Below are 1,115,323 nucleotides of genomic sequence, written 5' to 3' on the forward strand. Positions count from 1 at the left end.
AGTGGAGAGACTCCAGGAAGGTTTGTTAATTTCAAATGGAATTATAGCACTTCATGGAGGTGGAAATCTTATTCACGAAGCAGATGGTAATACAGACATCAGTGTAGGCCCACTGAGGAAAACAATACCTTCCATTCAATATTTCAAGAACCATATATTCCAGCTTCACAAGAAATATGTCACGGAAGTCTGAGTGAGAAAAGTCTCTTCTTCTCCCTGGGCAAGCAGTCCTTCATCCAGTATGCAGCATTTGAAAAACCTATGATTATCAAGGTACCATGAAAAATACCAATAAACTCTTGTCATCTACAAAGTAATGGTCTCTGAGATCTCTCCTGGTGTTCTAAGATTACTACATCACGCAGCCCTACCACTACCAAATGATGTTGATATTGTTCACAAAAGGGAGCTTCAGAGATCTTGTCAAATTGGTAGAGTATGACAGACAAGCCACAATATCTGCAGCAAGGAAGTTGGCAACTGAATGACAAAAGCAAGAAAGAAAAGGAGTCCCACAGAGACCTGAATAATGTTTTGCCTTATCCAGTCATCAGAAAAAGACACCTTAGTAGCCAAACTACTGGCATTTACATAGGTAAAGTAGGTATTAAATCACCATTACTAGTTGAAAACTATGGATGATGAGCTTCTTCCTTCATTCAAGGGCTTTTGGCTTCATTTCTCACAACACTAATGCCTAGTGTTACATCTTTCCCATTTTGGTGACTCTCTTTTTGATGATAAAAACATAAAGGGCACTGTTCTGACAACAGACAACTTATCGCAACATCCTCTCTGCACAGAATAGTGTATGTGCCAAGGCAATGGAGACTGCCATTATTATCACTGTTTATCATTATCTGTATGTTGAACAGAAATGTCACTAGTACTATTGTATTTAAAAAAACACCTGTACAAATCTGTTATTGGATTTTGTTTTATCTCTTTGATTGTTGTTATATTGCTTGACAGTCACAAATAAATTCAGTTTTATGTGTTGACGTAAATCATTATATTAACAGAAACTAATGCAAATACTTCACAATAGTCATTGTAACTTGTTGATTGGCAATGCCATCTCAGTTTCTATGGTAAAAGCACAACTTGAAAGCTCCACCTCAGATCTCATCTTGAAGTAGTCATAAGCTTTCAAATTATGTGTATTTGTTTAGTGGGGGTGTCACCTTAAGTTGACTAAATTGGTAGTGTCCATCACGTGTCTAAATACAGTAGAGTCCTGTCAGCGTAAGTGCTCATGTAAAGCATCTTTTTGAGACTCAAGACCACTGCCAGCCTAAAATTCACACAAAACTTATCCTCAAAGGCAGGTCTAGCCCAAACAGTAAGCTGAACCACTCAATTAACAGCAGTATTAATAGATGAACTAGCTGAGTATACATAAAATGATAAAGGATTGATGTAAACTTTTATAAAAACAATAGGCCTGATTCTCCCTTCCTAGTTCATGAGGTGTGCACCATGGTATGTTCTGGGTGTGCTCACTGAAGTGCAACATATACTGTCACAACTCTGTTTTATATTTTCATTTTGTATAACTGACATACTTTTGCACTCTAAATAATTGCTTAGCTTTGATAAAGAGTTAGTAACTAAAAGAGGAAAACAGATCACAAAGTCTGTGAAACAGAAGGTCAAAGATCAGAAGAGCTGTTGCCTAGAAATGCCTTCCCTATCAGTTTCTCAATTACCCTCAAGCACAATTAAAAGCTTTAATTAGGAACACAAATCAGAGACAGTTAAAGAAAGAGTACGAAGTAAAAGATGCCACAAACATCATTTTGGATTACCAGAGCTGTAGCTATTTTGTTTAAAGAAGAAACATAACTTACTGCATAACATAAAGAAAATAACATTTATATTTTTACACGTGTGGCTTTCATTATGAATGAAATAATTAGATGTTAGGCCACCTGTATGGCTTTTTCCCAACTTAATGACATCAGGGTTCAATTATTCAGAGATCTAAATCCAACAAATTAGAAGAGAGTAAAACCAGCTTAAGCAGGTGGCTTAGAGGGTTTTTTTGTTTTGTTTTGTTTTGTTTTTTGGTAGTTATCAGTTTTCTGTATATCCTTACTTCCAGGAAGCAGTTCACCTGCTCACTCAGTGCTGTGCTTTCATGTTTTTTTTAAATACCCGCATGCTGTATTTTCCTTAGAAATCTTTTATTGATCTTATACATTTTTTTAAAAAATATCAATACTGTATTCTGAAATCTCTGTTGGTGGCTCTGTGTCAGAAGCAAAAGTACAAAACACTTATTACTGTTCCTTGCACCAAGAAATATAGTGGAAGTTTTATTTATCATTTTAGCCAGTATTTTTTAAATTTTGCACAACACTGCTTGTAATACTAATAGACATTATTCCTGATACATTGTGCTCTAGAAATTCATCTGTTGAAGGAGACAGTTTTGTCTAGTGGCTAGACTTGCAGATTGGGAGGCTGAATTTGAAGAGGTGTGGACTGACTAAGTGCTTCATATTCAATGAATTCCCAATTCAGCAGACACTGTAAGTCTCACTAAAGTCAATGGGAATTAAGCATATACTTAAATGTTTTCCTGAGCAAAGATTCATAGCTATATTGGGCCTAAAATAAATGAGAAATAATGTTTAGAAGTATAAAAATTGAGGTGAATCTAAAGACTAAGCTGCTTACCCTAAGGATGGCTAGCATCCATCCAGGGGTGGCCAACCTGCAGCTCTCGAACCTCATGAGTCTCATTTCTTATAGAAATGCGGCTCGTTTAGGGTTACCATATGTCCAATTTTTTCCTGGACATGCTCTTCTTTTCCCATGTTAAATTGCCAGCAGGCCGGCTTTTTTAAAACACAAAAAATGTCCGGTATTTAGGGAAGGGGCAGTGTTACCTGCCTTCAAGGGCATGTTTGCCTGTCTTTTGGAGCTGCACGCCTGGACAGTTCATGGATGCTCTGCACATGTGCCTCAGCACTTGAAGAAAAAAGTGCATAGCGGCAGCGGCTCTGGTGAGACCCAGGATGTTAATAAAAGAGAAAAAAATCTGGAGGCTGCCTAGGTCTGAGGGAGGGGAGGGAATTCGGTTAGAGCAGGGAGCCTGCGGGTGCCTTAGAGTTATAGATATATAAAAATAAATATTGAATACGTGCCTTATAGATATATACAAATAAATATATAATACATGCCTTATAAATATATACATATATAAAAATAAATATATAATACGTGGCTCTTTGCACTACTATCCACACTATTTTGGCTCTTAGTCTCTAACTGGTTGGCCACCCCTGAACTACTCAGTAATCAGGAACAGGGAAAACTGCACTAGGTACAGTCATCTTCTTTTTACCACATGCCAGTAAGTTTAGCATGACTTTGTATAAATAATGATATCATCAGCCCAGTTGTAAGAACATGTTACTGAACAAAGAATGTCTCTTTTATGAAGGGATTTTTTTTATTACTAACCTATTTAGAAATATTTGTTTATGTAAGCAGAGATTTGTCAGGAAAATGAACGATTATAACACCTCAAAATAAATTCTAGCAGGAAATGAAAGGGGGGGTAAAGACCCCAAAAAGCTGTAGTGTATAGTACTTAGTATAATATAGAGGAAAACAGTCTGTGTAGGGGTTAAATCATAGAAGTGGGACTCAGGAATCATGAGGTTTCAGTGATGGCTCTGCAAATGATTCATTAACAGTGAAATTCATTTCTGTGCTAAGAACTGAAACCTGAAGGAAGCCTTAACTAGCTGTTGGAGCTTCTGATGGCCTTCTGCACAGGGGAGAATTAAGCCTTATGTGACTTCAGGACAACTATGTTAGTCTCCCTATGTCGCTTTTTAAATAAGGCATTAATGACTGTAAAGTGACTTTCATTAATATAGCATATTTTTCAGATCACAAATTGACAAAAGAATGAAGAAAAAAGAAACCTATAATAATAAGAGTATTATCTGAAATATAACAGGTAAAGAAAAGTAACCTGGGGAAGAGTCATGCTCCCTTCCCTCAAGGCACTGTTTTTAAGACACTCTTCTGCTCAAATAGGACAAGCTAAATACCAGGAGTTAGTATCCTGAGAAATGGAACAACAAATAAAAAACAAACCCCTGAATGGAAAAAAAGCCTCCACCCCCAGTTCATCGTAGCAGTCAAATGCCTAGCTACAAGAAGGCATCACTTCTAAGTAGCTTTTTGTCAGGGATCTACTACCTTGCACATATGGACATACTGGGCACAGAGCAAGCAGGAAAGCACATTAACATAAGAATGACTCTAGTGGTAAGAGCTTTGTCATATGAGCTTGGAGATGCTGGCATCTAATTTCTCTGGTCCACTCACTAACGTGGAACAGCTTCAATAGGAGAGACTGAAGGCGCCCTACATCAGACTATTCCATAACCCAGAGATTAGGGTTTTCACATGAGAGTTCCCTTCCCTTCTTATGGAGAGGTAATATAATATGGAGGAAGTCCCCTCCATCCTGGCTGAATAACCTAACCACTGGGATAAAAGTTATATGGGAGGGCCTCCTCCTCTCTCCCAGAGCTGTTCTGTGTGACCCTCTGAGTATGCCAATGTGGTAGTATCCAACATACAATATAAAGCCAAAGCCTAGATTCCTCAGAATTTCTCTGGGACTCAGGCAGGAGCCAGGCACCAGGATACCCAGAGTGAGGCAGAACTGTGCATACCAGAAACACAGGCAGCCAGAGACCTTTTTAACTGAAAAAACCATAAGAGGTGAGGGAGTTCAGGTACCTTTGAGGTTCAGCATGAGTTCCCTGAATTGGAGCCTAAAACCTGGACTTAGGCACAATTTTATTTAGGCACGTAAGTACCTTTGTGAATCTAGATCTCTGATATTATAATGACGGGTGGCCTTAACAATAGCATCAAAAGATGCCAAAAATAGAGGATAACTTGGAAGGAAAACTAGTGAAGACAGTTGCAAAAATATTCAAGGTAAGCCATGCAGACCAATTTGCCTTTTCCTTAACATTGCCCATTTTTAACACCAATCAAAGGCCAAAAACATTGAGTTACTTTACTACTTATGTGCATTGTCTCACCTTACTGTCTGTACTTGTAATTTACTCTGCCATTAACATCACTGCTCAATTAAGCCCTTTTGAGCTCTCACAAAATTATCTTCAGAGCTCAAAATGTTGCTTAATATTGCTGTGTATTAAAAAAAAACCCTAGAAACATAGTTCAGTTATGTTAAGCACTAGCCCAAAAATGCTGAATTGCCTAATGAAAAGTTTCAAAAATAAAAGCTTTTTACACTTTTAACCGTGCTTTTGGTACCAATAAAAATAAGATATAAAATGAAATGTTTCTAGTAGGTTGCTGAAATGTTGCTGCTGCAGGAATGTCTTTCCCTGGGTTATGATTTAATTAAACTACAGATTTAGTAACCTAGATCACAATTGCATCATTTCTGATTGTTCCCAATCCTGCATTATTTGTCTTGTGCTAAGCCCTTCCCCTTTCAGGAATTGGCTGCTACTTCTTCTCAGTCAGAACACCCTCTCTCATCACTCTGTTGCAAGTAGTTTTCTATTTCCTTCCCTCTATTGTGTCTTCCTAAGAACCAGTTGTTAGATCAGCAGGAACTGTATCTTCTTGATTCTTAAAGCACTGCAAGGGGAAAGTGCATTTCAATCAGAGATAAAATTTACCACTAAAAGGCAGCGTCAGCATCCCATCATGCAATTTCCTGTGCTTTGATATGGCTCTAGTGCACAGTAAATAGCAATCCCTAATGCTATAGGCATTATTGGCTGAAGCCCCTTGAGATGAAATTGAACTCACTTCAGTAATCTTAAAACAACATGCATTTCTGCATGTTTATGTGAGTGCACTTCACAGGACATTAAAGCTGCCGTCACATTTAATAAAGTGCTTCGTACATCCCAGGAGAGGAAGTTACAGCGAGTTAGTCTCAGAGGATAAATAAAGCAAAACAGTGATTTGGAAAAGAAAGATTGTGAACGTCAACTAAGCCAACCTTTACATGGTGCCCAAGAGTCTGGGCTGCCAATGTTACAAAAGGGAACATATTGGAAAGTGACTTGTCACAGAAGTTGTGTATGTTTGGTTGGATTAAAGAGGAGTCAATAGAACTCACACACGCTAAGTGTCTCCTTGGCTGTAGGGGGTCTAGGAAGTGCATTCATTTTCTTTGATTTAATGAGTATGATGCAGTGTGCGGGGGGGGGGAGGACACAGGAACTAAAGCTAGCCAGTAGGTACCTTACTGTATAAATGTACAATGATGCAACTCTCTCCCCTCAGAGAGTGGGTTTTAGTTTACTCAGGCCTTCTGTCACATTATTTGAAGGTTGTATTCAAGATTATCTCCACGTTGATGGAAAGTATATTGAAGGCATTTTGTTTGTGGCCACACTAATTTATGGTTCTTTGTTTTATGTATAAATACAGGCAGGGCAAAGCAAATTGGGGAAAAAGTTGAGCCTCTCCTCCCTATTAAGAGCACCCACACATTAGAATTTATCCTTTCCAGAACTGTTGAACTAGTCTGAGAGAAAAGGAACAGTCCTCAAGTTAAGGAACCTCCCCATTCATATTTAATCAACTCCGGGATCTGCATGGGAAGAGGTCTAAAGTAAAGAGGGATCATCGCAGTTCACATGCATGTCAGAAACAATGATAAGTGTATATCCATGGATAACATCAAGGTGTAGAGCTAGCAAGCTATTAGTATAATTTAAGCTTGAATTCAGATTGGCCTTCATTTAGATTACTGGTAGGGAGAAGTTTCAGTAAATATCAGCTTTAGAAAAAAAATCCTATTTATTTCACTTTCACATGGACAATTCATAGATTCAGGCAGATATAAAATCAGTGTGTACAAGATGTGTCACAATAACAGACTAGAGATCATGCAGCACCTTCAGAAAAATTAAAATTCTAGAATATGTACAAGCAAGCGCCGCATTTGAATATTTACAACACAGTAATTTACTGCAATTAGTCACAAAGTAGTTTCCTAAAGAAACAAGCCTCATACTCCAGCTCTAGGAAGAGGAAATAGCAGAATACTTAGTGTAACCTCTGAATCTGTACATCCTTAGAGTGGAGCTGCCAAAACAAACAATGCACTGAGCCCAGAGAACCTCTCCCAAGTCCATCACAGTGAGGAGTGGTGTTTAATGTCTTTGGCAGGTATGCAGTCTGGAAGAGTTGGTGGTTGCATAATCTCTTTGTAGCCGGCAGGACAGACCTTCTCCACAGTAGCAACGCTGGAAAAGCTCCAGGCCATGAGCGCCTTTCCTTCTGTGTCTGGTGCATACTTGGCCTTCCTTAAGGACAGGTTTACAGATTTTGGACCAGAAGTGACGAGCACAGCACAATCCAGCAGCACAGTCAGAAGAGCGGAGGCAGGTGGTACTTTCCTGACCTTGGAAAGCGAAAAAAGTGATTAAAAGTCTGTGGTCAGTTGTCTGGAGTGCAGGAGACCTAAACAGAAGCAACTTTAACAACTGCAGGACAGTGACAGACTGTCTAGAGGGCTTGTCAGAAAGCTGAGCAAGGGAGAGCTGCAGACTAACTAGCAGCTGGATCCCTGCCTTTAGCCTCACTGCTTCCTCAGGATGGTATTTAAGGGGTTGGGCTGTGCCTCAGTTAAAACCCCTTTAAGATGAGGTTAGTACTTTGCGGGAGAAGGGGAAGAACTACTCCCACCCGCCCCCCTTAGTTACACGTGCATTGTAGGAGCCACCTTACCTTTCAGGTGGGGTAGCCGGGAAGACGATGTGGTCCTTTTGGGATGCAGGTCTGGAATGCTATGGTCGCTCTCGATGATGGTCTCCTCCATCTCCCCGGGGTTGAAGTGGCCTTGCTCCGTGGGCACGCACATCCCTGCGAGGGCAAACAGGGCAGGAGTCAGCACAGCCTGGGTCAGGGACCGCACAGACACCCGCGCCCGGGATCCCCTCCGAGTCCAACCATTGCACCTGCGGCCGGGCCCGCTCCTCACCGTTGTTGCAGTAGTTGCCCGGGCAGCACATGGCGTGGCGCAGGCAGCGCTTCCGGCGTTTCCTGCAGGCCAGGCAGAGAGCGGTTGCGGGACTGGCCCCGCGCGGAGCGCTGGAGCAGAACTCGTCCGGGGCGCAGTCCTCGTCTTCCGAGCACGTGTAAGGCTGCAGGGGAGACACAGCTCAGTGAGCCGGGGGCCAGGCGAGCCCCTGGCGCCCCGCTCACGGGGAGGGCACGTACCTGATGGGGCTCGACGGGCTGGTGCTTGTTACCCTCCTCGAGCAGGACCGGGTCTGCGGGCGCGGCACTGCCGGAGGAGCCCGCTGGTCCGGTGGCGCCGCCTGGCGGCAGGCTCTTGATAGCGTTGGAGTTGAGGCTGGGGCCGAACGCGGCACCGGCCCAGGCGGAGCAGCACAGAGCGGCCGCCAGCGCCACGCACAGGCGGGCAGCGCCCTCCGCGCACAGAAGCAGCAGCATCCCAACGCGGGCGCGGATCCGTCTCGCACGAGGTAAGGGTCCCCCCCCCGCGGTAGCTCCACTCCTGATGGGCAGGGCGCCGCTGGAGCCAACAAGCCCTGCGTGGTGCGGAGAGAAGTCCCGCACAGCTACCCGCCACTGGGAGCTACCTACCTGGCTAGTGCTGCCTTTATACACTTGGGGCTGGGGCTCGGTCCCGCCCCCACGGGGTGGAGGCAGGGCGCCACAGGCCAGCCTGGGACTTCAAAGCGAGCCCCGCGGGGGGTTGCGCTGCTGCCCCCCACAAAGGCTCTTTCATTGGCCGAGTCCCAAGATAGGGATTTCGCAATCGCCGGCGTGGCAATTATCAATGAATTCCCAGTCGGCTGCTGCGAGCTCAGAGCGGCGTCTCCCGCTGAGCTGGGCTGCGGGCACCAGGGCGGCCCGCTCTGTGGGAATCGCATACACAATTGTGAGCCAAAGCCCTCCTTTCAGCCCGTGTTGTGTCACAGCGCCGTACCCCGCCTTTCCTGGGGCCGCTAGCCGTATCTGGGCCGCTATCAGCTGCCCAATCCACGTTTCCAGTCGTCCCCCCCCCCCTCGGCACAGCGTGGGCGTTTGTGTATTGGGGAAAGGGGGAGCTGGGAAGCCGAACATTGCGCGGCTCTGTTAGGTAGCAATTTAACGGGGCTCAGTCGTGTTCCCCGAGGGTACTGTTTGAGCCGGCGTTTTTCGCTGTAAATAATCTTGGAACAAAACAATACACGCCTCATTTCCACATCAAACGATGCGTAAGAATGAAGGCGACGCTTTCTAATTACCCTTTGATGGGATATTTAGAGGGGGCCTGGCATCTGTCAGTTGCAAATTAGCGCAAGGATGGGTTAGCCTGTACAAATGTAGACAAGCGAAATAGAATCTGAAGAGGTCTGGTCCCCATATAAAGAAGTTTGTTGTAACTTTATTCAAATGTTTTTCTCGACTGGCAGCATTTGCCCCCTCCTTATAATGAGAGACACTGTTTTCGGCATCCTGGCGCTGCACTAGCCTTTGATCTCCGTTGTATGTTTAACTAGTTTGACAAATTAATATTATCGGGTCAAATAGACTTTTAAATAGCCCTTTAAAACAAATCTAAAAGCAAGAGTAGTCCCGTGGCACCTTTAGAGACTAACAAATATATATATTATCATGCGCTTTCGTGGGCAAAACCTACTTTTTCAGATGAACTTGAGCCTCAGAAGTGGGTTTTGCCCATGAAAGCTCATGATTATATTTAGATATAGATAGTTTGTAACTTTAAAAACAATCAGTAACCCTGTGGCACTATATAATATCATCTAACACGGCTACCCCTCTAAGACTTGTAAACAAATCTAGTTTGATTAACACCTTGTGATAAGGCCCAGCTGCCGGTCCTCTTGACTGTAGGTAAAGAAGGCACTGCTGGGTAGCACTTTCATAACTTTAGGACATAATTTACAGGGTGACTCTGAGTCCACAATGCAAAGGGATGCAGTTACAAAATAATCTTTTGCTGTGAGGAGGTGCCTTAGCATCCCTCATGGATGGGGAAGGGCACTTGACTCGTGCTACTCTCCCGCTCTAGCCGGATGTTAAATAACCGCAGCAGCAAGTGCTCGTATGAGGTTACTACGATTTATTTAAAATTTCATAACAATATTTCTTGGGCGAGCCTGCCGCCTCTGGGGCAGGGGAGGGAACAGTGCGGGGGAGGAGTGCGGGGGGACTGCACATTTAAGATGCCCAAACTGTAAGCTTTCCACCTGCCAGGCAGGCTTTGAGGTACCAAAGGACGCTATTTCCCTTCTTAATAGAGCTAGTAATGCTGTTTGGGGCTTTCAAAACACATTGTACCATCCCACGGCGGCATATACAATCAATGGTCTTGAGTTGTAGCCTCTTCTCGCACATTGACTTCAAAGGAACAGTTCACTCCTCTAGAGTTACTGCTCTGATTAGAGGCAGGATCGGGCCTTGTCCTCTTAAACTTTCCAAGCAATTTTATCTCGGATGACAGGAAATAAACAGAAGCTTGGAATAGCTTATTAAGGCTTTTCCCTTCGGAAGAAACTCTGTTTGAACAGGGGGAGTCACGTCTGACGAGTTACGGCGCTCAAGCGCTATAGCTGTGGGTGCCAGGCTCTCAGAGAGATAAGGCGGGTGAGGTCGGTGGTACCATTTATTGGGCCAACAAGACGAAAGGGACACGTGTTGCATACACAACGCTTCTCTTCACATCTCTGGAGTGTGGTGGCTCTATGGGCAGAGTAAGGATTCTTTTATAACGGAGCGCCTAGGGAAGCCAGGGTGCTGAGGTGTGAAAAGATGAGGCTGACGGCTGTGTGGGTGAAGTGGACTCCCACTACAGGACTCAGCTACTGTACTACGCAGCACTGTTCGCTCAGCGGGAACCTTTAAGGTCTGACACAATCAATTCCCAAGACCACACAGGTATCGCTTTAATCCTCGAGTCCTTTATTCCCGCCCTTGGCTGCGCGCGCTCACACACTGAAGGCAGGTGTCGCCGCCGCTGCTCTCAAAGCAGGATTTCCCTGCGGTACGGGCCAGTGCCGGCCTTGGGCTTGGACTTCAGTGACATGCCCGGCTAATCACCTCACTCGCGCGTCGTTACTACGGCGGCGCCGTGCCAGCCTGCACGTTACACACATCCTATTGCAGCCCCCACCCCTATGGCGCGGCGTCCGGGCGATGGGCAAGGCGAAGTGACACCCCTCCCCTCAGTGTCCGCGCTGTGAGCTGGACGCCAGCTAGTCGAGCCCACTGGTGGGGCTGGTTCGCAGCTCTCGCTGGACTTGGCTTGCCGGGCTCCCCGCACAACGGGGCTCAGCGCCGTCTCTGGGGCCGGGGCTGTGTTTACTCTGCGCGTCAAGCGAAGCTAGCCGACTGGCTCGCTTTGATGAGCGCACATCAAAGGCGCCGGGGACCTTAGGTTTTAATCAGCTGTGAGCCTCAATGGCGAGGCCCTGAGCAGTCCTTTCGCTCGGGCTTTGCGCAGACACTGTGCTCAGCACAGCCTCGGGGCAGCGTCTGCCCGGCCGCAAAGCCGGTCACACGCCAGTGCACGGCTCGCTGCTGGGTTGCAGGGTCAGTCCCTCTGCCTGCCTGGGCTGGGAGGGCGGCTCGGTGTGAAGCGTTTCTTGGGGACTGCAGCCTGCTGGCGCGGGGACTAAACAGTAACGCTCTCGGCGCCCTCGTGTGGGCGTTTAGCGTCAGCTTGCGGAACCCCCCGGGGTTTCTGGGGAAGACCCGCAGGTGAAAGCGGCACAAACTATACATGCTCATACGTCACTTTTAAAGTGCAAATGAAAAGCTCATTCAACGCGTGGGACCCGCCTTTCGCTGCAGCCCTGAAACGTTTTAATAATAAAAACGTATATGCATAAATAGTGAACTCGCCCTGCTCTGGACACCAACAGCATGCTAGTGGAAGGTCAGGACTCTGGGATGCGGGCACGGCATAGTTGCGAGCAGGACGGTATGTTGAAGCATGGCTCGTGATTGACTTTGGTCTTGTTAGTGTGGGAAGATTATTTTTTAGACGTGTTAAGTGGTGTCACAATTAAGGCTGATAAGGTGTCTGCAAAGCCTTCTGTGAATGGATTTGTAACAACAGACTAAAGACTAGAAACCGATCACTATGTGAGGGATAACCAACAGATTATTTTTGAAGTGGGGAAGTAAGGCTTTTTTTTTTTCAGACCATAATTACACTTCAGTATTAGGGCAGGTGATAAGTCTGCCAATCTGCCTTTACTGGTTTCCATTTTCTTTATGAGGGGAGAGGGCTGGGATCAAGTTGGCACGGTCTCTAAACATAGCCAAGCCATTGTCTAGGCCCCATGTGCTCTACATGTGGATGAATGCTTTGGTGAAAGAGACTGTTGGGTCACGGGGAGGGTTGCTTCTGCTGACTTCTTAGATATCCCTGAGTGTTCAAGCACTTTTTTCTGTTGTTTGTGCATGGTAGAGAGTCCCTGCCTCTCTCTCCCCCCACCCCTGACTAAGAAGCTTCAGGGGATAGCCAAGTTAGTCTGTACTGGATAAACTTAAAAAAACAACAAATGGTCTGGTAGCACTTTAACAAAACATGTAGATGGTATCATGAGCTTTCTTCAGATGACCTGTGCCCATGAAAGCTCATGATACCATCTCCATGTGTTATTAATCTATAAAGTGCTACCAGACCATTTGTTGTTTTTTAAGTTTATCACGAAGAGTTTGGATTACTTCTAAAACACATGTAAAGGAGAATGTCAGCCTTCCTCTTAGTTTTTCTTGTGGCAATAACACAAGTTTCAAATAGAGGCCAGCATGTTGTACTTTTCAGTCCTAAAGATTAGTTAGTTTTTGAGGCTATTTCAGTAGCAAGGGGAGAGGGGACTGAAGTAGAGATTTGAAGAGACCTACCCAAAACAGCGCATGGGATTTTCAAAAATACTTTTAAAAACCCTACCCTATATGTGGAAAAGTAATTAAGTTTGAGGTAGAGTTCCAACAGTCTCCTCAAGTAATCTTAGCTCAACATTTAAGGCTGGTCCAGCATTAGGGACTGGTTAATTTGAGTGAAAGCAAAAAATCGTTTCACAGGCTCAATGCAAAATATGAGTATTAGCTCTCTATTTAACAGTACACCTTCAAAGCATTTGAAATAGAGAGGCAGGATCTTAAAATATTAACCAGAAATATTAATCTATTTCTACCCAATAGAAAGAAGGGGGACTAAAGGAAAAATAAGATAGCTAAATCTGATAATTTTGCAGGGGAAGCCTGGCAAACAGCTATAATAAACTGGACTGCTGAAACTATCATCAGCATGAAAATAGTTTTGAAAATAAAAATGAGGCAAAAATATTTTAACTGGTTACATAGAACCCTTTTTGTGTTGTCCTTGTCTAGTTGCTAGATGATAGGCATTGGGATTGAGAGATCCTGAGTAACAGGAAGACTTTATTACCATAATTTATGTCACTGGCAAAGAAAGAGAAAGAATCTAGCATAGAACTTGAGAACCACAAGGGCTAGAGTGGAGCAACTGGAGATTTATGTACTTACTATTTTATGCTATAATCCTTAAACTCTGTCTTGATGATAGCCACAATAATGTTATGGATCTTGTAATTGTGGCTCCATTCCTCAGAATAGTACTGCACATGGTTTCTCCTGACTCTATTCATGGTGACTTGAGGATAGTAAGTAACTTTGCAGAATATCTCTAGTGATATGAAAGCTCAGGACCCTTGGTACATAGGTTTTTTTTTCATAAAGCTTCATGTAATGATTATTTTCCTTAGGGAAAAAGGCTCTAGGTAGTGAAAAAACACTTTCTATAAATATTCCTCATGGGATAGTTGTGTCTGCCATCCAGAGTGAATTTTTCTCGCTGATCCTTTTTTTCCTTCTATCAGCAGATTGTAGACGAGAGTAGAAAAGCACTTGCATTTGGGGGATTGATAATTAATGTGTGTGAAAATAAGAGAATAGATTTTCTTACTGATAATTTATTTTACTTCTGAAACTTAGAAAACCATGTAGTATAGTACCATGAGCTTTTGTGGGAAAAACCCACTTTTTTAGATGAGGCTATTGAACACATTTTACTTTTAGCACATGAACTCAAGCCCTAAGTTTGCTACTTTGCAAGATCCACATTTGCTACCAGAGATGAGGAGATCAGGCAGTAATTTCTCATATCCTGAGCATAGTGGCATTAGAATAGTTTTTAAAGTGTGGTTGATGGAAGCCATTGGATAAAATTGTAAATCCTCTATATGATGGTAACCATTTCTCACCAGCGGATGCTGCTGTATCCCTAAAACCTGTAGTCCCAGCCCTTCTGCCAAAGTGTTGAAGAATTAATGGGATATTTTATTTACAAAGCTGAAATCTACATTACAGGGTTGGCTTTAGGTTTGAAGTAATCCACACTTTCTATGGCATATTGTCCATAGTCACTAACCCTAGACATGCTCCTTAAGGGACAGGCATAACAGACTACTTTCTGTTTTATCCTCATCAATTTATTTTCATTTACCTAATATGCATACTATTTATGGCCAAACAGTATCCTTTGGGATTCAGTTTACTTCTCTTGGAAGTGTATTTGTTTTCAGTATGCATGTAACATTTATTTTTATATGTGTGTTTCACTGTCTACAAAATATGTCAATTCTTTTACAGTTGCTCATAATTGTACACACACAAATAGATGATACCATAAATATATTCAAATATGCCATCTAACATATCTGTCACCATGGCAATCTCACCTCTTCAGACTGGTCACCTTGTACATACTTTAAATAAGGACATGACTGCATTAATGCTAGAAGAGTACTCACTCTAGAAGTCCTCTCTAACAATTATTAGATTGTGTCAGTGCGTATCATCATAAAATAAAATATGACTACATTTTGATTTGAAGTACAACTTGTATAAAATTAGAAATTTGACATTGAATATATCAAAACAGTGTTCAAAAGTAATTATTTTTATTTCAACTCTATAAAGTATACAACAGGCACTCGGCAATTACAGCTGCAGGGAAAATACAGAGCAAAACAAAAGCAGTTAAGTTTATGAAAAAAAGTTCTTAAATCTACATCAAAAGAGTGCATCTGGTCAATGACCATTTGATGACAGACATTGTATTTTGACAAACAAAAAACTCTTTCATGTAGAAGCCATTGTAAGAAGAAAACCAAAGAATTATAGCCATAAAGATAAAAAAAAGTGTAAAAATAGCATACATTGGGGTAAGTATGGTAGGCAACTCTGAATGAAATTTCCCTTTGCTAGTAAAGCCTGAAACATTTGAGAAATTGTCAAAGTCTCAGTGCTTCGTCTGTTTGTGTAGTAGACAGATACGGAAGAAGAGAACTAATAACACACTTTCAATATTTAGCTTTCTAGGTGTTGAGAGCTTGCCTCAGAAATGATTTGCATATACAAGAGCTCATATAAAGCACTGATCCTGTTTTGTTGAGTGGTGCAACAAGGTATTTCTTTTGTAGTCGTTGGTTTCACATTGACATGTGATTTTGTTTGGTGTAAATCATAGTTAATTGCTAATCATTTATCTGCATGGAACATTTCTAATGGAGTTTATAAAATATGATATGTTAGAACTTTACTGCACTATAGTTTTTTAAATCTGCACAGCTTAGCAAAACAGGAATACCTGTATACAGACTGATAGTATGTCATATATTAATTTGACCTGCACATACATTTATACATTTCACAGAAATGACGCTGTATCTCATTAACAGATTCACAGCTCTGATACATTTAACAGAAATAAGAGAACAACTTCATCATTTCTGTAATTCATCAATATTATATAATAAAGGCTTATAAATTGTTAGCAGAAAGAACTGTAAAACGTAGCAAGCTAAGAAAGGACAACATTTTGAGGTGTGTTTGTCTTTGTCATGCAGCATAACACCAAATTTGTATTTTTATAGGATGCCATGAATTTAAGGCACTTGCAACAATGCCAAATAGCTAGATCATGTTCTAAACTATGGGACAGATGAATGAGAGTACAGTTGACAAAGTTCAATAATACTGACAATTATGACATTAATTCAAGTCTACTTTGATCTAAAACATTACATTACAAATAAGAAAAATGAAGTAATAATGCCATGGAACACTAAATAAAAAGTTATGTGAGTACCACAAAATATCAACACGAAAATATCTATTTACATAAATATTTGCGTATGGTCCTATTGTTAAATAAGAGGTTTTTTTTAATGAATAACATAGCAGTGTAATGAGCTACAGATAATCTTTATCTTATGAACCCAATGCTAACACACTTGTTTTAAATATGGTAGCTGATTTCTCCTTATGTAAATACATCATCTTTTCATAGATTATAAAGGAGGCATAAAAAAGTGGAAATTAATTATTGTGAATGTATAGCTGTAAATCAAATATATTAATTATAAACAAAGGGGTTTATTCATATACATATAATTTAAGTTATTTAAAATATACTTGGTAAAGAAGATTAAAATTGAATAAAGATTTAGCAAAATAAATTTGTATTAATACACTATCACAATGATATCTAAATCATGTATGTGGTACAAGAACAAAACTGGTAGGAACAAATAAAAGTAATTGATAACAAGCTTATCGTGAAACTTTGTTCTAGTAATGTTTTCAGTTCACCCAAAAATTACTATGATGCTCATTTTTCTTGGTGATTTTCAGTTTGTTACTGATAGTTATTATGGTATGAATACTTTTGGATTCAACTATTTAGAATGGAGATTGATGACAGACTTCGCTTCTTCATGTTCTTATGTATAACAAGAAAGTAAGTTAACAAATTAAACAAGTTTCACAGTCCAGTGAAGCCACATGACTCCATGTCAGACAATGGGGCAGGGAGAAATCCAGCTTTAATGCAGAAATAAGGTGAGTACAGGCAGTCCCCGAGTTACGCGGATCCGACTTATGTTGGATCCGCAGTTACGAACGGGGATTTTCTCGCCCCGGAGGACTGGAGCGGCGGGACGCCTAGTCCCGCCGCCCGCCTCCTCCGGGGCGAGAAAAGCTGCTCCCCATCTCCCTGGTCTGCTGGAGGAGCCAGCAGACCAGGGAGACGTGGAGCAAAGCGGCGGCGGACCCGGGCCGGACCGCGGCGCTTCCAGATCAGCGCCGCGGTCCGGCCCGGGTCCTCCGCCGCTTTGCTCCGCGTCTCCCTGGTCTGCTGGGGGGGGACGCAGCTAGTGCCCCCCCCCCCCCAGCAGACCAGGGAGATGTGGAGCAAAGCCCAGGGCCTGTGGTAGAGCAGGTGGGGCGCTGCCGGTTGGTCCCGCAGCACCGCTCCTTGGCGCTACTGGACCAACCCGGCAGCACCCCAGCTGCTCTGCCCCAGGCGTCCTGATTCAGCCGCTGAATCAGGACGCCTGGGGCAGAGCAGCTGGGGTGCTGCTGGGTTGGTCCAATAGCGCCGAGGAGCGGCCGCGCTACTGGACCAACCCAGCAGCACCCGAGCTGCTCTGCCCCAGGCTGCTGAAACTGACCAGCGGCTGACTACAGGAAGCCCGTGGCAGAGTTGCTCTGTCCCAGGCTTCCTGGAATCAGCTGCTGATCAGTTTCAGCAGCAGCTGACTTGGGGACGCCTGGGGTTCTTAAGTTGAATCTGTATGTAAATCGGAACTGGTGTCTAGATTCAGCCGCTGTTGAAACTGATCAGATTCAGCAGCGGCTGAATCTGGACGCCAGTTCCGACTTACATACAGATTCAACTTAGGGACTGTAGGTTTGTTCTTATCTTGTACGTAACCTGGGGACTGCCTGTACATTTTTTTTTTTAACTAAGATGACTATGTGATTGTTTTAGCCCTAATATCTACTGTCTGCGTTCAGACAATTTTAAACATTTAACGTATGGATTTAAAATACTAAGTAGGTGTTATACTTGTTGTATACAAGTAGTTCCCAGTAGATGTTGTTTTTAAATGATTGCTTCAGCATATTTAAATATTAATACAATGCCACACATGATTAATGAGTAACATAAATGACCTGCAATTATGTGGTGCTGCTGATGTCCTACTGTACATAACTGTAAAAATAAATGATATCGACTAGTTACACAGTCTTACAGTAAATGAGGCTTTCCAGTCTGCTGGCAAATTGTAGACATGATGTTGGTGCAAAATCTATGGATGTCCTTTATGACTATGAAAACCTACTAAAATGTATTCATGGGCGACATTCTGTTACTGATAAATCCCCTACTATTTGCTTCCCCTATATTTACAGGTAAAGATTAAAAACCCACAAAATCTTCACTAGGGACCTGTTCCTCTTAAAGTTAATAGAGAAATGCCCATCCATTTCAATGGGATAAGATCAGAGCCTAGATTCCCATGCTTTGAAAAAATCATGAATGCCATTTAATATGCTAATGTATTAGGATAGATACAGTGGTCATCACAGAAAACTATTTGCTAACTGGTACCATACACTGTTACTTGGGATTACCGTAATCTTTCCCTAAATGTAGAACAGGAGACAGCCATAATAACTGTGTGGTACCAAGTGAGGAAAATGTTGATCTTTTAACAGCTTCAATATATGATGTGTTGGAGCACAACAAATTAAGTCACATATTTTTGACTCTATAACATTATATAATCAAATGTGGCATCATATGCTGTTCCAATGAATATAATAAGGTCCTGGTAAAATCTATTGAAAGTTCGGAAAACTAATGCCTCTTATAAGTGTGAGGAGGTAAACTTACATTCTCTCAAATAAACCTATGATTAGTTTACAGAGTTTTTTTCCCTCACATCAGTGTAAATCAGGAGTGACTCAGGATAGCGGGCTAGAAGCATTATTTGTCTAGCCCAGTACGGCCATTCTTCTGTCTGCTGACAATAACCAATGCCAGTACCCCAAAGGGAATGAACAAAACCCTCTGTTTCCCATTCAACGCTTCTGGCAAACGGAAGCTATGGACACCAACTCTGCCCACCCTAACTAATAGCCATTGATGGACATACATAGTTCTTTTTCTGAACCCTCCATTGATGTCCTGGAGTCAGTGATGTAAAAGCAGTGGAAGTGAGAGAAGAATTCAGGCCTATAGTATCCTTTCTCTTTTTTATAGCAGTGGCTATATGCTGTAGCCATTGCATCACTAAAGTGTCTGTGTACTGCAAATTATATATGCTAGCACATCTCACACAAACACAGTAGACCTGTGTTGCTCTCTCAATCTTCCACTTATGTGATGTGCCATCAGAATCTCATCCATTGCAAATAGACTATTAGGATTCATTGTTATCATACTGTGTTCTAACTGAAAACATTGGTTTAGTTACATTTTTAAATATAGTGATTAAAAATATAGCCAAAGTCATCCGTAAACTGCCCTAGTTATGGATATATTTTAAAAGAAGCAGAACAAGTAAGAATACTATGTTGGCTCCTAAATACTGCAGAGTAAAAGCGGAGATGATGCAATATGAAGTCTTAAAGGATTTTCTGATTTTAGAGCATCATTAAAAATGATGTCTCTTGCTACATATCTCTGAAATGCTTGTTGACCGCTGAACATTTATAGTCATAGATGAAAGACATACATAGCACCTATACAGAATGTTACGGGTCTTAGATTTTCTTCCTTGGGTTCTAAAAGGTAAGTGTTATTTTAAGATCAGTCTTTATTTCTAATAGATAATTAAGAAGATCAGTTGTTGTCATTCTATTTTTAGGACCTTTATGTAAGCACATTTTTTATATGTAAAATGAATAATTTTATGATTTTTTTCATGCAAATATGTACTGTACCAAAGGAAAAAAGAAAGATACTAATTACATGTTCTCTGTCATATGTGAGAACTGACCCATACCTGCCTTAACAGTTCTCAACAGAATCTGTAGCAGTTGTGCTTTTGTTATATCAGCTTAAAAAAATCTGTCAGAAAGAAAAAGGAAAGGTAACATTCAGTCTTGTCATGAACACTACTTTGACGTGAACTCATTGACCAATAGTTGTGTGGTCCTCCTTTGTTTTCACACTGGCCTGCAGTAAAAGACCCTACAAACTCACTCTGAAGTGTGGGAGTACCCCAGATTCTGCACTATAGAGAGCTATAGTACATAAATAGTTACCATTTGATCCTACTGATAATTCTAGCTGTAAAATACTAGCTTTAAGTGTATCTTACACTATTATCTTTCAAATTATAATTAGAGCATAGCAAAATAATTGCAGTGATAGAAAACACATTTCTTTACTGGTGAAAAGGCTTTGCTTCAGGACCACCATGTCAACTGCTATTATAAGTTCAAACAGAAAACATGTGAAGAGCACTATTGTCATCTAAGCAATAAGTCCTAATGCCACTGTAGTTACTGTAGCAGCATCAATCAAGGCATCATGGTGACCCCGAGCACTAATCCTCCCCAATTCCTTCAGTTTTGCTGGCAGCCATGTCTTGGGAAGCTGTCTTCAGCAAGGCAGAAGCAGGTAAGAGAAATACATTAAAAGTCTATATCCCATCCTGAGTTGTCATCAGGTGGCGGTTCATCATTGTCCTCAGGGAAACTGTCGAAATTGCTTGTGTCCGTCGGAGAAGCAACCTGCCAAATGAACAGTTCATGTGTTTGCATCACTTGTTTGATTTGGGATCTTTAGAAAGACCATTCTTTCAATATCAACATCATTCACTAACCTGAAATATTTTATCTGTAGAAAAACTCACTAGTTTGAAAGCTTTTACTATTGTAGTGATATTTAAAGAAAAGTAAGAGCAAATACATTTGTCCCTTGGCAATACTGTCATCTAAAAGCTATCACTGCTAGGGTATTATTTAAGGTTTTTAACATTATAACAAAAATTAAAAAGTGCCTATGCTGAGGTTTATGTGCATTTAGTGTAATTAAAAATCTGGTAGTGCAAAACCCCAAAACAAAACAAAACAAAAAAAACCTAGTGGTTTTTTCAAATCAAGAAAATAAACAAAGATGTAACATCAAATAAGAGCTCCATACTACTCCACCACACCCATATAATCAAAGTATACCTCAACGGTATCCAAAAATGCACACAAATACTCTAGGTTGCATTTCTCTAGTCTGGCACCCATGGGACCTGACCAGTGCTAAACTGATGAACTAAGTAGCAGAGTCCATTTAAATAAGGTGGTTCATCTTCAGCAACATCAAGAGAGTGAATTTAACAATGGGGAAAGGATTAAGTTGAATATTCAATTTTCCTGTAGGTTCTGTGGGCAAAGAGCACTCAACTGCAAAAGGAAACTAACAAGTATTATAGCTTGTTTCTTCTGGAGTCTATTCCCAGTTAATTATAACTGACTAGTCTATAAGTTCTTCACAGAGGATGTGATGGCTAAAAAAAAGTAGAGGCACAAAGAGGAGTGGAAGAGGAATTAATATGTACAGGAAAGTGCACAAAAACAGAAGAGCAAAAAGAAAGAAAACAAAAAGACAGAACAAAGAAGAGGAAATGTGGAGAGATAAAAAAATCAAGTGAACCTAAAGTAGAAGAGAAATAACTCAGTAGTGATAGGCTCACCCCACTTCAACTGCTGGGAAGAATATCACAGTGCAAGTATCTTCAGACAAGTTTCTCTGCATGCTGTTACTTTTACTAGGCATATTAAAACCTTATACAAGCTACACAAAGCAAACCATTCCTGATTGACTGGCAAAGACAGAAGTAAAAAGCGTACTTACACTTGGTATAATGGGAGGTGTCAATGTACCTTTTCTTAACCCTTCCCAGTTAAAGCCCTCAAACCATCTAGAAGGGGGATAATGTTAGGACAAATCAAGATGTTAGATAGACAGTATAAATGTCACTATAACACAAAACATTAGTGTTATAATATAGCGGAGAATAGATTTTTAATTCCTTTAGGAACTTTCTTCAGATCCTTTGATTTACATTCATTTTTTTGTTGATTTTATGAAATACACCTTTGTAGTTTTTTCTTTATTCAAACCAAAATATGTGCAGAAATCTTGTGATATGAAGGGGTTTGTCAGATACATGATTGGAAAATGGCAGTGGGAGACATCCTCCTGACTGCTCAGGGTAAGACCTAGCTAGTCTTTTCTATAGTTGTCCCGACAGCTTCTTATCTCTTGCAGGGTTTTTGTGGGTTCCAGACTGCAGGCCTGAACAAATTATAAGTGACTAGCACAGAACTGCCCCATAGCTTTTGTGTGGCCTCCACTGTCTGATTAGATAGGAGTAAGGGGTTGCTCAAATAGTTAAGCAGACAGTGTGTATTCTTGGCTCGCCCACCCACATACTGGCCAGCACAGCTGAGATGATAGAGGAATGATGTGGGGGACAACTTGCTACTGATCTACTGGACTACCCTCCTAGAGCAAGGAGGAAGCAGTGAAGTACTTGAACGACTTCCACATTGCAGAATAGAAAGGCAAAATCTTTTGCTCCAACAGATGCTGGGCACTCCATGGTTTGTTTTACTGGCTATTTATATGTCAAGCAGAGTGGAAACAGCACCTATCACTAACCTACTGATACCAAGAAGATCAAAATCAGTTGATGAAATATCAGAGCAGTGGTCCCCAACGCGGTGCCCGCGGGTTCCATGGTGCCCGCTGGGGCATTTATGTGTGCCCGCCGAAACATCTGGGCTGGCCCCGCCCCCAGCGCGTTGCACATGCGTGGTGCCGGCCCTGGGCGCAGGGCGTGTGGGCGGCCCCTACCCCTGGCGCGCGGCACATGTGCAGTGCCAGCGCAGGGCGCGTGGGCAGCCCCTGCCACGGGCATGTGGCACATACGTGGCCCCACCCCTGGAAGCACAGCGTGTGAGCGGCCCTGCCCCCGGACGCCCAGCACGTGAGCGATCCCACCCCATGGCGCCCGGCAGCCACGAATGCTTGGGGACCACTGAGTTAGAGGCTCTGTATTATCCGTATCTTAACTCTAGGGGCAGAGGCACAGTTTAAAAAAAAGCAAAAAATGATTTTGGAAACTGGTGGCACATACAGGGAGGTTAAAAATAAACAGATAGTGTGGTATTCTGAATGAAAGAATTTTTTAACTTGAACTTGCATACAAATAACATTTTGCAATATGGAAAATAAGAGTCATTGTGTGCCACATGAAGGATAGAATAATCCCCATATTATGAAAGAACTACTGCCATAGTGTAAAAACAACCCAACATCCAAAATACAAATTAGAAAAGAATTGTTATGTAAACTATTTTGTGTCTGAATGAACAATTTTTCTATTTGAAAGTAATTGATAATTGTGATACACACTTACTTGTGCTTTTGGATATCTTTTACTCCATTTTTCAAGTTCCCTAATCTTTCTGATGGATTATCCCTATAAAAAGAATGATAAAGTTGTTTATTTTTAATACAACAATCTTTATCTTATGAATAAAGAAACAAATCGGTCTGAAAAAAGTTACTTACCTGCATAGTTTTTTAATTAAATTAGCAGCATTTTTGGCAATCTTCTTTGGAAATTCAATCATGTCAATCCCTCTTAATATGATGTTATAGGTCTTCATGGGATCTGGGCCTGAGAAAGGTGGACTTTAGGAAATGGGAGGGGGGAAATGAAAGTTAAATGTCTGTCTTTAAAACATATATCTCATACCATCCTATTATAAAACAAATCAGAAGAGCTAAATTTCAGAAGTAATAATATTTCTCCTCTTGGGGTCTGAGGAAAGTTGAAAGGCTGGACCATTAACATTTTATTTTCTATCCTTTAGGATGTTCTCCAGAATGTCTCCTTCTGTCTCAAAAGTTCATGCCATGGTAATCCTTTCTACAGCCAAGGAGTTCTGTGGTTCAGTCTGGACTTCATCAGTGATGCTCCAAGTGTTGGCCAGGAGAGAGCATTAAAGAACAAATTAAAGCAGTCCTTCCTTTGTATGGACCAACCATCCTTTTCCAGCAGTGATTCCATGTCTTGCCAGCCTAAGAAGCAAGGGGCTGAACGCAGTCCTGATCTCAGGCCTTCTGTTTCCTAACTTACTTTTGTATTTGACTTATTATATAATAGCTTTTAAAACAGCACAGGATAGAGGATGGAATAAATGTGCTCTTCCTGTGTTCCTACTGGTGTTGCATATGCTCACATGCCTCAGTGCATATAACAAAATGTATTCCACACATGAATGGAAAAAATTAGAGGGAACTCTGGTGATAGGTAAACAAAATGTCCGTAAGTATGGATGGTTCAGGTTGCTTATTTTGGGTTAGAAAGGACTTGGGGACTGGGGGAAGGAAGGGCAAGGGATGAGGCCCAGCAGCCCCAGGAACAGGGTATCGGTGCTATGCGTGTGGGGAAGTGGGACAAATAGCGGCACAATGCCCAAATATCGAGGAACCTATGCAGTGTGATCTTGGGGATTTGACGAGATCATGCAGCTTAATAAAACTGGTAGGGGTAGCGATGGCCCTGCATCAGTATACCCGGCAGGTAAAGATGAATGGCATAGAGACCACGGTACTGGTGGACTCTGGGAGTGCTGGGACCTTGGTTTTGGGACAGCTGATAGGGCAGGACCAGCTGTGCCGGGCCAAGAGCACAAGGATATCCTGTGTTCATAGGGGCATTGGTTATTGCCCTGTTATCCCCGTGATGTTAGAAATTAAGGGGAACAGCACCTAGGTGGCAGCCAGGGTTGTCCCAAAGCTCCCCATCCAGTCGTGATCAGGCGGGACTTCCCTGAGTTTAGCAATCTATTCCCTACAGAGGAGGGAGAGGTAGAAAGTTCACTCCCAACCTGTTTTCCGAGCCTGGGAAGCCATGGAAATAAGGCAGGAAAGGAGGGCTTCCAAGAGCCTGGGCACGCGAATCTTGGCCCAGAAACTAAGACCAGCTCTAGTTGGACTGGAGGCTGAGTAAAACATAACGGGGGGTGACACAAGAGGCCGGTGAGCCTGAAGCTGGGCCCAGTTCGGCAGGGCCCCCAGGGATGGAAGAGGCTGAGGACTCCTCAGAGTTTGGGCAGATAAGGGCCTCACTCAAGAATTTTGGGCAGGACCAGGCCAATGATCCCACGTTCCAGAACATACGCAAAGAAGTAGTGGAAGTAAATGGGGTCCCAGTAGAAGGAAGAAGCAAGGACCCAAGACCATATTATATACTTCGAAGAGATCTGCTATACCGAATTGTACCATGCCAGGAACTGGTAGTGAAACAGCTATTGGTGCCTCAGAAACACTGGAGAAGTGTGCTGGACCTGGTGCACAGCCATTTGTTTGGTGGACACCTAGGAGTTGATAAAACATTGGATCAGATCCTAAGAAGGTTCTATTGGCCTGGTGTGTACATGGAGGTCTGGAAATATTGTACCTCCTGTTCCGAGTGCCAACTGCATGGATCCCAGCCACACCCGAGAGCACCTCTGGTGCCCCTATCTATTATCGAGGTCCCCTTTGAGCATATTGTGATAGACCTAGTCGGCCCACTAGAGAAGTCAGCTCGGGGGCACCGGAGCATCTTAGTGGTCATAGATTACACTACCTGTTACCTAGAGGCAGTGTTTCTTCAAAATACCCATTCTAAGACCATTGCAAAGGAATTGGTTCAGATCTTTTTGAGAGTAGGGATACCCAAGGAGATCTTAACTGATCAGGATACTTGTTTGTCTCCAAGTTAATGAAGGAACTGTGTGTGTTACTCCATCTCAAAGCCCTGAGGATGTCAGTATATCACCTACAGACAGATGGCCTCATTGAGCACTTCAACTGTACCTGCAGGGACATGATCCAGAAGGTGGTGAGCTGGGACTGGAAGGACTGGGATGCCCTACTCCCGTACTTCATGTTTGTCATCCGCGAGGTTCCACAGGCAACCACAGGATTTTCTCCATTTGAACTATTGTACGGGTGCAACCCCCGAGGCATCCTCGACCTTGCCAAAGAGGCTTGGGAGGAACAGCTGAACCATGGGTGCAACATTATTCAGCACGTCCTCCCCAAGGACAGGATCACCCAGACTACCCCTGTAGTAAGGGAGAACTTGGAAGAGGCCCAACACAGCTACTATAACGGCTGTGCGACAGTCTGGAAGTTCCAGGTGGGAGATTGGGTAATGGTACTAGTCCCGACAGCAGAGAGCAAACTCCTTGCCAGGTGGCAGGGACCCTATGAAGTAATTGAGGTTCTAGGAGAAGTAGACTATAAGGTATAACAACCTGGTCGCCGGAAGATCAAACAAATCTACCACTTGTTGAAACCCTGACTGGACCAGGAAGTACAACTGGCTGCCCTGGGGAACATGACACCAGAGGAAACCCCACAGAAGCAGGTGGGGATCTCCCCAGAGCTAGCCCCAGGCCAGCAGAAGGAAGTTCTAAATCTGGACCGACATTCGGATGTATTCTTGGCTCAACCTGGCTGAACCACTGAGGTCACAGACCCAGGTTTACAGGTAAATGTGAGGCCCTACCAGATCCCAGAGGCAAAACGGGAGGAGATTAAAAAGGAAGTAAAGAAGATGCTGGAACTGGGCGTCATAGAAGAATCTCACAGCCAATGGTCCAGCCCCAATGTCCTGGTACCTAAGCCAGATGGCAACCTCTGATTTTGTAATGATTTTAGGAAGCTGAACAAAGTGTCCAAGTTCGATGCCTGTCCCATACCCCGTATAGATGAATTGATTGATAGGTTGGGAAAGGCCCGATTTCTGTCTACCCCTGACCTGACCAAAGGGTACTGGTAGATTCCCTTGGCCAGGGAAGCTAGGGATAAGACAGCCTTTGCAACACCCAAGGGACTCTATCCTCCCAGGTTACACAGGGCCCCTGCGAGATTCCAAAGGCTGATGGATAAGCTACTACAGCCACATCGCATATACACAGCAGCGTATCTGGATGATGTCATCATACACAGGCCAGACTGGGACATGCACCTAGAGAAGATGGGAGCTGTATTAGACACTCTTACCGCAAACCCTGCTAAGTGTGGTGTGCGATGGGTCTAGCAGAAGCCAAATATCTGGGGTATATTGTAGGAAGGGATGTAGTGAGGCCTCAGCTAAATAAAGTAGCGGCAATACAGAATTGGCCCCAGCCAGTCCAGAAAAAGCAGGTCCAGGCATTCTTTGGGCTAGTGGGGTACTATCAGAAATTTAACCCCCACTTTGCCTCCAGAGCATGTCCCCTGACAGACCTAGCAAAAGCCTGTGGCCCAGAAGTCGCGAATTGGATCCCGGCAGCAGACCTGAAGACAGCCTTGTGTAGGGACCCGGTACTTATAGCCCCTGACTTCAAGAAGGAGATTTTTCTTCATGCCTCTGAAGTTGGGTTGGGCACCGGGCTGTCCAAAATGGTCAGAGAGTAAGATCCCTCCATCCTATACCTGAGCCAAAAGCTCCTACCAAAGGAAAGAAATTATGCTATTGTGGAAAAAGAGTGCCTTGCCATGAAGTGGGTGATGGAGAGTCTGTGGTGGTATTTACTTGAACAAAAATTCATCCTGGTTATAGACCACGCTCCCCAACAGTGGATGCACTGGAACAAAGACAAAAATGTCTAGTAACACAATGGTTCCTGTTCCTTCCACTTTCAAGTGAAACTTAGGGCTGGAACCAAGCATGACAAGATCAACAGCCTGTTGAGGGTGCACTGCCTGCCGTCCCAAGAAGCCCAACCCCATAGTGTTCAGTAGGGGAGGAGGATACGTGACAGGAAAGGTTAAAAGGGCAGCTGAGACAGGGTGGCTGAAAATTAATTAAGGGCCAGGTGAGCTGAATCAGGCTGCCACAAGGCCTCTTTAAAAGCCTTCCCTAGGGGAGAGGGCAAGAGGGGAGAGAGAGCTGAGGAGGAGTGTGGAGAGGAGCAAACAACCAGGTGATGAGATTCAGAGGAGCGGAACAGGAGGAATCACCAGTCCTCCTAAAGGCTACAGGGGGAGGTGAGGAGCTTGAGCAGGGAGGGTTGAAAGGCTTCCTATTCCCATGGGGCTAGAGGAGGACTTACTACTCAACCATGACTGGCCCAGGGCTTCAGCCCAACACTCCATTCTTTATGCTGAGGGCCAGGAAGGTCAAGTGCTAAAAACTCTGCAAGTGAGTGTCATGCTGCAGCCCTAAAGCTGTGGGATAGTGGACAGAACAGGGGTCAGGGACCCAGGAGTGGGACTGACCTTGCCACACAATGTATACAACATTTAAGAGAGAAGTTGGTTAAGTTATAAATAGATGCGGAAGGATTTTATTTTTATTGGTAAATGTCAGTAAACTCTGTACCAACAGCTCTTCAGAATGAACACAGGGCATAATGAAACTCTTTGTTATGTACTTAATGCAATGAAAAATATTTTCATTGATAAATTTTCAAGCAGTATTTTTCTTGCTTTGCCTCTCTACAGATTTAGATTGATTTAATGAATTTACTTTTGTCTATTTCGACATGTGATGTTGACCATTTGCATTTTCACTGTTAAAGCTTTAATTTTTGAATCTCAAAATCAGTTGTCATTAAATAATTACTAGATTCCCTTATTATTGATGCTCATTACCTCCTGCAACCATGAAAATGTAAATAGATAAAAACAGAATAACATTCTTAAATATAAATATTAATATTATAAATTGAAATGATTAAAATTGAATTATAGCTAATTGAACATGTTTAAGTAAAAACAAATTACTCAATATGATATGTGCTCTCGAGTTTGTCCTGATGATATAGGAAGTAAATTATACAAAGTCACAAATATTTGAAAAGATGCAGTTTGTGGTCTATTTTTAGCACAAGTGCTGATGGGGGAGGGTGGGTGTATTGTTAATTCTGAACACCCATAGGGATTAGAAATGGAACCATTTAAAGTGGAATCTGGATATGCCTTTCAGTGATCTGATTTATGTTTTTTTTTTTTAATGGTAACTTAATTTTGACCTTTTGTCATCATTAAGGGAGTATACAATCCAGAATCTGTGATGGTTTTTAATGTTAGCTGCGTTTATACCACCTAACTTGTTGAGTCTGTTTTGTATATTCTATCCCAAACGTGATTTGTTGGTGGTGTTTTTAACACTTTTTCAGATTCATACAGAAATTTGATGCAAATGGAAACATTTGAATCAATTTCTGAATAACTGAAATATTAAGTTTGTATGTATAAAAATTGTTCAAATGATTCTGCAGAATAAAACTGCATAATTGAAATAATGAAGTTTTTTCAAATGAAATTCTCAAGCATATAAGTATCCCAATGTTAAGGACTCAGCTCTCTACTTTGTCAGTTGGAGTTACACACACAGAATAAAGAGTTACTCCTATAAGCAATGAAGGAGACGTTGATGGCTCCACATACTATATGAAATAATTGCAGCTTGTGTATTATAAATTTTCTGGAGCTTGCAGTCTTTCATGCCCCTCATGCTGTTTTCAGCCAAGAGTGGAAGAAATACTAGCTGTTGACTCAGAATAGCTAAGAAACACAAATTGCTGGGCATGCCTGTATCTTGGCCCAAAGGAGAGAGCTAGTTAGATTTAAAGGATAAGGAGGAAACAGGACTATGTCCCTGTTCCAACTCCTGCAGAGCTGGCAAGATGTAAGTGGGAGAGCCTGCTGGGTCCTCTTTTGCCCTCCACTAGCATATATCTCAAACCTCATCCTGAATTCTGACCATAGGTTCTGCTTGATGATTTGATGCCTCATTGAAGACACACTTAACTCTCTTGGCATTGTTGCTTTATATACTTGAGAGCTGAGGCAACAGTTCCAGGAAAGCCCTTTATGTGCTGATGTCTTGAGAAATACTTAGTGAGTTTGGAGAAGAGCAGAGTCTAAGAGGCATGATATAAGAACATTCATGTGTCATTTTGATGTAAATTCTTATCTGTAACATATTAAAAAACAATCTAGAGATGCTGCACCATATCAGAATTGCCTAATCTCTTTCATATGCTGCTAGTTTCCACTGCCCATGGGTGAATTGCAATTTTTTCTCCTCATCTCCCCCTCCTGCTAGTAAATGCAGCTCCACCTTTCTCATTAGGAAATCTGGGCGGGAAATGAGGGTAGGTTATAGTCATGAGTTTGGTGTCACTTTACATGTTTTCATGATAAAACTGTAAATTGCCTTGTGACTAAATGCCTTGTAATTTGATAACTGTATGAAAGTGATCTATGATTAAACAGCAAAAGTAATAACAATTAGATTTATCAGTAAAGTTTTCAGACTCTTGTATGCCATCATCACAGATACCGGCTTTGAGTCTTCCAGTATTCTAATCAAAGTGACAAAGGCAGAAATACTCTGTAATTTGCTGATCTATTTTTATCAGCAGTTCCAATTCCAATGCCCATACCTGCCAGTCAAGAGTTCATACATTAAGATTCCCAGTGACCAGTAGTCTGCTGAAATGTCATGACCTTTGTTCAAGATGATCTCTGGGGCTACGTACTCTGGAGTTCCACAAAAAGTCCATGTTTTTTTTCCAAATCCTATTTTTTTTGCAAAGCCAAAATCGACCTGTGAAAGGAAAGGAATTCCATCAATGCAGAAAAAATAAAGGACATTTCAGCAATGTGTTCTGTTCTTCTTAGAGAAGCAAAGCAGACATAAAGGTTTCCTCGTGGGAATATTATCATAAACCAGAGCATGCTAGGTTGTTAAAAATAAAACAGACAACCACAGCATGACTTTTTTTCCAGATTTAGCTTTCATAGTACAAACTCCAGTGCTTCTTTTGAGATAAGAATAGAGAATGACAATGAACCAAACATCTCTTCATAGGTTGTTAATGGTTATGATAACTAGATCTGTTCCAATAAATCTTTTAATCAATCTCTGCCCTATTCAGGTGATGTTGGACATTTGCACATGGCTCACATTTCTTTCTTCTAATACCAAACTTCTGTTTGAGTAATGAACTATTCATGTCAGTTCACTGTGGTCAGATCAAAGAATAGGCCCAGGATAGGATGAATGGATCCCTGCCACGTGGGGTATGCTTGTTCTCCTTTGCCTAATTGTAGTTCTTGGGAATTGTTCAAGTGGCATCAGTTACCATAGGAAAAGCAAACAATGAGAAAAAAATCTTTGTTGCCCATGTTTTTACTTCTTGATTAGTTGATGGAACCATATCACCAGGGATATGATCAAGGGCTGCCAGTGGAACATACAGGTTGCACCTCTGAAATCTGGCACTCTGGTCCTACAACAGCTGGACCATGGATGCTCCTGGACCAGAGAGTCCAGAAGCCTAATGGCAGGAGGGCCAGCAGTTCAGACCAGGGATGGAGTAGCCCCACAATAGTTATGGGGTTGTAGAACCCCAGCAGCCTGTGGCAGTGCAACCTTGGCCATGAGCAGCAGTATGGGGCTGGATGCCAGAGAAGTGCAGCAGCACAGAGCCAGGGAAACCTGGCCACCTGTGGTAGCACAGGGCTGAGGGCCAGAGAAGCCCAGCAGCACGCAGCAGTGCGGGGCCGGGGAACGTTATCCGCTCATGCACTGCGGGGCTGAAGAAGCCAGTCCACCCGTGGCAGTGCGTAGGCTGGAGAGCCTTAGCTGCCCGCAGCAACACTGAGCCAGGGAAACTTGGCTGTTCTCAGCAGTGTGAGGCCAATACCTGGGCCAGAGAACCCCGGCCGCCCATGGCAGCCTGGAGTTGTGGGGTAACGGCAGCACGACAGACAGCCCAGCTGAGGAGGGAGTAGGGGGGCCAGAGGCAGGAGGTTCAGCTGGCTTCAGGCAGGTGGCAGGGGACACCTCTCCTAGTCCCACAAATTCTCTCATTTGGGACCAGTCAAGTCCTGGTGGTGCCAGACCAGGGAAGTCCAACCTGTAGTTCTAAGCTTTGAAAATGAAAGTATCAAGGGAGACCCTGAGGTTTCACTTTCACACAACAGAGTGATACAGTAAAATAATTTGTCACGCAACTAGGTGACAGCACTATGCTTCAGTTATTCTGGCTTTTTCTAACAGCCTGATCATAGGTGACACGCACCCGCCCATCGCACCCCAAATTGTGTCAAGCTAAATTCCAAATCAGGACTTTGTGTGCATCTAAAGATATCAAAATAAATCAATTATTATAATCAGACTCAAATCCATACTTTTATATTCCGTAGTTGATTGAGGGGGACTGAAGCACAGCTGCCAACAGAGAGCTCCTGAATTCCATTTACATGTGGTTTTGTCTATAAATCTCTCTCGTGAGCATGTTTTTGTACACATCTACGCCACCCCCGACACACTCCATTTAATTCTGAGCTATACTCCTTGCATGCTCCTTATGCCATCTGTGATGCAGACACACATTGGATGAAGAAATCAATTTCTAATTTAAAAACCTCTGTCTATTCTGCCATTTGTCCTTACACTAGGAAGCTCAGGCAACTCCAGTGATTGTTACTCCCACTATCCCAAATTGGGAGTCAGATGCTCTCTTTGGTAGCAAGGACAAAATTATGGTTCTAGCTCAAAACTAACATCTTAGAGTTCACTACCAGGAATATCATTCTCTAGCCAGTGTAGATGGCAGAGTGCAAGTACAATGTACTTTCCCTGAGTAGGCTGGTGCTTTCTGTTCTGTCTGTAATGTCTGAATATTTTGAAACCATAAACCCATTGTGAGCACTCTTTTCCCATTTATGCCTTTGTCACCGGAAGACTGGATTATACAAAGGAAGCCACCTTCTTTCTGAGCAAATAGAGAAATATAGAAAATATTATATTTTCTAGAGATTTCTAATGGAAAATGTTTGCTTCACAATTTGAAAATGTGTCTGACTGTGTGATACAATGCTTGAAGTACAAGCCGAGGACATGACTGCAAGCTAGAGAACACTTTCTATAAACATGTTCCATTTAGACTACATTTTGAATGACTGTCTGAAGATGTGGAACTTTAGTTATCAACTATTGAAGCTTTTCTTTTTAAACTCAGATCTCAGCCAACAAGAGAGTTCTAGTAATAATACAGCAGCAACTATCTTGGATAAACAAGTGGAAATGTTGTCTTGCAAATTACCTTTTCTTATAATCACTTTAAAATTTAGGCTTCACAAAAGGTTTCTGGACAAGAGTGTGAGGATGGGAAACCCAGAGGTAACTGTGTCCAAATCTGCAAACATTTTGTGTTCCTGCATAATGTTTGCTTGGCCAGCCATACATCTGGACCCATCCTTATTTTAGTAGATTCAGGATAAATATTTTAGCATGTTACCATGCAAGCATTTGCATATTGTACTCTTGGTTCAAATCAATAATTTGTGACTAAAAGATTTTTCAAGTACATATGAGTAGGGTTCTGTTTTGAGACCAGTTCTGTTCAATATCTTCATCAATGATTTAGATATTGGCATAGAGAGTACACTTATTTAGTTTGTAGATGATACCAAGCTGGAAGAGGTTGCAAGTGCTTTGGAGGATAGGGTCAAAATTCAAAATGATCTGGACAAAAGAGAGAAATGGTCTTCAGTAAACAGGATGAAGCTTAAACAAGGTCAGATGAAAAGTGCTTCACTTAGGAAGGAACCATCCATTTCACACATACAGAATAAGAAGTGATTGTGTAGGAAGGAGTACTGCTGAAAGGGAGTTAGGAGTCATAGTGGATGACAAGTTAAACATGAGTCAACAGTGTGACACTTGCAAAAAAACCCAAACATGATTCTGGGATGCATTAATAGGAGTGTTGTGAGCAAGTCATTCTTGTGCTCTACTCTGTGCTGATTAGGTCTCAGTTGGAGTATTGTGTCCTGTTCTGGGCACCACATTTCAAGAAAGATGTGGAGAAATTGTAGAAGGTCCAGAGAAGAGCAACAAAAATGATTAAAGGTTTAGAAAACATGAGCTATGAGGGAAGGCTGAAAGAACTGGGCTTGTTTAGTTTAGAAAAGAGAAGACTGAGGGGGGACGTAATAGTGGTTTTCAAGTATTGAAAAAGGTGTTATAAGGAGGAGAGAGAAAAATTGTTCTCCTTGACCTCCGAGGATAGGAGAAGAAGCAATGGGCTTAAATTGCAGCAAGGGAGGTTTAGGTTGGAAATCAGGAAAAACTTCCTGCCTGTTGGGGTGGTTAAACACTGGAATAAATTCCTTAGGGGGGTTGTGGAATCTCTATCTCTAGAGATATTTAAGAGTAGGTTAGACAAACACATGTCAGGGATGAACTAGACAGTTCTTGGTCCTGCTGTGAGGGCAGGGGACTGGACTCAATGGCTATGTCTACACTGGGCCACTTATTCTGGAAAAGCAGCCGCTTTTTTGGAATAACTTGCCAGCTGTCTACACTGGTCGCTTGCTTTTCCGGAAAAGCAATGACGATCTACTGTAAAATTGTCAGTGTTTTTTCGGAAAAACTATGCTGCTCCCGTTCAGGCAAAAGTCCTTTTCTGGAAAAACTGTTCCGGAAAAGGGCCAGTGTAGACAGCACAGTAGTCTTTTCCGCAAAAAAGCCCCGATTGCGAAAATGACGATCGGGGCTTTTTTCCGGAAAAGCGCGTCTACATTGGCCACGGAAGCTTTTCCAGAAAAAGTGCTTTTCCGGAAAAGCATCCTGCCAATGTAGACGTGCTTTTTCCGGAAATACTTATAACGGAAAACTGTTCCGTTTTAAGCATTTCCGGAAAAGGGTGCCAGTGTAGACGTAGCCAATGACTTCTCAAGGTATCTCCCAGTTCTGGTGTTCTATGATTCTATGAAATTTCAGTTCTAACAACCAAAAAACTAAGCTGTGTATCCAATATTTAACTAAAGTGTAATATTTTAGCTATTAGGTAATCTCCTTCTGCATCATTTTATGGTTACACTTTGTCTGGATAGGAATTCAGGCGTGATTGTGGGGGGCATAAACGAGGAAGGAAAGACATTCTGGACTCTTTTCTAGCAAGATGTCCTTGAAGGGACTTAATTCAGTCCCTAATTTTTAATATTCACATGTATGGCTACGTGTAGACTGGCATGATTTTCCAGAAATGATTTTCCGTTAAAAGCATTTTCAGAACAGAGCGTCTAGATTGGCACGGACGCTTTTGCGCAAAAGCACATTTTGCAGAAAAGCGTCCGTGCCAATCTAGACGCGCTTTTCCGCAAAAAAGCCCCAATCGCCATTTTCACGATCGGGGCTTTTTTTCGGAAAACAAATCTGAGCTGTCTACACTGGCCCTTTTGCGCAAAAGTTTTATGCAAAAGGACTTTTGCCCGAACAGGAGCAGCATAGTATTTCCGCAAAAACACTGACAATCTTACATGAGATCGTCAGTGCTTTTGCGGAAATTCAAGCAGCCAGTGTAGACAGCTGGCAAGTTTTTCCGGAAAAGCGGCTGATTTTCCAGAAAAACTGGCCAGTCTAGACACAGCCTATGTGTTTGATGGGTGATATTTTTCAGCAAGCCAGTCACATCTTTACCACCCATCTTCTGCTTTTTCAGGAACAAATAATGATATCTGATTTTTTAATTTCCTGGTTTGTAGGTAAAATTAGGTAATTCAAATGTCTAAATGGTTATTATTTATGCCCATTTTCTAAATTTTGAAAACAAAAATTGAAGGTCAATTTTACAAATCTGGTTTATCTCTCTCCTGCCTATTAGTTTTCCAACAGTGTTAAGCAAATCTATATGAAAGCTAACCCTGTGCTACTCTGTAAGGGTATGTCTACACTGCCACCCTAGTTCGAACTAGGGTGGCTAATGTAGGCATTCGAAGTTGCAAATGAAGCCCGGGATTTAAATATCCCGGGCTTCATTGCATCTTGCCGGGCGCCACCATTTTTAAATCCCGGTTAGTGCGGACTCCGTGCCCGTGGCTACACGCGGCACCGAGTAGGTAGTTTGAATTAGGCTCTCTAATTCAAACTACCATTACTCCTCATGGAATGAGGTGTACTGGTAGTTCGAATTAGAGAGCCTAATTCGAACTACCTACTCCGTGCTGCGTGTAGCCGCGTGCACGGAGTCCACACTAACGGGGATTTAAAAATGGCGGCACCCGGCAAGATGCAAATGAAGCCTGGGATATTTAAATCCCGGGCTTCATTTGCAACTTCGAATGCCTACATTAGCCACCTTAGTTCGAACTAGGGTGGCAGTGTAGACATACCCTAACTGTGTAGAATTTCTCTAATCACCAATGTAAAGACTTAAAAAAGGGATTAACAAGATCAGGTAACAGAGATATGTAAGAACTTTTCCAGCAGTGTTTGTTGTTTTACCTGTGTCCTGATCCTGCAGTTATTTACAAATGTTCATAACATTAGGCATGCATGAAATTTAATGTGGATAAGTGTAAAGTAATGCACATCGGGAAAAATAACCCCAAGTATACGTACAGTATGATGGGGGCTAATTTGGCTACGACAAATCAGGAAAGAGATCTTGGAGTTATCGTGGACAGTTCTCTGAAAACTTCCACACAGTGTGCAGCGGCGGTCAAAAAGGCAAATAGGATGCTAGGAATTATTAGGAAAGGGATAGAAAATAAGACACAGAATATCTTACTGCCCCTGTATAAAACTATGGTACGCCCACATCTTGAATACTGTGTCCAGATGTGGTCTCCTCACCTCAAAAAAGATATTTTGGCCTTGGAAAGGGTTCAGAAAAGGGCAACTAAAACGATTAGGGGTTTGGAACGGGTCTCATATGAGGAGAGGTTAAAGCGACTGGGACTTTTCAGTTTAGAAAAGAGGAGACTGAGGGGGGATATGATAGAGGTATATAAAATCGTGAGTGGTGTGGAGAGGGCCAATAAAGAAAAGTTATTTATTAGTTCCCTAAATAGAAGAACTAGAGGACACCAAATGAAATTAATGGGTAGCAGGTTTAAAACTAATAAAAGAAAGTTCTTCTTCACACAGCATGTAGTCAACCTGTGGAACTCCTTGCCAGAGGAGGCTGTGAAGGCTAGGACTATAACAGAGTTTAAAGAGAAGCTAGATAATTTCATGGAGGTTAGGTCCATAAAAGGCTATTAGCCAGGGAATAAAATGGTGTCCTTAGCCTCTGACAGACAGAGGCCGGAGAGGGATGGCAGGAGACAAATCGCTTGATCGTTGTCTTTGGTCCACCCTCTCTGGGGCACCTGGTGTTGGCCACTGTCGATAGACAGGATACTGGGCTAGATGGACCTTTGGTCTGACCCAGTACGGCCGTTCTTATGTTATACTGAACTCACAGCTACAGTCTAAGAATATTACTTGAAATCAAGTAAATACTCCTGTGTCTAAAGCTAAGTGCACAAATGCTTGTAGGATTGGAGCCTTCATGTAAAAGAAGTTTAGGCTTAAAGTATAACTAACTAGGAAAAAGATTCTTTTTACAGCACCTTTCTGTATTAGCTACATGTTAGCAGGACAAGCCTGAGGATTCAAAATAATAAGAGTACATCTACACATCAGTGTTATTTCAGGATAATTAATGTTATTCCGAAATAACATAGTCTACATCTATACTACAAGCAGCTATTTTGACATAATGTCGAAGTAATGTCGAGCTGGAGAACCTTTTTTACTCCAACTCCTGTAACCCTCATTTTACAAGGAGTAAGGGAAGTCAGAGGAAGCAGGGGCGGATATAGGGCAGAGCGAAGGGGGCGGCTGCCCCGGGCCCCGTGCTTCAAAAAGCCCCGCGCATGTGCCATGGCGCCACCGCACATGCGCATGGCGTCACTGCGCATGTGCCATGGCAAAGGAGGGGCCCCGCGAAATTATGCTGCCCGGGGCCCCGCAAAACGGTCATCTGCCCCTGAGAGGAAGAGTGCTCTTTCTGTGACTTCCTGCTGTGTAGATTGTGCCAAAAGCCGAAATTAGCTATTTTGATGGAAGCTATGCAATTGATGTAGTTCATGTTGTGTAGCTTATTTCAACTTTTGCCCTGTTGTGTAGATGTGACCTTAGTGTAATCTTTTGTTGAAATAACCAAATGAGTTCAATATCTCCATACACAAATCATGGTTTTTTTAAACAAAGAAAACAATTTGTTCACATCAGCCTGCAAAAATTTGGCACCAGTAGTCTGTAAAAATAAAAGTGATTTATGAGTGTAAGCCACCACCACCAACAACAACTTTGAAACATCTATTGTAAACTTCTATTTTTGTCCCCACATAGAACAAAATGGTCAGTTAGCTTTTCCTAATTCATTTCTCTAAACAATTTGTTCTGGATTGCAAGTCTGAATGCTAAAGTTTCAGCGAGAAGTACTATTTTATGGGTGAGTTATAAACCTTTATGTAGAAGTTCCTGATGGAAAAGAGATTTAACTCTCATGTAATAAACATGGCACTGAAGTTTTTTGAATGTTTGCTGCACAGAAAAAAAAAAGACATTGTAAGCACTCACCAGTTTGGCATAACCTCGGTGATCTAGAATGAGGTTTTCTGGCTTGAGGTCCCTATAAATTATTCCTTTGGAATGCAAATAAGCAAAAGCTTCCACTACACATGCTGTATAAAATCTGGTTGTAGAATCTTCAAATGAACCTCTATATAAAAGAAAATTGAAAAAAAAACAAAGATATGGAAGCCATTCAAATAATTAGCATTTAATGTTGCATATTTGGTTGTGCATGTCACTATGATTACAACAGTGAAATAAAGCTTACCAAGAATTAAACTCCGCTATGCAGGTTGGGAAGCAAGAGCGCATAGATTCAATACCCTAGATTTTTAAGGTCTTGATTTTGCAAGATGCTAAGCTCTCTGTCCCACTTCATCAAAGTTCTTAAACATGTGCTTAACTTAGATATATATGTAGTCCTATTTATTTCACTTTGAAAGATCAAGGCCTAAACTTATAGTTCAAAATAATATTACTATGAAACCGTATTTTTCCAATAAGTTTTGTCTCTAATGGTAAGGGTATCAAGAGAGTATGTTTCATGTATTTAATGATATTACTCTAGTCCAGTGGTGGGCAACCTGTGGCCCAAGGGTCACATGCTCCCCATCAGGGTTTTATGTGTAACCTGTGAGATATTTTGTTTAATGTTGCTCTTGCACGGGGTTGCCAGATCTGTTGGTTTCCATTCATGTTGTTTTTTCTCCTATGGGTATTGCTAAAGTGACACACACATCAGGTAAGGATATTTGAAGTGAGGTGCATGCTGATTGCACACAACATTCACTGTGAGAGCTGTGTGCTCCCTCTTCAGCCAATCAAAGTGCTGTTACAGTTCAGTTGACACACCCCACAAATAATATATATGGAAGTGCAGTTTGCAAAACTAGCCTATCTTGGGAGACCATCTTCGTTATGACAATCTTGAGGCACAATGAGATGAAGGGAGGCCACTCATACGGCCTACTTATTATCCTAGGTTGCCCATCGCTGCTCTAGCCTCTCTTTAGCTGCCAGAAGGAAACATTCTTAGAAATAGCTGTGTAGATATGATATAATCATGTTTATTTAATTTGTTGAAAAGAAAGGTTATAATTTAGTAATAAATAAGGAAAGCTTCTTTTTTCCCCACCTGAATGAATAAAACATAAGCACAAAATGAACAGAGAAGATATCAGTATCTCAAACTAATTAGAGGAATACAAACTATCCAGTTGTAGGTTAGTTATTTATTCTTTAGCTGAAAAACTAGTCTTCTTTATTAACAGTTAGGGAGACCAAACCACTTACTTCCTCCTACTAAAATATTGTTCTTCTATAGCCAATCTGATCTACTCTACTTCATCTAACCATACAATAAATACACAGTTTGAAAGTCCTCTGCTCATTAGAAAACAGCCTTTAGCAAACATGTTTTTATGAATAAAAGTAAACTAATTTCTGCTTGGCTTCCTCTCATGAGGTTAGCATTTTACCCATTAGTTTTATTCACATGAAACATTTTAAAACTAGGTTCCCAACTTAAAAACATTGTTACATTAGACACAGTTATGAAATAAATATGGTCATTATAAAATGAATGCTATTTAATCCAAAGATAAAGTTTTGTCATACATCTTTCTTATGTATGTAAAATACAAGTTTCAAACTAAATCTGCTAAAATGGATCAAAGACTAATGCTAGATGCTGTTCATGACTCAGACAAAAGTAGAATGCATAAAATAAATAATAAATAAATAAAATAAAATAAAATGCATTAGAATTCTTAGTTTATCACCAGTTTAGAACTATTTAAAGAAGTGAATCATATCCAACTCTTTTTGAATAAATATATCGTTACTAAAATCACAATTAGATTTTAACAGAATTGTTTGAGCTCTGCTCACTGAAACTAAAATAATGTATTTCTAAGCTAGATGGCAGTATAAACCACAATTCAAATAACAAAAGGGTGAATTCATCAGACTTTGGAAGGAAAAAAAAATGAATCCAGACCCCTCATAACTTTGGAATTGCAATGTTTTTTAAATACAGGCAGTCCCCGGGTTATGTACAAGATAGGGACTGTAGATTTGTTCTTAAGTTGAATCTGTATGTAAGTCGGAACTGGCGTCCAGATTCAGCCGCTGCTGAAACTGATCAGTTTCAACAGCGGCTGAATCTGGACGCCAGTTCTGACTTACATACAGATTCAACTTAAGAACCCCAGGCATCCCCAAGTCAGCTGCTGCTGAAACTGATCAGCGGCTGATTCCAGGAAGCCCAGGGCTGGGGCTTCCTGTAGTCAGCCACTGGTCAGTTTCAGCAGCGGCTGACTTGGGGACGCCTGGGGCAGAGCAGCTGGGGTGCTGCCGGGTTGGTCCAATAGCGCCCAGAGCGGCGCTACGGGACCAACCGGCAGCACCCCAGCTGCTGTACCACAGGTGTCCGGAGCAAAGCCGCAGAGCACGGGGGCAGCGGAACAGTCCAGATGCGCCGTGGCTGTCCTGCTGCGCTCGGGCTCCGCGGCTTTGCTCTGCTTTGCTCCCCGTCTCCCTGGTCTGCAGACCAGGGGGACGGGGAGCAAAGCCGCGGAACACGCGGACAGCGGACAGCCCAGACGCGTCAGCTCAGACTCCATCCCGAGCCCAAACCACCTACCCACCAGTTAAATAGACCATTAATCTGAACTCCTCAAGACCAAGCCAGATGGCATAGGCCAGCCACATGATTTTTATTGCGATGTACATATACCCCTAGACTAGGAGACTGCAAAACACATTATCAAGGGCACAAATACAGGAGGCACATAGGTAACTTTTACACTGAAAACTTAGGTGCTAAGTGAATGTAGCTGTCTCAGGGGTTTGGCAGCAGTTTTGTGAATCACAGTGGAGCCAGAACTCAACTAAGTCTTTAGGTTCCTAAGTAGCTTTGTAGATTTGGTACAGAGACATTAAAGTCAAATGTGTCTAGTAACTTAGCTTGGGGCATTTATCTGTATTGTGAGCAACCCAAGTTCAAATCCCAGCTTCACATCAGGGAAAAAGGAAATGGAATCCAAGTCTTCCATTTCCTAGCATTAGTCTAAAGGTTTTAAGAAAGGCTACTCCCCTCCTCTTTTTTGCTTCCCCTCTCTGGTTCCCTTCCCCACTCCCTCACCCAGTATTTTGGCTGAAATTTCAGTTCTGAATCCAGTTTTTGCAATTTAGGACACTATGAATTAGATCCTGTTGCCTAGCTCTGTTCTTTTTCATGGATCCTAAGCAGCTCAGGATAAGTGGAAGAATCTGGAAACAGGCATAGTAAAGTGACAGAGAACTGTCCTCAGCTGGTGGAGTGATCACTATCCTAATTAGTGTAAATTAAAGTAGTGCTTAGGCTACTCTAACTTATGACAGAGATCACTTTGGTCCTTGGTCATCACCAGGATTGGGTTTACAGGGAAGGAATGGAGCAGAAACATGACTTTTTTTTCAACTTTTCTGAGTCCTGTGCCAAGCACAGCTTGATGATATCCAGGGATCTGGATTTTAATGCATGTCACAGATCATCTACTAGAAATAAATATATACACAAGATCAGAGTTAACACAGACATATACTTCTCCTTTTCAGATAGAAGGTTTTTAAAATTTCTTACCTGTCCCTGAGAATTGTCCAAAGCTCTCCACCTAGACAGGCTTCCATCAACATGTATAAATATTTGCTGTCTTTGAATGTCCTGTACAGCCTATTATTTGCAAAGAAGTAAGTGCAATAAAAGATAAAGAATTCTGTTTGGTAAAAGGTATTCTAGTGATTTTTCACACTTCTTATTGTTACATATATTTTGAATATCACAATATTGAATATCACTTGAGTATCTTCATTCTGTTGAATCATATATGAAATATTTTGGCAGAAGGGATGTGGTATTTTAGTGTTGAAATGCATTATAAGAGGATGATGTTGGTACTCTGGGAACTAAGAAACCATGACATTTCTAACTACTTAGATGACATTGCTGCTTTCAAAGATTATTTGAAAGAGAAGGAAGACAATATGTACACCAGTTCTTGTAATGAGCAAAAAATCCTTTATCCTTCAAAGTATGGAGTCAATCTGTAGATCTGAAGTCTTTCTTTCATTTAATTTCAAAAGAATTCCCCTTAATTTTTGGTTCATGTAAGAATTCAACACAATTTGAGAATTAATTTCATAGACCTTTTTTAAAAAAAGAAGAAGAAATCCTAATCATTTGACTAGCAATAGGTTCTTATTTCCCCTTTCAGGATGACTGAGTATGTGGGAAAAATAAGTTTAATGAGATAGCTGGGGCAAGGAGCATGTATTCAGCATATACTCTATGTCAGGCTTCACCTAAACGCTATGGGGAAAACTTTCCTTTCTACACATTTCCGCAACATTCTTGTGAAGCAGTCTGGAAATTGTCTTCCATCTTCAGATAAATTAAACAAATGGAGTATATTAATTTAATTAAATATGAAAATAATGCAAGGAATTGTACATTGTATTATTTCATTTGATGTTAAACTAAATGAAATTTACTCTGTATTTTCCATTTTAAAGGTGCTGAAGAGCTTTGTTCTGAGAACATGCAGCATGCAGAATCTATCTGGAGGAAGCTGTACATTTTGGCAGATGGGTAAAGGATCATTGGGCTCCTGAAAAGTTAAGGTCTGGGAGATAGATTGGCTTTGTCGGATAAGTAAATTTGCTCCCAATTTTGACCATAAACCCATCACTAGATTTCAGAATTATTATAGTGCAAAGGCAAACTGTTCTGAGACCTATTGTTATGCCTGTGACAGTTGTCATTTCAGGCTTTTTGCAGAAAGCCGCACACTTTGCTATATCTGTTTACACTCAGTTCACACATTTGAATGGTTTTCTTTGCAACCACATCATAAAGAACAAAAAAGCTTAGATTCTGGAAAATAATTCTTCAGCAATGAACGGATTCTATGATTGTGTAACTGCATCCATGCACAGGACTCGGTATGTGTTAAGCATTATGGACTTGATAGTCTCCAGTGGCTATAATGAAAACAGAAGATGTTGCAGAATCAAGTAGTTCAAAGTAAATAATATACTTCGTTATACCTCTCAAGGAGCTGTTACATGATATATACCATGAAAGAGGGATATACTAGCTGGTCATGATACAGTTGTTTAATGCATTCGTCTTTTATTTTTAGAGGCATTTGGTGAAATAATAGCTTAGGTAACATGAAACTGTTGGTCTCAAAATAGTCTCTACTTGACATGATATCACAAAACAGAGCAGAGTTTGTCTTTGATCTATATTTGTACAGCGCACAGCACAATGCCACTTAGGGTTGTAATAAGGATAACAATAAGAATAAAATGACTGTCATACATTTTGGAATAGCAATTCATCTGTTCACCTCTACTAGAAAATTCTGAGACCTATAATCCATCTCAGGACTGAGGAGTATTTGCTGACCTGCAAGAGGGTATTGTCTACACTATAGCTTTTTTTCAGAAAAACGGCCATTTTTTCAAAAAACGTCAATTATGTCCACATTGCAATCATGTCATTCCAAAAGAAAATCGAAAGAACAGTGGGTTTTTTCTGACATTGGTAATCCTCATTCTACAAAAAAGAAGCCTTTTTTCCAGGCATGAATGGATGGGGAAGAGGGAGTTCTTTCAAAAGTCGACTAAAGAGGAAAAAGCATAGGTGCGCTGGTGGCCACTCCGTCCATAGTAATCACAGCTGAAATGCAAGATTACATCCATTCAGTGTGGATGCTATCTTTCAAAAATGCAGATCACTTTTTCAATGTGCTTTTGCAGTGTGGAGGCTCTCTTTCGGAAGAAGTTTTTCTGGAAGATCTCTTCTAGAAAAGCTTCTTCCGAAAGAAGCCTGCAGTCTAGAAATAGCCTGAGAAAACTTACAAAAATTTGCTAGAATCAATGCCTTTTGTCTTTTGCTTTGTCAATAGCCACAGGGGGAAAATCAGTTAAAAACAATATATGTTCCTCTATTTATGAAATATTAGTCTTGATTCATCATAGTATATGATGGTCACAAAAGATTAAAAGAAAGAAAAATGAACCCATCTTTTAAATCCTCCTTTTGCAATTTATTTTGTCACTTATTAGACTTCAGTACAAACTTGATTAGTCAATCAAAATTAAAATAATTTAATTAACTACTTATTTTAGTTAAGAGTTGTGCAAAAGCTCCAGCAGTGGGACATTATATTGCTAAAAATAGCAAAGTCGATGGAGGGCATGACTTGGACATGTAGAAAGCCAAATAGGGCATGTACCTGGGCATGACTTTACATGCTTAAACCATGGCTTACCAGCTGCTCTGATATTTATATCTGTATTAAAGGGTATATGCCCTATATAATTCCTGAATATATACCCTACAAGGCACCATAAGAAGTATGCAGCATAACTGTATCTAAACAGTTTCTGATCAATTTTAACATTTTTAGGTTTACTCATCCTCATAGCAGTCCTGAATATGGTTCATTACATAAGCAGCCTTATTTTTGTGCTTTCCTTCTCAGATCCTGCAGTAGATCTGAAGATAAATAGAAATACTTTCCAGTATCTTATCTTACGTGAGGATTACGTAAGCAAAAAGAAGGAAAGAATGTGATTAGTATATATTTAATTAGCTAATGAAGTCAATGCTTCTAGACATGTAAAAGTTTGCAGGATCAGGCTCTTAATCTTGAGAATATGTTCTCCTTCAATTATGTTAAAATGTCCTTTATGTTTTCAGTGTACATGTCCTGCTAGCCCTGTTTATAATAGCACCATCCATTACATTAGTATATTGATTCAGACAGTGGGTAGCGCATTCAAAACTTTAGAAAATTATTTGTATGCTGTAATTGTCTACAAGGAGTCCTTTCAATTTCAGTACCATCTCAAATCTAGATAACTAAGGCTTTTTTTTATGGATCAAATATGAAAGAAAAGCTAAGTGTAAAGATAATTGAAGCATTATGTAGTGCCACTCTGTTTATAAGCATACAGTAATTGTTGTGGCAAATGAATCAAGTATGAGCTTAAAATAAACATATTCAGTACAAAGGAAATAACAGATAGTGCTTCAATCGGCAATAAAATATATACATAAACAATTTTCCTTTCAAGACTGTGTAATTTAATGCTAATGCAAGATAGACAAGATACTAGAAAACATTTCTTTTAATCTGATATCTAATGTAGAGTACAGGAAACAAAATCACTGCTCGTTGGAAATATATGGATAATTCTTTGGCAAAGTTATTGTTCCATTTCATCTCATTCCTAGGAATGAGTATTTGTTATTCTTATAGGTCTAGATCCAAGCACAGAGGAATCTTTGAGCACAACAATCCTTCTTCCAGCATGGAAGTAGGGCCTCCTGTTCCCACTTCTTTTAAACCTCAGAGGCTCCTCTGCCATTCAAAGTCTGCATGGAGGTAGGAAATAAGACTAGACAGCCAGTGGGGAGAAGTGAGTATGTTAGGGACACATCTCTGTTTCAGCCCTGCGGAGTTTATGTGGCTAGGTAATAAAGCCCTATGCTATATTATCTCTTCTGCTTAGCTCACACCTCTAGTGGAAGTGAGCTGCAAGAGAGTGGAAGCTCTGTCAAAGACTAGAGCCGGTACAAATGCACGGAGCCTTCTCAGGAATCTGAGAGTATCTGCCAACTTTCTGATAGGTGTTTCAGCATAATTAACTTGGGAGGAAACATCCCTAGCTGAGAGATGTGGGGAGGGAGAGATGTGAGGGTGTCTTTCTGGAGAGTTCACTCCTCACAGACTTATGTATGGATTTTACCACAGATAAAATTATTTGGTCACAGGTTTATTAATTTCATCAATATGCTGAAGAATATTGCTAATATCTTTTTTATATTTATTAAATGCCAGATTTAGCAACTCTCCAAGGCTTACAATTATCTTGACTACATAAGGGAGCATCTCACCTTCCTGTTTTCTTCCTCAAATATTCACAATTTTAAGGGATGCTTAGTGTCAGATAATAGAAGTATGATTATGGCCAGAAAAGTGACCACACACTCTTCTTACATATTCAGAGGCACACCTGCTTATCTTGCTGATCAACATATGATTTTACTATTTTTGACTCCTAGGATTCGTCTAGACTGCAAGCCTCTTTTGAAAGAGGCTTTTTTTGAAAGAATCTTTTGAAAAAGCCTCTTTTGAAAGAGAGCATCTAGACCGCAACCACTTCTTTTGAAAAAACGAGCCGCTTTTTTCAAAAGAGAGCCCCCAGGCAATCTGGATGCTTTCTTTCAAAAAAGCCCTGTTTGCATTCAATAATGCCTTTTTTTCGAAAGAGCACTTTTGAAAAAGGCATTATTCCTCGTAAAATGAGGTTTACCATGTTCTTTTGATTTAATTTTGAAAGAACGTGGCCGCAGTCTAGATGCAGGGGAAGTTTTTATCAAAAAAAGGCCACTTTTTTAAAAAAAACCTGTAGTCTAGACACAGCCATAGAGAGCCAATAAGAGTAAGGGATTTTGAGCTAGATTCTGTTTTAGCATGTGCACTAAAAGACTTGCTGAATATTGTTGACTCTATACTGGTGCATGATCCAGAAACGGTACAGCTTGACTGCAGAAACTAGGTTGAGTTTTCAGGGCTGAGAGTTAAAAATACTGAGCAGATCTGTTGACTCATTGACAGACAATAAACATGGAACACTATAGCGCCATACTTGCAAACTCCTTGACAAAGATGAGCTACAATTAAAAGGTGATTTACCTTTTGGGCTTGTGGGACAATTCATAATGACCTCCATAACACATTGCAATTTTATAACAAACAATACCAAGTCTGAGATGTTCTCAACTTGAAATGAGTTTATAAAGTGTAGTGACAGTACCTCACAATGAAGTCTGAATGAGCCCCCTGCATTATCTGCTTCTCTGAACGTATGTGTTCCTGCTGTCTAGTGTCCACTATGTGACGTTTCTTCAGTATCTTCATTGCAAATGTTTTGGATTCTTCACTTTTCAACTGGACCTTAAATAAAAGTGACAAATATATTAGTTAGAAGCCCATAACATCTGAAGAACTAACAATCTGGAATTTTGGACAGGCATATTGTAGCACTTTCAAAAATATTAGATCTTCTAGAGAATAGGAAGTTTATTTCATAGGAGGATATAATCATAATTAAACGAAAATAAAAAGGAACCTAATTATCAGATCACTGAAGATGACTGCTCTTATCTTCAGTATTCTGCAGTCTCAGAGGGTATGTCTACACTAGCCCCCTAGTTCGAACAAGGGTGGCTAATTTAGGCATTCAAACTTGCAAAAGAAGCCCGGGATTTAAATATCCCAGGCTTCATTTGCATGTTCCCAGGCGGGCGCCATTTTTAAATCCCCTTAGTTCGAACTGACTGCCTGCGGCTACATGCGGCTACACGCGGCTACACGCGACAGTCAGAAGTTAATCCGAACTAAATCCTTAGTTCAGATTAACTGTTATACCTCATTGCAGGAGGAGTAACAGTTAATCCGAACTAAGGACTTAGTTCTGATTAACTGCTGACTGACGCGTGTAGCCACGGGCAGTCAGTTCAAACTAAGGGGATTTAAAAATGGCGCCCGCCCGGGAACATGCAAATGAAGCCCGGGAAATTTAAATCCCAGGCTTCATTTTCAAGTTCGAATGTCTACATTAGCCACCCTAGTTTGAACTAGGGGCTAGTGTAGACATACCCAGAGGGACTTACAAATTGTGTTTTCTTCAGTTGTTCCACCCACCACAAATATGCTCTGCCTTCTTTCACCTTCTTAACCAACTCCAACTGCACACCAGAACATCCTTTCCTCAATGGAACAGCAGCCTCATACTCCTTGAATGCTTACTTTCATCAACTGACCCATCCTCCTTGCACAGAGCCACTCTGAATTTCACGATCAGTTTTTTTCTGTTCCTAGCTTGACACCACAGTACAAACTCTTTTCCATTCCTGATTTCTAGGCCAAAGGAAGGGTTTGGCAGAATGGATAGATGGTCACAGTAAGAGGCCAGGCCAAGTCAGAGGAAGGCATATCCATTTCAGCGCCTAAAAGCTAGGAATCCTCCTTTCTTTCCAACACAGTATCCTTTTCTTTTAGCAAATTAACCAGCCCTAAGGAATAACCATTTTGAAATTAGTCACTTTGCTGTGCCTTAATAAAATGCTCACTGGATCTGTTCACTGCAAACTAGATTTCCAAACATGTAGCATATTGCTACAACATGTCCATGCATACATTTGACAGTACAATATGCCATTGAATTGAAAAGCCTCTTATAACAACTTTCTGTGTTGATGGGAAAACCAACAATTCCACCATTATATATTTCTCTCAGTTATACTCCCAGCATAAAGATGCTGATGCTAGTAAGTGTATAACTTTATTACCTTGTTATAGTCAATGGATACGTTAGAGTTATAGAAAATATTTTATTTTAGTCCTTGAAAGGATTAAAAGCATGAGAAAAGCTAGGTTTTCAATGGTGCTGTTCTTGCATATCTTTATTTTAAATTTTGATCTTCAATTAGCCTATTTTTAAGAAAATAGATATCTAAAGTTTAGGCTTTTGGAGGGAGAAAGGCTTAGTTTAAGCACATGAGACACTTAAGATCCCTCAGAACTTCTACTTATGTGCAGGGGGCCAGATTCTGCATTGACTTACTTCCTCTAGGTTGACATCAGATAATGAAGTTGAATAGTGTTTAAGTCCACAGAGAATTCAGCCTGATAGCTTAGATAAGGACTAACTTATATGGTACTTGAGGTGCTTTGAAGAACACAGAATTAACAGAATGGATTTGCCCTGTCTCCTCACTTCTCCACAAATTAGTAAGATTTCTCAGAGCTGGCTAAGTGATAGCTCATTGTCTAGCAGCCCAAGACATCAAACAAACAAAAACTCCTCATGCTGAACAAAGGAAATATAATTACAAACTGCTAGACAAGCTGGCATACATTTAATAATCATAATCTTTTATTCAGTTGAAAAGGAAAATTGAACTCCAACCAGTTTCCTTGTAGCTAACACCAAATGACAGAAGAAACTGATAATTTGCCCACCTAGACTACAACTTTGCTAAATTCCATCTCTGGTTATAGTAAGCCAACCATATTACCCCATGTCACATGGCGAAGAGTGCACATAGGTAAATCAAACTTTTTTCTACAATGTAGTGTATGGTACAAGTGCTATTTGGCAACGTTTATGAAAACAGAAAGGAAGCCAGCTTTCATTTTTAGATTTCATTTTATAACCTGTCAGTGTACCCAGGATTTTGAAATGTAGGCCAGATCAGAACTCCAGTTTGTCTCTGGAGGAGGGACATAATGTGGATTCAACACAGAACACAGCCTAATTTTAAAAAATATTTTAAAAGGGCAACCATATGTTCTTAAGAGAAAATAAAATAAAAAGATCTAGGTTGGTCTAAGAAAAGCCACCTATCCACCCACTTTCTCGTGACCCCTTTCTGAGTGGCTATGAAGTCATTTTAAATGTCTCAGTCCAGGGTGAACATGGTCACAGAGCTGGCCGCATCCGGGTCCTTCTCTGCCTCTTCCTCCTCCTCATCCCCAGCTGTGACACCCCAGGCCGGCAACAATGGGCGTTTCCAGCCCCAAGTCCACCACCAGGGGGTGGGAAAGGGGCTGTACTGCAAGTCTTCAAAATAGGGGCAGGAGTGGGGTTCTGCCCCGGAGCGGGAGCTGCATTCCTTCGCCCTGGGGTAGACCTGGCAGAACTCCTTCATCTTACTCTGGACCTGCTCCTGGCTCCTGATATGGCCTCGGTGGCCAGGCTATTGGCCATGTGGCTGTAGATGTTGGCATTGCGCCATCTGGAGTAGAGATCCTGGAGGTTTTCCTCCTTGCCCCACACCTCGATGAGGGCCAGGATCTCCGCACCAGACCAGAACAGTGCATGCCTTTCCTGGGAGCCATCAGAATGCTTCCTGGGATGGGCAGGGGTCCTTAGGAGGCTTGGGGGTCTGCCATGCTGGCCAGATGACATGCTGTGGCAGCTGCACTGTGGCTAGAGGCTGTTAGGGCCAGTTCCCTGCCACAAGCCCTTTCCCCTATGTCTGCAGCTTTAAGAGCTGTTGGGGAGGAGGAATTGCAGAGGCCTGAGGAGTGTGGATGGAGTTGCCAGCAGGGCACCTGTAGGATTTCCTAGAGGCCTCTTATTTAGAAAAAACTCCCCGTGTGTCCACACACGCCCTCTTTCGAAATAGCTATTTCAGAAGAGGTGTTATTCCTCATGCAATGAGTTTTACAAACATTGGAAAAAGCCATCTGTTATTTGTATTTTCTTTTGAAATAACAGAATTTCTGCGTTGATGCTCATATTGTTATTCTGGACTATGGTGCAGTGCAGAGGCACCCTAAGGCTGTGTCCAGACTCAGGGTTTTTTTCGAAAAAAGTAGCCTTTTTTCGAAAAAACTTCACCTGCGTCCAGACTCAAGCCGCGTTCTTTCGAAATTAAATCGAAAGAACACGGCTTTTCTTTCGATGGCGGTAAACCTCAATTTACGAGGAAGAACGCCTTCTTTCGAAAGTTCCTCTTTCGAAAGAAGGCGTTCTTGAATGTAAATAGGGCTTCTTCGAAAGAGAGCATCCAGACTCACTGGATGCTTTCTTTCGAAAAAGCAAGCCGCTTTTTCGAAAGTTCAACGTGCAGTCTAGACGCTCTCTTTCGAAAGAGGCTTGCAGTCTGGACATAGCCTAAGTGAGGTGTGATTGCAGGTTCCACTCAGAGATGAAGGAAGGTAGTAAAACCTGCCCTTACAGGGTGCACTGAAGAGAGAGACTAAACAGAAAATAAAGCAGTTTTCTCTGCAACAGTGAGATTGCAAAAAATCTAGTCTGCTGTCAAGTACCCAAATTGCTCAGTATCCTATTAGAATTATGTATTCAATAAAGAGAAAACAGATGGCAACATTAATAATTTCAAACAAAGGCAGAACACTATCCATGGCAATACTGCAAGTATTATGTTCTTTAGTCATTCATTTTTATAGACAAAACACTAATATATGAACTATGAAGTCAACAGAAAATCACTAGAAGGTTCAATACAAAAGCATCTTGTGTCTTTCTAATCTGAATCACAGAATTTTAATTATATTTAGTGTTCCATTTCTCATATGTGAATTTTATTTGTAGGGCATTACTACTACCTACCTTTATTTATAACTTTGGCATATAATAAGCCTTTGTAAGGATCTGAGTGATTTTCAGATCAATAACTTTTAAAATGTTATGATTGGTAATAACAATAAATCATACTAATTCTTCCCATTCAAATTTAAATGGCACAACCCTTCGCAAAATCCATGCTATCAATGACTATTTTTTTAAATTACTGGTTTCAGTAAAACAAGTAACTCACAGTGTTTTAAGGAAGCTTCAAAATGAATGAATAGTGTAAGCACAGTTACTTTTGGACAGAAAAAAACCCTCAGCAATTTTCTTATTATCTGATAACAGTTCTACTTCCATCTACATACAGAACATACAAAAAGTAACAACTAATGCAAGGCATTGACCTAAAGCCACAAGACAATTCAGTCAAATTTTCCACTCACATTCCTAACTTACTTTAAATCCCATAAGCATTGGAAGGGTTTCAGATGAGTGTGGAAGTAATTTGTTTTGTATCTTCTTGAGATACCAAACAAACAAAACAAAACAAACAATTAAAAACCCAGCAAGCTACAGGCTCAGAGGCTTAAATTTGGATCACCTTCCTTTCGATGGTTTTGCCAGACCTTTTGGAACTTAATCCTGATTTTATAACTCTGGAAAAAGAAATCCTGAATTTGTTTAGAGGTAACGTATAAGATATTGGCACTATAAACTTCCCTACCCTATTCAGGGAGCCTCAAACCTAACAAATTTCCATGCCCGTTCCATCTCTGGGTTCTAGCAGGGATTGCCATATAATGGTTATTGTGCTGGATGAAATTATGATGGAAACTCCTGGAAATCACCAACTCATTTCTATTAATCAACAGCCATAATCTTGTGATTTTCAGTCACTATTGACCTTCCTTAAGATTGGAAAAGATTCATCTTTCATTAACAGCCCTCTGAAAGATGTGCTCTCCAAATTAAGTCATACACTTACTAGGGCTTTCATGCATTTTTCAGATTTTTTTCCTTTTTATTACATTTTTAAAGTAAATAAAAATCTAAAAGTCTCCCCATAAAGATCATTCATTGTTAACTAAATGAAATGAGGGCAGCCAAGAACGTTTATCCCTCAGTTTTGACAAGAAAATACTGTACAAAGACACAAACACCAAAATGTTTGTGTATACCAACTCATCAGAAGGCTGACATGTTCAGGAGAAGGTTCAGCCTTTTGGGAAACCCACCGTATAGTAGAATGTACAAAGCAAAATTGTTGATTAATTTTTCAAATGAGCCATCCTTTTGATTCAATGGAATTTAAAAAATCCTATCTTTAAAAACACAGCCAATTTCAAAAGCCCTTGAGTAATTGCAGGTTTAGAGGAAAACCTGTTGAGCACTCTTCTCTATACTTTTCCCTTACACAGTATCTGCCCCTTCATGGATTAAAAAAACCTCATAATATTTAAAAAGCTCTATACATGGGTAGTGAGTGTTGGCATTCACTTTTCAAGATTCTGTTCTGAAATCTGAGAAGTTGGAACCAGCTAAGTAATGACAATATTAGGAATTTATAATCACTGAAGGGCCCAGAACTCCTCATGAACAGCAAGACAGTGGGGGTATGTCTACACTACAAAGTTAGTTCGAACTAACGTCCGTTAGTTCGAACTAACTTTCATAGGCGCTACACTAGCGCTCCGTTAGTTCGAACTTAATTCGAACTAACGGAGCGCTTAGTTTGAACTAGGTAATCCTCATTCCATGAGGATTAAGCCTAGTTCGAATTTACTAGTTCGAATTAAGGGGTGTGTAGCCCCTTAATTCGAACTAGTGGGAGGCTAGCCCTCCCCAGGTTTCCCTAGTGGCCACTCTGGCCAACACCAGGGAAACTCATATGCCCCCCTCCCGGCCCCGGACCCCTTAAAGGGGCACGGGCTGGCTACAGTGCCCGTGCCAGGTGCAAGCCTGCCAGCACCCAGCTAGCAGACCCTGCACCTGGCACGGATCGAGGCACCCACCCGATGCCCCCAGCCCTCCCCTCTTCCCGGGACCAGGCTGGCGGCTCCCGGGAGCTTGCCCGGGACTGCAAGAGGTGGGCACCCACCTGGGCTAGTGCGGACATCGTGGACCTCGTCCACGATCTCCGCACTAGGCACAGGAAAGTAGCCGGCTTGGGCAGGAGAGCTGCCAGCCTGGCCACCCAGGAGCAGGTGTGCATGAAAATCAAGGGGGTCCACTGAGACCCCCGACCCTGAGCCCACAATGGCCGTCCTGGGTCAGACCAAAGGTCCATCTAGCCCAGTAGCCTGTCTGCCGACAGCGGCCAACCCTAGGGACCCTGGAGGGGATGGACCAAAGACAGTGACCAAGCCATTTGTCTCGTGCCATCCCTCTCCAGCCTTCCACAAACCTTGGGCAGGGACACCACTCTTACTACCACTCATGGCTAATAGCACTCCATGGACCCAACCTCCATGACTTGATCTCACTTCTCTTTAAACTCTGTTCTAGTTCTAGCCTTCACAGCCTCCTGCAGCAAGGAGTTCCACAGGTTGACTCTTTGCTTTGTGAAGAAGAACTTTCTGTTACTAGTTTGAAGCCTGCTACCCATTCCTTTCCTTTGGTGTCCTCTAGTCCTTCTATTATGGGAACTAATGAAGAACTTTTCTTGATGCACCCTCTCCACCCCACTCATGCTTTTATAGACCTCTATCCTATCCCCCCTCAGTCTCCTCTTTTCTAAACTGAAAAGTCCCAGTCTCTTTAGCCTCTCTTCATATGGGACCTGTTCCTAATCCCTGATCATTGTGGTTGCCCTCCCCTCTCCCAGCCTCTCTCTTCCCCTCTCCCACCTCCTTTTCCCAGTCTCCCCCAGTTTTGTTCAATAAAGACAGATTCCATTTTTGAACACAATTGTCCTTTATTTTGTACATCAAGAAAAGGGGCTAGGGAAGGGTAAGTGGAAGGAGGTGAGGGAGGAATGGGGTACGAGCCCCCGATGGGGAGGACTGGGCTGGCTCTGCGGGCTTCTGGGGGTGGAAGCTCTCCTGCAGCCCCCCAATTGCCCCCTCTCCCCAGATGGCAGCCTGCGGCAAGTGCAGCAGGGCTGATGGCCGAGTGCTGTGATGTGCGCAGTGTGGGTACTCCGGGCACTCCAAGCCAGGACTGGTTTGCAAGCAGGGCACCCCTGAGAACTGTCTGTCCGGGGTGGGGGTCAGGTCACTTTAAGCGCAGCCCTCGGCTAGCCTGAGACAGCATCTCCACGCTCTAAGTCCTCCTCTGATGCCCTGCCGGCACTGCTTCCGGCCATCCTTAAGCCCGGTTCAGGGTCCACTTAATGTGGACATGCTAGTTCGAATTAGCAAAACGCTATTCGAACTAGTTTTTAGTTCTAGACGGGTTAGTTCAAATTAGCTTAGTTCAAATTAACTAATTCAAACTAAGTTAATTCGAATTAGTGCTGTAGTGTAGACGTACCCTTTGTGTGTGTGTATACAATCTAAAAAGCACTTCACACCTACCACTGTGATCAAAGATCTCCATGTTATTCTGATATCTGGTCTAATACTACAGTGCTCCCTCTAATCTGCACAGAGTAGTGAAATGCAAAACAGATTTTGGACCTGGTATTAGAGCTATGTAGAGACTACCCAATATACTGAAGAGTCTATATCTTGGGCAATAACTTGCATTAAGCTTGTTAAAAACACAAAGAACACAACTCCTCTTTCTCTGTGCTCTCTGTTGCCAATGAAACTATGAAGCAGAATTCCTGTTTCTCTTCCATCACATTTTCAGTAAGCACATTTGCAAGCTGAAGTAGCACTGGTGCATTCTTCCTGAAGTGCAAAAGGAAAGGAATAAGGCAGAGAGTGGAGATGCTCAGATTTCATGTTGAAGCATCACTGCATAAACATATAGGTTCATAGATAAAATTGGATTAGATGGATTAGATTAGACAACTCTGAAGGACTCTTTGTTTGCAAATGAACTGCATCATCCCAATGACACAAAACGAGGTGAAACCTTGTTTAAACATAAACCAGTCTCCAATGGTAGAAACAGAAATGCTTCAGGAAAAAATGTTTCTGTTTATTTTTCAAAGCGTATTAGTTTCTCAGATATTGCAGTGTGTATTAGAGATTTGGTTAAAGCAGTGTCTGCCTTATGGCTGCTCAATTAATTTGCACTCAGCACCTGCTACAGCTGTAAGAAATAACTATCAATACTACAGTCCTCCTGTGAACTTTTGGGAAGGTAATTCCAAACTGGTGCAAAGGTTGTGTATGTTTGGGAGTAACAATATAAACTTCTCCACCTTTGTGGAGGTACCACTGTATCAGTGAAGTGTCCTCAATATTTATGAATGTGCCAGTGGTATAGAAACTAAAAGCCCTTGACCAACTCACATTAGCATAGGTTTTTTTTTTTACCATATTTTGTATCATTAATATCAAAGTTCAACAGGTTTCTTTTAAGCAAATCTGAACAGATTGGTTACAATCTGAAAGTCCATTAATGTGACAAGCTCCTTTGAAGAAAACAAGTGGACATTTCACCGAAACAGGCTTCACTTTGCTGCCAACAGTTATGAATTCAGATGACAGCTTCTAACCTCTTAGTTTTGAGAAAATATTACTATTCAAAATGTCTTTAACGGCTCAAGGGTTTTCTACTCTTTGGCTGTTGGAATGTTTGAAATGACAGTTCAGAGCCTTAGGTATTAGAGCCAGAGCCTTACAAAGATTTTTTCTTTTAAAAATTGTTTCAGAAAGAAGTCAAGAGCTTTCATAATTAGAACAATATCAATACAAAATTAGTTAGGTTGAGGTGCTAACATTTGGGAGAACTGAAAAAACAAGTCTAGCATCTATCACTTTTCAGAATTCTTATTTCATTAGACCTCAGTTGGGTTTTGCCTGGCTCACTCACCTTACGTTAAAATGTTTCTCTGCTGTAATCACTGCAAAGTTGCAGCTCTGCTTATAATGTGTAAGCAGCTATAGCTTCAGACACACACAGTGCCTGCAAGGACTGAGTTTTTAAAGGCAGCTGTAATTCACAAATTAACATTTTGAGCCTTAAAACATTTTTCAGACTTCTAGCCAAATGAATGATTAGCAGTTAAAAAAGTTAAAGCAACCACATGCTAGCAATTTTCAGATAATTTCAATTATATTTGTATTGCTACAATATTAATCATCCTCTTTAATACTTAAATTTGAATGTGGGGTAATTTTGCAAAGGGAGAATTTTTTAGTGAAGATCACTGACGAGAATGTGATGCGTCAAAGCAAGTCCTGGAGTCCTCATGATATTCCTAACCTCTGTCAAGCTGATGTTACCATAGGGCACAAAGAGTGCACTAGTTTCTTTAGTCAATGGTCTTGTACTGGATGAAAGTCTAAGAACCATGTAATTTTTTTGGACTATTATCTATCTTTGACATTGTTGAAATGCCTGTGGATTGTGGCAGGGATATACAAAGTTGTTCCTGAATAACTCTGCTCCTTCTGAGGGTTATTATAGATTATATTCTGTTTCACATGCAGATTATTAGTTCAGATGGTATGGGCTATGGTGCCTTCAGTACTCAGATGAGGCTCAGTTCTATTTCTATTTTATTACCCTGATGGTGAAGTTGTCTATTGCTTCTAGAATCAAGATGAAATTCAGGCATGGCTGAGAGTTGACAGTCCAAGGCCGAAAAGAGAAGGCAAAGATAATGTTGCTTAGAGGGATGAAACAATGAGAAATAATAGCAGTGGTTAATCACTTTCCTTGAAAGAGGTAATTTACTTTCCTTTTTCATTTCTGGTTCACAGATTGAGGGACTTGCTACATAAAAAAATCTAGAGAGCAACAGTGCTTTTTTCCCATCTGCATTGGTCAGATGGCTATGACATTTCCTGTTGGGTGTAGAGTTGAATCTCACTAAGATTATCTTTGTTTCTGACATCTCCAGATTGGTCCAGGAACATATGTTTCATGTCTAAATTGGCACTCGTAGTTTGACAACTTTATTAATAGGATACATTTAGTATTCATAGACTTATATTCTCATGTGGGATTTGCAACTTGAGCAGTTTTAAAAATTAAAAATTAAAAGCCCAAAGCTGTTTTTTATGTACTTAAAATATTTGCAAATTAAACTTCTAATTGTTTTTGCTCATCTGTAACTTTTTAGAAGCTACTTTCACTAAGAAACCATTTTAATTTACTAGAAATCCTGGAAGTAAGAAATTATGTATAATAAATGTCTTGGCTTCTAGCTATGTGAAGATACACAGTACATTGAATTTGTTTAAGAAAAAAGTACTGATTAGTCTAGGCCTTTTTGTAAACATTAGATCAGAGTGAACTTTTATGGATGTATAAAAACCTTGGTTATATTGTTGCATACATTAACTTTAAATGGGCTAGTTGATATACTTTAACGTATTCTTTTAGCACAGGTGATACCCCTCAACAAAACAGGATCATCTGGATCTGTCTGCAGATACCCTGTAATACAGCTAACAGAGGTAAATGACAGAACAAAACTCAGAAAACTATAGACAGGAACTAAAATGGAACTAAAACTATTAAAACTACAGTTTTATCCAACTATCTATTTTCAATGAATTAACACATTAAAAAATACTGTCCACCTATTAAAATACATGAGCTTTTTCTCTCCCACCATCTATACGATTTCCTGCTTTCTGTGCTCTCTAAAATATATATGTTTGATCAACAAAAATAGCAGCAGCTGTCACTGAACATAGCATTTAAAGTACAGACAAGCTAAAGAATGCAAGCTGAGTTATCTTAATCATAACAGCTGAACTGCTGCATGAACAGGAGTAGCAAGCATTTTTCCAAGTAAAAGAGTACATATTTAATTCCAAATGTATTCATGTTGTTCCAATATGAAATAGTTTTCTCTATAAATATTGTTCTTTTGCTTTACAAATTGTGCTTGCCAAAGGTGTATGAGAAGACACATACCTCAAAGTATTTTTCTGCATTCATTATTTCAGATTTGTTGGTACAATTAAAGTTTGAAGGCATTCTACCCATTTATTTAAGGCCTGATTCTACACCCATGCTCAAGTTGTCCCTGATCCAATATACATTAAGTATGTAACAACGCAATAGTCCCACTGGCATCAATGGGACTACGTATGTGATTGAAGTTAAGCATGTGCTTAAATGCTGTGCTGCTCAGAGATACTGAGTAGTGCACTACTTCATGCGTGGTCCAGTTAAAGAGGGCTATTCACAGAACAAGATATTAGTGTGAGAAAGGAGTGGCAGAATCTGACCCTTGGAAATTCTGACTCTGTTTTACCTGTATGATGGCTGAATTAAAAAAAAAAAAAGTCAGAATTGAGCAGTGTAATTCCAGGACTTGCAAATGGCTTTGTTTCTTTGTAATATTTTTAAAAAAGAGATTCAATTAGGGTACGTCTAGACTACAGGCTTTTGTCAACAGAAGTTTTGTCGACAGATACTGTCGACAAAGCTACTGTCGACAAAGAGCGTCTAGACTACATTCAGTTCTGTCGACAAAGCAAGCTGCTTTGTCGACATGACAGTGTAGACACAAAGGACAGTGTAGATGGAATAACACCTTCTGTCGACAGAAGTCTGTCGACAAAAGACGTTATTCCTCGTAAAATGAGGTTTACAGCCGTCGACAAAACTGCTGAGTTCTGTCGACGTTATGTCGACAGAACTCAGCGGTAGTGTAGACACAGGTATAGTTTTGTCGACAAAAGTCCACTTTTGTAGACAAAACCCTGTAGTCTAGACACACCCTGAAATAACAAATCTCCATTGTGAAGAGCACTAAATATCACATTGTTATGCAAGACAATTTCATTTTGAATGGTATGGAACATGGGAAGAAATCTCTTGTAAAATCAGACATTGTACAGACACATGTTCATAAACATATGCTAATGATTCTATTACAATTTGCCTATTTAATTATTCACACCATAATCAAATATTGCACTTTGCTATTGTATTTTGGATGTATTTTGGTTTCATTATTAGGAATTTATATTCAGGATTTTGACAATATGTACAAATATGTTTTTATCAGAAGATACTTATTTAACTTTTTGTCCCAGTATATATCGACAGGGCACACCTTATAGTCAAAGATGTTGGAGAAACCATGAGGAATACTTAACATTCCAAACATAAAAATCATCTTTGTAAAAATTAAGTACCCAAATAGGAATAATTTAAGTAATACAGAAAGCAAAATAAAAATAACAATTACTGTATTTCTTGAAAATAATATTCATTTCACAAACTCTAATATGCTCATTTTAGTTTCCCATTGTAATTAAGAAATCAAGATTTAAAACAAATTCTCATGCTACACACTATTGTCAGGACAAGTTTTAGTACTTGGTGGCTTCTTTGAGGTCACTTGGAGTTGGGCCATTGATGTTCATGGGATCACAATTCCACTCATTTATATTTTTTAGGCTTATTACTCCCAAATAGATTGTAAATTGCAAAGTTTTCAGTTACTCTTGTCAACTACACACATTCCCCTAACCTTGCTGCCTCAGTATCAGAGGGGGAACTGGAGCTGGTGCCCATGAGAAGTTAGCTTAAAAGCTGGCTCTCCATGAGCATCAGATCCACCTTCCCCCCTGCACTACTGCCTCTGATAGAGGCAGCAGCATGGAAAGTGAGGGGGTTAGGCTGGAGCAAATACCTGTGGGGAGCCAGCTTTCAAGCCAACTCCCCGTGTATATCAGCTCTGCAGACCCACCTGCCCCCTGCCCCGCTGCCTTCGACAGAGGCAGCAGGGGGTGGAGGGGAGACAAGCTAGAGCAAGTGCTGGGGGGATCTGGCTTAAAAGCCATTTTCCCCCAGAACCAGCTCCATGGTGCCCCCCTAACCCAACCACACTGCTGCAGAGGCAGCAGTTGTGGGGGGAAGGAGCAGGTGGATGCTGCCACGAAGCAGCCTGTCTCCATGATGGGTCTGAGCTCCCTATGGACAGAGGCTGCTCTACATCCCATGGACAGAGGTTGCTTTAGGGCACAGCTCCTGTCCACAGGGAGTCTGAACCCCCTGAGAACAGAAGCTGCTCTGTTTGTGCGGAGATTGGCCCCCCCATGGACAGTGGATGTTGCCACCCTGTGCTGCTGACTCTGTATCAGAGGCAACAGTACAGGGTGGCAGGTAACCAATCTGCATGGAGAGCTGGTTTTTAAACTGGCTCTCCTCGTGGACTGGCTCTGTCTGCTACCCTGCGCAGTCGCCTCTGATATGGAGTCAGCAGCACAGAGTGGCTGGGAGCTCCCTAGGAGTGGGGCTGGGAGTGTCACTCTAAGTCTTCAAAAATAATCATCCAGTCTGTGTATGGTGTGTATGTGTGTGTGAGAGAGACAGACAGACAGAATGAATGAATATAAGGGCTTTGTAAACATTTTTTTCAGCTTCAGCTTGGATTGACTTTCCTTGCCAATTTTATGGGGAGGTCTCACTCAGGTTTCCAGTCTCCAAGTTCCTTCACAGAGCATCATCTTCCTTGCCATTACAGCATTCAGAATTCCCATTCTTTTGAAGGAGGAGGTTCAGCACCTTCCAGGTTAACACTCTTAGTAGTTTCCTTGTCTGCACACACACAGCTACACGTAAAATTTGCTTTATTAAAACCTTGCATTATTCTTTGCAGATTCAAAAAGAAGAAGGAAGTCTGCTTAAAAACAGAGAGAGGTTCAGTGAAGTTGGAAATATACCCAAATAAGTGTCACAATCTCTCCTGCCATTCTGCTGGAGTAAAATTAGATTTTCCCAAGCCAGCTAATTAATGGAGTAGGTCTTCTGGAAATCTATAAAAAGAATTATTTACAAGAATGCCTGGGGCTACAGCAAATTTAATAGCACACTAACAATAATTCTATGGTCATCTATCAATTAAAATGAATATTAGCATGAAAAATGACTATGCTGTCTAAATGCTAAAACACAAGCATAATTTTAACCAAATGTCTAAGTTCATACCATCTCAGCAAAAAAGTTAAGCATGCTCTTAATGTATGTACTGTTGCAGGGCTCTAGCCTTGCTTGGGGGGCAGAGGGGAGTGTCCTTCACTTCTAGGCAGATAGCATTTGCCTCAGAGGCTTGCTGTGGCCCTCTATGTAGCCTCTTGCCCTTTACTAGAGTCAAGGGTCACATCTTCATCTTAGGCCAGTCAAACAAGTTTGGGGTGAACCCCTCTTTGGTCCCAAACTTTCCTTTAAAGGATAATCTGTGTAATGGTGCAGGGAGGGTTGGGGGGAGCCTGGGCCCACCCTCTGTTCTGGGTTCTAGCACAGGGACCCAAATGGTAGGTGAAGCACAAGTATGACAGTTTTGAGCAACAAATTTCACCACTGCTACACAATGACAAGGTTGTATAACACTTTTACAATACTTATGTAATAAAATATGGAAATTAATTTCCTTGGTACATATAGCATCAGCATTTTATAGCTTCATATTGTAAAATGTCATATCATCCTTTTTAAAAGACAAGATAGATTTCTCTGAAAAAAGGTGGCTATGCTAGATAATGTGATATGCTTGGAAGGAGAATTAGTCATCCTTTTATAGCCAGTCCTTCTATATAGGACAGCAATGACAACTTTTGAAAAGTATTTAAAAAGTCAAAAAACTAAATTAAGTAAAAACAATTGTATCACATATGTTCTACCATGATGAAGAATGATATTAAATCATAAGCTATCTTTTCAAAAGTACTAATCATAACATCTTTGATCATTATACAGTGATTCAATATGCAAAAGGATAATCAGCTATCAACACTTATGGTCACTTGGGTGGTAATATATTATGACTATGTAATTATTAGCAACACTTTTTTTATGAGGCCAGCTTTTTCGGAATTGGATACCTAAAATTAGGCATCTCGACCTCTTTTTACAAGCTTATATAAAGGTGCCCTGACCATAGTGTGTGTGTGTGTGTGTGTGTGTGTGTGTGTGTATTTTTGTCAAAATCAGATCTGCGGCTGTGGCTAAAGAAGTCCCTTAGCATACGAAGGCCAAAAGCTTTTACATTTTGACATATGTCTTCTGTATTTCCTATTGAATTATTGTGGATTACCAAGGCACTTTAGAAAAGAGATGTTTTCTCTTAATAAACCAGCCAGGACAAGAAGGCCTTTTTGTGAAGTCCTGACTAAGGTGCCACAAGAAAACTCATTGTTTTTAAAGTTATTGACACGGCTACCCTTCTGAAAGAAAAATGAATGTAACTGTAAGAATATAGTGTCAATCATTTTGATGCTGCAAACACAGAAATGTGTAATCAGTGAATGAATGAAGAAAGGAGGGTAGGTTGACTAGAAAATAGAGATGTTCTTGTATACTTCAGCAATGCACTTGGAATTTAATCAGTAACAACTTTATCTTATGTTGAAGTTAAATTCCCCTCTGAAGAGGGTCCCCACAAGGGCTTGTGAACACTGAGCTTTCATGCAAGCCTTTAGCAAGCTGCTTAGTGGTGAACAGCATTTTTGCCCTTTGTACTGGATAATATTTCATCATCACTCTATAAAGTTCTAATATCAAAATTTCATATCTTTTTTGTGGTGCTTTATGTAATAGGTTTCCTATATTCCATAGGTACTGAGGTTATAGCACCAATGTTGCTGCATCTGCCTTTGTTTTTCAATCTAGTCCTGCTTTTCATACTATAATAGGTATTGACTTAGGTCCTGCCCACATGGTATGACTTCTGACTAATGTTATAACCATTTGGTGGCGCAGACATCATAACTGGATATGAATAACACAGTTCAAGTTATGTCCTAGTCCAGAAATCTTTACAGGATCTGAAAAAGATACACCTATTTCAAACATCCACGAAGGCTATTATTTGGTTAAATTTAAATATATAAACAAAAGTCCAAAAACAAAATAAAAACAAACCAAGTAAAACTCCCTCAAAGTATTAAACCAAACAAATGAAACATATGCCATTCAATATTACAAAATTTTGAGACAATGGCTAAACTAACAGAAGTCAGGAGAGTCAAAGTTCTCATTGACATTCTGTACTCTGACTTTATAATATATGAGCTATAAACAGAAGCACAACTAAATGATGTAAATCAGAGAGTCACATTTTTTTAACATAGAACCTACTGGCTTGTAGCAACTTTCACAAACATTCCAGACTTATTATTACAATATTTCATAAGTAGTACAGTAATAAAAAGGCTGATTGATAGGTATATGTTTAACTGCTTTTTACTGATTTTCAAGATCTCAGCAGTAAGATGAAAATGTAAAAATAGTATTTTTCCTTGTACTTTTATGGAATGAGGATTCTCTTTAATTTTGGGGCTAGTATTAATAACATTTTTTACGTCACCATACATAACTTATCAGAGTTCCTAACATATCAAAGACTCCCTGGTCAGCATAGTGATATAAACTAATGCCCAGTTACTAATTTAAGTCTCTTTATTTACTTGATTTTACAACTGAATCACTCAACAGATAACATTTAATTTCCCCCCTAATTATTCTTTCCTAGTAATAAAAAGAAAACAATCCATCCATACAAAAATAAATGTATAGATTTGGATCATTTATATTTCTTCCTTACAAATTTTGGAAACAAAAAAAATTTCATCTGTGAATTTCTATTACAATTAAAACACATATTACTAAATAACTACAGAATCCAGTTTCTTGTTCATCAATGGCATTATGGGTCTCTGCGTCTGAATTGCAAAAGTCTTACAACAGGAATAAAACAAATTTTCAAATTTTCAGTAATTAAGATTTTAGATTTACATTTTATTGTTAACATTCGTATGTTCATCATTTTTAAAAATAAAATGTAAGCATTATTTATAGGTAGGTATAAATGTAAGCACTATTAATAGGTATTGCTGTATAAACACAAGATGACACCGGAAGATAAAGAAATAATGAATGTAGCCCTTAGTAATGGAATTGCAGTTCAGTCATACATATTCCCTCTCAAATTTAATGCAGCTTTCCTTAGTTACTGGAAATTATAGAATCCTGTAATGTAGTTAATTTACAGTTAATCAACTCCCATAATTAGAAACAACTAAAAGATGGAGAAAGCCGCTTTTGGCTCAGAACAATACCATTATATAGACATCAAAGTTGTTTAAAAACAAAGAAGGGTTACCTACCAGTTCAACTCGTCCGAAACCTCCGACTCCAAGTGTGTCAATGATGTTGAAATCAGACAGTTTCAGGTTGGCGAAGAAGGCAGCTTCGGCTTCATATCTGGATTTTTTTATGCGAAAAAATGGAAATTTCTTAGAGGTGCAAACATGGGTATTGCATAAGATTGTACCTGAATGGCGAGAGTGTGGGACAGGATTTACCTGTTTCACTTCCATCTCATCTCAAAGTCTGTGTTTGTTCACACTCATGGTTTCGTTGGTCCCATTTGTAAAGTATACCATATATTTGTACTTTTCCCCAGAAAGTTGGAATACCAAAATTTCTACTGCATGTCTATAAAACAGGTATTTCTGTACTGTAATTCAATTCCAGTTATCAAATTAATACTACATTTTGACACTTCCTATTAATCTTCTTGTGAGGACTGTTTTGCCTTTTTAGTATTTTTGGAAGATAAAGTCTCTCATCTGAGTTTCCCTTGTCCACAGGCTGGCAGTAGTTTCTATAAATGTTTATTGAAAGTAGCAAGATCATTAAGGTCCCGGGAGAGAAATCACAGCCACGTTACATGAAATCAGATCCAATAAGCTAAGGGCTGGTGTGCAAATGTCTGAAATGAATGACTTCAGACACATATTAACATTCCTGAAAATGCATCTTCACTTCTGGTACATTCATAAGCTTACTTAGAGTAGAATTCTCACTTAAGGATCCCATAGTTCAAAAGCTCTCTCTTTACCCTGTGTACAAGTGTCTTGCAATAAAAGTTCACAAAGCATGCAAATCCAACACATGCAAGCCTGCCAAAATAAGCTTCCCACGAATATACTTGTGAATATGAATCCCTTAAAATATCTCCTTGTTGAGGATTATGGTATTTTTAGAAAGGCTCAGAAGGCAGATGGATGAACAGGATCCTCCCGCTTAATAAATTTTAGACAGGGAGGCTTTCAGCTGCCAAAAAAGTCCTTAGTGCATGTGCATAGTCAAATGTAATCTTTGACCTTCAGGAACACAGAATTGTATATGAAAATAATGGTGACAGGATTTATTAACACAATCATGCAGGGTAGGAATTGGTTAGTAAGTTAAATGATCTACAATATTTAATTTTATGCCCATATTTTGCATTTAAAGGATCCAAATAGTGTGTTTCATCATAAGATTACAAGTAAGCATGACTCACTACAGACAAGATTTTAATATTTTCTCATAGTACAGTCATGGTAAAATGTCATAATGTTATTGATGATCATATATACCTATCCATCCACCTATCTTTTAATGTAACTAATCTATCTATTTAAACTGTCAAGGCTGTCACTGTACAATCTAATCTAATTCAATAATAGACTATAACTGATTTACTCCCACCTTATTGTCTCAAACCAGTATTCTTGATTCTTTTTAAAATGAAAGGACATTGTGAGGGCAGGGAAAGCAGTAACCAAACTGTTCCAAGGTAACAGAAGAGCAGAAAAAAGAGATGGGGAGAAGCAAGGGAAGGAGTTTGGAGCAACCATATACAGTAGCAGCCCGTCAGTACAGGCATCCTAGGCGGTTGCTTAGGGCGCCAAGAAAAATGGCCGTTGAGGGCTTTGGAGGCGGGGGTGCTGATTGTGTATTTTGCCTAGGGCGCCAGTTGGCGGCAGCTTGTCTAGGGCCACTCCTGACTATATATAACAAAGACCAAATTAAAACCTAATACTGTACAAGGCAATCCTATCTTGTGATTTCTGATGACAAATTAGTTGAATTCTGCTTTATTATTTATAATGTTGTCAGATTCTCTCAATAAGCTTGCGCCTATGGCTATAGGAGTCTGACTACATCTGATATTGAACACTAATTAGTGCTGAGTTGGCTTAGTACTTGGAGTAACCTTGTATGGCATTGTAGCTTATTGATTATTTCCCATGATGTGCATATTAAACTGGTAACATAAAAAAACCCTAAGTGCTGCTGGTAAATAACAGATCTACTTATAAATCTCTTTATTTCTAAATAACAAAGAACAAAGTATATTAGAATTTATAAACCAATCAATGAAGATGCTACTTTAGTGTGTCTGCCTAGGCCAATTTAAACTATAAATATAGTACAGTTTGACTTCTAATGTTTTAGCCCTTTTGACTGATTTGCTACATTTAATAGTTTCTAGTTTTTAGATGTAATGGTAGGTCTTAAATCCTGTGAAGGATTTTCATCCCCCTGGTGAACCAACTGATGGAAGGCTTACCATTTCCAAGTTACAAAGCACCACATTAGCCATCCTGACTCTGTGTCAGACATGTGGAAATCCATCTTGGGTTGGTGAGGCAGAAAGGAGCAAGATAATGTGGTGACCAAGTTTACCAAATGAGGAGCTCTAGATACACTAAGCCAACTCATTTGTTCCCCAAAGTAGGACACAGGATATGCACTTAGGAAGTGCCATGCTGACGTCAGGGAGGCATAGCATGATGTCAGGGAGGCATAGCATCAGGTAGTCCAGACTTCTTCCCTAATTCTAGGAAACTTGATTGGATTTCCCAAATGCGGAAGAAGCAGGGATCTGACATTCCAAGTACATTTTTTCCAGTGTTGTTAAGGCCTCCATGATCTGGTTTTACATAGCAAGGACGTGGAAATAAATAGTTTCATTTCTATAATGCCTTTTAGCTGAAAGAATGCAAAATGCTGCATAAACTATGAATAATTCATACAATTTCACTTGACAAGAAAAAGGCAGCCCCAGGATCCCAACATAGCATACAAAGTAACAGGTGCTCTTTCTGATTCTTGGGTTTTCCACAAAACCTCTTTAAAACACCAAGTTCAAAAGAGCATTATGCAGCAAGCACAGATTAGTCTTCTTTCTGTGGTGATAGTCACAAAAAATGAAACTTTATTGATAGCTTTTAAAATGAGTTATGATCTCTCATATGAAGAGAGATTAAAAAGACTTGGACTTTCCAGTTTAGAAAAGAGGAGACTAAGGAGTACATATGATAGATGTCTATAAAATCATGACTGGTATGGAAAAAGTGAATTAGGAAAAGTTATTTACTTATTCCCACAATAAAAGAACTAGGGGTCACCAAATGAAATTAATAGGCAGCAGGTTTAAAACAAACAAAAGAAAGATTTTCTTCACTCAGCGCACAGTCATTCTGTGGAACTCCTTGCCAGAGGATGTGTTGAAGGCTAGAAATTTAATAGGGTTCAAAGAGAGCTAGATTGATTCATGGAGGTTAGGTCTAATAGCCAGGATGAGTAGGAATGGTTAATAGAGAAAAGTTAATTTAAAAAATTATTTTAAGCTTCTACTCTGTACTATTCAAAAAAAATGTTGGGGGGTACATTGCTGTTCTTTTACAGTCATTAGGTTAGTTGAATTAAGACTGCAAAACAAATTTTGTACAATATCCCAGATACTTTGTCATGGCCATTATAGAAAGGAAAAAAATGAATTCTATATATTCTGAAACAAATATATATGCAAAAGAAAGCATACAGAATTGTCCAACATTGAAAATTATGGTATAGCTACATAGCAGTGTTAGTTCGGAATAACTGATGTTATTCCAAAATAACATAGTAGTATAGGTGCAGACAAGCAATTATTTTGACATTATGTCAAAATAATGTTGAGCTGGAGGACTTCTTACTCCAACTCCTATAACCCTCATTTTATGAGGAGTAAGCAAGGTCAGAGGAAGAATGCTTTTTCACAGACTTCCTGCTGTGTAGACAGCACCAAAAGCTGAAATAAGCTTTTTTGACTTAAGCTATGCAATTGACATAGCTCAAGTTGTGTAGCTTATTTTGGCTTTAGCCCTGCTGTGTAGAAGTATCCTTACAGCCTAATTCTGTTTCATTCCTAAAAGTAAAGGTCAAACTCATTCAAACTTCAGTAAAAAATTAGGAGACTGCCATCCTATCCAGTTTCTTAAGGAAAATAGAGCCAAATTCTGCCCTTATATATGTACATGTATCTCCTTGAAAAAAACGAAGTCAGTCTGAAGTCAGTTAAAAACAGATTGGCCCACAGGTCATGGAAAGTTTTCTGTGCATACCTAATGGCTGCGTCTAGACTGGCATGATTTTGCGGAAATACTTTTAATGGAAAAGTTTTTCCGTGAAAAGTATTTCCGCAAAAGCGTGTCTAGATAGGCAAGTGCCTTTCCACAAAAGATTTACTTTTGCGCAAAAGCATCCGTGGCCAGTCTAGATGCAATTTTGCATAAGAAAGCCCCGATTGCCATTTTAGCCATCAGGGCTTTTTTGTGCAAAACAGTTCTTCCCTCTCTACACTAACTCTCTTGCACAAGTATTCTTGCACAAGAGGGCTTTTTCCCGAGCAGTAGCATGAAAGTATTTGCACAATAAGCACTGATTTTGTACATTACAAAGTCAGTGCTCTTGCGCAAATTCAAGCAGCCAGTATAGACAGCTGGCAAGTTTTTGCGCAAAAGCAAAATCTTGCCAGTCTAGACGCAGCAAATTTAGCTACTACTTCAATAAAGATTTGCATTGGGTTTTCAGTGTTCCCTCTAAGTTGGGAAGCAGCACAGCTTCACAGATGATCTATCAGCCCTGCCTCCTCAAAGTCTCTGGGCTCCCAACTTGTTACAATTTACATCTGGTTGGCAATATACATGGAATTAAGCTGACTGACTGGAAGGGGCTGATTAATCACCTGTGAAGCTATGCTGCCGCTCAGCTTAGAGGGAACACTGGTTAGCTGAACAGCTAACTTTAACAGAAGTCACATAGCTCAACATTGGGAAAACTTAGCAGTAAATGTATAATATCATTTAAACAAAAATAACAGAATGAGAACATTCCTGTTCATGCCATAAATTAGAAATCAATCCTTTTTTTCCTTATTTCCCTTAATACAAAGGATATGACTTCAATCTACTTTTTCTTATACATTTTTGTTAATTTGTGTGCTGCTTTCTAACCAAAAATAATGATATATTGGAGAGTGTACCCTCTCAGAAACAGATTCAGTCATACTATTAATGGCAGACAACAGGCAAACATAGTATGCTCAAACCATTCATTCTAGTTGAAATAGATTTTTCAATTTCATGTGAAAAAGGAGCAGTAACTTATAATTTTACCAAATATATATTACATTAATTATTCTACAGTGAATTTGCTTAATTCCAAAAATATTCTCCAAAGTGCATTTAGTTATTAGGATTAGGAAGAGATCAGCTCAATGAAATGCAGATATATAAGAAAGTTAAATATTGGATGTACACAGGGTATCTTGTTTTGGGGGTAGTTCAAAGTACCAGCTGCTGCTGGGGACACCCAGGTTCTTGGGAACTCACCCCACAGAGAGAAGATGAAATGCCAGTGGGATGTTTGTAGGAGCATAATAACTGATTGATTGTCTAAAATAACTCAAATCCTTTTGAGAAAAATATACACACAGGTGCTGGTCATATTTCTTAAGGATTTCTATGACATTCTAAATCCTTTCTCCAGCTGGCATGGCAAAAGTGTTTAATATAGGTTGTGGGGAGAAGGTTGTACACTAGATACCTGGCCTTTTAAATGGGCTTTCCATGATCCTTTTGGACCTCTGGAAGAGCTAATGACATTCATAATAATTATTTAGTTATGTAATTTAATAAAGTAAATAATGTACAGAGCTAGAATGAACAAACCTCAGAGAGGGCCTGAAGTTTGTTTCACTATCCAAAGGTCTGAATACTTATCCAAACCAAATTCAAATGCTCAGAAATTCTTGGATCTGGATAAGAGTTCAGTTAATTTTGAAAGAAACTGGCTATACTGAGATTTCTGATACTTCTTTCCTTAGTTGAGCTAAGAAATATTTCAGGAACAATATTTCTTGTATTATTTATGCATTTTCACTTCTGGTGCTAAAATCACCAGACAGAGGGTGGGGGAAATGACAAATGAGAATACAAAGGGGAAAAAGTAAAGTGGATACAACTTTTTTAAACACAAAAAAATTATATATCAAATGTGTAAAGGGGTGTTAGCCTAATCTTAGCAAACATGGATTCTCAGAAAAATATTCAGCTTGTAAGAGGGGGGAACCCCCCCCCATAATTTTGTAACCTAAGTTATCCATGCAATGCCACTACATTTCTTCTTATAAAGTGTTTTCAGGAATTTAGCTAGGGATTTTCAAAGGAGATAAAGGGAAGTAGGCACCAACACTTGCTGAATTTCAATGGGGTCTGTCAACATAATTCCCTCAAGTGATCATTTTGTCATCTGATAAAGATAAATACCTCACATTTTTAATCGGAGAGATTCCCCTTGTCTTTTCAAATATTTAGGTGTCATTTATGTTAGACATGGACAGTCTAGGAGGTCTCTAGATCCAAATCAAATAAACTATAGTTCTCCTTCAAGAGATATCACCTGAACCTGTAGTGGAGCATCCACTGGGACACTAATCTCAAAGATTGTCAGTTACTACACAGGTGAGTAACCTCCTCTTCAGATCTGATGGTGACAAAATCTCATAAGCAGTTCTATTAAGATTTTTTGAAAATCTCCATGGTAGCAATTTTGTCATCTTATTGTCCTAGAATCTCATGAAAATGGTTATCTTTTTGCTGTCTCAGCAAGCAAAACAAATACTGCAAATCAGACTTCTTGTGGCCAGTTTTGGTCTGGGGGCTTGTATTCAAACCACTTATTTCCTAAAATTCAAAAAGTTCCAGTTCAGTGTCCTGATTTTATATCACATTTAGTATTAACTAAAGTCAGATATTAAAAAAAATGGTTGTCAAGGGGCCCTCACCTATAGCTGGTCACCATACAGTAATCCCATTGCGCAGAATTTGCCATTAGTTCCAAACAGCAGGCACTGAATCAAGCTCTAAGTATTCATATAATGCATGTTATGCAGGGAGGTTGTGGTGGGGAAAGCTTTTGGCTATTTGCATGCTATGTTTGAATGTCCACCTACCAACTATTTAACTAACAGATTGCTGCATAAAACCACAAAGAATTACTTTGAAATACATTTCAAATCCAATTTAAAATGAATCTAAAATCACCAAAATATTAATCAATATTAGGCACTCAAAAAAGATGGGAAAATGGCACAAGGACAAAAATTGGTTATACCCTAATATTTGGTTTTACTAAACTAGTTGATAAGTGAACTGAATGTGTTGGGAAACATTAGACATCTGTTACCAAGCAGTCATCTCCAGTACAAATCTTGGATTGATTCCATGTACATTGCCAAGTAGATGTAAATTGTAACAAACTGGGAGCCAACAATAAACTCACTAAAATTAATAAGATGACTCTAAAGAAAAAAATTCTGTGCCTTTTTCAGTGATATACATTTTTTTATTCAATCATTTCTTAGGTTTTACATTCCATTTTATTGTCTAACTGAATTGCTTCTATACTGTAGCTAGTGACAGTGCAAAAGAGATTTTGGATTATTTGCAGAATGTTAGCTAAATGAGCTTTCTAGCATTTTCTATCAGTCTACACTACTGTAAATTACATATGTAACATAATATGTAATAAGATTCATGATCTCAACCTATTTAATTGGCATAATTCCACAAGAGCAAAATGTGTTTCAAAACAAAATTGCTTACTCAGTAATAATCTAGAATTTAAATAAATTAGATTTGGAATTAGGCACATTTGTAGAACTAGTGTAGGCTGTGCTGTGCTAACTAGTGTTTGTATTGGCTCCGGGAATCAATCTATATTTATTCAGAAAAAAATTAATAGCAGCATGTTGTCCAGCCCCCTCTTAACAGTCAAAAAAAGACTATTATGCTTCTTCATGAGTTCTCTGCTTAAAGAATGTTAATTAAATGATCTATGATAAAGTGAAACAAAAGTTTCTTTATTCTATGAATTGTGACCTTAACTATCTCAACTTCAATAAAATTGAACTGATCTTTATTTTGTTGTGGTTTCTCACTCCCTACTGATTTCCATGTGCATTAAGCAAAAGCTTTGTACATTTGCCATCTTTGATATTCGTTTTCTGCCACAGGAATTAGATGTATACTCATGAGTTTTGTGTAAAAAGGGACTGATACAAAATTACAATGATTTGTTTCAGAAAGCACATATCTCCTTCCTGGGTGAAATCCCGGCCTCAGTGAAATTAATAGCTAAACATTTATTGACTTCATTGAGGTCAGGATTTCATCCCTAAAGAATCTTGTGTTACACACAGGAAGCATAGGCAAAACCACTGTAACCAGGTCATCTCTAAGGCCTCATGATATGTACATGTGTAGCTGACTATTAAGACTTAGGTGCTTAAACTTACACATGGATTTATCCAGTTGGCCATATTCTGTAATATGTGAAGAACTTCTAAAATTGTTGGCTTTTGATCATATTAAACAACACAGTTATTATATATTATATAACTTCTGCACAAGACCAGTTTTAGGAGGAACTGTTATCCTGAACTGTGTACTAAAAATTTGTTAGCAAGCAACGTATTCTGTAGTGATGGTAATGAACCTGCTTTTTAGAGTAAGTAAATTAAAGGAGATAAAATGGTTTAAATTAGTGAAAGAATGAATTTCACCTAATGAAACTGTAACTTTGAACATTTAAGAACAATGTTTATGAAAAAGAATTTATCATTTAGATAATTTTTTTTCATTTTTTCCTCAATGGTCTGAATTACCATACTGTACCTGGTAAATCCATACAAACTGCTGCCCTCCCATGGCTTCTGATGGCTATATAGATAACTTGCTACTCCAGTCCTACGTACAATTTCTGGATTGGATTGGTGTACACCAGTTGGTCAATAGAAGTGCAATTGTAGGCACTGGTAGATTAAATTCAAGCAGTATGGTAAATGGTATTTTTGTTTCCATTCCCACTGTATTCTCATTGTTTTGTCGATTAAGATATTTATTTAAAGGTCAAATTTTATACTATTTGTGATTTACCCTTGGAGAATATGGAATTTATGAATGAATACATGGGCAAAAGCAAACAAACTTCTCATGTCAGTTTTGCATGAGATCCTTACCTTCAACTATGCCCTGTTTGCACACCTTAGGCACATTCAGGCAACAGAGAGAAGTACGGAAGATCGACAGAATATATTACAACCAGCATGATCCAGAGCCTGGAAATGCCTGTAAGTAGATTCTTGAGAGGCATTTACAGCAAATCTTGTGTTATTTTATAAGACTGAACAGCTGCAGAGGCATAGTCAGTCATACTCTCAGAGCTCCCACCTTATGTATGGACACCAGTGAGCTTCTAACATATACTCAGTGTGCTGGCCATTTTCAGTATTAGATAGAACTGGTGGAGATCTCCCTTAATGGACCATTTAGTACAAAGAAATATGAAAGTGATATTGCTCTTGTAGGACTCAATCCAGGACGGTACTGAGCATCCTCAGCTCCCACTGGCTTCAATGGGGGCTGAAGGAGCTCAGCACATCCCAGGATTGATTCCCCCCCCCCCCCCCCCGGTTATCATGAGGGCTGAGATACAAAACATAGACATTTCCTATACAAGTTTTTTTTCCCCACTCAGGAAAATTCTACCGTTGTTGCCTCTTGTACTCAGATTTATATCTCCGATCTCCAGGTATCCATTAAATGATTTGAGATGCTCTTTCATGACACAAAAATGCCCTTTCATACAGAGCCCTTCTGAATAAAGACTGATATTGATAACATAACCATGTCAAGAAAGAGGCCTTTTCTTTTTATTTTGCTGACAGATAATAGTACAGAAAGGCTATATTCATTTTTGCCGACCCATCAAATCATACTAGTAACGTGCCATTACTTCAGATTAGTTTATTAGTTCATTTATTAACAGTATCACAAAATCATATTGGGACTTCTCCATTTATAGGAAAAGACAAAATGATTCTATCAAGACACTGCACGGTTAGATAAAAAATAATGACACAACAAGTCTTCGACATCCCCTTAGTGCAGGATTTTTGTCCACTACAGCTCCCCGTGCTGCTGACCAGAAGGCAATGGCCTGATACTGCTGTGATTCTGAACAGGACCTTTTGCCCTTTCCACATGCATACGGAACAGGAGGCATTCTAGTATGTCCATACAGTCCATTTTGTGCACTTATTTGCTGTCCTCATTGTAGACCATATCTACAGGGGACAGATATGATCAACACTTGGAATAGAAACAGATCTTCACTTATTAAAACAGTAGCAGACAGGTATTTACTGCACTCCCAATAAAGCACCAAAGATGAAATCATAACATTAATCTCTCACCCTAATTTCACTTTTTCATAAATATGAAAGGAAAAGAGAAAAGAAATATGTATTAATAGAAAAATGTTCTAAAAGAAGAGGATTATAAAACCTTTCCTTAGTTCAGGTCTCCTTCTTCCAGACCAAGATCCTTCTGAGGTCAGCAGTGCAGTGGCTTTAATTCCTGGTTTAGCTGCTACCACTTCGTTTTACCCTTTTTACTTTCTACTGAAAATCCAAATCAGAGAGATTATATTTGGATTTTTAAAAGCAATGACTAATGAGCTTTTTGTGTTTGTGGCAACCATGCAATTGAAAGTTACAGATTCACAGACAATTGCATTAAAAAGAAAGGCTTTCCTTCTTTTCAAGTTAATGTTGCTAAGGCTATATGCAGTTTGGCTTAACCTATCACCACTTTAACTTACAGCGTACTTGCCTTTAATGAATTCCAAATCAGGAAAAAGAGCATACCTCCTAGTTTAGATTTTCTAACAGAAAGTGAACATTTGAGTTGCAGCTAAAAGAGACATTAAAGCTATGGCATCACTAACTTCCTCTGGAAGGGGAAGGAGATCTGAAATTAAAAAAATAAAGTTAAAAACTAACAGAATTTTCACTAGCAAAATACTTTTAATTTATTTTAAAACTACATTTTTAGTCATTAACATTATTAAGTAATATGAATGTAATATCTGGTTTTACAATTGGTTTGTAATAATTTTAACATTTTTTAACTATTTTATTACTCAGACAAGTAAATAAGTCTAAATTCAAGGACACTGCATAGTAGGTATTGTAAGGGGGCCAGTTTTACATTGAACTGCCACTGAATGTACTCAGCTTTATCTTAGATACACTGAGAATGCTTCTCTCCTATTATTTATGAGCAAAGTCTTATCTCATTTCCAAGCTGACACAGAATTTCTAAATGAAAAAAAAGCAGCTCTTTAGTAAAAGGATTATGCCTAGCAATACTTTACACACATTATGACACACATTAAGAAGTTAGTAGGATTACATCGAGAAGACCTTCTCTGGATAAATAATGTGGGGAGACTACTTGATCAACCTTAATTGAAAAATAAACCCAACAAGCCTGTGAATGAAGTGAGAAAGATTGTAAAAAATGGCTCATCTCATCCTATTGTTTGCTAAACCCATAACCTGGCCTTCTCTGAAGTGAAAAAACACATTATTCTTTTAAAAAAGAATCACTATTTTTGCTTTTGCCTGAATGCAAATTCTATATGTGGTCAGGAAAAATAGCGTATTACAAGTCTGAAATTCCTCATCGCAACAAGACATGCGTCGACAACAAGGAGTCTTTTGGTAACTTTAAGAGTAATAGATATATTTGAGCATAAACTTTCATGGGCAAAACCCTACTTTTGCCTACAAAAGCTTATGCCAAATAAATCTGTTAGTTTTTATGGCGCCCCAAGACTTCCTCATTGTTTTTGCAGTTGCACATTAACATGGCAACAACTCTGAAGATGTGTTTAGGTAGTACATACATTGTTTATTGAAGTCTTACAAAATTCTACCTGCCCATTTGTTAAGAATAAATAATTTTTGATGGGAGAGTAAAATTATTTTTCATTATCATCCTAACTAGAAGTTTGAGGAATAGATTTGTTGTCAGACCAATTTTCATAACAATTTTGCAATTAGGTTAAAAAAATAGAGCAATTCACTGGGTCAGTCTTACTTTAAGGAGAGATAAAGCAAATCCAAAGTAAGCGTTTAGTCACAGAACCAATGAGTTTATGTGCAATCCTCAAATAAAATTGGTAACTTCCTGAAAATGTTAAGTTGTACAGTTGATATATCTGAGACCAATGGAAATTTTAATGTGACCATTTCACTTCAGACACCTAATATACATGAAGAAAATTCCTACAGTACACATGTTTAATATGAAACAGAATTAAACCTCATCCCACGAGGAATAATGGGGCTGCCGACAGAGGGCTTTGATGTCGGCAGGGGAGCGTCCAGACTAGCGCGCTGAGCGGACAAACAGCTGATCAGCTGTTTGTCGGCTCAGCACGGCAGCCATGTAAATTTAAATGAAGCCGCGATCATTTAAATCGCGGCTTCATTTGCCTTTGCCTATGTGTCTAATCTACATGCCTCTGACGACAGAGGCATGTAGTCTAGACACACCCCGAAAGAATATACTGAATAATGTTCCATATACACGTGACTGCTTAAATAGACAATACCTTTAGTCTTATTTGATACTTTTATTTTCTTTGGCCCAATTAAATAGACCACTGCTGTTGACATTGCAAACAATTTATTTATCCAACAGTTGCTTTATTACTTTCAGCATAATCCCAATTTCCAGCAAGTCAAATTTGAGCCATAAATATGGGATACCAGCAGGAGTTTTCAGGCAGTTTCGGCTCTGGAGCTAATTGAATTTTTGAGGTGCAAAACTATTTTTAAAACATCTTGTTGATTTTGAAGAGTACTAAGTCCTGGTCTGAGACTTTTGCCACTGACTTCCTTAGAAACTGGACTAGTCCCAGACAAAACAGTAAGCTTATAACAGTTTCTAACATTTTCCAACATGTTGCATTACAAAGCCAGCTTTCCATGCTTTTAACACATTTACATCAAAAGGCTAAGTATGGGACACTTCCAATCTACTCAGACTCATTAACATTCGTACTACCATTGAAGGTATTTTTTTTCCTTTCTTTACTGTTATAAATCCTAAATTTCTGTTATTTCCCGTCCAGTTTCCAGCTCATCTGAAGTAGTAGGTTTTTCCCATAAAAGCTCATGATACTATGTATACTTTTGTTAGTCTCTAAGGTGCCATAGGACTACTCATTTCAACATATTTTTGAAATTCTCGTATAGCACATTTTTAATCCTTACTATGACCTACAGATTTTATTTTAAATTACAATGGATGAGTCTCAAAGTCTGAGCTGGATGAGACATACATGTTTCCCTCAGGGCTTTGAAAAATGTGTGTTCAGAAATGGACCAAAACCATTTTTGGGAAATTTCCTGTGAAACACAACTCTGAAAACATGTTTGGGATCAATTGAAAACTTTGTTTCAATAAAATCAATGTTTCTGACCTTTTTTTTAGTTTTACAATATAAAATGAGACAAAATATCATTTTGTAATGGAAAACTGTAACACTTGTTTTCAGATTTGACAAAATTGACATATTTCCCTGAAACATTTTGTTTTCAAGGAACAGGCAAAATGTCTCACTCCTTTTACAGGAAATAAGTTGAAAGGAGAGGAGCCTACAAACTGGTCCAGACCCTGCACCCAGCATACATCAACAGCAACTGGCTGGGAGAGCTACTATTTTATTAGAAACCTCAGACACATTCTGTGCGAATGGCTGGTCCTCAGAGTTACCCCTGCTATCACTTTCTTCTCAATTCTGGTGTTAAGTGTCCACAAGTAAGCCATTCACCCAGTTTGGCAGAAGTTAAAAAAATGGCCACTGTGCACATAATTTACTTTCCCTGGGTTACATTTAAGCTTCCATGCCCTAGCCATACCTCTTCCTCAGCCATCCTTGTTTCAACAGGGCAGAGAGTTGGCCTCAGAGAAATGTGTGCCGAGCTCAGTGATATGCTAAGTCTGTCTGCATGAAAGAGGAGCACAAACGAAGAGTGCAATGCTACCCCTTTGGCTTTATGATTTTTTTTAGCCATACACAGTCACCTTCTATGTCCTTATTGATTGGTGAAGAGCTGACACAGCTTGAGTCAGTTGCAGTACCGCTGCAAGTGAGAGTTCTGCTAGTACTGGCTGCTGAATATTGTTTGAGTTGCTAAATCAATTTTCACTCCTCTAACTATAGTTAATGGAACACAGAAATATTAAATGCTGACTTATACCCACAGGTTAAATTCTTTTTAAAAAAAATCTCTTCACTTTTCAATGCTGCAAATTGGTAAAAATTTCCTTTGGGAGGAGAGGAATCCAGGCCCTCTAGGGAGTCAGATATGAAGAAAGGGCAAGATATCAAGGCTACATCTATACTGCAGGCTTCTTGCACAAGAATGGCCGTTCCTGTGCAAAAACTTGCAGAACGGCTACACTGCACGCGTGTTCTTGCGCAAATAAATTTACAGTACAACATCAGAAGAGAGGGCTTCTTGCGCAAGAGTTATTCCTCTCCCCATAAAGAATAAGCCCTCTTGTGCAAGAGCTCTTGTGCAAGAAGGCAGCGTGGACGGGAATGGGTTTCTTGCGCAAGAAACCCCTATGACTAAAATGGCCATCAGAGCTTTCTTGCGTAAGAGAGCATCCACACTGCCATGAACGCTCTTGTACAAAAGCACGTCAGTATGGATGCGCTCTTGCACAAGAACTCTTGCGCAAAAAGTTGTTGCTCAAGAAATCTGCAGTGTAGATGTAGCCCAAGAGATTGACAAACTGCATTAGCTAGAGTTTGGCCATTCGGCATCATCATTTAGTATTCAGTGAGAGGTATAATTTTAGGGTATGTCTAGTCAGCAGAGCTTAACTCAAAACAAGCTACGCAAATTGAGCTATGTCAATTGTGTAGCTTATTTCAAAATAGCTTATTTTGAAATAGGGAGCATTTACATATAACTTATTTTGATATAGAGCACTCTTCTTCCGACTTTCCTTACTCCTCATACAATAAGGGTTACAAGAGTCAAAGTAAGAAGTCCTCCAGCTTGACATACCTTGTGTAGACGTGGATTAAGTTATTTTGAAATAACACTAGTTATTTTGAAATAATGTTGTTGTGAAGATGTACCCTTAGAGTCCAAGTATTACTGCAGAGTCTAGTGCTCAAAATCTAAATTCTAAATTATTGGAATGAAGTAGTAAACAATCTCAAATTCTAAATACTAGCTTCACTAGTTTTACTACATCCCACATGTCCTTGAAAAATAATACTGAAGGAAATGGAGGTCATTCACTAAACTCCCTTTTCTAATCACCACCCATTCATCAATTTTGTCTTTTCTGTGTTTGACCATGCATATAAAAATCATGTTTTAGAAGATAAGACTTCAAATCCTTTACCACCACCCTACCATTTGATGTCTATAGAAAAAATCTTTCGGGAACAGAACTGATGGAAATTAACATAGTTTAAGACGAATAAAGATATATTTGAGAGACCACTATTTTTTGCCATTGGAATGTACCAAATGGCATCTCCATTTAAAAGAAATTTCCAGAGAGGAGAACTAGAATACCCTACACAGAAAAATGCAAATTAAATATATTTAACATTGTCAGAAACATTAAGATACTCCACTCATTCTGAATTTTTTGAGAAAACTAATCTGTTTCTATCTCATCAATGCTTCTCTTGTGGTTAAATAATGACTACATCTAGATTGCATCCCTTTTCGTAAAAGGGATGCAAATTAGACGTATCGCAATTGCTAATGAAGCGGGGATTTAAATCTCCCCCGCTTCATTAGCATAAAAATGGCTGCCGCTTTTTTTCGGCATGGAGCTTTGCCGGAAAAAAGCGCCAGTCTAGACGTGGATCTTTTGGAAAATAAAGCCTTTTCCGAAAGATCCCTTATCCCTCTTAAAATAAGGGATAAGGGATCTTTTGGAAAAGGCTTTATTTTTAGAAAGATCCGCGTTTAGACTGGCGCTTTTTTCCGGCAAAGCTCTGTGCCGAAAAAAAGCAGCAGCTATTTTTATGCTAATGAAGCGGGGGAGATTTAATTCCCCACTTCATTAGCAATTGCGATACGTCTAATTTGCATCCCTTTTACGAAAAAGGGATGCAATCTAGACGTAGCCAATATGTTTTAGCCACCAGACGGGATTAGGGAAGGATGAAGAAGACCCACCTAAAAAGTGATTTATGAAGATATTGCTGTGTAGACACCTGACTCCTTTGGATGGCCATGCCTTTTAAGCCAATAGGAAGAGGTGACCTGAATGAACTCTATCCCTCCCCTCTGTAAGTTCTAGGCCCACTGCAACAGAATTTCTGCCACTCTTCTACTCATCTTGCTGCACAATAGAATGAATGATATAGCTTTTGGTCTATAAAGAATGAGTATCTGCTATTTTCCCTCATAACAAGGAAAAGGTGCATTGGTATTAAAACAGTAGTTAACCCCTCCTTAGTAAGTATCATGTCTCAAGGAAGAAGCAGTATAATTACAGCTTCCAATTGGTCAAATCATAGTCATTTTGTTCAGTTAATTCTGTTCTTTTTCATACTGGTTTACAAAATCTCAGGAGTTTATAAATGTATTGCATACTGCTAATTAGAGCCTGTGAACTTCAAATCTGCTCATCTAAGCATGTAAACACTTGATGACCCCCTTGTTACTAGTCTGAAAGTAAAAAGACTGCACTGCTTGCATAAGTAAATGTTCACCATGGCAACAGAAATGCTCTGATGAACTTGATTGCTTTTTAAAGAAAAAAAAATAAAAAATGAAAGAGAAGAAAAGCTCAGATGCCCCCAGCCTCCTTTCCATGACCTCCTGACATTGTACACATTTATATTTCCAACTTGCCATGTTCTTCATTAATTGCTTATCGATTGAATTCACACAGGTATCAAGTAATACTGCATGATTGGATTTCTACTCTGGGAGTGCAATGTGAAACAGCCATATTAACCTGTGCATCATTTAAGGGTTTTCCTTTACAGGCAAAGATTTACTTGCTAAAGATTGAATCAACATTTAGGAGTCAACCACCCTTTAAGGGTAATGGCTATGGGTTGCATAATTATAGATTACAGATTATAATCTACTGTGCACAATTCCTAAGTCACTGCATAATTCTTAAGGAGATCTTGGTTTATGGTAAGAGTGTTATAAGTTTGGTTTAGCAGGTACAGAAATGTGGTGAGAGTCTGCTATTCCTCACAAGCTTCAGCAACCCATAAGAATTACCAAAAGTGCACCAATGAGAATTATTTGTTATATGAAGGTTTCAGAAGTTTCCAGAACTTTATTTAATACATTTAAGTCCTTCATTATTCTACAGATTTAGCAGTATTTCAGACATTCTGGCCTCGCTCCAACATTTGAAATATCAGCAAATAACTGGAATAAATGACAAATGTTTTACAATTTGAAAACATTTTCAAGCCCTCAGGGATGAAGCAAGTCTCTCTAGTGAGCTTTGCTGACATCTCTTAGATGATTAGGAAAGCACTGGTGCTGATACTGGTAGTGTTCTTCTACTGCATTCTATCAAATAGTGAAACAGTTTTATGTGATCACATACTGACATTAAACAGTTTGCAAACAAAGCACAAGAAATCCAAAATGTGTTTTGATCCTCATCAGTATCATTTCAATAGTTTTCAATGTTTGTGTTGCTATTGACAGCAACAAAATAACTGAGAAGTAAAAGGTAGATTGTGACTGTGGGTACAGCTCTGAATCTGCAGTCATGTGCACTGCAGTCCAGGGATGCTCACTGAGGGATTGTGTTTCAAAAAGAAAAATCATCTCTGAACATCTTCGGAAGGTGAATATGTTCATGGTCCCCTCCAGCTTTCTAACCACAATGTGCCCAGTTTGCTAGTAGGCAAATCCACAGAGGATGGCATCTGGGCATGGCAATTATTCCTCTATATGCTTTTCTCTTGGGAAAAAGAAGGGGGAAGATTATTCTGAAGTTATGAGGACACACTTGAACTCTCTTCTAGAGACCAAAGCCAGAAAAATTGCTTTACAAAGTGTGGGGACTCAGTGTGGGAGTTCTCCTAAATGAAAATAACTTTTTATTTTAATTTAATTTAATTTTTCAGATCTTTCAGAAGTACATTTTTAGGGGGCGTGAGCTGGAAGGAAGCAGATGTGGACATACTCAAATATTAAATGGGGGGGTTTGTTTTACTTATTTTGACAGGCAAATAAAGTTGTTGGATGCATTAAACATTATTAGATTCCATACATTTAACCGTAGTATGATGCTCTTGTGCTAAACCTTCTCAAGTTTATATGATGCTGCAAAGATGGGATACTTGCTGTGTCACTATGTTTGTGAACTAACAACATTTACTTAAGAAAACTAAAATGATTTATTGTGTCTATGGAGTAGGGCATCAGCATCTCTGCTTTAGTTTTTTCTAGATTTTACTCACCACTAAATGAGATAATCAAAAGAGGTTTTATTCACCATATCAAAGGCCTAGCCTGGCTGTCTCATGTTTTACTCTTATCTGAGGATTAGAATGGATGACAAATTCAGGCCTTCAATCTAGGCCTTTCCTTCACTGGGAAAAAATAGTTTTTTTTGTTTGCTTAATAGCATGTTATCCAACAGATGGTAACTAATATGTAATAAAATGTTAGTGTGGAGAAGATGGTTGTAGTTTTCACAAAAGTTAGTTGGTTGAGGTGAGCTTAGGGATCTCTCCCACCCCCATCTATTTCTCCCCTATGAACTGACCTAGATTTGCTAATGTGAAAACTGCATACCTGTAACTATGATGTGATTACATTCTAGTGTAAATAAGATAGTCTGTAGCTTTCACATTAGTAGGTCTAGGTAAGTACTAGGGAGGAGCCAAGGGTTTACTTCAACCAGGTAACACGTGAAGATTACAATTGCCTGGTCAACCCTACAATGTAACAAATGTTAATTAACATGTAAAACTTACTTTTTACCTAGCATTAACACACCATTAGGCTGAGAAGGAATGTGTGTTAGACAGAAGTGTGTTCACCCTGGAAAGCAACAAGAGTGGATAGAGATAGACTGCCTTGCCTTATTTTAGTACCACCTTGATAATTTCCACAATTCAACCCTCCTCAGATGATGGTTAAGTAAAGCAAGGCTGTGAGGGTATGTTTTTGAGAATGAATGGATAGAAGTAAAAAATGAAGGTAAGTGGATTTCTAAAAAGCAGTAAGATGTACAGTAAGCAATTTAAAAACTCATTATTGTTTGGTGATATGTCTTTGGTGGTTCCCATTCATCAGTTTTCCAGCAATCAATAAAAGCTTCTGTCAGGTACTTTCTCATAGCTCCACTGGAGGGCACAAGTGTACTAGGTTTTCACAAGCAAAATACAAGCTCATGCCTACATATTTATTTGTTTAAAACTTCAGTTTACTTCTTGCCTCTGGGAGATGTTCTTATATATGATGCAAGATTTATTTTTGTGTTCTACATTTGCTAACAATTTTTGTAAACTATAGTCACATTTGGACTTTTAAAGGCATTTTTGTTCCCAGCTCACTACTTCGACGTGTCCAAGAATAGAACAATATACTAAAACAATATTCTATAACTGTCAGCCGACAGTCAGGGCAGTGTGTGTGTGTGTGTTTCCGAGAAAAGGTTTAACGTCCGTGTCTTTACTGCTAGGACTGGGGTCCCTTCGCAGAGGGTAGCCAGCAGGCCAACAGACGCCCCTGTTTATAGGAAGAGCTTTACACCTCAGATTTTAGCTGCTAGAACACTGGGTTCCTTCGCAGCAGGAAGCCTAAGGAAGGCTGAAAGATGCCCCAATGGACCTGTCACCTGGGAGTGACACAGATCCGAACGCCCAAGCTCTTCCTATAGCTGTCCCTTATGACCGGCTGAAGTTCTTTTAAATTGTGCTTGGTTCTGTTACAGCAACTGGAGGAATCAGGTTAAAGCTTAAACAGTTACAGGTTTATTAAAGAAGCTTATAAATCATATGGTTACAATGGCTATTGCTCTATTTCTTAAATGCTAGCAAATATATATAGGTCTTAAAAATGGTTACAGGAAAAAAAGGTAAAGATAGAAAATAGAAATAATGGTACCAAGTGACAGCTTAATCTTTAAAGAGCTCTAATACTATGTATATATACTTAAACAAAGGACCACATCCAGGTACAATTTTTACCCCCTTCTGTGCCTCTCGACTCCAGCATGTCAGGCCAGGGTCGGTTCCTCAATTCCTCGGAAAGACGAATATGAGGTGGGCGTCCCCTCTGGAACCTTGGGAGGTCAAACACCAAACCCGACCAGCAGATAGGTGGTAGATTGACACACAGAGTAAGAGTGCTGCTGGACTCATCTTTATACCCCTGGGGGCCCATATTCTCTTTCTTATCTTAAGAGGCCAAATTGTACTGGTCCGTTTTGTGGCGCCAGTTCTTACAAGCAAGTTTCAAGTTAATTTACACTTGTAAGAGAGGAAGATAACTAAATTAGGAGTGCCGGATGTTCTTGTTGGGCGGCAGATTCCTCCCCCCGCGGACGGCTGTGTGTTCGTATCAATATGGGTTAAGTCAAGGGCACTTTTGTGCAGCCTCTTAGTTTGACCACCCTCTAATCTCTGCTTACAGTTGTCCATGGTCACTGAGCCAGCATATCTGAACCTCCTGCTCCAAGGTTTTCAAAGATCATGCTGTTTTTCTGCTCTGTGTGCCCTGCATGCTTTCAAGCAGACAAAGATGGATGTTAAAATGGGGGTTCATGTCTGGCTACAATAACAAAAGAGCTTATTCTTTTGAAAATATCTGTATTTATTGACATTTAGGAAAATACTGAATTTCTTCTTCTTTAGTGAAATATTTTCCAAATTTAAGTACTTATGAAAATAGATGATGATACAGATTGTATGTACATTTTGAAAATACACTATAGAAAAATAAATTCTACTACTTTTGTAGTTACATGGTTTTAAGCCTTGAGCTTTTGACCATTTCTTTCACAGTTAAGCAGATTCGCGGAATTTTTTTTTGCACCAAATTTTCAAAAATACTGTTTGCCAGAATGCATCAGTTTATCAATGTAGAAAGTACTTTTTGGAGGTAAAATATTTGTCACACCTTAGCTAAAAAAGATCTCCTTCATCTTCAACTAACAGCAACAAGGAGATCTGTGGTGTTAAATTGCTTAAAGTTCTAGATTGAAAGACAGCAGATATGGTTATATTACTAATAATGACACAGACTTCCTGTGTGACCTTGGACACAACCTCTCTGTATTTCATTTTTTTTTGCTTGTAAAATAAAGAAAACACTTACCATATAGGCTATGACTACACTACAGGATTTTTGCACAAAAACCCACAGAGTGTCCACACCTCAAGCGCATTTTTACACAAGAAAATTTACAGTAAAATGACAGAACAGAGGGCTTTTTGTGGTTTAGGTGCCTCTTTCTACAAGGAATAACTCCTAAGAACTCTTGTGCAAAAAGGTGTGTGTGGACGCTCAACAGGTGCTTCTTCCACAAAAAGAGCCTATCACAAAAAGCACAGGTGCTCATCAGAACTTTCTTGTGCAAGAGTGTCCGTGTAGTGTGGACGCTCTCTTCTGCAAAAGCACATCTCTTTTGCAATGCGCTTTGAGGTGTGGGCGCGCTTTTGCGCATTTGCGGAAAATCTCTTCCGCAAAAAGCTTCTTGCACAAAAACCCTGCAGTGTAGACAAAGCCATCGAGACATTAATGGCTGCAAACCACTTTGAGACCGTACTATAAAAGGGAAAATTATTATAAAATTATAGATTGTATCTAGAGGAATCTTACATCCTGCTGATGATCTGCCACCTTTCTGCTCCTGCTTGACTTCCCTGAATATCTCTGAGGCCTAGTGATGGTGAATGTGAAGCAGTTTGCTAGAATGAATCTCAAATTTTAAGAAGTCAAACTGTTCCACAGACCATGAAGGTCCTGGGATGTGTAATACAGGAGAGGATGCCTGTGGCAACTGACTAGGATTACACAAAAGGCATGACAAGGCTTGGTAAGATTAGATTTTTTTTACTGTACATTGGTAAATGTTGATTTCACTGCGTACGCCCCCCACAGTGAAGAATATTTCTATTAATACTAATCAAATTTACAGATAGGCAAACTAGGAAAAATGCTGTTTGAGAACTATAGTTTGATGTAAGGAGAACTATAGTTTGATTTAAGGAGTATATTTTATATATTTTGACATGTGATGTTGACAGTTTGTGTTGTAATGGTTGGAAACTAAGTTTTTGAATCTCAGCATTGAGTGCATTAAATAATTATTTTCTGAGTCTCTCCCCCACCGTAATTTACCATGACTGAAAATTTAAAATCAATAAAAATCAAAAGGAACATTTAAAATAAACATCAATATTATCTGTCAAATTTATACAAAATTAAAAATTGAATTCTGCTAACCCTAATCATAACAGACAAGCGCAGCCAGTTACTGAGCTAGAACATGAGAAATTAAAAGGGCCAGCCAAGAGAGACAAAACTGTATTGAATTCTTTTTAATACTTTTTCAAACCTTCAATGTAAAACCTTAAATTCAAGTCTAGAAGAAGCAGAAATCAGTATTGCTTGTGATACTCTTCCCCCCACCCCATCCCAGTTGGGCAATATTATCAATTGGCCTAACTATATAGAATAGAGGAGCTGGACTGTCAGCTGCCAGCTACTATCCTCTAATTCATTGCCTGACCCTATCACAGGGGTACAAGTTTGCACAAGTTATGCTAGCTGACTCTGATCCCTTGCCATATGGGAGTTGCCAAAATGCTTCTGGCTACTGGGCCGGCCCATTCAATTCACACTTCTTCTCCATAAACCCTTTGCCCTGGTGGTTGTGGATAGGAGTTGTAGGAGCTTGATCTGCTCTTATTAGTGGCTTCTCCATACCAGAGGCATCCCTAGCAAGGGGTTTCTGGTACATTTCCCCTCTGTTTGTAGCATTTCAGTACTGAAAAGAGACCAGGGTCAAGAATCCATCCACCACATTTTATATGTAATGGTGGTTATTTCTTTGATAGTTTTCTCTGAATTCCTTCTAATTTGTTTATATTTTTCTGGAAATGAAGTGCCCAGGACTGGGTTTTGCAAGAGTAGCCTAACCTTTATCAGATAAAGAGAGTTTTACCTCCTTATTCCATTATGTGATGTTTCAAATATATTAAAGCCCATATCACACAACTATTTTTGTTCAACTATTTCATTGTAAGCTCACATCGTATATATAGTAGCCCAGTGTCTGTGAGTCTGTAACACTGATATACACAGCCATGCCCCCAGCCGTGTACATCAGCGCCCCGCCCCCTTCCCCTCCCGCTGGGGCCCTGCTGAGTGGTACAGTGCAAGCACCACGGCGGAAGGAGAAGGGGGGGGCGGTGATGTACATGGCCAGGGGGCAGGGCCATGTACATCACCGCCCCCCCTTCCCCTTCCGCTGTGGCGCTCAGCTGAGTGCTGTGCCCCTCAGCCAGGCTGCCGGGAGAGCCAGCAGCGCAAGGGGCCATTTGGGCTCCCCCATGGTGGGAAGGGAAGGGGGGGTGGGGCGGTGATGTACACGGCTTTGCCCCCTGGCCATGTACGTCATTGCTCCACCCCCCTCCCTCGCGGCAGCCTGGCTGAGCAAGCAGCACTCAGCCAAGCACCACGGCAGGAGGGGAAGGGGAAGGGGAAGGGGGGCAGCGAGAGATGGAGGGGAGAGAGAGGCAGGAGGAAAAGAGACAGGGAGAGTGAGAGGCAGGAGGAGGAGAAGAGAAAGAAAGAGACGGAGAGAGAGGCAGGAAGCGGAGGAGAGCTGAGAAAGAGAGGGGGAGGCAGTAGGAGAGAGACACACACACGGAGCGAGAGAGCTCAGGAGAGAAGACCTGAAAATCCAGTCTTATGACGGGCTAATTGGCTAGTCTAAAATACTGTCCAATATTATCTTTGAGTCATTCTCAGAATAATTTAAAAATATATTAAAATATTGTAACATTGTCTCAACTGCTGCTTAAAAAGGTGAATACAGTCTTCAGGCATGCATGTGCACATGTACCCCATCACACAGGATATAGTGGGCATCCACTGACAAATAAGGAAATTTTTTCTGAATATCATCTTCAGTAAAACTACAAAAAATGTACTAGGGTCATTTTTCTACAATTTCTTCCAAGGGCAGGAAGAGACCTGATATAGAACAACATTTATTCTTTAGTGGAACAAAAACTCTTATCAGCCAAAAGTTAAAAAATGACTTTGGGGAAAGTACTATTTAGCCTTACACCTGCCTTTCTTCTGAAGATCGTCTTTCTACATTTCCTCTCCATTAATGGGCACATTGTCACTTGAAACTCCCAGAAGAACTTTAATGGCTGCTACATTTCCTGGTATTAGCTATAGTGGTTTCAAATTAGCTCCTATTGCTACAAGGCAGAATTGAAAATGAATACGAAAAGGGCTGAACTCAGCTACATGTTGAACAAGTATAACTGTAGAATTTTACTGTAAAACATTTTACTGTAAAACAAAGCTGACTCCTAATTAATAAGGAATGCAATCATGTTGTAAAAGGAGCTACAGGCAAGTTCAGATACAATTTTTAAGTAACACAAGGGAATTATAATGATATTGAATGTCTGCACTTAGCAAGTCTAAAAAGCACTTACTTTCCAAATAGATATTAATGTATTAGCCAATGTTAGTATAAAATATATATTTTCCCTTAGGAATATATACCTTTGAAGAGGACCTACATAAAATTCTCTGGTCCCAGAGTTCCTGTAACAGGAAGGGTTTGATGGCACAGTGACCAGAAAAGGAACCTCAACAATCTGCCTCCAGATCCAGTGGCCAAGAATTTCTGCATAGGACACACAGGGGGACAGAGAATGCTACTGCAGTCCAATCCAAAGACTGGGATGCAGCTTCCAGCCTGCTCAAGGCCTCCCCCCCCCCATCTATTTGGTTTCCATCACAGATCAGATTGGCTTACGTTTTGGGTAGGTGGGAGCAGAGGTGAATTTCACCCATACTGAATAACTAGAGTTAAGTGCTATTAAGTAGGTAGGGGGTTCTCATTAATTTCTGTTGCACCACTCCCACTAAAGACACATTCTCCTTCCTTTTATTGTTTCTCTTCTCTTGTATACTGTTTGTTTCTGCTCAGCTGATATATTGTTCTGCATTATGTCTATTGCTTTCTCATTGTGTTTGGCTAGTATACAATTATTATTTGGGTTTTTTTGGAATTGGAGTGTAGTGCTGTCACAAAGCATTTTTCTTTGTGTTTTTCTTTATTCTGGCTTTCTAGAAAATGAAGTTCTTAGACAATGTAAATATCTGTTCCTCCAAATAACAGGCTATTAACTATTGTCACTACACGTCCCCACTGATATACACAGTCAGCACTGAATTTGGAACAAGCTAGAAAGCAGTGAACATTGGGGCCACAGATGCGCCTTTACGGTACTGAACATTTGGACCCAAGGTGAAATTCTGTAGTTGAAGCCCCAAGTCCAACACAGGTTCCTTCCAATTGCTGAAGCAAAGCAATTGAAGTCTCTAATTGTAACCGTCTACTTTTTTGCTTTACTGTTTTGTGAATACTCTCAAATTCATTTAGGTTCTTTAACACATTAGCTAGGATTTTCTTGTTTCCTTTTCTTGAGATGTCACAATTTTCGACCATTTGTTCCAGTCCCTTTTTTTTCATTTAATGCTTGTGATTCTCATTATTTTACAGCCATTTTGTTTTTGGTTGAATATGAGAGACAGGTTTCTAGTGGTTCCCATCATTGCAGGGATAAGATATCAATCAACTACCACCATATGCTTTGAGAGTGCATTTTCTGAGGTTGGATTACTAGCTTGTTCTATTTTTATATGTGTACTTGAAGGGCTCATGAGTCCTGACTCTGGTCTGTTTTGGTGGTGGCAGCTTTGAGAGCCTCTCTAAACAATTTTAGTTTTGGTACTTCATTGATATCCGTCCCAGGAATATTTGGACTCCAGATGTTAGTTGTGCCAGGAGAGACAAAGGAAACTAAACAGACTAAGAATCTTATAGGCATGGCTCTGCCTGCCTTCCCAGCTGTGAGGGGGAATGGTAATGACAAGAGGAGAAACCACTACCATACCCCCACGCTTGGTATCTTCATTCAAATTCCACAAAAATAGCTGGAGGGCTAAGATTTGACGGGGGATTGAGTACATGCTAGGGTTTTGAAACCAAGCAAATGGAGTACTTCAGCAAGTATTTCAGTGCCACTAGTTTGGAGGGAAGAAACATCTACTAGTACTTAGCAGATGGCTAATCTGAATCCAGACTTTCTGGCTGCCTTCCTCCAACTCTTTGTCTGAATGTTTGAACAGAGATCCCACACTTATTATTTTACATGAGGTTACTGGTAGAAGTCTGCATTTGGCATTTGAATCCAAGGTTCACTTCAGGAATGCTCAGATCCAGGTAACTACCACAGCATCGGTTGGTTCTCATACTTGGCTATTCCAGATTTACAGAAAGCCCCATGTCAGCCAAGAGGAAGAATTTAATCAGAAAAATGTGAATGATGATAATAGGGAATTGTGTGAGAATACTTTACTAAATGCCCCCAAAGCCACAATTCCAGAATCTAGAAAAAGGTCATCTTAGTTGTTAAAATGACCTGATTTAGAGGGAAATGAAAGCAGCTATAAAATGATTTAACAAATGGAAGAAGAGAGATGTTAATTGTAATTAATATAAATGAGATTCTAGGAATTAGTTATAATTAATAAGGGAAGCAAAGATACTTAAAGGAAAATCTAAGGCCAGCAGAATTAAGGACAATAAGGAGTATCTTGTATATATTAGGAACAATGGCCCATTAATAGATGAGAATGGTAAACTGTTAAAAATAATGCAGAAATGGCACAAATATTCCATACATTTTTCTGGTTTGTCTTTGGGGAAAAACAAACAGATGATGTAGTAATGTTATATGACAGCATTCCACTAGTCTCTCAGGAAAATTTTAAACAGAATCTACTAAAGTCAGACATTTGAAAATCAGCAAGTTGCAGCATGCTGAACCACTGATATTTTCAATAAGTCTTGGAGCACTGAGGACATTCCTGAAGCCTGGAAGAAAGCTAAGTTTGTTCCAATATTTAAAAGGGTAAACAGAAACACCCAGCTATTATTAAGCCTCTCCGTCTGATATTGATCCTATACAAAATAATGGAGTAGCTGATATGGTATTTGATTAATAAAGGATTTTTAAAAGATAATAAAATTACTGACAATCTACATGGACTTCTGGAAAACAGATCCTGTCTAACTAGTATTTGTTTGTGTTTGTTTGATAAAGGTAGTAGGGCTTTGTAATATACTTAGACTTTTGTATATATTTTGTTGATTAAAAACAAATATAAAATTAACATAGTATACATTAAATTGAGAAAAATAGCTAACAAATCTCAAAATATAACTATAAACAAGGAATCATCATCAAGTATTTCTAGTAGGGCCCTAGAGGAATCAGTTCTTGGCCCTATACTATTTAGTATCTTTCCTAATGACCTAGAATAAAACCTAAAATCACTCTCAGTTTTCAGGTGACACAAAAACTCGGGGAGTGATAAATAATTAAGAACCTTGGTAACTAATAGTAAGCCATCTAGATTGCTTGGTAAACTAGGTACAAGCAAACAACATAAGTTTTAATATGGCTAAACATAAATGTATACATCTAGGAATAAAGAACAGAGGCCATACATATAGGCTGGGGACTGTATCATAGGAAGCAAGGGTATGTCTTCACTACTACCCTAGTTCGAACTAGGGTGGTTAATGTAGGCAACCGGAGTTGCAAATGAAGCCCGGGATTTGAATTTCCCGGGCTTCATTTGCATATTGCCGGGCGCCGCCATTTTTAAATGTCCGCTAGTTCGGACTCCGTGCCTGCGGCTACACACAGCTCGAACTAGGTAGTTCGGATTAGGCTTCCTTTTCCGAACTACCGGTATACCTCGTTCCATGAGGAGTAATGGTAGTTCGGAATAGGAAGCCTAATCCGAACTACCTAGTTCGAGCCGCGTGTAGCCGCGGGCACGGAGTCCGAACTAGCGGACATTTAAAAATGGCGGCGCCCGGCAATATGCAAATGAAGCCCGGGAAATTCAAATCCCGTGCTTCATTTGCAACTCCGGTTGCCTACATTAACCACCCTAGTTCGAACTAGGGTGGTAGTGTAGACATACCCCAAGTGACTCTGAAAAAGATTTTGGGATGGGAGTGTAAAATCAGCTGAACACAAGTACCCAGAACAATGCTGTGGCCACAAGGGCCAACTAATGTGACTTTTGAATGTATAAATTAGGGAATCTCCAATAGGAGCTGATTCCCAGCTTGCACAGGGTCCCGCCCCCACTGAGCACCAGCCTTTTAAATGTATTAAGAGTTGGTAGGCTCTTAATACATGACTTATGTGATAGATTCAAAGAACTCAATCAATGTTATGTAACAGCTTCTTCCCATTCCGAAGACAATCAAACTGGCCTTGACTTCTTTCTTAAATATTGCTAACCAACTGCCCTAGTAGTGTATACAGCTACATAGAGAAGACTAGTCCAGACTAAGGATGTAAGCAACTGGTCAACTATCTGATCAGCAAAAGCTGATCAGATTAGTCAACTATTCCTTGGACTAGTTGCTTCCCTACCTTACTGCCTCTATTAGAGGCAGTAAGGGGGCAGGGGGAGAGCAGGAGCTGGTTCTGGGGGGAGCTGGCTTAAAAAAAAAGCTGGCTCTGGGGGGAGCTGCGGGGGTCAGAGGAGGTGGGGAGTTAGCGGGGACTGGGTGTGAGCCAGGAATCAGCTGATTCCCAGATCACACCTAGTCCCAGATGATGCAACTACCAGCTCTTAATCCATTTAAAAATCAAAAGCGCATCTGGTGCAAGCGGGGACAGATGATTCCTGGCTCATGCTAGGTCACCTCTGCTGCATTTTAGCCTTTTAAACCTTTAGCCTGCTGGATCTTAATACATTTAAAAAGCTGGAGTGCAGTGGGAGAGATCCTGCGCGAGCTGGGAATCAGCTGTTCCTGCTTACCCTGGGTCTTCCCAGCTGCGCTTCTGATTTTTAAATGGATTAAGAGTCAACAGGCTCTTAATCCATTTAAAAGGCAGAGCCACAGTGGATTAGCTCCTGGGCCGGAGCTAACTCCGCTGCAGCTCCCCATCTTATTGACTAATTGACTAGTCAATGGAAAATCCATCGACTGGTTGATTAAAATAAATTTAATATTCCTAGTCCAGACAGAACCCACAAATCAAGAAAATGAAGACAGAAGTTTAGACCAGTGGTTTTTGGCCCACAACCCACTCCATCCAAGACAGAGCTTTCTGCAGCCCACCAGCCAATCACCCATGACGACAAAATGGGTACAGGAGGGGGTGGGAGTGTGGGGTTTAGCTGGGAGGTAGGATGTAGGAGTGTGCTGAGAGTGGGAGGGATGGCTGGGTGCAAGACTAGGCAAGGATTAGAGGGGATCTGGGTAGGAGGGAAAGTGCAGGAATGTGTTGTTTTTAAAGTTGCAGACTAACACAGTTACCCCTCTGAGACTTATAGACAATCAGGATTCACAGATATAAGGAAGAACAATAAAGGTTACACAGTCAAACGTAAATTTAACATTTCCTGATTTTTATTTTATTTGTAAAACGTTAGTTGTTTTTGCTTTTAATTTCAAGGAGAATTTTTAAAGGGGACTAAAACCATTCTTTGTTTAAACGGAAAAAGAAAAGGCAATAGCCAGAGTGAAAGATGGCTGTCAATCCATGCTACCATTTGTAAACCACACTCTCATAGCTATACAATCAAACCTTGCTAACCTGACCACTTGCTCTTCTTAACTTGCTGAAGTTAATGGAAATTTTACATAAGTAGGGTTTGATACATTTTACATAAGAAGGGTTTGATCTTTAATATGTACCATTCAGCCAAAGGCTAACTAGCTTGATTTACACACAACAGAGGCTGGGAAGCACTTGTATTGCTTTAAGGTTTTCTTATATTTTAAAGTTATTTGAACATATATGAGCCCAAGTACAAAAGAGCATATTCAGGGCCTGTCTACCTGGTGCGGCAATGTGAACTATGTGGATCTGAATTGTAAGTAAACCCATGTGTTGTACACTAACTTGTCTGTTATGCAGACCCTGGTGCTGTGCATTAAAAAGTCCCCACAGTGTGCATTAATGTAGCGCTGTTTGAAACAGAAGACCCATCCTTCTTAGCCTTTGTCAAGGGGGCACGGGCAACTGTTTCCTTTATCATGAGGATGTGAAGAATGGTAGAAGCAGAATGACCAAGGAGGAGATGAGAGCTGGGAATGGTGTTGCCCACAATCACAATGATGATAATAAACCTATAAGAAATAGCAGTCAGAAACAATTTGTTATTTTCTTATTGTCTTAAAGACAGAGCCATGGAGCTGTTAAAAGGAGCAGCTGCTAATAGAGCTGTCAGTACAAGACCTCTACTTTAACATCTTAGCAAAAAGCAACTCCACTATATGCTCTATTAGTGGGACCATAACTAGAATGGTCTCCCATGGCCAAATAGCATCTCAGAAGTGGAAGAGACTGGTGATGTCTCTAGTCAGGATGAACAGGAACAAACGGTGCCAAGAACTGTAGCAGACAGCATAAGTTGAGAGGGAGTGAACTGGAGCAGGCCAACTATGGGAATCCAAGACAAAGGAAGACTCAAACTCAAAGGTTTTACATCGGCAGGGATCAGCATGATCATCTAATGTGACCTCCTGCACATTGCAAATGGGAGTACAGAGGAAAACCGTATCATCTGTGAAGATGAAGGGCGTGTCTACCTTGATGGGAAAGACACCAGATCACCCTCCAAGCTGAGTGTCCCAACTATGTTCAGCTAGGAGGATAGAGTGGGAGAGACTGCTGCTGGGGGAAGGAAGTTCACACAGTGAGGAAGGGATGCCAGTGTGAAGTAGAATGATTGCATGAGAGAGAAAGTACACATCTAATTGCACAGGCAACAGGAATAATACATGAATATGAAAAGGTACCTGAAAGGGGGTTACATTTAACCATGATGACTGGATGTGGTTTCTAGCTCCTTTGTTGAATGATAGAGTACTCTTCTCTCATTCATACACGAGCATTGTTCAGAATATGTTAAAAACCACTTTGCTACAAACATTAGAACTAACCCTTGAAGAATATAGAAAGAAATGTTCATGAGCTCAGAAAAAGAATTTTGAGAATTATTCTGATTTTGCAACTAATTTGGGAGAGCATATAAGGGAATAGATGTACAAGAAAGGAGTTTCCATGCCAGAAGAGGCCATTGAACTGATGGGAACAAAGCAGTTCTATAAATTATAGTCTCATGAGTTGAGAGCGGGCATTATTGAACATAACCCTAAAACACTATACACAGCAGGTAAACAAGCAGATGTATGTATGGAGACCTGGCATGAGGTAGATAAAGTGTTAAAGAAGGATTGGCACAAAACAGGTTCAAAAGATGGGGTAATGGAGGGTCCTTCACCCAGTGGGGAATCTGCTCTAAGACAACTAGGACATGACCACCCTTCAGGATGTTATGTCTGTCAAAATCATGGTTATTGCACTTATAGTTGCCCCATGAATGCACGGAAGTTAGGAGAAGTCTGAACAGGAAATAACCTCTTGAGGGTTAGCTAGGAGAAGAAGCAAAGAAATCAGATGCCCAGACAAAGAGAACAGCCACCCCTGTAACTCTGGCATATTTATTTTGTGATGCACATTGACCAGCACAGAGTCATAACATCCCCAACAGAAGCAAGAGGTACACATTAATAGGAACCTGCATGAGGAATTTTGCTGTGAATCTCAAAAATATATTTTAAACAGGTATTAACAGAAATTCATACAGAAAAGAGAGATCTTGTATGTCACATTGTAATCTAGAAGAACTTTGTATTATTTGAGTGATTACACCCTGCAAAATAGGCTTTCAGAATGGAAGTGCTGAAACAGACTTGAATTTATTAATAAAATGATGAGAAGACCACCTAACATTCTGTAGACTGTTTATATTTTCAAAGTGCTGTACACCCCACAATCAATTCTCAGAGGAATACCTACAGTTGTGATGGGAGCCATTTCTAACTATTTAGGGACACTGATGAGAAATAATGACTTTAATGCATGTGGACATTTAAAACAAAATTAACTAGTACACAGAAATGTTTAGGTGCAGCTTTATGAATCTTGCAAGTAACAGCATCATCAGAGAATAGTCATCAACATCATTACATCCTCCTGAGAAGCACTCCAGAAGACAGACGGTTGTAAATCTAGACCAGCTGAGTGGTGTCATATTCCTCTTTGTGCATAGTAAGCTCCTAAGAGGACCACTTTATTTGAAATGTGGTATAGCTGGTATACTCAAAATGTTAAATTCACACTTACCCAAACTCACTTAAGTGACCCAGGGATTTATTTATATAGTACAGTATGTAAGAAGTGCTTTTAGGAGGTTTTTCTAGTTATTTGATATTAATTAGTTCATCTGGCAAAAGTATTTGCTTTACTCACCTTGATTCTGCAGACACTGTATCAGCAGACACTAAATAATATAACTGGATTTTTTCCCTTATACATTTAATGTATCCTTACCTGGATACAATATATTTTCAAATAATAAGATATTAATAGCTATATAAAACAGAAGAAGAAATGATCACTTAAGCCTTTTTGGTGTTCTGGAGTTCCTTCTAATGAAATAGGAATAAAATCTGAAATTGGTGGTTATTTTATGTGTTCCCCATAAATTTCCTCGTCACACAACTATTCTAACATTTAGGTAAATATGTTCAAAATTATAAACAAAACTAAACAATCACAAATTGAGCTTTACTTTCATAGCACTTACTCTTAGTTAATTTGAAAGCATTATTTCACAATGTATACACTTCACATGCTCATATTTAGATTATTTCTGGCTGCTATATAATCCTGGGAATTCTACACTGAGATCGTTTATATCTTTGAAGAACCGTCTTCATTTCTTATTCTCTATTGTCATACCAATTCAGGTTTCCATAGAAACCAAGACCAAAGAGTGAAATCATAAAATACAAATGAACAGGTCTAAACTGACAATGTTGTGTTTCGTTACACATATAAATGCAAACGGTAGGTACTAGGTATGCACTGCATTCTAATAAGAAAGCCAAATAACACTATAGCTTATGAAATAAAGTAGATACACATTCTGAAACCTGAAATCATTAGCAAAGTGACACTGTTTTTACATAATAAAAACTGGACATTTTATTTCTAAAATTTGCTTTCACAAATTGAGGGACTGATCCTATATTCTTTGTGTACCCCAAATTCCCACTGATTACAGTTTATTACAACTGGAGTTGTGGCTGTGCAGGACTGTAGCAATATATTATAATTAAAGGTTTAATCTAGAGAGTTAGAGCTGATTTTAGGTCACCAGTATAAAGAGTAATACCATGAATGCCAAAGGAGCTGAGTTCAACAGTTACTCTAGTTTACAACAGTTTAAATGAAATCAAAATCCTGCCCCTTAGAGATAAATTTACTCTGAAAAATGTGTGTGACTATATCATTTTTTGTTCTATTTTAATTGTCTCTCAAGGTCTTTTATGTCAAATATATTACATTTACAATCAACCACAGTACTGCATAATTATTTTCCAATCTGAAAGACAAGCTGTGGTCTTTCTGGCTTGTGTATAATCATCATTGGTGGCTATGTAGTGAGGTGGCATGTCATCCTGAGCCAGAGGGGGGAGGAGCCACCCTCCCTGTCCAAGTGGGCAGACCTAGGACTGCCTCTTCTCTTCCACAGGAAGTATGACACTAGAGCAGGAAATATAAAGGGCAGTGCTTCCTGTTCAACTGGGGCAGACACACCAAGGGAAGCAGGAGGATCCTGCTCATTCCCAGATGGTGACCCTGCTGTTGAGCCCAGGGACCTCCTGCCTCCTAAGGAACTCAGGCCAGGTCTACACTAAACCTGGAAGGTTTGCTTATTGAATGCAACTCCAGCTACTTAGAATACCTAACTGGAGTCAGCTTACCTTAAGCTGAGCTTGGCGTTGTCCCTACTATGGTAGGCCAATGGGAGCCTGTGATCCTGTTAGCTTCCCTTACTCCTTGAACCTGTAAGGAGTGCAGACACCAGCCAGAGCTGCCTTCATTTGATTTACAGGTATATACTACACCCACTAAATCGAACACCTGAATGTTGATATCCAGTGAGATGAGTGAAGATATACCCTTACTGTTATTGCCAGGACTGCCATGGGCCACCTACCTGGAGGAGGCAGATGCCACCCTGCTGAGCCATGTAGACCCCCAGGAAAGTTTGCTCGGAGGGTTGCAACAGATGAAATCAACCTATTATATCTGATGCCTCATTCTCAGACATGAAACAATACATATTGTTAACTTAAAGGTCTGCATGTATTCAGAGGAGGAATCCCACCACTCCGGTGGACCAGGGTGTGAGACCATGGCTGAACTCTCAAAACACCTTTCTGTAGCATCTCATGCACCCTTTGACTAGAGTGCTACCTGCCTTTTACCTGGTATGGATCACCAGTGCTGTCAGGGAGCTGAAAACCACATCCTTACAGATAGAAATAATTGTGGGAAAGAGAATCTATCATACTAAATAAATTCAGAAGTCTATTGCTTCATCTTTTCCACTTGATCTCAGACCCTAGACCAGGCTTAACAGGCTATTCTCTGACTAATCCTGGAGTTACTGCAACTATGCACCAGCATACTGTGACCGTGGGGCAGGGTAGCAGACAATAAGTCATTCACTTGCCTTGATATCTGGGACATGATTTACAATGTCAAGCCACCATGGCTATGGAGGTCATTATCTAGCTATGGACATAGAGCTTAGGAGGGAAGAAGCACAGATGCAGTCATGTAACTAGTGGCTAGCCCTTCAAGGATGGCTGAGACAAGCCACACCTATGCTAGATTAGCTACCCCAGGCATGTCCAAAGTCCGGCCCGGGGGCCAATTGCGGCCCGTGTTCCGGTTTAATACGGCCCCACAGGTAATTTGGCAATTTCTATCTTTTATGGCCCCCAACGAATCCATATGTATTGAGATGAATACATTGTAAAATCTCAGTTAATGTCAGTTGGTCTAAATCAGTTATAAATATATTTGGACACAACATGTATACTTGGTGTTATGTTCCTGTTCATATTTTTTGAACTTAAAAGTTGACTGACAACCTTTATTACCAATAATATGTAATGTACTTTACAATGTTCCTGACATATATTTCAGCTTCCTGGATTTTTTTTTCATCTGGCCTTCAGATATGAAAGGCAAAGTGATTTAACACCTGTTTAGATTTGTCACCCATGTGATGAAATGAAAAGTATGCCGTTTGCAATAAACTTTGCATAAAATAGTTAATTTGCATTTAATTTTAATGGTTCAAAGAATGTCAGGTAAAATGGTCGGCCCTCACGCATGTTCACTTCATCAAATCTGGCCCTCTTTGAAAAAAGTTTGGACACCCCTGAGCTACCCCCACACACAGCTGGCCTTGTCATTTGGGTGATTTCTTTAAAAAGGAGTGAACATTCAGTTTGAGAGTGGAACCCCAGAGAGTGGGCTGGTTTCTGTGGAAAGCCCTAAGTGACCCAGGAGATTGTGGTGGGGCTCCAGAGAAGGAGCTAGAGAAGCAAAGACAAATCTTATCAGGAAAGTCTCCAGACCCCAATTGGATAAATAACCACCTAAAAAGATTATTAAGAGTAGCAAAGATCCTAAAGGTTTTCAAAGAGGGATTGGTTAGTGAAGCTAAATATTAAAGGTTAGAAATGTAGCAATGGAGTGAGAAATGCTAGAACTCAAGCTGAATTACCTCTTGCCAAGAGGAATAAAATAAGATTTTTTTTCTCTATATAAACACACACACACACACACAAACACAAAAGGAAGGATAAGGTTGGATCACAATGCAGTGTGGAAGGTAATATAGGTACAGCCCCAAAATGAATATTTTGCCACAGTTTCAGTAAGAATGAAAATATGGAATTTGGGCATGAAGACAGGATGGCTGCTGAAGCAAATATGTAGAAATGGGAATTACTATATCTGAAGTGGAAAGAAAACTCAAAGAGCTTAATGCTTTCAACTCCAGGGCTATGTCTAGACTACATGTCTCCGGCGATGGAGCCATGTAAAATAGTTTATTCAGCATAGTCAAAGAAGCGGGGATTTAAATAATGCCCGCTTCGTTAAAATAAATATGGCTGCTGTGCTGTGCCAATGATCAGCTGATCCGGCACAGCGGGGCAGTCTAGACGCACTGCGGTCGACAAGGGAAGCCTTTGTCGACCACTCCGGTACGCCTCGTGAAACCTTGAAAGAGTTTACCAGTAGAGTTTTTGAAGGACCATTCTTATTCAATTTCTTTATTAATGGAATTGGAACAAAATGCAGGAGTGTTGTAATTAATTTTGTTGATGAGAGGCATTGTCAATACAGAGGAAGATCAGAATAGTGTACTGGAAGATCTGGATAGCAATGAAAGGACAAAAATGAGATGAAAAATAATTTTTGGGAGCCAGCAACTTAATTAGTCTTAAGAGAGCACTGGATGAATTTACGACAGGATTTTTATAATAGGGATGCTTGTGACGGTAGGAGACATAGTTCAGCAGCCCTGGGAAGGGCCCTTCCAATTTATGTCTTATGTTCCTAAAGCTCCTCTTTTGTTACCCTGAATAGTGACTGAAATAAGAGTGACCCAGTCAGAGAGCTGAGGTACCTAAATCCTCGAAGAGACAGAAAACATTTAGCAGGAGGATACTGAGGCAAGAAGCGCACACAGAGTCACACTCTGCCAACAGGGGAGCGCTAGATGGCAGGCACATCCCTTGTTAGAAGCAATAAAGTAGTAGAAAGGGAAATTAGTATCCTTACCTATGATATTTACTTCTCAAAATGGAGGGAATTCACTGCACAGGAGACTACTAATAGATTAGAGCAATTCCACTGATACCTAGGATGAAATTCCTACTTCCTTCCCTATTCATCTTTGAACTAACGTGTCTCTTAGCTGAACTGCATCTTTGCTACCCTCTGACTTCATACAAGGACTTACAAACCTGAAAACAAAGTAGTAGAATTACAACTATAGGCCATAGTGATCTGGTGCATTAGACAACCTTTGTGCTTTCCCCCTGGCACAAAGCAGAACTAATTCAAGTGGTTCCTATTAGAGATTCTCCTCTGCATATGGAGAGCCTAGATGGTGCAAGGCCACCAAAGGCACTGCCTTCTTTATGGCCAGTACAGGATCATGGCAAGGGGCATGGATGAGCATCACTATCTTCTAGCTATTCCCAGAAGCCAGAAACTGGGGCCACTGGAAGTTAGTGCAGATTGTATCAGAACTGAAGGAGACCAAGTATGGTATAAAGCCATTTTCTTTACTACCCCTCCTTGTGAGCCATGCAAATCTCTCTCTCTCTTTTTTTTTCTATAGCACAGGACACAGTAATTCTGTGTGGTAAACAAAGCATAATCCTATATAGAGACTGTCCATGAGAAACTGGAGGCTACCTTGAAGAAATTTGGAGCAGATTTAGGCTGATGTCTAATGAACCTGGGGAAAAGTCAAACTCTGACATGTGCTGGTAAAGGAACGTTTCTTTGATTTTCATAAAAAGTTGTTCAGCTCCCAGGAGCATCTTTACTGGAATAAAGGACATTCCTGTGTTTAAAGTGCTGGAGTAGAACTCAGGAGAATTGTGTGCCTCTGTTCAACTTTATTACTGTTTTCACATTGGTGTACTTCATCAGCATGAAACTTACTAAGTTATTGGGGTCAAAACTGACAATCACTAATATGTTCTGGAGCACATTTGCTGCAAAATTTCTTTTTATAGTCACTATTTCAGCTAGAATAACATTGCCTATCCATCCATACCTGGTTGCATGGAGTATTAAGGCTATTGGATATATGTAATTTCAGATTCCACACATAATTAGCCTCCTACCAACACACTGGTAATACAATCTTCTTGCCAGGCTATATGGCCATAGCACACAGAGTATAAAGAAATTCAATGCACGGTCACTTAGCCTCCCCATACGGCCTTAGAACAGAGGTTATGTGGAATAGAAGAGTCTAGTGTGAGGCTTTCGCCCTTCATTATTAGCACTCTCTTTTTGATGTTGTTGTTCGGTTAAAAATAGTATGGAATAAAACAGATATTTATTAGGGCTGTCAAGTGATTAGAAAATTGTGATTAATCACATGATTAAAAAATTTAATTGTGCGACTGATCGTGTATGCTACCCCTTTGAAACACGGTGGTGGCATTTCAAAGGTGCAGTGCTATGGAAGCTCAGGAGTTCTCAGCTGACCCCAGGCTCAGTACAGCTGCCTCTTTGAAAAGCAGCAGTGGCATTTCAAAGGGGCAGCACTGTGGGAGCCCAGGGTCAGCTGGAGTCCATGCAGCACTGCCCCTTTGAAGCGCCAGAGTGGCACTTCAAAGGGGCAGCGTAACGCAGAGCTGGGCATCAGATGCAGTGCCCAGCTGATCCTGGCTCCGTGTTGCTGCCCCTTTGAAGTGCCACTCTGGCGCCTCAAAGGGGCAGCGGCTGCTTGGAGCCCGGGGACAGCTGGGTACTCCAGCTGATTCCAGGCTCCTAATGTGCTGCCCCTTTGAAGTGTCGGAGTGGCACTTCAAAGTGACAGTGCAGCATTAACGCCTGCGATTAACATGTTAACGCAGATAAACTGTCATCCCTAATATTTATGCAAGTCAAGTGAGTCTTTTTGTTAAAGTAAAAATGTGACATCATTCAGCATTAATTAATTATTGGTAGCTTCTATTGAGTTCTTGACTATTACAGCCCCTGGCATGCCCAAAACTATGTTTTTTGATGTTAGGCTTCTCCATTATTGGCACAGCAGTTGTTCCAGGTCAAACAAACATTTGAATACTCTTTTTCAGGTTCAAAACAATATTGCAAAATGCTGAGAGATATTTCAAAGAAGATAGTAAATTCTCCAGCTAGCAGGTCAAACACATATTTTATGTTTTCTTAGCAAGAATGTTCCCTTAATATTGCTTCTGAATTTAATAAATTTGCATACATAACATGAAGTTGTTGGATTTCTTTAAACTACCTGAGAGATCATTGTCCAGTGACTGTTAATTTTGGATGAGACAGAGTAAGATGCTGAGCATGGTCAACTACTACGGAGTGTGAAGCAAGTTCAGGGTATTCAGCATCTCACAAACACTGCTCACTTTGCAGAATTTGTTCCCTCATGATCTAATCAGACTCAAAATAAAAATTGCACCAAAAAAACAAAACAATTAAAACTATTTTTAAGGGTCAACCTTAGTTTGTAGCAAGGGAAGATTTGAAACGCTTGAATTTACATTCAAGGCTTTCTTTTTCCTGAGATGAACTTCAGAGCTTTATTTTCTTGCTGATAACATAGTGTGGAAAATAATAAAGCATGAACCTACTAAACATTGTTTCAGTGATTAAATAATAATCTAAAACTAAAAATGTTTACATGCCTATTTAAATAATGTGCAGGCATCATAGGCTATTAGAGCATCATAAAACATCTTTCAGTTTCCAAATCCTGAAACAATGAACTTGAACCATTCATCTCCCACGTGTATGCAATTAGAATACAAGTTACAAAGATACTGAATTTTAAGCAGCTTACAGATTCCCAAAAGTCAAGGTAAAGTTGTTCTCTCCTTCCCTTCTGTCCCCTAGCAATAACATATTACGGGGGCTGAATCAAGACATTAAATCAGGAACTGCCCCAAACTTTCTGAAATATAAAAATAGTCATCACCACCTTTCTGACGTATTGCCAACATATTTCTAATGATTGGTTCCCAAATGAATTCAAAATACTTAATGAAGCACATAAGCAACCATCAAAGCTGAATGATATTCCTCACACACACACAAATATTCTAAATGAAATAAAGAAGAGCTATCTATTACGATAACAGTGTGCAAGAAATGCACCTTTATTAGAAATCATCTTCTTAAAAGAGAAAGGACTGGGAAATCTATCAAATCTTGTTTTTTAATTTAAATTGAAATATTTAAACATTTAAAAATTCATCTGTGGTTTTGATGGATTTGGTTGATGGTATAGTAATTCACAACATGGCAATCAGTAGTAGGAAATCAAAATTCAGTGAATTGATTTCTTTCCTTAGGTACACAAGTGAAATTGGTGAAGTGCTTAGACATACAGAATATGATTTAACATTATTTAGCCTCTTAAAATATATAGTTTTTTGGTTGCAATAAAATACATTATCTTTATATATTTATGAAAAGAAAGGGGATTTTTTTTGGCATTGTATTTTGACCCCAGGAAATGTGATTTGAAAAAGGATTCATGGAGAGGAAACCTACAAGTTTATTTGGTTATAATAAAATACATAATATTTATGTATATTTATGAAAGCAAAGGTTTTTTGGCCTTTGTTTTGTTAATGTGTGTTGACCCCAGGAAATGTAATATGAAAAAGGATTCATAGAGTGGAAATATACAAGTTAAAAACCAAAACATTTTTGCATGCGTATGCATGTGGCATGAGAGAGAGGTGGAGAGAGAGGAAGAACGGTTTAACTACCACTAGTAAAGCAAAAGTTTATTTGAAATACAACTGAGGACAAATTCTCTTGTTTTTTAATTTATCTATGATGAATAAATCTATTAAACTTCCAAAACATTTTATGTTAGCACCAGCACATTAGAATTTGACAGATTTATTACAAATTCTACAAGAGCTTGGTTTTCCGACAAGCTTCACATTTAATTTTATCTACATTTTTTAAAAGTTCTAATCTTAGTCTATATACAAAATTAAAAGTGTGATTAATTAACTTGTGTTATGAATTTATTGCCCTTTCAATAGGAGATGATGAGAAATTGCCAGAAGGAAAGTGAGAAACAGATAAATATAGTACTCAGTGCTTCATGAATAATAATGAATATATTTTCACTACCCCCCTGTGAGATTAACAGGTTTTATCCCCACTTGACAGAAAGGAACTGAGACAGAGAGAGATTAAGATAAAAAGTATCCACCAAGACAACTCAATCTTAATTTAGGACCTTAATTTTCAGAGTATTTAGCATTATATAATACTTCATATTGTCATCAGAGGCAGCTCACAGAGTACAGCACTTGATCAGGACCCACGGGGGAGGGGAGGAAGGAGAGAGTAGAAATAGAGCACTCAGAAAATGATGAACACACAATTAGTGACCACCTGTGACAAATGTGCATTCTTAACAATAGACTTCGAGTCGTTTTTTGTTGTAATTTCTTAGGTTTTTTAAAATGCGAATTGAAAAAAAAAGGCATTATATTGGCATGTGGCAGAGCTGGAAAATTCAGATCCACTGCACAACCCTTTGCCATTTGAGCTAACTGATGAGGTCCAAAACTGGAGGGACATGGGACATTTGCCCATGGGTTTCACAGATAATTTGCTGACTGAAGAAAACTGGTGTGGACTCAGTAAGTCTGCTGACTCTCCCTAAGCATCACATCTTCTGCTCTGTCCCCTCCAACTTGTTTATGGCCCAGTCCTGCTTTTTTCCTCACATTTGGCTTATTCTCCTAGTCCCATGCTTACCTGGCCACTCCAAGACTTTGTTCCTCAGGCTTCTCATCCCAGTCCCAATCTTGTCACCCAGCAAGTGCTAGTTTCAACTCCTGGACTTCCTGTCCCAGGTGCATTCTCCCTTTCTCCGCAATCCCTGTCTCTTTGCCCACCCAATTCCCAGTCTTTTTCCCCCCCTCTTTTCCTTACTCTTAGCTTACAACCCCAGTTTCTGTTCCCCAACTCCTTGTGCGAAACTACTCTCCCCTCACCCCATACATCCTCACTCTGCATCATATCAAGCTCCTTCCCTTTTTGGGCCCATTAGGGATTTATTAAAAGCACAGGAGAAACAGGCTACCTGCAGTCAGATCAGATCCCTGGCCCTGGCATGGCTTTCAGCTGAAAGGGAGTGTACCAAGGCCTGACCACGGAAAGGAGCATCTCTCAATCCAGGTCCCCATAAATACTTTATTGTATACCGCTCGTATTCCCCCCTTCAATGGACCCTTAATTCATCAACTTAATATATTGGTTCAATATCAATTACATAGTCAAAGTCCCCCTGACAATTGCATAGTCAATATCACCGTGTGCTAATAGTTCCCAAACCGCCAAGCCCCAGTGGTAGGGTAGGGGTACCCGGGCCCGCCCTCTTTCCCGGGTCCTGACCCAGGGCCCTAAGGCAGGGACACCAGTCCCTGACCAGCGGATGGGGTTGTGGTTCCCAAACATGCCTGCTCACAAGTTCCACAGCCCTGCCCTGGGCCGCTTTCTCCCCTGCCACCTATAGCTTTTCCCCACTCACCACTGGTGCACTCTTACTTCCCCTCTCCCCCAGGTACAAGCTCCATTTTAAGTTCCCTGCTGGCTTGGCGGGTGACGTCATCCATCGGCGCTGCTGTTGCCATTTTCCCCCTATCTAGTGTGCTTGCTCCGGTGGCTCCCTCGGCTCCGGCCGCGGCTTCCGCTGGGTGCAGGTTTCTCCGCCCGCGATTCTCCTGCTGCCATGTGGCCCTTGCAATTCCCCCCTGGCGGACACTCCCGGAGCCCCCCTAGAGTGCTGGGTTCCTTCACCCTGCCACAGGGAGGTCTGTTTAGTCAGTGGTTAAAATACATTCAGTTCAGAAGGAATATTCAGGGAATTTGTCAGCTAAAATTTAAAAGCTTCATTTCATATGTACAGTCTTCACCTAATTTGGATACATTTCACAGAAGTGGAAAAAGTCACATAACTGGCACAAAGGTCACCTCCTTGCCAAAAGTTAAATTCAAAGCATGGGGTACTAGTGCTTTTCAAAGAAAATATTGCAAGAAAATTTTAACAGGGGGAAAACAACATACTTTTCCTTCTCCTCATCTTGGATATGACTGAACCATTTTGGCTGAAATTTTAAAAAAACAATTAACTATCCACCTGCAGGAGAGATACCTGTCATGGAAAATTCTGTTGAAATGATCAAAATGTGGCAGACTTTTAAGCAACTAAAACCAAGCTGTTATAGCTTAAGATACCTGGAAAATTTACTAGGCAGAGATATCAGTCCTACCTATATTTGGTCAAATGCTGAGATATCATTTTGTAATATTTTAAATAGACAGAAACTGGAACAACAGAAACAAAACTTTAATATGATACAATATGTTGAAAGTATATTTAAGCTTCTGCAAGGAAAGAAAGTAAAGAATAAACTAATTTGATATGGGGCCCTGGCTGCCAATATAATGGAGGTGTCAGCAGGACTCTATAGTTAAGGTTGTGTTGAGCTTTTCACTTACAGAAGGATTAAAATCCTTCTATTTCACACTTCAGTAACTGATGTTAGTTTCCAAATTCAATTACTTTTGAGGGGTCAATTGAATTTGTTACGTACTGTTCGGATAACAGACTTACTAACTTTTTCAGGGAAAACAATTAATATTCATTCACCTTTGAAATTTGGTCTTAACACACTCTCTTCTTTCCCCCTTCCAGCATAGGTATCATACACACAGATGTAATTATTGAACCAGAGATACAGACCTCTCTGAACATTTTCCAGTTTGACAAAGTTATTTCTTTATGGGATGTAACCTTTTTTCATGTGTGCTAGGAAAAGCCAATGGATATGCCAATATCTACCATGTACTGCTCCAGCTCTGCTCCTCACTCACAGACACAGCACCCCTGAATGTAGGGAGGATACTTGTCCTATGCCTATCTACATTTTAGCTTCCTAGCCCTGCTCACTAATTCTCCACAGCTAAAAGCTCCATTTCTTTGGCTGACTAACCTGATTTCAGACTACTAACATTTAAAGACTGACAGGTAGCCCTGATTACAATTTTCCTCCTGTCCTCCCTCAGTGTTCTCTTCTTACCAAGTTTATGGGTACAAATTTGGGGCCTGATGTATTTCCCATTAGCTTCAGTGATATCTGGATTCTTTATAAAGGAAAAAGCAAATAATCTTGCAAATATTTCTAGAACGCTAGCATTTCTGAAATCAGAAACACCTAAAATATAGCTTGGAAACATCAGTGAAGAGTTGTAATGGTCATGTATCAACAGCTGGTAGTATTTGTCATTTGCAGCCCTGTAGGGATGACCATCCTACTGGAATATTGTCCTGGAATGTCTAGAAATTAAAGATTAATCTTTAATTAAAGATTATGTCATGTGAACAAACCTCCAGGAAAATGTCCAACCAAAACTGGCAACTGTAGGTGTGCATGGCATTCAATAGAGAAAATTAATAAAGAGGTCAAATTCTTTGGCCTTTAGGGAGACTGCTTTGTGTCCCCTGTACTGCAGATTAAGTCCTAGGGAGGAAAGTTAAAAGTACCCAGTGATTCCCTGATTGTGTAAGACAACCTTAGGGTTGTTTACAAACTAGTGCAATTTAGAGGACCTTTGAGACCGCTCTAAATTGTTCTAGGAGCCAAATATACTAGAGCTGAGTGAATGAAAAGGTGGCTTAAAGCCTTTCCCAGAGATCTGTGCTTAAGGTCCCTTGCCTTGAGCTACCTTTTGCTCCCAAGATTGTTATGCAAAATTGTAAGGGCCTTAACTGGATCAGTATAATATTCTAGGCATTAACCTAGGGAAAACTTGTTCTAGAAAAAAAGAAGGTAATTTAGAAATGTGTTCAAAGTAACGGTCATATGTTTCTTATTACTTTATATAAACAAATACATATAACTGTGGTGGGATACATATAAACTAATGGCAATCTTCAGGTCTCAATTTTATAACAATATTTTTTATTTTCTCCAGAATGCTATTCGTGGTCTGCACAAATGTGTGGGCTGACGATTCATTTCTTCCTCTCTAAGTTAGTATCGGCCTTGTGATGGAAACACCTCAATATTGATGCAAAGTGATATTTTACAAACTTATCTGGACCTTTACTAAACATTAACTACAAGAAACAAAATACCTCCAGGCACCTTCGTTAATTCTGTTATAAAATAGTCAGAAGAAACTGCAAAAAGCTTTTGCTTTCTGGAACCCCAAAGTCAACAGCTCTTTGGTCATAATACTGTTTATGACCACTAGAGTGTGTTTGTAACCAAGTTAAAAGACAGTTGTCCTAACTTTACTTTGTATGAACATCTATACCAGTGTTTCCCAATTTTATTTGGCTGAGGAACCCTTTTCAGCTTTTCAAAATTTCAAGGAACCCCTAGGTTTGTCAAGCAAAAAAAAAAAGAGGGGGGCGGGGGAGGAGAGAGGGACCCACCAATTCATGACCCAAGACCCCCCCCATCTCCTTTCTGTGAGGCCTCATCCGCTCTGTTCCCCTCCTCTCCATCACTTGCTATACCCAGCCCTTATACTTGTCTCAACCTAGTGAGTGAGATGTGGGGTGGGAATGAGGGATTTGGGTGTGGGAAGGGGTGAGAAGTACAAGCTCTGGGAGGGAATTTGGATGCAGGAGAAAGGGCTGTTGACTCAGGGAGGGGGCTCGAGGCTTGGGAGTGTTGGGTTCAGGTGGAAGGTTGGGGTGCTGAGCAAGCCAGGGATTGTGGATATGAGGGTGCAGGAGTTTGGGCTGGATATGTGAGGTACTCAGGGCAAGAAGGTTGTGAGTATGATGGGCTCAAGACACAGATTTGTGATGTGTGGATGGTGGAGGAACGTTGTGGCAGAAGACTGAGGATGTGGGGATGCAGGTGTGTGGGGATGTAAGAGGCTCAGGATGGGGGTTCCAGTGTATGATAGGCTCAGATTTGGGGTCAGGTGGTGCAGGAGTGTTATGATGTCGCAGTGAAATGGGGGTTTGGTCCCAATTGGGGGCTTGTTGGCCTGGCTTCATCTTTAAATAAAATATTATGTCAAACTCAAAAGGTTTAGCATTGTCTTTATATGTGAGAGGGGTGAGGAACCTGTTTTGAGTCAAAGGTCACTGACCCACAGAAAAGTCAGTTGGGGCCACACAAGTGAGATACAAAAAAACAAAAAAAAGCGCCTCCAAAAACCCCCAAGCCTCACTAATGTGGTCCCAAATGTGCTGGTTGGAGTAGGGGACAGAGTGCTAATGGGTGCTGGGGAGAGGGTGCTGCTGGGTGGAAGGATGCTGGCTCAGGTGGCAGGGTGCTGGGGCAAGGTGCTGGGACAGGCAGGTGGCAGGGTGCTGGGGTCAGGGACATGGTCCTGCTGGGCACTAGGTTGACTGGCAGGGTGCTAGGACAAGGAACAGGGTGTTGCTGGGTGCTAGCGTGGATGGCAGGGTGCTGGGGTTGGGGCCAGGGCGATGCTGAGTTCTGGAGTGTGAGGCAAGGTGCTGGGGCCAGGGCAGTGCTAGGGTGGATGGCAGGGCTGCCAAGGAGCGGGATAGGGATGGGGTGCAGGATCTGGGAGGGAGCTGGGGGGCGGAAGGGGACAAGGTCTGGGTAGGGTGCAGACCAGATAGGTAGGGTGCAGAAGCAGGCTGGATGTAGGGTGTCTGGCTACGAGGGAGGGTGCGAGGAGAGGACTTGGGTAGGAGTTGGACCTCCCTGATCTGGCACCCTCTAGACCTGACTGGTCCCAGATGAGGAATTTTTGGACCAGGGGAGGTCATTTTCAGCCCCTCACAGCCCAGCTGAGCTGCCCGTCTGTTCTGTATGCCCTCCCCCATCCACCTCAGCCCAGCTGAGCCCTGCACTGGTTCATTGCATGCCTCCCCCACAGCACAGCTGATCCCCGTTTCCCTGCACCTCCTCCAAGTCCCACAAAACTGCTGAGCCAAGAGCCGATTCCCTGTCTCTCCCTCCCCTTGAGTCTAGCCCTGGTTCCCGGCACCTCCCTCCTCCTGCAGTCAAACTGAGCTCTGAGCTCCACACACACACATCCCCCACCCCACCCCACCGCCCAGCCCAGCTCTCCAGACTTCCCCACTCTGCAACCCAGCTGAGCTCAATTTCCCTGCACCTTCCCCCAAACCATGCAGACATGCTGAGCCAGTGCTGATTCCCTGCCCCTGCCTTCCTCCCTCCCCTTGGCTGTGTCTACACTGGCACGATCTTGCGCTAAAGCGGCCGCTCTTGCGCAAAAATTTGCTGCCTGTCTACACTGGCCGTGTGTTCTTGTGCAAGTACACTAACGTTCTCATGTATGAAATCAGGACTTCTTCCACAAGAACTACGATGCTCCCACTCAAGAATAAGCCCTTTTGAGCAACTATTCTTGCACAAGCGGCCAGTGTAGACAGGCAACATGAATTTCTTGAGCAAGAAAGCCCTATGGCTAAAATGGCCATCGGCACTTTCTTGGACAAGAGAGTGTCCACACTGCCATAGATGCTCTTGTGCAAAAGCACAGCTCACACATGGAAGAGTGGATGTGTTCTTGCATAAGAACACTTGCGCAAGATGTTCTTGCACAAGAAACAACCAGTATAGACATAGCCTAAGAGTTTCCTCACATGAGCAAAATGAATTTTGTGTTGTGCACCAGTATTAAGTTCATGTGGATTGTTTGGATGTGCCACCCAAGTTATTAATAAATATTTTTAAACATCTACCTTTTCCCTCTGCTGCCATGTCAGCTCCCCTGGTGCCTGCTGCCCCCCGACTCCTCACCCTCCGCTGCGGTCCTGACTCCTGCTCCTTTCACTGTCCTCAGCCCTCCTGCAACCTGCCCCCCTCCACCAGCCATTCTCTGCTCCCTGTGCCCACTTCTCCAGTAGCCCCACTCTGATCATGTGAGCTACCCCTGCTCATCCCCTTTTCTAACACCTCCCTCTACAAACCTGCCCTGTGTCTCTCCTCTGGTGGTGGTCCCTCCACTGGGCAGGTGTCTGCCCAGAATCCCCTGGCACCTGCACCTTCTCTTATCCCTGAACCCTCCTGGTGCCTCCCCCTTCCCTCACTTCCCCTGCCCCCTTTGCTCCATTTTTCCCTGATGCCCACCCCTGATGCCAGTTCCGACTTACATACAAATTCAACTTAAAAACAAACCTACAGTCCCTATCTTGTACATAACCCGGGGACTGCCTGTATACAAAGTATATAGTATTTACTTTATATTGTTTTTAATACAAATATTTGCACTGAAAAATTATAAAGATATTTCTCCATTTATATCATGCAAATACTTGTCTAGTGCAATCTCTTCTTTAGTGTGAAAGTGCAATTTACAAATGAAGATATTTTTGTTCCATAACTGCACTCAAAGACAAAGCAATTTAAATCTTCAGAGTCTATTAGTCCACTCAGTCTAACTTCTCATTCAGCCAATCTTTAAGACAAATAAGTTTGTTAATATTTATGGGAGGTAATGTTGCTCTTATGTCACCCGAAAGCAAGGGGTTTAAGTGGTAGATATGCTAAACATTCATATGCCCCTCGTACACTAGCCACCATTCCAGAGGACATGCTTCCTTGTTGATGATGCTTGTTAAACACGAAACATTAGTTACATTTCTGAATGAATGCCTGGGGGGAGAATTGTATGTCTCCTGTTGTTTTACCTGCATTTTGTCATATATTTCATATTAGAGCAGTCTTGGATGACAACCCAGCATATGTTTTTCATTTTAAGAACATTTTACCTGCAGAGCTGACAAAACACAAAGATACCAATATGAGATGTGAAGAGATACTACAGTACCCAACACAAGATTTAAGAATATAAAGTACTCTCCAAAATCTGACAGAGGCAGTATGAAATATGTTAAAACTACAAAATCCAAACCACCAAAAAAATTAACCTTCTGCTGGAGGCCTCCAACTCAGATAATGAGAATGAGCATGTTGGTTTCATTGCTTTGGATAGCTAACATGAAGAACACACATGCAAAAACGTTCTCTGGAATGGTGCTTGAAGCATGAATGGACATACTTCCAGTGTCATTGTAAACAAAAAACAGGCACAATTATCTCCTGCAAACAAGCAAACTCCGGTTATCTGAAGAAGTGGGCTGTGCCCATGAAAGCTCATGTTATGTTAGTCTACGAAGTGCTACCAGACCATTTGTTGTTTTTTAAGTTTATCCTGTACAGACTAACTCGGCTACTCCCTGACGCTTATAAGCAAACTAGTTTGTCTGAGTGTTTGGCTGAATGAGAAGTAGGACTGAGTAAACTTGAAAGCTCTACAGTTTTACATTTTTTTATTCTTAAATATAGTTTTTTTTGTAAATAATTCTATATTTGTAAGTTCAACTTTCATGATAAAGAAATTTTACTACTGTACTTGTATAAGATATATTGAAAAATAAAATGTTTTCTTCTTTACAATGCAAATATTAGTAATAAAAAATAAAGTGAGCACTGTACACTTTGCATTACATGTTATAATTACAATCAATATATTTGAAAATGCAAAAAACATTCAAAATATTTAAATAAGCGGTATTCTTTTCTTTTTAATGACGTGATTAATCGTGTGATTATTTTTTTAATCGCTTAATGGCCCTGTAAGAAATAGCTCAGAAAATTGACAAAATAAAAAGAGCTAAAACTCTAATTTTAGAGATTTAGCTGAGACTCTCCTACCACAAGATATAACATGCCTTCTTCCCTCCTATCTATGTCAGTAGCCCTGTCAAAGAAGAAATGAAACTGGTTTGCCTTGTCTTCTTGGCAAATCCAAGTTGGCTATTACCGATTAGCCTATTCAATTAATATTTTTTTTCCAGTATCTTTCCAGTTAACTAATGTACAACTGGACTACAATTCCCAGGCTCTTCTTTGTTTCCCATTTTAAAGGGGTCTCACCTGTTCTCAGTGAGTTCAAAAAAATAATTGCCAACTGTTCCAAGATTGCTTAAAGCTTGTTCCTTCAGTATCCTAGGATGAAATTAATCAGGACCTGATGACTTGAATACATTTAACCTATCTTTAACTTATTCTTTTCCTATATTGGTTTGCATTTTTTCCTCATTTGTTGTTAACCTTAATTGCCTTAAGTATATGGCCAGAAATTATTTTTTTAATGAAGACTGAAGTAAAATAGCATTCAAATATATCAGCCTTCATTATGTCATCTGTTACTATCTGTCCTTTTCCATTAATAGAGAACTTACACCTAACTTCATCTTTATCTTTCTCCCAATGTATTTATAGAACTGATCACCTTTCTGTCCCTTTCATTTTGTGCTTTAGTTGTTCTGATTTTGTCCCTACATGCTTATACTATTCTTTTGTACTCATCCTTCACAAATCTCCATGTTTCCACTTTTTGTTAGGGTCCTTTTGATTTTCAGGTCATTAAAGCGCTCCTGATGGAGCCATTCTGGCCTCTTACTATTCTTGCTAACTTTTCTTTGCATTGGAATGGTTAGTGGTTACACCTTTATATGACAGTGAGAATTTCAAGCACAATATAAATGATGTAAGTCTTTTCATGAATATCAGCCTTAAAATAAGCAGTGTCTTCCAGTTTAAAAAGGCAACACTTTATTTTGCAACCCTTGATGCATACAGTCAAGCAAGAACATTCTGCAATAAATTGTGACGTGGTCTTATCTTATAAACTAATTTGACAATTCCATTCCTTTTTTCTCTCTCTCCACATATATGCCTATTGATTACAGCAATTTTAACAGGAAATCCTACAGATATACTAGGATAAAAACTAGAGTTAACAGTGGGCTGCAACATAAAAGCCACAAATAATAGAGGTACAGATAGTCCTGTTATAGCTCTCTAATGAACAGAAAAAAAATCCCTCGGTTTGCCTTTAAAATCTATCACTTACCACACTGGATTCGATGGGCATTTCAGAGTGTTAATATATTTAAACTGTCATACAATTTTAGTTAATAAAATATCTGTAGTGCACTTTTTCTTAACTGCTGAGGCAAGACAAGATTTCTTCTCCACTACACTAATTGATTAGGAGAGTCACTTTCATTATTTGCATGACTTGAAAGAGGAAACTGAAAATCCTGCTTTGATAGCACTAACACTCCTTTTGCACTTTTAGACAATCCATGTTTGTGTGTACATCCTGCCACTGCCTGTCGCCAAGTTGAAAAAATGGTTTCCACATGTTCAAACTGCCTTTACATTTTGCACTGCCATGAGCCAGAAACAAAATGCAGGACAATGTAGCACTTTAAAGACTAACAAGATGGTTTATTAGATGATGAGCTTTCGTGGGCCAGACCCACTTCCTCAGATCAAATAGTGGAAGATCTGAGGAAGTGGGTCTGGCCCACGAAAGCTCATCATCTAATAAACCATCTTGTTAGTCTTTAAAGTGCTACATTGTCCTGCATTTTGCTTCAGCTACCCCAGACTAACGGCTACATTTCTATCACTATGAGCCAGAAAGTAATTTTTATAATACAGAAACCTTGATCCCATGAGTAAGTCTGTTATTTCAGAAAATACTAGAGGCTCAGCAAAACGTCTTTAATTGGTATATAGTTTCTATTTTTTGAACTTGATTCTAAAAAGTTGATTTTCAGCCATGGCTAAAAATGTTCCCAGACTTATGTTTCTAAGAAACACATGAAAACAAAGTCCTTTCTAATAATATGCTTACCGATAACATTGATAGCATTCTGTCAACCTGCCATAATTAATAACATTCTGCTAAGATTCACTGCAAAAATCTATGGACTGCTATCACTTGATCTTAAAGGGTCATAGTTTCACAGTGATAGAAATGCAGCCGTGTTAGTCTGGTGTAACTGAAACAAAATACAGGACTATGTAGCACTTTAAAGACTAACAAGATGGTTTATTAGGTGATGAGCTTTTGGGAGGCAGACCCACTTCCTCAGATCAAATAGTAGAAGAAAATAGTCACAACCATATATACCAAAGGATACAATTAAAAAAATGAACACATATGAAAAGGACAAATCACATTTCAGAACAGAAGGGTGATGGGGGGGGGGGGAAGGAAGGTGAATGTCTGTGAGTTAATGATATTAGAGGTGGGGAAAGATAGATGTCTGTGAGCTAATGGTATTAGAGGTGATAATTGGGGAAGCTATCTTTGTAATGGGTAAGGTAGTTGGGGTCTTTGTTCAACCCCCCCCCCCCCCCCCCCGCGGAGAGTGTTGAATTTTAGCATGAATGCCAGTTCAGAGGATTCCCTTTCAAGTGCAGATTTGAAAGTCTTCTTGAGTAGGATGCATGTGGTTAAGTCATTGAGACAGTGTCCTTTCTGGTTGAAATGGCAAGAAACTGTTTTTTCTTTGTGATCCTGTCTAATGTCTGTTTTGTGGGCATTGATTCTTTGGCGAAGTGTCTGAGATGTTTGTTCAATGTACATAGCAGACGGACACTTTCGGCACATGATAGCTTCCTATAGACAACCACCTAACCTCAAGATGATTCTTACCAACAACCACAGGACATACCACACTAATACCAACCCTGGTACTTTCCCTTGTAACAAACCCCGTTGCCAGCTTTGTCCACATACTCACTCTGCTGACACCATTATTGGGCCTAACCAAGTGAGTTATAAGATCAAGAATACATATTCCTGCGCATCCAGAAATATAATTTATGCTATCATGTGCCAAAAGTGTCCGTCTGCTATGTACATTGGACAAACATCTCAGACACTTCGCCAAAGAATCAATGCCCACAAAACAGACATTAGACAGGATCACAAAGAAAAAACAGTTTCTTGCCATTTCAACCAGAAAGGACACTGTCTCAATGACTTAACCACATGCATCTTACTCAAGAAGACTTTCAAATCTACACTTGAAAGGGAATCCTCTGAACTAGCATTCATGCTAAAATTCGACACTCTCCGCGGGGAGGGGGGGTTGAACAAAGACCCCAACTACCTTACCCATTACAAAGATAGCTTCCCCAATTATCACCTCTAATATCATTAACTCACAGACATTCACCTTCCTCCCCCCCCCCACACATTCCCCTTCTGTTCTGAAATGTGATTTGTCCTTTTCATATGTGTTCATTTTTTTAATTGTATCCTTTGGTATATATGGTTGTGACTATTTTCTTCCACTATTTGATCTGAGGAAGTGGGTCTGGCCCACGAAAGCTCATCATCTAATAAACCATCTTGTTAGTCTTTAAAGTGCTACATAGTCCTGTATTTTGTTATAGTTTCACAGGTTTGCAAAAATGCAGTTGGAAATACATTTATGTATGCAAACCCTTCCCATTTGCACAAACAAACCAAGCACTTGTATGGACAAAATTGCCCGTTTGGGGCTAGATTTTGTCCTACATGCCCTCAGATGAATTGTGCACGAGAAGATGGGCCACCGCAGCTGGAGTTTCCAGAAAGAATTTTGGCTGACTTAACTGGAGTTGTTCACAGGGGCTACCAGACACTCACTCTGGAAAGCCCATTGCACAATCACCACCACCTTCATCTGAGAAAGATTTCACCCTTCACCCCTGTGACTCCAGAAAGACAGTACAGTACAACCATAATAAAATATCTTTTATCCTTCAAACAAACAAATAAATGGGGGACAGGGGAGGTCTAGTGAAAACTAAAGGAGAGAAAAGATTACAAAGGAAGATAACAAATATAGACAAATAAATACAGCAGTGGTTCTAAAAGCAACACCAATGAAAAAAGAAAAGACAACTTCTATTTTTTATAAACAAGAGAAAAGCAAAGTATTTCGGGACACAGCGAGTTTCGTATTAGAAAACTCACATGAGTGATTTCAGACAATTTGTGTGGAGGCGGGGAATCCTTAAAAAACAAATGGCCCACAAACACAAGACACCTGTCATTATCAGGAATAAGTTTAAAATTCAGCTAAGGACTGTCTTAACCTGAAGCTCACAACGGATTAATTACGTGCTTTGCTGAAGTGGGGCCTTCAAAACCCGCAGTGCTAAATTAATAATAGCCTTTTATAGACAGCCAATGAAAAGAATGCAGCTCAGGCATAGTAAAATATTTTTTGTGCAAGTCATAGAACTATATTTTAAGTAGCAATGCCAGAGTAAATGTTAGTATTAAAGCCTAAGGGAAAAAGAAAATATATAACACCACAGAGATAATTTAATTTTGAATAGTAAAATAGAACTGTAGTGAGGCAAAATGGCCTCCTTCTGGCCTGGAGAGCGAGGAAGCTCTACATTCCCCTTTGTGTGCAGAGCCAAACTCTCTTCGCCTCTCTCCCTCACTGGAAGTGCCAAGGGCAGGACAGGAATTACAAAACGAAAGCCCTATAGCTCAGATGGGCTGGATTCTGTGGAGTAAAAAGACGCCTCTGCCTTACTACAGCACCACTGTTAAATGGAACAATGATCAAAGGTAGAACTGGTAAATTGTATTTTTTTTTGGTAGTAGTAAATCAGAATACTGTGAATGGTCCGGTGAACCAGAGGCTGGACACACCAAGGAGATACTCAGAGGGTTTGCAGGTTGGAAAGTGCTTATGTTAAATAAAATGTGTTGCCATGTGACCAATCCATCTCTATTACATTAGAAACAATATTTATAGTTTTCCATTTTCTATAGGCTCAATGGATATTTGTTAATTACATGAGGGCATAGTAGACACTGAAATAATTAAACATTGTAGTAAAATATTAAAAACTGTTGGCTTTCTCAGCTGCTAAAATCCATCATAATTTTATCGCAAGTGATGGCAGACATCAGTATGCTATCATTTTCAGTTAAACTGAAGGTGAGGGTAGTCAACACCTCTCAGAATAAGGTCCTTATTATTTATAGTTTACAATAATGCTTGCTGAATTTCTGATCTTTTTAGAGAATTTTCTTTGATAGACCTAATAGCTGATAATGTAAGGCTATGTAATAAAACTTATTCACTCAAAAACTGTGTATTATATACCACAAACAGTGGAAAATGTGATGCTTGAACTAATAAGCAACAAAAACTATTATGGGATTTTCAGTTATTGGAAAACACAGCACTTTGATAAAGCACAGTTGTGTTTCATGTTTTCTATGCCAGATTCTTTTTGTACTTCAGAATCTTAAATTCTGAAAAGATAAACCCTTGAAGGGCAATTAGCTGAAGTTAATTAAGTGCTGTTTGAAAAGTAATCTGGGTTAAAGTTTGTGGCAAGTAGATATTCTCCAAGAGGCATTTTATCTTGTCAGAAATGGCTACAACAACCATTGAGTGACAAAGCACGTTCCAATATCTCTCCTTTTACTCGTAGCTTTTCAGTCACTTCTACTGTTCTATTCATACCTTTTCCAAGCAGTTGCTTTCAAGAAGTCAAGCAAATCCAAATGTGGTATTTAACTAATAAAGGCCGTATCTTTTGAAATGAAATTTCCTTTATAACCTTTGCAAAGGCAGACAGCACTGATGACTTCTGCTTTTTTAATGGCAAAATGTCACTATGTCGGGGGTAATGGCATGATTGCTGACTCTGGCACCTTGGGATTGTATGCAAGAGCTAACCCCTGACTTGCAAAGCTGTGGGGAAAGACCTAGAATGTGCCATAACAGCTTGTCAGCTCTTCCTACTGGGAAACTGTCCACTTAATTAAGATCCCTTTAATATTTGGAATCATCTGCTTCATCTTTTTCATTGTGTGAAATATTGGGCACTAGAAAACAAACATGGAAAAGAACAAGATAAAAGTGTAGCAGAATTTAACATTGTCTAGTGATATTTTAGCTTCTTAAAAAATGGATTGCTTCACAAAAGGTGCAAATCTGCAGTGCTTTGTCAAGCAAAAATATCAATGGGAGATTTAGTAGGATAAGGGCTAAATGAGCTAAGTGATAAGGCCTTAAGAGTGGGCAAATAGACATTGAAAATACTTTCTTGCATGGCATTTATGGTGATGTATGTATGAATGCAATTTAATCTGTTTAGATTTTTAGATAATACCCACCCATCTATGCCACCTCACCTTGGTAATTGAGGAACACATACTACATACCAATAACATTGCTTAAAATGACAAACATGAGAAGATTTTCTACATATAGTGAAAAGGGTTTGTTATTTTTTCAGCTTATATTAGCTGTTAATAAATTAGAAAGCAAAGGACTTACACAGTCTGTAGTAATGGGGTTATGTTACTCAGCAAATCCCCATTCCTCCTACCAAGTTTTCCCCAACTTATCCCCCCTAGAAATTTAAATAATTGCACTGATGTGGCATATTTGTAACTCACTCCTCCCAAAGCAATGTTTAGTTGCCTGTGGTTAGTCTACTGGACTACATGTAAATTCCTAAAATTGGGTCTTTGCATAAGATGCTACTGACAATTAAATTAAAATTTGGAGGTCTGCCAAGTTATGTGCTGAAAGAATATCACTTCCAGTCTGATTCAGCATTTTCTTCTGCACCCTAAATTCCCATTGATGACAATGACTGTTTTATTTATTTATAGAATCCAAGATGAAATCCTATTATGGTTTGTTAAGGGGCCATATTTTTACACAATGAGGAGAAAAGTAACTTGTTAGAGGGATGCAATAGGTTAAAAAAGTGTTCTGACTGATAAACAGAAAATGTCTCTGTAGTCTATTGGTACACTTTGGTATTATCAAAATTAATGCGAGACACTGAAAATGGGACACAGACTTATATGACAGAAGAATTCTGAATTTTAAATCTTAAAAAATGAATATGTACTTAGTTCCATTCCATTTCTCTTCACAATAAAAAAGTATATTCTTCATACAGACTCCTGTAAGCCCTTAAGGGCTAATGTGAAAACAATATGTGCATTTTAATTGTAACCTTTTATTAAGGACTACAGAACTGAAAGGCTACACTAGTCATACATTTCAATTGTTTTGATTCTGTAAAGAACCCTAATGTCTAATCATTTCCTTTCTCTAATGTGGCAATGGTAAAGAGATCTGCAAAAGACAAAACATCAGATTCTCCAATGGCTTCAGTTTTTCTTTAAAAGATTCTTGACTTAGAGCTTCTTGTGTTTAAAATCAATATTAACTTTTATCGGAGCAGATCTTGATTTTATCCATTTATTCTGAAGTATTACAAGGGATATTCCAAGCTTCCCAGCTAAAGGTTTATGGTGAAATCCAGAAAGATAACTAGGTGCTTAGGTCCCATATTTGTAAGCCACATGACTACTGAACCCTGTAAGTGCTTAATGCATTCAGTGACTATGTTTTTTCCCCTGGGCATATGCACTGCTGCTTCATTTTAGGCATCTGGACACCTATATCCTGATGAGCTCCAGAATGATTTGTGAACCAGGGAAGGCAGTCCTGCATGCACTCAAGTTGCCCCAGGGGATGGATCTGGTTAATGCCCAATGGGCACACCTGCTGGATTTGGCCCCATTCAAGAGATGTCCGGAAGAGGAGTGGGAGGTGATGGTGGTGCTGCCCCTGACCTTCTAACTTTTAGACTAGTGAGCACTAGTGGTTAGAGTGTTCATTTGGATGTGTGAAACTCAGGTTCTCCTGGCATCTAGGTGGCTGCCCAAATCACTGGACTTTAGAGTAATTTTCACACTCCCTCCCACTCAGTGATTCTTTAATGATTTAACCAGAGTGCAGGAGCCCAGCTCAGAACATTCACTGGTTAAAGAGTTCTCCTGAGAGGCTGGATTTCCCTGTTCAAATCTGGCCATGGATCTGTAGCAGAGCTAGGTGCCTCCATGCAGCCTGGAGTCATAAGCCTCTCTCTGAGAAAGGGCTACCCTTTACTTCCCTAGCATCTCCCACTGGCTTGTGCAGGCAGGAAGCCATCTAGCATACTCGCTTCTGTAGCTCAAATTCATTTAATAGGGAGCCTGGCTACCTAACAAACAGGTCTTTATGGATGAGACTTGTTCCTATGAATTTTCTAGGCACCCAAGGTGCTCAGCATTGCAACACTTAAATCTCTTCACGTATTTCACCTATGTGGCCTCTAGGCACATGAAAGTCTATTAAGTACAATACGTTGATCACATGGGAAATGTTGCAGTGCTTGTTTCTGTTTGTTAGCACTTTTATTATTAAAGCAGTATAAAGTGACAACACACTAGTCTTAACTTCGAAAAAGAATACTTTTAGCCAGTGTTTTGATTGGAAATATTATTCCATAGCACAGTAACTGTATCATTCAAAAACTACTCTACTTTCTCCACTTCAACCTTCTTTTACAAAACATTCTTTATTTGCTAAGGTTTGTTTGAAAAACTCCAGGCTGATTGAAAATAACCCAAAATATGTTAATAATATCCATGACAGTAATGTCTTTGTGAACTTGATTTTTTTATCAGTTTAAAATGTGCATATAGTAGTTTTTACCTTAAAATATTTCATGACAACTATTTAAAAGCCACTTTTAAAATCAAACTCTTTAGATTAAGAAAAAAAAGCATATTATATTTCTTTTATTTTCTATCAGACATTTTGCTTCCTATGTTTTAGCAGCATGTGATAAAAAGTGAATGTTTTTTCCTTGATATGATATCAATTAGACACAGAGATTAATTGCTTAAAGCCAAAATCATTAGTTGTCACTTACTTTGCTTTTGCTTCAGCATCTTCATAGGCCTTATTGGAAACATCATCCAGACCTCCGATCAAATGTTTGAAAGAGCTGCAAGAATAAAGTGACATTTCTAAGAGCTATGATTTTTCTAATATGGAATTAAAAGAACAAAAACAAGTTTCTTCAATAGCATGTCATCATCTTGATCTTCTTAGATCAATAAGGACAGACATGATCAACAGAATCTGGCAAATGACACTATCAAATGAGAAATGAGTACAGAATTAATATTCTCACCTCATATTTTCAAAGCTGAAAAATGTATAAACAAAGAAAGGTCCAATCTTATTCCTCAAGCTATTTTAGGGACTGATCAAATTGAATTCAATGGCAGACCTCCCATTGACTGCAATGGTGCAGGCACAGGCCAGAACAGCAAAGCTCCCCAGGAAGAATGAAATGGTCACTCTTGATAGGGAATCCCATAAAGGCATAGAGCATGGCTTTCTCAGCCATTGTTCCTAGGTTATGAAATCTCCACTGAGGATGACCAATTTCACTGCCTTCTAAGTGACGTAGAAGACTTATTTCTTTGTCTTGTCTTTCTCACAACTGCAAGGAAAACAGCAATGAAGAATGTAGGTAATGGAATAAGAGGAAAAAGAGAAGGCAGGAATAAAAGCATGAAAAAGAGAATAAAAGATCTTCCACCTCACAACCATAATAGTCCCAATGGTGTTAGGGAAGAAGGGAGGAAAAATATACCTATTCTTGGTAACATCTCTTTGCAAAACATGGGGGATACAACTAGACGACGGCACTATTTTGGGATAAGTTTGGTATCCTGAAATAGCATTTTTCATGTCTTAACAGAACACTCATTGTTTTTAAAAGCAATCAAAATAATGGGCCTGCTATTCTGATGTCTCGGTAAACCTCGTCCCATGAGGATTAAGGGATTTGTTGGAACAGTGCTCTATTTCGAAATTTTGAAATAAACTGGAAATAAGCAACACAAGTTGCACAGCTCAAATTGTGTAGCTTATTTCAAGCTAGCACCACTGTGTAGATGCAACCTGAGGGTGAAATCCTGGAAAATTTTTCTATTGATTTTAATGGATTCATTTCTTGAATTCTGAGCTGATGGAGCAGATCTGAACACCTATACATGATAACACAAGACAGATTCATCAAAGTGGCTGGTAGTTTGAGTTCTGCTGTCTTCTTTAAATATTCAGAGCAGCTTCAGCTTCCCTACATCACTGTATTGTATTTCAGGAAAAACAGAAAGGTCAGGAACATGTTTCAGAAATGGTCCGGAAACATCTACTCATATAGTGCAAGTTCATATTGATAGTGTCTCAAATAAGTTGAACTGGTGAATTTTATCCTCAATTCTTTACTGAACTAATAACAAAAGTTAAGGACCGTTACTGCTATGTCATTTCTTTAGTTGCATCAGATGGATTTCAGTGATCTATATGCAAAATATAATACAACTGTATGATATATATAATTGAAGACACTTAACATGAGAACCTCAATAATAAACTTCCTTATTCTACATGTTCATAGCTCCCTTTCCTTAGTATGTCTATCATTCAAAGAATTTAAAAGAAAAAATACATTTGAAAATTAAGAAAATTTATATAATTATTTTTAAATGATTAATTATTGCATATCAGATTTTTTCACTAATTAATATTGCTCTGTGTTTTAGGATGGTGGTTCCACAAATGAAATGGGTGTAGTTATGCCATCTTAATGGACATCATGATACTCTTGGTAAAAAGTACATATTAGGAGGAGCAGAGGTGTTTATGAATTCTTAAATAAGAATAGAGGGGCAGATTTACCAAGGTATTTATTTAGGAGCCTAAAGATGCAAATAGGCATGAAGTCGGATTTACAAAAGTGCCTAATCAGTTTAAGCGACAAGGAGTCCTGTAGCACCTTATGGTATGTCTACACTACCCTCCTAGTTCGAACTAGGAGGGTAATGTAGGCATACCGCACTTGCAAATGAAGCCCGGGATTTGAATTTCCCGGGCTTCATTTGCATAAGCGGGGAGCCGCCGTTTTTAAATCCCCGCTCGTTCGAACCCTGTGCCGCGCGGCTACACGCGGCAAGAAATAGGTAGTTCGAACTAGGCTTCCTAGTTCAAACTACCGTTACTCCTCGTGGAATGAGGAGTAACGGTAGTTCGAACTAGGAAGCCTAGTTCGAACTACCTAGTTCGTGCCGCGTGTAGCCGCGCGGCACAGGGTTCGAACGAGCAGGGATTTAAAAATGGCGGAGCCCCGCTTATGCAAATGAAGCCCGGGAAATTCAAATCCCGGGCTTCATTTGCAAGTCCGGTATGCCTACATTACCCCGCTAGTTCGAACTAGCGTGGTAGTGTAGACATACCCTTATAGACTAACAGATTTATTGGAGCATAAGCTTTCATGGGTGGTGGGGCCGGAACCTGCTGCCACGCCTGTGTAGCAGGGAGGCCACAGTCCCCACCCCAGGCGTGGCACTGGGAGGGGCAGGGGCAGTGAGTGGCAGGTGGGACACGGCCGGGGAAGCCGCCACGTCATGGGAGGGGTGGGGCCCATGGGTCGTGTCAGAACCAGCAAGCCATTTCAAAAGGGTCCGCCAGCATAGAGGGAGTGGGCAACCTCCTCCGCAGCAGGCAGAGGAGGACTGGGCAAAGGATGGACCGGAGCCACCACCGAGACCGGCAGACGACCCGGCCCCATCACCAGGCGTCCCGGGACAGCCCCCGCAGGTGGCAGATGGCCAGCCCAGAGCCCGGACCTGAGCAGGAGAACCCTCGCCACCTGAGGAGGGTGAGACCCGGCCGGGACAAGGCATGGGGGAGTGGATCCCCAGGAGGGGCAATGAAGGAGCACCCCACACCAGAACCCCAGTAGGCATGTGGGAGGGGAGGAAGCAGCCCAGGGTAGGGCCCTTGTGGCACCCATGGACAGATGCGTTTCGGAGTAAACCCCCATCTGTCGTGCAGGGGGAATGGTGGGCTCCTGTACTTAGGGCCCCGGGCTGGGACCCGGTGGAGAGAGTGGGCCCGGGTCACCCTCCCCCAGCCCTCTTCCTCACAATCCCCGCAGTCCAGGAGACTACGCAAACACGCAACTGCACCGGCGGGTTGACCAGGCAAAAGCCGGCGGAGCTAGCCCCACGGAGGGGCCAAACCCCGGGCCTAGGGCCAAGACACCGAGCCAGGGTATAGACGGCGGGTCCGCTGTATCCCCTCTGCTCGGAAGAGAGAGGGTGATCGCACCCAACCTACTGGCTCCAGAACTGGGAATCCCACCCAGGGGCCAGACCAATGGATGAAGGGGTTCACTGAACCCTCTGGCCTGGCCGGCAGGGGGTAATTGCACCCTGCAACTCGTCCACACTAATCCATAGAAGGAAATAACTGTCTACAGTTTGCTACTTACAGATATTGTATTTTGAAAAACGTATATGAAGTGATTTCAGACATATTTTGCTCATAATTTCTATTAAATATTTAGACGAAAAGTTCATAATAATGAAGGCTATTTATACCTGTGTATACAGTGTTCATTATCACCAGCATCCCTTTAGGAGGGAGTGGCCTTTTGCACAGTAATAGTGGTTGTCACTGAAATATCACACAAACATACATACAACACAACTCTTTAGTTATGCCACTTTATTGAAGCCGTAATTTTTGAAATTACATGACATATATCACCACTTACCCACAGCTTGGTTAAAACAACATAAAACTTGTTAACTAAAAATTGAACTGAAAATCTTTGAGCTACATGAAAATAATGTCCTTTTAAGAATTTTACAATGATAGAGCATCAATATGCTATAATTTTAGCTATTAAGATGTGCTTGTGACTAAGCTAAAACCTCTTTCCACAAAGGAGCTGATTATTCAGTAGTGTTTCTAAAATATGTGTTAAGTATGGTTTAGACACATTCAGGTCTGCCTTTGGCAAAGAATCCTGTCCATGTGCATAGCTAACAGTGAAACAGAAATCTACATACACAAAATATGTTCATTGACAAATAACTTAGTAAATCTTTGGGTTCTGAATCTAGATTTCATATGTGACTTGTATAGCACATTCAATTATGTAAAGATTTGGATGTAATCATAGTCAGAGGATGAAAAGCTAAAGCTACGGTGGACAAAACTCGGACATTATCTAACCCTGTGGCATACATAAAGGCAACTCCTAACCCATTAGAAACACTACTGGGGAAGCCTGTCAAACAGCCAAATGTCTCTGGATCACAGCTTGGTATCTGTGTTTTGTGAGTGCCAGCTATATGACATTTGGGGTTAACACCACTGGCCAAACACTGAAAGAAGATGACAATGAGAAAGAAGAGATGAGTTTATATATATTGCTGTTTGCTTGCACGACCCACACATATTTAAGCTATAAGGAACAGGAAGAAAGTGCTGTTGTAATTCCCCTAGTATGTTGTAATGCCAACCACCAGAGGCTTAAAATGATAGCCTACATGTGCTTGATTATACACATGACAATTATTTTTGGAAGTGTGTCAGGATACGTCCTGTACCCTTTTCTTCCTCTAGGACAAAGGTTTTACTTCTTTTTTTTCCAACAATATTCTGTACTTCCACTACTGATGATTTTTGCGTTTGAATATGAACTTTCAATCCAAGACACAGCAGGAGAAACAGCAGAGACATATAAACATATATCAAATTTTCAACAGAAATGACTTAGATCATGCAAATTACTTCACAGCAGAAGCTACTAATAAAAAAAGATGGTCAATGGATGAGAAAGCTCTTGCTTAAATACAAATATTTAACATACTCTAAGTGTGTTAGGAAATCAAGTAAAATGGATTTATGTTTAAATTTGATACCATATATTTTCTTATTGTCACAATTTTCATAACTCAGAACTTCAGTTGCTCTCTATGCCTAAAAGTTCTGCTTTGTTCTTAATATAATTTGTTCTTTGATGTTCACAGATGTATGTATGGAGTTGATTGTGGAGTTCCAACATTTGAGCTGCTGAGTTATTAAAATAAAAAAAATAGCTCAAAGCAGGGGCACTAGATGAATCTTTGTCAGACCCTCACTTTCCTATTCAGGGTATGTCTTCAAGCAACTAGTTGTTTCAGTCAGTCTCCCTGGTTCTGGTCATCCTATCCATGAGGAGGCTCATCTGGGTGAGAACTCTGCTCTCCTTCCTGGCCAGCCCTAGATTGAGTGGGGGTTCCTCCCTTTTTCTTCCCTCTCCACACCTGACATCAGCTACAGGTGCAGCAAGGTGAATCCGAGTGGGTCCATCAGCCTTCATTAACCCTTTCCTTGCCAGAGTGGTGGCTGGTATGCCCCATCACCATCAGGATGTCACGGGCAACACCTTTCAACTATTTATGGTCCCTTTTGTTAACTATTCTCTTTGCTTCTTCTTAAGACTCAGAGGAGTAAAATCAGTAGTTTAAAATAGGTGGTCCTATAACGGATATTACCTCACACCTTGTCTCTCTAATATCCAGAGACTGGCAGGGCAACAACTACACTGTATACATGCCAGGTTGTCAGTACCCTCTCTATTATACTAGTTACTTGGTACCAGATTTGAAAAGGTAAATAAAGATCAGGTAGGTGATGAGGATTTTCAAAAGTGCCTTCAATTGTAACCACCATTGCTTTTGAAAATCCCACTTGGCACTTATTTGCATCTTTAGGCACCCAAATACCTTTAAAAATCTGGCCCTCAGTCAGTCAAATATTAAAGCCTGCCTGTCATTTGGTTAAAGGGCTGACAATGAAGATGAAGCATTTGACTAAATACTTATCATTGCTCACTGAATTAACCAACAGAAGGAATAGTGATATTATACTTTATTTCATGCTATCAAATTTAAGGGAACATATATCATTCAGTAACTGCAAAGGCCACGTAGTATTGTATCATAAACAGGTTACTTTAGGAGTAGCTGTGGCTCAGGTTTTATTGGCTGTCATATTGACAGCATTAAAGCATTTAGACATGTTGACTTTGCATTTCTTTTACCACACACATTTACATTTAATCAAACTTGGGACTAGAGAAAAATTATAAATGCAAATGCCATAAAAATAGCAAATATAAATAAAAGATGCACCTCAGCAGAACTTTGAATTCAAAGAGTACCCCTACATGCAGAAGAACCTGTGACTCATGACTATCTCTGTAAATATTGCTTCTGGAAGCAGTGTTGAAATGCTCTCTCAGTGTATGTGTCAGATTCATGCTCAACAATATTTAAAACAACACCTAGATTAATTTTTGGATTTCTCACATTTTCCTTTCTGAGCATGTGCATGGAAAGTTAAACTCAGGCTGTGCGAAGATTTCCAGAGCCAAATTTCCAGCTAAAAGCCTCTTTCCATTTAAATTAGATGAACTACAGAAATAACACAAGAGGAAATATTTTACCAGTAATATTGATTTAACATGGGACTTCACAAAACACAGGAAAATATTCCCTTAGATACACACATGGTACAGGTTGTACTTCTCTGGTCCGATATCTTCCTGACTGGTCCCGAAACACAGAATTTGCCAGACTGGGGGAGGCCAATGCAGCTAGAGCTCTGCTTTCCCCTGGCTGCCTGGGGGCTCTGCTTTTCCCCAGGCAGCTCCTCTGACACCCAGGGCTGTGCTCTTCCCGCAGTTCAGGGGAAGGGGAGAGCTCTACTTCCCCCGCTCCCCTGTGGCTTTGCTGCACTCTGGAGCTTCACTGCTGCCCAGGGCTCTGTGCGCCTGATGGTGGCTCCACTTTCTCCCCAATGGCTCTGCTGCTTCCTGAGTCTTGGCTACTGCCTGGTGTCTCCATGCTCCTCCTCCCCACCCAGAATCCTGCTGCTGCCTGGGGCTTTGCACTGCAACCAGCAGCTTTGCTGCTGCCCAGTGAGCTCTACACTCCACCAAGCAACCCCGCTCCTGCCCCCGCTCCACCAAGTGTCTCTCCTGCCACTTAGGGGGGCTCTGTGCTCCTCCTGATGGCTCTGTGCTCCCCTCCCCAGCACTCCGCTAGGGCCCAGGGGCTCCGTGTTCCCCTCAGTCAGCCATGCTGCCCTCCCCCTGGTGACAGACTTCTGCTTCCCCTTTCCCCCAGAGACCATGGCTTCGGTGACCCTGCTGTCTCCAGGTCTCCATCTCAGCCCCCTGGCTTCAGCCCAACGGCTTATCCCCATGAGTGCTTGTAGAGATGATGCTAGATCGGGGTGCTACTGGACAAGGGAAGTCTGGATTAGGGAGTTTCAATCTGTATAATTTGCAATTGTGGGTAGTAGTGTTTAGTCATGAACAAAAAGAAGCAAAGCCTCTGAACAACTGATGTACTATACCATATTTATGGAGTACAATAAATATTTATGTTTATCTCAGCCATAGCTTTAATCACAAGAAAATTGAGTTCTTGCATATGTCTTTGGGTTCTGAAAATCCCATGTTTAGTCCTTTTCAGCAATTATGAAGTGTTTTGTAAATTTAGTCTAATGGGGAGAAACTTTGCTGTGTGGTTCACAATTTTCATGATCCCATGGATATCTCTCACATCTTGCAGATTATTAATATGGGCTGTATATCATTTGGATAAATTTCTTTCCCACAGGAACTAATGAGATGACCAAGTCATTTGATTTATTTGGAGACTGTTGGGAACTGTCATTTATCATTCAATGTCAAACCCGGTTGTTGAAGGTTTCCAAGCTCAGCTGTAACTATGCCAGCTGGAGCTATATTTCATTGATGGCAGAACATCTCTCTTCCAGCTCACATTTTTGTTAGTTTTGTTAGCACTGAATGGATCTTTGTGTTACCAATTAGTTGGAAGCACCAGAAACACTTCTGCACCCCGAGCAGTGGTTTCTTTTATGCAGGCTGTTATCCTCATTCTCTGTCACCTCAAGTTCTTATTTACTTTCCCCATCCAGATAATGGAAAGGTTTCCATGGCCTGGTGGGTGTGTCTGAGGATGAACACTGCATCCAAATGACCAGTCTAACACACAGCCTCTGACAACTTGAATCCTACCACTTCTTTTCTCATGGAGGAGGTGTTACAAAGTAAGACAGGATGTTCAAGGTAAAACCAGGCTGCTCAGGGCAGTTGGGGCCCTTAAGGTTTTTTTGTAGGCAACTCACCCAGGAGAAGGAAAACCCAGAATTAAACCTCTTCAGGACAAAGGAAATATTTTTTAGGTACTGGGCAGCAGCAGCACTCTTATGAAGAGACAAAGAGAAACCATGTATAAACTCCTGAGAGCCAAGCAGATGTGTAATATCCTTAAAGAAAGAAACTGCAGCTGAGCTGTGAGTACTGACAGGCTTCACCAGCCAGCAACTTAGATTGTGGCAGTAGGTTACACGCTGGATCTTTGTTAATTTTTACCTTCCACTAAAAGGATGCGAATAGTCACTGGTTTTAAGGGATGGCTCATCCAGCCTACACATACCTGGAATTCCCCCTAACCTGTTTGCCAGCCTCAAACTTGGCAGCTCTGGGTCATTAAGATTACAACCCAAATAACTAGAAATCTTTGTAAGTCACAGTGTGTCTTCCTTAGCGGATAAAAGCACGTAGCTGGCAGAGAAGGTGGTCTGAAGAAACAGCAATGTACTCCATGTACAGGAAACCAGATGGTCAGGAAATGCAACCAACCCAAGAACTGGGTCTGTGTACAAGTTGCACTACACAGGTAGTAGTGACTTGAAAAATGGTGTAAGAGTGGCGTTTCATAATTACTTTAGTAACCCCCTCCAGCTTTCCTATTTGTCTTTGACAAATAAAAAGGAGAGATCTCCCTTAATAGCAGGGTTATATTTTCAGAATTGCACATGTTTTCAACTGCACAAACTCAAATGACTTTAATGGGATCTGAACAGATAAGACTTTGCACTCTGATCTCCTTATCTGTGTACCAGAATGGTTGTTAGTCTTCTATTTTCCTTGGTTTATAGATCAATAGCAGTTGCTGAAAATATTTTGTTCAAAGACAAACTTTTCATAAATGGGCAACCTAATAATCACAGCAAGCTGACCAGGTTAGTTGCTTTGTTGCAGAGAACATGTTGTCAGAAACCTTGTAACACTGTCAGTACTTTATAGCTTTACAAAGCAATGAAAACAAAAGCTTCTTGAGACATGAAATAAAACTGAAGTAGTGAAATTACGGTATTTAAAGCAGAGCTACATGATACCATTTGACCTAGTTCACGGTCCGTTCAATCACTAATTGCATAGCACATAGAGTTGTGTTTCACTTGGTGGTTTCAGTTCACAGTGGTTTCATGCAAACCGTCTTTCACGCTTCTTTAGGTTTGAAATAACACTGAAATGAACTCATCCACAACTTGCTTGCCTTGGCCTGGGTTTGGACTTAACCCTTGCAAAACAAGATTTCGGAGTGATTTCCACCTAAATCCCAAACTCTCTCACCAACAACGGAAACTTAGCCCAAGTTAACTCTAAATTTGGCCCACATTTACAAACCTCCCCAAAGTTTTAACAGAGGCATAGCTAGAGTGTAAGATTTGTGATGAAAATGGAGACACTGATAGTTTCCTCAGTTTTAGAGTCCAAGAATCCACCAGGGTTAGAAACTTTGAATTAACGGCAGACTTCCACTGCTTTAGCTAATCGCCTAACTGGTCGCTTGCTATTCTCAGTCTGAAGAAAAGAGGTGGCTAAGATACATATTCTGTCAAATGGTGTTTGCTAGATGGGTGGGGTCCAACCTGTTCTGAAGCAGTAGCCACTTTATGGCTACTGCTAGAGTGAACTAGCTACACCCAACCGCCAACTAGCCACATTGTTCAAGCCAACTAGCCACACTCAATTGGCCAAATAGCCACATGTGGGTAGTGGCTGGCGGCTAGCTTGTTGAACACCATGGTACTAGATAATAGAGAACTAATATGATACTCGGGAATTTTGGGTTCTATTCCAGGATCTGGAAGAGAATGCACTCTAAAAGTTGTCAATCCTTCTACTACTACCACCACCATCACCCCAGAGCTTTGTCCCCCTGAGCATGCTTCACCATCCTCTATTGGACTCCAGGTGCTTCCTCCTCCTCCTACTCCATGCTGCCTATGTATCAGGAAGAGAGCATTTAGAGCACAGGTGAAACAATAACCTTGATCTTAATTCTGGTACCTAGAACCATAATGGATCCTGGCAGTTGGGAGAAGCAGCTGCAGAGAAAGTCCTATTCAGCTCCTGCAACACAGGCAAAGCCAGATTAAGAAAGAGGCTTTAGGGGTTGCAACCCAAGGGCCCCTCTAACCACTCCTTAGCCCGGGGCCCTGGGCTGCTGTGTTCCAGGCCTGCCCTTCCTAGCAGGGAGAGGTGGATCCATGTGCTGCTGTTCCTCCCTGGGCTGGAACTTGTGTTGCTATGAGTGCCAGGAAACTATCCCGACACAGCCCTTGCCTGGAGGTTCTGCCCCTGCAGCTCCCATTGACCTGGAATTGTGGCCAATGGGAGCTGCTTGGGGTGGGGGAGGGGGAGAACCTTGAGGAGGGGGAGTGTGGGGCTGTGTGGATCCATCCATTCCCGCCTTCCACCAAATGGTACCTGTCCACACTCAAAACCCCTACCCCAAGCCTGAGCCTTTTCTCACACTCTAACTCCTCCTGGACCCCACACTCCGACCCCAAACTCCCTGCTGCACCTTAAATCCCTAACTCACTCCCAGATCCTGCATCTCAACCTTGAGCCTGCTCCAGCACCCTAACTCTTGCCCAGGCTCTGAAACTGCCACCCCAATCTCCTAACCTCAGCCCCACCCCAGAGCTTGCACCCTCAATCAGAGCCTCTTCCCGCCCCATACAGCACTCACCCTCCTGCCTCAACCCACAGTCTCCTCCCACACACTGAACCCCTAATTTTTGGCCCCAACCTGGAACCTAGGAGGCCCTACAAAATCTAATAGGTCTGGACCCTGAGAAGAACATGGGGTTGGAACATGCTCAGTGAAAACAGAAACTTGAGAAGCTTATAAATTGGCCAAATTTTACTTTTACAACAACAATAGACATTTTTTCTGACCACAGAGTAATCTGCCTGCCAAATCCCTCATCTCTTCTCCAAAGCAAGGAAGTGCTAGAATTTCTCAATGAATCTAATGAATCTCAATGAATCTAATTCAACATTTTTCCATCACTGGTTTTTGGAGATGACCACATCACTGTTGCTGAAACTTTCCATAACTATTCAGTTTGAGGCAGACACATACATGAAAAATTTTAGCCCAAATGGCATGGGTGGCCGATACCTCAGCCATTGGGAGCTTAGCTCCTGGCCTCTTCCTTTGTGCTGGAGGTCCTGTCCCACCCATTACCTTATAGCCCCTCCCTTACAGGAGCCCAGAGTACCCCCCCATGGTCCCTGACCCCAGTTTTAGGAGGTGGGGGGCAGGGCAAGGCCCCAACCCTAGTACACCAGGCAGTGTGGCTACAACAGCCCCAGTCCCAGTTTTCCAAGCAGCTTGGCAGTACAGCCTCATCGCCCCTAGTTCCTGTGCAATGGGCAGCCAGCCACAAAGCACTGGGTGGCACAGCAGAATGGTCCAATGCTGGGCAGGCAGTGTAGACCCAGCACTAGTTGCTCTGAGTCACTGTGGGATAAAGTCAGCCAACACCCACCAACCTGGGATACAGGTCAGCCAGCACCTGCCAACCAGCAATAGCAGAGCATTGGGATCTCCAGGAGGGGGCCTGGCCTGGGAGAAGAGCATGAGCGAGGCTACACTATGCTGTTTAGAGAGGCACAGTCTCCCCCATCTTAAAAACCTGCCACCTAAGCCAAATGGCTAAAGTTTAGCAAAGTAATAAGCAACTGAAAACAGGATTTTATAATGGATAATTGTAGACAATGTAATTCTAGGCATCACTTCCAGCTCTGTCCATAATAGGGCGCAGTATCTGCTACTAAGGGTGGAGTCCTAATTTCCATTAATATTTCCCATCCTGCTGCTCATAACCTTTAAAAAAAATTCCTGCCAGACTCAATGTTCTAAAAACCAAGTATTCTTGGAAAGGCTGAATAAAACTGGTGCCTGAGTTTGGAGTTACTGGAACGTGAACTCAGTAATTGTGCAGTATTTATCAACAATTATCAGACCGTATCATCTGAAATATCCAAATAATTTCCTGTTCTATAGGTATAGATAAATAGATAGCTCAAAAGATGGCTGTAATTACAAAATACAATCTTAGAACAACACTGGAGACTTTGGAAGAAGAGGCCTTTGTAAAGGAAAACAAATATAATCCAGAGAAAAATGAAATATATGCTTCTAAAATTAAAGTATAGCTAGAATGATATATAAGATGAGCCAAAATTGTCTAGGTATTAATGTTAACAGTTAAACAAGGCTTTAAATAAGTACTTTAAACACTTCAAAATAGATTTTCATGGTACTAAAATAAGCTTCTCCGCTTACCATTGCCTTTATAAAATAATCAATTAAATGTTGATAATAGCTCTACTGACAGCAAAATCAGACTCTCTACGGCCACAGAACAGTTATGTTTGCCTTGAGCTATAAATAGTATTGTGCAACTACTCTTCTCTTAATTGCAGAACATTGCTAGGAATTTCTGGCATACACTGTGGATTAACTTCGGTCTTAAAAATTTAAATTTAAATATATAATTTCATACTTGTTCTGGGGCATTTTTAATGGTGAAATGAAAACATATTTGACTGGAAAAAAGACCAGCTGCTAATATGACCAATTAGGATTCTTTTTAATAACTGTATTTATTAATTGCTCTTTTGATTAAGCCACATGATAAGTAAAATGCCTGTACAGAATTGTTCAAAAGAATTGTTTGTGATAGCCCAGACACTTTAGCAAATAGTCATTAAGAAAACTATAGAAAACTTAAGTAATTTCCCTTTATCCCCAGGGAATATTGAAACTTGCTTGTGAATGTGTTAAGAAAGCTACTTAGTTGATAGTCTTAATTTTCACCATTTGTGGCTAGAATCTACGCTTTCTTAATTGGTCATAAATTAAATTGTATACAAGAAGGATTTTTAAAAGCATTATTCAATTACAGTTTAATAATATATTATCTTATAAATGTATCACTCAAAGTCATTAATTAATTTTTAAAATGTAAGTTAAACTATCTCCCTGCAAAATGATCAAAGTCATTAGTTAAGAACTTTAATGGATCTCAATTGGAGCTATTCAGTATTGTATTATAAGAAAACAATATACTTACTCTCGGTCTATGACAAGACAAGTTACTGCTTCAGCGGCAATGACATTGGCTGTCCTGACATCTTCCCTGAAAGACAGAACACAGCCCTTAATATATAACTTTCTGTTAACAATCTTTATACTTTAGAGCCATTATTTAAATGTCTCATGAAAGAGAAATGAATGTTACAAAGTTTTGTGTTTTAATAAACACTGAAAAGTGTTCATGATTCAATCAAATTTTAAGCATGTTACAATTTAAGAAATAATTCATACAGATGAAATAAGAGAAATATAATTTCCTTTTGTTGATAACATCAGATATTCAGTTAGGCATATGCCATATTTTTCACTTTCTGAGTGAGTGGTTTGTTCTTTATCACATACTATTTACATAAGCCAAAAACAATAATTGTTGTCAGAAAATAAGATATTCACATAAATATGTTTAAAATACATATATTCTGGGTTATGACTCATGTGTTCCCCAAATAAATTACATTTAATATATTCCTTACCTCACCTTTCATTATCTCATTACAGATATACAACTGAATCATTCTAAATATGTAATGGATGTTGATGTGGAAGGCAGGGAAAGAAGGGTTCCCAAAAGTCTTTAGGGTGGCCTGTACAATCACAGGATAGGTACTTGAGTGTGTAGATGTATTATAAAAAAACAACAGCAGGCAACATCGCATCCAAGGTACTGTTCAGTATACACTCTCCTGTCTGCTGATGAGGGAGTTTGGAAAAGGATTGCGGCCTTGAGGAAGGCTCAGTTAGGATGGGATTATCAAAAGCCCTCAGCACAATAGGAAAGCAAACCAATATTAACATTAATTTTGAACACCTAATTAGGAAGCTGATTTTATATTAAATTTTAAGGCTGAACAATTAAATTATGCAATAGGAGACTCTTGTATCATTTGCCATATTATGAAGCTACAACCTTAGATAACACTGGGGAAATCAAAAGTCTCCAGGCCATGTAACAATACCATACTATTTTTATTATATGAGACTTCATGATGGAATAGCCATTAGTCTGAATCTTTAGAGACACTGTTCAGCTAAAGAGGATGCTATAGAAGAAAAGCAGGTACTCCCTTCCTGCAGAAACTGAGAAAAATGCTTCCATAATGCTCAGCCTCTGCTGATGAATTATTAGCTAAAAATGAAACAATATCTAGCCAGTTGTTTGCACACTACTATGGCATGAGTGGTTTTAAAAAAAAGTTGATCAAGTCATAACTATTATGTTAAAAATTGTAAGGTTTTTTTTTCCACAACAGGAAGTAAATTCTGATTTATTGAGCTCCACTAATGTCATAATGTTATGCTTTCTTTCCATAGCACATATGCCCTTTTATTGCTGACTCAGTTAGTTTATATGCCATACTATATGTGCACCCTTGAGAGAATAGATTTACTGGAACTAAACTGAGACACGACAGCTCAGAATTTCCTTGCTTTTTCAACATTTTGTAAGAACGTTTGCCTTAAGTTTTGTGCTTAATCATTTTTAAAAAGGTAGCATATACTTGGCCAAATGCCACATTAAAGAGTTTATTTAACTGGTGTTCAGCAATCCCATTCTATGTAAGATTAAATGCCCATTCAAACTTTCAAATGCTGAAGAAAAAAACTGAATTTGTATTCTTAACAGTACAGAAATATCAGTACAAGTAGAGTGTAACTGCATTTAAAATACAGTACATATGTTGTTCTACAACATACATACACATTAATACCCATTCTCTTAGTTAAGATCATAATAATTGCATTCACATCTATAGACATGCAACTGATTACTGATAAAACTTTAGACATAAAACAAATTTTAACAAGTGCCATTTAATGGTAGCCAGTAACTCAGTGCAGAACAAACAACCAATCCAACATGAAATGATTTTTAAGTATTGTTTTGTAAACACTGACTCTGATATTTTCTCAACTTCATCACTGGACTCTTCACTAGTTCCGGAGAAACAACACTCTTCATCGGAAGAGTCACTTTCACTGTCTGAATAATCCATAGTCAGAGTTTGCATCCACCATTTGCTTTTATGAAAACTGTTTCCTTCTGCCCAGCTTCTGCATCTTGTCCTCAGGACTAGCTCTGGAACTTAAAACTTCTAGGCTTGGAAAAGGTCACAGCTGCTATGGGGACAGCTACTGTGTATCATTGGGAACTGTAAGCTGAGTATATTGCTGAGCCACAAAGAAGCATATAGTTAATACAAGAAGGGAATATTCTCACTACTGGTACTCCGGTGCAGCGTGCCTGCTGTCAACAGACACAATAGCAAATCCTTTCTGCCAGCACTTACTGAAGTGGGCAGACACCTGTTAACCTGCATATGGGGACAAACTAATTTGCATGCCAAACCAGTTTATTATTTTTAATGTCAAGCTCAGCAGTTTCCTACAATGCCATGGATATATGTCTCTAGCCACAAGATCAGCAGGATTCTTCTCCAAATTAAGATACTTGATAAAATGAACAGAACATTCAAAAAGGAAAAAAATATGATCTAAGTTTCCTAGAACTTTTAAAAGTGTGTTGTATCACTATAAATCAGGGTACTACTACTGAAATATATATTAAGAGTAATTTTAGAGGAGAATAGATGTGCATACAGATAGAATTCACCTTTGAAAGCTGGGCGATTAATCCATTATGTATTTCCATCATTTTTCTGCTGACAAACTGCCTACAATTTTTAAACATAGTTATGAATAGTTTTTATGTCTAATTCTTGGTCTTCTAAAGAACAGTTAATCATAGTGAAATATTTCATATGTGAAATTTACAGTTTTGACTGGAGATATATTACATGGTACATTTCTGTTCCCTATTTATATTTAGGATTTGCATATACTGCACTGCAGTTAGGATTAAAGGTGTGTGAATAGCAACATGTGCCAAACTACAGTACCGTAATTCACTAGTGTAGATGCTGCAGGTATGAACTAAAAGGTTCTTTGTTCTCATTCATGTAATCCTGTTTGAATAGGATTACATTAGTGTGAAGTAGGAACTGCTTGTACCAGCAGTATCTATCCCAGGGTATGTCTACACTAGCCACCCTAGTTCGAACTAGGGTAGCTAATGTAGTCATTCAAACTTGCAAATGAAGCCCGGGATTTAAATATTCCGGGCTTTATTTGCATGTTCCCGGGTGGGCGCCATTTTTAAATGCCCCATCCCCATAGTTCGAACTACCTTCCTGCGGCTACACACAGCACGGGTTAGGTAGTTCAAATTAAAGCTCCTAATTCAAACTACCATTACTCCTCATTGCAGCTTTAATTCGAACTACCTAGCCCGTAGTGCGTGTAGCCGCGGGCAGGTAGTTCGAACTACGGGGCATTTAAAAATGGCGGCGCCCGGAAACATGCAAATAAAGCCCGGGATATTTAAATTTTGGGCTTCATTTGCAAGTTTGAATGACTACATTAGCTACCCTAGTTCGAACTAGGGTGGCAGTGTAGACATACCCCCAGAGAGTTACAGTGTAGTACTACTATTCTGACCCCTTTAGTCCAATCTGCAGGGCAGTATATATATGCCATACACAGTTGTGCCATGGTGAGGTTTCCTGTATAGCCACTCTGCCAACAGTAAAGAGAGCTCTCCTGTTAACATAAAATCTTGGCTGGAAATCTTGCCAATATAACTCCGTCCACACCAGCACTTTCATCGGTGAAACTTATGTCAGTCAGGGGTGTGCTTTCACACTCCTGTTCAACAAAAGTTTTATCCATAAAAGCGCTAATTCAGACAAAGCCTTAGGCTACAAATTTTGGGGGGCAGAGATGGTCTCTTTTTTCTCTATTTGTGTAGTGCCTTGCACAAGGGTTCTTGATCCACAAAGAGGCTCCTAGGTGCTACCATAACACAACATCATGTAATTCTTGCTTAAAATGTGCTGCTGTGTTACCAGGAAACTCAGTTTCAGAATGGATACAGAACACAAAAAATGGTGCAAACACAGTTAAGCAATTCATTTAAAACTGTGAATAGTTGTCCTTAAAATGTTTTGCAGTATTTGCGAACACTAATAACAATCAGAGGATTCAAAAAGTTCTCTCTCATTACAGAGAAAGTGAAAAGACAAAAGATAAAAGAGTGAGTTCTCAATAGATTGTCACATTAAGGGTATATCTTCACTGCAGAGTCAAAATGAGTTATCCATATTCCTCTTCAGTTAGCCTAGCTTTTGTGAGAGCAGCCACACACTCTGAAACAACACCAGAGTGACAAAGTGATTAGCAGCACAAAGCAACTGGATTAGCAGCTAATGAATTGAGTTAACTCAAGCTGTAGCCTACAGCTATATACAGACTACTTGGAATTTTAGAAGCACTCAGGCCTTCAAACCATCTTTGATATCAGGGTCTCTTGAGTTTAAAGCACTACATAACTGGAGATAGAGATTTCCGTACGTGGAAGAGAAGTGGGTTAAGAATAGTACTTGAGTTATGCTGTCAGCTAAGGGTGCATCTACACAGTACCATAACGCGAAATAAGATATACTATTTGAGCTGCACAAATTGTGTCTTATTTCAATGCTATTTCAAAATAGTCTACACAGTGCCAAATTTCAAAATAAAAAGCTATTCCAAAATGTCTCTTACTTCTCGTAAAATGAGGTTTACAGGGACGTTGGAATAGCGAACCTGAAATAATGGCTTGCTGCAAAGATGCAGGTTAGCTATTTTGGGATACTTTAGTATCCCGAAATTGTATTGCAGTATAATCAGAATTGAGCAGGAAATATTCCCTCCTCCCACTGTCATGCAAGAGACTGAGAACTTTTTTTCTTGTTTCAAATTGGGACAGAAAGTAGAAATCTTGTCAATTTTTGGGTGTCAATAATTTAATTTTTTCCTAATGCCCATTCTATAATCTTCAAATTGGATGTATTAAGAAGATCTTGTATTGACAAGAACTAGCATATAGGACCAATGAAAAAAGGTATACATAGGTAGCTATACATTAGCAGCTTAGGAGCACCAAAATATTGTTCTTCCTGCAAAAGACTAAGAAGTTTCCCTATCATTGGAGAATATGAAGCTTTCTTTCCTTCTTTTTTTATTTAAAAATGCTCTAAGACTAAATTTTTCAAAATCACCTAAGTGACTTGGAGCCTAAACTCCATTTTCAAAAGTGAAGTAGGTGCTTGAAAATGTTACACTGGACCTTTGTTGCATAGCAAGAACTTTCAAAATGCAAACCACACAAGTCAGGTAGTACCTTTCTCCAGCAACAGTCCTGCTAAGGAAAGGGTATCAGATTCTGAACCTAAGGGTGTGTTTACATAGCAAAGTTATTTCAGAATAACGGCCGTTATTCTGAAATAACTATGCAAGCGTCTACACAGCAATTCTGTTATTTTGAAATAATTTTGAAATAACGGACGGTTTATTGTGACTTCTGTAAACCTCATTCTATGAAGAATAATGCCTATTCCAAAATAGCTATTTTGAAATAAGGTGTGTGTAGATGCTCCACTGCGGTTATTTTGAAATAGCCTCTCACTAGGACCATTCCAAGTTATTCCTTCCCAGTGCCTCCTGGGGCTCTAAATCAAGATAGTATGTCTACATTAGGGAAGCCTGCCTCAGATTAATGTTGAGGCTTCTCTGCAGTGTAGATGCGTTATTTCAAAATAAGCTATTCTGGAATAGTTTATTCCGAAATAACCATGCACTGTAGATGTAGCCTAAGATGGGCTGTCATTATAACTTTTTCTGAAAATAAAAGCAGAGAAATCACAGATCACAAACTGGGCTCCTTCCATTGGCTACTACAATTTCAGAAATCAAGTAACTGCTCCTGACCCCTCCTCCTCATTACCAGCTACAAAAAAGGGGACAAAGATCAGTGGAATCTTCATTTTCCATATACTACCTAGTTTCCTTAGATATTTGCTCTTTGTTTTGGTGTCTGTGCTGCAATGCCATCTGAAGAAAGTGCCATTGTCCCTCCTTCAGTACAAAACCCAATGTAGATTATTACCACATTTCTTTGGGGAATGAAGCCCAACTATGAAGGTCACCTTCTGAAGGCAATTGCTTCTTGAAGGTGGTTGAAAATCCTAAACAGTGAGCCTCTACTCTGAGGTTCATCCATCATGTCACAATTGGGAAGTAGGGACAAGCAAGAGAGGAAATAGATCTAATTTATATTAAACCCTGTGATTATAATTTATGCCATATTTCCTGAAAGCTTTTCTATTATTTGTTACTGAATTATGGCTAAGCATACATCTCCAACTGAACTGTAATAAAGGTAATGTAAGTATTATTTTGGACGCCATCTGTGCATAACAAGTTACCATGTAATATTAGCAAAATTCAATTTGTACCCAACAATGCAGAGCCACATGAATTCTCATAAAGCGGGCAATTACTGGTCACTGGTGTGTAATTCATAGTCCCCTAGAGAGACTTGTAGTTTAGGTGCTTCTGAAACGCCTCTATAACTATATAGTAACACATCTCTTTTCATTCCTAAGAAGTGTTTGTTCCCCCTTTAAGCTGCTTCAGGCTGCAAGACCACTTCCCAGATTGTCCTTTAAATCAGAAATACTTCAGTAGCTCCAAGTCAAATTCTTCCCTTGTTTTATATGAGTTGTGAGGACTACACTTCTTGTGATTGTTTACATTTTAAAAAAATATTCCCCCTATAAAGTAGGGAAATATAGTTTCCCATAAACAAAATCTTTACTTCTTCCTGATTTTATAAAATTAAACCATGGAAAACCATGTTCTTTTACAATATTGAAAAGAAAAATATGTAACAATGTCTGCTGTAAAATTACAATATCTGTCATGTACTCTCATAAAGTAGCATATGGCAGATGCTAGTAAGAAAACCTTGGGAATACATTCTCACCTTCATGGCAAATTCTGAGAACAACTCTCAGTAAGCCCAATGCCGCCCAAGTAATAGATATACACCTAAACATGTGTAATTAAACATGGAAATAAATGCTCATCGAAAAGCAGGGAAATGTGCCCCCTCCCACCCCCAAAAGCGTTAAAACTTTAAAAAAGCAATTGCTGTAGAAGAAATTACAACTTTTGGAAAAAAATAAAGTAATACAATCCCAGAAACACTTGGTTGAAAGCACAGATTGAAATAACATTTGAGGCAGCCCTATGTATACTGCTATATAATTAGCTCACACAACAATTCACACCTGCTTTGGAAAAGGAAAACATTTCCTATACAGGCAGTCCCCGGGTTACATGGATCCGACTTACATCGGATCCCTACTTACAAACGAGGTGAGGCAACCCCGCACTAGCTGCTTCCCCCCAGCAGACCAGGGAGACGCGAAGCTAGCGCTCCCCTCCCCAGCAGACGAGGGAGACACAGAGCGGCTTTTCTCAGCAGACACCTCAGCTTGAGAATAAAGGACTGAGGGAAGTGAGGTGTGGGAGAATAAAACTGAGCTCTGGAGAAATGTTTGGCTAGAGTTTCCCCTACAATATGTACCAGTTCCGACTTACATACAAATTCAACTTAAGAACAAACTTACAGTCCCTATCTTGTACGTAACCCGGGGACTGCCTGTAGTCCACCATTTCAGTTCAGTCCAACAACAAGGTTTTAAAGCCATTATTTATAGCTTCCTTTTGTCTACTCATTAAAAATAAGTTTTTATGATTCACTGTATAGACTAGAAAAATGTACCAACCACTTACAGTAATTCATAGCTCTATCCCATCTGGTGCATATAAATAGTACTTACTCTGGACTCCTGTATCAAATATTTAGCTGCGTTCACAATGAATTCCAACTGAAAAGATTTAGCTTCAGGGAGGATCTCACAGGAAAGAGAGATAACTGTGTGCTCTCCTTCTGACTGTTGTAATTTTAATGCTAAAGTTAAATATTTGGGGGTCATATTGAAACAGTTTTTCCAGGAATCCTGTTGTGCCCAGCTAGATAACAGGTATTTCTATACAAAATCTCTGCTCTTTTCCTTACTCTGCAAGAAGCTTCTAAAATCATGCTGAGACTCCAGACAGTAATTGCTAATATGACAGTGAATGTTAATTCAAAAATCCTACTACAAAGAATGCTCTGAAATCCAGCCAAGATTTTATGTAAGGCCTGTGAATTACCATTTGTTTCATGACAGTTATGGACATTCTTTCATAAGAATGGATCACAGGAAAATGCCAGGGTGCTTTTGTTTCTTTTGTGTTTGGTGAAAGATGTAAGTTAATTCCAGTCTATTAGAAATGTCTTATTTTAAATATTTTATACAGAAGTTCCAAAAGAAAAAAAATATTATGACTTTGCAATGATTATATTTATTTTTAATTATACATATTTATTTGGAAGGCAGTGTAGCCTTCTTGATAGACCCTGGATTGGGACTTAGGATACCTGGGTCTATTTCCAGCTCTGACACTAGCTTTATGAGCAAACTTGAGCACGTCATTTAATTTCTTTTGCCTCAATTTCCCCATATATATAACAGGGATAATGTTGATTACTTACTTGGTAAAACCCTTGGACATCTATGGCTGAAAAATATTGTTATGATTTAGTGGTTTTGAAATGATAGAGAACTGAATTATATATTTAAAAATATGATGGTGTTTTTTTGCAGTAGAAGTGATTTATTTTTACTGTGCCCTTCCATGCGTTGAAAGGGAATAATTACAGAGCCCTGTGCAGATACAAATTTCTACCTGAAGATGCAGATATCATTGGATAAAAATCAGCATCCATTGCTCTGGAGGGCTCCATGCCCAAGAGATGCTGCAGCAAAAGGAGAGGAACATAGTGCCACCACTCCTGGGAGCCAGCGTCACACACCAGCAGCTCTTTCTGGCTGTACAGCTGTCTTACCCTCAGCCATGTCTCTTGTCTAGGGCCATTCAGTCACACTAGAGGTGGGGAAGAGGGTGCAACCGTCGCACTGCCAGGAGGAGCTGCTGGAAGGGGGCACTGGTTCCTACGAGCAGCAGCACCATGTTCCTTTCCTTTGGCTGCTGTGTCTGCTGGAACTAGAGCCCTGGAGATCAGTGGATACTGATCTCTATCCATAGATATCCACATTTGTGGATAGAAATTTGTATACACAGGGTTCTAGGAATAAATACAAATATGTTTTGGCAATACTGGGTACTAATTAAACTGTCCCTAACTTCTATTATCTGCATTCAGTAATGGGATATATATGCTTCCAAAACTTAGGTTTAAATTTAAAAAAAGGTGTATGTGAATATACATGTTACACTGATTCCCTAAAATTGTTAATCTGAGGCAGCAGTAAAGAGTAAGAGGGAGCAAACTTCAGAGCCAAGATCTTTCCACTGACAATGCCTACAAGCCAGGTTCCAGTTCATCCCTAGGGGTATGTCTACACTGCCACCCTAGTTCGAACTAGGGCGGCTAACGTAGGCATTCGAACTTGCAAATGAAGGCCAGGATTTAAATTCCTCCTTGCTGGAAAAATAACAGTAGTTTGAACTAGGAGTTTTAATTCGAACTACCTAGTTCGTGCTGCGTGTAGCCGTGGGCAGGTAGTTCAAACTACGGGCATTTAAAAATGGCACCCACACGGGAACATGCAAATGAAGCCCGGGATATTTAAATATCCCGGGCTTCATTTGCAAGTTCGAATGCCTACATTAGTCACCATAATTCGAACTAGAGTGGCAGTGTAGACATACCCTAGGAGACAGACAGCAAGACACAAACAGCCACAGCAGAGTGGAGTGGAAAAGGCAGTCTTGTAGATACTTAGGATTCAGGCTATTCAAGACTGTACAGCTTAGTTTGTATCTAGTTGTAGACCAAGTACTAATGCACTGACTGAGAAATTAGATGTTATGTATTCAGAACCACCCAATAGGCAGGAACATAGAAAATGGATTGGGGGCCCCTTCTCTGTCACAAGAACTTCATCCTTCCTGTGCTCTCCATGGTTGGACGTGGTGAACCAGATCCAAGGGGATCCAGAAGGCTCTGTGGCTACGTACCTGTTAGGAAAACAGCAGTTTGGACCCACTAGCAGCTTTTCCAAAGCGGGCCTGGGGTCCGCTTTGAGAAACACTACTTTAAAGACACTCCATGTGGGTCTGTACTCATGTATCTACAACTGCAAGATCAGAGCCACATGTAAAAATATTTATATAGCTGGTCTGTTATAATGTGGCTTTTTTTACATGTTAAATGTTTTGGATCACATATTCTTTACCACCTCAAATGACAAGCAGTGGCTTAGTCTATTAAGATAAACAACTTCATTTACCAAAGCCAGCTGTGAACTTTGGAAATAATAACAAATTTCTAATAAGGAGCATTTTTGGAACACTTATTTTCTGCAATTGATAGTTTTATACTGATATTATATATTTAAACAATATTTCTGCTCAAATGTTAGTTAAGATGAAACAGTTGCAAAAATATATTGAAGTGTTATTTGCAGTGTCTCTTCTATGAATGTCAGTTACAGGAGAAGTTATGCACCTAATTTTTTCTGCTGTGATATCTGTCTCCTTGGCTCACACCAATAACATTTCTAGTGGAAGGTTTTTCTTGGTGTTGGGAAGGCTTTGAGACTCTTTTTGAGACAGGCTGCCAATTACATTCTGTACTTCAAGATTTTTCTTCTGATAACTTTAAAATCATTTATTTTACTATACTTGTAGGTTTTTAAATCAATCAATAAATGAAACCTCCTGATCCATTAGTGATGATAACTAGGCTGGGCTTCCTGCACATACTCATTACTCCTTGCATTCTTCCCTCCCTCCTCTCTACATCTACCTGCCCTCCCACATACACACAGACACACCTAATAGGGTCTGTTACATCAGCTAGAGTGACTATGGATGATGGCATCACATCAGGCATCATGTAGCACAATTCCATTCCCTCTTCCTCTGCCCCAGAAGCTCCCTGTGTGCCTCCCTCCAACCCCTTCATTTCAGGGATTGCCTGCGACTCTTCTCCTTTATGCTAGGAGTTCTGTGTGTTCCTCAAGTCTCTCCCTTCATTCATTGTCACCATTCTTTCTCCAGATATTCCCATTCTCTCTTATCCTCTTCCCCTGTCAGGAAAGAGTAGATGATCTTGGTATTTGGAAGAGAGGTATGGGGTGGTGCCTGGTACAGATGGGAGGGCATCAGAAGAATGGGGGTATGTCTACACTACAGCACTATTTCGAATTAAATTTAAATGAACGGAGATTGCCTATCTCCTAGAACTGGAAGGGACCTTGAAAGGTCATCAAGTCCGGTCCCCTGCCTTCACAGCAGGACCAAGTACTATCCCTGACAATTTTTTTCCCCAAATCCCTAAATGGCCTCCACAAGGATTGAACTCACAACCCTGGGTTTGAGCCAATGCTCAAATCACCGAGTATCCCTCCCCCCTTAATAGTTAATTAAGCTAATTCAAATTAACGCATCTACACACAAAAACTATTTCGAAATAGCGTTTTGCTATTTCAAAATAGCACGTGGCCAGAGTCTACCCCTTTAATGGCTCTGGGGCTGGGGGAGAGGAGAGTAAGTTTTCTTGGTTGTGCTCATAGTGGCCACCAGGGCTCCCTGGGAAGGGCTGGAGGCCCCCTATTTCGAATTAAGTGTCTACACAGCACTTAATTCGAAATAGATATTTTGAATTTGGCGTTACTCCTTGTAGAATGAGGTTTACCAAATTCGAATTAAGCGCTCCGCTATTTTGAATTAATTTCAAAATAGCAGTTTGCATGTCTAGATGCTATTAAAGTTAATTCGAAATAACTACTATTATTTCAAATTAACTTTGCAGTGTAGGCATACCCTGGGGGAATAGACAGAGCCCTGCCATGGGGGAGAATAAGCTCGGACCCTGGTAAGGGGGACGCAATGAGGGCCACACAACACTCCTGTGAATGAGGGAGACTAGGAAGAGTTGCAGACAGTCCCTGAAATAAAAGCGGATGGAAGAGTAGCACACAGGAAACTTGGAGTTCAACTGAGGGGTGCAAGGAATCTTGGCATGTACAAGAAGCTCAGCTGATGGAAGTTACAAAGTATGTGTCCATTTAGTCATTAGAGGTCCAATATTTGGAGTCTACTTTTGCAGTTGCACAGCAATCAGAAGTACAGGACTAGATAAGAAAGAACTTGCTGATGCCTTGCCTTTAGCAGTACTTTCCTTTCTCAGACTGCATTTTTTACTCAGACACATCTCAAATGAACTATGTTAGAGCTATGACTTCTCTCCTCCCCACATCCAATGAAGCCCAAAATTTCCTGGAGACTCAAAACCCTCCCACTGACAGGTCTAGAACTAACACAGTTTGTACTTAAACCTCCTGTGCAATCAGGTTTTAACTTGGCAGCTTTTAAACCTCATGAATATTGTCTCCTCGGCTGTGTCTAGACTGTATCCCTTTTCCGTAAAAGGGATGCAAATTAGACATATCGCAATTGCAAATGAAGCGGGGATTTAAATCCCCCCGCCTCATTAGCATAAAAATGGCTGCCGCTTTTTTCCGGCTCTGAGCTTTGCCGGAAAAAAGCACCAGTCTAGATGCAGATCTATTGGAAAATAAAGCCTTTTAAAATTTTAAAAAGAGGGATAAGGGATCTTTTGGAAAAGGCTTTATTTTCTGAAAGATCCGTGTCTAGACTGGCGCTTTTTTCCGGCAAAACTCAGAGCCGGAAAAAAGCGGCAGCCATTTTTATGTTAATGAGGCGGGGGGGATTTAAATCCCCGCTTCATTTGCAATTGTGATATGTCTAATTTGCATTCCTTTTCGGAAAAGGGATGCAGTCTAGATACAGCCCTCTAGTTTTACTCAGATACAATTGCATTTCAGAAAACACTGGCTGTGAACACAACAGTATTCTATGATTGGCCCAATTTCTGCCTAATCATTAACAGCACAACTTTCATTTTAATTTAACAAACAGACAGTGGATTCTCCTATAAAGCCTTGGTAACATCTTAACAACATTTGTGAAATGCAAGCAATATATTTGAAGAGATTCAGAATCAGTTAATGAGTTCTGCTGAGTATTTAGTTTTCAGATCTTCATCAACTGATAGCAGGATTTCTCTAAACATTACTAGATGCCTAGTTCATATCTTTTCTTCTAGTGCAATGAAGAAAATGATGGGGAAGATTTTATGGTCTGGTTAAACAGCCTATGTTGGTTTAGTTGATGCTCAGCAATGGCAAAGCCATTCACTAGACAAGCTCACTACTACAGAGGTCTTAGAAAGGGTTCATCCACTGTATTTAAGATGGTTTGAAGGCTTCTTTGCAATTCTTCATTGTTTTCATAGAATCATAGAATCAGAATACTAGGACTGGAAGGGACCTCGAGGGGTCATCAAGTCCAGTCCCCTGCCCTCATGGCAGGTCCAAATACTGTCTAGACCATCCCTGATAGACATTTATCTAACCTACTCTTAAATATCTCCACAGATGGAGATTCCACAACCTCCCTGGGCAATTTATTCCAGTGTTTGTCTACCCTGACAGTTAGGAACTTTTTCCTAATGTCCAACCTAAACCTAACAATGCACACACACATTTCTATTGTGAAGTCTGACTCTTACTTGAAGAGGTAAAGGTGCTGAATCTTTAACAGAGGCTTCCTTTATCCAAAAGTCTCCTATGATAAACAGACATTAATTATAACAAAGCATTTGTGACTAAAAACCTATTCAATTGCTCAACTTTTACTCTCCTGACTCTTAAGGTTTCACCATGTAACTTGTTCTCTAGTCATCCCAGAGTTTTCAAAACCATGATGGGATCTGCATTTCTAATTTGAAATGCAAGCAGAAAGAGACTTTAACAATGATGCAAAACCAGCCTTCTCAGCTATTATACATCATAAAGAAGCAAAAAGGTGTAAAAATTGTTTTTTTCTTTTGCAGGTCACCTTGGAAAAACATGTTTTTGACTGACATTTTTAAGAAATATATTTGTATCCTTAAGTGCACAATTTTATTGGTTAGATAAGCAACTATATGGGTCCATTTTACACAGGCTGCTTCTATAAAACATTAATAATTTATTACTATAGATGTGCTCTGACATTTACTAGGAAGAATGGCAATGTGCTATTTGGAGTGCAGCTGATTACGGTCTTAGAAAGTACAGAAAATAGGAAAAAAATAACCATTTTCTGAAAATTGAAAAAGATACAAAATAATTTTTGAAAAAAATTGAAAGAACCAAAAGAGGTTTCTTATGTTATTTATCTAAAAGCTAGAAAAGTATAAGGAAATGGTTTGCAGTACTTCCAACCTTTAGCAGCCATCAGCAAAAAAAAATCTGTTTATCTATATCCATATCTATATCAGTATCAGAAGATAGATATTGATATCGGTATAGATATTGATATTGGTATAGATAAGCACCCAGAAACTGCTGACTTCTAAGTCACTCTTTAATGGATCATCACCATGATATCAAACCAGACCAAAAATTCCAGAGCCAAATTTATAGAGAAATGTGGAACCAATATGTACAGTAATTATTACATTCCTTCCCGTTCTCTTAATGAAAACACACACACATATATATAGGAGATTGTAAAATCTCATGCAAATGAAACATATATGTAGATAATGAGGGGAGATATGATTGGTCTCTTTAAATATATTAGAGGAATAAATGCCAGGGAGGGAGAGGAATTATTTAAGCTTATTACCAATGTGGACACAAGAACAAATGGATATAAGCTGGCTATTAGAAAGTTTACACTCGAAATTAGGCGAAGGTTTCTAACCATCAGAGGAGTGAAGTTCTGGAACAGCCTTCCAAGGGAAGTAGTGGGGGCAAAAGACCTATCTGGCTTCAAGATAAAGCTAGATGGGTTTATGAAGGGGATGGTTTGATGAGGTAACATGATCTTGGCAATTAACTGACCTTTCACTATCAGTGGTAAATAGGCCAATGGTGGGAAGATAGGAGTTGCTATAGAGAACTTTTCTCTGGGTGTCTGGTTGGTGAGTCTTGCCCACATGCTCAGGGTTCAGCTGATCACCATATCTGGTGTTGGGAAGGAATTTTCCTCCAGGGTAGATTGGCGGAGGCCATGGAGGTTTTTCACCTACCTCTGTAGCATGGGGCACGGGTCACTTGCGGGAGGATTCTCTGCATCTTGGGGTCTTTGAACCATAGTTTCAAGGACTTCAATATCTGAGACACAGGTGAGAGGATTATTCTAGCAGTGGGTGGGTGAGATTCTGTGGCCTGCATTGTGCAGGGGGTCAGACTAGATGATCATAATAGTCCCTTCTGACCTTAAAGTCTATGAGTCTATAATTGCATTAACCACAAATCTATATTTTATAAAAATCCATCTATTAACTTTTGTACAGTATATAGCTTTATAAATATACATGACATTTTATATAACTAGTGAATGAATTTACAGTCTCTTAACTAATCACCACAGGACATGAGGGGGATCATAACATGGAAGAGAAATAGAGGAAAAATAAGATTATGGGGCTGCTGTCATGGTGCAGCACACATGTTAATTCCAAGTTTAATTTTATAATTATTATTTTCATTTTAGATTAGTGTTTAAAGAGAATTAAAAAGGATTCTTGTTTGAGTGACAGTGGTGGGGGGGTGGGGAGAGAGTGGGTTTTGAGGAAGGTTTTGGAAGAGCTAAAAGCTGCAAAGGATTGGGGGATATTAATCCAGGCATAAAAAAGAAGGTAGAGAGGCACTTGTACAAGGGGATGAAAGGGACGTGAAGTGAAGCAAAACTGTCAGCGTGCAGGGTCATAAACAGAGTAGCGCATCTCAAGTGATGCGATATAGGAAGGACAATAGCTGGACAGAGGAAGCAAGGACAAGAAGTTTGAAAGCAATGAGAAATCAGCCAATTGGAGCTGAGAGATTTTGCTGGGGGTGGGAATAGCTCACAAAGCCTCCCTCCTCCCAGTAGCTCAGACGGAGAAATGGAACAGGTGGCTGAGGGCTGCTGGCAGGCAGGAAAGCCTGCTTGAATGTGCTGCTGGCCCAGAACTGCTTAGGTAAGCACCTCTGAGCCAGAGCCTGCCTCTGGCATCTCACCCTCCTTCTCCCAATCTATTCCTCCTCCCAGAACCTGCCTCAGGTCATAACCCCCTCCTTTACCTAAACTCCTTCTCATACCCCACACTCTCAGCTGCACTCCAGTCCCCTACCCTAAGCTCCTAACCTCAGTCCCAGACCCTACAATCCCACCATAGAAAAGTGTGGTCCTTACCTACTTACCAAAATCTTGTAGTGTCCCCTCATCAAAAATATTGCCCTCTCCTGGATAAGGGTACCAGAAAACTACGTTAGCTCTTGAGGCTCGACTTGCTATATCCTCAGGCATAAATTTTCCTAATTTACCTATGACCAAGAATGTGGAGATGACATTACTGACAAAAAAGGTGTGTTTCTACCAAACATAGGCTACTATATGTTAGTGGATGCAAGGTACTATAGTGAGATCAACTATGGGCATGAGTACTGATCTTGTCTGCCTAGGCTGCAGTAAAAATCTGAAGGTACCTTTCTCCATTTCACAGCGAGATAATTACTCTGCACTAGTTGTCTAGCTATTGTGTTGTAAAAACAGTTTTGAATAGGCATGGTAGTAATAAAATCATGGAACACTGGAAAGGAACTTGAGAGGTCATCGAGTCCAGTCCCTGCCCTCATGGCAGGACCCATTACCATCTAGACCATCCCTGATAGATGTCTATCTAACCTGCTCTTAAATATCTCCAGAGATGTAGATTCCACAACCTCCCTAGGCAACTTATTCCAGTGTTTAACCACCCTGACACTTAGGAAGTTTTTCCTAATGTACAACCTAACCTCCCTTGCTGCAGTTGATACTATAAGATAAATTAGGCTAGGTGAAAAAAGGGCATTAGATATATTGCTAACTTCATCTAGCTACCAGAAAATAAAAACATTTAGGCTACCGCTATACTGTAGCCTTCTTGCGGAAAAGCTTCTTCCTCGTCTTTTCAGGAAGAACGGCTCTTGCGCAAAAGGGTGTTTTTGTGCAAAAAGGAGCCATCTAAACAGCTCCTTTTTGCGCAAAAGCCTTATGCGCAAAAGTGGCTGCTAATTAATTATGCAAATGAAGTGTGGCAATATTCAATGCCACGCTTCATTTGCACAAGTTTTTCTGCAAGAAGGCTACAGTGTAGCCATAGCCTTAAGAGTTTACAGAAAAGTAATTGTTGCGCTGGGTTTTTTTTTTAAAGCCCCTTTCCTCCCTTTTAGGTGCAGCTGAAGTGCACACCCTTTCATCTCATCTTCCTTCATTACTTTAGAGTGAAGATTATGAACTGCATGAGTTCCATTTGCATGCTATCTTACTGGCTATTACCAAAGAGCCAATTTGTAATGAAAACTACCGTAATAGGGAAGGAAGTTACAAGAGCCCACAACAGTCAGACCATGGATAATAGGTGAAGGCCCAGGGCCCTGCCACTTCCCACCCCTTCTGCAAGCCTGGTCTCCATGCTAAGTTACTGGCCCCAGCTCCAGAGAGTGGCATGGCCCCACATTTCCCAGTGGCCAGAGCCCCTGGGGCAGCAGCATTGTGACCCTAGGCCTCCCAGGCGTCCGGGCAACCATGCAACCACACCATGGCCTCAATCCTCCCATGTGGCCAGGGAGCCAGGCTACCGCACCACGGCCCCAGCCTTCCCAAGCAGATGGCGGAGAGTGTAGAAAGTTGTGGCAAGGCAATGCTTTCCTTTCCCTACATTACCCACCACCCATGAGTCAGAGGTTTGCTTCCAAACTGACCTTCCTTTGAAACAAAGGAATAGCTGCAGAACGAGCAGTACCAAACTAGGAATGGTGCCTGTCTGAAGCAGAGACTGAGGTGAAGAAGGGATAATGAAAGATTTGGAATGATGATGAAATATCCAAATAGAGAAAACATATTGGTGAGTTAACTGAAGATATCTGGTATAAAGGTAGTTTGCAGAAATTTAAAGCTCCCTTTTACAGGTAAATCCTAAACCAGGTTCATATTGCTTTGTTCATAGTTATAACAGTCTTTATTATCAAATGACTAGAAAATAAACCACTCCACTACTCAGGGCGTGTCTCAAGGCTTGGCTTCACGAACAAAGATCTAGGAAGGAAATCCACGTCTTCTGCAGGCACGCTGGTGGCTGACGAGGCCTATGCGGGACAGGCAGGTCCTGCCACAACGGCTGCAAATATAGGTCTGATCCGGGCTAGGTGCTGAGGGGTCGCGGTTCTTCTTCCTTCTCCTTTTGTCCTCCATACAGGCCCTGCGGGTATCTTCGAAGAAGGAGGTGGCCTGGTGCCGCCAGGAGTTGCGGACTGTGTGCCACCAGGAGTTGCGATCAGCTGCTTGTGTTGCCCATTGATGGTGATCGATACAACAAGCAGTGAGGGACTTCTTCAGGGAGTCTTTGTACTGCTTTCGTGGTGCCCCTATGCCGCGGTAGCCAGAGGACAATTCCCCATACAACATGATCTTGGGTAGGCGATGGTTCTCCATCCTGGTGATGTGCCCTGCCCAGCGAAGCTGTATCTTGAGGGCCATGGCCTCGATGCTGGTGACCTCCGCTAACTCAAGGACTTCAGTGTTGGCGACGAAGTCACTCCAATGAATATTGAAGATTGTGCGGAGGCAGCGCTGATGGAAACGCTCGAGGAGACTCAGGTGACGACGGTACGTGACCCAGGACTCAGCACCATACAAGAGAGTGGTCAGCACAACAGCTTTGTAGACGCTGACCTTCGTGTCTCTTTTGAGGTTGCTGTTGTTCCAGACATGTTTGTATAGTCTGCCAAATGCACTGTTTGCCTTAGCCAGCCTGTTATCGACTTCTTTGTCGATCTTCGCATCAGATGAGATCACGCACCCCAAGTAGCTGAACTGGTGGACAACTTTCAGTTCTGTTTGTTCAATGAAGATGCTTGGTGGATGGTGCTCCTCGTGGGGTACAGGCTGATGAAGAACTTCAGTCTTCTTCAGGCTGACTTCAAGACCGAAGATCTGAACAGTTTTTGCGAAACAACACGTAATTCGCTGCATAGCTGCCTCTGTGTGAACAAGGAGGGCGGCATCGTCAGCAAACAGCAGCTTCCTGACCAGTTTCTCCATGGTCTTTGTGTGGGCCTGCAAACACCTCAGGTTGAACACACTCCCGTCGAGACGAAAACGGATATATATGCCATCAGCGTCGTCGAGGTCCTCTGTGACCTGCTGGAGCATCATGCTGAACAAAATGGTGAACAGTGTGGGAGCAAGAACACAGCCCTGTTTCACGCCGTTTGCAATAGGGAAAGGCTGCGAGAGGTCGCTGCTATGTCTGACTTGTCCAAGCTGGTCTTCATGAAGCTGGATGATCATGGTGAGGAACTTCGGTGGGCAGCCTAGTTTTTCCAAGATTTTCCAAAGTCCCTGCCTGCTCATGGTGTCAAACGCTTTTGTCAGGTCCACAAAGGTGACGTACAACGCTTTGTTTTGCTCCCGGCACTTCTCCTGAATCTGCCTCAGGACAAACACCATGTCTGTGGTTCCCCAGTTGGCTCTGAAGCCACACTGTGTCTTTGGGAGGTGATCTTCTGCTATCGCGGGTACCAGTCTATTCAGCAGTACTCTTGCGAGGATTTTGCCGGCGATGGACAGAAGTGTTATGCCGCGATAATTGGAACAGTCTGACTTCTCCCCTTTGTTCTTGTACAGAGTGATGATGACTGCATCCTTGAGGTCATGAGGGAGTTTATCCTGCTCCCAGCAGCAGACGAAGAATTCATGAAGTTTGGTATACAGTGCTGGGCCTCCGTTCTTCCATACCTCAGGAGGGATGCCATCAACTCCTGCAGCTTTACCACTCTTCAGCTGTTCAATGGCTTCCTCAGTCTCTTGTAATGTTGGTGCCACATTCAGATCAGTTTTCACTGGTTGTTGTGGGATGCGGTCAATTGCTGGTTCTTGGACTGAGCGGCTAGCATTGAAGAGGGTGTAGAAGTGCTCAGACCAGCGGTTCAGGATAGAGTCCTTTTCGGTGAGCAGTTCTTTCCCGTCTGCACTCCGCAAGGGGCTCAGGATTTGGTACGAGGGGCCATATACCACTTTTAGAGCTTCGTAGAATCCCCTGTAGTCGCCAGTATCAGCGCAAAGCTGAGTTCTTACTGTGAGGTTGGTCCACCACGCATTCTGAATCTCTCAAAGCTTACACTGGAAAGTGCTGCATTCCTGGCGGAAGGCTGCTTTTTTGTGTGGGCAGGATGGTTGGGCCAGGTGGGCCTGGTGTGCTGACCTCTTCTTTGACAGCAGCTCTTGGACTTCCAAGTTGTTCTCCTTGAACCAATCCCTGTTCTTCCTCATGGAGAATCCGAGGATATCTTCAGATGTTTGCAGAACAACGGTTTTGATACGATCCCACAGCACTTCTGAAGCCGGAGGCGAGTCTGCTAGGCAGCTCGGTTCCTCTAGCCTGGATAGTAGGCTCTCCTGGAAAACCGCTAATTCGAACTAGTTTTTTAGTCTGGATCCATTAGTTTGAATTAGCTTAGTTCAAATTAACTAATTCGAACTAAGTTAGTTTGAATTAGCACTGTAGTGTAGACATACCCTTAGACTGCCTTCCTGTGAAAAGCATATTTTGCTGAGTGCGGCGATGTCAACATCCAGCCTAGTGAGTTTGTGTGCAATTAAAGCGGATCGTCGCTCAGGTCAAGTGTTGTCAGCTGAGTCTAACATGGTTCTGATGTTCCAGCATGCGAGTTTAAGTCCTTTCCCACCTTTTAAGGCGAGTGGGGTGCACCGTTGATTCTTTGATATAGTTTGACCGCATATGGAGATGCCCGTTGACCACGGTAAGCCAACTGGGGGAGAAGGAGACGAGCTTTGTTTAGGCCACCTTTTCTAGGCCCCTCTCTGTGTGGAGCAAGCAGTGCTGTCCCTAAAAAAGGCTGCTTGGTCGCTCAGGGTGCTGCCGAGTGATGATGTTGTCTCCAGGTCATCATCAGACGACCACTAGCTCCTGAGCTGCCTGCATGCAGGATTGAGACTGCGACTGCCAGTGTCATCTTACACCTGCCGAGTTCCCCCCTTTCCCATCGCTACAGGACTTAGTGAGACCGGGGGGAGTAGACGTGAGTATTTCCTTCTTGCCTGCACAAAGGAGCTTTCAAGTGGAGTGCAGTGTGCGCAGAACTGGCTCCACTCTTTAAACCTGGGGTTCAGCTGCATGGCCTAGCAAGCTGGGACGGTGACAGTGAGGTTCTCGGGCCGTAGGTTTTACATCAGAGTTTCCTTCTCCTAGGCAGACGGCCTTCCAGGACTGAAGAGATCCACCTTCCCTGCTATTTCAAACCATAGCTGGTAGGCCACAGCCGCAATCCACAATAACGAAGTGGCGCGCCTTGGTCCCGAACACTTGGCCATTGGGTCCTAATGAGACCCTTCCGCCCTGGCCGGTGACTCCGTCGTGGGAGTTCATTCGCCCAGTGATGCAGTGTAAACATCACCCCCTCACGTCGTTTAGCCCGCCAGCTGAAGCAGTTTACCAGGGTGTGGCACTAGGAGCCAGACGTGAGAGATTTAGGAGATGGATGAGGACCAGTGCTTCCGTCCACTCAAAAATTGAGTGCAGCTACCAGAAAACAAAGGTACTACCTTTACCCAGAGCTCCCTACATCATAGTTATAACAGTCTTTATTATCAAATGACTATAAAATAAACCACTCCACTACTCAGGGCATGTCTAGACTACAGTGTTTTGTCAACAAAAGTGGACTTTTGTCAACAAAACTATCCCTGCATTTACACTCCTGCCACGTTCTGTTGACTGTAAGTCGACAGAATGCAGCAGTTTTGTCGATGGCGGTAAATCTCATTTTACAAGGAATAATGCCTTTTTTTCAACAGAGTTCTGTCTACACTCTTTCGAAAAAGTAGCTTGCTTTATTGACAGAACTGGGTGAAGTCTAGACGCTCTTTTTCGACAGAGGCTTTGTCGACAGTATCTGATTTCATGAATACATACTTGGGATTTCAGAGTGAAGCTGGGTCAATGCTTTTCTAGCATGGCTGCTTAGGTCAATACTTTTTGTGGCTGATCTGTTTCTGTAATAGCTTTTTTTCCCACATGTTTTGGATTAGATATTACTATTCTCTACACACTGTAGTCTTATAATGGAAAACTGCTTTGCTGACCAATGAAAGATCCTTCCAAAAATACACTCTTTTCATTTAATTTTGGAATCGCTGTGTCTCTATTTATTAAAAATAATGGATAGTGATGAGAAAAGTCTCTTTTCATTATAGTCAAGGCCAGCACATGTCCATTTTCCAATTGGCTCAATTAGTGAGCAGCAAAGCCAAGCCTAAACCAGAACCCAAGCCCCTTTACATTGCAGGCTATGTAGCTATAACTCTCTGATTACAAAGTTTCCCTCCAAGATTTTTGTTTTTACATCCTATTTGAAGCTGGCTGTGGACAATTTTCTGGTTCTGATCTGGATATATTGGAAATCACACAAGAACTAATTATGATATTTTCTTCATTACTGGGTGCAACCTCTACTGGTGATCTGGTTTAAATTTGAACCCTGACCTCTAACTTTAATCTAATCCAGATCTAAATACCTGTACCATATTTAGTGAGCCTGATCCAAACCCTAGAGAATTAAATAAAAATAATCCCAGTAATTAAACTGAGACTTGGAGAAGGCCTATAATGATTAAAACCCTCTCTTTCAAAAAGCACTGCCAATTCTAGATTAATGTAGAATGCTTACATTGGACTCCACAAGTTTTCAGTCAAACATAAAATACATTATTATTTATTGTTTTAATTACTACAGTACCTAGGAGTTCTAAGCATGGACAAGGACCCCATTGTGCTAGGCACAGCACAGAGAACAAAATATCTTGTCTTTACTATTCTTATTTGGGTAGAGTTATCTATCTATTAAAATACTAGAAAGAAAGGACTATACAGGCAGTCCCCGAGTTACGCGGATCTGACTTACGTCGGATCCGCAGTTACGAATGGGGCTTTTCTCACCTCGGAGGACGGGAGCGGCGGGACGCCCAGATGAACCGCGGTCCCGCCGCCCGCGTCCTCCGGGGCGAGAAAAGCTGCTCCCTGTCTCCCTGGGCTGTCCCGCTGCGGGCGTCCTCCACGGCTTTGCTCCGCGTCTACCTGGTCTGCTGGGGAGGAGGGGCAGCTAGTGCCCCCTCCCCCCCAGCAGACCAGGCTTTTCTGCCCACGACGCCTGGGGTAAAGCAGCTGGGGCGCTGCTGGGTTGGTCCCGCAGCGCCGCTCCTCGGCGCTACTGGACCAACCCGGCAGCACCCCAGCTGCTCTGCCCCAGGCGTCCCCAAGTCAGCCACTGCTGAAACTGACCAGCAGCTGACTACAGGAAGCCCGAGGCAGAGTTGCTCTGCCCCCGGCTTCCTGGAATCAGCCGCTGATCAGTTTCAGCAGCAGCTGACTTGGGGACGCCTGGGGTTCTTAAGTTGAATCTGTATGTAAGTCAGAATTGGCATCCAGATTCAGCCGCTGTTGAAACTGATCAGTTTCAGCAGCGGCTGAATCTGTTCGCCAGTTCCGACTTACATACAGATTCAACTTAAGAACAAACCTACAGTCCCTATCTTGAACGTAACCCGGGGACTGCCTGTACAGATAACTAAAAAAGATGGAGACTATTCAACTTTGTCTCCAAATACTATTGATATTGCGGAAACCCACTTCTTGTGCCCATGAAAGCTCATGATTCCTTCTACATGTTTTGTTAGTCTTTAAAGTGCTACTAGATGATTTGTTGTTTGTTAAGTTTTTCCTGTTACAGACTAACTTGGCTACCCTTCTGAAGCTTTTGAACATGCAAGTAGCAGAACAGATAGTTTCTAAATAATTATGGTGCTGAATACCAGTTCTGTGCTTTTAAAAATGTAAATGAAAGGAATGAGACCAACAGGTAAAGAACCAATTCCATCAATATTATTAATATGTGCAGAATGCATCCAATAGTCAAGCAAATAAAGACATTTCAAATACTACCAATAATGTACTTTACATTTCTTTTTTCAGTTACTGAGAAATCTAGCCAGCGTTGAAAGGTTTCTGCTCGAAGGGAATGCCTCAGCTCACACTATTCTGTCATGCAACAATCTCTGAGGAATTAATGATGGACTACATTAATGTACATTATATTTTTTAAAAAATTGTATTTTTAATTGTACTCATAGCAAAATTAAATATAATGAAGGATCCTGGAATTAATATGCAATATGCAAAGTATTTGACTCCCTATCTGCCTCTTGCAGTCTTCAATTATACTCTGCAATAGCTGCAGAAGAAAAAATTACAATGTAGTATATTAAATTCACACTGTTGAATGGAATTGCCCCGCATGAATCTAAAAAATCTCAGGTGCAAGAATTATTTTATGCTGATATAATGATGAGTTTTTTAAAATAACCTTAATATTTAATTAAATTTTACAACCAGTCCTTCTAAAAGTATCATAAATACTGTATGTGAACAGCTTTAGGCTGTCATCTTAGAAATCCTCTCTCCAGAGAACAGAACTGACTTGAAAAGAAATGAACTAGTTTCTGGCTCCAATGGGGATGTCATTCATTTGACCTACAGGAAATTATATTGCTGGGAGTATGATATAAATGTTAAGGGAGCAATTAAGGTTGTCACCTACCATATTACTAGGAGGAATTTGATGGATTTTCATTCTTGGCCCATGTCTTATAGATGTCTTGTTGATTATTATTATATTACTTTAACACTAACTTAAAGCAGAAAGGTAAAGGAGCTCTTCCTCATTTTTTTCCATTCTTTTAATACCCCAGTCTACTCAGATTTCCAATCACTGTTGACTTTTCTTCACCCTTTCACCTAATTTGTCCCATTTCCCAACTTCTTGTGTGTGGAAACCTTTCCCAAACAATTGTTTTGTAAAATTTATTAAACTAGTAATAAATAAATAAATAAAAAGGCTGGCATTTTGTGGAAATAAACATTCCTTGATTTCATGTATCTGTTACATACCAGTGTACCATTATACTGTGTCTTTTTAACATATTGATTTTTTATTGCTGAAACAGTTACTTCTTTCTGAATTCATATGAACTATACTCAATTCTATCCCTGATAAGTGAGATTTTGTTGCTTCTCACTTGTTTTACAAGGCATGCACGGCTGAGCACTCACATTCAGTGACTAGCATCAGAGAACACAACGTAAAAAACCCAATTTAAGTGGTTATTGAATGTGCTACAGCTGTGTTTTAAACCACAATATCACTTCAGAACCTTAGCCTTTTCTTTTTCATGTCTGTATTTTAAATGAGCCAAATAGGTCTTTCTCAATATGCATTTGAAAACACTGTCTGATAGATTTCAGCACGATGTGAATGTAAAGTGTTGAGTACTGAATCTTTGGAAATAGGGAATCTAATACTGGAAATGTTCATATATCAATTACAATATGAATGCTAAATATTGGTGCAGCAATACGAAGGTCACCCTTCTTGTGGTCATTTCAGATGAGAAGATCTTGCTCACTCATCTCCCTGACTGTTCATCCATGGTTTCTTTTTTTGCCCTTTACAGCCAGCTTCCTATATGTTTCAGTGATATTTATAAACTAAATATGAACTCTGTTGGAACCACAAATCAACCTGAACTGAAACCCTGTATCCAAATACCTGTGTAGTTTGCAGAGCGAGTGAGTCACACTCAGATCCAAATGCTGTGATTATGATGGATCTCTTTGATGGGCTGAATCACAACTTCAAATAGGAATTAAACCAGCTTTGAGGGGCCTTGAAAATCCAGACCTTAGTTTGATCCTATATCTGAAATGTGTGTGGCTTAAGCCTATCTTTAGTTTAAAAGAGATTCTATCTGACAGGTTTCAAAAATAACTAGTTATTGAGTATATATACAGAAATCAAGAGGTCTAGGCTTGAACAATATTTCTGAAGAGGATTTTAAAACAGCCTGGCCTCAGCTACACAGACCAGACTAAGCATATTTGAAAATGTTTTAGTTGAAGTTATTTTTCACCTAGGTATGTGCTGAGGCTGTGAAGTCCAAAGTTGAAGCAGCATTATGTTTTGACTATAGTTTAAAGTTTGGGTGTAAACTCCATTACAATGTTATTTGCCTAAAATGCAAAATGGATGCAGGGTTAGTGTGAGGATGTCTCTTTAAAAGAGCCATCTTTGGGAGCTGGCTCCATTCCAGTTTGACTGAGCACAAGGAGGCAGAGCAATATAGGGACCTTTGGAGAGTGGCAGGTCAGACTGTGCAGATGATGTAGGTTTTACTGAAGAAAGATCATCCTCAACTCTGTCTCAGTCTTCTCAGAAGAACCCCATGAGTATTTCATGGTACTAAGAAAGGGATGACAGCAAATGGAGAAGCTCAGAAGTTTCAAGCAGCAATTCAGACTCTACTTATTGGAAAGCAGAGCCATTGAGAAAGCAGATAAAAAGGTAGCTGTTTTCCTTAATATAGATGAGTGAGAGGCTGGATGTATTTAACAATCTATAGTTAAGTCAAGAAGAGCAGGCTTGTAATGAGACAGTGCTGAAAAAATCGGAGGAGTAATTCAGACCCAGAAAGAAAGATACAAGTTTCATATAAAAACTCAAAAACGGGGAGAAACATTTGAAGAATTTGTGACTCAGGCTGCTTAGTCAATTATGTAATTATGGAGAGAGCACAGATTTTCTAATTAGAGACCAGATTGTTATGGGGATCAGAGACATAAAGCTCAGAAAAAGACTGATGGAAGATCCAGACTTGAATTTAGAAAAGGCAATCAGAATTTGCCAGGCATCTAAGGTTACTAAGGCCAGACAGAAGTAGTTGGAGGAAAACTGATACACTGAAACAGAGGACAGAGGTTACAACTCCTGTAAGTTGCAGAAAAATGCAGACACAAAATAGATTTGAGAGAGCTAAAGAGAAATCTGGGGAGAGGAGGAGCCCCAAAGCAGCCAGAATGAATTCACAAAAGGAAAAACAAATACAGGCAGTCCCCGGGTTACGTACAAGATAGGGACTATAGGTTTGTTCTTAAGGTGAATTTGTATGTAAGTCGGAACTCGCTCCAGATTCAGCCGCTGCTGAAACTGATCAGCGGCTGACTACAGGAAGCCATAGGCAGAGTTACTCTGCCCCCGGCTTCCTGGAATCAGCCGCTGATCAGTTTCAACAGAGGCTGAATCTGGACTCCTGGGACAGAACAGCTGGGGCACTGCCGGGTAGGTCCCCGCAGGACCAACCCGGCAGCACCCCAGCTGCTCTACCCCAGGCGTCCCGCAACAAAAGCCTGGTCTGCTGGGGGGGGGGGAGGCGCACTAGCTGGGAGGGGGGTGCACAGCAGGGAGACCCGAGCAAAGCCGCACAGGCGGCGGGACCCCGCTGCCCATGCGGCTTTGCTCCTTTGCCCTGGAGCAAAGCCGCAGAGGCGGGGGATCCCGCCGCCTGTGCGGCTTTGCTCCGGGGCAAAGGAGCAAAGCCGCACGGGCAGCGGGGTCCCGCCGCCTGTGCGGCTTTGCTCGGGTCTCCCTGCTGTGCTGGGGAGTCCCCCCCAACACATCAGGGAGACCCGGAGCAGCTTTTCTTGCCCCGGAGGATGCGGTGGCGGGACCGCTGCGCTCTGGGCGGTCCCGCCGCCCGCGAGCTCCAGGGTGAGAAAAGCCCCGTTCATAAGTGCGGATCCGACGTAAGTCGGGGACTGCCTGTACCTGTTGTAGTGTCAGACATGTGCCTCAGTAATGTGGAAAATGCTCTAACTGCAAAAGACTAAACCACTTTGCAAGCCAGAACAAAATGGGCTCAAACAGAAATAAAGTGTACACCCTATATTAGAGTGGGGCAGTGGGCAATAATTTTTGCAAGGGGGCCACTTCATGAATTTTGGTAAATGGTTGCGGGTTAGTTTGGGGGCCCTCGGGAGGGGAGGCCTCAGGCAGACGGGGTGGGGGTAGAGACTACAGAAAGTATGTGAGTGTGAAAGAGACACACTTTGGCTAAGTCTAGACTACAGGGAAGATTCAAAAAAGGATATGCAAATTCAAAAAATGAGGTTTATGCAGCTTTTCGATAAGGGGAGGGGGAGGGATTGCTGAAAAAGCCGCGTCTAACCTACTCTCACTTTCAAAAGCTCTGCTTTCGAAAGTGAGATTGGAAGAAGATATGCAAATTCCCTGCGGATATCAGAAATGCAGATCCTCTTTTGAATCTTCCCCTTAGTCTAGACGAGTCCTTTGTGTGTGAGAGAGACAGACTTTGTGGCCAGATTGAATGTGTATGGCAGACAGCGTGTATGTAACAGTGACTATGTGCATGACAGTGACACAGAGAGAGTGTTTGCTGGCTGCAGCTGGTACATTTCTGCATTTCTGAGAGAAACCATATGTTGTCTCTTTAAGGGAAATCTGACCAGTTCTGTTGTATCAACCCCTCCCCCACCCTTTTCTGCTCTGAACTCCTCCAAATCACTAACATCCACACTTCCGATTGGAGCAGCTCCGATGTGTATCTCCCTCTCCCCAACCTCTGCTCTGCAAAGACAGAATACAGGGCAGGGGAACACCCTGACTTCAGCACACTCCTTTCCTCTCTACACACATACCTCTCTCTGGACAGCTAGCAGGAGAATCCTGGGAGCAGCTCAGCTGCAGGATGGAGCAATGTGGAGAGAGGGGCAGCTGAACATAGGCTGCCCTCTGTAACTATGCACCTTTGCTAATTAGCAGAGAGGGCCAGAGAGAAATGTTTGGCAGGCCCGATTTGGCCCCAGGGCCTGATTTTGCCCACTCTTGCCCTATATATACACACCATGAACGGGATAGCACAAGCACCAGTGAAGAAAAATTCTTCAGAGGAACTATACATGAAACAGCAGTATCAAGTGATTGAACTGTTATTTTAGAAACCTTGTGCCTTTTTAAGTTGGACATTGGTAAACAAGTAAATGTGGTGCCAGACTCCATACATCCGATGAAAAGGGAGGATGGAATGGGAGTGTGTGTGTGTGTCGGGGGGGGGGGGGGGAGAGGAACAGAAAGTAGAAACAAAGCATATTAGAAAAAAAAACTCAAGTAAATCTCATGACTTACAGTTGGGAGCTGATTTCAATTGTTGGCATATATGAGGTTGAAAGAGGTAAAAGACAATGTGAAAAGGATAATATTTGTAATTGCGCAGGGCAAAAGAATACCAATACAAGAGCTGAAAACAAAATGTGTCAGACCCTGGATCCTATCCCAAATATATTCTTTAGGGCACCCGGGGATCACTCACACTGAGGGCCAGCTCCAACGGGATTGGAAAACTGCAAACAGAATGTGACTTAGGGAGAGTCTACCCAGCCCCCTAAACTCAAAATAAGATACACTATTTCAAAATTGAATCGAAATAAGATACACAATTTGCATACTGCAAATTGTGTATCTTATTTCGATTGAATTTTGAAATAGTGTATTTCAAAATTTGGTATGTCTACACAGCACCAAATTTTTGAAAGAACACACTATTTCGAGATATCCCTTAATCCTCATGGAACAAGAGTTACAGGGATGCTGAAATATTGTATCTGCTATTTCGAGACCTATCTTGAAATAGCGGGTGCATTCAAAAGTCGCTGGGTAGCTATTTTGGGATACTCCCAGTATTACAAAAACCACACTGTGTAGACATACCCTTAGGGCTCGTCTACACTGGCCCCTTTTCCGGAAGGGGCATGTAAATTTCATGAGTTGTAGTAGGGAAATGCGCGGGGGATTTAAATATCCCCCGCGGCATTTAAATAAAAATGTCCGCCGCTTTTTTCCGGCTTTTAAAAAAGCCGGAAAAGAGCGTCTACACTGGCCCCGATCCTCCGGAAAAAGCGCCCTTTTCCGGAGGCTCTTATTCCTACTTCAAAGTACTTCCCTACTACGACTCATGAAATTTACATGCCCCTTCCGGAAAAGGGGCCAGTGTAGACGTAGCCTTAGAGTTTAGTGGTCTCAAGAGTTCCTCATCTCTCTCTCCATCTTTACAAGTCTTAGAAAACTTGATTAAGGTGTTGATTTTAAAAAGTCATACTTCCCACAAGAACATTTTTAGCAGGTTAGTATGACATCTTATTAAAAATACTTAATTTGAACCAATCAGTACAATTCCATCAAATGTATTAGGAACATATCCCCTTCATTAAAGTAATCAAAAGCTAATTACTAACAGTGCCTAGATAACAATACAGACAAATAAATTGAGCTATTTTATGAAAAAAACATACTGTGAATATTCATTTGATCAAATTTCATCTCAGTCTTGATAATCTGCCATATCCTCATCAATGATTTATATTTAAGTGAATCCAGATATAAAATTAAAAACTTCAGTTTTCAAAAGTAGATTCAAAACTTTTCAAACACAAGTACATGTGTGCACATTCGGAGCTCTTACACTTGTGCATGCAGGTGATGAACTTCGCATGTACATGTGTAAATTTTATCACCTGTGCACACCAGTGACAGAATCTACCAGTCAGAAGTGTTAATGCACAAATGAAATGGTAAATGTACAGATCCTAGTGCAAAGCTACATTTAAAAAGAACAAATATACACAATTCAGCCTGAAGTCTCTCTGAGAACATTATTCCTTTTCTTAATACTTATAGCCTCCTCTTTGCATTAACTTAACTGTTTTCTAAGGTGTATATGGAATCATATATGTTGAGAATTGAGTGCTGGGCTTTAGGGAATTCTCTCAAGATGAAACTGCTCAAGGATCTTATATAAATTGAATCTGCTCTGTCTGCTTTGAGCAATATCCTTCAACCCAACAAGTGCTCCTCGCATGAACTCTGTCTACTTTCTTTAATTCTTAGATGATTTATCAGGTCAGGTAGGAATAGCCCATAGAGGTCGAGCAGCAAAGAACACATATCTACAAATCAGAGAATGAGCACTCTGGTCCTCAGTGCAAGCAAGTCCTACACACAATCTTTCAAGGATGAAAAAGCATGAAGATAAATATCTTTATTTTGTATTACTAACTCTTATATAGCAAATTATCTAGGGTAAAATGTTGTAATTGCAAAGATCTTGTCATGATTCTAAACACTTGCATCCCACTAAAGATTGTTCAGTAGAAGCCTATGACAATCATTTTATTAATTTAGTATCAGATCCTAATCAAATACAATTCAAATTAGGTGAGGGTCTATTGCCTGTGTTATGCAGGGGGTCATTATGGACCTCTGAAAGTCTTGGAAGAGGTGGATATCAAAACAGTTTTGTTTCTTTATAGTGAATTTAGTTCTGCTCAAAAGCAGTTTTAGAATCCAATTAATTTACTCCTTTTTTTAACAAAGATTTCCCACCAAAAAAAGAGAAAAAGAGAGACACACAGAGTATTTTAAAACTTTATAATGTTAAACATTATAACCTCAAACCTATTTACTATCCTAACATTCAAATGTTCAAAAGTATAATAGTATATATTAATGAGGAAAAAATATTTTGTTTTAGGGGCATTTGCTAAAAAATTTGAGTGAGAAAAAAAAAAACATAACCCAGATGATTGATAATATGACAAAGATTTATTGGCTAAATCTTAGATGTCTTACATCTTTTTGTCATTTGTTTTCTGTTTGCCTGAAAGTCCGAATTCAAGTTTGTGTATCAAACCATATTCCATGTTAATAACGGGCATGTAGTTTTCTTCTCCTTCCACTTTCTCAGGACAATGAAAATCAAAATGCTGAGTCTCAAGAAGATTTCATGGTTGGCATCATCATTCTACAACAAATTTGTCCATGTAGGGTAATTGCTTAATAACATGGAATAAAACTGTGCCAAGGACCATAAATTAGAGTAATGGTAAAAGTACTTGAGCTCTGGAAAGACACTTTATGTGAAGGTCACATGGGTTGGGCTAGATATAACACTGTTTAACATATTTATTAATGAGAATTACTATTAATTTTTAATATTAATCAAAGATCTAGAAAACATGCCCCCTATGAGGAAAGACAAAGAATTGAGCTTGTTTAGTTTAGAAAAGAGAAGACTGAGAGGGGACATTATAGCAGATTTCAAGTTTCTAAAGGAGTGTTACAAAGAGGAAGGAGAAAAATTGTTCTCCTTGGCCTCTGAGGATAGGACAAGAAGCAATGGGCTTAAATTGCAGCAAGGGAGGTTCAGGTTGTACATTAGGAAACACTTCTTACCTGTCAGGGTGGTTAAACAGTGGAATAAATTGCCTAGAGAGGTTGTAGAATCTCCATCATTGGAGATATTTAAGAGCAGGTTAGATAAACACTTGTCAGGGATGATCTAGATGGTGCTGGTCCTGCCTTGAGGGCAGGGGACTAGACTCAATGACCTCTCAAGGTCCTTTCCAGTTCTAGTGTTCTATGAGAAGTACAAAGAAGACTAAGAAAAAATAAAGGTCCTAATGGAAGGAGAGGATGAAACTGCCAGTTGATATACTTTGGGGTCTTGGAAAAGTGTATATGTGCATGTATGCGGGAGGGAGGAATGCAAACTCAATGAAATTGTTTTCCTTTCTCCAGGACCCCTGGAGAGTTGTTTGGTATATTTTCACAGGGATAAGGCACTTCACGAAGCTGGACATGAGAAAAAATGCAGCAGAGGACCATTTGCACTTAGCAACATCATCTCTTGTTGACCCCATTGGCTCTGCAGGGTGGTCTAGCTCTGTAATGTCCCCTTTGTGCAAGTCTTTGCACAAATTAGACTTTTATGTAGTTTCAGCACATTTTCACATGCATCATCAACTACAAGAGAGTTCACAGAGAGCAAACTTATCAACACCAAGTTCCATCTTTGAGACAGTAGTTTTGGCTGAACCTCAGTATAGCACAGATTAGCAACCTTCATCAGGTTAACCTGCTGGTGAGCCACAAGACATTTTATTTATGTTGACCATCTACAGGAACAATGGGCAATCTAGACTAGTGGGCAATGGGCAATCTAGACTTTATCTTCTAAACCTACCCCCTTCTCACTAGCATTCACTACGTTAGGCATTCCTTCATCAGACTTCTCGGTAAAGACCAAAACAAAATAGGAGCCTCAACAGCTTGAACTATAAAGCCATCTGGCTCTTATCTTAAGTGGTAGAGCTCCCTTGTTCTTATCCCTTGCTGTAAGTGGTCTAAATGCCAGTACATGGGAAAGTGAACCACACCTGGTAGATGTGTGGGTTACACATTGCACCCAACATTGACTGAGAGAGCTATCAGCAGGCACCTCACCTCACCTGCTCTTGTTTTATGTGAATGTCATGTTAGTGATACAAATAGGAAAGATAAACGACGTGGATGGAAACGAGTGGATTTTGGCAACCTGACGTGGGCAAGAACAAACAAATGGAACCCAATCAGCTGCATGTGGTCCACAGCACAGGGATGGCTCTCTACAGCTCCCAGTAGCGGCACTTTAACATTCCTGACCAGTGGGCATTGAGGGAGGCCATAGGGATGTGCTGGTATAGTAAAACATGATTTTTTAAATTAGTAAACTTTACAACTTCATACTACATTTATGTTAGTTAAAATGGAACAATATTTCCCATTCAGCATTATTTGGGTAATTAGCATATTTAATATGAGCAGACTTGTATAAAACCATGCTTATATTGTGGTTTAATCATATTTTACACTAGCAGAAATACCTGGCATCGCCCAGGGAAAATATAGAAAAAGGTGTGATGAATGAACTACGTCAATTACATTAACATAGCATATTTTAGTGGAAATACTTTTCTCTGATATATTACTTTAAGAAATTAACATAGCTAGTGATGTGCTTACAAAACGACAAATCCCATAGGGTCTCTTTTCTCAATCCCCACAAATCAGGAAGGCCCATCTTCCCATAAAGACTCTATGCAAACCAATGCCTGCAGCCTCCTTGCCAGAAGCCCTGAGAAATGGAGGGGATGTCTCCTGGGCTCTTCAGCAGCAGCAAATCACTGCTTCCCAAGTAGCCACTCCCAGAGTGCCTTCAGGGCACGCTCCATGGGGCAATCTGAATGGACTTCCTAGTGTCAGCTGGACTGGTTGCATTGATCAGACGAAGAACCTGAACGTACCTGTTCTAATGAGAATAGGCTGTTCTGAGTGTACCGTGTCCTCCTCAGGCTCCAGGGTGCTCAAAACCTTGTCCTCCTACCTACCTCCTCTTTGTACTGTGAGCTGACTCCTGCAAAGTGCATAATGCCCATGGCACTTGCTGATAACACACACAGCCCTGCCAGGGGAACGCACACAGCCCAAAGGAGGGTGAGTGGTGGGAAGGCTTGTTTAGTTGTGGGGGGAGGGAAGCAATTTTAATTTCCAGAAGAGGTTCAGTTGGAGCCCAGCTGCGTGAAGATGTTGAAGATGTGATAGCGGGAAGCTTCTCCCAGCCACAATTAGCAAGGCTAGACCCCAGCCAGCATCAGCCACATTTGGGTCTCTCCCCTGATGGTGCTGCAGGTGCCCTCATGCTTTATCCTCTAGGTTCTCGTAGTTGCAGTTTATGTGGCATACTTAACAGAAGAGTCCAGCAAATGCCTATGATCAGGCACTACCAAAAGCTAATTATAAATTGGGGCTCTGGGGGAACTGATTTTGAGATATAACCAATCCAGTTATTGAAGTTAGGAAATCAGTAGTATCCATGAAAAATTTAGTGTTTCTAGCTCTTACCGTTTCAGAGATCTTTCGGGACAAACAAACAAACTTTCAGAAATATTTATAAGATTTAATACCAATTTTCTTCCTAATGTAAATGGTCATACTTAACTATGTCCCTGAACTTGCAAGATATGTGGGAAATCAAAGGGGTTCCTTGTGAGAGCAAGGGTCCAAGTGCTTTGATCAGCTTGCAAAACATGGGCTTAAATCTTATTAAAAACTCACACTGGTGTCTTTTCCCATGTGTATTGGTACTTTGAAGAACAGCTGGATAAGGAATGGGTCATACAGTTTGAAGATAAATTCATTTTATAATTTAATTTCTGCACAAATTGTCAATCTCTTGGATATATTCAAAGGTTTCACAACTACTACAATTTGGTTGTGTCTAGACTGGCATGATTTTGTGGAAATATTTTTAATGGAAAAGCTTTTCCGTTAAAAGTATTTCCGCAAAAGTGCGTCTAGATTGGCCCGGATGCTTTTGCGCAAAAGCATCCGTGGCCAGTCTAGACGTGATTTTGTGCAAGAAAGCCCCGATTGCCATTGTACCCAACCGGGCTTTTTTGCGCAAAACAGTTCTTCCCTGTCTACACTGACCCTCTTGCGCAAGTCTTCTTGCACAAGAGGGCTTTTTCCTGAGCAGGAGCGTGAAAGTATTTGCAAAATAAGCACTGATTTTGTACATTACAAAGTCAGTGTTCTTGTGCAAATTCAAGCGGCCAGTGCAAATAGCTGGCAAGTTTTTGCGCAAAGCAGCTGCTTTTGTGCAAAATCTTGCCAGTCTAGACGCACCCTTTATGTTTTGCCACCTTGAGAAGATATGGAACACAACCGGACATTTGCAATTTTCTCTTATTTGCTTTTTTAGAAACACCGTTTTGTACAATTTGAAAGAGATTTTAAACCGAATGCAGATTTTTAAATTTTTTATAAGCTGTATCATTTAGTGTTTTTCTTCACTTTATTGGAACAATTGTTTCTTCTTTCTGCTGCATAATTTAATTGCTATCACAGCCAAATAGCCTGTGTCTTTTTTGTTGAAACTGATAGATAAAATCCTACATTTAAAATAAATTCCTTCTGGAGCTCATGGCTTTTTGATCATTTATGGATCAAATTTGGAAAACAGTGTCAGAAAACTCTTATTTCATTAGCCTCCTTTTTCACTAAGATAGCGTTCTCTACAGGGAGTGACATCCCACTCTGATAGTGCAGATGGGAGAACTGATTGTAATTCCCACTGCTGCACTTTTGAGTGAGACAGCTTCTATAATTATGTGCAACAGACTTTAGAGCTAACACAGCAGCCAAATTCTAAGTAGCTCTACAAGTAACATTTCTATGGATGTGTGCACGTATATGCGCAGATTTTAGTTGAATTAAACCTTGCACCCCTTTTCTAATAAATAATAATAATAATACCCTTGAACCTCTTTATTCCAGCACCCCTGGGAAACCAGAATAAAGAATTTTCCAGGCCAGTGAGATCTGTGGGATCTGAGCATGAGGGGGCACTTACCTGATACCCCACTCCTGGCAGCACACATGGCTCCACCCTCCTGCCACTCCTAGGCACCTCTCCACTGCTCTGGGAGTGGCAAGGAAAAGCCTCGGGAGAAGCGTGTTGCTGCACTGCCATTTCCCCATGTAGGGAGGGTGGGGAGAAGTGGGAGCGGCAGTAAGCAGAGCCACTACCCCCTCCCTCTACTAGGGTCCATGCCATGAGTGTTCCTGGATCAGGGACGCCTGGAGTATGGAGGTTCAAGAAGAATATAAATCAATGATAATGACCATCCTTACCTTATTTGTACTTTCAATGTTTATTTCCTTTCTTTCTCTCTTTCCATCCAAATCTCTCTTCCACCTTACTTTCTCTTCACAATAGTCTCTTTGTCTTTCCTACTTTTGATTTATAGCACAGTACTTCTCAGTGGTTTGTAGCTTGATATCAGGATCACAGAGTGAAAGACAATCTGGATTGGTGGGACAAAGGGCTCAGTGGTTCCACAGTCCAAATTGCAGCCTGGAAACCGTGTTACACATACACACTGACCAATTCAATCTCTCAGTCTTTTACTGCAAATTGACTATGTAGCTGCACAGTAGAAGATAGGAACCACATTATACAGTTTAGAGCTCCTCAACAGATGTCCGTGTGGATATTTTAGTAGAGGAATGAAGTGTTGTGAAATATTAAAGAAGTTGATTATGTGCATATACAGCATTTACATTCATTGGTAAGATATAAATTAGGATTTTGAATGGATATACAGGTCAAACCTCTCCAGTCACCCATAGGCGTCGAACCAGAGAATTTGTTGAACCATGGGATATCAATATTGTTTAGGAGCATTACTAACACTTCTACGGCTTACTTGGCTCCTAGTAGGCATTTAGGGGTAAATCAGAAATAAATAATAGCATGGAACACTGAGAGCCAGGAATGATGGCTGTAAACACACTTTATAGGACCACAGGAAACTTGGCAACACCCAGGATAAGTGAACATCTGACTAACTAAAATCATGCCAGACCATGGATGTAGAAGGATAAATGGAATCAAAATGGAATAAAGCCAATACTGCACTGTATTGAGTGTTTAAACTAATTACTCCGGGTATGTCTACACTACCCTGCTAGTTCGAACTAGCGGGGTAATGTATGCATACCGAACTTGCTAATGAAGCCCTGGATTTGAATTTCCCGGGCTTCATTAGCATAAAGCCGGGCGCCGCCATTTTTAAAAGCCGGCTAGTGCGAACCCCGTGCCGCGCGGCTACACGCGGCACGGGCTAGATAGTTCGAACTACGTAGCCATTCCGAACTATCTGTACTCCGCATGGAACGAGGAGTACAGATAGTTCGGAATGGCTACGTAGTTCGAACTATCTAGCCCGTGCCGCGTGTAGCCGCGCGGCACGGGGTTCGCACTAGCCGGCTTTTAAAAATGGCGGCGCCGGCTTTATGCTAATGAAGCCTGGGAAATTCAAATCCCGGGCTTCATTAGCAAGTTCGGTATGCATACATTACCCCGCTAGTTCGAACTAGCGGGGTAGTGTAGACATACCCTCCTTTATGTTGCTCTCAGTATTGCTGCATTAAATTAGTGTCTCAGTGGATAGAAATTAATAATGTTTTCTATTTGAAACAATCCTTAAGTATAAAACAACACATTTTCCCGTAATGGAGCCATGTGGAAATGTAGAAGCACCATAACGTATGCATCACACTAAAGGTTTTCCAGCAGAAAGCAAGTTGATGACAGAATGTTTTTGCTACCTGTTAGTAATCAGTTATTATTCAAGGACAAATGCACTGCAATTTGTGCCATTCAGCAAAGTTCTACAAATTACAGCCTAAGGGCTGCCGTCACAAACTACATATCTGTAACTGAAATTAAAAAGTTGCATAGCTACATTATTTTCCTGATCAGATCACACAAAATTAGCAAAAGTCCACAGGATATAGGGTCTCCTACAGAGAGGAATATGCTAAAAATATGAATATATTTCCTCAAAACTATTACTGTACTTGTTTCACTCACAGTTAGTGGTTGCATTTTAACAGGGTAGCTGTCCAACACTAACGTGTCTCTTGAACAATATAGACATATTTAATGGCAGTCCTATTACACACAGAAGAGATATATATAAAACATGTAAGGAACAAAGTTTATTTTGATACAAATTGATACTTCATTTTTTACTCAAGTAAAATTCTCATTGAAGAAAAAAGGAACAGGCTTCAAATTGTCAAAAACTACTTAAAGATATTGCATGTACCTATAAGAACTAAATGCATGCAAGGACAAATAATTTGTAAGAGGAACTTAAACATGTATGTTATACATTTATAAGGCATATACCAGATAACATATGAATGCTGTATAGGCAAAGAATTTAAAATATAATTTATGGAGTAAAATCCTGGGGGATATTTAATCTGGACAGAGCTCAGGTCAGAGTTATTTGTGTAAAGGTGTCTTAAGAGTTACTTTTGCACTCCCTTTATGGACCTCAAATATCTTTGGAGCAGAAGGAACAAAAAAAAAAAAGTGGGGGGGACTGGTTCCTATAAGGGTTTCACTCTCCTTAAGAGTTTGGGAGAGGTTGTACCTGGAAGGGAAAAGGGCAACACCTGAGCTGGTGGACTGGCTGGGGAGGCAGCCTGGGGACAGTATGCAAACCCTGTCTGTCCAGACTGAGTTCCTTTTCATTCTAGGATTAGCAGGGATCCAGTGCAGACTTTGATTCCAGAAGGTGTCCTGTTCTCTGACAAAGTAGGAAGTTAATTTAGACGAAAGCCTCATGTGACACAGTCCAGACTGCAAGAGGACAGGAAAGGGTCTGAATGCCAAAGAACAAGCAATTGAATCAACCATTGTTATACAATGTTACTGTGTAGAAAACTATGCCAGATGAGATATTTTAAGAAAGCTTATAATGGTCTTAACTTGATTGTCATTATGAGAAACGTACACAGACTGTAGTTATGAATCTATATAATTAAGTTTATCTAATATTATGCTAATGATTAGCACTGTAATTTCAAGTACCCATTAGAGGAGAGAATGGCTCCTCCCAAGTCTGCTGGTTACATGAAACTGACTTTAAATACCCATTCACTGTCCAGCCAGGAAGAGACAATTTTGGACCATTAGAATTAACGAGAATACACTGAATCAACTTGAAACGCAAAAGAAAAATCCAAATTTTGGAAAACAGGAGAGGGGAGAGAATTTCGTCTTCAATGAATCACCATTTGTTTGAGAACCATTCAAAAAACCCTGCAAACCTTTAAAAAAGAATGGGTTGATACGAAGGACATTCAGAAACTGAGGGCCAGCATGTAGGCGAGCCAGATGCTGTCAGTGGTGAATTAGCCACCGGGCCAGCAGTGCCTGTGCCAGAAGCCCTAGCCAATTGGGGTCCTGGAAAAATGGGAGCTCCCATTCCCAAACCTACTTCCATGCCCATCTGTGTTTCTGCTGCGTGGGGTTGGGGCACAGAGGCTTTTGTAGCCCACCTGCCCAAAGCTCCAGTTGGGGGCTTGGGTAGGGATGTGGTGGATTGTCCCACTCTAACCACACAGTGCTCCAGCTGCTCCCCATGCCCTGACCTCATTCCCCAGCAGGAGTGCCAGGGATGGGGGTAAGGGAGACTATAGGCCAAAGGCATGGGGAAGGGGCCTTTGACCTGATTCCCAGGGGCCTGACAAAACTCTAATCTGCTCCTGGGTGCTCTCCATGAAACACGGAAGTACTTTGGGAAACTGTTCAGGGGCAATAAGACATATTAGATCCTTTATGCCTCGTGGTTCTGGGGTCAGCAGATCCCCATCTAGACTGCCGCGCTGTGCCAACAAACAGCTGATTGGCACAGCGCGGTGGCCATTTTGATTTAAATGAAGCGGCGATTATTTAAATCGCCACTTCATTTCCCTTTTTCGAGTAAACTAATCTACATGGCTCCATCGATGGAGCCATGTATTTTAGACGTACCCTTGAATTCCTACTATAGGTTCCAGAGGAGTTAATAAAAATATATCTTTATCAAACTTCATCCTTTGCATCTTGTCAGTCTCTCTTCCTGTATATCCAGGACAATGACTTTAGGGTAATATTCTAATGACCAAACTCTGAAGGAATTTGGAATGTAAGTCAGAAAATTACATTTAAAAGTATGGACAGTAGTTGGTAGTTTTAGAGGTTTCTGATTCCTGACAGAACAGAATGGTAGTGAAGCTCTGTCAAGGCTAGTAAACTTAACATTAAACCTACCAAATTTGTTGTAAATTAAATGCATATTTTGACAAGTTTTACACTAATTAGTCTATTTTTGTTTTTGTTTTTTGTAAATAAGGAGAATAGTTGAATTTATGAGACAAGCCTCCTGCTCACTTCTAAGAACACAGGCAAAGACAAAAGCAGTAGAGTAGCACATTTGGTAATCTGTACATTCGAAAAAACTAATGCATAAAACATTTGAACGTGGCATGCAGAGTGAGAAATCACATGTCAGTGGACTGAGTTTGTTGTAAGATCATTTAGAAGTGCATCAAAGAAAGAGATTTTAAGCCCTCTGCTATGGCAAAGAGATATATTAAGGCAGAGGTTCTCAAACTTCATTGCACTGTAACCTCCCTTCAGACAAGAAAAATTACTACACGATCCCAGCAGGGGAAACTGAAGCCTGAGTCTTCCTGAGCCCAGTGGGGCTGACCACCGTCGCAGGCTCTGGGGTAAGGTGTGTGTGGGGATGGTTCTGGCCCTGGAGAGGCCGGGACTTAAGGCGGAAGGGACAGAGCTAAGGATACTCAGCCTTTAGCACCATTCAAGCCACGGCACACCCTGCCCAGCCTTCAGAGCCATGTGGGGTGGCACTCTGGTGGCAATTCAAAGGGGCCCAGAGCTCTGGTTGCTGCCACAGTAGCAGCAGTGGCATCCGGGAGCTCAGTGCCCCTTTGCATTTTCAGGACCTCAGGCAATTGCCTCCTTTGTCCCTTCTCCCCCTTCCAATTGGTGGGCTGCTTGAGCCCCACCAACCTGGACTTGGGGGCCAAAGCTGAAGCCCAAGAGCTTTAGTCCTCAGCAACGTGTCTGTAACATAAGTCCAGTCACCCAGGGCTAAAGCTGTCAGCCTTCAGCTTTGGCCGCAGGCAGTAGAGCTTGGACTTTGTCTTCAGCCCCATCAGGTATAATGCCAGCCTTGGTAACACCATTACAAAAGGATTGTGCAACCCACTTAGAGTCTTATTCCCCAGTGTGAAAACCATACTATTAAAGTATAGCATATTCTACTGTTTTGTCTTAAGCACATGAGACTATAACAAGGAGTCCTATGGCACCTTAAAGACTAACAGATTTATTTGGCCACAAGCTTTTGTGGTTAAAAACTACTTCATCAGCTGCATCTTCATGCACCTGATGAAGTGGTTTTTATCCATGAAACCTTATGCCCAAATAAATCTGTTAGCGTTCTAAGGTGCCACAAGACTTGCATTGGTTTTGCATATACAACTAAGACAAGTGTCCTTTGGATACTTGTCAGCATCCAAATATGACAGACTACATAGTACAGAAGTTGGTCCAATAAAATATACTGTTCTATCATCTTATTAAACTAAAACAGACACAGTGCTCAAATTATCTGGTATAAACCATGTACTTTTTTATTATACCAATAAAAGCCGTTGTCACTTTCTTTAAAGTCTTAAAGTCCCTTGGTTCTAATAGCTTAGCTCCGATGTTTACAAATATCAGAAAGTTCTAAGAAATGTGTTTTTTTCCCCCTACCTGGGCCTGAAATTTGGAGTTATAAAGTATGCTGTTGTAGATATGCATCAAAATTCTAACTGTATCAATGTGAACTTCATGCATACAGTCCTTTCAACTATAAAATAAAGTAAATTTGGAGATTATCAGAAAACAAAGCTCCTGAATTTTGACGGTTGGAGAGGGCTAAACCAAATTTTGTATCTCAGACTCATCTCTGTTTCATATATATGTGCTAATAGGGCCAGCTAGAGAAAATTTCACACAATATAAACACTGACATGGCCTGATCTACCACTGAGACCTAGAACCAGAGAAATAGTGTTCCTTACTAAGATTCAAGGTTTCAAATAATTGGGATATTTCAGATAATTCCCCTTTCACTTTGATCTCCTTAATCCAGGATCTCCAGAAGGGGAAATTTTATTCCTCTTCCATGAAAGGGAAAATGAAAGAATAATAATATTGTCAAAGGTTAAACATGATGTTTTATAAAACCTCCACAACATGTACAGTGTTACAGCTACAAAACTCTTTTCTAAATTAATCTGTATTCCACTGTGAATTTTTGCCTAGAAATAATGTGCCTTTATCTGTAAAATGTCAAATCTCTCACAAAGACCCACATTGGGATTAGTATAAAACCCAAACATTTTGTAATTGCTTTGTAACAGCAGGGCAATAAACCAACAGTACAAAAGAATCAGACTGTCTCTGTTTTTGAGTCTCTTAGGTAAAATGTTCTCTTGTAAAATGCCAGACAATATCTTTCGCAGAGACTCTTGGAACCTCAAGCTGTCCAAAAGAGAGCACTTGGTGTATCTTTTAATTCACAATTCTATATTGTGATTTGGGCAGATTAACCCCTTTGCCACCAGTGAAGTCAAGAGTACTTCATGCCTGTGCAGGGGTATAATTCTGCAAATCCCTGTTCCCTAAATACTGTAGCAATTTATGTGTAAACATCCTTCTCGCCTCTCAAATCTCATACAATTCATTTAAAAAAAAACCCAGTAGTCGTATTTCCAGTATCCATGCCATTTTGTGTACAATACAAAAACAAAACAAAACAAATTGTGTAGGATGCACATTTTATATTTCAAAATTACTAAATTACTTGATAGATCAAGTACTTTTAACATTTCCTTTATAGTTGCCTGTTTGTGAAGGACCCAGTATACTAGTGAAGTACAGAATTGGGCAAGAGCATTAGTTTATCCAAAGAGTAATACAGTAGACTTCCAATAATCTGGAACCTATGGGACCTAGGTGGTGCCGGATTATCAGATATGCCGGACTATCAGGAGGTACTATAAACTGGTTATATATATATACTATATACACATTATATACTGCATATAAAGTGTTCTTAACCCTTTTTATTGTACATACTGTATACAGTATACTGTAATATTTTAGGGTAAAAAAAGGCTTAAAAAACCTTTTTGCTCAGTTCAGCTGCTGCCGCAGTTACTTTGTGACTCATTTTTTGCTGAAGCTCACTCTCTAGGCTCTTGCCATTTTGATGCCGGACTATCAGGAGTGCCGGACTATTGGAGTTTTACTGTACATTCTATAGATTGTTTTTTTTTAGTTTGTCATCAATCCTCTGCTTATACCCTAGATCCTTCAAATCAACTGGGCAGAGTTAACTTCAGTGGGACTCCTCACATATATAAATATGCATTTAAGGGTATGAAGTGACTTAATTTTGAAAAAAAACAAGCCGCCCCTTTTGCTTTTATTTTTGTATTATTGCAAGTGGTAAACTGCAGAAGGAAATGCCATAAAAAAGCACTCACTAAAGACAGAGAAGCCAGTGAACTGCCTGTCATTGGTCCTGCTTAGTGAATGGTTCCACTTCCCCCCATATTACAGTTGATCATCTCTCTGCCTTCATCTGAGAAAACTTAACATACCTTGACATGTGCAATAATGGTAAAACCTTCAAATATACTGAACCTAAAAGTACACTAATGACCAGGAAAATATCACATAAGGTCAGTGATGATGCATAGTTGCAATCAGCATCCCTCTTAAAAGATAATGGGGACCTTTTACAAAATCCAATCTTCTTTAGGATCCCATAATTTAAAACATATATTTCCCCTTAATTATAAAAGGAAGGAGAAATAATATAATTTAGCATATGCTTTAATAACTTTACATTGTTAGCCTCAGATTCAAGAGATGAAGAACTTCCATTTAACATTCCACAATGCCCAGAGACTGAAGATAAAAATCACATTCATATTAACTGAAATCTCTGCTAGTCTCCTATAGTGATTTTAGTGAAACTGCTTCATTAGGGAATTTTTCCTGTGTACAACTATAAATGTGTTTGAGCCTGGATAAACTCAAAAGAAAAATTTATTTAAAAGTCTTCCAGATTCATAGGCCCAATCCACTACGAAGAGAGGGTATTCTAGGCTCTGGAGAAAGCCTGGCAAAGAGAGGAACTGGAGCTAGATGATCTATTTGTGAGTAAGTGTGGCCAGATGCACTTAGCAAAATGACCAACACATGAAATCCCTCTGCATTAAGATAGCTGGAAGAGATACACAGTCTATGTTACCTACTAAACTACACTGTACCTTACTGGTTTCTTCATTTCCCACTATTGTGTCATGACCTTCCTCTTTGCCTCCAGTTACCAGTTTATTTTTATACTGGTAATTTTTTAACTACCTATAGGTTTGCTAAGATTATGCTGTGTTCTTCTAGCCCTTCTTAGTGCATGTGAGGACAATGACCAAATTTCCCTTTGCATACCTCCCATTCCCACATGAATCCAACTCAGACAAGAAAAGTGTATTTGTTTTTCATCTTTCAAATCTGGTCAACATAAACTATTTTATTTTGAAAGAAATCATTGTAAATATCTGTAAACATCTGCATCTTCAGTTTAGACAACTCAGTAAACAGAAGGAATTATCTGATTTTATTGCAAAAACATTTGTAACCTGTAAGTTCTTTTGACAGAATTTAAGATATCAGTGGAACAAATAGTTCCTGTTATAACAGTTCTTGTATTTGTTCTATTGATATTTGTTTGCACTAATTATCTTTTTGACTCATTAAAGTCCTGAAATGGTTTAGCCTTCAAAAAGCAGTCTTCTGCAGACATTACAGCATATGGCAACAGGGACTTTAAAAGCAAGTGAAAACCAGGTGCAGTTTACCGACTGCGATAAAACTGTTTTTAGAGGCTATTGTTTCATTTAAGAAAGTCTGTCACTTGTTGATTAGTTTCTAATTATTGAAGTGATAGTTTTTTATGTTTGTTAGCATTTCTCAGAGAACTCTACTCAGCAGTCTGCCTCATGTATCTGGTGGCCCGGCAAAACAATTTTTGCCAGCTTCTAAATAGAAAGACAGCATTGTGTTCGCAGCTTGACTGAGAATAGTATTGTTATTATAAAACCCATTGTGCTAGGCATTGTACAAAGACACAGTTCTCCCACGTGTGAGGGGTCCCATAGCAGAAAGCACAAATATGCTTTACTGAAAATTTCACAAGTGAGCTATAGAGATTGGCATCAATGGCCAATCCAAGGTAGGACTCAACCTTTTTGATAGGACAGACAGAAAAGATAAAGACTGTAGCTTACAGCTACTCTCCTCTGCCACAACTGAACTCTCAATAGTCAGAGCAAAGCTTGTCTTGTGGGAGACAGAGCTTTCTCAGGGAGTGGAATGAACTTCTTCAGGAACTCAGGAGCATCACAGATCTCAGCACATTCCTCTCAAAGTGACAGGTGCTTTTCTCTGACCTTGTGTTGGGTAACGTAAACACATAGCAATAGTTACACTTACATTAAAACCCAGATAAATATAAAATCAAAATCACAACCCACCCATACTAGCAATACAAGACAATCCACTGCACAGCCTGCTGTTCCTGTAGAGAGGATGAGATAACAAACACACGATGGCTATCACTCATGTTGTTTAACGCTCTGCTGGAAGGTGCTCAGACACAGCCGTGATAAGCCTGTTATAAGAGCCTGTGTGGAACAGAATAGTAATTGAAATGTGACCTGGTGAAAAGTTGGTGTGGTTGGCTAGAAAAAGCTTTATCTTAGAGAGATTATGCAGAAAGAATAGGCAAGATTTTAATGTATTTGTGTGAGAGAATCTAAAGAGTATTCTGAGTTAGGGATGAGGCAGGGGCGTGTTGTCCACGGTGATTGAGAACAGGAGTAGGGGAGAGTTTGGTAGGAATCGTTACATGCTGTTTTTACCATGTTGAGCTTGTGCTAAGAGTTAGAAACCCACAATGAGATGTCAAAAAGGCAGGGTGAGATTTTAGTCTGGACAGAATGCAACAGATCTGGAGTAGGGAGAGGTAAACCTGTGAGTTGTCATTGTACAGATGATGGTTGAATTAGTGTTTACAGTTGTGAAGCAGAGATAAGGTTGAAAGGAAGATGAGAAAGGGACCAAGACAGAGCCTTGTGGAACCTCTGCAAAAAATTGGAAGGGGGGAGGGGATGAAAAGGGTCCTCCAAAAGACATGCTAAAGGATCATGGAAAGAGCAGAAGGAGAACCTAGAGAGGATAGAGTCATTGAAGAGAAGGTTTCAAAAAGATCATGATCAATTGTGTCAAAGGTGGCTGACAGGTCAAAAAGGATGAGGATGGAGTGCTGATTCTGAGTTTTAGCTATGAAGAGATTAGGGGCATTACAAAAGCAGTTTCCAGTTTACTGTAAGGAGTAGAATTCAGGTTGGAAAGCCATCTAGGATGGAATTTGATGAGCAAGTTCTAGATAAGAATTGTAGACAGTGCATTCAGTGGACTTAGAGATGAAAAGGAGATGGGGTTGTAGTTAGAGAGACATGTGGGACCAAGGATGGGGCTTTTAATAGTTGGGAGAGACTAGAGAATGTTTGCATTGTAAGGGAAAAGAGCTAGGGGAGAGTGATAGGTTAAGAAGAAAAGTAAGGGAGAGAATAAAAGCGAGCACAAGGGAACCAGGAAATGGGACGGGCTGAGAATCATTAGAGAGGTCACAGGAGGAAAGAAGATGAGAAACTTCTGTGCCTGTGACAGGAGACAAGGAAGGAGGTGTGGGGGAAGGAGACATAAGAGAAGATCTGTTGTAATAAGCAGGCCTTTACAATTTACCCTAATTGTAAGCTCAATTTTGAAAAGGGAATAAAAATTATTAAAAATGCCACTCTAACAAGATCAGAAATCAATGGACCAAAATGGGTTTGTTGGAATTCAAGCTTAATTGGTGACTAAAGCCTCAAAAAAGAGATGCAGGGAGGGAAGCTGTTTAGCACAAAGCTTGAAAATGAGAAGGGGAAGAAGCTGGTCTCACCATCATAGTTGCCACCCCAACCATCTCCTGGAACCTTATTTGTCCTAACCCTGAGAGATGTTCTTAACAGCTAGAGCCAGAGAGGAATCCAAATGACACTGCTCCCTGCACCAGGGCTGGCTAATTCCTGAATGCTATCTGGGATGTGAAACTTTGTCTTTCCCACCTCCCCGGTGTTCTTTTCCTCCCAATCTTATTTATTCTTTCCTACTCCCTTTCTTATTCCTTCTGTTTAACAAGAGTCAGGGCTTAGCCAGTAAAGACTTTTTTACAACATTGCTGTAAACTTATGATAAGAGGACAACTAAAAGCTGTAACAGTCCAATGTTATTACAATTGGCTATAAGATCACGTGCTATCCTTATGTATGTTTGTCTAGCAGTAAGGTTACAAGTAAGAGTCAACACTTGAGAGATACTGCTCTTTTCGCCCACAGAAATAGTTATATACCATCTTTAATACTGGACAAGAGGGATTTTTCCTTCTAAAAACTCTTTCCAGCTAAAAGGATAGGAACAAGGGATGCTGTTAAAATAAGTTTTCCTTAATATGTTACATTTTAAATCCTTTAACAGTTTTCCATGATTTCTGTATCTTTAAAAATAATGAAAAGAGACTTGCAGGGGAGAGTAGGGGAGAAACTGGCTTACACAAAGCTGACTGGAAAACAAGAAGAGGAAGATGCAGGTGTCACATCATAATTGCCGCCCACATCATCTCTTGGAACCTTCTTTGTCCTAGTCCTGAGAGATGTTCTTAGCAGATACAGCTCAGATTAGGTAGATGTTGGGACTGAACCAGGGCTGGGGATTGGCAAAGTAGATTTTGAAATGGGAGAGAGGGAAAAAAGAGTTCAGGAGTACAGTGAAGAATGAGAAAATGAACCCCCATGCAATGCTAAAATGAGAAGAAAGGAAAGGGAGGCTCCTCTCTTTTTTTTCTTATTTTAGCATTTCATGGGGGGTTCATTTTCTCCATTCTTCACTGTACAGAGAGCAGATGTGGAGTCATCAACACTGATGGACTGGAAATCATAGAAAGCTGAGTGAAAGATTGGAAAGAAGGCGGTCTGATGGGTGACATTGAAAGAGACCAGGAGATAGTTGGAAGTGGGGGAATTCAGCAACAGAGATCAGAGAGAGAAAAGAGAGAGAGAAAGAGAGAGCGAGAGAGAGAGAACTACTTCGTCAAGTCTTTTGAAGAGTGGGAACCAGGGCTCCAGGGTGAATGAAGATGTGAGAACAAGGAAAATGCAGCCAACAAATTGGATCATCACTGAAGATGAGAGTGGGAGAGATTGGGAGATTGTAAGAAGAGGAGTTGAAATCAGACACACATATTGAAGGGGAGGATTTGGATGGATGTAGATTACGGCAACATCGTGAGAGAGAGAGAGAGAGAGAGAGAGAGAGAAGAGAGTCAGAGGCAGTGATGTTCAAATGAAAGGGAGGGGAGAAGAGGGAAGGTTTGGAACCACACAACGGAAGAGAAGAAACCCAAATGCATGGCTTCCACCTTCAGGATCCACTGCATCACTGCGAACACGCCTATCATCGTTTGATCATTGGTGAAGCATATGAGAGGCCTCAGTAAGAGAGGCAGTGTCAGACAAAGGGATCCAAGTCTTCATGAGAGCCAGGAACTGGGGGGAAGTCATAGATGGTTATGATCTCTTGCTATCATAAAGAATAAGGAAAATGTGATGCAATGGTGTTGAGTTTATATAATGCAAAAATGTCAGAGATGAGGAGGATGTGGAATGTTGGCACATGAAGGGAAGATTGGGGTAGACAAGGGAAGAGATGTAGGTAGATATGGTTGCAACAGTAGAGGAGTAAATAGATCCAGGAAAGGGAGATGGAGCCAATGATGCAGCAGGAAAAGGAAGACAGATGATATGGAGCATATGAGGGATATGGTGACAGCCATGGGTGAATAACCCTTTTTTAGATACTAAAATATGGATTTAAAGGTCTTTTTATACACTTATTTGAAAATATATTTCAGCATCCACATTTGCAAATGTAGGTGGATTGTGACAATTGAACAGTTCATGTTTATAAAATGTGATGTAAGTTCTAAAAGTCACCACAAAACGCACAACCCTCCCACCCAAGGCAGTCATTTGGCTTTTTAAAAAATGAATTATTCCTAAAACTTCAACAAAAGCAACAGAAATAGCACGGACATTGGGCTCTTGTTGCTTTTAAATACCTTCTCCTTTTGTTCTGTGGGAATCCTAAGACTGAACAACCCTGAATAAATAACAAAATTCTACATTCCTATTTTTCTTATTAATTAAAATACTTATTAGACAAGTTACAGCTGAGCAAGTATTTTCCCAACAAGTGGCAAATTTCTCATAATAAAGAATTGCAAAGGAAAGCCTGAAAGAGCCTGGTCTGCAGAGGCGCTCGTGAGCACCACTATAATAAACATCTCTTTAGTTCATGTTACCAGGTTCTCCCACAATTTAAGCTATGAAGGTTACAGCTGAACTTGGCAGTACAACTTCCATTCCACAGACTGACTGATTTACAAAGTGTTCCAGACAATCTACGTAAATCCCATTCTGGTAAACAATAGCTTTTAAAGAGCAAAGGTAAATTAGAGTTTGAAATGGAAACTGAAAGCAAGATTTGTGTGAGTATTTCTAGTTATCATTGTCTTGTCATCAAATGTTAGTTAATTTTAAGCATATACGGACATGGAATATTCCTAAATATTTGCAGTGTTTACCTATTTAGCTCTTTTGTGATGTTAAACTTTTATGGGAGGATTTAAATGATTACACACATTATATTTTTGATTGAAAATAAAATAAAAATCAGTAGTAACACATTATTAAATAACTTCATCAGAATAAAGGTCTGTGCACAGTTTTGAGACTGCAATAAAACCACTATAGCACATTTAGAAGGGCATGCTCAGAGTTTTGACTGATTAAAATAAAATCTGGGTTTGTATATTGATAATGGAATTTTTGTAGGTTTAAATAGTGAAACAAAAAAAGAAATTTCCAACCCATCTCATACTGATTTCTAAGGTTTGCAGTATTTTTCCCTCCCCTATTTTGTACTGTTCCACTGAGGTCAATAGGGTTTAAAGAGCTCATAGATAGGACATCTGAGCGCTGATACCACATGTATATAAATATTTGATGTGATTTTTTCATGTTTAGAGCTTGTATCTGAAAATGTAGCCCTTTACTTTTTTATAGATAAATGCTTCACTGACACAAGCAAGCAGGGTTAAGGGAGACGAATAGACCTCTTTTAGAATCTTAAAAAGGTTATTGTAATGACAGGACTTGTCAGCAAAACAATTTAATAAGCTGTTAATTATGAAGACATTGGGTGATCCACATTTGAAACAGGAAAATCGTTAGGCGTATGGGGGTAGATTTACAAAACCACCTTAAAAAAGGTCAAGTATCCATGAAGGTTGCTGGTATGACATTCCTGCACCTCTTGCTGAACAGTCCCCCACTAATATGCATCAATTCTGATGAGGAAAGGCCCCTTTCAGAGATGAGATCTAACCTGTTCAATCCTTGGCTTTTCTATAGAGGCTGCAAAAAAAGGTACCACAACAGGTGATGATGTTTGTGACACAATGAGCACACTTGCCCATGAGTTATCAGTCTGAGATCACTAGCTTAGTTCAGACAGGCTGTCAAGCACTCTTTAAATAACTTGTGCCAGTCATTTGCAATCTGGGCTGGATCAAACCACTGAATTAGCGGTGAAAGACTCCCTATCCTATTACCAACCATTACTAAGCACCTGAAAAATGGATATGCACCTGCCAAAATCTGGAAGTTATCATTTATACTAAAAAAAATATTAAATATAGGTGTGAGGAAATATTTCATGTTAATTTCCATAATTATATTTATTGTTTCAAAATACTTGAGATGCTATTTCCAAAGCATTTGTTGTACTTGCTCAGCCACAGACATACTCTAGCCTCACAAGGTCATTCTAAGACTAAAGAAAAATGACTTTCTTCAGTTTATAGGCCTCCTTCCTGTCATATGGCTTCTGGTGGCATAAACTATGAATTACATGTTGGATGAACAGTATGGCCACTCTATCATGTAATCATCAAGGGGAGACACAAAGAGCATCTGTTCATTGCCATGATGGTAAAGAAAGCAGTTTATAACCACACAGCCCATTGTTTGTTCTTGAGCTCCACAGTGATAGGACTCCAACGATAAAGATGTACATTAAACTGCCCATCATCACAACATATCCTGTTGTAACACAGAAGGATATTTTAAGTCACATATTCTGAAGAGGGTGAGAGTGCTAATCCAGAGAGATTAGGGGACAGAAATCCACGTAATCCATCATCAGTCCAAACTGTACTCCTGCATCACCTTTCGTGCTGTGTTCCTTACAGAGTGTGTGCCTGATGTACAGTTGAACAGGTCCAGCTGTTTCAGAAAAAGTGTATGTTGATTTTTTTATATGGATTTGAGATTAAATTGTGATGTAAGTGGTCTTGGCAGTTGGCTACACACAGTAATATGGCCAGCGCCTTTCTTTCACACCTAATTGCCGGAGAGCAATACCAGTCAGGACTGGAAGGTTGGAGGCGTGAGTTGTCTGGTTGCATCAGTGATGATACGAAGGGCAGAGTTGATCAATGAGTTTCAACTTGACACAATGATGACAGGAGCCCCATTCTGCCACACACCATTTGACAGGTACAATAATTAAGGAATTGTTTATAGGTAAAATCAGTTCATATAGACCAAATCCTTCTTTCACTGTATCCATAAGCAACATAATCACACACTGTGTTTTCCATAGGGTTACTTTAACTGCTTACAAACTATTACCCTGCATAATTAATTATAGCAAGTATGCCCAAACCTAGAAAAAATGTCATTAGAACATCCGAAGCACAAACTGCTGTTGTCAAATATATTCTAGGTAAAACACCCCTCCTTAATTAAGGGTACATCTACACAGCAGCATTATTTTGGAATAACTGACACATTTCTTAAAGAACATAGTATGTTTCTACATTACAAGCCTTTTTTTCAAAATAATGTTGAGCTGGAGGACTTCTTACTCTGACTAATGGTAATCCTCATTTCACAAGGAGTAAAGGAAGTCCAGGGAAGAGTGTTCTTCCTTCCACTTGCTGCTGTGTAGACAGCGTTAAAAGCCAAATTAAACTATTTCGACTTTAGCTATGCAACTGATGTAGCTGAAGTTGCATAGTTTAATTTGACTTTAGCCCTGCTGTGTAGACGCACCTGAAATGAAAAATTAGAATTTGCTGTCCTTTTAGGAAAACATTTTTTCCTTTAGTACAATGTAATGTGAACCCTGTGCATCCTATTTCAACAGATTTGCTTCCCCAATTTCCTTAGAGAGTAATCTCATGTTTGTGTTCTCAGAGCTATCAAGCTTCCCTTCTTGTCTATAGTGGCCCAATACACCCCAGACAGGTTTTTCATACTGCCGATTGCAAAATATATTGGGGTGCTGAAAAGTATGAAAAATAAACAGGTTTAGGAATTCTGTGGATACTAGTGATGCCATTGGCAGGAATGGAGCAGAATATTAACACATCTGAACAGTGAGAAACAAATATTTTATTTTACTTCATTATGTTTTGCTTCAAAAATGCAGGGGCAAATTCAAGTCAGGAGAGTGATTAATAACCCTGTGCTGAGTGAAACCATGAAGACATTTCTGATGAAGGTTATATTGCCCAAAACGTGGGTGGCTATGTTTTCCTAACATGTTAAGGAACAGAGCTGGCCAAGCAGACTCTAGGGCTATGTCTAGACTGCAAGCCTCTTTCGAAAGAGCCTCTTTTGAAAGAGAGCGTCTAGACTGCATGTTGAACTTTCGAAAAAGTGGCTTGCTTTTTCGAAAGAAAGCATCCAGTGAGTCTGGATGCTCTCTTTCGAAGAAGCCCTATTTACATTGAAGAACGCCTTCTTTCGAAAGAGGAACTTTCGAAAGAAGGCGTTCTTTCTCGTGAAATGAGGTTTACCGCCATCGAAAGAAAAGCCGCGTTCTTTCGATTTAATTTCGAAAGAACGCGGCTTGAGTCTGGACACAGGGGAAGTTTTTTCGGAAAAAGGCTACTTTTCCCGAAAAAAACCCTGAGTCTGGACACAGCCTAGGGAACAGATTCAGGTTACTGACATTAAGTGGTAAGTCACTCTACAAGTAGTTTCACTGACTTTGGTGACATTACTTGTTGTATAAACTAAGGTACAATTCACTGAAAAGAGATCAGAATCTGATGCAAAATATTTTGAGTACAGAATATACTGTATATACAGCATAAAGGACAAATCCTGACCACATTATATTCTGTGACCCATATGGAGTAACACTCACTTCAAGAATAAGGAAAAACAATTTACAGGACCAGAAGCTAAAGAAAGAGCTGGTATTTATGTACCTAAATTTTACATGCTTGCATTATAAGTTCATTTTGACATTCATATTTCTATTTCACTGGATGTAATCCTGCAAGAGATTGCTATGAGAATCTTAAACTCAACATCAAGAATGTCTTGAAAACTTTACCGACTCTGTCCCAACCTAATCCTTTAAAAAGGATTCTTTGGAGGAAGTTCTATGGCTTGTATCATATATGAGATCAGAACAGATACGGTAACTACAATCCTTCTTTGAATCGATTAATCAATTTGTTACGTATTTCAGGCAGAAGCAATCTCTTAAGTGTTGGCTAAGGGGATTGTCATTTACAGGAGGTTTTATTATCCATTTAAATATTTCTTGAAAGGGGTGATCTTATATTATCTTGGACTAAGCATCCACATACTGAGCAGTTCTGCTCCTATGTTTGTATTAATGTTCCAGGCCTACAAACACTTTTTAACATTTGACTTTAGGCATTTCTTTAGTCAACCACAGATTCTACTATTTATACTGTAACCATTGTTTCAGAGAGAGTGAGAGAGAAATATGAATGAGCATGTCTGTGTCTGGACCTAATTACAATTCTCGAAAAATATAATTGTCATTAAGCACCATGACTTAATTTTGATATCCAATAGAAAATAAAGCCAATACCCCAACACAATGTTATCTGTTGACCTCCTTTTTCATTAAAACCCACATGTAATATTTCTTAGTATTGCACAATTATAAAATGAATACCAATTTTCTTTAGCATTCATTTATTTATCTATGCTTTCTGAAATTATTTCTTTTTATACTAATAATCTGGTACTCAAAATAAAGACTTTGAATTGCAGAATATTGTATTTTGAATGTAATCTGAGACTAATGTCTGATGCCGCAAATTCTGGGATTGTGATCTTGACCTAGATGATAGTAGTTTAAAAATGGAATTAGGTTGTTCAGGGACAGCATGTACTCAGACAAGTGTTACAGAAACTTATCCTTAAAAATATCAAGTCTATAATAGTATTAACTTCTTTTCTCCACGGAGTTACCTTAGCAAAATCTAAACTATATTACATTTACAAATATTTCTTTAAAAGTCTATTTTCAGTATATTTTTAGTAATAGTCATGAGCTTCACAGAAAAATGGAGAAAGAAAAAAAATAGAGATTACTACATTCAGTATTCCAAGTTTTGTTTTTGTCTTTAACCTGCTTCCATAGGAAAGGTCCAATTATGTTTCTTCTTTTATGTTAACATTCAAAATTCCACATTAAATTAGCTTTTGTTTATCCCAAATGGCCTGTATTATTTTTGAATATAAATGAAAATATATTTATTTTAATGTTTAATACATTAAAAGATTTAAAAGAAATGTTTAATACATTAAAAGATTTAAAAGAAATGGCAAAATAGTAGCAATTTGAAGCATGTGCAAAATTTAGCCCTGGTGTAAATAGAGCAAGTTTCCATTGATTTTGACAGCAGCCTGTATCAACTTTAACTGAGGCTGAGTTTGGGCAAAAAATTCAGAAAACCAACCCTATTTTTGAAATCACTTGAGCATGTGCTTAAATAAATTGAATTCAATAGGACTTGAGCATGTACTAAGATTTAAGCATTTGCACAAATGTTTACCTGAATCAATTCCTGAATGAAGTACAGAGACATGCAAACATTCAGCTTAATTCTCTTTCTGTTGTGATCACATATATTGATACACAAGCACTTGCTCAAACTGAAATCATTTAAATATGTTTCCTTGCTTTCATCAGCTTGTTCTTATTTTCCTTCATCTTTCAGAAGTGCACATACACAAACACATACTTTAAAATTATCCTGAAGATAATTTGTTTCATTATTATATACTCTCCCCTTGTTTCTCAATGATGAAGATAAATTACATCCAGCCACTAACTTTTTTGTTCTTTGAAAAATTAGCTTCAACATACAAAACTCTTTTCCATTGAAAGAAATCTTAAAGTTCCTCACAAAAAAAGGCACAATAATTTAAGAAAAAAGTCTATGGGAAATTTCAAATGATGTGGGTTTTCTTCTATATTTTTGTATCATAGTGGAAATATATTTTTGGTAATGTTGATCACTTCCTTGCAGAATGAAAACAAAACAAAATATATGTTAAGGAATGAAATAGTCTACTATCTATATCCAGGCAGCTCCTATTGTTCTGCTAAAACAGTAAGTAAACCGGTTAGGCCTCCTGGGTCAGTGGGTGGCCAGTCTGCCTCACTACTCAGACCCTTAAAATAGTTCCCCAAGACAAGAGTCCCACAATCCGGCCTCGCTCAGGACAGGCAAGAGACAAACTGTTCAGCTCCCAGCCTTGCTTCAGGTCAGGGTGAGAGGCAAGCTGTTCAGGAGCCCTAGCCCTGGGGCAGGGTGGGCAGCAAACCAACCCAGTCCATATAAGACACCGTTAGTCCATATACTCGGCTCTGGTTCAGGGCAGAGCAACAACCATGTACAGTTAATAGTGGGGCCCAGCCCTGGCTCAGGGCGGGCTGCACATACAGTCATATACAGTTCCGAACACCTTGGCCCTGGTTCAGGGCGGGCAACAGCCAGTAGTTCATAAGCTCAAGCTTGGTTCAGGCAAATAAACCAATCCAGACAGTTTATCAGTTTAGGAACCCAGGCCTTGTTTCAGGCGGGGCCAGTAAGCACTATGTAAGGTGGCCTGGGCCCTGGCAAACCACAGCAGTTTAAAGGCCCTAGCCCTGGGTCAGGCAGGGCAGCCAACCAGTAGTCGGTTAATAGTTCGAAGTCCCCAGCCCTGGTTCAGGGTGTGGCAGTAAGCAAACACAGTCAGTTTAAAGGGGAAGCCAGGCTCTGGTTCAGGGCGGGGCAACATCAAACAGTTAACAAGTTCAGTTAGCGCTGGCCCTAGGTCAGGACATGGCAGCAAACACACACAGGTTTGGGGTCTCCTTGTTCAGGAGGGTGGCAGACAGCTTGCCTGCAGTAGCAGTGAGGGGGAGACTGCCACTTGGTAGGTGGGACGCAGGCCCGCAGGCCCGCCCACTCGTCTGCACCCCAGCCCAGGGCCCTAACTGTAGCCGAGCAGTAGCGGATGACTCAGCGGGGGCTCCAGCCTGCAATGTGCCACCCTAGGGCCTTTGCCAGCCCTTGCTAACCCCTGGGCCACTTCTTTTCTCCCCTTCAGTGGGTACCTGAGTCTCTGGCAGATCACATGGAGAGGCAAGGATGGTCTCCTCCAGCTGGGGTCCCAGCAGTCCGATCCAGTCCTCAGCCACTGTCAGGTCCCGTGGCTCTAGCTGGTAGGCTGACCATAGCAGGTGGGGTTGTCCTGGCTGGTCTTTGGGGTCCAGTTGGTCTGTGGAATTCAGCGGGTCCTCAGGGTCAGGCCTGGCTGGTGGCTCTTGCAGGTCCAGCAGGCACCCACAATCCCAGGGTACAGGCTGGTGTTGGGGTTCGGGCAGGTCCTCCAGGTTAGCCACACTCGGAGGCCCAGGACATGCCCCAGTCTCCCCAACAGGGAGCACTAGGCAGGCCTCTGGCTCCTCTGGGTCAGAGGCAGGTGTAGGCCAGAACCAGGTCTCGGCCTCCCAGGCAGGGAGCTCTCTTCAGGCTTCTGGCTCCTCCAGAGGCTGGGTCCAGACTAATCCCTCAGCTTGGCTACTTATAGTCCTAGCCCTGCCCAATGACTTCCGGTCAGGTGATGAGGAGGGGCTAGGCTGTGTCCAAAATGGCTTCCAGAGGGGTTCCTCTACCTCCGGGTCAGTGGGTGGCCAGGATATCATCAGCTTCATTATCCACACGATCCATCGTTTATAGCCAAGCCCTTCGATACAACCGCATCTGCTCTAATCCCACTGACAGAGACCAGAAGCTTCATGATCTCTACCAAGCATTTATAAACCTCAACTACCCACCCGGAGAAATAAAAAAGCAAATTGAAAGAGCCAGACGAATACCTAGAAACCATCTACTTCAAGACATACCCAAGAAAACCAACAATAGAACTCCACTTGTCATCACCTACAACCCCCAACTTAAACCTGTCCAACACATTATCAATAAACTACAGCCTATACTGGAACAGGATACTATACTCCAAGAGGCTCTGGGAGATAGACCCATAGTCTCCTATAGACAACCACCTAACCTCAAGATGATTCTTACCAACAACCACAGGACATACCACACTAATACCAACCCTGGTACCTTCCCTTGCAACAAACCCCGTTGCTAGCTTTGTCCACATATTCATTCTGCTGATACGATTATTGGACCTAACCAAGTGAGTTATAAGATCAAGAACACATATTCCTGCTCATTCAGACATATAATCTATGCTATCATATGCCAAAAGTGTCCGTCTGCTATGTACATTGGACAAACATCTCAGACACTTCGCCAAAGGATTAATGCCCACAAAACAGATTTCAGACAAAGAAAAAACAGTTTCTTGCCATTTTAACCAGAAAGGACACTCTCTCAATGACTTAACCACCTGCATTCTGCTACAAAGACCTTTTACATCTGCACTTGAAAGGGAATCCTCTGAACTGTCATTCATGTTAAAATTCGACACTCTCCAACAAGGAATGAACAAACACTCAAACTATCTTACCCATTACCAAGATAGCTTCCCCAATTATCACCTCTAATACCATTAACTCACAAACATCCCACTCTCCCCACCTCTAATATCATCAATTCACAGACACTTACCTTCCTTCCTTCCCCCCCCTGCATCCCCCTCCTCTTCTGAAATGTGATTTGTCCTTTTCATATGTGATCATTTTTTTTAATTGTATCCTTTGGTATATATGGTTGTGACTATTTTCTTCCACTATTTGATCTGAGGAAGTGGGTCTGGCCCACGAAAGCTCATCATCTAATAAACCATCTTGTTAGTCTTTAAAGTGCTACATTGTCCTGCATTTTGCTTCAGCTACCCCAGACTAACACGGCTACATTTCTACCCCCATCAGCTTCATTGATACCAAAGGCAAAAATGCTGCAAGACTGAATTGCCTTGCATTCCTCCCACAGGAAACTAACTACACACAAACCCAGAAGTCCATAATGGCAGTAGTACAACATGTAGAGCTCCTGTCACACAAAAGAACTTTCTGAAGATTTTCTATTTATTTACTTTTGTAAATAACAAAATTCTAGAAAGAAAGCCTAGCAGTGCTGATTATTTCAGTTACATTAATAGGAATGGAGGGTGAAATTCTGACCTCTCTAAAGTCAGTGGGAGTTCGGTGAATTCAAGGGGACCAAGATTTCACTTGTAGGATTTGCAGAATATTAAGAATATGTCTGGGCTGCCATCTCTCTGTCGGGCTTCCACTTTGGTCTTGTTATGGGATTGTATAATAGAACAGAACATAATATCAGGGATAATTTTTATTTTTGTAGTCATCCATCAGTATTTCTTCTACTTCTTCCTCATACTATACTTGTACTAGTGTCATCATCTAAACTTAATGGAGATGGTCAAGTGCTATAAAGATGTAGCTTCACTGAACCAAGAATTATAGCATATTTACACCAGCTAAGGATCTTTCCCTGAACCGTCAAGTCATCTTACACAATTACTATATATTCAGCAGCAAAAGTCAGTTCATAATAACGTAAGAATTTTTCATCCACTTATCATCCAAGTCCAGCCATTCAAGACCAATGGCTTGATTATAATATAAATTTTTTTAAAAAGATGCTGTTGAACAATAAGTATATCACACATTGCATTGAAGTGTTACATGCTCTGCAGAGTTGTATAACAAAATTCAATATATCATTCAGAAAGACAGGTATCAACATTTTTAAACCCCAATATTTTCCCAAGGAAAATGAAGTTTTGACAACATCAACATTTTTCATGGGAAATTTTTTATTTCAACTAAAATTTCTGAAATTCATCAGTTTGAAAATTATAAATGAAACATTGGATTTCAAATGGGCATTTCAGCATTTTGAAATGCCTAACATGTAAAAACTGCACATTTGAAATCCATTGTTTCATTTTGATTGTTGAAATGAAAAAATCCCATGTAAATTCCCAAACCATAGAATTGTTTCAAGAAATAAAATGCATTTTCTAAAGAGTTCTATTTCAGAATGCAAGACATTTATAATAGACAGCCCCAGAAACCTAGGAGAAAGGTGTGAGGTAGGCCCCTTCTGATGCCATTTGAAAGGTAGAAGGGAGCAGTTAGGAAGACATACCCAGGATTGGCCACAAGCCAGCATGTCTGGTGACCTTTCTGACCTCCTTAGCTATGCACTTCCAAGTTGTTAATGTCATGCTCTGTATATCTTGAAAGGTAAACTGATTATGTGCTCTAATAATTGTGCATTTAAATAACCACACTATTTAAACACACAAAAGCAGCCAGATAAGGTCCCTCTACTATCAGACAGTCTTCACTTTATAGAGTTTCACATCCCAGGAATCAGCCTCTGACTGACACCTAGCTGCCAAACATTACATATTTCCCTGACTAAAAACTGTAGAATTGTGTCTTCCATATAACAATATATAGTATCTTCTTAAATATAATAAACCTTTAGTTGATGGAGTTTGATTCTGTTCAGGCAAACATTCAATTAATACCCTACCTTCTTATATTCTTGTAAGATTCAAAATAATATCATTATTTGTTAATTTCACTTGATTTATATTGTTTTTAAACATTATTTTATTGTAGAAATTAAATATAGTTTTGTGTCAAATTTACTCCTCTTCTTTTAACTACAAACACACACATACACACAGGCTATGCAGGCATTTTATATAGTTTATATAGGCTGGTAATTTCCTTCCATGGACTCTGTCAAAAGGAAGCTTTCTATTTGACGGAGTAAATTAAAAATCTGTGATTTTTGTTATAGCACGCAGAAAATATTTTATTCACAGATTTTTATTAATATGATTCTCTATTTTCCTTCAGTATCAAATTATTTTCATCATTATGTATTTTATGTAAACATGTTTTTGAAATGCAAAATGGCTATTTGAAATTCAGCACAGAAGAGAAATGACTGATAAGACACAAAAGACTTCAGTTTCAGTGTTCACTGATCTTCTAGCTCCAGTATATATTTATTTGTTCCTAACTCTTAGTGTGGTATTTACTAATGTTGTTGGTCTGGAACACTTTGTTTTTATTCAGCTTTATTATAAAAGAAATCTGCATCTAATTTCCTAGGCAATTTCACATCAGTCCAACAGTCTTGAGGCAAGACATTTGGGGATGGTGTATGTGGCAGCTGAAAAGCAATCTTCTGCTTTACACTCACATCGCATAAATTTAATAGCTGCTTGAGTCAATTTAGGTGCCCATCAAAACAGAGTCACTGAATGAGGCTCACTCAAATGATCATTTTCAACTTCTAATTTCAGTTTTTCCAACTTGAAAGTATGGAGGTGAAAAAAAACCAAGGAAATATCCATTGGAGCACCATTCACTTGAGAAGTCATCCACAAAGAAAGTTTCAATAGCAAAATGTGCCAAAATATGATGAGGCTGAAATCTAAGTGACAATAAGCTATCACCCTAAATAATTTCCTAAACATACTAAAAGCAACACGAGAAGGCAAGAGTACTTGTGTGGATAAATTGAAAAAAGGACAGGTGACATTTGACATGAGTTTAATCAGGTCACAACCTTACTAGTAGATTTCTGGGTCTACCCAGCAGATGACAGTGTACAGTGCAGGTACTGCCTTGTATTCTATAAGTACTTGAGGGGCTTTTACCAGCTCCCCCTTGTTTACATCCCTGTCCCTACAGAAAATCCATTGCTGGGATCAACCACCCCTTCATTCATTCCTTTAATGAACACCTCTTTTTAAGTCCTTTTGCAAGTCACTTATCCAATCACTGTACACCTTTCCCTTGGAGTGCCTGTTCTGGACATCTGCCAAAAGGAGGCATCAGCAATTAGCTTGGTTGTCTTCTCCCCTCACCTAGCCAGCTTCCTAGACATCTTCTAATGTCCTCTTTTATAATGGTTAAAAACATGACAGCACCTAGGTGACCCCCATCCTCCCAAAATAACTTATCCAACACACTAAAAGAAACATGAGAAGGCAAGAGCATTTTGTAACTGCTTTAAAGCTATTTCTGCTTGGGAAAACTGATCGGCTTAATTCACACGTGGTGAGGCATTTTTACAAATTACGCTATATTGAAAGTGGTTACTAAAGCCAAAAGGAAGACACTAAGCAGATTATAAAGGAAGATGTGAACTGGGATAACAGATTGTGTGTGTTATTCTGATACTTGTAATCAACTACATCTCATTGCTTTTCAAGTGCTTGACTTACCATACAATCCCCTACCACACTTTTGTCCTGAGGAAACCTTTAGCATGTTTAGGCATGGAAGAGAAACTATTCTATTCTGTTCCTTGCCAGCTGGCTCAAATAAAAAAAACCTCTTACTGCTTTCAAACACATATATGAAAGTCAACATCATCTTCAAGCAGCAGTTGGGTATTAGCTTTTTATATCACCAACATATAGTCAGCAAAACACAATTGTTTGACCAATGATCTATTTGTCAACAACAGAGTGACACTGAAATTTATTTTTGATATTTACTGAACACCTTTATAGAAAGGATACTCTGACACATTCAGAAGTTCATGGAAAAGTGAGATTCCAGTGTGGCAAATTTTACTAAAACATTTACTATTTATGTCTTGCAGAAATAAATATTAAATAAGTTTGAACTTAAATTGGTATTCTCACACTAGCAGATGTACCTGCCATTGCTTGGGTCCTTAACCTTTTTTTGGGGGGGAGGGGAGTAAATTAGAGCTTTTTGCAGGAGTCAGGGCACAGTGTGGAGGGTGCAGGAGTAAATGTAGGAGATTGGGAGGTGTGTGAGTGGGGGGGCCCAGAACAGGGGACGGGAGTGCAGGAATCAGGGAAGGGGGTGGAGGCCTTAGGGAAGGGCTTTGGGTTTGCAGAGGGGTTCAGGGCAGGGGTGTAGAGTGCAGGATTCAGAGCACGAGGTGGGGGTTCAGGGAAGAGGGCTCAGAGGTCTTTAGGAGCTCACCTGGACTACATGTGATGATGAGGACAGTGATTGTGTGGTGGTGACAGCAGCAGCCCAAAGCACCTGGGGCCACACTGCTGTGATGGTGGGGACTCTCTGTGGCAGCAGCTCCTTGGGTCATGCTGGGATGAAGGCAGCAGGTCTGCAGAATTCTTGGGGCCAGATGTAGTGCTGGGTGGGCAGCAATGGTGGACCAGCAGCAGTGGCTGACAAGAGTACCCACAGAGATGGGGGCTTTGCTGTCTGCCCCCTTATCTGATGCTGGGGCTGAGGACAGTGGCTTGGGCTCCCCCCAGTGGCAGATTGGGGGTGAGAGGACAGTAGTGTGGCTCCCCTGTGGTCACTTTGCAGTATAATTGTCCCGTCTAGCAGCCCCTTCCCTTTTGTACTATGGAAATCAAACCACGACCTTGCTTTAAGTTAGGATAAGAAGAAGCTGCATATCAAATTTGGTGGTCCTACCTCTTAGTGTTTAGGAGGAGTTCTGGAACAAACGGAATCACAAACAAATGGACAGACAGATGCATATTTCTAAAATATATGTAAATATTTGAAGCATTACATGAGCTTTACATTAAAGCAAGGGTTGGGAACCTCAGACCCAGGGGCCGTCTGTGGCCTCCGGTTTGCCTGGATCCACCCCCAAGGTTATGGGGCCCTCCAGCATTAGGGAGCCTGCACTGGCACTCCAGCCCCCCACACTGCTGCACCATAGGTCTTGATCATACACAATCTACAAGGCTGGCCCTCCCAAGCTCTAATGTGGGAGGGAAATGTGAGCAGTGTCTTTCTCCTCACACAGGGGACACATCAGTGGGAATTTTTTTTGTTTGGTTTTGTTTTTTACTTCTCACTTGTGTGTGTTCCCTGACTGATTTTGTGTGGGTCAGTGGCCCCTAACCCAAAAAAAGCTCCACCTCTGCTTTAAAATATTAATTTAGCTGCCTGTCTACTGCAGACATGCTGCCACACTAAATAATCTATTTGGGGGTATGTCTACACTACCCTGCTAGTTCGAACTAGCGGAGGTAATGTAGTGATCCGTAGTTGCAAATGAAGCCCGGGATTTGAATTTCCCGGGCTTCATTTGCATGAATGGCCAGTGCCATTTTAAAATGCTGGCTAGTTCGAACCCTGTGCTGCGTGGCTACACGCGGCACGGAGTAGCTAGTTCGGATTAGGCTTCTAATCCGAACTAGCTGTACTCCTCGTGTGTTCCACGAACTAGCTGTACTCCTCGTGTGTTCCACGAACTAGCTGTACTCCTCGTGTGTTCCACGAGGAATATAGCTAGTTCGGATTAGAAGCCTAATCCGAACTAGCTACTCCATGCCGCGTGTAGCCGTGTGGCACGGGGTTCGAACTAGCCGGCATTTAAAAATGGCACCGGCCGGCTTCATGCAAATGAAACCCGGGAAATTCAAATCCCGGGCTTCATTTGCAACTGTGGATGACTACATTACCCCCGCTAGTTCGAACTAGAGGGGTAGTGTAGACATACCCTCGGAGAGAATGTGTTCACCACATTCTTGAATTTCTCTCATCCTCTTCATTGATTACTAGAAAGATATTCTGAAAAATCAAGCAATAAATCTTGCTCTGTTCCTGTGACCCCTTTCTTTTCATACTGTGTTCAATGTTTGGTACTGCAATAGCAGCTTAAATAAAGGAACTACAAATTGAGTTATCCTCTTATTAACAAAACCCAAAGTTCCTGTTCATAAATAACAGTGGGCTTGATCCAAAGTCCACTGAAGTCAGTGTGAGTTTTTTCATTAGACTTTAATAGGCTCTGGCTGAGACCCTTAATTAAGAAACCTATCGTCTGCCCAAGAATTTCACACAGCATAGAGAACATAAGGCAATGAATGGAAGAAGTTAAGAGCAAAATCAAATATGAGCCAAATGTAACATCAGATTACATTCTGATAGAATACAAATAGGGAGGGATTATTATTGGGAGTGGAGTAATGCTATTTAAATTACAAATATTAATTTGCAATAATGGGAGAATACAAAATTCAAAGGTTACAAGAGATTTCATAATTTACTTGGGAACAAGAATAAACCATTGGACAATACAAGCAGAACTTTCCAATACATAGTAAAATTACCATATTCTCAATACTGGTAGACTAGCTAGCTAAAAAATTGATACTTATAGAAAAAGTTTATCATCTACTACATAAATTCTGAAAGTGTGATCTTACTAATTGTATACTGTACATTCATTAAAAACAATAAGTAGTCCTGTGGAACCTTAGGGTGTGTCTAGACTACATGACTCCATCGACGGAGCCATGTAAAGTAGTTTACCCGACATAGTCAATGAAGTGGGGATTTAAATAATCCTGGCTTCATTAAAATAAAAATGGCCACTGCGCTGTGCCGACAATCAGCTGATCCGGCAGAGTGCAGCAGTCTAGATGCGGCTCGGTCGACAAGAGAAGCCTTTGTCGACCACTCCTTTATGCCTCGTGAAACGAGGTTTACAGGAGCTGTCAACAAAGGCTCCCCTTGTTGACCGATCCGCTTCTAGACTGCCATACTGTGCCGGATCAGTTGATTGTCGGCAGAGCGCAGTGGCCATTTTTATTTTAAGGAAGCGGGGTTTATTTAAATCCCAGCTTCATTGACTATGTCGGGAAAACTACTTTGATGTAGTTGGGTAAACTCCGTTGATGGAGCCATGTAGTCTAGACACAACCTTAGAGACTAACAAAAAAATATATAGAATCATGAACTTTTATGAGTAAAACCCACTTCATTCATGATTCTATATATTTTTGTGAGTCTCTAAGGGTACATCTTAAGTGGAGAACGTAATAGGAAAAAGATTGACGACAGCTAAAAACTATTTTAGATGGCTTAAGAGTAAGAAGTAGTTGGCATGATAGACCAAATGGATTTTATACATATTTAAGGGTGGTGTGCCAGAGAAATGTATCTATTGCATTATCCTCAACACTGTCCATTTATTGTAGCAACATTGTTCTCCAATATTTTCAAAATTTTGATGAATTCTTTACAAATTAATTGCGCTCTGGACAGCTGCTCTCCCATTCAGGATTACCTTTCTTCCCACTTTTAATCATGAGGACTCCTTACAGTTGCACTGTGTCCCCCATTCTCCTTCTCATTCATGATTGTATGACACTCTTGTGGCAATTGTAGTAATTGCTCATATAGAAAAGCAAAATTATGCAAAGTTTAATTAATTTTTGGCTGCCTTTTCATTTAATTTAACAACTGGGAAGAAAGAGAATTAGTATAAAGTGGCCAGCCAGCTCCTCACAGCCCAGAGTTTGAGAACTACTACCTTTGAGAATAGGATTATTGCAATTGCCAAATGTGGCTCAGAAAGACAGGGAGACAGCTCCAGAAATGAATTCAACAGTATGATAGCAGCCCAATACAACACGTTTTTAGTGTCACAGCTACAGAATACAAGTTAATCTTGCCAGTGATACTGTCAATAGTGTAAGAAACAAATGGATTCAGGAAAATAATTTATACAGCTCAATGGCCAGGATTCACAGTCTTCCTTCACCCCCACCTCATATCTCCATAATATAATAGGCAATTATAACTCTTCACTGTGATCAAATTTCTCATTCTTGGTCAGCTAAGAGTGCTTCCTGCACTTTCCCAGTCACCTAAATTCATAACAGACATTGACAGAAGAAAACATTTTTACTGAAAATAACAGAAAGTAAGGACAATATTTAGTCCAGGGAAAGTGTAGCATAGAATGACCCAGTGGAGAAAGCCAGTATGCCATACAGCATACACTGTAGAAAAAACAAGGGGAGGGGAGCTAGTTCTTTCCTTTCCTTTCTAGAACCAGAAACCAAACTATATAATCAAATAAAATACAGGATTATGCAGCACTTTAAAGACTAACAAGATGGTTTATTAGATGATGAACTTTCGTGGGCCAGACCCACTTCCTCAGATCAAATAGTGAACTATTTGATCTGAGGAAGTGGGTCTAGCCCTTGAAAGCTCATCATCTAATAAACCATCTTGTTAGTCTTTAAAGTGCTACATAGTCCTGTATTTTGTTTCAGCTACACCAGACTAACACGGCTACATTTCTATCACTATATAATCAAATAACCTGGTCTAAACTCAGACTAGTGCTGGCCACACCCACACTTGCATGATTATTACTTCCTGGCTACTAGTATACACCCAATTATAATAAAATATCCCAGAAACAATATAAAAAATACACAAAATTTAAAATAATCATGTTAACAAGTTAACTGTTGATAGGGTTTTAATGGATGGCACAGTGCGATGCAATCAAAATATCCATCTCACATGATACACCATACTTATATTCAATGCTAAGTTTAGTCAAGGACATTCAAATGGCTTTACAACACACATCTGTTCACGAACAACAGGGATCAAGAGAAATGACATTTAAGTTAGTAAATTAAAACATGTATTATCTCTCCCTACAGGTGATTTGTAATAAGCTCTCAATTTCTTGTATTATCTCCCCCAAATTCTGTGTGTGTTAAATGAAGGGGAAATTAATTTACTTACCAAACATTAAAGAGAGAACAGTTGCTTTCTATTGCTAAATGGGAGATTGATCTCAATAGACTATTGAATTTTATTTTCATTTTTTCATTCCTCTTCTACATTTTGTCTTTCTGGGATATGTTCAGGTCACATGGGAGGTATTAAATTAATTATTCAGGGAGGTATGCAAATTAGAAGAGGGACTTGAATACTATAGTATGCAACTCAATTCCAATGTACAAATTAGGTCTTTTCTAAGCACTAAGAAGTTAAAAAATGTCAATGCCAGACTAGATAGTTAACCATACCTAACACTTGAAGGGTTATATAGGATATCAGTGTAGGCAGATAGGTGTGTAAGGGCTTTCGGAAAGGAAAGTCCCTTAAGAGTAAGGGATTCCAGGAAGAAAGGATTTCAGCTGAAGAGTGGGACAGGAAGGATGCCCCACAAGAATCGGTTAGCAAGAGTAGAAAAGGTAAACTTGGGAGAAGGATCTGGTTAGTTTTGGAGAGGGACAGTTTCACAAGATACGAATACATTTAAGTTTTGGATAGACATCCAAATATTTTGAGTCTTATCTCAACCAAACTGCCTTGCTTTTTGGGGCTTTTCCAGCTATGTAAGGAACATGGAAATGACAGAATATAAACAATATTAGAATTATAATATGGTGACGCTCAGTTCAAGAAATAGTCCCAGCAACATTCATAATGTGTGAGCAGATAAAATGAAAATAACCACTATTCCGGCAGCTGACTCATAATACTGGCGACAGCAGAAGCAAACAGGAACATTACATTAAAAAAAGGATACAAAAAAATCAATAGTGCTGTCAATGTCAATAGTTCTAATGTCTTATTGATGTTTCACATATTGATTTTAGTCATAGGCCTTTCAGTTGTTAGATGTTCAGAAAACCTTTTAGGGAATATATTGGTTCTTACATTAATCCTGAAAAACACCTTAAAGTTTTGATACTCTACGGTGTCTTTGAGATCTAAGGAAGCATTAATATTTCAACAAGCCTTATTTCCAAATTCCCAAAGCAATTTCCCATGCCAATGCATCTATTTCATCCTCCTTTTAAACACAGGTTCCTACATCTATATAGATTAATAGGACTAGATTTTGATCATAGTGATCTGAGTAAATTAAACTGGGGTTGGAAATTTGGACTAAAAAGTTTTTGGGCAATCACAGAGGAGATTTATCACTGATGCCTATGTAACCCATATACCTAAACCTGGTTGCAGTTAACTCATAAATATAAATACTCTTAACATTAATGTGAATTGCCTATGTATACTGATGAATAATAAGCTATAGAGATGCTTGAGGTTACAGAAGTCGTAAGTTACATTACAAATAATCTTAAGAATAGTAGTCAAATAACTAAGCAGGACATTGGGAGATATTTACTAGTAAAGGGTTAAATAGATCTAGCATCCATCCTTCAAAGGATAAACTGTGTCTTCAGTTCCATTGTTGGAAATTGCGGCCATTTTGGAAAAGGGCAAAACTTTGACTTTCACTAGGACCTTTCCCCGACTAAATCTTGCCAATTCTTTCTGATGAAATCTGTTAAGATATGGCTTTTCCTATCCATCTTGCACAGCTAAAACTCATATTCAAGCACTCATTAGCCTGCATCCCAATTACTGCAACATGCTGCTTTCTGGTCTTGACGAATGAAATTTCCCCCACCCCTCAAATCCACTCAGAATGTTGCTTCAAAGATCACTGTCCTACCCTCTTGCTTTGACCATATCATACTCCTATTTAAATCCTTCCACTGGTTCCCCCTTCTCTATTGCATCAAACTTTCAGTGCATGTTTCACTTTCAAGGCCTTTTCAAGTCAATCCTCACTCTTCCAATCACTGAAATAATGCAAATAAACAGATAGGGTACGTATAGACTACAGGGTTTTGTCGACAGAAGTTTTGTCGACAGATACTGTCGACAAAGCTTCTGTTGACAAAGAGCATGTAGACTATATTTAGTTCTGTCGACAAAGCAAGGTGCTTTGTCGACATAACAGTGTGGATGCAAAGGACAGTTTAGATGCAATAATGCCTTCTGTCGACAGAACTCTGTCAACAAAAAGCGTTATTCCTCGTAAAATGAGGTTTACCAGCGTCAACAAAACTGCTGAGTTCTGTCGATGTTATGTCGACAGAATTCAGCGGTAGTGTAGACACAGGTTTAGTTTTGTCGACAAAAGTCCACTTTTGTCGACAAAACCCTATAGTCTAGACACACCCATACATATATAATAAAAGCATTCAAATATTGTGAGATTCATATGAAAAAATACAAGTTGGCAATACTGAAAGTTTAACTAAAACTCACAACATAGGAAATTTCAGAAATGGGGAAAGTCTGTCAGTCTTAAAATGCCTGGCTAAGTAAATTGAGTGGCAAGTCTTTCCTGATCTACTTAGGAGAAGTTCAGCTCCTCACAATTCTCCCTTCATCTTACATCAAAGATTTAAATGGAAAAATATTTCCTTTTACACAATTTCACTGGAATGTTAAAAATAAAGATGGTCTTTCTTTCTTCATTGTTCCTCTATTTATCATCAAGCCTTTTAAAAAAACGTGGAAGTTAAAGGATGAAGTTATATATTTTAAGGGCATTATTTAGTAAGCACCAAAAAAGAACATCATAAAAATGTGCTAATGATGTCAAAAGTGGTTAAACAAGCCCTAATTTAGGGATCACAGTTAATAATAAAAAATGACAGATCAGCAAAATGAACGAATACAATTGGATATTTTCATCCAAAGGTGTTAATTGTAATAGGCTGTTATACTGTACTCACATAGTTTATGGAATAATGATATTTGTTCAATTGGCTGAGAATTACAAAAATGGACTGTCTAGGTTCTGTGCCAGCTGTCAGTGGTTATTAATTACCTGGCAGACTATTATATTGCCACATGGCAGATGAGAGACTGGAAGTGACTTTTTCAATCCTGAGTCAATAAGAGCCAACAGCTTCAGTGAAATAACATTTTGAAGCTTTCAGGAGGCAGGGAAATAGGGGGAACAAGGAAGAGGGGTTTAATGAGCATTGTATTCTAGAAGCACTGATGCTGAATGTCTGAAAGGAGAACACTAGTGAAGGTTTCTCAACCAGAAGGCGAGAACCAAAATGTTTCAAAGGGTCACATAGCAGCACCTATAGGCCTAACCTGCTCCATATACTGCAACCTCTGGGGTTCCAGTGGCATTCAAGTTTGGCCCAGCCATCACGACAACAGGAGTCTGGATAGGCCAAAGTTGAGTGAATGGTACTGCCACCCCTAAGTCATGTCACAGCCTCACTTTTGGTCCAATAAGTGAGGCAGAGCTAACCCTGGGTATGTCTATACTACCACACTAGTTCGAACTAGGGAACGAGGTGTACTGGTAGTTCAGAATAGGAAGCCTAGTCCGAACTACCTAGTCCGTGCCGCGTGTAGCCGTGGGCACGGAGTCCGAACTAGAGGGGCTTTAAAAATGGCGGTGCCCGGCAATATGCAAATGAACCCCGGGAAATTCAAATCCCGGGCTTCATTTGCAACTTTGGTTGCCTACATTAACCACTCTAGTTCGAACTAGGGTGGTAGTGTAGACATACCCCCTGAGTGGACTGTAGACTGAGTGGTGCTGCAACCCAAGAGGTTGCAATGCCTGGAGTGGAGACACAAGCCTACACAGCTTCATAGCACAAGAGTTGCAATTGTGGGATGAGTGCAGGGCAGGACCCAACACCCCAGGGTTGAGGGATGCAAGATCTGACCAAAATTGCCCTAGGAAATAGTTGAAAGTAGGGCAACCACAAAGCAGCTTGTGTGCCTCAAACAGGTGAACCTAGGAGACTGGAATTGATGGGGGAGCATCACCTGCACACTCTGACACACCTCAGTGGGCCAACCAGCGTCTCTGGTTGGGGAAGATCAACCAAAAGACTAGGGGTAGGGACATGACCCATGTGCTCCTATCCCCTCCAGTGATGGGTGCAAAATATGCTTGCTCGCTCCAGCAGCTAAAGGGCCTAGTTATGGTTCTGCTCAGGGCATTCACCCCAGAGCTATTTATTGAGTTGTGATAGGGTATAAACTACAAATCAGAATCCCTTGTATCTCATAGTTTTGGAAAATGCTAGAATTCAGCTGCTGTTATTTCCCATTGGCATGGGACAAAAAGAGCACAACAGAATGTATAAGCTACTATAGAACTGTTTCAGTGCAATAGACATTGGCCATGAAACTGCATGCAATTATTTTTGTTTCCTGCTAGACTATGAAGATGAGCTCTGCCACCTGCCTGTTGCTAGAAATTATCAATATAAATTAATTTTTGACCATGTTTGAAAGTGTGAAATACAGCAAAAATTAATTTACAGTGACTATTTCTAGTTCAAAAGAATATATTGTCATCTCAGACAAGAAACTAAAAGGCAAAAGTGTTGGGAAATGTAACTATTATTCCGATAAATTTTGCTACGGTAATTTTCTGACTAGTTTTGTTTCTGTTATTGTGAATGGGATAAATCATATTGTGTACTGATTAGAAAAATATGATCGTGCATGTCATCACAGAACTTGCACATCAACATGGGTGTGTCTAGACTACAAGGTTTTGTTGACAAAAGTGGATTTTTGTCAACAAAACTATACCTGCATCTACACTACTGCCAAGTTCTATCGACATAACCTCGACAGAACTCAGCAGTTTTGTCGATGGTGGTTAACCTCATTCTTCGAGGAATAACACCTTTTATTGACAGTTTTTTCGACGGAAGGCGTTATTGCATCTACACTGTCCTTTGTGTTTACTCTCTCATGTCAACAAAGCAACTTGCTTTGTTGACAGAACTGGATGTAGTCTGGATGCTCAGTGTCGACAAAAACCTGTAGTCTAGACGTACTCCATAAGTATTTCTATGGTATCCTATCAAATACTTGTTATCCAAATTCCTTTTATGCAGCAGTAAGCATAATGAATATTGCAACTCTGCAGCACTGCTGAAACAGTAAAATAATCCCTATTGCCATTAGTTGTAACTGGATAAAATGCACAGGAAATTACATGTGAGCCTCGCCTTTATTTAAAAAAAAAAAAATTTTAACACATTATGACTGTGGGATAATTTTTCACAGCATTGAATGTTGAACAATTTCCAATGAAGTCAATGGGTGTCACTAGAAATGACAAGGAAAGCTTTAATATATTATCTTTAATGGCTAGAGAGGTGAAAAATATCAAATGACACTATGTACTGTATTTTCTTATCTACTGAATATTATATGTAATGCCTGTCTATATCTATTTATATTAAACTCATCTTCACAGAGATGTTTCACAGAGACATAGAAACATATCCTTCATTGTAAACAACACCAGTATCTAAATATTTATTATACATATTAACATTTGTCAGCTATTTTTTGATCCACGGATATGCTTTCCAAGTATCAAAGTTAATCCAGATACAGAATTAGGGTGTGTCTAGACTACTGAGTTTTGTCGACAAAAGTGGACTTTTGTCGACAAAACTATACCTGCGTCTACACTACCGCTGAGTTCTGTCGACATAACGTCGACAGAACTCAGCAGTTTTGTCGATGCTGGTAAACCTCATTTTACGAGGCATAACACCTTCTGTCGACAGAGTTCTGTCGACAGAAGGTGTTATTGCATGTACGGTTGTGTCTAGACTACAGGGTTTTGTCGACAAAGCAGCTTGTTTAGTCGACAGAACTGAATGTGTCTAGACGCTCTTTGTCGACAGAAGTTTTGTCGACAGATACTGTCGACAAAACTTCTGTCGACAAAACCCTGTAGTCTAGACGTACCCTTATTGAGTTTACTAGTAAACTGGACCTGTGGTATCTCAGGTAGGTGTATACTTTAATTCAAAAAGCATCTATGTATGGTGAATTATTATTATTCACTTTTTTAAGTTCGTCCCAAGCATAGTTATAAACCCCAAACAAAACACTTTAAAAATGTTTTGTTTGCTCATGTGTGTACACCACCACATAAGAGTAAAAGAACAGGCAATCAGCTGTTATGTATGTGCTCACTCAACACATGAAATATACAGGATGGACCTCCCTGGTCCAGTACCCTTGGAACTTAGTGGTCCTGAATCAAGGAGTTTGCTGGACCAGGCGAGGTAAATGCTCCTGTGCTAGTTGCCCTCCCCAACCCTATCCCTCCTCTGAGGCTCCCTTACAGACCATCAGACTCACTCCTGGCCATCTGCTCCAGCCATTGGGTTTGCTTCAGTCCAGAAGCATTCCCTGCCACTGGTCAACCCTGCTGCTGGCCTGGCTCTTCTCCCAGCTGCTGGCCCCCTCCTGTTGCCAGCCCAGCTGCACTTCCTGGAGGTCCTGGCCACTGGCCCCCTTCCAGCCAGCTCAGCTGTTGCTTCTGATGCTGGCCAGGGCTCTCAGGCACTGGCCCTCCTGCCAGCTCACCCAGGTGCAGATTCTAGACCGGCTGCACTCTTGGCTCTGACTGGGCTCCTGGCCACCCCCTGTGGTTGTGCCCCCTCCCTCCCTGCCAGCCAGCCCCTGCTTCCAGCCATTGAGGTTCTCTGATTGAGCAACATCCATGTTCCTGCTGGACCACACATGTTGTCAGTCTACAGAGTGCCAGATTTCAGAGGTTTAACATGTACCACAAGTTGGGAAATGTTTAAAAAATAAGAAAAGCGTATCCGACTCAAATTGCCTGGTCAAAGAGGCCACATTTCAGGAATAAATGACTATTCATTTATGTTAGCAAACTGAGGTTTAGTTTCAGGTACTTAAATACAAAACAGGGATTTTTTTAAATCAATTTAAGGCCAAATTCCAATGCAATGTTAACTACAGACTGGCTACCAGTGCCTCTACGATAACGACTGAAAATATTCGTTAACATTGAGTTCTAGCTGCAAGAGTCTAGCTATTTCAGAATCCTTATGTGCCATGAATAACAGTCAAATAACTATATAATTTGTAGTACTTACCCTTGAAGTGCTTTTTCTCCAAACCAATCTCCTTTCCCTAAAGTGCGGAGAAAAATTGGCTCTTCACTGGGAGAATCTTCACGAGTAACATTTACCTGTGGAAAAGAAACACACAAAACAAAACCTCAAGATTTTACTAATAAAGCCTACTATTTTCAGGATGTATGAGTCATCTCATGGTGATTTCAGTTAATGCTCTGGGGGGTCTGCTTCTCCTATTCAGACCATCCATTATGCCGAATACCAGGGTCTTAACTTTTTGCTCGTCATTCATTCTGCAGATATGCCTGAATAGCTGTAACTTCCATTGTATAACCTTCTGCAGTAGGTTCTCTTTTGGCTGAATCTTCCTATATAATTTCTTGTTGGTGACTTTCTTCGTCCATCCTATTCTTGGGATCTTTCTTCTAGATTTAACTAGAGTTAACTCTGAATAATACTTTAAAATGAGCAGAGTAAGAAAGAATGTTGGTCAAAGTGCAAGATCCAGTGCAAGAAATTTAGTGGGAAGAGACAATGGCAACATTTCACCCTTAGATCAAATTTGCAAATCATTCTTGCATTTTGTGGAAATCTCAGGTTTTGCACATGCAAATTCACATAGCAATTTGGGATTTCACATAATTTAATTTAGTTCGGTGTTGGGGGATTTGGAAAACTTTCTAGTTTGAGATCATGGTGAAAACCCCCTAAAACTCCCAAAACATTCCCTCTGCTTTCTCCTTTCTCTTACAGAAGCTCAACATAGTAGTGTTGAATCATTACTGAGCACTCTGCCTACAATACACTTTTTCAGTGACTCATCAAAGATCAGATGAGGGTAGCAGGGAAAGTGTAACAGATCAAATAGAACTGTTTGTAGCAGATGACAAAAAACTGAGCAAGTAAAGGAAGCCTTTTTATGTTTTAATCTATTTCTTTGTGAGCCTCTGTGCCTCCTAGGAAAGAAATGCCAAGGGATTATAGGGCTACCACCCAGTTTAAAGTGATGATACCCATTAATCACCAGATAATATGACATCAATGATGCACCTGTTAAATTTGTGACATTGATTTTTACAGGAAAATGGCATGCAGCAGCACAGCATGGCACATGATCTCACTGTATTGACCGAGCACTGAACAGTGCCAGACGATCAGCATGTGGTGAGTAGTAGAGTGCAAACTATTGATAGTAAACAATTTATTCACCTTGCAGCGTCCTGGCAGCAGGGCTCCAGCCTCTGCCTGAATATCTAGACTGCAATTAAACAGTTCCTTAGCTCAAGCCCTGCAAACTGGTCCCAGCTGGTATAGGACAGCCTCAGGCTTCTAATTGCAGTGTAGATATACCCTGGGAGACCAAAGGAGTAATTTTTGAAAGAAGGTAGGTTGCCAGGATTAAGGGATTTTAGGACCCTTCTTGATCAGCTAAACCAGGTTTTGCTGCTCAAAATTTCACTGCTGGACACACTGAACTATATGAAAATCAGAAATTGGAAAGCACTTTACAACTAATGATCTCTGATAATATATAAGCCCAATAATTGCATGGAGCATGTACATGCCCCGGTATGTGGGGCTGGAGTCAGATCCTTGTTTGGTTTTTTAACTATCTGGTGCAGAGTTCAGTTTGAGATGGTATGTGGCCACATTTGTAAAAGGTCCAGGCATACTCTAATCTATTTTATTTAACTGTTTTAGTGCCCGGGCTCTGGCACGGAGTTCTCGGAACTCAGGCCTGTGCTGTGTTGTTGTCATGGCATTGTTCCCATACACAGCAGAGATTTTGTATACTTGCCAAAAGCATTTATTAAATTTACTGATCTTCAGTTTCTGCTATCCATCATCTTCCACCAGAGTCCTTTCAGGAAATATAGAGTAGTGGGGTGGACACGTGTAACTCACACACCTGATGTGGTTCACTGTCCCATGCAGTGGCACCTAGACCACAGCAACAGAAAAGAACAAAAGACCTCTACAGCATGGACTGAGAGCCAGCTGGCAGATGCTCAGAGGCAGATGCTCCTGTACTAAGTTCCAGAAATCCCAGATTCAAATCCACCTTGTGGTGGTTACACATGCACACAGTATCCATGTCATTCTGAGTACAGAGGATGGAGTGCAGCCTGCTTTGAGTAAAGGATGACACAGATTAGGTCAGCGTGTCAGACTGTGTCTGGAGAGGAATGCTCATGTGGGGATCTTGTGTGTCATGGTTTTCTTCTTCAGAGAATCCTTCACCAGGGATGTCAGGTCTCTAATTTTCAACTTGAATGCCTGGAGGCACTTCTCAGAACTGCTGAACAGGTTGTTAAAAGTCAAAACAGCAATGCAGTGGGACTAAAGCAGGGTCCCTCTCTGGCCCCTATATGTAGGGGCTACCATGGGGTGCCGCATACTGTTCTTGCCCCAAGTGCCTGCTCTGCAGCTCCCATTGGCTGGAAACCATTGAATAGGAGCTGGAAGGAGGATGTGCTGCTGCTTCTGGGAGCTGTTTGAGGTAAGTGCCACCCAAAACCTACATCACTGAGGCCCTCCTTACACTCCAACCCTGATCCCCTCTAACCCTTTAAGTCCCTAATCCATAGCTTTACCTCAGACCCTACACGCCTCTCACATCCTAACCCAGTACCTCAACCCAGAGCCCCTTCCCACATCCTGTACTCCTTACTTGTGGCCTTACCCCAGATCCTGTATCCTCAGCCAGAGTTCTCATCCCTTCTTATGCCCCAGCCCCCTGCCCCAGCCTGGTAAAAATGAGTGAGTGAAGGAGGGTGAGGAGAGTGAGCAACAGAGGAAGGGGAGTGAATGGGGGACCCAGAGAGTGGGAATCTCCTGAGAGAAGAGATGGGATGGGGCGGTACAGATCAGACGAAGGGTACTTGGTTTTATGTGAGAAAGTTGGCAACCCCATAGGGATACCAGTTACCCCAGGCATGAGAGTATCATGAGGGATATGGTGGGAGAAAACCAGGAAAAGGAGTGGGAGGATAAGATGAAGGAACTTTCTGAGCACTCATAATGCATACATGCATATCACATAATTTTCTCCACCAGTGACAGACTTATTCACAAAGAAAATACACACTGTTTTTTCCTCCTTTTAATGAACATTTGACTTAAATTGTTTGATACATATTGGTTTCAGACACAGTCGGGATGAGCAAGATAGCTTTAGAATGGAACTGTCACATGCTCTCTCAGAAGACATACCAGAATGTGTGTCAGTCACATCAGCACTAACTAAACAACACTCTTCCCATATCAAATGTCCAGGGTTTGGGGTTTGTTTTTTGTTGTTTTATTATAAAAGGTAACAACACTTGCATTAACCTGTGACTTTATGCAAATAGGAGAACTTTAAATCAAAGTTTGGGATTAATCCATCCAATTAATTTGTCCCTCTGTTTAGTTTTATCTGTTTTTTCTGTATGTACGTATTTTTTGCAGTGGGAAATCAGTGTATTCTCTTGAACATCTGCAACCTACTATGGCAAGGAGCAGCATATTTGTCTAGCTTAACACTAAATAATATGGAATTTTCAAAGGATAAAAAAAAACAGTGGATCTGGCTTGTGACCACCTGGCCTCTCCATCATCCCCAGGCCAATTTAGTCCTGGGAGAAGAGGGAGCACGCAAAGTCTCCTCCCGCTGCGTTGCCTACATGGAACTGACAGCTGTTTTAAAATGGCTGGCAATTCTCTCTAGGTGGTGGGGGGCAAAGACTTCATGCACTTCCCCACCCCCAAGCCAATCAAGGCCTATGGGCAAGGGAGCACAAGACTTATCTTGGCCCCGCCCATTGCACCCAAGACCCCTCCCCTCACAGGGCAGACCAGGGCCACTTTAGAAATTTTTGAAGTAACCCCCTTTTAAAAATTATTTCCCATCCTTTGTCTAAAGCTACCAAGATTTTGAAGATAAACAAAGAGATTAAAAGCATGCCTCCCCTCCCTTGTAGCTTGCTAACTAGAGGTTTAGCATCAAACCAAGCACCAAATTTAGTAAATTTTCAATGGAAAGATGGTATATTTTATTTTAGTTCAGAAAGACAGTATAGCAGTTCTGGGGTCCCCATAATTTAAATCTTAACACAGATAAGTTTTTGGTCAGGGTTTATTTGTTCCATCCATCTATAGTGTAAATATACAGGGGCTATGGCAATACTAAAACATAATAATAATATTTAGAGCAAGAGATTAAAACATATATTTCCCATCAAAATCTAGTCCAACTTCATACTGACTAAATGTAACTCAATAGCAGTTATGTTTCATTCTTAGAAGGCATATATCCCCACAAGTCCTACCAACATAAAGGGCACCCATGTTGGCAGTCTTAGGTTATGTCTCTTCTTGAAATGCTTGCAAAGAAAGTCTTGAGCTAGCTGATCATGCAACCAAGATGACTTAACAATTGATTTCATGAACCAAAAAGTGTTCATTGTTAGTAGGTGTAAAACAGTGTGTGAGATCTGTCTTTGGTGTGTGTGTGTGTGAATTCTTTTTCTTTAGGTCATTCTCCCCTCCTGACACTATCAAGAAGTTTAATTAAATGTGAAATGTTGTAATGTTTGTTGCCCTGCAAGAAAAGAATTGATTGGCACTGCATTCCCAGAGTTACACCATCATTGAATATGACATTTGCTTTGAAAGGAGTAACAACAACTTACCTTTCCTTTGCTGATTATAAAGAAAGTGTCCCCTCGGGCACCTTGCCTGATAATGTACTCTCCATTTTCATAGTGTGTCTGCAGGAAAATTAACAAGAACAAAAGGAATCAGATTGTCATTCAGTTTGCAGTCCAGCAGTTTCACAAGATAAGGCAGGAGGAGGCAGGAAGGTTGAATATGTTTTATCCAAGCCTGACATCTGTCATGAGTTAAAAATTATCCTACGCCAAGAAATATAACAGTGGAAAATAAATCATTTATCCTACCCATTTTTCTTATTATTTTGTTAGTGCTAGTTTTTGTCTGGATGCCTTATCCTTAGGCCCTCAATCCAAGTATCATAACTGAACAAAACACAAGAATTTTTCAGCAGAGCATCAAGTATAATCTTAAGCTATGGTACTAAACTGCTTGTAACAGTTGTCCTTTCCAAATATTTTTATTTGTGTTTTGTGGTGTTCATTTTATTTTATCAGTGGCTTTATTTAGAAGTTGTTACTTTAAATCAGTTTAATTATTAGTCTGGATTTGTTGACCCTAGTTTATAGAAAAAAATCACTGCTAATATTCCATCCTATCCAATTGGAGTGAAATCTAAATGTGGGCTAAAGGAAATTCCTTGTGTTACACCAATCAATGTAATAATATTGGGGTGAATTTAGACCAATAAAAGCCAGTATGTTCCAAACTAAGTTCCTAAATCCATATTTGATTGGATAACTGACACAATTTTCAGAGGTGTTGGGCATCAGCAGCACAAATTAACTACAGGTATCAATAACAGGCAAATGCGGTCATGTCAAGTGACAGCATCCTACCTAAAATTCTGACCTAATTTCCCTCAGGTTAAATAAATGATGGTGGCCTTATTAAGCTTTTGTGGTGAATGTAATACTGATTGCTATATTCAGATCTCTTGTGCTTCCCCAAATTGTGGTATGACCCTTTGAAACAAGTAAGTTGTAATGAATGTGTTGTTTGAACACTGCAATTCCCAGTCAAGACTGTCAGATCTTCTATGTTCTCAAAGTAGTATATCAGCAGAAGCTTGGGTGGGAATGACTTAACTCAAGATGAAGGAATTGATCTGAACCTTCTAAATGGGCTGAGGCTTGGAAAGATCCTTATTTTCCCCCAAAGCAGTTTGTTGATCTGTCATTTTCACCTTCAGTCTTTTTGGTCTCTTTTGTACTCAGATGACAACACTCTACCATGAAAAAGGCTTCAGGTAAAATACTGAAGATAGCTGAGAAAAAGCGCTTAATTTAAAAGCTAATAAATGTAAAATAAAATATCTCTAGTGGGACAGGCAAATATGCATGCTTAATTAAACAGTAACTCAATTAACAAAGATATTTATTCCTAAAAAGCAATTAGTTTGAGTCTGCAGAGGTTTGTGCAATGTGCATTGATGGATCCTGATACAAAAGCTAGAGGAAACTGAAAATTTGAGCATCAGTAGGTAATGCAGTGTCTGAATATTCTTTACAATCTAAAGGAAAAATACAATAAAAATGGCATTAGTTTACAGTCAGTCACCATTGTTAAATAATTCTCATGACTCTTCAGGAAGGGAAAATCCATGAAAGTATTATTTTGGAATCTGTGTATAAGGCTATGGCTTCTGGCAAGTCTACCGTGAGCCTCTGAATTTGGGAGCGGAACACTTTTTGTGCCCCATGTAGAAAAGTTGGAAGAACAACAATGTTTAAGAGGAATCCATGAGACTCTGCAAGAACAAGCTCAGGATCTACCAGATCCTGACACAAGAATGACTTGAGAATGCATGAAGATTTGCATGAACAACTTGAGACCTTTGTAGGGGCCCAACTGTAGAAAGCTTGGAGCACTATTCTCTGAAAATCTAACGCCTTGCTGATTCCTCAAATCAGGAATATCATTAGTCACTGAAATGTTGGCCAAAGAGTTTCCAGAACTTCTTTCTGGAAAACTATTCTTCACAATATAACTGGTGCACTGGATCCCTATTAAATCTATGAACAGAAAGACTGAAAACAAAAATGACAAGAGAGATATGACCTTTCCTTGGCCTTTGAAAGGTGTTGGTAAAAGTGACTGGGATGAACAATCACAAAACATCTACACATGACTGATTTTTTCTAAAAGAGTTTTTTACCTGCTTCAAATAAATCTCTCTATGCTGAGCAATGCTCAGGTGAAATTCTAGTAATACTGAGGGCACTGAACAATTGCATTTAATTCTAATGCTTCCTATTTTTTATGATCCTTCTACCTGCCGCTAATCCTTCAACTATTGATCATATACCTTTAACTGCATGTCTCTCCCTGCTTCCTCTTTTATCCCCTCATTGTCAACAAATCTCAGTTTTTATGCTCTCTGTCATCTGTTCAACCTCTTCTTGATATTCAGAGTGTATCACAGCTCATCGTAGAAGTCTGACAAACACTTAACTGACTGAGACTTCTTCTAGGATTGTTATTTTTCTGGACTTGCTCTAAAGGACCTTATTCACTAATTTTTAAGAGATGCTCTCTAGTAAAATGTTTAGAGCCAGTCTATTTGGAAAGGGGTCCTTTAAAATAAACAAACATTTAGCATTTATACAATTATTTTTATCTTCCAAGACTACTACACACATTAAATAAACAATCCACAAAACAGCAGAACAAGACATGTAAATAAGCATTAATATCCACATTTTATGGTTGGAAAATTGAAGCATTATGATTATCTGCCTTGTCCAAGACCACAAAGAGAGTCAGCACCAGTCAGTCTTAGAACTAAGTTTTTCATTTTTCAGACACTGCCTTACTCCTTATTTACACTGCAGTTAGATAGAGAAATTGGACAGGAGCAGTATATCAACAACTGCACTTTTCAGAGGGCATATCCAAGGTGGTAAAGAGAGCTAATTCACCCTCTTATATAATATGAAAACGGAGTGTTGTTTAGGAGATTAAGGCAGCGATTCCCAAACTTTCATACATGGGGACCAGTAAATCCATTCACGAACTTTTGGAGAACCGTAACGTTTATTTGCATGTTCATTAATCAAATGATGAATATTCAAATAAGTTGTTTCTGGTCCTCCCAAAGCCCCCAGTGCCAGCTTTAGCAAAGTTTTTGATATGGTCACCCAGAATATTCTTGCCATCAAGTTAAAGAATATGGATTGGATAAATGGACTGTAAGACAGACAGAAAGCTGGTTAGAACAGGGTTTCCCAAACTTTTTACTTTAGTTGGAACCCTTTTTTTTCAGTACTGTTTTTTGCAGCCTAAAAATATAAACACATAAAAAACAAACTGAGAAAATACCAGACATATAACATGGTCTGGTATTTTCTTATTAGGTACGTTTTATTATTATTAGCTGTATCAGTTTGTAGTTTGGAACTGCCTGGCTGGTAAATGTGCTCAGGCTGCATGAGTGTGTCTACCAGCCAGACAGTTCGCAACTACTCAAGGGGATGGGGGCACAATAGAATCCCCAGGCCAGACTCATTCAGGCTTTGCAGGGGGTGGGGGAGCGCCCCGAGAGCTACATATGGCCGGGTCAGTCCCGCTCCCCCTCTGGCCAGCCCCACTTCCCCCAACCCCCTCCCGGACAGCCAGTTCTCCCCCGCTTCTTCTCCCAATCTCCCTTGGCCAGCCCCACTGCCCGCGTCCAACAGCCCTGCTTCCAGCTGCCGCTTCTCTTTCCCCCCACCCCCACATCTTCCCTGGCCAGCTCCCTAACCCCAACCTTGCGCTCCCCGGCAGCCCTGCTTCTGCCCGCCCCCCCAATCTCTCCTGGCCAGCTCCGATGCCCCAGGCAAGCCCTGCTTCCGGGAGCTGCTTCTCCCCTACTCCTCCTCCCAATTTCCCGGCCAGCCCCCTGACACCCGGCTAGCTCTGCTTCCGCTGGCTGCCCCCCACCCCAAATCTCCAAAGTCCACCCCAATTCCCCTGTCAGTGCTGCTTCCAGTGGCCGGTTCTCTCCCCTCTCCTGACCTCCCCTAGCTACACCTCTGCCGGGAGCCGGAACATCGGGCTGCAGGTTATGCCCAGGCTGGTCAAGGGCCTGGAGGACCCGGAACCACACGGGCACTCCGGGAGCCCAGAACACCCCAGCAACCATGCCGAGGCCCGGTATTTTTTTTCCTGCGTCCCGGTACTGGGCCGTGGACCATAGTTTGGGAAATGCTGAATTAAGGTATATCTTCTAGGCGGGAGAATAATTCAAGACACAGATTAATCAGAACATTAATTTTAAAATGTTATTAAAACAGAACATAGTATATAAATATTTAACAACAGCTCTTTAACAACATGGGCCAATTTCTGCAAACCCTTAGTCATGCAAACAACATTTATTCCTGAGCTAGTCCCACTGACAAATGGAACTGCTTGTGAGATCAAGAATTACTTGTATGACTAAAAGTTTGGAGGATCAACTCCAGGATTTATTTATTTCCCATATAATCTCCATGAGGTCCAAAAAGAGATAGATATGCATTCACTTAACACTTCTCCCACCCAGTGTGTGAATACTCACTCTCCACCTCTGTTTACTATGTGCCTGCCCAGTCCTAACTCTAGGAAATCCAGTGACTCAAAGTGCTCTACAGAATCTAGGAGAAAGAGCCCAAACTACTCAAGATACTTAAGACTAAAGCAGACTATGAAGAGCTTCAAAAAGATCTCACGAAACTAAGCGATTGGGCAACAAAATGGCAAATTAAATTTAATGTTCATAAAGGTAATGTATGCCATTACATACTGTCATACTCTACCTTCAGACAAGGGATATAAAATAGGTTTAAGTCCAGACAAGGAGTATAAAGTGGGTTTAAGTGTCACTAAGTTCCTTCAATACTCAGAATCCTTTGAAATAAGTGAAGTTTGAAGAAGGAACAGGAGCTTCTTCCCTTAGGAGAATTTCAGAGTCAGATGCTCCTCATGAACTTTTCCAATTTTAAATGCACCTTTGCTGGCTTTCTATGTGTGCTTTGAAAAATATTTACAGACTGCATAAATGGGATGGTGGGAACTTGACGTGTTCAACATTTAAGGGGAGTGTCCATCATTCATAGGGATTGTCAAGACACATGATGAACAACTGGATGTTTTGATTCAGTAGGAATGATTGCCCCAGTACTGGGACAGCTAGCTAACAGAACTTAACACTATCAGCCTTTATGTGTGGTCTGCACACACACACACGCAAAACAAAAAATAAGAAATAAAAGAAAGTATAGTAACTACACTAACAGCTATACAATGAGGCTGTGTCTACATTGGCACTCCTTTCCGGAAAAGGGATGCTAATGAGACCAGTCAGAATTGCAAATGCCGTGGGAGATTTAAATATCCCCCGCAGCATTTGCATGAACATGGCTGCCGCTTTTTTCCGGCTTGGGGTTTTGCCGGAGAAAAGCGCCAGTCTAGACGGAATCTTGCAGAAAATAAGCTCTTTTCCGGAAGATCCCTTTCAAGTAGGAATAAAGGATCTTCCAGAAAAGGGCTCATTTTCTGCAAGATCCCGTCTAGACTGGTGCTTTTCTCCGGCAAAACCCCGAGCTGGAAAAAAGCAGCAGCCATGTTCATGCAAATGCCGCGGGGGATATTTAAATCCCCCGCAGAATTTGAAATTCCGAAGTGTCCCATTAGCATCCCTTTTACGGAAAAGGATGCCAGTGTAGACACAGCCTGAGAGTCTACAGAGACTAAGAGGACGCTGGCACTGAGCAGCTTCATTGTTCTGGGTGATAAAAAGGAACTGAATGATGATGGTTAGGGTCACTCTGCCCTTTATGCCACTGGAATAGGTAGCATGATGCACATCGGATGCAAGCTTCATCTTAATGGACACTGCTGGTTAAAAGGTTCGGCTCCTGAGCAAGAGCTGCATGCACACTATGGATGTGAATATTTAACTGGTTAACCAGTTAACTGGTAAGCCCCAACCTCAATGGGTGAGGCTTATCTGTTAAGGTTAACTGGGGGATGGAGCAGTTCCCCACCTGCCAGGGAGCTGCTATAGCCCTGTGAGGATCCGCCACAGGCAGTGGCTGCTCTGACCAGTCTGGAGTCTGTGACAGTGGGGGATTCGCCAGCTCAGAGATGGGAAGGGGAGGGGAGTGACCTCTCCCACCTCCCCTCCTGTAGGGGTAAATTGCAGAAGAACTCTGTGGCTATGTCTAGACTGGCATGATTTTCCGCAACTGCTTTTAACGGAAAAGTTTTTCTGTTAAAACCATTTGCAGAAAAGAGCATCTAGATTGGCACGGATGCTTTTCCGCAAAAGCACTTTTTGCGGATAAGAGTCCATGCCAATCTAGACGCGGTTTTGCGCAAGAAAGCCCCGATTACCATTTTCGCCATCGGGGCTTTTTTGCGCAAAACAGTTTTTAGATGTCTACACTGGACCTCTTGCGCAAAAACATTTCCAGAAAAGGGCTTTTGCCCAAACAGGAACGTCAAAGCATTTGCGCAAGAAGCACTGATTTCGGACAGTAGAACGTCAGTGCTTTTGCATGAAATCAAGCGGCCAGTGTAGACAGCTGACAAGTTTTTATGCAAAAGCAGCTGCTTTTGTGGAAAAACTTGCCAGTCTAGATGCAACCTGTACATGTGAAGTATAGGGGTGGTAAGGCCTGCATTCCTCCCCCCTTAACATTCCCCCCCCCCCCACCCTTCCCCTACTACCGATGAGCCAGAAGTAAGCCTCTAGGAACATACACCATTGTAGCAAGAACAAATTGTAGATAATGGCAGGAACATAACAATTTTGTTTACTTAAATGTACTGATCATGTAAACAAAGTCAAAGGACAAGCGGTACAGGTGAGCCATACTGTAACAGGCAATGAGTAACCCCTGGAAATTTCCAAACTGCCACAAACAAGGTAGAGAGACAATATTTAAAGCTGCACCAGAGCAGAGCAATTTGGACCTCACCTATGGGCTTTGGGTACCGGCACCTCGGAAACTAAGACAGTCTCCCACTTTATCCACAGCCAAAACGGGGTTCCCCAGCTAGCAGAAGGGATGTAAGAAATGCTGCTTTTCCTATCATGTTGTTCTTTTAGTTAAAGGGCACAACTGATAGCTGTCAGGAAATAAACTGCTTGTGTTTGACAGATACCTGTGTAGATTTTTTTGTACTTTGAGAACCCAGTGACCTGAGACTCACTCTTGCAGGCAACACCTTCCCATTAATTGATTAACTGGTTAAACAATATGTTTAACTAATGAACCAATTGAACAGGGTTTTACATCCCCAATACACACCAGGAACAAAAGCCATGTGTTCAAATATATACAGATGAAGAAACAGAAACTGTAGACAATACATTTCTTCCTAATAAAGTGACCATTTAGTTTGCTCATTATTTTGATTTTTTTTAAAGTTTCCCTTTATGTACAATGAAAATAGCCATTAAAGTCTCCAGAGAATGAGGTTTTCAGCTGCTTTGAATTATTCCTATAATGTTAGGGGGGGTTATTTTAAGTACTGTAGTATCCATTCCTTGAACCCTATTGTTAGAGATATAGTCCTGGAAAGTGTAAGGCATTCAAGACACTATATTAAGATGTGCCAGACAAACAGACATCTGGGGCAATCAATATTGAGTGGAAGAATCACTGGGTTAAATGTGGATTCCACAACTATAGTTATGTGAAAAAAACAACAACAACCCAGGCTTTTGAAACTATGCCCTGAAGAACGGGCCTTTAACCCTTGGGATTGGAGTTTAAGGGCACATCTACACAGTAGCATTATTTCTAAATAACTCGCATTATTTTTAAATAACTAAGTGAGTGTTTACACAGCAAGCACATTATTTCAAAATAACAAGCGTTTTATTCCGGATTCTGTAACCTTCATTTTAGGAGGAATAATGCCTATTTTGAAATACTTCAGATGGGTAGCCAAGTTAGTCTATAACTAGAAAAACTTAAAAAACACCTTACAGTCTAACAGCACCTTAAAGACTAACAAAACATGTAGATGGTATCACGAGCTTTCGTGAGCAGAACCCACTCTTCAGATGACTGGAGTATTAAAAGTCCAGATCCAAGAATAAATAAGGAAAGGCTAGGGGAGAGCAAGAGGGAGAGAGGAGGGGAGAAAAGAAAAAAAAAGAGGGAAAAAAAGTGAATTAGATTGTTCAAGTTACAATAAGCTGGTAAGAACAATTTGTACCTCTTTAAGTACCCACTGTTTGGTTGGTTAAGTCATTAGGATGTGGAAGGTAGTGTGTTTTTATTCATTCATTTCTGATAGGAATCAAACTTGTAAATGAAGTTAAGTTCCAACCCTTCCCTGTGTATCTGGCTTGTGGAATTGGCCTGAAACAACACGGTGACTTTGAGATCCATTAATGAGTTCAAGGTTAAAGTGTTCTCCAACAGGTTTCTGTGTGTTGCCTTTTTGGATATCTAATTTGAGTCCATTAATTCTTTTCCGTAGAGACTGTCCAGTTTGGCCAATATACATGGCAGAGGGGCATTGTTGGCATTTGATGGCATAGATCACATTAGTGGATGTGCAGTTAAACAAGCCCCTGATATAGTGGCTGATTATTTCGAAATAGTGGGGCAGCTGAGGTTATTTTGAAATAAGAGGTCTCCAGGGATTCTCACAGCTGCCCTGGTGGTCACTCTGTCCACACTCATGAGAACTCTATAGTTCTGTTTCCCCTGCAGACCTTAAAGCTGCAACCTCAGGGGAAACAGTTTGTGGCACAATGAGAGCCATGCAAGCACCTTGCCACATAGAAGCGCCCAGCTCTGCCTTTGCTGCTGCCATGGCAGATCCCTTCATGCTACCTGAGTCCCTCCTGGCTGCCAGCACAGCTACAGGCCGCTCCCAAGCCCCTGCCCCCGGGGGCAGAGAAGGCGGGCCCCATCCTGGACTGGTGCAGAGATCCTGGATCTCATTGAGATCTGGGGAGACAAGGAAAACTTCCAGGATCTCTGCACCAGGCACAGAATGGCTGACAGCCTGGACCAGAGGGGCCACATGCGCACCCAAGAGCAGGTGCGCATGGAAGTAAAGGAAGTCAGGCAGGTCTATACCAAGGCCAGGGAGCACAGCTCCTGCTCAGGGATGGCACCCCAGACCTCCCCCTACTTTTACCAGCTCCACTTCATCCTGGGAGAGAGGTCAGTCCCTTCCACCCCCACTTGTTGTGGACTCTGGGCAAGAGATGCTTATTAAGGAGGAAGAGGACCAGGCCATTGATACCATGATGCCTGCAAGCTAGGAGCTCAGACAGTCTCTGGAGCCGGTATCACCCTCCCAGGATGTCACCCAGGATCAGACAAAGCTGGGGAAGGCCCATCAGGTAAGCTCTATTTCTTTCCCTAGACACACACAGGAGGAGGCAGTGGGCAGCGAGGGGTTGTGCACTCCTCACTTGACCTTCTTGGCTTGGGCATTGCACAGGAACCTGTGCATATGGGTTCATGTGGAGCACCAGTCTGGAACAGACAGCTGCAATGACGCTGCCTCAGAAAACCCTTGTGCTTCTGCTCCCAGGGTTTCTGGAGAGGCCTACTTTATTCAAGACTCTGAGGTGAGAAACCCTCCCACCACAAATCACCACTAAAGAGGCTGGAGTCCTGGACACACACACATAGCAGTGCCGTGCATGCCACATCGGCATGCCTGCTATCTTAGGACAGCACGCACTCCCAGGCAAGTGCAGAGAGGCAGAGGACACTGAGCCCCTGCAAGGGGAGCTTACAGGAAGGGGAGGAAGTGGACCCTCCCCGGCAAGCAGGCTCTGCCACTCACACATATCTCCCCCACCACCCTCCAGTGGGCAGGGTCAGAAGTCTTCTCCCTGAGGGGAGCTGCCACCGCCCTACCCAGCATGTGCCCAGCATGCAGGGAAGCCAAGCAGCCCTGTCTCCCCTCTCCTGCCTGCAGGATCCTGGCCTGTCCAGGATCTTCACATGCCCTGCTTGTCCCCAGGATGTGGGGGTAGTGAGACTCCCTCCGAGGACATATGTGCTCCTGCAGGAAGGGGCCTAGCTCCAAGCACATCACTTTCTGACATGAGATCTTTCGGTGTCGGCTCAGATATTAGAGCAAGGCTTCATGCATCCTGTCTCCTGGGATTACTGCCCTTCTCTTTGTTCTTCACAGGTGGACCAGCTGTGAGTGAGGCACCTGTAATACCTCCAGTGCCAGCCTCCTCACTACCGCAGACAAGATCATGAGGACCTGGAGTGGAAACACATCTCCTGCCTGCATAACCCCCAGCAGTCTCTGAAGTGGCAGGACTAGTTGTGGGAAGTGGACCAGGAGCTTCGCCTTACCACCTGGTGGGAGCTGGCACAAAAGACCTGCAGCAGGTGTGCAGCATACTCAGCCACCGTCAAATGCATAGTCACTTCCTTCTAGTGGTCAAGCAGCAGCCCCCCCTGCTCCCACTACTCTGGCTTCTCCCCTAATCCTCCCTTGTGGCCACCCAGGGCCCCACAAAAGAGGCAGTGGGACTGCCCAAGGCAGGCGCCACTCTCAGCCCCATCCCTGAGCCTCTCCTTTCCCTTCCTCACAGGTTCTTTCCCCAGTTTTCATTACCTCAAATTAAAGAAAAAAACAAGTTCATTGTTCCAAACCAAAAAGTCTGCTTTATTGTATCTGCAGGCGATAGGTGGGGGAAGGAGGAGGAATGGAAGGCAGGGGAAGGGAGGGGTGAAGGAGGAAAGGGACACTGGAACACTGCAGAAGTCCCTTGTGGGGAGGCTCAAGGGAGAGTGTCACAGGTGTCCTTATCTGAAACTCTCCCTCAGGACCCTCCTGGATGCTCACAGCCTCCAATGGGCCTGCTGGAAGGCAGCCACATGTGGCTGCTCAAAAGCCCCGGCAAGCTGCTCGGCCTCTGCCCCTCGCTCTGGCAGAAACATCTCCCCCTTATTCTTACAAATATTGTGGAGGACAGAGCAGGCAGCCACCACTTGGGGGATGTTCCTCTTGCAGAGGTCCAGGTGGGTGTGGAGGCAGTGGAACCTCCCTTTTAGACACTTGCAGGAGCACTCTACCATGATGTGGCACCTACTGAGCCTGATGTTAAAACTTTCCTTTGTGGGGTCCAGGTGTCCCGTGTAGGGTTTCGTTAGCCAGGGGAGAAAACGGTGGGCAGAATTCCCCATGATGTGCACATCCTTGATCCTGATGGTTCAGTCAGGGAAAAAAGTGCCAGCATGCATTTTCTGGTAGAAGCTGGAGTTACTAAAGATGCAGACATTGTATGCCTTTCCCGACTACCCGACACTAATGGCCGTGAAATGGCCGTGGTTGTCCACGACGGTCTGCAGGACCATGGAAAATGTAGTTGATGTAGTCGGATGTAGTTGACGTAGTTGATGTCAGATGCCCTGTGATCGGGGGCCTGGAGGATGATGTGGGTGCCATCAATGCCCCTACCCTGCAGTTGGGGAAGCCTATGGTGGTAAAGCCATTGATGAAGGTGTCCACGTTGCCCAGGAAGGTGAGCCTGCGCAGCAGGATGATACTGATGTCCCTCATCACCCATAGAAGGAGAAACAGAATCACAGGATTGCCAGAGCCCTCAGGAGGTCCATGAGCCCAACCTCCCTTGCCTCCCACACCAGGCCCAACCCCAACTAACTCCATCCCCAGCAGGGCTTTGTGAAGCCAGGACTGGAAAACCTCCCAAGGGGAGCTTCCACCCCCACTTCCATAGGAAACCCTTTTCCAGCAGTTCACCACCCTCCCCAAACATAGTAAGAGAGTCATACCTTCATGACCCCGATGACAATCGATCTCCCCACGCCAAACTGGTTCTCGATGGAGCAGTAGCTGTGCGGCATGGCAAGCTTTCAGAGGCTGATGGTAACCCACTTCTGGAGGGGAGGTGGTTGCTGTGATATGGGTGTCCCATCACAAGAGGGCAGGAGAGAACCACTTGCAGAGCTCCAGGCAGATGTCCTTTCATATGCAGAAATTCTAGAGCCACTGCTGGTCGCCCCACTGCTCTATGATACTAGTCGGAACTGGGGTCCAGTTGCCAGAAGAGGCGGTGCATGCTTATCGGATAGTCAATATGATAGTTAACTAGATGTTTCCCCCCACTTGCTGCCTCTGTCAGAGAGAGGCAGCAAAGAGGGGAGAACAGAGGGGTACTTCAAAGTGGCAGAGTCTCTTGGAGCCCAGGGTCAGAGTCTCTTGGAGCCCAGAGAGGGTTAAGTTCAGCAGCAGGAATGAGAAAAGAAATCTGTAAGCCCCGGCTCTGGCACGGGCAAATACGAGATCTTAAGAAGTAAAGGAAAGAGGCCTTTAACAAGTATGAACAAATGCAGAAGGATGGCAGTGGCAGTCTCACTTCTGTACGCTGCAGCAGATTAATTTGGGAGCATATAAACAAGAGTTTGATATAAAAAAGAGTCATCTAAGTGTAGCTGCAGGACAACTGGAGAAAGTAAGGGGAAAACTAAAAAGAAGGAGAATCAAGTTTTACAGGGTATGATAACAAGATTAACCCTGGAGTAAGGTAGAACCCCTCTGGATCATAGCCATTGTGATTTAATTATTGAGAACCCATGGCAAAAGTTAGCGTTCACCAATAAGCAAGTAGTTGCAGTTGTTTCTGGGGAGTGGAACAACATCCCTGAGTGGGAAGGAGATCCAGAGGAGATTTAAAAAGGAATCAAAGTAAAGAAACTAGAATTTGCAATTAATATAACATGGCTTAAACAGCATTCCACAATACCAACTTCCTAAATAAAGAGAAACAGAAAAATAGAGGAAACAACATAGACTGTCAAGCACTGGAAAGCTGCTCTGCAGGCAGAGTAACAGGCTGTCCAGACATATAATTTGCTTGAACAAGTGAAGCAGGAAAATGATAAATTAAACAAGTAAATTGTTAAAAACCTGGAAAAGGAATGAAGCACCATCCCCTGTTGTAAACAACAGACTGCAAACACTTTCACAGGGACTGAAGAATGGGGACAGAAATAGAAAAGGTGGCCCTGGCAAATTTAAAAGATTAAATGGGGTCCACTCCATTGTAACCACAATCAGATGAGGGGCAAGCCCAAAAGAATTAAGGTTAGTGTTTCTGTTCTTCTCTCATATAGAATTTTAAGGGTACATGACAAATAAGATTAAAATGGCTAGTGAAACAAACTAGGCACATTGGTGCAAAAATTCAGGGAAAAAACCCTCATGAAAAGGAGAAAAGGTATACTATTTCTTTGAACAAATATTGCAAAAGTTTAAGCACAGCCCATGGTCCGACAATACCATGCAGATCTTTTAAGCAAATTGGTAAAATATTGATTGGTTTACAAACCCTTAATCTATCTACCTACCTATATATTGCTGTTGTTTGGCTGTTATGAAAAACCTGTACTAAGAATTTTAAAATATTAGCTGATTGTAGAAATAAACATTTGGATTTACCCAATGAAAGGAACCAGAAGGTGTGGGGGCTAATTGAAAAGTCCACCCTTCTTCTAAATAAGTAATGGACAAATCTGTGCTCCTGGGAAGGAGCCATTTAGCAGAAAAGCAGCACGTGAAAGGGGATAAGAAGTTTTGGCACCCAGTGTGGGCATAGTAAAAGGAATAAGGGAAAGCAGTAATACAGGCATTGGAAAGTTAAATTACTAGGAATGAGAAAAGTTTTCATTTGAGGAACAAAGCAAGTGATTAAAGGTATGAGGAGGTGAGAAGTTGACTCCTTCTGTGGGTGTCTGGAAGGAATTAAGTAATTGTAATGTGTAAGAAGAAAACGTGCTTTTAAAAAAAAGAATCCTTGTCTCTTTGCTGCCTCTTTCCTAAGCAATGTGTAAAGAAACAATCTGCATTGTAAATCTGTTTTGTAGGTTTCAAATAAATTAATTTGGTTTTGTTTTAAATAATGCCCTTTCATGTAAAGTTGCAAACTGATAAGACACTCTTTGCCAGACAGATGACTAGTGCTGCTTGTCTTCTCGCATTTAAACCTTCAGGTACCTCAGCGCTTTATAAGCTTCAAAATCTTGTTACAGGCCAAATTGTAACTAATATTTGGGACAGCCAAAACCCCCAAAATAAACATGGGTTCTGGATTTCTTATTTTTTGGGTAACAAATCAGACCCAATGTGTTTTTGCTGTGTACTTTAAAAGCAGAACTTAAAAGTGAAAAGAATCAAATTTCACTGTGTCCCTTTTCAAGGCTGAGTTTATATCTTTGGATCTGAAAGCAAGCCAGAAAGTTGTGTGTGAATGTAGGCCTGGCTGTTATAGAAGGAGTCTGTTGTTCACAGATGTTAAGAGGGGGTAACACACACACCATCCTCTAAGTAAAAGAAAATCACTATAAGGGTGTGTCTAGACTACAGGGTTTTGTCGACAAAAGTGGACTTTTGTTGACAAAACTATACCTGCGTCCACACTGCCTTTGAGTTATGTCGACATAACATCGACAAAACTCAGGAGTTTTGTCGATGTATGTAAACCTCATTCTACGAGGAATAACGCCTTTTGTTGACAGAGTTCTGTCAATAGAAGGCATTATTGCATCTACACTGTCCTTTGCGTCCACACTGTTATGTCGACAAAGCGGCTTGCTTTGTCGACAGAACTGGATGTAGTCTAGACGCTCTTTGTCGACAGAAGCTTTGTCGACTGTTATCTGTCGACAAAACTTCTGTCGACAAAACCCTGTAGTCTAGACATACCCTAAGAGTAAAGCTTCTCAGTTACTACCTGTAAATAAATTTGGAGCTCCACAGACAAACTATTAAAGACCTAGTCTGCTGTATAAGAGGGAAACTGAGGCATGGTACCCCATTAATTTAATAAATGAGCAGTGGAATGATTTACCTGGAACCCACAAAGAGTGGACGTTATTGAGGCTTGGATGGTTTACAAAACAAAAGCATAAGTAATTATTGGGTAACAGCAGGCTGATACAAGTATTCTTGCTGATTTTTTTAACAGAAATACGCTATATACAGATGTGATCTCCTCACCCCAGAAAAGATATTTTGGCCTTGGAAAGGGTTCAGAAAAGGGCAACTAAAATGATCAGGAGTTTGGAACAGGTCCCATATGAAGAGAGGCTAAAGAGACTGGGACTTTTCAGCTTAGAAAAGAGGAGACTGAGGGGGGATATGATAGAGGTCTATAAAATCATGAGTGGTGTGGAGAGGGTGAATAAAGAAAACTTCTTCATTAGTTCCCATAATATAAGGACTAGAGGACACCAAATTAAATTGATGGGCAGCAGGTTTAAAACTAATAAGCGAAAGATCTTCTTCACACAGCACATAGTCAACCTGTGGAACTCCTTGCCACAGGCGAGTGTGAAGGCTAGAACTATAACAGAGTTTAAAGAGAAGTTAGATAAATTCATGGAGGTTGGATCCATGGAGTGCTATTAGTCAGGGTATAGGAATGGTGTCCCTGGCCTCTGTTTGTGGAAGGCTGGAGATGAATGGCACGAGACAAATCACTTAGTCATTGTCTTCAGTTCATCCCCTCCGGGGTACCTGGTGGTGGCCGCTGTCAGCAGACAGGCTACTGGGTTAGATGGACCTTTGGTCTGTCCCAGTACAGCCATTCTTATGTTCTTATGTTCTAAGCTCAGGGCTCAGGGTTGGGGGTCTCACTGGATCAGCTTGATTTTCATGCAAACCTGCTCCTGGGTTCGCATGTGGCCTTTGGTGGCCAGGCTGGCAGCTATCCTGCCCTAGATGACAGCATTCCTGTGCCTAGGTTGGAGATCGTGGATGTTGGAGGCCTCCCCCCAAACCTCGATGAGGTCCACCATCTCCCCACTAGACCAAGCAGGTAGCCGCGGGTAGGCTCCTGGGAGCTGCCAGACTGGTCCTGGGAAGAGGGGGAGGTGCTGGGTGGCAGCAGATGGCAGGCTCATGTTGTGCCAGGTGCAGGGTCTGCTGGCTGGGTGCTGGCAGGCTTGCAACTGGCACAAGCACTGTAGCCAGACCGTGCCCCTTTAAGGGCTCCAGGGCTGGGAGGGGGGCAGAAGAGTTTCCCTGGTTTGGCCCAAAGTGGCCACCAGGGCAACCTGGGAAGGGCTAGCCTCCAACTAGTTTGAATTAAGTGGCTACACAGCCCTTAATTCGAACTACTTAATTCAAACTAGGCATTAGTCCTCGTAGAATGAGGTTTACCTAGTTTGAATTAAGTGCTCCGCTAGTTTGATTTAAATTCGAACTAGTGGTTTGTATGTGTAGCCTCTATTAAAGTTAATTCGAAGTAACAGCTGTTAGTTCAAATTAACTTTGTAGTGTAGACATACCCTAAGAGTCACACTTATTACCTTCCTAAGCTAGAGAAAACCCAGAGTACCGTGACTGCCCCCTTGGTTAACTTCTCAGTTTCCCTCGGTTTGGACTGGGGGAAATTAGTTGATCATTTGCTTTTAGAAGCAAAAGTCATGCAGTTCTTACAAGGAACTCAGAAGAATGAGGGAAGGCGAGGTCTCCAAATAACTCATGCAAATGGAGATATGATTAAAATTGCTGGTGCTGAAAAAGAACTTACTGCTTACCACTGGTATGATGTTTTTACAGGCTGGTCTCCCATGTCTAAGGTATATTGTCATTTGTGCTTCACCCACTGATGATTGTATTGATATTGTCTTGCATTTGCCTAATTGGAATGATATTTATGTGTAGCTGGACAAAAAGAATGTTTATGAAATTGCAACCACAAGCTCAAATTGCCTCCCAATATATAGCCATGAGACAATTATATAAGATATGACCCACTCAAGAATTGTTCTTGAGGGATCAAAAGGGGGATATGTTGGAATTGAAAATTTTATTCTTTTTATATTTGTATTTTAGGATTAATAATGTAGCAATGTAAGGTAACATATTATCACATTTAATATTTTACTAAATTAAGCCCTTTAGTAAGATATATATTTTAAAGTTTAGTAAGTAAAGAGACAGGATTTCATATTGTTTCTGTGTTAATGAGACTAGAGGAATGCTGAAGGCTAAGGCCTTAATTGTTTGATTTACACTGCCTTTTTGCTTTGCCCAATGCTGATATTGATGTTATGTATTCCTTGAGAAGTCCTTGTAAAAGATTATTTATGTGTGAAAGTAGTATGTATGTGTCGAGATAAAGGTGCAAAAGTTATTGCTCAGAACCAGATGGCCGAAGGAGGAGGGGTGAGTGTGGGCGAAAACTAGACAACTCAGCGTCAAAGAAAAACCATCTATAACCATCGATGTGTACCCCTACTCACAAAATGATTGGATATTGGCAGACTGACAGCCTTAAAGTGGAGCAAACACCCCTGAAAGATGATTGATTCCAGGATGAGCTTTGGAAAATGTTTTGGGGACACTGACACCAGAGAAATAACACTCCAGTCATGGGCTGACACAGAGAAATCCATAGACTTCAACAGAGAAAAGGATTATAAAAGCACGGTGCTTTGCTATGGAACTTTGGGTTCATCTTGCCACCAACTCCAGAGGAGCATCGGATCGATCAACTGACAAAGGCCCTGTTCCCCCTCTGTGTTCAATCTAGCTGGGCACTAGATTGATACAGAATCTGGACTGGTAACTATAACATGGTCTGGCGGGACTGTGTGTATGGTGTTTGTGTGATTGAAAAGCATATGCAACTGTTGTATTCTCAATAAATGTGGCATACTGCCTTTTCCCCTATAAAAGATCTTGTGTGCTTTGTTTAAGCATAACAGCGGTGCTGCTGCTTTGAAACACTGCCGCAGCAAAAGGGGCACTGCTGCCCTATTGACTATGCATTGACTATTCAATTAGTCAATTACTCAATATTTAACATCTTTAGTGTGCAGGGGAAGGCAGGAGCAGCACGTGAAGAGAGGTGAAGAGTTGCCCCGCAGGGAGTGGCAGGTCCAGATTCTGCCACAAGGACAGCCTGCAAAAACTGCACCAGAAGGTGCAGCATGAGGTCAAGGAGCTGGAGCTGGAGATTGCTTGGCAGCAGGTTTGGCTCCATGGCAGAAGTGCTGTGGTGTCCTCAAGGGCAACCAGAGCTGGCTGTGAAAAGGCTTTGGTGTCCCTCAAAGAGGTAGGCAAAGCAAAGGAGTCTAAGACACAACTGTACAGGGAGGTTTCCTTTAAGCACAAGCCTCAGGAAGCAGCTCCAGGAAGTGAGTGCTGTCCTGATGCCCTGCCTCAAGTGCGTCTGTGCTTCTGGGAGTGGGTGACTTAAATGCAACTGAGGCTTCAATCAGTGTGGACACTCTATTTTGAAATAGCTCTGCACTATTTTGACTGGTATTTGCAGTGTAGATGTGATATTTTGAAAATTCAGAGTTTTTATTCCAAAATAACGTTGTTGTGTAGACATACCCTAAGGGTTCAAGCTGTATAAAGAAACAACTGAACAGTTGTTCCTGTTCTAAAAACTGGCACATGACCAAGTGAGGAAGCTCACTTGTGGGGTTAGAAAGACTCACATCTACCAAAGCCTTAGGTTGAACTTGAGGTGGACTCTGACAAGTTTTTAGCATTTATATAATTTATTTCATTTTTTTAATAAATGTCTTCTCTATAATGTTTTTACCTCAGGAATGAATGCACATTACTGTCCGAGGGCTGGAAGGTTACTAGTGTATGCTATTATAGTCCACAAGGAGAAGTTAATCATAGGTGCTGAGGAAGCTGAAGTGATGTGTAGAGAATGGGAGCCTAAACTCTTGATCTGTGGTGAAAGACACATGGAACTCTATTCAAGAGAATTGGCAGGTGTCAATTCAATCTTAAAAGAGTGTCCCAGAGGAAAATTGGCCAGGGGAGAGGGATAAAGGAGAGGGTCAAAGGTGCAGTTAATCTTGAAGCTGTGATACTTATAAGTACATAACTAATATTGTTCATATTCACAAGAGAGGAAGAAGGAGAGAGAAAGAAATGTCATGAACACTCAGCTTTGAAATTCAAGGTCCCTTAACATTTTTCAATGAGTCTCAAATCTAAAAGTGAGTGTGTAAATTAAACAATTACATTTACAAAAAGAAACTGGTCAGAAAGACAAACATACATTAATTTCTCAATGACTGAACATTCTTTAAAAAATTACATATTCAAAGCATATTTTCATGGACAAAATGAACAAAAATATTCATCTGAATATAAAAATTATGATTATAAAAGTCTCTGATTCCCATTCATTAGGGATCCTTTCCAAAGCTCATTGAAGTCAATTGAAAGATTTCAGTTGACTTTAGTAGGCTTTGAATTGGGTCTCATAGAAGGAAAAAGAAAGTGTGAATATTAATCCAATCCAGTTATTAACTGTTTTAAACTCTCTTGACCAATTTCTCAACTGTACTAAGTCAGCATAACTCCATCAATTGTACACTATCTGAGAATCAAAAACTCTATATTCATCACTCTCTTCCTTTCAAATTCCTTATCAGAATATCTACTTAATACATTAATTCTTACTACTTGTCTCAGTCAACTATTATCCACATAAAACTCATGGCTCTTGACCCTGATCCTGAAAACACTTTTAGATAAGTGTAGCTACTGCTTAATATAAGTGTTTTCAAGGTCACTGTCCAAGAGTTCACTTTATCATTTTTTCAATACATGGGAAATTCTTGGAAACGTTTTACTTTGGAATAAACACTAGGCATTTCTGCTTCAATCTTAATGGGTGAGGACACAATAGCTTCTTTTAAGTAAATGCACACTTTTGAAGATTTAATTCTCTTGTTAGAAATAACTACACAGCATGCTAGAAAACGTTCCTGAAGACCAGTGAGCTCTATCTAATCCAGATGTATTTCATTTATTTAGCCTTAATACTGTACTATAAAATGAATGTAATGTGTGTGTCCTTCTAGTAAAAGAGATTATTGAGATCAAAGGATATTTTAATAACTTAAGAGAACTTGAAAGAAAGAACAGAATCCATATATGGGAACTATAACCAATCTGAGCAACTTTTTGCCTTCAGCACCTTTGCCACAAGATGTCATCCTCTGCTATACTCTTCGAACACAAATTTCATCTATCTTTTAGACAGATCCAGAAGGCAGCTTCATGTATCACCCTAAATTTAGTGGTGTTCACTCGGTATTGCTAGTATAGTTAAGATTGTGTCTGAATTTCTGTTATGAAACTTATGGTTTAATTATAAAACATGGATATAAATAACACTGCAATCCAGACTGCAGTTTGTTGTGCAAGATCTTGGACTGGAAGCAAATATTTCAGTTTTTTTTAAAAAAGGCTCAAGATTTGTAGAGTAATAAAATGTTAAGTGGGTGTTGTATGTTTATAGAAAAATATGTTTATCTAATGATATTTAGCAATAACACTGTACTTGCAATATTTTAAAGGAGTCTTTTACTTTTTAAGAAAAGGACAATGGATACAATGGAAATTACTTAAAGAAAATTATAGTTATAGATCTCAGAAAGTTGGTTTGTGCATCAGCACTGCATTTCTTAATGCTGAGGAAGAGATGTACCATGCAGCCATATGTTGGGGGTTGTAATGAGCCACACTTTACCAAAGGGAACGCTGGGAGGCCATCTGCAAAATGTCTCCCAAAGCCCCTGGCTGAAAAAAGCTTGACCCAGATTGTCTGTGTAGCCTACCAGCCCTCCTAGCTGAAACATGAAGTGCATGAATTAGCAGAGGGACATCTTGAATCTTTATTGACCATTCCACTGGTCCATAATGCCCAGAGTTATGCTGCTGTCCAGCTATGCTGGCTTCCATCTCCACCATGTTTCCTATATTGGTATGAGAGGCAGAAACAAGTGTCATAGAGCTAGAGGAACCCCAAGACAGCTGATCAATTCAATTTTCTAACATCTTTTTCACTGCTGGAGGAGCACAAACAGGATGAAGTAGTGTTCAGGATCAGGCCCTACAACTGGAAGACACTACTATAATGAATTCATCATTGCTAATAGGAGTAACAAGACTAATAGGACTAACTACATCGCTGCTTTAAAATTAATCATCTCAGAAATTGAAACTACTTTTCTTTTTGCTATATAAAATAACTCATATATATAAATTGATTTTTAACCAGTCTCCAACCTGGATATCAGTCTCATAGGCACAATTTGGCATCAATAATAAAATGCAGACACAGTTCTTTGAACCTGCAACTGTACCCACTGAGAAGGTTAACTATGTGATTGTGCCTGAATAAATGGGTAAAGTCAGATAGTTATGCATCAAAATGGTCTACTTCAGCAGCTGGCACAATTAATTGAATCTGTAATTCGTACCTACAATTGATTCTGGGGATAAAATTGTCCACAACCATGAAGGCTTATCACTAAATGTAGGCCATTAGTCAGGTGTACGTAACTCAGAAGATGTAACAAAACCACTTATTTGAACACCCTGAATTTAGTAAAGAATGATGGTTTCAAAATTTGAACTAGAATCTAGATCTGAATTTTCTCATATTGATTCATTCTTTAGTTCTAATTTTTTTCATTACAATAGACTTCCGATAATCCGGAACCTATGGGACCTAGGTGGTGCCGGATTATCAGATATGTCGGACTATCAGGAGGTACTATAAGCTGGTTATATATATACTGTATACATTATATACTGTATATAAAGTGTTCTTAACCCTTTTTATTGTACATACTGTATACAGTATACTGTAATATTTTAGTTTTTTTAAGCCTTTTTTACCCTTTTTGCTCAGTTCAGCTGCTGCCACTGTTACCTTGTGACTCATTTTTTGCTGAAACTCACTCACTAGGCTCTTGCCATTTTGATGCCGGACTATCAGGAGTGCCGGACTATTGGATGCCGGACTATTGGAGTTTTACTATAATATGTTCTCCCTAGGTGTTCAGCATTTAGAGTAAAATGCTAGGCATACTGAAGGCAGTGGAAAATGTGCCATTGATTTCAACAGAGCCAGGGTTCCCACCTTAGTTTTGTGCAGCTCATGTGCACATATCTGTCTCTCTAAATTCTACCCTCAAGTTCTGAGAAGTAACTTAGGTCTAAGTCTGTGCCAGACTTGCTAGAGTAACACAGCTAGATCAATGTAGCTGTGCTGCTATGGCACTAGTAGTACAGAAGCTCTATGCTGATGGGAAAGAACTCTTCTGTTGGCATAATTACTCCATCTCCCAAGTGGCCATGTCGGTGGGAGAAGCTTCCATGCTGAAATACCACTGTCTGCAATGGTTCTTAAGTTGGTGTAATGTGGGAGTGGTTTTCCTTATCTATAAGGACACGTCTTCACTGGCCACACTGGAGATTGACATTCTGGCATTCAATTTAGAAAGTCTAGCATAGATCTGTAAATCGAACACTGAGGCAGCTCTACATATCACCTGCACTCCTTGCAGTCATGAGGAGTAAGGGAAGCCAATGGGAATGTTTGCTCCCATTGGCCTCCTCTGTGTGGATGCTGCCAAGTTTTGCATAAGATATGCTGACTCCATATCTGGAGTTGCGTACCTTAAGCCGACCTTCCAGGTCTAGTGTAGACCTGGACTAAGTGACTTAAATTATATGGAAGTAAGCACTAGTGTAGATCTGCCTCTGGTCTTTTCTCTTATGCCTGTTTCCACATATCATTATAAACTGTTCTATTTACAATACATAGTTGTGAAAGTTATTGTATTTGAAATATCAGTTTCTGTATAGTACAGGTAGTCCCCGAGTTACGCGGATCCGACTTATGTCGGATCCGTACTTATGAACGGGGCTTTTCTCGCCCTAGGAGCGGCGCTACTGGACCAACCCAGCAGCACCCCAGCTGCTCTGCCCCAGGCGTTCCCAAGTCAGCCGCTGCTGAAACTGACCAGTGTCTGACCACAGGAAGCCTGAGGCAGAGTTGCTCTGCCCCAGGCTTCCTGGAATCAGCCGCTGATCAGTTTCAGCAGCGGCTGATTTGGGGACACCTGGGGTAGAGCAGCTGGGGTGCTGCCGGGATGGTCCCCGCAGAGCTGAGGTGCGGCGCTGCGGGGACCTACCCAGCAGCGCCCCAGCTGCTCTGTCCCAGGCGTCCAGATTCAGCTGCTGTTGAAACTGATCAGCGGCTGATTCCAGGAAGCCCGGGGCAGAGAAACTCTGCTTCGGGCTTCCTGTAGTCAGACGCTGGTCAGTTTCAGCAGCGGCTGAATCTGGACTCCAGTTCCGACTTAAGTACAAATTCAGCTTAAATACAAATCTACAGTCCCTATCTTGTACGTAACCCGGGGACTACCTGTAGTATAAAATATAATATATGGACTTGCACATCGAAATGTTTCTTTATTTAATTGAGTCCTGATCTTGCAAATATCAGAGGAAAAGAGTACAGTATAATGCCATGTACTTCTGAGCATTGCCAAAGAAAACTCTTTAGGGGATCCTGAATACTCATCCCAATGCTCACATTTGTGTTCTGGGGAAGTTTGGTTTGGTTAGCCATTCAAAATGTGCCTGGCTTATCCTTAGAAAACCGTAATAATTGGTACCCCAGATTTATATGAACCATATCTAAGATCATTTTAATTTTTCCAAAGAACAACATAAGGACATGAGAGGTCTGAACACTTGTAAACTCAAAACAACACTAGTGAAACCAGTCCAACATTAATGCCGTGTTCTCATTGTAGACTTAAAATAACAATGTTAGAAAATGTAAAAGGGAAGGTTCAAAAGAGTAACTCTACAGCAATATCATTGCATATCCTGTCCTATGATATACACCACTCATTTTCTTACGTAAAATTAAGCTAAATATTATTAAGCTAAATATTCAACAGGAATAATCATGAAAAGAAAATACTTTGCATAACAAATATAACCAAGGGCCTGCCTATCAAGTGGGATAACGCGCTTTACTGGGGTAAGACTAGCAAAATGCATTAGTATCTTGTCCATTAATTGCTCTGTGTAGGTCCTGCTGGATTGTTTTCAAACAGCACTAGGAGTGCACCAGCAAGATCTACAGGAATGAATTTAATGAGTAACATTAATACTGCTGGGTTAGTGCCTGACAAATCTCATATAGACAAATCCCATGTTAATTTTCCTATTGGAAACAATTTTTTCTGGTCTTTTTGTGATTTTTAAACATACAACATTAATATTGCATAAAACCAGTTTTTGTGTATTTGTTCTGTATTTTATTTTACAGGTAAAAAGAAAGAAAAATGCTTATATTTAATATCATTTAAATGGATGCTTTTAATTTCAAACATATTTACAATTGCTGCCTGACTAGAGATATCCTTCTGCAGTCATTTTGCTAACAGGGCCATTGCAGATTAGTCACACTGTGCTGGCTGTGTCTTCACAACAGAAAAATATAACAAGTTAAGTTAGTTTTAAATGAAAAGGTTAGAGTTTGCAAAATAATGTGGAATACAGCAGAAGTCTAGAGAGATCTTAAAAGTACAAGATGAATATTTTTCTCATCATCCACCATTAGCTATCTCCTGCTTACGTGGATTTTTTTGGATTATGCTGAGTTTATTTTAATGGCACAATTACAATCATTCTCATGCAAATTTTCCTAGCAGAAGCCCCTGTAACTGCTAGTTTAGACAGAGAAAATGTTCAGTGACTTCACAAAGGAGAAGGTGGGAAGAGATCAGGCTTTATTCAAACTCTGCTAACATCCTGAAATTCTCTAGGAGCATGCTCAAAAGTAATGTTTTAATTGCTTTTGTTTCCCCCATATCTCAAATACACAACTTTCTCATTTAAAATGATGTGTACTCAGTTTCAAACTTCAGCCATTTTTAATGCTAAAAAAAGTTCCACATTTATATTTTACTCTTCTAACACTCCAAAATCTGAAAGGATAAAATAAAATAGTAAATAAATTCATCTTTATTCAAATACAAAGCACAGCACTATCCATTCAAAAGGTTTATGACTTTGTAGGCATAAGTATATGAAAAAGGATTTATAATTAAAAACTGTTCTGAATTGTAAGTGTCCACTCCAACTGTAAGTGGCATGCCCCCAAAAAACTCTATTATATGAATAGATGTACTCATATATTTACAATATAAGACCCACAAAATATATTACTCTGATCTCAAACAATGAGAAGGAGAACACTATAAAAGTAATGTTGATCATTGTGCTCATCTCAATCCTGATATCTCCACATCCAAAAGGTAAAAGTAAAAGCTCATAAGTCAATCTTATTCTATTTGTCAAGTATGGGTTCTCTTGGCCAGGTCTCCCACATAGCCCAGATCTACCTCAGCAACCTTACCAGGTCACATGGATAGCAACAAGGCTTATCTACCAATAAAATGGAGCTTGTCAGAGTCCAGCCCTCAACACCATATATGGGCATTACCCTGCACCCAGACCACACCCATGCCACTCCCAGAGCACCAACAATACCAAATATGGTAATAGGCAATAACATAAAAACCCCTGAGCCCTAAGCTGGGGAAGGACTCCCAAATATTGGAAGACAGAATCTGAGTCTGGCTTAGGACTGATCACCCAAAGGCCACCTCCCACCCACTGAATCTAAAAAGGGGTGTAGGAATCTCAAGCATGCTCCATTCCTTGTAGATTCCTTGTATGTCTTTGTGCTGCTGTTGTTGTTGCTGAGTTGGTAAGTATTTAATGTACCCTCACTGTTGTTAAGTAAAATGTTGTTAAGTGATTTAAAAGAAGACAGGTTAGAAAATATATTGCTCAGTGGTAACTTTTACCTTTGCTATTGTCAGTGTTAAAGAAACAGTTTTTGAAATGTATATATATTTGACTTAGCTGTAACTTAGGTAGAGTTTTAAAAATTGCTGTGGTTCAATTGTTTTGTGGCAAATATTGGGTAATTGCTCATTTTAAGTTGTTCAGTTTAATAAATCATTCCTTCTTTGAGAAAACTTGTTGTCTTTCCATCATTCACTGGGTATTTGGCCTTAAGCCTCTGTGTTACAGAATTGTTTGCTATTTGTATAAAATGGTCTGTTTGTGCACAATTATGAATAATGTATAATGAATGAGTAGGTTACACCTATGTATTAGCCTTAGCCTTTGTAATGATATCATTAACATTTGTATTATTTAAATGCCATCAACTGTAATGGTAAAACTTGTTGTTGTTCTGTTTCAAATGTACATGAATATTCATGTGTGGTGAGCCGTTACCTATATGACTATTCACAAGTTGAGCAGTTGCTTATGTATATTAATGTGTTTATCCGAAGGACCAATCGGTTTAAACCTATGTAAATTAGTATCCTCTCTCAGCCAACCAATTTGAAAGAACCCCTATGCATAATGCATGAACTATACCTATAAAAGCCTGTACCGAGCCAAAAGTAACTGTTACATCGGGGCGTCAGGCTTCGGCATAGATATAGGTCTAGGCATAGGAGAGAGAGAGAACGAGATGCGTATTGTCCCACGAAGATTGAGTGTATAGGTTAAGATAAGTTAAGAGTATAGAGAAAGCGAAAGGCTTTAGTCTATCTATTTAGGCTTATGTAGTTAGTTTTAGATAGATTAGTTTTTTGTCGTGTCTGTTCATTAGGTTCGCGTCAGTCCATGCACGTCGGCCATCGTCGAGACTGTTCGTCGGGTGCATCGAGCTCTAGATAGGGTTTTAATTTAGGATAAGTGTAGGTTATATTAGGTACAGTCTAGTTCGACCATCGCCGGTTTTAGCTGCCCGAAGCGTGAACTGCGGAAGACGATCATCGCACTCAATTCCAGCTACTTCGTGGGACTCCTGGCCATTCCTCTCCAAGGGCCCGTAAGGACCTAACGATCGAGGTTGCCAGCTTCGGCGCCATCAACCGCCGTGGGACTCATGGCTGGTAATTTCCCGAGGCTTTCAATTAGCCGACGGATTGCAGGTCGCCAGCGACACTTCCATCGTCTCCGCGTCATAGACTCTGTGGTAACTTTTATGTGTTTGTGACTAATTGTTTTGCTTTTTTGATCTTTTAAAATATAGTCTTGTGGTTGAAACTTACCAAATTGTCAGTGGTAATTTCGAGCGCCATGTACCAATTAAAACTTAGAGAAACCCAGTTATAGATGTGGGAAGAGGGTCCGCACTTGTAATTTTCTTATAGGTTAATCAGGCTAATTGGCAATCAATTAGTGAACACTTACCTTCGCACGCCGGGTAACATCTGGGACTCCCGCCATTTTACCGAACCGAGAACCAACACTATTAAGTCAGAAATAGATAGGTCTCAGAAGAGTCAGATATTTCCACTCCAATGAGTGTGTTAGACTATACATCTCTTAAAGCCCTGGACATGTGCTTAGGCTAAAGTGGCAGATGTGCATACGATTGCTTACCTCTTTTGTCAAATGGTTTTCAGATCAATATTAACCCTTTGCAACCTAGAAGAACTATCAGTATAATTTACACATAGGTCATTACAAAATGACCCTTGGACCAAGTCCGTCAGTCCAAAGGTTTTCTCTAGTGCCCATCACTGTAATATTTAAATGTCTCTCTCCATAAAAGACCCAGTTTTCTTTGGACATGGATGGTGCACACATTTACATAGGAGATATTTACACATACTACATTTGTCTTAACCTTGTGAGGTACAGGCTAGCACCTCTGAAATACTCTACCCACTCCACAGGAGTGCATGGCACTGAACTCTTAATGGGAACAGCTTACACTATGGGCCAGAATCAATTCTTTTGTGCTAAAAATTACTATAGTATATTTTGGGAAAATAATGACATTTTAGTATGAGATGCCACTAGAGCACTCTGACTGAAATTCAATCCAGTGCCAAGTACCAGCATATAGCCTATGAAGCAAGGGTGAATTCCAGCCTTGGTGATTAAATCTTTTCAAAGTAATAGTTAGATTTTTGTGATAATTATCTAATTTGCAGACTGCCACTGTCAGAAATAGTAAGGTTCTACTGTGTTATCTACAGTATAAGTAACAAGCTGCACCAAAGTTTGACAATACTTATTTTATTGAGCTATACATTAGCTTTTTTGTTATCTCTGGGACTAACCTGCAAGTCCTTAGTCAGGGAAAACTCAAAATGAAACCTAATGAGATGAAATAAAATGGCTTATAAAAGTTGTATACAACACTTTGGCTTATTATGTCTAAGCACATCCAAAGTTCTCAGTGAGTATGCATAATAGTGCTCATGAGGGAAAGTAAAAGTTGACACAATTTATTCCCTACATTAAAAGAGAAATAAAATGTGACCACATACTGAACTTCCTTTAACCTTGCTTTTTCTTCTTAAAGGGAGTGCATGAAGGGAATGTGGTGGCTGGACTGGGCACAGTGATCAACACACTTTTATTAAGATCAGCACAAGAGGTCCAGATTTCTACTCCTGATATATTACATCAGCTACTCATTGTGACTCTAAGCTTCAAAAAGAGTTTCCATTATAGTTCCCCTTCACGCATATATACACCTTACAGTTAATGGAAGTTTTTCCTGAGCATGTATGAGGCCAGGTAAAGGATAATCCCATTTTCCTCTCATTAGGAAGATTTTACACCTGCATTTTTTCTAACTTTGAATATCCACTCTCGTGTGTATGGGAAGTGAAGGGGAGCAGCCTTTTGACCATTATGATTATCTGATCCTATTTTGTCATTCAGTTGCCTCAATCAAAGTTTTGTTGTGGCACACTGCATCAAAAACTGAGAAGCTTTTAGTACTATGTCAATGCTCGGTCAAGCCTAAAGCAGAAGCCTTCACTCCTTAGACTGTCTGGATGGTTAAACTTAAAAAATACCTTGTTTTCTCTAGCTGGATTCTTTTTACTTTTGTTTATATATTCAGAACATTTAAAAAAAGAAAAAACAGTTTTATGTTTGGAATTCTATGTAACACACATCAGCTTCATAGAGGTGAGCAAAAAATGTTGAAAGGTCATATAAGGAGAACAAAAATACAAGGCTAGTTTTGAAGCTATGCACTTATCACTGCAGTCAAATGCTCTGATAATAAGCCCACAGGTGTGCATAAACAGGTAATAATAATGTGGTTGTGCTGACAGTCCTGGATGCATAATCAATTTATTCCAAGATATAATTTTAATATATATGTTATGTTACTGATAGCTTAAGAAATATGTAAAAACACACTGATGAGGCTCCAAACGTAAGCAAATTTTAAACACTGGTTTCTGTTATATGCATCTAATTTGAAACAATCTATGAACTCTTCAGAATGACAACTGCAGTACTGAGAAGGAATCAACCTTTCTTTTCCTGAAGACTCCTCAAAAATAAGCTCAAAATATAGTGTCTTCACAATTATGTTCTTGAGAAATCACATGCACACTAGCTATTAACATTAACTCTGTTTCATTCTTATGAGACAATAGTGTGGTGAAATATAAAGGAATCTTGCACTCTGAAGAGTGAAATTGTTATAATATTTCATTGCTCTGCTATCTCACCTATTTTTTGGCTTTATAGATTTGACTGTCCCTTCAACCATCAACTAAGTTTACTCCTCCTTACCACCCCATCAAAAAAGAACATAATAGAAAAGTGAAATAAAGGCAGGGAATGGATGGTGTTTGGACAAATGTGGGCTTCATCATAGCCTTTAAAATACCACACCAGGGGCAGTACAAAGCCTATAGCTGCAGAAAGAATGGTGAATGAGAAATCTCTCTCCTTAGCACACATGAGAGCACCTTAGCTAGCCATTCTGTAGGGATTATGTCTCCTCAGCCTGCTCCCTCTGTTGTGCCCCAAGAGATGTATTAAATGAATCCTTGCATTTTTGGGAATACTGTGACTACCTTAAAATTGCCCAGGAGAAAAAGTAGGTGATTTATTGAATGCCCTGGCCCATGGACCAAGTAGAAAACTGGCCCATAGTGAGACTGGTCACTCTGCCCTGATCTACACTGGGGAGTTAGGTCAAAATAACTCCCCTTGTTTTAAAATAACAAATGGAACATCTACACTATCAAACCCTTTATTTTAAAATAAGGGGCGGGTTATTTTGAAATAACAACTGCCTTCCACAAGGAACAATGCTAATTTTGTAATAGTTATTTTGAAACAGTGGTAGTGTGGATGATCCACTGCTGCTATTTTGAAATAACTACTCCCCGGAATCATTCAAAGTAATTACTCTCTGATACTTCCTAGGGCTCTTAGTCATTGTAGTGTGTACAGATTAAGGGAGCCTACCTTGGACTATTTTCTAGGCTTCCCTGTAGTACGGGCACCCTATTTCAAAACAGTTATTTCAGGAGTTATTTCAAAACAAGTTATTTTGAAATAATTTACTAGTGTAGACGTGCCTCAGATTTGCATGATGTATAAATATTAAGACACAATCCTGCCACTTCATGTTTTCATTAACTTCAGTGGAAATTGTAGCATTTGGAATAGCCACACGAGGCTACAGTCTCTCTCCCTCTCACATTTGGTATTTATCATGCCATATTATTTTCCAAAACGTTTCATTGTTGTTTTCTCCAAAGATTACAAATACACTGATCAGCCTTAACAATCAGATTGGTAGCCCTCCTTTGGAGAGCTTATGTGCACATTAAAATGAAAAACTTTTATATTAAATTTTAGAGTATCATTTTTGTGAAGCTTCCAAAGTAAATATTTTATTTTCATAGTGTTTAGGTACTGTGGCTTTCTCATGTCTTCCACTAAAAGTGGAGCTAAAAATAATGTGCATATTCATCATTCCCATCAAGTGACATTAAAATGTCAGCATTCACCACCTCAAGTGGTATCTCATTCGATTCAGACCCCAGTTCTGCACACATTTACATTAATAAGCTACCTCTCAAATATCAGTAGTTCCACTGTACTTAACAGGACTGTTCGTAGGTGCAGCAAAATACCTTTAGAATATATTGCAGTGATGCAAATAACTGCAGAGTGGAGAATGTTGAGTTTTTACTCATCTCCACTGTTGTTGTTTTAGCATCGTTTCAAAGAAAAAATCTATAGTTTTGGTAAATTGTAATTGATTCCCAGGGGGAAAAAAACAGTGAATGAGCACTGTAAATATCACTACGTGTAGTTCAGAAGCCCAGTGGTAACTTTTAATCTAACAAATATCTTTTCATAGCAACAAAAGGAGAAGAATGGCCACTTCCTTTAGTTTGAGGAATGGAATGCTTCTCAAAATTTGAATATATCAGTTTCCCCAATTAGACTAACAAATAGAATGACATAACTTCTTTGTCTTTTTATTTTCTGTAGACCAGAAAAGGTATATCCAAATATTCATTTATAATTAGAATAATAGAATCACAGAGCTGGAAGAGACTGCAGGAGGTTATCAAGTTCAGTTCCCTGCCCAAGGCAGGACCAATCCCAACTAAATCAACCAGACCACGGCTTAGTCAAGCCAAGACTTAAAAGCCTCTAGGGATGGAGACTCCACCACCTCCCTAGGTAACCCATTCCAGTATTTCACCACCCTCCTAGTGAAATAGTTTTTCCTCATATCTAACCTAGACCTCCCTCACTGCAACTTGAGACCATTGCTCCTTGTTCTGCTATCCGTCACTACTGTGAACAGCCTTTCTTCATTCTCTCTGGAACCTCCCTTCAGGAAGCTGAAGGCTGCTATCAAATCCCCCCTCACTCTTCGCTTCTGCAAACTAAGTAAACCCAAATCCCTCAGTCTCTCCTCATAGGTCATATGCTCCACCCCCCTAATCATTTTGGTCACCCTCCGCTTGGACCCTCAGTAATTTAATTTACTGAACAGTGCAAAATAAGTACATAAGATCCCAAACAAATAAACCTGTACCAATTCCATCACCTGTCACATTTAAGATATTTTTACATACCCAGTTTTACATATTCAGATTAAGCACTGCTTTAACTGCATATGTACATCTTTTGGGGGATTGGCATAATAGCCCTATAATTTTCAAGTCTAATATTTCAAGAAGATCTGCCTGGGTTCCCAACAGGGAGGGGAGTACGCTACACAATGCTTGTTGGTGTCTGTGATGGGGCGCCATCACCCTGCCCCCTCTGTGAATGAGCTGTGGTGCTGGGCGGCGCCATGTGCCAAGGAGCTGTGGCGCATGCGTGAGCAGCCCAGCGGGCCATTCAAAAGGAATGCTGTCACACCTGAATGGGGTGAGCGAGCTGGCTGACGCCAGGGATGCCGGCCAGGTGTCCAGAGAAGGGGCAGGAGTGGAGGCAGCAGCTGCTTCCAAAGGGAAGAGAGAGAGACAGCGGAGGAATGGCAGCGAGTGGTGGAAAGCACCCAGGAGGTAGGGAGAACACTGGCCGCTGAGGAGGCCAGCAGGAGTGCAGCAGTTACAGGGGCTGCCAAGGCAAGAAGGAAGGGAGACCGGCCCCAGGGGCCCGAGATTGCAGCTGGCGTACCAGCAGGTGGACCATCAGCAGCCATTCCCATGCCAAGGAACCCTCTGGGAGGGGAGGGGACGGCAGGGTGACATGCAGCTGTTTGACGGCCAGGACACCAGCCGCTGTCCCCCCAGTTAGGCAGCATCCCAAGGGGGTACGGCAGAGGAGTGAGCACCATGGGGACTGAGACCCTACAGTGACCAGAGAACTGTGAAATCACGGCGGTAAGATGCAGGAGCATCAGTCGGGGTTGTATGTGGAGACACAGCGTGTGATCGAGTAGGAAGTGGCCCAGGGGAAGAGCGACTAAACAGAGTCCAGGAGTTAGTTACCATTGGCTTCTGAAAGGGACCCCCAAAGGACAACTCACCATTCTCAGGGCCCTGGACCAGGGCCTGGAGGAGAGGGTGGGCCCAGACCCCCCTACCCCACCAACCCGTCTTTATAAATCAAGGGACCCATGACCAGGCCGAGCCGACCCAGTTGGACTCTGGATCAGGATCTGAAAGGCTGTTTGCTGGCAGGAACCTCCCCAGTGGAAAGGGGGGAGGGGACATGCAGCCAGGGAGAGCAGAATCTCCCTAGCGACCTAATAGACCCTGTAGATCGGGACCCCCTTTGGGCAATGGCACTAAACCTCATTTCCAGGATACGGGAGACCCGACCCTTGAAGACAGGGCTAAACTGTCCTTATGCCAGGGGAGCCCCTGCCCTACATGGGTTTAGCAGCCACTAGCACCACTGACAGTGTTCTTTATGAGTGGTGAAGATGAGGTTGGCATGGCCCTAGGAGTATTTGAATGTAAAATAGTTCATGGTGGTCATGATATTACCCAAATGTGGCAAGAGAGGTTTAGGTTGGACATTAGGAAAAACTTTCAACTGTCAATGTGGTTAAACAATGGAATAAGTTGCCTAGGGAGGCTGTGGAATCTCCATCTCTGGAGATATTTAAGAGCAGGTTAGGTAGACATTTGTCAGGGATGGTCTAGATGGTACTGGGTCCTGCTGTAAGGGCATGGGACCAGACTTGATGAACTCTTGAGGTCCCTTTCAGGTCCAGTGTTTTGTGATTCTATCACTGGAATATTAAAATCTCATATTCTTCTGTGGCATACATATGGATAAGTCATCAAGAAATTTACAGACATGCTGAAAATACGAGACTAAAATCTGTTTAAACCAGGCATGGAAGTTAGTGGTGTAGTGAGAGTGTTATGCACTTGGGGGCAAAGGCAAAATTCCCCGCCTCCCTGCTGCGCAGCAGGGCCCCAAATTTGGCATATGGCTGAGCCTGACCCTGAGAGGGGGGGGAGAGGGAGCTTGTACCATGTCTTCCCCCACCTTCTCCAGTTTGGAGCCGGGCCCCCACATGCACTAACCTGCTGGTGGAGATGGAAGAGGGTCAGGTTGGGGGTGGAGGAGGCTACAGCCAGCAGTGGTGGGTAGAGGAGGAATAGGCAAGCTGAGGGATGACATGGGGAACTGAGGGAGAATAAATTGGCATCCCCCTAGCATGGCGGCTAGGGACAACTGCCCCCCTCCCTCCCCTCTATGCCACTGATGTCTATCAGAAAGAATTAATAAACAGGTTCTCACCAGACAAAGAAAACAAGCAACACCTCAAATCAGGTGTGACGAAATTCAGTGGGCTATATATTTGTATCAGAGATTGCAAAATAGATCATTTACACTGTAAAAATCACCAGCCTGAGAAGAATCATCCTCTTCTGATCTATTCCAATTAATCTGAGCTGAACTCAAAATACAGCATGAATAACAATTTAGAAAAGGCTGTAGATGTCAAGGAGGGTAAAAGCCTCTCCCCCTGAAACTAAAAAGGTATGTCTATACAGCAGCATTATTTCAGAATAAGTGATGTTATTTTAAAATAATAAAATACATGGCTACACAAGCAAACCATTGTTTCAAAATAATGTCAAGATGGAGGACTTTTTACTGACTCCTGTAACTCTCATTTCATGAGAAGTAAGGGAAATTGAAGGAAGAGTGTTCTTTCTTCGACTTCCTTCTGTGTATATAGCACCCAAAGCTGAATTAAACTATTTTGACTTCAGCTATACTATTACCATATTTGAAGTTACATATCTTAATTCAACTTTTGCTCTGCTGTGTAGACATGTCCAAAGAGCTGTTGGACAGTAATGGAGAGACTCAATGTTCCTGTGTCCTTCTTCACAGATATACTTCACATTTTCACCAAGGCTGATTTCAAGTCTAAGCTTTTCATAGTTCTAGTGTAATTATCACAATTATTTGTGGCCATCAAGGTGCTTCTTAATTGTAACTGTTATGGCCATTTGGAAAGTCATGGTGCTAGTGGAAATAGAACTCAAGTCTTCCCTTTCAAACACAGATGCCCCATCACTGGAGCAGAAAGAGAACATGTGCAAGTCTAGCGGTATCAGGGCCTGTGAACCACACCTGAGCAGTTCTGAGGCCATCTATGAGAAGTCATTGATATACAAACAGAGCAGCCAAAACATTGCAATATCGTTGTGTCTATATACAGTGCACAAATAAGAGTATTCCTCACCATATGTTGTACAATACCTAATAGCCGTACGTTTTGGGGAGAACAAAGCACACTAATTCAAATAATATTGATCAAAAAAAAAGACTGCATTAAGTATATATACATTTCAATAACACAATCTTCTCCCTATTCTTAAAATACCGAAGCTATTCTTTTTTGATTTTTCCTAAGATTTCTTTCTAGAGGCAATTGGGATCTATTTATCATTTATGAAATGCAGTTTTATGGGGTGTATAAGCTCCAGGAGACCATGTAAGATGCCATATTTGGTGAAGTGTCCATGGGTAAAGACTTCCTACTCCTGATTCCGAGTTCACCTTTTCATTCCCATCCTATCCCATCCCCTCCATTCCCATCCCATGGGCACTCAGAAAGAGGAAGTTCCAAACCCTGGTGCAGGAACAGAGAAGGTCTTTTACCCCTCTAGCCTTTTTTAAATAAATTACATGTAGCTGGGATTTTTTCCCCATCCTCTGATCTGCATGAGATCATGGGTGGATCTCCTTCAATTAAGAGAGATTCCATTTTATCCTCTCTCTAATTTGTCTCCTTTTTTTTCTTATCTCTTTGGTTGACATTTCTGGCCACACAATCAATTGATCAGGCAGGATACAAGCCTTCAAATCATGTGACCTCTAGGATTCTTTCCCAGATGACTTTCAGGGAGGGAGGGAAAAAGTCTGGCCCCTATCAGGGTGCTGATATTCAGAGCAACAATGACCATGTTTAGGGACTTCCCAAAGCTATGGGGGTGTCTGAACTGTCCTGGGAAAATGAAAATGTGTGTGGCTGCATAAATGCTACTTTCGAGAGGAGAAATGGCCTGGATGGGCCCATTATCTTTATTGATGTAGTTGAATTTGCAAATACGTTCATATATTAAAAGCAGCTTATATCCTTGCAGGAGAAGGAGGAAAGACAATATATATTTAAAAATGATTGTACTTCCACAAAACAGGTTTCCTACCAAAATCAACACACAGCATTGAAAACAATGTTTTTCATATTAGTTACATCTGCTATAAATAGAATGAAAGACTATTTTATAATGCACTTTCTTCAAACTGTGAGTAGCTTAAGTGACAGCTTCTGATACTTACTGGTGCTGAGGTATATATATTTTCTGTTTCCAACTGGAATTTTGATCAAGTCTTCAACATTTATTATAAATACCGCTGGGCCTGGCCCTTACCATTTTCTGCATCTGCTATCCAGATTGCTACCAAGGTTTACTGATTAGTGCTGAGAGTTGTAACAGATTACAAAGAAATGGCAAAGGAGCTTGATTATCTTTTGTACAGGAAATGTATTAACATCTGCAGAAGGGTAATAATTGAGGCTAAGAATGTATACTTACCAGACATAGACATAGGAAGCATCTGTCTAATTCAGTAGATGAGCAGTGAGCACAATAAGAACATAAGAAGGGCCGTGCTGGGTCAGAAAAAAAGTCCATATAGCCCAGAATCCTGTCTTCCGACAGTGGCCAATGTCAGATGCCTCAGAAGGAGTTAACAGAACAGGGAATCTTCAAGCAATGCCTCTCTAATCACCCATTCCAAGCCTCTGACAGAGCTAGGGACACCATTCCTATCCATCCTGAGTAATAGCCATTGATGGACAGAACCTCCATGAACTTATCTAGTTCTTACTTGAATCCTGTTAAAGTCCTGGTTTTCACACCCTTCTCTGGCAAGGATTTCTACACACCGACCATGCATTTGTGAAGAAAAACTTACTTTTGTTTGTTTTAAACCTGTATTAATTTAATTTGGTGACCCTTAGTTCTTATGTTATGGTTTTTTGAGAAGGGGAGGAGGAATCAGAAGACAGAATAGTAGGTGATGGAGGGTTAGAGGATGGGTATGTCAGCAACATGGGTATGGAGAGAAAAAAGAATTTTATGGAAACATGCTCACATCAGTATGAATATGAAGTGGAAGCAAGGAAAATGTGAAGCTGCAGGAACAGAAGAGAAGTGTAACACTTCCACCACACATTCCTTTGAGAATGGCTAAAGACAGACAACAATAAGGGTGTGTCTAGACTACAGGGTTTTGTCGACAAAAGTGGACTTTTGTCGACAAAACTAAACCTGTGTCTACACTACCGCTGAGTTCTGTCGACATAATGTCAACAGAACTCAGCAGTTTTGTCGACGCTGGTAAACCTCATTTTACGAGGAATAATGCCTTTTGTCGACAGAGTTATCAACAGAAGGCGTTATTGCATCTAAACAGTCCTTTGCATCTACACTGCCATGTCGACAAAGCAACTTGCTTTGTCGACAGAACTGAATGTAGTCTAGATGCTCTTTATCGACAGAAGCTTTGTCGACAGTATCTGTTGACAAAACTTCTGTTGACAAAAGCCTGTAGTCTAGACGTACCCTAAGAGATCAATTGCAGAACTAAGAATATAAGAATGGCCATACTGGGTCATACCAAAGGTCCATCTAGCTCAGTATCCTGATGTCAACAGTAGGCAATGCCAAATGCCCCAGAGGTAGTGAATGCAACAGGTAATCCTCACGTGATCCCTCTCCTGTCACCCATTTCTAGAGAAACAGATGCTAGGGACACTAATAGCCATTGATGAACCTAACCTCCATGAATCTATCTAGCTCTTTCTTGAACCCTGTTAAAGTCCTAAACTTCCCAACTACAGTCACAGGGAGTGATCCTAGTTTTGTGAATGCAAGACAACAGAGGAAAATAGATAAAGACAAGGCATGGATGGAGTGATCTTCTCTGAGATGCAACAGACATTCCAGAGGGAGCAGAGAGGAGTAGAGTGAATGGGGATGATCTAAGGTTTGAAGGGAAGTAGCTAAAGGGTGATGAAGATGGAGACACCTGTAGGAAGAAAAATACTGGAGATGAAGGGAGGGCATGAGTGAGAACAGATATTAACAAAGACAAAAGATAATCCACTGAAGGAGAGTTTAGACCAGGGCTACTCAACACGTGGCCCATGATCCATTTGGTTGCGGCCCGCAGGTCGGAGCCAAAACAAAAAAGTAGTCAAGATAATGGTCTTCTGTTGATATGTGTTTTAGTAGTTAAATTCCTGGACTGTCATTGCTTATTAAACGTCCTGTTATATGGGTGGAAATCAGTTAAATATTGCATTTTATTAATATCAGCAGAACTGGCTTAAACTGCTTAGAACTGGGGCCTGCATGTTGTGTAATTTTGCCTTAAACTTTGTATTCATGCCCATCAATGTGAAAGAAGCTACTGGTATATAAGTTACCACACTTAAGTTGTGGCCTTTGTCATGTGCTGTTAATGTCATTGTGGCCCCCGGGACTTCCAAAGTTGATTAGCCCTGGTTTAAACTATGTGAAACTTATGGGAACTGTAGATAGAATGGACAAAAGGAAAACGGAGGTGGAGATAGTGATAGGAGAAAGTGGATGGTTCTGAAGGAAAAGGGGAGAGGAGATCATAACATGCCAGAAAGGTGTGATATAAATTGTGAGGTGATAACTAGTGACAGCAAGTTAGTTGGGAGTAAGGTGTAGTTTGGGACAGAATAAATAAATGATTGGAGTTAGCAGGCGATAACTGTGTGGGGGTATAATCAATTAGATATCTGAAGTGTCATCTGTGTGATTAAACTAATTAGGTGTAGAATATACAGGCAACGTACTGTAATTAATTAATCAGTTAACTTGATTTAAAATAGCTGAAGATTAAATCAATAAGCAGACAATCAATTAAGCAGGTGAAAAATTATGAAATGAGACAGTTGGCACTGAGAGAATAAATTATTTTGGTTGCTGTTTGTGATCAGTGTTAGAACAATGAGAAGTCAAGAAAGGCAATCAAGTCTCTATTTGGGATTCAGAACAGTGATCAGGAGAACAAAGTGCTTAATTTTATGCATGTGAATAGTCACAATGACTTGTGTTCTTGTATTTATGCGTGTGCATAAGCCCTTGTAGGACTGAAACCTATGCTGTACCTCTAATGTCTCATATCTTCATGTTAACCAAACAGATTACCCATTTTTAGTCTATTTCCAAGCATTCATACACGACTCATGACAACAATTAATTAAATTACTTCTTTTGTATACTTAAGAACACAAGAACATTTTTATACTTATTTTTCTTGTGTGATCTACTGGCTTTGTTAAACTTAACTGTTATACTTATCTGATGAAAACGAAACTTTGTTTTACACTGTATATACTGTCCAAAAATATTCCTAGTGTATATTACAATATATGGAGTCTGTTTGCCAATTTAGATAGGGGCATACCAAATTCACGGTCCATCTGGGTCAATTTCACTGTCATAGGATTTTAAAAATTATAAATTTCATGATTTCAGCTTTTGAAATCTAAAATTTCATGGTGTAGTAGATAAAGGGGTCCTGACCCAAAAAGGAATTGTGGGGCAATAGCAAGATTACGTGTGGGGGGAGGTGGAGTGTTGAGGTACTGCTACCCTTACTTCTGTGATGCCGCTGGCAGCAGCACTGTAATATGACCTGGGCATCTTGAGAGCCACAGCTGTTGGCTGGGAGCTCAGCTCTCCAGGCAGTTACTGCCCAGTTGCAAGACAGAAGTAAGGATGGTGTGGTATGGTATTTCCCCCCTTACTTCTGCACTGCTGATATGGTACCACCTTCAGAATTAGGTGCCTGGCAAACAGTCACTACTCTCATGCCACTCAGCTCTGAAGGCAGTGCAGAAGAAAAAGGGTAGCAATACTGCAACCCCCTACAATAACCTTGTGATCCCTTGCAATTCCCATTTGGGTCTGGACCCCCAACTTGAGAAACACTGGTCTTCCCTGTGAAATCAGTATAATATAGGGTAAAAGCACACCAAAGACCAGATTTCACAGGGAGAGACCAAATGTCACACTTGTGAAGTATTTTTCATGGCTGCGAATCTGGTAGGGCCTTAATGATAGAATATCTTTGTTCCGAAGGCCTACAATCCAAACCCAGACTGCTCATATTTTGCTAGTACACAGCACTGTAAAAGATCCACAATAGATTTTACATACATTTGAACAAATTTACAGATTGCTTTAGATTTAACTGAAGTATAGTAAAAATGCAAGAATGACAGCAGAACTTCAAGTGGTTTGTTCCTTCCCTGTTTTCTGATTTTTTTCATTTTTTTCCCTTTTATAAAGGAAGAATGAGAATGATGGAACATTAATTTTCCCTCTGGAAATTCATAGATCAGTTCCACAAGAATTGACCTGGAAAATAGTTTCTTGCAAAAATGATATTAGTAGTAAACCATGTAAATCAACATATTTTATTGCATATATTTTCCTCAATTTGTAATAAATTTCTTATGCTTATTCAGACAAATTAGCTGCATTGCCATGAGGAACAAAACTAATTTACTAGTTTATTACGGTGAATAAAAAGTATCTTAACTGAAGATATTAAAAAGCTCTTTCAATGACCTGCAAAGAAACATTTTATTCCAAAGGTCAGAATCAAGGAATATATTCTTCTCTCCATATGCAAATACATAATATCAGTGGGAGATAACCCTACAAATTGGCAGCTGCTGAGATACTGGAAGGTTTATCCACTCTGAATCAGGTTTTACCTCAAGCAATTAATCTTCCCAACCTAAACAATAATCACATCAGTTTCTTTTAGTTTTGAAATCTCTTTAGATTTTATATATCTTTAGATTATATGAACTGAAATAGCATTTAATTACAAATATATTCTCTTAGAAAGTATACGGTGAATAAATAAAAGTGTTTACCATCTTTCACAGACTATATAACAGGGATGGGCAAAGGGCCCTCGGTGGGCCAGATCCGGCTGGCTAAGCTGGTGGGTCCATCCGGTGGCCACTCTCTGCTTCCCTACCCACAGGCCAATCAGGATCAAATTTTCTTTAAATATAGAGTAGCCATTAATATCAGTGGAGCTACCTTGGTGTCTCCAAGGACAGATTTTGGCCCACAGCATGTCAGACTAAGGGTACGTCTAGACTACATGCCTCTGGCGACAGAGGCATGTAGATTAGGCTACCTGACAGAGTAAAATGAAGCGGCGATTTAAATAATCGCCGCTTCATTTAAATTTACATGGCTGCCGCGTTGAGCCGACAAACAGCTGATCAGCTGTTTGTCGGCTCAGCGCGATAGTCTGGACGCTCCCCTGCCGACATCAAAGGGAGCTGTCAACAACCCAGGTATGCCTCATCCCAGGAGATTGTCGACAGCTCGCCGCTTCATTTTACTCTATCGGGTAGCCTAATCTACATGCCTCTGTCGCCAGAGGCATGTAGTCTAGACGTACCCTAAGTTGTTTTTCTTTTGGTACCTGATCTGGAAAAACATAATTATTTTCATTATATTTCTGATGCAAATTAAAGAAAATCAGGTACTTATGAAACATTAACTTTTCTAAATGAATAAAGTACCTGAAGCTGTGTTACAATATTCTTACCAATGACATAATTTGAAAAAAGAATCTAAAATTACATTACCACTGATCTGTGAAAATGCATGACATTTTTAATTCTCCTCTCAAATTACAAAAGAACAGATAATTTTCACTATTGTCAAACTGTGATTTTACCACAAGAATAATTGGTTTTGAAAAGTTGCCTGGGATAAATGTATGATTGTACCTCCTACAGAAAATTTCATTTTTACCATACAAAAACACCACCACATCCAAAACCAGCCCAACCTATATTCACTGAAAAAAAATTAATGTCACTCTTGGACTAAGTTAAGAAATACTGACAAATTTCCAGTTTTCAATTACAAAACAAACAAACAAACAAAAAGCCCACATGAATGAACAAATGGAGGTTTTATACATTTTCAGCTGTGTTGTTCAGGAGGTGACTATAATATTCCTACAGTGAAAATTAAACTAAAGCCCTCCTTGAAAAAAATGTTTCAGCTTTCTAGCCAACTGACAATGAAATATGAAACTAAAATAAAACTGCACTATCAATTATGAATCCTATTCATATGATATTTCTAAAATAAATGTATAAGTGGAAAACTCTGTCTATGCTGTCATCAATTGCCCGTAGTAGTCTCTGCTCTGATCTGTTGAACCACTTACATAGTTATTAGCATAACTATATTGTTTACAATTATTTTTTAAGCATGAATCCTTATCAAACTTAAGCAGAAAACAGATTAATGGCATGAAATACATTATGGACCCAAACCTGGGCCAAAGTACAACTTCTGCAACACAAAGGCTGCATAAAGTTACTCCTAGCAGGCTACTCTAGATTTTTGTGGCATGAAGAACATCAAGAGCGATACAGAATTCACATAACTGCCTCCTGGCCTCCTAGCTATAGAAAGTAATATTCTTTTCCTTGTGAGGCCATAGTTAAATGTCTTTGAGATTTATATGTCAACACCTGGGTCTACAAATATATATACACACAGAATAAAAACCTGGCCTCATGAAATCAGTGGCAAATTTCCCTTTGACTGCAATGGAGCAAGGAATTCACCCACATCACATCATCTCGTAAGCATTACCATAGGCAAGAAAGATCATAAACATCCTTAATATCAGTAAAATGAGTTTATCAATCAGACACATTAAGCACCATTGTTTTATTTAGAATCTGCCACATCACTAACAGAAACTGGCTCTGTGAAATAGGTAGAGGAACCTTCCTGGAGAAGTTGGCTACGGAACTCTGAAACAAGACATTGCGGCATTGTCATGCATTTTCCTATCATTGAACAGCTCTCCTCCTACACTAACCCCACTGCCTAACGAGTTGGTTACTCTCAATTTGTATTAATTTTGAGTTACTTAGTGTCCCTGTATTTGTCAATGTAAATCTAATGTAGATGGTAGAAGAATGCAGCCAACTTTTCCTCCATAATTTCTAAGTTTTAGGGAGGTAATTTACAGTGGCATTTCACAATGTTAGTTTCTGAACTCTGGAAGGAATGGTATGATCTCAACCTGTGTCCAGAAACTAAATAAAGATTACTTCTGGATTTGTTGCAGTGGTGTCTCTCCCACAAATCCTACCTGTGCTATTGGTAGACCTGTCAGTGGATTGATTCAATCATGTATTGAAAAATAATATCAAGTATTATTATGGGATCTTAAAACATAAACGGGCAAATATGTACATCCTAAGATATCCTTCTGTAAGGGAACAGAATATTAGATAAAATGAACCTTGAGTTCTCCTCCTCAAACTCAGTTCAAATCTCTATTGTTTTCAAGCTTCAATATTGGGCTGTGTCAAGGTTACATCAGGAAATACTGCAATCCCTATTTTATAGAAGGAGAAGTGATGCACAGAGAGGCCCAAATGTTATAAAGTTATTTAGGCATCAGTGAGCTCAGTATTGCAGAATCTAATTACATTTGGAGACTAAATCTAATTTTTAAAATGATTTAAGCACTATTTAGGAGCCAAAGTGGCAGAACAACGACTAGAACCTCCCAGTCTCCTAAGTCTGAGGTTAATTCAGGGGTAAGCAATAATTTTTGCAGGGAGGCCACTTAACACATTTTGGTACATGGTCCAGGGCTGGCTCCATCCCTGGAAGGGGCAGGACCTTGGACAGAAAGGGTAAGGTTGGAGACTAGCTTCCTCTCAGAGTTGTCTGGAGCCAGAGGCTTTGAATTAAAAACACAGGAAAGGACTCGTGGCTCCAAGCCCCGCTACTACACATTACCTGGCAGCCGCCTGCAGTTTCTGTGGCTAACATTAAAGGGCTCATGGCTCAGGGCTACCCTGACTAAGAGGGAGCACCGCAACTAAGAGCTGTGAACCATTTAAATAAGATCCTGCTGCCTGAGCCACCACCTGGAAATTCAGTGGCATGGGCATCAGGATATAAATACAAAGCAGCCAGATGTAGTCCGCAGTCTGGATCAAAGTGCTGGGCAGATTAGATCCAGCCCCCAGGCCACATCTTGCCCAGCCCTGGGTTAGTCCTTAACCACTGGACTATTCTGCCTTGCAAATTATTACAACAATCTTGAAGTAATTGTCTGGTAACAATATTTTAATTTGGTCTGATTTTATTGGCTAAACTATTTTCAAAATTAAGAGTCATACAAAAGTGACAGATTTTATTTAACTTTACCTTCTTTCTAAAATAGTGGTCAGTACATCCACAGACTACATTTACAAACTTTCCAAGAAGATAATTTCACAAGTGGCCAAAATAATGCCATCCAGCTGTGCCTATTTAAGATACAGAAATTTTCTAGGTTTCCTCTTCCTAGAGATACAGGCGCAATATCAGCAGCATCAAGATCAAAAGCCTTCCTGACACTACAGCTGTGAATTCTGACCTAGCTGTGGGAAATATGAATATGAAAAATGAGGCAGACAGTAGATGTTATATCCCCTAAGCATATGGAGTTATCATGGCAGCTCATATTTAATTTCTAACACTAGACATCTGCTATTAAAGCTGTTCTCTGACGATAAAGAAACTAATGGCTCAAGTCAGGGGATCAAAGTTCAATTCAGTCTATTCTGACCCCTGACCTTGAATCTGGTGTATAACATTGCAAGAATGACTAATGTTTGTACACTGCTCAGCTAAATTTTCTTGTGAAATACTAACCTTTTAAATTTGATTAAAATAAGGAACTGTTCTAAGAGAATTATCTGTGGAAAAAAGCTCTTATTTTCTCTTTTGCTTACAAAATGCTTTCCATTTTCATGAGAACACTTTAGTATTACCTTCTCTCATCAAGTTAGTGCCTAGAATTTTCATCTCAGTTTCCTTTTGGTAGGGTTTATTACAAGGGTGACCTCAAATCAGGTCAGAGATATGAATGTCAGGGATCATCTTGGTGATAATTTCAGACTGTGATTGGGTAGCAGCATTTATGATTTGAGATCTGACCCTTTCTTTCTTTCTCTCTCTCTCTCTCTCTCTCTCTCTCTCTGGGAAAAGGAACAGATAAAAATTATCTGGCTCTTAAATACTTAAAAGCCATGACATTTTAAAGTGAGTATAAAACATCACCACTCAATGATTGCATATATTTATATAACAGTGTAACATTTCTACAGGTAAGGTAAATCCCACTTCTGCACTGTGTGTATGTCTAGACTACAAGCCTCTGCCGACAGAGGCATGTAAAATAAGCTACCCAACATAGTCAATGAAGTGGGAATTTAAATATCCCCGGCTTCATTAAAATAAAAATGGCCACAACGCTGTGTCGGCTCAGCTGATTGTCGGCAAAGTGTGGCAGTCAAGACGCGGATCGGTCAACAGGGGAAGCCTTTGTTGACCGCTCCCTTATGCCTTGTGAAATGAGGTTTACAGGACCTTAATGCCCTTACCTTATCATAGAAACAAATAAACAAAATAATAGAGCAAAGCTATAAATCTCTATTAAATGAATAGGTTGGTTTAAAAGTTTCCAAGAAAAGATTTAATTTTCTATTAAATTGTGTACGTTTAAAGAGTAATTTCTATACAATTATGTTCTTAATTTATATGTTTTCCTGTGAGACAAATCATGTGAAATCAAATCAGATTCACCTGACACCAAAAATGGAGGCGAGCAATTGTTGACATGCCAAGTGGTAAAAGATGATATCTGACTTAAACAAGCCCATTAGGATTCATATTTCTTTTCATATGTCTGAACATTATTACTGCAAAGCACACACATAATGACTGGCATTAAAATAATAAAAAGTACAATTTGCTAAAGTTGCTAACACCAAGTACAATGAAACAAATGAAACACCAGCAGGCAAAGACATTGAGCTTTTTTCTGACACATATATTGCCTGTATTTATGACAGAGTGTAAGGGAAAAATACCTTTCACTCTATTAATAAAAACTTAAATCAACCACTAGACATCCACAAACTGGGCAAAATATTTCCACCTTAAAAAAACATGGGTAAATGAAGTCAGATTACTGTAGAATGAAGATTGGCATGTATAACAGTCATGGTGACTGTGTCTAGACTACACCTCTCTGTCGACAGAGAGATATAGATTAAGCATGTCAAAATTGCTAATGAAGCAGGGATTTAAATATCCCACACTTTTTTTTGAAACTGAGCTTTTTTTGAAAAAAAAAAACCAGCAGTCTAGACGCGGATCTGTCAAAAAATAAACTCTTTTTTTGAAAGATCCTGTATTCCTCAAAAAATGAGGTTTAGAGGATCTTTCGAAAAAGGGTTTATTTTTCGACAGATCCTCATCCAGACTGCTGTTTGTTTTTTCCAAAAAAGCTCCGTTTTGAAAAAAAGCAGTGGCCATGTTTATGCTGATGAAGGAAGGGATATTTAAATCTCTGCTTAAGTAGCAATTTCGACGTGCCTAATCTACATCTTTCTGTTGACTGAGAGGTATAGTTTAGACGTACCTGATATTAGAAGTAAGAGAAATTATAAAAAGCCAGTGAAGAATTCCCACAAACATCCTATTGGATTTTATTAGCATGTTGAGGCAACTATTTGCAGAGCTCAGGAGATTTCTCATGTTTTTAATGAGACAATTTATATCAGTAGACAGTTTGATTTTATGCCCAATAACGTAATATCAAGGTGTCATTAAAGCAATGAAACAAGATAGATTCTCATTATTACTTTATATTTATTTACCTTGAATGCATACAATAAAGCATTACTGGAAACTTAGTTGAGGAATGAAAACAAGGCTGCAGTATGTGGCATTTCTACATAATACCACTCCCTTTTTAACAATGTTTACTATTCAACAATGTATGAATAATCCAGTGCATAGGAACTGAAAATAAATGTCCTCTAAGACAGCAACAAGCTTTATTCTAACACATCTTGAATAGCTGATCTTATCACTAAAAGAAGCTACAATAATAGTGTACTGTGTAACATGTCTTTCTTATTCAGTTTTAATACAATAGGTAGAACTAAAATAAAGTTATCTGCAACACAAAGTACATGAACAAGAAACTGATCTGACAACCAGACATACAAAGAGACCACATTGTGTGGAAACTGCATATGGGGTTTTTTTTTTTACTTGTTTTTTTTTTTTTATTTTCCATTAGTCTGGCTTTTTCCATTAAAAGAATTTTTATTTTGAAAGTGTAATTAAATATCATATCATATCATAAATATGAATGTTCTGTAAAATTCTGTCAATTCTAACACATAGAAAATGAACTTTCAAACTTTTAGTTTTAGTAACTCAAGGGTGGGCAAGAATCGGCCCATGGGCCACATCCGGCCCACCAAGCCGTTTGTTCCAGCACACATCCTGCCCTGCCATGCCCCAATCCCCAGGCCAATCAGGACCTGGGGGCAGGAGAGAACACAAAGTCTCCTCCCCCCACCAGGGGCACACAGCACCAGAGGGAACCATCAGCTATTCAAAAAATCTGGTGGATCCCTCTAGGTGTCATGCACCCCAGGAGGGGCAGAAAGGGGTGGGAGAGACCTCCCATGTTTCCTCACCCTACAGGGGAGCATGCAAAGTCTCCTCCCCCCCACATGCAGTGCCTACAGGGAACCACCCCTTGTGCCCAAGGCCCCATCTCTTCTGCATAAGTCCATGTCCCTTCCGAGGCCAGCCCATGACCACTACCAACATTGGTAAATTGGCCCCCTACAAAAATTACTGCCCACCCTGCCATAACTGATGCTGTGATATGTGGTCAAATTTTGATTTTTCATTAGCATATATTATGCTTTGTTCATGTTTTTGGAATATGAGTATTTTATAAAAATGCATGCGTAATCTAACCAGTGTGGATCTTTGGGTTTTTTCCCCCTTGTCTTCCTTTTGATGGGAAGGAGGGATGTGAAACGAATAAATATTTTAAGAAAGTTACACACAAAACAAGATGAATCTTCTATTTTGTTGCAGAGGTGATAAATTTCATGGTTATTCTGATTTATTACAGATTAACACAATGCACCAAAATACTCTGTCTACTACATTCACAAGACTAATCTCATGTAGTTAAAACTTCCATTATCCAGGAGAATCATGACTTCCCTTATCTCGGAGGTCATAGAAATTCCTCATGCTACCTTGGCTCACCCCACTGAGAGCTCTGAAGATTAATATCAGATTTTTTCCCTTTTTTGAATTTTTAAGGCCAGAAGAAACCATCCTCATCATCTAGGCTGATCTTCCTGGTAAGACCGGCCGCAGATTTCACACATTGATTTCTGTATTAATGTATTTAGAAGGATATCCATGAATAGCTTTGCTGTTAAATGTTTGTGTGCCTTATTTACAGCATGAACTTTTCTCAATTTAGCTTCTAGCCATGGTATCTTATTATGCATTTCTCTGCTTGATTAAAGAGCTAGTTTGTATTAGATAACTTCTCTCTAGGACTCTAGACCTTTTCTCTTTTAAACTAAACACATGGTGCTCCTTCCTTCTCTGCCACAAAGGAATGTTTTCCAGCTCATTCTTGAGGGTCTCTCTGAACATTCCTTGACTTGACATATCTTAGGGCTGATATAAGTTGCACCTGGATGCAAAAGAACCCCAGGGGCCATTCTGGTAAGAAAGGGACTCACTAGAGAACTTTTGTGCTTCCTGGGGAGACAAAAACCATGCTGAAACCCTGGGCGGGTTGGGCGGGGACTCAGGTGGTACAAGGGCAGCCAGCCCTGAGCCAGCAGGTCACTGAACTGTCTCCCTTCTCCTGTCCTTAGAACTGCCCAGGGCACACTGAATGGTACTCCTGCAGACATTTAAAGGGCCTGGGGCATTGGGTGCTGCTGCAGCTGCCAGGAGTGCTGGGTTGTTTTGAATTGCTAGACTTTGGGGCAGTTTCTCCTTTACTTCCCCCATCAGTGGGCCTATGTGCTCCAGGTGCACTTCTCTTCTCCCCTTACTTATGGCTCCATGCACTTCTTTCTTATGTTGAAGGTTGCAAGAATGGATGGTATTTGATGACAATTTGATGACAAAAAGACAAGTAAATGGGCTTGCACATAGGAAATGCATGTAGATTAGGGGGAAAAAAATCTTCCCCTACACTGGGAACATGACATGAAGCACTAATACAGTCAGGTGCTCTGTGGCAGCCACTGCTACATATGCATTTTGACCAGTCAACTCTCGCCATTGCGCACCCACCTAAACACCTTTCCATAAAGCCAGAGAATGTCAAGTCCTCCTTTATGGCTTCTTACCACCCTGGATAATGAAACTATGGTGAATCCGATGTTTTTCATGTTTGTGTCCCTCTCACTAACTGAGACTACCAGTCAGAATTTGGCCCAATAAAGTAGAAAGTCATTTCAGGTGGAGTTTCATTTAAATCTGTAGCCTATCAAGTTACTTACCTATCATGCTAATGATATGGTTGTGTTAATTTAGATTAATTAGGTAATAGTTAAGAGCTGTAATGCAAGAAATCTGCTAAAGGCTAGTCTGCAGTACAATGTGCCCTGCCTGCCCCCTACCTCAGGGCAGTGGGAGGTAGGCATTGCAAAGCTGCTTTCAGTATTCACACAGGCCCTTTGAGTTAGCTATGTCTACACTGGCAGGTTCTTGTGCAAGAATTCTTTTGCAGAAGAGTTCTTCTGCAAAAACTCTTCCAGAAGAGAGCGTCTACACTGGCATGTGCTGTTGCGCAAGAGATGTGCTTTTGCGCAAGGGTATCCATGCCAGTGTAGATGCTCTCTTGTGCAAGAAAGCTCTGATGGCCATTTTAACCATAGGGTTTTCTTGCGCAAGAAATTCATGTTGCCTGTCTACACTGGCCTCTTGTGCAAGAACAGTTGCGCAAAAGGGCTTATTCCTGAGTGGGAGTGTCAGAGTTCTGGCTCAAGAAGCCCTGATTTCATACAGTAGAACGTTAGTTTACTTGCACAAGAGCATGTGGCCAGTGTAGACAGGCAGCAAGTTTTTGCGCAAGAGCAGCCACTTTTGCACAAGATCGCGCCAGTGTAGACACAGCCTAGGCCTTATGTCTGCCCATTGCAGTTTGTGAAGGCCCACTGAATACTGGCACAGCAGCACTCAACTCTTTGGGGACGCTTTGCCATTGACCTGCCTGGGTGTAGGGCTGTGCCCTTTCTTAGCTGGGGTCTGGGCATATTTGTGAAAAGAGTCTAGCAAGAGCCCCAAATTAGTGGTCCTGCTGCTTGTACCTGTCTGTGTGCATATGCTGCTTGCCTCTCCCTCCCCCACACACAATTCCTTATTTTATGAAATTGAGGTGTTTGTGACTGTGCTAACTGTATTAATAAACTATATTTGTAAATATACAAGAGTTTCTATAGTGCGAGTGTTGCAACTGTGTACATCAGGATTCCCAGTCATAGAATAATTGTATACTGGGCCTGATCCTGGGAAAAAGAACCTGTCAACCCTAAAGGTGGGTAATTAGAAATGTAAACGTAATCTTAGATCAGGCAACAAATCCTATACAAGCAAAAAATGAACAAACAACTCTGCACCTTGACAAATTCAGAATTTTTACAAAATGAAATCTCTCTCAAATACTCTTATGTTGCATGCTGTGAAATATGGAAATAGGAAGATTACAATTTTTGCCACATCACTAACTCCATTTCTAATGCCTTTTCTCTTTCAGCTGTTGAGTCATGTGGCTATCTATTAAGATGTCCAATGCTAGTATTTCAAGGGTTAAGGGTGAAAGTTATTTCTGATATCACAAAAGCACTTCTAAGTCACCACTGTTATTAGAGCTGTGACATATCAAAAGCATTGGATCAGTGCTAGAAAATAAGATTCTATCACTCACAAATGCTTAAGAATTTAACAGAATGTTTAATATATATGCAGGCATTGGTGGTGAACAAATGGAAAGTTACTCAAATGAGAGCAAGTATGTGTACTCATTTCCCAAGGCAAAAATAATCTCTAGGCAGCAGCACCCACCTGCCAGCTGTTAAATTTTACCTGAGCCCTAATTTTCTACAGCTGACTATCTAACCAGTTTAGAAACCAGTGCTTTTACTTGGCACAGAGCTAAAGCTTAACTCACTGGACACATTGCTCTTAATATCTTGTTTTGTTAAAGATGGGCACCCTAGCATGGACTATATAACATCTGTCTGATTTCTGGTGTGGCAGTTGACAGCTGTTTCTTGGATGTCTGCTTTTGTCTCCACGAAGAAAGAAAAATCATGGGGACAGTAACTAATTGTGTCAGTTCACAAATTATATATTCTGTTAAAGTCGGCAAGAGTGGCTTTGTTAAAGTACCAGTAGGTGTCACTGTGGGCAATGGTTTTTGATGAGCTTGGTAAGATAAAGTGAAGACTAAAATAGAACACAAAATATAGATTACAAATTATTACTCCTTGTTTCTAATATAGTCATAATTTTAGTTTTCATATGAATGTTGCATTTTAAAGAATATAATAATTCACATTTTCTTCAACTCATACAGTAGCAGGATAGTAACTAACTTGCAGTAAGACAAATTTTCCACATGAACATAACATTTTGTTTCTAACAGCTTTGCAAAAGAAAGCATCAGGCAAACCAATTACAAAAAATTGCCTCATTTTATATTTCAAGACATGTGAACAACAGATATTTACAAATTGCTATTCAAGCAACCCAGGTAGACAAATATTCTCTAAACAGAACAGGACATTTCACACTTGTTTTCATCCCTGGCATTCACAAATTGAAAATATGAATCACAGCTCAAAATAACAATGTATTCTCACAGGAACAAGATGAAAAGACTTACGGGATGGAAACTTTGTAAGAAACTTTACGCCCAAAGTAAGTCAGAGAAAGTCTCTATTAAAAAATGAGAGTCAGATAATAAATTGGAATAAGTCCAAATACCAAAGCCTAGTATTGTATAAACCTTTCTAACATAAGATACAAACCAGAGATGGAGTGTTGTCCAGAGCTTACTGTAGAGAACTAGATATCAAGATTCTTCAATTTTATTCTCTCTGCTACACTGTGGTGCAAAACACATATGGATGGAACCTGAACACCAAATATGCTCAAACTCTCATTGACAGCAGCAGGAATTGAGGGCAATTAGTACCTTGCAGGGTCAGATGCTTAATCTCATTGTACCTCTTTTCATCTAGTGTAAAATGAGAATAAATATTTACACGTATGTGTTAAGCATGCTGAGCTCATTAGATATCTATGTATATCATATGGTGTCTATTACTAAAAAGTAGCTTGTATATCATATGGTGTCTATTACTAAAAAAATCTGAAATCTGAAAAAATTGTATTGGCATAATTTAGCCAGAGAGACTTACTTGCATTATTTTGCTAAAGTTAACTTCCTCTAGAGTTTTCAGAGACTTCATTGAATCAAATATGAACTTTTCAAATTTACCTTATAAGCTTCACACCCTAGCTCACCTCAGGTAACACCACAGATCTAATTTCTTACTGTGTCCCATAGACCCCTTCGCTCAGCCCACAGAAACAAAGAAATTCATGTAAAAAGAGTAATACATTTGCTAGGTTTGAGGTACACAGAATGATTTTTGGCCTGCTAGTCACACAGGAGAAAGACTGCAACATACTTCTTGAATTTACTGCTCATCTTACCAGGAAAAAAAAAAGCCCTTTTAGGAGAATTTTTTCTGTATTACTTTGGAAATCAGAAATGGACATGTATAACTAAAAGCATCCTTGGCTCCAGTACAAAAGCAGCTAGAATTCCGCCCTAACAAGGCAGCTGGGGACACCCCTTGTAGGCAACTTACCATGTCAAGCATTTATGTCAGCTGCTTCTGCTTCAGCACAGTGGGAATTCTGGGACCATGCCAGCACTGGAAAAGGGCCGGGAAGGTGAATGTCTTGCCCGTCCTGTCCTCTTATGATCCTGAGTGAACAGAATGGCTCATCATGGGTTATTTCAGCCAGTTCAATTCAACTGCTCCTAGACTCAGAATTGGGGAGAGAGATGGCAGAATGCCAGCTGGCCAGGATGATCTTTCCCCTTTAAGTTGTGTTTACCTGGTAGTGACTTCACGCTTTCCCAGGCAGAGGCAGATAGTCTCCCACCAGTAAATATTTCTTCCCTTCTCTAGTGATACCTCTGAAGAGTCAATGAAAGGGAAATAAGAAGTTGGGATAGGATGAGAAAGTGAGTGTATCCATAAAACACTGATGAAAGACTATATGCTAGCAATTTGGGCTCTACAAAACTTGCAGGACAAAATCTGAAAGCAAGTTAAATTCTTGAACTAAGATTGATTTCCCTTTAATGTGGAGCACTCTGGTATGTCTTGGCTTGAGAGTAGAGTAAAATGCCAGAGAAGAGGTGGCCTTTCATAGTGTTGCTCCCTGATGCAGAAAGGGGGAAGCAGGAAGCCCATGTGCCCTCCATTTGAGGAGATAGTAGTATAATTGTGATGTAGAGGTCAGTGGGCCAGTTGGCTATCCACTGAAGACACTTAAAGACAGAGTGGGATGGAGGATAATGTGAAGGGAGGGTAAACTTGATTTGTTCAGTAAAACTTGAGAGTTATGAAACCTGCACTCCCGATTTTTCTGGACATGATCCTGCACCTTACATTTTTGCAAAGATTGAGAAGAATAGCCCCAGATGACAGCTTACTGGAAGCAGTAAGACTCCCAGACTCCTTTGGCAAGCAATGAAGAAACCATTCAGTCTGCATGGTAGGTGTTTGGTATTTTCATAGTACTTTAGGAAGCATTCAAAACCACCATTTTTATTAACCTTAATCTGCTCCTGTTGCTATGTTTACCTGAAGCATCTAAAGTCTTTGCACCTTCATGTGTGACATCCTACAGTTAGCTAACTAGGCCAGCCTGTGTATTGCCTATCCCTCTGCTCCCAGGGTGAGGGTAGGGAACTTGAACCTGCCAGCCTACCCTTCCTAACTGAATGCTCTAGCCCCTAGGCAACAACAGAACCTACCCCACAGCTTCACCTTCAGGGTACCCTTTATGATAGCACAATAGAGGATTATTATTTTAGCTTTGGCATAAGCTTTCAGAGAAAAACTAAAACAACACAACACAACACAACCCCCCAAAAAAAGAAAACCCACACACCCCTCCCAAAGATCCTGGGCCCGATTCTTGAGCTCTTAAATCTTCTCTGTGCATGTAAGGAGTGCTGCAGTATGGAGGAACACTACAGTCTTACATATGCCATAATATCCTAGGGAGGAAAATAGAAATGACCATAAACTTTGTCAAATTAAGTGTAAAAATATAATAAGAAAAGCCAAAAAGGAGTTTGAACAACAGCTAGCCAAAGAGTAATAATAAACTGTTTTTTAAATACCTCAGAAGCAGAAAGCCGGTTAAACAACTAGGGGGACCCCCTTGAATGATCGAGATGCTAGAGGAGCACTCAAAGATGATAAAATCAAAAAGGAAACGCTAAATGAATTCTTTGCTTCAGTCTTCATGGCTAAGGATATTGGGGAGATTCCCAAACCTGAGACATTCTTTTTAGGTGACAAATCTGTGGAATTGTCCCAGACTGAGGTGTCATTAGAGGAGATTTTTGAACAAATTGATAAACTTAATAGTAACAAGTCACCAGGACTTGTAATAAGAAAAGCAAAAAAAGATTGTGAGGAACAGCTAGCCAAAAACTCAAAAAGAAATAACAAAATGTTTTTAAGTACATTAGAAGCAGGAAGCCTGCTAAAAAACCTGTGGGTCCCCTAGATGATCGAGCTATAAAAGGAGCAATCAAGGACGATAAAGCCATTGCGGAGAAACTAAATGATTTCTTTGCTTCAGTCTTCACGGCTGAGGACGTTGGGGAGATTCCTGAATCTGCACCGTCCTTTGTGGGAGATGAATCTGAGGAACTGTCCCGGATTGAAGTGTCATTAGAGGAGGTTTTGGAACAAATAGAAAAACTTAATGTTAACAAATCTCCGGGATCGGATGGCATTCATCCAAAGGTTCTAAAAGAACTAAAATGGGAAATTGCTGAGCTATTATCTGTGGTGTGTAACCTATCCTTTAAATCGGCTTCCGTACCTAATGACTGGAAGGTAGCCAACGTGACACCTATATTTAAAAAGGGCTCTAGAGGCGATCCTGGCAATTACAGACCGGTAAGTCTAACTTCAGTACTGGGCAAATTAGTCGAAACAATAGTAAAGAATAAAATTGTGAAGCATGTAGAAGAACATAATTTGTTGGACAAAAGTCAACATGGTTTCTGTAAAGGGAAATCCTGTCTTACTAATCTGTTAGAGTTCTTTGAAGGGGTTAACAAACATGCGGACAAGGGGAATCCAGTAGATATAGTATACTTGGATTTTCAGAAAGCCTTTGACAAGGTCCCTCACCAAAGGCTCTTGTGTAAATTACATGGCCATGGGATAAGAGGGAAGGTCCTTTCTTGGATTGAGAACTGGTTAAAAGACAGGAAACAAAGGGTAGGAATAAATGGTAAATTTTCAGATTGGAGAGGGGTAACTAGTGGTGTACCCCAAGGGTCAGTCCTGGGACCAATCCTTTTCAACTTATTCATAAATGATCTGGAGAAAGGGGTAAGCAGTGAGGTAGTAAAGTTTGCAGATGATACCAAACTGTTTAGGATCGTCAAAACAGAAGCAGACTGTGTGGGACTCCAAGAAGATCTCACCAAACTGAGTGATTGGGCAACAAAATGGCAAATGAAATTTAATGTGGATAAGTGTAAAGTAATGCACATTGGGAAAAATAACCCCAACTATACGTACAGTATGATAGGGGCTAATTTGGCTACGACAAGTCAGGAAAGAGATCTTGGAGTTATCGTGGACAGTTCTCTGAAAACTTCCACACAGAGTGCAGCGGCAGTCAAAAAGGCAAATAGGATGCTAGGAATTATTAGGAAAGGGATAGAAAATAAGACCCAGAATATCTTACTGCCCCTGTATAAAACTATGGTATGCCCACATCTTGAATACTGTGTACAGATGTGGTCTCCTCACCTCAAAAAAGATATTTTGGCCTTGGAAAGGGTTCAGAAAAGGGCAACTAAAATGATTAGGGGTTTGGAACGGGTCCCATATGAGGAGAGGTTAAAGCAACTGGGACTTTTCAGTTTAGAAAAGAGGAGACTGAGGAGGGATATGATAGAGGTCTATAAAATCATGAGTGGTGTGGAGAGGGCAGATAAAGAAAAGTTATTTATTAGTTCCCATAATAGAAGAACTAGAGGACACCAAATGAAATTAATGGGTAGCAGGTTTAAAACTAATAAAAGAAAGTTCTTCACACAGCGTGTAGTCAACCTGTGGAACTCCTTGCCAGAGGAGGCTGTGAAGGCTAGGACTATAATAGAGTTTAAAGAGAAGCTAGATAATTTCATGGAGGTTAGGTCCATAAAAGGCTATTAGCCAGGGGATAAAATGGTGTCCTTGGCCTCTGTTTGTCAGAGGCTGGAGAGGGATGGCAGGAGACAAATCGCTTGATCATCGTCTTCGGTCCACCCTCTCTGGGGCACCTGGTGTTGGCCACTGTCAGTAGACAGGATACTGGGCTAGATGGACCTTTGGTCTGACCTAGTATGGCTGTTCTTATGTTTTTATGTTCTTAGGACTAGATGGCATTCACCCAAGAGTTCTGAAAGAACTCAAATGGGAAATTGAAAGACTATTAACTGTGGTTTATAACTTATCCTTTAAATTGGCTTCTGTACCTGTTGATCGGAAGATAGCTAATGTGACACCAATATTTAAAAAGAGCTCTAGAGGTGATCCTGGCAATTACAGACTAGTAAGACTAATGTCAGTACCAGGCAAATTTATTGAAACTATAGTAAAGAATAAAATTGTTAGATATGTGGAAAAATATAGTTTGTAGGGGGCAAGTCAACGTGGTTTCTGTAAAGGGAAATCATGCCTTACTAATCTGCTAGAATTCTTTGGGGGGGGGGGGTCAACAAACATGTGGATAAAGGGGATCCAGTGGATATAATATACTTAGATTTCCAGAAAGCCTTTGACAAGGTCCCTCATCAAAGGCTCTTAAGTAAAGTAAGATATCATGGGATAAGAGGGAAGGCCTGTTTAAAAGACAGGAAACAAAGGGTAGGAATAAATGGTAAGTTTTCTGAATGGAGAGAGATCACTAGTGGGGTCCCCCAAGGGTCTGTTCTAGGACCAATCCTATTCAACTTATTTATAAATGATCTGAAGAAGGGGGTAAACAATGCGGTGGCAAAATTTGTAGATGATACGAAACTGCTCAAGATAGTTTAGACTAAAGCAGACTGTGATGAACTTCAAAAAGATCTCACCAAGGTAAGTAATTGGGCAACAAAATGGCAAGTGAAATTTAATGTTGATAAATGTAAAGTAATGCACATGGGAAAAATAATCCCAACAATATATACATTATGATGGGGACTTGTTTGGCTACAACTACACAAGAGAAAATCTTGGAGACATTGTGGATAGTTCTCTGAAAACATCTACTCAGTGTGCAGTGGCAGTCAAAAAAGCAAATAGAATATTAGGAGTAATTTAAAAAGGATAGAGAATAAGACTGAGAATTTCCTATTGCCTCTATAAAACCATGGTATGCCTACATCTTGAATATAGCATACAGATGTGATCGCTTCATTTAAAAAAAGATATATTGGCATTGGAAAAGATTCAGAAAAGGGCAACAAAAATGATTAGGGGTTTGGAACAGGTCCCATCTGAAGACAGATTAAAAAGACTTGAACTTTTCATCTTAGAAAAGAGGAGACTAAGGGGGGATATGATAGAGATCTATAAAATCATGACTGGTATGGAAAAAGTGATTAAGGAAAAGCTATTTGTGTATTCTCACAATAAAAGAACTAGGGGTCACCAAATGAACTTTATAGGCAGCAGGTTTAAAACAAACAAAAGGACGTTTTTCTTCACTCAGCGCTTAGTGAACCCGTGGAACTCCTTACCAGAGGATGCAATGAAAGGCTAGAAGTTTAACAGGGTTCAGAAAAGAGCTAGATAAATTCATGGAAGTTAGGTCCATCGATGACTATTAGCCAGGATTGGTAGGAATGATATTCCTAGCCTCTGTTTCTCTGAAGGTGAGTGATAGGGGAGGGATCACATGAGGATTACCTGTTGTGATCCCTCCCTCTTGGGCATCAGGTATTGGCCACTTTCAGCAGACAGGACACTGGGCTAGATGGACCTTTGGTCTGACCCAGTATGGTCATTCTTATGTAGCTTCTGTGCCTGCCCCGTTCTTCTCAGTAGGTGCCAGGGTAGCCCAAGAGAATGTATGTGATGGTGCAACCCTACATCCAGCTGATACCTGGAAGGTTGAATTGTCAGGGGCTCAAGTGAAACAGGGTAGCTCAAGTGAAACAGGGTAGCTTTCTGTGCATATTACATCAGGGATCAAAGGATTCCTGTTATCTCTTAATTTCACTTAGACCCAACCCCATTTGGTTCTGAAACAAACCCAGTCAAGCCATAAAAATCTGCACCATAAAATCTGCCATCCCCGCCCCTCTTTTTATACCAACAGAAGTCTGCAAACAGCAACAAAACTATAGGAATTTAGAAAGTGCTATTAACAGAATTGATTCTAGGAAGAATGCGTTTCCCATTTCCCTGTGAACCATTCTTGAGGGCCATCTTCCAGGATCTAGTTTTGCTCTGTTCGGAAATCACCAGCTGCAGGTTACAGTCTGATGGTTTAAGATTGGAACGGTGTTTCTGCTCTATAATCTTGTAATTACATGGCTGTCAGATGGGTTCTGCCACTATCAGCTCTCCACCCCAGGGAGTTGTAATTGCTCAGGACTTCTCAGGATTAGGCCATGCATGGGTTGAAGGTTTTTTGTTTTCAGAATCAGGCCCTCATGCAGATAAACCTGAAAACAAATTCCGACTAATTATGACTGTACTCCTTTTGAAGTTATTTTTATATCCACCTGTTTTTTTCCCTTCCTCATACCATCTGCTTTTTTGTTGCTTTTCTTTATTCAAAAAGCAGATTTGCTCGATGCTTCATACCAGCTAACGGGATGTCTGCTTGGTCATTAATGTTCATTAGCTGTTGGATTTTGTTTCAGCCTGCATAGAGTTGACACTATCAAAAGCAGCACTTCTTTTCAGTGCCTGGGAGGAAAATTTGCCTATGATGGGGCTGTCAGAAAACAGGAACAGACAAGCAGGTCAACAGCAGAAATAAAGGACAGTTCTGGACAGACAAATTTTGAACTGTCTGCAGAAAATGAGGCAAATGTATAGATAGCAAGGTATAATTCTGTATATGGGTATGTCTAAACTACCTGGCTCCGTCAACGGAGCCATGTAGATTTGTTGTTTTGGCAAAGGCAAACGAAGCCGCGATTTAAATGATCGTGGCTTCATTTACATTTACATGGCTGCCGCGCTGAGCCGACAAACAGCTGATCAGCTGTTTGTCCGCTCAGCGCGCTAGTCTGGACGCTCCCCAGCCGACATCAAAGCCCTTTGTCGGCAGCCCCGGTAAACCTCGTCCCACGAGGAATAACGGGGCTGCCGACAAAGGGCTTTGATGTCGGCAGGGGAGCGTCCAGACTAGCGCGCTGAGCGGACAAACAGCTGATCAGCTGTTTGTCGGCTCAGCGCGGCAGCCATGTAAATGTAAATGAAGCCGCGATCATTTAAATCGCGGCTTCATTTGCCTTTGCCTATGTGTCTAATCTACATGCCTCTGACGACAGAGGCATGTAGTCTAGACACAGCCTATGTTCTGCCTGAATAGAACAAAGAGCTGCAAAATTAACCACATTAAAGCAATTTTAAATAAAAATTACATTTCCATTTCCACCCACACCATAATTTCCAGAATAGCATGCCCCAGTTCAGTTGACATAAATAAAGCTGCCAACTTTTGTATTAGTAGGAAGGTCTCAACCTACATAAAAAAATTATTACAAGTAGTCAATAAAAATCCTTTAATGTTTACTTCAAGGAGATAACTTGCTGATACGCATTGTACAATGCATCCCCTACCCCACTCAGCCCCACACACCAGAGAGTCTTGAATACCAGATCTTGTGGGGATTAAAGACATTTCAGATGATAAAACTGGAAATAATTAGCTATCTCAAATATGGGAAATAAAGTGCAAAGCCTACTCCTTGAGAATGTATTTACTTAGATATAAGATTTATCATGTGATTGTTTGTGACCTTCCTGTTCTATATTCACTGAAAAGTTCACATTCAGTTTTCAAATTTGTGAAGAGATATCAGTCTGCAAGTGTAAACACTAAGTTATAGATTTACATAAATCTTTCCTTCATATTTGTGAATCCCTAGGAAGACCTCTTCTGAGAATGTCAATAAAAAATATCAACTTTGAAGATTTTTAATAGCTGGGATAGATGGTCTGGGAAAGATATTTAAGTGAAACAACCAGACCACATCATTTAGTAATATATTCCACAGAAAGCTTACTGAAATCCATCCCATCAAATGACAAACAGGCACGCTTGTAAAGTTGCTTAAACTGGATCCTCTGACCTTAATGTGGGGATTTTAAAAATTAGTAGATTGTCACTGAAGAATAACAGAAGGGATTTAAAATCTGGTGATTTACTTTTTAATTAGTGTGTGTTTACAATCCTATTATAAATATATTAATGAAATTGAAATACTGCAGCTCCAACCACCACTCTGTTTTTGTGCTTATGGAAACTACAGCTGTGTTACTCCTGTAGCATACACCATGATGGTTAGCACAAAAAAGTCTATGAGTGCCTCTTTGTACCAGCTGAGTTGGATGAAAGAAGGTTATTAATGGAAGAAGAGTTATCTGTGTATATCTAATGCAGCTTGGCTCTCAAACAAATTGGAAAGGGCAATGCATATAGAATGGAAAGTTTGAGAAATAGGCTATACTAAAACACTTGCAGATGGTTCACGAATAAATAATACAATTAAATACTGGTTATGCAAAACATCTCATTTGGTGTGGAAGGCTCCCATTTTACAGCATCTGTATTATGCACCTGATGTTTGTTGCTAAGGGAGTCCAAGGTTAGTACAAGGCCTGCAGTAATTCATTGTGGATTCAGAAAGGAATCTGGTATATTGATAGACTTTAAGGCAGGGGTGGGCAATAATTTTTGCCCGGGGGCCACTTCACAAATTTTTGAAGTGGCCCTGGGCCACTCTGGAGGGGGTGGGGCCTAAACAGGAAGGGGAGGGACTCCCCCATCCCCAGACCATGATTGGTCTGGGGATAGGGGAGCCCATATGCCCCCCCTTCCCACTAGGCACTCATGCCCTGGAAGAGGCTTGGCATGCTTCCTGGCCCCAGGGCAATCAGGAAACTTCATGCAGCTACCCCGCTCCCAGGACCTGATTGGCCTGGGGGTGGGGGAGTGTGCAAAGCCTCTTCCGCTCTCCCCCCAGTCCTGCAAGCAGCGTACGGCGCTTCAAAGTGTCACTGCGCTTCAAAGTGGGAGGAGGTATCGTGTGCTCTCCTGCCCCCTGCCCTAATTTGCCTGGGGGTGGGGGAGAAGCAGAGCCTCCGTGGGCCAGATCAGCGGGCTGGATCTGGCCTGCGGAGGCCTTTTTGCCCACCCCTGCCCACCAAGGTCATGGTGTCCAATATGCTAGTCCCATGTGGCTATTTGGCTGTTCGAGTGTGGCTAGTTCGCTTCAGAACTGGTTGGACACCACGGCTTTAAAGGATTATCAAGGCTGCCTTTGAGCGTCCCTAACAATGGGGAGAAGTAGCAATAGGATCCTGATGATATGTCATGTATCTGGAAGCCAGATGCAGGCATAATGTTGCTGAATGCATTTAAATATGAATTTGTTGTTACATGTGCTCTCCAGCCTCCTATCTTGAGTTACCTCACACTTTGCAATGAAACCAGACATCTCTCTTGCAAGGTATGATGTGGAAAAGGTACTCCTTCAGCCCTCATCTCCTCTACTACAGTCAAACAAGAGCAGCTAATGTTTGACACTAACTGGTTCATATGTTTGGTAAATATTAGCGGGCTGTATCCTGTGCTTGCTATGCTCGCCAACCCCCCTCTCTCTGGCCACTTTTGCAGCCACAGAACGTGAGAGCATGATGATGTCATTCTGTCATCCAGCAGGAAAAATGTTTTATTTAATTTATATATATATATATATATATATATATATATATATATATATATATATATATATATATATGTGTGGCGGGTGCTGCAGAACCTCCATGTGTAGGGCATTCCAGCTCTAGGCCTGTGTTGCCCAGGGTCCTCACCACTGGCCCCGTGCCCTTGCAGGCTGGGGCTCTATTACTGGCCCCCCAGCTTGGCCTCCCTCAGCCCTGCTGACAGTCCTCCTGCTCAGCCCACCACCGCCAGCTCCCTCACTCGCCCCCCCCCCGCCTACCTTCCCATGTCCCACTAGGTTGCCAGCCCCCCAAGTTCCACTCTGTTCTGGGGTCCCAGCTGGTTGTTGGTCACATGCAGGGTCCTGGCTGACAGTGCAGAATTCTCCCAGAAATATATTGGATACATAGAATACGTGTTTCATCAACTGAAATAATAATACATTCATTTGTTATTTAGCAGAATCAATCTGTCCCTATGAAGCCTCCTGAAGAGACCTATATGGAATTTCAATCTAAGGCAGTCGGATTCCTGCGAGATTTTAAAATTCACTTCATAAAAGTGAAGGATGCTATCTTTTCATAGTAGCATTTTAAAAAAATCAGTAGAGCCCTCTGATTTTAATGTATATTTGGAAGAAGTCCTTCATGATCATAGGTGTGCAGTTTGCTTAACATTCACACCCAGTGCAGACACTTAGCTGGAGTCAAATTTCATACAAGAAAGCATTTAATATTACAAGGAATAACTGAGTTGTTGAAAAACATGTAAGGGAGATAAAAGTCAAGTTTATATGTTTTCAAAGTTGTATAGCCTGGATACTTTTAATTGAGGAGGAGTGGTCACATTATGACCATTATAATAATTGTAACATTGAAAAAGAAGACGCATTAATATTTATCTACCTAAAAACAAGGAAGAGAAGAAAATATAAAGGAAACTTTGCAGAGAAGGAGCAAATGAAAAGCTCAGCTAAAACTAACAGATGAAGATGCACAAGCATTAACTAAAGAAGAGAAAGCCAGTAATTAAAATGGTAAAGGACAAAAGTCAAGGTGATAAAGAACTGTCAATGTACAGCATATATTTTGATGTAAAATATATTAAAACTGGAACTGCTAAAAATAGAAAACTCATTAGGACAGAAACAGATACAGCCACACTTGTGATACAAGTCTAAGCATATCTCTAATGGAAGAGGTGTCCTGAGTTGCAGTACAGTTCAAATATATACCTAGTATCAAGTATGGGTTCTCTTGGCCAGGCCTCCCCCAAAGTGGAGATCTACCTCAGCAACCTCACCAGGTCATATGGATAGCAACAAGGCTTATCTACCAATAAAATGGAGCTTGTCAGAGTCTAGCACTCAACATCATATATGGGCATCACACCGCAATCAGACCACACCCATGCCACTCCCAGAGCACAAACAATACCAAATATTGTAATAGGCAATAACATAAAACCCCCTGAGCCCTAAGCTTGGAGAAGGCTTCTGAATATTGGAAGATAGAATCTGCCTCTGGCTTAGGACTGATCACCCAAAGGCCACCTCCCACCCACCTAATCTAAAAAGGGGTATATACAAATCTCTAAAAAGGGGTATACACAAATTTTGAGCATGCTCTCTCCGATTCCTTGTATGTCTTTGTGCTGTTGTTGTTGCTGGGTTTGTAAGTATTTAATTTACCCTCACTGTTTTTAAGTGGTTGAAAAGAGACAGGTTAGAAAATATATTGCTCAGTTGTAACTTTTACCTTTGTGTTTAAAGAAACATTTTTTGAAATGTGTATATATTTGACTTATCTGTAACTTAGAGTTTTAAAAATTGTCCTGGTTCAATTGTTTGTGGCAAATATTGGGTAATTGCTCATTTTAAGTTGTTCAGTTTAATAAATCATTCTTTCTTGGTTAAAACTTGTTGTCTTGCCATCATTTGGTGTTTTCACTGGGTATTTGGCCTTAAGCCTCTGGGACTCCCGCCATTTTACCGAACCAAAAACCAACACTCAGGAAATTCAAAATTTGGTCACACTGTGACTCAGATCCAGTTGGGGGACGGGGACTTATAAACTGACTTGTCTCTTTTGATTGCTGCAAAATGGGAGCTTCTAGTATTAATCCCAAGAGATATGAACAGATTGTAAATAACATAAAATTAACTCTAAATTGCACACACAAAATTGGCAATAGTAAGAGTCTTACAGAGAAGGCACCGGCGTTATAAATTAATTTAGAGTTAAATTATGACCTTGACATACTGTTCCAAAGATTTATAAAGCATATACCGATGCACATGATCTGCATGAAAAATGCACTGATGAAATATTTGGAACAATCAGAGATAATTAAAAAGCAAACAATCAAATGGTTAGCAGTAGCAGGACCGATAAGGAGAAAGAAAAATGGTAGGATTAGAAAAATCACAAATAACCCATTCTTAGATATGCATACATTTCTCACTCTGATCACGACTGAAGACTTCCCAACAGCTTTAAATATGGGAGCATATGTGTAAAATATCTACCACAAGCACTTTTGCAAATATTTTTAATATGGACTCAAGGAAATATATGAGAGTTAATGTCCATGGAGGATTATGGATCAAATTCAGTCAGCTCACTTGATAAACAGTCATAATGAATTTTTTAAAAAATATGACAATTAACAAAAATAGCAACAAAACAAACTTCTAGCTCAGTGCCCTAATACCAGGCAAAGTAAATCCATAAAGTATTTGACACAGCATAGTCTAGATATGAAAATTTAGGGCAACATAATATTGCTAGTTATACGTTACATTCAGTGGCACTGGAATCAGAGGGCTCATGTTTCCTGGACGGATATCAGTGGAAGAGGGAATACAAGGAGTGAGGCTAGAAGTTAACTCAGACACACACACAGAGAGCTGTGCAAAGGGTTTGAAGAGTTCCACTTGAACTTAACCCGCTTTCAAGCTGCACTCTTTGCTAATGAAACTTGCTGGCAGCAGAGCTGTGCGTTCTCTGATGTGCAGCAGCTGGCAGTGAGAGTCATGGAACTCTGTGTAAAGCTCTGCAGAGCCCTAGATTTTGCAGACACAAACCTAGCCCAGTCATGGACCCGGCAGAAGGAGGAGTTTAGGCTGTACAGTATTCAGGTGGACAACGGCTGGGAAGCAATACTGTTATTTTACCTTATTGGGGGCAAATATTGGGAGGTTTGCACTGCTTTGAAGCTCACCACTGCTGGAAGCAGTGCTACCATCCCCAAAGCAGAACAAATCTGTGGAGCAACATGTTTTTCATTAGAGACCAATCTGAATGGGTGAGGATAGATCTCTACATTACTGTTTTTGACACACTGGCTGCTATAAACAATTTTTGACAGACTTACTGAGCATAGGCAACGGGTGCCTGTGGGGGAGGGGATACAAATAGGGAAGCATTCTGGGTGATTGCAGCTTGATAACAAGGCCTCTTGCAATGTGAGTCTAACATTGTCCAATAAAAGCATAATGCAGCCTGTAGAAAAATGTAACTTCATAGTAACTAACCTGAAAAATAGCAGATGGAACCAACTGTGTGGATGGTAAGACCATAGGCCCCTTTTTGGGAGCAAGCTGTGACTGGAAGTAGACCCCACAATGGAACCTTCAGGATTATCATAAATGAAAGTTGCAGTGGCACTATGTCTGAGGGCTTGGGTATCATAGTACCTGTACACCAGTACAGTCCAGACAGGCAGCATGGTGATGGTAAAGAACAGGAGTGGCCAACCTAAACCTGAGAAGGAGACAGAATTGACCAATGCACATTGCCAAAGAGCAACAGTTCTATGTCACCGGCCTGATCATCTCCCCACTATAACTCTCAGCACATCCTGCCCACTGGGAGCCCCACCGTTCAGTGCCTCCTTCTCCTTTTCCTCCTGTCCACTGGGATCAGCTCTTTCTCAGTGGGAGATACTGGAGGCGAGGAAGCATGGCTGTGACAGGCTCAGTGGAGAGGGTAGGAAGTGGCAGGATCCTAGGGGGAAAGGGTGAAGCGGGACAGTGCCTAGGGCAGAGCTAGGGGTTGAACAGTGAGCACCTCCAGCTCAGTGGAAAGTTGGTACCTGTAGCTCCAGCCCTGGATTTGGTACCTATGTAAGGAGCCCCATATTAATTTCTGAAGAGCCACGTGTGGCTCTGGAGCCACAGGTTGGCCACCCCTGGTAAAAGAAGCCATAAGGCAAATTATACATTTGTATAGACCCAGAGCCACTGAATTAGACATTAAAAAGATGCCACAAACTGCTGCCCACAATTGTTTACATTCTGCCTGAATTCTCCAAAGCCAGAATCTCAACTGTCTCTGATGTGAGCAATGGGTTTTGGCATATAAGCCTGGATAAATATCCCAGCTTGCTAACTACTTTGTCACAATAGTTGGTCACTGCAGATGTTGCCCATGATGATGGATGCAAGCCCAACACGTGAGATGTTCCAGAAAAGGCTTCAAGGTGCTGAAAGGACTTTCTGGAATGAAAATAACTGCAGACGCTATCCTCATTGTGTGGAAGTGAACAATGATACACAGGAAGCTGAATAAGACCACGACATACAAATACAAGCTTGTTTCCAGTGATGCAGAAACAAAAACATAAAGCTCCTTCCAGAAAAAAAATGTGACAAACAGGATAAGGTGACATTGGACATACACTCACAACAAAATGACTGAAAGCAGATGCCAACAAGATCAGGGCAGTCAGAGACATGCCAGCTCCAGTGGCTACGACACTTAATGGGAAAGATAACAACAATAGTTAGCATTTGACCCACTGATGCAAAGGATAATGGATGACCCTGTCCTGAAGAACTATCAACCAGGACATTCACTGACACTCCAGTAAAATGCACTGGAGAAAGGATTGGGATTGTTTCTTTTTGCAGGAGCAGCTGGCTACTTACCCAATGGAGACCTGTCAGACTGAATAGGGCTATGCCTGAACAGAAAAAGTGATTTTGACTCTGGTATTTGGAGTGGGACAACTCCATCAATACCTTATGGCTACACAGCAATAGTGCAATCGGAACACAAACACCTAGATACAATTATGTCAAAATGCCTTAGTGATCCAGCGAAATGGCTATGCATATTGATATGTGTCTAGTGCTACCAGGTTGAGATCAGGTGTTGTGTAGGATAATTACTGGGGTTTGCTGACATCCTGAGAAAGTCATGTTTATGCACATCAGAAAATTGGGGAAAAGGATAATCAGGACACTGAATCCACTTACATGCTGCACTATCTCCCAGTTTCATAAGTGAAGCTGTTGGAAATCAAAAAGGCTACAGAAAAGCACATACTTGGCAGATAATCAAGAAAGTGATACTAGCAGCATATACTAGCCAGGAAACAAAAAGCCAAATATCAGTAAGAGCAGAATCATATTTTCAAATTAAAGATGAGCTGATCCAGTAGGATGGAATGATATTTCCAGGACAAAGAGCTATTGTCCCTGCATCATTAAATAAGGTGGTAATGCAAAAATTAAATAAGGTGGTCAAACAAACGAACAAACAAAAATCAGTGTCTCACACCTGGGAGTTGACAAATGCCATAGGAGGCTTAAGAGCATGTTTACTGGTGGGGAATGCATACACAGCTCTGTTTTTGACACAAGGGTGTAGCACCTGTCAGTTGTATGATAACCACCAGGAAAAAGAGACACAGTTACTGCATGAGCTGCCCACCCAACAATGGGAAAAGTTGGGAGCACCATAGGCGTGCATATGGGGTATGCCAGGTGTGCCCAGGCACACCCTAATGTCTCAAAATAATTCTCAGTTTTTAAGTTTGTATTTTTTAAGTAAAGTTTAGTTCTTAATTTAAAAAAAACCGTTTAGTTAAGTTTTAGTTTATTTAGTTTGTTTGATTAATAAAAATAATGTCCTTTATGATTGAGTATTCAATAAATGTTCGCCTTTAAAATTTTTTTTTTTTTAATTCCCTGGGTACACATCCTAATGAAATGTGCTGTGCACACCTATGGGGAACACATTTATTTTCCTTCAAGGGAAAGCAATAATTAATTTACAGTGGTCTAATATTCAAATTTTTGGGGAGGTAGACTTGCCTGATGGAATAAGCAACAGCTAGAATCTTTCTTGTGGTTCAGAACTCTTGTGAGCATTTTTGGAAAAAAAGGAAGATGGCATTTTCAAGGGTGCCAAAAAAGTACGGTGCAGACACTGATGGGACAAAGGATGAAAATCCTGCTATTAGTGGGATGAGACCTGTTGCTGCCCAAAAAATGGAGATGCATACCAAGAGGATACTTCCAACTAGCAGAAAAAGCAGACACTAGAATATGACAGGTCAGCCAAGGACCTACTGGCCTATAGACACACAAGGAGTGAACTAAAAAGAGTCAGAAGAGGTGCAGTAGTATCCAGATAATATGAGATGACTATGCAAGAGGAATAAGTGATCTGGAGAACAGGAAGCACTTATGAGCTAGCAGACACAATATAGAGAGAGATCCTACAGAAATACTCATGCCATGGGGAAACAGAATCATCCAGAGACTGACTCTGCATGGAGAGAGGAGACTCCACAGACAGATAATTTGCTAGATTAAGAATCAGGTGATAAGAAAACAGAAATAGCCACTCCTTAGTTTGATCTTGTCAACAGGTGACCATATATCTCAAAGACTATGTAACCAGCTGAGTCTATGGTAAAGATGAGATGCCAACTCAGCTATTTGCTAACAACCTCCAGGAAAGTGACACTAGCATAACTGGGGATATGGGTAGCTAGGTGGAAGTAACTCAACCATTTTGACAGAGTGGTGCACAGATTGTAATTAAGTTGCATGTGTTCATCTTAGCCTGCATTCAGCTTCAGGTTTATAAACAAAACATATGAGTGACACCACAATAAATGACATCCAGGATATTGTGCTCTCAAACAGTTTCACAATATGTTCCTTAGATTTACCACATGACAACAAACAGTACATTTAAATGAGGTGACAAGATATGAAGGTGGAAAGAATTGTGGCAGGGTTGTTATTCCATATGTACAGTATTTGTGTCCAAATCTCAAAAGTTTTACCAGTTTAATCTTACAAAATCTCAGCTGCAATCCTGCAGTGCTCCAAAGAACATAAGTATACTATTTGTTCTCACCAAAGCCCTGATAATGTATTATGACATGGCCCCATACACCACTGGATCATCAACAATCTGTTGACTGGACCAACTGGAGGGTCCAATGTTCTTCCAAGCCAGCTGGCTCTGGATTTTTATCTCTGTGACTGTAGTACTCCCAGACTTCTTGTCTGACATCCTTTCTTAACACATGTAGTGCCACTGATCAGATGCCCAAAGTTAGCAACAGGCCTCACGAGACCCCAGTCACTTACTCCCCCACAGCAGCACGAGAACTATGGGCACTTCAGGTGTATAACCCATCAGGAATAATATGGTAAGCTATCAAGGAATAATGGGTGAACCAAGCCACTTTCTAATCACAGCCACCTTACTTGAGAACATTTGAGAGTTGCAGATCTTTAAAAATAACAGATAAACAGCCTCCCCTTCTTGTAAGTTGGAGGTTTGTCAGCATTTCAAGCTAGAATGACTCCTGCTTCAACTTCCTTGGAAGTCCTCCTTACCTGCAATGACAGGGGGCCCCCTGCTTTCAAGCAGTCTCTTTAATGTCATCCACTGAAATTCTCTACCCCCTCTACTCCAGTCATGCATGAACAACCCAAGGGACCTTATATAGAAAACAACCTGTCCATTGAAAGTCATTCAAAGTTCACATAACATGACCAGGAGTCCTGAATTGAGTACAGATTTATCCCACTCTATCACATCAGGAAGCCAGAGCTTCTTTTTTAGTTTGCTTGCTGGAGTTTAAATCTGTGGGACAAGGACCATATCATTTTCTCTCTTGGGATCTTATGCTCCTCTGAAAATCCTAACCTTATTGAACAGATCAAAGATTCTGGAGATAGTTCCCTCACTGCTGTTTCCCTACAGAAATCTACATGCTCTGTTGAGACAGATCAGTTCACCCCCAGTTTCTAGTGATATTCAATTAAAAAAACAGCAAAAAGGTTGTCTCCGTTTTTTCTCTCAGTAGTCAAGGAATAAGATATAGCTTGACTTTCTTAACCTATATTGTAAATAGTCTACTCTCCCTTATTGTTTTCTGCATGCTATTGAATACGTTGAAATAAATGTTCACCCTTCTGAACCTGGGGTTTTCAGATCAGTTTCTATTTGTGAGACATGCTGCTTCACTGTCTTAAGCTCTTCATCCATATTATTCACCTAAGACGTTATCTGGTTGAATTCTGTTTCTAGGGCAGTTAGTGATGTGGCAGACATATCATACTTTTCACTCAGTTCTCAGAACAAAGCAAATATATTTGGGTACAGTTTACATGATCAATTCCTGAATGACCAGAACAGTGTTCTTAAATTCAAATCCAATTGTTCATCAGATTCTGTTTTTCATTTCCTTTGTGCTATGTTAGGCGCAATAATCCTGAGAACAATAAATTACTACAGGCAGTCCCCGAGTTACGCGGATCCGACTTATGTCGGATCCACAGTTACGAACGGGGCTTTTCTCGCCCCGGAGGACGGAAGCGGCGGGACGCCCAGATGCGCCGCGGTCCGCCGCCTCCGTCCTCCAGGGTGAGAAAAGCTGTTCCCCGTCTCCCTGGTCTGCAGGGAGACGGGGAGCAAAGCCTTGGAGCACGCCTGCAGCGGGACAGCCCAGGCGCGCTTGAGCTGTCCCCCTGCGGGCGTGCTCCAAGGCTTTGCTCCCCGTCTCCCTGGTCTGCTGGGGGGGGGGGGTGCAGCTAGTGCCTCCCTCCCCCAGCAGACCAGGCTTTTCTTGCCTACCCCTGCGGTAGAGCAGCTGGGGGCTGCCGGGTTGGTCCCGCAACACTACTCCGGACCAACCCGGCAGCACCCCAGCTGCTCTGCCCCAGGCGTCCTGATTCAGCCGTTGCTGGTCAGTTTCAGCAGCGGCTGAATCAGGACGCCTGGGGCAGAGAAGCTGGGGTGCTGCTGGGTTGCTCCAGTAGAGCCAAGGAGCCGCGCTACTGGAGCAACCCAGCAGCGCCCCAGCTGCTCTGCCCCAGGCGTCCCCAAGTCAGCCGCTGCTGAAACTGACCAGCGGCTGACTACAGGAAGCCCCAGGAAGAGTTGCTCTGCCCCAGGCTTCCTGGAATCAGCCGCTGATCAGTTTCAGCAGCAGCTGACTTGGGGATGCCTGGGTTTCTTAAGTTGAATCTGTATGTAAATCAGAACTGGCGTCCAGATTCAGCCGCGGTTGAAACTGATCAGTTTCAGCAGCGGCTGACGCCAGTTCCGACTTACATACAGTTTCAACTTAAGAACAAACCTACAGTCCCTATCTTGTACGTAACCCGGGCACTGCCTGTATGTGAAAAGGAGCTAAAGGGTTAAACAGGTTAAATTCCACATTCATCTTGTTCATGATTTTTTATTGTAGCAGATAAACTATAGTATGTCTCTTCGATGTTGGTTTCAATTAAGATGATTTGGTAAATTAAAATAAAAGGGAATTATGCTATAATTATGAGTTGGTTCAGCTACTCAGTTTGAACTATTTATCTGATGAAATTCTGTTTTAATCTGCAAATTGTTTGTGAACAAACTAGGATTTTTTTACCTTTCAATTACATTATTGGACTATTGATCTCTACATTTATGTTATCTATTCACCACATTAACCAAATACAACAAACATTAATTGTGGTGTATACATGAAGTTTCAGATTCCCACAAGTGTCTGCATAACAATGCTTAGCACTGGACCAGAGAATATTTAAAGAAATCTGTCCCTTGGCTGTGCAAAGCAAGAATAATTCTGTTTCCTCAATAGCTATCAGTATTCATAGTCGGAGAAGAGAAGAAATGAGGTGAGGAAAGTGTGTGTCAAATTATCCTTTTTAGTCCAATGCTGGCACCAAGGTAACTTCTAAAATGGGCATCACCAGCACAATAAAACCAAAATGAACTGCTTCAGAGAAAATATCTTTTTTTCCCTCTTTCCTCAAAATGTGTTTTCTGTATGCAGTGTAGTTGTAGCTGTGTCAATCTCTCTCTGTTTTTGTGACAAATGAATACATAAGAGTTGAATTCACATACACGTTTGTATATATGTAAGAACAGAAAATGACTGCGCAAAATGGCCCTATTAAGCTATTCCCTTTTTTATACATTTTGCATTAGCAAACTGCAGTGAATTTCCTTAATATTTGTATTCTACTGTGAAAGAGGAAGCTTATATGCCTAACTTCAAATTGGGTCAGATCAGAACACATTGAAACTGATGCTAACAAGGAGTAAGCTTCCTAAGAAACAGGACATTCTGAGATCTTCCATACAGACCAACCGGGACCAATATGATCTAGTCCAATGTTTCTCAACCAATGGTATAAGTACCCTTACAGGTACCTGAGAGAAGTCGGGGGGGCGGGGGGGTACATCAACACAACTGAAATGTGGAGAAAGCTGAATTTTTGTTTAACTTTTACAGTGTTTTATTATTTTTGTACTTTTTACACCCCAAAATTTCATCACCTGCCCAGCTATGATTAAGTTGTTTAAACCAGTGTTTCCCAAACTGTGCTCCGCAGAGCCCCAGGGGCTCAGCAAGGTTGACAAACTGGAAACATCAATAGGTAAAACACATACAGTCAGTGGAGCGCTGGGGCGCCACATACATTTTTATGCATGTAAAGGGCTCTGGAGCCCAAAAAGTTTGAGAACTGCTGGTTTAAACAAATGTGTTGCAATGATAGAAAAAATATGGGTCTGAAAACTGTAGGTACTGGAGGTACTTTTTTTAAAAAAAAGGAGTACTGTAACAGGTTCAGTCCTGTCAGCAAGCGCCCTTAGCGGCTACAAGGGGGCTCACAACAATGACCTCGCCCACTTGGATAAGATACAGTCCAATTGGCTGTCAAGGTCCACGGTTCCCCCCTTGCCCGGGGTTCTTCCACGCTGCCACAGCCTAGCCTCCTGTTACAGGAACTAGCCTTGGTTCATTGAAAAGGTCCAGCTCCCACTCAGGTGCTGATGCTCCCAGCCAGACCAGAGTTCTGGCCAGGTTGAGCTCCAGGAAGGAACTAACTGACATTCATTCATCAGCTCCTTATATAACAGGCTGCTGAACACTGATTGGCTGAAGGGCCGGCAGCCCTTCTGTCCTGCTTGGAGGCCCTCTCCATTGTCCCCGCTGCCAGGGTGCTGAATGGCCTCCAGTGGAAGATGGGGCTCTGTCTGCCCCATCACAGATACTTTATAAAAAAAGGTTGAGAAATGCTGATCTAGTCTGACCTCCTACATAATATAGGCTGTAGATATTCATTCAGTGCCAAGATCTCATTCATCTTAGTGCCAATATCTGCTGTATGGTACTTCTATCTTTCCTGAATCCTGCTTGCTCATCTGCTAGATGTTCTTCTATCTGCAATCTTAGTCTCTCTGTCAGTATCATCAGCAGCATCTTGCCTAGACTGTGTGGGGATGATTAATCACCTGTGAAGCTGTGCTGCCTAGCACTTTAGAGGGAACACTGGTGCCTGGTCAGGCCCATTGCACCACGAACAGGGGGCTGTTGAAGCGGGCGATTAACTAGTTAAATGTATAGTTTAACCAGTTAACATATTAGTTTCCTAATTTGTACTACCACTACTACTGTATTTGTGATTAGTCATAAAAAATTGGCTTGGATCCAAAATGTGCTTTTCCTTGACCACTTGTACAAACAAAACTTAATTTGCATGCATGTTCATGAAAAGCTATTAATAAAGGCATGCAAATGGAAAGTTACCTTTTTTTCAAAATTTGACAAAATATTTAGGAATAACTATAATTCACACACTCCTTTGGCACTATGTATGCCCATAGACTGCAGTCACTTATTTTGAATAAATGCCAAATTTTATCTTTTAGAATTATAATGGAAAACACATTTTTGCTGCTGCTTCTTCTACAAAGACCCTCAACCCTCATTTATTTGGAATTTATCTCACATCCTTTTACCCCTAAGGTTATTATTTAAATATTCTTAAGGTACCAACTTCTGTGCCATGCACTTATATCAGAGGTTCCTAAAATTTAGAAGGTAATTGTGGCATGATGCATTGAAGAGCAAAGAATTACAGATGGCTGGCTGTCTAATACCTGAGGTTTGACCCCTATCATTCACCAAGAAAGAGATTAGAAGCAGAATAAGCTCTTTTAAAACTAGACGTGCCAAACACAAGCATGAATCTTTCTTGCCCTAATCTGTGTTCATGCATAATTTTGCCTAAAGAGGGGGAGGGACTATATTTAGAATTTCATGTTTCAGTTAAACATTGGAATAATAAGAATTTATGCCATGTATTAATGTTACATAGAACAATGGCAAGAAAAGAAGGGCTTGATTCAAAGCCTGTTGAGGTCAATAGACAGGACTCCTAATTAGCTAGGTGAGAATTTTGAGCATTTGACAGGAATCATTAAACTAAGTGATGCAGCTTTTTTTTCTTAACAGCTTTTTTTCTTATCATAGAAAACTATGTCAGTAATTCAGAAGCAAGGTCCACCTTTAATAACACAATGAACTCACCATGTAGTTTGATCGTTTTACGTTTTCAGTTCTATCGGCTTGTTTAAAAAGTAAAAATAAAAAAATCACCAAAAATTAATGAAACAACCGAAGAGAGTTATTGTGAGCCATGCCTTCACCACTTATGATTAGATTGCTGAGATATTCTGTACATGGTAAGAATGTAAGAACGGCTATTTCAGGTCAGACCAAGGATTTATCTAGCCAAGTATCCTTCCTTCCACTAGAGGCCAGATGAGATTATTCAGACAGAATTAAAAGAATAGTGCAATTTATCAAGTGATCTATTCCCTGTCATCCATGCCCCACTTATAGCAATCAGAAGTTTAGAGACACCCAAAGTATTGGGATGTGTTACTGATTATCTTGGTTAATAGCCATTGATGGTGCTTGACTGGCATAGCCCTTGCGTACAGGGGAGTTTAAGGACTTCAGTTAGGCTTAGATGTTCATGAACATGCAAAGTGGTAAAAACCCTTAAGATCCTTCCCTGCTCTCCACTACATACTCACATGGCAGAAGGGCACTTTGTAGACCATTAACCTTTCAACACTAGCCACGCTTGCCTGTGGACAAACACTCTATATAGTCTATGCCATAATAATTTATCAACAAAGCACCCAGAGATTGATAACAAAAATGTAATGGGACTTACTTTAAAATTCCACTCTCTCATTTATGTCAATCACAAGAATCATTCTATTTCCTTTAGTATGCTTCTTCTTCCCCAGGTGGCTACTACTAAGCATGTTTTCTTCTCCGGAACTCTACGTGTCACCATATAGGTAGGGGTCATTAGAAACTTTGCATTTTTTGACAGAAGACCTTAGCCTTACATTCCTTCTTTTTTCAAACTGAAGTGGAGAGAACTACCACTACTGCTCCTTACTATTTCAGTAGTGTATTTGTGGTTTTGTTTTCTCTATCAGGTAAAAAATGTGTTTTTTTCTAGATCGGTCACTAATGTACGTGTAACAGGGTCAGCACACCTCATGTAAGTGTTCCAGTTTGGTCGAGTGTGGGTTCCTATACTGTCTCAGTTTTTAAAAAGCCTTGTGGCTACTTAGCCCTCCAGCCTAGTCCACAGCCTTTCTGCGGTATACCTCTAAAGGAGGCCCATCCTGGCACCCTCTGTACGGTGTCTCTCTGAATCCAGTCTCTCAGTCTGTTTTCTCACTCAGTAAGGGTATGTCTACACTACCCCGCTAGTTCGAACTAGCGGGGTAATGTAGGCATACCGCACTTGCAAATGAAGCCCGGGATTTGAATTTCCCGGGCTTCATTTGCATAAGCGGGGAGCCGCCATTTTTAAAACCCCGCTGGTTCGAACCCCGTGCAGCGCGGCTACACGGGGCTCGAATTAGGTAGTTCGGACTAGGATTCCTATTCCGAAGTACCGGTACACCTCGAGGTGTACCGGTAGTTCGGAATAGGAATCCTAGTCCGAACTACCTAGTTCGAGCCCCGTGTAGCCGCGCTGCACAGGGTTCGAACCAGCGGGGTTTTAAAAATGGCGGCTCCCCGCTTATGCAAATGAAGCCTGGGAAATTCAAATCCCGGGCTTCATTTGCAAGTGCGGTATGCCTACATTACCCTCCTAGTTCAAACTAGTGGGGTAGTGTAGACATACCCTAAGAGAGTGGTACCTTCAGGGCTTCTCCTCTTGGAGACAGTGTTCTAACAGCTCCCTCTTCTGAGCTGTGTTAGACCACTCCTAAGACCTTCTTTTTTTCAGGTCGGGCCTACAACTGAGTTGCCTATAGTCCTGCAGCTCCTTTTGTAGTCCCTCCTAGCTCCTGATTTGCTGGTTCCTCCACAGCCACTCTAGCATCCTGGAGGACTTCTCTATAGCCTTTTTGGCCTTAGGGCCTAGCTCCTTTGCAGTATGATAGTTTACTGAAAAATGCTGGATGAGACAAGGTGTCTGTAGTTTTTACTGCAAGGTAGCTAGGTGATATGCTGATACTATGTCCCATGCCAATAGCTGATCTTGTCTGCACTTACCTCTTCATAAAACTGTAGTGTCTTTTCTTGACTGGGTTTTTACAGCAGGATAAACCTGGTAAAAAAACCAACCTTTTTTTTTTTTTGGTGGGAAAGGCATAAACTACTATTCTCCCAGTTATTAGTCCTTCTTATAGCTTCCCGGTAGCACTAAGTGTTCCTCAGAGTCAGTTTCTTCCTGCATGTCTCAGGTAGGCAGAGATAATAAATAAAGACAATGCTAAAACCTTTTGAGTTTGACATAATATTTTATTTCAAAATGAAGCCTGGCCAACAAGCCCCCAATTGGGGCCAAATCCCCATCTTACTGCAGCATCATAACACTCCTGTACCATCTGACCCCAAATCTGAGCCTATCATACACTGAAACCCCCTGTCCTGAGCCTCTTACATCTCCAAACTCCTGCATTCCCACATCCTCAGTCTTCTGCCACAACATTCCTGCACCATCCACACATCACAAATCTGTGTCCTGTGCCCATCATACTCACAACCTTCTTGCCCTGAGTCCCTCACATATCCAGCACAAACTCCTGCACCCTCACATCCACGAGCCCATGGCTTGCTCAGCACCCCAACCTTCCACCTGAGCCAATACTCCCCAGCCTGTAGTCCCCTCCCCAAGCCAACATCCCCTTCTCCTGCATCCAAATTCCCTCCCAGAGCTTGTACTTCTCACCCCTTCCCACACCCAAATCCCTCATTCCCATCCCAGAGCCTGCACCTCCTGTCTCAACCTAGTGAGAGTGTATAAGGGCTGGGGATAGCAAGTGATGGAGAAGAGGGGAACAGAGAAGATGAGGCCTCAAGGAAGGGATGGGGGATCCTGGGGAAGGAATGTGATTTTCATGCATTGGCGGGTCCCTCTCCCTCCCCTCCCTCTTTTTTTTTTTTTTTTTTTTTTTGCTTGACAAACCTAGGGGTTCCTTGGCCAAATGAAATTGGGAAACAATAAATTGGGAAACAACCCCTACTAGAAGGGAGGGAGGGAGGGAGGGAGGGAGGGAGGGGAGAGAGAGAGAGAGAGAGAGAGAGAAAGAAAGAAAGAAAGAAAGAAAGAAAGAAAGAAAGAAAGAAAGAAAGAAAGAAAGAAAGAAAGAAAGAAAGAAAGAAAGAAAGAAAGAAAGAAAGAACATGTAAGCCACACAAACATATTATTCATTGACAGACTTAGCATGTTTGGCAAGCCCAAGAACCAATCACTCAAAGCCAGAGACTAGAAAGATCTGCTCCAACACAGATAACTGTGACTTAGATTAAAACAACAAATCAAACCATGAAAATATAAAGGTACTCACATTTTGAAATAAATGAAAAAAATTAGCTGTGACCAAACCCTTTGAAAAATGGTAATAAAAACTTCAGTCTCATATATTTTCAAAATACGTATGAATATAATGATTAAAAAACACAAAGAAAAAACAAACCCATTCTTTCACTCTGTTCTAGCCTCTTTTCATCACTCTGGCACCAGATTAGGGCAGAAAGTTGGTGGGACCCAGTAACTAATTTCTGGCTCTGTGCCAGTTTAGGGAGATGCCAAGGTGGGGGAAGAGGTCTAAAGATACAGTGTTCTCTGATGATCATCAGTTCTTATAATGGCCCTTGCGGTCCATTACAGTTGCTGCAGTTTGAAGATTAGAGGTAGGGCCAGCCCACAATATTTTGGCACCTGAGGCAGGGAGCCCTATGCCCCCTCGCTTGGGCCAAAACTTTGAAAGGTCTCAAATCTACCTTCTTCCTATTCCTCTCATGGTACTGCAGAGAGAATACATATGCACCAGCAGCAGACACAATTTTCTACACTCTGTGTCCTAGTGGTGCCCCTCCTCCCCACAGTCTTGCACCTGAGGTGGCCATCTCAGCTCGCCTCATGGTAAGGCCAGCCCTGATTAGAGGCTGCTCTAAACTATATTGAGTAAGCAACAGAGCAAAATTGACTCCAGGGAAAGTGGTTTAGCCTGACATTTGTAGCCAAATTCAATCTGTTTAGGAAAATGATAAAATTTAACTACTTATTATGACTATATTAGATGACAAAACTACAACAAAATTATTAATTTATGCTCAAATCTGTTCACATTCATGTCAATGGGCCTAGTTCTGCTCTCACTCTGGTATGAGTGAGCACAGTGATGTTACATTAGTGAGAAAGCTCTGAAAGGGAAAGGAAAATTATACTCATTGTGGCTTGTTAGCTCACATTTATCTCAGCTAAATAAGTAATTTTAATTTTTCTATCAGTTTTAAAGGTGTAATCATATTATCATACATGGATAGTTTCTCAATATCCTCCCAACAGTTCCAAAAATGCTTTGGATAATGTATAAGAAATGCAGCTCTTTTGTTTCTGGGTTTTAGCTAACAGTTCTTTTACAAACTGTTAGAAAATGTAGTGAACCTTTGCTCCACTATTCACAGAGTATCTTAAGAAAAAACAGCATTTTAAATTGAACCATTAATAGTGAAATTATTCCTTGTCTCACATTGTGCCAAGTCAGTCTGTTTCATTCAATTCTTGTCAGAGTAATAGCGAAGATAAAATACAAATACAGGCAGTCCCCGGGTTACATGGATCTGACTTACATCGGATCCCTACTTACAAACGGGGTGAGGCAACCCCGCACTAGTTGCTTCCCCCCAGCAGACCAGGGAGATGCAAAGCTAGGCCCCCCCCTCCCCCCAGCAGACCAGGGAGACGCGGAGCGGCTTTTCTCAGCAGACACCTCAGCTTGAGAATAAAAGACTGAGGGAAGTGAGGTGTGGGAGAATAAAACTGAGCTCTGGAGAAATGTTTGGCTAGAGTTTCCCCTACAATATGTACCAGTTCCGACTTACATACAAATTCAACTTAAGAACAAACCTACAGTCCCTATCTTGTACGTAACCCGGAGACTGCCTGTACTTTGTTAGCTTATTTATATATATTTAATTTAAATCAAACATTAAACACATAATTTTGCACTAAGTATTACCAGTGATTCAGTAGTTTATGAAGAATTTGTTGGATGAAAACAAAGACTAACACAGTAAAAAGCAAAACTATTTTTCACCACTTAGCAAATATATATATTTCTGTTGTAAAGTACTTTAATGTATCATGTAATATAGACTAGATGTGATTAATAGTTATCTAGATACCTTAATAGAGGATTTTACAGTTTAGCCTTAAATAATAGGCTGCATGCAGGTATTGATTACATAGGACAAACCAGTTTAAAAAAGAAGATACATTTTCTTACAAAAGCACTAATGTAATTCCTATTAATGTTATGAAGCTTGTATTTCTTTTATTTTTTACAAATAGGATTCACTTTGAGCACTTCACTGTTTTTCTTGATGGCTATTTTCTTATAGAGTGAGAGATCAATATAAAATTAAAGAGACAAATCTTGCTAGTTTTATGCCTATATGTAAGAAGTAATCCTAGATAACTAGATAAGCATTCCCATGGATACTTACTTTTATATTTTTATGCCTCATTTGTTCCTCTTGAGGGGTTTTTTCCCCTGACAGCTAATGTGTAGCTAGAAAAATATTTTATTGATGTAACACATTTTCATTTAAAATTGATGTATAGAGTTTAATATTGTTCACATGATCCAAATAAATCAAACTAGTTCCAATTAAGCATGTATTTTTGACATACGCCGATTTAATTTGGCACACGTTTATGTATAGAATTCTGAGTTATTATGGATATTTTTCAAAATATAACAAACATTTCTCTGGCAGTAGCAAAGGAAATAAAAAAGGTCCCATGAGTACTTTATCGTGCTGCTTGACAAATGTATGTTTTGCTTAGATTTATAGTAAAAACAGAGGTTGCAGAATTTTCTCATGTATTAAATAAAAAAGCAAAGGAAATGTAACAGCATATTAACAGAAGAGACAGAATTAAAAGAAGTTGTTAAATTCAACCATTTTTATGAATCTTTAAGTAGTGTACCTTCATTCTTTTGCTACATGACTGTAAGATTAACTTTTACTGGTCAGGTGCTTGAGAGAAAAATCAAACGTATTAAAGCATACAGACTAAATTTGAATGGATCTCATTAACTGTGCCTATAATACCCAGAAGTGTGTAATCCTGACATGCAAAAAGGGCAGGTAAATAAGCAAATACAAATTATGTACAATGCAATTATTTTAAATTAATTTTGTGAGAGCAAACAGAACTAGCAAAAATGTTGCAAGTCTTGTTGAGGAAACTTATTAAAAACATGACACTAAAAACATCATATATCTTATTACTAGACTTTATACAAAGACTACATCAAAATATATTTTGTGTGGCACATGTACAAAGCAGAAGAAAAATGAAAAAAAATCATAAGCCAAGAAAGTTTTGAAATGGTCTGATTTCTAGAATGTACTAACTGCTTTGGGAGTTGAAGACACTCAACAAATTGGAAAGCCCTAAATTAGCAGAGAAGTTTCCAAACTAAAGCTAACTGTTCTCCCTCTCAGACTGAGTCCAGTCTGCATGCTGGTCAACGCATGGAAGGTCTGCCACAGGATGGGTGCAGTGGAGCAGGTTGGCCACAATCCTCACTCCATTGGGGAGGGCCAGAATCAGACAGCACAGATTACAAAGATGTGAAGGGGGCAGCAGTAAAATTCAGATTCCACTGAAGATAGTAGCGAAAGTCCTAAAGACTTCAGCAGAATCAGGATCTCATCTAGGAAATGCATTAATCAGGATAGTTCCTGGGCAGCCCTTACCCGTAGGGCATCTGTTATCTCTGAACTCACCTGCCCTCCCCTGCTGAGAGGGTAACAAACATAATGTTTCCAATCTCCTCCAAGGCTGATATTTTCCTTTAGTATGACTGCCCCAGTGAATGCAGAAAAATGCAAATTTCACTCTCTGGGTTTAATGAAGTCCATTATGCCTAAATATTGGAACAGGTAACCATGATCTAGAACAAACTGTGAAACTGAATTTGGGAGAGAGCCTGGAAGATTTTTTTACAAAAGGACCCATGGGTCATTGACCTCATACTGTCCTCAAGAACTAAAACCACTTACCTCTTCTAGGACATCAGCAAGCTTACTGAGTATCTCTTCAGGAAGGCTCTGGAATGTTGGAACACTGTAATATGAAATGGAAAAGAACCATATTAAGTAACAAAGTTAACTATGTCATAAAGTAAGTTAATCATGAGAGCCACGCAAAAACTTTATTATTTATAATCAATATAGACTCAATCTTATACTGTAGTTCAAGACCAGAATACCAATATTATCTTAACAGACAATTCTTCAGGACTGATCATCATAAAAACAGCACACAGAGTGAATCCTTATTTCTCTGTATCTCCTTGGATACAATTTACATAGTCATTGGTTACAGGACAGTGAGCTACATGGAATAAACATTTTGCAGGTAACCTTGTGTGTATAAGATGAAATGTGTGAATATCTTCTAGAAAGCTCATATTGGGAAGCAGATAAACTAAATCAAGCTACAAAGTCTTCTAAGTAGCTTATTTTGTTTATGGCCCCCATCTCACTTTCATTTAAGTGCAGCTCTTACATGCATTTGAGCTACAACACCTGGGACAAGATTTTCAAACACTGGAACTTGATATCAATAACATAATTAGGTTGATTTTCAAAACTGCCAATTTCTCAGCAGCTCTCAATTCACTTCAGTGAGAGCTACTAAATGCTCCAAACTTGAAAATTCACCCATTTATTTAGGAACCAAAATGATTTAGGAGTCTAAAGTTAGTATCTTATTTATGATGCCAGCTACATGTTTTGTTAGTTTCTAAGATGCTGCCAGTAAAAACATTAAAAAGATGGCACATACTCACTACCATTTGTAATTCTAGGTCATGACCTGCTCTGTATCCATCACATTACTTTTCCTTCTTGTGAAGCATGTTCATTTCAGTGAACACAGAGATGGGATTGGGTTTCTAATGATCTTTTAAACCATATGAAATAGTTTTCAGATGATTTTTAAAAATTACTACAATTTAAAAAGCCCAGCACTTTGTTAACTTTGATTATAGGATTTTCCCATGCTATATGATATTTAAAAATTAACACAGTTGTAAAGTTTCTTTGATAAATATATTATCCTTTAAATTACAGGCCAATTTAAAACATTTTTATAATCATACTAAAAGACATTTTAGAAAACTATGTTCTGTTTATTTTAACAATACAGTATTTGTATTAGTGTGGTCTAGTAGAATTTATTATAGGACTGGAATGGACTTCTAGAGGCCATCAAGTTCACTCCCCTGCACTCATGGCCGAACAAAGCACTATCTAGACCAGAGGTGACTGATGAGAAGGGTTCTATAATTGGGGGTTTAGACTTTAAGTTACAGAAACAGAATCCATCCACAGTGTGGATGACACCAGAAGGCCCTTTGCACCGCATAAATTGTCCACAAGATCTGTGCTGGGGGGTAGCTGGCAAGTCATTCTCACGTGGGTATCACACACCTACACGAGGCACAGATCCTTTTCAGGAAGCATCATGGAGTCGAGTGTGGAAAGCTAGAGATGGTCCATGGAGGGACCAAAGATCCAAAGTCCTAGTCCCCAGTGAAACTTGCTTTGAGGACCATGGCCAGAGATTGCAGCCCACAACTGAATAGGGTTAAAAAGGCATGGCTGAAGTCCTGGACTCTGGACCTAAATTGGATTTTACCTCCCTAGCTGTTGAATATTCCATCCATATAAAGTCTGCTTCTAGGCAGGTGGCATGAATCTGTCCTGAGAGGTGCTGACTGTTCTCATCATACATGAAAGTAGTTAAAGGTACCAGACAGAACATAAGAACGGGGTCAGACCAAAGGTCCATTTAGCCCAGTATCCTGTCTGCCAACAGTGGCCAATACCAAATGCCCCAGAGGGAATGATCACAACAGGTAATCCTCACATGATCTCTCCCGTCACCCACTTCCAAAGAAACAGAGGCTAGGGATACTATTCCAACGCATCCTGGCTAATAGCCACTGATGGTCTATTGAATTGGCTTCTATGAATCCTTAGTTCTGCAAAGAAGAGAAGCACCTGTAATTCCCATTCCTGTTTATGGACACTGTAGCTGCTAAATACGCCTTGGATAAATCTACAAATTAACACTATTTATAGTAGTTTATAATATGCGCTATTGCAAATAGTAACAGTATCTCATTTTGGCCAAATCTCTCTTTCATGTGAAACTCTCAATGAACATTTGTTTAGCAGGATTTCTTAGATTTGCCAACCTTTGGGACGAATTCCTGGAGGTTTCATCACATGGCATTATCTTTAACTCAGGATTAATGTGTAATTTCTGGAGACTCCAGGAAAACTCTGGAGACTCCAGGAGAATCCTTGAGAGTTGGCAAGCCTAGGATTTATCCCTTTATGAGCTTAAAATGTATTTGTTTTACAATAGTAAGTTCTTAAAGTTGACAGATACAGTCATTATTAAATATTAGTGAAGAATGTATAAAGTAATTGCTTATGTATTAATAATTACTAAATGAGGCATAACTGGCCTCTTATTAAATGAGGTAAATGATGTATAAAATTAGGACTTGCTCCCAAATCTACTGAAATCAGTGAAAATTGTTTTGGATCACTTAGACACAGAGTAATTTCCAAAGGCATTAGCAGAAATCTAAAAATATGAATCCAAACCAAACTACAAAAATAAAGGTGAAAAAGTCTTCAGAGTAATTTGGATAAGCACTTGCTATTCCATTAATAAAAAAAATGTTAAAACCCTTACATTTGCCAAAATGTAAGTCCAAGCTTCTGTCACTCCTAAGCTACATCTACACTGGCATGAATTTCCGGAAAGGCTTAAAACGGAATACTATTCCGTTTTCAGCTTTTCCGGAAAAGTAGCATCTACATTGGCCACGGAGTTTCCATGATAACGATGCGCTTTTCCAGAAAAGCGCGTCTACATTGGCGGCGCACTTTTCCAGAAAAGCAAAAGCCCGGAACCATTTTGAAAAGGGCAAAGGCCACCAGACCTTTCCGGGGGCGGGGCCGGAGCTCCATCCAGATGCGTGGTTAAAGGGGTCTCTCCGGGCAGCCGTTGGTCTCGTGCTCCCGTGCCTTGTGACCTCTGCCAGGGACTGGCACCCTTCACAGGGTCGGTGGTTGCCCTGTGAATTTTGGGGACACCACCCTTTGGCCCCCAACTGCTTTTCCCAGCATCTTCTTTTGTCTGCCCTACTCTATCTGCCATGGAGCCGTGGGTGGCCATGTATCTGCTCGGGCCCCTGTTGGACCTGTACAGGTGCCTGGAGCTCGTGCTGCAGACTGGTGCCCTGGCGTTCATATACCAGGAGGCAGAGATTGCCTTGGACTCCCTCAACAGGGAGGTCCTGGCAACCGCGTGGCATCAGCACCCTACCATAGACCGGCCCATCTGGACTTTGGAGACGAGCACCGACGGGTGGGACCGTGTGGTCCTCGGACTATGGGATGACCACCAGTGGATCCGGAATTTTTGGATGAGGAAGCGGACCTTCATGATGCTGTGCACCTGTCTCACCCCCGTGCTGCAGAGAACCGCCACCTGGCTGCAGGCACCCATCCCCATCAACAAGAGGGTTGCCATCGTGCTGTGGAAGCTGGCCACACCGGACAGCTACCGCTCGGTGGCACACCAGTTTGGGGTGGGAAGATCCACCGTTGGAGTGATCGTCATCCAGGTAAGTCCCAGGGGGAGTGGGATGGGGGGAGGGTACTCCAGTCCAGGCCCAGGAACACCCAAGACTCCAGGCTGGGTCGCCCAGGGGTTTCGGCCGTCCCTCCCTTGCACAGGCCCGCTGGCGGGGGGGGGGCCGTGGGGCGGGGGGGGCCCTGGGGTGTGTGTGTGTGTGTGTGTGTGAGGAAAGAGGGAATCAAGGGGGGGGACCCAAGGGAGCGCACACTCACCCCTGGCTGTATGTAATGTGTTCCCTTGTGTTTCTCTGCACCCTTCTGCAGGTTGTCCACGCCATCAATGATGTCCTGCTCCCGAGAATCATCCGCCTGCGCGACATCGATGAGACCATGGCCGGCTTCACTGCCCTCGGGTTCCCCAACTGCGGGGAAGCCCTGGACACCACCCACATCGCCATCTGGGCCCCGGAGCATCGAGCAGCCCACTTTATGAACAGAACTGCTCCATCATCCTGCAGGCCCTCGTGGATCACCGGGGCCACTTCCTGGACATCTACGGCGGCTGGTCCGGCAGGGCACACGATGCCCGCATCCTCTGGAACTCAGGACTGTTTCAGAGGTTGGAGGCGGGCACCTACTTCCCCCGGCGGGACTTGACTGTCGGGAATGTGCCGATGCCCATCTGCATCGTCGGGGACGCGGCCTACCCCCTGATGCCCTGGCTCATGCGGCCCTACATGGGGCAGCCGGACCAAAACCGGGCCCGGTTCAACGACCGCCTCAACAGGGCCCGAAACCCAGTGGAGCTGGCGTTTGGACGCTTAAAAGCCCGCTTCCGTTGTTTGCTCACCCGTCTCGACATGGGTGAGCAGAATGCAACGGAGGTGCTGGCCGCGTGCTGCGTGCTCCACAATATTGTGGAGCACAGTGCGGAGGCCTTCCTCCCTGCATGGGTGGCAGCTGAGGCACAGACCTTGGACCAGCCCACCACAGCTGCCATCCGCCAGGCGCGCCAGGAGGCGGTGCGCATTAGAGAGGCCCTGGTGGACATGTTTGCCCAAGCCCTGTAGCAGGGTCGCTTGGGTCACCCCAGAGTACTCTGTCCCAGCTCCTACCCTTCCCCACCTCCTCCCCTTACCTCCCTCCCCTCCCAATAGTATAGTAAAGCGTCGGGTCACAGCACATCGGCCGTCATCGAGTCTGTTCGTCGGGTGCGTCGGGCATAGTTAGGGTTTTTCTTTTAAGTTAGGCTAGGGTTTAGGCCACCATTGCCGTCCTGAAGAACAGCCAACAGGATTTGGGACTTGTGCAGAAGGCTCACATCAGTGCCATCTTCAATGGATCTCCTGGCTCTTCCTCTCCTGAGGCCCGGAAGGCCCAAAGGATTGACATGGCCAGCTTCTCTGTCATCGTCCGTCGAGGGATCTCCTGGCTCTTCCTCTCCTGAGGCCCGGAAGGCCCAAAGGATTTAGGTGGCCAGCAACACCACAATCGTCCTCCCTGCGCCTAGACTATGTTTTAGAATCTGTACTGTACTGCATCTTTGAACCATTTCTGCTTGTTTGTTGCTATGTAAATATAGTTTGTGGTTTACATCTTTACTGAAAAGTCTCAGTATTTCTTTATGCGCTGCAAACCAATGACCACTGAAAAAGCCCCCCCCCCCCGGTGATAGAGTCATGAATTTGTTTGTAACCCTGTTACATTGAAGTGGCTAATTGGCATCTCACATAATTTCTGTACAGTTACTAGAGGAACACAATAACCACACAAGATTCAAATGAAAACAGAACTTTTTATTTACAAAGGGGGGGGGGACCTTTAACTGGGAGAAGGAGGGAGGGGTCCTTTAACTGGGAGAAGGAGGGAGGGGACCTTTAACTGGGAGAAGGAGGGGGGCAGTTACTGGGATGGGTGGCCCCTGCGAGCGCCCCTCTGGGGGCGGACCTGCCCACGCTGGGCAGACCGCGTCGGGGCAGCCTGCACACTGAGGTGCCCACGAGTAGGAGCACGAGTAGGAGCACAAGAAGGAGCACAAGAAGGAGCACGGTCAGGGTCAGGGTCAGGAGCAGGAGCAGGAGCACAGTCAAGGTCAGGGTCAGGAGCAGGAGCAGAGTCAGGGGCAGGGACAGGAGCAGGAGCTGGGAGAGGAGCAGGAGCTGGGAGAGGAGCAGGGATAGGAGGGGCCATGGGCTGTGCTCCGGGACGGATGGCGGGGACATGCGGTCCGGCCATGCCGTAGTGGATGGCATGTATTAAATGTGCCGTCAGGGTGCCCATTGTGGCACGCATCTCACGGCATTCCTCCAGGAACGCAGCCCATCCCTCCTGCCGCCACTCCTGGTCCCCCTGCACACGCTCCACAATGGAGGTCTGGATCCCCTCCACCGCGGTGACATGACGCCGAAGCAGCTGGTCCCGGTGTCGGAGCCTGGGCCTCCGGGCTTGGGCAGCTGGGGGTGCCGCTGCTGCTGGAGTCGCGGGTCTGGTGCTGGGTCCCGCTGCAGGGAAGAGAAGAAAGGACGGGTCAGTCAGGCAGGCCGTCCACTGCCCCCACACCTCCATGCCCTCCACCCCGGAGCCCAGATGACCGCACAGTTGTGGCTTGGGCCCACTCAGTTCCCCTCCTGCTCCCGTGTTGTATGTTGGCAAGGAGGACCGCCCCTGGGAGTAGGGTCCTCCCTCCAGTATTGTAAGCACTGGTCTGAATCCTGGCCCCGTGCAGGGTGGGAGGGTGCTTGTGCTGCATTCACCTGTGGAACTCCCTGCTGGTGAACACTGTGAAAAGCTTAGGGCTAATCAGTGGTGTTTGACAGGGAGCGAGATGCATCTCCACGGCAGTGCCTGGGAGCACACCTGTCAGTGGTGATCTGGGCTCTCAGATCCCCTCGCGTGGGATATCTCCTGGACAGAACCAGAAGTGTGACTGGGTGGGGGGATGTCCCATCCTTGCAGCAAAACTCAGGGGCCCTTCTCCATCCCATTATCCCTCACGCAAGCCTGGTAGCCCAGGGACAGGTGTGGCCACAGTGGGGACTTCCCTCGGGGAACCTGCCAAGGCACTGGGAGCAGGTGAGGGGCTCAGTGGGGGTCCACGGTCACAGGACTGTGACGCTGCGCTTATCCCAGGAGCAGCTGGCTGTGCCTCACAGCCAGGCATGGGACAGTGTGCCGTTCCCTGGGCTGCACCCTTGGTGGAGCTGCGGGCTCTGGGCTGAGTCCCTGGGGCCCTGGCCGGTTCCAGCCAGCATCCACCCTTCCCCCTGGTCCCACCGAATGTGTGCGAGGAGCATGGTCCCAGGCGTGCCCTGCAGCTGCCTGCCACGGCCACCTGCCGCTCGGTCCCCAGGCTGCACATGGTTGAACGTGCTGCTAACTGCCTCATGCTACGCAGCGTGCAGCTCACATGGCCTGAGTGACATGCTCTCTCCCTCCCCCCTCCGGGCACCTGGCTCTCCCTCCCCCCCGCCCTCCGCCCCCTGCCCTTTGGGAGTGTAACCTGCAAAGACTCACCAGTGGGTTCCTCCCCGGCCACAGAGGAGCTGCTGGAGGGGGCCTGCTGGGTGGCAACCCTGGCCTCCTCTCCCGACGCGCCGCCACTGTCGTCTCCTCTGGCTCAGTGGGACGGTTGATGGGGGGGTGCTGGCAGGTGTCCACAGGGACAGCTGGGGCTTGCGGGGCTGGCTCGCCCAGAAAAGACTGCATCCTCTCAAAATAGGTGCAGGCATCGGGTCCTGCTCCCCACCCCTCCGTGGCCCGCACGTACGCCAGCTGCAGCTCCTTCACCTTGGAGTGCACCTGCTTGCAGTTGTGGCTGGGGTGGCCTTGCTGGGCCAGGTTCCGTGCCAGCCGGGTGTATAGCTCTGCGTTCCGGCGGCGGGACTGCAGGTCATGGAGACCCTCCTCCTCCTCCTCCTCCCACAAGTCCAGGAGGGTCTCCAGCTTCCTGGGGGTCCAGGATGGGGCCCTGCGTTTCCGGCCCCTGGGGCTTCCTCCCCTGCCCTGGGTGACGGTGGCTGACGACCACCTGGAGCTGCCATGCCTGCGCTGAGGTGGCTGGGCAGCACAGTTGCCACGTGGCAGAGCTGGGAAGGGTGGTCTCCGGGGGGCTCCTGCCACGTGCAGCCGGTAGCATGCGGGCTCTTTAAGCGCTCGGGTAACGCGGAAGTCCGCGGCTTCTACAGGGTCTCCCGCCATCCAAACCGCTTTTTTACGTTTCTTCTGCTTTTCTGGAAAAGCTGTCTACACTGGCCCTTTTCCGGAAAAGCTTTTCCGGAAAAAGGACTTATGCCCGAGTGGGAGCAGCGTACGCTTTCCGGAATAGCGGCTGATTTTGTACAGTACAGCGTCGATGCTTTTCCGGAAATTTAAGCGGCCAGTGTAGACAGCTTGCAGCTTATTCTGGAAAAGCGGCTGCTTTTCCGGAATAAGTGGCCCAGTGTAGACACACCTATAGTATTTTTTCTGCAAAGCTCTATCTCTAATGGATATACACTGCTGCTACTAAACTGTGGACTTTTTACAAGTAAAGACATGGGACATAAATTATGTATTGCCTTCATCCCAATGTACCAGCTTGGCTTAACAAGGAGATCTTGCATGATCTCAAAATAAAAAAGGAGTCATATAAAAAATGGAAACTAGGACAACAAACAAAGGATGAATATAGGCAAGCAACACAGGAATGCAGGGGCAAGATTAGAAAGGCAAAGGCACAAAATGAGATCAAACTAGCTACAGGCATAAAGGGAAACAAGAAGACCTTTTATAAATACATTAAAAGCAAGAGGAAGACCAAGGACAGGGTAGGCCCACTGTTTAGCGAGGAGGGAGAAGCAGTAACAGGGAACTTGGAAATGGCGGAGATGCTCAATGACTTCTTTGTTTCGGTCTTCACCGAGAAGTCTGGAGGTGTGCCTAACGTAGTGAATACAAGCAGAGAGAGGGTAAGTTTAGAAGATAGGATACACAAAGAACAAGTTAAAAATCACTTAGGAAAGTTAGATGTCAGCAAGTCACCAGGTCCTGATGAAATGCATCCCAGGATACTCAAGGAGCTGATAGAGGAGGTATCTGAGCCTTTAGCTATGATCTTTGAAAAATCATGGCAGACAGGGGAGATTCCAGAAGACTGGAAAAGGGCAAATATTGTGCCCATCTATAAAAAGGGGAATAAGAACAACCCAGGAAATTATAGACCGGTCAGTTTAACGTCTGTCCCAGGGAAGATAATGGAGCAGGTAATTAAGGAAATCGTATGCAAACACTTGGAAAGTAATAAAGTGATAGGGAATAGCCAGCATGGGTTTGTGAAGAACAAGTCATGCCAAACTAATCTGATAGCTTTCTTTGATAAGATAACGAGCCTTGTGGATAAGGGAGAAGCGGTGGATGTCATATACCTAGACTTTAGTAAGGCATTTGATACGGTCTCGCATGATATTCTTATTGATAAACTAGGCAAATATAACTTAGATAGGGCCACGATAAGGTGGGTGCATAATTGGCTGGATAACCGTAGTCAGAGAGTTGTTGTTAACGGTTCTAAATCCTGCTGGAAAGGGATAACAAGTGGAGTTCCTCAAGGGTCTGTTTTGGGACCCGTACTATTCAATATCTTCATCAATGATGTAGATATTGGGATAGAGAGTACTCTTATTAAGTTTGCAGATGATACCAAACTGGGTGGGGTTGCGACTTCTTTGGAGGATAGGGACATAATTCAAAATGACCTTAGCAAGTTAGAGAAATGGTCAGAGGTAAACAGGATGAGGTTTAATAAAGAGAAATGCAAAGTGCTCCACTTAGGAAGGAACAATCAGTTCCATACATACAAGATGGGAAGCGACTGTCTAGGAAGGAGCATGGCGGAAAGGGATCTAGGGGTCATAGTGGACCACAAGTTGAATATGAGTCAACAGTGTGATGCTGTTGCAAAAAAAGCAAATATGATTCTAGGTTGTATCAACAGGTGTGTTGTAAGCAAAACTCGTGAAGTCATTCTGCCGCTCTACTCTGCACTAGTTAGGCCTCAGCTGGAGTACTGTGTCCAGTTCTGGGCGCCACATTTCAAGAAAGATGTGGAGAAATTGGAAAGGGTACAGAGAAGAGCGACAAGAATGATTAAAGGTCTAGAGAACATGACCTATGAAGCCAGGCTTCATGAACTGGGCTTGTTTAGTTTGGAAAAAAGAAGATTAAGGGGGGACATGATAGCGGTTTTCAAATATCTAAAAGGGTGTCACAAGGAGGAAGGCGAAAATTTGTTCCTCTTGGTTTCTGAGGACAGGACAAGGAGTAATGGGCTTAAAGTGCAGCAGGGGAGGTTTAGATTGGACATTAGGAAAAAATTCCTAACTGTCAGGGTGGTCAAATATTGGAATAAATTGCCAAGGGAGGTGGTGGAATCTCCCTCTCTGGAGATATTTAAGAACAGGTTAGATAGACATCTGTCAGGGATGGTGTAGACGGAGCTTGATCCTGCCTTGAGGGCGGGGGGCTGGACTCGATGACCTCTCGAGGTCCCTTCCAGTCCTATTATTCTATGATTCTATGATTCTATGATTCCTGTCATTTATTAGTCCGGATCTACCATTTTCACAATAAGAATCAGAAATAATGTACAGAGTAATATTTCCTACAAAAGATAGCTGTCCAAAATTTTGCACAGTATAACTCCACCTAAATCAGAATTAGGGAAGAATTTAGCACATCACATTTTTACAGAAAGTAATTTCCCTTTTGGAAAACAGAATCTTCTGCAAAAACTAGGCTACAGTGGAGGGTAACAGATCCATTAGAGTCTAAATTATAGAGAAAAAACCCTATTGTTGAAAGCTTAAGATATTTAAACAAATTAAGTTAACAACATGCAAGGGTGAAAGGAGAAAGAAACATTGAAAGCATTATCATTGCAATGGAGCAGATAATTAGACAATTAGAAATGTTGACAAAGCACAGGTCCTAAATAAATTATATCCCAGAATTACAAAATTAATATCTTAGTAAACAGAAAGGCTTTAGAAAGGATTTATGATAGCTCAGAAAGGACTTGGGTACTTCTACATGACTGGAGAGTAGTAATATAGCTAACTTCTTTTTATTGGGTTGAAGATGCTTAGATACCACAGTGACTGACAAACTTATAAAAACAGAACAATATATTTATGAAACAAGATAGAAAAAAATATTGATCTGTTAGCTTCAACTTAGAAGGAGGAAAGTGTGAGATGATAATACACTGATAAGCATAAGATCATGAAGATGAATAAGATATGAAGTGCGCAACATTATAAATGTATTATTCAGCATTTAACAATTGACATTAAAAATCATAAACAACTCTTTCACTGATATCCTTATAAAACTGACAGATAAGGAAAAATATACTTATTGGATTCAGGGGAAATTCTAATACTTTATTATACTACAGATTTACTTTAAAAGACCAATATTTTCAAGTATGAGTACTCTTGATTAGGTACCTGAACCAAAATTAAGTCAATCAGTTTTGAAAATTGCGACTAACCTCAAAAAGGAAAATATAGGTGAGGACTGCAGCATGGGCAAAGAAATAAGAAAAAAAATTGGAGAGCAAGATATTTAGTGGAAAGTTGACAACTGGGGTGATTCAGGGCTTAAAATTAGGTTATTTTTAAAATTTTTACAAGCAATGTTTTCAGAAGGCTACAAGCATGAAAGCATCTTATTTTTTGCTGGTGCTTAAAATTGGAGAAGGTGAAGTCTGGAATTTCGTAAAACAGAATAAATATTATTCAGGATATAATACCAATTTATTAAGACAGAACTGTTCTCTTCAGGAAAAAAGAGATTAGAATGCAAGCTCATAAAGTATGATCATCAATGGAAATACATCAGTTGATGCTAATTAGGAGAGTGACATTGCTGGGGTCACAAAATTCAAAATATTTACAGGAGAACCTAATCCCAGCCTCTTTCACGTGCCCGTTTTCTCCCAAGAAAGCAGGAGAAATTTAAAATCCTGCTCCTATCCCCTCTTTCTTCCAGAGATCTTCTGGACCAGCTACCTAGAAACAAATGATACTGATGGTCCTTGGACTCCAGAGATGAACCCCAAGATTCTTCTTGAGCAGCCACATAGAAGCAAATGGACTCTCACCTCCCACCTCACAGGCACCTCTAGTAGGCTGTCACATTGTTTTAGCAAACTGGCAGTGTTCATTTAGGCATATTCATATTTTCCCTGAACTATTTATAGTGAACACTATTTTTTCCCTTTGTCTTAGATAATTAGATCACATTTGGTCAATATCTATGGTATTGCCTAATTATTTCTTGTCCTACAAATAGGAAACGCTGCAGGTATTGAGATAGTGCTATGTCAAACAAAATGAGATACTCTTTCTATCTGTCCCTGATAAATACTAATAGTTTATTAGGCTGATCTTTCATTCTTTGTATACCCCCAAAATCCAGCTGAAATCAGTGTTTGCTGAATGGAGATGGGACCGTCCCGGAAAAAAATTTTTTTTACACCAATTCCAAATGAACCGATGCCTTGCAGCTAAACATAAGAAGGATGTGGCAGTCTATGAGGAAGAGTTTCAATTACAAAATAACTGAATCTGGAAGCTTAAGCAGGAGGAGCTGCAGTTTTTTACTAAAAAATGTCAGCATATAAACCGTAACATCTTGTCATTGCCAACACCTCTTCTGCAAGGATTTTTACCTGGTTAGTAGTTTCATCATTCAAAACAGAGTAAGGAAATTGAATTTTAACAAAAAATTCCAGAAAACTTCGGACTTCTACCAATCTGCAGACTATGCTAAGGTTTGTCAAATAGATAGCTGAATTCATAGAACAGAAAAAAAAATGCTGCCATTATTGAAGCCAGCATGAACATCAATATTTAATCCCTTCAGTCTCCTTGATCAAATGATTTTAAATTTCAAGTTTGGGAATGGCACAGAGAACTGAATTGTTTTTTGTTGCCTGATGATTTCCTCATACTGGCCAATGAAGTTCAAATATGCATGACTTTTTGGACCATCTGCTGTCTTTAGTACCATTAACTGCAGAGTGCTGTTTACTCGCCAATAGATAAGCTTTTCCGATAGCTGATCCTTTTTTGAAAGAAGTACACTGTATTATTACACTTCGGCTCTGAGAGTTCGTTTATATGGTATCCAAAGGGTTTCTATTCTTTGGCCCCACCTGTTCAACACATCTATACAAAGAAGTCTTAGATTAGTACTGAGACTAAGGAAATGCTTGCAGGTTGTGGAACAAACAAGAAGTAATATTTCAGGTTCCCTCGTTTGTGACCTGGGTTCATGTGGCTATCAAACTCTTTCTGGATGGTCTGATATCAGTGATAGTTAAGATAACTTGTTTTCCCTTTGTTTACTGTTACATACTTTGCATAGAAGTGGACATAAGCTACTGGGGCCTGCAGGGATAGGGGTTCAGGAAGGGCCAGCCAAAGGGATAAGGTGGCAGCATATGGGGCACCCCATTTAGCAATACAAATTTTAGCAGGGGCACATGAAGGTGGTACATGTCCTGTGTGCTGTGTCGAGTCACCTATGGAAATGAAGACTATAGAAAACTGCTTACTTTATAGTGCCTATTGCACAAATCATACTACCTCATACTCAAAACCTGGCAGTGACTCCCACTGTATTCTGGTTGTAATTCAAAATGCTGGTTTTGACCTATAAACATGTAAATAGTTTAGACTACAAGAGGCCACCTATCTCCATGTGTGGAGTCAAAGACTTTGAGATCAGCTAAAGCAGTCACAGCATATTTTAAACAGGAGAAGGCTGGAAACAAGTTGTTCTTAGTAAGATGCCTTTGACGAACTTTCCTTCTGAATTCAAAAGATCGAAGTATTTTAAGGTGCTTACCCTTTCTTCACAGCACTGCAAGTGCCTTCCCCACTATTGCCAAAAGGGCATTGCCTTTCTGAGCTGAAAGACTTCAAGATAAACATTGCTGAGTAGAATCTGACACTTGATTTAGGTTACCAGAAAAAAAACTACATTCTAAAGAACTCTAGCTAGAAATGCCATCCAACTGGCAGCTGTCCAGTTGTCTGCAAGTACTGTCAAGGAATAAATTGCTGGCACAGACATCCTCATGATAAATCATGGCCTTAAAATGAGAAGCAAATAACTTCAGCTGAAGTCTGAAAACATACATTTACTGTGATATCTTCAGTGTTGTGTTCCCTCTGCCTCTGGAACCAGTATATCAAAGCACCACATCTTAGGTAGTGCAGCTGGTGCTTGAACAGAACTAATATTACCTTCTTCATTTTTATCTCTGTTCTTTTTGTATTTACTTTTTACTTGCTTACCAGAATTGCTTATTTTTCAAAAATATTTTATACAGTCAAGGAATTTATCTATAGAACTTTCCACATAGCCTTGTAAAGACTTACATAAGAACATAAGAACGGCCATATTGGGTCAGACCAAAGGTCTAGTATCCTGTCTGCTGACAGTGGCCAATACCAGATGCCTCAGTCTTAGCTTCTACGTTTATCTCAAGAGCCAGATTCTGTCATATATATTGATTGCTATATATAACACAATCCAACTGAGGTAAGTGGGACTACTCGTAGAGAGTAAAGTGCAAAGCAATGTAACAGAGGCTGATAGAAAGAAGCCCTTATTTTCAAAGCTGCCTGTATTAAAAAGAGGGCTTGAAACATATGCCCATGTATCAGTGGTCTGGTATAAGGCCTGGATACAAGTAGTCAAGACTTTGCTAATATAAAGCAAAATTGAGCTCTAAGCAAGAGGTAGGCCCCACATTCACAATTATGAATCGATAGCGGAATCGAATAGTTATGTAACTGCATGAAAACTAAGCAGTCACACCACTATTCGATAGTCGTGGGGAGTTGGGCTCGGAGTAGTAGAGAGCCGGTTCATGAGGGGAGCCATTTTAAAAAGAGAGGCAGCAGTGCAGGGTGGCAGCAGCCCCTGTCCATAGAGGGTCCCAGCTCTCCACAGACAGAGGCTGCTGCGGTGGGATGTAGAGCAGCCTCTGTCCATGGGGATCTTGGGCCGATTACAGACAGAGGCCGCTTCATGGCAGCAACCCTGCTTCACCCACCTCCCACACTGCTGCCTCTGATAGAGGCAGCAACCCAGGCAGGGGGACAGGAAGCACCAAATAGCCAGTCCTTTTAAGCTGGCTCCTCCCAGCATTGGCTCCTGCCTATCCCCACCCTCTATAGGAGGAGCTGGCACATGTGGGTATCTAGCTTGCAAGCCGATTCCCCACATGTATTGACTCCAGCTTGCCCCCCCTCATCCTCAGCACTGATGCCTCTCTATCAGAGGCAGCTGTGCAAGGGTGAAGGGGTAGGCAAATCAGGTGCTTGTGGAGAGGTGACTTTTAAGCCAACTCCTCATGGACAGTGGCTCCTGCTTCCCCCCTTGCTGCTTCTGTATCAGAGGCAGCAAGGGGGGAAATACATGTAATCAACAAGATTAACCAATAAGCCTAGGTTTATTGGTTAATTGTGTAGTCGTCTACACTATGACATCCCTATGAATAATCAGAGAAGGACAGTCTTCCAGCATCCGTTCACAATAGATTTACTTTGCTGGTAGATAAGCACAGAAGAAAGGCAAGTAAATGTGGGGCTCCTAAGCTCACACATCAATTTACAGTTGCATCTGGTTTCGGCAGAGCTGTTCCATTCATAAGATGGACCCGGGCAATCATCCTGGGCCCTGTGATTTGTGAGTGCACTGCACTTCAGGGGCATGAAGGAGGGGCTAATGGGGTCGCTGGTGCCAGCACACCCTTTTGTCCCCTCATCCAGGTCAGGTGTTTACTTCTTTTTCTTGCCTTTAGCCCATCCTGCTCAGTATGCTTAGTTTCTGCTCTGCTGGCTCCCAGAGTCAGTCATGTGCTGGCTGATGCAGGGTCCTCGTGCTCCCCATAATCCCTCCCACTAGTGCCACTCCAGCAGCTTCCTCAGAGCAGGTTCATACTGACCCTGTTCTTCCAGGCTTCCATCTCAGAAGAGATCTTTCCTTTTCTTGTGGTAGGACATTCTACCAGCAAAGCCCTGCTGCATAGGGGCCTCCTCCTAGCAGAGGGAAGTGCCAACTAGTCTCCGGCACCTAGAAAAGGAGTCCCCCCACCAATACTCCACACCACTGCCTTTTCTTCCTTCTTCCAGTACTCTGTGTGTATGTGTGTGTGTGGGGGGGGGGTCCTTAACACAAGGGGGACCAGCCCTTATCACCCCCACCTCAGGGTCCTCCTTGCCCCTTTCAGCTCTCCAGAAACAGACTCCAGCCTTGGAGATTGCCTCCCAGCAGTATCAGGACCTAGGGTCCCACAGCTTACCATCCCCACCAGGGCTGGCAAATTACTGAAAATCCACTGACTCCCACCATTTTATGAGCTTTAAAACTCAACTTTTCTAAGTATTCTAAAATCTGAAGGGTTACTCTGATTGATTGGCAATCTGCCTCCTGGGGATGAAAAGTCACTAGTGATCCAAATTTGGGGTCATTTGACTAAGGGACCCCTGAGTTATGGGCTGTGACACCTCCCCTCAACCTCCTGTTCCCTTCTGTACTACAGTGATACTAAGTGCCTGGATGAATCACAGACATTCCTCATTGTCTTCATTGGGATTGATGGTATGAACTCACCCCACAGCCAGTTAACATAACTAAGGATAAGTCAATCACATAACAACCCCATTATTCAAAAGAATTTTTTGGAATAGATGCCTGCCAGAGGGTGCTACAATTGAGAGTCCTGAGTGGTGGCAATTTTACTTTGATGAGAATGCCATTAGTCTTTTTGGGAGAAGGGGCATATTAGGCATGTGAATGCTTTCTGGGCAGGGAGCAGTATGCAGAGGAAGAGGGGGATAAACTATGTAGGGGATGTGCTGTGTACTGCAGTCTACAGGCCCCTGCTCTAGGGGACTGGAGGCAAAGGCCTGGGGAGGTTCCCTGTATTAGTAGGGGGCAGGAATTCATTGCACAGAGAATAAGGATCACTGATGAGTTTGGGAGACAAGTTCAACACTTTTTGGAAAACAGAATATATTTGCTATGGGATTGTTGCAGATGACCTACCTGCTGTGCTAAAACTAAAAAAGGCACTAAAATCATTCACACTCATTCATCTTGAAGAGAATGAAAATGAAAAAGCTACAAAGCCTTTTAAGCTCTGCCAACCATAACATAGACATTACTCTAGTAAATAAACTACTTCCATTACTGGAAGTGGTTCATACTAACTTTCCTCTCCAAAAACAATTACCTAGGTATCTACTAAATACTGTAATATGTTGAAAAATGTGAAGGATGGGATAATTAGATGAGCTGTTGCACTGATTTTTATTTTAGTAAAAGACTGATGAAAAGAAATGAGAGTGAAGACTACATTCATTAACTCTTAAAGCTTCTACATGAGGGGTAGGAAATAATTTTTGATGGGGAGGCCACTTCAAGATATTAGAAAGTGGTAAAGGCCTGCACTTTTCCATGATATTAATGGTGGAGGATTGAGGTTGAGTGCAGAAGGGAACTTAGTACAAGGAATTGGGGTGAAGGAAGTGGTATGGGGCCTGGGAAGGAGTTTGGGGAAAGAAGGAAGTTGTGACCTGGGGCACTGAACTGTGGTGCAGGGTCTGGGAGGGTTATGGTTTCCGGAGGGGGACAGAGGGTTTGGCTTAAGTGGAGTAAGTGGCAGGAGTGGAGGGGGCAGATGTATGGGGGAAGAGAGGTGCTATGGTGCCAGAGGCAGTCTCTGGCCAGGAGACTTACCTCAGTGACTCTCAGACAGCAGCCCAGCAGGGTTCTTGGGCAGTTTCCCTGCCTGCCCCATCCCCACACAGGCTGCAGGGCCACGTACATTGGTGTCTGAGGGGAGGTGGTGTGGGGAGAGGGGTGTTTAAACAGGCAGCTCCCATTGGTGAGAATCAGCCAGTGGGATTGTGCTGGGGGAGGGAGAAGTGTGTGAAACACAACTCCTCCCTACTCCAGGCTCACAGCTGAGAAAGAGAAATGGCTGCAGCAGCCACTTTTCTGAGCAGTGTGGGAGGGAAGTGTGGCAAGCAAGGAGTCTGCCTAATGTTCCCTGCTGTGTCTGTGGGCCGGATCCAGTGGCTTGGTGGGTCGGATCTGGCATCCAGGCAGTATTTTGCTCAGCCCTGCTCTATATCCTGTGGTGAAAAAAATACCAATATTTACAGATTGGATTACAATTGCCAATAGACAATGCATTGAACAAATATTGATTATTTACTGCACACATATTTTATAAAAGCAGTTTGCATTGACTATGGAAAAAACATCGTTCACTTTCCTAAAGAGGACCCTGACAGAAGAAGTAATGTGGTTCAATCATATGCTTGTCTATATGTACCACAGATGAGGAGTGTATACAGAGTCATTAGAGCATTTAATTGTATGGAAATTTCCTTCTGAGCTTCAAACACACAGTACTGCAGGGCTACTCAATACGTGGCCTGTGTCCTATTTGTTTGTGGCCTGTGGTATAGTTTGAGTTTACGCGGGGCTCAACACGTGGCCTGCGGGTGGGAGCCAAAACATAAAAGTAGCCAATATAACGGTCTTCTGTTGATATGCATTTTAATAGTTAAATTCCTGTACTGTCATTGCTCATTAAAAGTGCTATCATATGGGTGAAAATTGGGTAAATAGTGCATTTTATTATTATCAGCAGAACTGACTTAAATGGGGCCTGTGGGTTGTGTAGTCTTGCCTTAATCTTCATATTTATGCCTGTCAGTGTGAAAGAAGCTATTTGCATATATATTTGCATGTATATACAACCACACTTAAGTTGCGACCCTCAGCATGTGCTGTGAGTATCATTGTGACCCCTGGGGCTTCCAAAGTTGAGTAGCCCTGCAATACTGTTTTGACTACATTTGGGGTAAGGCACTAAAAGGAAAGGTAAGTGAATTCAAAGCTATGTCAAACCTATGGTCATTTCACCAAATGGAAGGGACATAAAAGTAATAATGGGGGCAAATATAATACTAGACTCTACTTTTCAAAGCACAAATTAGTGTGATTAAACACCCTCTTTTGGTCAATAGAGTTCTAATTTTAATAGGTTGCTTAGGTTTTCTCTTTTGTCAGAAGTTAATAATGTTTTTCTTTCTGAATCTGTCTGTCTCTCACTCTGTCTCTGCTGCACAGCAGCTCATTATGAAAGACTATCATTTTTCTACATCTAATTTTGAAATCCTTGGGGAGGTAATGAAATTACAAAAAAAAAAAAAAAAAAAAAAAAAGAAACCCTGCTTTCATGTCCAAAGAATAAGCAGGTGTATAAATCCATTAATTCATTTTGATGCATTTCCTCTCAGATAATCAAGAAAGACTACTTCTGAGTAATAGTTAGAAACTCCCAGGAGTGGTCTCATTAGTGAAAGAACAGCATTTTTCAAAAGTATCCACAATTTTTGAGTGCATCAGTTTTTGGGTGCTCAATTTAAGACACCCAGGTGTCTCATTATATTGTATTCCTTTCATTTCCATGATTCCCACATTTCAGAGGTCAGTCATAAACCACATTTTTCTATTGCCCAGTATAATTAGCTGCTACTGTATCAAGCTGAGTTTATCTTTTACGTGTTCCATAAATAATCAAAGCTAAGTAAAATATAGTTCATAAGTAAAATGGTTTTACAAGATCATAAAGAAATTAGGTGCTGAAATCTCACTGAGATCTAATGCGACTTAGGCATCTGACTTCAGCACCCTTGAAAATCCTGACATACATTGTTAAAATGGGGATACAAAGTAGGATTCGATTAGACAGAATTCCTTCTTACGACATTACAGTGAACCAAAACAGCAAACAAACAAACAAAAAAGGAAAGCCACTACTTTGTAGCAATAGATTGTAAAATCATGATGTGCTTTGATTTATCTCTCTTGTGTCACTGAATGTTAAAATTATAAAGGAAAGAGATTTGCCTAAGATTATTTCTGAATTTCTATATCCAAAAATTCATTAAAGAGTAGTTAGTGTTTTGGAGGCACAGTGTATGTGACCTTAAAGAAATGATGTTAGATATGTATATACTGACCATTTGTTATATTTCTCAAAATTAGACGCTCGGTTTAAGATATCATCAACATCTAATCTCAGTCTAACAGATATATCTGCTATTCTTGACAGTAGATTGCCATAATAACATCTGTTTTGTAAAAAGAGTGACAATATTATTTCCACAGTGTACCAAGAAGCTATTAGTCATGCTATTTTCACTGCTCTAATATTATCCCATGTTGTTGTTGACACTTATATTTTGCTTTTCCAATGTCACTGAAGGGATATTTTCCACCAGTTCACCATGAAATTTTTTCCAGAATTATATATAGCAGAAATGTGTTGAAAAATGTGAAAAAAATATTACAAATCACAATTATAGACTCAGACTCAAATACTGCAAATCCGTTCAAACCAATCAAGTCCCAAAGTAAGTTGTAGTTTGGTTCAACAATTCACAGGATTAGACTCTTCATTTGGAGGAAAAAAGCCTCACTATTTCCCCAGAAAGTTCTGATAAATCAACTACTATTGGCAAAGCAATTATATTTGTCAAATTGTCAAATCAAGTGTAAAAATGTAAAAATGTAATAAGAGAAGCAAAAAAAGATTTTGAGGAACAGCTAGCCAAAAACTCAAAAAGAAATAACAAAATGTTTTTTAAGTACATTAGAAGCAGGAAGTCTGCTAAAAAACCTGTGGGTCCCCTAGATGATGGAGCTATAAAAGGAGCAATCAAGGACGATAAAGCCATTGTGGAGAAACTAAATGATTTCTTTGCTTCAGTCTTCACTGCTGAGGACGTTGGGGAGATTCCTGAATCTGCACCGTCCTTTGTGGGTGATGAATCTGAGGAACTGTCCCGGATTGAAGTGTCATTAGAGGAGGTTTTGGAACAAATAGAAAAACTTAATGTTAACAAATCTCCGGGACTGGATGGCATTCATCCAAGGGTTCTAAAAGAACTTAAATGGGAAATTGCTGAGCTATTATCTGTGATGTGTAACCTATCCTTTAAATCGGATTCCGTACCTGATGACTGGAAGGTAGCCAACGTGACACCAATATTTAAAAAGGGCTCTAGAGGCGATCATGGCAATTACAGACCGGTAAGTCTAACTTCAGTACCGGGCAAATTAGTCGAAACAATAGTAAAGAATAAAATCATGAAGCATGTAGAAGAACATAATTTGTTGGACAAAAGTCAACATGGTTTCTGTAAAGGGAAATCCTGTCTTCCTAATCTGTTAGAGTTCTTTGAAGGGATTAACAAACATGCGGACAAGGGGGATCCAGTAGATATAGTATACTTGGATTTTCAGAAAGCCTTTGACAAGGTCCCTCGCCAAAGGCTCTTGTGTAAATTACATGGCCATGGGATAAAAGGGAAGGTCCTTTCTTGGATTGAGAACTGGTTAAAAGACAGGAAACAAAGGGTAGGAATAAATGGTAAATTTTCAGATTGGAGAGGGGTAACTAGTGGTGTACCCCAAGGGTCAGTCCTGGGACCAATCCTTTTCAACTTATTCATAAATGATCTAGAGAAAGGGGTGAGGAGTGAAGTAGTAAAGTTTGCAGCTGATACCAAACTGTTTAGGATAGTCAAGACAGAAGCAGACTGTGAGGGACTCCAAGAAGATCTCATCAAACTGAGTGATTGGGCAACAAAATGGTAAATGAAATTTAATGTGGATAAGTGTAAAGTAATGCACATTGGGAAAAATAACCCCAACTATATGTACAGTATGATGGGGGCTAATTTGGCTACGACAAATCAGGAAAGAGATCTTGGAGTTATCGTGGACAGTTCTCTGAAAACTTCCACACAGTGTGCAGCGGCGGTCAAAAAGGCAAATAGGATGCTAGGAATTATTAAGAAAGGGATAGAAAATAAGACCCAGAATATCTTACTGCCCTTGTATAAAACTATGGTACACCCATATCTTGAATACTGTGTACAGATGTGGTCTCCTCACCTCAAAAAAGATATTTTGGCCTTAGAAAGGGTTCAGAAAAGGGCAACTAATATGATTAGGGGTTTGGAATGGGTCCCATATGAGGAGAGGTTAAAGCGACTGGGACATTTCAGTTTAGAAAAGAGGAGACTGAGGGGGGATATGATAGAGGTATATAAAATCATGAGTGGTGTGGAGAGGGCCGATAAAGAAAAGTTATTTATTAGTTCCCTAAATAGAAGAACTAGAGGACACCAAATGAAATTAATGGGTAGCAGGTTTAAAACTAATAAAAGAAAGTTCTTCTTCACACAGCGTGTAGCCAACCTGTGGAGCTCCTTGCCAGAGGAGGCTGTGAAGGCTAGGACTATAATAGAGTTTAAAGAGAAGCTAGATAATTTCATGGAGGTTAGGTCCATAAAAGGTTATTAGCCAGGGGATAAAATGGTGTCCTTGGCCTCTGTTTGTCAGAGGCTGGAGAGGGATGGCAGGAGATGAATCGCTTGATCATTGTCTTTGGTCCACCCTCTCTGGGGCACCTGGTGCTGGCCACTGTCGGTAGACAGGATACTGGGCTAGATGGACCTTTGGTCTGACCCAGTACGGCCGTTCTTATGTTCTTATGAGAAATACGTGTTCATATTTTCAGAATGACTCCAAGAATGGTCAGAACAGCATTCATATTGTAACAATTAATGTGATGCTTGTATAATGATTTGCACACTTGGTATTCTCATTAAAGAACAACACAGAGTTTGTATGGATCACCCTCAGTTTACCAATTGCACACATGCTGAATTGTCAGAGAACAAGTCTCACAAATGAAATTGAGTTTCTCAGGCACTGAACCAGACCATCTTACATTAATTAAATTCTGCGGATAGGGTGACTAACAATTCTCACACAACATAAGTGCTTTTGATCTATGTAATATCACTGGTAATGGCCTTAGAGCATGGGAGGGCAAATAGTGGCCCATGGACTGGATATTGTTCCTCAAGGTTAGTCACTGTGGGCTGCCACTATATTTACCTATGCCTCTGTAGGTATGGGTGACTGCAACTCCTAGTGGCTATGGATTGCTGCTCCTGGCCAATGGGAGCTGCGGGAAGCCATGTGGACTAAACTGGGAATAGCAATCTGCAGCCAAAGAGAGCTGCAATTGCCCATACCTGTGAAGGTGCAGGTAAATATAGTGGTGATGACTCACTAGGGGCTAATCTTGAGGAACTGTTGCTGTTTTATTGCCCACTTCTGCCTTGGAGGAAGTTACTTAGTGCACTCCTCTTTATATAGTTACGAAGAAAAGAGGTATAAAAAACCAAGTTCCTTGTTCCCTTCCATTGCACAACAATAAAGCAACCAGACTTCAATAGACTCATATAGAGAGTGGATGTTAATATACAAGTTTGTTCTGTATCTCTAGAAAGCCTAACAGATGTGTTGAGACACCCTTCTGCCTGCACACTGTCTTTGTCAAAGTAATGAATATTTCAACAGGTATTGCAAGATATCCAAAAAGTCATTGCTAGAAATAATTACAATGCCACTAACCTATCAGCAGAAAGCAAATGCATCCTCTTAAATTTCTAACCTGCACCCCACAAGGACATCTTAAATGGTGTGTTTTAATAATTGATCCTTGCTTAGAGACACAGAAAGAGTGCTGACTTCAAGATTTGCCTGAGGCAATAATATACTGGCAGCAAGTCCCTGATGATTTGAAGAATAATGTCAGTGTCTTTGCTGTGTGTTCATTTGCTGACTTTAGAGTTAGAATTGAAAAGACATTACTGACTTTTCAATTGTAATTTTTAAAATTAATAAATGGTTCGTCTTCCTAATTCACCGCTTTTATTAGAATGACTATTGTACAGATCCTATGACCCTAGTCTCTACACAGAAAACTCCACCTGAAGTTAAGCAGATTTTTGTCTAGATGGAGACTGAGTAAAGACTGCTGGAGGTGGTCCATTTTTAAAATTAATTTATGGTATATAGAACTTTTTATAATATCCATACCACTTTACAGAAGTATTAGCTGTCACACAAATCATTTTCTCCTAAAGAAGGAGAAAAAATTGGGAAAACCAATTTGTTTTGCCTACAGAAAGAGATTTGAAAGATGGGCTGTTGGTGTGTGTCCCTCCAATTATATCCTTTCTACCTTCTACCTCAAGAACTACTGCAAAACAGATAATTAAAGAGCAGTGCTGCCACTGGCACACTACCCCATGTCTGAACAGCCCCACATGTTGGGGCTAACTCCTAATAGCTCAGGAGTTAATTTTGAAACTGTAGATATGAAATCACACTAAGCTATCCAATAGACAATCTGTAGGTGATGATACTTAGGAGGATTGACCATCTGCTTCAAGCCCGTCTGGCTGGACACCACTTTCCAAATGCCCTGGAGTCCGAGTAATGCACTGTGTGTGGGCACTTTAGGGACTGGAAGGAATTAGAGCTAGATGGGAAATAGTTTTCCCAGGGAGCAAAACTATTTGTGGTTTTGAAAATTTTCCAATTCTGTATTAGACCAAAATGGAGATCATTTGAAGTTTTTCATCAAAAATGAGAAAGATAAAGACCACCCCCCCACACACTCCAGAATAGCCATTCTATGGCACTTAGGACACTAAGCGCTGATCTACACTATGGTGTTATTTCAAAATAACCCCTCTAAAATAGAATTTATAAGCAGAGTGTCTACACTACCAAGCCCATTATTTTGAAATAATGGGCCACTTATTTCAAAAAGCTATACTCCAGCTTTTTTGGAGAATAACAATAATTTCAAAATAGTTATTTTGGAATAGCGGTAGTATGAACGCTCCAATGCCTCTATTTCAAAATAACTACTACCCAGAATAATTCAAACTAATTACTGCCTAGTGCTTCCTGGGGCTCTAAGTTGAGGTTCCGTGTTCACATTAATGGAGCCTGCCTTGGACTATTTTTGAGAGTTCACCATAGTGGGGACACGCTATTTTAATTTCATAAAACCAGAAATTATGAAAATTGGCTTATGAATGTGAATATGCACAACTCCAAGATGTTTTATGCAAAATACTTCAATTTTAAAGTTACAGTCTGCTGAGTCTGTATATCTCATTTCTGTGCATATATTCTTTGGTGAAGTTAGAAATATGAACTGTGAATCTAGTTTAAATTCTAAATGTGCAAATGAAGGCCATTAGGTATACTTTAGGATCTTATCTCAGTACTCAAACTAAGGACCTATGAATAGTCTCATTTGTCCTGTAAGCCTAAACTGTGGTTGGCCCTACAAAGACACGTGGACAGGCCCCATGGTGCTAAAATCCATTTTAGATCTTTTATTATTCTACTTGAGGTGAGAAAAGTTTTAACTGAACACAGAGAATTCCTGCCTGGGGCAAATACGGTATTAGGGGGAACCTCATTTTACTGTGAATGTAAAATGAAATAAAATCAAATAATAGGGGAGTTGCCACATGCCAGGAGACACCCCTCCGCCCACTGACCACCCAAGATGCTGGCTGAAAACATCTAAAATTGAACAGAGAGAAGGACGGGCCTAAATTAGGAGGCTGCTCACCTTGTAAAAGAGATGTTTAGAACAATTGTTTAGGGTAAGAATTATCATGAAACAAGATTCGTAGTGAATTAGGATTAACTGGCATTTTTTGTTTATTTTAATTCAGTAATTTACTTTGATGTGACTTTTTTCACTTGCAACCATTGAAACACTATGTTTTGCACTTAATAAAAACATTTTTGTTTATTATCAAGCCCAGTGTCAATAACTGTTATCTTCAGGGAGTGGACAACCTTTCACTGGTAAAGAGGGCAAATTTATGAGCTTTTTCTGTGTAAAACTTTAACACAGAATCAAGTGGATTTACTTGAGGTTTTGATTCCTTTTGAGTATTGATTTCCTGGATGCTATGCCCTTATAGCTGAGCCTTCTCAGAGCAGAGCTGGTTCATTGTCCATGTTGCTCTGCAGGGGAGCAGCAACCTCTTGTTGCTCTGCAGTGAAGTGGTAAGACCAGAGCTTTTGACCCTGCAGGACAGAAGGATGCGGAGCCTGGGTGGACATCAGTGACACAATCAGTTCACTGGAGGACAACCCCTAGGGATTTTTGTGATCTAACCCATCATACTCCCTTCTCTCTTTCTTCCCCTGTACAATTAGCATGAACCAATATGGTTTATATTCCTGTTGAGTACACTTTATTTTTTCTACTTAAAGAAATAAAGACATTAAATTAAAGAAAGTAGACACAGAATTTGTTTCTTCATCCAGCATTTTTAGGTTAGGTCACATTTTCTATTAAAGAATGATTGGAGATGCCTAGGATTTTCAAATAAAGTTTGTAAATTCAATTGCTTGGAAAACACAACATAAACAAAGCTACAAAATATACAAATAAATTAAAAACAGAAATTGGAAAAAATACATAAGAATACCTGAAATTCAATTTAAGTTATTAAATGAAATTCTCTATTCATCTAGTATCAATCACTTTTCCAAATGCTTATTTATTTATCTATCTCTTTTTAAATGGATAATTTATTTAAAGGACACGAAGAACCTCAGGTCTCAATTGAGTGCATTGCACGTATTTTGCTTGACCAAGTCTGTCATTCCCCCCTTGAAAAGAAAAGATTATAATTTTAAATTCTACATGATGCATGTTATTTTCCCTATTACTTCATTGACGTCAGCATCATAGATCTTACATTGTTGTTATTACACAATTCTGCTATTAACACATCAAAACCAAGCAATTGAGCACTAGATATAACTGACTACGGCAATTATTAGAGAAGCTTTTCAATCAAGCAATTCTGTTTAGAGTTAATGGATTGTTAGCCTACAGATTACAAAACCTGTGTATTTCATAAATGCTTCCCAGCATATGCAGCTACTATTTCAATCAATTTCTTTCTAGCTGAGCAGATGAAGAGAAGACACTTTGATGTCCAATTATATTGTTTTTCCTTGGTTGAACACAAAGTTTTTGCCCTTTTGTTTGTTTGTTTTTGTTTGCTTGTTTGTTTTTGTTTCTAATGAATGATACAACCTGGAATTTTTAATAAGTATTTCTTCAGTATGAATGAAAAAGGCTGATAATTACATAGGGAGACAACAAACATAGTAAGTAGCAGTTTATTACAAAAAAAACCATTCCTGTTGCAAATAGGATGCAAGCAGAATGCAAATATGATTCTGAAATTAGCCTCCAAGTGCTTCAATGAAGCATACGTTACAGGGACATTGATTTACAAGGTATGAAGTAATTACATTCACTTTTCAGCACTGAATTTCTGGCTGTGCATGGATGCTTAGTAGTCTAATTTCTAAATTTCCCTCCAGAGCTATTCACTAGGCTTTTGCATGCAGTGGTATATTGTCATATTATATTTCAGCATATATGTTTTAGAGATTTGTGCATCTGTTTCTGAGCCTCCTAAACTGTAAGAGTTAGGATGACCAAATTTGATATGCAGAGTCCTCTTCTCCTAACTTAAAGCAAGCTCAGGATTTGATTGTGCAAGGGCAACTAGAAGTACCAGGAAACGGACTATTTTCCATAACAGTAGAAAGGGAGGTGCTCTTCAGAGGGACGTGATAATGAGAATGGTCACTTGGGGCAGCAAGCCTGCAGGGGAGAGCTATACTGCAGAGTGTCCATTTGGGACAGCTGTACCATCAACGGAATAGCCAGCAGGGCTGGGGCTCCACCATCTTGCCTGCCAGCATACCGGATAAGTAGCGCCCCTGGCTCAAACCCTCCGCCTCTCTTTACTCCCAACCCTCACTTTTGCAAACCGCTCACCCACAATCTCTTGTACAGTTCCCCAACACAAATATCCCCAAGGCCGTGCTCTGACTCCTTCACCCTCCACACCACCACCGCTTCCCTGCCCTGAAAGACCCAGGCAATGCCAGGTAAATCTTAGGCTGTGTCTACATTGGTGCAATCTTGCGCAAAAGCGGCCACTTTTGCGCCAAAACTTGCTGCCTGTCTACACTGGCCGCGAGTCCTTGCACTGATGTTCTAATGTATGAAATTAGTGCTTCTTGTGCAAGAACTATGATGCTCCCGCTCAGGAATAAGCCCTTTTGCGCAACTGTTCTTGAGCAAGAGGACAGTGTAGACAGGCAACATGAATTTCTTGCACAAGAAAGTCCTATGGTTAAAATGGCCATCAGAGCTTTCTTGCGCAAGAGAGTGTCTACACTGGCATGGATGCTCTTGTGCAAAAGCACATGCTAGTGTAGACGCTCTGTTCTGGAAGAGTTTTTGCACAAGAACTCTCCCACAAAAGAGTTCTTGCACAAAGTCATGCCAGTGTAGACGTAGCCTAATTATAATATTATATACATGTAACATAGCAAGAAAAATGCTAGGGTGCCTTCAACCCTGGCAATTGTTCTGTCAGACATGACTGTTACTACTATTGGTTTATATGGCATGGGAAAATGTGTGTTAAGACAGTTTCAGAATTACCCTTTCCTTCAGAATTAACTCCCCCGCCCTCTGCAAAAAAAGATATAAGTTCACAGTCCCTGCTCCAAAAAGCACATTACCTAATTTGGAAGATACAAGGTTTTTTCTTATTCAGATTTACCCAATAAAGTAGTGGATTTTTTTTTCATCTCACTCTTTGCCTTCCTGGACCCTCAGCAGAAATCCCTCTTTGGACAGCACTTTAACATATAACAATTATGAGCCACTCCCAGTTTCTATCATAGAATATTGTTAACTAATACACTTGTTTTCTACCTCTTTATATCATAAATTTTGGGGGCAGGGATTCTATTAGTTGTTTTAGGTATCAGAGGGATGGTCATGTTAGTCTGAATCTGCAAAAGCGGCGAGGTGGGTCTTTGCCCACAAAAGCTTATGCTCCAACACTTCAGTTAGTCTATAAGGGTGTGTCTAGACTACATGCCTCCTTCGACGGAGGCATGTAGATTAGCCAGATCGGAAGAGGGAAATGAAGCCGCGATTAAAATAATCGCGGCTTCATTTAAATTTAAATGGCTGCCCCGATCTGCCGATCAGCTGTTTGTCGGCAGATCGGGGCAGTCTGGACGCGACGCGCCGACAAAGAAGCCTTTCTTCATCGGCACAGGTAAGCCTCGTGAAACCAGGCTTACCTGTGCCGATGAAGAAAGGCTTCTTTGTCGGCGCGTCGCGTCCAGACTGCCCCGATCTGCCGACAAACAGCTGATCGGCAGATCGGGGCAGCCATTTAAATTTAAATGAAGCCGCGATTATTTTAATCGCGGCTTCATTTCCCTCTTCCGATCTGGCTAATCTACATGCCTCCGTCGAAGGAGGCATGTAGTCTAGACACACCCTGAGGTGCCACAGGACTCCTCGCCGCTTTTATTAGTTGTTTTACACATTCTACTTACTGTAAAGGCATACATAATTTATATTACTACATAAGTATTAAATAGCAATATACAGAAGTGACTAATGTTAATTATAATAAATGGCACGTAATTGTTTCATAACAAGTTCTCATTATTGGGGTAAAAATATTTTAAAAAATATTTGAAAACAGCTGCAGAGCTGGGGTTATAGTTCCTAATTATAGTTCTCAATAAATTGGGCTCAATAGTGCCTTCAAGCCACTTTGGAGCATGGAGATTGCCTTAGGGAATCAAAATATCTCCAGAAATTGCCAAACATGAAGGGAAACCCCAGATGAGGTTAAATGCCTCAGAACCTTCTCTCTTCCCAATTCCTTTTGAGATGCTAGAATTACTAAACAATATCAGTTCTTACACACAGGGGAGCAAAATACTGCAGAAAAGTTCTCTGATTTTACAGTGGGGTAAATTTACCCTACTGACCTGCAAATGTTATTTTCCTAAAAATTATGTTGGTAAATGCTCAGATCTTTCAAATAATCTGCTAAATTATTTCTCTCAATAACGTATTCTGTCACTCTGCTCCTGTGCCAGTGTTACAAAAGGTATATTTCCATTTGTTAATTTTAAATTTTCTATATGAGTTTTGAGTATCTCAGACTTTTTTGTGTTATAAAAGGAGTATCTTACTGATTTGTTCTATAGCTCAGCCAATAAATTCTTTGCCGTCTCTTTACTAGGCAAAATAATTTCATTCTTTGCAGTCACTTGTAATATGCAAAAGCACTTAACCTTGAGCCATTTTCATTTCCTTTCTCTGGGTATTTTAATCTTACCTAGATCTTTCTTGATACAACCATAATTCAACAGCTCTCCAGATCAATCTGTGCTGTAGCATTGTTTTTAATATGTTATCTTTCTTGTATAATGTTCTATACCTTCTTAAATGCACCCAACCACTCTAATTGCTTTTTGAACTGCTGATGCGCATTGGATAGGCACATCCATGAACTCTTTGATCTTTTTTCTTGAGAGAATTATGCTGGTTAGCCGCTCATCAGTGTATATAAGAAGTTTAAATTATTTTCCCAATTTGCACTAAGTTATATATCACATGCTATCTGATCTCCCAGTTTCATTAAGTCTTTCTGCATTTTCTTAGTTTTCAATAATTCAAGTGATTTATTGTTATTAGTAGTATCAAGAAACTGACTTTCCAAATACAGCATTATGCTCAGTGTGTAAACCATAACCAAAAGGGATGCACATTGATGCAAAAAGGAGTCCACAGTGGTTGAACTTTTTGGACATTCCTCCATACCTTCCATTCTAGTGGTCCCCAGAAGAGGTAATTTTTATACATCCTACCCTTGCTGACTGAAGTTAAGATCATAAGTACGGTCAGACCAATGGTCCATCTAGCCTTATTTTCCAGCAGTATACTGACCAAATGCCTTAGAAGGAGTGAACAAAGCAGGGCAATTTTTTTGAGTGATCCATTCCATGCTCTACAGTCCCAGCTTCTGTCACTTACAGGTTTAGGTGTTCATAAATCACCTAGAGCATGGGGTTGTGTTCCTAATTATCTTGTCTAGTAGCCATTGATGACCTATCCTCTATGTAAATACTTCTGGGCTTTGCGGCATAATCTGGCAGTGAGTTCCGCAGACTAACTATGTATTACATTATAAAATACATCCCTATGTTTGTATCACATCTGCTCCCTATTAATTTCATTGTGTGGCCACTGGTTCTTTTGTTATTTGAAGAGTTAAATTATCTTGCTAATTCACTTTCTCCACACCATGATTTTGTAGAGCTGTATCATGCCATCTCTGCTCCTATGGAATCTGTTCCATTCCTCTAATTTGTTTTGTTTTCCTTCTCTGTACCTTTTTCAATGCTAATATATTTTTTTTGTGAGATGGGGAAAATAGAACTGCAGGTAGTATTCAAGGTCTGTGGGTTTATCATGGATTTATAGTATGGCATTATGCTTATTATCTATCCCTTTCTAATGGTTCATAATATTTTGCAGTTATTTTTGACTGCTCTGCACACTAAGCAGTTGTTTCCAGAGAATTACCCACAATGACACCACAATCTAATGATCTCTCCATGGTTCATGGTGCAAATACAAGGCAAGGGACTGCTAGATAACCAGTCTGTCAAGTCTGAGAGACATGGAGCTATGTATTTTTCATCTCTCAAGCTGATCTATGTCCTGACCATCCTTTGCTAAAACATATGTAGCATGCTCCAGATGTCCTTCTGCTGATTCTTAAGCTGTTCAAGGTGAACCAATGGTATCCAGCCTAAGGCCTTAAAAAGATGTGAATTCCCAGCTAGCTGACGGTCTAAGGCTATTTTTTAGACTACGTCCCTCTGTCAAAAGAGGGATGTAAATGAGCCCGATTGAAAGTGCAAATGAAGTGCGGGTTTAAATATTCCATGCTTCATTTGCATATTCGCATCTGATCGCTGTTTCAAAAAAGGGTATTTCAAAAGTGAAACAGCAGTCTGGACATGGTCCTGTCGAAACTCCTTCCCCTTTTTCGAAAGAACCCGTACTCCTCATTTTTTCAGGAATACGGATTCTTTCGAAAAAAGGAGGGTTTTCCCCAAAAGAACGGCATCTAGACTGAAGTTTCACTTTCCAAATACCCTTTTTCGAAACAGCGATCGGATGTGAATATGCAAATGAAGCGTGGGATATTTAAATCCACACTTCATTTGCATTTTCAATCGGGCTCATTTATATCCCTCTTTTGACAGAGGGATGTAGTCTAGATGTGCCCTTAGTGTTATCATAACTAGGAACAGTGTTACATCCAAATCTCTACACATTGATTGGTCCTGGTTCAGAGCCAGGGTGATACTGGTAGTGGATTTACTGAGTGGATCATTTGAAGGCGTCCCAGCACTATATACTAGTGAAGTATAATATGCTGTGCTGAATTACTGATGAGAACACTGACAGTAGAATTCTCTAAGTTCCAACCCTTCTGGTCATTGAACCTGAATCCCTGACTCAAAAATGGCTGGTATGTCATTGAAAATCAATGTATTAGTTAGACATTTCAAATGTACAATGTGACCTCACATTTCCCTAATCAGGGCATACTGAGGTCCCCAGACTTTGCGGCCTTAAGAAAGTATATCAGAGGCACTGATTTGGTGATTTGCTGGGGAGTTCTAAACCCCTATTCTTCCCCATTCCCACTCCTGCCCTACTAGCAAACTCCATGCCTACTCCAGGGCTGGTGCCTACTAGCCAATGCATTCATTTCCCCCTCCTGAACATAGACAAAAGCCATTTATTTATACTGACTGATATTATAAAGCATCCTGTGTTTTTGAAGGCCAGAATCCATGTTTTGATGATAATTGCAAAAGGTCATAATAGGAATACAGCTATCACTTGCTGGCTGAACATTTAAATCATCTCTTAAAAGCAAAGGACAAACACAAAGTTATAATCTAGATTTAAAAATCTACTGGATACTAGAGTCTAAGCAGATATTCACCTGTGTGGGAAAAAAAAAACACAAAAAAACCATTTAGTGGGTTTTTCCTTCTCTCTTTGGTTCCTTTATTGAAGCTTTTCTGAGTGCCCAAAGCTCACTCTTGATAGTTATTATATGTGAAGCCCAATTTCCCTCTCATTTTCATGGATGTAATTGCCACTGACTTCAATGGGAATTGTGCAGTGTATAAGAGTGTAATTATGACATAAGGACTGACGGAATGTGAAATCCCACATATTTCTGTGTACCCAGTCAAACACCATTTGACTATTTTCCTGATGCACATACAAAGCCAAATAGGTTTCCTAATTCAGGAAACCATATAAGCATTTCCGTAAATCCATCATTATTAGGACAGAACTTGAGCATGTGATTTAGTTCAGGCATTCATTGAAATCCTCTTTGGCAAAGACTAGAATTTTGCTCTTAATAATATAACTGATAGAGTTCACCATTATTCTTATATCACCCAGAAGACCAGTCAGAGTCAGGAACAGAACACAAAGATCTCCTAAGTGCCAGATCTAGTGCATTATCCACTAGGATACACTGCATTAAGTTTGAACACTTTATTTCATTTTACACTCACAGTAAGATATGAACTTCAAAATGTACAAAAGCAATGTTTAATGGTCAGAACACTAGACTAGCTATGTATTACTGGCTCCTTCACTGAACTGTTGTGACACTTCAGGAAAACCATTTCACCTCTTTGCCAAGCCCCAGTAAGAACTGATCAGCAAATATTGGGAAAAATACCAGATGGTAAGATTTAATTCTCAATGTCCTCTAACTCGAACACCTTCAGGAACTTTGAGATTGTTTAGGTCTGGAGTTCATACACTCCATTATTCCCCGGTGCTGATGGTCCATTCTTATTAAGATGCATAATAGAAATTTATTTTTAAGCACACAGTTAAAATATTTATTATATATTAAAATAGCTAAATGCATTCTGGTACCAGGCAGGTTCTATGGTGAAATAATTTATCATACACAGCATGACACTACTTTGAAGCTTCACAGTTTAAATCTTAGCCAACTATATTCTTATATTTGATATAAAGTTTTAACATAAAAATATAATAGCACGAAACTAATATGTTTAAAAAAAACTGTCTAGAGCAGGAGGCTTCTTTATCAATCCTGAAATATGTGCATTAAACAAAAGCCATAATGGTGAAAAACAAGAAGAAAATCAAGTCAATCTGATCGGCTATTTCACAGAACATGGGGACTATTTTCATATATAGTGCCACACAATGAAAGACATTGTAAATAAAGGACATTGAAAGCAAAACCCCCTTTTTATCAAGCCTGCTGTCAGAAGCTACCAATTTAATAAGTTAAGTCAGCTCATCAAGACTGTATGTAATACATAGCTCAATAAAATGAGTCATTATAAAATGCTCTCTGCAATAGTTTATTTTCTGCTAATTATATTTTTCTATATTTAAATCAATACTTTCTACAACTTTGAGGTATGTTAAACCCTTTTAGAGCAAGCTCATTAGGTGTACCCTGTTAGGCAAATTGTCGGGTCCCAAGGCAATTGTAAATCATAAGTGAAAATGCATCTAAATATCTCTGTCTAATCACATAAAAGGCTCTATACTTAATCTTGTACTTGGAATATATAGCTCAGACAAAGATGTTCACCTTCCTCAAAGACTTTCATGAAAAATGCTTTGGGAAACAACATAAAGAGCAGCTTTCTTAATTACACAGTCTACAGTAATAAAAGCATGAACTTGTACTATTCAATATATTTTAATTCTGGAAAACAGTGTTGTCCATTTGACGGTGATGTCATATTACTAGTGCCATGACACAAGAGTATAATGCCATCTCCCAGTGTTTCTCTAAAATGTACCTTAGTTCTCTGCATGAATGCAGCACCTTTTTCATAGTTGTGAATGACTATCATTTTTTTCCTGACTGCAATTCCTTAAAACCACTACTAGATCACAATATATGGTGTGGGCTGCATTTCCTCACCTTGGTTATATTAATATTAGCTGTCCCCTGTCCTGCTGAAACAGAGTCCCAAGGGAAAGTCCCAGGGTCATCTATACTGAAGCACATTTATTACTGTTTTATCTTTGTGACTTTTCAACTCTTTGGTGGTACTCCTTCAATGGTCTTTGTATGAGTACATTAATGGATACTAAGAACATAAGGACAGCCATACGGGATCAGACCAAAGGTCCATCTAGCCCAGTATCCTGTCTGCCGACAGTGGCCAGCACCAGGTGCCCCAGAAAGGGTGGACCAAAGACAATGATCAAGCGATTTGTCTCCTGCCATCCCTCTCCAGCCTCTGACAGAGGCCAAGGACACCATTTTATCCTCCTACTGTCTACATCCAAGGAGGTTTTATACTTTGCACAAAAAAGAGAAGATCAGCATGTTACTATTGTCCTACAAATCAAACACATAGAACATTTATAGACTCAGAAAGAAACAATGCCAGAGGCTAGGGCATTAACTCAAGTTCACTTTGGGGTCAGCATCTACCTCAAATACTACAGATTTATGGGGCAAACCATGCACTGCTTCTATAACACTGAAAAAAGTCTGCACTTTCCATATATGCATTTGAGATGAGAAAATGGAATTGATGCAATTCCTGATTTGAAGGAGGATAAAAGGGCACAGATAATGACCAGACATATGTTATCAGTTCACAGCTACCAATTAGAAAATATTTCAGAAAGCTATATATAAGTTATAAGAACCAGATCTACTTTACATTAGAGGCAATTATCATAACAATGTATTAACTACTATTAGTTTACCTTAGCATTTTGGGTAAAGCCCAGAAAATCCAGTTTCAGGAAAACACAGGTCTACAATCTGCAATTCACAACCATATTGGTATCTCCAAACAGAGCATTATCTAGCAGAACTTTAACAGCAATGCACACATCAGATCAGAGGACTCAAACAAAATATTTTGATTTTTGAGATAGAACAAAAGCTTTAAGCCAAAATGTTTAGATGCTAAATGGTCTCAAGTAGTAGTGGGGGAGGTCTAGGTTGGATATACTGGTGGTGAAGCACTGGAATGGGTTACCTAGGTAAGTGGTGGAATCTCCATCCCTAGAGTTTTTAAAGTCCTGACTTAGAAAAACCCTGGCTGGGATAATTTAGTTATGGTTGGTCTTGCTTTGAGCAGGGGGTTGGACTCAAGGACCTCCTGAGGTGTCTCCCAACCTTATGATTCTATGATAAATCAATCATATCTATGGTTGGCCACATTATGTATTGAATGTTAGCTGGCAACCGCCTCTGAAATGTCACTAATAATTACCATATCTGAGTAACTTTTCCTTTATGGTGCATTTGAACCTTATTTACAAGAGTGTACCAAGGAAAAATGCATGTGCAAAAAAATCTGGACTATACTTTTCTCTCTGGTTATACATCCTTATTTTTTAGTAATTCAGATTTTTTTGTAGAAAAAGCCCAGAACAAGGCTTCTGCTTGCCATCTTAAGTCTGTAGCTTGCAATCTTTATGGCTCAACTCCTCTGCAGATAGGCAAAAATGCACTTTCAATTATATTAGCACATTTACCCGGTATTGCATAAAGCCCATCTATGTTGTTGCTCAGTTGCTCATGTTAACTTCCTGGTTTAAATACTAGTATCAGCCAATTAGTAGGCTCTGAGAGAGTGCGCCACCCAGGCCCTACTGAGCAGTGCTTCCTACTGTGCCCAGCTCCACAGGTTTTCCAGTAGTATCCCAGTCTAAGCCTCCAGTGGCTATACAGAAGCATCAGTGGCCCAGAACATCCATGATTGCAAATTCTTATATCAGCCCCTACAGAGCAGTTGGAGGAAAGGTTTTCTCCAAGTTCCAGTCAACCTCCTTCATGCACAGTTGTTGAAGCTAATGACACTCCATTGACTTTAGTCTTGACGATGAGCATGTTAGGGATTTGTCAGCAAGGGTGGCTAAAAAGAGGGATTGCATGCCACAGCAATTTTCATAAGAACAGCTTTGCAATATGAAGCAGAATTTTATAAGCTCCTCAGACAGATTCCCCAAATTGTCACAGTTAGCACATCACCCATATCAGACAGGTTGCTGTAGGCAGAACCATTTTCCATCCACAGCAAGAACAAACAATACAAGTACTGAAACAACACCTAGAGAACTTAATACTGGAACTTTATTGCACAACTACAATACACTTAAAGTAGTCTTTATCCTCAGCCTATACACCTAGAAATGTGAAAGTTCTTTATTATTATGCTACATAGTATTCAGGGCCAGATTAAGGGGAGGGGGCTAGCCGTGCAGCTGCCTGGGGTGCCAACCCATGGCGGGGCGCCTGATGGCAGCTGTAAGGGGCACTGCGCACCCAGCCGCACGACATCCCTTAGAGCTGCAATCTAGCACACCGCGCCCAGGGTCAGGGGCTGCGCGGTGCCCCTTAGTGCTGCCATCAGGCGGCTCAGCATGCCGGGGGACAGGACCGCACATGCGCCATGTGCCTGGGGGTGGAGCCACGCATACGTCATGCACCCACTGCCCGGGGTGCAGGAATGGCTCGAGCCAGCCCTGATAGTGTTTATACATTAATGGCAACAAAACATTGCCACAGTATTTCACTAAAGACAGGTAAATACTCCAAACACTAGCTGTTCTTTCTCCAAGTACTGAATTTCTGATGCAGAGTACATTATATCTCTGAATGTAGCTAGAGCATCTTTATGTGATGTGGAAGCCACAATTACACACAATATTCCTTGCTGAAATGTTTCAGAAATTATCTAATTGCTTACCATCAGATAACCAAATTTGGAGGTTAACTGTAATGAGAGCAATAGTTCTGCATTTGGCCCATAAACTTTTATAACAGTACATGTAAAAAAAAAAAATTGGTGGCATTTGCCTTATTCCCCATTTGCCTTGAAAGAAAGTGTGCTTATCTTCAGTCTCACTGTGTTTTTATTTTTAACATTATAATTTCTTTAAAATCAACATCTCCTTCAGATCTTGTATCAAGATTTTAAAAATTATGTTAGAACAAAATTATCTTAATTGGTTATGTTTGATTTCAATTTCCAGATGAAGTGACAATTAATTATACTGTAGTCACAGGTTCTTAGAGGGCTTACTATTTTACCTTTGTTTGAAAGAAAGTAGATTGAGACAGGAACTCATCCTTATAGACTCCCAATTATAGAAGCCATGATTACATTCTTCTGAGCTGTAACAAACTCCTCTGCTTATTAACAATTGTTAACAGTTGCAGTAATCAGACTCTTTAATACCTTTCTCATTCTTTCATGTTTAATTGCATTTTAGCAGTAGTTTATTACATGGTGTGGGAAAAAAACAATTGCCTGTGTGGGACAAAACACTAATCAATTATCATTTTTCCATTAGTAAGTTTGCTCTTCAGGTGGCCTATTAGGAATGAATTTCTTCAACTCTATTAATGTGCATATGGTGATTGTGAATAATCTATGGTGAGTGATGAAAAACAGGATAAACATTTTTGTATGCATGCTCATAAAGAATAGCAATAGTTCACTCCTCATTACTACAGCTTCTCTTTAAAAAAAAGTTAAACAATCTCTCCCAACAGCAAAAAGAAAAAGTGATCAAGTGACTTCCTTACAATCAGTTTGAACACACTTAAATTATAGTTGTTAGTGTGCTTTCATTTGTGAATCCAGATATCCATTCACACACTGTAATTCATCATGCTCACACAACTATGTATCAAGAACATGTGGATGCCACTTGGGAAGTTATTCATTAATCCTGAGAAATGTAATTTAGATCACTATTTCCTATGGTTTTCTTTTCTTCTCTAAGTAAACAGACTTTGATCTTGATTCCATTAACAAGCTTTCATATTCACAGCTGGTGGCTAGTAGAGATTACAGATATCATTAGTATCTCAATTATTTAGATCTCAACTCACAAATTGAATCAAAAACTGCAAATTGTACATCGTTAGTCAAAGGGACCTCTAAAAAGTCTATTTTGACCAGGTACTTAACACTATTAATATTAAAGGCGGTGGGGGAGGAATGAAAGCCAAAATAGGGAAAGAACATGCTACAGAATATTTAGATAAAGTAAATGTATTCAGATTAGCAAAACCTGATGACATTCACCTATAGTACCCAAGGAACTAGCTGAAGAACTCTCTGAACTATTAGCAATTATCTCTGAGAAATCCTGGAGTACAGGTGAAGCCCAGTTAATTGGGAAAATGGCAAACATAGCATCTGTCTTTTAAAGGGAGAACAAACAAGATGCAGGGAATTAGAGACTAATCACTGTAACTTTCATACCCAAAAGTGGTAGCCAAGTTAGTCTGTTACTAGAAAAACTTTAAAAACTATGAATAGTCTAGCAGCATCTTAAAGACTAACAAAACATGTAGATGGGATCATGAGCTTTTGTGTGCAAAACCCACTTTTTCAGATGAATGGAGTTATTAAGGGTCCAGTTTTGGAAATGGTTTGATATCCAGTTTGTAAGCACCTGGGAGATAATAGGATTACCAGAAAAAGCCAGCATGGATTTGTCAATAGCATTTATGAACCTAATTTCATTCTTTGTTATGGTTACTAGCCTAATGGGTAAAAGGGATACTTCATTGCAACACGACCCCTCTCTGACAACAAAAATAATCCCAGGACAAGGGACCAAAGCTGGACACACATACAGGCCGGGGGAACAAAGCTGAAGCCTGGGAAGAACCATGACTAAAGCCCCACCTTCCTGGAGGAAGATGCCGAAACCCAAGGGGCTTCCACGAGGACTGGCCTGTAGAATGAGTCCCACGGCTTAAGGCCTTGAGCTCTGGCCCCCGGTGGTGAGGTTCAGACTTGGCTTTGACCCGAGGGGCATGTGTTTTGGCTTCAGCCCCAAACACCAGCAAGTCTAACCCCCGCCCTGGTGATTCCGATAAAATGGGGTCATGGACCACTTTAGGATCCTAAACCATAATTTGAGAATCACTATGGCTTTTATAATGAAAATGGTAATCAGTTGTTCTCCGTGACCAGCAAAAGCAAGGCAAGAAGTAATCAGATTACTCTGAAGACAGGGAGATTTAGGACAGAAAAAAAAAAAAAAACGTTTCTAACCATAAGGAGAGTTGAACACTGGAGTATTCTTTCAAAGAAGACAGTGGCACTTTTGTTCGGAGAGGTTGTTAAGAACTGGTAAGACAAATATGAGTCAGGGATTGCCTGGGAATACTTTTCCCTGCCTCAGCACAGGGGGGAGACTAGATCTTTCAAGGTTGCTTCCATCCCTACGTGACTATGATTCTGTGTTTCTAACACTGACACCCCATTCTCCCGCTGCTATTCATTGACTTTATCACACCCACTATCCAGCATGGTTTGAATTTTAAACTCTTAATTGTAGGGAATGTTACTTATGATGTGTTTGTGTAGTTTCCAACACATCAGAACCAAAATCCTGGTTGTTTTCTATGTTGCTTTATACCACTATTACTAAAAATACACTGCTAAAACAAACAGGTTGGTGGACATTAAGAGCAACAAACTTGGACTTCCACATTGCAAAAGCATTCACTCAAAATTCCATAGCCTTTGTAGCAAGTTGAAACAAACACTTGTACAAATGTAATTCTCAGAGGGTATGTCTACACTACCACCCTAGTTCGAACTAGGGTGGTTAATGTAGGCAACCGCAGTTGCAAATGAAGCCTGGGATTTGAATTTCCCGGGCTTCATTTGCATCTTGCCGGGCACCGCCATTTTTAAATGTCCGCTAGTTCGGACTCCGTGCCTGCGGCTACATGCGGCACGGAGTAGGTAGTTCGGATTAGGCTTCCTATTCCGAACTACCGTTCCACGAGGAGTAACGGTAGTTCGGAATAGGAAGCCTAATCTGAACTACCTACTCCGTGCCGCGTGTAGCCGAGGGCACGGAGTCCGAACTAGCGGACATTTAAAAATGGTGGCGCCCGGCAAGATGCAAATGAAGCCCGGGAAATTCAAATCCCAGGCTTCATTTGCAACTTCGGTTGCCTACATTAACCACCCTAGTTCGAACTAGGGTGGTAGTGTAGACATACCCAGAGAGATGCAGGTTGGACTTCCCCGTCCAACACCCTCAGCCTGAGCCATCCTGGACCAGGGAAGGCCAATGCTCCCCTGCTGGCTGCCTCACTGATGGCTCCTTTCCCTGGGGCTCCCAAGGCTCCCTGCCCTGATGCCACTGATTGCATCAGGGGTTCCCCAGCGTTTTCCAGGCAGGGCCTCCTGGCCACCGCCAGCCCTGGTACCTCTAGTGCTTCCCCAGGGTTTCCTGGCTTAGGCAATCTGGCCCCACTGCTGCGGCCCAGACTCTGCTGCTGCTGAGGATTTCCTGGGGTTCCTTGGCCACAACCAATTCTCCAGCTGCCTGATCCCACTGACACTGGGGTTCCCCGGCTGGGGTGGAAGCTCCCTGATGCTGGGGTTCTCCTGCTGGGACTAGGACTCTCTGGCTGTTGTCTTGCCCCACTGCTGGGCCATCTCCAGCAGAAGCTCCCAAGCTGTTGCCTGGCCCCGCAGCCACTGAGGGTTTCCCAGTCAGGGCTGCCTGGCCATCCTAGACTCGCTGCTGCCGGGAGGTTTCCAGGGTTCTGCGGCTGTCACTGGCCCTGCTGCCAGGGGCTCTCCAGCCACCTGACCCCACTGATTCAGAATGTTTCCAGACCAGAAAGTACTGGATTTGGGAGGTTCAACCTGTTTTTGGGAGGTTCAACTGGATTTGGGAGGTTCAACCTATTTTATCACCATTATGAGGCCTGTATTGCCTATTGCAAAAGGCTGACATCTCAGTCAATCAGTTAGAGTCTAAGGGTGTGTCTAGACTACATGCCTCCTTCGACGGAGGCATGTAGATTAGCGAGATCGGAAGAGGGAAATGAAGCCGCGATTAAAATAATCGCGGCTTCATTTAAATTTAAATGGCTGCCCCGATCTGCCGATCAGCTGTTTGTCGGCAGATCGGGGGAGTCTGGACGCAATGCCCCGACAAAGAAGCCTTTCTTCATCGACACAGGTAAGCACAGACACTGCATGTGATAAGCACATTCAAATATAAAACATAGAAATGTGCCTCGTCTAAGTTAAATTAATTTAAAATTTTTATTACATGGGGTCATGTAAGATACCTCAACTAACTTTAACTCTTTTATACCCAAACTATTTTTTTAGGAATGAAGAAGTGGATTAGTTGCTGCTCGTGGTGGTGGTTCCTTTCCTAGTGGATGATTTTTTTAACCATATACTTTTTATTAAGATCTTTAGTTTCTACAGCTTCAGAGGCAGAGTATTTGGTTTGTAAATACTGGGACAAGGAAATCCAACTACATGGGAAACTTTTCTAGATGTTCTCTAATGATAGACATTTGCATTTTCAAGGAGGTGGCTTATTAGCATGTTCTCCCTCCACTTCCAGTCATTATATCTATGAGAATCATATACTAGCAGAAACGATCAAAGCCCAGTAAAGAGTCTGGGCGCTCCCTCTGCCATCCAAATTTATCCACTGGACTCCAAATTTTATACTCTCTGTTCCTGAGCTGGCGATGAATAAAAGCCTTTGTACATTTTATTTTGATGGGTTATTTTAAGAATTTATAAATAAATTTGTTATTTTGTTCAGAAACAAAACAGCAATTCTATACAACTGAGAAGAGATATTACAACATAACCATAGGAAAACAACATTCACACAGGTATGTGGCAAAAAGAAGACCATGAGAACACAAGAACGGCCATACTGGGTCAGACCAAAGGTCCATATAGCCCAGTATCCTGTCTGCCAACAATAGGTAATACTAGATGCCCCAGAAGGAGGGAACACAACAGGTAATCGTCATGTGATCCCTCCCTGTCATCCATTTCCAGACAAACAGAGGCTAGGGACACTATTCGTACCTATCCTGAATACAGCCAGTGATGTCAAACCAATCGGATAGCTTTCTTTGATAGGATAACGAGTCTTGTGGATAAGGGAGAAGCCGTGGACATGGGTATACCTAGACTTTATTAAGGCATTTGATATAGTCTCGCATGATATTCTTATCAATAAACTAGGCAAATGCAACTTAGATGGGTCTACTATAAGGTGGGTGCATAACTGGCTGGATAACCATTCTCAGAGAGTAGTTATTAATGGTTCACAATCATGCTGGAAAGGCATAACAAGTGGGATTCCACAGGGGTCTGTTTTGGGATCTCTTCTGTTCAATATCTTCATCAACGATTTAGATATTGGCATAGAGAGTTTGCTTATTAAGTTTGCATATGATACAAAGCTGGGACGGATTGCAACTGCTTTGGAGGATAGGGTCATAATTCAAAGTGATCTGGACAAACTGGAGAAATGGTCTGAGGTAAATAGGATGAAGTTTAATAAGGAAAAATGCAAAATACTCCACTTAGGAAGGAACAATCAGCAGTCTCACACATACAAAATGGGAAACAACTGTCTTGGAAGGAGAACTGCAGAAAGGGATCTAGGAGTCATAGTGGACCACAAGCTAAATATGAGTCATCAGTGAGACACTGTTGCAAAAAAAGCAAACATGACTGTGGGATGCATTTACAGGAGTGTTGTGAGTAAGGCAGAAGAAGTCATTCTTCCGTTCTACTCTGTGCTAATCAGGCCTTAATTGGAGCACTGTGTCCAGTTCTTGGCACCACGTTTCAAGAAAGATGTGGATAAATTGAAGAAGGTCCAGAGAAGAGCAACAAGAATGATTAAAGGTCTAGAGAACATGACCTATGAAGGAAGATTAAAAGAATTGGACTTGTTTAGTTTGGAATGGAGAAGACTGAGAGGGGACATGATAGCAGTTTTCAGGTATCTAAAAGTGTGTCACAAGAAAGAGGGAGAAAAATTGTTCTCCTTAGCCTCTGAGGATAGGACAAGAAGCAATGGCCTTAAACTGCAGCAAAGGAGGTTTAGGTTGGACATTAGGAAAAACTTCCTAACTGTCAGGATGCTTAAACACTTGAATAAGTTGCCTAAGGAGGTTGTGGAATCTCCATCTCTGGAGATATTTAAGAGCAGGTTAGATAGACATCTATCAGGGTTGGTCTAGAAGGTGCTGGGTCCTGCCATGAAGGCAGGAGACTGGACTTGATGACCTCTCACGGTCCCTTCCAGTTCTAGTGATCTATGATTCTATTAACCTAACCTCCATGAATCTATCTAGCTCTTTTTTGAACCCCATTACAGTCCTAGTCTTCATAACATCCTCTGGCAAGGAGTTCCACAGGTTGAATGTGCATGGAGTGAAGAAAAAGTCGTTTTGTTTGTTTTAAACCTGCTACCTATTAATTTCATTTGGTGACCCCTAGATTTTATATTGTGGGAACAAGTAAATAACTTTTCCTTATTCACTTTCTCCTCACCACTCATGATTTTACAGACCTTTATCATATCCCCACCCCTTAGTCTCCTCTTTTCTAAGGTGAAAAGTCCAAGTCTTTTTAATTTTCTCTTCATATGGGACCCATTCCAAACCTCTAATCATTTTATTGTCCTTTTCTGAATCTTTTCCAATGACAATATATCTTTTTTAAGATGAAGGGAAGACATTGCAGACAAAACAAGGGCCACACACGATAGGAGAAGACTAAACGTATGTCACCATAATCCAGATGCTCCAGTGCCTATTTTGCTATCACTGCAACACCAAAACAGAAGCAAATTATGCACTTACTGATACAGGGTGCCTTGATTCAAAATTCATGAAAAATAATCTAGAGTGATAGAAATCTGTACTTTAATCTATTGGTTTACTATACTATTTGGTACTGTTTAAGCATCTATTTAATTTTGTGATAGATTTAGTTTTTTGACATAAAGCAAATATGAACAAAACCTATAATCTCCCACACTGAAATATTATTTTTGTGAGGTGTTTATCAGAATTGATCAGACCATGTTAAATAGAGTGTGTATAGAACAAAAACCAATAAAACTATAAATCTGTAGAAAAGGCTCTTGATATGTGAAAAATATTTCTTCTCATAAGCTAAGGGCCTGAGTGTCATCAGAGCAGTTTGTAACCATTTTGGCAAAGTTTACTTATTTAGTTCTTAAAATGGAGGAGGAAAAGTAAAAGAGAGGAAAAGAAAGTTAAATTAATCAGGATACTATACTCTGAAGCAGCCCCCCAGGCTCCTATTTTACTTGGGGAGGAAATCTGTGATATAAAATCTCTATCAATAGTTGTTAATTAACCTAGAACACAATGCTGTGAAAAGTAACTTTTGAAAATCTGTGACATGAGTACATCGCTAACAATAGCTTGTGGAACGGATATCATTTAGCAAGCCAAGAACTGTTTGGCCAGAAAATTAAGCTTTTAAAAGCAGACAATCCAGCAACTCTAAAAGACCATTCCCAGCTCGCTCCTCTTGATGATCTCCTTGATAAGGAAATGCAAATATTTTCTGACATTTATTGTGAATATCTACCTTTAAAGCAGGAGTGGGGAACCTCAGACCCAGGGGTTGAATGTGGCCCCCAGCTTGCCTAGATCTGTCCCCTGAGGCTCATGCCCTCTCCCTCCTACCCCCTCCCCCCCAGCCACTACTTATTAGTCATGGGCCATGTCGGCGAGGGTTTTGTTTTGTTTTTTTGCTTCTCCCTTGAGTGCGGACCCTCGAGTGATTTTTTCTGTGGGTGGGCAGCCCCCAACCCAACAAAAAGGTTCCTCACTAGATAAATAGTTGTTGCAAGAGACTGTCAGTGTTGTTGTCACCATACTGGTCCCAGAACATGAGAGAGAAAAGATAGGTGGGGTAGTATATTTTATTGGACCACCTTCTGAAGGTAGAAGGTTCACGAGATGTCAGATATAACAATAAGCTCTGAAACCCCTTTGATTATCAACAAACTACAGAATAGCCAAGGGCTTGGAAAACAGGACTTAGGACTGAAAGAGGAGAGACTTGTGAGCTCAGTAGAAGGAAATGGATCACAGACAGCCTGTATATGACCAAAGAGGGGTCAGAAAATGGATGTTGCATTCAGGAAGCATTAGATATTGCCATTGCTTCACTGTAATTGCACCAAGGTCAGACTATCCCACTGAAATTTGAAGAATATTCTGTTGTGAAACTACTTCTTTATTTTAATATGATTCTCTCACCCCCTTTTTCATTTGGTTTTAACAAGATTATATGATTCATAGATTGAAGCATGGCTCATTTTATGTAGGCTGCACCAGAAGAGATCAAAGTCTTTGAATTCTACAGACCTGTAGTGAAGGGAGCATCTGCCTAAAAGGCCTGGTCCAAAAAGATGCATCATAGATGGATCTGCAGTGAGTTTGACACAGGAAACTACGCATGAACCAAGTAAGGGATACAAGTAGGAGGTGGTGTCAGTGACAGAATCCTTTCCAAAATTTGGTTCCCACTGCTTCCTTCATGGTTCTCCCTTTTCCACATATACCTATTTCCTATGGCTCTGACTTTTGCCCTCACTTTCAGTCCAGGCTCTTTCTGCCGTTTCTCTTCTGCCTGTTTGTATATAGCACAGGTTCCTCATCCAGTTTCAACACTCTGTCAAAGGTGAGAGGTGGCTGCAGCTATAAGTGTGAAAGCCGTTTAACAGAATGTGAGGAAGAGAGCCACTTGTGTACCAGCATAGATACTGCCATGCTCAGAGCTCAGCACTCAGCTGCATGACAACCACTTCCTTGCTACTGGTGTACTGGGCCATTATTTTGGACTCACCCCAGCATAACTGAGCACAAAATTTGGCCTTGGGTGATTTCAAACAAAGATCAAAATGAACTTGATAGAAAAAAAAATCCTTATAGAATTCTTCTGAGGAATGTTAGCAAATCGTACCAGCCATACTTCACACACAGGGACGATGGCATTGCCAACAAGACAATGCCAGAATGAAGACTCCTCTATGCCAGTTTCTCTAACATTCATATTTAATGTGACAAGAGGATTAAGACAGTGAAATTACATTAGTTCAGCTGAAATCAGTGAGACTTTTCTCACTAAAGGGCCCAGCAAGCAGAATTAACTTAGCCAAGGCCGCACAGCAAATTACAGGCAAAACCACAACTAGAGCTATGGAATTCCTAGCTACCTGTCCCAAAGCCTGTTCACCAGCTCATGCTACCTCTTTAGCCTCTCAAGTTTGAGGTCATAATATACTCTTGTTAGATAAGACTTCCTGACCGCAGCAAATTTACAGCATCCTAAAATTCTCTTCAAATGCAATCAATCAATTCATAAGTGAATTCATCTTTCTAGTGAAATAAACAAACCTTCAAACCTCTACCAAATTTTACTTAACAATTGAAAAGACAATCTCCCTGTTATATACAACAGATGTCCACATGCCATAATCAGAATGTAGTCACTGGGACAGCTTGTTTAGTACATGTATTAAAAATAAAAATAACCCATTATCACATTTGCATGTATGTACATTGTTTTGAGGCAAGCTCTGATTAGGGTTTTTTTTTAAACTTACTAGCATTGTCAGTAGTATATGTCTGTAAGGACTGGCTTGTTTTGCAGCACAGACAATGGAATGTTCACCAAATCATGAATGTAGCTAGTATTGAGATAACCAAGACACTATTGTTTGACACAAATTCTTGAAAACAATTTTCCTTCTCTAGACAACTGAGGCGTCAGACTCATAACAATTAGTAATGGACTTGAAAAGCCATTGACAAAGCCATGGGATTTGACTCTATTCTCATTTATATGAGGTGCCAGTGAAATGATTCAATGCTTATGCTATGGGAAATAGGATCAGAATTTATACTCTGAAAAGTGAAAATGTTGATATTCTGAAAGATAAGGTGCCATAACTAATGAAAAACACAAAGATGGCATTGGGCTGAAGAGACACTGAACATGAATTAGGGAATAAAATAAAAAATAATTTCTTAGAAAGGCTCATGGCCACACATCTAAAAGAACCCAAAAGCTTTCGCTAATCCCCAGATCTACTGCAGTCAGAGCCGTAGGCTCATCTTTCTTGGATACAGACAGAGTCAGGTCATCTGACTGCTCGCAGCAGTTTTTAGTTTTTACAGACATTCCAAAAGTACCAATTTTCAAAGTTTTAGCCTTAGTCTACAGTAGGGGTGGGGAACCATTTTGAGGTCAGGGGCCATTGACCCACAGAAAAATTATTTGGGGGCTGCACACAAGTGAGAAGCAAAGTGAGAAGCCCCTGACTGAGAAGGAGAAAGACTCCCCATATTCCTCTTGCAGATCAGAGCCTAAGGGGACTCGGACTAATAGATTTGGTGTGCTCCAGCCCTGTGGGTGGGTGGCTGAAGTGCCAGCACGGGCTCCCCAATGATGAACTTTGGTGACAGGATGAACCCCTGGGCCTGAGGTTCCACACCCCTTGTCTACAGTCTTAAAAATCCTCTGTATAAAGCCACCATCATCCATGATAACACCACGAAAAAGAATATACAGTAGACTTCCAATAATCCGGAACCTATGCGACCTAGGTGGTGCCGGATTATCAAATATGCCAGACTATCAGGAGGTACTATAAACTGGTTATATATATACTGTATACATTATATACTGTATACAGGCAGTCCCCGGGTTACGTTCAAGATAGGGACTGTAGGTTTGTTCTTAAGTTGAATCTGTATGTAAGTCGGAACTGGTGTCCAGATTCAGCCGCTGCTGAAACTCATCAGTTTCAACAGCGGCTGAATCTGGATGCCAGTTCTGACTTACATACAGATTCAACTTAAGAACCCCAGGCATCCCTAAGTCAGCTGCTGCTGAAACTGATCAGCGGCTGATTCCAGGAAGCCTGGGGCAGGGGCTTCCTGTAGTCAGCCACTGGTCAGTTTCAGCAGCGGCTGACTTGGGGACGCCTGTGGTACAGCAGCTGGGGTTCTGCTGGGTTGGTCCAGTAGTGCGGCCGCTCCTCAGCGCTACTGGACCAACCCAGCAGCACCCAAGCTACTCTGCCCCAGGCGTCCTGATTCAGCCGCTGCTGAAACTGACCAGCAGTGGCTGAATCAGGACGCCTGGGGCAGAGCAGCTGGGGTGCTGCCGGGTTGGTCCAGTAGCACCCAGAGCGGCGCTACAGGACCAACCGGCAGCACCCCAGCTGCTGTACCACAGGCGTCCGGAGCAAAGCCACGGAGCACGGGGGCAGCGGGACAGCCCAGATGCGCCGTGGCTGTCCTGCTGCCCTCGGGCTCCGTGGCTTTGCTCTGCTTTGCTCCCCGTCCCCCTGGTCTACAGACCAGGGGGACGGGGAGCAAAGCAGAGCAAAGCCACGGAGCACGCGGGCAGCGGACAGCCCAGACGCGTCTGGGCTGTCCGCTGCCCGTGTGTTCCGCGGCTTTGCTTCCTCTCCCTGGTCTGCTGGAGACCAGGGAGAGGGAGGGCCCCGTTCGTAACTGCAGATCCGACATAAGTCGGAACCGCGTAACTCGGGGACTGCCTGTATAAAGTGTTCTTAAACCTTTTTATTGTACATACTGTATACAGTATACTGTAATGTTATAGGTTTTTTTAAGCCTTTTTTACCCTTTTTGCTCAGTTCAGCTGCTGCCGCTGTTACCTTGTGACTCATTATTTGCTGAAGCTCATTCACTAGGCTCTTGCCATTTTGATGCCGGCCTATGAGGAGTGCCGGACTATTGGATGCCAGACTATTGGAGTTTTACTGTACTGATATTTTTCCATATGCAGGCACTTTGAATGAGTGAAAATTCTGATTTGATTCTGACCCTGCATTAGCTGGCTGATAAACAGACATTTTCCTTTTTGCACTTCCACTTGAACAATCTGTCATATTCCTTTCCTTATTTCCTCAAAGGCTGCTCAATTCCATTTATTTTCATTAAACAGAAAGTATAAGTTTTCCTTCCACTTATTTCTATAAACACTTTATGGTACATGATCAAATTTATCGTGCAATAGTGTCTTGCCTTTAGACATTGGTAACTGATAAATAGCATCAATACTGTTCCTCACAATATCTGTCTTATTTATGGAATGCGCTCATTTGAGAATTTGTTGATGCTTCCAGTGCATCCTGATTACACTGACTAGTGAATTAATTCCAACAACATTCTTTTTAGAATCTTATCACACAAGATCAATATTCAAAAACACATATTCTATTTCCATCAGTGTCTTATGACATATGTTTCAGAGCTGTATTCTGACCATATTAAAACATTTTATGCAGTATTGTTAATCTGACTAAAGCTCAAACCTAGTATTTTCACATTCCCTACAAACTAATATGTAAAATCTTGTCATACATGCATAAACCATTTTTAAATCCATTTTCTAACAGATCCATCTATATTGACTTTTTACCTGTAAAATAAGAATCTAAAATAGGATACAAATTAGTTCATTCAAAACCAGAATATTGTGTCTGGCTGGACAATGTTCTTTGAGCCTTTTCATATCAATTTATACAATAACTTTGGTGTGGAAAAGGAACTTGCATGGTAAAAAAAAAAACGGTTCTTGGTTTGTTTTCCTTTGAAATGTGAAGATGTTGTGTCTTATAATGCAACAACGCTCCTAGCAAATTAGTTCTTGACTCTGTAAGAAAAGTTTGTGGTTGAATAGAAAAAGAACAATAAAAAAAAAGTCAAATACTTCAAAATCCTTAAGATCCACAGATGCCTTATTACCAACTACCACCTGTGGCCTTTGTTGCACAGGCAGTAGCATCCATTTATATACTCTGCAGTTCTGTATATCAAACTGTTTCCTACTAGACATATCTATTCATCATTTTAGCAAAGCCCATATTGCCCCACAGATGGACATTAGGGAAAAAAATAACTATTTAACCACTTGCTTTTTGTAAACTATTTACTGTTTAATTATTTGCTCTTATTTGCAGATCAGAATTTTAAATGACACTGTCAGGTGTGTGTGTGTGTGTGTGTGTGTGTGTGTGTGTGTGTGTGTGTGTGTGTGTGTGTGTGTGTGTGTGTGTGTGTGTGTAACGGAACAGGGTCCCTATCCTTTACTGTACACTTTTTAAGAGGCAATAAGTACATATAAAAATATTTAAAAATCCCTTAGTGTCAAATCCTTTAACTGATAGCAGAATAAATATATGCAGAGCAACATGGAAATGAAGAAGTCAATCTGTGTTAATAATATTCTTAGCAACAGGTTTAGAATCTATAATTAGGCAATAGAAGTAAACATTCAGGTACATTGGTGTACAAACAATTTGATTCTGTCAACCAACAGCAGTGATAAAAGTGGAATAATGGGACACCTCATCTAAATTCTGAGATCTCAATATTCAGAGATTCATGCATATATATAGCTGCCAGTAACAGTAAGGTTAATTATGCACAGGAATGTCTCCATATTAGGATGAAAATACAATTCCACCCAAGTCTGTATTAATCAGTCTATCAAATATAATGCATACCTAATTCAAAGTTAGATTGCCATCTCTAGCGAGGTCTGTGATATGTTATATACATCCCTGCAGAGTTAACAGATGTACAGATGTTTAAACATAAACATACATAAACACATGCGCAAGATGGAAATACCATACCAAAACAAAATTCAGTGTTCATTATTTGTAAAACCTGGGAAAAAAAACCTAAACAAACAAAATGAACAAAATAGGCCTGAACTCATAGAGATCATGCAGGGGATCAATTAAGGTGACTATATAAATAAGTGAGAAAAAAAAACCTATGAGTACTGGAGACCAATATATTCTGCATTGAAAAAGTACACACTAGCTTTCCATATGACCAGATATTCTCATATTTTTCCAAGCATTTCTATTAGAGTTTCTTTTTTCAATGAATGCAGTAGTAGAGAGTTCACTAAGCCAGCCTACTTAAGAGGAAGGAATTATAGATTTCCATTTGCTCAAAGTAACTGTTTTGGCCACTTAAATAGTTACTGCAATCCAATTCTTAATGCTATCTAGTATTACCAACGCATCCCAGCAGTCCTAGAATATATAAGCTTGGACAAGGAGAGATAGCAATGCTTAATATTTTTCAAAGAGCACTGAATATGATGTTTCAGCTCACATTGATTTTTGATAGGTATAGAGATTTGTTTAAAAGGTTGGAATGGGGCTGTTTGCATCTTCAGCATCCAATGTATTTTGCCAATCTAGCAGTAAGCTAATGTTCTGGAGCCCAGTAATAATACCTGTTTAATATCTTGTTCTGGAAGAAACACAAGGTTAGAGAACGTGAAGTATTTTTCACTTTAAACCAGCTACCCTCCCAGGTTTCTGTTGTGATAGTAAGACTAAGTTCTTTTTCCCATTTTTCTTTGAGACTGAGATTGAGAGGATAATGCAAAGTATTAAGACACTTATAAGTAATTCCTACAAAGTGACTTTTGTGTATATATTTCTTAACATGTTCTTCTAGAGGTAAAAGAGATGAAACAGACCAATAATCCCCTGCACTTCCATAAATCCTGGAGCATAGCCACTGAAGAAAGAACTGTGAAACAGGGGTTGCTGATATTTGTTACGAGTGTAATAAAAGGAGTTCCTATTACTTGCCTCAATCTCTGGATATTGTGATCTCAGAATCCAGATGAGGTTTCCTGTGTTTCCACTTTTAGCAATGCTGTTGGTTAACAGAATCAAATTTTTGGTACTCTAGCATAACAGAGTGTTTACTGCTGGTGCCTGATTACAGATTCTGTACCTATTGCTATCATCCAATATAGTATGACTAATTTTTGTTAATCACTTTTCTATTCAAATTGTCTTAAACACAGAGCTGGCCTTGATCCTGAGGAGCAGGTTACCCTATGGTGGTGTGAGAAGTAGAATGATCAGATGCTGTAATCATCTTAACACAATGATGGGATACCTGCAGTCTGCAGGACCTATGTGGCCCACCAGGGCTCCACCTATGGCCCTGAAAACTCTCTACCCCATGCACATCTTGCTCACCAGAACCCCGCCCTTCCTGTTCCTCCTCTCTCCTTCCCAGCGTTTTCAGAGACGCCGTGAATCACCTGATTCGTGCTCTTTTCCTGCTCCTCCTCCTCCCTCCCAGAGTTCAACGCCATGGATAGCTTATTCATGGCATTCCAGCTCTGGGAGGGAGAGCAAGGAATGAGGACAGTGCATGAATCATGCAATTTGTGGGCTCCAAATGTGCTGCGAGCAAGAGGAGGAGTAGGTAAGTGCCCCAGTGTGTGAGAAGTACATAGGGAAAAGTGGCTGACAGGGGGACCAAGAGGCCAGAGGTACAACGCCAGCGGGCTACAAGCTGCTGCAGCCCACTGAGGTGAAGGAGAGACACTCATGCGGCCCACCCATCATTCCTGGTTGGCCATCCCTGATCTTAATGTCTTGCAGGATGCCCCAAGTAGATGTAAATATTGGATTTTTCCTTTAAGGGTATGAGTAGCCTTTTCATATATAAAAAGAAAGGGAACCAAAGCCATAACTAATTATCTCAACCCAGGTTGGCGTAAATTCTGACCTACTAGAGGGGAATCACTTTACGAAAAGTTGCATTTGGAATGCTGATTGATAGAGATACAAATCTGTCAGGTCATTTCCAAATGCTCAGGGCTTTTTAAGGGTCTCGTGAGACAAGCAAGGTTGTTTTTCATCCCATATAAACTGCACGATCAGCCTATTTATTCAAACAAAGAACAGGGGAGCAACCTTGAAAGGCAACAGGCTAATGAGAGAAGTCATTCTTCGGAAGATACTCATTTTGGCTATTTCCTCTTCTCCTTCCATAGAGAATGGAGGACAGATTTAACACTTATTAGAAAAATGTGTTAGCTCCATTTATTAAAATTTCTGTGTCTGAGAAATCAGTGATACAATTTTTTATGCAACAGGTGCATACAATCCTTTCCTTTCTCCTCACCTCCTCCCCTTTTCTATTGAGATACAGCACCACTAGAAACTCTCATTAGATCAACCACTGGAAACATGCTCAGTCACAATTAACATTCCAGACTTAAAAAAAAAAAAGACACCAGCTACTTTACAGCGTCTTTATACTGACTTACAATTAAGATAACTGTGTTATGGCAAAAAAATGTGCTCACTGTAAGCACACTTAAATTCTTTACCTGACCACCCCTCCCCGCACAAGAGAAAAAGAAAACAAACACAAAAATCTTTAAAAAGGCAGTAAGAAATTGACAGTTTGATACCTTGGCACATCATTTCAGTTCCACTTCAGTTGCTGGCTGTGCTCTGTGGCTTAGTGAAAACCACCTTATTACATTCAGCTGCTTGCAAACATAAACTTCCTTCAAAATATCCTCATGTGTCCTGACTGCAAACCCAATTTAAAGTAACAGTAAAAGTGGCACAGAACAGTTAGGCAGGATTTTGAGTGCTCTCCATTTTAGAAATAATTCCCTTCCCAAATTTAGCCCCCTGCTTACATTTCTCAAAACTCACATCACAATCTTTTCAAGCTATCCTGAAAACACCTGACTTAGCAAGGTACTGAGCACCTCCTGAGAGGTTTCTGAGCTCAGGGGGAGTGGAGGACATTCAGAACCTCATAGAATAAGACCTTTAAACTAAACATAGGTATAGTCACAAACATCCCCTACAAAAGTTTCCCTCACATAAATCCTACTCCCAACCTCCCATTTTCCAGCAAAGCCTTCTTCCCCTCTTCCCACCCACCACTAGCCTACCACTTGTACTCCTTTCTAACAGACACCCAATTAATTCTAAGTCTCCACTCCTCTCTCACCCACATTATGATAGCTCATTAACGCTGTCCTCTTCAAACATATACCTCCCTCAGTTTCCTGCCTCACTTTCAACTGCTGTTCCCTTCTCTTGCCTTTAAAGACTGAGTCTCAGAAGGTCTGTCATGCCCTTGGCTGAACCCCTTCATCACACTCATTGCCTATTTACTGTTTGAATTTCAGGCCCAGCCTGGCATGTATACTACCTTGTACAGAGTAGGTTGTAGGTCTACTGTTAGAAGACTGAGTGTCTATCACATAGCATATGGCTACATAGCTTCCTTCCCAGCCAGATACGCAGGATATATTTTCTATAAAATCCATTAAGGTACTGCCAGAAATGGCTGTTGTGTGCTTATGCTATGTTCCACTTGGCACCAGCTAGGAACTGACCACTATAACACAATTTAGCATTCTATTACCTCTCCCTCTTTAATTTTTACATTCCCACCATTTGCAAAATTTACTTTATTATGTTATCTTTAAAATCAGTACGTTAAGGAGCTGTCAGTAATACTGGGTTTCTAATTGCACACACTGAACATGTAATAACTTATCTTACTGTCCATTAAATGCAACAAATATCTGTGGTTAATTTGGAAATTTTGAGTCTTTTTCCTGTCTGCACTTGCTCTCTACAGAGTTTCCTCTCTTGACAGAGAGTTCTATTGAACTCTCTACTGTCAATCTCAGTCATGAATTAATTGCCCAGATCATACTTTTCATACCTTTATGAAACCTGGAGTTCTTCATCTAGTCTGACACAAACATTGTCACCAGGTTATAGACCTGGCAGTTTTCTGAATGACATCTGTTATAAAAGTGTTCATAAGGTTTTTTTTGTTGTTTTATCTGATTTTGCCACTCTTCATGTTCATCCACTATGGAGACTGGAAAAAACCTAAGACAAAACAATGGTTCTGAGTTGTCTTCCACTTATGAATTGTGATGTAGTATGGAGAATATCTAGTAGCTGTTACTGGTATTGATCTGTAACTCAGAAGAGCAAGGGATGGATCTTCTTGCTCTAAGATTTTTTTGACCAAAATCATATTCCATTTGGAATAAGAAATTCTGATGTATAACTTGTGTTTCATTGTCCATCACAATTTTCAAGTTGTTCCTGCCTTTTGCTCTGCTGTTGCACAAGTTCAGATGGTTTGCTATTTTGATTGCTTTGGCTAGGATTAGATCTGTCTTTAATTGAAGTTCTTGTGAATGGTTCTTGTTTGTTAACCCAACAACCAACCCGTCTCTGACATTTTCAGGTTTTGCTGTCCCCCAAACCACAGTGTTCTGCATCTAAAAGTTTAGCATTTTCTGTTGCTTCCTGAATTTTCTGGTGAAAACATGCTCCTTCATAATCTACATTTCTCTGAGGTACAAAGTGTGCATCAAACCTAGGAAGAACCCTTTCATTATCATCGTTGTAACTGTCTTCTTTAAAGTCAAAGGATTTAAAGATATACTCTGCCTACTTCCCCATAGCACACGAGAAAGATACCTGAATATTTCCAATTTCCTGCTGAATTTTGTGGCAATATAAACTCTTGCAAAATCTGCTTTCATGCTGTCCATGTTAAAGGTCTATGGTGCACTGAAAACTAAAATATTGATGAGCTCCTGCAACCTTTGTTGCTAGCACCACCCCCACTTTTCTTTCTTGTGTTTGCTATTTTTCTTGTGTTTCTGTTTTCCTGACAGTTAGTGTCCTTGGCCTCTGTTTGTCAGAGGGTGGAGAGGGATGGCAGGAGACAAATCGCTTGATCATTGTCTTCGGTCCACCCTCTCTGGGGCACCTGGTGCTGGCCACTGTCGGCAGACAGGATACTGGACTAGAAGGACCTTTGGTCTGACCCAGTACGGCCATTCTTATGTTCTTATGTTATATCTTTTGATAAGCATGTGTAGGCTCCGGGTATCAGTATCTTTCATTGATTATCTTAGATGACTCCCTGCTGAGCATACTGGCTGTTGTGGATCACATTCTTAGGCACCCATCTTTCCCCACTCATTGTAGGGAGAATGTACGCCCTAACTCAGATTTTGTGGATTGTGTTATTGTTGCCCTGTGATTTTTCTAAAAGTTAAGTATTGCATGACTCAATGTTTCAACACCTGAGTTTGTTCCTTTGTAGAAGATCTGGGTCTAAATGAATATTTTCTTGTTTTTACATAAAATCAGCTCAATCCTACAGCCATTTCTCAGATCAAGATTTAAACAGAGAAAGGACTTTAGGATAGGGAAATATCAAAAAAGATTTCTATAACAGAATATTAAATAACAAAAATACATAGCGTTGGCAATACATTACAGTGGTGACACAAATTTTGCACAGCCAGAACATTAAAACTTCTGGATGACATGAGAGTACAGAGTTTCATTTTTTTTTCTATCCCTTGCATTATACTTTGAGGTTTATTTTAAGAAATTAAGGTTTTTGAGTATAACTTCCTTTACCTTCTTATCCTAAAGCCAGATTCCTTCCTTTAAAAGGTTACAGAGAACATGTATAGTTTATTCTTAGGATCAGTTCCAGACTCATGGATGACTCAGTGTTTATACAGTGGACTGGAACATGAACATCTCTTGTGGAACATTATAAAAGTACAATATTTACACTTTTGAGACATTCTAGTCTATTGGGAAATGGATATTTCTGCTACTTCTTAAAATATTTTACCATTTGACTTCTAACCACTATATACTTTTTATAAAAGAAACTGTATTTCTGCTATAACTTAATTCCATTGTAATCTTCTGTCTCCCCCCCCCAAAAAACAATCTAACAAACAACAAGAACAAAAAGCAGACTTATTTTTTAACAGATGTGGCTTTTGTGTGGTTCATGCCTAAAAATGATTTTTTTCTTACAAGCTTGAAAAAAATCCCTGCAGCTGTTTGTAAGGATTGAGCTAGTAGAGAAATGCATTTTTAACTGTTAAATATATTCACAAAAAAATGAAGTTTTAAACTTGATTTTGGTATAGTGCAGTCCTGACTGAGGATTATTACATTAACTTAGATAATGGGGAATGATATAAGTACAAATAAAATGTAATTTACAGCTAATATTTTACTAAACTATGCAAATTAAGCATGAAATCAGTAGAGCTACAGCAGAAATAATTGCTGCATATGCAGAACTGCTAAAGTGAAAATGAAATGTTTTTGCTATTTACATTTTAAATGTGTTAGATTTGTTATGAACTTTGGTCCTGACTCTATTCTGAGATGTCAGTGGGTTGAACTCAGAGTTTTCAAAGATCTCTGACATCACACACAACAAGATGCAAAATTGGGGCCAAAAGGGTACATCTGCACTTGCTCCGTAGTTCGAACTAGGGATACAGATGTAGGCGACAGAAATTGCTAATAAAGCAGGAATTTAAATATCCCGTGCTTCATTAGCGTGATCTTGCCGGTGTGTTATCTGCTTAACAGCTGTTTCGAAAGTGAAAGTGCGTGCCGGGACGCGTTAGTTCGAACCAAACCCCTTGGTTCGAACTAACGTTCGTTCTCTATTGCTCTATTGAAGTCAAGTGGAGAACTTGCTCCTCAATTTTGAAAATCCATTCCTTGAGCATATTTATATAAACATATCATGAACTGCTGGACACTTAAGTTTATAAATGAATTAATGATGTAATTTTTGCTCTTGCATACATGCAAATATAGGCCTGAAGAGCCTCAAAGAGCAAGTTCTACAAGATCAAACCATTGTACTCCCACTGAAATGAACAAAAACCGCCTCCCATCAACTTCAAAGGGATAAAAAAACCCAGATTCACTGTCTAATTACCCCACACACTAATTTTTCATAAATAGCCATCAGTTATGAAAGAGATAAAATTTCTTGATCCTAACCCTATGTATTCTGTAGCTGATTTTAACAAATCATTCTTCCGACTAACACCACCACAAACAAGATTATAAGTAACATTTATTTCCATGCTGGCTTGCTTTTCTCTTTTCCATCGGGCAAGAATTTGGTATCAACTTCCTTTCTGGTGATATAGAAAACAGCATGGATTCATATTATCTCCTTCTTCAATGCACACAATTTAGGGAAACAGCATGTATTAATTACTATGGATTAGAAGGATAAGACTTACAAATGGGCAGAAAAATCATTCTATATGTGCTATTTTTAAAAGTTATCTAAATAGCATATTACTGTTATACTGGGAGATGTTAATGGTTGCTATCCGTCACAGACCCCAATAAAGCTGATGGGTGTTACTAAACACTCTTCATTCAGACTAACTGGCAGAAAAAAATAAAATGCCCTTTGCGTGCTGACAGCCGAAACTATAAAAGCCACCATCCAAAGCCTCAGCATCATGATAAGGTTAAGTAGATGCTAAACGACTTGGGCTGAGGGTTATGGCTATGTGCAGGAAGGCAGACAACAACTAGAAAGCCAAGGGAAAGTAAGAAGAAAGCAAGAAAAACAGTGGTAAGCATTGTCCTGGAAAGAGAAAGGATTCCTTTTGGCATATTGTGTTTAGGAAAGGGCAGACTTGGATTTCTGAACAGGGAAACTATCTCCTTTTGTTTGTTCCTATGGTATTCAGGGAAACTGGACTTTGTGTTCATTCTTCGTAAATAAATACTAATGCACCAAAGAAATACTTGGCTTGAATAATAAACTTCTCTACCTAATGGAAACAACCCGTCCAGCCTCCAAACATTGACCAACCACTAGACAAAATAGTGTTTAAAAGGGAAAATATTACCTAAAGAAAAAGTTTGGAATATGGTAGAGTGAGATGCCTTTCATATCTTCATCGTGGAGATTTAAAGTAAATTTTCCTTCATTAAAAAGATAAAGATTGCTACAGCTTAAAACACAATGTTCTGCATGTTTCACTAAAAATAAAAAATCCTGAAAAACTAGAGTTTTACTTGTGTTGAGCTTGAGATAAAAATGGGAAATGAATTTGATATTTGGTCAAATATATTATCTCATGTTAGAAATTAGAAACATATAAAAATATCTGCAAGAATGCTAAATATCAACTTTTAAAGAAAAGTATATTTTAAATGTTTTTATCACCATTAATAAGAATGAATATTCAGTGAACACAATAATAGGCTGAAAAAAGTAGCTCAGGAATAGTATGAGAAAACTATTCTCAATTTCTGTCTCAGACAATTTGCCTTCAAATTAAAGCTGGGTAGAATGTGCATCCAAATTAATCTTGACAATCTTCCTGAAAAACTGTTAAATCTCAAAGCTTAAGAGCTTAACATGTATATCGCCTCTGTTTTGAAAAAAGAACAAAAACACCCTAACTTCAAAACTGATTTTACATTCATCTACTTTTGTAATCCCCTGTAATACTAAAAAGGCAACATTTAACATCTGGATTAATGATTTTAGAAACATTTTCAGTATGGGACAACAAAGTTAAATATTTTGTTTTCTATATCTTGTGAAAAGATGGTAACATACCATACATGGGATTTACTTGAGATAAATTCTCATGAGGCATATTGAAATAAAGAGATGAATGATACAGTGTTTGTAGAAAGAAAAGACAGAAATATGAGAAATGAAAAGGTTGAGACACATTGTAGATGTCTATACTATAGAAAGACTTGAAATTCAGAAAATTAATTTCCAAAAGAAGTGTGTTATTGAGTAATTTGAGAGTTGGTAGTTAGAGCTACCCACATACCAAATCACAAAGAGAACAAATGAAGTGTGTGTTAAGGGTGGGGTGTGTGTAAAATGACCTGCTGGCTAGTCTTGCAGGTTGTTCTAGGGAAACTGTCAACTCCCAGTATATTCACAGTTCCCTCTTACTGCTACATATTTTTTTCCTCTACTCGGAAGTTATTCAGCCCATTTCATTGCTTTCTTAGTAACAATCAAAGATGACTAAGGGAGAGATTTTCAAAAACACAAATGGCAGGTAAATGCCTTACTACCAGTGACTTTCAGAAGTTAGATGCCTAGCACCCTTCTGTGTCTCTGAAAATCTCTCCTCTTCCACCATGAGTTTAATTACATTATCAACTGTATCAGTCCCTGTCCTTTGGAACAATCCCACCTCAAGTTACTGTGAAAATGAGATACTCTGAACAAACTGCCAAATTCCTTCAACCTTTGCACTGTGACAGCTATCCCTATTTGTCTTAAGACATACTGAACTCTTTCTGCTCCAAGTATGGGTCTTTGTCATTCTGTGTGCCACCTTAATTCCTCCCCCTCCCCCCCACACATTATAACACTGTCTTTAACTACATAAATATATATTATTGTCTCCCACAGGACCCCCTCTTCTTCTGGAATCCTGTCGTCAGAGGCATGTAGATAAGACACATAGGAAAAGTCAAATGAAGCCGCGATTTAAATGACCGCGGTTTCATTTAAATTTACATGGCTGCTGCGCTGAGCCGACACACAGCTGATCAGCTGTGTGTCTGCTCAGCGCGCTAGTCTGGACGCTCCCCTGTCGACATCAAAGCCCTTTGTCGGCAGCCCCATTATTCCTCGTGGGATGAGGTTTACCGGGGCTGCCGACAAAGGGCTTTGATGTCGACAGGGGAGCGTCCAGAGTAGCGTGTTGAGCGGACACACAACTAATCAGCTGTGTGTCGGCTCAGCGCAGCAGCCATGTAAATTTAAATGAAGCCGCGATCATTTAATTCACGGCTTCATTTGACTTTGCCAAAACAACAGATCTACATACATCTGACGACAGAGGCATGTAGTTTAGACGTACCCCTAATTAGAATTTTCCAGAATCAATTCAGCTCGCCCCTATGCACATTGTATTTTGGAAACAAATGGTAAATTCATTTTGTTTGATTTTATACTCATATACTTTTTAAAAAATAAGTAAAATGTAGGTCAGAAACAAAGTAAACTAACCACATAAAACTGTATAACACTAAATATTAGTGATCTCAATGTTAAAAAGCCCTATTCAGTCACAGTATCAAGTAGTATAGATATTGGTAGATATATGTAAAAATGGCTATTCAGCTGAGATATTATTTAGTATTTATTGCACTAATGTTTATTGTTTGCAATACGTATCAAAATATGCTTTAAAATAAAAGGGTCTTTAGAGCTATTACTATCATTTGGCAATACCTTGTAAATAAATTTAATAATAAATTCACTGAAATAATCATGATTACTTCTGAAAGCACTATAAAATTTATTTATTTTTGGAAAAGGCCAAATCCAAGAGTCCCTATTCACTCAAAAATACGGGGAGAAAAGAAATGGTGATTCCACCATGTATTTATTCAGCACCTCAGTCATAGCATCCACTCTCTCGCCAGATCCTTTTATGTGACTCACAGTGACAGGAACCAGGACTGGAAGGAAATGCTTCAGTAGCACTAAAGTCTAATGGGTAAGGTTAGTATTTGGGAATAACATGTGATGAAATATTTAGTGATTTAGTTGTGGCCTGTCATCTCATGCCAATCTTCAATGGTATTTTCTGGAAAAAAGAACTTCAGGGTTTGGTCTTTCAAAACTTATTTTATTAACATAAGGCTAGCTTTATTTTTCATTGTCATAATATACTTATTTATTGGTGCATGATGCATTACTAAAGTAAAGCAGATTTATGATGCTTTGAGAGATGGCTACCAGAACGGAGTCAAATTTATTAAGATTTAATTCAGGTTTGAAAGATAGGACATCACTTTATAACTCCATTTTCTTAGTCAATTGACCCATATCCCATAGAAACCTATATAATAAACCTTAGTTTCACTTGCCTTTGTCTCTGTTTGACAAAGGAATAAAAATGCACTTTAAATTGGACAATTTCCTAAATAGCATGTAAACTAGATTTTTTTCTACTGAGAAGTTATAATTCATATCTTTGATTCATATTTTTTATAATGAGGTAGCTTTGAAGGATTCATAACTGTGCAGTCTTTTAAAATGCAAACTGTGGTTTGATGCAATTATGCTGTGGTCCTTTTTGCAAATGATTCTGCAAACTAATAACTTACAATTGGAAGAAATGAATGGTAATGAGACTACATTTAGCAGTGTTCCTCCTTTCTTCTGTAGGATATGGCTTACAGGTGGTTTAACAACAAATTAGAAGAGATGAGAAGAGGAGACAATCAACACACTGCACTCACCAAAAGCTGTAAGTGAGGACAGGAGTTTTAATGTATTTTTCAAAAAGTAAACAAGTGCCATACCTTTTTAAAAATTCCATATACTCAGTATGCTTGATGAGGCCTGTCCTCATCATTATTGTTTGAAAACATTGCCGATCAATAGCCCAAAGTTTCACATTTACGAGAGCTGGAAAAAACAAGACAAGGGGAAAAATTTAATTAGCAAATCTCAAATGTGAAAAACCTTTTGTGAACTGCAGAGGAAATTAATTATTCATGAGAATACGGAAATCACTCGTTTTTAGAAACATAAACTATTAACATAAAATAATCTACTGGGCAATGGACTGAACATGCACAATCCAAAAATAGATCTAATTTTACTCAAAGATCTCATCAGGGTGTAAGGGATTTTTGGAAAATGCCTTAGAAACAACTGTGCCATCAGAAAGTGTTGGAGCAAATGCAAATAGTAAGTTTTTACAGTGTATGGTGAAAGAAAGGAACAAAAAATATCCGTTCTATTAATCAGTACAATAAGTGATTCAAATACACTATTACTGACATCATGTTGTTTGAGAAATGTTTTAGACTTATCCATGGTTTAGAGGAAGCAAAGCGAAGTAGGATTTGATCCTACTGCAATCATATAAATGGTAAAATTTCCATTGGCCCCAAAAGTTTTTCAAGAACTCTGTCCTACTGTATCTTGATTTTGGAACACTTTTAAAAGGGGAACTGGTTTAAAGAGGAATTTCCCTCAACTACTGTTTCACTGTCTATTACAAATTCCTGTATTTCTCAGTCACGGTTTATTAAAACATATCATATACTTTATTGCCAATCTACAAAAAGGGAAATAAGGAAAATCTGGGGAAATACAGGACAATCAGCTTCATTTCAGTACCCGGAAAGATAACAGAGTAAATAATTAAGTAATCAATGTGTAAACACCTAGAAGGTAATAAGGGTGATAAGTAAGAATCAGCAGGGATTTGTCTAGAACAAATCATGTTAAATCAGTCTAATAGCTTTTCGTGACAAGGTAAGAAGCCTTGTGGGTGCAGGAGGGTAGAGTGGAGGGTATGGTATATTTAGACCATAAGAAGTTTTTTGATACTATCTCACAAAACTTTCTCATAAATGAACTAGAAAAAAGCAACATAGATGAAGCTACTATAAAGTGGGTGTAAAACCATTAGTAAGCAGTATTTATCACAGGTTTTCCTGTTCAAGACAGAAGGGTATATTGAGGGGGTCCCAGAGGGATCATTTCTGGGTCTGGATTTGTTCAATATTTTCATAAATAATGTATATAATAGCATAGAGAGTACACTTCTAAAGTTTGTGGGCAACACCAACGTGGGAGGGTTTGCAAGTGCTTTGGAAGATAGCATTAAAACTTAAAAAGATCTGGAGAAACTGGAAAAATTGTCTGAAATAAATAGGGTAGCATTCAATAAGGACAAATCCTAAGTACTTCATTTGGGAAAGAACAATCTGTTGCACACACACAAAATGGGAAAGGACTGTATAGAAATTATAACACATAGTGGAAGCCAGATGTCACAGTGGATCAGCAAGCTAAATGTCAGTAAATACTCTTCACACAAAAATCAAACATAATTCTGGGCTATATTAATAGGAGTGCTTTAAGCAAGACATGAGATGTAATTCTTCCTCTCTATTCTGCGCTGATTAGGCCTCAAGTGAAGTATTCTGTCTAGTTCTGGGTGCTACATTTCAAGGACCATGAACAAATTAAGGAAAGTCCAGAGACGAGGAATAACTATGATGAAAGGTTTAGAAAGCATGAACAATGAGAGAATTTTTTTTAAAAAAAAAATGGGTTCGTTTTGTCTGCAGAAGTGAAGTACATAAAAGGTTGTTAGGAGGATCGGTGGTTGGACTCAATGACCTCCTGCAGTCTCTTCTAATCCTATGATTCTATGATTCCAAAGAGGACAGAAGTAAATAGTTGTCGTTAGCCTTTAAGAATAGAACAAGAACAATTGGCTAAGGGCTGCTTTGGCTGTACATGAATAAAAAACTTCCTGCCAGAGTGATCAAGCACAGGAATAAATTGCCTTTGGAGATTGTGGAATCTCCATCATTTACTAACCTGGTCTTAAACATTTCCAAACACCTGTTAAAGGTGATCTACATAATGCTTAGTCCTGCCATTAGTGCAGGGGGCTGAACTAGATCAATTCCCTTCTAGTTCTATGATTCTATATTAATTTAAAAGGAAGCAGGTAATCTGTGATCAGAAACAGAACTAAAGTCTCCATATAAAGGATAGGGTCATCATGAGGGAGAAAAGATATATTATGAATATAAACTGTCATTTAAAAAGTTAACCAGTTAAATACTATGTTTAACCACTGAGCAGCCCCCTTCCTGAGGAGCAACACGATGGGCCTGGCTGGGCCAGAGCAGATGGGCCCTGACTACCTGGAGCAGCTTCCTACCCAGAGCGTGACAAAAAGGGGGTGCTGCTCTGGTTTGAACAGGCCCACCCTGCCAGCTGCTCTGGCCAGGCCAGCCGAGCCCACCACATTGTGCCCTCTGCTCCAGGCCTGCTCACTGCAGGTTGATGATTACTGGGTAAGAAGTTATCCTATTACCCCTTTACATCTTTAGATTGAATGAGTCTTCAAAATCAAAATCTGCCACCACGCAGAATGTGCCTTCACCGTAATTATATGGTTACTTCAGGATGTCACTTCCATATCTTAACATTTTGGATTTCTTTAAAAAATAAGCTTCTCTCTGAATTTCCTTGGTTAATAATGCTTGGATTAGGAGATAATTATAATAACTTTGTAATATATTTTATGTATTCAATCATAATTTCACATTTATGTACTTTTTGTCTTGGAGTTTCAAAATAAGTTCCCATATACTCTAAATTTCCTATGTCATGTCATCAGTAGTGGCTGATCCATCACATTATGTCTGCAAAGGGAACAATAAATTGAAACTACTGGTAACAAATGAAATGGTGGGACTTTGCTTTGATTCAAACTACAACTATCCTCAATTTACATGATCTTACTTACAGACAAGCCCACTCTAATGAATAGTTAGTGTGCAACAGCAAGCTCCCCAGAGGCAGTTAACAGGCAGCAGGCCAATGCCTCATGGAATGACATCCCAGCTTCATGCATTCATTCAATCTAAATGTTCGTGAGGGTAAGCCCTTCATTCTTGGCAGATCAGAGTTGGTATCACAATTTCCAGTAGATTGCTGTTTTTCAACAATGTACAACTATTACAAAAATCACTCTTTTTGAACAAGTAGTACATTTGTGCATCATCTGATTATTTAGATCCTGAAATTCCTTCATACGTTAATAAGCAATGAATATTTAAATGTTCATTGAATCTGTAGTGATGAACACTCTTCCATTAGGAAGTAAAACCAATACTTTAAAAATACACTTGAATATCCTGTTTTTAGAGGACTTCCATGTTTATTTTATTAAAATATCTGCTATGTTCATAGTGTGATCATTTTGTTAGTCATTTGTGATGATGTCCTAATCAATATGAATCACATTAACTTCTTACAAAGGTTAAATACAAATTCTGTTATCTCTATGATGAAGCCACTGTTTAGATGTAAGTGTTTGACATGTAACTAATGGAGTGGGTCCCCCTTTTAACCAGATGTGGCACTGCTGGTGAGTTCTACCTTTCCTTCCCTCAGCTGGGTGCCAGCCAACCTACCTGCACAGATCAGGAACGTGAGAAGCCAAAAGAAACTAGGAATAAAAAGATATAGGTCTCCTTTAATGAAGTCCCATGCAAGGAGCACATGTAATAACAAATCTAAGGCCCTTACCTTGGGAACCAGGTGGTCTCCAAAAGTAAAAGTCTAAAACACAGTATGCCTGGCCAGGTTAACCTTCCAACGCTGGAAAGAAACCACCTCCCACCCTCGAGCTATTTAAGTCTAGTTCTGGCTGAATTATTACACTAAGAATAGAATGTAGCCATAGGCTGTGGGATAGATTGGCCACTCCAATGTATGCCTGACAAAGACCCGAGGCACATACTCAGGAGTGGCTATCCCATCCTGCTACTTGAACCATTTTTAGCATGCAAGTTTGATCAGAAGGAGTTATCTCCTTGTGCTAGCAATAACACCTTCAGCTCAAACTATAGATATACTTAAGAGTCACGAAGGAAAGAGCAAGGAAAAAATATACAATGGTGGTGTTAACTAAAAATATGAACTGATAATTGGCTATGCAAGTGTCTGTCTAAATTAATGTCCTGATAAACTTCTTTATTCAAACAATGACATGCATATGAAGAGAAATGTGATATTTATAACTGTTTTCTGACAACATTTTCTTAAAATTTTTGCCAATCTCAGCACTCTCAGTAGATAAAGAATCACAGGATTTAGGATTTGCCTACACAGGGAAACAGCCCAGAATGACTCTTGGGATGTCCTAAATCACAAAAAAGGGACAGTTAGAGGATGTTTATGCTGTAAGTGGAAGTGTGCTTCTAAGCTTTGACAGACACTTCTGCTCCAAAAATATCACTAAAAATAGCAGTATTGCGAGCAGTATAACAGGCTAGTACATGGTGGAGGCAGGGGGTGGCAAGGTGGGAGGGAAAATCAGGTTTGTACTCAGATGACTAGTCCAATCCAACACAGCTGTGCCGTCCTCAGCTAGACTTATTTTTAGCATCCTAGATTGAGCAGAGCTAGTGCATATCTGTCTATCTGAGCTGGGATGCACACTCCCAGCTGCAGTGTAGGCAAAGCCTTTATGCAAAATTAAAGCATCCACATGGGGAACAAGTGTAGAATACCTATTGCACTTTAAATTCACACCCTTGTTTATTTTATAATAGCTTCCCAATGCAAACAACCCCCTACTGATATTAAACAGCTGTAATATTTTAGAATAAGCTAAATTCCTAGGCTGCTCATACAGTACTTACAATCTCCTATCTATTCAAGTTTTCATTTGCTTAGTGAAGCCTTTCAGTTTTTTCAAGGATCACTGAGTAACTCAATCACAAATAAATCACTACACTAGCTGAATACTTTATTGGAACTGAAATTTTCTCATTGCCTGGGAAAGTATATTGGGTTCATGCTTTTAGACTACTGACACCCACAAGTCCCTTTGTGGATCATCTGTCAGCAACTCTGGCCATGCCTGACATATTCACTGCACCTAACACAAAGTTGTCATAATGTGCATCTGAAAGGTGGCAGGTCATTGGAACACTATTAATTCACTCATCACTAATATTCTTGGGTATGTCTACACTACCCCGCTAGTTCGGACTAGTTCGAACCGCTAGTTCAGTTACGGAGCCGGTGATCATACTACCCCTCACTGGATGGACTATGCCCTTGAAAGTGATACCTTCTATATCCAAAGAGTTGTTTAAATGATCTGTGAATAGCATGATGAAACTTATATAAGTAAACCACAGACACAATAACTATTGACATCTTCAGATCTTCAGGGTCATTTTGGAACCAACAAGTAAAATTTTCCCAAAGAAAATTAAGCAATTTCCCTTATTCTTTATCAGCTTCCATGAAATTATCGCGAAATTACTGTCATCTAGGAGAACTAGATTTTCAGCGACTCATATTCTATGATTTATATCTTAAAAAATAATGAGGAAAATCATATGTACGTCTAACTAAATAGAAGCACCATATTAAATTACCTTATTACCTAATTTCCAGATCTCTCATAAATGAGCTACCAGCGGACTCCACGTGTGGCTATTTCAGAAGAGTGCTATAGAATTTCAGAAGAGTACTGTGGAGGGAATGTACTTAGAGGAGAAAGAAGCAATTACATTCTGAAATACTTATATTCCAATTTTTAATAAGGATGAAAGTGGGATATGAGTTTATTCTAATACTATTGGCTTCTCACTTGCTCTAACTGAAATCTAAGTAGTACGTTGTCGTCTAATATTTTCTGCAAAAGGTGTAATAATTTTACATCTGGATGATTAAAGATAAAATGGTCCTGGAGAGACCAGAAAAACATTAATGCCTTTTTTTCACTCAGATCCTACAGTTGAGCTTCAACTAAATAAACCAAGAATCTGCCTTTTTTCATTTTCTCTGCTATTATTAAGAAGCATACATTGTAACCAAAACTGATACTGGAGTATCCCAAAATAGCTATCCTGTGTCTTCACAGCATATTTTTCTAAGTTTGATGGGCTTGCTAATCTAACATCCCTGTAAACATCATTCCACGAGGAGTAAGGAAAGTTCTGGAATAGCGGATTATTTCAAATTTGGTGCTATGTAGACAGTGCCAAATTATGAAATAAACTATTTTGAAATAAGATCAAAATAAGATACGCAATTTGCATAACTCAAATTGTGTGTCTTTTATCAAGCTACGGGTACAGTATATCCTTACAGTCTAATTAGATCATCTTAAAAAGAGGAAAATATAACATTTGTTTCTGAAAAGCAATTGTGTTTGTCTAATATCTTACTCATACAAGAAGATTCCACTTGCAAAACACAGAGAATAAAAAGGGGAACAAATATGATGGGCAAAAGATCCTAAGGCCTCAGCTGTGGCTTGGAAAACCCTACAGATAGGGAGAAAAAAAAAGGAATCTCAACATTTCACTCTAATCCAGATCTCACTTTTGGCAGAATATTAGGCTACGTCTAAGCACATATTTTTACACATCTATGTTGCAAATTGTGTTCAGGTTTTTTAAAGTAATGACAGGAACATTAGTTTACATCAGGGCTACTCAACTTTGCAAGCTCTGGGTACCACAGTGATACTCACAGCACATGAAGAGGGCTGCAACTTAAGTGTGGTTGCATATACATGCAAATATAAATGCAAATATATGCAAACAGATTTTTCACACTGATGGGAATGAATACAAAGATTAAGGCAAGACTACACAACATGCAGGCCCCATTTAAGTCAGTTCTGCTGATTTTAATAAGATGCAATATTTATGCAATTTCCATCCATATGACAGCACTTTTAATGAGCAATGATAGTCCAGGAATTTAACTATTAAAACACATCTCAACAGAAGATCATTATACTGGCTACTTTTTTATTTTGGCTCCCACCCACAGGCCACGTGTTGAGCCCTGTGTAAACCCAAACTGCACCACAGGACACACACAAATGGGCCATGGGCTGCATGTTTATAGTATATGTTAAGGCATCATTCTTAGAGCTCAGTTTATATTGTATGTTAAGGAATTAATTATAAATCCTGGTTTATATTATATGATTTAATGCATCATTCTTAGAGCTCAGTTTTGCCCTTTAAAAAATATGTAGTAAAACCAGATGCTATTGTTACTGTCTTGGCAAATGTGTTTATGTGGCTGTGGGCAGGGTTTCCATATGCTTATTTTGTGAAACTGAGATCAGTATTTAACTCATCTACACACCCATCTAGGCGTAGTTATTTTCAGCTAGTTTAGTTGTATTTAATAAGTATGTAGAGGCAGAGCCTCAGCTAGTGTAAATTGTCAGAGCTTCATTGAAGTGTGAATTTTGACATATTAAGAGTCTACCCTTTGTCTGCTAGCAATGCTAAGGAGGAGCAGGAAGCTGCCCTCCTAGGATATAAAAGGGTAAGCAATGGGGTGCTGTTGAGAGTTGGGAGGATATGAGAGAAAGTTGTGTAGAAGGAAGTAGGGAGGGGCAGGAGACAGGAGAGGGGTAGGGACAGAAATTGAGGGGGAGAGGAAGATAGTGGTTGGAGATGTTGGACAGAAGCTGTTGGAGGACAGAAGCCAGTGGAAAGGGGGAGTAGAAATTGGGAGGACAGAAGCTGAGGTTAGACAGGAGTGGTGAGAGGTCCAGGACACAGTGGATGGGAGCAGAGGGGGAGGCTTCAGGAGTCAGATCAGGGTGAATCAGTATGAGCAGTGGAGACGGGGGTGGGGGGGAATAGGAATTAGCAGACAGTGTGTAATTATATGAGCACAAACTACTTTTTCCACACAGTAGAAAATATTATGACAGTCTGATTTTTCCTCTCTCAATAAAATCTCCAATTACGTCAATAGGCATTTCTTCTGCATAAGAAAAGCAGAAGCAGGACCTATAATAACTCAGTTAATATTATCTTAGAAACAATGGGTGGAACACTAACTGTATTGATGTCAATGGCAAAACTCCCATTGACGTCAGTGAAGCCAGAACATCACTCAACAAATTTGGAATGTACTGCCTTTTGTATGCTTGATTTCACAAACTTAACATTGTGATGATAAAATGTTTTTCATAAAAGTTTCCAGGTTTTAAAATAAATAACAGCTACAATAAAAGAAAACACCACTGAAGAAAATAAAGTACTGTTTTAACTAAGAATGTCTCAACTTAAGGAGTCTTTTATAAATGTTTACTTCATTGAGACATTATGGAATTTAAGTCTCCTTAACAGGTATTTTGTGTACACTATTTTAATCAGATCTGTCTAACACAAGTGACCTTATATGACTGTGTAGTCTGCCACCTTAAGGAGAATAGTGGCAAGTGGACAGTTGTATACATTTTCTTTATAACTACTTAGGCAGGAGTCATTAATAGTGCCGACATCATATTTAATTTAGATGATATAGGAACAGATCATACAGAATATGTAACAAATACTATTTTAGATATTGTGTTATCCCTGAGATAAATTTGAGGTCAAAAGAGGTCCCAAAGTCTTGGATGCACAGTTATATGAGGAAATAGAGAACTGATTAATATAATATGACTGCTAAAATGATAAATTTATAAAAAATAAACATTATTAAAAAACAAAAATGCCATTTTCTATAAGCAGGTTTAACACAAAACAGATTTCTACTGGAACTTCTTGGTCAAAGGGAGAGGATCTGTCCGAAAGAAATGTGCTAATAAAAGATTAGTTACATAAAAATCCTCTTGACTTTTAGGTTTTAGCAAATGCAGCTAAAGTATTTTTCTTTGGTACAGTATCAAATGTACAATTCAGTATAAACTTTTTTTTTATTATAACATTAACTCTAGCCCACATCCTATATCCTTTTTCACTATCCTTTTTCTAGGATAAAATTATTTTTAAAAAAATCCATTTCTATAAAGCTTGAGAGAGAAGCCTGTAATGAAGACTTTGTAGAAATTACTCAGAGTCTAAACTAAGATCAGAATTTCAGTTTATAATTAATAATGCATCAGTAAATAAATATCATAATAATTAAGCACCAATTGCATTAATAGAATTCATTGTTAGACTTATATTATTCCATTTACTCGGTCACTTTGAAAAATTTGGGCCAGCTCCTTCTCCCATTGACATCCATAGGTCTGAGTGTACCATTGAAACAATAAAATATACAATCCACCTACATATACAAGCCACCCTTCACATTATTCTACTTATTCTTTAAAGGAAAAAATTCTGACCTCATTTATACTGATGACTTCAATTGCACTGGTACAACTGAAGGAAGAATTTGGTCCTGATTCCACAACATATTCTCTGGTGATATAAGGATATTTGTGACACCAAAGCCCACTTGTGCCAGCTGGCTAAGGCTTCAATACTTAGAAGTTTCAGCAACTTCTAACAGGCCTGAAAAAATCATTGTACCCAGCACCCTGATTTCATGTCTATCCATAAAGATATCTAATATGACTCTCAAGCAATGAAAACAATTAATTACAATTAATTGTGTGATTAATGCAATTAATTATTACATTTTATTAAACTATAATATAATTTATTTAAATATTTTGGATGTTTTCTACATTTCCAATGTATTGACTTAACACAGAATTCAAAGTGAACAGAGCTCACTTTATATATTTATTCTTATAAATATTTGCAGTATAAAAAACTAAAGAAACAGTATTTTTTCAATTCACCAAAGATGAAGACAGAGGAACAATCTCTTTATCATGAAAGTTGAGCTTACAAATATTGAATTACGTACACCTTCCCCCCCAAATTTATAAATAAAACAATGCAAAATATAAGAGCCTACAAGTCCACTCAGTCCCACTTCTTGTTTAGCCAATCATTGAGACAAACAAGCTAGCAGGAGACAATGCTGCCAGCTTCTTGTTTAGAATTTCACCTGAAAGTGAGACTAGGCATTCATGTGGCACTGATGTAACTGCATGTGCTAAAGATTTATGTGTCCCTTCTTATTTCAGTCACCATTCTTGAAGATATGTCCTTACTACTGATGAGTTTTGTTTGGTAATGATCCAAAGCAGTGCAGACAAATGCATGTTCATGTTCATCATCTGAGTCTGATGCTACCAATGGAAGGTTTATTGCTTTTTTGTTTGTTTGTTGGTTTGTTTTCGGTGGCTCAGTTCCATTGTTTCTCGAGTGGTGGTCTTTTTAAGACATCTGAAAGCATGCTCTCAATCTCTTCCATTTCTGATTTTTGGATGGCACTTTAGATTCTTGAACCTTAGAGGTCAAGTGCTTTTGCTATTTTCAGAAATTTCACATTGGTATTTTCTCTTCATTTTTTTAAATCCGCAGTGAAAGTGTTCTTGAAACAAACATGTCCTGGGTCATCATCTGAGACTGCTATCACATGAAACGTATGGCAGACCAGGTAAAACAGAACAAGACGCATACAATTTTTCTCCCAAGGAGTTCAGTGATATATTTAATTAGCACATTGTTTTCCAACAACCATCTTCAGAATGGAAACATATCCTCTGGAATGTTGGCTGAAATGTGAAGGGGCATACGAACATTTAACATACTTGATATGTAAATAACTTGCAACCTTGGCTACAAAACTGCTGCGTGAACACCTGTTCTTACTTTCAGGATACATTACAAGTAAGAGGCAAGCAGCATTATCTTCTACAGATATTTGTCTGAGCAATTTGCTGAACAAGAAGTAAGACCTAGTGGACAAAGTTTTACATTGTTCTGTTTTTCAATGCAGTCATCTAACAAAGAAAAATTATATGTTTGTATAATGTGAACTAAAAGATGCTTTATCCTTTTATCATTTTAATAGTGAAAAAATAATAAAAGTGAGCACTGTCACTTTGTATTCTACATTGTAATAGAAATCAATATATTTGAAAATGTAGAAAAATATCCAAAATACTTAATACATTTCAATTGATATTCTATTGTTTAACAATGTGCTTAACCACAATTAATTTGTAATTAATCCTGTGAATTAACTGTGATTAACTGATAGAATTAGTATCTAATTAAAGCGTATATCATGGAATTCTCAGACATTGGATGGATATTTAAGGAGTTGTTTATATGTAGTGAAAATATTTCTTAGACTCTCCATCACAGCAGGGTAACCAGACAACGGGTTTGCCTAGGTTCATATGGAGATTAAACATTGCAAGAGAACACAGCAGAACCCTGAGTCAGCACTAGTAGCTGAGGACAGCTTGGAGCCAGGGAAGGAACCACAGGCTTCATCCTGACTCTGGAGACTAAATAATGAATTCTGCGAAATAAACAGAGAAGCACCAGGACAATTTGTTACCCAAGAGTGAGGAAAAAAGACATAGCTTTCATGAATACAAAAAGCAAAGTCCTAGACACATTGGTTGGTGATGCTGGAGGATTGGTTTAGGAGAGAAACCATTTTAGACAGGGATTTTAGCCTGTTGAAGTTAACTTTAGACTCTGAAAGCATGTCATATTTTTTTGTTTTGTATGTAATCATTTCTATTTCCATTATCCTCAGTATCTCTAGAATCTTTGACTTTGATAATAAGCTTATAGTTGCTATGATGTATTAAAAACACCTGAGTTGTACCACTTAAGCTGTATGTATATTGGTCTTGTAGGTACACAAAATCAGGTGATTTCTCTGAGCATCCAATGATGGGGGCTAGATGCTACAAGGAGATGGTTTCAGAGGGAATCAGGGACAAAGGTACACTTTCTATTGACCTGCAAGTACTGTAGTCAAAGTACAGCAGAGCCCTGAGGAGACTGATGGTATCATGGAAATGATACCCAGTTAAGCACAAGCAAATATTCCTCTTGCTGGAGGGAAGGTGATAAATGATTTCTCGGTCCCAGAATCCTGAGAAGCTGTCACAATGTGGTATTGTGCATTCTTATTTTTTAAGCAGAGGGGAGATATCCAGTAAGTGAATCATAACTTTCTGCAGCACCTGTAACGTTCAGTGAAGGTCATCCAACCATGAGCTGAGCAAACTTGATCTCCTTATGTTCTGAGAATTCTTGATATCACAACAAAGAGTAGAATACCTGAACAGAGGGTATGACTCAAGTGCAATTCACTGATGGCAACACTGTAGCTCCAGTGAAGTCAAGGCAAAACTCCCATTGACTTCAGGGAGGCTGGATTTCATCCATAATCCTGCAATGTGCAACTCTGTGTTTGAAAGATAATTTGTGAGGAAAACTGTGGGTCCGATAACTTCTACACTGTGGCTGTGTCTAGACTGGCCAGTTTTTCCGGAAAATCAGCCGCTTTTCCGGAAAAACTTGCCAGCTGTCTACACTGGCCGCTTGAATTTCCACAAAAGCACTGACTTCCTACTGTAAGAAATCAGTGCTTTTGGCGGAAATACTATGCTGCTCCCGTTCGGGCAAAAGTCCTTTTTGCGCAAAACTTTTGCGCAAAAGGGCCAGTGTAGACAGCTGAGATTTGTTTTGCGCAAAAAATCCCTGATTGCGAAAATGGCGATCGGGGCTTTTTTTGCGGAAAAGAACGTCTAGATTGACCACGGACACTTTTCCACAAAAAGTGCTTTTGCGGAAAAGCGTCTGTGCCAATCTAGATGCTCTGTTCCGAAAATGCTTTTAACAGAAAACTTTTCCGTTAAAAGCATTTCCGGAAAATCGTGCCAGTCTAGACGTAGCCCCCTCAGTATTATGTTCAGTTTCTTGCTACATATTATGTAGTATCATAGAAATTTGCCTTGCCTGATCAAATTAATTTTCCATGAAAACTAACATTCTATCACCAATTGCAAGTATCAAATTCTTCAAAAATGGTTCAGGAAATTTCATAATGGATGGTTATAGAATAATCTGATCATGAGAAATTTTTTTATCATTTCCAGACAATTTGTGGTTGACTCAAATTCTCAGCCTGAGGAACTGTACCCGTTAGAAAATGTATGTCTTGCATGGAATCGTGGATGTTCTTACTACCCATATAAATGTCTATCATTTTTTCAACCCTGTTAACCTTTTGGTCTTATTGATAGTTTGTGACCGCGATGTAGGTTCATTATGTAAATATATCTTTTTATCAGTTTATATTTTGTTGCCTTTTAATTTCAGTATGTGCCCCTGAAATTTTATGTTGGTAATACAGTATAATTCTAATACAGGCAGTCCCCGGGTTACATACAAGATAGGGACTGTAGGTTTGTTCTTAAGTTGAATCTGTATGTAAGTCGGAACTGGCATCCAGATTCAGCCGCTGCTGAAACTGAACAGTTTCAACAGCGGCTGAATCTGGACGCCAGTTCTGACTTACATACAGATTCAACTTAAGAACCCCAGGCATCCGCAAGTCAGCTGCTGCTGAAACTGATCAGCAGCTGATTCCAGGAAGCCCCGGGGCAGGGGCTTCCTGTAGTCAACCACTGGTCAGTTTCAGCAGCGGCTGACTTGGGGACGCCTGGGGCAGAGCAGCTGGGGTGCTGCTGGGTGGCTCCAGTAGCGCGGCTCCTTGGTGCTACTGGAGCAACCCAGCAGCACCCCAACTGCTCTGCCCCAGGCGTCCTGATTCAGCCGATGCTGAAACTGACCAGCAGTGGCTGAATCAGGACACCTGGGGCAGAGCAGCTGAGGTGCTGCCGGGTTGGTCCAGTAGCGCCCAGAGTGGCGCTACAGGACCAACCAGCAGTGCCCCAGCTGCTGTACCACAGGCGTCCGGAGCAAAGCCATGGAGCACGGGGGCAGCGGGACAACCCAGACGCGACTGGGCTGTCCGCTGCCCGCTGCCCGCATGTTCCACGGCTTTGCTCCCCGTCCCCTGGTCTGCAGACCAGGGAGACGGGGAGCAAAGCAGAGAAAAGCTGTGGAGCACACGGGCAGCGGACAGCCCAGACGCTTCTGGGCTGTCCGCTGCCCGTGTGCTCCGCCGCTTTGCTTCCTCTCCCTGGTCTGCTGGAGACCAGGGAGACGGGCCCCGTTCATAACTGCGGATCCGACGTAAGTCGGATCTGCGTAACTCGGGGACTGCCTGTATTCCAATGTACCATCTTTAAACTGATTCTTAGTTTACATATCAGGAGCATGTGACCTCATGCATCCCCTCTGTAAAATATATAGTGTTCATCTTTTTTATTTACCTCATATGGAAGTCTTTTCCTGTCTAACTTTTCTTAAACTGAAAAATATTTAAGAAATTGTTTCAGTATAGCTCTGTATGTGTTTGTAAAAGATAAATTGAAATAATCATAGTATATATAACTAATTAGTAAAGGAACTGCAAAACAACAATTATGACTATTCCGAGTGATTTAAAACCACAAAGGGAACCATAAAAATGCAATTTTAAGCTCGCAGGAAACTGGAATGTTTGGTACAAGAGATACATTAGTAAATGAAAATTCTCCCTCCAGCTTTGTCTACAACAAACATTATGTAATGCTACAGTGAATATATGCTGTGTGCATAGTTGGTTTTTTTTTTCGAATTTCAGGCTGTACAAATCATCTGTGCTAGCACTACTGAAAGAGGAGATTTTTTCATACTTCATATTTGAAAATTATGCAAATCTTGTTCTTTAGGAAATGATCTCTGGAGACAGTAGAGTTGTTTAGCTAGTAAAACAGTAAAAAGAACAAGCCAGCTACAATAGATGAACATAATCTTCAGTCTCTTTGTTTTCTAACCTATAAGTCACTGCTGCCAAGGACTGAGAAGAATACAAGTGGACTGAATATATGTTTGGTATCTTTAAAATTGTGACATACTTTAGTTACATTTTTCACAATATTTGGGGTATTACTTATTCAGTGTATAAAGAATGCTGAAAAATACAGTAAGTAAATTAAACACAATATTGGGGAATGGTACACAACAAGGAGAAATTCCCAACCTCATTGAAGTCAACCATTGACTTCAATGAGCCAAGATTTCACCCAAAGTTATTAAAACCAACCAGTTTAACAGAATCATTTTGAAAATTCTTTAAGTGGTGATACTTTTGAGTGGGGAAGGACCTAATATAAAACTGTTGGCTGTTTCTTTGCTTTCCAAAACATTGAAACTACCTGGGGTGCTGATGCATCCCTCACCTGAAGTGATTTCCCTCAGATTAAGGGATTACAGTTTGAGTCAATGTCTCTCAGAACCCCTGCTATACAAATTGTTCCCACACTTCACTCAAAGTCTGAATCAATCAAGACAGTAGAAGTCATTACACACAAAAAAATGCTTTCAAAAAGCAAGCAATCAAAAGATGACTTAGTATCAGATGTGGCTTTTTTTATCAAGTAGTAAGACAGCAAATGATGGAACAGAAATTAAGATGAATATTCAATATGCCATTGTATAGAATAAAAACTAGTTTGTTTCATATAATAATGAAATTAAATATTTCAAACTACAGAAAAGCACAGCTCTTGTTCTTAAAGCAACTCTTACTGTTACTATTGAAAAATGGAACAGTGTTGAATAATAAAAAGAATTATTACAAAATATGCGAGGAGCACATTTTTATAAGAAAGACCATTTCAGTCTATAAAAATTAATTATGTCTCACAAGGTAAGTATTATACCCATTTCTCAAAAAGGGAAATAATCATGGAAATTTCAAAAGTATCTTATCTATTATTAAATAGAAATAGAGAGGTAGCCGTGTTAGTCTGATCTTGCTAAAACAAAAGGAAAAACTATGTAGCACTTTAAAGACTAACAAGATGGTTTAATAGGTGATCAGCTTTTGTGGGCCAGACCCACTTCCTCTGAGCCAAGTGGGTCTGGCCCATGAAAGCTCATCACCTATTAAACCATCTTGTTAGTCTTTAAAGTGCTACATAGTTTTTCCTTTTGTTTTATCTATCATCATTTAGGGCATTATGAATGGAACTTAAGTTTCCTTCCACTTAATTGCTTGCTCCATCTATGAAACATTGTTTCCCTCTTATGTCAACAAGATGTTCCACCTCATTTACTCTATGATGTTTTGTAACTCCCATATCATACGACATGGCACCACTACATTGAAATGTGTTTGGTGGAAATTAACCCTCCCTTTTTTCCTCAGAATAATTACCAGAACTGTATATAGTCTCTGCAAAAGAGGCATGAAATAGCTGTTATAGTTAGTAATTAGGGATCTAGCTGACCATCTTTATGCTATGCCAACCCCAATTCAGCATACTAAACATACGTGTGGACTCTCTGACTTCAGTTTATCTTCTTGTGTGCTTAAAGTTAAGCATACACTGATGAATTAGGATCTTTACGAAATTCTGAATATCTTCAATACTGAGCCAAGTATGCTAGGCAGCTCAGAAGATCCCTCCCTCAATCCTTAGTCAGATAAATCTCTCATTGGCTCCAATTTCAGCTTTATGTCTTAGTCAGGAGTGAATAGCCAAGATGACTTAGCTTTGGGATTTGGTTAGTAAAAGAGAAATAAGAACATACATGACTAGGAAATCAAATGTCCATTTATATTTATCAGAAAAAAATAGGTATAAAAGATCTGGAACATAAGAATAATGATTCATAGTTTAAGAAAATAGGGAAAAAATATATTAACTTTCATCAAAGCATCATTTCACTGCACTTTTCTATTCCCAAAGCACTATTTCTGGGATATTTCATCACTGGCTGGGCACATATTGCAATGAATGGCTAATAGAGCCCACTTCCTAAAAAGCTTATTGAAGCAGCTAGACCAGCATGAAGCCATGCGGAAATCCATTTACACAGTCAGACTCTTTCTCTTACAGTTCTGCACAGCTGGACACATTAATTTATGAATAACAGCAAGAAGAACAAAGCCCAAAACAAAGGTTTGGTGTGACTTCATATATTTCAGAAACTGACAACTGACACATTCCAACAGACACTCTCTATTGTTACATCTCCTAAAAAACTCCATGCTAAATAGAGCTGCAATGGTTTATGAAACTAGGAAAAGAAAGAAAAGCTCATTTATTATTCATGCTAACAAGCACCAAAGCATCATTTCACTACCTCTCACAGTTAAGGTATTCATGAAAATGCTTGACATTAGTAGCAGAGTTTGCTATAGGAACTAAAGGGCTCCCCAGAGTCCCCTTCATATTTCTAGCACTTTTCCCTTTAAAGTTGTTGATCTTGATGTTACAACATAATTCGGATCTGATAGTAATGTAATGTGTTCAGCTTCATAGCCCTGCTAGAAATCTGATGTTATCACCAATCTGAGAAATCACCCTACCTGCAAGATTTAAGAAAGGCTTCTGTCCTATTGACTAATTAATTTGTTTGTGGAATACTTCAGGTTTTTTTTAAAGAAGACTGAGTGTACATTAGGACATACTACCATATAATTAAAATATTTACATACACATGAGGGTGGTTAATTGCAGTTAACTCACATGATTAACTAAAAAAAGGAATCATAATTTAAAATTTTAATTGTGATTAATCACAATTTTAATTACACTGTGAAACAATAGAATCCCAATTAAAATTTAGTATATAGTTTGATATTTTTCTATAGTTTCAAATATACTGACTTCAAATACAGCACAGATTACAAAGTGTTTGGTCATTTTATATAATTATATATGATTGCAAATAATTTCACTATAGAAAACAAAAAATAATACTATTTTGTAACTCACTGCATACAAGTACTACAGTGCAATTTCTTTATCATGAAAATGCAACTTACTGATGGAGATATTTTTACATAACAGCACTCAAAAACAGCATAAAATTTTAGAACCTACAAATCCACTCAGTCCTACTTCTTTTTCAACCAATTGCTATGACAAACAAGTTTATTTACATTTAAGGGAGACAATGCTCCCTGCTTCTTACATACAGTGTCATCTAAAAGTGAGAATAGGTGTTTGCATGGCACTTTTCTAGCTGACATTGCAAGGTATTTATGTGCCAGATATGCTAAACATTCATATACACCTTCATGTTTTAGCCAACAATCCAGGAGACATGGTTTCATGCTGAAGACACTCATTAAAAATAATGCATTAATTAAATTTGTGACTGAACTTGGTCAGGAAGCATGTCTCTTGTTCTGTTTTACCTCATTCTGCCATATATTTCATGTTACAGCAGTCTCAGATTATGACCCAACACACATTGTTCACTTTAAGAACATTTTTACAGCAGATTTGACAAAATGCAAAGACAATACCAATGTGAGATTTCTAAAGAGAGAGCACTCAATCCAAATATCTGATGTGCCTTCCAAAATTTGAGAGGGTTAGGTGTGTAGCATGCTTTCAGAAGTTTTAAAAAAGCAACACGCCAATGTGGGAACTAAAGACCACAGAACACACATACACACACACACACACACACACACAAATCAACCTTCTTCTGGTGGCATATGACTCAGATGATAAACATGAATGTGCATTAATCTATACTGTTCGGGATCGTTATCAAGCAGATCTCATCATCACCATGGACTTACGTCCTCTGGAATGGTGGTTGACGCTTGAAGGGGAATATGAATCTTTAGTGCATCTGGCATGTAAATATCTTGTGAAGTGGGATATAACAATGCTTTGTAAATGCCTGTTCTCACTTTCAGATGACATATAAACAAGAAGTGGGCAGCATTATATCTACATATGTTAATACATTTGTTTGACCAATTGGCTGAACAAGAAGTAGGACTGAGTGAACTTGTAGGCCAGGCATGGGGAACGTCAGTCCCGGAGGTTAAGGGGGCCGAGGGTATCAGGTTTGCCTGGTTCTGGCCCCCATGGCTCAGGGCTCCCCTTCCACCTGCCACCCTTCCAGGGGGCTGGAGTACACAAAATCTACTAGGATGGGTCCCACTAGGCTCTGCGGGGAGGAGAGTGTTGGAGCATCTTTCTCCTTCTCAGTTAGAGACCACATCAATGAGGGTCTGTGGGGTTGCTTCTGACTTGTGTGCAGCCCCCAACTGATTTTTCTGTGGGTCAGTGGCCCCTGACCCAAAAAAAGTTCCTCAGCTCTGTTGTAGGCCCTAAAGTTTTACATTGTTTTATTTTTAATGCAGATTTTTTGTACATAATTCTGCATTTGTAAGTTTAACTTTCATAATAAAGAGATTGCACTATAGTACTCATAATGGGAGAATTTAAAATTTATATTTCTAGGATTTCTGTAGTGCAAGAATTTGTAATAAAAATGTAAATTGAGCACTGTGCACTTTGTATTCTGTGTTCTAACTGAAAACAATACATTTGAAAATGTAGAAAACATTCAAAAATACTTAAATAAATGGCATTATATTATTCTTTAACATTACCTTTAATTGTATGACTAATTGTGATTTTTAATCACCTGATACCCCTAATACAAACAAAAATATCAGAGAAAACATTAACTTGATCATCCAGTTCATGGAGGAAGTTTATATAACACTTTACCAACATTATCTGATGTTGAAGCTAAATCTTTTTTGGCAAAACAACAACAACAAGCACATATATTAAGGGTGACCTCTTGGTCTGGATGTTAAACATAGAAGGATACTAATATATTGCGTAATTTGATGGGATAACCCTCTTGAGAGTAATCATAACTTATGTGTAGTTTAAATCCATGATATTAAAAATACAAGCAATGTTTGACATTCTTTTTTTGATCATGCTACATCCTTATTGTGTTCCCCAAGTCACCAAACAGCTGGAGCAGGACTTTGAGGTGGACAACGAAGGTTATTACAGACCTATATTAGGACAAACAGCTAGAATACAAGATATCCTTGCTACACTTGGGATCTGTTTTTACTCGAGAAGAAAAAGCATGTTCTTGAGTTGGCTTATCCATGTTAGCTACATCAGAGAAGTTGGCTTTTCATTTGGGTTAGCAACTTGAGTTAAAGTTTACAGGAGAATCTGAGGCTGAACTCAGCTGCTAACCTGAATTAAAATTGTTTTGTCATGTCTTCACTGCTGTTATAGCTATCATTAGCTAACCCAAGGGGAAAACTGCATTTATGTACTGATGTGAAGACCTATCATTACAGACATGGGGTTTTTTTTCCCACAAATACAACATGACATTTAAAATAATGTATAAACTGAAAGCAATTTTTAAAAATAATGGTATATAACAAACACAGGAAGATAAAAATATATAAAAATGATTTGGTTTCATGAAAAAATATTCTAAGAGTAAATAAATTCTTGCAATGATTGTTGCCTACTCTCCATTGTCACCATAGACACAGTATGTAAGGAAATGGAAGCACATCTAGGTGAATCAGCTCCTGAACACATGTACTATATAGTTTGAATTGTTCAATGCCTTCTGAAAAGACTCAAGATTTTTGCCTTCAGATAAATATGATTTAAAATGCCTGAAACATGTATTAAATATGGTAGTGAGGAATTTGAGTTTGAAGGGATGTGTGGTGCTGGCAATTACATCCTTTAATCCAAGAGTACTTAAATTGTCATGTTCAGGGGAGTAAATGTTACTTTATTTTTTCCTGAAATCATTTAATTAAATTAATATGACAGAACTGGAAATCCCATCTTATTCAATATCATTAATTTGAGTTTGATATATCTTGTGGTTAGCACAGACAGCGAACGTTATCTTTTAAGTACACTTAGTAAGCAACAGAGGACAAACAATGAAAAAAGTAAATGTACAGTACAGTTTTAAGCTGGCTTTTAATTTGTAAATCTTTTCAATACCATGGAATAATGTTTAATAAAATGATGTATCGATAAACTGGAATTTATGGGTTTTATTTATATTGATCATTTGAAGTATTTTATTAATGTAAATGTAATAGTAAGTTCCTGAAAAATAGAACATTTTTTTAAAATAAAAAGAATAAAAAGAAACGTCTGTTTGGAAGCTATGCCATTCACACCAAAATTACTCAAATCCTGGTCCTAGCTACTAGTTAATTACCAGTTGAGGCCATTTTCCTGAATAACACTAGAAATTGAATCTCTTCAATTAAGAAAACAGAAATAAAATGTTAGAATGTCACACAGAAATAACCAACTCATGTTAATACTTATTTCAAAACAAACATATACAAGATTTTGTTTAAATACTATAGGCCAAGAAAGCATATTTCCCTCCAACTTCCCCTAAGACTATTATCTGAAAGGATGTTATTTTCCTAAAAAATGGATGCATGTACAGGACTGAATCTCTAATTGAGGATTATGGGATATGAGGCTTCCAGTTACATTTTTCTGTTTCTGGTTAGGGTATTGGTTTTCTGCTGTGATATGAAAAGTTTTTTCTTATTTCCAATAATTTTTGTCCGAATCTGTTTCATATGACCCATTTTGAACCTATATACTTATAGCTTTATTAAGTTCATCTCCAACTACCCCTTTACATGCTCTCTGTTTCCTTTGCAGTGCTGAAATAATCTTGCCTTAAAGATGGTCCCAAAGTTTTGCTACAAGACTAATTGATCCTAGCTGGGAATGAGATGAAACAGGTAATGTGGACATAAGTTTTAAAGTTATAAGGGTGCTAGGATTTCTCATGCGATAAGTTCTGGGCAAAATGTTTCTCTTCCCACTGCAGTCCCAGCTGATAAATAGGCAAATAAATCTGCTCAAAGGGATATGATATTTACCCAGCAATAGTACCATCATTGTCAGATAACTATTTTAACAAAATACTCCATATTTTTCTTAAATTTAGATTTTCTATAGTAGAGCATTTTTAACTTCTTAACCATCATAATGCAGAAACGATTTTCCATTTCCTAAACATTAAATATCTATTTAAAGGACAGCATTTCTAAAATTGCATCTCAAATTTTGTGGCATGTTAGTATTTTCAAATAATGAAAAAGCATACTAGCTAGAAGCTGCAGAAATGGTATTTTAGTGTATGTAATGTATAATATTTCCTTTTCTACTGGTCACTTTGTATTTTCTAATGTTTCCTTATAATTTAAAAATATATTTTGAATCAAATAGTTCAATAATTTTGTTAAGCCTACTTCCTGCAATCTCAGATAATATAGGTTTAAAACATTTGCTTGGTGTATACTAATACATCATTCTTAAAATCTCATGCAAACAACACCGTCTTAAACTTTTTTTTCTCTTGAGAATTATTTACCGGTTGTGGTAAATACAGGATTTATTAGAAATACTCCTAAAGTACTCAAAACTTAAAAAAAAATCTTTTACAAATATTGTAATTTGCCATTGGGAGATTAATCATGGTCCATGAAATCTCCTATCTTGGGATTTGAAAAATTCATTCCCTATGGACATCAGTTTTGGCGGTCTCAGACAATGTAAACCATCAGACTATTCTTGAATATTTAAAAGCTTCCAATTCCACTTCCCTCTTCATTTTCACAAAGAAAAATAATATATGCATGAATTGGGGTTGAAGAGTGTCAGAAATGGGGTAAATTCACTCTGTAAGCCCCTTGCCCTTGCATTACTGAAAACTCAGAAGTCTTTCAGCTAGTAATCTGGTAAAAGTCAGGTTCATGGGTGTCAAAAAAGAAATGCGTTTTGAGGCAGAGTTCTTCTGCCCAAACCCCCACACAACATTTCGACAAAGTATGCAAATCAATATTTGTATGGTACTATACACTTTTCCAGAAGAGCTCCATTGTAAATATGCATCTAGGAGGGTCCCACAGCACTGAAAAGCACTGTGCTGTAATACACCAGTTCTTCTGCATATGACACACTAATTCCACACACTATAATGGGATTGCTGGGGAAGAGGCAATCTTAAATATCTAAACAGGGTCTGAACCAATGTTTCCATTGCAGCCAGCTGGAATGGAAAAGGAATCCTGGGTATGATTATGTTCACTCAGTTGCTTAGCCCTACAAGCCCTGGCTGAGTGTACACTGGGCCACTTATTCCGGAAAATCAGCCGCTTTTCCGGAATAAGCTGCAAGCTGTCTACACTGGCCCTTGAATTTCCGGAAAAGCAACGATGCTCTACTGTACAAAATCAGCCGCTATTCCGGAAAAACTATTCTGCTCGGGCATAAGTCCTTATTCCAGAACACTGTTCCGGAAAAGGGCCAGTGTAGACAGTCCAGTAGTCTTTTCCGGAAAAAAGCCCCGATTGTGATCGGGGCTCTTTTCCGGAAAAGCGCGTCTACATTGGCCACAGACGCTTTTCCGGAAAAAGGGCTTTTCCGGAAAAGCAGCCTGCCAATGTAGATGCTCCTTTTCCGGAAAAACTGAAAACGGAATAGTATTCCGTTTTAAGCATTTCCGGAAATTCATGCCAGTGTAGACACAGCCCCTACGTAACTGTTATGTAAATACAGCTCATGGTAGAATGGTAAAGTCCTGGGTGTGGTTACGTAAATACAGTTCATACAGTTGCTTATGCCTTATAGATATCCAGTTGTTAGAATGGTATTTTGCCTGCTGCAACCAATTTGGCTATTGTGGAGTCACAAACCATATTAGCCTTAAATGTAGGAATTGTAAGATATGACCACCAATGCTTGCAGTTATTGGGAATGCAGAAAAGCAGACTGTGTTTAACTCAGTTCAAAGGAGAGAAACTGTCAGTATAAAGAATCTCAGATGGACAAGGCCTCCTCTTCCAAACTCTGTAAAGTCAATTGGGGGGCAGAGGAGAGTTCTGAACAAGCAGACTACATGACCTCCTGGCATGAACTGTAAGACTGGCTCAACCTATTTCTCTTCCCCTCTTTTGTTCTAATGATAGACCTACAACAGACTCCATAAGGAGTGTCTTTATTATTTTTAAATGGTATTGTAATGGGTGCTGGAAACTTTTGGCTGCACTGTGCTGTGGGCCAAGAGCTGAAATCACTGAGAAGCTGAAATCACAGGGAGCTGAAATCACTAGGTGTGACCCCGAGCCAAATCCATCACAAGGCCAGCTGCAGCGGTCAGTGGACAGGCAGCAGGCCTGAGGCTGGCAGGAGTGGCTAGCAGAAGTGGCTGGAGCAGCCGGCAGGTGGCTGGCAGCAGTGGCTAGCAGGAGTGGCTGGAGCAGCTGGCAGGAGCAACTGGTGGGAGGGCTGGGGGGAGTGGCTGGCAGAAGTGATAGTAATGCACAGTGGCAGGTGGCCGGCAGGAATGGCTAGTGGGCCAGCAGCAGGAGTGACCAGCAAGAGTGTCTGGTGGGCATGGTTGGTGGGAGTGGCCATCAGGCAGCCAGTGGGAATAGCATGAAGATGGCATTGCCATATGCTCAATGAAGGGAGATGAAAACCATGCTTCCTTCTCACTCATCTATTCTCCTGCTCTTTATTGTTACATTCCTACTACCTCAGTGTTTCTCTCTTTTCACTGATCCTGATAATCTGAAGATTCAAGAACGTCAAGTACTATACAACGTTATAAAAACCGACATGAATTAAGTGTTTGACTGGATAAAAGTCACAAAACCATGAAGGACGAGACAGCAAATCTACCAATACTGATAATATCCACAGACCACTGAATACCTGGTAAGACTACAGAGTGGTCCTTCTTGCAGGGAGCTCTGTAGAAAGCGTGCACGCTGATGCCTCTCACGGTTAGTTTTCAAAGAGCCAGCCTAGCGCAAGAAAAGTTGAATTGTGCATCTCTGCCATTAGGGAACATACTGCTTTCTCCCTTCCTATTTCTGGTTCTTGTGTGTAGAATCCTGAATTAACAAGACTTGTTACCTTGTCAAAGAAGTAGTCTGCAGAATCCCCTTAAATAAGCCCTGTAATCTTACAAATTTTATCATTACACAATACTGAAATACTTTTTCTTAATACAGAGGGATATTATTGTGAACCCTAAGGCTACATCTACACTACATGGTATTCGCACAAAAATGGCTGTTTTGTGCAAAAACCGACAGAGCGTCCACACCTCAAGAGTGTTTTTGTGCAAGAAAATTGATAGAACAGAGGGCTTTTGCAGGTAGAGTTATTCCTCTCCCCACAGGGAATAACTCCTTTTTTGTGCTACAGCTCTTGCGCAAAAAGGCAAGTGTGGACTCTCCTGTGGGAAAAAGCACAGGTGCGCTGATGGCCATTCCGTGAAATTCCATGAATGGCCATCAGAGCTTTCTTCTGTAACAGTGCCCATGCAGTGTGGATGCTCTCTTGCGCAAAAGCACATTGCTTTTTCAATGCGCTTTAAGGTGTGGACGCGCTTTTGCGCAAGAAGTTTTTCCGGAAGATCTCTTCCACAAAAGGCTTCTTGTGCAAAAACCCTTCAGTGTAGACCAAACCTAAAGATTCAAAGTGTGAAGGAAGGAAGGGGAAGTGAAGTGCCACATAAAGAACAGATTTCAATAGGCATGGAATGATTGTACACTTATGAGTTGTGAGGAGAGCTTTTTTAACATACTTGTTAAGAGCACAGTTCTGTGGGAGTAGTGAGACTAAAGTCTAGTCTTTTGCAAAACCCCTGGGCTAGATTGTACCCAGCCCTACCTAGGGTTGCCAAGTGCTTGGTATTGTACCGGACAGTCCGGTATTTGCGCGCTGTGTTCGGTAAGAAAAATCAGAAAATATTGGACATGTGCAATGTCCGGTATTTTCTGGTTTTTCTGGCTGCGAACCAGATGGAAGCCTGGCGTGGGTGGGGGAGCGGCTGGGAGTCTCAGCTCGGAGGCGGGGCCACAATTGCTGATAGGAGGGATAGCTCAGTGGTTTGAGCATTGGCCTGCTAAACCCTTCCCTGTTGGCCAGTTCTCCCCTATTTCCCCTCCTGATCTTCCTTGGCCTGCCCCCCAGCTCTGCCTCCCGCCCTCCCTTACTCACAGCCAGCCGGTCCCCCTCCCCTGATATCCCACGGCCAGCCCCGTTCCACCCGACCCCCACCCCACAACCAGCCCTGCTTCCCATTGCCCCCCCCATCCCATCCAGCCAGCCCCATTGCCTCCTCCTCCCCATTTCCAGCCCCCCTCCCCTTCCTGGCCAGCACCGCTCCCTTCCTGGCCAGGCTCTCCCCCCCAAATGAAGAATGTTCGGGTTGTTGGGGTTTTTTTTTTTAACGATTACCTGGTAACCGCTAGCAATGATCCAGGTTCTTGACTGCGTTTTTTTTTCTCTCAACAACTTTGGTCCCCCCTCCCCCTTTTTTTTCCTTCAACAAATTTTTTTCCCAGTTTTTTTTTTGGGGGGGGGGGCATCTTCGGTATTTTTCTTTCAGCCATCTGGCAACCCTACCCTACACAGGTGCAATGAGTTTTTCCTTACTTCCAAGCATATTGCCAGGCATAATCACAGTCACTATGCTCCAGAAACCAGTTACCTCTGCAGTCTAATGCCAATGCAAAGTGTGTGGGTGAGATGACTCCCCTCTGTGTCAGTCAGTACAGTCTGAATCCACAATGGAAAATGTGGTGGAAAGATAGACTCTCTCATGGTGGAAAACTGGTGCACAGCCCCCATTCTTCTAGTGCTCCTGGAGGCAAGAGATCTGGTTGCAACACATCATCTTCTGGTACTCCAGTGAGGCCCTGCACCAACCCTTGATACAAGCTGTGCATTGACTTACAGGCTCTCTGTATTTCTGTTTCTGTGATTGTTGGTGAGACATCTACTATCTGCCTTTGTGAAGTGTTCTAAATTACTTGGATAAAAGATTACATGTAAGTGAAAATTTAAATTGATCATGCTTATTTTGAACAATGAATTATTGCTACTAATACGCCATCAAATCTAGATGTAAGAACATTTCATTTAAATAGAAGGCACTGTTTCTTTTCTTTTGCATGTCAACATATGAAATATGATTTATGAAGATTTTATTTTCTAAGCTGCTAAGTACATATCATATAAATCATAATACTGTATATTTCAGAAAACCAGCTTTTCATGACATGCTACAAGAAATCAGAAAAATGAAGCTCCTTCTGCTTTCTTTGGGACTATAAGCATTGGATAAACATCTCTAGCTGCTGATAAATGCATACATGATTAATAGAAATCTTATTCTGCATTAAAAAAGCATTTTCTCATCATTACAAATTTTACTTCAATGAAAAATGTTGCCTACTTAAAACTGGTGGTTGGAGATTGGTGTCCTGCTGTACAAAAGCTAATGAAGCAATTTAATAACCAGTAAGCTTTTTGGAAAAAAATTAAACAGCATTTTTTAGAAATCTTTATTCTTTCTATCATAATATTTCATGTTATTCTCAAATCTCTCCAACCCCACTCCGTTTTCTGACAAACCTACAGAGAGTTTAAATAATTCACATATCACTTGAAGCTGCAACCCAAAACAGCACCCAGTAAATAAGGTTAATTGTGCATTGGAGACTGGTTACCCTAGATAAAGTTTGGCCATTTATGCACATTTTAGTATCTTAATTATTCTCATCTTTATTATTTATAATATGTTGACAACCAATTGTGTGATTGTTGCTGCATGAAATAGATCAAGAGACAGCTAGTCACAGTGATCTAACAACTACAGAAGAAAATAAGTGGAATCAGGCTTGGTCTGATGAGTCTCATTTGATGTAGCACCAGTGGTAGGGAAAGGGGAATTGGTCAGAGATGATGGAGGAGTGAAAACAGAGATGGGTTCATCATTATGGGACTCTCTCAAGACTGGTTCATTCCCAAGAATAAGTTACAGCATACTCAGGGATTGTGTCATTCTGGTAACCAGGAATACCCAGGGCATGGATATCCCATATGTTAGATGAGGAACATGTTGAACTACTGTGTCACCTAGACATCACCCCTACATAAGAAATTGGCACCTGTCCAGATGCATAAAGTTTCTGTCCCTTTTGCACCAATGGAATAATGCAAAGGGTCCTCAACAGAGTAAAGATTCAGGCCAAAGGTGAAGATGAAGAGAAGTCATTCTTTTTTATCAACTGCCCTTTCAGAAGCCAATCAAACTAAGTCAGCTCAGGCTTCTGGAGACACCTGTCTCATGATCAAGCTCAGAGATTTATTAATACATTAAATGATATCTATCCGTATACTAATGAACGTCCAGAATACCACTTAACTGGCCTTGTCTCAGACTCTTTCACAGTGGGTAACTTTTTGATAGAAGAAGGGATTTGCAATGTATTTATTCCCTAAAGAATTAATTCTGTAAAATACTGACCCTGCAGAGCACTCTAGACCTGATCCAAGAATGCATTTCAGCATGTGCTAGTAGTGCAAGCAGTTTCATTCCCTTCAATAGTGCTCTGTACATGCTTAAAGTAAACATGCACTCACATGCTTTACTGGATTGGGAACTACATTAGGGTTGATCCTGCACTACTAAAATCAATGGAAGTTTTGCCAAAAAGATCAGGTCTTGCACAGGGAAGAAAAGGATTTTCTTAAGTTCTGTGTTTTAAAATGCAGCCAGAGAGTACAGCGAAGAGACATGAATAATTAGCACCATTTACTATACACCAAACTTATTCCTGAGCATCTCATTAACTTATTACAATATCAGTGCTAAATCCTAGCTGGTATCTCACTACTGAGTCTTCATTATGTTGGCTAGATAGAATCTAATATTTATTTTTTATTGTTTTGTGATAATGTGTGTAATTTTTTTCTGCTTCTTTACGCCAGCACGGGATGACATGGCTGGAAAGAGTGGAACCAGGGGCTATTATCTCCCAAAGGGGACACCACCTGGCAGCTCCATTCACAGCCTGCAGCCCGCCCGCCCGCTCAGGTGATTTAAGAGCTTGACGGGTTACTCGGATGCCAGTGAAGTCCCCAGACCTCTTTTAAGTCACTTAGGAGCATGAGTAATTGTCCCCTTTGCCCCTTTCCCCATCAGCAGGCCTATTTACAATATATGAAAAGGGGGAAATGGAATAGAGGGTACCTCTGAATTTATCTTGATAACACAGTATGTTTAAATTATAGAAGGATCTACCATTTATCCAATTGCTAAAGGTATTGAACAGCTGTATTAAATTTATATCATAGGGTTTTTTCAATTTCTCTTTTATTTTCCATTTAAAAAAATCCCTTAAAGGCATTCTCTGATTGACAGTACACAATATAGATTACTGAAATCTAATGCAAATATTTTGTGAATAAGCAAGATTCCCCAATATTTATAGTTCCTTGAAAAAACAAACATAATTGAAATATGTTTTCTCAAAAAGATTTCCTAATATCTTTTACTAGATTTCATATCTATATCACATATAATTAAGAGATAATGCTATTTTTATTTTTGCCTGCAAACAATACATTCTGATAGTCATCTCATTGTCCAAAGCAACAGTAATTTTACAATAGATCATGTTTAGCCTTCAGTGTACTAGACAGTGGGCCAAATCTTGCAGTCATTCCACACACAAAACTTGTGCCAGAATTGGGCCATATCTCAATGATTAATGTCAAACTAGATAATTCAAACTAGATAATTCATACTATTAATGTCAAACTAGATAATTCAAACTAGATAATTCATACTATTGATGCATGTATATGTTTTCACAGGAAACATATAATAAATACATAAATAAATACATACATACATACAAACAAATAAATAATAAGGTGACATGGAGAGAAAGAAGCTTGCTTTTTTTCCAAAAAGGTTAATGAATTTGATAGACGAGAGAAGAATCTCTAAGACACTGAATGTAACAAAATGTTTTCACTGAGCTTCTCTCAAGAATAAAACATATGCAAATGAATAGAATGATTGCAGTTTTGTATTTTAAAGTTCAGACATTATTTGAACTGTAAAAAGATAGAGGCTAACTGAAAGCATAACATTTCCTATTACATAAGTACTGTATAGATAGTGCCCATACCAATATTTCAATGGGGAGGATACAGCGGGTTTTCAAAATCACTCTAACGTATACAGGTAACATATTTTCTTTGCTCCAAGAAAAGTCTGCCTATTACTGTAAAATGTCAAATGTACACCTGCCTGGAGGTTTTGACTTTACTGGCAACTTGAATCATTTTCCCACCCACCCCAATCAGCTTTTTCTAAGGTTTCTTCCCTATTTCTATTCCTAGTTCCTGTGACCAAGGGATCCCACACCACGATTTTTATGTCCTGGAAAGTGTAACACCTGCAACAATGTGTCAACCAGAAGTATATAACAGCTTTACATAGGGGTCTCACTAATACTAACAGGGTACAACAATAGAAGAGCCTGGCAATCCCTTTCTGGGAAATCTTAAATCCTGTCACACCATTACAAAATGTTTAAAAATAAAACAATGCAGGAACAATTCGCCATGCATCAGGTGATGATGCACCATATGACCTTCTCATTCTAATATATACATACTCATAAATCATTTAAAACCAGCATAGAAAACCCATTTTCAGCCATTTATTCTCAGTTATGCTTCCTTCTCACCACCTGTGCTGTTGGCATCACAACACACTTTTTAGATAATACGGTAAAAGGGATATATTCTGAATCTTTGCCTGGCAAGAAGAGAAAATCTGTTTCCTGCCAACCAAGACAGAATTAATAGTGTAAAAATATCAACAATTTCCATTTATAAAGAAGGCTAAAAAAGACTTTCCAAAACCAGGACACATTTATTGCGGTGTTCTCACAATCTTGTAGGTTTCCTGGAAGACTCAGAGGAATACAAATTCAATGGTCTCCTTTAATATTTAATATTTATATTACCATAGAGGGTCTGAGCAGTGTAGGGGCCTCATAGAATGAGGCAAAACTGAATGAAGTCAGTGAAGCTCTCAGTAGACCTAGGGGTCTTCCTTTGTGGAGTCTGTTAGAGATTTAGTGTCATCCAAGCAAGCACTCTGCTTGCCTTTGCAGAGCTTACAGTCTAAAATACATGCAATAAATGATTGATTATGAGTAAAACTAGTAGCAAATAAATATCCAAGACCAAATTCGGCTCTTACTGTAAACCAGTGGAAATTCAGACTCTTCAGAGGAGTTACTTCATACTACTGTAACTAAAAAAAGAATCTGGCCCATTGTATGAATTGAAATTGATATACACATTCTGGGTATTCCTTGTTTATTAGCTATTTCTTAAAAGCTTGTTAGTGAGATCAGGTCTTATTGAAGTAAATGGCAAAACTCCCACTGGCTTCAGTGTGACAAGTTTACAGCCTGCAGGTATAATTAAGACATTTATTTATTTACTTCTCAATGATTGTCCCTTAATTTATTTGCATAAAAGGGAATCTAGAACTTCAAGCTAACCATTATAGTTCCACAACAGAATATGACAAAAGAGCCATATCTAATGGCAGCACAATTATTTTCACTGGTATAATAGATGATGTAGGATGTACAACTGTGAGATTTGTTGTTTTGCTTGGTTTATGCTGTACAAAATGTGCATTTTGATAATTTTTCTGCAAATTAAAGGTATTAGTGAAAGCCAGTTTAGTTTAAATGTCCCCATAAAGTCCAACTTCTTATTGCTTATAAAATGTGTATGGGGTTCATGAAGATTATTCTTTCTTTAAATGAAGTTAATAAGATACTCCTCCTGGGCAGAGTGTAAAAATGGTGTTAAATTGTGCATGCCAGATTTTTTTTTATAATAGAGTATTTCCACACTTCTTTTCTTATTTCATGTCATGTTAGACTTGACCCACACAACTACTTTCCTTCTCTTCAGAATTGTTCATTCTTTCTTTGCCCAATAACCTTCTGTCTGGAAAGCATGGGGCACTGTGCAGCAAGGGAACCATCAGCCTCATTACTTCCAATGTCAGACACTCACATTAGAAACCTGTATTTAAACTTGAATTGTGACTATCAAATTACTATAAATTCAACTATATTTTAAAGTCAATTACAATTCATAGATTCTTAGCATTGAAGGCCAGTAGAGACCATTAGATCATCTAGTTTGACCTCGAACTAGTATATCACAGGCCATGAAATTTCACTCAGTAACCCCTGCATTGAGCCTATAATTTGTGTTTGAACAATAACTTATGTTTTGCTAAAGGATATTTCCCCGAAGGGCATCCAGTTGTGATCTGAAGACATCAAGAGCAGGAGACTACTATTTCCCTTGATCGTTTGTTCCAATTGTTAATCATCCTCACAGTTAAAACGTGGTGCTCATAATTTTTTTAAATTGAATTTGTCTGGTTTCTGGCCATTGGTTCTTGTTATGCCTTTCTCTGTTAGACTAAAGAACTCTTTAATGCACAGTCTTTTCTCCCCATGAAGCTATTTACTCATTGTAATCAAGTAATATCTTACTGGCATTCTTGTTTTAAATAAACAAAGTAGATAGAACTCCTTAAATCTCTCATTGTAAGGCACTTTCTTTAGCTCCGGAGACATTTTTGTGACTCTCTTCGTCCTCTTCTATTTTTCACAATGTGGATTTCACAACTGGAAACTAGAAACAGAAGTCTCACCACTGCTATACACAAAGGTAAAATCACTGTTTCCTACTGGTAGTCACTACATCCCAGTATTAGGTTAACTCTTTCTGCCATTCAGTTGCATTGTGAGCCTATTTTCAGTTGTTTGTCTACTATGATGACTCTCATTAGAAGTCAATAGGCATGTTCCCACCATTTCCCAGGTTAGGGCTGGGATTTCATGAAGCTGTAGAGTCCTCTTTCTATTTTCAGTCACTAAACTGTTTGGCTGTGTCTACACTGGCATGAATTTCCGGAAATGCTTAAAACGGAATACTATTCTGTTTTCAGTTTTTCCGGAAAAGGAGCGTCTACATTGTTAGGCAGCTTTTCCGGGAAAGCCCTTTTTCCGGAAAAGCATCTGTGGCCAATGTAGACGCGCTTTTCCAGAAAAGAGCCCCGATCGTCATTCTCGCAATTGGGGCTTTTTTCCGGAAAAGACTACTGGGCTGTCTACACTGGCCCTTTTCCGGAACAGTGTTCCGGAATAAGGACTTATGCCCGAGTGGGAGCAGCTTTTCCGGAATAACGGCTGATTTTGTACAGTAGAGTGTCGTTGCTTTTCCGGAAATTCAAGGGCCAGTGTAGACAACTCGCAGCTTATTCCGGAAAAGCGGCTGATTTTCCGGAATAAGTGGCCCAGTGTAGACACAGCCTTTGTGTGCCTTACACTGCTTCATGTATACTCTCAAATGGACACTCAAGACCAGCCAGTAGGTACTCTCTCTGGCTTGTCTTAGGCAAGCCCCTATACTCAGGAATAAGGCACACACCCCTCTTTCTATTATCTCTTAAATCTGGGGGAGATGAATCCTTAATGCAATTTAAGCAAAATCCCATTCGGCATATACAGCTCATCCCTCAACTGTTAGTTAAAGGGCATTTGCTCCTTGCAGTCAGGCTAATCCTGGAGTGTAAATAATTTCACTTCCCGTCCTGTTCAGTGTTTTGTGTGGTTGCCAGAAGCCTCACATCAGATGGCCTTATAGCATGTTAACAGGATCTCTCACTAGTTTCACTGAACCATCTACAGTAAAACTCCAGTGGTCCAGCATCCAATGGTCCGGCACTCCTGATGTTCTTGCACCATCTGGAACCCGGAAGTGCTCCGAGCAGCCAGACAATTGGAGCTGCTCTGCCCCCGGCTTGCCCGATTCAGCCGCTGCTGAAACTGACCAGCAGCTGACTCGGGGAAGCCAGGGGCAGAACAGCTCTTCCCTGGGCTTCCCAGAATCAGCTGCTGGTCAGTTTCAGCAGCAGCTGACTTGGGGACACCTGGGGCAGAGCAGCTAGTGTGCTGCTGGGTTGGTCCACAGCACTGAGGGGCGCATCCCCCCACTCCACCCCAGACCCCTCAAAGCCCCCCGATAGTCCAGCATATTTGATAATCCGGCACCCCCTGGGTCCTAAAGGTGCCGGATTATCGGAAGTTTACTGTATATTGTACTCTGGAAAGTAAGCCCTGCTCAGTGTGTCTGCCACCAGAGCTGATTTTCCTATATCTTCAAATTATAGAACGGGGATCACAATGTTGTGTTGTAGTTGCTTGGATGCACGCCACAGTGTTTTCTAACACCCATTAAACCACTGTTGCATTTTGGTACCATGTTCTTAAATTGCCTCTTCCTTGACATTTCTTTCTGCTACCATAAGAATCTCATTAGCTACAGTTTAGATGCCTTGGAGTCTCTGGCTCAATTTAAATTGCAACACCTCTGGCTCTGGCGTTCATAGGTATTTGGTGTTCATAGGTTGGTGTTCATAGGTATTTCTACCCAGCGGTAGCTGCCAAAAAGTGTCACAAAAGTTGTTAGGTGGATGGATGGCTCATTTTACACAATATGCCAGACCTCATTCTTGAAGTCATAAACGGTGAACATTTTTTACTTGAATAGATGAGATAGTATGTCCACAGTCACTGGTAATGGTACTTCTCTTCAATTCTCTGTACAATGATTTTGAATCAATACTGGTCTTCAGTTTACTTTGCAGTTTTCTCCATTCTAATATTGCTACTTTTCAGTGTTGCAAGTATTGTGGAGCCAGGTACAATGCAATCCTAGTAACACTGATAAGTAGCAACACTGGAATGAAAAAATGTGACCAAGTGCTGGTCATGGTCAATAAAACTATGCTGTGAGCAGGTGCTGACTGAGGACATGGGGACTTTGAATGAAGAACAAGATTTCTGCAGAGTGACTTTAATAGAGCCAAAGACAAAAAGCGTCCAGCCAATTGATCATTGAACTAATAGTAAAGATACACACATGTCACTTGAATGGCTGGCAGCTTTCTTCTGCAGCTCATTTGAGAGTCTTTGACTCTACGGGTATGTCTACACTGCCACACTAGTTCGAACTAGGGTGGCTAACTTAGGCATTCAAACCTGCAAATGAAGCCCGGGATTTAAATATCCCGGGCTTTATTTGCATGTTCCTGGGCACTGCCATTTTTAAATGCCCCGTAGTTCGTACCTGCCTGCAGCTACACACGGCATGGACTAGGTAGTTCAAATTAAAGCTCCTAATTCGAACTACCATTACTCCTCATTGCAAAACCATTATTTTGAGCTTTTTCCGTACATTTTGCTTGACCATGCTATTTGGAGGTATTTTTCTAGAGATAGTTCTGTTTCTCTCAACAATCTGTCCAGGAAACTGGAACCAAATGCCCCACAAATGATTCTGTCTCTAATTAGTGAGTCTTTTGTGTCTACAAGGTTACATGTCAACACCAGGGTTCACAAGTCTGCAACATATCCATCCCATCTGTTTCTTGATTTCAGGTAAAAAAAATGCTCTCTCAATTCCCTGCTTGTGCAAAATTCTTAGACTACTGGGAAAGATACACTTCCAGACAGAGTGCCTCAATGCTGCCTATTTACTCTGTTTATAGGTGCTTCTTTGTTTGCCAGTTAATCACACTTCCTTGCTGTGGATCTCACTAGATTGATAGCTGACTCCATGTTTTATAAAATCAAAGGACTATGCTTGTAAAGCTAAATTGTCTTTTTATTAAGAGAGCTATTTACAGAAATATTGCTACTGCAGCTAAAATTCAAGCCATGTGCATACAGACTAATTTCCTTGTGACTTCTCCAACCACTTCCTCCCTTCAACCTTTCTCCCTACAAGTCTCATGCAGGGTACTACACAGATAACTGTGTATTACTGCCCTGTTTTCATCATTATTTACTGCTGTGTAAATCTTTGTGTCATCCACAAATTTTATCAACAGTTAATATATGTTTCCTTTCATATCATTGATGAAAACATTCAACAATGCAAAACGTCAATAGAAACTCTTCCATTTGAGGATGATTCCCATTTACAACTGCAATTTAAAGTATCAGTCTGTTTTAACACATTGTATAGTGCTAATATTTTAATCAGAATGTAATGTGATACTCAGTCCAATACCTTGTAACGATTGCACAAATAGCTTTACCATACAAACTTGTAATGTTACCAAAGAATAAATCACATTAGTTTGAGAATGTCTATTTGCAATCCAAACATAAAGTCTTGCATAAATTATAGTTCTAACCTTGAATTCTCTATCAATTGAACTCTGAATAACTTTTTTGCCTGTGAATGGCCAGCTAGCTAGCCTACAATTATTCAAGTCATCCTTTTTTTTTTTTTTTAAGTATTGGCAAAACATCATTCTTCTAGTTTACTGGAATTTCACTGGTATTTCAAGATTTATTAAAAATTAAAATCAGTTTGCGAGAGATTGCCTCTGTCAGCATATACCCAAGAGTTTTAAGAGAGTTGTCTGAGTTCACTGATTTAAAAATGTTTACTCCTAGTATATGATGGCTAACATTGTCCTTAATTCCCAATAATTATTTGGCTCCAAGTAGAGTAAAGAGATGTTTAAAATGTATCAGTTGCTTGCTTCTACCACAAATAGAAAATACCGAGCTACTTGGCTGTGAAAATCAGCCTGGCAATTATCTTCCACTACCATTACACCATTTCTCATTATAGTTTCAATGTTTGTTGATGGTCACAACTGCAATATGCAGCACTGATCAAACAATTGAGATGAACATTTCTGCAGAAATTTCAAACCAAAACTGAAATTCTGGAATTTGAAGTCCTTTTCTAGAATTGAAAAGAGCAATATTACTTAATTAGTAGGTATACCAAGTTTCACACAATCACATTTGCAGTGACTATAGATTTAAAAAAAATAACACTGATCGTTGCAGCTCCATCATTTCTCTAGCAATTATATCCACTTTTGGTGAGTTTAGTACCGATTTGTTTGTAGCTACTCACTCCAGTAAGTTAAATACCTTTATTTAGCAAGGCTTTTATTGCAAATTCTTTATAAATCACTGCAGATGTTATCTTTTGGATTCTCAGACTCTTTTCAGGCCAATTACTTTGTTCTTCTTCACTGCAACTTACTCTATAATTATAATTATCATTATAATTATTGACTAGAGAAGTTCTATTTGTTCCCTAACTGCAGTGGAATCAAAATATTTTATGTCAATATTGTATATAAACTCATGCAAAATCTAAAAAAGGAAGAAAGATTGATTGCCATCTAAACTTCCATTTTTTTTCTAAAAGCCATGTTTCGAAAAAAAACATGGCTGCCATTATGCAAATGAAGTATAGGAAATTTAAATCCTGCCTTCATTTGCAATTTTGAAGTGTCTAATTTATATCCCTTATTCTAGAAAAGGGATGTAGTTTAAAGACAGCCTGATTCCTAAATGTACAGTGGGAAAAGCCTCAATTGTTTTATTGGCTTCTATTCGGTGTGATAGAAATTATAATTTCTACATCAATAACCATGTCAAGTTCTACCATTTTCCTCTTTATTCATTTAATACTGATTGCTATCCAGGTTCTCTCAACACATTATACCCATTAGAAATACATGTATTAAACAACACAAGCATAACAAGATAGATCTTAGTCCTAAAGTAGACCTTTGACTCCCACAAGAAAAGCTTTAGAAAACAGGTGAGTCTCACAGATTGCCAAATCTGGGATCCGATAAACCAAAGCAAAGCAAATAGAGATGAATTTTAAAGAAAATAGCCTGCCACACACCTTTCTATTTAAATCAGAGGGTTGTTAACTTTAGCACTTTTGCTGCCATGTCAAGTAATTAAAGTTCAAACCATTAAAAGCTTTATAGGTCAAAACCAACATCACTGAATTTCATCCTAGATTCAGTTGGTACCCAATTTAGTACAAGGAGCTAATGGAGGATAGAGGTTTGACCATTGGAAGCATGCAAAGCTTATTGTCTGAGACATGTGGGAAGAAAGACAGGATGCAAGTAGTGTAGTTTAATGAGCCTACCAATTTATTAATGTAGTCATTCCTTAACCTTTCATTCATTTCCACCTGGTGAAAGGTTGCCATCAATCCCTCAGTTCCTCACAAACCATTGCCCGGGCCCCACCATTCCCTCTCCTCATAGAATGGTATTTCCACCTGATCTCTGAATGAATGAAGTCATTAATGGTTCTGCTTATTAGGATTTTGCAGATGATATAAGAGTCAGAGAAGGTTTTTTCAAATCCTGCAGAGGTACAAGTTTCAAAACCTTTTGCTGCCAAAAAAAAATATTAGGGAGAGGGCTTGTCTCTTCAATATACCAAACATTAGGAACTCCAGCCTTATTCCATCGCTTTCTAGAGGATACTTTCCCCTTAAGTCTTTGATAAACTGGTACTGAAAATGGAATAGCTCCCTCACTGTAATTAATATCTGCATTGGATACGTGCCACCTAATGCACTACTCTACCAAGTCCCTGAGCATAAGATATGGGAGAGGATTCAGGCTGGAGGTACAAGGTGTATATTTCCACTCACAGGTGTGCTGGGACCAATGGCTTTCCTGAACCCCACTGGCTCACTCACCCACTCAGGGGATTCCTTCCCCAACTCCTGCCTTCCAAAATGCCAAAGGAACCTAAAAGGAGTGTAGTGAGCAGGGGTGGCCGCTCACTGACCCCGAGGAGGAGGAACCCTGCTCTGAGCCTGGGTGGGCTGAGATGGAGCCTGTCCCTTTAAGTTCACAGAGGCCTAGGAGTGGGGCAGGAAGTATAAAAGCCCAGCTCAGGAGCTCAGTAGGGGCTAAGCCCGCTGCAGGGAGCAGCTGAGCTCTCAATCTTAGGCCCTGAGGATCTGGCAGAGGTGGACGACTGGCCTGGACTGCCAGGCCCAGGCACTGAAAAGGAGGCTTTCTATATCCTGTCTCCACAAGCAAAGTACCTGGACCCCATGAACTTGCCGCTGACCAGGGGTCAGGTACAGACGGAGGGGTAGTTTGGAAGTGGCCCAGGGGAAGCAGATGATGATCTGGTGGGCCTGGTAGCCCTTTGATGTGTGTTGGCATGTTTTGGATTGGATTCCCTGCTGAACCCAGTGGCCACCAAGGCAGTCACTGCTAGGGCCCTGGGCCGGGATCCGGTGGAATAGGGAGGGCCGACGCCCCCCCCGCCAACCCACATATTGCGTATTGAGTGGCAGTCTCCCCCTCCCCACTTCTGCTGTGACACTCTTTGTTTGCCTGCCCCACCCTGAATCAGGGTCTGGGCTAGAACTTACTCTGGGAACTGAATGTTTGTCTGCCCTGCCCTGAACCATCGGACTAGTAGGTATAGGTCTGAGCATCAGTCAGTAGCCCAGGACTAAGCGAGAATGGTGGAGAACGGGGGCATGATCCAGCCCCTGAAATAAGGGGTTTAAGGACTGTGTGTTTACACAAGGAAAACCAAAGACAGAGAGAGGACGAAAACAAATTACTATAATGCCCAACCAAAAATTGGCCAGTCCATTTTGATGATTGTATTTCCATTATAAGCGACCACTTTTATAGGAAGATAATTTCTGTCAAATTCACTAGTTTCAACAGACCAGCCGTGGTTTTGAGAGGTGTATTTTAGTTAAGATGTCCACTGGGAATAATAAGCTGTTAAAGCTCTTCTGAGATAATGCTCTGCAGCAAATCTTGCTACTGGTTGAGCTGCATTTTTTCCAGATTTCTCCTCCTATACTATTTTCTGTAACAAAACATGATGCAGCCTGGTGTGTGCATTATTATTTTGGCTGTGAAAGAACTACAGAATGTAATTTTCAGAAATGTGGGCAGAGCTTTTAGTTTTGGTCAGTGATTAATTTACATGAATGCATTTTTAAAAGTGTTTTAATGTATTGTATTTAACTTTCTTTTTCTTACTCTTGTCAGGTTTAAATGATCTTTGTTTGAAAATTTTTTAGTGTTTTAATGTGTACTGCAGTAAATTGTCTATGCAGATGTTAGGAAGTGTTATTACCAGAGAACAAAATTTTACCATAAAGATTCATAACATAGAAATTCATTCTGTGAATAGTGTCTTAACATTATTTACATTAAAATTGTGCCATTGTAATATATAATGCAACCTTAGGGAAAAACCAATATGCAGAAAGCACCACACATACATGTTGTTGGTATATTTTTAAAAAAGGATACGTACCCTAGAGAAATTTCCCCTTGTCAAAATAGATACATCTACAAAGTTAAATGATACAAGGGTGATTATTTGAAGCTTTTTATGTGAATGCATTAAAATGGGAAGGATATCAAGTTGTTAATTTTACATTTACAATCTCCAACACAAACTTTGGTCTAAACACCTGGTTCTTTCAAAAAGGAAAAAAAAGATCGGATACAGAAACAGATAACAAATTGCATGCATATACAATTAAATAAAACTTCTCATTAACCTCTAGTGATATGACTACATTGCATACACCTGTGCCTGGCCCGTGCCAGCTGCCTTGAGGTCACAGGTCTCAGGTTGCAGGGCTAAAAAACTGGAGTGTAGACATTCAGGCTTGGGCTGGAGCTTGGGGCTCTGGGACCCCACAGACCAGCCTTAGGTATTTCATTGTAGTGTAGGCATACCCTTCACAGTGTCCTGTATAGTAACAGATTATCCTAGAGAGATGTCTCATTGTCCGTAAGTGAAATCCAAGAATGTTGATAAAAGGCCTAATATTGAAGATGAGAACCTAAACTCCTGCAAGGAAGGAGTATGATATTGTTGCTCTTCTTGTTTTAAACACTTTCTATCCTTGGTAGAAATGTGCGCATGTGTGTAAGTCAGTGGTCCCCAACCTGTGGAGGTGGTCGGGCGCCAGGGGGCGTGGCCGTTCGCCCGCCGGGCGCCAGGGGGCGGGGGCGTGGCCCCCCATAGCCGCGCGCCCCCCCCATAGCTGCGCCCGGGGCCGGCACTCCCCCCTCCTCCAAGCGCCCGGGGCCGGCGCCCCCTCCCCCCCCAAGCTCCGTGCGCCCGGGGCCGGGCCCCCCCCTCCTCCAAGCGCCCGGGGCCGGGGCCGGCGCCCCCCCGCCCCAAGCGCCGCGCGCCCGGCGCCCCCTCCCCCCCAAGCTCCGTGCCTTGGGGCCGGCGCCCCCCCTCCTCCAAGCGCCGGGGGCCGGCGCCCCCCGCCCCGGCACCCCCTCCCCCCAAGCTCCGTGAGCCCGGGGCCGGCGCCCCCCCCTCCTCCAAGCGGCGGGGGCCGGGGTCGGCGCCCCCCCCCTCCAAGCGGCCGGGACCGGGGCTGGTGCCCCCCGCCCCAAGCGCCGCGCGCCCGGGGGCAGGCCAGCCCCGAGCACGTGGCGGGCACACACGAATGCCCCTACGTGCGCCATGGCGCCCACGGGCACCGTGTTGGGGACCACGGGTGTAAGTACTAAAAAGATGTGAATTTTTCTATACTTTTAAATGAAGGAGACTTGATATATTCATGTGCTCAGGGAGGGTACATATAGATTGCATGCCTCTCTGTCAACAGAGGCATGTAAAATAGGCTACCCGACATAGTCAATGAGCAGGGATTTAAATATCCCCGGCTTCATTAAAATAAAAATGGCCGCCGCGCTGTGCTGGCTCAGCTGATCGTCGGCACAGCGTGGGAGTCAAGACGCGGATTGGTCGATAAGGGAAGACTTTGTCGACTGCTCCTTTATGCCTTGTGAAACAAGGCTTACAGGAGCTGTCAACAAAGGCTTCCCTTGTCGACCAATCCATGTCTTGACTCGCGCACTGTGCCAACGATCAGCTGAGCCGGTATAGTGCGGCAGCCATTTTTATTTTATTGAAGCCGGGGATATTTAAATCTCCGCTTCATTTACTATGTCGGGTAGCCTATTTTACATGCCTCTGTCGGAGGAGGCATATAATCTAGGTACCCTTAGTGTCCAATATGAGGTGCACTATTTAATAGCAGGAACTCAGTAAATTCATGGTCATTACTCCGTAAGTCCTGGCTATTTCATGTTACTGCCACCTCACTATCTCCACCCCGTAATATAATTAAGTCATGTTGTTCATACATTTATGGATCAATACATTTGGGAGGGAAGAAACTATCAGCAAAAAGTAGTCATCCACAAGCCAAAAGGACAGAGTAATTTTAATACAACTTAAAATTTTATATCTACTCCAAGGCTGAATAAGGGAAATAAAGTAAACATATATTCAATATCTTTATTCTAAAGCTATAGTTTTATTTACTAATGAATTTTCTACTGGAATATGCAACTTACCCATGAACATTTTACTTTTGCTACATTAATATGCCTACTATCCTCCACAGAATGAAGTTTTTATTGCAATCTCTTAAGTGAAATCCTGACTCCATTGATGGTAATGGCAAAACCCTTATTGATTTCAGTGGGTCCAGAACTGTCACACATGAAAAGCAACTTTTATTTTGTTTACTTCCTTTCTTCCCTCTCTGTAAACAGTTATGTGCAATCTATTTTCATATTTCACCAGCTTAGAAATATTTAACATAAGCATGTGCCACAAAAGGGCTTCCTACACTTTTTAATCACATGAGATTACTTCATACATTACTGCCTTTGTGATTTTAAAATTTACCTATCTCTTGTATTTTTGGCATAAATTCTCCAAATTGTTGGCAGCATTTTTAGCATTTCTATTAGGTAACAAATTAAGCTTTTGTAGGAATATATCATCAGTATTCATGTGGCCACAGATGCTGGAGTTTAATGCTGTCAGCTATGTGCTGCTTCTCTTCAGTGAATTGTCAATGAGTCAGGCAGAAATAGGAAGGAAAGGCAGAAAAATACACTCGCCAGTTAAGTAAATCACAGTTCTTGAAATAAAACATTTTCATTGATGTAGCTAGAAGAGACATGATTCAGTGGTGTTTTCTAATGTTTTCAAAGTCTAACTAATAATGAGAGCCCCTCTGGGTACAATTCAGTATTGCTAGATGAAAAAAGAAGCTAAGCAGCTGCATATTGTTTCAGATATTAATTTAAGCAAAAGTTAAACGAAGGAAACCCCAGTCTGAAACATTACCAGACACAATTATAAAATGCTAATATCAGCATTAGGCACACGAGAGGAAGAGGCAGACTCATTCTGCATGTGATACAGGGATAACTTATCAACAGTAGTCTAGGCACTAAATCTAGAGTATTTCAGGGTGCAACATAATATAGCATAAAGTGGAGCACTGTGCTTAGAAAACACTAGATGCATTGAAGTTTTAATAATGTTTATTTTTAATGAATTTATCCAGCTTGTTCCATGCTTAACCCAAAGGAGGTAGTAAATTTTCTTTTCAATTGTCCTATAAAAGTGAGGTAACCAAGGAACACCTGTGGCTTTCCTCTGGGTTGTTACTTTAGCGGTTGTGTGTGTGTGATATAGTGGTCACACAGAAAAGTAACCATCATGTCTGAGATCCCAGTATTGTTTGCTTTCCTAAGCACAAAAAGTAACTGCAGGGTACTAGATTCTGTGAAAGTTAACTGTTTGTGGATACTGGTATTTCAGTAGGCTGTTCTATAAGCTATTCATAACCACAAATCATTTCTCTGTATGGGCTTGACTACACTAGGAAATTATTTTGAAATTTTTTTGGACTCCTGAAATAACTATTTCGAAATAGCATGTCCACACTCCAGGAAAGCTTTAAAATTAGTCCGAGGCAAGCTCCCTTAATGTGTATGTGCTACCTCAACTTAGAGCTCCAGGAAGCATTGGGGAGTAATTACTCTGACTGTGGGGAGTAGTTATTTTGAAATATCAGCAGTGGAGCATCCACACTACCGCTATTTCAAAATAACTATTTCAAAATAAGTGTTATTCCTCGTGGAGAGCAGGAGTTGTTATTTCAAAATAACCATCCCCTTATTTCAAAATAATGGGCTTGGTAGTGCGGACACTCGGCTTGTTGTTTCGAAATAAGGGGAGTTATTTCAAAACAACTCCCTAGTGTAGACCAGGGCTACCTTACTTTCATTATTGCACTTCAGGGGACAGTACATTAGAGATTGCATAAAATTGTCCTTGAAACCATCTGGACCCTGCAACAAGCAGGACTGATAAGATGTCCTATGCATCTTTCTTCAGTACTTTAATAAAAAGAGCCACTATTGACAACCTTGCACATATTGCCAAGTCTATACCACACTTTGACAAGAATGTATGGGGATGAATGGAGAGAGAGCCAGACTTGCTCTGCCCAGACTCTCTGCTGTGTAGCTCAAATGACTTCTTCCAGCCTGTGTAGCATGTAAGGTTGAGTAGCAAGGAAAGGACCATGAAATGGCAAACAACATGATTGAACCTCCAATAGTTTGTGTTTATATTTTTACATTAAAGCTGTAAAGCACTTTAAAAAATCCATCTTCAGTTCAGGTGCCTTCATGGCCTGAAGGCAACCCTGTGTTTGCTGAATATAGTAAGGAGAGTGCACCTACTTCAGTCAGTTGCCTGTCAAGCGGCTAAACAAAGTAATGGATAAAGGTGCTAAACTCTCCCTTAGGGTTATGCCTCAGAGCATATTTTCCATCTTCAGTCCAAAGAAAGAACATTGTCTCAACCTAAACTTTTCTGAACTCTCTTTTCTTACACCTTATTCCCTTTCCTGTTAAAGCCACTGGGAAATGCATGAAAAATGTACTGAGGAAATTATTCTCTTTAATGGGCAGCAAGGTGACCCTGTCTTTTAACCATTTTAAGACTCAGCCCACAAAACCCATGATTATTATATGGAAACCTTAACTTTTTGTTACAGATGCAATGTGCCTTCGGATTATAGTTTCCTTGAAACACATAATATGACAGCTGGAAAACCTGAAATGTTTGTGTTTCTCTGTAGTATGGCTCAGTTCATGCTTAGAAAAGGATTAAATAGCATCTTGTAATCTTGCATGCAATATAACAGTAGTGTTAGGTCTGGGAAGGCTTATTTATTTTTCAAATTGATATAGTTCACCAAACATCTTACCCTACTTAACAATTATAAAGAATCAAAGTCCTGAAGTGAAATTATGCAAATGCTACATCAAGTCCTCTCCCATAGTATTATTCTGCGCAGCAGGGAGTGGCGCAGATCAGGACTCTACCTCCTGCAGTTCCCATTGGCTGAGAACAGTGATCCACAAACAACAGGAGCTGCAAGTGGTTGTACCTGCAGATGCACAGGTAAATAAAGCATCTGGAAGCATGCAGGAGCTAACCTTGGTGAACCAAGTTCAGCCTATGGGCCACTTGCTACTCTCCCCTGCCATAGCTTTTAATTTTATGTTTGAGAAACAGTCAGTAACTCATTACTTAAAGTAAGAGAAAATAATTCCAAATACTTAAGACAATTTTTTTAAATATATAAAAGATATGGCATGAAATTATGTAAAAACAAATTCCAAGAAAAGTTTTTGGAAGCTATTTCTCACCTTTGAAGCCCACTAATTTTAAACTAAATATCAGTGCTTGTGAAAGGTCCCAGGTGATGGGGCTGGACACAAAGTTCTGTTTCTCCAGTTTCTGCACATGAAGCAGGATGGCCCTGCTTCTCTTCGATTGTGACTCCAAGAACTTCTACAGTGCAATAAAACACCCATGACCTGCTCACGCCAGCTGACTCAGGCTCACGGGGTTCCATCTGGGATCCTAAATGGGGCACACACAGTGTTTTCTACTTTTAAAAACTTTCTTCAGTTAAGAGAAAAGAAACAAGAGATTTTGTTAAAATGAAAGCCTTTAATTTTAATAGGGAGGGGCCAGCTATACACCTGAAAATGTAGTTATTTTTCAAAACACATTCACTATTTTATTTCTCTGCTGAAACCACTAACAAGGTACAAATTAATTCCAACTGTGGTGGTACAGTGTGTGAAACAAAGATTTATCCAAAAGGAAGGCTGATATACTAACAACTATAATGTAGTTGGATCCTTACAAGTACAAACATAATGGGATCCATGGAGCTGCTTCTTTATAAGTGGGGGTAAGCATTTGTTGTTCTTATCTTACTTATATAGTTATTCTTCAAACACTAATGCTTCCTGCTAGAAGTCTTTTAAGGATTTCAAAGATATTTTTTGACTGACTAAGATAAAAGGGTTAGCACAGCTTAGTTAGATGGTGGTAGGGTTTCCAGATGGTTTAACCAAAAATACCTAACACCACCCTCCTCTTTCCCCCTCCCCCCCAAATAAACCAAACACTGGGGAAAAAATTCTGTTGAGGGGGAAAAAATGGGGGGAGACCAAAGTTGTTGAGGAAAAAAAAAGGACCCTGAGAGTCACTAAGCAAAAAATAAAGCAAACTGTCCATATATAATATATGAATTCTGAGATTGTTAATTTTCTTTCAATATATGCATCTGCCTTCTCTGGGTTTTTTTGCTTCTACTTTGAACTGAAATTTGAGGGACTAGTGAGACAGATCCAGAAATAGAGCACTGCAGTTAACCCTTGAGCATCCTTTATTTTCATGGTAGCATTCTTGGAGAAAGAACTGACTACCATCCAAAAGAACTTGTGTGACCAGGTGAGTTGGTATTTAAGTTATTTATCTTGTATTGGAGGATTTAATCACCTATGGAGGATAACCAAAGAGGACTGTATATTATAAAAGGGATCTTCTCTTATCAACCATCCTGGAGAAAGGGAAATAAAAGAAAGTAGACAAGAAAAACACAAGTTCCAGAGAAGAAGCCACATGCAGGGAGAATGAGTCAGTAAAAGGATTCAGGACATCTCAGAAGACACCAGGCTAAGTTCCAAAGAATGGTCAAGAATGGTGAAGAAACTAAGGCAGGGAACAGTATATAAATATTGTGGTGTTGTGTTAGATCTATATAGCTCAAGAGCTATGTAAAGTAGAATGTAAATGTTTTAGAAACCTTTTTTAAAATCTTTGGTGTTGTGTGCTTCAGTTGTCACACATCCCCCGAGAGACAAACTGATTGTTACCAGGAGTAGGGAGAAAAAATATTTCCCTTAACCCCTCATGATAGGACAAGAAGCAATGGGCTTAAACAGCAGCAAGGGAGGTCTAGGTTTGTCATTAGGAAAAATTGCCTAAATGCCAGGCAGTTAACTACTGGAATAATTTACCTTGGAAGGTTATGGAATTTCCATCAGAAGGGATTTTCAAGAGCCCATTAGATAAAATACATCTCAGAGGTAGATGGTGCTTATTCCTGCCTTGAGTACAGGAGAGCAGACTTGATAACCTCCTGAGGCTCCTTCCAAGACTATGATTCTATGATACATACAACCTTGGCTATTTTGGCAAGTATTAGGTTGCAATACTTGGACATTATGAACTGTTTTATTTGAACAGATGAGTATCTTATCTATCTTATCCTAACATGAAGCAAGGTCAGGGTTTGGTTGTGCCAGGAAACTGAGAGCCCTGGGAAAAGGATTGTTTTCCATAATATGCAAAGGGAGGGGCTTCTTTCGGAGGGATATGATATGAGAGTGGCCACTGGGGGCAGTGAGCCTGCAGGGGAGAGCTATATTCAGAGTGCCCACTGGGGGCAGCCATACTACCAAGGGAATGGTCAACAAGGCTGGGGCTCTGCCATTTTCCCTGTCAGCACACCGGATAAGTGCTTTCCAGTGCTTGCCCACTGTGCTCATGGGTGCGGGAAGGGGAGAAGAGAACAGGCCCTGGGTGGACTGGGAAGTGGGAGAACATGGCTGTGGCCTCCAGCCTCCTACAACATGCTGCCCAGCACACACACACACACACACACACACACACACACACACACACACACACACACACACACACACACACACACACACACACACACACGCTGTGTAAGTCTGCTAATAACATATAAGCAATGGGAATGCCTAAGAACTAAATCAGTCATAGGAAAAAAAAATCACTGGATAATGAATAGAGCATTTAAAATGAATTTCATCATGAAGGATAACTAACTGCTATATGTTGAAATGTGATTATAATTAGCATGAATTCCATCCCTCATTACTAATAATTTTGCAAAGTTTGGCTCGTGCACACTGAAACTACTTAATTCTTTGTCTCTTCCATGCTCAACTGATAGTTTCCATATTCACTTATTGTATACCTACAGTAATTCCTGTTCAATTATGTTGTCATATTACCATCATGCCCTGATTGAGATTAATGGGAGCAAGAGACACCTAATGGTTAAACTCCCTGAGGCTTCTCTGAGAGGGCCTTGATTAGTTAAATGTATTTTAGTCAAATTAAGCCACAGTACAGAATCCAAAGGCTGAAAATAAACTCTAAGGAAACTACTACCTATCTCATTTGAATTTTTATTTCTGTTTTTCAATAACCTGGTTTAACTAGATAACATTAACAAAACATTAAGTATTCAATATACTAATTAATAATATCATTCTCACCATTTGAATGGTAATCATTTTTGCCTGTCAGGATATATCAGCACAATCCCTACATCAAAATCCAACCTCCCAGCTAGTGGTACTGCTTATGGAAAAGACACATAGAATTTGATTGAGTAACAAATTTTACATAACTATAAGTTAGCCTGTAGAATGCTATTGCAAGGATGGAATTCTCTATGCAAATGCAAAAGTAGTTTCTATTTGTTTTCTATAATTTCTGGTTTCTCATCCATTAGTATCCATCAACCATTGAATACAGAGCTGGATAGTGGAGCTGCAGACTGGGAGGGAAAGCAATTGAGGAGGATGGTGAGAGGGTACATCGATAGGAAGGAGCTGGTAGCATACCATCACTAGGGTGAGGTTAGGCAAACATGCTGGGTTTGACATAGTGTAAATTGGCAATGGCAAGCTATCCAGTACTATTGTGACTGCTCACTCTGCTTTCGGTGTGCAGCATCACTATTTCATTGTTTAGTTACCTCTTGTTTGCACTCCATGTGCCTTCATTGCACTGCTAATAGTTTGATTCAAGGCCCAAAGAAATCAAGACAAAAAGCATTAGAACACATGTTTAAACTTAAAACATGAGTAAATGCCATTGAAGTCAATAAGACTATTTATGCTCATTTGCTTTGGTGGATTAGGGCCAGAGAGCTCAGAACCTATCAGTAGTGAACCCTGAATGCCAAAATAAGATTTGCATAAAGACAAACTTGGTATAACTGCTTGATTCATGGACTACTCAAATACAATTATTTGAATTAGCAAGACAACTCCAAGCACTTGAGGAAAACTTCCATGATATATATGCATCATATATATCCAGGTAAATCCACTGTTCCTAACCCTGATACAGAAGGCAGAGAAATGCTTCCTGCTAACAAATATTTTTTAAATGTCAGGCATTCTCTTGCACTAAATACAGCGATGAAAAGAGATCTTTTAGATCTGAGGAAGGATGATTAACCACAAGTTGAACTTCTCTAGTCTGGCATACTCGGGGTCTGATGGCTACAGATCCAGAGAATTTGCTGAAAAACAGGAGGTCAGTATTGTCTAGCATCATGGTTTACACTTCCCCTAGGCTCTTAGGAAACATTTAGGGCTCAATTAGAGCTCAATAACAGCACAGAACACTGAAAGCCAAGATTGGTGGCCATAAATAAACTTTATGGGACCACAGGAAACTTAGCCAGATGTCCACTTATCATGAAGATGGCTAACTAAAATCATGCCAAATCACGGATTTTTCCAGACAAGAGAGTGGACTAGAGCGGTTCAACCTGTAGCTAGCTAACACAGTTTATACATGCTGGATTTGGTTTTGTCAACAGTGGAGTCACAATCCTGAAAATTGTATTTACTTACATGGATGCCTTAAGCTGCTCATGTAAAGACAACTCACATGAGCAAGGGATTGCAGAATTGGGGCCTGAATATGATTCATGGGAACATCAATCATAGAATAATCCAACTTGTACTAGCAAATCAAGACCTTCAATATTTTTCTGTTTCTTTATAAAGTTTGAATAAAAACTGTGCAGTTTCTTGTTCATTATGATTCAGACGCCAACAGTCTGAGCCAAAGACAAACAAAATGAACAGAAGACTTCACTGATTTAATGAGCTACAGATCAGAAATCCAACACTATTTGAATTGTCAAACAAGAATTTAGCCAGGACACATGGCACTGCACAACACTCTTGTGTGAAGTGTTATAAAAACATATTAGGCTTTACAAACAAAGTGTAAACAATCTTTTGTTATGTTCTTGATTTTAAATACAAATATGAATCATTTAAGAATGGAAAAGGAAAAAAAATTCTACAAACAAAATGAATAGGTGATTATTATTTCCACTTCATATTTTGTATAGTCTTCTGTGGTATTTAAGTACTATCTTATCAGCAAAGTTAACTTTAGTACTGATCTTGCTTATTTAAACAGCACAAAAAGTCTAGCTTTCTTCATGTAGCCAAACCCTATTACTGTTGACAGATTACTAGAGTCTAAAAACAAAACCTGTTCAACACATGGAATTTTCTTTGACTGCTTCTATGTACAACAATTTAAAGATTTTGATTCAATGCAATCTCTTTAACTAGGAATGACTATTTAGATTAGTCCTAATAAAGGAGACAAGCACACAGAAATTGGCTTTCTAGAATTATAATTTCATACAGGCAGATCACAGAAATCTTCCTTGATTGCCTGCCATGTATAAAAACAGTGGAGAATTGTGCATTCCACATCCTCCAGATGCTGTATTTCTCACTGCCTGGCAACAATTTTTTTCACTTAACAATAAAATGAAGAACAATGCTTAAGAAACAGCAAGATGAGACTAGAAAAAGATAAGCAAATGGATAAGAAAGATAGGGAAGAGATTTATTCCAAAACTCAAATCTCCGGAACCAGAAAAAGTCCCAATACTACTTATGGACTACTGAAACAACTTGCAAAACAGATTTTAATTGAAAAGATTGAATAGCAGTGCTCTGATATTTCCCCCCATACTTCACAGATTATCAAAGGCCCTTAAGGATCTCTTAGTAGTTACTCTGTTTAAACACAAAATAAACAAAAATGTTAAGATCTCAAACATAGTAAACTAAACTGTGTAGAAAAAGACTTGCTCTGTCCTAGTTCTTAAGTCCCCCTTTCAGTAGATTTATTGAAAATATCGAGATGTAACAGCTATTTGTAGTTTTGGACATAATCATTAACCTGCATATACAAATATTGTAAATGAGTCACATCATCATCTGTAAATTAAGCAATTTACTTTCTTGATTAGTGAAATATTAAAATTTTTCTTTAAAAGTAATTTGATAGAACAATCAGAGTTTCAATTGGTTTTGTCACGCCATTCCTGTATTTACAAAAGTAAACAATGTATTGGAATATTCAAACTTGCCATTTGATCATGTGATCTCTGAATCAGTCTTCTATTATCCTAATTTCAGCTTTGGTAATTGGTTAGAAGAGGTCTGTTTGATTAGAAGAGAAAGTAAATTTGTATTATCACAATCTTTTATGATTGGCTGTGGGATAATTTGAGATCCTTTGAATTTTAAATGTAAACAAAAATGTGCATATTTTTTCTCCTTCTCTATGGTTTTAGATCAAAATAAGCTCAGTCCCATTTACCAAAATCTCACATTTTCAAGAGTCTAATACTACTGAAGTAAACAGGGAATTCTACCATTGGCTTCAAAATGATACACCCATACTACTACATTATTTGGACAACTTCAGATCCACAGGAGCAATTTCTTCCATTTCTGCCAGAAGCTCAATGGTTCCTTTCAATGGAGGGAGAAGCTTGTTAAGAGAATATGTGGGTGTTGCCCAGATTGAGACAAATCACCACTCCCTGTATTACTGAACATTTTCTCCCTTTGTCCATTGCACTTTAAGAGGTAAAACAACCCCCATCGAGCCTGCCCCTTCAACCACTCCCACGCCACTATTTCTGTCCCTAGCATAGACTGCACCAGGAGAGAAGACATCTAGTATAAAATTTTTGGGTGAAGGACAGTTTAAGAAAACAAAAGAGACCTGGGTTTGGTGGGATTTCACACCATTAGCCTACCATGGCTGTATTACACACTTATCTCTGTAAATAGGCATGTATATATTTAACTTTCATTAACTCAAATAGAAATTATCCCTGTAAACTGTCAGACATGAAATGAATGAAAAGCAGCTATTTGAGCAGGGGATCAGAGCATATGTTATCATATGAAACTGGCACTTTTCTATGCAATAATGTAACATTTCAGTGGATTCTTAAGCATAACAGGGATGTTAAGGGCAACAAGCCCTTAGAGGCCCCTCAAACTTATTCTCTTAGGTTACTCAATCAATCAGCCATGGGGTATATTTTCACAATGACCCAACAGCCTCAGTCAAGGTATATGTCCCTCTATTCGGGGTATTTCATCCCTGTGGCCTCAGTCTATACACAAATCACGCTATTCAGGGCATTATGGCCCAGCAACTTTAGTCCATATATAAGTCCCTCTATCCAGGGTATTACGTCCTCAGTCCATAAACACTGGAAGAACTTCTGCATATGGGAGTATGGAAACGGGTTAGAGAGACCTGGGCCCTCCCTCTCCACCAAGTCCCAGCTCAGGGTCCCGTTGGTAGTGACACAGTCCACTGTTTGCTCAGCAGGAATCATGCCGCAAGACGCTGAGCTCTCGTGGCACCTCTTAGGCTGGGTGCCTCTGCTTGGTCCAGCTATGCTTCCTTGCTTGGAGCTCCCTCAGCACCTCCTCCCTTTTAGCAGTCAGCCCTCACTGAGCTGCTCCAGAAGCCTTTATAGCCAGCCTCCAGTTGGAGCACACCCAGCAGCGCTGTGGGTAGGGGGGAGGTTCTCTCAGCTAGTTGGGCCAAGGCAACCCCATCAGCTTCAGTGTGGGGTTGATATACCCTGTCATACACGCTCCCCCTTAAATGGTTATCCAGCCAAGGTTCTGGTGTGGGTTTCCCCCTGCCTGCCTAGGAGAAAAAGTTTATGTTAGTATGTGCCCTACCTGGCCAATGGGCCACACAAAAATTGTAGGGTTCCTCCACTCAGTCTGCAACTCTTCTATTATTCCCAACTCTAACATAGTCTGGAGTTCCTTCTGGATTGCCTCCCACACCTTCCTAGAAAGGGGCCGGTGTTGGTCACATACCTCCTAGCCCAGCAAGGTGGCTATGTGGTGGCGAACCAACTTGGTTCATCCAGGATGGATGGATAATACAGAGGAGAAGGCCTGGACTAGCTGGCCTGCCACTTCACCAGTAGTTTGGACTCCTCTGACAGTGGTACAAGGACAGGATCTCCCAGCTCAAAAGTGAGAATCCTTATCCCATGACTATAATATCTGGCAAGCATCTGTTACGCCTGCAAAAGGTTTATCTGGGCAAATTCTCCCAGCTTCTGGAGCCACTCACGGAGTTGTAGTATATAGGGGACTAATCCCATGACTCATAACTCCTGTGTCCCAGGTCTCCTTCAACAAGTTGACTATCCCCTGCGGTTGCCTCCCATAAAGGAACTTGAATGATAAGAAGCCGATGGAAGACTTGGGGATTTCATGCACTGCGAAGAACAAGGCCAGGCAAAATTAACTTTGAAATAAACAGATTTGCCTTTTCAAATTCTGAGAGGAAGACATATCTGAGTGTTAGGGACTAAAAAGACAATTATCATTGAGATTTGGTTAACTACTTTATAAACCAAGATACCTTGGGTGAAGTTAAAAATAAAATCTACCCACATGAAAGCTCTTTTCTAAATAGTCATACAAAAACCAAAATGGGCATTATACTGAGAAAACTGAAAGGCAGTTTAGAATTTCTATTTTCCCTACTGTATATAGGACAGTTCAGAAAAATTATGCCTTTGGGTGATATTAAACAAATTGCTACATAGCTCCATAACTAGGCCTTAATCTGGACATGGACTTCACAAAGGTAGAAATCTGCACCCACACAGAGCGTAGGATAAAATGATGGGCACACGGGGCCACCCACATAATGCCTGTTGGAAGATGAGGGTTCTGGTCTTTTAATTTCACTCTCATGTAGGATAACATTGCAAATAAGCACTATGGTGTCATCTTAATCTCATTTTGTTATTGTTCCACAAAAAGAAAAAAGTTCTACAGAGAAGTTCTGCAACAGAAGGGGTACTGCAAAATCAAGACTAAGCTGGCAGCAGCAGTTCCGTCTAAATAAACAATCACAGCACCTGCCTCCATTAATTTTCTTTTAGTCACTGTTACTAGGCCTTCGAGTACCAAAATTCAAAAGAACTAAAGAAAGAAAGGAGGTTTTGACTTGACAAACCTGTAGTTTAACAATTTCTGAAAAACAGATTGAAATCTAAAAGCGTTCTCCTTTTGCACACTAAATTCCATGTATTTTTGTAAAATGGTATGAATTTCTCTTTTTTGTGTATATTTGTTTTATATTAAATCACAAAACTTTGTGAAAGCCACAGAAATATATACACACACACCTACCTATATAAAAGTTTGCCGTGGAGTGGGGAGCTAAAGTCAATTTAATCATTAAGAGTAGATTAAAATAACCTAATTATTATATGTATTTAATTATATTCAGCTAGTGTTGCAGCTGGCAATGACACTGGCACATTTAGAAATAAATCAGTCAGCTAATTGCACTCAGATTTTTAACCTTCAATTCTTATACAAAAGGAAATTAGTCTTTCCTTGAAACTGAATCATCCATGTGAAGAAACTGTGACATTAATGTCGCTATTAAAGAACTGAACTCATTAGACTTTATTCACCACAGAATAGTGTTGTATTTTCCTCTTCTTAAGTCAAGAAGTTGCTGTTTTCTTCTCAGGGACAATAGTTGCATTCAGATATTTAGGTGAGTGCTATGTTGACTATACTAAGACAGCATGCCAACAATAATAATAATGAAGCAATTTTCCAGTCTACCTGATTGAAAGTATCTATTTTACAAGAAGAGCACTTGGTCATAGTGTCAGAAAAACAAACATCTAAAACATTAGGTCCTTATAAAGAAAAAAGGTTAAGTTTTTCTTAGCAGAAAGAAAAAGTACCAAATACAAAAATCAAAAAGCTATTTTTTTCAAGAACTATGTATTCATAAATTCTATACAGGAATAGTTGGGATCATAGTTGTGTGCATAGTGAAGCTGTCTGAGGAAATATACAAATTCAGAAACATTATAGAAGGCTTAGAATGCCTATATGTATGTCAGTTATCCAGATGTACTTTATATTTATATAACTTTATAACTATCTGAATTCTGGAAGTGAATTATAAGATTAAGGTGTTCCTTGAGATGTTACATGTTACTCTGTGTAATCTGCAGTATAAATCAGACTTACATTACTTTTTTCTTTCTGGATATTATTGTGTTTCAGCAGCATCTTCAGGTCAAAACTTAGCCTTCAGTGCCGAACTGTGGGATGTTACCACATCTCCCGGCATGAAATGGTTTCCATTATATACAATGTTTAGAATTTGATCCAATGGCTCTTAGCAACTACACTATGAAAATTGTTTTAGCACCCCGGAATTTAGCCATGGCGTCACATGCTGCATCACATATCTCCTACTACTGTTACTTTTTAGGTTTTTGTTGTAACGTGTGGGATATTGGAACAAATAGCCTTGAAAGAAGCATTTTAACTCCAACATTTTGAAGTGCAACACAGCTAAAGTTATAACCGTCCCCTTGTATCTTGATTGAACAATGGTCTTATCCAATAATGCCCATTATATGAAATGACTATAGACAAAAGCTAATTAATAGCAGTACTATGTTAAGTAAACATTAAAAAAGAAATCTATATATTAGGCAAAGAGGAGAATTTTAAAAGTGAGTAATGGTGGTACAGTTGTTCTGACTTCTAGGTTTACAAAACTAAGGAATTCAGTGAGGCAAGATGGTCTCATACCTGGAGAATGAACTTTGACAATTTCATCTGAAAAGTGATTTTTTTTTTTTTTACTTTAGAAGGTTTACTCATTTTTAATGGAGTATAATGAGGTGAATCTCATATGCTCCTATGTGGCCATGTATGGTACTGTGTTTAAGCCACCTGGTTGTCTGTAAATCTGTTGTCACAGATGAAGAAACACAGAAGCTCTCCCTCTGTCTCCCACCCGAAAAACCTAAATCAAAACAAGTACATGTTCATTACTGAAGCCCATGAAGGAGAATTTGAAACAACAGTTTAAAGGTCTTTACCTAAGGACTGTGGTGCAGAGCTCCTAAACTTATAATCCCAACCAACATCTCTGTACCTAAGGCTGGTCATCCAATGCTGGAGAAATCCTAACACTCCTTACACGTAAGTCAGCTTCTAGTCTCCTCTTCCCTTCCCAACTTCCTGTTTAAATAGTTCAGACCTAGGGCAAAGCAAGGAATCACTGTTATTATACCCAGACTTTTCTCTTTGTGAGCATTTTGCTGACCCTTAAAGGAGTAGAACATTTTTTCACAATCCTCTCTCCTGTGGGTACAAATGTCTTCATTTGTTCATCCCACATTCTAAAAGTCCTTTCCAGGCTACTGTTCTTGGAACCCAAAAAGGTTGTAAGCCTAAGTATCAACATGTGATGCAGGAATTTGAGTCCTTCATTGTTAGGAGCTACCACAGAGCAACACTGCCAGGACAAATGGTGCATTAGGTTATACTTCAGAACCTTTACTGCTCACTCCGCAACCAAATATTCTTTTCAGGACTGAGTGCCATCTCTTTCTGTTCAGGAGCTTTCTACTCATGTAAAGGATGGGTTGCTCATGGTCTTGGAATATGGAGACAGGACTGCACCTAGTGATTAATGTGAAGGGTCATGAGAAGACAGGGCTGTGCAAATATGCAGATTCTTAATTTCTTGAAATGTCAGATCATACTGCAACAGCTATGTGACCCTGCTGAGGGTGTGATTTCTTCAAAAGGTCCATGAAGGGGACTGTTTTTTGAGACACAATCTAGCCCAAACCATCTAATACACATGTAGGGCTAGGAAGAACCATATTTGTTCTTTTTCAGTGGTTCTTGGGGTTCAGGTTTGACAGCGCTTCAATCTTACTAACTTAAGTAGGCAGTCTCCTGGCAGTGAGACTGGCCTCTAAGAACCTTCAGGTCCACAGCTAGATTCCAGAGATGAGGGGGACCAGTCCCAACTGTAGATCACATCATCATCAAAATATGCTGGTGTGCAGTGATATAATGCCTGATTCAAACAATCTCTGCAAGGCAGCTGGGACACTGTAACCCGAAGTGGAATACAGGAATACTGGAGTGGTAATGAGGAGTTAGCAGGAATTTGCCAACATCCCTTGCACAAATTCAAGGTTTAGCTGTGTTTGGCAAAGATGGTCCAGCAGCCCAAGGCATTGAACCTAGAGCTGCCTGAAATTGATTCATAACCAGATAGTCCCATCAGATCTTGGCACAAAGACCACCAGACTATCCAAAGGGCTATGGAACTCCTCCATGAAGTCCAACTTCAGTATCACTCTGATTTCCTGAATTAATAGTTCTTTGTCCCTTCATGGATGAGTTAGAGCTGGGGCCAGAAATTCAAAATCCGAGTGAAATTCTATAGCTTTTGCCTCTTTATTATAGTGCTGCACCTAAAAGATATTATTTCTGGCCAAGTAAGCTAAGGGCAGTGGTACTGGAATACTTTTTATATAGTGCGGGAGCTCAAAGCCAGCTAAGGAAACTGCGTAAGCCATGTTCGTTCTCAAGCAGAGTGAAAAAAGGTAATTCCCACTCATACCACATGGGTACAGCACTGCTCTGCAATTTTCAAGAATCATGAAATAATGATAGTTCTTTTCTGAAGCAGCAATCAACTTTTCACAGTGAAACCTGTGATACTACAATATCTCCAGCACCCCTAGTTTCCCCACACATGTTGAGGGGCTCTAGCCTCTCTCTTATTTCAAAGACATATTGCAGGATATTGGTTGTGGTTGGGCTTCCAAAGTGTCTTTAACCAAATCCACTATGCATTGGGGCTGCCTCCCATAAAGGTGTTTGAAGGGAAAGAAACCATAGAGGCCTATGGTGCCATCCACATCACAAATGAAAGACAGAGGAACAGCTGATTCTTGTCCGGAGCCTCCATTTCCTCAGTCTTCTTTAATATAAAGTAACCAATTTCTCAGTCTACTGGTCTGAGTATGAAGTATGGTGGTATAAAGAAGTTGCACTTTCATAAGGGCCTGTAACCTGGTGGAGCACATTGGACATGAAATTCATTCCCTGGTCAGTGATTACTTTGAAAACCAAGCTGGAAAAATACTTGGTATGGTTCCTGCACAATCATGGAGGCTATATTATTTCATAAGGGACTGTGTGGCAACTCCATGAGTACCAGGCTGAACTTAAGGTTTTCAGTGCTCTTTTCTAGAGGGACTATAGTATCAATTCCAGCCCTCTTTGAAAGTGTAATGAGGTGCCTGGATATTAAAGGGGCTTGACACTGCATTGGGGCTACTCTAGAAGAGTCAGAACATGACACAGAAATCTGCCACCACTTTATATATGCCTGGAGAGAGAAGAAATAAAGGAAGTGGCCCAACACCAATGCTTCCTGGTTTTAAGTTTATCAGGGTGCCCAGCTCTGGTCATAGTATGGGCCTGTTGTAGAAACTCCCACTGTGAAGGTTTAGGAATTAGAAGATGGTGTCAGAGCTCCTTGGTATGAGTGTCTCTCTCCATTCCATACAGTCATCTCTCTCCATAACTCAAAATGGGTAAATCAATCTCTTATGAACACTCCACTGACAGATACCACTTAGATAAGACACTCCTAGGGTATGTCTACACTACCCTCCTAATTCGAAATAGGAGGGTAATGTAGTCATACCGCACTTGCAAATGAAGCCTGGGATTTGAATTTCCCGGGCTTCATTTGCATAAAGCCTCATTCCACGAGGAGTACAGCTAGTTCGGATTAGGAAGCCTAATCCGAACTAGCTACTCCGTGCCGCGTGTAGCCGCGCGGCACGGGGTTCGAACTGCCGGCATTTAAAAATGGCGCCGGCCGGCTTTATGCAAATGAAGCCCGGGAAATTCAAATCCCAGGCTTCATTTGCAATTGCGGTATGACTACATTACCCTCCTATTTCGAATTAGGAGGGTAGTGTAGACATACCCCTAGAGTTTAGTCATTGTATTGGCTGTTACAATGTCAAGTGTGGCTCTCAAGATACTGTAGTCTAGACTAGGGAGTGACCCATCCCTGGGTATTAGAAATCTTGTCTATTGGGAAGTCACCTTTTCAAAATTTACCCTCTGGTGAATGTCATTTTCAGGCTGGACTCTCATTTTAACTTTGATTATGTAAAAGTTCCATGGGCAGGCTGAAGAAGTCGGGTATGTGCTTCTCTAGACTGACTGAATTAACATGTTAGATAGTCACATCTCATTGGGCACATTCTTGTTGCCTGAAGTTAAATTAATATAGAAATCCCGCATTAAGAAACCCTTTGAAACATCACATTTATTTGTTTTAAGAGCACTTGGATTCAGTACCCTCTTGTTGTCTGGTTACATGCTCTAGCAATCTCAGTAATGCAATACCGTTGAAGCAAAATAGTGTTTAAATGATATAAAGCACCTATAGAATATATGATGTATATTCCTGGTTCTTCCATTATTCTGATGTTTGTGGATCTAATTCAGGAACGAATTCATCTAATGTAGTAATGAAAAGTGAGGGATTTAAGTAAATATTGTCATGGAAGTGAAATATGTTACAGAATTATTGGAAAATAGAGACTGGATATGAATTCCATAATTAGATAATAACTCCATAAAAAGGGCTAAACCTAAGCGAGCCTTGTCAAACAATCTGAAAACATATCAGGCTGGCTTTTGCTGTGAAAAAGTTGATCTGCATTGGAAAAAGCGATTTCGGAAACTTTGGTATTGTTTGCTTTCTTTACTCAACATAAATAAGTCTTTTGAATAAAATAAATATAAAATAAGTATATCATCTATAAGATGAGTCTATATCACCAGTTTCTCTATAGCAAGGAGATGATGTATTCTAAAGACCCAACACAGTTTATCACTCGGTGAAAGGGACAAAATACAAGACAGACAAACGTACATGATATGCGGCTCAGGGTTGAGTCCACTGTAACCAACCAGAAACGAAGTAGAGAGTTTCTAGACAAAAAATATTCAGACATGAAAAGAAAAGGTTTCATAGGATTTGTAACAGAAAGCAATTTTGAATTGATACTTTCTTTGTTGTGAGCCTGAACACTAAGACATGTCAAGCACAGAAGGGAAAATATAGAATGTTTCACTTTAAATTGTTCCTACTTACATATGTTGGTCATGTATAGAGAAATATTTTCAATGACCCAGATAATATTTATGCTAGGTTAGCTAGCTTCAGCCTAGTCTTTGCTTGATATAATGTAACTTTATTAAATTCTCCTTACATGAATTCACTTAACACTTATACTTGTTTCACAGGAAAATGTTGATGTTTTGTTATGAAGCACACTGTGTTGAAGGATTCAGATAAAAGAAAGGTAATTAGTTCAAAAATACATAAATTGTTCTGCCAAAAATTCCCTGTATTAAGAAAAACCCCCAAGAAAATCCCTAAATTGAGAGAGAAGTGGAAATAATTAACTGGAAAACATACATTACAACTTGAATATTTCAAAACTTATGAAAACGGAAGGTAATGTATGTGTATTGTTTGGGTTGCTAATCCTTCAGGATTGTCCTGGAGCCCCCAGGAATTAAGGATTATCTTTAATTAAATACATTATTTGATTAAACCTCCTGGAACGTGTCCAAACAAAACTGGCAACCCTATGTATTGTACTGGTTGTATAATACATAATGCTTAATGTTGATTGGACACTCATGTGATATAAAAAGGTATACAACTTCAGAGGGGTAGCCGAGTTAGTCTGGAACAGGAAAAAAATAAAAAACAACAAATAGTCCAGTAGCATCTTAAAGACTAACAAAATATGTAGATCAGTGGTCTCCAACCTTTCTAAGTGCAAGATCACTTTTTGAATTTAAGTGCAATGTAAGATCTACTCAAAACCAAGTACCCTTGTCCCTTCATCCCCTTCTCCAAGGCCTTGCCCCTGCGCTCTCTGTTCTCTCTTCCTCCCTCCCACATTCCCCCTGCCTTTCACTAGGCAGCGGCAGAGTGTGGGGGCACAGGCTCTGGTCTTGCGCTAAGGGATTTGGTCAGAGGGAGAGAGATTCAGGTCTCCACCCTAGCCATTTGGTGGCTGAGGAGCTAGGAACCTTGTATGGAATTATAGTGTGTGGATAAGAATGAACAGGACTCTGAGGATCCTCAACAAAACATGATAGCTGAAATTCTTGCTCCATTAAAGTCATAACAAAATATCAGTTGAATCAGGAATTCACCCAATGGCTTCATCTCTCTGGCACATGTCTGTTGGCAAAGGCTGATGGATAAAAGGCCCTACTGACTTAACAAATAAACAACTCCTAAATCTTACATTTTTAAAATTTACCACTATGAATGCATTGACTATAATCCAATGAGGCTGTGTTTAAAAAAATAAGGCTTAGGTTTTCAGAATCATTGTTCTTCTAGCCAAGTGACATTAACATTTCTGTTTCTAAATCATGGCAAAACCAAATGCTGACAGATGTATAAAAAAATGCCTTGACAGACAACGTTGTCATGAAATCACAGAAGCATAACTGTTAGCTTAAAACTGAAGGATTCTGAAATACAAGCATATCTGGTTTCCTTTATTTTACACACTGTGCAGAAACAAGATGCAACAACTGGAAAATCAATTGTAAAGACTTCTCTGTGTCAATGTTGCTATATTAAAATTTTCTTTCCACTAACTAGATCAGTATCTATTAAGATATTTCCATCAAGTATCATTTGCAAGGTCTCAATTGTCAGCAGTGGTATCTAAATTCCAATGGAATGTATAGGATCCTTAACATGCTACTTTGTTTATATAAGGCTAGCCACTGGATATGCAGAGCCTACTGCAAATAAATAGTATTTTGACTCTAGATCCATAGTACCAAGTCTGGATTATAAAATATCTAATTCCAGGCCATTTCCAGGGAATCCACCAAAATTACTCAATAGTTGCAAGGTTGCTAATTTATTATTCCTCAACTAAATTAAGCCCTTTTTGTGGATTTAAATCAGTTGAACCCTGCCAACTGTAATCCGGTCTGAAATTTGAAAAGCCTACAGAACATGAAAAAATATATTTTGTGTCAGTTTTAGTAAAATGTATACTTCGTTTGCATAGTTTCTATTGAAACCCTGAGGCTTATGATATGCTGAATGGTCTTGAATACTAGCTTGAATATGAATCTTAGAACAAAAAAGATTAAAAACATTTCAGAGTAGAAATATTTTGCTACTTATAAAATTGCATTTATTATTCGCTGATCAAAGTTAAAAATATTAATTCATGCTTTCAAAAAGCATGCAATAGAATTGACATGTTAATCTTTGAAACATAATTATTAAAATATAATATTAGCTCATGATGGAGGAAGAACTATCTGGGTATAAATGGAAATGGTTTTGGTTCTAAATTATATATTTAGCATTTTCATATACTCTTGGTTTTTTATTATGCCATAGACACAGTTGAAAAACCACCTAATAGTTGATAAAGTCTTCAACCTACATGTTGCTGAAATATCACAATTAAATTGTGATGTGAAGGTTGAAAAATCTTCTTATTTATTGTGACAACCCTCCACCATACCTTTTAAGAGGTTTCTTGGTAACTATCCCGTATTTCAAACCTACATTATTTAACAACATTACCTCACAGTGTCTCAGTTTTAGAATAGTGTGCAATTAGTTTTAAGCCCCTTTGAAATAATAAGCAATATTATATTAATGTTGTAATTCTTAGCTGCACATATCTTCTGGCAATGTATAAAACGTGTGGGTTTCCATGAAACATTGAGGAGGGGAAAAAGAAAACCACAAAAGCTAAGAAAACTATTTCAACACCCACATCCAGTTTACAAACCATCTATAGTGTCACTTGCACTACATGCCTATGGTAATGAGCTCATCTCACTCTCCATTTATAGACTGGTGTGTAGTGCTACATCCCTGCTTTCTCCCCATCAAAGAAGGACACCAACAGCAGGGAGGGTCACAAATGCATCCCTGCACAGCAGTCCAATGTGTGAAATGTCTGCTGTTGATACAGGCCAGAAGAAAATCAATTCCTTCCTCCTTGAAACAGCTGAAGAAAATAAGCCTCATAATCATCTTGCAATCCAAGACCTAGGGGATATCACTATTAACGATAGCAAAGCAATAGGACCATTAATACACTGGTCCTTGCTCAAGTCTGTGCCCAAAGCTCAATGTTAACTGAAAGGGAAGGCTACGAAAGCATGGAAATAAAATAATCAAGGATATTTGCACAACTTGTAGTACAAAGTTTATGATAGTCTTTAATTATAAAATCACACACAGTTTTAATCCTACAAGTTTTGTCTTTCATTCACTTTATAGTCCTGCTGTAGAGACCATTGAAAGCAACAGTGGGCAGACGTGAATGGCGCATTGGGCTTTGTAATAGGCCCATTCATTATACAACCATGATTTATTCATTGTCAGATTTATTCATTGTCAAATTTTACTGCTATTTTCATTTTGTGAAAAATCAAAATATTTTTCTCATGAAATAGGCCTAAATTGAAAAGAAAATATATTTTCAGGTAAATCTCCACTTACTATATTAATCTATTTAAATTTAACTATTCACTAACAATTCATCTTGCAGCAGCTGGATGAAAACAGGATTGAAATATTTCTAACTGTAGAACACTGGAATATAATTACCGTAAAGTTGCGAGGATAGTGCGCACTTTTTTCTCCGTTTTTTTAACGTCAAAGTCAGAGTGCTCATTATCCATAGGAGGTTTTATTAAAAAGTTTTAAATTCACCCTCGGCAGGCATGAGCTGGGCAGGGAGGGGATCAGGCACAGGCTGGGCTGGGCTGGGGAAGCCGACAGGCACAAGCTCGGCACACGGACAGCTGGGCAGGGGAGGCTCCCCCATCAGGCGCGAGCTCGGCGTGCGGACAGCTGGGCGGGGGAGATACCCCCCTCCCGCCGGCAAGCGAGAGCTCTGCATGCATGAGCTCAGCTGGGCAGGGGGACCCCGCGGCAGGAATGAGCTCAGCTAGGCAGGGGGCCCTTCATTGCTATGCATACCTTAAAATCTCGAGTATAATGGGGGTGCGCATTATAGATAAAAGTTTAGTTTATTCAGGAATTTTGACCTTTAAAAGGCAGACGCGAATTATACATAGGTGCGCATTATACTCGAGGTTTTACGGTATGTACTGTCACTTTGCCCATAGATGAAGAAATTATACCATGGTAAAAGGAAAACGATTCTCTTGTAAAAGTTCCACTAAATTGTTTTTGAAAAGTGATAAACCATTTAAAAAATATTTTGTAAAAAATCGTAAGATGTCCAGCTAAGAAAACAATTAAACCAATTTCCCTTTGAAGAGACATCTGCTTTTGGGGTTTAACCCTGTCATATGCTTAGCATTCTTCAATGCATACGGAGGTCAACAGGAGTTCACAGTGCTCATCATTGCTCAGAAGGGACTCAGTGGCTTACACACCATGAGATAACGTGTGCATGAATTAGTGTACAAACTATTGTCTTTACTAGTCCGGACTCAAGAACTATTCCACTTCTTCTCTAGATATGTATGTCAAGTAAATTATTGCAATGTAGCACACTTAACAAAAAATCAAGATGGACTGTCCTTAAAGAATCTGCTGAGCAAGTTAACTACAGTGGAAAGAAAAAGGCCACATTTGCACATCAATTTCAAACTCAAATATTCATGTCCTTCAAGATAGTCAAATCACAAAAGAAAAGAATAACACTACAATTCATAGACAAGGGGACACCTTCCTCCTCCCCATCTGTCTTTATAAATCAACAAGTCTGCAACTTGGTCCCAGTAATGACTTACACTATCTAGTGTCAAAAGTATTTGATTCATTTCTTACCATCTATTTTCTTGGTTTCTGAATTTCTCTTTTAAATTGCCCACTCCTGAACCAGTTTCTTGGAGATCCTGATCATCATCAATATAGGTGATCCTCTGTTTAATAGCAGCTATCCCTGGAGTAGCAAGATCCATAGCCTATTCATTCTGTTTGCTCTCAATTTTGTATGAAGGGAATGATACTAGGAACATAAGCAAAAACTCTCCTGAAACTTTCAAGAAGTCTTTTACATGCTACATCAAGGTACAGAAATAGTCAATATAAATCATGTTATCTAGCGAAAAACTGCAAGCACATAAGATTCAGTTATGATTAAGAATATCAATATTTTGATAATTAAGAAGTTATATAAGCCCAGAGAGATTTCTAAAATGATCACCTATGTACAGATATTTTACTTTTTATTATTTATAGTTTTTTTTTATGATGGAGAGAAAACCAACAGATTTTGAAACTCACAGAGCAAACTATTTTAGGCTTACCTTTAAAAGATTAGAACTCAAACTATTTAACAGAATTACTTGAAAATCTTCAGAAAATTTAAGGTGTACTTAGATTATAAATGAAAATTTGGGGTTGAAACAAACTGAGGGTTTGGAGATGAGGAGTCTGCTGGACAAGAACTGGCATGCAGCAAGGACTGCAGGGAGAGGGGCTGGCCCTGCATACTGCAGCTTTGCCTGACCACTAGACTTGCACACTCATCCCCATTGTCAGGCGCTGGACTCCCCACACTCACTGCTGGTGGGTGGCTGATGAGCAAGGAGCTGGCCAGCAGTAGGATCCACCAGTACTGCTAGGAGGGAAGATACAGAAAATACAGGAAAATTTGTCCATTAAAAAAAAGTATAGATACCTGCAGGAGGGCTTAAATACAGGACTATGCGTTTAACAATGGGACATCTGGCCACCCTATGCTGTGATAAAAACTATATCTGCATTGATTAAATTAGCTTTTTGTTATAGCTCATTTTGTAAATTCCTTGCTTTTTTCCCCACCATGGTACTGTACTAAGACAGTAACATTAAACCAAGAAAATAAAAACCTCTCACTTACATGGATGTAATTCAGTTAAATTATTACTTAAACTAAGACTTAGTGACTACAAGTGGTTCATCACATATACAGTTACCTACCTGAGCTATTAACCTCTCTAGAAGGTTTTGTACATCACATAAATGTTGAACTCTAGTGTCACGGAAGTTGATTTTATAAATTTATTAAATTAGTTTCATTCTTTGGATCTTAAAAATAAGAAGTCACACATACACTAGCACAGGTTCCAATTTTCCTATGATTTTTCCTTACAGTCCAATTTTAAAGTTAATATTGAAATCAATCATGTCTAGAAATGCCACAGACATTAACATTCAAGCCAATGTGAGTCTAAGCCTAACCCCCTCATTTAATGAGTAAGTTAGCTCATATGAAAGCTTGAGTAACTTACTCATATATGGCTCTAAAGAGTCCCCACTGAGACACTGCTAATTCCATCTGGGATGGTTACAACTAGCTGGGTAAACAAGATAAATACTGATATAACTGTTGTCCTTCTGATGTTTTGTCTTTCCCTACCTGCCAACTGGCTCCACAGCAGGGATTGGGATCTTGTTGGTATTGGCTCATTTTTTCAGCTAAAGGGTGGGCACTACAAATGGGATGACTCAAAACAAGTGATCCTCCTTGCACCAGAAATAATCAGCAACCTAGTCTTTATTTATAAAAATGTAAACAGAAGCTGAAGCTTTTCCAGGAACAGCTATAAGCACAGTCAATTTTTATGGCTCTCAAATTCATGTTTTAAAATCTGTATCTTGAATATCTGTTCAAGCTGATAATAATTACAGAAACTCAAAAGACAGCATGAGGAAATGCCAAACTTCAGTCATATCTAGTTTCCTTTCTGCCAATACCAGAAACTGTTAGCCCAGTTCTGCATTTCCTGATTGTCACAAACTCCTAGTGACATCAGACAGAGATTAGGGTACAGAAGATATACAGAGTCTCATGTGAGCAAAGCCACCTGATCATATCAAATTATATCCATTCGATACTCCCAGGAAAACGAAAAGACTCTCCAAAGGCCTCACTGAATATATCCACCAGAAAAATTCTTACTCATGGTGTATACACAGGATTAATTTGCTAAATTTGGAGTATCAATACTAAAAATCATAGCGTCATAGAATACTAGAGCTGAAGGGACCTTGAGAGGCAGGACCAAGCATCATCTATATCAGGGGCGGGAAGTAATTTTTCATGGCCACTCCAAGAATTTGGAAAGTGGTCGAGGGCTGCACTCTTCCATTATATTAATGGAGGAGATGCAGGGTCTGGGATGGAGGTTGGTTGCAGAAGGGAGCTTGGGGTGAGGGAATGGAGTGCAGAAGGGAGTCTTTGGATATACTGTACTAAAATAAGATATCTCAATTTGGCTGTCCCTCTGCCTGCTGGAAATCATATCAACCCAACCTTTTTTAATCCAAGACTGTTTTCCATGTCCACAATTCAGGTTCTTAAATCTTTAGTTTTGCATTCTCATTTAGTGTCTTTAGTTTAACATTCTCATGTAGTGTCTTGATCATGTCTGGCATATATTCAATTTTCAGTCAAACTCTTCAGACTTACTCTAGTAACCTTTGTAAAGACTGTACTTAAGTAAGAGTATCAGAATCAGGATCTATGCATTTACAATCTACCTACACTTTACAAAATAAACATCCATTGTAGTTCCTAATTTTATTTAGTTTCTTACAAAAATCAGTGTAAGGAAATTATTAATAGAGAAATACATAATATAACAATAGCCTCTTCAGTTTTTATTTCTATTCCTCAAGATGTTTTCTTTTTTTCCTGAGAATTCTTCCTTTAAGACAAAGATTGTTTTAGTGTATGAACATTTTTATTTTGTGTCATTTAATAAAATGTTTTATTGATTTGAAGTGATAAACACATTTTAAAGAAACCCAGCATCTTTATAGGAACTGTACAAAAGATGCACAACTGTTAAAAATATCATGGTTTTCCTCATTTAGCTGTGAGCTCAAAAATAGGCCTATATCTCACTTTTAAAAAGAATAAATGACACTTTTGAGAGAAAATAGTTTTAGACTAAAATCATGTAGCTATTTTAATTTCATATATTTCTGATGTGAAGCAGATATTTAGCTTTCATTTCAATGAGCAAAATTTATGCATTTCCCCACCACCCCCACAGCAGGAGGTGAATGAGAGCAAATGCTCCCAATGGCTTCCCCTACTCCTCGCACTAGCAGTAGTACCAGACTCTGGTAAGGACACGCTCTGAGTTCGATTTAGCAAGTTTTAACTCGTTAAATTGAACTCCTGAAGATCGATCATCTTTCTAGTGAAGGCCAACTGTAAGAGTAATAGAAATTCTACAGGTTGCATCTCCCAAACCCAGGACTCTCTGGTCCGGCAACATCTGTGATTCAGAGAGTCCCAGGGCTGGGAGCCTCATGGCAGGACTGCTAGTGGCTATGGGAGTCAGAGCCAGTGTCTGCCAGCCTGTCTGGGTCCAGAGCTGGTGGCAGTGATGCCATAGGTGGCAGCAGTGGGACTGGAGCTGGTGTCTGCCACAGCTGAAAGCAGCGGGGCTGCAGCTGGCAGTCTATCTGGGCCAGCAATAAGGGGGGCCAGATGAAGCACAAGCAGAGCTAGTACCATGGAAGGGCTGTGGGCCCTCCAGTGGCAAGAGGCCAGTGGCAGGGGACCTTCCCAGGTTTGACAAATTCCCACAATCAGGAGTGTTCAGGTCCTAACAGGTCCAACCAGAACAAAACAAAAACTGTGGATTTTGCATAGTTCTAATATACATTAGATGAGGTTGAAGGGTATTTATATTCCAGCTAATTAATAGAGCCCAAAACTATGTAATATTTAAACTGTAATGTGTACGTCTTTCCAATTATTAAAGAGAATGGTGGTTGTCTTATTCTCAAATTTAGTCAGTAGAATTTGTTGTTTTATAATTTGTGGTAATCTAAATTATGGGATTGCCAGTCCCAAAAGTTAAATGTAATGCAGTTTTGCTGATATATAATGCTATTTCTTTATAAATTAATAAAAATGCAGATTGCATTTTAATTTGTTCATTTTGTGGTGCAAAGCAATTAGAGTGGGTTTTTAATGACCACTCGCAGGCATAGTGGACAAAAAAATGCCTGGTTTTAATGGCTTACAAGACTGGAAGCAATATTGGCTAAAGGGAAATGAATTGGGCCATTCACTGGCAGTTTATAATTCTCAACAGAAGAAGCTGAATAAAACTGTAAAATATATCTAGCCAAAGTCCCTCCTTTCATTAGCCACATTGCATAGTTAATTGCTTGCCACAGCTTTGTACAGCATGTTATTCATTGGGATGTGGTTAGTCTAATTTATTATTTGTCTAAATAAATCTTGTTTCTAATCAATTTTTTATCTACTTGGGTGGTGATATCCCTGGGAACAGAGAAAGCACAGATCTTTTCCCGTGAATCACTAGAAAATGTGGTTACTAAGGAAATACAAACTCATTCCATTATGTATGTAAGAATATGTCCTAAAATGGGTTGTATGTTCTTCCTGATATAAAAGTATCCGAAAGTTTATTTCAAATATGGGTTTATATGAATTATCACAAAGAAATGCTTACATTCCTGTTAATGGTTTCCCAACTCCTGGATATCTGAGGCTCTAGTTCCCACCAAAAGAATTAAAGTTAGGATGATGACCAAAGCATAATCCCATTCCCAATATGCTTGGGGTCAGGGTGAGGACAACATAAATTAGAAACCCCAGTTGCAGCCAATTAGAGGGTCTTCTGCATGGAGTGATTTGGATGAACTGTCCACTGGACCAATGACGAGCCAGGGCTGCATAGCCCCCAGCAAGTTAACAAGGGAAGTGGCAGCCTGACCAGAAAAATGTGTTGAGTTTGGAAGCTGGGAGAGACATAGAAATGCTCAGGAGGTCTCTGCTAAACTTCTGCTCCCCTGAAAAGAGTAGCACTGCTTAGAATCCAGCTGTAGAGATCAGATGGATCCAGAACTGCCATCACTCACATCCAAACAGAGGGAGATATCTGACCTGATACTAGCTACCAAGCTTCATCCGAGACCCTAGGTACATTCTGGACTAGGGAAACCAGTGGGCCCAAGTAGAGAGTTGGGAGAGGCCTCTGCCCAGCCCAGAGGTAAACAAAAAGGTAACTTTAATTTAAGCTTTTCAACACCACAGTGCTGTAACAAGCCATTTCAGGACATGAAGCCTCTGTGCCATGTGCATCAAGAAATGCAAGGAAGATATTGTGTTTAATGAGTTTTGGAGTGATAGGAGTTGTAGATTCAGCTTATGTGTAACTCTGGTAATTATTAATTAACCTTAACATCTTCCTTCCCCAGACCCTATTTTCCTGTTCCATTAAAAATCACATCTCTTTTACAATGCTATTTTAATGGTCATTTCTTTGCTAGCACTTATTCTATTTACTTTATTATCCTGTCTACAACACTTTACATTCCTTGCCAGCTATTATCATCATCATTGATTTCTCAAAGCAACGATGACCCGAAGTGCTGCAACAATTTTTACAGTGGGGTGCTAAGAAGCATTGAATCAAACTGTAAGCCTTGTATGTAATGTAAAGCACATACAGTCAGAGGGTGCGGCAGCACCCCCAGCAGCTGTAGTTCTAGCACTTATGGATGGCTCTTCTGGATATATGACACAGTGAGGAGTCACTTTGGCTATGTTTAGACTGCAGGCTTCTTTCGGAAGAAGCTTTTCCCGAAGAAATCTTCCGAAAAAAAATTCTTCCGAAAGAGAGCATCCATGCTGACAAAGCGCATTGAAAAAATGATCTGCTTTTTCAAAAGATAGCGTCCATTCAGTGTTGATGCTATCCTGCTTGTAACCTGTGATTACTATGCCACCAGGGCACCTGTGCTTTTTCCTCTTCCTTCAGAAGAACTCTTTCTTCCCCATCCACATATGCCTTTTCCTAAAAGAGCTCTTTCGCAAAAAGGCCTCTTACCAATGCCAGAAAAACCCCTCTATTCTTTTGATTTTCTTTTGAAAGAACACGATTGCAGTGTGGACGTAAGTGAAGTTTTTTTTAGAAAAAATGGCCATTTTTCAGAAAAAACTCTGTAATGCAGACATACCCTTTGAATGGAGGCATCAGGTAACAAACAAAAAACAAAAAAAACTAGGACCCAACTTTCACAAGCAGACGGGAGCAGCAGCTCCAAACACTGGTGATTCCAGCCCCTGAGAGAGAAGAAGAGGCTTAAGCCTTACCTCTGGGGAAAATCTGTGTTTAGATTTCAGAATGTTCTTTATAACTAATGAACTATTACCGAAAAGTAAGAAGTAATTTTAACCTTTGGAGGTCTTAGGGTAAATTATTATTCCAGTCACCAAATGTTTAATAGAATATAAATTATCTTTTTTTGTAACTTATGATGCCTCCAGTAAATACCAAGTTACACAAAACTGGATTCAAAGGTCATGAATACAACTAACTTGTAATCAAATATTCAGTAAATTGGTCTCTCTCATCTCCACAATATTGATAACCTAATTAGAGGGCATACAATACATTTTAAACCTCAATCTCATCAAAGGAGTAGTAGTTATTCATAATTTAATCCCAAAGACAAACAAAACTGCCAAAAGATTGCATTTACTGTTATGTCTGAGCCAGAGCCTAAAGCATATCTCCCATATCTATGCACACCTTTTGTATATCTGATGCTACTGTCCACTATCTAGGGAAAGGGGGTAAACCAAAGCAATTTCACCCCAAATAAATCAAAGACATTTGATCAGAGTAGTGCAGTTGACAAAAAAGTACAAGGCCATCTCTCCAATTTGCTTGTTTCCTTATGTAAATATCAGAAATATAAGGCTTAGAGGATTTGAATTGCTTTATCCTGTGAGAGGAGAACTAGTGCTAGCAAGCTTAATTTACATATTATCATTTCATTCCAGTGTATTTTTATCCAGTGTTTGATATTGTTGTGGTGAAGTGGAGCATGTCTGTTTCAAATTGTGAATTCCAATTTCTATTTCAACCTCCATTTTGGATTATAACTTTCATTTCATAACTTCTAACAGGGATTAGAACAAATAGTTTGTAGCAGCAGTTTATCACCTAGCTGAATGATTATGATTGAAAAGCCATCAAAGTAATCTAGAACTATCAACTTAGATTGTCTTTCAGTTACTGGCCCATCACCATAAAACAGTGGAAGAAGCCTAACTGAGGAAGGGTCTAGAATTTTCTAGATGGACACATGTGCAAAAAGGCATGAGAAAGGCATTCTCCGAGCAAAGCTGGCATCCACCATCACATTCTAGAAGACCGAGTTAGATAGAAAAAAGATAGAAGGGCCTTTGCCTTGCCTGAAAAGCAGACCACTTCAGATTTACAGAATGAGTAAAATCAGATGAGTAAAATCACATCTCTTTAGACTGTTGATTCTTTTACACAGACCTCTTAACTTTTGTAGAAGTGACCATCTTTAAAAACTTTCCAGATTGCCTGCCATGTTGCCCTAAAGGGGCTGATTCAGAAGCTCTTATCGCTCACAAGGTGCAACACTAAGGAAGCATGTTTTGGGGTTTATGGTGGGATGCAGAGCTGCACATGTCAAAGGAGGATGGCAGACATGCCTGATAGTGCGCATTACTGTCTCAGTGACCTGATTTTACCCTGAATCATTATATGAAATTATATGAAATGGTGCATATTTTTATCCTTATCCACTATCCTTTTTTCATTCTTTCATCCAGTCTTAAGTCCACATAACAGTTTACCTATCCATGGCAATTTGAATTATCTTGGAGATTAAGACAACATGCAACATAAAATCATCTTTATTAAAGCAAAATATATTTCATCTGCTTTGTTTCTTTCCTCCATTAAATTAATAATTATATTGAATAAACGCCTGCCATCCTATACTTTCTATAGCAATACAATTTATTGCTCAAAGATTCATTAACCTCTAGATGTTTAGAGAAAAACTGAGGTGCAAACTTTATGCATGTGGTAAAGTAAACAAAGTTCCTCTTCCTGTAGCATACTTTTATAAGGGAAAAATCACAATTTGATTGTCAGTGTTGGGAAACTGGTGGATAGACAACTCTCTCTCAACATTGGCAGCATTAGTCAACCTAGATAGGAAGTATCTAAGCGATGTGTGTGGTATTGCACTCCATATCCATAGATATGAGCTGGGGATCACAGGCTGTCTAAAATCATAGACTCATAGGAGTGGAAGGGACCTGAAGAGGTCATCTAGTCCAGTCCCCTGTGCTCATGATAGGGGTAAGTATTATCTAGACCAGTGTTTTTCAAAGTGGGCTGGGGGCCCACTATAAGAAAGCTGGGGCTGGGTTGCTTTGCAGCTCCCCTTAGCTGCAATGGCTAACTACAGCCAAAGGGAGCTGCAAGGCTCTGTGGCTGCAGAGCTGTTAAATAAACAAACCAGAGTAGCTGCTTAGCAGCTTTCACAAAGTAGGCCCTTAGCACACTTTGGGAAACACTGATCTAGAACACTCCTGACAAGATTTTGTCTAACCAGCTCTTAAAAATCTCTTATGATGGGCCTAATCAACCTCCCTAGGCAGTTATTCCAGTTGTAAGTGGGGGAATGATCCCGCTATTGTGGGGAACTTTCCTGGCTTCTGTATCACCCCAGTGAAATGGACCAGCAAAAGGATCTGAGTCTCTGCTCCCACTTCCTTTACCCCACGGCTTCCCTGATCCTGAGGGCTCCCCCTCCACTCTCCTGAGTAGCAGAGTCCTCGAAAACCCAACAAGGCTGGGCCCAGGTTTCCTGGGGCTTAATCTCCGACCTTGTAGTCACTAGGGGCAGAAGTTAGGGTGTCCCCCCTCCAAGGTGCTCTCTTCACACTGCAGGCTTTCTTGGCTCAGTGATCATTTCATAAGGTTCAAAGCAAATACAATTTATTAAACATCAACTGATTAAAGAGAAAAGAATAAGAAAAAATGAGAATGGTTAAATGAGAACACACAGTCCTGCTCTGTAGCACGGGGACATCAAAACAGCAGTCTGCAGAGTGTAAGGACAGTTCGCAGTCTCTTCCTTATAGGCCCCTTAGAGGCCCTGGATATGCTGCAGGGGGGCTGCAGGCTGGACACGCTTGCTGTGGCAGTGACCACACAAGCTCTAAGAGCCCTCTCCCAGCTCATCCTTTAGTGGGGGTCTTCAGGATCCTGGGGTCCTGGGGTATTTTGGCCTAGTAGTGGAGGTGGAGGATTTTTCTTTCACCACCTCAGTCATTACTTTCAGCATCTCCCCCTGCTGGACTGCCAGTTTTTTGATAGCTTCACTTAAACTTTCCAATGTTAACTGTGTTTGGGGCAGGGCCTTTTCCCCAGTAGTTGCACTGACTAAGCCCCCACTTCGTGTTCGGGAGTTAGGCTTGGCAGTCTCTTCCAAAGGAGCCTCCTCTTCTTCTGACCACATAATGGCAGCCTGCATGAGTTCAGGGAACTTCTTCCCAGGCTCTTCCTTTCACGGCGGAGGGAGTTGTCCCGGAGCCCCAACACCATCTGTTCTTTCAGCACCATATCTGAGTCTGAAATTCGTTGAGGGTCTCGCCGCTCCACTTTGCTCATTCTCTCCTGAAGGTCATAGGCATATGCCCAGATAGTTTCACCAGGCTCCTGCTTTCGCTCAAAGAACTCCTTTAGTCGGGTTCCAATAGGTATCTTGTCTCCATACACTTCTAGAAGGAGTTCAAATACCTTTTCCACATCTTTCTTGTCTGCCATTGCCATGAACTTTACTAGCCCTTAAGGTGCTCTTCTATGAAATCCACATGATCTTTTTCAGGTATTCTTAGCACATGCAGAGCTGCCTTCACAGACTTCACCCACTCCTCTACAGTAATGTCTCCTGGCCTAGTTGGGAAGCCACCAAACTCTGCGACCTTCTGCTCCCGTGGGACATAAATAGTAGGGGGGTTCTTAGCTTCTGCTGCCTATTGGTCTATAACTTCCTTGACCAGTGATAAGGCTTCTCTCTGCTCAGTTCTAGCTTGCTGTAATGCCTCACTTTGGTCTGATAATCTGCACTGAAGTTCAGCAACCTGGGTCTGTAGTTATTCGATTCCAGCCATGGTAGTGCTCTCGACCAGGCCTGGATGATGCTACCAGAACTCAACAAATAAACCAATGGGGTGGACCCTTTGAATAGGATCCTGTTCGTGATGCCAATTATGTAAGCAGGGGAATGGTCCCGCTATTATGAGGAACTTTCCTGGCTTCTATACCACCCCGGTGAAATGGACCAACGAAAGGATCTGAGTCCCTGCTCCCACTTCCTTTACCCACTACACCGGGTGGAAGAGTCCCTGAATGCATTAGGAAGCCCCAGAGTGTTTTCAACTCTTGATTTGACTTCCGGCTATTTCCAGGTTGCAGTGGAAGAATAGGACCAGGAAAAGACAGCAGTGACAACTCCGTTTGGGCTGTCTGAATGGACGCGTATGCCATTCGGCTTGTGCAATGCACCTGCTACGTTCCAGAGAGTAATGGAAGGGGTGTTGGGAGACTACATCCTAGACACTTTGCTAATATACCTGGATGATGTTATTGTGTTTTCCAAAGATTTCGAGAGTCATATAGAAAAACTGGATGTAGTCTTCACACGACTGAAGGAACATGGGTTGAAGCTGAAGCTAAGCAAGTGCTGCCTTTTACATGAGAGAGTCAAATTTTTAGGCCATGTGATTTTGAAGGATGGAATCCAGGTAGACAAGAAGACCAGGGCTCTGGAAAACTGGCCAGTTCTGAAGAATGCCAAGCAAGTGCGACAAGCTCTGGGTTTCATGAGCTATTATAGATGATTTGTTCCAAAGTTTGCACACATTGTTGCACTACTATATGGACTGGTGGGCCAACCAGCTGAAAGGAAAAAGAGACCAATGCTTTTTAAACTACAGTGCTTTTAAGCTAGAATTGCTGGCCTTGAAGTGGGCTATTACTGAAAAATTTAAGGATTATCTAATGTACTCTAAATTCACCATAATCTCAGACCACAATCCTCTCCGATACCTGTCCACTGCTAACTTAGGTGCAATTGAACACCAGTGGGTGGCCCAACTTGCTGAATTCACTTTTGAAGTACAGTATAAACCTGGAAGGCAGAATATCAGTGCTGACACCCAGTCTAGATTGCCTTTGGAAGAGGAATTAGAAGAGGGTGAAGACCTTGAAAAGGACTTTCTGGTCATTCCTGCAGACGTTGTGCGGGCCTGTTTGTGGCTAGAGATTCTGAAGCTAGAGGGTGAAGTGATGGTAAAAGAGGTATCACAAAACCTGGTAGAAGGGGAGGATGCAATAATCTCAGGGTATTCGTGGGAAGAGATTCGCACCCTGCAAAAAGAAGGGGACCTTGGGCCGGTCTTAGAGGCAGTCATGAACCGGATGAGGCCAGACCGGAGCTTTGGGGCCAAATACCCTCAGTCTAAGAAGCTGACCAGACAGTGGGAGCGACTTAGGTTGCACTGTGGAGTGCTGTTCCGTGTAATCTGTCATCCTCGTGATGGCGAAGAAGTGTGGCAGTTAGTGGTGCCGGTGTCACTACGCTGACAAGTTTATGAAGCCAGGCATGACCACAGAGGGCATTTTGGAGACAGAAGCACTCTTGAGGTGGGCATTTTGGAGACAGAAGCACTCTTGGCCTACAATGGCTAGTGATGTAACAGCATGGATCCGTCAGTGCAAGCGGTGTGCTTTAGCCAAGGATGTGTTTCCACCCACTCAGGCCCCTTTGACCTGCACTAACGTGACTGCCCCAATGGAGGTCTTAGCAATGGACTACACTCGGCTAGAGAAATCTTCACAGGGGTATGAGAATGTACTGGTTCTCACAGATATGTTTACCCAATTCACTGTTGCAGTTCCAACTAGAAACCAGACAGTGCGGACAACGGCTGAAGCCCTCCTAAAACACTGGTTTATGTATTATGGTTGACCAGCATGGTTACACTCAGACCAGGGGAGGAATTTTGAGTCAGGGGTGATATCAGCATTGTGTAAACTGTATGGTATAGACAAAAGCCGAACAACACCCTATCATCCGCAAGGAAATGCTCAGTGCGAGAGGTTTAACCGGACAATGCATGACATGCTCAGAACACTCCCGCCTGAAAAGAAACGAGCCTGGCAGGAACATCTCCCTGAGCTGGTGATGGCCTATAATAGTCACATCCATTCGTCGACAGGTTATTCTCCTTTTTATCTCATGTTTCTAGAGATCCCAGGTTGCCATTGGATATTCCAGACAGAGAGGGCCCTGAGGAAGAAGAGGTGATCAATCTGGATGATTGGGTCAAAAGTCACCATGACAGGCTGAAGAGAGCCTGTGAAGTTGTTCTCAGTACGTCTAAACAGGCAACCCAAAGCGGAAAGAGGACTTATGATCGCAAGTCCAGGGGGGCTTTCATCAGGCCTGGTGATCGTGTACTAGTTCGTAATCATAGACACCGGGGGCGTAATAAAATACAGGACAAATGGGAGTCGAGTCCTCACATTGTAGTCGCTCACAACAATCCTGACCTGCCAGTTTACACAGTGTTTAATTACCCTGCCAGTTAGGAAGTGTTTTTCCTAGTGTCCAATATAAAACTCCTTTGTTGCAATTTAAGTCCATTGCTTCATGTTCCATCCTCAGAGGTTAAGAAGAACAATTCTTCTCTCTCCTCTTTGTAATAACCTTTTATGTACTTGAGAGTTGTTATGTCTGCTCTCAGTCTTCTCTTTTCCAGACTGAACATTTTTTGTTTAATTTTCCCTCAGAGATCATGTTTTCTAAACCTTTCATCATTCTTTCTTCATTTTTGTGGCTCTTCTCTGGACTTTTTCAATTTATCCACATCTTCCCTGACATGTGGCACCGAGAACTTGACACAATATTCCAAATGAGGCCTAATCAGCATGGAGTAGAGTAGAAGAATTACTTTTTGTATCTTGCTTGTGACACTCCTGCTAATACATCCCAGAATTATGGTTTAGATAGTAACAAAACATGACCAAAAGATTATTCCTGTGGGACTCCCTTCAGTGTACCCTTTCAACATGACTATGAACCACTGATAACTACTCTCTGGGAACAGTTTTCCAACAAGTTTGCACACACCTTATAATAGTTCCACCTTGATTGCACATCCCAGCATACTTCTCTCCTTCAGGTGTAACAAAATTTGTTGTTGAACATGCTACTCTGGCCCTCCTGGAAAAATTATGGTTCAGGTTCTAGTGTGGGTTCCAAATTTTCAATTGAAACCATTTTTAATTGAAAATTGGGTTTTCATCAAAATGGAAGAGAATTTTTTCTTTAATGAAAAACTCCCTAAATTAAAAAACTTTGTCTGAAAAGTGAAAACGTTTTGGCGTTTAGCTCAAAAATGTTCAAGAAGGCATAAGTACCTTGCTAAATTGAGACTAATTGCTTCCACAGTAATACATCTGCCTTCAATTACTGCTAGGATCCATAAGGACATCCCTACACTAGAAAGCAGTAGCCTGGCTGCTGGTAATTTTCCTTCCAAAAATGCTGTTCATTCTTTTAGTTGAGGGAGAAGTTAACTTATGAAGCAATCATTCCTCTGGGCACTCTTTGCTGTTTTTGGAAACTGTTCCATAATTTTTCAAAGAGAACTGCATGTGATACCATAAACCCATTAGCTAATTCCTTTCAGAACACAGCATGTTCATAACTTTTACAGTCTGATTTGTATAAATTCAGTTTTTAATGATTCCTTTATCTGATGGCTATCAATAGTTTCTTCATAACATAATTTTTGTAGTTGTCTAAACTTCTCTTCTTTGTATTTCTTGTTCAATAGAAATTTTAATCATCATCTTCCCTATAATTTAATGATGGCCTATTCTACTCTTCCTATAGTACCTCTGTTTTTCCTCATAACAATACAAAACCCCTTATTTTATTTAACTCCTTTGGATCGTGTTAATTCATTCTGCTTTTTTGTTTTAATCTTTTCCCTCATCTTTCCTCTGCAAGCCACTAGTGCCTCTGTATTACTGTTTAGTAGCTTCTTCCAGTGATAAATATCCTCCCTTCATAGCTGAACAGTAGGATTTTGATGAATTTAACAGTTACATAAACAGAACTGCTAGAAATGTAATTTTTTGTGGATCTCACTTTGCCAGAGGGATGAGTTTTCTGTAGGCCATGAGAGATCAATGCTTGTGATTCCAAAGGGGATTGACTACTTTGAAGTGATGTTACAGATTCATGCACATTGCAGGCATTGATTTTTTAATTGAAAAGTTTAAAGGGCACTGTTTAATACAATAAATTTTGAAGCAGAAACACTTTTGCTAAGGGAATTAAAATAAAGTATCACACTATTTAGCGTTTTCTGTAGTGGCTAATTTTTAAATAATTTGTATTATATTGCTGTTTTATTAGAATATAGAATCACAAAATGTCATATTAGCTACTAGCATGTGCTGGCGTATAAGAATTGTCTGATGGGTTTTGGAGAAATGCTACTATTTGGAGAGAAACAACAGGGCTTTAAAATATATTTAATGCATAGATGCACAATATATTTTACAATGAGCAGGTTCCTTCTACCTACTGGGCTTAATTTTATATGTACATAGAGATATCCATTTGCTCTCACACCATACTGCATCAATTTTGTTCCAAGAGCCTTGAAATCTTCTTTAAATTGTCTTGCACTTACAAACTGAAAAATGTAAGACTTGTGTTGCTTTCACTCAAAGAAATGCAACTGTATTATTTAATGAGATAAAAAAGGTGCTTTGATGCATATTGTCTGCTTAATCTTAACTTTTTAGCTCCAAAGTGTCACTTTACTGACATGAAACCCACCTCAGTTTAAAGGATTTGCAGTGTTTTTGGAGTGCTGAAACATTTAAATGATTCCACACCTGGGAGTAACTCCAGTAATCACCATCTGGTTCTCACACTGTTCTCCCCTACCTGTTACCCTCCCTCTTCCACTCTTGATAGCTCTGTTTCCCCACACCCTGGCTGCATATTTTCACCATATTGTGTCTTTCTCGTGCTGCTCTTTTTCCTACACTGTTCAAGAGCATAACCTGCCTCATTGCCTACCAAATTATCAGGCAAATGACATCAGAGATTGCTGTGATTCACATGCCCACTCTCATTCTCTCACACAGACATGCCTAGATTCACACATGTTCCTGAATTTTCTTGAGGGAGTAATACCTGGAAGAAGGGAGCTAACATCTGAAACGAACTAATGAAAAGTCACTGAAGAGGTGAGAAAAATTTCCATGAGACACACGAGATGGATGAGACCAGGTTCTGCTGGTCAGAAAGACAACTTCTGAGCTTACACAGAACTCTCCTTCAGGTCTGGGAACTGTACTCAGACCATCATAGCTAACTACAAGATGAAACAAATTGTTTAGTTAATGCATATTTAAAGAGATGATTCTAGGTGAAGTTAATACCTCCCTAGTCAGAGGTGAGAGAGAAGGGGAAAACAAGTTGGGTGACAGAAGGGTTTAGTGGGTTTTAGATGGTTTATTTCAATTAACTGTCATCAGCAACTGCTATTCTTATGAAATATTAATTCAATTGATTTTAAGACCTTCATAGAAATAGGGACAATTTTTGCACCAATACAAATATTCATCCTGATTTGATACATATTGAAATGAATGGAAGGGACACTGAAAGGTCATCAAATCCAGTCCCCTGCCTTCACAACAGGACCCAGTACCATCCCTGACAAATTTTTGCCCCAAATCCCTAAGTGGTTTCCTCAAGGATTGAACTCACAACCCTTTAGTAGGCCAATGCTCAAACCATTGAGCTATCCCTCCCCTTTACTGTTACAGACCATCTAAGGAGGGCTTACTAGCTCTTCCTCTTGGCTTGAACACATGTGTGTGTAGGATTTAAAGCTTTATTCCCACCTGCTCAATTAGGATTAGGGTAGGACTCAGTTAGCGGATTTTGCTCCATGCATCCTGCTAATTGCCTTTTTAGGTCTGGGAAGAAATTTTTCACCCCATTCTCAAAAGGCCTGGGAAGTGTTGCTTTTATTTTGCCTTCCTCTCAGCAGTTCAGGATTCCAGTGGATAGATTAATTGTAAAATTCATTTAGTCACAACTTGGCAGATGCCCAGAGCTGATACACATTCAACCACAGTCTGGTCCCAGATGAACAAGAACTGGAAGCAGATTAAGGGAAGGCATTTCTTAAAGATGGGATGGATTTCTTATGTATGTTACAGTAAAGGGGCCACCTATTCTTCTCATTCACTTCAATGTATAAGGAAAGCTGTAGGATCAAAATCAGGCTAATTTAACAGCATTTATAGCTCTGATCTTCCAAATAATCAGTATGACAAACTGTAATTGAACTCTTGTACATTCCAATACATTTAGATAACTAGTACAATGGTGATAAATTATATTACTCATGAGTGTGAGTGTTCGCAGGATCAGGGCTATAAGTGTAATTCATTATATACATTTGTATTTCTTACATATGCTCCATCATTTTTACCATATTCGTCAACATGCACATTTTCTAATATAATTTTCATAAGAAAATATTTTGAATAGCTGGGATATTACTGCAACAGAAGGAAAATACACTCCTTAAAACTTATGTGATAAACTCTAATATGTATTAGATTAATTTAAATGATCCTGCTTTTCAACCAACAAGCAGCTATTCTAATGTTTTGGAATATATGAAATGGCTTTCTGCTTATTTGCTGCTGAAAGAATATGATGCTATTTTAAGCACTTGAGGGATGAACATGATTAACAAACAACAAGGGTTCCTAAAATATGGGATTATTGGGAGGCAGCCTTCCTTGTTGATGAAGCTGGTATAGGACATGCCTACCTGGGAGAAGACCTGCCTTGTTTCAATATTATATATTCTTGTTCACAAACTGATATTTTATGGAAAAAAATCCCGCTGTGAAGAGCAGGGTTCGGCTTAAGAATGGGTTCTTCCTGAACTGCAGGAAACAGCATGGGCTGAAGGATGTGCTGGCTGTCAGCACAGAGCCTCTGAACTCAGCTCAGCTGAAAGGCTCCACGTTGACAGCCGGCATGACCTTCAGCCTGCACTGATGCTGACAAGGGGGAATGGAAGTCTGGAGTCTGGAGTTGCCTTATAAATGGGTGAGTGACTTGTTACCTTTTTTCTCTGTAAGTTTTGGGAGGTCGGCTTATAAACGAATGGGCTTATGTTCAAGTATATATGGTACAGTAAAACTCCAATAGTCCGGCACTCCTGATAGTCCGGCATCAAAATGGCAAGAGCCTAGTGAGTGAGCTTCAGCAAAAAATGAGTCACAAGGTAACAGCGGCAGCAACTGAATTGAGCAAAAAGGGTAAAAAAGGCTTAAAAAACCTAAAATATTACAGTATACTGTATACAGTATGTACAATAAAAAGGGTTAACACTTTATATACAGTATATAATGTACACAGTGTATATATATAACCAGTTTATAGTACCTCCTGATAGTCCAGCATATCTGATAATCCAGCGCCACTTAGATCCCATAGGTTCCGGATTATCAGAAGTCTACTGTATATGGAGATAATTAACTGCGCACGCAATATCTTGAGGCTACGTCCTGGTTGAAATAGGAGCAGGTTTTTTTAAGGGTAGCAACACAACTGGGAATCCAGTGGGTCATACATCCTCTTACACTATGGTTGGAGTGGATGACACCAAAAGGGCAGGAATTCATAGACAGTGTCTTGTTCATACAGAAGCAAGCTCAGGAGAAACCTGAGTCATGTAAGATTTGCCTGGCATTTAATGATGGTGGTCATTTTTGTCACACTTGCAAATTCAGGCATGTTGAGGGCCCATTCAGACCATTTTTCCCAGGGTGGCAGGAGAAGATCTCAGAGAGGAAACAGGAATGGGGGTGGATCAAATGCTAACTGCAGCTTTTGCTATGGTAGAATGGGATCCAGGACACAGAGCACTAGCTAGGGGTGGTGCAATGGACATGAGCAACGACACCAGTCAGTCAAAAAGAGCTAAGGATTCTTCTGTGAGACTACCCTTATAAAGCAGATGGAACATATTTGTGGAAGTGGTTTACAGTGGGATTTCGGAGCCCTTTTGTGGAGGAATAGGATTATTGTGATGTAAAAAAAAAAAAGTAAAGTCAGTAACTGGCATGGGATGCATGGTACAAGAAAAGATTGTCCAGGAATTAGAGGAGGGCAAGATAGTTAGGCCATTTGAACAATTACCTACAGCAAACTTGAGAATTTCCTTCCAGAGTTTGGTCCCCAAGGAGACTTTAAGGACATTGATTAATTCATCACCTGTCATACCCTCAAGGTGGCTCTTAGGCTCACCACTATGTTCCACATGCTATTCCTGCACTGATGAAGCAGTTCATACTGTTAGGGTTTGTGGCCTTGGGGCGCTAATAGCTAAGTGCAACATCAAGACAGCTTTTTGACTGCTGCTGGTGCACTCATTGGATTTTGACCTTCTGGATTTCTCTTTTGAAGGGTAATTTTATTTTGACAAGGTTGTGGCTATGGGATGTTCGGTATCCTATGCAGCATTTGACAAGTTTAGTACAACATTGCAATGGGCAGGGTGGTACAGTCAGCTGGACTTTGCCAAGCAGTGCTTTATTTAGATAAATTTTTGTTTGTAGGATACGTCAGGTCAGATGAGTGTGTTAACCTGTTGGACACATTTCAGGTCCTGGCTAAATATCTGGGGGTACATGGAAGAGAAAACCTGAGGGCCTTCCACTACATTGACCTATCTAGGGATGCTTCCTGAGTCAATTTATTAGGGTATCATTGTGGTGGGAGGAATGGCTATTACAAAGAGATGCTGTGGAGGGTACAGGTTTTGTGGTCTTTTATCAAGGCAAATTGTAAGCATAAAAATTGCCTGCCTCCTAGACACACGGTGGGGTTATTCATACCATGACTTCCTTGGAATTTTTTTTCCATTTTATTTGGGGAGCAGAGCTGGTTAATAGGAGGGAGTGTTTCTGGTGCGACAACATGGCAATGGTACAAGTTACCAACTGCTAACTGTCCTGATCACATAGGGTTATAAAGTCAGTGATGATATTTGTTTTACAATGTTTAACCCTCTACATCTGTTGGTTTTCTCCCTAAGCACATGCCTAGCATAACACAGTAGAAGTCTTGTCTCATTTTCAGTTTGACAGATTTCCTGAGCTTCCAACAGAGACTAAGAGCGAAACTGAGGAGATGCTGCTGACTCTCTGGAACCTCGGAATATGATGTGGTTGGGGAATAGAGAATTGAGCTCCAGGCACACAAATTGTTTACTTTGTTTTCTGTTAATGAGTTCTGTCAACTGAAGATTCTAGAGTATAGGTCACTGAAATAGCCCTCTGTGGAGGGCAGCTTTTTGCAGTTCTTGGGTCGACAGTTCTCTGATGGGCACTCTTTATTGCTCTTACATGGGACAATGAGATATCCAGATATCTGGGAACCTGGCTGAGTGAGTGGTGGGGGAGGCAGCCAAATTAATTTCTGGTACCTTCTTATGGCAAATAGTCATTACAGGCACTCCATGGGGAAGGCATCAAGGGACAACATAAATAGCCTGATAAAGGATGGAAATGGGGACAGAATGGGGAAGGGACCTGGTAAAGGATGGGAAAAGGAACAGAATGGGGGAGGGGATTTGGAGATTCCTCTCATTGGTATGACAGGGAACCACCCCCCACTTCATTCTCATTACCCACCTTAACCCTCTTATTAGGATGGTGGAAAGTAAGGTCCGATCCATGGGTTGGCTGGGGGACATTGAAGAAAATAAAAGGGACAGAGCCCCAGGTAATGAGTTACAGTAACATGAATTGACCTGCACTGTACATTTTATCTACCAAGTAGTCCCAGACATCTCTATAATAAAGTTGCAGCCTGATTAAAACCCATATCAGGTGTCTCTTGTTCTTCTTTCCCTGTATCCAGACAGCAGGCAGCACCCACCTAATCTAAAGTTTCAGAATATATTAAATGGCTCTCTGCTTAATTGCTGCTGGAAGAATATGGTGCTCTATTAAGCACTTGTGGGAGAGAACACAATTAACATACTACAAGGTTTGCAATCAAACAAAAATGTTCCTTTGGATTTTCAAATAAAATGCTTTAGGGAATCCACTTTTTTTTGTCAATAGCCTGAGAATTACTTCCACACCAAAGATAGCATTCATTAATCAAAGCATCCAGCAAGTTCTTAGCTAGTAGGACCAATTACTTGCCTTTGCACCAGTCAATTGAATCCAGTTCTATCAGTCCTTGCCAATTTTCAAATTTAAAATGTTCAACATTAAAAAAAAAAATTCATGAAATACAAAAAAGCAAGCTGTCACCAAGATTTAAAAGTTATGAAGAATATTTGTTATAATTTCATTTACAAGTATACTGCTTTACTAAAGGCATTAGATTTTTATGACAACTTCATTAAAAAGATTTACATCAAGTAAGTTAGCAGAAATTCTGAAGGGGAGAGTCACATAATAATTCTTGCATTTGCCATGTTTAATCACTTCTTAAAATGTCTGCACTTCAAAAGCTCTTACATTAGCTATTTAGTGAAAACAGAATAGCTTATTTTACTTAGATATAATACATTTTAGCCTTAACAGAGTGGTATTAGATCTTCTATAAATTTGAGAGACTTTGTGAGTGAGCCTGCCTGTCTGTTCAAAAACTGCTCCTAAACACTAACAGTTAGGACCACCAAATTCAGCATACAGCTTCCTCTTCTCATAACTTAAAGCAATATAAGGGCTTGATTGTGCGGTGGGACAGGGCTGACACTGCCCCTCCCTCCCCCTGTGTATGGAGATTCATAAAACCATACAGAAAAGAGACAGAATCACCAGACGGGAAAAAGGAGCTTCCTGGGGGCATGCTCCCCTGCTCCAGGACTACCCAAATTCCAAGCTTCCCACCCTGCAGCTGTCCTTAGGAGGATGGATGTACTGTTGCTCCTCACCACATTTATAGGGAACATTGCTGGCTATTTCCATTCATCACAGAGTGCGGGGGAAGTGCACAGTTTGCAGCATTCCTCACTCTGGCTCAAGGGCACAAGGGGCAGATGAACCTTGATCTTTCCCAGCCAGGGGACATGTCCTGCTCCCTCAGCTGTGTCTGCTGGAGCTGCAGCAACCATGGAGAGGTGTTTCTTACCTGATCCCAAGCTGCTGTGGTGAGACTGGGTTGGGATAGTCTTTCTCCCCAGGGAAGCCTGCATACTGAACCTCTCATCCCTAGCGCCAGCCCAGAGCAATAGTTTAAATGAAGCATGTATGTTTTTATTTTAATTTTAATTTTCAACAAACCAAAATTTGATCATAATAAGGACCCTAAGCAACACCAGGTACATCTTCTAATATGCTATAATTTTTCAAGTAAATGAAAAACAGTAGTTCCCAATAAAAAGTCATAATTTACCTAGCTTCCACATAATAAGATAAATGGTAATTGCTCATCTTTGCCTTCTAGCATGCTAAGATACGTAGGAATTGCTGAGTCCCCACATGTTGTGACTCTATTAACCTATCCCTCTAAGCAATGGAAACTTTCCCTTTCATTTGATATCTTGTGTACTCAGCTAAGACACTTTGAATTAAACTAACTTAAATTATGGCCACTCAGCCCAGGTTCTACATTATGCCTGGAAGATGGGCTTAAGGTGCACAACTGAAGCTATGTAGAATACATAGCCATAGTCGGCTTACCTCAACGGAGGTTGGTGGAGTCCACACAGTGGGAGGCTGACTGGAGCAAGTGCTCCCATCAGCTCCCCTTACTCTTCGCAACTGCAAGGCATTCAGGTGCCAGCTGGAGCTGACCTCTGCATTTGAATGTAGACTGCCTTCTGAGGCTTAATGCAGTTAAACTAAGCAACTTTTAATCCAAATTAACAAAAGGTATTCAATTTCACTCTTCCTCTCCGCAGCACATTCACCCCAGGGAGACACGGTTCAACAAGGAATAAGTGGGGGCTTTTTTATGGAAGCTCAGCATTAACATATTTGTGGCATATCACAATTTAACACCATTAAGAAGTTACTTCTCCCAGTGCACTGGCTCATCTGTGCTAACTAGTGTGTTGGAGGAAGTTGTTTAGCCACAGTTCTGCCAACTACTCCCTGTCCTTGCTTATGCTCACGGGCTAATGAGGGAAAGGGAACATCAGTCCTTGGGCGATTGATCCCCCTGCTTTGGATGTGAATCTAGCTCTCAAGCAGGAGACAAAGCAGCATCTTTACCCCATCTGCCTCAGAACAGAGTCCAGGCCACAAAGTGGTCCTAAGTCATCAGTAAATGCCACAATAACTTTATGCATAACTTTCTTAAAACTAGTTGCAACCTTAATCCATGTGATAATGCTGATTTTTATAAATAAAATTATGCAAAGGTCTGTACTAGCAACTTTTGACAGAACAAAATCTATGATCTGGAAATCTGGAAGAAGCAGATTAATCAATTTGTTCATTTTGAGTCACTTTTCTAAATGGTTGATTCTTTTAACATTAAATAAGCAAGTATGTAAAAAAAGATCTCCATGCCTCTGAGAGAGTGGCAAAGTGGTGCATTTTAAAACAGCTCCCAGGCTGCAGTCATCTGTAGTGAGTCCAACCATCATAGAATTTGAACAACGGTATCTACATCTACTGGATTTATTGGTATTGCAGTTTCTTATATCTATATTAAACTGAATATAAAAAGTTCAGATATTTTAGCATCTATTGGTTCCAGCTGAACTGTACATATACATTAAAAACAAAACCAAAAAAAGCTCAAAACATTTCTACTAAAGACAGTGCCCTTCTGTAATTTCATTTCTGAAAACATCTGCATAAGAAAGATTAACTTTATAATAATGATAACATAGCTGTGAAACATTATGGCTACATCTACACTGCAGGCTTTTTTGCGCAAGAACTTGTGGAGCATCTACACTGCACATGTGTTCTTGTGCAAGTAACTTTACAGTAAAGCATCGGAAAAGAGGGTTTCTTGTGCAAGAGTTATTCTTCTCTCCATGAGGAATAAGTCCTCTTGCGCAAGAGCTCTTGAGCAAGAAGGCAGTGTGAATGGGCAACAGGAGTTTCTTGCGCAAGAAACCCCTATGGCTAAAATGGCCACCAGAGCGTTCTTGTGCAAGAGGGCGTCCACACTGCCATGGACGCTCTTGCGCAAAAGCACATGGCAGCATGGATGCGCTCTTGCACAAGACCTTTCGCGCAAGAACTCTTCCGTAAAACAGTTCTTGCGCAGGCAGCCTGCAGTGTAGAGGTTTATAGGATCTTTCAAAAAAGCACCGCATTTTCAAAAGAACCGCATCTAGACTGCGGTTTCAATTTTGAAATAGTGCTTTTTCGAAAGAGCACCATTACATGATTATACAAATGAAACACAGGATATTTAAATCCCGTCTTCATCTGCACTTTCGAAGTGCTTCATTTACATCACTCTGCAGACAGAGGGATGTAGTCTAGACATCGCCATAGTGAAAACATAGAACAGTGATTGACATCTGAAAACATTAGCATAGTTATGATCCAGTTCTAAATGTTTCATACATCTACAAAATGTTTCTCAATCTGCCATCCTACTGGGCTATTGTTGCTCCTGATAAAATATAAAAATGCAAGCAAAGGAAACAGCATGGTCTATTTCCATCTAGCAATGAAGGAAATAGCTTCTGGCAAGGTTAGCAAAACATCAATACAGTTTAGACAGTGTATTTCATCTTAAATTATCTTCACTCACTTCTGTAATTAGCGCAATTCTCTTATGTTGCTTAACTATGTTTTATATCAATAAATGCCATTCGTGCACACCATGAAATTCATGTTAAACATCAGTTAATGTTTCATGGTAAACCATGGCAACTAGTGCTCTATTAGAATCAGATTTATAAATCCTGACACATGGAGAAAGGGAAAACTTTTTCTATAGGCTGTGTCTACACTACAGGGTTTTTGCGCAAAAACAGTCGGTTTTGCACAAAAACCCATGGAGTGTCCACACCTCAAGTGTGTTTTTCCACACACACAAAAAAATACAGTAAATTGACAGGACAGAGGGCTTTTGCCGGTAGAATTATTCCTTTCCCCATGAGGAATAACTCCTTTTGGCGTCACAGCTCTTGCACAAAAAGGCATATGTGGACACTCCGCAGGGGTTTCTTGCGCAAAAAGAGCCTTTCAGAAAAAGCACAGGTGGTCTAATGGCCATTCTGTTAATGGCAATCAGAGCTTTCTTGTGCAAGAACGTCCATACAGTGTGGATGCTCTCTTGCGCAAAAGCACATCACTTTTTCAAAGTGCTTTTGAGGTACGGATGCTCTTTTGAGCAAGACATTTTTGCAGAATATCTCTTCTGCAAAAAGCTTCTTGTGCAAAAACGCTGAAGTCTAGACAAAGCCATAGTGCCTGACCTTTGCAGAATATTAATCTAATGAACCAAACTAGAAAAATACCCAACTAGTGGGTAGAACTGAAAACATCCCAGAACAAAATATAGCTACATCATCTCAATCTGTTTTTACAATGTAGACACCATCTTCTCTCATTCTCTACACTCAATCCTCTCAAGGGCTTTTTGAAGCAATGATAGATTCAGAGGCCATTACAATTCTGTTGACTCTAAATCCATCTTTTGCTATGCCTTTTATTTCTGTATCTAAAATTTCTGTGTTCTGAAGTTTGGAAAACCGTACCTAAAAATTAGGTTGACAATACATTCTTCTTAGCATATGTGCAACATTTCTCAGAATGGCCAGGATTCATTACATAATTTTGTCCTCCTTTGGCTCATCAGCTTTCCCAGCCCAAACCAGGCACTGACAGGAAGTACAGTGTGAACACTGATCCATGCCCCTGACATTACACTGAAAATTTTTACTGAAGTTTGATTCTGTATTGCACTTGACAATAAGTGTAGTGTACATATCAAAATGAAATGGCTGACAGCAAATGCCCTTCTGCACTTATGCATTATTGATCATATAGCTCATTGGGACATTCCTAAATTACCTAAACTCAGTAAGTGCAGAAATATTCTGGTGAGCTATTCAGATGCCCCATGAATGGGTGTGGCATAAGACTCTAGATAAAATAGGACAGCCTTTTTCTAAGGTTTTCTGCAACTTAATTAAAAAGTTATTTTCCTTCTACAGGCTCAGAGGTGATATGTCTTGTCACATAGGATGATAATGTAAGCATTAAAAAAAACCAAAAAATTTGCCTTAACTTCTTTCCATAAAGTCTCCTAAGATGTTAAAGAGGCCAAATACATTAGCTATTGTATCCATACCCTCCATATCTTGGGATCAGAAGAAAATGACAGGGAGCAAAGCAAAGAACAGTGTGACACACACACGTTGCAGTAGTAACAAAAGGCAATTCTGTGTCTGCTGCTGGGTCACTCAGCTTAGGAATCGGGATATCAATCTATTGTTGGGCTTATCCTTAAATCCAGATAATTATTTTCCACTCTCTGGGGATTTTTTTTTAAATTCTGAGTTTTGAGGACTGGTGGATTTGGGGGCACACAATTCATAAACATATTCCTTTCAGATAAAAGTTAGTCTGATATAGATCTAGTTCAAGGAATATTATTGCTAAGGAGATATTTCCATTTAAGGTAAAGCTTGTCATCCACATGTTAGCAAATATGCCTACAAAGGTGAAAGTAAATCAGTGAAAAATTTAGAAGACCATCAAGAAAATGACAGGGACAAATACAGGCCTAGAATCATTATGCAAAGCACAAGCATTGCCCTGCACCTTCAGAAGAATCAAAATACACTGAATGCATAATGGAAAAGGGCAACAATGAGGGTCAACAGAATTGCTAGTGAGGAACAAACTCGTCTAGACAAAAGATGTGTTTGTGATCCAGCTGAGATACATGTCACTAGAATTCAGTGATTATAACCCTCCGATTTAATTGACTGCATTAAAAAAAGCAGATATATGTGCTGCCTAAAAATGACCAAAAGTGTTTACAATATGTGACTGAAACACTATTTCAATGGAGTGAGAAATTTAGAAATATTGAAAAGCATGAGCTAAAATGAGTAAAAACCATAATCCATACATACTAAGAAAAAGGAAAGATTAAAAAAAACTGTGCAGGTTTATCCCTGGAAAAAATAAGAAGAGATGTTGTAAAAAGTGCTGTGATCTAATGTCCACTGAAAGTAGGACTAGATTTAGGCTAGATATTAGGAAAAACTTTCTGGCTGTGTCTAGACTGCATCCCTTTTCCGTAAAAGGGATGCAAATTAGACACATCGCAATTGCAGATGAAGCAGGGATTAAAATCCCCCCACCTCATTAGCATAAAAATGGCTGCTGCTTTTTTCCGGCTCGGAGCTTTGCCGGAAAAAAGCGCCAGTCTAGATGCGGATCTTTCGGAAAATAAAGCTTTTTCCAAAAGAGCCCTTATCCCTCTTAAAATAAGGGATAAGGGATCTTTCGGAAAAGGCTTTATTTTCCAAAAGATCCGCATCTAGACTGGCGCTTTTTTCCGGCAAAGCTCCGAGCCACAAAAAAGCAGCAGCCATTTTTATGCTAATGAGGTGGGGAGGGATTTAAATCCCCGCTTCATTTGCAATTGCGATATGTCTAATTTGCATCCCTTTTACGGAAAAGGGATGCAGTCTAGACACAGCCTCTAAGTATAAGAGTAATTATACTCTGGACTAGGCTTCTTTGGAAGGCATGTTGTGGAATCTCCATCACTAAAAGTTTTTAAGAACAGGCTGGATGAACACCTGTCAGGGATGGTTGAAATTTACTGAGTTCTTATCAGTGCAGGGAGCTAGACTTGATGACCTCCCAAGCTCCTTTTCAGCGCTACATTTTTCAGAGTCTATAAAACATATGAGGAACATCTGGAAGGAGTGGATAGCATTCTACAATTTTTAGTCAGAACATTTGAAGTGTCAAAACACCTTCCTCGGTCATAAGGACAGAGAGAATAATTTTGAGACATTATCCCAGAAAATGAACTTGATAATGAAATGAAATGTGGAGGAGATACAAAGGGTTGAATGCTTCTGTGGATTCCACAGGAAATTTCTTTAAAAAAATCACAGATCAGGCAGCATCATTATACCAGCTAATTAAGAACAACTTGGTCTGGACTGAGGAACACCAAAAATCATTTGAGTCATTGAACAAAGGACTTTTAAATCATGCTGTGCTTGAATTCCAAGATCTATCCCGAATAGTGATAGAAATGTAGCCGTGTTAGTCTAGTGTAGCTGAAACAAAATACAGGACTATGTAGCACTTTAAAGACTAACAAGATGGTTTATTAGATGATGAGCTTTTGTGGGCCAGACCCACTTGGGTCTGGCCCACGAAAGCTCATCATCTAATAAACCATCTTGTTAGTCTTTAAAGTGCTACATAGTCCTGTATTTTGTAAGATCTATCCCATGTGCTCATGGCAACCTGTGATACCTCAAAAGGTCAGGGTTTGGTTTTCACTGGAAAAAATTCATGAGATCAATAGGCAAAAACCAGTGGCTTTTGGAGGCTGCAAGTTAAAAGAGGCAAACCAAATATTCAGTTATAGCACTTTCATGTCTGGGATTACATCTAGACTATAGGCTTCTTTCGGAAGAAGCTTTTCCAGAAGAGAGCATCCACACTGTCAAAGCGCATAGAAAAAGCAATCTGCTTTTTCAACAGATAGTGTCCACACTGAATGGACGCAATCTCGCATTTAAGCTGTGATTACTATGGACGGAGTGGCCATCAGAGCACCAGTGCTTTTTTCTCTTTCCTCTTCTTTAGAAAGAACTCCCTCTTCCCCATCCACACATGCCTTTTTCCAAAAGAGTTCTTTCAGAAAAGGCTTCTTCCTCACAGAAATAGGTTTACCAATGTCAGAAAAACCCCTCTGTTCTTTCAACTTTTTCGAAAGAATGTTATTGCAATGTGAACAAAAGTGAAGTTTTTTCGGAAAAATGGCCATAGCGTAGACATAGCCTGGGAGTTCTAGAGGTCCTCACGATTTATCATGCCTATTTCATATGTACAAAATTCACACTGTACACAGAGCATTGTCCAGTGGCTTCTTACAAAGGACGACTGTGGATATTGATTCACAAACTATTTGAACTCAGGCTAAACCTCTCTGGTCCAGGAACATATGTGGTCTGGCAGGGCCACAGATGCTGCTGGACCAGAAAGCCTATGGACCAGAAAGCCCTAGCTTGGGGCAGCAGAGTCCTGGTGCCCTGGGCAGCCCTGGAGGCCCCAAGGCTGGAATCCTGGTGGCCTGGGACAGTGAAGCTTGGCAATCTGCTGACAGACCCTGAGAGAGCCTGGAGTCTGTCAGCAGAGGGGCTGGCCTCCCTGGTCTGGCAAACTCCCTCCTTCGGGATAGGTCAGGTCCCAAGGGTGCTGGACCAGGGAGGGCCAACCTGTATAAATTCACAGTTCATTATAAATCTAGAAAGCAAAGTGTGGTGACAGTGGTAATCAGCTAAGTCAGGGCAATGAGAACAGACCCAGACTTCTTTGTGAGGCTATCTGGCAAGAATAATCTAAGGGCCCCAGTGCATCAACAGATCTACAGCAGGAGACCTAGGGCAGGGAGGTTCAGCAAATGAACAATAGCTCTTGGATTGTGATCTGGCTATCGACTTGCTAATGTATAAAAGTAACAAGTTTATTTTGCCAGCATGCTTCCAGTAAACAGTATTGAAGTTTCTTGATGATTACTAAACTGCAGGCTGTCTGGGGTATGAGAAAACAATAAGCTAGATATCAGACATTTTTTGCTACCTCTCCTGGTACCCCATGTTCCCAAGACCATGTATATGGGAGGGCGCACACGGGTTCACATGCACCCTCCCAGATTCCTGCCTGGGTTAACACCTGAATGTGACCAGCAGCAGTCTTTTGGCACTGCGCAGAAGGGAAGGAACAGGAGCTGTTTCAAGCTGCAGAGAGTGGGTGAAGGGATGATACGGCCTGTGTCTTTGCAGAGGTCTCCCCTCCCCCCCACACACTGCCATGTGGCTGAAAGCAGCTTTTTCCCTTCCTGTCCGCAGTGTTGAGACACAACTCAGACCCCTAGGTTGCTGTCGGTCACTGACATAATCTATATGCCTCTTGTCCCCCAGCTAAAGTATGGACAGAAAGGGATTAAATTACACATCAGGGCCCACAGGGGTTTGCAGGGGCTTCAGCAAACTTAGCCATAGACGTGGATCAGCAGAGGACTGTGCCTCAGTAATGAAGCAAACCCTCCAAAGCAGGGAGAGCGAAGCCCCACTTGCTGAGGGCAGGAGCTGTGCTGATGGACCAACAGGGTGAATGGCCAGCCCAATGTATGTATCTTCACTCTGCCACCAGCTTTGCACACCCACACTTTTTTGCAAACCACTGAGCCACTCATCACTGGAGAGCAGGTAACTAGCAAGCAGGGATTCAGCCAGCAGCAGGACCCACCAGCACTGATGCGGGGGAGGGGAGGAAGAGGGGAAGGGAAGGGAGACAGAAAATATGGGACACCTGTAGGAGGGTTTAAATATAGGACTGTTCCTTTAAAAATAGGCTGTCTGGTCACCCTATTCATGAAAGCACAACAGCCACACTGAATTTCTGAACATGTAAAACATTTTAGAAAAATGATTTTTTTTTTTTTGCATAAAGCCTCTAAGATAAATCTTTTCCCTATCTGTCTACAGACTTAGATCTCTAGTCCCAGTTATCATCTTGTATCTTAAGGTATATTTACCTATAGAAAGGTATACTATCTTTCGAGAGAGGGATGCAAATGAAGACATTCAAAATTGCAAATGAGGCAGGGATTTAAATATCCCACTCTTCATTTGCATATTCATGTTATGGAGCTATTTCGAAATAGCACTATTTTGAAATAACAGATGCTGTTAAGACACGGTTATTGCAAGAGAAAACCCTTCTCTTGAAATAATGCTTATTCCTCATACAATTAGGTTTACCAGCTATTTTGAGAGAAGGGTTTTCTCTCGAAATAACAGCGTCTTAACAGTGTCTGTTATTGCTAAATAGAACTATTTCGAAATAGGGCCAAAATGTGAATATGCAAATGAAGCATGGGAAATTTAAATCCTGGCTTCATTTGCAATTTCGAATGTCTTCATTTGCATCCCTCTCTTGAAAGAGGGTGCAAGTGTTGACATACCCTTATTTACTACAACATCTTTTTCTTTGGCCTTGACAAATGCACTCTTGTTTCGCTCGTATACATTCAGAATGCTCCTGCTAAAATCATTTCTTTAGTTCACCATTTTTACCGTATCACCCCTTTTTTTAATCCCTCCCACTGGCTTCTCCTTTTCCCTTATATCAAACAAACTGCTTATCTTCTCTATAAGTGCTTTAACATCTTGTAATCTCTCATTCACTACTGAAATGTCATCTCCTGCTTTCCAACTAGCTAGTTAGAGCAGTCTCCTTGATCCACTTGTTACATTTTCCGTCATGTTGCTCCTCATGCTTGGAAATAAACCACTGTAAACCTCTCTCGTTATCTTCCTTTAATTCTGCGGATCACAAGTGCTAGACAATAGGGAACTCACTATGAACCTGTTGGTGAATAGAGAATAGTGGGTAAGAGCTACAGTAAAACTCCAGTGGTACGGCATCCAATGGTTCAGCACTCCTGATGGTTCAGCACGATCTGGAACCCGGAACTGCTCCGGACAGCCGGACAATTGGAGTTGCTCTGCCCCCAGCTTCCCCGATTCAGCCGCTGCTGAAACTGACCAGCGGCTGACTCGGGGAAGCCGGGGGCAGAGCAGCAGGGGTGCTGCCAGGTTGGTCCGGTAGCGTTGTCCCTCAGCGCTAGGGGACCATCCCAGCAGCACCCCTGATGCTCTGCCCCAGACGTCCCCAAGTCAGCCGCTGCTGAAACTGACCAGAGGCTGACTCCGGGAAGCCCGGGGCAGAGCATGCTGTGCCCCGGCCTTCCCGGAGTCAGCCGCTGGTCAGTTTCAGCAGCGGCTGCCTTGGGGAAGTCTGAGGCAGAGCAGCTGGGGTGCTGTCGGGTTGGTCCCGCAGTGCCGAGGGGCACCCCTCCCCAGACTCCTCATAGCCCCCCCTTCCTATAGTCCGGCCTATCTGATAATCTGGCACCCCCTGGGTCCTAAAGGTGCCAGATTATCAGAAGTTTACTGTACTTGGAAATGACAGATGAACAGAGGCTCCATGAAGGAGGAAGCTCTCTACCAATATCTGTTGGTTAATGGGCCGAACCTCATACACATTTCATTGATGTTGAAATGTGGGACATTTTGTTAAAATGCAATTAAGATTTGAGTTTACTATTGACCCTATGGGAAAATGAAGGGACAAGATAGCAATACCAAATGACCATTGTCAAGACATAATTGCAGTGCTTTTTTTTTTATGGTACCTATTTTCCCATCTTACTTGAATTGAAAGGGATTCCTCTCTGGAGTACCGGCACCTATTTCCTGTTTCTTGGGACAGCTTGGCTCTCCGGTGTGTTTTTTTCCCTCAGCAACGTTTTTTATTTGTTCAATAAATTTGAGCCTGGAGTACCCACACCTTTTTTCTTACAAAAAAAAGCATTGCATAGTTGGATGAGGGAACCTAGACTAAATTGAAAAAGGAATGCCTTTCTTTCATGATGTCTACAAAACACACACATTCTTAACAATGTTTTCCCAAATTTTGCTGTATTCTGTTTATGTTCACTTTCAAATTTACATTATTTCCCCCAAATGATACTTGGAGGAGGCAAAACAAGGCTCTCTACTGAGCTCTTCATACAGCCTCTCCCATGAAAGATGTCTCTTCAAATCTATTGCAAGTCACTAACCCTAGGCCATTATAACCTATGAAATGTATTTTCTTCCCACCACCTTATACTCATAAGAGAAATCAATTCCCCTTTAATTAAAATGACCAACATTTTCCTCTCTCTGTCATATAGCAGTGAATTCAACTGTTGCTTGAGGTCTTGAATCAAAAGAATCAGACCAAACCTAATAAACTAATTACATGAAGCCCCCCAGTTCTGGACCAAAAAGTGTAGTATATTTTCAATGTAGACATTTTCTAGATTAACATTTGCCTAAATAGAATTTTTAGTTAATGTGATAAGAATTCAAGGATGAGGTGGAATTTAACTTAACTCTTGGATTTTGTACATATTGTTTATGGATCTTAACTAGACCCAGAATGCATTTATACAAGAACACTCTGAAGTGAATCCAGGACTTGACCCTTTATTAGACATGGAGTGGCAGGAAGGAACTTTAGCCTTTCACTTATTAAGCCATCTACTTTCATCTAAGAAGTGGGTTGTGTCCATGAACGCTCATGATGCCATCTACAGTTGTTGTTAGTCTTGCAGCACGTTAGAGACTATTTGTTGTTTCTTAAATTTTTAAGCCATCTAAGTGCCAGGTAAAACCATAATAAGTTAAGAAAACACAGCATCCAAAACTAGACAGAAACGACAAGGAAGAAAGACTTTCTGCCCACTTTCTACAGTCTCAGCAAAACAATGCAGTGGAGGAAAGAAACTGCATCCAATGAAGCTGGTAAGCAAGTTGGTAAGTTCAGAGAATTCCTGTTCTCAGAAGCAGAATTTCTCCCCATGGTACCATAAGGATGACGTAATGCTCACCACTATTTTACTATGCCAAAAATGACACAATTGTGTCCTATATTAAATAAAATGCTATTTTTGTTTATTTTAAAAGAGAGTCACTTTTTAATCACAAAAAACTGTGGCAAAGCTCCCAAATTCTAGTGAGTTAAGTCAGTTGTCTAGTCAATGATTACTTTCTAGTATCTATTGTTTAAATTCATAAATTAGCATGACTGAAATTTTCTGAAATTACAAAGCATACCAGAACATCAAAACTATCCACAATTTAGACATAGATATTCATTCCAAAGATATTCATTCCAAATAATCATTCTATCTCCTTTCTATTTCTAAAATAACAATGATGGAAAATGACAGCCAGTAAAAAAAAGAAAGCAGAAACTTCCTTCATTGTACATGCGACAATGATCACACTGCCTACCCTGATTTGGCATCTTGAAAATGAGAAATGGCAGACAGGGGAAGGGGTGACTGATATGAAAAGAAAACTTAGACAAGTCAATGATGTGGTATCAATGTCACATTGCACAGTTGAACCAAAATAACTTAAAAGGATAATTTACCTTGTTTTATTTATTACTGTGTTTCTTTGGATGACCTTGAAATGGCTGTAAAAGCAATGTTACAGAGTAAATACTACATGCAGTTAACCTGCTAAGTTACCAAATGATGTTTTCCACATTTACAGTGTGCTAATACTTTTTCTGGTTATCATATAATATATGTATGTCTCTAATTTTAAAAATAGAGACAAATTATACACAGGTACTATTGGGTATACAAAAATATGACTTTTGAAAAATACAATATTTACTAATCTGAGATTCTACCACCAAAAAATGTACTGGCTGTTCCAGCTGTGATTGATTGCAATCATTCTTTAGAAAATTATATAGCGTTAGATGGCTTTAAAATCTGAGTTAACAGAAAATATGAATCTTGAACATCCTTAGAACTGATAGAATAAAAAGAACAGCAGCAATATAAAAGTAATTTTGTCATTTATGTCAATACAGATGCCGTTCTTGTGGTGCAATAAGATGTATAGCAATAAAATAATTACAAAATAGTATTACCTTTTCATATTATTGGTCTGAGACCAAATTCTCTATGCTGAAAAGAACTGAGGAAGGTATTAAGAAAATCCAATAAAATAAAGATGAAGAATGTGTCACTGTAGGGTTATTTCTCTTTGGACTCAAAATGGCAAAATGGCACATTTACCACTTACCACAGTTAATACAATGCAATATCATTAGTATTAACCATTTAAACTAAGGAAATACAGGTTTTAAAACCATGGTTCAGACTTCCATAGTCTGGCAAAATCAGTGCTCCAGTACTCGTGTGAGCACTCCTGGGGTGGAGCACTCAAAGGGAAAAGCTGGCCTCCACACTTAGCACTTCTTTACCACGTTCCCAGTGCTTCTGGAGCATTACTAATAGCTCATTTATGGTGCTCAAGCTCAGGGAGAGAGGAGGGACTAGTGGGAAGAGGGGGATACCTGAGGGAAGAGGCAGGGCAGCTACAGAGCCTCTACAGCTGGCATCAGCAGGGAGGAGGAGAAGCAGAATTCGACTGCCACAAGGTAACAGCTGAAGGGCCAGCATTGACCTTTCCTGGTCCGGCACATTTCCTGGTTCATGATTGATCAGGTCCCAAATACCCCAGATGAGGGAAGTACAACCTGTACACTTTAATAACGATAAATACTGCAGTGTGTTATGTTATCCAGGTTTTTTGGCACTCACTCTATTGTCCTCCATTCTTTAAATTCTAATTCACTGTAAAATACTTCTGGGCCTACAGGTTGTAAAGCAGGGTTGGGGAACCTAAGGCTTGCCTGAATCCAGCCCCTGACACTAAGGGCTCCCCCTCAGCATTGGGGAGCCTGCTCTGGCACTCCAGTTCCCCGCCCTCACTGTTCCCCTGTGGGGCTGGAGCACAAAAAATTTACTAGCCTGGGCCTGACTGATTTTTCTGTGGGTCAGCAGTTCCTGACACAAAAAGGTTCCCCACCCTTGTTGTAAAGCATTGACTAGCTCTAAAAATTATTCATTATCTGAAAGTGAAATGGTGTTTTAAAATTCCAGAACGGTATATTTACTGTAACACTGTTCATTATTGTAAATAGCTAGGTTTAAAATGTAAAGAAAAGTATAAAGCTAAATATATTCATTGCTATGTATTGCACTGGCACATCTGAACATTAATCACATTGTACTATGTGCTGCTTTTCTAGTGCATCTGTGCTTTTGAGCTTTTTTAAAGAAATACAGCTTGTTTCTGAAAGCCAAAAATATTGGCTACAAAAATAAAAATAATTCTGTTATGGCAACTTAATTTTTTTTAAAAAATTAAGCAAAATTCCTCAAGAGCTGCATTTTATTGTTTTAGCAATTAGGGTTTTCAAAGTAACTGCATTTAAAGACTTTTCACTTTTTCCCTCAATTTATGCAAAATACTATAATACGACAAGCTCTATTAGATCCCCTTGCATGACTATTGGAGTGAATTTCTGATATGAAATCCATATGTACATTATGTTAATGAAACAATTATTTCTGATAATTAAGTCTTGCACTACTCATTTAACTACTATTCACTGAGGTAGAAGTAAAGGCTTTATATGCCAGTAACCAATTCTTGACTTACTCTATATCAGCAATGAGTAATTAAGCAAATTACTGGAATCCTGAGGTCATAGGTATTGGAATACAAAGAAGCAGACACATGGAACAACATTTTAGTGTACACCATGGATGCAAGAAGGGGATGGTTTAGACCCTCACCCCTTTGACCAGAGATGTTGCCATAAATTCACTGTCATGCCTGGTCTCTCTGGTAAGAGGATTAAGAGCTAGGGAAAGAGGTCCCTGCCATCACTTCATGCTGCTTCCTTCACTTCTGTTTCCAGACCTATTCCAGGAGGAGAGCTCAATGCTTGCTAAGAATCTGGCAGGCAATCTTGGCCCTTTTCTTAGGAAAATTCTGATTTTGCCACTGATATAGTCTCAAATTTGGTATAATAAATTCCTTACATTAATTATGTAGCATTAATCCTGAAGGGTCCTATAGTGAAGCTTATGTAGAATATAGCTTCACTAAATTGCACTAAGTGTTGAAAGACAGATCAGGATTTTCAGATTCTTCAAATTAGCAAGTGAACAATTAAAAACAAGAATATGAGTCACAAAATATACTTTGCCCTTTTATGTTGTTATTTTTAATAATTAACATTAACACACTACTGAAGCACAGTACTCCCAAGGTTTATTGTTGTATATTTTGTAAAAATAATCATAGATTCATAGAATCTATGTACAACTGGAAGGTACCTTTCTATCCCTCCTCAATGACGCAACCCTGACCTCTATTTGTCTTATCTGTTCTTAAAAACCTCTAATGATGGGTTTACCACCCTTCCTTAGGTAACCCATGCAAGTGCTTAACTATCTTTATGGTTAGAAATTTTCTCTTAACATTAACCTAAATCTCCCCTAGCCTCAGTGGGCATGGGGAATAATTGGTCACTGTACTCTTTATATCAACCATTTACATAGTTGAAGACTTGTGTCCCCTCTCAGGCATGCTTATTCTAGAAAAGAGAAGGCTAGTACCTCTTCACAGGTCATGTTTTCTAAACCTTTATTTTTGTTATTCACTCTCTGGACTCTCCATTTTATTCACATCTTTCTTAAAGCATGGAGACCAAAGGTGCACACAGTACTCAGCTAAGGTGAAACCATTACCATTAGCCAGGAGAGCAGAACAGTCTCTCATGTCTTACAACCAGCATTCCTGTTAATTCAATGCCCACTCTGCAATGACACTTGCCTTTTTGCTACGCCATACCACACTGTTTATTCATATTCAATTTGTGCTCTGCCTCCAGCTGCTTTTTGGGCCAGTTATTCTCCATTTTGGATTTGTTCGTTCAATGTTTCCTTCTTAGTACTCTTTATTTATCTTCATTGATTTCCACCTTGTTTATTTCAGACCAATTCTTCAATTTATCAAGATCATTCTGAATTCTGGTCCTGTCCTCCAAAGTATTTGCAACCCTTCCAGCTTGTTATCCACACATTTTATAAGCATACTCTGAACTTCACTTCATCATCCAAGTAATTGATTAAAGATACTGACTAGTACCAATCCAAAAAGACACCCTCCCATGGGACTTTTCCCAGTCCAACAGGAAACCACTGATAACTGTTCTGATTACTATCTTCCACCCAGTTGTGAACTCCCTCCCCCATTACAGTAATTTCAACTAGACCATCTTTCCTACGTTTGTTGATGACAATGCCATGTGGGATAGCATTAAAAGCCTTACTAATTTCCAGATATACTCGGTCTACTGTTTCTTGCCCTACTCACTAATACAGTTACTCTGCCAAAGAACGAAGTCTTAGCAATTTTGTACGTGCAGATATAACAGCAAACTGTTATAGCTGAGTGGGTAGACACCACCATCACTTAGGATAATTATAAAAAATGTACAGATTACTGTGGTTCTGTTAGGTTATATCTATATAGGTTGTTACACAAGAACAGTTATATTATCCTTTGAATAGGGGAAACAAATCAAAATAAAACCAATCTTTCAAAAAATTACTATACAAACCATTTGCTTTACAGTGAATTATAGTACCTGAAGAATCACATATATTCTAGTTAAAAACCAAACCAATGCTAGAGAGTGGAAAAATAACAGTATGCAAATACACTCCCAAAAGTTTTGTGCACTGCTGTACCTTATATACAAACGTTAGTATTAATTGCCAAATAATCTTAATACAAGACAAAGTGGAAATGTAATCAGAGATACAAATATGTGATGTCTACAGTTGAGATTAAGAGATCTTAAAGCACAAGATAGTTTTATCACTGGCTTTGCATTTTTCTTCTAACCAGATTTTTTTATTTCATTTATGGCATATTTGGTCACATTCTGGATACAGGCAGTCCCTGAGTTACGTGGATCCGACTTATGTCGGATCCCTACATATGAACGGGGCTTTTCTCGCCGCGGAGGACACTGCCAGCAGGACCGCCCAGACACGCCACCAGATGCCAGACACGCCGCCACCCGCGTCCTCCGCAGCGAGAAAAGCTGCTCCACATCTCCCTGGTCTGCTGGGGGAGGCCCCAGCAGACCAGGGAGACGCAGAGCAAAGCCTCAGAGGACGCGGGCGGCGGGACAGTGGTGCGTCTGGGCGGTCCCACCACCCGTGTCTCCCTGGTATGCTGGGGGGGGGGGGCGCAGCTAGTGCGCTCCCCCTCCCCCCAGCAGACCAGACTTTTCTCGCCGCGGAAAAGCCGCTGGTCAGTTTCAGCAGCTGCTGACTTGGGAACACCTGGGGTAGAGCAGCTGGGGTGCTGCCGGGTTGGTCCCTGCAGCGCCGAGGTGCGGCGCTGCGGGGACCTACCCGGCAGCGCCCGAGCTGCTCTGTCCCAGGCGTCCAGATTCAGTCGCTGTTGAAACTGATCAGTGGCTGATTCCAGGAAGCCCGGGGCAGAGCAGCTCTGCCTCGGGCTTCCCGTAGTCAGCCGCTGGTCAGTTTCAACAGCAGCTGAATCTGGACACCAGTTCCGACTTACATACAAATTCAACTTAAGAACAAACCTACAGTCCCTATCTTGTACGTAACCGGGGGACTGCCTGTAATGGGAGAGAGAGTGGTGCAGCTAGGCTGTGTATGCTGCTCGGTCCTACCTGTGGCACAATGCCACTCCTTGATTAGAAGGTATATTCTCTGAAGCCCAATGGCAAAAGCACATATTTCAAACACTTGCTTACATTGACCTTCTCTTGGAAGGTTATCTGGGCAAATCTAATGGACTTGGAAGAAATACTTTGTCAATCTTTGGCTGTGTCCAGACTCCATGCCTCCGTCGACGGAGGCATGTAGATTAGCCAGCTCGGAAGAGGGAAATGAAGCCGCGATTAAAATAATCGCGGCTTCATTTAAATTTAAATGGCTGCCCCGATCTGCCGATCAGCTGTTTGTCGGCAGATCGGGAGAGTCTGGACGCGATGCCCCGACAAAGAAGCCTTTCTTCATCGACACAGGTAAGCCTCGTGAAACCAGGTTTACCTGTGTCGATGAAGAAAGGCTTCTTTGTCGGGGCATCGCGTCCAGACTCTCCCGATCTGCCGACAAACAGCTGATCGGCAGATCGGGGCAGCCATTTAAATTTAAATGAAGCCGCGATTATTTTAATCGCGGCTTCATTTCCCTCTTCCGAGCTGGCTAATCTACATGCCTCCGTCGACGGAGGCATGGAGTCTGGACACAGCCTTTAGTTTTATATATTTTCTGACATTTATTATAAACCTAAGAGTCACATTTTTCAACAGAGAAGGCACAATAATTTTAATAACTACATAAGCATTCAACTCAGTTTGCTCAGGCTTCTTGAAACATCAGCGTATATTCAAATGTTTACATAGGTATTAGCCTACTTATTCCAGTATAAACATTACATCATCTCATTCTCATCATTCCCATCCTAGTAACTTTGACCTATACATACTTTCCTTCAGTATCATTCCCTGATGGCTAATACATTTATTGTTAAAAATTGTGATTTAAAAAACAACCCTCTTCTTTCTTCTCTATCAAACTACATTTAAAAGCTACTCCCCAACTCATACACTTAACCTTCTTCTTATACTCTAATATCACATGCTATATACATTGGCAGAATGCACTGGCATTTAACTTTATAGTCCTGGGAGAAATAGGCTTCACTGACTAGAAAAGTAGCACAGCCCTTCTGATGATTTAGGAATATTTTTAGTCTTTAAATTGATTTTCTATCTACTGAAAATTATCTAGGAAAAATATTTCATTCTTCCCTGTAAAGTAAATCTCTTGAGAAGCTTAAAGACATTCAAATTTAGTAGCCAAAAAGTTTTGGCCAACTTATTTAAAGATTCAGACATTCATCTTTTTTTCATTATAAAGATGAAGACGAGTATCTTACTGGGTTCACATATTATTGGGAAAATACTTCTGTTGGGTTTTTTTAATATCAGTTTTGTAATGTAATTAAGCAAATTTGCCACAGTTAAGCAACGATGTGTTATGAAACCATGCCATCCACTAAGTGTTCTTTTTCTGATACAGTACATGGTATCATTCAAAAAAAGTACTCAACAGCCATTTGGGCCAAATGCATTGATGTTCTGAATGTCTGCATGTCCCAATGAAGTCAATGGTAATGTAGGGCCTCAGACATCCTGCCTTAGATGATTCTTGCACCCCAACGCTTTCTACTTGTATCTTGGATAGCAGTGTGGGACAGAGGAATATCTGCTTCTGGACATCTGCTCCACCTTCTGCATGGGAGACCATGGAAGGGCAAGAAGTGGTTAAGGGCTTGACTCTGTTTTCTCATCTCCAACTAATGTTCCAGCCAGTGCAGGTAAGACAACACATTGTGGGAAGCAAACCAAATTAGCAAAAGGCTAGAAAAGGGTTCATACTAGTGTTCTCTCCCAGGTGCATGCCTGCATGGCTGTACAGAAAAAATTCTGAGCCGGCCCACCTCTTTTGCTGAGCCAAACAGCAGCACACCTTCCTGGACCTGGAAGGTGAGTGGCATGGTTGCTTTCATGTCCGGGACTGTGTGGTGGTTGGGTGTGGGCACAGGGCTGTGGCCATTTCCGCAACAGGAGGTAGCTGCTCTTGCTGATGCCGGGGCCAAAGCCATATAGAGAGGTGGCTACTGCCAAGGCCAAGGCCATGTGGCGGGTAGTTGCTGCCGCCTGGGATAGGGGCTTTGGGGCTGGTGGGTAGCTACTGCCGCAGAGAGTTGGGGCTGTGGAGCCATGGGGCTGGTGGGTAGCTGCGGCCACCAGGAGCTAGGGCTGTGGAGCTGGCGGGTAGTTGCTGCCACTGAGAGTTGGGGTCATGGGACTGGAAGGGGAAGCACTTGGGGGTGGAGGAAGAGACAGGGGTGCTAGCTGTGTAACAGGGCAGAAGATGAGGCAGGAGCCATTGCATCTGTCACAATAAGTGAGGCTTTCTTCCATAACAATTAAAAAATATATATATATATATATATTAGTAACAGATGAGTGGCACACATCTGAACAAACACACATGACCTCAGTAGTGACGCACAAGACAAAACTCACTCCATTCATAGATGTTAAATCATAGAAGGAACACTGATTCATACCCCAGAGAGCAAGGGATAATAAAGACCAAATTGGTGCAGTTCAGCTGTAGGATGTTTCTTATGACTGTCACATTATAGTCTAGCTTGACATTTGTGATATTATTCAAATACTTCACTAACTGAAGATAGAGCTATCCACATTGGTAATATTAATGCTTCATGTACAATATTTTAGGAATAATATTCTAAAATACTAAGAGAGTATATTAAATGTCACAATTTCACCACTTAGGAGACTGCGGATAATTTAAAAAATATCACAATGGCCTAGACAGATACAGAACATGAGTATTATTGTTTTACATTGTATTTCTTATTCACATAAATTCTATAGATCTCTTAGGGTGTGTCTAAACTACACCCCTCTGCCAACAGAGGGATATAGATTAGGCACTTGGAAGTGCAAATGAACCCAGGATTTAAATATCCCAGGCTTCATTTGCATACTCACATTTGGGCGCTGTACCAATCATGCGCCCTTTCGACAGTGAAAGTAAAGTTTAGCTGTGGCTCTGCTGATAGCAGGGAACTTTTTTGGCAGATACTGTACTCCTCAAAAAATGAGTGAGTATGCAAATGAAGCCCGGGATATTTGCACTTTCAAAGTGCTTGACATAGCCTGAGTCTTAAGCAACGATCAAAATACATACCTGATAGGGTAAACAGTACATAAGAATTTTTTCTTTTCATAGAATCTCTCTTTTACCAAACTACAATGAAACCCAATAAAAATGTTTGGTTTGAGGAAATCTCAAAAGTAAAAAAAGAAGCCAGAGATGTATAATCAAGGTCACACAAGTAAGCAGCATATTACCTAACCGATATAAGATATTATTTTATTTGATTAAAGGCTCTATGAAGCGCAAGCTACATAGTATGCTGAAGAGTCCTGGGGGATCAGATGTGCTCACAGATGAACACTTCATTTATCTCCACACACTGCTAATGCTTCTTTAATAGAATTTAAATTCTTCAGGTGGCATATTCCCCTGGAAACATTGCATAAAGGAGGTCTTTCTAAAAGATATGATCTAACAACAAAAAACTGTGGGCTTGGGGAATTCTGGATGAAATTCTGTGCTCTGTGCTGTGCAGGAGGTCAGAGCAGTTAATCATATGATGCCTTCAAGCCTTAAAATCCATGAATCTATAACTGGTTATAAACAGTACTGAGGGAAGGGGCTGTCCTTCCTATGAAACCTCAAATATTAACCATTGCCCAAAGGCAAGGCAAAAAAAATCACATATACATGCATCTAGATATTACAACTAGAATTCATTATTACGATCTAGAGCAGGGTTTCTCAAAGATCACTTCACTGCAATCTGCTTCTAAGAACAAAAATTACTACATGACCCCAGAAGGGGGAACCAAAGCCTAAACATGCCAGAACTCCGCTGCCCCAGGTTGGGGGGTGGGATGCTCAAAGCCAAAGCCCAAGGGTTCAACCCTGGTCAAGGGGCCTGTAACCTGAATCCAGACAGTTAGGGCTAAAGCTCTCAGACTTTGACTTTGTCCCTAGGTAGTGGCACTTGGGCCCCACAAGTTAATCTAGCCCTAATGACTCCATTAAAAAGGGGTCGCAACCTACTTTGTCATCCTGACCCGTAGTTGGAGAACAGCTAATCTAATGAAATATGATATATTGTGTTGGTTCCTCCATTGACCATACAGTTTTCAGGGAAACAGGCATAAACATTTATGGTTAAAATGTCCTCAATCTCCATTCTACTTTTCTCCATTTTTTATATATAATATCCTGTGTCTTGAAATGTCATCCTGGCTAATCCTCAAAGGTGGTCATGGACCTGATTACATATTCTTGGACAGATTAGATACACAAAGAAATACAGGCTAGAAATTATTTTTAAAAATCAATGCTACTTTAAGTGGAAAGTGGTAGGTTATTGGAAACTTTTTTTCTCATTCTCCTTTGACAAGGCATCTCTTATCATTATGGCTTTTAGGAGAGAAGGAATCACATTTCCTACTGGCTTGGGCCAAATTTTGATTTATTTAGGATTTCACAAATTGAAAGAAAGACTAGAATTTATTTTTTTGAGTTCTTTAGGGTTCTATACAGGCTCTTGTTAAATGCATAGTTCTAACCACATAGCAAGTCAAGTACAGATTGCAACAACATTTCCTGTGCTGGATTATTGCATGCAAAACTGGAAATCACTACAAAAATTGGCTGAATTCGTCAGGATTTCTTCTATCTTTTCCAGCAAACAGAAGGGGTGAGGTAAAAAGAGAAAATATTGCTACAATTGGAAGTGCAGAAAGACACTAAATAATAGCTGTCCTTACATTGTTCTGAAATTATTTCATTTTTGCTTTGAGCAATGACGGCAATTTAATCAACGCAATGCCAGAATGCTGGACATGCTTATTTTACGGTTTTCTGCAGCTCCATTCAGTGACTAATTGGCTGTTCAACTGTTCAAGGTTGAATCACACTGGTCTAAATATCCAAACAATTGCATATATTATTGCAGCCAATATGAAGAGTGATTTTTTAAAAGTACATGGAAATAGTACATGTTCATGATAATTAATAATATATGTACACCGCAAACTCTGTCCTGAAAGGAGTTCCTCCTACTCTGTTTCATCCAAACAATACATTCTGAAAAGGAAATTTTAAAAAGCAGTAGCAAGCAAAAGTCAAATGTTACTCATAACAAGACTAAACTGTTAAACTAACAGAGATGTCCTTCTTTCCTATGAATCCCTTTTTAATTGTTCAAAAAACCTAGGTCAGATTTTCAAGCATATTTAGAAAAATATTGTTGCTCAGATTTTTCTCATAATACACATCAATTAAACTGAGTTATGCACACAAATGTATGCTCACACCACGACACAGAAGAATAGCAAGAGGACACTAATAGTCAAATTGTGTACATTGAAGTGATGGGGAAGGGTAAAACAGTAATGCCACCCCTCCAGACACACTCCAATACAAAGAGAGTTGGTCAGGCATTATTGGTCCAAATGATTTTTCCATGCATTTATTTGATTAAATTTATTTGAAAATTAAAAGTTTCAATTTGCGAATGTCAAAATATTTTGTTTTAATAAAAACATTTTGACATTTCTGAATCAAAACTTTTCTCAACTATTTTTCATAAAAATAAATTCTTGACTTAATCCTACTTGGAGATGAAAATAAATGACAATATATCAGAATTTCCAAATGGGACAGAAATTCTGATTTTTACTCAGGTGTACATACAGGACAGCCCAAGGACTACAGCTGTTGCGCTCTGAACAAGACAAAAGGGTTTAAAGAGCATGTCCAGCAATATTGTACATGTCAAAGATGGTGTAAAGCAGCCGAGGTGATACCATGACTATGAACTCACCTCCTACTCCACATGAATCAGATACCACCTAAAGGTTATGTTAGTGACAGTTAACAGTCCATGTTGTAAATTTTACTTCTAAATTCATTCCTCTAAGGAAGGTCTCACAGAGATATTTCTGCTCTGCAATTTGCAGACAAAATGCCTCACCAATCACTGAAACACATAGGTACCCATCACACACACAAACATCATGTACTAAAAAGACTGAAACTTAGCCATAAGTTGAACACACTCAAAACCTGTTAAAGGCTGAAAAAGTGAACTGTTTTACTTTGTATTTTAATCTGCTCAGCTCCTTTTAAAAATTTATATAACTGGATATTTTCCTGAAATTTGGTGAAACAAACTGTTTGTTGTAGGAGATCTTATATGACATAATTTAGTCCTAAATTACATTTGGTAATCAAATGCTAAGCTTCTAAAATATTAATACTCTAATTACCTATCCAGCAAAATAGATACAGGACAACAAATATTTAGATATTTGGTTGTCATGTATTGAATATTCATGCAAAATAAATTGACCTGCAACAATAACCCAACACACCTGTTTAGTGATGTTCTTAATATTTTTACATATTTTAATATTTAATAAACATGTCGTGTTTGATAAAAAAGATGTCATCAGAAATTTCACTGAATTTAATAAAATCACTTGAGACATCATGACTTGCATAGCATAAAAAGGTTCACTCTGTAAAATGAGAATACCCTGTCAAATGGAGAGATCTAATTTTTTTATTATGGTATAATATTTCTCTAATTATGTAATGAATGATTATCATTTTCTCTCTGATGCTTACATAGCAATGATTTGCAAACCTGTTAAAACTTCCTAAATAAAGAGATTAAAAAGAGTGATGGTGAGATGTACAATTATAACAAGCCTGGCTATCATTATATTGAACATAAGAACATAAGAATGGCCATACTGGGTCAGACCACAGGTCCATCTAGCCCAGTATCCTGTCTGCCGACAGTGGCCAGCACCAGGTGCCCCAGAGAGGGTGGACCGAAGACAGTGATCAAGTGATTTGTTTCCTGCCATCCCTCTCCAGCCTCTGACAAACAGAGGCCAATGACACCATTTTATTCCCTGGCTAATAGCCTTTTATGGACCTAACCTCCATGAATTTATCTAGCTTCTCTTTAAACTCTATTATAGTCCTAGCCTTCACAGCCTCCTCTGGCAAGGAGTTCCACAGGTTGACTACACGCTGTGTAAAGAAGAACGTTCTTTTATTAGTTTTAAACCTGCTACCCATTAATTTCATTTGGTGTCCTCTAGTTCTTCTATTTATGGAACTAATAAATAACTTTTCTTTATTGGCCCTCTCCACACCACTCATGATTTTATAGACCTCTATCATATCCCCCCCCAGTCTCCTCTTTTCTAAACTGAAATGTCCCAGTCGCTTTAACCTCTCCTCATATGGGACGCGTTCCCATATTGACATTAACTTCGTTGAGACTTCCTACATGAAAAACAACACAACATTCTTATAATGATCAATGAGTACATCTCAAGTTCGGCTCTGGAAAGCACTTTTCTTAGTGTCAAAACAATTTTCTCTTGTAAAGAGGAAATCTTATTTTTAGAAATCTATATTTATGGGGAAGATAGAATGCACTGTTATTTAGCATCTTAACAAATTATCTTTTTTCTGTTTGACATCACTTTTATTATTTGTACTCTAATGTTTTACATCATTTTATTTTTAACAACTGGTTGGCAAGTGATTAGGAAAAAATTCTGGTTTTACTGTCTAGACATTAAACAAAAACAAACAAACAAACACACACAAATAAAAAGGAAGAATATTCCATTCTATCATTATGAGTGATCCTTGTTGCACCCCTGATAACTCACAAGCACTATACCTCTGCCAATTTCTGTATCCTGGAACTGTCACCCTTTAAAGTTTGTCTGCCTCTTGAAGTTGAGAAAAGTGTATTATGATTATTACATTTTAATTATGGTTATTATGACTACCACATGCTGCTTCTTGCCACCATCCCAACTCCATGGAACTTTCAAATGCTTTCTTTTGAATTGTTCTCAAAGCATTTCTAGCTGGACAAAAATTTAAGGGAAATCATATAAGAAGTTCTGTCCTCATCAGATTTTGAGCCTAAGTTTTCAGGATGAGGAATTTCAGATTCTTTGGATAAGAATCTTGGTTGATGGTTTACTAAAATTGAATCTCTATAGTTTGCCACTTACCATTATCAATACTACCGGATGGCTATTTGGTAACTCATGTTCTTTAGTTCCAGTTCTTAGAGGGTAGATATATTTATTATAAACAGTACCATCACAACTTAAATTGTTTTTTCATTGGTAGTGGTCTTGAAACACAGACCAGTATGTGCATGAGGAGTCATCTTCTTTTGGAAAACAGATGTTAGATACTTTGACATAAAATGTTAAGAATTTTGCATTTCAGCTACTCATCAGAATGGTTTTGTAGATAAACAGAGAACTCTCACATTAGGAGCTGAGAAAAAACACAAGATAGCCACCTCAGGTGGTTCATAACAGTCATTGGGCCATCATGCTAACCAGTACTTAAATGGTGATCTATCAATCACAGGTCTGGCCCAAGCTACTTTTGCCTGAACATTGAATTGAAAACTTGAAGAGCGTTGACATTCTGTATAATTTTGAATGTAAATTATGTGCTACTGCAAAAAACAAACAGTTATGATGATCTTTCAGAAGTATAATTTGTTTGTAAATGTGCTGTCACTTAGATCAGGTTGACTGCATTCATACATTAAGTCAACTCAGTCATTCCACAGTGACAAACATTTCTTCTTGGTAATTTGTTTACACTGCAAAAGTTCATACAGAGAAAGAAAACAATGATGCAGTAATTCAAGCACACTGTTTCAATGTGATATACAACCAATGATTTTATGTAAAGTATGAAAAATGAGCAAAACCCAGAGGAGCATTTTAACATAAATGAGATAAATGGATCATCTATTTCCCCAAAAGTTTTGTAACTATTTCACAGTGAAGTACAAAGAATATTTTCTGGGTGCTGCTTTCTTTGTTATATTTATGAGATTCAAAAGAAATAGTTAATTCTTTTCTCTCTCTCTCTCTCTCTTTATATATATCTGTCAAATATATATAAATTTTCCTGAGAGATGACAGAGTGATGTCATTTGTCACTCTGCATCCCACAGCCCGTCCCTCGGCCTGTAGCCCCTCCCTCAACCCTCAGCTGCAGGGCTCCCTCCTGCCCCCCAGTGCTCTGGGGAGCCATGAAACTTCTTCCCTCCTGCCTCCCCTGTGCTCGGTGGGATGGGAGTCATGTGGCCTTTGGACAGGCCCAGCTCAAGCCCCCTAGCAGCTGGTGGGAGAGAGCCAGCCTGCCATGGCAAGGCCCCAGCCCAATCCTCCAAAGGGAGAGAGCCAGACCTGGCAAGGTCAGAGGAAGAGAGCTGGGGCTGTTAGGAGGAGAGAGGTAGAGCTGGGACTGGCCTGGCCTCACACTCCGTGGTAGATATGGGCAGAGACCCGGGGCTGCTGAGGCTAGGGTGTGGGGAAGGGTTAAGAGCTGGGGCATGGCCTTAGCACTTCCCAGTAGCCAGGGGTAGGGGGTAGATCTGGGCCTGGCTTGGCTTTGGTCTTGACCCCTCGCCTCCCGGCAGCCAGGGAGAGAACCAGGCCAGGTATGGCTTTGGCCCAGCACAGCTTCAACCCAGCCTTTCCCGGTGGCTGAGGGCAGGAGGAAAGGGTCGGGATGGCCTTAGCCTCTTGGCTAAGTGGGTAGAAGAGTTGGGGTGGCCTTGGACCCTCCCTGGTATGGCTGGGGGGGGGGAGGGAAGCTGGGTGCAGCCTCACTCCAGCCCTTCTCCCTGCCAGCCAGGTGGGCCCAAGAGCCAGAGCAGGCTGCTGGGGAGAGAGGGAGGGAGAGGGGGAGAAGATCTGGTGCAGCCTCGGCCTCTCGGGCACGGTGGGGGAGATGTCTGGATCTAAATAGTGGTCGTTTACCTAATAGATGTCACTGTGATTTGGGGGGGGGGGGGGGGGGAATTGTGCTATTAGAAAGAGTTCTCAAAACATGAAATTCTGCTATTTTGTATTAAAAGAAAAAATATATCAAATAAGTATAAAATGTGGTTCAATTTGGTTGTTATGTTTGCCTGACTTATGAGTTATGGCTTGATCTCTCTTTTTCCAATTATCACTATTTGATCAGAGACTGGGAAGATAAAACAATCACATCCCTCACATCCCTCAAATTCACACAACCCATATTTCTGAATGACAATGGGACAGTCCACTATAGAAGTCCTATCAGACTGCTCTCCTGGAGTAGTTCCTGTGCTTTCCCACTTTTTGGTCAATTTGATCTTGCTACTCACAGAAATGTTACATTCTGAGAGCAGGAGCCAGAATGTCAACTCTGGTCAACTCAAAACTATTTTTTTTTCAAAAATTTTAGTGAACCACAAAGTAAAAAACTAAAGTTCAGTAAAATAAAATATTTTGTTCAAACCAAAGCAAAATTTTTTAAGTAAGTTTGAAAATGTTTTTAATTATTTAAATGAAAGTGAAGTACATTTTGAAATGAAAAGCCACTTAATATTTTTTTTTAAAAGTTTTATTTAGAAAGAGTCCAAAATGGAATCTTTTAGCTTTCATTTCTTCCCTCTACCCTACAGAATTTGGTGAATTCAACATGAATTCACAAAACGTTTCAGTGAGCTTTGGGCTACATATTTTTAGAGGAGAAATGTTTAGACCAAAATAATTCACACAGAAAAGATCTCCTCAGAAAAGAATCTTATTACTGTGTATCGTAAGGGTGAGAGGTTTGGTTACTAAGATCAGAGAGAAAATGGGAAATACGCCTCAGTACTAAGAAAGTACTTGAGATGTATGAAGTGGGACATAAGGTTACATTAAGGATAAAGATTTAACTTTCTTTTGCTGTCAAAGCCAGAATCCTACTTCTGAACCCACTGCAACTGCTACTTAGAACTCACTATAGCATTTTTCCTATATCATAATTTCAAGATGGCTGATATTAGCCTCTATATGTAAACTTGGATTAGAGAAGGGAGGAAGAAGCCTTTTTGTGAAAGAGCTCTTTTGCACAAAGCCATGTGCGGACGGGGAAGAAGGAGTTCTTTCGGAAGAACAGGAAAGAAGAAGCACAAGTGCCCTGGTGGCCATTCTGTCTATAGCAATCACAGCTTACATGCGAGAGAGTGTCCATTCAGTCTGGATGCTGTCTTTCGAAAAAGAAGATTGCTTTTTCAATGCACTTTTGCAGTGTGGACACACTCTTTCGGAAGAAGTTTTTCAGAAGATCTCTTCAGAAAAAAGCTTCTTCCAAAAGAAGCCTGTAGTCTAGATGTGTCCTAAGAATGAAGAACAAAACTACATTTTAGCATATACTTCATCACTTTCAAAATTATATTAATATTTTCTCTACTTACGTCAAAATTCACTCTGAGAAACCTATATTATCCATGGTTAGGACCTTTAAAGACATTAAAATAAGTTTCAGGCATTGTGTAAAGCCTCCACCTAATGCAATATAACGTAAATGTAAGTTTCAGTATAATGTGAACGTAAGTTTTGTAACCTTATGAGCTCTGTAATATTCCATTATGTGAGAAAGAGATCAGAACAATTCTTGTGATTCAGCACCATCACACTGTTGCTCTTAGAAGTAATTAGAATATAGATTGTGTTATAAAGAAAATATGATGAATGTTTCTTTGTACTGAAATAGATTGATATGTTTTGTATGGACAATTGTAACCCTTTTCCTGTGTGTGAAATGGTTGTGTAGTTCACAGGGAGGGGGGAGTGAATGAGTTTGGAATGTGTTTGGAGAAGAGGTGTTAAGGTACCATAAATTGAGGCCCAAAATAAAGCAGACTGATGCAGGACATTATGGAAGGTCTTGGAGTGTTAAAAGCAAGCACCCTTTTACAAACAAGACATCCTTGAAATAACACTGGGAAGGAGGCACCAACATACTGATATCAACTGGCAAAGAAGAATGACTTCCAGATTTAGCATAAGTTAAAATGATGATTGATTAAGAATGGACGCAGCAAAATGTATAGACTTGAATGGGAGAAAAGTCCCATAAAAGATGGGGCATCTTGCATCAATCTCTGGGTCTCATGAAGATTGGAGCATTGGTACAGACCAAGGGAAGCCCTTGCTCCTCTGCTTTGCATTTAACTCACCTGGCCAGAGACTTAATGTAAGCAACAGACCAGAAACTTTAAGCAAAAGCAAGACAGGGTTTGTTTGTTTGTATATGAGTGTATGAATGTACGTGTGTGATTAGGTTCAATCCCTTTTCTCCATTTTATTCAACAGCTGTATTTAATAAAAGCAATATATGTGTAACCCTAGGTTGCTCTTTAGTGAAAATAAGTTAGCATCAGGCATGTGTTGAGACCAGGATATTCTGTTCTATGATGTCTTCCAAATAGTTGAAAACAGTGTTACAGTTGTTTTGTTTCCAGGATATTGGAGAGTAGGTGAGGAAATATATTTACTGGACCAGCTTCTGCTGGTGAGTCAAACAAGACAGAGCTCTCCTTCCAGTCTGGGAGTTTCTCCCACAACACACTTTTCAAGATCTATGATCCCTGCACATACCTATAATAGAATATGGTTTTCCTCATACAGTGAACTAAATATTGTCAGAGCAACTATGTGTACAACCAGATAATCACTACATTCTTGAATGAACTCACATTGGATAATGATAAAGACAAACACTCTATCACTTCAAAGTAGTAATAAGATCCTCCGAAAAAGGGCGCTTTTTCCGGAGGATCGGGGCCAGTGTAGACGCTCTTTTCCGGCTTTTCTAAAAGCCGGAAAAAAGCGGCGGACATTTTTATTTAAATGCCGCGGGGGATATTTAAATCCCCCGCGGATTTCCCTATTATGATCTCTGAAATTACCATGCCCCTTTCGGAAAAGGGGCTAGTGTAGACGTAGCCTGGATGTATAGCATATTACAACAATACATAATCCATTAGCATCTCGCCCCCCACCACAGCTGCTTTTCCTCCTCCTGCCATTTTTTCTCCCTGGGACTGGAGGGATGTGAACAGACCACTTCACCTTGAATGGTGTCTTGAAATTTGTGTTAGCTACGATGCTAAACATTTCAGCTTGTATTTAGCAGTGACACTCTGAATACACATTTCAGGCTTAAAAAAGACTCCTGTGTAAGCTTGAAAGCAGGTCTCTCTCTTGCTGACAGAAGTTGGTCCAATAAAACAGTATGTCACCACCTTGTCTTTCTAAATAGGTAAGATAGCGAGAGAAGCTTGTAGTTGAGCTATAGGGTAATGAAAATATAAATGGAAGCTTGATCCTTGTTATTTCACTTCTAACCTAAAAGCAACAACACTGTCTTAACCCCACCACACTTAATAAAAATTGATTTATGAATATGAATAAGCATAACTTGAAGATGCTTCAGGCAAAATGGTTGGCTCTCGTTTATTGATAAAGAGGACTGACCTCATAAGCTTTCTCTGTATAAAATTTTTGGACCAAGCTAGATGGATTTATTTGGGTGTTGGCAGGGGTGGCCCGTGGATGTAGGCAACCTTAGCAGTTGCCTAGGGTGCCACGTTAAATGCAGCGCCAATTATGATGTCACGCCATTGAGGGCTGTGGAGGCAGGGGCACTGATTGTGCATTCTGCCTAGTGCGCTAGTTGCCGGCAGCTCCCCTCGAGCCACTCCTAGATGTTGGGTTCTCATTGCAGCTGTGTTCCTGGGTGTTGCTATAATCACCACAGCGCAGATTCAAATCTGGGACCTCTGCAGCTTAGTGCAGCAGCTTCTATAGCTTGAGCGATAAAGCCTACTGGCTCTCAGCTTGGGCTATAGAGATCACTTGTTCTTATGTCTTGCTGTAAGTGGTCAATGCCACTACATTGGATAGTGAACCAAACTAGGTGTGTGTGTTACACTGTCAATAGCTTCATCACTGAGCCCTCCCAGAACTGAGCTGGTCCAGAGTCTGTGTTGATCTGCTGCAGGGGTGTAACCCCAACTATATGCCTTAGTTGTGGGAAATACCAGCGCTTCTGGCCCAGGAAGACAGGGTAGTGATGCACCCCAGAAGTCAGGCATGTGGGCTCATTGGCATGACCAGCACACCGGGTGACCACTCTAAGGGGACCTCTGTAATCCAATCTGTCGCACACTCCCCTATGGTTAAAAGGATTTACAGACCCCCTCTTTCATTTAACCCTTGTTTTCTTCTTTGAAAACGAAAAATATTAACCCCAAATATTATACAGATATGAACAAAAGATTGATATAATAGGAGCTGACTCTGTGGGTGCTCCAACACTTAGAAAAAAGATAGTGGATGTTTAGCACCCACTGGCAACCAATTCCCATCCCAACACCTACCACCTGCTGAAAGCCTGACAGATCAACTCTTCTCCCTTCCTCCCAACACCTCCTGCCTCAACAGCATTTTATAAAATACATACAAGTTCAGCTTTTTAACCCAAATTATTTTCATACTTCAACTATTAGTTAAATTGTAGGCTAAATAATATTTTCAATATGGCCGTAGGAGAAACTTTCTGAATTATGTAAATGAAGATGCCACAGTGGCACAATGTTTAGCAATCTCAAAATAGATTTATTTAATTTTGTTCAAAAGTCACTTTTCAAAACGTACATGTTGATTAAAGACAATATTAGAAGGAAACATTGGGAAACCTCCCCACTGTCAACCACCACCATCATACGAACTTTCCTGCCCATTCATGGCAAATCTGAATGTTGAGGATTTACAGTGGATTGAGAATGAGGATGGTGGTACTGAGATTTAGCACCATTTCATTTTACACAAAGAAATGAGAAAAACCCCCTTCATAATATTGAAACTATTCAATAACACAATACCGGTACTCTGCAGGAAATGGCGAAAACTCTATCATTTCAGTAATTTAAAATTAGACTTAATACATTTCCTTAATAAATGAAAACATAGTTTGACGAGGGCTTCAATTAATAAACTACTCTGTGCTTTTAGAAGTAGAAAGCTTTGCTAAATCCCATGAAGATCCTAAAACAACAAATAAAAGTTTATGTTTATAATGCTACACTAAAAATAAAGTTTTCACTCAAGCTGCTTCCTCTATTTTGATAGAACTGCAAGATAACCCTTTGCATTTAAGAGACAATATTGCTTAAATCTTCTGTAATCCAAAACAATAATTTAAATTTCAGATAATACTGCTTGTTTTCAGAAAACATTAATAATTTATCAAGTAATCTTCTAAAATGAAAAACCTTTCAGGGTCTGCTAATTAGTTGTCTAGCTACTGCCTCTCATATTTTACCATTAGCTTTTTTTCTAAATATATATAGTTTCTCCCCCTCTAATCTGTATATAAATATGAATGTCTGGCAACATAATTAAAGTGTGATGTCAGTGGCAAAGGGCTTTCAAAAATGTTCATCTTTGAAAGAATGTATAAGCTTTTGTATTAATGTTATCATATTTCATGGGTAAAACCCATTCCATCAGATGAGTTGGAATGGAAATAACAGAATCCAAGATATATATATAATAGTAAAACCTGTCATTGTAGGACCAATGTTAATGAAGCTAATGTAGTGGGCTGGATGTGTTCCATTCATAGCTTTTGATGTGAAAACATGAATGTCCAAGGCAGAGGAAAATGGCTGTGTAGTGTGTTAACCAGTTAGTATCCGGTTAAGTAAAATAAAATTTGATTACCCAATTATGCAGAGAGATTGCTGAACTGGAATTCATTTAAAAATTTGACATTGTCATCCTGGGCTTGAATAAAACATAGACTGGTTAATGCACTAGAAATCCAATTTCCTCTGCCTTTGACATTCACATTTTCACTTCACAAGCTATGAATAGGACACATCCAGTCCACTTAATTAGCTTCATTAACACAGGTCCTACAATTGACAGGTAATTGCTTTTGCTGTTATATATATCTTGGATTCTATTATTTCCACTCCATCTCATCAGATGAAGAGGTTTTATCCATGATAACTCATGATCCCATATATTTTTTAGTCTCTAAGGTGCCATAGGACGTGTCTTGTTTTTTGAAAGTTACAGACTAACACAGCTACCCCGCTAAGACTTGTTATCAACTACATACAATGTCAGGAACAGCAGGTGACCTTGACTAATTAGTTCATGAGAAAAAAACCAGATTGTGTTATTTGGGGTTGTTCTGAGTTATTACTCTCATTAATATGCATAAAATTTGTGTTGATATGTACTGGAGAATAGAATCCTTCCCACCTTGTTAGTTAGGAAGACTTTGCCTTTGATACAGAGAGGTTCAACAAAGCAAACTTCCAACCCCATACTGTCAGGAACTTAAGCACAGCCTAGAAGCTCTGTTGGGTAAGCTCTCACAAGTGTGAAGACAAGATTCCATTTCCTTGTGCAAAAATAAATGTTGTGCTGATGTATTCATGACACTGATCACAATTATAAAGCATTTCTTCACCCCAAAAAATGTGTTAAAATAATGTTAGCAATTTGGTATAAAGTGACAAAAGGCACACCTATGCCCAACACTATATCCAGCACAATGAACTCTTGCATTACAATATAACCATATACTCTCAAGCCATCAGATCTCACAAGTTAATCAGAATCAGGCAAAATTAGTTCTCTTGGATGGCAGTTTCCTGAAGAATATTGAGATGATACAGGAAAGAATTTTCAGAGATTTGTTTTGAGTACCCAGTCAAGCAAATCCCTAATAGGATATTAGAAAGAACAGTGCTGTTGTATTTCTAGTAAAATAAACAGCTGGAGTCCTGGCAAAATATGGTCATTAAAGTTTCAGTGGCGACAAGGAGTCCTGTGGCACCTTATATAGACAAACAGATGTATTGGAGCATAAGCTCTCCAATGCATCATCAGTGATCTACAACCCATCCTGGACAATGATCCCTCAATTTTACAGGCCTTGGAAGGCAGGCCAGTCCTTGTCCACAGACAACACACCAACCTGAAGCAAATTCTCACCAGCAACTATACACTGCACCACAGTATCTCTAACTCAGGAACCAATACCTGCAACAAACCTCGGTGCCAACTCTGCCCTCATATCTACACCAGCGACACCAACACACGACCTAACCAGATCAGCCACAACATCACTGGTTCATTCACCTGCACATCGATCAATATAATGTATACCATCATGTGCCAGTAATGCCCCTCTGCTATATACATCGGCCAAACTGGACAGTCCCTACGTAAAAGAATAAATGGACACAAATCAGATTTTAGGAATGGCAATATACAAAAACCTGTAGGAGAACACTTCAATCTCCCAGGACACACAGTAGCAGATTTAAAGGTAGCCATCCTGCAGCAAAACAACTTCAAGACCAGACTCCAAAGAGAAACTATTGAGCTACAGTTCATCTGCAAATTTGACACCATCAGTTCAGGATTAAACAAAGACTGTGAATGGCTAGTACAAAAGCAATTTCTCCTCTCTTGGTGTTCACACCTCCACATCAGCTGCTAGAAGTGGGCCTCACTTTCCCTGACTGAATTAACCTCATTATCTCTAGCCTGCATATTTATACCTGCCTCTGGAAATTTCCACTACGTGCATCTGACGAAGTGGGTCTTTGCCCAAGAAAGCTTATGCTCCAATACATCTGTTAGTCTATAAGGAGCCACAGAACTCCTTGTTGCTTTTGCAGATCCAGACTAACATGGCTACCCCTCTGATACTTAAAGTTTCAATGGTTATCTTTTCAAGAGTATACATTTAGCCATGGTATTGTCACAAAATTCCAATGGAAGTAGCTAAATTCTGCCTATATAAAATTCCCTGTTATTCCCAGCTGGAGGCAATATTCATTTCCTATTTTAAAATTCTTTTGTAGGATTGTGGTGCACTGTTAAACATATGTTACATTTCACCTTAAATTTGCCTGCATGGCAGTGGTGGATGAAGCAATGTTTTTGTATAATTTGCAGATGCTCTTTTAAAACATTTTGAGTTCCTTAGATATTAAAGTTGACAGGCACATAGTAAATGTAATATCGATATTACCAAATTCTAGATTTCGCTAAATTAATATGAAAGCTGAATGAAAGTCTCCATAAAGGTTAGCCCTTTGTGCCAAAGTTTCTCTGAAATGTACATAGGATTTTTTTAGCCTTCCCCGCAACAAAATGATTCCCCATATCAATACCATTTCTGTTTGTTCCAAAGTCAAATTTAAAATAGTTACATTTCAGTTTGAAACAGAGGTTTATTACCAACTTCTGAAAATAAGAATTAATAGTCAAAATGCTGACAGATGTTTAATTATAAACCAGATTCCATCTGCACACTCTAGCATCCTCCTGTTTTGATTATGCATTCAAAGAATTAAATTTGGTCACCATCATGTGCATATTTTTTCTTCTGATGACTACTAATAGAGACATCAAAACCAGGTAAAAATTTACAATCAGCAGTGCAAGTAAGAATACTTAACATCCAGTGATCACAAAGAGTTTCTCAGAAACAACACAAGATTCCTGTTTAATTGACTTGCAAAAGAATTCAAAATTCTGAAAAGGTAGTATTTTATATATATTTTCTATATCTAGTAAAGGATTTGGTTAGGTTAAGCACGTAAAATTTCAAATGATTACTAAAAGCCTCTTTAACTTAGAAATTAGCCTGGAATTCTCATTAGAATAGGCTTTTTGAAGAGATAAGGAATACTTTCTGGCCAGATCAACTAGAATAATAATAACAACATAATAACACCTCTCTCATAGAAATGGAAGGGAGGTCATTTAGTCCAGTCCCCTCCCTCATGGCAGGACCAAGTACCATCCCTGACAGATTTGCCCCAGATCCCTAAATGGCCCCCTCAAGGCTTGAAATCATAATGCTGAGTTTAGCAGGTCAATGCTCAATCCACTGAGCTATTCCTCCTCAATAATTGATGTTTCTTGTCCTGCCTAAATTAAAAAAGTCAACAGGCATATGAAAATGAAAATAAATTCAAACTACAAGGAAAATCTTCTGCCTCAGCTTAATTATTTTTGTGAGGCCTTAAATCATTTGCTTTACCAAAGCCAATTCTTACAAATGAATAGAGTTTGGTTTTTTTCAGTAAAAAGTACATATTTGATGACAAAGAAATGTTTTGCAAATTCATGTCATTTCTTCCAAATCATAAAAAAGAAAAACATTGAAAAAATACTTTTTTCTCACACTTTTTTTTTAAATGGAGCATTTTGACATTTTGGTTCACAGTCTAATTTTATTTTAAAATCAAAACTTTTTAAAATTAATGCAACCCAACAATGATTTACTTTTCAATTCACTGAATAGTCTATTTTCATTTATTTCAACCTGAAACTTTTTTTCGTTTTTAAGAATTACAAGTGAATCAAAAATCTGTGATTTTTATAAGACATTTTTATATAAAAGTTCAGGAAGTTTAGTATGGTACTTTAAATACAGCACAGTTCAGGACATGTCAACATTCAATGTAATTTATGCATACTTTGACTGAGGTATTTTTGCAGCCAGATTGTCCCAGGATGAGAGAGACACAAGGTAGGTGTGAAAATATCTTTTATTGGACCAACTTATATTGGTAAAAGGGAGAAGCTTTCAAACATGACAAAGCTCTTCTTCAGGTCTGGAGAAGAAAACCCGAGAATCCAAAGTAAACACAAATTGGGACAGATTGTTTAGCATAAGTGATTCACATTTGCTGTAGGAGACCACTTAAAATGAAGTTAGCAATTAAATGTTAGCAGGCTTTAACGTATTACAAATTGTTATAATGAGCCATGGAACCAGCATGTATGATAAGTCCATGGTTATAGAGTTTCCTTTGATTTTTTTTGAAAGGAGTGTGCAGATTTCTTTGCAGGAGGATATGTAAGAGGTCAGGTACAGAGTGATCAATTTTGAAGGGGAACATTTTAACCTCCCTCCACATTCAATAATGGATTTAAAAGTAGTAGTTCTTCTACAAAATAATTTTATCACCTGATTACAGAGCGAACCAGTTGAACTGCAGTTCATTTGCAAGTTCAACTCTATCAACTTAGGCTTGAATAAAGATCTTAACTGATTAACACATTACAAAGGCAAATTCCCCACCCTTGAAATTCACATCTCCATAGCAAATGCATCCAGCATTTACTTCATTACACTGGTCCAACAATTGACAGGTAACGCCTCTTGTGGTTACATATTCAGGTGATCTCTGCACTTACGACCAATTGGTTCCTGGAGAACCATTTAAGTTGAGCTGCCATAAGTCGAACTCTTATTTCCCATAGGTGCAATGATATAAATGGAGGTTCTGTTCCTGGCCCACTTTGCCTCCTGGGAGTTGTAGTTCCCAGCATGCTGGGCCCAGAGCCGGCCAGGGGCTGAGCCGGGTAGAGGCGGCATGGTTCTAGCTACTCCCAGAGCCAGCCAGGGGCTGTGCCGGGTGGAGGCAGCTCCATGCGTCCCGGAGCAAGGGTCATAGAGTGAGCTGCTCCCAGAGCCAGACAGAGGCTTTTCCGAGTGGAGGTGACATGACACAAGCTGCTCCCAGAGCCAGTAGGGGGCTGTGCCGGGTGGAGGCAGCTCCATGTCCCCAGAGCCAGTGGCACAAGCTGCACCCACAGCCGTCTGGCCCTGTGGGTGACTTGCTGACCTTGTAGCTTGTTGTGCAGGTGGGCTTGAGAGGCTGGACTGAAGTAGGGTGGTTGTAAATGTGGGGGGGTTGTAAGTCGGGGGAGGTCATAAGTCAGGGGTTGCCTGTAACCTGGGTTCTATAATGTTCATTCCCAGCTTATGTGATGAAGTGGGTTTTACCCATGAAAGTGCATGGCTTAATAAATTCATTATTCACTAATGTACCAGAGGACTGCTTATTGTTTTTAAAGTTACAGACTAACTACCACTTTACACCACTTTGTGAAAAGTGTTTGTCCTCAGGTGATAGACTGTTTTTGTCTTATTTTTTTGTGTCAGTTTATTCAGTAGTATAGTGCCTGTCTGTAGTTTGTTGCTGGCACATTGAATGAGGCACACTACATGTTGTGAGAGGGATGTGCAGGAATCTTGAAGTAGTGCGTATTGATCATCATAGTCTACAGGTTTTGCATCTCTGCTGTTGCTTTGAGTTTGCGTGTTCTGGTCTGTGAGGAGGCTGTTTCTGATGAGCTTGGCAATGTTGTACCCTTTTGCCAGCCTGTTGGTTTTACAGAAGCCCTTCACGTTCCTTTACAGGCAAGTTTCCTTCTCATTACTTATGACTCATGCAAAGATATTTACAGGATCAGTCAGAAAAGGCTTTCCTTGTCGACCAATCCCCTTCTAGACTGCCGCTTTTTGCTGGCAAAGTGCTGCGTCGGCAAAAAGCGGTGGCCATTTCTATTCAAATGAAGTGCGGGATATTTAAATCCCTGCTTCATTTGCAATAGCAATGTGCCTAATCTACATCGCTCTGTCGGCAAAGGGGTATAGTTTAGAGACACCCTTACTGTCATCAATCCAGTCACGTTCTCAGGTATGCCACAGAATCTGTTCTGAAGAGAAAGTCCAAAATATACACTTTAAGACATAGAACTGCCTTCACCAAACAAGGAGACTTCATAATGTGATCTACCTCTCTGCTGAAGTAGGCCACCAATATACCCTGGGAGAAGCTGCTTCAACAGAGGGAGAAAATCCCCATTCTTCATCTACCATCTCACATAGGAACACTTTCATGGTATTTTCAAACAATTACAACCAAACTTGATGGAGACCACATTCTGAAAAATATTTCTTGAACCTCCACTTCTGACCTTCAAACAATCTGCATGGCTGCAAATCTCTCTCCCCTGAGGTAAGGAGAAGAAAAGGGAGATAAGAATCGCCTGAGTAAAGGGATGGAAACTCATGAGGAAGAGTCTTTCTAGCAGGCTCAGAGAGAGGGGTCTGACTCGGAAGGCTGATGAAAAAGCAGCTCAGAGAAGCACTGTAGGAAGTAGGCCTGTGAAAAGAGAAGTAAGATTAGTGAAGTCCCAGACCAACTACCTGCTCACTACAGAGTGCTGGGCTGGAACCCAAAGTAGGGGATGGACCTGGATTCCCACATCATCTTCTGCAGAGTGGCTATGACACAGTGAATGGAAAGACTGCCTACATTACAGAGCCAATGACATAGTCTGGGAAGCAGGTGTGAGGATCCCTTAATACTACTGGTGCAAAGGAACTTTGAAAAAAAAACCACTGCCAGAAAGGGAAGTGAAGAGTGACCGGGCCAAAGCTGAAGTTGTACTATGGTTCTGTGAGCAGAAAGAAAGCTGAAATGCTGGAAGAGATATGCAAAACTGATACTTCAAATATGTGATTATTTAGGGTCATATGCATCCATATATACATGTTGTTGTTAGTGCACAAACTCCACACATCTTCTTTTCCAGAGCAGGCTACACAATCCATCATCCCATATTTAGCCCCTCTATCACCGGGCAGTGTGGCCTACTGGTCAGAGACAACTACATCACTATTGAAGTGACATGCAAATAAAGGACAAGTGATCATCTACTCCATTGAGAGGCCTGGCATTGTGAAAGTAAGAAGTTCCATAAAAAAAACTTTTATAAAGTTAACACCTAAATTATTCACCATAGGTCTTTGCAATTTTTGAAATAAATGCTTAGACTAAAGAAATGCATTTAACCTTGTCTCAGGTTTATCTGAGTTATTAACTGTTAAAAATTACCATTAAATTTGTCTTGCTTGCATTTCTTGGAAAAAATTTGGCAGCTAGCCAGAAAAACAACTGAATCCAGTTTAGGTATTTACATATCATAGTGGTGGGGAATATGTGATTATATCACTATCTGTAACATTCTCCTGTGAGGTAATGAAGGACTGTCATCCCTGTTTCATAAATGGGAAACTGTGATTTATCCAGACACACATAGGCATCTTGTGACAGAGCAGGGAATTGAACCCACACATTTTACATACCAAACTAATACCCCGTCCATGAGATCATTGTGTCTCTTATTTAAAATAATGAGTTCATGCTACTGCCAAAGCTCGTGTGGTAGCAAGACATGCTGCTCTGCTACAGGGCTCAAACCTTGCTGACAATACAGAAATGAGTGTGAGAGAGGATTTATTACAGCTCTATATAAAGGAATTTATTTCTACTTTTTCATTTAAAAAAAAGTTAAAAATTCCACACACAAGAAGTTATTTAAATGGAAGGACAAGCACTCAAAAGTAAGAAAATGTCAGAAAGTTTGCCTATAAAACATTAATTCTTCCATACATTAATTCTTCTATCCTCACCTGTGTGCATTATGATACAGTCTTTAATGATCACCTTCTACATTTTCCACAGATACTTGCTTCATATATTTCACAAACTGGATGCATAAAGAGGCAGAATTAAGATGACACAGACATCTGCAAGTCTGGCATTTTGGGTGTATGATTTGACCACCTAAATTATTTTTAATATCATTTTTTGGCTAAATATTATTTTTAAAACTCGTAATATGAATGGCTCAAGTGCAAGTTTATAATGACCTGTAAATAAGTGATAATCATCTAGAAATTTAAAGCTGTTCATCAACTGTATTCTGATTCTTTTTAAAAAACTTCACCTGGCATTAACAGACATCTTAATGTAATACAAAATTACTCCCTCTGTATTTCAGTTTTGAGAATTAAAAAAAGAATCACCCAAAATTACTGAAAATGGACACTAATATTATATCTAAAACAACTGACTCCTGGCAAAGGGTTATGAAAAAGCTTTCTATTGATTTAAAGAATGTTAGAAGTACTAATCATGGATCATGATTTATTTAACAAGTGGTTCATTTTCAAACAAAATGATTCTGCTTTATGACTGGCCATGCTTCTCAAAACTATCTTGAGAAAAAGGTTTCTTGTGTCCATTGAACAAATATATGTGGAATACCAATAGGTCATCTGTTTGCAGAACAACGTGTGCTATTATATTTATTTTATAATAAAATTATTGAGATAATTTACACTCACTGCAAAGTTCAACAACAACAATCTACTTACAGTGATTAAATACTGTATAGCCTGTATTAATTCATATTTGTTCTATATTCAGAATCCTAAGACATTGTTTCGTTTTCAGGGCAATCTTGATGGATGGCTCTATGGGTATGTAAGTTCTTAATAGGTGAGAGTATTTGTTGTGGAAGGATGAAGATGGAAGGTTATGAACAAATTGGAAGCTTTCTGAAAAATCTATCACCAATAAAGGTCTTACTCTAAAGAAAGAATTTCATATAATAAAAATCAAATAATAATAATGATACAGAGTGATACTTGCAATAGAGCCTGACTCAAAAAAACAAATAAAACTCAATGAGATTCTTTCCATAGTACCTTGTATACACAGCTTTCAAAGCACTTACTGAAATAGGCTCTGATCTTGCAAAGAGACACACTTCATGCACTTATAAATTGTCATTGATATACTGGGTTTATGAGCTACTATACGAGTGTCCCTGTGTGCCTCTCTTCATGGGATTAAGACTAGATCAGACTTTTTCATTACTCTTAATCTCATTTTAAAACTAATTCTTTTTTACTGTATTCTTAGATCTGTTCTCTTCACTGTCTATGAATATTTTAGTGAACAATTTTACTGGCAGGAATGTTTACACTAAGTCTATGGAGCTGTGTCAATTTACACAAGCTGAAGATCTGACCCCGGAAACCATTCCAAAAAAAATTTCTGGGTAGAATTTGAAAAAAAATATTTACTCCCCCTGTGCAGTAATGGGAGTTCTTTGAGATGTGTGTCCCCATGGGTGCACCACTATGGGTGCTGGTGCGTCCGTGGACTGGCAACCCGAGATTTTTCTGTGGAGGAGAGTTCAGGGTCTAGCCAAAAGCTCCCCCACTCTCCTGCTGGAGGTTATGGCCACCAAAAAGGCTACTTTCGTGGATATGTGTAACCATGAACAAGTTGCTAGAGGCTCCATGGGCAGTTTAGTCAAATTTTTAAGGACGTGATTAAGGTCTCAAATGGGGGACTGCAGGACGAACAGACAGAAAATATTTGGGAGACCAGTAAGGAATTGTCTGGTGTTTGGGTCTGAAAAGAAAGAGTTGCCATCAGTGGTCTGGTGAAAGGCTGCTATTGCTGCTGCATGTACCTTAAGTGTATAAAAAGATAGGCCCGACTCCCTTAGTACCCTCGAGGGGTCGTCAACATATGGCTATCAAATGACTGTGAGAACAACTTCTTTCTGATAAGTATATGTCATAGGAAGACTGATTGTGATGTTGTGATGTTGAGTGACTGATTAAGGCCTGACAAGGAGATATGCATAGATCTGCATGGAAGGAAAATCCTATAATCCAGCTCCTCTGACAGGTTAGGTCTGGAGGTGAGTTGTCCCATGGTGATTGAAGCGACTTTGCAAAAAGATATGTCTTTAACCTATTGGTGTAATCGCGATGTGCTCTAGCTGTAAGATTGGAGCAATGCACCCACTTCTGCATTAGATGGGCCTCTCCTAGACACTTTATGCACGAGGCATGCCCGTCAGAAATAGGCATAGCCTCTCAGCGGAACTCACACTGTTTAAAGCCTGGGGATCCAGGCATGAGGAAGAACGAAGTCTGGGTGAATGATGAAGAAAAGAATGGGGTTCTTCTTTCCCTCCCCAAGGGCATCAGGTTGGGTGGGATTCAAAACTTGGATAGAGGAGGAAAACTGAGGATAATTAACTATTTTTTATTGTTTTATCATGACAAAAGGGATGCGAGAATAGAGTTCTGTCTACCACTGAGGACATTAGAGAAGGAACTGAGGGGGCTGCACCACATGCATGCCTAACAGACACTAATGACACAAGGAGGCACCAGGGCAGGTGCACTGAGGGGCACTGCTAGAAAACTCTCTGGTTGCTGACACGAGGACACACCAGCAACCAGAGTGGAGCACCGATTGGGACATCATTCAAAGAATAAATAGATTTGTAATCTGCGAACAGGCACCTTGTGAAGCAAAAATTGTAATTCATTTGTTACAAATTACTCACTCAGCTTCACTAAACATCCTTTTGAGAAAGGTAAACAATGACAGGTGAAATGATTCAGGAAAGAAAAAAACTTTCTATTACCCATATCTCTTTTTTCCCATGGAATCCTTATCAGCACTGAACAGCAGTTAACAAACATGGGAAACATTACAATAAAGTTTCCCAGCTTAGGGCTACAAATGCAGTCTTGCTACACAGTCTTGCCAGCCTTCTCTGAAGCAGTTTCTGTCCTTGTTCATTAATATATATCATAATGATTTTGTGTGTTATCTATGCCATATATAATCTGCACACATTAAGCACAAATAGCAGTTATCATAGGTCAATTAGGCTACATTTGTACATAACCCTGTTCACGTATGTTAAGTATTCCATAATCCCTTGAATTCACTGAAGTTTTGGCTTGAGCAAATAGGGAAGCTGTCAAGATCAGGAGAAATGAGTGCTTTACCATAGCAACAGAAAGGGAGTTACTCTCACAGGCCTGTACAGAAATATCCCAAAGGAAGAGAAGAAGACATATGATTGATTTACCCGAATATAAATCTAGGGGGTGGCTTCACACCTTTTGGTGCCTGAAATGCATGTTTTCAGAGCAAAAAGATAAGAGTACACTATTCTACCAGGGGGGAAAAAAGGTAGAAATTTACTTGTAGATTATGTATGCTGTGTTTCTTATTTGTGAGCAGATATGGCATAAATATGTGGCTTTAGGATATAACTTTGGTATCACATGCTCTGCATAAAGTGAATGTAACATCACTGCATGAAATGGCTTTCCAGAGACTGATATCACATAAAACCCTTTCTGTGGAACAATAATGTATAATAAAGACTGTTCCATAATTAGAGATAGATGGGGAAAATTGTGACAAAACCTTTTTTCCCACCAACACACGCAGATTCAGATTCACAGAAACAGTTCACAAATTCATATCGATGTTGCGGAATTGTTTCTGTAAATATATATTTCTCTAAGAGTCAAAACATTTCAACTGAACACCTAAATGAAAATATTTCCACTTACTATTTCAGTTTAGAATTTGACTTTATTTGTATTAAAATTGTTTTTCAAAATGTAAGTGAAAGTGAAAACCAAAATATTTTATTTCACTCAAAGCATTTTGTTCAACACTGCTTCCCTCGTGATTTTTTAAAATATTTTTCAGTTTACCAAAAACGATTCGGTTATTCAAACTTCTCTAATCATAATGCATTAGCACAATGGATCCAAATTAAGGTTTTGCATACTACCTTAATTCTGGTATTTCCTAATTAGTGTGTGCCTGATTTCATGACCCTAACTATGGTCCTTTAGCAAAGATTTGTGTTACATATTTGTCTTACTTGTGTAGACAGACATACACCATTTTTCTGTTTCTCACCTGGCAAAAGGGAGGAGGGGGAGATTCAGAGAAAAGACCAGGATGTCTACAACATTTAACATATTGATTCAAGAGGAAGCAGGATATATTTAGGATTTCAAAAAACAGAGTTACTTATCTGTAACTGTTGTTCTTCGAGATGTGTTGCTCATGTCCATTCGAATGAGGTGCATGCGCGCCACGCCCGGAGCATTTTTTCCCCAATGGTACCCGTCGGGCTAGCAGGCCGCCCCCTAGAGTGGCACTGCTATAACAGCGTGTAAGTACTCCTGCCGGCCCTTCCCCTCCTCGGCTCCTTCTTGCCAGAGACTCCGACGCAGGGGAGGTAGAGAGACAGGGAGCAAAGCCGCAGAGGTGGGGGACCTCGCCGCCTGTGCGGCTTTGCTCGGGTCTCCCTGCTGTGCTGGGGGGGACTCCCCCCAGCACAGCAGGGAGACAGGAGCAAAGCCACAGAGGTGGGGGACCCCGCTGCCTGTGCGGCTTTGCTCCGGGGCAAAGGAGCAAAGCCACACGGGCAGCGGGGTCCCGCCGCCTGTGCAGCTTTGCTCGGGTCTCCCTGCTGTGCTGGGGAGTCCCCCCCAGCACACCAGAGAGACCAGGAGCAGCTTTTCTTGCTCCAGAGGATGCGGTGGCGGGACCGCTGTGCTCTGGGCAGTCCCGCCGTCCGCGAGTTCCGGGGTGAGAAAAGCCCCGTTCGTAAGTGCGGATCCGACGTAAGTTGGATCCTCGTAAGTCGGGGACTGCCTGTATGTGTGGTTTAATTTAACCCCAATCTACAAATTACATTTGCAATTGTTAGATAAATGCAGAGTATGGAAAGAGTTAATGGTTCTACTGGTGGCCAGGGGGCAGAGGTGTCTCACCAGCAGCAAACACTTGTGAAAGGTCCTATCTTTTACATTTTGAGAATTCAGTTTAGTGGCAAGGAAATCATTATTTCGGAGTACGGTTTGCAATCAAAGTCAACTAATAACAATGTTGTGAAATGCTACAGATCCTAACCACCACAAACTGGCATTTGATTCAAGCCATGACAATCAAGCTGAGAAAAAAATTACAGTAATCAGAACTGAGTTGTGGGATTATAACAGTCTAAGGAAGATAAATATCCTCCCTGGTGCTTATCCTCTAGTTTATCACCTCCCCAGACTACAAACAGAAAAGTAGAGAGGAAGAAAAAAGTAAAAATAATATTTTCAAGTCAGCCTACATCTATAACAGTGTACCATCTGCACATTAACCACATTAAGGAAGTCAGTGGAACTGAAGTACTGCAACTATGTTACTGAAAGAAAAAAAAACAGTTTTTGCTCTCTCATAACATTTAAATGTGGATACCATTTTCCACATCTCAGGTACTTTATAAATAACCTTGAAGAATATCTCCTCTTCAGAAGACTGAAAATCCTGACAATCAAAGCTTATTAGGATTTTTGACATTTATAAACCTATAGCACTGAGCCATGACCACATTTTTTCTTTGATAAAATTGCCAACTACTGAATATAACCCTGCTTTAACAATGAACAAAATTTACTGAAGTGACAGAATTTAACTATGAATTTCACCTGGCACTAATGCAAAAATGACAAAATTTTGAAACCCAGTAGTCAGGATTATATATAAAAACTGAGGGCACTAAGTAGATTTCAAGTGTAAAGAGATGGTATCTTAAATTTTATACCTGAAGAAATGCTTCAGCTGTTACCAGTGAGCAACCCTGATTCCTGCAAAAGTTGGTTTGTATGTTTCCTCCATTCTATTTGCTGCTTGAAAATAAGCAATCATCTTATTTTTCTTGTACAGAATATCATTTTTATTTTGGCAAGTGTTCAAAAGCCTAAGCAATTCCAATGCTATGATTTAGGAAACTGGATAGGTAAGTGAAGTAGCTAAAAATGAATATTGTTACAGCAGCCTCTCAAACTCCGATATATTTTTCTTTTTAAACTTTCATTGTATTACACTGTTAAAATCAGGCAGAACATATAGCACCTCATACTGATTTCTATTTAATTTGATACATGAGAAATACTTGACATGGTGTGATAATTTTCCAGGTTAGCCACTGTTATGAACTAAATAATAAATAGTTAATGAAAAGTATACTGTTCTTTGTTATGATTCAATGGTAAGTTTAAATGAAGTGTTTTCCCCTAGTTTTGCTGAAAAAAAATGAACACCCCATACCATATTGCTAGGTATTAGAACTGGTTGGAACATTATCAATAAACTGTGTTGTTTGGTTGAAGCTCAAACATTTTGCAGAAATATACTGGCTTCCCCAACCTTTTCATTAGAAAGGTTTTTTGGATCTCATGTTTCTCTGATTAATTGTGAATGGTTAGGAGAAGAAAAGTGAGAATGAGTCTCATGTTCTACAGCCAAGTGGATCAGAGCACTTGCCTTTGATATGGGAGTCTCAGATACAAGTCCCTGCTAAGCCTCATATAGGTGGTACTGGCACAACATTGGTAATTAAATTCATGAGGTGTCATTCTTGGAAGATAGGATTAGGGAAGCAAATGAATCATCTGACTTACAAAAGAATTTTGGTGCTAAATACAGTAAGTAAATGGGTCACGAAGTTAAAACACAGAGGCTACGTCTAGACTGGCATGATTTTCCGCAAATGCTTTTAACGGAAAAGTTTTTCTGTTAAAAGCATTTGCGGAAAAGAGCGTCTAGATTGGCACGGATGCTTTTCCGCAAAAGCACTTTTTGCAGAAACGTGTCCGTGCCAATCTAGATGCGGTTTTGCGCAAGAAAGCCCCGATCGCCATTTTCACGATCGGGGCTTTTTTGCGCAAAACAAATCTGAGCTGTCTACACTGGCCCTCTTGCGCAAAAGCATTTGCACAAGAGGGCTTTTGCCTGAACGGGAGCAGCATAGCATTTCCGCAAGAACACTGACAATCTTACATGAGATCGTCAGTGTTCTTGCGGAAATTCAAGTGGCCAGTGTAGACAGCTGGCAATTTTTTCCGCAAAAGCAGCTGCTTTTGGAGAAAAACTTACCAGTCTAGACGCAGCCAGAATGTCTGAGACAGTTAGAAGAAGAAGTAGGATGCCCAGAGAATCATTTATGATCACTAAGATAACAATGGACAAGATTAAATAGGAATGTACTGATGAGGCAAAGGTAAGTCAGATATGGACAATGCCTGAATAGAGCATATGGCACAGTGATTGGGACTTGCAAAGTAACCAGTCTAATCCAAAAATATGTAATGCAATTTATAGTAAAGGCAGTGTGATGCATAACAAACATAAAGGGGGAGTATTCCTGTGTAATTTTGGCACTGTGATGTACCCTGCCTTCATTTTCATTCCTAGTGACATGATCAATTCAGAGTTGCTTTGCTTTATGCCAAACACCTGGCTGACAAATCTGGAGTCAAACTGAGTTCACTGTAAGCTAAGTGGACAGAGATCTTGGGGGAATCCCAATGCCTCATTCAGTATTAAGGACCTCCATCTAGTCCTATTTTGTTATTCGAGTTTTGTTCCTGTCTAAAATAACTAAGACATACTGTGGCAAAGTAGACATGCTCACCTGGCCATCTTAGATCCTCAGTTAATTTCTAGCAGTTATTTGAATTAGAAAACATGTAATTTTGGACCTGACACAAACTCATGCCTTCTAGATGTAACCTGTAAGAGGCAATACCTCCCCTCTTGCAAGCACAGAGTCTGAGTGTAGCAAATAAACTTTTATTGAAAGGGGTAAAGTAACTCAACATTTCATTGGCAAAACACCACAAACAGTATTCATAAACAAACTGAGCAAATGATCCTCCCCCTAGTAAGTTTGACATTATCCTTTTCCCTCAGGTTCTTAAATACAGCAACTAAAAGTCCCTTTAACACGCCTGTCATTTCTCTGCACACCACTCATAGTTGTTGTACTTGGTCAAGGCAGACTCAGAGTTCACTTCCCTCCCTGGGTTTGGAGCAGGGAAGAAGGCACTAGATTCACTCTGCTGCCATGCTACTTCCTTGGACATCAGAACTCCACTCTTCTCTGCCAGCCAGCCTACTGCCTGATCCCTACATCTCCTTGACAGGCTTTGCTCTGATCCTCTCCACAAGCCACCCTGCTCGCCAATCGCTGGCTCTCTGCTAGCCACCTTACTGCCTGATTACCGTGCCTCTCCACTGGGCTCCTCTTTGCCAGCCGCCTTGCCAGCTGATCATCATGCCTCTCCACAGGCTGTCCTGCTAGCCCATCATAGAACTGCCAGGATGTCTTCAGGTCTTGCACTTAACACAGCTTTCAGTAATTCAGCTGTTAGTGGAGAGATTCTCACTGCTAGCACACCCTGGGCAGTCTCTTTCCCAAAGCAAGTCTAATGCTTAGACCTATGTATTTAATGCTTAGACGTATGTATCAGTGATTTCAGCTCCGTCATGTGTAACAAGACTCTCACTTGTCTCTTAATCAGCTCAGTTAATACCCAGGGACGAAAGGAAGAGTCAAATTGTGTCTAGGGCCCTGACAAAGGGACAAAATCACCAAGCACAAATACCTCTCACCACTCTCCTTCAACTCACTGGGCTTTGGAAACCATATCCCTGTCTGGTAAGGGCCATTTAGTTGAGGGTGAGTCCTCAAACAGGGTATGCCAAGCAGAATTCTGCTGCCTTTAATTAATACAAAAAGGATAGCAACCCTTTATTACTCCCCAATAACAACAGGACCAAGGATCCAACATCAGTCAAAAGCAATCATTTGGGCAAGCCATCCAATCACGGTGAGCACCCAGGGAGGGTGGGTGTTCCCATGCAAATGAGATTAGCTGATGAAATCTTTTTCCACAGCTCATCACCAGATGTCAGCAGAGAACTCATTTAGACATTGACCTAGGTAGGTGATATCAATACCCAGGATAAAAACAGTTCCAATGAAACCTGTTGAATGCAAGTCTATTTGCCTGTGTTCTATGACATAGCTTTATAATAGATAAGAAATATTTCTTTTAATGAACAAACATAAGTTCACTCTTTACAGTTTGAGACCTGCATTTGGTTAAACACTCTTTATGTTTTCATTTAGTCCCAAATATGAAGTTTAGGATGACAAGCATTAAACTTCGTAATTTTTTCAGTCTTATACACTAGAGTAGCCTTTGGAATTTGAAACTTCAGTAAAATTATTTTTACTATTATTCCATATGAATAGCTCTCAAGACCCAACTCCTGTTACTACTGGTTCCAGGCACAGAATGAGTGTGAAATATGCTGTCTTGTATGTAACACTGTATTGTATGTAAAAATCCATGGTGCATTTCACATATGCAAGGAAAAATTTGCCCATGATTTTGCCTTAGGTAGATCACCAAAAAATAGCAGTTATAAAAATCAAGACAATACATTCTAAAATAGAACTAATAGGGACCTAAAGCAGCCATGGTCCGCTCTTTTTCTCTGTGCAGAGCACTGAAAACTCAATGAGGACTCAAAGCTTTGTTTCCGCCATTCAGACAATCCGCCTTTCAACCCCTGCATTCTACATCCCTATTTTGCGTGTGCTATGTCGAGCTAAGGTGGCACATCCATTTAGCTACAATGGGAAGTTGCCACTCAGACACATACCTTGAAAAAGTATAATACACAGAAACACTTACATAGTTACAGTCACCATACATAAAGTAAGAATGCATAGTAGATCAATTCCTAAACAATTTCCTATCACAGGGTTGACAGCTCCCATAATTTGATCAGGCATCTCATAATATTTTGTGTCTTATTTAAAGCTCCAATTCCTGGAATTCTGTGATTACATGAGAATCTGAGTTCTCTTTTTTTCCACAAAAAGTAAGTTTCTATCCCTTGTGTCTGTGGTGAAAATCTTGAAAACATTAATCCTAAAGCCTTAAAAAAAATAGAAGACTGATAAAAGGAAGTAATTTTGTTTAATCCTGTGATTTTGGGTGCCTGACCCATTTTTTTTAAATGCTTGAGTTTGGGTATTATTTCAATTAAAAGTCCAATATTGCACTTTTTACTCAGGAAAAATATCTTTAAAGTCAAGAAGAATTTCATCTGAGAGAGAAGTTCTGAATGGGGTCCTAAAAGTAAAATCACTGTAATTACTTCTGCTACTATATGACAAATAAAAGCTAATTATTTAAAGGTAACATATTACAGAGTCTAAATGTGTTTTCTACCTGAAATTGTTGCTGCTAGGCTGTGTCTAGACTGGCAAGTTTTTCCACAAAAGCAACTGCTTTTGTGGAAAAACTTGCCAGCTGTCTACACTGGCTGCTTGAATTTCCGCAAGAACACTAACGATCTCATGTAAGAAATCAGTGCTTCTTGCGGAAATACTATGCTGCTCCCGTTTGGGCAAAAGTCCTTTTGCACAAAAACTTTTGCACAAAAGGGCCAGTGTAGACAGCTTAGATTTGTTTTGCGCAAAAAAGCCCCGATCGTGAAAATGGCGATCGGGGCTTTTTTGCGCAAAAGCGCGTCTAGATTGGCACAGACACTTTTCCACAAAAAGTATTTTGCGGAAAAGTGACCATGCTAATCTAGACGCTCTTTTCCACAAATGCTTTTAACGGAAAAGTTTTCCGTTAAAAGCATTTGCGGAAAATCATGCCAGTCTAGACTTAGCCCTATTGTCTTGATATGGGGATATTCCCTGATATACCCTCTGCACTTGCAATCTTGTAAATTGAAAAAACATAAAATGAAATTTGACAAAAATTCACCTATTTCTATAGCAACATGACACTACCAGGAAATTCATGGAACAATCATGAAAATTAAAGATCAATTTACTTCAGGGATTCTTCTCACCACTCTTTGGAAAAAAAACTTCACAGCATTACTATCACATGCATTGCACATATGCAAAAAGCTATTATAAGTGAAGATTGTTCTACAAATGTTGCCCTTAAACTTCTAAAATTCCAATTAACAGTCTGAATTGAGGTGTTCAGTAATAATATGGTTCTAGAGTATATGGAAACTTAAACGAGATACTTTCATATACATATCCATAAGTGAAGCAATTAAGTTGATCTTAAAGGTTGTACAGCTGCATACTGTCATTTCAGTCAAAGGAATTAACATGGAAATTAAGTTACTCTTTATCTTCATTAAGTGTCACACAGTTTATGTACTCCATTATTTCTTTTGCTCCTTACAAATTCATAGAAAATGAATTATCGTCACAATACATAATAAATGAGGTTCTTGCCACAAGATTTTAAATGTCAGAATTTGGTGCAATGAAATGACTGACTTCAAACAAAGAATAAATACATCTTAATACCAAATAGTCTTTTCTGCATTACATTAAAAAAATGTGCCTTTAGTGAAAATGGTAAAATTAAATAATAAAATTAAGATTTCAGTGGCATTTTTGTTGTTATTGTTGTGTTAATCACTCTGGCTGTAATATGTACTAGTTGGTAAATTATGATTTTTTTTCTCTTATTATGACATTTAGTACTATAGCAAAAATTCACGTAGAGATAACAAGACATAGTGGCTATCAATGAGACTACTCACAGAGTAACATAAGAATTTCCATAAAGGTTTTCGATCTAGTCTAGTATCCTGTCTCAAACAGTGGCCAATACAAAATAGGGCATCTTAGCCAGATCCTCCCTGATTCCTTCCTGCCAGTCAGAGTTTAGGACTGCCAGCAAGTGTAGGGTTACATCCTTGACCACTTGGTTAATATTTTTCATTGTTGGCCTTTTTGACTGCTGCTGGGCACTGAGCTGAAGTTTTCCATGACGACTCCAAGATCCCTTTCTTGAGTGATAACAGCTAATTTAGAAGCCATCAGTATATAGAGTGTAACTGGGATTATTTGTTCCAATGCATATTACTTTGCACTTTGGAACAGGAATCTGGTGAAAAACTATGGTTGGTCTTGTGGGGGCTGGGGGAATGAAATGCAAAAGCCTTTATGCCCCTACAGCCAGGTTTGGTGAGGGAAATACATTATTTTGTGAATTTTGTGTTTGAACAATGAAACTGTGCCCTGAAGGAAGAACCTGAAAAGATTTTGTGCATGATGCAAGGGAAATATATACAGATTTACCTTGAACAATTTTTTCTAACCTTCAAAACAAATTAGAAAATCTGCCCATACTTCCTTTGATCCCATAATAGGATCCACCATGGAAGTAAAGACAATAAAAAAAAATGATTCATGCCATATGAGACACTTTGTCTAAGGACCACAGATTAACCAGGGTTAGGAGTTCTTATCTCCAAAAATAGAACGTAAAATGGCTAAAAATGGCTAAAAGGAGAGTATTATTAATAACCTTGTCAAAAATCTAGTATAATTTTCATATGGATAAAGTTTTTCTCCCTCCCAAATGAGATAAAAATAACTGCAACTCTATGTCCCAACCCCAATTCTCCTCACCCTCCAAATCCCTTGGTCCCAGGCCAGAGCATTCTCCTGCACCCACAAATCCAGGCAAGGGAGATGACAGACTTCCCAAGCCCCTGGACCAGTGGAGGAAGGTGGTGCCATGCTCACAGGAGGACTGTGGCCTCAAGCAGAAAGGAGCCCTAACCCTTTTAAATTTCTGGGCCCTGGGGTAGTGGCCTCTTTTTGCCTCCCTGGATAGTGGGCCTGTGCCCAGTCCCACCACAGAGCCCGCACCCAGATCTCTATCCTCTCTCAGACTCCAACCCTCTGCCCCAGTCCTGATCAGCCTTCTGCCCTCTGAACCCATTGGTCCCATCCTGGAGCACCCTTCTGCATCCCAAACCCCTCATCCCTATCTCCTGCACCCTTAGCCAGAGCCCTCACATACCTCCACCCCAATCCCCTATCCCACCTCAGGAACCCCTCCTGTACCTCACACCCTTTATCCCTTCCCCCCATAGACTGCAGTGCCAGCTGGAGTTTTTACTCCTTCTCACATCCCAACCCACTGCCTCAGCCTCAAGCCTCCTTCTGCACTCTGAACCCCTTATCCTCAGGCACTCACCAAAGCCCATGTCTCCAGTCAGAGCTCTCACCCCTTTCCACCTCCCAGCCCCCTGAGCCAGCCTGGTGGAAATGAGGGAGTGAGGGTGGGAAGTGTGAGCAACATAGGGAAGGGGGGAGATGGGAGTAACTGATGGACAGGGCTTTGGACAAGGAGTGGAGTGGGGCAGGGCAAGAATGTACAGTTCTGGGTGAGTAGAATGCTAGCAACCCAATCCCCTTTAGGGGAAAAAAGCGCCATTCACACACACAGTGCTACTTCACCATGTGCTGTTAAAAGCCTATCCACTTTATTCTATACTTCTATATACATGCCAGTTTAATCTTTCACGCCATTGGTGGGCATGCCCCACACTTTGAAATCCCAGAGCTACACTATCATTCTCTCTAAAGATCATGTGCCCCATCTTGTGACTGTAATCTACAGAGTATATGCATTTCTAAAACTACCATAACATGAATATTGCATGAATTAACATTAGTATACAGTAAATCCCTAGGTAATTCAAAGACCATCTGGAAATGAATTAAGAATTTATCAGAATGGAATGTTTATTGTGAAGACATCTGTAATACTAGCTGCACAGGTCTTTATTTTTCAGTAGCTTGGGTAATGTGAAGTTCATGAATTCTACTACCTCATTATAAAATTAAAAGTGTTCATTTTTAACAAAGAAATGCAGAAAAGGGAATTATTAGGTTCATTATTAATTCTTGGCTACTCATAGATGAAATAACGTCATAATTAATTTGAAAAGGATTGCATGGTTTTTAAAGCTTCTCAGCACAATTATGATAAACTGCATCTTGGGTTTGCAATACTTTCCCCCCCTAATTGATGTGTTAATACAATATAAAAGAAAGCAATCCAACAAATTAAGATGCATTTGCAGAAATACCGCGAGAGGGTTTTTTTGTTTGTTTTGGTTTTTTTCTTTCAAGAAAGCAAACCCAAAAGATTAGTTTTTGTAGAGAATTCTTATGGTCAAACACACGAAGAGAATTCTTTTTGGTTGATGTACTAGCTATATTTATCCCACTATTGAAAAGAATATTGCATTTAACCTCATGAATTATGTTAAATTTCATGAAAATACAGTATAATGATTTAAGTATAATTTAAAGGTTCATTTTCCTGACATTAACCTGTGAATTGCATTTTACAATCAAACATTACCTTTGCAATGAGCTTGATATGTAGGGTGACCATATTTCCCTATGCTGAATATGGAACACCTGGTAAAATTATTCGTATTCAAGCAAGTTCAATGGCAATCAATCAAAATTATGCAGAACAAATGTTCAAATTAAATTGACTGAGCCCCCGTGGAAAAAGAAATACCTGATATCTTTTTATTTACCTTCTTATATTTAAGATTTGCATGGGGACAGGTGTGTGTGGGGGAGGGGTCTGCAGACCAAGACCTGGTATGCAGCAGGGACTACTCTGAAAGATCAGCAGAGGATCAACTGGTCCCACATGCTGCAGCTTTGCTCAACCACTAACCTTGCGCACACACTCCCATTGTCAGCCACTGGATTCTCTCACCAGCACCACCACTCACTGCTGGTGGGTGTCTGGCGAGCAAGGATCTGGCCAGCAGCAGGACATACCAGTGCTGGTGGAAAGGGAAAGAAATAAAAAATACAGGCCAATTTGCTCTTTAAAAAAAAAAAAAAAGTAGGGACACCTGCAAGAAGGCTTAAATATGACACTGTCATTTTAGATATGGGACCATCAGATCATCCTATTGATATGAAATCTTTGTGAATCATAGTACTTTCTTGTAATTTACTATCCACTGCAGTAACTATGCTTTTGTTTAGTTCCTGCTGTTTTTTCTTGCTTGCTGTGTTTCAAAATCATATCAATGTTTCTTTGCTATTTTCAGTTAATTAATCTCCTTGGGTTTTTTTCATTGTTTAACTCTCTCTTTTCAAATCTTGTTATAGCTCTTTCTTTTTTTCAGTGCATACAACTTCAGCACTTCCAGCTCTTGTAATTTTATCCTACGTCTCCAGATATTCTTTGTTTTTCTTTGAGATCCAGATCCTGGAGGCATGTGATTGTGTGACAGCATCTGGGCATTTTCTTTTTTTTTCTTTAATTAACAAAAGGACATCTCAGCTCCTGAAGGTTGCAGAGAAATGCTTAAAAACTTTACCAATCCTGAAGACTTAGATATTAGAAGCCTAAACAAAAAATAATCCAGAATTCATTTATTCATTAACTCTCATAATTCTGAAGCCAAATTTATGATTTCAGGGACTGACCCAGGAATTTTGAGTGCTTTGGGTTGCAAATACTGCACTATTACATCTTCAGGTCTTGTTTGGGTCTCCTTTATGCAGGCTGTTTTTCCCCTAACATCTTCACATTTTTATGTTTAAAAGGCCATCAGTCATAATTTATGGGTCTGATTTTGGCTCTTCCTTTGCAGAAATGTTAAAGACGTGGTGCACCTGGGCAGAAAGCAAACAGAATCCTGCCCTTTGTTCTCTGTGAATGCAAGAAATGTGAATATTAAAGTTGCAAGCAACACCTAAAATTCTACAGTATGTGTCACCTTAAGATGACTACTTAAGATGACACTTTAAAACCATCCAAAAACTGAAGATGGTGCAGAATCAGACAGTCTGTCTGGTGAGCCATGTACATTACCAAGAACACACACATTACTGGCTGCTTGGCTTTCCGAGTGATGTTTGAAGTATTTTTCTCCCCTCTATTCAGCCTCAAATGACCAAGGATCTCCCTTCCAGAGCTGGTTTTATGATGACAATTCTGCTTTGTGAAAACTTTGGAGATTTTTAAATGGGCTTTCATTCTAGCTCAGAACAAAACCTTCCCAATTGAAATGCCAGGCAAACCCACACATCACCATTAAACACTCAGGTTTTGATGAAATATTTTCATTATATTGAATATGTTCCAACCAGCTCTCCTATTGTCACAGATGTGGTGCGAGAAGACCATGTGCCAGATCCCTCAGGATTTGACAGAGGAACTCAAGTGAGACTATTCTGTAAGAGGCCCTCAGCTGTGAAACAAGGCTGGTTGGTGGGGGTGAATACTTACAGAGGACAGATGTTTTGGGGGGATTAGTCTCAATTCCTGGGTTTTGCTAGTCGTGGAGTTTTCCGGGGGGTTGCTGCTGGTTTTGTTGGTGGTGGTGGTGGTTTATATATATATATATATTTTTTAAAGTCAGAGGCACTTGGTATGGAAAACTGGTGCCTTCATATAGGAGATCAAGTACAATAAACATATAAGTAAACCAGCTTTCCAAATACAGGGGAAAGTGTAGCAGCTGTTGCTTCTGCATATGTCTTGGAGATATCCCTAGAGGTGTTCTGCGTAGATGTTTTTTATACAAGCTGAGTAAGCCCACTACTTCTCAGTGGCTTTAACAATCACTATAGAATAATATCATTGCAGTGCAATGGACGATTATTAAAAAGCCTGATTATTGCCTCAGAACAGACAATGGCTCATATCAAATACTTGTCATTTGAGTGCTGATTTCTGGGGGAGACACTACAGGCAGACCCCGAGTTACGCGGATCTGATTTACGTCGGATCCACAGTTATAAACGGGGCTTTTCTTGCCCCGGAGGACGGGAGTGGCAGGACGCCCAGTTGCGCCGCGGTCCGCCGCCCCCGTCCTCCGGGGCGAGAAAAGCTGCTCCCCATCTCCCTGGTCTGCAGGGAGACGGGGAGCAAAGCCTTGGAGCATGCCCACAGTGGGACAGCCCGGGCGCGCTTGAGCTGTCCCCCTGCGGGCATGCTCCGTGGCTTTGCTCCCCATCTCCCGACTAGCAGACCAGGGAGATGGGGAGCAAAGCCTCGGAGCACGCCCGCAGTGGGACAGCCGCGGCGCGCCTGGGCTGTCCCACTGCGGGTGTGCTCCGTGGCTTTGCTCCCCGTCTCTCTGGTCTGACCAGCAGACCAGGGAGATGGGGAGCACACCAGCAGTGGGACAGCAGCGGCGCGCCTGGACTGTCCTGCTGCCCGCATGCTCTGCGGCTTTGCTCTGCGTCTCCCAGGTCAGCGGACCAGGGAGACGGAGCAAAGCCATGGAGGACTTGGGCGGTCCCGCCACCCCCGTCTCCCTGGTCTGCTGGGGGGGGGGGGGTTCAGATAGTGCCTCCCCCCCCCCAGCAGACCAGGCTTTTCTTGCCTACCCCTGGGGTAGAGCAGCTGGGGGCTGCCGGGTTGGTCCCACAGCGCAGCTCCGGACCAACCTGGTAGCACCCCAGCTGCTCTGCCCCAGGCGTCCTGCTTCAGCCGCTGCTGGTCAGTTTCAGCAGCGGCTGAATCAGGACGCCTGGGGCAGAGCAGCTGGGGTGCTGCTGGGTTGCTCCAGTAGCGCCGAGGAGCTGCTCTACTGGACAACCCAGCAGCACCCCAGCTGCTCTGCCCCAGGCATCCCCAAGCTGCCTGGTTCAGTTGCTGCTGAAACTGACCAGCGGCTGACTACAGGATGCCCAAGGCAGAGTTGCTCTGCACCAGGCTTCCTGGAATCACCTGCTGATAAGTTTCAGCAGCAGCTGACTTGGGGACGCCTGGTTTCTTAAGTTGAATCTGTATGCAAGTCAGAACTGGCGTCCAGATTCAGCCGCGGTTGAAACTGATCAGTTTCAGCAGCAGCTGATGCCAGTTCTGACTTACATACAGATTCAACTTAAGAACAAACCTACAGTCCCTATCTTGTACGTAACCCAGGGACTGCCTATATATAGCAGAAAGCAACATAAAAGGTTTCAAATGGCAAATACCTCAGTGACCATTTAAGATTTTAATGTAGTATCTGGAAAGAAGTCCATGTTATTGAGACATTTTTCATTTTATTATTAAATCAATATCTGCATAGCTGACAAATCCTCTGAAATATCTTGAGATATTTCACAAGTCCAATAACTTTTTGTTCACTTCTTAGCTCGTAGTTTTCTGTAACAGAGGTCCACAATCATTTCTCCTAATCCTGTATAATCTTTTTCAATAAAATTTCAATTACACATCTCCATTATCAAACCATGCTCATTAGCATTTGTGAATACATGTGACCTAATGGTCCACCCTAGCACCATGCCATATTCCTTTTCCTTAGGCAGACTGTTTCAAAATCATATCAATACTTCTTTGCTATTTTCAGTAAATTAATCTCCTTGATTAATTTACTCCTAGTAATCTCCTTCACTATTTGATCTGAGGAAGTGGGTCTAGCCCACAAAAGCTCATCATCTAATAAACCATCTTGTTAGTCTTTAAAGTGCTACATAGTCCTGCATTTTGCTTAATCTCCTTGTTTTTTTTAATTGTTTAACTCTCTCTTTTCTAATCTCAAATTATAGCTCTTCCTTTTTTCAATGCTTACAACTTCAGCATTGTGAACTCTTGTAATTTTGTCAGCAATGGGATTATGCTGGGGGTGGGGGTAGTTCCTGAAGCTTCCCCCACTTCCCTCCAGTTATGAAACAGAAATGGGGCTTGGCAAATGCTTGGAGGACTGGATCTAGCCTGTAGGCTGTATTTTTCCCAGGCCTGACTTACAATATAACAGAAATCATTTTACCAGTCTTGAATTATACTCAGTAGGCATGAGATTCTGTCTTCAGTAATATTTCCAGGTCTTGCTTGTATTCTTCTCTCTCTTCCCACATTTGTGCATTGACTATATACAATTTTTCTTATTCTTGAACTTTTGTTTCTAAACATTTCTATCTTCTGCCTTGTAGTATATATTATAAGTGTAAGTGAGAAAACCCGAAGTAGGCAAAAGCTTCTCTGTCCTTCGCTTGCACCATTCCTAACAAGTTGAATCCATTTGGAAAACAAAGAGGTTGGCACCCGAGCCTTTTGACCATCTAATCCATACAGGCCATCATTACAGAAGGCACTCCAACCCTACAGCAAGTCAATGGGTTTCGTTTTAGAGGGGCAAGGGAAACTGTTGCCCCACCAAACTGCAGGTCTGAAGCAGGAATCAAATTTGGCCCACACATTCTCCTCCATTAGGCTGATTGGTGCAGTGCAGTCACAGTTTTTATATTAGGTGTGATGAAAGCCACTGAACAAAAAACGTTAATCCCTTAGTTCCAGCACCTCTGGACTGGAGCTGTCCCCCCTTCCCTCCACACACACATATAGAGGTCAATTTATGCCTGTCATGAGCATAGTTCGGGAGGCCTGGGGGAGCACTGCCCCCCAAAACTGCAAGCCTGAGGCAGGCATGCTATGTTGACTGATTAAAGCTGCTCCCCATCAAGTACAGAAGACAAAATATACCTGTGGGCCAAGTATACAGGCTTCTTACTACATCTGAACATCGATTAGGTACTCTACAGACTCTTTTCTTTCATTGCTAAGAGATAGGGTTGCCAGGTATCTGGTATTGACCCAGAGAGGCCGGTATTTTCACCTCCTATCCAGTAAAAAATTTCAGAAAATACTGGACACCTAAAATGTCCAGTATTTTCTGATTTTTTCCCGGCCAGGAGGTGAAAATACCGGGTGCTTACCTTCCGCAGAGGAGCTGTCTGGCCCAGAGCAGGAAGACAAGTTGGCAGATGGTCACCTGCAGCCTGTTAGGGCTAAAAAGCTTCAAAGGCATTTCTTAAAGGGGCCAAGCTGGTTTTTTAAATTTTATTTTATTTTATTTTTTTGCTCAACAACTTTGGTCAACAGAATTTTTTCCCCAGTGGGTTTTTTTCAGGGGTGGGGAGAGGGGTGTTCAGTATTTTTTGTTTATCCATCTGGCAACCCTACTAAGAGAGCCAAGAAGTCTCCTGTCTTCATCCATATCAGAGTTCCAGTTTGCCTCCACTCTTGACATAATTCCTGATTATACTCAGAACCTTATATATTCTCCAATTCTATAGTAAAGGAATTCACTGTGGAATTCACCCTTTGTTCCAAAATTATGCTTCAATACATGATTGTTTTCATTTTAAAAAATATTTCTAGCCCTCTCGATTTCAGAATAACTGTAAAAATGTCCACTGAATGTAAATCGATGCAAACAGACTTGCTCACTCATTTTCACACATAGCACTACATTAACAGTGCCTTGCATTTCTTTCTTCTTTTCCTATGAGGTATTAATGCTTTACATAACAGTTTGACTGGGAGCATAGCCAACATTATTAAATGAACCGCCCCAATTTTCTGATGAGGGTGAAAAAAGGATACAAATATCACTAACCAACCTTCTATTTGCAGCACTCATATACATTTCTAGTGTGTTTCATATTATTGTTTTGATTGCTGAACAGAACCCTACTGAGCTTGGTGTGCATGTACCACAACTCTCAGATACAGTCTAGAACAGAGTGGGCAGCCTGTGGCTCAAGGGCCACATGCAGCCCATCTGGGTTCTGAGTGTTGGCCCACAAGACATTTTGTTTACCGATGCCCATGTGCAGGTTTGCCACCTTACAGTGGTTTCTGTACATGTAGTTTTCCTACTATCACATAACCTTGATAAAGTGACCTGTATGTAAGCAAGACTATGTGGTGTATCCCAGGAGATCATCTTGATTACAACAATCTTGCAGCCCAGTCAGATGAAGGATGACTATTCATGTGGCCCGCTCTCTAGCCTAGGTTGCCCATTCCTGGTCTATAGTTATAGATTTGTTAGGGCAGAAGCTTTCATGGGTAAAACTCACTTCACTGGATGAATTAGAGTAGAGTTTACAGGGGCATGGGTATATATATAAGGACAACAAAAGACCCACAACCAATGAGCATTTTTTTAATTTGGCTTTCAGTGCCTTCCATAAAGATATACGACAGTAAACCACTGTAAACCACTAACATATGCTGTGAACGTGGAAAGTAAATCCATAGGAGCAGCATACACATGGACCAATCATTCATCCTTGATTTAGAAATGCTTTGTGCATTTAAAAAAGTGACATGTCAGACATCTTAGAATTTTAGAGCAGCAGCAGCAAAAGACCAGTAATAGTGAAAGCTTAACTTAAGAGTATGCCATTGTATAAGTTGCTAAATGACAATTTAAGTTAGAAAAGTCTAACAATGTCAAATGGGTAAAGCCGACTTTCCCAATATCCATCATCTATCTGAGGCTTTCAAAATCCATTTGCCAATTTAAAGCAAAATGACTTTTGTATTCAGTTCACATTTGTGTTCACACTTGTCAAACACAAGATGTATTAACACTGTCTTTTTTCATACAGCCAACTAATTAATTTCATTATATGAGTTGAAACATTTGGAAATGAATCTAGAATGCAGTTAATGTTAATATAGAATAGTAAATAGTAAAAAAATGACTCCCTCCCCAAAAATATTAACTTGTTCATATGAATTTTAATAAACAAAAGGCAACTTATTAAGTATTACCACCATTAATGTGTAATTAAACTACTATTTAATGTGACAAATGAATCAAGTCTAAGACAAAAACCAGAGAGAAGAAATAAAAACAATTTGGTATTGATAGTTATTTATGACTCAATAGTTTTGGGTAATGTCCAGTTAACTCATTCTCTCCAGCTATCTCTCCTGGTGGACCACTACTCCTGCTTCCAATCTGGGCAATATTAAACAGTCACACTCCAGAAAGTACAATCACATATGCACACTGGGCAGGGAGATTTCAACAACATCAACAAAATATAATCTTAAAAAATAAACTCATTGTTCTGGGGGCAATTTCACAACTTATAGTGACTGTCTCAGTTTTTGAACCTTTGCAATTGGCTGCACTGGACACACAATATAGGAGGTGCTAGGAAGAGAGCTGCAGATAGAAAAAATATGGCAGAATTTTCTCCCCTAAAAAGATTCAATTGCATAGCTTAAGTTGAAATAGCTTATTTTAGTTTTTGGCACTGTCTACACAGCAGGAATTTCAAGGCAGACCACTCTTCCTCTGACTTCCCTTACTCCTTATAAAATGAGGGTTAGAGGAGTCAGAGTAAGAAGTCTTCCAGCTTGACATTATTTCAGAATAATTGCTTGTAGTGCAGAGATGGACTATGTTATTTCAGAATAACATCAGTTATTCCGAAATAACACTGCTGTGTAAATGTACCCTTAGGTTGCAGCTACACGGCACTGTTATTTCGAGGTAACTAGCATTATTTTGAAATAAAAATGCAAGCGTCTACACAGCCATTCTGTTATTTTGAAATAATTTCAAAATAACAGATGTCTCATTTTAAAATCTGTAAACCTCATTGTACGAGGAATAATGCCTATTCTGAAATAGCTATTTCGAAATAAGGCATGTGCAGATGGTCCACTGCTGCTATTTCAAAATAGCCCCTCACAAGAGCCATTTTAAGTTATCCCTCCCCAGTGCCTCCTGGGGCTCTAAATAGAGATGGCGTGTCTATATTAGGGAAGCCTGTCTTGGACTAATTTGGGGGCTTCCCTGCAGTGTAGATGTGCTATTTTGAAATAAGCTATTTTGGAATAACTACTTTGGAATAGCTTATTTTGAAATAAGTGTGCAGTGTAGACCTGCCCTTAGAGTCCTATTGTTCTTAAATATTTAGCTTATTCATTTCTAAACTCCCACAGCTTATCTCTGGCACTATTACAGCTGAAAATCCCATGCATTGTCAGGTGTAAAAAGTAAGTGGTCTGTTTGCCAAGAGCTGCAGCTTTGGATCTACTTCCTTAGTCCCTTCTTGGTTTATAAATACGATGTCATCTAAGCTGGATCAGGATATTTGTATTTGTAATCTTTTTTTTAAAACAATCTTGTATCTCTTGCCAGTATATGACTGCATTATATGAATCAGTGTTCCAAACTGATTTCTCTCCTACTGATGTTTGTCAGAAAAAAACCCTAAAGAGTTTTGCTATCTTAAGTGAAATTAACTGTGCTCTCAGAAAATATTTCAGACAGGCTTTTCTGAACTGCAACAGCTGTGGCAGCAGATCAAACTTTTACAGACTATGCTACACCATGCTATTTGCTCCAGTTTACTAGCAAGCCTTCCCTTCCAGGCTGTCATAAAAAGGTACTTATTCAAATATAGTAGGAAATACTACTGTTCTGAAAATTGATCTCAGTAAGCCATTTGTTAAAATGCAATCCAGAACTAACTGCTCTATAAAATAATTTGTTAGGTCAATCCTTGCCAGTTTAGAACATGGAAAATGAGGAGTGCAATTATAGGATCAACACCTGGGGAAAGGCAGTGAAAACAATCTACTACTCAATTGGAGAAAGAAAGGGAGAAAAACATGTCAAATTCTTTCATTAGGACATAAATAAGAGAAACGGGGATCTAGAAAATAAAATAAAATGCTTCAATCAGTACTTAGCAGCTTTTCTAATGGTTTTAAGAATACAATATTTCAACTATTGTCACTATGACATCAGTAATAATACTGATCAGAAATAATGTAAAAATATTAAATCATAATTGAAATAAAATTTCAGAATTCCCCAAAATAATTTCCCCCTTTCCCAGTGGTAATGTTTATTAAAATGTACACTTTCCCCAAACATTTCTATTTTGACACAAACAGCATTTGCCATTGGAAAAGATCATGACAAATTTCCATCCAGTTCTACTAGTAAAATCTAGTACTAGTAAAAGCGAGAAGAAAAAAGTTTCCCCACAACTTTTCCTATTTATATAGTTCACACATTTATATACATCACACGTTTGATACTATATAGCCAAATGCATTGTTTGTTCAGGCAATTTTTGTTGATGTCCATGCTTCTTTTTATATTTGTATATTTTCTATCTTTTCCACATGCTGCTATACAGATAGATAATCTCAGCAGCAAAGCTAATTTGTATGAACATTTAATGCCAAAAATCAAGTTTGCTTCATAAAATATGCAATTTCCATTGAAATTTTGCATGAGTGACAGGAATGTAAATTTTAAATTTGTTCTTTCACTTTGAAGCACATCTGCCTTTATTCATTAGTTCTTCACTTCAAAATAAATATTAGCTTGGTAGAACAGTATCAAAACGAATATACATTTAAATAATTTGTGGGGTATATTTTATATATCTATATATTGCTATTATTTGTTTCTCTAAAACAAAGGTCAGCCTTTTTCCCATTGAGAAAAATGACATTTCTTTTGAGGATGGTAATGTTTGCCAATATTTGTCCACCTTTATTTTAAACTAAGTCTTGAAAACAATTTGGCTGATGTGATTTGGTTGGACCTCTCTTCTCTGGCACCCATGGGACCTGACCGGTTTTTAATGAGGGAATCTGCTAGACAAGAGAAAGTCCTCTGCTATCAGCTCCCCAGACCATCTTCCCTCCCTGCTATCGGCCCCAGCTACCTTCTCCTGTCCCTCCCCTCCCCGCCCCGCCAGCTTTCATGCTGCTACAGCCCCGGCAGCCTGGACTACTCTGGCCCCAGCTCTGCTTTCATGGCTGCTGTGTCCCTGGACCCAGCCACATTATTAGGATTGCCACGGCTACTATGTCTCCAGCCCCAGCCCCTCTGTCAGGACTGCTGCGTCTGCCACGTCTCCAGCCCCACTACCACAGCTTCCATGACTGCCACATCCCCTGCCCTGCTACTGGGACCCATGCTGCGCTACTAGGGCTTCAGTGCCAGTTCCAACCCCAACCCCACTGGGTTCCGAGCCACCAGCCCTCTTGCCACTGGGGCTCCCAGCCAGGACTGTCTGGTCCAGGAACACCCATGGTACTGCTGGATCTTGGTTGTTGGTGAATGAGGGAGTCCTGGTTTTGGGAGGTCCAAACTGTACTATAATACAGTACTATATTGACAGTAGCAATTTGCCTAGTGTTGAAACAGAAATCTGTAATTCATTTAAAAAAACATAATTCATTCAAAATATCTAAAAGAGTTTTATTTATAAATAATGACAATTTTATGAAGCTTTCTGGGCAGAAGGAAATGTGGGGTTTTGTGGGATAACTAAGAATCTCTCCCTTCCAAAAACATAAATGTGACAAAATATTAGATGTTCAATTTTTTCAGTGAGGCAGCAGGGAACATAATCTGCAATCAGCCTCTGTCCAGTATTATTTAAATTTGGGGGAAATTGGGAAACATTTTTGTAGTAGACTTTTTGTGTGTTTGTGTTTGCTTCAGGATCTGATGTTAGAAATAGTACAGAGAAAAATGGATAAGGCTGCAGATGTGACCATCAAGGTTATGTGATCATGGCCCTACCAAATTCATGGTCCATTTTTAGTCAATTTCACATTCTTACAATTTTAAGAATAATCTATTTTACCATTTCAGATGCTTATATCTGAAATTTCATTGTTGTAACTATGGGTGTGTGTGTGAAGGGGTCCACCCTCTTGTGAGTGCATCTCTGTTGTCAAGGATGTGTATTCTAATTTCTCTATGCCACTGTCTGCAGAAGAGGAGGTATCTGGTATGTGGCCTGGGACCAGGCTTCTTCTTACCCCCTTGCTGTGAGGTGACACAGACCTGCCCACTCCTCTGGGTCCCAGCCCAGAGACCCTATAAGTCACGGTTGCCTGCTATGAGTCTCTGCTGTCTGCTACTATCTTGCTTCTTGGGACACTTCCCCAGGATGCTGCTCTATCCAGACATCTCAGGACTCTGAGACTAGGCTCCCAAAGCACCCTGTCCAGGCTGCTATAAAGCCTTGTGGCTAGTCTTCGGGCACTGGACCTGGGTCTCACCCAGGCCTAAGTTCAGCTTGCACTTGGAGCTGTCCACGGTGCTGCTGTCCTCCCAGTCAGTCCATAGATCTGGTTGGGTCGAGCTCCTAAGAGGACCTGGCCCAGCAGCTTCTTGTATATCAGCCTGCCCTGATTGGCCATAGCAGAGGCAGCTATTCTATCCTGCTTAGAGGACTTCTCTTCTGTTCCTCATGCTGGGGCGGGATGTGGCAAAGCCTCCAGCCTCGATTAAGGGGCATCGGGGCCTAATCCACCTGATCTCACATTGCTGATACTAAAAGGGGCTAGGAGAGGCACAAGATTGCCAGTATGAGCTGCTGTGGTTGGGGACACTGCCTTCAAAGGTGGGGTTGCCAAAGAACAGCAGCTCCTGGCTGGGGGCCCAACTCCAAAGCCAAGTAGCAATACAGAAATGAAGGTCACAAGGTATGGGGGGGCATGGCTGACCTTACAGGTGGATGACCACCCAGGGCCCAACAGTCGGGAGGAATTGTGTTCCTCCTCCCCCAACCATGGCCCCTTTAACTCCCAAGAGCTGTAACAGGAGAGAGGGCTGGGAGCACCAGTGAAAAGTTTCCTTCTATGTTGGACTCTAGCTGCTAGTCCTGGCCAGGTTAAGGAGGGATGGGACTCCTGGAGATAGGCCTGACCTGGCCAGGGAGCAGCACTTGCAGGGGAAGAAAAAGTTCCATCCTTCTCCATTACAGCTGGGACTAGCTGCTGGAGTCCAGCACATGGTAGCACCCTCTGCCCCCAAACCATAGCAGATTTCACAACAGAAATCAGATTTCACAGTCAGTGTTTTTCACAGCCTTGGATTTAGTAAGGATCTTATACACAATAAATGCATCACATGGTTGTCATCACCATATATCAGTCCTGGGGGAATTCTGCAATTTTACTATGGCTCCAAATGCAACAATTGTAGAATTCCCCTGGGACTAGTTTTCTGTGTTTGTTTCATACAAAAGATTTAAGAACAGTAAAACTACAAAGCCAAGCCTTCAAAAATTTGGAAATCTCAGGATTAAAGTTGCCCTTTATAACCAAAACTCTGGCTCTTCTGCATATTCATTATGGATATGGATATTGACATGCCGAAGACTACATGCTGTTTTTAACTCAGGGCCTCATTCGTTTGCATACAACTAAGTCTAGTCTAGATTAGGAAAAAGAGAGAGAGTATTTTAAAAGTTGTTCTAGCTAATGCCTTTACTAATGACATCTGATTCATCTCCCTTCCCTCCATCTGCCTTTAGTTTTGGTAAAAGGCAGAAAATATATTTGTTGCATTTCTGTCATTGTCTTCACTTTCTATTGTGGAATAAAGAAAACAATTTCTTAATAGTTTTTATTGCATAAATGTACTAACCATGGGCCATAGGTTAGAAGTGTATATATATCCTCACAGAACTAGAAACAACTTATATAATCAGAATGCTCTATATTCTTTACACAGGTTGTTTTAAAATCTTTTGTAATTGTAATGCACAAAAAGCACCAATCCCCTTTGACACACATGATTTCTATTAAATAAGAAATACTATGTGTATAAAATACTACGTTTTCACTTTATATTGTCTGAAACATTGTTATGATTATAAACTTCACAGGTGAGATTTCCAAAGCTGCATAGGGATTTGGATGTAAATTCCCATTAAAATGTAATTTATTTACAAATCTTTAGTTTAGGAGTGTGTTTAATATTTGTTTTTGAAAAGTTAAACAGTCAGTATGTCACAATCAAGCGCACACTAATTTTTCCAAAGCATGAAGTAGTAAAAAGTTCTCTTTTAGCTTGCCCCTCATAACAAGGAGACTGTCCATTTCAATGAGCATCAAACACACCAACATCACACACATTCATTGAACACATGGCTAGCATGAATATTTATTTACAAGAACTTTTCATTTGTGATGCATCTATAAAACATTGACAATTCAGGAGCTTCATGATTATTAGCTGTCTGCATTGAAAATAACAGATTGTAATTTATTTCCCCCGTAATCACCAGATTTGTTTACTCACCATTGATTTGTACAATATCAGGCAACAAGCTAATTGCTTGCTTCTATCCCTAATGGAAAAATTTTTCTTTCGTTTCTGTGCTGTGTGACTGAATATTATATAATGAAATGTATTATAGTGGCATTCAGCAGTGGTAATATCTGTGACAATCTTGTCTGGATTTTATTTTCATTAGAGAGTCTATTTGGAGTGGTTTTCAATGTTGTCATCAAACCTCCCTGTGAACGAAGGTTGCCAGATGAGTGTTCAACCAAAGAGGGAGTAGTTTTGTAATTTAAAAATAATATGTTTATTGATTAACACAGACTGTTATAATTTCAGAAACATTTTTGTATAATACAAAATGTTTTGTATAGCATTTTTAATCATAAAAATCAAATGTGGCAAAGGGGATTGGTGACTACTGTGCAATAAAATCAGAAAAGGTTTTAAAACAACCTAAATAAAGACCATATAGTGTTCTGTTTGAATAAGTTGTTTCTAGTTATTTCAGGATGAACCTCTTTAGTCTGGCACCCTTTGAACCAGACTGATGCTGAACCAGAGAATTTGCCACACTATGGGAGGTCCTGGCTATCAGGAAGTTTAGACTCGAAATTAGACAAAGGTTTCTAACCATTAGCGGAGTGAAGTTCTGGAACAGCCTTTCAAGGGAAGTAGTGGGGGCAAAAGAACTATGTGGCTTTAAGATTAAGCTAGATGGGTTTATGAAGGGGATGGTTTGATGGGATAACATGATCTTGGTAATTAATTGACCTTTCACTATCCATGGTAAATAGGCCAATGGTGGGATGATAGGACTTACTATAGAGAACTTTTCCTGGGTGTCTGGCTGGTAAGTCTTGCCCACATGCTCAGGACTTCTGTGCTAAGTGACGCAAGATGGGATGAAGATGGACAGCCCAAGGTGGGTAAAGAATAGGTTAGGAACTATTTAGAAAAGCTAAACGTACACAAATCCATGGGTCCAGACTTAATGCATCCGAGGGTACTGAGGGAGTTGGCAAATGTCCTTGAGGAGCCTTTGGCTATTATCTTTGAAAAGTTGTGGAGATTGGGAGAAATCTCGGATGATTGGAAAAAAGCAAATGTCGTGCCCATCCTCAAAAAAGGGAAGAAGGACGATCCAGGAAACTATAGGCCGGTCAAGTCTTACCTTGATTCCTGGAAAAATCATGGAAGGGATCCTTAAGGAATCTATTTTGAGGCACTTGGATGAAAGGAAAGTGATTAGGAATAGTCAGCATGGATTCACAAAGGGCAAGTCATGCCTGACCACTCTGATTAGCTTCTATGATGAGGTAACTGGCTCAGTGGACATGGGAAAGTCAGTGGATGTTATATACCTTGACTTTAGCAAGGTTTTTGATATGGTCTCCCACAATATTCTTGCCAGCAAGTTAAGGGAATGTGGATTGGATAAATGGACAGTAAGATGGATAGAAAGATGGCTAGAAGGCCGGGCCCAGTGGGTAGTGATCAACGGCTCGATGTCAGGATGGCGGTCGGTTTCTAGCGGAGTGCCCCAAGGTTCGGTTCTAGGACTGGTTTTGTTCATATCTTTATTAATGACCTGGATGAGAGGATGGATTGCACCCTCAGCAAGTTTGCGGATGACACTAAGCTGGGGAGAGAGGTAGATACGCTTTAGGGCAGAGATAGGGTCCAGAGTGACTCAGACAAATTGGAGGATTGGGCCACAAGAAATCTGATGAGGTTCAACAAGGACAAGTGCAGAGTCCTGCACTTGGGACGGAAGAATCCCAAGCATAGTTACAAGCTGGGGACCAACCAGTTAAGTAGTAGTTCTGCAGAAAAGGACCTTGGGGTTACAGTGGATGAGAAGCTAGATATGAGTCAACAGTGTGCCCTTGTAGCCAAGAAAGCTAATGGCATATTAGGTTGCATTAAGAGGAGCATTGCCAGCAGATCCAGAGATGTCATTATTCCCCTTTATTCGGCTTTGGTGAGGCCACATCTGGAGTATTGTGTCCAGTTCTGGGCCCCCCACTACAAAAAGGATGTGGACGCATTGGAGAGGGTCCAGCAGAGGGCAACCAAAATGATTAGGGGGCTGGAGCATATGACTTATGAGGAGAGGCTGAGGGACTTGGGTCTGTTTAGTCTGCAGAAGCGAAGAGTGAGGGGGGATTTGATAGCAGCCTTCAACTTCCTGAAGGGAGGTTGCAAAGAGGATGGAGAAAGGCTGTTCTCAGTAGTGACAGATGGCAGAACAAGGAGCAATGGTCTCAAGTTGTGGTGGGAGAGGTCCAGGTTGGATATTAGGAAAAACTATTTCACTAGGAGGGTGGTGAAGCACTGGAATGGGTTACCTAGGGAAGTAGTGGAGTCTCCATCCCTAGAGGTGTTTAAGTCTTGGCTTGACAAATACCTGGCCAGGTTGATTTAGTTGGAATTGGTCCTGCCTAGAGCAGGGGGCTGGACTTGATGACCTTCTGAGGTCTCTTCCAGTTCTATGGTTCTATGATTGCCATATTTGGGGTCGGGAAGGAATTTTCCTCCAGGGTAGATTGGCTGAGGCCCTGGAGGTTTTTCGCCTTCCTCTGTAGCATGGGGCACAGATCACAGCTGGAGGATTATCTGTATCTTGGGGTCTTTAAACTATTTGAAGGTTTCAATATCTGAGATATAGGTGAGAGGATTATTCCAGGAGTGGGTGGGTGGATGAGAGTCTGGGTCAGACTAGATGATCGTAATGGTCCCTTCTGACCTTAAAGTCTATGAGTCAATATTATCTAGCAGCCTTAGAAGACATTTAAGGATAAATTGGAGCTAAATAACAGCACAGAACACTGAGATCCAGGACTGGTGGCTATAAATAAACTTTATGAGACCACATGAAACTTGGCCACACTTAACGTCCAGCTAACTAAAATCATGCCAGACCAAGGATGTTGCCACACCAGAGAGTGCCAGACTATAGATGTTCAACATGTATTTGTGTTGGAATACATACACGTCAAACACGTAGCCCAGTCTTAACACATTTATGTAAGGAAAGTCTATTAAGAAATTGTTTTCTTTATTCCAGTTATAGAATCTGTGTTTTTCATGAAATATTACATGTTTATGTGATTGTTAGCACCACACTGGTAGCCTCATAAATATTAATGAGAGGAATCTTCAGGTGGTAAAGAGTGATATAGCTCCCACAAAGTTCATGGAGTTACATGAGGATCTGGTCTTACCTGAGGAACTTGCCTAACAAAACTCTTTAAATATAGGGTACTACTGCTATCCTCATTTTACAGACGGGGAACTGATGTGCACAGACAGTGACATGCAATGTTCATATAGAAAATTAGTGACTTATCTAGGCCATTTTGAAATCCCTTTCACATTTACATTAGGAGTAATTCTCTCTAAGGAACAGGGATATAGTGTGGACAGACTATCAGCATAGCGGTTTGACCTGATCTTATCCGTTAGATTGTTTCCCTCTTATGCTTTTTTGCCTCAACCCCAAATACTGTTTGGGAAAAAAAAACAAAGAAAATTTAAAAAGTAAGTAATTGTGGACATGCACATCCTTTGACTTTCTATTGGTAAATCACATTATGTGGAGCAATATTTTAAATCATAAGATTAAAAAAACCTATTTGTTATCAAACTATGAATCGTAAAAATACTATCTAACTCTATGAGGATTCAAGCAGAATTTATCCATCAACAAGTGGTTTGTGAACAGCTACTAAATGAAATGGAGTCATCTTTCTTGTGTAGCATGGATTATTTGAGGGATCAATACACTTGATAAATTACTTGATAAAATGTATCAGTGACGTGGAAAGGTTAAAAATGCAGCATCTGTCAAAAATTTAGGTGAAATAGGATACCAGGCATCTACTAAATGGCAACATCAATATTTGAGACACAGATCCTATACCTATAGACTGAGGTGAGAATTAGTGTGCTCGTAAAGCAAGCCATTGCTTTTTTGATAGGTGATAAACCAGATCTATGGTTAGGTTAACTGGCTCAAGAAGAAAAAGAAAGCTTATGCATCTCCAACACATTATGGACTGTGGGGTAGGAGTGTGTAGGTTTATAGAGAGCCACAGTCAAGTGGCTTTGCTACTTTGACTTAATGGATTTTGTAAGTGAATATCAAACTTTTAGACACTTTCAAACTCTGTTTCCAGGGCAGTACCAATATTCTTTTTAGTAATTTGTTAAGCACTTACTGTGTGCTTAACAGCATTTAAGAAAAATAAAAACAGTTAGTTCCCTGAGGACCTTATAAAGTAAGGGCTTTATCTTCCCAAATGTCCACCCAGATGCACCTTTGACTTTAGCAGCATTCCATGCAGGCCCAGGGATGCATGCAGATGTATACATCTGCAGGCTATAAGTCTAAAAGGCAAAGATCAGACAAATATATTGCGTAGCTCAGAGGACAGGGGCAGCTGCATGTTGCTGACATTTTAAAAATATTTATATTGGGAGGGGACATTTGTGCTGAAATGCATAACAGTAATGCTGATGTGTGTTAGCGTTTGTAGGTCCCTTGGGATTTAAATCAGAACATTGGGAGAGAGCTGTTATGCCAGTGACATAGAGCAAAGGAGAAAAAATGATGGGCGTGGTGAAGCTGAAATCCATGGCATAGGGAATGAAAGCTACCTGATTTAGTAAATGAAGGGATAGATTTTAGCTAGGAGCTGCATAGTCCAAGTGGTATGTGAAGAGGAGAATCTCAGTTCAGTACAAGCAGAACATTTTGGTCTGAGATTTAACTGTACCTGTCACAAATGGAATGCACTAATGGAGTCTGCAGTAGACACACACAAAAAGGACTTACTGCAGCTAGCCATTTACAAATGCAAGAAGTATGGGTAATAAGCCATATACAAATACAAGTATGGGTAATAAGCAGGAAGAACTGGAATTACTAACAAATAAATACAACTATGATATCATTGGTATTACATAAACCTGGTGGGATGGGACCCATGATTGGAATGTTGGTATGGAAGGGTACGGCTTGCTCAGGAAGGACAGACAGGGAAAAAAGGGAGGAGGGGTTGCCTTGTATATTAAAAATGTACATACTTGGACTGAAGTGGAGATGAACGTAGGAGATAGCTATGTAGAGAGTCTCTGGGTTAAGCTAAAAGGGGTAAAAAACTAGGGTGATATCATGCTAGGAGTCTACTACAGGCCACCTAGCCAGGTGGAAGAGGTGGATGAGGCCTTTTTTAAACAATTAACAAAACTATCCAAAGCCCAGGATTTGGTGGTGATGGGGGACTTCAACTATCCAAACATATGTTGGGAAACTAACACAGAGGGGCACAGGCTATCCAATAAGTTTCTGGACTGCATTGGAGACAACTTTCTGTTTCAGAAGGTTGAAAAAGCTACCAGAGGAGAAACTGTTCTGGATTTGGTTTTAACAAATAGGGAGGAACTAGTTGAGAACTTGAAAGTGGAAGACAGTATAGGGGACAGTGATCATGAAATAATAGAGTTCATGATCTTAAGGAAAGGTAGAAGGGAGACCAGCACAATTGAGGTAATGGATTTCAGGAAGGCAGATTTTGATAAGCTCAGAGAATTTGTAGGTAAGGTCCCATGGGAAGCAAGACTGAAGGGAAAACAACTGAGGAGAGTTGGAAGTATTTCAAAGGGACGTTGTTAAGGGCCCAAAAGCAAACAATTCCGCTGTGTAGGAAAGATAGAAAATATGGCAAAAGACCAGCTTGGCTTAACAAGGAGATCTTGCATGATCTCAAAATAAAAAAGGAGTCATATAAAAAATGGAAACTAGGACAAATAACAAAGGATGAATATGGGCAAGCAACACGGGAATGCAGGGTCAAGATTAGAAAGGCAAAGGCACAAAATGAGATCAAACTAGCTACAGGCATAAAGGGAAACAAGAAGACCTTTTATAAATACATTAAAAGCAAGAGAAAGACCAAGGACAGGGTAGGCCCACTGCTTAGTGAGGAGGGAGAAGCAGTAACAGGAAACTTGGAAATGGCGGAGATGCTCAATGACTTCTTTGTTTCGGTCTTCACCGAGAAGTCTGGAGGTGTGCCTAACGTAGTGAATACAAGCAGAGAGAGGGTAAGTTTAGAAGATAGGATACACAAAGAACAAGTTAAAAATCACTTAGGAAAGTTAGATGTCAGCAAGTCACCAGGTCCTGATGAAATGCATCCCAGGATACTCAAGGAGCTGATAGAGGAGGTATCTGAGCCTTTAGCTATGATTTTTGAAAAATCATGGCAGACAGGGGAGATTCCAGAAGACTGGAAAAGGGCAAATATTGTGCCCATCTATGAAAAGGGGAATAAGAACAACCCAGGAAACTACAGACCGGTCAGTTTAACGTCTGTCCCAGGGAAGATAATGGAGCAGGTAATTAAGGAAATCATATGCAAACACTTGGAAGGTAATAAAGTGATAGGGAATAGCCAGCATGGGTTTGTGAAGAACAAGTCATGCCAAACTAATCTGATAGCTTTTTTTGATAGGATAACGAGCCTTGTGGATAAGGGAGAAGCGGTGGATGTCATATACCTAGACTTTAGTAAGGCATTTGATACGGTCTCGCATGATATTCTTATTGATAAACTAGGCAAATATAACTTAGATGGGGCCACGATAAGGGGGGTGCATAATTGGCTGGATAACCGTAGTCAGAGAGTTGCTGTTAACAGTGCTAAATCCTGCTGGAAAGGGATAACAAGTGGAGTTCCTCAAGGGTCTGTTTTGGGACCCGTACTGTTCAATATCTTCATCAATGATGTAGATATTGGGATAGAGAGTACGCTTATTAAGTTTGCAGATGATACCAAACTGGGTGGGGTTGCAACTTCTTTGGAGGATAGGGACATAATTCAAAATGACCTTAGCAAGTTAGAGAAATGGTCAGAGGTAAACAGGGTGAGGTTTAATAAAGAGAAATGCAAAGTGCTCCACTTAGGAAGGAACAATCAGTTCCATACATACAAGATGGGAAGCGACTGTCTAGGAAGGAGCATGGCGGAAAGGGATCTAGGGGTCATAGTGGACCACAAGTTGAATATGAGTCAACAGTGTGATGCTGTTGCAAAAAAAGCAAATATGATTCTAGGTTGTATCAACAGGTGTGTTGTAAGCAAAACTCGTGAAGTCATTCTGCCGCTCTACTCTGCACTAGTTAGGCCTCAGCTGGTGTGCTGTGTCCAGTTCTGGGCGCCACATTTCAAGAAAATGTGGAGAAATTGGAAAGGGTACAGAGAAGAGCGACAAGAATGATTAAAGGTTTAGAGAACATGACCTATGAAGCCAGGCTTCATGAACTGGGCTTGTTTAGTTTGGAAAAAAGAAGATTAAGGGGGGACATGATAGTGGTTTTCAAATATCTAAAAGGGTGTCACAAGGAGGAAGGAGAAAATTTGTTCCTCTTGGTTTTTGAGGACAGGACAAGGAGTAATGGGCTTAAAGTGCAGCAGGGGAGGTTTAGATTGGACATTAGGAAAAAATTCCTAACTGTCAGGGTGGTCAAATATTGGAATAAATTGCCAAGGGAGGTGGTGGAATCTCCCTCTCTGGAGATATTTAAGAACAGGTTAGATAGACATCTGTCAGGGATGGTGTAGACGGAGCTTGGTCCTGCCTTGAGGGCAGGGGGCTGGACTCGATGACCTCTCGAGGTCCCTTCCAGTCCTATTATTCTATGATTCTATGATTTCCTTCCAAGAATTCACTAAGAAGTGTGCATCCCCTGGGTGATTTAATAGTCATAATAATATTCACAATGTGAGTTTCTACAAAGTTAGGTGCACATGGGTCTCTATTTAAAGAACTAGCCAATTAGCCCGTCATAAGATGGGATTTTCAGGTCTCTCTCTCTCTCTCTCTCTCTCTCTCTCTCTCTCTCTCTCCTCCTCCTCTTACTGCCCCCCCTCTCAGCTCTCCTCCGCCTCCTGCCTCTCTCTCTGACTCTATCTTTCACTTCTCCTCCCCGCCTGCCTCTCACTCGAGTGACTGCGGAGCCCAAATGGCTGTTTGGGCTACGCACTCCCCGTGCTGCATGGTCACTTGTGCCGCTTGCTCCCACGTGGTGGCCTGGCTAAGCGGGGCAGAAGTCAGCTGAGCGCCACATCGGGAGGCGAAGGGGGGCAGGGCGGTGACGTTCAAGGCCAGGGGGAGGGGCCTGGAGCCGCTGTCATGCCACACGCTGCACGTCACCACAACACCCCCCTTTGCCTCCCACTGTGACGCTCAGCCGACTTCTGCGCTGCTCAACCAGGCCGCCGTGGGGGAGCAAGCGGCCGTTTGGGCCCCGCACTCCCCGTGCAGCACGGGCCACTCAGAGGGAACAGCCAGCATTTCAGCAAGAGCACCGCCCAGAGGGAACAGCCAGCATTTCAGGCAACAGCGCCCCCCAGAGGGAACAGCCAGCATTTCAGCGTTGCAGACTCTCAGACACTGGGCTACTATATATATGATTCTCTCAGCAATGTAATGTTCCCATTACAGTGACGCGAAAACACCACATCCCCAAATATCTTTGAGCCATGTCCAACCTACTCTGATCAATGCCTGACATGGTCAATTCTGGTCACAGTTATGAAAACTGCCCAGGAATCATGCAGACTGGAAGCCATCATACCTTTTAACAGCCTGCATATTTGTGAAATGCTTTTTCCTAATTGCACATCTTGCAAACACACCCTTCTGTGCAACACAACCGTGATAACTGAACACACTAAAGCAGACAGGAAATATTGGATTTCTTGGATCTGTGGGTGATCCCATCAATCAGTGTTGATTTTTCAGGCCCAGAAATGGCACTCCTTGGCCTGCAGCTGCTCACAAATGCCACCCACCTTGAATTAGTTTTTACTATATTCCACAACAATAGGTAAATTACAAAATCATCATGTCTCCTGCTGCTGGAGTTGTTTCTGTGGCTCTGCTTGTTCATCCTGGCTGTGTCTAGACTGGCAAGTTTTTCCCCAAAAGCAGCTGCTTTTGCAGAAAAACTTGCCAGCTGTCTACACCGGCCACTTGAATTTCGGCAAGAACACTGACAATCTCATGTAAGAGTCTCAATGTTCTTGCGGAAACACTATGTTGCTCCTGTTTGGGCAAAAGCCCTCTTGAGCAAATGCTTTTGCGCAAGAGGGCCAGTGTAGACAGCACAGTACTGTTTTGCGCAAAAAATCCCAGATGGCTAAAATGGCAATCGGGGCTTTCTTGCGCAAAAGCGCGTCTAGATTGGCACGGACGCCTTTCTGCAAAAAGTGCTTTTGCGGAAAAGCGTCCGTGCCAATCTAGACATTCTTTTCCGCAAATGCTTTTACCAGAAAATTTTTTCCGTTAAAAGCAGTTGCAGAAAATCATGCCAGTCTGGAAGTAGCCTAAGTGTTTGCAAAGTACATAATAGCACAGAGACCTATGCTTCTATCAGAAATGGCGAGGAGCGAGATGTTGCCTGGGTTTTTTTTTTAAGGCATAAAAATAAAGGGATATGGATGGTGTTATGGGATAGAGAAAATTACATGATGAGAACTTGGCTCATTGCTCCCAGTTTCACCTGTGCAGCTCAAGTCTGCCCCACATGCATTGCCAAAATTTCCCAAATTATGCACATTGGGATACCTAACCATGGTGCACTGACAAGGACTCCTGGTGAGTACATGAAGCACTGACACAAGGAGGCCATCATTCTCATGAACAGTAACTGCAGAGGCTTTATGCTGACAACTTACATCAACCAAAGTTTGTTAATACAGATATAGTCTATGTGCTAACAAGGGTCTAGTTAGTCTCCACTTCTTTTGTATAAAAATAATTTCACCTAAAAGTAGGATACAGGTTGGACCTCACTGATCCGGCACCCTCGGAACACAGCTGGTCCCAAATGAGGGGATTTGCCAGACCAGGCAAGGTCCCTCTCCTTATGGCCTTTGCTGCCACCAGGTTAAGGCTCCAGCCTGCTCTCACTGCTGCCCCAGTCTACCAGGAGCTCTTCCCAGCCTCACTACTGCCAGGACTGAACCACCACAGCCAGAGGCACAGCTGGGGCAGAGCTCTACAGCCTCTTGACTCTGCAGGTGGGGCCAGAGCTCTGCATCCTGGGCAGAGGGATAGGGTCAGAGCACTGTGGTCCAAGCAACAGCTCCCTGGCTGCTGCTGGGGCTGGAGTTCCCCAGACACTGGAGCCAGAATGCAGCCAGAGCTTCACGGGGCAAGGATGGGGCCAGAGCTCCCTGGCTGCCCCTGGAGTTGGAGCTCCCCGGCTGGATCCCAGACCAGAGAGTCCCTGTTAAGAGAGGTACATCCTGTATTTAAAAATAACTATGGAGCTCACAAAGATTTCATTTTCCACAGATTGATGCACCCTATCTGAAGCCTGGGAAACACTGTGAAGTCTTTCCAGAGGAAGTGCTACATGAATGTAGGGAGGAAAGGAGGCCAGATACTGCTGCTAAATGGGTGGGTGGGCATCAGCTTGATGATGATGGCTCATCTCCTGGGAGCATAAGGCAGAAGGTTTAAAAAGCCACAAATCAGCTGCTATTACAAGTCCTCTATTTAGGCAGCAAGCAAGGCAGCACTCCTCACCCTCCTACCAAGGTGGTGACTATCAGGCTTGGTTAGGATGTGCTGCAAGCACTGTACTAGTTACTACTTTTAGGGAGACAAACAGAATTTTTCCCTCAGTACCATATTGTCTTACATGGGGCGGGGGGGGGGGGGGGGGGTGGAGAATTGCCTTCCCCACTGCTGGTGTTAATGAAGTCCTATTATGGTGAGGAGAAAAGGAAGCTAGGTTATATGTCAGTACTCACTTTGTAAGTGTGGGGCAGCTGTCCAGTGCTCCATAGGGAACACAGCCAGGCTATGTCTAGACTGCAGGCTTCTTTCGAAAGAGGCTCTTTCAAAAGCATCTTTCGAAAGAGCCTCTTTCAAAAGATCGCGTCTAGACTGCAGGCGGATCTTTCGAAAGAGAAATCCGCTTTTTCGAAAGAGAGCACCCAGCGAGTCTGGATGCTCTCTTTCGAAGACGGCCTCTTTACATTGAAGAATGCCTTCTTTCGAAAGAGGAACTTTCGAAAGAAGGCGTTCTTCCTCGTGAAATGAGGTTTACCGCCATCGAAAGAAAAGCCGCGTTCTTTCGAAATAATTTCGAAAGAACGCGGCTTGAGTCTGGACGCAGGGGAAGTTTTTTCGGGAAAAGGCTACTTTTCCCAAAAAAAACCCTGAGTCTGGACACGGCCCCAGTGACCAGATAAATGGCCTGCTAAAAGACTTAAAAGGAAATGCTAGATAAAGGAATGGGAGTAGGGAGCTCAGAACTCCCGTGATTTGTACAGCAGGGAGCCAGCCTCCCCGCCTCAACTTCTTGTAGCTCATACTAACTACAAAGGATGGTAAGTTCTAAGCCATGGGATGGCTGGGGGACCTGAATGGAAAATAAAGATAAGCAGGTGGAAGTCCTAGGTAATAATTTGAATGAACATAGAGTTGCCTGCATTGGTGGATAGACTTAGACATCTAATAATAAAGTTACAGTCTGACTAAATCCATGTCACCTGTCTCCTGCCTTTTAGTACTGCCGAACAAGCTGCTGTTTGTTTTACACAAGCAGTTTTCATAAGTTTGAAATGTTCAAATCCTGCTTCAAGGTTTGAACAAGTGGAAAAATGTAGCAACTTTTGTAAAAACTGTATTTTCCCTATATTCAAGTCAGTTTCAAAAGCACTCTCAGTCAAAGCTGCTGATGCTGCTAATATACAAACGGCAGCTGCCATTAGTACTAACCATAAGAGAGTCTGCAATAACAGAAATGCTAGCTACTTTGTTTTCTTCTATCATATTGGTGACAGCTCCTCTCCTGAGCATTCCAGCCCCATGAGCAAGGAACACATTTCTATCTAACTTAATTGAAAGTGCCAATATGGAAAAAGCAACAACTGACCTTCACATCCTGCAGGCTGTTAAATGATGTACTAAAATGGACTGAATTTTTTTAAAAGACAACAAACCACAAAAACCAAAAACAAATCTTAAAGTCTACTATATATTTTAGAAACGTGCATGTCTGTCTGTCCATTTCTTCAAGAACGTCTTGTAAGTGGTAAGGACTAGGACTGACAAATGTGTTATGTAGTTTTCTCTTATCATAACTTAAAGCAAGGTCATGGGTTGGGACAATGGGATGGGCCTGAATATGATTATTTTCCATAACATGGAAAGCGAAGGGATCTGATAGGAAGGTCAGTTATACTCTTTAATGACCGCAGGAGGCAGGGAGTGCAGGGGACATTTATGCTGCAGAGTGATCGCATGGGATGGCTGCTGCAGTAAGGGAGTGGCCAGCTGGATCCAGAGTTCTCCAAGTTGCTGGCCACTGACCTGGGTAAGAAGCCTCCTTCCCCAAAGCCTCGAGCTAAACCCCTGCCCGGTAGCCCTCACCCACAGTACAGGATGTGGGGAGGGAGCCCCACCACACAGAGACTCCACTGCGGAGCAATCACTGGCTGGGCAGCACAGCCTTGGCCCCCTGCAAGAAGCTGTTTGCCAGGCCATGCAGTCCCTCTTTTCCCCAGGAGGAGCTAGCACAGCCCTGGCTCTCCCTCACCCAGTGACGACACTGGCCGAGCAGCATAGCCCTGTCCCTCCCCGCTGCAGGAGGATCCACTACTGGTGGCCCCAGTAACCCCTCCATCCCTCCTAAATGCCTGCCTTGAGACACCCCCCAATTCCACAACCTTAGGCCCTCCCACCTCCTAGTCCTCTGCCCTGAGCACCCCTTATCTCCCAGTCCCCACACTGACTCCTGCACCCATACCCCTTCCCTGAGCCCCCTACACCTCCCAGTCTCCCACCCTGAGCCCCCTCCTCCCAATGTAACTCCTTCATTGAGCCCTTCTGCACGTCCACGCCTCCACACTAGAGTGTCATTTAAATATAGCATGCAGATTTTCCTTTTAATTTCCTCCCACCCCCTGCTGCAAAATAACCCCAAATATTATTACAGTTAAGGACACAAGTAATGCCAGGTACATCTGAAAGTGTAGTTATATTATGAAAATGTCAGTTAAAAAGACACCGTCATCTGTTGTTGGTTCCATATTATGTGGGTTTTTTTCATTTACAAGTAAAATATGGGGTTTTTGCAGCTCTGTTTAATGACCCTAGCATCTGAATGTCAAGCTGAGTTCTCTCCCCATTATGCATCATTGACTGAAATCTACTTATAATGTGGTGAGAAAATTATTTTCTCAATTGAATATGTTTGGTTTGGATTGTTTATCTTAAACATTTAGACTGAGGAAATCAACTACAGTGATGCATTGTTTTATTACATAGGAAGTGGAGTGACTGAAGGATTTTTTTTTTATACAAATATCATGTCCATTAGAATTTACCTGAGACAGACTACATAGCATTAAATCAAAGGGAGCTGAAAGGAATGCCAAGGATCCTTGCAGAAGCAATGGGGAAGATATTAATTGGGGAATATCTGCAGCCTACTAGCAACTAGACGCTGGCAACATTTACTCCTCTGAGGTATAATCTAGATCAAAAGAGATACATAAAACCTTAAGGAAAGTAGGCATAAAGGTAGCCTTAGATGGTTTGTCAGCAGCTGCAGTATGTGACTAACGCAGACGGCTGCAGTACCATCTACTTCTCTCATTCCAAAGATGAGGGTAACTGGGGTGAATAGAGCTTCTCAAAATTTGTAACGGTTTCAGTTTAGACATGAAGAGTAAAGAGGTTTATTAAACAGTTTGCTCTGTGTGCTATATGCCTTTGAGTGAATTAATAACACTTTATTTTGAGGAAGTTGGTTTTGAGTCACTTTAGCATGGTTGGGAAACGGGGTGGCTGAAACCCAAGAATCATTGGACCCACACAGGTTTACTTTGGAGAAAAGTGAGGAAAGTCAGATCTCTCAGTGAGGGTGCAATTAAGAGCATTGCAAAAGGGTCTAAAATGCAGCTCACCCTGTAAGCATGACAGAAAATGAATAGCTATATTTTACAGCAGTTTAGCTGATGTCAAAAAAAAGGGACAACAAGTCAATACCATAGGAGGTGCCATATGTACCTCACTACAGCTCACCAACCAGTGCAACATGGATTATTGATGATCCATAGATGCAAGTGTTAGAGCTATTGGATTAGATGCACTAGAGGGCTACGTCTTCACTGGCATGATTTTCCGGAAATGCTTTTAACGGAAAAGTTTTCCATTAAAAACATTTTCAGAAAAGAGCATCTAGATTGGCATGGACGCTTTTCCGCAAAAGCACTTTTTGCGGAAAAGTGTCTGTGCCAATCTAGACGCGCTTTTGCGCAAAAAAGCCCCGATCGCCATTTTAGCCATCGGGGATTTTTTGAGCAAAACAGTACTGTGCTGTGTACACTGGCCCTCTTGCGCAAATGATTTGCGCAAGAGGGCTTTTGCCCGAACAGGAGCAGCACAGTATTTCCGCAAGAACACTGACGATCTTACATGAGATCGTCAGTGTTCTTGCAGAAATTCAAGCGGCCAGTGTAAACAGCTGGCAAGTTTTTTCCGCAAAAGCAGATGATTTTGCGGAAAAACTTGCCAGTCTAGACACAGCCGAGAAGTTTTTTACCATCTTCCAGATGGAAGTCAGCAAAATAAATGGAAAATGGTATAGTAAAATGTGGGATTTCTAATAAAGCCTAGTTAAATATACTGTATATGCCAACTAGCAAGATTAATGCTGCTCAGAAGTCCATAAATCCTAAGGACGCTAAATGCTAATCTCCCCCCCCCCCTCCATTTTTAAGCAGGGAAAAATAAAATAAAATAAAATAAAATAAAATAAAATAAAATAAAATAAAATAATAGTATAATGGAAATATGAGCAAAAGCACCAATGTAGTTAATACACAAGCTCCTCATTATAATCAGTTAGTTATCCCTCTTTTGTCAGGATACATTCTTCCCCAACAGTAGTACTTATGGATATTTGGCATATGAGTTGGTTGGGCTAAGCAAGGGTGGTTTTCAGAGGGTTTTGTGGAGGAGTTAGAGAGAACAGATAGAAAGTTAGCATCCCTAGACTTAAGGATGGGGGGAGCAGTCTGCTGTATGTTAATGGGTGTAGTGATGGCAAGACTGTCCTTAGGATTGATGGGCTTCTGAGCAGCATTAAACTACTGTCCCTACGCCTGATTGCAACTGGGAGAGGGTACTTTTTCAAGATGTGATTTTATAATCTTCAGCAACGCACTAAAGAAATATTTTAAAGCAAATTTTAAACTAATGTCCTGTTCACTAACACAATAAATTCAGACAGTATGTACTTGGGAGTTGGCAAATTCCTGTTCAATGGCTTCATTGCCACTTGAATGGCTCTTTCACAGGTTCAGTGTTCTGCTAATATGTCTGGCAGGTTTTTTAACTTTTAAATTAACTAGAGCAAATCCTGAGGAAGTGAAGCCACAGAACAAAGATGGAAAGAGTTGGATGGGTGGACATTAAGACCCAATCATGCCCCAAATTTTCAGGTGACCTATGCAGCTGCATATTCTGCATATGAGTAACGACAGCTCTGGGTGATGGTAAGACTTGTGTCTGTGGCTGGAAGGGAAGAGTGTATGCACCCTTAGGTGGCTGAACTTTTAAATTTCCTTGCTTGTATTTTTTCTGTCAGATATGTTGCGTGTGTAGCAACCCTCACACAACGTATCTGACAGATATGACTTCCAACCAAGGCTTTTTGTTTACTAATTTCCTGAGGGTTTAATGCATGGTGATAGCTGCTAAACAAAGAAAAAGGTGGACAAGGGGATGGACGGATACATGATTTTCCATCAACCCCTTTTTTTTACAAGAGAAAATACACATCAACCTCATATGCGAGAAGTGATTTAAAGACTTCTGTTATCAAATCTGACAGAACAGTGTAGCACCTGATAGACAGTGGTGTGCACGCTGAGACTTGTCAATCTGGCGGGCATGCATTCGGCCTCCATTAACATCAATCAGACTTATGTGCGCTTGATCCCTGCCCATCAAACTAATGCCCTCATGGGTTCTATCAGTGGGCTTTATGTGCACTGTCTATAAACATTCAGGTATGTCCTTTCGTGAAGGGCAGCTGAAAATGGTCCACAATCCAACAAACCTATCCATTGCATGAGTTCTCTACAAATTTTTGTTTTGACTGTTTGTCAAGAGATATCAGTAATTGGAAAGTAGGGCTGCCACAAAAAAAAACAATTTGGACCAGAATCCAAATTCAAATATTCTTAAAGTTTTGATGAGAAACAAAACAAAAAGCTAATGGGTGTAAACATTAATTCTATATGTAACCCTTCTGCCGGGTTGGCCTGGCAGTAACCAGGGCTGGGTTCAATATCTTGGGATCAATCTCACAAAGAACCGGCTCGAGCCCCAGTTATCTGGGACATTCACGCACCCCTGGGAGCCTCTGAGAGGCAATGCTTCCCCACTCGCAAGCACTGAGTCTGAGTGTAGGAAAGGAACATTTAATGAAACAGAGAGAGAATTTATACAGCATTAACTTGGGGAAAACACCACAAACAGAGTTCATAACCCAAACATGAGCCAAGCCCCCACCCCAGCCAAGAATCGCCCGAAGTCCAAAGAGTCCGACACCCCAAAAGTCTCTGTCCCTGGTCCATGCCACCCAGAGTCCCAAAGTTCACCCGCAGGGTTTCACCTCCCAACCTGGGTAGAAATGGGGGTGGGGAGATAAATAGGGGGCACTTTATACGAAACTCCGCCACGCTCCACCAGCTGTCTCGTCCCACGCCTCTGGACGCTCTGCTGGGCACCTGCCACCATTCCTCGTCTGCTGCCACCACTGGTCGCCGCTCCTCACCTGCCGCCGCTCCACACCATGCCACGCCACTGATGGCCGCTCCTTGCCTGCCGCTACTCCACGCCACTCCACTGGTGGCCGCTCCTCGCCACACCGCTGATGGCTGCTCCTCGCCTGCCGCCGCTCCACGCCACTCCACTGGTGGCCACTCCTTGCCTGCCACCACTCCACGCCACTCCACTGGTGGCCACTCCTTGCCTGCAGCTGCTCCACGCCACTCTACTGGTGGCCGCTCCTCGCCACGCCACTGATGGCCGCTCCTCGCCTGCCGCCGCTCCACGCCACTCCACTGGTGGCCGCTCCTTGCCTGCAGCCGCTCCACGCCACTCCACTGGTGGCCGCTCCTCACCTGCCGCCGCTCCTCGCCACGCCGCTGATGGCCGCTCCTCGCCTGCCACTGCTCCATGCCACTCCACTGGTGGCCGCTCCTCACCCGCTGCCGCTCCACACCACACCGCTGATGGCCACTCCTCGCCTGCTGCTGCTCCACGCCAATCCACTGGTGGCCGCTCTTCGCCTGCCGCTGCTCCACGCCACTCCACTGGTGGCCGCTCCTCCCCTGCCGCCACTCCACACCACTCCACTGGTGGTCGCTCCTCGCCCGCTGCCGCTCCACTGGTGGCCACTCCTCACCTGCCGCTGGTCGCCGCCACTTGACTGGCTGCAATAGGTCTGGCTCTCAGCCAAACCAGTGATTTCAGCTCTCAGTGATTTCAATGCTTTAGCCACCAGCTGGGCTGCCAAATGAATCCAGCTTTCACTGGACTAGCAAAAGAAAAGACTCATCAGGGAGTCTGCTTTAGGTCTGTCCTTAAAACAAAGGGGGAAAGGTGCAGGCTGGGCCAGTCTTATAGCTCACACCTGGCAGGTGTGAAGCAGGCTGACTCAAGTCCTTAAACCCTTTCCCCCAGATCTGTTCTCTTAACTCTGGAAGGAGGGAGGCTTGTTCTTCCGAGACCTCTTACCATGATGGTGGTGTCTCTCCTGCAAGCACTGGTGGCATGTTTTACAGGTCCCACATTTAGGGGTAGCATGATTAGTTACCCCACAACAGTCCCAAATTATATACAATTCTCCACATTCCATTCCAACACTGATCTTCCATCAGCCCTGGCTGAATGGGATTTTTACATAGCCACACCTCGGATTCTCTCCTGAGCAGTATTTATATGTCAATAGTTAATAGTTAATTACCTTGCAGAGCTAAACAACTGTAGTGGGCACACGCACCCCTCCTTTTAGCTGGATGACAGCAAGCAGCAGTTCAGCCCCTGCTTACATATATGAAACTTTGCACCATTTTGACATCAATATGTAGAGAAAAAAGGGCATTTGGGGACAAATATATCTCTGGAGTTTCTCTCAGCTATTTCCATAATTTCATTGCAAATACAAAAAGTTGGTTTACTAAAAAAAAATCCATTATTAGTGAATTCAGATTTGCTGTAAATAAACTCTGTGTAAAGTAGAATAAAAGTCCTGAATGTTACTATACATCGCAAGTTGCAAACTGCAATTTCTCTTACAGAGAATCTTTGCTTGTATAGTGAAGTGCTTCTCTCACAAAAAATGACGTCACAATCCAATATTCTTTGTTATCCATATTAGTTTTTCTCATTCTCATTTTATCTCAAATCTTTCATGTTAAATCTTAGATAAGTTTTCACTTGCAGAACATTATTTCTTCTATCTTTATATGTTGACAGTACAACTAAAAACTCCTTAACTTTAACTTATGCTTAGAATAAATACAATTATGATAATTGTGACAAATACATTCCCTTAACATTGCTGTTAGAAAGTAATTACATGCTATCATGATGCAAAATTAAATTTTAATTATTATTTATTACACATCATACTTGTGTAAATTTGTGCAATATATATGAGAAAACTCATGCATCTGGCACAGGAAATGCTATAATTACAAATGGCATTTCATAAAATTTATGGGGTAATGAGAATGTACAAAATGTGCAAAAATGACTCCTATTTTATATTCTGATCATGTTATTTTTCAATGAATATACTGAAAATACATTATGTAGACTAACAATAAAAATGCATTATTATTTGATTTATAGACAAAAATGCTTGTCTCTATGAACAAATGCCTGCAGCATGCTTTGAAACTCTAATCTGTAGTGTGCCTAAGTAATTTATGAATTAATAGGTTTTATCACCAAACGGGACCATTGTGATCATGTAGTCTGACCTCCTTTACAATACAGTCTTATACATATCTCTATACAAATAAGTCCATTCAGCAATTCTTGCAATATTCTGTTAGATTACTTATCTGCTTTTTAAAAAAGTTTAATGCTCATGAAATAGAGAAAAAGAGTGCTAACACAGTCTCCCCTAGACATAACACCTTGATCTACAGCACCTTGCTCTTAGAGGCAGGCACATATCATTCCAACAGATACCACCAATCAAAATGAACTGTAGACTCCTTTTGCACTGTGTATAAATGACTCCAGAAGATCTGAGACCGTAAGTTCATTAAATGTTCATTAAAGGAGCATCAGAATATCCTGGGATCTTATTTCTCATGGAAGTTAAGCACATATGAGACCAACAGGGTCTTTATATATTTGCATCAGCCTTTGGCCTGGGAGAACACAATAGTCTTTTGTTGTATCTTATGGATATTAAACCCTCTAATAATTAACATAAGGTAATTTATCCATTAAGCAGTTTATCACAAACTTTAAAGAGATATCTTGAAAATGACATTATCTCACCCAAGATTCAGCTAAATGTTAATCTTCCCTTTGGATCTTTGAATCATCAGTTATAGTGATAGAAAGAAAATGTCTGTCTACATTGGTTAGAATCTATAAGATACAAGTCAACAGATATAACTAGTATTGCCTCTAATTTCTAACAATATAGGTTTGTATTTTGAAGTTTGAAATACAAGTTTGCACTATTTAGTATAGAGTGGACTTAATTATCATTTATATACTTTTGTCATATTCACAGGTTGACTCTGGGTCATTTGATATGGGATTGTTTAGGGCCATGTGTCCTACTAGGCACAAGATTTGTTGCAACTATAATACAATGATCTCAATAATGGTTTTTATGGTCATATAGTATAATCATATAATGCCATTATCTTAGGAAGAGATCTCAGTTTGAGTCCCTATTCCAAAACAGGGATTAAAACCTAGGTGTCTCATATCCCAAGCAAAGGCCCTAATCATTGGGCTTAAAGTTATAAAGCAAAGGATGCAAATATGCATACAAATAAATCTGCACTTACCGCTTGCTGGTCTGAAATGGACTTTTCCTATTTGCTTATAAGTTTGAAACATTTTTGGAACCAAACTGAAGATTTTCCCTGATTTTTGGTGTACTGAGCAAACCAAAATATTTCAATTATTCGCTCATCTCTAGTTCTGATATAAAGCCACTAACAGATTAATGACTCAAAACTGATCCTTGGATTTAGCATGATGAACAAAACCAACAAAATAATATAGTTTAAGAAGAAATAAAGAATCCTCCTCCTTTTCTGAGGGAACAGGTAAATGAGAATGACATTTTATAACCTCAATTTCAGTTTAATTTATACATTCTATGAGACCATAAAACCTGTGGTAAATACAAAAGAGTAATCAACTATCATAGCCAAAGCTATAGCCAGGGAGACTTCTGGAATTCTAGAGAGGATACAAGTACAAGGAAAGTGTGTAGAATGTCAGTACTTGAAGATGATTTCAAAGAGAAAAAAGGTAGTCAAATGACTGATCTTGAACTGAAGAGATTCTTCTAATCCCTAATTTTAACAATTCAGTTAATATCTGCTTTGTGTGTTCTGAAGTAATTACTAGATTCGGAGAGTCCTTTACCTGCCTGACAAACATGCAGACTTACAACTGTCACCTTTAACAATCATTGTGCTGCTATAAATAATTAACTAATTTATCATGCCAACCTATGAGGAATTTTATTTCTCTCCACTCACCACTTCTCTGATTGAACAGGCACTTGTCAATTTACAGTCATGTTTCTATTCAAGAAACATTCTGTAGTGTTTCCTTATGAAGTTATTTTTAACTGAACAAAATGCTAATAATAGAATCATAGAATACTAGATCTGGAAGGGACCTCGAGAAGTCATCAAGGCCAGTCCCCTGCTCTCATGGAAGGAACCAGTAGTGTCTAGACCATCCCTGATGGACATTTATCTAACCTACTCTTAAATATCTCCAGAGATGTAGATTCCACAACCTTCCTAGGCAATTTATTCCAGTGTTTAACCACCCTGAAAGTTAGGAAGTTTTTCCTAATGTTCAACCTAAACCTCCTTGCTGCAGTTTAAGCCCATGGCTCCTTGTTCCATCCTCAAAGGCCAGGAAGAACAATTTTTCCTCTCTCCTCCTTGTGACCCCATTTTAGATACCTGAAAACCGCTATCATGTCCCCTCTCAATCTTCTTTTCCCATCTAAATAAGCCCAGTTCTTTCAGTCTTCCTTCATAGGTCATGTTCTCTAGACCTTTAATCATTCTTGTTTCTCTTCTCTGGACCTTCTTCAATTTATCCACATCTTTCTTGAAATGTGGTGCCCAGAACTGGACACAATACTCCAACTGAGGCCTAATCAGCACAGAGTAAATTGGAAGAATGACTTCTCATGTCTTGCTCAGAACAAACCTGTTAATGCATCCTAGAATCATGTTTGCTTTTTTTGCAACAGCGTCACACTGTTGACTCATATTTAGCTTGTGGTCCACTATAACCTTTCAGCTGTACTCCTTCCAAGGCAGTCACTTCCCATTCTGTATGTGTAAAACTGATTGTTCCTTCCTAAGTGGAACACTTTGCATTTGTCCTTATTAAACTTCATCCTGTTTGCCTCAGACCATTTCTCCAGTTTGTCCAGATCATTTTGAATTATGACCCTGTCCTCCAAAACAGTTGCAACCTCTCCCAGCTTAGTATCATCTGCAAACTTAATAAACTCTCCCAGCTTAGTAACCTCTCCCAGCTTAGTATCATCTGCAAACTTAATAAACTCCCTATGCCAATATCTAAAACACTGATAAACATATTGAACAGAACCGGTCCCAAAACAGACCCCTGCGGAAAACAGACAAGCAGACCCTTATTATACCTTTCCAATGGGATTGTGAACTGTTAATAAGTACTCTCTGAGAATGGTTATCCAGCCGGTTATGCACCCACCTTATAGTAGCCCGATCTAAGTTGTATTTGCCTAGTTGAATATCATGCGAGACTGTATCAAATGCCTTACTAAAGCCTAGGTATACCACATCCACCGCCTCTCCCACAAGATTCATTATCCTATCAAAGAAAGCTATCAGATTGGTTTGACATGATTTGTTCTTTACAAATCCATGCTGGCTGTTCCCTATCACCTTATTATCTTCCAAGTGTTTGCAGATGATTTCCTTAATTACTTGCTCCATTATCTTTCTTGACACAGAACTTAAACTGTTTGGTCTGTAGTTTCCTAGGTTGCTTTTAGTCCCCTTTTTATAGATGGGCACTATATTTGCCCTTTTCCAGTCTTCTGGAAAATCTATCCTGTCTTCCATGATTTTCCAAAGATGATAGCTAAAGGCTCAGATACCTCCTCTATCAGCTCCTAGAGTATTCTAGGATGCATTTCATCAGGCCCCGGTGACTTGCAGACATCCAACTTTTCTAAGTGATTTTTAACTTGTTCTTTTTTTATTTTATCTTCTAAACCAACCACCCTTTTTCCACTAGCATTCACTATGTTAGACATTCCTTCATCAAACTTCTCGGTGAAGACCGAAACAAAGAAGTCATTAAGCATCTCTGCCATTTCCAAGTTTCCTGTGACTGTTTCTCCTTCCTCGCTGAGCAATGGGCCTACCCTGTCCTTGGCCTTCCTCTTGCTTCTAATATATTTATGGAATGTCTGCTTGTTTCCCTTTATGCCTGTAGCTAGTTTGAGCTCATTTTGTGCCTTTGCCTTTCTAATCTTGCCCCTGCATTCCTGTATTGTTTGCCTATATTCACCCTTTGTAATTTGTCCTAGTTTCCATTTTTTATGAGACTCCTTTTTTATTTTTAGACCATGCAAGATCTCCTGGGTAAGCCAAGGTGGTCATCTGCCATATTTTCTACCTTTTCTACACAGTAGAATAGCTTGCTAATATTATAGTACAAAACTTTCTTGTGGGGTTTCTATTCAATCTTCTATTTCTGGCACTTCACTCCTCTTTGCCAGCTTGCCAGATTTAGAAAACAGATTACAAAAAACCTGATTCTGGTTATCCAAGGGCAATAAAGGCCACTTTTCATTTGCTTATATTTACCTAATCTTTTAAATCCAATTCATATATTTTTAAGTCAATGAAAAACCAAGTCAAAGACTAATCTGCATGATTTAGTGATAACTGTGACTTTCCAGAGCCATACTCTGAAGTGATGCCTAAATGGTGTAAGACTAGTTAGACTACTTCACATTCAGTAAGAATCCCTTACACATACTTAACTCCATACTACCCATGTAGAAGGGAACTACAGGGCAAGTCTGCACAGGGACACTCAGAAAATTTAAGACAAGTTAATTAAAATTCTGGATTAAACTACAGTGAACTAAAGTCCCCTAACTACCAAATAACAGCATCCACATAAGGGTTTAATAGGCTTTTGCCAATGTGCTTTTATTTCACATTTAAATTAATTCATCTTAACTTTACACACATGCTTTGAATTGATATAAGAGGGTATAAAAAGATGCCTTCAAAGCTACTTTAACTTCTGCTTTCTTCCAGTCCCTTGACACATAAATTAGATCCAATTAGACTCCCATAATACAGTACAGCAAGTATCTATAGAGGTGAGAGAGAGCAGAAAGTATAGTTAGTGTAAGGGGTATCAGTCCTCTATGTGGCTCACTATCTACATTTTTTTTTTATTTTGGTAAAATAATACATGATAAAAGACTTAATTCCTGATAGTGATCTTTTATATGTTAGCTCTGATTTGACCTACTGAACAAAAGTTGTATTGCTAAGCACCAATGTGGGCAGATCCTCCAAACTAAAACAGCAAAATTACACTTTCTATGGAATGGAGCTTTTTATATTCCATTCTCACTTTTAGTCTAGACAAGGATTTCTAACACCATGATTTGAAGCATTCAGAGGTGGGTTTTGAACTGGTACAAGCTCTACCAAAAGTTGTTTAAAGACTGTCATCCTGAATACTTCCATATGTAGCATATACACGCACTTCAAATTTTTTAGAGGGAGAGCGCACAATTTGAAACTGGCAAATTTTAGCAAATGTTTAAGAACATTCATTATTTGCAAAGCCTATTTCATAAAACATGTAAGCATGAACCACAGTAATGAAATGTAGAAATAAGCGTGATCATGGTTTCTAATTATAATTAATGTTTCATTAGAAAATATATTTCTTTAATTCAAATCAGTCTATAATTATAAATATTTGACTGTGAAGTGAAAATGAACAACCGCATTTAGCATCCAGTGTTTAGAAATCATGGAGCAAATCTTCAGCTTCTGTAAATGATACAACAATGGGAGTAAGTTGATTTACAGTGTCTGAGGCTTTGACCCAGCATCTGTTGAAGTACTAATAGTTATATTGATTTCAGGGTGTTAAAAGACACAATGTACAAGAAGTATTAATTGGTGACAAATTCTATTGCTGTACAAGGTAAGTGGAAAAAGGTTTAGTTAAAAAAAAATCTCATCATGGAATAAAGCAAACTCTTTCCACAGCCTTACTCGTGAGGGACACTATTCTAGGATGCTTACAGTGATGGGGGGGAAGCGAGAGAGTGGAAATCACATAGATCAGGTGAAAAGTATTATAAAACTCATTTAAAATGCTTAGGACACCAGATTTAAAGAAAAGGGAAATCTTAAAAAGCAACTAAAGAGATTTACAATTTAACTGGAAGTTGTGGACACCCTTTCAAAGACAAGAATGTGTTTTACTAGACAGGGCATAATTCAGGAAGTTAGGAGATCACTACTATTTTATTTCTGTCTCTGCCACTGCAGAGGCATAATGAAGGTGTTATGCGCCCGGGGCAAAGGCAAAATTTGTGTCCCCTCCCCAATCATTTGTTACTACCTGTGGGACATTATACATTTCAATCTGCACTGGGAGGAGAACATGCAAACAAGGGTTTGGCTTGGACCCTCTCTGCTGCCTCGGTCCAGCCAAAGTGCAGAATTTGTCACATGAGAAGTGGGAGCTCGCAGCCCGCAAGTTGAGTGGAGCCCAGTGGTTTGGGGTGGCAACGAATTGCACCCATGGGGGTGGCTGAGGCCGGAGAATTGCTTCAGCTCTGCGCGGGGGCAGTAGGAAGGTCAGGACCTGGAGCTTCCAAAGGAGGCTGACAAGGCCAGGCTGCAAAGGGACCAGGGTTAAAACTTCTGTGTGTGTCCCGGGTGGAACTGTTTTGTGAGCAGCTGCTGCAGCGTAGCCGGAGTGGAAGCCAGTCTCTGTAGAGCGCTGAGCAATATCCCTGGCTTTGCTCGTGTTCTTAAGCAGAGAGGGATGGGACATGCGGGGAGGAGGGGGTTCAGGGCAGGGGTTTCCGGTGCCAGAAGACAGGTTTGGGACAGGGGGTTGGTGTTTGGAGGGGCACGGATGGAATTAAGGAGTCATGCAGGGGGTTGGGTTTGAGGGCAGGCACAGGGACAGGGGTGAGGGTGCAGGAGTGAGGGATGGCAGTGAGAGGTGAAGGGCTCGTGGCAGGGCACTGAGAGGCATGGGTAGCTTACCAGGGCTGGCCAGTGGTGAGTGTGACAGGTCTTGCAGAGGATCCTCACAGAGGCAAAGGACTCCAGGGGCTGACCCCAGTTTCCATCTATTCCCATCCAGCGAGTGGAGAGGCCTAAATCTAGGGGTTGGCTCTCACCTGCAACTGCTTCTGCAGCTGTTGGGGGATATGTAGCTCCAGGGTCTACCCAGCCTGCAGCTGCACCCCAGCCTCGAGACAGATTGGGAGAGGGCAGAAGTCGGAGTTAGCCCTGAACTCCAGCTGCCACCCCTCCATCCCCTGAATTCAGGTTCGCCATGGTGGTGTTGCTATGATCTCGCACAGAGGCTGTCAGCATAAAAAGAAACTGGATCTCACTGTCTTGCCCAGGCTGCACTGCAGGGGCTATTCACAGGCAGCTAAATTGGCACCCCCCTAGCATGGTGCCCAGGGGCAACTGCCTCCCCACTGCCCCCTCACTATACCACTGTGCCACTGACTGTGCAACATTTCGACAGGGGACTCAGACCTTCTAACACAGGAATAATGCCTTCTCCTCTTTGCAAGTCATTGACATCTGTGGATGATGCATTTGATTAAGTTCCGGGTTATACTCATGCCCCCTGTACAGTTCTCCCCCTCAACCCTTGTAAAAGAACTCCCACAAACTCTGCTGCACTTGTAGAGGCCTGTTAAAGTGACACCAAAAAACTGGACAGCACTAGGGGCATGTGGATTTGAGGGTAAAGTGTGCTGATTAAGCATGTTTCCCAGGCAGCCTTTCCTGGTAGAATTCCCGTCACACATTTATTCTTTCCTTCAACAGTGTTTTGAAAGAGTAAGTCAAACATGAAACATTCAGAGTATAACTCGTCTCATAAGTGGATAACTTATGTTGCATTATTGTTTGGTTTTGGTTCACACACATTTCCTTTTTGTTGGGGTAGTATGTAACATAATCATGTATCATTTAAGTTCAAATATGATTTGAAACAATCATAGTGTGGTGGACACTAAACTGGCAGCAACATTTCAAGAGAAATGATGCTGTTCTGAAGAATTTCCAAGGAACACCAACACAAAGCTCTGCATTATTAGAGTAACTCACTGGTACTCAAATTATTTAAATAAGAGCACTTGTAGTATTTTCAATGATTTGGTTTCATAAATTTAATTTTCATCCTCACACATCAGGGAAATAATTTCTAGAGAGTTTCAAACAAAAGATTTCTCTTTAAGGAAATAAAACTATCATTGAGTGTTTCAATGCACACTCCATTGCACTCTAAATACTTCAGCTTGATTCTCTGCCATGCTAGGAATCACTCAGCCTCAATTTCTATAAATTCCCACACGCCAATTTGTTTAACACAGATGCCCAGCCATGAAGTAGGTTTTTTTCCCTTCCTCTCCAAGACAGAGGTTCTGTTATGAATTTTTCTTTGAACATCAACATAGATATAAGAACACAATGCTGGGAAACAAAATGTAGAAAAAGACAATTATAGGTAACAAATTCTCAATTTCTCAGTAAGTAACAATTTCTCAATACGTAGCAGTTTCTATCAGAATTATGAACTACTAAGTGAATTGACTTTGGAGATCTTGAGTTTAATCCAAAACAACAGCAACGTGAAATATGGGTTATATGGGTTATATAAAAGGTAGGAGATACATCTTTACAAGAACAAGTACCTAAAAGGCTGTTAACAAGGAGGAGGAGAAAAATTGTTCTCCTTGACCTCTGATGGTAGGACAAGACGCAGTGGGCTTAAATTGCAGTAAGGGAGATTTAGGTTGAACATTATGAAAAACTTCCTACCTGTCAGAGTGGTTAAATGAGGGATGTTAAGTAGCAGTTAATTGGCTAATCAAATAGTCAATGGAATTTCCATTGATTACCCCCCCTCCTCACTTCTGCTGCAGCTCTGCAGTTTAAATTTAGTAGAAGCCAGATGCACAGGCTCTGGGACCACTGCAGTTCTACATTTTAAATGTTGTGAGAGACTGCTGGGGGTAGCTCTTGAGTGAGGTACAAGCCAGGACTGAACAGCTTTTAAGCTGGCTCCCTCCAGCAATGCCCCCCACCTAACACAGAGGGAGCAAGGGAAGGGGATACGAATAGTCAAGTAGAGACTCAACTATGCAATAAGCCTAAGCTTATAGGATAGTATCAGAGGGGTAGCCGTGTTAGTCTGAATCTGCAAAAGTGGCATATACCGAAAGCCTACCGACCGCTATGCTTACCTGCATGCCTCCAGCTTCCATCCCGGACACGCCACACGATCCATTGTTTATAGCCAAGCACCGAGGTACAACCTCATATGCTCCAACCCCTCAGACAGGGACCTACACCTACAAGATCTTCAACAAGCATTTGGTAAACTACGATACCCGCACGAGGACGTGAGGAGACAGATTGACAGAGCCAGACATGTACCCAGAAGCCTCCTGCTACGGGACAAGACCAAGAAAGAAACCAACAGAACACCACTGGCCATCACCTACAGTCCTCAGCTAAAACCTCTCCAACGTATCATTAGTGATCTTCAACCCATACTGGACAATGATCCCTCGCTTTCACAGGCCTTGGGAGGTAGGCCAGTCCTTGCCCACAGACAACCCGCCAACCTGAAGCATATTCTCATCAGCAACTACACACCGCACCATAATAACTCGAATTCAGGAACCAATCCTTGCAACAAACCTCGGTGCCAACTCTGCCCACATATATACACCAGCAACACCATCACAGGACCTAACCAGATCATCCATAGTGTCACTGGTGCATTCTCTTGCACATCTACTAACGTAATATTTGCCATCATGTGCCAACAATGCCCCACTGCTATATACATCGGCCAAACTGGACAGTCCCTACATAAAAGAATAAATGGACACAAATCTGATATTAGGAATGGCAACATACAAAAACCTGTAGGGGAACACTTCAATCTTCCTGGACACACAATTGCAGATCTCAAGGTAGCCATCCTGCAGCAAAAAAACTTCAGGACCAGACTTCAAAGAGAAACTGCTGAGCTACAGTTCATCTTCAAGTTTGACACAATCAACTCTGATTAAACAAAGACTGTGAATGGCTTGCTAACTACAAAAGCAGCTTCTGCTCTCTTGGAATTCACACCTCCACATCAGCTACTAGAAGTGGGACTCATCCTCCTTGATTGGATCCACCTCATCATCTCCAGCCTGATCCTGGCCTGCATATTTATACCTGCCTCTGGAAATTTCCACTACATGCATCTGACGAAGGGGATCTTTGCCCACGAAAGCTTATGGTCCTACACTTCAGTTAGTCTATAAGGTGCCACAGGACTCCTCTCCGCTCTTATAGGATAGTCAACTATTCAAGTAGTCGCTTACATCCCTAGGTTAAACACTTCTTTCATATGCTCTATAGTGCTAGATGAGGAATTTGAATGTGTGTGATATATATTTCCTGTATTTCAGAAGATTGCAAGTGATTTGTATACTACGGGTCAGTTGTGTGCTTTGGCAGATGGTGGAAACCAACATCGCCTTAGTTCAACACTACGTCCTCAAAACTGCAAATCAGTATACATGCCTATAGGAAGACACTGTGAAGATTTGGGGTTCAACCCAAACTAATAAGGGGTTATGTCATTACCTGAATTGCAACTCTAGTGCCTTAAACAATATGGTGCCATGACTCAGAGTCCTGTCAGTGGCAACCAGCACAAGATATGAAGTTCACATCCTGGGTTCATCCACCTTTCAAAACCCTTCCAGTCCTGAATTTCCCCAAAATTGTCTGTCCATGTGACAATTTGCTGAGGTTTCCAGAATTTTTAAAATTACCATATTATTGCCCTGCCAGCCTCAAGAAGTGAAAATTGTGCTATTACTAAGCTGTGACACAACTCGCTGATACACTAGCTTGTTTGCTCAGCCAGAACATTTTTCAGGACTCTGACACACCAAATCTTGCTTTAAAGGTAACAGTGAATCCCAACAACAGAGTTCCCCCAAGATGTCTTCTTGTGGTACCCTGCCCTCTCCTGAAACACTCACAGAAATTAAGTTCATTGAACAACTTAAGGAAACAATACACTGCAGATCATTAATTTAACTAGTTTTTTACAAACACTGATTTAAAATGTACCAGTGCTATGATTGAAGGACAAAAAATAATTTATCAAAAGGATATAAGATTAATTGGTACCAAATGCAAGTTATAAAGACAGAAATGGTTACAAGCAAAGAAAAAGCATAATATGATTCTATTACTAAAACAATTTTGTCAAGTTGCGAGCTTTACCTAAGCTGGTCCTCATTTATATTCAGACTTCAGAAGTTTCAACCCCTATTGTTGAAGGATACAACATTGTGCAAATTTCATAAGCTTTGGGTCCTTGGATCCCCAAGTGAAGGACGACACAAATATGGCCAATAGCACATGCTTTTTTCATGTCATGGTGTGCTTTTTGCCTTTCCACAGATTTAAAAAGCAAAATCGAGAATTATACACCTACCATTGTAACTAGCCATTATTCATTCTTTCTAGTAAAGAAAAATTAATGTCAGTGAACAACGTGTATAGTTTTAAACACACACTCTATATTCAGCAAGAAAAACTCTTTGCTCCTGTGGAGCTAGATAATGCATCCTCAATTAAGGAGTAGAAATTAGATGTTTATATAAAACATTATCTGTATAATTATTATAGTAATTTTCCAATGAGATTCAACATTAGCAGACCTTTGTATAACTGTATGCAGTGGTAAAAAGTCACAGCATATCTTATGATTAGGAAACAACTTATTTCATATGGCAACTTGAAAAGGACCAATAAAGTTCAACATAAAAATCTGTCATCCAGGGTCATCTATGGCTTCCAGTGACATGGAATGTACTAAGTAATGCAATGTCAATTTTTTTATGCAATAAGTTTTTGATGCCGTTCATTTTGATCCAGATATTGTTTGTCATGAGGAACCCAGGTCTGTAGGAGCTGTAATTAGGTCTTGATCCTTGAGGCTGCTATTTTCCCATAGCCTTCACATTTGTCTTTTGGTGGGAAACCTGAGGGTTTTAGAGTTTTGACTGCTATTGAGAAGATGTACCTGGATTTAAAGCAGCCTCTCACCGGGGACTGGAGATCCTCACAGATAGGCAAGTCTAGGTTTCAGAGGTAGCCATGTTAGTCTGTTTCAGCAAAACAAACAAGGAGTCCAGTGGCACTTTAAAGACTATTAGGGCATAAGCTTTCGTGAGCTGCAATTCACTTCATCAGATGCAAGAAGTGAAAGAAAAAGAAACAGACAGTCGTGATATAGACGTGGGAATGTTACATCAGAGCTAATTCAGTCAGGGTGGATGTGGATAAGAAGGTAATACCTCAAGTAGAATATTACTTATTGTAACGAGTCATTCCCAGATTCATCCTGATAGTATCAAATTTTTATAATCAAAATATGTATTTCAGCTTATTTCGCATTTCAGCTTGTTTTTAACGGGTTTTTTATGTCTTATTTCTGTCCATTTTTCTGTTGCATCAAGACAGTCCAGATTCTCCAATGTAATGACAGAAGGACATTGCTGACACAGGATGGCATATATCACATTAGTAGATGTGCAGGAGAATGAGTCTTTGATGCTATGGCTGATGTGGTTAAGACCTATGATAGTGTCACTAGGGTAGATGCATGGACAGAGCTGGCAACAGGGTTTGTTGCAGGGATTGGTTCTTGGGTTAGTGTTTCTGTTGTGACGTGTATGATTAGTGGTGTTTGTTATGGGGATGTGGTTGGTGGTGTTTATAAGCAAGGACTGGCCTGTCTCCCAATGTCTGTGAAAGCAAGGGATTGTTATCTAGGATAGGTTGTAGATCCTTGATGTTGTACTGGAGAGGTTTTAGCTTGAGGGCTGTATATAACGGACAGTGGTGTTCTGTTTCTTTCTTTGTTGGGTCTGTCCTGCAGTATCTGACTTGCAGTTATCCACCTGGCTCTGTCAATGTTTCTTCACTTCTCCAGGTGGCTATTGTAGTTTTAAGAATGTGTGATCGAGATCCTGTAGGTATTTGTCTCTGTCTGAGGGATTGGAGAAAACGTGGTTGTATCTTAGGGCTTGGCTATAGACAATATACTGGATGAAAACTGGAGGCATGTAAGTAAATATAGCAGCTAGGTTTCTGGTATAGGGTGGTGTTTATGTGACCATTACTTATTTGCACGGTAGTATCCAAGAAATGAATCTCTTGTGTGGACGGCTCCAGGATGAGACTGATGGTAGGATGGAAATTATTGAAATCCCTGGGGAATTCTTCAGGGGCCTCCTCCTGCGAGTCCAGATGATGTGGAAATCATCAGTGTAGAGGAGGGGCATTTAAAATAATGCTTCTCAACTCTAGTTGCCAAGTCAGCCATAAAAATGTTGGCATACTATGGGTACCCATAGATGTGCCACTGACTTAAAGGTATAGATTGTCTCCAAATTTGAAATGATGGGTAAGGATGAAGTAACAAAACTCAGCAACCAGCTGTGCTGTGATGTGACATCATATATGATACAGTTCCTGACAGCTTGTAGTCCATCTTTGTGTGGAAGGCTGGTTTACAGAGCTTCTACACAATAATGGCCAGAATGGTGTTTTCTGGAAGATCACCAACGGATTGTAGTTTCCTTAGGAAGTTGATGGTGTCTTGAGGATAGTTGGGAGTACTAGTAGCATAGGATCTGAGGAGAGAGGTTATATTCTTATATTATTGCTGCTTCTCTTCAGCAGGATGCTAGTAAGATACACATGATAATAAAAAGCAGATAATCAGTGGTGACTTCAGCACTCCTGTGAGAATTCTCTTAGCACTGTTAAATTGAATGTTGACAAGTTTCATACATATGCTGCCTGGCCATAATGAAATGCACAATATTAAACTGCTGAGATGGTGTGGCCAATGTGGGTGTCCCCATGGTGCAAGGCTCTGGTCTCCAGATAGTCCCAGCCATTTTGTAGTTTACATTGTTCCTAGCCTTCTTCGTGGCAGCAATTTTTACCAGGTGTTGGCGGTCTGAGACGCTGTGATCCAGAACCACTCCAAGATACGTAAGACAACCTCATGTTTGGTTGTCGAAAGTGACACTTGGGGCAATTCCTTCTATGTTGGTCAATCAGATGGAATGTGAAAACAGATTTTTTTGAGGATTTGATAGAAGTCACCAGCAGTCTTCTAGTTTGTGTTTGTTTGTTTGTTTTTTAGATTTTCTATGAGGATGCATGTCTCTTGTTAGAAGTCCTTGCTTGTATGGTAATTTCAAGTTCACCTACATATCCAAAGCTCCATTACTTGGTCAATTGCATGTTGCTAAAGTAACTGAAGTCCTCAATTGTTTTCCTGTAGAAACTGTTTTCCTTTAGATTGAAACAATTTACTTCATATTTAATTATATGGCACTGGGAATCAATTTCTGAAATAAAGTGTTATACTTACCAAAAACTGACAAAATATTTAGGGGGCAATAAATGAATGTGAAAGAAGAATTTGAATTAAGAAAACAATAATTTGAGTGATTGAACGGGATACTTATTGCCATAATTTAACATGAACATTTCCTCCCTTTCATTCTAAGGCCTCTGCAAATATAGAAAGCAGTATAGCACTGATATTAATTCTTGCCCTTGGTTTATTCCTCCATTACCCAAACCTGATTGTGGCCCTACATTCAATGTGCTGTCAGTTGGTTGGTGGTCAGCTTCTAGCTTGGACTCACTTTGTTTTTATTTGCACTATTTTCTTTTGCCTCCTGTCATCTGGTTTGGATTTTGAAGTGTCCTCTCTATCATAATATTTTTCATTGCAGCCAGTCCCATACCCAGATTTCACATCCTAGCTTAACTTCATTTGCCTTAACTTTTCCCCCCATATCTTCTGAAAAACTCTTCTTATTGTACAACTTCAGAGCTCCTGCATTTCAACATTTTATTTATTATCCCTTTCCCAAGATGTGAGTAGTTTGTCTTTTTGGCCTTTTAATTCTAAGCCGATTATACTAATTTTCTAAGGTTGCGAAGAGTATCATCATTAATTCAAAAATCTTCTAGTTGTATGCTATCCTCATAAGCTAAGGAGTTTTATGCTAAATCATCTGATGTTACACCCTCCAAGTCCTCTAAGATCCAAATGTCCAAATTATGCTGAGAAGTGGCAGTGATTGCATAACCCCTTTCCTTTTACCATACTTTGAATCAAACCAATTATTTAATGTCCCACAAATACCTACATCCTCTGCTGGAATCTTCATACTTGCATTTAATAATTGCAATGATCCTATCTAGAACTTCATATGACTTTGTTATTATCTATAATGACCATCTTGAAAATGCAAACACCTTTATGAAGTTGATGAAACAGCAAACATTTTAATTTCCATTATTGTTTTTCCCGTCAATTATTAGAGCATGAATATTTGATCAACATAATGATAACCCAGCCTCAAGCTGAATAAATTCTTACATATTACTTCCTCTAACTTGGCCTTAATCTGTAGATACTTATATCCTTATGATTCTTCCTAATACTGACAATAAGCTTATACATCTAGGCTGTGTCTACACTGGGCCACTTATTCCGGAAAATCAGCCGCTTTTCCGGAATAAGCTGCGAGCTGTCTACACTGGCCCTTGAATTTCCGGAAAAGCAACGATGCTCTACTGTACAAAATAGCCGCTATTCCGGAAAAACTATTCTGCTCCCGCTCAGGCATAAGTCCTTATTCCGGAACACTGTTCCGGAAAAGGGCCAGTGTAGACAGCCCAGTAGTCTTTTCTGGAAAAAAGCCCTGATCGCGAAAATGGCAATCGGGGCTCTTTTCCGGAAAAGCACATCTACATTGGCCACAGACGCTTTTCCGGATAAAGGGCTTTTCCGGAAAAGCAGCCTGCCAATGTAGACGCTCCTTTTCTGGAAAAACTGAAAATGGAATAGTATTCCGTTTGAAGCATTTCCAGAAATTCATGCCAGTGTAGACACAGCCTTATAGTTCAGATTATCAGGACCTATTATGTTCAGAATGGGCTAACAGCAGTAGTCATGCTTCCTTGTTTCTTCTTCCCCCTCCTAAAGCATGACATAATGGCAATCTATGAATGTGCTTTTGACATCTTTTATGTGCTCTTTAAATGGTTTTATAGATCTAGTACTGCCTTTTAAGCAGTGCTGAGAAAGGACTACAAGCATTCATGCATTGCATACTAATTTTGCTTTAAAGAGAGATTTCCACTTGAAGGAGAACATTCTACAGAAAGGGAAGAACAACCTCACCTCAAGATTTAAATAATTCCAGAATGAGCAAGTGAGTGCAAAGAGCAAGGTTATTGAGGAACATAGACTTGCTGAAGAGGTTTCTTTTAGATAAGCATGAAAATAGGTTTCAAGCTAATTGTTTATGGTGTCAAAGTGGTGCACTGAAACAAAGAAAAAAAGAATGGTTCATTTACAGAATATAGGTTTACTATTATCTAAACAGCTACTTTTCTTGCGTTGGTCTTAGAGATGCTGATGCACTGAACTATGTTGCCTAATATTTCTAAACATGATGAATTTAAAAGTCAGCTCCACTTGCAATTTCCTCAATGATTTAAGTTTTATGTGTGTTTGAGCATGCTCTATTTCAACCATGTTTCACACTGTGTCACTTCAAATACAGCAGTAATTACTTCAACTTTCAATGCTAAATGCGTATTAAACGTTGACACTGACATGGCTACCATTACACTGAATGTGTTATGTGTTAGTTATGTTGACTTTTTAATGAATATAATAGTTATAAAGGACCCAGACTTGCTTTTACATTTGCTCAATTGATGTTCTGTGTGGTCACAATCTTGTTCCTTCAAAGAAACTTGGAGCTTTGCCATTGACTTCAGCAGGAATAGGATAAGGATGTAACTTGTAGAAGGAAGAGTTTTAATAAAGAAATTAACTATTCAGTGTATGTAACTGCAAATTAATCATTTACTATTTTTCAGTAATGACTGTTCTCTCAGGACAGAAAGAATGAAAAATCCTGCCAGTTTGCATTGTGTAGTATTTTATAATTCAGAAATATGGTAGTACAATCTTGATATGTATTATGTATTTAAATGAATTGTTGCTAATACACAGTTAAACACTAGTAAAAGTGATAGTAATATACATTTTAAAAAAGAAGCCAACATTACATTGTTCCATCATATGAAATTCTGAGACCCATACATTTCAGAATATACTGAAAGTACATTTATAATTTTTTAGGTTAATTGAGACTGCTATGTGGGCAAACTACTGTGCTACCACCCCAGATGATCTTTACATTTAATAGAATGGGTTAAAGTTTTCAACAACTTATTATGTAAGAATATTAATTTATGCTATCGGAAGAGTTAAGTTCTCAATTAACTAAGTTCTCAATTCTTTTTTTAGATATGTAGCTACATTGATGTATATATTTTATGTCCAAGCAGAATTGTTGTCTCTGGATATAGTCCTTCTGCAATAGTGGATCTGACAGCATACTCAATCTTAATAAGTGAGAACACCTTAAAAAGTGAAAACACAGCCAAACTTCCCAAACCTTCAAATATCTAACAATTTACTATATGGTGAACAGGGGTAGTCCTCAGTCATGCTGTTTACATCAACAGCAAAAGAGTTGTGGGACTGGAATAAAGAATTTAAAAGATTCTCTTTAAATATGTTATATTTTTTTAAATAGACATATTATATACCTGGGCATAAAACTGCCAAGGAGTAGCTCAAGTTGAAGGTACAGGTGTCTTTAGGTTGCCTAACAGACCTTCAGTAATGCAAAAGTTTACTTCGTGCAATGAAAGAGCCTGGACCTTCAAGTTTAAGTACGCTTAGACATCTGTTTATTATTTGGATGTCCAGATGAGCAATGTTCCTTTCTTATGAGCAGTATAATCACATAATTATATTCTGTGCTCTAGTACTGAAGGCAATATTTACTGCATGCATATTTCTTTTGATTAAGTGCCCAATCCTATTCTAGTTAAGGTCATTGTTAGATGTGTTTTCTGTTTACTCACTTTAATGGAAGTTGGACAGGTAGATAGGTATTTCAGGGGGAAATTGTAGTTCCTATGGAGAAGAAATATAGATTTAAAAATGAGTTTACTCTCAGCAAGAGGAAACCTCATTTCAGATAATTTATGATGAAAATACCATTAAAATAATCTGCTTTTTTGTGGCTGTTTGGTAATACAGTGTGTGCTAATTTCATTTTATCAAAATCCTCCCAAGTGGCTCACAATGGAAAAAAAAATACTTGAAAATGTTTTTCTGGTAGATCATTTCTATTGCTCTTTTTCTGCCTTTTTAACATCGAATAGTCTCTTGCACCAGAGTTAGAAACTTCAATTATCTCAATAGGCACACTAGCAGCACAACTTAATGTTATTGTGGAAGAATTGGGCTGGTATAATCATAAACGAATCTCATCCTTCCATATCTTAGTCTGTGTTGGTGAGAATGTAAGCGAACATGCAGTAAATAGCATATTATTACATTTCCTTGGGTGTCAAATCCTGCTGAAAGTCAAGATTTTATATCATTAGTGAAGTTCAATCATCTCATTTATCAAAACCATTCTAGCCTTATCATTTCATGCATCAATAATGTTTCAGAGTCATGAATAAAAAGATGAAAATTAGGCTCTTGAGTAGTAATTATTTTATAGCTGCTGCTAATAGTCACCATTTCATGAGTTGAATTTAAAAGATCATTGTATACTTCTAAATAAGTTTAAACTGTATACATTTGCCAGGTCATCTAAAACCACAATTAAATAAATACGTTCTCAAACGTATTTTAAAATCTATTCAAATTCCCTTAAATGGCAACGATACATTCCCAAAATCAAACACAATAAATTTTGATCTAATCTGTAGATAGCTAAAGAGAGGGTTCAGTATAGTTCTTTAACATTGAAACTTTCCAGTATACTGCTAGTATTGAAAGGAAAGAAAATAAATTTCATGCTTTTCAAATTACAGGGATTGAAATTATTTTAAATATTGAAGAAACAAAGGTTTCTCCTCTTCCACAGGACAACATTTGACTGTAGGTTACATGTTTACTCACAGGAGAGCATTTATAAAAACACATATGAATTCCAAATCTCCAGATACATATTCAACAGTAATTGCCTGATTTATGCTCTTCTAGAATTTTAATGATCTGACTATTTTTGCAGTGCTATATTTCCCTTGGTGCTTAAAAACCATTATAAGATAAAATAAGTAAGAAACAATGTTCAGTTCCTCAATGATCCATTTTAAAATGCTAACGACAATAAAGATAGCTAATATTCACTACAACTGACGTTTCTTATTTAGATAATCAGCAAGTTTTAATGGTACTTTATAATAGCTCTTTATAAGACAAAGGTACATTCTGAAGAAAAGATATAGACAATCAATAATATGAGACCAAGAAAAAAAACCCTCTTCAAGAAATATTACAATTAATGAGAAAACAATCTAAATATATATTGAAAAGTAACATAAATCCAATAGTATGTCCAACATATTGTTGGGCTATTGATTCGGCATTTAATTTTTTTTTAAACAAACATGAGTACTACATGATGTAAATTACATTATTCCTGATTTTCATGAGCATGAGGGAAGTGAGAATCAGGTCCAATACTTTGCATCCATGAATATTACTATAATGTGAAGAGCTATTTCAGCAAACAACTAAGCTATTACAAAACCCCATGTTGCTATAAAACATAGAAAGAGGGTCATGCAAACAAGCCTCAGTCCTGAGGGAATTCTGCAATTTTATAATGGCTCCAAATGCAAGAATAGCAGAATTCCCCCAGGACTAAAACCTTGTCCAGCACAGGCTGGAAACTAGAGACTAAAGATCCATTGGAACCTTTCAGAGTAATAATTTTTACAGAGGGTTTCTTATGGTGTTTTATATCACATTTTTCAGATTCTTTTCCCATGGAGGTTAGTTATAAACTCAGACGTTTTTATTAGGGTCCTCTTCAGCAAAAAAACATTTTTTCAGCCAAGATACATGCTCTTTTTCAAAAAACAGGAAATATTCCCTTAAGTCCTGAACTGGACTGCATCACAATCTATTTAAATCATTACTGCTATGCACACAGGACATACAGCAGCCAGACCCTCAATCTCTTAAGGATTTCCCTTGGCATAGTGGAACTCCCAAGGCACCATAGACTGGCATAACAGGTCAAAGAGTGCATTAGAAGAGGTATGTGGAGTGATGGATGTGGTCAAATTGATCTACATTCCTGTTATCCCAAGCTGCCCGATAGTCTCTTAGGTGCACTGCAACCCAGATGAAGCTGTTCTCAATTACAATGGAAGCCAAATGAGACCCTAGCAAAACGTACCAAGGCGAAATAAAGCTTTTCCCTTCTTCCACTGGGTTTTCTCTCCAGATACACATCTCTTGAGAGACGTAGCTCAAAACTGAGATCGAAGAGGCACAAATGATGGTAAGTCAGGCTTTGCCCCTTCACCGCAGAAACAACATTGGAAATGGAGGCAAAAACCGGAACTGAGCATGAATGCTGAAAACCAACAGGTGCCTCCTTAATATAATACAGGCAGTCCCCGGGTTACGTACAAGATAGGGACTGTAGGTTTGTTCTTAAGTTGAATCTGTATGTAAGTTGGAACTGACATCCAGATTCAGCCGCTGCCGAAACTGATCAGTTTCAACAGCGGCTGAATCTGGATGCCAGTTCTGACTTACATACAGATTCAACTTAAGAACCCCAGGCGTCCCCAAGTCAGCTGCTGCTGAAACTGATCAGCGGCTGATTCCAGGAAGCCGGGGGCAGAGCAACTCTGCCTCGGGCTTACTGTAGTCAGCCGCTGGTCAGTTTCAGCAGCGGCTGACTTGGGGACGCCTGGGGCAGAGCAGCTGGGGTGCAGCTGGGTTGCTCCAGTAGCGCCGCTCCTCAGCGCTACTGGAGCAATCCAGCAGCACCCCAGCGTCCTGATTCAGCCGCTGCTGAAACTGACCAGCAGCGGCTGAATCAGGACACCTGGGGCAGAGCAGCTGGGGTGCTGCCGGGTTGGTTCAGTAGCGCCAAGGAGTGGCGCTGCGGGACCAACCCAGCAGCGCCCCAGCTGCTCTACCCCAGGCACCGTGGGCAGAAAAGCCTGGTCTGCTGGGGGGAGGGGGCACTAGCTGCCCCCGCCCCCAGCAGACCAAGGAGACGCGGAGCAAAGCTGCAGAGGACGCCCGCAGTGGGACAGCCCAGGCGCGCCGTGGCTGTCCCGCTGCGGGCATCCTCAGTGGCTTTGCTCCACGTCTCCCTGGTCTGACCAGCAGACCAAGGAGACAGGGAGCAGCTTTTCCCGCCGCTCCCGTCCTCCGGGGCGAGAAAAGCCCCGTTCGTAACTGCAGATCCGACATAAGTTGGATCCGCGTAACTCAGGGACTGCCTGTAGCCATAATTTTGATGTAACTTATGTAATCAAATGTTTTCTGAGTTACAAGCTAAACAAAAAATAACTATCAGAAACCCTGGGCAAAATCCTACGTGTGATTATCATTGTGCTTATTTTTACTTCCTTGTCTTACAAAGTCATTTGAACTATATAGGTAACATACAGTGAAGGCTCCATTTTGTCAACAGAAAATGTACCAATTAATCTTGTTGACATTCTTATTTATAAACTATAAAGTACTTGGAAAACTCTGGGGATCCTCAGGGATTTCTGCACTATGATCAACTATGAGCGATCACTTGTGCATTACCCTATAACTCTCTGCCGTGATCTTCATAATGCCAATTCATCCCAACAGAAAATCTGTTGATAAAACTAAAAAAAGGGTGCAAGGGTGGTGTGCAGATCAGACACTTAGCTGAGCTGTGGACCTCAGTTCTAAGTAGACAACAGAGAAAACATAAGAGCTATAATAAAGATACACGAATGCAGAAATTTCTATGAATGTAAACTGTTGACCTTTTGTGGTGGAATTCAGGGATATTAGCAAATGAACCTGAAAAAAATAAAATACCAAAATATATTAGTAAATAATATATTAACTGTCAACTCAAAAGTGTGTAATTTCATTTGGTAAGGTATTTTAATATGTGACAAAATTCAAATGTAGACATTTAGGAACAAAGAATGTAGGACCTACTTACAGGAAGGGGGACATTATCTCTAGAAGGTTTTGATAAACTGGAGAGTTGATGGAAGAATCACAAGAACAATTAAAGGATTTGAAACCATGTCCTGTACAGATAGGATCAAGGAGCTCAAACTATGTAGCTTAATAAAGAGAAAATGAAGGGGTGAATTGTTCACCTTGTATAGATAACTATGTTGGAAACAAATACCTGGTAATGAAACATAATCCAATGGCTGGAAGATGACACTAGACAAACTCAGATTGGAAATAAGGCATAAATGTTTACCAGTGAGTGTAATTTTCCATTGGACCAATTCAGTAAATGTTGTGGTGGATTCTCCATCACTGACAAGTTTTAAAACAAGATTAGATTTTTCTAAAGGATATGCTTTAGGCAATCAGCATGTAGCAAAACTCATCTAAACCCCCATTCACAAGGTATTTAATTCATGTACCAAAGTTTAACTGTGAGTTGTTCCACTGACTGCAACAGTGCTCATACATTTAAGTACCTTACTAAATCAGGACCTAATACTCCTATTCTCCACTGCAGAACGTTCTCTGAATTTTGCAAGCAACTTTATTTGCATCATAAATTTCCCATAAGCCAGCCAAAAACACCCTTAGGCATCTTCCTTGAAGTAAATTTTAATACCTTCACTCAGTCAAACAGCTTATCCAGATCCAAAAACAATCACTATTTCCTCCTCCAATCTAATGAGCACTGCTAATAGAGAACACATGCATAATAGCTCCCACTCCAAAGTATACATAAGTGAGCTAATAAAGGTAATAGAAGTATTAACACACATCATCGACTAGAAGAGCCAAGGGGAAAACTTGCAGCAGCTTGTGCAAAGCAGGTAATCAGTATAGAAACATAACCCAGAGAAAGTTTAATGGCAGTGAGAGGAATGCAAAGAACTCAGACAAAAACAAACAATGAAGATAAAATGAACTATGCAAAGGGAAATAATAAAATCAAATCATGAAATTTCAGCATGAAGACAAAAAGCTAGGAAAAGGCAGGGGGGAAAAACCAACTGCCGGTCACAAAACTATAGCAGGAAAAGCAAAAGAATAACGATACAAGTTTAAAAATACATTTAAAATAATCAAAAGATCTAAGGAACTAAAAGATTTAAATTGAATGAAAGAAAATCAGAATTTTGCTAAGCAAAGAGACACACTTGAGATATCTTAGTTACAAAATTGTATAAGGAGAAAAATAAGTCTTTAAAAATTGAACTAAAAACATCAAATCACCAAAATATCTACAGGGAAAATCACTGGAGACAACAATAGTGCTTCAACATAGTAATATTACATCAGCAGCAGCCAACTAATCATGTGTTTCCACATAAGCAAAGCCATACAAGTTCATAACCTCGTGATTAAAGTGCCTTTTCTTTGCACTGCCCTTAAAGTTACATGTTTAGTATTGACAGAAATCAGAAAGATCATGCCATTGAAGAAAGTGCCAAATACAATGTTACCAACTCTTGTAATTTTATTGACAGCCACATGATAATTCGCCTTTTTCTTAAAGCATTGCTTTTTTGTATTCAGGACAATACATGAGTGTGTGAGCTTCCTTTTTTCAAAAAGTAAGTTTCTAGCACTATTGTGACATGAAGAGAGTTCGAAGAAACAAGACATCTCTCAAAATATATTTAAGTTTCAGTAGTTTTAAGCCAAAGACAATTTCTTGATTCGTGTGGGGAGGGAGACAGAGAGGGCGAGACTCATTTTAAATGTGTGTACATGGTAATAGTGAAAAAAACCTCTCTCTCTCCACAACTGTATTCAGGAAATAGGCAATTTCTGTAGTCAGGGTTTTTGGTGGGTAATGAGTATTTTAGCAGCAGCACTGCATGGACCTCAAAAGGGAAAATTAGGGGGTAATAAAAAGCAACTTATTCCTACTATATTATTAATATGATATTGAAGGGAAACAGAGGCTTTCTGCCAATCCTTACTAATTACCAGACACTAGTTATATTTAGCATAATAAAACACTGACTCTGTGTCTACACTACAGAGGGTTTTTTTCGGAAAAACGGCAGTTTTCCAAAAAAAAAAAAAAACCCCTTCACTTACGTCCGCACTGCAATCATGTTCGTTCGAAAGAAAATCGAAAGAACAGTGGTTTTTTTCTGACATTGGCAAACCTCCTTCTATGAGGAAGAAGCCTTTGTCCGAAAGAGCTCTTTCAGAAAAAGGTGTGTGTGGACGGGGAAGAGGGAGTTCTTTAGCAAGAAGAGGAAAGAAGAAAAAGCACAAGTGCCCTGGTGGCCATTCCGCCCATAGTTCTCACAGCTTAAATGTGAGATAGCGTCTATTCAGTGTAGACGCTATCTTTAAAAAAAGCAGATAGCTTTTTCAATGCGCTTGGGAAGTGTGGACGCTCTCCTTCAGAAGAAATTTTTTTTGGAAGATCTCTTCTGGAAAAGCTTCTTTCAAAAGAAATCTGCAATCTAGACATAGCCTTAGAGTGTTTAGGGCTGAAACCTCAGAGGTGCAAGGACGAGCAGCTCTTCCACTATTTTTCAAGCAAAATGGATAATTTTCTTCATACTACAATGAAGTGATAAAAATCCTACCCTTCTGTTCAAATAATCCTGAAGTAGTACACAAAAGGCAATGTGCTTAATTACTGTATCCAACTGAAAAAAGATATCTGCTATATTTTAATATAAATGCAGCGCAGATACAGATTCCAATGGGTGCTAAGCAAGGAAATGTACTATAAAAATATAGACCTACAAATCCATGAGTTTCTATCACCCAAAGAAGCCCAGTACTTTTTATTATTATTATTATTATTATTAAAAACCTCCTTTAGTCATGACCCTTTATTTGTTTCCCACATACTCAACACTCGGTTACAGTGCCTGCTGCTCTTCTGCTTCTTCTGTTTTTCTGCTAATGCTCAAGGGTGAAAGTGAGCCTGTGCAGGCCAGTATGGATTCCAGTCAGAGATGGCCACCAGAACAGCCCACACACAACCAACTTTTTGCTTCTCCCCTGTCAGCAGCCAGTAGGGTCTGCATGCACTGCAGCACTTGAACCTCACTTCTGCTTTTGCCTGGAATCCCCAGCTGTTTTCCCTGGGTTCACCCTAACAGATATACAGATCTTCTTACTAAAAGTTGATACTACCTTTTGAACCTAAGTCAATTATGTGCATATACTTTTCCTGCTTTAACTTCTAGAAATAATTTTTTTTCTAGTTAATAAATTTTCAGTTAATTTCAAAATTTACTATAACATTGTGTTCCATTTGAGAGCTAAAGTACAACTGATCTTTGATAAGTGACTGGTCATTTAAGACTAAGAGTAACTGAATATTGTTGTGATTTTTTATGTAAACTGACCATCTCTCACAAACTCAAGCTTACCTGGCGGCAAGACAGTCTCCTTGGGCATTCCAGTCTGTCTGTGACTTCATGTAAGCCTGTTATAGAGCTTTAGGAGTTCACACTTGTTCTTGGGTTGATGAAACCCATTTATAGAAGATACCACCAGTTTGGGAGATTTGCCCTGCTTCTCAACAGTCTTCCCTTACTTTGGCACTCATGGTTGTAAACCACTCCAAACAGCATTTAAGAGTTTTACGGTCTATGACAGATATCTATAAAATCATGGGGTGAAGAAAAAGCATTATTTATTCTTCACATAACTTAAGAACCAAGGGCCACAAAATGCAGTTATGCAGCTACAGGTTTAAAATGAACATAGGGAAGTACTTAATCACAAAACACAGTCTTAAGGAATGTTGTGCAGGCCAGGTTCATAAATGAGTTAACAAGAGAATTAGCTAAGTTCATCCAGCCCTTGTTCTAAATGTCCCTAAGCCTCTGACTGCCAGACTGGACAAGAGGAGATGAATCACTTAGGGCTCATCTGGGCTATGTCTAGACTGCAAGCCTCTTTCGAAAGAGGCTTTTTCGAAAATATCTTTCGAAAAAGCCTCTTTCAAAAAAGAGCGTCTAGACTACAACCAGTACTTTCAAAAAGTAGTCCAGATGCTCTCTTTCAAACAATCACAGTTTGCATTACATAGTGCCTTTTTTTGAAAGAGCACTTTTGAAAAAAGGAGTTCTTCCTCATAAAGTGAGGTTTTCCGCAGTTGAAAAACTACCTTCTTCTTTCAATTTCCCTTCAAAAGAACACAGCAGCAGTCTAGATGCAGGGGAAGTTTTTGGAAAAAAGGCCACTTAAAAAAAAAAAAAAAACCTGTAGTCTAGACACATCCCTAGATTACATGGAACAGTCGAAAGATCTTCTTCTGATCACACTTTCAAAAGCAGAGCTTTCGAAAGTGAAAGTCATTTAGACACGGCTTTTACAGTGAACAACCCCCCCCCCCCCGCCCCAGGTTTACGTGGCTTTTCGACAAACGGGGAGAGGGGCTCACCGAACACACCTTGTCTAAACTACTTTCACTTTCGAAAGCGGAAGATATGCAAATTCCCACCGAATTTGCATATCCTCTTTCGACTGTTCCGTGTAGTCTATATGAGCCCTCATTAACTTCCTTCTTGTGCTCATTCCCTCCAAATCATCTGGCAGTGGCCACTGTTGGAAGACAAGAAACTGGACTAGATGTACCAGTGGTCTGACCCAGCATGGCCATTCTTATAGTCTCTATCTAAAACCAAATATGTGAGTATAAATGGTCAATGATGCTAGTTCCCGGATTGCCAGTGACATCCTTTATTGAAGTACCTGCTTTTTCAGTCCTCCCCCCCCCCCCCCCCCCCCCCGAAATTGCACAAAACCATTAAAACTTCCCTCAGTGTTCCTAAATGTCCATGGAGTCACTAATTGCTACATTACCCTGAAAGCAATCATTTGTTACCATTCCAGAGTGCTAACAATTGAAATCTGTCCATTTGAAAACAAGACAATGCAACAGCTGTGCTATCATCATGAGCATAGTTATGCAAAATAAATATTTCTGAAAAATAAACATTTTTATTACAAATACCTGTAACAACTTCAAAACCCATAACTCTGTTGCTCTTCCACTTCCCCTGACCATCAGGGAATGAGGGCAAAGTGTACAGTGTACGTGTCGTCCTTTTTTTCCTTGGCTGCCTAGGGGACAGGGACAGCGGAGTACTTAATACAAGCTGCGTACTTCCTCTTGCTCCATGATCGTCAGGGAAAGACGCAGAGCAGTAGTGACCTAGTATATGCGCTACAACCCTCCTTCTGTCCTCCCAAAATGGGACCCTTGGCCCCCCCCCCCGCACTCATCCTTATGCCTCCCAACCCATTCCTGACACACACACCCCAACACCTGTCCTTATTCAGGTAATCATCCAGTGATCCATCACCTGTCATCCATTTTCAGTCCCTGACAAACAGAGGCTAGGGATACCAGTCCTACCCATTCTGGCTAATAAATACTGATGGACCTAACCTCCATGAATTTATCTAGTTCTTTTTTGAACCCTGTTAAAGTCCTGGTCTTCATGACATCCTCTGGCAAGGAGTTCCACACGTTGATTGTGCACTGCTACCTATTCATTTCATTTGTTGACCCCTAGTTCTTATGTTATAACTTTTCCTTATTCGCTTTCTCCACATCTGTCATATTTTATAGACCTCTATCATATCTCCCTGTCTCCTCTTTTCTAAGCTGGAAAGATCCAATCTTTTTAATCTGTCTTCATATGGTACCCATTCCAACGCCTAATTATTTTTGTTGCCCTTTTCTGAACCTTTTCCAATGCCAAAAATTTAAATTACTCAAATTTAATGCTCTCAAATTTAAATTACAGGACATTTGATTTTATTAACTTGCGAAGTGCTGATTTTTGACTTGCATAATGTCACTCTTTCTTGTTCTTTTAATGAAAAACTAGGCACAATTAAAACTATGCAAACTTATTTAATCGCTTTTTAATATACTGAGAAAATTGGATAAAATAATTATCATTAGCTATGCAGTAATGCTCAAAAGGTAAGCCATGAGAGGACAGCAGGGACCAAAGTCATATATTTCATGCCCCTCCCAGAACAGCTAGTTGCACCCCTGTTTAACTTGATTTCTCATGGGATCTGAAAACCCAGTATAACCACATTCTTGGCAAACCACCATGAATATATCTGTCACCTGCTATCCCCAGCTGCCCATGGAACAGTGATTCCATCCTGTAAATTGACATTCCCTGCTTATCAATAAACTACAGCCTATACGAGCACAGGATACTAAATTCCAAGAGGCTCTGGGAGACAGACCCATAGTCTCCTATAGACAACCACCTAACCTCAAGATGATTCTTACCAACAACCACAGGACATACCACACTAATACCAGCCCTGGTACCTTCCCTTGCAACAAACCCCGTTGCCAGCTTTGTCCACATATTCACTCTGTTGATACCATTATTGGACCTAACCAAGTGAGTTATAAGATCAAGAATACATATTCCTGCGCATCCAGAAATATAATTTATGCTATCATGTGCCGAAAGTGTCTGTCTGCTATGTACATTGGACAAACATCTCAGACACTTCGCCAAAAGATCAATGCCCACAAAACAGATATTAAACAGGATCACAAAGAAAAAACAGTTTCTTGCCATTTCAACTAGAAAGGACATTGTCTCAACGACTTGATTACCTGCATCCTGCTTCAAAGGCCTTTTAAAACTGCACTTGAAAGAGAATCCTCTGAACTGTCATTCATGCTTAAATTCAACACTTTATACCTAAGTTTGAATAAATACTCTAATTATCTTACCCATTACAAAGATAGCTTCCCCAATTATCACCTCTAATATCATTAGCTCACAGACATTTACCTCCCCCCCATCCCCCTTCTGTTCTGAAATTTGATTTGTCCTTTTCATATGTGTTCATTTTTTTAAATTGTATCCTTTGGTATATATGGTTGTGACAATTTTCTTCCATTATTTGATCTGAGGAAGTGGGTCTGGCCCACGAAAGCTCATCACCTAATAAACCATCTTGTTAGTCTTTAAAGTGCTACATAGTCCTGTTTTTTGTTCCTGTCAATGTGTGATTTATATGTAGCTCAGTTGTACCAAACGGACTTATACCCCATGGTAAGGAGTCTGCCCCCCACCTGACAACAGCTTGTGTCCCAGACTCTGTCTCATTTTGGTTGCCTTTGACTACCCCCTCCTGATACGTAATCAATGGCCCTCTTCAACAACTGGAAGTTAGCAGCAGCTGTGCAACTAACTGAGCTGTAATGAGCATACTTGTGTTAGCTTAACTATAGGCATCTGATCTGGGGTAGGTAGGACAGTGCTTTGTTTGCAATAAATCTGACTCTGGTGCCTTTGTATCTTATTCGATTCTGTGGCCCTTGGGGTCTCTCTCGGAGTCTCCTGTGCTGACTACTTGTGCAAAGCCCGTATGACTCTGGGTACATCTACACTTTCTCCCTAGTTCGAACTAGGGATGCAAATGTAGGTGACTGAAATTGCTAACGAAGTGGGGATTTAAATATCCTGCACTTCATTAGCATGACCTCACCGGCACATTACTCCTCATTTTTTGAGGAGTAACGTTTGTTCAAACCAAGGGGTTTGGTTCGAACTAACGCATCCCGGCATGCACTTTCGCTTTCGAAACAGCTGTTGAACGGAGTAACGTGCCAGTGAGATCATGCCAATGAAGCGTGGGATATTTAAATCCTCGCTTCATTAGCAATTTCGGTCGCCTACATTTGCATTCCTAGTTCAAACTAGGGAGCAAGTGTAGACGTACCCATAGAGAGGGAGCATACGAACATGCACGCAGTCCAATAGTTATCATTGGACAGAGCAAGATACCTGTTAGAACACTAATTGTGACTGCTGACCAATTATAATACACACAGATCAAATTTTAATTTAGACACAGAGGACATCTCTTAAATGCATCTTTGTGCAATGATAATCCATTCCATTCTTAAAATTATTTTGTTCCCAGAATATACTTGAATCTTATAACTATTAATGGGATTATTTTTAACAGCCATAACAAACATTGCAAAATACATTTTCCTTTGCTAAAAAAGTCTCCTCCTTTATCAAATATTGATTTTTAAAAAGCCTTATTGTACATACAAGTTGACTTTTTTATTTAGACTCACTATTCACTGCCTCATGTTGTTAATGTTTCCTCATAAATACAGTCAACCCACAATTTTTATGTCGGTATATATTTTTCTTCTTTCTGGTTTCTCCAGTGGCAAATAAGGTTCTGCTTACAAAGCAATAAACTGAACAAAGTTCCCCTTTATTTAGTTCCCTATCAGGATGCAGAGAAAGTTCTTAATTAGCAGGGTTTTATCTATTAACCTCATTTTTTCTCCTGGGTGGTAGAAGAAGTGTGACAGTGCAGCATCACTCTTCCTCATTACTAGAGACAGTATCTGCATTTATAATGAATTGTTTTCTCTGTCAGTTGCCTGGAATGCATGCTGTTTCAGTTTCTTATTTTGAAGATATCCATAACATAACTATGCCTGTGTAATCTGTGAATTAAAGTATCTGTCCTGACTTTACTTTTATTCCATCCTAGCAGTATTTTTCAAAGATTTTTTAGCTTTCCTCCCTTTTTGCACTGAGTTCTCATTCAGCAACTAGATCTTAACATGTTTCCACTTTTACAAAGTAATTGTTGCTGTTCAATTTTGCATTAGCAAAATGTCACAGCACAGCATGTTTATAGGTCTTATGGGTCATGAGCCAAATAACTTAATAAACATCTCTGACAATGAACTGAGAAAGGGGAAGCCAATGCCATTTTTATATACAATCCACCCCTCTCTGGGGTACTACCTTGTTTGTACTAATGCTTCATGACTTCATAGTAGGAGAGTGGATTTTTCTTTGTTATCCTTCCAACCTGTTTTCTGGGTAGCTTTGAATTATGTAGCTCAGCATGCAACTGGGTTGGTACCAACTGGCCTGAATATGGAGCCAAGATATTTCTATACCAGGAATCTTTCTACATGACTTTCCCAGAATCCTTTTCATTCAACCCACATTCTTCTGTTTAGGCCCAGATTAACCAATGTATACTTACTGTTCTTGTTCTGGATCCCTATCTGGGAAAGCTCTAGCGGCAATGGGGGAGAGGAGATGGGAACAACAAAACAAAACAAAGGCGAGTGAAAAAAAATATTATTAGCTCTCTAACATAATGTGCCAGGTCACAACCCCACTTGCTCAAATTTAGCTTAGTCTGCCTGTCGCCCTCCCCACCATCATGATGGAGGGGCAGTCGGACTGAACCATTGCATGGAATTGCATCATCCCTCACTCAAGTTTGTCCCAGCTGCTCCACCCACATGAAGTGGGACAGCTATGCCAAATTAGCTTAGAGCCATGCAAGTGTAGAATGGATGTGAGGAGCAAGTGGAGCCACCCAATGCTGGGGCAGGACTTTTAGTGGAGTGGGTAACTAGTAAGGTCCTGAGGGCAGTGGGTGATGGGCTTAGGATAAGTTTTTGGTGAGCAGTACGTTTGAGAGGGCTGCAGAGTGAGGGGTTAGAAAATGTTGAGTAGGGTGTGTGTTAGGGCAACTGGGATGTGCACATGGCCTGTTAAGGTACAAGGGGGTGTGAAAAATTGTGAGGTTGATATTTGTGAGGTGGAAAGGCTATTTAGTGTCCAGGAGAGGGAAGTTTTGGGGGCAACGATGCTTTCTTTACTTTCTAGTTTATGCAAAGTGAGAATGGGGGGTCATTTCCATAATGCACTGGACCCCAAACTTCTTTAATCAAGGCCTGCATATGTTGCTGGAAAGCAATGGAATACTTCTTGAAACAACTGGAATGTTGAGTTTTGTCTTTTTCTATCACTCAGCTCACAATGTTCAGAAATGCTTAAAATGTATAGCCAAGTTAGTAGCTCTTTGCCTCATATAACATCTTAGCTTACAAAGTTAGGTACAAACAAAATACCTACCATTCATGAGTAGGTAGAAATAGCTTGGAGAAAATAAGGCTATAAAAGGAAATAAATAAAACAGGTCTAGAGTCTGGTCCAGTCAGAAATGCAAAGTCATAAAACAAGTACACCATGGACAGTGCAAGCTACTATATCAGTTTGCATTCTCCTGATATGAACAAGCTACTTTTGAAAACATGTAGGACTATTCATATTTACCAATAACATACCAAATTGTTATCCTCTGTTGGATCTCCCAGCAACATTGCTGATTAGTCTCAGTTACGATGGTGTTTTTTATGTTTGAGACACTTGTCTACTAGCTCACCTTGAACAGTTTTTAGAGGGCAAGATCCCTTAGTCACTACCTCCATCTATCTAAGTTGAACCAGTGATTCTGGAGTGAAAGATTAAGAATCCTATTCCTACCTAGCTCCTTAGAATACATTAAAAATGGCGGGGGAAAGGGGAGAACCACGTTTCCTATATGGAATAATATAATATTAAAATGCTCTTTTTAAAATTACACCTAATGATATTGTGGTTTTGGAGTGACCTGATAGGTTTAACTGTCACCATTTGAAGAAGTTTCCCTGTAGATGACGCAATAATAATAAGGACTATGTAGGTGATTTGCTGTCAGTCTGTGAAGAATGTTGCTCCGTGCAGAGGGTTAAAGTGATGTACAAAAGTAGAGATGTCAGTAATTAGCCCACACAGCATATTTGCTGGAATTAGAGACCAGAGAGGTTTTCTCTTTATTTGAGCACACTACTAGGATCAGATGACTAGATTTGATGTGAAATATCATTATTTCAGGAAACAAGGGGAAAAGGCAAATACTGTTGAATTTCAGTCCTTTTTACAGTCTGCATCTTCTGGTTTGGGATTTTGGCCTTCAAAGAGGAGCTTTGAAACAGGATACAAGAATGGGAGTCAAATTCATTTTTTCAAGAAAAATGGCTCTTGCACAAGAGGGTGTTTTTACTCAAAAAGGAGCCGTTTACACTGCCCGTTTTTGTGCAAAAGCCTCTTGCACAAAAATGGCTGCTCATTACTTATGCAAATGAAGCATGGCAATATTCCATGCCGCACTTCATTTGCATATGCTTTTCCGCAAGAAGGCTATAGTATAGATGTAGTCTGTGTGTGGCAACTTGTCCCGATGCCACCTCAATTAAAAAAAAAAACAAATATAATGAAAACTGGTTATACAACAGCTGGTTTGAAACCAGGTGCTCTGAACTGTTGGAAGCCAAGATTAGGAAGCTTTCAAAGATACAGTGATTTTTAGAGACCAAATATCTCCCATGAGGAAAACAAATGTATTCCTCAAATTAGAAATTTTCACAGAGAAAGTGGTCAAAGATTCTCACCTAGGAATAGTGCAGTGCAGATGTATGGTGCTAATATGACAACTAAGAACAAAGTCCTTATGACACAGATCCCAAACATTGTATCATGTCTCATAGCTTCCCTGTGACCACCAGGCTTGTGCTTCTAAAAAGTGTTTAAAAATTATGCTAATTGTGAGTTTCAGTAAAGGTCATCCAATGAATCTTGGACTGTATAAATTTCTCTTCAATAATGTGAGTTTCCTGACACTGCAACTCCTGTAATGGTAATATGAGGTGGCACTTATTAAATGAAGTACCAGTTTGACTCTGAACTCAAAGTACGCATACAGGTATCTCTGAATGATCAGCTATGACCCATCTCAAAAGCCTTCCGTAATTTATCCGGTGTGCCATGCTTAGCTTATCTTGATTACATTTTTTGGCATCGAACATGCTGAGCTCTTCTCTCAGGACAGTATATAAATGATTTGTTCATGCATGACAGGGTAGAAACATTCATCAGAGAATGTGGAAACTGGTAATACTGAGCACAAGGAAGAAAGGGAGTCATTTTTTCTTACTTCAGACTTCACGGGAGAACTGAATAACCAGTCAGGAATGACCAGGAACTCTCATCAGCATCCCAGGAAACTTCAAACCCTTAGGATTCTTTTGCCAGGGAATCACACTTTCATTCAATATGATATTTACTTAGCAGGTGTTTCTAGTGGTGCGATGCTTGTCAGTCTTATGCTATTTAATATTTTATTAATGAATGGAAGAAAACAAAATTATTAATGATAAATGTTGCAGATGGCACAAAGATTGGAGAAAGTAGTAAATAATAAAAAGGACAGGTCAAATACAGAAATATAGAGCTTTCCGGGTTTCTCTGTAATATGCAAGCAAACAATGTGTGTATTTTAAATGGTTAAATAAAGTCATACAACTAAGAACAAAATGTAGGTTTGCAGGATGGGGAGAGGGAGAAACTCTACCATAGGAAACAGTGGTTCTGAAGAGACTCATGGTGGATAATAAATTGAACTTGAGCTCCCAGTGCAAGTTCAGAATCTTGAGAAAGGAGATTTTATTACCTCTGCATTTGGCACTGGTGTGACCACTAATTGAATTTGACCACAATTCAAGGATGATGTTGAAAGAAGAGCCACAAGAATGATTAAAGGAATAGAAATTATGCATTATAGGGAGCAGAGCAGCTTGAATCTATCTAAGGTGAGCTGCTTGAACCTAAGCAAAGAAGGTTAAGGGATGGCTTGATCAGATGTTTACAAGAAATACAAATTTGAGCATAGGGGGTCCTTCATTCCACCCCACAAAGATATAACCAGAAACAGTGGCTGGAAATTGAAGTTTGACAAACTCCAACAAGAAGTAAAATTTTAACAATGAGATTAGCTAGCCGTTGGCAACTTACCAATCACTGTGATAAACATTTCCAGGAAAGGAGAACCTATGTGGGGTTTTGTGTGTGCGCTCACGCTATTGTCTAAACAGGAATTAATTCAGTGAAGTCCTTTGGCCTACAGGCTAGATGATCATAGTAGTGTCATCTGGCTTTATAATTTTAGGGTAGGCCATTGCAAGACAAAATGACAGACCGTCTGTAAGATCACCGTGCAATTCTCTATCTAGATAGGCAGTCAGCAGAATTGGGTTGTTGCTGAAGGAACTCCCAGATTTAGGTTTCAGAGCTCTGATCAATTTCATCATAATTCCTTTCTCTCACAAGTCAGTTTTCTCTTAAATGAAAGTGATGAAAAAAATTACATATACCAGCTGATTATAAGAGACTTACATCTGTTTATTTCCCTATTTTAACCAACCAGGGAACATCTTTCATTTATCAAATTCATGTGAGTGGATTTAAAACACTGTACATCTTATTAAAATTTACTTTTAGAAACATTAAGTAAATATTTAGGATCTCCAAATTTCATCTGCTCATGGCTAAGCTTGAAGACCTGAACAGGAGGAGAAAACATTCTTAGATCATAAAGGGGATCTGAAATGTGCACCCTTTTGAATGGGGACATCCTGGTTTAGTGTTATTTAATACAAAATATTTTTCTTTTAACTTTTTTCATGGAAGACAAACTATGTCCTCTTGGCAAATTTTATAATCACCATCAGTAAAATCAGATGTATGTTGACTTTCACCACAGTTATTGAGTCAATCTACTTCCACAATTAAGGAATGTTCACCTTATTCTTCAAGGTACCTGTTTCAGCTAAATCACTGCCCTCACACCTACCATTCTAAATAGCACTTGACTTTCTGGAGCTTTAACAAGTACATTTGCTTGTTCTTTAGATTGACCCCTCCCCTCCCTCCTTCTCTCTCCCCCCCCCCCTCCACACACACAAAGGTTTTAATAAGATTGTCAAGAGCTATTTTGATAATTTATGGCTATTAGTCTATAATGTCTCCTAAAATGGTCTATCCGCCTCAAAATCCTGTACATATACACATGGATCTAGCCCAAATGGCTCCAAAAAAGTTAAATGGTGACCTCACCTGTCACTAAACCTGAAAGGCTATGGAGTTGATTACAGTCATGACTGCCACTCACTTACTAGAACAGTAATGAGAGACAGAAATTGCATTAAAGTCACTTGTTAGCATTCTAAATGAGATTACATTCACAAAGCTACCTACAGAAGGTGGTGCATAATTACTACTATTTTAATTTGCCAGTGAGAAAGCAACATAGTACTTCATAATGCTGCTGTTTACTTTCTTAAGGAAAAGGTCTTTCAGGATGACAATAGTACGGACCTTACTAGTGCCCCTAATTTAATAAGCAAAGAAAGATGTAGCTAAAACTAGGTACCAATCAACGGTTTAGAAGAAGGCTAATGAGAAAGGACAGAGTGAGAAATATAATAAAACTAGCAATACAGTTACTGTTTTCTTGTTTGTTCAGTTGCTGACTATAAATGAACAGCATACAAAAGTAAACATTAATAATAAACAAACAACTTATTTTCTATTTTAGAAATTCATTGTCTCCTTCTCATTCCTGTTTTCTTGCGGTTTCATATTACAGATATTACTTTGGCTGCATTCTCTGTAAGTAAAGAGTTTTGGTTTTCCCAGGATATTTAACTACATTTACTTGCAGTTATTTATGCCATAATTCTATTTTTTTAAGCTGGGCATTTTTCCTTCCTCACAGAGTCTGACAGGTCTCATTGGTTTTTATATTACTATTTTCTTCTTCCATATTCTTCCAATTACCTATCTACCATCACTGCCTTAAGATAGTCTTTAAAAAAAACCACATTTTTGTTATCTCTTACACAAACCTTGTGAGTCCATATTTCACAGGTCAGCACCATCCTCTTATTTTCAAGACCAGAAAGGGCTAACAATGTATTTTAGCATTCCCAGCTCTGAATGTGTGAACACAAGCCGGAATGACCTCCTGTAATCTCATTTTATGTGATTTTTTTAAAAAATCCCTCATATATGAGGTAAAAAGTTTCCATCACCTCTCATAACTTATTTTTGCACTGCACAGGTTCTTAATGTTTTTCACCTACCCCCATATCAAAGCTCCTTTCAGCTCAGTGGTGGGCAATCTGTGGCCAGAGGGCCACATGCAGTCCATCAGGTTATCATGTGTGGCCCACATGACATTTTGTTTACTGTTGCCCATGTGCAGGGTTTCCAGATTCTGCTAGTTTCCATCCATGTCAATTTTTTCGAACCACTATTATTAAAGTGACATTCATGTAAAGCAAGGGCACGTGAAGTGAGGTGAGTGCTGATTACACACAACACTGATGTGAGAACCGTGTACTTCCTCTGCATCTAAAGTGCTTCTGTGGTTCATTTGGCATGCCCTTCCAATTTTAGGCACACAAGCTTAGTTAGTTTATCTCATGAGACCATCTTGGTCACTAAAATCTTGCAGCCACTAAGATGAAGGAGGATCATGTGACCCACTTACTAACCTCGGCTGCCCATCACTGTTTAATTTCACATTGCTGTATGCTACTTGAGAATGTGTCTTGTGTGCAGTAGGTTTTGAATGCAATGGGACAATAAGGAGACATTAAAGCCCATGGTTACCTTAGAGAGAAAACTTCCCACATTTTCCAGACCTGATGTCGTGTGGTATGAAGATCTCATTCTTTGCCCTCCTAACCAGACTCTTCACTATCAACACTTTGACCCTTGCAGCTCCACTTAGAAGGCAGCAAGACACTGAATCTGCCACAGTCTGCTTTCCTGCATGAGCTAGCATAAGTAGCAACACAAATCTGGGATGTTCTGAACTAAAAAAGAGTCAGATCTGAAGGTCCTGCACAAGTAAAATATTTTCTTCCTTTCTTCTTCAAATTCACAATGCACAGAATGAGTATAAAAAATAATGCATAAAACAAGCAGCACCATCAGGGGGCTCAGCCACAAGGAAATGACATCACTGTCAGTGAAGTTCCTTGTCTGAGTTTCCTTGTAGAAATAGAAAGTGAAACAAAGGGTGATAAAGTGGATGATGTGAAAACAGATAGAAGCTATTACTTTCCACCAGCCACTCCTACATACATTCTTTGATCACAACTGGGTCACAGATGTTCTTTTTGTTTAATATGTGTAAATATTCTTTCATGAGTTTAAAGAATTTGAGTGACAGAAAATATATTGCAAATCCAACACAACTTAAGAATGTAGAAACTTGTCTTTCCTTTTTTATGAAATCCTTCCAGCAAAGAAAACAAACTGTCTTGCAATGCAAAGGATGAAGCATGTTCTATGGTACAACATCCATGCTAAAATAGCCAAAAACCAATTTTGAGAAAGATGACAATTAATAAAGCTGAGATATTTTAATAGTGCTTTTCAAAATTGCCATAGCAGTCAGATAACTGACCTACTCAAGACCAAGCATTAATAGATGTGCAAATCTTTTGAAGCTTTTAAATTCTAACATGGTCTTACTTTTGACGGTTGCTGTCCGGGTGCAGTTGTAAAGGATAGCTAGCTCCCCAAATACTTTGCCAGGTCCCATGGTGCACAGCTTCACACCTTCTTTTGTTACTTCAACCTTTCCATCTGTGGGGGAAAAAAATACCATTTAAAGTTACAAGCATCTTTCTCAGCTCAGTTCTTAAAGTGTGTTTTAGGTATAATGTAAATAAGAGCAACAGAACTCTTTGATTTTATGACAAATTCTAAAGTATGTTACAGAAAGGGAACTATATCATAATCCTTGGAAATAATTATTTTATAAATAAAGATTACAAAGAGGCATTGATTATTGAAGTTTCTTAATGGAGACAAAAGCTTAATGGCACACTGGAACAACATATAGCATATTTTATGGAAGACACTTCCAAATGATATTCTTTCAGATGTTTTGTATTAAAAAATAAGGTGATTCAGTTTTATCACACTTGGAAAACACTGAATAATTTTGTTCCCCCCTTTTATTTTAAACAGAAAAACTAATCCTTGTAAACATTCATCCATGAATAAGGCAGCTATTATCAAAAAGAAAATTACGTTGACTCATGGCCATTATATAGTTCACATCTTAGAGTAGCTTTTCTTTTTCTGAGCACCTTATCTTACTCGGGCAAGTCTGCTTTATCTGCTCACCAAGACTACACGTATAGCAGGACTATAAGGGGTATTTAATAGCAAGGGCTGCAGGAAAAGAAAGGAGGTCAATACCAATTTACAGGCTTCAAACAACTTCAGAGAAAAGACTGCCAGAGGAGGAAAATAGAAAGAAAACAGCCTCACCACCTACTATATGCATACTACTTCAGAAATAGTGTTGAAGTATGATTCATCAGGGACAACAAGAAAAGTAAGTATAATACCAATATAGGGGAATGCAAGGTTATTGTGCCCAATGTTTCCATTTATAGTGAGACAAAGGATCACAAGAAATGAAAACAGTATACTATTGAATAATAAAGAAAAAGAAGACCCACACTAACCAAAAACAAAACAAAAATGAAACAGTCATATCCATGCACACATGTCTACTTTAACTATTGATCTCTTTCTGGAATAGAGTTCTATAAATGTAGCTTTCCTACAGTTCTATAGACAAGAAAACCTTTTTATAGAATGTCTACTGGCAATAATTAGTGAAATTTAATATGCATTATGAAAATTCTGGTGCAAGTGGCATGAATGCAGAAAATATCAATTCACTATAGTCACCACACAATATAATTAACATTAAAAAGTTACCTACCTGTAACTGTTCTTCCACAAGAGAGGTGCAGACATGTACTCTACTTAGGTGCATACATGCCTAGCACCACTGCCAAGCAGCACAACTAAAAGTGGCACTCATCCTCAAGATTCATAGCTCTCTCCCTCCTCTCCTCCCCCTCCCCCCCGGCCATGGAAGGGCAGTTCCACCCTGACTTCTTCAGTTTCTTTGCACCAGAGTACTAGTTCTAGGACTGCCAACTTTCTGAGTGCAGAAAGCAGAACACCTTTGCCCCCTATGTCCTGCCCCTCTCTGATACTACACTACTATGCCACCATTCACTGTGACCCCACCGCCTGCTCATTCCATCCTCCCTCCTTCTGTTGCTCACTCTCCCTCACCCTTGCTCATTCACTCATTTGTGTCATGCTGGGTAGAGGACTGGAGTGTGGAGGAGTTAGGGCTCTGGCTAGGGGTGAAGGCTCTGGGTTGGAACCAAAAATGAGGAGTTTGGGAGGAGATTCCAAGCTGGAACAGGCACATAGGGTATAGGAAGGGTACAGGCTCTGGGCTGGGGTTGAGAGGTATGGGCTTTAGTCTGGGACTGTAGGGTTCAGAGTGTGGGAGAGGGCGCAGGCTCTGGGAGGGAGTTTGGATTCAGGGAGGGGAGACTCCAGGCTGGGGCAAGCTGTTGGGATACTCGGCACAGGCTCCAGGCAGCTCCTGGAAGCAGATAGCATTTCCCTCTTACTCCTAGGTGGAAGCACAGCCAGCCAACCAACTACTCTAATGCTATATTAACACTACATTTTATATTTTACTAATTTTACATAATTACTATATATATGAAAAATTTCCCTGGAAGACAAAGTGTTAGGTGAAAAACACTAACCACAGGTGGCGAGAAAGAAACGAGAGAATGACAGTGGTGCTGTCCTTACAGAGAAACTCCTAGGCAACTCCAGCACGTGGGGTGGACTGGCACATAAATCGAACACAGGAATGCATCTATTTGAAGTAGAAGGCAGCAATGTGTTCTTTACAGAATATTTACAGAATCCCAAGATAGCCCTATAAAATACATTTCAGAAGCAGCAGAATGATAATTCCAATATTATGCATATTACTCTATTCTACCAACATATCACATTATGATAAAAAGTATAGAACTCATATAAATATATAGAAAGGAAATGGGATATTAACAAATAATTCAATAGTAAACTTCAACCAAATATTTGCATCATAGAATAAAAATGTGTGTGGAGGGGTTGCTGTTTAATTGGGATGGATAGTATCAACTGAATGAGGTTTATAGTGAGCAATGAAAGGGGAATCTGTTCTTTTTCAGACATAATGTTTGGGTGATTTTTAAAGCTGTACAATTTTTGTACAAAAAAATGCACATTTTGGATGTCAAGTGTGTTAGGTTCCAATGGCATGTAATTTCAACCCTATGTTTTTCAACAAAGGTTTTTATGTGAGAATAAATGCTTTTTTTATTTCTCTTATTTCAAATAATTTCTGTATTACACAGACATTTTCCTAAGCCATGAATGCAGTAATGTTCTCAGCTCATGCCTAATTTAAATCATGAGAGTAATCTCATAGACACCAATGGACCTACTCACTTATTTAAGTATCTTATCAAATTCTTTTGTTTGTTTGATATTTAGAATTCATGTTTGATTGTTCTCAAATAGTAACAGAAAACAAATGAGATATAGTCAGCAGAGCACTTCTGCCAATTTTGACTTTACATGAATTTTTCACTTACATTAAATCATTGGTCTCCATTGTACAACTCATGAGTCAAATGGCCATCTCAAACAAGTATATATTCACACTCCTATGTGCACAGATTTGTGCACTAATCACACTCACTCCTTGAATATCAACTTCTGGTTCACATTAAGAATGTTAAGAAGTGAGTAATTAACTAAGCATGTAGTTGATACCATTACTACATGATTAGTCAATAAGGGAAAGCGCTCCAGATCCAGGAGCTACCGTGTTGCAGCTCTGCAGTTTAAATGTAGCAGGAGCTGGGCGTGGAGACAGCCCAGCTCCTACTACATTTAAACTGCAGAGCTGCAACGGGAGTAGGTCCCAGACCCAGTGTGAGCCAGGACTGAGTTGGGCTTGCTCAGTCCTGGCTTGCACCAAGTCCAGCAGCCCCCATGGACAGGGGCTTCTCTGCGGGATGCAGAGCAGGACCACTGCAAGCAGAGGCTGCATCACCGCAACTTCTCCTGCCCCGCCCCAACTGTGCTGGGGGAATGGGCTTTTAAGCTTGCTCACCCCAGCACCAGCTCCTGCTCCCCTACTCTTGTTGCCTCTTATACAGAGGCAGCTAGGGGAGGAGAAAGCTAGTAGTCAACTTGACTAGTCGCTTACATGCCTAGTTTACATTTGAATACAATAGAGACTGTGTTTAATGAAAACCCAACATACCCTTTGAAAAAAAATCAAGAAAAACTGTGCATAAATACACCTATACTTGAAGTGTTTGAGTGTAGGATAGGCTCGTGTAGCTTTTTCTGTGTCTATCACTTGTGCATGAATATTGGCTGCTTGCATATGTGTTTTTATGTGTATAAAATCTTAAACTAGAAATCTGCTAATGCATAATGATAAGATACATGCAGGCAATAGTGCTATAGTTCTGGCTTGCCATGCACTAACATATGTAGACAAGCTCAAAGAAAAATTCAGCTTCCTATCTGAGAAAATGTATAGAAAAATATCACTTGAAAAATTATAGTTTGGGTACAGTTTATTAATCATGGTTTTTACATGTTGTGTGTAGATTATCTTACAAGGAAGATACCAGCATTGAGTGTACATAAGAACATAAGAACAGCCATACTGGGACAGACCAAAGATCCATCTAGCCCAGAATCCTGCCTTTCAACAGTGGCCAGTGCCGGGTGCCCCAAAGGGAATGAACAGAACAGGTAATCATCAAGTGATCCATCCCCTGTCACTCATTCTGAGCATCTGGTACAGAGACACCACCATTCCTGCCCAGACTGACTAATAGCCATTGATGCACTTACCCTCTACAAATTTTTCTAGCTCTTTTTTGAACCCTGTTATAGTCTTTTACTTCACCACATCCTCTGGAAAGACGTTCCATAGGCTGACTGTGCATTTCATGTGTGTATAGCAAACATATTAAAAGATGAATTCTGTTACAGGTATATTTTGTTATAAGAGTCATTTAAATTATAAAAACAAAACAAAACAATTGTTACATATCATTGTTTCTTGACAAAAGAAATTATGTAAAGGTGCAGCAGTCCCAAGGGTTGGCTTGGATTTTAATGAGCTACTGACAGACTCCTGAAAGCAGCTGCTCTCTATATGGAAGTACAAGGAAAAAAAGAGAAAAAAGTAATAAATAACGGCATGGTGCCAGATTATGTATCTATGATTATGCAGAATGAAGGAAAATAAAGATCCAAACCAAGGCCAAGATAGAAAAGCTTACACATGCTGTTCACATTCACCACATATTTTATTTATAGGAAAGCAATGAATTGACAAAAATAGACCTTCCTTGGGATAACTCCTTCATATATTATATAGTAAATACCACAGAGAGCATTATCAACATCAAATCCACACTTTATTTGTCTCAGTCTCTGAGAACAAATTACTATCTGTCTTCCCTTTAGATTACAAAAACAGTTACATCTAATTTCATTTAAGGCAGCTATCAAGCACAGAAGCCAGCCTGCCACTGCAGAGAAGAGTGGTTGAAGAGCTGAGCTTTAGAAGATTAAAATCAATCTGCCCCAAAGAGAAAAAAAACATCTTTTATGTCCCTTTTGTAAACAAGAAGCTTAATACTGGTAGAACTACTCTGGAAAGACTCATACTTCCATCAAAACAGCTGCCTCAATCCCACCTGTGTAAATATTTGTGGGTAGTAGAATAAACGTGCAACACTGAGACCAAATCTTCCAGCACAAAAGAAACCTCAATCTACAATCAACAGTGGTCTCAAGCAATATCCATGATGCCAGCATACAACACAGTTACAGCCACATAGGAGGGCTCCATAGAATTCTCTTGGGTAGCTACTCTACTTTTCTATACTTCCAGTTACAGTGGAACAGTGTAACATGAGGTGCACAATTTTGCAGTTCCTAACATGACAGCAGGAAATGAATGGTTTGTCAATGCTGTAAATGTGAAAGGGGCAAATAAAAGTCTAAAGATACTGTGTTATTCAAACCAGATATTAATATTTGCCACTGATTCTTCTCTGTGATGCACCCACAGCCAAATACCCAGGAAACAATGTATTCATCAACATACATAATGGAGAGCAATGAGAGGAAATCTTAGAATGTAGAGTAGAATACATCAGAATGCATGAAAGACCAAGAGTGAAGCAAGTCTCAGGCTTACTGAAATGAGTGGGAGTTTTGCCGCTGTCTTCAAATTGGGCAACATTTCGTTCCTGGTATTCTATGCTTTAGGCACACAGCTCTGGGGCATTTTCATTTAATAACTACATTAAAATATTTTCCCAAGATGTATTTTACTCTAGTGTGTTGGAATGGTTTAAGTCAAGTACCCACCTAATCAATTAACACATGTAACATTCCCATGCTTCTCCAAAACAAATTTAGAATATTGAATAGGGAAGTTGAGGAATTCCCATTGTTGGAGATTTTTAAGAACAAGTTAGACTAGGGATGTAATAGAACGAACATTTAAATAGTTAACACATAACTAGGACCTTATCAGTTACCATAACAGTTACACACAGGCTCCCAGCCCTGTTCCTCAGAAACCTGCTGCCGCCCTTCGCTGCTGGCTCTGAAATAGAGGCAGCCAGCTCCCCTGGGAGTGGGATTGCAGATGGGAGCCAATATGCACCAGAAGTGGGCTTAAAAGCTGGCTTCTGGCACACACTGGCTCCTAGGGAGCCGGCTGCCATCCTGCCCCGTAGGCTCCCCAGGAGTGGTGCTGGCAGCCAGGAGTTGGCTCCCAATGTGCATTGGCTGCTGGCTCTGTTCCCAGGGAGCCAGCTGTTCTAAGGGCTCTTCGATATAAACCTTATACTGCAAAGCCCACAGTATGTGACTGCTGAGATTTTCAGCCATTACAAAGTTACCTAATTACCATTTTTTAGCATCCTTTGGTTAGACAAACACCTGTCAGGGATATTCGTGTCTGGTCCAGTCATGAGTACAGGATCTAAGCACCACTGAATCTAATCTATACACAGAGTTGCTCATAATTAGCACACCTAACTCAGTCTGAGTAATGTCTTTCATTTTAGTCTCAAAATTACTTGCACTCCACAAAGATTTGGTGTCTACTCAGAAAATTTTCAACAGAAATAAAGCATCATGAAATTAAGATTATATAAAATAAACAGTCATGCTAATGAAATAAGTTCCACATCATTTTAAGTTTCCTTCATGAATGAAATACTTGCACACATATGGATGTTGTGAGGTAGAGAGTTATGCCAACTGCCAGAGTAACACTTCTGAAGATAAAATTAATGTAAAAGGGAGGTCAGCATTTGGGTGCATATCTAGATGCTGAAGCTGCTACCCTGCTTCCGGAGAACTCTGGCAATGCATTGAGATAAAGTGGATTGACCTCGATCTATTGCCATCTCTTCACTATTAATATTAATCCTCAGTAACCTCCCATTGTTCCTCCTCATGGACTCCATGGGAAAATATTTATCTATTTTCAGATGTACTGGCACAAGAAGAATCCACCTTTTCAAAGTTAGCAGCAACAGTAGTCACCAACTCCCTCCACATTTTCTCCCTAAACTTTGTTGATCGTGAAAAGTGCTTGACAAAAGGGTCTTGGTTGGGTTTGGAATGTTGGACCTAGATTTTTGGGTATCAACTCCCACAGATCTAGTGACAGAATTGTCTGATTTGAGAGAAGTCAGTGCTTAAGAACCTATTTAAGTAGTTCTCAAGCTTGGCCCTCAGCAACCCACTACAATACTTGTCTAGTAGCATCTGGAGACTGATTTTGTGAATGTAGGACCCATTCTACTGAGGCTTCTCCTGAACCTTTTCATTTTGTCAGGAATGCCACTGGTTCAGAACATAATTCCAATTTTTCTCGGGGGATTGTGTTCACTTACATAGCAATATATTAAACAAACATGGCGCTTAACGCCAACAGTGCATACAACCTGTTCCTAGAGTGTAGTGAAGGATCAACAAGACAACAGAGTATAGGTGGACAGGGATCAACAGAGAGATATACCAGTGCTCAGATAGCACAACAAAAAGAGATTTGTAGGGTTTGTTCCATTTATAATAGGACAATAATACATGTTGGCTGTGTCTACATTGGCACCCCTTTCCGGAAAAGGGATGCTAATGTAGACTTTGGAATAGCAAAATCCGCGGGGAATTTAAATATCCCCCGCGGCATTTGCATTTACATGGCTGCCGCTTTTTTCCAGCTTGGGGATAAGCCGGAGAAAAGCGCCAGTCTAGACGTGATTTTCTGGAAAATTCTCCGGAAAATAAGCCCTTTTCTGGAGGATCTCTTATTCCTACTTTGAAAGTAGGAATAAGAGATCCTCCAGAAAAGGGCTTATTTTCCGGAGAATCACGTCTAGACTGGCACTTTTCTCCGGCTTATCCCCAAGCCGGAAAAAAGCGGCAGCCATGTAAATGCAAATGCTGCGGGGGATATTTAAATTCCCCACAGATTTTGCTATTCCGATGTGTCTAATCTGCATCCCTTTTCCGGAAAAGGGGTGCAGTGTAGACACAGCCGTCCTGTTTAGAATTTCATATGCTGGAAAAATGTACTTCATTCCCAAGCTGTGTTGCTAAAAAATCTGAAATGTCAAATATATATAAGACAAAAAACCAAATTCATCTACAAAAGGAAAAGGTGCCAAACAGGTATAAATAAGAGAATTAATTTGATCCACTTATTCTTTTTTTCTGGTTGACAGATAGTCAGCACACACTTCCACTGAGAAAAAGATATTCTGAATACATGGGGTGGATCCAGCCAATCAGGAAATTGGAAGAAATACCATACAATTCTGTGACTAAATAATGAAGCCAACCAATCCAGCCTGAAATTTGAAAATCTGAAGTGTAATTTGCACTCACGTATGGGTAATGCAGAATAATGAACAAAGCAAGTGACATTTTAATTGATGCACAAAGGGTGAAGAATGCTGCATTTTTCCAGAAATATACTTGAAAATGGGTTGAATTTCAAACTGATCTTATTTTACTTACCCCTAGTTATTCCCAAAACTGTGCCTTATCTATCAATCTTAGGGGTTTGTACTGCCACATATAACTGCAGTTTCTCGGCCTTTTCACATAAGATAAATTGGCAATAGCAAAGCCCTTTCATGGAGTCTCTGGTTCTTCTGTTTTTCCAGGTGATGGAAAGCTTTGCTTTAGTTAGGTTTTTATGTATTTTATTGAGTGGGGGGAGAGGTAGAGAGATGATAGACAGCATTTGACATTGTGAAAGTCATTCTGGTTCTGGTCTAAAGTTTATCAAATAGGAGGGTTCTGCAATGCTTCCTGAAGTGGTCAGATTCTAGATTCACCTCACGTCCCCTAGTTTTATTTCAAACATGGATCCTCCTTAACTGAGAATGCTTTGGCTTTGATTCTCAGAGTAACTGAATCATTCCAAATAATCATAATAATCTAGGAGAATCATAGAAGGTGATGCAGTTTCTAATTGGCTGGAACCTAATATATTAATGTTTTCAAAGATTAGTATGAGCTTCTTAAGTGGAACGAACTTGGGAGTCAATTGAATTACTTTTTCTTTTTCACTGCTATGCTTTTCTTGGTGTCCTGATCATACTCCACATTAGGCAATGCTAATTGAAACTGTGTGTTTCCATGTAAGGAGGAAAATATTGTTTTTGGCATAAAGCTGAACAATCAGCTGTCTTTCTTCTTTTTTGAGAAGAAACAACAATACTGATCTGAGATAAGTACAGTTGGTGTGGTCATCTCAGACTTAAGAGGGAATCATAGTGATCATAAAACCAGATATACCCAATAACTGATTTTCTGCTCTTCTCTGTGTACATATATTTTAACTTGTAAAACAATATTAAGATTGATTTAGCTAATAAATTAGGTGAATCTAAAATATGAAAAATGTTGAAACAACGCTGTATTTGGCTCTGTATTGTATAGAAATGGTCTTAGGTGCAGTTTCTCCACAGCTTTGTGATCAAAAGAGAACCATGAATTTAAAAATATCCAGCAGAATGCAAACAGAAAATGAATGTAACCTACAACAGCTCTGCTTATCCAATTTATGTAGCAGAAATGGTAGGAATTTGTGCAGTGTGTCATTAAAAAACCTTTCAAAATATATAAATAATTGTATTCATCTACTTCACTAAAAATGTCTTAGAGGCACACAAAAACGAATGGACCGCCCACCTACTGCTACATACACCGTGATAAGCCATACACCAGTATTTGTTGAATTATGAAGCTGAATTAAATTAATCTATGCAGAATAATAAACTGGAAATCCAAAACCTCCCTGTCCCTGCCTTATCAAATCTATTTGCATATTATCACAAGGAATACTTCATTAATCTGATTCACTAACCAAAAATTGCTATCAGTTTAGTAATCTTAGGGAAGACTAAATATGGTGAATAAGATGATGATATGGTACATGGGTGGGAGGGCTGACAGACTTGCCAGGCCCCTTATCAAAGTGGGGGTGGGTGGGATGGATGGCCCTCACCACCACCTAAAGCATGGCATGCCACAATCCCCTCAACCAGCCCTCAGAACCACATGGAGTGCACAAGCTTTCAAGTTGATACAGCATGCTTCTTCAGGGCTGGGATAAATACGCAAATGTCACAGCAAACTACAAGACGAAACAGATCATTAAGCATAACTAGTTAATGCTTCTTTCAAGGGACCATTCGAAGAAAAGTGCCGCATTAACATCACTCAGGTCTTAGGGAGGAAAAAGAATGGCAAAGCAGTTGAGGAGCAGAGGGGGAGTAATAGGTGATAAATTTGTAAAAAAAAGCCATAAATTCAGTGTCCTTATTCAGGCCATATTTTTGAGCATCTAAAAAGACACTGAGGGCATGTCTACACTAGGAAATGATTTCATAATAATTTATTTTGAAATAACTCCTGAAATAACTATTTTGAAATAGTGTGTCCACACTACAAGGAAGCCTCGCAAACAAGGAATCTAAGGTAAGCTCCATTGATGTGGTCACGCTACCTTAACTTAGAGCCCCAGGAAGCACTGGGGAGTCGTTACTTTGTATGACTGTGGGGAGTAGTTATTTTGAAATAACTGCAGTGGAGAGTCCATACTAATGCTATTTTGAAATAAGTGTTATTTCTCATGGAATGCAGGAGTTATGATTTTGAAATAACCAGCCCATTATTACAAAATAATGGGTTTGGTAGAGTGGACATTCCGCTTGTTATTTCAAAATAACCAGGTGTAGACCAGGGCTCAGGGAGTTGTGTCCAGAGAATGAAAATACCATTAATGTATCTGAAATGTATCCATTTGGTGGTACATTTGTTCAGAAATTCTTCATAAATCTGGTTCATGGGGTGGAATTTGTGGAGGAAGTTATTTGTGTCCTGGAGGAAACAAGCACTTTGTGTGGTAAGAGGTTACATGATGGTTTCTACGAGTCCCAATGTTTATTCAGTAGGAGTCCCTGGCAAAATATGTTAGGTATGCCTCAGTCTCTTCTTTATGTATCTTGAGAAACATGCAGAAGGTTCCTGGGATTGGGTTCACATGGGATGAGTTTGTAGAGTATCTCTTGGCATTGTTTGGAAAAGGAATTGAAAATATCCTTAAATTCTTGGGTAAATTATGGTGTGGGGTTTTGAATTCTACACGGTAGATAATGTCAGCTGCCCTCATTAATGTAACTATCATTGTGGTCAGTGGCAACCGGTAAGGAAGGACCCAGGAGGCCATTGTCCATGTGGACCCCTCAAGACAACCCTCCTCTCCCATAGGCCCCATCAGTCCCTGACTTTCATCTGCCCTCCCCACCCTTACTCAGCCTTCTCCCCCTCCTTTTCTCTGCCCTTGCTCCATCTCCAACCTGCCTCTTCTCCCAAATGAGGTGGCCCAAGGGAATAGAAGGATCGGGGGGCTAGCACTAGCAACAGGGGTCTGACCCTCCCCAACACACTCTCACTGGTAACAGGGGAAGCAGAGCAATGCAGCCCCAGCTCATGGAGAGTATTGAGTGACATTTCCCTCAGACTGCCTGTAATTAAGCCTCAATGCATGCTGGTGCGTGCAAAAACATTTGAACAGAAACTTATATCTACAATGGCCTGTGATGGACTAAAGGCTGCCAGTTTGAAACTGAACACAAAGAAATAGGAGTTGTTCCAAAAAGAGATAATGTACCATGGGCAGACAATTAGCAAGTGGGGAATTTCCACCAACGAAAAGAAAATGGAGGATGTAAAGAACTTCAAGTATCTGGGGAGTTGGCCAGATGGGCAGATTTATAGGGTTGTGCACCTGTTACAGAAGGATCATTTTTAGGTTTGCCAATAATGCAAAACTACTGCGTAGGTTGGATGAGAAAGGGAAACCAGCAGAGTGTGATGTGTCATTGTCAGAGCTGAAAAAGGCTCTAGGTGACTGCTCTGGTGTTGGCCTATCCAGGTTTCAAAACCCTTTTCATATTGGGCACAGATGCTAGTACTTAAGTTTAGCAGTACTGACAGAACACATGTGGCTTAGAGGGTGGCAGCTGATTATACCAAAAGTTCTGAAGAAAAATTATTGTGCTAACTCAAAGGAATTCCTAGCAAGATTTAAATCTATGGAACATTTTCATTACTATTTATAGAGGAAGTTTATGGTCAGGAGAGTGCATGCTTCCCTACAATGGCTATTTAGAGTCAGGAATCCTGAGGAACATCATAGCAGGTAATTGACTGCCATGCTATAATTTCCCAGTTACCCATGGGCCTGGCCATAAAAGCATAGTAATACAGATGCTTTCTCCAGATGGCTTTGTAGGAAAGCTAATTGCAAACACTGTCCCAGAAGGAGAGCAAGGGATTAGTTGCTCAAGGAAATGAGAATGGCTCTCTTCCTCTAATTCTTAGAAACACCCATATTCCTGGTCCATACAGTTGGGATATGGTTACAAGAGCAGACCCCACAGAAACTAAATTTCATAAAGATTATCCTAAAATCAGGATAGAGTGAGATTGAAAAATCATAATACATCTACTTTGGAATTCTGTGGCCCCTCACAATACTACAGTAAAAGCTTTCTTGTCATAGTTGGAAAGCTTGGAATTTAAAGATGAGATGAATTTAGGTACTTTCTGAGGTTATGTCATAGCTGTACATTCTAGGGTTGCAAACAGCTTGGCTATACTCAGGGGGAATGTCCATTAGGTAAAAATCCAGACTGTCTGTAGAAAATTGGTGAAGGAAATGCTATGCTTGCATTTAGGGTCCACCTAAAACATAGTGAGCCCCTTTATCATATCTCAGGGGGTCATCAATAGAGCACTTTGCTGCTGATATGACTGAGTCCTGACCAGTGTTCCCTCTAAGCTACGTGGCAGCACAGCTTCACAGGTGATTCATCAGCCTCCTCCGGTCAGTCAGGTCCACGCACTGAGCTCTGATCCTCTGACTGGGTGGGGGCTGATTAATCTTGTGAAGCTGTGCTGCCCTGCACCTTAGAGGGAACACTGGTCCTGACCCAGGACAGAGGGTGGAAATCAATGCTTACAGGGAGCCACGCACTATGTAAAAGAGACTGAGCCTTATCCAATAAGAAATCAAGAGGCTATGACAACAGCGGAGAGCTTATGAATGAATTCTTCACCACAGTTCAGATCCTGGGTGAGTTATATACAGATCAGGGTAAAAATTTGAATCCACAGTATTAACAGGTTTCTGTGATTTTAGGCATCCACAAAACACACACAATCACAGTACACGCACACAATCTAATGGGATGGTGGAAAGGTTCTATAGGACTTTTTTTTGTGGGGGGAGTTCATATGAATGTGGATTGGGACCCCACACATCCCATTCTTTTTTATGGTGCATGAAGCAGTAGTCAAAGAGTACAATGTGTACCCCATCACTCCTCTTTTTTCAGCATGAACTAAGTGTCATACCCACCACGCTTTATGAAAATTGGTTTATGAATATGCATAACTGAAAGACCTTTTAGAAAAAATACTTCATGTAACCTATCAGTTTTAATGATACAATCTGTTGAATGATACAATCTAGTTTTGCACATGTATCATTCTTATATGTGAAATTAGAAGGTACTAATGAGGGCCATTACTGATGCTCCTGAAACTTGGCTTGGAGATCAAGCCAATGACCCATGAAAGGCTTTATTCTTCCTGAGAGCACAAACTGTGGTTAGTCCTAGGACACATGGCCAGCCCATCAGATGCTGAAATCCATTTTGTCTCTGGCAATTTTTCACTGAACCTGAGAAAATTTGAACTGTGTACAAAGAATTCCCATCTTGGAGAAAAGAGATATGAGAGAGAAGAAAACAAACAATAAGGGGATGTGCCAAATGCCAAGAGACCCATACCGCTTACCACCTAGGATGTCTGCTGGAAACTTCTAAAATTGAACAGAGGGAAGGACTGGGCCCAAGATAAGAGGCTGTTTAGCTTTTGAAAGCGATGTTTAGATCAACTAGTTAGGGTAAGAATTCACATGTAATAAGTTTCTTTCTTAGGATTAGCTGGAGTTCATTTGTTTATTTTAATTTAGTAATTTACTTTAATCTGACTGTTTTCACTTGCATCCACTGAAATCTTACTTTTTATACTTAATAAAAACACTCTTTTTATTAACAGGACTAGTGTAAATAATGGTTACATTGGGGCAACAACTCTCTTTCATTGATAAAGGTGGCAGATATTAGGAAGCTTTCTCTGTGAAAAACTTTTACATAGGGAAGATGAATTTCTTTGGGGTTTTGGTCTCTTTTGAGGGTTGATTTCCAGGATGTTGAGCTCTTATACTTGACCCTTCCCCCATAGCTGAACTGGTTCAGTGTCCGTGTTGCTTGGGCCTTGCCTGTGGGAGACCAGAGCTTCTGGCTCAGCAGGAGAGGAGAGACCCAGAGGGCAAATAGGTGGGCAGTGGTATGATCAGTATATCCAGGGACAATCCCATAGGGACTTCTGTGATCTAACCCATCACACTAAAGACCCCAGTAAAGTCTGGTATCGAGTTCCTGAAGAACAAAGAACAAAAGACTGGTACTTTTCAGCTTCAAAAAGAGGAAACTACAGGGGGGATCTGATAGAGGTCTATAAAATCATGACAGGTCTAGAGAATGTGAATAAGGAAAAGTGATGTACTTGTTCCCATACATAAGAACTAGGGGTCACCAAATGAAATTAATAGGTAGCAAGTTTAAAAAACAAACAAAAGGAAGTTTTTCATCACTCAGCATGAGGTCAACTTGTGGAACTCCTTACCAAAGGACATTGTAAAGACCAGGACTTTAAGAAGGTTAAAAAAACCAGATAAATAAATGGAGGTTAAATCCATCAATTGCTATGAGCCAGGATAGGTAAGAATGTTGTCCATAGTCTCTGTCTGGAAATGATAACAGTAGAGGGATCACTTGATGATTAGCTATTCTGATCACTCCCTGTGGGGCATCTGGCATTGGCCATTGTTGGAAAAGATACTGAGCTAGATAGACCTTTGGTCTGACCCAGTATAGCCATTCTTATGTACTATATAGAAAGTTTACAATACAGTAAGTTGACTCCTTTTCTAGGGAAAGTTGACAATAGCTGCTGATAAAATTAAGAGACTATTTAAAGTCATATGAAGAAACTTTTACAAGAGGAGACTTCCACAATCCTATGAGAAAGAAAGATAAGACCTGTAAACTGGATAAACCTTGGGAGGTATCCAATACAATACTGAGCCAGATAATAAAAGTGGTGTTCCGAATATAGTTGGGTCCCAAGACTAAACCCACAGTTATTTAGGCACCATTTAAAAAAGCAACAGAGACACCGGCTCTCAGCATAGCTACCACCTAGAACTGAACGTAAGTTTTGGAAGAAGAGGATGGGAAAGTCATGACTGAAAATGACATCTCCATTTGGACAGAATAGGCAGTGACAGTCACAAATAGTAGGTTCCACCAATCAAACAAACAACGCAGTCAAAACAACACACAGACACTTCAAGAGCATGCTGAATGGAAACTCAAAAAGGGAAATTTTCAAAGAGATTTTCATTGAAATAAAATCCTTTTGTTAGTGATATAAAATGGCTTGATAAGGAACATATATAACTTAACTTTCAGTACACTCAACTTACCACAGTAATTACTGTGTTTTTCATGTCCATGCTACCTTCTGCCAGAGGTGTGCATCCCCTCACCAGGGGCATATGAATCAACTGAAAAGGAGTAGTGCGTGGGGCTGAGAACCTGGGTTCTTGGCTCTCAGCTCCCTGCAGAGCTCCCATCTAGGAGCTAGCTACCCCAGTTTCCCATTCCCAGCTGTAACCAGGCCACCACCCAAGTCTCAGCTCCTCACTCCCCATGGAGCAAAATTAAAATCTTACTGTTTACTGTCCCATAGTATGTTCCTGTCCTACTGCATACAGACTATTCACCACACCATCAGTAACAGTAAACACCAGGGTCAACAGTAAACACCAGGGTAAATTTAACCAATCTATCTGAAACCAGAAATCCCGAAGTTATTTTGTTTCAGAAACACTGACACATGGTGTTTCTGAAACAAAACAGGCTCTCCAAGCCCCAGACAGCTGGTGAGTGAAATTGACATTCTTGCTATTAACAATGGGGAAACTGTCAAGAATGTCAATTTCACTCACCGGCTGTTTGGGCTCCCAGGGTCGCTGCAGCCCCACCATATGCACTACCCTGTACAGGGGAATCACAGAGTTTCTAGCAGGCAAGAAGCCCTGGGGGCTCTGGCATGGCTTGCTCCTCAGAACTATGGGATCCCCTGCTATTCCAAGGGCTATCCCCAAGAGGTCTGGCAAGAGCCATCCATCCCAAGGGGCGTCTACAGAATGTGTCAGGTTCTAGCAACTAGCATTTTCCAATGAAACAGAGCTCTGTGGGAAAATGTCTGACTGGCTCTGTACTCTGAAAATTAAATATAAAGTTTTTAGCAGAGCCCATTCCACTATACCCCAGTTCCAAAACAGAGGGCAGGGGACTACACTTGATCACTTGTGCTCCCTTCCAGTTCTAGTATTCTATTATTAGAAAAAGCTAAGTTGCAATTGAGATTGCCAAGTACAATTCAACAGAAAAAAATAGTCTTGAAGACAACAATTTAAACAAAAGGTTCTTTAAATTAATTTCAGTTTGTGCTTTTCTTAAGTGGATCTGCTGGCACCAGTACTGACACCTGATGCAGATCTGTCAGTTGATGAAGGCAGCCTCCTATTTTCTGTTATTAATTTTGTTGATGTTTTTTACTTTATTATAGTTCCTAGGGACCAACCAAAAGTGGAGTCCCATTGTGCTAGATACCATACAAAAATAGAATATTAGACAGTCCCTGTTTTAAAGTGTTTATGCACTGAGAGAAATTATTCTACTTTTTCCTCACACTGTTTCTCCTCCCTCCCCATGACACCCTGGAGGTTTGGCATTTTAGAGGCAGTCCACTATGTCTATAAGGGCAACCGCAAACTATGACATACCATTGAGGAAAGCAAAATTACTCATTTTTCTGTAGGTCTTCATGTCATAAAACATTGTGCATAGGCCACATATATAACTCTCCTTCCACACCCTATGAGGGGATGCTATGTCTATGAGGTACCTAGTTTTGCTTCCCAAATCTTTGGTAATGCTGGACTGAAATTAAGCCTTTGCAACTTAAAACTGTAAGTGCAAATTGTTTTGTAATGACAAACTTAATTACTGGCAATTAAAACTTTAATTGCCTTATGACTGGCCAAGATCAAGTCTAGTTTGATTAAGATAGTTAACATTTGTGTTTCAAAAGTAGAATTATAATACCCTAAATTATTCACTGGAGCGTGCCAAAATCTATCTACTGTATGTATTAATGGTGGTGTTTACAAAGTATTTTATTGTACACTTAGAAGAAATAAAGTAATTATAACTTCTTTTCTCTTCCCACATAAGCTCACATTGAAATACTTTCCACTGGAAAAAAATGCCCTCTCTAGTCAAACATAAAGGAGCAATACATACGGAAGAGGCCATGAGATGCATATTTCAAAGCCAGAACACTTGACAATTTTTGAAGGAATAAGGAATTCCAAAAAGGAATAAGTTTTATGAAACATCCAAGTGAAGCCTTTGTTATTGCAGAGTCCAGATAGCACTGATAAAGGATATTTTCTGGGCAAGTCAGAATAAATTAGTTCCAGTTTGTCCATAGTCACTTGTCCTCACATAGGACACACAACACTATCAGTGATCCTTCCAGGTTTTCCATGTGTGAACCTGAGCTACCCAAGTGCTTAGGATTGGGCACACAGGGATGTTGAAGGGGGGTAGACTTCAATTCTGATGCAAAAAGAAGCCTGCAGTGGTGATGTAGCCTTAGGGAAAAAAAATTCTGCCTACCAAATGTCAAGTAGAACACCACCTCCTTCACTGTAAAATTGCAATTATTATTTCCAAGTATTCTCACTGATTCTGGGATGCAGCTTTACCACTTGCATTTTGCTTTCATATTTTATACTGTTCTCTTATTCAATGTTGTGATGTATGTATATACATTATAGATATTGTGAATTATGCCTTTTATAGAATATTGGAAAGAAGTGGCCAGCTGCAAATTGTAAAAGTACTACAAATAGTTGTTTGTAAAGTTGAGACTTATTAGGTTAAAAGTTAAAAAAGAACATCAGCCCTCCTCATTGGAGAAGACACTATTTGGATACAGACAGATTCAGAGATTTAAAAAAAAAAACTTGGTAAGATATTCATGTTTAGAAAAAAAGATTGTAAAAGATTGTGAAGATGTTATTTATTGAAACAGAAGCCAAAAAAAGTTATAATTATGATGTGTTATCACAGCATAAACCAAGTCATAAAAGTGGGGGTTTAGGCTTTTTTTTAAAAGCCACTCAAAGAATTTTATAAATCTTTTAAGTGTTTAATAAAATAGACCCATTTCAATGAAGTTTGCAATCTTCAGATGTTAAAGGGTACTTTTGTGGTTAAGAAATTAGATATTAGTTACATCCAGCTCATGTGTCCACCTAAAAGTGAAAACCTTTGCTGTTTCTTAAATGCTCAAGATGGTACAGTCTAAGATTCTTTTGACATGTATATTTGCTAATATTTCGTTTCTAAACATACGCATTATTCTAACAGTAAATGCCTATGAATAGTTAGATGTTTTAGTTACAAATATAGGAAGGTCATTTGATGCTTTCATACAAGAAACAATTTGAGCAAAAAATTATATTAATTGAGAAATTAATTATCTGGGAATGCTTATGCAACTCCTTACCAAAACCAGAAAGACAAGAACTTCTCCAATGATGCTAGGAAAACACAGTATATTCTTTATTGATCAATTCCATCAATTCTCTCTTTAGGAATCATTTAAACTTAAAAAGAGCTGTTTTAGGACCTGGCAGACTTTTAGGAGCTAGCAAACAACACTGTTTGGATTAACCTTAAATGGAATTTCAACTATGATACCCTGATGGAATTATAGAGATATCAACTGAATAAAAGAAAGAGTTACTATTTCAACCTGAAAGGGTATTCTGAGAAATCTCCAGCACAAAAGGATAATCAATGTAATCATAAAGTTGAAGAAATACAACCCCTCTGTGTTTCTTTTAGGCTATGTCTAGACTGCAAGCCTCTTTCGAAAGATACTTTCAAAAGAGCCTCTTTCGAAAGAGAGCGTCTAGACTGCACGCGGAATTTCGAAAAAGCAAGCCGCTTTTTCGAAAGAAAGCACCCAGTGAGTCTGGATGCTCTCTTTCTAAAAAGCCTGTTTGCTTTCAAGAACGCCTTCTTTCGAAAGAGCACTTTCGAAAGAAGGCATTCTTCCTCGTGGAATTAGGTTTACCACCGTCGAAAGAAAAGCCGCATTCTTTCGATTTAATTTCGAAAGAACGCGGCTGCAGTCTAGACGCAGGTGAAGTTTTTTCGAAAAAAGGCTACTTTTTTCGAAAAAACCCCTGAGTCTGGACACAGCCTTAGAGACAGCATATTCATGAGCTGAAGATGTCATCAATATCATCTAATGAAGCCAAAGAAAAATGACGGCAACTATTATTTGAAGCCAGCCAAGTCCAGAAGGAGGATATCATCCACATTCAAAGATACTATGGAAAGAGAAGACTATAAATTCCTCTGAATTAAGATAGGTACTTTTATGCTCTTGCTCATCTTTACCCTAATGCACTCCTACACATGCTTCTTCTTCTACATTCATAGCACTTGTATCTCACCTGATCGTTTTTAACTCTTCTCTATAAGCAAATAGCAGTAACAATAAAACAGCTAAGAACAGCAAAAAGCCAGAAGGTAACTTCATAAGGCATCTTTCCAGCCTAGCACTGCGGCTACAACATGATTACTGTGAGGCTGCCAAAGCTTTAGACGACAGCCAAGCACTCACAAATTCATTACTGGAAAACAGTCCATTTCATTAGTCAGTATGTTTAAAGTGGAGTTGAATTTCACGTTCACAGTGTTTATACCTTAAAAATGCTTATAACATATTTAACTTGCTATAAGGTTATATGTAGCTTTTTGCTTTATAACTGTAAAAACCATTTGCCCTGAATCTGTCAGAAGAGATCTTCTGCTCATTAAGAAGGTTACCAAAACTAAACGGACATCACAATAAAAAGACTTTATTAATTGCCATTCACACCAATGAAAAGGATATGAGTGAGAGAGTACATCCCTTCATCTTGAATAGTAGGAGGAGGACAAAAAAACCCAAGAAATTGTTTCCATCTCTTTTTCTGCTTGGACTCTCACAGACCTGGAGCTATGAAATAAAAGCAAAGTGCCCCAGGATCAACAAGGGTTAGCCCTAAAAAACATTAAGTGCTGACAGATTACTATAACTCTGTCACTCTTTAAAACCATAAACTGTAACTTATTTGTTTGTGTGTTTGTCAGGTTTAGCCTATAAATAACTAGTTTTTTCTCTTAGTTAATAAATACTTTGTTAAATTTACTATAGGATTGTTTATAAGCTTTGCCTTAAGTATGAGCTCTGAGATACAAATTGACTGGGGTTAAGTGACAGGTCTCCTGAGACTGGAAGAAGCCTGAATCCTTTGTGATCTTTGGTGTATAGCAACCAATTATCACTAGAATGCAGCTTGTCTGGTGGCAAGATAGACCTGAAATGCCCAAGCGGACTGTTTGTGACTCAATGGTAAGATTGTAGGAATTCACATTTGGTACTGGGTTGGTGAAATCTAATTGTAAAATGTACAACCAGTTTGGGAGCCTTGCCATGCTTTTTGACAGTCTGCCCTGAGGTTGGCACTTATGCTTGTGAATCACTCCAAACAGTGTGACAATGACATCACTGAGGCCTCACCATCATTGATTAAAAAAATTGAGTTTGTAAGAACGCTGCATGGGATTAAATGTAATTTTTCCTGTAATATTTATAATGCACTATTGAAATTCTATCATAATTTAAGATGCAATAGCTTCTCCTATCAAATTCTCTATATTGTGTGTTCCTGGAAAGACAACATAAGATAATGCGAGTAAACAGAAAGAAATAGTGGGATTTAATTTGAATTTAAAATGCTCAATCATCATGAATTCACCTGTCTCAAAACCACTCCTTGAAAAGCTTGTTTTAAATTAGTTAAAATTAGTTGTTTCAAAGATCTTAGATAAGAATACTCACCTTAGTCCATTTATAAACTATTCAGAATATAAATAAAGGATTTATTAACCCTTAAATGAAATGCCTTCGCCCATCCATAGATATCTATAATCCATAGTACAATAATATAGGATTTGCTTTGATTTTGGCAATAATACATTTAAGTTTCAGTTTAACTAGAAAAGTGTCAGGGTAGATATAGGCCCCAAATGTGTAATCTCTGTTGAAAGCTCTCCATAGAGTTACAAATTGAAGCAACTGAACTGTACCTGAAGAAACTATTCTTTATGTTCTATTTTGTTTTATTTTCTTTTTCTCCCTTTCTTCAATAAATACTCAAGTTAAATACTTGTGGTCATGTTGCTTGTCTTTAATTGTGGTCTCTTTTAAAACATGTTGAAATGAACCCCCAATGACTACAATAAGCAAAGTCATGCCCCTGAATTGGCATTAAGAAAGTCAATTATTAAGATTTGGCCTATCATTTCTTGTTTTCCTAGACTACATTTCAAGAATATTTTTGGGGCTAAAACTTACTTGGTGCTCAACACCTTGCAACACCACTTTCTGCTCATCAGTGCACCAAAACTCAATGCAGTAAGCACTTAAGAACGATATTCAGCTACCGCCTATGCGTTTGATGCTAAGCAAATTCAAGGAGCAGGATTTGTACTAATAATGATTTTTGTTACACAAAAGTAAAGGTACATTTTATAAGTCAGTTCTATTCCAATATAAATTCATCATCACTATGCCAGTCCTTATTTTTAAATCCTTTCTCGGTGCCAATGAAAGTTTTTAACAATGGGTTTCTAAAATTGAGCCACCTCTTCTATGGCACCATTTCTGTTATCATCAGTGACCAACTGTAGAGAGACTGGAACAGAAACAAACCTACCCCCACCTAAGAACCCTGCAGCTACAGAGGGTCATGTGTGTAGGAACTGCAGGCAAAAGGGACCTAGTAGGTTAAGAGGAGGAGTGATGGGATCTCAGCTATCAGCCCTGCTTACTTGACCTATTGTCCTCAGTTAGGAGTATCCAGTGGGCAGGGCTAGTATCAAGACAGAAAGAAAGATCCTGAAGGCAAGGCAAATCCAGTCTCCCATGCTGAGGGGAAAGATGAGAACAAATTCACTTACTGACATCCTTCAAAATTTAGGGAAACACTGAGAAACTGATGAGGTAGGAGAATGGAGAGGGGAAAAAAGATAGGGTTAGATCATAGAATCATAGAACACTAGAATTGGAAGGGACCTTGAGAGGTCATCGAGTCCAGTCCCCTGCCCTTATGGCAGGACCAACCAGCGTCTAGACCATCCCTGATAGATGTCCATCTAACCTGCTCTTAAATATCTCCAAAGATGGAGATCCCACAACCTTCCTAGGCAACTTATTCCAGTGTTTAACCACCCTGACAGTTAGGAAGTGTTTCCTAATGTCCAACCTAAACCTCCCTTGCTGCTGTTTAAGCCCATTCATATCAGAGAGGAAAGAAAAGGTACCTCTAGACTTAATTGCATGTTCTTTATTAACTTGCTATTCTGTTGTATACTGTTATTCAGTCAACTCAAAGTTTGCATTTTACTGGTAGATTACATGATCTCTGGCAATATTTTAAGTTTGGAAAACCTTTTGCAGTCCTATAAATGAAAGACTATGCATGAGCCATTATCAAAAACATCATAATAAAAGAGTCAAAGGATTAGAGAGAAAAATATGGGAGAACCAGCACTGTTGTAGGAAGTCTGAATATGTTTGACTAAATAGCCAGATGTTTGAGTCCTGATGAAATTGGACCAATACTTTAGCTCATCAGATGGACCCATTATTAGTTATACTGTATATAAACACACTTGTGTGTATTCACACACAAAATGCTACTTTTGCATGGAGTGTGATACAATACTTGCCTGGACATATTCCATCTAAGAAAATCCAGTTTTACTATGGAAAAGTACAGTCTCTTGCCCTCTAGAATAAAATAAGAGCAGGCTAAATACCTTCTTTTTCTTGTATTAAGATGGGAACATTTGATACTTCAGCATACTAAGTCCATCCAATTAAAAATTAAACAGCATCCATAACTGAATTGCATTCAAGTTTCTGAAATAAATCGGACTATAAACTAAATGGCCTAATATGACTCTCTCAATTAGTAAGATAATTTTTTTTCTTTTGATAATTAAATGGTCATTTTGTCTTTCCTGTACAGAAGAAAACAGATTGACTTGACGTCAAGAATTTCACAGCCTGCATGCAATCCACATAAGAGACAACATAGTGGTATATTATTGGCTTTCACTGTGTCTTCTTAGAATTTCAAAGAGTATATCAATAAAATAATCTGAGGTTATTTTAATTCAAATAACATCTTTAACAGTTTTCCAGTAGACATCAGACCCTCCCCCTAACTCTTATTGCTTTAAGATAATCTCTAAGATATTCCTTTAGTTTCAAAAGTGTGACAGTATGAAGTTTGTTGCTATCCTGTAATAATATCCTTCTACCTTATGGTAAAACCTTTAATATCAGGAAAATATATTTTTCATTTGTTTTTTTTTCCTGCAGGATCAAAGTATGAGGTAACTGAGTGTTTGGAGTCTTTTCTTGATATTCAGTTTGAAAAAGCATACAAAAGAGAATATTTATCAGCATTGTCAGTAGACAAATTATTATTCATCTTTTAGATCTTTCACCTTTTCAGACATTGATGAGTTCTTCCAAGAAATGGAAGTGATCAATTATTGCCTATTACACATTAAAAAAAGCATTCAGATTTAGGCTACAAAGTTTTTTCTATGCAACTTTATTTTGGTCTCTTGTGCATTACAATACAGTCCTTAGTTACACGATCACATGCTAATTTCCCCAACAGTTTCCCTACCTCATTCTGTGTACAAGATGAACTGTGCTCATTGAGTAAGCATCTATTTAAATTTGTTATTTTCTCCTCATTGGTCATGTATTATTTGCTGGACGCTATTCAAATCCTTTTGTTAAGAGATAGTTATCAATTTGTCATGGATTCTTTTATGTTGGTTATTACAATGGCATCTCCATGCTTTACAAACATTAACAAACAAGAAGACTTACCCAGCATTACTCAAGTCCTAAAGTCAATTAAGTTATTTTTATGGAGAATAAAAGGAAAATGTATATGCTATATTTAAATTATTGTATTTTTCAAATTACAATGTTATTTTGATGAAGTTAATTTTTACTTTGGATTTCTTTTTAAAAAGGGATTGTTAAAATTTGTCTGTTTAGGTTTTTTTTTAAGTAATTTTTTGAAATTGGATTTCCATCAAGTTTCTTTCTATAAACTCCTATTATTCATTATGTTTTAACAAAAAAGGGCTATAGTCAATTTGGTTTCAAATAATATTTTCTTCTAGTTTTCAAACATTAAGCATTAATTTAGCTGTGCCAAAACAGAGTTCTACTCCAAATTTCTCCATTTTGTCTCTTCTCTGTAAGTTTTATTTAGGAGCAATCCTATTGCAGGTTCCTCCTATTTTTCTGGGTCATCTTCGTTCAGTCTCTTTCAGCATTCGCTCAGTTATGTCTATTTGGAGGCCTGTACTTGATTTGATGATTGTCTCTCTTCTGTTTGGTTTTCTGAGAAGCAATCTTCTTTGCAGGCACATCCCATTTCCCAGGCACAACCAACCTCCTTTGTTGCTTTAAGTAATGGTAAGAGGAAGCTGTATACTGAATTTGGTAGTCCTAGTTCTTATTGTTTAGGAGGAGTTCTTGATCAGACAAACAAACTCTCGTAAATACATATTTGATGCATTTTCCACAACACCCTTCCTTGACTCCATCAGGCAAATGGGTCATCAGCTGGGTTGGGATCTTTCTATATATCATGCAACTCTGCCACTTGAGTAACAAAGTAAGCATTAGTAGGTTGTCATAATCTATGTGGACCATTGCTAGAAGAGAGTGGGATACTTTTCCTGTTCATTTCATTGACATTTTTCTGACAAAAGAATGATGAGACTTGGGAATCTTAGGGTCTGTTCCAGACATTAGAAGGGTTGTTCTCTAATAATAGTGGACTCTTGTGCCTATCCCTCTAGCCAGGACTCCTTCTGCCCTGTCCCCTCTAACCTAACCATGTCCTAGTTACATCTCTTCCCCATTCCTAGCTCTTTGTCCCTGTACCATTCCAAAAAAATCCAAATCTCCTCTCTTCAGACTTCTGATGCTTATCCTTTCTGGCTTCCCCATTCTCTCACCATTACTTGTCTCCTTCCTCCCTCAGTACCAGTTTCCTTCCTCCTTTCTCCTCAGCTACCCTCAGTCTTCCTCTTACCTACTGCTCCCAGTCAGTTGGAGTTCCAAACACCAGCTCCCAGTCATGGACCCTACGCCCCCCAAACCAACTGTGTTTTTCTTTCCCTTTACCTTCTGCAAGCTTCCAATCTCAGTATTCATTCCTCAGACTCCCTGCAACAATCTACTCCCTTCCCTCGGAGGTTCCTGCCATTTTCCCTTCTGCACGAGAATCAGGAAGCTTTCTCCCCTATGCTGCCTGGCTCTGGGGGAAGGATAGGGATAGATTTAGGAGATGGAAATCAATGAAGCACAAGCATGGCTCTTTGGTGTCTGAATTAAATCTCATAGCAGTCTAGATCTACAACTGCAATGAAAGTCCTGTTTAGCCCCAAAGTAGAACACATCCAGTGAAAAAGGCATTGTCAGACAAATTTATATGCCAAAGCTACAGATTCTTCACTGAGCATGTACAAACTGATTATTAAAAAATAGATTGGGTGGATTTTCATAGGGATAGCAAAAGGTACATCCTGACATAAAGGTTCAACCTGACAAAATTCAAGTCCCTGCTCCAAAGCATGTAACAGAGCTTCTCAAATAAAAGGTTGTCAGGATTTAACATTAACATAACAATGTCTTTTTCCTAATATTTTTCATGGAAATTATTGAACCATTCCAGCTAAAATCCTCTCTCTACAAGTAGCCTGAGGCAGATACCCACTGTGGAAGATTTTAGCCACACACAGTTAAGGTCTGGTAAAGTTACAAACAGCTGAAAATAATGTCTTATAAAGGAAATGTGGAACAAACTTAGTGTTACCAATCTTACCTATAATATTTGAAAGAAAATATTTCAGATAAAATGAAAGCTGCTACTTGTTAAGAGGATGCCTCCCCATGCCATTTCTTTGGCAGATTATCTCGTGCAATATTGCACAATTTTTCAGGTAGGTTAACTTTTTTATCCTTGTTTATGTCACTGTCAGAGGCAGGATACCAGGATTTTTTGGAACAATAGTGCTAACCAATATGGGAAAATTCCAATGAAAAGATTAGCCATAGTTTAAGAAATGAAAACATCGACTGGATGTTTCAGAATCAACTGCAGAATTGCCACATCACCTTTGTGGTTTAAAACTTGCTAGTTACAGAGTTCTCTCCATGTAGAGTGTGTTTACACAGAGTGAGTGTACTGCAAGCCAAAGCATGAATCCACAGCACACATTAGCCAGCCATAAAGAAGCTAACATGCATTAAAAGTTTCATAGTGCACTGTCATACGACTCTTTCAAACAGCAGGATGCCAAACTGCACTACAAAACTTTTAGTGCAATCCAGCAATGCCCACATGGGACATTACTATGCCATAATATGATATGCTGTCCACAATCTGACTTGCCGTGCAGAAACATTTCATGTACACAAGCCCTTACTCAGTTTCAATCTTTCAACATTGATCAGTTATCCCCCCCCCCACTCCCTTATTAAAAGGTATTTCAAAATCATTTAAATGATCTTTTCCCATCTTTTTATACAGAATGAATATTTGACAACTTTCATGAGGTCTAAAGCACACAATTCAGTAGTATGTAGCATTTCAACATTTTCATGTTTTGCCAACTGTAGTGAACTTTTGGCATTGAATGAGTTGACTTTTGAAATAATGAATTAACATGTTTACTCTCTGAGGCCTGAAATATTTAAAAAAAATAACAGTGTCACTGTCCACCCCACATCCTTTATGAAATTGACTTATGGACACAAGTATGCATAACTCAAAGATGCTTTGGACTAAACACCTCATATAACTTATCAATTTTAATGTCTCAGTCTGCTGGATCTGTATATCATCTTTTGGTGCATGTATCACTCTTGTATGTAGAGTTAGTAATTGGAGTATGGAATGGTTTATGGTTTTACATTGGCAAATTAAAGCCATCAAGAGTGTTTCCCTCAATGTCTGGATGATCACATGTAAACAGTCCCTTTTGTCCTTTTAGTCTTAGTGATGGTTCGTCTTAGGAAGTCATGTGACCTCCCTAATTGCTAGGGGCTCACCAGGAAATTTTCCATAGAAGGGGAGAATGTAAAACAGAGAATTCCTGCCTGAAAAGAAGGTTATTTAAAATGCAAAGTTTTTCACTTGTGTTTAGCTGGCATGGCACACCCAAGAGAATGAATCAAAGACCCCAGGGGAAAAAGGAATTTCCCTGGTTTAGAGGTTTAGCTGGAATAAGACCAGGTTTTGGGTGAGTTTGTAATACGCTTGAGAATGTGTTAGAATTAGCTATGCATTTTATTATTTTAAATTTGTAATCTACTTTGCTCTTCCTGTTTACACTTGCAACCACTTAAATCCTACTCTTTGTACTTAATACAATCACTTTTATTTACTATCAAGCGCAGTTGATTTACATAACTGTTACCTGGGGGAGCAATCAGTGTGTACATTCTCCTTTCATTCCTCCATATTTAGGGCCTACCTAAATAATTCATTTGGGGTTCTGATCCCATTTGGGAAGTGCTTTCCCTAGAAGCTGAGACCTAAACTGCATCCTTGGACCTGAAGAGTTTCATGGTCTGTATTGCTCCTCGGGGTGGGGGAAGGGGTGATCTCAGCTCTGTGCGTTGGTGGGGGAGATCAGGTGAGCTGGTCCAGCAGGACAGGGTGGTGAGAAGTCAGTGGCCTTGTCAGCATTCCGGTAAGCACCCCCTAGAGGTTTCCTGTGACTGCACCATGTCACAAACAGTTCTTAGACTTAAAAAAAAGAAAAAACTCTAAAGAAATGGATTTTGGATTGTTGCAACAGGTATGAACCTAAGTTTCTATGAGGCCTGGGAAAAATCTTTTTAAATGAAATAAAGGAGCTGATCACCAAAATTTGTAACAGCTAACAGGCAGACAGCAAATCTGGAAGGTTTTAATAGCAAGAATGGTGGTGCAAAAATCTAAATGGGAAGGTGAAAGAAAGCCCAGGAGAACACAAAATGGGCATGCAGTAAATACTGTGCTAAATAAAAGCTGGACAGAAACAAATAAACTCAATAAAGTCATTTCAGAATAAATTAGATAATCATGTAGATTAAAACTTGAAGCAATGTAATGGCTATATTTCTATTGAATGTAAAATTACTCATAGACTCATAGACTTTTAGTTCAGAAGGGACCATTATGATCATCTAGTCTGACCCCCTGCACAGTGCAGGACACAAAATCTCACCCACCCCCTCCTAGAATAATCCTCTCACCTATATCTCAGATATTGAAGCCTTCAAATACTTTGAAGACCCCAAGATGCAGAGAATCCTCCAGCTGTGATCTGCACCCCATGCTACAGAGGAAGGCGAAAAACCTCCAGGGCCTCTGCCAATTTACCCTGGAGGAAAATTCCTTCCTGACCCCAAATATGGCGATCAGCTAAACCCTGAGCATGTGGGCAAGACTCACCAGCCAGACACCCAGAAAGTTCTCTATAGTAACTCCTATCATCCCTCCATTGACCTATTTACCTCTGATAATGAATGGTCAATTAGTTACCAAGATCATGTTATCTCATCAAACCATCCCCTTCATAAACCCATCTAGTTTAATCTTGAAGCCAGATAGATTTTTGCCCCCACTACTTCCCTTGGAAGGCCGTTCCAGAATCTCACTCCTCTAATGGTTAGAAACCTTCATCTAATCTCAACTCTAAACTTCCTACTAGCCAGCTTATATCCATTTGTTCTTGTGTCCACATTGGTATTAAGCTTAAATAATTCCTCTCCCTCCCTGGTATTTATCCCTCTAATATATTTAACTTGGACAACACTACATTACAAAATGACTTACAGAAAAGCACAAACTAGATTGTGGCCTTCGAAATTGGGTGAGAACCTAAGGTATAAAAATGAAAAATCTGCTTGAATTCATGCAGACTCAGAATCAGGTTTTAGTGACACTGTACTTAGGAAATACTGAAATAGTGGTTTCACTGGACTTCGGATAGATGCTGGTATAATTGATAGATTACAGAAGGTAGGAACTATAATCTCTTTCTGCCAATTAAATTCCCTGTAAATATTATCATTGAACACAGGCTGTTAATCATTTCGCAAGAATTAGCATATTGATGGAGTTCTCTCTCAGTGTCAGTGTCAATGTAGCACAAGTAAATCCTGTACAAGTTGAACCTGTCTGGGCCATCACCCTCAGGACCTGTCTGGTTCTGAAGCAGAGAATTTTCCGGACCGTGGAAGGTCAATATCACCCAGGAGCATTGCCAACACTTCTACTGCATGGTTGGCTGGTAGAAGAAATGTAGGGGTAAATTAGTGCTAAACAACAGCATTGAACACTGAGAGCTAGGACTGGTGGCTATAAACAAACTTTATGGTACTGTGGGAAAAGTTAGCCACACATGAAAAGTGGACATCTGGCTAACTAAAATCATTCCAGACAATGGATATTTCCAGACTAGAGTGTTCTGCACTAGAGAGGTCCAACTTGTACTGGAACACCAAGCACAGGGTAGGTCCATTGCTCAGTGAAGAGGGAGAAACAGTCACAGGAAACTTGGAAATGGCAAAGATGCGTAATGACTTTTTGTTTCAGTCTTCACCGAGAAGTCTGATGAAGGAATGCCTAACGTAGTGAATGCTAGTAGAAATGGGGTAGGTTTAGAAGTTAAAATAAAAGAACACGTTAAAAATTAGTTAGGAAAGTTAGATGTCTGCAAGTCACCAGGACCTGATGAAATGAATCCTAGAATACTCAAGGAGCTGATAAAGGAGGTATCTGAGCCTTTAGCTATCATCTTTGAAAAATCATGGAAGTCAGGAGTGATTTCAGAAAACTGGAAAAGGACAAATATAGTGCCCATCTATAAAAAGGGAAATAAGAACAACCCAGGAAACTACAGACCAGTCAGTTTAACTTCTGTGTCAGGAAAGATAATGGAGCAAGTAATTAAGGAATTCATCTGCAAACAACTATAAGATAATAAAGATGATAGGTAACAGCCACCATTGATTTGTAAGGAAAAATCATGTCAAATTAATCAGATAACTTTCTTTGATAGGATGCAAGGTCTTGTGGATAAGGGAGAAGTAGTGGATATGGTACAAGACTTTAGTAAAGCATACGATACAGTCTTGCGTGACCTTCTTATCAAACTAGAGAAATACAACCTGTATGGGGCTACTAGGAGGTGGGTGCATATCTGGCTGGATAACCATTCTCAGAGTGTATTAATAGTTCACAGTCATGTTCTGGAACTGATTCCGTTCAATATCTTCATTAACGATTTCGATGATGACAGAGTGTATGCTCATTAAGTTTGCAGATGATACCAAGCTGCAAGAGGTTACAAGTGCTTTAGAGAAGAGGGTCATAATTCAAAATGATTTTCACAAACTAGAGAAATGGTCTGAGGTAAATAGGATGAAGTTCAATAAGGACAAATGCCAAGTACTCCGCTTAGGAAGGAACAATCAATTTCACGCATACAGAATGGAAAACGATTATCTAGGAAGGAGTAATGCAGAAAGGGATCTAGGACTCATAATGGACCACAAGCTAAATATGAGTCAGTGTGACGCTGTTGCAAAAAAAAAGCAAACATGACTCTGGGATGCATTAATAGAAGTGTTGCGAGTAAGACACAGGAACTAATTCTTCCACTCCACTCTGCACTGATTAAGCCTCAGTTGGAGTATTTCAAGAAAGATGTGGAGAAATTGGAAAGGTCCAGAGAAGAGCAACAGAAGTTAGTAAAGGTCTAGAAAACATGACCTATGAGGGAAGACTGAAAGAATTGGGCTTGTTTAGTTTAGAAAAAAGATGACTGAGAGGGGACATGATATCAGTTCTCACGTTACAAGGAGGATGGAGAAAAACTGTTCTCCATGGCCTCTGAGGATAGGACAAGAAGCAATGGGCTTAAACTGCAGCAAGGAAGGTTTAGGTTGGACATTAGGAAAAACTTCCTAACTGCCAAGGTGGTTAAACACTGGAATAAAGTGCCTAGGGAGATGTTGGATAGACATCTATCAGGGATGATCTAGACAGTGGTTGTTCCTGCCATGAGGGCAGGGGACTGGACTTGATGATCTCGAGGTCCCTTTCAATTCTAGTATTCTATGATTCTAAAGTGTCTAGCTTAAATCATAACAAATATAAATTATAAATTATAGATAGCCCTAGCCCAGTATGAAGAATCCAATAAATACTATTAATAAACATTTAAACTTATGATGGCACTCAGAAGTCCCAGGCAGGTTTGGGGGAATTTATGCAGAGGGCACTGGGTATATTTCCTTCAGACTCAAAAAGTATTACAAACTGAATATAGTGCAATCAACTTCTGATACAAAATTAAATTCCAGTTTAGTTCATAGAAGGAACACTCTTCATGTTCAGCACCAATACACATATACAGGCAGTCCCCGAGTTACACGGATCCGACTTATGTCGGATCCACAGTTACGAATAGGGATTTTCTCACCCCAGAGGACTGGAGCGGCGGGACGCCTGGTTCCACCGCCTGCCTCCTCCGGGGCGAGAAAAGCTGCTCCCCATCTCCCTGGTCTGCTGGGGGAGCCAGCAGTCCAGGGAGACGCTGAGCAAAGCTATGGAGGACCCGGGCCGGACCGCGGCGCTGATCTGGAAGCGCTGTGGTCCGGCCCGGGTCCTCCGCCGCTTTGCTCCGCGTCTCCCTGGTAGAGCAGGTGGGGTGCTGCCGGTTGGTCCCGCAGCACCACTCCTTGGCGCTACTGGACCAATCTGGCAGCACCCCAGCTGCTCTGCCCCAGGAGTCCTGATTCAGCCGCTGCTGATCAGTTTCAGCAGTGGCTGAATCTGGACGCCTGGGGCAGAGCAGCTGGGGTGCTGCTGGGTTGGTTCAGTAGCGCCAAGGAGCGGCCGCGCTACTGGACCAACCCAGCAGCACCTGAGCTGCTCTGCCCCAGGCGTCCCCAAGTCAGCCGCTGCTGAAACTGACCAGCGGCTGACTACAGGAAGCCCGAGGCAGAGTTGCTCTGCCCCGGGCTTCCTGGAATCAGCTGCTGATCAGTTTCAGCAGCAGCTGACTTGGGGACGCCTGGGGTTCTTAAGTTGAATCTGTATGTAAGTCGGAACTGGTGTCCAGATTCAGCCACTGTTGAAACTGATCAGTTTCAGCAGCGGCTGAATCTGGATGCCAGTTCCGACTTACATACAGATTCAACTGAAGAACAAACCTACAGTCCCTATCTTTAACGTAACCCAGGGACTGCCTGTACTGAGCTCATTTGTAATGCAAGTATTGTGCAGCTTAAAATCAATAGGACAATACAAGTGAAGCCTCCAGACATGTGCATCTTAAACAAGGTGTTAATTGGGCATTAAGAGTACATAAAGATCAATCAAAAATTGTAGATGTTCCTAATTTTGTTAATAAGACAATCTGAAATGCCCCTCTTAGTTTCTAGCTACTCTCTTGTTCTTCAAAGAAGACTTTTTTTTTAACCTGCTGCATGATGTCCAGGAATATTGTGTAAAGACTGTGGCAAGAAACCTATTTCACTCAGATAAATTCCAATACACATTTATGAAAACAATAAGTGAGAAAGACTAATTAAGTGTGCACTAAAGTCATATAAGTGATTTGCGAGGACCTCCATGTCTTTCCTTTCTTGACATAATTCATTAACAAATACTTTTCTTCTGTGACAACAGAGTGAAAGCTCAGAATGAATCTCTTGCCTAAGCTACATGGATTCCAGTTACTCCTTAGGTTGCTTAGGGAATCTAACAAAGAATAAAGACAAGGGACCAATTCTTTCTAGTCATAAACGTAGATTCGTTTTAAAAAAAAAACTTTAGAAATGTGTGTGTTTTAAGGGACACTCAATAAAATACTTATATTCCCGTCTTAATTTTGAACCTACTATCGTTTCAGGTTCCCCTGAAATTATTGTAACTCATGTGTGATTTTTACTTTGTGCATTTAACAGCAGAACTTTATGTACAGGCAGTTTTGCTATTTTGTTGGGAGTGCACTTATAAAATTTTTTTTTAAAAACAACACCAACTGCAGAGCTGCCAGTGAACCTGCCACCTGCATCAGCAGGGGTAAACAAGGAGACAAGAGGGAGAAAAGGAGGGAGAGTTGGTGAGCATGTGGTATGTTTGGTGTTGTTTCTCTGCCCAATTTTCCTTTTAAAAGGAAACAGAAAATTTGCTTTTCTGGGAATGTTTTCCTAAATGTGCTACTAACCACACTAATAAGAAGCTATAAAAGTAATGACAATCAAACATTAACATTCTCATGGGTTCTCATTCTAGATGATTTAAAGTGTGCTGAGCCAAATTTCAATTTAGATGTACATTGACACAATCTCACATTTTATTTGTTAATTTTCCTCAGTTTTGGGAATCTCAAACAGGTAAGATTAAATCCAGGAAAAGTAAAAATCAGCGAGTGAGCTGAAGAATATAAATAGATGTATTCTGTTAATTCATGTGTCTACATCTATTATATTGGCACTGAAACTTCTATAGAAAAATGAAAAAGATTGTATAATACAAGTGAAGAAAACTACGTAGGCTATTCACAGATAAAGAATTCCTGACTCACTTGAATATTTACAGGGTTTCTTTATTTTACTTTGTCTTATCTAGAAAAATACTGAATTTCAATCTCAATTAAAAAAAAAAAACAGAACACAAAATCCTCACTCCTCCCAAAAGCAGGTGGCTTTCCTGCAACAAAAATTCCTCCCTAGCTAGCTTCTGTTTTCATTTAAATTTCATGTTTTGATTGAATGATCCTTAACCTGGAATCATTTTACATACTCTTTGAGTAGCATTAAACACCTTAAATCAGTGCCAAAAAGTATTCTAACAGGTGCAGTTTGCCTTTTTATTAATATTGAGACATTGGCCACTTATGACTTTGATACATAAGTACATACATAGGGTGACTGATCATAATTAACAGGACTTTATTGTGATATAAAATGTATTGGAACTTGACAGGGTTGTTAAATAAACACACCAAAATGAGTAATGTATTGCTCTCATTTACTGTGTAATGGTGCAGCAGGGAAAGAACTGTGGGAGCCAACATTTTTCAGATTTTTTTCTAGTGCTTTTACATCACTACCATCAAAAAACAATGTCAAACCAAATGATGCTTTAACTGTTGTCTACCTTTTGATGTGTAACCTTATCTCCTCAAAATCAAATGGTACATGCTGCCTAGTCTCTTGACCAAATTCAACCATCCACTCCATCCAGTGGAGTTCAATTCAGGAACTAATGGAGGTGCCACTAAAAATCAAACGTACAAATTAAAAAATTGGAAATATTTGGCTAATCTGCAGGATTGTAGAAAAAGAAATGGGAGTCAGTGTGATGCTGTTGCAAATACAAATGTCATTCTGGGATATATTAATAGGAGTTCTGTATGTAAGACATAGGAGGTAACTGTTCCACTCAGTACTATTAAGTCTTCAGCTGGAGTACTGCCTCCCATATTGGGAACAACACTTTAGAAAGATATGAACAAATTTGAAGGTGTCCAGTGGAGAGCAGCTATAAGGAGAAAAGATGTGTGAAGCATGACCTATGAGGAAAGAATAATAATAGATATGTAGCCATGTTAGTCTGGTCTTGCTGAAACAAAAGACAGGACTATGCAGCACTTTAAAGACTAACAAGATGGTTTATTAGGTGACAAGCTTTCGTGGGCCAGACCCACTTCTTCAGATCAAACTGTTGAAGAAAATTGTCACGACCATATATACCAAAGGGATACAATCAAAAAAAGTGAACACATATAAAATAGACTAATCAGATTTTAGAACGGAGGGGGCAGAAGGGGGAGGTTAATGTCTATGAGATAATGATATTAGAGGTGATAATTGGGGAAGCTATCTTTGTAATGGGTAAGATAATCAGCATTTTTGTTAAGGCCCATTTGTAAAGTGTCAAATTTAAGCATGAATAACAGTTCAGAGGCTTCTCTTTGAAGTCTTGTGTTAAAGTCGCTTTGAAGCAGGATGCAGGTAGTAGGTCGTTGAGACAATGTCCAGGCTGGATGAAATGGCAAGAAACTGTTTTTCCTTTGTGAAACTGTCTGATGTCTGTTTTGCGTGCATTGATTCTTAGGAAAAGTGTCTGAGAAGTCTGTTCAATGTACATAGCAGCCGGACACTGTTGGCACATGATGGCATAAATTATATTTCTGGATGAGCAAGAATGTGTGTGTGATGGGGTGTGGTCACAGATGATCCCTCAGGGGTACCTCCCAGGGTGCTGATACAGCCACTGCCACTCACCTTCCCGCTCTCTGGGGCTCCTCACTGCCAGATCCTGCTGGGCCAGCTGGTCTCCCCCAGCAAAGGCCCTGAGCGGAGGTCCCTGCCCTCACTGAGAAGCAGTACAGACACTGAACCACTCCAGGTCCAAGGAGAGTGCAGTTTAGGGCTCAGCCTCCTGAGAGACCACTCCCCAGATGGGATCAAACCATCAAACCCCAAAGAATTAGGTAAGCCCCATTTAGCAATGAAAGGGGGAATGTGCACACGGGTTGCCCCCTCAGGTAACAATCGCTTACACTGGGTTTCATAGAAAATAAATATGGTTTTATTAAGTTGAAGCAGTAGGATTTAAGTAGTAATAAGAGAAAGTAGGCAGAGCAAGGTAAGTTACAAATCAAAAGAAACAAAACCACTTGGCTAATTCTCCACTGAAACCTCAGTACAAAGTTAAACTCACCCTAAAACCTCTTTTCCAACTACCACTCTAAACCAGGGCTCTCTTCCACACCCTGGGGTCTCAGGCTTCCTCCTTCAGAAGCAGCCCAGCCAAAAGACCTAGGCCCTTGCTTTCCTATTCCTTTTGTTAAGGAGTTGAGGCCCCTCCCTACCAGCTACTGTTCAGACTTAGGGACAAAAGATTGTTTAACAGTGGCTCATCTAGAAGTTGCAGGTAATACCCTCCATGTCTCCCATTCACACATATGAAACTCACAAGTATTCCCCACTCCATGTCTAATTTTCTACACACAAATGATACATACAACAGAGTAAAATAAACAAAACCAGCAGATCATGAAACAAAACCAGCAGATCAATGGGTTACATGAAATAATTTGCTCAAACCACCTTGAGTTATGTATATGCATATCCATGAGTCTACTTTATAAAGCATGGGGGAGGTCCGTCACAATGTGTTCTTGATCTTTATAACTGAAATGGTTAGGTACAATGATGGTGTCATCAGAGTAAACATGTGGACAAAGCTGGCAATGGGGTTTGTCGCAAGGGAAAGTTCCAGGGTTGGTATTAGTGTGGTATGTCCTGTGAAAGCATGGTTACCTTAAAGAAGGCTGATGGGTGGGAGGGATATGATAACAATCTTCACATATGTCAAAGATAGATCACTGTTCTCTTACCAGTAGGGCTGACAGACTTACCAGGCCTGTGGGCAAGGTGGGTGGGCAGGATGACCCTGGAAGAGACTGGGCCTCAGGCAGAAGTTACAGGGTGTGGGCCCTCAGTTCTACTGGAGCTTGCTGCGCCTCCCCTAGGACTGCCTCTCAATAATAATTGTTTGCTAGCTCCACTGACAATGAACTGCCAGGTATGGAAGAAGACATTTGAAATGATCATTGGGAACAAATAATTAATTGGTCATAAAGGGGACTGAACAGGTTTGGTCAGTGAAGGCCATGTCATGTTCTTACTACTTGGGAATTCTTTGACCTTGAAACAATTCCCAGTTGCGTCTTTAAGGCAGCTTTATGGCACAAAAGACAGCAGAATACAATAAGATTTACATTATCATGTCTAAAACTTCACCAGCCTTGATTTTTCACAAAATAATGCAGTCAATATATTGTCTTTAATCCAATACATTTCACAATGCTGCATTTTTTATTTTGCATTTCGCTTATCTGTCTCAAACAACTGTTGGACTATGTTGTTCTAATTAATGTTTAACCATAATGTTCCTCCCCTATTCTTCAGTACTCTGATCTTCAGTATTCTGATTTTCATTTCCTGGTTTTTGAAAATATTTTGGAAGTATTTCAGAATCTTATCTAAAAATCAGACATTAGAAATTATAATGCTGTGAAATACTGGAAGTCACCAACTAGGGGAATTTTAATTAATTATTTTTGTTAAATCAAAAAGATGTGGCATGTACTATACTAAATAGTAAGGAGAAACACACATTGCAGTTTCTCATATTAGCTGACATTTTGAAACATGACCAGATTAAGTGTTCTGCTTTTCAAAGGGCTAACCTTAGTCTCTCATTCATGATCCACCATTATCTATTGATTACTTGTAAGTGGGAAGATGCCATTCCACACAACAAAAAGCAAGCCTTGTTTGTGGCATAGTGCATGATGCCCAATAGATACATATTTTTCCTCACAGCCTTTTGTCATATGCTTTATAAAAATAACCTCTTATTACAACAGAGGGGTACCAAATAAAATAATAATAGATCAACACACCTAAGAGAAATCCAACATGAAAGTGTAAGAAAATATTTACATAGTATTAACATTGTTTAAACAGGTATACAAATACAACTTTACTACTATACATATAAAATTCATTCCATATATAACTCGTTTGACTTCTTGTGGAATCTGTTGTCAGAGACCATGATTGCAAGGAAGAGAGTTCTCAGATAGACCACATGGGTTCTCAGATAGACCACACAGATGACATGTCATGTCAGATGGTACAGAGCATGTTGAATATCAGGACAGATAGCCTGAATTGGTCTCTGCTAAGTGGTGGTCAGCTCAGAGATGACAACGTAGCCATAAACTCAGGGGACATAGCCTCCTGAATCATGGTTCAATTCCAAAAGGGACCACTAGATCATCTAGTCTAATCTCCTATAGTATATCACAGGCCACCAAAGCCACTCACATACCAAGTATTGCAACCCTCAGAAGACTAAATTACTGTGTGCCACAGGCAGAGAAGTGGAAAGAATCTTCTATCCAGGGGAATCTGTGGCTACAGTACAGCAACCCTTCAGTAACTCTTAATAAACTCCTCCTTCCCCAGGACTTGATACTGGCAATATAACTAGTGAATCTTTCCACCCTATTGTTTATTGGCTTTTGGAATGGCCCATTTTGCTAAACAACAGCTGGCCAAAAATCAGAGATCACTTATGCCAGAAAGAAGTTTGGCCTGAGAATTTAGAGAGGATAAAAAGTGGCTGAAGCGCCCCTTTGCCTTCACCTTCCGGTCTTTTTCCATGGTAGACATGGACCAATGAACTGTAATACTTAAGCCTAGAGGTTATGAATCCATGGATCATAGCAACCAAATCTGGTGTCTTATGGCAGTGGTTTTTAAAGCGTAGGTCATGATCCAGTAGTGGGTCACAAAATGTAAGGTACTGGGTCACCTTGCTCAAACCCAGAGACCCTGGTGGTTCTGGTAATTAAAAGTCCCATTGGTGGTGCTGCCCAGCTGAGGTTGGATCACAACCTGCACTTTGAAAACCACTGGACCCATTCTTACATGTTCCGACACAACGCTGCACCCTGAAATCAGCAAGAAGCAGGTCCAGCTCCTAGGCAGAGGGGCTACAGGGCTCCATTCATTGCTGCCACTCGGAACACCAGCTTTGAACTCCATTGACCAGTTCCCAGACAATGAGAGGTGGGCGTAATGCCTGACTGTGAGACTGGGCCCTTCCGCCTACAAGACAGACATGCTGCTGGCTGCTTTTGGGGTGTACCGCAGTCAGTGGTGTGAGGGCAGGCAGGAAAACCTCCACTGTGCCGCTAATTGGGAGTCTCTGGGAATAAGCCTGCATCCCCAACTCCCTGCCCCAGCCCTGAGCTCTCCCCAAACCCAGAATATTCTCCTGTACCCCAAATCTCTCAACCCTGATCTCTGTCCCAGAGTCCCTCCCATACTGTGAACTCCTCATTCCCACCTAATTGGGTCACAGGCATCAATAATTTTCTTCAACTGGGTCACTGAAAGTATGGAAAGCACTGTCCTTTAGGACTGTCTTTTGGACAGCTGCACATGGAAGTGAGCATTGAGCAGTGAAAAGGGGTGTCAACCCTTGAATTGATTTAACAATCTGAAATCAAATCCTTTTGATGTTGGGGTATGACCTGAAGGAGGCAAGTTCTTCAAAGAACTTCTGTCTACTGACACCACTCCAGCAATTTTTAGATTAGTTTTATCCAGCTGAATTTTATCCAGTTGGGAAATGGTACTAGTTATGGTTCCAAAAAGTTTATATAAAACTAGGTGCCTCCTGCACACTGCTGGCATGTCAGCCCATGCTGCATTACTAGCTCCCCATCAGTTATAGATACATGTGAAATAATATGGTGGATGGAGCCGTGGAGCAAAGTGTGAGGGTTTTGTAGATGTAGGAACTATTCTTTGGAAACAACTGAAAGGGTTTGCTCAGGAAAAAAAAAAAAGACTGGAGCCATTTCTCAGTGCATCCATGTCTCACCTTTCCAACTTCTTGGAGGCAAAACAGGTCTGTTTCATGATCATTAGTATCAACATACCCTGGAGAAGTTCGGCCTGAAGAGTACAGAAACAGTCCCTTGTCTTATGGAATGGAAATTATTATCCCCTCAGAAAGAGAGATGCTGTCTCCACACCAGAAAAGTCTCTCTATATATTTAAAATAACTTTTTGTTTGAAGATATATCATTGATATTCTTGGTGTCCTTGATATTCCACCTTATCAACATTTGGAATGGTTTGATGGCATAATATATGGAGATATACCTATCTCATAGAACTGGAAAGGACCTTAAGAGATCATTGAGTCCAGCCCCCTGCCCTCACAGCAGGACCAAGTACCATCCCTGACAGATTTGCCCCAGCTTCCTAAATGGCTCCCTCAATGATTGAACTCACAATTGAGCTCACAACGCTGGGTTTAGCTGAACAATGCTCAAACCACTGAGCTATCTCTCCCCCCCATACTCTAGTGGAAAGCAAAGTGATAGAAGCTAAACACTACAACATCCAATGTTTCAAACATAATTTCTCTGTGTAATCTGGAAACAACAAAGTCCTGTTTAAAAACTAACAAAATATATATATACACTCACTTAGAGATCTGTGCTGAAATCCTGTCAGTATGTTTCCTGTAAAAGTTATTTCTCTTATCTCCAATTTAAGTCAGTCAAACCTCTCCTATTAAAAAAAAGTGTTTTCCAGAATATTTAAACTGTTAGAGTAAAGGGTCAACATTGTTCTTTCTTAAGATAAGAAGGGTCGAGGGTGGGAAGGAAAGAGGAGAAATCATTGTCTGCCTGGCGAGCTGCCAGTATCTACTGAGTCCATCAGATGCTTATCTCCACCTACATTTTTTCCTTCTAAAATAAAGAGAATGCCTTCAGTGAGAGTAATAAATGTGAAAGGATTTGAGTTCTTAACCTTTAGTTATTTATAAAGTAAATCTCATCATGTTCTTTAGTACTATTTCTCCTCTCTTTCTTTTCAGTAGTGTTATTAGCAGTGGCAAGCTCTTCAGGAAAAAAAAGTCTCCATTTTTTTGTTTGGTGTTGTGGCACCTCTTCGGTGCTTTATTAATAAACAATAAGTTAACAAATTTCCAGCAGTAAGCTGGAAAATGTGGGCTCAATCCTGGATGCATTCAGGTCATTGGCAAAGCTTCCATAATTTCAAATGGTGCAGAATAAAGCCTCATGTAAAATACTTTCTTTTGAGATTCAGTGTGTGCCCAGCTCTCTAGTGTGTGGTATTTCAGTATGTTCAATTCCCATTCTAGTTCCAATGTAATGTTTACAATAGAGCTTGTCAGAAAAATTATTCTTCCCCCCTCCACACACACACAAAAATGAAAAATTTCAATATAGCACAAAAATGTTTGTCAGAGAATTTACTTGTTTTTCTCTTTCATGATAAACCAGAAACATTTAAATGAAACTAGATGTTTTCCATTTAATTGAAAACAATTTCAACTGGAAAAAAATGGTGGAAAATTTCCAATCAGCTCTAATTTGTAACAAAAACAAAATGAACAAAGAAACCTGTAACTGAACTTTTCTATGTTTCCAAAAAGATTTTGGCTGGCTCAGTGCTTTTACTGGGGATAGTAGGAAGGGAAATGAGATGCTGAAAAGGCAAGACTCATTGGTTACTTCTGAAAATATGGGATGGGACTCAAACTGACCACCTAGTGCTTATTATTTTAGCCAGTTCATTCCTTCCTAATAATCAGGTGTACATACATGCAATAAAAAAATGGGAAAACAGATCCTTTTGAAGTTGGATTAGCAGTTAGTGGTAACAAGTGAAAACTACCTAAGTTTATCTAACTAGAAAACAACACTAGTATAATGTAATGTGTATTCTTCTCAAGGTGAATATATCCTTCACAGTAACCACGCAAGTTTTCTCCTTATTATGGCCCATTGTATTAACCTCTACTGGAAGCAAATACCATAGTAATGTTGCTTTCCTTAACCAGTTAACGTACATAATCTGAGCTGGATTCTTCTCTCACATCCAAGTGACTGAACACAGTAATGAATAAGAGAATGAAACTGTTTTAAATCTTGGCAGGTGAAAATATCATCATTGCACCTCAGGTTGGTTTTCATTGCTATACAGAAAGTGTGAAGTGATCCATGACCTTCCTATTGATTTCAGACAGAAACATCTGCTAAAGACAAAATAAATGTTAGGCGCTAAATACAGCACAGAGGAGGTTGCAGTTAGCAGCTGATCAACATTACTATAGCTACCCAACAGAACAGTTAGCATCATTAACACAGTGCAGGGAAATACGTAACAGTAGAAAAATCACACAGAGACACAACAGAGAGAAGCCTCCTTGACAGATGGGAACATTATAGAACTGTAAATAGGGGGGGAAATAACATCAAGTAGGTTAGAGATGCTACATTTATACTGTCTTTATTTATTTTCAAACTGGCAGAGGAAAAACCAAAAACAGCCTGTCTTTTCAGGATCTAGGAGTCTTCTGTCTGCTGTTTTTACATTACAATAAAATGACTACCAAGCCAAGCCATTAACATCTAAATGCATTCTGTAAATGAAGTTAGGGATAGTTTGTAACTCTGTTGGACAGTGGAAGACTGTGGAAAACAACGTGCCTCTTCCAGTACACTTTTATAGTAGCTAGCTGGTATGTTAAAACTCATCCAGGGACCATCAAAATAACAACAAAGAATATGAAACAGCTGTCAGCAGCCACCAAATATGTGAATCCTCATGGTAAACCATGTACCTGATATGAAGAGGGCATCCACCTTATTATTCATTTACTTGACTGATTTTTTATGTATCTTTCCAGGAATATTTTTCAAAAATTCCCCACAGATGTCACATCAAATGGTCACATTCAAATTGTCTTGGAAATTGAGGTCTTGGGTCTAAGCTAGCATTTCCCTACTACATAAATGTAAAGTTAATTAATTAATGAAAAGTGATACAAGATGACTGTGCTAGATTAAATGGATTTTCTTACTCATATGAATCTGAAAAACACAAACTAAACTAAGGAAACTCAGCTGTAATTTCTAAAATAGACAAGATTCAGTAATTGGCATCACCTTCCCTCCTTCCAACAAAGCTCAAGCCCCTTTTCTGAAGGCTCTGCAGTTTTCCTGTGAGAAAAGGAGAAACACAGAAAATGTATGCATAGAATTCCAGAAAAAAATAGTACCTCAGATGCAGTGTCTTTGACGTTCAGAACCAAAGGCCACCAACATTTTCATACTATAGTAGATAGAGTGTAAAATGTCGAAAGCTCACTTCAGTGGGCCTGCATACTGGGATGTGACGAATATGGAAACTTTATTTACTAATCATAAAACCACTTGAATCCGTGGTCTGTCATGTAACTTAGAGTTACAGGACATACCAAATGCAAGTCCTGCTCCACACTGTTGACTCATATTTAGCTTGTGGTCCACTATAACCCCTAGATCCCTTTCTACAATACTCCTTCCTAGACAGTCATTTCCCATTCTGTATGTATGAAACTGATTGTTCCTTCCTAAGTGGAGCACTTTACATTTGTCCTTATTAAATTTCATCCTGTTTACCTCAGACCATTTCTCCAATTTGTCCAGATCATTTTGAATTATGACCCTATCTTCCAAAACAGTTGCAACCCCTCCCAGCTTGGTATCATCTACAAACTTAATAAGTGTACTCTCTATGCTGATATCTAAATCGTTGATGAAGATATTGAACAGAACCCGTGCAGAACCCCACTTGTTAAACCTTTCCAGCAGGATCGTGAACCATTAATAAGTACTCTCTGAGAACAGTTATCCAGCCAGTTATGCACCCACCTTATAGTAGCACCATCTAAGTTGTATTTGCCTAATTTATAGATAAGACTATCATGCCTGACCATATTAAATGCCTTACTAAAGTCTAGGTACACCACATCCACCGCTTCTCCCTTATCAAGAAGACTCTTTATTCTATCAAAGAAAGCTATCAGATTGGTTTGACATGATTTGTTCTTTACAAATCCATTCTGGCTGTTCCCTATCATCTTATTATCTTCCAAGTGTTTGCAGATGATTTCCTTAATTACTTGCTCCATTATATTTCCTGGCACAGAAGTTAAACTGACTGGTCTGTAGTTTCCTGGGTTATTTCCCTTTTTATAGATGGGCACTGTATTTGCCCTTTTCCAGTCTTCTGGAATCTCTACTGTCTTCCATGATTTTCCAAAGATGATAGCTAAAGGCTCAGATACCTGTTCTGTCAGATCCTTGAGTATTCTAGGACGCAGGTCATCAGGCTCTGGTGACTTGCAGACATCCAACTTTTCTAAGTGATTTTTTACTTGTTCTTTTTTTATTTTATCTTCTAAACCAACCACCCTCTTCCCACTAGCATTCACTATGTTAGGCATTCCTTCATCAGACTTCTCGGTGAAGACCGAAACAAAGTAGTCATTACACATCTTTGCCATTTCCAAGTTTCCTATGACTGTTTCTCCCTCCTCACTGAGCAATGGGCCTACTTTGTCCTTAGTCTTCCTGTTGCTTCTAATATATTTATAGAATGTCTTCATGTTTCCCTTTATGCCTGTAGCTAGTCTGAGCTCATTTTGTGCCTTTGCCTTTCTAATCTTGACCCTGCATTCCTGTATTGTTTGCTTATATTCATCCTTTGTAATTTGTACTAGTTTCCATTTTGTATATGACTCCTTTTTTATTTTTAGATCATGCAAGATCTCCTGGTTGATCCAAAGTGGTCTTTTGCCATATTTTCTATCTTTACCTATGGAGCGGAATAGCTTGCTTTTGCGCCCTAAATAATATCCCTTTGAAAAACTGCCAACTCTCTTCAGTTGTTTTTGCCCTCAGTCTTGCTTCCCCTGGGACCTTACCCAGGGGAAGCAAGACTCTCTGAGCTCACCAAAATCTGCCTTCCTGAAATCCATTGTCTCTAATTTGCTATTCTCCCTTTTATCATACCTTAGAATCATGAACTCTATGATTTCATGATCACTTTCACCCAAGCTGCCTTCCACTTTCAAATTCTCAACCAATTCCTCCCTATTTGTTAAAATCAAATCTAGAACAGCTTCTCCCCTGGTAGCTTTTTCAACCTTCTAAAAAAAAAGTTAGGGAGGTTTATTACCATATTTCACATCCTTACTCCCTCTAAGGCAATGGAAAGGGTGGATAGTTAATGCAGAATATCATTTTCTTAGGGTCTGTCTGCTCAGGAAAGTTAAAAAAGGGGAATGAAATTTCGTAAATTATAGCTCATTAACCATCCATTCCTACTGCCTCCTATGGATGCTTTCATCCAGGAGTGAAGTGTCCTTTATAAATGGTATCTTAATCATATTTGGATCCTGCCTGTTTGTCATCAAACATTTTGGTGGAATCCTCACTTTCCCACAGAATATTTTGAATAAGTCAAATCTGCATTTTCTAATAGAAAACTTTCATTGGCAAGTTTTCTAACACCTTTATTTTGGTTATCTCTAGCTTTCATTGGCAAGTTTTCTATCATCCTTATTTCGGTCATCTCTAGCTTCAAATAGTCAGCAGCTAACCTCCACCTGTCCAGTACCTACTGGTAATAGCCTACTACAGGAGTGGGCAATAATTTTTGGTGGGGGGGCCACTCCAAAATTTTGAAAAGTGGTCAAGGGCTGCACTTTCCTGTGGAGGATGTGTGGGGTATAGGGTGCAGGTTGGGTGCAGAAGGGTGAATGAGGTAAGAGACTGGTTTGCAGGAGATGTGTGAGGTCTGGGAAGGAGGTGGTTGTGACCTGGAGCCGGGGATTGGGGAGTAGGGTCAGGGAGAGGGTGTGGGTGCAGGAGAGGATTCTGAGCTGAGGGGAGGAGAAAAGGGGGGCAGACTGCAGAGAGTATGGGTTGCAGTACCTGTTGCAGGGGATTGGGGCAGAGAGTACCTGTTGCAGGGGATTGGGGTGTAGGGTCAGGGAGTAAGTGGGGGTGCAGGAGAGGATTCTGGCCTGCAGGAGGGGGAGGGCACAGAGTCTGGGAGGGAGTTGTAACCTGGGGTGGCGGGGTGCAGAGGGTTTGGATGGTGATCTGGGGGGGAAGTTGGGGTACAGAAGGGACAGGGGTGACAGAGGCAGGCTCTGGTTGGGAGATGCTTATCTAAGCCAGCAGCCCTGCAGCACCCCCAAGGCAGGCCGGGCTTCCTTCCTGCTGCAGCTCCAGATCACTTTAAACTGCAGGCTTGTTCCCTCCACAAGGCTTGTGCTGCCTCCAACCCGCAGGCCAATCTCTCAGCTCCTATTGGCTGGCTGGGGTCAATTCCTATTGTCAATTCTTTCTGGCCAATAGGAGCTGAGGATTGGTCTGGGGTGGGGAGATCACAAGAAGCCTCCCCTCCCTGCAGAACAGAGAGTTCCCAAACTGTGCTTTAAACCATGGCAGCTGTGTGCCTGAGGGTCCCCGCTGGGTGGTCCATGGGCTGGATCCTGTGGTTTGGAGTGCCAGATCCAGCCTCTGGGCCATATTTTGCCTAGCCCTGGCCTACTACATTGACCTGCCACCATTCCTTTCATGATAACTCTCATCTTTGCCTGATGTGAGCAAAGTACATATGTTTTTGTCTGGATGAATGGAGTGGTGGCTCAAAATCTTTAGAGTTACTCTCTGGGTGGTATAGACAACACCAAGAACAGTACGTGAAATTCATCCCTGGGAAAAGGGACAGGACACAGCTGTACAACATTTGCATTCCAACCACTGTAAACACAGAGGTAACATTCTTTAGTTATAAAATAAACATCCAGAGTGGGATGAGTAAACACTCTTCCTGTAGAAGAAGAAAGGCTGGAAGGAAGAAAACTTTGTTTAAAAACAGACTTGATAAATTAAAAGAGGGAACTGTCATTTTACAAATAAAGGAATCTCTGTGTAGAAATGGATGTAACTTTTCAGTCAGATGTACTTAAAAAGTCCTTTTTGAAACCAATAGCAAACTGAGTTTTAATAATTTGTGTGCATTTAGTACATACTGGGTAACTTTAATTAAGTAACTTGTGTCAATAAAGCTGCAATTTGCAATATTTCAGGTTAAGCCAATATCTTAGTCCTTTAATATCTAAAATGTGTACTTTTGTAAGATGTCGCTTTATGTTTACGAATAAGAATGTTGATTCTGTTCAGTCACACTTGATTTATTACACTTTGTGCACATCATAAAAAGGCAAAAATCAGTGCACTGACATTAAATAATGGAGGCAATATAGATTGGCAAGTCACACTTTGGCTCTATATTATCAAGTCAGACACCTGAACATGTGGGGGGAAAAAATCTGATAGCATACTGGAAAACAAATAACTATCAGAAAGCAGGTGCAGAACACATGATCTGCATACAAACAATTGTTCCTGTTTACCAATCATCGTCTCACACTAGGTAATGTCATAAAACAGCATCTTCGGTGAGCCACATTTAATGATTCATGTTTTCACTAAAAAAATCAGAGGATTTTAAGCCAAATACTTTAAACACTGGCACACAAGTAAACGTATGGCTGTTAAAATTCAGATTAGCAGGTGGCAACTGAAAAACAAAAATAAATGGAGGATGTTTGGAAACTGTGAGAGCTGTGCTTACTGGTGAGGACTTTCCTTCAATCTCATTCCAAACTGACATTTTACAATAACTGATATGTATTTAACCAGAGTGGTGGTAAAAGCATTGCTAATAGCTTCCAAAAATAGGACTGATGCTACAGAGCCACAACAATTCTCATGTTTTCCTTTAGCCAACATCCTGGCTACTGTGCATTCTGATCCCTTTCTTTTCTCACCCACACCTCTCCTTCCAATCCTGAGTGCCATGCCTGTCACCTGTATATTTTTCTTTGAATGTGTTTTCTCCTCAAATGCTGAGCAACTAAGGCTACATCTAGATTACAAGTCTCTTTCAAAAGACAGCATCTAGACTACAAGCAGATTTTTTGAAAAAGCGAGCTGCTTCTTCGAAAGAGAATCTAGATGCTCACTTTCAAAAAAGCAGTTTGCATTCAATAGCGCCTTTTTTCGAGAGAGTACTTTTGAAAAAAGGCATGATTCCTCATAAAATGAGGTTTACCGCTATCAAAAAAAACTGTTGCGTTCTTTCGATTTACTTTTGAAAGAACGCAGCCGCAGTCTAGATGCAGGGGACATTTTTTTGAAAAAAGGCCACTTTTAAAAAAAAACAACAACCCTGTAGTCTAAACCCACCCTCAGAGTTCATTTTGAATATTTTGCTTTGTTACTGAAAAAATACATATCTTAGCTATACCATTTAACCTGCAGAAATGCCAGTGAATGCAGTGGTTACCTCAACATATAGTCATCTGGATGCATTTCAGGCTTATAACCTCTAAGTCCCTGATGAATTCCCAGATGCTTCTGCGTGACCAGATAATAACCGTGACCAAAAGTGTTTATCATCATTTGCTCTTAGCCAGAAGGTAGCAAGCTTAGTTTCTGATGTGAATTTCACTGCTGTGATCCAGGCTCCTGTCCCTGCAATACCATATTGAATTCTACATGGAACTAAACTTTAAGACCATTTAGAAATTTCAGTTGGAATTGAATGTAGTGGTCTGTTTCTTAAAGGCAGTTTCCTTTAGGGAGCATATTCCATAATATCAATGGAACTGTGTTCGTATCCATTTCCAGGTGCAGTTTAAGGTGTTGGCTTTAATTTAGAAAGGTCAGAATGGACAGTTTCTGATTACCTCAAGCAACTTCTGTCCTCATCCCTAGGCAAAGTTGTTCATGTGCCTAAAGCATTTGCTGTCCCTCATTGGTTTGCCCATAGTTGTTTACCAACAGCTCAGATAGCAAGGCTCTTTTGTTCTAGAATTTCATTTAGCAGACTAAAGAAGAATGAACGAATAGACTGGCATGGCCATCTAGGAGACTTGAAATAATCAAGTTCTAACTCATATTTTATACTCACTGTACACATGAGCTGAGCTCTGTGTGAGCAGATATTTATAAACTGAAATAATTCCATGTACCAATGTTAAGCATGCGGACTAGAGTTTGGTCTCTAGAACTGGATATTCTGAAAAAGAAGAATACAAAACTAGAAGATGGATTGGTGAAGGAAGTGAGAGGAGCAGAGAAGCAGCAAAGGGGAGTGGGTTACCTTCTACAAAAGATTTTCCCCCATGCCACCTTACCTATATTTTATTTATAGCCTTTATGGGGGGGGGGGGGGCAGCGATCAATGGTCAGACTTAAATAAGGACATTTTTTTAGATGGACATTTTTTTAGATGGATGCTGTATAATACAGCTTAAATAAGAACACATTTCCTTTCTATGGCTGTCTTCCTATTGTTCAATATACTACATTCATTCCACTCAGTTTTTCTGAGTGATTTGAATATAGCATATTTCTACCACTTGTATGAATGGTTGCCTTTCCCCTCAGCTGGACAACTGGCCATTGATGTTTCCTCATATTTTAGTCATCAGCAGAGAACCCTGTAACCTACTACAGCACAGACTTTATTTTACCCTGTGCTTCCCAGGAATATCCTGTAGGAGCAATAACCTCTGTCCAATAAAAAGAGTAGCTGATTGTAGCAAACCAAAACTTCAGTTTCTAGTACTGAAATGATTTCCTTGCTAAAACATAAGGCCCAAGATTGTAAACCTTAACTATTCATCCATCTTTGAAGTGCAATGACCATGGAATGTATTGCAAAGAATGGTGGTTGTTTTTAAGAGGCTAAAGCTGAAGAACCTTGTGTTTGAGACAGTGTCGATAATTCTGTAATTAGATATTAAGGCCCTAGTCCCTTTCTGGGTCAAAGGGGGCATGTTTGTAAAGCAAATGGTCCTGGATTCTGGTGTATAAACTAGTTAATCAGGAGAGCAATCTGTTACACTACCCGTGTGCCTTGCATATCATTTGGCACACCAATAGGAAACTCCTATGCACCCCAAATGGCAGTGTTAGGGGATAAACTAGAATAGGGCTGGTACATCAAGGTAATTGACAACTCTACATCTCTTCAACTATCCAGACATATGTTGGGAAACTAACACAGCAGGGCACAGGCTATCCAATAAGTTTCTGGACTGCATTGGAGACAACTTTCTGTTTCAGAAGGTTGAAAAAGCTACCAGAGGAGAAACTGTTCTGGATTTGGTTTTAACAAATAGGGAGGAACTAGTTGAGAACTTGAAAGTGGAAGACAGTATAGGGGACAGTGATCATGAAATAATAGAGTTCATGATCTTAAGGAAAGGTAGAAGGGAGACCAGCACAATTGAGGTAATGGATTTCAGGAAGGCAGATTTTGATAAGCTCAGAGAACTTGTAGGTAAGGTCTCATGGGAAGCAAGACTGAAGGGAAAAACAACTGAGGAGAGTTGGAAGTATTTCAAAGGGACGTTGTTAAGGGCCCAAAAGCAAACAATTCCGCTGTGTAGGAAAGATAGAAAATATGGCAAAAGACCAGCTTGGCTTAACAAGGAGATCTTGCATGATCTCAAAATAAAAAAGGAGTCTCATAAAAAATGGAAACTAGGACAAATAACAAAGGATGAATATGGGCAAGCAACACGGGAATTCAGGGTCAAGATTAGAAAGGCAAAGGCACAAAATGAGATCAAACTAGCTACAGGCATAAAGGGGAACAAAAAGACCTTTTATAAATACATTAAAAGCAAGAGGAAGACCAAAGACAGGGTAGGCCCACTGGTAAGGGAGGAGGGAGAAGCAGTAACAGGAAACTTGGAAATGGCGGAGATGCTCAATGACTTCTTTGTTTCGGTCTTCACCGAGAAGTCTGGAGGTGTGCCTAACGTAGTGAATACAAGCAGAGAGAGGGTAAGTTTAGAAGATAGGATACACAAAGAACAAGTTAAAAATCACTTAGGAAAGTTAGATGTCAGCAAGTCACCAGGTCCTGATGAAATGCATCCCAGGATACTCAAGGAGCTGATAGAGGAGGTATCTGAGCCTTTAGCTATGATCTTTGAAAAATCATGGCAGACAGGGGAGATTCCAGAAGACTGGAAAAGGGCAAATATTGTGCCCATCTATAAAAAGGGGAATAAGAACAACCCAGGAAACTACAGACTGGTCAGTTTAACGTCTGTCCCAGGGAAGATAATGGTGCAGGTAATTAAGGAAATCATATGCAAACACTTGGAAGGTAATAAAGTGATAGGGAATAGCCAGCATGGGTTTGTGAAGAACAAGTCACGCCAAACTAATCTGATAGCTTTCATTTTATAGGATAACGAGCCTTGTGGATAAGGGAGAAGCGGTGGATGTCATATACCTAGACTTTAGTAAAGCATTTGATACGGTCTCGCATGATATTCTTATTGATAAACTAGGCAAATATAACTTAGATAGGGCCACGATAAGGGGGGTGCATAATTGGCTGGATAACCATAGTCAGAGAGTTGCTGTTAACGGTGCTAAATCCTGCTGGAAAGGGATAACAAGTGGAGTTCCGCAAGGGTCTGTTTTGGGACCCGTACTGTTCAATATCTTCATCAATGATGTAGATATTGGGATAGAGAGTACGCTTATTAAGTTTGCAGATGATACCAAACTGGGTGGGGTTGCAACTTCTTTGGAGGATAGGGACATAATTCAAAATGACCTTAGCAAGTTAGAGAAATGGTCAGAGGTAAACAGGATGAGGTTTAATAAAGAGAAATGCAAAGTGCTCCACTTAGGAAGGAACAATCAGTTCCATACATACAAGATGGGAAGCGACTGTCTAGGAAGGAGCATGGTGGAAAGGGATCTAGGGGTCATAGTGGACCACAAGTTGAATATGAGTCAACAGTGTGATGCTGTTGCAAAAAAAGCAAATATGATTCTAGGTTGTATCAACAGGCGTGTTGTAAGCAAAACTCGTGAAGTCATTCTGCCGCTCTACTCTGCACTAGTTAGGCCTCAGCTGGCGTGCTGTGTCCAGTTCTGGGCGCCACATTTCAAGAAAATGTGGAGAAATTGGAAAGGGTACAGAGAAGAGTGACAAGAATGATTAAAGGTTTAGAGAACATGACCTATGAAGCCAGGCTTCATGAACTGGGCTTGTTTAGTTTGGAAAAAAGAAGATTAAGGGGGGACATGATAGCGGTTTTCAAATATCTAAAAGGGTGTCACAAGGAGGAAGGAGAAAATTTGTTTCTGAGGACAGGACAAGGAGTAATGGGCTTAAAGTGCAGCAGGGGAGATTTAGATTGGACATTAGGAAAAAATTTCTAACTGTCAGGGTGGTCAAATATTGGAATAAATTGCCAAGAGAGGTGGTGGAATCTCCCTCTCTGGAGATATTTAAGAACAGGTTAGATAGACATCTGTCAGGGATGGTGTAGACGGAGCTTGGTCCTGCCTTGAGGGCGGGGAGCTGGACTCGATGACCTCTCGAGGTCCCTTCAAGTCCTATTATTATTCTATGATTCTTCTCAGTACTAATGGCTACAGGGAAGAAAGAGACCACTTCATAAAAGGCAATCAAACACTAGGACAAAGCAGGTCCTATCATATACACTTGGCTCCAAGTAAGACTGAATACCCAGAAGGTGATCACCTAAGCATAATATCAGATCAACCCATTCCATAAGGATGCAAGACTATTCAGTGCCAATCAACTCACCAGACAGACACAGAAACCGCCATTTTTTGTACAATAATGTGGCAAACTCATGCTGGCACACAGACACCAGAAGCACCCGTTGTTAGAAAAGGACGAAATAAGTGTGCATTTACCATTGCCAGACATCGTTACAGACAGCTGGCAAGGCTGAACAGTGACAATACCCAGAGACAGTGCATGCCTTGGAATAAGAAAAACTGTGCAAAACGCAAATGGTGGAACCAAAGCCAGAAAGTTTGCTCAGAACTGTAGGACAGTCCACCAGCAGAGCAATGTGCCAAATCTCCCCCCATCCCTCCAAAAACAAGAAGCTTGAAGAACTTAGCTGTGTATGGAAAGAAAGAAAAACCAACGAAACAGGAACTGCACTCACCCTCAGGAAACTGTAAAGGACAACAAAAGGGAGAGAGATGCCAAAGGAAAAGGTGCTATTCTCACACAGCTGAGCAGAAAACCTGACCTTTATGTATCGTGAACCCAAGAAAACTGTTGTTTGTGAGAGCTACATATGCAGCACTACTTTCGGAACAGCAGGCTCTGTGTGGCTGGGATGAAACCAGGCCTGCCAATGGGGTGGGGGCAAGGGGAAAAGGGCAATTGCCAAGGGCCTGGCTGGGGTCTTGGCCACTGCAGCTCTGCTGAAAAGTGTCTCTTGATTCAGGGATTGGACTACTGGGTCCCAGAACCTGCAGGGGAATATCAAGCATCCTTGAATCAAGAGATGCTGCTGCAGCTTTCTCCACAGCAGGCCAATTGAGTCAGGGAAGGGAAGGGAGGCTCAGTGTAGCTGCCTAGGGGTTCATTCCATCAGCTGGAGGACGGGGCTAGGCCAGCCCAAGGCTCTTCTGGCAGTGAAGGAGGGATGTGGGGGGGAAGGGTGTCTTGTGTCCCCAGCAATCTGTGCCCTGGGGCCCAGAATTTCTGTCTGTGTGTCTTGGTGAACCATCAAATATGGGAAGCGGTGACTGGGCTCCAGGTGCTAGTCTCTGCCCCAGCCAGCTCTAAGGACTCAGATGTCTGTGGGAGGAGATGAGGTGAATAGGGGTTTTTAATTTCTTGTATAATGTAAGCAGTGCACAAGGGAATAAGTCAATGGCTTACAGAATTTGATACAGTGCAGGATTTGAGCCTCAATGGGAATTAATCACACTTTCCAGCTGTAAATAAGAAAGGGACTGCTGCCAATTGAATTGCAGGGAAGTAGTTCATTGTGCTGCCAACTAACACACGAGGTTGGGACCTGAATAAGAGATGCCACATTCAGTCATTAATAGAGAAAGAGAGCTGGTTGTCAAAAGCAAAATTACTCTAATCAGCCCTTTGAGGACCCCACCTACTGTTCACAGCAGTGGGGCTATGAATCTGAGCCACCACATCTACGTGGCTTTGGCTAGCTTCTCCCCCTTTCGGGTATGAATGGTTCATAGGATTAGGAAGGATTTCAGATGGAAAAGTTTCCATTTATATTGGGCTTGGATGTTTATGAAATTGTTAAGATTAAGCTTATTTGCTGGGTACAGGGTGTGGGTTTGACTTATTTTCACAAATTCAGCTCTAGAAATCAAATTACATGTTGCTCAGAGACTAAAACAGAGTTACAAGTTAATGGATAAGAGGGTTTTATATACACTAAGAACTTCACTTGCCTCACTATTTCCAATATATCCAGTGGTGCTGGAAGAATTTATTTAAGTGGGGGTGCTGAGAGCCACTGAATCAAACTGAAACCTGTAATAGAAACCATCTCAAAGCAGGGATGTTGCTGCACACAAACCCTATGATAATCATCAACAAAATAAAACAAAATATTCTCTTTTAATACTTCATGTTTTTGCCAGTGTTCTGTTGAAGAAGGTTAATTAAAAAAGGAAATATTCCAAATGAAAGGTTTTCTGACAGTATAAGGGAAAGGATTCAAAAGGGAAAAGGTACACAAAGGAAAAATCAAGTGCATAAATCTGTACAAATGACCCATGTGGTAGGTCTCAGAAGAACATCTGTCATTAAAAATATATTAAGGAAAATGTTAATCTATGCACCTCGTCACCGGTAAATGTCATCTAACAATTTCCTCATATAGCTGTAATGTGAAACTTTGTTACAAGGCCCTGATATAGTGTTTCAGACACAAATAAGAGTAGGTTGCCTCAGCCTTGTTTTGGAGTGGAAGGCTTGTTTTCTTAATTCAAAGTGCAATTCAACAGACTATGGATTAAGCAGCTAGCATTTAAATGTTTTAGAGAGGGAGATAGGGAAATTTAGTAAAAAAAAATCCTTCTGAATTTCACTTCTAAGACCAAAGGGAGTATTTTAGTATTAAAACAAACAGTATATGCCATACCATTCTACAGACATTTCCTATTAGTGCCGGCATATGTGATGGAAGTAGGAGTGTTATCACACCCTCTGGGTTGATGTGGTTTCTATCACATACAGGGTTTATAGTCTTTCAGGGCCCCTACTATATCAATTGTTCCAGCACCCTAGTAGTGCTCCTAGGAACAATACTCTTTTTTTGTGGGGGGCTTCTTAGAGATAAAGGGACTGAGGAAGGGATTAATTTCAGCTTGAAAGTAGGTTTGTGGCAGTTGTGGGAAGAGTGGTGAGGGCATTAAAATGGACCAAGAGAAAAGAATATGGAAGAGAACTAACAGTACAAACATAAGCACCATTTATATTTGGAAAATAGTCAGTTTATTCATACTGTTAAAAACTATATGGTCAAATCTGCTGAAACAATATGCACTCTCGTTTCCACCCATGCAATCCCATTTACATAACAACAAAATTTGGCCTTTTGATTACAATTGATTGTGTACCATAGAATGATGCATTAACTCTTGGCTTCTGATGAGAGGCAGTTGAAATGACATCACATATCCATGAATGAATGCTTACATTCTAAACTATCGTGTCCAATGAGCCTGGTTTGTAGCCTGCCACACTAAATTGATTAGACTCTCATTGAAAGAAAGTAAAATATTAATATTGTTCAAAATATCCCATAAAATGATTAAAATATTAACTTATTTTTGTAGAACACAATAAAAGAGAGGGGGGAAGGGATTTTGGAACAAGAACAATTTACTCAACACTTGGATGAAGAATTCACTTTCACCATTTGCTCACTAAAGTCTGGATTTTGTGATCCACAAGTCAGATTGCAAGGCATGTTCTATACTGGGAGTTTTTTTGTCAAATTTAGCCACATTAGGTTGATTTTTTTAAACAATGAGCCCACACCACCAAGCCGATTCCATCACTATTTAAGTCAATTTCTGTACTCTCACTTTCACAAGCAACACTAAATTTGACCTTGCATGGTTTACTTTATGATAGTGTAGACACAGTGCTGTGAAAGTCGACATTCTTGGCCTCTGGGAGGTGTCCCAATTGTGATGGCTATGGCCAGGCCTTTCAACTCTACTGCTCTCCAAATGAACAGGAAAAGCCCCAAGAAAATTCAAATTTCATTTCCTATGTGGCCAATGTGGCAACTAAACCTCAGAGCAGGCAGCACATCTGAGCAGCACAAATGACCATGAGTTCCATGAATTCCTGGTTGGCAGATGAGCACCAGCATAGAGTGTGCAGGAGATCCTGAACCTCATTGCTATATGGGGAGAAGAATCTGTTCTCTCAGAACTACGAACCAGAAAAACAAACATGGATATCTACATCAAGATCACAAAGGGCATGGAAGAGAAAGGACATGTGAAGTGCTGAGTGAAAATAAAGTTGCTGAGCCAATCGTACCAAAAGACAAAGGAGGGAAACTGATGGCCTGGATCATTGCTGCAAACATGCTGCTTCTATAAGCAGCATCATGTGATTCTTGGAGGGGACCCAACCAGCTTCCTTAGCAAGTCCATGGATTCCTCCCAAGACACTCAGACAGCAGCTTGGAGGACAACATGTATGAGGAAGTGAAGGAGAAGGAGAATGGTCAACAAGTGAGTGCGACAACCAATGTCACTGAGAGCCAAGAATTGTATATAACCTTGGAAACAATCCCCTCTTCCCAGGACATCGCTGAGTTCACATTTTTTATTGTGCCTGCAGAGATGGGATCCCTTACCATGCCTGCCACCAAATGGACTCATGCGGCTCGACTAAGAACTCTGAGGGGTATCTGCTGCATAGTGGCCACTTAAAAGCATAACAGTGTCTTTGTACGTAACACATTCCTATAATCCTTATACAGACCTTACTTTTAGTCTAACAGATTAGGTTGTACACTCTTCAGTATATCTCCTGTAAAGTCTGCCCTTCATATTTTGTTACAGTGGGAACAGCAGCAAGCCTGCTGTGCACTCTGCTTACCCCAGCACAAATCCTCAGGCAAAAACAGACTGGGGATGACATGTTCAAGGAGAAAATGCAATCGGCCCACTTGGACAGAGAGCAAGTGAGTGGAAGAGCGCTGCTGGAGAAGATGCATGCAGAGCATAAGGAAAGGAGCATGCTCTCCTGTCCTCACGCTCTGCATATATCTTCTCCTGCAGCATATTCCTGGAAGTGTGGAATCAGGAGAGTCCTTTCACCCATGGTGGATGTGATGGACCTCATGGTGGCTTTTCCAGGATGCCTACATGCACAGGCACCCCCTTCAGCTCTTGTGTATCTCCTCACTGAATTACATGGCCTCCTCTCCCAGGGGCACTGGAACATAGGGTGAAGTCAAAGGCACCCTCACACGCAACCGCCTACTCTGTGGGATGCATCACAAAGTAATAGGCTGTGCTTCTCACAATTGTGATCACACCTTCCCTCCCGAAGCTCCACTCTAGGAAGCACACAATGTAGGGGCACCTCCTGGAGAACAAAAACTAGCCATTCACAAAACTTTCTTTCAAAGCCTCTTTGATTTGTACTGCCCCTCACTGCTCTCCATATAACCTGGTGTCTGGCTGCTCAAAATCCCTAGCTCAGCACTCTGTCTTGGCTCCCCACGCTGCCAGGTAACTTTTCCTCTTACTCCCACAAATTGTATGGAGCACACAGTAGGCACAAATAGGAATGTTGCATTTGCTGAGTTCCAACCAAGTCAGTAGATTCCTAAACCTTCCCTTTAAATGCCCAAAAGCACATTCTGCCCCCATTCTGCACTTGCTCAGCCTGTAATTGAATTGTTCCTTCCTGTGGTCCAGGCTGCCCATTTATGGTTTCATGAGCCACGGGAGAAAGAGGTAGGCTGGGTCACCAAGGATCACTAATGCCATTCCAACCTCTTCAGTGGTAATTTTCTGGTCTGGGAAAAAAGTTGTAGCTTGCAGCTTGCCAAAGAGGTAGGAGTTCCTAAAGCTATGCATGTCATGTACCTTTCCCAACCATCCCATGCTGATGTTGGTGAAATGGCCCTTGTGATCTACCAGTGCCTGCAGCCACCATTAAGTAGCACCCCTTGCAGTTTATGTGCTCCTTAGCAAGATAATTGGGTATCAAGTTGAGGATGTGCATTCCATCTATCACCCCACCACAGTTAGGGAACCATCCTCCATCTCAGAGCCTCTACCCTCTGTAGCAGGAAGGAATTGATTGCCTTGGCTACTTGAATCACTGTTGAGCCCCCCAACTGTAGATATCCCCCAACTGTAGATATCCCCCCACTGGATTGATTTCCCATTGACCAGTAGCTATTTGGCTTTGCAAGCTTCCAATTGCTATGTGCTTCTCCTCTGTCAGAGCAGGTCTGATTCTGGTGTTCTTGCACTTCAAGGTGGGGAAAAACAATTTGCAAACTTCCATGAAAGTGGCCTTACTCATATGGAAGTTTTGCAGCCACTGCTGATCACCCTGTACTTGCATCGCTATGTGCTCAGACTAGTCTGCGCTTATCTGACACCACCCGAACTGAAGTCCCGCTGGCTACGTCTCAAAAAATGAGGAGTACAGGAGCTGCAGAAAAAGCTCCCCACTGTTGGCAGAGCCAAGGCTACACTTTACTTTAACTTTCAACACTGAGCCTGATCGGCACAACATTGGATGTGAATATGCAAATGAAGTCCAGGATATTTAAATCCTGGGTTCACTTGCACTTCCGAAGTGCTTGATTTGTACCCCTCTCTCGGCAGACGGATGCAGTCTAGACATAGCCCGTGTCTAGAGGATCAAATGCCAGCAGCATTTGCCAGTCATTCAAATCAAGTGCTTCACAGAAGAGTAGGTTTGTGGTTTCTCAAAGTTTGTCCTCATTTTGATGGTCCCTGGATACACTCTGGACATACTCTGGCATTATCACACCATGATTAATAACATTATCTTAATTCCTTGATGCTCAACAGGATCCATGATGGGTTCCATACTTGCACTTATATGGCATCTGCATGGATAATCAAGGGGTAAAAAAGGCACAAAAAGACTGCTTGCTGTTACTCTCAAGGAGTGGGAAGGGAGAAAGCGAGTGCATTATGGGACGCTGACAACAGGTAATCAGAACAACCCACTGCACTGTTTTGGTTCCAATGTGCATTGGGAGCATAACCCATAATGCAGAGGCATGCCGGCACTGTGGGATAGCTAGCACAGAACATCATTCTCAGAGTCAATGGTAGCCATCCTACTGGAGATGTGCTACTTCAAACTATGTTGAATTCTTGCACACAACAGGAATATGCACCTTTGGCAAAATTGGGTCCTAAAATAAAAATCAACCTCAATAAATTCGATCTTGTCTCAGCATACACATGGCCTAAGATGCACTTCTTTTTCCTTACTCTTCTCAAATGTAAGAAGAGCTAAATCACATTGGCCAGACAGGGTTGAGGGAGAGATTGCACTCCTAGTGCTTTAACCATCTTTTTTCTTAAAAGATCTATTAGTCTACAGTTAATTCATAATGTTCCACATTCTGCATTTTAAATATTTGTGATGCGTATTGAGTTTAGACAGGTACAACTGGAAAAAAGATGGACTATACTGACAAGTAAACAAACCTAGTAACTTTCAGGAAATAGTGAAAATGAAGTCTTATAGAGTGTGTCTACACAGCAGGGATTAATTTGAAATTGGGAGCATCTACATAGTACTTATTTTGAAATAGAGCACTATTCCTCCAACTTCCCTTGCCCCTCATGCAATGAGGGTTACAGAAGTTGGAATAAGAAGTTTTCCAGCTTGATAGTATTTCAACATTATTTCAAAATAACTTTCTGCTGTGTAGATGTGGACTAAGCTATTTTGAAATAACACTAGTTATTTTGAAATAATGCTGTTGTGTAGAGTAAACCTGATTGAACAGCTGGGATTATTGCACATTCACATTTTTTAAAAATCCATTATTATGTGAAAGCAATTCACTTCAACCTATGTACTAAGAGTGGGTACGTCTACACTACAGAGTTAGTTTGAACTAACTTAGTTCGAATTAGTTAATTCGAACTAAGCTAATTCGAACTAACGCGTCTAGAACTAAAAACTAGTTTGAATTAGAGTGGACCCTGAAGCGGGGTTAAGGATGGCCGGAAGCAGTGCCGGCAGGGCATCAGAGGAGGACTTAGAGAGTGGAGATGCTGTCTCAGGCTAGCCGAGGGCTGCGCTTAAAGGGTCCCGACCCCCACCCTGGACAGACAGTTCTCAGGGGTGCCCCGCTTGCAAAGCAGTCCTGGCTTGGAGTGCCCGGAGTACCCACACTGGGCACATCACAGCACTCGGCCATCAGCCCGGCTGCACTTGCCACAGGCTGCCATCTGGGGAGAGGGGACAATGGGGGGGCTGCAGGCCACTTTCCTGTGCCTAGTGCGGAGATCGTGGACGAGGTCCACGATGTCCGCACTAGCCCAGAAAGGTGACCACCTCTTGCGGTCCCGGGCAAGCTCTCAGGAGCCGCCAGCCTGGTCCCGGGAAGAGGGTGAGGGCTGGGGGACATCGGGTGGGTGGCTCGATCCGTGCCAGGTGCAGGGTCTGCTGGCTGGGTGCTGGCAGGCTTGCACCTGGCATGGGCACCGTAGCCAGCCCGTGCCCCTTTAAGGGGTCCGGGGCCGGGAGGGGGGCATAGAGTTTCCCTGGTGTTGGCCAGAGTGGCCACCAGGGAAAGCTGGGGAGGGCTAGCCTCCCACTAGTTTGAATTAAGGGGCTACACACCCCTTAATTCGAACTAGCTAGTTTGAACTAGGCTTAATCCTCGTGGAATGAGGTTTACCTAGTTCGAACTAAGCGCTCCGCTAGTTCGATTTAAATTCGAACTAATGGAGCGCTAGTGTAGCACCTATGAATGTTAGTTTGAACTAACATTGTAGTGTAGACATACCCAGTTAGATTATCTTCTCTAGTAAGCACGTTAATGAAAGGTGAAGTTACTTTACATGGGTTAGGTAAGCTCATCACTGAAAAAAGTTAAATTCAGCAACTATGTGAAATGTGATATAAAACCAAAATTAGATATTCTTCTATACATGAGCAACTCCCTCTGACCTCAATGAGAAAAATGTTTATAAAAAGGAAAGGGAAATATACCCTCCAGACTTCAGCTACAAAACACACACTGCAAATAACAGAAGCTATGAAAACAGAAGTTGTTTAAATAGCTGTGTATTCAAACTATTGGCAAAATTCTTCCCTTTGATGTTCACATGGCTCCCGTGAAGGAGCACACTTATTTTTCAAGCTTATCATATTTGGAAAATAAGAGATTGCAATAGAAATAAAGATTTTTAGTGCAGATTTAATTTTACACATCAGCTTCATAAACACTTCTTTCGTGGGACAGAAATGGTAATGCTTCCTAATACTGCACTCTTAGGGTATATGTCTACACTGATATTATTCCAAAATAACATAGTCTGCGACTATACTACCAGCAGTTATTCTGACAATGATAAAATAATGTAAACCTGGAAAACTTCTTACTCTGACTCCTGTAGCCCTCATTTTACGAGGAGTAAAGGAAGTCGGAGGAAGAGTTCTTTCCCTCAGACTTCCTGCAACGTAGACAGCGCCAAAAGCTGAAATAAACTATTTCGACTTAAGCTATACAATTGATGTAGCTCCAGTTCCGTTGCTTTCTTCAGCTTTAGCCCTGCTGTGTAGATGTGCCTTTAGTGATTTCAATATAAAGGCAATGGTACTATTACCACCATAGTCCATTGCTGCTACTTCTCTGTGTGACCTGCATCTACTAATGCTGATGTAAACATTTATATCAAATTCAATTTAGTTGAGAAAATAGTCAGGAAAAAAGACAATAAAGTAGTTCATCAAAAGGATTTTATAAACTACATATTACAATGTAGATACTGACATAAAACCCTGAAAGATTTTCATATGAACCTCTTTCCTTTTTGCTTTTATTCTGGATCATTTCTGCATTGAAAGGAATTCATGGAAGAATTACTGCTTTTTCCTCCATCAACTCTTATCTTCCCCCTCACACACATACAGCAAGAGCACTGCACTGCAATTTGGCAGATAATTAAAACTGAAGTACAGAAAAGAGCTACAACTGCATGTGTGCCATCAAGACATGTACCCCATTGATCGGGAGACACTGCATCCATCCTCACATTACTAAGTGAGTTTTCAATACAGTTTATTTATCTTGACTTAAAACAATCTCTCTTGCATTCTCAGTACTTTTATGAGAAATATTAGTAGAACAATCCATGAATTTAAAAAGAGAATGTTGTATCTTACAGTTGTACATCCCCATCTCCCTAACTCTTTCCAAGCACGTTCTGCAACTTTTACTCACAATGAACATCAGTCACTTGTGTAAGCCTTGGCATAGCTAACAGTGTGAACTAAAGGCTGTTGAACCTAAGTAGGCCTCGTCTTGGCTGAACAGCCACACACTCAGTATTAATCAACTGAGTAAGTACATTCCTGACCTGAGAGGACAGTGTAGAAACACCCAGGCTGTGTCTACACTGCACCCCTTTTCCGGAAAAAGGATGCAGATGAGACAAGTCGGAATTGCAAATGAAGTGGGCGATTTAAATATCCCCCGCTTCATTTGTATAAACATGGCTGCCGCTTTTTTCCGGCTCGGGGCTTTGCCGGAGAAAAGCGCCAGTCTAGACGGGATCTTTCGAAAAACAAAGCCTTTTCCGAAAGATCCCTTATTCCTCTTAAAATCAGGAATAAGGGATCTTTCGGAAAAGGCTTTATTTTCCGAAAGATCCCGTCTAGATTGGCGCTTTTCTCCGGCAAAGCCCCGAGCCGGAAAAAAGCGGCAGCCATGTTTATACAAATGAAGCGGGGGATATTTAAATCGCCCGCTTCATTTGCAAATCCGACTTGTCTCATCTGCATCCTTTTTCCGGAAAAGGAGTTCAGTGTAGACACAGCCCCAGAGTTTTCAAGAAACTGCAGAAAACATTCCTAGCAAATAGTAAAAGGAACCACAGATCACTTGTAAAGCAAGAAGGAGAGGACAGGATAATGGAGAAGGATTTTTTTTAACTAGCAGAGAGAAGGTACAACAGAACAATGGAAAGCATATTTAACGTAATATGTAATTTGTTTATATGAATATATAAAACGGAAAAGTCATAGGAGAGCCACCTTTATATTCAACACGGGAGTAACATTCCATTGTGTTCCCTGAGTCTTTACCTTGCCATCCAGGTTGGATATTAGGAAAAACTATTTCACTAGGAGAATGGTGAAGCACTGGAATGGATTACCTAGGGAAGTAGTGGAGTCTCCATCCCTAGAGGTGTTTAAGTCTCAGCTTGATAAAGCCCTGGCCGGGTTGATTTAGTTGGTCCTGCCTAGAGCAGGGGGCTGGATTTGATGACCTTCTGAGGTCTTTTCCAGCTCTATGGTTCTATGATTCTATGATCTATACCAGGCATGTCCAAAGTCCGGCCCGCGGGCCAATTGCGGCCCGTGTTCCGATTTAATACAGCCCCCGCTTCCTCCCCCTCTCCTGGCTCCCTGGCGCTCTTTTGAACTGGCGCACCCAGCGCGCCGCTTCCAGCCGTGCCGCCGCTGCCCATGGCCTCCTCGGTCCTAGAGCCTGCCCTGTAGGGCACGTCTGCAGCCCCGCTCCCCCGCTCGGCTGCGGGTTCGCCCTTCCCCCGGGCCGCCGTGAGGCCAGCGTGCCCTGCGCTCTCTACCCGCCTCCGACCCTGCGGGCCCTCCGCCTTGGGGCTGAGAGTGCGGGGACGGCCCTCACGCATGTTCACTTCTTCAAATCTGGCCCTCTTTGAAAAAAGTTTGGACACCCCTGATCTAGACTATGCTAAAGTGTTGAAAGGGGATACGCAAATTCTGCAGGAATTTCCATATCTTCTTCTGATCTCACTTTCAAAAGTGGAACTTTCGAAACTGAAAGTAGTCAAGACGTGTTTTTTTCAGCAACTTCCCGCCCTCCCCCGCTTTTTACAAAAGCCGTGTAAACCTCATTTTTTGAGGAAAAGCAGCTTTCCGAAAAGGGGCGGGGTTTTAAAAAAAAACCACATCTTGACTATTTGCACTTTTGAAAACTCTCCTTTCAAAAGTGAGATCAGAAGAAGATATGCAAATTCCCGTGGAATTGGCATATCCCCTTTTAACACTTTAGCATAGTCTATCTGAGCCCTAACAACTCCCAGTGATATTAAATCTGAGCCAATAATTCATTGTGAATAATCTATGAATGTGAGCTGATGATTCCTTCATTTTTTTTTATTAATATCTTTTTTCATAAGACTAGTTATGAATCAATTGCTGGGGTGCTGGATACTTCAAACAGCAGCAGCATTAACTCGCTGATAAAACAAAACAGATCTTAAGGCATGTCTATTTTAACTGACATTTCCACATAGGTTTTTAGATTTTCCTCAAACAGCGCTTTAGATTGTACCTGAATTTAATAAAAGTAGTAGAATATATATGCAAAAAATGTCCTCAACAAGGAAATTCACTCACTTTATACTTCACTTTCCTATATCTAAAATTAAATGACAATTATCTCACCACTTCCAAGGGATCTGGATTGGAACCGTAGTGGACAGGAGTATCTGAAGAATCCACTTGGGCTTTGAAATCATGAAGAGCCAGCAGATAACCAGGAAACGTTAGAAAGTGTTTACACTTCTCCATGCCTGCCCCAGCAACTCCTGGTAAAACTAATTTACTAAGAAGCCTCTCTTCTGGATCATATTCTCTCATTACTATAACAAAACAATTGTGTGATGTGCATAGTCATCACTGCAAAGAGTAGCTAAATTTGTTATAGCCTCCTTTTTTACCTCTGTCAGGTTCTCTCTGGCGAGGATTTTGGGAACTCCTCCACCACTGCAGCATTAAGCACATAAGTGGAGCTGGTAACTCTGCATATTATTAAAGTTACTAGGCCACCTTAATTCTAGTACTTCTTAATTTGAGCACTTGACTCTGCAACCTGTATCATATTCTTTCAGCAGTTTGTGTGTAATTATATCAAACATGCCAATTCCAATGAGATTTAAGGGTTTAATATTTGATTTTTCACAGACTTCGTATTTGATAGTTCACAGAAAGCATACTCAAAAGGTGTAGCTACATGACCAGTGATCTCAAATTTAAACACATAAATGAGACAGTTTGCAATAACTGCAAATAGTTTCTTAATAGAAAGACCTAAGAAACAGAGAGAATATACCTGATTATATGGTGTTGTATAAGGATTTTACTATTATGTTCTTGGCATAGTCACATCATTCACAAGTGGTGGTTAGTTAGGGCATGTTAGGGCACCTGAAGTAATAGAGTGATTAAGAAACCTTTTGCTTACTGATCATTAAGAACAGAGGCCACCACCCAAAACACAGGACAGCATGGGAAGACCTGCGTAGAAGAAGCTGAGCCATGTGACCTAAGAGGTCTTCCCTGTCGACCAGTGTTTCCCAAATGGTGCTCCGCAGAACCCTGGGGTTCCGCGAAGCGAACGTAAGGATTCTGCGAGAACCCGAACGCTCCCCTCCCTCCGCCCATAAAGAGACAGAGGAGCCCTGGCTCCTTACCACTGGAAAAAGAGTGGCAGCGGGGGATGCGGGAGAGGGATCTTGGGTTGATCGGGCAGAAGCGGGACAAGCAGCTGTTGCTGCTGCTAGGTCCAGTGGTAAAAGCAGAGCAGCAGCGGGGGACGCGGGAGAGGGATCTTGGGTTGATCCGGCAGAAGCGGGACAAGCAGCTGTTGCTGCTGCTAGGTCCCTTGGTAAAGGCAGCATGTGTGTGTGGGGGGGGGGGGGGGGTGGAGTACTATCAGTGAGTGGAACAACGGAACTCCTACTCACTGTGAGGATCGGAACAAATCTCCATAAACACTGTGAGGACACATGGCTCCTTTGTGTGACTAAGTTTAAGAATTCAATCTAATATCAAAATTCCCCATGGATCGTTGGTTAAAAGAAGGAACTTTGAAGAGAAAAGTGAGTACTTCAAACTCCAGTATTTTTACTGAAACCAGCAAGGAAAATACTGAGGGAGCTCAAGTTAATTATGAAAAATTTCAGCTGACTAATAAGAAACGCAGGTATTGTGAGGACTATTTGGAATTTGGATTCACAAGCAATGGAAATGAAGATGCTCCAGGTGCCCAGTGTGTAGTGTGCAACAAAATATTATCTAATAGTTGTTTAGTACCTTCTAAATAGCGAAGACATTTTGAAACAAATCATCCAGAATACAAAGATAAAGACATTAGTTTTTTTAAGTAAAAGCTTGATTCGCTTGAAAAAAGTAAACTCTTCATGTCAAAAATTGCCAAATCTGATAATGAAAATGCAACAGAGGCATCTTACAAAGTAAGCTATCGTATATCGCTCGCCGAAGCAGCACACACTATTGGGGAATCACTCATAAAACCATGTGCAAAAGATATTGTGATGTGTATGTTGGATCAGGAGTCTAGTAAAAAAGTTGAGGCTGTGCCACTATCAAACAATACTGTCACACGTCGTATTCACGATCTTGCTGCTGACATCGAGAAGGAGCTTATTTTTCGGCTGCATTTATGTGATGCATATGCATTACAATTAGACGAGTCCGCTGACGTTTGCAGGTCTTGCAGTTCTGCTTGTATTTGTCCGTCATGATTTTAATAGTTCTATTGAAGACTTACTTTTATGTGAATTTTTGCAAACCAATACAACTGGTGAGAATATATTCAATTGTATCAATAACTTTATGAAAACACATCAAATAAGCTGGGAAAAATGTGTTGATGTGTGCAGTGATGGTGCCAAAGCAATGGTAGGAACAGTGGCTGGTGCTGTAACACTAATAAAAAATGTAGCATCAAACTGCACAAGCAGTCACTGCATTCTCCACAGACACGCTCTGGTAGTTAAGAATATTTCTCCCTCTCTTAAAAATGTGTTGGACGAAGCAGTACAGATTATTAATTATATAAAAACTCGACCATTACAATCAAGACTGTTCAAAATTATGTGTGAAGATATGGGTAGTCAGCACACAGCCCTGCTTCTACATACAGAAGTCAGGTGGCTATCACGAGGAAAAGTGCTGGTTAGATTATTTGAATTGCGTCATGAGCTCTCTGCAAATCTGATGGATCACAAACTCCAACTGTCTGATTGTTTAACAGACTTTTTGTGTTTATCTAGAGTTGCATATCTTAGACATCTTTACAAAACTAAATGAAGTAAATCTGTCGCTGCAAGGAAAGAATGTAAATATTTTTAATGCCAAAGACAAAATTTTGTCATTGTCACGGAAGCTACAGTTTTGGATCTCATCTGTAGGATGAAATGATTTGGATTGTTTACCAACTCTGAATGATTTCCTTGAAGAAAATGCATAGAAACTTGATGAAGATATTCGCAGCGACATTGCAGATTATCTCCGCGATTTATACATGAACATCATTAAGTATTTTCCAAACATCAATGACAACAATAACTGGATTTGAAATCCATTAAGTTTAACAGAAAAGCCAGTCAGTTTTTCTACACAAGATTATGAAAACCTAATTGAAATCGCTTAAGATGGCCAATTAATACAAAAATTTAAAAAAGTTTCTCTGATTACATTTTGGAGTGACTTATGTCAAAGTCAAGAATATTCATCTTTATCAAGACGTGCAATTCATCAGCTGTTACCCTTTGCTAGTACATACTTGTGCGAAACTGGGTTCTCGAACTATGCAGCAATGAAAATGAAATACAGAAATCGACTGAATGCTGCGCCAGATATGTGAATCCAACTTTCTAGTATTAAACCAAATATAAAAAGAATTTGCCAAGAAAAGAAGAAAAACCACTCTTCACATTGAAAACTATGAATATAATTAATATTGTTTGATAGTTTTATTTTTTGTACATATTTAATATGATTTTTGTTGAATTTAAATGAATGGTGATCTCATGACCGTATTTAGCATCTTATTACTACCAATTGTGGTGTACTGGCAGTCTGTGTGTTTGGGTGTGGTTTTTTTTTTTTTTTTTTTTTTTCGACAAACTTAATCCCTGGCTAGGGGGTTCCTTGAAATTTTTCTGAGTTTGAAAGGTTTCCGTGGTCAAAAAAAATTGGGAAACACTGCTGTAGACTGATTGCAGATAAACCTGCTGGATCACAGATTTGGTTGCAGGTGTGCGCACATGCATAGAAGAAACCAGAAAGACAGAAAAATGTCAGAGAGCAGTGCAAGCTGGTATGTGGGGGAAGCCAGAGAGGCTCTCTTTGGGGCAGAGAACAGCAAGGAAAATGCCTCCTGTTAGTTTTTGCTGTACTTAAGTGCTTGTAAATATACCAGATTTTACCTAATGGAAAACCAGATACAGACAATTCCCCTCCTAATGGAAACAACAAGGCAAAAAAAAAAAAAAACAATTTGCCACATCAGATAATAATACGAGTTTGTGACAATACATCAGCCATAGCGCCTCATTGTGATAAACTCTGTACAACTGCAGGTTGAACCTCTCTAGTCCAGCACTCTCTATCAAGCAATATATATAGCCCAACATCATTTTAGTTAGTCAGATGTCCACTTATTGTGGGTGTGGCCAAGTTTCCTACAGTCCCGTTACATTTGTTTACAGCCATCGGTCTTTGCTCTCAGTGTTCTATGCTGTTATTTAGCTCTAATTTACTTCTAAATGTCTTCTAAGAGCCCAGTAACCAGTGGAAGTGTTGATAATGCTGTTAGACAATATTGATCTCCTGTGGTTTGGCAAATTCTATGATGGCAGACTAGAGAGATTCAACTTGTACAAAATAGGACATTGTCCCCAAAAAGGATTTTACCATCTACTTTAAGCGAGGTATACCAAGTAAGGAAAAAAAACAGTAAGAAAGGGAGAATAAAAGAGACAGTTATAGGATCTCAATTGCATACCTATGTGTTCAAAACAGATCATAGAATCATAGAATACTGGAAGTGGAGGGGACCTCAAGAGATCATCAAGTCTAGTTCTCTGCCATCACAGCAGGGCCAACCACTGTCTAGATCATCCCTGACAGATGTCTATCCAACCTGTTCTTAGATACCTCCAGTGATGGAGATCCCACAACCTCTCTAGGCAATTTATTTCAGGGTTTAACCACCCTGACAAATCTGGAAGTTTTTCCTAATGTCCAACCTAAATCTCCCTTGCTGCTGTTTAAGGCCTTTACTTCTTGTCCTACCATGAGAGGCTAAGAAGAACAATTGTTTTCGCTTCCTCCCTGTAACATCCTTTTAGAAACTTGAAAATTGCTACGTCTGCTCTCAACCTTCTCTTTTCTAAACTAAACAAGCCCAATTCTTCCAGTCTTTCCTGGTAGGTCATGTTTTTTTTCTTTGTTTTTCTAATCTTGCCCCTAAATACTTATGTTACTTGCTTATATTCATCCTTTGTAATTTGATTTAGTTTCCACTTTTTATATGACTCCTTTTTAATTTTATATCATTTACAATCTCCTAGTTAAGCTAAGGTGATCTCTTGCCATAATTCCTATCTTTCCTGTGCTGTGGAATAGTTTGCTTTTGGGCCCTTAATAATGTCCATTTGAAAAACTGCCAAGCGTCTTCAGTTGTTTTTCCTCTTAGTCTTGCTTCCCATGGGACCATAGATACCAGCTCTGAGTTTACTAAAATTTGCCTTCCTGAAATCCATTGTTTCTATTTTTCTGTTCTTCCTTCTACCATTCCTTAGAATCATGGATTCCATGATTTCATGACCACTTTCACCCAAGCTGCCTTTCCCTTTCAAATTTTCAACCAGTTCCTTCCTATTTGTTAAAATCCAATCTAGAACAGCTTCCCCACAGTAGCTTTCTCAACCTTCTGAAATAAAAAATTGTCTCCAATGCAGTCCAAGAATGTATTGGACGATCTGTGCCCTGCTGTGTTAGTTTCCCAATAAATGCCTAGATAGTTCAAGTTCCCCATCACCACCAAATCCTCTGCTTTGAATAATTTTGTTACTTATTTTTTAAAAAGCCTCATCCACCTCTTCTGTCTGTGTTCCTGGTCTCCAGCATTCCCTTAGCATGACATCACCCTTGTTTTTTACCCTCTTTAACCTAGCCCAGAGACTCTCAACAAGTCTGTCTCCTATGTTCTTTACAAGGCTACTTCTGAAGTAATTCCTTAAGGTCTGTATTAGGTAATTATTAATTCATTTGATTCCCTAATTAGACAGGACTTTAACAACGCTGTTTGCAAAGCAATTTCTCCCAAATACACTACCATATCACAGGCCTTTAAGTTTATCTTGAAGATCAGACTTTGTACTAACATTTATAATATTCATAAACATCTACAACAAATTGGCAGTTTAGGTGACAAGGACTATTTAGTAAGATAGGAAAAGAGAAGGAAAGCCTAGGTTATCAAGTAAAAGCTGGTATCAATGTAGCATAAATGTGCTACAGACAGCTTCCTGATGACCTTGAGAAGCTGCTGTCCAGAAACAGAACATAATTTCTTCAGAAACAGCTTTAACATTAAACTGACCTATTTTGTCTTTCAGAATGTATTATCTTCAAATATAATCTGTGCCTTTAAGAAATGCATATCATCTTTGTGTCTTATACTGAAAAATTAGAAACCAAGATTCACTGCCAAAGAAAGGGGAATGGAGCAGCAGCAGAGAAAAGTTCATTGTTCCCACTTGCCAATCCAGTGAGGCATCTCCAGGTAAGTTAATATATCAATAGCCTAACTGAACTTCCCTTAATGACTCCAAGCTGATGACCATCTCTTCAGTGGGGGAGTTCAATTAGCTGTGGACTGAGGAAATGGATAATCAGAGAGGTGAAGAGGAGCAATGTAACATAGTATCATAGAACACTAGAACTGGAAGGGACCTTGAGAGGTCATTGAATCCAGTTCCCTGGCTTCATGGCAGGACCCAGTACCACCCAGACCATCCCTGATAGATGTCTATCTAACCTGCTCTTAAATATCTCCAGAAATGGAGATCCCACAATCTCCTTAGGCAATTTATTCCAGTGTTTAACCACCCTGACAGTTAGGAAGTTTTTCCTAATTTCCAACCTAAACCTCCCTTCCTGCAGTTTAATCCCACTGCTTCTTGTCCTATCCTCAGAGGCTAAGGAGAACAATTTTTCTCCCTCTTCCTTGTGACATCCTTTTAGATACTTGAGAACTGATATCATGTTCCCTCTCAGTCTTCTCTTCTCTAAACTAAACAAGGCCAATTCTTTTAGTCTTCCCTCATAGGTCATGTTTTCTACACCTTTAATCATTCTTGTTACTCTTCTCTGGACCTTCTCCAATTTCTCCACATCTTGAAATGCGGTGCCCAGAACTGGACAGAATACTCCAAGCATCATAAAGCTCTGTGCCTTCAAAAAATATAGAAGACACGCAGAGTTTGGGACTGAACATTACTTTTTCTTGAGGAAAAAGCTCTTGGTTCCAATCCAACCATTGGAAAAATTTGGAAGGGCTTATTTAAGAAGTCTCATTTTTTCTGTGGATTTTTTTGGGCACTTATGGAAGACAGGCTTTGACCCTACATGTTATAGGTATAAAGCCTTTGCTTGTGCTTACACGAGACACAAGATCGTGATCCAGAATAGCTACTCCTCCTCTCTCTCTTCTTTGAAGTATAGTAAAAATAAAAATGTTTAACTTTCAAAGAGAATTCACTTAGTGACTGTATTGAGGTTTTGATCAAACAGAATATGTCCTTTCAGTGAAGCTTTTTTTAAAGCTTCACACCTCACTGGTAATTAGTGTATGAATGAACAAACAGATGGGGATTATAATTATGATGGTCAATAACAATATAATTGATTAATAACATTTCTAAAGCACTCAGTCTTTAGCATAGGTAATGCATGGAGTGGTTACATGCCTCCTTAGATTTTAACAGCTAAAGCTGGGTGCCCTCCCTCTGCCCCTCTCACTGCCTACACTTCCCTGCAGGGAAAAGGTCACCTCTGGCTTCTAGACACAACAACAACAACAACAAGTTTATTCCCATTCAGTTTGCTTTCAGTGCAATACTAAAAACAGTGTACCAGTCAGGATGATCAAACAAAGGCAAAATTTCAGAAACACAAAAATATATGAAGTCCAACTGGTTTACAAACATCAAAAAAGAACAGTGGTAGTTACATAGTTGTATATGCCTGGAGCTCTCTCTTGCTTTACCTAAGACAATGTGAACTCAAACAGTTAAATATTTTTCAGTGCAAATCAAGTAATGTTATGTTGTACAATGTCCTTTCCTTGCAATTACATTGCTCAAATGACAAGATATTGAAATTCTGCCCACACGCTATTACCATATTTGATAAACTTTATTAATATATATTCAAAACTTTTTGCTTCATAACTGTAAATATTATCCTAGCATGGTTTATTTTGTTTTAACTCATGTACCAATTATATAGAGCCTAGTGTGATAGATGCAGTCAAGCATGGTATGGTTGCTGCTATGCAGGCCGGGTCAACATAGTGATTCCAAGTTAAGAATAATTTACATGGCAGCTATATTACCATATTTAGATAGGAAAAACATCCAAACAAACAATTTACCCAAAACCCTAGTGAGGCCACACTTCAGATCCAGGACAAAACTACAAATAAGATACAAAAAGTTCACCGACAGTGTTCCATAAACCTCCTCTGGGAAAGAGTTCCCCACAATAGTGTCACTAGGCATTTCTTAGCCAGAGCAGGCATCCTTTTATAATGAAGCAAGGTGGGGAGAGGGGGGGGGAGGGAGGAGGAGAATCACCACGCTCAGATAAATTAGTTAATTTTTGCACATGCTGTGTGGGGTTGGGAGACCCTGCCAGACAGTCCATGATGCTCTAGAAAAGCTGCACGCTCCAACCACAAAGCTGCCACCATAGTGGGTAATAAAATAGAAGGAAATTAAAGGATTCTGCGCATTATCTCTAAGCTTGTTGTTTTCCATCTGATCAGAATGTTGCTTGACTGCTACTTATGCAAATACTAACGTTCTTCAGCATTTCCCATCATATGATAATACACAAACCTGAAGCTCCTGAATAATTAATCAATCTTACAATTTTAAGCAACCTCCAAAAAAAAAAAAAAAAAAAAACCCACCCCGCCAAACCCATATATTATCTTTTTTGTTCAGGAAGAACCTGTTGGAGACAATTTTCTATGCAAATGAATGCTGATTAGATTCCAAAGAGTACTCAATTTTTGCATTATTCAAATAAAACAAAAATGTTTTTAGTGCTTTTATTCACTATTTATTCTTTTGGGAGTCTTTCCTCTGCAAGTGAATAAGCACCAGAAAGGGTTATTTACTGCAAAGTATGTAGCGATCAAGGTCATGAACTAAAAAGCAGCTCCCTAGATTCAGAAAGGCAAGAAACTAAAGAAAATGAGTTTCGCTGCTATCTTCTGCACTAGTAAGTAGTAAAATGAAGTCAGCAAATGAACTCGGCTGCTTCAAAACTGAATTTCACTGTCACTACTTTAGTAAAAGCTACTATTACATCAGATACTATTTCCATGTGACAGCTTTTCTGAGCAAAAACAACTGAACAATGTATCCTCGTTCCACTAACCATTCCAAACTGTTTGAAAAAGGCAAAATTATATTTCATCATGTAACCAAGTACAGCATTTATGAAGGGTTTTGAAAAATATAAAGTATCCTATGAAAATTAAAACCTAACAATAAAATAATAAAAGTCAGGAATGGGCCTGAGATTCAGGGCTTGGAAGTATTCAATAGGTGATCTTGATTAAAGTCTATCTCTATTAATAAATAATACTTATTTAGTTATTTTGACCCAAGAGATTAGCTTTTATTTGGGAGTCTTTCTGGTTGTTTTTATTGAGGGGAGAAATTCATGATGAGTCAGGTATTTCTTTGTGGCAATCCCGTTTAAAAAAAAAATGGAAGAAAATTACTTTGTTTATTATTCCAAGCCTGGTTCCAGCTAGAACTTTACCCAAAAAGTAGTCATGCCCTCAGCTTTTTCTCAGGGTCATGCTACAAATGCTTCTCTGACCCTCTCTTAGCTTCACCTATGCTTACTCTGTTGCTTCTCCTCACACTACCAGCTCCAAGCAAACAATATTGAGCCTTCTGAATTTGCATTTAGCCTCCAGTGAAACCCCTCTGCCCATATAGATCAGTATCATAACCAGCTCTGCAAGAGCTCCATGTTTTGTGAAGTGTCTTCTGTTTTATCAGCTATCCCTAAAAGGGCTTAAAGCTTCATATCTGTTGTGAATAAAGGTTGGCTGTTATGTCCATCCGCTCTAGCGAGATTTCCCCCAATACCCTGAATAACAGTAAATGTGGAGCTCTAAAATTTGTTCATCTGCTGTTGAACCATTTTTGAGGGCTCAAGGAAGGTACAGAACATGATTTTTCACTTTGGTACATGTCGTTCTTTTTATTATTATGGCTCCTGTGCTCCACTTCCTATTTAATATTTATTCAGGCAAACCTCACATTTAAATCAACAAGAGCTGATTAAGAATAAAGAGAAAGGACAGTAGGTAAATCTCTTATTAAGAGAAGCTGATTCGCATTGTACCAAAATACCTGTACCCTATTATCTATCTAAATTAGGTTCTTAATGATTCCTGACAGTGTATGCATAGTCCATGCTCCAAGAAGCTTACAATCTAAAACAAAACACAGACATTACAGCACAAATTAATAGGAATATTCATATGTCAACTTCTCCTCCTCAATAATAGTTTTTATAACTATTTGAGATCAAGATAGTAAGTTCTGTATAATTTTGAATAGGACTTACAAATCAGTACTACTAGTTCCCCAATGCTATAGTTTTGCAAGTAATATGCCATATTCACTATGTTTAAAGCTACTGCCAAGAAAGAAACTTTAAAGAAAAATAAGTGAATTTCCCTAGAGTATCTGGAATAAAATCAAAGCATTCTTGCATGCCTCTGATATTCACCAGTTTTAGTGATATGTATAACTCCTAATTATTGTATTTGACTGAAGTTGGGCCTGAACCACAACCACTAAAGTAAAAATACTTTTATTTGGCAAAGTTAGAGGGTGCATGAGTTTATATTCAAATTCAAAAGCTAAATTTCCCCTATAGTTTGGCTTTTGGGTAATATGTAAAACTAAAAAGAGCCTATTTTCTAGATCCAGTTTTAAGCACTACATCCTCATTTTATCTCTACTTAAAAATATAATCCAAAACATATAAAGCAGGGAAAAAAGCACTTTAAGATCCGATGGATGTGTACAATTCTTCTCCATCTAGTATCCTGCAACAACCTAACATGGGAATTCCTAAATGAAGGTAAAGATTGATACTTGAAAGTGTTGAATATTTAAGTTTACGTTAGCTATTGCTAATCGATTTATGTGTCGTTTCTTCTGGTAAGGTATTAAATAAAGTACTGCTCATGTTCTGGGAGATCAATCTTCATGCTCTTTCCTAGTAGTGTGAATTATTCATACCTTCAAATGATAATGTAGCTAATTGCACCACAAGTATTGTACAGTTTGTAATAACAGTAAATGAATATGTGAAAAATTTCCCACTGTTTCAAACTTGCCATTTCTCACTCTCAAATTGGAAAGACACCAAAGAGCTTTGATGTTGCTTACAGCAAGACTCTCTTTTCAGCTGAGCTGAGACAGCTGGCTTCCTACATGATCTGGGACACTACAGAATCCTTTACACCTATATGTGCAGGTTTTAAAAGGAGGTGCCACATGTTTTAAAGTGTGTAGTGTTCTGATTAATCCTCTTCAGCAGCTGCTGTGTGACGACACGTGAGGAGGTAGAGCAGAAGAACAGGAGAAAATAGTCAAGGAAAGATTTATTGATATGCCAGGCAAATATAGTACTTAAAAATTACAATTCTTTACCATTTTGAACTTCTGCTTATTACTGCAGTAGAATTCCCAATAGTTAACCTAACACAGGGAATATTGTGAATTCCTTTATAAGATTAATTACTTGGCAAATAACAATTGTAAAGATTTTACTTACAAACCTATTATTTACCTAGAAATTGATGTTACTGTTTTTCACCAACACACACCATAGTTCTTTACGTTTATTAAAAAAATATATATATATCACAATATCAATCTTTCATCTTAACAAGTTGTAATGCTACAATTGAATTAAATCAAGTCTCTCAGAAGACTTGCTCAGATAAGGAGAATACAATGCTCTGAAGTAAGTTGAACTAAGATCCGGCAGACTACCAGCATGGACCTATCACTGAGAACCATTTGCCATGAGCTAACACATAAATCTCACAATAGACAATAACAGTCCAGTGAACTGTAATGTCAATAACAGGGCAAAGGGAACACGGAGTCCTGTGGTACCTTAGAGACTAAGAGATTTATCAGGACATAAGTTTTTGTTATGCCCTAATAAATGTGTTAGTCTCTAAGGAGCCACAGGACTCGTTGTTGTTTTTGTAGATACAAACTAACACAGCTACCCCTTTGAGGGCAAAGGGAGGGTAACAAAAATCTCAGAAAATTGGATTCAAGACCGTGGAAACCTTTCTAAACTACAACAAACACCTTGTCCTTTATCTGAAATGGTAAATAAGCAAGCGGATAGTAAAGAGCGTAAAACTCTAGTATTATTTGCTTATTAGTAATTATTGCTCTATTATTATTTGAAATTCATCACATTCAAGTGAACTGCCATATTAACTTTAGCTTTCCATTAGACTTGGGCTCAGGGTCTTGAGTCAGTCATATGACTGAAAATTCTGCCCCTATGCATTATGTGAATATTAGTGATACGGAGGGCAAAAATGTTTCACTGTTTTCCACAGTGAACTCCACAAAACAGGTAGTTCATTTATAAGTGCACACTTAACAGGAAGGAGTTACCAGCACAGTTTGCACTCTTCCACCCCCTTCTCTTTGCCTTAAAAAAAAAAAAATCGCATAGGGGCCTTCCCATCCAATCGTGTAGTCTTCCCCAAAAGAGAAAATAAAATCACAGTTAATGGAACTGAAGACTGCTGATAGATCTAGCAAAATCCACAGACACACTTTATGTGAGTCCATCTTCAGAACTGTGTGTATGGCATAGATAACAGAACTGCCTCTGTTATACACGTCAGAAGCCAGTCTGGAAAAACAACTAAGCCCCCGCAGTAGATCACAATGTAAGTAAATATGCTCCAATACCACTTTCACATATCTTCCTTTCCGTGCTAAGCTGGAGCATGAAAAATAATAATTTAATGACATAATAATAAAATAATAATTTAATGCTACTTAATTTAATGCTTCACCACTAGTTTAAGGGTGGCTGGCATTCTGCTTCCACAAGGAGAAGCCTCAAAACTCCCCAGTGATTTTTATTAATGAGGAGGATAAAATCCCACTTTGAACACATATAGCTGCATCTCCCCCAACACATCTTGTGCCTTAGTGAGCAAACCTGGATAAAAACTCCACCAAAAAGGCAATTCATTTATAACCTCCTGCTGTTATACTCCTCAAAGAGGACTGGCTAAACCAGTCCAATCTGTCTTCTCCTCAAAGAAAACAGAATGTACAGTGAAAAAAAGCGACTCTGTAACAATACTAAGTCATGCTGGATTTCATTAGATTGCACTCCTCTGTATACTCTTCTGCCTGTAACACAACATGAGTAAACAACTTTTTCTCTAAACACTCACAACACTGGAACTCTGTCTGCATAGGGAGAAATCTAGGGACAGAAATATGCTGCAGGTTTCAACTGCACAAGAGAAATGCTGGACACCTCATTCAAAACTGCAGGTGGATAAATTATTCACAAATTACAATGTGCTGAACACAACAAGCTATTGGAAAGGGCTTGTACTAACCATTGAGAGAGAGGCATGGTTAGACCCGCAGGCAAGACCAGATACATAGCTATTATCTGCTTGTGCCTCTAACTATAAAGAAATAAGACAGTGTTTCTCTTTACATAAAACAGACATATTGCTATGGCACTTAGAGAACATGATGATAAACATCTTAGAAATTCTTAGTTAGAAATACCTGTCATGAGAAATTTGCAGTTTCCCTTTTCATGAACAAGTTTTCTAAATACCACGTATCCTCTGAACAAACATTAAACAGATGTCACTTGTACAATATTCTTCTCATCAGTGGTGTATGACTCAAAGAACCACCATAAACCACTAAAGATAGCAATCCTACTTCCATCTGTTCTGTAAATTATTTATAGTGCAATTTTCAGATACTTTATAATATTTTTAGCATTTAAATAGGAAATGATACCAGTGTTAGTTACCTGGGAAACAGCTGTAGGGTAGGATTTTGGGGGGGAAGGGGAGGGGGAGAGGGAGAGAGAGTGTGAGTGTGAGTGTGAGAGAAAACTCCTTCAAACAGCCCAGACATTTAAGCATTTTTATTTGGAAATGATGAATACAGAATCTGTTTACCTTTTTTGTGTTTCCACTATTCATAAGAGTTATGCTCATTCCATCAACATAAAAACAATATTATGTGACCAATCAAAAACAGACAGCATGGTTCAAATTTCAACTACTGAGCATCAGGTAATTTTTGACTTAAGCATGAATAATGCATGAAATAAAATACAGGCAGTCCCCGGGTTACGTACAAGATAGGGACTGTAGGTTTGTTCTTAAGTTGAATCTGTATGTAGGTCGGAACTGGCATCCAGATTCAGCCGCTGCTGAAATTGACCGCCAGTTCTGACTTACATACAGATTCAACTTAAGAACCCCAAGCTTCCCCAAGTCAGCTGCTGCTGAAACTGATCAGCGGCTGATTCCAGGAAGCCTGGGGCAGAGCAACTCTGCCCAGGCTTCCTGTAGTCAGAGCTGGGCAGTTTCAGCAGCGGCTGACTTGGGGACGCCTGGGGCAGAGCAGCAGGGGTGCTGCTGGGTTGCTCCAGTAGCACCGCTCCTCGGCGCTACTGGACCAACCCAGCAGCACCCCAGCTGCTCTGCCCCAGAGTCCAAAACAAAAGCCTGGTCTGCTGTGGGGGGCACACTAGCTGCGCCCCCCCCCCCCCAGCAGACCAGGGACACGGGAGCAGAGCCACAGCGGCAGCGGGGTGCCACGCCTCTGAGGCTTTGCTCTAGCAAAGTCTCAGAGGCGCGGGACCCCGCCACTGCTGCGGCTTCAGTCCCGGTGCCTGTGGTCTGCTGGGGACGGTCCCCAGCAGACCACAGGCACCGGGACTGAAGCCGCAGCGGCGGCGGGTTCCCGCGCTTCTGAGGCTTTGCTCTGGCAAAGCCTCAGAAGCGCGGGAACCCGCCCGGTGCCCCTGGTGTGCTGGAGACGGTCTCCAGCAGACCAGGGGCACCGGACCAGCTTATGAACGGGGCTCTCTCACCCCGGAGCTCGCAGGTAGCAATCCGCCACCTTGACCTCCGGGGCGAGAAAGCCCCGTCCGTAAGTGCGGATCCGACATAAGTCGGATCCGCGTAAGTCGGGGACTGCCTGTATAGCTAAAACAGGACATGTCTCTCCTTATTGACCATTCATTATCAGAAGTAAATAGGTCAATGGTGGGATGATAAGAGTTACTATAGAGAACTTTCTGGGTGTCTGGCTGGTGAGTCTTGCCCACATGCTCAGGGTTTAGCTGATCGCCATATCTGGGGTTGGGAAGGAATTTTCCTCCAGGGTAGATTGGCTGAGGCCCTGGAGGTTTTTCGCCTTCCTCTGTAGCATGGGGTACAGATCACAGCTGGAGGATTCTCTGCATCTTGGGGTCTTCAAAGTATTTGAAGGCTTCAATATCTGAGATATAGGTGAGAGGATTATTCTAGGAGGGGGTGGGTGAGATTCTGTGACCTGCACTGTGCAGTGGTCAGACTAGATGATCATAATGGTCCCTTCTGACCTTAAAGTCTATGAGTCTATGAATCTATGAGTCCTTATTTTGAAATTACAAGGCAAGCATCCACATTACCAAACTTATTATTTCAAAATAATGGGCTTGTTATTTTGAAATAATTCCTGCTTGTGAAGAGGAATAAACTTATTTTGAAATAGTTATTGCAGGAGTTATTATTTAGAAATAACTTATTTCAAAATAACTTGATAGGCTATGTCTAGACTGGCATGATTTTCCAGAAATGCTTTTAACGGAAAACTTTTCCGTTAAAAGCATTTTCGGAAAAGAGCATCTAGATTGGTACGAACACTTTTCCACAAAAGCACTTTTTGCGGAAAAGCGTGCGTACCAATCTAGACGCGCTTTTCCGCAAAAAAGCCCCGATCGCCATTTTCGCAATCGGGGCTTTTTTGCGGAAAACAAATCTGAGCTGTCTACAGTGGCCCTTTTGCGCAAAAGGACTTTTGCCTGAACAGGAGCAGCATAGTATTTCCGCAATAAGCACTGATTTCTTACATTAGGAAGTCAGTGCTTTTGCGGAAATTCAAGCGGCCAGTGTAGACAGCTGGAAAGTTTTTCTGCAAAAGCAGCTGATTTTCCGGAAAAACTGGCCAGTTTAGACACAGCCATAGTGTAGACATTGCCACACTGAGTACATTTGAATATTGAACTAATTTCAATGTGCACAATTTCATGAAGTTAACTGTGTGCTTCTCATACACAGTATAAGTACATAGTTCTTCCTGAACTCCCAGAACTAGAAAAACAGCAGCATTCCCATTACTGTCTCCAATTGATGTAGGAATCATGTGTAAGGGGACTGTTACCCCTTACTAAAACTCTGTGGGAGTTTTTTAGTTTACCAGCTTCAGAAGGGGAAGGGTTCATGAGACTGACAGACCCCAGAGACAATGGAAAGCAGTCAACACTCCAGCTCAGCCTGACTGACAGGTTGTAAGTGGGGATTGTTCTGGCTCTCTCTAAGCAAACAGGGAGCTGAAAGAGCAGAGCGAGCTGTGTGCAGAAGAGGTCCTGCAAAGACAGAGAGCTGAAAGAGGAGTACAAGAAGAAGTCCTGCAGCGACAGAAGCAGACACAGACAGGCCAAGCAGTGCAGACCCTGTGTTGAGCAGCAGACTGGCAGTGCTCAGAGAGCCAAAAGGAACAGAGAAGCAACACAAGGAGCTGGAACTGGCCAAGCAGCACAGCCTGCAGCTGGATGTGGTGAGCAACTGGGACCTGCAAAGTGTGGGGAAATGCTCTGGACTGGGAGAGGGGTCTGGCCACTTAGAGACTGAGGCTGTGTGGTCACTGCCAGTGCAAGCGTGTCCAGCCTGCAGCCCCTTGCAGCACATCCAGGGCTTCTAAGGAAGAGACTGTGAACTGTCCTTACACTCTGCAGACTGCTGTGTTGATGTCCCTGTGCTACAGAGCAGGGCTGTGTGTTCTCATTTAACCATTCTCATTGTTTCTTATTCTATTCTCTTTAATCAGTTGATGTTTAATAAATTGTATTTGCTTTGAACCTTATGAAGTGATCACTGGGCCAAGAAGGCCTGCAGTGTAAAGAGAGCACCTCGGAGTGGGGACACCCTAACTCCTGCCCCTAGTGACTACAAGGTCGGGGATTAAGCCCCAGGAAACCTGGGCCCAGCCTTGTTGGGGTTTCAAGGGCTCTGCTACTCAGGAGAGTGAAGGGGGAGCCCTCAGGATCAGGGAGCCGTGGGGTAAAGGAAGTGGGAGCGGGGACTCATATCCTTTCGCTGGTTCATTTCACCGGGGTGGTATAGAAGCCAGGAAAGTTCCCCACAATAGCGGGATCATTCCCCCGCTTACACATGCACTAATTCTTTCTTCAATCTGTTACCTTTCAGCCATTCTCATCTAGTCTTCGTCTTCCATGGTTTCAATTTCAGTGATCTCACTGTCCCCAGCACTATGCAGATGAGACCCTCCCCTATGCATACTTGAGTTACTAGCATACAGGTGCCACCACCCTTCCTCAATTGATGCATGAACTCGGGGAGAAATCATGAGGAACCAGAAAGAGACCCCAGTCAGTAGGACCAGATACTGAAGTAGCCAAACCAGGGACTTTCAGACATTCAAGCGATTTCCTGTATCAACTGACAGCTGCAAACCTCCCCCTCCCTCAGTCTTTTCACATTTTCCCCTTAACCTCTTTCTCTCCTGTCACCCTCACTCCTTCCCTTTCAATATCCCTCTTTGCTTCCGTTTAGCTTATTTCCTCCTAGCTAAAAACCATCTCACCAAAAATATGGAACTAACATGATGTTTGCAGCCATTACATTGTTCATACAGCTTACAGGTGATACCCTTTCCCCCCATCATCTCTCTGTCTTGGCCTATTTAGTTTGTAAGCTCTTCATGGTAGTGACTTACTGTGTATTGGTACAGCAGCTAACACAGTGGCGTCCAATTCATAGTTGACCCTTAAGCATCATGTAATAAAGGAATAATAGTGCTTTCATCTTAGCAATTACAATAAAAGAATGGAGCAGACTGCTTTTCCACATCTTTAGGGGAGCCAATCTAGCCCCAGGTAAGTAAATTCCAAACCAAAAGCAACTCATGTAAAAAGTTAAAATACAGGGACTGAGAAAGCCATTGCAGTCAGAGTTGTGAGACTAGCTCATAAAGAAAAATATACTCATGTAAAACACACTGGCAAGACATAACACAGGAACAGCAAAATCTAATTTCATAGAATACCAAAACCAGTAATGACTGAATTCCTGAAGACATATAGGTTTGGCTCTGATAAGTACCACATCTTTCCTTAAACCATCCCTCTCCCTGCCAAAAAAATAATGCAGTTGCAATTGTTGTACTACCTAAAAGTGAAAGAATTTTTCTTGCAGGAAAACCTTCCATGGACATGAGAGTAAAAGCACCACTTCAGCAATGCAGTAGCATTATACAATGTATAGAGAAGATGTCTTAATAGCTATCTGTATGCTTTGTAATGAAACAATTAATAAAGGCAACCATGAAGAGCATTTATCAATATTTAACTACTTGATAGTATTGTTTACCTAGAGGCCTTGTGATTTGCCTGTTGAAAGAGAGAGAGATGGGAGCGCAGGAAAAGGCAAAAAAAAAAAAAAAAAGGAAGTGAAGGAACACACAAGCTTAAGCTGTATCCCACTCAAAGCAATAAAATGAAATGTCTTTTTGTAAGATCCTCTTTCAGCAATTGATCTCCTTCCAAGAGCAGAGCATTTAAAGGGGAAAGCATATAACAGTAATTGAATTCTTAACTCTATAACTTTTTTCCAGTAGTCATGCAAACATTTTCTAAAATGATTCCCAAACTCAGGCTTTATTAGATTTCTTAATAGAATTCAACAGTATACAAAGAGAAAGGTATGAAGCAATCAAAAATCCCAACTGCATATATTTGTGAAATTTACTGTTAAAAACTATATCTGGCTTTGTTTGATCCCAGCTCATTGCAAACCTTTACATTTAGGCCTTGCTGCTATTTAACCATCCTTGTTTTTATAGAATTGGTGGCACAAGGTGATAGATGGTAGTTACATTTTTAAATACAATTAAATCATATGAACAAGGCCACTACTAGGAAGTGTGTGCTAAAAGATCACATTCGAGACAATTTACTCTTCTTATTTTGCTACAGAAAACCTTCATGAGAAAGAAGTAATTCTAGAAGTTAAGAAAAAAAAATCTGCTATTGAAGGTGTTTAAAAAAAACTACTATATACAATTATTTCATTTCCTTTTTTAATATGAAAAACATACAGATCCCCAGTTCCACAGCTCTGCTCCAAATCCAGAATGGGAAAAGCTACAATAGACTTACCATAAGAAGTTCATGATGATGGAGTCAGATACTTTTCATGCAATCTTGTTTATTTACAAAGAATGTACAAAATCCCTTTCTTGGACAGAGGAGAAAAACAGGAAATAGTTTTCTTGCATTAAGCCCTGTGCCTTTTATGAGCACCTGACTGCTTCTTTCTTGAGGCTTTTTTTCCACAGCCATTGGCTTGACCATCCAGGTTGTATTTGGGACTTCTTTTTCTCTGTTTCTTTCCGAGTGCTTCTTTACTAGTCCCCCAACTTATTCAAAGGGCATATAGCAAAGCCCCTCCCCACTTATGCAGTTCTAGCTATTATGTAGGGTTGCAAGATAGTTTAAAAAATACCAAAAACAAAAGGAAAAAAATAGAGCAAAAAAAACCCCCCACAAAACAAAACAAGGGGACGAAAGTTATTGGACAAAAAAAGGAGGGGAGGGGGAACCAACAAAACAGCCACACCAACACAAAAAGAGTCACTGTGGCTTTAAATTCCCACGCTTTCTCTAGCCCCCACCAGACGCGGCAGGGGAAGAATGTCCCAAACAGACTTTCATCCGAGAAACAGAAAATATTGGATATTTTACATGTCTGATATTTTCTGGTTTTTTTACTGGACAGAAGCCACAAATCCCAGACTGTTCGAGCCCATACCGGATGCATGGCAACCCTATTCCATCACAGCCAAATATCACAGAACCTAGCCTTGTCTTTAGGTAGGCTATCCAATATTATTTAAGCTGCATTTGCTAACTGCTAGTCTTACTAGAAAACTGGATCAAAAGACTAATTTATGGAAACCATATAATACCCCAGTACAGTCCACTAAGTTAATTTATGTGTAAGTATATCTTTGGTTTCCTTTGAAATTAAAATATATATATATATATATATATATATATATATATATACAGCCACTCCCCGAGTTACAACCACCTCCACTTACGACCATCCGCACTTATGACCAAAGCGGTCGTAAATGCGGATCCGAGTTATGAACAGCAATCCGCACTTACGAACAGCGCGGTTGCCATGTAACTCTATGGGATCCGAGTTACGAACACTTCGAGTTACGGACCAAGTGTTGGTCCATAACTTGTTTGTAACTCGGGGAGCGTCTGTATAATATTTGTGAGGCTATGTTTATATTTAGGCATATTTTCATACTAATATTAAAAAATGTTCTCAAAAATCCTAATACAAATACCTTTCATATGCAGCGTGTACATTTGTTTATATATAGTAGACACGAAAGGGAAAGATGATGCAGGTATTTTTTTCATACTGAGCATTCCACAGGAGAGTGCTAGAAATGTAAAAGTTAAGCAAGCATTTTGTTTTCAGTGATCAGTACACACAGCCAGAGTCGGTAACAGATACCCCACATTCACTCATGGAGATCCTGCTTCAATCCTCTCTTATTTAGTTTCTCTATTGATATTAAAGATAGATTATTGTGACTGACATTGTCAGTTGGCTCTTTGGGTATGAAAAATAATTTGCTATGTTACTTTTGTTTAAAAGTGTTAAAAGATTTGTTTAAAGATTAACACATCACAGTGAGTAGGTATCTATGTTTGAATCGAGAGAAATCACACACACATAAAGTAAGTAATTTTGATAGTAAAAATTCAACACCAAAAAAAAAAGAAATATATATCTGTATATAAAATCTTAAGTTCTCTATAGTACTCTCTAAGCACGTGTAACGCCATCAAGAACCAAATATTCTCTGAGAGAAATTCCTTTTTAGTACAGATCATAAAAATAAAATCTTGGTTATTTTGCCACGTCTCAGAAAAACAAAATTACAATTAACAGAGAGAGAATGTAAGAGGGAGGGAGGATAGAATGACAGTATTATGATATCTCCCAGAGCATCTTTTCCAAATTTAATTCGTATTTATTTATATTTCTCCTGATGTTACACAGCTGAGCTAGCTGACTCAAAGACAAAACTGAAGTAAAATAGCTATACTCACCCAAGGTGACAAAAGTTAAAGCAGGTTGAAGATATTTAGTCAAGAAGTTTAATGAAAAGGCCATTTAAACACAACCAAAGCTACTCAAATATTTTCAACTGTTAAAAATTATGCCTTATTTCTTAATTTGTCTAGCTTTGAATTCCAGACACTGGATTGTACATACTTTTTTCTGCTAGATGGAAGAGACCATTATTAAATATTTGTCTCCCGTGTAAGTACTTTTAGAATATGATTAAGTCACTCCTACCTGTCTCTTTGTTAGACTCAAAGAGCTCAATCTATGTAGCTTGTCACTATAAAACAGGGGTGGGCAAGAGGTGGCTAGTGGGCTGCATCCGGGCTGCCAAGCCTCCAGATCTGGCCCATGGCTACCTCGATGGCACCCTTACTACAGAGCAGCTACAGGCACTTTAAACAACAGGCTGCTAATTGCTATGCAGCCTGGGAAAGGAAAGAGAAAGCTTCACACACTGTCCTCACCTCCTAGCAAAATCCCTTAGCTCCCATTGGCTAGTTTCCAGCCAGTAGGAGCTGAGAAATTTTGCTCAAGGCTGTGGCAGCAAACAAAGCCTCCTTACTCTCTCCCTCCCTGTGCTGGATCAGAGCTACATGCAGCAGCCCACCCAGCACGCAGGCAGGGAGCCTGTCTTAGGTTCCTGCAGAGCTGCTGGCTAGGAGTCATCTAGGTAAGCCCCTCCCAGTCAGAGCCTGCCTCTGGCACCCTGCCCCAGGTCACCATCAAAACTCTCTGCACCCCTTTCCCCCATCTCCTCCAGGTCACAATTCTGTCCCAGACCCTCTATCCCTCCTTCTGCATCCCTTTCCCAGGCCAGAATCCTCTCCTGCAACCATAACCCCTCCGAGACCCTACACCCCAATCCCCTGCCCTAGATCATAACCCCGTCCTTCACCCAAGCTCCTTCTCATACCCAACACTCCCTCCTGCACCTCAGTTCTCTATCCCAAGCTCTCTTCTACACCCTACCTGCTGTCTCAGACCCTGCACTCCTCTCCTCAGTAGTGTGACTCTTAACCACTTACCAAATCTTCAAGTGGTCCCCATGAAAAATTATCACCCACCCCTGCTATAAGATATGCTTTCCAAAAAGAGCTGTAAAAACAATTAAAGGAATAGAATCTCTCCAATTTGTCATCTTTCTTGAGTTGTAGACACTAGTACTCAACATTGTACTCTAGCAGTGCTCACTCCAGTGCCAAATACAGAGGTAAAACAGCCTTTCTACTCCTACTCAAGATTCTCCTGTTTATACACTCCAGGATCATATTTGTTCTTCTGGCCACAGTGTCATATTACAAACTCATGTTCAGCTATTATTCACCACTAGTCTCCAATCTTTCTCTCAGTCACACCTTCCAAGGATAGGGTCTCCCGTAATGTTAAGCATGGCCTATATTCTTTGTTTCCACATGCATGCATTTAGCCATATAAAATTTCTTGTTTGTTTCTATCTGGTTTACCAAGTGACCTATGTCACTCTGAAGCAACTAACTACCTGTCCTCTTCATGATTTGTTAATCCACCAATCTGTGTCATTTGCAACCTTTATCAGTGATTATGTCAGGTTTTCTTTCACGTAAAAATGTTAAATAGCATAAGGCCATGAATTGATCCCTGTGAGATTCCACTGGACACAAAGCCACTCAATGGAGGAGTCTTTATTTACAGTTACATTTTAAAATCTATAAGTTAGCCAGATTTTCATCCAGATAATGTATGCCATAATGATTTTATAATGATGTTAATTTTTTTAATTCAAAATATTCTGCAGTACCCAATCAAATGACTTATCATAGAATCATAAGACTAGAAAGGACCTCAAGACCTTAAGTGTCCAATCCTTTTCACTTAAAGAAGTCTAAGTATATTATGTCAACACTACCCCCTTTATCAAACTCGTTATCTCATTACAATTAAGATTAGCTTGACAAGATCTATTTTCTTTAACCCACATTGATTTGCATTCTTCTTTAAGCTCTTTACTGAGTGTCTTACCAGTCACTCTATCTGCCTAGGACTTATGTCAGCTTGACATACCTATAGTTACTCTAAAAATTTTAAGACTTACAATTACGTTAATGTCATTTTTATACTAAAATAGAAATGAGTTTTGTGGCCCTTGCCTGGCCAGGAGTCAGCTCATACCTAAGGCCCAGGGCCTCACTGAACACTGATAAATACGTATCTGGAAAAGTCTCACTCATCTGTAAGTTAATATATTTAAAATAGATATTAATACATAAGAATGTGATTAGACTTTATTAATGTTTGTAGGAAGCTGCCTATATTAGTCCTACTTATAATATGGGTTTCCCATCAAATAAAGTTATCTTGAGTGTTCACCTTGTAAACTTCTAATTAGATAACTCACCAAGCAGGAAAAAAGGAGCATTAGTTAAGGTAACACATGTTCATCTGGCATAAAATATGGCTCATTGAAACAAATGGGGTGTTGCGTAACATCGAAAGACAGATTGTGTTGATAGCATTCTGACTCCCCTGAGAAAGGAGAGACCTGGTGTGAACTCATCCCATCTGGATTCTGGTGTAAAGAGGATGAAAACTCCTGAACAAGGAGAAAATGGGATGTTTATACTGTCTGGACTCTGAGTGGCAAAAGTTCATAAACATAAGCAACCCCAGTCCACTTGGCATTGGCCAACCATAAAGGACATATCTCCTTATTGTTGAAGATTGTTATCTTTTTAAATCTAAGATTAACTCATTTTTACAATCTGTTCCCTGGTTTAACTTTGTAAATAACTTTCTTTTCTTAGTTTATAAATCTATAGTTAATTACAAGATTAGCTACCGATGTTTTCAGTTTGAGATCTGAATGCAACTGGCCTTGGTAAGTGGGTCATCTTTTGCGACTGGGAGTAACCTGAATATTGTCATGATCTTCGGTGTAAAGTGCCAATTACAATCCAGCATGCCTAGATGGCAGGATAAAGTGGAACCTCCTAGTATATTGTCTCTGACTTGGTGCTAAGATTGCTATACTGCTTTAGGAGTTCATACTTGTTATTGGGTTGGTGACATCTATTACAGAACTTACATCCAGGATGATATTTCTGCTCTGCTTGATGGCACTCTGCCCTGAGATTAGCACTTAGTTGTGAGCCATTCCACACAGTGTGACAAGTTTGCTGCAGTCTGTTTCAGTGACAGCTAAACGTGTTGGGACCATGTTTATTCTAAAATAGTCTTTGTAGCAAAACCTCACTGTAATATGATTATTTTTACATAAAGATGGTTGATATTAAACAAAAATTTGCTCCTCAGTATATCAGCTGTAGTTCCTGGGTGACAGTTTAACCCAACTGGTCATCAAATAAACTAACCACTTGCTATAGGATATGGTATGTGTAGATCAGCAAGTTTACAGAAGCATTTCTCCATCATGGGGTTAGGTACTGTTGGGATATGCTGTTTGTAGGAGGAGTACTTGGTACTTTTAGCAAGAATAAGAGTGCTAACTCCAGCGTCAGGGCTAATTCTAATTGGAGTAATTATTAGAGCTGGTCAACATTTTTTGTACTACACTCACCCTGTTTCCACCCAGCCCTTCTCCTCTATATGGCAGCAGCCCTGCAGGTGGAGCCAAAGGAGAGGCAGCTCTGTGGAGTGGCTGGGAGTGGTACAGGGTCTTTTCAATATGCTGTATTGGTTATTAATTGCTGGGATTGCATCCCAAATCTTCTTAGCTGCTTTCTTACCAGTATGGTGTATTAGGCTTTACTGGAGTACTTTCACCTCTGGAAAGCAGGCCCATCGTTGACAGGGCATTATCAACACTTGCCATTTGGAGGCCATAGAAAGACTGAATGACAGGGCATGGCAGGGCATGCTGATGAGAAATGCTGAAAGGGACCCGGAGGAAGAGGAGATGGGGCTCAGCAACAAGTGTTACTGATTTTTTTTTAAGTAAAAATTTCAAGGCAGTGCATTGATAGCAGACCTTTTGTGCAACTGCGTTTCTAACAAAGCCTCTGGAATGTTTTCTTTATAGTGTTACTGACTTAGCCTATAGGGGGAAAAAAGAATAATACATAAAGCCTGGGCACAGATAAATATAGACTTAGCTAAAGAAGAATCAAGAATCATATGGTGATACTTACACTATGCCTTTTGCGAGCAACCATTCTTTTCACTACATAATGATAATAGGTGTTGCTTTATGAGCAGATGAAGTAATGATAGTCATTGTGAATGTAGGATTTTCCCTGTTGCCTGTATTTCAGAACCAACAAGAGCAATGCATGACAGAGAAGGCTTAAAAGATATAGCAGTGTGTGACAAAGTCCTCACCCAGGCCCCTCACTCTGGGACCCCTTTTTCAGCCACAAATCAACTGGAGGCCCTTTCTTGTGCAATCCCCGTGCCTTTTATTGTCTATGTCAATTTCCCATCACCTAGTGACTATGAAATTCAAAGAGAGATTAGAGAGGCTATCAAAATAAAAAACTCAATAGGGGGGATTTCAACTTTCCCCATATTGACTGGATACACGTCATCTCAGGACAGGATGAAGAGATAACATTTCTTGATACCTTAAATGACTGCTTCCTGGAGCAGCTGCTTCTGGAACCAACAAAGGGCGAGGCTATTCTTGATTTAGACCTAAGTGGCATGCAGGATCTGGTTGAAGAGGTAAATATAACTGGACCGCTTGGAAATAGTGACCATAATGTAATAACATCCCTGTGGTGGGAAAAACATCTCAGCAACCTAACACTGTGGCATTTATTTTTAGAAAGGGGAACTACACAAAAGTAAGTTAGTTAAACAGAAATTAAAAGGTACAGTGACAAAAGTAAAATCCCTGCAAGCTGCATTGAAAGTTTGCAAAGACACCATTGATAGAGGCCCAACTTAAATGCATACCCCAATAAAAAAACACAATAAGAGAGCCAAAAAAACTGCCACTGTGGCTTAACAACCAAGTAAAAGAAGCAGTGAGAGATAACGAGACATCTTTTTAAAAGTGGAAGTCAAATCCTAGTGAGGAAAATAGAAAGAAGCATAAATATCAAATTAAGTGTAAAATATAATAACAAAAGCCAAAAAAGAGTTTGAAGAGGAAATTGCATTCATCCAAGATTTCTGAAAAAAATGAAATGTCAAATTGCAGAACTATTAACTGTGATTTGTAATCTGTCCTTTAAATCAGCTTCCATACCTAATGACTGGAAAATAGCTAATGAGATGGCAATATATAAAAAGGGCTCTAGAGGTGATCCTGGCAATTATAGACTAGTAAGTCTAACAAGCTAAAACTATAGTAAAGAATAAAATTGTCTAACACATGGATGAACATAATTTGTTGAGGGAAGTACTAATCTATTGAGTTCTTTGAGGGAGGTCAACAAAAATGTGGACAAGGGGAGCTCCAGTAGATATAGTATACTAAGATTTCCAGAAAGCCTTTGACAAGGTCCCTCACCAAATACTCATGAGTAAAGCAAATTATCATGGGATAAGAGGGAAGGTCCTTTCATGGATTGATAAAAGACAGAAAACAAAAGATAGGAATAAATGGTAAGTTTTCTGAGTGGAGAGCAGTAACTAGTCCCCCAAGGGTCTGTCCTGGGACCAATCCTATTCGACTTATTTATAAATGATCTAGAGAAAGGGGTAAACAGTGAGGTGGCAAAATTTGCCAATGATACCAAACTGCTCAAGACAGTAAAGACCAAAGCAGACTATGAAGAGCTTCCTAAAGATCTCGCCACACTAACTGATTGGGCAAGAAAATGGCAAATTACATTTATCAACATTAAATTTCAAGTAATGCACATTGGAAAAAATAATCCCAACTATACACACAATATGAGGGGAACTAGTTTGTCTACAACTACTCAAGAGAGAGAGCTTGGAGTTATTGTGGCTAGTTCTCTGAAAACATCCACTCAGTGTGTAGCAGCAGTCAAAAAAAGCAAATAGACTATTAGGAATCATTTAAAAAGGGATAGAGAATAAGACCAAGACTACTGTACTGCCTCTATATAAAACCATGGCACGCCCACATATTGAATACCGCATACAGATGTGGCCTCCTCATCTCAAAAAAGATATATTGGCATTGGAAAAGGTGCAGAAAAGGGCAACAAAAATGATTAGTGGTTTGGAACAGGTCCCATCTGAAGAGAGATTAAAAAGACTTGGACTTTTCATCTTAGAAAAGAGGAAACTAAGGGGGGATGTGATAGAGGTCTATAAAATCATGACTGGTGTAGAAAAAGTGAATAAGGAAAAGTTATTTACTCATTCCCACAATATAAAAGGTATAGGTTCACCAACGGTACTTCTAGATCCCATCCTTTTTTTGGTAAAGGGATGTAAATTAGGCATGTCGATATAGCAAATGAAGCTGAGATTTAAATAACCCATGCTTCATTTGCATAATAGCGGCTGCCACTTTTTTCCAAAATGGGGCTTTTAAAAAAAAACGGCAGTTTTTTAAAATTAAAACTCTTTCAAAAGATTCTGTATACCTCAAAAATGAGGATTACAGGATCTTTCAAAAAAGGTTTTTATTTTCAAAAGATTTCTGTCTAAACTGACAGGGTTTTGGGGGTTTTTTTTTGTTGTCGTTGTTTTATTGAAAAAGCCCCGTTTCGGAAAAAAGTGGCAGCCACCATTACGCAAATGAAGTGCGGGATATTTAAATCCCAGCTTCATTTGCAATATCGATGTGCCTAATTTACATCCCTTTACCGAAAAAGGGATATAGTCTAGACACAGCCCAAATTAAATTAATAGGCAGCAGGTTTGAAAACAAATGAAAGGAAGTTTTTCTTCACTCAGCACACAGTCAACCTGTGGAACTCCTTGCTAGAGGATGTTGTAAAGACTAGGACTTTAACAGGGTTCAAAATAGAGCTAAATAGATTCATGGAAGTTAGGTCCATCAATGGCTATTAGCCAGGATGGTTAAGAATGGTGTCCCTAACCACTGTTTTTCTGGAAATGGATGATAGGAGAGGGAACACATAATGATTGCCTGTTGTGTTCCCTCCCTCTGGGGCATCTGGTGTTGGCCACTGTCAGCAGACAGGATACTGAGCTAGATAGGCCTAATGTTCTTATGTTCACCTTCTATTTACAGTGGTTTGTTCCTTTGTTCTGCAGCAAAGTCAGCTAGCCTCTCCAGCTGGCTGAGGAGCACTTTCAGCAACTTTTGGCTCCTCTTTCTCCACTTCCCCCATAATTGCCCCTCGGGCTGCCTTATCTAGCCCTTCTGACTAATGAGGCCCACAGTGATAATGAAAAATCTTAGGATATTTCCTCCCATTTTTCAAAACAGCATGAGCATCTTGTCTAAGTACAGTGAAAGCTTGGTTATCCAGCACACTGAGGAAATGGAGGGGGCCGGTTAATTGACTATTCCGGTTAACTGAGAGTTATACCTTACCAATGGAATACCAATTTTCAAAGGATTGGAATACAATAACATGGATAAAGTATAAACTCAAGTATCCAACACTAATACTGCAGTCCAAAGTGATTGGTTTCTTGAAGCACTTAGGTGTTTACAAGTTCTGGTTATCTTTTGAATAGTGATAGAGATGTAGCCGTGTTAGTCTGGGGTAGCTGAAGCAAAATGCAGGACAATGTAGCACTTTAAAGACTAACAAGATGGTTTATTAGATGATGAGCTTTCGTGGGCCAGACCCACTTCCTCAGATCTGAGGAAGTGGGTCTGGCCCACGAAAGCTCATCATCTAATAAACCATCTTGTTAGTCTTTAAAGTGCTACATTGTCCTGCATTTGGTTATCTTTTGACACTACATTTCACTATGGGCAGCACATGGCATATGCCGAGATCGCTAAAAATACACTTATTGCTTAAACTGTATTGTACATAAAACAATCTTTCTTTGATGATACAGAAGGCACTTCAGGATCTTGCAGTGTCTCAGGGTCATCATTAGCAACAACAGTTATCACTGTAGATGAAGGTGTAGGAGATCGGGCTGAATCTGTAAATGACATACCTTGGAAACTGCTTTTTTAGCTAAAATCTCTGATAACCGCTTGACTTCTGCTTCTTTTGCATAAAAGTAGAGTACAGAATGTGCAATTGCATAACCTACTGGGTAGTATACTAGCCAGGTTAATAGATTTAAAATTTGTATTGGGAGATATAAAAAATGATGTTTAATTAAGCTTTCTGGTTTAAGTAGTAGATAACAGAGTTTTTCCTGTAATAGTGTCTTACTTGCATGGACTTTTTGTTCTTGATATGCTATCAAAAGCAATGCAGCAAGCAGTTATTTTGAAATAATGTTGAAAATGCTGTCAAGCTGGAGAACTTCTTACTCTGACTCCTGTAATACTCATTGTACGAGGAGCAAGGGAAGTCGGAGGAAGAGTGCTCTATTTCAAAATAAGTGCCATGTAGATTCTCCCTGTTTCGAAATAAGTTACGCAATTGATGTAGATCAATTTGAGTAGCTTATTTCGAGTTAAGCCTTGCTGTATAGATGCACCCTAAGTGTCTACACTAAAATCTAACTCCCATTGATGTAACTCACCCACTACACTGACTTAACTCCACCTCCAGAAGAGACATAGCACTTATGTTGATGTTTTAGGTAGACACACTGTGAGTGTAGACATTGCATTGTTTATATCAACTATTGCTGCTTCTCAGAAATCATTCTACAATTCTCCACACTGCCAGATAAACAGGTGTAATTGCTCCTGTGAGGATATGTAGTGTGGACATGCAAAAATGATATAATTGTCAGCAAGGTCTGAACGAATGCTTCCCTGACAGCTAGATGGGAGGAGATAGTGATACTGGGTGTGTCTATGTAAATACAATTAGTCTGCATTTAACAAGGGTAGCAATTGTGAACAGGGTGCAGAGAAGAGTTGGGCATGTGAAGGGAATATTTCGATTGCAGGACTTAAGAATCTGAGGGGGAAAGGACATTGCTCAACCTATTTGAGGTGGGACATTCTTTTTTTTTTTAATGAAGCTGGTTTGTGGTGTTTTCCCACAATTAATGCCAATTTACTTCTCTCCTTTTATTCAAACTTTCTTTTCTACACTCAGACTCTGTGCTTGTGAGTAGGGAAGCACTGCCTCTCAGAGACACCCAGACTTGGTGTGTGAATTTCACAGATGTTCTGTGTTGGATCGATGGAAAGGAACCTCTAAATACTGAACCCAGCCCTGGCTGCTACTTGGCACCACTTGACAGAAGGGTTACATAATTACTGCAGTGGCTAATGCTCATGTAACTTAGATCAATTTAATTTTGCAGTGTAGACTTACTTTAAGTCTTCATATTCCTGGATGTCTTCCTTGGAGCAAGTTTATTTATAAAGTCCTAACTTGTAGATCTGATAATCTAACTCTGGCTCACCCTTCAGACGTGTAACAATGTGAACTAACTGAGGCCTCAGGTTCACATTTACCCTGACTAACAGTGTGGGATTTAATACACTCCACCACATACACTTAAACACCTGCAAAATAGCAACTCTCTAGTTGCAAGTAATTCAAGTCCATTCCAAACAGGCTTGTAAGCATAACAAGAGAGAAAACAACAGAATCCAAAGCTCTCCTTGACTCTATCTGAATCAGGTTTGATCTATATTAGTAGACGGTGACATGTATTTTTCTGCAAAACTCTGTATACATAGCATCAGATCATCTTCATATCTCGTGTTCTCTAATGTCCTCGATGAAAAACTGGGCTAAAAAGATGAGGTACTTCGGTTTGTTTTCTGGAGCTCAGTGACCAGAACAAATAAAGTGTTTAAAATAATACTCCCTATGTTCTTCAGCAAAGTTATTACAGGCAGTACTAGTACTGATTTGATTTTCAACACCACTGGTTGAGTTAAGAACTGTGAGCCTGATTTCACTCCCACCAGCATAAATCAGAAAAAATTCCTTTGAAGTCAAAACCCTTAAGAGTGGCATGAGACCAGCAAGAGATCACGCCCTAGAAGTTAAAGTTTAGAGAATAATTTACAGTTTTCGCTCTGCCAATGAACTAACAACTATTATTTGCATCTATAAGAAGACAGGAGGCATTTAGACTCAGAATGATCATTCAGTGTTCTGGTAGGTATCATGCAGTCCTGGAAACAGGTGGTATGTATAGTTTGACTGCTTATAATAGTGTCATTCTTTCACTAAAAATGTTCCATGAATAGTGTTCAAAAAGTAAATATGAAGAAAAGATGGGAAAAATATTAAATTTAATTTAAGAGCATTAGGAGGAGACTACAAAAGATGTTTCTCAACCTTTGTTCAAAAGGAAAGAACCATCGTTTGGTCTGATCTTATTAAAGTATTGCTTTGCATATGCTTACAAAAAAGTCAGTAGTTTTCCTACAGGGTAAAGGAAAAGCACTTCATAAGACACTATTGCAAAACCAATATGAGATTTTGGAATCCAGTTCTATCCCATTGATTCACTGAGGAAGATCAGGCCATTGTGAATTTGTTAAGTCTTATTCTAATAAATTCCATACCTACTGTTAATGCAACACAAGTTAAAAAGGATATAATTTCGGATAGCACAAATGGGTGTTTTGGCAGACAGCTACATTTTTGAGGTAAGAACCAGTGGAGAGAAATTCACAGGTTTCCATCTTGACAATAGCATCAGTCAGACATGAAATGTTAAATGTTTCATTGCATATAAAAACAAATATCCGACCCACTAATTTTTTACATTCATCTAATGTGAGTTAAAAACATTAAATTGCATATTTTAATTTCATATATTTTATTGCTATCTTCATCAAAGTTCTTATAGCTACTGAAATTCTGCTGCTAAAAGGGAAAAGTGAACTTTGAAAGAAAGAGACATTGCTAGTCTAGGTCACCCATACAAAATTACAAGAAGTTGCCATAAAAAAATCCAACTGACATGAACCAAGGAAAATGAGAGAACAGTGTCAATGAGAGAATTATAAGACATTTCCAGACTGCTAACTGCTCTACAGTATTTGCTGAAACTAGAGACGGAAATAAAAGAAAAAATCATAAACAAGAACACAATCAGTTTTACTGCAATATACACAAAGGATTTTGCTTTCCAATAAATTCCTAGAAGCCTCAGACAAAGAAAAATGGAATAAAATAAAATTTAGTGAAACTGTTGCTTCTAGTAAATCTCAATGAACATATTAAAAAAAATACAAGATATTATTTCTTATTTGTGCTCATGACAGGTAGTACACTAGAAATAGACAATTCCCCCTAAACGAAAACTAAGATAAATAATAGTTCAGCCATACCTAAAATAAAATAAATAAAATAAAATAAAATAAGAACTTCCCAACTATTCTAGCCCTGAATTTTTCATTAAGGAATGTTATTGTGATACAACTTTAACCGCTGTGGCCAGGCACCTTCAGGCCCTGACAAGTGCCGAACCAGAGAATTTGCCAAACTACAGGTAATGCTGCTAGAAAATATCCAACACTTCCACTGTTTACAGGACTCATAAAAGACATTTAGGCCACATATCCACTTGCCATGCTGGAGACTGATCTTCTGGCATTTGATTTAATTAGTCTACTTAAAACCCACTAAAACAAACATGAAGGGCAACTCCAGTTGGCACTGGTACTCTTCTCAGTCACAGGGAGTAAGGGAAGCTGACAGGAGTGTTTGCTCCCATTGGCCTCCAACTGTGACGGTGGCGCCAAGATTGGCTTAAAGTAAGCATATTCCAGCTATGTATTTTACATAGCTGGAGTTGGATATCTTAAGCCGATCTTCCAGGTCAAATGTAGTAGACCTGGCCTTAGTGGTAAATTAGAGTTACATAATAGCACAGAACACAGAGAGCCAGGATTGGTGGCTGTAAACAAACGTTACTGGACTGCAGGAAACTTGGCCACACCCATGAAAAGTGGACATCCAGGTAACTAAAATCACTCTGGACCCTGGATATTGCCAGACCAGAATGCCAATCTAGAGAGGTTCAATCTGTACTGAAGAGCAGATCTGAAACTGTCCAATTTGATCATTGTACACAGTGGGGTCATCTAGATTTGTTGCAGTGTTATTGATTTCCTACTTTCCTAAAAGTTTAAAAGCACATTTTTCTAATATTGGGTTAACTTAGTATGAACTTTGACTGTAATTTAGAAGTTCAGACTACTGAACAGGAATATACACTGTCTAATTCAAACAAAACTAAAACAAGTATGCTAGTGAAATGTATAGTTGTCAGGCTTCCAGAATGAATATACAACTGTATCTAAACATTTATTTGATGTTCCTCTCAGGGTTTTTTATATATGTTTAGAAAACCTGAATGTATTAGGCTTCAACAAGAGTTATTTCAGAGTAAAGTGCAGAAATATAAACCAAATAAGCTTAATCAGTAGGATTTGGATACCAGTGATTTAAACAAAAACCCCATGAGAGGTCATTAGATTAACAATGTTCTTAATTGACAGTGCAATTATTTTCAGAGATCTCACTTTAGTCCTCTACTCACTCCAAAAAACATCTACAGAGGAGAACAATTAGTGTTTCAATGTTTAAAGGACATCATTTTGCCTTATCTGAAATAGAAATAAATTTCAAATGAGGAAAAATGAGAATGCTAACAATCCTCACAGACAGACCTGATCTGGATTATAATGTAATGTTGCTCAGAAAGCATCATTAAAACCTACAACATAATAAATAATTTACCAAAGACAAATTTTGCTTGGGACGCTATGTTCCAGGTTTTTAATTCTTATATTCCACACAAACTTTTAAATTTGGGCATCACATAATACAAGAATTTACATTGCTGATTTAATATCACTAAACATGGTTACACTCACTTCAGTAGCTGGGGATAGAGTTTCAGCCCTGTTCAGCGGGAGGTTTAGGGCTTCAGCCCTGTTCTTGCTGCAGCCCCAAGCACTGACTGATGCACCCTGTTTGTCTGAAGCCCCTACTTCACTGCAAGATGGAGTCCTGATTTCTCTCTCTCCAGTCTGATAGGTGGAGCATGGGAGGAACATGGGGGGCTCTGTGAGATGCATGTAGTGTGTGTGAGCCACAGTTTTGCCACCCTGTAATATAACATAGAAATGCTATGCATGTCAGTGGCTAGTTTGCTACTATAAGGTATTCAATTTCCCTATCCTTCTAAGATGTATTTATTTTCCAGCTATACTGGAAGGAGGCCAGAAGTCACTGGATATTGTTTGATTAAAGTTACAGCCTATTTTTAACTGTGTGGAAGTACCCAGCAAATAAAAGTGTACAGTGTAGCTGAATTCACAATCATTTCAACACCTATCCAGGAGTCTTCTGTCAGTCCCCAACCCTTTTTCATCATGGTCACCAGCCAACCCACTGCTGGGACCTTACCATCTCCCCGCCCCACCCTCCATGAGGGTCAAGATGGACTACGAACAAGTTGGTGGGTTGTCTCATTGTTGTGCTAGTCATTGGGAGCTCACATTTCCACTCCTTTAACAAACACCTACTTCCAAAGCCATTGCGACCCTCATTTGATTTATTTGATCACTCCTTAGAATGTGCCTGCCTTGGACATCCATCCCATGCTTACATGATGAATTGCAGTGTCAGGACTTACCTACTCTCCCAGAATCTGCCTTGAGGATGGTGAAACAGACTCCAATTTGCCTTGGCTAATCAGGCAGGTAGGAAAAATTTCTCTCTCAGCCTCTTTTGGCACCCTGAGAAAGAAGCAGTGAGGACAGTGTCTAGATTGCATCCTAACCAAACTGGTATTTTGCCACTTCCAAGGGTGGAAGGGTGGGTGCTGCTCTGCTTGGCTTGGGTGAAGGCTTTTCTCACTCAACTTATCCCTATATATCCCCCTCCCTTCCAGGGAGCCCATTGCAGAAGGGGAGGAGGGGCAGGAAAGAGGAGTCAGTTCTTGCACTAGAGTGTATGCCACTAACAATATCCCCTCTCTCACCATTTAAGGTGTGGTGCAGTCACTCAATTTAAAAAGCTATCCTCGTGGCCTTTACTACATCTTATTTCACATATACAGGCAGTCCCCGGGTTACGTACAAGATAGGGACTGTAGGTTTGTTCTTAAGTTGAATCTGTATGTAAGTCGGAACTGGCGTCCAGATTCAGCCGCTGCTGAAACTGACCAGCGGCTGACTACAGGAAGCCCGAGACAGAGTTGCTCTGTCCCGGGCTTCCTGGAATCAGCCTCTGATCAGTTTCAACAGGCTGAATCTGGATGCCAGTTCTGACTTACATACAGATTCAACTTAAGAACCCCAGGCGTCCCCAAGTCAGCTGCTGCTGAAACTGATCAGCAGCTGATTCCAGGAAGCCCGGGGCAGAGCAACTCTGTCTCGGGCTTCCTGTAGTCAGCCGCTGGTCAGTTTCAGCAGCGGCTGACTTGGGGACGCCTGAGGCAGAGCAGCTGGGGTGCTGCCGGGTTTGTCCAGTAGTGCCCAGAGTGGCGCTGCAGGACCGACCAGCAGTGCCCCAGCTACTCTACCACAGGCGTCCAGAGAAAAGTCTGGACTGCTGGGGGGGAGAGTGTACTAGCTGCGCCCCCCCCCCACCCCCAGCAGACCAGGGAGACGCGGGCGGGGGACCAAGACGCACTGCGGTCCTGCCGCCCGGGTCCTCCGCAGCTTTGCTCCGCATCTCCCTGGTCTGCTGGAGACCAGCAGACCAGGGAGATGGGGAGCAAAGCCACAGAGCACACCGGCAGCTGGACAGCCGCGGCATGTCTGGGCTGTCCGCTGCCCGCGTGCTCCCCGGCTTTGCTCCTCATCTCCCTGGTCTGGGGAGACGTGGAGCAAAGCTGCGGAGCACGCGGGCAGCGGACAGCCCAGACGCGCCGCTGTAGTCCCGCTGTTGTCCCGCTGCCGGCGTCCTCAGAGGCTTTGCTTCCCGTCTCCCTGGTCTGCTGGTCTCCCTGGACGTAAGTCGGATCCACGTATCTCGGGGACTGCCTGTAATGCACAAGTATCTGATCCCCAGAATACACTGTTACTGCAGACAGGAAAACTCATCTATAAATTGGCTATCCCAGAAATATTTCACCCACTAAACAAAATCCATGGCTTGTTCCATCTCTCACATGCCAGAACTCTCCTGAAATCTAATCAACACATAATCCATACTCCTCCCAGATATTTAATACACTCGACTAGTATGTTCAATAATGCTCCAAACCAAACACCAGGCTCTGAAATCCTCTACAATTCTCTCTGTCCCAACCACCACAGTCTGATATCCTTCACAGCTAGCACTCACACCCACTCTTCCCTTGTAGGTAAGCCCTCCTTCATATGACATATCTTTCTAATTTCCAAGAATCATTCTGTGTGCCCTAATAGGAAGTGGTATGTCATGATGGAGAGAGTACAGGATTGGGATGTAGGAGAACTGGATCCTTTTGCTGGTTCTGCTGTCGGAGGATCTTAAGCAAGTTATTTCACTTCTCTCTATCAGGCACATGGAGAACAGCCAGAGCAGCCGAACCATCTCAGAGAAGAAAAACTCTGATTTCAAAAACTGTGTTGGGCCTGGTGAGTAGGCTTGTAGAAGTTATGGCAATCACCCATGCTCTTAAGTGTCTTAACTGCTGACCACAGCTAACGAATAAAAGTATTTTGTCATAGTGTGCTTACTAAAGAAGATAGCTGACTGGTCCAACAAAAACTTATATAGAACTGATCAAAAAGCACGATTTCCATTACATAGGAAAATAAAATTGTGGAAAAAAATAGTCTAAATCAGAAGTAAAACCTGAAATTAACTCTTTTTAAAAAAAGAGACAAGGTATGTGAGGCACTGTCTTTTTATTGGACCAATTTCTGTTGCTAGATGGGACACGTGTCTCAGCTTCACAGAGTTGTTCTTCAGGTCAGGAGAGGGTAAACAGAGTCCAAGCTAAATACAAGGTGGAACAGATTGTTAAGCATTAGAGGGGCCACACATATTGTAGGAGACCACTTACAATTAAGTGAGTATTTAACAGCTCTGCAGTCATAGGAAACCTACACAACATCATCTTCAAGAGGCCTAACGTAGTACTTGGGCAGCTAGCCTCTGCCACCACCTATGCGGAAGTGACTATAGAAAGAGCAGGTACATCTGCCCAAGATGGAAATGACACCTTCAACTTCACTTGTACATTCATAGAAAGAGATTTGAAGTTAGGATTTCATGGGTGATGATTTCACTAAAGAATATGCATGACTTGCTGCATCTGGGCATTTTTACATCAAGTGTTACAATGTGCTTGCTGTAGAAACATTAAGGGGATACAACCAGTTAGTTTAGGCTCAACATCACTTGAGAGAGTCTCATTTAATTAAAAGCAAGCAACCAAATGGCCACTGAATGCTGTCAAGAACAGTAAGGATTCTTGCAGAGCTGATGCAAAGTCTATAAAACATTGTCACTGAATCATTATGGCACTTTTACAAATAAGGCATGACATATGCCACAAGATGTTTAAATTACATTGATTTACACTGGACCACAGTGCACACCAATCCTTAAATTATACTTCGAACACTGCAGCAAAAATCTAAAAACTTTGGTTCCAAACTGCCTAGTAATCCATTTTCAGTTCACTGAGACGACAATACCTGCAATATATTGGATAAAGCCAATCAACACAGTCACACATTATGAAGAAACAATTAATACAAACTTTCTAGGAAGAGATGCAGATGCATACATTAGTAAATATTTCACAGGCTTCCCTATTTACCTAGGAATATTAGAAGGTTATAACAACAGCATTAACTATCTACTAACCCAGTATTTGTTCTTTTGCTCAGTTCCAATTGTCATATTATCTCACTACTTACAAAATAATCTAATTTCCAGTATGCTATTTCATATTTCTATATTTCTAATAAATTATCATTTGGAGTGTCATTGTGGGATGAATAGTGCCTCTTATTGTGTCTCACTGGAAACTATGTGATATTTTATAACTAGATGTTGCCATTTATTTAGTTTATGCTCAAGCACCAAATAAAGTTCTTAACTCCTGTTACACGTTAAATAGAATTTTGAAGGGGCTATTTGACTTAGTTCCCAATCTTGCTAACACATACATGTTTAACTGTACTGCCATGAGCAAACAAATACTTACAGCAGTACAGTAAAATGCATGTACAAGGGTGTGCAGAATCAGGGTGCTAAAGTACAATGATTCCATATACTGTACTATTTTTATTAGATAAGCCTTTATAGCACTTTTGGTTTATTTTAATTTTTTGTCAGAAAATTAAAATGTGATATATTTTACTAGGACCATGAGGCCAATGGAATTTATCAATAAAATGTTGCGTAAATATTGAGATTCTATAAGATTTACCAAAATCTAAAAATGCTATGGAAAATTCATTAATACTTAGGGCTTAAAGAGGTTGTTGGGATTACTTCAATTTACTGCAAACTATCATCTCTTCATGACTTTATTTTCAATTACGTTTTTCTTATAATAGTTTGTCTACTTATTTAAAAATAGATTCACTATAGAATATATGACAATTATCCAGCTTTAGAATTTTTCCTTTTTGTAGTTACGTTAGTTTATACCCCTGAAGTTTACATACCCTGGAGTCTATTATTTGGCTGATACTGTTACTAAGATCAAGCTTTTTTCCTGATTTTTGTCTGCAAGGAGAGCATTCAAGCAGAGTTTACGCAATGTTGCTCATCTGCAGAGATGAAGTGTTCATGAGAAGATCATATAATAGTTTAGCTTTCCCAGGGTTTTAAGAGAGAGATGAAAAGTCAAGTTTTTCCACTAAAAAGCTCAAGATACCAATTCAATGAAATGGAAGAAACGTAGTTCACTGAATTTACTTGTCCAGATTACACACTGCTCATGGCAACTGTTCCTGCAGAAATAAGAGGATGATTCACTGATTTCAGTCAGTAGAAAATGCCAGATATTTTCCTCTATGGATTGTTGCTTGCGGCATCCTTTCTTTTGAATGCATAAAAAAACCTGAACAACAAAACATCATTCAGCACAATAGTTAACTTGTAAAAATACATATGCTATTTCCATCTGGGTCATATATAATGAAATGACAAAATATACGTTATTAGCACAGAATTAGTGTTTCCTATTGATAGCTTGTGCCCTACTTAAAATAAAGACATTCATGTAACCTTAACTGTTCCCCTTTGGAACTAGCAATAGCCACTGGAAATGATATGCATGCATTCCAACTACTGTATATAGATGGCAGTCAGCAGGCAAATGATAGAGATGTGTGTGTGACCTGAGGAGATGGAATTAATTTAAGAAATGTTACAAAATGGATTATGTTACAAAAAGATCTAAGTTTGTACCCGCCACATATGTGGAAGTGAAGGAAAGGGGATCGTGTGCACCTTGAGGTGATATTGCAAAATTGTGTCAAATGTCACCGTAGCAAAGGGCAAGAGAGAAGGTCTTACCAAAGCAATTGTCATTAGTGAGGTGGAATGTGACAGCCTTTCGGTTTAACAATACAGGTTTGGATGGTTTTGTGTAAGTGTGAAGTGGCTGTTACATTTCACAAATATGATATTCTGGTAGGAGAACAGGCTAAGAGCTTATTTACAGTGGTCCAGCTGCTATATCATAGTACTTCGGTCATTACCCTCCCAGGTGTATGGTAGTATATCTCCCATTGGCATAGGTAATCTACTTCCTGAGAAGCAGTAGCTTGGTCAACAGGAAACTTCTCCCACCAACCTAACACTGTGCATGCCAGGGCTTAAATCAGTTTAACTGCGTCAGTGAAGGGTGTCATTCACATGAATGGGGTGTCAGACCCTACAGATTTTTGCAAACACATGGGACACAATGAGAAGGGCACAAACATACCTCAGTGTGCAGGGACCCCCAAATCCTAATTCACATAATGGGGCAGGGAGAGAAGGGTCTTTCATACCGGCACACAAGGGCAAAACTCAAGACTCCAATGAGTAGGGACACCCCCAGATCTCAAGCTCATGGGGGTAGGCAGAAGGCCTCAGATCCTAGTCTCAGATCCTGGCATGAACACTCAGAAGGAGAGTGTTAGATCATGTGGAGTTCCACAGTTTAGGAAGAAATCTGTAAAAACACAGAGCGCTTGAGCAGTTGCTCATATCCATTTTATTTCATAACACAGAACTAACTATAACCAGCCCAAACTGGCTGGGCTGACCCCTAGTGACCTAACTCTGTTACTATAACAACAAGATCTTTATCTACAACCCCAATACACAACATATTCCTCCCCCCTTAATAAGAATATCCCTTTAATAAAACAAACACTAACTATGGAATGAAGATAGACTGCCTCAAGTTACTAGCTAACCCGGTGGATTATTTTGCCCCTTCTGTGAGTTAACAAACTAAAGGTCCAGCCATGGAGGAGGCCTTCTTTTTCTAGGTGGATTACTATGGACGTCTGGTGTTCTTGAACCTGAAGGTGTTATGGGTGTGGGCCTGACAGTGGGCTAGGAACTTAAAGCTTGAACAGGTAAGGCTGTCAGATCAGCCTGCTCAAGGAGGGGGCCTCATGCAGGCAATGATGGAGAAGAAGAGTCAGGAACAGGTGATTCTTGACATAGTAGCTTACTGGTAGCGGTGAGGTCAGGCAACAACTGGAGAGGTGTCTTAGGGATAGTCATAACCTGGCAATAACTGATCTGCATTCCACCACCAGAAGAGATACTCTGAAGTCCTGACAGTATAGGAAACACTGCCTGTTTGAGCGATAATAGTGGCAGGGAGGTATTTAGCCCCAGAAGCATAGTTCCGAGCCAAAACCAGCTCTCCAAGACTAAAGATTTGGTCTTTTGCTCTGGATGCACGCCTGATGACTTGACATTGTTGTTGACATTGCACAATTTGTCACAGTTCTGAAGGTTTCAGAAGATCAAAGCAAGTACACAGCTGAAGCCCCATCATTAGAAAAGCCGAGGACATTTTGGTTATAGCATGAAGCATGTTTCTGTAGGATAATAAGGTGTCCAGACGCTTTTGCATGAGTGAATGTACTCTAGCTGATTTCAAAGCTTGTTTCATAGTCTGCAAAAACCTTTCAGCCAATTCATTCATGGATGGGTGATATGGTGCTCAAGTGATGTGATGAATCCCATTTGCTTTCATAAAATTTCCAAACTTCTGAGACACAAACTGTGGACCGTTGTCACTCACAAGTTGCTTTGGAATATCAAAATGACAAACTTATACCTGTAGTTTTTGGATAGTACTCTTAGCAATAGTGGAAGGCATTATAGAGACTTCTGTCCATTTGGAATGGGCATTTACCACTATCAAGAACATGCTACCTTCAAATGGGTCAGCAAAATCAACGTGGATATGTTGCCACATTATTTCAGGTCAGTCCCACAGGGGAAGAGATGCCAATTGAGGTACATTCCTCACATCCTGACATGTAATATAAGCTCTTGCCTTCTCTTCACAGGCACCGTCCAAGCCAGGCCACCAAAAATAGCTTCGGGCAATTTCTTTCATGTGTACCATACCACAGTGACCTGAATGCAGCTGTTCTAACATCTGTGTCTCAGTAACGTTGGAATAATGACATGTATTCCCCACAACAAGTACCCAAATTGGATTGATAGCTCTGTCCTCCTGGAAATGTAGGGAACAAGCTCGGGTGAGATGTGAGAGTCCCGTAGAGATGTTCCATGCATCACTAAATCCATAACTTGAGACGATACTGGATCAACACAAGTTGCTCACTTGGGCATGTTCTTTACCTGTTCAAAGTAGAGTTCCTTCTGGCCACTATCTTGATGGCAAAGGCAGCCTAGAGAGAAATCAGCTGCATTGCCATGCAGAGTGGATTTCCGATATTTGATCTCATATGTGTGTCCCGAAAGCCACAATATCCATAGTTGCATACGACTAGCAGCCAATGGTGGAATACCTGTGTGTGGACCAAAAATTGACGTCAGAGGTCAATGGTCAGTGGTAAGTGTAAACTTCTGTCCAAACAGGTTCTGGTGAAATTTCCGAAACTGATTCCCAGTGCTCTATAGACTCCACAAAAGGTCCCAGTGGACCTGTAAGGGTAGCCATGGCTGCTGCAACTCCCTTCTTTTTTTATTCTTATTAATTTTTTTAATTTTCAGCCTCTGGGCTCCACTGATCTTAGTTTCAGTTTGCACTGTCAGCATAGCAGCCAGTTCTTATCCCCACCTTCCAAAACAGCAAAAAGGGTTATTTTCTTACATTGATTTCCATTTCTTCTGTTGCTGGAGGCAGCACAAGTATCCCATCCTCATCGCCACTGTTTTAATCGTGTTATATCATGTGGAGTTCCACAGTTTAGGAAGAAATCAGTGGAAACACAGAGGCTATGTCTACACTATGAGTTTTGCCAGAAGAGGCAATGCAAACGGAGCATGGATTAGCATTTTCTTGCACTTCATTTGCATAATCTCTTCCCATCCATTTTTGCACAAAAACCTCTTCTGCAAAGACGGATTTGAAGAGATTATGCAAATGAAGCACGAGAAAATGCTAATCTGTGGTTCATTTGCATTGCCTCTTCCAGCAAAACCTGTAGTTTAGACGTCGCCAGAGAGTTTGAGCATTTGCTAGTGTCCATTTTATTTCATAACACAGAACTAACTAGCGACCTAATTCAGTTACTATAACAACAAGATCTATATCTATAATCCCAATAAACATCAGAGAGAATTTGTGGCTGACAGGGTCCCCTGCCCTTAATCTTCTCCATTCTCCCTGCCACTCACACATATGCTTCCTTCTCAGCTTCCCTCCAGTACTTTTAATATCCAGTCCTTCTTATCACCCTCCCCTTGATGCAGCCCCAAAGTCTGTTCACCCCTATTTTTCCTTCCACAAAACTGTCCCTCTTCCATTTTGATGGTTTTCCTCTTGTTGAGGGGGAAGCCCCAATACATTCCCCCCAATATATTCAGTAAAACCTCTTGTCAAAAGCAACCACTCATAGGAATTAGCAAAATAGTCTCTTATAAAAGGGGGTTTCTCTTCACAGGTTTGCACCAGACAGCAGTGGTGTCCCATAACATCTGCAAGTAGTCACTTGTGACAGATGGTCTCTTCAGAGGTGGTCCCTAATTTGGTTTTTCTGTTAATAAATGTCTTACAGAAACACATTTCTGTAACGTGTCTTTGAACCTTTGCCAAACTTCTGCCCAAGGAGGGACGTAAATTATCAGGATGGGTCTGGTTCAAAGGATTACAGTGAACCCTTGTAGGAGTTAATTGCGGAAGAACTTTGTACATGCTAGTTTAGGGGTGGTGAGGCCTGCATTCTCCCCCCCTTTCCCATTCAACCCTCCTTTCCCTACTACCGATGAGCCAGAAACAAGTCTTTGGGAACATATGCCATTTAAGATAAGCATTGTTACCAGTATAGCAAGAACAAGTATAAGATAAGGGTAAAGGGCAAGAACTCATAAACAATTCTGTTCACCCTAACATACTGATCACATAAACAAGGCCAAAGAACAAGTAGAAGTAGATCAGAACCAGATCAATAACTAGCAGCTGAGCCCTACATCAGCACATAATGAGTAACCCCTGGAAATTTCCAAACTGCAAAACAAGGCGAGAGAGCTGTATTTAAGGTTGCACCAAAGCACAGCAATTTGGGCTTTAGGTACCGGCGCCTTGGAAGCTGAGACAACCTCCCACTTCGTCCACAGCCTACCCAGGGTTCCAGGCTAGCAGGAAGGGATGTAAGATATGCCACTTCTTTGTTATATTGTTCTTTCAGTTATGGGGCACAGCTGTTAGCTGTCAGGAAATAAACTACTTCTGTTTGACAGATACCTGTGTAGCGTCCTTTGTACTTTGAGAGCCCAATGTCGGACCTGAGACTTACTCTTGCTGACAACAACCCTTTTCACAGAACCAGCTAGTATGAAACTTTGAAGACTGAAAACCTTTTAATTCCTCTGCCCACATATGTTCTCCATAATTCATTAGGTACCTGAATAGGTGCCAGAGCCCCTAGCTTGCCTAACTGGCAAAGGCAACTCAAATATTTAAATCTGATTTCCTCCAAAGAAATAATGGATACCGTGCATTCTGTTCCACTAAACCCTGCGCTATGAGATGGTCAAGTGACAAACTATGCCCTGTTCTGATCTGTATGCATCTACAAGCAAAGAAGAATTGCCAGAATGTGGTAGCTTTAAGAAATCTTGGGTTTTTTCCCCCCACCTGGAGACTGTGTGCCAAAATCCCATTGGTCAAACAATAGTTAATTTGGATCACTGACTATAGTTTGCACCCCCAGGAAAACAATCAATTTTAGACAGAGACCAAGTTGGAAAATTTCAGCCTGATGTTCAAGTTTAAAAAACAATTATGAATGCTGAAAATAGGAGGTTATAAACTATGTAAATCCTTACATAGTTGTTTCCATTCCTGTTACAATCCCTTACATAGATTCATGACTACACTAGGCAAACAGAAACATAATGACACTAACTCTTTTACAACAACATTGCTTTAAAGAAGTTATGTTGCTCCTCCATGCTGGGGTATGCAATTCCTGAAATACTGAAATACAGTGGCTACTCGAAGTCAAATTCTGCTTCTACTGAAGTCAGTGTCAAAACTCCCATTTACTTAAATGGGACTAATATTTCTCCATCAGGGAGGAAGGACCACATTTCTCTCTCTATGCTCTACTTCCTGCACACTATACAGAATTTCCAGGCCATTGCTTTGCCCATGACATCACTGAAGGGCATAAGGGGCTGGCAGTGGGCCAGTGTCTCCCCTGTCTAAAAAACAGTGGAGAAGAGATTTTGTTAATGTGACATGGGATAGAGGAACGAAGACTTAATCTTCTAAAATAGGCTTACTGCAGCTGCTCCCACCAGTGGATAAAAGGTAGCCAATGCAGTCTCATTGTATCTGGTCTCAGTGGAGAACTAAGAGGAATATGAACTCACACACCTATCATCATTCTCTGCAGTTGCAGGGAATGGAGGGAGAAGTCTCATCACCAATGCAGAGGTGAAGGAAAAGGAAAATTGTGTCACGGGTTTTTTTTTCCTTTATAATTACACTTTTTAGAGGACAGAAACCTTCAAAAGGAGTGGAGTCCACTGAATACATAATTTATATTACATTACATAATTTATATTCAGGAAGTAGAGGTGATATCTCTCCATCCTGAGTGGCATAGTTATGAGTGGGAAATGATGACATCCCATCAAGGGAAGATCATGTACAAATCCTCAGTATAGCGATTACATACATAATTATCCTTTTATTTTACATGCTGTCACAGAAGTAACTGTTGTGGCCAAAGATTTAAGCAGAGTCCACACTGAGCTGACCCTTTGAAAACAATGTAATAGAAGAGAAGAATAAATGAGAACCGAAAATAGAAAAGGGAGGGGTAGAATCTGACAAGAACATTTTTCCCCTTTTAAAATAAAAGATAACAAGAAACCCAACTACAATTAAATGTTCCACATTATCTTGTGCCCTTATTCTCAAGGACTAGTGGCTGGAAACATTTTCTGCATACAAATTAAAAAAGGAACTCAAGTCTGGTAGGATAAAGTGTGAATGGTGTATTTGGTTTGTATTTACTTTCCTCAACTCTTAAGTTTCCCTTGCTGCACCTGTCCCACTGATTAACAACTTCCTCCTCATTGCATTTTCCCCTTTCCTCTAGCCTGGTCTATTCTTGGACATAGGTGTTCACAACTATATATATTACCAGGGCTCGACAAATAATGTAATCTACTCAACCGGGGCAAGTAGATTACAACCCGAAAGAGCTGGCGCAGAGCGATCTGCACATGCGCAGAGCGATCTGTGCATGAGCAGAGCACAGAACCACACCACAGGCAAGCCCTGCATATTACATATTCATCAATATAAACGGGCCTATTGCAGCTGTCAAGTGGATTAAAAAAAATAAAGGAAAAGGAAAAAGGCAGGGGTGGGGAATGTAGGAATCTAGGAGGATAGTGCATCAGAAGGACACACAGGGCATGTCCACACTAGGAAATTATTTTGAAATAACTAAATTTGAGTTAACTCCTGTTTTTAAAAATTGAAATAGCATGTCACCACTATGAGGAAGCCTGAAAATTAGTCTGAGGCAGGCTCTATTAATGTTAACATGTTACCTCGCCTTTGAGCCCTAGGAAGCATTGGGGAGCAGTTAGTCTAAATTACTCTGAGGAGTAGTTATTTCAAAATAGCAGCACTAGAGTGTTCACACTAATGCTATTCCAAAATAACTATTTTGAAATTAGAGTTATTCCCCGAGGAAAGCAGAAATACAGATTTCAAAAAAAGCAGCCCGTTATTTCAAAATAATAGTATGGACACTCAGCTTCTAAATTCCACCTATGGGGGTTATTTTGAAATAACACACTAGTGTAGACCAGGGCACAGAGGGGCTGTCATGAAGCCATGCTCTCTAGTACTGAAAGGGGGAGACATTAACTCTTCCCTTTAGCTTTAATCCAACAGCTTGCTAGAGATAAGAACCAGAAAGTCTTCTCCTTCATTATAATCATGTGACCTCTTGACATAGAAGAAAAAAAGTCAACTTCTGGGATGCCTACATTTTTTCCCCTGTGATTCTTGCAGGGAGAAGTGAGGAGAAAATTAAAATTCTTAAAGAGAATTCTTCACAACTATGTTGGCTGGCGATTTCACAGAACCGCTTTGAGCCACATTTAGCTGTTCCCCTAAAAAAACCCTACAACATTAGGGCCAGGTTTTTAAAGGTATTTGTGTGTTCAGAGATGCAACTGATTTTTTAAAAGGTATTTAAATTTACAGAGAGAGGCACCTAGTGCTTCTGAAACTTGCACTGGGAGTCTTGACATCTAATACCTAAATACCTGTGAAAAATCTGACCCTTATTTTTCATGAATGCAGTTTTGCTACATGACAGCAGCTCAATGCAATGGCATGTTTTAGAACATCACTAGAAAATATTATTTAAAACATGAAATCTATTTATTTTCTAAGCAAATTAGGTTTTTATTTGGATAATTAGGTTTATTTTAAATCTAATGAACCTCTCTCAAACTATGCTTTTTCAAAAGCATGTTTATCATTTTATGATCAACTGCATAAATAATTCAAATGAACAGAGGGTGCATAATAATCAAGAATGGAAAATTTGCCCTCTGACATACATTTGATGGGAAAGCAAGGTCAACTAATTACACATGAAAGATAGAGCTGTTTTCATGAGCTGCACAATGGATGAGAACTGAACAAAGGTACAAAGATATGGTCTTTAAAAAAATCATGTGATTTTCAGCATGCAAAACAATAAGACTGGATCATCAGTTATTATTCAAACCACATATTCTTGCTCAGGATTATGGCAAAGATGTGAATTTTTTATTCAAACGTGTAAGAAATTCATAATAGCAACTTTTAAAGTCCTATGGCTTAAAACTATGTTGTGTCCAAAATAGATTATAATTGTAAACTCTTCTTTGGATTCTATGGTTTATTCACTGTAACAACCACTTCACCTAATTCATGGTAAGAACTTAACTCTTTTTATCTGCCGCAAGCATGCATCACTGTGGGTATTGCCTGGCACAACTTAGGCAAACAAAATTGCCAAAGTAATTTCCTTCTGTAGACACTGAACATTTGATTACAATATCAATAGGAAATTCGATTACTTTCACAATGAAGTTGCTTTGAACATTTAGAAGCTGTTCAAAAGTCTTTTTTTTAAATCCTCCCTAATATATATGAAATCGACATCAAGAGAACAGACAATAATAGTGGGTAGCCGAGAAGTTATGCAACATTTAATGAAGGCCAAGGAAAGTACTACACTTCATGTGGCTAAAAAGGGAAGGAAGAGAGATTAAAGCCTGCTTCATTCTCTCGCCAGCTCTGCCTTCATTTGGGTTAGCCAGTTCCAATGTAGATCCTGTGAAGAACACAGAAGCTGTGTTCCCTATGTTTTCCTGGAGCAAAAGAACAATAAGGAATGTGTTCCACCCATACCTCCTTCAGCAAACTTAGCTTATTAGCTAAAGTTTATTGGAGTCAGTCAACTGCACCCCTGTCATGGGAATCTGAGAGGCAGAGAGAAAGTATGAATGCTACTTCACCAGAATTTTCTCATTGAGTGCAATTTACCTTTCTGAATAAGGTTAAAGTTTACAAGCTCTTTCCCTCACTTAAGAAAGATGCTTAAGGTGCTTAATATTTTGGTGGGTTTTGTACCTCCAGTAAAATTACTTCCTATTTGATTCTTTATGAGCCTACTAATAGTGTACCAGTGCTTCCCCTTATGTGCTCAATGGGAGCTGTTTCTGGATTAGCACTGCATGCTGTGTCTTAATGTGAGCAAATTAAATGCATTTCCTATCCTCAAGTCACTGAGAGGGTGAAAGAATCTTAGCATAAGTGAGAACTTTTTGAACGAAATTCCTCAAGATAGATGTAGCATATCTGAATTCCTCCAATTTTAACTGATAGCAAACAGGAAATTTTGCAAAAAATGCAGTAGCTAGGAAACTACTAGAAATGATTTTCCTTTATGTCAGTGATGAATAGAACTGCAGGACAAATATTAATTCTGCCATTCCATATCAGGCTTTTTTCTTCTATTTAACCATAATTTGGAAGGTTCAATTGTTGCATTTCAGTGTGCATTCTTTCCACATACTGGGAACAATAATGTCTCATAACTGTACATTAACGGCATATTGTAATTGTTTGAAAGCCATAGCCATACCAATGCACACTTGATTTGATTTGCTAATAACTACTGATATTTTTATAAGTATTACGAGTGCTAATTAAATAAGCATATAAGGATTCGCTAGCCTTTAAAAGTGGATAGCTTGGCTTCCCTAACAGCACTATCAGCTGATCCAGCATTCAGAACTCTTTTAGTGATATCCTATGAATGTTCTCATAGTTTCATTATGATTTTCCAAATGATAGCATAATAGGACCTCTAACCGATTCTTTAGAAATTCATTAAAGTATATCAAACATATCTGGTGACCAAGGTTGAAAAAAAGAGGCAGATATTTCAGCTAGATAACAGGAAAAATTTTAAATAGAAGAGAAAATGATGGGCTCAATTAAGGATCTTAAATCTGTTAATTCAATAGTCGATTAACCTCATGAATTCTTATTGGTTACTCAACTATTCTATAGTCCCCAGGGGCAAGGCAAAACAGTGTGTTCTGGCCCCACTCCCGAGGAGCTCCTGCAAGTCTGTGCTGCTGCTTTCATATCAGAGGCAGCAGTGCAAGGTGCCAAGTGGGAGCTGGTTCACAATGGGAGCCTGTTTAAAAACAACCCCTATCTGGGGCGAGGGAGAGAGGGATTGAGCCCCTGAACCCAGCACAAGCCAGAACTGAGCTGGGCTGCCTGCCCATCTGGCTCTTAATACACTTTAAATGCAGAGCTGCAATGGGGGTAGTTCCTGGACCCAGCACAAGTCAGAACTGAGCTGAGCTGCTGGACAGCCTGCTAAAAAATGTACTGGAGGGGGAAGGGGGAAAAAATGCATATAGTCTATAGCATTAACCTAGAAGCTTTTGCTTATTGATCAGTCGACTACACTATTACATCCCTAGGCTCAATTAATTAATGCACAACACAGGCACTTAGTTATTTAGTTGTAGCCAAAATTTGATGCAAAAGACAGAATTAAGATTTTGAAATGTACAAATACAACAAGAAATACATGGTCGGTTACAGTGAAGAGGAGCACCCAGAACATAATGCCTTTTCAATTACGTCTCAAAGAGACAAAAGGTAAAGAGTCACAGAGTGACAATTACAGTCATTTTGCTTAGTGCCTCTGTAGCCTGTCAGGGCTCACAAAGGGGCTCTTCCCCATCCAGGTCAGCGGGCGGCCACTCTGCCTCAGTCCACTGAGTCCCTTAGACTAGAGCAACAGTTAGTAAATCAATTGCTCTCTTCAGGGCTGGCAACTCTAATCCTAGGCCTCAGGCTGACACTTCAGCTGAGCCAACAGTCCAGGGTCTATGGGGTCCCATCCCAGAGACAGAGAGGCACCTCAAATAAGCAATAAAGTGACCCAGGCCCTGACCCAGGGTGGGGCAGTGAACAAGCAGTTTGTTGGGAGGTCTAGGCCCTGGTTCAGGGTAGGGTAGCAAACACACAGAGTTAATCTATACAGTTAGAGGCCGAGACTTGGTTCAGCGCAGGGCAGCAAATATACAGGTAATAGTGCAAAATGGGGCAGACAATCAATCGGGTCTCTTTGTTCCAGCGGAGAGTCTGAAGTAGCAGAGGGGAGAAACTGCCACCCAGCGGGTGGCTGGCAAGATGGACACAGGCCCACCCACTCCACTGCATCCCAGCCCAGGGGCCTAATATCAACAGATCAGTCTACTGCTGGGTCAGCGGGGATGCTATTGATCAGTCAGATACTGTCAGCTATCCTTGGGCTCTTTCCATTCTCCCCCTCTGCCTCTACCCACTTCTCCAGCAGGTCCTCTGGGGCGTCGGTGGGTCAAAACCCCTAGCAAGGTTGGTAGTTCCTCCCAGCCAAAGTTGGGCCAGGCCATTCCTCATCTTCCCACAAGTCCTCAGTAGCCTTCCAGCTCAGGAGGCTGGCTCCTCTGGTGGCTGGGGGCTGACTGAGCTCTTGGGCTGGCCTTTTATACAAGTAGCCAAGCCCCTGACTTCCAAGCAGGTGATTAATTAGGACTAGGCTCTGCCCAAGAGGGCTCCACTCTGGGTCACTGGGCAGCCACTCTGCCTCACTACAGACTCATTGGCTCAAGTTCAAGTATTTTGCCTCTTACAACTATTTTTTTTCAATATCTTGCACCCAGTAGCTAATTTATTTCATTATAAAGCAATGCAACTTTTATGCCCTATGTAACTAAATAAAAGGACTATGTTAATTCCTCGGTATCCAGTTGGAATGGGGAGGAGGCAGGAGGTGAAGGAAACAGTCAATTCCTATAGAGGTCAGAACTAGTTAAAGGAATTAACCTGATTCATTTATCTTATGCAATTAGATTATAAAAAAATAAAATGTAGACATGAATTTTATATAAAGAGCATTTACCACAATATTATCCAGTAGATAGAATCTGCTACCACAGAAGTTCAAAAAATTAAAAGAAAATTCACAGAAAAGTTAAAAACTTGTCTTCTGGCTAAATACTTCTGAGCATGAATCTGGCATAATGTGCAAACCAGTTTCCCCTTTCACAGTAAGGCAACAATAAAAAGGAGTGACAGAGTAGCCTGAGTGATGACAGATTAGATCAACTTCTTCATCTTGCCACAGAGTTCCAATAAAATGCAATGAAAAGTGCTAACAGATGGTGACTTAACAGTCAGAACAAGTGGTATCTAAATTAGATAGTCCAGATTAAAAAACATGGCATGTGACCAATGAGAGTACCACAAGGAAAAGAGTCTTCCTGTATAAAATCCACAGAAAGAAACATATCGCTGCCTACGGTAGAAGTCCATTATCACCTACAAAAAAAGGCTGTTGATTAACTATGTCAGTGTCTCAGGTAGGTGTTTGTCAATTTGAAAGTCCAGCAGTGATGTGCTAATGCAGGAACCAAAATGGACAAGTGATGAATAGAAGTTAGACCAAAATAGTAATTAATTTCTGCTAAGATGATGCCATGCATTTTACTGATTCATAGGGGAGATTTAAACACACACAAATATATGAGATTTCCAGTTTTGAAAACCTTTGTCTTCAAGGGAGACAGAGTAATTTAAAATTAATTAAGTATTTTAAAAATGTTACTAGTCCCAAATATTCCTATTAGTTCAACAAGAATTCCAATTCAAAGTCTCCATAATCAAAGTGGTACATTTCAATTCTTATGTAGCCTTATTGAAGGAAAGAGGAATGAGGACCTGATCTTACAAACCACCTATGCCCGTGCTCAACTCTAAGCATGAGAGTCATGTTATTGAAGTCAATGTGACTTCACATGCTCAAATTTAATCATGTTTGTGAGTATTTGCATGATTGGTGCCAGAGTCATCCCAAAGCTTTGTCATTATCAGTGTACAGGCAGTCCCCGGGTTACGTACAAGATAGGGACTGTAGGTTTGTTCTTAAGTTGAATTTGTATGTAAGTCGGAACTGGTACATATTGCAGGAGAAACTCTAGCCAAACATTTCTCCAGAGCTCAGTTTTATTCTCCCACACCTCACTTACCTCAGTCCTTTATTCTCAAGCTGAGGTGTCTGCTGAGAAAAGCCGCTCCGCGTCTCCCTGGTCTGCTGGGGGGGGGGGGGGAACGCTAGCTTCACGTCTCCCTGGTCTGCTGGGGGGAAGCAGCTAGTGTGGGGTTGCTTCACCCCGTTTGTAAGTAGGGATCCAATGTAAGTCAGATCCATGTAACCTGGGGACTGCCTGTATTTCAAATTATTCAACCAGTCATTAAATCTACCATACAAAAAAAAGCACATTATGGGACAGTTACATTTTTTCTCTCTCTCTCTAAATATATACATACATATATAAAAAAATTTTGCTGCTGGGTGACAGAATGATGTCATCATGCACTTACACTGCAAAAGTGTGCAAAAGAGAGGGGAGTAAGTGAGCGTAGCGAGCATGGGGTGCAACCCCACAAGTAAGATATTAAAATAGTATTACTCCTTGCAATAAAATGTAAAAGCATGGTTAAAATGTTTCAAACTTAAATAGTTGGATTGACACTGTATAATTACTTAAAATGGGCTAATAAAATTCCATATGAAATGTTTTCAATAAAAGTTCCATATTAAATTAAAATCCATGCCAAATAAAGCAGTTAGATCACAAACTTGGGTGTGCACACATGGAAGAAATCATCTTTATGGAACAATGGAAAAGTGTCCTTGTATAATTTTTTTATACATAGGAAGCCACGCATAAAACCTTAAATAAACTCTGACATTCATCCATGGGCTAACATAAAATTACTTCAAGGTTCTTGGTGTCCATGCTGCAGGGTATTCACAAAGGCAGCTCCTCATAATCAGATCCATTTCTCTCAAGAAACTTTACATAACCTCAGATGTCTGTAACAAATTGCAATATGATTTTTTCCCCACTTGCTAACATTAATTCTGATTTAATTTGATGGACAGCGAACATAACCCAAAATCCATATTTGAATTAAGTAATGTAATGTAGTACTTTCTATTTATTTTTTCATATGAAAGAACAAGCACATTTTAGAAGTGTCCAGTACTTATGGATGTAAGTAGTTGTACTGAAAAGAACTTTAGGAACAGTTCTAAAAACACATTCAAGCTAAACTGCAGATAGAAAATGTGCAATTTCAGTACTATTACTATGTTTCTTCCCTTGAACTGTTAATAGACAGAATGATCATCTAGTGTCTCATCACTTAGGGTACATCTACACAGCAACATTATTTTAAAATAACTAGTGTTATTTCAAAATAACTTAGTCTGTGTCTACACAGCAGGCAGTTGTTTCGAAATAATGTCAAAATACTGTCATGCTGGAGGACTTCTTACTCTGACTCCTATAACCATCATTGTATGAAGAGTAAGGAAAGTGAGAGGAAGAGTGTTCTATTTCAAACTAAGAGCTGTGTAGGCACTCCCAATTCTGAAATAAGCTGTTTAATGTAGCTCGATTTGCAGAGCTAATTTTGAGTTAAGTCTTCATGTGGAGATGCACCCTTAATGTTTCCTCATGAGAATCAAGTCCATATAAGTACATTGAGATCTATAACCAGTTCAATTTCTTTGGTCAAATCCCTGCACAGTAAAGACCAAAATAAGATCTGAATGTCATCTTTTCTCCATAAGGAACAATCTTGAACTGATCAACAATTTTCCATTATGAAAAACAGCAGGCCCACAGAGATATAGAACATTCATTGCTTTAACAGTGTATTGCAGAACTAAAACTATTCCTAAAAATTTACTTACATGTTCCAGAAGTACATGTAACCCTAACAATTTACTGAAAGATTCTGGCAGTTGTGCCCTTCAAGCATCAAAATTAGTGTCTGAGAGAAGTGCCCTATAAAAGGAGGAGGGGGAGGAGTTCCATGGTTTTTTGTTTTTGTTTTTTTATATTTCTGAAAATATAATAAAGGGCTCTCAATCTTTCAGCACAAAGACTTTTGTAATCAAAGGAATTTGCATGTAATATTTTAAGGCGATGGCACATGCAGAAAGAAGCCCAGAGATTATAAATATTGTTTCAACAATATAATTGGAAGTAGGTTACAATTTAAATGAAATCAAACCAACGGCAACTCATTAACAGAAATTATTATCTAAAAAAAAGATATATTGGCATTGGAAAAGGTTCAGAAAAGGGCAACAAAAATTATTAGGGTTTGGAACAGGTCCCATCTGAAGAAAGATTAAAAAGACTTGTACTTTTCAGCTTAGAAAAGAGGAGACAAAGGAGGGGATGTCTATAAAATCATGACTGATATAGAAAAAGTGAATAAGGAAAATTTATTTACTTATTCCCACAATATAGGAACTAGAGGTCACCAAATGAAATTAATAGGCAGCAGATTTAAAACAAACAAAAGGAAGTTTTTCTTCACTCAGCACACAGTCAACCCGAGGAGTTCCTTGCTAGAGGATGTGGTGAAGGCTAGAACTTGAACACAGTTCAAAAAACAGCTAGATAGATTCATGGAGGTTAGGTCCATCAATGGCTATTAGCCAGGATGGGCAGGAATGGTGTCCCTAGCCTCTGTTTGTCTGGAAGTGGGAGACAGGGGAGGGATCACGTGACGATTACCTGTTGTGATCCCTCCCTCTGGGGCATCAGGTATTGACCACTATCAGCAGTCAGGATTCTGGGCTAGATGGACCTTAGGTCTGACCCATTATGGTCGTTCTTATGTTGTAATTATCTATGACTGCTATAAGACATACTGGGGTGTAAACCACAGCAGGATTAGGGAGACCTACATCATTCCTGCCCTTCAAGCTAGGATGAAAATAACACTGCTGAAGCCACAAATAGCCTTCGAGAAAGCAAGCTGCACCTTGAGGATCTGGAGGTGCCAATGTTGATCTTCCAGAGTTTCAATTAGGGGGTCTCATTAAGACAGCTAATTAGATATGCCAAGGGCCTCTTCGGTTGATGCAAGAGTGGCCCTCTTTCACGAGGAGTAAAGGAAGTTGAAGGAAGAGTGTTCAACTTCCTGCAGTATAGATAGTGCCAAAAGCTGCATTAAGCTATTTCGACTTCAGCTACACAATTAACATAGCTGAAATTGTGTAACTTAATTTGACTTTGTTCTGCAGTGTAGATGTACCATGGGGGTCTGTGTGCAACCTGCCTGCCTAGGTTTTACTCTGGTTCTTGCCAGGCCTGGTTATACTGAAAGGTGATCCCAATACTCCCAGATCTCACTTCTCCCACCGCCTAGAATCTGTATCTTGTACTATCCCGCCTTCTCCTGTACAATCTGAAACATATACAAGTCTGATATTCCTTCCAAAGAATAGTTTGTAATAGAGTTAGCCAGACCCTAACTTAAATTACTGTGTGTAGAGTCAGTCCCAGGATACAAGACATACAAATGGGTGAGGTAATATCTTTTAGGGTATGGCTACACTGTGTGGGGCGGGGTTTCGGAAGAAGTATGAGGTCTGAGGAAGAAGGGGGCTTTCGAAAGATGGGTTTTTTTCCGACATCTTGCCCCGTGTAGACACAGCCAAATGGCAGAAAAGCCTCTTCCAGGAAAAAAATGGAAGAAGGTATGCAAATGCGAGCGCTATTTGCATACCTCTTCCGAAAAAACCTCCAGAGTGTAGCTTGTGTCTCTCGCCCCCAGCAGTTAACCACTAAAATATATTCACTCACCCACCTTGTCGCTAATGCAGTGTAAATGCAGTAGCGTATTCTCTCACATACACACCTGTTTTTCTTATAGCAGTAATAAATTATTGGCAGCATAGGCATTGGAGTAGAAGTGGCAGCAAACCATACAGCAAGTGATGATGATTTCACAATGCAACTGGAGAAAGTGGAGTTGGGAAGAAAAAAAAAAGAAAAGAAAATGAATGAAGCTCTTTGAAAGTCTCCAGGATTCCCTGGAGCAACTAGCTCAGCTTGATGTCCTGACAGGCTTGTCACACTGGTGCTAGGATACAGGGTAACAGAAGAAAACAAGCAGAACAGCCAACAGTAGATAAAGAAAGTAAAGCAAAAAAAAAAAAAGTTACAGAATGAAGCTGATGAGGAATTAAGCAGCTCCAAAGGTGTGGGGGGGGGGAACAGGCACATCTGTAAGGAACACAGAGAATAAATAGAAGAGATAAAATGACAGAGAAAAGAATAATAATAGGGGATACAGAAAGAAAAAGAAAAAATATGGTGAGGTGATTATATAATGAAAAGAGAATTGGAAATGCTGTGTTAACAAAACAATGAAAGATTTTACAAGGAGCAAAGATTCACTGAGAGGAACTGCAAGGCCCTGGAGGGATAGCCTTAGAAACACAGTGACATTTGAGGAGGATTTTATTGGGAATTTTTTCTCATTTTTTTCAAAGAGAATGAGAAAAACACACTAGAAAGTGAGCCTGGCTATGGGAGTGTAACATTTTGAAGAGCACTGAAAATGCACCTCCAATAAAAGTATTTCAGAGGTAACCGTTTCAGACACACAAGGGTATCAATTTGAAAAGGACTAGGGACTTAGGAAAACCTCATACAGAAGAAAATATATTCTATGTATGCACCAAGGCACCTGTAGAAGCTATAACTATTAACCCCAAAACATAGAACAAACAAGGATATAGCAAATAGTAGAGAAAGTTTGAGGGGTAATGTGTCCTCATTTCACCTTAGAGAATTATATATTTCCTCTAGTTTACTCTTTCTTCTTTTGGATATTCTAATGTTAAACATTATCATGGTTCTACAAGAATACTAATAATATTAATGTCACACAGCTCTCTCATGTTTAAGTCTAACCTTCCAACATTTCACTTAGATAAATTTTAACTGATCATAAATTAATTTTAATCTAACTTTACAGCATCTTTAAAATTAAAGAGCTTTGTGATACTTCAACTTAACAAAATATAAAGGTTTTTGTTCAAAATGTTGAATTTTAAAATGAAACATTTCTTAATTTGTTCCTCTTTCTTGGCTCTATCTATATCCCATTAGGATAGAAAGTTAGAAAGAATACACATTCTAAATGCATATGGCATATCATATCTACACAAAATCTAAACAATATTTTATGATGGAATGTTTCCTTCTACTGATTTTGAAAAAAAAATTAGGATATCAAATTTCTCATTTAATAATGGGAAATATTGATTTCATAGAATTCTATTTATTATTTCAAATTGATAAAAATGTATTTCAGAAAATCCTTATGAAGATGGTTTATGGAAAATAAAGAGTGATACTGTATGCGGAGTACAAAATATTTGCATATCAGCTGTTGCTACACCTAAGGAAATGTAAACAATTGTAGATCTGTAATGAAATGGATAAAAGTATCATGATCTCTTAACCCCAATCAAATAAGCCAAAAAAAAAAAAATCACATATGCCCAGGTAGCTCTGCATAACAATGGAATTGTTAGCATCCAATCCACAATAATGGAAAATGTTTTAAGTTCTCTGAAGACGTCCATACAGTGTGCAGCGGCAGTCAAAAAATCAAACAATGTTAGGAATCATTAAAAAAGGGATAGAGAATAAGACAGAAACATCTTACTGCATATAGATGTGGTCGTCTCATCTCAAAAAAGATATCCTGGCATTAGAAAAAGTTCAGAGAAAGGCAACTAAAATGATTAGGGGTTTGTAATGGGTCCCATATGAGGAGAGATTAAAGAGACTAGGACCTTTCAGTTTGGAAAAGAGGAGACTAAGGAGGAGTATGATAGAGGTCTATAAAATCATGAGTGGTGTGGAGAAAGTGAATAAGGAAAAGTTATTTACTTGTTCCCATAATACAAGAATGAGGGGCCACCAAATGAAACTAATGGGCAACAGATGGGCAGCAGGTTTAAAACAAGTAAAAGGAAGTTCTTCTTCACACAGCGCATAGTCAATCTGTGGAACTCCTTGCCTGAGAACGTTGTGAAGGCTAGGACTATAACAGGGTTTAAAAGAGAACTAGATAAATTCATGGAGCTTAAGTCCATTAATGGCTATTAGCCAGTATGGGTATGGAATGGTGTCCTTAGCTTTTGTTTGTCAGAGGGTGGAGATGGATGGCAGGAGAGAGATCGCTTGAGCAGTACCTGTTCAGTTCACTCCCTCTGGGACACCTGGCATTGGCCACTGTCGGCAGACAGGGTACTGCGCTGGATGGATCTGACCCAGTATGGCCATTCTTATGTTCTTATGTATTCAGACATTTTATCAGGGAAAGGTCCAAACTGAGTCCCATCATTGGACCTGAGACATTACTTCTTCCAGCTCTTACTCATATCAATAACGGAGAGAAGCAGTGCCCTTTTCTGCCCTTTTCCACCCTATGTTTTAAGCAGCACACATCATTAGTGAGACAAAGACACAGAAAACTGTCTTCCACAAAATGAATTACTATTATTGCCAGTATTTCATCTCAGTCTAATCTACTTTTATTGTAACTGAAAAGCTGTCAATCTGCTTCCCTTGAACTGAACACAAATCATCATTTTCACTGTTTAAGCTGACAATACCTCATTCCTTCAGTTTTAGTGTTCCCTCCCCAGGAACATCTTCTGGATCTAAAAGTCATAATTTACTGTTTAAAATCCTGAATAAAATTTTACATAAAATTAGTTCAGGCACTTATTGAAATTAGCCTTTTTTAACACAAACAACTAGCTTTCAATTTATAGGCTTCTTAAAATATTTTTTGTGATATAATACAATTATGTATGGTAAGTAACCCAACATTTCTTTTTAATATAGCCATTCAAATTAGCTAAATGACAAAAAGTATATACATACTCTACAATATGTTCCTGACTGTTGTATCCTATGACTTATTTCAAATTTAGTATGGTATTCTAAAACTACAAAATGTACAGAGCTATTTTCTAATAGAAAAGGCAACCATTATTAGAAACTACTGGTCTGCATATTAGTATCTTGGAAATATCCTTAAGCAAAAATCCAGAACCACTATAATATAATCAGGCAAAGCGGACAGCACTAATATTACAGTTGCTATGAGAAAATAATCAGGTACGTATGGGAGAAAGAGAACCCTTTTTTCTTTCTTGAAGTTTCTAAAAGACACTTGGTCTCATGACTCTTCAACTTCCATGAATATATCATTACCTGTATATAGTAACATCAGAGTAGCCATTTAAACTTTCAGAATCAAATTCTGGCAACTATTTATAACCTTTCACATTTTACTACTATTTTAGGAAGCTACTTCTCTCAGTGAATATATTAATGTAAGATTTCCCCAAAACCTCTTAACCTACTTACCAAAAATATGCACAAGGTCCTGCTTGAATAATTTTTTTCAATCCTATTACAAAAACACACTCCTATCAGTGCTGTATTTGTACACACAATATGTCACACAACTCTTTCCAGTTACTATCACCCAGAAGTTTGTACACAGAAAATCCATGAATTTCAATTTTTTAAAAAAGGTGTCTAAACCAAAATCCAGGATATGGATACTGTTTGGTGTTTGAAATCAAGGGATGAATATTCTGTCTTTAGCCTAGTTGCTTATGAATTTACGTTTCTGAAGGTCTAAGAATTTCCCAGACACTGATTTTGGACAGATTTTGATAAGGTGTAACCCCCTTTTTCCTCCCTGGGTTACTCGGGAGCAGGTCACACTCACAAGTGTGCCTGGGTGCCTGATAGCCTTGACATAAAAGGAGAGCCTGAGTACCCCAGTGGTGGTGATGTTTGGCTGGGGAAAACCTATCCACCCCTTTGCTGCAGTCCCTTGCTCATAAAGAATGTACAATGGCAGTTACACCACCTGGCTGGCCCTGTACACACTTACTGGTGTGCCTTGAGAACCTCCAGGAATAACTTATTCCAGCAATAAACTGGATCTAACTCCAGAACAACAATTACAAATCATAAATAATATACATCTAATAGGTTGCATTAGAATGAACAACCTTTATTTAACTTAAAGAAACAGGATTTAACAAATTAACAGTGAATAACATCAATTAACAAAGTAAACAGAAGTAAAAGGAACTTATCTAGCTGCCATTTGCACTGCCAATATTTATCCCACCCCAGAGTGTACACACCCCTGGACTCAGAGTCCCAGACTCTTGCTTGAGTGAGTACGCTTGAAGAACTGCAGATGTAATAGAGATTCTCTGTAGGTAGTGTGTATGTGGGTCCCAGCTATGCAGCAGCTCTGGTTCACTGGAATGGCCTCTCTGCCTCTTTTGAACCCAGAGTTAGTCTGTATCTCTGAGGTCTGTCCCAGGCAGCATTTTCCCAAAGATGCCCAGTTACTCAAAGTCTCCCTCTGTGTGCTGGATGCACAGTAGCTTCTAGCCACAAGTACAGCCAAAGAGTCTCCCCTCTAGGGCAATCAGAAGCAGCCTGCTAGATCCCAGTTTCAAAGGCTTGCTGTCCCAGTCTGTAACTGCAACATAACAGCTCCTGAACTGGATCAAATTCCTCCACAGCAGCCTGGATCCCTTTCTGCTCCCAAAACAGAGGGAAAAGTCCACAGACTGCTGAATCTTCCTTCACACAGGTGGAGAGACTCCAGATCTCCAAAACAAAAGTCACTTCCTTCCTGTTTTCCCCCAGGGCTCATGGGAATTTTAGTCTGTGGGGCTAGATTGCAGCACACAGGATCTTCCCAGAAAATAAGCAGAGGCACCTTTCGTAACTTTCATTGTTTTATCAATAGTTTTTAATAGAGTTGCCAGTTTTGGTTGCATGTATTTCCAGAGGCTTCATTACATGACATTCTTCAATTAAAGATTAATCTTTAATTCCTAGAGACTCCAAGACAATCTTAGAGTCTTGCAAATCCAGTTCCTAAAGTTTTACTAAAATACAGTTGCTAACCTTTTGCATTTGTTTTTGAATTTTTCCTTGGAGGAGAGGACACTAGACCATGTAGGATAGAGAGCTGCTTCAGTGGTGATCATAGGAGAAAGAAGTTGGGAATTGGAGGCCAAACACAGTTAAACAGTAGCGTTAAAAAACGTGTGCTCTCCTCTTAGTCACTTCAATGAGTTGTTGACTTGGCAGTCTGTTGTCATTACAGCTACTGATATATAAATATCCAACTGAAAGATGTGTCGATAGGACACAACTCATAAGGTTGTTAGGTGTGAACAAGAGTAAAATGTTCTTTAGAGTATATGGATAATTGTCAGGCTTGCTACTGACCTTCTCATTCTGATTACAGTACTAAACGTCTACAACTCAGTTTATTAAAACATAAAACTGGACACAGCAGCAGCAACAAGAGTAATTTGATTTAATAAGAAAAGCTATGTTAGCTACTGTCCCAACAGGCACATTTTGGATTTAGAGGTTGGATTCTATTACTGGAGAGGACTAGACCATGAAACTTGTTCCCTCTAGTTATTCACTTACTGACCTGAACTATGATAGTTTATCAGTTTATTAAAGAGTGGTTTATGGAGTTACAGAGCAGGGAGCTGTTTATCTGTTCACTGTAAACAGTTTCATTTCAATGTTACCCTGAATTTATGCAATGCACTCAGTGCATTAAGAGAATCAATAAATAAAAAACTATTGATAAAACAATGAAATGTTTGTGAATGAGCCTTCTTGTACAAATGATAGAGGGCAATTAAATATGGGAAACAAAAAATATAGAAACCCATTGCAAAGCTTCATCTCCACAATTAGTTGATCTTCTTTTCAGCAAAAATTGGAATAAATACACAAAAAGAAGCCCTTAGCGCTCAAGTGTTTAAAAAACACATTTTTTTCCTCCACACATTTGAAGGTGATTTTTTTGTTGTGGGATGATTTTCATATTTAATTATACTTGGCTGCATTTGGTATTTACACTTAAAAATGCCAGATATATTTGAGCAGTAAGAAAATTAAAAATATGGCTGACTCCTTGTAAACTCTTTAAATAATTGGTGTACTATTCCAATCTCAAAACCGCATGGAAACAGAGTTATGCGGATTTCTCATCTTGCATGGGGGTTGAGGGAAGAAGATAAGTTTCTAACCCTCATGTTTGAGAAGATAAACTTCAAAAAGTAACTGACCAAATACAAACTGGTACTGTGCAGTGTGCACCAGTTTCAGCACCTCTGTTGCTGCTCATAGCTCTACTAAGAAGAATGTAGTGTGAAATTGACAAAGACTCTTGTCTGTTTCTTTTATTATTCAGACTTCTGTGGACAAGACAAACTGTCACAATCAATGTTATTCAACTGACTCTACTCCTTCAGCTTCCAATAATAATAAAAACCACCAAGTTCAGAATTTGAAAGGAACACTCAAAAAATGAGGGTGTTCAGATGCGGGAATTTGGTTTCTACTCATTTTAATATAGTTTTTGAAAGCTTTTTACCTTAATTTCACACAGATCTGACTTCAGGAATACTATACACCTATGTAGAAATTATAACATTTGATTCATATCAACATCAAACTGTAGTATTTCTTGGTCAGTATACGAAATCCTGCTTACCTAGACTGCATATGGGATGACTCCAACATCCTGTCTGCATTATTTAATAGCAAGTGTAGATAAGATTTCAAAGTGTTATATTGTAAATTTTCTTTACTCTTGATATCTCATCAATAACAAACAAATTGGCCAATGCCTTAATGGCAGAATAAGACCTAAAAATACCAGAAGAATTAAAAAAAACTCCTCGTATGGTCCATTTTACTGTGTCACCTTGAAAATCATGCTGCCATGCCTTGTATTTAGAATGAATGAGCAAGTCATCTGAAGAGCTTGTGGCCCAGTGTCCTTCATACCACCATGACTGATTTAATTTGAAAGGATCTGGGCCCAAATCCACCAGAATCCCAGATTTCCCTATAGCTTTGCCATCATTCCAGATATTTTTCAGTATTATAATAATCTTGAAAACCGAAGTACTGTAGGATAGGTTTATTATGAAGCCTTACAAGAGTCAAGTATCCAGTTCCCTCCTAAAATTCATTGGGATTAGGCACATCTCCTTTAAGGCTCCTTTGAAAAAAAAAATCACACACATAATCCAATAACATAGAGGAAATCATCATAAAGAAAAAATGGAAAACCACATTATCACTAAGTGACCATTACCAAGCTGCCAGAAGGCAGATACCTATATTAAAAAGGTATGGGTGGAATCTCAATTTGAAGAAAAAAGGGTGGAAATATGATCAGAATCTCATGAAAGTGTCTTCAGTAAAAATGTCAAAGTCTCCCCAGTTCTAGTGTTAGTACGTTTGGGCCAAATTGTCTTTCAGTTACATTTTCAGATATCACTGGCTTCAGGGTTTGCAAGGTTGTATAAATGGTTGGAATATAACCCAATGAATAAGACTTGTATGTTTTCATAGTGTAGATTAATATTTAAGAACTAACAATTAAAATTCAAATTGCTACATCCCAAAGCTATAGGAAATTTAAATATTAAATAATGGTCCTACAGTATGTTCACTATCATGAGGCACTTTATTGTCAGAAGGAGCCAGCCTGAAACATTCTTCTCAGTTTCTTTTTTTAAAAAGCATATACCATGCCACACCTATAGTGAGCCTCAATCAGCAAGATGAGATTTGGCAGGTTTGACAATAGATGTGTGCTTGGGGAGTTCACTTTGCAATGTAAATTGTCACTTGGTTTCAGGAATTACATTCAATATTGTTCATAACTGACACCACATTTGTCTATTCATTATTTCAAAATTTAAGCATCTTTGCAACTTTGATTCCAGCAGGAAAGGAAAACATATGGTAAGGAAGAGAAGGTTTGTATTTGCAATACTACTAGCATTTCAGATCTAGGATTAAACTGGAATTCTAGCTTTTGTTGGCAAAGAAATACAAATTTTGCAGCAGATGCTGACTCTGTTTCGGCTTTAGAATGTTCTAAGCCCTAGCACCACCAAAGCTTTTAAGAACTATGTATGCTCCATGCTTTTCACTGATTTGAGTGAAACTTTATGATCACTTACCTATGTAGGGATCACAATATTAAAATGACAGATTCAGAAGCAAATCAGGAACACACACACACACACACACACACACTTGCTATCAACCTCAAACATAAATTGTATATTTTTATTAAAGCCCTTTTCTTGCACACCAAAAGAAAAATGTCATATATTCTCTTAAAAAAAATTATCCATTTTCCAAACACTTAAAAACTGTCCTCAGAGGAACATTCACAGCATCTTGAAGATTTGCTTATAGGCTGATTACAATAAAGTCATATTGTGAGCTTCATGTTTGAAGAAGAATACAGTCCTTATCTTGTATCAGAGAGGAAAAAAGGTTCTTGTCTCACACACAATAGTCCTTTTTTAAAGTCACTTCTCTTAATAGTGGTAGTCATAATAGTAGGAAATTAACCTCATTATCACTACACCTTACTTAAAACTTCACAACACACACTCAATAAAAGACATTAAGAATTGCCCACAATTATTTAGGAAAAAAGAAGCATATTACATTGAAGGACCCCGGTAACTGGTAATTCAGCATACTTTTATTAAGTGCTAAATTAATCTCTAATTTTATATATACAGTGGAAACTATTAAATAACATAATTCCCTTCAGAGTTGGATTTGGTAGAAAGTTAGGCAATCTGCATTTCCATATATTGTATCCGAAAGAGAGCAAGAATGTGCATGATTAGGAAGAAAATAAAATACTTTTTTTCAGCTATCATTACTGTGTAGCATATGTCTATGCAAGTGTGTGTATATATACAGATGTTAATGCAGATGTGACTATTCTGCACCACAGCACAGGTTTAGTCTACTGCAGATTTTTTTATTTTAATAAACAGCAAAATTAGTTCACAAGTTCAAATTGGTTGTCTTTACAACAGAAGGGGTTTTATGGGCTTGGTTTTCTTCATACAAACAAAATTACTGAAATACTACCTTCATGTTTATTATTTTATTTTTGTTAAATTGCATGTAAATAAAGAAAAACATCAATTACCCTGAAAAGTCCCACATCACACTGCAAAGGATTGGACACAATTGTGTCATGTATTAGTCTTCAGTCATGTGATCAGCTGATTCAGTCTGATTACTGCAAATTAAGATAATTTGATTTCTACACCATCATAAGCCAGAGACAAATGCTGTTGCTTGACAGCTCTTCCAAGAAGCTATCTTTTAGTAAAGATTTGTAATCACCTTAAAAAAAATAAGCACTTAAATCATATAATACTGTAAGATTCTGCTACCCAGACAAGATAATACACCTCGAGGATCTGTTAGTTTAATTGTCAAAGCTGCTACAGGGCTCCAAGTGATCTCAGCAGCACCTGAAAATGCTACCAACGCAATTAACCATTTTCTAGGGGCTTTCCAAGCTGATCTTACATGCCGCTAACCAGACTAGCATGTGTGATGGCCTGAGAGAAATTGAAATGGAAACTGCTCCAGAGTTAGGAAGGACTTAAGACAACCAGCTTCTGACAGTATGGCTACGTCTAGACTACATCCCTTTTTCATAAAAGGGATGTAAATTAGACGTATCGCAATTGCTAATGAAGCAGGGACTTAAATCTCCCCTGCTTCATTAGCATAAAAATGGCTGCCGCTTTTTTTCGGCATGGAGCTTTGCCGGAAAAAAGCGCCAGTCTAGACGCTGATCTTGCGGAAAATAAAGCCTTTTCCGAAAGATCCCTTTTCCAAAAGATTCCGAAAGGGATAAGGGATCTTTCGGCAAAGGCTTTATTTTTCGCAAGATCAGCGTCTAGACTGGCGCTTTTTTCCGGCAAAGCTCCATGCCGAAAAAAAGCAGCAGCTATTTTTATGCTAATGAAGCGGGGAAGATTTAAATCCCCGCTTCATTTGCAATTGCGATACGTCTAATTTACATCCCTTTTGCGAAAAAGGGATATAGTCTAGACGTAGCCTATGTGTGGTATTCAGCTTAGTACATGTGTGAGAGGAGCATCATTAATCCACTCCCCCCTCTCCCTCCTTCCCCAAAAATCCCCAGCAGTAGCACTGTATCCTTTATTCTCTCTTGGACAAACCATGTTATTTCTGCCTCTCCAAAGGAACATTGTGACCAGACTCATTCTTGGTGAATGCCTAAGGAGTAGCATGAAGACACATTACAAACATAACAAGCATGGGCAATGGAGGTGCACTGGGATCTCCGCAGCTACCTGACCTGCTTTACCAAGACGGAATTCCTATTAAAAAATCCTCAAAGTTCTGTACCCCATGGCCAGCATAACACACTGAAAGTAATTAAAGAAAAAAATAAGACAGACCACACTTATGGAGAACTACAAGTGTAAGTTTCAAAGTGGAACTCATGATAATCAGATTGAACCTATGACGGGACATGAATTGAGCAAAACCATAGAAAGGAAGGAAGGAAGGGACTGGGATATAGACTCTGAGGGTATGTCTACACTACAGTGTTATTTTGAAATAGCTTATTTCAAAATAACGCATCTACACACAAAATGCATTTCAAAATAGCTTTTTGCTATTCTGAAATAGCGCGTCTACACTGAGTGGACTCTGAATCGCATTTAAGGCTGGCCAGAACCAGTTCCAGCAGGGCACCAGGTCAGGACTCACTGTGTGGGGCTGCTGCCTGAGGCTCTCTGAGTTCTGTGCTTAAAGGGACCCACCCAGACAGTCAGTTCTCAGGTTTCCCTGCTTGCTTGTCTACCTCATTGAGGAACAGCAAAGCATTTTGTCTCTGCGTGCTCTGATTGCCCTCACTCAGGATACCACAGCACTCGGCAACATGGAGCCAGAGCTACCCCGGGCACTCTGGTGCTTCTCGTGGACGCGTTACTGCAAGCCGGGCTGCACTTCCTGCAGGCTACCATCCAGGAGGTCCATTAAGAGGCTGTCAATATCCAGGAGGCCATGCGGGAGAACTTCCACCCTGAGGAGCACTAAGAGCCTCCCTGCTCTTCCCCACTGAGGACTTGTGCCTCATTCCCCCCTCACTTACGTATTTTCATGAACACAAACTCTCTTTATTTAACAAAACTGGGGGGGGGGGAGGAATGAAACTTTGGTGAGACTGGGGAAAGGAGGTGGGAGAGGGGAGAAGAGAGGGTAAGAGTGAGGAGGAGGAAACCTGGGAGGAGGGAGCTGGGAGAAGTAAGGGGAAGAAGGGGGAGGGGAAGCTCAGGGTCTCACCGGACCAACTTGATTGTCATGCAAACCTGCTCCTGGGTTTGCATGTGGCCTTTGGTGGCCAGGCTGGCAGCTATCCTGCCATAGGCGGTCACGTTCCTCCATCTAGTGCAGAGATCATGGGGCATCCCACTCAAACCTGAATAAGGTCCTTGATCTCTGCACTGGACCAGGAAGGCACCCACCTTCTTTGGGCCTTAGCAGGCTCCTAGGAGCTGGGACACTGCTGTCAGGAGCAGTGACTGCTGGTTCTGGGCTGGCAGGCTTGGAGCTGGCACAGGCACTGTGGCCAGAGTCTACCCCTTTAAGGGCTCTGGAAATGGGGGGAGGAAGAGAAGTGTTCTTGGTTGAGGCCGGAGTGGCCACCAGGGCACCCTGGGAAGACAGGAGGCCCCCTATTTTGAAATAAGTGTCTACAAAGCACTTATTTCAAAATAGCTATTTCGAATTTGGCGTTATTCCTTGTAGAATGAGGTTTACCAAATTCAAAATAAGTGCTTCACTATTTCAAATTTATTTTGAAATAGTGGTTTTGCTGTATAGCCGCTAGGAAAGTTATTTTGAAATAACGGCTGTTATTTCCAAGTAACTTTGCTATGAAGACATACCCTGAGTGGGACAATTTTGCCCATTGCAAGTTACATAAGCTAACGAAATAATATAGACTATTTTAAAAACTGCACCTCCATGGTCCATTCTTTATTATTCTATTTGTAGTGTTTATGAATATTTCATGATTGTTCATTTGGTAACTTTTTTTTTTTTGGTCTACAGAAAAATTACATATTGGCCTCTTTGCATCTATCTAAAATGATTTTGCATGTAAATTCTTCATCCAGAGATGTTCACATAGTTATAAGAGAATTGGATATAAACCCCCATTCCCTTAGGGGGGGAACAACCACTGAATTAAACACTGTTTTATAATCTCCACACTCCTATATTCAGGTCTCATTTTTGTCCAGTTAAAGAGCAGAAATCATCAAAAATAAAATGTATGGCTGGATCTTTTGCCTACACCAAGAAAAGAGGTATTCTAGAGAAAAATACAGAGAGTAACTCTTGCAGCCTAACTGGCTTTGCAAATAAAGTAGGTTCCATAGGTCTGCCTTGATGGACAAGTAGTGTGTACTCACGAATGTTAACTTAAAATGAGAAACTATCCACAACTAAAGCACCACCTTAGAAGCCATGTTGAGCCTACGTTCTCCCCAGGCTACAAATTGGCCAGCTAATAGAACTTTAAAATGTATTTGCTTCCATTGTAAGAAGCACTGAGGTCTTTTCAGTCATGTTAAGAACTTCAACTGAGTAAAAATAAATGAACCTGGTCCCTATCCACCACCACTACCACCACCATTTTTGCCCATCAAGAGAAGGGTTACACATTTTACATGCAATAGAGGCCAACAGGAATTTCATGCTGATATTTATAGATGAGGAGCATTGTGTTTAAAAGCATACCTACTAGGTTAACTCCTGTCACAAATTACTTCCATGCAAGGCACCAGTAATTTATTCTTGTCACTGAATTAAGTTGGCATGTAATTTCACAATAAGTCTAAATATGAATGGTAACAAATGCTTCATTGGCAGCAACAATTTATATTAATATTGAGAACGACATCAAAGTTTGAATTCAGACACTCTAGCGGAGAGACTTTTGAAAATATCTATGGGCTATAATTCCAATGGGAATTATGCTTCAAACTGAATTTCGATTGAGTATTGTTAGGAGTGTACATGCGTATCACATTTGAAAGCTCATTTCAAATACTGTCCTAAAGATGTCTGCAGTGTGATAAGTCTCTGAAATTTCAAATATTTTCCTCCAAGTTTTCACAAAAGTTTCAAAAATAAGGGTTATTTTAATTTGCTTTGTTAGTTTCTGATCTGTATATCAGTCAGTAAACCTAGACATCATACAGTAATGTGTTAACTTCAGTGGTTCAATATCTTTTCACAGAAATAGAGAAGGTCAGAAGTCCTTTAGGGTATGTCTATACAGCAGGGCCAAACTCGAAATAAGCTATGCAACTTGAGGTACACTAATTGCATAGTTTAATTCAAAATAGTTTGTTTTGACTTTTGGAGCTGTCTACAAAACAGTTATTTTGAGATACAGCCCTCTTCTCCTAACTTCCCTTACTCCTTGTACAGTGAGGGTTACAAGACTTGGAGTGAGCTGTTCTCCAGCCTCACATTATTTCAGCATTATGTTGGAAGAACTGCTTGTGTATAGACTCAGACTAAATTATTTCAGAATAATATCCATAATTCTAAAATAACGCTGCTGTGTAGACATAGCTTTATAGTACTGAAATATCTTAAGCATCTGCAACACCATGAAATAATGTTAACTCAACAGTGAGACCTGAAGAGATGGATGGAATGTCTTAGGAACAGTTCTACTCATTGCTGTATGATCGATGCCAGACAGTGGAGATGGGTAATTGCTCCTCTTCCCTTAGATAGAATTCAATCGTGTTACCTCTTCAAAGTGTGTACAAAGTCATAGGAGAAGTTTAGGGGGCAGTGTGAGTTGGATAAACACTATAATTATTTGTGGAAGGTGCTCAGCTACTACAGTAATGTGGGGCAATATAAAAATTCTAAAATTGATAAATAAATATGCTGATGATAGTCCCTTTTCTCTCTTTTTTATTAGATTAGATGAGGAGAGAGAGAGAGGAAAACTAACTGGTTTAAGTTCAGTCCAGAGAAGAGAAAAGGATACCTATTGGAAGGATAATACACAACCATAGGACATTTGTGCACTCATTACCAGCACGTTATGCAGTCTCACGGTCTTACTAAATGCATCTCTGCTATTAAAAACAAATTTAAAAAAGAACGAGTAATCCTGTAGCACCTTAAAGACTAAAAAAAAATATACATATTAGTATAGTATCATGAGCTTTTGTGGGCAGAGCCCAATGCTTCAGAGGAAAGGATTTACTCTCAGGTTATAAAAATGGCCAGAAACAATTTTTCCCACCTTCATCTGGCCAAAAGATTTAATCTCTCTCATATCAGGGTAAAATTTCAAAGGGCTTCTATGTCACTTAGGGTATATCTAGACTACATGGCTCCGTCAACGGAGCCATGTAGAGGAGGTTTCTAGACATAGGGTAAACCTCATTCCATGAGGCATAATGGGGCTGTCGACAAGGGCTTGTTCTAACAAGCAAAAACAAACAAGTCAGGAAAAAGCTGATGCATCAAACAGATCAACAGACAGAATATATTGAAACGTATTGGTAAAAATAAGGTTTGTCTGAGGAAGAAGAAATAAGTGTAGGTAAAATTATTTGCAATTATATTACTGTACCAAATTGCAAGTTAACTTCAGAATTGAACCAAATAACAGTGTAAGTTACTCATCTTATTGCAAAGATGATTTCCAGACTGATATGTACACGTAAATAAAGCTAGCTCTGAGGTCTCCCTGATTACTAATAGAACCCTTGTTGGTAACAAAGGAAAAAGACAATTGGGATGTAAAAAGGTTTTGTTGCCATATGGAAAATATGAAAATTTCTAGTGCCTCAAATAAAAATGCATTAAAATATTGCACATTTGAAATGTACAAAGCAATGTCAGAATCAATATGCCTTTATTTGCTTCTCTCAGCAGGACTTGGAGGATAAGCACAAGCAGTGATTTTAAATGTTTCCAAGTTAATATGAGCTATACAATTATTTTTCTTCTTTCCTGTCTCTGTCTCCTTGTAGGCTTGAACAGTTTAAAAATTAAAAAGGAAAATATGCATGCCATTGATTTATAGCAGTTGTGTGGAGGTAAGATATACAGGGGAAAAGGTAGGAATTTTCTGTGCATCTTGAAAGCTTGTACCAACAGAAATTGGTCTAATAAAAAGTTAATACCTCACCTACATCCATCTCTATTTCAGCGCAAAATAATTGTACTCCTATATTATTAGTAGAAGATCTTGGGGGGGGGGGGACTTAAGAGAGAGACTTATCAGTAAACTACAGGGGTTTCTTTTAGTTACAATAAACCTGGCTTGTGGACTAGGGTTTTGAAAAATCGCAAAAGGTTGAGAGGTTCATTTTTCTTCAGGTAAGCATTCAAAAGTTCAAGTGCATATCAAGATCCCTTTGATGTAGTAACCAGGCTAGAAATCTCAGGAGAACAGACTCTCTTAAAAGATTTCCTATACTCCTCTCTTTTTTGCCAGTGTGGAAATTGCTTCAAAAAGGCAATTTAGCTATTTAGAGCTACTGCTTCCAGCCCAATGGCAAATAACCTGGAAACAAGAGACATGGATTGATAAATTAAAAGGGACTAACCTTGCAAAGAGATCTGTTTGTGTGTGCCTCATTAAAGTTGATGGGATTTTGCACAAGAAAATCTTTTTGAAAGACAGGTCCCTAAGTAAACTTCTTCAGCATAGAAATAGATTAGAATTCAGTTGAAGTGTTGGGCCAAAGTCAAGTTGATTTTTTATTTAATTTGAACTGGAACATCTAGCTCAACTTTAACCTAGTTTAAAGTCAACAGAGCACTCAAAAGTTTGCATTCCCTCCCCACTTCCCTACCACCACTCACACTACAATAGTGTTAATTTAAGAAATATTGTTTTGTCCAAAATATATCCTGTTAATATAATTATTGCATGGATACACAAAAGAGGGGTCTTGGAAGAGGACCTTCTCTCTTTGGAAGCAGCAGCATTGCTTGGCAGCCTCGGTTAGTGGTGGCTCCTGGCTTCACACACAGTAAGCTGAGGCAGAATTTCAGAGAGCAGTTGGAATGTGCTACATTCTTGTTCTCCCAGCTTCGATGTGGCAGAACTGAGCCACCATTGGGAACATTGGGAGGGGGCAGCAACATGGACTACTTAGCACTGGAGCAAACTCAGGCATTAAAACTGAGCAGATAAAGACTTGGCCTTTTGGGAGGAAGAAGAGGTGGTTTCCAGTGAGAATGATCCCAGAAGGGATTTGTGTCAGCTGGGTCTGTCCATGATAGGGACCTGTATCTAGCAGAACAGTTCCAGAAGGGATGGTTACCAGTAGACATCAAAGCCAAAATGGCTCCCTGAATACCACTCTGGTATCTGATACCTGTATATTCTCTGCTGGTCAGACCAAGATTAGAGTCCTTATAATTCCATACTACTGGTGAAGGGTGGGAGATGCAAAAGGTATATAACATCTCCTCAATTCAATTTTTAGAGGTTCGTATACATCAGTTTCAGCCCAGTTAATTTAAGACCTTTGTGAGAAAGTACCTAGTGAACTTTGTGATTCACCCATACTTGTCTCAGCCCCCGTTTGAGTTTTCTGGTTGAGTGTTTGGCTCCCAGTAATGAACAAAATCAGGTAATGCCTCAGTATCATGTCCACTAGGCAGCGGAATTTCCCTTTTATATTTACCATAAAAATGCTTGCTCCCCCAGTTTCCCACATGGAAATAGCTCTGTCCCTCCTTTAGGTTTTATCAACAAAGTCAGTACTTGGGGATGGTTGTTTGACTATACGGAAATTAATCGAAGTGATTTTTAGAGACATTTCAGGTATTCAGAGTCACTTATTAATACAGAACTTATTAATACAGAACATAATCATGTCAGTGTGGTAATGCGAAGACCCAGTTTTTGCAAGAGCTTACCCAGAAGTCAAATTCAAAAGATTTTCTACACAGTATAAAAATAATGGAGGTCTAATTTAAGGACTGGGGGGCTGACAAGAAAATCTGAAGACTTCTCCCTTTGCTACAGAGGCTATTCAATAGAAAGGATAAATGGGAAATAGTTTAAAAACATTCAGAGAGACTTTCTGCTTTACATAAAAAATAAAACAAATGGCCTGTTATTCATGTAAATCCTGTCAGTAAGGGTGCATCTACACAGCAGGGCTTAACTCGAAATAAGCTATGCAAATTTAGCATCATCAATTGCGTATCTTATTTCAAATTAGGGAGCATCTACACATCACATTTCAAAATGGAGCACTCTTCCTCTGTCTTCCCTTACTCCTTGTACAATGAGGGTTATAGGAGTCGGAGTAAGAAGTCCTCCAGCTTGATAGTATTTTGACATTATTTCGAAATAAGTGCCTGCTGTTTAGACCGAGATTACATCAGTTTGAAATAATGCTACTATTTTGAAATAATGTTGCTGAGTACACTAAGATCTATGTGGCTGAAACCAGATGGCCAGATTTAGGCCTTATTGTTCAAAATCCACAAGTCAGAAGGTTACAAATCATAATTCTGTAACAGACTTAACTGTAGAGCCAATGCAACATTTCACCAAAACAATCTTTCTATATAGGCCTGACTGAGTTGGTATGAAAATCTATCAAAAAAATCTCAGGGCATATTGCTTGTCTTGAAAGTAAGTCTCAGGCTATGTCTACACTGGCATGATTTTGTGCAAAAACTCTTCCAGAAGAGAGCGTCTACACTGGCATGTGCCTTTGTGCAAGAGATGTACTTTTGCACAAGAGCATCCATGCGAGTGTAGACACTCTCTTGCGCAAGAAAGCTCTGATGGCCATTTTAGCCATAGGGCTTTCTTGCGTAAGAAATTCATGTTGCCTGTCTACACTGGCCTCCTGCACAAGATCAGTTGCGCAAGAGGGCTTATTCCTGAGTGGGAGCATCATAGTTCTTGCACAAGAAGCACTGATTTCACACATCAGAACATCAGTGTTCTTGCGCAAGAACTTGCGGCCAGTGTAGACAGGCAGCAAGTTTTTGCGCAATAAGTCGCTTTTGCGCAAGATCGCACCAATGTAGACACAGCACCACAGTTTTGTAGGAATTATTCATTCCCCCTGACTTAGTCTCCCTGCTAGAGGTTATTAATCCTTTTAGAAATGGTATTAAGCAGGAGAAGAGGTAGAATAGCAAGTAGTCTGGACTTTTTAACCCCATTAGATTAAGCATCATAACTATCAGTTAATATCAGGTAACTACTATATTCAGGTCTTTAAGCTTTACTTTTTCAAGCCACATCTGTCTCTATTAGTCCTGTATGGTTATTTTTTCTTGTTGGACTCTTTTATGCATTTCTCTGGGTAGAATTTGAAACACTGAATGACTTATTTATAGAAAAGTATCCATTATCCAACTTTATTGTTTTGGGTGATTTTAATGTACAACTTAGAGGAAGAATTTGCCTGTTCCACAACCATCTTCCCACTTAAAGGAAAAGCTCCCTTCACTAATTACCCCTTAAGAATTACTGGACTAGATGATGAATACCGCAGGTTGTAATTTTCAGTACTTTAAAATAAATTTTGGTTGGAGATGCTAAATAGTAAGTGCTGTGGACAGCCACTTTGCATTCACTCCATCTAGAGGGACCTATATTACACATTATATTGCAGACTCACTTTTAAACTGGACCAGTTTTTCTAAAGGCTTTTAAAACAGAGTGATCACCAACCTTTTTCTGGTAAATTTCTGCTTACCTGACATTTTTTCAGGTGGAGTGAGGGGAATTGGGAGGAGGATGTCTTCAGGCACATTAAGAAGGATAGTTTCATCATTTGAAAGATTGAACCATATGCTATGATTTGGAAAACTTTTCGGTAATAGGAAACTAGTTCAGACTGTTAGAAAACATCTCATCAAATGGCCTTTGGAAGGAATTTGAATGTGCTGCTGCTAAAAATATATTTTATTTTGAAGTTGTGGGGCTATATAAATTTTAAAAAAAATTGGATTTTTTCAATAAGATAAAAGGGTCTTTATGGTTTTAAAAATCTTAATTAATTTTACCCACATTGGTCAGGCCATCCTTGAGACTTGTCACATTACATACTGGAGACTTATTAGCCATTTTAATTGTCAAATGGATCTCTCCAGTCTTAGCTCAGAAGACTTTCTCTTGATTAGTTAAAAAACTGGCACATTTGGCATGCAGCAATGTTCCACTTACATGGGCTGTTGCCCTTTTCATCTGGTTGATGGCAAAAATAAGAAGAGAATTGGGTTGAAACTAATGCTCTTTTCAAGTTGAAGTGGATCAATTTGTTCCTAATGATTGTAATTTTATTTTGGTATAGTATTTCACGGTCTGTTTCAACAATGTAAATTGACTCTAGGAGTAGCTTTTGTTTTTATTTTTGTGGTATGAAGATTAACTTTGGTATGTATTTTGTTGAGCATTATGTTTAAGGAAGAAAATAAACAAACTAAGGAGAAATTGCACAGACCTCTTAGGTTAGTGCTATTATGTTTTAACTAGACCCATGCACAATTTTTCAGTGCACTTTATTCAGTTTTGATGTTGGGGTCTCACCCATCAACATTTCCTTCTAGTTTCAGGCTCAAATTCATATAAAAAAATGGAACTGAAGACAACTTAGAGTGTGATTCTGGGAATCAGAGCTCTGGTTGCAATGCTGCAGAGGGGAAATGAGTTGAGCAGGAGCTGGGAATTCTGTAGGGGCAACACGTTCAGCCACCTATGGAAAGGAGTATCAGCTGTCACTCTCCTAGATCCTTGAAGCTGAAGCATTAAGCAACAGAGAAGAAAACTGCATCCAGGTATTCTGTGGCTGACTCACTACCATGGCACCTCCTGCTGGTAGCACTGGGAATTAGTATGTATCCGCCCACCAGATACCGTCTTCTGGCTGGCGTCTTCCGGCTGGCGTCTTCCTGTGTCAGTTCCGAACTCATGTTACTTCTAGCCTAGCAACCTCTTCAGGACACTACCCTCTAGCAATGCCCACTCCAGTGATTCTCAGGCCTCTTGCAGGGTGGTGTTTATCAGTCTCTGCACTCCAGGGTTCTCCCCTCCCAGGGAACACCCAATTCCCCAATATCCTCCTTGTCTCATTGACACAAGTCATCATCTTGGGGGCATACTGCAGTCTGTAATGTCAGTTATCATTGGCTAAGGGGTGTGCACCTGCTGCCTTTGACTACCCTTCTCTGCAGCCCTCCTGCACTCAGGTCTGGCCTTAGGCCCTGAAGCCTGGGAGCTTGCCGGGCCAGAGCTTCCCCTGCTCTGCCTTCCTTTCCCAGCTCCGCTCTACCTCAGACAACCTCCTGCTTCCCAGGCAGCCAGCTCCTTCCTGCACTGGAGCAAGAGAGTCCTCCCTTCTCCCTGCAGGAGCCCTTCTTTATATAGCCCCCTACTGTGCCCTAATTAGCAATAACTGCCTCACCCAGGGGTTCACTCTCAGCCCACCATCAGGACTAGTGCAGGGAAGATGCTGTCACACCAGGTCTTTCATAAAGAAAGACAGATACACACACACGTCCATGATGCAGGCCCTCTGTAAAATTTGGAAGTAGAAGGTATGAATGTGAAAATCCTGATGGTCCCCATTCCTAAATACACTGGACTTTGTTTCCACCTAAATAAGAGATGTGCACATTTTCAACCCTGCTCTTTGCTTAAGCAATTCCTTGTGCATAATGTTATTTGCTTTAAATTAATTCAGCAAAATATTATCAGCTGCTTGTTCAGCAGCTTGCTTTGTTTAACAAATAAGTTAGCTTTGCTTATCCTGCAGCGCAAGTGAAAGAAATCTCACTCTCCCAAGATGTAATCCACTAAAAATAACCATGGCAACACATTAACTTCAGAACTGATCTCTGCATTTCTAGTTTATAGGATTCCACTGGCCTTTATTAGATTGATATTTACCTTGAAGCCATGTCTAATTTGTCCATTTTCAATTAATATTACAGACTCGCCTCATTTTGGATTTAATTCAATTGTAATTATGATTTATAGTTGTTTACTGTGTGAAAGCACTTGATCACCATTAATGGATTAAATGTGATTTAGTATTTACCATCAACACTTAATATAGATATTTCTGATCAGTCCCCTGACCAATAATATTTTTTCACACACAATGGGGTGCTTTGCTTTCAAAAGTCCATCTTCAAGGTATTTAATGTAACTATAATCTTTTCTATTGTGGTTAGAATTTCTTATTGCTTTTATTCTTAATCCATTAGAGCCAGCAGAAATTCTGCTGGAGATCTGAAGACATATCTAATCTTCATTTTTAGGAAAAACTGAAATTTAATCTGCTGAAGACAACTTTTCATCTTTCAGATATTTGTATTGGACTTTCATCTGGCATCAAGTAGCTAATTTTCAATACTGAAGTGCAGAAAATGGAAATAGTTCAACATATAGGAGGGAGGATGCACTTCTGCACCTAGGACTGGATCAATCCTTCTGGGAACATACCCATACTCCTCACCCCTTGCAAGGGAAATTATTGTAGTGTAGGAACAAGAGATTTTGTTTTGGGGGGGCCTTGAATTGACTGCTTACTTTCCCAGAAAGGGGTAGACTTATTTAGTCTGTCTATCAAATCCAGTACCTGAATGTGCATGCTTCAATCATCCCCCCACCCTCATTATTATGTGATTTGGCAGACAATCTTCCACAGTGGAAGAATGTGAAAATCTGGATGGTCCTCCCGCAATGGAAGATTGTCTGCCAAATCACATAATAATGGGGGGAGGGTTGAGGCATGCACATTCAGGTACTGGATTTGACAGACTAAATAAAAGTCTACCCCTTTCTGGGAAAGTAAACAATCAATTCAAGGCCCCCCAAAATAAAATCCCTTGTCCCTACACTGCAAACTTGTCAATATACTTGTGTTGCTCAGTTATATCAAAAGGAGTGTGACGGGGCGCCGGTCCCGGCCGCACTGGAATCGATGGCACCCCGCACTCCTGAGCCCGCGGGGGCAAGAGGAAGGCTGGCACTGCTGCGGGAGCGCAACCCGCGGCGTCTGGTCGCCCTGGAAACCGCGAGCGTCCGCCCCGGCTCACGTGCCCCATCTGCACGGGGATAGCCAGGGACGCAGACAGCACCCGGAGGGGATTCCCCTCCCCGGGTGACGTCATCGCTCCGCGCCTGGATGAGGGGGGCAGGGCCAACGGAGGCGGGCATTTTAAAAGATGCCCGGGGAGAGCAAGGGGGGAGAGGACGCTCCGGCCGGGAGAGAAGAAAGCCGGATACGGAGGAAGCGAGGAGCGGTATCCGCTGGCCCGGGGGAGACCTTCACCGAGGCGGATCAGACAGCGAGAAGGAGGAAGTGACCCAGGACGGGGACGGCAAGTGGCATCAGTGCCTCGACCCTACCACGGGTGGTTGGTGAGTTACGGGGGAGCCCCCACCAACCGGGCAGCGACCTAGCGCCGCTACCTTTATGGTCCAGGGTCGGGACCCGGAGTGAGGGCGGGCCCGGGTCCCCCTTCTTCCTTATGGGCGTTCCGTAGCGCCCTGGGAGACCAAGACTATAGGAGCCCCTGAACAAGCTCCGGACCTTGCATAGTGACACGGGACGGTGGGGATTTGGTTAAAAGGACACGGCTGAAGGGGAGGGGCAGGCAGGTATGCCCCGATGATGACAGGGCTGTAAGCCTGAGGGGCAGCCTGACCCATGACAGAGTCCCTATGTGGGCAACCTTCCCATTGACATAGTTATTGCCTCTCTGGGAGGCAGAGTTCCTACACCCATAGGAGCTCTCCAGCCAGCATAGGCAGCATCTACACTAAGAGCTGCAGCTGCACCCTTTAGCGTTGTAAGGGTAGAGAAGTCCTGAGCCTTTTTTCTACATGCTCAAGCAGCCCTCAGTCCTTTCAACAGACTAGTCTAGTAAGACCTACAGCTCCTACTACACATCTCCTTTCTTTCTACAGCCTTCCAGCAATTGAGTTCTTACACAGAGAGTAAAGCTATTTCCAATCACGGTTGGAATATCTGGATACCTGTACCCAGATCACGAGGGTGAATTCTTTCTATCCCAGCCCAGGGATGGGGTTTGCAGCCCTTGCTAGATGCCATGCTCTACAAGTGTAGATGCCAGTAGATGAGGCAGAAGCCCAGCTCCCTGCCATCATCTGGGGACAGAATCCTCTCAACATGATCTTTGGGAATCACCCTGGGTGGGTCTGAACTGAAGTACTTCTGCCCTTAAGCTCACAGCCTGGGGATTTGAAGGAGAGTGGGGCCATCTGCACAGCATAATTATGCAGCTCTCTAGCTCTTTGTTTCACTGTCTCCCTTATTCTGTGGAGCTGCTCTATCAAGGAAATGGCTTTGGAAAAGTTAATGGAGCCTAGGCTTCTCAAAGGAGACTGGGGGGCATATGAGGGTATATGAGTCACCCAGGGCAAACCTCCTTCTGAGTCCCAGATCATCACTCTTTCTAAGGACTTTTTCTGGATGAAGTTCTATAGCAATATCAGCCTGGCAGAAGTAGCTGACCCCTTATTTTCTGTGCAGGAGTCGGTGAAATATTCTCTGCATAATCCTTCATTTGGGAGCCCCATAAAAGGTAATCTTGCTTATAATGTGATGCTAGTTTCTGTGGAATTGGGTTTCAATTTTTTCAGAAGAAAGTCTGATAAAATCAACAGAAAAGTAAACAGTTAGCTTTAATACATTAAATGTATGACATGCTTGTCTAAAAATGAAGATTAGATAGGTCTCAGAGCTGCTTCAAGCTTTATTAGAGCAGTTATATTGCAAGTCATATTCCTTTATGTATTGCTATCAGTTGTGTTCCCAAAACATGGCTGATATTGCAGAAACAATGGGATAACCACTTCAGTACTGATAAAGAAAAAGTGTGTGTGATATGCCATAATGAAGCTATCATATTTCATGCTTTACACTAACAGGAATTTACAAGCCAGTAGAGTAACTGCCTGAAATGGAAAAAAAAAAAGTTTAATCTTCTAGCATCTGATGAACACTGAACATAAACTGCATCTACATATTTTCAAGATTATACAGTTGGAACCTGTAAGGAGATTCTCACCACATTATTTTGCTGCTTAAGTCCTTTCAGCTAAAAGCTGATTTATAGCTCTCATAATAGAAAACGTTTTCTGTTGCATAAACACATCCTGGACTAACGCCTTCTCCCATTTATACTCATGCAAGCCCACTGAAATCAACAAGGATGAGCACAATTTTGCCTACACACATGGTCCCTTGTGATGGATCTGCTAAGCAGGGGCTACAGCTCATCAGCCCTTCCCCAGTGCATTCCCTTTCCCCTGGATAGTGAGACAAAAGGTCCTGAACCAGGATGGGCCATTCTCTTTGAGGAGGCAGCCACCGTACAGCAAGCCAAGAGCTGCAGAATCCCAGCTACAGAAAGAAATCTCCAGGAACCATATGCCGAGCGTGTGTGGAACATTTGGCAACCACAGCCCGTTTCATTTGGGTGCAGGTCAATGTGAGTCTTATAGGAGTCAGTACAAGAGGGAGTCCCAAGGAGAGCCAATAGCTGAGCCTGACCAAGAAACCCACAAGTTCCTATTTGCTTGAATAGAGATTGAACTGGAGATAGAACCTTCTGAGTTGACTGCCCCCAGAGCCCAGATAAGAATTTCTGCTTCTCACTTTGAACTGTAAGACACTTTACCTAGGGTATCATGAGCTTTCACAGGCACAACCCACTTCCTCTGATGAAAGCCACACCAGAGGTAGGCAATTCTTTTTGACTGGGTGCCACTTCAGAAATTTTTGAAGTGGCCCCAGGCCTCCCCAGAAGGGGCAGAGCCTTGCGCAGAAGAGGCGGAGCCAGGGCACTTCTGTGCTTCCCCACCCACAGACCCTGACTGGCCTGGGGCTGGGGGGAGCTTCTGAAGTATTTGCCCCTGCCAGAGAGAGCCCTGCCAGTTCTGAACAGCTATGGGTTCCGTCTAGGCGCCCGCGCCCCTAGTGGCGGGAGGAGACTTCATGCGCTCCTCCCCAGGTTAATCGGGGGGCTGCTCAGCTGGCAGTTGACTGATGGTGCTGCACACCCCTTGCAGGGCAGGAGGAAACTTTGCAAGCTTCCCCCTCTCCCCTAGTCCCTGATTGGCCTGGGGGCGGGGGAAGCAGCAGGGCATCCACAGGCTGGGTCAACCCACTTGGTAGGCTGAACCCAGCCTGCGGAAGCCCTTTTGTCTCTAAGGTGCTGCAGGACTATTCACTGATTTTTTTAAAAAAAATTCAGTTACAGACTAGCATGGCTACCCCTCCAAAACTTTACCTAGGATATTTGCAACCTCTCTCTTTCCTGCCAGCCCTAGTAAAATGCCATTTCAGTTAGCCATGTACTTGAATGGTTAACAGGACTCATCAAGGCTAGCACTGATAAGAGCTAGCTGCTGAAGTACCTACAGTGCTTGCCTCCAAGTCACAGACTCTTGACATGTCTGGTTCCCTGAGGCGTTGGCATACTCCAGCTCTCGTCAGCTCCAATTATACCTTTCTAAGATGCTTAGTATTTTTAAAATGAAAGAGGAATTTCTAAGCAACTCTTAGAAGGGATATTAAAAAGTTGACACCTGATGAGAAACTTTGAAAAACAAACAGTCTACTATGCACTAACCTATTATCATTATATCCTATAGTTATCTTGCATTGTGATCTATTACTAGAGGCATTTGAATAGTGTGGAAGAACTTTGTTTCTAAAGTGTTCAATTACTTGTGTGGCTTTTCTCCATGGCACAGTGGAAGAAAGGCTGAAACCTGATACTTCAGTAACTAAAAGATGGAACTTTAAAAAATGAACCAATAGTCCTTGCCCTGTCAACTATAAGAACAATGAAGCTTTAGTGCAGAGAACTACACATCATTAGCCTCTAAAGTCTCCCCTCTCCCCCATCTTAAAACAGCTAGTCTCATCACAGGGATAAAACAAGAACAAGAATGAGTTCTGCCTATTCACTTTCCAAACAACAAAGCCCCGTTTCATTCAGTGCAAGCAAATAAGTGCATTTTCCATAATTTGGCTCATCAAGCCTCATCTTGTGAAGTTGTTGTAGTGACCCCAGGGCCTGGAGGTCTGGGAGATGAACACGCCTGTCTCAACTCTGTGTTGTGGGAGAGCAAGCAAGAAAGTAGACAGATGTATCTCTCTCTCAGGAGGTTATATGATCATCACACCATGCTGCATGAAAAGTGCAATATAAATAAAGTGACCTCAAAAGGATACTTAAATATAGCCAGCTATCTGAAAGAATGACTCCAAAAATTCAGTGCTATGGGGCATGCGTGAAATCCTGACAATCCACCAAACCCAACCATTTTGCTGTGTAACGAGATGGTGGTATAGCTCAAAAAGATCAAGACAATAAGAAAGAAGGGAGGAAAGCTCCTGGCAAGTATGTCACTTTTTGTGATCCCTCTCTGATTGGAACTAGAGACTACCAAGCAGAAATGAGTGTCAGGATAATCATAAAAACTCAAGCATGGGGCTTGCTATTAGGTAGACTGTAGGAAGCAGTCACCTCCCACTTTGTTTTTCAGTCCACTCTCAGCAGCATAGACCAATCAGGATCTGATATCCCTGGCCTAACATGCAGCAATCTGTAATCAGCTGGCTGGGCAATGCAGCTGGAAAGCAGCTCTCAGTGCTCCATAGGACACAGAAAGCTGCATTATACTCCACTTGAGGCCATCATTCACATTCATTGCCAAAGCAGGTTTAATTGTAATGTTAAAACAATAATGGAGCTTGTCAAGAATGGGCACATTCTTAATGAAGATTTTACATGCAAACATCATGCAGAAGATGGAATGTTACATGTACAGAATTTTCAATAAATAGGATTTTAAAAAAATCCCTTAACTCATTGTCAGAAAAATATTCTGACAAGTGAAAACTACTCATTTGTATCTCAAAGCTTCTGCTGAAAAGCACATCACCTGTATTTCACCAAAAACAAGATTTAGAGTTCTGAACTTCACTTATCTATTTAACCTCCCCTGCTGAGCTACCTCTCTGGAGGGGTTTGATAAAAGCTTCTGCAGTCAAATTCCCTGTGCCCTGATGCTCAGTGCATCCTTAGGGCTTAACCTCTTCCTGCCCATCCTGTAGACAGGGACAGGAGACAGCTGGATTATGTCAGTGGCAAGCAGCCCCTTGGGGGTGTTAGCTGCCTTTCTACATTGTATGGGCAGGAAGGGACAAGATCCTTTTAGCCATAGGGGAGAGGGGGAGCAGAAGGGAAGAGATGTCTTCTGGAAAAAACAGAGACCAGATCATCCTTCCCTCCACTACCTCTCATCTGGAAACAGCTCCCATCCCTTCCCTCCTGCACAATACCAAAAGGCTGCTGCTGGCCAAATTCTGGTACAAACCCTCACAAATCTGGAGAGGGGGCTTGTGACCCTGTGTGCCCCGTCACGTTATTAGATTTTCAAGCAAGCAGACAGATCACTATTGCACCCATGGGTGGTGTTTGCCCACATTCTGTACCAAGCAGACGTGTCAAATGAAAGCTTATACTCTACTGATTCTATGCATGATACTCATGTACTTGTATGATTTTTGTATGTGGAGTTATGAATACTGGCTTTGTTCTTGTATTGTAAATGTTCTCTGTCTGGGAAGGAGCAATGGGCCTGGACTGCCTTTTCGAGGAAGGATTGTTCAGTGAATGACTGTGCTAACTAGCACTGCTTCATGGACAATGGCTCTCAGTGGCAAATACACACCTTAGGAATGTCTCTGGAAGCCTGCAGACCAGCCAGTGCATAATAGCTACTTGAATATGAAACACAGACAGGTCACGTGATCCTGTGACCAGCTCCAGTGTGGGAGACACCAGGGCTGTGTCTAGACTGGCAAGTTTTTCTGCAAAATAATCTGCTTTTGCGGAAAAACTTGCCAGCTGTCTACACTGGCCGCTTGAATTTCCGCAAAAGCACTGACAATCTTATGTAGGATTGTCAGTGCTTTTGCAGAAGTACTATGCTGCTCCCGTTCGGGCAAAAGTCTTTTTCCAAAAAACTTTTGCGCAAAAGGGCCAGTGTAGACAGCAGAGATTTGTTTATGCAAAAAAGCCCCGATTGTGAAAATTGTGATTGGGGCTTTTTTGCGGAAAAGCGCGTCTAGATTGGCCATCAATGCTTTTCCGCAAAAAGTATTTTTGCAGAAAAGCGTCCTGTCAATCTAGATGCTCTTTTCCGAAATGCTTTTAACGGAAAACTTTTCCGTTCAAAGCATTTCTGGAAAATCACACCAGTGTAGACATGGCCCAGGAATATAAAAATCTCATGAGACCATCTCCATCTTGTCTTCAATCTTGCTCCTGCTTCCAGATGCATCCTTGTTAGGAACAGAGCCAGAAAGGATTACTGACCCATCCTGATACAGGATGTTCACCAGAGACTTCTAAGCTAGCAGATTGTAATATTTCTGTTAAGAGCCTGCATCAAGAACTTGGTGACTGATGTATGTAATGTATTCTCCTTAATCTTATTCTCAACCTTTTCTTTCTTTCATTAATAAATCTTTAGGCTACGTCTACACTGGAGGCTTTTTGCGCAAGAACAGTTCTTGCGCAAAATCTTGCAGTGCGTCTACACTGCACGCGTGTTTTTGCGCAAGTAAATTTACAGTAAAGCTTTGGAAAACAGGGCTTCCTACGCAAGAGTTATTCCTCTCCCCATGAGGAATAAGCCCTCTAGCACAAGAGCTCTTCCACAAGAAGGCAGTGAAGACAGGCAACAGGGTTTCTTGTGAAAGAAACCCCTATGGCTAAATGGTCATCAGAGCTTTCTTGCTCAAGAGAGCATCCACACTGCCATGGCCGCTCTTATGCAAAAGCACATCTCCTCCACAAAAGCACATGGCAAGGTGGACACACTCTTGTGGAAGACCTTTTGCACAAGAACTCTGCAGTGTAGATGTAGCCATAGATTCTAAAGGATTGGCGCAACATGCTCGTGGGTAAGATCTAAAGTGTAAATTGGCCTGGAACTGTGGCTGGTTCTTTGAGACAAAGAGGATCTGTTCAGAATTGGTGAGACTGGGTTTTGTAACCTCTCACCTGTGTGTAAAGCTGATTGTGGCACAGGGAAAGCTGGGGTTTCTGAGGGGTTTTGCTTGTGAGGCTCCCGGCTGGCCAGAATGGCAGCTGAAGCGCTCTGTGTGACTGGTTTGTGGCCTATTTGAGAAAGGTCTCCAGTTGAGGGCTGTAAGTAGCCCTGGTTTTGAGCAACTGACCCTGAGCTGATGCCCTCAGCAGTGCCCAGACCTAGCACAGTCCATCACAACCCCCACATGTTGCTATGAGAAGACATGGTGCCAGGTACCAAGAGAGGCAGATCCATCCCAGGGCATGGAGAATGGATAGCAGTGGGCAAGGAGTGTTGGGTCAGGTCAGTCAGTCCCCCAATTCCCATGTGAAAAAGGAATACAATAATATGTGAGTGTTCCCCTCCCCCCTCCTTTGGTGACTAAAAATATTCCAACTTGGCGGTACTTTTTGATAGAGGCTCAGTCAATTTAAAGTTTTGTACTGTATAGTTCTGATTGATTGCCATTGAACTCTCTTGAATATGAATAATTTTACCAGATGTCCAATATTCAGCACAGGATCCGAATCTTAGTCAAGCCAAAAAGTTAGAATAACATTTTCTCCTTAACAGAAATACCGTATGACCCACACAGACATTAATAAGAACTGTTCATTTATGCAGAAAGTTGAGAATATACCACAGTTCTGGTACATATTGTCTAGTCATACTATGGAAACTACTAAAAAAAGAGTGGCAAAGAATATAGAAATGGCATGAATCGCCATCTCTGTTTAAACTACTTAACCAAGCAAGGGAAAAATACAATTGCAGTATAACCTCCTAGTTAGGACCACTGGAGTTACAAACTGGCCAGTCAACCAGGCAGCTCATTTGGAACCAGAAATATGCAATTAGGCAGCAGCAGAAAAAAAATCCCTGGAAAGACAGCACAGTACTGTTAAACTATTAAAATGAAAGAAAAAGCAGCATTTTTATTCTGCATAGTAAATTTGCAAAGCTGTGTTAAGTCCCTGTTCAGTTGTAAGCTTCTTGGGGAGAGAAGGAGACACATTATGTTCAGTTACAAACAACCTCCTTTCCCAAGGTGTTCCTAAAGTTCCAATGTATATGACAGTACATAGTGCAGAAAAGTATATTAGCAGTCAAATTTGATCTAAAAAAGAGACTATTAATAAAAATAGAATAAAAGAGGAATATTTAAGTCCGAGTTTATACACTGTCTGAGCAAAGGATTGAAGAGGCGTGAGGAGGAAACAATGTGGTAACAAAAAGGTCTTTGTGACCAGCATAAAATTAAATTACAATTTGAAGTAATGATGCTTTGCCCCCTCAAAACCTTCCTTTTCTTCAGAATTGATTTATACTTGAATCATAGTACAGGTTGGACCTCTCTGGTCCAGCACTCTCAGGACCTGAGTGGTCCCAAAGCAGGGAGTTTGCTGGACCAGGGAAGGTCAAGCCTCCGGCTCTTCTAGGGCTCCCTACTTGGCCACTGGCCCAGCCAATGTGTTGCCCCCTGCTGTTGGCAGGGCTTCACCCCAGCTGCCACCCCATTCCAATCTTTGGAGCTCTCTTCCCCCAGCCCATAGGGTTCCCTGTCCATGGACAGCAGCAGCTCTGCTCTTTGCCCCATAAGGTCTCCCTGCCCCATGGATGGTAGCAACTGTTCACTCTCAGCCTGCATGGACGCCATGTCCCCATCAACAGGGGCTCCCCTGCCTCCTGGCCAGCAGCAGACCCACACTTTCAGTCGGCAGGGGCTCTGTATCCGTGGCAGGAAGAGCTATGCTCTCGGGTGACAGGACTCCTTGCCCAGCCCTATTCCAGATGCCAGCCGATGGTTGGGCTTCCTGCCACCAGGACATTGGCCCTGCAGACTGCCTGCCTGGCTGAGCTCACAGCTGCTGGCAACCTCTGTGTCTGGGGGTCTCTGGTCCATGGATGTTGCTGGATCAGAGAATCCTGGATGTCAGAGATTCAACCTATATTGCATTAATGACATCAGGATAATCTATATGCAATTTTAAGAGAAAATAAGCATGTAGGACCAAAGAGACATGGCTTTTTCTAGCTCGTTTCTCTTTAACCCTGTGCTATCCAGTTAATCCCAGGTGCAAAAGTTGTCCATTAATTAAGCATTGTTCTAACTGCCATTGTTAATAGTCACAGATGCTGCCATGCTTTCCTCAGCTGGCCGTTGTCACTGAAGGCAGCAATCAGGGCAGCCTATAGAAGGCCGATCTTGCATTTCATGGGATGCTGTAAGTTAAAACATTCAATGAATTTTAAATAAAAAGGGAGAGGGAGAGTCCAGTTTTGAAGGGACATAGTAATCATATTTGTCTGAAAATGCTGTACCTCTTCCAGTTACAAAAAGCATACAGGAAATGGGGGAGGGAGGGAAGAGACAGTGTCCTGTTTTTTGTTTATATCAGTGTATTTACTTTGTGCATTTGACTACACATTCAGGTAGTCAGTTTCACTCCTCCCCTTCCCCCCCCCCCTTAGTCAGTTTCACCATCCCCTCAATCAGTAAATTTTCAACTTGACAAGATCAAGTGCAGATGTACACACTCAATTTTTGAAGACTTGTTTAAACAATATCCTACTATACTTAAAAGCAGAAACAGTTTTTTTTAAGTAGTCCATTTAAAAATGCAAACTGATAGCACCCCTTTAAACAGCAGAAATTAAATAAACATTACTTTTACCACAAGCCAGTGGAATTCTAACCACTTTCCCCTCCTGGTTCAAAGCTCTGGAAGCTGATTGTTTCCATCTTTTCCACTAATAAGCAAAAAATCCCTTGCAAAAAAAAGCATATTCTTCAAACACACTATTTACCATGACACAAAGGGAAGGTCGAGAAGCTTGAAAAAGCCCTGGCTGGAATGATTTAATTATAGCTGGTCCTGCTTGGAGTAGGGGATTGGGCTAGATGACCACCTGAGGACCTGAGATCTCTTCCAACCCCAATCGACTATGAACGGATACACGGCAGATACTGAAAATCCTTTCACCACTATGAAAAAAATATTATGGAAAGAATAGAGGATAGTGCTAAAGGCAATGAACAATATGCCATCTGATTATTGTGAACTGAGCAGTCTGGTGCCTTGGAGATAGTTTTGGCACCAATACAAGGTGGTTCAAGGAACCAGTGGCTAAAATGTGATTTTCCAACAGAAGTAGAAGTAGTTTCTGGAAAGTATCTGTGTGGTATTAATATTCCTCTATGCCAGCTAAGTCATAGTTCCCCAGATGATTTGCAGAAAGTATATATTTCCAGAAAGGATAATAGTGTAGTATTTATAAAATAGTTTGAGTTTAGCTTGGATCAGATCCTTAAATATTATTAGTTCTATGGGAGTTTAAAAATAAGATTTGGAAACAAAATGGACAACCTGTTTTTGAATCATTCTTTATAAGAGAATCCTGTATAAGAGATGAGAGAAGCTAGGACTCAGAAGCAGTTCTGCTACCCCAATAGCTGGGAGAAAACAAATGGAAATTCTAAGCAAGCAATGTGAAAGGGCAAGTATAAGAAAATCAGAGATCCCAGAAAGCATTGATTTGCCCAAGATGAAACAACAAAGGATTTAGAAGGGAAGATACATGTCTGCACATAACTTACAAAAGCTATTCATTTCCTAGTACAGAAAATTTAATTTATTTCATTTACTGAAGTATCTATCTGAACTTCTAGGCAGTGTGGACACGCTCTTTTGGAAGAAGTTTCTTCAGAAGATCTCTTCAGGAAAAGCTTCTTCTGAAAGAAGCCTGCAGTCTAGCCATAGCCCAAGTTAATACTACTCTCAGGGCTTTTTTGTTTAAAACCTGAGGTCCATAAACATGAGCAGCAGAGCTGGTCATAACTACTGTTGGATCACAAGGTCAAAGAGGAAGCCTGAAATAGCAAAGACTCATTTACAACGTCATATATCAAACCTGACACTTTAAACAAAGACTTCTTGGACATCCAGTAGCAGATGAGGCCCCAACATGGCATCCAAGTTCAAATTATATTCCCTTAAAAAAAGAAGTACTTGACTGTACGCAGCTTTGATTTAGAGATCAGTTGTAAAAAAGCTCTTTGGGAAACGTGATGCCCGAAAGTCAAAAGTGGCTCTGTATTGAAGTATCTTTTTACTAAGGCTAGAGGTGGCTGAACTGTTGACAGGTAATATGGGACTGTCCCTCTTCTACCCCTCCCCCCAAAATTTGACATGGGCAGTTTTCTAAATAGCCACAGTGGGTCTCTCTCTACATGAAGGAAAGGGATGTATGAAATCATTGACAGGACAGATAGCCATTACCTAGATATGTCTTCTCCTTGTGATCGTATGAGTAATCCAATCACAAGGATTCTTACTAAACCCAAATATCTGGAGTTTTTCATATTTTTCAACTAGGATTTAGTTTCACTGGGAAGCTCTTCTGTAACAAAGACATTATAGCTTACCTTTGTATATCAACAATATTTCTCTACACCTTTACACTATCACATAATTTGATAACATGATGTCGGGCAGAATGACCACTGGGGAACAGAAGGGAAACTGCAGACTTCTAAACCAATTGCAGCTAAGTTCTAATCACCCCAGGAGCCGGATTTCTGAAGATAATTAGGCACCTAAAATGCCCAGATGCACCTACTATTATTTTAAGCATCTAGGAGGACAGCTTTCATTTATTTAGAAAACACTTAAGTACCTCAAATCCCATTAGGTTCCTGTCTGTTTAATCAGGTGTTTAAACATGTATAAAAATCTCACTAGCATTAAGCTTTGATTCACTGGTAAGGATAGAAAAACCTTCAGTCTGGAATATAAATGGAAATTCCCAGGAACCAACCTCCATTTTCATCTGGTTAATTCAGAGGAAAAATCTATTTGAATGAAGAAAGTTCAATAATCTAATCACAGTTACCTGAAATAATTATGATAAGACTAGTTATTAGATGGCACAGGGTTTACTCACCACTGGGATACTATACTGCCTTGGTGCTTTCTTTCCAGGACTCAGACTGCTCCTTTTCCTTCATGACTTGGCCCTTCAGCTAAGCCATTAGAGTCCTCCCCTTCTGGTGTATCAGCCTCACTGATCAACTGACTTCAAGCATTCCAGCTCATAGCAAGGTCCTGTGACACTTTCTGAGTGTCTGGTAGGGGAATATGGTCCTGCCCATTAATCCACATTCAGATCCAGGGAACCTACAGTCAGAAACTATAGTCTCATTGCTCCCAGACCCTGTTTCTATTTCCCTGAACTCCTTCCTACTTCTCTGCTCTAATTCCTAGTGTCCCTACCCTCTTGGTTTACCAGCTCAAATTCTCTTATCACAGCAAGTACCTGCAGATTACTTAGCTCTACCCCAGCCAGACACATTTTCCTTCTCCCAGAAAGCAACTTCAAATTACTTCTCCTGCAGCCTTCTACTGGTCTCAGTTTACTGGCGTTTTACCTGGGCCCAGCTGGGTTTCATCATCATTTAGCCTTTCAAGCTCCAGATCTCCCCCAGGTGCAGCCTATCAGGTTAATTAACCTAATCTAGCTGCCTCTGCCTTCTGTGGGATGGGCACAGCAACAGGGAAGATAATGCTTTTTTTGTTCAAATGCTTTTCCTGAAACAGGTTCTATAGAAGTTGCATAATGAAAAATCATAGATCAGAAAATATTCTGTTTTAAATTGATAAGAATTTACCTCTTCAGCTTGTGTGATTTTAGTTTTGCATATAAAAGTGAAAGTTTCCAGTAAGAACTGTTATTGTTTAAAAAAAATCTGCAGGGGAATCTGAGACTTTAAATTGTTTCTCTCAGAGGTGTGGTGATGTATGTAGATGGGCACTGTCATACCACAAGGGCTGCCAAGGAAGCACTACCTGTATTTTACAGTAACTCTAAAAAACAAAAAAGCTAACAAAATGGTGTTTTGAGGAGGAGGCCTTCAACAAAAGCATTTCTTGCATGCAGCGATGAAAACAGAAAGAACATATAAACTTTACAACAAGGGATTACTCTTCAGGCTATTGTCAAAATATTGCTACAGTTTTATTTCAGCATGAATTTAAAACAAACCCATTGCTCCATTTCCTCCTAAGATGTGCTTAAAAAAAGAACATATTCACTTAGGGAAATTTGATATATGTACATAATATCACTAAGCCATAAATAATATAAGGTGGCATATAAAATATTCAGATACAGTGTATATACATTTCTAATAAATACAGCATATATGGTCAGATTCTTAGACCATCGGCACCGGGTATTCTGAGTGATGCTTTACCCTGCAAGTAGCTTCTCTGAATTCAGTATGAGAATAAGGTTCTACTCACCATGAATGAAGGTGTCAAATTGGCCTCCACTTCTTTAATCACTTTTCCAATAAATGGGAGTTGGAGAAGTTACTTTTTGGACTCTGTTAATTATCTGCTTTGGGTGAACTAGGGTTTGATTTTGTCTGTGTAAGTTCTATTGCTATTTGACATTGAATTAGAGATTTTCTAAGTGATCTGAATCTTTTACATATTTTTTCTTTAAAATTTCTTTCTTTCTTTTTCTTTTTCTAGTGTTAGGTTTGTAATGACTAATTAATTTCATGACAATCTCTCTCTCTGTCTGGGCAAAATTGGGTATGGGAAAGTGAAGCTACTTTTCTATTTAGAGCAGGAGTGGGCAATATTTTTTGATAGGGGGCCATTCCAAGAATTTCTAAGTGATTCAGGGACACACTCTGCCATGATATTAATGGAGGAGGTGCAGGGTCTCTGATGGATGTTGATTACAGAAGGGAGTTTGGGGTTAGGGACTGTGGTGCAGGGGTTGTGACATGGAGAAGGGGACTGGGATCTAGGCAGGGGTGCACGGGGTTTGGGTTACATGAGGTAGGAGTAAGATATGGGGACAGGCGATTTGGGTGCAGGGTCTGGGAGGGTGTATGGGGGGGGGAGAGGGTTGATGAGAGGGAGGAGCTATACCAGAGGCAGGAAGGCCCTTCCCCAGGTGGCTCCTGGCCAGCAGTCCAGCAGGTTCCTCAGCCAGAATCCTTGCCTGTCCCACTCCTGCAGGCCACTCAGAGTGGTCAGCTACAGGGACCATGTGTACTTCTCTGAATGCTTTGAGCCCAAGGGGAGGGAGAGAAGGATACGTCATACACTGCCTGTTCTTCAAAGAGGCAGCTCCCATTGGCCAGCCAATGGGACCTATGAGATTGTGCTGGGGCAGGGACAACACACAAAACTCTCATTCCCTCCTCTGGACATCCCACTGGACATCCCACTGGGCCGTGGGCCAGATCCAGTGGCTTGGTGGGTCTGATCTGGCCCAGAGGCTATATTTTGTCCACCCCGATTTACAGATTGTGGACATTTAGAGGGAAGGGGGAAGGTATTCTGATTGGTGTGTATTTAAAACCTTCAAATAATCATAAACATTATAGAAAAGCATCTTTATTAAAATAACCACTCTTATGCTTAACTTATTTTCACACAAGTTTGTGACAAGAACATTTTTCTTTAAAACAATTATCTTGAGTGATCTTAGTCATGAAAACACTCTCACACTCTCTCTCACGCACACACACACGCTTTTAGCAACAAAATTCCTCACTGTGGTGAATATAGCAGTATTCACTGCCTTAGCCTAATGATAAACATTCTGTCTGGTGCTTCCTCTCCCCCATCCAATGGCATTTGCCCATTGTAATTTTGTGCAGTTTTGAAGAGTCTGAATCTCTGAAAATCTCTAAGTGTAGAATACTTTAGCTAAAAACACTCTGGTTTGGACATAATATTTGTGGGCTCTGAATTGAGGTAACACTAACTGAGAAAGCTGAAGAAAAGATTTTTATCCACAAATTTGATGGCATTATGATGGAATGCCAATAGAATCACATCAGTAACTTAAAAAAATAGCTTGAGATTTAAGAAAATTAGATTAGCAGGGGTCCCTGGAAGCATGGAGTCAAGAAAAGGACTATGAATGGATTAAACTGTATGATCTTTGTCTTCTCTTTATACATTCTGCCAGTTAAAGCCAATCAGGAGCACAATCCCAGTGAAATATTCAGTTCTTGGCATGAAAAATAATATTTGAAGTTATACCAATCTCTAGTAAATTAAATTTTCAAGGTTTGAGAATGCTCTTTTCTACAGATAATGGCAGTCTTTTTACTTCAGCACTAAAAATCTTTAAGGATGTCAAGCCAGAATAAATGGTATACGTTTAAACTACACTCAACTTGATCCTTTTGCAGGCAGTGTTCCATGTAATGGTCATATGTATATATTTTCCCATCACTTAGGAAATTCAATTGTTTTTAGAAGACAAAGAAACTGATAGTTCTAAATTTTGGGGAAAAATTCCTACAAAAGATACATAAGGAATCTTTTCCCTTTTTATTTGCCATTTTACTTGCATCATTTTAAGATTTATTGAAACAGCTTTTATTTTATGTATAGGGAACTAGAAGATTTACCTGGCATTTCTTGGATCCTTAAATCAAATAATTTTTGTTTTTCTTCATTTAAATCACTGCTCTGGAGTGGGACTAGGGATGAGGGGTTCAGTATTCAGGCTCTCCTGCGGGGAAGAGGACCACACCTCAGCCCTCTCTCACCACAGCAGTTTTATGAGCAACAATCCCATTCCAGGCACATTCCATTTTCCTGGCACAACCAAACCCTTACCGTGCTTTAAGTTATGACAAAAGGAAGCTGTGTACTGAATTTGGTGGTCCTAGCTCTAATAATTTTGGAGGAATTCTTCAACATTCAGACAGACAGATGGACAAACTCTCAAAGATATAGTAAATTACACTTCTAAGCAACCAGACTATATAATGTCAATGCTTCTGACAAATTCTCTTTTATAAATGAATTATTTTTGTTTCCTTCTCCTGGTAAAATAATTGCAATCCTGAGGATGCAATCTATCCCATCATCCAGATCATTAATAAAGATATTTAACAAAACTGGCTATTGGAACTGACCCTTGGGGCACTCTGCTTTAAACCAACAGCCAGCCAGCCATAAAGCTGTTAATCACTACCCGTTGAGCCCGACAATCTAGCCATCTTTCCAGCCACCTTATAGTCCATTTATCCAATCCATACTTCCATAACTTGCTGGCAAGAATATTGTGGGAGACCATATCAAAAGCTTTGCTAAAGTCAAAGTATATCACATCCACTGGCTTCCACATGTCCACAGAGCCAGTTACCTCATCAAAGAAGCTAATCAGGTGGTCAGGCATGACTTGCCTTTGGTGAATTCAAATTGGCTATTCCCGGTCACTTTCCTCTCTTCCAAGTGCTTCAAAATGGATTCTTTGAGGATCCCCTCCATGATTTTTTCCAGGTACTGAGGGGAGGCTGACTAGTCTATAGTTCCTGGATTGTCTTTCTTCCCTTTTTTAAAGATGGGCACTACATTTGCCTTTTTCCAGTCATCTGGGACCTCTCCCAATCTCCACAAGTTTTCAAAGATAATGGCCAAAGACTGCAATGACATCTGCCAACTCCCTCAGTACCTTCAGATGCATTAAGTCTGGACCCATGGATTTGTGTATATTTAGCTTTTCCAAATAGTTTTAAACCTATTCTTTCTCCACTGAGGGCTGCCCATCTCCTCCCCATAGTAGTACAGTAGTCTGGGAACTGATCTTGTCTGTGAAGACAGAGTCAAAAAAAAGCATTCAGTATTTCAGCTTTTCCTACATCATCTGTCATTCAGTTTCCTCCCTCATCCAGTAAGGGCCCTACACCCTCCCTGATCACCCTCTTATTGCTAACATGCCTGTAGAAACCTTTCTTGTTACCCTTCACATCCCTTGCCAGTTGCAATTCCAATTGCACTTTTGCCTTCATAATTACTCCCCTGCATTCTCGAGCAATATATTTATACTTCTCCCTGGTCATCTGTCCAAGTTTCCACTTCTTGTAAGCTTCCCTTTTGTGTTCTGGGCATTTGTTGCCCTTTCTGAGGCTAGGCTCTGTCATAGATCTACCATTATCAATGTCTGATGAGATAAAGGAAAAACAGCTGTGGAGAGAAATGTGCTGAGCTAAAATGAAAAGGAAGGAAAATCCCTGGGCACTGATGGGCTGTTTTGATATGGAGAGCAACCCACAAGATCTTAATCATTATCCAAAGCTATTAAACTTTCTCTCATTTGTCCCTTGAAATTACAGTATTTTTTGAAAATTTTATGGATTGCTACTACCCCATCCCAGTGCTAACAAACATCATTATAAAATAGAAAACACTGTCATATTCATCTCATTAACACACTTAACCATAGTCTACCACATTCATGTGTCACTATCTCAGACAGCAACATTACATACCTAGTAAACAGCTGTTTCATAAAGCAATTAGTTATCATTCTCTATTAGAAAGCTGTTCAAAAGCAATTGCTTTGCTGTGCTATTTATCTCTGAATTTGCTAATGTGACTCATCATGAGGCCGTATGTTGCATTTTGTTTGTATGACTAGTTTAGAGGTTCAAATGAAGTTGTTGTCACTAGTAAATCACAGCATTTCACCTTCTGAAGATTGTTCATTTGGTCATTACAGATCTGGCTGATATGTACACCTGCCCCTGAAAATTGTTCCCTTGCATTCATGACTGACAACTGCTACAGTGCTGTTTCTGTATCATTCAGATGCCAAGCAAAAACTATTCAATCAACATTACTTGTCAGCATTGGCAGCTGGAAAGGCAGTTTGTGGGAGTATAACCATTTATTTTCCAGAACAGAAGAAGCAAAAATAAGGTTAATGTGGAGAGTAACCCAGTCAACCACACCTTCTTTGCCAACTATATTGTTAAACCAATGAAAAAGACCAGTCATTTAATTTTCCTAAAAGAATGATGGTGATGAGTTTCCAAAGGAAGGTGTATTCAATCAACATTTCAAAAGTCACCAGAAAAATAAACATTTTAATAATATAACATAAGAATTCAATCAAAAATAAATCTCAGCATGTTGGATGACCCATATTCAGAGTCTGAACCAGGGTTAAATAAATAAATTAATATTTACAAGGTCTGAATAAAGTGCTTCACTGACAGCAGCTTCTGAATGGCTTTGTGGAAACTTCATCCTCATTATGAACACTTGTTTAAAATTGCTCATTCTTGAGTTCACTGACCCATTTGCAAGTATTCTTCTGTTTATGGTTTTGAAATTTCTTATATTAAAGCATTTTGTGAGCCATCCAAATAATCTGGTAGAATGTTATTCATACACCTTCCCCTGTTCCATAATTTCAAATATACAAGGTTATTTGGAACAAATATGCTTAAATTACAGTTACCTAGTCTTTGAACATATACGTTCAGAAAATGTCCACAATTATCAAATAAACCTCAAAATTCACGGGAAAAAATGAGATCTGATGTTTTTCTGAAATAATTTAGCAGGAAATGGTGACTTCTATTTAAACCTTGCGAAGAAAAAATAGTTTTGAAACAAAGACAACTGTCCAGTTGTATTGAAGTGATCATTAATAGAGCCTTGCATGAATACATCCACAAAAATGAGTTGCAGATAGCTTTATTGACATCCACAGGTGCAGATATCTGCAAATTTCAGAGTTCTAGTACAGGCAGTCCCCGGGTTACGTACAAGATAGGGACTGTAGGTTTGTACTTAAGTTGAATTTGTACTTAAGTCGGAACTGGCGTCCAGATTCAGCCGCTGCTGAAACTGACCAGCGGCTGACTACAGGAAGCCCGAGGCAGAGTTTCTCTGCCCCAGGCTTCCTGGAATCAGCCGCTGATCAGTTTCAACAGCAGCTGAATCTGGACGCCTGGGACAGAGCAGTTGGGGCGCTGCCAGGTAGGTCCCCGCAGCGCCGCACCTGGGTGCTGTGGGGACCAACCTGGCAGCACCCCAGCTGCTCTACCCCAAGTGTCCCCAAGTCAGCTGCTGCTGAAACTGATCAGCGGCTGATTCCAGGAAGCCCGGGGCAGAGCAACTCTGCCTCGGGCTTCCTGTAGTCAGCCGCTGGTCAGTTTCAGCAGCGGCTGACTTGGGGACACCAGGGGCAGAGCAGCTGGGGTGCTGCTGGGTTGGTCCAGTAGCACCGCTTCTAGGCGCTACTGGAGCAACCCAGCAGCACCCCAGCTGCTCTGCCCCAGGCGTCCTGATTCAGCCGCTGCTGAAACTGACCAGCAGCGGCTGAATAAGGACGCCTGGGGCAGAGCAGCTGGGGTGCTGCTGGGTTGGTCCGGTGCCACCGCCCGGGTCCTCCACGGCTTTTCTCCGCATCTCCCTGGTCTGCTGGGGGGGTCTCCCCCCCAGCAGACCAGGGAGACGTGGAGCAGCTTTTTTCGGCCCAGAGGACGCGGGCGGCGGGAGCGCCCAGACGCACCGCGGTCCTGCCCGGGTCTTCCGCGGCTTTTCTACGCGTCTCCCTGGTCTGCTGGGGGAGGGGGCACCCAGCAGACAAGGGACACATGGAGCAAAGCCGCGGAGAACCCGGGTGGCGGGACCACAGCGCGTCTTGGCGGTCCCGCCGCCCACCTCCTCCGCGTCTTTGCTCCACGTCCTCCGCAGCTTTGCTCCATGTCTCCCTGGTCTGCTGGGGGGGGGGGCCCCAGCAGACCAGGGAGACGCGGAGGAACTTTTCTCCCCCCGGAGGATGTGGGTGGCGGGACCACGGCGCGTCTGGGCGGTCCCGCCACCCGCGTCCTCTGGAGTGAGAAAAGCCCCGTTCGTAAGTACGGATCCGACATAAGTCGGATCCATGTAACTCGGGGACTGCCTGTACAACATTTGTATCTGCATCCACATCCATATCTGCAAAAATGAGCCATGGATATCAGAAACGTATACCCATTGATATAACATAGATACCTGCAGATTTGCAGGGCTGTAATGATTAAATGTCTAAATCAAGGAAAGTTTCCAGAGGAATACACAATATGGACTTCTGTTTAGCAAAGCAAAACTCCAGATACATGAACATATTAACTGTCTCCAGGTCCTGCATTTCTTTTCACCCAAAACACCCTGTTGAAGAAAATTGAACTTTGAATGTGTAAACAAAGCACCTTAAAGTTATATTTTCTGTTTCCTCACGTTCATCTCGATGAAAGAGAGATCCATGAATGAATCATTTCATGCACCACTGAAATTCCATATTGAGTCATACTCCTACCACCCAAACCTACATTGTTTGCCTCCTCCTATACTTATTTGAAAATTATAGCAGAAAGTGATTTTTTGAGCTTCCTAGCTAGGGTCTGCTTGTATGAAATGCTGAACAGTCTCATCTCTCACTGAAGTCAGTAGGGTTGAGAACACACAGCTACTCACTCTTATTTGGCAGGCCTATTCTTAACTCAAATATCAGTATCTATTTGTATTAGTATTCTCAGTATTAATCAACTTCACAGATTTCATCAACACAAATCCATTTAAAGTATCCAAATTATGCCATAAATTTTAAGCTTATGTTTACTGACTCAAGGATTCCAAAAGTCTAAAATTTGAATCGCGGAAGCTGCAAAATGAGAAAAGGTCCAAAGACCAAACAAGAGGAAGTCAGATGTTCAGAACTAGAAGGAAGGTCTATACAAGCAAGTCACTATAAGGATACATAAACAAGAGAAACCTGGAAAAAGTTAATTTACTGCTTGACTGTAAATCAGAGGAAATATTTCAATATATTTATATTGGGCAGTGATTTTTCTGGACTGACATATTGTTTTTTCTAGATTTCCACAAAAAAACAGAAAGAAAATTATTTATCATATTACTATTGCTGGCACAAAAGCATTATCACTTGCCTTGTACTGAGTAAAGCATTTAAGACAATATGCCTCCTGTTTTTCTATTTGAGAACTAGGGAATCCTACTTGTGCTTTAGAGATCTTTCCTAACATGCATCCTGCTTGTGCTTTAGTGATCTTTCCTGAAATGTAGATCATTCACTTCCATAGTTATCCATAAATAAAGGATTGTTGAAAAGAAAAATGAATGTGCCATAGTGGACCAAACTAAATTCACTGCTTCAGCTAGTGAATTGAGGAACATAGAAAAAAATAATCAACCAATAAAGGAAAACAAAGTTGAAACTTCACATTTTTATTATGAATTTAAATATATCAAGGTGATAACTGAGAATTTGTGCAACAACTCTCAGAGCTTTCTTCCGTTGTTAACAAATGTTTAGATTTGTGTCAATTTAACATACTTTGTATGGGAAGCACAACCAAATTATTGGTCATAAATGAAGGAGGAAATAAAAATTCCTGATGCTGATTCATAATTATACACATAATTAACCAAATAGGTCATTCAAGTTCACTATGCCTTCTTATTTTTCCCCCTTTTAAACTATGGACTTAGTATTAGTTATTGTTCAGTATTGATATAAAGAAATGCCTGGGTTTAATCTCACTTAGGTTAAACTCAGTGTATGACAAATACAGGACTGAGGGATTTACTTAGAGTAAATATTTTCAACTACACAAAAGTACTGGTGTGAAATATATCACTAAAACTTCAAACCCATTAGAGCAGAAACAAAAATATTGATTTCTATCAAAAACTGTCAGTCCCAGTAAATCACATTCCTTTGAATGAAAATCTATCCATTTCCATGAAAATATTTACTCTGAAAGTATGAAAAATATTCTAGTTTTTTTTTTTTTACAAAATATTAGATTCAGTGAAATTATGCTAGATCCTCACCTAGTGTTAATCGGAGTAGCTCAGCTGAAGTCAATGAAGCTAGAGCCTGGTCCTACAGTTCAATGTGTTTCAGTAAAAAACGCATGAATTAAAAATATTTGTGGAAACTACATATTTTCACAAGCTCAAGTAATAGTGTAATCAGGCCATAGTGTAGTCAAATAGCATTCCAGATATATTTAGTTACCAAAAACTTTCCACAAATAGTTGGAAATGTATGCTAATAATATCCTATAAAAGAACGGGGTTAAACTGGTTCGAAACTATATAACTTGTATTTTAAGGAAAATGCATTTATTTAAAAAATATTTAAATTCCTGAGTAAATATTTTACCTTGTTATTTTTCTCCTCATTCATCAGCTCCTTGACCTTTAATTCCATAATGTTTTTGAAGTTTATTTCCATCTCTGGGTGCATCTACACTGCACCATAACTTGAAACAAGATATGCAATTTGAGTTACGCAAATTACGTATCTTATTTCAATGCTATTTCAAAATAACTTATTTAGTCATTTGGCATTGTCTACACAGCATCAAATTAGAAATAAAGAACTATTCTGAAACATCTCTTATTCCTCATAGAATGAGGTTTACAGGTATGTTAGAATAGCAAGCCTGAAATAATGGGCTTGCTGTGAAGACACAGGATAGCTATTTCGGGATACTACAGTATCCCGAAACAGCATTGCAGTGTAGAAGTAACCTCTGTGTCTAATGTGACCACAGGCCATATGTTTTTGCATCTGTTGGTTTCTGACAACAGGGTTTGCTTCCCTACAATAGTATTTCTAACAGTCATTCATTTTTTCCCATCCACGAGTGTTTGCCAGCACCATATTTCAACAATTTGTTGATTTTTTTGTAAGCATCATTCACATCCCACAATTCACATCCATAAGTCACTATGAGAAAAAATTAGACTTTTCACTAGACTTTCATACATCTTGAGATGCCACAGGTTTCACACACTTTCTTAAATTGAGTAAATATCTTTGGATTTCTTTGGAACAGCCTCCTGGGTACATCTGATCTCAAAAGCTGAAATTCATCTTCCACCTCTAAAGCTCACCCATTAATCATGACATCCATTTACAGGTGCTTTTTTTTTTGTCACATTCAGAAATTGCTCATATTCCTTACTGTTTTTACAGACTACATTATTTGTATATTATATTGGTGGTTGTAGAAAAGAGCACCATATCATCATCATAATATGATACAATGATAGTCATCATATAAATATTGGAGCTTTTAACACATATTTAATGCATGTTTTGTCATATTAAGTTATATTCCGTTTGCTGGGAACTTCATTTTCTATGATAGACATGACATCTGCAGAGAAAAATATTACAAATGCAGGGTTCTGGGGTCAATCCTTCATTTACCATTCGTTAGCAATTACACTGTAGCAAGGTAAGCCTCCATTGAAAATATCAGTTAGGTTTGCTGAAGAAATACTTTAAAATGTGTAGTTACTAATCATAATGTTGTGTTATAAGCAATATTTTTATAGAGATTTTACAGGGGTACTTGATAACCTCTTGGCAAAAGGACTTCAAAATAGAAATGTGGATACATTTCCTATTGGACTTGAGTGAACTTTTTTCATTGATGAGCCATCCAGATTTTCACATTTTATTAACTTCAGGCTTTAAAGTTTATCTTTTTGTAAAAGAAAGGTTACTAGTATTTTGAGAACTTTATCACTGTATCTTCTGAACTGATCCTTCAGAGATTCAGGTATTTAAAAAAAAAACAAGAAAGAAAATTGAAAATACATACCTTTAACTATTTTGGATGGAACTTTCAGGAACTATTGGGGCTGCATTTGAATTAGCCTTGGGAAGTATATGTTGGAAGTGAGGGGAGGAAAAGACTAAGGAATATACAATATTGTACCAATAAGCCAAACAACATGAGGGACATGGATTTTATTCTGTTAATAAGGAGTTTAGATAATAAAGAAGGCAGGGGAGGCAACACAGGGACCCATCTGCAGCATTGTTGTCAGGGCCCACTTGCTCTCTCCCGTAGTGAGGGTACAGAGGGCACCCTGCACTGCAACAGGGCTTGCGATACTTTGTGCCTGCAGGCACAAGGGGCAAGGAAGGTTCTGGTGCTAGCATGCCAGAGCAGAGCGCCATCAGCCAGGACTCTGCTTTGCCCCACCAAGACTACCACCTTTCCTGCACCTTGTGCCTCCAAGGATAGGGGACCACTAGTGCTGTAGCTGCTGCACAGTCCTCTGCAGCTCTACCATTACATCCGAGCTCACTCACTGCTGTAGCAACCTGGTAGCAGAGGGCTCCATGCTCTGCTGTAGAGATATTTACCAGCAAGGGGGCTCTCCATAGTCTATTACCTGAACCTCTGCATTATCAGAATCCCTTCCTTGTCCACCAGTATCCGGAAGTATAATACATTGGAACAGGGAAGCATTATTATTTATTTGCACAACAGTAGTGCTCACAGACCCTCACCATGATCAGGCCCTAGAGTGCTTTATATTGTACAAACATAACACATTTCCTGTTCCAAAAAGCTTAAAATCTAACTAAGAACAGGGTGCAACGGGAGAGAAAAACAAAACAGAGGAAGAGAGTAAGATAAACACACAATAACATGTATTTTTTAGGTGGGAAGTGGTGAGGGGTGGTTTTATTTTTTTAATTAAATGAGTGAATAAGAGTTACTACTGAATCAATAAACAGGCTAGTTATCTGGATATTATCTGGACACTATCATTAAGTAATTTACTAGGAAGGTCACAATAGCAGTGGATCCTAAGAAAGATTTAAGGAAAACAAGGTAGTGGCTGTGCAAACTGATTTGGGGCAATACTGATTTCTATGCATAGAGAAGGTACCTGTGGGAAGCTGCCTTTATTATCAGAGCCAAAGAGTGGGTCACAAAGCAGTGATATAAAAAAATCAGAAAAATAGGAATGAACTTAACTGTGGAAGGACTTCAAGGCAAGGGACAGCAGTTTATAATTAATGCAGTGGATAAGGGATGTGTGAGAAAAGTGGGATAATGCCATTATCAGTGGCATTTTGAAAAGACTTAAGTGGGGGAGGTGGCAGTGGACCAAGTCAAGGAGGAAAATATTACAGTAATTAATTTGCAAGAGAACACTGGCCTGAATGAAAAACTGATTTGTTTTTAAGAGCACTGATTTTACGTAGCCATAACCAGCAACTCCACAATATTATTAGTATCTTCCACTTGGTGACTGCTTTCCAAACAGCTAAATTATTATTCAAGGATCAAGAACAAATCTGTTCCACATCACCTTGCTATCAGTAAGAGATTCTAGGGGTGATTCATTCCCTTTGTGCCACCTCTGAGCCTTTTCTGAGATCCAAAGACCTCCAAACCCTAAAGCTTGCAAAGTAGTAGTATCAATAATAAATTTGCCAATCAAAATCACAAAGTAAGGAGCAAAAGAAGGCATAGTAAATGGTCAAGCTAAATATTATTCAAGGTCAAAACATGTCAGACGACAGCTCAGTCATACCCATCCACTTAGTCAAACCAGACTCGTCAGTGCAAGCTGGGAAATCCAGAGTGAATACATGCTGGCTCTCCCATCCCTCACTTCCCATGTCCATGGGGTCAAAAGGGCCACATGGATTTTGTACATATATAACATACGGTCTGGAAACCATGTCATATTGATCTGAAATCATATTACATATGTTTTTAAATACTGAATTCAAGCAGATTTCATGACCCTAAAACATGTTGCCATGAAAATATCCCACTATTTGATTTTGGAAAGATAATGACCATAATACATGTCTATCAAAATTACAACTAGCTTGTGTGAGGTCCCAGAAATAGATGTTTTAGAAAAAAAGATTCATACTGTTTATATTTTGTAATAATTTTGAATTTGTTTATTATTGAATACATTTTTGTTAATAAAGATATACATATAATGAGAAATGGGAGCTGCCCCTTTAAGAACAGAATGGAGGAACATTGAATGAGCTACCATACAGGTGCACAGTGTATTTCAAAGAAGCTGGCCTGTTGCTGGGCATGAAAGGCTAAGGTGAGCAAGGTAGTTACCTTGGGCCCTACAGCTTCAGTGCCCCACTCTGCCTGGTGCCCACCTGCCTGGCCACTCAATTGCTGTGCTGGTACTGATAGCAAAAGTTTTCGATTCCCAGAATAAGCAATAGTCTCTCTGAAATACTAAGTCGCATGGTTAAGGCTGTATCATATTTGGAGGCCCATTGATATTATTTCTTCTGAGATAATTTGAAGAAGTGCAGGTGAACAAACCACAAAATGGTGGTGACTAACTTTTTGCTTAAAACTGAAAGGTGTCAAGGTATCTGCCTTCTATCAGAGCAGACTCTCCCGAGCTTGATTGAATAGCTGCAAACTGCAGAGGATGATCAAGCAAACACAAGGGACAAAAGTCACAGAAGTCTGACCAAGTACATTCTGCAGCATTTAGAAATTGAACCTGTTAGCTCAATGGAGGATGAAAGAATGTCCATATTACTCCATCTGAACCATCACTTTCAGGATCAAAGTCAGAAAGGGAAAGACAAATTAGAGCCAGAAAAGACTAAAAGGAAGGCCCATCTAAGGAGTGGAAAGAAGCTTTGCTAGTTTGTCAGAATATGCAATATGTAGTGCTGCTTCAATGAGAGACAAAAGATCAATTTAGAGCTAAGAGGATGAGAAATGAATCAGTGCAGCCTACTGAAAATGACAGTAATAAGGAAACATAGCCTCAGATCCACCAAAATCTTCTATTAGTACTTAGGAAAGATTTCAGAATTACAGGTCAGATTGGTGATTCCACACAAAAGGACAAGTTAAATTTAGTAGCCTGGAATACCAAATTGAAAATGGATTAAAGCAGGGTTTATCCAGAGCCAGAAATTATAGAAAGTGCAATGTACACTCAGCCTAGGATTAAATCTCTGAAGTTATCTGTAGGGCAAATGTAATCTCATATAGCCCAAACTAAGTCAGACCCTACCAACAAGTTTCTAAAGAAAATGCCACCTATTTCTATTACAGGTTAATTGAAGCAGGTAACAAACCTGACTCTACTGGATTTCCTGGTGTGTGTAATAGCACTTCATAAAAAATTATCTATGCATCAGAGAAGGCAGAGTCTACACCAAAGTATCATCAGTCCAAAGTCAGTGTCTACAGTCTATTGTCTAGTTTATCTATTGAGAATACAGCTGACCTAAGACCATACTTTCAGTATTTAAATATATCTGATGGACTCCTGTTGGAAAAACTGAATACTACTTTCGGAATTTAAATGGAACACCAGTCAAAACTAAGCATCAGGGCAACAAAAAGCTATTACAAATAAATGCTGTGCTAGCTGTTTTGAAAGGAGAATATCAAGATCTCATTTTCAAACAACAACTCTCAAAGCCAAATTTATTAGCTACTCAGATATAACAGAACAGTGATTTAACCAAACATTTCATGAACACCACAAGTTCAGGCAAGACTTATAGCATTTCTCCATATTATGATAACCAGAAAGGACAAACGCCAAAAGAATTGCCAAACACATGGTTAAAATTGTCAATCAAGGAAGTCAATTAAAAGATGCAATCACTGCTACAAGTGTGGTAGCAGGACACTCTGGACAAAAGAATGTTGGGCACAAGATAAATACAAACAATTGAGAAATGAGAGAGGATCACAATAATTTTGCCATAAAAAGGAGAAAAAAGGACAATTTATGCAGCATTCAAGGTGTGGTCAGGAAGTGTATTGTTCAAGGAACTGTTAGCACTACAGAAAACATAAAATTATCTGCCAAACCCAGCAAAGATCCATAATTACTATGTGACGAGAGTGAAATGGAGCTGGACAAATTATTACAGAACAGTAATCAGTTGCCTAATCCTGAGACTCAAAGGAGAAGTTGCCAAGTGAGTTGGAATAATCCACTTTATTCCACTTTAGAGTGGTATAATCTCAAGGATAGGAAAGTAATAGCATCATGGGAAGCAGGTGGACATATATAATGATTGACAAAGAATGGGAAGATGACATCTTCCAAAGCTGGACTTAAGACCCATTGAAGAATTGTCAGATACTGAAGAAAGACTAGATATAACAGCAGTGAATGGCACTGAAGTTCCCTTTGAAGGTTGGGTTGAAATAAAATTCTGCTTATCGCTACCTACTGTCAATCATATTATTAAGTTATGTGTCCCTATGCCAGTGAATTGTGGGGAGATTAAGCCACTGGTAATAATTCTTCCATGATGTTAAAGCCTATTAGAATGACTCAAGGAATGGCTAATGCTTCTTTTTTTAACCACCACACTTCAGGGGTAAATGAAGCGAACATAATTAATTTAATACAGGAGAAGAGCAAAAGCATAGAGGATATTTGAACAGTCAAGATAGAAACAAAAGAGAACACTATTCCAGGAGAACAAAGGATTAAAGTGACAAGTATAGCAAGTAACAGTTCCACAGAGGGAGATATTATACTATTTATTCCAAATGAAATAGCATCATGGCCTGAAGATCTAGATATTACAGAATACTTAATAGGCTCCCAAAAGTCAAATCTCATCAGATTGGAGAAAATGTCAAGAATGTCACTGAACAAAATGAAAACTTGTTTATAGTTGGTTGAAACAATCTATTGTCACAATTACTACAGAAGCCAGAAAGTGGGAAACCTTTCTCATTGAAAGGAAATGAGAATTGCAATACCCAATTGATATTGTTGATTGAACATAAAGATATATCACAAATCTCTAATAAAATATGAGATCCTCCTGCAACACTTCAAAAAGGAAGAACAGGAAGTCAGAGGAATGCTGAAGAAAAACAGCAACACTTTTTCAAGAGATGATTCAGATGTAGAGTATATTGAAACTTTAAAAATAGATATTAAACTGTCTGACAAGGCTCCTGTTCATGAAACATATAATGCCTTCCCCTGACCATTATACAAAGCAATGAAGAGCTATACAAAATATCATCTTGCCAAAGGCTGGATAGAAAGGTGTAAATCACCATGTTCTTCACCCATAGTTTGTGTCAGAAAGAAAGATGGCATCTTATACCTAAGTATGAACTACAGAGTTTAAACAAAGCCAACATCAACAACAATCAATTTTCCAGATAGACATCCTATATCCAGAATGCAAGAGATCCAGCTTCGGTAGAATTCATGATATTCTATCCTTGATCAAGATAAATTCATCAGGGGTTTATAAGTGAGTGAAGACCACATCTGACTGCTTTCATCTTAACTTGGGAGTATCAATGGATTTGCATCCCTTTTGGACTCACTGATGCTTCTGCAACATTCCAGTACTGCATGGAATAATACTTAGAATATTTGACAGGTGAAATTTGTTCACTCTACCTTCATGATGTACTCCTCTGCAGTGATGACTTCAGGAAGCAATAGGGAGGATGGTAGGAAAGTTCTCAAAAGTCTGCTAAAAAGTGGTGTCAAATAGCAACCAAATAAATGAGATTTAGTCAAGGTGGAGTTATGGTACTGTGAAATGATGGTGTCAGTGAAGGATATGAAAGATGTAGCTGCTGCACAGGTTTTGAAAGAAAAGACTCCTTTCATGGTCAGGTAAAGAAAAAGCTGAGTTCCTTAGCTATTAAAGGGGATTTATAAACTATTTTCATGGGTGGTGAAACCACTGCACAATCTTCTTTCCAGTAATGAACATCCTGGCTTCCAAAAGATAAAAATGTGACGTGAACCGGTCTGCTACCTGCTAACCCACCAGTAATATGGACAGAAACACATCAAGAAGTTTAGAACAACTGCTCTTCCCACTCCTCCAATCATGACCAACCCAGATTTGCATAAACCAATCATCTAGCACACTGATGCCTCAAATGAGGGCATATGGGCTTTCCTATATCAGCATTAAGGAGGAAAATTCTAGGTGATTTGGGGCCTATAGAATCAGAACTCTGATATCTACAAAAAAGAATTACCACTTGCCTTCTGTGAAACTGAAGTGTCTAGTTCCAAAGTTGGTTAGAAGCAGAAGAGATAATCTCTGAACCTTTGTAATCACTTTCACAGTGACAATAATTATCTAATATATGGTATGACATTATCTACATTAAATTAGTCTAGTCATAGATCTAGTCTGGCTCCATTTGTCTCCTATCAAGTTGGTTGAGACAAAGCTACACTCAAACATGAATATTACAAGTACAATAAGTCAACCCTCACCAGTACTTTCATTTTCTGTAGTAAGCAACATTACTCCACCACTCATAACTCATCTGTCCTATGGATGATGCAGCCAGAAAGTTGAGAAAAAACTTGACCCTAGCACTATGAACCAACCTTTTTGACCACCCAAGAGTATGTCTATCATTGAGGCAACCATTGGGAGCCCACTTGCTCTGCCCAGAGTTCTCTGTGATGTTATGTGGTGTGAAGAATCATCTGCAGCTGACTTCAAAAACCAGACTCTAATAACTGAGCTGACAATACATTTATCCATCTTTGATATCCCATGCCACTCATGGAGTTTTCTGAGTCAATTTCAAACAGGCAAGACCAATGTGCAGCCAACTTTCACATCTGGAGCCAAGAAGAGGATCGCACATATAGCTGCGGTCAAAGAGAGACAGATAAGGTTACACCTCACTAATGAGTACCCTCTAATCAGATTTGATAATAGTCTGAAGTGCTACACTTCACTGATGAGGCTATTGAAAATTGGCTTGGCAAACTCCACATCTTATAAGGTAGAAATACATCCCAGTGACTGTGCATAATATCATAATATTTATTCATGCATACTACAAAAAAGTCTGTCAGACTTGCTGCTGAGAACATCTTCAACAACTTCACAATGAAATTTATATCTTTTTCAAAAATATACCAAGACCCAGGGAAGAAATTTGAGAACCATCAGTTTAAAAAACTCCAGGAATATATAGGTATCCAAAATGCTAAAAGAATTCCTTGTCATTCTCAAGTAAATCCAGTTGAGTGTTTTAAAGGAATTTTTCCTCTTCATGGTCAGAACTCATGAGGACGACAAGAAATCAAAATGGAAGGAGTATCTGTGCAAAGTGCCTATAACTGCACAATTAGTAAATTTTGTTTGCTACTTACTAGCTTATTGTATGGACTGAGTCCAGATGGAGAAAGTGGCACAGTTGAGGGATTTGTTGAGCACTGAAAGAGATAGATGAAAGAAGCTTCCACAAATTAACAAAAAGTATTTGAATATCATTTACTAGAGGGAAAGAATACTGTAACAGACAAGTGAAAGAACCTCAGGTTCACCCAGGTGTTTGCATGTTGATAAGGAATCTATCAGAGAAGGGAGGAGCAGGAAAAAGTTGAGCATTTGGGAAGATCAAGTTCGTATTGCCACTAAGGGCATGTCTACACTAGGAAATTATTTTGAAATAACTTATTTTGGAATAATAACCCCTGAAATAACTATTTTGAAATAGAAAAAACAACAAATGGTCTGGTAGCACTTTATAGACTAACGAAACATGTAGATGGAATCATGAGCTTTCGTGGGCACAGTCCACTTCTTCAGATGACTGGAGTTATGAGTTGGGGTTATGAAAACTCGAAATAAATAGGAGAGGGGAAGGTGTGCAGGGAAGAGGAAAAAAGGGGAGGGTGTGAGAGACAGAGCATCATTAAGTATCTGGAGAATGGGTAATTAAACCTAAGCAGATAAAAATCAAAGTCAATAGATAGATTCCTAAAACAGGAAGGATACCACTCAGGGAGCTATTAGCACCGTCAGTCATAATAACTCCTGCTTTCCACAAAGAATAATGTTTATTTCAAAACATTATTGAAATGTTTATATGCAGTCGTAAGTACGGGGGGGCACAACTCAGGCTGTTGTAAGCTGGGGGTTTCCTGGATTTCAAAATAGCACACTACCGCTATTTTGAAATAACTGTTTTGAAATAACAGCAAGGAGTCCTGTGGCACCTTATAGACTAACCGAAGTGTTGGAGCATAAGCTTTCGTGGGCAAAGACCCACTTCATCAGATGCATGTAGTGGAAATTTCCAGAGGCAGGGTATAAATATGCAGGCCAGAATCAGGCTAGAGATGACGAGGTGGATCCTATCAGGGTGGATGAGGCCCACTTCTAGTAGCTGATCTGGAGGTGTGAATACCAAGAGAGGAGAAGCTGCTTTTGTAGTTAGCCAGCCATTCACAGTCTTTGTTTAATCCTGAGTTGATTGTGTCAAACTTGAAGATGAACTGTAGCTCAGCAGTTTCTCTTTGAAGTCTGGTCCTGAAGTTTTTTTGCTGCAGGATGGCTACTTTTAGATCTGCAATTGTGTGTCCAGGGAGATTGAAGTGTTCCCCTACAGATTTTTGTATGTTGTCATTCCTAATATCTGATTTGTGTCCATTTATTCTTTTACATAGGGACTGTCCAGTTTGGCCGATGTATATAGCAGAGATGTTTTGAAATAAACATTTCAATAATGTTTTGAAATAAACATTATTCTTTGTGGAAAGAAGGAGGGTATGTCTACACTACAAAGTTAATTCGAACTAACGGATGTTAGTTCGAATTAACTTTGATAGGCACTACACTAGCGCTCCGCTAGTTCTAACTTAATTCGAACTAGCGGAGCGCTTAGTTCGAACTAGGTAAACCTCATTGTACGAGGACTAAGCCTAGTTCGAACTTACTAGTTCGAATTAAGGGGTGTGTAGCCCCTTAATTCAAACTAGTGGGAGGCTAGCCCTCCCCAGCTTTCCCTGGTGTCCACTCTGGCCAACACCAGGGAAACTCTACTGCCCCCCTCCCAGCCCCGGACCCCGTAAAGGGGCACAGGCTGGCTACGGTGCCCGTGCCAGCTGCAAGCCTGCCAGCACCCAGCCAGCAGACCCTGCACCTGGCACGGCTCGAGCCAGCCACCCGATGCCCCCCAGCCCTCCCCCTCTTCCCGGGACCAGGCTGGCGGCTCCCGGGAGCTTGCCCGGGACTGTAAGAGGCGGGCGCCCGCCTGGTCCAGTGCGGACATCGTGGACCTCGTCCACGACCTCCACACTAGGCACAGGAAAGCAGCTGTCTAGGGCAGGAGAGCTGCCAGCCTGGCCACCCAGGAGCAGGTGTGCATGAAAATCAAGGTGGTCCACTGAGACCCCCGACCCTCAGCCCTGAGCTTACAATGGTCGTCCTGGGTCAGACCAAAGGTCCATCTAGCCCAGTAGCCAGTCTGCCAACAACATCCAACCCTAGGGACCCTGGAGGGGATGGACCGAAGACAGTGACCAAGCCATTTGTCTCGTGCCATTCCTCTCCAGCCTTCCACAAACTTTGGGCAGGGACACCACTCCTACCCCCTGGCTAATACCACTCCATGGACCCAACCTCCATCACTTTATCTCACTTCTCTTTAAACTCTGTTCTAGTTCTAGCCTTCATAGCCTCCTACAGCAAGGAGTTCCACAGGTTGACTCTTTGCTTTGTGAAGAACAACTTTCTGTTACTAGTTTGAAGCCTGCTACCCATTCCTTTCCTTTGGTGTCCTCTAGTTCTTCTATTATGGGAACTAATGAAGAACTTTTCTTGATGCACCCTCTCCACCCCACTCATGCTTTTATAGACCTCTATCCTACCCCCCCCTCAGTCTCCTCTTTTCTAAACTGAAAAGTCCCAGTCTCTTTAGCCTCTCTTCATATGGGACCTGTTCCAAACCCCTGATCATTTTAGTTGCCCTCCCCTCTCTCACCCTCTCTCTTCCCCTCTCTCACCTCCTTTTCCCAGTCTCCCCAAGTTTTGTTCAATAAAGAGAGATTCTATTTTTGAACACACGTTTTCTTTATTTTGTACATCAGGAAGGGGGGCTAGGGAAGGGTAAGTGGAAGGAGGTGAGGGAGGAATGGGATACGAGCCCCTGATGGAGGGACTGGGCTGGCTCTGTGGGCTTCTGGGGGTGGAAGCTCTCCTGCAGCCCCCCAATTGGCCCCTCTCCCCAGATGGCAGCCTGCGGCAAGTGCAGCCGGTCTGATGGCCGAGTGCTGTGATGTGCCCAGTGTGGGTACTCCGGGCAATCCAAGCCAGGACTGCTTTGCAAGCGGGGCACCCCTGAGAACTGTCTGTCCGGGGTGGGGGTCAGGTCCCTTTAAGCACAGCCCTTGGCTAGCCTGAGGCAGCAGCTCCACGCTCTAAGTCCTCATCTGATGCCCTGCCGGCACTGTTTCCGGCCATCTTTAACCCCGGTTCAGGGTCCACTTAATGTGGACATGCTAGTTCAAATTAGCAAAATGCTAATTCAAACTAGTTTTTTAGTCTGGATCCGTTAGTTCAAATTAGCTTAGTTGGAATTAACTAATTCGAACTAAGTTAGTTCGAATTAGCGCTGCAGCGTAGACATACCCGGAGTTATTTCGAAATAATCTGCCTGTTATAAATAATCTGCCCCTTCAAATAAAAAAGCCACACTAAGTGCACCTGAACAGAAATACACATTTGAAGCCTGTCCTAAGATTTAATGTTAACTCTTTACATTAAGGACTGCTCATCTGGTTATTTACAGCACAATCTACCATCATATGAGTCAGACAGTGTCCCTACTCAATATTTCCCATCCCAGGAGCAAAATAATATTTTCAGCATAGGAGGTGCTGACAAGGGAGTGGTGGACATTGCACTTGTTATTTCGAAATAAGGGAAGATATTTAGACCAAGGCTAAGAGAAAAAAAGAAGCCTTGTGTGAGGTTAAATCAGAAATTGGGGCAGGGTGAAGTAGCATTGTCATTCATTGCAATCTACTCATCCCCTGTGACTGCAGTATTCCTGAACAGGAAGGTCAAGAGCCAGCCAATGGGAGAGATGTTTCCAAAATAAAGGGGACATTTTCACAGAAAGACTGGAGGAATTACAGACTGTTCAAGAACACTCTGAAAGCTCAGAAAGAAAAAACGTTTGGAACTGAGCCAATTTCATCAGTTGAAATGAATCTTATCTTGTCTTCCTGATACAAAGACAGAAAACCATTCTGCACAGAGAGCAAGAGAACTCATTAGCAGCTCTAGCCATATACGTCCATCTCTGAGGGACTGGAACCTACTGATTTTGAGGCTCCACTTCAGAAACTTAGGAGATGACATAGTTATCAGTAGATGAGACTGTATCAATACAAGAGGAAGTACCACTATCTAGGAAAACCTCAAGGACAAATCAGCTACATTACAACAGCCAAAGGATATAACAACATCCAATCATTTGGGATTATCTACTTTTACAAGTCTAGAGTTTCATGGACAAGGCCAAGCATCAAAGTTAAGATGCATTTTGTGTGTGGGGGGGGCATAGAAATATATATATAACAATATTTGCAGTGGGGCCAACAGCCACTGCAGCCTCCCCCCGCCCCCTGGAAGGGGGGGGAGCCTCAGATGGAAGGGGCGGGGCCAGAGGCATCCAACCCTCATCACCTTCCAGAATGTGACACACACCCTCCTCCAGCCCTCAAAGTCACATGGACACCCGGCACAGTGCTTGGGCAACAATTTGAAGGGCCAGAGTTCTGGCCACCACTGCTCCGGTAGCCCCAGCCCTCTTTTATTTGCTGGGCTCTGGAGCATCTACCCCTTCATCTCTCCAATTGGCAGTCTTGAGCAGTTGTTGAATGCTGGGACACACCGAGGAAAAAATTACTGCAGGGGATAGTGTGTCGGGGAGTGTGCTTCTGCAAAAACCTGCCCTGCAGCTAGGCATGGAGTATATCTCCATCTGCAAGAAGATCCTAACCTGAAGCAAAAGGTCTGAATTCTCCAAACAAACATACAGTATTCTCTTTAAAAAGCTGAATCAATCCTCCATTAGATGTGTAAAATATGCAGTTTAAAGCACCAACATTTCCATGCTATTTCAACACACAGCCGTCTCACAATACTGCAAGTGGTTAGACAAAATCTCTTTTTTACTTTCAAGTTCATTAAGAATGCTAATTTACTAGACTCGTTTGTAATTGCTTTCACTTTATTAAAGACAGCAGACTGATCCATGAACAAATAGAAGGCTCTCTGTCACACAAGGAAAAAGGAAACTTCTAGGCTACGTCTTCACTGGCAAGATTTTGCACAAATACTTTTAACGCAAGAATTTTTGCGTTCGAGTATTTGCACAAGAGAGCGTCTACACTGGCATGTGCTTTTGCACAAGAGATGTGCTTTTGCGCAAAAGCATCTGTGCCAGTGTAGACGCTCTCTTGCGCAAGAAAGCTCCGATGGCCATTTTAGCCAACGGGATTTCTTGAGCAAGAAATTCATGTTGCCTGTCTACACTGGCCTCTTGTGCAAGAACAGTTGTGCAAGAGGGCTTTTTCCTGAGCGGGAGCATCATAGTTCTTGCACAAGAAGCACTGATGTCACACATTAGAACGTCAGTGTTCTTGCGCAAGAACTCCCCACCAGGGTAGGCAGGCAGCATGTTTTTGCACAAAAGCGACTGCTTTTGTGCAAAATCATGCCAATGTAGACACAACCTTAAGGTATATGGCTTTGGGCAGGATCAATTTTTCTAAAATAGCATCCTAAGAGCTTGCATTGTTTTATGGCCACAGATCAGTTTATTCAGAAGATTACAGTTTGCAATGTGCCAAATATAATTTGTGAATACTCAACACAAATTTCAAGATATAAAAAATACATAATTTTATATACTCATATTTTCTAGATATGCCAAGAAAAATTGAAAACAAACAATATTTTGAACTTCTAAAATGAACTACCTCTGCTAATACAATAAAATGTTCCTCAGGTAGGAAAAAATCGTACAAATACTGGGTCTGTTTGTTTTCACCTGCTATTTGCCACTAATAAAATAGGAGCAAGACATGGTAAATTAGCAGTCTGCATTCTCATGCCTTGTATTCTGTTCCCTGAAAAAGATTCTGCTCACATATTAAAGAATAATAGAATCCTAAGTCACTATGAAGAAATTCCCAAGCAAAATACCACATATAAAACCCATGCCTCTTGTGCAATATTATCTTTATGGATGACTACAAAAAAATTAAATGAAAGTCTGGATTTGCTACATTCTAGATACAATAAGGACTTGAATTCCCATAATTACTAAATATGCTAGAAATTCCTGTAACATTTGCTTAAACAGTGAGCAAACTGAAATCTGCTTTTTGTAAAATAGGAGAACCAGCTTTGTTTTTCATCATTAGGTAGAAATGCTGCACCTATTAGCAATGTATTAAATATATGGATTAAATCTTAGGTTAAAAAAAGGAATCAGATTCGGGTAGAAAATAAATGTTGCAAATATTAGCGTATATCAGGGTTCAGTTCTAAAGATTCTGCTTGCTTGAAATGGATGTGAGCAACCCATAACACCAGATTCCCCTTTCATTTCTTTTTCTGTATAAACCAATATATTTCTTGTAAAAGACTTGATTCTGCACTCCTTGAGGCATTTCCCCTGAATAAGGTCTCCCACCTTTAGCCCAAAATAAATATTTCTTGTCTGAATAAACAAATTGCAAGGGACGTTGTTGTCCTTCCTCATGGAAGCAAGGAGTTTGACCTTCTGGTCTCATGGATCACAAAGTCATGGGCAAGGAAACTCAAGTCTTATGCCCATCTGATCTGCTTGTCTCCTGTGTTCTCTTCACAATGACAGCCCACCCCATGCAAAAGACACCTTCTGGAGGGGGATGTAGACCTAAAGCCTCAACTGATGTTGTTTTAGTACCATTGTTGTAGTTGAGGGTCAGTGCTTAACTATCTGCCATCTCAGAAGGAATCATCTATTCAGCTCTTGTTTTTCCCATCCTTACCATTCTAAGCACCATAGAGATCCACTACATGGACTCTATAATAAAGTTAGTTCTTCAATGTCATTGTTTTATGTCTTTTGTGATGTGTGATTTGTACACAGGGATGATTATCTCACTAGATGGAATACATCAGAGTTGGTACAGACCTGCCAAAATTCCAAGCTCAAAGAGGCCCATAAGATAGGTAAAACCTTTTCCCCATCCACCATAGCTCCTCGTATCTACCACCACTAGCAATATCTCCTGCCAGGATTTGTTCTCCAGTTGTCTCTCTTGCTAGCCTTCCCCTTTCTCCAATACAGATTTTTTATTTTGTCAGCATCCCTACAAAAATGTCTTGTCATACTTTGTTGGTCACACGGTGTATTTCCCTGCCCCTTACCTGAGCACAGTAGAACTTCCCAAATTAGCCATGTTTGACTTTGAAGTCCACTAGGTACAGACACAAATTAAAGAACCTTATGCTGTAGCATAGAGAGAGAAGTCAATGGATAGGGAAAGGAGGAAAAGCAGAATATGGAACAGAAAAGAGGCAGGAAATGCTACAAATACTTAAAAACAAAACAAAGGAACAGGGAGACATAAAGTTTCATAAAAACAGGAGACAGAAAGATGATCACCTCAGCAAATGCCCCTAGTTCTGAAAGAGCGTAGCACTCCGCCAGTCTGTTCTTCTGTCAGTCACTCCAGTAAGCAGTGCAGCACTGACTACACATTCCTCTGCTTGGCGGTCAGCACCTTTCTCTGTTCCGATCTTTCAGACATGGGGAGCTAATACAGGAATCAAGGGAGGTGGGATATTTTGGAATTGCAGCAGTCTAAGAAATATGAGATCTGATTAGTCAGCATATAATTATGGATTCTCACAGTGCATAACCCGGATCTTGTTTGTGGCTTACTCAAAGTAATGGCAGAATCATGTCTGTGGATGTGCCAGGTGTCTGAAGTGTTGCTCATGCTACAAAGGAGCAGATCTCCTTAGCCAGAAAACAGCTTCTTGGATACCAATGTTGGCCAAAACGTCATCTCCATTTCCTGGAAATGTGACACTCAGAATTTATATAAACATACAAAGCCTCTCTCAGGTAATGGACTGACTAAATCAGTTGCTAAATGAAGTGGTCTCTTAGCAGAATTGTAATCGATACATTTGGTAGCACTTTTAAGTAGACTCAAAACAGGAGGCTGTTTAATACAGTGGTCTATTGTTTCAATGAATGCCTATAACATTGTTATAATTTTCACTGTTGGAAGTGGGTATTCTAGATGTTTGTAAAGGTAGTTTGCACATTTCTATCCCTAGTATGCACCACTCACAAGAGAGTGTAATTTCCTCTAAAGTCAACAGTCAGGAAGCACTGCATGAGGGACAGAATAGTTTTTGTGGTCACAACAGGACAGCTGGATTAGTTCTGCTAAGATTTAGAAGATGATAGTGGATATATTTTAAAAAAATCATTTCTCGGTGCTCTGAGATGACCAGATTAAGAAGAGCAAATCAAACCAGAAAGGGAACTACATCTGATCTCACACATAAGCATGAAATGAACACAAAATATTTTTTTCCCTCCTAATTACTGTGTAATTTTTTTGGGGGGGGGAGAGGGGAGAGGAATGTCTTTATGAAGGAAACAAAAATGCAGACAGTTACATTGCAAGAATATAAAGGTTGCTGAAAATGTGGCTTCGAGGCTATTCAATAGCACCTATTTTCTTCTGCTTTGAATTACTGGTTGCTTGAGTTAATTTGCTACCAGAAGGAGACTGGATGCTACTGGATGGTCATCACTGTGCTACACTTTCATCACTACTTTTGTTTAATTAATTGTTAGGGCACCTGGTGCAAATTGCATGGGAATTTTTTGTGTGTGTCTTTTAAACCCAAACAAAAAATGATTGCTCATATTCTAGCTACATTTTATCTATTTTCACTCTCACTTTCATCCCTGCTGACTCCATGCTAGGAGATTAACATTTCTCTCTTTTATTTCCCAGTAAAAGAAATCAGGAACAGATTGATTTACAGGAGAGAGAATGTAAACAGCTTCCTCATTCATGTAAGTTACCATGAAAATAAACCCTGAGCTCTACTGTAGCAAACGTTTCTCATGGGGCTCAAATACTGGTAAATGGATTGTATTTGCTTTTTTCCGTGAACAATGACCTTTAGTTTGTTGCTCTTTTTCTGATGAGAAAATATATTGTTAAGTAAACCTAAGAGACTATACATGTACGATGACAGGGAACGATGTGTTATCATTTAATCCTGTTGTATCAAAGTACTGTAAATACGTGGTTTGTCTGCCATGTTTGCAATCTAACACAGTGATTCTACTAAATGATCATATATAGCTCTCTGAGCTGACAAAATGTTAAAGTGACACATATTTTTAGTTTGGGATACTGCTACCAATTTATAAAAAGGCTTTCCAAGCAGGAAAAAAAACAGCAGGAGACTGGAATGCAGCAAACAGAGGTCTGTGAACTTTTCCCTGTTGTTCCCCACTCAGATACAACCATGAACTGCAGGAGATTGGAATGTTTCTGGTTTCTACACCACAGGATGCCTGACGGTTGTGTGCCATTCTTGTTCTGTGAGGATAAAAGGCATTAACGGAACCCACGGAGTCCTCTCCGAAAGGTTCTCTGTTTTAATATTAACTCTAATATACAACTATTGCTCTTTGGCTACCCTTCATACTGATGAGTAATATAAATATCTGTTTGGTTACATCTCAGTGTAAGTTGGTGGATTTTATTTGTTTTTCCTACAGGCATGAAGAGAGATGCATACAAATAGTCAAAAGCCACACATTTTTAATACTATAAAATGTGTTAAACAATTATAAAAAAGGTAATCTAGCCCCTTTCTTATTTAGATCCACTTTTTACCCTCCTGACAAAGTAATAAAGCACAACAGGTAAAAAAGGAAGAACAGAAGAGTATCTGTTTCTGTACTTTGTTTCTTTTTTAAAATATGATTGCCAAGTGCGTCATTTTTAATACATTAATTAGCTTTTTCTCACACAGAATATTTTAAAGAATGTTTCATTAGTAATGAAGATCTATGCAAAGTAACTTGACAAGGAGGTTTTCTAACTAGCTAAACCATATAGCTTCCTTCTCTTTTATTAGACGTGGGGTATGTCTATTTTGCTGCTGTTAAAACTCACAGCTAGCTAAAACTCATCAGGACCAAGCCTGCTTGATTGTGGTATACATACTTGGACTTGGGGGAATGTGGGAGCAGGGTCCGAGAGCTCAAGTTCTAGACCCAGCCCTAATATATACAGCACAATTAAACAGCTCTGAACCCTGAGCCCTGTAAGCCCGAGGTGTTTAATTATAGATCATAAACCAGTGTTTCTTACACTTTTTAAGACCGAGGAACGCTAAACAATTTTTTTTATGAGGATTACCAAGGATTTTTGGTTGAGCAAAGAAAAAAAAAGTCAGGGGGAAGGTTATTGAGGAAAAAAAGGTTGCCTGCCCCTTTAAGGGCAGCCATTTTGAATTCTGTTGCTCTCCACGGCACACCAGTGTGCTGCAGAACACAGTTTAAAAAACACTGTCATAAACTGTTTCACTTTCATATTTCCATGAATGATCCCAGTTTCAGGTCCAAAGAAGAGGAATTAATTATAGCTGATTGGGAAACATTTTTGATCCCACTGGAATACTTAGATAATAACTAAAAAGGTTTCATTTTAGTTGTTTTTTTCCCTTCAGAAGTTTTAATCAAATGTCTGACAACTGAAAATTGTTTGGATATTAGGATTTAAGATTTTCAACAAAAACCTCAAAAAATGCTATCAAAACCAGACCATTCCATTAGAAATCTCAGTTTTGACAAAAACTTTTTTTTTTTATTAAAAAGATTTGGAATGAAAAGTTCTGACTTGATGTAGAATCAAAGATAACCTATATATTGTTCACAGTTTTCCTATATCAATGTTTGTATTATCAACAAATATTAATTTCCAAGTTAAATATATTCTGTTTTTTGTAATCTATATTTTTAAACTTCATATGGGGTGGGAGGTAGTTAGTCAACCAATTTCTACTGACTTTAATTTATTGCTGGAAGGCAAGCTAAGCTCACACCTGCAAACCCAAGTGATTATAGAACTTGAATCCTGAGACAAGCTTGAGCTGAAAATTAAATTATGTCCTTTGCAAGACAGGAAAGGTTTAGGAATACAATATTTATGGTGTAATTCTCTAGTTTTTGACTACCTATGTTGTGGAAATTTACAATGTTGTAACCAGTGTTGGTCCCGCAATATTAGAGAGAAGAAGTGGTTGAGATAATATATTTTATTGGACCAACTTTTTCTAGCAAAAGAGACAAAGATTAGAGCTATACAGAGTTTTCTTCAGATCTGGGAAAGATACTGCAAGGGTAAGTGTTACAGCTAAAAACAAGATTGCTTAGTATAAGTATCACATATTGTAATGATGCACTGGTGCAGTAGCTCTATTAGTCCCAGGTTATTAGAGACAAACTGGCAAAGGCGAAGTTTCGGGAGAGTAGAGGGAGGCAGCAGCTGTGCCCTCCAAGACACAGCTTGCTTTTCATTCCACACCCTAAGCTATCAGGGAGTGAGGAGAAAGTACTTGCACTCCATGCATGCCTCCCACACCTGGCTCCACCGCTGCAAATTGGGTGTGATAATGTCTTTTTTTGAACCAACTTCTGCTGGTAAGAGAGACAAGCTTTCATGCTACACAGAGCTTCTCCTCTTCTGTGTAACTCAAAAGCTTGTCTCTCTCAGCAGAAGTTGGTTCAAAAAACAAATTATCTCACCCACCTCTCACGTAATAGAGAGACCATTCCAGCATGGGTGACAGGTAAACCTGTCCTGGCTCTTCTACTCATGGCCCTGCCTCTTCTGCCTGCAGCCCTGCCCACATGCCATCTCTGCTCTGCCCTCTAAGCCCCACCCCTTCTCCTACTTGCTCCCCCTGCCTTTATGGGGTGTGGAGGAGAAAGTAGCAGGTGGGAGAGCCTTTCAGGGGAGGCAGTGGAGGACAGGAGTGACATAGCAGGCAGAGGATGTCATGAGTGAAAAAGGGACAGGCAGGCAGAGTGGCAGGCAGAATGGTCTCTCAGGGAGGGGACTAGGAGAGGAAAGATACACACCGTGAGCAACAGAAACCTCCGTGGGGGAAGGTGGCTGGAGTACAGGAGAGGAGCAAGAAGGGACTCAACAAGCAACGGTAGACAGTGGGGGATTCAACAAATGGGTGGAGCAGGGAGGTGAAGAGGCAAAGTGCAGGCCATCTAGGAACATATTGGCTTAGCCTCCCCTTGCCTATTATGTCTGCCATCCATGCATTCAAGGTCCATGCTGGCGCAGGAGTATTCTGGGGAGCGTTATCTGCAACACCATTAACTTCCTGAACACCACAATCAGCTTCAACATGGGAACCTACAGACAACTACATGCAAGAAACCTAGGGATCACCACAGTTACTTTCACAGATCCAGCAACCAGCCCAAGCCCACCGAGAAATCTATTATCTGGAGCCAGCAGCTAAAATGTCACAGAATATGCTCCAACGAGAAAATTTAGGGCACAACACTTAACATACTTAAACTCCCTTTCTCAGACACTGACATTCCATCAGAAAAGTTGATTTTGTTATGCAATCCCCAGGAGAATCTGCTTCAGTATGAAAATCCACCTCCTACCACACATCCCTAGTTCTCACCTACCACCCCATATTGGCTATCATTAAACAATTGAATGGGGCTAATACCCTGGAATAAATCTTTCCTCAACTCCCACTTCAGGCCTTCAAACAAGCCCCCAACCTCATCATTAGCAGTAAACTCCTCACTGGCAAGGACCTACCAACTCAAAGCAGCTCCAGACCCCAGTCAGAAGAGATGTAAATCCTGCAGACTGTAACATTCCTATCACAATGGTACCTTGTCTAGCACACTAAATGCCTCAATAACTATGTGGATTAAACCAGCTAATTATTACACTCTCAAATGAACTTACACGGGGAAATGATTAAATACAAAAACACCACCTCATCTGTAGGTGAACACGCTTCACAAAATGATCACTCCTTAGCTGCCTTTCAGTCAAGCAATGCCAAACCAATATTACAGATTCTCAGTGGTGTGGAAACTCTTTCTGATTCCCCCAAAAGTTTTTAATAACCATCTGGGATTAACAGGCTGCATTTAGTTCAAGTTTTGCATTGGTCTGTAACTCTGAATCTCTGATGCACTTCATGTGGGTCCTTGAGAGGCCACACAACTTCTTGTAGTTCCTAATAAACCAAGCTGCACATATGCTTTATGATATTTTTTATTGTACATATGATCAGATTTAATAATCTCTAGGCTTTCCAATAAGTTATATTTTTGGCAAACCAATGCAGAAAACAATTTTTAAACACAGAAGTGATATAGAGGAAATCCAAAGGCTCAGGCTGTGTCTTTACAAAGCATGTAATAGCTACAGTCAGCAGACGCTGCATTTTAAGTCTCATGGAAGTCATTCTTACACTGACTTGTCTTACAGCCAAGAGAGTAGTGTACTGACAGTGAAGGAAAAGGCATAGGGGAGAAGATGGCTTCTGATATCACCTCTGGTATCACTTAATAATAAGCTCTACTGGCCACAACTCTCCATTGTATTTTATTCTTCAATTAACAAGAATATAAATTAATTAGGAAGTGTCAAGTTAAAAAAGGAAGGGTTGAAAACAACCTCTGAAATGGTCAACTTAACAAGATTAAGCTCATGACAAATGTGCAGATAATTGTATTTCCTAGAAAAGAGGGGTTTGAATAGGAAGTTATTTTATCAATACACATTTATTGAGGGAAAAACAAGCAGCAAGACATTTTGAATAATGGAAAATTAACACAAAAAGTAATGGAAGCATTTAGAAAAATGTATCAATAGACCTATATCCTGCCTGTGCTATTGTGGAAATTTGCCCATACTAGTAAGCGGCTTGTGATATTGTGCCCTGTAACCTTAGGTGCTTCTGTGCTGTGCAGCTTTGGCTCAGATCCCTGATACCGACAGCATAATGACCTCACCCTGTCTTTCTTGAGCCTAATTACTCCTTAACAGGATGACGACATAGCCCTACAAGTCCTGAATCTCCCTCAAAACCTCCTCTATCTTACTCAGACCCTCTCACTCATTAGTTTTTCTGTGATATGTTTGTAATAACCTGCAGCTCATGTTCACCATTTATATATAATTAGGATATATTTTGTACAAAGTATGCCTTGGGAAGGTATCATTTGAAAACACAATCTGCTAAACATCACTGTCTTATTAAAATACATGTATCAACATTGTATATGGAGCAATGTAATTTTACTTATGGTTGTTCCTGAAATATACCGTAGTTCTGGATAAAACCATTACCATTTTTTCAAAGGCTCACTAGCATGCCAACTAAGGGCTAAAAGGCACCATCATTGGAGTTTCACCAGCAGGGGAGTTATAAACAAAGTATTTACAATTTACCTGAAAGACAGTTTGTAGAGCATGTTCCCAATGTAAGTGGTGACTGCATGACACAGCAAAGACTATTTCTAGTACAAAAAATCAGAATATAAGAATGGGAGGGAAAAGGCCTCAGGCCAACTCTCCTTTGTTTTTCCTGACACCAATGAATACCTAAAGAAAAAACCTAAGGGGAGTGCGCCCATGCTGGCACTGCAACTAATGGTGAGAAAACCTGTTTTGCTTTTTAACAATTAGCCTTGGTAAAGTATAGAAATTGGATTGAGGCTTTATCTTTTTATTTCTTTTGTAACCTATTCTAACTCTTATGCCTTATCATTTATAAATACTTAAAGTAGATCTTTATTTAATAAACTTCTTTTACTGTTTTGTCTATAACAATGTGTTTGTAGGAAGCATCTGGGAAGCCTTCCCTTGAGACAACAAGACTGGTACATATTTGTTAACCTTTGTTGCAGGATGGATTGATTTAAAACAAGGTGATTTAAATCAATTTTCCCTCTGATACTTCTTCACATATTTCTTAAACAATCGAGCAAATATGATCACTAAAACTTGTTAATTTACAACTCAGTATAGCTTTTTACAACATCTAAAAGGGTTTACTTTGTGTAATTGTTTTTGGTAACTTGATTTTAATTCATTTCGGGAGTAGTCCATAAAACTAATTACTTGTGTCAAGCTGCAAATGCCGGAGAAATATATTAGGAATGGTAAGAACTAAATTACACACATAAACAATAGAATTTACATTGTATTGAACTAAATCTTAAATGTTACATAAATGTTTCACATTTGCAATTGTAACAGTCTTCCGAGTTGTCTGCTGACAGCTGTACTTAAACATTTTTAGTTTTCAAATTTTATTAACTCTAACAGATAAGTCCTTATAACATGAAATGTTCTTAAAACTTTTATAACTAGTTATCTTCTCCATTCCCACTGTGATTTTGATTCATAGATTGAAACCGAAATTTATGTTTTTTCTGCTTTTTGAACTTCCAATTTCTTACCTTTGAGTAAATAATACTGATGAAAATATTCTATCTGTGCCTGATGAAGAAACTACTGCTGTGAAAAGTTGTCTTAGCAACTCAAAGAACTGTGTTTCAAAGTATCTGGCTAATGATTTCCACCAATCCGGGGTAGTGACTTTGTTCAAAACATCAACAGTCAAAATGTACTGATTAATGGTTTCGCTCCAGCTCTTAAATTTATTATGACTGGCATAACTCAGAAGTGATTTTAAGATCCCCATGTCATGGCGGTAACATCATCATCAGAATTTAGGCATCTACCTTTCTGTCTAGAGTTAAGAATAGTTAAAAGAAAATGAAGTGTAGTTAGTGTTTGAGCCATTTGCTTTCTTATGCCTGCAGTTCAACTTTCTGAGAGGTATTCTTTCATCAATGTCTCTTGAAGTGCCTTCATAATTTTGACAGCATTAGCAATTCTGCAGCAATTTCTCTGAAGTTTATTTAAGACTATGGATAATATGTTTCAGTATACTGAACATATCCTCTTTGTATTACTGGATCATCGTGTACATTGCTCCACCCATCAAAGCTTAAACAGGGAAATTTCCCCTTAATATTTTTTATATACTGTTCAATTTCCTTCTCCTATACTGTATCTAGAAACCTTCCAACAGGGTCAGCTCTATCAGGTGGAGTGTAGCCTGGCCATAAGGACTCAACCATGTCGATGAAAGTGTTTATGGTTTACAGTGTGAAGAGGAGAATTAGTAGCTTAAATGAAGCAATCTTTTCATCTATGCTGTTTTGTTGGTATTTGCTAGTCCATACTACCAACTGCTCCATGGTTGGTTGTTTATTGAATGAATGAATGAATGAATGAAATCTTTTGCTTGCTACTGATACTTTGTCATCTGAAATATGTTTAGTAGCAACACTGCTGCTAAAAATACCATCATATGTCTCAAAAGTTGTTGGGGATAATCAAAAACTCTTATGCTTAAATGGGATTATGAAAAAATTCAAAAATGATTTTGAATAGTCATTATTCTCATTTCTTCTCACTATTATTCAGTTAATCATTTACATTTTTTTCCAACAAGGATGCATATCCTGTTCCAAATTATCAAAAAAACTAATACTGACTGTGCTCATAGTGCTCTTAATTTTGGAGTAAGCCTCATTGAACTCTCTGGCAGTCTATTTTTGAGAAAACAAGTGTAGGATGGGGTTTCCTTGGGAAATCTGAGTTATTCTGAAGTAAAATAGTGAATAGAATTAAGCATCACAATTATGTTCTGTGGCTATGATGTTCCAAAGCAAGGGGCATGTATTACATAATATAAAATAAAAAATGACACTCATTGGCAAGATTTCTCTTAATGCAGATTTCAGTACTGTATGCTTGGATGAGAGTCTAAACCTAGTTAAATAATTAAACAAGGATAACATTAGCTAAGCTAAACTCCCTCCCTCCCCGCAAAACATCCAACATAGCAAACAGTTTGGAATTTTGTTTGTTAAATCACACATACTAAAAGGCATAGGGTCTTGAAGAATGATGCATTACAAAGTAAACTATTTAAGTTACTATCCAGTTGATCCATAATGTTCTTCAGACATATTCACATCTTCATCCACATAATTTTCTGCCAATAAGCAGTTTTCCTTATGATGTTTCATTCTTGCCACTAGGCCCTGCATCCTCTTCTTGTATTGCTTATATGCCACACATTTTTCTTTTTTACCCAGGGAATGAATTTCTTCAAAATACTCCCAAGTAGGGCCTCTCTTTCACCAAGGAACCATAACAGATTTTCTGTGGTCAAAATGTGGAGGAATATAGGAAGCTCAGTGTGTGTGTGTGTGTGTTCGCTATTTCTATGCTGTCTCCATCCTCTACTATATGTGAGAGAGTTTGTCTGTGAATGAGCGAGCAAATGAGTCTGTCTGTTCATCTCTTTATTCAAAAATTTCTCCTAAAAGGTAAGAGCACCAAATTTGGTATGCAGCTTCCTCTCATCACAACTTAAAGCAAGGTAAGGGTTTGGCTGTGTGGGGAGGGGAGAAAGGAGGCTGGAAGCTTCCCCCTATGCCACATACAGGGACACATTAAACCATACAGAAAAGAGACAGAACCACCAGGCCTGCCCTTTATCCCAGACTGCCTCAGCCCCAAGCCTCCAACTCCACAGGTGCCCTTTTGGCAGGGTGAGAGGGGCGGAGAAGTGCTTATAGCTGTTCTCCTACATCAAGGAGTCAGAAGAAAGTACATTATTAGCTGCATTCCTTACTCTGGCTGGAGAATGTAGGGGACAGATAAACCTGGACCTGCCTCAGACAGGGGACAGATACCCCTCACCTAGCTGTGCCCTCTGGTGCTGCAGCTGTCACAGAAAGGCGCTTTTTACCTGGACCCAAGCTGCTGCAGTGAAAGATGGCTGGGGTTGTTCTCTCTCCTCATGGCAGCCTGAACAATGAACCCCTCACCCCCAACCCCACCTCAGAGCAATCACTGAAATGAAGAAAAGCAACAATTAATTGAGGTAAGGACCCAAGCAACACCAGGTAAATCTTTAGTTTCCTATATATTGTCTCTCTGTCTTTAAGAAAATGTCTTAACTGATACCTCTGCTATACTTGGCCCAGGTCCACCATCATATAAGCACAGAACAACAACAAAAAAATCCTATCTAGCTTGGATCTTTCTTTCCACTTTACTTCAGTCTGCTGAGAAATTGAAAGTCCAGAACTTTCAAGAAGCAAGAGCTTTAGTTAGGCTGGCCTGATTAAAGCCTTTAGTTCATTTTTGAGACTGTAAGTGTAGGTGTAGCATGTTTGTGATACGATTTAATTATAACTGTTATATTTGAATGAGAAATTTAGTATTTTATTGATGATTTAAAAAAATCAAATCATGCGATTATATATATATATATATATTAAATCATTGATTTGTATCAACTCTGCTTCACTGGAATGATGGACTAATTTATGAGCTTGTACACTCCAGTGATGTACTGAATTGTATGAGATGCAGATTTCTGAGGGGGGAAACGCTGGGACTAAGTGATATTTGAGTGTTGCTCTGTACCTGTTGATCAATGACTGAGCATAGCATTCACGTATTCAGCTGGGAGTGACTATGCATTCTGGTAGCTTAGATTGAACAGAGCCTGAAGAAGTTTGCTGTCCACTAGCAAGCAGTGTAAAAGGCGTCCCAGGCAGGAGAACTAAAGGGACACAGCAGTTCAAGTTGTTGCATCCTGTAGAATGTCACGTTACAAGATACCTGTTAAATACATAACATGATGACAGCCCATGGGGTGCACTCAGCTGATCAAGCTAGCTAAGATGTGTTGCTATATGCTAGGTACCCCCTGCCCTTTGGCACTGGCGTGTTCTTGTGGTCACACTGCCTCAGTTATGACAGCCATGCTGGTTGCTACAGACTGGATTATAATTACTGATTGGTGTATTGCATTTTTATTGTCATGTGAAGCTACTGCTGTGTGAGCTCACTGACAGGGCCATGAACACTGGCAGCACTTAACCAATAAAATACATAATGATGCGAACAAATACTATATTCTGCTGCATTTTCTCCTTTTTAGCATTTAAATTGTAAGGTAGACAGCCACTTATAATCCTATTTCCTTGTTAAGTAAAGAGGTCTTGTGTGTGTAATCAAAGTACATTTTTCTTTCATGCATATACGGAATCAGTAGCTGTGTGCTATTGTAGGATGCAACATATATGTGCATTAGGAGCAGTCTGATTTTACTTCAACTTTATTCTTAAGGTTTGACATCGTCAATGTAGGAGAAAGCTCATGTGACCCAAACCTGTTAAAATATACTGAATAAAATAGAAAGTGATTATTTCAGATGCTTATGATGCAAGCAAATTATTCTAGTAATTTATTTTTATTGTGATAGAACTTGGAAGCCCCAAAGTATCAGCACATTATACATACATAATCAGCCTGAAAAATGCTGGCCTCTTCACTGCCTTCAACCTTCTGAGTACCAATGTCACAGAGCAACCAAAAATGGACTCCCCTTTATGAGCTTCCAGGAGTTACTAGAAGGGGACAAATAAGAAACGCTAAGCAAGCCTTGCTCCTGAGTGGTACAGATGTGACATTTGTAACTATAGAAACAGAGCCAGTGAAATTTCATCTTCAATTTATTTGATGAATTTGAACTACAAAAGAATTAAGAAATTGAAAATTAAAGTTTAGACTGACTCAGTAAAGCAATTCAAATGCAAATACTAGCAGCTTGCCTCAAGGGCAGTTGGAATCCAACCCACTGATACTTAGTTACAATACAAAATGACTAAAATGTGTCAGAATTGGCACGCAGCAGATCTATCACAATGTAGATTAAGATTGAGCATCACAATTCTAGCAGAAATTTGAATACACTTTTTAAAAAATTGTCAGAAACTAAATATTTGATATGTAATGTCATCACAGACCAAATATGAAAATGAACCTTGAAATTTAGTTTCTATCTTGGGACTTATTTTAATTAAATATTAAAATACCATAAGAAACTATCCTTCTTTGGGTGGGGCTGTCATTCATTTATATAAATTTTTTCCCGTCAGTGATGTTCTGGGCATCTATCAATGCAAATTACCCTTTTCTTATCCAAGAGACAACTGGATCAGAGTTACTACAATATAGCGCCAGTATAAATAGCTATATCCCCACTTCCAAGGTAACTAAATATGTGTAGAACAGTCATTTCCTAGCAGTCTCTTACTACAGAAATGACTTGTCTGGTTGATATTCTACATTGAACTGCTTTGAGGTTATCTCAGTAGTGGTGCCATCTGTGAACTATTTTCAAAGAGAGCAAATTCCATTTTTTTCACTACCAACATTGTCTTTGTTCACAATGCCTTACTCACCTTCCAGAGCTGTGAGGAGGTCATTGTCCTCATTGCTCTGGGAGGTGTGGAACGCATCTAGCTGCAGCTAAGGTTGCAGCACTGGAATGCTAATGTCTAGCAGCATTTAATGGAAGGATTAAATGCACTGGGTCATATCCAAAATAAAACCCAGTGCAAATAGTTTCCATATCTCTCTCCTCCCTACTCCCCTCCCCCCAGTCATCAGCAACTACTTCCTCTTTGTGGTCTCACAAATGCTGTTAAAAATACAACAGTTAATATGTGGCACATGATCCACAGCACAGGCAGTGTAATCAGAAATCTTTGCTAGCTTACCACACATACACTCGACTGGCATCCTAGAGTAATTCTGGATGAGATTTAGTAGTACCATGGTAAGATTTCCAGTAGGCCAGAGCAATGCAGTTGGTACATTCACCCTATTAATATCTATGCTCCAGGAAGAGAAGAGTTGCTTGTTTCGTTATTGTTAAGAGAATTGAATTTCTGAAGATCTTGCATGCATCTTCCAATCAGCCAACATTAAAGTTGGTGAACTGGCCAAGGATTGCACAACCCTGAAGCAGTACCTTTCTGGCTGATAAACTTTGAAACTCAGTGGATAGAAGGACAAAAGAGGCATATAGAGTTTATCAACCTCCTCTACAAAACTGAGGATATTACCCATGAATGATGTCCTGCAAATTGTCCATTTTGATCATTCACAGCATCAGTACTAACTGAATAAGCCTTCCCACTTCCAGCACAACAGTCTCAGTTACGATTCTCCCAGTACTGAATTGGTTTCCCATTGATGTGTAGCAATCAAGGGTTGGCCAGCTTCCAAATGGTTATTTCCACTTACTTCTCCATCTTGAGGGTGACATTACCCATCTTCCTTCAGTTCTGCAGGGCCAGAGCAAGTTTACTTCACAGCTCTGCATCTTTTACTATTTATCCCCAGAACGCTCTAGTCCCATTGTCATAGTGGAAAAGTATAGTTCCACTCAGGGCAGCATCAGAAAGCAAATCAGAGAAATTCACTTGGGATTTGGTCACACTACAAAAATCCACTTGATTAATGCAAATTCTCTCATTGTCTCCTGGCTACTGCCAAAGACACCACATTGCAAGCACTCAAATTCACCACGTTTTGCTTTTTTTTCCTGAGTCAGTAATGGATAGCATCACAGCATCCCTCTGGGCCTCCTCTTGGATGACAGATGAATTTGGAACTGCCACTGGCATCAGGCAAGTTCTGGGATACAACAGGGAAATAACAGGAATTATGCTTACAGCTCCCATGGCCTCTAGGAGGTATCCTCACAATCTTGTGTGAAAACTGGCCACAATGGCATGGACCTGGGAATAGTCCTAAGAACCCCAGAATATCTGACCAATATAACTGCATGTTGGCTCAAGTGCATAGTACAACCACAGCAATGTAAACACAAAATCTGAGTATAACACAACTGTTGAATTATATTGATGTTCACTATTATACTGGAAATGCTGAACTCAAACAAATGTAGTTCTCCTGCATCACTGTAGCATGAGTGTGCTCCACATGAAAATGACTAAACAGCAAAGTGTTTAGTAAACTCTATCAGATCTCTGCCTCTTCTCCATATAAATGGTTATTTAGGGTAGATTTGCCCCCCTTCACCTCCATTTTCTTAAGCATCAAGTAGTAAATTATTTACTGAAAACTATTGTTTGAAAATTGTTCTATTTAACATCAACACTCTGTACACCTATTCTAACCATAGCATTAGATGCTATACATTTGTTCAGGTTATTGCACTGTTGGTAATTCACTGCAGTTCACTAGTTTTGTAAAGAATTCCCCAGCCAAAATACAGAAAAGGTGATATTGCTGGCAAAATGCAAAAGAAGAAAAAATATATTTTGGAAAGATCTGAATAAGATCATATTTTAAAAGAAGCAAGAAAGGGCACAAATAATGTTCCTATAATTTAGTAGATTGTAGATAATGTTTAATATTAAAAATAAATCATATAGTTTCTGCTTGATAACATTAGGAATACAAATTCAGTTCAGATATATGCACCAATAAACATAAGGTTTCAGTCTGATATGAGATTACTCATAATCCTCTTTCTCAAGGGGACAACAAGTAATTCCATAGACATTGGAAAATGTATCATGCATCATGATAGTGATACTACTGTTTGCTGGAGGAGACACAATCATTATTAGCCTCCACTATCAAATAGTTGATATAGTGACCCACTGTTAGATATAGTTGATATAGTGACACCTGAAGAAAAACTACTGGTTGAACCTCTTTAATCCAGCAATCTGTGGCCTGGCAACATCTGTGGTCTAGTATGATCTTAGTGAGCCAGATGTCCACTTATCATGGGTGTAGCCACATTTCCCACAGTCTCATAAAGTTTGTTTACAGACACCAGTCTGACTCTCAGGGTTCTGTGCTGTAATTTAGGTTTACTTTACCCCTAGTGAGCAGTAGAAGTGTTGGTAATGCTGCTAGACAATATTAACCTCCTGTGGTCTGGCAAATTCTCTGGTTTGGCACCGAGCAGATCCCAAGGGTGCCAGACTAGAAAAGGTTCAACCTGTAGTTGGTTTTGATCTATGAACAAATGTTTCTTCATATCTAAAGTTTTAGAGGGTTGTTGGGGGGGGTTGTTTTTTATTTGTGAGTAAATAACAAAATGCTTTGTTATTAAAGGAGAGAAACAAGGTGGATAAGATACCATCTTTTATTAGATCAACTTTTGTTGGCAAAAGAGAAAAGCTAAGAAAAAAGAACTCCGTGGAGCTCAAAAGCTCATCCCTTTGCCAACAGAAGTCAGTTCATTAAAAGTTAATATCTCATCTACCATATTTCACGCATACTCTAGGATTAACGTGGTACAATAACAACTCTTCAAAACACCAATAGAAGATACCGAATTTTGTCTTTAAATCTCATACATTTTGTTCTATTTTGCAAATGTAGTTAGAGAAACCAGTAATTATTCTTAACTTTATCTAGTGTTTCTTCAGGAAGTTGTGATAATTTTAACTAACTAATCTTCACATCATCACTATCAAAGTATTATTTTCCCCATTTTGCAAATAGGCAATACAAGATGCTGAAATGTCTTCCTCAGTCTCTCAGGAGTCAGTACTATAGTAAGAATATATCTCATAATCTAAACATAATCTAAAGTTATGAGATTTGTGTTCAATTATGAGTTCTGCCTATAATCACAGTCACGTGATTATTTGAGAATCTCAGTTTTCATTTTTCAAAACTGTCTAGACCTATTGATTGCATTCTGTTTGGATTAGCATTGCCTTCAGAGTAGGCCCATTTGTTTTTTTTAAACAATTTGCTGAAGAAAAACCTGAGATTCAAAAATATAGATAGCCCTGATGAAGAAAAAGAAAAACTATGTTTACAAGTGTTCACTAGTAACAGGCGTATCTTTAAAAAAATCAGCTCAGATAACGAAACAGTTATGTGGAGGATTATGCAAACTTACCAAATTTGCAAGATGTACTTTCAAATCTCACGAGAATGGCTTTATCAAGAGCGGGGGAGGATTTATCGGGGGCGGGGGGGGGAGAGAAAAGAAACTTGCAGCTTATTTACACACCGCCCTTCATATTCCACCTGCAGGGCAGGTGTGGATTTATGCAATGTCATACTCTGAATTGGCCACACAGCTGATTTACTTAGGCAGATGGGTTTATGAGCTTCTTACTGTAACATAAACCAGCTTGAAGATATAGTCTGAAATACATAACGAATTATTAGAATAATGGACTAGAATTTTAAAATGCAGGTGAAATGTAAAAATAGCTCAAAAATTAAAATAAATTATTCAACCTTTGAAGCCTTAGGTAGAACTCTGCAAATAATTCATGACAAGCAAATTGAACAATTTCACCTTTCTGTTCTGTTTGTGAACTACTGGTGAACAGATTAGCAAATTGTCTACTATCTTTGTTATTTGAAATTCACAATTTACTCCACTGAGCAATTTTTGCCTGCAGTTCAGGAACATTTTGTTTAGAACACTCATAATTCTTCATGTATTCATTCAACTACACATAGTATCATTTCTGTTCCATATATTCATGTCTTCTTTAAACAAACCCACACAATGCAAACTGATTTTTGCGAACAAGTATGAAGTTTTCTGGTTATATGAGAGAGTATTGTGCCCTCTGGGTACAGTTGCTACATTGCTTTTCATATACTGGATTTATGGCAGATCTTCTTCCTCACCTCATCCTTGTCCCTTCTTAATTGGTCTTCTGAATGGTCACTGGGGTTTGCTCAGTTTGTCATCTCACTAACTCACACTACTATTAGTCATTTATCCTTCCTATTGTTTACTCACTTCTTACTGAATTGTTTAGACGGTCTTACTCAGGCCTGATTCACTTTCTTCATTCACATTCTTTCTATCACAGCACTCATTCATGCCATTTTTTCTCTTATTTATCACTAATAGATGTACCTGGCATTGCTCAGGTCTTTAACTGAAGTAATTCTTTTGGGTTTTTTTGGAAAATAAATGGAAAATGTACATGCTTTATTTCCATTGTTGTATTTTTTTTAAATGAAGGAAATTGAAGGTTGGAATGAGAGTTTGAGGGTAAGGAGAAGCTTAGGAGATGTGGAGGGAGGGGGGCTCAAAGCAGGGAGTGGTGGCCTCAGGCCAGGGGGAAGGAGGTGGGGATTCAGAAGCCAAGGCAAGTGGGAGGTGTAATACTCAGGGCAGGGAGTTCAGGGGGCTGCCTGTCCAGGGTAGTGAAAATAGCACTGTTCTGTCAGCAGCTCCCCCAGGGGGCCAGGCCTGTGTTCCCTGGAGGGTGGCTCCTCCAGGAAGGGGCGGGGGGTGGAATATGGATCCGTGCACTTAGTATCTGGGTCTGCTCTCTTGGCTGGAGGTTAGGGCTCTACAGGCCGGTCCTGGGCCCCAGCTGCCCCCACCGGCCTGCAGTCTGTGGAGTGGAGCAGCCCCCAACCTTCTGCTGCCCCCCTGCCTGTAGCCTGTTTGGGGAGGACAGCTCCCACCCTGCAGCTGCCCTCCTGGCCTGCAGCTACTTTGGGGAAGGAGGGACCATACTTGGTGCTCTGTAGGCTGTCCACACCCTCCAATGGACTCTGCAGCCTGTCTGGGTAGGGACAAGGTTCCATGGGCTAACCCTATCTCCAGCCTCATCCAGCTTGCTGCAGGCTGGCTGGGAAAGGGCAGCCTGCAGGCTGTCTTAGGGGCTGGGTGAGGTTCTGGGGGCTTCCCCTGGCCTCCAGCACTCCTCCCTCCACAGCCCGCAGCCTGCCAAGGGTGGGGCAAAGCTCGGGGGGCTGCACACTCCTTCAGCAGGTCTCCTCCACGTCCTGCAGGTTGTCCAGGCTCGAGGGACAGCTCACCCCTCCAGTTGCCTCCCCCCACAGCCTGTAGACCATCTGGAGAGGGGCCAGACTCTTGGGGCTACCCTCTCTTCCAGCAGGTCCCCCCACATCCTGCTGGCTCTCTACATGGGGGGCAGGCTCCAAGTTTGGAGGGGGGGTCATTACCAGATGTGGTGGCAGGTAAGATGGCAGAGTCCCAGCACTCCTGGCCCCTCTCTTTGTGCTGCAGCTGCCCCCACTGGCCACTCTCAGTATCACATCCCTTTTCTCTGTGTCCCTCCCTTTCGCATTGTGCCATTCTCTGCCCACTTCCTTTCCAAGTTATCAAAAACTGCCCCATTCCCAGTACTTCCCATTTCCCAAGCACAACCAAACCCTAACCTTGGTTTAAGTTAGTGTAAGAGGAAGCCGCATTCCAAATTTGGTGGTCTTAGCTCTTACAGTTTAGGAGGAGTTCTTGAACAAATGGACAAACAGCTAGAGACATTTTCTATATATGTGTTAAACCAGTTAACTGTTAACTGGTTTTTTTCCATTCACTTAGGGTACGTCTAGACTACATGCCTCTGTTGCCAGAGGCATGTAGGTTAGGCTACCAGACATAGGAAAATGAAGCGGCGATTTAAATAATCGCCGCTTCATTTAAATTTACATGGCTGCTGCGCTGAGCCGACAAACAGCTGATTAGCTGTTTGTCGGCTCAGCGCGATAGTCTGGACGCGCGGGTGTCGACATCAAAGATATTTGTCGACCACCCAGGTACGCCTCCTGGGATGAGGTATACCTGGTTGGTCGACAAATACCTTTGATGTCGACACCCGCGCGTCCAGACTATCGCGCTGAGCCGACAAACAGCTGATCAGCTGTTTGTCGGCTCAGCGCGGCAGCCATGTAAATTTAAATGAAGCGGCGATTATTTAAATCGCCGCTTCATTTTCCTATGTCTGGTAGCCTAATCTACATGCCTCTGGCGAAAAAGGCATGTAGTCTAGACGTACCCTGTGAGGACATAATAGCAGAATTCTATTTTTCTCTATATACCTATAGATCAATAACATGTTTTCAAATAAATTAGAGATGCTTTTTTTGGTCACAAGTTGTGTAGGAATTCAGTATACTTTATTTAAACTTTTGACACGCTAGCTGCAAGTCAAAATCATTTATCAGAGTTATTAGCTTGTGATATGTGGCGGATGGAAAGATTTTGCAATCTTTCTAAAATGGATTCCTCTAGTTCACATAATTGTCTGAATTATTGCTTATTGACATTATGAATAACTTTTCTGTGGTAGACTGCTTTATATTCATGTCAGTTTTAGGGTAAAGCACATTATATATTGATGCTTTTCTTTAATTTCTATAGTTTCAGAAGTAGAAAACTGATGCAAAATATATATTCTTAAGGCATTTTCCCAAAACAATTAAATATGAACTTACAATGTGATAAAGAAACTCAGACGGGAAATAGAATAGATTAACAGGGAGAAATTAATGATTTTTTTTGGACATTGACAATGTTACATCTAGCAATTTTAATGTTTCGAGATATTTGCTTTATCTTGATAAGCACTATGGAAAAAGGGATTCAGAAACCAGAAAGGGGTTTGATAATGAAACAGGAGTTTTTTATCTGTAACTTTATGATAGTATTCATACCTCTTTTGAGTCTGAAATATGTGTCCTGATAAAGTGGCAACTTTATAGGACACAGTTATGTGTAGAAGTGTTCTGTAATGATACTGAAGACAATGAAAAGGCATGTGTTTGTGCCAAACACAAAGTTCCCTAGTGACAGGTGCAATGTGCATAATTAACTATGGGTATGTCTACACTACCCACGCTAGCTTCGAACTAGCGGGGTAATGTATGCATACCGAACTTGCTAATGAAGCCCGGGATTTGAATTTCCCGGGCTTCATTAGCATAAAGCCGGCGCTGCCATTTTTAAAAGCCGGCTAGTGCGAACCCCGTGCTGCGCGGCTACACGCGGCACGGGCTAGAAAATCAAGCTCTCTGGCTTTCACATCACCTGTAATAAAGGTTCTATAATGAGAACTTAGCTGACAGCTTTGTTGATGCCACAAAAAGTGAAATACAAACCAGATAATTCTCTGTTTATATTAGCTCAGCTATTCTAACAGAGGAAGTCTTATTTTTGTCAATTAAGTAACCAAGTGACGCAAAGACACACGGGGAGCAAATATTAAGTAAAAGCTGTCATTTTTACATTGAAACCTACATCATTTGTCTGTTATTATATAGTTCTTATATTAAAAATGAATAGTCCTGTCGCACCTTAGAAACTAACAAAAATATAAGTAGTATTATGAGCTTTTGTGGGCAACGCCCACTCCAGCTCAACTGATGAATTGGGTGTTGCCCAGGAAAGCACCCCCTCTCTCTCTCTCTCTCTCTCTTATACAGTCTCTAAAGGCATGTCTACAATACAGCATTATTTCGAAAAAACGTGAGTTATTTTGAATTAACAAGGTGAGTGTCCACTCAGCAAGCCCGTTATTTTGAAATAATAAACTTCTTATTCCAGAATAATAAACCCTCATTTCATAAGGAATAACGCCTATTTCAAAATAGCAGTAGTGTGGATGCTCCACCGCTGCTTTTTCAAAATATCTCCTCCCCAGGGCCATTCAAAATAATTATTCCTCAGTGCTTCCTAGGGCTCTAAATTAGAGGTTCTCAGACTTTTTGGGCTCCGGAGCCCTTTACATGCATAAAAATGTATGCGGAGCCCCAGCATCCCACTGATTGTATGTGTTGTACCTATCAATGTTTCCAGTTTGTCAACCTCACAGAGCCCCTGGAGATGTCTTGCAGAGCTCTGGGGCTCTGCAGAGCACAGTTTCAGAAACACTGTTCTAAATAGAGATAGCAGGTCCACATTAGGAGAGCCTGCCTCGGATTAATTTCGAGGTTTTCATGTAGCGTGGATGTGGCATTTGAAAATAGTTATTTCGGGAGTTAATCTGAAATAACTTATTTTGAAATAACCTTATAGTGCTGACATACCCTCACGTGCCAAAGGACTACTTGCTATTTTTTAAGATACAGACTAATGCAGCTATTCCTCTGAGACTTTCTTACATGGAAACACTGACTTGCTTCTCTTCTCAGTTATGAATGCCATGGTATTTGTGAATCTTAAAAATGAGGAACAAGTTAGCTGCAGCTATGCCTGTTTTAACATGACCTGGTTTAAATAACTATTTCTTTTCTAATTACCAACTCAGCTTTAAATAATAACAGTGTTCTTCTAACTTGGTTATTTGTAAATATAATATGATTTTGATCAGATTATGTATCTCCTGCAAAGACATTCATTAGTAGATGGGAATTGAAGTGCACTAATTATTTTCACTATTTAAACAAACAAAAGCAGAAGCAGGAGAATTCTGGTGACTAGAACTTCAGTGTGTGCCCAAGCAGAATGATATTTACCTGGGAAGATGAAAGAAATTAGAGCTGTTGGCCTAGCATTGGCGTGGGAGTGACATCTATGTAATTCATATGGCAGAACACCACCTCTTTCATATCTTTGCCTAATACCTGCTGTAAATATTGTTACTTAAAGAGAGTTTAACATAAGAATAGCAGTTTGCTAATTAAGAACACCGTGGGTGAATTTCTGTACTCACAATCATGAACCTTTAAAACAGTTTTGTTTGAAAGACAAAGTATGGGCTTTTCATAGCAAAGTTACAAATATTCAATATTTTACTAGAAGCAACTTCATATAGAGAATAGAATGTACATAAAGAAAGAATGTACTAGTTACTTTTTACAACCCTTTTTTCTTATGGTCGTGAACAGTATTGATTTATGGTAAGTCTCACATTTTCCTGCATGCCACATAATTTAACTCTTTAGTCTTTATATTGTCTTACCAAGATGTCTTTCAACTAACATTTCTGCTCTCTGATGTAGAGACATATTACTATTTATCTTGACAATTTCAAATAATGTAAAGTGCACTCATTTGTCAACATGTTTGGTGATGCTCCCCAGGAATCACAGGTCAGAGGAAAGGATACTAAAAGGCACTAATCAGGTAGTCAATACAATTTTATCGACTACACAATTAGTCAATAAGGGAAGGCTTCCTCAGTCCCAGCTCGTGCAGAATCCAGGAGCTACTCCTGTTGTGCCTCTACAGCTTAAATGTAGTAAGAGCTGGGAGTGTAGGCAGCCCAGCTCCTACAACATTTAAACTTCAGAGGCTCAGTGGGGGCAGCAGTACTGTGGAATCCTGGCTCATTCTGACTCATACTGGGTCTGGGAACTACCCCGACTGACCCTCTGCAGTTTAAATGTAGTAGATTTAAGCTGCAGAGGTACAGAGGGGTACCTCCCAGACTCAGTGTGAGCTGAGACTGAGCCAGGATTTCTCAGTCCCTGTGTGTGCCAGGTCCAGCACTCCTGTCCATGGGGGGTGGGGAGGTGGAGGCCCAGTGGGGAGCTGGGACACCCTGCAGACAGGGTATGCTGCCGAAGCCAGGGCTGGCTGGAGACAGGGGCTGCTGACAGAAGCAGCCTTTGCCTTCAGCGAGCTTGGGCCCACTGTGAGCAGAGGCTGTTTCACAGCAGCCTCCTCTGCCCCACCCCCCTTGTACTGCTGTCTCTGATAGCGGCAGCAGACTGAGGTGGGAGGCGCCACCTCAGAGACAGTGCTGCCTCTGATACAGAGGCAGCGGGGGGGAAGTGAGTAGTCTACTCAACTACTCACATCCCTAGTCAGACATTAGATTCACTTTGGATTTCCTGGTATATTTTTCAATGCTGTGACTATTGGCTTCTTAATGGTTAAGGAAGTGATGAGAGTGTTTTTAGGAAAACTTCTGAACTGAAATAGATTTATTCTCAGTAGGGTTGCCAGGTGTTTGGTTTTGAACCAGACAGTCCACTATTTGAGCTTTCTGCTTGAGAAACAAATTGAGAAAATATAAATGAGAAAATATAAATGTCCAGTATTTTCTAAATAAGATAGAATGTAGATTGTGATGTAATGTCAAGTGTGTCCGGTATTTTTGTTGAAACCATCTGGAAACCCTAATTCTCAGTGAAACAAAGTTCACAAAGCATGAAACAATCAATCAAGAAAAGATGAGAACATATCAAGCCAGTGCTTCAACACCTATCTATTTAGTCCTGAATCCAAATCAAAATCTTTGCTTAAAAATAAGGGGTATGGCAAGTCTGCTTATCCTTCTGGGCCCACAGCACCAGCAGAGTTAGCTGGGACAATGCAGGGTATGGAGCGCAAAATACATTTTTCAGGAAATCCTTCTCTGTACAAAACAGATGTATTTCATGGATTACAAATGTATTTTATGGATAGACACTTTAGAAAACAAACAATGTTTTTATCAGAAAAAAGTCATGTTCATAAAAATATTTGATAACAAAATTAAAATCGAGTTGTCTATTCAACTGTAATTTTAGTGCAGAGAAATTTTTTTACAAATCACAAAATAATTCAAATTAGTTACAGAAAGAGTAATGGAAGCTTTCTGAATTTCTGATTCAAATTTACTATGTATGATAATTATTCAATAAAATGAATAATGTTTGAAGTTGAAATACTACAGATTTAAAACTGTTCCTTTACTTCCCTTTTGTGAGCACATTAATAAAAAAATCTATTCCATATATTTAATTTCTTGAACTTTCTTATAAGTGTGATCTATACAAAAATAATGGGCCTCACCTGCTAGTTTTAAATAAAACACCCTTTTCTTCAACATAAAAGACCATCTGCTAACCAACTGTTTTCTATCCTCAAACCAACATATTTCTAAAACTCAAGAGTTGCCACTTTATAATCACAGTATGCCAGACAATCAGCATATTATATAACATTGGTATAACAAATGAAAAGTCAGAAATAACTTAACTTTTGCATAGTTCATTTTCATAAATATTTCTGGAAAAGGCACAGTGGAAGACCATTCTAACTTCAAGGTATGGGAAAATTTGAATGGTGCTTTTAAGAACACCAACACCGGCATTTACTCTGGATAAATGATGGACGAGGAGAGTTTCTAGCCATTAACCATATCCAGCCATTAATTATACAGGAAATACCATGGGTCTCCAATATTATTGCTTAATTGAATATCTTGGTTCTGTTTCATAGTGATTGTGTCAGATTTGAAAAAATGTCTCTACATATGTATACTGTTCTTCCCAACACTGTCTGTGTCCAGTGACTATCCTCTGCTTTTTTGGGTGGCTTTTTTTTTTTTAAGATTTTTCTCCCCTATGATAGCATACCATGAAAATGAAAATAGGTTTAGTGTAACAAAATTTCCTTGTTGTGATAAGTAATGCTGTTTTCAGAGTAAACATTGGGTTTATTGGAATTACTGGCATTATAGTGGTTTGGGCCTTTGCCTCCCAAAAATGTACCTCATGGTAGGGTTTGGAGATCATCACGAATATAAGAATGTTAGAAAAATTGAGTCAGATTCTCTGACCAGAAAGTAGTTTGGATTTTGAAGGTTTGGTGCAAAAATTTTCCTGTAATACATCAGCATTTGTTGGGGGAAAGAAAACTTCTATATTTCTTATGCCAGGTGTGTTTGTGTATGTATTATGCCAAACTTTCATCTAGCACTAGTCAATGATCCAGGCAGTATCTTATACATAGTCAGTCTCTCCTTAGAGGTCCTTTGTGACTACCCTGGTAGGCAACTACTGAGTGGGTACTATCAGCACTTTGGTTCATCTCTTGCATCCTAGACTTTGACAAATGACATTCAGTCTTCTTCCCCAACCTCCTTATTTGGAGAGACCAAGTACTATTTTTCCCCCCACATGGAAAGTCTGCTTCCACATATGTCTCCATTACATTTAATCACATCCTCGGTGAACACCAGTGAATGTCTTAAAGCAAACTGACAGAATGTTCTTATTCTCTATCCCTTTTTAAATGATTCCTAATATTCTATTTGCTTTTTTGACTGCCACTGCACACTGAGTTTTCAGAGAACTATCCACTGTTTTCAGAGAACTATCCACAATAACTCCAAGATCTCTCTTGAGTAGTTGTAGCCAAATTAGTCCCCCTCATATTGTATGTATAGTTGGGATTATTTTTTCCAATGTGCATTACTTGAAATTTAATGTTGATAAATGTGATTTGCCATTTTCTTGCCCAATCAGTTAGTTTGGTGAAATCTTTTGGAAGCTCTTCAGTCTGCTTTGGTTTTAACTATCTTGAGCAGTTTAGTATCATCTGCAAATTTTGCCACATCACTGTTTACCCCTTCCTCTAGATCATTTATAAATAAGTTGAATAGGATGGGTCCCAGGACAGACCCTTGGGGGACCCCACAAGTTACCTCTCTCCACTCGGAAAACTTACCATTTATTCCTACACTTTGTTTCCCATCTTTTAACCTGTATCAGTCCATGAAAGTACCTTCCCTTTTATCCCATGACAAGTTACTTGACTTAAAAGCCTTTGGCAAGGGACTTTGTCAAACACTTTCTGGAAATCTAAGTATACTATATTCACTGGCTCCCTGTTGTCCACATATTTGTAGGTCCCCTCAAAGAACTTTAGCAGATTAGTATGGCATGAGTTCCCTTTACAGAAACCATGTTGACTTTCCCCCAACAAATTATATTCATCCATGTGTCTTCCAATTTTATTATTTACTATAGTTTCAACTAATTTGCCTGGTACGGATGTTAGACTTGCCAGCCTTTAATTGCCAGGATCACCTCTAGAGCCCTTTTAAAATATTGGTGTCCCATGCTTTTTTGTTTTTTAAAAAAAAGTGCTGGTACTCCAGGGAAAAAGTTGTTTAACTCTCACAGGAGTTGCCAGTACTGTGTCTGGAGGTGCTAGTACTGTGTACCAGGCAGTACCATCACAAAAAAAGGACTGTTGGTGTCCCATTAGCTATCTTCCAGTCATTAGGTACAGAAGCTGATTTAAAGGATAGGTTACAAACCACAGTTAATAGTTCTTCAATTTCCCATTTGAGTTCTTTCAGGGCTCTTGGGTGAATGCCATGTGGTCCCGGTGACTGATTACTATTAAGTTTATCAATTTGTTCCAAGCACCTCTTCAGCTGCCCCCTGACCAACTCTGCCTAGCCTGCTTTTGTGTTCTCTCAGTCACAAACACACCCACACTGTTTCTCTTTCACTACATATATATTTATTCCTAGTCCCAAGCAAAGCAGCACATGACAGATCTTCCAGTAGGCATAACCTTCTCACCTCCCCCAGCTCAAACTTTGATCTTACAGTTCCTTCCAATTATATTCCTTCCCAGTTAATGAGCCAATTGTCTCAGACTAGGAACTACTATCTAGACATAATTAATCCTACCTCTCCACACCACAATGGAAAACGATTAACGGCTTCCACATTATGCCTGCTGCTTTTTTCCCTGTGCTGTAGCAACCTCAGTGACCAGGGTCACTACAACTAGCCCCCTATCACTGGCCATACTGCATTCAGAGTATGAATGGGTTATGCATCTCTATGGATCAGTGACTGTATGCAACTCAGGGAAGGCAGAGTAGGGTTACTGCAACTTCAAAAATCTAAATACATTGTTAATGTGAATCTGTTAGGCTGTAAACATGTCCAGAGAGGTACCATACCTTGCAAAGTTTGCATATGCTCATTTAAAACTGGCTTGCCAGAGACCATCAGACAAAAAAATGGTTTTTGTCATAAAAAGGCTTCAACTGAACTAACTCAAGACCCTCCAGGAAGAGAGACAGGATCTTGTCCAAAGGCCATTGTGGAAATAATGGGGAAACTTTGGCCTATTAGGGTCCCATAGATTGAGGGATAATTGGTAAGTTTTTAGCATATGCATGGCAACTTTTATATGCTCTCTCTGTAATGCTTTTACCTTGACTATAAAAGCACAGTATGATAACTTCCACAGTTTATAGCCCCACAAGGAAAAAACAAAGCACAGACACTGAGATATAGACACTGTGCATATCAAGAGCTGTGCAACCTTAAAACCTAGTCAGAAGAAGGTGCAACAGGGTCCCTGTTCTCACAAAGATGATGGTTAGAGACCTGACTGGAATTCCTGGAGTAGAAAACCAAGGGGGAACTTCATGTACAGTTATCCAAAAATTGTGATAATACATCCAAGAGCTGACATGTACATGTATTCTTCTAAGCCAAGATTTCCCTAGGATTTTAGGTAAAGCTGTGCTGGGATGAAGCAATCCAGGCACTTCTCCATTCCAAATGGCAGAGGGCACAGGAAACGCACAGGGCTTTACAGATATCACCTATAAATAGGGAATCAGATCAATGCATAATAGTTCTAAGGGTGCCCTATGAGGTCTCTGCATAAAGGGAGGAGTCCACTGGTCATCAGAGCCTCTGCAAAATGTGTTTATGGATAATATTTAAAGAATTATGTATCTATTTGGGAGTTAAGATTGGTCATCAGGACATGTTTCTGTTAGACAGGAGTTAACAAATGCTTATCTGTCTGGCTATAAGTGTACCATGAGTGCGTTATCTGCTTACAGTGGTAGCATCCTGAGATAGATACCCATGGAAAGACTGCAAAAATCTGCCAGGCTATGTCTACACTACACTTCGGGAAGGTATCCCAAATAGCTATCCTGCATCTTAACAGTGTGCCCATTATTTCAGGCTTGCTACTCCAACATTCCTGTAAATCTTGTTCCATGAGGAGTAAGGGATGTTTTGGAATAGCAGGTTATTTCTAAATTAACTTTACATAAGCTACACAATTTACATAGTTTATTTCAAGATATGGGTGCACTGTAGACACACCCCAAGAGAATTCCACAGAGGGAAAAAAAGTTAGCAAGGGGGTGTCTTGTTTATGACTAAAATCTAAGTAGTCTGGTGTATCAAGAAATGCAAGAAACCAAGGATCATCCACTTAGGAAGGAAGCTGACAGGGTGGCTTGTCTCATACTAAGAGGGCCATAGCCAGCCTGGTTATAAAACACTGGTAGGAAATACTTTAAAAGACATAAGAGTATCCAGTTATTTAAGTCAAGGTTCTAGAATGCATGATATAATTTTATATAAAACCTTTCATTTCCAATATTAGGTTACGATTACTTTCAATCTCTATGTTAAAGAAACCTATTCTTGAACATATCTAAGTGCAGTGTGTCAGGCAGAACAATGGTCTGCAGTAGAATTGGTAAACTGAGGTGCATTGTTTCTTTTGAAGCCATGAATCGGTGAATACTCTGCATGTCTGGTGGAGGGAAATACTTAGAGGAATCAGGGATTGCCTGCCACTAATCTAGAGACACACAATGAAGCCTCTGGACATTTTTAATTGGAAAGCTGACTCCCAAAAGGCAGTGGTTTCCTCCCACTAAGGGCAGGTGGTAGCCAGATGCCTCATTACCGGAAATATCCCAAGGGAGCGTCACAGATGACCATCATTAAAGATTTGAGAATGAGCATCCTTTCATCAGCCATAATCCATTCATAATTCTAGTTCTTCAAGAATATTTGTTAAATTAACAATCTTTTTAGTTTCCTGCTTATCTGAATTAAACAATGTGTGCGATATAATGACATTAAATGCTGATATCTCACATCAGAAGACCTAAAAGAAACTCTGGTGGCACAGTTTACACATATACATATCCTGTGTAAGAAGCAGGACAGTGATGCACCACTTCAGCAGCAGCATGGAGGAATGCTGCTCCTTTCCGCTCGCCTCCCTTATTCCAGTGGGGTAGTACTCTCTTAGGCTAAGTCTACACTGCAGGCTTTTGCGGGCAGAGAATATGCTAATGAAGCACTTGTAAGCATTTGTCATGCTGTCATTTGCATATTCTCTGCCAATGGTTTTTGCACAAGAGGTTTTTGCGTAAAACCAAGCAGCATAGATGGGTCCGTTTTGTGCAAAAACCCCTCTTTTTGCACCAGATCCTTATACTTTTTTTTTTTTCAGGTCTAAGGATCTTGCCCAAAAGGGCTTTTTTACGCAAAGCAGACGTGTCTACATTGCTTGTTTTTGGACAAAAAGCATCAGCAGAGACTATGCAAATGACAGCAGGACAAATGCGAAGGAGCACTTCATTAGCATACTCTCTGCCCGCAAAAGCCTGCAGTGTAGACTAAGCCTTTGCCAGTAGAAAATTACTAGAGCTCCACCCTGGCAGCTCAGCTGCTTTGACTAATGCATTTTGGAACCTAGGGACACTTATTCAATACCCAGACACTTGTTCAGAGGGGAAGTAGTGACCTCACTCCACTTGCTTACTCTTTTCTCTATGCATGCAGGTGTACACCTGGAGATATCACAAAAGGGTCAAAAGAGGAAGACCTAAAAGCTCCTGATGTCCAACTGCAGATACAAAAGACAGATATAGTCCTTTTACCATTAAATTAGAGAGACCTTTCACCATAATATACACATTAGCATCAAAAGCCCCTAGACAGTGCATCAGACACTCTTAAAATTACATTAAGAATTACACATACAAAAAATAACAAGTCATCCTGTGGCACCGTAGAGTATGTCTACACTGCATGCTTATTTTGAAAAACTATTCCGGACTAGTCTAATTAAGTGGGCTGGATGTGTCCCACATATAGCTTTGGATGTGGAAATACAGATGATAATGGCAGGAGAAATTGTCTTTGTAGCACGCCAACCAGTTTACGTCTTTGTGTAAACCTGGGGTAACAGTATCAAAACCTTGATTGTGATCTGTCAATTAAAAACAAAACACCAATATCCACAAACAACCAATATAAATACATTCATAAAAAATGCTCAGAGATAATGTACTTGTATAAAATATATTGAATTTTTTGGAGAAATTTCTAAATTATTTTGCCTAATCCTAAACAAACTTCCTTTTTATGTTACTGGAAATATCTACTACCCCTAGAGAATAAATTATAGCATTATAAATACATTCAGTATAGTTGTTGTGTTGCAAGAGATAGCATAAAACGTGGCTAATCTGAAAGCTGCTTATTATTATGGTTCTCAATGTGTTCTTTTTAATTAAAGACAAGACAGATGTGAGAAACATGTGAATTTATTACAAAGCTTTTCATTATTTTTAAAAATGATTTTCCTATTTCCTCCCTCTTGTCCAAGATAAAAAGAGTTTATTTCATTTAGGCAGTGATAAAAGAAATCCCTTATGCATCAGGATTGGAAGGATGTGGCAGTGTAACTATAATAGGCTTACGTATTGCCTCTTCAAAATCTTCATCATCTAGCACATCTACTGCTGCTTTATTTTTAATATTTGAATATATTCCCAATGTTATTTCATGAAATTGCTTTCCTAAGCCAGTGCCAGAAAAGTATTTTACAACAGAATTACAAACTTCTATGTCTTTAGTTTATAAATCATAATTCCCACAAATTTAATTTAAAACCCAGAAGACTTAGAAATCATAACATGGAAGGTACTCCAAAGGCCAGTGCCAGTCACTAAAAAAATTCAACTGGTAGACGACTTTTAGATTGTTAATGGTACAGAATCATCTACAACTAAATTAGTATCTAAATAGTTATACCAGAAGTGGACAATAATTTTTCACTGGGGGCCAGTTCAGAAATTTTTGAAGTGGCCCTGGGCCACCCCAGAAGGGGCGGGACCTTGGGCAGAAGGGGTAGGGCCAGGGCACTTCCGTTCTTCCCCATTCACAAACTCTGCTTGGTCTAGGGGTGGGAGAGTATGCAAAGTCTTTGCTCCCTCTCCCCCCCCCCCCCCCCGAGAACAGCTAGTGGTTTCCTCTAGGTACCCTGGCCCCTGGCAGTGGGAGAAAACTTTGCATGCTCCCGCCAAGTCAATCAGGGCCTGGAGAGGGGGAGCATGTGATCTCTCTCTCCCTGCCCCTGCCCTGCAAGGGAGCACTGAGGTTAGAGTCAACCACCAGCTGAGCAGCAGATGACAGTTGACTTCAAGTGCTAAGCCCCACTCAGGGTGGGAGGAGACTTTGTGCTTTCTCCCACTTCCCAAGGCCTGGGATCCAGCCCACCGAGGCAACTTGCTTGGCAGGCCAGATCTGGCCCCACAGAGGCTCTTTTGTCCACCCCTGAGCTATACTGATATTTTGTACTTTTCATTATTTATTGGAGAAATGCAGTTGCAAAGATAGTTAACACACTTTGATATTATAAAGTATTTGTTTCCTGGGTCCATCATTTAAATTCCTCCTAAAGGCTCACTCATGCAGTGAAGCCTACAAGAACTGAATACAAATGAAAGCCAAAAGTAGTAAGAGAAAAACTTCTTACTAAACAACATATAGAAATAATGCATCTGTGTATGACTGTATTCTCACCCATTGTCCTACTCACTGTATTACCTCTTGTTTGCGCTCACACTCCATTGATGCCATGCCTCAACTCTAGAGTGTAAAGACTTGATCCTTCCCAGCAGTAGAATGTCAGTGCCCCTGCAGGAGTTGGATCTAGGCCTAAATTCCTTGAAGAAGGGACCTGTTAATTCTATTCTGTGGCACAACTATTTTACCTTTATGTTATAAATAAAAGAGCAATAAAATGAAAAGTTTGAGGGAGTTTTTATAAGCACTAAGTTCTTGCCAAGAAGAATGAAGTGAATGTCATAAGATAGCACTAAAACTAAACTCAGACCATCTAGAAATCACCGAAGATCCAGGAGTAGAGTATGTGCACATATATTGTTGAAATCTGATTAAAAAGAAATGGATTTTGATATTCTGAGATCATTAGTACATCTATTTTTCAGTTTTATACTTCCAACTTACGAGGGTCCAAACCAGTACACCACTGTCCCAGAATCAGAGAAACACCCAGATGGCTTAAAGTTCCATCTCCATGCCCATTCCTAATGCTTTGTGCCATGCAGTCCTCAGCCACTGCCAAAGCCTAGAGTCCACAGAGTTTTAAACAACCTGAATAAACTCAGCTTTTATTCTCTCATCCTTTCACTAACTCTCCAGTCAAGAGAGTCTTCCAAATACATAGGACCTGAACTTTCATTCAGAAAACACACCACACACACACACACACACACACACACACACACACACACACACTTTAAGCCTTCTATATGTATTTTAAAGCAACAAAAAATGTGCAAAGGCACATTTATGTTTTGGTCACCTTTCACAATTGAAACACCCATAAAAACTACACAACAAATATAAAATCACAAGAGAAAAAAAAATACATTTAACATTCATTGAACAATGGTTTTGGAAACTAACATTATACAGGCAGTCCCCAAGTTACGCGGATCCGACTTATGTCGGATCCGCAGTTACGAACGGGGTTTGCTGCCCGTCTCCCTGGTCTGCTGAAGACAAGCAGACCAGAGAGACGGGAAGCAAAGCCTCTGAGGACGCCAGCAGCAGGACAGCTGCGGCGCGTCTGGGCTGTCCGCTGCCCGCGTGCTCCGCGGCTTTGCTCCACGTCTCCCCAGACCAGGGAGATGGGGAGCAAATCTGCAGAGCACATGGGCAGCAGACAGCCCAGATGCACCGCGGCTGTCTCGCTGCCAGCTTTCCTCCACTTTGCTCCCCATCTCCCTGGTCTGCTGGAGACCAGCACACCAGGGAGACGGGGAGCAAAGCCGCGGAGCATGCGGGCAGCAGGACAGCTGCGGCGCGTCTGGGCTGTCCCGCTGCCCCAGTGCTCCACGGCTTTGCTCCGTGGTATAGCAGCTGGGGCGCTTCTGGTTGGTCCCGTAGCACCGCTCTGGGTGCTACTAGACCAACCCGGCAGCACCCCAGCTGCTCTGCCCCAAGCGTCCTGATTCAGCCACTGCTGGTCAGTTTCAGCAGCGGCTGATTCCAGGAAGCCCGGGGCAGAGCAACTCTGCCTCGGGCTTCCTGTAGTCAGCCGCTGGTCAGTTTCAGCAGTGGCTGAATCTGGATGCCAGTTCCGACTTACATACAGATTCAACTTAAGAACAAACCTACAGTCCCTATCTTGTACGTAACCTGGGGACTGCCTGTATTAGTTTTATTGACATATACAAAATATATTGTACATCTATATACTTTAATGGGAAGAATTAAAGGTCAAGATGCCAAACACTTATGTATAGTATTACAATGAAAATTATTTATTTTAACTTTCAGTTGTGGGAGTTTAAAATTAAATAGGAGTCGTGCAATTGTGGGGTGGAAGGTGACAGTAAATAAAGGAGAAAGACACATTTGTTTTCCCTTTTTCCATTTACCACTAAAATGAATGAGGTCTTTATTTAAACAATTCATTTTGTAAAAGAAACCATTCAATACCAAAAGTGTATTTTGCATAATTGCTGAAAAACAAAACTAAATGGCACAGAATGTCAGTCATGCCGTTATACAAAAGGAGAAAAACACATTTACTCTGTTTCCTATAATTTCTTATGGTTCTCACTGACATTTGTGAGGCTCTGCACTCCTTTATGCATGTTCTTCGCTAGAAAGCTAGAATACTGGGGGATAATGCATACCTGGCTACTTTCAGCAGAAATTAATTGCATGAACACTTCTATGAAAAAAAGATATATTCTAACTGACACAATAATATTCATCCTGTCAATCCAACTTTTTTATTTGCTTGATTTTAGTCCTGCCTTGCTTTTCTTCATATCATATCTGAGCGCGCGCTCTCTCTCTCTCAGAGGAAAGAAACAAGTAACATATCTCCAAGAACCCTGATACATAGTTGACAAAATGTTAAGGCTTATCAGATAAATGTAAATATGAGTGAGCCCTAGGGGAAACCACACATATATTTATACTTTGCCACAATTTGCAGGTCATAGAATCAAAGAAATGTGTAGACGGAAAGGACCTTGAAGATTATTATTGACAGTTTGGGTCCAACATGTTTTTAAAAGTCTCTAATGATGGAGTAACAACATTGTACCCATTCTAGAATAAAGGGATATCCACAGGGCTTCCTTCCTGTAAACAGCATCTTCATCATCTCCCCAATGGCCTTATGCTGTCTTTGCCCTTACATTAAGTTTCTGCCTAGTTTGCTGTAAGCTCTCCTCACTGAGCTGCCTGAGGAACTGCTACTCTTCCAGCCAGCCAGTCACCCAATCTTCATTCCTTCAGCTCCACACAGCAACCAATTACTACTCTGTTCTGCATCTCTCGTATATGGCCTTCCTGGCCATTGTTTGGCTATTTCCCCTGTAGCCACTTTGAACTGCTTGGAGGACTTCTCTACTGCCCTTTTCTGGGGAAGGATTTGACAGGACCACAAGGCCTCCTGCAGAGGGGCTCAGGGCCTAGTCCACCCCATCACAGATGGAGATTCCACAACTTCCCCCTCACTTCTAGAGACTACCCTAGAGATTAATTAGAGATTAATTACTCTTATAGTCAGAAAAAAATTCCAAATAGCTAACCTAAATCTCCCTTGCTAAAAATTTAAGATTTCTTTTCCTACTTCCAGGAAACATGAGAACAATTGATCACTGTTCTCCTTATAACAGCCCTTACCATATTTGAAAACATATCAGGTCCCCCCAGTCTTCTTTTCTCAAAACAAAACTCATGGCCAGATTTTTTGTTAAAGCCTTTCATCATAAAAGGTTTAGAAAACCTGACCTATCATTTTAGTTGCTTCCCTCTAAACTCACTTTTAATATCTCCAAATTTTTCCTAAAAAGTGTGGCATCCAGAATTGGACTATGATTCCAGCTGAGACCTCACCAGTGCCAAATTGAGGTGGGAGATGATTGTCCCACTACCGTAAACAACACTTTGTAACATCCACCAGAAACACAGTATCCTTTTTCTCAGTCAAATCACTTTATGAACCCATAGTCAGTTTGTGATTCCCTATAAGCCCCAGAGCCTTTTCAGCAGTACTACCTTCAAGCCAGTTATTCCCCGTTTTCCAGTTGTGCATTTGATTTTCCCTTTTAGATTAGATACTTTGCCCTGAATTTCATCATGGGAAGTTCAGACCAATCTGCCAAGGTCCTTTAGAACTCTAAATTTGTCCTCCAAAATGGTTAGTTATCCACAAATGTTATAACTACATTCTCCATTCCATTAGCAAAGTCATTGATGAAAATATGCACTAGTACCAGACCCCCACTAGATATGCTTTCCCAGTTTTACATCAGACCATTGATAACTACTCTGAAAATGGTCATTAAACCATTTGTGCATCTACCTTACAGTAACCTTTTCTAGACCTTATTTTGCTTATGAGAGTCATATGGAACTGGGTCAAATGCCTAAAAATCAAGCTATCATACCCATTTTCCATCCATTATATACAAGGCCAATAATTAGGTCAAAGTAGTAAGCTAGGCTGATTTGGCAAAATTTGTGCTAGAGAAATCCATGCTGTCTTATAACTCTATAATTCTTTATATGCTTATAAACTGATTGCTTAAATGATTTGTGCCAGCATTCCATGTATCTAAGGCTGGCTGGTCTATAACTCCCTGGATCCTTTTGTTGTTGTCATCCTTTTTGTAAAGATAGGTATTATATTTGTTTTTCTCCAGTCTTCTTGGACTTCACTTCTCCTCCATGAGTTCTCAAAAACAATCACTAATGGTTCTCAGATTGCTTAAACTAGTTCATTATGAAATTCATCCCGCTTTGCCAATTCAAATACATAAAGATCTTTGTGCATAAACCTACTTCTTTAGTGATCAAAAAAGGACTCACTCACCTCTGTAGCACCACTTTTCTTTCTCTAATATTTAAATGTTCTTGAACTTGTTCTTTCCCTATCTTTGCTTGTATTCCTTTCCCCTTTATTTTTAATATTACTTCAGTTGCATCTCTGGCCACCATTAACTGTTTTAGTGAAGATTGAAGCAAATCAGGCATTAAACAGCTCAGATTTCTTGATGCCATTAGCACTTGCTTCTTCCCTACTAAATAGAAGATAAAACACTTCTTCTTTCTCTTGCTTCTAATTATTTAAAGAATGTTGTACTGCTTTTTAGACTAACCTCTTGTTGTCCCTTGCTAGGTATAACTCACACTGTGCCTTTGTCTTGTTGATTTTGTACCTACATGCTTGTGCTATTCTTTTGTACTCCTCCTTAGCCATTCACTCATTTTTCCACTTTTTCTAGGATTCCTTTTTGATGCTGGTCATAAAAGAGATTCTGATGGAGATTCTGATTATTCTTCCTATCTTTCCTTTATATCAGGACAATTTGCAGCTGTGCCTTAAGCATTGTTGCCTTGAAAAACAGCCAACTCTCTCGAATGCCTTAATTCTTGAAATTTTCTTCCCATAGGCTATATCCTATCAGTTATCAGTTATTCAATACTTCTGGGGTTTTTGTTTGCTTTTGAAGTCTGATGCTTTCACTCTTTCCTTTCCTTAGAGTCATTAAATCTACTATTTCATGATCACTTTCACCCATTACCTTCCACATTTAGAACATTTAGAATATTCTTCACCTTAGCACGTCAAAAATATTTTATGAAAAACTAAGAGTTTATATTTTCATTCCAAACAAATGAGTTAGCTAGATATCACAACTCATCGCTGCAAACAGATGACATACTTCACTACTCTGGTACGGAGTAGTTACATAAAAGCACTAATTTAATGTTTCATTATTCTATTTTTTTGAATTTATGAGTTGACTTAAGGTGTTTAATGTAGAAATTATTGTATTAATAATTAAACATCGTTACATGAAAGTATCATGTAATATCAATTAATTAGCTTATATTTGAATTGTTTGTTCTAATATTTAATAGTTGAGGTTAATACTTACCACAGTAGAGTTACTGAAACCTACATATGCCTGATCAGACTGGATTATCTATCCAACAGGGGTGATCCTCGGAGTTTAAAACATGTCCTTCTTGCCATTACTTAAAATGTAAAGTTTAAGGTCTGGATTTAAATTGATATTAAAACAGATCATCATAAAAGGATACAAAAGATTTTTTTTGCTCAGTTATTACTGAAATATTTAAATTACTATATTTCCCAATTGCTCTGTCAGAGGATAGTGGGTCACAGTTGTGCTCCAGGGACCTTTGTGCATAGATCTACATTTTTAGTGAGGAAAATGGACTCATCCGCCTCCATGGTACCACTTTTTTTTCCTCTTGATCTTCACATAGAGCATAGGAGGCCACATAGCAGAGGGACATATTTTCATACTGAACCTCAGGGTAGGCAGAGAACTCCTGGTAAAACAGCCCTGGCTTTCCATTGATTCTCAGGATTTGTGGAGGGTTTAGACAGGCTCAGAAGCTTCTTCCAAAGAGGAAACACCACTCATCTTGCCTAAACAATTTATGAGAATACCTAAGTTCAAATTTTCCTGTCCCTCTGTCCCTCCTACAGACTCAGTGGAAAGTGCAAAAGGCCCAGTCATTTAAAATGTAAATATTACTGCGGTTAAATGAATTATTAAACATTGAAGGCCAAAATGAGAAACTAATACTCTGCCCACTTTTGAATTTTAATGCTATAAATTTAAACATTCTTTAAGGGTTTTTTCCCCCTCTTGATTATTAAACTGGTAGACAGGAACAGAGGATACCACTCTGTACAGACAATAATCTATCTTGCCCAGTACCATGTCATAACACTGGCTACTACTAGATACATAGATGAAGATGAAAAAAATCCCTCTACAATGACAATTATGGAACTTTCTTCTTACTCCCCTTTGATGCGGGTCATAAAAGCAATTCTGGTGGAGATTCTGATTGTTCCTCCTATCTTTCCTCGTATTTGGTAATTACTTAATGTCCTGAAGCCTATAAGTTTTATAATTTTTGTTTTTAATCCAGTATAATGTATCTATATAAATGTTTAACTATTTTTTTAATTCTTATGTTAAGAAAGTCACAGTTTAATGTGTTATGAAAAAGTATTTCCATCACCAGTTTTAAATATGCTGCTTTACATATTCACTGGATTTCTTCTCATCTATCATGAGAAAGGGTAAACTGAAACACTCCATATAACATCTCTGTACAGTTTTCTTCATTATTTTATACATCTCTAACACATCATCTCTTACCTGTTATTTAAAGTGCTAAGCATTATTGTGTGAGTTTTAGAAAACTACTGAAGGGAAAAAAAAAGACTCTTATGCTATACAGAACAAATACAACAAACGTATTTGACCTGAAACTCAGGCTGGCCAGAAAACAAAATTCCAGTTACAAAAACATTTTGAGGTTTTGGAATTTTAATTCCACTTCATTCTGCCCCCATTACTATTCATTTATGCAAAGCAAGAACAGCTCTAACAAAAAAAACAAAAACAAAAAAACAAAAAAAAACCCTGACACACAAAAGACTTTATAGGCTGCTAGTTAGGGCACTTAGGTGTGATTACCAGGCTCAAGTCCCTTGTCCAATCAGGAATCTTCTACATCCCAGGTGAACATCCTATCCATTGGGCTACATGGTATTTTTGGGTGTGGGTTGCTCCTCCTCTCACTCTGACAAGTAATTCTTTCCTGGACCTGAGAAACTTTTCCACGAAGGGTATATCTACGCAGCAACTTTATTTCAAAATAACTAGCATTATTTCAAAATAACTTAGTCCACGTCTACACAGCAGGCAGTTATTTTGAAATAATTTCAAAATACTGTCAAGCTGGAGACCTTCTTACTCTGATTCCTTTCACTCTCATTGTATAAAGAGTAAGAGAAGTAGAAGGAAGAGTGCCCGGTTTCTAAATAAGTGCTGTGTAGAAGCCTCCAATTTTGAAATAAGCTATTTCGAAATAAGCTCTATTACACAATTAAGTTAAGCCCTTCAATTTTTTTTAGAGTTTAGCAAAAATAGATACATTTCTGTGAATTCTGGTGAATACACATTTTCCACAATACAAAATTTCATTGACAACTTCCAGGCCAGCAATACCTGTAACTACTATCATTATGTATATACATGTATACAGTACTTATATAAAGCATCCAATCACCACCTGCAAATACGATTTTTCATTAGTCACCCTATGTAATTTTAAAATAAAAATCCATAGGAAGTAGAATATATTTTTATTAGTAGGAGATAAAATATGATTTCTGAAGCATAAATGTTAAGGTAGTTTGAATTTGAAAGAAACGTTACACTAAATAGATATGCACGTATAGAAGACTTTGATTTTACTCTGCTAAATATAAAAATAATAACAAGCAGAGAAGCTGTTTTTCACAAGATGCTCTCATATTATTTTGATATGGAAAAAGTTATCAAAGTAATTGAACATTCAGTAACACCCTTTTTAAATCCTTGAAGATTGCGAGAAGCCGGTTGAAAGTTAAGATACTGGTTCAAATACATTTGTTTCCATATCTTTCTAACAGCATCAGTGTCAAGACCTCCAATTATAATAATGATAATCTTAAGCAACTGTAACAATTCCACATGTTTTCCAATGATATTTAATAAGTCTTAACCTACAAAACCCAGCAACAGGCTCCATCTCTGCCTATATATTGATGGATTTTGCATTTTTAAAATTCACAGAAATCATTTAGATGTATAAGACCTTCAATTAAATGTCAAAATAGGTTGCTCATGCTAAATCTCAGAGACTGCTGGAGGAAGTATATAGCTTCTTTTTTGAGTCAGTGTATAATTTATGGTGATTTTCTTGTGTTGCAAGCTTTTTCACACTGCATTCATAAAAAGCCTTCAGTTCCTAGCTTGTGTCATCAACTCAAGAATATTTTCAAAGTGTAATTTATGAAATTCTAATCAAAGTATGTTTAAGTTCTCTCAGTGTATGTGTTATAATCAGGAGTGCTGGCTAGCACCTGGTGACTAACGGGTTAACTCATGTACCCAGCCAAGGTGTGGGGCAGTCAGACAATAACAATGCAGGTAGGAAATTCAAACTGGAAAAGAGGGGTTTTTCCTCTCTCCCTTCTTTGTTTGAGAGTAGAGCAGTTTCTCCCAGCTATTGAGGGAGATGTTTCTCTCTCCAAGAACAGGCTTCTTAAAATGGAAGTAGGGAAAGTTTAGATAGTCCATCAGGGCTTATTGTTTTCCTTATCTGGCAAGTTGGAAATTATGCCTGAGCTAAATAATTGTTTTGGTTTTTTTCGTTTTTGTAACTAAGTGTGACCGGGCAGCATCACCCCGCACCGCAAATCCCGCCGAGCAGGTGCTGCTCGGCACCTGTGAGGAGACAGCCCGGCGCTGCGCGGCATATTCACATGCCGTGCCGGGGCTAACAGGGCCGGCTGACGTGCCAGCGGACCGCCCCGAACACAGCGGTTGAAGCAGGGCTAGCACGGAGGCATTCCTACGCCTGGAGAGCCCCCACGCATCAGCCAACCTGCGGCGGAGCCGGCCGACCCCGCCCCCACCCTGGCAGATGGCGTCACGGAGGACGTAAGCAGCGGGACGTTTAAAATGCCGCTGCCATGACAAAAGGGGAGGGGGGAGAGAGGACGTGGGCCGGGTGGAAGCCCTGGGGGGAGGGCACCACGGGTCAGCACTTAAGGGCCTGGGGAAGGCCACAACCAGCAGGCGGGGCCAACCCCCTGGTCGGGGGTAGAGCAGCGCCGGCAGCCTGTCGGCCAAAGGCAAGGGAAACCTCCCGGCGTGGGTGAGCTGGGTGCGGGGAAAGGAAGCAGCCCAGGGCAGAGCCCAGTAGGGCTGGTGGGCTGACGCATTACAGCTGGATGCCCCGTCAGCCGGACTGGAGCTAGACGGTTCCGTGTCCTTAGGGCCCTGGGCTGGGGCCTGTGAGTGTGGATGGGCCTGGGCTCCTCTTTCCCCCACCCCACGGTCGTGGGAAGAAGGCAAAACCAGGAGAACATCTCAACAACCCATAGCAAGTGCGCGCGGTTGGTAGTAAGGCTACCCCCCCCAGGGGGGCACGGAAGCCGTGCCCCTCCGAAACACAAACGCCTCCACCCTACCGACGGAACTGGTGAAGCTGTTTGCCCGTGTCGGACTGCCTAAGGAAATACTCACAGACCAAGGTACGAACTTTACGTCTCGGTTAATGGGGGAACTATGCCGCCTGCTCCGAATCAAAAGTTTGTAGACTTCAGTGTACCATCCACAGACCGACGGTCTGGTTGAACGATTTAATCGGACACTGAAGGGAATGTTGCGGAGATTTACAGAACAAGACCCTAGAGACTGGGACGCACTGTTACCGGCATTACTGTTTGCGGTGCGGGAGGCACCCCAAGCTTCTACTGGGTTCTCACCTTTTGAATTACTGTATGGGCGACAACCGCGGGGGATCCTTGATGTAATCAAGGCGAGTTGGGAGGACATAGAGACCCGGGTAAGAGGGTCGCTACAGTATATACTAAATTTGAGACAGAAGCTACGGACGCTAGCTGATGTGGCTAGGGCCAATTTAGAAAGTGCCCTGGAAACCCAGGCCCACTATTATAACCGGGGAGCGTGCCTTAGAGTTTTTGAGCCAGGGCAGCGAGTCTTACTGTTACTCCCAACCCCGGGTTCAAAACCGGTGGCTAAGTGGCAGGGCCCTTTCGAAGTCGTGAGATGCATAGGGGAGGTAGATTACGAGGTTAAGTTAGCGGGAAGACCGGGAGGCACCAAGGTATACCATGTGAACTTACTAAAGGCGTGGAAAGAGCGAGAGGCCTTGTTTGTGAACCCACTTCCCCCTGACTCTGAGCTTGGCCAGGGAGAGGAGGGCCAGGCCACCCCGAGTATCTTACAGATGGGAGACGACCTCACTCCAGACCAACGCAAGGACCTGGAAGCCCTACTGAGCCGCTTCCACGATGTGCTGACAGAGGAACCAGGTCGCGCTACCTTGGCCCATCACCACATCGAGACCGAACCACAAAAGAAGGTATGAGATCCGGTTTGGCCCCTAACCAGGAAGATGTGGGAGCCGGTAAGGGAGGAATTACAGAAGAGATACAATGGGGCGTGGTGGAAGAGTCGTACAGCGAGTGGCACAGTCCCAATTTTGCGGCAATAGTGGCACCCTTGACGGACCTAACATGGGCCGCCCTACCCCAGAAGGTACAGTGGTCCCCGGAATGCGAGGAAGCCTTCCAGACGTTAAAAGACTGCCTGACCCGGGCCCCAGTGCTAGCACAGCCCAACTTTAACCATCCCTTCACCCTCTATACGGACGCCTTGGAAAGCGGAATAGGGGCGGTACTATCACAGGGGGAGGGAGTGGACGAACATCCCGTCGTTTACATTAGTCGTAAACTGTTTACACGGGAGCATAAGTACACAACAATAGAAAAGGAGGCCTTGGCGGTAAAGTGGGCGATTGACCTGTTGCGGTACTATCTTTTAGGTAACCGTTTCCGGGTGGTAACCGACCACGCCCCCCTGCGATGGCTACCAACTATGAAAGACGCGAACGCTCGGGTAATGCATTGGTACTTAACCTTACAGCCCTACGCATTTGACGTAGCCCACAGGGCCGGCACAAGACTCCAAAACGCAGACTTCTTTTCAAGGAGATACGAAGGAGAAGAGGACATAGAACAGGGAGCGGTGACTAATTTAAAGGGGGGTGTGTGTGACGGGACAGCATCGCCCCACACCGCAAATCCCACCAAGCAGGTGCTGCTCGGCACCCGGAAGGAGGCAGCCCAGCACTGCGCGGCATGTTCGCATGCCGCGCTGGGGCTGACAGGGCCGGCTGATGTGCCAGTGGACCGCCCCGAACGCAGCGGCGGAAGCAGGGCTAGCATGGAGGCGTTCCTACACCTGGAGAGCCCCCACGCATCAGCCAACCCGCGGCAGAGCCGGCCGGCCCCGCCCCCACCCTGGCAGATGGCGTCACGGAGGACGTAAGTGGCGGGACGTTTAAAATGCCGCCGCCATGACAAAAGAGGAGGGGGGAGAGAGGACAGGGGCCGGGTGGAAGCCCTGGGGGGAGGGCACCACGAGTCAGCACCTAAGGGTCTGGGGGAGGCCACAACCGGCAGGCGGGGCCAACCCCATGGTCGGGGGTAGAGCAGCGCCGGCAGCCTGTCGGCCAAAGGCAAGGGAAACCTCTCGGCGTGGGTGAGCCGGGGGCGGGGAAAGGAAGCAGCCCAGGGCAGAGCCCAGTAGGGCTGGTGGGCTGACGCGTTACGGCTGGATGCCCCATCAGGCAGACTGGAGCTAGATGGTTCCATGTCCTTAGGGCCCTGGGCTGGGGCCCGTGAGTGTGGGTGGGCCCGGGCCCCCCTTTTCCCCACCCCACGGTCGTGGGAAGAAGGCAAAACCGGGAGAACATCTCAACGACCCATAGCAAGTGCGCGCGGGTGGTAGTAAGACTACCCCCCCAGGGGGGAGGGGCCGCAGGTACCGTCGGGCGAGACTGGAACACTAAGCATTATAGCCCACGGGTTTTCCCTGAGTATCTATATCAATGGTGGCTCTTTCCATCTAACCAATTTACTATGCTTGCACTTGTAGTTTTATTTTAATAATAAAAGATTAGGGTTTTTTTTTTCTAATTAACTGGAATTGGTTGATTGTTTTGTCCTAAGGACTCAGTGTCTAGCTACAAGGGCATACCACCCTTGTGGTCTGTTTGCCTATGTTTTTCCCAATGCCAAGCAAAATAGAGGTTGGGGCGGAGGGACTGTACCTGAGAGGGGGGATTTCCCAAGTGATCTCTTCCCTGATTTTCTTGGAATTACTGAGGTGGTAGCAGCAGCTCCCCCCAAATATGGGTATTAGGATTTGGGGGGGGGGGGTATTTGTACCAGAGCTTGCAGAGGCAAGGTTTTGGAGTGCTCTTGCAGGCCCCCAACTTCTGTATTTGTGGCACCAGAGTGGGGAACAGCCTTGACAGCATAAACATATGTTCCTATATATGTGTGTGTGTGTGTGTGTGTGTGTGTGTGTGTGTGTGTGTGTGTGTGTGTGTGTATCGATCAATGTCTGCTCTCCCCATGTGCCAATGCAAGGTCACTGATATCTGTTCAATACTTCAAACAACACTGAGGCTGTAGATTATGAATAAACAACACAAATGTACCATTACTAAACAGTTAAAGAAATAGCAGAATTGTTTACCTGAAATTAATATTTTTGACAAATGCGTTCTCTAATTAAATCTCAGAACATCAAAATATAACACAACTGATGCCACAGTTAGGACCAAAGATGTACCGGACATTAGATTTCAATCTGAATTTCTTTGAACTTTGAGGTAGGGGCAGGCCCACTGATGGAAGGGAGGGCAACAGGGGCAATTGCCCCTGGACCTGGCAATTCAAAAGGGCCCAGAGCTTCTGGCTGGGGCAGTGGCCAGAGCCCCAGGCCCTTTGCATCACCTCCAAAGCCCTGTGCATCACGCTTTGGGCAGCCCTAAGGGTTATCTGTGGAGGACCGAAGACCCAGAAGTGCTGAGGGCTGGCTGCCCCAGCTGCACCTTTCTGCCTGTGGCCCTGCCCCTTCCAGGAGCATGAAGCCCTCACCTTGCCCACGGGCCTGGCAATTCCGTTGGCCATGCAGTGTATGATTGAAGACAGTATTCGGAACCTCTCTTCTGTATCAGAGATATGAAAAGCAGTGATTGTGAGGACTAATACACAGTGTCCACCACTAATATAACAGAAAATTAAAATGAAAAAAATATAATTTGGCTATGAACATCTTCAGGTATGGGAATCAGTAACATACAATGTCTTTCCCGGTTGAAGTATGGAAGAAAAAGTGTATTTAAGAATCAGGAGTACAAATGAATTTCTCTTTAGACATACTGATGTCATATTTAAAATGACAGACCATTTGTTTTGAATGGCATATTTGATGTACACATGAGAACCTGTAATATGTCCACATTTAAATGACATAAAAGGCCAAACACCAGGTACTTAAGAGTACTTAGAACCCTTTCTATCAGCCTCATTTTGGAAACTAATTAATATTCTTTTCCCATTGTTTTCCTTTCTTTTCCCTCCCCATCCCCTCTTTCTCTGCTATTTATTTGGACGTTGGACCCCTTAAATTACTTTGAAGAAGTGGGTTGTGCCCACAAAAGTTCATGATACCATCAACATTTTTTGTTAATCTCTAAGGTGCTGCAGGACTATTCATTGTTTTATAAGATGGTTTATCTGTTATATTTGCTGACTGTGATGGACAGTACTATTATGGTCATTGCTTTTACAAGACTGATACATTATGTAGGAAGTAGGATTTGTGAGGTGTCATTTGAAAACTCCTTTTCCTGAAAATTATTGTTCTGATAAAATGTGTATTCACACTGTATGTAAAGCTTTAAGCTTCTGCTGCATTACATTGCTGTAACATGTTCCAGAGTTAAAAAGGCAGACTAAGACAAGTTAGTCAAAAAAAGGTACACTGCTGCCTCCAGCCAGGTATCAGCAATATCAATTGGACTATCACCTTCCTAAACAGCTATTCCTTGGCAGGAAGGAAGGTGTGAATAAAATGTATATTACATTACAAAACATTTCAAACTTCATGGCCACAAAAGAATATTTATCACCTGCACCCCACTTGGGGGTAATTCTTAAACAGGGGAGAGTAGTATGGGGGAGGGCTCCATTTCATCTCATTTTTCTGCTTATTACATCAATGATTCTCAAAGAACTGCACTCGCAGGGAGTGATCCCAGGCTGAAAGGAGATCTAGCTGGTGAAATTTACAACAGCACATAGTGAGACAAACACCTTTGATTTTAAGTTCACTTTGCTTGTTAAGTTAGGTATTAGCTTGTGTATTACTTTTATTTTCTTTTTGTCTTTTATGAATCAATACTTGTAATCACTTAAAATCCAAAGACTATAGTTAATAAATGTATGACACTGTTTAATCTTAACCAGTGTGTTTGGAATACATTGTGTAGAAAACTCCATTTGGGATAAAATAGGCAGCACAGACTTCCCCTGAACTTCCATTGTTCAGTAATGTGCTGGACAGTACAAGCTACACATTTCTGGTGGAATAATGCAGGGACCACAGTTCTTGCAGGTGTCTCCTGAAGGTAGCTCATGCGTGATGATATGTCAGACTGCTCATATGTTTAGCTGGGAGTGAATTTACATGCTAATGGCTGTGTGAACAGGCTAAGGGTGAATGATCTGATATCAAAGCAGCGTAAAAGACACTTCACATTAGAGAGTTAAGGAGACACCAGTATTCAATAGTTCAGATGACACCATGGGTAATGTCACACTGATTATTTTTTCTTTTGTACTTCAACCATCAGATACAAAATACTGATGTAGACAAATTAAGAGAAGAAGCACAAAAAGAAACATTTGGGTTCAGACATGGCATATACATCACACCACTTCCTTAGTGAAAAATAACTTCCACCCAACTCAAAACTGCCAACACAGAAGCAGAACTGAATTATGAAATCCTGCATGTTCATTACACTCATACCTTTTCAAATTTACAGCATGTTCCTTGTAGTAACTTCCAGTAATATTTTTCCTAAAAAAAGGATACAAGACAACAAATAACTTAACTTAGCCTTCCCTATACCTGAGCTTTAAGTGTTTATTTTGGTTTTCATCATAGACTAACTTAAAGGTGGTGGAGAGCCTTAGAGAAATATCAGGGCATGTGTCTGACAGAGAAAACCACTTCAATCCGGAGAATAGTTTGGAGGGTAGGGTCATAATTCAAAAAGATCTGGACTAAGGATGTTAAGAGGTGGGTAACTGACTAATTGTAGAGTCAATACAATTTGTAACAACTACGCAATTAGTCACTAAGGGAAGGTGCTCTGTCCCAGCTCACACTGGTCTAGAAACCACCCCCACTGTGGCTTTGAAGTTTAAATGTAGTAGGAGGCATGTACACAGGCAGGAATGTTGTGAGCAAGACATGAGAAGTAATTCTTCTGCTCTAGTCTGCACAGATTAGGCCTCATTTGGAATATTATGTCCAATTCTGGGGACCACATTTAAAGAAAAATTTGGACAAATTGGAGAAGGTCCAGAGAAGAGCAACAAAAATGATTAAAGGTTTAGAAAACATGAGCTATGAGGGAAGGCTGAAGAAATGGGGCTTGTTTAGTTTGGAAAAGGGAAGACTGAGAGGGGACACGATAGCAATTTCCAAGAATCTAAAAGAGTGTTACAAGGAGGAGGGAGACAAATTGTTCTCCTTGGCCTCTGATTATGGGACAAGAAGCAATGGGCTTAACTTGCAGTAGGGGAGGTTTTGATTGGACATTAGGAAAGCTTCCTGTCAGGTTGCTTAAACACTGGAATAAATTGCACACAAAAAAATCAATATCTTCACCACAGCATATTTTGTAAAGAACTCCAAGATGTTGGTAGGGCTTATGGGATGTCTAGTCAGATAAATCAGATTAAACTCTGAGGGTATGTCTACACAACAAAGTTATTTCGAAATAACTTTGCCAGCATCTACACAGCCAAACCACTATTTCTAAATTAATTCGAAATACTGGAGGGCTTATTTTGAAATAGGTAAACCTCATTCCATGAGGAATAATGCCAGTTTCGAAATTGCTATTTCGAAATAAGCGCTATGTAGATGCTTATTTCAAAATAGAGGGCCTCCATCCCTTCCCAGGGTGCCCTGGTGGCCACTCTGGGCACAACCAAGAAAACTCCTCTCTCCTCCTCCCTCTTCCCCTTAAAGGGGTAGAATCTGGCCACAGTGCCTGTGCCCGCTCCAAGCCTGCCAGCCGAGAGCCAGTAGTCACTGACCAAGTGGCCCCAGCATGAGCCAGGCAGCCAGTGCCAGCCAGCCCTCCACCACTCCCTAGGACCAGTCTGCCAGCTCCCAGGAGCCTGCCAGGGGCCGGAAAAGGTCCAGTGCGGAGATCAAGGACCTAATTCAGGTTTGGGAGGATGCCTCCAATGTCCATGATCTCTGCACTAAACGGAGGAATGCAACCGTCTACAGGTGGATGGCTGCCAGCCTGGCCACCAAAGGCCACATGCGAACCCAGGAGCAGGTTCATGTGAAAATAAAGGAGCTGCAGCAGGTGTATGCCAGAGCCACAGGGGGCAGCTCCCAACCATGGGCAGATCCAGGCCCTTGCCCCTATTTTGATATCATGGACCACATACTGCGGGGCAGGACAGTCCATGCCCCCCCAGGTGGTCATCAACCCTGGGGCAGAACTTGCTGCCTCCTGCTGCTCCAGCCCTTCTGCCTCCCCAGCTACTGCTCCTCCTCCCACTCCTTCTCCCTTCCCACCCTCCCCACGCCCCCAGGGACACAGAGACCCTGCACCCACAGTGCTAGAAGACAATTGGGCTGGCGAAACCCCCAACTCTGAGCTTCTTCTCCCCTTGCTCCCCCTACTAGCTCCCTCCTACCAGGTTTCCCCCTCCCCTTTCCCACCCTCCCTCCTCCCCTCTCCCACCTTCTTTCCCCAGTCTCACCTCAGATTCATTCCCCCCACCAACCCCAGTTTTGTTAAAGAGGCTTTTTTGTAATGAAGACGTGTCTTTTGGGCTGTGTCTAGACTACATGCCTCTGTCGGCAGAGGCATGTAGATTAGACACATAGGCCAAGGCAAATGAAGCAGCGATTTAAATGATCGCGGCTTCATTTACATTTACATGGCTGCCGCGCTGAGCCGACAAACAGCTGATCAGCTGTTTGTCCACTCAACGCGCTAGTCTGGACGCTCCCCTGCCGACATCAAAGCCCTTTGTCGGCAGCCCCGGTAAACCTCATCCCACAGGAATAATGGGGCTGCCGACAAAGGGCTTTGATGTCGGCAGGGGAGCGTCAAGACTAGCGCGCTGAGCGGACAAACAGTTGATCAGCTGTTTGTCGACTCAGCGTGGCAGCCATGTAAATGTAAATGAAGCCGCGATCATTTAAATTGTGGCTTCATTTGACTTTGTCAAACAAACAAATCTACATGGCTCCGTTGACGGAACCATGTAGTTTAGACGTACCCTTGTTGTACAGCAGGAAGGGGGATTAGGGAGGGGTAAGTGGAAGGATGTGAGGGAGGAATGAGGCACAAGCCCCCAGTGGGGCACACCAGGGAGACTGTTACTGCCTGCAGAACGTGCTGCCAGGCTTGCACCAACATGTCCAGGAGAAGCACCAGCGTACCCAGGCGGGGCTCCGGCTCCATGCTGCAGAGTGCTGTGGTATCCTGAGTGAGGGCAATCAGAGCATTCAGAGAAAAAAAATGGTTTTGCTGTCTCTCAGCGAGGTAGACAAGCAAGCAGGTAAACCTTAGAACCGGCTGTCCGAGGGACAGAGGGGAGGGCGGTCCCTTTAAGCACAGGTCTCAGATAGCCTCAGGCAGCAGCCACACAAGGTAACTCCTGTCCTGGCCGGCCTTAAATGTGATTCAATGTCCTATAAGTGTGGACGTGCTATTTCAAAATAGCAAAAAGCTATCTCGAAATTTATTTTATGTCTATACGTGTTATTTCAAAATAAGATATAGTATAGCCATACCCTATTAGAGAGGGAATGTTTCTTTTACGAGGAAGGAATACAGCAGTTGAAGTTGGGTACAAACCCTTCATACCCTCAGACCATTTTAAGATTAGAAGAAGTGGCAACCTACACCTTGCAACCTCTTCAAAAATTTTTATTCTTTAATTTACTAGAACATCTTGAGGAAAGGTGGGTATGTCACTTTTCCCAGGAGTCTGCCATAGCCCCCTCTCCCAAAGGAATTTGAGAATACCTAGGGCAAATAATGGTGCTCTTATTGGTACAAAATGAAGCATCTAATTTGCTCAGAGATACAGTTGAATGTGATCATATCACCCCAGTGCTCCATTCTCTGTCTTGGTTCCCCAGTGCAAATTATCCAAGTCCACAGTTTGTCTTGATATTCAGAACCCTCCAGGAGACTAGCCCAAACTGCCTAAGATCTCAGATCTCCAGCCAGGACCACAGTCTCTTACAACTACATTACACTAAACCAAAATGTTGTCAAATAAGCAGGAGGTTCATGAGTGTCAGAGACAGAACTTTCATGGACACTAGACAGAGACTAAGGACACAAAAGAGATAAGGATAACGACTTTCTAACCAAAGTGCAAAATTATCTTCTTCAGCTTAGCTGAACAGAGTTACTGTTCAATTTTTAAATTACTTTGATAAGTGATGAGCATTATATAACTAAAACAAAGGCTGAAATGTTGAGAAGAACTGTAGAAGCTCATGAGCCCATACTTAAGAACCTTTTCCAAGCCTGGACTAAAGTTTAAAATTGCCATAGAGTCATATTTTGCTTGGAATCTGGTTTCAGTGTGAATTTTCCAGAGCCGTAATACCATCCACCACTTCCTTGACTAACACAATATATTCTGACCTCTTTGGCTTGTCTCCCAACCTTCAACCTTTGAACATGGGACACAAGACACAAGATAGTAGAACACCTGTTTTCTTGGGCATCAAGCAGTAGTTGATGATTATATTGATTTCAATATAAAACTTATTTCAAAGGGATATTTTTCCCACTGTTTTAAAAGAAAAGAAAACTGGACAAACCAATTCCATCCCTCAGCCATGAGGACTCCTCCTCCCATTTGTCAGCAGGCATTAAACCTGGACTTTCAGATATATAGAGCAGACTTATCAATTCAGCTAAAGCAATGGTTCCCAACCACCAAGCCACAGACTGGTGCAGGGTCGCGAACTGCTGGCTGCCAGCATGCTGCCAGGTCATGCCCATGCCATGTAGATATGTGCTGTCCCTGCTCCTGGGCTGCAAGACAAAACTGAGCCTCATGGGCTGCCCCACTCCTAAGCAGCACTGGCTCCTCTGGGCTGCAGGCAGCGCTGTGGAGAGAGCGGAGCCCAGTTGGCATCCGGCTCCTCACCCGCTTCCCCCCGCCATTGGCACACATGGAAGGAAGTGGTGCACATGGTGCTGGAATCCCGATGGTGTGGAAGGAAGGTGCCGCTGCTTCCAGGGAGTTGCTGTACATGAGGAGCAGAAGAGGTAGCCACCCCTGAGCTGCCCCAGGCCGGGCAGAAGCAGGAGGCTGGGCACTGGCTGGCAGGAGTAGGGGACAGAGCCGCAGTCAGGAGGAGCTTTGATCACATGCATGTCATCACTCCCCACCCCCAGCTTCGGGCGCTGATGGCAACAAGTGGGCCAGGAACGCAGCCTGAGTGTTCCTGCGCTTGCATGTGTATGAATAAAATTCTATTGTTCTTTTTATTTTTCTTCCACTATATGCTCACATTATTTGTTGTCCAATGTTTCAAATTACTGCAGGAAATACAGGAATTGAAGGTACTTGTACTTATAAACACGTAAGTACCATTTCCACAGCATCTTTGTAAGTACGTCTGTAATGGCATACTTGGCACTTGTATACAAGTCTTTCTTTTAGAAGAACTTAGAGCAACACCATGCACAGGAAGTGTGTACAAGAAGCCAGAGATTATGGCTGGTGCATGCTCAGGCCCTAGGGAGCTTAGAACCACACAGATCCAGCTCACGGATCCAATTTCAGCTACCTAGTGATCATCAAAGTAAGAGAGCTCAGCCAAGACTGTGCACACTCTCCAAGCCCCAAAGTGCCTTTGTTGCTCTCAATTAACTTATTTGCAAGATGGGAATGATACTTGAATATCTTCTAGGGGAGATGCATATGTATGAGGCTGTGTTCCATAATAAATGCATAGAAATACAAACTGCTATTTGTAGCAGTGACACAAGGACTCACAGTTAAAGAGTACGTGGGTAAGGATCCTCCCATTCTTGTGGAACATTGCCTGACTTTGTGGGACCAGTGAACAGAAAGTCTGACAATCAAAACGCTAAATGCCCACAAAATATAGCACACTTAAAAGTCCTGCTTCCCATTTCTCAACTCTTTCATTCTATCTGAAGTAAGCTAAAATCTTCTTTGCATCACTGTAAACTTCACTCGCTTCTCATTTTCGTTCTGCAGTTTCTAGACTTTTTTCCACATCTAGATTAATAAACAAGTTTTTACGTCATATTTCTAACTTCAAATGTGGTAATTCTATATGCACACAAATAGAACATACACATCCAGCAGATTGTAACTTTTCTAAACATGTTACAAGATGTGTCTTGCATAAAGCATCTTTCAGTTATGCATATTCATAAGCATATTTCCATAAGGAATATTGGTTGTGCATAGTCACATTTCCCTCTCTCCTCTTAGCTCCATGCGCTGCCTCTATCCTCAGGCACCACCTCTTAGAGCTCCCAATGGCTAGGGACCGTGGCCAATGGGAGCTGTGAAGCTGGCAGTGCACAGAACTGGGAACTTAGGGAGAGATATATGACCAGTTCCAAGCAGCTGGGTAGGGAGCCTGCCAGCCCCACTAGCCGTCCTCCCTAATCTCACAAGCATCAATGGGGATCCTAGGCTGTTCCCACCTAAGCTCTTGCACTCCATCCATCCTAGCACCTGCAGCCAACTCCTAAGCACTCATGGCACTCCCAAGATTTAGTCAGAGGTATAATACAAGTCATGGACTGGTCACAAGGCCTTGAATTTTAGTTTACTGCCAGGTGACCTGTCCATGAGTTATACTAAAACTATCTGACTAAAACATAGACTTAGTGAGAATGCTTAAAAAACTACTAGTCCTGCAGCACCTTAGAGACTAAAAAAATGTAAATAGTTTCATCTGAAGAAGTAGGTTGTGCCCACAAAGGCTCATACCACCATCTACATTTTTTGTTAGTCTCTAAGGTGCTGCAGGACTAGTTAAGTTTTTTCGGTTGCAGACTAACCCAGCTATCCCTCTGAAACTTAGGGTATGTCTACACACCATCCTAGTTCGAACTAGGGTGGTAATGTAGGCATACCGCACTTGCAAATGAAGCCCAGGATTCACGAGGATTTCCACGAGGCGTACAGATAGTTCGGAATGGCTTGCTAGTTCGAACTATCTAGCCCGTGCCGCGCGTCTACACGCGGCACGGGGTTCGAACAAGCCGGCATTTAAAAATGGCGCCGGCCGGCTTATGCAAATGAAGCCCGGGAAATTCAAATCCCGGGCTTCATTTGCAAGTGCGGTATGCCTACATTACCCCGCTAGTTCGAACTAGCAAGCGTGGTAGTGTAGACATACCCTTAGTGAGGATGGTTTTACATTACAGTAATGGAAGTAGCAATATTATTTAGGAGCCTATAGTGTGCTTTTTTCCCCTTTAAACATTTAAGTTGATAATGTTATAATAATAATGTTTCTTGAACATATTATTATTTACAGCATTGAACTGTCTTAATCAAAATTGTTTCATAAGAATTTCCTCAATTTTCATAGACATAAAAATTCTCTCCTAAATGATGCACCAAGATGTACTCCTCTAGAGGTCACTTTATAGCCTAAGGCAAGGCATCTATTGCTCTATTCATCTGGGTCAAGGGAGAAAGGAGGCATAGCATGCCACTGCATTCCCTGGCATAGGCTACCTGCATCAGTGGTCAGGGCTTGAACGGTGGGGTATGTAAAAAGACAAGGACTGAGCCAGCTTAGATAAGGAGACCACCCAGGGAGCTATTTACTAACAATGGACAAGATAAATTAGGAACAAAGACATGAGCTAAAGAGTAGGTTGAGCACGGACTAACTAAGCAAGCTGTACAGGGATTGCTTTGTGAAAAGGAAAAGAGGTAGTCAGAGCTCTATATCCATAATGAGATGAATTTACTCTGGGAGACAGAAGGAGAGGGTAAAGGAAAAGTACTCTGCTCTATGACAGCATTTCAAGGAATGTGGCAAGTTGAACCTTTTTAGCAGTGTGTGCTAAAGCAAAACAAAGTCTCAGGAAGACTTGTAAAGGCAGGGGATAGCATGTCAGACAGCAGGGATAATGACATTATGACTCTCTCTGAGTGCAAGACTGTAACAGATTCATGCCATTAGTGCAGGAAAACAACAAAGGACTATACCAAACTCTACATATGCAACAATGTTAACAGGGAAATGTTCTGTGCTTGAAATAGAGGCCTCCTTCAATGTGATTCCTTAGGGTTAATTAGACCCAATGCCCATTATAAAAAAAAAAAAAACCAAGCGCACATGTCATGGCTCCTTCCCCACTCTGGCATGATAAATGCAGAAGTGGGGGCCAGCAAGTGTACCCCAAAGCCTTATCTACCAGGCTTTGGTATCAAACTCCCCCCAAAATCTTAAAAACCTAGATCTTGGGAATAAAACTTCTGCTGCCACCACCCAAATTTTGATAAAGAAATCAGGGGAAAGATCATTTGGGAAATCTTACCCCTAAAATAAAAATCAAGGCACACAATTAACCACTGCCAGGTTAATAAAAAGAAAAGAAAGAACTTTTATTATTACAACAATATTCCAGTTGCAAGTATAATGACTAGAGAGGAAGGTAACAAAATATACTCATGGAGAAACTCCATGGGACTAGAACTTAGTTACAAAGAAAAGCCAAAACATCTTTTAAGCAATGCCAGATCTCAGATCCCATACCCAATCCTTAAAACAATAAAACCTAACGAAACTACCTAAACTTTACCCTACTTACAGAAAATGAAGAATGGTGTCTTGGAAAGAGAGAGACATGCTTGTCCTTCTCTGTAGCTGCAGAGAACTCTCTGAGACACAAAAGGAGAAGAGAAAAAAACCCAAATTCCTTTGTCCCAGTTTGAAAAGTCCCACCTACATTCTTATTGGTCACTCCACCTGGCTAGGTGTAGTTAACCCCTTAATCCCCAGGCTGCTGGCTAACCCTCATAATCATGACAGCACACATTAATAATGTACATTGAGAGCGTAATACAGTCCATAGGAAAACGTGACCTTAAAATAACTGATCTAGAAAATAAGATGCTACCATCTGAAGTTTGTGGTGATAGATGGAGACCACAGAGTCTCATTGAGAAATAGAGCCTTACAAGCCATGAATCTGATCTGGCACAGCATCAGAATTTGTTGTTGTAGTGAAAGAAGCCAAAAAAGAAGGTATCTCAGGGACAATAGAGACCATTTAAAAAGCATACAGGGGTATTTACAAAGGGCAATGAGCACTCAAGGGAAAGCTGTGACTGGAAGTAAACTCCACAATAGGACGTCTGTGCTTACCATGAAGGAAAATTCCAGTGGCGCTATGTAATACAGTAAGCAAGGAGCTCAAAATTCTACAGAGCTGGAGGTACCACAACACTCCCACAGGCCAGCAGAGCCGCGTGAACAGCAGAGAGATGGTAAAGAAACCATAAGGCAAAATTACACATCTGAATAGTCCCAAAGTCACTGACCCAGGCATTGAAAGGATGCCACCATCTACTTTATGGCCTCTTGCAAAGCTCTCCAAAGCCAAAATCTCTATAGTTTGTGGTGCAAGGAATGCTTTGTGGAACATAAGTCTGGTTAAAACCTCAAACCTTTGCAACACCATTTGGTCACTAAGGTTGGATATACCAGTGAGCGTAAGCCCTGCACCAAAGAAAATTCACTCAAGTGCTGGAAGGCTAGCCTGGGGTGAAAGTAAATGCTGTGATGTCCTCATTGTGGGTGAAGGGAGCAGAAATACAGGAGCTAAACAAAACCTCGACAGAAAACACAAGCTTTTCTACAGCAATTGAGAATGTAAAATTCAACCCAGAAAAAATGCCACTCAGAAAAGGTGAAGTGATGTACATTGGACATCTACTCACAGCAGGGAGGAACTGAAAGCAGATGCCAAGAAGATGAAGATCACCAGAGACACATCCAATCCAGTGGAAGTGAAAGTGATACAGAGAATCTATTTTTCCTCGCAAGCATCATCCAAGTTTTGTCCATATGGTTGCAGTAGTGAAACCCACACATCAGCTCACAAAGCAAGATGTTCAGTGAGACCAGGAAGGTGATAGCTTCCAACAGAAGTACTCTTACCACATGAGGTACCTACCCAATCATGGGAACAGAAAGGAGTTGATTTATTTAATATTCAAGGGGAAGCAGTAAGTAATTACAGTTAGTGTTCCCTCTAAGATTTTCTATTTATGTGCAGAATAAATATTGTTGTGAGCACCAAGGCATGCACGTATGTGCACCACCAATAGTGACATATGGTGCTGGATGTGGTCAGCTGTGGGCACTCTGCCCATCATCTGGGCAGCACCTGAATCTCTCCTGACTAGCCACCCAAATGCTCAGCTTGCAGGGAACACTGATTACAGTATATTATTCAAACTTCTGGGAGGTTTATGCCTTGCCCAATACAACCAGCAAGTCAGCAGTTGGAAAGTTGAATGCTCACTTGGTATATGAGCATTCTGGATATGGCATTCCATTTGCCTCAGAATTTCCATACAAAAGGGGAGTTTGACCACTATACTTTCTCCTCAGTATATCCACAAAATCATAGTAAGGCACAATCAGCTGTAAAGGCATCTAAGGGACTCTTACACAAGGCTGTTTCTTCTGACTCAGAGCCCTTCTTAACATTTTTGGCACACAGGAATACATCATTAAGAGGCTGCCAAAATAGTTGCCAATGAAGAGAGACCTGTTACAACCAAAAGGATGGAGATACTATCACGAGGAGATGGCCAACAATGCTGGCTCTAGAGAATGGCTGGTCTGCCAGCCCTGAAGACATGAATGCCTGTGAGGTTGAAGACAGAGATACACTAGAAAAAGTGGACTAAAGGAGTTGTGAGTGTTACAAGATCAAACAGTGACTACGCAAGAGATACAAGTGATCTGAAGGACCAGGAGGCAGTTATGAGCCAGCAGACAACAAGAAGAGAGAGCCTACAGAGATCCAGAAGCCAACCCCACAGAAATCATTTGCTAGAATGGGATATAAACCTAGGTAACTCCCTGTGAGATCCTCTGTTGAGGAAAACAAGCTACTTAAGACTGTAATCAGCAGAGCCTGAGGTAAAAGAGAAGAATCTACAGTACTTAGCTATGTGCCGGGGTAGGGCATCAAATATTAGTTACTGTTCATATTAAAATATTTGTACAATAGGAAAGTTGTGTCATGATCAATGGAATTAGAGAGTAAGAAAGTACATGCTCTCTGGAGGGACTGTTATTGACAGAACACCAGGAAAATAAGGAATGTGAGCAGTTGATCTGGAAACCATGCAGACATATAAAGCAGTGCACAGAGTTTAGTGAAGTCCAACATAACCTGCATTCAGCGTCACCTTTTTGTTAATGAAAGAAGGACAGTTTCTGCAGAATCATTAGTCCTTCCATCCATGTAGTTGGGTAGAAGAGGACATACCAGTCAGTTCTCTCATGGGAGCTAGTGCAGAATCAAGGAGAGACTTAGTCACAATCTGTTGTCTGTGCTGCTCTTGGCAGAGGACAGCTATTTGCCACCTTTTACTGAGGGTTATTGATAAAACTACAGTCTAGCCTAAGGAATTTAGCAGATCTGGAATTATCTTATCAAAGTGTAGGAAAAAACACAGTGGCAAACCAGAGATTAGGAGCTTTATAATCTACCAACATTCTCAGATCTGCAGGGCTCTGGAATTCTGCAAATATAAATAACAAATAGAATTAAAGAAAAATTAGGACTCAAATTTCAAGGCACAGGGATTTGAACTGTCAAAACGCCACTAAATCTAGTGTAGCTAGCATGTTTTACAAACCTCACATGTCTGACAAGAAATGTTTCAGCCTTAATCGTGGAATCAGTATTGTTTCTTCATGATAAATGGATATCAATGCAGCACAAGGGCAGTTAAGGGTTATCACGATGTCCATGAAATGGATAGTGTAATGTGTACAGGAAAAAAGTGACAACAAAAGAGGTTTGTTTTTACAATACATAGTGTTTAGACTGCTAGAAAATTATGACCTGTAAGGAACAGGGGCGGCCTGTGGATGTAGGCAACCTCAGCAGTTGCCTAGGGCGCCGTGTTTAATGTAGCGCCCAAATGATGACGTCACACCATTAAGGACTATGGAGGCAGGGCGCCGATCGCGCATTCCGCCTAAGGTGCCAGTTGCCGGCAGCTCTCCTCGAGCCACTCCTGCTAAGGAAACAGCACTTGTATCTCATTCACATATATAAAAGTCTGCATCTGAATGTTGAACTAAAAGCTAGAAATAGACACTGCATTAACTGTTACCCAGTGCTGTACATGAATAACTTCAGTTAACATAGATGAGAGTTAGAAGCACAAGAGAAGAATAACTTCTGGGGGAATTCTGCTTCACTGTGTGTAATTCATGTCCCCTGCAGAAAATAACAGGGAAACAATGGGAAACACAAAAGCAGTCACATAGTCCTCACAGCAGCACAAGCACATCCTTTCCAACAGCTAATGGAGAGGTAAACACCACAGGGATGGGGGTGCTTATGGGCATAGTTTAGGAGGGACTTGCCCCCCCCCACAAACAAAAATGAGACATAGGGTGCATGCAGGTCACATGTCACCTTCCCCCAATTCTGTGAACACAGAGCTGCCTGAGGAAAGGAGAGAACCTTTCTGACTCTGCAGTTGAAGGTCACCTCCTTGCTCCTAATCCCTGTTGCCCTCACCTTCTACATATGCTGAGTGCCCTATGTGGTCACCATACTGTTTTCTGTACAATGGTGAATGTATGCATTGGGGCAGAGCAAGGGGGGTTGGGAAATGAAAAGGGGAAGCAAGAACCTGGCATCTGATTCCCCCTCAGCAGCAGGAACTAGGGTACCCCCTATTATCCAGGCCAATCGAACCCCTACCCTGATGAGCCTACACCCCTTCTGCCAATGGACCAACCTGATAAGCTCTCTGCACCCAGACTTCCACCCCACCAAGCCCCACTTGCTCAGCACCCAGACCTCCTCCAGAGTCCCCCACTCAAACCTCCCCAATGAGCCCCATCTATTTTAATGCGGACCCATTGCGTCTGCAAACAGAACCCTCCCCTGCACATCCAAATCCCCCACCAAGCCACTCATACCCAGATTGCCCCACAAAGAACTCTTTCACCTCACATCTGGATCTCCCCAAACTAAGCCCTTCCTTATTTAGATCCTGCTGGAGTAAGCCTGCCAAACCACACCCGATGTGCCTGGCATGGAGGGACATGACCCCAGGGTGTTTCTGGGACTGGCCAGGCCCTGGCATGGCCTTAGGATTGAGTGCAGCCTCACTGCTGAAACCCTGTCCTGGCTGGAAGTGGGGAGAAGCTGTTTCAGAGTGATTTCCCTCCTCTGTGCAGCCAGTGATCAGCGCTCTCCACTGCATGCTGGAGCCTCCATATTTATTTACTTATTGACAAATAAAATAATATTGTGCACAATATTTTTATATTTTGGTGCATTTTTTTAATTTTGGGGGGAATAATTCCCTCAGGAGTACATAATAGAATCCACAAAAAGAAAGATTTCAACATATATTGAAAAAAATAGTGTTGATAGTAAATTAAGGAAAGGTTTCTCCAGTGAATTTAACACATTGAAACTAACTTTATAAACAAACAAAAACTTTAAAAAGCAGAACTATTAAGATGCATACATACCTAGCCAAAGCAAGCAAATGATCTTGTGGTCATAACCCTGTTTTGACCCACTGGATAAAATCTCCTTTCAGCTCCATTATTTTTGTTGCCACTCCTTATATTATGTCCAAGCACAGAGTGAAATGATTTTGTTTCATGATTTTGTTTGAAAAATGCTAAGGAGCTATATAAATAACATATATTAAATTAAGTTAGAAGATCAGCCAAAGACAAAGAGATTCACTGAGGCTCAAAACCATGACTTCCTACATAAAAAGCTGTAGCAGAGACAAAGGTACACTGAAAGCCCCATAGTATGGAGGCCTCAATAGTCTTAGCACTTCTAGTAGGGGAATGTGCTCAGAGTGGGCAGCTGTAACTCAAGAAATTATATACTTCTGGTGGCATAATATAGGCCAGAACTTCCAATGAAGAATTAAACTCTTTTTTGTATGCCCCAGATTCTAGTGGCAAAATGGCAGGTGTCAGGCCTCTTTCTTTGCATTCCTGTCTATACATTCATCCCAAAATTCAACAGAGTCAACATTAATTCTGTAGATATTTCCCCTCAAGTTTACTAAGGGTTAATGCTGCGTGGAATGTCTGTCACCAGTCAAGCCCCTTGCACATAATAGTAGAGTTGTGTTAGCACCGGTTTGGACTTTCAGCATTTTGAAAAGCTTTTATATAAAAACATGGCATTAAACAATTCATATAAAGCTTATTAACCGTAACTTATCAGGCTGCATAAAGAAATCATTGAGAACACATGTGTTCTGTTTCAAGCTGATGTGTTTTATGTTGAGTCAGAATGATTTTCTGACATCTCCTACAATCAAATTATGAGTTTTTTAAATTGCATGCCTTTTCATATAATATGGGTAAAACCTGTTCAGTGAGCTGGCTTTTGACTCTCCCATTTACTAATTCACCGTGTAAAATGCTGTTTTAATGCACAAAACATAAATGTCAAATGCTGATGGAATCAAATGTGCCTTGAGAAAAGAGTTAGCTTTAAAAGGATGAAGAATTTTGCAATTGGAGAGCATTATTAAGAGTTTGGCAAGAAATTTTGTACAAAAGCATGACTTACTGCCTTGAGCAGCCTTTTGTTTAAAAGGAATAGGCTAAGTATATGAAATTAATTCATAGATATGGGTATTGTAAATGTTTTCCAGTACATGGTTCAGAGACTTGAACTGGTATGGCATGCACAGTTCAAATTACTTTTTTCTTCAATGTTTACCTGATCAAAATGTTTATAAGAGTCGTTTCTGGCAAGGAATAGGGAAGTAACTGTATACATGTATATTTAGTTTTCCAAATCAGATCAGACCCATAGCCCATCTAGAACAGCAGCCCGTTTCTGACAGTGGCCAATGCCAGAGGCACTTATCTTTGAAGCCTTTCATACTAGCCACTCTAAGAAACATGATACTTTATTAGATAAACTCCTGGTCTGATCCAGTATGGCAATACCTTTCTTCCTATATAGTTTAAGAGTGTGTGTGTTTTTTTTTTTTTTCAAAAGAAATATCTAGAAAATGTCACACATGTGCATGTCAAGTCTTAGACCAAGTCAGGAGCTCCAGAATATACATCCAGACCCTCCTTTTTCAGGGGGATGACTACCAACAGCAAAGGGAACTCACTGTGCCCAGCACCTATAAATATCAAACCACAAGATTCTCAGAAATATTGTGGCTACCCAAGAATAGATGGCCCTTCCACTCATTCACCATGTTGTTCCTAAGGGAAAATAAAGTTGCCTTGTTAGTTACTTTAGTTGTATTAGCAGACATTATGAATCATGATGAATCCATAGTCACTCTCCATTACTCCTAAATAATAATTTGTTTCACTTGCATGCTGTGTCTTACATCTCAGGCTCATGGTGTGCATTATAAACATTAGTTAACTTAGCCTCACAGCACTCCAGGAGTATTATATTACCACCATCCTAAAGTGAGCACTTCTGATCCCCAGTCCTTTGCCTTAGACCATCTTTCTTTCATTATGCTCTCAACTTACATCAGGATCCATGGCACAGACTCAGAGAGACTTTTGTAGCCTTCGGTTAGTACTAGTAGATCTCAGTGTAGGATCAGGGCTTTAGCTCACATTGAATTCTAATACTAGTATACCAAAAATGAACAGACCATGCAATCAGTCAGCAATCATATATTAGTAGTGTTTCATCTTTTTCAACCATTTTCCCTGTGGATAAAAATAGATCTGTGCCATGAAACACACTTTTCATCTGGGTGTAAGCTGATAAAATGAAAGGGAAATATTTAAACGGAATGGTCAAAGTGTCAGGGTTACAAACCATACCTTCCATGACATACACCAGTGAACCCACATCTCCTTCTTTGATGATGCAACTGTCTTTGCCATATTCCACTGGATACATACAATCCACAATCTCCTGGATCTGAGATAGTTCTAGATTCTTCATGAAGTCATTGTCAAGGATTGCCTCCTTTATTAGATCCTTGGACCTATGGTAAGAAAGGCAAGATTTATCCACTTGTCTGACATTTTAGTTTATTAACAGAATGTGAAGTTTAGCACATTCACACAGTGCCCTGGTGCGCTGATGGATGCATTTGCTTGTAAAGATTCCAATACTTTCCCAACAAGTCTGAAAGCAAAGTCCATCTGTGAAGAAATGAAAAATACTGAGGGGTGCGTGTGTGTGCTTGTTAACTTGTTCTATTTATGATAAGCATTCACTTAGTTATGCCATGTTTGAAACAGAAGTAGAGGTAAAGACTTATAATCATCATGTTTTTTAGCTACAGGTTTCATGTTTAGAATAACATAACTATTCCAGTATTTATTCTCAACATACAGAACAACAAATGAAAAATTTAAGACTTTGTGATTTATAGTTTATTATGTTTTCATAATAATGACAGAATAGAGAATACAAAAAGTTTCAATAATGTACATGTTGGACATTCCTTCTGTAGTATTAAGGATAATCCAAAAGTTTATTAAATACAATATAGAAAACGTTGTTACAGAAATAAAACTTAATATCTTTGGTTACATATTAGTGGTATCTTCAAGGAATTGTATTGTCACTACATACAAAAATATACAGTTGCTGAGGATTTTGCATGCAATTGCTTTAGAAATAGAAGTCAGAGGTTCTCAGTTTAATTAGCAACTTTTGATGGAATTAGCAGGAAAACAGTTTATTGTCAACATATATAATTATAAAAAGGTATAAATTATTAACAAGTTATTTTAACATCCTTATATTAATACTCTGGTATGTATAAGTGAATGTACAATTTAACCATTTTTTCCTGAAATACTTCAGTATCTCTGCCACAGCACAAGATAGAAAATATGTGACAAACAGAATTGTTTCTTAACATTTACAAAGTTTTTACTGAGGTGGTATCAACTCCTCCTACTTCTAAGATCATATGCTGCATTGAGGCACTTAGGTGTAACAGTTTAATTATGCTTAAAATATTTCCCCTCAGATTGTCTATCAAGTCCATCCTAATCCATCTCCGAATACAGAGAGTAATGTTAAGACTATCACAAGCTTCTTAGAGGATTTTGTACAAATGAATAGTTGAGGATGGTGTATGTGTACAAATTAGGGCTTAAATAGGATCGTTTAAATAAGGATGGTTTGGAAGGGATAGCTATGCCTTTAACCCATCTGTATTTGATATCTTTGTCTATAGCATTTGTGCAATCACTTTTACTCCATATGTTGGCATTATAGAACCATTTGATTAGAGGGCAAGTGATTTTTACTTTAGAGAGCAGACACCAACAAAACAAAACTGTCACTACAATAAGCTGTGATTTTTAAAAAGTGAGTATTAATATTCAGCAAGTCAATCACAATCTGGTATTGGAGAAAACAATTCTTCCTAATACCATCTCTTCCTTACTCCAATATTATACTGGACAATTTGCCAGGTCCATGAGGTGAGGAGTGTGTGGCCCAAAATGGGTCATTGGCCTGTTCCAGAAAGACAATGCCTGTAGGAATCTGAAAGTTAAAAATTCATTTCAAACTCAATCTACAATACACAAGATTTAAAAGGTGTTTTATGGTATTGAAGAATATTGACTTGATTAATTTGACTTGAATCTATTTCTGATTTCACTATACACCAGATGATTATTTGAATTAAATGAAGTCTCATGATTTCCTCAATAAAACTGACATCAAAACAGGCCCCTCATTTAAAAGGCTCAGATGTCCATGCTTTAGGTGGTCTGATTATTTAAAGGGTACATCCCCATGTAAGTCACTGCTATATTGACATTCAGACAGAAGAGCATATTTTATTCCCACCCATTATGGGGCAGATACTTTGTCAGGGTAAATGGTCATCATTCTGCTGAAGTCATATTTTCAATGGAGCAATGACAATTGATGGCAGCCAAATGATCTGCCCTTTTTAGTTAAAGTTATCTCAGTGCTGAGGCCCCTCACCAAACTGAATGTGGCACTTAAGTGATACATAAAGTGGGAGTGAGGAATGTGGGAAACATGCAGAAAACACAACATCTTAGTTTCTCCGCCACTGTTTCCAAAAAAAACATGTTAGTGTTCAAAGAATGTTCAAAGAATCCCACCCGGGGGCTTTGTGTTGAGCCCCATTTAAACCAAAACTGTACCACGGGCCTCATGCTGCTCTAGAACATGTGGGTGGATGATTGGTGGCTACCTAGCTCCTTCCATCCTCCCTATTCATGAAATGGATGCTGCAGTGTTGCTTCCACCTTTTCCTTCTGCTTAACTCCTCGGTGTCCAGTCTAACTACTAAGGGTAGGTGTAGGGCCATGCAAAGAGCCTGTACACTGGGGTGAAGTTTACTTTATGAAAATGTAAAACTGGCAATATAAATCAAAATTTCTTTCAAGGCAACCACATTTTCTTGAACAGGAGCCAAGCTGTGGCTCTAGAACAGAGCTATTCAACTTTGGAAGCCCTGGGGGCTACAGCAATACTCACAGCACATGCCGAGGGCCCCAACCTAAGTATTATTGCATGTGCATGCAAATATATATGCAAATAGCTTCTTTCACACAATGCCCCAGCACTCCCAGCACCTCCTCCCTGGAGGCTAGAAAAGCCGACACCCTGTACCCGTCTGTTCCAGCCAACCTGCCTGTTTGCATCTTTCAATGCTCACCCGCCTAGGAGACACCTCGCTATTGTGGAGAGTATTCCCAGTGGAGGCCACGTTCAAAGAATCCCACCCGTGGGCTTTGTGTTGAGACCCATTTAAACCAAAACTACCGCGGGCCACAGGCCTCATGCTGACTAGCCTTGCTCTAGAAACTTAAAACAAGAATGAATTTAGAATATATGTTGTTAAAAATACACTTGTTTTGCTTACACTATAAAAATTGTCTTTCAAAGTAAGTCTTGTGGATATTATTTCATACAGCATATATGTTTCAATGGTACTGGCAAAACAACTCATTATGTCAGACATCAGTTTTATTCGTTAAATGTACTATATAGCTCTCATTTTTCTATTTCCTTGATATACTCTAAACAAAACACTTTGCAAGCACAAACAGCACTGATCTAATTGATGAACACAGCATAGAGAACACTAGCCTTTCCAGTATGACTTAGAAAAACAGCTAGCCTAACTTTGTTCAAAACTTTTCACTTTCATGAAATTTAATTAAAATGTCATCATTACGATTACTAGGGAAAACAATAAAACAACCCAGAACATATATATTCTTTTATTGCTCTTTTTCGTGGTAATGAAAGACTATGGAAAATTTACAGGTAGAAAAAAATGATGGATATTAACCTCCTCCCTCATTGACTGCTCTATTCTAAAGCAAGACTAAGCCTCTGTTACGCTCTCAAAAGTGCAATGTTAATACTGTTATTTGTCTAAGTAGTGCTGTCTTGGGGTTCCCTAACCCTATACCTGAAGGGAGAAAGACAATAATAAAGAACATTCATTATTAACATTCTCACAGAGTGCTAACAAGTATAAGATGCTTCCATGTTAATCAAATCAGCTAACACTGTATTTACAGATATTTCAGTTTCAATTGTCAAAACAAGACTCTCCTTGAAGGTAAAATGAGGTCCAATTATTTCAAATAGTGTTCATTATAAATAAGAATAACTATCAAATGACTGTAAGAATTTCAGAGTGGGGACCAAATCTTATCTATCCCTTAGGGAGGCAACAGAAAAATTATATAAGTTATTGCACAGACCATGGAAAGTAGGAAAAATCTCTCAGGGGCTCCAGAATGGGGCACAGAAAGTCGGAATAAGGAAACAGAAGTGGCAGAAGGATGATTGAAAACCATTAGGATTTTCTTTTGAGAAGCAAAATCTGCAGAGCAAGTATGACATAGGCAAACTATAGGAATTGGTAATATTTCCCTATCTCCATGTAAGAGAACCTCAGGCATATGTTCACAGCATATAAAGGCCCTACTAAGACAACACATGAAGGATTGCAGGAATTAAGGATAGAGACTACCCACTAAATCATTGGGACTATTTTCCTGCTAGTAAAGGACAGCCTCATGACACAAACGATATACCAATTATATTGATAATTTGCTTCATCTTAGCCAAAAGTGAAAAAAGAATCATAAAAATAAAAGTATCCACAGTATTCTGTGGAGACTATTGCTCTTAGTCACATTAAATCATAAACATATTTAAAAGGCATTTTGCAAAGTAGTTATGCTTAGGCAGATGTGTTTCATAGAAGCCAGCAACCACAATGATGAGCACTATTTAAAATGGCTATATAAAAAAATCTTCCTCTTTATAGGGGTAAACCACATATGAATGAATCCCCCAGTGCTGGTAAGCTTATGCCAGTGTTCACATCCTATTGCCAACTTAAAATCAACAGCCTGAGCAATGTTAATTCCTATAATCAAATATTTTTTGCATCTATTGTAATCCAAAATTCAGTGCAAATCTGTGGTCATGATTACAGTAAGATTTATTCTGTTGTTCCAAGGGGAGGATATTTGTCATCTTGGTAATACAAAGAATTACTCATGCAAGACCAGTACCATTCCTAGATACTTGCAGAGCACAGACCATTAACTTTCTGTAGATTGTCTAATAAATACAGTTTTCATACAATAAAATTCATTTGGGAGGTATGTGTGATAAAAAGGTATTTTACATAAAAGGACACGCACCAGAGGATATGAAATTAAGTTACATATGGAATAAACTCATATTTCATCATCATTTTTCCTTGATTTTTAGGTTTATAAAATTGCATCAATCCCTGAACTGACAAAATATGAGACTAAAGTTTCAACTAAAGATAAACAGTTTCAAATTATGTTTCTTTCTATTAAGAGTAAATGGTTTAATAATGGACAATTCTTGCATTCTTTCTTTATGTGTGAAGAAAACTCACTATTGCATTGATATTTTCTGATTTAGTATCCCAATTGAGGCTGTCTTTAAGTAAAATAAACCTACAATATTTTTAATACAACAGGCTATCTCCAGATAAACCTGGAGAAGAGTGAAGAAGAGTGACCTTTCACAAATACTTATTTAGTACAGTACTGAGTTTAACGGTTCCTAATACTAAGGGACACTCAGAGTACAAGTAGCACATTCATTTTCTAACTCTCTAAAGGAAGGTACAAGAATAGACAGGAACCCTGGCAACAAGCAGTCATTGTTTTCTGAGGAAGTTAATGATGAATTATAATGGAGAAACTAACAGAAATAAAGTGGGAAAATAATGGCACTTAACAACACCATGGACTACATCTTTTCAAAGTCAATTTTAATACCCTCAAAATAATAAGGCAATAGGACAGCTGTCAAACTAATTATACTGGATTCATAAGATTTGGGAAAGACTGTCTTAAAAAATTAAATATTTTTTGATATATAAAAGACCCAGATCTTCAGTTCAGGCCTCCTCTTGAGAAGAGTTAGCAGTGACTCTAAATCACCTATGGATTTACCAGTCCTGAACTGGCGGTGTGACAATCCTGTAATTCAAAGTATATTACAGTATCACTAACTGGTATTGCTTTCAACAGCTCCAAGGAGTCAAAATGGCAGTTGAAGATTGCCAGAACACACAGGAGATGCAGCTACACTCCCTATAACAGTAAGTGGGAGACTTAGCGGCTGTGTCTACACTGGGCCACTTATTCCGGAAAAGCAGCTGCTTTTCCGGAATAAGCTGCGAGCTGTCTACACTGGCCCCTTGAATTTCCAGAAAAGCACTGATGATCTACTGTAAGAAATCAGCTGCTTTTCCGGAAAAGCTATGCTGCTCCCGCTCGGGCAAAAGTCCTTTTTCCGGAAAACGGCCAGTGTAGACAGCCCAGTAGTCTTTTCCGCAAAAAAGCCCCAATCGCGAAAATGACAATCGGGGCTTTTTTCCGGAAAAGCGCGTCTACATTGGCCACGGATGCTAGTTTATTGGCTTCTGAATCATCTGCCAACAGAGGCTCTCTTTACAGTGGGGAGATCCACTTACAGTGATCCATCTATACCAGGTGTGGAGTGGCTTTTTGATAGTGGCCACACTGCAGCGCACAGTTTGGCCCAATGAACTAAGCAACTATTGAGAATACCCACATAAATGTGAGACATTAAACCAAAATAAACAGACTAGTGGGCAATTCAAAATAGCATGAAGCATTATGCCACCTGAGAATATGAACTACAGTAGCATTAACTTCTCCTGTAATCTTTGCAATAATTCACCAAAACCTTATGCGACAGACAGGCAATAATCCATCGAGTCAATAATTCACATTTTAGGGAACCAGAATTAATATTAATAAGATGATCCCAGTCTCATGAAACACTAGGCCAAAAGGTAATTTGTCATCAGAACAATTTCAGTCACATGCAATAAATACTTAAACAAAGTTTAATTAGCACCCAAAAGGACTTCTTTCAACATCAAACCACCACTTGAAGAGTGGAGAAAGAGAAAATGCAAATGGGGATAGAAAGACTCAGGGCTTCCATAACAGTAAGAAAAATTGCACTGATATAGCTACCCCATCCATAGTCTGAGGCAGAAAAGCTGCACTAGCATAAACTGAAGTATGCATTATGGAATTTAGGGGGAGGAGAGTTTTACTCCAGTGTAACTAGGCTGGCATTTGTGTGGTTTTACATTTGGAGAAACAAAGATGGACTAGGCAAATGGGAAGTGAAACAGAACCATATGCAATTCAGAACAAATTTAGGAGCAGAGATCAGAAACAACTTTTGGGGCATCTGGTAGAAACTCAACAACCACACCAGTGACACCTGAAGGGAGATAGCTGTGGGCAAAACTAGAGGGAAATAGATCAGGCAGAGTGTTTGGCTGGCTAAGAGGATTAGAGAAAATAAAGTACCTTTTTCAGAAAGTAACACATTTGACAGTTTCCCATTGGTGTAACTGAAATATATGGTAGTGTTTTTCTGGTCCAGAATAGTTAAGTTGTAAAACCGTTGTTTTAAACTGAACCTCTCTATATACTTAATAAATTTTATTTTAAATTAACTACTCTTCAATATGTCAATTTCATGCAGATCACCACAGACAACAAAAATATAACTTGTCCGCAGCCCACCCATTCAAAATTCTTAATTAGTGGCTCACAGATTAAGTATCACATATAATGTGGAAGGGTTTGCACAGCTTTGGGTTACCAGATACACATTAAATGCTTATTTATGAGAATGGCACTGAAGAGGGTAAAGTAAAATCCTATGGCTGGTCATGTTGCTCCCTCTTTTATACTCATCCCCAAGAACCATCAATACTATCTACCTTTCTTGTGTTATCACATCACTGTCATGCAGACTGGGGGGGTGGGCAAAAACTTGTGAGAGACAAACATTTTATTTTATTAAATCAAAATAAAGCCATTAAATTTGTTTAAATTCAGGGGAAAATTCTGCCTGTTTGGAATGGTCTGTGAATACCACCAGATCAGAAACCAGGGGTGAAGTCCTTCTCCGCTTCAACAGATTTCAGTAAAGGAGACATGTTGCTGGATCAGGACCTTTTAGAATTTAAGTATCTCAGGTACCCAGAATCCATAACATTCTCCTATTTAAATCCATCACATATGCTGTTTAAAAAATGAGAACACATTTTGCTACAAAATTAGAATTTGGCAACAGAGAAACCTATTTTGATTTACAGTCAGGGAGCAAGTGCCATATAACCGCACTCCTTAAGTTTACATTTGTGTCCTGAAATAGGGCCTAGCTACAGATATCTGGTGGTGATTGGCCAAATAGCAACATATTATGGATTTTCTCCCTCTTCAAAGGCAAACAAAAAGAACCTGAGAAAATTCATTACGGTAAAAGTATGCAAAGTTAACCTACCAAAAGAAAGCAAGTCAGGAAACATTAAGTTTCACATGTACACTATAAAAAGAGTAAAAGATGTTTAAAAGGTTCTGGATGCAGAAGCAGACCTTTGGGGCATATACAAGAGCCATTCTTTCAGAGGAAGAGTACATAAGAATTAGATTATCAAACTGATATTATTCAATCCAAAGAGGGTTGCTGTATACCGAATTGACTCATGCATATTGATTCACATATGGTATCTTCCTTTTTGGTTTGTAAATTATATGCTTGCTTATGCAACTAAATGGGGATAACTATAAGCTGCTACTCATCCTGAGCGATCAAAGATGCAGAAGTCATAGAGAGCTTTAGGGAAGGGGTCTCAAACTCATAACCTAGGGCCATCTGCAGCTTGAGCACTTCCACAATCTGGCCCATGCCTGGCTGCTGGCACATGAGTCCCTGCAGCCCGAGGAGGGCAGGGGAGAAATGGAGGAAAATGTCTGTACTCTTCCCCCAAGTCCAGGCCCTGTTCCACTCCTACCCCCACCCTGCCTCTTCTTGCTCCTGCTCCTTCCTTATTGCACCTCTTCCCTCAAGCCTCCTTCCCAAGGGACACAGCCTCAGGGATTACCGGTGGGAGTGGAGTTCTGGTGCATGATGGTAGCAGGAGTCTGCCCCGGTCCACTCACCACAGTGGTGGGAGTTGCAGGGAAGCAGAGCTACACAGCAGCCTCTGCTCTGCTCCTTCCCCATCTCTCAGGTCAGCTTTGCTGCTCGGCTTCACCAGAGCAGCGGGAAGTGAGACACCTCAGCCCCAACATGAGCTGGCTTGGGAGATAGTGGTGAAGCAGAGCAGGCTGCTGTGTAGCTTCATTCCCCTGTGGTCCCCCAGGGCCCTGCAGGCTAACCTGAGTATAGGGGACCATCCCATCCATAGGATGGTTGAGATGGCTACTGCGAGGTCCAAGGCGGCCGAGCTTACCTGTCCTATGGACACAACTCTCCCAGACCACAGAGATGTGCTGGCAGTGATGCAGAGCTAACAGATGGAAGCCGCTCTAGCCCTGCTGTGCTACTGGTGGTGGCGCCAAGGTTCCCCTGGGGTGGTTAAATCACCCAGGGCCGGCAGGAGATGCATGGTGGGGAAATGTGCAGAGACATCCCCTCTGGAGCCCTGCAGAGATGGATGCACATTGGCCCACCAATGTGGAGGATTTGAAGACTGGCATTGACCCTAAGGTTAACTGAGTTTGAGACCCTGCTTTAGAGTGAAAATGCCTCAATCTGATAACAATATCAACATTATCATCCCAGAACTGCAAAACATTGGTCTTCCCTTTCCCCTCTCATACTTGTATCTAGATATCCCACATGTGGTTTGGCTCTTCCTACATCGGAGATGTTGATAGAAGCTGGGACTCCTTATGCTTGAAAAGATAGGTCTAAAATCAGAGATCAAACTATCCCCTTTTTTAGGTATAGTTTTGTAACTGCAGCACAGGAAATATTGTTTATGGGAGGTTAATTAAAAATATTTTTACAATGGTAATTTTGCATTAAGTAGGTAGTGGCAGTGGTGGATTAATGTACATTTATAGCACACAAGTATTCTTCTTTTTCTTTGTAGGGGAGCAACGTAATTAAAGATTTTAACTTTTTTGCATAGGGAATTCCATAAAATGTCTTCTAACAAAAAAAGTCTGAGCTGAACAACCAGTGTATTCTTCTTCTTCTTCTAGATATTAAAAACTCTTAGAGGGAACATGGAAGCAGGTAGACATGGGCCTAGCAATAAGCTTTAGGTTGTGTTGGTGCGGTTACTCCATACACTAGATAGTTGTATTTTACTCGTGAATTTTGGCAATATTTCTCATTTAGATTTTTAAGAGAATGGTAAATATAATCATTCCTAGGTTTCTCAGAGAGCTATGCTAACCTCATGAACAGGAAACCAAATAAAAGTCAAGAACAGAGTAAAGAAAAAAAGGTCTATTTTTCCTTCAACATGCATGTATTGAGTGCAATACAAAAACACATTTGTGTCTTGCTCCATCCCTCCCCCAAATCTTAAGTAAGAAAATGGAAGCACTAACCAGACTCAAGACTAACTCAGACTTGTAAGATTCATAATCATGTGATTACAGTTAATTTAAAAGAGCTCATATACACAAAATACAACAGGTCACAAGCAAGAACAGTACCTGACAACAAAATGGGACGATCGCTTTTTAAACTAGTACACAACTTTTGAAATTGAGTGTTTGGAACGGAATAAACCTAAACCGTATAGAAATTAAATTAATCTTGTGTGTGTGTGTGTGTGTGTGTGTGTGTGTGTGTGTGTGTGTGTGTGTGTGTGTGTGTGTGTGTGTGTGTGTGTGTGTGTGTAAAGAAAGACCAAGAAGAAGATATTCCACACTTTTCTAAATTTTCATTATTTACCTTCTTATGTGACAGCTTCTAATCTGGGAAATTCTATCTCAAGTGTGCAACCCCAGTGTGAATATCTAACTATGCTATTAATGTATTTTACTACTATTGGATGAAATTATGTTCTTCATTCAATTCTTTTTTTAAATAGGCAATTCATCTGCAGTTTTGCTCACTATATCATGTTTTAACTTCTCATTAAAGCTCAAACAAAAATTACAAGGAAAAAACATCAATACAGTGCCCCAATCACCCAATCTAAAGTACATTGTTAGATTAAAATTTAGTAATCTTTTCAAAGTCTATATGGCTAAGCAGTGGAAAACTGTAGTCTTTATAATTATTTCACTGTAACTATAGGGGTATCCTTTAAATTTTAAAATTGTGAAGGCTAGAATTATGCTAATATTAACTTAGAACAACTTTGATAAGCAGAGTTACAGAAATAAATTAGAACAAAATTTGACTTAAGGAACCACAGTGATTTAACTGGACTGGATTTTTACCCAGGGATTTCACCTCACTGACAAACTAGAACAAAACTAGCTCTCCGAGATTTGGGAATCTCTTGAGGCACGAGGCTTCATTTTGAGGAGCAACTCCTAGAGCCTCTGTAACCCCATGAATATGGCAGTCCAGTTCCTTGTTTAACTGCAGCAAATAGTTCCCCAAAGTAATAGATGACCAAAGAGTATTTATCATAGGAAAAAGATACAAAAATTAAGTTATGAAAAATGTCTTGGTTCAGATGGTTAAGTAGGAATCTTGCAAAGTGATTCTGACAGAGTAATGGGTAGCTGTCTATAGCTTATATTTCATGGGGAGGACAAATATTGCCAACAGAGATTTACAGTAAAATACAGACACAAACATCCCCTCATCTCTAAGAAACAAGGGGTGAGTTTACAAGGGTAATCCCTATGTTCAGACACAGGTAAATATTTGAAAAATTAATTAACATCCCTAATTAGCATCCCTCAAAAGACTTGAGTGTGAGGGAAAATACATTTTAAAGACACTTTGTGTGTGTGCGTACACATCTGCCTTCAAAAGGGCTATTTCAGGATAAAATGGAATGGTCAATTTAGTAATGAATATAATCTTGATGAATTTTAGAACCACCATTTTTGGGAGACTGTGCAACATGTCAGAACAGCTGAGTAAATCCCTTTTGTGAAAGATGCCAGATAAGACGGTGAATTCTGTAAACAATTTAAATATCAACATATATGACTTGACAAGTTTTAACCAGGGGGAAGAACAACATGGAAAATGAGATTTTGGGCCACAGTAATGTGTTTGCTGATGCAAGAACAAGGAGCCCAGGCATCAGAAAAAAAAAAGAAGAATTGCTGACTGCACCTCTCTGACCAAAGCAGGCCCAGGAAAAGGATACTGTTTTATAGAAACATAGTTTCCAAAATATTCACTGCAATTATGTTTAGTGTACCTATCCTGCTAAGCACTGCAAAGTATCCAGATGAGATATGTAAGACATCTCTTTTGTTTGAATTTGATGTTCTTTCTACTCTGAAAGAGAAAGGCTGTATCCAAAACAGAGAAGAGTCCTCAGGACAGCAGGGACCTGAAGGTTAACTCCTTTGGAGGCCTAGTCAAAAGGTCATTGATAAACTGCTTATGTCTAATAAGGCATGTTGCATATGGGGCTGCTGCATAGGGCAGTGGAGAATGCATAAATACTTTAGGGGAGACATGAAATTAGGGGGAGAAGTAAAAATGATATCTTTAGAGAAATAAAATTATTGATGAGTAATTATCTCTTCTCTAAAGATAATGTACACTAGCCCTTCATCTTCTACTGTATCATAAGAACCATTAGAAGTTACTATCTAAATTTGACACATTTAGTAAATAAACACTGTGGCTGTGTCTAGACTGGCCAGTTTTTCCGGAAAAACAGCCGCTTTTCCAGAAAAACTTGCCAGCAGTCTACACTGGCCGCTTGAATTTCTGCAAAAGCACTGACTTCCTACTGTAAGAAATCAGTGCTTTTTGTGGAAATACTATGCTCCTCCAGTTCTGGCAAAAGTACCTTTTGCACAAAACTTTTGCGCAAAAGGGCCAGTGTAGACAGCTGAGATTTGTTTTCCGCAAAAAAGCCCCGATTGCGAAAATGGCGACTGGGGCTTTTTTGCACAAAAGTGCATCTAGATTGGCCAGGGACGCTTTTCCGCAAAAAGTGCTTTTGCGGAAAAGCGTCCGTGCTAAACTAGACGCTCTTTTCTGAAAATGCATTTAATGGAAAACTTTTCTGTTAAAAGCATTTCCGGAAAATCATCCCAGTCTAGACATAGCCAGATAGAAAAAACAAATGTATTTTACCACCAATGTCTATATGTATTCATTTTAATTAATGGTATATCAAAATATACTCATTAATTATAGATTACACTAATAATTCTTAATAGAGCAAAACTTCAAAAACACCTGTGTCTGCTCTAAGTATTTGTTTTTAAGTAGAAAGAACCATTTTTGGTGCACATTATAAAAAGTGTGCAGATTAGCAGGGAGTGGATTAATGAGATTCTACTTCAGTAGCAATGTGTGTGAAATCCTAAATCAAGTCATTTGCAAAACTCCCAAGGACTTTACTGGAGCTGGGATTTCACTCTGCTTTGTGTGCATTCTTGCAATGGTTTGATGGTGTTATGAGGACTACAAGGTGCCATTGCAGGGATTATGAGGAGGTATATGAATACCACACTGGACAACACAGGGTTAATAAACTATTGTGTGTTCAGCCAGTTGTATGTCCCGCCTCAAACCTCAGAAAAGTCTGGATCTTAAAAAGGATCACACCACAGTTTGTGGCAGAAGAAAGATGAAAATGAACATTGAATCTACCTCTCCTGGAAAAAGAAATGGCTTTAGACAAGAGCTCCTCAGATGACCCTACATGGTGGTCCCTCCCTGAAGAAAGGGTGGGCGAGTACCAGCTTATCTTCAATCAGGCTATTTCTCCATATGAGCCAATGAACTTTAATGGGGGCCACAGCAGAGTAAAAAGGCTCTCTGAAAGAGACCATTTGTTTGTGAGTTTGTTAACAACTCTGGAAAGTATTGCCTCTGCAGGGCTCAGTGTTCTATGATTGGACTGGTATAGAAGAATAGCCAGACACTACATCCCATGTGCGTGCAGGGGACTGCCTCTTAGCCTAGACCATGCCCTGGGGAACTAAAAGGGAATGTGTCAATGAAAGGGCACAGATATACTATAAAAAACAAAGCCAAATCAAAGTATTGGGTGCTAGAACTAGCTTAACAGAATGAAAGGATAATATGGGGGAAATTCCTTAGCTGACTATAATCAGAAAGTTAAATGCTCGAGAATTGGGGTTGTTGTAAGGCAGCTAAGCATAGAATGAGATTCACCTGCTAGTGTCTCAAAGGACTAATGAATGTTTGAGAGCCAAGTTCTAACCTGACACATGCTAAGGAATCAAGATCAAACGAGAATGCAGACAATGCAGTTTGGAGATTGGTCTATTTCCCTTTCATAAGGCACTCATTTTTACAGTGTCAATAGGATCTATGCACACATTGCTAGAGGTGACTAGAGCAGAGCTGTTTGAACTCTCTGGAGATCATGCTTAGATATTAATACTGAATCCATCTGGCTAGTATCTGGCTTTTGGTCTCAGACTTTGGCTTTTGTATAATCCTTCAAGAATGCCTTTAAATCCTCAGAACCATTGTATTGCAGCAGGCGCCAGCCAGGGCTATAACTGCCACAATCATGAAAATGAGATTGAATGTAACAGAGAAGGAACAGAAAGATGAGGCAAAGCAGGCTATCTGGAGTCCCACTGCAGACACTTCTGTTGCCCAGATTTACCTGCAGTTGGAAAATATTATCTTCCTAAAAAACAATGTTGTCATTTTCCCAAAGAATCTGAGAGTGTTAAGAAATCCAGCCAGGAGAACAAGTTTTCAGGCAGTCCAATTTATCTCCTCAGTCAGGTATGCCCAGGATGCCCATTTGGACATTTAAAAAAAAGTCAGGAAGATTCCCAATCCACCCACCTGGGATTTATAAATAATGAACATTAAATGTTGTTTTATGCTCTGTCTGTTGTATATATTCATACACATTTTATTTTGTTATATGTTTGTATAAAGTGAAGGCAGAAATCCAAGGTCATCGGCTTCCAATAGTTCTACCCCTTCTGAGTGTGTTTTCTGAAGACTATATCTGAAACAGAGCCAAGAAAATAGCTGAATCTGGATACTGTTTTCTGACCAAAACTCAGAGGTGGGAGTGTTCAGATTCACCACTGATGATTTGACTAGCCTCTCTCACCAAAACCAAAAGATATTCTGGATAGAGAGGTTCTGGACTTTCTCTTAGGATGATCTAACTATGCGGAGTTTCTGTGGCATAAATTACTCGCAGTTCCTACTACTTTAGTAAAAGAACCACTCTGATTAAATAGAAATTTTAAGTTTCTTATATTGGCAGAAGACATTGTAAAATAATCAAAGCTCTTTAGCTCAGAGCTTGACAGACTAATTAATATTGAATTTTAACAGTTGTATGTGTTTGTCTTTTTTAAAAGGCTTAGACTTGCAATTTGCCATTCAATAAGCTATAAAATCTAACTTCCAGTCACCAAGTTCTTAGCTGCAATTAGTAAGTATAATACAGTTTCAATGATAAAAAGTTAGACTTTTTCAAAAACCTAGTAATCAGCATTAAAAAAACAGATGCATTAAATTAAGGTCTATATAAACCTAGTATAAGTACAGATTGAATCAACTTTTCTGTCCAGTATCACGTTAATCTCAGATAGCCCATTGGATGCTCCATTCTTACTGTCTTCTTTCTAATTTGACAAATTTGAAGTTAAAATGTATTAACATTAGCCTGTCATAGGAATGGAATGAGACAGAATAATTTAATATTGAACTTTGGTCACCTGTAAATTGTACAAAATATTTTATTGAGTCATTATAGGACACTTTTTTTATAATGTGCAGATTAAATGCCCCACAGTCATACACCTGTTTTGGCAGAAATTTAAAACATACTTTTCTCCCCTTTTCTCCTAATTGGAAGGAGCTAAAACAGATAACACTTAGTACCATCACTACTGTAACAAATAAATTGGTGAAAGAATTCGTATGTTTTTGTTCATGAATAAAGACTTTTTTTGAAAAAAGCCAAAACACAGCAAAAAGCTAAATTATTGCCACCATTTTATGACTTTTCTGTAGCAGAAATGATAAGGGATCACTGAAAGAAAAGCTTGTAGGTTTGCCTTCTCAATACAGCCGTCCCACTTAGTTAAAAAGATTTGCTATGCCATATACTATCGCTATGCCATATACATATACTTTTGACTAACATTTTAGGATCTATGGATGGGAAAATAACTGTAATATAACTATTTTCTTGGGTACTTACTAAATGTGATTACTCAGACCCAATATTTGCCTTAAATGGCCATGAAAGCTATTTTGAGATTTACTGTACACATCCAGATCTCAGCTAGAGTGCTAGTAATAACATGGACTCTTAGCCTTAACCTTAACCTTATATGAAGAAGCTTTGAACAGACTGCTGCTGTTGCACGCTTGGATGTGAATTCAGCCTTCAACAATCAAGATAAATGCATGCGGTATTCGACTTTTCTGTAACACCTATCATCAAATCTAGATGCTCATTTCATATTTTGACCTAAGAGATATTATTCAGGTCTGATGATAGTCAAAGATCATTTTAGATTATAGCATTGGGAGCACACGTGCTGTCTTCTATAGAAATCTTTTTGGTCGTCAAGAAAGATAAACTGGGTCACAATCTTGAAATCATTGAATAAAACACATTATATATCTAGAAAGCATTTTTGCCTCATTAAATAGGACTATATTTACTAGACCCTTGGGGGGACAGGGAAAGTGTCCCACAGACCTTTTGATGACAACTGGCAGAAGGTCCTTGGGCACATAAAGGTTACAGGGATAAATTGAGTCTTGTATCTACATACCAATTCACCAGAGTCACATAAGATCTCTGCTAGAAGCTTGTACAACAGTAGTCTTCATAATCACTGTGAAATGTATGCGCAGATAGTATGTGAGGTGTTACATACATACACACTGAACATTATGTTCTTAAGGTCTGTGACTTGGGGTTGGTCACACAAAAGTGAGAAAACAGGTTTCTTTCATGCAGAAGATTTCTTTGTCCACATGTAAACTCAGTATCATACTTCACAATGTGAACCTATTTCCAGTCTGAAAAAAATCTTAATCAAGTGCAAAGGTCCAGGAGAGATTCTTAAAAGGAAAATGCAAGCAGCAGTTATCCTGTTTGCAATAAAGATAAGGGTATAATCCACAAATCCATTTAAGAAACAAGATAGATGAGAATCAGAACTTCTGTTAAGTGAAAAATGCAAGATTTCGAGCTACATGGGGGTCTTCTTTCTGTCCAGGGAAAGAAGTAGAGTCACAGCTAAAGAAAAGCTTTGTGTAGCTTGAGAGCTTGTACCTTCCATCAACAGAAGCTGGGCCAATGAAAGATATTATCTCACCCACCCTCTCCCATTCATGTCCTAGGACCGATACAGCTATAACACCACTGTATATAACTGTAGAGACAGAAACATTCTGGCTCCACCCACTGAAGTGTAAAGATGACAGCAGACTTGTCTCATGAATGGAAGATCACAGCCAAGCCTAACTCCAATATGGTGAAAGGATTTTGGAGAAGCTTTTGCTCTGCATGGAGAGAATGTCATGTCAGTTAAGTTTAGACTAATATTCATGTAATGATTTTACTTTGTACATAGCCCTTTGATTCCAATATTTCAGCTTGCTATAATTTGAATCTGTTCTTTGTTAAATAAAGTTATACTCTGATTTTTCTCTAAATAAATGTAAGTGCTGTGCATTCAACAGAGCTGTATTCTGCTGTGTAACTGGCAAGCTGTGGCGTACTATTACTCTGACAGAGGGTCTAGAAAGTCTGCATGTGTGTAGTAAATTAGGGCCTGAGCACTCCAAGGAGAGTTAGAGGATTCAGGGTTTGCAGGGTGCCTCTGGTGAACATATAAAGAGACAGCAGAGTCTGCAGAGGTCTAGAAGGCAGACTTGTGTTGCTAGAGGCTAGTGGCACTGGGGAACTGACTCACAGCAGGCAGAGACAAAGCTTCCTCATGGAAAGGACAGGTGATAGTGGGGCACCTACTAATCCTAAGCCTTCCTGGGCAGCATTACAGGGAGGGACCCCCTTGCTTTCCCCTGAGGCACACTTATTTTCTCCATCCAGAAATATGTTTCATATTTTTATACATGCATCTTGGTAAATGGAAACAGGAAATATCATGCTTTTGTTTTCCTGTTGATCACCTCAATTAAAAGTTAACCCTCAAACACTGGGAGTTTTACAACCCATATCTGAAGCATCATCACCTTCAGCGTATGCTTCATCTTTTGAGAAAAGCGCAGGAAGTAGTTATGCAACCAGACAACTGATTTAACTTCCAGCAATTGCTTTGGAGAAGCTCCACATTGGCTCCTCCAGTGATATCCCCAGGAAAACATAAACAATTGTATCAAGCCTAGCAGACAAGAGACAAGATACTTACAGCACCGTAAATAGTTATATCCAAAAAAAAAAAGCATACAAGAAACAAAATGGTACCTTTATTCTAATTGCCCTACTCCTTTAAAATGTGAAATGTTGACAATCTTTTTACACTGATTTGCTGAGGTAGCTACTCTTATTCTCTATATGGCCAGTGGTTAAAATGCTGTTGATTCTTTTGAGGCTCATTTTCTGAAAAGTGTCAAAGAGCTCAATATTATACTTAAAATATGCAACTTCAGCTATGTCAATTGTGTAACTGATGTCAAAATAGCTTAACTCGGCTTTTGGCACGGTCTACACAGCAAGAAGTCGAAGGCTTGGTAGTGTGGATGCTCTGTTTGTTATTTCTAAAAAAGGGTGTTATTTCAAAATAATTCCCTAGCATAGACCAGGGCTTAGACTAGCTTTACCTTTGCCATTTCTATGGCTGTTGATATGAGAAATCACAACTTTGTATCTTAGACTAGAGTGACTGAACCTTTCAGAAAATATGGCTGAATAGTTTTGGATTTGATGATGAAAAACTAATCTGTTCATGGTCTTAGACGACTGTTGTTTGTGAAGTACCTGCCAGGATGGTTGATGGGAAGATAATGATACTTGTAAAAGCAGAAGGTGTAGCAGGTGTTCCTGCATAGTGGGAGCAGAGGTCTGGCACTATGAGGAATCAAAACTAGTTTTCCCCTGTGCTTGGTATCTAACAAACAATGGCAAGTAAACATGGTTTGTGATTATTGGCTATCCTATTATGATATTCAGGTCTGACATATGTCCAAAGATGCTTACATATCTCATATCACACTCCTTCCTGCAAGCAGATTAATAAATCTAGCAAATGTATAGAGAAAAGTGACAAAGATGTAGCATTCCCTAGTGACTTCTCTAAACACAGACTGCTTTGCTGTAGGACAATAGAAACCATGCAAAGGAATATTATGCTGTCTCCAAAGAGAACACATTATCTGACCCTGCCAAAGCAATCTGTGAGTATGAATGCCATATCAGGGCCGTTAGCAAGTAACAAAAAGTTGAAACAACTGTACTCCCCAAAATATCAAAGGCCATAAAAGAGTAATTATATTCCCATGGTAACAAGTCTAACTTCAAGCATCAAGCATAGTCTGTGCTTTTGAATGACAAGCAGTGGTCTGAACCAAGCATGAGCATAAAAAACAAAATCTTCACTATTTAAATTCTTACAACACACATGTCATTATGATTTATGAGTGCCTTACCCAGAGTTGTTCCAGAACTAACAATAACTTGACACACCTCTTTTGGGTATTCTATTTGTAGAAAAAACACACCATGAATCTACTCAGCATTTCTTCCTATCATTTGTCTAGATTTCCATTGCAGAAAGTGAATCAAATACTTGATTAATATGGGGTCTGTTCTTCCCTCAATAAATACCATTCCACTGGTATTAATGAGAGTTCAGCATATGTAAGAACATGGGGAAAATAGAGCTATAATTCAGCAAGTTTCTAAATAAGTGCCTAACTTGAAGTACCATCGGACCATTCATCTACTAAAAGCTGGACACGTGGTTATGTATATTGTCATATGAATGAAGAATGCCTGCTTCTCTGTGTTTGTATAGTGCCTAACACAATGGGACCTGCCCTCTCCCCCGTCTTAATGGCTCTTAGACGCTACTGTAATAAACAAGATCCATAAAATAAAGCTGTGGTGTGCGTGGTTGAAGAGCTTTTCTCATCAAATGGAGTCACAAAGCAACACCAAATAATCACAGCATGACATTCTGTCATTGGATTGTTTGAATCATGATGCTTTATCAATATAACTCAATGCCATTGTGAATTCATGCAATGTTAGCAGGCAAACTGTCCTCTCATATTTTATGTCCTTTATATCATACATTTGTTAGGGCACAGTATGGGAATGATCTGCTTTTTGGTCAAGTCATGTAAGAGCTAACAATTTGATGACATGTCTCTGTTGGTCTAATGGGATAACTTTGGAATGGCACAGCCACTCCATTCCAAACCTACTGATTCTGGAGCAAAACAAACAACTGACAAGTAATTTTCCCACAACCATGTTGGCTGCAGGAAGAGGGAGGATTCACAGAGGCTCTAGCATGAGGGGGAGAAAATGCAATACCCTGGTACTGCAGGATGTGAAATGGAGACCCAGTGCCTCTGCCAAGAAAGCAGAGAGGAAGGAATTGGAAGCTATAGGAAGACACAGGAAAATAATGGTTTGAAAGGGAAACCTGGGGGACATGACCTGGAATGTGGGGGGAAATAGGAGGCTTGCTTAAGATTCCTGAAACAGAGGAGGCTGAGAGAATGGCACACAAAGAGTTTGTAAGGAGGATGGGAGGAATGCAAGGAGTCCTTGATGGGTGCAATGCACTCAGTCTTCGGTAGCTATGAAGTGTTTGCCTACTTAGGCTTTGCATTTTGAGAAGGGAAAAACTATCAGTGTTGAGTGAATCTCATTGCATCTTCCCCAGCTCTCTCATGTCCTTGTTTCCAAATACTGGAACGGTTGGCTAGATTCCTCTCCCCCTCCTTTTTTGCTGTTGGCATAGAGAAGTGGTATTTTTCTTCTCTCTTTCTCTCTCTCCCAGTCCTCTTACCACCAACTCCTGGTTGCCATAAAGAACCATCCACCTGCTCTGCACTCCTCTGCATCCTCAAGTGTCAGTTCTTAAAAATGACTTTCTACTTAGATTAGTCAAGACAAAACAAAGCAAGAAGAGGTATAATCAAACATGGGCTTCCACAAAAGGTATACTCCAATGCCACAATTTGAATATCATTGGTTTAAATAATTTTAACCCATTGCAAAACATGAAAAATGACCTCTCAGAGTAATTATTTTCTAAATATAAATTTTGTTTCTCTATTGAATATCTGGTTGAGTATCAAGTACCCACCAGAAACTTCAGATTGATACACATTTCCTTACAAATTATATATGTGCTATCACAGATCTAAACAATACTGAAAATTAAGAAAAACTATCATCCCACCAAATGTAAATGTACCTTAAAAGAAATAATAAAAGAGGGGAGGTGTGTATGTTCGACAAATATTAAGTTTTCATTTACTGAATGGATTTTTCAAGATGTTAAAAGTGCAGCATTTTCAAAACATGTCCACGGCAATTCTGATTGTCAGTACTGCAGACCCACTTAACTGTTCATGTGTGGCACATGGTGACTGCTTTGTTTAATCACAAATTCATTGAAAATGCAGGTTAAAAATCATACTATTATTGACTTATCTTCAGACACTGCTCTCTGAGACACAGAATTCATCAGAAAGTGTGTCCATTTCATAAAACTCATTTTCTTTGCTTATATTTGGGCCACAAGCACACTAATGAATCCATCTCCCCTTGTGGATTTTTGCACCAAATTCACATTAGACTAATGGTTTAAATTGTAATAAGCATGGCTGATCCGAGAGACTGTGCTAAGGGGGTGGGGAAAGGAATAGGATGGGATGAAAATCTAAAGCTAGTGTTCCATGTCTGAAATTATTTTTAAGCTATTGAATCAGAATTAGACTTTGGCTGCCAACCTACAGAAAACAATGGAGAGTCTGTACTCGCAAAGCTTAATTTATTTTGGACCAAATCCTAGATATACGTACTATTTTATATTGGAATCTACTGATTTTAAATATTGATAAATATCCACATTTGAGCCATTTTAAAATTAGTGTAAATATTAGTGTGATTGTGTAAATTTAGTTACATGTTTATTGTATCTAAAATGTCATATTTTAGCTACAAAATATTTGTATTCATTGTCCAAGATCAAGATTTCAGGTTTGAACAACAGGCAGATGTTAGTTATTTCTCCTATTTGTTCAGATTTTCATTCAGCTCTCAGAAAATTAAATATTTGAACAAAATGAACTGCCCTGACAGTGTAATCTTCAAATCTGTTTCTTGTAATGCACGCTGATGTGGTCTGAGACTCATATGTCACAATAGTTTTGCAGATTCTAAAGAGACGCATTTCTAAGAGATACGCTTGTAAACCTAATGAAAGGTAGATTTTGAAAAAAAAAAAGAAATGCATTCACGGACAGGGGCAAAAAAAACCAAAACCAATTACTACAATCTAGCTCAGCCACTCTTAGTGAGCAATATTTTATTATGAGATTTTTTTGCTAACTAAACAAGGACTGCACAGGTCCAATTTTTTGAATCCTAATTTCTCTGTTTTAAAGTCTGTGAGGTTATTTTCTACTGATATACTTTAAAAACAAATCACCAATGCTAAAGTTTTACCATATGTGTTCAGGCACCAGTTTCCTAGGAAACCAGTGACTGCATGAACACTATAAAATGTAAGTCTTGTGCTTGCTTTTTTAACCACAAGTATGCTGTTATTTCCATGATACAAACCCGACTGTGGAGAAGTTAGATATGCAATCTATCATTGGAGTTTCAACATTAATGCAATTTCAGAGACTTTGGGAAATGCCCTACATAGTACTCTGATTTGCCACTATAGATGACAGCAAACCATCACTGCTATAAAAGGCAGAAAAGGAGAAAAAAATAAATTGCGTAATAAAAATGGAATAGTAATCGGCTTCACGTACTAAACATCTTTCCTCTTCCTTCTTCCACCAACTTTTGAAAAAAACACAAAATATAAAAAACAAGGTAGAGGTATGGACTTATCTGTGTGCATATATTCCCTAGGGGTTTTTTTTGTTTTGTTTTGTTTTTTTTTACATGATTCCTCATTTTGGAAGAAAAGGTACATATTCAGTCATTTCCAGCCAATTTTTACATTTTAAACAGTAAAAAATTGGGGAGATTTTAATAGGACTTATGCATTATTGAAAGCCAGTGGACTGTAAGTAGCAATGACATAGGCATTGAGGGTATCCAATGACGCAGTAGCAACAGCGGGTCTAGCATCTGAACTACCAGCAGCCACAAGTTAAAGAAAGAAGTTTCAAGTATCTCCATTACCCTTAACATAGTTGGATAGGGCTTGGTAAGTGACTATGCTTCTGGAATACTAGAATGATGCAATATCTGTACCAAAGAGAACAAGCAGTTAAAGAAGCATATCAAGTCAGTGTGTCCTTTGCAATATTCTTTAATACATAAAATTCTTCATCAATATATAATTCATGCTAAATTTTTTTCCTTTGCCTCATGAAATCACCTCAGATTCAGAGAACATTATGTTTTGTACAGTGGGCTTGTATGCATTTTGCTTGACTCTTAAGCATCTAAGGTAGATTACTGCTGGAAGTTAGATGTTCCATAGCTCTGTTCTAGTGTAATAATTCCTTTGTAATAGCACATTAGCCCATTTTTCTGAGTAATTACCCACACAGTAAAGGTGCACAATGCTTTCAGGAATACAAGCTGCTAGAACTTAATTGTACTTTCACAATGAGTCTGGAGAGCTTGTCACAACAAAATACTTTTGGGAACAAAGTTTACTTAAAAATCACAGGAAACCTTCTTCACATAACATTTGAAAATAGCCCAGTTACGATCCTGAGGTTTGGCAGAGCACAGACCTGAGTATAAGTGAAAAGGTGGTTTTAGATCTAATTGTTGCACTCCATGCTCTGTGTAGGACAGGACTCTGTACTCCAAGTAAGAACATCCTAAGGATTGCTCTAATTTATGCCTAAATTCAGCAGCTGCTGAATCAGAACGCCTGGGGCAGAGCAGCTGGGATGCTGCCAGGTTGGTCCAGTAGCGCCCAGAGCAGCGCTGCGGGACCAACTGGCAGTGCCCCAGCTGCTCTACCACAGGTGTCCGGAGAAAAGCCTGGTCTGCTGGGGAGCGGGGCGCACTAGCTGCGCCCTGTCCCCCCCCACCCCCCAGAAGACCAGGGAGAGGCGGTCGGTGGGACCGAGACACGCCATGGTCCCGCCGGCCGGGTCCTCCGCGGCTTTGCTCCGCGTCTCCCTGGTCTGCTGGGGGGGGCTACCCCCCAGCAGACCAGGGAGACGCGGAGCAGCTTCTCTCGCCCTGGAGGACGCGGATGGCAGGACCACGGCGCATCTGGGCGTCCCGCCGCTCCCGTCCTCTGGGGCGAGAAAAGCCCCATTCGTAACTGCGGATCTGACATAAGTCAGATCCGCGTAACTCGGGGACTGCCTGTAGTGACTCACGAGTGAGTCTGTGTTGTGATGCTGCTGATCAAAAGGCTAATATTCTGGGTGTTTTAACAGGAGTGTTAAATGTAAGACATGGGAGGTAATTGTCCTTCTCTCTTTAGCACTAGTAGGACTCAGCTTGGATACTGTCTCCAGTTCTGGTTGCCACACTTTAAGGAAGATGTGGAGAAATTGGGTAAGTCCAGCAGGGAACAACAAAAATGATCAAAGGTTTTAAAAAAAAATCTGGCCTGTAAGGAAAGCTTAAAAATAACTGGCCATGTTTCATTTTGAGGAAGACAAGACAGAGTAGGGACCTGATAACATACTGGAAATATGTTGAGGATAAACAATGGAGAGTCTGTACTCGCAAAGCTTAATTTATTTTGGACCAAATCCTAGATATACATACTATTTTATGTAGCATGAGGTTCTTAAGTTGAATCTGTATGTAAGACGGAACTGGCGTCCAGATTAAGCCTGTTGAAATTGATCAGCGGCTGATTCCAGGAAACCCGGGGCAGAGCAACTCTGCCTCGGGCTTCCTGTAGTCAGCCGCTCGTCAGTTTCAGCAGCGGCTGAATCTGGACGCCAGTTCTGACTTACATACAGATTCAACTTAAGAACAAACCTACAGTCCCTATCTTGTATGTAACCCGGGGACTGCCTGTATACCACCCAGATTCTTTTCAGCAGGGACACTCCCTAACCAGTTATTTCCTATTTTGGAGTTGTACCTCTGATTTTTCTTTCCCAAGTGAAATACTTTTCACTTGTCTTGACTGAATTTCATCATGCTGAATTCAGACCGATTTGGCAAATCATTATGGATTCTAACCCTCTCCTACAAAGTGCTTGCAACTCCTCTGAGCTCAGGGTCATCTTCAAATTTTATAGGCATTCTTTACATTCCAACTCATTAATCAAATATTAAGCTAGTGCCAGACCCAGGACAGACTCCTTAGGGACCTCACTAGATATTAGTGGCTTGCTGTCAAGCTTGAAGAGTACAGTTTTTCAACCCGTTGTGGACCCACCTTATAGTAACTTTGAGACCCCTTTTCCCTATTTTGCTTGAAAGAAAGTCATATGGGAGTATGTTAAAAGCCTTTTAAGGTATCACATCCACTGCATCTCCCCTATCCACAAATCCAGTAAACCTGTCAAAGGAAGAAATTAGGCTCGCTTGGAATGATTTAGTCTTTGACAAATCCACGTAGGCTATTTCTTACACCTCTACAGCCCCCAACTTAAACCTGTCCAACACATTATCAATAAACTACAGCCTATACTGGAACAGGATACTAGACTCCGAGAGGCTCTGGGAGACAGACCCATAGTCTCCTATAGACAACCACCTAACCTCAAGATGATTCTTACCAACAACCACAGGACATACCACACTAATACCAACCCTGGTACCTTCCCTTGCAACAAACCCCGTTGCCAGCTTTGTCCACATATTCACTCTGCTGATACCATTATTGGACCCAACCAAGTGAGTTATAAGATCAAGAACACATATTCCTGCGCATCCAGAAATATAATTTATGCTATCATGTGCCAAAAGTGTCCATCTGCTATGTACATTGGACAAACGTCTCAGACACTTCGCCAAAGGATCAATGCCCACAAAACAGATATCAGACAGGATCACAAAGAAAAAACAGTTTCTTGCCATTTCAACCAGAAAGGACATTGTCTCAACGACTTGATTACCTGCATCCTGCTTCAAAGACCTTTTAAGACTTCACTTCAAAGAGAATCCTCTGAACTGTCATTCATGCTTAAATTCGACACTTTACATGCAAATTTGAATAAAGACGCTAATTATCTTACCCATTACAAAGATAGCTTCCCCAATTATCACCTCTAATATCATTAGCTCACAGACATTTACCATCCCCCTTCCCCCCCATCCCCCTTCTGTTCTGAAATTTGATTTGTCCTTTTCATATGTGTTCTTTTTTTTTTTATTTGTATCCTTTGGTATACAGGCAGTCCCCGGGTTATGTACAAGATAGGGACTACAGGTTTGTTCTTAAGTTGAATTTGTATGTAAGTCGGAACTGGCTCCAGATTCAGCCGCTGCTGCTGAAACTGACCAGGGGCTGACTACAGGAAGCTGGAGGCAGAATTGCTCTGCTCCCGGCTTCCTGGAATCAGCCACTGATCAGTTTCAACAGCGGCTGAATCTCGAGCCTGGGACAGAACAGCTGGGCTGCCAGGTAGGCTCGCAGGCAGCGGGACTGCCCAGAGCGCAGTGGTCCCTCCTCCACCTCAACCTCCGGGGCGAGAAAAGCTGCTCCGGGTGCCCCTGTTCTGCTGGGGACCGTCCCCAGCAAACCAGAGGCACCGGGAGCAAAGCGGCAGCGGCGGCGGGGTGCCGCGCCTCCCCGGCTTTGCCACAGCAAAGCCCCAGAGGTGCGGGACCCCTCCGCCTCCACGGCTTTGCTCCGGGTGTCCCTGGTCTGCTGGAGACGGTCCCCAGCAGAACAGGGGCACCCGGAGCAGCTTTTCTCACCCTGGAGGTTGAGGTGGCGGGACCGCTGCGCTCTGGGCGGTCCCGCTGCCTGCGAGCTCCGGGGCGAGAAAGCCCCGTTCGTAAGTGCGGATCTGACGGAAGTCGGATCCGCGTAACTCGGGGACTGCCTGTATATGGTTGTGACAATTTTCTTCCACTATTTGATCTGAGGAAGTGGGTCTGGCCAACAGAAGCTCATCACCTATTAAACCATCTTGTTAGTCTTTAAAGTGCTACACAGTCCTGTTTTTTATTATCCACCAGATACTTACAGATGATTTTATTATTTGCTCCAGGATCTTGGTAGGTACTGAAGTTAAACTGACTAATCTATAATTCCCCAGGTCTTCTTAATTCCCCTTCTTAAAGATAGGGGCTATGTTTGCCCTTCTCTAGTCTTCTGGGACCTTACCCATCCTCCAGGAGGTCTCAAAGATAATTCCTAATTGTTCCAGTATTACTGCAGCTGGTTCATTAAGGACACTATGATGAATTTCATCAGGCCTGTTAACTTGAATATATTTAACTTGAATTTTTTTTTAGCTTGATCTTTCCTTATGTTGGCTTTCATTATTAATTTTTTCATTGTTAATTTTTTTAAATATCTGGTCATCCTTAACCTTTTTAAATGAACCAAAATAGATGTTGAACATCCCAGCTTTCTTGATGACATCAGCTATTAACTCGTCTTCTCCACTAAATAGAAGAACTACACATGCCTTAGTGTCTTTCTTGTTCCTAATCATATATATAGTAGCCCAGTGTCTGTGCGTCTGTAATGCTGACGTACACGGACATGCCCCCAGCCGTGTATGTCAGCACCCCGCCCCCCTCTCCCTCCGTGACGGCTCGGCCGAGTGCTGCGCTGTTCAGCTGGGCCCTGGCTAGGGTTGCCAGGAAGACCCCCGCTAAAAAACTGGACATGCATGTCGGGGGGGGGGGGGGGGGAGGTACCAGCCAGTAGGGGGCAGGGCTAGCTGGCAGGAAGAGGGGGCAGGAAGCACAGTTGGGGGTGCATTGGGGGGGCTGGAGGGGAGGGGGGGGCTGGAGGAAGGGGGGCGGGAAGCAGGGCTGGCGGGGGGGGGGTTTCTGGGGGCCATGGGCCTAGCCGGCAGGAAGAGCGGGCGGGAAGCAGACCTGGTGGGGGGGGTTTCAGCCACTGGCCGCAGCCAGAGTCCTTCCGGCCGTGCCCCCAGCAGACGCTCCCTTTACTTGCCAGCAGAAGCCTGGCAGGGGTGGGGGTGGGGGCGGGGGCGGGGGCGGGGAGTCACTTCCACCGCCCGGCTTCTGCTCGCAACTAGAGGCTCCCAGCTGGGAGACAGGCCACGATTGGCACTGGGAGCCTCTGGTCCCATGGAAAATCCAGGTGGGGGAGGAGTGGCTGGGAGTCCCAGCCCCCCCACCCACCCCGCCCTACCCGGCTTTTGCGCACGACCACAGGGCTCCCAAAGCCAATCGTACTCCACCTCCCAGTCCCTCCCCCGCCCCTGCCAGGCTTCCCTCCTCCACCCAGCCAGAAATTCACAAAATACAGGACATTGCACGTGTCCGGTATTTTCTGAATTTTTCTACTGGACAGATGGTGCAAGAACTGGACTGTCCAGTAGAAAACTGGACACCTGGCAACCCTAGCCCCAGCGCGAGTGCTGGTCAGCTGGGCCCCAGGCGGCAAGTGCCCGTTTGGGGTCCACGCTCCCCATGCATGCCACCGCACTCCCCATCGCTTGCCACCTCTTGCTCCCCTGCCGCGGCCCCGCTGAGTGGCGCTGACACTGCGCGGCTCAGTTGAGCCCCAGTGGGAGGGGAAGGGGAGTGGGCGGTGACATACACGGCCAGGAGGTGGGTCTGTGTACGTCACCGACCCCTCTTCCTCCTCCCGCCGTGGCGCTGAGTGGTGTGCCCCTCAGCTGGGCCGCCGCAGGAGAGGGGAAGGGGTGGTGGTGACATAGACAGCCCCGCCGCCTGGCCATGTATGTCACTGCTCCGCCCCTCCTCCCCTGTGACGGCCCGGCTGAGCACGCAACACTCAGAAGAGCCACCACGGAGGGAGGGATAGGGGGTGGGGCGGTGACGTACATGGCCAGGGGGCAGGCCGGGTACATCACCACCACCCCTTCCCCTCCCACTGTAGTGCTTAACTGAGTGCTGCGCCCCTCAGCCGGGCCGCCGGGAGAGTCAGCAATGCAAGGGGCCATTTGGGCTCCCCTGTGGCAGGAGGGGAAGGGGGGTGGGGCGGTGACATATGTCACCACCCCGCCCCCTCCCTCGCAGCAGCCCGGCTGAGCAGGCAGCACACAGCCAAGCGCCATGGTGGGAGGGAAGGGGGGCAGGGAGAGATGGAGGGGAGAGAGAGGCAGGAGGAGGAAGAGAAGAGAAAGGGAGAGTGAGAGGCAGGAGGGGGAGAAGAGAAAGAAAGAGACAAAGAGAGGCAGAAGGCAGAGGAGAACTGAGAGAGAGGCGGGGAGGCAGTAGGAGGAGAAAAGACCTTAAAATCTTGTTTTATGATGGGCTAATTGGCTAGTGTATTTAAAGAACCTCTTATTGCCTTGTGTGTCCCTTGGGGTATGTCTACACTACAAAGTTAGTTCGAACTAACGGACGTTAGTTCGAACTAACTTTAATAGGTGCTACACTAGCGCTCCGCTAGTTCGAATTTGAATCGAACTAGCGGAGCGCTTAGTTCGAACTAGGTAAACCTCATTTTACGAGGACTAACGCCTAGTTCGAACTAGCTAGTTCGAACTAAGGGCTGTGTAGCCCTTTAGTTCGAACTAGTGGGAGGCTAGCCCTCCCCAGGTTTCCCTGGTGGCCACTCTGGCCAACACCAGGGAAACTCTATGCCCCCCTCCCGGCCCCGGACCCCTTAAAGGGGCACGGGCTGGCTACGGTGCCCGTGCCAGGTGCAAGCCTGCCAGCACCCAGCTAGCAGACCCTGCACCTGGCACGGCACAGAGCCACCCACCCGATGCCCCCCAGCCCACCCCCTCTTGCCGGGACCAGGCTGGCGGCTCCCGGGAGCTTGCCCTGGACCGCAAGAGGCGGGCACCTTCCTGGGCTAGTGCGGACATCGTGGACCTCGTCCACGATCTCCGCACTAGGCACAGGAAAGTGGCCGTCTAGGGCAGGAGAGCTGCCAGCCTAGCCACCCAGGAGCAGGTGTGCATGAAAATCAAGGGGGTCCACTGAGACCCCCGACCCTGAGCCCTGAGCTTACAATGGCCGTCCTGGGTCAGACCAAAGGTCCATCTAGCCCAGTAGCCTGTCTGCCGACAGCGGCCAACACTAGGGACCCTGGAGGGGATGGACCGAAGACAGTGACCAAGCCATTTGTCTCGTGCCATCCCTCTCCAGCCTTCCACAAACTTTGGGCAGGGACACCACTCCTACCCTCTGGCTAAGACTACTCCATGGACCCAACCTCCATGACTTGATCTCACTTCCCTTTAAACTCTGTTCTAGTTGTAGCCTTCACAGCCTCCTGCAGCAAGGAGTTCCACAGGTTAACTATTTGCTTTGTCAAGAACAACAACTTTCTCTTACTAGTTTCAAGCCTGCTACCCATTCCTTTCCTTTGGTGTCCTCTAGTCCTTCTTTATGGGAACTCAGGAAGAACTTTTCTGAATGCACCCTCTCCACCCAACCCCTGCTTTTAGAGACCTCTATCCTGTCCCCCCTCCGTCTCCTCTTTTCTAAGCTGAACAGTCCCAGTCTCTGTAGCCTTTCTTCATCTGGGACCTGTTCCCAACCCCTGATCATGTTAATTGCCCTCCCCTCTCCCAGCCTTTCTCTTCCCCTCTCCCACCTCCTTTTCCCAGTCTCCCCCAGTTTTTTTTCAATAAAGACAGAGTCAATGTTGGAAGAAACGTTATCTTTATTTTGTACATCAATAAGAAGGGGGGCTAAGGAAGGGTAAGTGGAAGGAGGTGAGGGAGGAATGGGGTACGAGCCCCCGATGGGGAGGACTGGCCTGGCTCTGTGGGCTTCTGGGGGTGGAAGCTCTCCTGCAGCCCCCCCAATTACTCCCTCTCCCCAGATGGCAGCCTGCGGCAAGTGCAGCCGGGCTGATGGCCGAGTGGTGTGATGTGCCCAGTGTGGGCACTCAGGGCACTCCAAGCCAGGACTGCTTTGCAAGCGGGGCACCCCTTAGAACTGTGTGTCCGGGGTGGGGGTCGGGACCCTTTAAGCGCAGCCCTCGGCTAGCCTGAGACAGCATCTCCATGCTCTAAGTCCTCCTTTTATGCCCTGCCGGCACTGCTTCCGGCCATCCTTAAGCCCTGTTCAGAGTCCACTCAATGTGGACTTGCTAGTTCGAACTAGCAAAACGCTAGTTCGAACTAGTTTTTAGTTCTAGATGCGTTAGTTCGAACTAGCTTAGTTCGAATTAACTAATTCGAGCTAAGTTAGTTCGAACTAGCGCTGTAGTGTAGACGTACCCTCGCTGAGTATAAATTGTTCAGTACCTGAGACTTTCCAATTTTGTTCCTACATGCTTATGCTGTTCATTTCTACTTGTTAGCAATTTGTCCACATTTCCACTTTTTCTAGGCTTCAAGTAATTAATCAGCCATTCATGGGGCCACATTGACATATTATTCTATCATTCTCTCACATCAAGATAGTGCAGGAACATTCTCCACTAACACCAGATACTGGCCATTTTATATCGCTTGAGTGGCATAAAGTAACCAGAACTGCAGGAGAGAATTTGGCCTACAATCTTAAACAACCAAAAAGGCAGGCAAAAAGGATTTCTGTTTAGCATCATCTGAAAGTTGACATTTCTAATAGTATGTCATTGCACTGGTATTATACCCCAATGTTATCATTTTATTAAAAACCAAGGTAACAACCTTTTGCTACCAGCAGCAGTTTACTGACATTAGTTAATTTAACTGTTTAATCGAGAATTAACAGATATCCCTGTGTACATAAATTGTATTTTTTAAATATATGATAAACCACATTCAATCCGGTTAATACTATATCACTTTCCCACTGTGATTACTTGTAGATACTAATTACTATAAAAATGATAAATGAATATTTTGTGTGATCATATTTATCTTATATTGCTGGGATATCTGCTAAATTAGTTTATAACTTCCATTCTCATGGTTACCCCCATTTGTCAGCAAGGCATATTAAAGGCATCCCTATCACCTATGTGCTAAAATGGTTGTGACCACGATTTTCAATGACCACATTGCTTGTGATGTGTCATTTTCTGCAGTACCACACTGAAATCATAATGTAACAATTAAAATATAAATGCTTGTATTACTTGTGGGCTTTCACAGTTTCTCTCTCTCTTCATTTTAGATAGCAATAATTTAAGTTGAATCTGAGAGGTGTATTTCTCAGATTAGAGCTACCTAATTAATTTTATTTTCTAATGATTTAATTATGGCTTATATTGGTCTCAATTTTTAAACAAGGGGTTTCAAGCACTTATATTTTGTTAATTAATTAATGTAAAGCTCCCAGTTACTGCAGTATGTACTGTTGTGATAACTAGGCCTATAAACACACCCCACTTCTGAGCCTAATTATGGAAAAGTTGATGAAAACATTAATAAAATATCTCAACAGCCTATATTAATAAATGCCACGATGGAAAAGACTGCAAAAAGGAGACAAAAGCTGCATTAGCCCAAACAAAAAGGCCTAGTATAAGATTTCCTGGACTGTGTTAAGAAGACTATGCCTGGTAAACAAGACAAGTAGGTCATGAATCCCAACTGGCTTGGGTGAGCTCACCTGGCAACTCAATGAACTTAATGAGAGCTCATTGTGCCTAGCCACGAGACCATGCCCCTTGCTTGGACCAAAAAGCCAGCAGATCTTCATTTAAGCCTTGTAGCCACAGTAAGGGTATGTCTACACTACAGCACTAATTCGAACTAACGTAATTCGAATTAGTTAATTCGAACTAAGCTAATTCAAACTAGTGCAACTAGACCTAAAAACTAGTTCGAATTAGCATTTTGCTAATTCGAAGTAGAATGTCCACATTGAGTGGACCCTGAATCGAGGTTAAGGATGGCTGGAAGCAGTGCCGGCAGGGCATCAGATTAGGACTTAGAGCGTGGAGTTGCTGTGTCAGGCTAGCCGAGGGCTGTGCTTAAAGGGACCCAACTCCCACCCCGGACAGACAGTTCTCAGGGGTTCCCCATTTGCAAAGCAGTCCTGGCTTGGAGTGCCCCGAGTGCCCACACTCAGCACATCACAACAATCGGCCATCAGCCCGGCTGCACTTGCCACAGGCTGCCATCCAGAGGGTGGGGGTCAATCGGGGGCTGCAGGAGAGCTTCCACCCCGAAGAGCCCGCAGAGCCACCCCGCAGAGCCACCCCAGTCCTCCCCATTGGGGGCTCGTACCCCATTCCTCCCTCACCTCCTTCCATTTACCCTTCCCTAGCCCCTCCTTCCTGATGTACAAAATAAAGGACATGTGTGTTCAAAAATAGAAACTCTCTTTATTGAACAAAACTGGGGGAGACTGGGAAAAGGAGGTGGGAGAGGGGAAGAGAGAGGATGGGAGAGGGGCGGGCAACTAAAATGATCAGGGGTTTGGAACAGGTCCCATATGAAGAGAGGCTAAAGAGACTGGGACTTTTCAGTTTAGAAAAGAGGAGACTGAGGGGGGATATGATAGAGGTCTATAAAAGCACGAGTGTTGTAGAGAGGGTGCATAAAGAAAAGTTCTTCATTAGTTCCCATAATAGAAGGACTAGAGGACACCAAATGAAATGAATGGGTAGCAGGCTTCAAACTAATAACAGAAAGTTCTTCACAAAGCAAGTAGTCAACCTGTGGAACTCCTAGCTGCAGGAGGCTGTGAAGGCTAGAACTATAATAGAGTTTAAAGAGAAGTGAGATAAAGTCATGGAGGTTGGGTCCATGGAGTGGTATTAGCCAGGGGGTAGAAATGGTGTCCCTGGCCTCTGTTTGCCGAAGGCTGGAGATGGATGGCATGAGACAAATGGCTTGGTCATTGTCTTCAGTCCATCCCCTCCAGGGTCCCTAGTGTTGGCCACTGTCAGCAGACAGGCTACTGGGCTAGATGGACCTTTGGTCTGACCCAGTACGGCCGTTCTAAGCTCAGGGTTGGGGGTCTCACTGGACCACCCTGATTTTCGTGCAAGCCTGCCCTAGCCGGCCACTTTCCTGTGCCTAGTGTGGAGGTCGTGGATGAGGTCCACGATCTCCACACTAGACCAGGTGGGCGCCCACCTCTTGCGGACCTGGGCAGGCTCCCGGGAGCTGCCAGCCTGGTCCCGGGAAGAGGTGGAGGGCTGGGTGGCAGTGGGTGGCTGGTTCGTGTCGTGCCAGGTGCAGGGTCTGCTCGCTGGGTGCTGGCAGGCTTGCACCTGGCACGGGCACCGTAGCCAGCCCGTGCCCCTTTAAGGGCTCCGGGGCCAGGAGGGGGGCAGACGAGTTTCCCTGGTGGTGCCCAGAGGGGCCACCAGGGAAAGCTGGGGAGGGCTAGCCTCCCACTAGTTTGAATTAAGTGGCTACACAGCCCTTAATTCGAACTACTTAATTCGAACTAGGCGTGAGTCCTCATAGAATGAGGTTTACCTAGTTCGAATTAAGCGCTCCGCTAGTTCGAATTAAGTTCCAACTAGCGGTTTGCCTGTGTAGCGCCTATCAAAGTTAATTCGAACTAACGTCTGTTAGTTCGAATTAACTTTGTAGTGTAGACATACCCTAAGAAAGCAGCTGCTCCATGTGTTCTCCACCTGCAGCTGTGCTAGAGTTCCTTCCTGTACCAGTCCATACTCCAACCTGCCCTTCTTCCTGCTCCAGCCCTTGGCTCTACCTTCCTCCAAACTCCCTAGCACCAGCCAAGGACTTGTCTCTTGGCCACAAATCTGTTTCTAACTCCTGATCCTCACCATGGGCGTATCTTGCCTTGTGACCATAACTCCAGTTGTACTTTCTAGCTGTGTTGTCACCACCAAGCTTGACTCCTGCTCTGACCAATTGGTTGCACCTCCTACACCACAGTATTTGACAGCGTGGTATCAGAAACCAAAGAACCAAAGTTGATGTGTTGGAAATTAGGACTAATTGGTTACTAAGTTAATGAGGGAATAGGTTTTTCCACCCATCACTGCCTTTTCGTGTCCAAAAAGGAAAGACTTTAGGGCAGGGGAGTGAATGCAATGACTAGTCCCTGAAAGAAGAGGAAGGAGTGAGCTTTATCATGACTGCCACTCCTGCTATCTCCTGGACCCTTTTCAGTCTGCCATCAGACCTCCTTCACCTCGATCCCAAGCAAAGACGTGCCCAAATTAAGGTACGCAGATGATATCACCAACTCTACTGGCTCTGGGTAAACACTATCTGAGCTGGAGGACTCTGGCCTGGTCTATACTAGAAAATTAGGATGACAATTACATTGCCCTATTCTGTAAAAATCCCCCACTCATAAGCAACATAGTTAAACTGACCTAAGTTCCAGTGAAGACAGAGCTAGGTCAACAGAAGAATTCTTCCGTCATCTTAAGCTCCACCTCTCAGAAAGTTGATTACCCCTCCCCCCAGCATAGGTAGAATCTATATTTAAGAGCTTTAGCTGTTACCTCCTCCTACCTCCTTCATGCATACTTTTCTCTTCCCACCTCATTTCCTTCTTCCTATCCCTTTTGCGTTCTGCCTATGCTGCTGTAAGTGTGACCATCAGCTAATAAAATTAATGCCCAAAACAGCCCAGTGCTGGTACAAGTATGTCAGATCTCTGAGTAGCTGATAAGACCATGTGCCAGGGCTGTGTGTTTCTGAACTGTAAGGTTGCAAGCAGTGGTCCTCATAAGTTGAGTGATTGGGCTGCCACCCAGGAAAGATTCTCATACCACCCAGCTAAGATTCATATACCACTCAGCTGATTAGCTGACCCCTACCTTCAGCAATACGTTTTTCTATTGCTGGTGCACAGTTGCACATGCTTTGGTGCACATAAAATATATTTTGCACATGGATGGAACAAGATAGAGGGAACTTCGATTGCAAGATAGACTCAACAGCAGAGACAGAAGCTGAATTTTCTATCTTGCTATAGGTTGGACCTCCTTGGTCCAGCATCCTTGGGACCTAACCAGTCCAAAATGGGGGATTTTGCTGGATCAGGGGAGGTCATTTTTGGACCCCTGCCACTGGCCCCCCTGGCCTGGCGCTGGCCTCCTGGCCAACTCCTGACGTCCTGTCAGCTGCACCGCCCTGCCAACCGTGCTTGGCAGCCATTGCTGCCATGGCTCCCGGACCCACCAGGAAGCCATGCACAACAGCTCCCTGTCCCACCAAGCTACTGTGGCTCCAAGCCCTGCCAGGCAGTCATGCACTGGGTCTCCCAACCCCACTGGACAGTCCTGCTCCCATGTGCTGGGTAGCACCACCATTAGCTCGTGACAGGCATCCCACTGCCCTGCTGGCCCCTCAGGGATCCTTGCCATTGGTCATCCACTGGGACTCTCTGGTCCTGCAACATCTGTGCTGGACCATGGATGTTGCTGGACCAGAGAATCCCGCTTAGGAGAGTTTCAAACTGTATTCTTTTCTCTTTCCTTTTGTGCGCATTTGTCTTTTTCTTCTTCTAGGAAATGAAATCAAACTTCATCAGCTCCAGACTATCTAATCTAACTCCTCTTTTCCCCTGGAAAGGACAGTTATTTCCATTTTAATACCATTTTAGAAACTATCAAGTATGGAAGGTTTACTTCCAAAAACTCTGCAGCTAAAGGGAAAGGGAACAGGAAGAAAATATAAATTATAATAAGAGCCTCCTTATTGAATACTTTCTACTTAAAGCATTTAAACTTTTTTTCTTTTTACAGTACCTTTAATAAATTATTTTAAAGGGCTTGAATAGTTGTTACCAAGGTACTAAACAGGCTAATTTCTTGCTTAAAGTTGGACAGTTATAGGATCACACTAAAATCTTTTACTCTTTGAGCCCTTATGTTCCATCTAAATTGATATAAATGTCCCATTTATAAATTAGAATATTACTTATGCAAAAATGCTAAACTAGAAAGAGCACTTCATTGTAAATATTTCTGGTTTATTAGTATTATAATCACTTAAAATATGTCTCCAAACCACAAAAGACTTATGCATTTGCCTTCAAAGAACTAATTTAGTTTTCTAAGGGATTCATCTAAATCTTTTGTATGTATGTTGTACTTTCCCTAAGGCTATTCAACCATTTAAAAAAAAAACATAACTCTTGTAGATATAAATGACTTGTAGAATTTCTTCTTCATAAAAAATGAATTTGTGGGATTTTGGCAGATTTCCCAATTTTATATTTACAACATTTTTAAAAGTTTGGCAACTGATAAAAAACAAGCAGCTTTTTCTTGTTACCAGATTATATAGAAGAGTCCAGTGAAGTTTATAGAAAACACATAAGAAAAATATGTTGTATACACATGGTCCTAATCTTTTTCTCACCCAAGACAATGACTTTCACAGGAGTATCATTGGGCTCAATATACTGTATACTGTACACCCATTAGCCGTTTGCTTTACAGAAAGCTTGCATTCCCCACACATTTTATGATTTTCTCAGACAAAATGTACAGTCTTCAGAAAGCATAAAGCTGCCTTTGTTTTTTGTTTGTTTGGTTTGATTTAAAAATACTCCTTTAACAACTGTTACTTTTTAAACTGGACATGGGCTATTTTTCCATAGTAAAAACATATAGGATTAAAAAATTAAAAAAAACCATTCTCTCTAATTTGAGAGTGAATTGTTTAGCCAAAATGGAGTAAAGTAAGGTTTAACACTCAACCCAGTGACTTGTCTCTGTAACACAACAACTTTGGCATGCCATATCTGATCAACTGAAAAAAATCTAGAAACTATTCTTGGCCTGAAGGGGCACTAGTTTATCAGTTTTGGTGAAAATGAACAGTGTGGAATCCTGATTCATGGGAATAATCAGAACTCTCACGGTATGTCTAGACAGCAGCGCTATTTCAGAATTCTTCCAATTCTGAAATAGCTGTTCCACATCTTGACAGCTCAAAATATCTTTTGAAATAATGGGCGTGCTAGTCTGATGGCCCTGTAAACCTTGTTCCACAAGGATTAAGAGAAGTTTCGGAATAGCGCTCTATTTCAAAATTTGTCGCTGTGTAGAGCACGCCAAATTATGAAATAATTATTTTGAAATTAATTCAAAATAAACTATGAAATTTGTGTAGCTCAAATTGTATAGCTTATTTCAAGCTAAAGGTGCAGTGTAGAAGCACTCCATACTGCCTAGATGTGGAAGCTATTGGTCATAGGTTTCAATATTAAAACAAAACAAAACAAAACAAAACACCTTGATTTTGGACCAATTTCAGTCTAATAGAATCCTTGTAATTCCTGATGCTGTTTTATACAATCAGCATAAAGATTGTTGGAGTGCAAATGAGAAGCAATGAAAAAAAAGAGAAAACTTTCACAGATAAGAGAATAAAACTTGTTCTAGTATTTGCCCAGCAAGCTTTCCACTATGAAAAACTGGTTAGGTATCTCCAAAAATCTTTGCCAACTATTCAACCTTCTCTTAAACTATTCAATTATGAGAATTTTTTAAATGTTTATGCTGACAGTACTTTTAATTATACATCTTTGTGTTCTAGCTAATGAGAGCAAAATATGGCTATTGTTCTCACACAAGTAGTCCCATTGAAATTAGAGTCACTATTTGTCCAACTAAAGCAAACAAAATTTGGTCCTCCATCTGTTACCTAGCCCTTGTGATCCAACAATGGAGTAAATAGCCAGGAATGACTGGATTTTAATTCCACCTCTGACAGGCTAGCTGTGTGACCTTGGGCAAGCCATTTAACTTCTCTGTAACTCATCTTTCCCATCTGCAGAAAATCCTAAGAGGGCTGCCATTGTTTGTTATTGTACATAGCTTTTCATATGTAACCCATTCTGTGTGCTCAGTATTACTACTGGTCCCCAAATCTGTACTTCATGAGTTTAGAACAGTAATAGGAGCAAATCCTGACAATCTTTCTCAGATGAGTAATCTCATTCATGTGAGTAAAGAGATCAATATTAAACCCAGGGTCAACTCATTAAACAGAAAGTCATACTACATGGCTACATTCCAATACTAATACTTGTATGGATGAAAGCATGCTGCCTTCTAAAATGCATAGGATCACTTTTCCTAGTCCTTGTGATGAACTTTCAGGACTCAGTTTTATTAACTGTTACTGATTTGATTAGTCCTTACTTGTGATAGCAGGGCTAGATCCTGTAAAGGTGTATTAACCAGTCATTTGAAGATGACTGAAGCTTCACTTTGAAGTAATAATACACCAGGTATATAGCTGAGGAAAATGGGCATAGCCAAATTCTGCTGCACTCCAGTGACCTTCCTCTACATTGCAGGTCTGATCCCATTGTGTAAATAGGACTACTTTCAATAAGATCCTGATCTTGCCTTACCATTGCATATGTCAGTGCTTGTCATGTATATTCTGAGTTATTTTCTATTTTGCATCCAGCTTTTTTCCCCACAATGCTGCCATAATTGTTTCACAAAATATCACAAGGTATCGCAAGGTTTTTCTGTCTCCTAGTTTGACTAATTATATAAGAAAAAAAAAGATTTTTTCCTTCCAAACCCACGTAAGCCTGATACATATCTACATGCAAAGAAAATATCTTGTATGTGAAACTTCTAATTCAGTCATTAATGATTTCAATAAAACAAGTCTAAAAATGATAACAACAAGCGTATCAGTTGTGCTTTCTCATACAGTGTATTTTCTGGGCACATGAACATCTGGCAGTGTTACTAATCCATGTTATATTCTATCATAAACAATAACTCCAAAGGGGAAAAACTCTGTGTGCTTTTTTTCTTTGACACTTTCTCCTCTTTCCTTCAGAGGCTCAAGTTAGAAATGCTATCAAAACCATAATTTACAGATTTGACCAGACAGTTGGGATGATGAACAGCATATCTCCAGAAGACTGCACATGATCTCAAAAGGTATTATTCTTAGGCATGGGGCCTCATACATCTGTAGCATGACTGGTCTAGAAAATAACTATTTTTGTTGAGCAAGGCAACCTGAAAAATTGTGGACAATCACCTGCAAGACTGTGGACAATTAAAATGGAAATCACCTTCTTTCACAGAAATAGTTATATTGTGAAATGTTAACTTAAATAATGCCATTATCCTAAAATAACTCTATAGGATTTTATTAAACACATCCCAAAGCACTATGCCATGCAATTGTCACTCATGTGTATACTCTCCCCAAAAAAACCCTTACCAACAAGTGATCCATAGGATATGAAAGTACGCTTGAATTATTAGAAACATTAGATATTCTAAAACTTTGTCAAGCTCTCTCCATATTTTATGGTACCGTACACAAATTCAGAACTTGTTTTGCTTCAAGTCACATCACTGCCACAAATAATACAGTCAATGTATTGACCATGCAGTGAAAATCACAAGGCAGAGTCTGTGGATTTTCAAGTGCTTTGCCAATCACACAGATTCCTTCACACCAAATTGTTGGAGAATAAAATGTTGAGATGTTACAAATAAATCTTACCTATCTCTAGGCATGTGATTTTATCTATGACATTTCTGACATCTTCAAGTGTAACATGAACATGTTTTCCTAATAAAAGTTTCCCCCCCCCCATAGGATTAACTTACCTTTGTAATTAATGTCTCTCCTTCTCCAGACATCCTTATTTCAATTACTGTGTTTTATATACTATATGGTGAATGCATTTTTGTACTTTAAGACAGGAACAAAAATGATATTTTGCTATTGACCCTGGTAAGATACAGCTTATTTTCTATCATAGGTATTTGCAATTATATTAAATAGTGATCTGTATAGAAAAGCTTTTCCTCTGCCTTTCTTAGTCCTAGGAAATAGGGATTAAATTTCATATTTAAATGGGTCCTATGAGAAACAATTAGAAGCATCTAACCAGAGTTTAGAGTAAGAGAGAAGAAATAAGCTACCAGTCTCCACCAAATCAACCGGAATCCAAATAGGAGGGCTGGTGAGGTGGTGGCATCTGGGCACAACTCCAACAGAAGTTCAGATATGCACATTCAAGAGGTGGGAGAAGGGAGTGAGATGTATGTACCAGGATCCTGCCAGTTTAGGGTTTCATTTTTCAAAATTCTACAGCATAGGGAACAAGAGTCACTCCTACTCTTCTGGTGGAATCTGGATCTTGGTGTGTTGGGCACATGACTCAGGGCTGGCCTTACCGTGAGGCAAACTGAAGCTGCCGCCTCAGGTGCCAGACTGTGGGGGATGGCCACTAGGACCCAGAGTGTAGAAAATTGTGTCTGCTGCTGGTGTATATGTATTCTCCCTGCTCTAGATGCACAGAGACAGTGGAGTGCCATGAGAGGAATAGAACAGGAAGAAGGCAGAATTGAGACCTTTCAAAGTTTTGGCCCAAGCGAGGAGACATGGGGGCGTCATTTGAGCTCCCTGCCTCAGATACCAAAATGATGTGGGCTGGCCTTGACATGACTGCAGCCAAAACTCCTATTTAGAACCTGGATCTGAGCCTTTTTCTTACCCTAGTCCCTAAACTATGCAAGCTAAAGAGTAAACAAGTAAAGTCTAAATGCTGATGTATCCTGCAGAACTGGAAGCTGCAGCTGGCCTTTACCAGTGCACCAGCATAAAAAAAACCTCATGTTTTTCATGCCATATGAACAATCTCACTGGTTTTTTAAACACTGGAATTGGAAGCAAAAGTTTGGGAGACTCTCCAGCTGGATTCAGCTGGATCCTTGTATGTGGTGGGGGAGGAAGCAGTACTGAGCAGGGCTGTGGCAAGGTCCAGATTTTTTTTCCTGTGCAGTGGAACTGGAGTAGCAAAAGTTGTATTTTATTGTACAATGAGGTGGGGGAGGGAGGGGAAGAAACAGAAGAGACTACGAAGGCATCAAGATTAGGTGTTGCCACTTCCGCCAGTCACTGCTCCTTGGTTTCAGTACCCTGAGGCCACCGAGGGAGGGGGTATATGTATGTTCCTGCTTCTCTCATTGCTAGTGTACTCTGTTTCAATTCAAGAGCCGGTGCTGAGCCCCGGCTATTTGCCTTAAAAGGACAAAATATCTATGGAAAAACTTCAGCTGGCTGGGAAGACAGCGAATGGGGGGCTGAGACAGCCTCGAGCTGCGAGGGCTCGGCATCTTTTCCACGCTGCACGGGATTGTAGCGTGGCCATGACCGCAAATACCGAGGGGCTGCTTCCTAGAGGGACCACTGCCCCCAAGCCCAGAGGGGAGTTCGCCGCCGCAGGACCCTGCTGCACGGCTGTGACTTACAAACACAGAGCACGCGGGGGCAGGACTTCTAGCTGAAGGCAGCTTTGAATGTGCGCAGCCTGGTTCCCACAGGCCTCCTGTATTTCCCCGAGGGAGAGTGGAAAAACGAGTCTCTGCTCTGAGCCCTGCTCCGCCGTCAGCGTCTCCCCCTTCCCACGCGCAGAGTTCAGGGTTGAGTCAGGGATGGAAGCGCTGCTTGTGTTACTCTAGCGCTGCAGAAGGCAGACAAAGGGGCCTTCCCGGGACTGCCTCGCGCGCTGCTGCTCTCCTGCCACGCGCTGGGTGGACCACCCCCCTCCTCCTCCTCCTCGCGCGCACCTCCAGAGACATCCCCCTGTAGCTGAAATACCCTGCAAGCTACCGAGCGCCCATCGCCCCGGATTCTAACGGGGGAGAGCAGAGGGCGGCGGCAGCTGCTGAACAATTCCGGCTGGAATGCTAAACGCCAAGGCAGCCTAGGGGCGCTTGGCTGGCTCTCCCTCCGGGCCCGTAGCTAGTACGCGGGAGCGCCGAGAGCAGAGCGGCGGGGCTGAGGAGCGAACACCGCCACTGCCTGGGCACGGGCAGGCACCTAGAGGAGAGATGGCGCGAAGACCCGCAGTCTAGCGTTAGACACTGGTTGCTAGGATACTGCGGAGCGCCTCCATTGCTAAGCAGACAAGGAAAGAATGTGCCCAGGCCTTAGCAGCCAACAGCAACAATAGGAGCACAGTCTGCTTCCCTCTGCCCATCCCCACTAGCAAACCAAATCCTCGTCTACAGTGACAACAAGGAACCCAAGCCTGGAAACGGGGCCCCACAGCCAGAGAAAACTGCTACTATAATTCCAGTGGCAGCAACTAGTGTCCCTGGATGTAAGGATCTGTTAGTGTTTCCATTATAAACCCCCTCTCCTGGGGGTACAGAACTTGGCTGCTCCTCAAAATTAGCCCCAACGCACCTTAAGCTATCTCCTCTTTGAAGTCTATTGGTGTCTGACTAGTCCTAGTGTCTGTGAAAGAAGATGGGATTTGGATGATATTTATTAATAGCCTTTTAAGATAACAGGGAAATTAAGCACATAGGTACACTTCTACCTAAAACGGCAGGGAAATGCAATAACTGCTGCAAACCTTGAGTCAAGCCGTGTGAATTAAGGAGGGCAGACTGCCCTTCGCCTCATGTTAATCATTTCTGCGTTTTATTAAAGCAGTGTGATCTCAACTAATTCTAAGAGGGCTATGAACGTGCTGCAAATACAGCACTGAAACAATTAATAGGATGAGATGTGCAAGGTTTCAAATGGGAATAGTTCTCTCTGTAGAATGATACATTTTAAAATACAATCTTTTTGGCATCTGAAGAGGGGGAACAATCTTCTCACAGTCAAATGCTCAAAACTACACATTACAGTTACACTCTCAAACTACTAAAACATGGCAACCAGCTACAGTAGGAAATCGCATCCTTCTACCACCCTCACCTTACTAAAGAGGCCCCTGAGAGCTCACTCTGGTGAATGTGTGTCCTAAATCAAAGGATCCCAACAACACACCCTAATCTGATGCGATTACATTACCTCCTGTCAGTATTTGAGAACACATTGTATTAAATGTCTTATTGAATTGCCTGTAATCCTGCAAGTAAAGTGTTTCTTATGTAAGAAATCATTCCTGTAAACTCTGAGTAAGTGCTCTCTGTATTACAGTATTTTTTAAACAAATATCTTAGCCACAATTATTGAATTTGACCTGTGATAGAAAGGTAGCCATGTTAGTCTGGTCTAGCTGAAACAAAAAACAGGACCATGTAGCACTTTAAAGACTAACCAGATGGTTTATTAGCCCACGAAAGCTCATCACCTAATAAACCATCCTGTTAGTCTTTAAAGTGCTACATGGTCCTGTTTTTGAATTTGACCTGACTGCATACAGGGCCTGCAGATTTGGAACTATGAGTGGTATGTTGATTTATTAGATTTAGACAAAAGTATGCCACACGGATATTTTAAAATATCTAATATTAGGCACTCACCTGGATTTAAATAACCACCTATTTTATATAAATCAACAACCCATATCTTTAAGCATCTTTTATTGCTTATCAAATATATATTCCATAGTGTCATTTTCTAAGAACCACCACTAAAACTTCAGTGAATTTATAGCTCACTTTCAAACTTCCAGCTGTGTAACTACCTTGTACTGCCCCTCAATCGGGCTGCAGTGGGGGAAAAAAAGACATATTATTCCTCGCTTATTCGGCTTCAGTGACACAAATAGTCTTCAAAGACTTTTCTATGGGGAAGCACATACAGGGTAGAATGAATACAATGGCCACGTGTCATAACAAACTGCCAGACTGCCCTGCTTCATACTGCCCACATGGGAAAAAGTAGTACAAGAATGGCCTTAATAACCCATAAGCCATGTTACTGTAAAGCAATCCCCCTTCTCTTTCTTTCATTCGCTGTACACACCATAAGGAAAATGTCAGCTATAAACATTAGACAGATTTGACTTAATGAGGTCTCCTTCTAGCCTGTGACTAGCCTGAGTGAGTGCAGACAGGCAGGAAAAAGACAACCCAAAAGCAGGGATTCTGAGGTTTAACTCTTCGTAAGAAGTTTGATGATTATAGATGAGCTAAATACATTCGGGCGCGTCAAATAATTAAACAAAACATTAGGCGGGCAGTGATCTGAATCTAATAGAAATAGGATACACAATTGTAACGTGCACAGGAGAATCAATACTGGCTATAGTATTGGGTTGTTACTTGGATGTAGGAGCTATTATTTCCTCTAGCAGATTTGTTCCACCCACACAAATTCCCACTCACCTTATGGTCTAGGAGAATATGCTAAGTTAGTACACTGAACTGCAAACCTTTTGATAACAAAATTAAAAACATTTATTTCCAAAATGACTCTTTTAAAGTAATTGTGCCGATAGTACATGAAATACGTGTGGTATTTTGATATAAACCATGAATTTAAAAGTATACAAGCTTTCTCGTGATTACGGGACCAAACATATCAACATGTATTGGGTAGTGAAAAAGATTAAACACTCTATGGAGGATATAGTCTCTCTTCTAGATGTACTCGGTTTTCTTACTTAAACCAACTTGCATAGTCTGTGGCTGCAAATGTGAAACAAGAATAGATGACTTCCCAATTTTATTTAAAGCTTGAAAGATTTATTACAATTGTCCCTTCATCTACTGTGTTGGCAACCAAAACAGCCCAGTGGCAAAAGTCACTGGAGCAGCTTTTTTTCCTTCTGGAAAAGCTCACAAGAGCGAGGAGGAGTAAACCTGAAGGTAGGCAGAGCATTATTCAGCACATGAATCTGGTGGAAACCTGCGCATTGGTCTCAACTTTAGGATGGTCCCCGATTTTCTTGTAGTTGGACTGCATGTCAGGTAAGGAACTCCTCACACCTATTACTCCACCCACCACTTCCTCTGCCTTTCACGCCATATTACACTGCCAGCAAGACTTTGATCGGTTTTATTTTCATTCGTATCTTGAGATGAGCATTGTTCACCCCAAAGTCATTATTTCTCATGTTATCTTTAGATACATTTAATTGGTTTATGTTCATTACTCTAAAGCCCTTTATAAAATCCAATCAAATGGCACAGAACTATACTATAACCAGGGAAGTATCATATTATGACCGTCACTTTGTCCAAATGTGCATAAGTAGACAAGGCCACATACCTCATTAGATACACCCGTAAGTCTTCCAATATATACAGTTAAGATACAGGACTAAGCTGGAAACGGAGTGAAAATTTAGGATTTCCCCATAAACTTTCTTAAACTGACACACAAAAACTGCTCTTGGAGCTCAATATAAACCTTCTAAAACAACACTCGCGTCCACCTATGGTTCCTGCCCCAGTAAACTCTGAACACCTCCTCTCAGCCCAGACAGAAGCGGCTATGCTGCATGACGAACACCAAGAAAAGCACTTTCTTACACACCTGAACAAAGGACTGCCGAGTTTTCTGTCACGTGACAGTTACGGCAGCCTCTCCTTACAAGAAGATGAGGACAGCAAAGACTGCTAAGGATGGAAACAAAGCACAGAGCAAAGAAACAAACCCTTCTCTTCCCCTCAGCCCTTTACTCCTGTTGGGCACAGCGTAGGAGTTTCCTAGCAGCGCATAACAACATGTGCTCTAATCCTCAGCCATAATTGGCTGACTGCATACATGCCATGCAACTTTTAACCTCGGAATTTCCTTGGTTATGTCAGTTATATCACCGCCTGGGGGGATGATTTAAATGCAAGTTAGCAGGTGTAGTGGGCCGGATTTATATTGTAAATCTCCTCTAGTAGTTCGGTGGGCTTGGCTGCTAAGCTACAGCCAAGAGCCAATTTTTATATCCAAGTTGTGCGTCCCAATGGGAGGTGTTTAAAACCTAAAAAATGTGCAAACTTAGCTCCCTACCCACAGCCACAGCTCAGAGACATCCTTAGCCCCCGGAAACGTGCAAAGCAGTTATGCAGAACGCTGTGGAACTAGTGACATGTGGATTTGTATCAAGTAAGACCTTTGAAACCCCCACACTTGTCAGATGCAGTCCCAAATTTTAAAAAAAGAAAGAAAAGCAAGAGATTGGATTTGCCTTTCTGGATGCTGACTGACATCAGCTCAGGGATTAGCAACACCTTTGTCGGGGGAGAAAATCAGTTTGTGATAGATCAGCCTACACCCGAATCCGGATAGTAAATTCTATTTTGCTTCATATAGTTGACATGTCAAACACCCAGCACTGCGGATACACTCAGCGCAGAGACCAAGAGCACAAAAAAGCCAGACATAAGAACGTACCACATTGGAAAAGACAGTCTGATGGTGACGCTGCCGTTAGCGGGGTTATTGTTTGGATGGGCAAGGTTACACCAGCGCTAGGGAGAATGCGCTTTCCCCCTTCACGGGTTGGGAACTCTGCTCACAGTGGGCTCGGAAATACCTGGACATTGGACAGAGACACAGCGGGATACGGATGCGTGCAGCTACCGTGGCTGAAGAAATGTGGGCAGCCCAGAGAAGCGTGGTTGGGGGGGGGGGGGGCATTTCTGAGGATGAGCACAGAAATGGAAAGCAGAAGGTGCAGGACCCGTCTAAACAAGTGGATGGACAGACAATACAGAGACCATTCAACTACCAAAGACAGGATGTACACAACGCTTAAACCCTGCTTACTGTGGGCTCTTGGGGTAGAAGGGCAGGGTGACATGGCTGAGATCCTGGATGTCAAATGCGGTGGGCTCGGCTGAAATTGCCTGCCTCTTGGTCCTGTGTTCCCCCTGCAGGGTGGTGGTGGTTTGCTGATGCGCCTGCTGGGTGGCGGGCCGGATCACGGAGCGGTACTTATCCAGCTCGTTTTGTAGTTTCTGGATCAGTTCGTCCTTCTGATCCAACTCCAGCTCCAGCTCGTCGATGAGCGCATCCCGCTGCCTCAGCTCCTCGATTTTCTCCTGCAGCGCGTACTGTAAATCCCGCAAAGTGCCCATACTCCTCCTGGGGCCAGGGGCTCCTGCTTCCGGAGCCTGTCTCTCTCCCCCGCTCCCAGCAACTTTCCCCGAAGTACCCGCAGCTTCCCCACTTCAGCCAACTTTGCCGATCGCTCCCGATCGACCTGCCGCCGGCGGATTCCTCCAGCCCTTTAAACACGCCCCCAGCCTGCGCGGGGGCGGGGGGAGCTTGGCAGCGATCCGCGCAGAGCTACGGAGGGAGGATTAGCGACATAATCTTAAACGGAACCCCACCAGCACCACTCTCCCGGAGGCTGGGTTGTTAAGGGTGATTTCGATCTGCCTGCGTCAGGCTAGACTGGAGAGAGGGAGAGACTTGGAGGGGGGGGGGGAGAAGAGAAGAGAGAGAAAGGGGCGGCTGCAAGATGCGGTAACACATGCACTTTCCCTAGGACTGTGTCAGGGGCAGGGCTACTTTAAGTGTAATGAGTTTCCCCGAGTCTCTACCCTCCACCCTGCTTCGGAAGAGGGGGCTTGATGCGGCGGCAGCTTTGCAATTCCAGACTCTTCAATATTTCTCCAGCAAGGCCCCGTTTTCTGGGCAGGTCCAGCATTAGAAGCGGCTGCACCCCTCACTCTTCCCCACATGAATAAATAAATCACAATGCTGCCAAACCTAAAGCAACGGCAGGAAAATCTGCGCGGTTTTCTGATGCCACCCAACAAAGTTACCGCTGGGGTAGGATGGCTTCGCTTCCCCCTTTGCCAGGCATTCAGATTTTACAGCCAACAGCTTATCCAATAATTCACTGTAATTACAACTATTAGACTAAGCAGGTATCTATTGTTAAGGTTTCACACGCCATTAAGTCCGTTTTAAGTTTGGAAGAAACCTAAGGAATCATTCAGCCTGAACCAGACTGCTATTCAAATGCTGTTCGCGGTGTGACTGGGGGTTCAAATGCTGTTTGCGGTGTGACTGGGGGTTCTTCCTGGACCTTGCCAGGCTTTGGCTCACCCAAATTGCACTGCACGGACCCAGAACTGATATAACTGCTCCTATTGTCTCTCTAAACAGGCACACCCTGACAGAGCCTGTGGCTTGTGTAACCCAGAGGCACTGAGACCACTGACATGGGAGCATGATGAAGTCTGCCCTACAACCTTAGCTGTAGAGCAGACTTCACTCTCCCGTGGCAATGGTCTCAGTGCCTCTCGGTTACACACGGATGTTTCAAAAATAAGTGGATGGGACTAGGATCCTGGCAGTGATGGGCAGCAATACCAAAAATCCCACTAGATCTATGGAGGACAAGCATAATTTCCTCCAGTGCTCAAAAAATCCCTAGACCCCGCTGCAGTACAGTGGATGAAGAGCACAAAATAGGTTCCAATAGCTGGATCCAGCCAGCTTTGATCTCTCATCTTCCATATCTCACAATGTCAAAAGAGACAGAGTTCATCTAACACAGGAAAGGCAAGATCCAACCAAATTCCAGTAGAACAGTGTGAAGGACCTAGCACTTTGATTCTGCCAGTTTGACCACACTCACTCAATTTCTAGTGTCCTGTAAAGTCACAAAAGCCTTTGGCCATATATCCCCAAGATGTAAGTGAAAAAAGTGGCTATATCCTCCTGGATCCATGTGCATATTTGGATTTTCACATGTTCATATGCCACGATATATATCACATGTTTATTATGAAAGAGGACCTGACATACAATAGACTATTTTCTGGACCTAGCAAAACCCAGGTGTAAAGTGTGCATTTTAGTTTTGTCTTACAAATGATGTGCTTGATGCACAGATCTTCTGGTCTAGCAGAAGCAGTGATATAGGTTTGGATAATATGAGGTGGGGTGTTAGTGCTAAAAAGAGGTAGGATTCAGCAGGGCCTTCTATCACAATTATAGAATTTAGGGGTTTTAGGGACACAAGATCCAGGTGAATCCAGATGCTGGATCTGAGTTGTTGCAGCTTTCATGTACCAGAAAGCATCAAGATTAATTTTTTGTCAGGATACTAGACTAGCTCTTCAGTCTTTTAGGCATTAGAATTGGGAGGAGGGAGGACCAAAAACTGACAGAAGGTGGCAGCTGTAGGGTTCCACAAATGAATGGTTGCAGCACTCATGTAGTAAGATGTGTCAGGGTCCAAACTTTTTTTAATGCAGTAGGAGTAACTAGATTCATTCCCCAGTTGTGGCTTTGTACTGAAAATATACAAGATACTTCAAAATGCAGACGGATCCAGTTTTTATCTTTTTCTGTTGTTGAGTAATGCCACTTGAGTGACTCTACAGCCCCAGCTTTCCACCTGCTGATAGTCTCTATAATATAGATGGATGAACATCTAAAAAAACCACGTTCTAAATCCCTTATAGTACAAAATGATTGTTTTAAAGGACTAAACATTACCATAAATATTTGGTGAGTCTCTGCAGCTTCCTGCATGTATTTGATTCTCTGTATACTTTTCAACAAACAATTTTGGGTTACACAATGCTCAAATACCATTTCAAATAAATATGCAGCAGTTTAAATCTTTTAGCTGGGCTGTTTTAAACCAAGAGTGATACAATTTCATTTGTCTTTTCAAAATATGGACACTGTGTAAACATTTTAAGTTCAGAACCCAATTTGCTGAATATTTTCTCCCACTTCATCTTAGTAAATTATTTGGGTTCTATCACAATATTTCTATGATAAAGATGAGTGCATCTGCATAACTTTTGCTGTTTACAAAATATAAATGAATGCTAAAATTGATGTATTATTTCCCTTTCTTTAAATCAACATATTTATTTTTTCTTTCTTTCCCCCAATCAGATTAGACCCTGACACTTAGATAATGAAATTGTATGGCTGCTGACTGAAGCCCAGACTTCAATACAATTGTTACCCAAAGTGGAAATTGATCCATAACTTTTGAGTAGCAAATAACACCACATAATTCTTTTATTTAGATTTCATTTACAGTGCATAACCTACAATCTAGATAGCTATATGTTACATGAAAAAGGAAAGACATCCATGAAATTACACTGGATCAATAAAGCTAGCAGAGGTGCACAAGGTCAGGACTGATGTGTTTTATATAGCGTCATACACATGAAGCTCTGAAATAGGTTGACATCAATGGTTATAAAAGCTTGCACATCTTCTGCTTACTTTGTCACTTAAACCATTGTTATTGGCTGCTCATATTTATGAGCAATGAAACAGGTCATATTACTCTAAATTCTTTCTAAAATAAAAAACATACTTATGGATAGAGGACATGCTCCTGTGGTAGCCATGGGAACTGAGATCCAAAGACAGTTTGAGTGACAAATTACAACAAACACCACCACAAATAAACACGGAAATAATCTTAATAGATATAACTTTAAAACCAAAGAATCCCAAAGCACTTCTACTATCAACAAAATCTTGCCAGGTGATCGACTCTGACGACTGTTGGCAGCAAAAAGTAACAACCATATTTGTTTTCTAATATCCTAAGGATGCCACAGGGCTAATTATGAATTCAGTGAGGATAAGAACAGCCATACTGGGTCAGATCAAGGGTCCATCTAGCCCAGTATTCTGTCTTCCAACAGTGACTAGCACTAAGTGCCCCAAGATGGAATGAACAGAAAAAATAATCAAGCAATCCCACCCCATCACCCATTTCCAGCCTCTGACAAACAGAGGCTAAGGACACCATTGCTACCCTTTTTTGCATTTCTTGAGGAGAGCCCATGTGGAGTTAATAGATTAGATAGGCAAACCCCGTGCATAAGAAATCCCAGCACTGTAATTTAGGGAACACATCCAATACAACTGCAACATCCCTGACCACATTGGTTCTCTGACACAGCCCCAGCAGCACTCACCACGCTGTGGCGAACTGGGGCAGTCTTCTCCCATCCTTGTACCAGGACAGCCATTTCAGCTCTTTCAAGTGGATACAACCCTGCTCTTCCCAGCAAGAACCCCCACAGAATCCCCTACCCATCTTCATTTCTGGTGGTTCCTCTACGTCCAGCAATCTATCGACACCTACAGGGCTGGCGAAGTTTCTTCACCACTCCCTCACCTTCAGCCTTTGGTTCCTGCTTAAAGCCAGCAGGCACCAGCCTTTTTTACTTTCAGACTTCAGCTGTCTTTAGTCTTTGCTCTCTGTCTGGCACAGGAAGAACAGCAGGCTGTCCCTTCACTGTTTTTTTAACCCCCCCCCCCCCCCCAGCCCTTTTCATCCTTCTAGGCTTTGGCCTTTGAAATCAGTAAGCTAGCACCACCACTGGCTTCCTGATAACTGCCTTCTTCCTAGGAAGCTTCTCTGTTCACTGCGGTTTTCTATACAGGCTTCCTCTATTCTCCTGGGTTTTCCTGACTCCCTAGGATTCTCAGTCACTGGGTCACTCCCAGATCTTTTATGGCTTCCAGGTGCTACTGTAAGGATCAAATGCTGTATATGTTAATGTTATATTGGCCCACCTTCTTAATTAGCCACATAGGGAGCACCTGTTCCTGCACTGGGGCATCACACCTGCTTCATTTACAGAGTTCTTATTACAGAACTTTAATCCCAATTCTCTGTGCCTTCGTAAGTATTAATTGGCTAATTTAATGTATGTCTCTTCCAGCTGAGAAATCCTCGTGAAGCACCTGCCTTAGAACTCCACAGTGGACTGTACAACAAACAGTGGAAGAATGAGGTACACAAACTAAAGGGCCCATAGTTAATGAGTTCATATGCGGCTAAGTATCCTATGATAAAGGTCTGATTTTAGAATGACCACTTAATTTTCCTTAAGTATCTGTCTAGATGCTATGCACACAGAATACTGCCTGATACTCACTGGTAAGGTAATGATAAAAATGAAAACAAAAAGGCATCTTAAATGTGAAACAGCTACAACTTCTCTGAGGGACAGAACCAATTTTAGCTTTACTATGAACCAAAAATCTTTGGCAGGGTAAATCTTCATAATAGTAAGCATTCTTGTGAACCCCATAAGTCTATTGCAGAGCAAGCAACTATAGTTCTATTCTCCACCCTTTCCAAAAGGTCCCAGTAGGCCGATACATACCCATTAGTATGTCAAGATCTCTGATCCTTGGCACAAAAGAGACAGCCTATTAGAGAGGATGCACACATCTGTGCCTGAATGCAAGGATCATATGCTGTCCCTTTAAAACTGCATAGTCCCTATTTTCCCAAACCTGTACAGAGATTCAGAATAGTTTCTGTATTCCTAGCTCTTGTGTCTCAAATATAATTGCTATTAAACCTTTCAGCTCAAATCTATCAACAGATACAGCTAGCACTTCCTCTCAATAATTGCCATCCTCCAAATTAGACACAGATATTTCAAAGCCCTACTGTCAAAATGAAACTATGCACCTCTCAATGGTCAGATTTGACATCACCAGGCTGGAAGAAGCCATGGTAGTTGTGAGGTACCCTCATGATATGGAGCTGCATGCCTAAATAGCCTCCTCCAGCTGGAGATATTTTTCCTGGCGTAGTCCACCACAATCCTGTTACTGGCTCCTCTCCAAACTATCTGTAGGAGGAGAACAGACTATAGTTTTCAGTAGGAAGCAGAGTTCATGAGATCTGAACTGCTGAGAGTTTACAGGATCTTTTCTCACAAGCAGTAAAAATACGAATCACAGTGTCTGGATTTTGTAAAATATCTCATGTCTCTCTAACCAATAGTACACAGCCACTTATGAAATGGAATACTTTGCTATTTAATAGCATACAGCTACACTACGTGACAGTTTAAGTCAAGAAATGAAGAGCAAACCCTACTAAAACAACAGGTGGAAATTCAGATAAAATAGTAAGTAAACTGGAATTTGAATCACACCAAATTTCAAGCAAGAACTGCTATATTATTTTTACCGACACGTGGTCCTCAGGTAAAAATTTATTTGAAAAGTGTCATTGGGTCCCATGTGAGGGTTCATGTTCACTACACAGCAGATCAACATTGCAACAATCAATCCACCTATGATCAATTTATCATGTTCACTTAGGAGCATTAAATTGATCTTCAAGCAGTCTCCTATCAACTGCAGTACCCCACGAGGATGAAAAGAGTAGCCAGAGTTGATGAGAAAGCAGCATAGCTGAAGTTAGGTAGGTTAGATCAACAGGGGCACATAGTGTAGACGAGGCCTGAGACACAACACTTTCAGCTACACAGCTTTCCCTTACATCACTATTAAATGTTTTACCTGGTATTATTCGGGTTCTGAACTCTACTTTTTTTAAATAACATGAAAATATACATGCTTAATTGAAATCATTGCTCTGGGATGGGGCGGACGATGAGGGGGTCAGTATGCAGGCTGCACCGGGGAGAGAGGACAGCTCCTGTCCTCTCTCACTGCAGCAGCTTGGGGCCAGAGGAGAAGCACCTCTCCTTTCCATGGCCACTGCAGCTCCAGTGGGTACAATTGGGGAAGGGTACATGTCCCCTCACTTGGGCAAATCCAGGTTAGGCTGGGTGGGAGCCATGGAAGTGCCCCCTGGTACCAGCAGCTCTGGTTTGGATGCCACAGATGGAGGAGAGATGCCCCCTCTTCTGGCCCTGACAGAGACACAGCTGGGGTTGGGGTAGTACACCCTGGCCAAACCCATCATGGAGCTGATTTTAGCCAGGGTTGTGTCCTGAGCTATCCTTGAGCCTTCTTTCAACATCTGCTCAGTTATATCAGTTTTGAGGACTGTACTTGATTTGGTGTTTGTCTCTTGTCTGTTTGGTTTTATGAGAAGCAGGCACAGTGAAGGAACGGTGCATGTCCCTCAGCTGGGGCAGGTCCAGGTTCATCTACTCCCTGGGGTCCCCAGTCAAAGTGAGGAATGTAGTAAACTGTGTCCTTTCCCCTTGCTCCCTGATAAGAGGAACAGCCAGCAATGTTCTTGCATGAAGCCTGGTCAGGGGGGAGCTTTAGACCCCCACCTTCCCTAAAGGGCTCCTGGGGATGGGAGGGCTCAGGGCCGGAGAAGTCCTGGAACAGCAGGGGTCATGCTCTCAGCCAACCCCTTTCACCTGCCTGGTGAGTTTCTCTCTTCTATGTGGCTATAAGAGAAGCAATCCCATTCCAGGCACATCCCATTTTCCTGGGACAACCAAACCCTGACTTTGCTTCAAGTTATGATAAGAGGAAGTTACATATCAAATTCGGTGGTCCTAGCTTTTTCCATTTAGGAGGAGTTCTTGAACAGACAAGCACACAGATGTACAGACACACAAACTCTCTCAAATACATAGTAGATTTTGGGGCACTGACTCAGAGAAAATAATGCCGCCTACTGAAACACCAACATCATTTCCCTGCATATGAGTTTTTCCTGAAGTCTCCAAGCAGGGACTGATCATAACTGACCTGCTTCAGTTTAGGTGATCTCAGACTGATCTTCTCAGATGTTGTCTTTAAATTAACATGACATTAATAAAGCTTACAACTGTTAGATTCTGATTGGCCTGCACTAATACACAAGTAGGAGGAAAAAACCCACATAATCCTCTTTTCCTCTGTTGCACCTCCACAGAGGTATCCAGTGTCTGTGTTCTCTCTCCTTGAACACAAAGGGTTCCTGGGGGAGGGGAGGCGGGAAGGGTCAACAAGATGATGAGCACTCCACAGCCTAGAGGAGGCATGATCCGGGCAAGAGGGGGTTGGCTCTGGCATCAATGCACATTTTCTTGTAAATGGAGGATAGCAAGGAACTAAGCGGGCAGAGTAGAAACACACATTATACCTTTTGAAGAGGTGTGTAGCATTGTCATTTATGAGCACATCCCCCAGTGCTCTCAAGCTTTTTGCTGCTTGTGTCTTTCATAGAATGCCTCCAGCAATTCCCATTCAGGCACTATACACCTTCCAACACAACACAGTGCAGCAAAGCACAGCCCATCAAAAGCATAAGAATTCTCTACAGCATGGGTTCCCAAACTGGGGAGCATGAAGAAATTCCGGGGGGGGGGGGGGATAGGCGATCCAGCCCCTCCTCCCCATTAATCCCCCCCTCCCGTTTTGCTGCTATTTTTGTTTTTCGGCCCCAGTCAGTTCCTTTTTTGCTCAACAAGTTTGCTGCTATTGGGGTGGGGGGTTCTCAAAAATCAAAAAGGGGGTGTGATGCCGAAAAGTTTGGGAACCACTGCTCTACAGTATGAATCAGATGAATGAAATAGGGATGGTGGGGGGGCACTCAATTCCAGGAGTTTGAGGGTGGTGCTTCTGAAGTTAATGGTTCATAGACATCTACCTTAACAAGACTAACACGACTAAGTTATAACAATTCTCACTCTTTATAATGATGGCATGCCATGTGTTTTGCTTTTTTCTCCACTAAAAATATGGCCAATATAAAAACATAACTAAAGACCCTTCCTGCATCCCCATGGATGAATGAAAGAGAACACAGCTGTCCAGAAGAGCTAAAAATCTTTTACACTGAATAGTACACCTTAAATCCCAATGATGTGAAAGTGCTAGAAGTCATGTCTATATGCCTCAGGACTGAATTTTATTATCTTATGGGGATAGAGAGATTCAAGGTCCTTTTTTAGGACCTTGCAGATTCTTTCAGTTATCAGAAAGGAACACTTAGAGGCAGCAGTATTAAAGCACATGCAACTGTTCCAGTCTGCCTGTCCTGGTGCAAGAATCATTTTGAACAGATAAAACCAGCAATACATGAGGGAAAAAAACCCTATTAAATTAAAAAATAAATCAGTGCTGATCAACAACAAAAAGGTTGCTGCAAAGACAAGGAAAATAATGGTGTACTATGTTATAATTGGTAATATGCTTAGCTTTTGATATCACATTACAGATAGACCAGCAAATATGAATGAATAGGAGTGCATATCATGTAGCAAAATGGGTAAGACATCACTACTACGTAATACCACAAAAAGCATAGAATCATCTACATAATACAATGGATTCTCTCTCTCTCTATCCTCACCCTATCCTGCCAAAAAAAAACAAAACAAAACAAAACAAAAAAAAACCCCACAACAAACCACCAGATTTAGATTTCTACTCTTCTTTTATAGACCTTTGTCCCACAGAAGTTAGAAACATGCATGACAAAGCATTCAAGAAGAAGTTACTGTAGTGGTGGGATTTAAAAAAAAAAAAAAAAAAAGATTAAATGTCTCCTCCACTTCACCTTTTCTGGAGGTGAGCCTGCACCTGCAAATCCTGGAAACAGGAAACTGAGAACACTAAAAATAGCAAGGCAAAACTGGTAAGTTTCCTGAGATGCATAAAATTTTAAAGTTCAAAATATTTTGTGAAATGCCCATGAAGTCCTTTTATACACGATCAAGGATCCTACCATAAAGCACCCTAGTTGTCCCTTCTGGGTGTTCTCTCATAGGGTACGTCTAGACTACCGCGTTTTGTCGACGGAAGTTTTGTCGACAGATACTGTCGACAAAACTTCCGTCGACAAAGAGCGTCCAGACACATTGAGTTCTGTCGACAAAGCAAGCTGCTTTGTCGACAGAACTCCGTAGTCTGGACGCAGTGTTACAGGCAATAACACCTTCTGTCGACAGAGTTCTGTCGACAGAAGGTGTTATGCCTCGTAAAATGAGGTATACCAGTGTCGACAAAACTGCTGAGTTCTGTCGACGTTATGTCGACAGAACTCAGCAGTAGTGTAGACGCTGGTATAGTTTTGTCGACAAAAGTCCACTTTTGTCGACAAAACTAGGTAGTCTAGACACACCCTTACTAAGAAAAAGGGCCCAATCTACCAGCATGACTACAGAAACCATTCATCCCCGACAATCCAATTTGCCCCTGCAGTTGTATAACCTGCTTGCTTCTCCCAATGGCTCCTTCCACTTCAGAAACACTCATGTCAGATCACCAAAGCACTTTTCTACCATGGTCCCCTGATGCTGCCCCATTTCACTAGGGGGCATTGTTTCTCACACTACCCATAAAACACTAGCCAGGGAAATGTTCAAGGTGTTTCATGCACGTTCAGGATCCTATAATGCAGGGCTACTCAACTTTGCAAGCCCCAGGGCCACAGTGATATTCACAGCACATGCCGAGGGCTGCAACCTAAGTGTGGTTGCATATACATGCAGATATAAATTCAAATATATGCAAATAGCTTTTCACAGAAATGGGCATGAATACAAAGATTAAGGCAAGACTACACAACACACAGGCCCCATTTAAGCCAGTTCTGCTGATATTAATAAAATACAATATTTATCCAATTTCCAACCATATAACAGCACTTTTAATGAGCAATGACAGTCCAGGAATGTAACTACTAAAATGCATAATCAACAGAAGACCATTGTATGAACTACTTTGTTTTGGCTCCCATGTGTTGAGCCCCGCATAAACCCAAACTGCAGTGCAGGCCACAAACAAATGGGTCACGGGCCAGATGCGGCCCATGGGCCACATGTTGAGTAACCCTGCTATAATGAATAAGCGGGTTCTTCTCTAATTGGCAGGCTGTCAGTGAAGGTCACTAAGAGTGCGGCTACACTGCACCCTTACCTCAAAATAAGCTATGCAATTTGAGCTACAAAAATTGTGCAGCTCATTTAGAAGTAATTCCGAAATAGCTTATTTCAAAACATCCCTTAACCCTCATGGAGTGAGGTTTATAGGGATGTCAGAATAGCAAGCCCGTTATATTACAAAATAACAGGCACACTCAAAAGATGCGGAATAGCTATTTCAGGATACTTCTGGTACCCCAAAATAGCTCTGCAGTGTAGACGTAGCCTCAGAGACTGATGGATCCCTCCCCTCCTCAGCTGAGTGGAAATAGGACCTTCTGGTTGTCAGCTAAGTAGGATGCCTCATCCAGATGTTTGCTGCTATTGTTCAATGTCCTGAAGTGATTTCACCTCATCTTTCCCCATCCCTTTGGGGCTATGAAACATTTGGAAGAGAATAATTCCCATTCCCTTAACCAGCTCAGGGACACACAGGATAAACTGAAATCAGAGGGGAGAACTGTCAGCCCTTTAAGGGCCTGGGGATTCTATAGCCAGCCAGCCCTGTACCATAATCAGGTAGGGATCAGGGGATCCCTGTAAAGGGTTGACTGTGGGGAGGAGGGGGGGGAAGGGAAGGGAGCACTGCTTAGGATAAATACAGGCTCTGATGATAGGCAATGAAGCAGGGGAACTGAAGAAGAGTTAGTGTCCTCCTTTCAGCACAGAGAGACAAGGGGGAAATGATTCAGGGAGATGTAGCAAATGATGGGCAGAACAGCCAGGTAGGGGTTCCCCATAGCTCAGTCCTTACAACATTGCCTCATTTACTATCCATTCTATACACATTAGGACAAAGCTCTTGAGAAAAAATCTTATGTGATCATGTAACTAAGACATGATCATAATGGCCTGAAGAGCTCTACATTATTCAGCGTGCATGTTAATAGACTACATAGAATGAGGCATGCCTATAAGGCTATATCTAGACTGCAAGCTTCTTTCGGAAGAAGCTTTTCCAGAAGAGATCTTCTGGAAAATCTTCTCGAAAGAGCATGTCTACACAGCAAAAATGCAACAAAAAAGCCATCTGCTTTTTCAAAAGATAGCATCCACATTGATTGGACGTTATCTTTCATTTCAGTTGGTGGCCACCATGGATGGAGTGGCCACCAGAACACCAGTGCTTTTTCCTGGAGGCCTCTTCTTTCGAAATACACTCTTCCACATCCACAAATGCCTTTTTCCAGAAAAGCTTTTTAGGAAAAAGGCTTCTTCCTCATAAAAAAAAGTTTACCACTGTCGGAAAAACCCCTCCATTCTTCTGACTTTCTGTCGAAAGAACACAATAGCAGTGTGGATGTAAGTGTCGTTTTTCCAGAAAAACGGCCTTTTTCCGGAAAAATTCTGCAGTATAGACATACCCTAAGAGAGCACAGATTCTCTTGGAGCTCTGCCTCATTCCATACTCACCTTAACGATGTAGGAAGTGGGTAGTGTTCAAAGGGCAGCACCTGGGTAGACCTCCACTCATCTAGCCTTTAGCACATAAGGTACCCTGGTTATGCTAGCTGATCCATTCCTTGCACTTAGTGAACACAAACACTACCATTCTATCAGTTCCCATGCAAACCCAGGAAGTGGGAGTCACTCTCTCTCCTTTGCATTTCCTTACTGGAACAACTCAATTCTTAGCCCTGTATATTTTGTCACCAAGCTGAAAACTGGGAGATTAGTAACTCTACACTTTGCATTTTAAATAAGGAATGTGAAAGATACAAATCAGCATGCAGAGAGGGAGCACGTGTAAGTGAAGGCTTCATGCAGATCGCAAATTTTCCTTTGCAGAGATGAAAGAAGCCTAACAGGCAGGTAATGGCTTTAGCACAGGAGATAATTGAGTTAAACAATGAAGCTTACACAGCCAGTCATCTTTTCACATTCTAAAATAGCATATTTTAAAATATTTTAATGAGATTGTTCAACAAAAAGGTTTTAGCAATATATACATTCAAGTTGTTGTACATGGACCATGGAAGAGGACACCAGACTAGGAATTAGGATATATATTCTATTCACTTGTCTGTCACAGACCTAAATCTAAAGCTCTGTTTCCTATTCCACTCTTTGTCTCTCTTGTCTATTGTTACTACTGTCTATTTAGATTGCTAGGCCTGCCAATGTGAGGGGGAGGGTGTGGGATGGGAATGTTTCAGAGCCCAGGTTATGACTTCCAGCCACCTCTGCTGCTCCGGGTAGCACAGAGGCTAGGCTACCCCAACCCCACCTCTTCCACCTGAGACTCTGCCCCTTCTGAGCACATGGAGCTGCTCCGCCATCTTGCACTAGGACCCAGGAAGTCTGTCGGCCTCCCTGTGGATTGCTCTTTGAGACAGGGATTGTTTTCTTCGGCTTTGTCTACACCACAGATCTTACAGAAGCACAGCTGTACACCTGCAGCTGCACTCCTGAAAGTTTCCCATATTGCCACTCTATACAAGCAAGAGTGCTCTCTTGCAAGCATCATTAAATCACCTATAATGAGCATCAGTAACTCTGTTGGCAAGGGAGAATCTCCCACGGACTATTGTTCACACTGGAGCCTTTGTTAGTGAAACATGTTTCAGTGAGCAGTAAGACTTCACCACCACTCTGACTGACAAAAGTTCTAAAGTAAAAAATGCTAGTGTAGACAAGTCCTTACTCTATATATAACCTAATGGATTTGGGTCCTTTAGACAGTACTGTAACACAACTAAATATGTTTGATAGACCTCTGAATGGTGATTTGTTGCAACAGTATTCTGAGCTACATTAACAAAACTCAGTATGTAGAATATACTATGGTTTGAGTCAAAATATCAACTTCTGTTTATTTCACAAGTTAATCTTAAACTTACTATAGTGGCATACTACTTTTAAAACATTATTTGGTATCCCAGCTACACTCTCAATTCCACTCATATCTCAATGTTTTAAAGGTGCCATCCTTCATTTACCCAAGCCTCTATCAGCCTTCCAAATAGGTTTTTTTTATTGTAGTTCTGAGACAGTAAAACAGTTGATAACATAACGTTTTCAAAAAGGCACATCAAGAAATAGTGAGATGCTCATTGTCATTATCCAAGTCTTTTTTCTCTAAGTCTTTTTTTGGGGGGTATTTTACTGCTATTTTTGAAAGAAGCTTTTTGGTGATATTTTACAACTCATAGCACTAACAATCAGCTCTACTGTCTGTTCCTGGATGCTAGATCAAGACTGTCCCTCTGATGGGCCTTTGTTTTACTTCTTTTTGCTAGTGATGTATCACAATGCCTCGGTCCATTGTATTGATCTAACCAATTTTAAAAATCTCAATTTTGTCTGAAATTGGTTGAATAATATGTGTATTACTCTACAAATATTAAAATATCCTGTAATTGTAATGGTTATTATGGGGTGCATTATAACAAATGTATAGCCTACTGATCTTATTTAATCTGATACTGTATAAGTTTATTCTATATCCCTATGTACAGTGAGTGTCCATATATTAGAAACAAATGTTATAATTATGTATTTGTACTATCTGTAACTAGATAAATGTTTTTGCTTTCAGATCAATTTTTCTACCTTTTAAGAGACACAAGAACATAAGAACGGCTATACTGGGTCAGACCAAAGGTCCATCTAGCCCAGTATCCTATCTGCTGACAGAGGCCAATACTAGATGCCCCAGAAGGAGGGATCCAACAGGTAATCCTCACATGATCCCTCCCCTGTCACCCATTTCCAGACAAACATAGGCTAGGGATACCATTCCTACCCCTCCTGGCTAATAGCCATTGATGGACCTAATCTCCATCAATCTGTCTAGCACTTTTTTGAACCCTGTTAAAATTCTAACCTTCACCACATCCTCTGACAAGGAGTTCCACAGGTTGATTGTGCTAAGTGAAGAAAAACTTCCTTTTGTTTGTTTTAAACATGTTGCCTATTAATAAAATGAGAGAATTAATTTTGAAGCTTAAAAAAATATCAATGTGCCCAATGAAACTATAAAAGTCTCCCTTAGGTAGGGGATCTCAATAGGATCTAGAAATCCATAAAGTTTTCCCATGAAGATTCTATATCCAGAATTTTAACAGGTTTCTATTAATTTTAAGCTTGTCTGGGTATGTCTATACTTGCACCCTCTTTCAATAGAGGGATTCAAATAAAGACATTCAAAATTGCAAATAGCACTCTCAAAATAGCGCCATAACAATTATGCAAATGAAGCGCAGGATATTTAAATCCCAGCTTAATTTCAAATGTCTTTATTTGCATCCCTCTATTGAAAGAGGGTGAAAGTGTGGACATACCTTCTTTCAGAATGCAATTTCAAACTAGCAAATAAAATGTAATGTTGATAAATGTAAAGTAATGGAAAAAATAATCCCAACTATACATACAACATGATAGGGACTAATTGGGCTACATCTACTCAAGAGAGAGTTCTTGGAGTCATTGTCGATAGTTCTCTGAAAACATCCACTCAGTGTGCAGTAGCTCTCAAAAAAGCAAAGAGAATGTTAGGAATCATTAAAAATGGAATAGAGAATAAGACAGAAAATATCCTATTGCCTCTATATAAAACCATGGTACGTCCACTTCTTGAATACAGCGTATAGATAGGATTGCCTCATCTAAAAAAAAAAAGGAGATTTTGGCATTGGAAAAGATTCAGATATGTGCAGTCACTGGTCTAGTGCCCATCCAATGGACACAAATCAGGCACTAAGAATGGCAACACCCAAAAACCAGTAGGGGAGCACTTTAACTTCCCTGGACACAGTTTTGGACTTGCAAGTTGCCCATCTCTGAGAAACTTCAAAAACAAACTGCAAAGAGAAACTGCTGAGCTGGAATTCATATGCAAATTTGAAACTCTGAACCCAGGTCCAGATAAACACAGGGAATGATTCTCACATCCCAGTAGGTAATTTCCATTCAGGTACTCTTTCCTGCTCACCACTGTTGGAGATAAGTCACATCTATTCTGATTTGATTAGTACTGACATCACACTCCCATCTTAGTATTTTTTTTCCTTTGTCTTCCTTTTTGTCTTCAGCATCTGAGGAAGTGTGGTGTAGCTCACAAAAGCTTACGTTGTAATACCCTAATACATTTGTTAGTCTTTAAAGTGTCACGGACTCCTTGTTGCTTTTCCATTCTATTGAATGGCAGCTTTACCTATGAGCCGTCTCCTTCCTATCGGTTTGATGGTATGGGATGAGATTAATTTATTCCCAAGAGAACAATGATATTAACTCATACGGATTCTCTCAAATTCACACAAACACTGAAATCCCCCTTGGTTCTGCTTGTCTTCACTTCCTTAAATATTTTCAGGATTAAGCATGATGGTCACAAACTTGGTTAATCTGTGTCAATGCAAGAAACTATTGTGGCTAAAACTAGTGCTTCATCTTCCATGTTCTTATTTGAACCTCTGCCCCAAATTATAACAACTCTTCATTCAGTATCCAGCCGTATGAACTCCAAGCTTAGTTTCAAATTAAAGTCACTACACATGTTGCTAATGGACGTACTCTGATATAATATAAATCACTATCCATCATTGCCAAAATGCAGGGTGTTCAATAATGGTAAATAGAAATGGAATGTATTCTGTGTCTTCTATTCAGAACCAAGATTATTAATTCAAGACAATTCTGTAAATTATTGCTGGTCATTTCTGTAAACAACCACATATTTTATAATAAAGGATGTTTATGTAGTAATTAGATTGTTTTCAACTCTTTCATATGGCATGACATTTCGACCTTCATTTTACTTTTCATCTTTCTATGGGTATTCAGCCTTCAGTTTATTCCCTTAAATGGTATATAGCTTTACAGGCATTACATTCCTCTCATTACATTACATTACATTCTCCCACTCCCCCCAACCTTTTCTATTTCATGTAAATATTTTTTAAATAGAACATGAAAAAAACGTAAGGTACAATTGCACCCTCTAGTGTCAGCTTCTCCAATTCAGTGACAACCAGAAACACTTATATGTGTTTCATTTAGGAGAAAATTAATCAATATGAAAACAAAAATTTGTAAGCAAAAATCCAAAAAGATTATGTTATATTAAAAAATAATCTAAACTGAAGCTGTAGTACATCAATCAGTATAAAGTTAACATTCTGCAACATTACTACTTTTGGAACCAAAAGGATATTTTATAATTGGTACTTTGGCTTACTGTTAGAATTGAAAACAAGTTAGCATAGCTTTTTTGAAGTCACATTTGAATGTAGATGAATACATTATCTTTAAGCAAACAGAGTAACATTTCATCCTGCAACAACAGCTTTTCTTCTTAGCAAACATTTGAGCCTGAATTAAAGCATTAATAACTATGTGGTAACAATATTTGGAAAAGACCTCAAAAATTAAAATGTCCTCCCACAGAATTGTGTTGTGCCCTACCCTTTCCAGACTCTGAATCTGTTGTTTGGGGATTGGCAGCAGGATGCTTTACTTTTGCTCTGCTCCAACTATAAAATATGTAGGGCGATAGAAAATCAGTGTGAATGTGTCTATTCTTTCACAAGCACTTGCAGATTGCATGCAATTATTTCTCCCCTGCAAACCCATCTATCATAATCTTTATATTCTAGTTGGACGTTGGATAACACTTAGCATTCTTAAATGTTTCAAAATGTTGTACTAATATTAACCAATTGATTCCCCCAGGAACTCTGTGACAGGAAAATCTCTTTATATGACAAAAGGGAACTGATCCCATTATGGAAGGGTTCTAAGCAATTTAATCAAGAATTGTAACTTTTCTATAGTCTGTTTTAAAATTTACGACGAACTTTATAGCAGGGATATAATTCTCTTTACTATCCTACAGAAATTCCCATGGGGGCAGGCAAAGAAGAGATTAAGTGTTTTGTTTAAATCATCAACAGACCCAAGACTAGTGAGTCACTGCAAGAACCAAGATTAGAATGAAGAAGAACTAGGAAGAATTTACTGAACCACCCCTACCGCCTTTCTCTTAATGGACAGCCAACTCAGACAGCTTTCATAAAAATCTAGTTTCTACTTACAAACATTAACAGACAAATCTAATTCTTAAATATGACCAATTTGAACAAAAATATTTAAAAGTTTCAGGATTACCATTCAATACAAATATAGCCACTTATCTGTCATGGGGGGGGGCTGAGGGGGAGAGTTTAATTAAAAAAAACTGAAATATTTTGATTGCCTAACTAAAATCACTTTGTATTGTTTTCCCAGTGCTCATCACCAAACTCAAATAGTTTAAAGAAGATTATATCATCTGTCTATCATTCAAGTTTCAATTTTATACATCATCTCAAATTCTATAGCTCTTTAAACATAAAAATGTTACATTTTACAAGGCACATGAACATGTAATTTTCAGAAAAAAATTATATTAAGAGAAAATAAAAGATCTGTGGTACTTGCCTATAAACATGGGTAAGGGCAGGAAATCAATACAGGCAGTCCCCGGGTTACCTGGATCCGACTTACATTGAATCCCTACTTACAAACGGGGTGAAGCAACCCCACACTAGCTGCTTCCCCCCAGCAGACCAGGGAGACGCGAAGCTAGCGCTCCCCCCCTCCTCCCCCCAGCAGACCAGGGAGACGCGGAGCGGCTTTTCTCAGCGGACACCTCAGCTTGAGAATAAAGGACTGAGGGAAGTGAGGTGTGGGAGAATAAAACTGAGCTCTGGAGAAATGTTTGGCTAGAGTTTCCCCTACAATATGTACCAGTTCCGACTTACATACAAATTTAACTTAAGAACAAACCTACAGTCCCTATCTTGTACGTAACCCGGGGACTGCCTGTATCTGATCAGGGCATTAATTTAATATTTTATACATGGAAGAATGCTGTTATTTAATATCTTAGGGTACGTCTACACTACCCCGCTAGTGCGAACTAGCGGGGTAATGTATGCATACCGAACGTGCAAATGAAGCCCGGGATTTGAATTTCCCGGGCTTTATTTGCATAAGCCGGCCGGCGCCATTTTTAAATGTGTAGCTGCGCGGCACGGGCTAGATAGTTCGGAATGGCTTGTTCCACGAGGCGTACAGATAGTTCGGACTAGCAAGCCATTCCGAACTATCTAGCCCGTGCCGCGTGTAGCCGTGCGGCACGGGGTTCGAACAAGCCGGCATTTAAAAATGGCGCCGGCCGGCTTATGCAAATAAAGCCCAGGAAATTCAAATCCCAGGCTTCATTTGCACGTTCGGTATGCATATATTACCCCGCTAGTTCGCTCTAGCGGGGTAGTGTAGACATACCCTTGGGTATTTAAATTTGACATTTATAAGGAGGCAGAAGAACTCAAGAGTCAAACACTAAGAACAATTTAGACTAAGACAAGACATAAAATTGGGTATGAATATGTCCCAGTTAAATAGCACAGAACACAATGCCACTATGTCAAAGCTTGTCATTTGCAAAACGCTAGCCCTAATGAAGTCACTAAGATTTTGCCATTGATTTCAATGGGACCAAGACTTCAGCTCCACATTTCTGATGCACCAATACAAAAAATATCTTTAATTGGTAAAAGCAATCTGAACTAACATTAAACAAAGCAGAATATAAAGTTAACAAAATATTTCAAAGTCAAGCACCCATTATGAAATGACAGAATGAACATGGCACATACAACCTTTATTCACCCTGCAACAGGCCATGTCCTCACTGCAATCTTCTTTCCTGCAGAAACTGCACCTATTTCATTAGATGTGCACTCGACTTTTTATTTCAAGTTCCCTCCACCAATATCACATAGATCCCATGCAAATCTGTTTGCTATAATTGCAGTGCTTTTTCAGGACCCGAGGGGAAGAGAGATCTCCTTTCTCTGCAGTGTGTGTATGATTGGGTTTAGCTAGCCCTATCTTATCCTATTCTAAGTTATTCCCCTCCTCCTTGGGCACATCCTTCCTTTGTCTGTCCCAGACTTTGTCAGATGGATTTATAGAATCTGTATCCCACTTAGCCCCACAATAACCAGCTTTCTCTGGGATAGTAATTAGCAGATGTGATCCAAGTGCAGGCTCACCTGTTCACTCTGCACACTATCACAAGCCCCCTTGTGCATAAACATTCTGAGACTATTTTGAACTATTTTGAATTACATGATCCCATATTTTCTGTAGGATCCCTGCCTTATTTGTTGCACAAGTCAGGGGTTTTTAAATGAATGAAACAGGGGTTTACAGGAAGGAAAAAAAAGGGATGGTGTCATGGTTAGGGCAGCTGAATGTCACCATGGAAATTTGGAATTCATTGCTGCTTCTACCTTTGATTTCCTATGTGATGCTGGCCAAGTCACAACAAACTTTATACAGGAAGTCACTTCTGCATGTAATTAAAGGCTATATCATACATACAAGTGGAAACAAAAGTGAGAGTTCCTGGATAGTATTTATTATGTCTTTTCCAAACTTTACAATTTTATAATCCTTATGAATCCTTAACTCTTTCTTAGTTTTTCATAGTTTGTTATTACTTTAATTAATGGTAAAGGAAGTTTTATTTTTCTGAATTTGCCAATGGCAGCAGAGGAGCCAGCAGTCCCTTTTTCAGCATTCACTGGCAGATTCCCTGGTTCAGGAACAGTCAGTTCCCAAGGGTACCAGACCAGGTCAGTACAATCTGTACTTATCAAATCTGTCACCAAAAATACTCAAGTCTCAGCCTTGAGATTCTACATTAAGAATCCTCTTTTCTTTACACCACCAGAAACCTACAAAATGTAACACAATCTTGGGCATTAAGGCCTGTCAGTAGTGTTTTAAACGATCATCCCGCAAAAGCCAGCAATATAAATATTGTCTCTCTCAGCCCCACCAATTCTTCAACAAACACATTTACCTGCCAGATAAAACCTGTGGAGGTGCATAGAGAAAGGGAATACTATTTCATAGATTTTCCACTTCACTGCAGGAAACTACTAAAAAGTTGTAATAAACTACAGTTTTAAAGTTAAAACCCAAGAATAAATGAAAATTACCTTTAAAAATTGGCATATATTAATATTTTAACCAAATAGGAGCAGAGAATGAACTTACAATGTAAATGATATTTTCAAAATCCAGTACAAACTTTTTGAGACATCCTGCTTAAGGCTCTGATTTTGCAAAAGCTTAAGCAGGTACACAATTTTATTCACAGGAGTAGTGATTTTAATGGCAATGGGTCTTCTCACATGAATAAGAGTTCTACATATGATACATTTGCAGCATCAGGCCTTTAGTCTGTGAAAACAAAAAGTGTCAAAAAGGTAGAGTAGAAAAAAAAAAAGAGACCTCTTTATATACGTATTTAAATAGTGTCTTCATGGGCACATTTCTATAGGACACACTATACACAATTCTATAAAACCATCATCCATCTATTAACACACATTAATTCATATAGTTTGAAAAATAATCTGAGGTTTTTGTGAAAGTGGAGACTATTTGATGCAGATAAAGTACTGACAATTTGTAAAATTTACTCCATCACTAAATTTTAAAACCTCAGTTAATATTGATTAATTGAGGTCTAAGATGACAAGATGATTTTATGTTTTTGCTTTTTATTAAGTTATGTTAAGCCTTCTACTGGAGAAACATTTTACCGTGCTTTCAGATTTTAATCATTATTCCAGAGTTGTGGATTTACCTTGGGTCTCATTCTTAAAAAAGAAAAAAAAACCTTACCCATGTGAATAATTTACACAAGTACTTCTATTGGACTCTATACTATGAAGAAAAGCTGGAAAAAGATGTATGCAAATTGTGGTTTGCAATTTGTGTCTTTTTCCACTTTTCTTCCAAAAGAGGCTTTTCCGACATTTGGCCCATCTATATATTGGCCAAATGTCAGAAAAAAACCCTCTTTCAGAACATCCCTTCTTCCTCACAGAACAAGGTTTACAGGGATGCTGAAAAAACGTGTGTGCTTTGCTGAAATTTTTTTTCAGAAAAGCAGACGCGTTCCTTAGACACAGCAGAGCTGTGTAGAAATAGCCTCAGTGGAACTACTCAGTATCAAATTACCCCTTTCACAAATGTTTGAAGAACTAGGGCTTTGTTTGTGCATTATTCATAATAAATATCTTTAAACAAATTTGTATTTCTTATTCCCTAGGATACATTACGTTAGGGTGGATAACATTTTTCAGTTAGCTGTTTTTGGACTTTGTGGAAGGATGAGTCTTTAGGAGGGATTTCAGGTAGTAGGAAGAAAAGGAGAAACTAGAGTACAGCTGTTTAAAAGATAGCTTTCCTTTCCTTCTTTAATTACCATGATAGCAACATTTTGAAACAATTTTTAGTTTTTAAAGCTACCAGTGACTATAACTTTCTTTTAAAAAAAGTATGTTTCAAAATGGAAAAAAAATATCCATTAAATATTTCATCTGGGATACAACCATACCTGAATGGTTTGCCTTTTTTATAATTTACCTTGATTCAACCCATTTTTAAAATCTAGGTTTTTTTCCCCTCTAGTATGTGGTTTCTCATTTCCTATGAATTGAAATCATAAAAGTGAACTTATCTGAAGTGCCCACTAGTTGATTATCTGTATTAACCCATAAATGCACTCCCTATCCAGTTCAGTTTGCTAAATACATGTGTTCTATTTCATCTTGAATTATTTAGGAGGTATTAATTATTTATACTTTAGATTTCTTTTGCATGTTATTAGGAGCCAACTCCAATTATTAGACTTGGCAGATGGAGCAAAGTGCTGCCCTAGAGGGCAAATTCTGCACTCAGTATTACCTGATCTACTGAAACTACCACAGAGATTGCAGAAGGAAAGTGGGAGGCAATGCTTTTAGCCTTCAAAGGAGTAGCATGCATTATTTCTTTCTACCCTCTAGTGGTTGAATTATGGAAGACACAGACAAGTTCAAAGGAGATGAAGAATAGATTTCTCTGTTATAGAACAAGTGTTTTGGCTGGTCTTTCTATTCTATTTCTATTAATGTGACAGACTTCAGTGCAGAAATCTCTATTACCAGTTACTGTCTTTACTCTGACCTAGCATCCCATGATTCTCAGCATAAAAACCAGGAAACTAACAGAGTTCCCTAGCAATCATGCAACTGGGGAATATGGAGTGCCTAAGCTATCATTTTAGGATAATGAGGAATCTGCTTCTACCTCAGTAGAACTGGTACTTCCTTGAATATAACTTATACTCTCCTTGAATATAACTTATACTCTGTCTTTGCTGGAAGAAACAGAGGTCAGCCAAAGAAGAAATGGCTAGCAGTTTTGGAGCTGTCTGCCTACCTGTAATTTTACTCATCTTTCAGTTAACTCCTACCTTTAAATACACAATCTGGCATTCAGGGACAACATGTGGATTTGCAGCACTCCTACACATCTTGACATCTATAAACCAAGGAACGGATGACACTCATTAAGTAATTTATCCACCACCAACAGCTATAAGATGGATAGCATTTACTTCATAAGAACCCCTACGGGTAATTCAATGCAAATAAATAACATTAACAAAAATAACCTTCAGTTTTAGAACACTGGGGTAAAACTCTGCACAATGGAAATTATTAACAATGAGGCCTCATTCAGCAACACATTCACTCAAACACATTGGGTCACCATTCGGTGTATTCACATGAGTCAATACTACTCAGCGTGACTAAGGGCTGCTGCATTTTGTCAGACCCTTTTGTGCAGGGAAAATCATGTTATTCTCACCTATTGGCTTTTCTGAAAAATGAATTGTGATGGTGTAATGGGTCATTTCTCTGGGGTCAGAGTCAGGGCTGGAAGTAAACGTGTGCACCCAAGTGCACAGCTCTGGCAAGAGCTGGCTGAGCTGCAGCAAAAGCCAGCAGGGAACTATTTGAAGAGCTGGCAGGGACCTAGGTTGAAATAGGACAGTGCCTGAAGAAATTTTAAGTTACTTTCACAGCTGGTACTGCAACAGGCTGATTAGCTCTTCCTGCTACACCCAAGAGAAGAACTGGACCTGAACAGACTGATCTTCATAATAGAGCACAGCAGGAAACAGATCCGGAGAGAGCATTACCTTCCAGACAACTTTGGGGCCAGGAGGTAGGTGCCCAATTGACTACTACTGGGACAACTAAAGAAAGGATTGCTCCAGAAACCGAATAGAAGGGAGACTGTGTGAAATCCTTCATTACTGTAGCTCTGAAGGATGAGGTAGGAAATTTTGTGCTGCTGAGCATAATGGTATGAGGTGCAGACTTGGGGAAATAACTGTTCAGCCTGCACGGACTTTTGAGAAGAATAATTTGTGAGGTTCTGTTTTGTTTTCTTATAAAGGCTTGAAATAAAAACAGCTCATCCTGCTGCAAACCTCTTCCTGGGATTCTGTGAGTGGGCTTCAGACAGAATTACCACCAGGAGTGAGCTGGCTCAGCTAGAGCAAAGCCTGGCCCAGTCAGAGGAAGTCAGTATAAAGTAAGTTCCAATCATTTACACATACTAAGAAATTAAGTCATATCTATACTGATCAATAAATTGTATTGCTAGGCTTTATGTACATTTTGCTTGTAACATTACGGAATAACTATCAAATGAGGTATCTTTCTGTACAGAGCATAACATCTTGTCTGCCAACAGTGACCAATACCAGATGCCCCAGAAGGAGGGATCCCAACAGATAATCCTCACATGATCTATCCCGGTCACCCATTTCCAGACAAAAAGAGGCAGGGATACCATTCCTATCCATCCTGGCTAATATTCATTGATGGAACTAACCTCCATGAATCTATCTAGTTCTATGTTGCCTATTAATTTCATTTGGTGATCCCCAGTTCTTATATTGTGGGAATAAGTAAATAACTTTTCATTATTCATTTTTTTCCACACCAGTCATGATTTTATAGACCTCTATCATATCCCTTCTTAGTCTCCTCTTTTCTAAGTTGAAAAGTCCAAGTCTTTTTAATCTCTCTTCATATGGGACCCATTCCAAACCCTTAATAATTTTTGTTGCCCTTTTCTGAACCTTTTCCAGTGCCAATATATCTTTTTTGAGATGAGGAGACCACATCTGTATGCAGTATTCAACATATGAGAATACTATGGTTTTATACAGAAGCAATAGGACAGTCTCAGTCTTAGTCTCTACCCCTTTTTTAATGAATCCTAACATTCTCTTTGCTTTTTTGAGAGCCACTGCACACTGAGTGGATGTTTTCAGAGAATTATCAACAATGACTCCAAGATCTCTCTTGAGTAGTTGTAGCCCAATTAGTCCCCATCATATTGCATGTATAGTTGGGATTATTTTTTCCATTACTTTACATGTATCCACATTAAATTTAATTTGCCATTTTGTTGCCCTTTTGAAGCTCTTCACAGTCTGCTTTGGTCTTAACAATCTTGAGCAGTTTAGTGGTATCTGCAAATTTTGCCACCTCAATGTTTACCCCTTTCTCTAGATCATTTAAAAATAAGTTGAATAGGATGGGTCCCAGGACAGACCCTTGGGGGACCCTACTAGTTACCTCTCTCTGTTCAAAAAACTTACCATTTATTCCTATCCTTTGTTTCATGTCTTTTAACCAGTTCTCAATCCGTGGAAGGACCTTCCTCTTATCCCATGACAACTTACTTTACTTAATAGCATTTAGTGAGGGACCTTGTCAAGCACCTTCTGGAAATCTAAGTATACCATATCCACTGGATCTCCCTTATCCATATGTTTGTTGACCCCACTCAAAGAACTCTAGCAGATTAGTAAAGCATGATTTTCCTTTACAGAAACCATGTTGACTTTCCCCCAAGTTCATCTATGTGCCTGACAATTTTATTTTTTACTATAGTTTCAACTAATTTGCTCGGTACTGACATTAGACTTTACTGGTCTATAATTGCCAGGAACACCTCTAGAGCCCTTTTTAAATATTGGCATCACATTAGCTATCTTCCAGTCATTAGGTACAGAAGCTGATTTAAAGAATAGGTTACAAACCTCAGTTAATAATTCTGCAATTTCACATTTTGAGTTCTTTCAGAACTTTTGGATGAATGCCATCTGGTCCTGGTGACTTGTTACTGTTCAGTTTATCAATTTGTTCCAAAACCTCCTCTAATGTCACCTCAATCTGGGACAATTCCTCAAATCTGTCACCTAAAAATAATGGCTCAGGTTTGGGATTCTCCCCAATATCCTCAGCCGTGAAGACTGAAGCAAAAAATTAATTAAGTTTCTCCACAATGACTTTATCATCTTTCAGCGCTCCTTTAGCATCTCAATCATCCAATGGCCCCGCTGGTTGTTTAGCCGGCTTCCTGCTTCTGATTGGTCTGCAGTGAGACAAGCATTGGGATTATGAGAGGATGAAACAAACACAAGTTACTATGTCTATTCTCTGTGTATTAAGTAACCAAATGACTAGGAACATTTAATGGTCAGAAGAAGCACACAATACTATACTGTAAAGAAACACTAACATACAAGCATAAATGTGTGTTAGGTACCAAGCATGCGTGCCAAAAGTCTGACTTTGGAAACCCTGTTTATAGCAATGTCTATGTATAAAAAGATGGGCTGAAAGGAACACATTTAATAGTTCCATTGCCATTAGGTACTGCTTTGGCTGATACAAGTCATCCAAGAGGTACGAATAACCACGATATCTTTAATACATTTCACAAAAGAAAGGTATCTCCCATTGCTCCAAATCATCACTTTGTAAGCTTGCCCATGTCACTCAGACAATAGTCAAAGATTCAAAGTGTGCAGCTTAAAAGTCTGATAACATCTAAATCTCTGCCCTTTTACTTCTGACAGTCATCTCCACGTAATTTTTAGCAATGGGCTCCAGATCTCTTCCCCTGCCCCTGCAAAGAAAACTCAAGATCACAGCCCATAAATTGCAAACTCACCAATTAGAGAGGAAAGGCTAGAAACAGCCCTTTCCTCATGATACATCCCACAGGCCATAATATTCCATCTATTAGCTTCACAATCAGTTCTTACGTGAATCCACCTCCTTCTACCATACTGCCGTCACCTGGATACACCAGTTTGCACCGTTAACCCTTTTATTAAATAATTAGTGGGGAAACAGCACTATGTGGGAGTTCTTTAGGAGGCATCAATTGAGATAGAAAATAATGAATAGCATCATGCCTAGGACCTATTATACAGAAGTAAAATTAAAAATCACTGCTCATAAAATTTGCAGGTAACTCAAATATCAACGGAGTAGTAAATACTGACAAGGACAAGGCAGGCATAAAGAATGATCTGAATAGCAGTCTAATCTGGTCGGAGTCAAACAAAATGTGTTTTATTAATGCATTTTGGTACACTCAAATGTAACATTATACATTTAGGAACAAACAATTCAGGCAATCCCTACAGAATGAGGGGCTGTGCCCTGAAAAACAGTGACTCTAAAAATGATTCAGGAGTCATTGTGGGCAAACAACTCAACATGAGCTCCCAGAAGGATGCTGGGCCCAACAGGATTAATGTGATCCTTGGATGTACACACAGGAGTAGTGAGTAGCAGTTGGGAGGTGATTTTACCCCAGCACGGACACTAGTGAAACCAGTACTGGAATACCATGTACAATTCTGGTGTTCAGCTTTTTAAAATCCATTTAAAAACATGGAGGTGGAGAATAGAAGAGCCCCCAAATTATTCGAGGGCTGGAGAAAATGTCTTACAATGAGAGACTTGAGGAACTCCATCTATCTAACTCATCAGAAAAGATTGGGAGGCACTTGACTGTAAGCATGTAAGTACCTTCGCTGGGAGGAAGAACTAGGTAAGAAAATGGTTCTTTATTCTGGCAAAAAAGCCATAACGCAAACCAATAGCTGGAGGCTGAACTCAGACAAATTCAGATTAGAAACAGGGCACACGTTTTTAAACATTGGGAGTCATTAACCCTAAGAACAAACCAGCAAGGCAAGTGGCAACATGTGCTGGTTTTTTGAAATAAGACTGGATACCTTTCTGGAAGATACACTTTAGCCAGCCACATGTTATGCTTCAGTCAAACATAAGATATGTTATTGGGTGCAATGCAGGGGTCACTGGGTGAAATGTCCCAGAATTAAAGCAATGTAGGGCTGGAAGGGACAAGGGACCATCTAATTTGCACATAAAAGATAACTAGATTATCTCTGCAGATATTTGTCTAATCTGTTCTTAAATCCTCCAGTGATGGAGATTTCACTACTTCCCTAGATAACCTGTTGCTGATTTTAACTATCCTTATTAAAAAAAAAAATTCAAATACCCTACCTAAATCTTCCTTTTTCCAAAGTAATTCTATGGCTATTTGTCTTACTCTTGGGGTATGTCTACAAAAGCGGTGCTATTTCGGGATAACAGCCGTTATTCTGAAATAGAGTGTCACATGTTTTAACAGCATGCCCGTCGTTTTGAAATACATTAGGAAATAATGGGCTTCTTATTCTGGCTTCCTGTAAACTTGTTTCATGAGGATTAAAGAAGATGCCAGAATAGCAATGTATTTCAAAATTAGCACTGTGTAGACAGCCTATTTCAAAATTTAGTGCTCTCTCAAAATAAGCTATGCAATTTGAGCTACATGCTACTGTGTAGATGTACCCTTGGTGAACAAGGAGAACTGATCACCATCCTCTTTATAATTACCTTCTATATACTTGAAGACTTACGTTTTCTCTCAACTGTCTGTTCTCTAGACTATAAAAATGCCCAATTCTTTCAACTTTCCTCATGTCACATTTTTTGAGCCTCTTATTTTTGTTGCTGTCTTCCAGATTCTCTCCAATTTGTTCACACTTCTCTTAAAGTGTGATGCCTAGCTCAGGACACACTCCAGCTGGGGCATCACTAGTACCAAATAGAGCAAAACAGTGTCTTATGTCTAACATCCTTTTTAACACATGCCAGATCATTTGCCTTTCTTGCAACAACAATATACTGACTCATTAAGTTTGTGATTCACTATTACCTCCCAATGATCTTTTTCAGCAGTATTTAGCTATTTATCTAGCTATTTATTCCCCATTTTGTAGTTGTACATTTCATATTTCCTTCTTAGTTGTAGTTGATTTCAGACCAATTCTTCAATTTGTCATGGTCATTCTAATCCTGTTCTAAGTGCTACCAACCTTCCAGCTTGGTGCCTTCTGCAAATTTGTTGTTAATTTGTTCTAGTATCTTTCTGGATATCTAAGTTATACTGGTTAGTCTACAATTGCGAGGGTTCTCCTTTTCATACCATAGATTGATACTATGTTTACCCTTCTGCAGTTCTAAGACCTTACATGTTCTCTGAGTTTTCAAATATAATTACTGAAGATACTGAGATTACTTTGGCTAGTTTCAATCCTCTAAGGCAAATTTCATCAGGCCCCTGCTGACTTGAATATATCTATCTTAGATAATTATACATTATCCAGTTTTCCCTACATACATACATACATACATACAAGTACAAAATAGATTGTTACAAGGAGGGGAAGAGAAAAAATTGTTCTTAACCTAAGGTTAGGACAAGAAGCAATGGGCTTAAATTGCAGCAGGAAGTTTATAGTGGTCATTAGGGCTAGGTCTAGACTACAATGATTTATCAGAAAAAGATATGTGAATTGTGTGCCACAATTTACATACCTTTCCCCCTCCCCCCTAGTTTTTTCAGAAGAGGCTTTTCTGAAATTTGGCTGATGGCCAAGTTTTGGAAAAGCCTCCTGTAGTGGGTCAGAGTAGCTGCCTACTTGCCCTAAGGGGGAGGAGCCCCTCCCTGAGCTTTGGTGGGCAGCACCTGAACCTAGCAACCCACCTGAGAGGAAGCCAGGATGTGGGGCCAGGGATATAAAAGGCCAACCAGAGAGTTCAACTAGGCCCCAGAAGCTAAGGAAGTCAGAAGTCTCCCGTGCACTCTCAAGTGGGGAACTGGACCCTGGGGAAGCTGAGGACTGGCCAGGGCCACCAGGCCCACTACTGGAGGGCTACCTGGAGGGTTAATTTACCTGGCTGGAGGACTCTAAACTACAATGCCCAGATGATCTGCTCTGGATCCAGGTACAACCTGAGAGGGGAAATGGAAGCAGCCCAGGGATAGCTGACCTAGCAACGGAAGGTTCAGTGCATTGTGAAATGGACCCCCCGCTGATCCAGCAGGTGACTGCTCTGCTGCTGCTAGGGCCCTGGGCTGGGAATGCAGTGGAGTGGGTGGGCCTGCATCCTCCATGCCACCCCACCTTTGGGTGGCAGTCTTCCTCCTCGGCTGTTCCCATTGAGTCGCTTGCATCTTCCTGAGTAAGGGGAGCCGGCTGGGGCTGTTGCAAATGAGCCTGAGCTGTCTGTCTGCTTCTCTGCAGCCCTGCCCTGAATCAGATCTCAGACCTATAAACTGCCTCTCTGCAGCCCCACCCTGAACCCGGGCTTGAGCATAAAAAAATCTTTTTACTGTCACCCACCCAGAACCAGGGTCTGGGCCTTGTACTATCTAGTTGCCAGCTGCCCCTCCCTGAAGCAAGGTTGCACCTGAGAATAGTCCTGGGGGGTATATTGTCACCCTGCCTGGAACAAGGGCTGGCACATAAGGACTTATTATAGACGGTGTGTTGGGGTAGTGGGTCAGAGTGGCCGCCCGCTGACCCCGAGGAGGAGGAGCACCTCCGTGAGCCCCACTATACTACACCTCCTCTCTCGGAAAAGCCCATCTTCCTCATGGAATGAGGAAGACAGAGCTTCCAAAAGTGCATGTCTGCTCTTCTGCCCCCCAAAAAGCAGAAGAACCTACTCTTGCTGCAACTCTGCATTTAAAGTGTATTAAGAGCCAGGCAGGCAGACAGCCTGGCCCAGTTCCAGCTCATGCCGGGTCCAGGAGCTCAGACCCACCTTGGACAGGGGCTGCAGCAGCACTGGGCTACAGGTAGCCAGTCCACAAGGGGAGCTGGTTTTTCAACTGGCTCCCCTCCTGGATCAGCTCCCACCTGACACCCTGCACTGCTTCTCCTCATGCAGCAGCTGCCGGCCCCACCCTTGGGGCCTATAGAATGGTTGACTAACTGATAAGAATTCATGAGGTTACTCGACTGTTAAATTAACTGATATTTAACTTCCCTAGATTAATGAGCTCTCAAGATCCTTTCCAGATATATCATTCTATGGTTCACTATTCTGGCCTGAGAGCCTTGTGCCTTGTTAGTATTAGCATCTTAAATGAGGGGCAAGCAATATTTTTTCTTGGGGGGGGGCACTATTTGGTAAGTGGGCAAGGGCCACACTCTTCCTTTAAATTAATGGAGGAGTGCAGGGTCCGGGATGGAGGTTGGGTGAAGAAGGAGCTTACAGTAAAGAACTAGGGTACAAGAGAGAGTGTGGGATCTGGGAGGGAGTCTGGGTGAAGGATGGAGTTGTGACCTTGGGCAGGAGACTGGGGTGCAGGAGAGGTTTCTGACCTGGATGAGGGGTGTAGGAAAGGATGCAGGGTCTGGGAGGAGGACTGGGTTGGGGCAGGAGTGCAGAAGGGAGAGAAGGGATTTTGGTTGTGACAGGGTATTGGGAACTAGGGTGCAAGGTCAGGGAGGGGGTTGTGACTTGGAAGGGATACAGAATCTGGGAGGTGGGAACATGAGCGCAGAGAGTTTAGAGGGGTAGGAATGTAGGAGGGTGGGGAGGAAGAGAGACTGGGGTGCCAGAGGCAGGTTCTGGCTGAGAGGCACTTACCTCATCAGGTTCCTCAGCCAGGCAGAGGCCATGTGTGCGGTCCTGAATGCTATGAGCCTAGGGAGGAAGGGTACTTAGTGCACTGCCTATCCTACAAATAGGCAGCTCCCATTGTCTGGAAACCAACCAATGGGATCTGCAAGATTGTACTCAAGTGAGGGCAATGTGCAGAGCCTCTCCCTCCCTATCTCCTGGCCTCAGAGCATTCAGAAAGCTGCTCTGAGCAGTGTGCAGGGGTGAGCCAGGCTCCTGCTGAGAGATGAGCTGAAGTTACTGCTGCACACAGCGGATCCAGTGGTTTGGTGGGCCAGATCTGGTCCATGGGACGTATTTTGCCCGCCTCTGCCTTAAATACTTCAGTCTTCTTTTTTTTCCTGGTATTTGTTCTCCTTTCCTGTTAAGTAATGGGCCTACTCTTTTTGGTCATTCTCTTACTTCTAATGTATTTTTAGAACTTTTTTCATGCCTTTTATGTCCCTTGATAGTGATCTGATTTTATGCCTGATTTTGTTCCTGCATCCTTGCGCTACTCTAATATTCATTCTTAGAAATATTTCCTTATTTCCTCTTTTTGTAAGATTCTTTTTGTGATTTTCTGACAATTAATGAACTCTTGAGGAAGCCAGAATGGCCTCTTATGAGTCTTTCTATCTTTCCTCTGCATCAAGAGTTTGCTGTTGGACCTTTAATATCTCTGAGAAACTGCCAGACCTCCATTTCCTTTAGACACCCATCACTTGGGACCACACTGATTCCATGAGTTTGCTGAAGTCTGCTTTTTTGAAGTCTTTACTTTGCTGCTCTAATTCCTTCCTGTCTTTAGGATCATGACTCACTCTTATTTCATGGTCTCTTTCATCCAAATTGCTCTCCACTTTCAGATTTGCAGCCAGTTTTCTCTGATTTGTCAGAATAGATCCTACAATAGTAATGCCCCCCAATAACATACTTCACTGTCTGAAAAAAAAAATCTTATCCTAATATATAAGAAGAACTTGTTCAATAGTCTGTATGTGTCATTGTTTTTCCCACAGACACCAGGAGAATTAAAGTCCCCCATTATAACCATATCCTGTGCTTCCGTGATCTCTAATTTGCTCTAAAAATGCCTCTTTCATTTCCTCCTCTTGATTTGGTAGCCAATAGGACACCTCTACCATTATTTTCCATCCCCGGTCCCTTTATATCTTCACCCAGAGATCTAACATGTACTATACAGGAGATCAAACTACATGGTCTGCTGGCTTTAAACTCCATGAAACTATAATCTGTCAAAAATATACTCGATACACAAGTCAGAGATCAGCATTTTCTATATTTGCCTTGAATACAGAGGCCCACACACTCTAGCAAGAGGGGAACCAAGAAAACATCAGTGCTAGGGTAGAAGCAGGGATCAATATAACGAAGGCCAGGTCAGCAGAGCTCCCACTCTCCAACTAACAGAAAGAACTTCCCTTCCTCCTTGACTAGTGTTTCTAGCAATACAGTGAGAAGTTTGAGTCTACTTTTTACCTTTGCTTGGAAAAGAAACTGTAGCTTACAGGGACTGTATTGCAAGAGATCACAGGATTGTCAAACATGCTGTATACAAAAAGGACAGACAAATTGCTTTCAAATAACCATTAGTATCATTCTTTTCTGTATTAGGTGTAGGTTTTTTCCCTTTCTATGGAGCTCATTATCATCACTGTGTTCTCCCACGGGAGGAACTTGGGTAGTGTCTGAACCTTCATTATTTCCTGACTTTCTGATGCTTAGCAGTTTAACTATCCTTACAGCTTCTGAGTTCCCAAACTTTCAAGTACTGATGCTTATTAAAAAACATACAAGTAGATCATTTACAAACTTCACTCTGTTACGATTTTTTGTCTGTGAGCATTCCAGTCACCCAAATGGATCATCCATTTATAGTTGCTGCTAATACCCATGTTCTTCTTGACAGCAGTGAAAATATTTAATATGGCCAAATTCTGTGTGCTTAGAAAACCACAGCGGTTTCATCCTACCTAACATGTGTTTGTTTGGTTTTGTTTTTTTAGATAAAAATACCAGGGACTGAACACTGAAGCTTTTCAATTTTCTTTGGTCTCGTAGGGCCAGATTCTGACCTTGGATCAGTATAAATCCACTGAAGCCAATAAGATTGCACGGATGTAACTGAAGGCAGAGTTTGGCCCACTGTTTATGTACCATGCCTTGCTCAAACCATCTATTTAAAGAATTCTGTCTTTCAAGAAATTCTAAGACTCCTTTCTTTCAAAGCACGAGGTAAAAACCTAAATTTAGAAGTAGACTTCATACACTAGAAAGAATCGGCTCTGTGCAACCCTTCAACAAATATACTGTAACACTTTTCCTCCTGACACTGTCTTCTCTTTCATTCACTGGTAAATAAGATTTTCTTAATTTTTTTCTCCCAACAAAGCATCCTAACATGCCAGTTGCCATCTTCTGGATTTCGCATTCCCTCGCCAGAGTTTGTATATAAAGAGTTGTGTTAGGAATGAATTTTCTTCCATAAACTATTTTATTCCTCTCAAAAATATCACTGAAGTAATATTTTAATATGAAGTGAATAATTCACTTCATTTTACTCCTTGGTAGTAAACACTAAGTTTGAAGAAAATTAGTCTTACATTATTAGACATTTTCAAATTATTTTGCAATAGGTGTAGAAAGGATCTCAGAATATTTTGTATCCATCATTCCTTTCTTACTCTTCTCCACTTCAAGTCTTCCTCACATAATACATAAGCATTTTGAGAATTCATGAAGTCTCAGCACTGACTTCAATATCTATTTCATTCATATAGCCAGATTTTCCCTCCCCTCTGTCCACTCTGCTTTTAGTCAATTGTAAATGCACTGAAGTTAATGTTAAACCAATGTAAGAAAAAAGAATCAGGACCACAGTATTTAAGCAAAATGATTAGATGTTGGTATTTGGTGATCAGATTATTATGAGTAGGTAGTGTGATTTAATGTAGGACTTGGTGTGGCAAAAGAAAACTTGCCTCTCTTGGCTTCAGCCCTACAGGGTGGGGATTGGTTTTCCCACAACTCTGCTCCCAACTTCAGCTGGGAAGTGGGGGCACATCAGGGCTCAGCTACAGGGGGGGTACTGGGGCTGAAACTGAGTTTTGAACAGCATGTTGGAAGGAAGCCCAGGAAATAAAAAGACTGAGAAATCCAGCAGTATAGTATAACACCCAGCCAGCAGACCCTGCACCTGGCACGGATCGAGCCACCCACCCGATGCCCCCCAGCCCTCCCCCTCTTCCCAGGACCAGGCTGGCGGCTCCCGGGAGCTTGCCCGGGACCGCAAGAGGCGGGCACCCACCTGGGCTAGTGTGGACATCGTGAACCTCGTCCACGATCTCCGCACTAGGCACAGGAAAGTGGCCGGCTTGGGCAGGAGAGCTGCCAGCCTGGCAACCCAGGAGCAGGTGTGCATGAAAATCAAGGTGGTCCACTGAGACCCCCGACCCTGAGCTTAGAACGGCCGTACTGGGTCAGACCAAAGGTCCATCTAGCCCAGTAGCCTGTCTGCCGACAGCGGCCAACCCTAGGGACCCTGGAGGGGATGGACCGAAGACAGTGACCAAGCCATTTGTCTTGTGCCATCCCTCTCCAGCCTTCCACAAACCTTGGGCAGGGACACCACTCCTACCCTCTGGCTAATACCACTCCATGGACCCAACCTCCATGACTTGATCTCACTTCCCTTTAAACTCTGTTCCAGTTCTAGCCTTCACAGCCTCCTGCATCAAGGAGTTCCACAGGTTGACTCTTTGCTTTGTGAAGAACAACTTTCTATTACTAGTTTGAAGCCTGCTACCCATTCCTTTCATTTGGTGTCCTCTAGTCCTTCTTTATGGGAACTAATGAAGAACTTTTCTGTATGCACTCTCTCCACCCAACTCCTGCTTTTAGAGACCTCTATCCTGTCCCCCCCTTCCGTCTCCTCTTTTCTAAGCTGAAAAGTCCCAGTCTCTTTAGCCTCTCTTCATATGGGACCTGTTCCCAACCCCTGATCATTGTAGTTGCCCTCCCCTCTCCCAGCCTCTCTCTTCCCCTCTCCCACCTCCTTTTCCCAGTCTCCCCCAGTTTTGTTCAATAAAGACAGATTCCATTTTTGAACACGATTGTCCTTTATTTTGTACATCAAGAAAAGGGGATAGGGAAGTGTAAGTGGAAGGAGGTGAGGGAGGAATGGGGTATGCGCCCCCGATGGGGAGGACTGGGCTGGCTCCTGCAGGCTTCTGGGGGTGGAAGCTCTCCTGCAGCCCCCCAATTGCCCCCTCTCCCAAGATGGCAGCCTGCGGCAAGTGCAGCCGGGCTGATGGCCGAGTGCTGTGATGTGCCCAGTGTGGGTACTCCGGGCAATCCAAGCCAGGACTGCTTTGCAAGCGGGGCACCCCTGAGAACTGTCTGTCCGGGGTGGGGGTCGGGACCCTTTAAGCACAGCCCTCAGCTAGCCTGAGACAGCATCTCCACGCTCTAAGTCCTCCTCTGATGCCCTGTCGGCACTGCTTCCGGCCATCCTTAACCCCGCTTCAGGGTCCACTTAATGTGGACGCGCTAGTTCGAATTAGCAAAATGCTAATTCGAACTAGTTTTTAGTTCTAGATGCGTTAGTTCGAATTAGCTTAGTTCGAATTAACTAATTCGAACTAAGTTAGTTCAAATTAGCGCTGTAGTGTAGACATACCCTCAGAGAGGTAGCCGTGTTAGTCTGTATCTGCAAAAACAATGAATCCTCTTCAACCTTAAAGACTAAATGATTTATTATTCTCTAAGACCATGTCTACACTAGGAAACTATTTTAAAATTATAAATTCAACTTAAGAACTCCTGATTTAACCAATTTGAACTAGCGTGTCTTTACTATGGGAAAGCATTGAAATTAGTCTGAGGCAGACTCCATTAATGTGATAGAAATGTAGCTGTGTTAGTCTGGGGTTGTCCTGCATTTTGCTCCATTAATGTGGACGTGCTACCTCAGATTTAGAGCCCCAGGAAGCTTTCTGGGGAGCTGCAAGAGGCCTCCTGAAGACCAATTATTTGAATTAGTGGCACCAGAGTGTCCACACTAATGTTATTTCAAAATTACTAGTTCAGAATTAGCATTACTCCTTGCAAAAAGGAGTTCTGAGTTTGAATTCCATAGCCCATTATTTTGAAATAGTGGGCTTGGCAGTGTGGATGCACCACTTATAAATTTGAACTTGGAGTGGTTATTTTGGAATAAGGTCCTAGTGTAGGTCAGGCTACGGGACCACTGTACTCCTCACTGGTTTTGTGATCTGTGTTGCATGAAAATAGGGCTTTTGCTTTTGATTAAAATTTGAATAATTTGGTAGAACACCTCAGATCAGTCCATGGTGCACTTACCAGAGCTTGAAAGAGGGATGAAGAAACCTTTATCTCCCATTGTTCTCCATCAATCTTAAAGAAAGTTTGTACCAGGAAAAGTCTCCTGCACAGCTTTCAGGCTGTTCTAACTTTTACAGCCTGCTCATAGAGCTCAGGGGCCATTCCAACAACTCAGGATTTCTGATAAAATAAGGGGATGCCTTGGACATGCACCCTTGCATCCATCCTACCCATATACCAGCATCCAGGGACATGTTGCTATAGCCACCATAGCAGTTCTATGCCACACAAGGATTTTCCTAGGTAGAGGACATCCTCAAATGAATATTTATCCTGACTTAATTGATCTCAAATCTTTCTGAGAATGGTACCAGAATCTTTTTCTTCCCCATCAGAACACTAACTAAATCTTTATATCAAACATTGAAACTAAAAGACTCTGCCAAAGGAAAGAAAAGGCCACTGTTTGTGCCATACTTTTACCATCAGCACTGAAAAACCCACGCCAAAGTTCTTTTCAGTGCTCCAACTCTACATTTTTACTCAGTGAAATGTCGTCTTCTGGGGTTCAACCCAGACCAGGCGGAGGTTGAGTCAATGCCTGCCTTGCAACTGTTAATGCCTTAAATGCTATGTGGCTGCGGCTCACATCCCCAACACCAACAGCCAGAATAGGAGCCTCCAGGTCACATCTTGGCTTACACGATCCAGTTACGTTTGCAGGGCAACATCTATCCCCAGTCCCAAATCTTCTGCCTTGTAGTGTAGCCTTCTCACTCAACACAGAAGTTAAGCTCGCTGCTCACATAAAGGGACAATACCTAGCAGCATATTCCCTTAACTGCAACACACACAGCACTGAATTGGGTCACTGTAAAACAAGTTTATTATAAAAGAGGTCATATGTTTAGGTGATATTGGTGCATGGACTAGAGAGAAGTGAGCAAAGTAAAACTATACTTCTAAGACTAAAACTCAATTCAGAAAGTTACAGTTTTTCCCTAAGCAGATTTCTCACCTACATTTGGTTTCCAGAAACTTCAAATCCCTTGTTTGATGGATCAAACACTCGGCACTTTCAAATCTCCAATCCCCTTTAGATGCCAAAATGACTCTCTGACTCTTACATCTTCCCAAAGTTCAATGACCGTACTTCAAGAGGCAGGAAGGCTTCTTGGAAGCGCAGCTCTCAATTCATGGTCAAGACCGTTCAATAGCCGTTCCCCACTTGTCCTGTTGGTTTTGTTTACCTTGCATGCATCTATGTTTTTCTGTGTCTTTGGTCACAGTTGGCTTAGTTTACATAGGAGACACATTGAACCTGGTGGAATCATATTGCTTTGTCCAAAATGGTGTGTTTAGCCTCTGTCTACAAATGGATGACAGAGGAGGGAGCATGTGATGATTACCTGTTGTGTTCTGGGACATCTGGCATTGGCCTGTCAGCAGACAGGATATTGGGCTAGGTGGACCTTTGGTCTGACCCAGTATGGCCATTCTTATGAAAGGATTCCTTTGCCTGAACAGTGCTTGCCAAATACGTTGTAAGAACATATTTGCAGCACACATATATGAAGTCCTTTCTGGATTTACTAGACATAGCTAACATCCCTAATTCTTGCCATATATTGGGTAATAGAATAGTCGACTACCACATAATTCTCAACAGTTAGTCAATTATTCTGTAATCCCCAGAAGGCAGGGCCAGCAGCCAGTGCAGTCTGGCCCCACTCCTGGCAGTATCAGAGGCAGCAGCGTGGGGTGCCTGGTGGGAGCCAGTCTGCGAGGTGAACCAGTTGAAAAAAAAAAAAAGAAAAAAAAAAAACCTGCTACCTGCACATACTAGCTGCCAGCTACCCTGCTGCCTCTGTATCGGAGGCAGCAGGGCAGGTAGGCAGCAGCCCATGTCTGCGGGGGTCTAAGCTCCCTGTGGACAGAGGTTCCTGAGTGGGTGGGTAGGAGCAGGGGAGACTGCAGTGAAGCAGCCTCTGTCTGCAGGGGTGGATCTCAGTGGACAGGGACTGCTGCCACAGCAGCCTCTGTCTGCAGTGAGCCTGGGCCCACCCTGAGCAGAGGCTGCTTTGTGGCAGCATAGGCTGGCCCACTCATCCCCATGCTGCTGCTTCTGATAGAGGCAGCAGCACAGGGGACAGGCGGCACCGTGGACATGTTCCTGGGGGGAACTGGCTTTCAAGCCAGTTCCCCACTGCACCAACTTCTGCTTCTCCCACCCCCTTGCTGCGTATGATACAGAGGCAGCAAGGGGGGGGGGGGGAAATGTGAGTAGTCAGCTAGATTAATCGATAAGCCTAGTCTTATCAGTTAATCGGCTTATCAGTTAATCGACTATTTGCTTACATCCCTGACAAGATTATTAATGGATGAGGTTAGTTTGGTAAAGATACATTATATATGCCTCCTTTTTACGTACACAAAATGATGAGTGTGTCATTGGGGTACTTTTAAGGTAACAAAAATATATCCCAACTGCGCACGCCCTGAACACATGGAAAAGATTAACTACATTACTTAATTTCTTGTTTGCTCTCCCCTTTAACCCATATCTAGGCTCATCTCTGTTCTCAGTCGGTCATCTGATCTTAATTATTGTCATGTGTGAAGTATATTTCATTCAGTTTGGTCATTTATTTGCAAAACAGCCAAATTATTACTTTCTGAAATCTGGTCTGGTGTATCTAATTGGTAAACTGAACTCCCACTTGCACAATGTTTTTAGATCAGACATTTTACTTTCAAAAACAAAAAGCATTTTTAAAGCCCTTAACTGAACTCCCAGTATCATGCATTTTCATTCATGCCTTAAAAGTTTAGTTATTAATTTTTTTGCTCTCTAATCTCTCTCAAATTGGTAGTTCCTATGCCATTGCCTGGCAGAGGTATTTTAATTTACTTCATAGCAAAAAAGTTGAAAATCCAAGAGCATATCAGGGATGTTTATATCTATAAGAGTAATTTAATTACTAGTTTTAAAAGTTACTGTCTACAATTTACATTAGCTGCCAATAATATGTTTTTACATTAATAATTCTAACTGACACATTTTGGAGAAGATATAGATCCATTGGCCATTTAAACCACTTGCAGAGCCAATGGTTGATGAACAAATTGAACAAAGTTACTCAAGCTGTTCTCCGGGTACTAGCCACTAAGATGATCAGGGCAGCAGAATGGAAGATTCAACATGGTCTGCTAATCGGTAATTGGTTTCTGAACTTGCAGGATTCCACAGGAATGCAAAATCCTCACCATAAAAAATAAACTATCTAGCCACTCTACATGTTTTTCACACCATGTGATGATTCCTTTATATTAGTATTAGAAAAAGCTTAATAATTTGTATAGCCCCAAGCTCTTAAATAACTTTTTGTCCTTATTGAATGGTCTTCTGCTTGTATCTGTATACTTTACTTTTGTAATATTAGCTGCATACAATTGTGGCCTTTAAATTCTCATCACCTGCGGCAAGCTACCTGCTTTAATTTAAAAATACATTTCTATGTTTGCACATCTCTAAAATAAAGCTTTTCTCCCCATAGTCCTCCCCCCCCAAAAAAAGTAGGCCCCTTTGTTCCAGAAGAAATCAGTTATTATTCAAGAAAATTCATGGTTTCCCTCCCCCTACCCCACACACCCCTCAAATAACCCTAACCCTCAACTACAGTCTCCTAAGGGCCACATATTACATTTCCTGTCCTGCAAAAATCCCTTAGGGTACGTCTAGTCTACAGGGTTTTGTTGACAGAAGTTTTGTCGACAGTATCTGTCGACAAAACTTCTGTCGACAAAGAGCGTCTAGACACATTCAGTTCTGTCGACAAAGCAAGCTGCTTTGTCGACAAAACCCTGTAGTCTAGACACAACCCTACATTCAATAACACCTTCTGTCGACAGAACTCTGTCGACAGAAGATGTTATGCCTCGTAAAATGAGGTTTACCAGCGTCAACAAAACTGCTGAGTTCTGTCGACGTTATGTCGACAGAACTCAGCGGTAGTGTAGACGCAGGTATAGTTTTGTCGACAAAAGTCCACTTTTGTCGACAAAACTCTGTAGTCTAGACACACCCTTAGACTTGAATGTTTACATATTTTGGAATTTAACCTTAACCCATATCTGTGCCAGTGGCAAAAGGGAGTTGCAACAAGGGCTGGTTTTGCTGGATGTGTCCCCACTGGAGCTGCCTCCTTGTCACAAGAGTCCCAGTTTAGGGGAATGTGGCCAACCTTTACTCCCTTTGAACTCTCTCAGCTATGCAAAGTGAGTGGAATGGGCCAGAGCATCTGTCTTAACTTTTTGCTTTGGTGCTTCCTCAGAGGTGAATCTATTTTCATTTATCTCAGTATTATAGTGGAGTAGCTCAAAAGAGAATCTGAACCTGTATATTTTGTTTAACTTTTTACCTTGATTTGATTCTATTTTATTTGACAAAGTTCTAAGATCTACTTTTAATCCTTTATATGATGAAATATTGATTATGCCTTTTTAAAAAAAGTCACAAGTCCTATGTGTTTGTTTGCTTTGCTGATGAACAGAATTAATCTCATCATTTTATTTCACCTTAATGTATAAGCCTTTAATGAATATTGAGTACATGGCTTTTAAACAAAAAATTGGGAGGACATAAGGATTTTAAATAGAAACCAGTAATACAAATACTCTCTCAGAACCAATCTGGAATGGGGACAATCATATCATGTCATTATATGGGACTGAATACTGAAGATCAAAAAGTGAGATAGATAAAAAGGATCTAAAGCTTGAGGTAGAAAAAGATCTAAAACATGCAGAGGGTGGGGGGGGAAGAGAGTAATATAAAAAGAATCATTAATCTGAGGTACTGATTAAACCTGTCCTACTCTTCCACATACTATCTCCATCCTGTTTTGTGCATCAGACGCATATCCAAAGCTTTTAAACATCCTCCATAATTGTTTTCTCAAGTGCTGAAAGCCAGAAAAGATTTCTATTAGAAGTACAAGTTGGTGACTATGCTGGAAGAAGAGATTGGTATAAATGAGTTCTTAGACAAGCAGATTTAGGAACCTCACTTTCACTAGTGTTGCCAGGTGTTCAGTTTTGAACCAGACAGTTCAGTGTTTGAGCTTTCTGTTCAGGAAACAAATTGAGAAAATATAAATATCTGGTATTTTCTAAATAAGATGCAATGTAGATTGTGACGTAATGTCAAGTGTGTCCGGTATTTTTGTTGAAACCATCTGGCAACCCTAACGGTCACAGATTCAAAAAAGGAAGCAGACAATGAAACTAGAGAGGAGACCTTTCAGTACCTAAACACTAAAGATAAGTGACCCAGGCAGCATTCCACACAGCTGATGGAGGTACATAAGAATAGGAAGGTTGTGACCATCAGAGACATGAGGGCCACAGAGCTAGAGGTATCCAATCACTATGTTCTCAGCTTGGAAACTGCATAAAGTATCAGATGACTGAGTTTATCAAATAAAATGGAGAAGCTGTACATGACAATATGTAGATAGCAGTTTATTGTGTTGCAGAATAGTGATAGAAATGTAGCCGTGTTAGTCTGGTCCTGTATTTTATTGTGTTGCAGGTTTGGCATAGCTATGCCCATAAGAAGATCTCCAGCTTCCCAAGGAAGAAAGATGATCCTTTGCCACAATTCTACAGTTCTTCCACTTCTGGGTCAGTGGGCAGCCACTTTACCTCCACTACACACCCCTGGCTACACTAAACACTGCCTGACTTCTGGTCAGGTGACTGGGAGGGGTTAGGCTCTGCCCAAAATGGCTCCTGAAGGGGCTCCTCCACCTTCAGATGAGCGAGTGACCACTCCGCCTCACTACAGATAGAAAGAATGTTCTGCAGGAGACAGATGAACAATAAAAAAAAAAAAAGTGCTGTATTCCTAGAGACAAGACATGTGATGCGAGTAGGACTTTAGAAGCCTATTCAGTCTGTGGGCCAGCATTCATTAGTGATGGTGCATAGCAGCATGAATGACATTAATCTGAAAGGAATTTCATGAAGCATAGAGGACTTGTTCTACTAAAGCACCTTTCTAAATTGCTCAATACTCAAATGATCTTCCCAGAGGCCTTTCCTGTTCTATAATGAAGGAAGAAACGAGGTAGAAGATTTTTGAAATGAATGACTGGTTAAATAAGACTTGCAAGGCAAAGGGTTTTGATTTGTGGAACATAAGTCCACCTTCTATGAGGAACGGGTATGGTCCAGTTGGGAAGGCCTCCAGCTAAAAATATCCAGTCATTATGTCCTCCAGGGAGCCAGATTCTCAGAGACCACTTTATAGTTACATTTGCACTTTGATTAAAGCCCCCTTTACTTTGCCAGAGGGATAAAATATAGACTTAGGGTACGTCTAGACTACCGCGTTTTGTCGACGGAAGTTTTATCGACAGATACTGTCGACAAAACTTCCGTCGACAAAGAGCGTCCAGACACATTGAGTTCTGTCGACAAAGCAAGCTGCTTTGTCGACAGAACTCCGTAGTCTGGACGCAATGTTACAGGCAATAACACCTTCTGTCGACAGAGTTCTGTCGACAGAAGGTGTTATGCCTCGTAAAATGAGGTATACCAGCGTCAACAAAACTGCTGAGTTCTGTCGACGTTATGTCGACAGAACTCAGCGGTAGTGTAGACGCTGGTATAGTTTTGTCGACAAAAGTCCACTTTTGTCGACAAAACTAGGTAGTCTAGACACACCCTTAGTATGAATACAAAGTTAGGCACCAGTTTCCAAAACTCCCATAGATCCAACATACTAGAAATAATATTGCTCTCTTCCTCCATCAATCTACAGGAACAGATGTAGAGCAGCAATTATTGTCAATGAGAGTTATGCCTATTAAATGTGAAAATAGTCATGATTAATAATTTAATTGCCCTGTTAAAACAAGAGAATACCATTTTAAATATATTAAGTATTTTTTAAATTTGTCTGCATTTTCAAATATACTGATTTTGATTACAATATGAATACAAAGTGTACAGTGAGCACTTTTATTATTTTAATTACAAATATTTGTATTGTAAAACATCAGTATTTTGCAAGTCACCTCATAAGTACTATAATGTAATCTCTATTATGAAAGAGCAACTTACAAATGTAGGGGTTTTTTTTTTAATTAACTGATCTCAAAAACAAAACAATGTAAAACTTTAGGGCCTACAAGTCCAAGCATGGAGGGTCATACAAGTGTTTAGCATATCTGACATTTAAATACCTTGTAACACCAGCTATAGCCGTGCCTGTTCTTATTTCAATGTCACTTAAAAGTGAGAAGCTGGGAGCATTATTTTCCTTAAGTGTAAACAAATATGTTTGTCTTCAAAACTGTCTGAATAAGTAGTATTGCACTTTTTTTTTTTAACAGTGCAAATATCTGTAATAAAAATAATATAAAATGAGCACTGTACATTTGGTATTCAGTTGTAATTGAAATCAGTGTAGTCAAAAATGTAGTAAAAACATCCAAAATACTTATATATTTAAATTGGTATTCTATTATTGTTTAGCACTGTGATTACAACTGCAATTAACCAGAACTTTTTTTAGTCTAGTTCCTTTGTTTTGCATTAGCTGCAAGCATTAAATGTAACTAAGTGACATGCCTAATTGTGAATAAATTCTGAAATCTAAACTGATGTTGCTTACAAGCCCAAAGTCACAAAATCAGGATGGTGTCAATGGAGTAATAAAGGAGAGGATATAAAACTAACACTTCAAATATTTGTTTTAATATAGCTACTCCAAAGTTACTGAGAATTACAGAAATGCTGGCTGACATGGATTGTAGAGGTTTTTTAACTGCATACTATTAATTTCCATTGAAACTATGAAATCCTAGAACCTTAGAACAAGTTTATTCTAAAATTTCAAAAGGAACAAAATGAAGATTAAAACCTAAACAAAAATAAAACAATTTTAGAAGGAAACAAATGTATGTATTTAAGATATTCTGTGCTTCATTTTCACATAAATAGTGTAAAACACAAGTACGTCATCTAAAGTCAATGGAAAAAAAATGGTGTAAATGAGACCAGGATTAGGGCTTAGGTCTTTAATCACTGTATTGTGCTTGAGTAAGGCAGCATATAAGATTACAAAGTGTCAAAGTCCTTTAAAACACCATAGAAAATTGGACAAAGTGACAAAAAAATCCACATAGTCTGGCTTTCATAAATTTGTAGTAAATCCTTACCAGGACATCCTCTCTTTTGATGGTGAATTTAGTATTTTTCAATTATGTGTGACTTACACAGTGGAAACTGAACTCTTTATCCATGAAGTAGGTCCAGCATAGGGAGTAGTACGTTTCTCCATAGCAGTCTATTATTCTCCTATCTAGAACAAAAGTATTCTAAAGACACTGGACTCTATTTGCTATGTGGGCATTTGGTAGAGGCTGCAAATTGCACGTGCACACGACTTCCTTCTGCCTTCATCTGATGCCTGCAGCAGCACCAGCGATGATGTAGTCATTGGGAGAACAGATGGCAAAACACCACCCATGGGAGTTACATGCAAAATGATAGCTTTAATTCATGGGCTGGGTACTATAGGGCCAAGAAAGTGGAGGCTTCTCAGAGGAAGCAAAGTTAGCAGGGATTATGATGCGGTACTTGCACAGCTGTCTCCTTTCCAGGCCATTTTCCCCAGGAGGGATCCTGTGTTAATCAGACCTATAATCTCTTCCCACCTGCAGTCTCCATTATGATTGAAAGATATAAAGGCCAGAAGGGACCATTAGGATCATCTATACTATAATATACAAGCAGTCCCCGGGTTACGTACAAGATAGGGACTGTAGGTTTATTCTTAAGTTGAATCTGTATGTAAGTCGGAACTTGCGTCCAGATTCAACCGCTGCTGAAACTGACCGCCAGTTCTGACTTACATACAGATTCAACTTAAGAACCCCAAGCGTCCCCAAGTCAGCTGCTGCTGAAACTGATCAGCGGCTGATTCCAGGAAGCCTGGGGCAGAGCAACTCTGCCTCAGGCTTCCTGTAGTCAGCGCTGGTCAGTTTCAGCAGCAGCTGACTTGGGGACGCCTGGGGCAGAGCAGCTGGGGTGCTGCTGGATTGCTCCAGTAGCACTGCTCCTCGGCACTACTGGACCAACCCAGCAGCACCCCAGCTGCTCTGCCCCAGGCGTCCTGATTCAGCCACTGCTGAAACTGACCAGCAGCGGCTGAATCAGGACCTGGGGCAGAGCAGCTGGGGTGCTGCTGGGTTGGTCCAGTAGTGCCCAGAGTGGCGCTGGCAGGACCAATCGGCAGCGCCCCAGCTGCTCTGCCCCAGGGTCCACAACAAAAGCCTGGTCTGCTGGGGGGGGGGGGCACACTAGCTGCGCCCTCCCCCCCCCCCCCCAGCAGACCAGGGGAGCAGAGCCGCAGCGGCAGCGGGGTGTCGCGCCTCTGAGGCTTTGTTCTGGCAAAGTCTCAGGAGGCGCGGGACCCCGCCGCGGCTGCGGCTTCAGTCCCGGTGCCTGTGGTCTGCTGGGGACAGTCTCCAGCAGACCAGGGGCACCGGGAGCAGCTTACGAACAGGGCTTTCTCGCCCTGGAGCTCGCAGGCAGCAATCCGCCACCTCGACCTCCGGGGCGAGAAAGCCCCGTTTGTAAGTGCGGATCCGACGTAAGTCCCGCGTAAGTCGGGGACTGTCTGTAGTCTATAGTGTAGCACAGACAATAAAACTTCTCTAAAAGCAATTAATGGAGGATAGCTTTTTTGAAAACATCCAATCTTAATTTTAAAATGTCCTATGATGGAGACTCTTACCACAATCCATGGTAAATTGTTACCTTAGTGTTAAAATATTACATCTTATTTCCTGTTTCAGTTTGTCTAATTTCAACTTCCAGTGATTTTTTAATCATGCTATACTTTTCTCTGCTAGACTGAAGAGCCCACAGAGGCATTTGGAGACTCATCGAGTTGCTTCTTAACCTTCTTTTGGTTTAAGATGAATAGTGATGGACTCAAAGAGCTCTACCTATAACGCAGGTTTTCTAATCCTTTATGAGTCTCATAGCTCTTCTCCCAACACTCTCCAATTTATCAACACCCTTCTTGAACTGTGGACATGAGACCTACACACCTCGCATTCTTGAGTCACACTAGTGCCAAATATACAGGTAAAATAGACTCTCTTCTCCAGCTTGAAATTGCCATGTATGTGTCAAAGAATTGCCTGACCCCTTTAATCACATCACCACACTAGATTACATATTCAACTCATCAACCACTTGCCTTTCTCCACATAACCATTTTTCAGAGACAGTGCTTCACAGGATAGAGTCCCACTCCTATAAGTGTGTCTTACATTCTTTGTTCCTAGATGTATATCTCTAGCAGTATGAAAATGCATATTGATTGCTTGCACAGTTTACCAAATGATATAGATTGCTCTTATTTGCATGTTCTCTTCCTCATTTATAATTCCCTGCTTGTGTCTCATCTGCAAACTTTATCAGTGATTATTTTAGATTTTTTCCAGGTCACTGATTAAAATCCCAGTGTGAAATCCCACTGGAAACTGATCCACTTAGTAACAACAATTCCCCATTTACAATTACATTTTAAGACCTATCAGCTAGCCAGTTTTAATCCATTTAATATTTCAAAATATATAATTTATATACTTCTAGGTTTTTAAAACAAAATATGGCAAATCAAATACCTTATGGAAGTCTAAGAATATTATACCAACTACTGTTGTCAGACAGATTTATAATCTCATTAAAATAGAAAATTAGCTTGACAAGTCTGATTTTTCCATAAACACCTGTTGATTTGCATTCTTTATATTGCCCTCAGATTCTTTATTAAATTAATTTCCCATCAGCTGTTCCATTATGTTGTCCAAAATTAGTGTCAGGCTGATAGGTTTGAAATTATGTGGATCATCCTGTTGGATTTGTTGTAGCCTACTCAAAATTCCTCAGTCCTTCAAAATTTCTTGAAAGAAAAAATAATCATTAATGGCCTTCCAAGTGCCTCAGCCAGCTCTTTTAAAAACTTGCCGATGCAAGTTATCTTGACTTCCTGATACGTATCTAACTTTAGTAGCTTATGTTTAGCACCCCTGAGAGATTCTAATGGAATGAAAAGACTCCTCCTCCTATGATGAACTATATCATATGTTTTCCCCAAATGCAGAACCCAACTATAGATTGAACACTTTTGCCTTTTCCATAATACAGACTCAATGCCATTGTCAGGATTCTCTCTGTTTCTAACAGGTTTTTAAAAATCATTATCCCTAATGCTACTGATGACAGACTTATCTTTATGTCCCTCTGCTTCCTTTTCCAATTTTCTACAATGCCTAATTTCTAATTTATATTTGTTACCATCAACTTCCATTTTCTTCTATGTGTGTATTATCTTTATCTATATGTTCATAGCTGCCTTCCACTTCCCCTCTAAACCAGGTCATTTCTTTCTCAGTTATGAGATTGTGGCTTTTTGGACATCTAGTAAGGAGTCTTTGAAATTTTCCCAATTATCATACATTTTTCTGGATAAATTCTTCCTCACAATTTACTTGGCTCAGTTGTTTTCCTAGGCTAATTTTTAGTGCTGCAATAATTTAAAAGTATAGTCCAAAAATTCCATATTTTCTGAAGCACTTTGAATTAACAAATTTTCATATATAATGTATAAAAATTCCAAGCATGTTTTAATACAGACAGCATGAGACCTCAAGTGTGTGTCACTCAACTCAAGTTATGATTCAGATTAACATTTGCTGCTTTAGCCTTTGAGCAATGAGGGGAGGGGGAAGGAACCCAGACTTCCCAGTTACCAAGGATGTCAGGGAGGAACCCAGAGCTCCCCACCCACACAACAGGGTTCAAGCTCTCATCCTCCCTCTCCTTCCCCATGCCCCACAGTTAGCTAAACATTAAGTCATTGCAGGTCATGGGCTTCAGTGAACGTATATTGTCCATGACTCATATGCAACTTTTAATAAAAAAATAATGGAGACGAAATGTTACCTTACTCATCATCATGCAGCTTTCGCTCACCCTACATATAATAGACTGTGTTTAATTTAAAGGCAATAATCCTTTTCCCTATGGGTACATCTAGACTGCAACAATCTATCAGAAAAAGACATGCAAAATGCACTCCACATTTTGTGTATCTTTTTCTGATACTTTTGTCAGAAGAGACTTTTCTGAAATTTGGACCATCTAGACAAGGCCAAATTTCAGAACTTCCTCCCCTCCCCCCTTTGAAAGCCCTCTTCTTCCTCGTGGAACGAGGAATACAGGAACTTCTGAAAGAGCGCATTTGCTCTTCTGCTTTGTTTGCTCTTCTACCAAAAATGTTCCCTGGACGTGGTGGAGTTTTTTCGGGATACCTCCCGTATTCTCAAAAAAACCCTGAAGTGTACTCATACCCTATATCATTTGGTGATCCATAGCAGACACTAACTACTACCCTAACTTGTGCTGTAGCCATTATAGGTATTGAGCCATAGCATTCAAGAGCATTTTCTTCTGAATTACCAGAGATTCAGAAAGAGTTAATGCCATTTTTGACAGGCCATTCCCACTCCTTACTTCCCATTTGGCCTTTCCTAAAATTAATGAGTATAATCTATTTAACATCCCATCAAGTTTCAGTAACAACAACCACATTGAGTTATGCTCATCTGTCTCCAGCCATGTAGAAGGTCACAGCTTGTAACCACTACAACAAAAGGTCACTATCTGACCTCTCCTGACTCCTCCCCTTCTGATTCCTTGATAGCCGGCTTCATTCTTTCTTGAAGCTGAGGTAATTATTATGTTTCCTAAGTCTGGCTGTCGAAGAACTCCTCAGCTTCTCTGATGCTCAGAAGCCTCTCAGTTTGTCCCTCCAATTCAAGAATCTTTTCCTCCAGCATAGCCACCAACTTACACTTCATACATAGGAAATGGCTTCAGACAGGAAGGAAAACATGGCATTACCACTGTTTCATTAATGGCCATCTTGATATCAGACTGCTGATCCTCAAAAAGAATGCCTCTCTCACTCAACTCCCTCCACAACTCTCCCATTAACTGCCTCTGTTCACAATTCTTGAGTTTGCCTAGTAAGCAACTTTTTATACCAAGTTTTTCCAGCTTAGCTCAGGTCAGCCCTTCACCACTGGGGAGTAATTAACTGCTCAGACTTCAAAAAGTTGGGCTGATCAAAGTTCCCAGGTTTAGAGCCTCTCAGCTTTTAGCCAGGCAGCAATCCTTCATTTGTTTAGTTGGGGTCAGGGGAGGATTTGTTTTGGTTGGGAGGATTTGTTTTGGTTTAGATTGTCAAGAAGGATGCCCATTAATATGAAAGGGTTACTTTGCTTTCTGAAGAGCTTTTCCAAGTGCACACACAGTAACCGATTTATCACATCACCAATTTACTTGTATAGGCCAATGAAGGAGCTGTGGCCTTTTGGACACAGCCAACTCATAAGAGGTTTAATAAAAGATGCATATGGAGATTGCATAATCACCAGACCAGGCCCAATCCTAAAGAGGGTTTTCAAATCTTGCATATTTTAGAACTCACGTTTTGTTGAGGCACTCTTACAAAATATTAGTAAATCAAGAAAGAATCAAGTTATGTACATTGTTTCTTATTATTATTCAAACAAATTCATCTCAAGGGCCTCTGATTCCCTATGAGCATTTGCAGACATATCATTATAGCAGAGAACCAGTATAATAAAACAGATGAACAGCATTAAGTGTTTTTTATTCCCCCTCATAATTATAGTTGCTGACTTGAAATCAGCACTAACCAAGTGTATTCTGTTCTCTAGGACAGCACTGAACTAATATCCTGTTTCAGACACTGTTTTATTGTGCATAATCAGAAGAGATTAATGAGACAGCAAAATTACTATGAAATCATATTTCACTGATCCTCGATATGGTTTCTTCCCCCCCCCCCCCCAAATGTTTTTTTTTTTCCTCCTACATCTGTTCCAAGCGTATAATTTTGGTTTGCGGAATAATCTAAGAAAATACCATGACAAAAGTCAACATGGTTTTCACAGCCAGAATCCAATCATCATCTTACTCCTTTCAGAATGTGAATGCCAAAGCAGAACACACACACATGTATTCAGGATGGGGGGGGGGAGGGGGAGAGGAAGAGAGAGAGAGATGATATTCAGATGAACATTTTTAACCTATCCATTCTGGGTAATTTCACATCCCTGAGATTCCATTTTTTTCTGTGACATGTCGGAAAACTGATACATTTTCACCCTAAAACATGTAAACACAAATACCCTCCTGTTTGTAATTCTCACTTCAAGACAAATTGGGGGTGGTCTGTTGTCTAATTTTACAAAACAGCACTGTGGAATTGCAAGACATGTACCCACGTTTTTCATTTTGAAATGGGGAGCAGGAGAGAGGGTAGCTCTTTTTCTTCATTCTTCCCATCCCAACTCTTAATCAAGCACTTCCCTGTAACCATATTCCCAAACAGTTCCCAAAGTTTTCACTTTAATAATTACAAGCCAGAAGATTTAACTGGCATTGCCTGGATCCTTAATTAATGTGTTAAATAAAAGGAAAATTACATGCTTTATTGAAATTGTATTTTTTCAAAAATAATGTTTCTTAATTTTAGCAAATGTTTATAAATGGGAATTCCATCAAGTGTGTTTCCTCATCCCTATAAACTCTTATTATTCACCATATTTTACAAAAAAGGGGTTTATTAATTTTGTCTTCTTTTCAGATCTTAAACATTTGATTTAAGCTGTGCCAAAACAGAGTACTACCCCAAATTTCTCCATTGCTTCTCAATAAACCTTACAGAAAAGAGAGAAAAATCTTATTTCAGGTTCATTCTATGTTTCTGACTCATCTTGGTACAGCCTTTTTCAACCTCCACTCAATTCCGAGGACTGCTGGATTTGATGATTCTGTGGCTTTTCTGTATGGTTTAATGAGAAGCAATACCACTCAAGGTACATCCCATTTTCCTGGCACACCAACTCCTTATGTTGTTTTAGGTCAGATATTAGGAAGCTGTATACAAAATTGATGGTCCTAGCTCTTACTATTTAGGATCAAATAGACAAAACTCTATAAGATACATAATAAATTACTGTGAGCATCAGCCACCACTGCTGAAATAGACCTTGCCAACTAGCAGCAGGACTAAAAATAAGCCTGTCTTACCTGCCCCTTTCTCCATGCTTCTGGAGACTGGGAAGTAGTCCTATGTACATACTATGTTGTGACCTAAAGGCATCTTGATGCCAACTAGCATAGGGTACTGCAGTGCCTCAGTGTTAAAGGGATTTTTTGAGTTTGATATTTATATTCTAGTTCACTCGGCCCTGTTCTACATTAGGGAGTTATTTTGAAGTAATCCCCCTTATTTCAAAATAAGCAGCAGTGTCCACATTACCGGTATGTCTATACAGTGGTGCTATTTTGGGAGAACATCCATTATCTTGAAATAGCATTGTGCACATCTTAACAGCACTCCATTATTTCAAAATCATTTCAAAATAATGGGCAGCTTATTCTGGTTTCCCCTAAACCTCATTGCATGAGGAATAAGGAAGATGTTGGAATAGCGCTCTATTCAAAATAGTCTCTCTCAAAATAAGCTGCGCAATTTGCATAGGTCACAACTGTGTAGACATACACTACCAAGCCCATTATTTTGAAATAACAGGCTGGTTATTTCAAAAACCATACTCCTGCCTTCCTCCAGGAAATTTCACTCACACGGTGACGGATTTATACTGCTCTATATACTGTGCAGAGAAAGGTAAGTACAATATTTATATTCCAATTGATTATATAATTATATGGCAAAAAGTCAGTAAGCAATTTTTCAGTAATAGTGTGCTCTGATGCTTTTGTATTTTTATGTCTGATTTTTAAGCAAGTGATTTTTAAGGGAAGTGTAACTTGGGTATGCACAAGACAAATCAGATTCCTAGAAGGGGTACTATAGTTTGGAAAGGTTGAGAATCACTGATTTAAATGTCTCTACAATAAGTTTGTACCTATGTAACTAAACTGATTCTGAATCCATCTGGGTCCACTGCTGCAAGTTTTCTAAAACTATAGACAGGTCCTAAGAAACACCCCATTAGGTATTGGCAAAACTTAAAACAACAATGAATAGTCTTGCAGCAACTTAGAGAATAACAAAAAAAGTAGATAAGTATCAGGGGTAGCTGTGTTATTCTGAATCTGCAAAAACAATGAGAAGTCTTGTGGCACCTTAGAGACTAACAGATTTACTGGAGAATAAGTTTTCATGGGCAAAGACCCACTTCATCAGATTGTTAGTCTCTGAGATGCTGCAAGACTATTCATTGTTTTTTAAAGTTTTTCCAGTTACAGACTAACACGTCTACCCCTCTGAAACCCATTAGATATTGTTACCTACTTGATAAAAATAACCATTAACCAGAAAAATAACTTTGCAAATAAAAGACATCACCTCTTTTGAAATTACACCTTAGAGCCTACTAGTACATTGTAAGTGAAATTCTATTTCTATTGACACTCATGTCAAAATCCCTGTCGACTCCTCTGAAGCCAGGATTTCTAATTCTCACCATGAGCCTAGCCACAGCCAATCCCCTCCTACATACAACCTTCTATCTGAAGTCCCAGATTATGGCCATCCCTACTGAAAGTCTGAGAAAGAAAAAAAGGTGCCATGGAGGAGGCAGGTTTTCCATTCCAGATGTTTTGGAGGGTACTATATCAAGGTTCCAATAATGAAGCATTCAGGTGTAACGAACATATGCTGGTCTCAGAGCTTTATTGCTAAAACATTAGGTTAATGCACTGGTCAAATATATTTTGAAAGCTTATGCAATAACAGAAAATATATAGATTTCATCCATTAGCCTAAGGCAGACATATTTGTTTTCTTAATGTAGCATGAAAATCAATAGAAAACCCTTTTATGCTACTTGAATATTTAAAAAAAGAATACCAATTAGCCTCTCCTGAGCAATAAAGCCAGCCAAGTTAGAGTAAAGGCAGCTACGAACTTTGATCATGAATGACATTTGACGCATCCCTTTAAAAAAAAACAACCCCTAAACCTTAAAAATCTCTAGTCATCTGAAGTGGGCTATGCCCACAAAAGCTCATGATATCATTTATATGTTTTATTAGTCTATAAAGTACTACCAGACCATTTGTTGTTTTTTAAGTTTATCCTGTATAGACTAACTCGGCTACCCCTTGAAGCTTCCTAAACACTAAATTTAATATAAGTTTGTATTTCATCTGCCGATTCTTTCAAGAGATGACTCCTTGCCTGCAAGCTGCACTGCAGTGGTAGCGATCACACAGCTATCTTCGAATCTCCTTCTCTCTAAGGCTATGTCTACACTAGGGAGTTATTTCAAAATGATTCCTGAAATAGCTACAGTGAAAGCTTTGTTATCCTGCACTCTGCTAACCAGGAAACTTTGTAAACCGGCATTGTCCCCAGCCACAATACTGTCACATCTTCAGGTGCACAGGCCTGCCTTGGTTTACTATACACTGCTTTGCTCCGTGTTTCCCTGGTCCGCTGGGGGGGGGGGGGGGCTCCCCCAGCAGACCAGGGAGATGGGGAGTAAAGCCTCAGAGGACACCGGCAGTGGGACAGCCGCGGCGCGTCTGGGCTGTCCCGCTGCCCCGTGCTCCGCGGCTTTGCTCCGCGTCTTCCTGGTCTGCTGGGGGGGACTCCCCCCCCGGCAGACCAGGGAGACGCGGAGCAGCTTTTCTTGACCCGGAAGACATGGGCGGCGGGACCGCGGCACATCTGGGCGTCCCACCGCTCCCGTCCTCCGGGGCGAGAAAAGCTCCGTTCGTAACTGCGGATCCGACATTAGTCGGATCTGTGTAACTCAGGGACTGCCTGTAATTGGCTTGATTAGTATTACTTAAATAAAAAAATCATCTTTAACTCAAAATAGAAATATGAGACCAATTGCTTCACACTACAAAACTACCAATATTAAAAACTTGAGTTTTACTATTATTATCCATTGTTTTTGCTAAGTAGATGGGACCCTCAGATAACCAGAATTTTCAGATAATCGGAACGCCCTAATCTCCAAACCTGCTGGATAACACAAGTTTTACTGTATTTTGAAATAAGCTATACCTTTTCACAAGCAGGAGTGATTATTTCAAAATAATGAGCTTGGTTGTGTGGACACTGGCCTTATTTCAACATGACATGAGAGACCTAATCAAGAATCAACCACACACAAGTGTTTTGGCTCTGTGGATATACAGGTAACTTCATGCAATGGAAATATTTGATCAGAAACTGTCATTTGTACATAAGCAAGGTGTCACAGCAGATATTTCAACAAAGGCATTTAATGCAACAAAATTTTAAGCAGAACCGCTAGAACAAAAAAAGTAAGATAGCACAGCATTGACAATTACTTGGATATATTTAAAACAGATGTTGATGACAAGGTTATTTATATTTTCACTTGCCCTGGTGGAAAATAGTAATTAATGGTCATAAAGACTGCTGTGTTGTCTTACAACCATAATACACAGACAATATTTGAAAAACAGACCATTTGGGAATGAAAGTAGAAAGTCTAGTCTTCCCCCGCATAAGTTTCTCGGTGGTGCTATCATTAATACAGTACAACTTAGCTAGCAGTAACAGTGGGGAACTTGCATAGACATACTGATGTCAGCATTTTAGCTCAGTTTTATAACGCTGGTCACAGAAAGATTAGATGACACAGGGTTGAAACACTGGTAATCACTCAACATTAGCATACTCATAATTGTTACTACTAGTGGAACCGTACCACTGATAGCAACAGTGGAAAATCTCTTGCGGGGGTTGGGGAGAGGCTAATATAGACTGTGCTAAGGAATTATGTGTGACCCCTGACTTTTGGTAAGGCTAAAAACAGTACAGATAAAGTACATATCCTATTACAAAGATTCTGCAAATATTTCATTAAATTCTTGGATTTTAGTTCAATCACATGCCATGAACATTTGTGCTAGGCAAGTTTTCTTCACGTCAAGGTTATGGGGAAGCTCATATTCACATAAACGTATGTGTTTGCAAGGGCATGCAAAGGTCCATCTAAGATCATGTTTGTTCATTTAGCATGAACACGTTAGGAGGGAAAAAAGAAAATGTCAAAACTTTAAACAAATTAGATTGTCATGTACGGGAGTTAGGAATTGAGGTCTAGAAATATTCTAGTTGTAAATCAGACTCTAAATCCTTGCACATTTCAGCAAGATTAGGATTCAAATTCACAGGCACGAGCCCTTCTGCTCCAGCAGCTTTGGCTCCAGATTGGACTCAACTATGAAGCAACTTGTTTTTCCTGTTCTGGTTTGGATGCATTGAGAACAGATGGTCTCATTACATTTCATGAGATTTCTCTCTAGGAAGTAATTAGGGCACTGGATGGGGACTCAGAAGAGCTGGTTGCTATTCTCAGCTTTGCTCCTAGCCTGCTGATGACTTTGGACAAGTCATTTACCTCTTTGGACCTCAGTTCTTCCATCTGTAAAATGGGGATAATGCCATTACCTTTTTCATATAACATTTCGAAATCTACTGATTAAATACACTGTATAGGTTGAACCTCTAATCTAGCACCCTCAGGACCTCACTAGCACTGATCTAGAGAATTTGATGCACTACAGGAGGGCAATATTGTCTAGCGCATTACCAACACTTCCACTGCTTACTGGGCTCTAACAAGACAGTTGGAGTAAATTAGAGCTACATAACACAGAATATAGGGAGCCAGGACTGGCAGCTATGAACAAACTTTATGGGACCACAAGAAACATGTCCATACCCATGATAAGTGGACACCTGGCTAACAAATCATGCTGGACCACAGATGTTGCTAGAACAGAGAGTGCTGGACTAGTAAGGTTAAACCTGTCCAAGAACTGGGTATGTGTGATTGTAAGAGCAGCTGTTCTTGCTCGTTTTCCCCTGTATAAGATGATCTTATAGGCAGACTTAATTCTGGGTGAAAGTCACAAAAATCATTTGCAAGATTTGTTGATGCTGTGAAGTCCAAACCATAGCCCTGACTATGCCCTGGACCCAACAACTCCCTCCCTGGTCCAACCCCAATCCAGAACTGAACAATTCCTCAGCCATCTGTAGTATTTGCAAGTAAAAACAGATTGTATCTGATTATGTTTTATTTCACAGATGAATCAAAAGTCCTTCATTTGCCCCATGCTCCAATTTTCTACATTTTATTCTCATTTCTGCTGTGAAGTTGACACTAATGTATTATTCTTTAGCTAGTAATAATTTAATACCTGAAAGTAATTATTAAAAACCAGTGAGCAGCCTACCATTGACAGTGCGTAAATAATAAAATTTGTCTTAATTATAATCAATCAAATGTACATATTCACTATGTGGTTAAAAGTTAACTCGTTCTGCAGTGAGTCATAGCTTTTTGTGTTTAAGCACAATCAGCATATTTCTACCTAGGCATACAGCAAACATCGCCAGGTCCTTGCTACTGAATTAAGAAATTCCCCTAAATTTGTGCTCAGTTGGTCCATCAGTTAAGCTGCGATTCGCTATTTGGATTGATATTGAAACATACAGCATCTCTCGATGGACTGATTTTCCTGGCTTACTTCGCCTTGATCATCAGCTGTGGACAATGGTACAACCGATACATGTGATTAGCACAACTTCTGAAAACCAGCTAGCCAGCCTTGACATCCTCGATTTGAAATCAGTATGGTCAGCCAGGGCAGGCAGTTCACTTAGGAGAAAGATGAGCCCCCCCTTCTGAGAGAGAGAGAGAGAGAGAGAGAGAGAGAGAGGGGGGGGGGGGAGAGGTCACCCTCTCCACCATACCTGGCTGCCTCTCATCAATAAGTTTGTCTACATGGTGGGCATAGCTACAGCGGAACAATGTGCTATATTGTGGCTAGATTCTGAAATAAAAAGTCACTTTATTCCAGTATAATTACTCTGCTTCCAGAGTGGATGCACCTGCGCTTTAGTGTAAAACTGTGTACTATTTAAATTTAATTTGACATTTTAAGGCATTAGACTAGCCCCAGCATATGACAGATATTAAACGTAGCAAATGAACATCTCAAAATTTTCAGGTGCACACAAGCAGTCCTTCTACCCATCCTTTATGACAGCACCAGGAAGATATTTCTTGTTGTATATTGGGTTGTAGATATAGATTTTGTTGTTATGGTAACTGAGTAGGTCACTGGGGTCAGCCCAGCTAGTCTGGGCTTGTTCTGGTGAGTTCTGTGCTATGCAATAAAATGGACACTTGCACCTACACCAGCTCTCTGCCTTTCCACTGATTTCTTCTTATACTCTGAAACTCCCCACGACATAACATTTCTCTGAGCCAGAAATAGCCCACTGTACTTTATTTAAAAGGCTAGCTATGACTACTATCTTAATATGGCTGATTGGAACTCCAACTCAAGATTACCAAAGGTCTGTTAGTGAGCCCAGAAGAACACAGACCCATAACACTGCTATCTTAGAACTCTCTAGGAAGGTAGTTTTGAGTTCTGTTTCTTTTTACAATGGTGAGGCAGAGATGTTTACAGCAGTGTTCATGTAAGTCATACATGGCTAAGTACATATAATATACCAGAAACAAAATACAGGACTATGTAGCACTTTAAAGACTAACAAGATGGTTTATTAGATGATGAGCTTTCGTGGGCCAGACCCACTTCCTCAGATCAAAACTAACAAGATGGTTTATTAGATGATGAGCTTTCGTGGGCCAGACCCACTTCCTCAGATCAAAAACTGATTTTTGATCTGAGGAAGTGGGTCTGGCCCACGAAAGCTCATCATCTAATAAACCATCTTGTTAGTCTTTAAAGTGCTACATAGTCCTGTATTTTGTTTCAGCTACACCAGACTAACACGGCTACATCTCTATCACTATATAATGTACCACAAACTCATAAAGCACTAATTGCTTCCAGCTCGATTTATCTAGATCAGGGTTTCCCAACCTATGGATCGCAACCCAAATATGGGACGCCATTACATTTCAAAAGGGTCACCAAGCGTCTCCCCAGATGGTGTTCTTAAGGAGCCATTCACACACATTTGAAAACGTCTCCAGCTGGTCAGCTCCACAGCTAGCTTAGTCTTAAGGAGCCATTCACCTAAAGTAGTGACAAGGAGTCCTGTAGCACCTTAGGGTATGTGTACACTAGTCCCTAGTTCGAACTAGGGAGGCTAATGTAGGCATTCGAAGTTGCAAATGAAGCCCAGGATTTAAATATCCCAGGCTTCATTTGCATCTTCCCAGACGCCACCATTTTTAAATCCCTCTTTAGTCCGAACTCCGTGCCAGCGGCTACACGCAGCATGGAGTAGGTAGTTTGAATTAGGATCTCTAATTCGAACTACCGTTACTCCTCGTTCCACGAGGAGTACCAGTAGTTCGAATTAGAGATCCTAATTCAAACTACCTACTCCGTGCCGCATGTAGCCGCGGGTACAGAGTTTGGACTAAGGGGGATTTAAAAATGCCGGCGCCCAGGAAGATGCAAATGAAGCCTGGGATATTTAAATCCTGGGCTTCATCTGCAACTCTGGTTGCCCTCATTTGCCTACCTAGCTCGAACTACTGAGCTAGTGGAGACATACCCTCATAGACTAACAGATCTATTGGAGCATAAGCTTTCGTGAGGAAAGACCCACTTCGTCAGATGCATGGTGAAGTGAGTCTTTGCCCACGAAAGCTTATGCGCCAATACATCTGTTAGTCTATAAGGTGCTACATGACTCCTTGTCACTTTTGCAGATCCAGAGTAACAGGGCTACCCCTCTGATACTATTCACCTGGAGTAGTATTCGACTTAATTGGTTTAACAACCTTCAGGAAGTTAAACAAATCAATTGAATTGAATACCATTTCAAAGACTCAGAGCAGAGTAAGGCAGGGGTCTCCAACCTTTTTAAGCACAAGATCACTTTTGAATTTAAGTGCAATCCAGGATCTACCTCAAACCCAAATACCCTTGCCCCGCCTCCTTCGTGCTCCTGCTCCAAGGCTCTGCCCACACTCACTCTCTCCTCCCATTCTCCCTCCCTTTCATCAGGCAGGGGCAGAGGGTTGGGGCACAGGCTCTGGTCTTGGGCTAAGAGATTTGGAGTGTGAGGAAGCTCTGAATTGAGCCTGGGGCAGAGTGTTGGGGTGCAGGAGGGGGTTCAGGGTGCAGGCTCTGTTTAGGTCTGGAGGGGCTCAGGGCTAGGGCAGGGGTTTGGGGTGTAGAGGGGGTACATGACTAGGGCAGGGGTTCAGAACTGCTCCAGCTGGACACTGTTTACCACAGGTGACTCCTGGGGGGCAGTGCAGTGGGGCTAAGGCAGGCTCACCCCTGCCCTGGCCCTGCACCCACTCTCAAAAGCAGCCAGCAAACTCCCTCCATCCCAAGTCCTGTTTCCCCCTCTCTCCCCGTTCTGTGGAGAGGGAATACAGGGTGGAAGAAGGGGCACCCTGACATCAGCGCCCCTCCTCTCCCTTCCCTGCTCTGTACCACAAGCAGGAGGCTCCCAGGGTATGGGGAAAGCTCCCAGGCAAAGGGCAAGAGGTGCGCAGCAGTGGGGGGAGGGGCAGCTGAAGTACCGACACTTGATAGCCTCTTGGCCAAACCATCAGGGTCACCTGTCAGAGGCTCCAAGATTTACCAGTAGATCCCAATCTACTGGTTGGTGACCACTGGAGTAAGGAAATATCCCTGGACATGGGGGGAAAGAAGTTAGAATGCTAGGGAATGCAGAGAAGCAACAGCACCCAGCTCAGGTAGGTGGGGAGGAGGGGAGGGCAGGTGTCCAGGCATCCGGTTGAGAGGTTTCCAGCCAAGGTTCCCGTAGTGGCATCGGCTGGCCAGAGCAGAGTCCTGGCCAGCTTGCAGCCATGGGGGGGAGGGGCTACTATGTTTGGGAGCCTGGAAGATGGGGGGAGGGGGAGAAGAGGCTGGGACTGTGCTAGGGGGTGCCCCAACAATTCTGAGATATAACAGCAAAGGAAATAGAGGCTCAACCATCCCATTAATTTAAGGTCAGGTGAAACTGTTTGGTAAAATACTTAACTTTACTTGTTTTTTGAATCAAATATTTTTGTAACACCTGCTCATGAAACTCCCAGGCCCAGAGTGTGTGACTCCCAGCCCCTCCAACACCCCAGCCCCTCAGTGACACTCCTCCAGCCTCTGAGTGTAGGGTTTAAGCTGGGGGGAAGCCGGGGGAGGGGAGCAGTTTAGGGAATGAGTGTCTTTCCTCCACCACAGCTCAAATAAATGTAGTGTAGTTATTTTATTAATGTATTTTCAGTTTTTCTAGGAAATAACTACTATGAATATATAAACAGGAGGGGGCACAATTTTATATTCTTGCCTCAGGCGCAAAATTAGCTAGTTACAGCACTGCCCCCATTTTTGAACGGCCTTAGGTCACCAAGTCTTCCTGAATTGTCAAAATAGGTCCCCATCTGGAAAAGGTTGGGAACCGCTGATCTAGATCTTTATTACTTACTGCTTGCTCCATTCTAAATTAAACCTTGCTTAGGTGGTATGCTGCTAATTTAGACCTGCATCTTGTCATGCTCTATGTATCCTGGCTATTTCAACACAAGCCCTCAGACTCCTAAAACAGCACTGAAGTTCATTTCCAAGATTCCAAAGCATCTGTACCATCCTATAGACACAAAGGGGGGGGGGGGAAGAGGAAGCAGGATCCAGTGCTGGGGGGAGCCAGCTTAAAAGCTGGCTCCCCCCCACACCAGCTCCCTGGTTCCGCCTGCCCACCCCTGCACTGTGACCTCTATCAGAAGCAGTAGTGCATGGGTGGTAGCAAGGGAGGCTGCCGCGAAGCCTCTGTATCAAAGGCAGCCAGTCTGCGCAGGGAGCCGGTTTTTAAACTGGCTCACCTCGCAGACTAGCTCCCACCTGCCAACCTGCACTGCTGCCTCTGATGGAGAGGCAGCAGCATGAGGCAGCAGGAAGCTTGCCAGGAGAGGGACCGAGAGTGCGCTGGCTGCCAGCCCCACCTCCGGGGATTTTTGAATAGTTGTGTAAGTGCTAAGATTTCATGCGGTTACATGACTATTCAATTACACAATATCTTACATCCCTAAAATACACAAGTTTCTGTGCATTCTCAGTCTAGGGAAGACGACATTAAATGACACCTTTTCTGTCTCCTCCATGACTCCTCAAAGATTACTTTTAGAGCAGCTCCTGAGATTTTCCCCTATGGCAGAACAGGCATGGTTACCAGTTTCCCTCCCTCTGTAGTCCCAAAAACCCTACATAAGCTGTCTTGTCTCAATACTACTCTTTCTTGGGCCTGGTTTGAAACAAAAACTGAGTACAAACACTCCAGAATAAAAGTCCCAAAACAGCCCATCAAGTCAGGGTGTATATGGCTCATGGCATGTAGGTAAGAAGGTCAGTAGGTTTCTGGTATAGGGTGGTGATTTTGTGACAATTTGTACTATAGTGTCCAGGAAGTGGATTTCTTCTGTGGATTGTTCCAGGTTGAGGTCAATAGTGGAGTGGAAACTGTAGAAATCCCAGTGGACTTCAAGGCCTTCCTTTGCATTAGTCCATAGGATGCAGATCTAGTTTGTCAACGTTGCACATATCACATTCTGGCATCTTCCACCACACCTGAACTCTTCTCTGGTCCTGGTTCTTTTGTCAATACAGCCACCACAGCCCATCTAGCTGGATACAATCCCAATTTTGCCAGCAGAACCTCCCCCCTCCAGCATCTCTACTAGGAAATCATCCTCATCAGGGGAACATCCTTCACTTCCCCTAACCCTCAGTCCTCTATGGCCCTTTGGCTCCAGTTTGCCATGCTGGCCCCATTAGTAGTTAAGAGTCCACTGTTCTTCCCACCTATCTTCAGCCTTCCGGCTTTGAAATCAGCAGGTAGCTCCTTCTACTTGTTCTCTGGCCTTCTCCCAGCCCTGGCTCTCAATCCTGGGGCAGTCAGTTGGCAAAACACCATTGCTACTCTGGGGAAGCAGATGATGATTCACAGGTAAACTAGCCTCTTTCTTCTTAGTGGATCTGTGCCACCACGTGACATCACTCAGCTTACAGTCTTTGAGAAAATGGGCATAGTGGGCAATATATCCAAAGATATAATCCTCAGATCCCAGAAGGATAAAATCCACACTCCTACCCAGTGACTGACTTCTACAGTGGGAATTGCACAGAAAAAGAAACTCAAATAAAAGCTACAAGATCAGGGTGAAATGTACCATGCAAGCCTAAGTCTGACTGAGATGGTAGCAGTTCATAGTGGCACTTCCCAGAAGGGGGCACCAAAATAACTTGTCATAAGTACTTGGTGGCTACCAGCTGATCCATTTATTTATGGTTTGTTTCTCTTCTTGCCTGCTCTCCCCCTCTCTCCGAGTGTAAGCTCTTTGGGACAAGGGACTGTGCTTTCTTTTGCATTTGTACACCACCTAGTGCAAGGAGGACATATGCCACTGGGAAGCTCAAGAAGTTATGTAAATTCATGATGCATAGTTGTTACACTTTTATTATTTTCTACAGTAACAAACAATTATGCATCATGAATTTACATAACTTCTTGAGCTTCCCAGTGGCACAGACTTTTCCTATCACACTGCTCCTTAATATGGGGTGACATTTGCTTCCTCTCTGATGGTCCAGCTCTACTGAATGGCCATGACCACTGGCTATGTTTTCTCCCCACCCTTTTCCATCCTTTCTGGGGTGGCTACTGCTCAGGAGTGCACAGGAACTGCAAAGGTACCTGCCCTTGCACAAAGAGAATACTCATCTAAATTTGCTTATTTAATTATTGAAATTCAATATAGGACCTAGCCAAGCCTTTAGTGTTGTACAGAGAAGACCATTCAAAGGCAGCAGTCTAAATGAAATAGAGTCTACTGCGAAGACTAAGATCTCAGAATCAATCATCCCCACATCCCTCATCAGTTCTGTCTTCAAAAACCTGGAACCCAAAATTTAACAGAGAGGAAGGAAAGTGGGACCCTTTCCTCCTGAAGAAAATAGCTAACAAGGCCCATCAGGAACAGCCTCAGTACTTCCCTACTACCCTTCACTAGCCATAAAGTCCATGTGACCACCTCACCATTCACAACAGGTCCTCAGCAAGTGACACCACCCATAACTTGAGCAAAGGGCATGTAACATTGGTCCCCTGCAGCTGTTGCTTTACCATGACAGCAGCAGGCATTTTCATTATGATATACTGTGCCAGCCCCGTGTGGAATATTTAACATGCAATCATTAAAACAAGTGAATGTCATGTTCTCTTCAGCAAATTATAGAAAACACTGACAGTAAGTACCATAAAATGTCATCAAAACTTATATTTTAAGGAAAGGTATTACGGAACAGCTCAAATAAAAATGTATAAAAGCTCAAAGAAAAAAAATAAAAATAAGTTTAACATGGTGCATTATTGTAGATCATTGATTAGAAAGATTGCCACCTGCAGATTCCAAAGTAACAATTTCTAGCCCACACTAGAAACAAAAAGTAGTTTATTCTGAGGCAATGATTTCTGCAATAAAATTCATTCATAAGCTTTCTTATATCACACTTGAGTGATGTGTTTGCCATCTAAAGCACAGCCATATTTTATACCAGTTTAAAATGGCTTGAATAAGGTAAATCATCAGGTACACAAAACAAATGCTTTTCATTACAGCTGCTGACTATGCCCAACAATCTAAGAAGGCTGCTAAATCGGTGTCCAACTCTATATTTGCCAACTCTTCTGTTGCTCCCCCATTGTGTCAAGTCTTCTGCAGGCTGAGTCTAAGCCAACTAGCTGTTATGCAAATCCCAGTCTCATTCAGTTATAGGCTCATGGGTTCCACCACACCAGCTGGGTGCAGGAGACCTAGATGTAGAAAGGATTCAAAGAATTAAAGATGCCTGAGCTTATGTCTTCTTACTAATCCCCCCTAACCTCTCTATATAGATGCTGAGAAGTGAAGATGAAGAGCTAGAACTAGGTGTACTTGCTCACATAGAAGAGCACTTCCCCAAAACTATACTCTGAGACAGCAGTGGGCAAATACTGCCCCAGGGGTCGGATCTGGTTCACCAGGGTTAGGCCCTAGTGGCCGCCACTGCTGTATTTACCTGTACCTCTTTAGGTATGGGTGCTTGCAGCTCCAACAGGCTGTGGATCACCATTTCTAGACAATGAGAGCTGTGGAAAGTGGTATCCTAGTCCACACCACTTCCTGCAGCTCCAGTTGGCTGGGAATAGTGATCCACAGACAACGGGAGATGTAAGCACCTGTGCAGGTAAATACAATGGTAGCGGCCCACCAAGGGCTAATTGTGATGAACTGCCACCTTCTTATTGCCCATCCCTGCTCTGGAATCTCCCATAAAGAAAAGAACATAGTGGCACACAGAGAGACTATTAGTTCTTGCTAAGAATCTTAAAGGCTCCAGAGCCTTATGGCCAATTATTTCAATGTCAGGCACTCACAAAGTCAGAAGGGTACTTCATCCCCATCTATAGCTGGTAGGAGCAGATCTTTGAACATACCCGTAAATCACATACCAAAGCCTGAAGCCTAGGTTGTCAAGTTCAAGGATTCCTCAGGCCTCAGCTACAGTTAGAACTATTCCTTCTCCACTTTCTTAATTGCCTTTGCAAGAAGAGCAATGCTCAACAATTGTTAGCAGCTTGTTCAAAGTCAAGATCAGTTAACACTATATAATTAGCAAAACAAAAAGATTTTCCTCCAAGATTTTCACCAAATATAAAAGTAAACGCTAAAGTCTATAAAAAGAGAATCCCAACTACTGAAATTCAGCTACATTTTATACTAGGAAAGACTAAGGATTGTAGAGAGAACAGATACATGGGAAATTCTGACTCAAGTGAGCCCAGCTGAGAGTTGGCTTTTCCTTACTCTCAATTTGGAATGAAAAGCCTTAATTGGACAACCTCACTTAATGATCTTGACAGCTATTTATTCTTCCAAATATCACACTGCAAAGGAGTGTTCTCCTTTTATAAAAATAACTATGTTTGTTAGTAGCTAAATGCCAAGGTAAAATCAAAGGCCTTTAAGATAAACATTGAGGCCAAGCCAAGACACTTATTTTTGAAGAGGGATATATTTATTTCATGTAGCAGCTATGCCAAACAACTTTATTTCTACTGCACCTAATGATTACAGTATAACAGACTCATATTTATGTTGGTGTAGCAAAGGCATTGTTCCGCCATTAAAAAGTTGCATTTTGATCATGTAAACAAAAAAAGGGGGGGGAGGGGAAACAGCAAAGCAGTGTCCCAGTATGAATCTTGGGGGGGAGGGGAGCTTCAGCTACTTGTTTAAATGGTGTCTGGGAAGCTTAGGACTAAGATACTCCCAGACTGGTGGGGAAGTGGGCCCCAGGCAGCTCTTTTTGCCTGCCTCGCTGACTGCTGGTTAGCATGGCAATCTGCAGGAAAGTTCTGGGAGTTGGGCTAACCATCATTCAATGCTCTACCACGCACCCCAGCCGGCTGGCTCCTTGCTGGAGTGGTACCCTGGCTCTCTTTCACCTCTGCTTTTAAGTACAATCTCTTTTAACGCGTATTGTAGAAGCCTGTCTGCCTACTGTTGGAGCGGATGTTCACATCTGTGCACCACTGAGTTCTGTGATTTATACAGTAATTTTGCATTTGCTGCCTACCCTGAAGTCCAACCCAAGATACAGATAGGAAGCTGTTGACTCAAACAAAGGATAGAAGTGCAATAGTTCCAGCTGTCACTGACCTTTTATATGACCTTGGACACAAGTCACTTCACCTTCTGCACCTCAGTTTCCCTGCTCACCCATCTTCTGTCTTGTCTATTTAAATTGTGAGCTCTTTGAGGCAGACCGTGTCACATATGCTGTGTCTACACTGGGCCACTTATTCCGGAAAATCAGCTGCTTTTCCGGAATAAGCTGTGAGCGGTCTACACTGGCCCCTTGAATTTCCGGAAAAGCAACGATGCTCTACTGTACAAAATCAGCCGCTATTCCGGAAAAACTATTCTGCTCCCGCTTGGGCATAAGTCCTTATTCCAGAACACTGTTCCGGAAAAGGGCCAGTGTAGACAGCCCAGTAGACTTTTCCGGAAAAAAGCCCCGATCGCAAAAATGGCGATCGGGGCTCTTTTCCGGAAAAGCGCATCTACATTGGCCACAGACGCTTTTCCAGAAAAAGGGCTTTTCCGGAAAAGCAGCCTGCCAATGTAGACGCTTCTTTTCCGGAAAAACTGAAAATGGAATAGTATTCCGTTTTAAGCATTTCCGGAAATTCATGCCAGTGTAGACACAGCCTTAGTGTTTGTACCAAATCTCACACAATGGGGACCCAATCTTGATTGCAAAGTGCTACTTTACACACACACACACACACACACACACACACACGATAATCCTAAATATACAAGAGTTCTTGCACAAAAGGTCTTGCTCAAGAGCATGGCCACACTGCCACGTGCTTTTGCACAAGAGATGTGCTTTTGTGCAAGAGCATCCATGGTGACCATTTTAGCCATAGGTGTTTCTTGCCCAAGAAACCCCTGTTGCTCATCCACACTGCCTTCTTGCGCAAGAGGGCTTATTCCTCATGGGGAGAGGAATAACTCTTGTGCAAGAAGCCCTCTGTTCCAACACTTCACTGTAAATTTACTTGTGCAAGAACTCACGTACAATGTAGATGCTCCACAAGTTTTTGCACAAGAAGCCTGCAGTATAGACATAGCCTTAAAGATTTGAATTAATTTATTGAGATATCCTTTGATTTTCTTAAAGTACAACTGAACATTGCACAATAACCTGAAAAAAGATGGGATTGTAGGATAGCTTTTGAATATAGTGCAGAAAATCTCCAGATGCCAAAATCAAACACTTATTGAGAAAGCTTAGTATTCCATCTATCTAAAACCTCTCTTCTATATAAAGAAATCTCTGAAAAAGAAAGCTGTGTTATTTTTCAGCACCACAGAAGTATCAAGGGTGAAGGTGTTTACCTCACTCATTCCCTGGAGAGCTACATAGACACATGCCCCCTTGTAAATCACTAAAGCAGCAATTGTTGATGCTAGAAGTGTCAGCTACATAATCCTTTCAATCCATCTGTTTACGGATGACACTCCTGAAGGTGAAACAGATTTTTAAAGCTATGATAGTCCATGGAGCTACTGTGCTAGTCTTCTCGATGATTGCCCTCATGTACAAAACTAAGAATAGCAATTAAGCCTGCTACAGTGCAATGTAAATAATATTTCTCATTCACCTTGTCATCCTTCTTACTATTCTGTGACTTTGGAAAAGATGCATTTATTTACAGATAAGACATTGTGATCTAGTAATTCTTCAGAGGTTATGCACATTTGGGTAGTCTTAGAATAAATAAATAAGGGGAAATTTTCCTGGAAAACAGCAGTAACTTTTCAGACAACTTCACAACACCAAAGCTTTCTACACTTCTTTCCTTGGCTCCCTCCCCGCTCCTCCAGAACTGCAAGTAAAAAGGAGGAGACCTTAGTAGTGCCAAGCTCCTGAGCTATGTAATTCAAGGTATTTCAATGTCACTGAAAGACTTTGGTAAAAACTACAAGCTTTCCTGCAGTTAGTAATATCCTGGTGAAGGAACGGTACTATACTATCTGTATTGAATGAATTGTGGCTAGATAATTTTTTTTTACTTTGAAGATTGAGCAATTAAGGATTAAGTGCATTTTACCAGATGAAAGTCTCCATCCACATGGATTGTGCTGAATGGTTGTGACAGTATAAGGCAAAGTAGTATTTTCTTACTGTATTAACATGAACTAAATCATGTTTGCAATGTAATGATCTGTTACTTGGGTGGAAACTGATTCTAGAAATTCTTGGCCTCAGCTTCCTCCTCCTTTGTGTTTCTCTTTTCTAGCCACACAAAAGAGAATGAAGAAGGCACTATCTACCTGCACTGAGATACCAACACCCAGATAATGTTCAGAAGCAGGGACAGGAAAAAGCTCCAAAACTGAAAAGAGATCATGGTACAGGCAGGTGAGCTGGAGTTAGAGGAGCAGGATATAAGCTAGTGAAAGAAGAAAAAGTTGGTTGGATCCCTGCATGGAAACTTTTCAAAGAAATCATAATAGAGGCTCAACTTAAATGTATGCCCCAAATTAAAATACAGTAAGAACAAAAAAGTCCTACAATGCCTTCACCAAGTAAAAGCAGCAGTGAGAGGAAGAAAAAAGGTATTTAAAAAATGGAAGTTAAATCCTAGTGAGGAAAATGGAATGGAACATGAACTCTGTCAAATGTAGTATAAAAATATAATAAGGAAGTCCAAAAAGGAATCTGAAGAACACCTAGGCAAAAAGCTCAGAAAGTAATAGAAAAAAAAAAAAAAGGTACACCAGAAGCAGGAAGCTACTAAACAACCAGTGGGGCCTCTGGATGATTGAGACACTAAAGAGGCACTTGATAAGGTCACTGCAGAGAAACTACATGAATTCTTTGCTTTGGTCTTCACAGCTGAAGATGTTAGGGAGATTCCAAAACCTGAACCATTCTTTTTAGGTGACAAATCGGAGAAAATGTCATTAGAGGAAGTCTTGGAAACAAACTGATAACTAAACAGTAACTTGTCACCAGGCCCAGATGGCATTCACCCAAGAGTTCTGAAAGAACTAAAATATGAAAATTTGTGGAACTAACTGATGTTTGTAATCTACCCTTTAAATTATCTTCTGTACCAAATGACTGGAAGATAGCAAATGTGACACAGATCTTTAAGAAGGGCCCAGAGGTGATCATGGCAATTACAGACCAGTAAGTCTAATATCAGTACCAGGAGAATTAGTTGAAGCAAGAGTGAAGTACAGAATTGTCAGATACATAGATGAACAAAATTTGTTGGGGAAAGTTAACATGGTTTCTGTAAAGGGAAATAATGCCTTACCAATCTACTAGTGTTCTGTGAGAGCATGTAGACAAGGAGGATCCAATGGTTATAGTATACTTAGATTTCCAGAAAGCCTTTGACAAGGTCCCTCACTAAAGGCTCTTAAGTAAAGTAAGCTTTATTTATGGGATAAGAGAGAAGGTCCTTCCATGGATTGAGAACTGGTTAAAAGATAGGAGACAAAGGGTAGGAATAAAGAGTAAATTTTCAGAAGAGAGAGAGGGGTAGCTAGTGGTGACCCGCAGGTGTCTGTACTGGGACCAGTCCTATTCAACTTATTCATAAATGATCAGAAGAAAGGGATAAACACTGAGGTGGCAACATTTGCAGATGATACTCAACTGCTCAAGATAGCTAAGATTAAAGCAGACTGTGAAGAGCTTCAAAAAGATCTAACCAAACTAATTGATTGGGCAACAAAATGGCAAATGACTTTAATGTTGATAAATGCAAAGTAATGCACATTGGAAGACATAATCCCAACTATACCTACAATATGATGGGGACTAAATTAGCTATTGAAACTCAAGAGAGATCTTGGAATCATTGTGGTTAGTTCTCTGAAAACATCCACTTCATGTGCAGCAACAATCAAAAAAGCAAACCAAATGCTAGGAATCATTTTAAAGGGGATAGAGAATAAGACAGAGAATATCTTATTGCCTCCCTATGGTATGCCCACATCTTGAAATCCGCATACAGATGTGGTCGCCTCATCTGAAATATATATCTGGGCATTGGAAAAAGTTCAGAAAAGGGCAACAAAAAATTATTAGGGTTTTGCAACAGCTACCATGTGAAAAGAAGTTAAAAAGACTAAAACGTCCAAGTTTAGAAAAAAGAGGAAACTAAGGGTACGTCTAGACTACAGGCTTTTGTCGACAGAAGTTTTGTCCACAGATACTGTCAACAAAGCTTCTGTTGACAAAGAGTGTCTAGACCACATCCAGTTCTGTCGACAAAGCAAGCCGCTTTGTCGACATGACAGTGTAGACGCAAAGGACAGTGTAGATGCAATAACACCTTCTGTCGAAAGAACTCTGTCGATAAAAGGTGTTATTCCTTGTAGAATGAGGTTTCCAGCCACTGACAAAACTGCTGAGTTCTGTCGACGTTATGTCGACAACTCAGCAGCAGTGTAGATGCAGGTATAGTTTTGTCGACAAGAGTCCACGTTTATTGACAAAACCTTGTAGCCTAGACGCACCCTAAGGGAGGACATGATAGAAGTCTATAAAATCATGACTAATGTGGAGAAAGCGAATAAAGAAATTTACATGATCTAATAACGTAAGAACCAGGGATCACTAAATGAAATTGATAGCGGGTTTTAAAAAAAAAAAAAAAAAAAGAAAAAGAAAGAAAGAGAAAAAGGAAGTATTTCTTCATGAAACACACAATCAATCTGTGGAACTCCTTGCCAGAGGATGTTGTGAAGACCAGACTAACAGGATTCAAAAAAGAACTAGATGAATTCATGGAGGATATCCATCAATATTTATTAGTCAGAATGGGTAGAAACGGTGTCCCTAGTCTCTGTCTGTTAGAGGCTGGGAATGGGTGACAGGGGAGGTATCATAGGATGATTACCTGTTCGGGTCCTTCCCTCTGGGGCATTGGCCACTCTCTCTCTGTCTATGTACACAAGAAGTTACCAAGAGCAGTTGGTGTACAGACGTGGTCACCAACCAGTTGATCATGATCAACTGGTCAGTCATGAAGCATTCCAGGGCCCCCCCTTCCCCCCACCCCCAAGAAGCCCTACTACCTACCTTGAGCGAAAATGGAGGTATTGGTAGCTTCTTGCAGGGCGGATAGGAGTCCTGCAACTGCACATCACTTCTGGGGGTTCCAGAAATGCTCTGGCTGCTTCCTTGCCCCAAATCTGTGGCATGCTGGGAGCTTACCGGGTGAGTCCAGACACTGGGACTTCCCTTCTCTGTGGGAGACTCATGCTTGCCCCAGCGGAGGCTCACAATGGGGCTTCTTTCCTCTGCAGGGGGGGCTTTCCTGCTCCATGGGAGGGGGGAGTTGGGCCTGGAGGAAGTGCACAACAGGGGCTTCTGTGCTCTGTGGGGGGGGGGGGGGGGGTCGGCTCCGGAGTGCATGTGCGGGCTTCCCTGCTCCCTCCGTGGGGGGTGGAGGGAAAGGGAGAGAGAATCCTGGGAGGAGACGGGTGCAGGGGACTCTGCCCCCACTGGCACCCTGTTCCCTCTCCCCTGCCCCCAGCCACAGAACCCTGCCCCCACTGGCACCCTGTCACCTGCCCCAGCACCTTCTAGCACCCTTCCCCAGTACCATGTTCCCTGCTCCCACCAACACAGTCGGGGCCACATTAGTGAGGCTGGGGGAGGGGTGGAGGAGAGGTTTTTTTGCATCTCACTTGTGTGGCCCCAACTGACTTTCATGTGGGTCAGTGACCCCGGACTTACAACAGGTTCCCTTCCCTTCCCTGCCCTTCTCAGAAATAAAGACAATGCAGAAACTGTGTTTGACACAGGCCTCATTTTTAAATAAAATACTGGCCAACCCACCCCCAATTGGGGCCAAGCCCCCATCTGGCCACAGCAATATAACACTCCTTCACTCCCCCTTCCCCCAGACCTTAGATCTGAGCCTATCATACACTGGAACCCTCTGCCCTGAGCCCCTCACATACCCCAGCCCAAATTCCTGAACCCTCACATCCAGAAGTCTGTGGCTTGCTTAGTACCCCAACCCTCCATCTGACCCCAACACTGCCCAACGTGTAGCCCTCTCCCCGAGCCAGTGTCCCCTTCACCACCACCTCCTGCATCCAGATTTCCTCCCAGAGCTTGCACCTCTCACCCCTTCCCACACCCAAATCCCTCATTCCCACCCCGGAGCCTACACGTCCTGTCTCAACCCAGCGAGGTCATGGCTAGACTGCAAGAGTTTTTCAGGATTCTGGAGATATACCAGAAAAACCTCTTCTGCATTCAGGGATACGTTTGTTCTTCTTTTTTTAAGTGGAAGAGCAAACATGCTCTTTCAGTCACCCCTATATTCCTCTTTCCATGAGGAATAAGGGGGCTTCCAAAAGAAGGGGGTTTTCTGACATTTGGTCCAGTCTAGACAGGCCAAATATTGGAAAAACCTCTTCCTACAGAAGAATTAAAAGAAAGAAAAAAAGCAGCAGTATAAGGGTTGGGGATAGCAAGTGATGGAGGAGGAGAAGAATAGAGAGGTAGGGCTTCAAGGAAGGGGCAAGGCTGTAGATCTTGGCTTGTTCTGTCATTTAAAAAGTGATCTTGGGTGTAAAAAGGTTGGAGACCACTGGTGTACAGCATCATAAAGGAATCTCATTACAGCATGCATCTAGGGGATCTGAAAGCTTCCAAACCAAAAAAGGTTCAGAGGAAGAAATTATCCAGCTCTCAAGCTGAGGCGTGTGAGTGTGAGTGTGAGTGTGAGTGTGAGTGTGTGAGAGAGAGAGCGAGAGAGAGAGAGAGAGGGGCACTTCCAGCCACACTCATTCTGCTCAGTGTTCTGCATGCCACTTTGAATAGAACTTTAATATGATTTACTTCATGGTTTTCTTTGGTTAGAAATAGAGAAATTTAATAGGCCTGATACCTTTTAACTGCCTTTTGTTTCCAGGGAAATCACTCTTGGCATGCCTCTTTACTATCGATGTTTTACAGACAGGATCTCTTAGCCCTCATTAATTAAGACAAAAAGCATAATTGGAAACTGCAGTTTGTGTATTTTAATTCATGACTAATTAGTTTTGCACCACAGTAGTGTGAACTTGGCTATCCATAAGATTCGGGATGCATCAGGAATACAGTAATTCAATAGATGTGGAATTCAGACATCTGGAAGCAAAGCCTGTGATTGTATAAAATCTGGTACTAGAGGTTGAATACCAGCTATTCCAACTATGAACTGGCACGGTACATTTTTATAATCATTCAATACTACCAGCTAATCATAATCCTTTGTGTTTATTCATCCTTATAGTAATTTCATCTAGATCACATTTCCCTAATTTGCTTCATGTGGAACTATATCAAAAGCCTGACCTTAAAAAAAAAAAGAATAAAGTCCGTAAGTTGTGAAACTCTTGGGGGGAGGGGGAGAAGACTCCCCGAGGAGGCCAGAGACAAGAAATGTTCTCAAAAATGCCTCAAACATGGATTGGAAATAATACATGAAGAGTTTAACTATATGAAAGCTAGTTTATTCCTGGAAGAGGGGGAGAAAAAACTGACAACTTGGAAGCAAGAAAGGGGCTCAGCAGTTGTCCATAAAAGGGGTGGGAGGAGAGAGGAAGGGAAAGGAACCAAGAGCAAATTCTCTTTTGGCATATCTCCATTCAAGTCAGAATTAGGATAGTAGAAAGTGTGTTTAATGGATTTAAACACAAACTACATTTCTTTAACCTCTTTAATAATGAAAATCCATTTGATCTATTGAGGTCCCATGCAGTCCTTGCACAGGAAAGAATGGAATGATGCTTTTTTGTATGTCTGAGTTTTTTTTGCCTGCTACCTAAATAAATAGTAACTATAATTTGTATTTGGCTGTCCATACTCAGGAATTCTTATCTGTCCATTCTGGAAGAGAAGAAAAATTCTCCTCTTGGATGATGAAAAACAAGCAAGTAGTATCCACTGACCTAGCACTGCCAAATAAAAAAAAGTGTGTGTGGGGGGGGAGGAGGAGGTGGGAGGGAGAAGAGGTTGAAAATTCTAGTAGTCTGAACTCTAAGAAGTGAGAAAGATAGGGGTGCATTCATAATGGCAATGAGAGGGTCTCAGAACTTAAAAATGAAAGTGTAAAGAAAGTATTTTATGGAAACATTGGTTTTTGTTTTGTTTTTTAAATATTCTGCTTGGTTCTTTTTTCTTGTTCTTGCAATAGTCGTCATTGTTATCCCCGGATCAGAATCTAGACTTCACATGTTCCACAAAAATATATGGTACTAGCAGATATACCCAGCATTGCCTGGGTCCATAAGGGCGCATCTACAATGCACCATTTTTTTCAAGACAACTAACATTATTTTGAAATAATTTGAGCATCTACACAGCAATTCCATTATTTCAAAATAAATTAGAAATAGTAGACATGGCACTGGGCTAGATGGACCATCTGTAAGATCCAGTCTAGATTTGATCCTAACAAATAGGGAGGAACTGGTTGCGAATTTCAAAGTGGAAGGCAGCTTGGGTGAAAGTGATCATGAAATCATAGAGTTCACAATTCTAAGGAAGGGTAGAAGGGAGAACAGCAAAATAGTGACAATGGATTTCAGGAAGGCGGGTTTTGGTAAGCTCAGAGAGCTGATGGGTAAGGTCTCATGGAAATCGAGACAGAGGAAAAACAGCTGAGGAGAGTTGGTAGTTTCAGAGGAACATTGTTAAGGGCACAAAAGCAAGGTATTCTGATGTGTCAGAAAGATAGAAAATACGGCAAAAGACCAGCTTGGCTTAACCACAAGATCTTGCATGATCTAAAAATAAAAAAGGAGTCATACAAAATGGAAAGTAGGACAAATTACAAAGAATGAATATAGGCAAACACCACAGGAATGCAGGGGCAAGATTAGAAAGGCAAAGGCACAGAATGAGCTCAAACTAGCTACGGGAATAAAGGGAAACAAGAAGACTTTTTATAAATACATTAGAAGCAAGAGGAAGACCAAGGAGAGGGTAGGCCCACTGGTCAGTGAGGAGGGAGAAATAGTAACAGGAAACTTGGAATGGCAGAGATGCTCAATGACTTCTTTGTTTCGGTCTTCACCGAGAAGTCTGTAGGAATGCCTAACAGTGAATGCTAGTGGGAAGGGGGTAGTTCTTTTTTTATTTTTACCTTCTAAAACAAGTCAAAAATCACCTAGAAAAGTTAGATGCCTGCAAGTCACCAGGGCCTGATGAAATACATCCTAGAATACTCAAGGAGCTGATAGAGGAGGTATCTGAGCCTCTAGCTATCATCTTTGGAAAATCATGGGAGACAGGAGAGATTCCAGAAGACTGGAAAAGGGCAAATATAGTACCCATTTAAAAGGGCAAATATAGTACCCATTTATAGTACCCATTTATAAACAGCCAGCATGGATTTGTAAAGATTAAATCATGCCAAACCAATCTGATACCTTTCTTTGATACGATAACTAGTCTTGTGGATAAAGGATAATGAGTCTTGTGGATAAAGGAGAAGTGGTGGATGTGGTATATCTAGACTTTAGTAAGGCGTTTGATACGGTCTCGCATGATATTCTTATCAATAAGCTAGGCAAATACAACTTAGATGGGGCTACTATAAGGTGGGTGCATAACTGGCTGGATAACCATACTCAGAGAGTAGTTATTAACGGTTCACAACCCTGCTGGAAAGGTATAACAAGTGGGGTTCTCCAGGGGTCTGTTTTGGGACCAGCTCTGTTCAATTTCTTCATCAACAATTTAGATATTGGCATAGAAAGTACGCTTATTAAGTTTGCGGATGATACCAAGCTGGGAGGGGTTGTAACTGCTTTGGCGGTTAGGGTTATAATTCAAAATGATCTGGAAAAATTGGAGAAATGGTCTGAGGTAAACAGGATGAAGTTTAATAAAGACAAATGTAAAGTGCTCCACTTAGGAAGGAACAATCAGTTTCACACATACAGAATGGGAAGCAACTGTCTAGGAAGGAATACGGCAGAAAGGAATCTAGGGGTTATAGTGGACCACAAGCTGAATATGAGTCAGCAGTGTGATGCTGTTGCAAAAAAAGCAAACATGATTCTGGGTGCATTAACAGGTGTGTTGTGAGCAAGACACGAGAAGTCATTCTTCCGCTCTACTCTGCACTGGTTAGGCCTCAGTTGGAGTATTGTGTTCAGTTCTGGGCACTGCATTTCAAAAGATGGAGAAATTGGAGAGGGTCCGAGAATGATTAAAGGTCTAGAAAACATGACCTATGAAGGAAGGCTGAAAGAATTGGGTTTGTTTAGTTTAGAAAAGAGAAGACTGAGGGGGGACATGATAGGCGTTTTCAGATATCTAAAAGGGTGTCATAAGGAGGAGGGAGAAAACTTGTTCATCTTGGCCTCTGAGGATAGAGCAAGAAGCAATGGGCTTAAACTGCAGCAAGGGAGATTTAGGTTGGACATTAGGAAAAAGTTCCTAACTGTCAGGGTAGTCAAACACTGGAATAAATTGCCCAGGGAGGTTGTGGAATCCCCATCTCTAGAGATATTTATAAGAGTAGGTTAGATAAAGGTCTATCAGAGATGGTCTAGACAGTACCGGGTACTGCCTTGAAAGCAGAGGACTGGACTCAATGACCTCTCGAGGTCCCTTCCAGTCCTAGTATTCTATGCTTCTATGATAACGGACAACTTATTCCAACTTCTGTAAACCTATTTCCATGAGGAAGAACACCTATTCCAAAATTGGTATTTCAAAATAAGACATGTGTAGATGCTCCATTGCTGCTATTTCGAAACAGTCCCTCACCAGGGCCATTCTAAGTTACTCCTCCTAGTGTCTCCTGGGGTTCTAAATCAAGATATCATGTCTACATTAGGGAAGCCTGCCTTGGACTAATTTTGAGGTTAACCTGCAGTGTAGATGTGCTATTTCAAAATACATCATTTTGGAATAACTATTCCGGAATTGCTGTGCGGTGTAGATGTACCCCAACAGTAGTATTTTTTGTAATTAAAAGGAAAATGTTCATGCTTCATAGTTGTTAAAATGCCCTCATTTCTATTATCTGATTCTGAACTATTTTCACTTCAGGGGAGTCTTCAAAGCAATACTATAAATATCCAAACCTGGAAACTTTTTTTTTAGGACACACTCAATACGTGTCATTTCTTATGGGGCCTGTCATTTTCACAGTCACTGATTGATTCCAATTACCATAATTGCACTTCTGCATTATAATTAGTCCCATTCAATGGCATATGCTGTGTATGTCAAACTTCTGTATGAATTCCAGCTTATTCAGGAAGCTTTGCAGAATTCCTTTGGGATCTATGAATATTACAGACCCAATTTTTTTCCTTACAGTGATCAAGACAATTAAAGTAGGATAAATAGCACAAGGTAAAAAAAGAACTAGATATATTATACGAATACTCCCTATGCAAATCATAAAAGAGTTAAGAATTTAATTATGGACAATGGGCATGTATGCATATGAATGGTAAAATAAACACTGGGACTGAATGATGGGATGGATCACTTGATAGTTGCCTTGTTCTATTCATTCCCTCTGAAGCAAGATACCGCCTGTCAAGACAGGACACTGGGCTAGATCAGTGGTTCCCAACCTTTTGGGGGTGCCGGGCGCCCAGGGGCGGGACTGCTCACACACCGGAAACCCAGGGGCGGGGCCACCCATATGCTGCGTGCTCAGAGCTGGCGCCACCCATGCGCCGCACGCCCTGAGCCACCACAGACATCGTGCCACGCACCCGGGGGTGGGGCCATCTAACTGCCACGCGCACGGGGCTGGCACTGACATGTGCTGCGCACCCGGGACCAATGCCACCAATGCACCCAGGGGCTGGCTCCGCCCATGCGCCACATGCCTGGGGGCGAGTCCAGCCCCAATCACTTGGCAGGCGCACAGAACTGGCCTGGTGGGTGCCATGGTGCCCGCGGGCACTGCATTGGGGACCACTGGGCTAAATGGACCATCTATAAGATCCAGTCTTACCATCCTTATGTTCTTAAAAAAAAAGAATTTAGTTTGGTCATAATTCTATTAAAGAAAAAGCTATTAAGTAGAAGTGTGTTTTAATTGGAAAATTCAATAAAGTGATCCTTGCAATCATCCTTTTCATCTCTGAGGACTCCACTGATACAGCATCTTCAGAATGGCAGCAAAAATAATTAAACGCTCACAATACCTTCCAGCACTGTTCTCAATTTTCTTGATATAAAAATGTAAGGGGTGTGTGTGTGTGTGTGTGTGTGTGTGTGTGTGTGTGTTTTAAAAAAACAAACACTACATACTGTCAATTTTTTTTTAAATCACTACATTGGAGTCATTTTCTCTCAGTATACCTATTTTGGCTAAACATTTTGATGTTTTAGGGAATTCTGTTTTTCTATAAATTTGCAAAGAGAATCAGCTTTACCTTCCAGCTCCTCAACTTTACCTTCATGATTTTACATATCTCCATCCCTGCCTCTCAGCTCCTCAAATTCTACTTTTCAAATATCTTGTCAAAGGAAACCCACATTCCCATGACAAACTAAAATAAATAAGTATGGAAATCAAAAAACCCAAAAGCCTTAGACTGTATAAGTCTTAAAGCTGAATGAATGACTCAATATTTTGAAGATTTTATTTTAAGAGCATAGCATGATATCTAGCACTGTAATTCATTAGTTAAATTTAAACAATCTTTTTATTTTAGAAATTATGACTAGTTCATTGAGAGCATTCAGTACACTATAGATTCAAAAAATGACCTATGCCAAGTTGTAATTGGTCAGCTAACACACATTGTATTGATTCTCTTGCAAAGACACTGGCACAAATATCAGTGTGCACATTCTGTGAAAACATGCATCAGTATATACCAATAACCCAAACGTTGGGGAAAAGACAAATGCAAAAGTGGTCAAAGCATATACCTCCACAGCGTTTCAAAGTGGCAGCACTGTGTGTAGCCCGGGGTCTTCTGGAGACTCCCTAGCTGGCCCTGGGCTCCCTAGGGATTTTCCACAAACCTGGAATCAGTTGGGAACTTCCCAGCTGATCCCGGGCTCTAATGCCACATTTCAAAGCAACAGCGTCACAAACTCTGAGTCCCCCACCGACCCCACGCTCCATGCAGACCCTTCCACTTTGAAATGTGCAAGAACCCTCGTTGGGGACTCTTGTATATTTCAAAGCTGGCAAGCCACGTACAGCCCAGGGCCAGTGGGAAGTCCCACTGACTCCAAGGTCCATGAGAGTGCTTCTGCTTTGAAACGCGCAAGAGCCCATGGGCTCTTGTGCTTCTGCTTTGAAGTGCACTCTCATGGACCTTGGAGTCAGTGGGATTCCCACTGGCCCCGGGCTGCATGCAGAGTTCCAATTTTGAAATGCTCAAGAGCCCCCAGTGAGGGCTCTTGTACATTTCAGAGGAGAAATGCAGAAGTGCCTATCAACTAGTTGACGGAAATTGCATCAACTACTCAACTAGTAAATTAATCCTTATTTAACATCCTTAGTCCCAGCTCCTGACCCTGCTGCCTCTGGCCTGGACGGGTCTGTGCTCCCCACTATGCCTACCCAGCTGGGGCTGGCCTCCTGGTCCCCCAATCTGCTGCCTTTGGCTCAGTTGGGGCTTTGCTCCCCACTGCACCAACTCCTGAACCATGCCAGGCAGGGCTCGCTGGTCCAGCAATGTTGTGGTCCTGCAATTACATATAAAAATGCAGAGCTGCAGCAGGGGTAGGTCCCAGACCCAGCAAGGAGCCAGGACTAAGCAGGGCTTGCTCAGTCCTGGCTTGTACCATGTCCAGCAGCCCCTTTGCATGGGGGTCCCAGCAGGAAGCTGGGATGGAGACACACATACTCCCTCCACGGACAGGGGCTGCTGCTGGAACAGCCTGTGTTCATAGCTAGCCCCAGCTGTCATGGAAAGGGGCTGCTTTGTGGCAGCAGCATGGGGGATGGTAGGCAGCACTCCCACAGCACCAGCTCCTGTTTCCCGCCCCCCTTGATGCCTTTGATACAGAGGCAACAAGCAGGGGCTGAGGGAGGGAGAGGGGGAGAATGCGAGTAGTGAACTCGATATACCTAGGTTTATTATTGGGTAGTTCATTACTCGCTTATATCCCTACATTGCACCAGTAGAACTAAGCTAATGGATAGCTTAGAAATATACATTAGATAGACGTTGGCACAGAAGTAGCAGCTCAGGAATTCTAATTTATTTTGTAGTCCACAGACCACACCACCATGTCTCTCTCACATTTGAATTCAAGAGTTCCAGTGAGCAGTAAATAGAGCAAACAGTCAACAGGTGGAAGACTGTCTTGGGACAAAAAATAATTGTCATACCTACATACTGTGTAAGAGGAACAGCTTCTAACTCCAGATGTGATGGAGCACATCTTGGGAATGTTTTTTCCCCTAGGTTGGCCACTTAAGCTGAAAAGAAGGTTTATTTTGTCCCTTTCTGTCATTTTCTTTTTCTACACTATCACCTGAAGGCTTTATTTTAATTATACACACACACACACACACACACACACACACACACACAGAGTGTAATTTTTAGAGAAAATATATAAACCACTTTTTGACTATTGTAGTCTGGAGCTCTTATAAGAATTCCGTGTGATTAAAAAAAGCCCTACTGTACCTGAGTAGCTTACAATACCTTATACAGAAGCTCTTCTGTAGGTGAGTATTGTACAATACCATATCTAAATCTATGCACTGCTCTTGAAAAATACAACAGCAAAAGAGGATTTTTCCTCCCCCAACTCCACACTGAACCAATATTATTCCCAACTGTTACTTTGAAAAGTAATATTCCCCACTTAAGAGAACTTTCCTCTTTTTTATTTTTAAAATTAGATCAAAGATGTGATTGGAGACACAAACAGTTGAAAAGTATAATGGTGATCCCAGGCAATGCTACGATAAAGTTAAGAATAACTAAACCAGGAGAAAGATTTCTCCAGGCTACAGCCGCATTTACTGTCATTTCTCAACTTCAGTGAAGTCTGTTTGGCTGTGGGTTGGTGTCCCAAGGGAAGTAGTAAAAGATCTATAACTTAGCTAATTTAAAAGTGGGCAGAACAAAGCACTCAAGCATACAGTACTGGGGACAGTTCTGTATTGGCAGAGGAACAGACAGTACGATCTTTGTTTTTTAGTCCAATCCTGAAAGAGTTACTCATAGGAGTTGTGCCACTGAAGTGTGTTGATAATCAGGCATCTTGGGCTGAACTAGGGATAAGATGTTAATAAAACTCTTGTTCACTTATCATTAAACAGTTAAGTGTGGTCCAGAGTTGTGTGTCAAGCTATCACTGGCTTATACCCAGTGGAACAAACCCGATTAAATATCTTTTTAGCCTTTTACTAAAGACACAAAAAACAAAGTTAAAGCATTAAGACAGACTTTCATTTTAATGATTTCCTTTAGATGTACTGTCTTGCACAGGGAAAACCTCTGATTTTAGATGGAGTGAACGTAGTATTTTTCTTGTAGCAGGAAAGAGAAAACTTTAGTTTAGATAGTCAAGTTGTTGTTCAAGCTCAATACTGTTTCCTTCAAGAAAAAAAAAAAAGTGGGAGAGAAAAAATTAGTACAGCTAGAAAATGCAACTTCTGTCTCTGACTCTCACTTACAACCTTACTTCTGGAGAAACAGGTCTGGAAGTGACTGATGAGACTGAGAACTGGGTCTACTGAATGAATGATTAGCACTGACAAATAAGGGCTTTGCTTGCCTTTTTGATCATAGGGCTACAGCAGCACTGCAAAGGTGGAGTTGTTTTGATTAACTATAACTATTCCAGACTCCTAGTAGACAAAGGTAGAAAGATAAAGATAAAAAGAAACATGGGGAAGAGCAGAATGACACAATGGAGGGAGGTGACAGCAAAAACTCAAACTCACATGTCAAACGCTGTGTAGTATTTTCTTGAAGCTGCCAATTTCATCCGATTGCCTCTGGATCATCTAGTCTGGTCAACTGCCTTTCAGCACCAGGCCAACAAAAATTCATTTTAAAATAAGCTTTTTCCTCCAAGTTCTTTTAGCTCATGGTTATGCCAACCCATGATGGTAGTTTAGAGTACTTTTTACTTAAGTGATCCAATTAGTAAGGATCTACTTGTCTGCAACTTTTGTTTATTTTTCTAAACACTTATGGAACAAGCAGAGTTGGACTTTCTTTAAAATGTTAGACACTTGGGCTACGTCTACACTGCAGCACTATTTTGAGATAGCGCGAGTATCCCAAAATAGCTAGTGTGTCTTTTGAGCATGCCTCTTATTTCGAAATATTACAGGTTCACTATTCTGACATCCCTGTAAACATCATTCCACAAGGAGCAAGGGATGTTTTGGAATAGTGATTTATTTTGAAATAAGTGCATGTAGACAGCACCAAATTTCAAAATGAGCTATTTTCAAACATCAAAATAAGCTATGCAAGTTGCATAGCTCAAATTGCATAGCTTATTTTGAGCTACGGGTGCAGTGTAGATGCACCATTAAAGCCCAGACCACTGAACAGAATTCAACAGGACAACTTGAATGAAAAAGGATTTTCAGGATCGAGCTTAGGTTCAGCTACTCTCTTCAGAATGTTCCTACATATTTTTAAGTTACAGTAGACTTCCTGTAATAGATTTTCTTCTCTGAGTCTGCAAGACACTAAGGCCACTGTTAGAATACAAGTAATTGTACATAGTAGGTGCTCTTCAAGGAGGAGGAGGAAACGCTGCTCTTCGAGGAGGAGGAAACGCATCATCTATAATGGCCAGCTCTGAATTAGCAAAAGGCACTCTTTTGAGAGGAAACGAATCAAAACGTAGAATTGTGGTTTCTTAAATAAAACAAATGAGTTATTTAAATTATAGAAGTAGCAGCTGCATGCACACTGGAGTTAGTCTGCATTACAAATTTCATTAAGGCTCCTTAAAGTATGTTGAAATAATACAGCCTACTGATTCTAATGAAGCCATTGTGATCTTGTGTGTTAATCAGCTATGGACTAACTACATATAGTATGCCCTGTGAAAACAGACTGAAGCCAGATGGTATTGTATCAATGATAAGTGGGATGACTAACATGGAGATTTTCTTTTTAATCTGTACCTTTAAAACAGTAACACTCTTCCTGAGTGTGTTTTTTTTAGGTAACAGACAAAGAGAATATTCTTTGGTTATCTATCTTATGGACTATTAATCATCTGTAACTGTTTTCTGCATATTGTAGTTATCTAAGAGCATGATCAGGCTTGGCCTATTGTGACATAGGCCAAAAGCACCTTGGACAGAGTCTCAGACAAACGTTATAAAGGTTTTGTTAATATTTTATAATCTCAAGAGACATTACAATGATAAAGAAAAATTGAGTTCCATATACATTTACAGTCATTTTTACACAATTTTAATAAATTTGGCTATTTCCATTTGGTTTTAACACACCAGAAAATTATTCCAGGAAGTTATATAACCAGCTTTAACGTGAACAAAAAAAAAAAAAAAAAAAAAACCACCACACCAAACCACACCAGCATCAAGAAAATATTGTTTAGGGCAGCTAGTCTGTCTCTATCAGCAAGTGATCTTAAACCCTAGGTTAGGTGTGACAGTGAAAGCCTTGGATCTGAATCACCTTCTTTTAATGAAATATTTAACCTTAACATAATTCAGGTTTTGCTTTATACTTACACACACTCTGTACTAAGTCTCTATCAAAGATATAAAACATGTAAGCCATGACACCAGAACGATTACTTCATTTCCGTCTCTTGGCTGCTCTCACGAGTAGACACAGGTAGAATTGAATTAAATAGGTTTCTTGCAAGAAGGCTGAATGGTATTCTCCAAGGGAATATTGATTCAGCAAATAGTCATGAATTAGACATGATCTCATATTAACTCATCCTATCTACTGTAGTAGCTTAGCTATGGAGGATGGGTTCTTTCTACCTTGAGAGTACGCAAAAAAAAAATCTTACGATTTAGAAGGAAGCAAAAACGTTTAAGAAGGCTTCTGAGGCCTTGGATCCAGGCATGTAGGAATAAGCGATGCTATTCACCTGCTAACTCCTTACATGGTCGAGAGTAAATGGACAGAATCTTAGCTTTGTCCCATTCTCTGGCTATAGCGCCCAACCCAGTATGAGCAAACATAATACACTGGTACTAATAAAGGCCAGCAGGTAACTGGCTTCTGGGACCAGGAGGAACTTGACTCAACAGTATGTTTCTCTGAATCTCGGTACCTCCTGGGACTACCCCTTGAGCAGTGCAATTTATACACCATGACTGCTTGCTCAGGGCTGTACCTAAAGTCAGATTCTAGTTCTTAGACGATATTTTATAAAATACTGAAAGAAAAAGACACTTTTTATTCCAAATGTTTGATATGGAGTTATGGGGAATTCAACAATGTTGCTTGAGATCATGTTTGCAGAGCTAAATTCATGAATCATACAGGCATACCTAGAAATCCAACAGTACTGAAGAGAGATATGTAATACAGTGTTCCCTTGACACATATTCATGCCCTATAGTTTGATATATTAAACAATGTCAAAGACATAAAAATTAAGACTTTGTATGGTTTATTGATTCTTGAAAGCTGAATTGTGTCTGCTTGTCAAGAGAACAAGTAGTTGCACAAAATAAAAGTGGATTTTTTTTTTTTACTGAAACCAAAACACACACCAAAATTGTGTGTTAAATATTAAGTCTCACTGCCATCTTGTGGCAAACACTCTTAACTCTCCTTTCTGAGCTTAAAAGAAGAAAAAAAAAACCCACACACCTTTGAAGGAATTTCAGAAACTCCTTGCACCAAAATTAGTGGACAGATCATTTCCATTTTGCTACAGCTACTCTGCTATGAGAATAGTAAAAAAGATTTTTTCAAAATCCCACTAATGACATATCTACTGCTGTAGGCACCAAAACACCTTTAAAATTTTGCAGTGTTTTGTGCATGAAAAGTGCTTCGTCCTTGCATAGTGCCTAAAAACTTTACCTAACAAGCAGGACTATTATACTGTCAGACATTACTAACATGCCCTTACTGCCTATGGGCTAGACATATATCATACAGGCTAGACTTATCACTAAGCTGTACAAGAAATAATTGAGGGTTTTTTCCCCCTCTCCTATTAAGGTTCAGCTAACCAGCAACTAGATGACAGACCTTTAGACTTCATCTATACACTTAAGTATTTAAATACATGCATGTTATGCAAACAAAAAAAGTTACAAATATAGAAAGTTAAATACTATTGCCAATAGAGTGGCATTTTTTCCTACTACATCAGTCACCCTCTCCTCTCGTCCCCCCCCCCCCTCCACAAAACATTAGGTACATTTCCAGCTCAAAAGGCATCAAACTTTTAGAAACGGGGTTGTGAGATTTGTAAGCAAGCACGTTATTTCCTGAACATAATTAGACACACACACACACACACTAAGCTACCCCAATTAGAAAGAATGGCAGTTCTTAGAAGAATGCACACACGATGGCAAGTAGTATGTGTAGAATGATTATTTGTAAAATTATGCAAGAATGCTTTCCTTTTCCCATTATTGGAGAATGGAATTTCATTATAAAGATATGATTTTGGAGTGATATAGTTAAGAATCTTCTCTGTATGTTTGCCTATAACACTAATTCTGTTATGCAAAGACAAATAAATAATTGTCTTGTAGGTGCAAATCTTTAATGCACAATATGATTAAATAAAAACACTAAAGAAAATAATGTATTTCTATTTTAACCCAACCTTCTTCAAATCATAGTGATTCTTTAAAATGCTGCCCCATTAAACTGCATGAAACCCAATGACAATAATATTTACCTTCTGCTGAATACATTTCATAGCTACAATCTAGTCTGTTTTCGTCTCAGTAAGACAAGTACTTTTCAAAAATTCTGTGTAGTATGAGGATTTCAGATTTATTTATGTGAACTACAAGAACATTTGCTCTAAAAATATACACATTAGTTAAGTATCAATGTTCTTTTGGCAAGCAATGGGATCCAAAACCCACTGGTGTCTATAAAAGGCTCCCACTGACACCAGTGAATAAGGCCGTAATGGGTTAAATTAAGAACTCAAAATTTCAGGATAGACCAATGTCAATATTTGTCTAAATATCTTATTGGCTTCTATTGTATGAGGTTGCCTCCAAATTTAGAAACAGCCTTATCTTACAATCTCCAAATCAATTTCAGCTCTAAAGAACAATAGAGGTAGCTGGACAACACAGTCTGTAGCTATTACTAAAAAGTAAAGAGAAATATTTGAAAATATTATACAATGGAAACTCTACCTGATTTTATATCTATCCTAGAGTCTCAAGGCAATTATGTAATGAAGATACTGAACTATTGGCAATTTTAGGTGAAAGTCAGAATCATGGAAACAGCTAGAGAACAACAGCACCACTTCTACCTAGAAATTATTATCCAGCAACTCTAGCTTTTAACCCTAGTAAAATATTGGAACAAAACACTACATGCAATTATTGGATATGTGGGAATTTAATTACTAAGTATCACATGTTTATAAGCAATTCCACTCAAACAGGTTCTGAGTGTTGATAAACTGCAGGGTTTAAGTTTAATGGACAAACAAAACAGTCTTGCAATATACCTAGACTTCATCAAAACATTTTAACATTGTTACTTTGTATATTAGAAACACTAGATTTGTAGAGCCCTCCCTGGATATAAAATTGGTAACTGCACCCGCAAACACAATCTGCAGATATCTGCATCCACCCCTGCAGGGCTCTGTGGATTTGATACAACCCGTGAAGCAAAAATAATGTTCATTTTCAACATAAATCTGGGGGTAATTGAAGGAAAGAGGAGAAGGAATGCTTGGTCAGTGAATGCTTCAAGGATTGTTATTGAGCTTAGTTTTATTTAACTTCATTAATTATAATAGAACAAGAACCCAATGCCTTAAACTCTTAATATTGATCATAATATTCTTAAGATATTAAATTGAGAAGTGTTGCAACCACCAGTAAGGATACAGGAATCATACAATTATTATTAACGATGGGAAAACCCTGCAAAATATATTACAAAGATAGAAATACATGCACGTGGTGGTGTCTGATCCTGAGAGACACTGAGCACCTGCAACTCCTATAGAAAACAGAAGCACCTCTCAAGACAAAAATATAATCAAATACATGTGATAAAAATAGTCTGAAACCACAGATCATTAGTGTGAGAAAGATATTTGGGAAGTAGAAATGCTGAACGAGACTAAGGGGTGATAGAAAACTGAATGTGCCCTTGGGGTTTGATCCAACAATATAAAAAAAACCCATCGAGATGTTTGGAAAGCACATGCATTACTTGCACAAGGAACTCATCTCTGCCCTATAGCATGCATGAATTCACCTTGAACCACAGTGGCAGAAAGATGTTAAACTAGAGAGAATTTTAAGAGCAGAAACAAAAATGAAGCATGTCAAAACACTAACTCATTAACTGGCAATTTGTTGATGCAAGAGAAAGTTTCCATCCCTCCCACTGAGCATGTGGCTTTGGGGACCACCAATGGGGCCTTGCACCATATGGCAGCAGGGGTCCCTCCCACCCCCACACTCTCCCTATCAGCAGGCACCAAGAGGAAAGTGTAGCATAGTCAGTGAGCCTGTCCAACGTGCTCTACTTCCTCCATGGATCCTGCCACTGCAGGGAGTGCAGCCCCCACCTCCTTGATATTCCTCAAGCCACATGCTCAGGGGACAGGGTGCTATGGGAGGAGATGACATAGCTTGGGTGCCAGTAATGGACAACAGCCTCCCCTCCCCTCCCCCCAGGAATCCCAGGCTGAATTGTGCAATTGCTCCAACCCAGACTGGCCCATAGGCTGGGAGTTTGAGACCCTCTAGTGTAAACTTAACAAAATGACAGCCTCTGTCCTGAAAAGCAAAAATGAGTACAGTGGGGTAAAATAGACAAAGCAATTAATATAATAGGACATGTGACCTTTAACCAGTCCATAGTACAGGCCACAGCAGGGCACCTCTGTGGCTGTTATCAGGCTGTAGTTTTCTGTACATGTTACAAGACCTGAGAGGAAAATAGTAGTTAAGAAAGGAGAGGATCAGAGCTTGAACAAGAGTTTTGACAAAGTGGGGAGGGAGCAGAAGTTGAATCTTCAAGTTACTCTGGAGTATTATGCAGGAAGAACTGAGGAGATTTCAGTATGGTCAGAATACATGGTTCTAAGGTGAAGACCAAGCCAAATATGACAGGTCAGAGCCACTGGGAAAATGCTGATGTTCCCCACTACAGGCAAAATCACAGGGAAGAAAAGGGGATGTCCAGGGAATATCAGGAACCATAGATGCCAGAACTAGGGGCACAGGGTATGCTGCAGCACACCCAGTCATGAAGTGGTTTCTATTATAATATAGGGTTTGCAGTTTGGTTCAATGGCTCTTCACAACCCTACTATAAAAAAAATGTTCCAGCACCCCTTTAGGACCTTGGTTTTCACCATGTTAAGCTATATTTCATAACAATACATGCAATAAAGAGCAATTTTTGGAAGTGACAATATAGCCTATGCTCCGAGCTGATTTCTTTTGAATAATTTGGCTAAACTAAAGAAATTTCTAGGGTTCCAGATTTGCTGGTCACTTATAAGAGGCTTGGCTATAGCTTCTCTTGAAGGAAATGTGTTTAGTTTCAGAAACAGTAGCTGTGAAAGAAGATGGTAGTTTTGATTTAAAGAAAAGGGTCCACTGCCAACGTCAATCTTGGCTTTTTATTTTGAATGGACAACTGTCTCATCCAGTGAATATCAATGCAATTCACAGTATAAGTTCAGTTAATCCTGTATATCAATAGTCTGTTTGATAGATGCTATGAATTTCAAGATGTCCACAGGCCTTCTTCATTCAGCAAAAATTTTATGTTTTCTCAATATTATTTATATACACTTGAATTAGACAAGATATTTTTCTCTCTATTCTCGTCATATTCATTTTGCAAAGACTATTTATCAGAGGCCTAAATATTACACTCCACTAAATACAAGTAAATTGTGATAGTGTATTATAATGACTTGTAGTCATAATAAAAGTTTGTAGTTAGGGAACTTTGAATTTTGTAGCAACAAATATTTCTATATCTATATCTTTCTATGACAAACATTTTGAACACAATTTCAGTAATAATACATGGTATGTAGAGTGTAGTGTTCAGGTTCTAAACAGGAACAACAACAACAAACCAGTACATTTATTCTGCAGTTGAGGAGAAATCTTTAAGTGGTCCAGCAATTAAAAAGACCTTAAAGAGGACATTACAGCTTTAACATGTCACTATACACAATGCTTGAGGCAACGTTATTGTAGGCTCAGTAACTTCATAAAACCATCTCTCTTAACTCCAATATACCTTTCAAGATTACTTCAACATTTAGTCAGGGAACCCAGAACAGGACCAATATTTTAAAGGTATATAATGTGGAATGCCATAAATTTGCAGGGCACACCTTCATTTCAGCAACACCTGAATAAAATATTGGGCCTGAATAAGGCAATCAGCCATAATTTTCTGACAAAGGGGGGGAAAGGTGCTGTTTGGTAACACATACTGTTACTTTAAATGTTCTGGTGCATCCCCCACCCCCACCCCCCAATTCCAACCATTGCTATGTCCATATATTATACTTGTCATAACTCTTTACACTATAGTGAGTCAGCCTGCTGAAAATAAACTTTATGGTTTCCATTCTAAAGCATAAGCCCAAATACTGAGTGGAAAAGTTTACCCTCTGTCCCAGTGTAAACCAGAAAGAGGAGGAAGTGGGGACATACTTGCAAAGCATATTGCAGGGGGAAAAAAAATGTGCTTTGACACACCTAATAGAATGAATAATCTGTCTGCAGCTAGAGGATACCTACACATTCAAGCTTTTCTGGACTTTGGACACAGCAGGAGAGGCTGGTGGCTGCCATTTCCATACCAGATCTCTTTTTAAAGGGTTTTCCAGTGGGAATGTCACACACTTGACAATTATCACTTGACTTGCCATATTGCAAACCAAATGAATTTTAATTTGAGATCCACAGTGCCCTCTTTCAAACCTCGCTGGAACCCCCTCCAGCCTGAAAAGCAGGACTGTCAGACTGAGAGGAATTTAAAAATAAACCAGTCGTCAAGTAGCAATTAAAAAGCCGTGGTGAAATGTAGCAAAGGAACCATTGAATGGGGTGCGGTGGGGGAAAGGGAGGGGGGAAATCAGGCCTACCCAAATCAGTCTTTAGGAAACTGAGTTTCTTACAGGGGCAGAGAAGCAGGAGTCTGGGTCTGAGGAAAGGAAGGGAGTAAGTCATCCAAAACCAGCTGGGAAATAGAGAGAATCACATCAGACACACAGAGGCTGCGGTTGAGGCAGTGAGGAAGCCAACTTTTAATCACCCCCTTCTGGCTCTCTCGGCTGGGCTGTGTCCGTAGCGCAGGCTCACACGCGTTTCTCACAGGCCCACTGGGGCACTCTGCGGCTCTCACACGCACAAGTCTCCACTGTTCCCAAGCAGCCGCCTCCGCTCCCAGGGACTCGCTCCTGGACAGCTGCTCTCTGGGTTCGGCCCCGCGCTTCGCTCGGGAGGGCGCAGACCCAGCGCTCCGGGGCGGGAGGAGGGACCCTGCGCAGCCCAGCGGGCAGTGGGGCCCGCCCGCGCTCTCCTGGGGCGACCCGCCCCGGGGCTGTAGGCTAGGAAGGCTCCGGGCTGAGTAGACGCCGCTCCTGCCAGCTTGGCCCCGCAGCACCGACCGCTCCCCTCGCCCCTGGGCTCGCATCGCCATGGAGAGGGCAGGCCCCCGCGGAGCGGCCCTGGGGCGAGGGGGTGAGCTGACCTGGCGCGCTGGGCAGCTCCTGGGGAACCCGTTCCCGGCAGCGTGACTCCCCCCTCCCCCCCACATCCCCATGGCCGCCGGGCTAATGGGACATTCGATAGCCCGCCGCGCCTAAAAGCCCTAATGCGCTTCCTCTCGCTGCGGTCCGCAGGGGCTCTAATGCTGGAGCCGATCGATGGGGCTTCTCCGGTGTCCGGGACGGGAGCCGGGCAGCAGCCGCCAGGCAGGAGGGGGCCGGGGAGCTGGCTTTGGCCTCGCGGCTGCTCCCGCCCCCTTCGCTCTCGCCTGAATGCCCCCTCCCCCGGCCGGGCACAGAGCATTCCCCCTGCTTGGCCGGAGAGCAAGTGGTGTGCGGCCGGGGCTGTCACTGAGCATGCCCGCAGCGCCCGGGCAGGCTCAGCAAGAGGCCGCCGGCAGCGGGCTCCGAGCCTGCTCATCGCGGGACGCGGGGCTGCGGGGCCCGGCGCGGGGCAGACGGCTGGGTGCGGGGGGTGGGTTGGAGACAACCCGGGATTTCTGCACGAGTCCAAAGGGAAACTTGGGGAGGCTGCCCCGCAGGGCGGATCCAGCTGCCGCGTGGCTCGGGGGGTCTGACCGTTCCCCAACTTGCCCACAGAAGTAGTTAACTCTTAGTGCCTGCCTGCCCCTTTGGCCCCTGAGCCGGCGGAGCCAGGAGCTCCGAGGAGAGACGGGATCTGCGCCCCCGCCCCCACCCTCTCGGAGTCCATCCCCAAGGGGCTGCTGGCTACTAAGGCTTTGCTGCCAACAGCCAGGGCGAAGGAGGGTCGGCCCATGTCCCCAGAGGCTGGTCCTACCTTTCCGATTTGGTGAATTTCCTAAATGCCTGTCTGAGGTCGTGGAAAGACCTGTAGGTCTGGGGTTCGGCGGAGATGCCCTGTGCCCGGGTGGTGCGCGGTCCGATGTGGGTGGTGGGCACTGGCAGCACGGACTGGCATTTGTGCAGTTTTCTTTTCAGTTCCTGGATCTCCTCTTCCTTCTCGGACAGTCGCTTCTCCAACTCTTTAATGCGCTCTTCCTTCAGTTGCAAAATCTTGGCAAAGTCCCCTTCCAGCTCGCTCATTTTCCACCCTGCGCTAACTTTGTTAGCCCGCAGCAGCGACAAGGAAGGCGAGCGCTGAGTGAATGAAGCTTCTCAATAAGTGAACAGGGAGATCAGCTACCACTAATGGGTGGTGAACAGCTTTCTTCGATCCACTTATTGCTGAGTGGGCTGTAAACGGACGCAGAGAAATCTGAAATCAGTGGAGAGGAGATGCTGAGTGCTAATCCGAACTCTCTGCTGGGAATAGGTGATTATCTTTCATTGAGAAACCAATTACAGCTGTCCTTCCTCCCTTCATATCCGCCAGAGTCACTCCATGGGGGGGGAGGGGAGAGCACACACAGTCCACTGAGCTCCTCAACTGCGTTTGATCAGAGCAGCAGCTCTCCCTCCATCATACACTAATCACTGTCCAACACTAAATAGTACAAAAGAAGTGAGGGGGAGGGGATGCTTTGTACCACTCTCCAAGACTTGATCCTTGAAATAGCAACAATTACCATGTGATCGAGAGGGTGACGCAGCTCTCTGTAACTGGATCCTAAGAAAGACTTTGTATTAAAAAAAAGCACTTCATAAATATTAAAACGTGTTCAGCTAATAACCTACATGAATTATTCTCTTTCCCCACCCTCTCATCTCTTACCACTGTTCATCTGAGTTGCATGACAAGGCTCCAGTTTGTTGCACAAGAACAGTGTTGATATTATCACTTGTCATTAAGAATCAAACTTTTTTTGCTAAATGATTCTGGGGGAATGTGTCCTGTACTGTTTCATGTTCATTAAGGGAAAGCTGACAGTCTCAGTAAGTGCTGATTGCATAGGACACCTAAAGAAAAATCTGTTAATTTGGTGTATGTGGTCTGTCATTTGATTCTTTAGGTACACAAAAATTCAGTGTGCAGAATTTTATTTAAAATCTGTAGTCTCTCCTCCATTCACAATCTACCTGTCTGTACAAGGGCTGTGTATGATATTTCACCATTTTCACTATACCTTTTTAAAAGTACTTGGTAATATATACTAGTTATCTCTTAGAGAAGAAGATGCATCAAAACTGCTATTCTGGTCTACCAAAAAAAAGGACAAAACAAAAAACACACACCCTAAAAAGTCAATAGCTGGTTGTTTAAGGCAGCTTAGTTTTACATTATCATAAACCCCAGTAAGGTAATTACATAGAAGGAATGTAATTTTAAAAACAAGCACATTAACCTTCCATGGCTCTGAATAGATTATAGCTACTTCTATTCAAAAAAATTCTTCTGCAGATGTTACAAATTCCATTTATCATCTCATCCAAAAATGCATGAATTTAATCATATTATTGAATGTTCAACAATTTATGTTCACTTATAAATTAAAGTTCTAATACCTGATGTAGACACCATCACCTCCAAGTACTTTCTTGTTATTCTTGTAACAATGCCCCTTTATAATGCTACAAAAATAATTCATACTCCTTAAATGGTGGTAGAAAAAATGTTCACTGCCTCTGAAAGATAGAATTTTCATTCAACAATGTCTACAATTTGTAGCAAGTTGATTGATAAGCAAAATATAACGTGTCAAAAAGTCATCTGGTGCAATTTCAGGATGTGGCCTCCTGATTAACACATGGACATGTATTGAGAGCTTTTATCTTCTCTTACTACTCATTCATAGGCCCTAGATCTAGTTCTCACATTTTTCCATGTGAGTGCTTAGTAACTATACTGATATCAGTGGGAATTCTTAGGATTTATTTTACACTAGTGTGAATGGAATTTGTACATGATCAATTATAGGTACAATAGATGTTGTCAGGAGATCATTTCTGTAAGATACAAAATTATGATACCTCCTATGGTCAGAGTGAAACCTTGGTTCCACTGAAGTTAAATGAGACTTTTGCCTTTCACCTAAACTGTGTCAGGATATCACTGTTTACAGTATTTATTAGGAATAGACCACTACACATGATTTTTATGAATGTATTTTTAAAGCTTACAACCTATCACATTTCTATCTGAAAACTGTTACAATAAGCCCCTACAACTCGATATTCCCACTGCTTAAAGAGATTAAAAGGAAATGTGTCTTCTTGGTTTCTTATCTTTGTGCATTTGACAGCAATATGTGCATTGTCAGTTTCACAGTTTCCTGAAGGGTGCTTCAAGCTTGAAAGTCCTTTGCTAGTAACAGCCTCAAGGAGGAAACAAAGTCAAATGACTGCAAGCACTGGGCATCTATCTGTTCGTGAAAAGAAAGAAGGAATGGGTCTGAGCATGTCCGGTGTCTTGCTCTCAGGTCCGTCCAAATGATGCTTCTAAATGTGAACACAGGAAGAAGGGGGTGGAGAGAAAACATTTTACTGAAAAAAACACTTTCAAAAAAAGAAGAGAGAAACAGACAGACCACGAAGTATATAAGCAGCTACAGAATTTGTGGACACTACCTTTATTTATTAAAAAGCATTCACAAGGAAGAATGTTTATTAAAGGAATTCTCAAAAAATCTTGTTTCAAACATGTGTGAGTCAGAATTGTGAAAATACTGTAAACCAGTGACAGATAGCTGAGACCTTCGTTTTGTCTCACACTTCTCATTAAAATGAAAAGAGCGCCATCTTGTGCGCAAAAATAACACTGGCCCAAAAGGCAAAAAACTTACTGTAAAGTTTATACATCAGATCATTCAAGAAAAAAAAAAGCTAAAGCAGATGCAAAATTCAGCTATGCTGGTTTTATGCTGCATGGCCCTCACTACTATTTTCAGGGTCAGCTACAGAACACTTTAGCAAATGGTGGAAAGAGATATACAGATCACGTGTAATATGATTGTTATCCATACATGTGTTGAACGAAAAAAAGATTTTAAATACTTTAAAAGCAGGCCAGTGTATAGTCCTTACATGGGATTTAAGAAAGATAAATGGAAATTGAGACGTCAATCCAATTTAGTATTGCATGAAGCCTTATTCATGATTTTTTATGAAACATTCTCCTCCTTAAATTTTCCCCCTTTTGGGAGGGGGGACTTATAAAACCATGTATTTTAGATGCAAATCTATGATACTTAGATTCTTCTCCAACTTGGAGGGGGCTTATAGGAAAATAAAAACCAAAGAAAAAGATATGCAGAAGTCATCTAAGAATTCAGGCTATGTCAGAATTAAATGAAACTTGAGTCTTAAATTTTTTCCTTCTTCTAAAAATCTATTATTCATATTCCACTAGCACTTGAAGGCCCCCATCTCCATTGTTATACCCACTTCAGGTACAGAGAAATTCAGTTCCTGCCCTGAAGATCTTACAAAATAACAAGCAAGACCAACAAATGCATACAAGCAATTGACATTTGGAAAAACAAGGCTATTGAATCCCTAGCTCACAGTTTTTCTTAGTCATACTATGGGATTTAACAGTGTTAATTTTAAGATTAGGGAGAAATATTATTGTAGACAAATTGCTAGTGGTTAAGTCTAAAACTCACCAAGCTAACTACATGCAGCTTTCCCATGCTACTTGTAAAAAAAAACCCATCAAAAAACAAAAAAACCCACACATCTGGCAGTTCAGGGTCTCTGATCTGAATCTCTGATTTGAGAAGAAACAGTCTTTTCAAAGAAAGAGCCAACAATATATTTTTTCCGGGATTTCAGAACAGTGAAGTTCAAAGTTTCTGTTCAGGATTGCCATTCAAAAGAATTATGAGCTAAGCCTAGGAACATGACTTACCCCACATAATATTAGAGTGTCTGATAATATAATGTAGATTAATATTAATTTACAGCATGCACCTGCTAGATAACTCATCTGTCCATCAATTATTTGATTCTATTCTATCCACTCTAGTGAATGGGAGATTTGCAAGTGACTTCAGAGGGAACAGAATCAAGCCCATTGTTATTTTAGGGTGCACACAGTGTAATAGTTCATTATAAATTACCTCTAGTGCACCACAGACACTGGTGCTATACAGTCTGCTAAATAATGCATACTCACTTTAAATTTTATTTTTGAGGCTAGATAGTGTGTGTATAATTCCAATCTTATTAGGTCATATTAGCCCTTGTACAAAAAAACGACTCAGCTTTCTTTATTTACAAGGTATTACACTCCACTCAGCTTAGACATTGAAAATAGATACAGAGTGGTCTGTTGTTCTCATTTAAATTATGTAAAGCATGAAATCAAGGGAGGAAGGTTTCCTGATCCTAGAAACCCTCATTTTCGTGAGTGGCTCAAGCAAAGTAAATGAACTGCTCATATTAACAGAGTGAGACCCATGTAAGTATGGACTCATCCCACAACTCCATTATGTATGGGACACCCAGCCTTGGTCTATACTAGGGCTTTACTTCGAAATAACTCCCCTTATATCAAATGTATAAGTGGAGCATCCACACAACCAAGCCCATTATTTCAAAATAAGGGGCTGCTTATTTCAAAATCTATATTCCTGCTTTTCTCAGGGAATAATGCTAATTTTGAAATAGTTATTTCAAAATAGCATTAGTGTGGATTCTCTGGTGCCACCATTCAAAATAACTACTCCTCAGAGCAGTTCAAACTAATTACTCCCCTGTGCTTCCTGGGGCTGTAAGTTGAGATAGCATATCTATATTAACAGAGCCTGCCTCGATCTAATTTCGAGGCTGCCCCATAGTCAGGACATGCTATTTCAATTTTGTAAAATTGGGAGTTAAGTCAAATTTAGTTATTTCAAAATAGTTTCCTAGTGTTGACATGCCTCTAGTGACTGCACTTAATCATGAAAACATCAAAATGAATGTACACTTAAATGGAGTAAACTGTGACTTCATTAGTATAACCCTTGACTATACTTACTTTGTCTCTCTAGCTGTTACTTTCCTTGTGCCCACAAAACACGTATACAATTATATTGTAATTGTTAGGGGACAACCCAAGTCCTATCATTTATTTGTTCTATAACACTTTTGTTTTATTTTTTTGCAATGCCCAAATAATGGGCTGTGTATGGATCACAGCCAGCCTCTTACAACTGAAACTTCATCAATACTTCAAACTTAAAAATGAATGTCATGCTTTCCTTTAACAAGGCATGTGCGCTTTATGATTCATATCTACACTTTTCTGTATAAACCAATAGAACTAATAACAGGAGTTTTTGGATTAAGGCTCACCACTCTTAGAAGGGTTTCCAGGGCAAAGTCAGAGGTCACAGCCAAACGTAGACTATATGGAGGCTTCTAGGTACCAGTGGCATGAACATAAGGCCCTGAGCTGAAGGTTTTTACCTCAGCCTTATTCCTCCTTCTCTATTCTCCACTACAAGTTCTACTCTAGTGTGCCAACGAGCCAGTTCCCTTAACCCTGATGACAAGGCTGAGCCAGCTCTTTCCCACACCCATGCGGTACTTCATTAGGCACAGAGGAGAATAAAGTGTAGACAGGAAAACAAAAACTGAAATATCCCCTTTTATAACCTCTGGTCTTTTAGCACTTCCATGCACGGGACCCCATATCCTCCACTTCAATGCAGAATGGCTTGTGCACTTAGAACACCTGCTGTACTATTATTAATACTTTCAAAATAACAAAGGTCAGCTGAGGAACAAGGGAAAACATAGTCACAGGACTACTTGGGACTTACATTAAGAGTTTTATATACACAAAACACACACACTTTGAATTAAATTTGTTAGCTTACGGTCAGCTACCATAAATCACAGAAGATGGCGGGTAACAATTTTGCAACTTCAAAGTCAATTTCAGGAAAAACCCAAATAAGAGTGGACTTTAATATGGGCTTTAGTGCCGAGAAAGCTAGTCAAGCAGACCACTAAACTGCAGACCTATCTGACAAACCGCAGTCTCATTTCTGCAGTGGTGTGCATGCACAAAGTGTCTCCAGTTCAATATCTATAATCTCCCCAACCATGAAAGTTACCAGCCTCTTTATGCAGGTTTAGCTTAAAACAACTGTCTCATATCTAAGCTTAAGTGGCTCATGATCAAACACTTTCAGTCACATGCAGGTTTATATCCTCTTACACCTCCTAATGGGGGGGCAAGATAGAATCCTGCAGTACCTCAATGGGAGACTGACTGACCAATGACATGAAGTGCTCATCACCAGCTTTTGAGACCTCAGTTCCATTAAAGAGAAAAGTTCAACCTAACTAGGCTTTCTATTGAAGTCACTCAGAGAACTAACATCATCAATAAGTACATATGCCCTTTATCCACTGATAGGAGAATATGATCTACCAAATTTATTGGTGCTGTTTCTATACAAGACAGATTTTATCATTCCACACTAAAACAAGAGGTCAAAAGCTAACGTGATCCAGATGGGATTGAACCTGCCTAGCCACAGCCTCATCAATAACCTTTCTTAAGAAGAGAGGACAGAATACATTTGGTCTTGCCTTTAAATTTGGAACACATTTTTATACCTTTATATGTAAATGATATCCTGCCTTCCCAGAGAGACTTTACATACCTCCACAAGCTGCAGGATTGGCACATCCCCAATTAGCCTTCAACCACTTGCGAACAGGTGAGTGCTAACACGGAGTTTAGAGAGGGAGTTGGGAAGGGCGTGAGGTTCCCTTGCCTTTCTTTTTAAATCCCTTCTCCAAGACAGCAGCGATGGATGGTGATGGGTCTGCTGTTGTTACCTGCACAGCGTGTGCCATGTTTGTCTTCCTCCCGGAAGAGAGAACGGATTTCATCTGCACGAAGTGCAAGCTGGTCGACATTTTGGAAGAAAAAATTAGAGGACTGGAGGCCCAAGTGTCGCCCCTACGCTCGATCAGAGAGGATGAAGACTTCCTCGATAGAAGGCTGCGTTTAATCCTTCAAGCATGGCAGGCAGAAGAGCCAGAGAGGGCAGTACGTGACCAAGAAGAGAACTGGCAGCATGTAACTTCTAGAAGGGGAAAAAGGCCAACACAGGAATCCCCCAATGCTATAGAGGTAAGTAATCGCTTTCAAGCTCTCTCCACAGGCTCTGCAGTGCTGAAAGCTCTGGAAGGGACCTCACAAGGAAAAAATCAGAAGGGAACACCATCTACTAGAAGGCATGGGATGCGTAGTCCTAGGGATGGGGGTTCCACAGCCACCACCCCCAAAAGAAAACGACGGGTGGTGGTGGTTGGGGACTCCCTTCTAAGAGGGACTGAACCATCCCTCTGCTGTCCGGACCTGGAATCTCGAGAGGTGTGCTGCTTACCGGGAGCTCACATGCAGGATGTCACAGAGAGGCTTATCAAGCTGATCAAACCTTCAGATCGCTACCCCTTCCTGCTTCTCCACGTGGGAACTAATGATACGGCCAAGAATGACCTTGAGCGGGTTACTGCGGATTATGTTGCACTGGGAAGAAGGATCCAAGAATTCAGAGCGCAAGTGGTGTTCTCATCCATCCTCCCTGTTGAAGGGGAAGGACTGGGCAGGGATCATTGAATTGAGGATGTAAATGCGTGGTTGCGCAGGTGGTGTTGCAGAGAGGGCTTTGGTTTCTTCGACCATGGGACTCTGTTCTGGGCACAAGGATTGTTAGGAAGAGATGGGATCCACCTAACGAAGAGAGGAAGAAGCAACTTCACGGGCAGGCTTGCAAACCTAGTGAGGAGGGCTTTAAATTAGGTTCGTCGGGGGACGGTGACCAAAACCCTGAGGGGAGTGGGAAAGTCGAATACCGGGAAGAAATTCAGAGAGGAAAGAGCAAGAAAGGAGGACCCCTGTTTCGAATGGAGAAGATAGGGCAATCAACTGGTTACCTGAGGTGTTTGTACACTAATGCGAGAAGCCTGGGCAACAAACAGGAAGAACTGAAGGCCATGGCCCAGACAAAGAAATATGATTTAATTGGGATAACAGAGTTGGTGGGATGGCTCTCATGACTGGAGCACTGTCATGGAAGGGTATAGACTGTTCAGGAAGAACAGGCAGGGGAGAAAAGGAGGAGGAGTTGCACTATATGTAAGAGAGCACTACGATTGCTCTGAACTCCAGTATAAAGAGGGAGAAAAACCTGTTGAAAGTCTATGGGTTAGGTTTAAAGGAGCTAACAAGAGCAGTGATGTTGTGGTTGGTGTCTGCTACAGGCCACCGAATCAGGTGGATGAGGTAGAGGAGGCTTTCTTCGGACAACTGAGCGAAGCTTCCAGATCTCAGGCCCTGGTTCTCTTGGGGGACTTTAATCACCCTGACATCTGTTGGGAAACCAATACGGCAGTACACAGGCAATCCAGGAAGTTTTTGGAGACTGTTGGGGATAACTTCTTGTCACAAGTGCTGAAGGATCCGACCAGGGACCGTGCGCAGCTTGACCTTCTGCTCACAAACAGGGAGGAACTAATAGGGGAAGTGGAGGTGGGTGACAACCTGGGAAGCAGTGATCATGAGATGGTAGATTTCAGGATCCTGACCAAAGGAAGAAAAGAGTAGTAAAATACACACCTTGCACTTCAAAAAAGCAGATTTTGACTCCCTCAAAGATCTGATGGGCAGAATCTCCTGCGATGCTAACATAAAGGGGAAAGGAGTCCAGGACAGCTGGCAGTATTTTAAAGAAGCCTTGTTGAAGGCACAGAAAGAAACCATCCCGACGTGTAGAAAGAGAGGCAAACATGGTAGAAGACCAGATTGGCTTACAGGGGAAATCCTTGGTGAACTTAAGCACAAAAAGGAAGCTTACAAAAAGTGGAAATTTGGACAAATGACCAGGGAGGAGTTTAAAGGGATAGCTCGAGAATGCCGGGGGGTTATCAGGAAGGCGAAAGTGCAAATGGAATTGCGACTGGCTAAGGATGTGAAGGATAACAAGAAAGGTTTCTACAGGCATGTTAACAAGAAGAAGGTGATCAAAGGGGGTGTGCTGCCCCTAATGGATGAAGGAGGTAACCTAGTGACAGATGATGTGGGGAAAGCTGAAGTACTCAATGCTTTCTTTGCCTCTGTATTCATGGACAAGGTCGGCTCCTGGACTTCTGCGCTAAGTGACGCAAGATGGAATGAAGATGGACAGCCCATGGTGGGTAAAGAACAGGTTAGGAACTATTTAGAAAAGCTAAACGTACATAAATCCATGGGTCCAGACTTAGTGCATCCGAGGATACTGAGGGAGTTGGCAAATGTCATTGAGGAGCCTTTGGCTGTTATCTTTGAAAAGTCATGGAGATCAGGAGAAATCCCGGATGACTGGAAAAAGGCAAATGTAGTGCCCATCTTCAAAAAAGGGAAGAAGGACGATCCAGGGAAGTATAGGCCGGTCAGTCTTACCTCGGTTCCTGGAAAAATCATGGAAGGGATCCTTAAGGAATCCATTTTGAGGCACTTGGATGAGAGGAAAGTGATTAGGAATAGTCAGCATGGATTCACAAAGGGCAAGTCGTGCCTGACCAATCTGATTAGCTTCTATGATGAGGTAACTGGCTCGGTGGACATGGCAGAGTTAGTGGATGTGATATACCTTGACTTTAGAAAGGCTTTTGATATGGTCTCCCACAATATTCTTGCCAGCAAGTTAAGGGAACGTGGACTGGATAAATGGACGGTAAGATGGATAGAAAGATGGATAGAAGGCCGGGCCCAGCGGGTAGTGATCAACAGCTCGATGTCAGGATGGCAGTCGGTTTCTAGCGGAGTGCCCCAATATTCGGTTCTAGGACCAGTTTTGTTCAATATCTTTATTAATGACCTGGATGAGGGGATGGATTGCACCCTCAGCAAGTTTGCGGATGACACTAAGCTGAGGGGATGACTTAGACAAATTGGAGGATTGGGTCACAAGAAATCTGATGGGGTTCAACAAGGACAAGTGTAGAGTCCTGCACTTGGGACGGAAGAACCCCAAGCATAGTTACAAGCTGGGGACCAACCAGCTAAGTAGTAGTTCTGCAGAAAGGGACCTGGGGGTTACAGTGGATGACAAGCTGGATATGAGTCAACAGTGTGCCCTTGTAGCCAAGAAGGCTAATGGCATATTAGGTTGCATTAAGAGGAGCATTGCCAGCAGATCCAGAGATATCATTATTCCCCTTTATTCGGCTTTGGTGAGGCCACATCTGGAGTATTGTGTCCAGTTCTGGGCCCCCCCCCACACACACACACACTACAAAAAGGATGTGGACGCATTGGAGAGGGTCCAGCAGAGGGCGACCAAAATGATTAGGGGGCTGGAGCATATGACCTATGAGGAGAGGCTGAGGGACTTGGGTCTGTTTAGTCTGCAGAAGCAAAGAGTGAGGGGGGATTTGATAGCAGCCTTCAACTTCCTGAAGGGAGGTTCCAAAGAGGATGGAGAGAGGCTGTTCTCAGTAGTGACAGATGGCAGAACAAGGAGCAATGGTCTCGAGTTGTGGTGGGAGAGGTCCAGGTTGGATATTAGGAAAAACTATTTCACTAGGAGGGTGGTGAAGCACTGGAATGGGTTACCTAGGGAAGTAGTGGAGTCTCCATCCCTAGAGGTGTTTAAGTCTCGGCTTGACAAAGCCCTGGCCGGGTTGATTTAGTTGGAATTGGTCCTGCCTGGAGCAGGGGGTTGGACTTGATGACCTTCTGAGTCTCCTCCAGCTCTATGGTTCTATGATTCTATGACTATAAAGAAGGCAAGTCTGCATCTCCATTATCTTAAGCCCACTAACCACCACCTGGAATTAAGAGAATTCCAAGTTCAACAGACAGCCAGGTCAGACTGGGTATTCTTAACCTCCTTCTTACATGGTGATCATCAAGTGACTTCTAATATGATTGATCAATTTGCTCATGAACAAAAACATTATCAGAGGAAGAACCATTTTTACTTATACATTTCAGCAGATCATGTTCATCATGCTGCCAACAAACGCATAAGCCCCCCAAAGTTCCATACAGATAGATAATTTCCTGTTCTGGCTACAGAAGAGCCTTCAAGTTAACATACACACAATTTTCTGTCCTCTACAATAGAATATGGCTACACTGTGAGGGGGTTTCGGGATACAGGAAATATCCCGAAAAAACCCCGCCATGTCCAGGAAACTCATTTGCTCTTCCACTTTTTTTTTTCCCAGAAAAGCCCTTTATTCCTCATTCCACGACGAAGAAGGGGGCTTTAGAAAGAGAGGGTTTTTTTCTGAAACTTGGCCGAGTCTAGATGGGCCAAATTTCAGAAAAGCCTCTTCTGACAAAAATATCGGAAAAAGATACCCAAAATGCCGAGCACATTTTGCGTATCTTTTTCTGATAGATCCTTGCAGTCTAGACATACACAGAATACATACATAATAAAAATTCCAAGGGTCTGATCTAACCCCCTCATTAAATAAATACAAGTCTATGCTAATGTCATTAGAAGTCATTAAACTGATCGTGATAGCAAAGAATTCTAATGCTGAAGTATTGAAACAGTGTTTTATTTACTTTTGAACACAAATGGTTACAATTAAACATTCTACATTGGCTAAAAATTTCCTAGGGTAAGTATAGAAAAAAAACTGTAGTATTCAGATACCTCGCAGTTACAGCTTTTAGCAAAGACTGATTTCATAATGGCATCAGTGTCAGTACACGACAATTGCATTTTTATTCTAGGTTTCTATAATTTTGAGACCAATAAGTAATTCCCCAAACAATTATAATTAAGACTCTACTTAATTTGTGATATTGGGGAATTGCAGCTCTTGCAATATTATATTTCTACTGTAATTTTGATTTTAATTAGCTTCCTTTGCACGGTTACAATTCTGCATCCATTTTGATGTTTGCAACACACACTTTTCCTCCACTGGTACAGTAGAACCCCATTTATCTGAGCTGATAAGGGCCGGGGCATGAGCTGTCAGCCCTGGCATGAGAGGGCTCCTATTCAGCCCAGCACATTAATGACCAATATAGTTACAGCAAAATGTTTGGTTTTCAAAAAGTTAGCAAGCATGACATAATACTTGTCAGCTATTGTTTCAGCTATTAAAGAAAAACAAATAGGTCATCTCTGGTTTTTCAAATTACCACAATTATTAAAAGTCCATTAATCACTTTTTTATTTTTTTTAGGTCTTGTCCACAACTCAGCCACAATTATTTGATAATCATCCCTGCAATTCAGGTAAGGCTCCAATTATCATTATCCAGTATCTGTAGACCAGGATCTTGCATTAGACTTTACAAACAGTATTTCTAGGAAAATGCCAATTCACATTAGATTCTCCAGATGATGTTTCTAAGAAGCATATTTCATGGTTTGAATCACAAAATCCAAGTTACATGAGAACAATTACAGTGACAGGGAGAGGTTATTCACCTTGTGCAGTGACCAGTATTCAAGACATATATTGCCTTGTTTGACAAGTGCACATGCTTTAATCCTCCTCCTAACCACTCTGTTTCTTCTCCATAGCAAAGCCCCAAGGCAGAGGACTCTGAGGCAGAAGGGCAGGGTAATGGAGCGCCCTGAGGAGGGACACATCTCCTAGAATTCCAGTAACAGCATAAAGGTGAGTAACCTCTCCTTCAAGTGGTCTTCCTGTGGGTGTTCTACTTAAGGTAACTCCAGGTGTTCTGGGGTCAAAGTCAACCTTTTGATGTTGAGCTAAAAGTGTAACCTCTGGAACAGAGTCACAAAAGTCTGAACCACAGAAAGAGCTTCCAATCATTAACTAACTCAGTGGAACACTATTATACTTAGCCTCATTAGATGAGTGACTACTGCTACTATGATCTTTGAGAATACTCTCAGGGCAGAAGAAAGCACTAATTTCTGGAAGTGATCCTGACGGACTGTAAAACAAAGACATCTCTTGTGAGAGAGGAATAAATTACAACATGAAGATGCGTGTCCTGAAAGTCAAGAGCCACGAACCAATCTGATTTAACAATTTGCCCTCCTGAACTTCTGTGATTTATAAATGCATTTAGAAGTCTGAGATCTAGTATTTGTCTCCATCCCCCATTTTTTCTAGAGTAAGGAAATACTTTGCACTGGGACAGTTTTTATGACATATATACATGGAAGACAGGACTTCTTGTGTCAGCAAATGTTCATGAAATGGATCCCTGTAAAGGGAAAAAGAAAAGGAGTGGAATGGAATGGAAATTAATTGAGAAACCCAATATTATCTCCAAAACAGAAGCTGTCCCCAGGCATGCCAGAAATTGAAGGGATGAAAAAGGGAGAAAAGCAGGTGGGATAATGCATCTGCAGACTCTTGAGAAAGGGCTCTTCCAAGCCCTCAACCAAGCCAGAAAAACTGAAGCTTAGACAAAAACTGCTGGACAGTGGCAGTTATCATTAGAAAATAAAACAGTAATTAAGTTGTTAAGCAGACGTATGACAACTCTGGAATGGAGTCAAGCAAGATCTCTGATGTCGGGAACCTGCTAAAATTTCCTCTTGTTCACAAGAATGTGTATATACTGAGTAACTCAAGTGTGGCTATGTAATATTTCAGAGAGTGTGAGGAGATTTATCTGTGTACTCAGAAGAGCTTATGCACATCAGAAGGAAGTTCTTCAGTGGTATTCTGAACCTCCCTAGAGAAACTAGACAACTCAAACAAGACATACGACTCATTGTGATAGCAGTAGAGATGGAATGAGCCACAGCACTAGCTGCATATAATGAGGTCTTTGCCAAAAGGTGACTCTCATCTGTGATGAACTTATTTGCTTATGTTTCTCTGGCAGGAGGTCAAGAAAGGTGATTAAGTTTATTATCATGGATGTAGACATCAGAGCATGGTAGTTTGTAATCCTGAACTGAGTTCTGTGACAAAGCTCCAATCTTGTTTTAATAGGTCCTGCACTTCCAGGCAGATTATGCTTGCTTCAAGGGCTCACTATGACCCTCTAGAACAGGGCTGGGCAAGAGCCTTTCAGTGAGCTGGATCCAACCCACCTAGCTCTTTTATCTGGCCCACATGGCAGTTCCTGGCCCTGCCCCAAGTGCATTGCCTGGGAGTTGGAGAGGTGCAAGCCCTTTCAACTGCTTCTATTTAAAGGGTGCATGTTTTCACGGCGGCCACTAAGGCAGGAGCCCTTTAAATAGAAACAATTGAAAGGGTTTGCACATCCCAGCCCTGCAAGGTTGCCTGGAAGCAGCAGGGGCGGCGTGAGCCCTTTCACTTGTTTCTATTTAAAGGCTCCCCCCTTCCATCCAAGACCCCACCCCTTCCAGGGTGGCCCACAACCACTTCAAAAATTTTTGAAGTGCCCACAACCTGCAGAGTGACTTTCATCATAGGCCAGAAAGGGGGTTGGTGGGAGAACTCCCACAGTTTCTGTGGCCCCTTTAGGCTTAGTAAGGGCAATTTAGCCTCTTATCCCAACAAGGTTCTCTCTTCCTTCTCAGAGGGATGTCTCTGAAGTGAATCAGAGGGTTGGGGGAGGAAAAGAGGGAAACCCAGGCCCACCCTCTACTCTGCTCTACTCTGGGTGCCTGCCCAGGGTCCCTACTGCGGCTGCCTCTGTTTTACAGGCATAAGGATCTTGCGCAAAAAGGGGGTTTTGTACAAAATGGACACATCCACACTGCTTTTTTTTTTTTTTTTTGGTGCAAAAACCTCTTCCGCAACACGGATCGGAACAGATTATGCAAATGAAGTGTAAGAAAATGCTAACGAGCACTTCATTTGCATTACCTCTTCCACAAAAAGTTCCTAGAGAAGTTATAGCCTAAGGTTGGTGCACAGCAGGATTCTCTGAGCCTGGATTAGAGGCCAGTCTCAAAGCCTGCTCTATTATGAGCAACCTGAACTTTCTTGTTTTTCATAGCTCTTCTTTTGAAAGATACTCAGATGTTAAACTTGGCTGGTTTACCAATGGAGTCATGAAGCATGTCATTGCCAACTGGGAATTCCTGGTAAGAAAGGTAATTCTGAAAGCCTGGGGATCCTGGTGACTGCAGCAGGAGTGACTTCCAAAGATAACCCTCCACAAAGGAAAAGCAGGGAGGAGTGAAGGGAGTAAAAGAAAATCCATAAGTAAAATAATTATCAACAAATAAAATAATTATCTATGTAAACTGAAGTAAACCAAGATTACAAATTAAGTGTAAGGGCTAAACTATAAACTACAGTAAAGTGCGCAAACTAGATGATCTCTTTCAGGCTGAGGAACATTTGAGAAGGAACTGCGAGCAGTTCACCCATACAGCTTTATATATTCCCAGTATCAACCATGAGGAGGACCTAAGAGTGCATATTTGAGCAGAATGGGATTGTTACTGAGTATGTGAAAGTGTATGTGTAGCTGAAATGGTGGGCCAATAGGGAACCTACTCATAGAAAAACAACATACGTTATTCATAAAAGAGGCAATATTTAAATTTCCTAAAAGTAACTATTGGGCTTGGCCAGCATTTCCAAAGCATATTCATGGTCCTAAACTACATCACTGATATTCAGCACTATAGAATACACAGAAGATGCCAGGTATTGAACCAGGAAGAGCCAGAGCTTCCATTTTTCATTCACAGTTCACTCATAATAGGAGCTCACTTTACAAAAGAAAAGCTTGCAGACATTACTCAGACTGTGGCTGTAATTATCCAGAGACAAACTATGCCAGTAAACCTTTACTGTAAGTCTAACAAATCAAAAGGCAATGCTGGGTTTTATAAAACATGTATACTTGCTTGGATTTGGAATCTTACTTTCCCTGTGTCAGGTCCTTACTATTTTTCTTTTAAATATTCATGCACAAATTATGAGACTGTATAACAGAATTAAGGCCACTGGTTTGACCTGTGATATTTAAGAAAAGTTTGGAGGTAGATAGACTTAAGTGCTTTGAGTCTGTCCACTTATATCCGTTACTTATGATATAGTTCAACAGTGAAAACTATAGCTTTATTATTTAAAATGTGCAGCTAAATTGTTCTTTTAGCCAAATGACATATGGTCAATTAGTAATAGGGAAGAAGCTTAACAGCAACAAAGAGCTTCTGCATTTTCATATTGACTTTAGCTGAAACAGTAAATCTATGTTCCATTGTGTTTGTCTTTTAAGTAAATACAGTTCTCAGGGCTGCAAGATTGAAACTCAATAGTGGAAACTGAACTGCTTTATCTTCTGTACAGGCCCTGCATGGCCATGAAAACGCAAGCTGCCTCAAAATTCATCTATCCCCCTTTGGAATGGGGTTCTGTCTTTATGAGCATTCATTTCTTGTCTTTCAGTGATTGGCAGTTGTGAAAGTGATTATAGAGTCTGGTATAGATCAAGGGAATTTGACTGAGGTCACCAACTCATTTCATCATTTTACATAGGGCAATGAGTGGTTATTGCATGATAGTGACTTGTAGTCAGAGTTTCCTAGGCCATATTCAAACTGGTGAAATAGAGGTAAATTACTCCAGTGATGTGCCCAATCACTGATTGACTAAGATATCCAGTGTCCTGATTTAATCTATTAAGTACACTTTTTCCCTTCTTAGGAGACTCTCAGAGTTAGTTCTTTCATTAGAACAGTTAATGTGTCTATTTCCATGACATAATTCCTTATTTTAGGTTTTAGCTTAATTTGGATGATGGGATAACGGACATCTTGGCAGTAAGCTCAATTACAATAAATTACATTCAAAATTATATCATGTGACCAAAAATGCAAAAGTGTGTCTTCTTTATTACGTCTGCTACTGGCATTTTACTGATAAGCACATTCTTTATTAATGTCATGGGCATACAGAGTATGCAAACGTTTCATGTATTCGCATCTGCATGTGGAATAAAACAGATGTCATAATAAAACCCAAACAATGTTTAATCATGAGTGCAAATTGTTTGTGATCAATAGAATAAGTACGCAACGTGTGAGTTAGCTATTGTTTGACCATGCTGTTACTACTTGAAACATCATAGTAGAAAGAAGACATTGCCTAGTATTTAGTGGGTACATAACCTATGCAGTTTTAATAATATGCTCTCTTCATTTCGTCTTTTTTTTACTTTCACATTGCTCCCCCATTTTCTTATAGCATTCAGAATCACTTACGATGATACTGCAGTTGGGATGAATGAACTTTGTGGCATGTCTATCCTAAGTACTATCATTGTCAACAGAATCAGGACTGAATATATATTTCACATTTTATTATGGTGATATATTGTAGAACCATTTGAATATATTGTTTAAAACTACTTAACTAGACTTCCTTTCCCCCACAGGTTAGTTTGCAAATATATTAACAGAAAAACAGTTATCTTGAAAAGCCATAAGATGGTTTTTTAAGAAGTTAGATTATAACATGTATGTATTCTGCAGAGTATCTGAATGAAATCTTTCTTGAAGATTACAACTTTATTAAATAGCAAAGCATTAATCAAGACTCATTAAAATGAAGGTTGCATAAGTCATGTTAAGCCCCATTTTTGGTTAACTCAGACGTTTCTGAAACTTAGGCTGTGTCTACATTGGCACTTCACTCCTACACCTGCCTACTGAAAATGAGCAAGTGAGTGTGGCTGTGGAGAATGGAGTGAGTGGGGGGCAGGGACTCTGAGAAAGGGGAAGGGCAGGGACCAGAGCAAGGGTTTTGTGCAAGAAAATGTTGGCCACCAGTGCTGGATTTAAGGCTAAGTAAGCTACAGTTTTGGGCCTCAGATTATGAGGGGCCTCCAAATACAAAAAAATTAATAGCTTTTAGTTGCATCCTCTCCTATGTTCTGGTATATATCCAACTATAAAACTTTATTATACAGTAAAACTCCATTAGTCCAGCATCCAATGCTCCGGGACTCCAGATGGTCCGGCACCATCAGGAACCCAGAAGTGCTGGGGCAGCCGGACAGGCTTCCCCCATTCAGCTGCTGCTGAAACTGACCAGCAGCTGAATTGGGGAAGCCGGGAGCAGAGCAGCTGGGGTGCTGCCCGGTTGGTCTTGTAGCGCTGCCCCTTGGGGACACCTGGGGAAGAGCAGCTGGAGTGCTGCCGGGTTGGTCCCGCAGCGCCAAAGGACAGTGCTGCGGGACCAACCCGGCAGGACCCCAGCTGCTCTGCCCCAGGGGTCCCCGATTCGGCTGCTGCTGAAACAGATCAGTGGCTGATTCCAGGAAGCCCGGGGCAGAGCTGCTCTGCCCTGGGCTTCCTGGAATCAGCCGCTGATCTGTTTCAGCAGCGGCTGACTTGGGGACCCATGGGGCAGAGCAGCTGGGGTGCTGCCGGGTTGGTCCCTCAGCGCCGAGGGGCGGCGCTACGGGACCAACCCGGCAGCACCCCAGCTGCTTTGTCCCAGGCGTCAGGATTCAGCTGCTGCTGAAACTGACCAGCAGCGTCAGTTTCACCAGCAGGCTGAATCTGGCCGCCTGGGGCAGAGCAGCTGGGGTGCTGCAGGGTTGGTCTCGTAGCGCCGCCCCTCGGCGCTGCGGGACCAACTGGGCAGGACCCAAGCTGCTCTGTCCCAGGCGTCCCCAAGAGCAGCTGGAGTGCTGCTGGGTTGGTGCCATAGCGCCGCCCCTCAGCGCTGCGGGACCAACCCGGCAGCACCCCAGCTACTCTATTGCAGGCATCCCCGATTCAGCTGCTGCTGAAACTGACCAGCAGCGGCTGAATCAGGGATGCCTGGGGCAGAGCCGGACTATCGTAAGGGGGGGCTTTGAGGGGTCTGGGGTGGCATCCCCTCCCACCCCACTCCAGACCTCTCATAGCCCCCCCCTTCTGATAGTCCAGCATATCTGATAATCCGGCACCCCCTGGGTCCTAAAGGTGCCGGATTATCGGAAGTTTACTGTATCTATTTTTATTGTCCTTTCTATTAGAATAATACACATTTTTGGTAATGCTATGGGACCTCTTAAACATGACATATCTTAGGGTATGTCTACACTACAGCACTAATTCGAACTAACTTAATTTGAATTAGTTAATTCGAACTAGCGCATCTAGACCTAAAAACTAGTTCGAATTAGCGTTTTGCTAATTCGAACTAGCATGTCCACATTGAGTGGACCCTGAACCAGGGTTAAGGCTGGCCGGAAGCAGTGCCGACAGGGCATCAGGTTAGGACTTAGAGCGTGGAGCTGCTGCCTCAGGCTAGCCGAGGGCTGTGCTTAAAGGGACCCGACCCCCACCCCGGACAGACAGTTTTCAGGGGTTCCCCGCTTGCAAAGCAGTCCTGGCTTGGAGTGCCCGAGTGCCCACACTCAGCACATCACAGCACTCGGCCATCAGCCCGGCTACACTTGCTGCAGGCTGCTATCCTGAGGGGGGGTTAATCAAGGGGCTTCAGGAGAGTTTCCATCCCGAGGAGCCCGCAGAGCCAGCCCAGTCCTCCCCATTGGGGGAAAGGAAGCAGCCCAGGCCACAACCAGCAGGGGTTGGTGGGCTGGCACGTTTCAGCGATACGCCCCGTCAGCTGGGCCAGATCGCGGAGGATCCGTGTCCTTAGGGCCCTGGGCCTGGCCCCCCCACTCCCTCTCCGACCCAGCGAGCATCAGACACTGCTGCCTGCGCTTAGAACACGTCTAGCATAGTGCACCGGACACAAGTCACACTGGGTGGGCATGTGGGAACCATTAGTGCCAGAAGAGGGGCTGCCTCAAGGGGTGGGGGCGGAGCCCCGGCCCCGGTCACACTTGCATGTAAGCTGTGATTACTGTGAGCAGAATGGCCACCAGGGCACCAGTACTTTTTCCTCTTTCCTCTTCTTGCAAAAGAACTCCCTCTTCCCCGTCCACACACACCTTTTTCTGAAAGAACTTGTACAAAGACCACCCCGAAGTCGTGGTAGGTGATCGGTATTTATTACATAAGCTCTACCGTACAGTGCACGGACCCTGCCGTACAGCAGTGGGGTAGCGGGGCTTGGGCTCGCCCACTCTCCCGAGTCCCAGCCCAGGGCCCTAACACAGGGGGAAAGAACCTCCCACCTGCCTGTGGATGGGGTGAAAACCCCTAAAATCACCCGCACTCGGGGTTCTCTGCCCAGCCCTGGGCTACTTCCTACCCCACCTGGGATTCCCTCCCTGGGTTGCTGCTCATCCCAGTCAGTTCCCAGACCCTTCTGTCCTCCCCCTCCTCACTAGCCTCACCTGCCTTCCCCCTAGCCGGCCTGAGGCTCACCCCCTTGTCAGCAGCCTCCAGGCCATTTTTGAATGCCCCGCTGGCTAGGCAGGTAATGTCATCGGCCGGCATCAGTGAAGCCACGCTGGCCGATGCCAAGGTGATGTCATCAGCCAGCGCCGGCCCTCCAGTGTGTTGCATGCCTGTGGCGTTGTGCCCAGCAGCATCTGCCGGGCCGCCGCTAACTTGGCCTGGCGGCGTGCGGGGCCACTGTGCCCTGTCACAGAGCTCTTTTGGGAAAAGGCTTCTTCCTCATAGAAAGAGGTTTACCAATGTTGGAAAAAACCTTCGGTTCTTTTGAGTTTTTTCAAAAGAACGCGATTGCAGTGTGGACGTAACAGAAGTTTTTTTGGAAAAACAGCCATTTTTTTTGAAAAACTGCTGTGTAGACATATCCTGAATGTGCACCAAGTGCAGTTATTCATCATAAATTGTACTTCAAACCACTCCCAAGAAAATAAAGGCTAATGTAATTGCATCTGTCCTTAGGATTACCAGATGGTTTAACCAAAAATACCGAACACACACCAAAGTTGTTGAGCAAAAAAAAAGTAGCCATCTTGCCTCCCTCCCTGCTCCACACTGGACAGCTCCTTTGCAGAACCAGGTAAGCGGCATGAGAGGGAAGAGCTGGGCCCAACTGCTGAGTGTGTATAGGGTTGCCGGGTGTCTGGTATTGACCCGGACAGTCTGGTATCTTTGCCCCCTGGCCGAGAAAAAAAATCAGAAAATACCGGACATTTTAGGTGTCAGGTATTTTCTGAATTTTTTTACTGGATAAGAGCCAAAAATACTGGACTGTCTGGGTCAATACTGGACACTTGGCAACCCAACTGTCCTCTGTTCTTCCTTCATTTTCTTCTTCAGAAACTTTGGGTTAAACCTTCAGATTCAGCAAGTATTTAACCACACATCCAACTAAGTACTTCAAGGGCAAGACTTCTCACATGCTTAAAGTTAGTCTTGAGCTTAAGCACCTTGCTGAGTAAGGGCTTAAATGCAGTAGAGAAACAGACATATTATCAGAATTCTGACAAGGAAACCATCACATTTCAGAGTTATGTTGTCAGTCTCACTATATAGATTGCTGGTGGCATTAGAATCATGAAATAAGATTACTGCACATAAATATTCAGTCCTAAACACTAGTAATTGTGGTCTCAATCATTAAAGGATGTAGTATTAGAATCTTGGGAGAGCTGAATGAGAGACTAACAAAGCTTAATTCTTCATAAGGCAAGTATTCCAAAAGTCTAATGTTAATTAAACTGACAAATCCTTTTCTTTCCTCTTAAACTAACCTGTGGCTATCAGGGGACTTTTTTTTTGTAACTGTTTTTCATAGATTCATTTGCAGGGAGGACACAAGGCACAAGTTTGCTTTTAAGCTTCTGCTTCTCTGCTGACCATTTTACAAAGGGGATAACATTTCTACATCCAATGTGACTATTCAGCAAGACTGCATATCCTATGTACAACTTGATAGTTGCTTAAAAGGTGGTTCCATAAGAAAACATGGACAACAAAGCATGCAACAGAAAAAGCAACAGAGTTAGTAGGAGATGAATTTAAAATTGTAGTTAGGATTTACAGCTCTCATGTATCAGTGATTAACAACTCAATATAATATGATACATATTGACATTTAGCACAATAAAAAGAGATGGCATTCACAAAGCTGATGTGCAGCATGAAGTACAGGATGTATTAATAAGTTCCCTAAAATTTTCTTTTATTTCCCAACAATTACCACAGGAGTCACTCATTAATTCTTTTCCCCCTCTCTCCTTTTTGGAGATCTTATTGCAAGGGACTATAAACAGACTCAGGTTAAATTCACCTAGTTTCTTAGATTGCTCAGACAAACCCTCAAAAGTCAAACAAAAATTATACCCATTGTCTAAATAAATTTATTATTTCTTATGTTTTCAAGCGCTGATGACCAAAATATTGCCTGTTGATCCTTCTATCTTTCCTATAATGTATCATCACTTTTAGTGACCTCATGTTAATGACTGAAGAAAACTCTTTTCCATGAAGTAAAAGATTTAAGGTTTTTTTCAGGCGGCTATGTCTAGACTGCAGGCTTCTTTCGGAAGAAGCTTTTTTTGGAGGATCTCTTCCAAAAAAATTTCTTCCAAAAGAGAGCATCCACACACAAAAGCGCATCAAAAGAATGCGATTGCAGTGTGGACGTAATGAAGGTTTTGTTGGAAAAACGGCTGGTTTTTTTCCAACAAAACTTTGTAGTGTAGACATACCCGGAGTCTGGCACAGACAAAGTTGAATAAGTCATTTCTCTCACAAGACCATCCCCTCTCAAGGGAACAGCTAGCAGTCAGCTCATAAGCAATATCCCTTTAAATGGCAAAAACTATAATACTCCACTATAGAGTGATGGTGAGCATGTTAACAGAAAGCCTAAGGGAATCCAAACATCATCACAGATTCTACTGACCATCAAATAGACCCAAAATAGAAAAAAACCCAAAAATGCTGGTTTGGTTGTTAATCATAATTAACCTGGGCACCAATATGGGGCCTTAGTATTAGGTCTGTTAAACAAATATTTAGGGTTGAATTTTCAAAAGAGCCTAAGTGCCTTGGGAACATAAGTCCATCTGATATTGAACAGAACTTTTGCTCCCAGGTCATTTGGGAACTTTTAAAGATTCCATACCATGACAAGTGGTCTGATTTTAAAAAATTGCTGAGCATCCAACAGCTCCCATTACAAACAATAGATCTCAATAAGGTTCAACATTGACAAGTATTCATCCTAAAGGGCTATTTCAGACATAACTTGTTTTTTCTTGCTTAAATTGGTATATGTCACCAGGTTAATATTTTTAAATATGCAGGTATTTGCCTGTGCTGATAATATGGATTTTACATATACGTTCCTCCTTATATTTTGTTATGTTGAATAATGCTATATGTTAGATTACAGTTTCCAGAGACATCACACAGCTGCTAACCACCACCTGGCTAACCACAAATACATTAAGCTAGAGAAGCTCTATTTGGAGAATGAAATGTTTCTCTAAAAGGCTCACCATCTCATCTGTGACAAATCTGAAAGGCCTTCTATTCCTTATAATTAAGTTCAAGAGCCAAAATAAAACCAACATACTTAGCAAGACAACTGAAGATTATATTGGGAAAATGACACCAGGGATGGCCGAAATAGACTGTTTGTGAACACCAGTCAGTGTTTATATTTGATCAGTTTTGAAAGCAGACTTCATTATCAACAACATTATTTGTGGAAGTCTACTTAAAGGTATAATCCATCTTTTCCTGAGATCAGTTAATCCACCATATTTAAACACAGTACTAAATATACTGACTCAAAATGTATCAAGGAATAGGAAACTCTCACTTTAATGATCAAATATAGCTCTTTAAAATTAGGCAGGTGACAGAACTGATGTAAAATAACCACAAACTGGTTTGCCAAATAAGGAATGTTCAGCAGAGGCTACATCCAAACGACTTGATGTGATGCCAAAAAATGGGCTTGTGGGATTGTGTGAATTTTAAAGAAATAACTGCCTTAAAATGTGTTTTTGCAGTTCCATTTTTATTTTCCACCAATACCGTTTGTATTGAGCCACTTGAATTCACAAACAAAAAGAAAAGGCTCTCTTTTTAGCAACTGGTAATTCTTAGGCTCCAGCTGGTATACCAGGCTATCACAAAAATACCCACAAAATTTCTGAATAATTTCACTTTTTTACTTTTTTCTAGGAGGCAGAATGGATTATTGTTGAATATAGCTCCTTCTACAGTTCTTATAGAGATGCACTTATTTCTGATCACTATAGTTAGTGAATATGACATGCTGCATTTACCAAATCACTTCTTTGATTATAATTTCAGGTTTATACATAACTACACAATTAAATGTTATCTGAAACAGACTTAAGAATGAAACTCTAGAAGATACACATACATGATTTTGAAAAAGAATTTAGCATTTATCTTTGTTTAAATACCTGCCACAGTTAATCTACCAAATTGATGGTTTTTGTTTTTGTTTTGTTTTGCCAGCTGTACAACCTTCCTTTTACACCCATCACAATTTAGTTAATGTGACTTTTACTATCAGCTTAATTCAGGAAGAGTTTTGGATCACTTGAGAAAGTAAAATTCTGAACAATAAAAAGGAACATCATTTAATTGACAAATTCTGTTGAATTACTCTGTGTTTAGTAGTGCTAAATGCGGTCAGTTATCAATTTAATTTTCAGGGAAAAATATTCCTTTATTGCTGAGAGGTGATGTCTGACACATAGTAAGATATTAAACTCTTTCCACTTTGAAATCACTTTGCTTCTGATGAAGTAAAGTTCATTCACTCCATTGAAATGGATGAATAACTGAGTTCATTAATATTAATTTTTACTGCTAATTGATTCATTAATGAAAGAAAACTCAAACTCCTTAAACACCATCTATTTTTACATTAGAAAATGTTTGAGGGAAAGAAATAATTGGGCATGGCTTTATTATAAAATGTTAATTCTCTCTCCAGTGAAATATGTCTTCCCTCATGGATCCTTAATTTATGTGCAATATGTAAGTGTTTCAAAGAACTGTTTTAGTTCTGGAAACAACACTATTCCAATTTTAACATTATGGATTAAATCCTGAAAAAGTTAAGTTCTATGGAGAGAATTCTCTTGGACTTCAAGAAGAGCAAGATTTGGCTGGTAATTTCAAGAAAAGGCATTTATTAAAATTAACTTCTCAAAAGTACCTTCAGGCCTATAATACTTACCGTTAAGCTAAGTTCAAAATAAGACCTGTTCAGCCAGAGAGCACAAAAGTGGGAAGAAATGTTTCTACAAGAAAAACAAATCTTCTATTTCTTTCTCCAAAAGAATTCTTCAAAATGTAGCACTTATGAGGAAATATCAGAGTTAATTTATCTGTGCACAGTCCCTTTAGGGGAACAAAGTGTGGAAGCATGGCACGGTCCAGGGTGTGTGTTTGTGTGTAAGGTTTATGCAGGCTGCCTCATCTCTATTAAGATTTCTAAAACACAAATTTTAAACTCAATCCTGGAAAAACAGGGTCATCCACCAAACTTCTTTTAAGATTTTAACTTCAGATCTGGCTAATATGTCAGAATTTTATTATCTTAACTATTATAAAAAAGTGATCAGTTCAATGGCCTGAAAGGTTATCCCTAGCTCATCTGCTTTATAATCATACAAAGTTTGTAAAAGCATTCTGATAATGATCACATTCTCAAACACAGCATAATTTTAGCAGGATCTCCCATGAACAGAATACACAGATTCCCAGTGTAAGACCCACTGTACCCAGTCAAGTAATCTATATTTTTATTACAGATTCTCAGAAAAACAAATCCATCTATGTTTTAGAAAAAAAATCATACTAGAGCCATTTGTAGGTTTTAAGTAATTATGAATGTATGGCCACAAAGACTCTGTCCTATTGTGAAATTCAATGCTCTTGGGTTGTTCTATTGTAACTATTGTCTATTTTATTTTACAGAGTCTAGAAAGCCTTTTTTCCTTTTAATAGAAAATCTTCTAATTTGGGGCTTTACATTTAATGTCTGAGTTTTAGAGGATGTCTGAGGATAGCGTTTTAGGGCTAACGTCTCTTTTTGGGTTTCAATTGTAGTCAGCCTTATAATGTAGTTTTCTTATGGTCCTTTAAGTGATTTTATATATTATCATAAGGCACTAACAAATGCAACATTGATTATAAGCAATGTATTTTTCACTCTTTCAAAACCTAGTTGTGTTTTGAAATTTACAGAATGTATTTTTCCTATAAAACACATGATATTTCACACATTCTATTTTGATGTTCTCAGGCACTCAATCATCTGTTGTGCACTGTAGTTCAGTAAACTCCTGACCCTGCAACTGTTTGGAGAATGATGGCAATTATTCAGATACCTACAAATACTCTCAACAGTAGTTTGCATCTATAATCAAAAGCTGCCAATTACAAAACTCTTAAGAACAAGTACCTCTCTGACTACAGAATAACAATGGCCATAGTACAGCACAGATGTTCTCACTATTTTGAGAAATTTTGCCTCAGAGGGAGTATGGAGAAAAATCTAATTTTCAATTACAATGTAACGCTCAAAACCTATGAGCCCAAGACTGTTCCCACTGAAGTTAATTGCAAAAGTCCCAGGGCTTAGATTAGACCTAATATTTTTACGTAAGAGGTTGTCTGATGAAGTTAAAATATATCAGTTTGTAAAGGCTAAGGTTTTGGAAGTGATTCATATGGTACTTATTACTGCCAGAGTGCAGGGCTGGCCATACAGCTAGGCAACCTCCCAGAGTGTTGTGGTCTAGAGTATTCAGACAGGACATACCTACCTGGGTACCAGAGGAAAGAAGATAAAGGGGATAGTGGGGTAGAACTAGTGCTCACATGAGTCCTCTCCCAACTCTCTCAGCAGCAGGCCTGCAGAGCTGCCACCTCTCTACCTGCTAGAGCTCCATCTGTTGAGGTACCACACAATGCTCAGGGAGTAGTTCTTGAAAGGGTGCCAAAGAAAGTTCATCGAGGCTACCATTTTCCTCAAAGCCATCCCTGCCAGAGTGTGCTTAATAAGGGATAGCTTTGCTGTAGTTCCAGAAAGTAGAAACATGTTTCACTATTTTTATTCCACTTCTAGTAATCTCAAATCAACTGTGCAGAGCACATTCTGCCTACATTTCACATTTTTGTATTTAGGAAATATATTTACAGTTCACAGAAGGATTTTGTCAGTGTTAGTCTCCAATGAAAATGTCTCTTTTCTGTAATTTAGAGTGTTTTACAAGCTATATAGTAGCAACATATATTGTCTATTATCTTTTCACATAAAAGTCCACAACAGTATTTACTACCTCAATTTTACACCTTTTATTGAAGATGCATAAATAAAAATAGGACCAGGCTAGATTTTGAACCATTTCTTCATGAAGATCAATTGAATGAGGTGAACACAGAAAACATCGAGATGTCATTTATAAAGTAGCATCCTCCTTGTGGTAGTGCTTTTTGGTTTATTCAGAGAATCTGTATATCAGAATTTCTAATTTAAAGGCTGAAAGTTAAGAGACATTCTAATTGTGTCACTGAAAACTATTTTACTCAAAAACAGTTACTCATTTTTCAAATAAAAAAAGACAGAATTTAAAGATGTACAATTTTTGTCAAATTCAGAGCGCATATATCTAGATCCATTTGTTTTGGTCTATCACTGTTTTGAGTCTTCTGAATCTATTTAGAAGTACAATACGTTAGAATGCTAAAGCAATTAAAACAATCATTTTCTCTCAGCAAGGAAAAGTTCATGACATGATTACATGTAATCTTTTATCCTCTCTTTATAGCTAACAGATCAAATCCTTAAAAGGTAAGTGTGGTACTTTACATTTAATCTACAGAAATCCATGATGTGATCAGTTCCTCGTTTTGTAGCAGTCTTAGTAAATAAGTATGAATTAAATAAGAAGGTTTTGGCCTTGCTATTTATTGCGATGATACATGTAAGTTTCCTGATCATGCAGCTGGACAATATCAGCCTCTCTGACAGAAATTTTAAGACTCACTTTTGTTAACTGAGTTTGCAGTTTAGCTGCCTAAGACTCCCACAGTCTGTTAGATGATCAGCTCTAACAGAGCAGTTCCAGAATGGCTTTTCTTCCATATAGGAGGTTGTGACCTTTTCACCTTGCTTCCATCATCCATGCCCTTGTGACCTCAACATGTGCTCTATATATGTCTATATCTTAAATGAATTTGAAAACTGGGGGTATGTCTACACTGCAGAGTTTTTTTCAGAAAAACAGCCATTTTTCTGAAAAAACTTCACTTATGTCCACACTGCAATCGCATTCTTTCAAAAATAAAAAAAAAGAGAGGTTTTTTTCTGACATTGTTAAACCTCTTTCTATGAGGAAGAAGCCTTTTCCAAAAGAGCTCTTTCGGAAAAAGACATGTGTGGATGGTGAAGAGGGAGTTATTTTGAAAGAAGAGGAAAGTGGAAAAAGCACAGGTTCTCTGGTGGCCACTCCGTCCATAGTAATCACAGCTTAAATGCGAGATAACATTCATTCAGTATGGGAGATAGCGTCCATTCAGCATGGACTCTATCTTTCGAAAAAGCAGATCGCTTCTTTGATGAGCTTTTGCTGTGTAGACACTCTGTTTCGGAAGAAGTTTTTTCAGATCTCTTCTGGAAAAGCTTCTTCTAAAAGAAGCCCGCAGTCTAGACATAGCTGGAGGCTGGTGCAGAAGACAACAGCCTGAGTAATAAGCAGCATATAAAACTATGGGGACATGATACTACCAATGCTCCAGGATTTGCTGATTTCCAGGCAAAATGTACATTACTGGTTATGATTTAAAGGCCTGCCTAATTGAGAGGAAGCCTCTGCCCATTCCCAACACTGCTACGATATCAGCAGAAACATTCAAGCTAGAATTCTGTTGGTATGTAACAGAGAAATGGGTGCTGGAGAGATGTTTTCAATTTAGGGTTATGTCTGACAAAGGGAAGGGCCAACACTTAAAGCTGTTGTCATTAGGGCATGTTCTAATTAGACTAGTCCTGCTTGTTCAGCCTGACATTTTTACCTTGCCTTCTCCAAGTGCCTTCCAAACAACAGTTCTCTTTAGTTCAGTCTGCCATCTGGAGGCCTCAAGTGTCAGCTCTAATATTAGCATATTTACATAATATCTTGAAGAAGGTCTTTAAAATTAAAGATATTGGTTCCCATGCCATTGGATATCAGCTTGTAGCTTACTGTGCAAAACTGAGGGTGGTGGCTGTCAGGAATCTCACCAAAGTTTTCTCTTACCATGGGTCCTTTCAAAATGAGCAGCTCGCTCATAACTGAATTTTGATTGCTCATGTCGGACTCTTCCAGGGTGGTGAAGTTCAAAAGAAACATCAAGAATAAATAATCCACAACTGATACCTAATGAACTCAATGGTCATCCAATGAACTTTTTAGTTAGACTCCACCCTTCTGTTCAGGACTTGTCTTCAAAGACCCAAACTTTAGCCAGTCATCTAGGATCTTCTAGGTGAAACTTTGTCCAGCCAGTGAACTAGCTCTGTCTCTGATCTGTAACTAGATTTTTCTGACATCAGAAGCAGCAGAGATTTCCTCACTTTCTAGACAGTCCTGAACTGGGTGAGGGCTTCTATTATTAACTCCTGTCTCCATGTCTGATATCTGTGCGGGTACAGTAGGGCTGGGCCAAGTGGGTCCATAGTCTTTCATTAACCCTGATATTGCCATCACAAATGAGCAAACAGAAACAGATTAAAGGAGGTGAGCTAAAACTATAACAAAAATTACCAACTACAGAGTACGAATTTGTTTCTTGTGTAACTGGAAGTTACTACTTTACTGAAGCTAAAATTTGCAACCCTGTCCAGTAGGGAAAAATCCTCAGAACATCATAAAACATGAGGGAAACCTTGAAGTATTCTTCAGCACAAGTACATGTAGGTGCCAAGTCTAGGGAGCATCGAGGAGAGAGGTGGCAGAGAAAACTATGAATGATCAGACAAAGAGGAATTAACTTCTTACTAATTAAATTGATGGGTTTTATGTAAGTAAATTCAAGAAGGGGTTAATTCATGATATATTTTATTACAAATACCAAGTAAAAATCAGGATGTTACTTTACCTCAGGGTGAAATCCTAGCCCTGTTGAATTCAATGAGAGTTTTGCCATTGACTTCAACAGATCCAGAGTTTCCCCCACTACATTTGAAAAAGAAAAATCATAATAAGTCACTTGGATTTTATCTAGCACTCACAGCTAGATTCAGGCTGTTTTTACATTGCATTTAAAAATAGTTACAAAGAAATGAGCCACTGCTAAATAAGACTGAAAATTTCTTTGAAAACTGTTGCTACATTAATTGTAGAGTTTTTACAAATTCAAGTTTAAAAAATGGCACTTGCCACTGGCAGCATTCCTTAAAATGTTCCCTTTTCCCACAGTTAAGAAAAGGCCTCACTTTAATCTTTTTAAAAAAAAGTCTTGTGACAATTCTATAAATTTATGAAAAAGACGCTAATGTGAATTTTTCCTGGGTAAGGGACTGAGAAGTTCTCTTGGATTTATCTATCTTATTAGATTATTTAAAAAATGCAAAAAATCAGTCATGGGATCTGAACATGTCAAAAAGATTAACTTTATCTGAATAAAGGAACTAATCCTGCCAATACGTACACAAATTTGCTCCCAAATAGGCCTATTAAATACAAAGTTACATACATGCATAAATGTTTGCAGGATCCAGGCCAGAGTTTATGCAGCAAATGATAAAAGACAGGCATGGTTCTCCTTGTCAGTTTAATTCGTTACGTGTGAAATTCATTCTCGTACACTGGGAAAACAAACCCAGATCTTCATGCAAGTCTTACTGTAAGCTTTTATTGAGTCTTGTGTAGACTTTTTTGCATGGCAAAGAATTTCCTTTTAACTAGTTTGTAATGATAGAAAGAAGCCAACCCTCAGTCTCTAAAAACTCTGAATCAGCACACACTTATCACAGAATCATAGAATGCTGGAACTGAAAGAGACATTAAGAAGTCATCAAGTACAATCCCCTGCCCTCACAGTAGGACCAAGCACCATCTAGATCATCCCTGATAGATTTCTATCTAACCTACTCTTAAATATGGATTAAGTTTTGGTCACCACGGGGCAGGTGACCAAAGCTCACAGATAAGTGCTGCTGAAAGGGATCGAGAAGTCATAGGGGACCATAACCTAAATATGAGTAATCAATTTGACACTGTTGCAAAAAAAAGGAAAAACATGATTCTGGGATGCATTAACAGGAGTGTTGTGACAGAGACACGAGAAAATTCTTCCACTGTATGGAATCTTCCACACGGATGGAGATTCCACACCCTCCCTAGGCAATTTATTCCAGTGTTTAACCATCCTGATAGTTAAGAAGTTTTTCCTAATGTCCAACCTAAATCTCCTTTGCTGCAATTTTAGCCCATTGCTTCTTATCCTATCATCAGAGGCCAAGAAGAACAACTTTTTTCCCTCCTCCCTGTGACACCTTTTTAGGTACTTGAAAACTGCTCTCATGTCCCCTCTCAGGCTACGTCTAGACTGCATTGCTTTTTCAGCATACTGGAGGTATCTCAGGAAAGAAATACCACATCCAAGGAACGCGTCTGCTTTTCTGAAATTTTTTTGAAAAAGCGATGCACTCCTTTGCCATCCCTATAAATCTTATTCTATAAGGAATAAGGGATGTGTTGAAAGAGTACTTTTTTCTGAAATTTGGCACCATGTAGATTTTTTTCTTTTTTCTAAACTAAACAAGCCCAATTCCTTCAGTCTTCCCTCATAAGCCATGTTTTCTAGACCTTTAACCATTTTTGTTGCTCTTCTCTGGACCGTATCCAATTTCTTCACATCTTTCTTGAAATATGGTTCCCAGAGTTGGACACAATATTCCAACTGAGGCCTAATCAGTGCAGAGTACAGTGAAATAATTATTTCTAGTGTCTCTCACAACACTCCTGTTAATGCATCCCAGAATCATGTTTGCTCTTTTTTGGAACAGTGTCACATTATTGACTCATATTTAGCTTATGGTGCCCTATGACCTCTTGATTCCTTTCAGCAGCACTTACCTGTGAGTTTTGGTCACCTGCCCCCTGGTGACCAAAGCTCTTTGCCATAAAGATGGAAAGTAAACATCTGCTTTATCAGAGAAGCACCAAATGATTTAGTATTTATTTACCAATGTTGAACTACAGCAAGTTCATTCTTTGTAGCCTGTCCTAGCATTATTTAGTTCTCACGATAACTCACTGAGTTTGTCAAAAGCAATTTTCTAGTAGGCATTGTTGGTAACTAAATGGATCTCAAAGAAGTGAAGCTCTGAACTTTAAGCTCAAAGATATGTAGTAATCTGTATAAAAATGTGCATTCATAATTTAAATCTGGTAAAGAGTATAGAGGTTTAAATATTTCTTTTTTTTTCTGTTTCAGGAATATTTTAAATCCAATTCATATCCTTTAGCAATCTAAATGCATTCTGCTGCTTAAGATATGATTCAGGTGCATTTTCATTGCCTCTAATGCTTAATATGATCAAAGAATCTTAAAGACATTCTTTAAAGTGATTTCATTAGTTATAACCCCTTACTCGTATTACCTGAGGCTGTTATGAAGTATGAGCAGAAGATCTCCCACAGTGCTTTGAGTGACCTTACTGCAGCCAGTGAAACAAGATGCAGTAAAAGTCTGCAGTAATAGTTCTTTAAAGAAGTCCAGTGGTATCTAATGGATAAAGTTTATGTTCTGAAAATACAGCAATTTATATTTTTACGGAACTTTATAATTAATGAGGAGAAGTCAGTATTCCCATCAAATAGCCAAATTATTTCTCCCTTCCATTTTTTCCCCTCTGTTATTCCATCTTCAGATAAAATCATGTTAACACATTTAACTTCTTACCAGGTGAAGCAATGTCTAATGAAAAGCTTCTCTTGAAAGAAAAAAACACTATAAACAGATTACTGTTCATCACAAAAGAGAATGCTAAACTGCTGCATGGGGGAGAAGGGCGAAACATCACAGTAGGTATAGCAGCCATCACTCATTCAGGCTCAAAATAAAGCAACTGAGCTCTTTCTGGAGCAGATTGCTGAAACAATCGGAACAGTGACCATATGCAAGGCTGAAGCAGGAGTTGAGCCATGCAGCCTAAAGGGTTTCCTACATGTCTCATATTGGATAGCTTGTGCACAAGTGTGTGAGTAGGAAGACTGGGGGAAGAAATGCCCTAGAAAGCAGGAAAGACAGCAGAAAGTCAAGGACAGCCAGAGAAGAATTTGTAACATGACTTCATGGAATTTTTTTTTTTAAGAGCAATTTGAAAAGGATCCTTGAAATGTGAGAAAGATACTGTCTCCAACTGGTTGATTCCTACTGTGCTCAGGGAAATAGGAGTTTATGTAAATAAACTAGGATGCATCCAAGAAATATTTGACTCAATCATTATTTTCTCCTTCAAATGTTAATAACTCACAGAACTTCAACTTTTGGCTAATCATTCCGATCAGAAGGGATAACAGTATAGAATGAGGGGCCAGTTGGTACATAATACAAACCCAAACAATTGTATTGTATAACACTATCTTATAGAAAACTTGTGGACTAGGACACTGTTAGCACCTCAATCAAGACAGTTTCTTTTGCACACAAGGAAAATTCTTGTGCATGGAAAATAAGTGTTCTTACAGAGTATCTGAGTACTGCAGAAAACAGGGAAATGAAAAAATTTCCAAAGGTCCTGATATGAACACAGAAAAATGCAAGTGTTCGGCCAATACACTACTTACAACCTAGTAGTCCAGAGAGATCTCTAGAAAAAGAGTCCTGTGGCACCTTATAGACTAACTGAAGTGTAGGAGCATAAGCTTTCGTGGGCAAAGACCCACTTCGTCAGATGCATGTAGTGGAAATTTCCAGAGGCAGGAATAAATATGCAGGCCAGGATCAGGCTGGAGATGATGAGGTGATCCAATCAAGGAGGATGAGGCCCACTTCTAGCAGCTGATCTGGAGGTGTGAATTCCAAGGGAACAGAAGCTGCTTTTGTAGTTAGCAAGCCATTCACAGTCTTTGTTTAATCCAGAGTTGATTGTGTCAAACTTAAAGATGAACTGTAGCTCAGCAGTTTCTCTTTGAAGTCTGGTCCTGAAGTTTTTTTGCTGCAGGATGGCTACTTTTAGATCTGCAATTGTGTGTCCAGGAAGATTGAAGTGTTCCCCTACAGGTTTTTGTATGTTGCCATTCCTAATATCAGATTTGTGTCCATTGATTCTTTTACGTAGTGACTGTCCTGTTTGGCCGATGTATATAGCAGTGGGGCATTGTTGGCACATGATGGCATATATCACGTTGGAGGATGTGCAGGAGAATGTACCAGTGACAGTATGGCTGATCTGGTTAGGTCCTGTGATGGTGTTGCTGGTGTATATATGTGGGCAGAGTTGGCACTGAGGTTTGTTGCAAGGAATGGTTCCTGAGTTCGAGTTATTATGGTGCGGTGTGTAATTGCTGGTGAGAATATGCTTCAGGTTGGCGGGTTGTCTGTGGGCAAGAACTGGCCTACCTCCCAAGGCCTGTGAAAGCGAGGGATCATTGTCCAGGATGGGTTGAAGATCACTAATGATGCGTTGGAGAGGTTTTAGCTGGGGACTGTAGGTGATGGCCAGTGGTGTTCTGTTGGTTTCTTTCTTGGGCTTGTCCCGTAGCAGGAGGCTTCTGGGTACACGTCTGGCTCTCTCAATCTGTCTCCTCACTTCCTCGTGTGGGTATCGCAGTTTACAGAATGCTTGTTGAAGATCTTGTAGGTGTAGGTCTCTGTCTGAGGGGTTGGAGCATATGCGGTTGTACCTCAGTGCTTGGCTGTAAACAATGGATCGTGTGGTGTGTCCGGGATGGAAACTGGAGGCATGCAGGTAAGTATAGCGGTCGGTAGGTTTTCGGTATAGGGTGGTATTGATATGACCGTCACTTAATTGTATCGTGGTGTCCAGGAAATGGACCTCCCGTGTAGATTGGTCCATGCTGAGGTTGATGGTGGGGTGGAAGCTGTTGAAATCCGAACTCAGGAACCATTCCTTGCAACAAACCTTGGTGCCAACTCTGCCCACATATTTACACCAGCAACACCATCACAGGACCTAACCAGATCAGCCATACTGTCACTGGTACATTCTCCTGCACATCCTCCAACGTGATATATGCCATCATGTGCCAACAATGCCCCACTGCTATATACATCGGCCAAACAGGACAGTCACTACGTAAAAGAATCAATGGACACAAATCTGATATTAGGAATGGCAACATACAAAAACCTGTAGGGGAACACTTCAATCTTCCTGGACACACAATTGCAGATCTAAAAGTAGCCATCCTGCAGCAAAAAAACTTCAGGACCAGACTTCAAAGAGAAACTGCTGAGCTACAGTTCATCTTTAAGTTTGACACAATCAACTCTGGATTAAACAAAGACTGTGAATGGCTTGCTAACTACAAAAGCAGCTTCTGTTCCCTTGGAATTCACACCTCCAGATCAGCTGCTAGAAGTGGGCCTCATCCTCCTTGATTGGATCACCTCATCATCTCCAGCCTGATCCTGGCCTGCATATTTATTCCTGCCTCTGGAAATTTCCACTACATGCATCTGACGAAGTGGGTCTTTGCCCACGAAAGCTTATGCTCCTACACTTCAGTTAGTCTATAAGGTGCCACAGGACTCCTCGTCGCTTTTGCAGATTCAGACTAACACGGCTACCCCTCTGATACTAGAAAAAGAGTGGTTCTGCCTCAGTATTCATTTAATCCTTCCCTCAAATAATTTTAAAAATTGGAAGGAGGAAAAGAAGAAAATCAAAGGACATGATCTAAAGCCTCCTAAAGGATCAATGTGTGTCTTTCCATTGACTCCAACGAGCTTTGGCCATAGGCCCAACTTAGTGTCAATTCTCGTGGACTTGTGGTGAAATGACAACTAGGTTTTTAGGGGAAATGACCACTAAGAGAAGCACCTGGTTCAGACAACCATCCCTTAGATTTATTAGTGGAGATGTTCTCTATCCTAAGAACAGGTGATAAATCACAGGTAGGAACTGAACATAAGCAGTCCTATAGATACATTTTATAAGAGAGATCTCTAGAAAAGAGCAGTTCCAGTTCAGTATTCATTTAGTCCTTGCCTCAATAAATTGCCTGTCAGCTGCTGGAGATGGGACACTGCAGATGACTCAGGAGGGATGAAGTGGTTGTCGGTGTACCATTTTCAGATCACCTCAAAGACCTTGCCCTAGCTCTGGCTTCCACTTCAGGTTTTCAGAGTATAGGAAGCAGATGGGTCCCTCAAGGTCCTCTCCAGCATGTTTCTGGTGGTCGGGGTGATGCTGTGGTCCAAGTTCTTCACTCATGACACCAGGGTACCCAGCTTCTGGCGTTCCTCGCACCACATCCAGTGGCATCCAATTCTCTTCTGCAGGCATTGTGTAGCGTTACAGGTGTGAATCGAGTGTGAATGCGTGTCTCTCCTCTGTCGAATTCAACTTGCATAAAGCCACTCAGGCATGTGGTGATGTCTTTCTTGAGGGGGAGATTTGGTGATTTGCTTGTTCACAGCATCCCGCATAACGCTCTCCATGATGTTCCTCGCCATGGTGACTGGGCATGTCAGGAGGCAGAAGGCATGGATGACTACTGCAATGTTGCACAGGTTGCCCATCCTAGGTTCACTGGTGCCACCCACCCGGGGTATGTTCCAGCTGGAGGCCTGAGCGAGATATAGATGTCATCGCTGGCCTTCTAGGGAAGGAACAGCCACTTCCCCTGTGTGACATGAATATTCATTTGACTATTGGTGAAGAAAGTGGAGAAAGAACAAATTCATTTTCAAAATCTCCCAACACCACTTCTAATAGGTTACTTGTTTTAAAAGTGTCGGTGTATCTTTTTTTAAATGGAAAATTTTATGAAGTATGCATTGCCTTTTCACTATCTGCTTAAGCTTGTCACTAGGAAAAACATTGCTAGCTTATAGTAGGGTTTTTTTTAAATGCTGGCTTCACGTGCAGAGCTCCAGTTGACATCAGTGAGAATTTTAAGATTGAACCAAGAGGAGAGCATGCCACACAACGTAATTGCCATTGAATAGTTTGAAATTTCCATTTTAAAGCACTCTGACATAGTGTAACTTAAAGGGGAAAAAAGCAAAATTATCAAGATTCTACCAGTGGGTATAATAATATTGGAAGTAGGATGTTAGGGTGCATCTAGACTACAAGTTTTTTTTGAAAAAAGTAGACTTTTTTCGAAAAAACTTCCCTGCATCTAGACTGCCGCTACATTCTTTTGAAATTAAATTAAAAGAATGCAGTGGTTTTTTCAACCTGGTAAATCTCATTTTATGAGGAAGAATGCCTTTTTTCAAAAGTGCCTTTTCGAAAAAGGATATACTTGAATGCACCCAGACTGCCTCGGTGCTCTCTTTTGAAAAAGTGGCTCACTTATTTGAAAGAAGTGGTTGCAGTCTAGAGGCTCTCTTTCTAAAGACGCTTGTAGTCTAGACGTACTCTTAGAATGATTTAGTGTAATCAGAGACACACAGCAGGGACACTATTCTCTGAAAATTACAAAGGGCAGACAAAGGTTACTACAAAACTGATAATATCCATCCAGCGCCTAGTTAAAGCATTGTAATAACTGACACTGGCAAACTTGAGCTACATCTATATGGAATCCTTCTTCAGCAAAAACTTATGCAAATGAAGTGCGGAGTAGAATATCACCTCACTTCACTTGCATAATTAATTAGCAGCTGTTTTTGCACAAGAGGCTTTTGTGCAAAAAACCCCTCTTGTGCAAGAGCCATTCTTCTTGGTACCAACTCTTGCCAAAGATTTAGACATCAGCTGAGCACTAACAAATTCATTTCTGGATACCAGTCTATGTTATTTGTATTAGTACAGTTTAGATGGATATTGGCCTGGTAACAATGTGCTTAGTGTTTCCGAAATGCCTGTACATTATCGCATGCATTGATTTCACATCTTTAGTACGTGCTATAAGGTAATGTTTAAACCTTTGCTTTATAACTGTTGTCGGGGTGCTGCCCATGTCCGAGGCATAGTTTAGACCGCTCGGGCCTAGTCCCAAAGTCCGATGCCGCTGTATTAGGGGAACTACGGCCCACTGGCCTAGTCCCAAAGTACGCTGCCCCTGTATTAGGGGAACTATGGCCCACTGGCCTAGTCTTAAAGTACGATGCCCTTGTACTGGGGGAAATACGGTCTCCTGGCCTAGTCCTTCACACGCAGGCCCTGAGGCCTAGTCCTTCAGCCGAGCCCCCTCTAGCCGGGGGTCAGGGTGGGAGGGGTGGGGGGCCCAGGCCCTCCCTCTCCACCGGGCCCCGACCCAGGTTCCTATCAGTGGCGGGCGGCTCCCACCACTGGCTCGGCGGGGGCTCCTCCCCCCAACGCCCCGAGCCCCCGGGGCCCTTCCAGCTCCCTGCCCTGGGTCGCTTCCTGCCCCTTCCCCTGGTCGGCAGCGTCCCACCTGCTGACGCGAGTCGGGTGGCTGTAGCGGCCCCTCCCAAGCCAGCGTCTGGGGCAGCGGTGGCCAGTCCGGCGCCTGGGTCCGGTGGCTGGCTGGTGGCTCTGGCGTTGGGGCCGAGCCCGGTTTGGGCCTGGCAGGGGCGGGTCCAGCAGGCCTGGCGACTCCCTTTGGGCCTGTGACTCTGGAGGTTAGGCCTAGCTCCTGCCCGACGGCTGCCTCCCCCAACTGATCAGGGCTGCAGCCCTTTATACCTTGGGTCTCCTGGAAGCACGACCAGTAGGGCTGCATGGGTGCAGCCCTCACAGCCCCCTGAGCCAGGGTGTTGCCCTGAGTTTGAGTGCGGGGTGGGGCCGCCCCATCACACCTGTAAAGAAATAGTTGTGCTGAATCTGACAGGAGGGATCATTTCCTGCTCATTAAGAAGACTATTACAACTGAACAGGTTATTGTGTGACATCATAATCCAAAGATGCTTAATTGCCCCTTCATATCTTACGGATTTAAAATCTCAACTAGGTGATCACTAATGTCCTGATAAAATATATATGGCAATATTATATGTGAAGTTACAAGATTCCCCTGTAGGATATTATTAGTACATATACCAAATCCCTCAACCCTGTCCAGGCAGGAGTCAACAAACAGGTCTGTCCTAAGCAAAGGAATATATGCTTGCCTTAAATGCATGTAAGCAGTCACAGTAGGAAGCAGAGTACTCAAACAGGAAGAGAGGAAAAGGAAGCTCAAACAAGGGGAGGAAACCAGCAGGGATCATTCTTCTACATCAACTGTATCTTAGTACTCAGGTGGAAATGTTTTTTAAAGGGGGGACAAACTATAAAAAGGAAGATCGAACACTCTAAGGGTATGTCTACATTACCACCCTAGTTCGAACTAGGGTGGTAATGTAGTCAACCGGAGTTGCAAACGAAGCCCGGGATTTGAATTTCCCAGGCTTCATTTGCATGTTGCCGGGCACCGCCATTTTTAAATGTCCACTAGTTCAGACTCCGTGCCCCGCGGCTACACACGGCACGAACTAGGTAGTTCGGACTAGGCTTCCTATTCCATGAGGAGTAACGGTAGTTCGGAATAGGAAGCCTAGTCCGAACTACCTAGTTCGTGCCGCGTGTAGCCGCGGGGCACGGAGTCTGAACTAGTGGACATTTAAAAATGGCGGCGCCTGGCAACATGCCAATGAAGCCCGGGAAATTCAAATCCCGGGTTTCATTTGCAACTCCGGTTGACTACATTACCACCCTAGTTCGAACTTGTGTGGTAGTGTAGACATACCCTAAGATGCCCCTCTCTCCAGGTATGTCTACACAGCAGGGCTAAAGTTGAATTAAGCTACATAACCTCAGCTACGTAAATTGCTTAGCTTAAATCAAAATAGTTTGACTCCACTTTGGCGCCATCTACACAGCAAGAAGAACACTCTTCCTTCGACTTCCCTTGCTCCTTGTGAAATAAGGGTTACCATGAGTCAGAGCAAGAAGTCCTCCAGCTGGACATTATTTCGAAATAAAGGCTTGTAGTGCAGGCACGCACTATGTTACTTTGGAATAATGTCAGTTATTCCAAAATAACACTGCTGTGTAGGTGTATCCACTCTGCCCAACATATTCTCTATACCTAAGAAGGGGGACATGATGGGGTGTATCAACCCCACACTGGGTCTGAAGAGGTTAACCTGACTCACCTAACTGAGGAGATCCTTCCCCAACAGCCCTGCTGAGCATGTTGCAGCTGGAGGCTGGCTGTAAGGGTCTGTGGAGCTGCTTAGTCAGGGCTGATCGCCACAGAGAAGGAGGTGCCATAGGAGCTCGAGGGGAGGGGCCAAGCCATGACAGCTAGTCTGGGAGGGACTGCAGGCAAAGCCTCCAGACCAGAGCGAAGGGATGGAGAGTACTATCCACCAGAGACTGGTAGGAAGTAGCGCAGGGTGGGAAATTGTAATCCCGAGAGCCCTCAGCATCAAGAGTGGCTGGAGGAGAGCTGCCGGCAACTGGTGCCCTAGGCGGAATGCACGGTCGGTGCCCCTGCCTCCATAGCCCTCAATGGCGTGACGTCATCATTGGCGCCGCGTTAAATGCGGTGCCTTAGGCAACTGCTGAGTTTGCCTACATCTACGGGTCTACATCTGAGTTTGCCTACATCTCAGCATGTTGCAGTGGGATTCCCTGCGGAGCTGGCAGTGGACCTCTACAGTGCTGACAGGGCCATGGGCTGGGACCCAGTGGAGACAGAGGGCCCGGGTCCCCCCTATTCTCCTCTCATCGACCCCATATGGGGATCAATGCCTACTGCTCTGATTCTTTGGCCACTAGGCCATACTACCCTGATCACAGAGGGAATTATATTGACTCTTTGGACACTAGGCTGTACCTCTCTGACCACAGGGGAATGGACAAGGCACCCCTCAATAGGAAAGAAAATAGGTGGCAGTAGGGGGTCCTGACCTGAAGAGTTTGGTCAGTCACCTTACTGGAAGAAAGCTTTGAGAAATTTGTTTAAATCCAATATATTTTGTTGAGTTAGACACTAGAAGAAATTCTATCTTGATTTTTTCTGCAATCATGTCAGAATGTAATGCCTCATTACTTGTACGCCTTTAAAATCTCTCTCTGTGTAGCTAGTCAGCTTGTTTTGTTTTAACCAATCCGGTGCATTTAAGTTGAAGCATCTGGGTTACTATTTAAGATATCAGGTTAGTGTATATTATTCCCTTAAATAAATAAACAGGATTAATAGATCTGAACGGTCCTGGAGATGGCTAAGAAGCACAAGATGTTTATTTCTGGGTGAAAAATCTGTGACTGGGACTATGTTAGGGTTGTCTTGCAATATAACCAAATCTGGTGAGAGCCAAGTTACTTGTACCTCAGCTTCCCAGACACAACACATCAGGGATTGATCTGCATGCTGGTGGGTATTTGGGAGCAGTCCAGAGGGAGGCTTCAAACAGCAAGGCATTGCAAGATACCCCAGCTTACACAGCAGAGGAGACACAGAATCCCACTGGAATAGATTGTACCCTAATAAGTTAAACTTTCAGGGCACATCTACACAGGAGGGCTAAAGTCGAAATAAGCTATGCAACTTCAGCTACCTCAATTGCATAGCTTAAGTCAAAATAGCTTATTTAGCCTCCCGGCACTGTCTACCCAGCAGGAAGTCAAACGAAGAATATCCTGAGCTGGCCGATTACAACTCTATGACCTTTTAAAGCCACAGACTGTAATCATATGCGAGTAGAAGTTTGATTGTTTAAACTTTGTAATAACTAATTTCTTTTCTTAGTTAACAAACCACTTAGGGTATGTCTACGCTACAAAGTTAATTCGAAATAACAGCCATTATTTCGAATGAACTTTAATAGCATCTACACATACAAACTGCTATTTTGAAATAAATTCAAAATAGTGGAGCCCTTATTTCGAATTTGGTAAACCTCATTCTACGAGGAATACCACCAAAATCTAAATAGCTAATTCGAAATAAGTGCTGTGTAGACACTTATTTTGAATTAGGGGACCTCCAGCTCTTCCCAGTTCCCCCTGGTGGCCCTTCTGGGCACAACCAGGAAAACTCATCTGCCCCCCCAGCCTCGGAGCCCTTAAAGGGGCAGATTCTGGCCACTAGGCACGTGCAAAAGTTAGGCCTGCCAGCAGCCACAGACCCTTAGCCAGTGCCCACACAATGGCAGCCAGTGGCAGCCAGCTGGCCCCTGCCCTGTCCCTCAGCACCCAAGGGCCAGCCAGCGGCCATAGATGGTGCACACCCTCATGGACTAGTGTGGAGATCATGGACCTCATTGAGGTTTGGGGGGAGGCTCCCAACATCCATGATCTCCACATTAGGTGGAGTAATGTGGCCATCTATGGCCGCATAGCAGCCACCATGGCCAGGAAAGGCCACAGGCACACCCAAGAGCAGGAGCACCTGAAGGTGAAGGAACTGCGGTAGGCGTATGCCAAGGCCACCAGGGGCAGCACCGCAGCAGGGACTGACACCTGCCCCTACTTCCCTACCCTCGACCGAATCCTGGGGGGCAGGGTGGTCTGCGCCAGCTTGGGAGGCAGCGAGCCAGGAGCTGAGGGCCCTGACCCAGGCGCACCGGAGGGGCCACCAGCAGCTGTCCTGGCATCGGAGTCAGCAGGGTAATCCGGGGAGGCCATACCAGGTAAGTGCCAGCACTGTCCCCTACCCAGGGGGGAGGCATGGAGGAAGACCAGGGACCGCGCGCGTGGGCCATGCCTCCCACGGATCACGCAGCCACCTGTGCACATGTGGGCACATGCCGTGTTACCCTTGGGCAGGTGGCTCCAGCTGCGTGCCACACAGGGGCTATGGCCCGATAGCCACACACGTGTGTGAAGAGACCTGACATGCTCCCAACCTCGAGGCAGGACACAGCAGGGTGCCCTCCCTTCACACGCCTCCTCTACCTAGGGGCAGGGAACATCTCCCCCCACCCCGGCCACACTATACACAGCACAGGGGCACGGGTGTGGTCTCAGGGCAGCTCCCACTCCCAGGCAGAGCCTGACATGCCGACCATGGCCTCTGTGCAAGCACGTCAGCTCTCACGGTGCAGGGCATGGTCGCCCTCACCTTGCGGGGGGGATGGGTATCATCCTCTGTGTCCCCAGGGACAACTGACCACCTCCTCTCTCCCACCCTCTCTCCTGCCCTCTCCCACCTCCTTTCCCCCGTCTCCCCAGAGGTTCATCCCTCCTTCTGCCAGTTGTGTTAAATAAAGACAGTTTCTATTTTTGAAAATACACGTATTTTATTTGACATCAGGAAGGGGGGGGCTAGGGAAGGGTAAGTGGAAGGATGAGAGGGAGGAATGGGGAACAAGCCCCCAGTGGGGCAGACCAGGGAGACTGTTAGCGTTCCTTAGGGTGGAAGCTCTCCTGCAGGGCCCCCTGGATCCTGACAGCCCCTCGATGGTCCTCCTGGATGGCAGCCTGCTGACAGTGTAGCCAGGCTGCTGGCAACGTGTCCACGAGACACAGCACAGTCCCCAGGGGTGGGTCTGGTTCCATGTTGCAGAGTGCTATGGTGTCCCGAGTGAGGGCAAGCAGAGCACTCAGACACAAATGCTTTGCTGTCCCTCAGCAAAGGTAGACCAGCAAGCAGAGAAACCTGTGAACTGTCTGTCCGGGATGGGGGGTCAGGACCCTTTAAGCACAGACCTCAGATAGCCTGAGGCAGCAGACCCACATACTAAGTCCGACCCCCTTATGCCCTGCTGGCACTGGTTCCAGCCAGCCTTACCTTCGATTCAGGGTCCACTCAATGTGGACATGCTATTTCGAATTAGTTTTTGCATCTAGATGTGTTATTTCGATTTAGCTTATTTCAAATTAACTAATTCGAAATAAGTTAATTTGAAATAGTGCTGTAGTGTAGACATATCCTTAGATAGTTTACAATAGAATTGGCTACAAGCATTATCTTTAATGAGAGGTCTAATGTACAAATTGACTTGGGGTAAGTGACTCATCTTGAGACTGGAAGCTACCTGAATCTTTTGGGATCCTTGATATATAGCACTGACTCTCGACACTTCTGATACCAGTGATGAGCTGACCCATTCAACTGAGAAGAGAGGAAGGAAACCGAGCCTATCAACTTTGATGAATCAGTTTTGAGGAAATCCAGAATGCTAAGTTGCTGAACTTGCAGTTTTTCTCTAGTTAGAAGAGAACTTACCCCTTTGATATTCCTAATTCTAACTCATATTAAAGCCTTAACATACTGTAAAGTGAATGGGGGTGATTACACCAGAAAACCCCAATTTCTTCCATACCCATTAAAAGTTACATGACTTTTTTGTTTGACTACAGCAATTACACATTCCAGGGGAAACATGTTAATTAGAAATCCTGGTGTTTGTTCCTACTTTGCCAGTGGCTGAATGAGAAAGTGGCCCTCTTATGCTATGTGCTACAGAATTTTTAAGAATTATTAAATGATAATAATACAGGTCCATGTACCCAGCATTTAAAAACACTAGTGTATAGCAACCAATTATCACTATGTCTAGTTTACTTGGCTGGCAAGATAGACTAGAATACAGAAGGGGATTGCCTGTTACAAGGATACAAGGATAGTTCTGGTTAGACTGCTATAGAGTTTGAGGAGTTCACATTTGTTACAAGGTTGGTGAAATCTAACTATAGAACATAAAATCAGGTTTGCCCTGCTTTTTGAGAGTCTGCCCTGAGGTTGGTACTCTCAGTTGTGAACTCTTTTAGACAGCATGACAGACACTTGTTTTTTCTGTTTTAAATTATTTTCCAAGGTTATTTCTCTCTCTTAAAATACTGGTAAAGAGCTTTGCTGGGGCTTGAAAGCCATACTTGGCTAAATTGGTTGTGTCATTTCTGAGAATGCTGTCTGTACGTGTCTGCCAAAAGTAATTTTCTAAAAGGCATGTCAAATAACTATTAGTATGGTTCACTGTTGAATGGAGGACATACATGCAGTTATATATTTTATTAGCAAACTGCACAATTCTTTTACCCCTAAAGAGCAAAACTCAGTCATGTTCTGGAATTTAATAAAGAGATGAAATTTGTCTTCCAATAATACATAGTTCCATACTACAGGTTGGACCTCCCTGGTCCAGCACCTTTGGGATCTGAATGTTCCTAGATGAGGGATTTTTCCAGACCATGGAGGTCATTTCAGGGCCCCCCAATGTCTTCTCCCCGTTTCCTGATTCTTCCCGCAGCCCAGCTGGGCCATATGCCCTCTCCTGCAGCCCAGTTGATCTGTGCTCTGTCTTCCTGCCCTCCTCAAGCAATCCGGCTGAGCCATGGGTCAACTCCTGGCTCCCCTCTCGCAGCCCAACTGAGCCACACACTGGCTCCCAGACCTCCACCCCCCCTGCAGTGCACCGAGACTCTCTGGTCCTGGAACATCTGAAGTCATGCTGAACCACAGATGTTGCTGGACCAGAGATTCTTGGATTTTAGAAGTACAGCCTGTATATTTGTAGATAATGGCTTTTTGACATAGCTATTACTTCTCAAGAAGTTCTTTTTATCACACAAACACATACCAGTGATTTGCAATTTACAGGACAGACAGCAAGTAACAATAAGTCACCTGAAACAGTGACATGGACATGGACCAGAATTCTTAAATGAATAACATGATTAGTTTAGAAACATCTCTTCGGAGTGCAACTGCTGCAGAGTTCCCACTTAGCTAAAGCAACCTAAAACCTTGTATCCAAGCAAAATATTAATCTGATATTGAGTTAATCATCCTATGTTTGTATGGTGAGAAACATTACTATTAATATTATGATCTTAAATGAATCCATAGCTGAATAGAGCAGTATGGGTGATTTCAATCCTTCTCCCTCTTCACCTCCTGCCCAAAGGGTGGGCATGTAAAGCATCACTAAGCCCAGCTATAGCACCTTCCACCGTAAAATAAGAGTAGGACTTTGGAAACTGCAGGACTTAAAATTTCACTTTGCTGAACCAAAACTCCCTGACCTTGATTCTGGGTGCTGCTAGCATACGAGAGCTGGAAAAGCCACCAATTCACAGGAAGATTTATTGGTTTTGGTGCCAAGAGAGAGAAGCAGGAAATGGTGTGGTGGGCTCCAGTATTCAGGGCCCCAGGAGTGGGTTTTACTTATGTTGGGGGCTGAACCAATTCCCACCTAGTCCCAGAATCAAGTAGTTGCAACAGGACTCACCATCACTTACACAACACGTAGAAACCACATGGGCACCACTAGGTTCCCAAGAACTGTGTTTACCAATGTACACAATATGCAAGGCCTACTCATATAGGCCTGGCCAGCCCCAAGGGGAAAGTTGACTTAAGACACACTACTCCAGCTATGTTAATTACATAGCTGGAGTCGACATATCTTACATCATGTTTTCATACTGTCCACACAAGGGAGGTTGATGGGAGCACACACTCCCATTGCCTTCCCTTATTCCTCATGAGGAGCAGGACTACAGGCACCAATAGAGGTGCCCTCTCAGTTGGTATTAACTGGTCTTCACTAGACCTACTAAATCAAACCCTGGAAGAGCGACTGTATCAATGTCGATCTTCTACATAGTGCAGACATGGCCATATTGTGCAAGGCAGGCACACCATAGGCCCAAGCTCTGACCTAGGTTTGATCCCTAGGCCCCGGTCCTGTCCACACAGAAATCAGTCTGACTCAGATCAGCCCTTAGGATTCGTGTCCTAGAATCATGCTGTTGGATGGGTCAAAGCCTGAGTCCCTCTGTGGCTTGGGTCCAAGCCCTGCAATTCTGCAGTGTGGATGCAGAGTAAGCGCAAATGTAAGTCAGAAGATTTATGTAGTGCAGTATGGAATTACCAGCATGGTGGTGAGACCCAGGCCCAGCAGTTATAAGCCCAAGTTTACAATCCCATGTGGATGCTCAAGTGCAAGCTTGAAAACACTAAGTCCACAATCCTAAATCCCACAGACCTACGTGTACAATGTAATATATACACACACTACTGCTCTGGTTGGTTTCAGAACCAGCACAAGGTGAGCATCACTAGTCAGCTCAGAAACTACAGGTTGGACCTCTCTGGTCCAGCATCCTCGGGACCTGACCAGTCCTGAATGAGGGAATTTGCTGGACAAGGTGAGGTCCTCTGACACCAGCCCTTCATCTTGCTGCCCCTCTCCACTTCTAGCTCCTTCAGCTGCCAGGCTGCCTGCTAGCCAGTCCTAGCCCCAGCTCTGTTGCCGACTGGATGGCATGAAGCCCAATCAGGCTGCTGCAGCCCCAGCCCCAGATCTACTTCCTGCCGGGTGGCATGTGGCTCTAGCTGTGCTGCTTCTGCCGGTCCAGCCCAGCTTCCCTTCCCTGACTGCCACAGCCAGGGCCAGGTTTTCCCTCCCGGGCTGCTGTGGCTGCAGCCCCAGCCCCAATGCTGGGTGGCACACGGCCCCAACCATGCTGTTTCTCCTAGCCCATCATGGTCCTAGCCTGGCTTCCCCTCTCAGGCTGCTGTGGCCCCACTGCCACCACCCAGGATACTACTGCTCCACTGCCACCCAGGCTGACGTGTCCCCAGCCAGGCTTCCCCTCCTGTTCTACCATGGTCTCCGCCCCACTGCTGGATGGCAGGCAGCCCGGATCATGCTCTACCACTGTCCAGCACTGCTGCTGCCCTGGCTGCTGCAGCCCCGCCACTACCAGACTTGATGGGCTCCCAGCTGCTGGCCCTCTAGCTCAAGGAGCCTCTCATCCAGGAACATCCGTGGTCATGCTGGACCACGGATGTTGCCAGATGAGAGTCCCAGTTAAGTGAGGTGCAACCCGTATTACAACGCTACTACCTAATATCTATAGGCTCTATGTGATGCTAATCCCTCCAAACTGACTGTAACTGCAACAGAGAATGGGACTTTGGGAAGGCCCATCTAATGCATTCCAAGGGAGGGGTAATAATTCACCTACAGGAGAGCTGCTTCAAACAATTCTTTCATATTCTCCCAGGGAAACAACAAAATGGTAAATACACAAAGGCTTCATCATCAACAACAACAACCATGGGCTCGACACCCGTTGGTGTCCAATGCTTCCCTCACTATTTTCTTCCATCTTCCCTTGTCCAGTGCAGAGTGGCTTAGTTTCTGTAGACTAGTGTCGCACCAATCTACTATACCATCTGCCCATCCTCTGTGGGGTCTGCCTCTCCTATTTGGACCATCCATTATGCCGAATACCAGGGTCTTAACTTTTTTCTCGTCATTCATTCTGCAGATATGCCTGAATAGCTGTAACTTCCATCGTATAACCTTCTGCAGTAGGTTCTCTTTCGGCTGTATCTTCCTAAATAATTCCTCGTTGGTGACCTTCTGCATCCATCCTATTCTCAGGATCTTTCCATAACAATTCCTCTCAAACACCAATATCCTTCTCCTCCAATATTTCATTATCACCCATGTCTCACATCCATACAACATGTTGCTAAATGCACATGTTTTCAAAATGTTCAGCTTCATTCCTAAGCTAATTGCTTTACTTTTCCAGATCTTATCCATCGCTTTCAAACTCACTCTTGCTTTCGCTATTCCAGTTGCTATTTCCTTCTTACAGTCTAGATCATATGTCATGTTGCTCCCCAAATACATGAACTTCTCTACTTTCTCTAGTTTGATCCCATCTACACTGATCTCCATTCCTATTTCCTTATCTCCAAATACCATTATCTTCATTTTATCGATATTCATAATCAGTCCTTACCGCTTCCCTTCCTCATTTAGCACCTGCACCGTTCTCACTAGCTTCTCTTCATCTTCCTCAATGATAACTATATCATCCATGAACCTCAAGTTATTATTTCTCATCCCCTGCACCGATATCCCTTCCACCTTTTACTTGATCTTGTCCATCGCTCTCTCTAGGTGTGTGATGAAGATACTCGGCAATATCAGATCTCCTTGTCTCATATCTCTACTCGTTCTAAACCAAATTCCCAACTCTCTGCACATTCTCACCGCTGCCTCTGCATTATTGTTGATTTCCTTCAACAACCATATCAGTCTGCTTCCACTCTGTATGACTCCAACACCGTCCAAGTCACTTTCTGATCTATAAAAGAGCTCCTGATTTACACAGCTTAAAGAATGGGTCTGTGTTTGTATTACAGGTTGAACCTCTAAAATCCAGGACTCTCTGGTCCAGCAACATCCATTGTCTGGCAGGATCACAGATATTGCTGCCCCTGGCTGGCCAGGTTCAGAAGCACAGCTTAGGCAGGGCTGACAGCTAGGAATGTAGCCCCAGCAGGGGCTGGAAGCGAGGTAAGGAGTGCAGCTCAGGTCAGAGCTGAAGGCAGCAGAGCTGGCATCCAAGACTGCAGTCCTGGCCAAGGTGATGGCAGGCACTGCAAACCCAGCCAGGGCTGGAGTCAATGGGGCCAGCACCTGGGCACACAGTCTGGCCCAGCACTGTGGAAGGCACAGCCACGGCTGGGGCTGGAGGCAGCAGGGTGGCCCCTGTCCAGGATTGGTGCAGTGTGGGGAAAGGGGTGGCTAGACGCAGTGGGGCAGGTGGTATGGAGCGCAGCCCCAGCTGGGTAGGGAACCTTGACTCCCCTTGCCTAGCAAATTCTGTGGTACGGGACCACTCAGATCCCAAGGGTGCCAGACAAGGAAGATTCAACCTGTACAGTCTTCAGCTGCATTGCTGTCATCCTCTTTCACCCTTACCCCACTCCTCTCAGCTTAGAATTGCAGCATGTGTGGCTGCCATTGAACTGCCTTTTCTATTCACTTGCTTTTAGTTCTATACATAGGAATTTGTTTTCGATGGACCAAAATAAGAGAAACCAAAAATAGTGCACTGAAAGCATGTCAGTACCTTCAGGAAAGATAGCTCTGATTAAAATATCACATTGGTTCCTATTTGGGGAAAGTTGTCCTTAACAAGGAGTAACACTAGTACTTTGTTGTTGTGAGGTAAGGCCAATCTCATTAGTTATGACATCTGTGATATTTTGACTGGCTTCATGCATATCTGAATAAATCAACATCTAAATTTGAGACTGATCTGTTTTCCATCATTAACACTGTAAAATTAAAGACTCCAGAAAAAGTATTTGTACAGGAATCAAAATTTCCATGTTGCACTCGGTCATTAAGTAGCCAAGCATAATGTCAATGAATCTCAAACAAGTAATTTGAGTATATGACTTTTGAGGTTGAGATATGTTTCCATTTGTAAAGCTGAAAGGAACAGCATTAGTTGCTAAGCATTTTGTAAAATTAAACAGTTACTAGCTGTGAAAAAGAAATCTAAGAAATAGGCAAGTTTGGTTCTGTGCCATTTTCCATAAAGAGGCAGGAGGGGGAAAGTGACATGTTTTGTAAATCTTACTACAGTCAAAATACAACAGTTTACTCAGTAAATGTTGCCTTTTAACTAACGGAAATCACAGAGAGAATTCCTGACACAGCAGAAAGGCATGGGCAAGACAAGAAGATAAAATCTGTTTCTTGTACTCCTGGTTACTCATGATCCACGATGCTCACACTTGTGATGGTCAAATCTAATAGGAGAAAAAAGGAAGGCAAAAAAAAAAGTTCTTGTAAGGAGTCATTAAATTGGGGAAAAAATGACCTTAAAGCAAGGATTCTCAACATTCATCCATACATCAGCATAACTACAGTCCCGCAATCATGTTTGTCTCATTATCTTTTCATTAGCAATGATTTTTATGATGAATCTACACAGATTAGAATAGATTGACCTTTTATAAATCCAAGATATAATCTAAAACACAAAAGAAGCAAGGAGTAAAGAACAATTTTTCATTGTTTATTCCTTTGAATTTGAAAGTGAAATTAAGTTCTGCCCTTTTTGTGAGACTTTCATGTTCATCATCTGCAAAGTAAAACAACTACTCAATAAAAGCAAACGTTTTTAGCTTCAAAGTTGGCTAAATATGAAGGTAAAATTTGTGGATTCATCTTATAAATATTTCTGAAATTCTGTTTGTCCTGAAAGATCTCCAAAACAGTAAGAGCTAGAAATACCAAATTTTGCACAGATACTACTTTATTCCTAACTTCAATAACTGGATTGGTTATATCTTGAAATTGTCTCCCCCAGATACCCAATTGGGCCCCCAGAGCCCAAATTGGGCCACTAATTCGCTTTTAATATATCTGAAACGGTACAAGCTAGAAACACCAAATTTGGCACGGATACTGCTGATTGCCTAACTTAAATAACTGGATTAGTTATACCTCGACGTCAGGTCCTCCAATTTCCCCAGAGGCCCAACTGGGCCCACTGATAATTCCAAAGATCTCAAAAACGGTAAAAGCTAAAAACACCAAATTTTGCATGGATACTACTGATTTCCTAACTTAAATCACTGGATTGGTTATATCTCAAAATCGGTTCCCACAGAACCCCAATTGGGCTCACTGATAATTAGCTTTTAGTAGCACCTGATCATAGGCATTTGCTGGACTCTTCTGTTAAGCGTGTCACATAAACTGCAACTGTGAGATCCTAGAGGATAAAAGCATGTGGGCACCTGCAGCACCATCAGGGGAAAGCCCATGGGGGAGAGGCTGCAGTTGGGCAGAGAAACAGCAACCTCCTCTATACTAGGGCACCAGCAGGTCTCCAAGACAGACCCAACTGTGGCTGATGCTGGGTGGGGTCTAGCCATGTTAATTGTGGCTGGGAGAAGCCTCCAGCTATCACAGCCTCTCAACATCTTCACGCAGCTGGGCTCCTACTGAACCCCTTCTGGAAATTAAAGATGCTTCCCTCCCCCCATACTGAAATAAGCCATCTCACCACTCGCCCTCCTTTGGGCTGCGTGCGTTCTCCTGGCAGGCCTGTGTGTGTTATCAGCAAGTGCCACGGGCATTATGCACTTTGCAGGAGTCAGCTCACAGTACAAAGAGGAGGTGGGTAGGAGGACAAGGTTTTGAGCACCATGGAGCCTGAAGAGGACACGGTACACTCAGAACAGCCTAGTCTCATTAGAACAGGTACGTTCAGGTGCTTCATGTTCTGATAATCGAAGGTATGTCTACACTACAGCGCTAATTCAAAGTAACTTAGTTCCAATTAGTTAATTCGAACTAAGCTAATTCAAATTAGCGCAGCTCGACTTAAAAACTACTTCAAATTAGCGTTTTGCTAATTCGAACTAGCATGTCCACACAGAGTGGACCCTGAATCGAGGTTAAGGATGGCCGGAAGCAGTGCCGGCAGGGCATCAGATAAGGACTTAGAGCGTGGAGCTGCTGTCTCAGGCTAGCCGAGGGCTGTGCTTAAAGGGACCCGACCCCCACCCCAGACAGACAGTTCTCAGGGTTCCCCGCTTGCAAAGCAGTCCTGGCTTGGAGTGCCCTGAGTGCCCACACGCGGAACATCACAGCACTCGGCCATCAGCCCGGCTGCACTTGCCACAGGCTGCCATCCGGGGGGAGGGAGCAATTAGGGGGCTGCAGGAGAACTTCCACCCCGAGAAGCCCACAGAGCCAGCCCAGTCCTCCCCATCGGGGGCACGTACCCCATTCCTCCCTCACCTCCTTCCACTTACCCTTCCCTAGCCCCCCTTCCCAATGTACAAAATAAAGAAAACGTGTGTTCAAAAATAGAATCTCTCTTTATTGAACAAAACTGGGGGAGACTGGGAAAAAGAGGTGGGAGAGGGGAAGAGAGAGGCTGGGAGAGGGGAGGGCAACTAAAATGATCAGGGGTTTGAAACAGGTCCCATATGAAGAGAGGCTAAAGAGACTGGGACTTTTCAGCTTAGAGAAGAGGAGACGGAAGAGGGATATGATAGAGGTCTATAAAAGCAAGAGTGGTGTGGAGAGGTTGCATAAAGAAAAGTTCTCCATTAGTTCCCATAATAGAAGGACTAGAGGACACCACATGAAATTAATGGGTAGCAGGCTTCAAACTAGTAACAGAAAGTTGTTCTTCACAAAGCAAAGAGTCAACCTGTGGAACTCCTTGCTGCAGGAGGCCGTGAAGGCTAGAACTAGAACAGAGTTTAAAGAGAAGTTAGATCAAGTCATGGAGGTTGGGTCCATGGAGTGGTATTAGCAAGGGGGTAGAAATGGTGTCCCTTCCCAAAGTTTGTGGAAGGCTGGAGATGGATGGTACGAGACAAATGGCTTGGTCACTGTCTTTGATCCATCCCCTCCAGGGTACCTAGGGTTGGCTGCTGTTGGCTAGATGGGGACTAGATGGACCTTTGGTCTGACCCAGTATGGCCATTCTACGCTCAGGGCTCAGGGTCGGGGGTCTCAGTGGACCACCATGATTTTCATGCAAACCTGCTCCTGGGTGGCCAGGCTGGCAGCTCTCCTGCCCTAGACGGCCACTTTTCTGTGCCTAGTGCGGAGTTCGTGGACAAGGTCCACGATGTCTGCACTAGACCAGGCGGGTGCCCACCTCTTGCAGTCCTGGCCAGGCTCCCAAGAGCCACCAGCCTGGTCCTGGGAAGAGACAGAGGGCTGGGGGGCATCAGGTGGCTGGCTCATGGCATGCCAGGTGCAGGGTCTGCTGGCTGGGTGCAGGCAGGCTTGCACCTGGCATGGGCACTGTAGCCAGACCGTGCCCCTTTAAGGGTCCGGAGCCGGGAGGGGGTCATACGAGTTTCCCTAGTAGTGCCCAGAGTGGCCATCAGGGAAAGCTGGGGAGGGCTAGCCTCCCACTAGTTCGAATTAAGGGGCTATACAGCCCTTAATTCGAACTAGTAAGTTCGAACTAGGCTTAATCCTCGTAAAATGAGGTTTACCTAGTTCGAACTAAGCGCTCTGCTAATTCGAATTAAGTTCAAACTAGCGGAGCGCTAGTGTAGCGCCTATCAAAGTTAATTCGAACTAACGTCCGTTAGTTCGAATTAACTTTGTAGTGTAGACATACCCCTAGATATTAAGGAGGCTGCAGGCATTGCTTTGCATAGAGTCTTTAAGGGAATATGGGCCTTCCTGATTTGTGAGGATTGAGAAAAAAAGAGACCCTATGGGATTTGTCAATTTGTAAGCACATCACTAGCTATGTTAATTTCTCAAAGTAATATATCAGAGAAAAGTATTTCCAATAAAATACGCTATGTTAATGTAATTGATGTAGTTCATTCATCACACCTTTTACTATATTTTCCCTAGGCGACGCCAGGTATTTCTGCTAGTTTTTAATATTTTTAATATGTGCAATTTGTGCTGTTCTGGTTAGCACCATAAGTCATTCCATCACATGTATTTATTCTTGCTGTAATGACCTGCTGAAAGCTGAAAACAGTCAAAGAGTGTATTAGTGCTCTGGCCCCACCATATCCCTCTTCTCTCATATGTCTGTACACTAGCAGTCATATGGGGCTGACATAGCCATTCCAAAAATGTTTTTCTGGGGTCGTGAGGGCATTTGCCTACAATCTGTAGCCACTTTATGTTATTAGGGTGATATTAATGGGCTCCAAGGGCAACCTATAATTGGGGCCCTGGATAGTAACCGTGACTGACTGACTGACTATGTAGTTCCATGAGTGCTCTTTGTCCTCTTAGAAAATACCTTTCACAAGATCCTAGTCTCCAGCTTTGTGATATTCTAGCACTATGGTGAGTGTTAGAGAACCTAAGACTTTATTTCCGTAGCTATAGGAAAGGTTACTGCTTAAGCTTTCAATCACAGGAGCAGAGAGTCTCTACCTTCCCTTTCCCCACCTCCGCAAGCTACTTCTCCCGAGTCCCACTATTATTTCGGCAACAGCTTCTCCAGACTGGACTTAACTGGCTGAAGTTCCATCTTGTCCAGAAATTGGAAAGCCAGATGCACATTTTGCCAAGTTGTGTGTGGCGTTGACAAGTTTGACATGATTGGTATTCTCTGCTCAGCAAAGGTTTAAGACTGGATTAATGAGAGCATTTGGGGGCTACGACTCAAGTATGTTAGTAGAGCTGCTAAGAGAAATTGACACTGCTCTTGCCTCAATGTCTCTGATCAACTCAGTTTCATTAACCTAAGAAACCTATATATAAAAAAGTGTCACTAATCTCCTCTACTTTCTCCCACCCCCCTCCACCACATACTTTGGAGGAATGTATGTGGGTGTAATTTGTGACAGACTTCATTTTAAATGACCTTGAAATGGAACTGACATGAACGACTGTTCCACTGCCACAGTTTAGAAGGAAGAGTGGAGAAGGACACCCAGGGAAGTAGGTTTTGTTATTATTTAAACTAGCTCAATTTTTCTAAATCAGGAAAACTTTTAAGGTCTAAACTTGGCTCATTAGAAAATAACGGGTTTGTTTAAACCATTGCTTCAAAATGACAACATTTCCCATACTTCATTATGCCAGGGTAGCTTCAGTGAGGGTGCAGGTAAAATACAAGTTACTGGAATTAAGAAACCTGGATGTGCCCAAGGCAAATATGTTTTCATATTTATTCAAAAAAGAAACATTTAAAAAAGAAAAAAAATAGTTTCCTTTTAGAGCATCAAATGATATATGACTGCCCAGCCTAGTCAGATCATTCGTTTTTCCAACCTAATATATTAAAAATGTACTGATTTAGTGGTTCATGCACACACATCCAAAAATACGTGCCACTACCCTTGCATCACAAACAATTTTTTGTTAGAGTTGGATCCGATACAAAACACCAACTCAACCCAGCCACCCGAATTCTGGAGAAGTTTAGATTCTGATTTGAATAGTAACTTTGTGACTGGGGTTTCTCTCAAATAACGACCTAAACCTGAAATCCAAATGCCCGGATGAGGTTCTGGATCCAAAATTAATAATGAGAGCCTGTAATTACTTTTCATAGCTACTCTTTTGCTGAGGTCAGGAAGGATCTCAGACCTTAGAACAAATATTCAGCTTCTCCGTGACCCATTGGAGCTTGTAACCCAAAACTTCCAGAGAACAACATATCATAAGCTCTATGGGAAAAAAATAGAGAGAAGAGGAAGAATAAGACTTCTTAGAAAGCCTTGTGCCTGCTTGCAGCATTTTTTAATAGACCTCAGCTATTTCACATTGTGAATTAGCCTACATGACTGCACAGTGGGATGAGTGTGTTTAAGATGCTCCCATATTCTCCCACAGGGCGTACCTGCACTGCGGGTCATACCACAGCGGGAGGAATGCAGCTAGCATTGGGCTGCAACTGCTCTGCCTGTGGAGTAGCCAGGAGGTAGACAGACAGAAGCAGGGAGTGAGTGGAACCTTGGCTCTGCTCTCTGCCCACATGCCAGGCAGCTTGTTGTGGGAGTGAGTTCAGGAAAAGGGCTGAACATGTCAAACATATATCAGGGAACAAGTTATGTCTGAGAAATATGCCCCGGCTCAGTGCAGCCTCATGTTGCCCCTTATTTGGGGTGGATCATAACGATTCCATTCCAGCCCTATAAAGGTCCAGATTTCTAATAAACTTAGATTAGTAAAATAAACAAGGCATCCACTTTGCCTTTAAGTTAGCATAAGGGTGATCACACAAAACTGAGATGGGGGGTGCACCTCTGTTTTCTTTATCTCCTTTTTCCTTCACTGCATCTCTAATCTGTTTATATATTTGTAGCAGGGCACCACCTGCTGGTCTCCTCGGGAATTAGCTCTTCCAGCCCTGGAGCACTCCATGTTGACTGGTATCTCACCCTCAGTTGCCTGCCTTCTGTGCTACTTCAGGTCCTGTATCCCTTGTAGCCCAGGGTTCCCTTTCCTGGTGCTACTACCCCACAGCAGTATCCCCACATTCTGGAGTCCTCCTTTCCTAGGGAAACCCGTTCTCTATATTCACCTTGCCTCAGTCACCCACTACCAGTCATCTAGCCCCTGCTTCGGGGCTAACTGCAATCTGAAATGGCCATGTATTATTGGCAAGGGGGTGTGGACTCACAGCCTTCTCCTGCCCTGGCTGCCTCCCTATGTTCTCTCAGTCCCCTGAATCAGGCCTGCAGCCTGGGAATTGGATCAGGCCAGAACTTCCCAGCTCTAAGAGCCTTTCCCCAGTACTGCTCTGTCTCAGGTATCCTCTGTAGCTTCCCAGGCAGCCAGTAAAGAGAGAGTGAGCATCTCTCAGCCCTTGCAGCCTTTTATAGGGCCCAGTCTGATCCTGATTGGCTGACTCCTCCCCATCCTAATTGCCCAGCATTGTGAAAGCTTCCTCTGCCTTGTCTGTAACCCTTTCCCTGCTGGAGTGGGCTACAGCATCACTACAATGGTATTTTATACTTTCTAAAATGTGAACTCGCATAAGGCAGGATCTGGCAGAGCATGAAGTGTGTTCCTACCAGATAGTCTCATTAAGATAATTTCAAGAACTTACAGTTTGTTACAAAACATTATATTTGGACTGAGAAGTTGGCATCCATCCATGTTGTGCTTGAGAGAGCAATTAATTTTTGTAAGCATGTAACCTTTGTAAAGCTTAACATTTTATTTTTTTTTACACTGTTTTGTTGCATTTTTTAAACTAGCATTGTATTAACACCAACATTTCTTCCAGATCACGTGTCACTTCTATCTGTAGGGTAACAGGAATATTCATTCTACTTTACTTTGTGGTACTTCTCCCCTGCTCCCCAAACCCATGCAAGGTGAGCTCCCAACACAGAATACGAGTCAGTTCTTCACTTATTCCAGTAGTAATTCTGCCTGAGTAACAAATACAGATTTTATGTGTATTCTCCCTGATAAATTTTGTTCTGCATTTGTGAATTAATTGGGGGAAGGAGGGGGAAGATGGTGGTACATAAAGCCTACCACTTGGACAAGGGATCAAATGAAGAGTGTTACAAGGGGTCATAGAGGACTATTAATAGAGAGTCTCTATGTTCTAGTCAGGAGGAGAGGATGGAAGATGATAAAGTATGGGTCAGATCAGATGAGAAAGAATCAAATGAAAAAGGTAATGGCAGACAGATAAATAATGACAAATTGTGCTTATACACAAATGCTAGAAGTCTAAGTAATAAGATGGGTGAACTAAAGTCCTTTATATTAAAGGAGGATATTGATATAATAGGCATCACCGAAACTTGGTGGAATGAGGACAATCAAAGGAACACAGTCATACCAACATACAAAATATATCGGAAGGACAGAACAGGTCAGGCTGGTGCGGGAGAGGCACTATACATGAAAGAAAATGTAGAATCAATAGAATCAAATGAAGTAAAAATCTTAAATGAGGCCAAAATGTTCCATAGAATCTCTACGGATAGTAATTCCATGCTGTAATAATTAGAATATAGCAACAGGGATATATTATCAATCATCTGATCAGGACAGTGATAGTGACTATGAAATGTTAAGGGAGATTAGAGAGGCTATCGAAATAAAAAATAGTTAGGGATTTCACCTATTCCCATAGTGATGTCACCTCAGGACGGGATGCACAGATAAACTGATACCTTAAATAACTGTTTCTTAGAGCAGCTGGTTCTGGAACCCACAATGGGAGAGGCTATTCTTGATTTAGTCCTAAGTGGAGAGTAGGATCTCGTCCAAGACGTAAATATAACCGGACCACATGGAAATAATGACCATAATGTTACAAAATTTAATATCCCCATGGTTGGAAAAGTACCTCAGCAGCCCAACCCTATGGGATTTAATTTAAGAAAGGGAAACTATATAAAACTGAGGAGTTTAGTTAAACAGAAATTAAAAGATATAGTAACAAAAGTAAAACCCCTGCAGTCTGCATGGAAACTTTTCAAAGACTCCATAATAATGGCCCAACTTAAATGGACACCCACATTAAAAAATACAGTAAGAAAACCAAAAAAGTGCCCCTGTGGCCAAGTAAAAGAAGCAGTGAGAGATACAAAGGAGTCATTTAAAAAGTGGAAATCAAATCCTACTGAGGAAAATAGAAAAGTGCATAAACTCTGTCAAATCAAGTGTAAAAATATAATAAGGACAGCCAAAAAGGAGATTGAAGAACAGCTTGCCAAAAGCTCAAAAAGTAATAGCAAAATGTTTTTAAGAACATGAGGAGCAGGAAGCTGGCTGAACAACCAGTGGGGCCCTTGGAAGATAGAGATGCTAAAGGAGCACTCAAAGATGATAAAGTCATTGCCGAGAAACTAAATTAATTCTTTGCTTCAATCTTCATAGCTGAGAACATTAGGGAGATTCCCAAACCTGAGCCATGCTGTTTAAGTGACAGATCAGAGGAATTGTCCCAGACTGAGGTGTCATTAGAGGAGGTTTTGGAACAAAATGATAAACTAAACAGTAACAAGTCACCAGGACCAGATGGCATTCATCCAAGAGTTCTGAAAGAACTAAAATGTGAAATTGTGAAACTATTAACTGATGTTGGTAAACTATCCTGTAAATCAGCTTCTGTGCCCAATGAAGGTACAGAAGATAGCTAATGTGATACCAATATGTAAAAAGGCCTCTAAAGGTGATCCTGGCAATTACAGACCAGTAAGTCTAATGTCAGTACTGGATAAATGAGTTGAAACTATAGTAAAGAATAAAATTGTCAGATACATAGATGAACATAATTTGTTGGGGGAAAAAATCAACAAGGTTTCTGTAAAGGGAAATTATGTCTTATTAATCTACTAAAGTTCTTTGAGGGGGTCGACAAACATGTGGACAAGGGAAATCCAGTGGATATAGTGTACTTAGATTTCACCAAAGGTTGTCAAGTAAAGTAATTTGTCATGGGATAAGGGGGAAGGTCCTTTCATGAACTGGTTAAAAGTCAGGAAACAAAGGGTAGGAATAAATGGTATGTTTTCAGAATTGAGAGAGGTAACTAGTGGTGTATCCCAAGGATCTGTCCTGGGATCAGTCCTTTCCAACTTATTTATAAATGATCTGGAGAAAGGCGTAAACAATGAGGTGGCAAAATTTGCAGATGATACTAAACTGTTCAAAATAGTTAAGACCAATGCAGACTGTGAAAGCTTCCAAAAGATCTCACCAAACTAAGTGATTGGGCAACAAAATGGCAAATTAAATTTAATATTGACAAATGTAAAGTAATGCACATTGGAAAACATAATCCAACGATGCATACAATATATTCAGGACTAATTTACATACCACTACTCAAGAAAGAGATCTTGGAATCATTGTGGATAGATCTCTGAAATCATCTACTCAGTGTGAGGCAGCAGCCACAAAAGCAAACAGAAAGTTAGGAATCATTTACAAAGGGATAGAGAATAAGCCAAAGAATACCTTGTTGCCTCTATATAAAACCATGATACACCCACATCTTGAATACTGTGTAAAGATATGGTCGCTTCATTTCAAAAAAGATATATTGGCACTGAAAAAGGTTCAGAAAGGGGCAACAAAAATCATTAGGGGTTTAAAACAGGTTCCATATAAAGAGAGATTAAAAAGAGTTAGATTTTTCAGTTTACAAAAGAGGAGCATAAGGGGGGATATAATAGAGGTTTATAAAATCACAACTGGAGTGGAAAAAGTAAATAAGAAAAGTTATTTTACTTGTTCCCATAATATAAAAACTAAGAGTTACCAAATGAAATTAATAGGTAGAGGGAAGTTTTTCTTCATTCAGTGCACAGTCAATCAACATTCTATCAGTCTATCCCTAGAACTCTTTGCCAGAGGATTTGTGAAGACTATGACTTTATCAGGTTCAAAGAAGATCTAGATAAGTTCATAGAGGTTAGGTCCATCATTCGCTATTAGCCAGGATGGGTAGAAATGTTATCCCTAGCCTCTGTTTGTCTGGAAATGGATGACAGGAGTGGGATCACATGATGATTACCTGTTGTATTTACTCTCTTTGGGACATCTGGTATTAGCCACTGTCAGCAGACAGGATACTGGGCTAGGTGGACTTTTGGTCTGACCCAGTATGGCCATTCTTACTATGTTCATATCGAGTCCAAAATTCCTTATAAAAAATTATCGCCCATAATTAAACTGTCATTAAACAGAACCTCCAGTTACCCTGTAACTACTCCTCTGAAACAAGCAGATGTGTTGCAGTGTTTTGTACTGTACTGGAACTTGCACTTTGTGAATGAGGATTCACTGTTTTAAGAGGGATATTGGGAAGAACTATGTAGTCATTTAATTGACAAGTTAGGTTTTAAAGCCTCCCTCCCCCAGATTCCCCAGCAGAGCAGCACTATCAGGGCACATTCCATTTGTGCTTGTCTACACTTGACCTTTTGTTGTGTGTTCTTGTATCTGCACACATTTTTCTGGCAAGTGATCTGGCATTTTAACATGCACTTTTAAACGTATTTTGAAATCAGGATTGCTGAGATGTAGGATGAATCTACCTATACCCAATTAAGTGTAGATGCATCCTAATCTCAAAATGAGTTCTTCTATAGGTCTCACACTGCTTTGCTAATTCTCTGCATCACTGGTCTCTTGGCTTGTGTGCCTTCTACTTCTTAAATACCGTACTGACCAGATATCACCTCCCTGTTTACATGCTGACACTCAGCCAGGTTCTCTTTTTGATTCCAGTCCCTGTAGAGTTCCCAGAACTGTAACAGCTCCCAATTATTGATCAAGCATGTTTCACCATGGTTTCATACAAAAATCCTGAAGTTCATTGTTCTCTAAGCTAATAAGCAGGAGGTGATTGAACAAAGGTTGTGGAGGAAGGAAAGAGGCAAAAATAGATCCACACGCCCCAGCAGTAACTCCATACAATTCAAAAGCCCCAGCTGGAATATCTAGTGCATTTCCTAGTCTTACAACCCACGAGGACAGAACATTTTTGATAGCTTCACACAGCTGGTATCACACATTGGTTAACTTCATATCAGTTTAATCTTATTGCTGATTTCCTAGTCTCTCAGTCGCTGGATCTTTCAGCTGTTCAGGGTAATGACTATTTAGCTGGCTGCAAGCATTTACTGGATATGCCCCATCCTGTCAGCAGGTATCCATCCTTACATTAATTACAGCTGTGATACTTGGTGGTCTCCTTGAATTTGAACTATTTGCTGGTGCAATCGTGAGACCTAACTAATGGAATGTTTTCAAACACCTCTGAAATGAGGTCACCAAGTTTGCTTCCCAACTGCAATCTCTAATTTATATGCAGGAATTAATTCATTAATAGAAACTAGGGAAGGTAAATGTGTGTGTATTTTGAAATGGGTTTTCAGATACATGAGTCTTGCTGTCGGAACCATAATGCTATGTCTGGAAATCATTCCAACAGAACCAATGAAGAATGAATTCCTGAAGAATAAAGACTTGCAGATGCTGAATCACTGGTAAATGTTTCCTGTTTGAATGACCTAATTAGCACAAGGAGCGCCTGAAGAAATGATTGGGGTGCTGTCAGGCCATGTCTTTGCTACCAGCTAAATCAGCACAGCTTTGATAGATGCAGTGCTGTTGATTTAGCAGATCTAGTGACGACACACTAAAATCAATGGGAGAGTGCTCTCTTGTCAATGTCTGTATTCCACATCCCCGAGAGGTAGAAGCTATGTCAATGGGAGAGAATCTCCCATCAATACAGTGTATTCTAGGCACTGCTGTAAGTTGACATCAACTTTAGTTACACAGGTTAACTAGGGTAACTTGGATCAGTTTACAGTATTAGTGTAGACCAACCCCTATACAAACATACATTACAGACGGTACAGGAAACTTTCTGCCAGATGGAGCTGGCAGCAGCAAAGGATGGGTTCAGTATCTAAAGGCTCATCTCAACAATATAAAACTTGTGTCCCCACCCAGGCCGTGTCCAGACTCAGGGGTTTTTTCGGGAAAAGTAGCCTTTTCCCGAAAAAACTTCCCCTGCGTCCAGACTCAAGCCGCATTCTTTCGAAATTATTTCGAAAGAACGCGGCTTTTCTTTCGATGGCGGTAAACCTCATTTCACGAGGAAGAACGCCTTCTTTCGAAAGTTCCTCTTTCGAAAGAAGGCGTTCTTCAATGTAAAGAGGCCGTCTTCGAAAGAAAGCATCCAGACTCGCTGAGTGCTCTCTTTCGAAAAAGCGGATTTCTCTTTCAAAAGATCCGCCTGCAGTCTAGACGCGATCTTTCGAAAGAGGCTCTTTCGAAAGATGCTTTCGAAAGAGCCTCTTTCGAAAGAAGCCTGCAGTCTAGACATAGCCCCAGTGATCTGGGACAATTAACCACTAACCCAGGCATCTCTAAAAGGCAATACTTCCCCTCTCATAAGCACTGAGTCTGTGTATAGCAAAGGAAGAGGAATCCAGTCTTAATTTAACAAAACATCACAACCACAATTCAAAAGCATATGACCCAGAGGCACCACTCACTCTAATGTACAATGGGTAGTACCTTTTGCCTCAGTTTCTCACCTTGTGGCATGAAAGTCTGACAAACAAATGTTCCTTTAACGTGCTACTCCTCTCTTCCTACACTGCAGCCTCTTATAGTCACTGTCCTTGGTAAGCGAAGACCCAGAGTTCAGAGGTGCATTTACATGAGCTCATGCGAATGGTGAGTAAAGGAGGGGGAAGGTGTTGAACAACACCTCAGCTGCTGATATAGCCTCTGCAACCGGCTCACAGTTACTACTCTTCATTCTGCTTTTAGTGTCAACTGTTGCTGCTACTCACTCTGCCCTAGTGCCATGACTCTGCCATCTCAGGCCACTGTCGCCGTCCCTCTGTCAACATGGAGCAACCAGCAGTGATTGCAACATCATCTTCTGAGGTTCCACCACTTACGTCAGCTCTCAATGATTTTAGCAGAAAGTGCAGAACCTCACTGCCAGTGCAAGCTTTTTCACTGCAACTTCATGTCTAAGGCTCAGTCCCTTGTCACCAGTGATTTCAGCTCCAGTGACCACCACTGAATTTAATCAGCATAGTTTATCTAGTGTAGAGAAGAGAAAGGGTCAAATTGTGCCTAGGACACAGACAGAGCCCACGCAACTAGGTTAGAACACCTTCTTTCCTTTCTCTGGGATTTGGCATCCTTTCCCCTGCTTAGCGAGTGCCATTTGGTGGTTTGGGTGACACCCTCAGTCAAAGCAGGCTAAGTACAGTCCTGCAGGCCTTTTCTCATATAGTCAGGGTTACATTTCTTTACCCTTTCACTCAATACTAAAGTGATTTGAGCTCAGATCCAGTCAACATTGGACACTTTGGCATAGCAGCTCCATTTGTTGAATACCTAGGCAGAACAGGTGTGCTTATGCAATTACACTCTGCTTCCAAACTCTTTCTCCCCACTCAACACTAGATGGCACAGAAGAGCTCATTCTAATCCTGTTTACACATCAATACTCACGAAAAATACAATTCAGTGATACTTCTAGGATCACATAACCTTCCTCTCCGGTCAGATGGGTACTTCAGAAACTAAAAAGCATTGACTCTAACCATCATAAATCTCTATTATAGTACATTGAGGGTTTGTCTAGACTACATGGCTCCGTCGATGGAGCCATGTAGATGAGTGTACTCGGCAAAGGGAAATGAAGCGGCGATTTAAATAATAGCCACTTCATTTACATCAGAATGGCCGCCGCGCTGTGCCAATCAGCTGTTTGTTGGCACTGCGCAGTAGTCTAGACGGGGATCAGCCAACCCCAGAACCTTTGTCGTCTGATCCTTTATGCCTCGACGGAGCCATGTAGTCTAGACACACCCTGAGTTAAAGCAATATTATACACAGAATTCCAGATGCAGAACAATTGGTTGACTCCTTTTCCCTGTCCCTTTTTTATATTTATCTATTTTAGAAATGTATGTCTGTCCATCTGTTTGTTTATGAACTCTTCTTAAATTGGTAAACAGCTTCCTCTTATCCTAATTTAAAGCAAGGCCAGTGTTTTGTTGTGTCAGAAAAATAGGAAGTGCTAGGAATGGGACTGTTTTCAAAAGGGAGGCACACAATACTGAGAGTGGCCACTGAGGGCAGTTGTACACAAGGACTGTGGTCAGCAGAGCTGGGGCTCCACCAACTTGCCTACCAGCAGTCCAGGTAAATAGCCCCATGCTCCAAACTTTTCCCCTGCCCCAGCCCTTGTGGCAGACGGGATGGGGATGGGAAAAGAGAAGAACCCAGGTGGTCAGGGTGGGAAGGGGAAAGAGAAGGTCCCACTGGATGGGACTCTCCACCCTGAGCCCTTCTTCCCCCTCCCTCCCATTTGCTTTTGCACACACCCAGCCTCCTTCCCTGCTCTCCCCTCCCCCCCCCCCCAATATCTCCAAGGCCCTTCCCTGACTCTTGAACTCTCCCACACCATCAGCCCTCTGTCCCGAAGAACCTGTGCAATGCCAGTTAAGTCTTCTACTTATTTAGTAAAGACCTCTGAAGGTCAAGTTTCTTTTTAACATATATAGCCTTCAATTTCAGCCATCAGAAAATTTTGCCCAATATTCAGTGGCAGTTAAAAAAGCAAACAATGTTGGGAATGATCAAGAAAGGGATAGATAATACAACAGAAAATTTCTTATTGCCTCTATAAATCCATGGCATACCCATATCTTGAATACTGCATGAAGATATGGTTGCCCCGTCTCAAAAAAGATATTAGAACTGGAAAAGGTACATAAAAGGGCAACAAAAATTATGAGGATAGGAATGGCTTCCATATGAGAGGGCAATTAATAAGACTGGGACTTCTCAGTTTGGAAAAGAGAGGATTAATGGGCAGTAGGATAGAGGTCTATACAAATCATGACTGGTGTCAATGAAGTAAATAAGGAAGTGTTTAACCCTTCTCCTACACGAGAACTGGGGGTCACCAAATTAAATGAATAGGCAGCATGTTTAAAAACAAACAGAAGAAATATTTCCCCCACACACAACACAGTCAACCCCATGGAACATCTTGCCAGAGGATGTTGTGAAGGCCATAACTGTAACAGGGTTAAAAAAATAGAAGAAAAGTTCAAGTCCATCAGTGGCATACCTAACCTCTGTTTGCCAAAGCTGGGAATGGGTGACTGGGGATGGAACATTTAATGATTACCTGTTCTGTTAATTTCCTCTGGGGTACCCAGCATTGACCACTGTCAGAGGACAGGACACTGAGCTAGATGGTCCTTTGATCTGATCCAGTCTGGCCATTGTGTTCTTACTATACACAGAATATTTCGTATTAACTTAGCCATATCTTGGAAAAAAACCCACACATTTTATTTATTCTATTCCTTTGGCCAGTTAAGACCTCTATATTTTTCAAAGTGGCATACAGTGCTATGTGGACAATTACTAATATCCGTTACTCAGCTACAGCTGATAAAAAAATTAAAATAATTATCTTTTATCAAAAACATGATTTTGTCTAAACCAAAACATTTCACAGAAACCAGGAGTCTAAGTGTCAAGTGGTTAGGACCCTCACCAGGTAAACAGAAAACAAGTTCTAGCCCCGGTCCTGCCTGATTTGAATCAGGAATTTTGTACCCTGGTGTCCGTCTCTCTCCTCAGTCCTATAAATAATTAGTTATACAAAGTGGCAAAGTGGCAAAAAGGTTGAAAAAAAGAGATTGCAAAAGTTTCTGCTCGGAATCCGGCAGAGCAGATATTTGAACAGGGGTCTGCTACAGCCCAGGTAAATGTTATTTTGGAGTGAGAATCACTGATGATTCCTTTCCCCATATTGCTTCTAAAGATCTCATATTGTTCTGCATTGGAATGAAGCATTTCAACCTCTCCCCTCCATTTTTTATCAGAATTTTTGTTTTCTGGCCAACCCTATTCACCACGGCTCTTCTTATGTCCAAATTATATCTGCCACTAGTCTTGGCATCCACTTCCAACATAAATGCTTTTCTAGGTCACAAATAACATTCTGCTCTGGACACTTCTTGGACTTTGAAATGATGGAACTACTTGTGAATCCCACTCATTGGATATTTCAGTTTTATCTTTTGTGGCTGTACAATGAAATAGTAGGCCTGTTTTTTGTCTTGGCACTTTCTGGGTGTGTAGTTGTATAATTCATGGGGGAAAAAAGACTGCCAATAAATTAATAATATATAATTCCTGCTTCTAAAAACCAAGACCCTTGGCAACACAGGTTTGCCAGGAAAATGAAGACATTTCCCTACCTAGTCTGTACTGGCTTCCCTTTTAATACAAAATTCAGATCAAGACTTCTCTGTTGATGCTTAAAACCCTTTTGGGGGATTAGCTACCTTTCCTTTGCACTACAATAGCACCACAGCAAGACTTTTGACTATCAGAGAGGCTTGTGGGTAAAGGGACAGGTTTCACACTAACTGCAGCTACATTGTGGTACAGACTGAACCTCTCTAATCCAGAACGCTCTCATCCAGAAACAACCGTTGTCCAGAATGATCTTAGTTAGCCGGATGTCCACTTTTCATGGGTATGGTCAAGTTTCCCGCAGTCCCATAAAGTGTGTTTACGGCCACCAGTCTTGGCTCTCAGTGTTCTGTGCAGTTATTTAGCTCTAATTTACCCCTAAATGTCCTCTAACAGCACAGTAAGCAGTGGAAGTGTTGGTAATGCTGCTAGACAATATTGACCTCTCGTGGTCCAGAAAATTCTCTTGTTCAGAACTGGTCTGGTCCCAAGGGTTCTGGGCTAGAGAGGTTCAACCTGTAATAATATCATTTTCAGAAATATAGAATTCATTTCCAGTATGGCTAATCCCTGAAAGCTCAGAAGTCATGAGCGAAGTTCTCCAAAGAGATATGAGATGGCTTTATAATCATGGGATAGTTTATTTCTATGATTTTTAGTATTATTATTATTATTGCTATTTTCATTTCCCTCTGGATATTAGGATGCACTTGGGTTGTATTAGTTATCTTTCTCAGACACACAGCTTCACCTGCAGCTCCTTGAGCCTAAGGTCAGGTCTAAGATGGTGAGAATTACACAGAGAACTACTCTACTCTATCCTAGCTGATCACTGACACCCTCAGTGGTCCCACTACCATCTGGGGATTGCCAGGACATGCTGCCTATACTGGCCATACTCCCTCCCTTGCCCCTTCAGACCCTCTGCATGTACAGTTGTCGGGGTGGTAGCACAGGAATTAGATATGCTAGTTCTATGCCCACTAAGAACTTCCCCAGGAGAGAGTTGGATGCGGTCTTCTCCCTTTATGCTGCAAGAGCCTTGAACAGGGAGTAGAATGAACCTCAGGAAAGTACCCACTGTGTCCACCTCAGGCATAATGCTTCCTGAAACTGTCAGGGCAACACTCTGCCATCCTCCTGCTCTGCCCCCCCCTTCCCCGCCCCGAGAATAGCAGCTTAAAGTAACACTTTATAACTTAGCCAATAAAACAAGGCTCTGATTTAAAAAAAAATAAAATAAAAGTACAATCTTGTCTACAATTAATATTCCCTGTTGGCTAGGAGACAAGAGTCTCAAATGTTCAAACTTGAGAAGATGTTTTTTTCTTCTTCATTAGTTAAATAGACTATTTAATACACAAACCCTGCCAAATATACAAGTTTCCTTGGTGTTGCCCACTATTGCTCAAAATGACACCACATACCATTGGTGATTCAGTTGCTGAATAAAAAAAAGGCATTAAAGGAATGTCTTTGTAAGTCTCACTTATATTTCCCAGCCTCATTACTCCCAGACAGGAGGTGGTATTTGTGCAGTATGTACTCTTGACATACTCAAGGCTTAAATTCCCAGAAGCAGCCAAGAATGTTGTGTGCCAAACTGGAAATGCAATGTATCAGATTTTCAGAAGCACTGAGCACTTACAGTTCCAGCTCTCTCAAAGAGTGCTACGAGTGGCTCGACACTGCTGAGCAATCAGATCCAATGTTTTTAGCCAGACTTCCAAAATCACTACCTACTTTTGGGAGCGTGGGCCTGAGTTTTCACGTGGCTTTAATTCACTCCCTTGTATTAACAACAATGCCCACCAATGGTGCGGGCAAATGGAGCAGATGCCATGGGCTGGCGATTCAAAGGGGCCCAAGGCTCTTGGCTGACACTAATGCTGCTGAGGCAACAGCAGTGGCTAGAGCCCCAGGCCCTTTAAATCACTGCTGGAGCACTGTGGCAGGCGCTCCGAGTGGCTCTGAGGGCTGGGATGCACGGTGTTCTGGGCAGCACAGAGGGCTGGCTGTCTCTGGCCCTGCCCCTTCCACCCAAGGCCTCACCCCTTCCAGGACCATGGAGCCGAGCACCCTCCCACCTTGCCCAGGGGCCCACAGAGGCTGTTGGTTCACCTGTTAGTTATAATGTTCCTTTTTCTACCCAGTTGTTCACAGTTATGGTGATTTTCAAGGAGGCGGGAGGTGACCCAGTGTGCAATAAAGTATTTTGAGTGCTTTGTCTTAGATGCTTTGGCTATCTGGGGCATTTCCAAAAAGGAGATGGACAGTGCTAGAAGTGACATTTTCAGCTCTGGTCTTAGTATCTGAGTTTCCAAGAGTGCTCGGATACTAGCTGAGTCTGCAGTCTATGAGATTTTCAGCAAGGCAGCTGTCATTAACTTCTAGTCCCCAGCAACTGCTGTGAACATTAAGTACCAACTATTGAGAACTGTTCTTTCACTTCAGCAATAAGCTTTACAGAAAGCAGTGATGAGCAGATAATCTGAAAAAACAGCAGTCCCAGAATCGACAAAATCCTCAAGCAGTTCCTGGGACAAGACACAGCAAAAGCCTTACTTCTCCTTACCCATTTTCCCCTTCCTGTGTAGACATAAACACAGTCTGCTGAAGGGTCCCTCTCCCCCAAGATCACTAGCTGAAGGAACCAATAGTTGTCAATTCCCCATCCTCCTTATGAACACACTGATCTCACAGGAGGATTACTTTTATTACTTTTACCACAGACATCACAATATTCTGTGGGAAAACAATTAGTTACATTTTCATGGTCAAGATGAATAATTTCACTATTCCTTTCACCTGCTCTGGCACCCACACAAAAAAAACTTTTAGTGATCAATCTGCCCAAGCAGTCCCGGGAGCCAGCCCAGCTAAGCGCTGCTTGTAGGCCCAGCTCCCCCAGCACTGCATGGCTCCTGAGCCCCCTTTTGCCCAATCCACATTCACATGCATCTGATGCCTCAGACAATTATTATGTGACTAATGTACCCATTTTAATGTTCCAGCAGTGTGTTGCAGACACCTGAATCATATTTTAGAAAAGCCAAATCCCTTTTCTATTCCCATTCTGGTGGAACTGTGGGTATTTATACCTATGTGGTGTCCTTGTGGGCATATTTACACTAGGAAATTATTTCGAAATAACTTCCAAAATAACTATTTTGAAATAAGCTTATTCCCCAAGGAATGCAAGAGTTATTATTTCAAAATAACCAGCCCCTTATTTTTAAATAATGGGCTTGGTAGTGTGGATACTCTGTATGGGTGTATCTAGACTACATGGCTCTGTCAACGGAGCCATGTAAACTAGTTTACCCGGCATATTCAATGAAGCAGGGATTTAAATAATCCCCACTTCATTAAAATAAAAATGGCTGCCGCACTGTGCCGACAATCAACTGATCTGGCACAGCATGGCAGTCTAGACGCAGCGCAGTTGACAAGGGAAGCCTTTGTCGACCGCTCCTGTAAACCTCACTTCCGTTGTCGACTGCGCTGCGTCTAGACTGCCGCACTGTGCCAGATGAGCTGATTGTCAGCACAGCAGCTATTTTTATTTTAATGAAGTGGGGATTATTTAAATCCCCACTTCATTGACTATGGCTCCGTCGATGAAGCCATGTAGTCTAGACATACCCCTTGTTATTTTGAAATAACTGCCTAGTGTAGATCAGGGTTGTGAGAGCTCACATACCCTCAGCAAGAAGGAAGGAAAATGATCTAAACAATGAATTTTCTATTACAGTCATACCTGTAATTGTTCTTCTGCAGGGTGCAGATCATATTTGCCATTCACTATGGCTAGTGCAGATGAAAGATGGCTCTAATGAAATCCCTGTATTATCTTCAGCTGTTTATTTTTTCATGATGGCCTTAAGGAAATCTTCCAAAGTACGGGGAGGCAGCAAGGTCTGCAGTGATACTCTGGAATTGTGCCAAAAGTGATATTGATCATGACAGGTTCTATCTGTGACCCTCTCCATCTCACGTTCAGCTCACCACTTAGCTGTTTGATGGTCTCTGGGGCTAGCTTTTGTTGCTGGGTTCTCCGTTGGTGAAGTCAAGGAAAAGCCTTCTTTGAGGAGAATATTGGCACATCCCCTGCCCCCCTCCATCTGCAAGCCAAAGCAAAACTTGCCCTTCTCTCTCAAGATGCATCACCCTTGCACAGTTGGGTATTGTGTGTAACCAGTGGCTGGTGTAGCCCCACACAGAATCACAAAATCTAAATATACTTTTCCCTCATCCTCTTCTTTCTTCCCTCATACTGTCCCTACCTGGACTTCTGCCCCTATTGTGGCTGAGAGCTAGTACCTAAGCCACTTATCAATTGCTAGCTTTCTAAGCATTAAAATAGCTTCCCTCCTTCGGGAATTATTTGTGAGTGTGATTCCTGGTGTGCAGAGCAAACAGTGTGTGGCTGGTGCTCAAATGGTTTACTCCAAGTGTCCTGGCTCAGTTGTGTCAGTGACATGCCTAAGTCAGGAATGCCTGGCTGAACAAAAATAGAGCTCCTAGATTATTTTAAAAATCTTAATTAAAATTACTAACCCCTTCATTCCCTGGCTCTGATGCCTGGGCTACTCCATGCTCAGACTACCCAAGAGACTTGGGTACAACAAACTGGTGTAAAAATTCACTGAGCAACCAAATGTGCAAAATCCCCCAAAGAGCACAGAGCCTCCACTTGTACTAGAGCAAGCTTTGAAATTTCTGCCAATGCTAGTTAGGACAGAATAACTGTGCAAACATCTATTGCTAACAGGGGCAATGAGGGAGAAGCATACATGGACACACGTCCCTCCCTAAAATGCTGAGGCGGACAAGGGATGAGGAGCAGAGCTGGAAAGGGGAAAGCAGGGCCAGATCCTGTTGTCTCTCTCATCTAGCCATGCTGCCGGATGTAGTGCAGTGGCTGCTTTCTCCCAAGCAGCTGCTGTGCTGGGCAGCGTCCCAAGTAGAGTGGCTGGAGGATGCCTGGGAGAGGACCAAGTGCCTCCCCACCCACATCAGGTAACATGCCATGAGGAGGAGTAGGGGAGAGTGCAGGGGGCCCCAGGCCATGGGTAGGAACAAGTCCCGTGGGGAGGTCACATAGGGGGTCATGTTCATCTCCCATCTTGTACCTCTTGTCACCCCTAATTGCTAGCCATGTATTTTAATAGGAAAAGGTATCTAGTGCTGGTAGTCAGAAATCTCATAACATACAAGTACCTGAAATGGGCCTGCACTGGATTCTCTATTGCCTAACACTTTTACATTCATGCTTTCTTGTGCTGCCCTGCTTTTTTTTTTTTTGGAAATCTGAAGGAGGCAGCAGAGGTAGGATGCAAGATACCAGCAAAACTGGGACATAGGAGCAGCTAAGGAACATTCATAACCACAGGCTACTGTGTCCTTGGCTTGTTTCAGAGTCATCAGCCCACCCCAATTTGCCCTCTTCATTCCTACAATGGGTGGTCACCAAGAAAAGCAGCTGTCCAGCATGCAAGGAGGGGCAGCCTTTTTGTTTCTTCTCTCACCCTGATGTTTCACCGTAGAAAGACCAGGAGCATTTAGTGGAAGTGGGGCCTCATGTCTATTATACACCAAGATTGGAAACGACAGTCTAGGAAGGAGTAGGGATGTTAACATGTAATCAGTTACATATTTAAAGGACAAACTGGGTTTATCAGTTAATCCTATCAATTATAAGCAGTCCCCCCTCACTCCTTGCTGCCTCTGTATCAGCAGGGGTGGAAGCCAGCATATGTGGGGAGCCTGATAATTAACATCCCTAGTAAGGAGTACTTTGGAAAGGGATCTGGAGGTTATAGTGGATCACATGCTAAATATGAGTCAACATTGTAACTTTTTTTTTTTGGAAACAAACACCAAACATCTTTCTGGGATTTATTTGCAGGAGTGTTGTAAGTAAGACACACGTAGTAATTCTTACATCCTACTCTGTGCTGATTCATCAACTCCCCAGCTGACGAACTGTCTACACACAAAAAAAATTACTGTAAGGCAAGACAGAAAAATTGTGTTAGTTTACTCTGGAGAAGTGAAGGCAGAGTGGGAGGCACGATAATACTTTTAAGTACCGTACCTAAAAGACCTGCTGTTCACAAACAGGGAGGAACTTGTAGAGGAAGTAGAGGTGGGTGACAATCTGGGAAGAAGATGGTAGAGTTCAGGATCCTGACCGAAGGAAGAAAGGAGAGTAGCAAAACACACAACCTGGACTTCAGAAAAGCAGATACTGACTCCCTCAGAGAACTGATGGGCAGGATTCCCTGGGATGCTTACATGAAGGGTAAAGGAGTCCAGGAGAGCTAGCAGTTTGAAGAAGCAGTATTGAAGGCACAGGAAGAAGCCATCCCGATGAGCAGTAAGAAAAGCAAATATGGTAAGCGACCAGATTGGCTGACTGGGGAAATCCTTGGTGAGCTTAAACTCAAAAAGGAAGCTTACAAGAAGTGGAAACTTGGACTGATGACAAGGGAGGAGTATAAATATATTGCTCAAGAATGCAGGGGAGTTATCAGGAAGGCAAAAGTGCAATTGGAATTGCAGCTAGCAAGGGATGTGAAGGATAACACGAAAGGTTTTTACAGGCATGTTAGCAATAAGAGGATGTTCAGGGAGGGCGTGGGGCCCTTACTGGATGAGGGCGGTAACCTAGTAACAGATAGTGTGGGAAAAGCTGAAGTACTCAATGCTTTCTTTGCCTCTGTCTTCACAGACAAGGTCAGCTCCCAGACCAATGCACTAGGTAATGCAGTATGGGAAGGAGCTGGACAGCCCTTGGTGGGGAAAGAACAAGTTAGGAATTATTTAGAAAACCTAAACATACACAAATCCATGAGTCCAAATCATGCATCCAAGGGTACTGAGGGAGTTGGCAAATGTCATTGCTGAGTCTTTGGCCATTATCTTCGAAAACTCGTGGAGATCGGGAGAGATCCCAGGTGATTGGAAAAAGGCAAATGTAGTGCCCATCTTTAAAAAAGGGAAGGAGGACAATCCAGTGAACTATAGACCAGTTAGCCTTATCTCAGTCCCTGGAAAAATCATGGAGGGGATCCTCCAGGAATCCATTTTGAAGCACTTAGAAGAGAAGAAAGTGATCAGGAATAGTCAACATGGATTCACAAAGAGCAAGTCGTGCCTGACCAATCTGATTAGCTTCTATAATGAGATAACAGACTCTGTGGATATGGGAAAGTCAGTGGATATGGTACACCTTGACTTTAGCAAAGCTTTTGATACGGTCTTCCACATAAATGGACTGTATGATGGATAGAAAGCTGGCTAGAATGTCAGGCCCAATGGCTCAATGTCAGATTGCTGGCAAGTTTCTAAAGGAGTGCCCCAAGGATCGGTTCTAGGACCGGTTTTGTTCAACATTTTTATTAATAACTTGGATGAGGGGATGGATTGCACCCTCAGCAAGTTTTCAGATGACACTAGGCTAGGGGGAGAGGTAGATATACTAGAGGGCGGGGATAGGGTCCAGAGTGTGACGGTCCAGGCCCGTCCCTCGTCCCAGGGCCGGAAGCATGAGAGGCTCCCAGCCCGGAGTCCGGAGGGCACGCCTCCGCCCTCCCGGCACTGTTGCACATGCGCCCTGAGCCACATGCCGCTTTCAAAGGCGGCGCCGGCTCAGCTGATCAGGGGGGAAGCCGCCAGACGCGCCAGGGCCAGAGAGGAAGCCGCTGAGGCAGCGGGGGAGAGGGCCGCCGGAGACGCCCGGGCCACCACATGCGGCCAGTCCGCAGAGACAGATGGCCTCAGAGGCAGGTGGCTAGGCTCCCAGATGGTGGAGACAGGGAGACTGACCCCCAACAAGAACACCCACTGCCAGAGCCGGGGCGGCAGTCTCTCAACCCCAGAAGGAGCAGCCGACACTGGAGCGTCTAAGCTCATAGGAGCTCGTAGAAGCTTGTCTAAGCAGGACGGGGGCATCGTGGAAGATGGCAACTAACCCCCGAGAGGGGTGGTGAAGTTTAGTCATGGAGATACATGAAGACGAATGGAGCTGAAGGCTCTTTGACAGAATTCTGTTTTATTTTCCTGCCACTGCTATGCTAATGTCACTGTTCCCTATCAAGACAGCAGCCTTCATTTAAATCCAGAATTACTTAGAAAACCATTTAGCTTTATAACTGAATTCCATTTGCTGTGCTCCAAAACAAACAGCCTGGAGTCAAAATATCCCTATGTAAACTCTTACCTAATATTTCAAGAGATAAAAATAGAAGTAACTTTTAGGGATGCCATGCTGCACGCTGTAGTCAAAAAATAACTTTTAGGGTTGAGTTGCTCCTTTGTAACCAGGTGTTTGGATTTGAACTGAGACCCCCTGGAAGGAGGAGTTTTCTGCATGCTGTTTACAGCCACCTCTGGTCTAGCACCTTGTGAATGAGATAAGTTGCATAAAGAATATATCCAGTCTCTGCATTACTAACTTACCTTCCATGATGCAGATCTCCAAAATATGCTGTTGCTTATAGGGGGTAATTTTTTTCCTTGCTGGTTATCATAGGCGAACACGCCCGACTCTCCTCAGGGGTGTGTCATCAGGCCTCTAAGGGCCCCCAAAGGGTGATCAATCCCAAGTGTCTACCAGTTTCAATGCCCCCCTCCCCAACAATAACTACATCCCTTTTCTACAGGCAGTGATGCCTAGCGGCTAGGGTCAATAGCAACACTTCCTTCTCTCTGGGTAATGAAGCCTCATGGCCACAGTTACAAAATTCATAACACCCCTTCACACAGGGCAGCATGGCCCAGCAGCCAGAGCCCATCACAACAGTTAAAGCACCCATGTGGGGTTAATGGGAATGAGGCAGGGCACTGGTCACCAAACAGATCAGGATCTACTGGTAGATCTTGGCGCTTCTGACAGGTGATCCCGACTGGTTTGGCAGGGAGACTGTCAAGTCCTGGTTCTTCATATGCCCCTCTCAGCACTGCCATGTTGCTCCTTCCCTCTGCCTTGGAGCTGTCCCTCACCCCCGGGAGTCTCTTGCTTGCTGTGCAGGGCACAGAAAGAAGAAGGGGGGGTGTACCCCTCCCCCATCCTGTACCCCAGCGCCACAAGGTTGGGGGTCAGGGATGGAGAAAATTTCTGGCTGCTTTAGAGAGTGGTGCAGGGCGAGGGTAGGGATAAGCCTGCCTTAGTCCCCTGCACCACTATCCAGAAGCCACCTGTGGTAAGCGGTGCCCACAGGGAGAGAGAGAAGCAGCAGTGTGCGGAACCACTTGCTCTCCCCCCTGAGCCAAATCGAGCAGTGAGGCTCAAGACATTCTCTGCCCTGCAAGGGGAAACCAGAGTGACAGTGTGCCAATCTTGTGGGAGGCTGGAGTGCTCTCATGCTCTTGCTTTCTCTCGGGGGGGAGGGGGCGGCGGGGAGTCCTGAGCTCAAGCCACAAGCCCCCTGCAAGGGTACCACAGACCACCAATGGTCCACAGATTGTGCTTTGAGAACCACTGTCTTAGAGGAATAGTGTTAGACAGAAATTATTCTTTTAGCATCTGCCAATGAAATTTTTGTATGCAAACTGAACTGTTAGAGCGGCAAGGAGTCCTGTGGCACCTTAGACTAACCGAAGTGTTGGAGCATATGCTCCAACGCTTCAGTTAGTCTATAAGGTGCCACAGGACTCCTCACCGCTTTTGCAGATTCAGACTAACATGGCTACCCCTCTGATACTGAACTGTTAGAGTGTACATTATGGGATCTTTAAAATTTGTTTATAAATGTTATTTTATGAAAGATAGCTAATCTCGAGATTTCTTTTCAACAGGCAATGCATCTTTGTCCTATTTTCAATGTAGCTATTATTTTGTTTATTTGGAGAACAAAAAATTATTTGAAGCTCAACAATTTTCTAAGTTGTAAGACCCTGTTCAGTTTATGGCCTTGAAACTTGTGCTATTGAATATGGACAACATTCTTATTCAGATATATATTGGAGTTCAAAATTGTACATATGGGCTAAATACTTGAACAAAAGAGCTACGTCTACACTGGCCACAATTTCCAGAAAAGGGATGCAAATCAGGTAAATGAGGATAGGGAAATCCGCGGGGGATTTAAATATCCCCTGTGGATTTAAATAAACATGTCCGCCGCTTTTTTTCCGGCTTGGGGAAAAGCCGGAAAAAAAGTGTCTAGACTGGCGCGATCCTCCGGAATAAAGCCCTTTTCCAGAGGATCTCAGGTAGGAATAAGAGATCCTCTGGAAAAAAAGTGTCTAGACTGGCGCGATCCTCCAGAATAAAGCCCTTTTCCAGAGGATCTCAGGTAGGAATAAGAGATCCTCTGGAAAAAAAGTGTCTAGACTGGCGCGATCCTTCGGAATAAAGCCCTTTTCCGGAGGATCTCTTATTCTTACCTGAGATCCTCTGGAAAAGGGCTTTATTCCGGAGGATCGCGCCAGTCTAGACATTTTTTTTCCGGCTTTTCCCCCAAGCCGGAAAAAAAGCGGCGGACATGTTTATTTAAATCCGCGGGGGATATTTAAATCCCCCGCGGATTTCCCTATCCTCACTTACCTGATTTGCATGGCTTTTCCGGAAATTGTGGCCAGTGTAGACGTAACCAAGTAGTATGTAAGACAGGGTGGGTACCATGCAGATTGGATAGAAGAAGTCCCCTATGTTCCTTCAAGGCCTACTTTGTAACTTGAAAACAAAGGAAAGAAATCTGATTTTTAAAGTGAGGATGAGTTAAAGAGAAAATCAGTTGCAAAAAATTTAAATAGTAATCAATTTCAAAATGATATGTGAGTATATAAAGGAGGAGTGCAGGCAAGATTCTGAAGTCTTTTGAATTTTGAAAACAAATGTAGTTTATGTAGGTACTGTTGAGCTGCAGTGACCCAATTATCTGGTCAAAGGGCTGCATGGAACTGAGAGATAGGGTGAGTTAAAGTTTAACCTGCAGGGACTGTAAACCAACCTGTGGCTGCTGAACCTTTGGAGTTTGATATGATGATTAGAGAATAACCAGAGTGACACGTCGCAAATTCCCCATAATCAAGAAGAACTTTTCCGGGTGGTGATCTCTGAAATTGCTCAGGTACAGTCCATGTTTGGTTTTTTTCCCCATATTAAGTCTTTAAAGAGAGGAAATATTGTGATCTAGCTGAAAAGCAGCTTTCACCACTTTCTGCTTTACTAGAATTTGCAAGGCGGAGTGTTTGGTTACAGCTTGCTTGCTCGCTCTCTACAAAAGGAGCACCTGGAAAATTATAATGCAGATTAGAGGAAAAATGCACAATTTTCACATATGCTGCTCATTTCTTAAGTTCATTTCTCTGCTTCAGAACCTATGAAGATGTGAGCTCTCTGGAAAGCTTAGCACCACTGACCATCAGGTAGGTTGTTCGTTGTCAGACAGAGAAGGGCTGAAGCAGACATAGCAGTCACATCAGTTAGAGACTGCACTTCTGATTAGATTTCACATCAACTTACAGTCTTTATGCCCCAGCACTTCAGCTGACCCCTTGAAACTTTTTCAATCTCCAGAAAGCAAGGTGGGGCATTACCACAGAAAGCTTTACCAGCACACGTTGCCATCATTTCTGTACAGATAGTGAAAAAACAGAAGCTCTCTTTAGTTGATCCCTTTTCTATCCAAAGCACTTCAAAGTATTTCTCACTTTCATCTATTAAGTTAGATTAGCAAAGAGAAAAAGGAGGATTTTACACAAGACAATTCACTTTTGAGATGTTAAAAAAAAAATCACAATTTTCCATGCTAATCATTAACACCATTAAATCTTCTCACCGACAACCTGAGTATATCTCCCAAGCTCTATATTTACAAGATTTCATCATCCCTTTTTCAAATGTTACCTCTGTTTTGTAGGCAATCACTGGTCCAAAATACCTGAATTCATATGTAAAATGTCATCAAACCAGGAAAATGTTTACTATATTTAGCATCTCAAATACTTCTGCACAACCCCGCCACCCCAAGATATACACAAACACACATAAGGCTTCAAAGATTACACATGCGGGTATGATGTTGAGTTCTTTATTTAACAAATCACAGGGGTTTTGATATGTCAAAAGGGGAAGTGGATACAGTATCAGACTTTACCATTAGAGGGAGTTTTTTGGCATGTTTATGATTTCTATAGTAGTGTTGTGCTCATTGTTCATTATCAATTGTGTGGGGCTTTTGAATGTGACAAATTTTAATTGTAACATAAGATTTTTAAACCATATACATAAGCTATCCTAAAAGAGTAAATAAGAGACTTAAATGGAACATGCACAAGCTTTTAGTTTATATTACTATTCATCTTGTAAAAAAAAAATCTGTGGCTACCCACCAAATCTGTGGCATTTTTGAATAGCCTAAATGTAGGTTAACTCTCAGGGTTCATTTTGCTATGCTTAGTGGCACTGAAGCAATAATCATTTTCATTACAGCCACCTGAAGACAAGATCCAACTGTGCAAACAAATCCAAGCAAAATGCTTATTACCCTAAGCGTTTTCAGGACAGAGATCACAGTGCCTGGATTTGTTCTCTCTGGATTAATTTTAAAAAAACCACAGTTTAAGAAAGAATAATTTGTTCCTGAAGAATCTTAGTTGAGGCCTTAAAAGGCTGGAAAGTTGTCCTTACCTTTCCATTTAGAACTGAATGGTTTCTCCAGTCAATATGCATTCTTTTCATTAAAAGATAAAAGTGTATTCAGTAGCTGTTTTCAAAGAATGCTATTCTTCACAAGAAGTGGCAGTGCTGCAAGTGCTACAGCAAAATGGCCTTCATTAGATGTGTCTTTGAATGACTCAATATGTTCAAACAAGACACTATATTGATCCACACAGGATAAACACCATTTTGTTATCTTATTCGTGGAAACAGTAACTAGGTTTCTCTAAAGAGCAGTGCTAACATGCAAAGACCTGAATGCAAAGACTAGTATATTAAAAATGGAAATTTCCCTCTGAGTAACTCAGTATTTCAAGGTATCAGCTGCTTTGTAGTAGACTGATCTTTGCACAATGCATATTAAAGTGTCATACGTACATATTTGAGCACTGAGAACCTGTCTATCCAAAGCACTTCAATATTGTGCTTTCTCCTTGTTTAGTGCCACAAAGAGCAGACACATGACAAGCTAAATCCTGATTGATGCTGAGCAGTTGCACAGTAGCAGAGACAGATTTTGTAATTAAGAGAAGTTGGAGGAGGGGAGAAGGTAGACAGAGTAACTGAGAAATGTGTTTGAAAATGTACAATGAATAAAAGGCCTGGGATGGATAAAGGGAAACCATTCCCTTTGCCTCCATTGGTTCTGTTTCTGCAGCTGCTAACTCGCATTGACTTGCATATGTTCAGCTCCACCGAGGACTTGGCTCCTGAAAGTTTGATTTTTTTGACATAGGGAATACATGCATGTTGCTTTCATCCTGAAAGATCACAATGTGCTTTACAAACTGCCTTTTTCACTCTCCACACATCACCATTTGACCCTGTATTTATTTCTATAATGAAAACACAGGAAGAACGACAGTGTTTTAGGGGAAAAGAGTATTGCACCAATTTAAGTTGCAAGGGGATTTCAATAAGCAGAACACAAATATTCATACTAGGATTTCGGGTTTAAGAATCCCAGAAAATACCTCTGAGGACCTTGCGTGATCAAAACTTCATTGTCACAATTAATCTGTAAAATAGTCTCATTTTTATATTCCCACTTTTAAAATGAAGCATCATGTTCAGCAGAGCTTCCCCAAAAACTATAATTGAAGAACAAAGTGCCGCTGAATGCTTATCACCTCAGGAAAAACCCAGTAGATGAAAGACAGTTTAAAAACCAGGTACCATAGATGACTAGAGTAAATCTACATAAGCAAAGTAGTACTATAATAAACTTGGATTTTCTCATGTCAGGGTGCTTATTGTGCCTGTAGTTACATTTTTTTCACAAAATATTTTAACCTAGAAAGGAGAAAAAAATCAATTTGAGAAGAAAAAGTATTAGAGCGCTTGCCCAAAGGGTGTAGGTATAGAGTCAATCTGGTATTCCTGTTTGAGCCAGTGATAACTAGGCAGTATATTTTCAGCAGGGTGATCTCACAAACTTAACTAGGTAGTGGATATTTCAGTCTCTTAAGAAGAGCCTTTTCAGCAAATTCCATAGCTTCACAAGCATGGGTAGCGCTCTAGCTTTCATATATACCACTTCTAAATAAAAACTGATCTAAATTGTTGTTTCCATTTTCTTAATAAATCAATATATTTAAAGAAGCTGTCCAAAAATTACTACTTTAAATTTGAGTGATTACTGTTTATTAAGATGTATTTATAATATACCAGTTGATTTAAATATAGTCAATAACAGCTTTTTAATTATGAGTCGTGAAATTTGTTTCTCTCCCTTTACAATGTCCACTTCTTAACTAATTATTAGCTTCACCAGAAACAAGTGGGAAAGTAGTAATTACTCCCTCAAGTTCTGTGGCATCAATGCTCCTTCCTGCTCTCATATTAACCAAGGTATACTTAGTAAAAGTAGGTCATCTGACAGGCTACATTTGGTGAGAGACCATTTTCCTATGTAGAATACTATAATATTGCACTGTTGTAGCATCAGATACTAATCCTGTTCATTGTGGGGTTCAAATGCTGTGTGCACATTTTTTTTGTTTAGTTTACAAATGTATTTAGTGGGAGTCCTGGGAGTTATGGGTTGGAAGGTGTCCCCAATATACATGAAACAGCAAGAGCTAGAGCAAGTTTTAGCAGAGTATAATTTCTCTCACATGGCAGAATATAAATTGGAAGGGATCATTTAGCATTGTCAACCCTCCAGGATTATCCAGGAGGCTCCAGGAATAAAAGATTAATCTTTAATCAAAGTTATCATATGATGAAACCTCCAGGAATATATCCAACCAAAACTGGCAATCCTAGCACAAGTACTCCTGTCCTTGTGTATGATTGCACTGCTATGATCTTTTTCAAAAGCTTGCATCAGTCTACTGAAAACAAGCAGCCATGAAGACATTGCAAATGAAAATCTGGTCCAGCTATGCCAACATTTTTCTTTCCTCCTAGATTGTAAAAATATGGAAGGTTCCAGACTTTGTTTAGCCTAAGTCTTCAGATGTTAAAGAACTTACTCCTGGCCTGATGGGGCTTTGAACCAGTAACTTTGGAGCTGATAAGCTACATGAGATATTGACCAGCTGCCGCACCCTTTTAACCCTTCATTCAGCAGACAAGTAATGTTTTCTGGTAGATTACAAAACTGAATTACAAATCAATTTGAAAAACCTTGTGTGAATTTAATTGATTAAAAGTTAATCCACTATCAGAACATAGAACAGTTTCTGCCTAAAGAAAACACTCATTTGAAAAAAAAATTTAACAGCAGAAACAAGCTAAGCCTATAGACAGAGGCTAAGAAGGCAACAGCTTAACTCAGAGGGTATGTCTAGAGTACATGCCTCTGGCGACAGAGGCATGTAAATTAAACTACCCAACATAGTCAATGAAGCCGATATGTAAATATCCCCAGCTTCATTAAAATAAAAATGGCCACAGCACTGTGCTGTCTCAGCTGATCGTTGGCACAGTGCAGCCGTTAAGACGTGGATCAGTCAACAAGGAACGCCTTTTTCGACTGCTCCCTTATGCCTCATGAAACAAGGTTTACAGGATCGGCTTCATTGACTATGTTGGGTAGTGTAATTTACATGCCTCTGGCGACAGAGGCATGTAGTCTAGACATACCCAAAGATACCTATTGCCCACTTCAATTAACATCAATTTTTGAAGGATTTTTACAGCTGTCAAAATGTTGTGTATTAAAATTCAGAGATCAGTAATTCTGCTTATTCCTCAAAAAGAAGTGTAGGAAGGAAGTTGACAGGCAAGGATTTCCCCCCTCCCAACACCCCCTGTTCCTTTAGAAAATAAGTTACACATGAGCATCCTCAGATTCCCGAGTGATTTAATACCTTGTGTTATCCTGAAAGTACCTAACCTGTTTGTTCTAACATCTTGTCCAAAGTAGGTTTTTCACTGGAGTTTGACTAGGATATTGGCCTACTCTGGTCTAAACAAATTGATCCAATCCAAAGATTTAACAAAACAAAACAAAAACCAACCAATAAAAATAAGAGTAACCATGATTTCACATTTAATGAAAGCCATTTATTTTTTGCTACCATAGACCAGTGCAAAAGCTGCTGCTAGCATTACACGTACAATTCAGGAATCGGAAGCAGAATTGAGCAGAATGAGTCTTTTGGAAGGTGGTTACATTATATACCCATTATAAATGCTCCAATAGTCGTCAACATACCAGTATACACACCTATCCATTGCATTTTAAGAATAGCGTGAAATTAACTGCAGTGCAGAACACCAGAATAATGCCCTTACATTGCATAAGTTACCAAAATACACAGTAAACTCTGCAGGAATGTAACAATATCAAACAGTCATAAATCCATACTATGTACATTTTTTTAAACCAGATACTATATAGAGTAAGGTGGTCCCACTGGACAAATGTTTCCAAAGAGTCTGAAATGACTGGATTTTAGTAAATCATTTACTTTCAACAGCTATAGTCACCAAAAAACAAGTTACAAAGCAAGTGGGGTTCTCTCTGCTACCTTGGGAGAGACCTAATACTCTGAAATTGACTATCTTTTGGTTCAGTTATATTACAGATTTAGTTGTAAATATAATTTTAAATTGATATGGTATCAATTTTAAATTATATTTACACGTAACTTATGGGTTAATGTTCTCTGAATACAGCATAAAAGATCACAATCAAGAAGCAGATGTAATGAAAAAAAAAAAACCAACTTTTATACGTAAACAAGCTACTTCCAGTTAATAGATTCCTAGAAGTTTCGAAGGCTGATCATGTCGAATGCATCGTGCCATACAATAATAAATATAGTAACTTGAACAATAATTTAAGATGCAAAGAAGAAAAGCATGTTTATCAGGTACTAATAAATCAGGGGTGGACACAACAGGGGACAGAGCCGGATCCAGCTCACTATCACCATACCACTTCCCCACCCCCAGGCCAATTGATACTTGGGAATGGGGAAGCGTGCAAAGTCTCCTCCCTCTGGTGTGGAGCATTCCTGGCAGAGGGAACTGGCAACTGTTCAAAACAGCTGGCAGTTCTCTCTAGGTACCGTGTGATACTGGCAGGACAGGAGCAGGGGGCAAAGGCTTCACACACTCCTCCACCCCCAGGCCAATCAGGATCTGTGGGTGGAGGAGCACATGAAATCTCCTCACCCCACCAGGGATGTATTGCACCTACAGGGAACAGCCCCCTTCCGGCCGAGGCCCATAACCACTTCCAAAATTTGTGAAGTGATTCCCCCTTCAAAAATTGATGCCCACCCCTCTAATAAATGATTAAAACAAGTTAGAATTGCATACCACTGTACATTTTAAGGGATTATGATGATGACTCAGACAGCCTTTCCTAACACAGCCTAAAGAATTTAATCCAGAAATGTCGGCCATGTTTTGTGCCTGAGCTGTAACACATTTTTGTAGATACACATCTAATCTTGATTTAAACACTCAAAGTGAAGAGTAATCAAATGCATCTCTTAATAAGTTGTTCCAATGGTTAATTACCCTCACTGTTAACAAGTTAAACACTTTTAAATTAGGCTAGATGTAGTTTCACTATACAGCCACTGGCTCCTGTCATGCCTTTGCTACATTAAAGAGTAATCTACTGTCAAATCTCCTCAGATCAGTGCACTTAGACCATGAAGATGTCATTTCTCCACTCTCTCTTTGAAAAGCTATATACATAGAATTTCTTAAGTCCTTCTCCATAAGGCAAATTTTCCATGCCTCAAATTGTTCTCATAACTCTTTTCTGAAATCTTTCCAAGTTATCAATTTTATTTTTAGGCATGTTGACATGGGAACTAGGACAGTACTTCAATATTTGTCCCCAGTGCTGCACACCTTCTTCACTCAATATTCTCCTGATTATACAACCAAGCACTGCATCACTAGTCCTAGCCAGAGCATTCCATGGAAAGTTGATGTTTAGTTGGTTCTCTACCTTGACTCCTACATGAAATCACAATGTTGTCTGCAAAATGGTGATGACAAAATGGTGGAAAGGGTGCAAAAATAAGGTAAACATAAGAACATAAAAAAATATGAGAACAGCCATACCAGATCAGACCAAAAGTCTTCCAACAGTGGCCAATGCCACATGCCCCAGAGGGATTGAACAGAACAGGTAATCGTCAAGTGATCCCTCTCCTGTCATCCCTTTCCAGCTCCTGACAAACGGGGGCTATGGACACCATTCCTACCTACTTTTGGCTAATAATTATTGACAGCCCTAGCCTCCATGAATTTATCTAGCTCTTTCTTGAACCCCATTAAAGTTCTGGTCTTCACAACCTCCTCTGGCAAGGAGTTCCACAGGTTGGCTGTGCACTGCATGACAAAACTTCCTTTTGTTTGTTTTAAACCCCTAGTTTTTATGTTATAGTACATACAATGTTAAGTACTTACAACATTTTGGATACTTGATTCGATCAATTATTAAATTCGTGCCTGAGCACAAGGCCTGTACAGACCTGTGCAGCATTCAAATGTGAAATCATTTATGGGAACATACATGGGGTTTTGAAGGTGTACACATCAGGAGTTGGGGCTACTTCATATCACATTAACTGGAAAAAAACCTGTTACAGTAGTTTTCTATCTAGGTCACTACAGAGGACACAGACAGCACTAAAGTAGCAACCTATAAAAATCAGCTGCTATGGAAACACATTTGTGCAAGTATCTCATTAGAATGCAACAATTCAGCTTTCCTCACTCACAGATTACAGTAAGCCTGGTTATGCAAGCAAGGCAAGTGGGGTTTGACCAGTGATCTTTACATCTAGATAAATATATTTCCTAATGTAGTCTAATTTACACAGCATAAAAATTATGATTCATACTCACCCACAGCAGAGGAGTACGCAGTACAGTTTCTGTGCCAAAGTAGCATTCGCTGTCCCCAATACTCATTCAGTTTTGTTCCAGGACAGTTCTCTTGCTTAAGTTACACTGGCTGCTTGTTAATGGTTTCAAAAGGACCAATGTCAGATTGGAAGCAGTTGGGCGTAAGAAATTCCTAGCCATATCCTTCACATTGTCAGCATAGAGTGAGGTAGGAAAGAATTCACTGTACAACTTCTCTGCCACCAGCGGATTCCCCTACACATTTTTTAAATCCTTCATTTGATAACACTTATAGTTTATACAAGAAACTCCACAATAGTTTAGGGCAAAAAAATTGAGCTATTGACCACAGAGTAGGGGCCTGATACTGGGAGGTGTATTGAGAACATTTGATATTATTTGTAATAGGGTTTTGCTTTGAGATGACAGTTGCATATGGACAAGAATGTTGCTCAACTGATTTTGCTCATACCCCATAGTTTTCCACTTTAGAATTTCTCTTGGACCATAATGAATCACCTTTGTTCCTCTTCAGTTTTTACATTCTCATTAAGAATGATATTGGGTGTATGGCACTGCTATTATGTGAATAGTACTTACCTCCAGATCTTGAGCAGGAAATCAGCAGTTATAGGACCTGTATCTCAGAAAGCCATGATTTGTCATCTCAATTAGTTATGTATGAGCACCAACAAGATCAAAATTAGCTTGGGTGGAGTGGTCAAGAACTGTGTTATGAGTGCTTTTCTCCAGCCTGCATTGTGTTGGAGAAATTATTTCAGTATCTTGGAACTTGGATATAACTTCTGACCAGGGCCATCCAATGTTGGGCATGATTAGGACTCAGGTAATTTTTGTATACTTTGAAAATCAAACATTGTCACTAAGTAGTGGAATGTGGCTTAAAGGATTTTAGCTCACATTTTATTTTGTTTTGCAGCTTTGTTTTCTGGGCTATGTTAGTAAAATCTGATTATTTAACCATAAATGGAATGCAACACAAATGAAGTTGAAATCAATCAATGATGAGGCACCTCAGACAGGAGCTGAAGTCAGAAAATACTTATCTAGAGTTATTTAGAGTTTAAGATCCGACGGAGAGTAAAAGGAAGTGGTGATTCCTACCTCCAAACCATATTGGAAATGTGGCTAGGTGGGAGGGGGAAGGCAATCAGAGATTGTTATGGTAATGCCTAGGTAAGTTTTACTAATTCCCTGAACTTAACTTTTCATGTACATGTATGGGTATGTGTGTAAATAAATTATATAAAAATACACACACACACACACACACACACCCCGCAAGAACTAGTCCTGTAAGGAGTTGAGGGTACTCAGACAGTTTCAGAAAATGAGGCTTTTAGCAGCCCATATGCGAGCAGCTGCTTTCTAACAATATTACTTGTTTCTTTATAAAAAGAAAATGGCTGACAGGAGTACTCAAGAGATGTATCTAATATTTTAAATTGTATTCCTTTAAGTGGCCATTGATTAGCTGTTAACATTACACAAAATTTAGGTTCTTCATTTTGAGAGAAAAATCATCAGAACATCTAAATTTACTTCTCATTTTCAACTTTGTAAATCAAAACTTCTGTTCTGAGAAAAGTGAACCACATATTGGCTACGTCTAGACTGCAAGCCTCTTTCGAAAAAGAGCGTCTAGACTGCAAGCAATACTTTCGAAAAAGCAAGCCGCTTTTTCGAAAGAGAGCACCCAGGCAGTCTGGATGCTCTCTTTCAAAAAAGCCCTGTTTGCATTCAAGAACGCCTTTTTTCGAAAGAGCACTTCCGAAAAAAGATGTTCTTCCTCGTGAAATGAGGAGTACCGCCATCGAAAGAAGAGCCGCATTCTTTCAATTTAATTTCGAAAGAACGCGGCTGTAGTCTAGACGCAGGTGAAGTTTTTTCGAAAATTAGCCTTTTTTCAAAAAAACCCTGCAGTCTAGACACAGCCATTGATAAGACAGACATTTAAAGAGGCTTTGAAAGCTGGAGTTCTTGCATAACCATTATATTTCATATGTACTATGGAGAAGTCCATTTAAGTAACATGGACATGGCAAGAAGTCTTTGCCTTTGACTTCCGTAGAAACTGGATCAGAGCTTAGAACAGCATAACAAAGTTGTGAAATCAGGTCAGTCATGCATTGGGTTATATTAGCAACTAATGATCACCTTGGGGTCTCAGCTATGAAATACATTACATGTTTCCTTGTAGTTCTCACAAAAATTGCTTAGCAAGTTAACTGCTTTCAAATAACTTTAAAAATATCCAAGCAATCTATAAATATGAATATATATCTGTAAAAAGAGTATGTGCTTATAACACGAAGCAATAATTTGGCTTTAGTTGATTTAAAAGAAGATATTATTTCATTCATTCAGGGATGGAAAAGACCAATTAGATTTTCTAGTCTCTCTCTCTCTCTTTCATGGCATGTTAGTGGTAATTAAGACACTGTAAGAAATGGAAGACAAGGAATGCAGGGAATCAAAATTTATAGCCCAAATTGTCCAACCTTATGCGATAAATAATTCAAGTGTACAGCAATACAATATACTCACTATCTTTATACTGTACTGAGTGCTATCATCATAACATACAAAAGCTAAAACAATTAAATCTGAAAACAAAGCTAACTGTACTGAATTTCAATGAAGATTTTAGAGCCAGTTTTTATGCCTTTTATCAACACCTTGAAGAAGAGCAGTCTATTTACCTCAACAATGAGCCCCTAACAAAAGCTGATCATGAATTTTTTAGAGCTCGGTTCCTCACAATTATGTGACCTAATTTCTACTGAAAAATCCTCTAGGACAAAATCTGCCCTTAGGGAGTTTTTCATTCAGTTACTCCAATAGGAATGTTGCACATGCATTTGATAGCACAACTTCGCCACTAAACTTAAGAAGAGACACCACAGAGTGATACAGTTGCCGTATATTATGTCATAGAATCATGGAATCATAGGACTGGAAGGGACCTCGAGAGGTCATCGAGTCCAGCCCCCCGCCCTCAATGCAGGACCAAGCTCCGTCTACACCATCCCTGACAGATGTCTATCTAACCTGTTCTTAAATATCTCCAGAGAGGGAGATTCCACCACCTCCCTTGGCAATTTATTCCAATATTTGACCACCCTGACAGTTAGGAATTTTTTCCTAATGTCCAATCTAAACCTCCCCTGCTGCACTTTAAGCCCATTACTCCTTGTCCTGTCCTCAGAAACCAAGAGGAACACATTTTCTCCTTCCTCCTTGTGACACCCTAGCGCTATAGTGTAGACGTACATTTCCTTTAGCTTCATAGTTAGAGAGTTAAGTAAAACTGAAAATAGGTCAATATGTGTAACTACGATAGGGACTACTTTAAATCACAAGGACAGTTTTAAATGCATTAAAATTAAAGTCTGTTGTCTAAAAGCTTAACAGATCAACTCAACATAGCAGGAAAAAGGGGGTGCAGACGTTATGAATACAAAATGGGAAAACTATGGAGACAGTGAAGAGAAATGCCACCTTGGAATAAAAAAATATTATTTTTATCTAAATAGCTATATACATATGTAGTCACTATAGCTATGTATATTTTGCATCAAATTAACTTTTACTGAAGGACAAACTTTAGCAAAGCTCCAGTTACAGATTGAGGCCTAAATTGGCACATACGGTCACATGCATGCATTTGACTTCATGCACTAAGATAAATCCTCTTGGTTTCAGATTAAGCATGTTCACGTGTCTTTACATCTCCAGGTTCTCATCCTGTAACAGCGGGCCCCTTCCACCACAGGTTGTATCCAAGTACAGATATTTATTAAGCAGCCATTCAAGGAAGATGTCAGCTATAACCATTCACATACCTTCAGTGACTTTTAAAAATGAGAACTGAATTAGAAAAAAATACAGTACTGCCTAGTCTTTCACTGTAAAGTATGACATTGTAAAGTATGTTATTAGGGTAACAAACTAAAAAGAACATGCCCCAGTTACTGTGCAGTGGCATAACTGCAATGACAAAACATCAAAGCACTAACTCAATCCTAGCATTAGTGAATTTTTAATTCTCTCCTGCTTAGGATTGCCAAATGTCCTGGACCAGTTGCCACTGCCACAAATGCATCTGGTTCATCCAGTCAGGAAAGCTGGAATCCCTACAGTCCTGCTGCTCACTATCAGTTGTTCTGTAGCCTCAGTTACCAGCAAGTATGCTAGCTGGTCCCTCACACAAAAATGCACTCTTTCCCAGTGAACCCCACACAGCGATATATTTTACAGCAAACACACATCAAACTGTAGCATTAAAGAGCAATTTCATGGAGAAGGTTTACTTTGATATACATAGCACAATTTCTTCTGGGGGTTTTGTTTAAAAGCCCTTTTCTTTCTCTACCTCACTCCCTGCATGCTAGTTTGGTGCATAAGACGTGTATAAAGAAACATCTCACACACAAACAGTTCTGCTGTGCTGAAGGGAAAGAGGACACTCCAAAATGGCATATTTGTATCTTTCACACAATTGTGCTTTTTCATGTTTTGAGGTTATGTATTTTAATTAATATAATAAACTTACAAGGAGGTCTTTGCTTCCCCCTACCCTTCCTTCCGCTCCTTCGGGTTTTTTTCTTTTCTTTCCATTGCAGACCATATTCTTTTCTTCTTGCTTTTTCAATGCCTGGTTTCCTTTAGCCTGATTACTCCATTGCTCTCCTTTCCTCCATATTTTGTTCCTTCCCTCTGCTCAAAGCTCATATGGGCACTCAGATGTAGACAGTCATTGCATTCACTCACCCCCCACAGGTGCCCCCAATTGCTTAGCGTAACCCACTTAAACAGACTACCCAGTTCCTCTCTTTCCGGGCTTTATCAGACAAATTTACTCACTAAAAAGCATCCTCAGGTTCACTAGTCTCTTGCTAGCTCTTTCTGAGATTTTCTATTATATGTTACACTAATGACAGCTGCAACTTACAACAGAGTTCAAAGCTTCTACAAAAGAGCAAGGGGCCCCTAAAATACCATGCACATTTTTTAAAGAGTAAAATTTTCCATTTATCCACTGAACCCCTTGCTTTCCTGAAAAGTGGTGTTAAAGCAATGATTTCAGCCCTGCCTTAAATACAGTAAGAAGTAAACAGCTAAGTACTATACAAGAGACTGCTACTCTGACATTTTAGTGTTTTTCTGATAATTTCCAATATTGGTTTCAATGTATTTGAAGTGTGCAGGGATGGGTTATTTTACACTCCATGTGCTGTATTAAACTAAACTATTGTGTTTAGTTGTCTTTTTGGACCTTGGTTCTGGTGTATGCATACTTAGAGGCTGGGTTTTCCAAAGTTGTCACAAGGACCCTGATCCAGAAACATGTCAACAAATGCTCAACATTGAAGGTTGGATTTATTGTCATTTAGTTCAATGGGATTATTCACATACTTAAAATTAAGTGGTTGCATGGTCAGCACCCATGTTTATCAGACTGCATATAGTAGTATTGTGCCCTGCCCTATGCAATATTGGACTGATACATTTTTGCCAAGTCCTAACACTCAGTATTTCAGGCCCATCTTTGCATGTTCAAATACTATCAGTACATACAAATCTAAACTTTTGGGTACACTTAAGCTTTGTCATTAAAAATTTGTCATTAAAAATTGACAGTTTTATAGCCTGGAAAGGTAACCTGAAATTTTGCAAAAGGGGAAGTCATTTTCCTTTTTTGATCTGTTGTTTTTCTGACAAAGTTATCTCAACTTATTTATTTAGGGAGAGTGAGTCTCATAAATATCCTCAGTTTCTCCTCCTAGAAACATTAATTTACTTAATTTATCTTAAATTTGATTGCAGTGAGCACCCCTAATTAACCTGATTTTTTGCTGATAATCACTCACAATGGAATCAAATCAAAAATCCGGGGATGGATTGACCGGCACACAGAAAGAAGCTGCTCTCCGTGCATTAATTCAGCGCACAGGATATAGTTTGATCCAGGTAGGAACTTGTGGTCACATGCTTGAGTGCTACTTTTTGCATAGCATTTAATTTTAGCTTTAAGTAGTTTTATCAAGGGCTTTTGAGTGGCAAATATTTAACAAGGAAACTTTCCTTCTTTGTTGGTTCTCTTCCCTTCTATGTTAAGTATGTATGAAAGATGCTTAATTTCAATAAGTAGGACTGAATTCTTTCAATAAGTTTTGTTTAAACATCATAGCTAATTAGATAAGCCAACTAAAACCCCAGAGCTGGATATTCCTGAATATCACGGAAGTTTTCAATTGCAATTTGAACTTTCCGCTGCATTTTATCTTTGTAATATCCCAAAATAAACTCACTATCACCATATCCACACTTGGGGGAAAGGGGGGAGGACGGACGACTAAAATGGCATAGATGAGGAGATGTAGCTATACTGAACTAACCTCTATCCCATAGAAATTGAATTAGTTTTTCCATTGCTGTAGGAACACCACCTCCCAAAAGCAACAGTAGAGGTGGCAACAGAAGTATGCTTCCATCAACCTAGCTGCAGTTACACTATGGGTTAGGTCGTCATAGCTACAGCACTCGGAAGTGTAAATTTTTCACACCACGAGCCATGTTGCTTCCTGAACCTCACATGTCAATCAGAAGTCCTTTGTTCTTTAAAAAAGTCTTCAGAACTGGGTCTGAATTTGACATCCTAGAATCATTTTAAGTCTTTATAGGTTAAATATTTCATATATCTGAAATAGAAAAGAGATTATTTATCAGCCTTAATAATCAAGGTTTATTAAAAGTTCATTTGAGAAGATCTCAAAATGTGAGACATTTCTGTTTATTTTTACTAAATTTGTAGCAGACACAGGAGCCCTTCAAAAGTCAAACTATTCAGCTGAATTTTGGAATCTTGCCAAAACAAAAAGCCTCAACCTAGTTCATTTTAAAATGCAACGCTATGAAATATTCTGGTAAACATTAAAGGAACAGAATTGCAAATGGTAAGGAGAGTTTTTATGACGTTTACTCGGGCTCAGATCTTGTCAGTTGTTAGGAACAGAAGTATGGTTAACAACACAGTCATCCAAAAAAGCAGTTTTGGACTAAAAGGAACCTGGAACTACCATATCTAGAGGACAGGCAATTAAAATAAAATAAAAGTGTGTTTAGCATAGCATATAAAACTGTGTGCAGACACTAGGGCTACGTCTACACTGCAGGCTTCTTGCGTAAGAACGGTTTTATACAAGAGTTCTTGTGCAAAAGGTCTTCCACAAGAGTGCATCCACACTGCCATGTGCTTTTGTGCAAGAGCGTCCATGGCAGTGTGGACGCTATCTTGCGCGAGAAAGCTCTGAGGGTCATTTTAGCCATAGGGGTTTCTTGCACAGGAAAATCATGTTGCCTGTCTAAACTGCCTTCTTGTGGAAGAGCTCTTGCGCAAGAGAGCTTATTCCTCATGGGGAGAGGAATAACTCTCCTGGAACAAGCCCTTTTTCTGATGCTGTACTGTAAATGTACTTGCACAAGAACATGTGTGCAGTGTAGACACCCGGCAAGTTTTTGCGCAAGAATACCTGTTCTTGCGCAAAAATCATGCAGAGCAGACGTAGCCTAAAGGTAAGCAAACATTTGGGTTTGCTGCATTTTAACATTGTGTACAGTAGAGTAGATAACAAAGAAAGATAAAAATAACAAGCCTGCTGCATTCATATTTTGTTTTACATTCTTTATCCCAATATTCTTTTCTCCCTTCATCTCTGCTTTTTGATATTTGATTTTGCTTCATCTCTTCTTCCTTCCTTGCTTCCCAGGTTCCTTGTCCCTCCCTGCCTTTTTCAGAGTTCATCCTATTTCCTCTTTCATCCCATTCCTTTCCTCACATTCTCTGAGATTTCATGTCAAACTCATCACCACAGTACACAAGTATCTGTACTCTTAGCTTATCCCTTATTCCACCCTCACTCTTCCTAAGGCCCACACACTCAACTGCAAAAACAGGAGGGGACTTAAGAAAACAGGTCTTTCTCCTTCCACCTAATCTTTAGAGAGCCAAGAGTTGGGTTGGAGTACTGTCTCCTTCTTTCAATCTGTGTCTATACTACAAGCCTCTTCAGCAAGAGGAAATGCAAATGGAGCACTCATTTGCATATGTCATGCTCTCATTTGCATTTCCTCTTCGGATCCTTTTTGCCCAAGAGGCTTTTGCACAAAAATGAACTATGTAGACAGCGCTTTTTTGTGCATAAGCCCCCTTTTGCACAAGAGCCGTTTTTCCTCAAAAAGTAAGGAAGAACAGCTCTTGCACAAAAGGGGGTTTTTGCACAAAAAGGAGCCATCTACACAGTTCTTTTTTGCACAAAAGCCTCTTGCGCAAAAGGGATCCAAAGAGGAAATGCAAATGAGAGCATGACAAATACAAATGAGCGCTCCATTTGCATTGCCTCTTGCGGAAGAGGCTTATAGTATAGACGCAGCCCATGAGATGAAGACTTTGCTGGCTGAAGTAGTTTTTTCTGATGAGTCATCCCATTTACTTACAAATACATTAACTCATTGAACTAGTTAAAATAAAAGATTTTATTTTTCCAGTACTTTGTTTTGCACTGGCATGGTAAATCTTCTCAAGCCTCTCTCACCTAAATCTACTTTGCATCAGGTTTGTTTGTTTGATTCAAATTCCTTTTACTTAGCTATATGAAGGTACTACATACTAATCACAGCGAAGAATGACAATATTGAACAGATTTATCACACAGTGGCTATACAAAATGTATCAATAGATGTTCATACAACTCGTGTCAGAGAGTGTAACCTTTCCTGCAAGTGTAACTGCCACCAGACAAATCTGAACCTGGGACCTCTGGAGCATAGTATAGGAGTCTCTACCCTTTGAGCTAAAAACCAGGCTGCTCTCAGCCCATGCAGTAGAGGTCTCTTGTTCTTATCTGTTACTGTGGTCTAGGGGCCACTACATGGGATGGTGAACCACACTAGGGCTACATCTACACTGCAGAGTTTTTGCACAAAACTCGGAGTCACCACAGTACAAGAGATCTTGTGCAAAAAGGCATGTGTGTGCCTATTGGTAAAAGCACAGGTGCTCTGATGGTAAAAGCACAGGTGCTCTGATGGCCATTCTGTAAATGCCAATCAGAGTTTTCTTGCACGAGAGCATCCAAGGCAGTGTGGACGCTTTTGCACAAAAGCACATGGCAGGCTGAACGCTCTCTTGCTCAAGAATTTTTTGCAAAAGGTCTCTTCCGCAAAAAATTATTGTGCAAGAAGCCTGCAGTGTAGACGTAGCCCCCATGAGTGGGTTACACGGGCATCACTCAGCTGAATTATACCTTCAGGGACAGAGAAGTGGCATTTAATGTTGCCAGCTTCAATGTTTTCAAGTTTTGATTCTACAGGAATTCACTCCTGCATGAAGTATTGCTATGTTTCTCCCATTATGATGAAAATGTTTATGATATGAGTAATATTGGATAACTTACTACTACATCTGTCAAAATGATAATTCATAGACAGTAGGCTGGAAGAGACTTCTTGATCCATCTTCGCTTATATACCTAATGAGTTTTCCCCACTATATGCTATTCAATTTCATGTTGTTGGATTTCCTTCCTATGAAAGGAGCTTGCAATGGTTTTCTCTTTAGGGTTGAAATGACTTCAGGGAACATGACTATAGAATTTGGGCTTATCTACGCAGCTAATTATGGTATAAATATACAGTACACTGGCTTGTCATGCAGGAACTCATTGTGTTGACAGTGCTGTAGTCAAGTGAAAGTCCCATCCTCTCCTCTTCCAAATACCTCCTGAAAACCTAATTCTTCCAGGAACACATGTGTAAGCTCATCTCTGCTTTATTCTGTACAGTAAGGAGTTCACAATTAACTTCCAAAATCCAGTACAAATGTAATCATTAATAAATGTTTGCGCTGTAGGCAGATTGTGAAAATTTGTACTTTTGATGAAAGCACAACTAGGTTAGAACCAAAACTAACATATTATTTGCTGTGTGCACCTTACATGTCAGGTTTAGAAAAGCTGCTTGATGTTGACTTTAAGACAACTCAAACATTTGAAAAAGTGTTGCCTGAAATAACTGAGGTCAAGACACTCATCTCTCCAATACTCTACTATATGTTGCTTGTGACTTTCAGAGAAATTGTCTACAGTAGAAACTGGTCCTCACTCCAGCACATCAGGAAACTGCCATTAGACGCGGCAGAAGGAATACGATGGCCTTGATTGCACTAATCAGTGCCATCGATCTATTTCAGCTATACAAATAGCATAGCCTAAATCGACATACTCACCTCAGCATCTTGCCCGCAGTAAGGTTAGCAGAGGCTACTCTCTCGTTGATGCCAGCCATTCTTCTCATCTTGGTGGAGTGCCAGCATTGACAGGAGTGTGCTCGGAGATCAATTTATCACATCTAAGCACACAATAAATCAGCAGATGGTTAATGATCGCTGCAGCGGCACTCCACCATGTACTCTAGATAAGGCATTAGGAGCTGATCATGTTCTTTTTTAAATCAGTGGGAGATTTTTTTTTATTGACTGCAATGGAGCTGGATTAGGACACATGGTTGCTTTCTGAAGCTCATAAAGTGGTGTTTCTTGAACTTTTTAAGACCGAGGAACATCAAACAATTTTTTTATGAGGAACACCAAGGATATTTTGTTGAGCAAAAAGGATTTTTTGTTGTTTTAGACTATGGCAGACTGGCATTCTTGTCCAATACATTGTTATAGTAAACACTACCATAGCAGAAAGCTAGTATTTGACTAGGGCCTATCCACATAGTTTAAAACTTTAACTAAAGCAAGGTAGGTAATATAGCAAATATTGAGTGACTTCATAGGACACTGAATTAGGTCTCAATGGGGGAGAGCTTCACAGAGACATGGTTTCAGATGGAAAGAGCTGAAAAGGATATTACTGAATCAGGATATTATGAAAGGACAGAGAGGACACTAGTGTGAGTAGAGCAGTCAAGCTGGGAAAGGATAGGAAAGAAAGGCCCAGTTATAGAGATAAGTCTATACAAAAGTTAGAGCAACTAGCAAGTCAATTTTGAGAGATGTCTGTCCATTTATTTGAAAATACATGGTTTTTTTCTTTGCTACAGGAAAATGGACAAAGAAAGTATGGAGGTCCACCACCCGGTTGGGACGCCCCACCACCAGAGAGGGGTTGTGAGATTTTCATTGGGAAATTACCCCGAGACCTTTTTGAAGATGAACTTATCCCATTATGTGAAAAAGTAATGTTTTATATTGAAGAGATTTCCCTCCTCGTGCGCCATACGACATGTTCCTCCTAAAACGAAAAAAAACTGCCTTTCCAATGGCCTCATACATGACCTAACAAATAGAAAATTGAAATGCATATAAAACTCTAATACTAACTTTAGCAACTATTCTTTTGTGTGGGGACATTCTTAGATGTATAGCCCATAGTACTTCTGTGATGAATGAGGCTACTGTATCATTTGCTCCGGTTACCTAAACGTGTTCCAAGTTCTACTTTCTGTTGCAAGGCTCAGCTATTCTGAGTCTCACTTTCTGTTACAGGGCTCAGCTGTATGCCTATACTGGTCTGGAACTCTGAGAATGTGAGGGTATAATGCAGAAATACTGAGCAGAGGTGCTCTGAGGCTTGCTGCATGCACACTGTGCCAATACAAGCAAAATGCATCCAGGAGCATTGGGCAGAGAAAGCATGTAATCATAGAATCAAAGAACTGGAAGGTACCTCAAAAGGTCATTAAGTCCAGTCCCCTGCCCCCATGGCAGGACTAAGCACTGTCTAGGTCATACCTGACTGGTGTCTGTCTAACCTGCTCTTAAATATCTTCAGCGATAGAGATTCCACAATCCCCCTAGGCAATTTATTCCAGAGTTTAACCACCCTGACAGTTAGGGTTGCCAGATGGTCTCCCAAAAAAATACTGGACACACGGGCTAAAAATTTGTTGAGCAAAAACAACCAAAAAACACTGCCACGACCACACATGCTATGTTTAATACTCAACTTTATAATAAAAAGTCTTCATCCTGCACCATCTCTATGTAAAGAGGCTCAGCATGCACATTTGCACAATTACTTCTATTTTTATTGTTTTCTATTCCTCTAAAGCTAAGGCTATAGAAGAATTTAGAAGAACTCGTTTTTATCCTGCAGCTGAAATGATTGTAGAGAACTCCCAGCGTCGATCGTGTCCCGCCTCCCAGCCACTTCCCTGCCCCCGGTAGGCTTCTGATGTGCCCTGAATGGCGATCATGGCCCTGCGTACCAGCTGGGACTCCCAGGCTGGGAGGCGGGGCCATGATCAGCACTGGGATCCTGTGATTTCGCAGAACCTGGCGGGGGCGGGGGAAGTGGTTGGGACTCCCAGCCACACCCCCCACCCATGCAAGGCTTCTGGGCAAATCACAGGCTCCCAGCACCGGTCGTGGCCCAGCCTTCCAGCCGCTCCCCCCGCCCACGCCAGGCTTCCATCCGGTGCGCAGCTGGAAAAATCAGAAAATACCGGACATTGCACGTGTCCAGTATTTTCTGTTGTTTTTTTTTACTGGACAGAGCTAGACTACTGGACACCTGGCAGCCCTACTGACGGTTAGGAAATTTTTCCTGATGTCCAACCTAAACCTCCCTTGCTTCAATTTAAGCCCAGTGCTTCTTGTCCTGTCCTCAGAGGTGAAGGGGAACAACCTTTCTCCCTCCTCCTTGTGACACTCTTTTAGATAGTTGAAAATTGCTTTCAGGTCCCCTCTCAGTCTTCTCTTTTCTAAACTAAACAAACCCAATTCTTTCTGTCTTCCCTATAGGTTGCATTTTCTAGACTTTTAATAATTTCTGTTGCTCTTATCTGGACCTTTTCCAATTTCTCCACATCTTTCTTCAAATGTGGTGGCCAGAACTGGACATAATACTCCAACTGAGGCCTAATCAGCGCAGAATAGAGTAGAAGAATGACTTTTTGTGTCTTGCTCACAACACTACTGTTAACGCATCACGGAATCATGTTCACTTTTTTTGCAGCAGCATCACACCGTTGATTCATATTTAACTTGTGGTCTACTATGATCCCTAAATCCCTTTTTCCAGTACACCTTCCTAGACAATCACTTCCCATTCCGTAGGAAGGAACAATCAGTTTCACACCTAAGTGGAATACTTTGTATTTGTCCTTATCAAAATTCATTCTGTTTACCTCTGACCATTTCTTTGGTTTGTCTAGATCATTTTGATACTATCTTCCAAAGCACTTGCAACCCCCCCGAGTTTGGTATCATCTGCAAACTTAATAATCACACTCTCTATGCCAATATCTAAATCATTGATGAAGATATTGAACAGAACTGGTCCCAAAAAGAACCCTGCAGAACTCCACTTGTGATGCCCGTCCAGCATGACTGTGAACTGTTAATAACTACTCAAGGTGGTTATCCAGACAGTTATGCACCCACCCGATTATGGGAATAGCATTCCTCCCATAATCAGGTGGAAGGAGCAGCATGATCCTTTAGTGACTCCTTCCAGATCCTAGCAGGTGGTGTGTAGAGTCCTTAACGTGTCCTATTCTGTCTGATGGCCCCCCTACTGTATCATGAAACACCAGAGTTTATACCCAGCCTTTGCTGCTATGCTTATGCAGCCTCAGTAACTGAGCATGAATTGGCAGGCAGGCACTCGCATTTTTTGCACACACAAGCAGGCTGTAGTTTAAAAGTAGTGCCAGCAACACAATCATATAATTAACCTAAGTCACCACATAAATATATTACTGTAATTCTTCTGCTTCCTGCCTCTTCATTTTTTTATCCCTACTCTTTGCTGCATGAGCTCCAAAATGAGATTATATGCTCCCTGAATCAGGGACAACATAAGTGAACTCCTGGCTTCACTGAAATCAATGATAAAACTTCCATTGACTTCGGGTGGGGGCAGGATTTCACGTTGGCTACGTCTACACTAGCCCCTCTTCCGGAAGGGGCATGTAAATTTCACGAGTCGTCGTAGGGAAATCCGCGGGGGATTTAAATATCCCCCGCGGCATTTAAATAAAAATGTCCGCCGCTTTTTTCCGGCTTTTAAAAAAGCCGGAAAAGAGCGTCTAGACTGCCTCGATCCTCCGGAAAAAGTGCCCTTTTCCGGAGGGTCTTATTCCTACTTCAAAGGCACTTTTTCCGGAGGATCGGGGCCAGTCTAGACGCTCTTTTCCGGCTTTTTTAAAAGCTGGAAAAAAGCGGCGGACATTTTTATTTAAATGCCGCGGGGGATATTTAAATCCCCCGCGGATTTCCCTACGACGACTCGTGAAATTTACATGCCCCTTCCGGAAGAGGGGCCAGTGTAGACGTAGCCGTTGTGTCTTATTTTTTGTAAAGTGCTTAGCACGTGAGGTACTGGATAATAATAGTCGTATGAGGGCAGGTGTGCACGTACCATGCCCTCCCTTTCTCATGTATGAAAACTTTCCCATAGTTTCTCTTGAGCCTTCTGCAGCACTCCTATCTTCTCAGTAGTCTTCTCTGCCCGCCTTTATTCCATATGGAAAAAGAAAACTCCCACCAAAGTGGCACAGAAGAGTTTGGTCAAGTGGGTTGCACCCTTGGACTCAGTGTCTTGTTCTTTTACTTTGAGAACAGGCTGATTCTGTGTGACTTTGGAGTTTCCAGTCCCTTTCTTTTAGAACACAAAATTAAATATTTAAAAACAAAGGGCAATCCATGCAACAGTCATTACTGTGACAACTGCCTATTAAAGTTCTGGAAGCACGTATTGGCACTCTGGTACTGTGTTGCCAGCTGGTGTGAATAGCAGTCAGTTACCTTGCTAAAGAGAGGGCTGCCTTGCTAAGTCAGCCCTATCTGTCACTTAACATATGTTGCCTTTATTTATTCTGACTTCATTCCTGGGTCAGAAAACTGTTATCAAGTAAAATAGATTCTGGCTGATAATCACATTGATGGAGATGTTCAAACAACTCTGAAGTGGCACGCACATGAGAGAGAGGGAAATGACTAGCTTGGTGTAAATAGCTTGTGCTGTTGGGGAAAAGTTTCCTTGGCTTATTGATTTTTCTTGTCATTTATAGATTGGTAAAATCTATGAAATGAGAATGATGATGGACTTCAATGGAAACAATAGGGGATATGCCTTTGTAACATTCGCTAATAAACAGGAGGCTAGGAATGCAATCAAGCAACTGAATAATTATGAAATCAGGTAAGCATGACTGGTATGTCTGTATACATTTGCAATAAAAAAATTATTACTGTTTTATTATACGCTGAAGTTTTCCTATGGCCTGCAAAATGTCTGTATAGTTATTTAAACCTTAAAAATGACACCATCCACACTACAATCAGTCACTTTTCCTATTGACAAAAAGACACTTATAATTAGTTAGTTGGAAATTTCTCGATGAATCATTTAAAAAACAGATAGATCTATAGAAATGTTCTTTTGGTAATTTCATAACTTTTTATTTTGACTCTTTCCTTTAGTTGAGATTAGCTTACATTTCAAAATAAAAAGTAATTTCAAATTTTCTGGTTTGAACTTTCAATTAATAAAGGGTGAAAATGAAATATTTTAAGAATGTGAACAAATTTAACAGTTTTTACTTGAAAATCTCTCAAACCATCTCTCTCCTGTAAGTTTTCATTTTGACAAATCTGCATTTTCTAATAAAAATTTATATTGATGAAGAATTCCAGATCAGCTCTACTGATAATCCTATTTTAGCTCCTGGGGAGCAGGAAGAGCTGTTGACGAGCCCCTCCTGTGCTTTGTGGGGAATTGTGGAGTGGGCAGGGGGTGCTTCTTAGGTTCACCTAAGAACAGCCATACTGGGTCAGACCAAAGATCTATCTAGCCTAGTATCCTGTCTGCTGACAGTGGCTAATACCAGATGCCACAGAGGGAAGGATCACAACATGTAATTCTCATATGATTCCTCCTCTCACTGTCACCCGCTTCCAGAGAAACAGATGCTAAGGGATACCATTCCTACCCATCCTGACTAATTGCCTTTGATGGATGTAATCTCCAGGAATCGATCTAGCTCTTTTTTGAACCATGTTAAAATCCTAGCCTTCACCGCATCCTCTGGCAAGGAGCTCCACAGGTTGATTATGTGCTGAGTGAAAAAAAACATCCTTTTGTTTGTTTTAAACCTGCCGCCTATTAATTTCATTTGGTCACCCCTAGTTCTTTTATTGTGGGAATTAGTAAATGACTTTTCCTTATTCACTTTCCATACCAGTCATGATTTTATAGACCTCTATCATATCCCCCCTCTTTACCAAGCTGAAAAGTCCAAGTCTTTTTAATCTCTCTTCATATGCGATCTGTTCCAAATCCCTAATCATTTTTGTTGCCCTTTTCTGAACCTTTGCCAATGCCAATATAGCTTTTTTGAGGTGAGGCGACCTCATCTGTACGCAGTATTCATGATGTGGGTGTACCATGGTTTTATATAACGGCAATAAGATATTTTCCATCTTATTCTCTATCCCTTTTTTAATGTCTCCTAACATTCTATTTGCTTTTTTGACTGCCGCTGCACACTGAGTGGATGTTTTCAGAGAACTATCCACAATGGCTCCAAAATCTCTCTTGAGTACAGTAGTTGTAACCAAATTAGTCCCCATTATGTTGTGTATATATAGTTGGGATTATTTTTTCCAATGTGCATTACTTTACATTTATCAGCATTACATTTCACTTGCCAATTTGTTGCCCAATCACTTAGTTTGGTGAGATCTTTTTGAAGCGCAACACAGTCTGCTTTGGTCTTAACTATCTTGAGCAGTTTGGTATCATCACAGAGTATGAGTAGATCAACATCCTAAGGGGTTGGACTTTCTGATGTATTATATAAGACTGAGTGGTAATTGAATTTGGAGGCTGTCCAAGAAATGAAGAGTCTTTTAAAGGCTTGGAGAGAAGGAATCCTCAAAAGTCCTCCAGAGGGGCTGGGTAACAATAGATGGTGAAATGGGAATGAATGAAGAAGTCTTCATGCCCTTGGACTCTGTGTGGAGCACAGAGAAAAGCAGGAAGCACTCAGAGAGAATAAGGACCAGCACTCCCTATCGCCTTAATCTTGCATACTGGAGCAAGTGAGGGAGAAAAAGGTTGTTCCACAAATTCCAATTGTGCTGACTCACAGGCTAACTGTGATTTCCCTTAGCTAACACAATGGTGAACATGATTGTAAGTCACAGTCTGCATCATATTAGCGAAACACAGTTCTTCACCATGTGTTCATTAATGATACACTTGTGGGATAAAGACGTAGGAAGTGAAAGTAACAATGGAAATGTATTTCTTCCGAAGTCTCAAATTGCTTCTGAGCAATAGATTGTCAAAACAGATGCCTACCCGCAGCTCCAATTTCACCTTCAAGTTTGTGGGTGTGTGAACATTCACAATTCTGATTATAGTTCTTTCTGTCTGGAAAGATTGCTGACTGCATCCTGCATGGAGTACACCACTTACATGGAGGGACCTGATTGATATATTTTAAACAGTGGGGTATTTGGGGGGAAGATGCAACCTATGATTTCTGAAAGAACTGAGCCTGATTCATTACAAACTGGAACTGTTGTTTGTATGCAGGAATGGACGACTCCTAGGAGTTTGTGCCAGTGTAGACAACTGCCGTTTGTTTGTAGGAGGAATCCCTAAAAACAAGAAGAGAGAAGAAATTTTAGCAGAGATGAAGAAGGTCACTGACGGAGTCATTGATGTCATTGTATATCCCAGTGCAGCAGACAAAACAAAAAACCGTGGCTTTGCTTTTGTGGAGTATGAAAGTCATCGAGCAGCAGCAATGGCAAGAAGAAAACTGCTACCAGGTTTGTCTGCAGTGTTGTTTGTGCCGTTTCCTTCACTATGGAGTTTTGCAAGGTCATTTAGCACTAAAGAAACCAACAGTAAATAATGTAATTTTCAACTTTCCTACTTCCTGCTGCCCGCCTGCTGGAGAGGCAGAAAGCCCAGCCACTGATGTTCGTCACTTCTCCCCAGGTCTGGGGCCAGCCAGGCAGAGAGAGATGCTTAGCCTCTCCAGCCCTAGAGGGGGCCAAGGAGGGAAGGCTGAGTCCCTAGCTGGCTGACTGGTCCCAGAACTTGCACAAACACGGTGAGAGCAAAGTCAGGGAGCTCAGCCTTGGTAGCCCCCCTAGAAAGTTGTATCAACTGGAGAGCTATTGTTTAGATTTTCCCAATGGAAAAAAATTGAGATTTGGGGGCAAACTGAAAGTTTTGATTTTGGAAGGGCATTTTCACTCAGAAAAATCATAATTAAAAATAACCTAGCCTGTTCTACTCTAATTCAAAGCCTGATATGATGTTTGCCACCATCACATGGTTAACACTGCTTCTGTGTTACACACTTTTCTTCTTCCTGTGCATAGCCTATCTATATATATTTGAAAATTCTTAGAAGAATAGACTGTCTACTACTTTGTTTGCACATTCTTGGTTGGTCCTTAGGCACAACCATAACAAACATGATACATAATCATCATCATTGCAGCTGGCATTTACACAGCACTTCAGGAGTTACACTGATGTTAGCTGACCGTCCCCCAGCAATTGACCCCCCCTCTCTTGGGCAGTGCTAGCAGGTTGCAGGCCCCCTGAAAGAAGGAAAGGCATGTTTGCTGAACTTACAACTCCTAAGGCCCCAACTCAGGTTCTATGCTATCTATTTGCAGAGTCTCCTGGACTGAATTTGGACCTGTGCATTATTTTTACGCCACATGAGTACTGCTACTTTCCACTAGTAGAGTCCCTTGTATTTGTTTATTTCATAATGAATTAAGTGACTGGCCTGAGAACAGATCAATTATTTACTGAGTCAGGAATTTAATCTCGTATTCCTGATTTGATTTCTGTCTAATTACAGATACATTCATTTTATGAAATTACCTTTATATAAAACACACACACCCAATGCATACATATATCAGAATCGAAAGGAAAAGACAATACTTTTACAGTTCATACAGGTCAAATTAACCTCCATAATACAGTAGATTGTGTAGTGGAATTAGCCCTGCTAAGCCATTTTCTTAGTTCGAAGAGGTGTGCTAGGCTCCCTTCAGGAAAAAAGTACAAATTGGTCAATCTCTACTGAAATTCATCTCTGATAAACTCCATTTATCATTATTTGTACTGGTGACATCTATTTTACAAGGATTTTATGTTGCATTAAAGAACATATTTTCCTCCCAGGATGGTGGGGGAGATTGCTGAATGTGGAAATATTTATGGGCCCTAATCCAGAAGTTTGGGGACTGCCATTAATTACATAAGGAATCAATGGTACTCTGGACCTTGCAGAATTTGGAGTATATGATCCTCGGCCCTTATTCAGTAAAGTAGTTATGAACACAGGTAGCTTTAGGAATGTGCTTAAGCATTTTCCCAAAGAGGGATGCTTTTGTAACTGAAGCCTAAGGAAGAGATCTCTACTAAGGAATTGCATTTATGCCTAGACTTACATTAAGCAAGGAATATCTGTAAATAAGAATTTACTACATGCTACATTTGAAGATAGGAGCATAGTTTACTACATAGTATTTAGCCATGAGATGTGATTAAATTTAAGTGGGCTTGTATAGGTATTACTAAGGGACTAATATGAAAGCAGTAGAGTTATGTAGGTAGCTTATTATTGGCCTATGGAATCTCTATTACTTGTGAAAATGATTGAAGTGAAAAGAAACAACTCAATTATCAGTCCTCAAGATAAATTTACAGAACTGGCCTGTAGGAGTACAGCTAGTGTATGACACATCATGTGGCAGTCATCATGCATTATTAATAATCAACATTGGATCTTCAAGTTGTGTGCACTCCAAGTCAGAAAAGAGAACTAGATCTTGGTACTATCACTACTACAACATATTTAGTGTTACATGTTTATATTGAATTTGAGATACTGGGCAGAATTGTGGAATAGTGACAACAGCACGGAGATAGGGGTTAAGAGTTCAAGATACTCTAAGTAGCTCTGCCACTCACTGTGTGACCTTGTCTAAATCTTACTCTAAGTTTTCCCGATTACCAAATTGGAATAATACTTCAGAGGTGATGTGAGAGTCAAATGGAGTTTGTAAAGTGCTCCTAGATCTTCCTATGATGTAAAGTACTAGACAGTCATTTTTTATTACTCTGTATTCACTTTATCATGTAAACATAATTTAAGTTCATATGCAGCTGGTTAAAGAGGGAGAACCCCTTAAATTTGTTTCCATTTTGTCAAACAAAAAAATATTCTAGAAAGACAAAACTGCAGTGATAACTTCCACTGTTATCTGGAGAAAGTTTGTGTGCTGAACTCATTACAATTGCCAGTGAAAAAACATTGACTTTCACAAGATCTATGATATTACTGGATGAATCCAAGACAAGACTGTGCAGAAAATAAGGTCCTTCTATGGCCATGAGATTCATGATGCTGCCATTGCACTGATTTTTAGCCTTAATACATACACACACACACACACACACACACACACACACACTCTCCCCTCTCCCCAAATAAGCTACAATTTTTCCTTGAGGGACTCATCCAATGCACTGTGAAGTCAGTAAGATTTCTTTCCCTCACATAAGGCCCTCCTTATAACCATTTATTACTTCTCATTCCCTTATTTTTGGCTATTCCTATCCTACGGGGGGGAGGGGGGGGGAGTCAAGCCACTGCACACAAATCAAATTTCTGAGAATGTGTATGTCCTACTTAAATTATAAAATCACTGTCATTTGTGGAGTCCTTTCCAAACATCTGCATAAACATTTTGGAAATCAAGTAGTGGAGGGAAGGGATTTTTGGAAGAGAATCATGTTACATGTGCTCTCTAATAGGCCCATAGAAGAAAATGTCTGAGGACCGTACCATATTTTCTCTCCATCCTTGTTGGATGCTGCATGTTTGTAGTGTTAAAAGAATTAAATCTGGATATCTGACTATCTGTTTTTGGATACACGTGGTATATGTGCCACTGGTTTGAGCATGACATTTTAGATCTCCCATATAATCAGGCCATTCTATTACTTTTACTCCATAGCATAATTTTATACAAAATATCAACATGCCAAGAAACCAACTGAAAAATGGTTCTTCCAATTATGTATTACTTTTGGCAGGAAGGATTCAGTTATGGGGACATCCTATTGCTGTGGACTGGGCAGAACCAGAAGTTGAAGTTGATGAAGATACAATGTCATCAGTTAAAATCCTCTATGTGCGAAACCTTATGCTTTCAACCACTGAAGAGACAATTGAGAAAGAATTCAACAATATTAAGCCAGGTAGAAAATGACAAAGTAGTTTTTTTAGCAGTTGAGGTTTTAAGTCCATTAAGTTGAGGGTTTAAGTCCATTAAGTTAGATCTTGTAGAGTTATAGTAAACTATCAGTAGTTGGTCAGTTTTTCTGAAATATTAAAATTGCCGGAACACCAACATAAAAGATAAAATAAGCTTTTTCTCCTGTAAAACCTTGGAGTGCAGAAACAATTTTCACCAAACTTAAGTTCCTAAAACAGCCACTGCTGGCATTAAATCATCCAGTAAGCTGCTAGTTTTCTAATTGACAGCACAACTGACATTGTGTATGTGAAGTCCTAAGAATTTTACGTTAGTAAAAATTATTTCTGTTGTGACATGTGTTTGTGCTCTCTAGTGACTTAGTTTCTTCAAAAAGGTTCTTTTGGGGCAGTTTTTTAAACATTATGTAGATCTTACCTCCAAGGAGAGTGAGACTATGTGGCTGTGTCTAGACTGCATCCCTTTTCCCTAAAAGGGATGCAAATTAGACACATCACAATTGCAAATGAAGCGGGGATTTAAATCCCCCCCAGCTTCATTTGCATAAACATGGCTGCCGCTTTTTTCCGGCTCAGAGCTTTGCTGGAAAAAAGCGCTAGTCTAGACGGGGATCTTTTGGAAAATAAAGCCTTTTCCGAAAGATCCCTTATTCCTTATTTTAAGAGGAATAAGGGATCTTTCGGAAAAGGCTTTATTTTCCGAAAGATCCCCGTCTAGACTGGTGCTTTTTTCCAGCAAAGCTCTGAGCTGGAAAAAAGCAGCAGCCATGTTTATGCAAATGAAGCGAGGGGGATTTAAATCCCCGCTTCATTTGCAATTGCGATGTGTCTAATTTGCATCCCTTTTACAGAAAAGGGATGCAGTCTAGACACAGCCTGTAAGTGGGACAGACTCTTCAATATTTTTCTACAAAAAAATAGTAATGTTGAAAAGATAGTGATTCAGGATGGCTGCTGTACTCCTGCCCACCATGACTGGTTGACTTTTGAAGCTTCCATTCTCGTCTGAAAAGTGGTTTTATATAATGAACATTACCATAAAATGTGGACACTGAAGAATCACAAAGCACTTGGACTCTTTAAACCTGTATATAACTTGACCAGGACATGTAGCTGAGTAAAGATAGCATAGGGAGGGATTCAAGTGACAAACCACATGGCTATTAACATGGGAAGGAGGCTACATGCCCCCACCTCCTCTGTCTATGGCATCTGGGCATGGCCAGTCCTAACCAATTGGCAGCCCCAGGCAGCCACCCAGCTTGAAAATTTGTCAAGTGAAAAAAAAAAAAAAAAAAGGTCAGGAAGTAACCAGGGAAACCTGGGGGGAGGATTCAGGTGGTTGGGCCAAAATGTGGTCGCAGCCTGCCCCATAAGGCTGGCTCTGTCAGCAGCCCCCTGAAAATGGCAGCCCCGGGCAACCGCCTGGCTTGCGCGCCCCAAGACCAGCTCTGCATCTGAGTGAGTTTGATGTGGGGTTACAGAGCTCCCACCATATAAACCATAACTCAGGATAGACTCTCCTCAGCCTTTCGGGCCACAGATGTTGCCAGACCAAAGAGTCCCAGTTTAGGGAGGTTCAACCTGTATTTCTATACTAGAACTACAGAGAGGGAGAGGGAAGTTTCTAAGGAGCAACTTTTGTGGAGCTAGATGCTTCAAAAAAACCCAGACAGCTGTTAAAATAATAAAGGGGTTAGTGGTTCAGATCTTAACACCCTCTGACTGGCCAGTGGGAGACAGGAGGAGATGCATTCCTGATTTCCCAGGCATGGATCCAACCTCTCCCAGTTGCCCATCACACTGCAAGTTCATTCATATTTCTCATGGAGTAAGATGGATTTAATTCACTTATGTTTTCCATTCTAGGGCTCACAAGGAATGTAATTATAAGCTTAATTCCCCATCATAAAAATGAATAAAATACAGAAGTTTATATAAAATACAATCCATAAATTAGACTAATATTGTCCTTATAGCTTCCATTACAGATACCTGAAAGTATACAGGGTGGGATTTTCAAAAGTGTCTATGTGAGTTGACCACATAGTCCATTGAATTTCAATGGGAGTTTTGTTCCTAAATCATTCAGAAGCTTTTGAAAATTCCACTTTATATAGCAAAGTGCATTTTAGCACTCCAAGAAATACAGTAATCTCTCCGCTACTTTCTTGTGCTCATCCTGATTAAATCATTCGTGATTTACCTCACTTCTGTTACATTTCTCCTTAAAGTATAAATATATATATCACAGAGCCTAATAACTCTTCTGCTTTGTCTCCACTCCATAAATTTCTTTTCATATTAGGCTGCAGCTGAAAAAGCTATTAGATATTCCTTTATGAATCATTTTTGTCTTTTGAATGCGTCAGTATAATATTTTAGCAAACATGAAGTTGTTAAATACACCCTTTTAATTTCAGCTTCTTCCCCCACCCCTTATTAATCTCATTTTGTCCCAGGACATTTTCACCTATTAGAACTTATTTTAAAAATGGTTTATAGTTACAGACAGGCAGGCTCTGACCTCACCAGCTCTCAACACAGACCTCCTAATGCCTCAATTACCTTAGTGCCTCTTGGATATTTCCCAGGCAAACTCCCTCTGTTGGCTGCCACTCAGTTTGCGCCAGCTGCCTTTTATATAGGGCTACTCACTCAAAGCAGGTGCCCTGGCTCAAAGCCTTGCCTCCAATCCAATCAGCCCCTCAAGACCCACCTGGAACAAAGCACTCCCAATTCACACTTTTCAAACAGACAAACACATGGTCAAACAGTCCCTGCAACTAGCACCAGTCAAACAAATAGTCAGACTGGCCCTTAGATACTGACCTCACCAACTCACAATACAGCACCACCACCTTCTCTCTCTCTCCTTCCCCGTCCCCTCCCCCCCCCCCCCCCCCCCCCCCCCGGGCAATGCCACATTCACCTTAGCGCCTCTCAGACTTTTCCCAGACAAACTCCCTCTGTTGGCTGTTGCTCTATTCACTGCTGGTCACTTAAAGCAGCTATAAAATTCCATCATTTTGTGCTTAAACCAAATTTGCTCAAAGGAAATGGAGACTAAAATGGTTTATGTAAGCTTGTAAACTGTGTTTTCTGTAATGATATATTTTTGCAAGTTTTTCATTTACTATGTCTGGGAAGAAGCCGAGATATGAACTTGGAGGGTTATTGAGTATGGGTGGGGAAAGTACGGAACAGGATTTTTATGGGACAGGGAGGAACTGTTAGGGAGTTTCCCCCATGTAGGCACATCTGCCCCCATCCCCATGTGTCCTTGCACCCCTTGCCCACATGTGTCTCTCCACTCCCACTCAGATACCCACGCCCCCATCCCCATGTAACCCTGCACCTCCACTCCCACTCAGCCTCTGCCCCAGTCTGTCCTCTTGCACTAGACTGTCTGAACCCCACCCAGCAGCCGCATGCTGTCTGTCTCCCCCTGTCTCCTGACCTGGCCTAACAGGCACTTTGAAGAAGGTCGGCTCTTTCTCTTCCCTAGCTGGCTGGAAGCTGACACTCTTTTCTATTGCCACAGCACCCTCTGGTGGACAAAAGGTAGAACTGCAGCAACTTTCCAGCACAAGCCTTTTTCTGTGCAAAAAAGCTTGGCTCATTGTATGGCTCATTAATCATGCACTCACACAGTGGTGCAGAACTCCCCCAGGAGTAACTCTGTATAATTAAGGCCACAACATCAAGACTGAGAGGCCCATCACTGAATTTAATGTTTCAAATTTATGCTCATAGTCCTAAATCCAGAAATAGACTATCCAGTATTTGCTAACATCATGGAAGTTATTTGGTCAGGTGACTTAAAACCAAAGGATCCAAAGAACAGAGTTTCTCTGGCAATGTGAACCTGAGGTGAAAGTGAGCCTGTTTGAGCTGGCACTGTGTACCACTAAGAACTTGCCACTGGTACCAGCCCATATACAACCAATGTTAAAGCACTGCCATATTGCAGCTGTGCTGCTGTAGCATTTGAAGTATAGACAAATCCTAACTTAGCATTCGTGTGCCACTTTTTTTCCAGGACCTGCATCTGTGACAATAAGGCTATGTCTACACTGCAGGCTTTTTGTGCAAGAACAAGTGTTCTTGAGCAAAAACTTGCAGAGCGTCTACACTGCATGCTCATTCTTGTGCAAGTAAATTTACAGTAAAGCGTCAGAAGACAGGGCTTCTTGCGCAAGAGTTATTCATTTCCCCATGAGGAATAATCCCTCTTGCACAAGAACTCTTCCACAAGAAGGCAATGTAGACAGGCAACAGAGGTTTCTTGTGCAAGAAAGCCCTATGGCTAAAATGGCTATCAGAGCTTTCTTGCGCAAGAGAGCATCCTCACTGCCATGGATGCTCTTCCACAAAAGCACATGGCAGTGTGGACGCACTCTTATGGAAGACCTTTTGCACAAGTACTCTTGTGCAAAACAGTTCTTGCACAAGAAGCCTGCAGTGTAGACATAGCCTATGTGTCTCAGTAGCAGAAGAGAATAGAAGTGCATTTCCAGGAAATGGGTCTGGAGAAGACAGGTGTGACCAGGTCGGGCTATGGGAGAGTGATAGAAGGGAAATATATTAGCCCAGATTAAATAGGTCCCTGTTCCCAGGGTAGACTAAGATGGGCTGTTCCAGGACCATCAGGAACATGCTAGAATCAATCAGGACAATTAAAACACCTGGAGGCTTTCAGACTCAGGGGAGTCAGACTAATCAGATCACCTGGGATCCAATTAAGAACCAGCTGAGACTGGTTTAAAAAGACTTCCCTTCTGTTAGCTCAGCGTGAGGAAGGTGCTGATGAGAAAAAGTGTGATAGTTTGGGGGGGAGAAAATGCAAGTGGGTATTAGGAGGAAGAACCCACAGTAAGGAAGGTGCTGGGGAAAAGCTGTGGGGAAGTGGCCCAGCTGATACAGAGACATTACAGAGAGCTGTTATCACAGAACCTTTACCCACTAACTTCCCATTTCAGCATGGCAGAAAAGATTGGCTTTGGTACAGGCTTTGTCGTGCCCTGTACTTCTTGGAGTAGCCACAAAGACTGTGAAGTTTGGTTTGCCCTCTTTTTTTTCCACCCATGCTGGCCAAGAGTAGATCAACAAACAGCAAGCTGGTGTTTAAACTGAGGGCAGCTTGAGCCTTTGAGGCAAATAATCCACCTGACAGTGTGGGAGCCACCAAGATTCAGGAGGAGCTTTGTCAAACAGGCTTGAAGACTCAGGGACCTCAGTCAAAGTAGATTAACAGAAAGAAGGTGAAGGGGTGGCTGGTTTACAGTTGATAAATCTTTACATGAGGAACAAATACTTAATAATGGGACCTACAGTCCAGCAGAGAAAGATGTAGCACAGTCTGACATTGAAGCTGGACAAACTCAGACTGGAAATAAGGCAAACACATTTTGACAGTGAGGGTAGGTAGCCATTGGAACAGTCTACCAAGGGTCATGGTGCGGACTACGTTTTATCGCTTGCACTTTTAGTAAAAGTCATGGATGGGTTATAGGCAATAAAGGAAAGTTAGTGTAAGCCTGTGACCTGTCAGAGACTTTTTCTAAAAATATCCAAAATGGGGTGGAAGAAGGTGCCAGCACCCCCGCACTGCTGGTGCTCTGGGGTCCCCCACTGCCTGCAGCAGTAGGAGCTCTACACTGTCCACAGCCCTGGGCAACTGCAGGGCCTTTGGCTCAGAGATCCAGGGTCCCCACTGCCCATAATTGCTCAATCAGGGCCGTTACTGCCTAAGGTGTCTTGGCACTACAGGGGGCCTCCACCACTCATGGTAGCCAAGAGCTGGATATCTCCCTGCTGCTCACAGGAGCCACAAGCAGTGGGTCCTAGGTTGGCAGGTCCAGCCCCACCACCAATAGGCTGAAGTCACAGAGGTCTCTGAAATTCACAAACATGGTGACTTCAGTGACCTCTGTGACAAAATCAAAGCCTTAATCAGGATGGATTCTCCATCCCTGATAACTTTTACATTAAGACTGGATCTTTTCCTGTAGGAATTGGTATGGGGAAGTTCTGTGGTTTTGGACTCTATGACTTTATGCAGAATTTGTCCCCATTTTGGCTACAGCACAATGTAGTCCATTCTCTCCCTGCCTGACCATACCATATAGCAGTGATGGGCAACTTAGGCTGCGAGTGGGCTTCATGAGTGACCCTCCATCTCATTGGGCTGCAAGATTGTCATACCAAGACAGGGTATAGGGTAGTTTTCCTAATCTCACTTGTATACCTAGAATTTGCAGGGTGTGCTGACTGAACCATGGCAGTGCTTTGACTGGATGCAGAGGGACACCTGGCTCTCACAGCCAATGTTGTGTGCAATCAGCCTCTTCCTCTCGTCCCGTACTCTTGCTTGTGTGTCACATTAGTAATACTGGCAGGGGAAAAGAAACCTATGTGGACAAAAATCAGCCGAATCTGGTAACCCTGTACATGAGCAATGGTAAACAAAATGTCTTGTGGGCCACACAGAGAACCCCAATGAGCTGCATGCAGCCCTCGGGCCACAGGTTGCCCACCACTGCCCTATACAAAAAAGGCTTATTTTAGAGCAGGCGTGGGCAGCTTGAGTTACATTTTTTGAATGCAAAACTTTCTAAAGAGTGTGAGGGAAATTGACATGCAATCCTGGTTTGTCCCATTACTATCTTTCCTTTAGTACATCCATATTTGTAGTCCCACACCTGCAGGTGCTTATTGTGCATGTTCACTGACAGCTCTGCTCTTTTTTCTGGGGCAGAATCAACAGTGCAGGTTTTTTCATGAGAGTTCTAACCATCATAAAGTTTTCCTCACAGGCTGTGCAAATAGCACTTGTTTGCATAAATGCACCTTGTTGCAGAATCCAGAAGATCTGATGTATAGATCAAAAAATCCTACATTTCCATTGAAAATCTGTAAACTGACACAGATTTAATAGACTGTACACAAACATTGGATTTGGAGTAATGCTTCTCTGTCTGACCCTTGTTTCCCCACTCCTGCTGTCTGGGTGATGTGTCTGTGTATGCACATGCTCTGCAAAATTGCTTGGCAATCAGAAAGGAGAACAAATATTCAGATATTAGGACTACCTTGCAATCTGTAGGACAGATGACAAATCTGTTCATTGACTTTATAATGCCTGCTGACAAAAGGCTCTGATGCAAAAATGAAAAAGGCAAAGTTTTGTACAAGGAAATTAGTGTTTCTAGACTTGCTGGCTGTGCTGAGGCTGCATGGATGTACGAGTCAAGGACAAGTTGCAAGAAATAAACAAAACCAAAGTGAATTTATATTGCATATGCCTAGAAGAAATCAAAATCAATCACATAAACATATGACTCCAAGTGACATTTTAAACAAACTGAATGTGAATGTTCCATTGAATCTGACATAATTCAATAATATATTACATAACCAGCTGACAATTGTATTCAGCCATCATAGTAGAGACTACCAGCCATAAATTCCTGAATTGAAATGCATTTGAAGGCATTTCCTCGCTGGTGTGGTTTTTTGTGGGGTTTTTAAAAAAAAATTTCATGTATATAGTTGTAGAATAATCTAGAACTTCCCTTAAAACCCAGGATCAAGGTTCTATTACATTCTGTGTTGGTTGTAGTTCTAGTTCTATCTACTATACATATTTTTCTTTTCAGTCCCAAATTTTACAAAGTCTGATCTAGCTGAAGTCATATATCTGAAAATGGAACTGCAAGAGTAAACTTGACCTTGTAATTAAGAAAGGGCAACTCTTATTTTATTGTGTGTTAATAGCATATCTATTTGGGATTACTTAAATTAACTGCACTTTTCTGTAACCAAATAGGAAAAACAAACCAATGTAGTTTTAAAAATACTTGGCAATTCCAGATCTGTGGAATACTTAGTTTACTTAGTCTATTAAAACTTTTAAACTCTGAGAAGTGTTATCATTGAGTTGTATAATTAGAGTTAAAACTATGCCATGAGAGGTGTAATAACTATTCACTTTGATCATGACCCTACAACAATTTATGCACAAGCTTAGTGTTATACACAAGTAATATTAATGAGTACATTGTAATATTCACATACATAAAGTAAACCATATTCATAAGGGTTAGCAGATTAGAATTTGTTTTGTAAAACTGAATTCTAACAGCACAACCCAGAATGTTAATTCAAATCTGTATTCCTTTGAAAAGAGGGTTGCAGAACTAATATCCCAATATTTTTATAGGTGCAGTCGAAAGAATAAAGAAAATCAGAGACTATGCATTTGTACACTTTAATAACAGAGATGATGCAGTTGAAGCTATGAAAGCCTTAAATGGGAAGGTAATGCTGGACTAGTAGCATTCAGAATATATTTGTATCAGAAAAGTGTATTTGCTTTTTTAGATTGTTTGCAATTTATGTAATCAAGTCTCAGCTTTTGGGTGTTCGCAAACTATTCTTTTTGATTATTTACTATGTGTTTGCATAATGGGAAATTGATCACATGAATCAGAGTACAGACTCGATGCAAGAAACAGAATAATGAATAAATCACTAATTCTGAATCATAGGTTAGAAAATCTCATGCTTGAACTTGAATATTTTTTCCTTATTTTCAACAAAAAACAAGGCAATGTGTAAATTAGTACATGATGACTGCAAACGTGATCAAACCAAAAGAGCTGTGCAGAATTCAAAGATCTGGAAAAACTATTATTTTCAGAATTCAGCCAATTGTAATGCCCAATATATCATATGGAATTATAATGCAATAACCAGGTCTTAAGAGTTATTAACTAGTTTATTGTTTTCATGTTACTAATATTATGTATAATATTATATTATATATTTCTTATGGGCTGATATTCCCTCTTTTATTCCTACTGCTACTAAGGAATCACTTGACATGTGCCAATTTCTTTCCAAACACATAGGACTACTCCTGCTCTCTGAAGTGTACAATCTGTAAAAGTGTACTAATATAACTTCAAATTATATTAATGGGATTTACACACATATTAAAATATAGTCCTGTGTCAAGACCATGACTGCAAGAGAGGAAATTCAAGGTCCATTATTTCAAAGATATGGAGTTTTTAATCCCCTCTTTCCACAGGTTCTGCATTGCAACTGAATGCATGCTTGTTAAGAAAATGAATCCATTTACCTCTGGTAAAACAAAATAGTCATTAGTCAGGTATAATACAGTTCAACAGTTCTCCCAAAAAATTGAATCTAAAAGCTATACAAAGCCATCTGCGCATCTACAAATATACTCCACATATTCTGAGGTGTGCAATCACTATCTTGAACATCTGTTTTGGGAAAATAGGTAATGCAGTCACTTTTGCATTGAAGGGTGCTGTACCTCGCAGAAAAATTGCATTGTACCATTGGTGCATATTTCACATCACCTGCTGGAATCAATGCTGAAGATGCAGTGCTTATAATCAACATCACAATGAAAACTGGATTCTTGTTAATGGGAGGGGTTGTTTGTTGTGGGTTTTGGGGAGGATGCAAGAGCCTCCCCTGCAAAAATGGCAGCTCATTAGCAAGCAGTCCCTGCTTGCCGTTTGAGAGGCAGTAAGCGGGGGACAGGAGCCGGTGCTGGGGGGAGCCAGCTTAAAACCTGCTTCCCCACAGCACCAACCCCAGGGTACTGCATTCTCTCCCTTCTCCCGCTCTCCCCCGCCACCTCTATATATTTAAAATGCAAAGCTGAAGGGTGGGTGGCTCCAGAGCCAGCCTCTTCTGTGGCTCTGCACAGCAGAGCTTATCGACTAATCGTATAGTTGATACAAATTGTATCGACTATACAACTAGGCAGATAATTGCATTTTAACATCCTTAGGATGTGGTTTACCTAGACTTTAGTAAAGCATTTGATATAGTCTCATATGACCATCTTATCAATAAACTAGGGAAATACAGCCTAAGTAGGGCTACTATAAGTAACTGGCTGGATAACCATTCTCAGAGAGTAGTTATTAATGGTTCACAATCATGCTGGAAGGGTAAAACAAGTGGGGTTCTGTAGAGGTCTGTTTTGGGACCAGTTCTGCTCAATATCTTCATCAACAATTTAGATGTTGGCATAGAGAATACGCTTATTAAGTTTGCAGATGATACCAAACTGGGAGGGGTTACAAGTGTTTTAGAGGATAGGGTCAAAATTCAAAATGATTTGAGCAAACTAGAGAAATGGTCTAAGATAAATAGGATGAAGTTTAATAAGGACAAATGCAAAGTATTCTGCTTAGGAAGAAACAATCAGTTGCACACCTACAAAATGGGAAGCAACTGTCTAGAAAGGAGTACTGTACTGCAGAAAGGGATGTAAGGGTCATTGTGGACCACAAGCTAAATATGAGTCAACAGTGTGATACTTTGCAAAAAAAGCAAGCATGAGTCTTGGGGATGCATTAACAGGCGTGTTGTGAGGAAGACACAAGAAGTTATTTTCTGCTCTACTGTGCACTGGTTAGGCCTCAGTTGGAGCATTGTGTCCAGTTCTGGGCACCACATTTCAAGAAAAATGTGGAGAAATTGGAGAAAGTCCAGAGAACAACAACAAAAATGATTTAAGGTCTAGAAAACATGACCTATGAGGGAAGACTGAAAGAACTGGCCTTGTTTAGTAGTTTAGAAAAGAGAAGACTGAGAGGGAACATGAGAGCAGTTTTCAAGTATCTAAAAGGGTGTTACAAGGAGGAGGGAGAAAAGTTGTTCTCCTTGGCCTCTGAGGATAGGTCAAGAATCAATGAGCTCAAATTACTGCAAGGGAGGTTTAGGTTGGACATTAGAAACAACTTCCTAGCTGTCAGGGTGGTTAAACACTGAAATAAATTGCCTAGCGGGTGTGTGGAATCTCCATCACTGAAGAGATGATCTAAATGGTACTTGGTCCTGCCATGAGAGCAGGGGACTGGACTTGATGATCTCTTGAGGTCCCTTCCAGTTCTGGTATTCTGCAGTTCTATAATTCTATGTCTCTGGAGGTAGGACTCGTACTCCCTAGTTCCATGCATAAATATAGACCAACTTCTTCTAACCTCACAACAGCAGTAGGTAGAAGAGGAGCAAACTGCCATGGTTTATACATTTTGCAATAGCAGCCGGTGTTCCTCTGTCCCTAGGAATATGGCCTCACTCCAGATGATTCTCAGGCTCTTTCAGCCACCTCACCTAGGTAGTTGTGGTTAGCAAAATGCAGAATTAGGCTGGGCTTACACACAATAGTCACTATGATGTTGGATATTATACTACCTTTGTGCTTCTCTTACATTTTTTCATGCATTTCTTCTTCTTTTAAAGGTGCTGGATGGCTCCCCTATCGAAGTGACATTAGCAAAACCCGTAGACAAAGACAGTTACGTTAGATACACCAGAGGCACAGGGGGACGAGGTACTGTGCTGCAAGGAGAATACACTTACACATTTGGACACCTGTATGACCCTGCCACAGCCTACCTTGGAGCTCCAGTCTTTTATGCACCTCAGGCCTATGCTGCTATTCCTAACCTTCATTTCCCTGCCACCAAGGGTCACCTCAGCAATAGAGGCATTATCCGACCTCCTTCCATTAGAGGTAATTCAGCAGTTATGTCTATGGCAATACAAAAACCTATCTTTGAAATAAGCTTCCTAGCTAGGCTAGTGGGTTAATTTATGAAATCAAATATCCATGCACTACATGAAAGTTGCACGTCCATGCCTCACATTAAAGCTGGTTCCAGGAAATTATTTTTAACCTGAGGCATACACCAGTTTTAACTAAATGGAGAAATTAACATGAACCACCTCAGAGTGTATAAGACAAAGCACACACCCTCACTCATGCACTTCAGTGTCCTTCAGAGAGGACCTTAAGCTGGGGCTGCTCCATGTGCTTAATGGTCTAAGTGTCCCAGGGCTACTGACAAATGGTTCCTCACTACCAAGGAACTCCAGCCCACCCTGTTCTTAGAAGTCCAATTACTAGCCATGAAACATTCAATAATCTTTCTGGGACACACAATAGCCTCTTACATTTCCTGCTGTCCTCAGCTACTACTCATTACCTACACATATCACTGTCTCCATTCACTAGGACAGACCTATTCACATAGCCCAGCTTTCTCTACTTCTTATATCATACATCCTTTTAAGAAAGGGACCAAAAGCCTTCACACACTGAAAAATAGCCACAGTCTTGGGAACTTCTCTTTTAAAGGGTGATGAAACCCTTCAGGCAGGCTGAGCAAACACAAAATATATATACTCCTTCATAAAGCCAGGAGCAAGCCAAATGCTTGTAAGGTATTGTAACAGTCTCTGAATGACTCTTGCTCCAAAGTAAACAACCAAAAATCCTCCATTTTGTCCCAGGACAGAAAAAACAAACAAAACAAGATTCTATCCCAGAAGCCTAGCAGTTGATTTTTCTCCTCCTTTTAATGGCTCATGAATGGGTTTCAGGAAAGTTAACCCTTCCCATGAGCTTCCATGCTCTGTGTATTGACTCTCACCTTCCCAGAACTATGAAGTTTTCCAGGAAGGCCATAACCTTAGCCATCCTGGGGCCCTAAGCAACATTACCAGGAGTGACAAATGAACTTCCAAAACAGAGATGAGAACAAGTAACTGCTGCACAATGTGCTTCAAGAAGCAGCTATACACACTAGCAAATGACTCTGTTGATGTCTTTTCAATCATGTAGACTACAGAAATCAAAACTGGGGATGGTTTTGTTGCAACATCATGTTGTTTGGGTTTTAATTTTGCAGCAACCAAGTGGTTGGGAGTAGTCTGGGGTCGTACGGTATCCGACCACCACAGATTTGGATATATAGTCCCAATTTTGGTCTATCACTGTACAGACAAAACATTAACTATTTAACATGATAAAATGTCATGCTTCTCAGTACGGTTTTTTGTTTTCTTTTAGTTTTTATTTTCTGCAATGAAACAAATGTAAAAAAAAACAGTATCAGAATGGATAGTTGCTAATGTTAATTTTGAAATAATTGGTGCAAAGTTACAGTAGCTAGAGATGGGCAAGAATCAAACCTTATGTTGAAAACATCCCCAGAACTAAAGTTTGAATTTTGCACATGCTCATTAACTTTATAATGGACTTAATTAAATTTGGGGGTGTTCAAAATCGAGATCCAGATTTTCTCATCCATTTCTAGTAGCAACTGATAAACATTACCAGCTAATAGCAGAGTGATGATGTCCTAAGTGAAATCAGGTGGTGTTTTAAACTCATTTCCAGGTAGAAAAAGATGCCCTAAAAACATAAGTCCTCAATAGAATTGAATTAACTAACCTAATCTCTAATCCCGCCTGCTGTGGGTGCTGGGACTCTGCAGCTGCTGCCGGTCCCCTGCTACCACATGGCAGCAGGGGCCAGATCTCCCTGCTGCACTCCCCTCCCTCAACACAGGGCTCCTGGCGTAGTCACACCCGTACCCTGCACTGCTCCTGCTCTGCAGCCCAACCTCATACCTGGACTCTGTGGTCCAGGAATGTCTGTGGTCCGGTTGCCAGACCAGAGAGTCCCGATTAAGGGAGGTACAACCTGTAGGGGAAATCCTCATTGTTGTTGTCCATGTTTTAGTTTACTGTGCATACATAAATCTAGCACCCATTACAATTACACTAGAAAAATGTGTTAAAACTACCAAATCACTCACTTCACTTCTTTAGTGTGCAATCATTAATCAATCTTCTAAATTCCCAAACACTCCTTCAAAAGGAACCAGTTGTAATGTGAGAAAATGGTCATTAGTTCAAAAAAAAGCGGGGGGCGGACAATATGTTCTAAGTTCATTAAAAAGCTTATATTATACTTATGGGCAGTAATCAATCTAATTTTTAACTGTCCCTTTTACTCTTCAACTGTAAATTTGTTTAGAAACATGGTAAAAAATCAAAAGTAATCTGTGCATGAATTCAATGGAAAGTTAAGCCTCATGTTGACTGAACAGAATAAAGAAGATGGTGAAGATAGGAAGAACTAGGACATTCCTTCTAACTAAAACATCTCAAAGCTCTCCAGGAAAAAAAAATTAAAATGATAAGGTAAAAATCTGGTGTATAGTGATAAATTACTGATAGAATCCAATACAGAAGCGATGCTATAGGAATAAGGACCATCTTACAGTTATATACTGTAATACATTAGACTTTCCAGGTTCCCCATATCTTCTAATTTGCAATGAATTTTCTAAGGAAACTATGCTGCTCAGAGCTTGCAGCCTGAAATTACCAGTACTAAATATAAATAATGCCCCTGAGAGTATTATAAAAACCAGAATGATACAGTTGTATAGGTACTAGCTCTATATTTATGGTATTATTATATTTTTCTTCAAAGGTAATAAAGAAACTTCCCATTGTGCATTCCATTTCATCGTGACTAATGTGGTATGAATCTGCAGTATTTCTCAGTCAGTCAGTGTTTCTACCCATCTTCTTATCAAAACTCAGTGAATGGGGCTAACTTTTCCATTACAGTAAGAATCAGGGTGATTTTCCGGTGATTTGATTCAGTTTAATGCTTCTTACATTCCTAGAAATTTACATGAATGTACCTGTAGGGGCTGCGGGAGTTAGAGGACTAGGAGGACGTGGATATTTGGCTTACACTGGCCTGGGTCGTGGATACCAGGCTAAAGGAGAAAAGAGGGGAGAAGACAAACTCTACGACCTTTTGCCTGGGATGGAACTTACCCCAATGAATCATATTGCTTTAAAACCACATGGAATTAAACTTGCTCCTCAGGTAGGTACAATAAATTAGGAAAAAATGTTCTGGTCAGACCCATACTAGTTGTCTTCTTTTTAATGCTTTATGAACAATACAACAGATTTAAGTCTTGTCTGAATCGTTACAGGTTTTGATAGTTGATCATAAGTATGTACACATAGAGATCTGCTCTCCTTTAAAAGGCACATTGCAGAAAATAGCTAAAAGTTACCATTTTCTGCCTAAAGGAGGGCTTTGCTGTTTTAGGGCCTTTTCCAACTATTCTAAGACCAGGCATATACTAGACCAAGAATGAACGCTTAAGGTATGCAACTCCAGCTACGTAAATAAAGTAACTGGAATTGACAAACCTTAAGCCTAACTTGGTACCCTCTTAGCAGTGGGAGATCGATGGGAGCAAATGCTCCTGTTGGCTTCCCTTACTCCTTGCGACTGCGAGGAGTGCTGGAGCTGACTGGGAGTACCTTCAGCATTTCATTTATCGGGTTTTTGTAGACCCGCTAAATTTAATGCCAGAAGATCTCCAATGCAGCAAGTGGAGACGTGGCTTTAGACGATACAAGCTGAAGTGACTTTACTCTTACTTTAGTCCCAGCATGTCCTTGGGAGGTACACTCATAAAGAGATTTCTGTTCACAAAATTATTATTGGTATGTTTGATTTAAAAACACATTTTAGGAATCAATGAAAAAAACTCATAGAAACAGATCATAATTTAAGTTACTGCTTTCCACGGCATAATATATCATAATAGTAACACTACATACTTAGAGGCCTAAAACTACAATAATTATTCCAATATGGTAACAAAAGAAAAAAAAATTTGAACTTAAAACTGACCTCAGTTTTTAGCATGTTAGCTCCCCATGACTTTCATGATTTCCGTGAGAATTCCATGCCAGATCCAAGGGCATTACTTTGTGTATACTGTGTAATCTAACATGAAAGACTAATGCTGAGAACTTGAATATTTCTCAGTGAAGCCTCCTTTTAATGTTAATGTGAAAAGTGGTAATGATCCAATGACTCGGTCCTTGACAAAAGCAGAACTCCTGTGGCAATCATAAAGTTATTTTTAGCTAAAGCATGCAGGACTAGACTCAAGACCAATAACATACCATACTTGTTAAAAGACAGGCCCAAAACAGAATCCTGGATCAGAACAAAATTCCCTGGAATTTTGAGGATCTAGCCTCCGTGATGAGCCTTCTCTCTCTTTATTTGGGCAAAAAACATACTCAAGTAAGATCATCATGAATTCTGGTGAAGTCTGGATTAGACATGCATGTATTGCTATTAATACTTACCATTACAGTCCTACCCACAGGCTAAAGGTTGGTCACAAATCTTCTGTCAAACCTATTTTTCAGTGGAAAATTGAGTTTTTGACTAAATGAGTTTTTGCAAAAAGCTTCTGTTCTCCACAGAAAATTGTGATAATTTATCAAAATATGGAACATCTGAAAATCTAAATATCTCAATTTAAAAATAGTACTGCAGTGCCTGATGGGAAGCACAGTTTGGACCCTCATGCTCTCATTTTCCTTTATAGACTGGGCTTTCTGGTTCGATGACATCTTTCATGGTGCACCACTTAATTCTACATGGTGGGATTTATGGTCCTAAATCACATGTTTTTTTCAAAACATTGCCCTTGATATTAAAGGGATACTGTTTATTATAAAAGAGGTCTGTCAATTGGCACAAGAAATGTGTAATAGAATGCATATTACCTCGAAAATATGGCTGAAAAAGTCTTTCCAATTACAAGTATGACTGTGAGTCTCCTGAGAATCTCGTGTCCCAGTGTCCTGAGGCTGTTTTTTGATAATTATAGCCAGATTATCTCTATAGATTTAAAGGCTATAAAAGAGAAAACCTGAAATAAAATTGATACTGACATTTATTTAATAATCGAAGTTTTACCTGGCATTGGCCTAATCCCTAACTCAATTATTTTTTGCTTTTTCTTCATTTAAATCATTGCTCTGGGGTGTGGCTGGGGATGAGGGGTTCAGTATGCAGTCTGTCCTGGGGGGAAAGAACTACCCAAGCCTTCCCTTACTGCAGCAGGTTGGGGCCAGGTGAGAAGTGCCTCTCCATGGCCGCTGTAGCTCCAGTGGGTATAGTCTGTGTGGGTACATGTTCCCTGCTGGGACAGATCCAGATTTGTTCCTCCCTTCCCCATGCTGCCCAGTCAGAGTGAGGCATGGAGCAAATTGTACACTTTTCTCTCACTCCCTGATAAAGGGGACCAGCCAGCAATACTCCCATACAAATTGGGAGGGAGCTTCACCCCCCCCCCCCCAACACACACACATACACCTTCCCTAATGGGTACCTAGAGGGTGGAAGATTCAGGGCTGGGCCATACCCCCAGACAGTTCTTTCCATCTGTTTGGTGATTCTGTCTCTTTTCTGTATGAGAAGCAATCTGATTCCAGGCACATCCCATTTTCCTGGCACAAACAAACCTTTAAGTTGCTTTAAGTTATGATAAGAGGAAGCTGCATTCTAAATTTGGTGGTCCTAGCTCTTACAAGTTAGAAGTTCCTGAACAGACAGACAGACAAACTCTCCGAAATATATAGTAGATAACTGTCCCTTTCTCCACTGCTGCCAGACGAGTTAGAGCTGTCCCCATCCTCATCTCTGGCCTATTGCTGCCCCCCTATGGTCATTATACAGTATAACTGTCCCTGCTTTCAATTCCTGCTGCCCCATGTGATCATTATGTAGCAGAGCCCTCCCTTTCCATTTTATGAGAGGCGATCCCATTCCAGGCACATTCCATTTTCCTGGCACAACCAAAGCCTGACCTTGTTTAAGTTATGATAAGAGGAAACTGCATTCCAAATTTGGTGGTCCTAGCTTTTACTGTTTAAGAGGAGTTCTTCAACAAGTGGACAGATGCATGGACAGACACACAAACTCTCTCAAATTTATAGTAGATGAACCTGTTCCTGATAAAACTGTTCCTTAGGAACATACAAAATGTTACCTTAGCTAACACACACAAGGACCAATTCAGAGGTGAACTTAGTGAAGCTAAGGAACACTAAGCTGGTGTAATTAATTTTTTCTTCAGTATGTAAATTATACTTGTTGAGAGACAGGCTCACTGGAAGTACACTCTCATCCAAACATAGAATTTATACGCCCTTTCACATTACTTCTGCCTTTGACCTACTGAATCTAAAAGCGTCTAGAGAGAGCTGAAAGACTAAGGAATAAAAGAATGTTTAGAAGGAAAAACACCTAATATGCAGATATAAATTAAAGTATTCTTCCCTCTCTCCCTACTCCCTCCAACACACAAGGAGGCAGTATTGAAGAAGATGAAAATTATAGTATCTTAGATTCATCTTTTAATCTGGTCAATATTAGTCATTAACCTGGGTCCATTTCAGGGTGGTTATAATGGCAGACACCTCCAAATTCTGTTTCCTCTCTTCAGATAAGTTTTTATATAGTTGTACATGTCTTATTGTGAATTTCAATATTGATAGGACATCCTAAAATCAGTCTAACCAGCTATTCATAAACTAGCTTTTGGTGGCTAACTATTTTAAAAGCAGCTTCTAAAATGTTGCCAACAAATTTTCATATTCAAGATTCTGCATGTGCAATTTTTCATGTCTAAGTTTTTGCATACATAAACATTTGCTTATAAACAAGCTGCATTTATATATGAAAATCAGATGGATGCTGGACTACACAACTTATATACAACTGCCATTCACAAATTCAAATCTGAGTTTTTATGCAAACAACTATTTTAAAAAATGAAATTTGCCATATGTATCATTTTATATATGCTTAAGTGTCCAGAGCAGTACTGTAAGTATGAATAGTCTGCATACAATTATAAAGTAAAGTAAAGGTCTGCCACATTAGAAGAGCATTGTGTGGGTCTTAGTTTTGTGTGTGTGTGTGTATAAATTAGATAACGGAGACAGGAGGAGACTTTGACTTCAGTGTCACCTTTATATATCAAGGGCACTATATGCTGTCCTGTGTCTCAATTTCCCCATTTAAAAAAAAGTAGATTTAGTGCTTTCTTAACTACGAGAAGAGCAGGGAGGTAAATTTACGGATGCTTGTAAAGCACTTGGAGCAAATGTAAGTGCAAATCATATCAACACTGAACAAACAGTTTAGAGGAGCTAACCTTGATGAAAGTTTAAATGGAAAACTTGTGATGGTCTTTTGTGCAGTGTAAATTGTTGAAGCAAAAGACTTCTATGTGTTTAGGTGGCTAACAAACAGCTTTATTGATCAATAAGGCACAAAATGAGCCAAACGTGACCCCAGCAGAGCTGGGCCCAATAAGATCGCTCAATACAAATCAAACCTAGTATTTTATACCCTTAACCAAACAAGTCTGACATCAGGGCAAGAAATCAAAGCGAACTTCAAAGAAAAACTACTATCAGCAAAGAAAGAAACAGGTTTTAGGGAGTAGAAGCTTCAGCTCAAAATAGTTCATTAGCTCATCCTTCTGGCTTTTCTCACCTCGGTGAAGGTCAGTTCACGCCTAGTATACGTGCAGAAGCAGGAGACTTAAATGGCTTCTGTTATACAAAATGGCTTCCAGCTAAATATGAAATGGTTTCCACAATAGTGTGTTTCCATTTTAAAGTCAATCAGCACGGTATGTAGTAGAGTAGGGGTGGGCAAAATATGTCCCACAGGCTGGATCAAGCCCTTGGGCAGGCTCCCTTCTTTCTGCACCCTACACCCTACACCCTGCTCAAAGTGGCCTGGCTGCCCCCCTCCAATTAAAATTATTGCCCATTTTTTAGTAGAGACACTTGATCAGGACAGACACAGTGATGGATTCTGGGCAGCAGGCTGCAACTTTGTTAGTTCGCTTCTCCAGTGTTAGTCTTTTGCCAGACTTGTACCACATCTTTCAATAACAGACATATAGGTGGGTCCAGTGAGGGGTTTACATAGCTCCTATTTTATAAACCACAAATCAGAGTAGACTCTCCACTGCCTATTCCAAGGACTCAGCTTGCTTTGCTAAACCTTCTCATCTTCCCCGTGAAAAGGGGACAGAGAGTACCAAAGAGGAATCAGGGTCTCTACAGACTTATGTACAATTGCCATTTAAAAACTCAAATCTGAATCTCCTTTTCACGCATAGATCTGGAGTTCATCAGCAAAAGGTTATGTCACTGACCTAGTCACTAGCCCTTTGGCCTCCTGTCCACATGGGACACACGCCTCACATTGCAATAAATTAGCATTCATAAAATTCCTCAGATAAAAAGTCTGAAATTCTATACCTATTTAACCTAAACGGGCCTTCATTATGCTATGAGGCATGCCAAAAAGAAAAAAAAATGGCCACAGTCAATTTGGCCCCATTGAGAAAAATTCCTTCCAGGACCCCTGTAACAGGCAATTAATCAGACACAAAGCAACATATAAAATACAGTTTGTATACAACTAACAGAAGGGAGGGTGGGTGAGATTAACTAAAACTGGGGCAAGGGGCCTGATAAATACTGGACAAGGGTTAAAGTAAATGATTGTGAGAAGCAAAAGTCAATCACCTTGCATCTACCTAATTGTCCAATGGACAGTGGAGGATTCATTTTATATCCCCGTATACAATCCCCTTTTAATCCTAATGCCATTTGGCACCTTGAGGATCCATCCATAAAATTGGTGAGTGTCTGAATAAACAACAGGCATCATTAAAAGAGAACTATGTAGAATGGTGAGGCCCTAATGGAGCTCTTAATTATCAGTATTAAGGATGATTCAGGGCACACAATGTGTTAAGTGATTTGGAAGAAGAAATATGAAGTAGGATAATAACATATGAGGACAATGATTTATTTGTGTGGAATAATCAATTCTAAAGAAGAGGGCAATACCACTCAGAATTTGTATTACACACCAGGAGCATCAGTACTGTTCATGAACTACACACCAGTACACAGGAGAAGAAAAGTGAAGGATACTACTGTTTCAATTCTTTAACAGCAGTTAAAAATGCAGAATTCTGGAGCACATAAATGGATTAATGATTATAAGTCAAAAGAAATTATTCCAATTCTACATCAAAGTTGATTGAAAATACATCAGATTCAGTGGTATGACAATTATTTTCAGGAATTAATGGATGGTTGAACGTTTAAGTTGTTTACAATATTCCTAGATTTATGACCCTTTAAACTTCCAACTCTTTTGATATATAGAACTCAGAATTTGAAGCATATAATCTACAAATAAAAAGCCATGGAAAGTAATGTATTTTTTCAGCAGGTAAGACTGGAGATAAAGCAGAACATTAAAATGTGACTGTAAATGATGTAAAATGTTCTCTTTTAGGTCTTAGAAGAAATCTGCCAGAAAAATAACTGGGGACAGCCTGTTTATCAGCTGCACTCTGCAATTGGCCAAGACCAAAGACAACTATTCCTATATAAAATCACTATTCCTGCCCTTTCCAGCCAGAATCCCACTATGTATGTAGCTATTCCGTTTTGTATGGTTTTTAATCAGTTTTATACATTTCTATTTATTTCTATTTCTATTTGTTTATCATCATTGCTAGAAACAACCACATAGGCCAGTATCTATGTTAGTCTTGCATTTGGGAAAGAAGGATGAAGTTGAACAAAGAGGTTAAAACAAAATATTAAATAGATGCTCATTCAGTTTGCACTATACATCCTGGGCCGTGTCCAGACTCAGGGGTTTTTTCGGGAAAAGTAGCCTTTTCCCGAAAAAACTTCCCCGGCGTCCAGACTCAAGCCGCGTTCTTTCGAAATTATTTCGAAAGAACGCGGCTTTTCTTTCAATGGCGGTAAACCTCATTTCACGAGGAAGAACGCCTTCTTTCGAAAGCTCCTCTTTCGAAAGAAGGCGTTCTTCAATGTAAAGAGGCCGTCTTCGAAAGAGAGCATCCATACTCGCTGGGTGCTCTCTTTCGAAAAAGCGGATTTCTCTTTCGAAAGATCCGCCTGCAGTCTAGACGCGATCTTTCGAAAGAGGCTCTTTCGAAAGATGCTTTCGAAAGAGCCTCTTTCGAAAGAAGCCTGCAGTCTAGACATAGCCCTGGCTACGTCTAGACTGGCATGATTTTCTGCAAATGCTTTTAATGGAAAAGTTTTCCGTTAAAAGCATTTGTGGAAAAGAGCGTCTAGATTGGCACGGATGCTTTTCCACAAAAGCACTTTTTGCAGAAAAGCGTCCATGCCAATCTAGACCCTCTTTTGCGCAAAAAAGCCCCGATCACCATTTTCGCGATCAAGGCTTTTTTGCGCAAAACAAATCTGAGCTGTTTACACTGGCCCTTTTGCACAAAAGCTTTTGCACAAAAGGACTTTTGCCTGAACGGGAGCAGCATAGTATTTCCTCAAGAAGCACTGATTTCTTACATGAGATCGTCAGTGTTCTTGCGGAAACTCAAGCGGCCAGTGTAGACAGCTGGCAAGTTTTTCTGCAAAAGCAGCTGATTTTGCAGAAAAACTTGCCAGTCTAGATACAGCCCCTATCTACTGAATGGGGCAGGAGTCCTTTGGAAAAACAGTATTTGATCAGTTAATAAAAGGCTGTATCAAAGCATATACTTAAGGGAAACAAATTAAAGTTGCACAGCAACCTTAATTCTGGCATTTCCCAATTATCTAGTGCTTGACTTTGCAACTTCAATATTTGCTGGGTAATTTCCTAAGATTTTAAAAATGCAAATGCAATAAACAGAAATTCTATCCAGTGGCAAGTCTGTTGCCCCCTTTGCACAAGCCAAACAGTGTTTTTGACTTGTCTCATTTGAATTCATTGGAGACTGTCGTGCTTGTCTGGTTTTACCCACATAGCTGTTTCCAGGTCATTTAGTTCAGTGGATGAGGTACATCACATAGCATGTGTAGGACTCATGGCTACAAAGGTATGTTGTGGGAGGTTTGATCATCAAACCAGTAAAGATATGGCTACAGGTTTTGCATCTGATGTTCTAGCAGAGTATGGTGCCACTTGGTGTTGGCATGTACTGGCCTGTGGGGAGTTTGTATTGGATCCTTAAGAATGGAAAAAAAAGGTGATATTTTGTGTCTGGTTCATAGACATCCCTTCACACCTCCTAAGCTTAGTGCTTATGTTGATGAAGCCAAGACATATGCTGCTGAATATACCCTTCAGACCTTGGGCATTCCCACAGAGGGAGCAGAGGCTCATGCTACAGCTCCTGCTTTTCCAGGTATGTGGAGGTCTGTACTGCAATGCTCTTCTGAAGTTATATTTTTGTTATCATCTTAATTACATATGGCAGGATTGCAGTTGTGTTCAGACTCAAAATCACTGATTGGAAATACACATTCTGTCGATCTACATATCCAGACCCCCAATCCTCTCCCCTACTTGTCCAGGAGAAAACTTGTTTAAGTAAGTATTGGAGATGACGTGAGCTGTGAAGTTTGGACCTGAGTCTGCAGTAGAATGTCCTCAAAGTTGGAAGTGTTTGGAGCTACAGTTTCAACTGAACCCATTAGAGAAATGAGGTCAACAACTACATTTAGGTCCTGATCCAAACTTTACCCAAAGTTCAAAAGTTTTAGGTTTCTTTGGTCCAGTTTGGGGGCCAGTTGCCAATAGCTAGCTTTAATAACTAGTGAAAATGGATAGGGAAATTATGAAAAATGTCAGGCAGAAACACAAATCCAATTTATATACACTGCATGTACACTATTCACCACTGTAAATGTGCTTTTGAGATCCTGGGAATGCCTGGAGCCAAACTGCACATGAAGCATGCATTAATCATACTACTGAGTTTTTTGCAGCATCTTGAGGATGGATTCAATAATATTTTATATACATATATCCGGCTTCCTTCCACAGAAGTCCGCAAAAGCCACAGAAAAATCAATTTGTCTGGGTTTGTGAAGGCTTCCGCAGCATGTAAGCCAAATGGTCTTTTTATTGAGTCCAGTCCCCACTTATAACTTTATTATAAGCTCTCCCTTTCTTTCACCCATCCTTTTTTATTTGTCTTGGAAGCTTGACAAATACACATGCATTAACATTTCAGCCTGTAACACATTTGACTTTTTGTTATATTCACATTAACTTAGTATTAAGAAAATTGTCATATGTGGACAAACCTTACCTATAATGTGTGTGCCTTCATGCACATGCAATATTGCTAATGGCCAAAGAACGTTAGTCAATTATAGTTGAAACCCTGCAGTTCTCAGTCCATCTGCATGCATCAACTCTTCTTCTGGCATGGATATGGGCTTTTCTTCTCATTTATGTGATCACATTCAATGGTATTCACAGTGAATGGGCTGGGAATTGATACTAACATAATGAATCTACAACAATATAGTAAAATTGAGCAAAAAATTGAATTTCTGTCCCAATTTTTCTATCATCAATCAGATAAAAAAGCTGAAAAATCTACTTTTTTATTAAATAAAACATTACAAGAGTTTTAATTCAGAAATGAAGGTTTTGGTAATTTTGATCTAAAACAAAAAATGTCAACACTCACAAATTGAAATATTTCCTTTTGTTTGATCAACTGGCCAAAAATAATTGACTTTGAGCAAGTTCAATATAATTTCCCCTATTAGTGCATTGCTTGATGGGATTTGTGGCTCTGGTTGCCTGATCCTCTCCATTGGCCAGGCTGCATGGTGAGCCTACATTTTCCATGATGCACAGCAGCTTTAGTCAGAGGGGAAACAGTGCTGCCTCATGGGAGATATAAAAAATGCAGGTTAATGTTGACTTAACACTAAACAAAAGATTTCATGTTAATTCAACAAACCCAAATATTGTGATTCTGGTCAAACCAACCCAAAAAGAAAGATTTTGTTTCAGTTTCTTCATGAATTAAAAATATCACCAAAATAAAAATAAGTTACACAAAACATTTCAATTTTTGGAAACTGAATTTTCCATTGAAAAACCATTCAAATGGAAAATTCTCTGTACCTGACCTTCCAGCAGTCCTGGCTTTTGTTAGACTGTCCCACTCTGACCCCTGAAACATCTGTCCTAGCTGAAGCAGCTACTGTTCTATGGGACTGGCTAGGCTGGACTCACTGCTCCAGGTATTTCTGGTTTTCACTGCAGGATATGCCATTGCTAATCCAGCTGCTCCTGGTCTAGCTATGCAACACCTGGCCCTAGGCATAGGGTTGCAGCACTGTTCACATTTGGTCCTGCCCTCCTAATAGTCTTCCTGCTCTGGAACACCTCATCCCTTAGGAACCACACACAGTTCCTCTCCGTAGCCTCCATTTCACGTCCAGAAGCAGCATCTGAACCTCTCCCTGAAATCCTCATTCCATGAGGCTGCCCACTTAAGCCCATCCCACTTGAGCCACTTGAAGTGTTAGGGAGGTATGCTATACAGTGTAATCGCCACTATCTTCCCAAGATTACATGCTGGAAACATTTCTCCTCTGTATGTGGTGTTCCTTACACACACACAGGAGGAGACTATAGTAATGCTTAAATGTGACTGAATAGTGATATGCAATTCCACCAATTATATAGCTGTCCTCACCATGAAACCTGATCAGGAAAACCCTGATGTTGTAGATTTCTGTCTTGTTTTCTATATGCCAAATGTTCAGTAGAACCTAGTGGCCTACAGTACTGTCCTTTTTAATGTAGACATAGCACAATCCTGGGAAAAATCATTCAGTGAATTACAAGTGAAAAAAGTTGGAAACTGGTATGGTCCACAAATTTAACATGAAAACTCAGCTAGTTACCTATTTCATAATTGTTGCTGTCTGACACAACTGCAAAGTAAAGGAAAATTATCATTTATGATAATAGCTTAGAACACTGATGTCAGAACAAGTAAGTATATTTAATCTAATATGTAGCTACCATCAACAATGAAACCTCTATTTGCTTATGTAGACAAAAAGGTGGTTATCAGCTATATTATGCTCTGCAGGTACATTTGCATTAAAATACATTTTTGTGTCTGTTTTTCACTGCAGGATACACCATTGCTAATCCAGCTGCTACTGTACCAGCTACACAACTAAAACAAACAGTGACGCTGGGACAAGACTTAGCACCTTATGCAACATATGAAGCCTACCCTGCCTTTGCAGTGGCTACTCGTAGTGATGGTTATGGAACATTTTGAAGGGTGTGTTTTGTTTAATTAAAATCAATATTTTCTTCTAATTGAGTGCTGCAAAAGGCTAGTTTAGTCTAATAATTATTGTGGCCTCATGATTTTAAACTAATTTAGAGTCCAAATTTAGATTTAGATGTAGTTTTATACTTCTAGATTAATAGTTATACAATAGAATATATACCAAAAAATTTAAAATATCAAATTATCATACTGGAAAAAACAACAACAAATGACCTCTATCCCAGGAAAAAGTTCTTAAAAGGTTCTCAGGTATATATTACTGTGTGTGTTTACAAACAATAATCCATGCTGAAAACAGAAATATTCCCAATTATGTAGTTAGTGACTTTAGCTCTGTTATCATGCTCATATTTATGGTACACAGCAAGACTTAAAAGTATAGAGGGGGGAGTTAGGTGCACAAGTGGGCTATGCACAGATGGGAGAGGAGCAAAAAGGAGCTAGAAAAAACAGAATCCTCTTTCCAGACTGCTGAGTAGTAGTAATGCTCCTCCTCAGCCTCTATTGAGATATGAATGGCTGGTGAGATGAACTGTCCCTCCCCTTGAGAAACACGGCCTCTCACCCACTTGTACAAAACAATTCACTTCCTCCACATAGCAAATCCCCCTGCTATTCCTAAACCAGTGTGCCTTGGCTGCCACCCAGTCCAATACCAAACTGCCTGGCTCTGGCTAAACTAGCTACATTATGTCTCAGTCTCTGTTTTTCTTTCTTCCTCTCAGCTATGTGAATGGAGAGAAAGGCCTTTTTGTGTCCTGGGATGCTTCTTTTGTCCTTGGACCTCATTCACATAAGCCAACAGGAAGTGGATCCTCTGCCTGCTCACCCACCTGAGCATAATGAATTAGATGTGCTCTGATCATGGCTAGCTTTCATGAACCTATGTTGGCTCATGTGCAATTCCATCGTGCTAGAAAATCCTACTGTAACCTAAGCCAAGCAAACATTGTGTGAAATTTATGGCAACACTGGGTGCCCAGAAATCCTGAACACAGCTTTATTTCCTTTGGAAAACATATATAAGCCTATCTTCCTTATAAATACTAGGTTAGAGGCATTAAATACTCATTTAGGTAGTTAAAATGTTTTCAAAACTCTGGCCAGTATATCAAAGGCCGGGTTTATACTGACAGTAAAAGCTTGTTGTGCTTGTCAATGTGTGTTTCAGAGCTGATTTGATATTTAATGCAACGGATAAGTTTCAGTCATTGGAGTTTTCTCTATCACCTTGCAGTGTTCAGGTCTGTATAGAAGGAGGCAATCTCAACAAAACAATGTTGTATTATCAACTTCCATCCAATGGTACTTTTGACCTAGAGAGTAAATAATTTAGAAAAGCCTCCTGTAACTACGAATGATAAAATTGAGAAAGGGATTGCTTATTGTGGCTGATTTTCAGCTAAATCAGACCATGAGAATTCAGAAATGAGATTTAATCATTAGGTTAGCTAAAACTCTCTGAAGATCAGTGTGTTTCTGGCACAAAACATTTTGATGGGACAAATTCACTGCTAGTATAAGCAAGTTTTTGGAATTATACCCTCTTACATTGGCACTTAATTGCTTATTGAACCTGCGAGCATTGTTCTCTACCATAGCAATGATGCCAGCAAAAATTTAAAACCAGATAAATGTAAGAAAATGAAACTTTGAGAACTAATGGAATTAATCTGCCTTTGTTCAAAGTTTAGCAAGATGCTGAAGCCATATCAAAGTTACATGTTACACTGTAATTTAAACCAAATACATAGAATCTTCGTATGGCCTTTTGGCAAAACTCCAGTGAAGTATCAATTTAATAACTGTAATATCATCTGTTGCAATTTATAGCTGGCCCTTGCAATTGACTAATTAATTGAATCGTGTTTTCCCACTGCATTTACTAGTCTTCTAACAAGCATGGTAAGAGTTTGGGCAGTGCTTAGCCTCATTACAACTTCTGAGGGTTTCAAGATGATAGTAATTTTCTGAACCTCCCAAAAACAATTGTAGGTAATCCTTTCAGGGTTTTTTTTAAATCAGTTGTTGAAATGATGTAAAGTCTCCATTAGCCTGAAGAGCCAAAGTCCATTGGCTATAGAATGGCATTACACCCTACAGTTATGGTGATATTAAAATTCCCCTTTGATTTACAGTATGGGCCTTTTATTGCCGTATCAGTCACCTCTGAGCTGCCCATGAATAACCTGCCTCCTCTCCTATTAGTGAAAAGACTCAAGTATCGCATGCATCTTTTTCTCACACCAAAAATGTGGAAAGCTTCCAGGAGTAAGATACTGCATTCCAATTCCTATGGGGCTCAAAAACCTTACTCTACTCTTTCACATGATTTTTTGTGGGATGTAGAGCCTAAAGCACATACAGCCCTGCCTAGTTTGTGTCCCACTGTGCCCCTATGATACTCGATTCACTTTCTACCTAGTGAATCAACGCTAGTTATCATATTGTGTGCTCAGAAAGATGTGACATTTCTGAGAAGATAAATCCAAAAGAGCTTGCTGAATGTGAGACTTAATCTTTTTACTACTATAAATATGTAAACATTATAGAAAATGTAGGGCTCTTCAGTTCAAGACAAATCACACAGAAACGTACCAGAGGCACAAGATCTGGCTCCAACCTTTCCAAAATTCAAGGCTGCGTCTAGACTGGCAAGATTTTGTGCAAAAGTATTATTGCGCAGGAGGGCCAGTGTAGACAGACAAGTTGATTTTTTGCGCAAGAAAGCCTGATGGCTAAAATGGCCGTTGGAGCTTTCTTGCGCAAGAGAGCGTCTACACTGGTACGGATGCTTTTGCACAAAAGATGTCTTTTGCACAAAAGCATCCATGCCAGTGTAGACACTCTCTTGCACAAATACTTTTAACGGAAAACTTTTCCATTAAAAGTATTTGAGCAAAATCATGCCAGTCTAGACGCAGCCCAAGTGTGTTCATATCTGAGCCCTGGTCTACATTAGGGCATTATTTCGAAATAACCCCCCTTTGGTCTAATTTATAAGTGGAGCATCCACACTACCAAGCCCATTATTTTGAAATAAAGGGTCACTTATTTCAACATTTGTACTCCTGCTTTTCTCAGGGAATAATGCTAATTTTGAAATAATTATTTTGAAATACCTCTAGTGTGGATGTTCTGGTGCCGCTATTTTGAAATAAGTACTCTCAGAGTAATTCAAACTAATTACTGAGCAGTGTCTTCTGGAGCTCTAAGTCAAGGTAGCACATCCACATTAACGGAGCCTGCCTTGGACGAATTCCAAGGCTTCCCCATGTGGGGGGATGCTATTTCGATTTTGTAAAATTGGGAGTTATTAAGTTGAATTTAGTTATTTCAGAATAGTTTCCTAGTATAGACATAGCCTGATGTTTTAATTTGGGCCAATCTTTAATTAATAAAACTTGAGCTAAGATTGAAATTTCACCTCATTAACATCAATCATTTGTAGTACTTGAAATGAAAGAGGAAAAGCATCACAAAAACACACTGCAGATTGTTCTTTGGGTGAGTAACCAAAAACCTGACACAATATAGTTGTGCAGCTGCTGACAACAGCAAACACACTGTATAACACACACTTGCTATTATAGTACTGCCTTCTAAGATGCTCTGATAACTGACTTTAACAGGATCCTCCTGAGACAGTGCTAGTTTTCATATTTTGGAGTGGAAAGTTTAACCTATGGTCCTGGATTTCTAGTTTTTTCTTTATTAGGTAAACTGTAAATGTTACTTTCTGCTTATGAAATCAAGAAAAATGAGTCATGACCCAAATAGTTTTAATACAGGGAGAAAGAAAGTTTATAATATCTGAGTTTATATCTCGACATTATCCACAAACATCTTTGATTATTAACAGGAAGGATTTACAATATCTGATTTTTTATTGGCGTCACCAGTCATTTTTAATGCCACTATTTGAGCTATTCATTTTCTCCATCAAAGAGCAAAACAAGTACTTCCTCCACCCCTTCCACGCTCTGTCATACCAATCACATGTGAGGCATTCAGTTCTAAAAAATTACCCGATCCTGACTCCACCCAGGGTAGTTGAGAGTGTTGCCTTGATTTCAATGAGAAATGGATCAGGCCACAAATTTGTAAACCAGTATATGTAAAACAAAGACACTGTGAAAATTATTTTACTTTTCTAAGTAGAGTTTTTAATATATATAAAGCTCTTCAAAGCACATTGATATATGAATAATGTTTTCTAGACTAGTAACAGTTAAATGTTTGTATTTACTTTTTTCTTGTATTTGTGTTGACTTGCTTGTAGTAGTAATGGAACAAATGTATAAGCTGTATAGTCTCTAATGCTATTAGTCTACCTACTCATACAGTGTTTTGCTACTTTGTTATAAAGAGACAGGGATCACTCTTCTAAACCCTAATTGCTCTTTTAAATGTACACATGCTATGGAATTTATATAGGCAACTTAAAGGGACACTGTCAGAATATTTGTAGTCATTTTTCAAACTTTTTGCTTTTTATTTTTAGTTCGTTATTCTATCCACTGGAGGCTTGAGAGCAAATTATGTTTTTAACATTGGACCTGTTAAAGTGCCATTAAAATCCTTTGTCCTTTATTATAATGGGAGCAGAATCAGGCCTATTTTCTCAACACCCATCACGTCCATGACCTGGTTTGACATCATAAGATTCCTTATGCATGCTGTTTCCAGCTTTCGGGTTGGTTGTTCAGTGCCACTGAGTTCAGTGGTATTATCTTTGATTTCAGGCAGCATGAAAGGAGAATGAAGCCCATTGGCTTTGTGAAGTAGTAGAAAGAAGGATGGGTTTATCACTTGGAATCAGGACCCCTGTTTTTTGCAAGTCACTTAATGCCTTTGTGCTCACTTTATCTGTAAAATGTGCTTTATAAAACTGAAATTTCCCCTTCTTCATAGATTAAATTAATTAAGGGCTATTGCTTATTTTTTAATTAATTGCTTATTTTTATTAATTGCTAAAGCACATTAATATCATCAGTTAGAGAGTGGTATTTAAGTGCAAAATACTCAAATGTAAGGAAAGTGCAATCAGAAACAAACTATAAGTTATATTTATATATATAGCTTTTCTTACAAAAGTAAATGTTTTAAAACTTAAAATGAACAAACAACCAAAACTGGAAACAGCATGCATAAGCAAATACTTATATATAAAGGGACAAATGATCATTTGGGATTTACCCACCTTGGCAGTATCCCTTTAAGGATTTTTAGTAAACAATAGGGAAATTATATTAATGTCAAATCTATGGTGCCCCTTAGTCTCTCTAGTGTCATATTAACTTAGCTCATTGTTGTATTATCAACTGTTTTATTCATATGTAAGAGTCACTGAAATGAAATGGATCCCTGTCCTGCTCTTTTTGGGTGAGGCAAAACTCCCAATAATGACAATAGATGTTTTGCCTGAATAGAGTGCAAGATCTGGCCTCATTTGTGAAAGTTCAGTACTTCTGTAATTGCTGGAGCTTATTTCTATTTATATACCATCTCATTAAGGTGATAAAAAACATGGCATTCTCATCTACAATTGCTACAGAACTATTTGCTTGCAGAGAATAACAGTACTGCGGGAAACCATTTAAGCCCAGCCATTGTACTTAGAGGTTTAAATAATTAATACTATTATTGGTGTTTTCACTCAATTTTCCCCCTATACACATCTGTTTTAAATAATTTTTAGCAATGATATACTAGTGAAAATTGCCAAGAACGAATGTATCCATACATCTACTATTAACAAAAAAGGCTGCTGTAGTAAAAAACATTTCTCCTTTTCACTTGTTAAATAACTAGATACTGCTTTCCCCCCACCCCCAGCTATTTATATAAGGTAAGTTATAGCAGGTGCCAAAGCAAAGAGACAGGAACAGTATTAAAAAGTATGTGCATAAAGCACTTATTTTTGTACTTTTAGTACAATATTTGTATAGAGTTATAAGACTGTGAAATATAATAAAAATCACACAATCCATTTATTGGAAAGGCAATCATCTGTTTTGAAAAAAATAAATAAATAATCATAAATTCAAGGGAAATTATAAATTGGGTTAAATACTGTGAAGCAATTTTGTAATTCTAGGCTCATCAAAGGGTATTAACTGGACTTTGAAATATCATTAAACTTTCTATACTACCGTGAAAGTTTGTCTGATTTGTTTGTTTCTTTGTTTGTTTTTTGTCAGTTGGCCCAAGTTTAATCTAAGGCAAGGGAGGGGGGGCCACTCTCAAGATTTTGAAAAGTTGTCATGGGCCGTACTCTTCCCTGGTATTAATGGAGGAGGTGCGGGGTCTGTGGGAGAATGGAGTCTGGGAGGGAATTTGGGTGAAAGAAACAGTTGTGACAGAGCAGGGAACTGGGGTTCAAGGTTTTGGGATGTGACCTAGGGTAGGAGGGGATTGTGATCTCAGGCAGGAGATAGGGTGCCAGACCTGAGAGGAGGTATGGGTGCACGTGGACTAGCAGGGCAGGCGTGTGGGGCAGAGGGTTAGGGAAGGGAGGGATGCCAGAGGCTGGTTCTCACAAGGAGATTTATCAGCCTGCCTGACTGCCTGCCTGCAGAGCTAAAGGCTTGCAGAGCTTAATGTTTCTGCCTGCTCAGCCATGTGCTTGAGTGAGTGAGTATGAGGGTTGTGCTTTGTGGCTGCCTGTTATTCAAACAGGCAGCTCCCATTGGCCAGTGTCTGTCCAGAAACCAGCCAATGGGATTATGCTGGGGGCAGGAGCGGTGTCTGAATCTTCCCACTTCCCCTCCCCCTCTGTACTCAAAAGAGAAAGGGCCCCACAGCCACATTTCAAAGCGGCGTGTGGGGCTGTGGGGCAAGCAGGGGAAGCCTGCCTGGGGTTCACCACTGCCTCTGCAGGCTGGATCTGTATTTTGCCCAGGCCTAGTCTAAGGGTCACTCCATGTATACTACAGAGAAAATAGTTCAGGCTCTGCTGAGCTCAGTCTGGAGTTCAGATCTCTTAAATAATCAGAATTCCTTTTATTATATGCCAAGATTTTTTTGAATGCACATTGCTTTTGGTGCCATACTTTTTCTGTTGTATACTTAGTGATGCCACATACTATAACTGTGCAAATAAAAATGTATCATTATTAAGCAGCATCTTCAAAAAGGTTATAGTTTTATGTCCCATTTTCCATAAGTGATCACTGAAATTTAACTAGGCCCCCTAGCGGGAATAAACAACAGTTACATTTGCTTTTTTTTAATTGTTACAACAAAAATACAACAAAAACTTCAGTTTTTGTATGGTTTCTCTCTCCTGTTTTAGGTTAAGCTACAGCACACAGAGAACAAGCAGTTCCTAGCTTACAGAACTAACATTTTCAAAGCAATCTCTGCCTTTTGTACAGCTGCAGTTCACCAGAATAGACAGTACTAAATTATTTTGTACATTCAAAGTCATTCCAATCCTTAAGATGACAGCATTTATTTGAATGCTTGCTAGCCCTGAACTAGTTGAACAACAACAATTCTTCACAAGCTCCTTGCTTCTTTTTGTCTCACAAGTCCATATTCTCAAGCTTCATATAAAAAATCTGGTTTGGCAAATACATATAGGTATTTAGTAAATGTAAAATCATATATAAAATATAAAACAATATTACAAATTCCATTCAATCTAAGAATATGTGAATGCTGTGTATATAAGATCTAAATTGGGGCTAGAGGAAGAATGAGTTTGGGACTGTGGTTACATAACTATTTATAAGTCTGACTGGATGATTATCTGAATCTTTTACAAACTCCAAAGTGCTTCCTTAGGCCTGTAAAAATGAACAAGGAAGAGAATTTTTCATATTTCTACTACTTGCGGGATACCAGAATTTTACTCTTGTTCTCAATTAGATTTCTCTGGACCTAGATTTAATAAAATACCATGGAATGGATTAAGATAACTCAATATAGAAATGCTACTAAGATATTCCTCATAATGAAAGCAACCCCATAATTTATTACCAATCTCTTGCCTTCTTTCATCCTACTTCAGCCAAGATTGAATAATTTATTTAATTAGATTATAAAGTCCTCAATTCAAGGATAGGTATGTTATTTGTTTAGCAAAGAGCTCAGCATTCTTTATGCATTGTTTTTAAAAAAGAAAATACATGAGTTTAGTTTATCAGTTGTTGGGAAGTGATATACAAGAAAAAGACTAAAGGAAGGCAAATACTGTCACGCTAAGTGTACTGGTCACTTTGTGAACCACAAACCTCTGATATTGCACCCTTCTATGCCAGAAATATCAGGATGAATTAATCACAAGACATGGGGGAGGGGAATGTATAAACCCATACATGAGTTGGAGACCAGGGATCAAGGGCTCTGGTTGGTGAGTTGTGTGTGTGTGTAAGAGAGAGAGAAAATGGATACACAGAAGCTCAGACCAGAGAAAGGCCAACACAAAAAGCAAGAAAGACAAGTAGTAGCCAGTAAGCACAATGACACCCTGAAAAACACTGAGGTCACATGGCTCAGTTCTATAAGATAAGAAATGGCTCCTTTTGTTCATGCTTCCCCCTTATATCAGAGAAGCAAGACTTGATACTTGTAAACAAATGAGACTGCATAAAAAATGCTGGACTATCAATTTCTTCTCCCACCTGGAACATCTCAAAGCACCAAACTTTGACTAGCAACTCAAGTAAAAATAAGGTGGGGGGGGGGCTTCAAAACAAACCTTGTTTGGGACTGCTACTGCAGATGTCAATTGAAATTGAATTTGTGGCAATAGTTATTAGATTAAATTCCCATTGATATAAATGGGTGAGTCCTCATTTAAGTCAGTGGAGCTGCATTCATTTACATCAGCACACAATTCGGCCCACAGAACACGAATGTGTTCAACAGCATCTGAAAATGTGCTGTTTATCGAAAACATCTGTTTGCACAAGATTTTCTGTAATTTTCATTTCTTCTGCTAGTGTGATGACTATCTGAAGTAAAATGGCTCTAAATGTCAGTTACAGTACTGACAAACACGAAGTGTCATTATCTAAAGATACCAGCAAGCTATAAATGCATTTTGGGACTGCATGTTTAACCTTGGCACAGGCAGTGATTTCTATTGGGTATAATAACTAACTCTCAAAGGGGATGTCTACACTACAGGATAAGGTCGAATTAAGTTACTCAACTTCACCTACATTAATTGCATAGCTGAAGCTGAAGTACCTTAACTCGACTTTTGGCGCAGTCCACACTGCAGGAAGTTGAAGGAAGAACACTCTCTTTGACTTCCCTTACTCCTCATGGAAGCAGGACTACCAGCATCGACTGGAGTGCCCCTCTCAGTTTGAATTAGCATGTCTTCACTAGACCCACTAATTCGAACCCTGGAAGATTGACAGCAGCAGCTTCAGGGACTGTAGTGTAGACATGCCCAAAGTGTCCTGGCCTCTACAGTGAATTTCCCCTCAGGATCCCACGGGAGCAAGGTACTTGCTCAGTCTAGTTCCCCCATGACAGACATATGCACAACTAGCCCTTTCACTATTAGTTTAGACTTGGCTCTTTCAAGGAATGAGATACAAGTTGAAAGAGCTAACAAAGCACTAAATGAAATGATCAGACATGGACAAGAGGCAGCTTTTTTCTGGCTAAGCGACTTCAGTGCGTTATACTTGTTGAAGGTGACAAAAAACATATAGTGCATTGCAGGGATCAATTTTCCTTCTTGTTGTGCGAAGTGGAAGCCAATAGCACCGGTATTAGTATCAACAAGGACAAAGCAAAATATCAGAAAATGCCACTATCTTGGACAATTGCAGAGTAGGGATGTAAAATCCCATTTAATAGGTTAACGGGTTAAACATCATGTTTAATCACTTAACCGATTAAAGGGGGATGAATGGGAAGCCACTCCAGCTCAATCGGACTGGAGCAGTCCCATACCTCCTGCATCCAGGCGGGAACAGGCCTCCACTGGTTAACCGGAACCAGTAAGCATCACTCATTAAGTGTGATGCATACCAGTTAACCAGTTAATGTTTCACATCCCTATTGCATAGCAGCATTTTTCCATAAACTAACCTTTCATTGAAGAACTATCTTAAGAACATAAGACCAGCCATACTGGGTCAGACCAAAGGTCCATCCAGCCCAGAATCCTGTCTGCTGACAGTGGCCAATGCCAGGTGCCCCAGAGGGAGTGAACCAAACAGGTAATGATCAAGCGATCTCTTTCCTGCCATCCACCTCCACCCTCTAACAAACAGAGGCTAGCGACACCATTCCTTACCCATCCTGGCTAAGAGACATTAATGGACTTAACCTCCATGAAATATATCCTGGTTGCTGTGCTGCTATGTTCAGCTATCATGTAATAGGGAGGTATGAGAGAAAAGTCAGGACTCTGGTACAACAAGGAAGTGTAGCTGAGGACAGATAAGCTACACTTATAGTGTAAGCTATAAGATTCTTATTTGAGTCCTAACCATGACCTTCTCCTCCCCCCCCCCCCCCCTCGATCTACAGTTTAAATCTTCATTCAACTGCGGAACCCGCATGCTGACAAAAACAAAAAGTCAGCTGATCATTTGTCAGGGAAAATGGTTTTGTCCCTCACATACATACTGACTTGAGTTCCTGAAAGGTGTAGGACTGCACAAAGCACGTGAGGTGAGACAAGAATATTCAAAATAACAAGTGGTCAGTCAGCCAGAAGGTGATGGTACAGGTCTTCAGGCAGAGGGTGAGTGGTCAAGAGAAAAGGGCTCTATCACTAGTTAGGTTACATGCTGGGGTATTCATTAGGACACCCACTCCTTTTGGAAGTCCTTGTTCCTTTAAGGAGGAAAAGAAAAGGTGAGCTGAGCAGTATGGAGGAGACTATCTCATAGTTGCATGGGAGGATATAGCCTAGCTTCGTGTCCAAAATTTGATTTGGTCGACTGGAAGGACAAGGCATGTGGGTAGCCAGTTAACTCTTGCAGTAGATAAATTCAATTCAATCAAGTTTTAAAATCAAAATTTTAGCCAAGACCTTTAACCATCATACCATGTCAGTGAGTTAATTTTGAGACAGTGGAGAAGGTTACACAGCAGTCAGCAGTAATGCTATTATTGGTAAACTGTTAAAATTGCAATCTCTGGGACTTGCCTGAGCAGAAGTCATAATGTAGTTACATCGAACTAGTGTCAGAATAGAAAAATAGGGATTTTGTCCCTTAAGTACCAGAACATGTATATTTACATTTTTTTCCGCTCTACATTGATTCTGAATTCTACCCTTTGCACTGAATTTGGCACTAGCATCCAAAACTTTTGTGCCAGGATAGCGAAGCATTACAATTTGCTTGATCTCGCATTCTTCAAATATCATTATTTATGGAAGTACTGAATCCTAACAATTGAAGAGGTTTCAACATTCTGCTGCAATCTGTTTAAATGACATAATGTCCACTAGGAAGATTCCCAATGCTTGGCAGATACTTAATCAGAAAGAAAAAAAACAGCCACAGAAGAAATGAAGAATAGCCTTAAATACCCAGATGCAATTTTTGAAGAATTTTAAGGAGGTCAGTTGTATTCTGAGCTTTACTCAATCAAGAAGAATTTGTTCTGCCAGTTCTAGCTCATTCACTTTGCTAATTTTCTGCTCTACTTCATTTAACCCTACTTATTTCCTGCTTTCATTTTGTTTTAAAATCATGGCAAACACAGAACTCAAAAGGTCCTTAGAGCTCTCAGAAACTGCCATTCACTTCGTTTTCTCACCTGATGAGATGATACATCAAGCAGCAGCCAGATTTTCATTATGCTGTTTCAAAATCTGAAGAAACACCAGGGAAATAATTATTCCTAAATCAAAGCAATATGCTCATGTTAAACAGTAAGATGCAGGTGAAAAATCATATTAGTGCTCTGAATAGGACATACATGGAGAACTGAAACCTTCAGAGAAATTACTGAAGACCTAGAAAACCTAAAGATCACCACATGTACATTAGTTCATAGGACAGAAGGTGCCTGTCAGAGCTGTCCTTCAGAACAAGTTCCAAGTTATGAAATAATTGAAGCGACCAGCAAAGAAAGGTATCATGGCAGAACTTGAGGATCTGAAGTCAGGGTTGTTCTTCTGGGACACAGAGACAGTGCTTGTAACAAAATCCCATCTTGTTGCCTGAACTCAGCAATAGTACCAACATCACCCAGGGTCTGGCAGGTTCAAGTGGTGAAGGATACAGTGGGTAACTGGGAACAGATGGAAGCCATCAGGTTGTTCCCTACTGTCTCCTAAACCAAGCTGGACACCTTGTTGATCATAGGAGGAGTTTTCATACAAGGCTCATAGTACTCATCTTTTCAAGACAGGGCATTGCCCTGCCATATCTGATCTCCGAGCAATAGATGGCCACAACAGTTGAACCAGGCAAAGAGGAGGGACCAGTGGATCTGATGTTGATTAAGACGTTTTGTCATATAGAGGTATTCCAGGCTTTTATGATCTATTGGTCTCTGGAAGGGATACCTATCTCCCTCCAGTAAATGATGCCAGTCTTCAAATGATGCTTTGATGGCCATCAGTTCTTTGACCCATGTTTCATAGGTTTTTTCTTCTTGAGGTAGGTTATAGGATTAAAAAGCATAGGGATACAGCTAATCATAAGGCCCACTGCCTGGGACAAGACCAGCCCTAGCACAAACTTAGATGTGTCTGCCTCTACTGTAAATGGTTTTGTGGAATCTAGATGGATCCATGGTGTACTTCTCTTTTAGTGGACCAAAGGCAGCTCGTGCCCCTGGGGTCTAAATGAACTACACAGAAAGTCAATCATAGTTGTAATTAAGCTATAAATCCCTCAATAAATTGCCTGCAAAAACTGGTGGAACCCAGGAATTGATGTACTCCATGGACATCCTCCAGTGCAGTCTAGTCAAATATCTCAGCAAACTTGCTCATGTCCATGGTCAGTCATCTGGGGCAGATAACATACCCAAGGAATTAAACAGCAAGCTGGTCTAATTTGCACTTTTTTGACTTTGCATAAAGATGATGTTGATGGAACCTCTCTAGTGTACTACGGACATGATGTTCAAGAACGGTCCACTCCAAATATTGCTTTTTTGTATTCACACTGACATATATACATATATATGTATATGTATTTTTTTCATCCCTACAATTTGAGACAACTTCAGATCCACAGGAGCAACGTGGGTGTTGCCCAGATTGAGAAAAATCACCACTTCCTGTATTACTGAACATTTTCTCCCTTTGTCCACTGCACTTTAAGAGCTAAAACAGCCCCATCAAGCCTGCCCCTTCAACCACTCCCACACCACTATTTCTGTCCCTAGCATAGACTGCACCAGGACAGAAGACATCTAGTATAAAATTGTTGGAGGAAGGAGGACAGTTTAAGAAAACAAAAGAGACCCGGGTTTGGTGGGATTTCACACCATTAGTCTATCATGGCTGTATTACACACTTATCTCTGTAAACAGGCATGTATGCATTTAACTTTCATTAACTCAAATATAAATTATCCCTGTAAACATGAAATGAATGAAAAGCAGCTACTTGAGCAGGGGATCAGAGCATATGTTATCATGTGAAACTAGCACTTTTCTATGCAATAATGTAACATTTCAGTGGATTCTTAAGCATAACAGGGATGTTAAGAGTGACAAGCCCTTAGAGGCCCCTCAAACTTATTCTCTTTGATTGAGTAACCTAACAGCCACTGAGTCTATTTTCAGAATGACCCAACAGCCTCAGTCAAGGTATATGTCCCTCTATTTGGGGTATTATGGCCCTGTGGCCTCAGTCTATACACAAATCACACTATTCAGGGTATTATGGCCCAGGAGCCTTAGTCCATATATAAGTCCCTCTATCCAGGGTATTACGGCCTCAGTCCATATACACTGGAAGAACTTCTGCATATGGGAGTATGGAAACGGGTTAGGGAGACCTGGGCCCTCCCTCTCCACCAAGTCCCATCTCAGGGTCCCGTTGGTAGTGACACAATCCACTGCTTGCTCAGCAGGAATCATGCTGCAAGACGCTGAGCACTCGGAGAGCAATTCCCTGCCCTGAGCTACTTCCTACTCAATCCTGGCAGATGTCCTCTCTGTACTCTCACACAAGTCCTGCAGCTTCTCTTGTAGCACCTCTCAGGCTGGGTGCCTCTGCTTGGTCCAGCTATGCTTCCTTGCTTGGAGCTCCCTCAGCACCTCCTTCCCTTTCAGCAGTCAGCTCTGACTGAGCTGCTCCAGAAGCCTTTATAGCCAGCCTCCAGTTGGAGCATGCCCAGCAGTGCTGTGGGGAGGTCCTTTCAGCTAGTTGGACCAAAGGAACCCCATCAGCTTCAGTGCGGGGTTGATATATCCCATCACACACGCTCCCCCTTAAATGGTTATCCAGCCAAGGTTCTGGTGTGGGTTTCCCCCTGCCTGCCTAGGAGAAAAAGTTTACATTAGTATGTGCCCTACCTGGCCAATGGGCCACACGAAAATTGTAGGGTTCCTCCACTCAGTCTGCAACTCTTCTATTACTCCCAACTCTAACATAGTCTGGAGTTCCTTTTGGATTGCCTCCCACACCTTCCTAGGAAGGGGCCGGTGTTGGTCACATACCTCCTAGCCCAGCAAGGTGGCTATGTGGTGGCGAACCAACTTGGTTCATCCAGGATGGTTGGATAATACAGAGGAGAAGGCCTGGACTAGCTGGCCTGCCACTTCACCAGTAGTTTGGACTCCTCTGACAGTGGTACAAGGACAGGATCTCCCAGCTCAAAAGTGAGAATCCTCATCCCACGACTATAATATCTGGCAAGCATCTGTTACGCCTACAAAAGGTTTATCTGGGTAAATTCTCCCAGCTTCTGGAGCCACTCACGGGGTTGTAGTATATAGGGGTCTAATCCCATGGCTCGTGATTCCTGTGTGTCCCAGGTCTCCTTTAACAAGTTGACTATTCCCTGCAGTTGCCTCCCATAAATGAGCTTGAATGGTGAGAAGCCGATGGAAGACTTGGGGATTTCATGCACTGTGAAGAACAAGGCCAGGAGTAGCTTGTCCCAATTTTGGAGGTCGTCATTAATGAACCTCTACAGCATTGATTTTAATGTTTGATTAAAACATTCTACTAACCCATCTGTCTGGGAGTGGTAAACCGTGGTCCTTAGGGCCCTAATATTTCGTAACCAGCATAATTCAGCCATCAGTTTTGATGACACATTACTCTCTTGATCAATTAAGATCTCCCTGGGTATCCTCACCCAGGAAAAACATTTTAAAAGCTCATCCGCTATGGTGGGGGGCTGAAGTATTCCACAAGGGAACAGCCTTGCGGTACCTAGTCACATCGTACACCACTGTGAGGATATACTGGCAGCCTGACCTAGCTTTCTCTAAGGGCCCTACCAAGTCTAGGCTCATTCATACAAAGGGAACCCCCCACCACCGGCATCACTATCAAGAGGACCTTCAGTACCCTCTTTTGTCTGGTTCACTGAACCATGGATGTTGCCGGTCCAGAGAATCCCAGAGCAAAAGTATTCAACCTATAGTTCTAAATCTGAAGATCTGACACCTTAGATAACCATTCCCACTGAATTTTAAATATATTAATTCATTTAGCGACACCTTGTTTTTGTGTAGCACAACACTGTCACCCACTGGCAGGTGAAATTAATGACACTTCAGTGTTCTAAATAGACCAGGTGACATACTGCAGAGTCAGTATTCTATTGAAGTTACTGTGCTAAAATGAATTTAAGAACCAAGTAAGGTTATGGCTACACTACAAATTTTTGTTGGCATAGCTAAGTCAGTCAGGGGTATAATGAAGTGTGATTTGTAACCAACAAACCCATGCTAACAAAAGCTCCTATCCAGATGCAAATACAGCAGTGAAACCCAAGGAGGGCTACAATAATAAAAGTAGAGCAGTCTCCAATGGGAACTTTGCTGGTCTAGTTATAACAGAAACACATTTCTGGCACAGACCTGGCCTGACAGCTCATATTCTCTCCTCATTCATTATTGCTACATAGTAGTAGGTTATAATTGATGCACTAGCTGCTAATTGTAGAGACCTAACTTTTCATGCATAAACTATCATCGACAATGTAGTTATTTTGCCACATGAGAACTGAGAATTCTAAACAAGAGTTGAGTAACCACTAAGCAGGAATTCACACTCCAAGCCCCTCTTCCTTTCTTTTAGATAAGTCGTGTGCAGGCTATTCACGTGTCTTTCAGAGTGAGGTGGAAGTCCACATCCTACTAACAACAAGCAACTGAGGCAATTTATTTGGTTTTGGCATGCTAGGTGGTCAGCTACCTTGATCAGCCTGAATGCTAACTTTAAATGGCTCCCTACTATATCAACTACTGATCTAACTAGCTCACACCACACTATCACCAAGGGCACGTCTACACTTACCAAGAGATTGGCACTGTAGCAATCAATCCCCTGCATGTCCATTTAGCAGGTCTCTCATTGACTCCTGTACTCCATCAGAATGAGAATGTAAGGGAAGTCAAAGGGAGAATTGCTCCTGTTGACTCCCGACAGTGGATATCCTGTGGCAACTTGACCTAAGGTACATTGGCTCCAGCTACACTATTCATGTAGCTGGTGTTGCGTACCTTAGCTCGACATCACTCCTTTGGGTAGACCTGCCCTAACTCTTAGAAGCAGAGTCACCAAGTCAGCAAGAAAAGCTGTGAGAACCTCTGCTTCTTGAAACCTGTGTTCATGGCTGACAAGGGACTAGACAGGGAACTCAGGAGAATGTGCATATACACATTTTAAAATGTGCTGTTGTAACATATGAAATGTTCATAATGAACTTCTGAAACTTGAAGAAATTCTATGGCCTGTATTATTCACGAGTTCAGACATTCATAATAGACCCTTCTGGCCCTATTAAATGAACATCCACGTGTTGCATTTTTAAGTGCTTTGTGAAAAAAGAGGGTCTGCTTCATCTTTGAGGGTATGTCTGCACTGAACATTTATTTCGGATTAAGCTATTTCGGAAGAAAAACTCCAGAATAGCTTATTTCGAAATAGCACATCTACACAGCAAATGCCAATCGAAATAGCACTGTGCTATTTTGAAATAGAGTATCCACATGCAGTGGAACCTCATTCGCATTTAAAGCAGTCTCCAGCTCCTGGACCTCATGCTGCACCCCATGGTGCAGTTTTTGTAAGCTGTCCTTGTGGCATTGCAGAATCTGGACCCTCTGCCACCTGCAGGGCACCTCCTCACCTCTCTCCATGTGCTGTTCATGCAGCACAGCCCCTCTCAGCCTTTTCTGTGCACCGTGCACTGCCACTTCTGATGCTAGGCCACCAGTTCTAACTGGTGGTATCGGATCGTCATGGAGCAGTGGGATGACCAGCAGTGGCTCCAGAACTTCCGTAGTCTGAAGGATACCTGCCTGGAACTGTACGAGTGACTCGCCCTTGCCCTCCAGCAATGGGAGACCCACACGCAACTCACCACCACTCCCTCCAGAAGTTGGTCACCATTGTTCGCTAGAAACTCACCTCACTGGGCAGCTACCGCTCCATCGGAAACCAGTTGAGGTCGGGGTCATGCAGGAATGACTCTCTTACTTTGTTATTGGGAGGGTGGTGAACTGCTAGAATGGGTTCCCTAGGGAAGGGAGGGGGTGGAAGCCCTCTCCTCTCCCTGGGAGGCTTTTCTGTCCCACCTTCACAAAGCCCTGCCGGGGATAGAGCAAGCTGGGGGTTGGTTGGACCTGGAGTGTGTGAGGGAAGGGGGTTTGGGCTCTAGGACCTCCTGAGGACCCTGGCAATCCAGTGGTTCCGATTGTCTCCTTCTCCAGGTGGTGAGGGCCACCAGCTGCACCAGCTCATCCTCCTGGGTGACATGGACCCAATCATCACTGGTTTTGCCACCATGGGCTTTCCCAATTATGGGGGTGGACAGGGGAACATTGACAGCACCCACATCTCCATCTGGGCCTTCAACCACTGGGCATCCGACTATATAAACCACAAGGGGTGCTTTTCTGTGGCCCTGCAGGCTGTCATGGACCACCAAAGCTGCTTCATAGACAATGTCAGGTGGTCAGTGAGGGCACACAACACACACATCTTCTGCAACTCCAGACACTTCCAGAAGATGCATAATGGCACTTTTTTCCCCAACCACTCCACGAGGGTCAGGGACGTGGATATGCTGATGTGCATCATGAGGGACACAGCCTACCCTCTGCTCCCATGGCTGATGAAGCCCTACACTGGACACCTCTACACCTCCAAGGAACAGTTTAATGCTAGGCTCAGGGCCTGAATGGTGGTGGAGAGTAGCTTCGGGCATCTGAAAGGGAGGTTCTATTGTCTCCTCACCCTCCTGGACCTCGGTGAGCAGAATGTCCCCCAAGTGGTCTCAGTGTGCAGTGTCCATCAGGGCTTATTGTTTTCCTTGTTTGCGGATTTGGAAATAATGTCTAAGCTTAAGTGGTTTTTTTGCTTTTTTCTTTCGTTACTAAGCCTTCAGCCCAGGGACTTTCCCTGAGTATCTATATCAATGGTGGCTCTTTCCATCTAGCCAATTTACTATGCTTGCAACTGTAGTTTTGTTTCTTTTTGTTGTTTTTTTCTAATTAACCGGTACTGGTCAATGTGTGTGTCCTGGAAGGTTTGTCTGTGTGTAGCTGCATGCCTGACTGAGGAGTCAGATACCAAAAACTGCAGCTTGTTTTTCTCTTTTCTTTGTCTAGCTCTTTTGGGGGAAAAGATCTTGGGGAACCCCTTGGCTGTGGTCTAGACTGGCCACTTTTTCCGGAAAAGCAGCCGCTTTTCCAGAAAAACTTGCCAGCTGTCTACACTGGCCGCTTGAATTTCTGCAAAAGCACTGACAATCTCATGTAAGATTGTCAGTGCTTTTGCGGAAATACTATGCTGCTCCCGTTCGGGCAAAAGTCTTTTTCCGAAAAACTTTTACGCAAAAGGGCCAGTGTAGACAGCAGAGATTTGTTTTCTGCATAAAAGCCCCGATCGCGAAAATGGCGATCAGGGCTTTTTTGTAGAAAAGCGCGTCTAGATTGACCACAGACGCTTTTCCGCAAAAAGTGCTTTTACGGAAAAGCGTCCTGCCAATCTAGACGCGCTTTTCCGAAAATGCTTTTAACGGAAAACTTTTCTGTTAAAAGCATTTCCGGAAAAATCATGCCAGTGTAGACGTAGCCCTGGGGTTTCAAGTGTCCACCCCTGTTTCTGGCTTCAAAAGCACTTTATGGTGGCAGCAGATTCCCCAGAATCTGGGTATTAGGATTTGGGGGGGGGAAGTTTTTGTACCAGAGCCTGAAGAGGCAAGGTTTTGGAGTACTCTTGTGGGCCCCCAACTTCTGCATTTGTCATTCCAGAGTGGGGAACAGCCTTGACAGGCTCCCACAGATTTGGTAGGCTGGTGCACTAGGTGTTGCAGGGAGAGGACTTCTATTCTTGCCCACTGGTGGATAGAGGGAGAAGACTGGTGGGGCAAGGTGTATGTGAGCAGCAGACATTGCTAGCCAGGGAGGGTGACACTGGAGTCCTCTCCACTTCCTTCCCCTCCCAGCAGGCTCCCTTAGCAGGGGCTCAGTATCATCCACCTCACCGTGCTTGCCTGGGAGCAGATGCTTCTCCAAGAGAGTGGGCATGCCTGTGTGCTGTGCGTGGCACTGGTGTGTGTGTGTGTGTGTGTGTGTGTGTGTGTGTCCTTGATCCCATCCTCCTTAGTGGTGGCTTCTGGTGGGAGAGTGTTCCTCCACAGCATTGGGAGTAAAGCAGGCCTCCCCAGAAACCCTGTAAGCAGGAGCACAAGGGTCCTCTGAGGCAGCCTCATGGGGCTGCATGCTCTGGACTGGCACCGCACATGCACCCATGTACACAGGCTGCTGCATGATACCCAGGCCAAGAAGGTAGAGGGAGGAGCATGCAGCCCCTCACCACTCACTACTTCCCTCCAGGTGTGACTAGAGAAAGTAACTGAGCTCACCTGATGGGCCTTCCCATGTCGTCCGATCCTTGGGTAACGGACGTGGTAGAGTAGTACTGACTCCAGGAACAGGCTGGTCTCCAGGGACATTGTGGCCTCACTGGCCTGCTCCTCCTTCTTCTCCTCCTCCTCGGCCGAAGGCCTGCCTTCTGGGAGGTGACAATGGGCGTCTCCTGCCCAAAGTCCACAATCGGGGGGGGGGGAGGAATTGACACTCCTCCCTCCCCCAAGATGCGGCGGAGGTGTTTGAAGTACTGAGGCTTTGCAGTGCCACCCCTGAGCGGCAGCTGTGCTTCCTGGCCTTGGTATAGGCCTGCCTCGGCTCCTTCACTTTCATCTGCATCTGCTGCTGGGTGCGGCTGTGTCCTCTCAGCCATGCAGCTGTAGACATTGGCATTCCTGTGCTGCATGCGGAGATCCTGGAGGTTTGTCTGATCTCCCCAGATCTCAATGAGATCCAGAATCTCCGCACTAGACCAGGATGGGGCCCACCTCCACCGCCCCTAGGCAGGGGCTTGGGAGTTGCCTGCAGCTGTTGGGGGCTCAGACTAGGTGCTGTGGTCTGCCATGACAGCAGGGATGGCAGATCTGGGTGCTGCTGTGTGGCATGGTGTGAGCTGGGCCTGCTCTGTGCCACATGCTGTTTCCCCTGAAGCTGCACCTTTCCAGCCTGCAGGGGAAAGGGGACTATAGAGTTCTGATGAGTGTGGACAGAATGGCTACCAGGGCACCTGTGGGAAGCCATGGAGGCCATTTATTTTGAGATAACCACAACTGCCCTGTCCACACACACCCTATTTCGAAATAACTATTTCACAATAGGAACTATTCCTCATAAGATAAGGGTTACAGAATTCGGAATAAGATGCCTGTTATTTCAAAACTATTTTGAAATAATGGGTTTGCTGCATAGATGTTCACTTTGTTATTTTGAAATAACTCTGCTGTGTAGACATACACTAAGTGTTTAGATTTAAATTCTCTCTCTTGTGGATTTCTATTTAGCAAGGCCTTTGAGTTATCTGATCCTTGTGTGCTGTACTTTTCTGTTTTCTGGAGTACGTTATGCCACTTACGTAGGGTTATGTCCCATTAGCTTTGTCCTTTTTCCCCAGCAGATTTTATACAGCAGACAACAGAGAAAAAGTGACTTGAATCCCAGTCTTTGATTTAGCTACCCAAAGCCTTTCAGGTAAGAGTCAAATTACTTGCACTCTAAATCATTTACAATTATTAATACTTTACACTTTTTTACTTTAGCACCTTTTGTCCTCAAAGTGCTTTACAAAGGTGGCAGTAGGTATCCCATTATTTCTTGTGCGCGTGCGCACACACACACACACACACACACACGTGTACTGGTACTTGTGATATTTATTGTTTATGTCACAGCTGATCAGGAACCAGAAATTCCATTCCATAATATAGTCCAACAATTGGGGGGAAATATCAGTCTGAATCAAAAAAAAATCCCAAAATTTGCTAAATGAAAATTTGAAAGGTTTTCAATAACGTAATTTCAATTTTCATATTGTGTTAAAATATTGAATAGACTATATTGTATGCACATGTTTAAATTGTAACATATAAAAGATGACAAAATGAATTGAAACAGTGCTATTGAAAAAACAACAAGGAGTCTGGTGGCACTTTAAAGACTAACAAATGTATTAGGGTATTAGTGTGTAAGTTTCATGCTACTGAAACAAAACATTTTAACATTTCCTTTCAAATAATTTCTTTTAAATCCATATGTGCACATGTAATGATTCATTTTCAACTTCATTTTACAGGAAAACCTATAAACAACATTTTTTTACGTGCTCTCGCTTATATAGTGTAAGAAATATTGACAGCAGAAGAGTCACAGAAACATAAGGAATGACTTTTTTATTATTATTAATTATTATTATTATTCAGATGGGAGACACTAGATGGTGCTGTTACACATAGTTTTCCAAGTTTCTTTTCATAACAGCAGTGTCCTTTATAATATGCTGTATTGTTGATGGTTTCATGAAAAAATTGTAGGGGGAACTGTTGCAAGCAACAGGCAAATGCATTCTCCATCTTAATCTCCCTGACAATGATTATTGAATCACGATTGCTCCCTGGGAACTGAGCACTGGTAATTTTGGTTCCGATAACAGCAAAAGTGCTCACGTGCACAGTGCTATGACAGTGGGACAGCTTCTCCTGCCAACTTACCTCATGCTTCTTGCAGAGGCAGTTTTCTAATGCCAAAATAGAGCTCCATCCTGACAGCACAGTGCATCTTCCCCAACCATGTTACAACGGTGCAGCTTAACTGCTACAGTTGCACTGCAACAGCTGTGCTTAGAGATATAGCTTCAGGAAGAGACAAAGCACTGCTCAGCTCCTTCCCAAATTCAATATTAATCCCATCCCCTAAGAACTTCCAAAGGATGTTATGCTATCCTCTCTCACTGAGGATACCTCTCTGGGGGAGGAAACGTCAGTTGTTAGGAAGAGGCAGTTGTCAGTAGTGGGTGATTTGATCATTAGAAACATAGATAGTTAGGTTTGTGATGACCGAGAGAACCGTATGGTGACTTGCCTGCCTGGTGCAAAGGTTCTGCATCTCTTGAGGCATCTAGATAGACTTATGTGTCATGCTGGGGAGGAGCCAGTGATCGTGGTACATGTAGGTATCAATGACGTAGGGAAGGGTACGAGAGATGTCCTGGAGGTCAAATTTAGGCTGCTAGGAAAGAGACTGAAATCCAGAACCTCTATGGTAGCGTTCTCAGAAATGCTTCCTGTTCCATGCGCAGGGCCAGGTAGACAGGCAGAACTTCAGAGTCTCAATGCATGGATGAGACTTTGATGTAGGGAGGAGGGGTTTAGATTTATTAGGAACTGGGGACACTTTTGAGATAGGGGGAGCCTATACAGGAAGGATGGGTTCCACCTAAACCCAGGTGAATCCAGACTGCTGGCACTAAACATTAAAAAAGTTGTAGAGCAGATTTTAAACTAAGACATGGGGGAAAGCCGATTGGTGCAGAGGAGCACATGGATCAGACAGAGACTTCTCTTAGAGGAGAGTTCATTGATGGAGATTCTCTAAGTTTTAGTCAGAAAGCGAGGCGTGGAGATGATAAACTATGGGCCAGATGAGACAAACAATCACATATATAAGAATCTAATACATCAGGGAAGGGCAGATAAATAAACAGTGGCAATTTTTTAAAGTTCTTCTACACAAATGCTAAGTCTAAATAATAAGATGGGTGAACTAGAGTACTTCATATTACAGGAGGAGATTGACATAACAGGCATCATAGAAACCTGGTGGAATGAGGACAATCAGTGGGACACAATCATACCAGAATATAAAATACATTGGAAGGACAGAATAAGTCATGTAGGTGGCGGAGAGGCACTATATGTGAAAGATAATGTAGAATCAAGCAAAGTAAAAGTCTTAAATGAATCAACATGTTCCATAGAATCACTATGGATAGTAATTCCATGCTCTAATAAGAATATAGCAGTAGGGATATATTATCGACCATGTCAAGGGGCTCATGCTCCCCTTTGGCTGTGCCACAAAGTTAGTGCCCCTCTACCGGGGTAAATACGGCTCTAGCAGCCTAGTCCCCAAAGTCAGTGCCCCTCTACCGGGGTAAATACGGCTCTAGCAGCCTAGTCCCCAAAGTTAGTGCCCCTCTACTGGGGTAAATACGGCTCTAGCAGCCTAGTCCCCAAAGTCAGTGCCCCTCTACTGGGGTAAATACAGCTTTTGAGGCCTAGCCGCCCAGAGAAGCCTCTCCTGGGCCAGGGGTTGATTGTCCAAGGTAGGGAAAAGGGTGGGGGGGGGGAACCTGGGCCCTCCCTCTCCACCAGGTCCCAGCCCAGGGCCCTTTAGGCAGGGACTGTGGCTCCTGCGGCGATACACGCTGAGCCGCACTATGAGTCCTCTGCTGCTTCCTGCCACGCCCTGGTTCCCCGGGGGCCTATTTGCCTCGGAGTCAGTACTTGCCGGGGCTGTCGTCGGGGCTGCGGGTGCTCGGGTCTCTCGGGCAGGGGATGGCTCCTGGCTTTACTCCTGGAGTCTGTTACGGGCTTTCTCTCTGGCCTCAGCTGCTGCAGAAACACCGGGGTTGCTGCCTGCTCCCTTCCGCCCTCCTCCTGCTCTCCCAAACGCAGGGCTCGCTCTGCTCTTATACCTGGGCTCTGATGGGAGCATGCCCAGCAGGGCTGGATGGGCGGGGCCTCTTCCGCCAGCTGGGCCTGGGCTGCCCTCTGCCCTTCAGTGCAGGACTTATCTGCTCCATCACAGACCACCTCACCAGAACAGTGATAGTGACATTGAAATGCTAAGGGAGATTAGAGAGGCTATCAAAATAAAAAACTCAATAATAATGGGGGATTTCAATTATCCCCATATTGACTGGGACGAGATGCAGAGATAAAATGTCTCGATGCCTTAAATGACTGCTTCTTGGAGCAGATGGTACAGGAACCCACAAAAGGACAGGCAATTCTCGATTTAGTACTGAGTGAAGCGCAGGATCTGGCCCAGGAGGTAACTATTACAGGACCACTTGGGAATAGTGACCATAATATAATAACATTTAACATTCCTGTGGTGGGAAGAACACCTCAGCAGTCCAACACTCTGGCATTTAATTTCAAGGAGAGGAATTATGCAAAAATGAGGAAGTTAATTAAACAGAAATTAAAAGGTACAGTGGCTAGAGTAAAATCCCTACAATCTGCATGGAAACTTTTCAAAGACACCATAATAGAGGCCCAACTTAAATGTATACCTCAAATTAAAAAACATAGTAATAGACCTAAAAAAGAGCTACCATGGCTTAACAACCATGTAAGCCATGAGATAAAAGCCATCTTTTAAAAAGAAAGTCCAATCCTAGTGAAATAAATAGAAAGGAACATAAACACTGCCAAATTAAGTGTAAAAATGTAATAAGAAAATCCAAAAATGATTTTGAGAAACAGCTAGCCAAAAACTCAAAAAGTAATAGCAAAATGTTTTTTAAGTACATTAGAAGCAGGAAGCCTGCTAAAATAATAGCTGGGCCCCTGGATGATCGAGATACAAAAGGAGCAATCAAGGACGATAAAGCCATTGCAGAGAGACTAAATGATTTCTTTGCTTCAGTCTTCACGGCTGAGGATGTTACAGAGATTCCCAAACCTGCACCGTCCTTTGTGGGTGATGAATCTGAGGAACTGTCCCGAATTGAAGTATCATTAGAGGAGGTTTTGGAACAAATTGAAAAACTTAACAGTAACAAATCATTGGGACCGGATGGCATTCACCCAAGGGTTCTGAAAGAACTCAGATGTGAAATTGCGGAACTATTAACTGTGGTTTGTAACCTATCCTTTAAATCAGCTTCTGTACTCAAGGACTGGAAGACAGCTAACATAACGCCAATATTTAAAAAGGGCTCCAGAGGTGACCCTGCAATTACAGACTGTTAAGTCTAACGTCAGTACCAGGCAAATTAGTCGAAACAATAGTAAAGAATAAAATTGTCAGACACGGAGAAGAACATAATTTGTTGGGCAAAAGTCAACATGGTTTCTGTAAAGGGAAATCATGTCTTACTAATCTATTAGAGATCTTTGAGGAGGTTAACAAACATGTGGACAAGGGGGATCCTGTAGATACAGTATACTTAGATTTCCAGAAAGCTTTTGACAAAGTCCCTCACCAAAGACTCTTGTGTAAATTAGGTTGTCATGGGATAAGAGGGAAGATCCTTTCATGGATTGAGAACTTGTTAAAAGACAGGAAACAAAGGGTAGGAATAAATGGTAAATTTCCAGAATAGAGAGGTGTAACTAGTGGTGTTCCCCAATGGTCATTCCTAGGACCATTCCTATTCAACTTATTCATAAACAATCTAGAGAAAGGGGTAAGCAGTGAGGTGGCAAAGTTTGCAGATGATACTAAACTGTTCAAGATAATCAAGACCAAAGCAGACTGTGAAGAACTTCAAAAAGATCCCACCAAACTGAGTGATTGGGAATCAAAATAGCAAATGAAATGTAATGTGGATAAGTGTAAAGTAATGCACATTGGAAAAAATCACCCCAACTATACATACAATATGATGGGAGCTAATTTAGCTACAACTAATCAGGAAAGAGATCTTGGAGTGATCGTGGATAGTTCTCTGAAAACGTCCACGTTGTGTGCAGTGGCAGTCAAAAAAGGCATGGGAAGCTAGGAATTATTAAAAAAGGGATAGAAAATAAGACAAAGAATATCTTACTGCCCCTATATAAAACTATAGTATGCCCACATCTTGAATACTGTGTACAGATGTGGTCTCCTCAACTCAAAAAATATATTTTGGCCTTGGAAACGGTTCAGAAAAGGGCAACTAAAATGATTAGGGGTTTGGAACGGGTCCCATATGAGGAGAGGCTAAAGAGACTGGGACTTTTCAGTTTAGAAAAGAGGAGACTGAGAGAGGATATGAGAAAGGTATATAAAATCATGAGTGATGTGGAAAGGGTGAATAAAGAAAAGTTATTTACTTGTTCCCATAATATAAGAACTAGAGGCCAGCAAATGAAATTAATGGGTAGCAGGTTTAAAACTAATAAAAAGAAGTTCTTCACACGGCACACAGTCAACCTGTGGAACTTCTTGCCAGAGGAGGCTGTGAACTCTGTTAGGCTACGTCTAGACTGGCCACATAAGACAGAATAGGCATGCAAAGCAGGCAAGTCAGAATAGGGAAATCCGTGGTGGATTTAAATATCCCCCGCAGGATTTAAATAAACATGGCCGCCGCTCTTTTTCCGACTTGGGGAAAAGCTGGAAAAGAGCATCTAGACTGGCGCGATCCTCCGGAATAAAGCCCTTTTCCGGAGGATCTCTTATTCCTACTTGCAAGAGATCCTCCGGAAAAGGGCTTTATTCCGGAGGATCGCGCCAGTCTAGATGCTCTTTTCCGGCTTTTCCCCAAGTCGGAAAAAGCGGCGGCCATGTTTATTTAAATCCCACGGGGGATATTTAAATCCCCCGCGGATTTCCCTATTCTGACTTGCCTGCTTTGCATGCCTATTCCGTCTTATGTGGCCAGTCTAGACGTAGCCTTATAGTTTAAAAAAGAGCTAGAGACATTAATGGAGGTTAGGTCCGTAAAAGGCTATTGGCCAGGGGGTAAGGAATGGTGCCCCTGGCCTCTGTTTGTCAAAAGCTGGAGAAGGATGGCAGAAGACAAATTGCTTGATCATTGTCTTCTGTCCATCCCCTCTGGGGCACCTGGTACTGGCCACTGTCAGCAGACAGGATACTGAGCTAGATGTACTTTTGGTCTGACCTAGTATGGCTGTTCTTATGTTCTTAACTAAATGAAGTGATTAATCCACTGGCTTGTTCTCCTCCAGGCTCAATGTGCCTGCTGAAGGTAGCATCCGGGATCTTATCAGTGTACAAGGGGCACATTTATTACCCTGTTGCAGAGTATACCCCTTATTTTCCAATCTCCCTTGGCTCAGCTCCTTTTGCCAATATCTGTGGGCATGAGGACGATCATCCTAGTCTTCCCATATCTTCCAGCTTTCCTCCTGCACCTGGCTAGGTTGGTTCTGGAGTCAGTTGAAATTATGTAGAGGAATTTATTGCCCCATTATTAATCACCTGGACGGGACAAAAGTCCTCTGCCTCTCCTGCGCCCAAGTATGTCCCCACCTGTAACACATCATCGCCCGCATATTCCCTTTCCAGACAACTTTCGCCTCTGGTCTGTAAAACTTGTAACAAGATGTTTCTTGAATAAAAGAACAAAAAACGTAAAAAAAAAAAGTCCTCCTATTCTGTTGAGATTCCCTTGCAATCCTCCTCTGCTCTATGGATAAATAGTGTGCATTTTACTCCAGGGACAGCAATCTGCTGCCTTCCACTGTTGCTGCATCTATTGTTAAAATCAGTTCTTTCATTGAGTTAATTGTTTTCAAGAATTAAGTAGTGTAACTTTATGGATTTGCATGAACCCTCCATTGTGTTATCATGATGCGTTTTAATGACTGCACAATATGGAATCTAAATATATGGTATTGTTTAACAAATTTTAAGAATAAAATTCAGCCTAACTTTCAGTGTTTTTTTCTGAATACTTTCCCCCGTTAATTATTAGAAATAGTCTCAAATAACACATAGTGAGCAAATATTTAAGTCCCAGCTTGACAGAGCCCTAACTGGGATGATTTAGTTATGGTTGCTCATGATGTGGGCTGAGGATTGGACTCTATGATCTTCTGAGATCTCTTCGAACCAGATGATTCTATTGCTTCCTGTCTTTGAAGAGTATCTTTCTTCCCCAATAGATGGTGTTACAGATATGATACACTACATTTATAAAAGTTAATTACTTTTTTCCCATGTGTGGTTTTGGAGGTAATTTAAACCTTCAGTTCCTGTTGCTGCATAATATATTCAAGCTCAAATCAAAATTTTGAGTCCTATTTACATAAGTGATAAATTATAATACTAATTTTCCAGCACTTTAAAGTGTTATTTCTCATCACCTCTCATTGAAATTTTAATTGGCATCCCCTGGGGGATTCCATATGAAGGTACCTTGACTATTAGATGGTTACTGCGGCAGTGCTTGGAAACTATAAACTGAATTAGAATTTTAGAAGGGGTCCTGTTATGTTGTGTTGAATTGTAATTGATTGTTTTGATTGGTATGAGAAGCATTGGAAAGATAAGATTATCACTAATGTTAGTAAACATTGATTTCACTGTACATATGCCAAATGACAAAAAATATTTCTATCAATAATATAATTAAAATTTACAGATAGGCAAAGAAAGAAAAATGCTGCTTGGAAACTTATTAGACTTTGATTAAAGGATGTTTGCTTTGTATATGCTGACCTGTGATGTTGAGAATTTTGTGTGTTAATGGGTATAAAGCATTTACTTTTTGAATCTCAATGTTCATTGTCATTAAATAATATTAATAACTATGATCAGAACTGTAAAAAGTTAAATCAATTAAAAATAAAAATGTTTAATAATTTGATGCATTAGTGAAAATTTGAACAGATAAAAATGCTTACAACTAAACATCAATCTCATCTGTCAATAATAAACAAATAAAAATCACATCTGCCAAACCTAGATATAAGGTACATAGATAGGAACAGCAAAAGTACCTGAAGAAGAGCTCTGTGTAGTTCAAAGGCTTGTCTCTCTCACCAACAGAATTAGTTCAATAAAAGATATTATCTCACCTACCTTGTCCCTCTAATGGCAGAAGCAGACATTTCTAGATAAACAAATGAAGCCTCCTGTTACCATCAATATGTGTGAATATCTTATCCTATATCTAATTTGAACTATTAGTTATTCTTAGGCAAGCTTGCTGCTCAATTTTCATAACAAACAGCTACTACTGACTATTGCTAATATAATCAAGATCCTCTGTCTAGTTATGAACAATCCAGTAGGAAGGTAGCCTGCATATTTTGAAAAATAAGGTTCTTTTCTGTTTTGCTAAATAAGCAGAACAAAATGTTTGTTATACAAAGCTGGCAGTAAATTTGCCAATTTTCCACTAAAGGCATCAAATTT

General features: G+C 40.8%; 3 protein-coding genes and 1 long non-coding RNA gene across 13 annotated transcripts; 2 read left to right on the top strand and 2 right to left on the bottom strand.

Annotated features, from left to right (window-relative positions):
- Positions 1-6,809: 6,809 nt before the first annotated feature.
- DKK1 (dickkopf Wnt signaling pathway inhibitor 1) lies at positions 6,810-8,490 on the bottom strand. Its single transcript, XM_075935056.2, has 4 exons — positions 8,254-8,490; positions 8,015-8,177; positions 7,762-7,896; positions 6,810-7,435 (listed from the first exon to the last, which is right to left on the bottom strand). The coding sequence occupies exons 1-4, from the start codon at positions 8,488-8,490 to the stop codon at positions 7,185-7,187; spliced, it is 786 nt and encodes a 261-aa protein (XP_075791171.1). The 3' UTR covers positions 6,810-7,184.
- On the top strand, positions 8,384-24,121 carry LOC142830406 (uncharacterized). Its single transcript, XR_012905619.2, has 2 exons — positions 8,384-8,522; positions 23,779-24,121. It is a non-coding gene; the product is annotated as an uncharacterized LOC142830406 (long non-coding RNA).
- Positions 17,742-953,247, bottom strand: PRKG1 (protein kinase cGMP-dependent 1). Of its 4 annotated transcripts, none has more exons than XM_075935047.2 (18): positions 952,556-953,247; positions 813,029-813,195; positions 570,402-570,515; positions 359,273-359,378; positions 296,815-296,878; positions 215,335-215,412; positions 210,680-210,774; positions 136,348-136,413; positions 123,116-123,190; positions 64,670-64,766; positions 47,190-47,329; positions 41,941-42,030; positions 38,322-38,463; positions 30,340-30,503; positions 23,474-23,596; positions 23,319-23,381; positions 21,749-21,815; positions 17,742-20,631 (listed from the first exon to the last, which is right to left on the bottom strand). In XM_075935047.2, exons 1-18 carry the CDS (start codon positions 952,819-952,821, stop codon positions 20,533-20,535), a joined length of 2,016 nt encoding a protein of 671 aa, XP_075791162.1. In that variant the 5' UTR covers positions 952,822-953,247; the 3' UTR covers positions 17,742-20,532. The 4 variants fall into 4 exon arrangements, with proteins under 4 accessions (XP_075791162.1, XP_075791161.1, XP_075791168.1 ...); XM_075935046.2 differs by lacking the exon at positions 952,556-953,247 and adding an exon at positions 860,271-860,904; XM_075935053.2 differs by lacking the exons at positions 210,680-210,774; positions 215,335-215,412; positions 296,815-296,878; ... (2 more) ...; positions 813,029-813,195; positions 952,556-953,247 and adding an exon at positions 138,267-138,437.
- Positions 953,248-1,030,425: 77,178 nt separating this feature from the next.
- A1CF (APOBEC1 complementation factor) lies at positions 1,030,426-1,091,890 on the top strand. Of its 7 annotated transcripts, none has more exons than XM_006121474.5 (12): positions 1,030,426-1,030,557; positions 1,044,327-1,044,470; positions 1,049,607-1,049,741; positions 1,053,582-1,053,712; positions 1,056,113-1,056,351; positions 1,059,656-1,059,820; positions 1,068,061-1,068,158; positions 1,071,135-1,071,408; positions 1,074,380-1,074,588; positions 1,080,922-1,081,058; positions 1,082,661-1,082,794; positions 1,085,562-1,091,890. In XM_006121474.5, exons 2-12 carry the CDS (start codon positions 1,044,372-1,044,374, stop codon positions 1,085,711-1,085,713), a joined length of 1,773 nt encoding a protein of 590 aa, XP_006121536.2. In that variant the 5' UTR covers positions 1,030,426-1,030,557; positions 1,044,327-1,044,371; the 3' UTR covers positions 1,085,714-1,091,890. The 7 variants fall into 7 exon arrangements, with proteins under 7 accessions (XP_006121536.2, XP_006121538.2, XP_006121539.2 ...); XM_006121476.5 differs by having other exon boundaries at positions 1,074,404-1,074,588; XM_006121477.5 differs by having other exon boundaries at positions 1,082,661-1,082,804; positions 1,085,562-1,085,754.
- Positions 1,091,891-1,115,323: the final 23,433 nt, after the last annotated feature.

This window comes from Pelodiscus sinensis, chromosome 8, assembly GCF_052426305.1.
Source record: "Pelodiscus sinensis isolate ZL-2025 chromosome 8, ASM5242630v1, whole genome shotgun sequence".
Classification (NCBI taxonomy): domain Eukaryota; kingdom Metazoa; phylum Chordata; order Testudines; family Trionychidae; genus Pelodiscus; species Pelodiscus sinensis.

What these genes read in the sequence shown, in the direction of transcription:
- DKK1 (XM_075935056.2), bottom strand. Translation starts at nt 8,490, where the DNA reads ATGCTGCTGCTTCTGTGCGCGGAGGGCGCTGCCCGCCTGTGCGTGGCG. An exon ending in AGCCCGTCGAGCCCCATCAG is followed by an intron (nt 8,178 to 8,253) that starts GTACGTGCCCTC and finishes TCTCCCCTGCAG; the next exon opens with CCTTACACGTGCTCGGAAGA. An exon ending in GGGCAACTACTGCAACAACG is followed by an intron (nt 7,897 to 8,014) that starts GTGAGGAGCGGG and finishes TTGCCCTCGCAG; the next exon opens with GGATGTGCGTGCCCACGGAG.
- PRKG1 (XM_075935046.2), bottom strand. Translation starts at nt 860,581, where the DNA reads ATGGGCACTTTGCGGGATTTACAGTACGCGCTGCAGGAGAAAATCGAG. An exon ending in GTTTCGGACGAGTTGAACTG is followed by an intron (nt 47,330 to 64,669) that starts GTAGGTAACCCT and finishes CTTTTATTTAAG; the next exon opens with GTCCAGTTGAAAAGTGAAGA. An exon ending in TATGAACTCTTGACTGGCAG is followed by an intron (nt 23,597 to 30,339) that starts GTATGGGCATTG and finishes CATTTCCTAAAG; the next exon opens with TCCACCTTTCTCAGGCCCAG.
- A1CF (XM_006121474.5), top strand. Translation starts at nt 1,044,372, where the DNA reads ATGGAATCAAATCAAAAATCCGGGGATGGATTGACCGGCACACAGAAA. An exon ending in TGAAAGCCTTAAATGGGAAG is followed by an intron (nt 1,068,159 to 1,071,134) that starts GTAATGCTGGAC and finishes CTTCTTTTAAAG; the next exon opens with GTGCTGGATGGCTCCCCTAT. An exon ending in TACAGCTCCTGCTTTTCCAG is followed by an intron (nt 1,082,795 to 1,085,561) that starts GTATGTGGAGGT and finishes TTTTCACTGCAG; the next exon opens with GATACACCATTGCTAATCCA.